The sequence below is a fragment of the Microtus pennsylvanicus genome, chromosome 21, assembly GCF_037038515.1.
Source record: "Microtus pennsylvanicus isolate mMicPen1 chromosome 21, mMicPen1.hap1, whole genome shotgun sequence".
In the NCBI taxonomy this organism is placed as follows: Eukaryota; Metazoa; Chordata; class Mammalia; order Rodentia; family Cricetidae; genus Microtus; species Microtus pennsylvanicus.
The window spans coordinates 18663514-19816946 of NC_134599.1; the positions used below are offsets into that span (position 1 = coordinate 18663514).

Here is a 1153433-nt window from a genome sequence, read left to right on the forward strand (position 1 = left end):
AAACTGAAGCGATGAGAAAATAAGTTTCGACAGCATTTCCTTCTGAACCCGTGAAGTAGGATTGATTAGTCCGTTTAAGGCTGGGAAATTGGTGATGATGACATTCTCAGGTCAGCTGATTCACCCTGGTCCCCTGATAAAACATGTACAATGGCAGAATGAATTTCCACCACTTAGATTCTGCCTTTAGTCTTCCAAGATGAACGGCTTTTGTGGAGTCTATTGTACTTTCTTGACACTGAATGGCAGCCAATCTAAATTCTTTCCAAAGACTTTCTCAAGGACAGTTTTGATGAATCTTCTCACTTCGGATTCTTCATTGGGCTTAAATTTGGGTAACTTTTTTTTGTTTCATTTTCGCATTCGTCAACTATCAATGGATAATTTCAGTGAGTTCGCCCTTAACGAGGGTCACGTCAGGTGTGTTTGGGCATAGTGTGATGCAAACCAACAACTATTAATTTTCATGTTAAGCGACTAAAAACAGCAGCAACAAAAAGCTTTCTGAAAAACGGGTATCGGGAGCCCTGTCTCCTTCCCAAACGGGGACTATGGGCGGGCTCGTCCCTTGGAGTGAAGCTGCGCCTCTCGTTCCTTTTGTCTTTTCGGAGGATTAGAACTGTCATGGCGCTTTCGAGAAGAGGGAGAAGGCCTCGCTTTCGTCCGGCAGAATTACTTGGGGCACCTCGACTGGGTGGAGGGTGGACAGAGAGACAGGAGACAACGCTGGCAAGCGGTCGGCCGGAGCCCCCCAAGGGGAGGAGACCCGGCAGGAGGCTGCCCTGAGAGCGCCCGTCTGCGGGAACCGCCCCCCGCAGCCCTGTCCAATGGAAACCTGGCGGCGCTGCGGCACCGCCCATCTGTTGGTCCGGACGCCGCGAGGGCGGGGCCCGCAGTTCGGTTGCGCTGCGGAGCGCAGCTGTGAGGGAGTCGCTGCGATCCGAGGCCCCGGAACCCGAGCTGGAGCTGAAGCGCAGGCTGCGGGCGCCGAGTCGGGAGGTGAGCGCCGGAGAAGGAGGCCCTGGAGGGAGGGGCTCGCGGAAGGGCGGCGGGATCGCCCCGAGCCGCGGGTCGGCGGGACGCGGCCGGCGGCTGCTGTCGGGCGGCCCTGCTTCCCCGGGAGTCGGGCCCGACCCGGCCCGGCCCGTCGCAGCTGAGGGGCCACCCTGGCCGCAGGGCGCCGCCCGCCCTCCTAGTGTCTCCGGCGTGGCCGCGGCGGCCCGGAATTCTGCGGGCGCGGGTCGGGGGGCCCCGGCGTTCTCTTGGAACTCTGGCCGCGAGAGGCGGGGCCGGCGGCGCGGGCGGGGGCGGGGCGGGGGCCCGGGCCGGAGGGCCTGCGGAAGGAAGCGCGGCGTCCGGGCCCGGCCTGCTCGCGGGGCGGCGCGCCGAGCGCGGGGGCGTGGCCTGCGGCCTGACGGCGCGGCGGGGCCGGCCTTTGATGAGGTGGCGGTGGTGCTCGGCCGCCTGTCTGCTGGGGCGCCCGGCGCCCTTCCTTCCCGATGCTGGCCTGGGGACCTGTTGGAGTGTTGAGATGCTGAGGGCCTCGCGCCCCCGAGCTTGCTTCCTTTCTGAGTGTGCGGCTCTGCTGACCTCAGAGGCTTTTTTGGGTTTCCTCAGAGCGGCCTGTGGCTGCGAGCTATGTGGGGTGACGCGCAGTGGGCTCTCAACTAGCCGTGGAAGCCCGGAGAACAACTTTGCTAGATAACAGACAATGCTCTGGAGTGGACGCACAGTGCGCCCTCAGGGGAGCTAGAGGCTGCGGGGAGATCGCCCTCGCCGATGTAAATGAGCCTTCCCACGTGTGGTCCCCAAACCTGCCAGCAGCCCCTAGGCCGAACCCCCCCCCCCCCCCCCCCCCCGTGTTGCAGTGTTGCAGAAGTTTCGCATCCTTGGCGGGAGTGCTTGGGCGCTTTAGGTTCGGCTCTCATTTTCCCCACTGGGGCGTGACTGGGGAGGGAAGACACAAGCGTGTACCTTCCGGGATATTTGTCTCTAGCTGATGACAGCCTTCTCTTCCTGTGACCTGTGAAGTGGCTGTGTCCTCAGTCCAGTAGTTTTAGATTTCCTTGGTACAGCTTCCTGTATTGACGTTCTACTCTTACCGTCTGTTGTAATCGCGCTAGAAATGTAACTGAGCAGCTCAGATTTTAGGCACATCGAGTGAACGGAGCTGCTCTAGGAGCTGATTGAAACAGACTATAGACTATTTTCTTAGCCTAGCTCATCTTTTCTGTTAGATTACTAAGACATTCGCATACATAGCTTTCTTGGCAGACTGAGGAGTATTTCTCGGGTAGACAAGGATTTTCTTAGAAATTAAGATGGGGAACTATCCTACCAGATATTTTTTCCTGTAGCGCTGTGTTGCTCTTGGAATTTACTAGGACGCTGTGTGGCTCTCGATTCTGGTCAAACAGTGTGGACTGGGGAGAGGTGTGCAGAAAGGGGCATCAGAGAGAAGTGTGTGGTTGGCTTGGTGTTGATTGCAGCTTTCTGGTGTTCTGAACGGACTTTGGAGTGCAAGTTTCCTTTCAGGGTATCACCTTCTTACTAGACAGTACTCCCTGAGCCTAAGCACACACAGGTTGCAGGTCCTTTACAGCCTTTGTTTGCTGGGTGATCCTATTATTTTTTTCATGGGTTAATGAAAAACTTAGGCTTTCCTTCAAGCAGCTCTGCCCCTGCAGAAATGCTGCAGTTTAACACTTTGCCTATGGAGGCTGTAGCTTGAATAATCTGTACCTGAAGGCAGTCACCAGTGTCAGATGCAGTGCTTCAGAGAATGGGCAAGTCAGAGCCTCTGAGCAATGTGAATGCAAGGGGAGCAGGAAGCTAGGGTCTTTGTTTTTTCTTTTCAGTTTGTTATCATTAAGTTCAGCATTTCATTTATTTCAATTCACTGATGTATCTCAAGCACCTGCCTGGTGTGTGACCTACAGTAACCTACAAATGTGACTAAACATTTCAGTGAGCAAATGAAAAGCAATGCTGTTAAACAGTACCCATTTGCCAGTCACACATCTTAAGGAAGGTGAGGCCAGTAGGTCACCTGGCCCAACAGCAGCTGTCTGTGTGGGAGGGATGGATAATGTCACTGTTGGTTCTAGCAGGATAAGTCAGTTGGGTATTTCAGCGAGCTGGCTAAGGATGAGATAGGCACATTGGGCTGTCTCAGTGGACCATTTTGGAGTCTAGAGTCATCTGTTCTGAGTAATGCCTGTATACCCTCATTTTTGAGCACAGTGAAAATTGAGGCCTATGGCGAGTCAATGGGAATTATATCAGTTGCAGCACTATTTTCTGAGAAGAAATGGGGAGCCCAATTTTATTGTGTATTTGGATTTGCCCAAAGTGGGTTATGCTGTCATTAGCCTTGTGTTTGGCACTTCGGGGTGGTCTCCAGCTAAGGTAACTAACGCCTCTTCCAGAAGGAGGAGAGCCATTCACACTGCAGTATTTGGATATGAGTAGTTCTGACTTTAGATTTAAAGGACATAAAGGATATATGTTTTTGAACTGAAGATGCGGTTAAAACTATTAAAGTTTTTTTTTTTTTTTTTGGTTTTTCGAGACAGGGTTTCTCTGTAGCTTTGGTGCCTGTCCCAGAACTAGCTCTTGTAGACCAGGCTGGCCTCGAACTCCCAGAGATCCGCCTGCCTCTGCCTCCTGGGATTAAAGGCATGCACCACCACCACCCAGCTAAAAACTATTAAAGTTTTATAGATCTGTTTTTGACCTCTGTCTTCTCCTGTCTTTGCCCAACCTCTGCAGGTTGAGTGTTCATTCCAGCATGTCGGAAGGGGAGTCCCAAACAGTAGTCAGCAGTGGCTCAGACCCAAAGGTAGAATCTTCCTCTTCAGCTCCTGGCCTGACTTCAGTGTCACCTCCTGTGACCTCTACCACCTCAGCTGCTTCTCCTGAGGAGGAAGAAGAAAGTGAAGATGAGTCTGAGATCTTGGAAGAGTCACCCTGTGGACGCTGGCAGAAGAGGAGGGAAGAGGTAAGGTGATGGCAGTGGAGTTGTAAACAGTGAGAACTGGAGTAGCTGTCCAGGGAGCAGACTGGACCTGAGTAGGGTGGGGTTGGAAGATGGTCATATGCAATACTAAAATGGTGGGTTTGTGAGGTGACTTAATTTCACTTGAACTGCTTCTCAGGTGAATCAGCGTAATGTTCCAGGTATTGACAGTGCATACCTGGCTATGGATACAGAGGAAGGTGTGGAGGTTGTGTGGAATGAGGTACAGTTCTCTGAACGCAAGAACTACAAACTGCAGGAGGTAGGTGATGAAGCCTAGGGGCATTAGAACCAGTATTTAAACAGCTATTGTTGGGAAAGTACTGTAGGAGAGCCTTCATGGTTAGATCATCTAAGGGGAGGGGTCGTGGTGGCTTTCGTATTATTACAGCAATTTGTGAACTGCTGTTCCTGTCTCCCTTGCTCCAGGAAAAGGTCCGTGCAGTGTTTGATAATCTGATTCAGTTGGAACATCTTAACATTGTTAAGTTTCACAAGTATTGGGCTGACGTTAAAGAGAACAAGGCCAGGGTAAGATTTTTTTTTGCCTAGTATTTCCTGAATTCTTTGCCAGAGAGCAGCTGTATTCACTGTCCTTCTTACACTCAGAGGTTAAAACAAGGTAATTTTGAGACTAGAACTGAAGTCTTCAGCAGTGGAAGGGAGAGCAGGGCTTCATCTCCTTACTGAAGCATTTCCCAGCTAGTGGTGGGAAGGAATGAGTGAACGTTCACTTGCTTCTCTGTTTTCATTGTGCTGTTAAGCCTAAGAAAGTGATCCTAAAAGAAAGGGAAGTTGAACAAACACAGTTTAATATGTATCTGGTATAAATGTCACCAGGTGAGAGATAATGTTTAGATTAAAGCTTTAATAGGAAGTGCTCCACTTTCTTAGGTGATTTTCATCACAGAATACATGTCGTCTGGAAGCCTTAAGCAGTTTCTGAAGAAGACCAAAAAGAACCACAAGACTATGAATGAAAAGGTACGGAGGGAGGCTAGCTATAGTTTTAGGCTGGTTTAGGGATTTAAAAAGATGGTGGTGATTATGAAGCCAATTAATGAGGGATGGCAAGGACTAGTGTGAAGGCTGAGAGAGGAAAGTATCACTGGGTGTGTGGTGCATACCTTTGGTTAAGGAGTTGGAGGCCAGTGTGCTCTGCATAGTTTGAGGACAGCCAGGGCGATACAGTGAGACCCTGGAGAAGGAGGGTGGGTGGTGGAGAGGGGAGAAGGAAGAGGGAGAGAGAGGATATTACTGCGGATCCTTGGACCAAACTCTTTTCCAGGCTTGGAAACGCTGGTGCACACAGATCCTCTCTGCCCTAAGGTAAGTAATACGTGGTTGGTTTTCCCCCCAGTGTCTCCTGATTTATTTCCTTAAACAGATTGCAAGGCACTACTCTGCTTTTCTATTCTGCCTCTCCCCAATTTCTTTGAGTCATGTGCTGACAAGATTAGTCCCCCTTATGGGGTCCTCCTCATGTCCTAACCACTACAGTGACCCTGCCTCATTCTCCTTGTGCTTTTCCTATTTAAGTCACTTGGCACAATAGAGATTCAGAGTACAGGGATTGTCATTTTGGTGGCCAGGAGGAGACCTGGCCCTTGCTCCTCTTAACCCTTGGGTTCCCCCTGCCCTTAATTTCCTAGTGGCCCCTCTAACAGCCCAGTGCCCCCACAGCTACCTGCACTCCTGTGACCCTCCCATCATCCATGGGAACCTGACCTGTGACACCATCTTCATCCAGCACAACGGACTCATCAAGATTGGCTCTGGTGAGGGGAGGGAGAGATTCTGGGCAGGGGAGCCTCGGGAATTTGGGAGCCATGGGGGTAAGGTAAAAGGTGTGGGGAGAATAGTGAATTTTGAGGTGTGGGCTGTTGATAAGAGACAGACTTTTTGTAGAGGTAATTCATAGGGAGAGACCAATTAGTGGAAATGGGGTAGGGTGTACACTCTTGTTCTTCTTGGAGAGAAACTTGGACTAATACAGAGAAATAGGAGGCTGGGAAAGGGCAAGAGATGGATATGAGGCCAAACCCTACCAAAGAGATTCCAGACTGTGCCTGCTGTGAGTGCTTTCATTTGCTGTGTATTTGTGTGCAGTGACATTTCCGTGTGCTGTGTTTGTGTGTTGTTACCATTTGTCTGGGGCTTGGCTGCTCCATCGCTCACAACTTTTCTCTGTTTTCCTCCCTCCCGCTTACGGGCTGCTCTGTTCCCAACAGTCTTTCATAGGATTTTTGCTAATGGTGAGAGCTCCCTCTGCCCCACTTGGGGCTCTGTTTGTGCTCCCTTTGCTCCCTCTGCGGCTGCCCAGTGCATGCAGTCGTGGGAGCAAGGCCTGTTCCCTGCTTCCCGTGTCTAATTATGCCTGCTAAGCTTTTGCCCCGCCAGCCTCCACCTGCTTGTCCCTTTATAACCTGCTTGTTTCCTGTGGATTCTGCCTGGCTGGACACTTCCTCTTAGTCATATTCCCCTCATCATCCGGCTGGCTCCCTAAATCATACTGTGCGCCTAGATTCTCTGTGACTTGTAGTCATTGTTACGATCAGAGTGAGTCCAGCATGGGCCTGGCCCTGGTACCTCGTTCAGTCCTGTGGTAGGTGATTTTGAGGAATAAAAGTCTAAAGTTTTGGTGGATTAAAAGTGAAATTGATTTCAGGGTATTGGTTCGCTGAGTTTCAGTTAACACAGATGGGTAAGGAAGAGGCTAGCTCCTTGGTTGTATGTTAATGCTGCTTTGTCTTTCTTACCCAGATTCATGAGGTCTTTAGTTGTCCCATAGTTGGAAGGGCTGCCTGTGTTTTTATATTAATTGCAGGGCAGATGAGTCAAATAAACCTAGCATTTTTATGGCCTATGGATTTGGTAGATCTGTGACTTTGGAAAGAGGAGCAGGTCACAAATGAAAGCTTTTCCTTTGCTGTGCTACTTGAAGAGCCTGAAGCCCCAGTGTCTGTCTGTAGAGTGTGTAGACTCTGTTGTTTCTGAGTTAGGAACCTTAGGCTGCAGAAAGGGTAGATAAGTGGTGTTCATATGTAATCTCTAGCTCAAGATTGGGAGACTGGTAGGTTTGTGTCCACTGAGTATTAGAAAACACACTTCAGGAGAAACATGGCTTTTGCAGCCTCTCTCTAGAGTAAGATCATGCTTTGGTGGTGGTCAGATTGTGGGTGTTTCCCTACTCGTAGTGGCTCCTGATACTATCAACAACCATGTGAAGACTTGCCGGGAAGAGCAGAAGAACCTACATTTCTTTGCACCAGAGTATGGAGGTGAGTAGTTTTGCCTTTCTGCTGTGTTCTCAGACCCTGTTTTTTTTTTTTTTAATTACGGTCCCTCAGACAGATTGTGCCACTCTACCTACGCCTTCCCTGATAGAGCGACCTCAGATCTTGGTTTATATTTTATAACCTGAGATACAGGGATAATAGAACCACAACTTCATCTTTCTGTACTTACATACATTTTAAAAGTGTACTTGCATACACTTTTTCTTTTTCAAAGAGGTATTTATTTATTATGAATATAGTGTTCTGCCTGCATGTATTCCTGCAGGCCAGAAGAGGGCACCAGATCTCATTACAGATGATTGTGAGCCACCATGTGGTTGCTGGGAAGTGAACTGAGGACCTCTGGAAGAACAGCCTGTGCTCTTAACCTCTGAGCCATCTCTCCAGCCCCACCCACTTGGCCACTTCTTATCCAATCAATTCTCTTTCTTACTAAGACATTTGTTTTCTTTAGAAGTCACTAATGTGACAACAGCTGTGGATATCTACTCCTTTGGCATGTGTGCACTGGAGGTGAGGAGACCCGAGGGAAGGGAAAAGAGAAAGTGTGGAATTTGAACAGAGACAGGGAAATGCTGGGAGTGCCTGTGGGAGCACTGGGTGTATTCCTCAGATCTCAGCTTTCCCCTCGGGTTCCTCCTCAATGCAGATGGCAGTGCTGGAGATTCAGGGCAATGGAGAGTCCTCATATGTGCCACAGGAAGCCATAAGCAGTGCCATCCAGCTACTAGAAGACCCACTACAGAGGGTAAGAGTCGTTGGGATCAATCTCCATCCTTAAGTGACTTTCAAATGCTCTCAGGTTTATTTTACTTCTTGGGAATATGCTCCAAGAGAAAAGGAATACAGTCAAAATAGAAAACACTAAACACAATTTTCCTGTATAGGGGTTCAGATAGGTAATATTGAGGTTAAAAATAATTTCTTAGTTAAGTATGTCTACATACAGATGAGTTGATTTTGATGGTTACCTAAGTCAGTTGGTACACACTCTTACACAATAATCTTGACATTCCAAAGTAAATTTAAATATCAAACCAGTCATTTTGGATTTTATATTTAATGAGCTAAGATTTAAAAGATGAAAGAGGTGGGTGGTGGTGGCGCACGCCTTTAATTCCAGCACTTGAGAGGCAGAGGCAGGTCGATCTCTGTGAGTTCGAGCCTGGCCTGGTCTACAAGAGCTAGTTCCAGGACAGGCTCTAAGGATACAGAGAAATCTTGTCTTAAAAACAAAACAAAACAACAACAAAAACAAAAAAATAAAGGATGAAAGAATTATGAATCAGTAGGTAGATTAACTATAGTGAGACAGGACAGTCTGAACAAGAACAATTAGGTCAGGCATGGAGGCAAACATCTATAATCCCAACATTGGGAGGTGGAGGTAGATCGGGGGTTCAAGGTCAACCCTCCTCTACATAGAGCATTCAAAGCCAACCTGGGCTACCTTAGACCCTGTCTCAAAAACAAAACGGGGGGGGCGTGCACATTCATAATCCCAGCACTCGGGATGCAGAGGCAGGCCTGAAAACAAAGGGAATTTCGGGATAACCAGAACTACACACAGAGAAACCCTGCCTCCAAAACCCAAAACAAAGCCAAACAAACAAACAAAAAGCAAGGAAGGAACGTTAACAGTTAACTAGGGACAGTAATCGGGAGCAAGAAAGAAGCAGAGGTCTAGTCGAAGAGTTAATAGAATGGAGGCAGGGTCTGGTTCACATTAGGATGGGTTGTTGGATAAAAGATCACAGGATGTGACCTTGTTCACCTTTAAAACTGAAAATAAGGAAGTATGATGCCATAGGATTTCATCAAACGCAGAAAAGGAGGTGGAGTGGTTAGAGAAAGCATGGAAATACAGTGAATTCAGAAATTTAGTGGATAAGGGAAGTGTGGTAATAAGTAGTCTTGGAAAACAGAGAATATGGTGAATACTGAACAATACTTGGCTAAGTTTGAGAAGGGAAAAACTAAATTTGGCAAAGATCCAAAAAAGTTGACCATGAATGAACTACTAAAACACATACACAAATACTAAGTCTCAACATTTAAAAAAAGGTATTGTAGTTGTACAGTGGAAAAGAAATAACCAAAGCCAGCATGGTGGCTCTTGCCTGTAATCCTAGCACTTCAAAGGCTGAGCAGGAGAATCATGAGTTCAAAGGCAGCCTGGACTACATAGCGAGTTCTAGGCTAGTTTAAGCCACCTAAAGAGACCCTGTCTCAGAAAATGAAGTCTAAAAAGAAAAACCAGGAAGATAGTGAATGATAATTTTATACATTACATATGTATTTAAAGCCCTTTCAAGAGATGGGTCAGTGTTTCCCCAACAAGTGTTGCCTTCAAGCATGTATATTTACAGGCTGTGAGAGGCTTGCTAGATGCTTGCTTTAGTCCCTTGTTCTCTTATAGGAGTTTATTCAAAAGTGCCTGCAGTCTGAGCCTGCTCGAAGACCAACAGCCAGAGAACTTCTGTTCCACCCAGCACTGTTTGAAGTGCCCTCACTCAAACTCCTTGCTGCTCACTGTATTGTGGGACACCAACGTGAGTTTCCTGAACCCTGCTAGAAATTGGTAGTGGGACTGAATCCATGCTAAATGAAGATTGCTAGCATTTTCTTACAATTTGGGGCTTCTCCCATCACTGGCATAGCATCTGTATTCTGTTACCAAAGGGATTCTTTACCCCTGTCCCTCCCTCTAAGCCTCCTGTGAACCAATTCTATCCTTACATAATGTTCTACCCATTATATCCACCAGATATGATCCCAGAGAATGCTCTAGAGGAGATCACCAAAAACATGGATACCAGTGCTGTACTGGCGGAAATCCCTGCTGGGCCAGGACGAGAACCAGTTCAGACTTTGTGAGTACCCAGCTGAGAGGGTCTGGAAGGGATGATTGATCCCTACCACTCTGAGGTTCTGTAAAATGTTCATTCTCATGCTTTTTCCTCCTTCTTCCAGGTACTCTCAGTCACCTGCCCTGGAATTAGACAAATTTCTTGAAGATGTCAGGTGAGAAGGTGGGCTTCTGTGAGGAAGCAGGGGCAGGTGTCCTGTGGCTTTCAGAGAGTCCATGTGACTTATGTCATCTCCCACCAGGAATGGGATCTACCCTCTGACAGCCTTTGGGCTGCCTCGGCCTCAGCAGCCACAGCAGGAGGAGGTGACATCGCCTGTTGTGCCCCCTTCTGTCAAGACTCCAACTCCTGAGCCAGCTGAGGTGGAGACACGCAAGGTGGGGACTCTGGTGTGACCGGTCTTTGGCTATGGGGGCGGACATCTCAGCTACGGCGCTGTCCTGTATGGAGTGCGTTTCTGCCCCTGGCCACCTGGTTCTTCTGTGGGGCGGAAAGGCTTCCAGGTGTCGGTGGGTTTAGTGACTAGTCTCTAGTGGCCATCCTTTCTGTCCTGTTCCAGGTAGTGCTGATGCAGTGCAACATCGAATCAGTGGAGGAGGGAGTCAAACACCATGTAAGCTCAGGGCCGGGCTGCACGGGGCTGCACAGGGCTGCCCTGGATGGAGAAGAGCAGCCTCATTGTCTGTCCTTTTCTCTAGCTAACACTTCTGCTGAAGCTGGAGGACAAGCTGAACCGGCACCTGAGCTGTGACCTGATGCCAAGTGAGAGTCTCCTTTGTTTTGGAGGAGGATGCTTTGAGGGGCATGTCAGGGATGGGGAAAGTGACAGTTTCTGAAACAGCTAAAGGGCTCCCAGACTGGACTCATTCACCCCCTATCTTTCTGTCAGATGAGAACATCCCGGACTTGGCAGCTGAGCTGGTGCAGCTGGGCTTCATTAGTGAGGTGAGGTTCCTGCCCTCTGTGCCCTGGCTGCCTCCCCACCGTCTCTCCGCCTTATCTCACTGAGCTTCTTCTCCAGGCTGATCAGAGCCGCCTGACTTCTCTGCTCGAGGAGACCCTCAACAAGTTCAATTTTGCCAGGAACAGCACCCTCAACTCAGCCGCTGTCACCGTCTCCTCGTAGAGCTCACTTGAGCCAGGCCCCTATCTGAGTGTGGCTGTCCCTGGACATGCTGCAGTCCTCCTGCCCCTTCTCCCCAGTCAGTATTACCCTGTGAAGCCCCGTCTCCCCTTATTATTCAGGAGGGCTTTAGGGGCTCCCTGGTTGAGCATCATCCTGCCCCTACCCCTCTCTTCCTCCCCTCTGCACTTTGTTTACTTGTTTTGCACAGACGTGGGCCTGGGCCTTCTCAGCAGCCACCTTCTAGCTGGAGCTAGTAGCTGACCTGCTGGCTCCTGCCCTGCCTGTGTGGACAGGAGGCCCATGGGCACTGGGGGAGCAGAGTTCTACAATCCCGCTGGGGCGGATGGGCGGGAGAGAAAGGTGGTGCTGCAGGGGTGGCCCCGGGGGCCATTCGAATCGCCTCAGTTGCTGCTGTAATAAAAGTCTACTTTTTGCTAAAAGCGTGGCTTGGTGTTTTGCGGCTCATTGGGTGGCACAGCTGCCCAGGTGGGGGCGGGGCGGAACCAGGTGGGGCGGCCCCTTGGAGGCTGGGCCTCAGGTCGGGGGCGGGGCGGGCCCAGGTGGAGTTGCCTTGTGGCGGCGCGGAAGCTCCGGGGTTCTGCTCGGCGGCGGGGCGAGGCCCAGGTCCAGATAGGGCGGACCGGTGGTGGTGGGGGCAGAGCGGCCCACGATGAGGTGCTGCCGCCTCTGCGTCTTCGGTAAGTTGCCTGGCTCTCCTCACCTGTAGTTTCTCGGCGTCCCAGGCGCCGCGGCTGGCCCTGTGGCCCCTCCCTGCACGGCTGATAGCGCCCTTCCCCCTACTTTTCAGACGCCGCCCGGGGGCCCAGGCGGCTGATGCGCGTGGGCCTCGCTCTGATCCTGGTGGGCCACGTGAACCTTCTGGTGGGCGCTGTGCTGCATGGTACTGTCCTGCGGCACGTGGCCAACCCCCGTGGCGCGGTCACACCGGAATACACCACGGCCAATGTCATCTCGGTGGGCTCGGGGCTGCTGGTGAGCGTGGCTGGCGGATGGATGGGCAAGCGGGGTGGGCTGGGTGCAGAGAGACAGTGAGCCTTAGTCTTGTTGCTTCCGCAGAGCGTTTCCGTGGGACTTGTGGCCCTCTTGGCATCCAGGAACCTTCTTCGTCCACGACTGGTGAGAGGGGTGGAGGTGTCTCAGCTCAAACTTCCAATGGGCAGGAGCCTCAAATAGAAACTCAGGTTTCTAAATCACCGGGAAACCTAACTAGGCTGTTCACCCGGTCTTCTACCCCACTAGCACTGGGCCCTGCTGACGCTGGCCTTAGTGAATCTGCTTGTGTCCGCTGCCTGCTCCATGGGCCTCCTTCTTGCTGTGTCGCTCACTGTTGCCAATGGTGGCCGCCGCCTTATTGCTGACTGCCATCCAGGACTGCTGGATCCCTCCATACCACTGGACCAGGGGCCTGGACACACTGACTGCCCCTTTGATCCCACAAGAATTTATGTGAGCTGATTCTTAGTGTTCTCTGGGCCTCACCTTTGCCCCTTGTGCTGCTCCTCCCCCTTCCAAGGCCTAGTCCTCTTTGTTACTTCTGGTTTTAGGATACAGCCTTGGCTCTCTGGATCCCCTCTCTGTTCATGTCTGCAGGCGAGGCTGCTCTTTCTGGTTACTGTTGTGTGGCTGCACTCACCCTGCGGGGAATTGGGCCCTGCAGGAAGGAAGGGCTGCAGGAGCAGGTATGGAAGAGAAACAGGAAGGGTTCATTCCACACCCTGGTTGTGTTGAAAGGTGTGTCTCTTAAGGCCCAGTTACTGAACCCACCCTCCCCTGCAGCTGGAGGAACTGACCGACCTTGAACCTTCTGAGTGTAAAAGGCCGCCAGAAAACGTGCAGCTACTCCACCACCACCAGGATTTCCAGACTAAACAGAAAACCTGGGTTTAGGGCAGGTAAAAGGCCCGGGTGGGATGCATTCTTGGGACTGGGACCAGTTTTTTTTTTTTTTTTGCTATATTGCTTGCTTTCTGATGCGGGTCGGCTCTTTCTTTAGCAGGCAGCTGCTCTTCTGAGGCGTAATCCACAGGTGTTTTCTACTACGCAAGGGGCCCTGACCAGAGGGTGATATAAATAATTGTAATAAAAGGACTAGTTTTTGTTTTCTGCCTGATTGCAATTACTTTTAGAGCCCAGCGCACTACACTGGGTGGAGAGATGTTGATCAAAGAATGTAGCAGTCTCGACTACTTACAGAGCTTTAATGAGGGAAGAGCTAAACGCTCAGCAGTACAGTCACTGAAAAGAAAAGCTGGTGCTGGGGAGCCCCCCACACCACTGGCTGATGAATTTGAGTACATCCTGGCACACTGGGCTGTGGGAGGTCTGTGGGCAAAGGGGAGAACATGAGAGGGACTCCTTGGAGCCTCTGGGTGTCCTGAGGATCAGGCACAGAGTCTGGACCTGCCTTTCGGGGTCCAGAGTGCCTCCCACCCCAACCCCACCCCATTCCCAGCTCTGTCCTTTACGACTGACTCTCTCTCTCACCTTGATGGCCATGAGAAACTTGTTCCAGTTGTCTTTGTTAGCAGCCTTCCCTGGTCGCTTAAATTCAATTTTGTTCCTCAGAATGGGGTAACCTGTGGTGGAAGACGAGATGATGGGATTGGCAAGAGACTGGGAAGGATGCCTGGGAGTCGAGTGGGATGGGTGGTCCTATCTCTGAAATGAATTTTGATGCTTTTCCCTACTTTCTACTTGCCACGGGATATGGGGTAACGTGGGGTTCCATACCTGTAATGAGGCAGGGCAGGGCTCGAACCCCAGTGCTCGCTGCTACCAGGGAAGCCTCATAGACACCGCGCTCATCCCGGGGCAGAACCTGCTCCAGCCTCTGATCCATCGAGACTGTGAGCACCCAGTCTCGAACCTCTTCTCTCTGGGCCTCCTGGGAAGGAGAGGTAGCATTAGCTTCACCTAGGGCTGGGAGGCTTGGGGGGGGGGGTGAGGACAGGGCCTTGCTGAGCCCTTAGCGCCCGTACTTCGGCTTTTAGCTATAAGTAGTCCACCTTGGAACTGCCTCTGCTTCCCCTGAGTAACAGGGTTGATGTCACCGAAAAATGGCATCCCAAAGCCTTCTACCCTTCTCGGTGCCGACCCACTGGTGACACCTTACCGGTACATGCTGCTTGGCCGGGAGTGGCACCTCAAAGGGGATGTCTGTGTCCTGGAAATCTGAATGGTCCAGAGCGTCCAGAGTCCCTTCCTCAATTGCCTGTGGCAGAGCAGTCCACCATGAGATGGGCACCGCTGGTGTCAGGCAAAGGCCCCAATCTCTAGGCACAGTTTCCCTACTTACGTCAGTCAGATCCAGAAATCGGTTGAGGAAAATGAAAGCCATGTTTTCCCAGCCAACTTCCTATCACAAAAAAGGTGCAGATGGGTGTGAGGTTGGATCTACTCTGGGGTCAGGGAGAATGCTCCAGAAGAGGCAGGCCGTGTCGTCCTCCACATCAGCCCCTTACGCAGCTGTGCCCAAGGCAGTCTCCATCTCTTAGCCCCACCCTTCCTTCCCTTGCCCCAGCTCACCTTGGCAGCAGTACCTGCTTCATAAAAGGCCTTGTCTGCAGGTAACAGCTGGGTGTGGCGCAGGAGTGAGACGGAGAGCCTGGCAGCTACGGTTTCCTGTGAATTAAAGGCAAAGTTTATGATCCGGGCCCTGTGGTGATTGAGCTATCAGACCAATGAGCCTGTAACTAAGCCAGCCATGGAGCTAGACAACCAGCAAGCCGTTCTGAACCCTCTAGATCTCAGGCTGTTCCGGTCTCAGTTCTTTTCATCAGCATTACGTGACCAGCTCAGGTTATGTATAGGGCTTTTTCTACTTTTGAGAATTTGACCGCGTACATGAAATATATGCACAGTTATAACTAAATAAGTGTGTACTTGTAGGAGGTACATAAAACTAACACGCTATCTGAACATTTGAACATAATGAGGCTGGTAGAGCTGTGGGCACAGCCCTCCGGCCAGACAGTCTGGGAAGAACCCATCTCAGCAAGTGTTGGAGTGACTAGAAGAGAAGCACAGAGGGAAATGTGCTCCAAGACCCAGACTTGGATGTGTTTGGCTCCCGAGGTCTGAAGGAGCATCCTTGTGACCGAGTGCTCTGTGCTGAATCTCTGGCTGCACCTTACCAGCTGTTTGATGCTCTGGGCCGCAGAGCGTGTTGCATAGTAATGAGCGATCAGCAGCATCATCTCAAACTCCTCGTGGGCTGCCGAGTTTGCTTCGCTGGACTTCACCAGATTTTCACACTAGAGAAGGGGGTCAGGGGGAGAGCATAGCTAGGCTCGGGTCAGAAGAGGGCCAAGGAGGATTGTAGAGTGGCCACTGCTGGCCATTTGCACTGAGAAGGTAAAGGAGACTAGAACAGAAGGAACTTTTTATGTCATTGTTGACACTTGCTTACCAAGTTAAAGAGGACATCCCGAAGATCAGCCCAGCTATGGTAGGCTTCCGCATTGTTGGTCCCAGGAGAGCTAACCATGTCAGTGAAGATCCTTTTGTAGATGTTGAAGTTCTAGGGGTTGAGGGGAAGGGGACCTGAGTGAGGGAGCTGTGTGTGTAGGAGCTAAGAGACTGGTGAAGGAAGAAGAGGCCTAAGGAAAAATGAGTTTGGCAGGAGGACCAGGATTTCAAGGTTATCCTAGGCTTCATAGTTCCAGGCTAGCCTTGCCTACAAGAGTTCCTGACTCAGAAAAGAGACAAAACTCACAACAAAAAACCCTATCATATTAGCTGGTGTTCAGTGAGTGTGGGCGATTAATGATGTGAAGGCTTACAGTCTAGAAATTCTTGATTCTCCATAGGAGAACTGTCAGTTCTAGAGGAAGTCAGTAAGGACCCTTGAAGGCTATCCACGATTGCTCTTGGACAGACAGGTCGGGTATGTTCACTAAGAACATGGACAGCTGCCTGGGTGTTTTTTCAAAGGATAAATGCTCCAGAGGGTCTGTTTCAGCTCAGGATTCTCTGAGACAGATGAAGGGATGGTTCTAGAGGATGAAGAAGGAAACATTCATCTCAAGAAGGCTGGTACCTGTGGGTTAGCAGGGGCTCCGTGCTGCACATAGAGAGCCAGAGCCTGGGCATAGCCACCCTCTCGGATCAGATGAGTTGCATACAGAGCCACGTACTTGTGCAGAATCTTGTAGTTCTGTTTGGGAGTGGAGGAACAGCACGGAAGAGGCTGGGTCAGCAAGAACAGGCAGTGACAAGACAGCACGGGTTTGTTTAGGAGGTACAGGGCACTTGAGGATTCTGATCTCAGAATCAGAGGACGGAAGACTGCTCTCTGGTGCTCAGTAGGGGCCGCTGCAGATTGGGCATTGGAATTAAGGGGTGGGATGCTCAGAAGCAGGTAGGGAATCCGGAAGAGGCGGGTGGGAATGGGAGGGCCAGCGGTACCTGCTTGGTAGCTGTTTCAATGCACTTGTCCCACTGACCCTGCTCCACATACAGGTCCAAGGCAGCTACTACGTCCACACCCACCAGCTGTGGAGCAGTAAAGACAGATGTGCTGAGAGGAGAAGGGAGGATCTCTAGTACCTCTTCAGGAATTTGGCTTTTACTCTTGTTCTGGTGGTGTTGGGGAACCCAGGCCTTTCACATGGGACACAAGAGCTCAACCACCTAGTTAGCCTCTCTGGCCTCTTCCTGCTTTCTCCCTCCTAACACTGAGAGCTTTACCGAATCCACTTTGCCCTGGTTCTTCAGGAATTCCTTATAGTGCTGGTCCACATAGTCTTCATACCTGGGAAGATACACAGAGATTGCCAACTCTGGTCATGCAGCACCACACCCTCACCATGAGAAATTTCCCTCTGTGTTTACAAAAGGAACTAAGAATCTCCTGGCAATTACCGCGGGTCTAACTCTTTGGCTACGCGTTTGGCCTTGTTCCATTCTTCACCCTCAATGAAAGCATCTATCGCTTCTTTGACGAGGTCCAGGTTCAGATAGAGTTCTGCAGCCTGCACAGGGAAATCTGAGTGGAAGCTATCTTTCCATCTGACTCAGTGCCTCCCCTTGGTGAACTCTCTCCCCACAAAACTGGCGCACTTGCCAAAGGGCCCACCCCTACATCTGGATCACATGTCACCCACCATCCCACCATGCACATGAGGGTCTGTCGGTCCTAGTACCCTACTTACCGCACTGTGCTTTCCAATTCCAATCAGCTGGGGACCTACAGCCCGAACTACTTCCAGGGTGCGCTGGGGAGGCAGAAACTTGATGGACAGTTCCGCCGCCTGAGTGGTTGAACAGAAGGTAGAAATGGGGAGAAGAAAGAGTCTACTAGGGTTATTGGCCTTTGTGTTTTCCTCCTCCAGCTTCCAATGTTCTTGTGATCCTTCCTCATCTTCTACCCTCCCAGGCTAAGCCTGGCCCACAGGTCTTCTGTGTGACCCCAGAGAATCTATCAAGTTCCTCTTGGCTCGCTGCAACTCTGCACACTTCATCTGTCGTATGAGCTCACTGAATTTTGTCACAGATAGAATCTTGATAGCATAGTATAGAGAAAACCGAAATGAGAATTGTAGGGAACCTGGTAACTATTGAGTCTCAGATTATCCATGCTCACTGGAGTTTGAAAACAGAACAAAAAAAGAATGGCAAATACCAATAATATCAAGTTTAATGGATATTATATTGAAATGCCAATATTTTAAAATTTTGCTCATTTTTTTAAAAGATTGATTATGTGTACAGTGTTTCTATACTGCATATATGCTTGCAGGCCAGAAGAGGGCACCAGAGCGCATTACAGAGGGTTGTGAACCATCATATGGTTGCTGGGAATTGAACTCAGGACTTCTGGAGGAGTAGCCAGTGCTCTTAACCTCTGAGCCATCTCTCCAGCCCCAATTTTGCTCATTTTTATGTGCATGGGCATTTTGCATGCATTTTTCCCCTGTGTCTGGTGCCATGGAGACTAGAAGAGGGCATTGGATTCTCTGGAACTAGAGTTTCAGATGGTTGTGAGCTGCCATGTGGGTGATGGGGACATAACCTGAGTCCTTTGGAAGAAGAGCAACTGCTCTAAGCCACTGAGCCATCTCTCCAGTCAACATTTAAATGTTCAATTAGGTGTATTGCAATTCTTTTTCTCTTTTTGTTAACCTTATTCAAGAACAGGTATGAAAAAAACTCCAATAATATTATAGCGTGCATAGCGTTTCCAGCAGACAGTGCTGGTGTGGATGATTTGACGGCTATTTAATTCTGTTTCCTCTGAGATGCTGACATCCTCACTGATTTTAATTTCCATTTGACGCGATTTGGCTATTATCTAGACCAATTCCTTTCCTTTCCCTTTCCTTTCTTGCTCTGACAAACCCTGTAAGCAAGGCTTAAAGCATGCATTCTCCTCTAGAGAAGAGGCACCCTGTGACCAACCTGAAGGACAGCTCTGCACAGACTTTAGTGAACGGTGTAAAAGGTATAGGCTGCTTAAGTGCTTGATTAAAGTCTGCTCAAACCTCACAGCCAAACATCAACCCCTTTACTTCCTGTTCCATCTTATAGGGCCTATTCAGTGACCCCAGAACTTAAGGACATCTGGCACGGGCATCAACATAACAGTATTATTTAGAGAGCCAGGAACCCCCTTAGTCCCTCAGGACTCCCAATCCCACCCTGAACCCATTTAAACTATGCATGCATGTCTAATTGCAAAGATACCGGGGTTGGCTTATCAGTTAGTTTTGCGTGATGACTACACAGTATGTAGGCATCGTTCAAACAGAACTTTGGGTGTTTTTGTAGGATGCACTTGGATGAGGTTAACATTTAAATTGTAAAGCAGATTGGCCTTCCTAATATAGATGGGTTTCATCCAATCAGCTGAAAGCTTGAATTGAACAAAAGGCTTATTTTACCCGAGTAAAGGAAAACTCTTCCTGCCCAAATGTTGTCTGAACTGGGACACTGGCTTTTTCCTGCTTGCTCTCTGGAACTGAAATGCTGACTCTTCTTGGGTCTCCAGCCTGCCAGCCTTCAGACAGGAACTACAGCACTTTCTCTCCTGGCCTGCCTGCTCGCCAGGCTCCATGCAGACTTTTGGACTTGCCCACTCTGATAAGTGCATGAGTCAGTTTCTTATCTCAGACATATGCACACATGTATCAGTTTTGTTTCTCTAACCAATAGTTTGTCTTCAGCTTGGTGAAGAGTACTGGGCTGGCTCAGTCTGCTGAAGGGAAGCTATCAGGTGGGGGTGCTGGAGGAGCAGCCATGCTTTCGTACTGGCCTCAACTATGCCCGGGGTCTGGAGTTGCCCTTTCCGCTCCCATTCAAGTCCTTCCTCAGAGAACCTTCTGGACTACTCCAGCCCACACAAAGCTCATGTGTCTTGAACTCCACTTCATACACCTCAGTCTTTGCTCAGATCTGGTAGTAATTAAGTCTCCTAACTTCTGGCTGGGGTGTCTGTCTTACATCCCTTCTAGTCTTCGGCTGTGGGGCTCTTCTAGTACACATAGCAGGCACCCAGGAGAGATCTGTTACTTGAAATAAAGGCACAGGAGGAACAAGATGAACGTTTGTGCAGGAAGCTGACTGGGAATGGACCTGTGGGAACCAGAGCCAGAACAGTCCGGAGCCTCACCTTCATCCAGCACTTCTCTGTCAGGCCACCGCTCCCTGAGTCTCGGACTTTGAGGTAGCAGTCCACCGCACGGCCGTACTCTCCAGCCTGCTCCCACTGCCGTGCTTGCTCTACAAGTCCCTCCACACCTCTGGGGGATGAGAATATTTAATGCTCACGACTGGGCAGGGGCAGTGTGGTCCAGCCCACCTGGTCCTGACAACACTGCCAGGACGCATGGCTTCTCACCTTCCCCCCTTCTTGGTGGCTTCTCGCTCATACTCTTCCTGCAGGGCCTCTAGCTGGCCAGGCACGTAGTCCTTGCAGATCCGCAGAGCGTCGCTCCAGAGCCCAGCCTCCTGCTCAGATTTGCAGGTATCAGAAGAGCTTCCTCTGGCCGGGTTCCTGACTTCTTAGCCTTTCTCCTCCCTTTTCTTGCCTGTCCTTTCTCTCTCCTGCCCTCTTCAGCACCAGGAATCAGTGTAGATCTGTGGCCTCTCACTATCTCATCCTCCTTTTGTGGCCCAAATATAATGACTCACCTTATAATAATTGAGAGCCAGGCCTGGTCTCTGGGCCCGAAGCAGCAACCCTTCTGCCTTCTGAAAGTCCTTCTCCTCCAAGGCCCCACGGGCCTGACCTACCAGTACCTCAGCAACACTGTCAGGATCATGGGCCTCAGCCACACGCTGAGCTGCCTCCCAATCCTGGTTGTGGACAAACCTGCCCAAAATGGGGGACACGGAAGATGTTGAGTACAGGACTGAAGCCTCAGTAAGTGGAAGACAGACAGCTGTACAACTGAGGGGCCATTAGTTTCATTTGTGCGAGCTTTGAAAGTAAAGACGACCATGAAAGATAACCGGGACAGTATCTTTATCCTGTTCCAGAGCAGGACCAAACAGCGGGGGGCTGGGGAGATGGCGTAGTGGGTAAAGGTACTTGCCACAAAACCCATGACCTGAGTTCAAATCCTGGAACCCACATGGTAGAAGGAGAAAACCAACTCCTGTAAGTTACCCTCTGATGCCACACATGTGCTTTGCCTTCATTTCCAAACCCCTAAGTAAACGGAAACGGTGTGGGGAAACTCACATGAGGACTGCCTCTTTGGGTTTACCAGCTCTGATGAATTCTGCTTCAGCCTCTTCAAATTTGCCCTAGACAGAAAGATAGTCACATATGGTGAGAAGGAGCCTGGCATCACAGTCAATTAGAAGACAGGACTGAACTGGTCACAGAGGTTAGGGGTATAGGGGGAACTAAATTACATTCATACCTCATCCTCCAAGTACATGGCATATCTGAGATGAATTTCTGGGGTTTTGTGCTTGAGGGCTAGCCGAGAGAGTTCAAAGGCAAATTCAAAGGAGCTGAAACGGAAGGTGTGATAGAGTTTGTATGTAATATTTACAGAAGGGAGAGGAAATAGAGAAAAGACAACCACTGGGGAAGGCAGGGCGGCTCCACCCCTTCTGACTACTATGGAGTCCGAGCCTGTGACTCTGCTCCCAGGCTTCCTGACATTTGTTAAGAAATACAGACACTTGCATGGATCAGCTGTGTGTGCTGCAGTAGTTACCCCCTCCCACGTTCACACAGGCAAGTCTAATTACAAACAGTGGCTCACAAGCAGACAAAAGACATCACAGTAGGAGGGAGATTAGCTGGGGGCCAGCAGAAATGAGAGGATAAGACAGGGTAATTGCGGGGGGGGGGGGAGTATGCCCACAATGCATTGTATATATTTATGAAACTGTCTAAGATAAAAGAGAAAAATATACATTTTTTTCATTTAACAAAAGTATACTTTGATGACCCAGAAATGTTACTGATTAATATGGTTCTAACTTTTCGTGCTGTTCCTGCCCCACCTGTCTCTCTAGAACCACTGATAAAACACCTCCCTTCCAAAGATCTCTCTCTGCTCTGTTCTCTTTCTTTCATTCTCTCTCTCTCGATACAGGATTTCACTATGTAACCTTGGTTGCCTGGCCTGAGACTCACTCACTGTGTAGACCATGCCAGCCTTGAACTCACAGAGATCTACTTGTGCCAGACAGTGGTGGCACACGCCTTTAGTCCCAGCACTCAGGAGGCAGAGGCAGGCGGATCTCTGAGTTCAAGGCCAGCCTGGCCTACAAAGTGAGTTCCAGGACAGCAAAGACTGTTACATAGAGAAACCCTGTCTCAAAAAAACAAAAACAAAACAAAACAAAAAAACAAAAACACCACCAACAAAACCCCCCAAAACTATGCATTATTATAATACCTGGCCAGTGTCTCACTCTTTAGTTTGTTTTGTTGAAGCATGGTATCATATAGTCTAGGATGGCCTCAGACTTACTATGTAGCTAAAGCTGGCCTTGAACCTCTGATCCTTCTGCCTCCACCTGCAAGTGGCAGGATTACACACTGGCACCACTATGCCTAGTCACATGTTTTTACTTCTGCTTCAGCTTTTGGAATTACTTTTCAGTTGCATGTCAGTTTTCCTTATGTGTGGGCTGCTCTGAGTGGGAAGGAGCCGAAGGAGAGGAGACTGCACCCGAGACCCACCAGTTGTCAGCAGCGTGGTCAATGGCAGCCTCTAGAAGCCCCAACTTGTTAAGCAGTCTAACTGCAGCCTCTCCTCCCAGACTCTTCGCCCACAGATAGGCCACGTGTTTGTGGGCGTTGGCTCCTCCATGGGCTTTGGCCACCTGTGAAGCAAAGTTGCTAGAGCATTGCCCTCTGCAGAGTTGCCCCTTGTCGTCTCTGGCCTCCTGCCCCAGCTGTGATGAGCACTGAAGAGGGCCAGCTTCCAGGTCTCTAATGTAGGGTCACAGTGTTTAGGGACAGAGGGTGGACTTCAGGAAAGCCATAAGCCCTTAAAATTATAAGTAAATGCTATATAGACGGGTATGGCTGTACTTCAGACAAATACTCAGGTCTTTGTGACATTAGTTAAAATTCGTCATGTAAGAACAGGAAAGAGGGATGCATGAACTCCTCACCCGGTAGGCCTCCTCCCAGAGCCCACTGGACCGGTACATGTTCACAGTTGCCTTCCATTCCTGGGCCTCAAGGTAGTGATACTCAGCCTCCTGCAGTCGGCCTTCTGCCTCCAGCTCCTGTGGGGTAGTGCATCATGATGGAAGGGAGATGGATACTGGCTGGTCCAGCTCCTGTGGGTAGTGCATCATGATGGAAGGGAGATGGATACTGGCTGGTCCAGCTCCTGTGGGTAGTGCATCCTGATGGAAGGGAGATGGATACTGGCTGGTCCAGCTCCTGTGGGTAGTGCATCATGATGGAAGGGAGATGGATACTGGCTGGTCCAGCTCCTGTGGGTAGTGCATCATGATGGAAGGGAGATGGATACTGGCTGGTCCAGCTCCTGTGGGGTAGTGCATCCTGATGGAAGGGAGATGGATACTGGCTGGTCCAGCTCCTGTGGGGTAGTGCATCATGATGGAAGGGAGATGGATACTGGCTGGTCCAGCTCCTGTGGGTAGTGCATCATGATGGAAGGGAGATGGATACTGGCTGGTCCAGCTCCTGTGGGTAGTGCATCATGATGGAAGGGAGATGGATACTGGCTGGTCCAGCTCCTGTGGGTAGTGCATCATGATGGAAGGGAGATGGATACTGGCTGGTCCAGCTCCTGTGGGTAGTGCATCCTGATGGAAGGGAGATGGATACTGGCTGGTCCAGCTCCTGTGGGTAGTGCATCCTGATGGAAGGGAGATGGATACTGGCTGGTCCAGCTCCTGTGGGTAGTGCATCATGATGGAAGGGAGATGGATACTGGCTGGTCCAGCTCCTGTGGGTAGTGCATCCTGATGGAAGGGGAGATGGATACTGGCTGGTCCAGCTCCTGTGGGTAGTGCATCATGATGGAAGGGAGATGGATACTGGCTGGTCCAGCTCCTGTGGGTAGTGCATCATGATGGAAGGGAGATGGATACTGGCTGGGAGGATGGGCAGGGGTAGAAAGGCTCACCTTGCCCAGGTGAAGGTGTGTGTCACTGAGTAGATCTGGATGGTGCTTCCCTACCAGGCGGATCATATCGTCATACAACTTGTGCTTTTTGAACATGGTGATGGCAAGATCAGGCTCCTCCACTGTCACATACAGCCTGAAGACAGGGGATGCACCTGGAGCCTCCTACAGCTAGATTCCCGCTGCTACTGCTCCAGGGAGGAGGGAGGCCTCCAGTCCTCAGACCCAGCCCTTCCCCACACTCACCTCTCAGCCTCTCGGTACTTGCCCTGCTTCTCCATTTCCTGGGCCTGGGTGATGTACAGCACGGACACGTCCTCTGGCCGCATGCACTTCATTGCCAGCTATGAACATGGAACCCAGAGGCTCAGGTGCCAGGCCACACGGACACTTAGCTGCTCTTGAACTCTGAGTCCGCCCAACAATCACTGGCATTAGTTATTGCCACTCTCAGTTCAGGCAGTGTCGTGTCCACCAGGAGCCCATGAAGAGCTCCGTTCTGCTGAGGCCTGAGAGACTGATATGTAGCACACGCTGCGTTACCACGCCTCTGCTTACTCTACTGAGGTCTGCAATGTAGGGGAAGATGAGAGCGCTGTCAAGGGACCAGGGGCTTTGGAATGGTAGTTCAGAATGCCTGGTTCCCAGGTCGACTAGCTGAAATGCGGGCTAAGGGACAGGATCCACACTGTCAGGGCTGTACTTTAGTGCTTTCTTAGCTTCCAGGGAACTAGTAGAGGAGTATTGGAGACCAAGGAGTGAGGCAGCATGGTGGCCACTAACAGAGTTCTTTCCTCATGGACACTGCTCATTCATTACCTTGTGGGCTTGCTCCCAGCGGCCAGCCTGGGTGTACATGTCTATAGCATCTTTGGTCCGGTCTCCTTTGGTGTAGAGCTCCTCAGCAATCTAAAATTGCAAAGATGTCAACAGGGGTGGTAGAGAGCCTGGCACAACACTTTGTAGTGATACTGCAGAAAAGATGAGTAAAAGAAAATGTGTCTCTAGATAAAAGCAGGGTGCGTGTGTGGTGCACATATGTGTGGTGTATGCACATGTGTTAGGCACACACAAACACAGGAGCAAGAGCAAAGAGTATTAATTCTATTGCCCTCTGCCTTGTTTCTTTGAGGCAGATTGGTCTCTGAAGCTGGAGCATATACTTTTTAGCTAGGCTGGTGGCCAGCAAGCCCCACTAGGGATCCTCTTGTCTTCACCCCCACAGCTCTGGGGCTACAGGCATGTGCGAGAGCAATGGTGCTCCCAGTTGCACACAAGTGTTCTCAACTGCTGAGCCGCCTATTCAGGTGGAACTTAAAGGGCCTCACATTTCTGCAACCTAGGGCGATCTACACTAGCTATGCTAGAGTTCTTCATGGAGAATCACTGGAGCTGGCACAGGAAAGAGAGCTAGAGATCACATCTGTGCATGCTGGGATGACGGTAGGGACGTGATGGCTGCACTCCAACAGGAAGTTTGGTGAGCTGCCCCATATCTTGTTCTAGGGGACATCCTTACCACCCTGCACTGCACTGCTTCAGAGCTGCAGAAACGGGACTCCTCCTCACCTCATACTCCTGCAGAGACGCATAGTGCTGGGCCACACGAGGATAGTATTTAGACGCAGTGTTTCGGTCCTGGAGATCTAATATATAAATTGCCTTCTTCCACTGGCGGGCACCCAGAGCAGCCTCAATTGCTTTAATGGAGCACCTGGCATAGTCAGGAAAGACATTAAATATGTATGAGGAGAGGGGGATGAAAGGAATAAAGAGACCCCAAGCACATTCTAACCTACATTTCGAGGTCTCTTCCTTTAGGCGGTGCCGTCCTCCTTCTCTCACAGTTTCTCACATCATGCCCAGATCCCTGTGCCCTGTGCCGCCATACCTGGCTTCAATGTAGTGGTTGATGGCCGCATCCAGCTGCTTCTGCTGCACCAGGTAGTCCCCCCAGGCCTCCTCCAGCCTCACAACCTCCACTGGGAAAGCCAGTCGTGCCAGCTCAACCGCTACCAGGGACAGAAGAGGCACTTGGCTCAGAATCCCAGGGATGGGACCGAGGAAAACAGGACAGGGAGATGAAGTATGGACGGATGGGTGAGAAGTGGAAGAATGCAGAGGAAACAAAGCCAGTGAGCCTGAAGCGATGTCCCCAAGGAGATGCTGGGATACTGGGTGGGCAGGAGTGTACAGTGGTAAAGACAGCTGATGAGCAGCTAGTACCTTTCATGAATGCATTGCCTTTACAGTAGCACTCAAGGGCCCGCTGTGGGTTTCTAATCTTCTCAAAGAGATCACCGGCCTGCCAACACATGAATACAATGAAACTCTGAACACAAGAGTCAGGAATCAGCTCCCCAAAGAAGGAATGCTGGCAGAAAGGGAGAGTTATGGACCCCCAGGTCTCCTTGGGTGGGAGTGGGGTTCAGGTCCTGGAGATAAGGACGGGGGAGAGGCAGCCCACATACCCTTTCGTAGAGCTCCCCCTTGATGAGGGCCATGGTGATATGTTCTACCAGCTCCGTGTTGGCCAGCAGCTCCTCGCGGGTCAGCACCAGCCGTGCAGCTTTGGCAGGGAGCCCGGCCTTGAGGTAGAGGCTGATGGCTGCCAGCCCATCCCCTTGACTCTCCTGCAGTTCACCTGCTCGCTCCTCTTGTTGTGTGTCCATTAACCATTGATAGTAATCCCTGCGCAGCTTCTCCAGGGCTGGGTGTCCCTGGACATCACAGAGGGAGTTAGGGATTCCATGTCTCTCCTGCTCCTCTTCTGGGACAGTGTGGCTCCTCCCATGGCACCAATATGTTAATCCCTCACCTTATCAGCCAGCCCCAGCCCCATTCCAGATCCTATGGCTTCCTTAGAAAGATTGCTAAAATTGGTGATGCCAAGTCGTGAACACTCATGCAGCGAAGACAGAACAATACCTTGGCCTCAGCTACAGCGATACACTCATCCCAGCGGTGCAGCTCCTGGTACATGTCCATGGCCTCCTCCACAGCATTCTAAGGGTTGACCCCGGGGAGGCAGACCATCAGTAAGTCCTCTCAGACTGTCTGAGATGCCGGCATGTGCATCGGAAACTGAAGTGAGTGCTTTGCACATATCAAGCCCAAGATCAACCACTGAGCAATGCACCTGACTCAGTGATGAATTTATTATAGACTAAAAGAAACTTAAGATTCGGGGCTCCTTTTTTGCACAGGTACTTGGAGCAATTTATCTTAATGAAGGCTCCTCAGACTATATGTTTTGGGTGCCACAAAAACTTGGATCTACCCTGTGCATAAAAATTGCAAAGACCAATAAACAAACAAATAAATAAATGAAATAAAAGGTTGCAAAGACATGTTCTGGAGTAGAGAGGAGCTAAGATACTTTTTGAAAGGAAGAAGAAATTAAAGACCAAAGAAGGATGCTTGCCTAGATAGAGACTAACAGAGGATGCTGGGCAGTGGTGGCACATGCCTTTAATCTCAGCACTTGAGAGGCAGAAGCGGGTGGACCTCTGTGAGTTTGAGGCCAGCCTTGTCTATAGAGCGAGTTCCAGACAGGCTGCAAAGCTACACAGAGAAACCCTGTCTCAAAAAAAAAAAAAAAAAAAAAAAAAAAAAAAAAAAAAAAGAGGAGAAACTGAAAAAGCTAAAGAAGGCGTGGGATGAACTCTCTAAACCTAAAAGTTCTCTCCAAACTTTTGGAAGTCTTGGTCTTTCATCCTTTTCCCCCTTCCAAATCCCCTCTTCCATCCTGCTCCTCGTCTCCCCTTTACCTGTTCCAAGAAGATCATCTCTGCCAGTTTGTAGTTCTTTTCCAGCATGGCCAATCGTGCTCGGACCTGATAGAAGTCAGTTCCTTCTCCACCCTACAGGGAAAAGGAGGTTTGGTCATTCAGCGCAGGTGGACACAGGAAGGCAAGAGGACACGGGGGCTAACAGACTTGAGAGGCTAAAGATCTGTAAGGGACTTAGCAGCCTGAGGTTTCACAGGCAATTCCAAAGTGGGTAGGGTGGAATCAGGGAAGAAAATGAACAGAAACTCCAGCTTGGGAGGCTGAATGAAGCGAGAGGATGATACTTGCATATTCCCTGGACACCTGATCTGCAATCTCATTGGTCTCATGCAGGAATCGAGCTTTTGCCACGTGACCCAGAGCAGAAAAGCACCTGCAGCAGAGAGGCAACAACAGCAGCGTTACATTAGTGCAGGGCTGTCATTCAGTCACTGGTTCAACACCAGCAGCGTTACATTAGTGCAGGGCTGTCATTCAGTCACTGGTTCAACAACAGCAGCGTTACATTAGTGCAGGGCTGTCATTCAGTCACTGGTTCAACACCAGCGGCATCTAGTGTGTGCCGGCACTGCTGACCCTCACAGAAAGCCCAAAGAGGCACAGGAAGGTAAAGCCTTGCTCTCGGGGATTTTCTGTTCCTGTGGAGACAGATAATAGTCCACGAGCAAAGATAAGGAGAGAAAGAAAAGTAAAATGAGCAGCTGTCACAGTGGCCGAGACACTGACATTGGCTGGGATCGGGCTACAAGAAGCAGCTAGTCACTGGCCAGGCAAAAATATGCTCACTGCTAAAGTGACAAGTCTGTTAAGGGGGAACCAAGGGTTTCCTCATTGGATTCCTGGCTTGCCCTGTAAGAGGGAGTTCACATCTGGTGCTGTAAAACTGGTCCTGAGTCTGTGACTGGGAAGTCACAGGCCCTACCTAGACTGGGAGTCACAGGCCCTAGCTGGGAAGCGACCGCGGTTACTTTTTATAGATGTACATGATGTGCTCACCAGATTGCCCTCCAAATAACTACATCTATGCCCCTCGATCAGAGGCGCTTCAGCGTGTAGTGGCAGATGTAACTGCAGGGACATAACTGGTCAGAGTAATGAGGGTGGGGACTGTTGAATGCTCAGCAGTAAATGGCACATCTGTATCAAAGTTCCGGGGACATCATGGAAGAGGGATGGGAAGAACGTAAGAGTTGGAAGAAAGGGAGGATGTTGTCTTCCAGGTATGACATGGCTCTGCCATGTGGGGACCATAGCCTGTTATGAGGATGGAGACACTCATGAGGCCCTAGCCCTCTCAAGATCTAAGGGCAGTTAATGGTTGGTGGGGGAGGGACAGACTCTTTAGTGGTGTGGCCACTGGTAAGGTGCCCACACTCCTGTAAGCAACCCTCACCCCCCCATGCTCCTGTAAGCAACCCCTTACCCACACCCCTGTAAGCAACCCCCACACCCATGCTCCTGTAAGCAACTCTAAAAGAAACTCATGGAATCATTAAAAGCCAAAGGTAGCAGGGGGGCTAGCTGGGAAAAAGGGGATCAGAGGCAGTGAGAGGGGACAGGAGAGGGCAATGGGGTGAATATGGTAAAAATGAATTACACACCATAAAGAAACCCATTCGTGTATATGCTTAATCTATGCCAACAGAAAAAAAGTTAAGGGAGTCAGTCATGGCAAGACATGGCAGAGCGGACGGCTGTGCAACACGCCCACAAGGATGAGGAGGGCCTGCTCAGAGCCAAGGGTACAATGTGGCTCGAAGTGCTGGGCAAGTAGATGACTGGCATGAGAAAGAAGCAGAGGCAAATACTTGCACCATGGCCACAGCAAGCATTCTAGGTTTATATCGAATATAAGACTTAAACTACTGGAAAATTCTAGGCAAAACCAGTTATACAACACAGTGGGTTTGTGGTTGTTGTTTTATGTACAGGGTCTCATGTAGCTCATGCTGGTCTTGAACTCGTTATATAGTCAAGGAGTTTCTGATCCTCCTGCCTCCACCTCCCAAATGCTGAAATTATAGGCATGTGCTATAATGTCTGGCATATGTGGTGCTGGGGACCAAAGCTGGGCGTCATGCGTGCTAGGCAAGCCCCAGCCCTCCAACTGATGGTCTTAAAAATTATTTTAGTTATTGTTTGTGTGTATGTATTACGTGTGTGTGGATGCAGGCATGCCTGTGTTATGCTGTGCCTGTGGAGTTGATTCTGTCCATCTACTGTGGGTCCTGGGGACTGAACGCTCATCAGTAGTAGGCTTATGCAGCAAGACCTTTTAACCACTGAGACATCTTGCTGGTCCTATATTGATGGTTTTAAAAAATATTTATTTTATGTGTATGGGTATTTTGTCTGCATATATGTCTATGTTCCATGTGGTCTGTACACCACATGCATGCCTGATTTTCCCCAAGGCTAGAAGAGGGCATTGGATCCCATGGACTGGAGTTACAGAAGACTGTAAGTTTCTAGGTGGGTCCTGGGAATTGAATCCTGGACCTCTGGAAGAGCAAGCAGTGCTCTTAACTGATGAGCCATCTCTCTAGCCCCTTAGTTAAAAAAAAAAAATAGGTCAAATGTTGTGGCACAGGTTTTTAACCTAAGCACTGGGGAATCTGAGCAGATCACTGAGTTTGAGGTCAACCTGGTCTACACTGTGTGTCTCCACTGTGTGATGGGCAGAGTTTGAAGGACATGGCTAACATCAGTAAGGTTAGGGAAGAGGCTTTTGTACGACTGAGGTGGGAGATGCTGGCGGTCTGGACTGGTGGTCGTATGGCCAGGCAGATATCAGACTGGGAATACGTGTGAAGACTAAGACCTGGGCTGGGATGTAGCCCAGCTGGTAGAGCACTCTAGTGTTCACTAAGCTCTGGGTTGATCTCCACCACTGAATAAACTGGCGAGGCAGTGCAAGCCTGCAATCTCAGCACTGAGAGGAAGAGGCAGGAGGATCAGAACTCCAAGGTCACCCTTGGCTATATATGAAATTTGAGGCCAGCCTGGGCTACACTAGACTTTGCTTAAAAACAAAATCTGAAAAAAACAAGACAAAAACAAAATTGGGGCTGGAAGGATGGTTTAGCAGTTAAGAGCATTTGTTGCTCTTGTAGAGGACCTGAGTTTGGTTCCCAGCACCTACAAGATGGCTCACAACCATCTGTAACTCCAGTTTCAGGGGATCTGATACCCTCTTCTGACCTCCATGGGTGCCAGCCATACATGGGTACCTATGTAAGCAAAACAGTCATACACGTAAAAATAAAATAAATACACCTTAAAAGGTAAAAAGTAGACAGACGGATAGAGAGGTAGGTAGGTAGGTAGGTAGGTAGGTAGGTAGGTAGGTAGATAGATATAGATATAGATATTGATATAGATAGATAGACAGACACACAGGCAGACAAGGTAGAGTCCTGAGAACTTGCGGACAGCTTACATGGGGTAAAGGGAGGAGGGGTATATAAGAAAAAGCTCAAGCTGCTTCCCAGAAACAGCTGACATTACTAAGCCCTTACATCTAAGCCTTTTGCAGATTCTTTCTTGTTCTTCACCACCATTACCATCGCCACTCTCCTTTACAATACTATGTGGTAAATACTGTCATCAGTGCCCCCATTTTATATGAAGAAAACCAAATCCCAGGGTTGGAAATGGTGAATGACCTTTCTAAGTTTATACAAGATGAAAAGTTGAACCAACGTTTGAACTCAAGGAATTTGAGGTCCCAAATGTGTTCATTACCTCTGTGCCACACCCAGGAAAGACACAGAGGTATGTTAAAAAGACTTGGGCAGGCTGCAGAGATGGCTTAACCAGAGATGGTTAAGAGTGTGTACTGCTCTTGCAGAGGACCTGAGTTCAATTCCCAGTATCTACATATGAAGGCTCATAACTGCCTGAAGCTCTCGCTCCAGGGGATCCTACACCTCTGGCCTCTGCAGGGACCATCATTCATGTGGACATACCCACACATGGACCCTCACACAGACACATTGTTGCAGTGTGGATGGGACTGCCTCCCACTGGCTCAGATGTCTGAAGACTTGGTCCTCAGGAGGTGGAACTGTTTGGGAAGGATTGGGAAGTATGGCCTTGTTGGAGGAGGTTTGTCACTGCGGGTGAGGCTTTGCTGTTTCAAAAGTTTTCTGCCATCTCCAGTGCTGTCTGTTTGCTGGTTCCACGATGTGAGCTCTCAGCTGTCCAGGCCACTGTGCTCGCACTGCTCCTATCATGGAACTGTAAGCTCATTTTGTGCGGCTTTTATAGGCTGCCTTGGTCACGGTGTTTTGCCACAGTAATAGAAAAGTGACTAAAACACACCCAGTTCAAAGTAACTAAATTTTAAAAATGTAAAAACTTTAAATATATAAACAGTAATAATACAAACAAGAAACAACCTCTTAAAGGAGGACCTTGCAAAGGAGAAGCTAAAACATTAGGACATATTCAAAGCTAGAGAGACAGCTCTGCAGTCAGGAGTGTGTACTGCTCTTGTAGAGACTGGAGTCTGGTTCCAGCACCTTTACCAAGGCGGCTCACAACCGCCTGGAACTCCAGCTCCAGGAGGTTCAAAACTCTCTTCTGACCTTGGCAGGCACTGGCACTCACGTGCACAAACCCACACATCGACATTCTTATTCACAGAATTTAAAACTATTTTTAAAAAGATATTTTGATCTAGAGTAGTAGGGTGTTTGGAGTAAGTGCACCAGGAAGGGCTCATGTTGGTGGGGTGTGTGGGGAAGCAGTGCCCACACACAGGACAGAAGCAGCCCGTAGGTGACTACCCACAGGCCTCCTAGTGGCCAGCATTCAGTTCCACAGCTCTCACCTCTCAGCAGTGTGGAGCTGCCTTGCCTCCAGGGCCAGTCTGCTCAAGGTTTTCCACATTGCCTCTGTTTCTGGGGTCATCTCCAGGGTCTCCAAGAAGGCTGTTGCCCTGGAGAGGAAGGGAAGAAAGCACAGGAGTGAAGCAGGATCTGGAGGAGCAGAGGGGAACCCTGGTGCTGCTGGGGCAGCAGGAGGGGGGAAGAAAGGCCAGAAACACTGCCCTTTGTCTAGGCCCCTCCCATGACTCCAGGGCCCCATTGAGCTGTGACAGTTTAATGGGTCACTGCAGGCATCTGCTAGGCCCACACTGGCTCAGCACCACACTGGCTGTTAGCAGCTCTCACCGGGTGTAGTTGCCATCATCGATGGCTGTTCCAAACTCAATCAGGCCCTCGTCCAGGGTGTAGGCCACAGTCGTCACCCCTTCGGTCACCATCACCTCTGTCTTCCCTCCACCTCGCTCCAGACCTACAACGTCACCCTGCACAGTATACAAAGAGTGGCATCCAGTTCTTCAGTAGGAAACAGACTTAGGGGTGTGTGTGCACGCACATACTGTGGGTGCGTGTGTGACTGCACTTGTCCATGTGAGCAGGCCAGGAGACACGCTCAGCTGTCACTCCTCAGCTGCTTCCACCCTTTCTTTCTTCAACCAGGATCTCAGTTTGGCCCTGGAATTTACCAAGTAAGCTGGGCTGAGCCCTAGGGGTCTGCCTGTCTCTGCCTCTCCAGCTCTGGGATTTAAGTGTGCATGCACTAACACGCTTCACTTTCTTGCTGTATGTTCTGGGGCTCAAACTCAGGCCCCTCTACTTGAACAGCAAGCACTTTACCAAATGAGTTATCTTCTCAACTCTTAGACTGATATTCTTTTTAAAGTATATTATTTTGTCAGGCAGTGGTAGTACACACCTTTAACCCCAGCACTCAGGAGGCAGAGGCAGGTGGATCTCTGTGAGTTTGAGGCTATCCTGGTCTACAAAGTGAGTTCCAGGACAGCCAGGGCTGCACAGAGAAACCCTGTAATATATATCTATATAATTACTTTTTCACATTTATTTATTTAGCATGTGTATGCCCATCCATGTGGGCTCTGAAGACTGAACTCAGGTCATCAGGCTTGGCAACAAGCACCCTTATCCATGGAATCATTTCCCCAGGTCCCAGACTGAGATATTCTTGGGGGTCCTCCAGTTAAATTACAACTTGAACCTGAACCCAGAACATACTTTTTCTTTTTCTGCACCGCTCAGTTCCTGTGACAAAATCACTAAGAATGTTCCCCACCTCTATGCTACCCATCCCCCCCCTTAAAAAAAAACCAACCAAAACAAAACAAATCAATAAAATGACATTTTTTAGCTGGGTGGCGGTGGCCAACGCCTTTAATCCCAGGTGGAGGCAGAGGGAGTTCAAGGCCAGCCTGGGCTACTAGAGCTAGTTTCAGGATGTGCTCCAAAGCTACAGAGAAACCCTATCTTGAAAAACCAAAAAAATAAAATAAAATAAATAAAAATAAATAAACAATAAAAAAGAGAACAGACAGAAGGGCAAAGGCCAAAAGCTAAAATCTGAGCAGCAGGAAAGGGGGTGCTGCTCTGAAGGCAAATGCATGTATCCAACAATGAGCCTCGGGCCTTCAGCACGTGGATGGGCTGAGTCAATCTCTGAGTAAACCCGGCCTAGCCCGTTCTGTAGCAAAGGGCACCAAAGCAAGCGGAGCACAGCCTTACCATGGATTCTGATTGCTACAGAAGCAAACAACCATCTCAGCAGGAAAACAAATAGAGACTGCCTTCAGAGTGACATGTGGGTGTATGTGTGCAAGCACACGCACATACAACACAACCAGTACGAAAGAATAAATTGTAATTATAAACAATAAGTTTAGGTCTTTAAGCATTTTAGATATTAAAAATGGCAGTTATAGGTAATGCATTGTAATAAAATTAAATATTACATATTTGAAGATATAAAATTGACATGGAAAATTAACTAAGGAAAGACTGGAGTGGCTGGGCATACTGGAAAAAGAATCAAATAAAATTTTATGGAAGTGAAGCCTGAGACATTGAACATGGAGAAGTTCCTGGCCCAAATTTAACTCTGAAGCAAAACCCCAATTGTGGCATAAGCAGCAGACAAGGAAAAGAGTGAGCCAAGGAGCTGAAGGAGAGATCTGAAGATACTATCTGGAATGTTCATGGAGCAGAAGAAGGAGACACAGAAGAAGCTGAAAAGGCAAACAAGACGGAACAAGAAACATAGCATATGCTGAGTCAGAATTCCCGGGAGAATGGTAACAGCGTTCCGAGAGAGAGTGGCCGAGAAGTTCCCAGGACTGAGCACGATGTGTGTGTTCGGAACTACATGAAACCCAACATATGCTGCATGGGATATCATTTAAATTCATGTAAAAAGGCTGGAGTACAGCTCAGTACCAGAGAATTCACTTCTAATGTACAGGTTCAGTCGCTAGCCATCCACTGCAAAAACAACCCCAAAACCCTCTAACCCGATGGGTGGCCCATGACTACAGTCCCTGTCTCTCAAGAGGCAGGGCAGGAGGACAGCCTGGGCCCCGAAATCTGAGGCCAGTCTGTGTGATATGGCAAGACCCCTTCATGAGGAAAACTACTATGTACAAAAATTATAGTCAAAGCCGGGCGGTGGTGGCGCACGCCTTTAATCCCAGCACTCGGGAGGCAGAGGCAGGCGGATCTCTGTGAGTTCGAGTCCAGCCTGGTCTACAAGAGCTAGTTCCAGGACAGGCTCCAAAAAACCCACAAAGAAACCCTGTCTCGAAAAACTAAAAAAAATAAAAAAATAAAAATAAAAAAAATTATAGTCAAGTGTCAACCCCCCCCCAAAAAAGTAGGTTTTAGGAGCAACCAAAGGGGGCAAGAGTAGACTTTATTTTTTTTTTTTGGTTTTTTTTTTTTTTGGTTTTTCAAGACAGGGTTTCTCTGTGGTTTTGGAGCCTGTCCTGGAACTAGCTCCTGTAGACCAGGCTGTCTCGAACTCACAGAGATCCGCCTGCCTCTGCCTCCCGAGTGCTGGGATTAAAGGCGTGTGCCACCACCGCCAGGCAAGAGTAGACTTTAAGAACACTGCTAAGGCAGAGGGCCCAAGCTTGGTTCACAACACACATGGGCGCTCACAGCAAGTGGCCGGTAACTCCAGCTCTGAGGGATCTGATGCCCTCTTCTGGCCTCAGCAGGCACTGCACAAATATGCACAACACACAAGTTATCTATTGGGTTAATCATGTGTGGTGACCCGTGTTTGTGATACCAGCACTCAGGGAGGCCAGCCTGAGTTACAAGTTCCAGTTCCAGGTCATTCATGGAGGAAGGAGAGGAAAGAAAGAATAAGACATTGAATATGAATGATGCCCATTTTGGGAGTTAAAAAAAAATCTTATAGCAAGACATGGCGGCCCAGGTCTGTAATCCCAGCACTCAAGTACTTAGGAGGTAAAGGCAGGGAGATGGGAGGGAGGAGAGGGAGTGGGAACTGGGATTGGCATGTAAAATGAAAAAAAGATAGTTTGTTTTCTTTCTTAAAAAATTAAATAAATAAATACATAAATTAAAAAAAAAATCCCTCAAAAACCAAAACCAAACCAAACCAAAACAACAACAAAAAAAACCCCACACACAAAAAAAGGAAAGAAAAACAAAACAAAATACAAAAACAAAAACCCATCAAAACTAAAGGAACCCTTTACTACTCCTGGAAGCGCAGTGGTAAATACTTGTGCAGTGTGCTTGAAGCCTGGGTTTGATTCCAGCACAGCAGCAGCAGCAACAACGAAGATTAGCACTAAGAACCAGAGAGAAGGTTCGACAGGTAGAGGCGCCTGTTGGCCTGCATTCACTCCTGGGACCCGCATGGTGGGAAGAGCAGACTCCCACAAGTTGTCCTCTGGCCTCCAGAGATGCATACACACACACACACAAAATAAATAAATGTAACTTAAAGATTTAAAGGTTAGAATGAAAATATTGTTCAACAAAGAAAAAAGAGAGGTAACCAAAGCCAAAGCCTTGCAAGGTCCTATATTATTTGTGGGGAGAGAGAAAGTTACATGGTGGCTAACTTGAGAGCCTTCAAGGGCTTGCATATGAGTGTGTGGTATGTGTGTGGTGTGTGTGTGTGGTGTATGTATTGTATGGTGTGTATGTGGTGTGTGTGTGTGTGTATATGTGTGTGGTGTATGTGTTGTATGGTGTGTATGTGTGGTATGTGGTGGGTGTGGGTATGTGGTGTGTGTGTGCGGTGTGTGTGGTGTGTGTGTGTGTGGTGTGTGTGTGTGGTATGTATGTGGAGGATGTGTGTGTGTGTGTGTGTGTGTGATGTGTGTGTATGGTATGTGGTGTGTGTATGTGGTGTGTGTGTGTGTGGTATGTATATGGAGGATGTATGTGTATGTGTGTGTGTGTGTGTGTGTGTGTGGTATGTATATGGAGGATGTATGTGTGTGTGTGTGTGTGTGTGGTGTATGGTATGTGTGTGTGTGTGTGTGGTGTTGCGATGGGACAGTAAAGAGTGTTTTATGTGTAATTTGAAAAAGGAGGGATTTTGAATGGCCAAGAACAAGGACAAGGATGATGGCATGGAACCATCCCTCCCACTGGGGTCTGTCTTCTAGACTGCAAAGAATGCCATATGGTGACTTTATATAGTCCCAGGGCCACTGGAATGTGGCCTCATCTCTAGGAATGCAACACAAGGTCAGGAAACGCAAGCAAGGATAATTCTGGAGGCCATGCCAGTATGGGGAGGGGGTGAAAGTTTGGCTTGCCAGTTTTATCATAGCGATTGTGGGTGGTGGGTTGAGAACACCACACAGTCTCCACATACTTCTCCTTGGAGCGCTAATGAGTTAGAGCGACACACCTGGGCCTCCTGGCACCAACGTACCCTGATAGAGGACATGGTGACTCTCTCGGGTGCCTCAATGTTGTACCACACACACAAGCTGTTTCGGTTCTGGGCTACCAGCACATCGCTCCCGGGAACCCACTGCACGTAGGAGCAGAAGTTGAGGATCATTGTCTTGGAGCAGCTTTCAATATCATATAGATGCAACTGGAGAGGGAGACAACACAATTAGGAGGCGTGCACTGATGACATTTGGTTCTGTCCCTTTCCCCCACAGTGAAATGATCCACCAGTCAGTTATGTGTTGAGTTGCCAGCCCTTGGAGTTTGTGCTAAGTTGGTATATCCTGACTGGTCGAGTATGAGATGACCAAACAAACCACGACCTAATTCAAGGTGTGGTCAGGTGAAGGTCAGACTAGAGAGTAACCCTGGGCCAGATTAGCAGGTAGGGCTACAAACAAAGTAAGTGAACTGACAGTCTGCAGTAAGGCTCTCATTGGAATGGTCCCTAGGTCAGGTTCTGACAGCGTATAAACTATCCTTGGTCCACTTTGCTATGCTAATGGCATATGGAACCAAGAATTTATGTCCTGCATTGCCCTCACAGTCCCAGGTAACAGCTTGTGGACCAGCCCAGGCCTAAAACCCTAGTAACCCCTCTCACACGAAGTTTCCGATCCCTGAAGAGAAGCTTGTGCCCAGTCTCATTAAGTTCCAGCCAATCCACACGGTTCTCGTGACTGATAGTACCAATGTTGTAGCCGCCAATCAGATCCACTGCAAAGAAGGCAGGGTAAGAAGAGCAAGCCCCGCCATGTAGAGGGCTGCATTTGGTCTCTAGAATGCTGGCTTTATAATCATGTTGGGATTTAGGAACATTTTATCAGTCCAGAGGTATCAATGGGGACCACAAATGACCAATATTGCACCATTTTTCTAAGATGCTTAAAAAACTGGGTCTTGCCGAGTGTGGTGGCACACACCTTTAATCCCAACACGCAGGAGGCAAAGGCAGGTGGATCTCTGTGAGTTTGAGGCCAGCCTAGTTTACTGAGAGAGTTCAAGGACAGTCAGGAACAGCTAAGGCTACACAGAGAAATACTGTCAATAAACTTGTCTAGAATTATAAATGTTTTACTTGGCTTTATGGGCAACTAGATAGAAGATCTCATGGAGAAATGGTGGTACACTGCTATAACCCAGCCCTCAGAAAGAGTGGGGGTTTGAGGCCAGGCCCTTCTATGTAGGCCAGTTCCAGCTGCCTCGTTTGAGCCTGTCTTGAAAAGACAGTGAAAGAGGGTGACCGTGTTACTGAGTACCAGAGAGCTGAGGAGTGAAATGACCTGGTGATGTCACCCTGGCTGCGCGGAGTCACCAGAGCATTGGATGCACAAGTGAGGCGACGAAGAAGGAAGCCCTGAGGAGAGCTCACTCAGTGAAGCTCAGTGGCTCACACCCAGAGCTCAAGCACAAGGCAAAAAGGCTGAGGCAGGAGCATAACCAATGGGACCAGCCGGCAGACAGACTGATAACCTGGGGACAGAAATTATGACAGTAGACATGGTGACTCATATCTATAATCCCAGTACCCAGGGGTCTGAGACAAGAGGACCAGAAATTCAAAGCCAGTCAGGGCAACATGAGACCCTGCCTTCAAACACTGAAAAACAACACAGCAACCAAAGCCAAACCAAACCAAGTCTGTTAGAGCCTCAGACCACATAGGAACCCTAAAATTATATATAAAATTTGATATTTATGCATTTTTCCTGAGAAATGTCTATAATTTTCATTACATTAAAAGGGACCGGTGACTCAGAGAACCAACTGTCATTTTACACATATTGAAAAATATGTAAAATTCATGGCGTGAGCAAATGGACGGGTCTGAGGTCTGAGTTATCATCGCCACGAGAATTAGGCCTCCTGGCCTACATATCATTCCCAGTGCAGATACCTGCGTTTCTGAGCTCAGATGTGAAATGTAATATTCATGAAATAGGAAATTATCTTAAGAAGAGGCCCATATGTATACGAAAGCTTGACTTATGACAGGGATGGTATAACAAATTAGTGGGCTTTCAGTAAATGGTTACACAGATGGAAAAAATAAAGTTAAAACCCTACCCACATCACATACAAAAATAAATTCCAGATGAAAAGCAAAACCTAAGAATGTTAAAATATAGGAGGGAATATGGGGAAAAGTTTTTAAATGAGACCTCAAAAACCAGCAATTACTATTACTATTATTTTGGCAGCACTGGTGATTGAACACAGGGCTTCCCTGCACTCCGACACTCAACTATATCCCTAGACTCAATTTTTTAAACTAAGAATTTGTTAATTACATTTTTAGTTCTTTGTTTCTATTTTGCAAGGAGCACACATGGAAGTCAGAAGACAACTTGCAGGAGTTGGTCTTCTCCTGAGGGACTAAAGCTGAGTCATCAGGCTTGGACCAGTATCTTTAGAGGCTGAGTCATCCCATTGGCCATTCAATTAATACTTAAAGGTGTGTGCTACAGGGCCTGAGTCTGATCCTCTAGACCCACACAGTGGAAAGGAGGGATCTACCGCCTCAGAGTGTCTTTTTTTTTTTTTCAAGACAGAGTCTCTCTGTGTACCTTTGTACATCACATTACTGCTACTTGCTGAGGTCCATGCTTAGAGCAGAATTGCTGAATCATAGGAGCAGCTGTGCCTTCAGCCTCTCTCCCATTCCTCTCCAAAGAGGATGATCAATGTCCGTTCCTCTCCCAGTCAGAGTTCCTATTCTTCCACATCCTCTCCAGGACTTAAAATGCAGGGTGTGTGTGCAATGCCATTTCACTTACTTATTGTTCACTTGGATTTCTCTTCTGTGACTTCCAGTTTCTCATCCCTTATGCATTGTGAAAGTCAAGTGGCCTCTTTGTTAGAGATGTGAAATTCTGTATATAACCTCTGATGGTTACTTACATTGTTGGTTTTTTTCTCAGTATGTGTGTGGCTTGAGTTTTCTCTCTTTTAGGTATCTTTAGTATTGAGACATTTAAAATTTTATTGTAGTTATTTATGTAATGGAACCGGTTGGGGGAAGCATTATGCCATGGCACTCAAGTAGAAGTCAAAAGACAACCTGAGAAGCCGGGCAGTGGTGACACACACCTTTAATCCCAGAACTCAGGAGGCAGAGGCAGGTGGATCTCTGTGAATTCAAGACCAGCCTGGTCTACAGAGTGAGTTCCAGGTCAGCCTGGGTTACACAGAGAAACCCTGTCTCAAATAAGATAAAATAAAACCAAATCAAACAACGAAACCCCCCCCAAACAAACAAACAAACAAAAAACCACTCTCTAAATGCTCATGAGTAAGAGATGAGGTCAAAACTAAATATAAATGCAACAAAAAGTTCTGATTTAACAGCACTAGGCGTGGATAAGCAAGTATTAACAATAGGTCATGACTCTCAGCAGCTGGACTTTATTAACGATTATGTGGCAGGGAAGGATGAGTGCTTCCCTCTGACATAGGTGCTGTCTTCGTTCACTGTGTGGGTTAAGACACTAAGAAAGACGAAGTAACTTTGGTAAGCTCACAGAGCAGTAAGTATGGATAGGGTAGCTGACGCCAGTCCCATCCTTACAGACATACTATGTGGCATGCTCGTCTCTACACCTTCTGCACGATCCTAAGCTAGTCTTAGTTCTTCCTTCCATGCTTGGAACATTTGGTGACAGAAATCATAAAGTGGAGATTGTGAAATGCAAATTACATTTCTATTGTTACTAGTTACTAATAATAAGGGTTACTAATAGCATAAATATAAAAAATACAGTCTTTCCAGTTCTAAAGAGTCTAGGATTTGAGGATGTCTAAACAGGAAAATCCCTAAATTTGCGGATAATTCTTCTCTACTGTTCACAACTTGCTGACCCTAAGATATATGATGAGAGAACATGGTAATTCTATGGACAGGCCTTCTGACAGGCCTGAGCATGAATGTATCCATAGCCAGACACTTCATAAAGGCATACCCACAGAGACTTAAACATTTGCTCTAACACTGTAAAAATGAGGTTACATACTTACCTAGTGCCTTTCAGGTTCATCACTGAATATGCTCATGATACACAAGTGCAATCCAGGTATTGGTGTCAGTATTAAAGTTATAAGAGCATCTTACCTATAGCAATAGTCTTAATATCAACAAGATAAGCCAGTTTCTTATTATCTTCCATTCCTCGCTGGCACCTCTCGTTGATACGGACGCTGAAACATGAAACAACAAGGTAATGTAAAATGGGCTTAGCTAGGGTCTTCTTGAGGGTTCTGAAATAGCACATGGGACAACATTTTTAGCCTGATCTGGAGACACACACTTTAGAAGTCCCAAAGGAATCCTTCTGGATTTCCAGGGTTCAGTTACCTGATGAGGTGAGGGTTCATGAATTCAGTGCGTACAGAACCCAAGGAGTCATTACTCCCATATTCCACCAGGGTAAGCTCTCCAGCATTGAAGATCATGCACACCTGGGGAAGAATGGAGGCAGTGTGGAGAGAAGTGGGGGAAGGGGCACTGTAGTTCAGGGTGACCTCTCCCTGTCTTTTCCTGTTTCATCCCCACCCTTTACCTGCAGTCTTCCCATCCCTCGCCTCTCGCCCCTCTGACTAGAAGTCCCGCTTACTGAAATGGGGGCAGGGAATCGCGGCTACTCACATTCTCGTTTTCAAAGAAATATTTCTCATTGCCACCAGATCCCTGCCAGGCTATCTGCAAAGTGAGGAGAAAACATCATAGACAATGTGGCAAGGAAGAGAGATGGCGTTCAGGGATGCTTTGACGTTACACAAAAGGTGTGCTGTATCAGACTCTTGCCCTGATCCTCATATTTCCAAGAGAAACCAGTCTGACTGTGGAAGTTTATATTCCAGGAAATAATATCAGAATGGTATCCTATGGGGAATCTTACTTCTTGGGGCCCACATCTTCAGAATTAGCAAGCCAAGACATCCCATTACCCACCCTTCCTCTCCCGGTTCCTACCTCACTGAGGCGATTGGTGTTCAAGTCTCCGAGCAGCAGCGTATCCGATGTGTGAGCCACCAAGTACCGTTCCTTCCCCAGGATCTTCACCTCTTCTACCTCATAGCCATAGTGGGACTTGAGCACCACCCTGGTCCCTGAAGACAGGTTCTTCACTATCACCTGGGAAGGGACCAGTCCAACCCATCAGGCTTTCCCAGAGCAGGAGAAGAGTGAAGGTGCTCTGGTCCCTCACGCAACTCCAGGATACCTTGTTTCTCCCTCGGCCTGGGATGCTGTTGATAAGGACAACACTTGCATCCACACAGGGGTTTGCTACCTAGGAAATACTTCCCCATGGCCTGGGCTGTCCATGGCCATTCGATTCTGAGAGCTCTACTCGGTAACACTAATCACTCACTTTGTTCCCGCACTTCTTAGTACAAAGCTCTTTACCGATGAAGACAGAATACTATATCATCATTACTGTTATATAATTATGAACCTATTATTATCGTTATTATATCATCATGTGCCTAAGATGACCTCCAACTGGCCATCCTCCTAAATGCTAAGATTTTCTTTCTTTTTCTTCCTCTTCTACTTTTTTTCTTTTTTGAGACATGTAGCCCTGGTTGGCCTGGAACTTGCTATATAGACCAGGCTGGCCTCAAGCTCACTGGCCACATACCAGAGCACAATGTCTTTTTTACAAAGAATTTGAATTACATGTGTGGGTGTGTACAAAGGTGAGTGCAGGTGCCGGATGGCGGAAGAGGGTGTTGATCCCCAAGGCTGAAGACCCAGTGATTGTGAGACACTAACATGGCCCTGGGAACTGAACTTGTGTTCTCTGTAAGAATAGTAAGAGCCGTATCTCTGGCCCTGGTGCGATGTCTTACAGATAAATTACCTTTGTACTCTCAGTCCTTAACAGATCTAACACAGTAGAGAAAGGATAGCGTTTCTGGAGATACTGGAAAGATCCAGGAACAAACTGGTAATAAGAGCGAGGGAAGGGAAGTGGGAGAGTGAGACGCGTGCCTCTGGGACAACAGAGTCCTGCGCACTACAGTTCGCCTATGATCCTACTCGTCCACAACTCTAGTGGGTGGCGCTGAGAACAGCTTCACACTGGGGAGATACAGGCACCAATCCCTGTATCTCTTGAGCCTGGTGTGTAAACCTTTGCTTGCGATGGGTTAGAACAACTACGTAGCAGGAGGGTTGCCAGAAGTTGCCCTGACACATTCAGTTCCCTACAATAGCTCTGCCAGAGGGAGGAAGGTTAAATTTGACACTGTGGCTGTGGCCAGCAGGTGGGGGAAATGTTACAAGGACAGATGAGCCATGAGAGGTCTCAGCATGCTAGGTCATCAGCTGCTCACCTGGCTGGGTCCCACATACGTCAGCTCAAACTTGTTCTTGTAAATACTCCTTCGGAGGCAGCAGTCAAACTGTTCCACCCCACCACAGAGGGTGCCCTGAGAGAGAGGGGGACAGCATGGAAGGCGATGCACGGCGCGCTGGCCAAGGACGGTATCTGGATATACCCCAAGACCTCAGACCTCAGTGTCACAATCTAGACACAAGTGGCCAGCAAAAGGGTGGGCAGGTTCTGAACATATCAGAAAAAAAAAAGTGGCAATCCCAGGACTTACAGGGATCACATGTGGGTTGGACAATGAGGGGAAATCAGGCTGTCCTGGACAAGCGTGTCCCCCAGGGCCTCCTGGAAAGTGTAAGTTTCCCTTTCCTGCCTTTAACAGATTTTTTTAGGTTGAAGTCACAAGGTAGCTGGAGTTCTCTTGTGTCAGAGTAGAGTGACTCCCTTGGCATAGGGAGTAGTTTCTATTTTACTGTAGTTTGGAGACAATCGCCAGTACAGAAAGGGGCTCCTAACAACACACCGCACAGAGCCGGGAGCCGTCCCGCTTCCACGCCAAGGCTGTGATGGTGTATAAGTTAGCAATCTCCTTGGGCTTGGCCTCTTCCCAGATGCTTCTTCGAGGACTCCAGTTGAACACCCGGAGTCTAGAAAGGTAAAGAGTGAAAATAGACCAGTACTGATAGGGAAGCATCTCACCCTGCCAGAAAGGGAAGCAAATGCAAAAGGGCAGACCAGCGAGGCAGCCCAACGGGAGGGGAAAAGGTGCGGGGAGTTGAGGGAGTAGGGGTGAAAGGAGCAGGTAGAAGATGGATGCCAGGTGTGGCGGTACATGCCTGTAATGCCAACAGGTGAGAGGCAGAGGCAGGAGGATCACTGTAAGTTTGAGGCCAGCCTGGTCTACCCAGTGAGTTACAGGCTAGCTGGGGCCACAGAATGAGACCCTGTCTCAAAAACCAACAACAACACAAAAGCCAGACGTAGAGACAGCAGGACAGCAGGACAAGTGAGACAAACGGACGGCCAGGAGAGGGATGAGGAAGAAACAGAGTGTAGGAGTCAAAGAAGGATGGAACCTAAGGAGACACGTGAGACTGGAAGGACATAAAGACAGACAGACAAAGAGACCTGACCCTAGCTGCTTGGCTGTTTCTTTATTCATTCACCAAATGGTGGCTACATTACAGACCATGCCTGTTCAGGCACTGGCGATGAAGATGGCTACTCAGCCTTCTTCTCAAACTAGAACACAGTGGTACAGTGGGGACGAGACAGGGGGAACGCGATGGCCTCTGCTGTGGAGTCCAGGCTGAGACAGCACAGTGCATCCTGAAGCAGACGACATTTGGAGAATCCCTTTCAACAGACACTGCTTCTGTCCAGGTTCCCGCTGCAGTTCAGAACTTGGCTAGGGCAGAGCTCACAGAGAAAGGTAGAAGATGCAACTGGCCGGGGGACCTACCTGTCGTAGCTTCCTAGCACGACAGACTGGCCTCCAGGACTTGCCGCAGCTGTGGTGAATTCACGCTCCTGAGGGTCACGGCTGTAGTCGAAAGTCTGTAGCACGTGGCCTTCCTTTCCATAGGCCACAATCCTCCGATCACAGCCTGCTGCCACAATGCTGTTGGTTGCCCAAGCCAAGGCATACGGTGGGCATGGGTGGTTAACCAACTTCCCCTGAGACAGAATATTTCCATTGTTCATTGAGAATGCTAGGCTAGCAGCTGATCCACACACTCTTGACCATCCCACCCCGGAGAGAAAGTGAGCCTTCCTGCCAGCATTTCCCACATCAACACGCCCGAATTCTGAAGGCTTCACAGCCTGTCTCTGTATCATGAGCACACGCATGCCATGTGTACACGGGCCGTCTACTCACAGTGGTGTGTTGAGACCTCTGGTACGTACTAGTAAAGCCACCCAAAGAGAGACGACACACAGTAACCAACACTGTCTAGGTCCAAGAGAGTACATGGCTTCAAGAAGGGCTAAATTGAACTATGTGGGTAACTCACAATGTAAACGATTCCACAGTACTAAATTATACAGAGCAAAACAGCAAAGTTTCCCTGTATGTCTATCTTTCTTTTTCCAAGAAAATAGTTAATTCTTTAACATCTTATTTATTTGTGTGTGTTTTTGTGCGCACATTTGCATATGTGCACACATGGTCGAAGGGCAGAGGATGACTTGCGGAAATCACTTCTGTCCTTGCATGGCAAGGGTCCTGTCAGGTTTGGCACTGGGCACCTTTACCTGCTGAGGTATCTTGATGAGCTGTTAACTTTTTTCTCCTATGCATTTGGATGTATATACATTACATAAATATGTATGTGTATATATATATATACATACATTTGTGTATATGTATGTATTTACATAAATGGAAATAATTTTCACTTTTTGTCCCCCTTAGAGTCTTTATTTCCCTTCTTTCAAGGTCCCTTCCGCCCACTCCTCCCTATAAATAGTGAGTTCTAGCCTCCTGAACGCCAATCTCCGTGATGGCACTGAACGCTTCTCTCCAAGATAGCCCTTTTCCAGTCATGGTGCTTAAACCTGCAGCTTCCCCGGGAGGGCTCCTGGAATGTCCACCCCACCCCAGAGTGAGTGTGCGCCCTTCATACCTGTGACTCTCCGGAGCCTTCATCATCGAAGAAATACCTGACGATGGTGCCGTCTGCGTGACCTGAGAGGATGCCTTTCCCAGAGCAACTGAAGGGCAGAGGCAGAGAGGTGGGCACAGAGGGAGGGACTTCCGCCCCGTGACAGTCCCCTTTCCATCAAATGCAGCTTTGTCCTGACAGTCCCAGTCTACTTCTGTTACTCACTTGGTTGTCAGCGCCACCACATACGAGTCCGTCCCATAGATGGTAGACGACTTGTTAGTTTTAGTGTTTGCTAAGCGAACCTGAAAACCAAACAAGTCTGGCTAGGCTACTTACAGTGTCACCCAGGCACAGAGAAACAGAAGTAAAAATGCCAAATGACAAAATTAGTCCTCATGCATTTTTCTCAAGTACGCACTTGAGCTCCAGGGGAAAGATGAACCATATTGGCCGGCACCCCAGGACACTATCCCCCCCTAATACCTGACCTGTGTCTCCCTCTCCTCCGTTACCTTGCCTTCAGCCAGTCCGAAGACAATAATGTACTCTGCAGGCCACTGTAGACAGGTGACAGCACTCTGTATGAGAAGGGGTGAAAGGGTGACCCGCCTGTGTGGACTGGCACACTCAGAACAACCGCCACCCACCACACACCATCATTCTACTCCTCTCCAGGGGGAAAAGGCATGCAGGGGACACAACAAGGCTCTCAAGCAGGTGACAACACCATCCTTTAGCAGGTCAAGTAGGGATCAGACGTTGAAAAAGGCAACTCCTGTTACATTTACAAAGAGGGAAGCAGGTGAGGCTCATCTCTGAACTTTACCGTCTGGATGAACTTGTTACAGATGACCTTCTTGTCACCCCTGTCAGACAAAAGGCAAGGAAGCAACCTTAAAAATCACTTCCCAATGAACTGCCCGACATGGCCCTCTGTGGGAGGTCTGATGGAGAAGAGAGTGGGTCCCCAAGGAGCCCTGGAGCTATGCCAATGACACAGCATATCACTGGCTCTCGGGACCTTCTGCTGGCTTACACTCATCCCTCCAGGGATGGGACTGCAGGACAGGTGGGGCAGGCAGAGGTGGACACAACAGAATCAGGCTCTAGAGAGTCCCTGCCTTCCACGCCTGATGTCATCGTTATCCCAGCGAGGTATTTCCCATGCCCAACTCTTCTTTAGTGGCCACAACCCGCCTACCCCCCATCCTGTCCTCACCAGTCTTCTCCAATCTTGTAGACATAGATGATGTTGTCAGTCTGTCCGATGGCAATTTTAGTGGAATCAGGAGAGAAAGCCATGCCCTTTACCATGTAGCTCTTCCTGCCATACTAGGAGTAAAAACAAAGATAATGAGTAGAAATGAAGGAGAAAAGAAAACACACACATTTCCCAAGAGACCAGAAAGTTTATAGTGAGAAATAGAGTAGACCATTGCCCATGTCTACGGCTAGAAGGCAGATCACACAGCTTTCTCGGATAACGTGCTGGAGCACATGCAAGTCCTCTCCACCTTCATGTCAGCTGGCTTGGTGGAGAACTTGTCTCTCCGCTCCCCATGCTCATCGTACAGCAATACCACTCGGTCCACTGTGCAGACAGCAAATTTAGCGTTGTTCTGGGACCAGGCCATACAAGTCACCTTCGCAGCTCCATCCTGCAGAGGCAAAGGGGTACTGTAAACACGGCGCTGGTCTCCAGCGCACAGAGCGTCTCCAGGTCCATCAGTCTTCGTGTGCCTTTGTTCTACATCTATGCCACAGGTTTTCTCTCAAAACTAAACAAAATGAGACAAATTGCTCGGATACCTGAACTGTAAGAATAATAGTCTCCAGGGCCTCACGTGGCCCAGAGGGACCTCAGATTCACTGTATGGCAGGGATGACTTGAACTTCTGATCCTCCTGTCTCTACCTCCTGAGTGCTAGGATTCCAGGCGTACACCACCCTGTCTAGTTTATACCATGCCGGGGACAGGACTCAGGGCTTCACTCGAGACAAGCAAACACTGTACTACCAGGCCACATCTCCTTGTCCCCTAATGTATTTTTCTGAGATTCATGATACAAATGTAACGCATCAACAGTTCCAAAAGCAATGGCCTCCTTGTTCCTTATCTTTCAGGTCTGCGACTGAAAAAAAAAATCAATTAATCTGATAAATTTTAGCCTTTATAGCTACTCATTCAATTAATGTTTTCCAGCACTTTACTGTCAAAGACACTTGGCTGGAAGACGACAGAGAGACAAAGAGCAAAGCACAGATCCTACCCTAGGTTCTAATTGGACGCTGAGAAATTGGAAATGTCCCATAAGAAAAATATGTTCTGAGTGTAGTAATAATTTAGAGAAGCCCAAGACAATTTTATGCTTAAATGGTCAAGATTAAACTTTGAAGAAGGGATGCCATCGAATGGTAAATTACTTCAGATGTAATGAGTAGCATGAACGAAGTCAAGCTCTGGCCAAGGACCAGCAATTTAAGGAAGCTGAGACTGCCAACAAGAGAGGAGGCAGGGCAGGAAGCGTAGTCTGGGCTAGCTCAGGAAGCGTAGACTGGGCTAGCTCAGGAAGCATAGTCTGGGCTAGCTCAGGAAGCATAGACTGGGCTAGCTCAGGAAGCGTAGACTGGGCTAGCTCAGGAAGCGTAGACTGGACTAGCTCAGGAAGCGTAGACTGGGCTAGCTCAGGAAGCGTAGACTGGGCTAGCTCAGGAAGGGCCTCTGGAGGCCGCTAACGATTTGGATTTATTGGGCAGGAATACAGAGACGGTGTAAGTTTGGAAACAAGGAGCAACAGAATTAGAATTGAGACTTGGAATAAACAATGTCACTTTCCCCTGTTAACTGTCCAGTAAAGGTTCGTGGTGAAAGTGACCACTGCAAAAACAGGGGTACAGCTCAGATAATAGGGCGCTTGTCTGGCATTCATCAGTCCCCAGGTGTGAGCCTTCGCACTGCACAAGAGTAAGCAAAGAAATAAAAAGAATATGGGAATGGCAGGTAAGACGGCACACGCCTGCAATCCCAACACCTGGGAGGGGGAGGCAGGACGGTCAGACATTCAAAGTCCTCCACAGTTACACAGCGAGTTTGAAGTCAGCCTGAGCTATATGAGACCCTGACTTTAAAAAAAAACCAAATAAGAAAATACGTGATCACCACACAGTGAATTACTCTGCGTGTTCCTCGCCAGCTGTCCTCTCAGGCTCCTGAGATGAAATTTGGCTCCTACGCCAAATGTTGGATTCACCACTTGGGCTACTAGAGGTCTGGCTTACAACACCTTTACTTTCTACACCTAACCCAAATACGTCCAGAGCCAGCAGGGGAATCACTGCCCCCAAATCCTCAAAGTACAACCAGAAAATAGCGGCACCACCACCATGGTCATGAGCCAACCATTCACTACCGTCAGCTAGAAGGGGGTGCAGGCGCCTCATCAGCTTTGGCTGCTCATCCTTCTTCAAGGCTGTCCATCCTGGGCATCTGGCCCAGCTGCACCATGACATCATCTTTTTTTAGAGACCAAAGGGTTCTATTTCCAATTTTTCCATTAGGGTATTTGGAAATGACAGATAGCAGTACCAGTTTACTGAGCAAGGAGTACAACTTTTTATATTGTTCTACCACCGAGTGAGGGCTCTATCCCTTCAGCTTTCCTTTCTTCTAACCGACTTCTGCTCTCCTCACACAGTGCAAACATCCCCAAGACCCATAATCGATGGGGACGCGTTTCTCTGCAATACGTGCCTGACTGGACTGCCTGGGGGTTGAGTGGAATGGAAAGTAGAACAGGCATTTTCATAAGTGCTTGACACCCAGTCGGTACCTCACCTCGTATCTCTGATGCAGAAGCTATTATGATTCCCATTTTACATATGGGGAATTGAGGCACTGAAAATTAAGAAAGCTGCTCAGTCACACATACAGTTTTTAGATGACAGATGCAATATTTAAATCCATGTATGTTTGATTCCACAAGCTATAACTCTGTCTTTATGCTGTTGTGGCATATGTATTAATGACTTAATTCTGTCATATACTTTTATTTACTGTTGCCATTATATTATTATTATTATTACTATTATTGAGACAGGGTCTCTCTATGTAGTCCTCTAACTCGTTTTGCAGACACCATGCCTAGCTATTCTTTTTTTTAATTAATTCAATTTATTTATTTTGCATCTTGATTGCACTTTCCCCTCCTTACTATCTTTCCATTCATCCCCCCCCCACACAATCCACTCCTCTTCTATTTCTATTCAGAGATGGGCGGGCCTCCCATGGGCGGCAACAAAGCACGGCATATCTAGTTGAGGTAGGACTACACCCTACTTCTCCAGGAAACTCTAAAAGTCACACATTATTCTTATGTTTTAAAAGGAGGTCTTGGCTCTGTAGTCAGGCTGGCTTTGAGCACACAGCAAGCCTCCCAAATTCTGCGATTACAGGCAGGCATCACCATGATCAGGTAACAGATTTCTTTTTGTAGTACTCGGGACGCATGCAGAGGCTCATGCATGCCAAGCATGCGCTCTAGTACTCAGCAACATCCTCTGCAAGTAGCATGTTCTTTTTATATGTTGGGGGCCAATGTGCCTGTTTGGGTGTGCATGCAGAGGCCAGAGGTCAACATCAAGGGTCTTCCTCAATTGCTATTCACCTTGTACTTTTGAGACAGGGTCTCTCCTCTCACTGAACCTGGGGCTCATGAATCTGGCCAGCGAGCTCTAGGGACCCCCTTGTCTCTGCCTCCCCAGCACTGCGATTACAGGTGTGCCTAGCTTTCAAGTGGATGCGGAAGAGCTCGTGCTTATGAAGAGCCGTCTCCCCCACAGCCAGCCTTATTTGTGTTGTTAGCCCGTCCTCTCCATTTCCATGTCCTTCCCTGTGGTCTATCATTCTTCATACAGCTGTCCAGTTCATAATGCCCTTTCCATTAGTCCCTTACACCTCCACGACACAGGCAGCAACAGGAGGTCCAGGAAGAGTCCCGGTGAGGCCCCAGTGTTGGTAGTGTAGCCGAGACCAATGATTCTCTGCGATGAACCCACACATGTAAAGATGTATGGACAAAGGAGTATACCGTGTGACTCTCTGTGCCACACTGCAGCTTCTACGACGAGATTTCCCCTTGTGTCCTTTTTTCTGTTTTTCCTTTTTTATCTTAAATTTTATTTGTGTGTGTGTGGGGGTGGGTGGGTGGGGGAGGTTGCAGGGGCAGAGGCTGGATGCAAGGGAACGGGAAATGGGTGAGATCGGGATGCATGATGTGAAAGACACAAAGAATAAATAAAAAAAGAGAAAGTTAAAAGAATTTCTCCTTACATTTATTTATTGTGAGTGGTGGGACGGTGCCTGTGTGGCGGTCAGAGAACAACTTGCATGAATTGACTGATTCCTTCCCGTGTGTGGGTCTCAGGGCTCACTCAGGGAGTCAGGCTTAGTGGTAAGTGCCTTTATCCACTGAACCATCTCACTGCCCAATTTTTCTTTTCTTTTTTCAAGATAGTCTCATGCAGGCCGGGCGGTGGTGGCGCACGCCTTTAATCCCAGCACTTGGGAGGCAGAGGCAGGCGGATCTCTGTGAGTTCGAGACCAGCCTGGTCTACAAGAGCTAGTTCCAGTACAGGCTCCAAAACCACAGAGAAACCCTGTCTCAAAAAAACCAAAAAAAAAAAAAGATAGTCTAATGCAGCCCAGGCTGGCCTTGAATTGTCTATATAGCCAAGAATGCACTCCTGACCCTCTTGTCTTCACTTCCCAATTGCTAGGATTTTCGGCCTTTGGCGCCACTGAACCCTGTTTATAGTGTGTGTGTGTTGAACTTCACTTAACTCTCTCCTAAGGTTCTTGGAGTTGCTCTCACTACGGCTTTTCTTTCCCAAATGACGAAGTTAATGGCAGTAAGGCCACGTATGATGAGGGTTAAAGCCAGAGATACCATTTGGTCAAATCAGTGCTAAACCTGAACTCCGATCCCTTCATTCCCAAACCTATCCTTCATGTTTTTGGGCTCCTCTCCTAGAGCCCAGCCGCTTCTGAATCTGAAGCAATTCACTTCAATTCAAATGAAGCGTCAGCCTTGCGCTTATTTTATCCTGTGTAGATTTATGCTCGTTGTCTAGATATGCGCCTCTCCCTCATAGCCTGTGACGTAACTCGACCCCTAGAGCCTAAGCTTGGGGCCTGGCACTCAAATGATGTATGCGGTGCCATGAAAGTTTGTGGTCTTTAGCAATTCATGTCGCCTACTGAAAGATCTTTCACAATCTTCTGCACACAGCAGGCGCTCAACATTATAAACTTCTGTTACCCCACTTTTTTTCTTTTGGAACGCCCGGTAGCCGGGGAATGGGAGTCACGCGATTCCTCACCTGAGGGCTCAGCAGGGTCCTCAGGTGCTTCAACTGCATGACGCACACAGGTCTCGGATGCTCGCTGACCGAGACAACTCCCGCGGTTACCTGGACAACCCGCCAAGCAGCGACGGCGCCAGCCACTGACGCACAGGCAACGTGAGTGCGACATACGTCATAAGGTCACGTAGTGGGTTCGCAACCGTGCAAACGGGATGTGCGCAAGCGCAGTGAATCCTAGGGCGGGCACATAAGAGGAGGTCGTCGAAGTCTATCCTCGACCAATCCTGTACTTGCATGCAAAGTCAACGCAAAGCCCCACCCAAGTCTTCGTCTGTCCCCACCCTCGCCAGCCCCGCCCCTAGATCCTGTATCACTTTAACCCCAGCTTTTCTCCTTGCTGTAACCGGCCAAGTGCGCTTTACTTGCTTAAACTCTGGAGAAGAGCAAGGCAGGTTCTACGAGAGCGAAAGCCATTTCGCAGAACTGCAGCCTCCGCTTTCCCCGCCAAAAGTTCTGTGACTTGAGCGAGGCCACTCAATACTGATAGGTACCAGTGAATGCTCAAGTATATACCTGTTTGAAGTGGGCAGAGGTAAGTCCTATTTTACACAACAGGAGGGGGTCACACGCCAAAGTTGAAACGGCTAATAAACGGTGGAACCGGGATTCAACCCAGAGCTGATAACCTTTTAATTCCCGTGAGACGATTCAAGTCTTCTCAACTCGTTGTCTCTTTGTTCAGCTTCTCTAACCTGTAACACGGTCTCAGGAAATGATCGGGGTTTGGTAGCACTGGCTAGGGAAAGGCAAGGCACCCTGTTTGATCATTGGGTAAACGGTGAGTTCAAGGCTGCTTGCTGAAATCCAGATTCTTTATGGGTCAGTGCAGCAGACAGAGCTGGGCTGGCCTCCTAGCTTAGAGCTGTGTGACACTTGGGGTTGGGGCTTGACTAAGAAAAGATACTATTGTCTTTATTTTGTTTGATTGGAATGCTCTCAAGAATTTTTGTTCTAATTTTTTGCAGCATATCAGACAGATTGAAATTCAGAAAAGAAGGCCTTCTCTCTCTAAACCGTCCCAGATTGGCAAGTCCTATACCCCCCAAAAGCATAGCATATGATCTCCAGACCGAAGCTGGGTCCCAAAACTTTGCATGCACAGTGGTTGCCAATGGCAACGAATATTTCTCTCCCCACCACTACCTCCCTCTTGAAAAATTAAGAACAAGTAGAGGGCAGTTCCCATTTTTTACAGATAACAAAAATAGGTCCCAGAACCCAGATTATATTTTTTCTATAGGGGCATCCAAACCCCTTTGTTTTATTTCTAGAATGCTCTGGATATGTTACAGAGTATAAATATAAACGCCTTTATGGATTACAATTATTAACGTTAAACGAACAGAGACATAGATGAAAGAGAAAACGGAGAGGAGGCACTGGTATGCACAGGGTGAGGATAAATGGCACCAAGGGACACATCCGTGATAGCTGCTCTTTGGCTAGCCCCCCCATGACCCTGCTCAGTCTTTCTGACCATTTTCCCAGAGGGAATGGTGGAGTTGAAAGAATGGGGAGGGGGTCGGTTATGTAACCCAGTGGTAGAGCATTTGCCTGGTATGCACAAGGTCCTGGACAAAGATAAAAGAAAGAAAATCTACTGGCCCTTTTATGGTGACATGGCCTGGTTTCCATTGGTGCAAAAACTTCTGTGTCTTCTCATTGCATCCCTCCCCCACAATTCAACAAAGCAAAAGAAAGGAGGCTTCTAGATTCTGCACCCTTTCCTTGTCTTTTCTTCACCCGTCTTAGACGAAAACACAGACACAAACATCCTATAATGGGTCTGTTCCTTTAAGTTGGTGGTGGTGTGAGGGGCCCTTGGAGAGCTGAGAAGGTGTAGAGATGTCTTCAGCATACCATACAGTCAGTTCCGGTTTGTCCAAGAACCTTTATTGGAAAAATGTCCCAGGGGTGAGATCACCAGCAGCGGGAGGGGCTGCCAGGTGAGGGGGGAGCACCTGAGGCTCCGTGGAAGACATTGGAGTAGTGCAGTGTGGCATCTGCCTCGAGGCCCAGATGCTTGCTTCCTCTTCCTCCATGGAAGAGGGCAATACAGACAGAAACAGCGCTCTCTGAGGCCCAGAGGCAAGCTGTAGGGGCAGCTAGTGGATGCCAATGGTCCTGATGCAGGTGAGATGGGGCCCCATTTGGGACCTATTGGGATAGGGTCGAATAAATGACTCCCCTGAACCTGGGGGATAGGAGATGTTCCATTTGATATCCACTCCCAGGTCCAGGGGTACAGATTCTAACAGACCTACCTTCTGGCCCTGCTCACAGTGGAAAGAGGATGGGTACCAGCCTGGGATTCTGGGAGTGCACAGCCTTGTGGGAGTCTCAGAGAGATCACCAACTTAGGCTTCCCTGACCCCACCCCCCATTATCAGTGCATCTCTCTTCTGGTTCTGGTTGTTCAGTCACTCAGTTCACTCAAACGTCGATGGTGTTGATAGAAGGAGACTTTTTCTATGAGAGAAGATTACCCAAATCTCAAATTTCAGACAGGTAAAGGTGCTGCTCCCGCCTTCTGGACTCCTTCATCCCAGACATCCCATTCCCGCCCCACCCCCCTTCGCTGCCTATTCTGCTTTTCACTGAATACTCCTGGGCACCCAGATCACCCTTCTCACACTCACTGGTCCCCACGTCACCTGTCTTGTCCCCACTGGCCTTCCCTGAGGACTCTGTTCAGGACCCTTCCCCTTCTCCTTGGGGTTGTTGTTTGAGTCGTTGTCCTTGATGATGTCATACTGACGGCAGAATAGCCCAATCACAGCTGAAACATAACAATACCATCTGAGCCTTGATCTTGACCTCTCATTCACAGCCTTGAGGCTGTAACAGCCGCATGAGTTCTAGAAAATCCTGGAATCCCTGGGGCCCATACAACTGTCAACCCTGGCCTTGCAATAGCCTTCTCTCTTTCTCCCCAAACTTGTCCTGATTACCTCCCTCCACCAGCCATTCCCCTCCCCCCCACACTCCTTTTCTCTCCTTTTTCTCCCGACGGGTAACCTTCACCACTTCCCACTATCATGGACCCAAGTCCCTGGCTCCCCATCCGGTACTCACCAGCCCACATGAGCAACACCACCACGATGATGACCACTTCCCCGGTCTGCAATGGCCGCTCTCCATCCAGACCCTCCACTGTGATGTCTCCTAAGGAGAGAACCATCCTCTGAGTTACAGAGGACCCACTGGACAGCTCTGTTATGTACAGAAGGGAGATGCTTTGGGTTAGAGTCAGCGGGACCCATCATCGCCCTTCTCAGGAAGAAGCCCATGGTGGGCAATGTTTAGATACCAGTGGGTGATCACAGAAATTGCTCATGCAGGCCGTGGCAGGTGTGATGTGAGCTTGGGTGAAAGGAAGCAGGAAGCCCTTCCCCCCCAAAGGATTCATTAGCAGTGTCTCTGTAGCTGGTCCCCTGCCCACCTGTTTTGCTTTCCGTCCCTGGCAGTAGAACAAATTATATCATCTTTCTATTCATCTAAGCTAGAATGCTGTTAGCGTTAAGCAAGTCAATGAGAGGTTAAAACCCGGTTCAGAAGCTGGAGACTCTTCTAACACAGGCTCTCACCTGGGCTGGAGCTGTTGGAGGGCAGCCTGTCCGAACCCTTGAGAGTACGGAAGTGCACACGGGGCCCAGGAGGACTCTCTCCCCGGAGGCCGATGCTCCTAACCTGCACGGTGTAGTCACTGTCTTCAGCCAGGCCCCAAAGAGCACAGGCCCTAGTGGTGGTGTTCACCTCCCTGATTACACGCTGCCCAGGGCCATTCTGTCGCTGCAAGAAGATGTAGAGAAAGGAGAACAACCTAGCCCCGGTCCCTGACCATGAGGCTTAACACTCGGGATTCTGTAACATCCAAGCACTCCAAAGGAGTAATGTGCAGGGGTGTTCAGAGAACCAAGGGCACAGGTTGGGGAAACAGGGTGATTCGTACTTGCTGGGAAATGGAGTAGCCAATGACGATGTTGCCTTCTGGGACGTCCCAGGACACAGTGGCCGAGTTGGCTCTGAGATGAGTGACCGTCACATTCACAGGAGAGGGAGGTCGGTCTGGGGGTGCCAGGGTGTTGACAGGTTAAGAGGTTTCACTTCCACACTAGCTCTGACGGACCCCCACTGCGGGCGTCCTCTTCACTCACCTGCTCGCACAAAGCCCAGGTCACAGCTGACCAGCAGGAGGACCGTGGGACTCAGATATGGGGAAAGAGGCATCAAAGAAACCATGGTTTCCACCGAGTTCGCCGAGGGGCCCGGAGGCATCCGCTTAACATCCAGGCGGGGATCCTGGAAGAGGCAGGAGTTGAGAGGGTCAGGAGCTGTCCAGAACGCAAGCGGGATGCAGCAGCTCTCCCAGGCTTCCCACGGCCCATAGCCCATTTTCCCTGCGCCTTTCCCGCCTCCGCATAACCCTGGTGCCCACCCCAGCCCCCACCCGCGCAGTCGGATCAGCCCACACCCACCTGCCGGGTCCTCGTGGTCGGTCAGGCCTCGGGGGGTTGTTCGGTGCCCAGGGGGCGGCCCATCGCCGGACTGGCGCTGGCCCTACCCCATCCCTACGCGGGCCCGCCTAGGCGGGCATCGCCGGCCGAGCTGCGGGCAGAGAGGACAGAGGCGGAGTGGCCGCGGGCCGCGGGTCTGCGGGGCCCCCAGCGTTCCCGAGGGCCGAGCGTAGTCTGTCTCGGAGCAGGGGGCGTTGCCGGCGAAGCCTGGCAGCTGGCCTGCGTCCCCAGTGCAGAGGACAGTGCGGCGGCCGAGGCTGGTCCCCTGCAGCGGGATGTGACCGTCCGGGCCAGCCAGCCGCCGCCTTCTGCAGAGCTGGCCCCACGCGCTCCGCTGCAGCCCGGCTGGGACGCGCGGGCCCGCCCCGCCCCGCTAGGGTTCTCGTCGCCGTCATCCTGCCCCCCCCCCATTACCTACCCGCCAGCCTTGTTCTCTCGGGGCTCCTCCCACGACCCTCCCAATGGCGGCCTGCTGGGCCCCTATTCCTTCACCCTCCCGGCTCTAGTAGATGAACTGACTGGGGTACCCGGACAGGTGCCGATGCGAGGGTCTAGGGCACCTGAAAGAGCCCCTCCTTCCCGGCATGAAATTAGCCAAGTTGAGAGGAGGCATTCCATCTCCGAAAGCAGGAGGGGGCTGAGAGGAGAGGAGACAGAGTGGTGGAGATGATAATTGTTTTAACAATCTCTTGGAGACTGCGTCAGCCTTTAAGTCTCTTTCCCATTCATGATCTGATTGGATTCCATTCGCTTTCTCATTCATTCTTTCATTTTTTTTCAGCAAATATTTACTGAGCATCTTCGGTGTGCCTTCCTTTAGAAGAGCTGGAGATGACTTTAAAAAATGCTGGGCATATAGGAACAATTAAAAAACAGATCTCTCTCTCTCTCTCTCTCTCTCTCTCTCTCTCTCTCTCTCTCTCTCGTGTGTGTGTGTGTGTGTGTGTGTGTGTGTGTGTGTGTGTGTGTGAGTAATTCATTCGTTTTTAGAGAAATCCATTAACCTGCGCCTCAGGTTTCTCACCTGTAAAGCATAGAATTCTGGAACAGAGCTTAGACTATCAAATGTGACAATGCTGGACAAAGGCCTTTAAAAGCCTCTGCTAGTGTATGAAGTGCTGTTCCTTTGCGCCAACTTGCTAGTTGTTGCAAAATTCATTCAGGAAGCATGTAAGTCCTTAAATTATTTCATATTTTAGCTGAGTGTGAAATCTGTGTAATACTAAACAACTGACCACTCCTCTGAGCCCGTTTGCTCATCTAAACACAAGGCTGTCAGCAATGACCCTAAGTGTCCACGTATCCTGGGATGCCTACCATTTGGGGGAAAGAGACTGGCTGTATTTAGGGCAGGTTCTTTGGTTTTCATTCTTCTTACAGTATTTCTATTTCCGTGAGTTTTCCTCTGTGATATCCAGTTCAGTGCATGTACACCTGGGGCCCAGCAGCTTCTGTTGCTCTTCTTTCTGCAAGGGGAGGATAAAATGGGCCAGTGGGGCAGAGAAAGGCTGCATGCTGACATGTGGTCAAGCCATGGCCCTGGTCCTCTGACTCCTACTGACCCCGATCTCTGGCCTTCAGAGGCATTTGTGCCCCAGAATTCTCTTTGCTCTGACCTGGGTGTTGTTCTGCCCATCCAGGCTCCCAGCCTTCCAGAGGGTCCTGTGTCTGAAGGGCAAGCACAATGCCCTTCTGGTCCTCTTCTTCAAGAGCAAAGCAGAGGCTGGCAAGACAGAGGGTGTGCAAAGAGGACCCTCGGGAGCTCCCACAGAGGGCTGGGAACTAGTGACAGGAGCGGGTGTTGAAGAGAGGAGTGTAGAGGTGGTGCTCAGAGACACAGAGCCCGCAGGTTAATCATCTCCATGGCTCAGATAAGACCTTGCCAGCTGGAAGCAAAGCTATTGTCACCAGAGAGGTTTGTGTGACTGCAGAGGCAGGCAGGACGGAGTGTCTGCAGTACAGGGCCATGCCAGGCACGAAACGGTATCAGCATGTGATTGAGACCCCTGAGCCTGGAGAATGGGAGGTGAGGCCCTTTCTCAATTTCAGCCTTCTGCACTGATGCCTAGAACAGTCCTGATTTGGACTGGCCTCAAGCGTGGTCTTCTGCTCCTTTCCTCTTCCTCCTCTTCTTTTTTGGCTTTTAAGATAGGGAATAGCCCAAGCCGGCCTCAAACTGCTACGTATCTGAGGATAGCCTTAAACTCCTGATCCCCCTGCTGCCACTGTGCAAATACTAGAATCAAAGGCACACACCCCATGATAGACATCCTTTTCCTATCGTCCCTAATAGGCTCAGAACATCACATGAAGACTAAGTTCTTGGTATGTGAATGGCACGCGCGCACGCGCGCGCGTGTGTGTGTGTGTGTGTGTGTGTGTGTGTGTGTGTGTGTGTGAAGTATGTGAATCCAAGCCCGATACTGTGCCTACTTCCATTCCCGCCTTCAGCCCAGCAAGCATAAGGCTTCCTGTTCCTTACTTTGTGCCCCCTTCTCTCTAGTTGTCAGGGTATGAAGCAGCTGTGCCAATCACAGAGAAGTCCAATCCCCTGACCCAGAACTTGGACAAAGCAGATGCAGAGAAAATTGTTCAGCTGCTGGGGCAGTGTGATGCTGAGATCTTCCAGGAGGAGGGCCAAATCGTGCACACCTACCAGGTGACCTACAGTCAAACCTCAGACACTGCCAAAGAGATGCTAAGCCAACCACATCTCAACTTCTACCCTCCCGGACTACGGTTTCTAATTTTGGAAATCCTGAGCCCCCTCCTCCATTCCAATCCGCTGTCCTCTGTTTCTTTCCTTTTTGTCTCATCCCCCATTTTTTGTTTATTTATGTATTTATTTTGTGAGGTGGGAGGATTTATTCCATGGGGAAATGTATGGAGGCCAGAGGACAACTTTTGGGAATCAGTCTGTTCTTTTATCGTGTGGGTCACAGGAATGAACTCAGATCATCAGGCTTGGCAGCAATCCCCTTATCCACAGAGCCGTCGCATGCTCCCCTCCTAGCTCCCATTTCTTCCTACTGATTCCTGTCCACTCTCCACAGCGACTGTACAGTGAATCAGTTCTGACCACCATGTTGCAAGTGGCTGGAAAAGTCCAGGAGGTCTTGACGGTACTAACTCTCCTCCTGCTTCCCATCCAGACACTGCTGTTCCCTCTAATGTCTTCTTTCTTGGGTCTCCGTTTCTGATTTTTATAAATCTCAACTCTTTATTTTCTTGGTCTTCCCTTTGGATGTTTATTATTATCTTGGTCATCAATAGTAGTTATGATAATTGCTAGATGAATACTTTATCATCAGCAATACATTTTCTAATTTTGCTTTGTTTTTGGTTTTTCAAGACAGGGCTTCTCTGTGTAGCCCAGACTGTCCTGAAACTCACAGAATTTCACAGGCTGGCCTTGAACTCACAGAGCTCTGCCTGCCTCTGCCTCCCAAGGGCTGGGATTAAAGGCATGCACCACCACCATCCAGCATACATTTTCTTTTAAAAATTATTACTATTGTTATTATTTTTTAAACAAGGATGGTTGTTTTGCCTGTATGTATGTCTGTGTACTACATGAGTACCTGGTGCCCATGGAAGGCCAAAGAAAGTGTTGGATCATCAGGAACTTGAGCTGCCCGTGTCTGGAGGCTGCCATGTGGGTGCTGGCGATCAAACCTGGCTCCTCTGGAAGGGCAGCCAGTGTCTTAATCGCTGAGCCACCTCTCCATCCCTGGCAATGCGCTTTCACACTCACTCAGTGCCTGCACAGAAACCTGTGACACTGGCATTATTGTCTTTTTTTAAATTTTCTCTTCTCAGATCAGAAAACAAAGAACGGATGTTCACAGTAGCTAGCTTGAATGTACCCAGCTAATAACAGCTGGATGCGTCTGCTTTGGTTGTTTATTTTTATTTAATTGACAGAACTGCTCTCAAGTCCCTGCTGGAATAAGTAAGAATTTTAATGAATAGCTTAGTCTGAGAGGCGAGCCAAGAGGAGTTCTTTCTCCAAATCATTGTTCTTTTTTGCTACCTCACACAGCCTATGTCCTGCTCAGTTTTATGATGAAGAGAAGATTGAGGAGTTCTGTCTTCCTCTGTCATTGACAAAGGAGAAAGGAAAGGTATGATTCTTCCTGACCTGGGCCTCTTTCCTTCCTCAGGAGCCAGATGGAGGCCTGGTAGTACTGAGTGGAGGAAGAACCTCTGGCCGCATGGCATTTCTCATGTCTGTGAGTATGCTAATTCCCTGTTTTCTCCTTTCCTTCTGGGGACATCACCCAGAACCATAAAGCTCATTAGAGGTACATTCTCTCCGCAGATATATTCTCTCCCCACCACCTTTCCAAAAGCTGAGCCTGGGAGCAAGTCCGGTTTCTCTGACCTCACGAGATCGCCGCCCTCCTCTGGCTAGCATTCCCACATCGCACGCAGCACTAATCAAGCTGCATCTTTAAGTGGCAGATTGCAAATAAGTTAGGGAGAAGTATTGGTCTAAAAAGACCATTCTGCATCCCCAGTCCTCTAGAAACTGAGACTCCACAGCGCATCCTCTCTCTCATTCCTTCTTCCTACCCTCTCTCCTCCTGGCCAGGTCTCTTTTAACCACCTGATGAAAGGCCTGGGACAAAAGCCTCTTTACACACACCTGCAACTTACCTGTTGCAGGCGGCGACAGGTAAGTGACCTGCGCATGTAGCCCCACTTTTATTTTATTTTTTTTTAGAAACTGCATTTGAATGAGTTTAGTCAAAGATTATATTGAACCTACCTCAGTCTCCACCATTCCGCATTGCCTTATATCTGGTTCCTTTACAGACTTTTATTACCTACCTGGCCTTGTAGGTATTTGAGGTTTATTTTTGCTTTGTTGTTGTTGTTGTTTGTTTTGTTTTTAACTCCTTGGTGTATCTACCTTGGTCTCAATTAAACAGTAGGTGCCCTTTCAATAGTATCTTTTCTCTGTTATGTTCTCTCCGTGTGCCCCTTCCTAACGAGCTATAGGGTTCTGCTTCTCGGCCAGTGCAACTGACTTTGATTGTGTCTGCGTCCTTAGGTCTGCCGTGGCCTCTCAGGAACGGACAGAAGACAGTGCCCTACACGGTACTGATGAGCTGAAGAAGGTCTGTGTTTTCCAATACTACTCAACTAGAGAGGCCCCTTTTCATAGGGTTAGAAAAACCCCAACCTCAACCAAGGCCTGGCCCCTCCTCTGGTCCTGATTTTTCTCACACAATAGATTTGTACCCTGGTGTCCTCCCCACAACCTGTAGCTCTAACTCACACCTCCTCCAGGAGACCCCCTGCTCCCTGTCACCCTAACTCACACCTCCTCCAGGAGACCCCCTGTTCCCTGTCACCCTAACTCACACCTCCTCCAGGAGATCCCCTGCTCCCCGTCATCCTAACTCACACCTCCTCCAGGAGAACCCCTGCTCCCTGTCATCCTAACTCACACCTCCTCCAGGAGACCCCCTGCTCCCCGTCACCCTAACTCACACCTCCTCCAGGAGACCCCCTGCTCCCTGTCACCCTAACTCACACCTCCTCCAGGAGACCCCCTGCTCCCCATCATCCTAACTCACACCTCCTCCATTCCTAGGTGGCTGCTGGGAAGAAGAGAGTCACTGTCATAGGCATTTCTGTAGGACTCTCTGTAAGTATGAATGCAGGTTGTTGGGGCGACTTTATGAGGAAGGGGTGGGACCAGAAAGAAAAGGAGAATGTTGAGGTGGGTACCAGGAAATAGAAAACCTACGCAAGGAATTTGATTTCAATTTTCACCGATTTGATCTATTTTTATGAATATGAAAAGAGAGGGAAGGAATTCTATCTCAGAATAACTGTGTATTGAGCCAAGATGGACAGACTAGTCCAGGAGTCAGCAAGCATTGCTGGCAGTCAGCATAGCCAGCCGCCTGAAATTGTTGATCATTTTACTGGCACACAGTCTTCGTGTTTACTTAGAATTCATGGCCTCTTTTGTGCTAGGCTTAAGTAGTTGGACAGAGATCATAGGGCCCACAGAGCCTAAACTGTTTACTGTCCGAGCCTTCAAAGAAGAGTCTGGCTTCTGGTTTCATCCCACCATCAGCATCAAGGGGGGACTTGTTAGCTCTTAGGCTACAGAAGGGTCAGTCTGCATTTTAACAAGATTCTCAGGATGTTTTGTATGAGAAACACCGGGTTTGATTTCCTGTCAACCCCACAACAGTTTTGATTCTAAGAGTTCAGGGTGCAGAGCGTTAGATCCCAGCTGTTGGATGATGACCTCAACAGGACGTTGACCTCAAGGAGGCCATTGCCATTACAACTGTATCAGTCATTTCCGAACTTCACCATCTGGAAGATTTCTGTGGAGGAACATAAGAAAAATGTAGCCCTAGCTGGGCGATTCTTGCTTGTAACACCAGCACTCGGGAGGGAGGGGCAGAAGGATGATTGTGTGTTCAAGGCCAGCCTGGACTATACAAGGAAATCATAGCCCAGAGAAAGGATAGTTCTGCACCTTTTGGGGTACCTGTAAGGCGTATGCTTCCCCACATCAAATTTGGATTCAGCGAGTCTTGGCTGAGCCTTTAGTATTTCTAGCAAGCCTGCTGGGGCAGGTTCCTTGTGGACCTTGGGGAACACTCAGAGCCGTTCCCTTCATTGTGCCTGCCTCTCTTGCTACCATCAGGCACCCTTTGTGGCAGGCCAGATGGACTACTGCATGGATAACGCAGCAGTCTTCTTGCCAGTCCTGGTCGGCTTCAATCCGGTGAGCATGGCCAGGTGAGGCTTCTGCTGGGACTGGCAAGGCCTTGGGGGAGCTCGGGGAAGGGACGTGTCACAGGGACATGCCTCGCTGATAAAGGTACCAAGCCACATGGCTAACATAGACAAGTAGTATGGGTTAAGATGTAGGATATAAGAATTAGTTAATAAGAAGCCTGGACTACTAGGACAACCAGTTTATAATTAATATAAACCTCTGTGTGTTTCTTTGGGGCTGAATGGCTGTGGGATGGGGGCGAGAGAGGGGGACAGAAATCTCTGTCAATAGTCCAGAGTATCATCAGCAAGAAGATGGATCTATGGTCTTGCTTGCCAAGTCTCAGAATGTAAAAGTAAATATGTGGTGATCCCTAAGCTTTTGAAGTTGTTGGCTGCTCCATTTTAAATGGTCTCTCCTGTTTCAGAAAGGGTGGAAGGCACTTACAAAATGGTGGCCCATTCCTTTAATCCCAGCACTCAGGAGGCAGAAGCAGGTGCATCTCTGAGTTTGAGGCCAACCTGGACTACAGAGGTAGTTCCAGGACAGCAAGGGCTACACATAGAAACTCTGTGTCAAAACAATCAGACAAACAAATACCCCCCCCCCAAAACACCAAAAAACAAAAGAAAAAACAAACCAAAAAAGCAAAAGCTATATAAACCACAGATTTAGAGCAGGAATTGAAGAGGTAAAAAAGAAAAGAGCTAGAAGGAAAAAACAGGGTCAGGAACGTGTATACCCCAAAAGTCTATGCTTCCATCTGGGGTGACCCCCAAGCATCTTTTCAGCATAGCACTGGGTCCCCAGTGGTCACGCACTCCTCTTTCCATCTCCTTTGTCTCAAGCTCTTTCTTTCATCTATCCCAGCACGTTTCTGCTCCTCTCTTACTGCTCATATCTGCCCCTCCCTGCTTGAAGCCCTGTGCTGCAGAACCACCTTCTTTGGGCTGGGGAGAGGGCGGACAAGATTTTGCTATGTAGCCCAGGCTGTCCTATCCAAATGGCCACTTGGTCTGATCTGATACTCCATGTGGCTAACCAATATAGTGCAGATGTCATTCTTTATTGATTTAGGGTAAGGCCATGACATATCTGTTTTGTTAAACTGTCCTTGGTGATTGATTCCAACGCACAGCCAAGTTTGGGCAATTCTGCTGAATAAGCCATTGGGTTGGATCACCTGATGTCCCTGAAGGCTTCCTGTCCATGGGGGTCTGCAGTGGGAGAGCCTGGTTCTTTCTCTTCCCAGTCCCAGATTCCAGGCTTGTAGTGTGACTCGTACTAAGGTGTAAATGAGTTTGTGATACTCTTAACCCGGATCCTTTTCATGGAGGACTCTTCACCCAAAATATATCTGCAGCAGCGGGTGCTAATTTCAGGCCCTGTGACTAAGTGAAATGAAGAATTTCAAACAATGTAGGCGTGGAGATCTTCCAGTTGTTCCTTAAAGCGGTGGCTCCCTGTCTTGGCTCATCTTCAGAGCTGTCTCTGAAGCTTTAAAAAATACAGTTTAGGGCTCTGTGCATACCTGCTGAGGCTGAACCTCTGGGTAGGTGTGGTGTCCAGAACTGGATGTTTACTGCAAAACATAATTCTCTTCGCCCCTCATCCAGGGGTGTTGATGTTCAATGAAGTCTGGGAATCCTAATTTTTATTGCACAATGTTGGTGCTTTCTCTATTCCCTCGTCAGGTCTCCTCTCTCTAGGGTCTCTAGGAAATGTTAGAAATGAACTTGAGGGTAGCAATAGAAGGCACTTTACACAATGGGTATAAAATAGGTGAATCTTGTCTGCCTCAGGATTCACACAGGAGAAAAATCTGTAAAATCGTTCCAGAAGGGGTTATTGTGTGCCTGCCATCCCTGTGCCAGGGAAGCAGAGGCAGGAGGATTCCTGGCTGTGCTGGCTTGTAGGTCTAGTCTAGTGAGTGACCCTGTCTCAAAAAAAAAAAGATGGAGCCAGGCGGTGGTGGCACATACCCTTAATCCCAGCACTTGGAAGGTAGAAGCAGGTGGATCTCTGTGAGTTCGAGGCCAGCCTGGTCTACAGAGCGAGTTCCAGAGCAGGCTCCAAAGCAACACAAAGTAACCCTGTCTCAAAAAAGCAAAACAAAACAAAAACAAAAACAAAAAACAAAAAATTAAGATGGAGAATAATTGGAGAAAGTAGTTAAGGTTGAACTCTGACCTCCACACACAGGTGTAGTAATAGGAGCTGCGGGGCTGCGTCCCCAGCACCCCGGCCGCCTGGCTAGCTTATGCCCCGAAATAACAACACACAAATTGTATTCATTTAAACACTGCTTGGCCCATTAGCTCTAGCCCTTACTGGCTAATTTTGATATCCCGATCAACCCATCTCTAATAAACTTGTGTAGCACGGGTCTTACCGGGAAGGATTCTAGCCTATGTCCATCCTGGGTCAGAGCTTCATCGTGTGTGCCTCTGTCCGGGAGAGGGGAGCATGGCATCTCTCTGAGCTCACTTCCTCTTCCTCTCAGCATTCTGTTCTGTTTACTCCTCCCACCTATGTTTTAACCTATCCGGGCCAAGCAGTTTCTTTATTGCTTATCCAATGAAATCAACAGATTGATATGACACTCCCACATCACACAGGAGTGTGTAGAGCTGCACACGAGTGCCTACATATACATGAACATACACCCTCCCACATCCCCACACCTCAACACACACCCCACACCACACACACACATACACACAATAAAAGAAACAGTTTGAAAAGGGATGGATTCTTGTCAGATGTGATAAGGTACAACCAGGGATGCTGTGTGCAGGGTGGGCTCAGTCTTTGAGGCCATGCCACATTGAGCAAATCGCAAATTATCCCCCACTTTGGAAGACCCTCATGCTTTCGAGATTCCACAGTCTGTAGCTAAGCACATAGACTGTACTAGCTCTCTTGTCTCCTTAACACATTGCTTTGTTCCTGATTAGTCACCAATATATGCTACAGTTAATAGCGTGACTTTATATCTCACTAGGGACCAGCATTCCTCCATCAGGTAGCAGGGGTTCACTCCTCGGGGAGATTCTAGATGTATTCAAAGGATGGGAAGGGTTTCAAAGGAGTCTAAGATGGAATATAAGGTGGTAGTGTTGATCCTTGACTTCTGGCTGGAACCTTAAACTTGAATGTTGGCTTCATTGCTGGAGGTATTATTAACCCAATCCTTGGAGTTCAGGGACACCCCACCCCAGTTGCTCCAAATATTTCTCTGTGAAGTAGCTGACCTCTGACCCCACTCCCTCACTGAGCTGAACTGCCAGCTGAGGCCTTTCCTTCAGATCCTCACAGGCAGTCCTTCCTCTTCCGTGTTTCTCTGGACCTCAGAAATGACCCCATTGAAGACTAGAGATCAACATTCCGGCAAGTAGTGGAGCGGATGCAGAAGATGCAAGAGAAACAGGAAGCTTTTGTGCTCAATCCTGCCATTGGGGCAGGCCAGACTTTCTTTGCTCCATGCTCCTCTTCAAGCATGTGAGAATTGCTTGTCACTTGCTGGGAATCTTTGATCTTATGGCCCCTGTTCACAAATACCCAAGGCATTTCATGTCAGCTCACATGTTTCCAATGAAGTCCTATTTTTTTCTTAACTCAAAATGTTTTTTTAATCTTATTTCAACCCTGTTTCTCAGATATGTAAGCAGTAAGCACTTCTAGACTCTAGAATAGTCTAGAAGAACTAGAACAATCTAAAAGAGCTAGAACAGGTCAGAGAGTCTAGAACGCTTTCAAAAGGGCCTTTTGCTATCTATGAATAGACAGCCTCGGCTAACTAGCCGCTGTTAGGTCTCTTCTAGTCCCTTACAGATTCAAATGTCAAATATGGCTTTAAAAACCAGAATGCGATTTTATTCATTTGGGGGGGTGTTTTTTGTTTTTGTTTTTGTTTTTGTTTTGGCAGAAGTGGCTTCTCTGTGTAGCTCAAGCTGTTCCAGAACTTGCTTTATAGGCCAGAGATTCACCTGCCTCTGCCTCCCGAGTGCTGGAATTAAAGGTGTGCGCCACCACTGCCTGACTCCCTGCTTCTTCCTTAACCAAAATTTTTGCTTCCTACCTCCCTTTGCCAGTAGTGGGCACATCTGAGCCCTTCCCCTTGATCTTCATGTGAGATAGGAAGGGAAATTCCATGGTGTATGTAGTTTGTTCTTGTCCCACATCTCGTATCTCATCCTGACTCTACCGGCTGGTTTTCTGGCTTGTTTGTTTCTTCAGAGCTTTATTTTTTAAATTATTTTTTAGGTATGCCTCTCTCTCTCTCTCTCTCTCTCTCTCTCTCTCTCTCTCTCTCTCTCTCTCTCTCTCTGTGTGTGTGTGTGTGTGTGTGTGCATGCAGGTGACTATGGAGGCCAGAAGAGGGTATTACTTTTCATGAAGCTGAGTTACAGGCAGCTGTGAGCTTCCCAGTTGTAGGTACTGGGAACTGAACTCAGGTCTTCTGCAAGAGCAGTGAGCACTGTTAAGCCCTGAGCCATCTCTCCAGCCCTTAGTCTTCTGTTTTAATCACTGGTCATGTCATTTTCTTTGCTGCAGTCTTTGTGAGGTACTATGTTATAAATCTGTACCACCGAGTGTCTGTTCCACGTGTCTGTCCAGAACATGGGAAATCTGATACTAAGGAATGGCAGACTACCATAAAACATGGTTCTCAGAAATAAAAATACTCTCTGTCTGGGCAGTGGTGGCTCACACCTGTAATCCCAGCACTCAGGAGGCAGAAATAGAGGGACTCTCTTTGAGTTCAAGGCCAGCCTGGTCTATAAAGAGTTCTAGGACAGTGAAGGCTATTACACAGAGAAACCCTGTCTTGAAAAAGAAAGAAAGAAAGAAAACAAAAGAAAAAGAATGAAAAGTATTCTCTGAAAACCCTTGACCCAGCTGACAAGAGACAGCACCCATCCTTATAAACACAGTCAAGGCCACCAGGAAAAGATGCGCTCATGGCTCACTAATCAGAGTGAGTGTCTAATAGGGACCCCCAAACACGCTCGTGCCCAGGGATCACCAACCACACTCCACCCGAAGGATCACCAACACCTCTCCGTGCTCAGGGGTCATGAACTGGAGAACTGGTAGACTCCTGGGTTGTTCTTTCTCCCAGTTAGTGTCATTGCCTCCTTAGTCCGAGGGGCTCAGTGGCTCTTCCTGGAAGAAAGGCAGGAGCACCACCAAGATTCTGCTGGAAACCCTGCTGCTAGTGGCCCATAGGACTGTGGACCTGGGTGTTGTGGCCTCTCAAAGGTGTGGAGGAAGCAGACAAGCTGGGCATCAGATCCACACCGTGGTGACACAGGGGAAGAGATGGGAGGTCCTAGCTCCTAAGACTCACATAGGCTAGAACCCAGCCTGCTGTGACTTCTTTTCCTTACCAGAGTCTCTGGCCCAGCTTCTAGAATGCTCTAGTCCACCCTCCTCTTGGCTTTTGTTTTTCCCACTGCAGCCCTTTTTTAAAAATAGAATCCTTTCTGCTCTTATTAACGGGGATCTTTCTCCCTCCTCCTCCCCCTGCTTTCCTCCAGAATGGACTAGCAAAACCTTTTAAAAAATGGGAATTGTGACATCCCCTAGGTGTGGGTAGGAGTACCTAGCTCTTTTGGGGGGGGGTGCACCATGCCCTTCTCGGGAGCTAGTGAATTTTCTTCCAGATGCCTTCTGGACATCCTGAGGACATTTGAGCGGGCTCATCAGGTGACCTACAGTCAAAGTTCCAAAGTTGCCACCCTGATGAAACAAGTCAGCACTAGGTATATGACTGTGTGTTTGCAGAGGGCATCCTGAAAGTAGGGGATACTTTGTGAGATGTGTTAGCGTGGCAAGGGTGATGGGTCCGCACGTTGGAAGGTCTTGGGTGTGTTTACTCTCGTGTTATTCTGCGGCCTGGTCATTCGTGTCCTGGCCTCTGACTCATTCTTAGCCTGGAGAAGAAAGGCCGAATGTACTTAGTTGGCTGGCAGACCCTTGGCATCATCGCCATCATGGATGGGCTAGAATGCATCCACACCTTTGGTGCCGGTAGGCCCTAGTCCTGATGCTCTCCCAGCCCATTGGGATACATTAGCAAAGCATTTTCCCGCAACCCCCGCCCCTACCGAGGTTCTCCAGTGCCCGCCCATTCTGCCCAACATAAAGAGGCATTTCGGTCAAATGCTTTCATCACTTGAAGCCCCAAATGCCACCTCGGTCCTTGATCTCTCAGGTCCCACCCCAGTGCTTTAATTGTAGCTTCCCACACAGGTTACTACCGCTCACCCCACATCCCCATGACCCCATGACAGCCCTTGGATTAGAACCTTTCTATCCTCCAAAGCCCACCGTTCTTTTCTCTCTCATCTTAAATTTCCCAGATTTCCAAGATGTCCGTGGCTTTCTCATGGGTGACCACAATGACATGTTTAACCAGAAGGCAGAGCTCACCAACCAGGTCCGAAGAGGACAGGACTTGGGAAGCTGTAGAACTCACGGGTGTGCAGAGGGCAGTAGAGGGGTGGGGTCTGGGATGGAGGGAGGACGAGGGGGTAAACAGCCTGGAGCCTCAAAGCGCTGCGGTATGGAAGGCTCTGGATTTACCCTCGAAAACTCAGCTTTAGTCTACTGACCTGCTACGTCACCTTTGGTAAAATGCTACCATTTTGAACACTGGTTCTTTTCAAGTGAAGTCCAAAGGACTGTAATAGATGTCCCCCTAAGGTCCCCTAAGGTCTTCAAGTCTGTGCTCTTGAGCCTCCTTCTGGGAGGAGCTCCCCTATCTTCTTCTGCCCCACAGTCCCCAGTTCATTTTCTCCCAGGAGGACTTCCTGACCGCCATTCTGCCCATCCCTCGTGGAAACTGACACTGTGGTCTTCATTTCACCCTGGATGGTGAGCGGGAAGATGGGACCAGTGGCGCTGAAAGCAGCAGCGGTTTAGAGGGGCTGCCACTTCGAGTCTCAGGGTGCCTTGTCAGAGGAAGGGTGTCTTAGTTAGGGTTGCTGTTGTGATAAACACCATGACCAAAATCAGCAGCCTGGATAGGGAAGATTTTTTGTTTGTTTTTTTAGCCTTACAGTTTATAAGTCTATCACTGAGGGAAGTCAGGGCAGGATCCTAGAGACAAGACCCAGAGCAGAATCCGTGGAGGAATGCTACTTACTGTCTGCTCCTCATGACTTGCCCAGCCTGCTTTCTTATTGCCCTCAATGCCACCAGCCCAGGGACAGCACCATCCATAGCGAGCTGGGCCCACCAATAATCAATCAAGAAAATGTGCCACAGGCTTGCTTGCAGGCCATTCTGGTGGGGGCATTTTCTCCGTAGAAGTTCCCTTTTCCCCTAATGATTCCGGCTTGGGTCAAGTCGACATAAAAGAGAGGGGCAGAGGGAGTGTCCTGGCAGGACCCCAGGGTGGCAGGAAGAACAGCGTCATAGATCATCCTTTTAACTTGGATGCCTCCTGTCCCATCCAGATAACCTCGCAGAGGTTCAGGCATTGGTGGAGCAGGTGAGAGAGAAGACCACAAACACCCAGGCCCTGGTGCACGGCACCGTGGGGCAGTCCTTGCCAGTGATTGCCCAGCAATCGGGAGAAGATCTGGGTGTGATACAGCCCAGGCCTTCTGGAACACACCCCCGTTTATCTCTTTCTCCTCAGGCCCCTCTAAAGAGGCTCTTCCCCTCCATCAGCAGCATTACATGGCCACTTCTTTTCTTTGAATATGAAGGAAGCTACGTCCAGGTAGGCGGAGATGAGAAGGCAATGCCTGCTGGAGAGGAGCCCTCACCCTCCAAAAAACCCCAAAGCTAGATGGGAAAAAGCCTAAATATCTGTTTATCTTCTTTCCTCCCCAAGCTTGGAAAATTCTCAAATTATCAGGTCTCTAAACAGAGTTGCCAAGGCAACAGGGTTCATTTCTTTCTAGAAGCACACCGAAAGGGCGAGACAGGCCACCAATCACCACACGCTCATTTGTTCTCTGGGATGGGTTAATTGTTGATACTGAAGTCGTTATCACCACCCTAAAGCGTCTAAGGCTCTTTCTTTTGCACGGCACCCTACGCTGAACACAATGCAGCTCTGACTACAATGGAGCCCTGTGCAATAGTGAAATTATAATCAGGAGACACACTGAGAGGCATCATAGACATCGTAAGAAGTTTGTGTGCATTTTGCAGTTTGGTTTGGAGCTGGCACCAGGAAATCTGGGTGCCAATTCAGCTCTACTGTGTGTCCCAAGAGAGAAAACAAGTTCATATCTCTGGGCCTTACTTTTCTCACAGTTGACCGCCCACCTTTCATGGGGCGAACCAGGGCCCAGAAGGGATGCTGTGGGAGAGGTGTACTCTTTCATCTTTATTCAACCCACTTCCTTCTGGAAGCTTTCAGACAGAGCCAGGACAAGGCCTCACTGAACCCAGAACTCTTTAAAAAAAAAATTATTTATTTATTATGTACAGTGATCTGCCTGCATTTGTGCCTGCAGGCCAGAAGAGGGCACCAGATCTCATTACCGATGGTTATGAGCCAGCATGTGGTTATGGAGAATTGAACTCAGAACCGCTGGAAGAGCAGCCAGTGCTCTTAACTGCTGAGCCATCTCTCCACAGAGAACCCAAAGGTCTTACATAACCATCTCTCCCTAGTGGAGAACCCACTCCCCTCTGTCCTTCGCTCTAAATGGCGTTCCTGTGTCCTATCCCTACTTATTGGCATAGTCCCCACATTCAATGTTCTCTTCTGACATTGCCTGCTTTTGAAGAAGTCTTCTCTGATTAACTTGACATTGTCTGTTCTTCTCCACACTTACACAATCCTGATGCTAAATACAAATATAGCCTTCTATACCCTATGAATCTTTCATATATATTAACTCAGTTCTAATAGCAATCTCCTAAGGCACATGTGCTCAGTTTCACAATTTCTCTAGCCCCTTCTTTCTGCTTTCTTCCTCCCTCCCTCCCTTTTTCCCTCCTTCCTTCCTTCCTTCTTTCTTTGTTTTGTTTTTTTGTTTTTCAAGACAGGGTTTGTGTGTGTGTAGCCCTAGCTGTCCAGGAAATGGCTTTGTAACCTAGGTTGGCCTTGAATTCACAGAGATCTGCCTGTCTCTGCTTCCTGAGTGCTGGGATTAAAGGTGTGTACCATTATACACGGCTATTTCTGCTTTGAACGTAACGACATTTTATTTAAATTTTGTCTGTATTCAAATCTATTAGTTTTTTTTTCCCTTGTGGTTTTCAATCTTTCACTTGATGCTGCCTTCATCCTTCCATATGGAATTGTCTGAAAAACGTGGGTTTCCATTGGCACTGTGTCCTCGTGTGCTTTCTGCTGCTATGATGGGAACTGAGCGAAAACAACATAGAAGGGTTAAGACCCTTCATCCTACACTTTACGGTCTATCATTTCGGGCAGTCAGGCAGGAGCTCCAACAGGAGGAAAGAGCGGAGGTGGGACCGAGAAGAAAACAGCTTCCTGGCTTATTCTTCATGCTCTGTTTTCTTTCTTATAGAATATTCTATTACATTTTACTGTGTGTGTGTGTGTGTGTGTGTGTGTGTGTGTGTGTGAAGGAGCTGGCTCTCTTCTATCTTGTAGATCCAGGGGATTGAACTCAGATGGTCAGCAGGCACCTCTACCCACTGGGCAATCTCACCAGCTCTCGGCCTGCTTTCTCATACAACTCACAACCACTTGCTCAGGGGTGGCATCACCCACCAGAGTGGGCTGGGCCCTCCTGCATCAGTCATCAACCAGGACAGTGCCATATAGACATGCCCATGGGCCAGTCTGATGGAGGCAATTCCCCACTGGAAGTCTCCCTTCCTAGGTGACTCCTGTGTGTGTCAAGTTGACAAAAACCAGCACAGACTTGATTATCTTTGGTTGTAGAAATATTTTTGATACTGTAATGGTCTTCACTTTTTTGGTTTTTGTTTGTTTTTTGAGGCAGGGTTTCTCTGTAGCTTTGGTGCCTGTCCTGGAACTAGCTTTTGTAGACCAGGCTGACCTCGAATTCACAGAGATCCGCCTGCTCTGCCTCTCGAGTGCTGGAATTAAAAGTGTATGCCACCACCCCCTGGTGGTCTTCACTTTTTAAAAAACAATATTTTATTTTATGTACATTGGTGTATGTCTGTGTAAGGGTGTCAGATCTTGGAATTACAGGCAGTTGTGAGCTGCCATGTGGGTGCTGGGACTTGAACCTGGGACCTATGGAAGAGCGGTTAGTGCCCTTAACCACTGAGCCATTTCTCTAGCCCTGGTCTTTGTTTTTAATTTGAAACATTTTGCCTTCCTCCCCAGTCCTTTGCCACATTTACTTCATCCCCTTTGTTTCTCTTGCTCACCCGAAAGATAAGTGAATCTATCTTATATTTCACACTACGCCAGGCAGAGTGGCACATACCTGTAATCCTGGCATTTGGGAGAGGGGGGAAGCAGAAGCAGAATCAGGAAGAGTTCAAGACCATCCCTAGCTACATAATGAGTTTGAGGTCACCCTGAGTTACATGAACTCCTGTCTCAAAAAACCAAAACCAAAACAAAACAAAAATCCAAAAAAACCAAAGCTCACACCAATCACTTCATAATACACGTGCTACTGGCAAGGGCATCTGCTGCTGTCAGAACGATGTAATTATCCATGCTGGGAATGACAGTTAATCTGATACCATTACCTAAGTTCAGATTTCCCGAGATGTCCCTGGGGAGGCTGTTATTCTCCAGACCTGGAATCCAATCAAGGATAATCTCCTGACTTTAGCCAGTAGGTCTCTCAGCTTTTGCTTAACAGTCTTTTGGTTTGGTTTGGTTTTTTTTTCCCTTGTCTCTCTTGACATTGATATTTTTAGAAGTCTAGGCAAATCTTTCCCCAGAGTCACCTCACATTTCCAGCACATACAAACAACTTGCTGTATTGTTTCTTCGTCATATTCAGGCTTATGTTTTCGGTTTGTTTCCTTTTAGAGGAGACTGGCATGTCACATCGGGAGTCGCCTGGCATCTGTTTGTCTCTTCCTTGGCGGGGCTATGGTGGCTTCTTCAGTGGTGACGACTGCTATGTTTCTTTGCATCCCGTCACCCAGCTGTCCGTACCCACTCTGTTCCCATCTGCTGCTGATTTCTGCTTGACTCAATTGTTCCTGTGGTGACTCTCAAATGGCGATTTTCTATTTCTAGCCTTCTTCCTCTTATCTATATTCATTAATTGGCTTTCTTCTCCGAGGAACTTCCTATTCGCTCCCCACCCCATCTGTATTTGTTTAATGTCATTATGGACTCATGAATTTTCTGTTGTTGTTAAATGTTTAGATTTTTTTCTTTCAAAGACAGGGTTTTTATGTAGCCAAAGCTGGACTAGAACTCATTATATACCCCAGACTGGCCTTGAACCCATAACCCTCCTACCTCAGCCTCCTGAACACTGGGATTATAGACATCTACCACTATGCATGGCTTAGATGTATTTTAATACAGTCTATTTTATTTTTATTTCTATGTATGTGTGTTTGCTTGTCTGTATGTGCACCATGTGTGTGCAGTGCCATGGGCCAGAAGAGGGCATTGGATCTCCTGGAACTGGAGTTACAGGTGATCGTAAACTGTGGCTGCTGGGAGTCTCACTCAATCTTATGCAAGAGCAGCAAGTGCTCTTTACCCTGAGCCTTCTCTCCAGCCCCTTAATTCTCTCTCTCTCTCTCTCTCTCTCTCTCTCTCTCTCTCTCTCTCTTTCTCTCTCTCTCTCTTTCATTTTTTGAAACAGGATTTCTCTGTGTAATAACCCTGGCTGACCTGGATCTCACTCTGTAGACCAGGCTGGGCTCAAACTCGCAGAGATCCACCTGCCTCTGTGTCCTGAGTGCTGGGATTAAAGGTCTGTGTCATGCTTGGCTTCCCTTAATATTTTCTCTAGTACTGATTTTTCATTTTAATCCTTAGAATGAGAGCATATTCAAGGTGGCTTCCTCGATCCTATTCGCATCTATAGTTAAACATACTTTGTATGTTTCTTTTTGGAAAAAAAAGAAAATGAAAAACAAACAAACCAAAAAAACACCCTCTTATGTTTGGGCAAAGGGTGGCATACAATTTACATCTCATGTGCTTTGCTTAATATTTTATGAATATTACTCAACTGCAATGTACAAATCTCGTCTTCACTGACAGCTGTGCATGCACATGTATGATAATTGACCTGACCAATTTCTTATTTGGAGCATCAAATAAGAATATTTTGCTATTGCCAGTAATGAAGCAATGATTATGCACATATCTCAGTGCTTCTTTTGATAAATATGTAGAAATTTAGATCTTGGTTTAAGGTTAAATACAAATATTATTTTGCTGTATGTTGTAATTTTTTTCCATAGGCTTTGTACCATTTGCTTTCCACAATTTAAGTTTGAATTGATGCGGCTCCATACAGCCTCCCAGAGAGTTTTTTCTAGCTTCATTCAATTTCTGTGTAATTTTCGTTTATATTCTATTAGTTATTGATTTTGAAGGAGTGGGATGGTACCCAGGGCTTCACACATGCTAGGCAAGTGTTCTGCCCCTGAGCCACTCCCCAGCCTGTATCTCTATGATGTGAGATACAGGAGCATCTTTCTCTCTCCTCCATCTCCCTCTCCTCTCTATCTGTCCCCTTACCCCTTCTTTCAGTTGTCCTGGACCTCCCCATGACAATCGACTAGCCTCAAATTCATAATGGCCCCTTCCTTCCTGCCTCCAGCATGCTGGGATTGCAAACTTCTGCCACCATGCCCAGCGTTTACTTCTTTTTCCACCAGGCTTTGAAATCTCCGCTGACTCCTTTGGCCTTGAGTTCTTTACAAAGCCATTAGTGTTCTATTTCTGATGCATGTTGTAAATATTTTCTCTTGGCTTTAGCTTGCAAGAAGTCTGCTTCAGTTTTTCCGGGGTTGAATTTGTCAATCTCTCCATTGCCATCTGGGGCTTGAAGCACAGAAAGCTCCTCCCACACTCATGCTGGTATGGCACCTCTGCTTCTTCTTGCAGTTCTTAGGAACTTTGTTTATTCTTGTGAAAGCAGCAAGGCATGAACTCACTTATATTTTTCCAGGCAATTACCTAAAATTGTCTTAGTTCTTTTCTATTGCTGTGGCTAAGCACCACGACCAAGGCAACTTCTAAAAGAAAGCATTTAACTGGAAGCCTGGGTACAGTTTCAGAGAGGGCGTCCATGGCCACCAGAGCAGGGACAATGGCGGCAGGCAGTCAGGCATGGTGCTGGAGCAGTAGCTGAGAGCTTACATCTTTATTATTATTATTATTATTATTATTATTATTATTATTATTATTATTGAGACAGAGTTTCTCTGTGTAGCCCTGGCTGTCCTGGAACTCTCTGTAGACCAGGCTGGCCTTGAACTTACAGAGATATGCCTGCCTCTGCTTCTGCCTCTGCCTCTGCCTCTGCCTCCCGAGTGCTAGAATTAAAGGCATGATGCACCAGCACCAGCCAGCTGAGAGCTTACATCTTGAGACAGCAACCATGAAACAGACAGTGTTAACTGGGAATGGCATGGACTTTTGAAACTGATTCAAAGTCTACCACCAGTGACAGGCCTCCTCCAACAGGGCTCTCATAATTCTTCCCAAACTGTCCCACTAACTGTGGAACAAGCATTCAAGTAACATGAGCCTATTGGGGCCATTCTCACCCAAACTACCACACCAATTGTCTCAGTTTAATTTTGAAGTATAGTTTGTCTTGAGTGACGAAGGACATTACATGTGCCATATATTCAAGCTCCATGTGCGCTGGTCCAATAACAATAGTGAGTTTGCATGTTTTGTTTTTTGTAATGTTAGAAGCAGTCTGGATTTCCTATTTTTTGTTTTTGTTTTTTTTTTCTTTGTGGCTTTGGAGCCTGTCCTGAAACTAGCTCTGTAGACCAGGCTGGTCTCGAACTCACAGAGATCCGCCTGCCTCTGCCTCCCGAGTGCTGGGATTAAAGGCGTGCGCCATCATCGCCCAGCCCTGGATTTCCTATTTTTTCCCACTGGCCTGCTTCTTGATGCACTGGTGCCATGAACTTAATGATAGAGGATTTATGGCATGTTTAATATTTGGAAGGATTAGTCCTCCATTAAATATTAAGGGCTTTCCTAACTATAAATACGGATTTATTTCTACATTGGAACTTAAAAATCAATTATGTAAACTTCAAAATAACTTTGTTAGTGATACTTAATGGGATAAATAGCTAATAATATAACTCAGATTTAATTGGCTTCTTTCCTACAGGCAATGTGATAAATGGCATATAGCATCTGTCTCAGACTTTCTGTTGCCGTGATAAAACACCATAACCCAAAGTAGCATGGCAAGAGAAGTATTTATTTCCTCCATCACTGAGGGAAGTCAGGGCAACAACTGATGATGGAGGTGGGTCTTGTATCTTATCTGTTGCTTTCATTGGTTAACTAATAAAGAAAACTGCTTGGCCTGATAGGACAGAAAATTAGGTAGGCGGAGTAGACAGAACAGAATGATGGGAGAAAGAAGCCGAGTCAGGCAGTCGCCATGATTCTCCCACCCAACACAGCTGCAGGTTAAGATCTTCCCTGGTAAGCCACCTCGTGGGCTATACAGAATGTTAGAAATGGGTTAGATCAATATGTAAGAGCTAGCCAATAAGAGGCCGGAACTAATGGGCCAAGCAGTATTTAAAAGAATACAGTTCCGTGTAATTATTTTGGGGCATAAGCTAGCTGGCGGCAGCAGGAAGGTGGCCTGCAGCTCCTTCAACAAACTGAAGCAGAAACCATAGAGAATGCGGCTCCCTGGATGGCTCCCCATGGCTTGCGTGATCAAGGGAAACCCTTTAAAAAAATGGACAAAAAGTTTCTTGTATGCACTCTTCCAAGGGTGTGTGACAATCTCACACCTTAGAGGGACAGAGACCCTTGAGCAGAATTGGACACCACCTCTGCCTTCAGCGAGACTGTAGCTGGTGGATGAGTCCCAGTACTTAGCTCCTCCCACATGTATGGGATCTATGCCTTTGTGGATCCCTCAAGGATCAAATAAAAAACTTGGAGGCAGCTGGGTGGTGGTGGCGCATGCCTTTAATCCCAGCACTTGGGAGGTAGAGGCAGGCAGATCTCTGTAAGTCTGAGGCCAACCTGGTCTATGAGAGTTAGTTCCAGGACAGGCTCCAAAGCTACAGAGAAACCCTGTCTTGAAAAACAAAAACAAAAAACAAACAAACAAAAGAATTGTAAAAAAAACAAAAAGCAAAAAAACCTTGGAGGCTGGAGAGATGCTGCAGCAGTTAAGAGCAAAGGGACACTTGGCCCACTAAAGCATTTGACTCTGACAGGCCTTGCCTTTCTCCCCGGTTCCCTCTGCCTCGCTAAAAACCATTACATTCCTAAAGCAAAACCGTGAAGGTCCTTTCCTTTATTCGGACACTTTCCTTTGCCTGGCTGAGGATGAGTTCCAAATTCCAGCAATCAAAAGCCCCCTTTGGTTCACCTAATGAACATGCCCAGTCAAGATGTCCCACTTACATCCTAGCCCACTCTAACACAGACCTCCCCTTTTCCTCCTCTCAAAACTTCACCTGCAAGGTCAAACAGGTGTTTGGATGTGGTTTGGGCCTAATCTGGGGTCCCAGAGGAAGACCCTACTGTTCAGTCTCCTTCAAAGAACACTTGTTTGCTCTTCCAGAGAACCCAGGTTCATTGGCAGCACCCACAGGGCAGATAACAACTGTCAGTAGCTCCAGTTCCAAAGGATTGGATGCCCTCTTCTGGCCCCTGAGTTCACTGCATACATGTGGTACACAGAGAAACATGCCAGCAAAGTACCCATACATGTTAAAAATACAAGTAAATAGATTAAAAAAATAAAGTAGACTGTTATACCTGAAAACTGCGAGGAGAAAGGCCAAATCCATGATTATCTAATAAAAGCAAACTTTAATAAATATTGGCCAGAAAGATGGACACTGGCCAGGTCCATAACCAGAATTCCCAGAGAATGGTGCTGAATTAGGTTAATCAGGTGCTCATAAAGGCAAAATCCACAAGGTTACTTCATCCAATCAGGGGAAAGAACACCTCCTGAGCACTTCCTGCAGGTGCAACTCCTGCCAGCCTTGTGATCAAGCACGTCCTGAGCAGTTGGGGCGACCAGTTTTGTTTACTGAAGCGAAAACACAACAGCCCAGCATTCCAGGAAGTTATCTGTCCTTGGGCAAGTGAAGCTTACAAACATTAGCTCTCTCAATAATATGATCAAAACCAAGAAAGATTGTTAAAGGCTGTTCTCATCAAACAAATGATCTGCGCTTAGGTGTCCAGTGTCAGTTTTTTTTCCATAATATTTATTAAGCTCTACATTTTTCTCTGCTCCTCTCCCTGCCTCTCCCCTCCCCCCTTCAGGCCTCCCCCAAAGTCTCCATGTTCCCAATTTACTCAGGAGATCTTGTCTTTTTCTACTTTCTACTTCCCATGTAGATTAGATCTATGTAAGTCTCTTAGTGTCCTCATTGTTGTCTAAGTTCTCTGGGATTGTGATTTGTAGGCTGGCTTTCTTTGCTTTATGTTTAAAAACCACCTATGAGTGAGTACATGTGATAATTGTCTTTCTGGGTCTGGGTTACCTCACTCAAATTAATGCGTTCTAGCTCCATCCATTTTCCTGCAAAATTCAAGATGTCGTTCATTACTTTTTTCTGCTGTGTAGTACTCCATTGTGTAAATGTACCACATTTTCCTTATCCATTCTTCAGTCGAGGGGCATTTAGGTTGTTTCCAGGTTCTGGCTATGACAAACAATGCTGCTATGAACACAGCTGAGCACATGTCCTTGCGGCACAATTGAGCATCCTTTGGATATATACCCAAAAGTGGTATTGATGGGTCTTGAGGAAGGTTGTTTCCTAATTTTCTGAGAAATCACCACACTGATATCCAAGGGGTTGTACCAGCTTGCATTCCCACCAGCAATGCAGAAGTGTTCCGTTTTCCCCACAAGCTCTCCAACATAAGTTGTCATCAGTGTTTTTGATCTTGGGCATTCTTACAGGTATACGATGGAATCTCAGAGTTGTTTTGATTTGAACTTCTCTGATGACTAAGGATGTTGAACATTTCCTTAAGTGTCTTTCAGCCATTTTAGATTTCTTTGTTGAGAGTTCTCTGTTTAGGTCTGTACTCCATTTTTTTTAAATTGGATTATGTGATCTTTTGGTGTCCAATTTCTTGACTTCTTTATATATTTTGGAGATCAGACCTCTGTCTGATGTGGGGTTAGTAAAGATCTTTTCCCATTCTGTAGGCTGTCATTTTGTTTTTGTTGACCGTGTCCTTTGCTTTACAGAAGCTTTTAAGTCTCAGGAGGTCCCATTTATTAATTGTTTCTCTCAGTGTCTGTGCTGCTGGGGTTCTATTTAGGAAGTGGTTCCCTGTGCCAATGCATTCAAGTGTACTTCCCACTTTCTCTTCTATAAGGTTCAGTGTGGCTGGCTTTATGTTGAGGTCTTTGATTCATTTGGACTTGAGTTTTGTGCATGGTGATAGATGTGGGTCTATTTTCATTCTTCTACATGTTGATATCCAGTTATGCCAGCACCACTTGTTAAATATGCTTTCTTTTTTAAATTTGATATTTTTTGCTTCTTTATCAAATATCAGGTGTTCTAAGATGTGTAGATTGATATCCGGGTCTTCTATTCAGTTCCATTGGTCCTCCTGTCTGTTCTTATGCCAGTATCAGGCTGTTTTCAGTACTGTAGGTTCGGTTTTTTAAAAAAAAATTTATTTATTCATATTTTAATGATGAATACATCATTAAATGTCATACAATGTTAGAAGAGGGCACTAGATTATGAACCACTACGTAGTTGCTGGGAATTGCGCTCTGGACCTATGGAAAAGCAGCCAGTGCTCTTTCCCAGGGCCATCTTTCTATTCAGCCCTGAGGTGGCTGCTGTCTTAGCCCTGGTGTTCTGTTCTAATATGGCTCTCTCACCCGCTGCTCTCCCGGCCCCTAACTTCCAGCGCTCCCGTGTGTCTGTATTTCAGAAGTTCCAGCGTGAGCTAAGCACCAAGTGGGTGTTGAATACAGTGAGTACCAGGGCCCACGTGCTGCTGGGGAAGACCCTACAGAACCACATGCTGAACTTTCGCATCGCCAACTCCAAGCTCTTTTGGAGGGCACTGGCCATGTTGCAGGTGGGAGCGTGACAGGAGACCCCCAAACCCAGACTGCCGTAGAAGGTGGATTTTTTCAATGTTGGGGAGGGGTGTAGGGTTGAGTGCTAGGTTCTCACAGGTGTGTCTTTCTTGGGCATATCATCCTGTCCTCATTGCATGCACACAAAGGTGCATAAATGTGACACTGTAACTCCCAGTCGGCAGTCTTTAGCTTTCAAGGTGCAATAGAAACCCAACTAGTAGCCGGGCAGTGGTGGCACACGCCTTTAATCCCAGCACTCAGGAGGCAGAGACAGGCATGTGTCTGTGAGTTCAGGGCCAGCCTGGTCTACAAAAGTGAGTTCCAGGACTTAGAATAGAATAGTTCTAAGACAGTAACCCCAGTGGGAAGGAGTCTTTCTGTTCCTCATGACACTGCTAGCATCTGGCAGAGGGCTCTTGTTGCCTTGTCTTGGGTCATGTGCACAACTTTGAACCAATCACTGCCCTCCAGGGAGAAAGGGCACCTGCTCATCTGCTTTGTGTGTACTTTCAAGAAGCTGGTGGGGCAGGAGGGCTTGATTATATCCACGGTCTCAGAATGGAGACCAACAGTTATCCAGGAAAAGAAAGGGGCTGATGCCCAAATGGAGAGAGAATGGATGCTGGGCAGAGATCATGATGGACGGCCTTGAAGGTTGCTATCCTTTAGCATCCATCTGTGTGGGGTTGTGGGATCACAGTTGTAAATCTCACCAACTTCCCATTCATTAACTTCTTTAACTCAGTTTTCCTTTACACTTTGTGATTATGGGGTTGCCAGGAGAGACAAACTCTCCACAGTGTCTTCGGCCAGTCTTCAGGATCCTAGCCGCCCTGTCCCCCTTCTCCAATTGCTTTCTTCTGTGACACTATTCTCAGTTCTCCTTGCCCTCCACCCCAACACCGACCTTCCTACTACTCCCACAGTGGTTCTCTGGACAGTCCAAGGCTCGCTGCATCGAGAGCCTCCTCCAAGCAATCCATTTTCCTCAACCACTGTCAGATGATGTCCGGGCTGCTCCCATCTCCCACCACGTCCAGGTTGCCCACGAGAAGGAAAAGGTATCCTTTCTTTCCCCTTGCTGGCCGTTCCACAAACTCTTTCTTAGGATCTTAAACATCTTAGGAACTTGGTGTGACACTAGATTTACAAAGCTCAGAGATCAGTGCCACGCGGAGCTCCCATTTGAAGGGGTAGGTGGATGGGGTGGGGTGGGGTGAGGAGGCATGACAGTGGCAGAAACTACAGAGGCAAAAAGGATACCAACAGAACGGCTTCTGTTCTGCCTTGGAGGGGCATCAAGAAGGACTGAGAGAAGGGTCTTGGCACAGGAATTTTCCCGCTTAAGTGAAGGTTTTTTGTTTTTGTTTTTTTGTTTTTCGAAACAGGGCTTCTCTGTAACTTTGGAGCCTGTCCTGGCACTCGCTCTGTAGACCAGGCTGGCCTCGAACTCAGAGATCCACCTGCCTCTGCCTCCCGAGTGCTGGGATTAAAGGCACGTGCCACCACAGACCGGCAGCCTTCCTATTCTTTTACTCAACCTAACTAACTCCTGTGCCCAATTCTTGTCTCCTCCAGGGTTCTTTCTCAAATGACCTTACCTTTTCCTCAGCTTGCCCTGCCCCTTCCCACAGGTGACCCCCACAGCCTTACTGAGCCTTTTACAATGCTGCTCCATCACAGAGGCTAAGGCACGCCTGGCTGCAGCTCCTTCCGTCTGCGAGGTTATCAGGAGCGCCCTCTCTGGGCCGGGTCAGAAGCGCACCACCCGAGCCCTTGGGGACCCAACAGCCTATAGTGCAGTAAATTGATGTTTCTGGGACCGTGAAGAGGCTCTGCCATCGGTCCAGTCCCATGAAGACTTGTGCCAGCGATACACGTGGTGGTGGGACAAACCCAATTTCTGGGGGTGGGGGTGGGGGAATTAACAGCCCGGGATCGGGGAAGAGTCACTGGCATCTTCTGATCTCAGAAATAAAACTGATTGTCTTGTTTTGGAACCGAACCTTGCCAAAAGTCAGTTATCAGACTCAGCACACACAAACACGGAAGTGGTGGCACCAGGTCATCCCGGGCAAGGAGAAGCTGTGTTTCAGCTATTATCCGCTAGAGAAAGACAATCCCGATGAGACAAGAGCCTTCTGACTAGAGTGAATGCCATACCCCCTCAGAGACCAGAGAGCAGAGGGTTTTGACGGCACCCTCTTCTTGTGAATGCAAGAAAGAGTAAAGGAACTCTGGCTGTGCTGGGGACCCTTTAGTGGTGGGACCCTACAAACACTAGAAACTTGTCTGCGCAGTTTTAGACTTCAGCAATCACGATTTTGATAAAGACACCTGGACCAGGTGCAGTCTTGAGTACCTGCAGCCAAGGCTCTTACTGAAAAGATCTGGCTCCCTCTTGTGGCAGAGAAATAGCCAGTTAAGAGATCTCCCCCCCCCCCCCCCCCCACACACACACCTCGCCTTCCGAGAGAATTATTTTGGGATATGACTGGGGAAGTCAAGAACCAAGGAAACTCTTGGAACAAATAAGATTAAAGTGAAGCAAATAAAACCCGAGAATGTCTTGAAGGCTTACAGTGTTACGCTGCTAGGGTTCAGCCTTGTCTTGGGTTCAGGTCCTGAGGCGGGAAAGGGACATCGGCCATGGAAAAGAAAACTTCTGACCACCAAGTGGGCTGCGCTCAAGTGGCCCCGAATAGCTCAGGCTGTCTTTATTTATACACACCAGAATTTTCCTTACCAGGGTTACGTGAACAACTTTATTATTGGCTTCTATTTTTGACTTTAAGAACTACATCACAATTGAAGGAATACATTGTGAAAACCCCCATTGTTCCCTTTCATGCTTCCCCAAATACACCATCCCACCCGCTACAATATCTTACTCTAGATGTAGAGTTCAGCATTTTTGCAGGCCTTAACTAAACATCGAGCCAGACACAGCCTGCTCTCCTGGCGCACATGACAGCTGCTTGCAGTTACGAAGTTAAAAGTAACAGACATGGGAACAATGCTTTAAGGACTATATTCAAACCCAGACATTGGTTCATGTCTGCAAGGTGTATTTTTTTAATATTTATTTATTTATTATATATACAATGTTCTGTCTGTGTGTATGCCTGCAGGCCAGAAGAGGGCACTAGACCTCATTACAGATGGTTTTGAGCCACCATGTGGTTGCTGGGAATTGAACTCAGGACCTCTGGAAGAGCAGGCAGTGCTCTTAACCACTGAGCCATCTCTCCAGCCCTGCAAGGTGTATTTTTATACAGTTCTTTTTCCTACAAGAGGGCCCCACGTCTCGATCTCTCTGTAGAAGGCAGACTTTGATAAGTCGCTCTTCCCATCTCTCTATACCATGTGTCTCCCACCAATGTAAGCTCCCGTGCATGGTAAGGAGGGATCTCTCCATCCCATAGTTTGCATTGTCTGTTTCCTCTTGGCGCATACCAGATCCTACCAATGCTTCTATGTGTGGTGTCCAGGGAACTTACTCTCAACAGTTGGCACTGTGTGAATTCCTAAGGCTTTCCCCCATTCTGTGTACATATGCCTCACTCTCCTTTCTAGAACCGTGAGACAGAGTGAGCGTTCAAAGTGTTGTTCTCTCATGCGTACCTGTTTCTATCGAATCAGAAAAGTTCCCAGGATTGGGCGTTGTAGTTAGCAATTCCAGGGAAGAGATTTGAGAAGCGTTAGCCCCCTGTTGAATATTAGGGGAAAATATTTAAAAAGGAGCAGAATTTCCAGGGGAAATTACAGCTGTTGCACGTGTGGCTGACAGAGTAAAACTAAAAACCACCCAAAGAATCACCAAAATAATGAGAGAGAAAAGAACCTGCAAGCTGCCTGAATTTTGCAAATTCCTACCCTGGTCTTGCCGAGTGAGAGTCTGTTTCCACAGGTGCCTTGCCCTGAGGAAGCTCGTAGAACACAGAGTCTTTTGGGGGGGGTATTTATTGAGTTTATTTAGTGGGTATTGGGAGGGTATAAAAGTAGGGGAGCTATGGGGGGAAGAGAGAGGAGAGAAAGAGAGAGAAATAGGAACACATAAATACACACAGAGGAGAGACAGAGAGAGAGAGAAAGAAGAAGTGGGGAGAAGGGGGAGGTTGGGAGTTGGCAGCACTTGTCTCTTAAAGGGATAGGACACCCAGGTGAAAGGGCAGGCCAGGATACTTATAATTAGAACACACCCACGTACATGATCAAAAATAAATCTTTTATAAAAGAGGTGTTTAGGTCTCTAATTATGACCTTGGATACTTTTTTCTTTTGATTATCTCAAGTTACACTTCATGTATTTTGAAGCACTGTTGTTCTAAATTATAATTGCCATATCTCTTTGATGGACTGATCTTTTTACGACATAAATCCCCCCCCCCGAGTTTTCCATTTTCATGTGTCTGGGCTCATGTGTGGGTAGGTGTGTGTGCAGGTAGGTAGATGTGGGAGGGTGACATCATAACTCATCCTCTGTCTCCTAGGTCTGAAAAAGCATGGGATAAACCCGGACTAGCTGAACATAGCGGACAATGAGGAATACTGAGATCTCAAGAACAATCGCAGTGGGTTTTTTGATCCTACTGCACGTACTGGCTTTGTGGGAGCCTAGGCAGTTTGGATGCTCACTTTACGAGACCTGGATAGAGGTGGGCAGTCCTTGGGCTTCCCACAGTTCAGGGAACCCTGATTGCTCTTCGAGCAGATGAGGGAGGGGGACTTGATCGGGGGAGGGGGATGGAAATGGGAAGCGGTTGCGGGGAGGAGGCAGAAATCCTTAATAAATAAATAAATTAAAAAAAAAAGAACACAGAGTCTTATGCTGATCCGAGACTAGGCTGCACAGCTCCCAGCATGTGGAGTGAACAACAGAGAGTTGGGAACTTCTTAGGGGATTCTGGGCTCTAGACAGAGCTAAAGCAGTTCGGAGATAGGTTAGAACTGAGTAAGGCGTGGTGGTGCATTATGTAATCCCTTCATCTGAGAGGGGCAGTAGGAGATTGTGAATTGGAGGCTTCATGTCAAGAGTGCTCTCTCTCCCTCCCTCCCTCCCTCCCTCCCTCCCTCCCTCCCTTCCTCCCTCCCTCCCTCCCTCTCTCTCTCTCTCTCTCTCTCTCTCTCTCTCTCTCTCTCTCTCTCTCTCTCAGAATTATCCAGAGACGGATGGGCTACAACTTGTCTCCAAATAACTAGCATGCTTTGGAGAAAGCAAACATCTGAGGAGGAAAACAACCAGAGAAGGCAGCGGTGATCCCAAAATGTTATCCTCAGACTCTGTTGACAGAAAGCTGACCACTGGATTGAAGACGAGAAAAACAAATGACCTCTTGGGTATCATTTGCTGGATCAAAGCCAAGAGGATTTGGCTTAGGAGGCAGTTGGATACTGACTGTACATGAAGTCTAATATACTAAAAATGGAACTCCATTCGTCCGGGTCAGCTAGCTGTTATTTTCACAACATAGGTGGTGCTGGTTTAGGCAGCCTTGTATAGGTCTTGAGTATGTTAAAGAGTCTGTAAGGTCAAAGAAGGGAATTTGAACCAGGTAGGGGATGAAAGTACCAACCTGGTTCCATGTATGGGCTCACAAACACAGCAAAATGCCCAGTATCCTATCTAAATTCAAGGCAGATTAGATCCTGGATCTAATCCTAGATCCATTTTGGATTAAACGCATGGATTAGATCCTAGTGTTGTGAGGACAGACATTATATATGGAATCCTTTATGGGAGAGGGAAGAACGGGTCCCTTTGTTAGTTAGTGGCTGAGGGTTACAGAGTGAGAGAAAGACACAGGAAGATGAGCTCTGGTTTATAGGGTCCCCAAGCTCCAGAATGATGAGACATATTAAAGACAAACAGGCAGAAGAACTTCTCACAGCTAAAGCTGGAAAAACTGAGCAACAAAATGAATAACAATAGTATCGAGTCATAATACAAAGTACAAAATAAATATACATGCATACATACCAATAAATATAAATGGACAAATAGAATCTGGTGAGAGGGAGACACATCTTTCTTACTCACGAATTTCAAATACTATGTGTGGTGTTATAGTATTCCTCCAGGAGATGGAACTTAATCATGCCAGTTCCCGTACTCCCAATAGGAGTTAGATTTATAGATTTGCCCCTTCCAGAAGCAAAGTAGGAGCAAAAGAAAATAATAACTTCAAGTAGAGAAATGTGGCATGCACTACCCTACAAAGTACTTGAGACCAGTATCACAAGTTAATAACATGTCGCTCTTGGAGTGCTGGAATAAGAAGGAAATGCCACAGCTGTGTATTCTCCACTTCCACCCCGCCCCACCAACATAATCTCAGTCTAAGCATACAGGGAACATCACAGAGACACAAATTTAGGGCTGTTCTTCTTCTATTATTGGCACAGTGGTTGAGCGCTGCTGGAGCCCTCAGAGGACTCTGGGTTTGGTCTCCAGCAACATGGTACTATGGGTTGGATCCTGAGCATCAGTGGGAAAACATGACATCCAAGTGAAGGCTGAGGCTCAGTTAATAGTAAATACGCCAGTGTTTTTATTTTATTTTTTGAGACAGGATTTATGTAGCTCAAGTTTGCTTTGAATTTGCAGTATAGCCAAGGATAACCACAGATTCTGGATCCTCCTGCCTCCACCTTCCAGGTTTATCTCATGGCGTTGACAAGTGTACTAAAGTTTTATAAGATATTTAGAATGGGGCTGGCATCGGGCAGTGTTGGCGCACACCTTTAATCCCAGTACCCAGGAGGTAGACGCAGTCGGATCTCCGTGAGTTCAAAGCCAGCCCGGTCTACAGAGTGAGTTCCAGGACAGCCAGCACTGTTACACAGAGAAACCCTGCCCAAATAGCAACAACAAAAACTAAAGTAAGCAAGCAAGCAAACAAACAAACAAAAGAGTAAGATTGGAGAGATGGTTCAGTGGTTAAGATCACTGGCTGCTCTTGCAGAGGACCTGGGTTGAGTCCTAGCACCCACATGGTCACTCACAACTGTCTTTAACTCCAGTTCCAGGAGATCTGATGTCCTCTTTTGACTCTCTTGGGCACACATGTGGTACACAGACATATATGGAGGCAAAATATCCATATACATAAAATCAATTTTAAAAAAGGTGTTAAGGATAGAGGAGCAAGGGTAAATGGGGTTTACTATACATTTATTACAGCTTTTGTGATTACTCCAAAATAAAAAGTAGAATTCCTGCCAGGCAGTGGCGGTGCATGATTTAATCCCAGCACTCAGATGCAGAAGCAGGAGGATCCCTGAGTTCAAAACCAGCCTGGTTCTACAGAGAGTTTTAGGGTGGGCAGGGCTATACAAAACAAACAACAAACAAAGAGCCGCAGTCCTGACTATAATAGCATGTTATGCATGGAAAAGGCTAAATGAGTTTAAATGATCTAAGAACCCTGAATCATGCATAATAGAATAAATGTTTGATGATTTAACACTCTGATCAGTGTGTATAGCACACTGAAAAAATACCCAGGGCTGGTGCGATGACTCAGCAGGTAAAGGCCCTGGCTTCCAAGCCTGGTGACCTGAGTTTGATTCTCAGAAGGGGAGAGCGCAGGGATGAAGAGCTGGCTCAGTGGTTGAGAGCACTTCTTGTTCTTGCAGAGGACCTAGGTTCCCAGCGCCCACAGGCAGCTCACAACCATCTCAAACTCCAGTTCCCAGATATTTGATGCCCCTTTCTGACCTCCTTGGGCACCAGGCACACATGTGGTACAGACACATACAGGCAGACAAAACACATAAAAAGAACTAAATCTAAAAATATATATATTTGGAAAGAAGGAGAGAGTTAACTTTATCAAGTTACCCCCTGACCTCCGTATGTAGGAGTCAAGCCACAGTCAAGAATTCACACCTCTCTCTCTCTCTCTCTCTCTCTCTCTCTCTCTCTCTCTCTCTCTCTCTCTCTCTCTCTCTCTCTCACACACACACACACACACACACACACACATCTCTCTCTCTCTCTCTCTCTCTCTCTCTCTCTCTCTCTCTCTCACGCACACACACACACACGCACACACACACACACACACACACACACATTAAAGAGACAAGTGATAAATGTGCTTTGTAAAAAGGCATTCACTAGGGGTAGTAGCTTAGTAGTCGGGTCCTTGGCCAGGGTGTATGAGTCCCTGGTCTGAAACTCTCAGCACTGGCGGAAAAGATATTTCCTAAAGGCATATAAAGGTTTCTTATGCTGCTACCTATTCCTTCAGCACAGCTACTTTCCTGTGACAAAGTGACATGAAAGCAGCCATAGACACTATGCAAATGGGCCGAATGGACATATAGAGACTGGCTAAGCAATTAAGAAAGAGAGGATATCTTTTCTGTACAGACTAGGAGGTTACTTGATCAAGAAAAGAAGTTTATTTTGGTTCCGAGTTGAAGCAGTGTTGAAAGGCCACATCTGGTGACTTTTTGCTGGTGAAGTCTAGATGTGGAACAGAGAGGGTTGTCACATGGCAAGAGATAGGGAACACATGGTGTACGTATTCCATTTTCATCTCTTCCCCTTCTAAGGTTAGCAGTCTTTGGCCATGGGGGCTCCGCTTGCTTAATTTTATGCTTAATCTCCCCTGAAAGGCCCCATTTTTAAACACCATAGTTGAAGTCAGGCTAGTGGTACTTAGGTTGCCCTTCCAGCACTGGGATGGTGGTGGCAGAAAGACCAAGAAGTTCAGGGCCCGACGTAGGCCCTCTGCGTGCGTGTGACCGTTGTGTAGCTTGGTATGTTTGTAAGGCTCCTAGCAGTGAGATCAGGACCTGGCCCTGGCCCTTAGCTGGGTTTTGGGGACCCGTTCCCCATGCTGGATTATCTTGCCCAGCCTTTATGCAGGGGGAAGAGCTCAGTGCTACCTTTGTTCAAGCCCATGGGAGGCCTTCCCTTTCTGAATGGAGGAGAGGTTGGAAAAGGGGGTAGAAGGGAGTTGCAGGGGACGGGATGGGAGTGGAGGAAAGAAAGGAAGGGAAACTGTGGTTAATATGTAAAATAAATTAAAAAAATTTAAAATAAAATTTAAAAAAGGAAGAAGTTCAAGACCAGCATTGGCTACATAGAGAATTTGAGGCCCAATTGAGTCCTGTATCAAAAATGTTAAGTAAAAATATTAGATAAAATAATAAACATTATTTTATTTAATAATTAACAGCTATTTATGTAGTTGAATTAAGTTCCTACTCTCTTAATGCCTCACTATGGGATAAAATTTCTCCCCCTGGCCGGGCGGTGGTGGCGCACACCTTTAATCCCAGCACTCGGGAGGCAGAGGCAGGAGGATCTCTGTGAGTTCGAGGCCAGCCTGGTCTAGAAGAGCTAGTTCCAGGACAGGAACCAAAAAGCTACGGAGAAACCCTGTCTCGAAAAAAAAAATTCCCCCCCTGAACCCTCAAGGGACATGCTGACATCATAATGTAAATGACAGGGCCTAAAAGCTCCTTGTTAGGCTGGAGGTGGCCCAGAGGTGGGGAATGAAGGCTGCTCTTGCAGAGACTCAAGTTCAGTACCCAGCACCCATATTGTGTGGTCCTCAAACACCTGTCCCTGCAGATTCCCTCTCGGCCCCTCTCCATAGCACCTGCACTCGTACGTGCATACACATACAAACACAATTTAAAACAGTAAGAAAAGCAAATCTTTAAGGGTTCCTGTTGAACTGCACACAAATGTTTTAAGAACCAGAAGGGATATTTCATTGCTAATTATTTCCCAGGACTCCAGGATGGTTTACCCCTGGTGTACATACATCTATGCTATGTGGCTAGCACCTGCCCAGTGCTCAGGGTACAGGGCAGAGTTCTTGATGATTAAAATCCTTGTAGGAGTTGCACAGCGCTTCATAAAGCACACACTCCATATTTATTTATTCTTTTTTAGTGGGCTTCCCAAGAATATTAATTGCGCTGTGGGGAAGACCCTGTGGGGAAAAGACCTAGTCTCCTAAAACGGTGCCTACTAGGCAGTAGTCCGTTAGTGTTCTAGAGGAAGAAAAGCATTTTCTTTACCAACGATCACATCAATCTTGTTTGCACTGCCTTGACTCTAGGGAAGATGGAGTGATGGGTGGTATAATGACTGATCTGGGCAATGAGACCGTCGATCCTCTCTTAAGGCCACTGCTCAGAGTGATGCGTGTCGGGGCAACAGCAACTAGGAAATATGGAGACCTGCAAACCTAGAAAACCAAGCACCTCCAAGTTCCTGAGGGATCCCACTTGATCTATCCCAGCTCTCTTAGATTCCACTTGGGGCTGTGTTCTAACCTGCAGTTTGCAATTTATGGCCAAAGACCCAGTCCAAACTTGACAGTGACCAGTGACCGGCTCCAAAGAAAATGTGAGTCAGAACAAGTCATTTGGGAAGACCTTTGAAAGTCTGCCTCATCACGCCTCCCTTAAATGACAAGTCTGCCTAGCTGAACCCTAGGAGATTCACAGATGGATTCTTCCCTGAGCTTTAGATATCAGAGCTCTCAGAGCCACGGGCAGACACAGGGAAGGGCTCAGCTGGTACCTGAGCGTGCCCACAGCCTGGCTTTCCTTGGCAGGGGCTATTGTGATGTCATGGAATCTCACTATAAAGGCAGAAGCTGTAGCTGAGAGGGGGCATAGGCTTGAGGAATGGCGCTACTGTGGGGCCTGGCTACCCCACTGCCAGCGTATCTCAGCCTGGTGTTACTTGGTTTTTTAGTTTGTGGTGCATGGATACTGGTTTCTAGGCATCAGAACAAGGGCCAGGTGGCAGCCAAGAGAAAGGTACGTGATAACCACTCTTTCTCAAGTCACTTCTCCCCATGCTGACGTCCTATAGGTTTGTCTGAATGCCTGTTCTCTGGGCCATAGGAGGACCTGGATGGAGGGCAGAGGGGAGTTGAGACATTACTAATAGATGCTTCCTCCTTTTTCTTTCTTTCTTTTGATTTTTCAAGACAAGGTTTCTCTGTGTAGCCCTGGCTCTCCTGATTTCTGTAGACCAGGTTGGCCTTGAACTCACAGAGATTCTTTAGCCTCTGCCTCCCAAGTGCTGGGACTAAGGGAGGCACACTACCTGCCTTCTCTTTCTCTTAATTCACTTCAAGAAGCCTTAGGATGGGTATGGTGGTGCATACCTTTAGTCCCAACACTTGGGAGGGAGAGGCAGGAGGATCTCTCTAATTTCAAGACTAGCCTGGTCTACATAGTGAGTTCCAGGACAGCCAGGACTGAACAGAGATTCTGTCTCAAAAATTGAAGAATACGAAGAAGAAGAATACGAAGAATACGAAGAATACGAAGAATACGAAGAAGAAGGAGAAGGAGAAGGAGAGGGAGAGGGAGAGGGAGAGGAGGAGGAGGAGGAGGAGGGGAATGAAGGGAGGACGAGGAGGGGGAGGGGGGAGGAGGGGGAGGAGGAGGGGGAGGAAGGGGGAGGAGAAAGAGGAGGAGGGGGAAGGAGAAGAGAAAGAAGAAGAAGAAGAAGAAGAAGAAGAAGAAGAAGAAGAAGAAGAAGAAGAAGAAGAAGAAGAAGAAGAAGAAGACGAGGAGAAGCCGAGGGGGAGGACAAGAAGGGGGAGGAGGAGGAGGGGGAGGAGAAGGGGGGAGGAGGAGAGAGAGGAGGAGGAACGGGAAGAGGAGGGGAAGAAAGAGGTGGAGGAGGGGGAAGAGGAGGAGGAAGAGGGAGAGGAGAAAGAGGAGGAGGGGGAAGGAAAAGAGGAAGAAGATGAAGATGAAGAAGAAGACAATGACGACGACGACGAAGAAGAAAACGACAAGGAGGAGAAGTCAAAGGGGAGGAGAAGAAAAAGAAGAAAGAAGTAGCTTCGGTAGCTTTAGGATCTATTATCAAATAGACACTGAGGAAGAATTACTAGTTATAGAGGAAGTGCTGTCTAGGAGTTCCAGCTGAAATGGAGCATTCATATGACTTAACTCTGGGGAAGTTAGGGAAAAGAATGTGGTAAGAGTGGTGTGGATATTGTCCATCGCATGGATGGGAGGCGGATGGTAGAGTGAGCTTGTCTTACGAAGAAAGATTTATAACCATATGACAAGACAAAGAAGGTCTCAGGGAGTGAATTGCAAGTGTCTATTTCCAGTGGGAGAGGGATTGTCTGAGTACACTGTTCATGTGTTTGAAACATCAGTAGATCACGGCTCTTCTGAGTCTTCGATCCTCTGAGCAGACCATGAGCGGCTGGCTCTCCTACAGTCCTGCCATCTTCCCCAGACTTGGCACGCCCACCTCTTTATTGAGTCACTCCAGTGAGTGTGTAGTATTGCACTGTGGTTTCACATGCATCCCCCACCCTGCCCCCCGATAAATAATAACATTGAACAACATCTCAGGTTTATTAGTCGTTTGGAAATTCTCCTTTGTAAACTGCCTATTCAAGTCATTTGTGCATTTTTTGTTTGTGTGAATTTGTGTGTGTGTGTGTGTGTGTGTGTGTGTGAGTGTGTGTGTGTGTGTGTGTGTGTGTGAGCATGTGAGCATCTGGGTGTCTGTGTGTATGTTAGTGATGATCAAATTCAGGTCATTGCTCATTCCAGGTAAAGCAATGACTACATTTCTGGTGTATTTTTTCCTTGATTTTTGTTTGTTTGTCTGCTTTAGTTTTTTTTTTCCTTTTGGTTCTTCAAGGCACAGTTTGTCTATGTAATCCTGGATGTCCTGGAGATCTTTCTGTAGATAAGGCTAGCCTCGAACTCACAGAAATCTGCATGCCTCTGTCTCTCAAGTGCTGGGATTAAAGGTGTGTGTCACCACCTGGCAACAGTATGTTTCTATTTATTTATTTAGTAAAAACTTTCGTTTCTCATTTTACAAACCAATCCCAGTTCTCAATCCCTCCCCTCCTCCCTTCCCCTCCACCTCCCCCCATTCACTCCTCAGAGAGGAGTCCACAAAGTCTAGCACATTGCTTTGAGTCAGGACCAACGCCCTCCCCACTATATCTAGACTGAGCAAGGTATCCCTCCAAAGAGAATGGGCTCCAAAAAGCCAGTACAAGCAGTAGGAATAAATCCTGGTCTCACTGTCAGTGGCCCCACAGTCTGCCCCAGTCATACAACTGTCACCCACATTCAGAGAGCCTAGTTGGGCCCTAGGCTGGTCCCCTCACTGTCAGGTCAGAGTTGGTGGGTTCCCATTAGCTCAGGCAAGCTGTTTCAGTGGGTAACCCCATCATGGCCTTGACCTCTTTCCTTGTATTCTCACTCCTCCCACTCTTCGACTAGACATTGGGAGTTCAGCCCAGTGCTTTGCTGTGGGTCTCTGCCTCTGCTTGCATCAGTTGCTGGATGGAGGATCTATGGTGATATTTAAGATAGTCATCAATCTGACTACAGGACAAGGCCAGTTCAGGCACCCTCTCCACTATTGCTTAGTGTCTTAGATGGGGTCATCCATGCGGATGCCTGGGAATTTCTCTAGAGCCAGGTTTCTTGCCAGAATGCTTCTTTATTCTAATCCTTTCTTTTCTTTTAATAGTTTTATTTAAGTATTGGATAAAAGAAACATTTCTCTAGATTTTACGTCAACATTTTGTTGATCAAATACCCGTGCTGTGCAGCTGTGCACATGAGGACGATGCTATTTGGATTTAGTGGGTTATTAAAAACAAGGCAAACATGAGGTTGGGAGTTGGATATGTTGTGGGGTATATGGGGAAAGTTGGAGTGGGGAGGGGTAGGTATGATTATATTTTATTGTATGCATGTATAAAATATTTTTGAATTAGAAAAAATTATTGAAAAAACCCCCTCCGTGTTGTGATTTGATACATTTTGCTGCCTCTTGTACTTCCTGTGAGTTGGGATTTTTCCAAAACTCATGTAGAAATATATGCATTTTCCAGGGGATAAGGGTTGCCAAGTGTGACCTTCAGGAGGGATTCATGCCATTCTTTGCAGACTGGGTAAGGTCTCCCAGGCGGGGCTCCTTACTCTCTGAGGACTGGGTTAGCTGCCACAGAAGTCGGATCCATTTTGTCTTCCGCATGCACCCACCAGCTCCTCTGCTTCTGCTGTGAGTTGAAGCTGTACAAAGACGTCACATGAGCTAAGGACAAGCTAGCACTAATCTCTTAGACTTCTGGAACCATGAGGCCAACTAAACCCCTTACTTCATAGATAGGCTGATGACAATACTCTATATTTTGCAACTCAACATGAACTAGAACCAGGAGGAATTTGTTTTCTGTTGAGAAGAGAGGACATACTTCATAGGTCACGATACTCACCAGGAGGCACATATTGTCTGCTCTCGTATGGCTATCTATATCTATCTATCTATCTATCTATCTATCTATCTATCTATCTATCTATCTATCTATCTATCATCTACCATCTATCTCCATCTGTATCTATCTATCATCTATATCTATCTATCTATCATCTATCTATCTCCCTCCATCTCTATCTATCTATCTATCTATCATCTATCTATTTATCTATCTATCATCTATCTATCTCCATCTGTATCTATCTATCATCTATCTATCTATCTGTCTGTCTGTCTGTCTGTCTGTCTGTCTGTCTATCTGTCTATCTGTCTATCTGTCTATCTATCATCTATCTCCATCTGTATCTATCTATCATCTATCTATTTATCAATCTATCTGTCTATCTATCTATCTATCTATCTATCTATCTATCTATCATCTATCCTCCATCGCCTATATCTATCTTTTTATGTATTTTTAGTGCTAGGGATCAAATCCGGGGTCTGGTGTGCTAGGCAAGCAGTCCACTACCTTTCTTTCTTTCTTTCTTTCTTTCTTTCTTTCTTTCTTTCTTTCTTTCTTTCTTTCTTTCGGGGGAGGGGGCGGGGTCTCAGTGTAACCCAGGCTGCCCTGGAACTCACTTTGTCACTCTGTAGACCAGGCTGGCCTACTCACAGAGATCCACCTGCTCCTGTTTCCTGAGAGCTTGCATTAAAGATACATGCCACCGCTGCCCCTTGTAAATCCCATTTTATAAATGATGCTGAAACCCCCAAATACAACATCTTTCCATAATGATCTGCTTAGAGGACCCTGCTAAGTTTCTCACTTTGAATCTATTCTCCTGAAGGAATATTCTCTAAATCATGTTATGTGTAAATAACAACAGTTTTATTACCTATTTTCCAGTTCTTATTTATGACTTTGTTCTCCTTGCCTTCATTTATGAATATGACTTCCAGTACAATATTCAGGAGCAGTGTGTTGTGGGCATCTGTCTCTTTTATTAAGTCAAGGAAAGTTTTCAGTAATTTACCAGTTATGTATAATGTTTTCTGTAGCTTTTCAAATATTCTTTATCAAATCAAGGAAATTTTAGCAAGAATTGGTGTTAATTAAAAAAAATCTTCTAAAATTTTAAATTTAATCTCTTTATACTGGGTACTAAATATTAAGTATATTTCCTGCCTCTATTTAGATGGTCATATTTTTTCTTGTTTGTTTAATCAGTGTACTGAGTTGCATGAGAATGTAAGATAATAAATCAACTGTGAATTCCTAGGAAATGTATAATTCATTTGTAATGTTGGATCCAACACTTTAATTAGATTTATTAGATTCAGTTTGCTAATATTTTGTTTGGTACTTATGCAACTTTGCATAAATATATTGAGTGGTCAGGTCTTAATTAGATTTTAGAATGGTGATTGTTCCAGCTTCCTCATTTAAAACAGAAGCAAATCCACATTTCCATCTCATTAACGGAACAGACACCCTCAATGCTCATGGAGTTACAGGGGTTTTGGGAGTTTGTACTAAGAATCTGGAACAAAGACCAGATTGTTCTTTATTACACACACACACACACACACACACACACACACACACACACACACACGCACACACACATGCGCGCGCACACATGCGCACACACACATGCACATACACATGCACACACACACACATGCACACACACACACATACTCCAAAGGAATGTGACTAAAGTTAAGAAATTGGCTCTCAGCTGGGCCGCGGTGGTGCATGCCTTTAATTCCAGCACTTGAGAAGCAGAGACAGAGGGATCTCTGTGAGTTCAAGGCCTCTGGTCTACAGAGTGAGTTCCAGGACAGGCTCCAAGGCTACACAGAGAAATCCTGTCTCAAAAACCAAAACCAAACCAAACCAAACAAACAAAAAAAACCCTCTCATATCTCCTCTGAAATTCATAGACAAACTTGGGTAAGAGTTAATATTATTGTCCCCAGTCCAAAATCTGCAGGACAGGACAGGCTAGTAAAATAGGTATACTTTGGTGTGCTTCCGTTTTGTGGAAGGATTTGTTCCTCTTCAGGGTGTTCTGGTCTCTGTTCTTAAAGCCTTCAGCTGATTGGGTGATGCCCACTCGCAGTATGGAAAGCAATCTGCTTCAAAGTGTACTGATTCTAAATGTTAATCATATGTAAAATTACTGTCAAAGAAACGTTCTAGATTAATATATGACCAAACAACTGGGCTCCATAGCCTAGCTAAGTCGACATAAGAATTAACCATTACACTCCTTTCTCTTGCTTTGATTTATTATTATCATTCAGGCGGTGGTGGTGCACACCTTTAATCCCAGCACTTGGGAGGCAGAGACAGGTGGATCTCTGTGAGTCTGAGGCCAGCCTGGTCTACAGTGAGTTCCAGGACAGGTCCAAAGCTACACAGAGAAACACTGACTTGAAAAACCAAACCAAAAAATAAAAGACTTATCATTATTTTTAAAAGTGTGTGTGTGTATACAAAATTGTGTTTGTATAATTGTGAGTCTGAACATGAGCACAGGTACCAGCAGAAGCCAGAGGTGCTGAATCACCCTGGAGCTGGAGCTACAGGCAATTGTGAGCATTTGCTGTGTATGCTAGGAATCAAACCTGGGTCCTCTGCAAGAGCTGTGCTGTAACTGCTGAACCATCTTTCCAAACCCAGTTCTTTCTTCTTTTCTATTTGTTTTTTTTAAGACTTATTTTTTTTTATTGTGTATGCAACATTCCTTCCATGTGTGTCTGCAGGACAGAAGAGGGCACCAGATCTCATTATAGATGGCTGTGAGCCACCATGTGGTTGCTGGGAATTGAACTCAGGACTTCTGGAAGAGCAGCTAGTGCTCTTAACCACCGAGCCATCTCTCCAGCCCCCTTCTTTTCTATTTGTAAAGAGTTTCATGACTTAAGTAGTTCTTACATTTAGGTTTTAACTCCATCTCAAGTTCATTTTTAAATAGGATATGAAGTAAAGACCCAACTTCATTCCTTTCCACGTGGTTATGCAGTTGTCCCAGCACCATTTGTTGAAGGTTCTTTTCTTTTTTCATTGAATGGTCATGGAGTCTCTATAGAGAACCAGCCGATTTTTAATATTAGATTCTTAAACCACAACTATTTTTGAGCACTGTAGTTTTGTTTTGTACACAGTTTTTCTTTTTCTTTGTTTTGCTGTGTTTTTCAAGACAGGGTTTCCCTGTGCAGCCCTGCTGTCCTGGAGCTCATTCTGTAGACCAGGCTGGTCTCGAACTCATAGAGATCTGCCTGCCTCTGCCTCCCGAGTGCTGGGATCAAAGGTTTATGCCACCACCACCCAGCTCTGTACAAAGTTTTAAAATCAGAAAATATGGGCCTTCCAACTCTTCTTTTTCAAGATTGTTTTGGCTCCTGAGGGACCTTTTTAATTCCACAGGGATTTTTAGGACAGAGTTGTCATTTATACAAAAGAGGGGCTTGGATAAGAATTGTGTAGTATCCCTACAGAATCTATAGATTGTGTTGGTAATGTCATTTTAGCATCAAACCTTCCAATCATGAAAAAGAATGTCTTAATTACTATTTACTTTCTACAACAATGTTTTGTAGTTTTCTATCTCATGACATAGCTACCTCCTAAAGACCCCACCTACTAACACTATTACCTTGGGGTTAGGGTTTCTACATATCAAGTTGGGGGATAGCACTGGACCCAGTGTATGTCGGGGGAAGTTACCTGGTATTTCTAATTTGTTGGATGTTTGTTTCTATTTTTCTGCACCAGTGAGATGACATGACAGTTTCCTACTTATGCAGCTAGTATGGTGTAATGTATTGATCCTTATTTTATGTTTAAATAACTATGTGTTATTTAAAAAATCATCTTCACGGTGTATCTGTTGTATATGGCATTGTTCCATAAGAATAATTTCATAGAGTAAGTGTTGTACATTGAGCACAATCCCCCTCCTCCCCACTCGTCTTCACTGTCTCCCCATTGGTTCATTTACTCTTGCAGGTCATTACACAATCCCCCTCCTCCCCTCTCGTCTTTACTGTCTCCCCATTGGTTCATTTACTCTTGCAGGTAATTACATTTCTGCTTTAGTGGCATGGTTACGCTTATGATTTTTTTGTATCTATATAAAATCTAGGAACTACAAATGGGAAAGATCATTTGGTGCTGGTCCTTCTGAGGCTGGCTTAGCTGGCTTCAGATGAGCCCCAGGTACATCCCTTTTCCTGAAAACTGTGTAACTTCTTCTTCATGACAGAAAAAAAATCCATTGAGTATACAGACATATTTAACGCCCATTCCTCTGCGGCTGCTCACATATGGCTCCATAACTTAGCTGTTATGAATGGTGCTGCGGTAAACGCTGATGTGCAAGTGTCTCTGTCACATCAAACATCCATACATTGTTTGAATAAATTCCAAATATTTATATTCATCATCATTCTGTAAGATCTTGCCTACCCAGTTAGGTGTACTATGTTTACGTTCAATAGCAATTTCTCTGCCCTATCTTACATTTTTGAGTAGTTTTGCAAAGTGTAAGTCAGGATGGGCGGTTGTTTTCTTTTAGCACACTGAAGAATTTATTCTGCTATTTTCTGATGCCTGATATTTCTGAAAACACACCAGCTCTTCACCTCACTATTCATGTGGCTATGATAGCTCTTTTATTTGGGGACAAGTATTAGAATTCTTTCTCTTCCGCTTCCAGCAGTTTTGAATGTACTTAACTCAGCTGTTCTTTGGCATCTGCCGTCACAGCTCTTACACGACGTCAGTGCTTCTCAGTTCTCACAAGTTCCTAGTTATTAAGTCCAAGGACAGACTGCTTCAAAGCAGTTTTCAGAGCTGCAGAGATCAGTAAAGCACTTGCTTGGCAAACATGAGGACCCGACTTTGATCCTAGAATTATGTAAGATATCTGTGTTCAGCAGCACATGCATGTAACCTCAGCACTGGGGTTGGGGGTAGAGACAGGTGCACCCTTGGGGCTCCCTGCCCAGTTAGTTTATAAACTTCTTAGCAATGAGAGGCCTTGTCTCAAAAATCAAGGTGGATGGTACCAGAGGAATGACACCAAGGCTGACTTCAGGCTTCCATGTGCACCCGCCACATAGGCAGACACACCCTGTACACTTGTGTACCCACAGGGACAAGCATACCCACGCGCAAACATACATAAAAATAAAGCAGGTTTCAGAGTCTTGGAAAACTGAACAGAAAATACTGATTTTCTATGTAGTTCAGTGTTACTGATCTTCAAGTAATGTCTTGCTACATTCTTGCTGCCCTTGCCTCCTGGGCTCTTATTGCTGTATCTCCTATGCTCGTTGGCTCCATTTTACCTCTCTAGGCTGCACTGTCCATACCCTCTTCGGATCTTTCACCATATGGGAATTTTAAATTGACTAGGAGAAATTTTTAAATAGCCATTTCGCTGGGATTAAAGGCGTTCATCAGCCAAGTTCAGATGTTTGTTTTGAAGTGGGGTTTCATTCTGAAGCCCAAGCTAGCAAGGAGTTTGCTAGATATCCTAAGATGGTCTTGAACTCTTGGCAATCCTTTCAGGTCACCCTCCAGAGAGGAGGGTTTCTGGACGAGCCACCGTAATCTGGCTTTGTAGGGGTTTCGAAGCCTAGGAATTTCCTCAAAGGCATTTCATTTGCCTTCAAGGATGGCACCATCAATCCAGAAACACTTTATAATTCACGGTTTGAAGGTAGTTTGAGGAGCACTCAGATAATGTGAACTCGACGCTGTCTCAAGTCTCCTAAGATAAACATGCCCGTGAAGGAGTTTGTAGACTGTGTTATTAAAGTGGGAAGACCCATTCTAAATGTGGGCAGCATGGCTCCAGGGACTTTGGTGTCAATGAGCTGACCGCCACTCATCTCTCTCTGACTAGGGCTGGAATGTGACCAGGTAAGGCCCGCCTTCCCCACCGTGATGGTCTGACCCTTATTTTCCTTATGAATGCAAGTCTCTAGAGTACAGGACTCATACACACAATAATCTAGGACTAATTTGTATGTGTGTACATCCAAGTACAAATGCCCATGGCACGCGTGTGGAGGTGAAGACGACTTGTGGAAATTGCTTTTCTTCTTTTACTCTGTGGGCTCCAGAGACAGAACTCAGGTCATTAGACTTGGTGTCAAACACCTGTGCCTACAGGGCAATCTTGCTGGTCCCTTAGTATACTTAATAAATTATTCACACGTAATTTGATGAGATGTAACTAATAATATGGTTACAGATGACAACCATGTTGATAACTGATATAAAATGTGTCAATATCCCATAGATAGGGTGAGAAGTGTTGTCCATAAAACCCCCAATCTAGAGCATAAACCTGACTTTGTTTCTTTTTGTGTGTTTCTCTAGATTTCGAAGAAACATGAACAATTCCAGAAACATCAACTTACAGGTCAAAATGATTCTCTCCCTTATTGATCAGCTCAAGGCTGGTGACTGATAAACTGTGGGCCATGCTTTCAAACTCTAGTCTTGAACAGCGGGTGGAAGAAAGTGGAAAAAGAGGGTGTTCCTGGAGAGTACCCCCATCTTTCTGACATCTTCACTTCCAAAGTCATGCAGACAGCTCCATAACTCCTACATTGTTTGCTTTCCTCGTGCTTCTATGTCCCATACATTTTCATGGAAAGCCCAAAATATGGGGAAGGAGAATGGGCAAAAATTAACTACCAAGAGTTTGGTGAGGGAGGTCCATCTCCTTATTTCGCTACCACGGATGTGGATGTGGGGTAGACATCTTTAAAGGAAAAGATGTATTGGGAACCTCTGTGTCCCTCACTACTGCATTCCGGGGTCACTTCTAGTACATGATGAAGACAGTATAGTTTGCTTGCAAAACAAAACTTGATAGCTGGGCTGTACCACTCATCAGTTTCACGATGTGACTTCATCTTTGCTCCCCTAATTGTTAGATGATGTCAGTAGTCACTATGCTCATGGTCTCTTTTCTCCTGTTACAGTTTCACAGCTGAAAAAAGCTGGAATGATGAATATCATTGAAGCTGATCTAACACGGTAAGCAGAGTCTGTCTCCAGACTGTCCTATGACAAATACCATGATGGCTGATTTCATGTCAACATGATCCAAACTGGCAGCATTTTGGAAGAGATTGCCCTCTCTAGATTGCCCTGTGGACAAGCCTGTGCTGCTTTTTTAAATTTTTTTTTATTTTTGGTTTTTCGAGACAGGGCTTCTCTGTGTAGCCCTGGCTGTCCTAGAACTCACTCTGTAGACCAGACAGGCCTTGAACTCAGAGATCTACCTGCCTCTGCCTCCAAAGTGCTGGGATTACAGGTGTGTGCCACCACTGCCCAGCTACATTTTCTTAATTGATGATTGATATAGGAAGGTCCAGCTCACTGTGGGTGATGCCTGGTGGTCTCAAGTAGCACAAGAAGGCAGGGTGAGCAAGCCATGAAAGCAATCCAGTAAGCAGGGTTCCTCCACGGCCTTTGCATCAGCCGCTGCCTCCTGGGTCCATCTTGCCCTGAGGTCCTACCATGACTTCCGTCAGCAATGGAGTGTAACCTGAGAACTGTAAGCTGAAACAAACCCTGTCCCCCTAAGTTTGTGGTCATCGTGTTTCAATACAACAATGGAAATCCTAGCTGCAACACCATCTTAACCGTAGATGCTGTATGTAAAATCCTGGGACTTTTACTTCATTTACTGTGACAGCAATTGCCTCCTTCCTAAATTAACTTCCTATTCTTATTGGCTGGCTTACTGGTACTTTAATATCACTTCAATTCTACTGACATCCCCTTTTGTGTTCAGTATTTCAGGACCCTCTACTGGCTGGAGCCAGGAATATATATCCAGATCCATAGACGAGAGTTTTCAAAAGATCTTCCAACATTTGGAAAATGCAAGGTCAGGAAACAGAGTTTCTGGGTAGGGGAGAGAGAGAGGGAGTAAAAGGAGGGAGGTAAAAGAAAAGTGAGTTTGAGCAATGGAGAATAATATTTTAAGCTTTATTTATTCCATGTTTTATATGGGTATTTTACTTGCATGTGTGTTTGTGCACCACATTCATGACTGATGCCCACAGAAGCCAGAAGAGGGCATTGGATCCCCTGGCACTGGAGTTACAAATGTTTGTAGACTACCATGTGGGTGTTGGTAAGCAAACTTGGGTCCTCTGGAAGAGCAGACACTACTCTTAACTGCTGAGCCATATCTCTAGGCCCCAAAGTGTGTGTGTGTGTGTACACATCACATTTATTTAGGTATTTATTTATTATTTTTGTGCATGTGTGCACATGTGTACCACATCATGTACATGGTGGTCAGAGGAGAAGCCACAGGAGTCAGTTCTTTCCTTCTAACATGTGGGTCTTAGGGATCGAACACAGGTCTTCTGGCTTAATGGCAAGCACAGGTTGTGCATGTGTGCATGTGTGTGTGTGTGCATGTATGTGTTTGCAAAACTTGGGTATCATTTCTGGGGAGCCATGCAGCTGGATTTTTGAGATAATTAGCCTTGGCTATCCAGTGAGCCCAAGGGCATCCACTTTTCTCTGCTTCCCCAGCACTGGGGCACTGTGTCCCTTTCTTTTCATGTGGGTCCTGGGGATGGAACTCAGCTTCTCTTTTTGTACAGCATGCCCTTTCCTCACTGACTCACACATCTTGCTCTTGGTGGAGGGATTCTTTACATAAACAACTGATGTTTGTGAATGCAACCCCTCCTTTCATCTCTCCCTTAGACGAAAAATGGTTTGAACTTGAAACAACTACTCTCTCTCTTCTTACTAATTTTATGCCTACTGATCCCAAAGAAAATGAAAACATTTCTTTTTGTCAGGTCAACACTTATGAAAACCTTAAAAGAGTCCCAAGATTGGTCTTCCTCCGGCTCTGACATTGTGGGTACGACTGGAAACTGTTCTTCTGACTCCAGCATGTCTTCTGTATCATATAGTGACAGCTCGAACCCATCGCTTCCAGTCTTTCCTGGAAGAGCAACGTGGCAATTCCGGAGCCATAGCTTCCCTGCTTTCTCCCGAAAGGAACCACCTGCTCCCAGGAGCCAGGGCTCATCCCTGCCTACTTTTCAGAAGACAGATCTTAAGAAATCTCTTTTAAATGAGAGCCTAGGCCCCCTAGTATGGGCTCCACTCCAGCTCTCTCCTTTAGTCAGAGGAGAACTGGAAGGACACATGTCTCATAAGGTTTCTACTTTGCGGGCACAAGCGGTGCCTCTGCCTGTGAAGAAATCCCGGGGAATACGTAATGAATTGATGAATGTACAAGGAGTCCCTGAACAAGGGCTCCCCAAAACTCAGTTACCTACACTCCTCCTCAGAGGGCTGAGAAAAATATCAACCAATCTCCAGATGCTCCATCGTTTCATGTTCATGTAAACATTGGGGTGAATTCTGAATTAAGCAGGACGGAAGTGTCACAGCCGCTGACCTCAAACAAGCAGTTACAGTCTGCAAATGACCACCAGGTTCTTAGCTACAACCCTGTAGTTATATCAATGGGCACTCCAGCTCCCATTAACATAGTTCAGCTTTACTGAAAAAGGATCCAAGGCATGTGTTAGAGCTGAATATAGATCAGAGGGTCCTCGGTCCTCCAGAACAAAGGATACAGCCACAAAGGGCACAAGTAACTGACGTGGAACTGACAGCCCAGGTACCATGCTCAGCCACGGACAGCATAAAGGTCACTCCAGTGGCACTGCTTCAGGTTATGGGTTTGATGGGAATGATCCCAGAATCACACGTGCAGGTAGATAGACTGTGTGGGGTTTCCCCCGCAGCCACCAAATCAAGCAGAAACAGTGAATCTAACTCCTCAGCCATCAGATCAAGTAAACAGTAAAAATTCTTCAGTATTCAGCTACGGAATCAAAGAGTATGGCCTCAAGACAGAGTCCAGTCACAGATAATATGAAGGTAACTCCTGCAAAATTGCTTCACATCATGGATTCGGATGATTAATGAATTACACCCACATGTCATAGAACCAGCAGAAATAGCCCCAAAGTCATGGAATCGGCAAAGATGGATACATTGCATGGCCACCAAGCCATATGACCAGAAGATAAGAGTCTTATCAGTCTTATCATTCTTACAAAATGAGGAATCTATAAATGTAACACAACAGTCGTCTCTAGGAGAGGTAGGTCCTGAAAAGACAAAGCCAGAGTCAGGGCCACAAAGTCCATCCCCGAAGGAACTGATTGAGGAGACACAGCCCCCAAAAGTGAAATCTGTGCATTTCACATAGCAGCTAAGTATCAAATCAGATCCTCAGATTATATCCCGGCCCACAGCAGCTAAGTATCAAATCAGATCATCAGATTATATCCCGGGGCCAAATCTTCCAGAAGCAAAACTGCAACATGTGAAGCCTGTGGAAGTAAATGTAGGACCATGCTTGCAAGCTGTGAAATTCTCTGATCTGACCCCTGAGCCCAAGCACCAAGGTTTCAGATGTACACAGGTCATACCAGGCATTCACTTTCAAGATAGGAAGTCTGAGGGACTTTTGCCTGAATTATTTTTTTCTAAAATAATTCAAGAAGAAAAATCTGTAGGGTTGCATCTTGAGCCACAGTCACAGCAAGTAAAAACCTCTCCATTAGCACTAGGGCTTCAGAAAACAGAAACTTTGAACTTAACATCAGAGCCACAACCTCAAGCAATCAAAACTGTGGATCAAAACAAAGATCCACCGGTTGGAAGTGTAAGATCCGTTCAGTGGATACCAGGACCTGAGTTCCACAGCATGAAGTGTTTAGGGTTAAATTATGGGTCACAATCTCAAAGTGTCAAATCTACAGAACAGAAAACATCCATACAGTTGGGAGGTGTGAAGCCATCAGAGACGACTGTAAGGCCAAAACTTCAAGAAGAAAAATATGTGGGTTTTAACCTTGAATCACAAGTAAACCATACGAAGACACCTGAATTGTCCCCAGAACCAGAGATACAGAAAGGAGAAAACGTCACATCCAATTCAGAACCACAGCCTCAGGGGATTAAAACTGTGGATCAAAACCAAGATCCATCAGTTGTAAGTGTTAGATCCGTTCAGTGGATACCAAGACCTGAGTTCCACAGCATGAAGTGTTTAGGGTTAAATCGTGGGTCACAATCTCAAGGTGTCAAATCTACAGAACAGAAACCATCCATACAGTTGGGAGGTGTGAAGCGACCTGAAAAGACTGTAAGGCCAAAATTTCAAGGGAATAAATATGCAGATTTTAACCTTGAGCTACAGCACATAAAAACCCCTGAGGCATCCCCAAAACCAGAGTTACAAGAAGGGGAAAACTCAGAGCCACGGTCTGAGTGTGTAAAAAGTGTGGCATTACACGACGGATCAGAGCCACGGGCTGAGTGTGTAAAAAGTGTGGCATTACACGACGGATCAGAGCCACGGGCTGAGTGTGTAAAAAGTGTGGCATTACACGACGGATCAGAGCCACAGGCTGAGTGTGTAAAAAGTGTGGCATTACACCATGGATTACAGCTTGAAAATACAAAATCTGTTCAGTGGATCCCAGCGTCTGGCTATCAAGCTAAGAAATCTATGCTGAATCTTAGGTTACAATCTGAAGATGTCATGGCTAAAGAGTTAAACCCTTTGGCACAACTAAGGAATGTGAAGACTTCTAATGAGTTGACTACAGGGCTGAAGTTACAAAGTAAACAACAACCTACAGGGTCAACCCCGGAACAACAGTCTCATGGGTTCAAAACTATTGATTTTAAATCGGAGTGCCAGTTTAGAAGTATGAAAGGATGTGACCCAAACTTAAGGTCAAAGATTAACAATATAAAATTCACATTTGAACCCAGGTTTCACTTAGAAGTCACAGGCTCTCCTAGATTGAACCCTGGAATGCAGCCACAAGAAGTGACCTTAGGGTCACCCCCAGGAACACAACCTCAATCTGTGACATCTTTAGTGTTTAAACAAGAGTCACAGGCCTCAGAAGTGAACTATGGGGTATTAAGCCAAAGGGCACAACCACAAAGCAGTATGGAGTTAAAAAGTGCAAAATCTTCTGAGTTAGCACTTCAGACAAAGCCTTGGGATATAAAATCTGAGATCAACTCTGGGCCCCAGTGGCAAAGTGCAGAATGTTCTGACTTGACACCTGAAACAGAGTCCCAAAATATGAAATGTATCACGTCAAGTCAAGGTAAGCCATTTGCCAATCGAAGTATCCAGCTAGACTGTAAACATGGGTCACAGTGGCAAGGTATAAAATCCAATCCAGGTCTGAGGACAAAGTCCCAAGAAATGGAAATGGAAGACTGTGAATCAGGCCCACAGTTACAAGATCTGAAATCTTCAAGGACAATCATGAGTATAAAGGTCCAAGATGTCGTATCTATGGGCTTTACTCCTGGACCACAATTACAAGGTATGCCATCTGAAGTCCTTACAGAGAAGAGGGTTCATGGTGTGAAACTGGTAGAAAGCAAACCTAGTTCAAAGTTACAAGGTAAGAAACCTGATTTCACCCCAAGGAAGATGTTTTTAGGCACAAAATCAGTAGAGCTAGACTCAGTGTCCCCTTTACAAGATTTTAAATATTCCGAGCAGATCTTGGGCATGAAACTTCAAGAAGTGAACTCTATGAAACATCACATTACAAGTATAAAATCTCCTGAGCTGGTAACACAGATAAAATCCCAAGGCATACAAGCAATGGACTTTAATTCAGGATCACAGCCACAAAATAAAAAGCCATCTGAGTTGGCTCATGGGAAAAAGCTCCAAAGTATGGAATCTTTGATAGTGGAGTCAAAGTCCCCAAATGGGGAATCTATGGAGTTAAACTTGGGCCCTCAGTTACAAGATGAGAAATCTATGTCAGTTCTGGGGATAAAGCAGGAAGATGCAAGATCTACAGAGGTCAGTTCTAGCCCATGCTTGCACAGTATGAGATCTTCTGAAGTATTTTCAGAGGACATGCTTCAAGGAGAGAAACCCAAGGGCTTAGTGGCCCAGTCACGGTGGCAGAATGCAAAATCTCTTAGGCAGACTTTCGGCAAGGCACTTGACAGGAAGCTTTTGCAGCTGAAAATCCCTCAGTTCCAGGATGGGAAAGGATCCGTGTTAACCCCAGAATTACATCTTCAAGGTATGGAACCTGAGGCAGTCAAGCCTGGATCGAAGTTGAAAGGCATGCAACCCAAGCCTACAAATGTCCAGGCAGTGAATGATATGAAGACCAATCATGGTGCAGAATTGCAGGTTGTGGAATTTGCCGAGCAGGACTCGGAATCCACAATTTATAGTGTGGTATCTTCTGAACTCAGTGCCAGAATCCTGAAGCAAGATGGGAAATTTCACAAATTAAGTCAAAAGCAACAGCTTCAAAGTATAAAACCGGTAGTCTTCAGTCACGGGCCACATTCGCAACATATCCAGTCATCAGAAGTATGTACAAAGCTTCCAGATCTGAAATCTATGGAATTCAACTCAGAGCAACAGGTGCGAGAGAGAAAAGCTCCTGATGTGTGCACAGAGTCCAAGCTGTCAGATGAGTCATCTCTAAAGTTCAAGCACGAGTCTCGATTGCAAGTTAGGACGTTCTGTGACTTGAGTCCAGGGCCACAGATTCACTGTAAAAATATCATGACATCAGGAAGATGCAAGATCTACAGAGGTCAGTTCTAGCCCATGCTTGCAGGGTATGAGGTCTTCTGAAGTATTTTCAGAGGACATGCTTCAAGGAGAGAAACTTAAGGGCTTTGTGGCCCAGTCACGGTCACTGTAAAAATATCATGACATCAGGAAGATGCAAGATCTACAGAGGTCAGTTCTAGCCCATGCTTGCAGGTATGAGGTCTTCTGAAGTATTTTCAGAGGACATGCTTCAAGGAGAGAAACCCAAGGGCTTTGTGGCCCAGTCACGGTCACTGTAAAAATATCATGACATCAGGAAGATGCAAGATCTACAGAGGTCAGTTCTAGCCCATGCTTGCAGGTATGAGGTCTTCTGAAGTATTTTCAGAGGACATGCTTCAAGGAGAGAAACCCAAGGGCTTTGTGGCCCAGTCACGGTCACTGTTAAAATATCATGACATCAGGAAGATGATTGTTCAACAGGAGATTGCAGACGGTACAGCACAGCTTTCACTGTTATCAAGCAAAAGTTCATGGGTTCCACCCCTAAGAAAGAAGACAGATTGCAGGAAACATGTGACCAAGCTCTTAAAAAGCAAAACATAAAGCTCTACAAAAACAGTAGACCCACAGAAGAGTATCCTTCTGGAACACTGACAGATCCACCAAGAAGCAAGAGTATCGAAACCACTCAAACCAGCACTGTTTCTTCAAAGAGACAACCGAAGAAATCCTCCCAGCCCAGGTTCATCCAGTGCTTTCTCAGGGCCTAAAGCAGGCATTCCAACGAGCACATAGAGCTATGGCTATCACCAGACAGAAGCCTGAGGACAGGGCTAGTCCAGACAATTAGGATGATTGTTTAACAGGAGATGGCAGAGGGGCCAGCACACCTGTTATCAAGCAAAAGTTCATGGGTTCCACCCTAAGAAAGAAGACAGATTGCAGGAAACATGTGACCAAGCTCAACAATCAAAACAAGTGAGCTCTCTCCAACCCAGACCTTTGGAATTGGCGAAGAACATTGTTTCTGAGAGAAATGTCTTTATCCAAGCTACTTCAATCCTACAGCCTTTGAGTAGAGTTCCAAATGTCAACAGCAGAACAAAGAAAAACTATGAATTCTTCAGTCCAGAGTCTAAGAACGGTTCTAAAGTAGGAGCCAAATTTCAGGTCCAAGAGACACTCGTGCCTGACTCCCTTCTGAAGAGAACCATGCAGAGTCACTTCAAACACGAGCAAGAACAACACAGGACCTATCACAGCCTGTCTGAGAGATCTCTTCGGAGACGCCACAGTCCTCAGAGAAAGCCTAGGAGTCCCTCTGACAGAACCCTTAGAAGCCTCTCGGAGAGATGTCGCAGTCCCTCCCAGAGGAAGGATGGCAGTCCCTCTAGAAGAACCCCTCAGAGTATCTCTGACAGGAGCCGGCCCAGGCTGTCTAAGGGGAGAGGTCGCAGTCCCTCAGGGAGGAGCCAACCCAGCCTTTCTGGGAGAAGGCCTCGCAGTTCCTCAGGGAGGAGCCCTCGTAGTAGTACCCCTAGTAGCCCTCGAGAGAGAAGGGGACGTAATCCCTCCCCCAAGGGTCGTCTTGGTCTTTATGGGAGGAACCAACACAGTCCCCCTTTTCAGAGATGCCGCAGCCCCTCCAAAAGGAGCCATCTCAGTCCCATCCGGAGGACATGGGCCAGTCTTTCAGAACGGAGCCATAGTACTCTCTCTGAGAGACCCCCTTCCAGACGCTCTGGCAGGACAAGCCAAAGCTCTTCTGAAAGAGGCTACCGCTGTCCCTCTAGGTCCAGGCTCCACAAGCCTTCTTCCGGAATCCACCGCAGCCATTCTCAGAGAACTCACTACAGCCCCTCTGACAGCAGACGCGGTCATTCTGAGAGGAGCCGACACTTAAAGAGGAACCAGCAAGGTCACCATGCGAGACCCCATCACAGCCCCAAGGGAGGCTCCAGCACAGTTCCCCTAAGGAGAGACCCAGACATAGCTGGTCTAAAGAGTTCCTGCAAATCTTTACCTAGCTGCCCATTCCTGTTCAATCAAAGAATTATCTGAGAGGGGAGTGAGAATGGGTGGGTCCGTAATTTAAGATCAATAAAGGGGTAATAATTGAACTCTCTTTGCCGCCCTAAGATCACTTGTGGGGTGGGTGGGACTGGATGTGCAAATGCCTGGAGCTCAAGGGTTGGGGTTCACGAGGACCCCTGAAATCTTCAGGCTTCGCCCACTTGCTCCAACCCTCCCCCGCCCCGACGGCCTCCCTAAGCCCCCGGTGCGATGGGGGCGGGGTCTCAAAAGAAGCCGAATATGAGCCGTCACGTGACTCTTTCTCCGCCGCAGCCCCCTCGGAAGCGGCTAGGCGGAAGTAGATGTTCAGAACAGGGCTGGTCGCTGCCGAGACCACATCCGGGAGAGGCGAGGAGAGCGGAAGTGGCGTTGGTCTGGCCGGAGCCCTTGGGTGAAATTGTTAGGCGTGGAGGGGGAGTGATGTCTTCCAGACTTGGTGCAGTCACCGCCGTGAGTTTCTTGGTGTGACCATTGTACTTTAGAGGTAGAACTGTCGAGCCGAGAACACGCGGTCCCTTGCTTTTGTCCCGTACTCAGAGTTGGTTTTATCAGAGCCCATCGTAGGCCCCACCCTTTTATAGCAGAGCCACTTGCCCCCCTTTTCTTTCCCATTTTTATTTTTGCCTGTTCCCCATCTTCTCGGACTCAGTTCCTCGACAGATTTGTAGTTAGTTTATATTCCTTCAGCATCCCCAGTGCCTCCCGTTTCTTTATCTTTTTCTCCCCCGTCTCCCTTTTCGAGCCTCCATCTAGAATTGGGCTTCGAGAATGGGGAAAGATGAAAGCTCCGGGATTGTCAACGCGACTTTACATTGTAGAAAAATAGGATGACCCACGTTTCCTAAAAAAGTGTCACCTTCGTTCCATTTGAAGTAGTTGCCCGCGAGAGCTTCACAACTAGGCACGAGGGGGATTCATCTCTTTGTGGATGAGATTCAAAGGTCCCCAGCACTCACTCGTGTGCTTGTGATTTGCTAGACCCCGGGACCCACACCCTTTAAGCAGCAGAGGAGCACCAGGATCGTGGGAGCTAAGAAGTAAGTGAGGTTTTCTGAGGACATTTTTGAAATTGTGTAGACAGTGCTGATAAAGATGTTCTGTGCACTGTGCAGCATCCTAGCCATCAGCCAGGTGTGGTTTGGGGGCACTTGAGACGTGGCTAGTGCAATCGAAAAACCGAATTATAAATTTTATTTCATTTTAATTGACTTAAATTTCAGTAGCCATCTGTAGCTAATGGCTACTGGATTGGACAGTGTAGGTGTGATCCTAGTGCGGGGAAGGAAAACGTAGTCTGCAATAAAAATGCACATTATAATAAAAATGGTATATGTGATTCAGTTAATGGTGGTCCTGCAACCCCCCCCCCCCATCAAATATGTGCTCATAATTAATTTGATGAACTTGGGAAGAAAAATAAAAACTGTAAGGAAGCTTTATATTTTCAAGCTACTTAGTCGTAGCCATGTTTTATTATTTTGTGTAACAAATGTGCTGAGTTTTTCTGTGGCTAATTCAGAGGGAAAGATTCCTATTAACTTGGCCCTTCCTGGGGAATTCTTTCATTTAGATAACATTTATTCAGTGTCTGCTCTGTGCCAGCTGTGTCGTAGGTCAGGCATGCAGGCTTGGGAAATGGAGTAAGATAGGTAAGCATAGCAAGTGCAATAGGAAGAAATGCAGTTTTTGAGGCAGGGTCTCTCTATCTGGAACCTCACTATGCAGCCTAGAGCAGCTGGTAACCTGCTGTCCTCCTGCATCTGCCTCTTAGTGCTGGGATTGCATGCCCGTGGCACCGCACAATTGTTTTTGTTTGAGATGGTTTCACTCTGAGGCTTAGATTGACCAAAACTGACTGTGTAGCCCAGACTGAACTTGAACTTTAATACTCCCCTGCCCTCAGCCTTCCCAGTGCTGGGATTACAGGCATGAGCTACTTTATACCCTGCTACTAAATATTTTTTATAATGGAACTTAATACTGCTTTTAGGAAGTATTTCAAGAATAGGCCATTTGTAAACAGAGGCTTGAAGGTCAAAGAATAATGCAATTCACTAGCTAGGAGACCCAAGCCTCCTGTCCCAAGAGAATAGCGTTTGAACAGGTAAGAGAAGTTGATACTAACTAGTTCTATATCATTGGCATGGAGGATGGCAGGGGATGAAGGGTATTACAGGGACATCCTTTAGAGAAGTTAGCAGGAGCTACCTTCATAAGGGCCTTATAGCAGGCTAATTGTGATTACCCTGGAGGGAAAAGGTCCCTTTTGAAGACATGGATTGAAAGGTGAGTGAATGCTGGTACCATGACAATTATAATAACCTAAGAAAGAAAATGAAACGTGGCGTATGATAGTAACGGTATTACGGATATATGTGATGGTTGGAGGGGTATAAGAGGGAAGAATATTGGGTGTTTGCAGGTTTCTGTCTTTGACAACAGTTGGATTTGGATTCATAAACCAAACTGGGAATTTTTGAACAAGAGGTAACATTAGAAGCAAAATGAATGGATTTGGATTCATTTGAAGTACAGACTTGAGAATTACCTTTGTGAGAAGTAATTGGAGGCGTGTTGTTTTCCTCCAGAAGATGAGTGTATTCATTAGCTCGTCTAAGAGTCATGGTAAAAGGGATGTTTCCCAGAGTGTACCGTGGTTTGCCTGGAGAAGATTGCTAAGCAGTATGAAGGCAATGGGCCACCCATTTCTTAACCAGGATTGGACTCCTTGGGAGTACTCACACAACTTTTCAGATTTATTTATCTCATGCATTTATTGCTTTGCTCACAAGGATGTCTGCACAGCAGACCTGTGGAGGTCAGAAGAGGCCATCGGAGCTCCTGGAACTGGAGTTATGGATGATGTTATATAGGTTATGTTATGTGGGTGCTGGGAACCAAATCTGGGTCCCCTGTAGGAACAAGCGTTCCTAAACACTGAGCCATGTCTCCAGGAGTACTCAGTCTTAACTATCTTCTTAGGGATTGCAGAGTTTGAGAGCTGATGATCCGAAGTGAGACCTGAAGAGAGAATGAAACATGGGGAATACCAGTGTTTAAAGATAACAGGCTAGGAGTCATGGGGAATATCATAACAAGCTAGGAAGAGATGAGAGAGGATGCTGAGATGAACCAAAATGCCTTTTTAAAAAAATGAATCTAAGCCGGGCAGTGGTGGCACACGCCTTTAATCCCAGCACTCAGGAGGCAGAGGCAGGCGGATCTCTGTGAGTTCGAGACCAGCCTGGTCTACAAGAGCTAGTTCCAGGACAGGCTCCAAAACCACAGAGAAACCCTGTCTCAAAAAACAAAAACAACAAAAAAAATGAATCTAAATATTTGCACCTATTAAAATGGGCTAGAGGCTCTTAAAAATGCTTAATCCAAAAAGTTGAAAATAGGCTAAATATTTCATTTGTGTGATAAGGAGTGGAGACTTGCCACACTAGTGATAAACTTTAAAGTCACTAATTAGATAGGCATTGCATCATAATAAAGCATTTTCTTGTTGCAGTGTTATCATTTGTGGAAGTTTTAAATTAGTATTTTTTTAAAAGATTATTTATTAGGTATACAGTGTAGTATCTGCATGTATGCCTGCAGGCCAGCAGAAGGCACCAGATCTCTTTATAGATGGTTGTGAGCCACCATGTATTTGCTGGGAATTGAACTCAGGACCTCTGGAAGAGCAGCCAGTGCTCCTAACCTCTGAGCCATCTCTCCAGCCCCTGAAATTAGATTCATTTCTAATAAATAAAGCTGCTTTGGATTGGTAGATGGCACAAAATACTTGACGTGTTTCGAGTCTTTTAAAAACAAGATAGTGAGTAACCTAGGAGAGAGTTTCTTAACCATCCTGACTTAATCTGCCATATATTAATCGTGCTGACCCTGTGAACTATTGATTTTTTCCCATGCTTATGCTTATTCATGAGATAGAAGATAGAAGTTTCTGGTTCCTCTGTTGATAGTTTAAAAAAAATCTCCAAAGACTTTTCTAACAGGAATCCCATGGATCTGTCTCTTAATGGTCTGTTGGTGACGGAAAGTCTTTACTGAATAGAGATGGCTCCTGTTTGCAATGCTGAGTTTCACTTGCAGAGGTCCGTCAGTTCCCATTATTGAGGTATAACTTACATACAGTAGATGCATTTGCTTCACATTTCACTATGTTCCATTTTGATAATAAGAATGAATCTGTAAAACTGCAATCACAGTGACAGACATTTCTATCCCCCAGTTTTTTAGATTTTAATTTTAATTTTATGTGTACAAGTGTTTTGCTTGTTTGTATGTCTGTACTACGTGTGTGCCTGGTGCCTGCCAGAGGGCATCAGATCCCTGAAACTAGAGTTACAGACAGTTGTGAGTTGCCACATGGGTGCAGGAATTGAACCTGCGTCCTCTGCAAAAGCAACCAGGGCTCTTAACTGCTAAGACATCTCCCCTGTCCCTCCAAAAAAATTTTATTTTGTTTTGTTTTTGTTTTTACTTTTTTCCTTTTTGAGACAGGGTTTCTCTGTGTAGTCCTGGCTGACCTGGACTTGAACTCACAGAGATCCGCCTGCCTCTGCCTCCTAAGTGCTGGGATTAAAGGCAGGTGCCACCACCACCCAGCTTTTTTTTTTAAGATTATTTTTATTACTTTAAATTATGTGTATGCTTTTGTGTCTCTGTAGGTGTTTTGCATGTGAGTGTTATGTCCACAGAGGCCAAAGGAGTTGGCTGTCCTGGAGCTAGAGTTACAGGCAGCTGTGAACCTCCCCCTGTGTATGCTGGGAACTGAACTTGGGTCCTCCAGAAGAGCAACAAATGCTTTTAACTATGGAGCCATCTTTCCAGGCCCTCTCAAAAGTTTCTCGTGCCTTTTGCAGTCCGTTCCTCCCTTCATTCCTGTCCCTAGGCCAGTGGGCTCTCAGTCTGTGGGGTTCGTGACCCTTTGGGGGAATCACATCAGTTATCCTACATATCAGATTTACATTACAATTCATAACAGTAGCAAAATAACAGTTATGAAGTAGCAGTGAAAATAATTTTGTGGCTGACGGTCACCCAACATGAGGAACACTATTAAGGGGCCACAGCGTTAGGAAGGTGAATAACTGTAACTGTACAGTGGTTTGCATAAGTCACACCTCACTCCCTTCGTCTTTAAAACATGCTATCTTTGCCAGAACTACAATGTTGAGTTGTAAATAGTTATTCATTGCCAAGTAGAATTCCACTACAGGTACATTACAATTTGCATTGCTATCTTCCTTTATGGAAATTTGTTTTTTGGGGTTATTTTTGATTTGGGGAATTACGTAAAGTTGAATAACATTCATGTGTCAATCTTGTGGAGACAAGTGTTTTGTTTTTGTTCTTTTTTTTTTTTCATTTTACTTGGTAAATACCTAAAGTAGCATTCCGTGTTGATTGGATCATATGACAAAATTGTGTTTAATTTTTTTATTTAAAAATTATTTTCATACCATATATTTTGATCATATTTTCCCCTCCTCAACTACCAGATCCTTCCCACTTCCATATCCTTCCAACTTCATGTTCTTTCTCTTCCCCTCCCAAAACAATATTAGAAAATAACAACAACAACAAAAACGTGACTTGGCTTCCAAAGTAGTGCATATGTATGTGTGTGTGTATGTATATACATATACATAAAATATACATATTAATCTTTGCTAACAGGTGCATAGGGATGCTCCTGGGGTTAGCTTATTGTAAGTGACAGTGGGCATCTTCTTCAGCATGCTTATTGACCACTTCATCTTTTTCTGTAAAGAATCCATTTACGAGGGCTGGAGAGATGGCTCAGAGGTTAAGAGCACTGACTGCTCTTCCAGAGGTCCTGAGTTTAATTCCCAGCAACCACATGGTGGCTCACAGCCATCTGTAATGAGGTCTGGTGCCCTCTTCTGGCATGCAAGCATACATAGAAGGAATGTTCTATACATAATAAATAAATAAATAAATAGAATTCATTTACGAGTTCACTGATAGTCCCCTCCCCCTTTTTGGTATGTCTCCCATTTTGGGTGCTAGAGATTAAACCCAGGCCTGAAGCGTACTAGGTTAAAAAAAAAATCAAGATGTCTTTTAAAAAAAAGATTTATTTATTTATTATGTATGTGTACAGTGTTGTGCCTGCATATCAGAAGAGGCGCCAGATGCCATTGTAGATGGTTCTGAGCCACCATGTGGGGCTGGCTTTACCCTAGGTTCCTAGGCTGTCCAGTCTTGGGTTCTTGATCCTCTAGCGGTGTCAGGCATGGATTCTGTCTTGTGGAGTAGGCCTTAAATCAGATGCTGGTTGGTGCCTCCCACAAGCTCTGTGCCACCTTCTGTAGAGAACCTTCCTGTACCAGAGACACCAGAATGTCGAAGTGGAGGTTCTGTGTAGGCACCAGCTCCGTTTCTCCATGTTCAGTAAATTGTGGAGGTGCTGTCTTCAGCAGTGGGGTCTTCCTTTCAGTTTGTGGAGAGTAATTTAAGAGTCTTAGTAACAGCCTGGGGTTTTGGGGGGATTCCCGTGGGATCCCTTTGGCCAGCTACTCAGTTATAAGTAACTCAGTCATGTTACTGGAAGCTTCATTGGTGATATATGGCCAGTTGGGACTTTTGTCTCCCTATTTGACAATTACAGTTAGATCACTTTCATATTTATGTATATTTTAAGAAACTTCTACTGTATGGGGTTTCCACACTGTCCCTCACAAATAACTTCATATTAGCTGTCTCTCCCTGTGTTCCCTCCTTGGACCACCTCCTTCCTCCCCTCCCACTTGATCCTTCCATTCCATCTCCTCACTCCCATCCATCTATAGCTATTCTAATTCACTTTCCTAATGAGATCTGTCTGTCTCCTCTAGTCCCGTACTCACTACCTAGCCTCTGTGGTTCTACAGTTTGTAGCTTGCTTTATCATTGACCTAATGGTTAATGTCCACATACATATAAATGAATACATACCATATTTCTCTTTCTGGGTCCAGGATATCTCACTCAGGATGATTTTTCTAGTTCCATTCATTTACCTGTGAATGCCATGATTTTCAGATTTTTTTTATGGCTGAGTAGTACTCTATTTTACAAATGTACCGTTCTTTATCCAGTCTTCTGTTGAGGGAAATCTAGGTTGTTTCCAGTCCAGTTTCTGGCTATTGTAATTAGAGCAGCAGTGAACGTGGTTGAGCAAGTGTCTCTGGGGTAGGATGAAGCATCCTTTGGGTCTATGCCCAGGAGTGGTATAGCTGAATCCTGAGGTAGATGGATTCCCATCTTGCTGAGGTACTGCCATGCTGATTTCTATAGTGGCTGTACAAGTTTGCATTCTCACTGACAGTGAATGAGTGTTCCTCTTATCCCACATCCTCGCCAGCATGACTTGTCAGTTCTTTCTCTGATCTTGGCCAGTCTGACAGGTGTAAGATGGAATCTCAGAGTTACTTTGATTTGCTTTTCTCTGATGGCTAAGGATGTTGAATATTTCTTTAAATGTTTCTCAGCTTTTTGAGTTCCTCTTTTGAAAATTCTCTGCTTAGATCTGTACCCCATTTTTAAATTGGATTATTTGGTTTTTTGACATTTAGTTTCTTGAGTTCTTTATATATATTGGTTATTAGCCCTCTATCAGATGGGTTGTTTGTAAAAATCTTTAAGCTGTTGCTTTGTCCAAATGGCAGCAACCTGTGCTGTTCAAAGTGACAGTGTCCTTTGCTGTGCCAAAGCGTCTTAGTTTCATGAGGCCCCATTTATTAATTGTTGTTCTTAGTGCCTGAGCTATTGATGTTTTTTTCAGGAAGTTGTCTCCTGTGCCAGGGAGTTCAAGACTCTTCCCTACTTTCTCTTCAATCAGGGTCAGTGTATCTGGTTTTATGTTGCTCTTTGATCCATTTGGAGTTAAGTTTTGTGCTGGGTAATAAATATGAAATCTATTTGGATTTTCCTACATGCAGCCATCTAGTTTGACAAGAGCCTTTTGTTGAAGATGTTATCTTTTTTCCAGTGTGTATTTTTGGCTTCTTCATCAAAAATCAGGTGTCCATACATGTGTGAATTTATGTTTGGGTCTTCAACTAGATTCCATTAATCATCACGTCTGTTTTTGTTACCATACTGTTTTTATTACTATGGACTTGAAATTGGGAGTGGTGGTACCTCCAGCAGTTCTTTTATTGTTCAGGATTGTTTTACTATCCGTGTGTGTGTGTGTGTGTGTGTGAGAGAGAGAGAGAGAGAGAGAGAGAGAGAGAGAGAGAGAGAGAGAGAGAGAGAGAGAGAGGAGAGAGAATGTTTCCATATGAAGCTGAAAATTGTCCTTTCAAGGTCTGTGAAGAATTGTGTTGGAATTTTGAGTCTGCAGATTTCTTTTGGTAGGGTGGCCATTTTTACTTTGTTAATCCTGCTGATCCATGAGCATGGGAGATCTTTCCATCATCTCATAATTTGTTCAATGTCTTAAAGTTTTTATCATGCAAATCTTTCACTTGCTTGGTTAGAGCTACCCCAAGATATTTCATATTATTTGAGGCTATTGTGAAAGGTGTTGCTTTCTGGATTTCTTTCTCAGTTCATTTGTCATTTTTATATAGGAGGACTACTGATTTTCGTGATTTAATTTTCTATCTCGCTCCTGTGCTGAAAGTGTTTATCAGCTGTAGGAGCTTCCCCATGGAATTTTTAGGTTCATATAATCTGCAAATAAAAATACTTTGACTTCTTCCTTTCCAATTTGTATCCCCTTCATCTCTTTCAGTTGTCTTACTATTGCTCTAGCTAAGATTTCAAGTACCATATTGAATAAGTGTGGAGAGAGTGGACAGCCTTGTCTTGTTCTTGATTTTAGTGAAACTACTTTGAGTTTCTGTCATTTAAGTTGGCTCTTGGGTTGCTGTAAACTGCCTCTGCTCTATGTGTCTTGTCTCTCTGATCTCTGCAGGACTTTTGTCATGAAGGGTGTTGTACTTTGTGAAAGGTCTTTTCTGCATTTAATGAGATGATCTTGTGGTTTTTGTCTTTTAGTTTGTTTATAGGGTGGATTACATTTATTAGTTTATGTATGTTGTATCATCCCTGCATCTCTGGAATGACACCTACTTAATCATGGCGAATGATCTTTTTGATGCATTCTTCAGTTCTGTTGGCAAGTATTTTATGGAATATGTTTGCATCATGTTCGTAAGGGGAATTAGTCTGTAATTCTCTTTCTTTGTTGGGTCTTTATGTAGTTTGGTTGTCAGGATAACTGTGGCCTTGTAAAATGAGCTGGGCAATGTTCCTTCTGTTTCTGTTTTTGGAATAATTTGAGGAGTATTAACTCTTCTTTGAAAATCTGGTAGAATTCTGCACTAAAACCACCAGGCCCTGAACTTATTTTGGTTGGGAGTCTTCCAATTACTACTTCTGTTTCATTAGGGGTTATTGATCTGTTTAAATTGCTTATCTGATCTTGATTTAACTTTGGTAAGTGAGATATATTGAGAAAATTATCCATAGGCTTTTAAAGTATATCCATATGATTCTCTGGATTTCCTCAGTGTCTGTTTTTATGTCCCTTTTTTCATTTCTAATTTTGTTAATTTGGATATTCTCTCTCTGCCTTTTAGTTAATTTGGATAAAGATTTGTCAATATTACTATTTTCTCAAAAAACAACTCTTATTTCATTGATTCTTTGTATTGTTTTGTTTTTATTTTATTAATTTCAGCCCCGAGTTCGATTATTTCTTATGGTCTTCTCCTTTTGGATGTGGTTTCTTCTTTTTGTTCTAGAGCTTTCAGGCTTGCTGTTGAGTTACTAGTATAAGATCTCTACATTTTTTTAAATCTAGGTAGTTAGTGCTATTATACTACCTCTTAGAATTGCCTTTATTGTCTACCATATCTTTGGGTATATTGTATATTTGTTTTCATGGTATTCTAGAAAGTCTTTAATTTCTTTTTCAACTTCTGTCTTGACCAGTTTTTCATTCAGTAGTGAGTTATTAAGTTTCCATGAGTTTGTGAGCTTTCTTGTAAGCTTTGTTGTTTCTGTTGATTTCCAGCTTTGATCTGTGGTGGTCAAAAAGGATGCTTGGTGTTATTTCAGTTGTCTTGTTTCTGTGAAGGCTTACTTTGTGCCTGAGTACGTAGTCAGTTTTGGAGAAAGTTACATGAGGTACTGAAAAGAAGATATAGTCTTTTATGTCTAGGCAAAAAATGTTCTCTAAATAAATATCTGTTAGATACATTCATTTATAATGCTATCCAACTCCAACATTTCTCTGTTTAGTTTGTGACTGGGTGGCCTGTCTGTTGGTGGGAGAAGGCATTGAAGTCTCCTCTGTCAAGGGGTGAGGCTCTGTGTGATTAAAGTTGTTTCTCTTTTTTGAGTGCTCTTGCAAATGGTGCATAGATGTTAAGAACTGCAGTGTCCTTTTTTTCCTATGATGAATATGGTGTCCTTCCCCGTCTCTTCTGATTAATTTTGGTTTGAAGTCTATTTGTTAGGTATTAAAATGGCTACCCCAGTTTGCTTCTTAGGTCCATTTACATAGAATATCCTTTTTCTATCATTTTATCCTGAGGTGATGTCTGTCCTTGATGTTAAGGTGAAAGAGCAATCCTGTTTTCTTATCCAATCTGTTAGTCTATGTCTTTATATTGGGGAATTGAGACCATTGATGTTGACAGACATCAGTGAGCAGTATTTGTTGATTCCATTATTTTGTTGTTGTGGGCTGTGTGTGTTCCTTCTTTTGATTTACTTGTTTGGGTTATTTATTCCTTGTGTGTTCTTAGGTTGGAGTTTTCCTTCTAGTGCCTACTATAGGGATGGATTTGTAAATAAATATTGCTTAAATTTGGTTTTATCATGGAATGTATTATTTTCTCCGTGATTGTAAGTTGTTGGGTATAGTAGTCTTTGCTCTTAGAGTCTGTAGAACATCTGCCCAGGCCCTTCTGGCTTTTAGAGTCTCAACTGAGAAGTCATGTGTTATTCAGATAGGCCTGCCTTTATATGTTACTTGGTCTTTTTCCCTTGAAGCTTTTGATATTCTTTATTTATTATTTATGTTTAGTGTTTTGATTATTATGTGCCAGGAAGACTTTCTTTTCAGATCCAGTCTATTTGGTGTTCTGTATGTTTTGTGTATCTTAATAGTTAGGGAAATTTTCTTTTATGATTTTTGTTGAAACTATTTTCTGTGCTTTTGACCTGTGCTTCTCCTTCTATTACTATTATTTTTCTTTAAATATTTATTTATTTATTTATTATGTATACAATATTCTGTTTGTATGTATGCCTGAAGGCCAGAAGAGGGCAGCAGACCCCACTACAGATGGTTGTGAGCCACCATGTGGTTGCTGGGAATTGAACTCAGGACCTTTGGAAGAGCAGGCAATGCTCTTAACCTCTGAGCCATTTCTCCAGCCCTATTACTATTATTCTTAAATTTTGTCTTTTGATAGTGTCCCAGATTTCCTGGTGGTTTGTGTCAGGATGTTTTAGATTTAACATTTTCTTTGACTGAGGTATCCATTTCTTCTGTTGTTATCTTCAGTGCCTGAGATTCTCTTCCATTTCTTGTATTCGTTGGCCAAGCTTGCCTCCGAATTTCCTGTTTGAGTTCCAGATTTTCCACAGTTTAGGTTTCTTTATTGATTCTATTTCCACTTTCAGGAACTTTCTTGAACTGTTTCATTCATTTCTTCCCACTGCTTGTGTTTCCATAGATTAAAGGATACACTCATGTCCTCTTAGAGACATGTGTCATACCCATAGAGGCTGTTTTCAGGTCTTTATGTCGCAGTACTCAGGGCCTGCTGTGGTAAGGTTGCGGGGCTCCAGTGGAAACATATTGTCCTGGCTGTTACTGTGTTTTTACCCTGGTCTCTAGGCTTGGGAAATCTGCAATTCTAGGTGTTGATATCTGGTCTTATCTTTGTTGGTTAGTTTCTGTTTTGTTCCTTGGTATCTGTTGCCCTCTCTGGCTCTAGGATTGTACCAGCTGTGGATGAAATTCTGGGATCCTGCTGGATGTAGCCACACTAGGGGTTCTAGGTTAAATGTGTTTCTAGGTATTGGGAGCTGACACTAGGAGGTGCACAGGATGGGGGAAAGCAGAATGTTCCACCAGGGTCTGCTTAGCTCCCTGACCACGGGGGCTGCAGCAGGTGTTCTGCTACAAAACTGAGCTGGGGGGTGAGACTGGGGGATTGGACTTGGAAGTAGTATGGAGGAGAGGCGAGCCTGCCTGCTTCCCTGGCCAGAGTGGCCTGCAGACCTGTTGGAGTTGGGGGCTGGGATAAAGCAGTGAATGGGGCAGGGTTTAGGAAGGGAAGATCTGTGATCCACTGGAGATGTGGGGACGGGGTAGAGGGAGACTGCAGGTGGCTGCTACAAGCTGGGGGTAATACTGAGGGATTGGTTTTTGAGAAGGTGAGGGAGAGGTGAGGATCTGCAGTCCCTGGTGAGAGTACCGAGGCTTTTGTACTGTGTTTCTTCTTTGTGTATGTGTTGAATGAGCACAGATGCATGTGCCTGTGTGTGTGCCTATGGAAGCTAACCGTCCAAGGTAGGTGCCTTCCTCCATTGCTCTCCACTTTATTTTTTGAGACAGGGTCTCTCACTAAGCCTGGAGCTCACTGGTGTTTAGACTGGCCAGTGAACTCCTGGGATCCAGTTGACTCCTCCCCTTCTCCAGTGCTAGAGTAATGGACACATACCTCCACAGATGACTTTTATGTGTATGCTGGGGATTTGAACTCTGGTCCTCAAGCCTGCATAGCAAACGCTTAACCACTAAGCCAACTTCCAAGACTGCATCTGTGTTTCCCTTTTAAGAATTCTATTTAAAGCCAGGCGGTGAGATCACACACACCTTTAATCCCAGCAGAGGCAGGTGGATCTCTGTGAGTTCGAGACCAGCCTGGTCTACAGACTGAGTTCTAGGACAGCCAGAAATACACAGAGAAACCCTGTCTCAGAAAAGGAAGGAAGAAAGGAAGGAAGGGAGGGAGGGAGGGAGGAAGGAAGGAAAAGAGAAAGAGAATCCTATTTAAGCCTGCAGGGGCCTTGCAGTGGCACACCCCTTTCATTCCAGTGCTCTGTGAGTTTGAGGCCAGCCTGGTCTATAGAGAGAGTTCCAGGACAGCCAGGGCTACACAGAGAAACCCTGTCTCAAAAAAACAAACAAATAAAACAAACAAACAAAAAAGAAACCTTTGTCTCCTATGCTTGCAAACATTTTCTTCTTTCATCTAGAGTTTTTTTTTTGTTTTTTTGTTTGTTTTTTTTAATTTTTTATTTATTTATTTATTATGTATACAATATTCTGTCTGTGAGTATGCCTGCAGGCCAGAAGAGGGCACCAGACCCCATTACAGATGGTTGTGAGCCACCACCATGTGGTTGCTGGGAATTGAACTCAGGACCTTTGGAAGAGCAGACAATGCTCTTAACCTCTGAGCCATCTCTCCAGCCCCGTGTTTGTTTGTTTTTTGAGATGGGATTTGGCCAGGAATTGGCTATGTAGCCCAGGCTACCCTCAAAACTCATAGATTCAGTGTCTTGTGCATACTAAGGAAGCACTGGGCCGAAGTTCTCAATTTAATGCTCATTAGAGATTCAAGAGTTTTTCTTCAGGTTTGTGCATTAAAATCTTATTTCCTTCTTTGGTTAACTAGCTCTTGTAGACCAGGCTGGCCTCGAACTCACGGAGATCCACCTGCCTCTGCCTCCCTTGTGTTGGGATTAAAGGCATGCGCCACCACCGCCCGGTATGGTTAAGTTTGCTTTATTTCTTTATGTTTTATATACAAATGCTCTGCATGTTTGCCTGCGGGCCAGAAGAGGGCACCAGATCTCATAACAGATGGTTGTCAGCCACCATGTGGTTGTCGGAATTGAACTCAGGACCTGTGGAAGAGCAGCCAGTGCTCTTAACCACTGAGCCATCTCTCCAGCCCAAGTTTGCTCTTCTTATTAGGAAATTTTTAGCAGAATCCTTTCGTCTGTGATTTTGGGTCATCCTGAAGTGAACAGAGTTCTGTATTCCCTCCTAAGTGCTGTGTTATTTGTACCACGCCCGAGGGTGGATGCATCTTAGTTGCTCACTGTACAATATTTCCAGTTTCCTTTATGATATTTCCATCTGTGAATTATTTAGCAGATTATTAAGTTCCTAGATATTTTAATATTTTTGTGTTTTGTTTTAGAATACCTTACTGCAAGTTAGTTTAGAATATCTTAACAAGTTAGTTTCTAACTTGATTCTGATATGGTCAAAAAATACTTGGTGGGCAGGGAATCCGGACTGCTCTTCAGACTCGAGAGGGAGGGGGAATGGAGTGGGGGGGGAGGGGAGTGGGAGGAGGAGGAGGGAAATAGGAGGCGGGGAGGAGGCGGAAATTGTTTCAACAAGAAAAATAAATAAATAAAAAGAAGAAAAAAATACATGGTGGCTGGCTGGTGGTGGCCCACACCTTTAATCCCAGCACTCAGGAGGCAAAGGCAGGTAGATCTCAGTGAGTTCGAGGCTAGCCTAGTCTACAGAGCAAGTTCCAGGACAGATAGGGCTGTTACATGGAGAAACTCTGTCTCTAAAAATCAAAAACAAAACAACAACAACAAATACATCATGATTTCCCTACCTTCATGTGAAGTTTGAGACCTAAAATGTTCTATGACTTTAATTTTCCCCCAGTCTTTCAAGACAAGATTTCTCTGTGTAACAGCCTTGGCTGTCCTGAAATTCTCTCTGTAGACCAGGCTGGCCTCAAACTCACAGAGATCCACCAGCCTCTGCTTCCTGAGTGCTGGGATTAAAGGCGTGAGCTACCATGTCCTCCCTCCAAATAATTATAATTTATTAAGCTTGTGGAATTGCCTGCTTTTCTCTAATTCTATCAGTTTTCAGTTTGTGTATTTTGAGACTCTATTATTAGATGTTGCAACAGATCATTATATCTTCTGGATAATTTGACATTTTGTCATTTTGTCTTTTTATATCTGGCAATAAATACTCTTTGTCCTGAAGTCTATTTTATATGAAGTTAAAATAGCCATCACATGTTTGCTGATTGCATGGTACAGTTTCATTGATTCAGTGTTTTAAGATTTATTTACTTACTTATTTATTTGAGACAGGGTTTCTCTGTAGCTTTGGAGCCTGTCCTGGAACTCACTGTTCTGTAGACCAGGCTGGCCTCGAACTTACAGAGATCCACCTGTCTCTGTCTACTGAGTGCTGGGATTAAATATGTGTGCCACCACCACCCAGTTTATTATATTTAATTACAACATTTAATTGTAATATAATTTAAATTATAAATTTAATTACAATTTATTAATAAATAAATTATCATAAATATAAATTATGTATTTAATTTCATGTCTGTGTGTGAGTACGTGCATGTGAGTATGGGTACCTGCCAAGAACAGAGGCAGCAGATCCCTCTGGAGCTGAACTTGCAGGTGGTAGTGAATCACCTGATGAGGGAGCTGGGAACTAAACTCTAGAGAGCAGCACACACTTTTAAAACCCAAGCCATCTCTCCAGCCCCTATTTAATTTTAATCTATGTAGTTATATGTGTAGGTTACTGATCATATATCTTTGTAATGAATCTGTTAATTACTAAATTTTAACTGGAATATTTAGACCAACAGGATTTGAATTAATAGGGATGGATTTGGGTCTACCCACTTACTCTTTGTTCTCTGTCCTCTGGTTTGTTCCTGTTCTTCTTTTGGGTCATTTGAACGCTTAGGGTCCCATTTAAACATACGGCCATGGGTGGCTGAAGAGACAATTCAGTGGCTAAGAGTGCACACTGCTCTATGTAGAGAGTTCGGTTACAGCACCCACAACTGCCTCTAACTCCAGCCCTGGGCGAAAGCCAATGATTCTGACTTTCACAGCGCATTGCATTCCCATGTACATCCCACACAGAGGAACACACCCGTATATACAGAACTGAAGATAAATAATCTTTACATTCGCTTCCGTATCAGGAGTTTGGCAAAGGCTCTGCAGTAGAAGTTGAATTCATTTCCTCTAGGTATTATAACTCATGTGCATCCTTTCATAATCTATTAGAATTAATATCTGCTCCTTTCTTATAAACACACACATTCCTTCCATATCCTGCCATTTGACTTACGTTGAAGATTTTGGATGTATTCAGAAAACTTTATCAAATAATGTTAACATTTGCTTTATTCATTTTTTTTTTTTGATTTTTCGAGACAGGGTTTCTCTGTAACTTTTTGGTTCCTGTCCTGGAACTAGCTCTTGTAGACCAGGCTGGCCTCCACAGAGATCCGCCTGCCTCTGCCTCCCGAGTGCTGGGATTAAAGGTGTGTGCCACCACCGCCTGGCTTGCTTTATTCATCTTTAAAAAAAATATTACCCAAACTGGGCAGTTGTGGGCGCATACCTTTAATCCCAACACTCGGGAGGCAGAGGCAGGTGGATCTCTGTGAGTTTGAGGCCAGCCTGGTTTACAGAATGATTTCTGGGACAGCTAGGGCTACACAGAGAAACCCTGTCTCAAAAAAAAAAAGTTACCAAAGCTGTTTGTGCGAGCACACATTCTCTCCCTCTCTGAGGCAGGGTTTTGCTTATTAGCCTACCTGACCTGAACTTGCCATCCTCCTGCCTCAGTCTTTCAAGTGACAGGAATTCAAGATGTGTACCATCATGTGAGCCTGTCTGTTGCTTTCCTTTTTTTCTGTTTTTCCCAGACAGGGTCTCACTCTGTAGCCAAGTTTGGACTTGAACTTGAGGCAGTTCTCCTGTCTTCCTCATATGTACTGGGTTATAGGTGTGAGCTAATACATCTGGCTGTCTGCTGCCTCTTCCTTTTCCCTTCCTCCTTCCTCCTCTTTTATTTAATTCATCTATTCTTAGACCATCAAGTAGCCCAATGGGTAAAAGCTAAGCCTATAGACATGAGTTCAATTCCTGGGATCTGTATGGCGGAAGGAGAAAACCAACTTTATATATCTGTACACAGTTAGCTTTGTCCTTTTTATGTAGTCCAGGACCTAAGCTCAGGAACCAGTATCCCCTTCTAGGGTTGATCTTCCTATCTCTATTAACCCAGGGAAGAGCACCACTCACAGTTATGCCCAGAGGCTAACCTAATCTAGATAATCCTTCACAAATAGATGAAAACTCTACTCCTTTGCTGTGGGATAATGCTGTTGTACACTGTAAAGATTTGTCATTCACATGGGTTTAATAAAACACTGATTGGCCAGTAGCCAGGCAGGAAGTATAGGCAGGGAAAACAGGCTAGAATTCTGGGAAATGGAAAGGCAGCCGCAGTTGTCAGCCAGACACAGAGGAAGCAAGATGAGAATGCCTTACTGAGAAAAGGTACCAAGGTCACATGACTAAACATAGATCAGAATTATTGGCTAATTTAAGTTGTAAGAGCTAGTTAATAATAAGCCTGAGCTAATAGGCCAAACAGTTTATAATTAATATAAGCCTCTGGGTGTTTCTTTGGGACTGAATGGCTGCGGGACTGGGTGGGACAGAAACTTCTGTCTATACCCCTTGTCAACCTGGAACTCAAACACATTAAGTTTATTTTTTATTGGATCTTAATTTTTTTGTGTGTTTATGTGTATGCATGTGTGGGTGTCAAGGTACATATGTGGAAGTCAGAGGACAACTTGCAAGAGTCAGTTTTCTCTACTACGTGGATCCTGAGAATCAAATTCAGGTAATCAGGGTTGACAGTAGGCACCTTTACCTGTTGAACCATCTTGCTGGGCCCAAACATCAATTTTAATCTGCACCTTAAAGATTTGTCTCCATAGATTCATAATGCAAAAATGTATTACATTCAATTTCAAAAGTGTTTATGGTCTACCAGTTCCATACAATTTAAAACTTATAATTCCTTCTGACATTCCAGACAGTCTCTTAACTCTGAGCTTCCATGGGATTAAAAACAAATTACATACTTCAAACAAAGTTGTACAAAGTAAACATTCCCAGTCCAAAGAGAAAAACAGGAGCCTAGCAATGGTCAGACCAAGACAAGACTAAAATCCTGCTGGGCAAACACCAAACCCTGCAGCTCTGTGTCCAGCATCTTGGGCTCATGATGGAATCATCTGGATTACAGAAGTTTGAGTGGCCAAGTCCCTCCGGCTATGCCCTCTGTAGTACACACAGTCTCTAACCTGAGCAAGCTCCGCTCTGTGCCTCTAGCTTCCTTCACAGGAAGTCCTGTGGTCTTGGCATCTTCAGCATCCCGTGGTCTCCATTACTTCACTGCCCAGCTTCATACAGTGGCTTCTCAAGGCTTCCTTTCAGGAGCCTGGCCCTGCCGCACATTGCCAATTTCAGGTTAGATCTTCCCACCTGAGTAACTCAACCAGTGTAATCCCTCAGGCTAATCTGATCTAGATAGTTCCTCATAGGTGTGCCCTCATGGGAGGCTTATGATTCTGAGTCCTGTTGAATTGACAGTCTTAACTAACACAATTAGTGGGAGGTGGGGCCTGGAGAGATGACTCAGTGATTAAGAGCACTAGCTGCGGGGGCTGGAGAGATGGCTCAGCGGTTAAGAGCATTGCCTGCTCTTCCAAAGGTCCTGAGTTCAATTCCCAGCAACCACATGGTGGCTCACAACCATCTGTAATGGGGTCTGGTGCCCTCTTCTGGCCTGCAGACACACACACAGACAGAATATTGTATACATAGTAAGTAAATAAATAAATATTTTTTTTAAAAAAAAAAAGAGCACTGGCTGCTCTTACAGAGAACCTGGGTTCAATTCCCAGCACCCACATGGCAGCTCATAGCTGTCTGTAATGCCAAGACATCTGACATCCTCACACCTATATACATGCAATCAAAACACCAATACAATAAAATAAAAATAAACTAAAAGACTGGGAGTGCTTACAAAAGATGGCTTAGTGATTAAAGTGCTTGCTACGCAAATGTGAGGTCTGCAAATTGGATCCCCAGAAACCCATGGAAAGGTCCAGAGAGCTTGGTCGCTTGCCTGTAATTCCAGCCTCAGAAAGTGAAGGAGACAGGATCTCCAGAGAAGGCTGCCTAAAAGAATAACCATATCAGCTAACTCTGGGTTTGATTGAGAGATCCTGCCCCCCATGCATGAAGTAGAAAAGCAATTGAGGACTGTTTTTTTTTTTTTTTTTTTTTTTTTTTTTTTTTTTTTTTTTTTTTTTTTGGTTTTTCGAGACAGGGTTTCTCTGTGGTTTTGGAGCCTGTCCTGGAACTAGCTCTTGTAGACCAGGCTGGTCTCGAACTCCCAGAGATCCACCTGCCTCTGCCTCCTGAGTGCTGGGATTAAAGGCGTGCGCCACCACCACCCGGCTTGAGGACTGTTTCTTAACATCAATTTTGGGCCTCTGTATGCATGTGCACACATGTGCTCCCACATACATGCAAAAATATTTATTATGTATACAATATTCTGTCTGTATGCCTGCAGCCCAGAAGAGGGCACCAGTCCCCACTACAGATGGTTGTGTACCACCATGTGGTTGCTGGAAATTGAACTCAGGACCTTTGAAAGAGCAGGCAATGCTCTTAACCTCTGAGCCATCTCTCCAGCCCCTGGCACTTGGTTTTGATCCTACTGAACGTACTGGCTTTGTGGGAGCCTAGGCTGTTTGGATGTTCACCTTACTAGACCTGGAAGGAGGTGGAAGGTCCTTGGACTCCCCACAGGGCAGGGAACCCTGACTGCTCTTTGGGGGTGATGAGAGAGGGGGAGTTGACTGGGGGAGGGAGATGGGAGGCGGTGGCAGGGAGGAGACAGAAATCTTCAATAAATAAATAAACATGTATACAACATATGAGCATACACATTGTTTAAAAAATAAATAAGGAAGACAACAGCCTCTGGATCACACACACACGCATGCACACAAACGCCACACACCCACACAAAAAGAAAACACATTTGAAAAAAGAATAAAAATTAAAGACCCCTTAAAGTTGGTGACATTTATAAGTTGAGAGATTCAAGAAGCTTAAACAGTAAGATCACCCAAAGAAAGGCATAGCTCTGTACATCTTAATGAAACTATTAAAGACAAAATCTTAGGAAAAAAGTAGAGCATAGCTTCAGAAAGGTTGCATTTTACAGTACAGGGACAGTAACTCATCGGGTCTTGCATTCCCAGTAGAAACCAAGGAAGCCAGAGGGCCACGTGGCATTGTTTTTAAAACCTTGAAGGAGGGGGCTGGAGAGATGGCTCAGTGCTTAAGAGCATTACCTGCTCTTCCAAAGGTCCTGAGTTCAATTCCCAGCAACCACATGGTGGCTCACAACCATCTGGAATGAGGTCTGGTGCCCTCTTCTGGCCTGCAGATATACACACAGACAGAATATTGTATACATAATTAATAAATAAATAAATATAAAACCTTGGAGATTTGTCAATTCAGAATTCTAACTTGAGTGAGTCTTTCCTACAGTGATAAAACATGTTGCAGGGTGGCAGCGTTGCACGTCTTTAATCCCAGCACTCCCGAGGCAGAGGCTCGTGGATCTCTGTGAGTTCAAGGCCAGCCTGATCTACAGAATGGGTTCTGGGATAGTTAGGACTACACAGAGAAACCTTATTTGGGGGGGGGGGGAGCAAGAATGTGAAGGAAGGCTTCTGGAGAGATGACTGAACAGTAAAAGCACTTGTTGCTCTTAGCAGAGGACCTTGGTCCAATTCCCAGCCCCACATGGTAGCTCACAGCCATCTGTAACTCCAGCCCACTTGTGGCTCACATAGGTCCCATGAGTCCATTGGTGCACATACATACAAGCAGGCAAAGCATTCGGACACATGAAATAAAAGCCTAGAAAGTTTGTTGGCATTTTTGTTTATCTTATTGGGGGTGCTCATTTATGGCACAACTTACAGGGATTGGTGGCAAGCTCCTCTACCTGCTGAACCCTCTCACTGCCTGTTTCTCCACGTTGGCTGCCTCCCCAGTACTAGGATTACAGACGTTCTTACTTGGGTGTGGGCACTGAATCAACTGAACCGTAGCCCCCACCCCCCAGCGTGTTCATCTACCTTGGTTTCTTCCTCTTCTCCCTCTGGAATTTCAGTTATACTCAGAAGTTGACCGCCAGCTTGGCAGACTTTCTGCTGTCTGCTTTTCCATTTTTTGCATAAGTCCTCCTGTCGTCTGCAGTCTGCTCCTGAGCCCATCTAAGGAGTTTTTATTTCAAACACTGCCATTTTTGAGTTTTAAATTTCATAGTTTCTTGTTTGTTTGGTTGGTTGGTTTTCGAGACAGGTTTTCTCTGTAGTGCTTTGGAGCCTGTCCTGGAATTTACTCTGTAGATCAGGTTGGCCTTGAACTCACAGGGATCCACTTGCCTCTACTTCCCAAGTGCTGGGATTAAAGGCGTGTGCCACCACCGCCAGACTTCAGTTTCAGTTTGCTGTTACGGTTTGTCTGTCTTGTTCCATTTGCAGATAGACCACACAGTTGCTCTCAGACTTCCGGTTCACGTCTGTTCAGCGCTCCAGGCTGTTCTTCATTGATTGGTTCACTCTAGGCTGTTCTTCGCTGATTGGTTCACTCCAGGCTGTTTTTCACAGATTGGTTCACTCCAGGCTGTTCTTCACTGATTGGTTCACTCAGTTCGAGTCTTATGTCAGATTTCAGTCTTTTGCCTGGCTGATTTGAATATGTCTCCTTCACATACATAGCTCAGGCTAAACTGTGACTTCTACGATTGTATACACAGAACTGCGCGGTCACACTTTCTCCTCTCCAGAGTTTCCCCACACTCTGGTCCAACTTCCTGTGGTCTCAAGATGAACTTGGTATTGTAGTCTGATGTGGAGGGAGCTCCCCTGTGGCAGAGCCATGGACCATCTACAGGAAAGTGACAGCATATGGGTCACTTCTCCCTGTTTTTAACTCCCCTGTGCAGCCCACCTACTTTTGTTTAACCCACACTCGAGAGTTTATTATTGTAATCGCCTACCTGGACCGACCGCTCTAGCGCACCTACCTGGACTGACCGCTTTATAGCAAATTTATAAGAATTTATAATATTGGCCCTCATTCAGAAAGCTGATATTTGTTCCCCCATCCCCTAGAATACTGACACCCTTCTATATTTTACTCTGTCTTCTTCCCAAAAGAAACCCCCTCCTCTCAGAAGAAACCATGGAAGAAAAATGTTTGTCCTTATTTATGAATTTCTTATAATTAGATCTGCTTTATATATATTTGTTTTTCATTTATTGAGATACCCTTGTAAGACGTGCTGTTCTGTCTCCTTTTGTATTTGGCAATATCCCCCTTAGTACAGTTAGGTCAGCTGACAACTGTGATTTCCGGAGCTGTCACATTTAAAATCTTTTCCTCCCCATCTCTCCTCCACCCCATATCTCCTTTCTCTTAACACTCCACTTCCTCTCCCTCCCATCTCCTTTCTGACAGAGTCTGGTTATGTAATCTAGGCTGACCTCCTGCCTCAGCTTCCCAAGTGCTGAGGTTGTAATCCTTTGCCTCAGGCCGAATTTACTGATTCTGATGAAGCAAGCTGGCTTGTCTTTGATTACTCTTTACCCCATGCAATATTGCATCTTTCATGCAATAGCCAGGGTGATCTTTCTAAGTCACGGGTCTGAAGCTGGCCGCATAGCTATGAACCAGCACAGGAAGGTTCTAGAGGTCTCTGGGCACACTCTGAAGACTGCTGTGTTGATTGACCTAGAAGGATATGTGACACTTTGCAGTTTCTCAGCAATTTTTCTTTCTCTTCGCAGTGATTTTTTTCCTTTTTGCAATCTTCTTCTTCTTCTTCTTCTTCTTCTTCTTCTTCTTCTTCTTCTTCTTCTTCTTCTTCTTCTTCTTCTTCTTCCTCCTCTTCCTCTTCTTCTCCTCCTCCTCTTCTTTTTCTTCTCTCTCTGAAAGAGAGTATGTGTATGTGGGGTTCTCTTTGTAAACTGGCTGTCCTGGAACTCATTCTGTAGACCAAGCTGGCCTCAAACTCAGAGCTGCCTCTGCCCCATAAGCGCTGGGATTAAAAGCATGCACCACCACTACCTAACTCAGTAATTTTTCTTTTCTTTCTCCTCCCCAACCCCCCAAACAGAGTTTCTCTGTTTAGCTCTGGAACGCGCTCTGTAGACCAGGCTGGCCTCAAACTCACAGAGATCCACCTGTCTCTGCCTCCCGAGTACTGGGATTAAAGGCGTGCATCACATTGTCAGTCTCAATAATTTTTATTTATGACCAGTTTGACTGAGAAATCTGAATCCAGCTATTTCCCAGGATTCAGTGCTGGGAAGGGGGGCTGAGGGGAGAACGGTTCACATCAGTAGGTTCACATAAGTAGGACAGAGCCCATATCAGTGCTGGGAAGGGAGGCTGAGGGGGAGGATGGTTCATATCAGTATCCACAGACCGTTCTTATGGTCCTTCTATCAGAGAGACTGGGCAGATTGGATACGTGTGGCTGTACATCCAAGGAGTGTTTGAGCGGTCACGTTGTATCCTATCTTCTTGCCTGCTTTCTTTCCTCAGAGTAGTCTGGGAAGGCGTGCCTTCCTGGGCTACAGAGGGACCGCTGGTGTTGCCTGCTTACTCTGTCAGACTGCACTGAGAGTAAGAAGAATTGTGTATGCTATGTTAAGTTGACTTGTAACTGTTAGGATATTATAGCCATATAGTGTTTTTGTGTGTGCGTGTTTTCTTTTTCTTTATTTTTTGTAAACAAAGCAAAAGCCACTCAAGTTTTGCACAAGTTATTAACTGGGTTGTATTGTTACAATATAAGAAACATTATTAGGAGATTTTTCTGGCCTCTCCCTGTGGTACATATCTTTCATTGTGTCAGTAGCAGGACCCAGTGCTCCATCAAGGACAACAGCTTCCAGTACACTATCCCTCACGATGACTCCCTAAGCGGCTCATCATCCGCCTCCTCATGTGAACCCGTGAGTGACTTCCCAGCATCCTTCCGAAAATCTACCTACTGGATGAAGATGAGAAGAATCAAGCCTGCTGCCAGTTCACCAGTTGAAGGTATCCATTGCAGATTCTCGGTTCTAAGACAGGAACGTGTGCCGGATTGTTTCACTGCCACAGGATTGTCATTAGTGATTAGACGCCATTTTGTTTGAGACAGGCTTTTACTATGTAGCTCAGACTGGCTTCAAGTATGTAGCTCAAGCTAGCATCAAATTTATTATGATCCTCCTGCATCAGCCTCCAGAGTCTCGGACTTACACTACAACCATCTTGATTAGACAGATGTTGAGGAGCGGCTGTCATGCACTGTTAACTTTGTGACGAGAGTGCTTCTACCTTACTAGCAACCTTCCTCTTTATGGGATTGAGACCCATTTCACCTTCTTTTGCTTAATCTATTTCCCTCTGCTTTCGAGGGTGAGGGGGCTGGGCAGTAGATTATCACGGTAGTGTACGCCAAGGGTGGCCGTCAGTGATTCATGGCCAGCTCTGTTTAGCTCTGCTTCTGTAGCCCTCGGTCATAGTCCGGAGAGGCGAGTTTTATAGGCCCTTAACCCTAAGGAAGAGGGGTTGGGTTCTGAGGGAAGACAGTCTAAAAGGAAGAGGGAGCCTCTCACACCAGGGCCCCTAGGCTGTTCTGTGAGGGTGTGTTTGCTGGCAACACGTGCCTTTGGTGGCATTGTGATAAGTTTTTGAAGGCCAACCCAAGTGTTCACTTACAGACTTTTGTTGTGCTGTGTGTCAGACACAGGTGAGAAGGAAAAGGAAAAGGCCAAAGGAAAAAGGAAAATCAAGCAGGAGGAAGATGAAGACTATCGCGAGCTTCCTCAAAAGAAGCACAAGCTCTATGGTAGGGCCCTGTGCTGTCTGTCTGTCCTTCCCTGGGAGACTGAGCGACATCCTTTAAGGCCTGAGGGAGAAAGCCTTTGGTCTGGAGGCTTGATTGACTTTGGGGCCCCTAGAATTTGAGTGAGGGAATGGCTTTCACTTGCTTTGTATCCTTTCCCTCAGACCTGTCTTAGGAAGGCCAGTTTCAAGGAACCTAGTGTGCTGAAGAAAAGGGGAAGGGGTTTGTAAAGCTGACTGACTAGGCTTCAGATTTCTTAGTTTCTGTCTTATGTCAGGGAGGAAGCAACGGCCTAAAGCTCAGCCTCACCCCAAACCCCAGGCTCGTCGGGTTCGGAAGGAACCTCCAGTTTACGCAGCAGGTATGCTTTCTCTTTGAATCGCTGTTGTTTCTGTGAGGAGTGGTGTGCCGGAGGAGGCTCTCCCTCCCTCCCTCTTCCCCCTGTCTGTGTGAAGAACTGAACCTAACACTTCATTCCTGCCAGGCAGGCACTCTCCCAGGCCTCACCTGCAGTCCGCTGAAGCCGCTGCTGGTTTGGCGGTCACTAGACTTTTAAGTTTTGACACTTTATACCCTTGCCCTGCCTCAGTCTATTTCCCTTGTACAACCCTGGGTTTCCCTGTAAGTGTACAAAAAGTATTAAAATTATGAAATTTAAATGACATAAAAATGTTTAGCATGGTCTCAGGCACATAGGAAAAAAAATCTTAGAAAACAATTTTGCGTGTCTCAGTGTCTTTTTCTTAAGTCACGGTCTGGAAAGTGGTGTGCGGTTGTGCTGTCACCAGGCTTCGGAGTGAGTCTCAGATAATTTCCCCCCCCCGCCCGTGGGGAAATGGGTAGAAGCTTCTGGAACTCTACAGTGAATGGAAACAGGCTATGTGTGGAAGTTATATACCCCAAGAGTCTCTTCATTGCCATCTACCAGGACAAAACATTTTATGATACTCTTTCTCAGTTGTAGGCTTGAGCTTTTCATTTCTGGAAAATGCTACAGATTACAGTGTCCTATCCTTTTCATTGTAGGAAGTATGGAGGAAAAATGGTACTTAGAAATCATGGATAAAGGCAGTGTTTCCTGTCCTACCTGCCAGGCAGTGGGGAGGAAGACTATAGAAGGTTTAAAGAAACACATGGAAAACTGCAAACAGGTTAGCTATTTTGTGGCATTTTGTGACTGTTGGGATTTTTTTTTAATTAAACTGTAGACTTCTGGTACTGTGTGCAATCTTTTACAGCTAGCTAGGGGTAGCATTGTGCAGTAGAGAAAACAGACTTTGCATGTGCTGGCCTGGTTTGCGTGTTTATGTAATTGCACTACTTGTTGCTCTTTTAAAGTACAGACCTTGGTTTTTTCTCCTAAATGGAGACGGAATGACAACTGTTTGAGGTGTTTGTTGTTTTTACGCCACTGTGTCCAGATTCCTGACCCGAGCAGTTAAAGGGCGGATTTACTTGACTCGTGGTGGGAGAGGGTGTAAACCCACTGGTGGCCAGGAAGGTGTGGTGGCTGGAGTGACTCACCTGGGGTGCCAGGAGCTTGGGTGAGAGCTTTTCACATGGCTGTTGAATCAGGACACAAAGCAGGAGTAAGCAGGCCCACTCCTAGCCACCCTCCTCCAGCCAGACCCCACGACCTCCCAAAACAGTGGCACCAGCTGGGGACCAAGTGCTCCACACATGAGCCTGTGGGCGACATCAGATTCGAGCCATAACATGTGACGAGAAAGAAGTGACACGGGCTGGCCTGGCCCAGCTGGTGGCATTTAGTGACCTTCTGTTTCTCCCCTGAGCTTCCGGCACTGAGCAGACTTTTTCCTTTCAGGAAATGTTCACCTGCCATCATTGTGGGAAACAGCTCCATTCTCTGGCGGGGATGAAGTATCACGTCATGGCCAATCATAATAGCTTGGTAAGCGTTTCCTGTGTTTCTTGTGATCCTTTTTGGTGGTCATACACACACAGGCATGCATGCACGCATACATATATGTACACATATACACAGGTACATATATACATACATGTGATCGCATGCATACATACATAAATATTTTTAAGTTTTTCAAAATTAAGTTTTAAAATACAAAATATGTGGGGAAAGAGGAATCTTCACCCACCGCTGGTGGGAATGAATACAAACTGATGGAGCCACCGTGTAGGTGAGGATGGAGGTTCCCTCAGAAAGCCAAGAATAGAACTACCGTAAGACCCAGTTACAGCATTTCTGTGCATGTACCTAAAAGACTGTAAGATACAGTACCACAGATACTTGCATACCCATGTCTACTGCGTATAGTTCGCCAACACCAGAAATTGATGTGAAAGCTCTGCCTCCCTTCCTCTCTGCTTCCTTCCTCAGGGAGCACCACCCTCTAGTCCAGTCTTGCTTGCCCCTCACAAACCCAGGCTGGCCGCCGATTTGTAGCAGTCCTTCTGCCTCAGTTTCCTCATAGACACAGGGCTGGTTTGGTTGGTGTTTATTTTGTTTTGAGACTCTAAAGTATACCTGACTGGCCTCAAACTCCTTGTGTAGCTGAGGCTGACCTTGAACTCCTAATCCTACTGTCTCTACCTCTCCAGCGCTGGTATTTCACCTCGCTGCGTATGGGGGTTTCAGGTGTTCAGTTAGCATGTGAGAATGTCCATTCCATCGACCATCAGGGAAATGAACATTAAAACTGTGGCGAGAAGCAAAGCAAATGTTCAAAGGTTTCCCAGTCACAGGCCTGTGCAGTTGCAGCTCTTAGGAAGCTGAGGTGGGAGGATTGCTAGTACAGGCATCTGGCTGGGCCGCATAGTGAAACCTTGTCTCAACCAAGGCAAAATTTTTTACTCAGAATGTTAGAAATGGGGGACAACAGGCTAGGACACGTAAAGAGGTTGTGGGCAGTTATCCATTGAAGGAAATGCACCCACAAGCAACAGCTCCATTTCTAGACTGGAAATCCACAGACAACATGAGGATGTGGGGACATTAGCAGCAGTGTTGTGTCAGCTCGGTGAAAGTGGCAAAGGCTCATCTCTAGCAAGTTAGAGGGCTAGCGCATATAAGAGACAGAAACTACTCAACAGGAAGACCTCCAGGGGGTCTCCAAGATGCCCTAAAGATTTAGAAACATCCTATGCTGAGGAGGCTGGAGAGATGGCTCATTAGTTAAGAGCGCATAGTGTTCTTGAGAGGACCTGAATTCTGTTACCAGCCCCCACATCGGGCAGCGCACAACTGCCTATACTCTGGTTCTTGGGGGTCTGACACCTCTGACATCCCCAGGTACTGGTACTCACATCCACAGACCCCCACACAGATACGTATACGTGATCAAAAATAAAATAAATCACTGAGTATGGTACGCGCACTTTTAATCCTGCACTCAGAAGTCAGAGGCAGGCAGATCTGTGTGAGTTGGAGGCCAGCCTAGTCTACAAAGCAAGTTCCAGGACAGCCAGGGCTGTTACACAGAGAAATCCTGTCTCAAAAACTCATAAATAAATAAACAAAAAGTGAACAAATATGTAAAATAAATATTAAAAGAGAAAGGAAAAGAATTATCCTGAGCCTGGTTTGTCCATGTCTGTGATGTCAAGTGAGAGACCAGGACTCTCCTCGGGAGGCTGACAGAGGCTCTGTGGAGCCTGGGGAAGGTGGGGAAGATGGGAGACCTAAGGCCAGGCTGTAGCTGTGGCAGCTGGGAAGTCCTCCTGGGTGCAGCAGCCCAGGACACAGCAAGAGAAGCTGGCCTCTCCTGTGGTAGGAGTTCTCAGGGGTGGGTAGAGGAGCACACCCCCGCCCTAGTCTTCTCTGCTGTAGAGAAGTGACCTATAGGTTCTCAGCTGGATGGCACGGTGGTCTGACGACCTCCAGCACAGCTACTGGTGCTGGTGCTGCATTCAGAGCACTGGCTGCAGCAGCAGAGTCTATACAGGCTCTGCCTAAAGAAGTGTGTCCACACATGGGGCTCCCTCAGGCTGTTTGGGAGCCAGGATCACACAAGCCTTGTAGCCAGGGCAGCAGTCCATCCTGAAGTATTTCTCCACTTCAGGCTGCTGATCCTTGCTATAGCTCTTGCAGGAGATGCAGGGACAAGGAGCCCAGTAAATCACTTCTATTCAGGTGTTTTGTGTATTTTACTTAATGAGTATAGACAGCTGAGTGAAGCTGGATCTGGCTCTTATACCTCATAGAAGAGTGGATAAGAGTCTTCATTACTGAAATTACCTAAGATGAAATCTTTGTGCTGGACCATAGGTATTTGTGTGTTTAAGTTACTTCTCTACTGGGAGTTAGCGATGAGAACTTGTGTATTCATTGTATTTACTTCGGGCCGTCCAGAAGATGGACAGAGCTGGAACTTGGGACTTCATGGTATTAGTATTGTTCATAGTTCAACTGTTGATTTTTCTGTCTCTTTTGAGGGGATGGGGTGGGGGATTTCTGTTTTGTTTTCTGTTCCATAAATCATGTTTATTACTCTTTTTTTTCCCAGCCAATTTTGAAGGCAGGAGATGAGGTAGATGAGCCCAGCGAGAGGGAGCGGCTGCGAACGGTTCTCAAGAGAATGGGGAAGCTCAGGTGCATGCGGGAGGTAAGAGCCCTGCGCAGCAGATCCTTCTCCTGGAGTCTCGAGTCTGTCTTTCTGTTGTTCTTTCCCATTTGTTCCCCTCTTCCCTTGCCATCTGATGGCATCAGGTGGTACCTACTTTTCCAGGTCTCTTGCAATCATTGTTAGTTCTTTAGTTTTTCTCCTCTCCACAAATATATTCCCTCTCATCCTTGCTTGAAGAGACCACCACTGCTGCTTCTCTTCTTCTTCTTCTTCTTCTTCTTCTTCTTCTTCTTCTTCTTCTTCTTCTTCTTCTTCTTCTTCTTCTTCTTCTTCTTCTTCTTCTTTTCTTCTTCTTCCTCTTCCTCTTCCTCTTCCTCCTCCTCCTCCTCCTGCTCCTCCTTCTTCATCTTCTTCCTCCTCTTCATTCTTCTTCTTCCTTTTTCTTCCTTCTCCTCCTCTTCTCCTTCTTTTATTTTTATTTTATTTTATATGCATATGTGTTTTACCTGCATGTATGTCCATATGAGGGTATCTATCGGATCTTGGAGTTACATATAGTTGTAAGCTGCACATGGGTTCTGGGAATTGAACCTGGAACCTCTGGATGAGCAGTCAGTGGCCTTAACCACTTAGCTATCTCTCCAGCCCACAAAGGGGCTTCTTTACTAATCTTCCTTTAGCATGATAAAGATGATTCATCTCATGAGCTCATACTATAATGAACTGGATGTTGCTGGCTAGTTGATACTAGGGTGGGTTTAGGTCACAGTCCAAAGAAGGAAGTTCTGATGCAGAGTAGGTATGTGCTTCTACTTTCTCAATGATCACTCAACTGATTGACCATATGGCCATAGACAGGACTGCCTAGAAGGAGGGTGGTGCCGATGGGAAATGTAGGTGAGCATCTTGCGATCTCACTGTGGTTTGTGGTGCATGGCAATGCCTGAGAAATTTAGGGATTATGTGAAACATGTATGATTCTGACATAGGCTTTTTTCCTATGCTCAGAGTTGCTCCAGTACCTTTACCAGCATTATGGGATATCTGTACCATGTTAGAAAATGTGGCAAAGAGGCAGCAGAGCTGGAGAAGTTGACCCTGAAATGTCAGCACTGTGGAAAACCATACAGGTCAAAGGCTGGGCTTGCATATCACATGAGGTCAGAGCACGGGCCTGTAAGTATTGATTCTTCTCTAGACACTGATGATGTATGCTGTCCCTGGCACTCCCTCTTGCATCTTCTGTGAATCCTTGCTTCCTTGTTTGTGTCCTATTTACTCTTTGAAGTCTTTTGTTGTCTCTTCTATGGAGAGAATGGGGGATGGGGGAGTATGATGTACATATGTCTTAGTTACCAAGGCAACTTACAAGAAAGTGTTTAATCAGGCTCATGGTTTCAGAGGGTTAAGAGTTCATTGTGGCAGGACAGCTGAGAGCTCACATCTTAATCTACAATAGAAGGCAGAGGGAGAGCGAACTAATTGGGAATGGCAAGATCTTTTGAAATTTCAAAGCCCGCCCCCAGTGACACACCTCCTCTAACAAGGCCATACTTTCTAATCCTTCCCAGACAGTTCCATCTACTGGGGACCAAGTTTTCAAACATCGGAGCTCATGGGGGCCATTCTCACTCAGACCACCACAACATATGTTTGTGTGTGCGTGTATCTAGGCACATATGTATTTGCAGGTGCACATGCATGTATATTCACTTGTATGAAGGTCTGAAGTTGATCTTATCTTACTTATCATTTACTTATTTCTCGAGATAGGTTCTCTTGCTGAATGAACCCGGAACTCAGCAGTTCTGGACAGTTTAGCTAGCCAACGTCAGCTTGTCTCTACCTCCTAAATGCTGTGGTTATCAGTGGGCTGCTGTGCCTACCTAGATTTTCTGTGGGTGTCAGGGGTACAAACTCCAATCCCCATGCTTGCATGACAAGTACTTTTTCCTTTGACCATCTCTCCATACCTTAATATATTAATTTTTATAGATCTATTTTACATGCATAAATATTTTCTCTGAGTGTGCATATGTGCACCGTGTAAGTACCTGGTGCCCATGGAAGTCAGAAAGGGTGTCCAATCCCCTGGAACTGGAGTTACGGATGGTTATGAGCTATGGTGTGGGTGCTGGGAATCAAAGTCAGGTCCTCTGCAAGAGCAGCAAATGCTTTTAACTGCTGGGCCATCTCTCCAATCCCCATTACTGTATTTTTAAAACTAAAACATTCCCTCTTATTTAGATTTTTTTGTGGGCCTTTGTCTTTGTTCTTCATTTTCTTTCTTTTCGTCTTGACTGTTTCTATATTCCATTTCCACTCTTGTCTGTGTGCCCGTGTATGCATGCACACATTTGTACAGGTACAGGTACATGTGGGTGTGCATGGATGTGAAGGCCAGAGGACAATTCGGTGTCATTCCTCGGTAGCTGTCCACCTTTTTTTATTGAGACAGGTTTTTTATTGCTAGGCTGGATAGCCAGCTTGAGCCGCAGAGTTCCTCCTGTCTCCGCTACTTGAGTGGCGTGGTTACGAATGTGCCACCGCACGTATCTTTTTAATGTGGGTTTGGGGGAGCAACCTTACTGACTGAGCTATCTCCTCCTGCTGCCTTCCCCTTTGTGTGAGGTGGGGAAAAATGAGTATGGATGTGTTTGTGTGTGTGTGCACATGCATGTGTAGGTGTGCATGCACATGTGCGGACATGCGTGTTGATGGATGTGTTTGTGTATGTGTACATACATGTGTAGGTGTGCATGCACATGTGTGGACATGCGTGTTGGTGGATGTGTTTGTGTGTGTGTACACATGCATGTGTAGGTGTGCATGCGCATGTGTGGACATGCATGTTGATGGATGTGTTTGTGTGTGTGCACATGCATGTGTAGGTGTGCATGCGCATGTGTGGACATGCATGTTGATGGATGTGTTTGTGTGTGTGTGCACATGCATGTGTAGGTGTGCATGCGCATGTGTGGACATGCGTGTTGATGGATGTGTTTGTGTGTATGTGTACATGCATGTGTAGGTGTGCATGCGCATGTGTGGACATGCGTGTTGAAGTCAGATGTCTGCATTGAGTGTCTTCTTCAGTTTCGTTCTACCTTATTTTTAAAGATGGAGTCTCTCAATGACTCTGGTGCATCTCTTTGTTAGCTAGACTGGCTGGCAGGGAACTCTGAGGATCTGCCTGTCTTTGCCCCCACTTGCTAGTGTCACGGCTTTTGTCCTGCTAAGAAGTGCATCGTGTTTCATCCCTGGCTGTGACGGAAGCCACTTTGTTTCATGTGTTTTCACTCTTGCAGGTCTTCTTTCCGGAATCAGCACAGCCAGAGTGTTTGAAGGAGATGAGTCTGGAGGCAAAGGGTGGAGGTCGAGTTCAGCGGCGTTCTGCCAAGATAGCTGTGTACCATCTGCAGGAGCTGGCCTCTGCTGAACTGACCAAGGAATGGCCGAAGAGGAAGGTGCTCCAGGACCTGGTACCCGATGATCGGAAGGTAAGGTCACGTGTCATTGACACTATTGTATCGATGTTTCCAAGTATGGATTTGTGTGGGGTTCTCTCAAGCCTAGGTTGAAGGCTATATGATTTTTATAGGAATGCTACCCAGGCAATGTTGAACCTTCTTGATGCATCGAGTCAGAAGGTATATGGTACTGATGTGATCAGCAGAAAGTTTCTGTAGTGCTAACTGATCAGTTGGCAAGGGAGTGTCTTCCAGCTAACTCAGTGATAAAATTACACTGGTCCCTTAATTAGAGCATCGTTGGAATAGAGACCAAGCCTGTGCAAATATTCTGTCTCATACTCAGTCAGCATTCACTGATGAACCTTTCCTGCAGCAAGTGTTACTATGGGGTTCCATAAACTCATTTATTTCATAACTTTTGTAGTTGTTCATTGAAAGTGTGCTGTGAGAAAAATTTATTACTAGCAACGAAGCCTTTCCTCATAAGTCATGAGGAATTAGTTGTAGAAAATCTCACAAATGATGATATTCTATGGACACTCAAACATCTTATGGGTGCTCAAGCACCTTATACCAAATGGTATGGACTTTGCCTAGCATCTGTGTGCACCTCCTGTGTACTTTAAGTCCTTTCTAAGTTGTTTAACTATGTGATACAAAGGAAATGCCTTACAAGTAGTTATTAAACCATGTGTGGCGGTACATGAGCACTCGGGAGATTGAGGGGAAAAGAATGCATGTAAAAGGACAGCCTTGACTACATAGTGAGACCCTGTTCCAGAAAAACAAACACAAAATAGCTGTGTTACTGAATTATTTAAGGAATAGTGATAAGAATAGTAACTGAAAATTACATTACACACACGGTCTTTATATGTATTTTAAAATGTATTTTATTTATGGGGAGGAATGCATATGGGTGTCAGAGGACAACTTGAAGGAGGAGTCTGTTCTTTCCTCCCATCACGTGAATTTCATGGATTAAACTCAGGTCCTCAGGCTTGGTGGCAAGTACCTAGCCTTCCCACCAGCCATACTCAATCTTCATGAGATGCAGGTGCTTGAATTGGCAAATGGAGACTCTTTAGCTCTGTATAGAGACTCATTTAGATACTTACTTTATTCTATAGGTTATAATTCACTACTAGTAGTATTTAGCTTTCTGCTCCAATTGACCCAGTTTGGAGTGTTAATGGTATGTCAAATAGACTCCTGAGTCTATGTACCTAAACATGTCTTTGCTTTAAAAAAAAAACAACAACATATTTATTGCTGGATGTGATGGTGCACACCTTTAATCCCAGTGTTCTGGAGGCAGAGGCAGGTGGATCTCTGAGTTTGAGACCAGCCTGGTCTACACAGTGAGTTCCAGGACAGCCAGGGCTACACAGAGAAACACAGAAAAACAAAAAAAAAACAACAAAGCAAAAACTTACTTATTTTACATGTATGAGTGTTTGTCTACGTGTATGTACATGCATCGTGTGCATGCCTGTGCCTGCAGAGGCCAGCAGACATCAGATCCCCTAGAATTTGAGTTACAGATGGTTGTTGGGAACTGAACCCCATTCCTCTAGAAGAGCAGCCAGTGCTCTTAACTTCTGAGCCAGCTCTCCAACCCATACTTTGAAAAAAACTCTTAAGTCATCATTGTTGTCTAGATTCTCTGGGATTATGGTTTGTAGGCTGGCTTTCTTTGCTTTATGTTTAAAAACCACCTATGAGTGAGTACATGTGATAATTGTCTTTCTGGGTCTGGGTTACCTCACTCAAAATAATGTTTTCTAGCTCCATCCATTTTCCTGCAAAATTCAAGCTGTCATTATTTTTTTCTGCTGTGTAGAACTCCATTGTGTAAGTGTACCATATTTTCCTTATCCATTCTTCGATCGAGGGGCATTTAGGTTGTTTCCAGGTTCTGGCTATGACAAACAAAGCTGCTATGAACATAGTTGAGCACATATCCTTGTGGCACGATGGAGCATCCTTTGGATATATACCCAAAAGTGGTATTACTGGGTCATGAGGAAGGTTGTTTCCTAATTTTCTGAGAAATCGCCACACTGACATCCAAAGGGGTTGTACCAGCTTGCATTCCCACCAGCAATGCAGAAGTGTTCCCTTTACTCCACAACCTCTCCAACATAAGTTGTCATCAGTGTTTTTGATCTTGGCCATTCTTATAGGTGTAAGATGGAATCTCAGAGTTGTTTTGATTTGCATTTCTCTGATGACTGAGGATGTTGAACATTTCCTTAAGTGTCTTTCAGCCATTTTAGATTCCTCTGTTGAGAGTTCTCTGTTTAGGTCTGTACTCCATTTTTTTTTGTTTTTGTTTTTGTGTTGTTTTGTTTTGTTTTTTTCAAGACAGGGTTTCTCTGTAGCTTTGGAGCCTGTCCTGGAACTAGCTCTTGTAGACCAGACTGGCCTCGAACTCACAGAGATCCACCTGCCTCTGCCTCCCAAGTACTGGGATTAAAGGCGTGTGCCATCACTGCCCGGCTTGTATTCCATTTTTTTTATTGGATTATGTGATCTTTTAGTGTCCAATTTCTTGAGTTCTTTGTATATTTTGGAGATCAGACCTCTGTCTGATGTGGGGTTAGTGAAGATCTTTTCCCATTCTGTAGGCTGTCTTTTTGTCTTGTTGACCGTGTCCTTTGCTTTACAGAAGCTTTTCAGTTTCAGGAGGTCCCATTCATTAATTGTTTCTCTCAGTGTCTGTGCTGCTGGAGTTCTATTTAGGAAGTGGTTCCCTGTGCTAATGCGTTCAAGTGTACTTCCCACTTTCTCTTCTATAAGGTTCAGTGTGGCTGGCTTTATGTTGAGGTCTTTGATCCATTTGGACTTGAGTTTTGTGCATGGTGATAGATTTTCTTTCTTCTACATGTTGATATCCAGTTATGCCAGCACCACTTGTTAAATATGCTTTCTTTTTTCTATTAGATATTTTTTTGCTTCTTTATCAAAGATCAGGTGTTCGAAGATATGTGGATTGATATCTGGGTCTTCTATTTGGTTCCATTAGTCCTCCTGTCTGTTTTTATGCCAATACCAGGCTGTTTTCAGTACCGTAGCTCTGTAGTAGAGTTTGAAGTCAGGGACTGTGATGCCTCCAGAAGTTCTTTTATTGTACAGGATTGTTTTGGCTATCCTGAGTTTTTTGCTTTTCCACATGAAGTTGAGTACCGTTCTTTCGGTCTTTGAAGAATTTTGTTGGGGGCTGGAGAGATGGCTCAGTGGTTAAGAGCATTGCCTGCTCTTCCAAAGGTCCTGAGTTCAATTCCCAGCAACCACATGGTGGCTCACAACCATCTGTAAAGAGGTCTGGCGCCCTCTTCAGGCCTTCAGGCATACAGACAGAATATTGTATACATAATAAATAAATAAATATTTTTTTTAAAAAGAAGGATTTTGTTGGGATTTTGATGGGCATTGCGCACTTGCTGCTCTTGTAGAAGATCCCAGTTTTGTTCCTGGTGCCCACATTTGGCAGCTCACAGTGCCTGTAATTGCAGCTCCAGGGGATCCAGAGCCATTCTCTGGTCCTTGCAGGTACTTCACTCATGTTCTCATACCCATACATAGGCATCTGTGATGGAAATAAAATGGCTACGCCTTTCTTAAAATTGGTGTGAAGCTTTGGGGGTATCTCGGTTGCAAGTTGCATTCTTACAATCCAGTGTTTCTTGTCTTGTAGTTAAAATACACTCGCCCTGGGTTGCCTACGTTCAGCCAGGAAGTGCTGCACAAGTGGAAGACGGATATCAAGAAGTACCATCGCATCCAGTGTCCTAACCAGGTGACTCCTCCTCTTTCACTGTATCAGTAATAATATCAATTCTGGAGAGCCTGCTGCTTTAGTTCCTGATTATTTCATGATAAAGTACTTGAACTGTGTGGAGGTGTGCGACCATGATTTAGTTTGTTCAGAACCAGTACCTCCATAATTCTGATGATCATCAGGATAGCCCTGCTGCTACATGCAGCGTCATCTGAGGTCACTCATGGGCAGTGAACTGCAATCTCCCATCAGCTGCGTTCCGCTGAGCATGGACGCTCCATCTGGCCTCTCTGTCTGCAGAAGAGCAGGATTGCCCTTGGGGGACATAAGTGACCGTCTCCAGACACAGAAGTAGACGATGCAGCCTTTCTGAGGACCCACTGCACAGTTTGTACAGTGTCATTTCATAGCTCCTGTTGGTCAATTGCATCACAGGGGTATTCATGCCTTTTCTGTTTGTGGCACTGTGACCTGCAGCTTGCAGAAGGAAGAGTCATTCGGGCTCACAGTTCTAGAGGGATAGAATTTGTGTGGTGGGGAAGATAGCCACAAGGGGCAGGTGTGGTAGCAGGAACAGAAAGCTGAAAGTTCATGCCCTCAAAAGCAAGCTTGAAGCAGAGAGCAAACAGGAAATTGATTGGGACTATAAATGCTTAAGTCCCACCCCCAGTGATGTACTTCCTCCAGTAAGACTACACTTCCAGGAACAACTTCCTAAATAGCACCACCAAGTGGGGCATATGGGAGCTGGGGGGGGGGGTTGAATGAGAATGCCCCCACAGGCTCGATTTTTTGAATGCTTACTTCCTACTTGGCAGAACTATTTGGGAAGGACTAGGAGATGTGGCCTTGTTGGAAGAGTGTGTCACTGGGGACAGGCAGGCTTTGAGGTTTCGAAAATCCAGGCCGTTCCCAGCTAACTCTGGTTCTACTTCCAATTTATGGGTAACGTAAGCTCTCAGCTACTGCTCCAGCACCAAGCTTGCCTCTCTATTGCGTCCTTCCCACCATGATGGTTATGGCCCACCCTCTGAAACTGTAAGCAAGTCCCTAATTAAATGCTTTCTTTTATAAGTTGCCTTAGTCAATGGTGTCTCTTCACAGGAACTGAGTAACTCAGAAGTCTGTGGGGGAATATTTCTTAATTCAGACCATCGCCGAGGGCTAACCCAGACTCAGAGAAAGTGCGAATGGACTCTGCTTCTCAATGGTAGAGCAGCAGAGACTTGTTGCTATCTTTAAAATTGGTACCAGAGCTGATAGTGTAGTCCTTTTGGAAGGAATAAATACAAATGTAGTTGATATAGTTATACCAAATAAAACATAACTCTGAAACTTTGGGTGTTCTGTTACATATCAGGAAAAGGGAAAGGGACAGCTCGGCCTTGCCGTTCGCCTTCTTTATTGTCTTCTCTGTTGGGTTTCCTCCTCGCCTCTGTCCTTTCGTGTGTGGCACTGGAGACTGATCTTCTAGCTCCTGGTGTGGAACTGGCCCGGGTAAATGATTACATTGCTCAGAGAAGGTTCTTTGTGTGCAGGACTCACCTTGCTGCTTCTCTTTTTCAGGGTTGTGAGGCTGTCTACAGTAGTGTGTCTGGCCTTAAAGCTCACCTGGGCTCTTGTACACTGGTTTGTAACATTTTCAGTTTACTATCGTAATGTGCCCTCTCCAGTAGTCTGGCATGGATGAGAACTCGGCTTAGGTGAACAACTGGTCATTCTGTTGGTCACCATCTTCAGAGGCTGCCCTTTGACCTCAGTGTTGTGGGCATTCTTGGTCTCATACTGGGTGGTTTAGCAGGGTGCATCAGGATACAGAAAAGGTCATGCCTTGCTCATTTAGGGAATCTGAAGAAAGCTCTGTGAATTCAGAGTCACAACCAGAGACTGCTTCCTTCTGCTTGATCCTTGCACTGGCCTCCTTGCCTTAGTTTGCCATAATCTACCTGAAAATTTTTTTTGGACTGGTGAAGATCCTTCAAACCCATCCAGACTCTACTGGCCCCATGGGATGTGAGACAGGACAGGGCTTCATGCTAATAACCACTCATCTCTCTGAACCGTTTCCATGGTGACCCAGGTATCCTACCACCCAAGAGCCATGGGAAATGCTGCCACTTTCCAGTCCCATTCAGAAGTATCTGCTCGACAACATGAGCACCACGAAACGAGCAGCTTTAGGAGGGGAGAGAGAGGTCTCAGTGTGAGGAACCAAGGGAGGTGTAGGCATCTCAGTAGGTTTTTTGTAGCAGTGCTTAGGAGAGCATCATCTTGATGCTGGTTTCTGAGTCCTTAAACTAAGTACTATGGACGATATCCGTTTCATTTGGGATTTCCAAGGCACCGTTTGCCACCACGATTCACCTTGCAAAGGATGGAACCTAGTGCCCCTAGTGAACTTGGGGAGTTTGATTATTGGTGGGGGGAATCAAGATAAGCTAAATGTGAAGCAAAAAAATAGCCAAGAAGGTAGAACCAGAAACCGCGTCTTGGAACATAGGGAAGGAGAATGTCAGGTTGTGTCGTGGTACAGTGGGTGTTGGCGCAGAGAAGCCCACAACAGGTGTGTAGTGGGGAGAGTGTCTCAGCTGTTTCTCATAAACTCTGCCACCATGTTGGACCATTCCCCATGATTTCTGGTTAAGTAGACTCCCCCATTCATTACCCACAGTCCCTGCACAAAGCCCAGGTATGTTTTCCTGAATTTACCTCTAATTCTCTTTCTGTCTTTGAAACAGGGCAACTTTGTGGCTGGAAAATACAAGTGTCTTCTGTGTCAGAAAGAATTTGTGTCAGAGAGTGGTGTCAAGTATCACATCAACTCTGTCCATGCCGAGGTGCGGGCTCTGCTTTCCCTAGTGTCTTTGTAGCCTTGTGTGTCCCGTCTTCAAGCTGTAAGAAGTGGACCTTGTCCCTGGCTTCATGGACTAGGACTGGCAAAGAAATTAAGGTTGAGAACTTGCCAGGGTTCAAATGCCCTATGAAATTAGGAGTGTAAATGGGTTTTTCTGTGAAGATATTTCAGCTCACTATGGTTGGGCCTCTTTGATCCCCTATAATTAACTGTGATTAAATGAGACCAATTGGAAGTCAAGTTGGGCTTACATGTTTGACCTTGTTTTACAGCCTTTTCTTCTGACAAAAATGCAGATGTTCTAATACTTTTCAATAATCTGTTTTTTTTTAATTCTGTGCACATGGTCATTTTGCCTTCATGTTACATCATGTTTTGCCTTATGTTATGTTACCATATGGTGCCTGGTGCCTGGCCAGAAGAGGGCTACAGCTTCCCTGGAACTAGAATTACTAGGTTGTGATCCTTGTGGGTACTGGGTCCTCCACAAGAGCAGCCAGTGCTCCTAACCACTGAGCTATCTCCCCAGCCTGCCAACAACTAGTTTTTGATGCTTTATATATTATTGCATAACACAACTCTGAATCAGAGATGCGTTCATCTTGGCCCCATCAGACCCTGTCTGAAAAAAGAAATAAATAGCAGTGAGTCTTTGACATGTCTTTGTGTGTCTTTCTCACTGAAGGCATATCAGTTTGGACTTCCCTGTTTCAAGAGCTCATTAGACAAAGGTGGCAGTGCCTGTTGCCTTCCATCATGTAGTTGGGAGGCTTCACTTACATTTGGGACTTTGCTGATCTGTCCTGTGGTAGCACTCCTCCGCCCCAGCCATTTCCAGTGAGTTGATAGTCCCATCTATGAGACTAAATTTGCTTACTTAGTTAGATTTAGGCTTTTGCATTTCCAGAAGAATATTTTATGATAAATTTCCTCTACCTCATAATTTTCTAAATGAGACTCAAAGAAATCAAGTGACTTACAGAAAGCAGAGGAAAAGAGAATTGCACTCGGGATCTGATGTTCCTGTCACTATAGTGTCATGAAGTGAGCATCCCTGTGATCCAGACCTTCCATCCTACGGTATTACACGGAAGGAGGTGACAGGTGACATCATGCCAATAAATAAATACATTCTATGATCACAACCTTTTTCATTTACTGTGTAAAGTTGTGTGCCTGCATGTATGTATGTGTATCACCTTGAGCTGGTGCCTGCAGGTGTCAGATCCTCTAGAGCCGTAGTTACAGCTGGCCATGGGATGCTGTTAAGCTGGGAACAGAACCTGGCTCCTCTGGAAGAGCAGAGTGCTCTTAACTGCTGAGCCATCTCTTCAGTCCAGGTTTTGGATTTTTGAGACAAGATCTTAATGCAGCCAGGTTGCCCTCAGACCTGCTGTGTGTCCAGAAATGATCCTAAGGGCTAGGAGTCCAGACATGCACCACCACACTGTGTCTGGATCACATATTAAATTCACAGAATCCTGCATTACATGGTACTTGCTAATGAGAACTGATGCATATTGGATTTTTCCGGTTTAAAATGGAGCCCCAAGGTCCCACGTGCTCCCCTTATTCCCGTGCTATATACCTGACACTATCTTCTTTCCGTTCTTCCTGTCCCTTCATTTTATCCTCTTGGTGTTTCTAAGTGGTCCCCATTTCTGCTCTGACCCTTTTAGGATTGGTTCGTTGTAAACCCGACAACCACCAAAAGCTTTGAGAAGCTGATGAAGATAAAGCAGCGGCAGCAGGAGGAAGAGAAGCAGCGGCAGCAGCAAGGGAGCCGGCGGTCTCTGAGAAGGCAGCAGCAGCCGCGTACTGAGCCTGCAGAGAGCCAACCGGAGCCAAGGGCAGGGAAGGGGCAGGATGGGAATGAGGAACTGGTGGTGTCGACTTTATGTAAGGGAACCGAGCAGGAGCCAGTGCCAGCACAGTCCCAGAAAGCAGAGCCCGCCAAGACCACTCACAAACGAGGGAGGAAGTAGGCAGCCATTGAGCATGCGCCTAGGAGAGTGGATGTGATGCTGTTGTCATGGAGACACGTGCAGGGGAGGCCTGAGGCCTGGGGCTGAGTGAAGATGCTTTCAGCTGCTGCTGCTGGGCTGTGGCTCTCAGCTCCTCTGTGTACATTTCCCGTCTTCCTGACTAGTTCACTTTCACCCCTCCCTGCCTTAGTAGGTTCGTATTTCCATTAGAGTCCTTTTGCTTTTTCCATTGTCCAAAGAGCTCCCCTGGGAAAGCATCTGCAGGCTCCGGGTCCTGCACAAGTTAAGAAACCTTTGGCTGGCTTTCTTTTTCTTTCCTGTCTGGGTTACGAATGTTCTTGGAATCTTTGTTGATCTAGTGTCTACTCCGTCATTTAGCGTAAAAAACAGTTCCAAACTAATCTTTTTTAAAACAAACAAACTGTGACAGGTTTTATCCTTCAGTGTGTGTGACATAAGAGGACTAGAAAGAACTGCCACTTGGGTTACAGTATGACCCTGAGCCCCAGGAAGCAGAACCTGGCAGACGATACTTGTCTATAATTTTCCTGTTGAGAGGAAGAAAATGATTTAGCACGAGAAAGCTAGATGCTCTCTATGCTTGGAGCAGGGACTGACTGGACCCATAGGCATGAAAGCACAGCCTTGGGGGTCTGTGTCCCAAACACTAAGGTGAGAAGAAAGGAAAGGGCAGTGGTCATAATGGCTGCCCGCTTTCCTGGGTTCCCAGGGTCAGTGCCCTGGGAGCTTGCGTTGGGAAACTTAGTCCCACTGTGTTGACTCTGACTCGGTGCCCTGGCCTCTGGAAATGCCACCGAGGTTGCAAAGCAAGGTGAGCTTTCCCTCTCCCTGCACTTACCTCACTTGTTAGGCCACACCTACTTAAGTCCTCACCCAGGGCATTAGCCCGCCTCTATCCCCGACAGTTCTGAGACTATTGTTCTACTGTTTTGTATATGGAGTTCTATCTGCTTTATATCGTGAGATTTTTGACACCAGATGTAGATATTTCTCTGGAGCTGGAAAGAGTGGTCTCTCTCTGTACCTCATGCCTGTCTGGTGGTGTTCAGTGGGCTCTCTCCCCGTGAGGGTGGATATCTTTGGAACATGGGTTAGAGTAAGTAGCCTTGTTGTCGTGTTTCTGGTTTCTCTTCCTCCTTCTGTGTAAATATTGTTCTTCTCTATTCCTGCCTATTGTATGGCATCCGCCACTTACGGAGTTAACCTTTTCAAACTCGGAAAGGCTGTTTGCCACTCTGAGGTCTCTGTTCTCCGCGCTCCTCTATAGCTTTATTGTGTGCTTTGTGAAGACCACTTTTCAATAATGGGGCATTAAAACTTGAACTGGGCACTGCCAGAAGGGGTCGTTTAGAGTCAAGTCGAGGAAATGATGTATTTGTGCTGTTTTTATTCCTGCTCACACCCCTAAAGCTCCTGTAGTAGATGAGGGTTGTCGAGGAGGAGAAATGAGAAGCTGTGTGACGTTCTAGTGACAAGGACTTGGATAATATTTGTCGATGGCAAATAAAATGACTCAGAAAGTTTGTGGTTCTGTTTGCTGCTGCTGCTCTGCTGCCGAACCCACTGTATTCAGATTTTAAAATTCACTAGAATAATATAAACATTATTTGGTACATACAGGATGTTGAGCAATGTGAACTTGTGTGTTTGTGTGTGTGTGTATTTGTGTAATGAAAATTGGTACAATTACTTTGAAAACGACTTGACAATATCTAGTAAAGCTGAGCATGTACCAGAAGAGTGAGATCCAGTCCCTGGTCTGTGCAGAGGGACTCCTCTTGCCCACCTGTGTGGGAGAGTTGTATGGGAATGATGAGGTGTGAGGCATGCCCATCACGGAGTACCACTTACCCACCAAAATCTCTTCTCCTCTTCTAACCGCAGGCTAGCAGGACACATGGTTAGACTACTTACCTGTTGCCTTTTCTGCCCTCTATGTCACTAAATGCGTTGCCAGCTAATGTCTCTCTGTTGAAATCTGTAGAAGTGATGCATGTGCTTTGAGCTCTGTGATTGGTGGGTGACTGGCATGGACATGGGCCTGTACTTGAGCCCTAGCACTGGGGAGAACATTCTCATCTAGATTCACTCTTCTCTGCTTTCTTGGTGCCAGGATGTGAGCTTTTTGGTCTGCCACACCCAGCATGTCTGGTAGGACCAAAATCTCTAAAAGTGTGACTAAGTAAATTCCTCTCTTAAAGGAAAAAGAAGCTAGTGCACCAGTTAGATGCAATTGAGATGATGCCCCACAGGTTAAAACTCTTGAGTCAGCCATTGAAGGAGGGCCATTTACCAAGGAAGAACATCTGAGAAGTTAGGTGCTTTTATTTCTTCTTTTTTAAAAGCCTACTCTGATACATTATCTTTCCCATCCACAAGGGACAGTGTGACAGTCACACAGTGGAGTACAGTCCTAGTTTGGCTTGTGTTTCAGTGATAAGCACCATAAGCAAAAGCAGCTTGGGGAGGAAGGGTTTATTTTGTTCTACAGCTGACAACCCTTCATGAAGGGAAGTCAGGACAGAGCTCAAGGCAGGAGCCTGGAGGCAGGAACTGAAGCAAGAGGAAAGCGGCGTTTAGTTTGTTCATCATGGTTTGCTCATTTTGATTTTTGATGTAATCCAGGCACCATCCACAGTGGGTTGTACCCTCCCACATCAGTCATCAGTTAAGGAAAAAACCCAGCTGGGCAGTGGTGGTGCATGCCTTTAATCCCAGCACTCGGGAGGCAGAGGCAGGCGGATCTCTAAATTCGAGGCCAGCCTGGTCTACAAGAGCTAGTTCCAGGATAGGCTCCAAAGCTGCAGAGAAACCCTGTCTCAAAAAAACAAAACAAAAGGGGCTGGAGAGATGGCTCAGTGGTTAAGAGCACCACCTGCTCTTCCAAAGGTCCTGAATTCAATTCCCAGCAACCACATGGTGGCTCACAACCATCTGTAATGAGATCTGTGCCCTCTTCTGGCCTGCAGGCAGAGTACTGAGAATACTGTATACATAATAAATAATTAAATCTTTAAAAAAGAAAACAAAACAAACAAACAAAAAACAGAAAGGAAGAAAAAGGAAAAAAAAACCCCAAAGACCTGCCTATAGGCCAGTCTGATGGAGACACTTTCTCAATTGAGGTTTCTTCTTCCCAGATGACCCAAGCATGTGTCAAGTTGACAAAAGCCTAACCAGCACAAATAGTATATGATGTGGAAACTCCTTCAGTCAATAGCCTTTAAGATATCAACCCACTTTGGGCGTGGTCTTATGTGCTATAAAATCAGATGAAAAGTGTGCATGGACCTCTTGACTTACCAGAAAGGTTCCGGTCCTTCTCCTTTGGCAGCTACCTGGTGTCTCCTTGACTCTGCCTACTTTCTCTCGCCATTCTGATTTCCCGCCTGGCTTTACTCTGCTAAGCCACTAGCGAAACAGCTTTATTCATTAACCAACAAAAGCAACACATATACCAAAGGACATCCCACATCATTCACACACACACACACATATATATATATATATATATATATGTATATATTACTAAGTCTCCATCAGACATACTTGCAGAACACAGAAAATAAAAATAAATCATTACCAAAAAAAAAAAATTTCTATACAAGTCAGTATTTTTTCTATTAACAGCAAGTGACATTTCTAGTCCTATTAATAGAGACGGATGGATGGATGAACAGACAGACAGATGTTGGTGGCACATGCCTTTAATCCCAGCACTTGGGAGGCAGAGGTAGGCAGATCTCTTGAGTTCGAGGCCAGCCTGGCATACAGAGCGAGTTCCAGGACAGCCAGGAGATTATAATGTGTGCTATCACACGAAACTTTAATTGGTGCTGGAGATTGAACTCAGGCCTCTTTGCACACCAGGTAAACACTCTGATCATCTCAGCCCCTACCATTCATTTAATTGTTAAAGTTGTGTGTGTGTGTGTGTGTGTATGTGTGTGTGTGTGTGTACTTGTCCCATGCACTCTTCTGGTCTCCACAGGCAAAGCATACTTATTGACAAGCAGGCCCACACATACACACATAAATAAAACCAAACCTTTGGGATGGCTGAGAAGGGGAGTGGAAAACTGAGGACAAGTGAAACAGTAAAGAGATAAAGGGATCTAGGTCTATGGCAGAGTTATTCTCTAGATGGGTCAGATCCTGTGATCAGTCCTGACTGCTTTCACCCATTTACTGACCAGACCTATAGTTGGCACTCATTCCTTTTCCCTGAATATCCACGTGCTACCCCTATGCTCAACAAACTCTTGGCTCAAAAACTTGCTTGATTACCCACAAAACAGAACCTCCCTACCACTTGTCACCTCCTTACCTGCTTTCTTCTAGCCCTGTAGACCAGGCTAGACTCAAACTGACTCAGCTCTAACCTTCCTCCTTGGTGTGGGAAAATTGTCTATATTCTGTCAATCATGTTTAAATAAATGCTGATTGGCCAGGCAGGAAGTATAGGTGGGGCAACCAGACAGGAAGTAAAGGTAGGGCAATGAGAACAGGAGAATTCCGGGAAGGAGGAAGCCCATTCTTCCCCAGTCCTGTCCAGACCACAGAAGAAGCAGGATGTGACCTGCCTTACTGAAAAAGGTACCGAGCCATGTGGCAAGCATAGATAAGAATAATGGGTTGATATAAATTTAAAAGTTAGAAGCTAGAGCTAATGGGCCAATCAGTTTATCATTAATATAGACCTCTGTGTGATTTTCTTTGGGACCTTGCTGGCTGTGGGAACAGGGCAGGACAGAAACCCCAACAAAGCAGGCCCTCATGTTACACCTCCTGCCACAGGTATCTCTCACCAGGCCTCTTCTCTCCTCAAGGTAGTCATTTCTAGAAAAGTGGTTCTTCTGAGCTCTGGCCATCCCCACTACCAACAGACACACGGACTGATGTCCCATGAGGTCTCAGGCTCAGCAGAAGCTGCAGTCTCGCCCCTCACCATAGAGACACCAAATCACTAGAGAAACTTCTGTGACATTCCATGAGACCATTGTGCAGGGAACATTTGATGCTAATCTGAAGAATAGGGTATAGTGGTGGGCCCATGAGGCTTCTGTGGGTTTTACCCTGCTGGGGCTAGCTGGTGATAGTGCCTGAGAGATGGGAGGGTTGGACAATTGAGAAGGTGTATGAGGCACTTCAACGAGGGTTGGTAGTGGTAGGATAGGGCCTGGGAGGGGCAAGACCCTACTCCTCAAGAGTGAGAGAGGAGATGGACTTCCAAGAGCAGGGTAACCAAATTTCAAAGGTCAGAAGCCCCAGAAGATCTGGGAACAAATTCAGTCAATCTGCTAGGACTAATTTGGCAGCCGAGACAAAGAAATTATGTGATGTCAACTCTAACTGTGCAAAGTCCCATCACGTTGACCCCAAAGTAAAGACACCTCTTGAAAATTGTGCTCCCCGAAGTTACACATCTGGCACTAGTTGTTCAGCAGAGCCCAGTGACCTCCCAACTCATCCCAGTGAACACCTGAGTTCCGGAACCAGGTAGGTTCTGAGGAGGGAGACTGATGGGAGTGGAAGATCTCCTAAGTTTGGTAATGGAGATGAAAGAGCAAGGACCTGGGAGATGTCCCAGTGGCTCAGGTGCCCACCACATGGCAAGAGGACCTCAATTCAGATCACCAATACCCACTTAGAAAGCTAAGCAAGGCAACACATGCCTCTAACCCCTAAGGATGGGGGCATGGAAATAGGCAGATCCCAGATGTTTACTGGCCAGCCAGTGAGCCTAGCTTGTGTGTCAGGCTTGGTGAGAAACCCTGCCTTAGGGTTTCTGTTGCTTTGATAAAACACCATAACCGAAGCAACACTGGGAAGGGAGGGAGAGGAGGGAAGAGAAGAGAAGAAGGGAAGGGTTTATTTCTTCTTACATTTCTCTATCACAGTTCATCATCAAAAGAAGTCAGGGCGGGATACAATGCAGGAACCCGGAGCCAGGAACTGAAGCAGAAGCTGTGGGAATACACTGTTTATTGACTTACTTGGCCTGCTTTCTTAGTCAATTCAAGACCACTTGCCTAGGGGTGCCTTCTTACCTCCATGAGTTGGGGCCACCCACATTAGTAATTAATTTTAATTACTATAGATTTCTACAGACCATCTGGTGGAGTCATTTCTCAGTGTAGTTCCTCCTCCCAGATTGCTCTTGCATGTGCCAAATTGATAGAAGTCTAACCAAGACTAACCTTGTCTGGAGCATGATGGGAATCCAAAAGATTTTTTTTTTTGTAAGAATACAACACAGTATAGTTGCAGTGCACACCTTTAATCCCAGCACTTGGGAGGCAGATGCAGGTGGATCTCTGGGAGTTCAAGGCCAGCCTGGCCTACAAAGAGTTCCAGGCCAGCCTGGGCTGTTAGAGAAACCCTGTCTCGGAAAAAGAAAAGAGTACGATAATACAGTGGTCTGGGTTAAGTTTTGGTTATTGTTTTCTCAGTTGTGCCTGAGAACTGATAAAGGAGGGGCTGGAGAGGTGGCTCAGTGGTTAAGAGCACTGACAGTTCTTCCAGAGGTCCTGAGTTCAATTCCCAGCAACCACATGGTGGCTCACAACCATCAGTAATGAGATCTGGTACCCTTTTCTGGCCTACAGGCAGGATACTGTATAAATAAATAAATAAATCTAAAAAAAAAGAAAGAAAGAACTGATAAAGGAATGTTTCCTTTGTTTCTTCCTCCAGGCTTGCCCAGAGCACCAAAGACTCTCCCCAACCATCAATGTATCTTACTATCCTGAATGAATTTTTCAAGCCAGAGAGGCTAACAAAATTGGAAAACAAAGTAAAAAGGAGGACAGTGGAAGCACTGGAGAAGCTGAGCAAGAATATAGAAGAGGCTCAGCTCCAGCAGGAGCAGCTGCTGCAAGACAGCAGGCTGCTGCAGCAGGAGGCGTTCTATGTAGAGAAAGAGAACAACTACTTTCTGAAATTCCTAAGAAAACAAAACGATCAGTGTAAAAAGAAGCACGAGGAGCTGTGGAATCAGTATTTCCAGGAAAGCAGCGAGCTGAAGCAAAGGAAGCTGGAACTGGCGTCCAGGTTTGCCCGACAAAATGCAGACCTTCAGGCGCAGCTCCTGCAGGGAAGAAACACCCAGTCCCAGCTGAGGCAGCAGGCGCAGTTGCTGACGCATGTCTACGAAGTAAAGGAGAACCAGGAGATGAAAATGCAGGCCTTGCAGAAGGAGCTGGAGAACGTGAAAACGGAGACAGCGATAAAGGACCGCCAGGCACACCTGCAGTTCCTGCAGAGAAAGACATTCCTAGACAGACAGCTGCAGGAACTAAAATGGCTGCAGATGGGGAAGGGCGGCACCAAGGAGATTAAGGACAAGGCCCGGGCCCTGGACTCGACAGCCAGGAAGGTGAATTCCGAGTTCTGCTTTAGTGTCCAGAGAGCGTACCAGAAGTTACAGAAGAAACTGGCGAAGGAAGTCCAGGAATATCACAGGCTGGACTCTCTAAAGAGGCAGTTAGAGGCCTGGAAAGAGCAGCTGAAGGAGGAGCAGTGGGTCCAAGAAGCCTCAGTTAGGGGCAGACAACTGAAGGCAAAGAGAGAGAGAGGTCAGAATTGTGACCCTGGCCCCAAAGAATAGGGTGGTCCCGGGGCCACACCGAACCATCCTGTATGGACCAAAGAATAGGGTGGTCCCGGGGCCACACTGAACCATCCTGTATGGACCAAATCAAGAATAAATCCAAAGGAATTTATTTATTAGCCAGAGAAGTAAGAATTGGAACTAGCGAGGCTCTGACACCGTCTTGGCCTACTGGGAGACTGTTAAATTGCCAGAGACACTGCACATGACCCAGCTAGGAAAATCACTTGGAGATTTATTATTATTATTATTTATTTTGGTGATTCTCACATGTTCCCATGGAGGGCCGCTGGATGACATGGGATTTTTCATAAAGTAGGGTTCATAGTGTGAAAAATCACTCCTTGTAGCCTCAGTCTGTTGTAATGCCAAAACTACACCCGCCTTAGTGAGCATTCTCACTTATGGGGGAAAATGAAACGGGCTGGTGTTAGAGAGAGTGAGTGAGGTAACACCGGGGAAGGAAACATCCCAGGAAGAGACAAGGACTGAATGCAAAGGCCCTAGATTCAGAGTGAGACGAGTCATTTTAAAAAATAAACTGTGGCCGGGCAGTGGTGGCACTCGCCTTTAATCCCAGCACTTGGGAGTTCGAGGCCAGCCTGGTCTACAAGAGCTAGTTCCGGGACAGGCACCAAAGCTACAGAGAAACTCTGTCTCGAAAAACCCTAAAGTATTTATTTGTTTGTTTGTTTATTTATTATGTATACAATATTCTGTCTGTATGCCGGAAGGCCAGAAGAGGGCGCCAGACCTCTTTACAGATGGTTGTGAGCCACCATGTGGTTGCTGGGAATTGAACTCAGGACCTTTGGAAGAGCAGGCAATGCTCTTAACCACTGAGCCATCTCTCCAGCCCCTCGAGACAGGGTTTCTCTGTAGTGAAAGCAGGTCCTTTCACTTCCACCTGGGCACCATGGTCCACACGCCCACACGCACAAACACACACACAGGCTCTCATGCACACACACACATACGCTCACACATGCACACACACACGCTCACACACGCACACACACATGCTCACACATGCACACACACACGCTCTCATGCACACACGCACACACGCTCTCATGCACACACATGCACACACCCCCTCATGCACGCACACACGCACACACACATACGCTCACACATGCACACACACACGCTCTCATGCACACACACACACGCTCTCATGCACACACATGCACACACCCCCTCATGCACGCACACACGCACTCACACATGCACACACACACGCTCTCATGCACACACACACACGCTCTCATGCACACACATGCACACACCCCCTCATGCACGCACACACGCACACACACATACGCTCACACATGCACACACACACGCTCACACACGCACACACACATGCTCACACATGCACACATACACGCACACACACTCTCATGCACACACATGCGCACACCCACAAGCACACACACCCCCTCATGCACACACACACGCTCTCATGCACACACCCCCTCATGCACGCACACATGTCCCCCCATACACACTCATGCGCACACACTAAATGTGAAATCCTATTTTAAAGAAGTATTGCTGATGAGTGATTGGAGAATTTGGACCGAGGAGGGGAAGATGAAGCTGGTAAGGTACAGAAAGTCAGGAGTCAAGGAGACAAGAGAAAATGGTGTTGTTGGCTGCTACAGCTGAACACACAGTGGAACCATTTGCTCCAAAACTGAAGAGACTAGGGAAGAGAGAGAGCAAAGAGCAGGTTGCAGTGAGGAAAATATCCAAAGCTTTGCCTTTAAGAAAGAGGTAGGAGTGATAAATTATTCTTTTTTTGTTTGTTTTTGTTTGTTTGTTTGTTTTTCGAGACAGGTTTTCTCTGTAGCTTTGGAGCCTGTCCTGGAACTCACTCTGTAACCCAGGCTGGCCTCGAGCTCACAGAGATCAACCTGCCTGTCTCCCAAGTGCTGGGATTAAAGGCGTGCTCCACCACTGCCCAGTATCTTTTGTTTTTTGAGACAGGATCTCACTTGATATCCAAGGCTGCCTTGGAATTTTATTGTGTAGCCACTGAACTCACAGCAAAGTCACCCGTGCCAGCCTTTTGGGTGCTACAGGCATGGGCATGAGCCAGTGAACCCAGCATCTTGAAAGTTGTTTTCTGAAGTATAAAGAACTTCCATTCCTTATCCTTGTTCAGAAATAAGATGCGAGCTGTGTGCTGGGTGACACCAGCTGCTTGAGAGGCTGAGGCAGGTTCTAAGTTCAAGGCCACTTTGGGGACCATTGTAAGTTTCTGTCTCAAAAAAGAGAGGGCGGCTATAAGTCAGTGGTAGCATGTGTAGCAAGGGGAAAGCCCCGAGATATAGTCCATAGTACTGAAAATAAACATGAAAATTCAGTTGAAACCCCCCTGAATCCTAGCCTATGTTTGGTGTTACTTATTCCTGTCCACATATATATATATATATGCACACACATGAACACACATATACATTATATACAAATATGTACACATACACACACACACACACATATATAAGTGGTACATTTGAAGTGTCTATAACTTGCTTTTCCCAGACAGCACTATTTTTGAAGTTTATTCATAATTAGATGGCCTTATTAAATTTATAGCTTATATAATCCAGTGCGTAAATACATTACTATTCATTCTTCCTTCTTGACAGAAAAAGTTGTATACTAGAACTATTTATTTGTTTGTTTATTAATCTATTTATTTTGAGACAGGGTATCTCTGAATAACAGCCCTGGTCATCCTGGAACTCACTCTGTAGACCAGGCTGGCCTCCAGCTCACAGAGAACTTCCTGTCTCTGCCTCCTTAGTGCTGGGATTAAAAGTGTGTGCCACCACTGCCCGCTGAGAGATGGTAAGTGTCCCATTAATGGTTTCAGATAGGTGTTCCTGGTTATTCGGTGGCTCTCCTTCACAAGATCACACAGAGAAGCAACCATCTTCCATTTTCGTACACTCTTCTCCTCTAGGGCCCTAGAAAGCCATCTGATCTAGCCAAGAAAGGGCGGAAGATAACAGAATGTACAGTTACAAGGCTAGAAGCAGCATGCCCCTTTTACTAACATTCTACTAGAGAGACCACTGCTGGCTACCCGTATGCTACCTGGAGAAAGACACAAATGGGGAACAGGGTGCGCACAACGTTCGTCTAGAGTTCTGGAAGGTCGGGGAGGGTTTTGGAGGACAGGTGTCTTCTCTGATGAATGTTCCTAGCATCGATGCATTGTAACTTCTGCTATTCGAGTGCAGTGTTCCTGGTACATGGACAAGAGATAAGTTTCTCTGCATGTACCCAAACAACCCAGGCTTGTGGTATACGTTCAACTTGAGTGACTATTGACTATTTTCAAAACAACTGTAGTTCAACCTGATTATGCTTGGAGAAAGACCAAATCCATCACTGTCCAGTTAAAGCTGTATTGTAGAGACACACCCAGGACTTGCCAGCCGGCTGTCCACCCTAAGTAGATTTTTTTTAGAGAGCAGTCCTTCACGGGCTTTTTGAGGTCCTTTTTATGGGAAAGGTTAAGGTTAATAGAAAACAGCTATAAGCATGTTTACAGGGGTGGGGTAATTGGCTGTTAGAAAAAATACAGTGAGCCGGGTGGTGGTGACACATGTCTATAATCCCAGCACTTGGGAGGCAAGCCAAGCGGATCTCTGTGAGTTTGAGGCCAGCCTGGTCTGCAAGAACTAGTTCCAGGACAGGCTCAAAAGCTACAGAGAAGCCCTGTCTCAAAAAAAGAAAAAAGAAAAAAAAAAAAAAGAAATACAATGAAAGGTAAGAATAAAAGCAAGAATATATATACAATTTGAAGGAGAGTCATACATTATGGGATAGGTGGTCACAGGTATAGAACAAGGTATCTTGAAAACATTTTGAAAGACAAAGGTCAGTCATACACCATGGGGTCATAAGTTCAGTGCAGGTTGAAAAACATGTTTTGTGGGCAGGAGAGATGACTCAGATGGCTCAGAGGGTAAGAGAACTGGAGCTCTTCTAGAGGTCCCGAGTTTAATTCTCAGTAACCACGTGGTGGCTCACAACCATCTGTAATGAGATCTGGTGCCCTCTTCTGGTATGCAAGCAGACATGCAGGCAGAACACTTAAAAAAAAAAAAGAAAAACGTGTTTTGCAGGGTACAATGGGTTTAGGAAACAAACTTATTCTTGTAAGGTATGGGGACTGTTATGGGATGTTTTACTCTTTTGGCTTTTTGGGGGGTCCACCACCCAGATCTGCCTCCTGGTTGGTCGTGTCCCACTGAAATTTTAGAACAGTGGGGTCAAGATCATCTATATTGTGTCCCCAGATCCCTTTCCTTGGGAAGGAAAAGAGAAAGGGGTGTTGCAAGGACAGGAGACTGGATATGTTTCAGGTACCACATCTCCCTCACCTCAAATTACCCATCATGCCCAGCAGGTCTTGGTAGCTAATCTGCTGCGGACACAATTTGCATTTGGGACTCACCTCTTGGCTCTTGTCACCCTTTGTTTTTCACTCTGGCCTTGAACTTAACAATCTTCTGCCTCAGTTTTCTGAGTGCTGGGGGGACTGGTGTTATACAAAAGGACTTTAAATTATCCCCAGATTTGAGCACCTCCTGTGACTCCAATTAGTTTTAAAAATTACAATGAGCCCTCTTTTATTTCTAATATAATGGGTGGGATTTCCTTTGTGCTTGGAATATGAGTAACAGTCATCTACACGGTAACACTAGGGACTTGTAGGAGTTTTACCGTGCTTCTCTTGGGCTTTTGATTTTCTTTCACCATCTAGTCTTTTCTTCTCCCCTGGGACAAACGGACAGACAGATGGACAACTAAAACATCTTTGGTCAAAGTTCATGAGATTCATACTGTTCTGTCCAGATTACAACCCCCAGGGAGAGACCACCATGGAGGCACAGCAAGGTTCAATTAGCATAATACAATCATGTTTGGAACCCCTGTCCACTGACCCTGTTATAGCGAGGTAGAGAGAGGAGCTGTATCTCCTCTGTGGGGTAGGCTTTTAAAGGCATAACTACAAAGAGGCTTTCTGAAGCTGCTTTGGCACAGATGCAAGGATTTTTGCTCCCTCCCATTCTGCTAAGTCAGCTTTCTCCTTGTTCTTAGAGCAAGGCCACTGTTCCTGAGTTAGGCCATCTTTATCAGCCTATACCAGGTGACTGGCTGGGCTGAGCTAAGGGACAGAGGCGAAAGCCACTATCTTCCTGGGAAAACATTCTGCTAGGAAATTTCTTCTCGCCCCTTTGAGAATAAGATCCTACATTACTACCCGCCTTTACTCAAATCCCGCACTATCAATTACTCAGCTACACTCGGGTCAAATACCCCTCACTTTTTTCATCCCTTCCGCATTCGGTGAGAACTCTGCCTGAACTGTTTCTTCCACGGTTATTTGAAGGACAGTATTCATCCTTTCAAATGTTACCCCAGTTTTTACCTAATATTTTCTAGAACATAATGGCCGTTTTAAAAATTCTTTTCTTCTTAGTCAATAAGATAGAAGGCTAACCTCCCAATCTTGACAGGTTTGTGACCCTATGACCTAGGCTTTGGGATCCCGCCTCGTTTCGCCCCTGGAGACACAAACTTTGCCCCTCCCGGGTCCTACCTCACCCCTGTCAACTCCCCATGCTCCCTACACGCCCCTCATTTGTCCAAAGCCCCTACTTGTCAGCTTCAGCATCTAAACAATCCCAGAGAGTCTGATGCCTAGATGCCGTTCTGGAGCCCACAGAGCGCGGCCCCGTAGGTATGGAGATTCCAGCCAATCGAAGCCCTAAACACAGCGAGGTCGGATCATCTGACCAATCGCAGTTCTAAATGCAGAGAGGGCGTATTCTCCGGCCAATCGCAGCCCGGAGTGCCGCGAATCTCCGGTTTAGAGGCGTTTCCGTGGAACGGTGGGCGTGTCCCAGGAAAGATGGCGGCGCCCGCGGCTGTGGCTGAGCCCCAAGCCTCCGGGGCTCCCCAGCTCCCCGTGTGTCTCTTGGTGTTGGGAATGGCGGGATCCGGGAAAACTACCTTTGTACAGGTGACGTGCACTGCGCGGAAGCGGTAGTAGCGCTCGGCAGGTTGCCCGTGGCTAGGGAGGAAGTTGTCTAGGAGTTGGAGGGTCTGGGCGCGTGGTTTCCTGGGGTCTTGCCTCTGACTCCCGAAGCCTAGCCTGGGTCCCGTAAGGAAGCCTTCTATAACTTTAGTGCATGCTTGGTGCCACTGAAATTGTCTGGCTGTGAATTAGCAGCTTTTCTGAAGGCCCGAGGTTAAAGAGTAGGGGGATATAATGCCAATACGCTGTTTTGCGTGAGGAGTTAAGGTGTTCTTTCGACCAACCACGTTCTAAGTTCTAAGTACCCAGTGAAAATGAAATGGACAGGGATTTTGCTTTCACGGAGTTAATGTTTAGTAAAGGAGTTAGGAAAAAAGACCTTTACAGGGGCATTCGAAGTTAGTGAAGAGGTGATGGAGGGCGGGGGGAGGCCTGCTGGGTCTGTAGTCGAGCTAGATGGCTTTTAAATTGAGATTTCTGTGTAATCGGTGCAGGGGAGAATGAAATTGCTACAGATTTTATAGGATTGGTCAGTAAAGTAATGGGACTTCTTTGGTCCATGTCCTAACGTCTATCACCACCCTCCAACCCTCTCCTGTGTTTTGCAGAGGCTCACAGGACACCTCCACAGCAAAGGCTCCCCGCCTTACGTCATCAACCTGGATCCAGCTGTGCATGAAGTCCCCTTTCCCGCCAATATTGGTGAGTACCTTCAGTTTGCATTTCTTTCTGAACTAACTCACTATCTTCTTTTTCTTTTTATTTCTTTGGACTTGCCCGAGTTACACAGCAGGCTTTCTCCTTGTTGAGATTTAGCCCTCTCTTTATCCTAACAATTCCTAAGTTTGTATCATTTCCATTCACCCCGTTTCTCTTTTGTCCTTAGTTTGTGAAACTCTTGTAATTCATTTGTGAAGAAGTGACAGTAAGTCTATTAAAAAATGACACATAAATCATTTAGTTTCTTTTGTCAGAGTGTAGTAATAGTTTATAGGTTCTGCTATAATTCACTCTGATCAGTAGGAAGGACCTTTCCATTCCCAAAGTTGTGGGGTGTGTGTGTGGGGGTGTATGTGTGTGTTAAAAATAGGCATTGTGTCTTGAAAAACCAGTGTGTGAGAGTGTGTGTGTGTGTGTGCGCGCGCGCGCGTTCACACTCTGAGCAGAGTTTCTGACTGTTTCTGACTGAAACTATCAGAAAGATTATGTATGAGTATTATCCAAGGGAGTCTGAGGCAGAATATTGAGAGGTCAGGGTCAGTGAGACCTTCATAACCAAACCCTGCTTGTTTGTTGTTTTTTAAAGAGAGAAAAAAATGGGGGTGAGTGGTAGATTCACGTGATCCAGGGACAGGGTTCTTGCTGGGCTCAGGCTTCCTGATCCTAGGCCATAACTGTCACTTGTTAAGCTTTTTAAACTTCTTGTACCCCAAATACGCAATTTAAGGAGGGTGGGGAGATCTTGTTTTAAGAATCATAAGTCGCTGGGTGGTGGTGGCGCATGCCTTTAATCCTAGCACTTGGGAGGCAGAGGCAGGCGGATCTCTAAATTCGAGGCCAGCCTGGTCTACAAGAGCTAGTTCCGGGACAGGCTGCAAAGCCACAGAGAAACCCTGTCTCGAAAAAACCAAAAAAAAAAAAAAAAATTAAAAAAAAAAAAAGAATCATAAGCCATTTTTGGAAAATTTTACAAAACCTTTCCTATTATTAAAGACAAAAACCCAAAGAAGCCTTAAAAACATGTATCTCAAACTAGAATGCAGATTAATAAATATTGAATTTTATCAATCTAAAAAAAACTTTCCTATTGAAACTTGAGGATAAAATTGTAATATTGGTCATCTTCAGGCTGGTGGGTAGGTTTCTTCTCATTCATTGATTTTTGTTTTATGTGTGTGGATGTTTTACCTGCATCTGTGCACCATGGTATGTGCCTGGTTCCTTCAGAGACCAGAGGAGGGTGCTAGAACCCCTAGAATGGGACTTGGAGATGTTTGTGAGCTGGAAACTGAATTTGGGTCCCATGCAAGGGCCTTAAGTAAGTGCTCTTAATCACTGAACCAGCTCTCCAGCCCCTGGTGGGTAGGCTAGCTTTATTACCAGGCAGTAGTTTTTGGTTTGAGGATTTTTGTTTGTTTTGTTTTTTCCCCTCTGCATGTGCCCACTTCCATTGAAATTGTCTAAAATATTTAATCTTGTTTCAGACTATATCTATCATAATTAAGAACTTCTAGCCTAACTTTTTTGTTTGTTTGAGACAGGGTCTCTCTATGTAGTCCTGGCTGTCCTGGAACTCACTTTGTAAATAAGCTGGTCTCAGACTCACAGAGATCTGCTTGACTCTGCCTCGTGAATGCCGGATTAGAAGTGTGCACCATCACACTGAGGAGCCTAACATTCTTCACAGGTTACTCAGTGGTTCTCTTAGTCAGGAAGGAAGCCACTGTAAGTGGAGAAAGGTATAAGAAAATGCCGGTTAAGAAGCCTAAGTCAGTTATGGTGAGACTCTCTGCAACCTCAGCACCCAGGAGGCTGAGGCAGGAGAATTGCTCAGAATTTGAGGACAGTTTAGGCTACATGGAAAGTTCAAAGCCAGTCTGGACTACTGAGACCATGCTTCAGAAAATAAAATAAACCATTATCTCTCTTTTCCCTTCAGATATTCGTGACACAGTGAAGTATAAAGAAGTCATGAAGCAGTATCATTTTCCTCATCTGCCAGGGACTGACTGGTCCTGCAGAATTGCTCCCCACTTTGAGGGAGTGGTTTGCCTGTCACACTGTGACATAAACAAGTCATCGTGTTCGAAAGGTGTCAGATGAGTGAGTAAGATGAGTGCAGGAGAGATTAGAGATTCCCAGCAGTACTTCCTTGCCACTTGATTTTCGTTTCTCAGCATGCTCAGACCACAGGGGTTATAATTAGAGACCAGAAAATGAGTGGCCATTTGGTAGCTGCCCGGGTCCAGTGAAATGATGTTGCCTTGGGTGAGATAGTCATTGATAACTATGAATTTGACCCGGAAACTCAAGAAAAATACGTTGAGTTGGATTAATTCCTATGGAGTGATTTTTGCATAACATGTGGCTCACTGTTAGTAACTTTAGGTAGTGAGGATCAGTAAAGAGTGTTACGTGTAGCTCTGACTGGCCCGAAATTTACAGAGATCTGCCTCTGCCTCCTGAATGCTGGGATTGAAGACATTGAGCTACCATGTCTGGCTCCATAGATGATTTTAATAACTGATGCTAGCAGTCTGTCACTGTTTGACACATCTGTGTCTTCACTAAATTTTGGCCATTCTTTTGTCTTTATCTTGTATGACCATCCCTAAAATGATAGAGGAACAAGGAGGACCTTGCTAGTAAATGATTCTTGTAACACTAAGGTCATACGGTTGTCAAAGACTGGGTTGCCTGTACCCATTAATTGAACACTAATACTGTTATATCCTGAACGTAATGTTAAAATTGAACATAATGCTATTGGATGAATGACAATCTAGGTATGAACTATATAATCTCATTTGTGCAATTTAAATCCTTAACTGAATGCTCAGATATGGACTCGGGCCAAATGGTGGCATAGTGACCTCACTCAATCTCTTTGCTACCAGATTTGATCAGGTAAGGCTTCCTTTACATTTATAGACATGGCACTGTAAAGCCTGACTCTTGTGTGCTCTCGTCTGATCACATAGAATAAGCAGGGCCGCTAAAGTGGAGACATACTGAAAATAAGCAGGCATTTTGGTAGACAATAGCCTCTAAGTGTGGTGGGTCCTTTGCATTTAATGTTTGTGAGAACAAAACAAAACGCAGGAGACCTGGGTTCTTTCTCTGGTCTGCTATCGGCTTATGGTGTTACTGAGGGTACGGGGCACTGCAGTTAGCTACAGGAAGGGATGGTGAAATAATGACACTTTTTCTTGTAACAAGTATTTGCCATCATCTTCTTTGCTTTCTCTGTCACTCCCAAGAGTGGCTTATAATCATTATGTTTTACTCTGATTCTGCTACTTGAGACATTAACATTTGACAACAGCCAGGCAGCATGGTTTGTACCAGAATTCCCAGCTCAGGAGGCTGAAGGGTCCTGGAGTCCACAGTGTGCCTGGATAACACAGCTTGGCCTGGCTCTTTAAAACAAACAAACGTGGCCAGTGTGCCAGGGACCCTGACTTCTCCTGACAGAGCTGCGGCTGTGGCTCTGCTTCTTTGAGGAGTCCCTTGCTTGGTGTCCTTGGGTTGGGCTTTGTGATGCTGATTTAACATGTGCCACCCTGGAGGGAGACCTCTGGAGTTGTGTTGTAATTAGATCCTGTTACAGTTGACATCTTTTTCTTCTAGGTGATGAAATTTATCGAGAAGGCCCAGAACACATTCAAGTAGGTGGTCTTAGTGCCTACACATCTACTGCCTGTCATTGACACATTCTAGACTTTGACCCCTAAAACTCTTAACTGAGACAAGTTGTTAGAAATGAAAACAGAAAGGGAACAAGAAAATCGTTGAGATGACATTTAATGCAGAGGATTACTCCCAGTTACAGTGACCCCCACCCAACACTTCTCTTTGTTTTACATGACTTTTGGAGAAACACTCATTCTTTCTCCTTTCTCAGACTAAAGGAGGAAGACATTTGCTCATCATTTGAGGGAACACAGTCTACCATGATGGGGAAGACATCATTTCTCAATAACTATTATTAAATTTTGATATGTTTACTTTTTCTAAGGGAGAAAGATAATTTACTGTTTTATAAAACAAAACAAAAAAGGAGACATGCTCATTATAAAGAATTCACTAGGACAGCTGGGGTTACACAGAGAAATCCTGTCTCAAAGAAAAAAAATTAAAACCATGGACCAGGGAGATGGCTTAGCAGGCAAAGACACTTGCCACCAAACCAGAGTCTGATTCCTGGGACCCAGGTAGTGGAAGTAGAGAACTCCTACGAGTTGACCTCTGGCCCCCACATGCTTGCTGTAGCTCTATACTTTCACATGTAAACTAAATAAATGTAATAAAGAAGATATTTTAAAAGACTACATAATATTTAAAACATGAAACTGTCATTCTCAGTCCCAGCACCAATTACTATTGTTCAGTCATTGGCATTTTACCTATTCTATGTATAAAGTATTACAAAGATGGGATTATAATTGAAGTAGATCTTTGTTTTCATTAGAAAAAATAACAAGGGCTGGAGAGATGACTCAGCCACTAAAGGCTAGGCTCACTATCAGAAATATAAGAAAAAAAATAAGGCCGTTTTTTTTTGTTGTTGTTGTTATTGTTTTGGTTTGGTTTTTTGAGACAGGGTTTCTCTGTGTGCCCTGTCTGTCCTGGAACTTGCTTTGTAGGCTGGCATTGAATCACTCAGAGATCCACCTGCACTGCCTCCTGAATGCTGGGATTAAAGGCATGCACCATCACCAAAACAGGCTTTTTGGAGATCACATTCTGTGAAGTTTTATTTTTTAAAATGTATTTTATTATCTTTACATACTGGTGCATGGATCATGATTGTTTAATTTCACACAGCCCCGCCCCCACCATTAGCATCACTCCCAATTTCCCTTTCTGTTTCCCTAGTGCCTGTCCTGTATTTATTTGCTAACTTTGGCCTGTCCTGTATTTATTTGCTAACTTTGGCCTGTCCTGTATTTATTTGCTAACTTTGTTACTGCTTTATTTTCATGGGGCTTGGACCCAGGATGTTGAAGACCCTAAGCCCATGCACAGCCTTTTTTCTACACTGACCTATACCCCGTCCCCAAGTTTCCCTGTTTCTAAAAGTATATTTATTAAGGTACATTTTACACGCCCTCCATTCCTCATCTTTGTCCCTAAGAAACAGGATGGTTCCCCAGAGTCATGTCTCCTTGGTAGTGCAGTGTTTCTACAATCATCACAGTTTCCTCTGATTCTGTACAGCAGCTTGGCTGTGCTGTTTCTTCTCAGTAGCATGAAACTTGGACCTGGAGCGAGCTCTTGGGAATATGTAACTTTCGGGCACGATAGAACTGTGTTTGGCAGTGTGCAGAGGTTATTGCGATCTTGGATTAGCAGACATTGAGCTTTCTCTGTGATGGGAAATCTTCAGAATTGCCCAAGTATAACACCCCTTTAATGGTCTCCTTGACCCAGGTATGTCTTGATTGACACACCCGGACAGATTGAAGTTTTCACCTGGTCAGCTTCTGGGACAATCATCACCGAGGCCCTGGTGAGTGTGGGTCTTGTTCATGAGAGCATCTGGAGAGTTAGCTCAGCCTCTGTTTACTGCCTGGGGCTGAGTGTGAGGTGGAGAGGTGAGGCTCTGCACACCTGGTCAACCTCGTTCTCTCTTGGCAAGAAGGGAGGAAGAGCCTGGGAGCAGGTAATGAGCCCTAAGACTTTACTTATTCTGCGGTTCCAGGCATCCTCATTTCCCACAGTCGTCATCTACGTCATGGACACATCACGAAGTACCAACCCAGTAACCTTCATGTCCAATATGCTGTATGCGTGCAGGTAACCGATGCTTGGTAGATACGGTGTTTTGTCAGCTGTGAGGGCTCTTCCTCTTTCTCCTTTTTATTTTTTATTTTTTTTTTTTTTTTGGTTTTTCGAGACAGGGTTTCTCTGTGGCTTTGGAGCCTGTCCTGGAACTAGCTCTGTAGACCAGGCTGGTCTCGAACTCACAGAGATCCGCCTACCTCTGCCTCCCGAGTGCTGGGATTAAAGGCGTGCGCCACCATCGCCCGGCTCCTTTTTATTTTTTAAAGACATTACTTATTTACATGTGTGTGGGCCTGTATGAGTGTATGTCTACCACATGTGTGCAGGAGCCTGTGGAGGCTAGAAGAGGTGGTCAGATCTTTTCAAACTGTAGTTACAGGCAGTTGTGAGTCACCATATCGGTGGTGGGAACTGAACCTGGGTCCTCTGTAAAAACAGTAAATGCTCTTAACTGCTGAGCCATCTCTCCAGCTTTATTTTCTCTGACTTTATTCCCCTTTTGGTTTTGAGTCCTGGTTATATACCCCTGGGTTTGTGATAATTTATATTTACTACTCAGTTGATTGTCCTCAGTTAGGAGAAGGCCCTAAAGAAAGGCATGTATTACTGGCTTTTCTCTCAGCATCCTCCTTCCTCGCCTGTCAGAGTAGAGCCAAGTCTGGCTAGAACAGAGAGTTCTCCGGTGTCAGTGGTGCTTAGGTTTTGTATAAGTAATGTAAAAATGTAACATGAGGAGACATTACTAATAAAAAGTTTCTTAAAGCCAGGAGTGGTAATGCATTCCAAGTCAGGAGGGGAAGGAGGACAGATTCCAGGCCAGACTGGGCCATAAAATTAAGAACAGTATTAACAGATTTTGGTTATAATCCAAGTGTTATCCCATCAGTTTATCCCAGATGTTACATTGGGAGAAAAAAGATGTGAGTTCAGACTGATGTTGAAGGAGAGTGTTACGGAAGCTGACGCTTTACTGGGGAATGGACAGGAGCCATCACCAGTGTGATAGATCTTGGAATAAACATCATATTGGATGCAAGAAGTCCTGATCCACATGGAAAGATAGCATTGTTCTGCAATTACATTAATGAGCAAAACAGCTGCTGGATTATCCTGACTATAGTAATTTCACAGTGTATTCGTAGCTCAGAATGTCAGAGGACTGGGAATGTGATGTGCCTCTCATGCTCGAGGCCTGGGTCAGCCATCAGGACTGCAGACACTAAATAAAGGGGGCCGAGAGATCAATTTTAAAAACAATTCATCATGTGTACTTTCAGTATATATAATTTTATCTTGTGCATTTACCTCAGTAAATGCGGGAAATTTTCTCTCTATAGGACAATATTTTTGGAGGCTGAGGTAGGAAGGAGAGTTACTATGAAGTCAAAGCCAGCCTGGACCACATACTAGTTCTAGGCTAGTGTAGGCCGCAGAATGAGACCCTGTCTTAAAAACAAAGCCAAAATTGTATACATTTACATGGCGTCTGTATAGATTAAAGGATAAACACACACACACAAATATATACATACATGTAAAAGTGCCTACCAGAGTAACCATCCTATTTTGGGTAATCAATAAATGCTCATTTCCTCCACTTGAATAACAAATTACAGAATTGTAAAATATTAAAAAGGATCAATATTAACACATGGTATGGGGTTGATGTTGGTGGTCATTTTCCTTTGGCAGAGGAGACTGCATACCACCTACAATTCAGTCTGAAGGTTTTTCTGTTGTCTTTACTTAGTCCGCAGAGCTTGAATACCTTTGGTTTTTTTCTTAGAAACAAACTCTCACTATATGCCCAGATTGGCCTTGAACTTATGAACTTCCAGCCTTTATCCTCTGACTGCTGGAATTACTAGCATGTGACATTATGTCTGGCCTTAAATACTTTTAATAATGCTGGCTCCATGTTTGATTTTTTTTTTTTTCTAGCATCTTGTATAAAACCAAGCTGCCTTTCATTGTGGTCATGAACAAAGTGAGTACTTCCTGTGGGGATTTCACAGTCTTTTTTTTTTTTTTAAATATTTATTTATTTATTTATTATGTATACAATATTCTGTCTGTATGTCTGCACACTAGAAGCGGGCACCAGACCTCATTACAGATGGTTTGTGAGCCACCATGTGGTTGCCGGGAATTGAACTCAGGACCTTTGGAAGAGCAGGCAATGCTCTTAACCACTGAGCCATCTCTCCAGCCCCCGGATTTCACAGTCTTTAACAGTCTTGACTGAGCTAGCAGGTCTGGGTAGGTGTGAAAAGTAACCTCAGTGCTGTCAGCACATTGAGATTTTACTGCGGAGAGTCAGGCACATCAGGGAAGTAGATGCCACCAGAGGGAGTGTATTTAGTGCTGCCTCTCCCCCAGAGACTGCAGGGCAGACAGAGTGTATCAGCCGTCCCTCAGCATCGGGGGTTCTTTGTCAGTTGAGGAACAGTCTTCTGGAAATACTGATCAGAGGCTAGGCAGATTGCTTTATGGCGTGTTGCAGTGGAGCTGGGAATGGGCGCCAGAGAAAGAGCATCTGTGGGTGATGAGTTCTTTGCTGTCAACCACCTGCTTAAATGACTTTGCCGTGGTTTAGTTGTGCTGATGACTGCCTTCTCTCCGGCACAGACCGACATCATTGACCACAGCTTTGCAGTGGAGTGGATGCAGGATTTTGAGACTTTCCAAGATGCCTTGAACCAAGAGACTACCTACGTCAGCAACCTGACTCGTTCCATGAGCCTGGTGTTAGATGAGTTTTACAGCTCGCTCAGGGTAAATTTTACCTCCTATCCTAGTGACAGTAGCTGCAGATGATGTCTTACCGAAGCCTTCACTGGCTTTGAACCAGCTTTACATTCTATAAAGTTTGTAATCTTGTTCTTGGTAGTGCTGTATTGCTCATGGGCTGGGAGCAGCTCAGTAGCAGGGCCCTTGTCTAGCACGCAAATTCATGCTACTTCTCGGCAGGTGGTGGGTGTCTCTGCTGTGGCGGGCACCGGCTTCGATGAGCTCTGTGTTCAAGTCACCAGTGCTGCAGAAGAGTACGAAAGGTGAGGAAGGAGGGGCTCTTGATGTGTTCCCCATTCTCAAATGTTAGGAGAAGCATTTCCATCTTCTGTGTAAAGTATATTTACTTGCATATGTATATTAGAACTGTCCACACTCAGGAGTAACCAGTGTCTGTTCCCGACTTTAAAAAGATAGAAATATAAAGTGTTCACTGGTCTCGGTGGTTGCCAGGCAGGGGCCGTCAAGCCTGTTCTGAAAAGAGCCGCTTGGTAGCTTTGAGGGCAACTTCTCAGGTCTGTTATTGTAGGACAAAAGACCTGTAGAAAGTTCAGAAACAGGAGGTGATAGTTCTGTCCCTTTAAGACATCAGCTGTAGAAGCTGTGGTGTGGATTTGGCATCGAGGAGACGTATATGCGAAGTTGTAGCACAGTGATTTCACCATCATAGAGACCGTTCGTGAATGTCTGTTACAGCTATTGTCATTGCTGGAACAAGCTGTGAGACACCTCTCTATTCTTCACGGTCCTACAAGAGCTGTCGGTGTAAAGTGGGACCCATTCACCTAAAGGAGCACCTGTGACCCTGGGACCATGACTCATAGACTGCCTGTTAGCATACTGCTTTGGCTTCGTGACATGGTGGTTGCCAGGCAACATTATTTTCCCACTGATGAGCCTCAAGGGTTTTGCGTGTGTTTCCCAGGCTCAGGAGTGTATTTTGTTGTCCTAAGACCCATCACTTCTTTGGCATTGGCCTTCCCGAGCAGCAGCCGTAAAGCAGACAGAAGTGATAGGTCGAGATGGGCAGTGTGGGTCTCTCAGGAGAGGAACTGAGAAGACATTTCTTTCTCCAGGGAATATCGGCCTGAATATGAGCGCCTGAAGAAATCACTGGTAAGAGGGGCAGTGTGTTAGAGCTGTCAGAGTCCGTCTAACCCACACGTGGCACAGGCCAGGAGTCACCAGAGATGGGTAGGGGACTCTTGAGCGGAGGAGTTGGGGACCAGCTGGTATGCTGGCCTGTGCTGTAGTTAGCACTCAGGTAGCAGGGATGAGAAGGAAAGGTTTATCAAGACAGGGTTTCTCTGTATTGCTCTGGCTGTCCTGGAACTCACTGTAGATCAGGCTGGCCTTGAACTCACAGATCCGCCTGCCTCTGCCTCCCAAGTGCTGGGACTAAAGGCTTGTGCCACCACTGCCTCGCTTGTTATTTTAATTTTTTTCTGGCTTTATTGAGATATAAGTAACTGTTGGGACTTCTGTGTTTCTTTTATTTTTTATTTATTTATTTTAAAAGATTTATTTACTGATTATGTGTACAGTGTTCCCCTGCCTGTACACCTCCATGCCGGAAGAAGGTACCAGATCTCCTTACAGATGGTTGTGAGCCACCATGTGGTTGCTGGGAATTGAACTCAGGAAGAGTAGCCAGTGCTCTTAACCTCTGAGCCATCTTTCTAGCCCTCTGTGTTTCTTTTAAATTCTTGCATTTTTTTTTTTGTTTCTTTGTTTTTGGTAGTGCTCTACTCTCTGAACTATGTGCCCAGCCCTGTTTGGTTTTGAGTTGAGTCCCCAGGCAGGCCTGAAACTTTGGGGCTCTAGTGATCTCTTACCTCAGCCACCTGAGCAGGTAGGATTGCAGGCTTGAGACATCCCACCTCAAGTACTTGTTTATTTAAATTCATAAATCAGTGTATATATTGTCTGTATGCAGAAAGACCTCCAAACAATTTTTCTTCTCTTTGTATTTGAATATTTATCCTTTTTGTTTTGTTTTGTTTTACCACCTCATCCTTCTGAGTGCTGGGATTACAGGTACGAGCTACCACACAGGCTTTGTATCTGAATTTTTAAAATATCAGAATTTTGTTGAAATATATTTACCAAGAACTTTTTATGCCCCACCTCATCCAGTCTCCGAGGTCAACTTAAAGGCTTGTTGTAGGATTTTGAAGAATAGAGAGATGTCTCAAGCTCTTGTTCCAGATGCTGAGCTGAGGCTCTCCCTTTGACAGAGCCTGCATTGGGTCCTTTATCATAGGTCTTCTTGCCAAGCGCTACTTGAGGGTTCTCTGGTCATGGTTCTGGGTATGTGCTCTGAATTACTTCCTTCAGCATATGACTAGAAATCGCTGTCTCTTGGGCCCTTATGACTCTGTTTCCATATCTGTTATCCTTTACCAGCTTCTAGTACTTTTATAATTCCTAATCTCCTCTTAAAAGGGTGGTGCTTGGGGACTGGGGACTTAGCTCAGTTGGTTGAATATTTGTTCAGCGTGCACTTAGCTTAGCTTGTTCTTCAGTGCTAACTAAGCATGGTGGTGGACCCTGCTAAGTTCAGGGTCATCCAGGATCCATGGCTACATAGTGAGTTTGGGGGTGACCTACACTACATGAAACCCTACTTTTAAAAAAAACCTGGCATCTTAATTTATTCATCTTTATTATCTTGCTTTATTTTATTTCTTTGTGCTGGAAATTGAAACCAGGGCTTCACATCTGCTGAGCACTCGGCTTCTCAGTCATAAGCCCTGCCCTAGAGATCTCCTTAGAAAGTATTACATGTGGAGGTCAGAGGGCAGCTTGCAGGCCTCAGTTATCTCCTGTCATGTGGGGTCTACAGATGGAATTGTTCAACACGGCCGCAAGCAAGCCCTGCACCTCTGAGCCATCTCATCAGTCTGGGATCTCCTAATGTAACATGAGGACATTTCCCCTGTCTGTAGGCGAGTGCCCAGAGTGATCAGCAGAAGGAGCAGCTGGAGCGTCTTCGGAAGGATATGGGCTCCATAGCCCTGGACACAGGCGCTGGCAAAGGTATTGGAGGGCTCTTGGTGTTCGCAGAGAACAGAGGGTGGATCCATGCAGCAGCGATGTCTGTAAACGAGTAGAAAGGACAGGCGATGGGGAGACATACATACACGCATCTGCATCAGTGATCCGGGACCGAGAGTACTGATGATGGTGCACACTTTACACTGCCCTGAGTTTCCTCTGAAAGTCTTGTTCTTGTATAGTGTGTTATAACTAAATTTCAGATATTATTAAAGCTCATGCAAACATGGTGCTCTTTTACTTTTGATCCTCTGTGTATACTTCCTAAAAGTAAAGATATTATTTTTAAAAACCTCAGTACAGCCAGCCAGGTATGGTGGTGTACACCTTTAATCCCAGCACTCTGGAGGCAGAGGCAGGCGGATCTCTGTGAGTTCAAGGTCAGCCTGGTCTATGCAGTGAGTTCCAGGACAGCCAGCGTTACACAGAGAAACCCTGTCTCCAAAAACCAAACCAAACCAAACAAAGCAAAGAACAGCTCAGTACAGTGAGGAAAAATGAGGAGATTAGCATGGACACACTGTTGTCTAATACTTGGTCTTACTTAGGTGTAGCCGTTCCCTTCGGAGTGGACTGTGCTCGTCAGGTTTGGGATCGAGAGCCCTTATCCACTGAGCAGTCTAGCTGGCTCTGAACTCCTGTTTATTACACTGATTTCTTTACCTGCATACCTGTACATATCATAACTACAAAATGCTTCAGTGTCTGCTCAGACTGGTCTCCCTTGTACTCTTTCCTCTCCCTGGCTGTTTTCACATGCACTTCCTCATCAGCTTCTCTGGCTTCCCAGAAAGCTTTGGCATTTGTGTTGAGGTTAGCTTGTGCTACTTAAATAGTTCAGGAAGAACCGACTTGACTGATGTTGCCTCTTCTTCCTCGAGCAGGAAGAATTTTTGTATTTGGCAGGTCTTGTGTCTTTCTGGAATGTTATCCTGAGTATATTTTGCATATTTCTTGCTGCATTATGCAGTGGATTTTATTTTCTTTATTAAGAGCTACTGTTTTAAACGGGCATGGGTTTTTGTATTGTGTTCTGTATTTCAGTCTTTTATCCTGCTACCTTAGTCTTTGTCCTTCCCTCCTTTCTTTGCTTCCTTTCCTCCCTTTTTCCCGTTTCCTTCCTTCTTTCTGTTATTTCTGTCATTGGCCCTCAGAGGGAGTGTCTAGGATGTGCTCATATTAAGTGATACACACCCCAGAGGCTGCAGCAATGGCTCGGCAGTTAAGTGCAGCTCTTGCAGAGAACTGGAGTGTAATTCCCACCCACATGATGGCTCATGAGCACCTACTCCAGTTCCAGGTGATCAACACTCTCTTTTGACCTCGGTTCATAAACATACATGTAGGGAAAACACTCATACACATAAAAGTAATAAATCTAAAATATATATATCCCACCTCCTTGAGAGGCAAGACGATGGACTGCCCACAAAAAGCAGAGTGGAAATTTGTTGTGGGACCCAGAAACCAGATAGATGGACTTTATTTTTTAATATATAAGTTCTGATTGGTGTATTTATTGTGGCAAAAAAATTATATAGTTTAGTTTTTTTTTTTCTTCATATATAGCAACAGTTTTTCTTTGGGGTTCCTTATTAAGAGGAAAAGCTTCTGTTTGTGACCTTTGTTCCCTTGTGTTCATCAGAGCACAGCACAGGGAACCTGGCTGCACAGCCAGTGACACAGATGCTTCCGTGCCCTTCCTGACACTTTCCCCGTCTGTGAGTGCACACCAAATGCTTCCGTGCCCTTCCTGACGCCCTCCCGTCTGTGTGAGTGCACACCGAGGGCTTCTGTGCCATTCCTGACGCTTTCCCGTCTGTGTGAGTGCACACCAAATGCTTCCGTGCCCTTCCTGACGCCCTCCCGTCTGTGTGAGTGCACACCGAGGGCTTCTGTGCCATTGCTGACGCCCTCCCGTCTGTGTGAGTGCACACCGAGGGCTTCTGTGCCCTTCCTGACGCCCTCCCCGTCTGTGTGAGTGCACACCGAGGGCTTCTGTGCCATTGCTGACGCCCTCCCGTCTGTGTGAGTGCACACCGAGGGCTTCTGTGCCCTTCCTGACGCCCTCCCCGTCTGTGTGAGTGCACACCGAGGGCTTCCGTGCCCTTCCTGACGCCCTCCCGTCTGTGTGAGTGCACACCGAGGGCTTCCGTGCCCTTCCTGACGCCCTCCCGTCTGTGTGAGTGCACACCGAGGGCTTCCGTGCCATTCCTGACGCCCTCCCCGTCTGTCTGTGTGAGTGCACACCGAGGGCTTCCGTGCCCTTCCTGACGCCCTCCCGTCTGTGTGAGTGCACACTGAGGTCCTCCAGAGTCACAGGTGTTCATTCTCCTGCTGCGGCATCCAGATGGGGAGGGAAGGGGAATTTCCATGGATGATTTGGGGAAAATTCCTCAGATATCTGAGTAATTCTTAGTTGGGTGTGGAAGGAGGCATTCACTGTTAGCGTCTTCAGTCCTTGCTGTGTAGATCATAAACCTGAGTTTTTCGTTTTCTCTCACTGTACAGCTCTGGCTGTCCTAGAACTTTGTTCTGTAGCTAGGGCTGCCCTTGAACTCTGCTTCCCAAGTGCTGGGATTAAAGATATTCACCACCACTCTTGGTTGGCCACTAAGATCTGTTTCTCTCCCTTTACTGCCTTCAGCCCATCCCCTCCCCAGCTGAACTCCTCAGCCTGACAGTCACTTGTCAGTGGTCACACCCTCCTGTAGGTTTAGGTCCCACTCAGTTTCGGGATCAGACTTACTTCTCATTCTTAGGGCTTAGTCCTTACTCACTGAGTAGGGAATTTTGCCTCTAGTAGTATTTTTTGTTTTGTTTTGTTTTTCAAGACATGGTTTCTCTGTAGCTTTGGAGCTTGTCCTGGAACGAGCTCTTGTAGCCCAGGCTACAGAGATCCGAGTGATGGGATTAAAGGCGTGCACCATCACTGCCCGGCTAGTAGTATATTTGATTTCCTTTTTTTACCCCCTACCCTCCATTGCTTGAAAGTTGCCACAGCTGCTCTATTCCGTATCATTTCAACCTTTTCCTCTAATCCTCCCCTGACCTGCATCTTCCCTAGAAGCGTCTGCATTATTTGAACTATTGCCAGGTGGCAGCCTTATGTTTCTTTATCTCTCATTGGAAAAACCAGCTTCTTCCAGTCTGTAAGCTAGTGAGGCAGAGTGCTGGTGTTTCAGGGATACAATTCTTAGCTTTTCCTCGGTGGAACCATTGTAGAAGTTGTAGAGATGACAAGTGAAGTTACTGATACGTTTAGAAGACTCACTCTCCTTCGTTTCTGTTGTCAAGAGCACTTCACGCTGCCAACGAATAAGGCACGTCTGTACTGATGAGTGTTTTAACCCTAGACAGCCTGTCTCCTGCACTGGACCCTTCTGACTTGATCCTGATGCGAGGAACCTTGGATGAAGAGGACGAGGAAGCCGAGAGTGACACTGATGACATTGACCACAGAGGTGAGAGGTGGTGGACGGGGACGCGAAGATCCTGAGCCTGTGGTCAGTGGCAGGAGTGAGGTGGTGGACGGGGACGCGAAGATCCTGAGCCTGTGGTCAGTGGCAGGAGTGAGGAGGTGGCAAAGCTTACGGTGCCAGCAAAGTTTCCTATGTGGAGGGTTCTGGTCTCGCCGCATGTTTTCATTTCATCCCCTTGCTGTGACAAAACAGCCTGACAGAAAGCAATTTAGAGAAGAAAGGGTTTATTTCAAAATTCCAGGTTCTGCCACTATGGAGAAGTCAAGGCAGGGACTTCAAACGCTGGTCCTGTCACATCCACAGTCAGAAGCAGAGAGCAATGCCTGTACAGCTTCACTTGAGTATATGCGGTCAGCTTGATTCCCACTGATACAGCTCAGGACTCCCGTCTAGGAACGGGCTACACACAGTGGGCAACCCCATTACCGTGCCTTTTATGTCTTGTAACTTCTGACTCGACCTGCAGGTGCCACTGTTCTGGCTGTTTCTGCTGTTTTGGTTAATTGGTGATAAGGGTGTACCCCAGGACCTCTTGCTTGCTAAAAGCTTGTGCTACTGAGCCACATCCTGAGTCATTAATGTTGGGGTTTTTTTTTAAAGATATATTTATTTTTACTTTATATATGTGAGAGTCTTGTCTGTATGTCTGTGTATACGCTCTGAATGCCTGGTCCCCACAGAAGTCAGAAATCCCCTGGAATTGGAGGTTCGTGGCTGCTGGGCACAAAACTGGGGCCTACACAAGAGCAACCAATGCTCTTAGCCACTGAAGCCCCTCTCCAGCCCTGAGTGTTCTGTTGTGTTTTGAGTATTTAGCAGTCGAATGTGGTGGTTCCCTACCTTATTCCTAGCTCTGGGGTGGCTGAGGCAGTAGGTAAATCTACTATGGATATTTTTTTGTCTCTTGCCTACTTGTCTACCTGAGTAGACCTCATTGTAATTATTTATGAAGGGGATGTTCTCTTAGATGCTGCATGTTTGGAGGGTGTGAGTCCTTAATGTCGTAAAATAGTTTTAGCCAGGTGTATGGCACATGCCTGTAACCTCAATGGTAGAAACCGAGGCAGGAAGACTATGGGTTCTAAGCCAGCTTGGGATCTACAGTGAGTCCCTGTCTTGAAAAAGTGAAAAATAATTTTAAAATGGGGTTTCTGTTGGGTGGGTAACAGGCGTGCTAATTGGCTTGTCATCCTGGGGGTTTTCAAAGAATCACCCTTCCCTCCTGCAGTTACAGAGGAAAGCCGCGAAGAGCCAGCCTTTCAGAACTTCATGCAAGAATCAATGGCACAACACTGGAAGAGAAACAAATAGACCATCCACTTGTTGCTGGAAGTCGGACATACTGGGTCTCCACTCAGAGAAGCCCTTCCTGTGAGTCGGGGCTGCAGTCAAGAGCAGGATAGCAGCTTCTTTGAGGGTTCCAGATTTAGATGAAGTCGATGAAGGTGGAGCTGGCAGGTGGGTGCCCGTCCTTGGTTAGCTTCTCCTCGTATTTATGCAAGGACGTGCCTTTTCACCGCTCTGGAAGCTGATAACCGTTCAGCCTGAGACTTGAAGCTGCATCGTTTGAACTCAAGTCTTTTGCTGCTGATTGGAGACAACTTTGGATCTTGACTAGGCTGGATCTGTGGCCTTGGCTCTTTAGCGCTGAGCTCTTGACTCTGCGCCTCAAGTTGCTGCTCTTTAAGCAGAATGGGAGGGGAGAGTGAGCTTGAACTGAGGGACAGTGCATTGCCCTTGGTGGCCACGAGGTAACACGTCATAAAGAGTCCTGTTTGAATGGTGACTTGGATAAAGTTTTCAACTTTAACTCTGTGTCATGATTTCAGATTAGAAATTGTGTGATCACTAATAGATTCAGCACTATTAGTTACAACCGAGCTTTAAAGGCAGACCTGGTCGGCTGTAAGCTGTAGTTTAATTTCCCAGGTGCATTTGCCTAACCAGGTCCCCAAACCTGTCCTGTTTATATTGTCCTTAGGACAATATAAAGCATTGTTTGTGACCACAGGGTTTGGCTAGGTATCCACCCAATAATACATAACTAGAAAGGCTTACCTTGGTTCTCAGAGTGTAGTCTGTGGAGCAGAAGGAAGGTCAGCAGCCAGGAGAGTCTTAGCGATACCTCTCCAAATCGGCTTCACCGAATGAGGAGCTCAACAGGCCGTTCAGGAGGCCCTGCGGGTGGCCGTGGTGTGCTCCGCTCCACAGCACTGTCCCAGCTCAGCCTGACCGAGTCCCAGTCCTCACAGCTTGCCTTCAGACTCGGTGCCTGTTCTCTAGTATTATTTTAAAGCAGCATAGAATTTTATCTTACCATTAATTATTCAATATTCCATACCTCTAAAAATATGAGCTTTTTCTTTCTTTTTGCAAAGCTTAAAACTTCTCTGCCCAACATCATGACATTGCGGTGCACGTCTTTAATCCCAGCACTCGGGAGGCAGAGGCAGGTGAACCTCTGTGAGTTCAAGACCTGTCAGGACTGCAAAGTGAGACCCTGTCTTAAAACAGAAAGAGAAAAAGGACCCACCCTTACGTGTATCTCAAACCACCTCTGCCACCTGAGTGCTGCATCTATAGGGCTGGGCCGCTATTCTTGCTTGACCTATTTAAGGGGAAACCTTTGCAGAGCAAAGCTCTGAGCATACTCTGCTCTTCTCCATGGCGCCTCTCCTGCTGTCAGCTCCGAAAGCGGCTTGTCTTTATCTCACTGTGCTTAGTGAATGTTTTCTAAGTAAGTGAACTAAAATCTTTACATACACCAGCTGCCTGTTGGCCCCTTCATTCTTAAAATCAATGAAAGATTTGGAGATCAAAACAGAATAGATTTTAAGAATGTTAAGGATTAATTTCCTAATTCATATATATAATATATGTATTTATATATAAAATATATATATTTTCGAGACAGGTTTCTCTGTAGCTTTGGAGCCTGTTCTGGAATTCACTCTGTAGACCAGGCTGGCCTCTGCCTCCTGAGTGCTGGGATTAAAGGCGTGCACCACCACCGCCAAACCACAAATTCATAAATATTTTAAGTAAGTTATAACTTTAGGAGGATTGCAGGAAGCTGGTTTAGGGTACGTGATGTGACTGCTTTTGAAAACCCTGGAACTGACTGGGCAGTGGTGGTGCACGCCCTTAATCCCAGCACTTGAGAGGCAGAGGCAGGTGGAACTCTGTGAGTTCAAGGCCACCCTGGTCTACGGAATGAGTTCCAGGACAGCCAGACTGTTTCTCAGAGACACCCTGCCTCGAAAAACCAAAAAAAAGAACAAAACAAAAAGGTGGAATGGAGAGTTTGCCAACCTGACGCCATGTGTTCTGTCCCTGGAGCCATGTGAAGGAGGGAGGGAACTGACTGCACACGGCTGACACTGGCTTCCCCATACATGTGAAGGAGGGAGGGAACTGACTGCACACGGCTGACACTGGCTTCCCCATACATGTGAAGGAGGGAGGGAACTGACTGCACACGGCTGACACTGGCTTCCCCATACATGTGAAGGAGGGAGGGAACTGACTGCACACGGCTGTCACTGGCTTCCCCATACATGGGAAGGAGGGAGGGAACTGACTGCACACGGCTGACACTGGCTTCCCCATACATGCCCCACACATCATGCACTAACACAAGTGCGCATAATAAACCCTGAGACATTCTGAGACAGGAAGCTCACCCCAACCCTGGTTTGGCATTTGAGGAGGGGAACACACTGTCATTTAAGAATAGCGCTATGCTCAGCCTTCAGTGGTGCTTATAGCAGTGGGCATCAGCTAATGCAGAAACCCGGAACTGGCCGGAGTGAGAGATGGCGAAGCACTCACGGGACATCTTTGTCCCCTCCCCCATGCTCAGGGAACCTTGCATAAGGGGTGAGAATTTCAGAACCACTGGATGGGAGATGTACAGCAAAAAGCTACCTTCTGGACGTGATGTAGCCATTGCACTCACGAACTCTGCAGTCTTTATCTGTAGACCTGCACGGGACAGGCCTGCCAGCGTTCACTGTGCTGCCAGGGCACCCTTGAGCCCCCCCCCCACCAGGGCCTGTTGGCAAAGAATGGTTGTTGAGGGTTGTGCAAACCTTTCCTCAGTGAGACAGCTGCTGCTAAGTTGCTCTTATCCCAGTAAGTTCTCACCCATGCTTGAGGCAACTCTGGGTCATACAAGACATGAAAGGAAGTATGTGTGTGGGAAGGATGGGAATGGGACTTGTTCGAAAGAGGGAAATATTATGTGCATGTAGGAAATGGTCAGAGAATTTTAAAAAGAATTGGAATAACTCAAATGACTTTTTTCAAAAATAATTTATTTGTGTTTGTGCCCCAGCATGCACCACGGCATGTAAAGGACAACTTGGAGTTCTCTTTTTGCACCAGTGGGTCCTGGGGATCGAACTCAAGCTGCAAGTGTCTTCATCCACTGAGCCATTCTCTCTGGCTCCTCAAATGTGTTTTTAAAGAACAACAAACAAAGAACAACCTGAAACAAACCAAAGGGTGCCCTGAAACAAAACCAAATGCTGCCCACCTAGCAACTGTAGCAGGCCCTGTCTGCATTCTTCACAGAAAATGAGCGTGGGGGAAATATGTGAAAGTCTATGTAGGTGGAAAGGATACTAAAAGTGAAAAGGACGAGGCTGGATGGAATAACGTAGAAAAGGAAGAATTGTTGGGAAAGAGCAGTTTGCATAAGGATAATGGCTGTCACCACAGGACTCTCATTTTGTAAGAGGCTTGAGTAGCAGAAATGGTTTGGAAACTTGCCTGCTGAGCTCTGTTATGTTTAACTATCTCCCGTATTACTACTGGATTCCAGTGACGTGACTTGTTCCAGAATAAATGAATGAAAATCTGACATCTATGTTATATATTTGTGATGCTTTGCAAGCTTTGACATTTAAGCAAAACATCTAAGCTTCGCACCTCTGCAGGGAACATCAAAACGGCATGGTTCTTCTCAACTGTGCCAGAGAGATGGCTGAGAGAAGCTAAGAAATGTGTGTTGTCCCACAGTAAAATAACAGCTGGGGACAGTGCTTTGGTCTGATTACTGCCAGTATCACAATCTATCTGTGAACAGTGGCTTAGCTGTTCTGAAAAAGTACAAAAACAAAGCCAAAGTGAAATGTAACTAGGTTAAGAACCTTTTCTCCAAAATTTGGAAAGCTCACTGTATTTAAAAATAAGGATCCAGCCGGGTGTTGATAGTGTATGCCTTTAGTCCCAGCACTCAGGAGGCAGAGGCAGGTGGATCTCTGTGAGTTCAAGGCCAGCCTGGTCTACAAGAGCTAGTTCCAGGTCAGGCTCCAAAGTCACAGAGAAACCCTGTCTCGAAAAACAAAACCAAAACCAAAAAAAACAACCAGTCACTACTTAAGAGAACAATCTAAACAACGCTTTCTGCTGATGGAGGTCTGGACTGGATGTGTCCTTTTGAGGCTAAATCTTCCTCATCTTCTTCTTGCAGCGCTGGTTGAAAACGGGGGAGGACCCCATGAGGCTGTCAGTGGAGTGGGAACCATAGCTGCTGTCCGAGTCCTCAGGGCTCTGAGGGATTCCAGCTTCACTCATGCCTGACATTGGCTCCTCAAAGACATCACTGCCCAACACGCCATGCCCAGACACATTGCCTTCTTCACTTTCTTGAGGCTCCATTTTCACATGAGCCAGGTTCCAAAGAGGAGAAGCATTTACCTCTGCACCTAGAAATGAAGGCAAAGAGTATAAGCGCTGGGTCAAGCCAAACAGAGCAACTGAATCTCCCACTCAGGGCTGACTGTGTCCTTTGTGCTGCTTGCTTCTCTCTCTCTCTTCTCTCTCTCTTCTCTCTCCCTCTCTCTCTCTCTTTGGTTTTTCGAGACAGGGTTTCTCTGTATCTTTGGAGCCTGTCCTGGAACTAGCTCTTGTAGACCAGGCAGGTCTCGAACTCACAGAGATCCGCCTCCCTCTGCCTCCTGAGTGCTGGGATTAAAGGCGTGCGCCACCACCACCCAGCTCCTTTGCGCTGTTTTCATTGCTGTTCTACACCTGGATTTAGGATGTCTGTGGTTCAAAATGTCAGTCCCAAGTGACCAACTTCTTTCATCTTTCTTTCCTTCACCTTACCCACCCCCATTGGAAAGATTATGTTTAAAGGCAGATAGAGTTACAGGCCTTGCTCAGCTAGTTTATCCTGTCCTTCCCCCCACCCCTCTGTGTGTGTGTGTGTATTATACAAATAAACCTGTAGGTATGTGTGCCCATCTATATGGAAAAGCCAGAGAAGGGAGCTGGTATCTTCTGTCGCTCTCTTACTGCACTGACCTGGAAACTCACTATTTTTGCAAGACTGGCTGGCCAGTAAGCTTTTAGGATCATCTGTCTCCATTTCCCAGTAATGGGATTACAGGCACACATAGCCAGCACCTTTTACATGGGTGCTGGGGATTTGAACTTAGGTCCTGTGCTTGTATAACAAGTTCTCTTACCCACTGAGCCATCTCTCTAGCTCCCTTTCCTTCCTTTTATGAGACTGTCCTATTTTTTCTGCCTTTTACTTGAGAATCCTCTGGGCCTCTCCTGCATTTTGAAGACTATGATCACTACTTGATGCTGACATCAGTTTTCTGCTTGTCTCTCCTGACAAGAGACACAGTCTTTGATGTCCCCTACCTCTCTGTATTCTGGTAATGCAGCTCTGCTCTTAACTGTTACTTCTTCCTTGGCGACAAGCCTCCCTTCAGCATGTTTAACACTGGCCTAATTCTGTTTGGGTCACATTTGAAGATTTGATATTTAAATTTCTTATGCATTTATGTTTGTAAACAAGTAAGTATCCAAATGAATTTGCAATTTAACTGACTCAGGTAGTGAAGCAGGCAGTGTGGGGTAGTAATCCTAGCACAAGGGAGGCTGAAGCAGGAGGTCTGGATTTCAGATCAACCTAGACTATATGGCAAGACCCTGACTCAACAACTAAGCAAATAAACATATAATTCCCTAAAAATAAAAAAGTGATGTCAGATCCTAATGTCATCACAGCTATAACCTACAAGAGACCAGCCTATGGGCTGGAGAGATGGCTCAGTGGTTAAGAGCATTGCCTGCTCTTCCAAAGGTCCTGAGTTCAATTCCCAGCAACCACATGGTGGCTCACAACCATCTGTAATGAGGTCTGGTGCCCTCTTCTGGCCTTCAGGCATACACACAGACAGAATATTGTGTATATAATAAATGAATAAATTTAAAAAAATAAAAGATTCTAGACTAATTTAAAAAAAAAAGAGCCTTTCTGCCTCCTCTGCCGCCATGGCGCCCGTGAAAAAGCTTGTGGCGAAGGGGGGCAAAAAAAAGAAGCAGGTTTTGAAGTTCACCCTTGATTGCACCCACCCTGTAGAAGATGGGATCATGGACGCTGCTAATTTCGAGCAGTTCCTCCAGGAGAGAATCAAGGTGAACGGCAAAGCTGGGAATCTTGGCGGAGGGGTTGTGACCATCGAACGGAGCAAGAGCAAGATCACTGTCACTTCCGAGGTGCCTTTCTCCAAAAGGTATTTGAAATATCTCACCAAAAAATATTTGAAGAAGAACAATCTCCGAGACTGGTTGCGTGTTGTTGCCAACAGCAAAGAGAGCTATGAGCTGCGTTACTTCCAGATTAACCAGGATGAAGAGGAGGAGGAGTATGAGGATTAAGACGCATTGGTCTGGAATGTTTTGTATTAATTCATAAATAAAATTTAGGAACAAAAAAAAAAAAAAAAGAGACCAGCCTATTCAAACCAGGCAGAACAATTTCATTCCCTTTGGTCTGCAATTTCTTTTTTTTTTTTTTTTTGGATTTTCGAGACAGGGTTTCTCCATAGCTTTTGGTTCCTGTCCTGGAACTAGCTCTTGTAGACAAGGCTGGCCTCGAACTCACAGAGATCCACCTGCCTCTGCCTCCCGAGTGCTGGGATTAAAGGCGTGCGCCACCACTGCCCAGTGGTCTGCAATTTCTTAGATGACTTCTGTCCAGGAAACGTGGCTACTTAACCAGAGTGTATCCTAAGGATTTACCACAGCTCTGTCTGTCCCAGCAACTCCGTTCTTAACCAGAGTGTATCCTGAGGGTTTACCACAGCTCTGTCTGTCCCAGCAACTTAACCAGAGTGTATCCTGAGGATTTACCACAGCTCTGTCTGTCCCAGCAACTTAACCAGAGTATATCCTAAGGGTACCACAGCTCTGTCTGTCCCAGCTACTTAACCAGAGTGTATCCTGAGGATTTACCACAGCTCTGTCTGTCCCAGCTACTTAACCAGAGTGTATCCTGAGGATTTACCACAGCTCTGTCTGTCCCAGCTACTTAACCAGAGTGTATCCTGAGGATTTACCACAGCTCTGTCTGTCCCAGCTACTTAACAGAGTGTATCCTGAGGATTTACCACAGCTCTGTCTGTCCCAGCTACTTAACCAGAGTGTATCCTGAGGATTTACCACAGCTCTGTCTGTCCCAGCTACTTAACCAGAGTATATCCTAAGGGTACCACAGCTCTGTCTGTCCCAGCTACTTAACCAGAGTGTATCCTGAGGATTTACCACAGCTCTGTCTGTCCCAGCTACTTAACCAGAGTGTATCCTGAGGATTTACCACAGCTCTGTCTGTCCCAGCAACTTAACCAGAGTGTATCCTGAGGATTTACCACAGCTCTGTCTGTCCCAGCTACTTAACCAGAGTGTATCCTGAGGATTTACCACAGCTCTGTCTGTCCCAGCTACTTAACCAGAGTGTATCCTGAGGGTTTACCACAGCTCTGTCTGTCCCAGCAACTTAACCAGAGTGTATCCTGAGGATTTACCACAGCTCTGTCTGTCCCAGCTACTTAACCAGAGTGTATCCTGAGGGTTTACCACAGCTCTGTCTGTCCCAGCTACTTAACCAGAGTGTATCCTGAGGATTTACCACAGCTCTGTCTGTCCCAGCAACTTAACCAGAGTATATCCTAAGGGTACCACAGCTCTGTCTGTCCCAGCTACTTAACCAGAGTGTATCCTGAGGATTTACCACAGCTCTGTCTGTCCCAGCTACTTAACCAGAGTGTATCCTGAGGATTTACCACAGCTCTGTCTGTCCCAGCTACTTAACCAGAGTGTATCCTGAGGATTTACCACAGCTCTGTCTGTCCCAGCTACTTAACCAGAGTGTATCCTGAGGATTTACCACAGCTCTGTCTGTCCCAGCTACTTAACCAGAGTGTATCCTGAGGATTTACCACAGCTCTGTCTGTCCCAGCTACTTAACCAGAGTGTATCCTGAGGATTTACCACAGCTCTGTCTGTCCCAGCTACTTAACAGAGTGTATCCTGAGGATTTACCACAGCTCTGTCTGTCCCAGCAACTTAACCAGAGTGTATCCTGAGGATTTACCGCAGCTCTGTCTGTCCCAGCTACTCCGTTCTGCCCATGCCGGCTTTTCTCCTACTCTGAGTATGATTCTAAGATGTCATTAATTGCTAAGATGGACAGAACCCGGATCAAAATGAATACACTCTGTTCCTTACTTGAAGCTTGTGGCGAAGCCTCCACCTCCAGGTTGGATGGGAAGCGCTCGCTCTGAGCTCCCAGCACACCAATGGGTAAGGACTGGTCCCCAGAAGCCAGGTCAGCTTCCAGCTCCTCGCTGACAGGGAACGTGATGTCACTCACGGGCTCCTCCTTAATCTTCACAGGCTTAGTGTCTTCCGCGGCCTTCTCAGGGTTGACAATCCTCTCATACTCTTCAGAGAGCTGCTTGCTAATCTGTGGGCAAGCAAGAGTTAATTCTCCAAGGATATTTGAGGAGATTGGATAGTCAACTGGTGGTACCCAAGGAGAACCCAGCAGAGTACAAGTTAATACATGAGGTTAATACACGGTGGTGCACGCCTTTAATCCCAGCCCCTTAAACAACTTCCTATTGCCAGTATTCTTGTTGCTTTGTGGTGCTGGGGATGCCTGGCCTTGCACACCCTAAGCATGCATTCCCAGTGAGGTGCACACCCAGTCCTAGCAGCAGAAGTTTTAAAATTCCTCTTTCAGGCTGGCTCAGTTAGTAAAGTGTTTGCCTCAAAAGCTTGAGGACCTGATTCATATCCCCAGGGCTCATGAGATACAAGGTGGAGACAGGGGGATTCCTGGAGCTTGCTTTCTCAAAGTGGAAGCACCTGAGGAAAGACAATTGCACTGACTCTTTGACCTCCATACACATGCACTCAAGTGTGCAAGTACACACACATGCATATACACATGCACTCAAGTGTGCAAGCACACACATATATGCATATACACATGTACATATATATGCGCACACACCAGAAGGAAAGAAAAATTCTTTAGTGGAGAATTGACACTGCCTAACCCTCAGGAAGTGGAGAGATGTTTGTGCACTGCCCTACCCTCAGGCGCCCTCCCAGGACTCTGGGTCCTCAGTTTCAGCCCTCAGAGCTGTCTGAACTGCTGTGGCTATTGCTCGCTTGCCTGCTTTTGTTCTCATGACTACTGTAAGCTCACAAGCTTACCCACCTTGTAAACTACAATCTCCCACAATGCCTGACTCATAGTAAGTCTTCAGTAAATACTTGTTGAAGAAGAGTGTCCGCGACTCCACAGACACCTGTGTGTGTCTTCCAGAGACAGAAGCAATGAACGGGCTGTCCACTGACTGAAAGAGGCCCTGACATCTCACTAGATCAGTGTGAGGACAGAGAAAGTGGGTTACATTCCCTGTGCACTACGCTCCAGAACACATGTTGGAGACCCTGCTGAACATTCCCAGACTACGACACCTTTGCCGACTGCCCACGGTCACCTCACCTGTAGCATGTAAGTGTGATAGTCCTTGATGCGGTGCTGCCAGAACTCCTGCAGGGAGAGCACGCTGCCAATCCCCACTTCATGGAACACCTGCTCCATGACATCCGGGAAAGGGGTCTGTCCCAGCCTGGCCTCCCGGTCTACGGCAAAGCGCAGCAACTTGGTGAACTTGAGGCAGTACTCGTGTGCTACGTCAGTTAGGGTCTCCAGGACACTTTCGTTAGCACAGTCAAAGCCCGCATGGGCCAAGATTGTGGCCACTGCTTGGTAGAGGAGCTGCCGACAGGAATGCCAGCTGAGTTCAGTCACTGGTTCTCCTTTTCCGCTGGAAGTGGAGACATGGCAGCGTTACTTGTGTACCTGCCAAGGGTGATCAACCTGTCTCACTGGGGCTCTACAGTTCCAGTAATCCCTGGCCCTGTTGCGGGTAAACGGTCACCTTCATCCTGCTCTTCTCAGGGCACGAGCCCCCAGTTACACAGTTGAACAGGCCACGTCTAAAATAAACAGCACAGGAGAATGGCAACGGTATCGGAGCCTGGGGACTGGAGCTACCTACACAGCTGTGAGCAGCCATAGAGCTGCTGGGAATAGAACCTGTTTCCTCGGTAAGAGCAACGAGTGCTCTTACCCACGGTGTAACCCCTCCAACCCCTCTCAACATTTATTGGCCTTCTGCCTTCCTCTGGCAAGGGAACTATTTTGTAAATAAAAGTAAAGCAGAGAAGAAAACCACTGCTCCTTTAAGTCGCCATGCTCTGTAGAGGTGGGGGCCTGCAGAGCCACTCACGCATTTACCTGCTCTGTTCAACAGCAACTCAGCACGCTATGGACAGCAACTGACTTTTCATTTAACATGTTCAGCCTATCTGGTCCAAAGGTTAAAAGCATCAGAAGTGCCCATTAAAGAGCTAGTTACTATCACTTAATTTGAGCAATAGGTGGACTGTTGTTTTCTCCCTTGTAGTGCTGGGATCTGAACCCAGGGCCTGCACGAGCCAGCAGCGCTCTCCACTGAGCTACATCCATAGTCTACATAGACTTCTTTAATGGAAAATGATGTCGTGGCACCTTGTACCTGGCATTATATGTATAAAACAATCTAGCTTCATATTGTGTGTGTATGTGTGTGTGTGTGTAGAGGCTTGATCCATGTGTCTGTGTGCACAATGCTAGTAGGCCTGAGGTGTCAACCTGCAACTTGCTGACTAGGCCATGGTTCGCTGACTAGGCCATGGTTCGCTGACTAGGCTAGGCTGGCCAGCCGGTGAGTGCCAGGGAGCCTCCTCTCTCTTCCTTCCCCACACTGGGATTATAATCCTGTACCACTGTGCCCAGATTTTTAACTGGGTTCTCAAACTCAGGTTCTCATGGTAACATTTTACTGACTGAGTAGTCTCCCTGGCTAGGACCTTGTATTTTAAGGCAGGGTCTCTCCTTGTCCTGTAGCTCACCAAGTGGGTTTGCTGATTGGCTAAAAGAGTCTCAGGGGTGTTTGTCTCCGTTTTCCCAGTGCTGCAATTATAAATGCCTGGCTTTTAAATACAGGTTCTGGGACAGAACATGGGATCGACCAGTTTACTGACTAAGCCACTGCCCCAGTCCCTGGGTATGGTCACCATTCTCCTTAACAATTAAAATAGGAACTTGACAAAAAAAATTTATAAAATTGTAGTAATACCATGAATTTAATACAGAACAACAATATTTTGTTGAATGAAAGTATATTACCCCTCAAGAAATGAGAATGTGGTGCTCACTGTAATAGGCTGTCTTCTTCCTTATTGCTAGGCCACGGCTCTACCACTGAGCAATGTCCCCAGCCTCTTTTTACCTTTTATGTATCAGTGTATTATTTCACTTCTAGTAAAATATCTGGCATTAATAGGCACTTAATAAATGCCTAATGTATTAGAAAATTAAAAAAAATACAAATTCTAGATTCTCAAGATTTGGATTAACATTTGAGACACCCCACTAATGACGTGAGTGATGTCAGCCAAGTCGATCACTCCCACCCTCAGTTTCCTCATAGAGAAGTGGAAACGCTCCTGTAAGCTTAACAGGATCACTGGCGGGGAGGGGATCTCGTTTTAACAAAAAGACAACACAGCAGTGCTTTGTCTTACCGGTAAAAGTCACTCTCTGGGTCACTGTGCCGGATCTGGAATGGGGCGTTGGGATTTTTACAGTCTAAAGGCTGGAGGTCATCAGGGAGGGGAGGTGACCCAGGGCAGGAGGGAAGAGGTTCGCTCTCCTCAGCCTTCACGCCGTCTGTCTGCTGCTGATTCTGGGTCTGAGCGGTGGCGATGAGGCTGCGAAGGCGTCGGTTGTGCTGGATCAGCTGGATGGTGTGGACGGTGAGGCTGCAGGGCTCGGAGGGGATGTCCAGCATGGTCGGGGGTTTGGGCTTGCTGGCAGAGGGCTGGTGCAGGGGTGGGTCATGGACTTCCACCAGGCGGAACTCCCGTGGGAGCAGATCAAAGGAACTTCGGTTGGTCTGTCCCGATGGGATGGGTATCTCTCCCCAGTATCTCAACATTTTAGGGTACGCAGAGAAGAGCTCCCAGGTTTAATGTAGTTGATACCCTACAGGTAATGTGTTCAAGTCTCGGGCAGTTGTAGGTCATAGGCTTCTTTAGTAAAAAATATGAAGTCCAGCAGTTCTTACATAAAAAGCAAGTTAAGATCAATTTGAAATCCGTGTTAGCAAAACTCTAGAGGAAGGATGTTCTCCTTGAAGAAATTAAGAGAAAAATAATTGTCAGAAGCCAATCACATAATGACAATTCCTCTTGGACTGAAGGACAAAAGAACACAGTCATTAGCGGGCGAGCAGCAGGGACTTCTTACCAGAATATCCACTATGCCTAACTCTAAACACTTTACAAAGCGTGAAACTTAAATGAGAGGTCTAGAGTATTTCCAGAGTATTTTGACACAATTGTGCTAGATTAATAGGAAAAAGAGAGTAGCATTAAAAATACTAACGGATAGACAGACGCGGTAGCACATGCCTTTAACACCAGCACTCTGGAGGCAGGGGCAGGCAGATCTCTGAGTTCGAGGCCAGCCCGGTCTAATGGAGTGAGATCTAGGACAGCCAGGGCTGCACAGAGAGATATCATCTTAAAAATAAAACAAACAAAAAATACTAATAGGTGGTTCTTATCCTATGCTGTGCCTGAATATATTTTCATTCATCCTGGTGGGAACACTCATGAACATTTAATCTAGCCTTATGCTTTCCAATTCTACACATACATGAGAGAATAAAAGAGGTTTCTTTGTGTGTGCATGCACACGGAGGCCAGAGATCAGCCTTGGGTGTCGTTCCTCAGCATCTCTCTTGCTTTTTGAGATGGCACCTCTTACAGGAACCTAGGCTTGCTGATCATTCCAGACCAGTGAGCTCCAGGGACCCGCCTGCTTCTGCCTCCCCAGAACTAAGTTTATAAGCACATGCAACCATACATGGGTTTTTTTTTAAATTTATTTAACTTTATTTTATGTGCATTGGTGTGAAGGTGTCAGATCTTGTGGAACTGCATTTTCAGACAGTTGTGAGCTGCCATGTGGGTGCTGGGAATTGAACCCGGGTCCTCTGGAAGAACAATCAGTGCTCTTAACCGCTGAGCCATATCTCCAGCCCCCATACATGGGTTTTTATATGGACTCTGGGAATCGAACTCAGATCCTTAAGCTTGCAATGGTAAGTATATTACAGACTGAGCTATGTCTCCAGACTGAAGCGGAGCGACTTCAGCTGCCGTCTAACTTGTGTCCCTTCCTCTAGTCTTCCTCAGAATCTGACCTATCCCTTACATTGCTGCTGGGCTTGCTCTTGTTTCCTTTTTATGGTACTGAAGCTTGAACACAGGCTAGGCAGTGTCTCATCACCGAGCCACACCTCCAGCCTGCTTTTTTTTTTTTTTTTTTTGCTTCTCTTGGTGTCAAACAAACTCCTGTTGAAGGCATTCTGATGTCTCTTGGAAAATGTCAGAATTCTGAGCCTTACCGTTCAATGAAGCCTACAATCTGTCTTCCATTTACATCTCCAGATTCAATGCCTAGATGTCTCTTCAGGTTCAATACACATCAGACTACCAGACATTGTGTGAAGGTTCACGCTCTTTGTCCTGAGATGAGAAAAACAGAAATAAAATATCTTAGTATAGTGTCATCCAGTGACTGCTAAAGGCGTGGACTCAGTGCCCTGCAGGCACACAGAGGGGTTTCCTATATTAAATGACCTAAGTCTAACAATATCACACTATTCAGTCTTTTTCTTTGTAATTTTTTTAAACATTTACTTCTTTTGGTATGAGTTTGGGGGTGTGTACGTAGAAGTCAGAGACAGCTGTGAGAGTCAGTTCTCTCCTTCCTCCATGTGGGTTCCAGGGATTGAACCCGGGTTGTCAGGTTTGGCAGCAATTGCTTTAACCAGCTGAGCCATCTAACTGACCCTCAGTTTATTTTCTTTGCTAAGACTTTATTTTCTTATCATTTTAGTTTTTTGAGACAGGGTTTCTCTGTGTAGTTCTGGAACTCTCTCTGTTGACCAGGCTGGTCTCGAACTCACAGAGATCCACCTGTTGGGATTAAAGGTGTGTACCATCACTGCCCCGTGCCAAGATTTCATTTTTCTTGTGTATGTGTGTGTCCCACATGTATGCAGGCTTCCCAAGGAGACCTGAAGAGGGCATAAGATCCCGCGGAGCCTGAGGTACAGGCAGTTGTGAGCTGCCTCGGCATGGATACTGGGAATGGAACTCAGGTCCTCTGAAGAGCAGCAAGCACTGTTAACCACTGAACCAACTCTCTAGCCTCACGACTCAGCTTCTTGAGAACATCAGACATTTTCATAATTGACCCTATGAGCTGTATCCTCTGTCAGGAATCCTATCCCACCCTCTACATTTTTCCCCCCGAGACAGGGTTTCTCTGTGTTGCTTTGGAGCCTGTCTTGGAACTAGCTCTTGTAGACCAGGCTGGCCTCGAACTCACAGAGATCCGCCTGCCTATGCCTCCCGAGTGCTGGGATTAAAGGCTTGTGCACCACCACCCAGCCTCACTCTCTACGTCTTTATCAGACTTGAATTCGTTCTTTAATATAGCTGAAATCATCACCCCCAATATTTCCCCAATTACATCCTTTCTTTGTATTCTCACATCGATGTGCGTTTATCCCTGAACCTTAGCTTTAATTGACCTAATCACCTGCATTCTCCTACCTGTTATGGCTACCATCTTGGTAGAGTGTCTAGGCATCTGTTAGAGACTTACAATATGAACTATTGTTTAGTTAAAATTTTTAGCAATCTATGAAAAAAGGAACATTACTATTTCCAATTTTTCAGACGTGGAAGCTATGGTCCAGTGTCATGCCAATATCATAAATACCAAGGGTGAAAGAAAAATCGGTTTCCAAGGCCAGGTTCGTAAAGTCACTGAACATGCTGCCTCAATAATTCATTCCAAAAATAATAATAAAAAAAGAATGGACTAACTAACAAGAAATTGCCTTCTTCCCTAACTTCACAAAAGGAGTAAAAGGGATTTCAACTTTAAGTTCGGAAGGTGCAGGGTCGGGGTTCCGTGATCACGACCGGCAGGCTTAGGCGCCAATCACAGGATCTTGGGAAGTCTGATTTCCAGGAGAGCAGTAAAAGGAGGAACTCTGGACTTGAAACAGATAGGAAGTCTCAAATACTCACCGCCGTGTTCCAGGAGCGGTCTACGCGGCTGTCCGACTCTGACAGGTTCGAGCGAAGACTAGGTCAAGCCTAAGAGCCTAGTTTATTGATTAGTAGTCCAAGCCTCCGGAAGCGCTTCTTTTCAAGCGCCCTATGACACAGGAAGTTATTACCAGCAGGTTGCAACGCCTAAAAATGTCCACGTTCTGCCCAACACCACGATAACGTTCCCCTCCCCGGTATTCACATCTTTACAAGTCGGTGAGTCTTCAAAAAGGAACTCCAACATTGCCGCCCATAAAAGCGGCAGGAAGCTGGGCAGGAGATACATGTGCGGGAACGTGGAGAACGAGTGGCCGGGGTTTCGGAGGGACACATTTTGAGGTTGCACCCGACGGAGGATGGCTGATACTACCTCTCAGCCAGAACCTCCAGCTCCTCAGGAAGTCAGTAGCGAGTTTAAGAAGCCTGTTTTGCCGGTGCCGCTAGCTGTGCGAAGTAAGGCTCCAACCTCCGGTCCCGCAGCCCCTGAGGATGTGGAGAAGGAATGCCCCTCGGTGCTGCTGGACCCCGGCTGTAGGGAGCCCGAGGTCCCATCGGCTCAGCCGGATAACAGGGAGACTGGGAGTCCACCGGCGGAGCAGCTCCGGTCCCCGCGGGTAGCTACTGCTTCTGGCGGTCCGGCCCGGGCTCCCCCATACCAAGAGCCATCGTGGAGCAGCCCAGCCACGGCCCCCTACAGTCTCGAAACCCTGAAGGGTGGCACCATCCTTGGCACCCGCACCTTGAAAGGGATGAGCTGTTGCCTTTTTGGGAGGCTTGCTAACTGTGACATATGCCTGGAGCATCCTTCCGTGTCTCGGTACCATGCGGTGCTACAGCATCGGGGGTCTGATCCCGACGGAGAAGCTGACAGTCATGGGCAGGGCTTCTATCTCTATGATCTGGGAAGTACCCACGGTACTTTCCTCAACAAAACTCGCATCCCTCCCCGCACTTACTGTAGAGTTCACGTTGGGCATGTTTTTCGCTTTGGAGGCAGCACCCGGCTCTTTATCCTTCAGGTAGGTAGAAAAGTCTAAAATAAGAATCTTAGGATTTACTATGCTGGGATTCTGAGTTTCTTTAAGGTTTAATTGAGGAAAAAAAGATTCTCTCAGTCACCAGTGACAAAAGCATAAGGATCAGTCTGGACCCACAGGTCTATGTACATTGCTGTGTCTCTGAAAATAATTTCTCCTTTCCTGAATCCATACATGTATATATTTTCCCCCTTGATTCATTAGGGGCCAGAGGAAGACCGAGAGGCAGAATCTGAGTTAACAGTAACACAGTTGAAGGAACTGCGCAAGCAGCAACAGATGTTATTAGAGAAGAAGATGTTAGGTGAAGACTCAGATGAAGAAGAGGAAACAGATACCACCGAAGGGAAGAGAAATACTAGTGGCCAAGATGATGAGATGGGTTGCACGTGGGGCATGGGTAAGACATTGCAAATGGAAGTTCTGAGTTCATTACCAGTGGCACGCTTAAATGCTTTTGATCATACAGCTCTTCATGGCTCTTTGATATAGATGTAGGGCAAACATAACTTGGAAATGAAGTAACCAAAGCCCAGGTTCATTAACTTTAGTGTTATAGAAAAATTGAACTGTGGGCCCTATACAAGCTCTTCCTCACCGTATAATTTGCTTATTGCCGGGTGGTGATGACAAACTGGGGAGGCAGAGGCAGGTGGATTTCTATGAGTTTGAGGACAGCCTGGTCTACAAGAGTGAGTTCCAGGACAGGCTCCAAAGCTACAGAGAAACCCTGTCTCAAAAAAAAAAAAAAAAAAAGACACACAGTCACAAACAGATACACACACACAATGTTAAATAACTATCACTGGAGGGCATGGAAAACTTACTTCATTTTGTTGACTAAGAAATCAGCATTTGATATTTAACCTTCCAGGCTATTTTCACAAAGTACAAAAAATTCAAGAGACTATCGAATATATCCGCAAACACCAGACATTTTGGAAGATGGATACTTGGGTTTATAAAAAGACAGAAGTCAGAGGCGAACAGGGCTTGTGACCCACATTTTTAATCCCAGCACTCAGGAGGCAGAGGCAGGGTAGATCTCTATGAGTTGAAGGCCAGCTTGATCTGAGTGTCAGGACAGCCAGAGCTACATTATGGAGAGACCCAGTTTCAAAAATCTAAAAAGAAAGCAGTTGTGGACTGATGAGGTACAATCAGTAGGTACAGGTGTCTGCTGGCAATTGTGATGACCCGAGTTTGATCCCTGGGACTCAGGTGGTGGAAGGAGAGAATGGATTCCCACAGGCTGTCCTTTGACCTCCATTTGCTCTGCGGCACTTGCATGTCTGTGGCCTATGTATGGGAAGTGTCAAGACTAAGTCAGAAACCATTAGCATGCTAGAGTTAGTGTCAGAAAAGGGAACAGTCACAGTGAGTAAGGCCAGAGCAGGAGAGAAAGACCGATAGGCTTCAGCACTCAGTGCTTTCCCAAAGTGTAGCAGGTAAATGTTGTCTTCAAAGTGATGGAAAGAAAAAAGATGCCACAGAAACAATCTTGTCTCTTACGTAATTTAGAAAGCTAAAAGAAGAAGAGATTCTTCCAGTCACCAGTGACAAAAGCATAAGGATCAGTCTGGACCCACAGGTCTGTGTACATTGCTGTGTCTCTGAAAATAATTTCTCCTTTCCTGAATCCATACGTGTATATATTTTCCCCCTTGATTCATTAGGGGCCAGAGGAAGACCGAGAGGCAGAATCTGAGTTAACGGTAACACTGAAGGAACTGCGCAATTTTTGATTTGTGGTTGTTCATCCCATGCCCTCAAATATCTTTTTAATCATTTTATAGGTGTGTGTGTGATAGCTTTTAATCACTTTTAAATATAGATGTGTGTGTGTGTGTGTGTGTGTATCTTGAAACATTATCTCTGTAGTCAGGCAGTCTTGGAACTTATGATCCTCCTGCTCAGCCTCCTGAACACTGCGTACAGGTGTGTGTCACTGTGCCAACTCTTCTGTTCTATCCTTACTCCGTCTAGAAGGATCATGGATGTTATTCATACATCTTCTCAAAGAACATTTGTTCTTTCTTGTGCTCTGCAGGTGAGGATGCTGTAGAGGATGAGGCTGAAGAGAACCCCATTGCCCTGGATTTTCAGCAGGACCGGGAGGCATTTTATATAAAGGATCCGAAGAAGGCTCTCCAAGGCTTCTTTGACAGGGAAGGTACGTAAGGGGATGCGGCTCTGGCCCTGGCAGTGAGATGTTCACACAGCAGTGCTGTTTCCTAAAGCTTCCCGTTGGGCCTCATATGTATAAACAATTTATTTTATCTGTTGTCATGCTTGTCAACACAGGTTCGAGGCCATCCTAGACACCTTGTCTCTAGCAACAACAAAATGTGTATTTATGCTTCTAAAAAGGCAGTGGTGACGCCTGCCTTTAATTCCAGCACTTGGGAGGCAGAGGCGGGCGGATCTCTGAGTTAGAGACCGTCCTGGTCTACCCAACAAGTTCCAGGACAGGTTCCAATGCCACACAGAGAAACCCTGTCTCGAAAAACTAAAAAAAAACAAAAAAAACCCTGCTAGACCTGGTAGCCCGGTAGCATGTGTCTGTAAGCTCTGTAAGCCCAGTGCTTGGGAGCAGAGAGACAGATGGATCCTTGGAGCTTATTGATCAGCCAGCCTAGCTGAATTGATGGGCTCCTGGTTCAGTGAGCGATCCTAAGGTGCATGACTGAGGAGGACCCTCACTCTGTGCACACACACACAAATACATAAATAAAAGATGTATAGAGAGATGATTGGTTTGGGTGTTTTGTTCTGATAGTGCTGGGATCAAATCCAGAGCCTATTCATACTAGGCAAGCATTCTATCACTAAACTACTCCTGAAACCCAACCCTACCTCCTATAGACCAGGTCAGCCTTGCAGCTATGATCATCTTGCCTCAATTTCTGAATACCTAGAATTACAAGCCTATACAACCAGGATTGTGTTTTGTGGTACTGGGGTTGAACATAAGCAAGCAAGCACTATGCCACTGAGGTATATCCCTCGTTTTTGTTGTTGTTGTTTTGTTTTGTTTTTAAATCAGGGATAGGATCTCACTCTACAGCCAAGGTTAGCCTCAAACTTTCAATGTAACTCAGGTTGATATTGAACTTGTAGTGATCTTTCTATGCCTCTTGAGTTCTGGGATTATAAATATGAGCTACCAACAGGGTGGTGGTGGCACACGCCTTTAATCCCAGCATTCCTGAGGCAGAGGCAGGAGGATCTCTGTGAGTTTGAGGCCAGTCTGGTCTACTAGTTTCCAAAGTGAGTTCCAGGACACCTAGGGCTGTTACACAGAGAAACCCTGTCTTGAAAAACCAAACAACAAACAAAGAAATAAAAGTCCTTGCCACCAAGACCTGAGTTGATTGTTCTGTTTTCCTCCATGTCACACTCATTCTAGTCCTATTTCCTGGTGATGATCCCTAGGAATAAATGACGTATATTGAAAATTAATGCTCATTGTGATATTAAAACTTGGGTCTTAAACTTCGTTCTTCTTATTGTACCAACTAGTAACTTTTAGATCTTACTAAAATTGTTTTTCTTTCTGCAGGAGAAGAATTAGAATATGAATTTGATGAGCAGGGGCATAGCACTTGGCTCTGCAGGGTGAGGTGTGTTCTTTTTGTTTGTTTTTTAGCTATATTTTTGAGACAGTATCTTGTTTTGTGGGACTCCTCTTTCTTTTGCCTACTAAATACTGAGCTCATGGGTTCTCTTCTTGTTAATGTCTATAACTGGAGGTGACCACTTTTAAGGTACCATAAGGTTACAGAGACTATCCCCAAGAGTAACTTTACTCTGCATTTTAGGCTGCTACCAAGTGGGTACCTTTACAGTTTAGCAGCACTGAGAGCCGGGGTGAACTGAGTTAAAGTCAAAGGAAATGGTTTCAGGTCCAACCCTGACAAGACAGAATGAATTTACCTGAGAGACTGAAACAGCATCTCAGGAGACATGGCGTCGTGACAGTTGCTCTCGTGAGAGTCGGGCTTTGCTGAGCTGTGACCCCTGTGACCCCGTGCAGATTACCTGTAGATGACTCCGCGGGGAAGCAGCTTGTGGCTGAGGCCGTTCACTCAGGGAAGAAGAAAGAAGCGATGGTACAGTGCTCCCTGGAAGCTTGTCGGATCCTTGATACATTGGGACTGCTGCGGCAGGAAGCGGGTCAGTATATGAAAGTCTTTTTTTTTTTCTCTTAAAACAACAAAGAAGGAAAATGTAACGCAAAGGGTAGCATAATCTCTGTACATGGATAATCTGTAAATTGTACAGAATTTTCTAAAGTGCAGAGAAAAGGTCCTCTGTCAACATCCTAAGACAGTTGGTTATCATTTCGGTACATAGGTGAATATACATTTATAAAATACTATATCCTGGTTAAAAAGCTAAGTTGGGCAGTAGTGGCACACAACGTTAGTCCCAACACTTGGGAGCAGAGGCCGGCTGATCTCTGTGGATTCTAGGCCAGCAAAGGCTACACAGAGAAACCGTGATTTGAAAAACAAACAAACAACAGAAAACCTGTATCCTGGAAGCCAGACATGGTAGCATGTATCTGTAATTAGCCAGGCAGACACAGGAGGATGGTTGTAATTCAAGGCTGTCCTGGTCCATGTGTGAGTTTCAGGCCAATTCCATATTCCTTGGTTTATTTCTATATTTAGTGATCTTTTTATCTTCTTACCTTTTTAAAAGCAATTTTTTTTGTTCATTTAATTTTTATGTGTATTGGTACTTGACCTGCATGTGTGAGGATCTGCTGGAACTTGAGTTACAAACAGTTGTGTGAGCCTTCATGTGGGAGCTGGGAATTGAACCAGGTCCTTTGGAAGAACAGCCAGTGCTCTTAACCAATGAACCATCTCTCCAACATCATCATCTTACTATTTATTGTTTGACTTTTTTGGTTTAATTACTTACTTTATTTTATGTATTTATTTATTTTTTTGAGACAGGGTTTCTTTGTGTAGCCCTGGCTGTCATGGAACTAGCTCTTTAAACCAGACTGGCCTCAAACTCACAGAGATCCGCCTGCCTCTGCCTTCCCAAGTGCTGAGATTAAAGGTGTGTGCCACCCTGCCCAGCTTTGTTTTAACTTTTTATTGTTGTAAAACACATGTACCATAAAACATACTATGATTTAATGATACTAAGTGTACTTATATAATCCATACTGCCCAGCTGAGCTCTGTTCATATCACTGGTGCAACTGTGTCCTGTGACCATTAGCTCCATTCTCCATCCTCCCAGCCCACGGGGACTCCATTCTGTTTCTGTCTCTATGATCTGATACTGTATGTCGGATGTGGAGATCAGAGGCTGGCCTTGGGTGTTCTCTACTGAGGTAGACTCTCCTGTTGAACCCTGAACCCTAAGTTTGTTTAGCTGACCAGCTTGTTCTGGGGATCTCTTGTCTCTCAGCCCTCTACATAGACGTGTGCTGGGCTTCCAGGTGGACTGCAACCCCTGCCCATTGTTCGCTGGGTGTCGGGGATCTGAACGCTCGTCCTCACATTTCTGAGGCAAGTGCTTCATCTGCTAAGTCATCTCAGCATAAGTTTGACTACTTTGGTACCTCGTATAAGTGATATGATAAATGCCTTCTTGTGTATCTCAGGCTGGCCTCAGACTTGCTCTTTAGCCAAGGAAAGCCTTGAACATCTAATCTAATACTCGTGCCTCTCCCTCCCATGTGCTGTGCTCACAGGTGTGCTGCTGGGGATCAAACCCAGGGCCTTGTGCATACTAGGTATGAAGTCTGCCAAATGAGCTGTATACCCAGCCCCCTTTTTCCTTCCCCCCATCTCTCTCTCTCTCATACACACACACACACACACACACACACACACACACACACACACTATACCTATACCTGACCCCTCTCCCTCCACTGCCTTCATTATGAATGATTTTATTTTTAGTATCCCGGAAAAGGAAAGCTAAGAACTGGGAAGACGAAGATTTTTATGATAGTGATGATGATACGTTCCTTGATCGGACTGGCCTGGTCGAGAAGAAGCGTTTGAACCGAATGAAGAAGGCTGGGAAGATCGATGAGAAGCCAGAAACTTTTGAATCACTGGCAAGTTGTTTATAGAAGTAGCTATTTTTATGGTTATTATAACTTTTAAAAACAAAAAAAACAACAGTGTGAAAATCTAGTGATGAGTTACAACTTTTGTGGTCTCTAAATTTAATGATAACAAATAACTAATTCTATTCAAATTGGTGGAAAAAGAGTTTACTCACTAATATAGAATTTCCTATAAGTTTGTATTGATCCATGAATGAACAGTCTTTGGATATGATGTTGCTCCCCAAGAAGCAAAGAAAAAGTTCCAAATTTGGCTGTCCACAGTGAACCTGATATTAAGCTCTGGCATTTAAGAGAACTCAGAAGGATAGTATTGTTTTAGCCTGGAATGGCGTAGCCTTCATGAAATTGCCTTAAGGTGGCATGGATTTCACACTATATGTAGTGGTATTCCTAGCTTAAAACATTGTCCAACATCTGCCTCTTGGCTCATTGATGAAAGCAAATGTCTTCAGTGTTTTCTTGTAAAATTTCAGTAACTCATTATGTTTGAGTTATTTAATTCTAAAATTAGTTCAGTTAGAATACAGTAAACAAATGAAATATCAACTCCATCCCAAGCCAATTTAGACGGACTTCTGAGTTAATTATCTTAAACTTGTAATCACGATGACGATAAGGTGATCAGAAGGAAAGCATCTGCTAACCCTGCTGATTTGGACGTTTAGGTTGCGAAGTTAAACGATGCTGAAAGGGAGCTCTCTGAAATTTCTGAGAGGCTCAAGGCGTCAAGCAAAGGTAAGACTGTCTGCTGGTAGTCACCGGGCGCCTGTCTACTAAGTATATTCTGCGTCATGTTAGGCACTGGGATACACTGGAAGGTTCAGGTTTTGGAGATACTTTTAAGGAACACTTTAGCTTTTTATTTTGTGTGTTTTATGAGTGTTTTGCCTGTATACGTGTCTATGTACCACGTGTCTATGTACCACGTGTCTGTGTACCACGTGTCTGTGTGCCACGTGTCTGTGTGCCACGTGTCTGTGTACCACGTGTCTGTGTACCACATGTGTGTCTTGTACTCATGGATCTCCTGGAACTGGAGTTACAGAAGATTGTGAGCTGCCGTGTAGGTGTTGGAACTGAACCCAGAACCTCTGCAAGAGCAGCAAGTGCTCTTAATTGCTGAGCCATTTCTTTAGCCCCACAATGTAATATTGTAAAGCTAGAAAAATGTTAAAACTTGTTTGATTTAATCTCATTTTATTTAGTAGTTGAAGGGACTGAAGCCTAAATTACCTCACAAGGTCTCACACAGCTGTAGCTTGTTGGTTCATTCTGAATAGCAATGTGTTTTGCTTTATATTTGTGACCTCTTTGTGGATGATTTGACTGAATTTTAAAGTATTCGGGCCGTCTTTCTAAGCATGTATTACTCCTTTCTCGGCAGCTCTATCAGAATCGTCATCACAGGATTCTTTAGATGCATTCATGTCAGAAATGAAGTCTGGAAGCACATTAGATGGTGTGTCCCGGAAGAAGCTTCACTTGAGGACTTTTGAACTAAGAAAAGAACAACAGAGGCTTAAAGGGTTAATAAAACTTGTAAAGCCAGCAGAGATTCCAGAACTAAAAAAGTAAGTAGTTCTAATTGCAGAAGAAAAATTATTGGGCTGGGGAGGTGGCTCAGCAGTTAAGGGCACTGACTGCTCTTCCAGAGGACCTGGGTTTTATTCCCAGCACCCACATGGCAGCCCACAACTGTCTGTAACTCCAAAATCTGATAGCCTCACATAGACATACATGCAGGCAACACCAATACACATAAAATAAAAATAAATTATTAAAAAAAGAAACATTAAAAATATTGTTTTTGAGACAATATCTCACATAGCCCAGCCTGTCCTCAAGCAGGTTATTTAGCCCAGTGACCTTGACCTTCTATTTTTATTTTTACATTTATTTATTGTGTATATGTGAGTGTGCAGATGTTGCTGTTGGGGTCAGATTTTAGCTGTTCTCTCTTTCCATCATCTGGGTTCTGGAATTGAACTCAGACTATAAGGCTTGGTGGCAAGCATCTTTACCCACTGAGCCATCTCTCCAGCCTAACACTGAACTTTTAAAGAAAATTTCAGTAATATTTTTATTCTTTGAGAATTTCATATAATTCCATCCCCTCTCTTTCCTCCCCTTATCAGATTTACCTAGAGAGGTATATGTGTAATTAAAATATAATTACATTTGCCTCTACTTCCCAAATGCTGGGATTATAGCTATAACTCTGTGTGTGTGTCATGTATGTATGTATATATATATAATTTTTAAAAAATATTTATTTATTTATAATTATGTATACAATATTATGTCTGCATGTATGCCTGCAGGCCAGAAGAGGGCTCCAGATCTCATTACAAATGGCTGTGAGCCACCATGTGGTTGCTGGGAATTGAACTCAGGACCTTTGGAAGAGCAGGCAATGCTCTTAACCACTGAGCCATCTCTCCAGCCCTATATATATAATTATAAATAAGACTGGGTGTGCCTTTATAATTATAATATATATACACACACATATATATCATCATCAAGCATATAGGTGTGTGTGTGTGTGTATATATAGATATAATCAGACACGACCTTCACACATAGTTTATGTGCTGTATCTCTGAAGCACATTCCTGGTGCAGATAACCTTTAAGAACAGAAGGACTGTTTGAAATATAGATTGCTAGAGGATTTTCCATGGGTGTTATATGGATTCCTGGTCATGGAATGCTAGGAGGTTTTTAACGTAATCTTATTGCAGAGCAAATTTCTTTTAAAAGCAACATGTACAAAGGACTCATTTTAAAACTTATGCAAGGTAATTGAAAATCAGCCATCCAAAAGATAAGTGGCCAAAGGACATCAATTGACAAGCCACAAAAAATGAAATATGCACGTATACAGACATGCAAAGACCTGGGCATGGTAGTGCATGCCTGCAATATCAGTATTTGAGAGGTAGAAGCAGGGGATCAGTAGTTCAAAGTCATCCCCTGCTTCATAGAAAGTTGAAAAACCGTTTAGGCTACACTTGGCAATGTGTGTGCGTTTTGAATCCTAGCACTTAGGAGGCAGAGACAGACAGATCTTTCTATGAGTTTCAGGCTAGCCAATGCAACATAGTGACACCCTGTCTCAAAAAAAGCAAAAAGCAACTCCCCACATAGCCAAAACAAAACAAAAAAGAAGAGGAAGAAAAGAAAAACATTTAGGGCTAGGGATATGGCTCAGTAGTAGAGTGCTAGCCTGTGTAGGGTCTGGGTCCAATTCTCAGTACTGAATTTAAAAAAAAAAAGGAGAGATGTAAATTTATTTAGTTAGTTTTTTGGTTTGTTTTGTTTTGAGACAAGGTGTCACTTAGTAGCCCTGACTGGACTGGAACTCAATATAAAAACCAGGCTGTCTTCAGACTCAACAGAAATCTGTCTAACTCTGTCCTGAGTGTGCTGGGATTAAAGGTTTGTGCCACCATGCCTGGCCCATTTCTAGAATCTTGTCTTTTAAATACTTAGAAAATGATAAATATATATTGTAATGTTGTTTACAGTAGCAAAATATGAGCAATCAGATAAGTGATTATCAAGGACTGGGTTAAATATAGATTATACAATAGAGTAAACTGTTAGGATAAGGAAGCAATTATTTATATAAAATGTGGAATTATTATCAAAACATAGAACAGCGTGCTCAGTGTCTGGAGGGAAAAGCGTGTAGGTAAGAAGTCATCTTATGTGTGGGTGTCTGTTCAATCAGGCTCCTCACAAACAGACCCTGAGGTGGGGGGCTGTCTCAGTTGAGTTACTGAAAGGTTACTCTCAGCCTCTCCAGGAAATCGGTATTGAAGTAGAGGGTGGAGCAGGGAACAAGCTGGGCAAAGATGTCATAGAGGCCAGGGGCCTGGACTTTTATCTTCCCCCAGCCAACACTGACCAGAGGCTTGGGGGAACACGGGCAGTTCTGGGAAAGGTGCAAAGATGGACCTTAGCATTCTGCATCCCAGTAGCTAGTCTTTTCTGTTAAGGGAATCTGAGAGGGTTCCCAGTGGCATTTGATATTCTCTTTCTGGAAATTTTTATGAAAAGCTGATCGCATTAGCTATCTCTGGGGAAAGGAACTGGGTGACTGGGTGAGAGTTGGCCGCATATAAATTTTTTATACTTTCTGAGCTGTGAGCGTGTGAGTAAACTTGCTATTCCAATATGCATTTCTTAGAAAGGTAGAATCTTGCACCAAGGAGCTATAGTGCTTTAGGTCTAAACTGTGGCTGTGATGGCAGCTTTAATAAGGAAATAGAAAGCCGTCTAACAGTTTTCCTGCAGACTGGGCATCGTGGTCCACACTTGTCATCCTGGCATGAGGGGAACTGAACAGGAGGTCTCAAGTGTGAGGCCACCTGCACTAGAACAGTGAGTTCCAAGCCTGCCTGGATTATGTCTTAAGACCTGACAGATAGGAATGGTGGCTCATGCCTGTAATCTCAGCACTTGAGAGGTTGAGAAGTGGGGACTGCTACAAAGTCTGCTTACTCAGCAAGTACCAAGTCAGCCTGGGCTGTGTACCAAGACCCTGTCTCAAAAAGCCAAATCCAGAGCTAGGGGGTTAAGAGCACTGACTGTTCTTCTAGAAGACCTGGATTCAGTTCCAGCATCCACACGGAAGCTCACAGCTGTCCGTGCCTCCAGTTCTAGGAGTTCCGACTCCCTCATGCAGGCAAAATACCAATGCACACAAAAAATAAAAATAGATAAATTTAAAAAAAGCCAAAACCAAGCAACCAACTACACAAACAAAAAAATTGCATTTCAATAAAACAGCTAACCCTAAAGAAAAATCTCTGCTCTTGAAAAAAAGTTGAGTGTGGGTGTGTGAAAATGACCGTTGTCTGTCCTGCACATTTGAGAGGCCCTCGCTGTTTAGAATAGCCCAGTCCTCACAGGCAGTGTAGAAAAGAGAGCGGAGATTCCTGAAATGAAAGATGCCAGCAGTCAGACCCTGAGTCATCTGAGGGACAGTGACTGGAGAGTGCCACATTGGGTTTAGCTTGACATCTGTCATAAACCCAGGGTTCCAGCAGCCGAGCAAGCTGGTGAGGGCTTGTTCCAGCACATTACAGCATTGTGAGTGACAGTCTTCTGTATTAGCAGTTCTCAGTTTAGATCAAATTTATATAATTAGTCATTCATTCTTTTTTTAAAGGTTTATTTATGATAGCTGCTTCCCTCTTCTGGCCTGCAGGCAAACATGCAGTCTGAACACTGTATACATAATAAGTAAATAAATCTTTAAGAAAAAGATTTATTTATTTTATGCATATATGAATGCTCAATCTGCATGTACACCTTTACACCAGAAGAGGGCATCAGGTCCCATTATAGATGGTTGTGAGCCACCATGTGGGTGCTGGGAATTGAACTTAACCACTGAGCCATCTCTCCAGCCCAAGATCGTATTTTCAGTATGACAATACTTAAAGGTTTTATGTGCTTTTATTGACAAGTTTGAAAATGTAGAGTGTGTTGATGCAAGAATAAGCCTGATGAGTACATTACAGGACATTGTGCAGAACGTTTCTTGTTTTAGACCTGTGCTGTCCAGAGTAACATCCTCTCATACTAAGCACACACTATTAAAATTTCTTAAGGCTTTACAAATTCAATCCTTTAGCATATTAACCACACTTCAAGTGCTCACTGGCTAAATATAGCTGCTATCTAATCAAATGAATAATGCAATCTAAAACATAAAGTTTTTTTTTTTATCATTGCAGAAAGCTCCATTGTACAGTGTTGCTTTAGGTTATCAGTGAGCGTGTGTCATACCCCTCACCCCTCTGTAGGAAACCTGGAACACTAATGTACGAGCATCTAGATGTTAAAGATGGGCCACGCTTTTATTTTCCTTCACCAGTGACCATGTCCTGTAGTCGCCATTGGATAAATGCAAAGCCCTGGGAATAACTGGGCCGAGGGGAAGCCTCTTCTTGCCTTTAGTACCTGTGTTGTCTCACAGTCCTCAATAGGCTCTGCTGACCTCTCTCAGTTTGTGTCTAGATAATCATGTTGTGGTCATTTTTGCTTTTCAGAGGTCTAGTGGTTAGTTTCATGGTATTTTAAAAAACATTTTCTTTCTTATTATTTTGTGTGTGTTACTGGTTGAGGGGGTGGTACACATATGTGGAGGTCAGGACAACTTTGGGGAGTTCTCTTCTTCCACCTTTACGTGGGCTCGGGGGTTTGAACTTAGGTTGTCAAATTTGATTGACAAGTATTTTTATCCACTGAGCCATCTTATGGGCCCAGTTTCTTGGTATGTAAGTTAAATCTCCGACTTTCCTAGGATAGATATTTATAATTGTTCTTTTTCCTAGGACTGAACTTCAGACAACAAATGTTGAAAACAAAGCAAAGAAACTTGCATTACCTCTCTTTGGTGCCATGAAAGGAGGAAGCAAATTCAAATTAAAAACTGGAACAGTAGGGGTAAGTTGTGCGGTGGAGTGTGTTTACCTCTTAGTCCTTGTACTGTCCCCAAGCAAGAGTTTCTGTCTTGTTCCCTAGTAATATGGGAAAGGACTGTTGGCTTAGTGTGAGTATCTCTTCTCAGAATTGGTGAACTGGGCTGCAGAGATGGCTCAGCTGTTGAAGTACTTGCTGCCCAAGTATCCCAGGACCCATGTCATGAAGCATGGTCCTATGCAAGATGAAGCCCTAGCACTGAGGGATGCTAAGGCAGGAGGATTGCTGGGCTTGCTGACTGACAAGCCTAGCTGTAAATGGATATTTTTCTTCCTCCCTCCAGTTCCCAAATAAGCACTAAGAAGCTTAATGTAAATTATAAATGCTCAGCCAATAGCTCAGGCTTATTGATAACTAGCCCTTATATATTCCTTATTTACGCTCTTGCCATGTGGCAGTACCTTTATTAGCATGGCACATTTCATCTCCTGCTCCCTCTGCATCTGCTGGTAACTCTTGACATTACTCTTCTCCTGCCCATCATCCTTAGTTTGGTCGCCTCGCCTATATTTCCTGCTTGGTTACTGGCCAATCAGTGTATTATTAAACCAATTTGAGTGACAAGTCTTTACAGTATACAAGAGGATTATTCTACAGCACCTAGCTGGTTGCAGATTCAGTAACAGATGCTACCATAGAGGAATGTGGTGGAGTGTGATGGAGAGGACATCTGTTGTTCTTTTCTGGCCTCGTGTGTGTACACAGACATGCACATGTACACAAGAGAGTTGATTAGTTAATCTGTGCCAGTCAACTTGAAAATAACTCATTCGTGATTTTGTTTTTAAAGACAGAGTCCCACTATGTAGTCCTGGCTATCCTGGAACTAGTTTATTAGTTTCTAATGAATGTTATATTTAGGGAAGAAGTGCCTGTGTTGATTTCTTTTTTCCCCCAATATATTTTTATTTACTGCTGAAATATTGTTTTTCTTCTCATTTAAAAAAATAGTTTTTTGAGAATTTTGTACAGTGTGCTTTGATTGTATTCGGTCTCCTTCAACTTCTCCAAGATCCATGGCCCCTTCTGACCATCCAGCTTTGTAGACTATTTATTTGTTTATTTTGATTTTTCAAGATAGAGTTTCTGGCTACCCTGGAACTAGTTCTGTAGACCAGGCTGGCCTCTGCCTCCCAAGTGCACCGCTACCTGGGAGGCAGCCCAGCACCTCTTCTTTTTTTTTTTTTTTTAAGCCATTGGACCCAATTTGTGCTGTCCATGTGTTCTTAGATGTGTGTCTTTCTACCGGAGCATAATTGACTGATCAGAGGCTGTGTTCTTAGAAAAAACTGGCTCTCGCTCTCCAGCATCTACCATTTGCCAGTAGCTCCTCGCTTAGGGCTAGAACTTTGTACCCATCTCTCTTTTCCATGTTGGGATTTTTGTCTGGCTTGCACTTGTGAAAGTCTCGTGTGTGCTGTTAGAACTACTGTGTGTTCTATGTAACTGTCCTGCTATGTCCAGAAAACACTGTTTTCTTATAGTCCTTTGCTGCCTCTGACTCTTGCAGTCTTAGGTGACATTCTCTCATTTTCTATGGAAATAAAAGCATAACCTCTTCCCCAACGTAAGATACCTTTTGACTTATATTTTGAAGTCAACATATTTTTAAAATATATAGGTTAGTTGAATCTAGCAGGTTTTTAAATTTTTATTTATTTTTATTTTATGTGCATTGATGTTTTTCCATGGGTGTTGCATCCCCTGGAACTGAAATTACAGACAGTTGTGAGCTGCCATGTGGTTGCTGGGGATTGAACCCGGGTCCTCTGGAAGAGCAGTCAGTGTTCTTAACCACTGAGTAATTTCTCCAAAATCTAGCAGTTTTTATAATCCAGTGTCTCTTAGCAGCCAAAAAATTTTAAAGACGATACATATAGTATTGAGAATAACATATAGTATTGAGAATCTCTGTATTTTCCATCTTTACATGGCATTCTCATGTTGCTTCCTATGTGTTTGGCTAGTACTGCATCTCTGCCTTTCCTCTTCCCAGAATTCTGGTCTGATCGTCCTACCTATACTTCCTGCTTGGGTACAGGCCAATCAGCATTTTATTAAACTAACACAAGTGACAAATCTTTACAGGGTACAAGAGGATTATCCCACAGCAACCTCTGAAAAGAGATGCAGGATTTTTGCCACTAGCACTGAGCCAGGAAGCGTTTTTTAAATGAGTTGTGCTGCCAGTAACCTATAGCCTACCCAAGAAAAAGCAGTTACCAAGAAGTTGAGTTTGACTCCACTTTTGTGTGTTTAAAATCCTTTTTTTTAAAGCTTTGTAAGGTTTTATGTGGAAGTTTTTGCCCCATGTTGGGTACCATATGTAGGTTGAAGTTTCTGTCCCACCAGCGGTTTCCAAATAAACACACTGAAGCTTATATTAATTATAAATGCCGGCCAGTAGCTAAGGCATATTATTAACTAGCTCTTACATTTTAAGTTAACTCATATTCCTTATGTATATTCTGCCACGTGGTGGTACCATTTATAGCATGGCACATTCATCTGCCCCCTCTTCATCTGACTGGCAACTCCAGACTCTGCCCTTCTTCCTTCCAGCATTTTCCTAGTCTAGCTCTCCTGCCTAATCTTAACCTGGCTATTGGCTGGGCAGCTTGTTTATTAAACCAATCACAGCAACAAATCTTCATAGTGTACAAAGGAATTGTTCCACAGCATCTTTCTGTCCCCTCTTCTGCAATGATCCCTGAGTCTTGGGAGGAGCAGATAGAATATAGATGTCCCATTTGGAGCTAAACAGTTCGTCATCTCTTATTCGCTGTGTCTTGACCTATTATGCACATTTATGCCAATCACCACCTACTGCAAATAGAAGCTTCCTTGATGAGGGCTTAGAGATACAGAAATCTCAAGACTAGGCTGTTCGGCAGCCCATGGGTATGGGTAGAATTCCTGTGTTGAATGTTTTTAACTTGCTTGATAAATGCATTAACACATTAGCTTATCTGTTAGTAACAGTGTGCTCACACCTAGCATATGAGCTTCTGTGACTGATTTAGTCCTAACACCTTGTACAACATGGGATCGCTATGTCTTGCATGCAGAGACCCAGGCAGGATCCCAGATCACACCATCATCATGTCACTAGCTGCAAAAGTCAGACCATCTTCTCTCGAGTTTCATCATCTTCCTCCTCTCCTCTAGAACCTTATGATGTGTGCTTTATATAAGTTTCTACCCATAGTCTGACTTTTTAAAAGATTTTCATCACTCTGAAGAGCTGAACCTTGTGTTAGCTTGCTGAGGCTGCTATAAACTAAGTGACTGTCTATTGCTGTGCCCAAAGCAACTTGGGGAGGAAAGAGTTTATTTGTCTTCCACTTTCACAGCACTGTTCATCACTGAAGGAAGTCAGAACAGGAACTCAAGCAGGGCAGGAACCTGGAGGCAGGAGCTGATGCAGAGGCTGTGGAGGGTTGTTACTTACTGGCTCGTTCCTTGTGGCTTGCTCAGCCTGCTGTCTTATATAAACCAATACCGCAAGTCCAGGGACGGCCTCACTACCGTGGAATGGGCTCTTCTGGCCTTCCATATTAATCACTGATTAAGAAAATGCTCTACAGGCCTGCTATAGCCTGGTCTTATTGAGGCATTTTCTGAATTGAGGCTCCCACCTCTCCAGTGACTCTAGCTTTTGTCAAGTTAACATAATCATAGTGACTTAAATAAAAATAAATAAATAAAACCAGCCTGTTATGCTTTGCAATTTTTATTTCCTCATGGTTCTAGAGACTAGAGGTCCAAGGTCAAGCTGCTGGCACAGTTGGTGTCCTCTGTGGCTTACACTGGCTGTCTTTCATACTGCTTCTCCTCGCTAATGATGCCAGTCTTACTGTCTTAAGTAAGTCCGGCGTTTCTCAGCCATTTGACTAAGTAAATCTTAGTACCCTACCATAAATGCCTCATTTTAACTTAATCAATTAAAAGACCTTATCTCCAATGAGATAACATTTTGAGAGATCTTAGGAGTTGGGATCTCACACATGGATTTATTGTCTGTGGTGCGTGTATGTGTGAATAAACAAAGCAGGTTTAGTATTGTATATCTCTAGCCCCGTTTTGGGGAGCCTGAGACAGGGACTCAAGTTCTGGACCAGCCTGGGCTACAGAGCCAAACTGTCTCAAAACAAACAACAAAACAGTTGAGATTGAAGGACCTTGAATTGTGTTGAACCAAATGTCTGAAGCCCCAGTTACAGATTCGGAATGAGTTATGTGACTTACTTAAGATGAAGTTACAGAGAGAGACATATCCAGGTTTAAATAGAAGAAAAATGATTTCTTAAAAGGATTATTTAGCTGGGTGGTGGTGGCACACGCCTTTCATCCCAGCACTTGAGAGGCAGAGGCAGATGGATCTCAATGAGTTCAAGGCCAGCCTGGTCTACAGAGTGAGTTCCAGGTCAGCCAGGACTGTTACACAGAGAAACTGTCTACGAAAAAAAGGAGATAAAAAAAAAAAGGATGACTTTATTTAAGAAATATTAAGGGACTAGCTTGTGGCCTGGGGCTATAATCTCTATACTTGGGAGGCAGAGACAGGATGATCACTCCCAAATTTGAAGTCAGACTGGTCTACTTACTGAGTTTCAGGCCAGCCAACACTATATAGTAAGACCTTGTCTCAAAATACCCAAGGGAGGGAGTGTAGGACAGTACAAATGATTTTTTTCTTGAAAACATATATTTGATTTACTTCCCTGGAGAGTTTGTAATAAATTAAAGCCCTTTGACAGCAACAGGTATAACAGGATGGAATTCCTGCTGCTATTCTCAATTGAATAATGTTCTAATTCCCTAAAAGTGTTTTATATTTGATAATCCTGTAACCCCGTGTAGCACTGAAGACTGAACCTAGGGCTTTGCATCTGCTAGGCAAGCACACTGCGACAGAACTGCATACTCAGTGTGGTGTTGAACAATCTGTGCTTGGTTTTTTGTTGTTGTTTTGTTTTGTTTTGTGTGCTGCAGATCCAGTGTAGGTTATTGTATGTGTTCCCAGTTTAGAAATTGCTGAAAGTGGTCACTAAGATCCATAGATGGACAAATTTCCTGTGGAAGTCATGCTTCTAACAGACTGGGGTTTGCTCATCTAAAGTTTATATTGTATATATTTAACCTAACCGCCTAGAAGAAATTTGTCTCTTTTTACCATTATGCAAAACTACTGACTTGTTCATGGTCTTACTTCCCTTGTAGAAGTTGCCGCCCAAGCGTCCAGAGCTCCCTCCAGCTTTAATGAAAATGAAGGATGAACCTGAAGTAGAAGAGGAGGAGGAAGAGGAAGAAGAGGAGGAGAAAGCGGAGGAGAAGCATGAAGAGCACATGGAGGCTGGAAACAGTAGGCTGCCTCAAGAGATGGAGACAGAGCTGGGAACAGCAGTGGACCCGAGAGCCCCCCCAGATCCCTCTTGCTCTATGGAGACAGAAGGCCACGGTAGTATCTTTCTTTTTCCTATGCTTGCTGGTGGGCAATTGTATTCATTATAGGAAGACTTGAAAACGCAAAGCCTGTTTTGCTTGTTGTTACAGAGGTTCAAAGGATATGTGTGTGTGACAATGGCAGGTTTTGTTTTTTCTCTGTTTTAGCCAGCCTTAAGTCCATTGAGGCAGCTGTTGGTAACACTATTGCACTGTTAGGCGGATCTCGCCATGTTGGTCATTGTTCTGGCTCAGACTGGTCACAGCTGGATAGGACTTGTCAGTTTGCATAGTACTTTCTGGTACTGTGGAAGCTAGACTGTGCAGGGCCAGAGCTTCCAGGTAGATAGCTCCAGGCTCTAGGGTGCAGGGGCTTCAGCCTCTGGAAGGCAGTGAAGGGCAATGGCAATGGCTTGTGTTGTTGGGGGAGTCGCGTGGACTGACGTGACCAGCCGCTGGAGTAGGTTTCTTGTGCCCGGTACTGGGACTTTTGTTAGGTAGTGTATGGTCTTCTGGGAATTGTTGTCAGCTTAAGTGAAATAACTTTATTTAAGAACTCAGGTTTTAAAACTTGGTTTAAAAGCCTTAAAGATGAAATAATTAGTAAATCTGATCGATAAGGGATTTTTCCAGGCTTTTGGTTCTCTTCTTATTTTTTGAAACAGAATCATATTCTACCTGCTGTGCTACAGCCTATTTTTTCTATGTTCTAAAAATGCTGTTATTTTTTTAGTTTTTAAAATTACATTTATGTTTGTATGTGAGTATGTGACCGCCATGGCATACATGTGGCAGTCAGAGAATTGTGGGAGTTGGTTCTCTCCTTCCACCATGTGGATTGTGGGGAATCAGGCTTGGCAGCAAGTACCTGAAGCTGCTGAACCATCTTACTGGCTTTGTGGAACAGATAAGGAAGAGTAAAAATATTATTTTTAAAATGTGGTTTTCTTTTACAGAGGGTCGTAGTGGTCCAGTGTATGTATGCATTATGATTTAATTACTGTTTACTTTTTAAACATGTAAAATATTTCATCCTTTTTTAATGAAATTGAAAAATGTTAAATGACCTTCTCTGTGTGTGGTGGTGGGGCACATGTGTTTGTGCCATGGTGTACATGTGGAGGCAGGAGAATGACTTTCAGGAGTCAGTCCTCTCCTCTGCATGTGTATCCTGGGACTGGACTCAGGCCTGGCAGCAGGTTTGTTTCCCTGCTGAGCTGTCTCACTGGCTGTATTAATTTTTGCTATTGCAAAACTATAAATAATAAAACTTGATGCTTAATTCTGGTATATTTTTAAATATATACTTCTAGAACTTACATTTGTGAGTTGAGAGGGATATATTTACATTTTAAGGCCTGTTGTAAGAATCACCACTAAGCTTTACTTTAAAGTCTTTACAGTGGAGCTTGGGTGGTTCTGCTGGACTTCTGGAGGCTCATCTACCAAAGACGTCAAGGGTAATGCAGCTGCTGGTATTCTAACTAAACGAGTATGCAGGTGCTCTTTTTGTTTTCCTTTTCGGACTCTACTTTGAGTTAAATAACAACAATATATCCTGGTACTGTTTGTTATAGAAAACAAGTCTCAACTCAGCCAAGTGGAACGGAGTGAAGATTATCCAGAGATGGACAAAAAAGCCTCATCATGTGAGGACCCTTCAGGTGAGTAGTATAGCCTACTCCATTGCTGCTCTGCACACAGCTGGTAGCAACTGCCTTGGGAGTAAGGACAGAAAATGGCCACACAAATGCTACAGCCAGGCCCTAGACGAGATGAGAATGCACAGAGATTTTGTTTGGCGCCATATTATTTGCCATTTTTTTTTTCCTCCTAACTGTTTCTTGGGGCTCCCTGTCTGTTCCACAGAGCATTCAGTGCCTCATGCTTCTCTCTGACCAGATAGAAGAAGCCCCTCCAGCATTACACCTCTCAGTCCTTACATTCTATCATGGAAGTGAATCAAACCTATAGTGATAAATCAGTTGATAGGTTGGCTTACTTAGAAAGGTTGCTTTTCTCTGGCTTTGCCTGTTATAGTTAAAACATGACTAGTAAAAGCAGCCTTGTTGTAATCAAGCTTATAACCTAGCTTTGTTAACTAGAAGCTAAAAGATAACAGTGATAGGAAAATTACTATTATGTATATAATTCTCATATATATATGTGTGTGTGTGTGTGTGTGTGTGTGCGCACACATGCAAGTGTGTATATGTGCATGTGTTTCTGTATGTGTGTATATATATGTATGTATGTAATGTATGTATGTAGGCAGAAGTTTCCCTGTCCCGACCGCCTGCTCCCAAATAACTGACACTGAGACTTATATATTAATTATAAATGCTTGGCCAATAGCTTAGGCTTATTACTTATTAATAACTCTTACATTATAAGTTAGCCCATATTCTTTACTTACACTCTGCCGCGTGGCTCATGGCTTCTTACTTCATTTTGTGCATGTCCTGCTTCCTTGATGGCTGACTGGTTACTCATCTGACTCCACCCTTCCCACCATTTTTAGTTTGGTTGTCCCACCTATAATTTCTGCCAGGCTACCGGCTAATCAGCTGTTTATTAAACCAAGTCAAATGACAAATTGAGGAAATATTTTATTATCTATCTTGGTGAATCTAAAGTTTGGTACCTAATTTACCTTTTATCATAACTAAGGAAAACTTTAACTATGACTATGTAGTCTTCAACTTTGTCAAAGACCCCAGATGACAAGGTCATCTAGCTCCCTGGACAGTTACCTAAGTTTCCTCTGTAATGTTGGGACATCTATCTCTGGTCTTCTGACATAGTTTTTTGAGAAGCAGAGAATTTTGAAGGACTGTTCTACCTTGTCTCGGCAAAGTTTGGCAGTTGTCTCTCTCTCTCTCTCTCTCTCTCTCTCTCTCTCTCTCTCTCTCTCTCTCTCTCTCTCTCTCTCTCTCTCTCTGGTGTCCTGCTGGGTCCAATTTGGATAGTAACTGTCAGCAGTTGGGGCAAGGGCAGTTTCTTTGCCCACATGGCTAGCTTTTGCCATAATGAAAACAAACTCCATATAGTTTCTTCAATGTCCATCATTTTCTTTGTGAAGTAGATTGGTACTGCCAGAAGCAGATGTGTCTCACTGTCATGAAAGGCCTTAGGTTATTCAACATATTAAATGCCATATTCTGTAGGTCTTTGAAATGTTTGAAGACCATCTATCTAAAAATATCTATGTATGACCTTGAAAACATACCTAACATGACTATAAGTTTGACTATTATAGATGACTATTAATCTGTATTTTTAACTCTACATTATATTTTTAAATGAGCTGCATAAACATAATACCTTAAACAAGAGTAGAAACATACATACAGTAAAACAAAATTAACTTTAAATTTGAATCAATATATAAAAATCGATACCAATGTAAAATTTTTTAGATTAATAGCTGTTTTCTTTTTAGAACTAGATCTCCTTTGTTCATTTTTTTTCCTGACCATTAATAATGACAACCTGTAACCAACCCCCTTAAATGATAATAAATATCCATAACCCATTTTGGGGGGAATGTGGAAATAGTTCACTAGACTACTCCCTGTTGATTGGGAGTGCTGGTAATCTTTGGGGGACCCTGAGAAAACTTAGGATTATGGTCAAGTCCTGACTGTAGTATTCTATGAGGCTGGATCATCTCAGCCAATAGCCTTAAAGCTGTTCTAGTTATAGAATTCTGAGGAGACTGTAACAGAGGCATTCTGAGGTGCTGGATCACCTGGGCCATCCATTTTCATTGGTGTTTGTTCCTTACTCTGAAAATTCATAAACTTTTAAAGGTAGCATACATGTTGGGATTAATTCGAGTATAGATTGTACATTATACATAAATCAGCCAAAGATGATTTTTTTGTTTTATGTTTGAGCAGGTAAAATATACATCACGTCTTGTGGTTCTTTTGAGTTTATTTATGTAGCTAGGATTTTTTAGGGAGTCTTCCTCGATCAAACCCGATTTTCCTTAGCCTAGATAAATCTCATTTTCTGGGGGAAATAAAAGCATAACCTCTCCCCCAAAGTAACATATCTTTTGACTTAAATTTTTTTTTTAAATATTTATTTATTTATTATGTATACAATATTCTGTCTGTGTGTATGTCTGCAGGCCAGAAGAGGGCACCAGACCTCATTACAGATGGTTGTGAGCCACCATGTGGTTGCCGGGAATTGAACTCAGGACCTTTGGAAGAGCAGGCAATGCTCTTAACCTCTGAGCCATCTCTCCAGCCCCTTGACTTAAATTTTGAAGTCAAGATATTTTTAAAATATAGCCTGGTTGACTCTAGCAGTTTTTATAATTCTGTATTTCTTAACAACCAAAAAATTCAAATATAATATAACATACAAGATCCAGGTTCTCTGTGTTTTCCCATCTTTACCTGGCTTTTTTAATTATTACTTTATTCCCTTTTTAAGATTTATACAATTTAAGATTGTATATACTCTTCTTCTTCTCCCAAACCTATGTATATTTTAAATACACTGTAACCCATTTAGAGGCTTTTCCCATCTGAATCTGTCTTTACTGCATATCTGTACTCCTTTTCTGACAGCATGAACAAAGTTAAACTTCTGTGTAACTTAGATTGTGGTGTCTGGTGACTGGCTCCTCTCATGGCAAAGGTATGTTTACCACCAACTTTGGGAGCCATGTTTGCGGCCCCATCTCTGGGAAGTTTCTGGGTCCACACAGCAGCCTTAGCATGCCACCTACTGCTCCTAGGTGTTTGGTAGCAGGACTCTGGAAAGATCTGCTAGGTTTTTGTCACTAGTACTGAGCTAGAAAGCTGTCTCTTAAAGGAGCTATGCTCTGCTCCCTGCCAGCAAACAGAGCCTGCCTAAGAAAATGCTATGACCAAGAAGCCATGCTTGACTCTATTCTTTTGTGTGTTTAGAATCCTTTTTTAAACTTTCTCAGGTTTTGTGTGAGTGTAGTTGTCCCACATTGGAACACCATATGTAAGTAGAAGTTTCCCTGTCCTGACCGCCTGCTCCCAAATAACCAACAGGGGAACTTACATATTAATTAGAAATGCTCAGGCTTATTACTAACTAGCTCTTACGTTTTAAGTTAACCCATATCCCTATTTATACTCTGCCACGTGGCTCATGGCTTATTACCTCATTTTCTACACATCCTGCTTCCTCGGCGGCTGGCTGGTGACTCCTCTGACTCCACCCTTCTTCATCCTAACCATTCTCTTAGCTTGGTTGTCCCACCTATAATTCCTGCCCGGCCGGCCAATCAGCTTATTATTAAACCAATTTGAGTGACAAATCTTTACAGTGTACAAAAGGACTGTTCTACAATGCATATATGTATATGTGTGTGTATTTATATGATTTATTCTATTTTTAAAGTTATGTGTATGGCTGTGTGGGGATATAGGTTTGTAAGTGCTGCTGTTCTCCCAGGCCAGAGGTGCCAGATCCCTCTAGAGCTGGAGTTGTAGATGGTTGTGAGGCACCTGATATGTGTACTGAGAACCAAATTCAGGTCCATGCAAGATTAATATATGCTTTTAACTGCTGAGCCACCTCTCCAGCCCCTACCTATTTTTAAGTTTATGTATAAAACTTTAAAATGTATGCATGTGTGTGTGTGATTGTATGCCACATGTGTACAGATGCCTGCAGAGACCAGAAGCTGGCATTGGATTCCTTTGGAGCCAGATTATGGATGCTTATGAGCTGCTTGACGAGTGCTGGGAACCACACTCTAGTCCTCTGGACGAGCGGCAAACACTCTTAAACAGTTTTTAAAAGATTTGTTTTTAGGGGTGTGTGTGTGTGTGTGTGTGTGTGTGTGTGTGCGCGCACACACATGTGGGTAAGTACACATGAGTGCCAGTGCCTACAGAATCCAGAGGTGTTAGGTCCTCTGCAGCTCAAGTTACAGGTAGTTGGGAGTTGTCCAGTGTGTTTCCTCTGCAAGTGCTCTTAACCTCCGAGCCAGCTTTCTGAGCCTAATATACATCCTAGAGTTGTAGACATGCCAGCAGCATCCCAGGGAGCTTCTTTCTGGAGCACTTTTACTTTTTTCTGAAAATAGTTATTTCTACTTTTTTCTCCTTAAAGTAGCACCAGAGAATGAATATGAAAAAAAGAGAGATGTGTTGAAGAAAAAGAAAGCTCCTGGTCCAGGCAAAGTAAGTACTACCGTGGGTCTGTGACTTTTGAGACTGCCTTAGAGTTTCTAGCAGCCTTAACTCCTTGTAGAAATCTGGGCTCTCCTTAATTTTCATTGTTTTAATTCTCCATCTACCTTGCTCATCTACCCTACAAGCTACCTCTTATTAATTAATTAATTAATTTTTTCTTATCTTAGTATGTAAGGTGAAAATATTCGAGTAATGTGTTATCTTCCTCCTTTCATGACACAAAAGTATAATTGATGTCCTCTTGTCTAATCTTAATTCTTAAACTTATTATGGAAGTCCTATTACTGTATCACGAGCTTCCTGCTGTGTAGATGAACCCTATTTAGCTAGATCCTTAGAGAGGGACGGCTGGGTTCTTTGTGGATTTTTACTATACCAGCGCTGTCTTAGTTATCTTACGGATGTATAATCTTGTAACTAGTAAGCTACCAGAAGTGGGACTGTTAGACTGTGTCCGCAGGTCCCCGGCATCCTGGGATAATTTGCACACTCAAAATCACAAATAGATAAGTTAAATAAAAAAAACAAACAAATGAAACCTGGGTGTGGTGGCACAAGCCTTTAATTCCAGCAGAGGCAGGGGCGGGAGATCTCTGAGTTTAAGGCCAGCCTGGTCCACCGCCTGGTTCCAGAACAACCAAGGCTACACAGAGAACCCTGCTTCAAACAACCAAAAACAGATAGATAGATAGATAGATAGATAGATAGATAGATAGATAGATAGATAGATAGATAGATAGATAGATAGATGAACAAACAAATGAATAAATAATTGGTGGAACCGGTGTGGAACAGAACTTGGGAGGCAGAGACAAGTGGATCTCTGTGACGTTGAGGCCATCCTGGTCCATGTAATGTGTTCAAGCCGGCTGAAGCTTCATGGTGAGACTTTGTCCCAAAAATAGAATAAAAGTGGAGAGCAATTGAGGAAGGCACTCAACACTGAGAAAAAATGTGCCCTCAAATTAGTTACCAATGTTAGGATCATTCATGAAAACTGTTTTCTCAGTTTTGTTTACTGACAGGAATAAAAATAATTCTTATAGCTAAAAGTCCTTGGGGTCAGACATGGTGGGACCTGGTGGGACAAACCTGCAATTGTAGGTAGGGTGTCACTGATTCCAGGGGATCCTGAGCTGCTCAGTGAGACTCTAAGAAACAACTCTGTTGAGTAAAATTGTCTATTTCTTCTTTACAGTTTCCACCTGTACTTTCTTCCAAATACCCTGAAGATGATCCAGACTACTGTGTGTGGGTTCCACCTGAAGGTGCAGCTTTTCTTTTTCTTAACCTTCAAGACGTATGTATGTGTGTGTGTGAGTGCCTACCTGTAGGTGTGTATGTGTACAACATGGAAGCTAGAAGAGGGTGTTGGAGCCCCTGGAGCTGGAGTTACTGGTGTTTGTGAGCTGCCATGTCGTGCTGGGACTGAACTCAAGTCCTCTGCAAAAGCAGCCAGTGGTCCTAACCTCTGAGTCATCCCTCTGGCCCCTGCTTATATTTTTAAATAGGTTATATACTTAAGAAAGTTACAAAAGTACATAGTAAGTCTCCTTTTTGATGTTACTAAAGGACCCAGAGACACATCAACTGAGTAGAATTGGTGCATCTTTTAAAAAATTGTAATGGTCTAGTGTGTAACTCAGTTGGTAGAATGCTAGCCTAGTGTTTGTAGAGCCGTGGGTTTAATCTCTAACACGGTATAGCCAGGTGTGGTGGCACAGGCCCATTACCAGCACTCAGGAGTGGACGCAGCACGATAAAAAATTCAAGGTCATTTGTTACTACATAGCAAGTTGAGGCCAGCCTGGGCTACGTGAGACCCTGCTTCAAAATAAATGAATAAATAGATAAATAAGCAAAAATAGTGAGACAGTCGTACGCATTTGCACACTAACTGAGTATATGCTGTTAGAAATTTCTGTTGACTCTTTAAAGCATGCATGGTGTTGAATGGTAGCTTTGGAAGGCGTCCTTATAGTCTAGACAGGGTCACAGGTAGGGTGCTCTGGTGGTGGAAGATACGCAGGGATAGCACATAAAATAGAATTGGCCAAGGATGATTAATCATTAAAGCTGGATAAGGTATGTATGAGTTCTTTAGATTTTTCTGCTTATTTTTGCAAGAATTTTAATTTTATTAACTGAAAGGAGAAAACAGATTCTACCTCATCTACTCATTTTTTCATCCAAGTATAATGAAATAGTATCAGTTTCTTTTAATTCTTAAGTGTTATATACACAAAAGGTAAGATGTATTTCAGCACCTTACCCACACAAATGGAGGGTTTCTACTCACTGTTCTTAATTAGCACAATTCAGAGAACCACTGCTATTTATAGATTTCTTGTTTCTCATTTAAATGACATTATGGTTATTGATTTTTGGTTTTTATTTTTTATTGTGCATATGTGTGTGTGTATGTGTGCACTCAGACACACATAATGCCATGATGTACATTTGGAACACAGAGGACAACTTGCAAGAGTCAGCTTGTCTGTCCTTCCACAGTGTAGGTCCTGGGCTTGTTGGATTTGACAGCAAGTGATTTTACCTACTGAGCCATCTCACCAGGTCCTTATTTGTCAGTTATTTATTTATTTATTTTCATTAATTTTTATTGTGTGTATGAAGTGGACAAATATGATAGAGATGGGGATGTCTATTCTACGGTGCACATTTGGAGATTGAGGCAGGAGGATTATGAAATCAAAGCCAGCTTGGTCACACAGGCATAGGCCGCTGTGTCAGTGTACAACGAAAGTGTACTTCCGTTCTTTTTACAGCAGACTTTGTTATTTAAATAGTTCTCTCACTGGGAACTTGCCATGTTTCTAGTCTTCTGTTTATTACAAACAACTCTGTAATGAGTCATCATGGTAGATGAACTAAGTCCATATTTGTGGGTCTGAGACTTTCATAGACACATGAGAGCATACGTTTACACATGAAAGGGGGAACTGTCCAGAGGATGAAGGGACTAAAGGGAGGGGAGAAATGAAAGGGTAGTGGGATTCAGGGGGATAAAAGTTTATTATATAGTCACATGAAAAACCCTGCCTAATAAAATAAAACACTATGTGCCTTTAATCCCAGCACTTCGGAAGTAGAGGCAGGCGGATCTCTGTGAGTTCGAGGCCAGCCTGGTCCACAGAGCAAGTTCCAGGACAGCCAAGGCTACACAGAGAAACCCTGGCTTGAAAAACAAATAAACAAACAAAAAGGAAAAAAATTTTAAGTAAATTTTTTGTTTAAAAGAAACTGCCTTATTTGTTTTGCTTTTGACCTGATGTCTGAATATTTTTTTCTTCTTGACTTTGGAAAAGTAAATACATTTTTTCTTTTTATCTTTTGATGTAGGTCAAAGTGGAGATGGCAGAACTCATCTTAATGACAAGTATGGCTACTGATTGGTTCAGCGTCCCAAAGGAAGATCTTGAGGACCACAGGCTCTTTGGGATGATACATTAAGTCACAGCTAGAGAAATTTAGAAGACCATTTGTAAAATCTGGTGACTGACTTCTGTATCCCTGGCTTTCTAAAATTATCTGCTTATTGGATTTTTCTGAATTTTGGTGTTTATATTTAAGTGTTTGTGTATATATGTAAAAAGGAACGATGTACACTGAAAATCAATAAAATAAGAGGCATGACCCCACTATAAAATGAGAAGGTGATGATGATTTCTATAATGTTGACTTAAGGTCATAGCTTCTATAATTTAGGGCCTGTGCTGGTACCTCATGCCATTCTGGGTGACCCCTGCAGTGAACGTGGATTGTCCATAGGACTCAATGTTGGATGCCAAAACAGACCTTTCTTCTCCAGAGGTAGTTTATTTGTAGTCAAATGTAAGTGGCCGTGGCCAAGGGACATGGAAGTAGGTCCACCGTGGAAGTGGTTATATGAGCTTTTATTAGTATAAAACAAAAGAGGAGACTGCAGGTAGGTGAGTTACTGTGGGCACGCTCTGCTATAGCGTTCAGATGCTCTCATGACGTTCTTCACTTTGGGGTTGGTGATCTGCCCATAGCATGTTCCCAAGATTCGTTTGTTAGAGGATATAGGATCAGACACAGAGATAGACAATAAATGTCTATTAAAGTCACCAAAAATAGCCCAACATAAATTGTTTCTGGTTCTTCAACATTCTAACTTTTTACAAACACAGAATTCTAATAAGGCAGTCAGTCAACTGGTAGAATATTCAGTTTGGTATAGTTTTTTCCCCCAGAACTTCTGATAACACTTCTGTTGGTCATGCATGCAAAGGATAAATGTTTTTTAACTCCATGATCTAACCAACTGAGTCAACTGGCCAATCCAAATGCTGTTTTATATGTGTCTCATAGTGCTAGAGACATGATGAGTCTGAGTGGGCAAGAAGGCATTCTTCAGAAAGAGAAATAGCTGTAAAAGCCATTAAAGAGGGCTGGAGAGATGGCTCAGTGGTTAAGAGCATTGCCTGCTCTTCCAGAGGTCCTGAGTTCAATTCCCAGCAACCACATGGTGGCTCACAACCATCTGTAATGAGGTCTGGTGCCCTTCTCTGGCCTGCAGACATACATGCAGACAAAATATTGTATACATATAAATAAATAAATATTTAAAAAGAAAAAAGCAGCCATTAAAGAAAAAACCCTCATGATCTGGGTCTTTCTTTCCTTTCTTTACTATCTCCGTCTCATGTTTACACAAAGGTGACAGGAATGTTATACCTACAATTAAAATAAAAACATAGAATGATCCAAAGAAGGAAAGGTAAATCAAGCATGATGGCACAAGCTACCAATTTCCAGCCCTTGGGAGGCAAAGGCAAGAAGATCTCCGTGAGTTCGAGGCCAGCCTGGACTACAAAGTGAGGCCCAACATAGCCAAAGCTACATAGAAAGACCCTGTCTCCAGATCAAAAAGAAGGAGTGGTAAAGCTTGCAGATAGTGAAACAGGCGTGCGTTTGTTTGTTTGTTTGTTTGTTTGTTTGTTTGTTTGTTTTCCGAGACAGGGTTTCTCTGTGGCTTTGGAGCCTGTCCTGGAACTAGCTCTTGTAGACCAGGCTGGCCTAGAACTCACAGAGATCCGCCTGCCTCTGCACGCCACCACCAGATGGAAATAGGCATTTTAAACAGAAAACAACAACAACAAACTGATGGAGGAAGGTCATTGGCTAATAAAGGAACTGCTTTGGCCCATTTTATTGGTTAAAAGATAGGTGGGAGGAGTAAAGAGAACAACACTGGGAGGAAGAGGAAGTGAGCTCAGACTCCACAGCTCTCCTCTAGGGAGCAGACGCCTCAGAGAGACACCATGCTCCCAGCTCCCGGGAAGAGGCACACGATGAAGCAAGCCTGCCTCTGCCTCCCAAGTGCTGGGATTAAAAGTGAGCACCCCCACCGCCTGGCTTATTTTGCTTTTTAAATCTAGTTTTTCTTCTTGATTCTACAACTATAAACCTTGTGTGCACTGGCTTTCTCTACTTGGTTATTATAACTCTTTGTTGTGGTTAGGAATGCCAGGCGTGGTACACCATATCCCGACCTACAGCCGCACGTGGACAGTCACATTACAAAAGAAGTGTGATCACAATACAGTATCATTTTGAATTCTTTCTAGACAAAGTTGTCCTTTCCTCGGGAACCAAATAATAGTGGCAGGAGAAGAAACTAGAGTCCAGACTTGTGAAAAATCAGGGTCCCACCGCTTTTGTGGGCATCACTAAGCCTTCATTACTTCCCAATCAGAACGGGAAGTGTGACCGTTGAACTCATTCTGTAGTGTTACCCATTTACTTGCCATTGGCAAAATCTGAGTCCTGTTTAGTACTTTTCTAACCCTGGCTAGCTGTAGCGTGTGGTGCCTTGAAGTCTCATCTAATCTGAAAACATGGGCCCCTTGGGTGCGATCTTTTTTAAGGTGTGCATTTAGCAAATTCAGTCTGTCCTAAAATTCCCAGTCTTGTCCGCATATACCCAGAGAGGCTTAATTTTGTCTCAAGCATTTGGCCGATTTTGGTTAAAAACACCATGAATACTGTTGCCTTTAAGGGCTGTTTTTTACATAATTTGGATAAAAAGAATCAATCCAAAATCTTTCTAGTATCCGTAGTAAAAATCAATAATCTCAATGTCACTCCAAAACCGTTCAGTCCTGATGGTACTGTGTTTATCATCTGGAGTTTGAGTCTGTCAAGTTGCTCCTATAAAGTGAGGTTTGATAGTTTGGTTAGATCCCATTTATTGGAATATCTGACCACATGTAACAGGGTGGATCGTCGTTAGAACTGATTATGCCACAATAAATCTGGGTAGAGTTGTAACAGATGGACTTTGTTTTTTTGAGACAGGGTTTTCTTTTCTTTTTTTCTTATTTCTTATTTCTTTTTTCTTTTTTTTTTTTTTTTTTTGAGACAGGGCTTCACTTGTAGCCCTGGCTAGACTGAATTTACTACTTAGACCAGCCTGCCTTGAACTCACAAAGATCTGCCTCCCTCTGCCTCCTAAGGAAGAGTATTGGGATTAAAAGTATGTGCCAACACACCTGGCCAGGTTGATTTTTTCTTTATACTTATTTATTTGTTTATTGTATGTGCCTGCATATGCTGTGCACTACAGCGTGCGTGTGGAGGTCAGAGGACAACTGCGTGAGTTGCTTCTCTCCTTCCCCTTGTGGGTTCTGGGGATTGAACTCAGATTGTTATTCTTGGCGGCAAGAGCTCTCAGCTGTCTTTCCAGCCTCCAGGCTGACTCTTATCTAGGAATTTATTGTATTTTATCATTTCCAATATTGTGGCGTTATGGTTATCCAGTTGTTTGGACCCAGTTACTAGCCTTAGCAGGAAGACTTTCCATTGCTTTGGCTCCAGGGGTTATAGATCTAAATAGAATCGCCTCCTACAAGGAAACTCCCTCGTGGAGTTAATACAGAGCTCTGGCAAAGTAAAGGCTGGAATTGTTCTCTTTATCCCCATTACACTGAGTAGTAAGGGAGTAGTGAGAAATTGTCGTTCCTGTCGTGAAGATTTGGTTCGAGCACTGTAAGAAGTTTGGGTAACACATCAGAGCACTGGACTGAGCTCCCAAGGCCCAGTTGAAGAGTGGGAGGAATGAGAGTGAGCAGGAAGGTCGAGACCATGATGGGTTCACCCACTGAAACAGTTTGCCTGAGCTAATGGGCGCTTACCAACTCAAGCAGGACAGGGAAGAAACAAGCATAAGACCAAACCAGTCCCTCTGAATGTGGGGGGCAGTTGCATGGCTGGGGCAGACTGAGGGGACCACTGGCAGTGGCACCAGGATTTATCCCTACTGCATGTACTGGCCTTTTGGGATCCTATTCTCTTTGGATGTAAACCTTGCTCAGCCTGGATGTGGTAGGGAGGGTCTTGGACCTTCCACGGGGCAGGGTGCTTTACCCCTTCTGAGGATTGGATGGGTGTAGGGTGGGAGGATGTGTGGAGGGAATGGGAATGGGGGGGTGGGAACTTGGAGTGATATTTTTAAACATCTAATAAATAAATAAAAAAGTTTGGGTAAACAAACAGTTGGTACCAAAAGATGACATGGCTAATGATGAAGACATGATATCACTGAATCATCAAGATTGGCATTATTCTTACCATTAAAAAAAAACATACAAAAGTAAACCCCACGTTTTTCAGGCAAGTTTGAAAGATACATATTTTCAAAAAGATGTGTCCTAAAAGAGTAAGAATTGGGGCTGAGGCATGGCTCTGTGGTTAAGAGCATCTGCTACAGCCATGAGTTTGGATCCCAGGACCCAAATAACAAGTCAGGTGCTCCAGCTTCAAGGAATCCAACACCCTCTGCTGGCCTTTGTGTCCCAAGTGCAAGGTCAACAAAGGACAGACAAGTCAACAGCGACAGGTGTAATCCAAGAAAACCCTCAAAAGGGAGCCCTCTGGATTGGGGAACCAGAGAGCGCACTGGCTGCTGAAGACCAGGGATAGCCCTGGGGGAGGGGATAGGGGATGAGTCAAAGCTTCCCTATTTGTCTGAGATTGGCCTTTATGAGGATGCCAGGAGCGGTGAGCATGGCCCTAGTCACGGGTTCAGCAGGTGGCAGGAGCTAGGAAAACAAGCCACTTTAGGTGTAGAAATGCTGATTACTGTGGATTTGGGAAATTATTACAATTTAGCTAAAATAAAGGTGTTAGGAAATGGTATGGTCATGGCTAATACATAGGATCCTTTCTAATAGAAGTTTTCCTCCTGCTAATGCTGGCGTCCTGACTTAGTGAGAAAACATACAGCCTTAGCAGTGAAATGTGTAACACTGTTAGAGGCACGCGGATAAAACCTGACATTTCAGGAGCCTCAGTCAGTCAGGGGTAAAGAATAAAGTTTTGTTCTCTAAGCCATTTTCCCCTTAAATTAAAGTCTCACTGTACCCTGGCTGGAGCTCAGACCCACCTGCTTCTGCCTCGGGGATGCTGGGCCGATGCTTAACGGTCACAGTCACACCAGCCTAAGCTGTGCCTTGCTCTGTTTTCAAATTTAAGACAGGCTGCAAAGCTATACGGAGAAACTCTGTCTCTAAAAACAAAAATCAAACAACAAAAATTTAAGACCTTATTGTTGGGAGAAGTGAAGAAGTGAGTGAGGTTTTACTCTTCCACTAGATCATCATTTAGTTTTGACCTAAGAAAGCCAATAACGTTTTGTTATAGTAAAATCATTTAAGATTTATCTTCTACAAACTTTCTTGTGGCCTGGCAGGACTTTTGCAACATGCTTTCTGGTTTTGGCCTTATCTTTCCTTTTCTATTTTAGAACAATCTTTTCCTTTTAGGGGGAAAAAATCTGTATTTTGTATCTAAAAATCTTTTCTTAAAAGTTTTTTTCTAAACTTAAAAAAACTTTATCTTGGGCTGGAGAGATGGCTCAGCGGTTAAGAGCATTGAGTGCTCTTCCAAAGGACCCGAGTTCGATTCCCAGCAACCACATGGTGGCTCACAACCATCTGTAATGAGGTCTGGTGTCCTCTTCTAGCCTGCAGGCATATATGCAAACAGAATGTTATATCCATAATAAATAAATTTTAAAAAAACTTTATCTTAAAAACATTATACCTTTCTCATATTTGCTGGTTCTTCTATTTTTTTTACAAAATTTCTCAATTTAGGTTATTTCCTTAATAAAAAATAACTGTACTTAAGTGAAAACCCAGGAAGTTGTGTGTAAACTGAAAAAAAAATGGACATTATACCTTAAATATCTAACAATAATGACAGGCAAATTGTATTACTATTTCTGCTGATGTTTTTATTTTCTCCTACCAGCAAATTTAAATGAAGTTCTTAGGTTTGTTTGTATCTTATGAACTAGGACAAATTTGTACTAAGTTTAGAATACATGAGCTTTTTATTAAGTCAGTTTGAATCAAACTATTGGGGGCCAATTTTGTCAACAAACCAAATGCCTCAAGATGAGGGAATGCAAAAGACAAACACGCAGGCACAGAGAGATGCTGGGATCTGGTGGGCTGGGCTCACTGAAGGAGAAACCAGGAGAAACAGCAGCACCTGGAAGGTCAGTGTCTCATCTCAGGTTGAACAGGGGGTGGGGTTATTGCATACAGCTGAATTCAGGAGGCATGTAGACAGAGGCTCTGTAGGGAAGCCACCTTCAGGCCACCAAATCCAGGAGGAGAAAGGCAAGGTGGACATTTTCTGCACAACTATCAGTGTTCACACTTCAACCCCTGAGCAAGAACCTGCCTTCCCCGCAGTCCCTTTGAGCTTCGTGCCATGTTCATGTCAACAGCACACGCTCACGCAGGATTTCACTAATTGCGGGCTTCCTCTGCTCCCCACAGCATATGTCTAATATGTCTGTACTGTAGGCAGTACACAGAAACATTGGTAGTCCCCAAATGCATAACTTCCTCTAAATTTTAGAGTCTAAAACTTAGTTATAATGTCAAGCGGTAGTCCAGGCATAGCAGCGCACGCCTGTCATCCCAGCCCTTGAGAGGCAGAAGCAAGAGGATCCACCACAGTTTCAAGGCCAGCGTGGTCTACATGGAGGCCCACACCAGTCTGGGTTACACAGTTGAAACCCTGTCTTGAAAACAAAACACAAACCAGGTGGTGATGGCGCACGCCTTCAATCCCAGCAGTCAAGAGGCAGAGACAGGTGGATCTCTGTGAGTTTGAGGCCAGCGTGGTCTACAGAGCGAGTCTGAGGACAGGTGCCAAACCTACACAGAGAAACCCTGGCTCGGAAAAAACAAAAAAAAAAAAAAACAAAACACAAAGCAATAGTGTTAGTGTAGGTAATTTGCCAGACATGAGTGAGCAGTGGATCATGAAGTCGTTAAAACCTGCAATCTTGGAATGAAGCATTTTATAGGTGTGGGTGTCAAGGCCCAATTATCTTTTTGCATTCTATGTTTGCATTCTCAAAAGCTAGACATTCAAGAAGTATTCGTCTAGCTTCTGGGTCTGTTACCCCTATGTCCAGAGACTTAATTAATCTTTGCAAAAAGTCAATAAAGAGTTCTCTCTGTCCCTGCCTAAAAAAAAAAAAAAAAAAAAAAAAAAAAAGACTGAGTGTGTTTTACTCTCCGTGCAGGAGCTGTCCGTTGCCTCCAGAACCAGAAAATTAAGGGCCCTGTTCAAACTGTGGAGAGAAAAGAAAAAGAAAATCTTAAAAATCTGTTATGTCAGGCTAGAGAGATGACTCAGCGGTTACGAGCACTGGCTGCTCTTCCAGAGGTTCTGAGTTCAATTCCCAGCAACCACATGGTGGCTCACAGCCATCTGTAATGAGATCTGGCGCCCTCTTCTGGCGTGCGGGCATACATGGAGGCAGAATGTTGTATACATAAGAAATAAATAAATCTTTAAAAAAAATCTGTTATGTCTGTGTTTTAACCAGGATGGGCTTGGGATAGTCATCTTGAGTAATCACCATTTATATGACAGTTTTCAAAAGAAGCAAAAGAGAAATCCTGGATAGTTAGGGAAACAAAAGGCAAAGCCCTGTGTATTGGAGTCCTAACTAAGAATGTCAGGTCATGGACACAGTCTTCCAGACACATGACAAAATGATCCATAAACAGTTACATGAAATCAGTTGCAGGGAGCCAGACAGAATCACCATTACAAGATGGCGCTGACATCCTGTCCTGTTGGGAGCTGCGAGTCCCCTGCTTCCAGCTTGCAAGGTGGATAAGGGCCCTTGGACCTATCCCGATGCAGTCTGGTGACAGCTGATGGTGGCAACCAATCACAAGGCGACCCGTGTGCCTACTCCCTATATAAGCAGCTGCTTTAGTGCTCTCGGCCCCCTCTCGCTTCCTGCTCTCCCTCAACCAAGAGGCACTCCAATAAAGCGTGATCTGAGAAGAATCCTCGTGTGGTGGTCCTTCTTCCTCGCTGGTCAAGAAGTTCACCGCAGTCAGTAATTATGAACACAAACAAGAAACCAAAACAAACAAAAACCTAAGCATAATAAGATTGCACTAAATTAGAATGCACCCAGCAGAAATAACCAAAGTAGTGTGTTTATAGTCGTGTCCTTGAGATATCAGAGGGGCTCAGAGAAAGGCAGAAAGGTCAGAAGGTGAAACCCCTGTAGGTTAATAGCTTCCTTTGCTCAAGAGCAACGCGGGGGGTGGGGGCTGCCCTTGTTCATGGATATTTCTAATTAAGTAGGGAAGGCCAGAGAACAGGGATATGTAAGTCAACATGATGATGTAAAAATATTTTCTTTTTGTTTAGTTTTGTTTTTCGAGAAAGGGTTTCTCTGTAGCTTTGGAGCCTGTCCTGGAACTAGCTCTTGTAGACCAGGTTGGCCTCAAACTCAGAGATCCAGCTGTCTCTGCCTCCTGAGTGGTGGGATTAAAGATGTGATTCTTAAGAAATAAATAAAATTTCTTTTATTTCTGATTATGGTTTCCCTTCCCTTGTCCTCCCCATATCCCTCCCATCTAGACCCCACCCCCTTTCTGTCTCCTTAGAAAACACACAGGATGCCTGAGCATGGTGGTCTTCATCCCAGCAGGCAGGAGCAGGTGGATCTCTGAGTTTGAGGCCATCCTGGTCTACATATTGAGTTCTAGGACAGCCAGAGCTACGGAGGGAGATGGGGATCCTGTCTCAAAAAAAAAAAAAGAAAAGAAAAAGAAATAATAAAAAGAAAGAAAACAATAGGCATCTAAGGAGTAAAAAAAAATAAAAAAATCAGAATAGGACAAAACAAACAAGAAAAAGAGCCCAAGAAAAGGCACAAGAAACAGATGTAAATGCATTCATTTGCACATTTAGGAATCCCAAAACCCCACAAAACTGGAAGCCATAATACATACTCAAAACATCTAGGTTAAAAAGATAAAAGTTAAAAAATAAAAAAGCCCTGCATGCGCCTCAGTCCCAGAGTGTTTTTGACAGGACTCAGGAAATCCCGTAATTGGTGTTCTCAGCCCAGTTCTGTCCAGGATTAGACACTGTCAGGACCTCTTCTCCCTCCAGGCTTTATCTGAGGGTCTGTAGTACTTCCCCTTTGCTGTAGAATGTTGTTCTGTGTGGGGCTTACAGGAGAGGAGACCAGACCAATGTGCACAGGAGCAACCAGTGCTACCCTGCTGAGCTGCATCCCCAGTCCTAAAATTCTAACCATTTCCTCTTCCTTAACATTGTCGTTAACATTTCTGGTAGCATTTTTTTTTTTTTTTTTGGTTTTTTCGAGACAGGGTTTCTCTGTGGTTTTGGAGCCTGTCCTGGAACTAGCTCTTGTAGACCAGGCTGGTCTCGAACTCACAGAGATCCACCTGCCTCTGCCTCCCGAGTGCTGGGATTAAAGGCGTGTGCCACCACCGCCCGGCCTGGTAGCATTTTTTAAATTGAAAATTTCATCATTTCTTTTACAGTATACTTTTAAATTCCAGGTAGAGTAGGCTGTCCACTTAAGCTTTGGTTCTGTCGTCCAGGATTCTTAGTTAATAGTGAGATAAGTGGACAATAGCGATGTCAAAAGTTACTCCGACCACCCTTTTTTTTTTATCAAATACTTGCAAGTTAAATTACCATAATTATCAAACATAAAACCAGCTGGAGCACCAAATGGTGTTTTTCTCCAAACATTTTCTCCTCTGCTATTTCCCATCTTAATGTTTTTTTTTTCCTCCATGAAATTACAGCCAACCTTCTAGCTTGGTGGAATTTGCATTTTGGATCAAATTTGCATGCTGTTTATGAGAGTAGCCCCTTCGGTTCTTGTTCCTAAGTCAGCTCTCTTCTGTTGTGTCTTGGGTTTAAACTGCACGTCCTCAGGTTTGAGAGGGAGCTCAAGACACTGGACGATCAGCCCTTGTATGTGTCTTCTGAGCTGAGCCAACAAGATTTCTTATAAACCAAGACCAGGGTATGTTGCCTTGGTCTTCCCTTGAGGTCCTTGCACATCCCAGGGAGTTCTCCCTGCCAACTACACCCTGGTGGGCTGGGGGAAGCAAACACCTCCTCCTGTCTTCATCATCTTTATGAGCACACAGTCAGAGAATTTCTCAAGTGAAAGGGGTTAGGCTGTAAAATATGGGAGAGGATACAGAAAACAAACCACAACCTACTTGAGGAATGGCAGGGGGAGAAAGGCCAAATGCTAACAAGCAAATGTTCTCAGAACGACTCAGTGCTCCCTCCAAATGCCGTGAAAGGAGAGGATACAGCCAGCTCGGAAGAAACCAGCAGACTGTCTACTGAAACCACAGGGAAGGCCCCACAGGGAAGGCCCAGACCCCCAGAAAGAACTCACTGGCATCCACCTGACAAGGTGTGCCAGACAACTAGACACAGAGAGCCTTGCTGGAACCTAGCACTGGCCTTGCTGACCCCACCAGGGAGAGTGGATTACCTCGTGGACCTGGCTTAGTAAATGTTTCTCTTGATGTGATAAAACATCGTGACCACCAACAACCTGGGGAGAAAAAGTACCATCTGCACCACGGGACTGTTCGTGAGTCAAGCAAGGGGCTGGAGATTGAAACACACACACACACAGAGACACGGATCATCCTTGAAACAAGAATGCCCCTTTAATGGTGTTCCAGGGCAGCTTCTATAGGGCTCTCCTTGACTAATGGCCACGCCCTAGCTCTCGGGACTTTTCAGCTGCAAGCCCACCAGAAACCACACCCCTGCAGAGCTGGAGGTCACAATTGCAGACATCCCCTTCTGCCTCTGAAGGGGCACGACAGTGTAGGTACACAGTAAGAGTCCCCTCAACTGGAAACCCCTCCGTAACAGGCTTTTTCTTTTGGGCCACCAACCAGCTCCCAAATCATGACATGGAGACTTATTAGTTATGAATGTTTGGCCTTATCTTAGCTCTTATTTTAATTTGTTTATCTATCTCTCCATCCCTGGGTTTTTTACCTTTTTTTTTTTTCTGAGACAGGATTTCTCTGTATAGACCAGGCTGGCCTCCAATTCACAGAGATCCAGCTGCCTCTGCCTTCTGAGTGCTGGGATTACAAGCATGTGCCACTAACTGCCCGGCTTCACCTACCTTTCTTTCCTTCCTTCTTTCTTTCTTTCTTTCTTTCTTTCTTTCTTTCTTTCTTTCTTTCTTTCTTTCTTTCTCTTTCTGTCTTTCTGTCTGTCTTTCCTACTTCCTCCAGTGTCTGGCTGGTGGCTGCCTGACTTCTGGCCCCAAGCATATCCCTCTCTTCCTTTCTTGTTCTCTTCTCCTCTCTCATTCTTTTCAGGCCTAGACTTCTCCTATTCATTCTCTCTGCCCCCCAGCCCCTCTACTCCTCTCTCTCCTCGCTATTGGCCTTCAGCTTTGTTAGACCAGTTAGGTGCCTTAGGCAGGCAAGCTGAAACAAAGGCAATGCATCTTTACATATTAAACAGATGCAGCACAAACAAATGTAACTCATCTTTACATAGTTAAAATAATATTTCACAACATCCCTTCTACCCCGAGGATGGTCGAGAGACCATACAATGCATGTAAAGATGCCTCGAAAAACTTGGTATATTGAGAAAATTTGTATAGTTGCTAAGGTATTATCTTTGTCATGTATTCCCTCCCCTGCCTTTTTTTTTTTGGTACTTACCTCCCACACTTACATCTTTTCTCACCCCATCCTTCCTTCTTCGAGGAGTGAAGTGACTTCCTAATATGTTCAGTCTTGGCCCTCAGATGGCAGGGTCAGGGTTATTCTAGCTGTCCACATACCAGCTGGGTTGGCCTCTCTGACCAGGCTGTAAGTGTTTAGAGGTAGAACTTCCTACATCGTATTCATTGGGGACCTACCCATGTTGAGAGCCACTTTCCCTTACAGTTAGTCCATAAAATACATACTCCCTTTAAAAGGTCACTTTAAGAAAGTGTGTAGTTTGTGTGGTCTGTCCTGGGTGAGTGTATGCTGCATGTGCAGGTCCCTGCAGAGTCCAGAAGAGGGCGTTGCATCCCTGGGAGCTGGAATTACAGACAGGTGTGAGCTGCATGGTGCGGCTGCTGGGAACTGAACTCTGATCCTCTAAAGAGCAGTAAGTGAGGCGGCAGTGGAGGCTCACGCTTTTTATCTCAGCACTTGGGAGGCAGAGGCAGGCGTATCTCTGTGAGTTCGAGGTCAGTCTTGTCTACAGAGTGAGTTCCAGGACAGCCAGCACCTGCCTTGAAAAACCAGCAGCGACAACAGAGACAAACAGTAAGAGTCGTTAACTGCTAAGCCGTACTCTCCAGGCTTATATCTGTTGTAGGAGGCTGCTTATTTGTTCCTGGCTGCTCAGCCCCCAAATAATAACACAGAAATTGTATTAATTAAATCACTACTTGGCCTATTAGCTCTAGCTTCTTATTGGCTAGCTCTTACATCTAGAATTTAACCCATTTCTATTAATCTGTATATTGCGATGTATCTGTGGCTTACCGGCAAGGTTCTGTCCAGTGTCTGTCTCTGGCAGCTCCATGGCGTCTCACTGACTCCACCTTCTTTCTCCCAGCATTCAGTTTAGTCCCCCACAGCTCTATTCTATCCTATCACAGGCCAAGGAAGATTCTTTATTCATTAACCAACAAAAGCAACACATATACAGAAGGACCTCCCACACCATATGTCTAAATTTTGTTTTGTTTTCTTCAACACAGAGTCTTTGGGTGATGTCAGAACAGTAACAGCTAATAGCAGAAATGAGAAGCCAGTGACGTGGGCAGGTCTCCAAAGCTTTGGAAAGGAAAAAGCAGAGTAAAGCGGTATTAACCCAAGCTAGGACTCCTCTTCTTGAGACCCAACCTCTGAGAACAGAATTCTTGCTATGCACAGTCCCTAGCACATTCCGTTAGTGTTTGCTGAGTGCTTGCCGTAAGCATTTTCCCTAGAATTGCTCCAAAACAAATAGGGATTGAAGGTCCGCCATGCCCTTGAAGTCTAAGCCCTTGCCGTTACTACACTGCTCGAGTTGGAGGGCTTTGCCCTCTTTGGAAATACAACACGTTCCCAAATCTACTTTGAAGCCTTTAGCCATAACCTGCAATCTGTTGTTTCACCATTGAAATGCTGCTGCCACCACCTCATAGGATGTGACGGGGCAGCAGCTGTAGATGGCTTCCTGAGAGAATGGGAGCCAAAGGGAAGCCTGCCAGCTCTATGGTGATCAAAAGCAGGAATCAAAGCCTGGAAGAAGAGGGGTGGGAGGGATGTTGAAGCTGAGTTCCCATACAGGATTTGGTCCAACCAGATGCTGAGCTTCTGGGAAATGACATCAAGTCCCTTGACCTGTGGGGAGTAGGTCACGGCATAGGACTGGTGTGGTCTTCTTCCGTGACTAAGCTGCTCCTGAGAGTCCTCATTTGATGTGGCATTAAGAAAACTTTTCAAGATTTCTCTGGTCTCTAACCGGTTAGACCTTGGCCTGCTTTGGGTTTAGGAGTTTGGCACACCATAGTTCACGGTGGGACTGAACCGCTACTCCATAGGAGGACCGGAATCTTTTCTCAGTGCATGTGAGGAGAATTAACCAACCTGACGTGTGAAGGGAAAAGGCTCCCACCAAGGGCAGCATCTTCACCCCTCAAATCTAGTTTCGATTGTTCACGTAAAGGTCTCCACTGGCTGCTTCCCTAACCCATGCCTCCTGCACCCATGTCCGGTCACAGAGTTCCCTTGTGCTCTGCCCCTCAGCCCAGATGTATCTTTCAGCAGAGTGCCTTGCCCTGAAACCCGGAAGCTCTTCAGCATCAAGTTCCTTTAGGTTTTAAAATCCCTCATAATAGGCTCCCTGACATGCATTTGTCCTTCCCTTTACTCCACCGGATCAGGTGCTGATTCTCTAGATCCCCACAAGTTCTGCATGGTGAGACCCTCTCTCAGTATAAACATGCCCCCTGAAGTTCTGTTCTTTCCAAGTAGACTGCTTTCTTTTTTTTTTTTTAAATTTTTGAGACAGGGTTTCTCCGTAGCTTTTGGTTCCTGTCCTGGAACTAGCTCTTCTAGACCAGGCTGGCCTCGAACTCACAGAGATCCGCCTGCCTCTGCCTCTCGAGTGCTGGGATTAAAGGCGTGCGCCACCACCGCCCGGCATAGACTGCTTTCTTAGAGCTCCTTTAGGCAAACGTGGTGCAACTTGAACACAGACTTGGGCACCCACGGTTAACAAGGAATGACTCTCCCTAGAGATGTATTTGCTAATTGGAAGTTGCCGGTTGATAGTGCCATATTCAAACTGGGACTGGTAAAATTGTTTTTATTTATTTTCACTTTAAAAACACTTTACCTTTAAAGCAGTCTTCAGTTCATAGCAAAGTTAAACAGCCAACTGCAATTCAGAGTTTCCTATGTCCCTGTGCTCACACACACACGGCCTCCCTGTGGTCAGCAAGCCGACCAGAGTAGCTTCACCCCATCTCCTGAAGGAGCACTGGGTTCAAGAGGCTGACTTTAATTTGGAATGTAAGTCTTTGACTGGCTCTGGAAAATGCTGATTTAGAGTGTTGATTTTGGCCTCCTCAGACTTGTTGGCCTTTTCACTCAAACCTCTGCAGCAATGTTAGGGAGTGACCACATGAGGGCAGTAGAGACCCACTTCTGTTTAGCTAACTTGCCCGACAAGAAGTCTCAGACCAGGATTCTGAAGGGCAGTAAGTGGCTTCAGCCCAATAGCGCCTTTCCAAGTCCAACACCTGGACACAGCACGCTAGCCAGGGTCATTGCCAAAGGCTGCTTTCCCAAATCTCTTTCCGGCCTATGGCTTCTCCTTGAGGGACATTCTCCAGTTACAATGAGGACATTCTGGGGAAGAATTTGGGTCACTCCATAGTGCCGTTCTAACTTCATGATTTACGGAGGATTTTCACATCTCCCTTCCCCCAGGTCTGTCATCTGTCATTCTTGAATGGCAGAAAGGGGATGATTGTCATTGCTGTTGAAGGAAGCAGACTGGAAATAAGTGTCTCGTTCAAAGGCACACTGAGTTTGCCTCGCTAAACCAGAAACCCTGTTTTGGCTAAGCTGGCTAGCCATTGAACACTCTCCTTCTGTCCGTACCCCCTCACCCCCGCCCCCAACACACACACACCATGCTGGGGTTACAGGCGCATGCAGCTGTGCCAGTGGGGATTCAAACCTAGGTCCTCCTGCTTGTAGGGCAAACACTCTAAAATGCAGAAGCAGGTGGATCTCTGAGTTCGAGGCCAGCCTGGTCTACAGAGCGAGTTCCAGGACAGCCAGGAATACACAGAGAAACCCTGTATGGGGGTGGGAGGAAGCTCACTCAGGCGGTGACAAAGCTCTGGGGACATAGTGGTCCACATGTGTAATCTCAGCACCCAGGATGCAGAGACAGGAGGATGCTAGGTTATTAGCGAGTTTGTTGCCAGCTTAGTATATGTGAGATCCTGTCCAAAAAAACTGGCAGAAGGCAGGGAGTGGGAAGCAGGTCGAGTTTAAGAAACTGGAGTAAGGTGGGAAGATGTAGCAAAACTAGCAACAAAATAATCTCCAGTCTGAGTCTGCCCGAGCAAGGTAACACTGAACTGTTGACCTAACACTCCCCCTCTGTGGCGTGGGTAAGGAGCTCCTGCCCGCCTTGAGTCTAATTAGAATGGAGTGAAAGCAGATTGAGGCTTCGGCTATGCTACGCTAGCATTGGCCTATACAGGACCTTCCTGCTTGAGGCTTCAGATACGCTATGCTAGCGTTGGTCTATCCAGGACTTTCCTTCTCTTTGCCTTTCCTTGCTACCCGATGGCTGAGTCCGGCTCAGCTGGCTGCCCCCGCAGGGATTTGCCACCCTGAAGTGGGAAGGAGGGACGGGCTGGAGAATCCCTGGACTCATTCTGGGAACAAGTCCTAGCACATGTCACTGTTTGCTTTGTCATCCTGATTCAGTGACCTCATAGGAGGAAGGGAGGGGCGGCGGGAGCTGTCCTCCAGATACTGAAGGAGGCTCCTGACCTACTGTTTGCTTTGGCACCTAGAGCAGGTGCAGGGTCGGTGTTTGAAGCCTGGGCTAATCTTGGGAGAGAAGAACAGTACCTCCCACAGCTGGCCAGGCTAGCTTCTGGGGAGCTGCTTGAGCTGCCCCAGAGGTGCTGGTGTGGACACCGGAGCCCGGAACACATTGTCCTGTCCCCATGTCCTAATCAGCCATTGAATAAATGCTAAGAGGCCATGGCACCAGTTAGGCATCCAGGGCCTCGGGCTGGGACAGCTCCTAAATTGACTCTTATGGGGTTACTGGCTGGGGTTGGCAGAGGCTGCGATGACCCGGGGAGCCAGAGAGTGTCACCAGCCTCGAGCATCTATTCATAGGACCTCGATGTTGCCTACTGTGCACCTGGCCTTTTAGGGAAGTGAGTCAGGCACACATCGAAGGCCAGCTGGGACCTATCAATCTTCTTTCACAATAGAAGTCTCTTGCCCCCCCTTTTTGGGGGCACAAGGCTTTTTTTTTTTTTTAAAAAAAAAACAGTCTTGCTACGTAGCCCAGGCTAGCCTTGAGCTCTCAGTGTTCCTGCCTCAGTCTTGAGTGCTGAGATTACAGTTACACCTGCCTAAATTAAAGTTTGAATAAAGCATTTTGTTGGCCCTCAAATTGAAGGCATTAATTGTTAATGTCTAGGCTTTTGGTGGTCAAATATTTTCATAGCTACACGAATAAGTGTTTCAGATCAACTGAGATAACTTTACTATGCTGAGTTAATAACCAGTCCAAAAAAAAAAAAAAGCAAAGGAACTCAGCGTTTTAGCTGTTCTGTTAATCCTGGTTGGGCTTTGAAAAAAAAAAAAAAGTACTTTGAATAGCTGGACAGCTACAAGGGGGACAACAGGACTTAGAGATGATGAGGTGGACATCTGGACTTTGAAGGATCAAGCCAGAATTCACAAGCAAAGAGGGAAAGGGAGCGGCTGTCAGAGGGGGTGGATTGGTCCAGGTTTCCTTCTGACATCTCCATCCCGAGCCTCATCAATTAGATGGGACTTAGACGCAGTCGTTCAGAGCCAGCCTTTGGAATGGAGCTAATGAGGGTGGAGATGAGAACCGGAAATCTTACGGTTGAATGTTCCGATCTTTCCACATCACAGTCTGGAGAAATAGAGGCAGGAAATCCCATTGCGGTCCCCTTGGTTCCCATGGGCAAAGAGGGGGAAAGAATACGTCGAAGGATATGCCAAAACTCTGCCCAAAGCTGGCCAGAAACCTGCCTCCCACCCTGGCAGCCCCACCCTTCAGCTACAAGAGCAAATCATTTATTTTGTATGATTTTTAAAAATTGGCTCATCTTGTAAATGTTCCAGAGTCGGAACAGGCTGTGCCACGGCTGAAATAAACCTGCTGAACAAATAAACAAGGCAGGCGGTGGAGCTGGGGAAAGCACAAAGCAAGGAAGGGCCCCTTTGGGCCCGAGGGGTCCTGCAAGGAAGGCTGCCCCGATTCTGGGCCTCTGCTAACAGGAGAGAAGGAGGTTGCCGGGCCCTCTTCCTGCCCTGGGCTCTGAGGGGGAGAAATGCAGCGCTTTCTTTCTGTAGTCCTGTGAGGCTGAAGGGCTGGGGAAGAAGGCTCTTCAGATAGACACTGGAACCAGAGCCCAGCCACTCACTGTTCACTCGTCAGACAGTCTGCTAATGTCTAATCCATACTGGATGCCGCGCCGTACTTTCCCCACAGGTCCTAAAAGCCAAGAGAAGTTTCCAGTTCCTTGTGTACACACCTCTCTCCAGCCTCGGAGATTTTGTGCGGGCTGTTCTACCACCTAAGTGGTCTGTTCTTTTGTCCCAACGTAATGTTGTTACTCCCATAGACTCAACCACTCTGTCTGGCGGTTAGTCATTCATTTCCACCTTCCGCACTCATACCAGCATGTCCTTGAAGCGTCCAGGAATAATTCTCTGGCGGGTTTTGGCACAGGCAACTTCATTTGGTCCCTTCGCCGGCCTGAGAGAGGTATTCTGTTAGCATGTAGAACCGAGCGAAGAGCAGAAGCCCTGAGAGCTTGGGCTCCAGCCTGTGTCACGTCAGCTCCACTCCGTTATCTGCAGGCAGCTGAGACTGTAAACGGTACCCCAGATTGTCTGGGTTTTGTCTTTTGGAACAAGGTCTCATGTTTCATGTAACCCAGTCTGGTCTTGAGCTAGAGGGTAACCTTCAACTTCTGACCGAGTGCTGGGATTACGGGTGCGCTCCACGGTGACTGGGTAATGTTTTGTTTTGTTTTGTTTTTTCCCCCTGGTAGGCACACCCTCCACCACTGAGTTACATACCCAGCCTTGGGCTTTGCTTTATGTATCTTTTTGGTGTTTGTTTGTTTGTTTGTTTTCAAGACAGAATTACTCTGTGTAGCTCTGGCTGTCCTGGAACTAGCTCTTATAGACCAAGCCATCCTTGAACTCACAGAGCTCTGCCTGCCTCTGCCTCCCAAGTGCTGGGATTAAAGGAAGGCACCACCACACCTGGCTAATTTCTCTATCTTAAAATAGTTTTAATTTGTCAGGCATGGTGGTGCATGCCTTTAAAATAAAAACCCTTCTTTTTGATCTAGGATCCAATGCCACATATCCAGATCACACGTTTCGCGCCTTTAGTCTCTTTAGTTCTTAGTTTACAGCACTTCCTCAGCCTCGGTCTCTAGACACGGATAGACCTCGTGAGTCCAGGCCAGCTGTGGGTAGACTGCTCCTCAGTTGGGGTTGGGTTGACAAGGGCTTGTGACGAGGGGCAGGTGTCCCACAGGACTGGTGGTGACAGCTCCATCCCCTGGTTAAGGGACTGTCTGTCAGCCTCTCTGCAGCAGTCAGGTTCTGTCTTGTCCCCTTGGAGAGGGGCTGGGGAAAGCATCAGCGGCTAAGAGCACTTCCAGGTGCAGGAGGATCAGAGTTCAGTTCCCAGCACCCACAGCAGGCCTGTAATTCCAGCTCCAGGAGACGTGACATGTTCTTCTGACCTCCTCTGGCACCTGCAAACATGTTCACACACATATATGCGTGCGCGCGCACACACACACATGAATTCAAGTACATTTTAAAAAGACTAAATTAAAGATGTCCTTTAATTTTGTGGATATCCCATCTAAACCAAACTTTGCGAGCATGGATGATTCTTTAAAGATTTTGCTTTTGCACTTTTATCTATTTAATTATTTTGTGAGGAGGTTGGAACACTTGGGCCACAGGGCAGGCGTAGAAGGTAGAGGACATTTATGAGAGTCGGTTCTTTCCTTCCACCATGTGGTCTCAGGGAATAGACTCGAGTGGTTTATTCTTGGCAACAAATGCGTTCACCTCCTGAGCCATCCTGCTGGCTCCACGGATGACTTGTAAGGGAATCAACTATTATTAGTATGATAGTTCAAAAGTGAGGGTATGGTTCTGATTTTAAGGCTGGTATCTATTTCATGGTGATAGGTAAGGGTGAAAAGGAGAAGGGAGTTGAAAATTAAGTCCTACAAGAGCTGATTTCCCAAATGTCTATTGAGGGTTGGAAATGCCTGGTGTTGGTTTTCTAACCTTACCAAGAAAAAGCAAGACAATTCCATGGCCTTCACATGATAGAAGTATTAGCATGGAATAGTGACGAAGCCGGCAACATCGCTGTTTTGTGGGCAGCAAAGGTGCCCTTGGCTTACAGATGCCCACTGCCTCTGAGTAGCCACTGACAGAAACCCCAGCCCTGCCTGCTGCAGCCCCCTGCAGCCCAGGTGGCAGAGCCATCTCCACACATCTCCCAGACACTGACTCATCGGTTCCTCTGGCTGGGTATGGCCACATCCCCTGTGCTTAGAAAGGCAGGAAACGACGTTGGTATTTTAGAGTCTTTCAACAATGACCTTGATTGAGGGGATTTCCATTGGGCCCTGGAGAATTCCAGTTAACCAAACGCTTATTGTATTCTTGTTCCTCGAAGAGTGGTAACCCTTGTTCCCTGCGTGTGTATGGTGATTCTCATTAACCAGCCAGTTCAACTGAACAGGATTTCCCTATCAGGATAAGCAAAGAACCATAGAGCTACCGAACCGAAAGGGGCTTCTGCGATTTCGGATCACGTAACTCAATCCTGCTTTGCACAGGTGAGGGGGTGAAGTTTATTCAAGGTAGCATGGCTCCCATTCAGGGCCTACCCATAAGTCCCCTTGTAAAGTGTCTTCTGTGCGTGGAGAAGAGAATGACTACAGAGTAGGAACTCAGGGTGACCCGCGAGCTAAGCTAAGCTTAGCCGGCAGCCATGTCTTGTTGGCTTGTATATGACTTACACAAACCGAAATTTGATATTTCTTAAAAAACAAACAAACAAAAACCAACTGGGGGATCTCTCCACACTGGGTTTGAAATGAAGAGGAGCGGAGTAGCAGGTGCCCTTTTGTTTTATTTCGTTGTTCCTCAAGACAGGGTTTCTCTGTAGCTTTGGAGCCTGTCCCGGAACTCATGTTGTAGACTAGGCTGGCCTCGAACTCACAGAGATCCGCCTGCCTCTGCCTCCCCAGTGCTGGGATTACAAACCCATGCCACTACCACCCAGCTAGCAGGTACCCTTTAAACGAGGTACCAGAGGTATAAGTGCTTCTGCATCCTCCCTCCCCCAACCTGGCCTGCCTCACCCACTTCTGCATTTCATGGCCAGCCTGGTCCCACTAGGCTTTGGAATTGGGAGTGTCTTCTTGTCTTCTTTTTGGGAAGGCACATTTCTTGGTTAATTTTTTTTTTTTTTTAATATAGGGAGGGGAGACTAAAGTAGGCCAGATTGGAAAACAAAGGAGATAGTAAGTCAAGAACCAGGAAGTTGTGCCCATCAGAATGTGGAAGGCTAGGGTCAAAAAGAACATAGAGTCAGAGAGCTTTCGAAGGAGATAAGGATAAAACCCGGTGCCTGCGTGGAGGCGGGAGGACACTACCTATGAAAACATGGCGGAGGTGAGAACAAACACACCTCAAAGACTGAGTCTCATCATTAGCCACTTCGTTTTCCTGGAGACGGGCTCCAGGCTCTGGATCCGCATTCAGCGTCCCAGAAACAGCTTCTTACATCCCTTCTTGAATTTGGGCTCAGTTTACCTGTTTCAGGCTAATACAGAATACCTTAGATTGAGTCATTTTTAAACAATAGAATCTTCTGTCTCAGACGGCTAGGGACCGGGAAGTCCAGGATCTGAAGGCACTGGCAGAGCCTTAGAAGACAAACAGGCTCTCCTAAGTCATTCTCCCTGCTCACTCGCCCCAATCTCATTCCTGGAAGAGGCACCTTCATGATTTAGTCACGTCCCAGAGCCGGCCTCCTGGTAGTATAATTAGAAGTTAAGCTAGCCGGGTGGTGTTGGTGCCTTTAATCTTTAATCCCAGTACTTGGGAGCAGAGGCAGGCAGATCTCTGTGAGTTTGTAGGCCAGCCTGGTCTACAGAGAGAGTTCCAGGACAGCCAGTGCTACATAGTAAGACCCTTTTCCAAAAAACAAACAAACAAACAAACCAGAAAGAGGAAAATTTGGATCAAATATACAACTTTGTGTCTTTGTTTTGCCAGGGAACACCAACATTCAGACCACGGTAGTTAGCTTTAGTTTAAAAACAAAAATTAGGGATGGCTCACTAGGGAAGGGTACTGGTCCCAAGCCTGGCTACCAGAGTCCCATCCTGGAGACTCACACAATGGAAGGAGAGAACCAATTCTTGCAAATTCTTCTCTGACTGCCACATCCATGTCCCCCTCCCCATATACTAATACACACACACACGAAAATACAGTAACACGTGATAAAAATTAAGAAACAATACATTTAATGACTGTTATCCACCATGGTATGTTGCCTTCTAAAAGGAAACAGACAAGGTACATGTGATTCCGAAGTCAAAAAGGCTCCTCCAGGGACCAAGAACATTTCAAAGATGCCTCCACACGCACGTTTTGTCACCGGAGGAGAAGGGACACCAGAAAGGAAACCTGCTGAGTTGCATTTTGACCCCAGGTCTGCTAGAACCCAGTGCAGCGAGTGTCCTTCCCACTGCCAGACACCAGCAGGACCCTGGCAATAAACTAGAAGGGAGACCCAGGAGGCTGCTGTTGCCCCAAGGACAAGGACGCGATTTCCAATTCACTTCCATTTGAAATGTGTGCGCGTCCGGAGCTGTTCAAAAAGGACATACTGCTTAAATATAATGAGGCATATCAGAGGTGAGAGGAGGAGCGGGATCAGGGAGTTGGAGAACCACCTCCTGAGATGTGCAATCCTAAAACCCCAAGGGGTCTACCTGTGAGCTTGCTGTGGCCATTTTCTGGGATGGAGAACAGCCCTTATCACTGTCTCTAAAGGTCCTTGCCCAAACATGAAGACCACTGGCATCGAAGCATCTACAGCCCCTTGCCCCCTATTCCCAGGCACAATGGCACGATTTATACCAGGTCCCTGTTATCCCCCACCATCACCTCCAAATCCTTGCCTAGAAATCTGCTCTAGCTGGACTCCTTTTGCCCTGCCAGGGGGAGGGGAAAATCCCTCCTCCCGAAAGCCTATTTTTAGTCCGGCCCTGCCAAGACTTCCTACGGTGACTGGGTTGCAGGGCCCAAGGGGTGCCTGCACCCCGGGAGGGAGGACAAGCAGTGTGCGGGAGGGGCCCGCGGGCACGAGCGGATGTCAGGGCTTACCTCAGAGCCCGAATTAGAAGCCTGAAAAAAAATCACAGCAGGAAATAATGTGGTGCCCAAAATAGAAACATCAACTGGGAGAGAGGCCGGGAGTAGGTGGCATTTGAGGCTCCTGCAGCGTCCTCCCTAGAGGGCCCCCTGACAACCAGCAAGCGGGTTGGATGAGAGGAGGCCAGCCCAGGCGGCTTCAAAGGCACAGGCTGGATGTTCCGGGGAAGGGAGAAGAAAATTGGAGGGCCAGGAGTTCCGAGTTCCACTTGCCTCTCTCCACTCCTCTTCACGACTCCTCCCCACCCCCGCCCCGCTTTCTTCCCCTTCCCATGTCTCCCCACCTTCCTCTTCTTGGTGATCGTCCCTCAACCTCCTTCCCACACAATTCCTTCTGCCTCCATCACACTCTCTAGGGCTCGCTCTTCCCCAATACTCTTCCTCCACTGTCATTCCCACTTCCTCCTTCCCCACCCCACAACAAGCCCTTCGCCTCCCCACCCCACAACCTCCCATCCCAGACCAGCACCAGTGTCTGCCCCAAGCTACCTGGTGCTCTTGGGTGCCTTCCTAGGTAACTAGTTGAAGCTCTGTCTAGCAGCTGGTAACTCACGGTCAACCTCCCTACCCGATTGTATTGATCTCTCTCCTTCACGGGCACTCCTCCCCATCTCTTGGGAGAATGGTAGGGCCTGGAGTCTAAGCAAGAGGGAAGGGTCGGGATCCCTTGCTCTGGGCTCCTGCCTCTGGAGTTCTTGAGAGGAAGCAGAAACTTTGCAGGCAATCCTGGACTGGCTTTCCCTTCACAGCTGAAGTCCGGGCAGACCGTGCGGTTTGCCAAACCAGGTTCCTCTGTTTCTCATGCTGGCACGTGCGATTGGCAAGGTATACAGATGGCCAGAAGCAGAACTTTAAACGCTAATGTTGCTCCCCTTCACCCTCAATGTGGAAACTTGAGTGATCGCCTTTACAGTGGAAGTTCACACGCGCGCAAGGATGGATGAATGAACGTGTTTATAGAGTACAAGGGCTGGGATTTAGGCCCAGCCAGGACGGTCTTCTTTCTCCGACTGAACTTGAGTAAGCCTCTCTGCTTGGTGCTCTTGAACTTAAACCAAGCTTCTTGACTCATTTTTCCGTTATCCAGTTTTCTTTGTAAAAACTGATTTTGTCTTGTTTCATTTATTTTTTTCTGAATCTAAGCATGAGACATTTTATTACATATGTTGGGAAATTTCCCTGTGGACACAGTTGGTGACCCACGCCTTTAAACCCAGCACTTGGGAGGCAGAGGTGGATGGATCTCTTGAGCTGGAGGTCAGCCTGGTCTACAGGGTGAGTGCCGGGACAGCCAAGGCTATGCAAAGAGACCCAATCTCACAAAATAAACATACAAAACTTTCTAGCTAGGCATCATGCTACACACTTGTAATTCCAGTACCCTGGAAGCAGAAGCAGGAGGACAGCCACAAATTCAACGTCAAATGTCACATGTCACTGGGTTATAGAGCAAGAGCTTAAAAAAAAAAGCCGGAAACCAATCAAACAATCAAACACACAAGATGACAACCATCCAAACAAACAAATGACAAGCGACAGACAGCGAGAACAACAGTCCCATATTCTTGGTTTTGTTTGTTTGAGTGCCGACTCCCTCCCCACCAGCAGTTGTTCCTGCGAAAACAAGCAGCTGGGGTTTGCCAGTTTCAGATGCCCTCTGTCCTCAGGATTATCTGCCAGGGACCAGCACCCATTTATGCTGGAAGGCACTGCCCACGCTGAGTGCAGCACTGGTTCCCCAGTGTCCTGGTGTTACTCTGGGGTCAATGGCTTATAACCTGCCAAAGGAGCTCTATATGTGGCTGAAGGAGATCTATATGTGGTTGAAGGAGTCTATATGTGACTGAAGGAGCTCTATATGTGGTTGAAGGAGATCTATATGTGGCTGAAGGAGTCTATATGTGACTGAAGGAGTCTATATGTGGTTGAAGGAGTCTATATGTGACTGAAGGAGATCTATATGTGACTGAAGGAGTCTATATGTGACTGAAGGAGTCTATATGTGGCTGAAGGAGTCTATATGTGACTGAAGGAGTCTATATGTGACTGAAGGAGTCTATATGTGACTGAAGGAGTCTATCTGTGGCTGAAGGAGTCTATCTGTGACTGAAGGAGTCTATATGTGGTTGAAGGAGTCTATATGTGACTGAAGGAGTCTATATGTGACTGAAGGAGTCTATATGTGACTGAAGGAGTCTATATGTGACTGAAGGAGTCTATATGTGGTTGAAGGAGTCTATATGTGACTGAAGGAGTCTATATGTGGTTGAAGGAGTCTATATGTGACTGAAGGAGTCTATATGTGACTGAAGGAGTCTATATGTGACTGAAGGAGATCTATATGTGACTGAAGGAGTCTATCTGTGGCTGAAGGAGCTCTATATGTGACTGAAGGAGTCTATATGTGGCTGAAGGAGCTCTATATGTGACTGAAGGAGCTCTATATGTGACTGAAGGAGTCTATATGTGGCTGAAGGAGCTCTATATGTGACTGAAGGAGATCTATATGTGGCTGAAGGAGTCTGTGTGACTGAAGGAGCTCTATATGTGACTGAGGGAGCTCTATATGTGACTGAAGGAGCTCTATATGTGACTGAAGGAGATCTATATGTGACTGAGGGAGCTCTATATGTGACTGAAGGAGATCTATATGTGGCTGAAGGAGTCTGTGTGACTGAAGGAGCTCTATATGTGACTGAGGGAGCTCTATATGTGACTGAAGGAGATCTATATGTGGCTGAAGGAGTCTGTGTGACTGAAGGAGCTCTATATGTGACTGAGGGAGCTCTATATGTGACTGAAGGAGCTCTATATGTGACTGAAGGAGATCTATATGTGACTGAGGGAGCTCTGTATGTGACTGAAGGAGATCTATATGTGACTGAGGGAGCTCTATATGTGACTGAGGGAGCTCTATATGTGACTGAAGGAGCTCTATATGTGACTGAAGGAGATCTATATGTGACTGAGGGAGCTCTATATGTGACTGAAGGAGCTCTATATGTGACTGAAGGAGATCTTATGTGGCTGAAGGAGATCTATATGTGACTGAGGGAGCTCTATATGTGACTGAGGGAGCTCTATATGTGACTGAAGGAGCTCTATATGTGACTGAAGGAGATCTATATGTGACTGAGGGAGCTCTATATGTGACTGAAGGAGCTCTATGTGTGACTGAAGGAGATCTATATGTGGCTGAAGGAGTCTGTGTGACTGAAGGAGCTCTATATGTGACTGAGGGAGCTCTATATGTGACTGAGGGAGCTCTATATGTGACTGAAGGAGATCTATATGTGACTGAGGGAGCTCTGTATGTGACTGAAGGAGATCTATATGTGACTGAGGGAGCTCTGTATGTGACTGAAGGAGATCTATATGTGACTGAGGGAGCTCTATATGTGACTGAAGGAGATCTATATGTGACTGAGGGAGCTCTGTATGTGACTGAAGGAGATCTATATGTGACTGAGGGAGCTCTGTATGTGACTGAAGGAGATCTATATTGACTGAGGGAGCTCTATATGTGACTGAGGGAGATCTATATGTGACTGAGGGAGCTCTATATGTGACTGAAGGAGCTCTATATGTGACTGAGGGAGCTCTATATGTGGCTGAAGGAGATCTATATGTGACTGAAGGAGATCTATATGTGACTGAGGGAGCTCTATATGTGACTGAGGGAGCTCTATATGTGACTGAGGGAGCTCTATATGTGGCTGAAGGAGATCTATATGTGACTGAAGGAGATCTATATGTGACTGAGGGAGCTCTATATGTGACTGAGGGAGCTCTATATGTGGCTGAAGGAGCTCTATATGTGACTGAAGGAGATCTATATGTGACTGAGGGAGCTCTATATGTGACTGAAGGAGCTCTATATGTGACTGAGGGAGCTCTATATGTGGCTGAAGGAGATCTATATGTGACTGAAGGAGATCTATATGTGACTGAGGGAGCTCTATATGTGACTGAAGGAGCTCTATATGTGACTGAGGGAGCTCTATATGTGGCTGAAGGAGATCTATATGTGACTGAGGGAGCTCTATATGTGACTGAGGGAGCTCTATATGTGGCTGAAGGAGATCTATATGTGACGGAAGGAGTCTATATGTGACTGAAGGAGATCTATATGTGACTGAAGGAGATCTATATGTGACTGAAGGAGATCTATATGTGACTGAAGGAGATCTATATGTGACTGAGGGAGCTCTATATGTGACTGAAGGAGCTCTATATGTGACTGAGGGAGCTCTATATGTGGCTGAAGGAGATCTATATGTGACTGAAGGAGATCTATATGTGACTGAGGGAGCTCTATATGTGACTGAGGGAGCTCTATATGTGACTGAGGGAGCTCTATATGTGACTGAGGGAGCTCTATATGTGGCTGAAGGAGATCTATATGTGACGGAAGGAGTCTATATGTGACTGAAGGAGATCTATATGTGACTGAAGGAGATCTATATGTGACTGAGGGAGCTCTATATGTGACTGAGGGAGCTCTATATGTGACTGAAGGAGCTCTATATGTGGCTGAAGGAGATCTATATGTGACGGAAGGAGTCTATATGTGACTGAAGGAGATCTATATGTGACTGAAGGAGTCTATATGTGACTGAAGGAGTTCTATGTGTGACGGAAGGAGTCTATATGTGACTGAAGGAGATCTATATGTGACTGAAGGAGTCTATATGTGACTGAAGGAGTCTATATGTGACTGAAGGAGTTCTATGTGTGACGGAAGGAGTCTATATGTGACTGAAGGAGATCTATATGTGACTGAAGGAGATCTATATGTGACTGAAGGAGATCTATATGTGACTGAAGGAGATCTATATGTGACTGAAGGAGATCTATATGTGACTGAAGGAGTCTATATGTGACATAAGGAGATCTATGTGTGACTGAAGGATATCTATATGTGGCTGAAGGAGCTCTATATGTGACTGAAGGAGATCTATATGTGGCTGAAGGAGTCTATATGTGACTGAAGGAGATCTATATGTGACTGAGGGAGATCTATATGTGACGGAAGGAGTCTATATGTGACTGAAGGAGATCTATATGTGACTGAAGGAGTCTATATGTGACTGAAGGAGCTCTATATGTGACTGAAGGAGCTCTATATGTGACTGAAGGAGTCTATATGTGACGGAAGGAGTCTATATGTGACGGAAGGAGCTCTATATGTGGCTGATACAGCACACATCAGCTTCATTCCCTGCGGGCTCTGTGCTGCTGGGGTGCGAGTGAGAAGCAGTGACCTTCTGAGTAGGGAGGTGGGGGCCTCTATGCTCCAACACAAATGTCAGCATCAAAAAACAGTTTCAAATCTACTGAAAGCGCCTGTGTGTCCTAAATACAAGGCGCTGGGCTCCATATTTTTTTTTTTGATTTTTCGAGACAGGGTTTCTCTGTAGCTTTTGGTTCCTGTCCTGGAACTAGCTCTTCTAGACCAGGCTGGCCTCGAACTCACAGAGATCCGCCTGCCTCTGCCTCCCGAGTGCTGGGATTAAAGGCATGCGCCACCACCGCCCGGCCTGGGCTCCATATTTTATAGAAATTACCTTATGTAAGTAATAACCTGAGACATTAATGTTATCACTGTTAACAGGAAACTCAGCATCACTGAAGAGCTAGGATTCGGAAGTGCTTTCCCAGATCACTGCTTGTAACTTCTTTCCTCCAGATTAAATATATCTTGTCATTAAAAAAAATCATACTAAAGTAATAACTATTAACTATGAATAGCGAAGATGATTTAAAATTGAGGGAGAAAAGGAAGTCCTCCCCTCCTCTGCACTGACTCTGAATGCACGTTTTTTTTAAAGCTCCTGATGTTCCCAGCACATTCCCAGTTATATCCTGACAGATATCAGGACACACTGACGGTTGTCATCATCATTCTGTGGAGGGGATGATGGGTTGGAGGTATAAACATAAACATTTTGGTCACATATTGAAATTGAAGCTATTTCCTTTAGGCCTTTCTGGGCAATGAAAAGAAAAAAAAATCAGTTGAGAATGAGCTTCTGTTGTACAAGTGAGAGGATTAATGCAATCTTAAAGCAACTGGTTAACATATATGGCCTGACTTTAAGATGTTACCAGCTCCATTTATCAGTCTAGCCAAAGAAAGGAACAAGGGAAAAGCAACATGTAGCATTTTAATATCTGAGACTGGGGCATGACTTAAATGGTCAAGTAAGTCATGCAAAAAAGTAAGACCCTCTTGTTTTGCTGGAATAATATACAGTCATTCAAAATAACAAAGATGCTAATAACAAGACGGAAATAGTTAGAACATGAAAGCAGATGAAAAGGTATGTGAAGTTATTTATACTATCTGATTGCAGTTGTATAAGAAGAAGTTATGAAAAGTAATAGCAAATGACTTCAGTGTAGTTATGTTGGTATACTGAGATTGCCGTAGTAGTTTTTTTGCGTTCTTTCTGTAGTATACTTTATTTCTGGAGTAAATAGAATAGAAAATAGAAATTATCAAAGAATTAAATTTCCTTTTTGCAGGGGACAACAGGCTATGTAGACATGCTATCATCAAATTTGTAGTGATCCTCCTGTTTCTGACCCCAAAGTTCAGAACTATAGGCAGAAGCATCATACCAGGTCTGAGTTTTACTTCAAAAAAAAAATTTTTTTTTTTTGAGATTTATTTCAACACAAGGTTTCACTACATAGCTCTAGCTGGTCTGTAATTACCGTGAAGACCAGAAAAACTTATAGAGATCTGCCTGCCTCTGCCTCCCAAGTGCTGGGATGAAAGGCCTGTACCACCATGTCCAGCATGATTGTAGTTGTATTTATTTTATATGTATGAGTTATTTGTCTGAATTATGTCTGTGTACCACATGTGTGCAGTGCCTTTAGAAGCCAGAAGAGGGCGCCAGATTCCCTTGGACTAGGCTTTGTGAGTTGCCATGTGAGTACCGAGAATTGACCCCTGGTCCTCTAGAAAAGCAGCCCATGCTTTTAACTGCTGAGCCATCTCTTTAGGCCCAAGTTTCTACTTCTAGAATGAAGTGGTTAGATAAGACTTAGCTGACGTCCAGGTCATCTGAGCTCAATATTGTCTTGTTTTCTGAGAGTCAAGTGACTCTGCTGTCCCTTGACAAAACTCAAGCTGAGAGCAATGACACACTTACACCTCAGGGACTCGAGAGGCTGAGGGGACTCAGAGCGGAGCTGGGCAGCATGAGGAGACAACACCTCAACTCAGCAGTCACGCTGAAAACAGGAAAGACAGACCAGAACTTCTGTACCATTAGTTTAGGCTCCGTGTCTTCCTGTGATGTGGTTAACTGCTGGAGTAAATGTCAGATTTAAGACTGGAGGCAGATGGGAGTCCTCAAAGTATGGAACTGCCTGCCTCCTCTGTGGCTTTATTTTTTATTAGTAATGAACAGGAGAACATGACTGTTTCCAAGGTTCGGTTGAGGAGAAGGGTTTTATTGCTGGTATGAGGGAGCGTATGATCAGAGGCATCTAGAAGAGCCCAGGCTAGAAGAGAAAGTGGTGGACTAAGCATGACCAGCAGAATGAGTCAGACCCGGGGGTGGGATTGGAATAGGAGAGAGAGAAGAGAAGACAAGCAGACCAAGAGAGGAGCCAAGGACCAGGAGGACCAAGGGAGCGTGTGACCAAAATGGCAGGTTTCTACAGGAATGAGGAACTGGAGAAGGGAACAGAAGGGCCTGTGCTGGAGAGTGGGGGAAGGAGAGAGAAGCATTGGGAGGAGCCACAGGTAGGTACTCAGTGAGCCTTGTTCGGTCTCTTTGGGACCTGGCAATTAATTAGCTAATTAATTTGGTACAGATCTCACTGTGGAGCCCCTGTGTGTCATCCAAAGAAAACCAAATGTCTGGGTCTGTATAGATACAACCTTTAGGTTTGGTGTTCCGTCTGGGAAGTGGAATAGTCCAGGCTTGGGGGATCCTGGGGTCTGCTGTGCACCACCCCTCTCTCCTTTGAGGGCCCCTGCCTCAGCCTGGCTGTCTTGTTGGGTGTTGTACGAGATGGAAGCTGAGGTGTGGATGGAGCTCCTGATGCTCCTGGCCCATGTCTCTGCCGTGGGAGAGTCCGGATGGGAACCGATCCCCTGCTGCTGGTAGCTCTCGGTAAAGGCCAGGGCTGGGATTTCTAAGGGTGAGGGTGAGGGACGCTCAGTCTGTGGCGGATGCAGATGTGGTTATATTCACGGAACCTGTGAAGTCGGTGAGGCTGGCACTCACGAGAAGCATACTATGAGGTCATCAGCCTGGAGGAGTGTGCGTGTGTGTGTGTGTGTGTGTGTGTGTGTGTGTGTGTGTGTGCCTAGACTGCTGCTGTGCTGGTACAACCTTCGTCAGAGCCCTGAAAGGGGCTGAGTGGGCTGTGACTCAGCCCTGTGACTCACTCACTGTACCGTGGTCTCCATCCTCTGGGTACATCCTCTGCACCACTGACTTTAGTCTCAAGCAGAGGAGGGTGAAATCTGGGCCAGCACCTCTGCATGACTCACCTCCTTGAGCTGAAAGGGGCCCGAGCCCAACTCTCTCACACTCCTTCGTCACTCTCCTGCCTCTCCAGGGCTTCTCCTGCAGACTCAGACCTCCTGAGTGAATAGGTTCCGGCGACTCAGTGGTTGGCTCCCCACCCGCCGATATTTCCCTGCTCAAACTGCGTGGTTTTCCCGGTTCCTTCACAGTATGGTCTCCTAAGCTTCTGAGATAAATTTGAGGCCAACTTACAAAGAGCTTTAAAAGACTCTACAAGACCGCTTGCCGCTCTGGTTGTCACCGGTCCCCAAACCTTTTCCGGTTTACCCACTGCTTTTCCATCCCTTGGCAACCCCTGGGGAGATACAGGATGGTGCTAGCGCTATTCCACCCCTGGGGAGATACAGGATGGTGCTAGAGCTATTCTACCCCTGGGGAGATACATGACGGTGCTAGCGCTATTCCACCCCTGGGGAGATACATGACGGTGCTAGCGCTATTCCACAGGTGTGTGCATTAACTGCTCTGATCAGATAGTTGACAGAACAACCTAAGGGAGGGGAGAATTATCTGCTGGTGGGTTCAGAGCCCTACAAACTTGGGTGGAATACCCTGGCAGCTGGAACAGGTGATGGGCTACTTTGCTCACGGAGGGCAGGAAGCAAGGGAAAACTTCAGAGGCCTCTAGAACGCTAGATCTAACCTTCAAATACGTGACCCGCTTCTTCCAACTGGGTTCCCACTTGAAGTTCTCAGAGTCTCCACAAAACAGCACCGCCAGCCCAGAGCCAAGCATGCAATGCATGACCTGAGGGGGCGGGGCATCGCATATTCAAACTCTGCCCCAAGAGAAAAGGAATCAGGAGAGAGCCACATGAAGGGCAATGACCGGCAAAGGCACACTGCAGGAAGGCGGGCCTGGCCAGGCGCATTGCTGGGCATTTGGTGGGGATGGACTGGAGAAGGTGGGCAATACCGTGACGTGCCAGCACAGGGAAGGTGGCTGTATAGAAGTGGAAGTCGGGAAGAAAGTGATTTCTTAGAGCAGTGGTTTTCAACCTTCCCTATGTTGTGGCCCTTTAATACAGTTCCTCATGTTGTGGTGACCTCCGAACATAAAGTTACTTTGTTGCTACTTCATAACTGCAATCTTGCTACTGTTATGAATCATAATATAAACACATGGCCCTCGTGGGAGTCCCGACCCACAGGTTGAGAACCTCTGCAGATCTTAATTAAGGTCTTAGGTAGCCCAAGATGACTTCAGACTCACTGTGTAGCTGAAGATGATTCTGAACTCCTGATCCTCTTGTCCCCACCTAATTTCTGGGATTGTGGGTAGACACCATCAAGTCCACCCCCATAAGTGTGTTGACTTTATTGGCAGGGAAAGGGAAAGCCAGTGACAGTCTTAAATAGGGGTGCTAACAGAGTAACTTGTTTTGGAGGTAGTGTTTGGAGGGACCTGGAGCTGGGGATGCTGGGGGATGATGGAGGATACTGGGAGCTGAGGAGGACTTCTGGGTGCTTCTGGAGGTTGCCTCCACAGTCTAAATAAGAAGATTCAAGGCCTTCAAACAGCAGAGGGAGAGGATTGGGCAACTCCCAGAGATCTTCATGAAGATGGGCAAGAAGGTTCCTGAACCTAAGTCCAGTCAGCAGGTGAAAACATGGGTCTCAGGCTATCATCCTAAATAAATCACACACACACACACACACACACACACACACACACACACACACACGAATGCACAGACACACACTCTACCACAAAGATAGCTGGAGTACTTAGTTGGGGGCCACCCACACATAGATATGTTTGGAGCTGAAGCGGTAGGGGAGAGGACTGGGGAAAACACTGGGCACTAGTGACCAAAGGCAGGCACAGCCCTTGAGCTCACGCCCCTCACAGGAGGATGGCACCTTGGAACGTGTCCTGTTTATTTCTGTTGCTGTGAAAACATACCCTGAGGAAAAGCCACTTCTGAGAGAAAGGGCTGATTCTACCTCCCACTCCAGGCTACAGTCCACCACCTCACAGAGGAAGTCGAGCAGTGGGGCCTTGCAGCAGTTGGTCAGTCCACACCCCTCGTGGAGAGGAGAGAGAGTGAATGCATGTGAGTCAATGAATGTGATCAGGACAGTCCCCTAGAGACCTAACCCTAAGTCAATGAATGTGATCAGGACAGTCCCCTACAGACCTAACCCTAAGTCAATGAATGTGATCAGGACAGTCCCCTACAGACCTAACTCTAAGTCAATGAATGTGATCAGGATAGTCCCCTACAGACCTAACCCTAAGTCAATGAATGTGATCAGGACAGTCCCCTACAGACCTAACCCTAAGTCGATGAATGTGATCAGGACAGTCCCCTACAGACCTAACTCTAAGTCAATGAATGTGATCAGGACAGTCCCCTACAGACCTAACCCTAAGTCAATTAATGTGATCAGGACAGTCCCCTACAGACCTAAGCACAGGTCACCCCGATCTAGACGGCCCCTCACTGAAACTCTGCTCTGGTGAGTCTAGATTGGGTCAAACTGATAATTAAAACCAACTGTCACATGGTGTGTGAAAGTACCGTCCCACCCAGGGCTTCCTTCGAGGTGGACAAGGCCCTGGGAAGGGCACAGGTGACTTTCCTCCGAGGGCCCAGGGTGGAAAGACTTGAGGAAAGTCTTGCTTCCTCCCTCTGTTTGGTTTTTTTCCCCCCTCCACCCAGTGTGGGGATGTGTGGGTTACGACCCAGGAACTGAAGATAGGGCCTGAGCAGGAAGCTAGGGAGGGGCCCATTGGGAGAGTTCCCAGAACTCTCTGTGAGGTGTGGTTGCTGGCACTGGGAAGGGGCTGGGCTCCTTGAGCCTTTTAGCCACGGGAGGTTGTGGAAGGGTTAAGGCTTTCAGACACAGTAAAATAAATACAAATATAGACCATACTAAATATAATTTAGAAAGACAAAATAATTTTTCTGTAAGTACACTCCAGATGTTCCACGGGTCACACTAGTTACGAGTATATGATAGGACTGGAGAGATGGTTCAGAGGTGAAGAGCACTTGTTCCTCTTGCAGAGGGCCAGAGTTCAGTTCCCAGATCCCACATGGTGACACCCAACCATCTGTAACCCCAGTTCTGGGAGACGTGGTGCCCTCTCCTGACCTCTGCGGGCACCAGGCATGATTATGGTACACAAACATGCACGCAAGCAGAACACCCAAACAAGTAAAATAAATATGTCTAAAAAATTTATTGACACATTTTTGAAATTCAGATCTAATTAGGCTCCTGCCTTTTTTTTTTTTTTGAGTAGCTAAATTTGGCAGCAGATAGCGGGTGCCTCGCTCCCTTTGCAGACCAGAGAGAGCTTGGTCTCTCTGACCAAGAAGCTAAGTTCCTTCTCTTAGGCCACAGTAAAAACAAGCTTCTTTTGGAACTAGCAGGGCACTTGGGAGGTAAAGGCAGGAGGCCAGTATGGTCTACATAAAAGGTTCAGGTTCTCCAGGACCATGTCTCACCAACAAACAGAAGAACTGGCCTCTGTATCCTGTGCCTCTCCTGGGACCTTATTTGTAAGAAGAAAAGGGCTGTCCCTTGCTTGGTCCGGTAGACCCAGGGCCTGTGACTTCCCACACACCAATGGCTTCACACCTGTATGGACGGTCATTACTGCCTTGGATCCAGTGACCTAACCATAGAGGGGCCAGGTACTTTTCTAGCAAGTGGAATCTGTTAAGAAGCCACTGGGCCCTTTTTACTGCAGGTTCTAACACTGAAGAGTCTGGGCTCCAAGGCGGTGGAGGAATAGCCGTTGCTGGGCCTGAGAATGAAGGTTCTAGAGCATGACTGTTTGCTCAGAAGCCTGCTTTGGTAACAGCAACACACAACTTGCCTAGACGCTCTCGAGTTCAAGGAGTTTCCCACATCTGGCTATTTTGTCCAATGATTAGCTTCTAGGACTTTGATACCCCCTGTCTGATGCAAATGACAGTGGAGGCTTCAAGCCTAGCTCAGGAGAAAGCACAAAAGATGCCAGGATTGGCCTCCCTCCATGGGGCAGCCCTCCGTTTCCACTGTAGGGCAGGCCTGAAGATGCAGGCTGAAGGGCTGGAGAGATGGCTTAGCACTTAAAAGGCCAACTGGTCTCCCAGAGGTCCTGAGCGTGGCTGTCAGCACCCATGAGAGTGGCTCGCAGTGGCCTAGAACTCTGGTTTCAGGGGATCCTATACCTCTTCTGCAAGCAAGCACTCATGTGCAGATGCGTACACACAAATCTAGAGCTTCATCCTGGCCACAGGCATTAGACAGAAAGCCTTGGCACACTTCTCTGATCTATATGTAAAATGGGCAGAGGAATCGTCGTGAAGACCAATGGCAGCAAGGATGATGTTAGTGTTACAGGGGAGGAGGGAACTTGGAACAAAGGGGAGAGAGTTCCGATCCCAGGCAGCCTCCCAGCTCTCCAGTGGGTACTCACCTAGGCAACCATTAGTGGAAGCCTAAGAGCTCATCAACCACAGATGTCTCTGTGATGGGTACAGCAGACTTTGAAGAAAGAAGACCAGGTGTGTGTGGCAGGAATAGCAGGTGGGAGTTGAGTGTGTTCATTCTGCAGCTATTTCCTGAACATCCAGTACCTGCCAGACAGCAGGTATTTAGATCCTGGGGAGATAACAGTGAGCAAGACAGCCGTCCAAATACAAATGCCTCATAGCCAACCCTGTTGCTTATGAGTTGACGGCTGTGATTCCAGCCGTGTAATATGAAGCTCAGCCTCTTGACCATCATTTCTTCTTCTCAGGATTATTCCAGAATGAAGAAAGCTTACATCTGAGAAGGGTTAAATACAGAAAGTTCTAGCAGCATGCATTGCATTGACCAGAGTCAAACAGCAGGCAGTCACCAATGGTACAGATGATGTTCCTGGGCATGGAAGTACATCTGTCCTGGACTGGATGATACTTACACCTCATTTTCATTCTTTGTTACTAAACTTAAACAATAAACAGTACTTTCAAAGAGCCCTACAGCCAGTGTGTATGTGTTTATATTGTGTCTGTCTTTGAACAGCTACAACTGCTTGTAGATTTTTAACAAACGAGTTTTGATAATATAATTGTTATGGTTTAAATAAAATGCCGCAGGTCCCCAGTGGCAGTAGTGGGCAGTGGGTCCCGAGACCAGCCAGTCCCAGGCAGGGATGGCACAGTTCCCTGAGCGGCTGCAGTGGGCCATGAGTCCCAGGCAGGGAGCCGCGTTGTGGGTGAGAGACCTTGATGGGGCAGCCAGTCCCACAAAGAGAGACAGACAGATGGGCATGTCACGAGACCATGCCACAGGTCTCTGAAGGCAGCTGGCTCTGGCAAGGAGCCACGCAGTGGGTGAGAGACAGAGACATGGATAGGCACACCATGCAGAATGAGGTTGGGTATTTATTTAGTGGGTTATGGAGGGGAAGGGGAGAAGGGGAGAAGAGCAGAGAGAAAGAGGCAGAGAGAGTGAGAGAGAAACAGAAGGGGGTAAGGGGAGAAATGGGGAGAAGGAAGAACAGAAGCTGCCTCTTCGAGAGGGAGTCGAAAAAGGAAGGACTCAGGCTGGAAGCTGAAGATCAGCTTGCCTCAGCAGACAGGGAAGGGAGTGGGCATGACTTGTCTCTTAAAGGAACAGAGCAGATCATTACAAATATAATATTTGAAGCCAAAAGGGGAGGTGGATTCCTCCAATGTGTTTTTCATTCCTGAACTTTTCTTTATTTTCTTTTCCCTTCTCTCTCAAAACAGGGATAGTGACGGATCTGAGGCCATCTCTGAAGAATCCAGGTTGTAAGGTAGCCCTTGTCACTCTGAAGTGTCCACGGAGGGGTCAGGTAGCCGTCCTTCCTGTTTCCAGGGGCTTTGTCTCTGTTCTTCTTCCTAAGAGGGCCTCAGGAAAAACGTGAACCTTAAACTGTGCCTGGGGCTGGGACCATGTGGCCATGGAGAGTGAGTGGGGCCAGGAGGAAAGGGATGGGGTCTCCATATGCATGCAGGGCAGGGCTGAGGCAGTAGTGGGTGAAATTACCTGGCGAGTGAGAAGGAAACACGGAACACGCAACAAACCCACTTAGGAATTTATTAGAGGGGTCGTGTAGAGGCCTGGGGAAGTCAGTGTGCAGAGACGGGGGCAGAGATGGCACTTCCAGCTTTTAAAAGCTGCCAAACGCATGCAAACAAGGGTTTGACGTGACTACATCATATGCAGATGATGGGGCTCACACATGCGCACAAGGGATGATGTAACCGTGCATGGGGGGCGGGGAGTGGCTTTAACATCCCTGGGGCCATTAGGTACTTCTGCCCGAGGGCTTGTCTGCACGTGCATGGCCCTAGAACCCGGAAGTGTCAGCCTTACTGTGGCTGAAATATAACAGTGGGCACCTGTATATTGTAAGAAGGAGTTCCATCTTTCAGTCAAAAGTAACATCAAGACAACATTAGTTAGCTGCATCCCAAAGGGGGAGGTGTTGGCTCACACAAGCTCTCTGTGGAGCCTGCCGAGAGGAACAACTGGCCTCAGGGAATGTGCACTTGTTGTAAGCCACACATTAGGGTGGCATTTGTTGTGGTCCAACCTTGACAACTTCATACGTTTCAGGATAGGAGCATGCGGATTAGGAGTATTAGGTAGGAGGAGTAGAGATATGAAAGAAATACAGAGACAGGATAGTACCAGGAGGCAACTCAGTGAATACTGAATCTGCCCACATTTATTTTCCATACGCTTATATACCCCAATACAAAAGCGGAGGTGGGGGTGGGGGAAAGACTACTTTAACATGCCACAAAGGACAATCAGAACAGTTACTTGCTTCAATACTTGAGACACCAAACTACTATTTCCTGAGTCAAGCTTTCTGACGTTTTGGGAAGGATATGCAGCAAATACACCCTAGACCAAGTATCCTGCAGGCAGCCACTCCCTATGTCAAACCTGTTTTAAAAAGGAGTAAGAATATGCTTGAATTATCTGACCTTTGGCCAGGGTGGAACAGACCCACCTCTGTGGGCCATCTTAATGTCCCTGACACCAAGTGACCACACCCTAGGTCAGGGTTTCTTGTCTGCAGCCACACCTGGTGTCAACAACTTCGGAAGGGTAAAAACAAACTCAAACTCTGACCTTTAGTCAAGGTGCAGCAGGACTCACGTCTGTGGGCCCCCACAGATACCCTGGCACAGCTTGCCCTCTGTCTGTTCCTTGGGTCAGCCACTGGCCCTCAGCACCGTGAGGCTCTGCCTCTGCTTCCATTCTCACAGCCCCAGACCTTAGGGAGACTCTATCAGCTCCAGGAGGGAGACGCAGCAGACTTCAATGGTGTCCAACTTTGCTCCTCTCGAGTTCTGACGAGGGAACGGGAAAGCACAGACTGCAATGCCCTAACCCAAACTGAAGGGGATGAGAATGGTCCCGGTTGCTGTGCAGGGAGACTTGCTAGTATCTGTTAGGATGTTAGACGTCAACACTATGGATCTGCCATGACCTCTCTAACTCACACATGGGTCTACAGAACGTTTCCAGGATGGTTGCTTGTGCGGTCACAGTGCAAAACAACCTAATGTCTCATTTCAATCACGGTATACTTCATACTCCAAAAGCATGGCAAGTGTTCAAAAAGAATGAGCTATGTACTACCACAAATCCTGAAGACATCTTGGTAAATGAGAAAAGCAATTTGCATGATGATATATACAATATGGTCTCACTCCAGCGTAAACAAAAACATTGAAATAATAAGGTATTTCTATATGCAGGCTTGTAACATATGTTTCTGAATATATGCAAATGCATAGAAAAAGCTCTGGATTTGTGCTAAGTTGTCTTGTTTATCTCCATAGAGTGAGATTAGAAGTTAGGATTGACAGAGAATGTCAGATTTTTAACTTTTTTCAGTGATAACATATCCATGTGTAGCATATTTGAAATTAATTTTTAAAACTAAAACACAGAGCTGGGCGGTGGTGGCACACGCCTTTAATTCCAGCCCTTGGAAGGCAGAGGCAGGTGAATCTCTGTGAGTTCGAGACCAGCCTGGTCTACAAGAGCCAGTTCCAGGACAGCTAGGATTGTTACACAGAGAAACCCTGTCTTTTTTTTTTGGTTTTTTTCAAGACAGGGTTTCTCTGTGGCTTTGGAGCCTGTCCTGGAACTAGTTCTGTAGACCAGGCTGGTCTCAAACTCACAGAGATCCGCCTGCCTCTGCCTCCCGAGTGCTGGGATAAAAGGCATGAGCCACCATCGCCCGGCGAGAAACCCTGTCTTACAAAACAAAATAAAACAAAAAATAAGTCAAGGACAATGACTACCATTATAGAAACACAAAGCTTCAACTGGCAAAGGAAAACAAATGGGGGATTTAGAAAAGATTATCAGTCTAATCCAACAGAAGGCAAGAAATGAGAAGGAAGGAAAAGCAAAGTAAGAAATATTAGAAATATTAGAAGCGGGAATACCTCTGATCTTAAGCATTTCAGATAAGGACTCTCACTGTGACTTGAAGGGGCAGGCGTTTGTTCCGTTCACTGCTGTATCCACCCCAGGAGGCCAGGGACGTTCAAGGACTTGTGTAGGCTCCCAGCTTAACAATGGTGGGAAGGAGACAGCATGGCCATCCTCCACAGTAATTTTAATGCTATCCTTCAGGTGCCCAGAGCTGACAAGGTAGTTTCCCTTGAGGCACTGGAGGGAGAGAAGCACCAGAAGTCAGAGGACAGCTCAGGACAAGGTCACTGCTTGTGTGCCCAGGAGAGGCCTAAAAGCTTGCCTGTATAGCCTGACAATGACTGCGCAGGCTGTGAGACTGGACAGGCGTGTCTCTGGCCCTCACTCTTGGTTAAGGGATGGTCTCCTTCCAGGTGACAAGGATTGACAAATGCCCCCTGAGCCTGGGACCAATCTGCACAGGGCACCATGAAAGAGGTTAGAAGGCAGTGAAAGGGGCAGGTTGCTTAGGGTTCTGGCCCAAGGGCCAGTCTTACTAACTCATCAGGATCCTTCTTGGCCTGAAAATTAAGGATCTGATTATTATTATTTATTTTTGTGTGAGTGTGGCATACGCATCCCAGGGTGTGCAAGTGTGGTGTACATGTCCCAGGGTGTACGAGGGTGGCGCACATGTCCCCGGGTGTGCAAGTGTGGCATACGTGTCCCAGTTGCGTGTGTGATGGTTAGACAGTTTTTGGAATCAGTTCTCTCCACAATAGGTGCCACGGGGAGTGGGTAGCAGGGAATCCAACCCAGGTGATCTGGCTTGGTGTAGTGGGTGCTTTTACTGGCAGAGCCATCTTGCTGGCCCGATTTTTAAAATTCTTATCTTTGTTGTTGTTTTGAGACAGGGTTTCTCTGTGTAACAGCTCTGGCTGTCCTGGAACTCAGTCTGTAAACCAGGCTTGCCTTGAACTCATAAAGATTCGCCTGCCTCTGCCTTCCGAGTACTGGGTTTAAAGGTGTGTGCCATGGTGCATGCCCTTTGACCCCAGCTCTGGGAAAGCAGAAGCAGGAGGATCTCTATGAGTTCTAGCCCAGCCTGGTCTACATAGTGAGTTCCAGGACAGCCAGCGCTACAAAGCGAGACTCTGTCTCAACAAACAAAAACAAATGAAAAAATGTGTCTTAGCCACTGAATACTGCTCCGTTCTAGCTGGAGTCTTGGGAGCGCCAGCGAAACCCCAGAGAGCTGTGTTCTAAGGAAGCTCACCGCAAGGAAGGAATGGCAGAGTATTGGAACCTCGGGGTTCCTGTCGCGGGAAACATGGGCCTTATCCAGGGCACTGGGATGGAAGAGAGGTGATCCGAGGTGAAGAGCAAAGCAGAGCTCGGGACTAGGAAAGCTACGGATGCAGTGGGTCCAGGAATGGGGTCCAGGAACAGGGTCCAGGAACGGGGTCCAGGAACGGGGAGCAGAAGTGTGGACCCATGTGCTGGGATGAAGGCCCCTGCTGCTCTGGAAAGAGAAAAGCCAGCCTGCAGGGGAGGTAAAGGATGTGAAGGTCAGAGAGCAAAAGGTACAAAGGTGAAGAGGAACACAGAGCTCCCAAGGAGACAGGCTGCCTGGTGTGTGTGTGTGTGTGTGTGTGTGTATGTGTGTGTGTGTGTGTGTGAGCGCGCGCGCGCACATGCACACGCTCACTAAGGATGGAACCTAGTGCCCCACCCATCCGTACGTGTGGGCAGGTGCCCGACCAGCAGCCCTCAGCCTCCTGTTTTTCTTCCTGCACCACTGACCACCAGAATTCAGGCTGCATTCTTCAGGTTCGACGGATTTTCTGTTTGAGGAAACCTGAGCGTTTTAATTGCCACAATCAAAGCGATGTAGATGCTGAACTTTGGGCTGGGTTTGGCACGACTGAGTTTCCCCTAAGAACCTAAGGCAAGGGAGGGGTGTGTGACTGGCAGAGACCTTAAGCGGCTCAGCCCTGCAGCTCTGAACTGAGCAGACTCCAGGATACACTGTGTTTTATAAAGGCAGGGTCACAGGTCGCGCAGACTGGCTTTGAACTCACTAGGCAGGATGCCTTCCCTTTGTCTGTCTGTCAGCCTGACCCTTTGCCGGCCCCGTTATCACCAGCCCACTTAATTCCCACAGCTGAGACCTGCTACCATCCACCTCCACCCCCCACCCCCGTGGGTGGTGATCCTCACCCCTTAGATAAACGTCATTCATTCAACAGATACTTACTTCAAGTGGCGCTGAGTATTGTGTGGTTCTGTACCTTCACCTCTCGCTTCCTGCCGGAAGGCATCCTCTGGAATGCCACATGGCTGGGGCCACACAGCTGCCTTCCCCCCTGAGAAGGAAAGTGACCAGAACCTCCATCTTTAGTGAGGAAATGGGCCAGGAGTGACATTTGTGCCCTTATCAGTATACAAATCATCTGATGAGACAAATGATCTCAGGGAAATGCACACTCTTTCCTGTGTAATGTTTTTTCACTACAACTGAAACCAGGATTTCAGATGGGGTGGTCAGGGTCAGAGTCACTATCCAGGGAGCTAGTACCCCCTTCCCACCCCGGCCACCCCCCACCGCCACCACCTCCCCGAGGGATAGGAGGATGGGGCTGAAGGGATGGGGCTAGCGTTACAACAGCCCCCAAGCTTGAGCTGGAGACCGACCTGGCCCAAGGCACATCCCTCCCACTTCTTTCAGGGACAGAAGCATCTGCAGTGATCTGAATGAACATGGTCCCCATAGACTCTTAGATCTGAATGCTGGGTCATCTGGGAGTAAGGATTAGAGTTAGGAGGCGTGGTCTTGTTGGGGGAACTATGGAGGAGTGTCACTAGGGATGGGCTTTGAGGATTCAGAAGCTCTCCCAGGCCCCATCTCCGTCTCTGCCTGTGGACCAGGATGCAGCTCTCAGCTACTTCTCCAGCGCCATGCTCCCATCATGCCCCTGTCATGATGATAATGGATGGATCTTCTGAAACTGTAAGCAAGCCCCCAACTAAATATGTTCTTGTACAAGAGTTGCCTTGGTCATGATGTCTCTTCACAGCAATAGGACAGTGACTAAGACAGCACCTGAGGTGACAGTAATCCTGGCTTCTGCACCCAGCTCAGTTCTTTATCCACAGTATGACGGGGCATGCCCTTTCCTTCTCCAGGTTTGACTTTCCTGCTAAGAGGGTTAAATTAAACTAAATGTTTGCAATTTGGTACATATAGCCCCTTCAATCATTATAGCACTGGTGCCCCACTACAACCCCCCGAGTTGTAGGAAAAATTCTCTATCAGTCTTAGACAAGAATACGTCTCTATTATTGTTTTACAGAGGAATTTATTATCCCACCAGAAGTTTAGGTGACCTCTGTGGTCTCGCGAGCTAGGTACAGGGTACATGGAAGCTTCTAGTGTACAAGGGTGTCCCTTGTAACATTAGGCTGTCCTGGAACTCACTATGTAGTACAGGCTGGCGTCAAACTCAGGGATCCTCCTGCCTCAGCCTCCCAAGCGTAGGAATTACAGGCATGCGTCACCACACCCCGCGTTATTCTAAGTCTTATTGAGGTATAAGTCACACACTGTGTCGGTCTCTCAAAGTAAACAGCTCACTGTCTTAGTGTTAGACACACGCAGTCCTCGCCACAGCTACCGTTAGACCATTTCCCACCTCGGAAATGGGTTCTCATTAGGTAGCACACACACCTCCTAGTCACTCACCTCAGTCCCGAGCAACCACGAATCTGTCTCTAGATTTGCCTGGTCTGGAACGTGCACGGAAAGGGGCCCCTCACGTCATCACTCGTGACTCATTTTCCACTCTGCATGCCGTTTGTATGATTCATCTAGATCATAGCATGTATCAGTGCTTCGTTCTTTGTTATGGCTGACAAATGATCAGTACCCGGACCTGTCACACTTTAGTGACCCATTTATCAGTTGGTGAGCGCTTGGGTGGTTTCCATGTTTTGGCTACTCGGAACGAGTGTTTGATACCAGTTTCTGCGTGGACCTGTGTTTGCATTTCTCGTGGGCACGTAATTAGGGGTGGAAGTGCTAGGTCACACAGTAACTGTATACTTAACCATTTGAGGAGTAACAAAGCACAAATTGTTATTTCTATTTCTGAACCATTTTGAATATAAGTTGCAGACGTGCCCATTTATCCCTTTGTATTCCAGAGAAAACAAAAGTAAAACCAAGGGCACGCGTTTGTGTAATCACGTTTCAAGGATCAATTCAGCAAATGTAACATCGGTGCGTTTGCTTATTGATTTGTTTGCTTATTTTCCCGCCCCTATATTTATTTATTTTGAGACAAGCTCTCCCTCTAGTTGAGGCTGGCCTGGAACTCGCTCACTCTACAGTCAAGGCTGTCTTCAACTTCAGCCATCTTCCTGCCTGGGTTCCCCAAGTATTGGAATTACATTCGTGCGCCCCGTTAATACAACGTTTCTCTTCGAATACACCTGTTATCGTCTTTAAATGTTGCCACTCACACTCCCTGTCCTAGAACGCTGAGCAGTTCCTCTGCGCTTCCTGCTCTTTCTGGTTTGGTGAGTGGGCACTCATGTCAAACCCTTACACGGTGAGGCCGAATCCTTAATCTGTGTCTGCAGAGGTGCGCTCTCAGGGGCTGAGGGGAGCCTTCCGAGACACCTCTCCAGACAGTTCCTACCTCTTGGGTTTTCACATCCTTTTCTAGGGACAGTTAAGTGACCTGAGCTAGGGGGCCTGGAGACTGAGAGGATAGGTAGCAGACAGCCGCAGCAGGCAAAGGGTTTCCCTTGGGTCTGAGACAACCCGGGGTCAACCTTGACTGAGCAAGCCTGGAAGAGGCTGCAGCTGGGGGTGGCGTCAAATCCGGAAGGCAACTGGAGGGGCAGGATCAGGAAGCCTTCAGCTTTTGAGAGGGGTCCTGGTGCAAGACCCACTACTTCCACGGGGCCAGCCTGCAGTCGGGCAGCCAGGGAGAGGCAGACAGAGCTGGACTCCCTGATTTGCCCACCTGCTCCACTCCCTCTGCTTTGCTTGGGTCTGAGATCTGGTGCTCCCTGTCCAGCTGAGTAAACTATCCAGGCAGTGCCTTTGGGAGACTTCTAGGCCCTTGCAGAGTCCCGAGCCGTGCTGAGCAGCTCTTTGCTGTGGCCCTGGAGATGCTCTTTACAGAAACACAGGGCAGAGTGGGTCAAGTGTCCCATAGCAAACTCAGATAGTCAAGAAGACATGGGTGTCCTCCACAAGGGAGCTCTGACCTCTGACCTCTCTGAGTGGTGTTCCTGGCCTCCCTCTTGTCTCTGGCAGAGATTTGCTTCATGTGGCTGTGGTAGGAATGGGTGGATGATGCTCAGGCCTTGGTCCACTCAGTCCATTTAGGCTTCCTTGAATGTCCACTAACAACAGTTTCTAGAAGTGAGTTGAAAAGCAGCAACTCGGGGTCAAAGGGGTTAGATGTCAAAGGGGTAGCCATCACAAACAGCTCTTTGTTTTAAAAGATGCTTCATTTGTATCGATGTTTTGCCTGAATGTAGGTCTGTGCACCACTTGCATGCAATGCTCATGGATGCCAGAAGAGGGCGTCAGAGCCCCTGAATTGGAGTGAGACCCTAGTTGATCCTCCAAGGCGGTGTTGGCGATCGAATCCAGGTCCTCTAAAGAAGCAGTCAGTGCTTTTAACCCCTAAGCCATCTCTAACACCTCTTTACAGTTTATAAAAGCTCTATGTACAGGTAGGACTTAGTTCTCACAACCCCAGGAGCCACACAGAGCAGCAACTTCTTCAGATTCGTGCAGGAAAGGGCACGGGATCCCACAATTCCTCAGTCCTGCAAGTGAGCAACTGCACTTCCTTGTTTGTTCTGGATACGGGGCTGCACACAGCCCAGGTTAATCTTGATAGTCTGTGTAGCTGAGAATGGCTCTAAACTTGTGATCCTCCTGCCTCTACCCGCATGGTGCTGGGACTACAGATATACACTCTCGTCCCGTTTATGCGGTGCTGAGGAGGAAACCCTTGCTTTATGCATACCAGCTGGGCTATACCCCCTGTCTTCCAGATCACAGTCTGTCATTGGAGGAAATGAGAATAGGAACTCAAGCAGGGCAGGATCCTGGAGGCAGGAGCTGACGCAGAGGCTGTCAAGGGGTTCTGCTTACTGGCTTGTTCCCCATGGCTTGCTCAGTCTGCTTTCTCATAGAACCCAGGACCACCAGCCCAAGGATGGCCCCACCCACCATGGGCTGGGCCCTCCGCCACAAATCACTAATTGAGAAAATGCCTTACAGCTGGCTCTCATGGAGGCTTTCCTCAACTGAGGCTCCTTCCTCTCTGATGACTCTAGCTTGTGCCAAGTTGACACAAAACCAGTACACCCCAGCTAGCACATGTCACCTTGCTTTGTTTTTATTTCCTCGTTGATTAGAAGAATAAGAGATATGGTAACTCATGCCTATAATCCTAGCACGTGGGAAGCCGAAACAAGAGACTCATGTGAGTTCAAGGCTCAGCCTAGGTTATGAAGTCTGACTCTGTCTCAAGATAGATAAATAATAATGAAATAATGAGATTATAATCTCTGTGAAGTCTGACTCTGTCTCAAAATAAATAAATAAGACCATAAAATAACGAGATTATAATCTCTCCCAAGTAACTACACTGTCTGATGACTACAGAGTTCTTAGGATTATGTCACGGATGGTACTCCTTAAATATATGTCACGAAATGACATAATTTATGAACTCTCAGAAACCCTGGGAGATAGTGGTCGAGTCAACTCGCTGGTGATGAATTCTGGGGAACACACACAGGCAGAAGGAAGAAGTCCGGGCACCCTGTGGCTTCTGTTGCTTTTCTTGCCCATTTTCTGTGTCTCGTGCCAAGTTGCCCTTTGTCCCGAGCCTCTGGACTTCCAGGCGGCTGGAGGCACAAAGTTATCTGCAGATCATGGAGTGCTGGGTCTGGGCCGTGTAATGACCAGCCTTCCGCTTGCTTGAAGTTTCCGCTGGGAGGCTGGAAGCTTCAGCATCCAGATGGCTAATTGCTTTGTGCCTGTTTCTGTAAATCACAGTGATTCACTGTCCCTGCCGAAAACACGCTCTCTTTTCAAAGATTTAATGGTTTCCAAAATTAATTTAGCCTCATCTGTTATGCCCCTGCCCTTCTGCACTGTCCCCTCCCCCTAAGACCCTCTTCCCGGTCTCCCAGTCCTCCCTACAGGATGGAGCTCTCTGTTTTACAGAGCTGGCTTTCACCCCTCAGGCCCCTTTCAGGGTCACCTGAGCGCAAACTGAGCTTGGAACTGTGGGGTGGCAGCCCGGGAGGGATGGGCTCGTGCAAGTGACTTTTCCCACAGTCCTCCACGCTTAGCCACCCGGCCCTGTTCTGATCGACACCCCCAGATGTCGGAAGACTTCCAGGCCATTCCCCGTTTACCCTGATTTGTTTATAAATTCCCAAAGGTCATCTGTTTTCAGTCACGAGGGGCATGGCTGGTGTGATGCTGCTGCTAATTGTCAGCTTGACAGGGCAGAGAATCACCTAGAAGACAAATATTTGGGCGTGTCATTAGCTGTGGTGAGAGGTCCTCCAACAGAACCAGCCTCGGGGCCAGGACTAAATAAAAAGGAGAAAGGGAGCTGAGCACACGATGTAACAGGGCCAGCCTCCTCAGGCTCCCCGCCCGCCCTCTCATGACTTCCTCACCGTGCTGGAGCTGACCATGACTTCCTCACTGTGATGGACTGTACCTCCAAACTGTGATCCAGAATAAACCCGTTCTTCCTCAAGTAGCTGTGTCAGGCGTTTATCACAGTAGCAAGAGAACTGACCAACATAGCTCCTATCCATTGACAGCCTACAAGATAACTGGGGTTTGAGTTCCCCCTTCGGGATCTTTCCGTGTAAGTGTGGTCCATGTTGAGGTAAACTGAGTCAGTGTTGATGTTGTCACCACTCTGCGCACAGAAAGACCGCTACTAAACAATGGTGTTGTTCAATTCCACTTCCTCCGACTGCTATGACCTCTATCTTTCCTCCTACGGCCACCAGTTTGACTTTTGCTTCACTTTGGAAGTAACTGTTGCTGACATTTCCCACGTGTATCCATTAGCTATCGAGTACGGTTTTTCCTGAACGTCCGCAGGGAGCACGAGGTAATCTGTCACTGCCCCACCCTGCCCCCACGCACTGCTGGAGGCCTCATTCTGCAGCAGCTGTCTTCTTGAGCCAAGTTGGATGGGTTCCTTGCCGCACCTGGGGCTCAGGTGTCTTCGCAGGACGGCGTGTCATCGGCAGTGCCTGCGGATCCCTCCTCAGAGTTCTAGAGCCCTTGTTGTCTTGCTCTTGGCTCAGTCTTCCATTTTGCTGAATCATATCTTTTACTATCGTCCTAAGAAGAGTGTGTGGGAGGCAACATTTTCGAGTTCTTACAAATCTGAAAATATCTTTTTCCATGCTTAGCCTTTATTTGGCTAAGTATAGAATTCTAGGATAAAAGTGCTCTTCTCTCAGAACGTTGGGTACCTACCGCCTCTTTCCTCAGCGTCATATGCCTCTGCTGTGAGGTCTGATGCCACCTGCGCGCTCGATCCTTCAGGCGGGCCTTGGATGTCTCTCTCTAGAGCAGTGGTTCTCAACCTTCCTAATGCTATTATAGCCTTTTAATGCAGTTCCTCGTGCCCTGGTGACCCCCAACCATAAAGTTATTTCATTGCTACATCGTAACTGTAATTTTGCTACTGTTATGAATCATATTGTAAATATCCGATATGCAGACTATACGTGACCATGTCCATTGCCGGACCCTCACGTCTTCCTTGGGGGAGGGGGTGAAAATGTGCAGTGTCAGCGTCTCAGACACTGGGAATCAGGTGGAAGGTGTACAGCAAACTTGGTTATTTAACAATGGGGGGGGGCTTGCATACTCTCCCAGCACCCAGGGACTCTGATCCTTTGACCGCTGACTGACATCATGTGATCGCCCTCATTGGCTAGGTACAGTCAAGACCTCTGACAGCGCCTGTTCCTAGGCCCTCAGACAACATTGCTTGGTCATCCCTCATTGGCTACCTGATCAGGACCTCTGACAGTGCCCAGCCGTCTCCAGGTTGGCTCCTTTTGACCTGGTAGACCTTAACTCCCTACATATCCACTCTTTTCTATTTATTACCTAGGGCGTTCGGTGGGACCAGAGTTCTTTGCTCAGACCTTGCTGACCCTGCCTCAGGAGGGCTCACCTACTGGACTGTGTCAGCAGGTTGGCCTGCTGGACAAGCTCCTACACATCATTGCCTGCCGGCCACATAGAGCATCATTCCTGGAGAGCTGCCAGGGTAGGGGCACAAGGCAGTAGCCTTTTGAATTACAGATGCATAACCAGGCCTGCGTAACCTCCTGTGGAGGACTGCAAGAAAAAGCCTAAGAGCCATTAACACTTGAAGAGCTGCCTTAGCTGCTGTCCACTGCCTTAGCTGCTATCCGCTGATGTTGGATCTGCTGCAGGAGACTTTAAGGTGAGTAAGGATTAACAATACCAGCCCGCCAATTAATGGATATGTGAGCATCTTCTCTATATTATGCCAAACGTTTTAAAAAAAATAAAATGATGAGTCAAAGGCCATACATGTGGGGGTGAGGATATTGATAATGGGGAGGGGGCTGGAGAGAGGGCTCAGCAGGAAAGAGCACTTGTTGCTCTTGCAGGGGACCTGGCTCACAGCCATTCCTAACTCCAGCTCCAGGGGTTCCAATGTCATCAGACATACATACATAGTGCCTATACATATGTTCAGGCAAAACACTCATACCCATAAACCAGACCAAAATCAATAATTTAAAAAAAAGAATAATAATAAAGCTTGTAGCTGGCATGGCACACACCCCAAATCCCAGCATTTGGGAGCCAGAAGCAGGAGTTTCACTGCAAGCTCAGGGCCAGCCTGGTATACATAGCAAGTTCCCGGCCAACCAGGTCTATGAAGGGAGACTCTGTCTCAATAAAATAACAACAACAACACTTATAATTAATGATGATGATAATAGTTACAGTTGCAAAGGCTTTCCACATTCTTGTTTTCATTTACTCATTAAGTGCAGTAACTCAGAAAAAAGTATATATTGGTGCTAGAGAGATGGCCCAGTGGTTAAGAGCACTGGCTGCTCTTCCAGAGGATCCAGGTTCAATTCCCAGCACCCACAAAGAAGCTTGCAACTGTCTGTAACTTTTTAGGGGATCTGATGCTTTCCTCTGACCTCTGTGGCACCAGGCATGCATGTGGTGCATAGACAGACAGGCAAGACATCAAATGCACATAAATAAAATTGAAATATTAAGAAGTATATGTCAAGATCATCAGACCACTGTGGGTCTAATTAGCTCTTGCAGGTGCTAGAACGTAGCTATCATCTGCCGCTTCCAAGTGTCCAGCCAGGGTTTACTGAAGTAGTAGAGGAGACTGCTTTGTGCATAGAATCTCATGGATGAACACATAAAAGGGCAATGGTAAGTTGATATTTGTTTGTTTGTTAAGACAGGATCCCCCTAGTCGGTCTGGCAACCCCTGTCAACCGGGCTGGCCTCAAACCTGAATCAATTCTCCTGCTTCTGTTTCTCCTTCCCAATCGCTAGGCTTTCAGGAATATGTTACCATCATGCTTGGCTAATGATTTATCATCTTCCTGACTAATATGTATAACTCGTAGTGGCCTCCCTGAAGTGGAATGTGTACATTGTTACTGGCCTGCACAGGATACTTTGGTATCAGCACACAGATTTTCTGTGTGGAGGGCACATCTCCATACCCTTTGGTCAGGTGATTAAAGCAGGATAGGGTTCGTAGCTCAGGCTAACAAACCCTGAGAGGAACCTGCTCAGGGATAGAGGGATAGCATGACCCAATCAAGTTCAACGAGAGTTGGCTCTGGCACTGTTGCCTGAAGTATTGGAGAACTGTCTTTCTGTCAGGACTGATAATAAATGTGGGTAGATGTTAGCATCCGCCGGTGTGCTTGCTTGACTGTATTTATGTAGTAAAACCTGAAGGCGATGCCCCCCCCCAAAAGAAACCAATTCACTTAGGATGAACTCTGGGAATTTTACACACTTATATATTTTGGATAAAGTGATTTGTTCATATCAAATATATTTTTATTTTATAAATATTACTTTAAATATGTTTAATATAAAATAATATATCATAGCATAAATTTTGCTTATAACATTATTACAAAATAATAGTGTAATTTTTAAAGTTACTGTTTAATTAACTTGTTTGTTTGTTTTGTGCATGTGCGTGCACGAACACACACACACACATGTGCAGGTTAGAGGAAAACTCACAGAAGTTGACTTTCTCCTACCGTGTGGGTTCCAGGGATTGAACTCAGGATGTCAGCCTTTGTGGCGAGTACTTTTCCCTGCTAAGCTTTCTTAATACTAGTTTACATTTTACACTAACTCATACGAAGAGACGCAAGTGCTTTACCCCACAAGCGACCGTCTCACATTCCAGCTGGATTCTGTCTGAATTCCAGCTCCAGGTCTGTCGGGATCCGCACTCCGATCTGCCTGCCTCTGCGTGCTGGGATTAAAGGAGTGCGCCACCACCGCCGGGCTCCAGCTGGATTCTATCTGAACCCCACCTCCAGGTCTGTTGGGATAGCACTCTGATCTGACAGCGGGTTTCCTATTGCGACTCTTCCGAAAGGACTATTTTCCTTTGACTGGAGACGCTGCTCAACTGGTAGCATGCTTGCCTCTCATGCGCGAAACCTGGCTTCTATGCTCAGTACTATATAAACCGGATGTGGTACTGTGAGCTCGTATCAAGTAAACCAAGTTTGGGACCAGCCTGGGGTATGTGAGACTCTGTCTCAGAAAACAAGATAACAATTTAAACAAAAGAAAAAACAGAAAAGCGCGCGCAGGTAACTCACAAAAACTCTTTTTATTCCCAGCACTCTAGAAACTGAGGCTGGGGGGATTTGGGTTCAAGGCCAAACTGGGATACACAGTGAAAGGTTTTTTTTTTGTTTTAAGAATCAGTTCGAAGTAGAGCAACCAGAGCTTGGGCTGGTGTTGCCCACATCCCCTCACAGAAGTGGGGACCCGACGCCTCTGCTGACATGGGATCTCTGTCCAAGTGGTAGTCCAGAGGAACTGAACTGGCTAGGTTAACGTGACCTGACTTTGTAGTCTCCAAGGGAGAGCGCCCTCAGCCGTTCTTGGACTGACTTGGATGTTCTCGGTTGCGAGGCCATCAGCAAAGAGTAGAATAGTCATGGCATTCAGGGGCTGCGGGCCTTTGGGCTCAGCAATTTCAGTTACCAGACAGGAGCAGCCCAGCATGGCCCTTTTCTGGGTTCCAACTGCATGTTCGCCATCACTCAGGGGAATTCGTACCCTGGCTGGGAGGCGCTCCAGCAGGTAGGGCCTTTCCCTCCCTGAAGGAGCAGAGGCAGCTCCAAACCATTGTTTTGCTTGCATTGTTTCTTTCCCAGAAGAGGACGCTCTGGGTTTAATCCTTGCATAACTCAAAGACCCATTAAAACATTTTTTCCCCTAAAAATAAAAGGGCTGTTCCCAGAAGAGCACAACACTGCCTCCTCCACAGGAGACAGAAGAAGCAGACTAAAAATCTCAAACTCTTGCGTCTTACGATTGCAGTTTGTCCCCGGGGTTTGCATCAGCTGTTTCAGAAATAACAGAGGCCACTTTCTGTACACCCCATTATAAACCCATCCGGAAAGCAGAGACTGAAAAGGAGGCCATGGCCAAGCCGCAAAGATTTATGGGAACGTTTCAGTAGGCGGCACCAGGTTAACAGAATTCAGTTTCCCCAGCGCTGGGATCTTCCCTCTTGGGATGTGGGGACTGAGGGCCAAGTGTCAGCAGCTAACTGCAGGCTGGGGGCCAGGCCTGGCGTAGGCACCAGAGCTGGCGAGTTGTCAGACCTCCTCCAGCCTCAGAACTCTGCAGCCGTCAGCGAGGCCGGGACGTGCTTCAGGTGTGGGTTTCCACCTGCCGCTCCCTGCATTGCATCAGCGCTGGTGGAACTCATCCTCCCACCGGGCTGCGCCCACAGGTCCTTCCCGCACGCAGAACCTCAGCTCTCGATAACATCCTTTTGTTCTCGAGTGATCCACACCCTTCGGGGGAGGGAATGAGGAAACCGAGGGGAAAGTGCTGTGCGGGGCGCCTCAGAGGTGCTCAGGAAGACGTGCTCAGATGCCGGGAAGAAGGCAGAAGCTGAGCGGCTCTGCAAGTCCCTTCTTGGGGAGCTACTTCCCTGAAAGTTTTCAGGCACTGGGCAGAAGGGAGCTGCTTTGGGGAGTCATTAAGGATTGTTTTCCAAGGAACTCTCCAACGAAGTGTTGGATGTCTTCCAATGACTTCCCGCCAGACTCACAATCAGGCTCAGCACCTTAGTGTGGCGTTCAGAATTCTGTGAACCTTTCCCGAGATTTTGCCAACTCTCTTCCCACAGTCAAGGAGCTCTGGTCACCTAGAACCACCTACTCTCACCCTAGAGGGCTCGAATTTTCATGCGTCTGGAACTGCTTTGCATATACTATTTGCTCCGTTTGGAATGCCTTTGGCATTTCACTTTTTAAACTTTTAATGTTTAATCTTATCTGTGTGAGAGTTTTGACGGTTTTATCTGTGCACCTGTGCACCGTGTGTGTGTACCTGATGCCAACAGAGGCCAGAGGGCTTCTGGTCCTTGGGAACTGGAGTTAGAGATATGAGTTTTCATGTGGGCCTGGGACTCGAACCCAACTGCTGAACTCAGCTCCCCCCTTTTAAAAGAACTATCTATCCCCCACAACTCTACTTAGAGACTTCGCAGCCTGGCTTGACTAGCAGACAAGGTCGGTTGCTCCGCGCTGCTCCGAGGCACTGGGTTCCTTCCCTGGCTCGTCACCTCTTAGAGTAATTATTAGGATTTGCATGTTTATCGCCTTCCTAGATGCTCCTCTAGGGCAGAGACGCAGTCAGTCACCTCTGCAAACCCTGTGCGCAGAGTGCCAAGCCCTGATGATTCCTCAAGTAATAGTGTGGAAGGCTAAACGCGATTTCTTCTGGGTTTGCGCTATTTTTGAAGAGCACTAAAGGGCCGCTTCTGTCAGTATGGAGAGTCCCTGGCTCCTGGTGCCATCTCTTCAATGAAGTGGCATATATGTGGGTCTGTGTACTCAGTACTAGGATGGCATTTGACATTCCTTAGGTAATCTTACTTATGACTTAAATATTAACTCTATGGGCGTGTGTGTGTGTGTGCATGCGCGCACACTTTACCAATGTAAAATGAGGTCGAAATGCTAAGTGTCATTTCAAAGTCTCCAATGTTGGGACTTGACCCCCGAGTCTCCTGGTTCCAGGATCAATGTGCTCTGTTGTCACCAGAGATGCTCAGTCCTCAGTCTCTGAAGCACATTAGCACCCTGGGAACTTGGTAGCAATAAAAAATCAAAAGGTTTTTTGAGACAAGTTCTTATATAAACCAGGCTGGTCTCAACCTCAGTAGGTAGCTGAGGATGACCTTGAACTTCCGATCCTCCTGTCTCCACTTCCCTAGTGCTGGGATCATATCATGTCAGGATTACGTGGTACTTTGGGTTGACACCAGGATGCTTTAAAAAGATGAGTCTGAAGTCTGGCAGTGATGGCATAAGCCTTTAGTTCCAGGATGCGGGAGGCAGAAGCAGGTGGACCTCTGTGAGTTTGATGTCAGTCTGGTCTTCAGAAGGAGTTCTAGGACAGGCAGAGCTACACAGAGAAGCTCTTCTCAAATCACTTCCCCACACTCCCCACTCCCCCCAAACAGCTGAGTCTATGTAATTCCAGCTCTCAGGAAGATGGATTGCTATGAAGTGGAGGCCAGCCTAAGCTAAATAGCCAAACCCTGTCTCAGAAAACCAAAAGGAAAAAAATAAATAAGTAAACATTGAGAGGCTACCTCAGATCTACCATATGGAAAACTCCTGGCGTCGTGCCCAGCCAAACCGACAGGCGATTGTGTGCCTGCGTGCGGCAGGTTCACGATTGAGAACCAAGGTTTATACCACAGCTGCCCTAATGGCTCGCTGAGCCAGGGGAGGGCGCTCCAGGGCAAACTTTCAACCCTAGAACAGTCTGGCAATGGGAGCTCCCCGGCCTGGATGCAGAGCTGCTCAGGTTTGTGGGGCAGGATTGGCTTTGGGATTTAACATGCCTGCCTCCTTTGTCAGCTACTCAATCTGGTCCTCAGTTTTCTCATTTGCACAGTGAGGATTCTTCCTGAATGTTCTCGGCTCTGATTTTCCTCTTAGATTTTGTTATCTGGCTCTCCCCAAGAAGCGTGTGCTGCTGTCTGTGCCAAAGAAGAGACTTAAGTGTTTGTTTGCTTCTCTGTGCACTTTGAGGAACGATCTCACGCTGTAGCCCAGGCTGGCTTCAGACTCTTAGTGTCTCTCTTACCTCAGTCCCTCTGAGTGTGGCGATTCCTGGTAGGAACCACCATGCCCAGCATGTGAGGGCTCGTTTACAGTTGTCTTTAAAATTTAATTTTATTTCTGAGTATGTGTGATTGCTGGCTTGTCTGTATGTGTGCCACATGTGTGCAGATGCCCCTGGAGGCCAGAAGAGGGCGTTAGAGCCCCCCTTGACCTGGAGTTACAGGCAACGGTGAATGGCCTGATGTGGACGCTGGGAAATGAACCCCAAACCCTCTCTGCAAGGGCAGCAAGAGCTCTCAACTGTTGAGCCATCTCTGTCTGCAGCCCCAGGACTACTCCTTTGATTGTTTTAAGGTTTTGTTTTTGTTTCAGACGGGGTCTCACTACATAGCCTTGGCCAGCCTTGAATTCCTTATGTAGACCAGACTGGCTTCAAACTCACAGAGGTCCACCTGCCTCTGCCTCCCAAATGCTGGGATTAAGAGTGTGCGCCACCACACCCTGCTTATGACTACCCATTTTTAATGGATCTTTTCCATTCTTAGAAATAGCTGAAAATGTCAAATACTGGGGCCACCCATCTTTTTCCTTCTTCGTTAGAGGTAGAATGTGAAATAAGTAACCGTATGCGTTTGAGTCAGAAAGGGGGTTAAGAGAATTTGAATCATCAGTCAAAGAACCTACTTGAGGGCTGGAGAGATGACTCAGGGGTTAAGAGAGCTGCCTTCTCTTCCAGAGGTCCTGAGTTCAATTCCTAGCAACTACATGGTGGCTCACAGCCATCTGTAATGAAGTCGGATGCCCTCTTCTGGCATGCAGGCATACATGCAGATAGACCACTATACATAATAAATAAATAAATACATCTTAAGGAAGGAAGGAAGGAAGGAAGGAAGGAAGGAAGGAAGGGAGAACCTGCTTGAGCACTCAAGTCTGGAGAGGCTTTGAGCTCTCAGAAGGGGCTTCTCAGGAGGGGCTCAAAGAGCACGTGACCTTCAACGAAACTACACATGCCGAACACCCCCAGTCTGTCTAATCCCTATCACACTTGAGCTTCCAGTACAAGGTTTGCAGAGCCTAGGAAAAGTCAAACATATAGTACTTGAAGTGGCATCTGTAACCCTTGATTTCAAAATGAAAAGAAGTGGTTCTTGCTGTCCTGGAACTCACTCTGTAGCCCAGGCTGCCCTCGAACTCAGAGATCCACCTGCCTCTGCCTCCCGCGTGCTGGGACAAATGACACGTGCCATCACTGCCTAGCAAGAAGGACCAGGGAAGAAGAGGAGCCAGGACCCACAAGCTCACTGGGGCTCACAGAGGACCAGCTAGGACTCTGTACCTTGGGTCTCACTCAGGATCCCTTCAGCTCCCCCGACCTGACTATCTACATAGAATTCAGAAATGGGCTAATGAGATGGCTCAGGGGGTAAAGATGTTTGTAGCACAAGCCTGGTGACCCGAGTTTGATTTCTGGAACCCATATAACAGAGAGAATTGATTCCGAAAAGCCGTCTTCAACCCCCATACATACCCTGTGACAAGTAGGAGAGTGTCCACACACATAATTAAAAAAAAAAATCAGACAGGAAGCACAAGCCTCGATCCACATTTACACAGAGAAGGTGAGGACACTCAAAGGAACCATTGTGGAGGAAAAAACTCTTGAGGGATGATAGCCAGAGAGACCAACCTACATTTCAGGTGAGCTTTATACTACTCCTTAAAATTTCTGGAACAGACAGCTTCCTGAAGGCATTTCCTTATCTAGGTGACTGACAGACCCATTTGGATTAACTCTGAAGGACGCTTAGTATTTCTTTCCTCTTTACCAGAAAACCTCAAGCTAGATAGTAATCGCCTGATTTTTCGGAAGTTCAGAATGCCCCTCCCTCCCCCGGGCCTGTTCCTTTAACCTGTGCTCAAGCTCCTGCAGTTCTGGTTCCTGACTTTACAAGTTGCTGATTAGGGTGAAGGCTGCATCCTTGATGACCTTCAAGCTGAAGCCTGGCTCACAGAAACGTAAATTAATAAAGACTGTGAGCTGGGTAGTATGGCAGGCAACACCTGTACCCCAGCACTTAGGAGGCTGAGGCAGGAGGATTACTGTGTGATCAAGGCTAGCCTGGACTACATACAGATCAAGACCCTATTTCAGCAAATGTCATCGTCATCATTATCATAACAAACAATAATAATTTAAAAATAATGAGAGAATCTGTGTGTAATGATAGAAGATAAAGCCTTTGAGTCCCATATACTGCCAGTAGTTCTTTTTCTTTTCTAAAAAAAAAAAATTATTTATTATGTGTTCTGCCCGCATGTATGACTGCAGGCCAGAAGAGGGCACCAGATCTCATTACAGATGGTTGTGAGCTACCCCGTGGTTGCTGGGAATTGAACTCAGGACCTCTGGAAGAGCAGTCAGTGCTCTTAACCTCTGAGCCATCTCTCCAGTCCTAGTTCTTTTTCTTTTAATTATGAAAAAGCCACCTGGCAGCAGAGACACATGTCTTTATATTTATGGTTGTGAGCCTAGCCTTCAACGGCTGAGCCATCTCTCCAGCCCACACATGTCTTTCATCCCAGCACTCAGGAGGCAGAGGCAGGCAGACCTCTGAGTTTGAGGCCAGCCTGATCTACAGAGTGAGTTCCAGAACAGCCAGGATTACATGAAGCTGGATAGATGGCTCAGTGGTTAAGAGCGTTGAGCGCGCTGGCTGCTCTTCCAGAAGACCTGCGGTTCATCCTCAGCACCCACATGGCAGATCACACTTGTCTAGAACTCCAGCTCCAGGAGATCTGGCACCCTCTTCTGGCCTCTCTGGCTACCAGGCACACACATATGGGTAAAACACTCATACACATAAAAATAATTCAAAGAAGAAAAAGTCTTTTAAAGATTTACCTATTTTTTTTTAACTTACATGTATGTGCGTGCCTGTGTGAGTTTAGGTCCCAAACTCAAGATTTGCAAGAGCACTTAGCACTGTTAACTACTGAGCCGTCTCTCCAGTCCATAAAAGTCTTTAAAAATGTTTTTTTAACACTTGTTTGTTCATTTATTTTGTGTGTGTGTGCGCACACACACCCTCACACTCAGATGTCTCAGGCCTGCATGTGGAGGTCAGAGACAACTATTAGGGGCCTGTTTTCTTCCACCAAGTAAGTACCAGGAGCGGATCAGCGTCAGGACGGCGGGGAGGACTCTGGGAGTTGAGTACTTTTCCTTCATGGATTTGAATTTAAGGAGCGCCTGTTGGGTGGAGCCTGGCTGGGAGGAGAGAGGCAGCCTCCCCCAGATTTCCAGCTGCCCTGAGTAGTTGCCTCACAGGCTGTTACTTAACCCTCCTCACCACTTCCTGGGGTGGGGAAGGGAAGGGTAGCTGTGTAGCAGCTGACGCAACAGGTTGACCGGAGCTGGTGTTGTTCTCCGAGGACAAAGACAAGGTCAGCAGGGCTGGGCGACTCTGGGCTGCAGCTGCAAGGCGTTGCAAGGTTCCAGCTTCCCCCTCTTTCCTTAACAATCTGTCTTTATTCCTGCAAGGGGGCTCACCCTCTGAAATCCTCCAAGCTGCCAGAGGATACTTCATCAGGATTCACCTGCATTCTTCCATTGTCTACGACGACCCACCACGGCCTCCGAGAGCCACCACGTCTGCTGGGACTCCCACAGCAGGGTGTTCAGAGTGGGACAGGCCGGTGGGAGCTCTTCCAGTAGGAAATGGATCCAGCCGGAGGGGTCAGAGTGTGTCAGATCCAGAAATTTCCTCTGTAGAGCCGAAGGGCTCAACACACACACACACACACACACACACACACACACACGCACGCACGCACGCACGCACGCACGCACGCACACACACACACTCCAGGGACGCCGTTTCCATATAAGGTCCCATCTTGCCGGTAGAGCTCGGTGTTATTTTCTCTTCTCCCAAGAGCCTAGATAGTCAGAGCGCAGTAACTCTTTCAAAAGTTTATATTAAAAAAAAAAATACTGGCCTGGCTGGATGGCTCAGTTGGAAAAGGCACTTGCCACGGGGGCCTGGTGACCTAAATCCAATCCTGGAACCCACCCAGGTAAAGGTAGGAGGAGAGAACCCACATTCCATAAAGTAGTCTTCTCACTTCCGTGGATAATAAAAGAAATTTCAAGATCAGATGTGGTGCGCACAGTAAGTCTCTGTGACCAGGAATTCCCAGAACCCACCTGTATCTTCCCCAGGCCCAGTGTCTGCCACCATGCCTGCATTTTTTTTAATGACCAATGGACATTCAGACTCAGCTCCTTGAGCAGCAAACACTTTACCCACTGCATCATCTCACCATGCATCTTCAATGTGACATACAGCATTCTGTTATGTTCTGACTGAAAATTCACTTGCAAATCTTTTCCTCAAATCAGTTCATTCTGAGATGATTAATTTGGTTAATAATTGATTGACTCATTTTCTCCTTGGTGTTGGGTAACTAAATTTAGAAAGAAGCCTTGAGCAAGGTAGCTCGTCATTTAAGAGCACGTTCTATGATTATCCATTTGTTCACATACTGTAGTGTGTAATCAGATTTAATCATCTGGACAGCCTGAAATAGAACAGTGACGGCGGCGTTAGTGCGGCGGAGCAGGAGTTGGGGGCCTTCATCTTGCCTCAGCCATCAACCTGATTTATAGATGTTTTATCTCATTAACCTTTAAGTCTAGAGCTAATTAGTGACTCTGGGGCCTGGAGACTACACTGAAGCAACCACGTAGTTCACTATACACCGAACTAAACTGGCCCGGTTACCCCCACTTCATAGCGGCATCTTTGGAGAAGACCCCACTTCTCCCGCTTAGCAAAGGCCTTGCCTGCTCTGTTGCAGAAGGCTAGCTGGAGGAGGGCCCTGGTTTTCCCTCCTAGCTGGGTACCAGTTTACATTTAAGCCATTTGATTCTCTCAAAGGTGCTTCCTCTGAAGAGACGGTGTCTTTCTTAGTCAGGGTTATTACTGATGAGATGAAACACCATGACCAAAGCAACTTAGGGATAAAGGGTTTATTTGGCTCACACTTCCACATCACAATTCATCATCAAAGGAAGTCAAGACAGGAACTCAAACAGGGCAAGAACCTCAGGAACTGATGCAGAGGCCATGGAGGGGAGCTTCTTGCTGGTTTACTCCTCATGGCTTGATCAACCTGCTTTCTTTCTTTTTCTTTCTTTCTTTCTTTCTTTCTTTCTTTCTTTCTTTCTTTCTTTCTTTCTTTCTTATTTTTAACCTGCTTTCTTATAGAACCCAGGACCATCAGCACAAGGATAGAACCACCTACAATGGCCTGGGCCCTCCCCCATCAATCATTAATTAAGAAAAAACCCTATAGCCTGATCTTTTTGTTGTTGTTTTTTTGTTTTTCAAGACAGGGTTTCTTTTGTGGGGGGCAAGGGTTCAAGATAGGGTTTCTCTGTGTAACAGCCCTAGTTGTCCTGGAACTAGCTCTCTAGACCAGGCTGGCCTCGAACTCACAGAGATCCACCTGCCTCTGCCTCCTGAGTGCTGGGATTAAAAGTGTGCACCACCGCTGCCTGGCTACTACAGCCTGGTTTTATGAAGGCATTTTCACAATTAATGGTCCCTCCTTTCAGACTCTAGCTTGTGTCGAATTGACATAAAACTAGCCAGGGCAGTTCGAAATAGATGTGTCTTGCTAATCCCTGGGTAAGTTGTTGCAGGATCCTGTGAAGGGCGTCACCCTGTGAGAGCACTGGCTGCTCTCTCCCTGCAGCTGGGGGTTAGGGTGGCTGCCCTGAAAGGCACCTGTTGTCACCATGGAGATGAGGTGGGGCTGTCCTTTCAGCAGAGCAGGAGCCAGAGCCAGAGAGGGAGCTGGAGCTGAAGGTATGCCTGGCTTCCCTTGCCCGGTTCTCGCTTCTCAGACTCAGTGCTTACAAAACTGACCCAAGGCAGAAGCAGTTGCAGATTTTCTCTTCCCTGCAGCCTCTGCGAGCCCCAACCTAGGCTCCCTACTTTTTGTGACTGGATTAAGAGGATGATCGGGGTGAAACGAGGAAAGACATCTACAAGAAATTTTCATTTACCGAAGAGGCCGGAAGCTCTTCTCTGCACTGAGAAGGGCTGGGATCAGCTGCTGAGTGGGACTTCTGGTCCGAAAAAGATGGCTACCTCTCCAGAACACGTCATCACTTTGAAGGCATTTGTGGTTAAAATGTATTATTATTACATCTGCACAGTATGTGTGTGTGTGTGTGCGCATGCGTGTGGCTCGTGTGCCATGGCTTCTGTGTAGAGGTGAGAGGACAGTACTGTCACACCATTTTCCTCCTACCTCTATGCGGACTCCAGAGATTGAATTTAGACACCCCAGGACTGAGTGGTTAGTGTTTGTATCCACTGAACCACCTTCCCACCCTTGTTATATCATTGTTGTTCTTGTTAGAGATAGGGTCTCATGGAGCCAAGGCTGGTCTTGAACTTGCTAATCAGCCAAGGATTGTCTTGAGCGCCTAGGCTTCTGGCCTCCACTTCCCGCACCAGCATGTGTCACCAAGGATGCCCAGCTTATTCCTGGACATGAAGAAAACCTTCATGTGGGAGGAAAAGAGGATTTATTCGTGTTACATTTCAAATAATTTTTCAAGATAACACAAGTGATTTGGATAGAAAAACCTAAGTCAATGAATGACCTCTGGTGTGGTTTTCTTGACCTTCCCTAATATTGGAACAGGACAGTATGGCTGTGCGGTATCCTCAGGGGCAGGGCTTCACCCTTCTCGGATGTTCTCAGAGTTCTTAGGGACAGAGCCTGGGCCCTGGCAGCCATAGCAAGCTAGGCTCAGTCACCTTCCCCCCACAGGGAATCAGGCAAGTTATAGAGAGAAGCAGAAAAAAGGATTTATTCAGTGTGGCCACATTAGGAAGGGCAACAAAGAGGTCCAGTGTGCTCTCCACGAGTCTCTTAGGGTCTGACATGAAGTTAAGGTTTAGGTATTCTGTTTAAGAGGCCTACAGGTGAAGCAGTCCTTGTCAAGACGTGGTCCCTCTCACCACCATGGCCTCAGCCCCAGTCTCTCCAGCAAAGTGGTCTGACAAGCTGTGAGATCTCTGTCCTGGAGAGGAATCCCCCTTTGGCTAGTATAAGGTTTCAACCTTTTCCTTCTTTCAGACTGAGGCTCCGGGGGAAATTCCCATTTCTTGGGGTCCATTGTTTCAATAGGTTAGTGGCCACAGGGAGGGGCGCAGATGGCTCTTTACTGTGCCTTCACCCCCGTCAGGATGATTTCAAGGTTTCTTTTGTGCTAATTCCACATGAAGAACTAACTCCAGGGCTGGCAAGAGGAGACACCAAACTGTAATCCCCTTTCTTGATTTAGTTTGAAGATGGGTTGAAGTGTCACATGCAAGAGGATTTTCGTGTGGGTTCTCTAAGTGCCAAAGTGCTGTTCTAATGTCTTTTGACTCGCATCCAGCCAAGTGACTCAGTTCTGGCCTCACAGACCCTCCACAGGCTCTCCCTCCCTCAGGGGTGCAGGTGTGTCCCCATGTGGGGCGGAGGCCAGGAAACTAACCACAATCTCCTGGCTAGGAGAGCAGGCTCCTGCCTTGCAGGCAAAACAGGGCAAAAAAGCAGGCAGGCAGAATCCCAAACCACAGGAGCTCAAGTTAGGTCATTCTTGTGAACATGACAACTGGTTGTCTCTCTAGGTCAACAAAACGAAACACAGATGCATTGGAAAGTGGCTTTAAGAGGCTCAGAATTTGCAGGAGTATGTCAGCCTGCCCCCGAATGCTCTTCCAAAACAAGGAGAAGTTAATTGGCCCTTCTTTCTCAATAAGCCTCCCCCTGGGAGCAGTGTCCATCACAGGGGTCTATAGCAGAGAAGCTGAACACCAGGCAATTAAGTCACATGTTCAGTGTGGGACTCATTCCCTATTTCTGTGAAGACGGACAGGAACCATCTTCAAATTCCGTGGAGAAGCTGCAGGGACATTGTCAGGGTAGTGTCTCTGCTTTCTGAACCACTTATAAATAAAGTCAGGGGTTAGGTCAGCGAGGAATAAGTAATGGAAAGTTATTATTCCCTTTCAGTTGGTCAATTTATGTGTGTGCCAGCATGTTGTATGTGAATGTGTGCGTTTGTGCATAAGGGCAGAGGTAGATGTCAATGGTCTCCTTTAATTGCCCTCTATCTATTCTTATTACATTTATTTATTGATTTATTGTGTGCATCTGAGAGAGTATATGCATGGATGCACACAGGACACACTGTGTGTGTGTGTGTGTCCTAGGGATAGAACTCAGGTCATCAGATTTGGAGAAAAGCACTTTTACTTGCTGAACCACCTTGCCAGTCTCTGAATACTTCATCTTATCTTAAAACATGGAACTCAGCTTAGTGCAGAGGTAGACAAGTCCTTGGGGATGTTACCTCTGTCCACAATGGAAACAAACGAGTAAAAAGACTTTCGGAAAGCATCCTCTCTGGGCGGTGGTGGCGCACACCTTTAATCCCAGCATTTGGGAGACAGAGGCAGGCGGATCTCTGTGAGTTTGAGGCCAGCCTGGTCTATAGAGTGAGTTCCAGGACTGGCTTCACAGCTACTAAGAAACCCTGTCTCGAAAAACCAAAACAATATAAAAAAAACCCCAAAAGCATCCTCTCACTGGGTGTGATGGTTCACACCCTTAATCCCAGCACTGGGGAGGCAGAGGCAGGAGGATCTCTGTGATTTTAAGGTCTGCCTGATCTACATATGGCGTTCCAGGATAGCTAGAGCTATTATACAGAGGACAAAAGCCTCCTATGATGTCTGAGATGGCTCGGTGGGCAAACAAGATCTGTCATGAAAGCCTGACAATCTGAGTTTGATCCCTGAACCCACTTGGAAACAAAAAAGCTGGATGTGGTGGCAAGGATTTTTGTTTTGGTTTTGGAAGATGGTGACCTGGATCTTTAATCCCAGTATCCCTATGACGAGATGGGGGGTGGAGACAGGACAATGGTCTAAACACTCCAGAGCAGCTGCGCTCAGCCTTCCTGATGCTGTGATCCTTTAATACAGTTCCTCGTGTCGGGCTGACTCCAACCATGAGCTTATTTCCATTGCTACTTTATAACTGTAATTTTGCTACTCTTATGAATCATAATGCAAATATCTGAGTTTTCTGCTGGTCTTAGGCCCCAGTGAAAGGGTTGTTCGACCCCCCCAAAGGGGTGGTGACCCACAGGTTGAGAACTGCTGCTCCAGCGTCAGCTAGCCTCAGCATGGGAGGAATGGCTCTAGAGACCCTGCTTCGACAAAGGGGAAGCGAGAGCATCCTGTTGTCCTCTGCACACCACGGCACATGTCCACTTACATACACGCTCACACATGGTACACGGGCACACAGAAAAAAAGGCCTCTCTGTACACAGAGCATTAAAATAAACATTAGAATAAATGAACTGGCATTTTGAGTTGAGTGTGATGAGTTTTCTAGGAAGTCTGGATAATATTAACATAGGAAACATAGCAACCCTTTCTTTTCAAGATTGGTACCCTGAGGTCCAGGAATAATCACTTCAAAAATTAGTTATTGTTCCAGTCCTCTAAGGATAGTTAATAACAAATACTGTTTGTTCTCTGTAAGATTTAACATTTGTCCAACCATGGAATTTGGACTTCATCCAGAAGCCATTCAGGCTGCCTGAGAAATTTCATACTGACATCTTTAAAAAAACAAAAAAGCCCAAACACTGTTTCACATATTCCAGGCTGGCCTTGAATTTTCTATGTAAGAAGTTCTCCTTGAACTTCTAAGCTTTTGTCTTCACTTTCTTCAGAGCTGGGCTTACATGTGGGTTCTGCTGCTGTGGAATGGTTCTTCTGCACACTGAGTGAATATACATTGCTATGATTGGTTTAGTAAACAAGCTGACTGGCCAATAGCTGATCAGGATAAAGTTAGATGGTAAAGTCAAATTGAGAATGAGGGGATGAGGAAGGGTGGAGTCAGGAGTCACCAGTCAGACACAGCGGGAACAGGAGATAAACAGGCAATTATAATAAAGGTATTGCTATGCAGCAGAGAGAAAATAAGGAATATGGGTCAACTTAAAATGTAAGAGCTAGTTGGTAATAAGCCTGAGCTATTGGCTGAGCATTTGTGATTAATATAAGCCTCAATGTGTTTACTTGAGAGCAGCTGCTGTATAGAAAAACTTTGCCTACATGCTGTCAGGCCCAGTTTATGGGGATTCTAGGCAAGTGAGCTACATCTCCAGGCCTTGATGTCTAATCTGAATGCAAAATAGAAAGCAATACTAGCATTGAGGCCAAGTATGTTCTTTTTCTTTTTTCCCGAGATAGGGTTTCTCTTTAGCTTTGGGACCTGTCCTGGAACTAGCCTTTGTAGATCAGGCTGGCCTCGAACTCAGAGAGATCCATCTGCCTCTGCCTCCTGAGTGCTGGGATTAAAGGTGTGCGCCGCCACCGCCCAGCTTGTGTGTTCTCTTCTACCTACTGCAAGCATGTTTGAAGCAGTTTTATGGAACCAATCTAGAGATGAGATGGGTTAGTTCTAGACCTGGGGGTACACGACTCCCCACTCTTCACTGACTTAGCCTCTGGTCCTTTCTGACCTGCCTGTTTGGCTGTTTTTTCCTTGGCTACCCCTTTTACCTTCCACAGACGAGTAATTTAGTATGCTCTTGCCCCGCATGATTGTGGGTCCCATTCTGTGCCAACATCAGGATCAGTCTTGCTTAGGCAGGAGGCCAGAAAGACATTTGCCTCAGAAGTTAACAGCAAGTCTTGTTACCTTCTTGGTGACTGGCCCCATAGTGGCCTCATGTTCAAATTAAAACTGACCCTTAACTTGTCCACTCACGTATTAAGTATTTGTTGAGCAGCTGTTATATACCAGCTGCTGTATCAGGCCCACAGAGAGAGCAGTAACTAAAACAGGGGGCACCCTACCCCCACCCGTAGCTTCTATTCTGTTCTGAGGAAAGGAATCTTGTCCACCCTTTGTTATTGCTCTTTCTAGAACATTGCCTCTTGAACGTCAGTGTTTTCAGATCACTTGGGATCTTGTTACGATGCAGACTGTGATTCAGGACATCAACATGGGCCCTGAAATCTGCATTGCCAGCTAGCTCGCTGCTGCTGCTGCTGCTGCTGCTGCTGCTGCTGCTGCTGCTGCTGCTGCTGCTGCTGCTGCTGCTGACTGACTGACTGACTGATTACACCTGAAGTAGGAACAGTGCACAGCCAGCAACATCCACAGAGTCGGATGCCCTGTTAGAGATGCAGAATTTCAGGTCTCACTTCAGCCGGCTCAGAACTTACCCTATCCTCAGGTCCGCTAGTGCTGAGTAACCCTGATCTCGGATGACCATTTGCACCTGGAGAGCATTATGAGGCGTCCCTAGGGTCTCGTTCTCTACTCATGGGAACCCTAGATGGTTCAGCTGGGTACCAGGGTTGACAGCATTGGGGAGCATCTTGAGAGGGTTCTTTCCTAACTCATGGAACTTTCCCGTGGAGAGACTGCAGGATTCACCTGATGATGGTCAACCAGGGTTGCAGGCTCCATTGACACATCACACCAATCCCACTACAAACTGAGGCTGACTAAACAGGGTGTCTGATTCTAATCTCGCACTGGGGAGGGTGGAGGCAGAAGAACCACGAGTTCAGAGATCTCTCCAGGAAAGCAGTCCGGAGGACTGGAGAGTTGGAACCCAGTTTCAATCCCTTCAAACTGAACTGGCACCTTGTGGCCAGATCGGTTCCAGGGGGAAGGCAGTGGGGACCATATAAAATGCAGCAGATATGTTGAGGCGCACTTGTAAACCCTGAGCTGGGGAGTCAGAGACGGGTGGGGGTCCCCTAAGTCTCACTAGCCTGCCAATCTGATCTACTTGGCAAGCTCCAGACCAAAAAACGAAACAAGCAAAAAACCAAGTAACAAAAAACAAACAAACAAAACCCCCAAACCCTGTCAAACTAGGACCATGAGATGACTCTGTAGGCAAAGGCATTTGTAATCTCAGTACTCCTTAGCAGAAGCAGGAAGATCTCTGTTAGTTCAAGGTTAACCTGGTCTCTACGTAGAAAGCTCCAAGCCAATCAAGGATACCTAGTGAGACCCTGTCTCAAAATATCCATCAATCAATAAACAAAAATAAAGCCAATCAACCAACTAAACAACAAAAAACCAAAGGAGAGAAAACAACAATCAAAAACCCCACTACTCTTCCTGCCCCTCAAAAATGTGAGATCTGGAGAGTCACAGGGCTGGTGGTAAAAGCAGCCAGCCTGCTTTGTGGGCAGCTCCTTTCCTTCAGCTGCTTTTACAGCAGCTGCCCCACAGCCCAGCTTCCCACCCACACCAGGAATGCCTGGCTCTGACCAGTTCCCACCCTTTGCCTCCTGGTTCAGCCCATGTCCCCCTAAACCACCACACCCTGTGCTCCAGCACCCACAGTTCTCTCCCATCCATCACCCACCAATCAGACTGAATGTGTTGACTTTCCCGAGACTGTTCCTGTCAAAGCCTTTCTGGCCCTTCTTGTGGAAGGTGAAATATGTGGGCGGGAAGGGTGTGTCTGCAGGACCTCCATCAATCTTTCCGGTAGAACTAAACTTCCTGGTTTTGGTCTTCTGTCTTGGGCCTCTGTTAAGTGTCCTAGAACTTTCGGGAATGTAGATGAGCACCTTTCTCTTAGCTTATAACTCAATGACTTCCTCATTGTTTTTAGTTGGCCACTTTCTCCCCTCCTCTGCCTACCCAGGTGAGAGTGGCTCATCACGCAAAATGAATTAAGTAGACACACCTGCAACTTGGGGCCTACTAGCTAATCTAGAATTCACAGATCCCACTTAGTAGTTTCGATTTTGGCCGAGCATCAGAACCTTCTAAGGAGTTTGAAAACTGAGTAGGACTTTGTGTGTCTTGAAGTTGTAAAGGTCTTGGGCTTGCTGTCACAGTCTCTCTGAGAAGGGAAGTAGGCAGGAAGTCCCACTCCTAACCAGGACTCGACAGCTGCTGGGAAACAGAAGATGAGTTTTCTTCCATAGAGAGATACTGGACACACCCACCACACTCCAAGGCGGGCCTCATGCTCAGAGTAGCTGGCCACCACAAACTGGACTCAATGATTTGGTTTGGGGTTGGGGGAGGTTAATGATTTAAAGACTGCAGAGAGTTCTACTAGCTACTCTGAGGGCACAGAGGGAGTGGTGTGTGGTGAGAGGGGAGTACAGGGTCAGCAAATGCTTTCTAGTGATACTGACCCAGAGTAGAGAGGTGTGGGGCTGAATCATGATGGAGGGTTTGATAATGGCGATGTGTTGACCACCATCCTGAGGACACTATCCCACACAGACTGAGTCTGGCGCACATCCCCAGCCTTCAGCCTGGCTTTCCAGGCATTCTTTGCTCTAATTCTAAGCTGTTGAGGCAGAAGACCTGATTTTGAAAATGCCTGGGTCTTTCTGGAGGAAACTGAGCACGTACCATCTCTTTGCAGGAAACTCAACTTTTTCCTGTTATCTCCCTTCCACTAATACCCATGTTCCCTGGCCTGTGGGATAGGTTAGGGAGCTAGCATCGCTGACCTTGTGGACAAGAACAGTAGTTCTATGTCCCAACCTTGAGTCAGGCAGGGCACATATGAGACAGTGAGCTGGATGGTGTGCAGCCAGGGCCCTCCCAGCATAGAGAAGAGGCCTGAGTCCCATCACTGAGTGCTGGGAATCGAGTGTCCACCATCATGAGGCAGGGCACAGTGTGGATTCTCACTTCCTCATCTATTTCTCCGGGTTGAGATCCAGGCTAAATTGTGTCCTCTCCCCCCTTAACTAGGCTCCCAGAGAGGCTGTGCTCCAGCTCCTTACAGAACCACGCTTTTCCCTCCTGGGCTCTCAGGTGCTTTTACTATTCTGCAGTTTATAATGTACAGAGGGCGCGATATGTAAGTTCAGGTGGAAAAGAAAAAGCAAATCATGTGTTACATCTTGATCAACTCACCAGCTGCCACCAATGTGTTAAGTATAAATAACAGATACGTACAGCTAATGGTGGGAGAAAGCCATTGTTTACTTCATAGTCCATTCAAGAATTCAAGACAGTTCACATGTATCTCTTTTGTCTGTGTTATATGTGTGTGTCCATGTGTGGCCGTTCATGTGTGGAGACCAGAGGTCAATGTCGGGTTACTTCCTCTCCACCTTAATCAATCAATCTATCTATCTATCTATCTATCTATCTATCTATCTATCTATCTATCTATCTATCTATCTATCTGTTTTGAGACAGGGTCTTTACTGAACCTGGAGCTCTGATTTGGCTAGACTAGCACTCAATACATGCCTACCATGTTTGAGTAGGTAGAAAAGTATAACCTCTGGATTCTGAAGACTTGGGTTCAAGACCAAGACTTTCTACTCACAACTTGAGCAACCTTGGTCAAGTTAGTCACGCCAATCCTCAGTTTCCTCATGTGGGAGTGGAAATACTATGACAGGGTTATTGGGAAGATCACTTAAGACAACAACAAAAAATGGAACTGGAAGGATAGCTCAGTCGACTTGAGTGCTTGTTGCTCTCATAGAGGACCCGGGATGGCTCACAACATCATAATCCTCTAGTTCCAGGGGATCCTATGCACTCACCTGAACTCCTCAGCTTCCAGGCACACATGTGCTGCACAAACATGCATGCAAACAAAAACACTCAGACATGTAAAAACAAGCAAATCTAGGAACAAATTAGAAAATAGGGAGAATTATCATAAACACACAAAATTAAGTAGAAACAACAACAGCAAAACTAATAAAATCCTGATTATTGATTGGGAGATGAAGTTAACAGTGAGATTAGAGCTCCTTGCAAAGGCATAAAAAAATTCATGATGCAGCTGGGTGGCGCACGCCTTTAATCCCAGCACTCGGAAGGCAGAGGCAGGCAGATCTCTGGGAGTTCGAGGCCAGACTGGTCTACAAGAGCTAGTTCCAGGACAGGCTCCAAAGCTACAGAGAAACCCTGTCTCGAAGAAAAAAAAAAATCATGATGGCCAAATGGTAGCTCAATGTCTAATGGGAAAGGCACCAGACTTTGGATCCAGGCAGATCAGGAGCTTGTGATATTAGGCAGTAGTATCTTTTGCATGGAGGAGGATCCATCCCATAATACCCCAAAACTCAGTGCCAATAAAGCACAGTTAGAGAATTCATGGGCCTTCGGGAGAGGGCGTGGTTTCTGTCAACTTCCTGAGCCCTCTACCGGAACCTGCTCATGCCCCGGAAGCAGTTGTTCCGCTGTTTAGGTCGGCCTGGGATAGAGTACCGGAGCCGACATCATGCTGCTTTCTGCCGCTTCTTGTAAGTAGGTCTGAGGCGGCGGCAGGGCCCGCGGCGTGGGGCCGAGACTGTGACAGGCAGGTCGTGGGGTGAAGCCAGGCGGGGAAGCTGCCACCCGGCGCGCACCTCCCGGGTCTGGGCTCCGCTGGCCTCCGTAGGGACGAGAATCGCCCCGGCAGCCGCGGTGTCACCGGTCCTCTGGCTCCCCACTGACTTCCTGCTGCGGGGGCGTTCTCGCCTCACGTGACTCGGCTGAAGTTTGCAAAGTTCACCTGTTAAGACAGGAGGCTGTTACAGTGCAAATGATCGCACCATTGAAGGGGGAAGAGAGCACAGACTAGAAAGACTTTAAGGTGCCAGCCAACTGCATGGATTGTCTTAAAAAAAAAGCATTCAAAGTTTTGTTGGTCTGATTACTCTTTATTATCCAGGAAAGGTACTTTAGGGTAAACGTGGCTTATTTCTTAAGTGTTTTGGGTTATTATTGATGTTTATAAGCACTTTGCGTAAAATAAATAATAAGTTGTATTTTTTTATTTTTCTCTTCCAACCTTTACACAAAAAAAGTTGCCAAGAGCAAGTCAAAGTAAGTAAAAGCGTTTGTTTTCTTTAAACTTTGCTTATTGGGGTTGGTAGTCTAGCTGCGGCCAGTGTATCTGTCTCTTAAGCCAGTGTTTGCTTTCCTCAAAGTTGATTTAGGGTTATTTATTGCTAATTTTGTCGGTGTGAAAATAAAAATACAGATGCATCTTGACTTGATGATGGTGCTGCTGTTTGGTGATTCTGCCCCAGGTTGCAAATACCTAACCTGAAAATGCATTTAATACCGGAACCACAGAACGCATAGCTCAGCAACTCAGCCCGCGTGCACGATTGGCTGCTGCCTCTTAGGTTTGTGGCTGATAGGAGCTGTGGTACCCGCTGCCCAGCATCTCCCAAGAGTCCCCATTACTGGCCCAGGAAAAGAGCGGAGTTGGAAATCTGGCCTCTTCCAAAGTGTGGCACTGTCCTGTTTGCCTCCAGTCCCACTGAGTAGCTTCCGGTCAGCATTCATGTCCTTTGTTTAAAGGAGCTTTGGCTTCTTCTCTCATCTCAGGACTTACCGGTTGCTGTCAGGCCGTCACTATGTTTCAATCAGCACCAAAATTCTATTTCCTTGGAGTGAGGACCAAGATTCACTTTCCTGGAGTCTTCTGCAGGAATCTACAGATAACTCTGATTGATTAAATCCGAGAGCCTGTTTATAGGTTTGGAAATCAGTCTAAGCACTAGAAACAATGTGTGGCTAAACACGAGCCTGTGGACTAGAGGATAGACCCATGCCTTGCCTTGCCCCGTTTACCAGCTCATCTTCTGTTCCATGGTTTTAGCCCTGAGAGGATGCAGACTTAGTTTTTTGCTTCTTGTAGGACTCCTTACAGGGTAAGGACCCCACAGAGATTTGTTGAATCTTCAGGAATGAATGAATGATTATGTAAACACGCCTCCCACTCCACAGTGCTGGGGACTGAACCTAGGGCCAAATGCGTGCTGGGCAAATGCTCTCTTACTGAATCCTGCCCAGCCCTCTTTTTATTTGTTTATTTTTCTAAGTTTTCAGACAAGCCTGAGTGAGTTTCCCAGGCTGACTGTGAACTTGTGAACTTCCTGCTCCCGGCTCCTGAATGTTAGGGTTACTGGTTTGCGTCCCCAGACCTGGCATCATTGTCTTTCTTAATCCATCAACCAATACTGCGTTGATCCTCAGAGGCACTGTTCTGAACATCACTGCGGAATGTGGTCTTTTTGGATTTATTTTGTGTTTTGAAATAGGATCTGGAAGGATGGCTCAGTCGACTTGAGTGCCTGTTGCTCTCATAGAGGCCCTGGGTTTGGTTCCCAGTGCAGGACTGGACTGTAGTTCAGTCCAGGTTGGTTTTCAACTTATTAACAGCAATCCTCCTGTCTGAGCCTTCAGAGTGATTATAGGAGTGAGCTACCATGCCTGGTTGTAATGTGGTCATGAATGCTTTAGATTTTTTGGGAATGGCAGGAGAAATGATGTCATATGTGGGCCAACAAAGATAACACACACATATGACAGAGTAGCAGTACGGGTATTCAAAGGGCCAGGGAGGCAAGCAGTAAGTTTTATGGTTTGGATAACTAATTTAAATGAAATATGAAGGTGTCCAGGGCTTGTACATTAGTGATGTGTAACTTCAGATCTCTTTAATTTTGTCCCTTCCTGATTGAACTGCCTCCGTCATTTTGGAAGAATTGGCTTTTTTGAGGCAGCATCTTCAAGGTTGCCCACGGGCCAGCTGTGACTGCCTGCTATTGTTTATTCTGGCTCCTGCTCCTCGTGGAGTGGTGCCAGAGGTTCTTGATCAGTCCTGGTATTTGGTGAGGTTGTTACCAGGTCCCGGTAGGTGACTACCTTGGGGTTCAGAGCCATTGAAATTGCTTTATGAGAAATATAGGCTGTCGTAGCACAGACCCTTCTTAGGATGAAGTAATATTCATAATTACTTTGATTCCACAAAATTCAACAAGTGTGCTGCGTGTTCTTGGTGGCCTGGTGTGTTTCCTCAGCTCTTAACAGTCTACTTTTTCATCTTAGAACCATTCTGGTGAGGCTGGTGAGCCAAGCTGGGACAGGTTTCGCCTTTAACCACAAGAGAAGCCGACTCCGAGAAAAGCTGACTCTTCTGCATTATGATCCAATTGGTAAGACTCAGAGAAGTGATGTCCCAGCAGGGGAGTGATGTCCCAGCAGGGGAGTGATGCCACAGCAGGCCTCTGACTCCTTTCCCGAAGGAGTGTCTTTGGTGATTTTGTGCCCCTTTGAAATCGTGGCATTTCTTCACCGTGTTTATTATAGCAGTAGCTGCCGTGCTGGGGTTGGGTACACCAGGATGTCAAACTCAGTCTCTGCTCTTGGTTTGGGAGGGAGAGGGAAGAAGCGACAATGTGATAATAAGTTACACCAGTAAGATCACTGCGATGCTGGGATGTGGTGGGACTGGAGCCGTGGGAGGTGCACTAGAGCTAGGACAGGTAGGCGGAGTCCCCAGGTACTCGAGAATTAGTTTTGTAAAGGTAGGAAATCAACCATGCAAAGAATAGAGGCAGTAGCTATCTATGGAGGGGAGGATGTGGTCCGACGGGCCAGTCACAAGCTTCAGATATGATTTAAATGAGTAGAGAGTATATGTTGGTACATTGGGCAGAATATTTGATTTTTCTTTCTTTCTTCTTCTTCTTTTCTTTCTTTCTTTCTTTCTTTCTTTCTTTCTTTCTTTCTTTCTTTCTTTCTTTCTTTCTTTCTTTCTTTCTTTCTTTCTTTCTTTTTTCCGGGACAGGTTTCTCTGTGTAGCTTTGGAGCCTATCCTGGAACTGTCTCTATAGACCGGGATAGCCTCAAACTCATGTCTGCCTCTGCCTCCTGAGTGCTGGGATTAGAGGTGTGCACCACACACCCAATTACAACTAGATTTTCTAATGGGAAATGTCTGAAGATTTGGTAGCAAAATGTCTTTTCTGGGGTAGCTAATGCCTGACTTCTTGCTGTTCTATGGATGCCTTGCAGATTTGCGATGAAGATGTTTGTCTTAGGGCTGGCTTTGCTCAGGGTACCAGAGAATCTGACCATTTCCCATCATTTTAATGAGTGAAGTTGTTTGGAGGATAATGTTCTGTTAGGCTCTTATAAAGCAAACCAGGAATGAAACACAAGATTTCCAGTCAGTTGATCATTTCCCAGACTGCTCCAATGCAACAGCCAGCTGCATCTGCCTCTTTTATACATACGTATATATGTACATACACACACACACACACACCTCTCTATGTGTGTATATATGTATACTCATTTTATTTGAGTGTTTTGCCTGAATGTATGTATGTGCATCGTGTGTGCTTGCATTGTTCATGGAGGTCAGAAAGGATATTGGGTTCCCTGGAACTGTGAAGTTCCAGATGGTTGTGGACCCTATGTGGGTGCTGGGAAGCGAACCTGGGTCTTCTTGACAAGTACTCTTAATCCCTGAGCCCTCTTCAGCCCCCACCCCTGTCTTCAGAGCTCCTTTCCTCATTTAAGACTAGATGCCAAGAAGGAAGGATTAAAGTCCAAGGCATAAGCGTATTAAGCTTTATCATGAAGAGAATGAAAACTTGTCAGCTTTAATTCTGTGGATCACTAAACAAGGCAATACAGACTTTAATTGGAACAGAGTAGATTTAGGTTAGCTTTAGGGAAAACTTGACAGATTCATTCTTCTATGAATTAAACAGCAAACATTTTGACTGAAAATTGCATTATGTTTAGTGTGGTGGATAGCAGTGTGTCGTTTCAGCTCAGCTCACACGAGTGCTCACTGTTCATCTGGCAACAGCTCTGCGGGAGAATGGTTGTCACACCAGGGAAGACCTGAGAGGAGAGGGTTTGATACTTGCCTAGGTGCTCGGTGCGGGTGATCTTTGGAGTCATGCTCTTCCCTTCCCCAGCTGGGTTTTGACCCCGGACCTTGTACAAGCTTTAATATTGTGCTATATCCCTCGCTCCTCGGAGCCAGTGTTAAGTGAAATACAATTAGATCATTTCTCTCCTCCCTCTAGCCACTTGAGCCACCCTCCATCGATGTCCCCTCCAAGCTGATAGCCTCTATTATTATCATTACACGCGTATGTATGTATGTACAAATGTCTGAATAGCCTCTGTTGTTCCATGTGTATGTATGTACACAACAGGGCTGACTGCACATTGGACATTTAATAAGGTCCTCACTCATCCTTGGGGGAGACTAATTCTCCCAGCATTCATTAGCTGCGTGTAGTTTAGATCCAGGGGTGAGACCCCAGGAATTTTCCCCCTTCGTGTTAACATGTCCATTGATACTGCTATTGTTCCATCCTTGTTTATGCAGCCATTTCTAGGAGACACTGTTTCACCTCAGTCTCCTTGGTCTTCTGACCCTTAGTCTTTCTGCCCCTCTTCCATGCTGTCCCCAGATCCAAAGATGCAGGGCTGGGAGGGAGATGTGTCTGTTGGGGCCGGGCTCCCCACGATCTGTTGTTTCCAGCTGAGGTTTTCTATGATGGTCTCTGTAGAGCTCATGATTTGCTGTAGAGAAGCCTCTTTGTTGAGGGGTGGTAGCTGTACTTAGCAGGACCGATGGCTAGAGCACCTTCCTAATACTGGTTCACAATCAGGACCTTGGCTGGGGATATGTGTGGCTCCATGGCTGAGTACCTGTTTTACGTCTACAAGGTCCTACGTCAATTCCTAGAGCTGCCAAACATGCACAAGCTAACCAGAGAAGAACCTGTAACAGAAGAGTTAGGACCTCGCCTGTTGTCAGCACTCAGAGCTCCGCCGTCATTCCTGCTCCTGACTCTTGACTATTTTTATAGAGCGTTCTGTTTTCAGTACTGGCACTCACTGGGCTGCTGCTGCCCTGCACTGTGGCCCACCCCCTGCTCTAGTCTCACTGTGACCAAGTGTCGCTGAAGGAGTAAGCTCTGGCTTCTCCCTAAATTCTGACTTTTTCTCTGCCTCCTAAGTGCCGAGATTACCATGCCCAGCATGTTTCTGTTTTTTTTTTTGGCGGGGGGGGGGGGGGGTCGAGGAGGAGGGGAGGGATTTAGTGGGTCAGGGAGTGTCATGTTCCTACATAACCCAAGGTGGTCTTGAACTTGAAATTCTTCTGTTTGTACCTTCTGAGTGCTGGAATTATAGGCATTTAGCACATTTGGCTTGCTCTCCAGGTCCTAAGAGCTTTCCTGGGTTTTCACATGATCATCTTAGGATACATGGGTCTCTGTATAAACGCGGCAGTGCTTGTCACTATCTCAATTAAAGGGATAAACACAGAGAATAAAGGATTTTTAATCTATAAAGCTCTATAAAGCCTTGTTCTATTTGTTGCTGTTTTTTTTTATTTTTAAGACAGGGTCTCTGTATTACTGGCCAGCCTAGAACTTGGTATGTAAATCAAGCTGACCTTGAACAAACACTGAGATTCACTCGCTCTGCCTCCCAGAGTGTTGGGAATAAAGGTGTGTGCACCTTGACCAGCTTAGAATCTTGCTCTGATGACGACTAGCTTCTGGACATGTCCATTTAGTAACTCCTGATTGTTTCTCAGTACATACAGATATTCTCTCATGTCTTACATGATTCCAAAATATGTCTTACATGATTCCAAAATATGTGAACAATACCCCTTTATAATATAGGTGTGTTTTTAATTGAGTGGTACGTTTTTCTTGGCTGGTTAATGGTTCTTAAGTTCAGCTGCCTAGAGAATTAAAAAAATTGAATTCCTGCTTTTGAATTGGAGTTAGGATGGAAATGAGAAACGCAATATATTTAGATGTTTTTTCATTATTTTTTATTTGTTAGGATGATTTGGCTGCCTGTATGTATGTGTGACACGAGTGTACCTGTGCTTGCAGAGGCTGGAAGAGGACGTCAGAGCCCTCGGAACTGGAGTCATGGATGGTTGTTTGCAGCATGTGGGTGCTGGGAATCAAACCTGGGTCCTTTGGAAAGGCAGCCGGTGCTCATAACCACCGAGCCTCTCTTTGGCCCACAGCAATATATTTTAAATAAGCTCTCCAGCTAATTCTTAATCATAGTTTGAAAATTTAATAAGTATATCCATTTTCATTGTAGAAGAGACAACAAAGTTGAAATGCCTGTATGGTCAGGGTCAGTGAGGAGTTGTGAGGTCACACAGTCCTTTGCCCTTCTGGGTTTTCTTTGAGTGTCTTGTTTTTGTGGCACAGAAGAATTAGGGCATGTAGCTAGGTGCGCGTGTGTGCGTGTGTATGGTGGGGTTGGCTGGAGGCTGATGGTGGAGTTTAGGACCCTGGGGCTCTGTGAAAACCCCCTTTCCCAGCGCCCAGCTCCAGTCTCTCTCTAAGGCAGGTAGCACTTTTGGGGATCTGTGGGGTTGAGGTTTTGCTGTGGTGCCGCATTGCTGATCTGACTTTTCCTCTTTGGTGTGAAGCCATCTCTGGATAGCAGAGGTTCTGTATTTGCTCTCCTTCTGACTGCTCCGCTCTCAGTGCTGTTCTGCAGCCCAGTGCCCAGTCGGTTCTTGCTTACCCATGAGACTGGACCCCAGGCAGGGTAGGCCATGTTTGATTGGTTGAGGACAGTGCTGCTTAGGTGGTGACATCCCATATCCCTACCTATGTCTGTCTGTCTGCTGTGGCTCAGACTTGAAAATCAGCCCATGCTCACATCTGAGGGACAGTAACAAGGAAAAAGAAGAAGGCTCAGGTGTGTGAATGTTGATAAAAATGGTGACGCTTCCTAGTTTTCTGCTACAATCCCTCTCTCCTGCCTCACAGTGAACAAAAAAGTTCTCTTCGTGGAACAGAAAAAAATACGCTCCCTCTAAGCATTGGATAGAAAATGAATTTGATTCATAAACGAGAAGACTGAGGGCGAGGGACTGGCTCAGAGACCTACAGAGTGTGCTGAAGAAGAGGAGACAACATGGCCGCCGGCGAGAAGGCTGCTGGGAAGGAGCAGTGCCAGGAAAGAGTTCTTCACAGAGACCAGATATTTATCTCTCTGGATTTCTTATAGACATTAATAAAAAATGTCAAAATAGCCTGTGCTCTTGTCTCTTAGTGATATTTTTCCTACTGTTTGAAATGTAAAAAACAAAAAAGCCCGACCACCTTACCAAGAAATCACTGTTGTCTCACATGAGGGAAGCCATTTTCCACAGTGAGACTTGAGCAGCGCTTGCTAGGCTGCTCCTCAGGACAGTGCTCCAGGCTGTGTGGAGCAGTCACCCTGTGGCAGCAGGACAGCATGCAGCTGGAAGAAGGAAAGAGAAAGAACATCTGCTTTGGTTCTGGCTTGGGTCATTAGGAATAGTGCCCTTGGTCCGTATTCTCAACCAGCTCACCAGAGTTGTAAGTCTGAGAAGTTCTCACAGCTGTACAGTCCAGAAGGGCCACAGGCTCTGAGGACAGCAGTGGACTTGACTGTACCTTTCTTTTACCAGAAGCGCCAGTATATTCTATATCACTGCTTTGGGGGCATGATGGGATTACATGATAGCCCGTGTTGATGTATGACTCCTGCCTCGCCTCATCTTCCCATTCCCACCAGTTTTCAAAACTCTCCAGCTGCCTCCATTTTTTCCTCAGATTTCTGGCTTGAAGTGAAAGCTGAGCTTTTTTAGAATTGCTAGTCCATAACCTACTTTGCTGTGGGAACTCCTTCAGCCTTTAGGATACCAGCCCACATGGGTGTGATCTCTTGTACTATAAATGCAGGCATAAAGCTTGTGCAGTCTCTCTCTCTCTCTCTCTCTCTCTCTCTCTCTCTCTCTCTCTCTCTCTCTCTCTCTCTCTCTCTCTCTGTCTCTGTCTCCCTACCCCCTCCCCCCCCGAGACAGGATTTCATGTAGTCTAGGGTGACTCATATTTGCTCAGGGTACCTTGAACTAGTGTCTCCACCTCCTAGGTGCTGGGATTGCGGGCATGTGCCACCACACCCAGTTTAGGCAGTGATCAAGCCCAGGGCTTCATGCATACTAGACAAGCACTCCACCAACTCAGCTACATCCCCAGTCCCCAAAGCAGGTTTGACAACATAGGCTAAAGGTGAGGATTACCTATCTCTCCCAGAAGGTGCCAGGGAGAGCCCACTGCTATCCCCTTTCCCTTTGGAACATTCATTGCTTGGGCTCTAAACACTGCTCGGGCTGGAGAGATGGCTCAGTGGTTAAGAGCACCGGCTGCTCTTCCAGAGGACCCTGGTTCAATTCCCAGCACCCACATGGCAGCTCACAACTGTCTGTAAATCCTGTTTCAGGGGATCCAACACCCTCACACAGACATACATGCAGGCAAAATACCAATACACATAAAATTAAACACTGCTTTCTACCGTGCATTCAGCACTAGAATTTGCTGCTCTCCAAATATTGGTACTAATCGTACAGTTTCTGGTGGTGGAATCTAATTCTAGTTAAAATCGTGAATATAAAAAAGGAAAGTATCACTCTTGAGTCAAAGAAGCCTTGGTCACTTCATAAATGAACATGCTTACAAAGAAAGGGCATTTCTCTAGTAATTGTGAGCTAAGAAGCCACACCCATGTGCACTTTATTCCCAGATTATATTTTTGGGGGGCTAGCAGCAGTCAGAATAGAGCAGGAGGAAGGTCTTTTTTGTATGGATAAGAGGACTGCGTTCCTGTAGCCTGGACGCTGACTGCAGCAATGAAATTTGATCTCTTGAGCATTTCTTCCATGGGTAGATTTGGGTAGTAGGCCAGGTAGAAGGCCAGCGCGCCCACAAAACTGTCACCAGCACCCTGCAATGAAAGGAAGACATGCAGTCAAGCTGTGGTTCAGTGGTGGATTCCTGCCTGGTATGTGGGAGGCCCTGAGTTCAAGCCCCAGGACAGACTGAATCAACCCTTTTAATTTTAGAATGGCTTCAGAGTTCCAGAGGAGCACAGACACTCCAGCCGCAGCTTTGTTGACATCTAGATGCAGCATACTTACCATACCTGGTGAAATAGTGGTATATCGGTAACTGCTTTTCATACTTTGGATTTTATTAGTCTGCTGTGTCCTTTTTCTGTCTCAGCATCCCATGCGGAATGCCATTTTACAGTTAGTTGTCATGTTTCTTCAATGTATGTAAGGTATGACAGCATCTTAGGTGTTTTTGATGACAGTTTAGAGGTTGGCTACTTTGTAGAATGTGTCTCAGTTAGGGTAGACAGGATCTCACTGTGTAGCCCAGGTTAGCCTTGGCGTCTCCAGTGTGGGAGATTGCCTGGCTCTGGGATTTGTTTCTAAATCAAAGCATGGATGTGTGTTGTGATAAGTCTCCTCGACTATGTGGCTGAGTGGCTTCTGCCAGGTATCTAATGACAGTCTCCTCTTTTCATATTATATTCTGTAAGCTGGGAGGAATGAAGAACAGAATAAATAATATTAGATAATAGCCCAAAAATGAGCTCATACTGATATGAATGATGATATAAATGGTGGGGAGGGATGACAGATTTTGAATGTAGAACTCAAAACAATTTCTGTCAATAGTATATGCTCAGGGATCTAAAGCGTTAGTTGAGAACGGAGCTCTGCCCACTTAAGAACAGGGTCTGCCAGCATTGGCAACTGGGTTCTTTTCAGCTGCCTCCCGTGTCTTTTATATTATCTCCATCATTTTGCTCTTGCTTGCTTTCTGGGACAAGATGCCCCAGGCTCATTTTGTATATCCTGCCTCTAACCCTAAAATTAGCCATTACAAATGCATGCAAAGTGGTGAGAGCCATTCAGTTGCTGTTCTCAAACCAAATACAGGGAACAGCATCTTCCCTTCCATTCTCCAGGGTCTGCGTTAGAGAAGGTCACAGAGGAACCAAATTAATACCGTTATCAGTGCTTCTAGGGCGCTACCTCATCCTGTAACCAATATGTTTAAAACAATTTTAAGTGTAATTATAGAATCTCACTTTGGAAATTCTGGTATCAACTGCTTTCAGGGGCATTTTCCAGTGCCCCCCTCCCCTGCACACCGATTACTGATTCCTTAGGCCTAGTTTTCACAGTTCTTGGCAAGTCTTGTGGCCGTTCTAACCACTGCAAAGAGAGAGCCCTGATGCGTAATTGTCTCTGTGAGCTGAAACATCCCGTGTCCGGCACAGTGGAGCACAATGAGAAAAGAGGCATGGTGGTGAAGGGCGTTAGTCCCAGCATCGTATCAGTAGGCAGAGGCAGAAACTACAGTCTTGAGTGAGGCTAGCCTGGTCTACACGATGACGTCTAGACTAGCCAGGACTACATAGTGAGACCTGTCTAAAAAGGGGTGTGTGCAGAACCCATGTGTAAGTATTGAATAGTATGGCAGCTTACAAATGGTTTGGGGTGTGTTTTCAAGAGTGAGAGTCTCACAGGGTCTTGCTAGGTAGTCCGGGCTGGCCTGGACTTGGGATCTTCCTGACTCGGTCTCAGGAGTCCTCACTGGGTTACGGGCTTGTACCACCATGCCAAGCTCAATTAGTGAGGGTTTTAAGAAAGGGTTGGAGAAAACCTCCTGGGGTTTCTCTGGAATAATCTGGATTTCTAACAGAACAAGGCAGCGAGGAGGGAAGAGTGGACTCAGGAGATAAGTGTTGTCACCGCGCTTCGTCCACACAGCCAACACGGGCAGTATGGAACCTGCCACGGAGCCATAGCCTTGTGGATGTGGATTCCCTCCTCCCCGCCGCCATTCCTCTCCTCTCCCTTCTCTTTTCCTCTTTTTCTGAGCTCCTAGGTGTTTCTCTAAGTTCATTTTTCTATGGATACAATGGAGGCAAAGACATGGTTCTCAGGCCTCTTTCGCTTCCCAGCAAGCAGCATGACGTGAGAGGGGCTGGGGCCAGAGGAACACTGAGCTGAAGGCTATACTGTGAGAACCTTGAAGCCTGGGCATCCCATCTTACACCTGTAACCCCACACTACAGAGGCTGAGGCAGGAGGATCACTGCAAGTTCAAGGCCAGCCTGGTCAACAGAATTCCATTGTAGCCAGTCCCATCCTAGTGAGATGTATCTCAGAACCAAAACAACAAATAACAACAAAAGGAAACCTCTCCCCCTATAATCTGATATATTAAAAATGACTAGAAAATATAAAAATTCCAATATGTCATGATTAGTGATTGAAGAGATGAAAATGTTTACTATCTCAACTTGATTATTACATTCTATGTACTGAATAATATACTTCATTAAAAATGTACAAATATACCTCAAAAAAACAGAGTTGGAGAGATAACTCAGTGGTTAAGAGCACTGGGTACTCTTAAAGAGGACACAGGTTCAATTCCCAGCACCCACATGGCAGCTCACAACCATCTGTAACTCCAGTTCCGGGGGATTGAACACTCTAAAGGATAAAGACACTGTACTGCTTGCTGCGTCCTGTTGACACTGCTTGCGTTGCTTCTGTCATTGTGGCCGAAGGTAAGGAAACATGGGTGAAGCTGTGTGCTTGGAGGCATTACTTAGGCAACAGGTTTTCACACCCCATTTCCCTCCCTTCCCCCTGCCTCACAGCCTTCAAAGGTACACTCTTCCTATATTTAAAATTGTTTTTTTTTTCCCACCAAGAACACCCGCTATCCTCACTGCAGGATTCTTCCAGAATTTAAGTCAGAAATAAAGTCACTGTGACACAGTGGGCACAGGCAAAGCCCAGGGTGCAGGCACGGCGCGTCTGCCGCCTTCCACGGGCAAAATTGAGGGGGCAGGCGCGTCTCTGCCGCCTTCCACGGGCAAAACTGAGGGGGCAGGCGCGTCTCTGCCGCCTTCCACGGGCAAAACTGAGGGGGCAGGCGCGTCTCTGCCGCCTTCCACGGGCAAAACTGAGGGGGCAGGCGCGTCTCTGCCGCCTTCCACGGGCAAAATTGAGGGGGCAGGCGCGTCTCTGCCGCCTTCCACGGGCAAAATTGAGGGGGCAGGCGCGTCTCTGCCGCCTTCCACGGGCAAAATTGAGGGGACAGGTGTGTCTCTGCTGCCTTCCATGGTCAGCATGCCATGGTCCCAAAAGCAGACTGTGGCAGCGCAAGGAAATATAAAAACAGCGGCGTGGATTTGGGTGTAACATAAATACATAAACATGTACACATGCTTCACAATCAAGTAGCACTTGTCCAAGGAATGAATGCAAGGCTAGCCTGACACTTACTTTAAAAATCAATATAAGTAATTTTTTAAACATTTTCAGGAAGACAATAGACTAGGCTTGGCCATCTGAGGGGGCGTTTATGAACAGATGCCCTGTGGGCCTCACACTGGAGGAAGAGCAACACTCCCCTCATCCTGGGGCCTGGCCTGGTGGGTATTGTCCCTTTCAGCGGCGTTGTTCTGGGTTGCGTAGCCAGTTTGGAAAGATGCAGAAAAGGAGAAAAATTTTGTGACTGGCATAATGATTTATGTAGATATTCATTCCTGAGAAAAAAATTCCTGCATGAAATAACAGGTTCAAAAAAAAATAAAAAAAAAAGAAAAGAAATAACAGGTTCAACAAGATCACTGGTACCTTGTCAGTATAAAAATGAATCGTATTTCTATATAATAACAATGAACAATGAGAAATCAAAGCGATTGTCGTTCAGTTGGCCCAGTGCTTGCCTAGTGTGCATGAAACCCTGAGCTTGATCCCTAGCTGTCTAAACTGGACGTGTGGCACATGCGTGTAACCCCAGCGTTGAGGAGTGGAGGCGGGAGGACCAGAAGCTCAAATCATCTGAAACTATGTAGTAAGTCACGTGTCAGAAACTCATCTAAAACCCAACATATCTGGGCTAGAAAGGTAGCGGCTCAGAGCTATGTGTACGCGCGCGTGTGTGCCTGTGAGGTGAGTGGACAGTCAGGAGGATCACTTGGTTTGCTCCTCCTGTTTAGTGAGACTGTCTCCAGGTGGAGAGTGACAGACCAAACACTGTGGCCGGGCAGTGGTGGCGCACGCCTTTAATCCCAGCACTTGGGAGGCAGAGGCAGGCGGATCTCTGTGAGTTCGAGACCAGCCTGGTCTACAAGAGCTAGTTCCAGGACAGGCTCCAAAACCACATAGAAACCCTGCCTCGAAAAACAAAAACAAACAAACAAAAAGAACAAACACTGTGTGCCCTCCTGGTCTCTGCCCACACATATGTACTGCACACATGCACAGGGGAGAACACGGAACCGAGCGTGACTGCACGTTAATGATAGGGTGCGGCAGAGCTGCAATTTCCAAGTTTTCTATGCAATAAAAATTAAAGACTTAGACATTCTAAAAAGTCAAATCGGTCACCTTTCATGAATTTGCAAGTGTGACCATTTTTGCCTCTACATGACTTCCCTCTTTTTGAAACATTTTTTGTGGCTATCCGCTATTTGTCAGTGCGAAATGAATCCAGGGAAACTCCCGCTTGCATGTGTGGATGCTGAAGTGCAAGCTCACTGTGGCTTTCGCAACCCAGGCCAGGCATGCGCAAGTCGAGGGGACTGGGAGGAACACTTAGGGGCTGTGACAGTGACTGCAGGGGAGCCGAGGCTCAAGGTGTTAGCAGCAGAGCTAACCAACCATGGCAGAACACGGTGACCAAGAACCTTGACCCAGGCAATCCCCACCCCACCTGGTTAAACAGTGTGAAGAGATCAGAAATCGTCTCCACCTTTCCCCATCGCTCTTCAGATGTCAAGTACCATAAACGAGGTACACACTTGGGCGGGGGACATGGCTGTTGGCAAGGTGCTTGCCTTGTAAACACATAGACTATCGATTTAAGAACCCACATGAAGGCTGGGCATGGGGGTGGGCATTTGCCTTTCTAGTACTAGAGAGATGGAGGAGACAGGCAGACCCTGGGGCTTGTGGGCCAGCCAGCCTGCCTACCCTTGGTGAGCATCAGGCTGATAGCAAAGCCTACCTCAGAAATCAAGGTGGAGGCTATGGGAAGAACTCGCTGTGGAAGCCTAAGGCCCCGGGCTGAAATCCCAGAACACAGTTGGGCTTGGGTATCTGCACAGACAGGCAGATCCTGATTGCGTGCTGGCTAGCCAGACGGCCCAACTCAAACAAGCTTCCAGTTGTTTGAGCTGGAAGAGGCCGTATCTCAAAAAAAAAAAAAAAAAAAAAAAAGGGGGACACTAGAGGACCTAATGTCCTCCTCTGGTCTCTGCACAGGATGAGAATATGTTCTCACACATGTATGTGCACATGTGTCACAATACATATCTGTTGTCAGAGACTGCTTGTTTGTTTCCTGGCCGCTCAGACCTGAATAATCACACAGAAACGATATTAATTACAACATTGCTTGGCCAATGACTCTAGCATATTTCTAGCTAGCTCTTACATCATAACTTAACCCATTCCTATTATTTTGTATTTTACCACAAGGCTCATGGTTTACCGGTAAGTTTCTAGGACATCTGTCTCCTTCATCAGCTAGCTACATGGTGTCTCTTTGGCTCTGCCTATGCTCTCTCTATATCTCTGTTCAGATTTCCTGCCTGGCTATATTCTGCCCTGCCATAAGCCCAAAGTAGCTTCTTTATTAACCAATGGTAATAAAACATATTTGCAGCATACAGAGGGAAATCCCACATTACATATCCTTCACAGAAACACGGTCCCCAAGGATTGACCTCTTGCCTCTACATGCATGTACACACGTGTTTACACATACACACACACACACACACGTGTGTACTCAATTACTGATGAACGAATTTCCAGTTGCTCTGGCTTTGACCTCAGAGAAGTGAGATGCAGGGGTATCCCAAAGTGGGTATAGCTGGGCCACAGAGCCCCAACCCTTGAAAGCCATATTACACCCAAGATGGAAAAGCATAAAGGGCAGACAAGGAACTATTCATATGCAGTAGGAAGGTGAGGATGTCTGGGTGGGGACGGCTCTGTGGCGGGAGGCTGCGAAGCTGGATGCTTTTTACATCCAGCATAGACTTCCAACTTCATTTCACCTTTAGATTGACCTTCCCTAACAGAAGACAGAACAAAGAAGGAACCGAACCTCAGACAGTAAGGCACCACCAGTAAATACAAGAGTCCCAGGAAACCTCCAGTCCGTTCCATGTTCCCTGCTCGTTATATCCCAGGTAAAGTCTGGGCAGGAAGGAGGAGAGAAGGAAGGACATCATAGAGTCGAAACACATCTCTTTTCTTTAGTAGCTGGGGAACTCTGCCCATCCCCTAACCCTGAACACACACATACCACGTGTGCATTTCCTGTAGAGGCCTACAGTCAGGACAACTTACAGACTCTTGGGTGGGGTCCACATTTTCACTCCCTGTGTCTCTTCCCCTGCCCCGCCCAGCACTTAGTGTTGACCTGACCTAATGATTCTGGGTTCATCATGTTCTCTTTTTCAGATCGGGTCCAAGGTGGCTGGCTGGCTGGCTCTGGGTGAACCACATGTGACTTTCTTCTGTGTTAGGTCAGGTTGCCATAGCTGAGAGTTACTTGATATTCCCATTGTTGGGTCTATTTATACCACAAGGCTTTCAACTGCCGATAAATTACTTGGCTGTTGATTCACATCTTTAACTATTTTTATACATTGGGATGATTTTTTTTTAATGGGAAGTGCTTTAAAAAGTGGAAGCTGTACTCCATCAGCATGATTTTCCTGTAAGTAAGGTGCTTTCCAGTCAATCATTCTTGCCATAATGGAAGAGATCTCATTGATAGAACTTGACGGCTTTAACCTTCTATTGAAAATTATTTTTATGTCAAAAGGGGTGATGGCATAATTTGCCTTCCTTCCGACAGTCACCAACGTGGCTAGTACTGGTTGTTTTCTCAGAACGCTTCCCTGCTTAGGACCAGGTGCTCACCCAGAGTGCACGCAGCATTCTGAAATCCCTGCTTTCCCAAGGGCCATCGCGTCCCTGTGGTTTGAGATGTTCTGCTCCATGTACGTGTGGTGGTAGCTCACGAGTAAGTGTGTCATGACAGTGGAAATGTCCAGTGGTGCCTACCGAGGCTTCTAGAAGTGTGCTGGTTGGCTTCCGTCAAGTCGACAAGCTAGCATCATCTGGGCAGAGGGAGTATCAGTCGAGGAACTGCCTCTGTTAGACTGGCCTGTGGGCAAGTCTGTGGGGCCAGTTTTGTGACTAATGATTGAAGTGGGAGGTCTAACCCTGGGCAGCTGGTTCTGAGGTGTACGAGAAAGCAGGCTGAGCCAGCTATGGAAAGGGCCAGTAAGCTTCAGTTCCCTCCTCTAGGTCCCTGCTTTGAGCTCCTGCCCAGACTGTAACCTATAAGCTAGATAAACCCTGCCCTCCCTAAACTGCTTTTGGTTATGTGGTAATCCCAGCAGCACCCAGGACAGGTGTGTGGGAGCAGGCAGGGTTTGAGGGCTAGTGATGGAGGGCGGGCACTGTACAGCTGCTCAGATAGCCTCAAGGGCAGAACCTGAGAGGAGGGAATTTTTAAGGATAGTGCCAAGCTGGGGTGTGGAGAGGCCTCTGCTACTAGGCGCGAGACAGCATTGCTATGTGAAGGCTGATCTCATTCCCTCCTTTCTTTCAGACCATCTTCTCTGGCCAAAGTCCCACTTTCCATTCCATCTTCCTCAGCCCCACCCCGCCGTTCTGGGGCCCTTGTCTATGACCATCATGGTTCTGTGCCCTCACTAAGCTGACTCAGTTCACACCCAGTCTCTTGGGGCTGTCTGGTGAGAGTGTTGTATGAGAGGGGCCCCTTGTTCCGGCTGGAAAGCTGGAAAGCAAATGCTTAAAAATGGTAGAAAGTAGCCGGGCGGTGGTGGCGCACGCCTTTAATCCCAGCACTCGGGAGGCAGAGGCAGGCGGATCTCTGTGAGTTCGAGACCAGCCTGGTCTACAAGAGCTAGTTCCAGGACAGGCTCCAAAGCCACAGAGAAACCCTGTCTCGAAAAACCAAAAAAAAAAAAAAAAAAAAAAATGGTAGAAAGTCACCCGGTGGTGGTGGCACACGTCTTTAATCCCAGCACTCGGGAGGGAGAGGCAGGCGGGTCTCTGTGAGTTTGAGGCCAGCCTGGTCTACAGAGCAGGTACCAGGACAGGCTCCAAAGCAACTGGGAAACCCTGTCCTGAAAAACTAGAGATAGATATAGATTAGATAGATAGATAGATAGATAGATAGATAGATAGATAGATAGTCACCCCCACAGACAACCTGAGCTCACTGCAGCCTGCTGGGACACTGCCCTCCTGCGCTTGTACACATCCACACAGAAAACCTGGGGGTCTTTGGGACTCAATTCCAAATGCCCACTTCTGCCCTCTTGTCTCTCCCTGGCCGCCTTCCCACTCGTGTCCACAGTGACTTCTTAACTGGTCTCCCCGCTTTCGGGCCTGGCCCTTCTAGTCTACCCTACATATGCTTGCAAATCTGGCTGCTTCATCTCTATGCCTAAGACATTCTACATGCTTCTTGGCCTTCTGAGCATAACATGTTAGCTCCTTAAACAGAGCACAGCACATGAACCTCCTTCCTTCCTGCCTTCCCTCCTCCCTCCCTTCCCTTTTTAAAATTTTAAGACTCACTGGAACTCGCTCTGTAGACCAGTCTGGCTGTGAACTCATACAGCTCTGTCTGCTTCTGCCTCCTGAGTGCTGGGGTTAAAGGTGTGGCCATCACCGCCCGGCATAAACTTCTTTTCTAGTTTTACCTCTTTCCCTTTGGGATCTTTGTTCCTGAAGCTCAGAACATCCATGGACTAGTGTCTACATTTATTCCTAAGACACAGCTCCTCATCAGCCTAGTTGGTCTCACACTGACTGCCCGGTACTGTGTTCAAGACGTTCTCTGATCCCACCGACCAGTTAGCCTCCAAGCCCTCTGTGCTTCCTTCCTGAGGTCATGAAGACAGCTTTGTCACCTTTGATCCTGAGGCCTAGTGCTGCGCCCAGCCACTGCTGAAATGTCCTGACAGAAGCCGGGCTTGAGTGGTCAGGCGCGAGAGCCAGCACACGCTGTTCTAAGAATTCCCCTTCCTGGGGGAATGGGGTGGCGGCCATGAAACAGGCTTATAAAAGCCCTAGTTTGTCAAATTCCAGATGACAGAAAATGGGTGAACTGGAAGGAATGATGGGTATTACATGCGGTTGGGGGAAAAAAAACCCAAGTGCTGAAAACCCCAAGGTAAAAACTTGCTGGGCAGCACAATGAGCCCCGATGGTCTTGAGAGAGTGATGTCAGTCCCGAGGGTTCATCCCTTAGGAATCTGGACCCACATGGCATGATTCAGAGGCCAAACTGCTGAGCCACCCCAACAGAGCCCCCACATTCCTCTCTGATGTCTTCACACATTCCTTCTGACAAGAGGATACTGCTTTCTTTTCAGAGCGGCTCCCTCCCTAGAACTATTCAGCCCACACTGCAGGCTGAATTCCTCAGTCTGCTTGTGGTTTCAGAGGTTGGAGGGGAGCAAATGGCTGAAACACACGGAGGCACCGCTTCTTCCTTGAGGATCTGGCCAGGGGCTCAGGAGAGAGCAATGTAACCACCAGCGTTCCTGCTACCTTTCACGTGGGTGCTGGGGCCCCGGTTAGAGCCCTCTGGCTCAGCCCCGCTGTCTGCTCTTGGTTTGGGATGGACTCATCTTCCAGGGATCATTTTAGGGCGCTGCCCCAACCTTAGGCGAGACTGGCAGCCAGGCCTGTCCTCCTCCGGCATGGATGTCTAAGCATGGACTTCGGCCCCCTTCCCATGGCCAGGACATCAGTAGACGACTGAGCTTAAGAGTCCTAAACCTCGGGGTCCCCAGACAGAAGGACCTTTTAATCTTGCTTTCAGCCCCTTGACAACCCTCTGCCATCTGAATTAAAACTCACACAACTGGGGAACCATGTGCAGATGGCATGGGACCAAAAGGACCTGAAACCCGATTTCACCAATGTCCTGGCTGTGCGATGCCTGGCAGGTTGTTCATCTTTTCTGCATCTATCTACCTGTATGAGGGGACCACTGTGGAAACTACTTCAGACTATGTCAGAGGGTCCAGGAGAGCCCGGAACAGAGCGGGTGTTCAACGGAGCGGCGCAGACTCCATAGCATCACATCGGAGGCCATTTCATTTGCTCAAGATTTTATAGTGAAAACCCACGATCTAGGTCAGTGGGATCAGACAAGGTTTCAGGGACAAAAGGGGTCACCATCATATGGACACAACCTATTGACTGTTAGAGCAAGAGGGTTGGATTTCTGTTCCCAGCTCAGAGGAGCGGAATACGGTGTCTGGGAAGAAGTAGAAGCCAGTATCTGGAGCCCTGGGTTGTGCAGGCCAGGACTAAAGCCCTAGCAGTGAAGTCTGTCGGTGGACCCTGTAGCGAGTGGGGAGACTAAAGTGTGGAGAATGGAGAGCGAAGAGCAGGGTCCCTGTTGTCAATGCAAAGCTGGAGAATGAAGAGCCAAAGCTCGGAGAGGCAGGGTCGGAGGTCAGCACGGTGGCAGGGACACCCTGGACTTCTCTGCATTGAAGCTTGGTGGGACACGCTGTTATCCACGGCTGGGCAGATGCCACCTCTGCCAGGGAGAGGAGATAGCAGACCCCAAAAGGCAGTAGGTGGCTGTGCAAGCTTGGAAACTGAGGTCAGGGCTCATCCTGGTGAGCAGAGACCACCAGGCTGCTGGGTCCCCTTCTCCACGTGACCAATCTCACCACTCGCTGCCAGGATGATCAGGAGAGCTCTGCTGAGGGCTTTTCTTTCCTACAGGGCGCGTGTTCCCAGCGGGGGCTAGAACTCATGAATGTGAGAAACCATGGCTATTGCAATGGCTGGTGTCTCTTTAAAGAGCTACTGTATATAAATGTACATATGAGTATAGTTATCATTTTAATATTTTATGGGGGAAAAAGGAGGGTGAATAGGGATTTTTTTTACAAGGTTCTTTGGGGCAGGGTGATAAATCTGAGAAATGCTGAAGTAGGCCTCTTGTCCTGAAGAGCGAATGCTCTAGTCAGGGTCTTGGGCGTGTAAGAGACCCTAACAGGCACACGCTCCACTGTGGGCAGGGCGGGCAACCACTGGTGGCTCCCCACTTCCCTTCACTGAGCCAGACGTCCTAACACGGTTACCAGTGAACCTTGGGAAACTCAAAGCCACAGAGTAAGGAATTTGGGAGCAGATGGGGATCCGGATGGCTGGTGCAAAGGTTGTCGCCTGTGCAGATGTGACCGAGTGAGCTCTGTGTGGACTGACCCTGAGACAGGCGGTTTACACAAGAGCCGAGAGCACACGCAGCTCCCATTGGAATCTGGTCCTCTCCTCTTATCATGTTTACCTCAGGAGGATGAGATCACATCCTTCCCCAACCTCAAACTTCCCGCCTTCCTGAACCACTTCATTTTATGAGCATCGTGACAGCTAGCCAGCACCCAGAGTTTGTCTCTCTGTGTAATGGAGCCGATGGCCACGCTAAATTATCTGTAGGAAACATGACAAATTATTATATCACAGATGTTCATATCTTTGCCACTTCATGATAAATGTTAATGATTAGGCTGAGATAGTCTACTTAAAAATACTCTAGGATTAAAAGATTAAACTATTTCATGGCCTAATATAGTTCAAATGATCAGCACTTCAAATTAATCAAGTACTGAACTGAAACTTGTTCCTTGGTTTATATAATCTGCTAGTCACTTATGTGTGTGTGTGTGTGTGTGTGTGCACGCGTGTGTGTGGTGGGGATGAAACCCAGGGTCACTGAGCTACAAACACCTTCCACAGAAAAACAAACACAACAGACAAACAAACAAACAACCTCTCCCCAAATCCTGGCTCTGGGATCTAATTCCTAACCCACAGTCCACCTGCTCAAAGAGTACAATTCCCTGTTCCTTGGTGTAGTCCTGGGGTTGAGCAACCGCCAGCGCTGTCTGAGTCTAGAAGTTTTCATCCCCCTCAAAGAAACCACATCATTTACTGCCCTTAGGCCTCTCTACTTTCTGTCTCTGCAGACTTGCTAAATATGTACCCATTTTTCAGTAAAATAATTTCATATTTTAATTATATAGTTAACTGAGAATGTGTTATTTCATAGCTAGACAAAATGTAACCATATTCCTTTGGCTGCACTTCAGACGAAAGCGAGGCTGCTGGTGACCCAGCGGGAGCTAGTTACGAGAACTTCATGCCTAACAAACATGGCAAAAGAGGTTTAGTTTCCGCCTTCCTCAGATTTTCTCCAAGAGTCTCTGAGGTTTTCGGATTAAGGCAGGAGCTTGCTGTTTGAGGATTGCTGTGGTGAAACTGTCTGTGACCGCTAATCTGGGAAGTGAAAACCCACTACACTTTGCAACATTAACTGGTCTGGTTTGTCAATCTTCGTTTCCGTAGATTCGGCTGGCTTGAGGGATTTTCTCTCTGATTTTCTGTGCTGCTTAAGGGATGCCATCAAAATAAATGTTAAGCTTCCTTCTTGAAGATCTGAAATGGGGGTTTCTGGTGTGGCGCGCACTGGGCATGAGAGCTTTGGTATCCACAGTCCACCCTCAAAGACCAATATAGAGCATTCAGGGGAAGCCGGGAGACATGTCTGAGCAGGGGTACAGAGTCCCTTATGTTGGGTGAGCGGCTAATCAGGAAATGGTATTCCTTAACAGCAGACCGACTTGGTGAGGCTAAATGGCAGAACCTGAGACACATCCAGCAGGTCACTGACTGGGTAAGAAAAGTGAACTGCGTCAGGGAAGTGATAAATGCAGGCCCTTCTGCTCCGGTCAGGACAATGCTCCCAACCCTAGAATCCAGCAGAGAGTGACAGGACTCTCACTTTCTCGCCTGTTTGCAGGGTATGTTTACAGATGTAATCCAAACCAGAATCTCATTACAGCCCCGTGAGGCAGCCAGGCTTTCATTGTCCAGACAGAAACCAAGCAGTAGAGCTCAGGGCCCCTGGCTGGTGGCAGTTAGGATGTCTGGTTGGAGCTCAGTACCTGGAAGGGCTTTTGGCCTTTGCCCATAAATATTTTAAAATACCTTCAGAATATATGGTGTACCTCTGAATATCTTCAGTGGAAGCAAACCTAAGTTTTCTAAGCTAGGGGTTTCAATTTTGACCTCAGAATAGCCTGGAGGGCTTGTTAAATGGGGATGGCTGTGCTCCACCCTCAAACTTTCTGATCCATTAAACCTAAGGTGGGGCTTGGGATTTGCATTCCTAATGAGTTCCCAGGTGGCACTGGGGCTGTGGGCAGAGAATCACTCCACCTTAGGAATTTACTTCTGGAAAGGGTGAATCATTTCGGTCTGGGCTCAAACTATGGGATTCTACCATTTGATCAAAAACGATGGAAGGAAATGGAATAAGGGCTCCAGGCAGGTCTCTCCGTTTTTGTGTGTTTTGACTTTTTTTGAGACAGTCTTCCTATGTACCCTGGAACAGATGGACCAGGCTGGCCTTGAACTTGCTGTGACCCTCTTGCCTCTGCTTCCCCAGGACTGGCTGTGCTGCTGCACCTGGCTGGTTTGAGGGAAACCATGCTGTCTCCCCACTGGGCACTGAAGAGTTGGGGGAGCAGGAACTCCTTGCCCAGCTGCACACTGTGAGATGTTCATTATCAACCTTTAATTTTTTTTCTTTGGAAAAAGAAAGTATGGCTGTGACACACTAGCTGGTGTCAGGGAAGAGTTAAGAGCTGCCAAGTGACGCTGAGCAGGCAGGGGTCCTTTCTGTGCTGCTGCGGTGAAGAGTGGAGATTGGAAGGTGGAGGGAAAAGTCTGATTTTTGCTACTGTGATCAGAATGGAACAGGTGAAAAGGTCAAATTTTAGATGCCAGAGACAGGCAGGTAACATTTCACCCAGAGAAGAAGAAGAAAAATCCCGGTAGGAGAAAAAGCAAAGCAAACAACACATGACATTGGTACTCAGAGAGTCAGCCCTTTGTGTCACAGCAGGGAGAAGCAGGCGGAGGAATGCCTAAATATTGGCTCTATTTTAATTTCAATTCTACATTACATTAAACTCTCCTTGTACTCCTTTATTTTACAGCGAATGCTGACACAAATTGGCGTGCCTCCTCTTTGACATCCGTATTCCTCTTGAATTATGTATTTCTCTCTGGAATGAGGTTTATGGGGCTAAAGCGTTCTTTCATTTAGATGGATGGGAGTAGAGAAGGATCAATGGGAGGTCAAGTGTAGAGTCAAAGTAAGGTGAGGCCGAGGTGTGTACAGGCCAGCACTTTTCTGCCCAGAGAGGCTGGAGGGGACATTAAAGATGACACTGCTCTCCCTATTTCCACCACATTGATTGAACTTCAACTAAGACAAAGCAAAAAGCTCCTCATGCCTCCAGGCCAGAGCCCCGGCCTCTTCACTGGTGTGTTTGTAAGAGAGCAGGTGATCATAGCAACCGCCTCCCTGGGGCCTTGTGTAAGTTGGGTCACAGCCACAAGAAGAGCCTGCTGGCTGTGCTTGGGCTCTCGGGTTCCCACACGTGCAGGGCTGTGCTGCTCAGGCTGTTCTCTGACCAGAGACAAATGGCTCCCGGAATGACAGGTCATTTGCTGGCTCCATCTGGGCCTTGCCTGTGTATCAGGGTTCTCCCTCAGTCTCATCAGTCAGCGACGGCCTCTCTGTGGCCAGTCACACCAGTTCTGAGTGGAACCTTTTGATGGGTGCTCTGAAGTAAAGGATCTCATATGAAATTCAGATATACCCAACAATGAACAGAGCAGACATCCTTGACTGTATCCCTGTGTGCCCCTCATTCTCCTTGCCGCCCGAGCTTGAGCCCCATCCTTTAAGCCGCGCTCACCCATTCCAAAAGCCCTTAGCTTGTTTTCAATGTCTCCTCTATGCTGAGAGTGGAAATGGGGGTGGGGAGGCTCTTTTGCTTGTTGCTTGATAATAAAATACGAACATTTCATGGTTTGTTTATATTATAGCTGGTTATGTTATGAAGGCTGTCAGCAATCACTGTGACCCCAGTAGAAAGTCTGCCGCGCTTGCTGAAGCTGGCAGGGCCCAGCGGTCATGTCTCGGTGTCCCTCACAGAACATCCGTCATTTGGCCAAGGCTAGGCAGACTGCAGAGATCGTGAGGTCCACTGTCAGCCTCGGAGTGGATGGGCCATAGATGGCTGTAGCCTCTCAGGTTCTGGTGTGGGGCTGGCTTGGGCTGTTCTCAGCAGAACCCACTGACCCTCCTCCTTCAGGGCCTTCACGGCTCCGCAGTCTGGGAAAGCCACAGAGAAAAATGGCTGAAAGAGACTGAAAACTGGCCCAAAGCCCTATTTGCCCAAAATGCCTGTGGTCGATTAACTCATTCCGTAATTAATAAAAGAGAAAAGGAGCCCTGAGTGCAAATTGTAAGTGCGACGAGAAAGGCCTATTCTCCCGGCACTGTTAATGAAGGCTTTGTGTAGAAATAACTTTATGTATCTGCGAATAAATGGCACTTAAAACCAGAGTGTCCGTTGGTGACTCACTGGGTTCTAAAGACTGACCTTGCCTTCTGTGGTCAGCAATCTTTCTTCCTTGTGTCTCCACCACTCTAGACAGAAAACAGTTAATCCAGTATGCCTGGGAATCCTACCCAAGACTCACTCAGCGTTCTCTGCCAAGCGCTCATGTTCACCAGCTGCTTTCTTCTCGGCGAGCGGTGCTCGCAGTAAGATCATTGTTCTCTGGGAACTGCTAGATGGCACAGGGCCATCGGATTGTCACACGGCAAAGGCATCTGAGAGCGTGAGCACCAACCACAGGTTGCACCTCTGCCACACACAGAACTTTGAGCAATTATTGCACAACGCCTTAGCCATGCTCTTCTCAACTCGAGCTGTTAGGCCACAAAATCAGCACACAGTTGCCGTTAGGAGAGGGTTCCTGGGTTATTTATAATGCCTCCACTTCCTCACGATGACTGCCTCGCTCCTGGCTCTTGAGCCAGGTCTACACTGTGAGGGCGAAGGGAGGAACTGAGCAAAATGGCTTGGAGACTCTAACTGTGCTGAAAGCTGGTGGGGGCGATTCACTGGGAAGTGCTTGGCCCTCGGCGGGAATACCTGGTCCTGTCTACACACCCCAAACCCATCATGCACCTCCTCCATGGTCCCTGTCACGAGGGAGGAGTAGTTATGAGGAGGCTGGTGTCTAAAGCATGCATGGTAGGCAACTACGTGAACTAGCACTGGGCTCTGAGGTGTTTGTGTGGAGGATATTTATCATTCCTGTTTATTATTCATTTTATTAATTATTGTATTTCTTATTAAATGCTAGCTGGTATTTAAATGAAGGGTAGGTTTCTACTAACTCCCAATCCTCCTGCTTCTGCCTCCCAAGTGCCTGGGATCACAGGTCTATGGCACCATACCTAAGTCTGTGTAGTTTAGATTAGCATTTCCCTGATGGACCGTAGTGTTCTTGGGGGCTTCAGTTTTAATGCTTTTGTTTGGATAGAGCTGAGTTTGAGGCAAAGCAGAGTGCTGAATCTAAGACTCCTTCAGAAAAGTGCCAGGGGAAATTAGTCACAAGTTTAGGGAACAGCAAGAATGCGGTTCCTACGGAGCCTTTGGAACCTGGATGCTGCCCTTTGTTCAGTCTGGACTTTGACGTCTATATTATCTGTGTGGGTCCACACTTTATAAGTCAAGGGGATTGACCTGGGGTGACCAGTAGAGCTAAGAGGGAGTGGGGTGGGAGGGGAGGAGTGGAAGGAAAGAGACTGCGGGGTGGAATGGTATAAATACAGTACTCACATATGAAAGTCTCACATATTAAAAAAGCACTTGAAGCTAGAATAGCAAAATGTTTAGAATTAATAAGGCTGCATGATGTGGATCATTTTATTTTATTGATCAATTTTTTGAGACAGTGTCTGTCTGTGCAGTCCTGGCTATCCTGGAATTTTCTATGTAGAACAGGCTGGACTTGAACTCACAGAGATCCTCCTGCCTCTGCCTCTTAAGTGCTGGGATTAAAGGCATATGCTATCATGGCTGGCCTATAAGACATTTTTTTAAAATATCTTTTTGTGTTGTTGAAGTTATTTCCTAACTTTTGGAAGGGAAGGAGGGAGGAAGTGCTCAAGTGGTAAATACATGCATTTGATGTACATTATAGGCAGAGCTGGTTTAAAGGATCGATTCCCACACATTAAACAAGAGCAGACTACATAGGAGAAATGGGGCTTTTCCATCAGAAACAGGACAGTCATGGGAGAGTTAACTGGCACACAGAACTCAGAGTCTTTATCCCAACTGTATTTTGTTTTGTCTTAAATAAAGGCTATAAAACTTCAGGGTTTTAGTTTTTGAGACTCTCTCAGAGAAGATGCACTTAGCTCCACTTCCTAAGGATCTTTTCTGCCCCTTCTGTTCCCAAACCTCAGGGCTTTTCCTCAGTGGGTTAGAGTACAGAATTCTGTGCTTTTTTTCTTGAGACAGGGCTTCTCTGTGTAGCCCTGGCTGTCCTGGAACTCACTCTGTAGATCAGGGTGAAATCAGAGCTCTGCCTGTCACAGCCTCCCAACTTCTGGGAGTAAAGGTGTGCACCACTACTGCCAGGCAAATTTTATATTCTTTTAAAAAAAGCTGTTGGGGCTGGTGTGGCTGGTGTGAGTTCAAGGCCAGCCTGGTCTACAGAGTGAGTTTCAGGATAGCCAGGGCTACACAGAGAAACCCTATCTCAAAAAATAAAAATCAAAACAGCAGCAGCAGCAGCAGCAACAACAACAACAACAAAAACCCAAAAGGCTTTCTGTGTTATTTTGAATATTTTGGTGTTATGACTGAACCCAAGGTCTCATACTTACTATTCTCTATCACCAGACTAAGTTGCCCTCCCTTATATTTCTGAAGGAGCATCACTAGGAAAGAGGAAACGAAGTACCTCCTCTTCGGGGCATGGTGGCACATGCCTGTGATCTGAGGACTTAGAAGCCAATGCAGGAGGATTGAAAATTTGAGGCCAGCCTGGGCTGTACAGGAAATCCTGCCTTAAATAAAAAAGTCAAGTATAGTGGTGTAGCACCTTTAATCCTGTACTTGGTAGGAAAAGGCCGGCAGAGAATTTGAGGCTAGCCTGATCTACATTGAAAGTTCCAGGACAGCCAGAGCTCCATAGTAAGACCTCTGTCTCAAAAAAAAAAAAAAAAAAACCAGTGAAAGAAGTCCGGCTGTGATAGTACATGCGACTGTAGTCCCATAATCCCAGTAACTCAGGAGATGATTCAGGTAGGAGAATCTTTTTTTTTTTTTTTGGTTTTTCGAGACAGGGTTTCTCTGTGGTTTTGGGGCCTGTCCTGGAACTAGCTCTTGTAGACCAGGCTGGTCTCGAACTCACAGAGATCCACCTGCCTCTGCCTCCCAAGTGCTGGGATTAAGGGCGTGTGCCACCACCGCCCGGCCAGGTAGGAGAATCTTGAGTCCTACTGTAGTACATATGTACACACACACACACACACACACACACACACACACACACACGTCTTCCCTTCACACCATTAGCAGTGTATTTACAGAGTACAGCCTAGAGCTCGCTCTCACACTTTCCTGTGAAGAGCAGGCAGATGTCCACATCTATGTACCACGCCCCTGCTTTCCTTCCATTCTCCTGCAGCTTCAGGGGCCAATAAAGATGGTGGGCATGGCATGGCTCCATCTTTTTGGGCTCTGTAGTTTGATACCAGTTTTAAACAATCTCTTCTTAGTTTCAACTGCCCTAAAGAAAGCTCTCCATTCTGTGGAAGGCGCTTAGAAGCCCCACAGTACAGTCCTGGCAGGTCTGCCCTGGAGTCCTGGTAGAGTTGCCGTGGAAAAACCTGGAGCAGATCACAGGCTCACTGCCTTACGTCACACCAGCGACCAGGCTACTGAGCGGCGGGGGTGATGAGAAGTAGACTTGAAGAACGCTGTGCTAGGAGGAAAAGATGCCAACCATAGATGGATACGACCGACCTCAGCCATCCTGCCCTGCTGGAGGGACGAGCTCCTGTCCAGGCCCACAGGGCACTCCAACCTAGACTCAGACATTTCTCCCTTGTCTCTTCGCTGTGACTGCCCTTCATCCCAGGCTGCTCTTCTCCACGGCCACACTTTTAGTCCTCTCTGAGAGAGAGAGAGAGGGGGGGGGGGAGGGGGGGACTGGTCCTAGGCCCTCTCCAGGAGCTGCTAAAGTCTGGGACACTGGGCACCTGTATAAGCCCAGTTCTGCTATGGAGTGGTGCATTGAGAACATGGAGAAAAGAGCCTCACGCTTGGCCCTGGTTCAGTTCTTTGACATGAAGATGACATTTCTGGTAAGCAATTGCAATTAGATTTTTTTAGAGCCCTGGGTTTTCAACTGATCACATGCAGGATTAAGAAAGATAATTTCTAATATTAAATTCTGCCTGATTAGCTAATAAATGAGGTGATCTGCTGATGTGAAGGTAATGTAATACAGCTAATACAGCCCTGCAGGGCATGACAGATGGCTTGTGTCCTGCCCGTCAGTCACCTTGGTAATTACCTTGTCCTTTCCTCATGGCCAGTGAACCCCTTTTTGCTTTTTCATCTTTTCTGTTAGCTTCTGTCAGTAAAGTTTTCGGGGAGTATAAATGTCATTCTTGGGGCAAAGAGGGCTATTTGAAAAAAAAGATTTATTTATGTCTATTAATGTTTTGCCTATGTGCCTGTGTGTGTGTGTGTGTGTGTGTGTGTGTGTGTGTGTGTGTGTGTATGTGTGCATGCAGAGGCCAGAGGAGGGTGTTGTATTCCTTGGAAGTTTCAGGTTGTGAGCCACCATATGGGCATTGTAGAACAGCGGGCTTCCTGCATTTCAGAGGTGCCTCTCACTCTCCAGAACCTGGACTTTTTAGTTGTGGTCTTTGTTTAAAGGAGGACATGTTTCAAAAGGGAACACTGGGTAATCATTTCATTTTCAAATAATTTATAAGGAGCACTGTCCCTGTGTGTCAGGAGCCATTTCCCCCCAAAATTATTGTAGGGACCATTGCCCTGGGGGGTTTGCAGAGAGCCTCGCACCCAACTATCTTGAGAGCTATCTGTTAGCGGAACCCACCCCACATTCCAAACTATCTAGGGAACTAGGTGTGTCAACTTGCGACTTCCTGACCGAGGAATCGTGACCTGACCGATCATAACCTCCTGGCCGAGGACCTCATGGCCGGCTTGGACCATCTCGCTGCAAGATCCCTTCCTGCCCTGGTCATGCCCCTGCCCCCCAACCCAAATTCCTCATCCATGGGCTATATAAGCTGTAACCGTGACTCTAATAAACGGAGGCTTTGACAAATCTGCTTGGCCTCCTTCCTGTCTCCCGCCCATGTCTTTCAGATAGCGCCTCTCCGGGACCCTGAAATAACTGACCAGCCAGGCGGGTTACAACCCCTAGACTAACTGACCCGCAAGGCGGTCTACACCTGTGATTTCGCCTCTCTCTAGATATTTGAAATGTAGACTGTGAGGAGTATGAAGAAGCCCAGGGAGCGGTCCTAGAGACAGCCAAGTGGAGTGACTCCCAACTTCAGCCAGGAACTCTCCAGAAGGAACTAGAACTCTCCAGGTTCTTCCGAAGGGCTGCTGTAATATGCTGAGATTGGGACTGCTCACGAAGGACTCCTAAACCAGGTCCTGAGCCTGGGGAGTTTGCTAGGCGGGGCAGCAGGACTGGTTAGCTCATCTCTGCTACAAAGGCAGTTGGGAAATGTTAGGAAGAGGGTCACTGACCTCAACAGTTCAGGCTCCTACCAAAGAAGTTTAATGAAAAGAAAATTTGATTATAATCTGTAAGAAAATGCATGTCTCCTCCAGGAATGGCCACTCAGGGACAAGAACAAAATGGATGTACATCCTGTTCGAGCATTATTATCTGGGATGGCTCAATCCCACCACACCACTTCTACACAGTCCAGGCCTGGCCTGTAGAGGAAGCAGCTATATTGGAATGGAGATGATGCCTGAGTGTTCTGAGCATGCTCCTGGTGTTTGCTCTCTAGAAACCCCAGTCTGCATAAGTACCCAGACAGACGCAGAGGGATGTACCAATGCGTGGCTTCTTCATGAGTGCTCACACAAGCCAGGAGTAGTCAGGGTTGATGGTGGGTTATTCCCTTCCTTTCAGGTTGCAGAGGAAGTACCAGGAAGCAAGGCCTTTTCAAGATCTGGAAACTTCTCCAGATCGAGAGGCAAGGAGTGGTTATAAGTCTGCATCACGACAAGCGACAAGACTGTCAAGGCACAGAGAGCTGGACTGTCACCCAAATCCAAAGGCAGAGTAGTGAGACAGCGCATAAGTCCAGCTCAGAGAGGTCCAGCTGGCCCATGGCTAAGGCAGGATTAGGAGGAGCCGTCATCTGCCGCAGGCCACTGGATGTGTGACAGCTTCTCATGTGCAGCCCTTTCCTTCTTACTGCACACGGGACTTGGCTCATCCCGCTGGTTGCTGCTCCTCATTTTCTCCTCAGGGGACACCTGATTTTTCTGAGTTTATTTTAGGTCACTTCTGGGCATATTCCTTTGCTTCCTTGCATTAGTCTGCCAGGGGTGCCAAAACCAACCACAGATTGAGTGGCTTCAACAAGAGACACTTATTTCTCATAGTCCTCAAGGTTCCAGGGTCTCAGATCAAAGTGTCACCAAGATGGCGTTTCTCTTGGCCTTGCAGGTGGCTACTCTTTCTTTGTGTGCACACAGAGTGAACTCTCCTATAGTGCTGCTCTTGGGACACTCAGCCTATTGGAGCAGGAGCTCCGCTGGTGATGTCACTTAACTTTAATTGCCTCCAACATGGCTCTGTCACCAAATACAATTGCACTGGAGGCCCGGCCTCAGATGTGGGGACATAATTCAGTACTCCTCATGGTGTTGCATGCTCTTCCACTCCCCAGAGTCTTTTCAGTCAGGACCATTTCCTCCCCTTGGCTATGGCTGTTCTGGAACTTGCTATGTAGACTAGTCTGGACCCAAACTCACAGCGATCCTCCTGCCTCTGTCTCCCGAGTGTGGGATTAAAGGTGTCCACCACCACCGCCCTGCTTTAGGACCATTTCAATAGGCAGGGCTGATGGAGGAAGCACAGGATGGTGGGTGTATCCCATCATGCTCAGCTCTTATGGGGTGCTTGCATTCCACACTCTGCTGCTTATGTCTGGAGTCCGTACAACAACACTTTACTGACCGAAACATTGCCATAGCCTTGCCTGGTCCCTTTTATAAGTCTTTCTGGTTAGCCAGTAGCCAAAGCCAAGACCCATGACAAGAGCAGAGTCGGGCTGACTCTGTGCCCTGGTGTGAGGAAGAAGGCCCAGGAGCCAAGCTGGTAACAAGCAGACTCATTCCGAAGGAAGCTTGAACATGAGCAGTTCCTTCGAGGATGCGCAATACATCTGAATGGTGAACAGAAGCAGCAAGCTTTGATAAACAAAGGGGAACTAAATAAAATAACATTTTGAGAAAAACTATTTCTTCGAAAAGATTAAGAAAAGAATCCTGTCAAAGGGTGCACTGAAATATCTAGGCTGGACCCCTGGGGACCCAAGTAAGAAGGCACTGCTGGTCTCATGTGGCAAAGAGCATCCTTCCAGAATCCTCACGTCAAGAGCTGGCTCGGGCTGGTTGCATGGAGACTTAGGATGCTTGAGAGGTTGATATTGAAGCCAAGACCAAACTCACCATCAAGGACTCCTCTGTGACCACACCCAGCAGCCTTGGAGCAATGATGGAACCTACTTGTTTGCTAGACGTGGCAACAGCTCTTGGCTGTGCCACCAAAGAAATCTTTCTTTCAAATAATAAAGTAATACCCTAAAAACACAGGTTTATGGACAAGAGCTCAAATAATTCAGAAGGATATGAAATGGAAAGTGGAAAGCACCACGCTAATCCACCCCTTCCTGAGCAATGATCAGAACAGTTTCGTGAGATGCTCCAAACATAAGATCTGCATTTATGCACTGAGAGCTGCGAGTCATTTTCCAGAAACCATCATGACACAGCTACTGCTTAACCTCCTCTGCTGAGGAGGACTCGCCATCTTCTCAACTTTGGGCTCATAGAAAGTTGAAGTAAACACCCTGGCGTAAGTATTTGTACGTGGGCATACCCGTAGCACAGACTCCGGGAAGGGGATTCAGTAGGCAGAGAGAAAGTGTATTTTAATTGTACTCTCCGGTCATCCTCTGAAAACATTGTAAGAATGTATGTTCCCATCAGAAGTGTATGGTATATTATCTACCTTTGTTTATTTATTTTTATTTTTTTGAGACAGGGTTTCTCTGTGTAACAGCCCTTGCTGTCCTGGAACTCACAGAGATCCACCTGCTGCCGTCTCCCAGGTGCTGGGATTAAAAACTTGCACCACCACCACCACCTGGCTCTATCTTTAATTTTTGCCTTATTCATGCTATGCAGATCCTCTCAGCTGAGCTACATCCCTGCCCAGGATGGTACTGTGACTGACAATGGTATCTACAGAGTAAGCAAAAATCTAAAGGAAACAAAATCTCTTCTTGCATAAAACAAAAACCAAAACCAAAAGCCACACGGACACAGAGTTAAAGTCAGTCTTCATAACTCTGTAGTTCCCACTCAGTAGCCAGCATTCTTATTCTTCACTCACAGCATCTTACTCTCCAGCTCTCAGGTGTTCAACAGTGAAGGACACCTGGACATTCTGCTCTGTTTCTAGACAGAGATCTACACAGTCTGCGTGGAAATCCCACACATACAGTGACAGTGCATGCTGACTGGAAAGCAGCAAGGGGTGTGTGTGTGTGTGTGAAGTGTGCACTTCTGGGAGACACAGGCCAAGGTCAGAGACCATGTGGGCAGTGACCACGTGATGATCTGGAGTTGTCAGTCTTCCCAGGGGACTGTCCTATCACTAGGAGCAAGCAGTACTACAGAGTACCTGGGCTGAGACACCGCTTACAGTGACCTACATTCATTGGCTCTAATTATATTTTGCATTAGCTGTTGGACTTTGCACTTGTTGCAGTGATGTGGCAGGGAGGGGACAAGGTGCAGGGGGCAGGGTGGGAGAAAGGTCTAAGATGGGAGTAATGACCACACAGATGCTGGCTTCAGGCTTCACTGTCAGTCCTACAGCACCTACATGGTGGATTGGTGGGAACCTACCCTTGAGAGCAGTGACGATAGTGGAAGCCAGATCCCTGGCTGGGAGAACACACCCGAAAGAAGCCACCTGTCGGTATCTAGCAAGTGACAGCAACCACACATCTGAACTTCCTACTGGGGCAATCTCTAGAGCAAATCCTTAGGCCCTGCCACTAGGGGATGTCCATGCAGGTGGGCAGATGTGACAGGAGCCCCATCAACAATTCTGAATCCTGCCAGACTCAGACAGGACAGGAAAAATGGCAGGAAGGTGTGGGGAAGATGCATCCCTTTGCCCCTGGCTTTTGTTTAGTCTTGACTTAGTTATCTGTCCTGATTTATGGTGTGTTATCGTAAAGCCATGGTTCTGGAGGACAGAGATTTAGCTTGTGAACTGCATTCTTGAAATGAGAGTGTTAGGCCAGATTCTAGGGCTTAAGCATTTACGTAAAGAAAGGCAATCCGCACATAAGGATCTTACAGAGCTTCCAGGCCAAATATAATGTTGCATTTCATCACACTAGCATGATAATCCATAAGTGTTGCTGTGCGTGTGTGTGTGCATGTGTGTGATACAGAATGCACTTCCAACGACTCCAGAATAGAAGGCACACGAGCACCCATCATTCTGAGGCAGAGATGCAGAGATGGGAGGAGAGACACCTCGGTCCTGTCTTCCAAATTGAAAGAGGACATCTGTAGCTACTGCCCCCCTCTCACGCCAGCACAATGGGAAAAACAGATCAAAAATAGAAGTGATATATGCAACTATTAACAGAGGCAAAACTGAATATAGCAGCATGCAGCAGCACTGACGTAGAGGCTGTCTCGAGTGGCCGGTGTGCCAACCAATAGCCACTCTCCTTCATCTGTATCACGCCTGATGTCTGAGAGTGGAGGAGGGGACAAGTGACAAACCTGCGAACCCACAGCAGACTGGAACGTTCTGCTGACAGGAAGCGAAGGGACTGTTTGCTGGGGAGAATCTCACCCCAGGGATCCCTCACCCCACCAGGGAACTTATTTATCTTCTTAAACTGGCCAAACAGTTGTGGCTCAGGCAAGAATATTGGCGGTGAGGCTGCGGGATGAGAAGAGACAACACAGCAGAAAAAAGATGAGGGGGTGGCCAGGGGGATGGCCGAGTCTGTAACACTTGCCACGCATACAGCATGAATCACTGTTCCCTCTAGTGTTCGTCTATATCCAGATGTATGGATATACTACAAGCTGTTTGTCCACTTATATGCTGGAGGACACTGGGCATTTCCAAGTGTGGGTGTAATACTACCTGGAATATCTCAGACATCTATGTTCATTTCTCTTGGGTAGCTACTAGAAGTAGCATTGCTGGTGACTTGTGGACTCTCTGTTTAGCTTTTTGACATACTTTCAGACTATTCTCCAAAGTGAATGCTTTATCTCAAGCTCCTGTCACCAATGTACAAGAATTCTAATTTCTCTAATCTAGATCATACTTGTTACTAACAGGGCTTGGTTACAGATATTCTAGTGAGTATAGTCTCATTGTATTGTTTTTAAAACATCTATCGTTATATTATGTATATGAATTTTTCCTGCATGTATGTATGTATGCAAGTGTATCATGGATGTGCCTGGTGCCCATGGAGGCCAGAGGAGGACATCAGATCCCCTGAGACTGGAGTGGATGGTTGTGAGCTGCCACGTGAGTGCTGGAGCAGAACCTGGATCCTTTACAAGAATGCCAGCGGTCTTCGCTGCTGCTGCTGAGCCATCCCTTCACCGCTGCTGTTTTCAAAATCAAAGCCATGCATTTGTAATTAAACACATGAAGTGTAAGTGTATACGATCCGCTCCTCTTCACTCCTCATTTTCTATGAGGAAAATCCTTTCAGTTCTTTTGTTAGTTCTGTTATTTATCTCGAATTTCTGGTAACATGTTTGTTCTGTCATTTTAAAATCAGTTTTAGATAATGTTTCTTAACATCCACATATGGGAGATGAACATTTAGTGTATGTATACCAAATATGCACTCATTTTTTTTATCTTTCTTTCTTTTTTTTTTTGGTTTTTTGAGACAGGGTTTCTCTGCAGTTTTGAAGCCTGTCCTGGAACTAGCTCTTGTAGACCAGGCTGACCTCAAACTCAGAGAAATCCACCTGCCTCTGCCTCCCAAGTGCTGGAATTAAAGGCTTAAAGGCGTGTGCTACCACCGCCCGGCTATCTTTTCATTTTCACAATATAATCACAATCCTGATTTTGTTGTTGTTGGTTGTGATTGTTCAATCAGTCATTTTGGACCTCTTGCATGTAAGACAAGCTAAAGTTGTTTCTTAACAAAAAAAGACCATAGTAATTTTTTTTTTGAGACAGGGTTTCTCTGTGTAGCCCTGGCTGTCTGGAACTCACTCTGTAGACCAAGCTGGCCTCGAACTCACAGAGATCTGCCTGCCTCTGCCTGGGAGTAAAGGTGTGTACCACCATCACCTGGCTAGCTCTTCTGAATTCTAATATTACACAATTTTTGTTTCCCTCGTTAGGCAATCATGAACCATTTTCCCAGCACGTCCCTGTCATCTCCCCTGTCAGCTGTGACTTGCTATTTCACACTCTTTCCTGAACACAGTGCTTTCTTGCCAAAGCTCCTGTGTGGAAACGTGAGCACCTTTGGAGCCACGGCTCCGCTACTTACTAGAGGGTAAAATGCGGGTGGCAACACGTCTGCTTCATGTAATGTTTGCAAGGATCCGAGGAGATACATGTAGGGGACACAGAAGCCTGCAAGGATGTCTGCGGTTAGCATCTGAAGGATCTCGGCACTTGCACACCCATGTTTATTGCTGCAGTTTTCAAGATATACAGGACACAGACAAACAGATGAAGGGAATGTGGTGCAGACACACAATGGACAGAATGCAGGCAGAAAGAGGGATGAAACCATGCTGGCGGCAGGAAAATGGATATGACTGCAGATCATGTTAAGCAAAACAAACCAGACTCAGACGGTGGGAAGTAGAGTGATGAAACGTGTAATAAGAAAGCAAACGAAAGGGCGGACTGCGGGAAAAGAGTCCAGCAGGAGCATGGAGTGTGTGTGGGAGGAGAGTTCATGAGAACAAAGTATACTGCGACTGTGTGACACACGTGTGTGAAGATGCTGTGTGACACGCGTGTAAAGATGCTGTGTGACACGTGTGTGACACATGTGTGAAGATGCTGTGTGACATGTGTAAAGATGTTGTGTGACATGTGTAAAGATGTTGTGTGACATGTGTAAAGATGTTGTGTGACATGCGTGTGAAGATGCTGTGTGACATGTGTGAAGATGCTGTGTGACATGTGTGAAGATGCTGTGTGACACGCGTGTGAAGATGCTGTGTGACATGTGTGAAGATGCTGTGTGACACGCGTGTGAAGATGCTGTGTGACACGCGTGTGAAGATGCTGTGTGACATGCGTGTGAAGATGCTGTGTGACACGCGTGTGAAGATGCTGTGTGGCATGTGTGAAGATGCTGTGTGACACGCGTGTAAAGATGCTGTGTGACACGCGTGTGAAGATGCTGTGTGGCATGTGTGAAGATGTTGTGTGACACGCGTGTAAAGATGCTGTGTGACACGTGTGTGAAGATGCTGTGTGACACGTGTGTGAAGATGCTGTGTGACATGTGTGAAGATGCTGTGTGACACGCGTGTGAAGATCCTGTGTGACACGTGTGTGAAGATGCTGTGTGACACGTGTGTGAAGATGTTGTGTGACACGCGTGTGAAGATGCTGTGTGACACGCGTGTGAAGATCCTGTGTGACACGCGTGTGAAGATCCTGTGTGACACGCGTGTGAAGATGCTGTGTGACACGCGTGTGAAGATGTTGTGTGACACGCGTGTGAAGATGCTGTGTGACACGTGTGTGAAGATGCTGTGTGACACGTGTGTGAAGAGCTGTGTGACATGTGTGAAGATGTTGTGTGACATGTGTGAAGATGTTGTGTGACATGTGTGAAGATGTTGTGTGACACGCGTGTGAAGAGCTGTGTGACATGTGTGAAGATGCTGTGTGACTATGACACATGTGTATAAAGATGCTGTGTGACATGTGTGTGTAAAGATGCCGTGTGATGTGTGTGAAGATGCTGTAATGAAACCTATTACCTTCTGTACTAATCTGAAGATTAAACAAAAGAAAGCAAAACAAAGAATGTCACCCAGTGTAGTAATATGGAGCGGCGGCGCTGCGTCCCCAACACCCCAGCCGCCTGCTCGGCTAGCTTATGCCCTGAAATAATTACACAGACACTGTATTCTTTTAATCACTGCTTGGCCCTTAGCTCTAGCCCTTACTGGCTAATTCTGATATCCCAATCAACCCATCTCTAATAATCTGTGAGCACCGGTCTTACCGGGAAAGATTCAGCATGTCTGACCTGGCGGCTTGCTTCATTGCGTGCGTCTTCCCGGGAGCAGGGAGCATGGCGTCTCTGCTGAGGCGTCTGCTCCCGAGAGGAGAGCTGTCGAGTCTGACCTCACTTCCTCTTCCTCCCAGCGTTTTGTTCTGTTTACTCCTCCCACCTATCTCCTAACCAATGAGAGCCAAGTAGTTTCTTTTTATTTAACCAATGACCTTCCTCCATCAACCCAGTGAGCCTTGTTTGGTGTGGGAGGTCTTTCTGTCTATGAATAAAATTTGAGCCTATGGCAGGGAAGAACAGAACTAGGCTGGATGCTGGGAGGAAGAAAGGTGGAGTCAGGGAGACACCATGGAGCCGCTGGAGACAGACACTGGATATTTTACCTGGTAAACCACTGCTACGTGGCGATACACTAATTGATAGGAATGGGTTAAATTAAGATGTAAGAGTTAGTTAATAAGAAGCTAGAGCTAATGGGCCAAGCAGTGTTTTAATTAATATGGTTTCTGTGTGATTATTTTGGTTCAAGGTGTCTGGAACAAACAAGCAGCCTCTTCCAACACTTGTTAACCAGTGAACCTTGTAACCAGTGAGCCTTGTAACCAGTGAGCCTTGTTAACCAATGAGCCTCATAACCAGTGAGCCTTGTAACCAGTTAACCTTGTTAACCAGTAAGCCTTATTAACCAGTGAGCCTTGTTAACCAGTGAGCTTTGTTAACCAGAAAGCGTTGTAACCAGTGAGCCTTGCCATTCCTGCCACCAAGCAGGTCATAAGACATGGCTGTGTTTACTTCTGTAGTTTTAGCTCCAGCCTTCTTCTTCATATGTTCCTGGCATCCAGAGCATGGCTGCCACATAACAGGTGGTCAGCAAATATTTATTTACTGAACAAATGTATATAGGAAATACAGCAATATATTCTGGATATATTACTGAATGAATTCATATAGGAAATAGCAATATTTTTCGTTATGGAAAAGTTGGTGACATGAAGTCTCCCAGTGACGGTTCTCCTGCCTGGCTGTCTTCTGTCACACCCCGTCTAGGTCTTACCTTCTCATCTCAGCCTTCAGAAAGGGCACCTTTGCTATTAGATGATTTCCAAGTGGTAACACGATTTAGAGTGGAAAGGGTTCTTCAAGCTTGGACCTACCGTGGTATCCACAGCCTTGACTGCTTCTGTGGGAATGTGCTTTGGAACAGGCTCTGTCTGCGACAGTGTCACGCATCCTGAAGCTCCTAAGGTAATGACCACGACCTGGCAGCCCCGTTCTAGGAGAACCAATGCAGCCTTCCCAGCCTCGGTCGGGTTACTCACTGCGAGGCCCGTTAAAATCTCAGCCTGAAGACACAAGAAAAGAAACCGTGGTCAGAATAAAGCAACTGAGATCTACTGCAGATTTGCCCTTTTCAAAAATGTGTCTCAGTGGTTGAGGGCACTTGTTTCGCTGGCGGAGGACTGGGGTTTAGTTCCCAGCTCCCTCATGGTGGCTTGCGATCACTTGTAACTCCAGCTCCAGAGGATCCAGCTCCCTCATCTGGCCTGAACACGCATATATGCAGGTAAAACACTCATATGCATTAATAAATCTAAAAGTATTTTTTAAATTCTTGGAACAACTGGGGAAACTAATGTGATTTGTGTGTTAGATGACAATACAGAATTGGTGATAATCTTACACGTGACAAGAGTGTCAGGGTCCTTAGGAGATGCAGACTAAAATAGTTAGGGGTACGGTGCATTATCTACACCTCACTTTCACCCCAAACAAAATATTTGTTTTTACTTTTCAATAAAAACAAAAAAGAAATACGCACTGGGGGTGGGAGAATACAGCAGTGTGGGCACTCAGTGACTGCTGCATTGCTCTCTCAGCTCTTCTGGGGTAGAAGGACAAATGCAATCTCTGAAAGGAAGCAGGAATGTGGAGAAGCGGGGAGCAACGGCTACAGGGACTGCACAGATGCCGCGTCTGTGAACACGGGCACCTACAGATGCCATTCCCGCACCTGTGAACACGGGCACCTACGGATGCCATTCCCGCACCTGTGAACACGGGCACCTATGGATGCCATTCCCGCACCTGTGAACACGGGCACCTAAGGATGCCATTCCCGCACCTGTGAACACGGGCACCTAAGGATGCCATTCCCGCACCTGTGAACACGGGCACCTACGGATGCCATTCCCGCACCTGTGAACACGGGCACCTACGGATGCCACTCCCGCACCTGTGAACACGGGCACCTATAGATGCCATTCCCGCACCTGTGAACACGGGCACCAATAGATGCCATTCCCGCACCTGTGAACACGGGCACCAATAGATGCCACTCCTGCACCTGTGAACACGGGCACCTATAGATGCCACTCCCGCACCTGTGAACACGGGCACCAATAGATGCCACTCCCGCACCTGTGAACACGGGCACCTATAGATGCCACTCCCGCACCTGTGAACACGGGCACCTATAGATGCCATTCCCGCACCTGTGAACACGGGCACCTACGGATGCCATTCCCGCACCTGTGAACACGGGCACCTATAGATGCCACTCCCGCACCTGTGAACACGGGCACCAATAGATGCCATTCCCGCACCTGTGAACACGGGCACCTATAGATGCCATTCCCGCACCTGTGAACACGGGCACCTACGGATGCCACTCCCGCACCTGTGAACACGGGCACCTATAGATGCCATTCCCGCACCTGTGAACACGGGCACCTATAGATGTCACTCCAGCACCTGTGAACACGGGCACCAATAGATGCCATTCCCGCACATGTGAACACGGGCACCTATAGATGCCACTCCCGCACCTGTGAACACGGGCACCTACGGATGCCACTCCCGCACCTGTGAACACGGGCACCTATAGATGCCACTCCCGCACCTGTGAACACGGGCACCTATGGATGCCCCTCCCGCACCTGTGAACACGGGCACCTATAGATGCCATTCCCGCACCTGTGAACACGGGCACCTATAGATGCCACTCCCGCACCTGTGAACACGGGCACCTATGGATGCCACTCCCGCACCTGTGAACAGGGGCACCTAAGGATGCCATTCCCGCACCTGTGAACACGGGCACCTATAGATGCCATTCCCGCACCTGTGAACACGGGCACCTATAGATGCCATTCCCGCACCTGTGAACACGGGCACCTATAGATGCCACTCCCCAGCCTCTCCTGGCCTGGTGTCCCTCTCACGCTGCTGCAGACCACTGAAAGCAGAAAAGCCCTCTGTGACCTTAGGGTTTGCGCAGGCTCAGTATTTCTCCTGGAACAGACAAGCATTTCGGACTGAAACAGGGCTGAGAGGTGCCCCTCTGCTTGTGACCTGCGCAGTTAAAAAAGCACTTAAGGAAGCAGATGGTACTTTTTGACTCAGTGTGTCTAACTGAATTTTCTTTTCCATATGACCACTTAACCATACACTATGTAAGACTGCATGTATGCCCATGTTGCTGTGAATGTGCCCAAATGAAACCCATTTGTTATACGAAAGCAAAAGTATGCCGCTAGGCTGCCGAGGTGGCTCAGTGGGGAAGGCACTTGCCACTAAGCCTAATGACCTGAGTTCAATTCTTAGGACTCATCTGGTTGAGGGAGAATGCCGACTCCGCTGAACACATGTCATGGCATGTGAGCATGCATGCACATGCACACAATACAATGTATAAGACACTTTTAAAGTTTATAACCAAATTATGTCTTTTCTGAATTACAGTTTAATCATATGCTATATCTTCCTAAGAATGGGACTACATCTCACTTTTATTTGCTCTGAGCATGCCCAAATGAATTCTTTGTTGTATAAGACCCATTCCTCGAGTGTCTGCTCATTCTGTGATCCCAACAGCAAAGGTTTCTTCTCTTGGCCAGGTATCTTCTCTTCCTGTCTTCTGGATGCTCCCTTTCAGCCTGGATTTGCTGTACTCTGGGACCATCTTCCAATTTTAAGTATTTACTTAATTTTTATGTGTATGTGTGTGTGCCTGAGTGTTATGTCTGTGTACCAAGTGTGTTTAGGAGCCTAAGGAGGCCAGATTAGAACACTGGATCTCCTGAACCTTGAGTTAAAGATGGTTGTGAGCTAACAGGTCAGTGCTGGAATCAGAACCTGAGGCCATTATCTTTTTTTTGTAATGATTTATTTTTATTATATGTGCACCGGTATTTTGCATGAATGTATGTCTGTGTGAGGGCGTCTGATCCCCTGGAGATAGAGTTATAGGCAGTTGTGAGCTGCCACGTAGGTGCTGGGCATTGAACCCAGGTCCTCTGGAAGAATAGTCAGTACTCTTAACCACTGAGCCATCTCTTCAGACCCGGACCCTTTATCTTAAAAAAGAAGTTTTGTGTTAATCTGTTTTCCCGGGACCACTTCTGTTTGCTAAATTCACTGATCTATTTTTGAAACACTCACTGGTTTCTTCTTAAAAAAACAAAACAAAACAAAACAAAAAAACAACTCTGAAATTGGGGCTAGAAAAATGGCTCATCAGTTAAGAGCACTGACTGCTCTTCTAGAGGTCTTGAGTTTAATTCCCAGCAACCCCATGGTGACTCACAACCATCTACGATGAGAGCTGGTGCCCTCTTCTGATATAAAGTTGTACACGCAGATAGAGGAACACACGCATACACACACACACTAAATAAATCTTTAAAAATGTGTTTAAAAACATTGAAATCTCTGTTAACAACCCTTCTACCCCGTGTATGTTCATGTGTGTGTGTGTTTGTAGAAGCCCAGGCTACAAAGACAAGTCATGTGTAAGTGTTCTGACCCATTCTGCTCCAGGAAACACTAGTACCAACTATCACACATACGGATGAAGAATCCTTCAGCCTTTGAAGTTTCCGACTCTTGCCATAGGCACTACAGAGAGAGAATGAGCCAAGCTGTTCCTTATCCGAATTCACCATGCATGGAAACTGGGAATGGCGATATCACTGCTGCTTTGGGGAATGTGCTATACAGCAATAGTAAGTATATAGACAAGGACAGGATATAATAAGACAGATGCTGTGTCCTAATGGAATTGGTAATTTAATGGAGGAGATACATTAGCTGGGTAAACAATTGGGACTGTGAAAACGGTCTGAAGAATAAATGCAGTGTCTTTTCACTACCTACCAGGGAAATCTAAGCCAGTTTGGTGGTTGAGAGCAATGTAATCTCTTATTGTGAAATGGCTACTACCTCCCACAATTCCCTTTTCCTAGCCCAATGCCTAGCCATGGTGGTTGCTCAAAAATGTTGCATAATCTATGGCGGTTAGAATTAGTTTCCATGCAGCAGCCTTCTTTAGCTTGTGTCCTGATGTTGTCAAGAGAGCGGGTTAAGAGAGCCTAGACCTTCATTTAGCCTTAGCGCCAAAGGAAACACAAGCTTTATCTATTGTCTTTCCCTTCTCTCTGTGCCTGTCGCATTTGCCAAACTGTGTAAGAGAATCTGCATCTCAACATGAGAGAGAATTCCAGTCGAAGGCTGTCTTTCTATAAAAATGGCGATTTAGCCGGGCAGTGGTGGCACATGCCTTTAATCACAGCAGTTGGAGGCAGAGATGGAGTTTCGGTGAGTTTGAGGCCAGCCTGGTCTACAAAGTGAGTTCCAGTACAGGCTCCAAAGCTGCAGAGAAAACCTGTCTCGAAAAACCAACCAACCAACCAAACAAACAAACAAACAAAACCCCCAACAACAACAACAATAAAAAACAAAAAAAGGTGACTGGTCTCATTCCTAGCAGTCTATAAACGAGCAGATTAGATCACTACACGACAGGTATGTTGTGTGGACGTGTACATGTTAACCCTGCAATGAGACACTGCTTCCTTCAGTAGCAGCCTCAGTGGGAGCCTGTGTCTCTCCACCGTGCTGTCACGTGATCTGTACACGAGAAGGTAGCAGCCGTTCAAGGAGTTGTGTACTAATTACAGCGGCCAGATAAACTACAAGGGCAGTAAAATTTGATTTGCAGAACGACAAATAGTCTTGTATGTTTGTTCACCAATTATTGAGATTCAAATGTCATGGGGCATCTTGTATTTTTTATTTGTTCAACTTGGCAACTTCAATATTAAAGAGTCCAGAAAAATATGAAATAACTAAAATGAAAACGAGGTATCAATAGTGTGGGGCAGGAGGGCGCTAACACGACCAGAGGCTTAGTCAGTGTCAGGTTCAGTCAGGCATGGAACCGAATCCTTTATGGCCACCCACGGCTTGCTTAATTATTTCCTGTCCTCCACGCCCCAATAAACTGAAAAATCTCTTTTTACTGAATTTACATGTGCTCAAACTGATACGGTTAGTCCTGCCTCTTTGTCTATCCCATTGCCCGAAAGCCTGTCAATCTTTACCTCGCTCTCATTGCAGCAGAAGATACTGGAGAGGGCATAGAACTGGGGGTCCAGGTCAGCAACGGCAGGAGCGGGGTTGAACAATGTTTTCACTGCAAAGGAAGGGGAAAGGGGCTCAATAGTTATCATTTAAAAATATTAGTTTAGTCCTTATACATATCTTTAAGGTTAGATGTAAAGGAATGGGTTTCAGTAAGCATTTTCATGCCATCTTGACAAGGTGTCCGTACAGACATTGAGAGAAATCTGCCACCATTTCTGCATTCACCAGCTTAAACATCTATTAAACTACAGATAAGAGAGGGTCAAGACTTCAGCCTCTATGAGAGCCTAGTATCAATTCCTTCGTATTTCCATTCCTCTGTTTTTTACTTCAGCATGTCAGCTTCGAGGGCAAGCATCACATTTGCAACGAACATGATGATATAGTTCAGGTGCGGGCAACAAAAACATTGAAGTAAAAGTCTGGCATGAGAAGACATGCATGAGCCGGGCGATGGTGGCGCACGCCTTTAATCCCAGCACTCGGGAGGCAGAGGCAGGCGGATCTCTGTGAGTTCGAGACCAGCCTGGTCTACAGAGCTAGTTCCAGGACAGGCTCCAAAGCCACAGAGAAACCCTGTCTCGAAAAAGCAAAAAAAAAAAAAAAAAGAGAAGACATGCATGACTGCAGATGGGAAGGGGGCATTTTGTAGGTTAATTTAGGTGCTTATCTGTGGGGCTCGTCCACAAATTCACTTTTTAAAATTTATTTATTTTTGTTTTATGTGCTTTGGTGTTTTGCCTGCACATATGTCTGTGTGAGGGTGTCAGATCTTGGAGTTACAGACAGTTGTGAGCTGTCATGTGGGTGCTGGGGATTGAACCCTGGTCCTTTGGAAGAGAAGCTAGTGCTCTTAACCACTGAGTCATCTCTCCACCCCCCATAAACTCATTTTAAGGGGAAGAAAAAGTGATGACAGGAAAGAAACAGCAAAGAATTCGAAATTTTCTTGATATTAATAGTAGGTAGGAAACTAGTGTACATGTATGTATTTTGGGTAGCCATGTATGCCTCCACAATAGATTAAAATTACCAACATACACACACACACACACACACACGCACGCACGCACGCACGCACGCACGCACGCACGATCTTCCATTCTTGGCTTCCAGGACCTAACTGGAAACAGGACAAGATTGAGAAAGGAGGGAAATTTCACTCACAGACTAAGCACTAGCTCAGACCAGACTACTCCAAGGGAAGGGTGGATGAGGAGAGCAGAGTAGAGAAGGGAGAATGTTACAGCCATTGTCACACGGACAGAAGGCTTTTCAGAGGGGGAAGTAAAGCTTCGAGAGGAGGCCAACGCTGGACGTCACACTCATCCTCTTAGATGAGGTCAGGCTGGGTCCTAACCAAGAGTTCTTTGGCTTTGATTTTAGGGCTTGATCCTCTTTAAAATAGCAACATATCTAGACCACAGATCTATCCATTGCAACACATTCCACCCATGCATGATATATTACATTTTGGTTTGAAATTCTGTGAATTCTTTTAAAGGCTTAAAAAAATTCCATTTGCAAAAATCTCCCACTTTGGGATAAAACAGCTAGACCGGCTTTTCTTCTCCCAAACTGGATCCATTGGCTCACGTGGGAAATCATCCTACCTGTCTAGTCGTAGGTAAAACCCTTCAGCCGCAGTTCTTAGAGACTGCTCCAGAACAGCGATTAGGAATTTGTTCGCACAATAGCAGACCTGTTCAGATGTAGGGTTTCTAGGCTCCACTTCCAGCCCACGGAATCAGAATCTCTGGGGGTATGATCAGGGAACCTGCATATTCATAAGTTCTCCAGGTGGCTCTCACATAGCTTGGCGGTGACACATCCCACTGTCCTGGGGAGATGCTAATCGACTCATAACCGATGGAGGTGATTCACTGCACAACCCTGTGTGTACAGCCTGTTTCTGTACCTTCCTAGTCTCACTTAACAGCTGGGTCCATCAGTGGTTTCGGCTAGTATAGGCTAACAGTATTGCCACATTTTTTCTGTTATTTTAGACTTAACAATGTCCTCCCACATAAATTCTGCTTTCTTTTCCTGCTCAGATTTTTGTACAGTGCAATTGTATAGCTTAAATTAGAAAATGCATATTAAAGCCCCATGTGAACTATAAAGTGTTGTCCAGATATAAAAGATTATTACTGTTATTATACTGTCCTTTGCACACAGCTGACGCCCCCGCCTGTCCACCCCTTCTGCTCAAGTGTGGAGCCCACCACCAACCTCTCAGTGGGTTCTCATATCTCTTAGGGCTTAGAGATGCCCATTCTACAAGAAGGTCCTTTGTGCCCAGCATTCAAATGTCGTCAGCTTTTAGATTTCCTGGATAGAACTGGGGTAGTGTGAATGGGAATGGTCCCCTTAGCCTCATATGTTTGAATACTTGGTCCCCAGCTGATGGAACTATTTGGGAAGGATTAGGAGGTGTGGCACTGTTGGAGCAGGTGTGGCACTGGGTGTGGGCTGTGAAGTTTCAAAAGCCCCGCCATTCCCAGTTAGCTCTCTTTGCCTCATGCCTGTGTCCAAGATGTGAGCTTCCAGCTATTGCTCCAGTACCATGCCTGTCTGTCTGCCGCTGTGCTCTCTCAGCTACTGCTCCAGTACCATGTCTGTCTGTCTGCCGCTGTGCTCTCTCAGCTATGGCTCCAGTACCATGTCTGTCTGTCTGCCGCTGTGCTCTCTCAGCTATCGCTCCAGTACCATGTCTGTCTGTCTGCCGCTGTGCTCTCTCTTCCAGCTACTGCTCCAGTACCATGTCTGTCTGTCTGCCGCTGTGCTCTCTCTTCCAGCTATTGCTCCAGTACCATGTCTGTCTGTCTGCCGCTGTGCTCTCTCAGCTACTGCTCCAGTACCATGTCTGTCTGTCTGCCGCTGTGCTCTCTCAGCTACTGCTCCAGTACCATGTCTGTCTGTCTGCCGCTGTGCTCTCTCTTCCAGCTACTGCTCCAGTACCATGTCTGTCTGTCTCCCGCTGTGCTCTCTCAGCTACTGCTCCAGTACCATGTCTGTCTGTCTGCCGCTGTGCTCTCTCAGCTACTGCTCCAGTACCATGTCTGTCTGTCTGCCGCTGTGCTCTCTCTTCCAGCTACTGCTCCAGTACCATGTCTGTCTGTCTGCCGCTGTGCTCTCTCAGCTATTGCTCCAGTACCATGTCTGTCTGTCTGCCGCTGTGCTCTCTCTTCCAGCTATTGCTCCAGTACCATGTCTGTCTGTCTGCCGCTGTGCTCTCTCAGCTACTGCTCCAGTACCATGTCTGTCTGTCTGCTACTGTGCTCTCTCTTCCAGCTATTGCTCCAGTACCATGTCTGTCTGTCTGCCGCTGTGCTCTCTCTTCCAGCTACTGCTCCAGTACCATGTCTGTCTGTCTGCCGCTGTGCTCTCTCAGCTACTGCTCCAGTACCATGTCTGTCTGTCTGCCGCTGTGCTCTCTCAGCTACTGCTCCAGTACCATGTCTGTCTGTCTGCCGCTGTGCTCTCTCAGCTACTGCTCCAGTACCATGTCTGTCTGTCTGCCGCTGTGCTCTCTCTTCCAGCTATCGCTCCAGTACCATGTCTGTCTGTCTGCTACTGTGCTCTCTCTTCCAGCTACTGCTCCAGTACCATGTCTGTCTGTCTGCCGCTGTGCTCTCTCTTCCAGCTACTGCTCCAGTACCATGTCCGTCTGTCTGCCGCTGTGCTCTCTCTTCCAGCTACTGCTCCAGTACCATGTCTGTCTGTCTGCCGCTGTGCTCTCTCTTCCAGCTACTGCTCCAGTACCATGTCTGTCTGTCTGCCGCTGTGCTCTCTCTTCCAGCTACTGCTCCAGTACCATGTCTGTCTGTCTGCCGCTGTGCTCTCTCAGCTACTGCTCCAGTACCATGTCTGTCTGTCTGCCGCTGTGCTCTCTCAGCTACTGCTCCAGTACCATGTCTGTCTGTCTGCCGCTGTGCTCTCTTCCAGCTATTGCTCCAGTACCATGTCTGTCTGTCTGCCGCTGTGCTCTCTCAGCTACTGCTCCAGTACCATGTCTGTCTGTCTGCCGCTGTGCTCTCTCAGCTACTGCTCCAGTACCATGTCTGTCTGTCTGCCGCTGTGCTCTCTTCCAGCTATTGCTCCAGTACCATGTCTGTCTGTCTGCCGCTGTGCTCTCTCAGCTACTGCTCCAGTACCATGTCTGTCTGTCTGCCGCTGTGCTCTCTCAGCTACTGCTCCAGTACCATGTCTGTCTGTCTGCCGCTGTGCTCTCTCTTCCAGCTACTGCTCCAGTACCATGTCTGTCTGTCTGCCGCTGTGCTCTCTTCCAGCTACTGCTCCAGTACCATGTCTGTCTGTCTGCCGCTGTGCTCTCTCTTCCAGCTATTGCTCCAGTACCATGTCTGTCTGTCTGCCGCTGTGCTCTCTCAGCTATTGCTCCAGTACCATGTCTGTCTGTCTGCCGCTGTGCTCTCTCAGCTACTGCTCCAGTACCATGTCTGTCTGTCTGCCGCTGTGCTCTCTCTTCCAGCTACTGCTCCAGTACCATGTCTGTCTGTCTGCCGCTGTGCTCTCTCAGCTATTGCTCCAGTACCATGTCTGTCTGTCTCCCGCTGTGCTCTCTCTTCCAGCTACTGCTCCAGTACCATGTCTGTCTGTCTGCCGCTGTGCTCTCTTCCAGCTATTGCTCCAGTACCATGTCTGTCTGTCTGCCGCTGTGCTCTCTCAGCTACTGCTCCAGTACCATGTCTGTCTGTCTGCCGCTGTGCTCTCTCAGCTACTGCTCCAGTACCATGTCTGTCTGTCTGCCGCTGTGCTCTCTCTTCCAGCTACTGCTCCAGTACCATGTCTGTCTGTCTGCCGCTGTGCTCTCTCTTCCAGCTACTGCTCCAGTACCATGTCTGTCTGTCTGCCGCTGTGCTCTCTTCCAGCTACTGCTCCAGTACCATGTCTGTCTGTCTGCCGCTGTGCTCTCTCTTCCAGCTATTGCTCCAGTACCATGTCTGTCTGTCTGCCGCTGTGCTCTCTCAGCTATTGCTCCAGTACCATGTCTGTCTGTCTGCCGCTGTGCTCTCTCTTCCAGCTACTGCTCCAGTACCATGTCTGTCTGTCTGCCGCTGTGCTCTCTCAGCTACTGCTCCAGTACCATGTCTGTCTGTCTGCCGCTGTGCTCTCTCTTCCAGCTACTGCTCCAGTACCATGTCTGTCTGTCTGCCGCTGTGCTCTCTCAGCTATTGCTCCAGTACCATGTCTGTCTGTCTGCCGCTGTGCTCTCTCAGCTACTGTTCCAGTACCATGTCTGTCTGTCTGCCGCTGTGCTCTCTCAGCTACTGCTCCAGTACCATGTCTGTCTGTCTGCCGCTGTGCTCTCTCAGCTACTGCTCCAGTACCATGTCTGTCTGTCTGCCGCTGTGCTCTCTCAGCTACTGCTCCAGTACCATGTCTGTCTGTCTGCCGCTGTGCTCTCTCAGCTATTGCTCCAGTACCATGTCTGTCTGTCTGCCGCTGTGCTCTCTCAGCTACTGCTCCAGTACCATGTCTGTCTGTCTGCCGCTGTGCTCTCTCTCAGCTACTGCTCCAGTACCATGTCTGTCTGTCTGCCGCTGTGCTCTCTCAGCTACTGTTCCAGTACCATGTCTGTCTGTCTGCCGCTGTGCTCTCTCAGCTACTGTTCCAGTACCATGTCTGTCTGTCTGCCGCTGTGCTCTCTCAGCTACTGTTCCAGTACCATGTCTGTCTGTCTGCCGCTGTGCTCTCTCTCAGCTACTGCTCCAGTACCATGTCTGTCTGTCTGCCGCTGTGCTCTCTCTCAGCTACTGCTCCAGTACCATGTCTGTCTGTCTGCCGCTGTGCTCTCTCTCAGCTACTGCTCCAGTACCATGTCTGTCTGTCTGCCGCTGTGCTCTCTCTTCCAGCTACTGCTCCAGTACCATGTCTGTCTGTCTGCCGCTGTGCTCTCTCTCAGCTACTGCTCCAGTACCATGTCTGTCTGTCTGCCGCTGTGCTCTCTCAGCTACTGCTCCAGTACCATGTCTGTCTGTCTGCCGCTGTGCTCTCTCAGCTATTGCTCCAGTACCATGTCTGTCTGTCTGCCGCTGTGCTCTCTCTCAGCTACTGCTCCAGTACCATGTCTGTCTGTCTGCCGCTGTGCTCTCTCAGCTACTGCTCCAGTACCATGTCTGTCTGTCTGCTACTGTGCTCTCTCTCAGCTACTGCTCCAGTACCATGTCTGTCTGTCTGCCGCTGTGCTCTCTCAGCTACTGCTCCAGTACCATGTCTGTCTGTCTGCCGCTGTGCTCTCTCTTCCAGCTACTGCTCCAGTACCATGTCTGTCTGTCTGCCGCTGTGCTCTCTCTTCCAGCTACTGCTCCAGTACCATGTCTGTCTGTCTGCCGCTGTGCTCTCTCAGCTACTGCTCCAGTACCATGTCTGTCTGTCTGCCGCTGTGCTCTCTCAGCTACTGCTCCAGTACCATGTCTGTCTGTCTGCCGCTGTGCTCTCTCAGCTACTGCTCCAGTACCATGTCTGTCTGTCTGCCGCTGTGCTCTCTCAGCTACTGCTCCAGTACCATGTCTGTCTGTCTGCCGCTATGCTCTCTCAGCTACTGTTCCAGTACCATGTCTGTCTGTCTGCCGCTGTGCTCTCTCAGCTACTGCTCCAGTACCATGTCTGTCTGTCTGCCGCTGTGCTCTCTCAGCTACTGCTCCAGTACCATGTCTGTCTGTCTGCCGCTGTGCTCTCTCAGCTACTGCTCCAGTACCATGTCTGTCTGTCTGCCGCTGTGCTCTCTCAGCTACTGCTCCAGTACCATGTCTGTCTGTCTGCCGCTGTGCTCTCTGCCATGCACACTAACCCCCAAACCCGTAAGCCCCAAATGGACTCTTTCTTTTGTAAGTTGCTGTCTTGGTCAGCATTCTATTGCTATGAAGAGACACCATGACTATGGCAACTCTTATAAAGTAAAGCATTTAACTGGAGTTTGCTTACAGTTTCAGAGGTTTAGTCCATTGCTATCATGGTGGTGAGTATGGTGGCATGCAGCCAGACGTGGTGCTGGGGAAGTAGTTAAGAGTTCTCCATACAGATCTACAGGCAACGAGAAGAAAGAGCCACTGGGCCTGGCTTGAATTTCAGAAACCTCAAAGCATACCTTGAGTGGCACACTTCCTCCAACAAGGCCATGTCTCCTAATCCTTTCAAATAGTGCCACTCCCTAATAACTAAGCATCCCCATCTCTGAGTCTGTGGGGCCATTTTTTATTAAACTACCGCAGTTGCTTTGATCATGGTATCTGATTACAGCCATAGACAAGCAATCAATACAAGCACATTGTTCTCTCTTCCCCCAAACATCAGATGAATGCCTTGTTCAGCCAGCATGGTCCTCAAGCCTGCATCCTCGAGCATTTGAGCACAGGTGCTACATCAAGTCACCAGTAACAAAGATGCAGAACGAAGCCATTCTTAGAGAAGTTCCTTTTTGGTTCCTTGTGCATACTCACCTTACAGAAGGTGACAGGCACACAAGTCAGCAGTATGGTGATGCTCGTGCTTGCAGGAGAAAAACAAAGGGAATTCTACATGTCTATCTGAAGAGTTGGCTGAGAAAAGCTGAATTGGCAGGTCTCAGTCGATTCCCTGGACTGGCCGTTCTAAGTCGATTCCCTGGACTGGCTGGCCTCAGTCGATTCCTGGACTGGCTGGCCTCAGTCGATTCCTGGACTGGCTGGTCTCAGTCAATTCCCTGGACTGGCTGGCCTCAGTCGATTCACTGGTTCTCTTTTGTCCTTGGTCCACCTGATAAATACTCTTGGAGTGGGGCAATGGTCTGTATCCTGTCAATTATATTTTAAATAAACACTGGTTGGTCAGTAGCCAGGCAGGAAGTATAGATGGAACAACCAGACAGGAAGTAGAGGCGGGTCAATGAGAACAGGAGAATTCTGGGAAGAATAAGGAAGTTCCATCTGCAGTGCTGATCCAGCCACAGAAGAAGCCTGAGTGACTGCCTCGCCGAATAAGGTATCGAGTCATGTGGCTAGCATAAACAAGAATAATGGGCTAATATATGTTATAAGAGTTAATAAGAAGCCTGAGCTAGTGGGCCAATCAGTTTATAACTAATGTAGACCTCTGTGTGATTTCTGTGAGACTTAACGACTGTGGGAACCGGGCAGGACAGAAAACTCAGTCAACATACTCTAAAGCTGCTAAAACGAATGGTGTCATCTTTGCTTTGTCAGAGAAATATTTCTATACTTTATAACCAAAAAGAAGTCAGTCTTGTGGCATTCCTTCCAAGATGAAACAAGCAAAGCTACATGTGCATATGCTCGTACAGAAGAGGAAGAGTCTGAGAGGTTGCTCACTAAACCATGAATGATTAGTTGCAAAGACTGCTGGGAAGAAGTCTGACTGCAGATTCTGTGTTATACTTCAGGGAAAGACCTCATTCTCTGAACATGCATCCTGTCTTCTACCAGTGACGAAATGACAATCAGTTTAGTAGTGAGGGACAGTGGAAAACAAGTTTGGATACAAATGACATGCCATCAACAAGGTCTCAACAATTGTGGAAGCTAAATGATGCCATTATATGGGCTTACTAGGCTATTCTCTCTGTCTTATTATACTTGGAATTTTCTATAATGAAAACAAATGTTAAAGAAAATTACATTGCGTTTTAAGCATCAATGACTGGAATGAGGGACTCTTTAAATTAATTACCATAAATATTGCATAAAATCAAGCAAATCTTATTTGCCTGTCTTTCCCTGGGGAAGAGCATTCTTTCCAACTGCTCCTGGGTATGTAAGCATGGTCAGTGTCTGATGTGTGGTTTAGAGGACCTAAGCTTAGGGCACGGGTGAAGATGCTGCTAGGAAATCACTCTTTCGGCTTCTCCTGCTATAAATAAACAGAAACCCTTTACCAGGATGAAGGAACATGAGGAACTAGTAGACACAGGTAGTCAGAGAGAAGTACAAATTTATCACACCCAAGATGGAAAAGATGATGTCACTCTGGGACCAGGCAAAACCAGAGAACAACTTGGAGCTGCAGAGAGGGTGACAGGACACAGCAGTAATTATCACCCGTTACAGAGGGAGATGCACTAACCCTCTGGTTATCTTAACCACACACCAGCGGCTGGCACGGTAATGCTGACGAGGAGGTGGTGAGCCTAGAGAAACAGCTGGCAGGCTGGGAAATGGGGCAGAAGATCTTAACACTGCCAGGGAAGAGTGGATGGCCAGCTAAGAATGCCCTGAGAGCCAGGTGGTGGCACACGCCTTTAATCCCAGCACTTGGGAGGCAGAGGCAGGTGGATCTCTGTGAGTTCCAGGTCAGTCTGGTCTACAGAGTGAGTTCCAGGACAGCCAGAGCTGCACAGAGAAACCCTGTCTCAGAAAAAACAAAAAAATCAGAATTCAGGAGAGCTGACCAGAAAAAGTATACAAACATCAGGGATCAGAAATTAGCATTGATAAAGAGGAAAAATTTAGGGTTCTCGTTTATAAGAATTTTACATATGTTTAAAAAATTTGTTCTGGTGCTGGGCGGTGGTGGCACACGCCTTTAATCCCAGCAATGGGGAGGTAGATACAGGCGGATCTCTGAGTTTGAGGCCAGCCTGGTCTAAAGAGTGAGTTCCAGGACAGGCTCCAAAGCTACAGAGAAACCCTGTCTCAACAAACAAACAAACAAAGAATGCCCTGAGATTCAGGGGAACAGGGAACTAAAGTTAACCCAAGCAAAGAAACTGTGAGGAGAGTGGGACCCCAACACTGGCTTGGCTGTCCCTTCACTGGAGCTCCTTTTTGGGGGACTTGAGCTGTAAAATAGCTCCAAGTTTAGCCCACATGTGGGACAATGTTATTGCAAAAGTCTGCATGGCCAGCCAAGAGCTTCAGTTTGCCAAATGGAAAAGGGCTAAAGTGGCATTAAAAGACACTTTGTATCATACCTAGGACTTAATCTTGGCTATCTTACAATCTCAATTATTTATAATTGTCCCTGTAACGTTCCATTTGCTTTGAAATGGATATAAAGACCAGACCCAACACGAACAGTTTCGCCACCAGCAGCCCCAGTATCAGCTTCTCCAGCAGGTCCGCCTACCTGCACTGTGACCCGGGGTGAGCCGATTTTGTTGTTTCTTTGTCTCGACATTGTTAGTGCTGTGTCTAAAAGCAATTCTTTCATCTGGGTAAAACCCAGTTTTGAGACAGTGTGGTCAACACAGGACTTTCTCTCGGCATTTTAACAACTGTAGGTCATCTTGTTATATAATATGTAGAATCCAAATTTGCTACTTGTAAGGGGTAATAATGAATTCAGATGACAAAGAAGCACCCCATTGCCCCGTGGGAACTGGTCACTAGTGCTGCCTGTTGGGCTCTGTGACCAGTCCGTGGCGATAGCAGTGATCGGGAGAGTGTTCAACCTTTGAACAGCAGAGGCATTGGCGGGGGGTGGGGGGGTGGGGGGTGGGGAGGTGGGGGGTGGGGAGCGACTGGGAGGAGCAAGCAGCTGACTTTCAACTGAGGCTCCCTATTTGCTACTATTTGCTAAGTGATTCATTGGGAAGTCAATACCATTCTTCATGATCCTGAAACTAGTGTTCTCTTTTCATCCTTACATTCTTGTCTCACTGGAGCTGAAGATGTACTAAACACACCCACAAATTAGCACACTCACTCTCTCTAAACACACCCACAAATTCACACACTCACTCTCTCTAAACACACCCACAAATTCGCACACTCACTCTCTCTAAACACACCCACAAATTACCACACTCACTCTCTCTAAACACACCCACAAATTACCACACTCACTCTCTCTCACCCGCCCCACCCCCAGTTCACAGTGCAGAATCTAAGCTGCACCTGGCTGGTACCTACCAAATAAGGGCAGCTGACTGAGGTCTAGAGAAAGCTGCCCGCCTGGAGGAGCGCTAGGCAGAGGTGAGTGGGCGTGCTCCAGGGGGCATACGGCCACTATTACAATGCGTGGACTTTACTGCTCTGTAGATGCTCTTCTCAAGGGCTGAGCTCCTCAACACCAGGACCACGTGGCAGTTTCTAAAGTGGGGTCTAGGGGACAGCTGCTTTTTTTTTTGTGGAACCTGAAATCCTGTTGTCCCTTCTCATTAGAAGTGGGAGATTGTAGATGCCCCTCGTCTGAAGAATGAATAAAGAAAATGTGGTACATTTACATAATGGTAAAATATAATGATGTCTTGAAACCTGCAGGCAAATGGATGGATCTAGAAAAAACCATATTGAGAGTGAGGTAACCCAGACCCAGAAAGACAAATATAATATGTACTCACTCATAAGTGGCTTTCAGACATAAAGAAAAACCAACCTACAGTCCACTATCCCAGAGAACCTAGACAATGAAGAGAACCCTAAGAGAGACATACATGGAACTGCATAGGAAGGAGAAAAAGACAAGATCTCCTGAGTAAATTGGGAACATGGGGGTCATGGGAGAGAATAGAAGGGGAGGAGGAAGGGAGAAGAAGGAAGAAAAATGTTTAGCTCAGTAAAAACAATAAAAAAATGTGCACAAAAATAGAAGTGGGAGGTAGGGGCTGGAGAGATGGCTCAGTGGTTAAGAGCATTGATTGCTCTTCCAGAGGACCCGGGTTCAGTTCCCAGCACCCACGTGGAGCTCACACCTGTCTGACTCCAGGTCTGACATCCTCACACATATTTGCAGGCAAAAGACTGATGCAAATAAAATGAAAATAAACAAGTTATTAAAAAAAAGAAGCAGGAGATTGACTGAGCTAAGCATTAACCTCCTGAGTCCTAGCTCCTTCATTCTTCATCTGAGAGAACTATGTAGCTGAAGATAACGTTGAAGTTTTGATTCTCCTGCCTCAGTCTCCCAGATGTTAGCATTCTAAGCATGCACCAGCACGCTCAGCTTGTAGGGTTTCCTAGAACCAAATTATTACAAAGAGCTTTATAACTTACAAACTGTAAACTCCATGTAAGCTCAAGCTACCAGCACTTCTAGTCTTATGGAGTAGCTGCCTTTATCGTGCTTTGACTCTACACGGATTCAGCTATACAAGGGCAACATCAACAAGGCCAAAAATATTAAATGGAAAAACTCAGACATTACAGTTCATAAGTTTCACACCATTCTGAGCCATGCAGTCCATCCTCAGGCCATCCTGACCCAGCCCCGCCCCCAGGATGTCAATCATCCTACCACCGGGTATATACGGCCTCTATCGTTAGCCACATAGGTGGACTGTTCAGGTATGGAAGTGCTTGTGTTCAGGGAACCCTTATTTTATTAACAGTGGCTCCAAAGTACAAGAGTAGCGAGGATGGAATTCGGGTACATAGAGTCACACGGTGCTTTCTTCCCGTGAAAACATCAGGCAGGCGAGCAGAGTGGCCCACAGTGTCCACTTTACCTGCTTAGAATGAGTACAAGGCACATTTGGGCTTTGTATTTGAGATGGGGTCTCACGTTAGCTCAAGCTGATCCTTAACTTGCTATGTGGATGACCTGAACTTAAAAAAATACTTTCAAAAGTCACATTTATTCCTTTATTGTGTGCACTCATGGACACACATGCACACTCTTACAACAGAGCACACGTGGAGGTCGGAGGACGACTGTGGGCTATATTTGCTTCCACTGTGTGGGTCCTGGAGACAGAACTCAGGTCACGAGACAGGGCCCTAAGTGACCCATCTCACTGACCTGCCCTGGAACTCCTGATCCTCTTGCCACCACCTCCTAGGTTCTGGGATGACAGGTGTGCACTGCCACGCTCGGGAATCCAAGAGCGATTCGCGCGTGCTAGGAAGCAGTCTCCAGCTTGGCTACCTCCGGCTCCGGAGACTGCTCGCCACGAGCATTGGACTCATCCGTGACACTTTGAGAAGATGGAACCAAATGAATTTTGGCTTCGGATTCTTTCTGACAGCTTTGAGTCCATTAAAAATACAGTAAATGTCAGTGAGAATTTGCCACAGTATCTTGTTTTGCCAAGAGGAAAATTTGTTAAATCAGTATAAACACTTTAAAATTCTCCACAAAAATCATCTCAGAGATTGAGTTTCCTTTAAAGAAGGAACTGGACGGATTGATTGATTGTGGGGGAGGGGTGTGTGCACACGCCAAGGTATTCAGGTGGAGCTCAGAGGAGAGCTTGCAGGAGCTGACTTTTCCTTCCGCCATGTAGTTCCCAGGGGTTAATCTCACGCTGTCAAGCTTAGTGGCCAGTGTCTATACCCATTAAACCATCTAGCCAGTCCTCAGTGACTTAGATCCCACTTATTGTCATACAGAACATGAAATGCTTCAGGAGAAATCATGCACACAACGTACACGCACACACAACATACACACACACACACACATGTACCCCATACACATACGCTCTGCTCCCTATGGCCAGGTAAGTGCCTGATACCCTGCGGTGCCTGATTCCTACCGCCTGTACATACTATGCTACTGTCTTCATCTTTATTTCACATCTTGCTGGGAAGTTTTATTAGGGAAAGTCATTGCCATTTTCTCTCTATTTTACTCTTCTTTTTTAAATTTAAATTTATTTATTAAAAAACTATCTTTTTCTCATTTTACATACCAATTCCAGTTCCCTCTCCCTCCCCTCCTCCCACTCTCTCCCTATCCACTCCTCAGAGAGAGTAAGACTTCCCATAGGAAGTCACCAAAGTCTAGTACATCGCTTTCAGGCAGGACCAAGGCTCTCCCCACTATATCTAGCCTGAGCAAGGTATCCCTCCAAAGAGAATGGGTCCCAAAAAGCCAGTACAAGTAGTAGGGATAAATTCTAGTCTCACTGCCAGTGGCCCCACAGTCTGCCCCAGCCATAAAATTGCCACTCACATTCAGAGGGCCTAGTTTGGTTCTATGCTGGCTCCCTTGCTGGAGTCAGTGGGCTCCCATTAGTTCAGGTAAGCTGTTTCAATGGGTATCCCCATCAGGGTCTTGACCCCTTTGCTCATATTCTTGCTCTTCCCTCTCTTCAACTGGACTCTGGGAGCTCAACCCAGGGCTCCGCTGTGGATCTCTGCCTCTGCTTCCATCAGTTGTTGGATGAAGTTCTATGATGATATTTAAGGTAGTCATCATTCTGACTACAGGGTAAGGCCAGTTCAGGCACCCTCTCCACTATTGCTTAGGGTCTAAGCTGGGTTCATCCTGTGGATTCCTGGGAATTTCTCTAGAGCCAGGTTTCTTGCTAGCCCCATAATGGCTCCCTCAATCAAGGTATCTCTTTCCTTGCTCGCCAGCTCTATTGCCACAAAACCAAACATTATCATAATAGCAGCTACTTTTTGTCTTGAGCAGACGGTGATACATCAAGGTATTATCTTATTATTTTTGAGACTCAGGCTCAGGGTCTGGCTCAGGCTGGCTTCCAGCTCCCCATGTAGCCCAGGCTGACCTTAAATGCACGGTCTTCCTGCCCCAACCTCTTGAGTGCTGGAATTCCAGGTGTGTCCACCACACTAAACTATTCCAATTCCAATTCAGAGAGAAAAATGGGTAGGAGAGAAGAAAATTGGGACTTTCAAGTATGACATCATGCCTGGCATCATCTCTTAATTCATTCTATTCATAGACCAAGCCCAAAGGACACATTTCTATCTATCTTTTACAAACAGGTCCCGAAAAATTAGCTAATTTTGCTAAGACCCCAAACCTGACAAAGGGTACAAATGAGATACTTTCTCTCCTAGGCCATGAAGGGAAAAAAAAAGAAACAAACTACCTAGATTAAAAATATATGCTCATGCAGTATTTGTTGGGAGGTGAAAAGAGGGAGAAGAGAGAAACCCAAGCTTGCTAACTCCCGAGGAGGGCCTCAGCATACAGCGCTGACTAACTGGGTCGGATTGAACATGTTCAAAGTTGAAGTAAAACAAAATTCAGATAATAGACACTGGCAACATAGCAGCCATTACATACAAATAATCTATTGTATACTGAAAAGAGATAGAATTTTAGAAAAAGGAGAAATAATGGATCTTTGTTTTAGTGTTTTTTTTTTTTTATTTGTTTGTCTTGTTTTTTGAGACAGGGTCTTACTATGTAGCCCTGACTGTCCTGGAACTTACTCTGTAGACTCACAGAGGTCCGCCTGCCTCTTCCTCCCGAGTGCTGGGACTAAATGCATGTGCCACACTGCCCGGCTAAGAATGAATCTTTAACTTCTGGAGCAGTGCATCAGAAGTACCGGGCAGTGACCGGCGACAGCAGGCGGTGGGAGACACCTTTCCACCTTGGCTGTTACCTTGCTGCAGTCTTCAGGGGCTCCAGTGCTCCTTAGGTCGTTTCTGCTAAGTAGACTCCAGATTTTATATTTAGGGATATCGGATATGCTACTCATGTTGTTTTTACTCTATTTGGGAGTTTTTCTAGCCTTATCAAGAACTAGAAGCCGGTGAATCTCACAGATGGAGGAACGAATGTTTTACTACAGAGCAATGCTTTTACTCATCTTGAAAGGTTAACTTTAATTAAGACAGTGATAAAAGCTCTCACAGAAAGAGTGACAAATCTGTAGAATTACCTCCACTGCTGCGGGCCATTGTCAGAGCTTCCAGAGAAGTTGCTGGGCTTATTTCGAGTTGGCAGATCATCACTCTGGCTCTGCTAATGACACTGGCTGCCTTCTGCAAGTCTTCAGTATTCAAAAGCAGATTCGCTCCAGCCACTATGACAATGATATTCTCGCCTATAAAGAAATTCTACATATTTATACCAAAGCAAGCCAAGCCAAGCAGTGATATGCTACACTGTAGAGCAGTCCTCTGAAGGCATTATACGGAACGTGTCAGAAGAGTTAATCTTAACATTTCCAGGACATCCAGGTTTAGTTATTATGTTCCAAATGTATTTTTGGCACTATTTCTGTGAGATTCGTAATATTCTATTTTTTTCTTTTTAAAGGAGATAGGATCTAGCTATGTTTTCCAGGATGGCCTTGAGCATCTGGACTTAAGAGCTCCTGCCGCACCTTCCCGCGTAGGTGGGACTATGGGTACAAACCACTATTACCTGATTTACTATGAGAACTTAATCATCTTACATGGATTTATTTATTTGGTGAGAGTGTGTGCCTGCATGCCATGGGCAGCATGTGCAGGTCATAGGATTCAGTTCCTTCCTCCTACCATGCGGTTTCAGGAACGAAACTCATGTCTCCAGGGATCTGCCTGCTGAGCCATCTCTCTTGCCCAATGATCACCTTGAAGAAAATCTTAAGCTCTTTTTCCTTACTGATATTCTTACATATAAAGAATAATAGTTGAGAAATTATATGTAACCTACTTTGATAATTTCTTTTATGTGAAATGACTAATACATGCATATGGTAAAGATTGTGGATTCTAAATGATGGGTTCCATAGAGATGAATATAGGTAGGAATAACCCTGCAGAATGCTCTAAACAAATGCTCTGCTGTATATGAACAGTTCATGTGTGTGCTGTGTTTTCCCAAAAGTGACCTTGTTACTCTGAACACTTTTTTTATATCTAAAAGAGAGAAAATATATGAGATAGGCAATCTCTAACTTCATTTGGCCTGTACTGTAGAGATCAAACACGAACACAGCCAAGGACCTGATACACTCCTAGCACCTGGACCCACTCTCTATAATCCTTAGACACACCCACACAGGAGGGGGTGTGATGCTCCTTATCTGCAGACAAATGGTGTGTGTGTGTGTGTGTGTGTGTATGTGTGTGCGCTCACGCGAGTGTGTGGGGAGGGCAGAGGAGAAACAAATGTTGTTCTTCATGAGCTGCCCTTTAAAGAAATCTTATCTTTTGAGACAGGGTCTTTGACTGGCCTGGAGTTTGTCAAGTAGACTAAGTGAGTCCCAGGCATCAGAGCTGGGATTGCAATCATGTGCTCTCATGCCCAGATTTTGTTTTGGTTTTTGTATTTTTAAAATTCTTCTTCTTCTTCAATATGAGTTTTGGGAATTGAACTCCGGTCTTCTAAAGTACTGTGGTGACTGAACTCTCTCGCCAGCACCTGAAAAATGAACTCTTTTTTTTTTTTTTTTTTTTTTTTACCATTTCAAATAGGTATCATATTTATGTATATTTCATAACAGTTTAATAGATATTGTTCATATATTTCTCAAGTCCATTTTATTTTTTTTTTTATTTTTTTTTAATTTATTTATTTATTAAAGATTTCTGTCTCTTCCCCGCCACCGCCTCCCATTTCCCTCCCCCTCCCCCAATTAAGTCTCCCCCCAGCCCGAAAAGCAATCAGGGTTCCCTGGCCTGTGGGAAGTCCAAGGAACCCCCACCTCCATCCAGGTCTAGTAAGTTGAGCATCCAAACTGCCTAGGCTCCCACAAAGCCAGTGCGTGCAGTAGGATCAGAAACCCATTGCCATTGTTCTTGAGTTCTTGGTAGTCCTCATTGTCCGCTATGTTCAGAGAGTCCCAGGCTTTTCCAGACCCAGGCCAGCTGGCCTTGGTGAGTTCCCAATAGAACATCCCCATTGTCTCAATGTGTGGGTGTACCCCTCGCGGTCCTGAGTTCCATGCTCATGCTCTCTCTCTTTCTGCTCCTGATTTGGACCTTGAGATTTCAGTCCTGTGCTCCAATTTGGGTCTCTGTCTCTGTCTCCTTTCATCGCTTGCTGAAGGTTAATATTCAGGAGGATGCCTATATGTTTTTCTTTGGGTTCTCCTTATTTAGCTTCTCTAGGATCACTAATTATAAGCTCAATGTCCTTGGTTTATGGCTAGAAACCAAATATGAGTGAGTACATCCCATGTTCCTCTTTTTGGGTCTGGCTTACCTCACTCAGGATAGTGTTTTCTATTTCCATCCATTTGTATGCAAAATTCATGAAGTCCTTGTTTTTTATTGCTGAGTAGTACTCTAATATGTATAAATTCCATACTTTCTTCATCCATTCTTCCATTGAAGGGCATCTAGGTTGTTTCCAGGTTCTGGCTATCACAAACAATGCTGCTATGAACATTGTAGAGCATATACTTTTGTTGTATGATAAGGCCTCTCTTGGGTATATTCCCAAGAGTGGTATTGCTGGGTCCAGGGGTAAGTTGATCCCGAATTTCCTGAGAAACCGCCATACTGCCTTCCAAAGTGGTTGCACAAGTTTGCATTCCCACCAGCAATGGATGAGTGTACCCCTTTCTCCACAACCTCTCCAACAAAGGCTTCAATGAAAAATGAACTCTTAAGAGGTGTGCTGTCCAGCGTTGGATTCACAACAGTACATGTGCCACTGACACTTGAAATATTACTGATGTGAACTGAACTGCACTTTGGATAGAAAAAACACAATGGCTTCAAGTTTAGTGCAAAGAACAGGAGTCACATGTCTCACTCTTTTTAAACATTTATTTATTTATTTGTGAGTGTGTGTGTGTGTGCGCACGCGTGGGTATTGGGGGTATTGTGTGCTTCAGAACAAGTTGCCTTTTTCCTTCTACCACATGGGTCTAGGGATGCAACTCACATTGGCAGGCTTGATAGCAGGCATCTTTACCTGCTGAGCCATCTCTCTGACTAATCTAATTTTGTAAAAGCATGCTGAAAAGTTTTTAATTTTAAAATAAATTCAACTACATGTTGAAATGATAATATTTTGGATATATTGGGTTAACATATATTGTCAAAATTAAATTTACCTATTTCTCTTTTTTCTTTTAAAAACACGGTTCCTGGACGATTTAAAAACTGCCTGTGGCTTGCATTTTATTTCCATTGGACAGCACAGCTCTAAAGGAATGAGTTGGAGCAGGCACTTTTCAGTGCTGCAGGCTGCTTGTGCAGATCGTGTATAGACATGACCTAAAACTGCCTCTCCACACAGACTGGTCCCTAGCCTATCGTCTTACCACATGTGTTTGTTGGCTACGAGGAAAACTCAATAAAGCGGGGATGGCTCTGCACAGGCTCAACCTCAGTCTTGGAAAAAGGCAGAGTCCATGTGCTGAAAGACGGCATCTCTCCGTCTCTTCCCTCGCAATGACCTCACTCCTCTGCTGGAGTGAGCTGTAGCGTAACGCACCATGCCTTTCTAGACGGACTTTCGTGGCTGAAGGACAAGCCTGAGACCAATGCTGTCCAAAACAGACATGTGATGAGCTCAATCATGCCTTAAATTTAACATGCCAAAATAACGCTCATCACTTTGTCTGACACTCTTGCCCCTTCATTTGAAGGAGCTGATTGTTCCACTTCTCCATATTTATTCTTATTTTTAGACGGTTTCTCTCTGTAGCCTAGGCTGGCCTTGAGCTCCTTGTAATCTTCTTGTGTGAGTCTCAGAGTGCTTGGATAACAGACTTGTGCTGCCGTGTCCTGCACAGTCTACATCCCAGGATGTTACCTCATTACACCCCGGCTTACCATAATAGGCGTTCATATATACTGCTAAATTTTGAATTGAAAATGAAGATTTTGGTTCATAGGAAAGGAAGAAGGAAAAACTGAAGTCATTCCTAGAAAATGAAGTTTAAGATGAGGAATAACCTGCTTTTGGCAAAAATCATTATTGATGACATAGCTTAATGTAACAAATGTGCGTTCTATGGTCATAATGAGAACTTAACCTCGTGTCTTTAGTACTGCAATTTTAGCACTGCTGAAGTTGAGATGAAAACACTGGATCACGACCTAAAATGGTCATGCAGAAGTATACTATCAGAAGCTGGAGATGAGGCTCAAGTTGGTCCAGTGCTTGCCTAGCTTGCATGAAGCCCAGATTTGGTCCTTAGCACTGCACAAATTGGGCACGGTGAAACATGCCTGTGATCCCACTACCTGAAAGATGTAGGCAAGAGGATCAGAAGTTCAAAGCCATCCTGGAGTATATGACACCTTCGTCTCAAAGCAAACAAAAAACAAAGAAACCAACCCCGAAAGAAACAAACCAGCTGCCTGAAATCCCAGCACTCAGAAGGCTGGACAGGATGTCACTGAGTTCAAAGTGAGCCTAGGCTACAAATAACTTCCCTCTTAAAAAAGTATATATGTAGTCAATATGCTAAGTGGAAAATATTATTGATACTATGTGGAAATATTGAACGAATGATTCCTGAAATGAAAAATTTAACATGTCTCAAATTGCATGCCTCTTTGGATAGCATGATGAAATTTCACTCCACCTGATTCTGTCTCACCTGGGCTGTGAGTCATCTCTTTGTCCAACATACCATGTAGACACTGCCTGTGCATGCACTCCGTACCCTAGCATGTAGACATTGCCTGTGTATGTACTCCCTACCCTAGCATGTAGACATTGCCTGTGTATGCACTCCCTACCCTAGCATGTAGACATTGCCTGTGTATGTACTCCCTACCCTAGCATGTAGACATTGCCTGTGCATGCACTCTGTACCCTAGCATGTAGACACTGCCTATGTATGTACTCCGTACCCTAGCATGTAGACATTGCCTGTGTATGCACTCCGTACCCTAGCATGTAGACATTGCCTGTGTATGCACTCCCTACCCTAGCATGTAGACACTGCCTATGTATGTACTCCGTACCCTAGCATGTAGACACTGCCTGTGCATGCACTCCGTACCCTAGCATGTAGACACTGCCTGTGTATGCACTCTGTACCCTAGCATGTAGACATTGCCTGTGTATGCACTCCCTACCCTAGCATGTAGACATTGCCTGCGTATGCACTCCCTACCCTAGCATGTAGACATTGCCTGTGGATGCACTCCCTACCCTAGCATGTAGACACTGCCTGTGTATGTACTCCATACCCTAGCATGTAGACATTGCCTGCGTATGCACTCCCTACCCTAGCATGTAGACACTGCCTGTGTATGCACTCCCTACCCTAGCATGTAGACACTGCCTGCGTATGCACTCCCTACCCTAGCATGTAGACACTGCCTGTGTATGCACTCCCTACCCTAGCATGTAGACACTGCCTGTGGATGCACTCCCTACCCTAGCATGTAGACATTGCCTGTGGATGCACTCCCTACCCTAGCATGTAGACACTGCCTGCGTATGCACTCCCTACCCTAGCATGTAGACACTGCCTGTGTATGCACTCCCTACCCTAGCATGTAGACACTGCCTGTGGATGCACTCCCTACCCTAGCATGTAGACATTGCCTGTGTATGCACTCCGTACCCTAGCATGTAGACACTGCCTGTGTATGCACTCCGTACCCTAGCATGTAGACACTGCCTGTGTATGCACTCCGTACCCTAGCATGTAGACACTGCCTGTGTATGCACTCCCTACCCTAGCATGTAGACACTGCCTGTGTATGCACTCCCTACCCTAGCATGTAGACATTGCCTGTATATGCACTCCCTACCCTAGCATGTAGACATTGCCTGCGTATGCACTCCCTACCCTAGCATGTAGACATTGCCTGTATATGCACTCCCTACCCTAGCATGTAGACATTGCCTGCGTATGCACTCCCTACCCTAGCATGTAGACACTGCCTGTGTATGCACTCCCTACCCTAGCATGTAGACACTGCCTGTGTATGCACTCCCTACCCTAGCATGTAGACATTGCTTGTGTATGCACTCCCTACTAGGTAACCACTTAAATAGCCATCTTGATTATCAGACGGGCTGCTTAGACAGTGCAGTTCTTGTGTTTATTCTAAGCTCTGCACAGCAGCACAATGCTGCAGCAGAACATCTGTGTCATTTGCCTCACTTGCTTGCGTCATGTAGGTGTTATGTCACCTCACATCATCACGTGAAAGCCAACTGCAGAACAATAAGATCTTCTCAGATAGATTACACTGACATACATTCGTTATTGTTATGAACATTCTATTTTATTATTACTATTGTAAATCTCTTACAGTCTCTAATTTATAAACTAAACTTTACTATAGGGATATACATACAAGAAAAAAACAGAGAGAGATCAGGATTCTCGGCGGTCTTAAAATGTATTCCTTAATGGCAATGGATCTCAACCTGTGCGGTCAACCCTTTTGGGATCGCATATCAGATATTACAATTCATAACATAGCAAAATTACAGTTATGAAGTATAAATGAAATAATTTTATGGTTGGGGTCACCACAACATGAGGAACTGTATTAAAGGGTCTCAGCTTTAGGAAGGTTGAGAACCCCAGCTCTAAGGATAAGGGAGAACCACTGTATATAAATCAGACCTTGTAACAGATCCTAACATATCCCACAATGTACTAGGTTCTATTACATACTCCAGGGATGTCTCGTCTTTCTAAATATAGACCTTAATTTAAAATAAAAAACTCAATCTAGATATTTTTACACTTAGAACAGTTGGTAGATTATGAAATCTCAATTTGAAAGTCATTGCTGGATTTTGTTTGTTTATTTGCTTGAGACAGGGTCTCACTATGTAGCCCTGGCTGTCCTGGAACACCATGTAGTTGAGGCTGGCCTCAAATCCACAGAGATCTGCCACCACGCCTAGCTGTGGTTACTGCTTTTAAAGAGAAACGTTCTAACTATGGCAGAACTATGCACATTGACTTTTGAGGTTTGATTGCTGCTTAAAGACAAAATTGAATACTAATGATAAGTTAGAAGTAATTGCTTGCTGCCATTTGCCCAGTAAATAATCTATAAATATGATTCATCAAACTTTGTTTTGCATCCATTTACATTTATTTACTTAGTGGAAATGACAGGGAAGTACTCGACTATTCTGAGATACACATATCAGTTCCAAGCTCCCGTGAAGGATAAAGGGGGCATGACAGGACCAAGATCATATTTGGAAGTATCTCTATATATGCTTCATATATACTAGATGGAGTATTTTACATATGATCAAGGTGGGGAACATAATTTAAGGGAAATGTTTTCATTTGGATTGGAACAGCCACACCTCAAGGTCATGGAGCAGCGGGTGTGCTAAGAGGCCAGAAGGACTAGGGAACAATTGTTGCTTCCAACCTAGTTCTGGAAGTGAGCTGTCTGTTCCAGGCGGTGACACCCGCACGTGAAGCACATACCTTCATCATTGACAATTATAGAAGCAGCGCCTGTTGCAGCATCTCTGGTCTGATATGTAAATTCTACAAGAAAAGGAAGAAAATTACAATCACATAATATACAGCCTGGCATGGATAATTTATTTGAACAATTTCAATGTGACACTAATTCTTGGAAACACTTTTTAACCTTTAACCATCTGGAATGAGTTTAAAAAAATAAGTAATTAGTGCTAATTTATACCCATCACCTATACAATGAGGAAACCCGGCATCTTTACGGTTAGTAGCGCCATTTCTTTGCATTAGTAACGACCCATCAAACTACCCACACTTACTACTCCTTAACACCATGCACGGTTGTATACATATGCATTTTTTAAAAACAACATATTTCTTTTCCTCACTGTAAAAACACATGACAGACTTGAGACAAAAAACCAAAAGGTTAAATGTTTAAAAAATGAACTTGTTTGACTTTCTTCACTTTCATAAACTTTGTATTTTACCGTGGACTGTGGTCTGACATGGAGACATATGTTCACCAGGCAGTCTCCGGTAGCAGCAGAGAGCTCTGAACTGGAGACAGAAGACCTGCGTCCAGTCCTGGCTACAGCCCCGACTAGCTGGGTCCTATGGAAAAACCCCAGAGCCTTGCTGGTCTTTGATTTTCCTTCTGTGATTTGCGTTTCCACCCTTGACACTTCTGTGAGGGCCGTCAGCTATGACATCCGATGACCCCTCTTAAATGACCCTTTATGAATATAGCACCTGTTTTTCCTTGTCACCTCCCTCACGGCCTTTGAATGAAGATCTGTGACCTCCCAGGATTTCATTCCCGTCTGGAGGAATGTACATGAAAGGATTAGACAAAGCGGCACGTGGCTTCTCTGGCCACCAGGGGATTCTTAGCTTTCAGTTTTCCCAACAAGATTGCAGAAGAAAGTTATAAACAGTAAGTCAGGTGTGGTGCCACATGTCTGTAATCTTTGCACTCAGGAGGTTGAGGCAGGAGGACTGCCTTTATATAGTGAACACCAGATCAGCCAAGGCTATACACTAAGACCCTTTCTCAGAAAAGTAAAACCAAACCAAAATAAGATTAAATTCCTAAAGAAAGTTATAAACATAGGACTAGAGAGATAGCTCAGCAGTTAAAAACGTTTAAAATAGGTGAAATTTTACCTGTAGAAATATGATTCTGTTTTAAGTTTTCTATGTAATCATTGCCAAAAGAATCTTTGCCAACCTGTACCAAAGAGATGATGAACATTAGATCTTTTACATTTAGTAAAATGTTACAATGTAGATTTTAGGATATTTAGCATTTTAAAAGGGCATATCTGCATGGTACTTCATAAGCATTAACTAATTAATCTTAATGTAAGATGCTAGACTTGATTTCAGCCCAAAGGATGTTCTGTAACCCTGTTTCGCTTACATCTCACCTAACGCACGAAGCATGTACGCCTGAGTACCACCTGCATGCTAGTGCCCGAGGGGACCAGAAGAAAGCTTCAGATCTCTTAGGGCAGGAGTCACAAATGGTTGCCAGTGGCCTGGTGGGTGTTGGGAACTGAACTTGGGTCCTCTGCGAGAGCAGTCAGTGCTCTCTCTCACTGCTGGGCTCTCTCCACCCCAGTATCGGTTTATTGAAGGCAAAACTGCGTGAGAATTGCATACATGGCCCAGGGGATGCTTTTTTTTTTTATTTCTTTTGTAATTCTTCACCTTCAAGCCTTGTAAGAATTTATCATTCATTTATATCTCTGGACTTTCTTTGACAAAGGTTAAGATCGCATGCTAACGTGGCTGGGAAAAGGCCACAGGGCCGCAATCCTACATGGAGAACTATGGCCTATGGCCACTATTGAGAAGAGGAGTCTTTCCAGGGAAGAGCACACCAACTGGTTATCCAGTGCCAAATGGTCAGCCCTGAAAGATGATACACACAGAGACAGTATACAAATTGGGCAGACTGTATTTATGAATTCATGGCTATATAAACATACACATACATGTATGTAACAACGAGAAAAGGTCATGAATTTCAAAGCGAGCAAGGAGGGGCTTATGGGAAGGCTTAGAGGGAGGAAAAGGGGTATAATTATAATCTCAAGAAGTTAAAGAAATAGTTAAAATAAGCTTGAGATCTGGGCATGGTGGAGCCTGCTGAGTACTCAGCAGGTGGAGGCTGGAGGAAGGACAAATTTAAGGACTTCCTGGGTTACCTACTGAGACCTACTTGTCCCCTCCCCTCCCAGTGTTACAAGAAGTATACACTTCCTAATCCTTTTCCTTTTTTTTTTCTGGCTCAAACCGAAGTTATTAGAAATTATTAAGAAGTTACAGTAGACCCTTAGAAAAGGTTTTTGTTTATTTCTTGCCACTGAGGGCTCAATGAACGGACCCGAAAGAGCACAATAAGACAAATGGGATCCTCACAAGGGAAGCAGGTAGAAAATGCTAACGGGCCTAATAAAGACAAAGGAATATCGGGAGGCTTCTGCTTCCCAGTCACACTTTGGCCATCAAATTGACAAGAAAAATTTAAATGTAAGCATCTTGGCCAGGAGGCAAATGGTGCATATGGGAGTCAGAGAACTTGGAGTCTTATTTCTGCCATTATCAAGCTAATTAAAATTCTTTGCATTTTGCCTCAAATTGTTCCATCTGAGCCAGGCTGGAGGGTGGAACTGGTGTGAGTTCTCCCTGGCAGGCAGGAAACCAATGGCTCTCAACATTAGCTGCACATGACTATCTCCCAAGGACTTTCAACATCCCAGTGCGCTGGTCTGGTCATACTCCCAGTTAAACCACACTCTGCCGGGGCCTCTGCACGGGGAGGTGACTACAGTGTGTGGTCCAAGTGCAAGAATCTAGGGCTGGGAGAGGACCATAAAGCCTTGTGTGTGCTGAGGAGATGGAGAAGAAGGTGAGAACACATCCCCTGGCATGCTCTGGAGGGAGACCAGTTGAGTGGAGATGGGGACGCATGGCCTGCAGAAGGCATCAGGCCACCAGATAAAATAGAGCAGCAGAGATTTCTTTGGCCTGCGTTTCCTGGACCCAGCTCAGTTAGAAGTACTGCAGGTTTGTTCCCCTTGTTTTTTTGTTTCTAACTTTCTAAAATTCACTTTTGGCCAGAAATAATTAGATTTTATTTTCGGAGCTGTGAGTAGAAAGTCATTATTAACTTGACCTCGTCACTTGACTGCGTTAGAACACAGTGTGTGTACAATATGCTCGTGTTTACTTCCTTGCCTTTACTTCTGAGAACTTAGGAGTCCATTCTTCTCTCTTCCACCTACTCAAATTGTACCTGTTTTTCAAGCACCACTTACGTCTACCTTCCTTCTTTTGGCTCCCATTAGTCCTCTCACTTCCAGACCTCCTACACAGATTCCTGATCACTGCCATAATTCAATGCCATCGTACACTGTTTGCAACTCCATATCTGTCCACTGGGGCTCCCTAAAACTTGGAGTTATGCTAGCTTGAAATATATTGTCCTTCCCAAAGCCCGGCACACGGAAGGTGTCCCATTAGCATTACATCGTCTCAGTTACCCTCCAGTTTATTTTCTTGGACCTATCTTATCCCTGAAGGGATGTGACCATGAGCACTGGAGTATTCTGTTGTGGCTGCAGACAAGGCTTGGTGCTGACAAGGCTTTGTTATAGCAGGGCTCTTGTCTTGAGGGCTGTTCCTGTATCTGCACATGATCTGAGGCAGTCTGTCTGTGCAGCCTGTTCCAGCAGAGAGGAGGCAGTCAAAAGCAGCTTCAACAAAGAAGTAAGCCAGGGCAATTCTCAGGACCCAGTGATCTTGCACAGAAAGAGTCTTCTCGTTATGAAGGTATTCTCAAGCACTGTTTTTCAAGCTCTCTTACTTGAAGCCCCTCAACCCCACACTTACTGTTTTCCTTGTTTACACACAGTACAGATTAACAATTTGTAAAATAGAAAAACAATGCAATAAAAGCAAAAAGAGTATCATAAGATACAAAGTCTCATTTATTATTGCTATTAAATTCAGTGGCTGTAAAAATCTAGCCTTAAGTTGCTATAAATCATTCTGTTTACTTCTGGTTTCTGTACTGTCTAGACTGGGGACAGACTGAGCATGGCACTGACCTGAGGAGTAGACTTTTGAGTGGCATTGTCCTAACCTGCTGTGCCCTTTGTTACTGGACTTCCTGCCTGACCTTTCTAACGGAGATTACCCGCATTGGGAGTGAGTGAGTTTTACATTTGTAGGAAGCAAACTCATACAATCTCTTTAGGCCACCCTAGTGTGCTGGTTCCTGGCTTGGTCCCTGGGGTCCATGTCTGCTTGTGGTCTCCTTACATCTGCACATAACGCAGCTCTGGGCTCCCAGTGGGCCCCTGCATTCTTGAGCTCTTTATTTAACATGGTTCTTGTTGTCAATGTTTAGTGTTTGTTCTTTATCTCCCTTTGAGAGTGTGTGCGTGCATGAGGACACACACATGTATGCATGCTGTGTGCATGCATGTGAAGGCCAGAGGTCAACTTTAGGTGTCGTCCTTTTGGGACAGTATTCATGTTGTTTGTGGTACTGTCTCTTACTGGCCTAGAACTTTCCAATTTGGCTAGGTTGGCTGGCTAGTGAGTCCCATGGCTCCTTCTGTCTTGGCCTTAGTTAGCCTCTCCAGTGTGGGGATGAACACCAGAATGTCTGGTTATTTTTATTTTTAAAAAAGAAAACAAATTATCTTTTTTCATTTTACATACCAATCCCAGTTCTCACTCCCTCCCTTCCTCCCATTCTGTCCACCTTACCCCCCGCCATCCACTTCTTGAGACAGGGTTTCTCAGTAGCTATGGAGCCAGTCTTGGAACTTGCTCTGTAGACCAGGCTGGCCTTGAACTTACAGAGCTGCGCCAGCCTCTGCTGGGATTAAAGGCATGCACCACCACCACCCGGTTGCTTTTGTTTTTAATAAACACGGGTTCTATATATTGAGATCAGATCCACATGCTTGTCACATTGCACGGGGTCTCAGTAGGGTAGCTTTGCACGGGTGCTGGTTCTTCTGTGTTAGCCTCCAGAGCACTGGGATGGCAGACATTCTCCAGTGTTTGATGCTTAGAAGGAATGTCTTACCTTGAACATTTGGCTTCAGTGGAGAAGTGGAGGAAACATTTACAGAAATCAGGTGAAGTCTATAGAGAGCTCCTGGCAGGCTCTTTGCCTTGGGATGAAGGCTTTAATTTTCAAAAATACCATCCCCAATTATCGTTGAACTTTAGCCTTAGCACACGACTCAGCTGAATGCCAAACACGTGATTCTTAACTGCTTAGAGTGCTTCAGTATCTATCCGTCACTATGAACACTGATGTAACTCTTGTGTAATGTTTTGTCACAGTTATCTTTACAGATAACTCTCCTTCCTGGTTTCTCCTGGGCCACTGAGCTTCCCAGGAGAGCCTGGCATCTAGTGTGCTGAGGTGCAGCATACATAAGGTAGTGTTGCTTGGAGAACGACAGCGGATTCGCTACCAGATTTTCTTTTGCTCCATCTGTTCATTTTAATCTTGATTATTATAACGATTTTGGTTTGGATTTGGAACTTGTCATCTTTCAGAAACTGCTAGAAAACAAGTGTGTTAACTTGCCTAACAAACATATACTGCAAATTGTGGTTGCTGGGGCACATCTGTAACCCCAGCTTTACAGAGGCAAAGGCAGGAGGAATGAAGGACTTTCTACACTGTAAGCAAGTTCAAGGCCAGTGTGGGCTGTATGAAACCCTGTCTCACACAACCGAGAAGAAAAATGCAACACAGCACAATACTACACAGTGGAAAACTATAATGAAGATGGATAACTTTTGCTATAAAAGTCTATTAATCCTGGCACTTGGGAGACAGGAGCAGATGAATCTCTGAGCGAGTTCGAGGCCAGAGTGATCCACAGAGTGAGTTCTAGGACAGCCAGGGCTACACAGAGAAACCATATCTTGATACCCCCCCCCCAAAAAAAAAAGAATTCTAAGAGGTACATATATATAATCCCAGCATCAGGAACTGAGGCAGGAGGATTATGATCTGGAGGCTAATATGGGTTACAAAGAGAAACCCCTTATTAATCAGTTAATAAAAAGGATTCATACTAGTGGTGATGTTCGGAGGAAGAAGGCATTTACATTTGTAAGACTGTATTCCTTCCCCAACACCAAAACAATAAAAGTAGGTAAGTAAATCAATAAATAAAACAAGAAGACTAAGACTATCACACAGCTTTCTTAATTTAAGTATTCAAATAAATCTCTGCCTAGGTGGGATTTGCTTGAAGCCTGTTTTCTTATGTTTCACTGTATGAACACCTAGACTAAGCTGTGTGGAACAAACATGGGATGACCGAAGCGCATGGGAGATGATCCAGAAGCACTCAGGTGCTGGCACGAGCCTTGGCGAACAGGCCAAGGTGAAACAATCGCCCTCCCAACTGGAGCACAGTTCCCGCCTGCTCCTCTCCCCTCTCCTCACGTGGTGTCACGGTTCGCCCCCAAGTTCAGTTCTGCAACTCAAGGATTTCTATTATGTTTTTCTATCTTTGCCTCAAATTCCACAGACCTAAAATAAAATCTCCAAATCTTAGTGTAGGGTGAGATCCCAGGACACATGCAATCTTGACTTTAGGCTACACCAGTAGTTTGCATAAAGCTTCCAAGAGGGGAGGTGCTCCGTGTCTTTTACAGTCCCAGGTCTAGGGAAACCCCCTTGTTCCAGGACAGTCACTTTGGATGCCTACCTTCCCATACCAATTCTGTGTCCAGCTCTGGCCATCCAGGAAATCACATGCTCTTCCCAGTTCCTGAGTCCCCCTCTGTGAGCATCCCTGGGCCATTACCTAGATCTCATCAATCAAGCATGGAATAAGTCAGGTGTAAAGTTTTTTGTAAGCCCTCTCTCAGAATGCTATCATTTCTAGAATTATAATTATGTCCTGATTGCTATATTACTATTTTAAATCCTTAGGGACCAAATCTTCAGAGCAGAGGGGTTCATATTTGGAACCTTTTGTTTCCTGTGATGTTTCTGACCAAACAACCATGAGAATGATATGCTGGTCATGGATCAGAAATGAAGCCCAGCTCATTACCAGATGAAGTGATAATTGCATAGCCTACCCATCACAGAAAGGCTCCTATGGAGAGGAGAGTGCTGTGTGGAAATGGAAATGACATTTCTGCACATTTTTTTTGAAAATCAAGAGACATCTTTTCTAAGTTTCTTTGTGTTTTTCTTATTATCCGCTGTGCAGACTAAAACCTAACTTTCCCTATATTTAAACTCACATGCTTTCACCTTCTCACAATAGCAAGGTTACCACTTTCAAATGATATGAAATATATAAAATTTGAAACTTCTGACAGCCAAACACAATTATTTCCAAGTTATTTCAGTAGGATTACTGACTGTTACATACTTTATATCACCGAAAACAGAAGTCTGCCAAGGTATTTGCTATGTGTGGCTATTAAAGCCTACATCCCACCGCCATTACAATATGGCAGTAAATGATGGCTTAGTGGTGAGGGGCTGTGCTCCCAGGATCTGTGCTGCTGTGGTAACAGCTGCTGGAAACAGGAAGACTCAGGCCGTTTAGAAGGTGGACTGCAGACGCCCGGGGCACAGGTTAATAATTCCCCTCGCATTGCACACTTTGGTTAAAACTCGCTGTGTTCATGGAATACAGCATCAAGTCATTTAAGGACTGCCATTTGCCAGAGGATCCACTCATACAGAGCATAAGAAAGCCCAATCACTCTTATTTAGATTTTTCAAAAGACTTAAAAACAGGTAATCAAATAAGTGCAAGGCACGCAAGCATAGCCATGGGTTATTCTGAAACAGTCAGAAAGTGGAAGAAGTCCAGGAGCCCATTGGCGGACTCACTGATGGAGAAGTGATGGTGTACCCACAGACAGGGTACTATTTGACCACTGTCCAGGATGTAATGCTGATACATGCTACGAAATGGAGAAATCGCAAAAACAATGAAAGAAGCCAGAAGCAGAAATCTTATATTACACAGTCCGTTTATATAAAGTCTCCAGAACTGATAGGTTCATAGAGATAGAATGGAGTGTGGTGGTTCTGGGGCTCCAGGTGGAGGAAGAAACGGGAAGAAATTGTGTAAATGGACAAGAGTTTCCCTTTCGAATAATGATGTCCTGTAACCGGTTAGTAGTGGAAGTTGCAAAACACTGCAGATTACTAATTAAAGTATTGCTGAACTTTACTATTTCTTTAGAGAGGGCCTCACTATGTAGCTCAGGCTGGCCCTAAACTTGTAATTAGTTTCATGGGTAACTGGTAGCATAGGCCTGCTCCGCTATCCCCAGTGAAATGTTCACTGTACAACGGTGAAGGAGAACAGAAATGATGAGCATGAACCAGCCTCACCCCCCTGGACCCCTCCCCTATGTTTCAAGCTTACCTTGCAGACTATGGACGCCTTCGCTCCAAGCCGAGCAGCTTGGACACACTGGTTGGCACCTTTCCCTCCAAAGCCAATGAAAAACTTATGTCCGTGGATGGTTTCTCCAGTTTTTGGCAAGCGAGAAGTAAGACTATTATCATTTAAAGAGAAGAAAACAAAGCTCATTGGTAACTGCAGTCAGGGCACATGCAGGCCTTAGAAGCTCAGAAAGGTATCCAAGGGGGTTCGATGACTCTTAAGGAGGCTCAGCCGCCAGGAAGACAGCCTTTCCTTTCAGTTTGGGTCCTGACAGACAGAACCCATCTCTTTCAGAGAATGCCTCTCTTCTCTCCACAGCCACTGCTGTAGCAGCACTGCAAAGGACAGCTGGTGTCTGCATGCATTGGGCTTATTCATGGGACAGTCCCCGGCTCACACCAAACCCGAGCGCTATTCACAGTGGGACTCAGCTGGTGGAGCGAAGTCAAGTGTCTGGGCTTCTCCGGCACTTTAAGCAGGAGGTATACACGATGCTAGTGAGTAGTCAAGTGTAGGACCTAAAGGGGAGAGGGAAGCAGCAATTCCCTAGGCTGAAACAATCCTCTTTGTTTACTTGAGGGTGGGGTGGGAACAGACTTTGATTCCATCTCCTGCATACCATTGCCATTTCATGCACTATGTAAAAAAGAACACATACTTAAAACAGCGGAGCCTGAAGTACCAAGTTTAGGCTTTAACTTTTATTATGCAACATATCAATGATAAGTACACCCCTTATCCTAGTCACTCATTGTTGCGGGAGGTCCTCCCACTCCTCCAGCCTATCGCCGCTGAGATACCAGCCCCTTGGGGCGTGGTCTCTCTCCCTTTAAAAAAGCAGCCACTTCCCTCTCCTCTCTCTCTTCACTTCCTGCTCCGCCGGCTACTAGACTCCTGGTTGCGTTGCGTAGAGGGCTGTTGCCTGGGACAGTGATCTGTAAGTTTTTTCCCCTTTAAATAAATATCACCCTATTAATCATAATCCCAAATTGGTGTGGCATTGTTTGTGACTTACGCCTTCATTTTGGCGCCCCACGTTGGGCGCCATTCTGTAGTAATATGGGCGACGGCGGGGCTGTGTCCCCAACCCCCAGCCGCCTGCCCGGCTAGCTTATGCCCCGAAATAATTACACGGACACTGTATTCTTTTAATCACTGCTTGGCCCTTAGCTCTAGCCCTTACTGGCTAATTCTGATATCCCAATCAACCCATCTCTAATAATCTGTGAGCACCGGTCTTACCGGGAAGATTCTAGCCTAAGTCCATCCTGGGTCGGAGCTGGGGCATGGCGTCTCTCTGAAGCCTCTGCTCCGGAGAGGAGAGCTGCGGAGTCTGACCTCACTTCCTCTTCCTCCCAGCGTTTTGTTCTGTTTACTCCTCCCACCTATCTCCTAACCAATGAGAGCCAAGCAGCTTCTTTTTATTTAACCAATGACCTTCCTCCATCAACTCATCAGTCAGATTTAATTATTATCAGCTCCTAGTTGTTCTTGTTTCCATTTCCACTGGCATCTCAAGAAGCTAAGCATGGTCTTCACCATAACCAAGAAGCTAAGCATGGTCTTTGTAGTGAGCCGGACAGGATCGCCATTACAAGATGGCGCTGACATCCTGTCTTGTTGGTTATAAACAACTCCATATTTGGCTATTCCTTTGAGAGCTGCGTGTCCCCGCTTCCCGCATGCGCGGTGGATGTAGATTCTTGAGCCTATCCTGATGGCGGTCTGGTGTCAGCTGTTGGTGGCAGCCAATCACAGGGCAACCCGTGTGCCAATTCCCTATTTAAGCGGCTGCCTAAGTGCGCCCCTGCCCTTCGCTTCCTGCTGCCTCTCCCCTTCGCTCCCTGCCCCTCCGCTTCCTGTCCTTCGTTTTCCTGCTCCCTCCTTTCCTGCTCCCCATCAATCAAGGGCACTCCAGTAAAGCGTGATCTGAGTGGAATCCTGATGTGGTGGTCGTTCTTCCGTCGCCGGTCAAGAAGTCCGCCACAGGTCTTCACCATAACCAAGAAGCTAAGCATGGTCTTCACCATAACCAAGAAGCTAAGCACCATCTTCACCAAAACCAAGAAGCTAAGCATGATCTTTACCATAATGGTATGGCCAACGGTGACAGTATTACCCAAGGCAAAAATTACGACGTTTGTTCTAGGTAAATATTTTCATAATTTCAAAGGCAAGATTTGAGGAAATAAAATTTCTGAAGGATGGAAAGAAATGACTGGTTTCAAAATGGTAGGAGTTTCAAACATAGGGCCAAGCAAGAGGACATCTGATTAGCTGACCACAAAGAAGGGGCCAAGGACGGCAGAAGGACCACAGAAGTGAATCTGCTTTCTGTAGGAAAGAAAGGCCAACTAGGCTTCCAATGGAAATCAGCTGAGAATCTATGCTGTTTGAGGAGATTATAAGATTGTATTTATTAATAGGCTTGATATATGTGAAATGAGTACCATATTATATCAGAAGAGAGAGACAGAACAGTGCCAATTCCTCCAGGCCACTAACAGGTTGTTTACGGCGGGGATGATATGAACTAAGGCCAGAATGCACAATGGTTTCAATAAAGACCAAGATGAGCCCGTGAGCCTCTCTGTGTGCTTCTAAAACCGTCAATAAATCAGCCAAGGCTCTTCCGCTCCCCAGCACTGCACTGTCAAATACGGTTGAGATTCAAGAGACTCACCAACAATTTGAAAACATCCCACTCCTCCTCTTTTCAATGCTATTTTTATCCCGGATTCTACATGCATTTATAGTACTGATGAAAAAAATATACATCTAAAAGGTTCACTTCTGAAAAAGGTACTCAATCAAGAGAAGAACGGTTTTAATGTAATGTTATTATCCTGTCATTTAATTTAGCGATGACAGTGATGATGAGATTTTGATTTGCATCAGAAATCTTAAGCATTTCAGGACTCTGTTTTGAGCAGCCGCGGTGAGTAATCCATGTGACGGAGTAATGATGTGAGTTCTTGGCTATTGACTCTGCTACAAACGGCTCTCGTCAAACCTTAAAAAGAAGAATATCTAACGTGGCTAGAGCAGGCGTAATAACTTCATTAGCAAGACTGCGGCTTGGGGGAACTTAGGCCTTCAGCTCTATTTATCCTTAGATCTAGGTCACTGGTCACTGCTTTGAATCAAGTGTCCCTTTTTATCACCTGTGGGAAATCATGAGACCTACATTGCCAGGTTACTATGGGATGTGTATGCACAAATCGGGTGGTGGTGCTGAAACCACGGCGGCATGTATGCGTACTTGATGTGGGAGCAGATGGTTAGATTTAGAGTCATTTCTTAAGAACATTAACCTTTATTTTCATGTGTGCCAATGTTGCCTGTATGTATATATGTCTGTGCACCATGTACATGCAGTGCCTGTGAAGGCCAGAAGTGGCATCAGATTCCCTGGGACTGGAGTTACAGACAGGGGTGAGCGGTCATGAGGTTGCTGGGAATTGAACCCCAGTCCTTTGGAAGAGCAACCAGTGCTCTTACCCACTGGAACATCTCTTTAGAGCCCTTAGCAATATTAGCTAGCACAAGGCAGCAGATATTAGCAAGTGTGGAATTATTTCATCAATCATTGAAACTTCACCTCTTTGGCGCTTTCCTGTTTTCTTTTTCCTTCCTTTCCCATCTTCCCTGTGCCCTTAGCACTTCCTGTCTCCAGTTGTTAATGTTCCCTCCATGGGGACAGAGAGCAGGTCTGCTGTGTTCCACACTGCACCGAGAGTCTGCCATTTAACAGAAGGGTAAGAGGTACTCACTTTGTCTCTTTTCCACGTTTCCTCTGCAGAACATCCATTCTGCTTCTGAATTGGGGATGTGAGGTGCTGATTATGGGATGGAGGAGGAAACGAACAGCCATGGCTATAAGACTGTCTAACAACAATCCCATGTTTTGCTATATCTTGCCTACTACACTCCAAATTTTAGCAGGATTCTTTTCTTTCTCTTTTCCTTCTCCTCCTCCTCTTTGAGACAGTCTCACTTAGCACATGCTGGCTTTGAACTCACTCTGTAGCTGAAGTTGGCAGTGAACTCCTGGGCTTCTCGCCTCTATCTTCCAAGTGGTAGAGTTAGAGGCTGTGCCTTCATGCCTGGCTTAGAACGTTCTTTCCTTCCTTCCTTCTTTCCTTCCTTCTTTCCTTCCTTCTTTCCTTCCTTCCTTCCTTCCTTCTTTCCTTCCTTCCTTCCTTCCTTCCTTCCTTCCTTCCTTCCTTCCTTCCTTCCTTCCTTCCCTCTCTCCTTTTTAAAAGATTTACTTTCATGTTAAAATTTATGTGTGTATATGCTGGTGCCCTCAGAGGCCAGAAGAGGCTGTCAGATCTCCCAGAGCTGGAGTTACAGGTGGTTGTGAGCTGCCAGATGCGGGAGTCAGGACAGAGTCTGGCAGCAAGTGTTCTTAGCCTCTGGGCCATCTCTTCGGCCTCTATAATTCCTCTTCTCTGAGCAAGAGTTGTAACTATAAAACGCACAATTGCTTACAATTATGCAACAATTCAGTAAGCGTTGACTTAGTGCTTCTGGATGTGCTTTCTATGGGGCAGTATCATCCTGCTGACGAGGGGGATAAAGTCAAGCCTGATATAAGATCTGAGTCATCTTTTACAAGAGACATAGCTCAGTTGGGGTGAACTTTCCTGGTACATGTGAGGCCCTGAGTTCAATCCCTAGAACTCAGAAAAAGCTCGGCATGCCTTTTAAAGAGAAAAAGGTATGTGTGCAAGCGTGCATTGCTAACGGCAAGTAGACATTCTGGAAAATGAGGAGTTTTGTTGTTTGTCAAATGTCAGCTTGTACTAACCAAGGTGGCTGTCATTAGGTGATGGAACATCTGATGAGACCATCATCACACACACAGTCCGCGGTTGCTAGCAATAGCTTCGTGCACTATGCAATCGCTTAGGTTCCATAGGAGCGGGCAGCACACAGGAAATGAGCTTATGGAGGCACGGGCACAGAAGGGTGGGGAGCAGAAACTTCACATTCTACCACTTTCTGTTTTCAGTACGGGGTTGAACACAAGGCCTCACATGTGCTAGGCAAGTGTTCCTCCATGCTCATACTCCGTCTGAGCTGGTTCCATCCTTTGGGTAGTCCTTGAATTCTCCTGCTTCCGCCACTCAGGGAGCTGGGGTTATAGCCTACGCTATCAGCCTGGCCTTCATGTTTTATGTTAGATCTTATGTACCTAGGCACATACAGGAAGACTGTTCTGTATGATGGCATATCACTTGTCACTCTTTCAGATTCATTTGTCTTTCTGCCTTATTTTCTGGCTTCCTGTTCTTTGTGGGTGGCAACCGGCTTCTTGCAGATACCGACTAACGCACTTTGCCTAGGGCTGAGAACATCTCCATTTCCCTGCTTTGATCCTTCAGGACAGGCTGTGGGGGTCAAAGGACTCTCTATCCAATGTGTGGGTCCCGAGGACTGAATTCAGAGAGTCAGGGTTGGCATCCAGCACCTTCCCCTATGAGCTGTCTCACACCCACCTATCTTCCCTGCTTCGACTCTCGTGCCCCTGCCCTTGCTTCCTCCATTGAGGGGGAGCCTGCAGATGTCCAGGCGGGGAAGCAAACTGCAAAGAAGTGAGCATGAAAACTCAGTTCAGATTGACTTCGTCAACCTGGATCAGACTTGGGGAGTCTGATGCCAAGTGGTTCTTCGCCAGCATATTTAAAACACAGTACAACTTGGAAAAAGGTTTCCAGTCAACAATCATTTCAATCCTGGTGTACAATAAAGCTTAAGGTGTGGATACTTAGAAACTCCTTACAAAGTACATTTGGCCATGAGGGTGGGCTCTTTAGTTAAAAGGCCTAGAATTTAATGTGGTCTCTGACCAAGATAGCACAGAGGTCAGCAGACCATAAGATACATGTGACATCTGTCTAAGGATGGGTTCTATTAACCATAAGATACATGTGACATCTGTCTAAGGATGGGTTCTATTAACCATAATATACATGTGATATCTGTCTAAGGATGGGTTCTATTAACCATAAGATACATGTGACATCTGTCTAAGGATGGGTTCTATTAACCATAAAATACATGTGACATCTGTCTAAGGATGGGTTCTATTAACCATAAAATACATGTGACATCTGTCTAAGGATGGGTTCTATTAACCATAAGATACATGTGACATCTGTCTAAGGATGGGTTCTATTAACCATAAGATACATGTGACATCTGTCTAAGGATGGGTTCTATTAACCATAAGATACATGTGACATCTGTCTAAGGATGGGTTCTATTACCCGGGGCCTAAGGATAACAGTCTAGGGAGGGAAGATCTGGATAAACATATGGTCTGTGTCTATGCACAGTGGGTGAGGTCTGTGTCTGTGCACACAGCGTGTGAGGTCTGTGTCTGTGCACACGGTGTGTGAGGTCTGCGTCTGTGCACACGGTGTGTGAGGTCTGTGTCTGTGCACACGGTGTGTGAGGTCTGTGTCTGTGCACACGGTGGGTGAGGTCTGTGTCTGTGCACACGGTGTGTGAGGTCTGTGTCTATGCACACGGTGTGTGAGGTCTGCGACTGTGCACACGGTGTGTGAGGTCTGCGACTGTGCACACGGTGTGTGAGGTCTGCGACTGTGCACACGGTGTGTGAGGTCTGTGTCTGTGCACACACGGTGTGTGAGGTCTGTGTCTATGCACACGGTGGGTGAGGTCTACCTTCACAGATAGCAAAAAGGTTACCAGGTTGTAACAATATTTACTTGCAGTCTTCTGGACAGGAAACAGACCTACAAAGAGAGGTCCTGTGTGATTAAAATTTTTGGTTCCCTAATGCTCTGTGGGTACAAGGAACTTTGTGCCCCACCCCACTACAGTGATGAATACAGTATGTGGGTTTTTTCTTTTTGGTTGTTGTTTTGTTTTTCCAAGACAGGGTTTCTCAGTGTAACAGCTCTGGCTGTCCTGGAACTCACTCTGTAGACCAGGCTGGCCTTGAACTCACAGAGATCCACCTGCCTCCGTCTCCTTGGTGCTGTGCTGGGATTAAAGGCATGTGCCACCACCTCCTGGCTGAGTGTGTGTGTTCATAAACCTTTGTGTTGTCCTCTGCTCCTGTTTAATCCAGGGTAAGATAGTTTACAGTACAAAGAGAATGGAGAAACTGGAGCATTGGTTACAAACAGAAAGATTCCCGAACAATAAATCCTACTTTACACTAAATTAGGCTTTCCTAACTTTACTCCTCATTCACCAGGAAGTTTCGCTCAAGTTCAGGAAAGTACCTGTAGGCAGTGCCATTCCTTGGGCACAGGATGTCTCTGGTGACTTTTCTTGTGAGAAAACAGCTGCTGGAAGTGACTTAGGAGAAGCTGGATTTACGTTGCCCGTGGTGTGATGGGGAGGGTACAGGCCACCATGGCAGGGAAGATTTGGCTTGCTCACAGATGGGCAGACCAGAAGCCGAGAAAAAGGGGAGCTGCAGCACACTGCTGGCTTTCTTCTTTTCTCACCCCATGGTTTGGTGGAGGCTATATTCAGGGCAGGTCTACTTCCTTCAGTTAATTAATCCTCACTGGAAACACCCTCACAAATGCACCCAAAGGTGCGCTATACTAATGCCCTAGGTTTTTCTTAACCCGGTCAAGTTGACAATAGAGATTAACCATCACAGAAGTATTATATGGCGTTCCCTTAAGTCAAACACAAGGCTTAGCAAAATGGCAAAGACAGACAAATTAAAAGGCTTCATGGTCAGAATGTGGGGTGAAGACATGGAAAAGAGAAACAAGATTGCTATCATTTAAATGTTAAAACAGTAAAAACTTTTGATTGAAAGAAAAAACCCAACAGACAAAACCATGCGTAAGACATATTTAAACTGAGAACAAACTTATAGCTTGCAAAATGTTATAGTTTTGAATTGGACAGAAAGGAACACTGTACACATGCTCACAGACAGCTCTGCATCGTCCCTGCGCTGAGAAGTCGCGGTTAGAGGATGGTGTTTGAAGTGGGAGGCCTGACCCACTTACTGATCTCATTATCTTGACAGCTCTCCCCTCTTTGAACCAGCTTCTTCTCTTGCAAAACAGTTTAATAATACTTGTCAACTCCTGAAATGCCAGGGTTTTGTGCTCAGAGTGAATTCACTGACAGGTGTTACCAGAACAACTTATCAATTGCTTTGAACTTTTTGACAATGAGGTGGTTGTTACAGGTTCTCAAGAGATTACTTCAACCACAAGAAGGGATGACCTGGTGATAAGCAGATGACAAGTCTCTGAGCCCAAGAAGTCACACTGACATCTGCTTGGCAAAACCCAAGAAACATGCTGCTTTCTGGCTTTTGCATTGACCCTTCCTTCTGGTTGCAAGCTTTTGGCATATAATAAGCTTCTATGATAAGAGACTGTATATTAGTTAATACCTAATTAAAATTCAAACTAATTATTCCTACTGTCTGTATTTTTCATCCATTTCTGTTCTCCTCAGCATTTGTGTATGTCACATTTAAAAGGTTAAGTGTAATTTCAAAATCAAGTTGTCACTCGCAAAAACACGAGTGAACTCAGAGGGCATTATGTTAAGTGAAATAAGCCTCCCGGGAATAGAGCGGTAAATACCACGTGATCTCATTTATCTGTGGAACCTAAAACAGATGAACTCATAGGAGTAGAAAGGAAGTTACCAGAGGCCAGAGGGGTGAGGTGGGAGAGGGAACTGGCTACAAAGCCATAACTGGGTAGGAGGAATAACTGCCAGTATTCTATGCACAGTATGGTGATGGCAGTGAAAAGTAATATATTGCATATTCTAAAGCAGATGCTGAATATTCTTCATCATAAAATGAACGTTTGAGGTAAATGATATGCTAATACCCTGATAACTACAAAATGAGCACATGTATTGAAATATTATACTGTAATGCATAAATGTGTTAATAATTTAACAATCAAATTAATAAAATGTATTTTTCTCTGTAGAAAGATATTGATCTACTAAGTAAAAGTGCATTCTGCCAGGCATGGTGGTGTGTGCCTTTAATCTAATTCCTAGAAGGCAGAGGCTGGTGGATCTCTGAATTTGATGCCAGCATGGTCTACATAGTGAATTCCAGGACAGCTGGGGATACATAGAGAGATGCTGTCTCACCTCCTCCCTGCAAAATACAACAAAATGCATTTTTTTCTAATCTAAACTTGCAGACATATATATAATTAAAGAAATAAAATAATGATTACAGTTTAAGCAGTTAACTGCTTTTACAAGGGGGTGTCCAACCCTTAACTTTTCCAAACTCAGATGTTGTTTTGTTTTAATATATACCCTCACATTTGGAGTAGATAAATTCTAGGCAGAGGTGGTCAGCCTTTTAAGTGTCATGGACCAGACCTCACTTTATTTATTTGGTTATATGTGGAAAAAGGCAGGTGCAGAAAGACAATAAAGATGATGTTGAGTTATTTTATTGCTGTGAAAAGACATCATGACTACGGTGACTCTTATCAAGAAAATATTTAATTGAGGGAGCTCGCTTACAGTTTCAGAGGTTCAGCCATTGTCATCGTGATGGGGAGCATGACAGGGCACAGGTAGACATGGTGCTGGAGCGGAGAGCGCTACATCCTTCACACAATAGGAAGTCAACTTACAGTCACATGGAGGGAAACTTGAGCAAAGGAGACCTCAAAACCCATCCCCACAGTGACACACTTTGGTCCCAAAGGGAGTGGCACTATTAGGAAGTGTGGCCATATTGGAGGAAGTGTGCCCAACAAGGCCACACCTCCTAATAGCGCCACTCCCTTTGGGGGCCATTTTCTTTCAAACCACAGCAGATGAGTACACATCTCATGGTGGTCTTCCAGTTAATCCTGTGTCAAACGTGATTTCATTCACGAACCTCTGATCACATGTTAACCTCCTCATGTTACCTTACAAATTGAATGGCCGTGGTGGCGCATGGTACCTTAGAATCTCTGATCACATTACCTTCTGTTGTCCAATTATAATTTTTATTCAGTATTACTTATCCTGTCAAGATACACGAAATTTCTGAATCAGACATCTTCTTTACATTTTCCTTTTTATGTTTTGAGATAGGGCCTTGCTCTATAGCTTTAGATGACCATGAACTCACTATGTAGATCAGGCTGGCCTTGTGCATCAATCCTCTTGCCTCTGTTTCCTGACTGCTGGTAGGGTTTACAGGTGCTATGATGATAGGCTTAGAGACGTGTGGACATGGTAGCCCTTCCTTACTCATGGGGAATTAGTTTCTTTTCTTAAAGACTTATGTTTAATTACGTGTGTGTGTGTGTGTGTGTGTGTGTGTGTGTGTGCGTGTGCGTGGCGACATGAGTGCTGGTGCCCACAGAGGCCCGAGGAGGATTTTGGATTGCCCTAGAGCTAGAGTTACAGGAGGTGTGAGCTACCTAGGTGGGTGTCACCTGTAAGGGCAGTATTCTCTCCTAACCACCGAGACATCTCCAGAAGTCAGTCCTCACACACCCTGCTCCACTGGATGTACACAACCATGAACAGCAGTGTCAGGCCCAGCACCTGCACACTATGCTTTTCCTATAAGGGCTACCTGCAGTAACGTTTGATTCATAGATTAGACACATAAGAGCCTAACGATTAACAATGCTGAAACAGAACATCATAACAAAATTCTGCAATAAAATTGCCACGACCACCAGTTTTGCACTTTGTGTTAGCTGAACACAGCATTTTTATGCAGTGATAGTTTGCTAAACAAGAATGATACTAAATAATTAGTGGCCAAGTAATGTATATATATAATGAATATGATGGTCAACAGAATGATTCATATATATACATGAATATATATATGAATAATTTCTTTGGTGTTTTATACAAATCCTCACCATATAGCTCAAGGTCTGGCTTCCAACTTACTGTGTGACTTAGGCTTGCTTAGAGGCTTGTGACCCTCCCACCTCTATTTACTGAGTGTTGGGATTACTCTATGTGCTAACATATCTGGCCTCTGATTCTTAAATATGAAGAATAGAGAAGTCTATTTTAACAGTTTGCTTTCCAAGCACTTAAATATTTCATTTCAGGAGCTGGCAAGATTGTTCAGTGAGCAAGAGCACTCGTTCTGCAAGCATGAAGTTGAAGACCTGAGTTTGAATACTCAGCACGCATGCAAAAAATCTGTTTGCCTGGCCTGTGACCCCAGCATCAGGGTGTGGGGGCAGACAAGCAGATCCTGAGAGCTCGCTGGCCAGGCAGCTTAGCTGAAAAGGTGAACTTGCAGTTCAGTGAAAGAGCTGGACTCAAGGCAATGTGATGAAAAGCGGTAGAAGAGGACATCTTCTTTGGCCTCTGATTGCCCATGCTCAGGCTCATACACCTGAACATGCATGTGCACATCTGTCCTCTGAATGCCCATGCCTAGGCTTATATACCTGAATACACATGTGCACATCTGTCCTCTGAATGCCCACGCCCAGGCTCATACACCTGAACACACCTGTGTACCATACCTCCTTTCCCCCAACCCCAGTTTCATTTCATTGTCTTTTATCTGGCTTTGTTTCTGACAGGAGTTTGGAACTAAGCATTTGTTCTTTTATATGTCATGTGTATTTTCCTCTGGTACTTTAAGAGTTTCTGTTTGTAATGGATTTGCACTGAATTTCATTAGAATGTGCTTTGATATTATTTATTCTGTTTAGAGTTATTCTCTCAATAAAAATCTTTTTGGTTTCATAAAATTTGGAAACATTTTAGCTATTATTTCTTCAAATATTTCCTGCATCCCTTTTTTTTTAATTTTAGACTGTAATCACTTATTTCAGACTGCTGTCTCCCAGGTATGAAAGTTTCTGTACATTTCCCATCTACCCAGGTCCATACTTTGAATTACTGAGAATATTTATGACTCTTTTCATGTCTGTGTTGAATCCAATATCCTAATCATTGTTGTCTTTTGATTGCCCTTTTTTCCTCTCTTGGTTCTGGATCACATTTATCTGATTCTTCAAAAATCTAATGATTTTGGATCAGATGCTGAGTTTTGCAGATATTACAGTTAATCTTAATTAGCTTATTTTCTTTCTTTCTCCAAGGGCATTTGACCTCACTTTGTAGTTAACTGTAGACTAGCGTGATCCTTTAGGGGTGGCTGTTGGGATCTGTTAGCATGGGTTTAAAGCAGTCTTGACTGGAGGTGGATTTACCCCTTTAACTAGGTTGTTCAGCAATACTTCTGGTTGGATAGAATTCAACCTTCACCCACTCCTGATAATTTCTGGAAAATGATCAATTTGTAGCTGTCCAGGAGTTGCTGCCTTTGTGGAGGTTCTCTATAAACATCCACTTGCAGTAGAGTCCATAGGACTTTAAGACTTCAACAGTCCTGGTTAGCCTCTTTCTTTCCCACAAATTCTAGCATCCTCATTCTCCCAAAGCAAAGAATTGTGTTTTCTTACCTCTCTGCTATTATTATATTATGCATTCCTTGAATTTTCTCTTTATGTTGGGGTCAGGACTAACTTGTGTTTGTTTCCTTCTTCCATGTTGCCTGTTTTCACTATCTGAGGAAGTTGTTTATTGATGTTGAAAGGATAAGTTTGGTATTACAAAAGGATGAGGAGTATTTGGGGGATGAACAGTTTCCACCTTAGACTAAAGTTAGAGAAAGCTGGGTTGACAGGTATCCCTCTGCCAACCAGCAGTACAATGGCATGAAGGCAGGGGAAAGTTCTGCCATGCAGAAATCCAAGGAGAAAGCAAACTAGTTATGAAAATTTCAAGAGGGAACAGTAGTTATGAGATGGGACCTTCTAATCTCAGTTTAGAAGTAGTGATCAGCAGGGAGTGATGTGGGAGTGTCATATATCAATCTGTTGATTTTATTGGCTAAGTAATAAACAAACTGCTTGGGCTCATAGCTTAGAACATAGGTGGGTGGAGTAAACAGAACAGAATGCTGGGAGGAAGAGGAAGTGAGCTCAGAGACTCCACAGCTCTCCTCTCGGGGGCAGACGCCTCAGAGAGACGCCATGCCCCGCTCCCAGGCAGACCACACGCGATGAAGCTCCGACCCAGGATGGACGTAGGCTAGAATCTTCCCAGTAAGCGCACCTAGCTGTGCTACATAGAATATTAGAAATGGGCTAGTCCAGGTGCGAGAGTTAGCCTAGAAGAGGCTAGATAGAAATGGGCCAAGCAGTGTTTAAAAGAATACCGTTTCCGTGTAATTATTTCGGAGCATAAGCTAGCCATGTAGGCGGCTGGGGTGCTGGGGACGCAGCCCCGCCACTCTTATTACTACAAGGGAGGTGACGCACACTTTTAATCCCAGCACACAGGAGGCAGAGGTAGATGGATCTCTGTGAGTTCAAGGCCAGCCTGGTCTACAGAGAGAGTTCCAGGACAGCCAGGGCTACTTTGAGAGTCCCTGCCTCAAAACCGCCCACCCCACAAAGTAATGATCATAATAATAGGGACAAGAAGTACATACTGATTTTACTCTTCCAAGGTGACATGGAAGATTTGAATATATAGTGTGCTGGGACAGGCCCATAGTCTCAATAGTAACAATTTATGGCACACCACACACACACACACACACACACACACACACACACACACACACACACACACACACACCGTGTACTATGTTCCTCAACCCCTTAATTTTACCCAAGAGCAGTCCTGAAGAAATACTAGAAGCTTGAATAGGGAGGGAATGAACCAGTTCTGTAACTCAGGCTGCAAGAGGAAGAGAGCACAGGAAACAAATGCGCATTTGGGAGTGAGGAAGTGAAGGATCCAACAGTTAGAAATGGCAAAAGGTTTCCATGAGGACCTACACAGTAAGAAGCTAGGAGGCACAGAAAACAGAAAGGAAATTGGCAGACACAAGTATTTCACAAAAGACAAAGTTAATGATGTTACTTTTCAATTCACCGAAGACAGGAAAAGTTTATTTATATATAACAATTTATATATTTTAATGTAACAATTTATATAATTTAATATAACGATTTATATATTGTTATATACATCATTTTATATACCTATATACATGGACCATGACACTTCTGGGTATATTGAATGAATCAAGTCAACCATATAGACATCTGAATACACATGCTCGCTGCTGTGCTATTTACAAGTGAAGGTGTCAGTTCAGTGCCTGTCAGTGGAAGAACAGATAAATATAATGTAGCATACACACACACACACACACACCATGAAATTTTGCTCAACCCCAAAGAATGAAGTCATGTCATTTTCAGGAAAGTGAATGGGGCTGGAAGTTGTCATGTTGAGTGAAACAAGCCAGCCTCACACAGAAAGTATCCTTTGCTTCTCTCACAAGCAGAACTGGGGGGGGGGGCACTTCTGAGTGTGGCTAGAGACAGAGGGAGGGAGGACAAGCACGGGTGAGTGCTGGGTAAAGGCCATGAGAACACAGCATAGGCTCGGATGGGAAGGTCACAGTGAGACCCAGCAATGTACACAATTAACAGACACGGAAACAGTACCAAAAAGGGCAGTGGCAGAGAGCTACAGAACCAATGCTTTATTTTCTATTTTGCCAATTAATTACAGTAAAATTTTAAATTCCAAAATGACTTCTGTCACCATATTATAATTATCTGGGCTACATCTTCCTGCCATCTGCTGGTGTAGTTTAAAGCAATAAAAATGGATCTTAATTTCATCCTTAACAAAATATAATTAGAAGGATAAATCTTGAGGAGAAAATCGTGTATTTTAGAATTAATTATTAAATTTTCATGTATTTACTATTTCTGCTTTTGGGTGATTGTGCTTCCCATTATTTTAAGTAATCAACAACTGATTACATTGTATTTGAAGTTAACAATATATTTGTAAGCAGGTTGGGGTAGGCATTATAAATAATCAGGAACTGATTATACTTAAAATTAGCATGAAATATTTATAAGGTAGATTAGATAGGCATTATCATCACCTCTGTTTTGTGGAGAAAGTTAAGAATTCAGAAAAGTACTTGCTTATCAAAAACCTCATAGCTGTCATAGGGGCTGAATTAAATGTAACTCAGCTCTTCCAGAGCTAATGCTTTTCGCTGTTTATAATGTCTTTATGCTGCTGTACCCGGACAGCACTTTACAAACGTCGACCAGCAGAGGAGATATTCAGAATACAGACAGGCGTAGCAATTACAAGTGGACATCGAGAGGTCCAACAAAGCCCTGTGGTTCATTCTGTCTCACCACTTCTTTGACTTTCCAGGTTCACGTGCCAGAGGCAGCAGCCTCCACTCCAGTCTCAGAAGAGTGCTTAATCCTAGAAAGTTATTTGTGTTTTAAATCTTTTGCAGTCTGTTGCCTATTCCTTAGCTTCCTTACTTAGTTAAGTCATCCTTTCTTCACCATTCAGCCCAGTATGGCCTCCCTAGGCCCTCCAATGCAACCGTCCTGGCGGGTGAGGTCCCTTGCCTCTGATCTCTCGTCATTTATGAAGTCATGTGCCATTCTCGCTTCTGTACCACCACCAGCTAAGCCTGTACCTATGAACATGCTGCCTCAATACATTTGCTGAAGTGGCACACTAGTGCTAGATACTGTTTCTAGAATGTTTATCATAAGTACTGTGCCGAATACTTTTTACTTATCAATTCAAATAGTCATTACAAAAACACCATGAAAAATGTTTTTATCTCCTTTTATAATAAGTATAACCATACACATTGAAAAAAAACATACCCATGTTTGCTTAGATGGCAAAATGAGGATTTATTCACTCATTTAACAATTTTTGAGACAGGGTGTCATGTAGTCTAGATAGGCCTCAAACTCCCTGTATAGCCAAGGATGATCCTCAATTCCTGATTTTTCTGCCACTGCCTCCCAAGTGTGGGATAACAAGCATATGCTACCATGTCCAGCTTAGAGTCAGAATTTCTATAGAGAGTCACTTTTTGTGTATCTATAAAATACAGTCTATCATAAGAGATAATTTAAATTCATGTGAAACACGAACAGTTAACTTCAGCTTAATGTTCTATGACATTCCAGAAAATAATGACTAAGTTGTGCTGTATAACCTTAATAAGCCTTAATAAACTTGACAAACAATATTCTACAGAGCAGTTTATGTAAAAATGTCCAAAATGAATGTACATCATAACATAATAAATGTGAACTGATTATATTTGCTAGTACAAAGAGAAAAATAATAGCTATTAAAAAAAAGAAATTCACAAAAGACTAAACTCTGGATATAAGCTGTTTATGGAATTTAATGGTTAAACTAAAGGCTGGAAAAGATATACCAGGCAAATATCAATTACAATAACTCTGGATAGCTTTATTAACATCAGCCAAACAAGAAAGAAAATAGCAGAAAACAAGGTAACAATTCCAGATTTAACATACCAATAAAATAGCATCAAATATATATACAAAACAAAAATAAATATAGCTATAGTTAGAAAGACAAATCTATCATATGTCATATAAAAATGGTTTTAACATAATTATTTTTAAATTTTTATTAATCAATCAATTATTTTTCCCAGTCTAATTAGTTTCCCTTCCCTCCCTCCTTTCTTCTCTGTTCTCTCCTCCATAATTTTAAGTATATAAAGTACTAGGCACATGAAGTCAGCTTGGGCTGGTGAACTTGTGTAAACCACCACAGCTTCATGCCTTTCCAGTAAGGGTGAGTGAGGAGGGCGCCCACTTCTTTATGAAATTACCCGGCTGTAGGTATCTATTATAGCATCACAGAAAGAGTGAACATGTGATATGCAAGCTTATATTCACCAGTAGTGATTTTGAGCAAGGTGCTGTAAAACCCTAAGTACAAACAGAGTACTTTTTAAAAAAATTACCCCTGTTTTAGATAATATATACTGTCTATTTTCTTTCGGCTTTAACATAAAACCAAAAAAAAAATACTTATGTTTGAAGACAGAAAACAAACTGTTTTTCTTATTCACTTTTGAGAGAGGGTCTCAATAAGGAGCATTGGCTCGTTTGGAACTCACAAAGACCTTTCTGCCTCTGCTTTCCAAGTGCTGGGATTAAATGCATGTGCCACCATGGCTAAATTTTATTTTGTAATGTTTTTGACATAGCATTTCTTGCAGCTTTGGTTGTCCTGTAATTTGTAACATACCTGAAGCTGACCTTTAACTCCTGTTTCCACCTCTCATGTGTTGAAATTACCACCATTTAAAGGTATGTACCACCAAAGATGGCCCCAATGGACTTTAAAACCGAGATTCTATAAGATCTTTGGTTGAAGACACAGATAATTGAAAATCATACTTTCATTTCTAACTTAAAAATGAAGACTCTTAATCAGAATCCCTACCCCAAATAGTATGGTTCTGACTAATGGTAAATATTGACTATAAAATGTGCATATATAAAAATATTTGTAAAATATAATTTGTAGGTGGGTATGGCAGCATAGTCCTAAGTAGTTAGGAGAATGAGGAAAGGGGATCACTTGAACCCTTGAGTCTGAGGCTAGCCTGGGCAACACCGTAAGACCTTACTTCAAGGAACACACACACATACACACACACACACACACACACACACACACACACACACACACACACACACAGCAATTTATAGAGGGTGCTCAGAAGCTACTGCACAAATTACTTTGTACAATATTACAGAACTATATTTTAAGATTCCTTTTTCTGAACACAAAAGGAAAAGTCAGTACCTAAGATGTGATGTATTTGGGAAACAAACAACAAAAAAAACAAACTAAAACAAAATATCCCGAACAAAAAAAACCCCAAACCTAAAACAAAAACAAGGAAAACCACCAAGTTTTATTTAGACAACAAACCAACCATACACAAAGATAATTTGTTGTTGACTTGGCAGTAGCAGAAGACACACTTCAAGACAAGCCAGTCAGAGAATAACTGTGAAATAAGGCAATGATATTGAAAGGTTTGAACGCTCATGTGAAGGGTTAAGATCTCAAAGACATTCTTGCAAATTTGCCACGGACTCTTATATGATACAAAGAAAGTGTATCCTCCAAGGCCATAAAAGTGGGGATTAAAACTATATTTAAGCCAGGCAGTAGTGGCACACACCTTTAATCCCGACTCTCAGGAGGCAGAAGCAGGTGGATCTTTGTGAGTTTGAGACCAGCCTGGTTTATAAAATGAGTTCTAGGACAGTCAGGGAAATGCTGTCACGAGAAAAACAAACTTAACCCCAAAACAACAACAAATAAACGCGCGCGCGCACACACACACACACACACACACACACACACACACACACTTATAGTCAAAAGGTAGCCTTGGTTAGGCAAGATGAAGCATGGAGAACAGCACTGGGATCATCTCAGGTCATTTGGGATTCCCCATCTTCAGCATCTACCTCCTTCTGTAAAGCTTTCTCTGTGCTTCCAGAGAACTTGTGGGCACCCGCTTCAGAGATTGGCTCATGCTTTACTGACTGCAATCTCTCCAGTGGCTAGCATATTTTCACTGTCTTTATATACAAATCATCAAACTTCTGAAGCAAAATTCCCTGGCATTCATGTTTGTCCTTCCCCATATCACAGAAGAGCTAGTTAGAGTTTACTAACAGCAATCTCTCTCTCCCTTTCTCCCCCCCCTCTCCTTTTGGCAGACAGGGTCTCATTTAGCCCTAGCCGATCTTGAACTCCATACATATCCGAGGCTGGCCTTGAACTGATTCTCCTGCCTCCACCTCTCCTGCTGGGTTTGCAGGTGCTTGCTATCACACTCTGCTTCTTTCTTGTCATTTGGAATTGACTTGTTAAAGCATCTCTTTTCACTGGAGGTATCAAAATTAGCAAATTTCTCATGATTTCTCTTGGCATTACAGAATACAAGTGACAGAAACATATTTAAAAATACTGATTTTAAAATATGACTTACAACTTAAAAGCAAACTTTTAAAAACTAAAAGAGCAGAAATCATGAAGAATGGCATTATATTTTTCAAATATCAGGAGCTGTCAGATAATTTTAGACTAATGTTTCTTTGGTTTTTACTTTACTGAAAACGTGGCCTAAAGAGATTTTCTTGATCTAATATGATACTATACCTTAGTCCAATCCAGGGTACAAAGAGATTTTCCTGATCTGATACTATGCCTTAGCCCAATCCAGGCTCCAAAGCTGCCATGAGAAGGAAATTTCTGTCAGCTTCCCCTCACTTCCTAGAAGCCTTTTATTAGGCCTGATGTTACAGCATCAGAAAGGCAGGATGGGAGTTTACCTGCACAAATGTGCACCTGGTGTGTGTCTGGTGCTCATGGAGGCCAGAAGAGGGCATTGGAGCCCCTGGAGCTGGAGTTACAGGCAGTTGTGAGCCACACAGTGTGGGTGCTGGTACTCGATCCTGGGTCCTCTGCAAGAACAATTGCTCTTAATTGCTGAGCTATCTCTTTAGCCCATTAAAAAAAATTCTTTTCCTTTTTATTTTTTTAAGTAATCTAAGTTTATTGCTTCCCTTATTCCAGTATCTTAAGATCTTTTGCGAATTAAACAATCATTTTCTGATTTGCTAAGGATCAAGTTACAAGTTTGAGTGAATTTGAGCCTTCTCTCTGAAGTCACCCCTTCCCATTGGCAGCATGGAAAATGACAACACAGGTGTTAGCTGACATCAGTCGATTGCTTTGGAAACTTGTATTAAATCTGTACTTAGAACAAGGTTTGGGGCTGCAGAGAGACTGAAAGGGAGGCATCATGCCTCATGGCATTAAATATTCATACACAATGACACATTTATAGATTTGTATCTCTACACTGGACTTCTCTGAACACCACACTCCTGTATCTGCCCCTTTGGCCCCTTCAATATACTAGGTCAGATGTCTGATGGGTACTCCAACCCTCACCCCTCAACCCCGAGGTGTGATACAGTCCTTCTGGTCTCTCGGCAAAGGTCAGTTTCCCCCTTGCAGCGGCAGAGCCACACAACTTTGGCTTGATCCCCTCAGCAAATTTTTTCAGTTGCCCTCTCTTCCAAATAACCCGGAGGTAATAGAGATCCACTCTGAATTTGTCTGTTTCTTAACTTTGCATTCACGTTATCCTCAGTCTCCAGTGACTCTATTACGTTGTCAGGTCACAGCACTCTTCTCAGATCCAGTGGCTTTTTATCCCACCCAGAGTATGACCCTATGTTCTTCCCCAATCTTTTCTCCTTCAGAAATAACCGACTCCTTGTTAATCCTTCAGGGCCTTTGCATACGCCATTCCCTTTGCCTGGAGTGTTCTTCTGTCAGTTAATGTATTCTTGCTTCTTTCCTGCTTTAGGTACTTATGCAAAATCACACTTCTCAGGGAGGCTTTCTTTGGCTGAGGATCTAAACTTAGCATCCCTATGCGCCCTTTTGTGATTTTCTTTGGAAGCATTTAACCCAGCACACTGTGTGATCTGCTTATTTTTACCTATACTGTCTCTCCTACTGTAGCTTCATAAAGCCGACATTCTTGTTGTGTATCTTTTCTACGTAGGGTAGAAACTGGTACATAGTGTAAATGCAATAAAAATTAATTGAATGACTGAAAAGAATGGCTGAACAGAAGAAACAGGGACTTAAAGTATGATTAAAGAGGAACTGTACACTGAACATACAAAAAAATGACCATGTATTTTCATGGAACTTTATCTCTCCTAAGAACAGGCTTGACTTCGCTTTCCTTTGTAACATGAAACCTTTTTTAAAGACAAGGTTTCATGTAGCCCAGACTGGCCTTAAAATCCATGTGGAATAAGGATGACCTTGAAGTCATGATTCTTTTCTCCCACTTCCCAAGTGTGAGATTCCAAGCATGTGCCATCATGCCTGACACAACATGAAACCCTAGACATGAGTGTTCAAGAAGAAAGGATATTGATAAATACAGATGGGTATTAAACAGTGTCAGTTGGATGAGCTAATGAGTTTTAAAAATTATTACTACACAGAGCTTACTACACATAGAGAACTAAAATTAAAAATGAAAAAAAGTTCATTGATTGAATTAGCAGTGTCTGGCACACAGTAATATATAAAGTAAGTTGGACTTGGATGCCTTCCAAAGAGGCTTAGTTAGGGAAGCAGTTTTATTTCCAAAGTGATTCTATAGTACAGGCATGATGTCTAGGCTGACTATGGTTAAATGCACGGATGAAGGAGAGTAATGAAGATGCTATTTTTAGTTCTGAAGAGCTTTAGTTGTTATTCCCTATCAGTGTCCAAGATACACAGGGAATACAGAGACTGTAAATTTCCACACAGACTATACAAAAAGACAGAATGCTAGGAGGAAAGACAACTCTGGAAGACCTGGGCTCCAGCCTTCATTACGCCTCCAACTGGCTGTGTGATCGGGGGTCAGCTATTTAAACTCTTGGTCATCTCATCTGTAAAATATGAGGATGGACTGAAAAGATCCAAAGGTTCCCCAAGTTCCCTAAGTGATGGTTATTTGATGTCCATATTACACTGTTGGTAAAATATTCTTAAAAGATATTCATATTCTAATCTCTACAACTTGCAAATATATCGTATACCAGCAAGGGAGTATTAAGGCAATGAATAAGCCAATAAGAAACTATAAAGGAAGGCGATTATCTTGAGCTACCTGGCTGGGATCAATGTAATCACAAGGGTTCTTTTCTTCTTCTTATTTTTATGTGCATTAGTGTTTGACCTGCTTGTCTGTGAGGGAGTCGGATCCACTGGAACTTGAGTTACTGTCAGTTGTGAGCTGCCATGTTAGTGCTGGGAATTGAACCTGGATCCTCTGGAAGAGCAGCCAGTGCTCTTGATACTGAGCCATCTCTCCAGCCCCCACAAGGGTTTTCACAGTGCACATGGAATAAGAGTCAGAAAGATGCCATCTTTGACTATGCAGATGAAGGGGTCTTGATGAAAACAGTACAGAGAAGGTACAAAAGTGAAATCCCTCAGAAAGGAAGCCTATCCTACTGACACCTTGATTTTAGTTCAGTGAGTGCATGGCTGACCGCCAGAGCTACACTAATATGAAGTCAGTTACATCTGCGGCAAATTGTTTCAGCAGCAATAGGAAAGTAATACACTCATGACACATCTGTAACTACCAGAGCCAGATGCAATTTTATGCAGAGATCAGAGTGAATGAATCTGGATGTCTTATCTATAAACTGAGGGGCTTGGACCAATATCCCCTAAACCCTCTCCATCTCTGAAATAATAAGACTTTAAAATTCCGACATCATAAACTTAGCCTTTTCCACTGCTTATTCCTCACGCCCTGAGCCTGAGGAGTAAGCACTGCAGACGGTACTGAGGTCTGTGCAGTATTTGCTGGTCAAGATTCACAGAAGGTGCTGGACTGAGCTCAGGGCTTTTCACAAGCACAACTGAGTAACAACCCCTCAACTTGGTATGTTTTTGATGGAACTATTTCTAAAGTTAAACATACTCCCCATATTTATATAAAATGAATACTGCATTTTATCTTTTCTTGAAGAACCACCACTAGAAATATCATTAGTTATGACGGGCTCCGAGAGGATGACACTGTACCTTGTCATAAGTTATGCCAAGACAGACATGACTGTGACTGTTTTTAGTGGCAGACAATGTAGTTACAGTTTGAGACACTTGGTCAGGAGGCTTATGAATGTTTTTCTAGAGAAGTCAGCACACGTTCCTATAAGCTCCAGACAGTAAATGTTTAAGTTTGGTATGTCATACATGGTCTAGGTTACATTTTTTAAGTAACCTTTTAGAAATGTGGTAAATCATTCCTACCTCCCAAGTGATGCAGAAAGCCTGCAGCTCAAATATTTCTGAAAAATCAAAATTTAAAATTTGGAGTCAGACATGGTGGTGTAGGATAGCAGGGTCAAGGCCTGCCTGAGTTACACAGTCCAAGCCTAGCATGGGGACTTCGTGAGACTCTGTCTTAAAGAATAAAAGGTTAGAAAAAACAAACAAACAAACAAAAAAGAATAAAAGGTTAGGAGTGTAGTTCAGTGGTAAAGTGCTCACTTGGCATGCAAGGCCCTGGGTTCAATTCCAGCTCCACACCTACAAAAGTGTGTTAAATTAAATTATTTAAAATTCTCTTGCTATTGCTACACTTTTAAAAGTGATTTTTAAATTTTCAATGTGTGTATGTGTGTGTGTGTGGGGTTGGGTACAGGAACGCAGTGTCCTCAGAGGCTAGGTGTGGGATTCCTTTGGGCTGGATTACTGGTGCCCGTGAAACAGTGATCCTAACTGTTGAGCCATCGACTCCAGTCCCTGCATTGTACCATCTGAGGTTTCTGTCAATCACAGCTGCCCCTACTAGTCTCCTTTTGGGTTCCATCCTTTGACGTTAAGTTTGTTAATTTGATAACATATATTTATCTGTCCTGTCTATTGCATGTGTATGTGTGCATTACACAGGTGGAAGGAAGCCAGGAACTCCCAAGAGTCAGTTTTTGTCCTTCCGGTGGAAGGAAGCCAGAGAACTCCCAAGAGTCAGTTTTTGTCCTTCCACTGCAATGGGCTCCAGGGACTGAACCCAGGTCATCAGGTTTCGGACAAGCACCTTTATCCCCTAAGCCAGTGGTTCTCAACCTTCCCAGTGCTGTGACCCTTTAATACAGTTCCTCATGTCATGGTGACCTCCAACCATCAAACTTTTTCATTGCAATTTCATAGCTGTAATTTTGCTATTAAGGACCATAACATAAATATCTGATATTAAACCCCCAAAAGGTCACGACCCACAGGTTTGGAACCACTGTCCTAAGCCACCTTGATGTCCCTGATAACAATTTGTAATTATTTTTAGCAAGACTAAGTTGGATATATGAAGACCCTGGAGCTATTTTTAAAAGTAGATATAGGTAGTTTGGTGTGAGGATTTGGTTACTTTGATGACACCAAGGCCTAATTTCAAGGTTCTCTCTTATCATCTGGGAAAAGGTTTAGGGACAGATGAGGTCTTCTAGCTCAACTATTTTCATTTAGCATAGTTTTCATCACTATTTGATCATGGAGTTTTGTTATAATTCTTATGTTTTGTTTTTTTTCTTTTTTTCGGACTCCCACTTGGGTTTACCACCAAATTGACCCACACCTGCATTTCTAAACAAAAATAAACTGTAAATATGAAACACTGCAGGAATGCCAGCAATCGACAGAGTGAAAAGGTGGCTTTTGCACTTTCACACGTGTTCAATCGAGTAATACCCTGGTATGTCGGGTTGACAAAACACTTCTTGTAGTCCTCATAACAACCCTATAAGTTAGGTCCGTTCTCTCAGAAGTTAAAATATCATGGGACAGCCTGGCCAAAAAACCAGGTGCAGGTGTTTGGGGAGGGAGGAGTGGGGTGTCTATCGGCATCAGAGCTGTCATTCAGTGGCGCCCAGTCCCTTCCCTTGTCATTGACTTCCAGACTTGAATTCTGCCTTTTCCAAGTCAGAAGCCGCGCTGTGGAAAACCCGAAGCTCACAGCAGAACTCCACGGTGGGTGCCCACAGATCCGAGGCCCGAGCACCCAACAGTGTGGTTCGCCCTCCCGAGACCCTGCGCTGCGGCCCCGCACTAACCTGACCAGGTCGGTCATGCAGGAACCCACCACCACCACTGCTGCCGCCACCTCCTCCTGCCAGGGCCTCCCGGGCTCCCCAGACGCCGCCATTACTAAACCTTGCTCTAGCTCAACCCCGACGCTGCCCTTTGCCCTTTGCCTGAACCCGTAACCAGAGACGCCGCTCCTTCCTCCCTAACGACGCGGCTGGTCCCCCCACGCCTGTTTGGGTCGCCCACCCTAATGCCCGTGAAACATCCCCGGCCTCCGGCGGCTCCCGGTTCTTCTAAGACCCATGTTCTCGCCCCGCCTCACGGCACAGGGCTCAGCCGCCACGGCGAGAGGCGACGTTGCTCGCCCGGCTGAAGGAGGCCGCCGCGGCGAACCTTCAGGCACTACCGGGCCGCCTTGCCTAGCTTCCGGCTGGGCTCGGCGCGGGCACGCGCACGCCCGCCCGGCTCCGGAGGGGGCGCTGGACGTCCGGGGGAGCGCGCACGCATCCGGCCCGCGATTCGCGCGCTGGTCGGTGCGTCGGTCGGGGGCGCGCTCGGGTAACCTGTACCCCGTCTAGTCGCCGGTTACTGATCGGACTAAGTTCCAGGTACCTGGACCCGGGCTGGTGCGGGGAGGTTGGATCTCAGTCGCACAGGTGGCGCAGAGAGCCATGTTTGAGTATGGCCAGAGAGCTAGCCTCTTCCTCAAGAGAAGGCCCGCGTTCCAAAGATGCCCCGCTCGCCCCCAGCACGCGGATCCCCTCAAGAACGAGCCCCCAAGACCCAAGGCTACTCTCTCTTTCTCTCTCTCTCTCTCTCCACACATCTTGCTCACTCCTGGCCCCTGATGAACCCTGCTTCTTTTTGCGCTTGATGGGGGGAATCATACAATTTGGGAGAAAGGGTCGGATCCCTTTAGGTTTTCCTCAGAATGGGTGGCCGGCCATTCTTTGGATCGGAACCGGTTCGCTCTTCCCGTCCCTCCCCGATGTTGCCCAGTGGAGAAATTGCTCCCCCAACGTAACTTCCCTCGTGCGCCATATGACGTGAACGTGATGCAGCAGGAGGCCACCCCTTTCCGTTCCATGACGTCAACGGGGCACATGTTTCCGTGTTTGTCATCCTCCTAATTGCAAAAGCCTGGTCGGTGCTTGTTATACGTCTTTGTATTCCCTAGATAGCCAGCCCACCGAAAGACCTCATGCGACCTTACCTTGCGGCAGCAGATATCTATAAATATTATACATTTGCATTTTCCTCCCGAAATACGTCAAAATCAGGAAAGAAATACAAATTGCAAAACAAGCATTCAAGAAAGCTGGCCACCAAAAATTCCTGCCTCTGAGATCCGTTATAATGATGCCATGTGTAAAAGAGGGTGTGTGTGTGTGTGGGGGGTATGTTTCCAACCCATACATATCCCTGCATATTGTACCAAAGGACCATTATTTTTTCCTCCAAATTTCTGGTTTTGGAGTCAGTATAGTTTTCCCTCTTTGTTAGAGAATTCCCACTTCAAAACTGAAACATCTAAGAGCTGCACAAAACCTTGCACAGTCAAAAATTGTATTATGGCCGCTCTGGAAATAAAGACAGAAATTCATTCCCTCAGGTGTGATCCGGAAGTCTTGACACTTGCTGCAGTGGAAGCGGCTGTCATAATCACTAGCGTGGTTTGGCGTCTGCAGTCAGCTTGTTTCTTCTGGCATTTAGCTAGTTAATCAGTCAGGCTGGCATTAGCCCTCTGTCAGCAATAGCCTAGTTGGTTTCTAATTGTAAAGCAATTATGTGGATAAATTCCTGACCATGTCCTCAATTTTGACAAGGTGTGCGCTTTAAAAAGTAAGAATTAAAAAAAAGTGTTAATATCAAAAAAAAAAAAGAAAAAAGAAAAAAAATTAAAACTACACCTTGATGCTTTCTGCAGTGGCCAATGAAATGAGTGTTTGAGAGGAAAGCAGGAATAGCGGACTTTGAGAGAGGTCTGGATTTGAATTCTAATCCTTCTGTTTGCTCTGTGTGTGACATTAAGTCACTTGGTCTTGCTGACCTTTAGTTTTGTATTTATAAAATGGAAACAATAGTCATTAAGAAACTGCTTTGTGTGTGTATGTGGGGGGGGGGTTGGATAGTTGTCCAGAGCGGCGAGTAATAGCTCAAGTGTGATGCTTAGAATGTGCTAGTTTTGTTTCTATTTCTTAAGAAATCTGAGGTAAAATGGTAGGTACCGAGGGGAAAAAAAATCATGACAAAAATCATTTGTTGTCAGAACTAGAAACCAGCCTTAGACTATGGATGGCAACACCGCATGTAGACGTGCTTTAGGAGTGATGCGACGCTACGAAATGTGTATTCTTTTATGATAGATAGCACAGCAGAGGACGCATTTACTCTCGCTTGTGATGATGCATTAGAATGGTATTGGGAAGGCATCTCCCAAGGAGTCAGAAAAGAATCATGTGGAACTAAAGTATGTGGTATAAAGCTCAGCCATTTCAGAAATATTTCTGGATGGCATCATGGTGTCACCATGGTATTTTTCTGGAAAGATCTCTATAGTCATTCCTTTATTACTATTCAAAAATGATAAACAAGTATTCAATTTAGCAGAGCTTGTAAGTCCTTATGTGCCACAGTGTGTAGAAACTAGAACCAGAACAGCAGGTACTCATAATTGTAACTGGGTGGAAATTAATTAGCTCTCAATGTGGAATTAACCTTTCAGTTTGAGAAAGACAACGATCATTTGAATTGACTTATTCACCTCTGAAGTAGCAGCTTTCATTTAGAAGACTATTAGGAATTTATGCACTCTCTCCTCTGGCTTTTTTAATATCCAAGCAGTGTTGATGTGATTTATTGCTTTTGTATTATCAAGGATATAGATGTTGTGGCGTAGTACCTTCAAATTAAAGACAAAAAGACCCAATTACTTTTTGGTGCTTAGTATCTAGACAGGAGTATGTTTTTATAATTTAAGTGTTAAGTACATTTTTTTTGCTTCACTTATTCCTCAGATTCTACTGTATTTATTTCCGTCATTTGTGTATATGTGTATGTGCGTGGTATATTTGTGTGTATATGTATAGTGTATGTGTGTTTGCATGGTATATTTGTGTGTATATGTATAGTGTATGTGTGTTTGCATGGTCTATTTGTGTGTATAGATATAGTGTGTGTGTGCATGGTATATTTGTGTGTATATGTATAGTGTATGTGTGTGTACATGATATATTTGTGTGTATAGATATAGTGTATGTGAGTGTACATGGTCTATTTGTGTGTATAGATATAGTGTGTGTGTGCATGATATATTTGTGTGTATATGTATAGTGTCTGTGTCTGCTGCAAGCCTGAGTACTGGGTTACTTATGTGTGTCTCTGGGACTGGCTTTTATGTGGTTGCTGTGGGTCTGAACTCATGCATGTTCATACATGCTCAGCAAGCCTTTTACTCACTGAACCATTTCCTTAGGTGCCCCTCACCCTATCAGTTTTTGAGGGTATACTCTCTCCATCCCTAAATATTTCTCCAGCTTTGCTCCCCTTAATCATTTATTTAAAATACTTTTGAAGTTTATTTTTATTAAATCTATTATTTGAGCCCATATTCTGAGCATGGGTCTCAGGTATAGACCTGACCATGGTCCTGGCCAGTAGTTAATAAAGCTTGCTTCAAATTTGGCTAAAAACTATTATTTGAACTTACCACTTAATTTATTTATTATTAAAATGTTACTGGATGCTAAGTGTATGTTGAACGCATTTGTTGATGTGAGACTTTTGCGTTGTAGTCTTGTTGGAGAGAGTTCATGTATACAGGTAATTACAATCCATCATGGAAGGACTTATTAAGAAAGGGATTCAGCCATAAACGGTTTCTAGTAAGTAATAATTGGTTGTGTTTGCTTTAGAGTTTGTGTGTTGTCACCCATCAAGCTCTTTGTCCTTGTGGGGACATGGATGGAGGGCTTCTTAACTCAGCGACATGTGTTTTGTGTGTTACTAGGAAGGGACTGTTAGGGAAGGCTTCTCCATCTCAACCAAATTAGAAGGGCCAGTTGTGTTGTGCAGCTGTGCAGCTTAAGGGGACTATGCTGTTGTCTTTGGAAAGGAGGAGGGAATTGTTCTTCAAGGGTTCCTTTCATTCCTGAACAGCATGGAGCTGCCCATGCCCTGACTGTCTGAGCAGCAGGGATCTGGTTTCTTCCGGAAGACCAATGGTAGAGGTGTTACTGGGTTATAGAGCATTTGCTCATACGAGAAACATTCTGAGCACCGTGCTAGCTTCCAGGAAACTTGGTACGTCTTTATCTCTGTATTGTATCTGGTATACTGATCACTTTGCTTTCTTTCTGCTTTCAGTGGTGATTCATAAATCAAGTTAAAATGTCTCCAGAAATTGCCTTGAACCGGATTTCTCCAATGCTGTCCCCATTCATATCTAGCGTGGTCCGAAATGGAAAGGTGGGGCTGGATGCTACAAACTGTTTGAGAATAACGGACTTGAAGTCTGGGTATGTACAGAGCTAACTCAGCCTTTGCTTTACAATAAACCTTTCTTACCGGAGTCATGAAAATTGTCCATCACAGGTAGCTTTCAAGTCTTGCTCTCATTACTGGCTAATCTAGTTGAGTTAAAAAAATGTTTGTGTGTGTGTTTCAGTATGCACGCTGAAGATTGAGCTCAGAGTCTCACACATTCTAGTGAAGAACTTGACCAAAGAGTTACATGCCAGTTCCCAATTCATCTGGTTTTATTTAATTCTTGACATTTTACTTATTTCATAAGTGTATATGTCCATGCGTGGACATTTATTTCTATTGGGACCTCTCATGCATTCTTTTCTGGCTTATCTCTTTGGGTTTCAGCGTGTGTGTTCTTCTTTCATTGGCTTGTTTTCTTGTTTACTGCAACCGGACATATCCTGTATGAATTGGGTGTAGAGCTGCCGTGTCTGCCATCATTTGGTAATCTCCCTTAATACAAAAATGGCAATAGCTAACCAGAATGGGTCACTCTTCACAATGGGGTTAAAACGTCCAGTCTCACACCCGGATATGTTGTATTAAATAGAAAACAAAAAACCCATAAACAAAACAAAAAAGAAAAAAAGAAAAATGAAGTGGAAAAGCCTGCCATACATTTCATCTGGAAATAAAATTAGATCTACAGAAAAGATGGAAAAATATTATAGGAAATTGCAGTAGTAATTTTGGTTGTCAACTTGACAGACCTAGGAAGAGGGACCCTCAGTTGAATTGCTTCTATAAGACTGACCTGTGGGCATGTCTGAAGGGCATTTTCATGATTTTCAAATAGTGGAGGAAGAAGGCTCAGTCTGGTAGGCAGAGCCATCTCTGGGCATGTTAGCCTGCACTGTATGAGAAGTTTGCTGGCAATATCCTGGGGGAGCAAGCTAGCAGTCAGCACCCCTCCAGGTCTGGCTCTCGTCTCAGTTCTTACTTCCGGGTTCCCACTTGTGTTCCTGCCCTTGCTTCCCTCAGGGATGGTCTCGAGCCTGGAAGGTGTAATAAGCCCACCCTTAGACTGTTTGTGGCCATTGTTTCTCAGAGCACCAGAGAAGCAAAGTAGGACAGAAATTCACATTGTTTTTACCATTATTGATCATTTTATAGCTCTTATTTAAGATTAGCTGTTTTCCTCTTTTGTGGACAAAGATTAATCCAGAATACAAATTGTATTTAATTGTCAGTATTTTCAGTTTCTCTAGCTTGTCTCTCTCTCTCTTTTTAAGTCTTTCTTTGTCTTGAATGACATAGACATTCTTTGATTTTTGTTTTGTTTTGTTTTGTTTCTCAAGACAGATTTTTTCTGTGTAACAGCCCTAGCTGTCCTAGAACTCACTCTGTTGAGCAGGCTGGCCTCTGCCCCTCAAGTGTGGGGATTAAAGGTGTGTGCCACCACCACCCAGCTTGACCTTGGCATTCTTAAAGAATATTGGCTAGATATTTTGTGATCTTTCCCTCCCTCTATACTACGCTTTCTTGCATTCAAATCAGAATGTACCCGTTCCCCAAGAGCTATAGCGGTTTTGTTCCTCCTCAGCACATCCGATGCATGGCTATATGATGGCCATGTCTTTTTATGTCATCCTCCTGCCTCAGCCTCCTGAGTAGCTGGGATAACAGACACCACAGCCACTCAACCATGCAGCCAGGAGGTGAGACCTCAACACTGCAGTGTGCTTGACACATTAGGCACATTTTATACATTTTTAATATATGATCATCCCAATTTCTGATGTGTTTAGTGGGTGTACCTTCTTTGTAAGCCAGGGAGTAAAATATCTGTCATTATTGGTTCCCAGCGTTTGTCTTTGGGAGGTCTGTCAAGTGACTTTTTGATGTTTTGACATTTCCTCATTTTTTTCTTACTAGAAATACCACTTTGTGTGTGTGTATGTGTGTATGTGTGTGTGTGTGAGAGAGAGAGAGAAAGAGAGAGCGAGAGAAAGCAAGCAAACAAGGCGCGAGAGAGAGAGAGAGAGAGAGAGAGAGAGAGAGAGAGAGAGAGAGAGAGAGAGAGCAAACAAGGTTTTATTGAGAAGTACAGCAACAGCATCAGAGAGGGGTCCAGGAGATGAGTGACCTCATATGTTGCATTTTTGGTTTTCTTTTAGTTATACTTATTAGGCTGTTTATCTTATTCTATTGTATCTATTTATATTTCGTCTGTCTCTGTATGTGAACATGTATATTCCCCAGTGCATCTGTGGAAGTAGAGGACAACCTGAGTCCCAGGATTGATCTCAGGTCGTCAGGCTTGGATGGCAAGTGCCTTTTTACCCACTGAACCATTTCGTTGACTAGCGTTTCTCTTTTCTCTTTCTTTTAGACCTGTAGTGCTCAGGGTTATGGGCTATAGTTGAGATCCATATTCTAATTTTTGTTTACTCCATGTAGGGCACAGTGCACACAGAAAGTATCATCTGAGGAGATATTTTGGAGGTTATAAGGACAATCTTGTTAGTAATTGAAGAGATGCTATTTTAGTACCCATTTTCCTTATTTGATTGATCAGCTGAACAGACAGGCAAGTTCCAAATAAAAGCAAGATTCTTTTTTTTTTAAAGTGTGATAATTCATCCTCACTTCCCTTATGGACCTTGGATTTTTCTGTATCTTTAGGACTATGTGCATTTCTAAGCTCCATCGCTAGGCCATCAGTCTCTTAAGGACGGAGATCTTACTGAACTTATTTGTATGCTTCTGTGAGTTTGCTATGGTGCCTCATGGGCTAGGCGAGTGGGTGATGGGATAGGTGTTTCACAGAGAGGCTACTTGCTTACAGGGCCAGAGTAGTTTTGTTCTTGTAGCTTGGGAGATTTTTTATTGTCTTGCTAACATAATTAATTCTATTATACATCATTCTAAAAATTGACATTCCCTGACAAACAGGCAGACACTCTTGAAATTATAGCAAAAATATATTACAGCATTAGATTTATTTTTTAAAAATTTTACACTTATTTACATGTTTTTAGATTTATTTATTTTGTTTTATGCATTTGAGTTTTTTGCCTGAATGTACATATGGGCATCGTGTGCATGCCTGGTGCCGTAGAGGCTGGAAGAAGGTGTTGGATCCATCGAACTGGAGTTAGCATAGGGTCGTGAACCATGATGTGGTATTAGGAACCAAGTTCCTGGGTTCTCTGCAAGAGCAACAAGTGTTCTTAACTACTGAGCCATCTGACCAACTCCAGATTTATCCCTTTAGATAGAATATATACTGAGACCCAAGGGGCTGCTGTTAATGACAGGGAATTTTCCCATGAACGTTCTGAAGTTGTGTGGCAACTTCACAGGCTTGTTCTATTTGCAGGATGCCGTACTTTGTCATTTTTAGTGAGTTTAGTAATCTTGATGTTGTCTAAGTGTCTGATCAGCACTCTGTGATGATGCCTGGCAAGTCTAATGGGGAAAGCAGCTCCCTGCAACCTGTGGCAGCTGAGCCTTAATAGCCTTTTTTGGCATATTGCAAGTGACTCAACCCTACTGGCACATGGCTGTGTTTGGGGCATCTGCTGTGACATCTCATCCACCCACAAGTACCTGTTGCATTTTTTTTGTGCATGTTCTGAATTTTGTTACTTAGTTAAAAATAGATACTCAGTGTAAGTACTTGATTACTAAAGAGGGTAATTTTAAACGATGAGTGGTGTGCGCTCTTATGATTGAGCTCAGTTGGGCTGCGTCTGTCTCTAGCTTGCTTAGTCTGTCTGGAAGGAAGCTGCTGTTCTGGGAGGCAACAGGTCCATTTAAAGATGGCAGTTTTAATATTTTAGCATGTAGATGTTCACTTGGCTCTTCACATTGCTTTTTCCCCTGAGCATGTCTTCATTCTTTCTCTCTCTCTCTCTATGTGTATATATATATATACACACACACACATGTACATATACATATACAGGCCCTCTCTACATTGCCTGTCTTGAAACTCACTATGCCTCTCACCTGGCCTTACTTTATATATTTACTATGCATAAATATGTCTCCAAACAGTATCTTATTTTGCATGTGTAAAAAGTGTTTCCAAGTGATATACTCTATATATTCCTGTGAAATTTTCTTGTTTTGCTGTTTTTTCTTTTTTTTCATTAAAAACATTTTTTGAGACATGGTCTCACTATATTGTCTAGGCTGGTCTTGAACTCACTTGAATTCTGCTTCAGCCTCCTAAGTGCTGGGTTTATAGTCAGTGCACTACCATGCCTGGTTTATCTAGTTTTAAGCTGGTAAGATTTGTATTCATAGACATAGACATAATTCTTTCATTTGATTTAGTATATCATAGTCCACTGTGTGAATATGACCCCTATTTTAAATTAATATTTATTAATTTTTTATTTATCCCTTGACAATTTCATATGTGTATATAATACATCTTTACCATGCACACCCATAACTCCCTTATTCTATTCCCCACAAACATGTCCTCAGCATGTCTCTCCCACTTTGAAATAGCCTCAGTTTTAATTCATTATTAAATATTTTTTTTTTCTGACAAAGAATGCCATAGTGAACATTCTGTTGTGTCCATACAAGAAGATGCACATGAGAACATTGTCTCAGGCAGAATCTTTCCACCTGGGTATGTTTATCTATTAGTGCTGTAAGAGCAAGACAGTGAGTCATAACAACATTCAAGAAGGGGAAACAAGCCAGCGTGGAAACTCTAAGAACATGTCATGTGTAGTAAGGATGAAGAGTATTTTGCGAATTTTCAGTAAAATAAGTAGAAATGTACTGGGTGGGTCATAGTGAAAAAATACGTGTGATGATGGAAACCGTCTGTCAGCTGCTCCTTGATCCTCTATTCCTAGGAATACAGTTACTCACTCCTAGACTGTGTGTTTTGTTTTTGGCTGTAGCCACGTAGTTAAGTGTCTGTTTCCTTTTACTAGAAAGGTAGGAGAGTTTCTTGTAGTTGGTTGCCTCACTATTACCTGGTGCAATAGTTTGTCTTCTGTTGCTGTGGTCAGATGCCTTGACAGAAGCAGCTTAGAGGAGCAAGGGTTTATTTTGGTGTGCTGTTCCAGAAGGGTACAGCCGGTCATGGTGGGAAGACATGGAGACAGGCAGGGGAAGTGTGGTGGTGGGAGGAGGAAGCTGGCTGGTTACATTTTATCAGTTTTCAAGAAACAGAACAAAAGGTAGGAGCAGGCTATAAAAGGTCAACCTGCCTCCTGCAACATAGGTTCAGTGCCTAAAAGTGCCATAAATCTTCCCAAACAGCACTACCAGCAGGGACCAAATCTTCCAACACACGAGCCTATCAGAACATTTCACCTTCACATCATGGCAGTGTTGCGGATCTTGGCTTTTGTCAAGCCAATACAGTGTGAAGTGGTATTCCATCTGGTTTTAGCTTAAATCTCTCTGGTCTCTGTGACAGTCTTTTTATGTGCCCACTGGCAATTCAGTTTCTACTTTTGGAGATGGCCTTTACCCATTCTTTAAGTGAGCTATTTGTTGATGTGTATAGATTTGAAAGCATTGTTCATGTGTTTTAGACTTTAAGCTTTTGGTAATTACATGTATTAGAAATACCTGCATGCAGGCTATGACTTGGAGTTTTTCTTTGGCACTGCTAATATTCAGGAGTTTCAGTTTTATTATGCATACAACATTCCACCTTCATGAATGCCTGCACACCTGAAGTGGGTGCCAGATCCCATTACAGATGGTTGTGAGCCACTGTGTGGGTGCTGGGTATTGAACTCAGGACATCTAGAAGAGCAGCCAGTGCTCTTAACCTCTGAGCTATCTCTCCAGCCCCTAGGAGTCTTAATTTTAATGAACTCAGATTTGTTAATACTTTGATTTTGAAGAGAAGCAGAACAGAGAAGGAAAAGAATATACATAAAGAAAGAGGGAAGAGGGAGAGTTTTAAGAAATTCTGGTCTCTTTAATAGCCATACATCCTTCCTAAGAATTTTAACGATTTTTACTTTTCCTGATATTTAAATAGAAATTAGTTTTTTTCCTCTGCTCTAGGATATAGAACAAGATACAGACATAGATATCCTTCCATATGGATAGCTGATTGGTATTATTCTTTGCCCATTCTCCCACAGTGCCAATTCAAATAGATCTCGTCAGGTGTCATTCATGTCACATGTGGACTTGTTCTAGGCTTTCTCATTGGCTCTGTCACCCTCACTGTCTCTGTGTCATTTGATACTGCCATGTCTATTACAGCTTTAAAAGATGCTTTTCTAATAGAACAAATTCTCGCCCCATCTACCCAGTTCTAATGATTAAAACTTGTTGTTCATAAATCCTAACTACTTTAAGAAATAACCTCATTTAATAGTGTACTGTTCCATTAGGGAACCTCTTCTAATCCAGTCAACAAAACCTTTTCTTTTTAATTCACCAAGAAAAGGAAATAAGGAAGACCGACCTAGTGAGGGATTGGCTGGGAATGGGTGTTCAGGAGAACTCTCTCTGAGATGACATTTAAGTTGAGTCTAATTTAGTGTGAAAGTTAGGGGATCGGATGTAAAGAGGTAAGCATGTGCAAAGGCGGGAAGATGCTTTGAGCTCTGGGGTCTGAGGACCACTGTGGTTGGAGAGAGATGAGAGGCAGACACAAGAGATTCTTGTGGTGGTCAGGAGTAGATTCCGTAGAGCCCGAGGGCCTAGGTTTGAAGATGTTTCATTCCCGATGAAATGAGAGACTAGAAAGGGGTTTTAGGTCATGTGATGTGATCTTATTGTGTTAGCAATAAAATAGCTGGCGTATGTGGAAACGCTACTGTTCGCGATATGGTATCTAGTTAACAGGCCCGTACGATAGCCTAGGTGAAAGATGATGGAGTCTTATGTGGTGGTGGCAATGACGACAGATGAGGTTAATAAAGCTGTTTAGGAGGTAGAATAGTGAGGACATTGGATGTGGGGTTTGAGGGGGAGTCAAAGTGGCTGCCTGTCTTAGCTTGAGTTCCTGTCATTTATTGAGATGGGGAATGGCCAGTGGGAGAATTGCTTCAATCTAGTTTGGTTAGTTTCTGGATCTACTATATCGCTGTCATTTTGGGTTTTCACCTTTTTCCTGTACTGAGTCTCATATCTTGTTTTCTCATCTCATTCTCTTTCTTTATTGGAGGTTATAGCATCCTGACAAAGGGAGAGGAGGAGATATATTGTAGAGTTCTTGAAAATCTAAAAGTGTTTCTATTCTTGTTTTAAGCTTCACCAACAATTATTTGGGGGCTGGTACAGAAATATAATTACAAATGATTTTCCTTTTGAATGTTGGTTGCTTTGATCTGTAATTTTGGAGATACCCAATACACATACTGTCAAAATGTCATGGAGACAGTGTTCTGTCTTATTTCTGTAAGGATATTAATTTTGGTGAAATTCTTCTGTGCTGTGCTAATCTTTCATGTGAATGGCTTTCTTCAAGTTGTTGAATATTGGTAGTACATATTTATTAAAGAATATGATTCTAAGATTCATGTTTGAAGCTCTTTGAGCTTGGATGAGTTAACTGTTGAGTTCCATTGCAGTGTTACTAGGCAACACTGGCCCTTTGTATAGGGTGATTACTAGGTTTATTATTTGATGGACTTTCTCTATGCTATAACATAAACCCATGTGGATGCATGCCTCATTCATCAGCAAAATCCTAATTTGTAGACCAAATTATGCACACTTTAAGGCTTTTGATACCCTAATCCAGTAGTATATTTCATATTAGTTAGTAATACCTTTAGTCCGGTAGTATATTACACACTAGTGAGTGATACCCTTAGTCCGGTAGTATATTACACACTGGTGAGTGATACCCTTAGTCTGGTAGTATATTACACATTGGTTAGTGATACCCTTAGTCCGGTAGTATATTACACATTGGTTAGTGATACCCTTAGTCCGGTAGTATATTAAATATTAGTGAGTGATACTCTTAGTCTGGTAATATATTACACATTAGTGAGTGATACCCTTAGTCTGGTAGTATATATTACACATTAGTAAGCATTCACACAAACATTTCAGAAGGTGCATTAGAAAGTTGCTCTCTCTCGATCTTTCTCTCTTTTGGTTTTTTAAGACAAGTTTTCTCTATGTAGCCTTGGCTGTCCTGGAACTAGCTCTTGTAGATCAGGCTGGTCTCAAACTCACAGAGATCCACTTGCCTCTGCCTCTGAGGGCTGGGATTAAAGGTGTGTGCCACCACTACCCAGCTAAAGTTGCTCTTCTAATAGCAATATGTGAAGCTGCCAGTTCCTCTACATTCTTGATTTTGATATTAAAAGTTTCAAAGATTACCTGTTAATTTAATAGATAGACATGGTACTAATTTAGTCATTTGCTTTGTCTTAATTGTTTATGTGTATGTGAGAGAGAAAGTAGAGAGCAATGGGGTATTTGTTTTTTTCTTTCTTTTCTTTTCTTTTCTTTTTTTTAAAGATTTATTTGAAGAGGGCGCCAGATCTCATTACAGATGGTTGTGAGCCACCATGTGTTTGCTGGGAATTGAACTCAGGACCTCTGGAAGAGCAGCCAGTGCTCTTAACCGCTGAGTCATCTCTCCAGCTCCCTGTTTTTTTTCTTAGTAACTTATAAAACCCTTTGTATGTTACCAGACATAACACCCTCCGTAATGTAATGCCTGTGTTCCTCCCAACTTTTCAGTGTCTCTCAGTTAAATCTTGATATATATAATATACAGAAACTTTCCAGTGTCTTCCGCTTTTGAAACCTGAGAAGTGCATCTCATACCGGAGGAAGGATGCAGAGGGTGACATTGGACACTGCGGAGCTTCCCCTTTCCTCTGTTTTGGTCATTGGAGGCCACTGCTCTTGCGGCACTGTTTTATTCCTTCTGAAGACATTCTTTGCGCCTGCAAGCCTCCTTTGTTTCCTTCTATGTAGAGCACTGGCCATGTTGGATTGCTATAATGGCCCCTGAAAAGTCATGCCTTCCTTTATCCGTTGTCCTTTGAATATAACCTTGCCTTGTCTTTGGTCAAGAGGCACTCTGTTTCCTTATTTTCTTTAAAGAACAATTTTTATGTGTTTGTGTGTGGATCTGAGTGGGTGTCTGTATGTGCGTCATGTGTGTGCAGGCAGAGTCCAGAAGAGGGTGTCAGGTCCTCTGGAGTTGGGGTTACAGTGGTTTTGAGCGGTCTGATGTTAGACACTTAACCCCAGGCTGTCTGCAAGAGCAGTGTGCATTCTTTACTGCTGAGCCCCGCTCCAGCCCTTTCTCTACTTCTTTAGTGTGTGATTTTTTGTGACTTAGCTTTTACTAATCAAATATGAGAAAGCCTGAGTCTTGGCCTTACGAGCCTGGCAGTTCTATTTCTACCCTCTCGGGAAACCATGATTGATATGTTCATGGGTCTCCTTGGGAGAAGATGACCCATTAATTTCAACCCCGTAATTGATACCTAGCCCCGTAGCTCACCTTCATCCAACACCTGTTGGGACAGTGTGCAGACTGGAGGAAGGAGTTTTATCCAAGAATCGTAGGTATAAGTGGTGCTGAACTCTGCTAGTGTGGGCACGGGGTGTGGCAGAAGTTCATCTAGATCTTGGTGCTTAGCTGTGTTCTACAAACAGCTGGATACTCAAGTGTGCTGCTGATGTTTTGCTGATTTTACCGAGTACCCTGTAGGAAGAGGTTTAATCAGAAGAAACCTAGGCTCTGAACTTCTCATGCTCTTTTCTTCCCTTAGATCTTTATCTCAGAAGCTGTCTATGTAGCTCTACTCTGATTGTAATTGTATGACAGAGTAATATATGTAGTTTTAATTAAGCCATCTATGGAGCTTTTAATACTTAAAGGTGCTTCAATAGCCAGGAATGATGTACTCTTGGAATGTAGCTCTAAGGGAGGCAGGAGGATCTCAAGTTCAAGACTTGACTTGGCTGCAGAGGTATTTCAAACTCAGCATGGGCAGCTTAGTGGGTCACATTTTAGAATAAAAAGTAAGAAGAGGCTGTGAGATAGCTCAGTGGTCAGATAGAGCCTAAACAAAACCCCAAAGTAAACAAGCACCTCCCAGCCACATGTGGTTTTAGTTTATATTTTATACTTAGGATTTTAAGTGGTGGTATTGGCCTTAATTCAATAGACCCTGAAATTACTCACTTGGGAACTTTTGGTACTCCAGAATCTGGAATGGTCAGACCTTGATAAATGTGGGTTGGATTTTATGTGGTGTGAAACTCAGGCTTTTCATGTCCTGCAACAACTTCATTTCAGAGTGATTTAAAAATATTTTGTAGGGCCAGGTGGTAGTGGCAGCACACCTTTAATCCCAGCACTTGGGAGGCAGGTAGATCTCTGTGAGTTCGAGGCCAGCCTGGTCTACAGGGCAAGTTCCAGGAGAGGTTCCAAAGCTACAGAGAATCCCTGTCTTGAAAACAAACAAACAAAGTAAAATAACAAAATATTTTGCATGGAGGTTGGGGTGGAGAAAGAAAGGAAGGGAAGTAATGGGTTTAATATGGAAAGGGGAGAGGGCAGAGGACTCTGGTCAGTGCCTGACTCAACTTCACATTCTTCAAGGGAGCAGCAACAAAATTGTTCCTCTGTTGACTTTTATACTTTTTATTATGTACAGTTTAGAAAATGTTAATTTATTTTTATTTTATGTGTTTGACTGCATGCATGTAAGTACACCATGTGGAGCCCAGAAAAAGGGGTCATTTCACCTGGAACTGGAGGTAGGAGTGGTTGTCAGCCTCTGGGTGGTAGCTGGGAATCAAACCTGGATTCTCTGAAAGAGCGGCAAGTACTCTTAACATCTGGGCTGTCTTTCCAGTCCTTTAATCTGCACAAAAAAGAAAAAAAAAGATTTAGTTATATGTTAGTCTTTGTGTCTGTGTAGAGTTATGGGTCCTTGAGTGAATCTTAGGGCTCTATTGCTGTGAAGAGACAACATGACCATGGCAACTCTTATAAAGGAAAACATTTAACTGTGGTCGCTTGCTTACAGTTCAGAGGTTTAATCCCTTATTGTCATGGTGGGAAACAAGGCGACATGTCTGCAGACATGATGCAAGAGAAGGAGCTGAGAGTTCTTACATCTTGACTCACAGGCAACAGGAAGTGTTTTGAGACACTGGATGTGGCTTGAGCATATATGAGAATTCAAAGCCCACCTCCACAGTGACTTACTTCCTCCAACAAGGCCACAGCCACTCCAACAAAACCACACCTCCTATAGCCCTCTGAGCTTATGGGGACCAATTGCATTCAAACTACTACACCCTTGCAGGTCAGAAGAGGGCATCAGACCCCTGGACTTGAGTAAGAGGTTGTGAGATGACAGAGGTGAGTGCTGGGAGCCAAACTTAGGTCCACTGAAGAGCCATTTGCGCTCTTAACCACTGCACTATCTCGTCAGCCTCCATTCTGTACAATTTAAGGTAGTATTTTGTGAATAGCTTTTATTTGGTCTGATTCTGAGTTTAGAAGATGAGTGAGAGCCTTTTGGTTGGATCATGTTTATATGGGAATAACTGTGTTTTAAGGCTCCAAATTAGTTATTCTGTGGTATCACTTTGCATGTTAAAAGGGGCCTTATGCTTGTGTAGAAAGGTGAACTACTATCCCCTTCACATTTATTTATTTATTTGTTTGTTTATTTATTTAGTGTGTATAAGTATGATGGTAAAAAAATAACTTGCAGGATTCTTCTTCAACCATGTGGGTGATGGCTTCTGAACTTAGGTTGTCAGACTTGGTGGCAAGTGCCTTTACCCACTGAACCATTTTCCTGGCCTTAGATTAACTCCTTATTTTACCTTCCATGTTGCTGAATAATCTTGATTTTTGTGCCATGTTGCTTGAAAAATGATTTTATAACCTTCCTTTTCAGGGCCACATTTCCTGAGTAATTTGGTTATCTTTCTTATGGCAAGTCATGAAAGTCAAGTTTATCCCATTGACCTTGCTGCTCTTGACTTTTTTGTTTTCTCAAAAGATTTTTATCTCAACTTTTGCTCTTGTCAATTTCTAGACAGCAAGTCTTGAATCAAGTTGATGTTTTGAAGGACATTTTCATCTTCTTTTAAATCTTTAATGATTTTTTTTCATCTTTGGACTTTTAGATGTTTTCATTTAAAAGTATTATTTTTAGTGGTTGAGTAAATTATTAATATACAGGCAAAACTTATCTTTGTACCTACTTTTTATGTGGTAAAATATATTTATCATGAAATTTATCATTTTATAGTGTACAGTTCTATGGCATCAAGTGCATCCAAATGTGTGGCGTATGGAGACGTCGTACATGTGACCAGCCCTTTTTAAGTCTAGCAGACTCAGTCATACCAGGGACTAAGCCACTGGCAACTGCTATTTTGCTTTGTCTCTCTGAGTTTAACTCTTGTATGTAGTAAGTGAAATCATGGAGTGTTTATCTTTTTTTTCTATTTTCAAATATTTTTATTTATTTATTTATTAAAGATTTCTGTCTCTTCCCCGACACCGCCTCCCATTTCCCTCCCCCTCCCCCAATCAAATCCCCCCTCTCATCAGCCCAAAGAACAATCAGGGTTCCCTGTCCTGTGGGAAGTCCAAGGACCACCCACCTCCATCCAGGTCTAGTAAGGTGAGCATCCAAACTGCCTAGGCTCCCACAAAGCCAGTATGTGCAGTAGGATCAAAAACCCATTGCCATTGTTCTTGAGTTCTCAGTAGTCTTCATTGTCCGCTATGTTCAGCGAGTCCGGTTTTATCCCAGGCTTTTTCAGACCCAGGCCAGCTGGCCTTGGTGAGTTCCCAATAGAACATCTCCAATGTCTCAGTGTGTGGGTGCACCCCTCGCGGTCCTGAGTTCCTTGCTCATGCTCTGTCTCCTTCTGCTCCTGATTTGGACCTTGAGATTTCTGTCTGGGAGTGTTTATCTTTTTGTGACCGGCTTATTTCACTTTGCATAGTATATTCAAGGTTATAGCATGTGTCAGAATTTTCTTTCATTCTGACACTGAGTAATGTTTCCATTGTGTGTGTGTATGTCTGTGCTTGTGCATGTACACATCTATGTAGCGCACTGTGTACCTCTTGTGATGATGTCTGTTGTATCTGTCGTCCGGCTGTTGTGAATAATGCTGGTGTTGGCAACTATGACCAACTGTCTGAGCTTGTTCTCCAGGACTCGCTGGATGATATGGCAGTTGTATGCTTGGTTTTGATGGCTCATCAGATAATTTCCTACAATATGGGCTGTAGAGAATTAACATGCAGCTCTCTCACAGTATTGATAATGTCATTTGATGCACAAATTTCTTACCTTGTTGAAATCCAAGGTACTTAGCATATGTACTTCACTTTGCTAAATTAACCATTGAGAGGTTGAGATTACTTCTCTAGCCTCCTTTTCCTTTAGTGACATTTTTCTGTCTATTTTTTTCTTTAAAGCCTAGAAAAGGGGATGGGGAAATGGCTCACTTGGTAACACACTTACCACACAGGCATGAGAATGCAAATATAGATTCCCTAGCACCTACGTAAAAATCAGGCATGGGAGCAAACATCTGTAACCCTAGAGCTAGCAGGGTGGTGTTGGGGGAGCAGAGATAGGCAAATGTTTGGAGTTTATTGGCAAGTCCATCTAACCAAATTGAAGAGCTTCAGGTTCTACAAGAGAGCCTGTCTCAAAAATCAAGGTGGAGAGTCATGGAGGAAGACACATGACATTGACCTTTGGCCTTCATGTGTGCATGTGTGCACATAAACCTGCACATGCCCAACATACACACACACACAACTAGAAAAAGTTATGTTGAAATTGAGCCAGATTTTCATATTACTGGCATCTCCAAGAGAGAGGAAAACCATTCATTCACTGACGCACCTGCTTCCTCCAGAGTAGAAACCTTTTAATCTAGAGTTAGTGATTTTATTGTTATGTTAGTGATCAGATTGTTGCGATTATGGAGATAGGATGTAGATCATGCCAAGGCATTGGTTAACTCAAGAACACAGGTCTACCAGTGAGGACAATAATGTAGTAGCTGCCGCGAATAATACTGTCTTTGTAATGCAAGTGCTTTGATGACTGTATTGTATTTACACAGTCTTTCCTTATCTACAGTTTCACATTCCATAGTTTCAGTTATTTGCAGCCACCCACAATCCAAAAATACTAGTATTTCTTGGGACTTTGAAGAGAAAGCAGCCATGTTCACATGGCTTTTTATAATTGTATAGAGTTATAGTTGTTTTGTCTCATTCTTGTTCATGGTTAGTCTCTTACAATGTCTGCTTTATAAACTGAACGTTATTATAGGTATATAGTTTTAGGAAAAACATATCCATAGGATTTAGTAGTGTTGGGTTATTGCTGAAGATCCCACACACTTCAGGTACAGACAGGACATGGGGAAATCAGGTTGGTACTGACCAGGAGGCTTCCCCTGCTGACTTGTCTTTCTAGGATAGAAGGTCTATTTAGGCTGCGGGGAAGTTACCAGCAGTCTTCCTCAGCCTTGAGCCTGAGAGGTACAGTAATGCCTGGCGTGACAAGATAAGCCTGTGGGTACAATAGTGACACGGATATTATGGAGCTATGCTTTCTGATTGGATTTAAGACCCACTCCATACAAGGAAGTGCATGCCTGGTACTCTAGATCTTACCACCTGGCTGGGGAGCTCATTTTGCCCAGGAGTGGGTCTATTCTTATTATTCTGTTAAATGAACATGGTATTAAACGGCCCTCTGGATTTCTGTCACTGTACATCTGAGTCAGTGCAGCTCTTGGTCCATGTTAGAGACGTTTCTTTGCAGTGGATGATGGTTAATGCAGAGCCTCACAACAGAGTGCAGAGAGTAAATGTCAGTGGAGAACTCAACCACACACGCAGTGCCTCTGTTTCCCTTCCCCTGCAAGGTTTGGGAACCATCATGAAAGGAAGAGGAGGCAGAAAGATGATTAGTCAGAAGTCAGGGAGGACCAGAGTGAAGCAATGTTTTCTGGACACAGGGGACCTCTGTAATTAGGAACTTGCAGCTGCTGCGGTTGCTTGTACATGACCAGCAAGATAGCAAGTTAGTAAACATGCTAGCATGGAGAAGGAGGAGCTCCTGAGCCCCCCTCCCCTAACTGAGGAGGTGTTGACACTTGATGACTTCTGGGGCTGCTATAGTTTTTGTTAAGGTATGGCCATTGGTAGGCCAGCTATGGTTCAGTGGATGACCCTGCCCCTGTGAGTATATGGGCAGCACAAATAGACTCAGTGGGGTGAAACAAAGATGGCAGGATGTTGGGGGTGGGGCCTAGAGATCTGGGAAGAGTTAGGGGAAGGAGTGGGAAATATATATATATATATATATATATATATATATATATATATATATATATATACATTGTATGAAATTCTCAAAGTATTAATAAAAATACTAAATTAAAGACCCAGATAATAAAAAAAAAATATGTCCAGGGTTTCAGGCTTCCTCTGGGGTGTGTATGTCTGGTATCCTCAGGATAAGCTATATTTACTTACTTTTCTTCATGTCTTCATCTACCTGCCTGTTTCTGGAAGGGATGTTGAGAGAATGTTTCTATGTAGGCCGGGTTGGCTCCGGACCCGTACAAATCATCTTGTTTTGCTTTCCTGAGAGCTGGATTACAGGTGTGTGCCACCACACCTGCTGCTGGTGTTGGTTTTTATCGAAGACTTAGCTCCCTCAGGACAATGACCGTTTTGTTCCACACTGTACACCCTATTCCTGGGACAAAGTCGTTATTCAGTAAGTAATCGATGATGCTATAGGAAGCTGTGCTCTCTCTGGAACACATTCAGGCCTACCACTTGTAGGTACTATCGAGGTTTCCAAAAGGTCAAGATAAAGTTATGTTGATTGTGACTGAATGAAAAGAAGGCAGAGCCAGTCTATAGAATAATAGATATAGATTGATTGTACCCTATAGAAAAGTCCTTTCTCGTATGTGTGTATGGATACATATGCACAAAAGTATGGAGAGAGGTTTAGAAAGATACTTACCAAATTCAGGCTAGGTCAGGAGAGTAAGACACCATGAATGCTGAGGGCTAACTGGGAGTCCATCTCTATGGTGCAAGTTTCCCAGGAAAGTGTTGGACTTGCACAGTTTGTAGGGAAAGTGACTATGCTGAGAACAAGTCTTCTGCTGGAGGACTCCTGGGGCGGTAAAGAGGGCTTTGTGCTGCTGCCAGGGAGGCAGTGGGCTTTTAGATGGATGCAGTAGACTGGGGAGGACTGAGGCCCAAAGAAAACACCTTTGGCCTCGGGCCCTGGGAACGTATGCAGGGGCACACTCTGTATGTTAGAGAAACGACACTTGTAGAGCATCCTCGGCAGGAACTTTGATTTTACTGTGAGCTGGCAGTGGATACTGACCAGGGCTTCCCGCTGATTCAGAATGCTGTTGACTTAATGTCTGTTGCTTGTGTGTGTGTGTTTCCATAAAGAGAATTTAGTGCCTTGAGTTGTGTAAATCTCTTACTTAGGCTGATTTTTGCTCTCAGTAAATTTGTGTAGAATCTTAATCTCCCTCTTTAAAAAATTTAAACACAGGAGGACATAAGTCTCCAAGAGGTTGCGAAACTCTTTAAAGGTTACTTAGCTGATAAGTGGTGGAGGTCTGGACTAGAGCCCAGGTCTTCTCTATCAAATGCTGTGTCCTTTTTTTCCAAGAAAAGATTGGCCAGTAAATCACTTAATGTGATATACTGTCCAATGGGTTCTAGCCATCTCCATTTATAAGGATATTTTGGTATGGACACTTAAAGAAAACTTAGTGACCGATTAAAATTCAAATAGAAATTTGTTAGGGTATTAAGACTAGAGGTCAGAATTAACTAGGCATTAAAGAGGACTTCAGAAGAGGCTGGGGAGATGACTCAGTAGGTTAAGGTACTGGCTACCAAGCCTGAGGACCTGAATTTGGTTCCCAGGACTCACTTGATGGAAGGAGAGAACTAACCCCCTCAAGTTGTCCTCTGAACAAGGAATTTAATTTTATTGTTGGAATTAAGGCAGAAATCAAATCTATTTAGTTTTTTTATGGATGTTATTGTTTTAATTTTTGACTCAGTAATCGTTTTCATTATACAAGATATGAAATAGTTGAAAGCATGAAAGACATTGAAAGTCTTAACTAAAAGTATGATGTAGTAGTTAGTACTGCAGAATTATTTTTACAACAGCTTTGTGTGGGCTGCTTAGGGGTGATGGGCTATCAGCACTGTGACGTCAGGACACGGGTTAGTGGTGATGGGCTATCAGCACTGATGTCAGGACACAGGCTAGTGGTGACGGGCTGTCAGCACTGTGACGTCAGGACACGGGTTAGTGGTGATGGGCTGTCAGCACTGTGACGTCAGGACACGGGTTAGGGGTGATGGGCTATCAGCACTGTGACGTCAGGACACGGGTTAGTGGTGATGGGCTATCAGCACTGTGACGTCAGGATACACACTGCTTGTTTTATTTTTCCTTAGTATTCATTATATTTCTGTGAAATGAAAAGATCTTTTGGAATTATTATTGGCAAGTTTTATATATATATATATATATAAATTTTGGTTTTTCGAGACAGGGTTTCTCTGTGGCTTTGGAGCCTGTCCTGGAACTAGCTCTGTAGACCAGGCTGGTCTCAAACTCACAGAGATCTGCCTGCCTCTGCTTCCCAAGTGCTGGGATTAAAGGCGTGTGCCACCATTGCCCAGCTTTTTGTATTTCTTTGTATATACTTGTATAAGAAACTAAAGGAATTTGTAAATCAGGAAAGTTGTATAGTCCAAATGGAAAATCGTAAGTATAGCTAGATTATCAGAATTGAAGGAATGCCAGGTTTTTGAGCATAAGTTCAGGATGTCACAGGCCAGTACTTTATGATTATTGTTGTAATAATTTATGTTGGAGCTGTTCTCAAGCCAGAGCAGATCCTAGCATGGAGCCGGGAGGTGGGCTGGAAGTCTCACCCACGGCCGAGGAGCTCTTGGCAGCTGATAGCTGCTGAGAGAGGGAGGGTCAGTTCTCTTGAGGAGGGTAGCCCCTGGTAAGCTGACCATGCTCCAGGAGAAGGTCACACATTCAAGAATATATGCACTTGATGGGCATAAAAACAACATAAAAAAGGACACAAAATTGTGTGGGTGGGGAATGGCAGGTGGATCTGAGATCAGTTAAGAGAAGGAGGTGAACATGTTCAAAACACATTGTACAATATTCTCAAAGAACTAAAAAAAATTAAAAAAAAGAACCGAGCGGTGGTGGTGTACGCCTTTAGTCCCATAACTTGGGAGGCAGAGGCAGACGGATGTCTGCGAGTTCGAGGACAAACTGGTCTACAAGAGCTAGTTCCAAGACAGGTTCCGAAGCTACAGAGAAACCCTGTCTTGAAAAACAAAACAAAATAACAACAACAACAACAACAAAAATTTAACAAAAAGAAACAGAAGCACGAAATTTCAACTAAGCTGTGCTAGCTTTAGAATTGTTTCTTCTCCCCACCCCCTTGTTTTTTTTTTTGGTTTTCAGAGACAAGGTTTCTTTGTGTAGCCCTGGCTGTCTTGGAACTCACTCTGTAGACCAGGCTGGCCTCGAACTCACAGAGGTCCACTTTCCTCTACCCCCCGAGTGCTAGGATTAAAGGTGTGCGCCGCCACTACCCGACTAGAATTTTAGTAACTTATATTTCCATAAATGATGCTAGCATTCATACTGTAAGGCAGCGTGACTCTTCAAATAGGGTCACTAATCTCACCAGGAGCAAAGGTGTGCGTGGTGAAAGGGAAGCTGAATTCCCAGTCTGAGTATTCAGAGAATCTGGTGCTAAGTCTTAGGCAGTGGACTGTGTTGATGTTGCTGCCAGCCTAGTAGAACTCAAAGAGCACTGGGAAATAAAGGAGTAGTGTCTGTGACTCTTGTGAGGAAGCCAGCGGAATGGAGAGAGTGGGGGACCTCAAACGAGAGCAGTTCATCTTGATAACCTGCAGCCTTCGGCATTTAAAGCATCATCAGTGAACTGTTTCTCAGAGGGTCTTTAATGCAAGAACAGAGATTAAAAAAAATTATCCAGTTTTTTACTGATACTTTTGTAGTATATCCTAAAGATGAATTATTAGAAAAATAAAGTGAAAAAAATAGGAACCATCAGGCTTGTCTTTATTTTTTTTCTTTATTAAATCCATCAGGCTTAACATTGTTTTTACACATTGCCTTGAAGTTTTAATATTCTTACATGAGTTTTTGTGGATTAGTAACAGTTTATATACCAGAGCTGCTCTGTGGAATCCACTTTGAACAGTACTGTGTTAAAAAGAGTTTGCCATTCTGACAGTCCAGAAGTTGGCCTTTTCAGTTTTATCTTAGAATAGAGACATAGCTAGATAAAGCAGTTATTAGAATAGAGGCAAGACTGAATAATTCAAATCATTTTCGGCAAATACGGTAGCTAACTATAAGCATGAAAACTTCTCAAAATTTCAGTACTTGGTTGAGTGAAAATACAGGAGAGCATCATTACTTTGTGCATTTGGATTATACTAAGAAACATGGCTTTTGTTGTTGTCTTGTTTATTGGTATGGAGATAGTATCTTATTGCAGCCCAGTTTGGCCTCAAGCTTGCCATGTGCCTAGACATGACCTTTGACCATTTTAAACAATATATTTATTTTATTTTATATGTCTGGGTGTTTTGCCTGCATGGTTGTCTTTGCACCACGTGTGTGCCAGGTGGCTAAGGAGGCCAGAAGAGGTATCAAGTCCCCTGGACCTGGAGTTACAGACAGTTGTGAGCCATCATATGGGTGCTTGAAATCAAAGCCCAGACCTCTGCAAAAGCAGCCAGTGCTTTTACCTGCGGAGCCATCTCTCCATCTCTCCAGCCCCTGACCTTGAACTCTTGATCCCTAGCCTCAACTTCCCAAATGCTGTGTTTACAAGGATGCATGAATTTTGAGTAAAGAGAATGTTTTCAATTCAGTGCTTTATAAATACTGTATTGGGCTGTCTGTACTTGTTTCAGATTTCCTTTTTATAAGAATATCGTAACAATAGATGGCACACTAAGAAGACTGAGGAAGGAGAGGTTTGGACCAGTGTGGACAACCAAATAAGATCCTGTTTCAATAAATAGATGGATAGGTAGGTAGGTAGATGATGATAGGTAAATAGATGATTGATAGATAAATAATAGGTAGATAGATGATAGTAGATAGATGATAGGTAGATAGATGATCCAAAGAAAGAGAAAAAGAAAAAGAAAAAAAAGCAAGATAGCATATATTGAGCACCTGGTAAGTGTGATTCACTGTGGAAATAATCAGCATAAATAAAGCATATGGCTTGAAAATTAATAACGGAAGCAGATCAAAGCTTTGTAAGTTTAGCTCCTTCAAAAGTGAGCTCCCAGAGCATGCCAAAGTAAGCATTCTCCATAGGTAAATATTTGCTTATAAGGACAAGAATTCAAAGAATATGTATATTATACAAAATAAAAAGCCCCAGAGTTGAATAGAGTTGAACGTTAGGGTGGGCATCTACTTAGGACTTGTTTTAGGTAAAGTGATGAAAATGGTCTAAAATGACTATAAGAATATTTCTATTGAAATGGCTTATCATAACAATTTTACATGATTATATTGTACTTTAGATGTAGACAAATGACGTGTAAGCTGACCTTGGCCTTTCTAATAACATTTCTACGAGTGAGAGCTACCAGTAGTTGCTCTGTGACTACCAGTAGTTGCTCTGTGACTTTTGTGTGGCTTGTTTAAGGTGTTCTTTGAGTGAGTGTGTGCTGCCTTCCTGCCGCTTGTTACAGGAAAGTATCTCTGCAGTGTTTGTCAGCTGTGTGCCAGGAGGAGCGCTGCTGGACAACTTGAGCCATGTAGTGATGAACTCCTGTGTTTTGTCCTGCTTTAGGACAGTTACAGGGAGGTGTTCTGCATTCCCCTCTTGACCGGATTTAGCTCATTCTGAGAGGCCATTTTCTCAGAGAACATTCCTTGATTACTCCACTGAAAACAGTGTCCCTGCTCTCTTAAATCTAATTGTTCTTATATTCTTTTTTTTCTTTTTTTTTATTGAGAAAAGGAAAAAAAAATTTTCCCCTTCCTCCCAGCCTCCCATTTCCCTCCCCCTCCTCCCACCATTCTCCCCCTCCCCCACTCCTCTCCCCCTCCCTCTCCAGTCCAAAGAGCAGTCAGGGTTCCCTGCCCTGTGGAAAGTCCAAGGTCCTCCCCCCTGCGTCCATGTCTAGGAAGGTGAACATCCAAACTGGCTAGGCTCCCACAAAGCCAGAACATGAAGTAGGATCAAAACCAGGTGCCATTGTCCTTGGCTTCTCATCATCCCTCATTGTTTGCCATGTTCAGAGAGTCCGGTTTTATCCCATGCTTTTTCAGTCACAGTCCAGCTGGCCTTGGTGAGCTCCCAATATATCAGCCCCACTGTCTCGGTGGGTGGGTGCACCCCTCACGGTCCTGACTTCCTTGCTCATGTTCTCCCTCCTTCCGCTCCTCATTGGGACCTTGGGAGCTCAGTCCAGTGCTCCAGTGTGGGTCTCTGTCTCTATCTCCATCCATCACCAGATGAAGGTTCTATGGTGACATGCAAGATATTCGTCAGTATTGTTCTTACATTCTTAAACCACTAATTTGGCAATTAATCATGTTAATTGCTTTGTGCCTTGCATCTATTGTTGTCTCGACTTGTTATTTAAATTGTCTTGACTTTACTGTTGTGATATTTGTCTTCTGATTACAGCACAAGATTCTTGAAAAGAGACATGTCTCTATAACTCTCAGAACAGTGATCTCTGAACTTTGCTGATTGCCTACCCTGTCTTTGTTTGCTTCAACGGCTATGGCATAGACGTTACACTGGATAATTTATTAACAATATAAGTTTGTTTCTCAGAATTCTGTAGGCTGGGGAGTCTAAGGTCATAAGTCTAAGTAGACTTAGAGCTCTTGAAGGCTCATTCTGCATAGATGCTCTTTGTGTATCCTCTCCTGGTACAGGACCAAAGGATAAACAGGCTTTGTCAGGCCTCTTTTATAAAGGCACTAGTCCCATTCATAGTGACCTATTTAGCTTTTGCCTCTTAATGCCAACACACTGGGGACTAGATTTTTTTAAAATATTTATTTATTTATTATGTATACAACATTCCTTCCATGCCTGCCTGCATGCCAGAAGAGGGCACCAGATCTCATTATAGATGGCTGTGAGCCACCATGTGGTTGCTGGGAATTGAACTCAGGACCTTTGGAAGAGCAGGCAATGCTCTTAACCTCTGAGCCATCTCTCTAGCCCCCTGGGGATTAGATTTTATCATAAGAATTTTGGAGGGATATAATCATTCAGACTATAGTTCAGTCCAAACAATTTGGTTAAGAATCTCAATACATGCATTTTATTTAATTATATTATATGAATAAATTATAAATCACATGAAATCTGAATTAAAATGGCACAGCATGAAATAAGCAATATTTACAATTTATGTTATTTCTAATGTGGTATTTTTTTACCAGTCATATTTGGAAAAGACATTGAAAAAATTATGGAGGTACTAATAGAAGACATGCCAAATTAGCAACATGTGTGGACTAGTTTCCAGTCTATTTGGTAGTTATAGGAAAGATTTTGTTGAAAATGGCTTGTGCTTACATTATTAGCATTACGTCCATTATAATGGAAAGCACCAGCATAAGGCATCTGGCATTGTGTGATGCTCATCCTTCCTAGGACTCTTGTCTTCAAGAGCTGGGACCCAGCTTTAGCATCAGTGTCAACCTGTATTTCCTGTAGTAAGGGGGAATTTATTCCACATTTTTAGTATTGAACCCTTCTCTCCCCGAGATTTTCGTTCTGTGGAATGATGTTGTCTGATAGGCTCTGAACACAGACTGCGTATCTCTAGCATTTTCTGTACCTGTCACAGAATGCTCAACAAGTAGTTGCAAATTTTATTTGGAAAAAGTAAATGTGTGGGGGGCTGGAGAGATGGTTCAGTGGTTAAGAGCACTGCCTGCTCTTCCAAACGTCCTGAGTTCAATTCCCAGCAACCACATGGTGGCTCACAACCATCTGGAATGAGATCTGGTGCCCTCTTCTGGCCTGCAGGCATACACACAAACAGAATGTTGTATACATAATAAGTAAATAAATAAATATTTTTAAAAAAAGTAAATGTGTGTCTCTGATCACAAATTTCTGGAAAACCTATTTTAATAAGTTAAGAAATTCTAATGTGAAGAATGAAATACACAAGAGCAGGTTGTTTCAAAAATGGTTTACTATCATTGGAGAACAAAAATGTGAACTTGTGTATGTGGTCACTGTGCTAATCTAATTGTAGCGAGCTGGGTGGTGTCACACCTGATGGAGATGTATAATCAACTCCTGAGATGGCTAAGGCCTGACCTATGCTATGATCACGCAATGATTATCAGCTGCCTGCATATGCGTGAACCTATGGGCAATGCCCACCTGGCAGTTCGGGGTTGGCAGCCCATGCCTACTTAAGGGCTGAGAGAGAGAGAGAGAGAGAGGGGAAGAGAGAGAGGACAGAGAGAAAAGAGAGAGAGAAAGAGAAGGAGGAGATAGATTGCTGTGAATAAAGTCCTGAAAACTGCTGCAAGAAGAGCTCCAGGTGTTGTGTCATTCCAGGGTGGACGTCACAGTTGGTGGCCTCCTACGGGGAACCTCCAAACCTCTCTCCATGGAGCCCAGCACTTGCTGCAGTCAGGGGGTGCACCAAATAATCCTCAAGGTAAAGATTGGGGATCCGCAACAAAAAGCAGGTTTTCTGCTCTTGCAGGTAGAAGAAGGGAGAGTGGGGGTAATAGGACCGTGACTATAGCAGACGGTTTAAAGTGAGGGCCACGACCAAAGTGGACAGTTTAAAATGAAAATAAAAGGAAGAATAGGATTTTAGAATGGGCGCTTCAACATCACACCTGAGTTTTCTGGCTCTTAACGAGCTGTTACGGAGCGCTTTGGAGAGTTTTTTGACTAAATATGACACAATTGCTTCTTGGTTTGCCATCTCTGGCAATCTTAATGTGTCATCCTGGGATAAGCCTGGTAGAGATCTGAATTTTGCCACTGAACAAGGTGTGCTAAGGAAGGGAGGTATATTCATGTGGTTTGAATTACCGAGACCTCCAGAGTTTGTAGTGGAGTGTGAGCAGCTGCGCCTCCAAGACCAAGGAGCTCTAGGCGGCTCCAAGGCCAAGTAGCACTGAGGGTCTGCGAATCTGCAAACACCAGGACCTGCCTTGGTGTAGAAGCGCAGCGCTATAAGATCTGTAGGCCTGAACCTCTGTCCCAGCCCGGGGCAATGGGGCCAGGACTGGGGTCCAGCCAGCTGCTCCACGTTGCCACGCCGCCACCTTAAGTTTGGTGGGGAAGTCTCTGCCTCTCCCCCCCTTCCTTGCTGCTACCTGAGTCCTTGGTGCTACCTGAGTCCGAGCGCTACTGGAAAATGGCAGTAGATTGTAGTAAAAACCCGTGAGAATGCAAAGTCCCCACTCAGCAGGAAGTAGCCAGATGATTGACAACGCCCAAATTCCCTGTAAGATAATTTAAGTGGGGCCCTTTCAGAGCAGAAGCAGGATCAGCTGGGCTGTTAGGGAGGCCAAAGAGGTTCACGAGGGAGAAGGTGTTTTCCATGCACTCAGCTGACAGGAATAAATGAGCCACAGGGGTATGGCAGCTGGGGTATGTTATTTAGAGGACTGCTGAAGGAACAGTGGTTTCTGACTGCTCCTGGAGTCATGGCAAAGCCACTCCTAAGGACAGGAGCAGGCAGAGGAAAGCCGGGGAGGGGAAAGCAAGATTGCCTCCCCTTCCTCTCCTCTGTGCTGGCCCCTCTGCTACCAGTTCTGACTGCCCTTGCTGCTGCCGCAAGCACAGCTGCGGCTGTGGCAATTGGCTCAGCTTGGCTGTGAATGGAAGTATCTGGGGCTGTGTGTGATATGAAAAATTTAAAGAATTGTCTAGCTGTCTTTTAGGTAATTGGTCTGGTGAATTCGAACAACAACTGGAAAAGTTGCGGGTGGCGATGGTGACTGTGAACTCCACATTCATGGATACCAGCCTGGCAGAAGAACTATCTTCCTGGATCACTCCATGGATCATCTGAGGGAATGGGCGGGAATAAGAGCCCTGGGGCAAGCTTAATAGTGCTTGCCTCCCTGGTATGCCTGTGGTGCATTTGTCACATAAGGGTTTCACAACATCGCAGTGCAGTTATGATCATTCAGGCCTTCACGGCCATTGAAGCAGGACAGTCTCCCCAAGTTTGGCTAGAGATGTAAGAGCAAGTCTGATTGCATGTGGGTTGGTGTCTAGCTCCCACCTCTGTAAAAAGGCACCAGACAGGTCTAGTGTTCTCTGAGTGGATGACACCTGGACAAACACTAGTACATGTTCCATTTTTAACAGAGATCAGACCTCTACTCTTACCTGATGCTTTACAAAACAAAAGGGGGAACTGTAGTGAGCTGCGTGGTGTCACACCTGATGGAGATGTATAATCAACTCCTATGGCTAAAGCCTGACCTATGCTATGATCACACAATGATTATCAGCTGCCTGCATATGCGTGAACCTATGGGCAGTGCCCATCTGGCAGTTCGGGGTTGGCAGCCCATGCCTACTTAAGGGCTGGGAGAGGTTTGCCCAGAGAGAGGAGAGAGAGAAAGAGAAGGAGAAGGAGATAGAGATAGATTGCTGTAAATAAAGTCCTGGAATAAACTGCAGTGAGAAGAGCTCCGGTGTGTCGCGTGTCATCCTTGCTGGACGAGGTGGGGCGTGACATCTAATGACCATAGGAAGTCCAGTTCAAGAGATGGATGATATGTGGGATGTATCTACATTTGGTAGATATTGAAACATGACCGTCTTGGCCTCCAGGTCAAGAAATAAAGTGTTGGGGGATGGGAGATGGCTGAGTGGGTAAGAGCTTGCTTGAAACCATGAGGGCCTGAGTTTGGATCCCAGCACCTAGGAAAAGGTTGGGCACTACTTCACATGTGCCTATAACCCAGACTTGTGAGTAACCGTACTGGCTGGCCAGAGAAAGAAGGATCACTGGGGTTTGCTGACCACCAGCTTAGTTCCAGGTTAGTGAGAGACCCTGTCTCAAAGGAGTAAGGTAGAAAGTGGTAGAGCAGGGCACTGGCCTCTGGCCTCTGTATTTCCATGCATACATACCACATTTGTTTGTGTGCACGCACACACACAGAAACGTCAGCATGCTAGGAGTGCTATATGTTCTTGTCATTGGCCTTTTCTTTCTTTTCCAGTAGTTAAATCATTTTGATTTTTATCATAGTAATTTTCTTTTGTCACTTATCATATGCAATATTACTTTTTATAATTTTGAATTTTAAATAATGGAATTATGATAGTATACAGTCTTTCATTCAGTGAAAGTACTTTTTCATTACTATACAATGTTTGTGTTTATTTTATCTTTTTTTTAATCTGTCCTTTAGCCAATGGACATCATGTGTTGTGTTTGAAATTGCATTTAAATTGTTCAGTTTGGGGCTATTTAAAGAGTGCTGTTGTCATTTTTCTCATCACGAGTCTTAATTCATACACATGATTTCTCTCTGTTTTATTTTACTTTTAATACAATAATAGGTTTTTGCATAAAGATCTTAACACATCTGTTGTGCTATTTATATCTATATTCAACCATTTGGTACTGATTTATAATCTTTGTGCCGTGTTGGGGGTTGAACTTGAGCCATCTCACACACGACGTAAGCAGTCTACCAGCATGGTCCTGTTTTTGGCGGCATCTTCCTAGAAGTTTGATTCTTTTGATTGTTGAGGGTGTGAAGAATAAAATTGATTTCCCTATGTCTTTGTCCCTTTACCTTGCTCAGCTTGTATCTTAATTCCAAGAGCACACCGGAAGATTAAAAAAAAAATTGTATATGCAAATATTCTCTCCAGATAACAAAGTTTTATTTTTCTTCCCAGCCTCTGGGCTCTCTTCCCATGTTTGTCTGTCCTGGCTGGGACTCCCTAGCGCAATGGAGAATGCAGTGGTGAGAGCTGACCTCCTGTCTGCTCGTCTCAGAGGGGAGAGTATTTTGTTATAAGTTTGATGTTAGTGTAGATTTGGTTTTTGTTTGTTTATTTTGGTAGGGGCCTCTTTATGAAATCAAAGTTATTCCTTTTTAGTTTTAGTTTACAGAGAATTTTGAAAATCATGATTTTATCACTTACTCTGTACTTATTGAGATTACTCACTTTTTCCTTTATTGTGTTAACGGAGGGAATCACTGGTGCTTATTAGAAAAGAATTAGCAGTCAGTGAGTTTGGCGTTTGTTCAAAGAAATTTGTTAAACTTGGGGACTTGGTACCTCTCTTTTCTTTCTCTTTTCCTTCCTTCCTTCCTTCCTTCCTTCCTTCCTTCCTTCCTTCCTTCCTTCCTTCCTTCCTTCCTTCCTTCCTTTTTTTTTTTGTGAGACAGGGTCTCCATGCAGTTCTGGTTGTCCTGGAACTTCATATGTGGTTCAGGCTGGCCTTGAATTTACTGAGATGGAGATTTACCTGCCTCTGCTTGCTAGTGCTGGGATTAGAGGCACAGGCCCACCGTACACTTCCTTGCTATAGATTAAAAGTAGTGTTTGAGCCGGTGGTGGTGGCGCAAGTCTTTAATCCCAGTACTCAGGAGGCAGAGACAGGTGGATCTCTGTGAGTTCGAGGCCAGCCTGGTCTACAAGAGCTAGTTCCAGGACAGGCTCCAAAAGCTACGGAGAAACCCTGTCTCGAAAAACCAACAAACAAAACAAACCAAACAAACAAAAAAGTAGTGTTTGAGCCCATCATTTCTACTACAATCATTGCATTTTAAATCTGACTTTTGTCAGAGGAATACCAACCAACATCTTCTACTCCATATTCTAAGGTATAGTTGAAATTTAGCATTTATAAATGGAGATATTACATGGAAACTGGGAATAACAGTTGATGCCACACAAATTGGCAAACACACTTAAACACATTGAATATTTTATTTTTGTGGTGTTTAGGAAAAAAACCTAGGATGAGTCACTTACTTTGGTAATGGTTATTTGGAATTCTATTCTAGGAATTAAATGCATAATTTCCTAGTAGGTTCTAGAAATTTACCTTTTAGGTTTTAGTGGTACAGAAATATACATGTGGTGTGTCAAGGAAGTCCTGTTATTCAGTGGATAGTCCCATTTCCTGGAGAATGGTGTAAGAGATTTACTACAGTATAATGTGGCTACTTCCTTCTTACCAGTTTTAATTCACATGTTTCCTTTGAGGGGGGTGTAAACTTCACGTTGTGCAGTTTGATTTAGTTGGCTGTATGTGCAGTAACTGCATTAAAGGGCTGAGAGTCCTAGAATTGGTTTGAATACCTTTGCATTTTGTAGATTATTTAGATAGATGTTAAGATAAGATGTCAGCCAGTTTGGATGCTGTGGTCATTTTGAAGCTGACTTAGTGTGAGTAAATTTATTGATGTTCGATTTAATCCTGAAAAAAAAACCCACTTTCACTCTATAAAATTAAAACCATGGCAAATATCAACTATCAATTACTCACTGCAGCATGTGACTCGTGCTATTTACAAGGCAATTATTGGTCTCGGAGCCTATTTTATTTCCCTGTCACCTGTTACTTAAGGTTGCCAAAGCTGAAGGCTTCCGTCTTAGCGGATGTTAAGTGTTGTTGGTGAAGCACAAACGTCATTATCTCGAAAACAGGAAGCTATGTAGGAGAACATGCCAAGTGTGAATGAATACCCTGGAGGAGGAAACTGACGCACTCTCAGGGAAGGACCCTGAATTCATCTATTTTCCTCTTCTTAGATGCCTTAAAGAACAGAAATGATCAGACTCACTCCTTTTTTATACAGTATTGAATTAAGTAGGTTTAGCCTTAAGTCAGAAAGCATGTTTTCTTGTGTATTGCATTGTCTTAAGAATGTTGATGTTCTAAAGATTGTGAGATGCCTGTATGTATCTTGATTAATCTCCATTAGTGTTTGGCCAACTAAAATTCTGTGAAATACAGTGAAATCGACCATTTTCTATTTATACAGAAAAGTTAATAATTTGAATCATATCTCAATAACTAGGAATAGATTTTAAATAGTTTTAAAGAGTAATCAATAAAAATTACTTTTCACCATTTTTTGACTTTTCATGAATAATCTGCTAAATGAATCAAGAGTATCAGCATTGTAGATCTAAGGAATCAAGTGTCAAGGACTTTATTCTTTTTTATGTCATTGGTTGATGTGTGCAAATATGGTTCTTATACATATTTATAAGTGATTTTCATTAATGCATATTAATGAAATGCATATTTTATTAAATTTTAGTTAACATACAAAGTAATGGATTTTTTGATACTCTTATTACACATGTATATTTTCTAACTGAAAAAATACATTTGGGTGTGTATGTGTGCGTGCATACATGTGTATATGTGTGTGAGTGGAGCATGTCACAGTGCATGTGGAAGTCACAGGACAATCTTCAAGAGATAGATACCTACTATATTTGGTCAGGCTGGCAGGTTTGTGACAAGTACTTTACCTCTTGAGCTGTCTTGCCAGCCCTTACACACACACACACACACACACACACAATTGGTTCTCATGTCCTCTGTCCCCTCCCTTTACTTTCTGATCAAAACCTCTTTTTGGTTATCAGCACTTGCTTTGCATTGCTGGTACTTTGTTAATAGAATATCATTTGTTAAAAATGTCCACTTTGTATTTTTTCATTAATTCTAGTGGCCATCACTTTAATTGAGAGATGGCTTAGTGTGGTGATTTGTACAGTGGGCTCTGTAGTCAGACATCTTTGGTCTGGACTACAAGCAAGTCATTTACATATTATCCAGGGGGTTCACTCATGTCTTCTCTAAATGGAAATGATTATTGTGCCCAAATTAAAAGGTTACTGTGAATGGAACTAGTTTAATTCCAGAACTAAGAATAGTGGTTGCCACTTAATGCATACCCAGTGAATGTTAGAAAAATTTTAAGCAGTTATTTAAAGTTTAAATTCTGAGTTCAGTGTTTGACCTTACTAAGGGAGGGTCTTTCCCAATAATCACACATTGCTCTTCTCAAGATGGGATGAGAGCGTCTCCCAGTACCAGCAAGGCATCAGTTTTTATCATGAACAAGCTTCAGGCTTGATAGGCTGGTACATCCATTCAGCAAAGCCTCCCTGCCTCCCTCCCTCCCTCCCTCCCTCCCTCCCTCCCTCCCTCCCTCCCTCCCGTCATTTATTTTTTAACATAGGGTCTCTCTATGTAGCCTTGGCCATGCTGTCTGTGTCAATCATTCTGGCTTCAAACTCACAGAAATCTGCCTATCTTTGCCTTTCAAATACTCAGATTAAAGGCCTGTGCCACTATGCCTGGCTCATTCAGCAAATCCTTATCTGCATATATGCTGGTTGGAATACCCACCTAGTCACACAGTGTTCTTCCTGGACACTATTTCTAATGCCAGTGCCCCCTCTGAGAACCCGTGAGGCCTGTATGCTTCAGTGACAGTTTTTGAGTTGTGGTTATCAGTATGCATGTCGAGTGCCTAGCACTGTGGTCAGTGTTTTGTTTTTTTAATGTATGTAACATTTACCAGCACTAAAGTCCTCTATTTGGATTGAGAAAACAAGCCACAGTTAGCAAACAGACACAGAACAATTCTAGGAGGCATGGGCTTAGATGAGACTGTGAAGCTGAGGGTACATGAAGCTTATGCTGAACATTTTCTTAAATCAAATTGGTAACTGCAGACGTTTCTGAAGTAAAGTGTTAGAAAAGTAGTAGTAGGAAAAAAACTACCTCTTCTGATGTTAGCAAGAATTCTCACTTGAGGGCTTGCGAGGTGGCTCATTGGATAAAGCTACTTGCTGCCAAACTTGACCGGAGTGCAGTCCCTGGGGCTCACATGGTAGAAGGAGAGCATCGACTCCCACAAGTTGTTACACTCTGACCTCCACATGTGTGCCACGACATACCGGAGTGCACACACATGACTGTATGCCTACACACACAATAAAAATGTAATTTTAGGTAAAAAAAAAAAGAGTTCCCAGTTGTAGTTCCCACTTTCAGATGTGTAGAATTGATGTCCCTTTCTTAGCTTTCCCGTGTGAGACTGTAAAATAGCACATTTCCAGTTTCTGGAGGTGAGGTGAAGTGTGTGAAAGATGCGCTTACTGCACAGGTCTTCATCCGAAAGCACGTTTTCTTCAGCGGTGTGGTCCAGTGCCAGCTCATTGAGTTCATTTAGAGGAGGGTGCTGAGCATTGCTCTGCGCATCAGGAACACCAGGCAGATAGACAGCCAAAGTCTACAGTCTACCGGTATTCCAGTGAGGATGAAACAGTAACAGATAAGCCAGGGACAGGAAGGAAAAAAAAATTCAGGGTTTTGCGATAAAGCAGGTGCTGCTCCACACTGGAAAATCAAAGGGACCCTCAGAGGAGAGGAAATCCAAACTCGAGTAGCTTGGAGGGCCAAGCAAAGTCCTGGGGCACGCAGTCCAGGCAGGGGACAGCATGCGCAAGGGCACAAAAGCAAGAATAGGCTGGTACAGCTAAGGAGGACGTCTGGGTAGTGCAGACGGGCCACAGCAAACGGGACCAGAAGAGCAAAAGGTGATGATAACCACTAAGAGGCAGGTAGTTCAGGGGCCTGCAAGTGGCGGCAGTTGAGTCGGTTTTTCTACCAGGTGCAGAGAAGGATTTTAATCAGAAGAATCCTATTATTGAACCGACTCTGTGATTTTAAAAGATTGCTGCCTCTACAGCATAGAGCAAACAATGTGGGAAATAAAATGAGAAATTTGGGCATGGTTGAACCGAGCCGGAGCCCACCTAGAGCTTTTCCTCAGCTTCCTATGAGTCTTTTTTGTTTTGTTTTGTTTTTCGAGACAGGGTTTCTCTGTATCTTTGGAACCTGTTCTGGAACTAGCTCTTGTAGACCAGGCTGGACTCGAACTCACAGAGATCCGCCTACCTCTGCCTCCCCAGTGTTGGGATTAAAGGTGTGCGCACCACCATCTTTTATTCAGCTAAGAGATCAGGGCTGTGTATGTCATGCAGATGAAGCTCTCACTTGTAGAGATACCTTAGAAAACAAACCTGTAGGAGAAGCAGAGGCCATTGCCAAACCTCGTAAAGTCCTAGAGTTCTAAAACTCCCGAATGTTGAGACCTGGCTGGCTGACTCAATCCCATCTTTCACATTTGCATTTTATCTGAAATCAAGTACCACGCTTTGTGCTTTCCTGCAGATGAGTGGTATGGTGTGCCAGAGCTAGAGAAAGCATCGTACCTTTGAAGAAAGAAAGAAAACCATCTGCCGCTAGAAAAAGGCCAAAAGTGGGCTCTTTTTGTATGAACAGAGTGAAAGCTAAGAATCTATGTTTAAAATATGACCATAAAATTTCTCTGCATTTACAGTTCTTGGCACCAAGGACTAGAGACCCGTTCTGGATGATATACAAGGCTTTAAAAGTCAAGATAGACTTCTTTTCTAGAGGTACTTAAAGCACTTAGTGTTTGTTGTTAGAAAGCATGGAGGTTTTATTGTGAGATACATAATTGTCTCAGATTAGGGCTCATATATTGTCTTAGATTTCATGACCAGTAAAGGCTTTCATTTTCTTCTTTTAGCCTTTTATGTATAAAAATTACTTTTTATTTACTTTATTACATGTTATAAATATGTGGGCTTTTCAATTTTATTCTTAAAAATCTTTTCTCTCCCCTGGATTTCTTAAGCTGTACGTCATTGACTCCTGGACCCAACTGCGACCGCTTCAAGCTGCACATTCCGTACGCTGGGGAGACGTTAAAGTGTGAGTAAACGCTGGCCGCCTTGTTCAGAATAGAGACGCAGGTTTAGCTGCTGGTAGCCCTGCTTTCCGCTTAATTTCTGCCTGTTCATAGTGATTTCTGATACTGCCCACTAGCAGTCACTGTCTTGTTATCTGCCATCCGGTCCTGGTTGTGTTCACAGTGAAGCAATAGGCCCGCATAGAAACCTTAATTTTGAGGCAAGCACAACAATGCTTGTGTGTGTGTGTGTGTGTGTATTTTTATGGAGTGAGGGCTAAGACAAGCACTCATTTAGGAGGCTCATTGCTTTGTGCCCGCAAGATGGCTCAGTGGGAAAGGCGCCTCCCATCAATCCTGACCACCTGAGTTCAATTCCTGGCTCCACATGGTAGGAGAGAACTGAATCCTGCAGGTTGTCCTCTGATTTTCACGTGTGTGCTGTAGGACCCCACCCCATCCCAATAAAATAAATATAAAAAAGAAGAAAATGCCCCATTATTTAAATTACCTTAGGTAAGAATGACTGATGTCCCCATTTCTATCAAAACCTGTTGGCATAATCCTTTCTCTAAGATTCTGGGCAAGGGTTATGTGTGTCAACATGCTATGACCTTTATAGCAAGAGTTAGAAATGCAAATGGCCTTCACGGGGCAAACTGATAATATAAACAAGGAAAGCAGGCAAGTGTGGGCAGCTTGGGATGACCTGTCTCTGAGGAAACTGCTTCTGTTGCCTCAGAAGGTGGAAATCAGACATTTTACATGACTTTCTTTTCTTAAAATCAGTTTTAGATATTGGCTGCTTTTCTGAAATTAAGGACATATGTTATTCAGCTTAAACTGAATATGTGTGGAGAGGGGCCTGAGTGTCTATAGTGTGCTTCCAACGTTGTCTGGATGGCGCACAAGGTGCATGCTTGGGATTCGGGCCAGCATCTGTAACATCTGTCTGTGCTGTCTCAGTTCCTCTCTGTCACCAGCACAGCACCGAGGCTCTTGCCTACTGTGAACATGATAATAGCTCTGCTTCGCTAGTGTCAGTAATTGCACCCGGCCTTTTCTCTCTGAAACCTATACTTGTGAGCAGGGTATTCAAATCGATCTGTTCTTAAGAAAAGAGGAATGAAAAATGTGGGTATTAGAGATCAGATGGATGTGTGAGGGAGAAGTGCAGGCCATAAAGTGCTGAGTTTGATCCCCAGAACCCACACTGAAAAATGTTGGTCAGGGACACATGCTTAGAATCCCAGTGTTGGAGACGAGACAGAGAGCAGTAGATCCCCGGGGTTTGTGGTCAGTCAGCTTAGCTTACCTGGCAAGTACCAGGCCACTGAGGGACCTAGTCTCAGAAAACAAAGTGGCTGACTCCTGAGGTATGATCCCTAAAGCTGTCCTCTGTCCTCCACATGCACTTGTGTGTTTGCTCTTGTGCTTGCACGTATGTGCGCACGCGCGCGCGCGCACACACACACACACACACACACACACACACACACACACACACGAGATGGAATGGTGGATAAACTGGGGTTTTGGGACAATTGACAGTGAATTCTACCCTTATTAACCAGGAGGTACCACATCTCAGTTTTCTCTAGAATTGGTTTGTATTTATTTACCAAAAGTAACAACATTAAATGAGAAATTTAGGACAAGGTGACTATTTATTCATTTTTTTAATCATCTTGACAGTGTTTTCCTGTGTAACAGCCCTGCCTGTTCACTTTGTAGACCAGGTTGGCCTCTGGCTGGGATTAAAGGCATGTGCCACCACCGCCTGGCTATAGGTGACCCGTTAACCTTGCATTATCAGACCATTCTCAGGAAACCACAAAAGCACAAAACATTTTGCCTATGTGAAGTAGTAGACAAGATTATATTGCTACTTTTTTTTTAAAAAAAGAAATTATTAACTAAGTTTAAAAGAAATGATCAAAGTAAGTCACTCCTGCGAATGACATGGAGACAGTGCTGAAATCACAGAGATAAGGAAGCATTGGTCTTCTGTCCCGCATTGCCTCCCACTCCTATTTCCAGAGGAAACCATCATAATTTTAAGAAATGGTTTCAGTTTAGTTCTTCTGAGGATTCCCATTTCTCTCAGTAATATGTTTTTGCCCGTTTCCTGATGGCCCGGTTTAGATGCTATCTTCTGACTTCCTGTCCTGCTTTCAGTATCTCTCTCTTCCTCTGCAATGCAAGCACATCACCATTATTGGTTCCTGTGTCATTTACTTTGTAGTTTAAAACTTGTACTTTTCTCTTAATCTGGACATCAAATTCAGGGCCTCGCAAAGGCTAGAGAAAAACTTTTCTATGGTCAACATCTGTAGAACCCCCCCCCCCCAATTCCTCAGCCCCTCCCAGGGTCACTTTAAACACTGCATCAAACAATTAAGTGAACAGTTCCAAAACTTCTTGGTAAGTGCGTGACTCAGCCTTGTTATCAGCTAGGATGATCTCTGCAGTAGTGATGAGGGCTTCGTTTATCTGGATTCCCATGAACCACAGATAATGTCTTTTGGCTTCACACTTGATGGGATAAGTCCCTGCTTCTTTCTTTTTTCCTGCGCTGCTTTCACTTGTCTTCTGTTTTTTCCTTTGCATTTTCAAGATTGATAATTTGTTGTCTATAATTGTCTCCAGGGTATTGTTGATAAATTGCACAATGACTCTTTGGGTCTGCTTCTGCATTTATTATCTTAGATTTTACCTTGTTTTATAGGCCTGCATATTAAAGATTATATTACTGAATGATTTCTTAAGAAATAGGTAAAAAATATTTTTAAAATGTGTTTTTTTAACTGTCATTATTTTAGTATCCACAGGGAGCATATTTTATATCATCCTTTCTCTTCCTGTTACTCTACAGCAGTGGTTCTCAGCCTTCCTAACACTATGACTCTTTAATAAAGTTCCTCATGTTGTGGTGACCCCAGCCATAACATTATATCATTGCCACTTCATGACTATAATTTTGCTACTGTTAAGAATTATAAGGTAAATATCTGTGTTTTTCAATGGTCTCAGGCAACTCCAGAGGGATCATGACCCACATGTTGACAGCTGCTGTTCTATAGTCTTTCCTCAAACAAAACCGTCATGCATATTTAAGATAGTAAAGAACATACTGTGTAGAGCTTCTGGATAGTTGAGCAGGACTCATAAACTGTGCAAGTGCACAGTGGGCCAGCTCTTTGTGTGGGGGACCCCCTAAGTGTTCAAGTGCACGGTGGGCCAGCTCTTTCTTTGTGTGGGGGACCCCTAAGTGTTCAAGTGCACGGTGGGCCAGCCCTTTGTGTGGGGGATCCCTGAGTGTTCAAGTGCACGGTGGGCCAGCTCTTTGTGTGGGGGATCCCTGAGTGTTCAAGTGCACGGTGGGCCAGCTCTTTGTGTGTGGGATCCCTGAGTGTTCAAGTGCACGGTGGGCCAGCTCTTTGTGTGGGGGATCCCTGAGTGTTCAAGTGCACGGTGGGCCAGCTCTTTGTGTGGGGGATCCCTGAGTGTTCAAGTGCACGGTGGGCCAGCTCTTTGTGTGTGGGGGGGGATCCCTGAGTGTTCAAGTGCACGGTGGGCCAGCTCTTTGTGTGGAGGATCCCTGAGTGTTCAAGTGCACGGTGGGCCAGCCCTTTGTGTGGGGGATCCCTGAGTGTTCAAGTGCACGGTGGGCCAGCTCTTTGTGTGGGGGATCCCTGAGTGTTCAAGTGCACGGTGGGCCAGCTCTTTGTGTGGGGGATCCCTGAGTGTTCAAGTGCACGGTGGGCCAGCCCTTTGTGTGGGGGATCCCTGAGTGTTCAAGTGCACGGTGGGCCAGCTCTTTGTGTGGGGGATCCCTGAGTGTTCAAGTGCATGGTGGTGATGGAGGAAGGTCATTGGTTAAATTAAAAGAAACTGCTTGGTCCTCATTGGTTAGGACATAGGTAGGTGGAGTAAACAGAACAGAATGCCTGGAGGAAGAGGAAGTGAGGTCAGACTCGACAGCTCTCCTCTCTGGAGCAGACGCCTCAGAGAGACGCCATGCTCCCAGCTCCCAGGCAGACGCACGTGATGAAGCTCCGACCCAGGATGGACTTAGGCAAGAATCTTCCCGGTAAGACCGGTGCTATACAGATGATAAGAAATGGGCTAGTCCAGGTGCGAGAGTTAGCCTAGAAGAGGCTAGATAGTAATGAGCCAAGCAGTGATTAAAAGAATACAGTGTCCATGTAATTATTTCGGGTAAAGCTAGCCGAGCAGGCGGCTGGGGTGTTGGGGACGCAGCCCCGCCGCCGCCCTTATTACTACACGGTGGGCCAGCTCTTTGTGTGGGGGATCCCTGAGTGTTCAAGTGCACAGTGGGCCAGCTCTTTCTTTGTGTGGGGGATCCCTGAGTGTTCAAGTGCACGGTGGGCCAGCTCTTTGTGTGGGATCCCTAAGTGTTCAAGTGCACGGTGGGCCAGCTCTTTGGGGGTTCCCTAAGTGTTCAAGTGCACGGTGGGCCAGCTCTTTGTGTGGGATCCCTAAGTGTTCAAGTGCATGGTGGGCCAGCTCTTTGTGTGGGGGATCCCTGAGTGTTCAAGTGCACGGTGGGCCAGCTCTTTCTTTGTGTGGGGGATCCCTGAGTGTTCAAGTGCACAGTGGGCCAGCTCTTTGTGTGGGAGATCCCTGAGTGTTCAAGTGCACGGTGGGCCAGCTCTTTGTGTGGGATCCCTAAGTGTTCAAGTGCACGGTGGGCCAGCTCTTTGGGGGTTCCCTAAGTGTTCAAGTGCATGGTGGGCCAGCTCTTTGTGTGGGATTCCTAAGTGCTCAAGTGCACGGTGGGCCAGCTCTTTGGGGGTTCCCTAAGTGTTCAAGTGCACGGTGGGCCAGCTCTTTGTGTGGGATTCCTAAGTGCTCAAGTGTACGGTGGGCCAGCTCTTTGTGTGGGGGATCCCTGAGTCTTCAAGTGCACAGTGGGCCAGCTCTTCGTGTGGGGGACCCCTGAATGTCCTATTTTGAAGTTTAGCTATCATCAAAACAGTTTTTATCATTTTTTAAATGTGAGCTTCCTGTATTTTTTCTTTTTCCTGGGAGTACACACTTGGCTATCGTCAGGCAGGAAGGTGTATGGACTGTTCCCTGAGGAGCTTTTAGTTACTCTCCCTGTTCATAGCTCCGTGTCTCATTCTTTCGTCTCCTCACACTGGATATCTGGAAGGATGAAGCCTTCTTTCCCACCCATCAATCATGTTCTCAAATACTGTGAGAGGCAATGAGTGCTCTGTATGATCAAGTTCCAGTTTCCATCTGCGTTCTGTTTCCCAGAAATTTGTTGAGGTTTCTCATTTACTGATTGCTATTTTCTTCTCTTCATCTTCTCATTTCTCTTGTTTTGGATTTTGAAATCTACTTTTTACTTTAATTAATAGGGGGGACTGTTAGAAGGAATGTAGCGGCGTAAACGAATGCAGACAGATTGTAAAAATATATATAGTTTTAATGTAGAAATAGACTTACAGAACCACCGTTCCCGCGGAGACCAGGAAAGCAGAAGCGACAGCTCGGAGCACGCTCGCCAAATTTATAGGCAGACATTAGCCCGAGGCGAACACGCCCCCTAAGGGGCGGGACTTATCCCTACATGGCCCATTTCATTGGTTAGAAGATAGGTGGGAGGAGTAAACAGAACAAAACGCTGAGAGGAAGAGGAAGTGAGCTCAGACTCGACAGTTCTCCTCTCCGGAGCAGAAGCCTCAGAGAGACGCCATGCTCCCCGCTCCAGGGAAGATGCACGCTATGAAGCTCCGACCCAGGATGGACTTAGGCTAGAATCTTCCCGGTAAGACTGGTGCTATACAGATGATAAGAAATGGGCTAGTCCAGGTGCGAGAGTTAGCCTAGAAGAGGCTAGGTAGAAATGAGCCAAGCAGTGTTTAAATGAATACAGTTTGTGTGTTGTTATTTCGGGCATAAGCTAGCCGAGCAGGCGGCTGGGGTGTTGGGGACGCAGCCCCGCCGCCGCTCATTATTACTACAAAGGAAGAATAAATAGCTATATAGTTAGCCTATAGTTTTTTAGGTGTATGAGTTTATGTTATACTACGATATATTTGCTGATATCCTGTATTTCATTACTGTAAGATTTTCACATGAAACCTGGAATTCATCATATATTGTGTGTTTTATCAAGCTATTGTATGATATCATTACACACTAAAGACTTATTTAGCCTTTTGTATTCTCTGTAATAAATGAATAGGTGACTATTGGATAAATCTTAATACTAAGATCCCTGCCATAATTATTGGTCATGAAGACTTTATTTATGTGACTTCATTGAATTAGAGGTATGGATGTTTTTCTTTCTGAGATTTTGTGTGTGTGCTTCATGTGTATGTATGTGTTCATGTGTATGTATGTGTTCATGTGTATGTGCATTTGGAGATCAGAAGTTGGCATCAGGTGTCTTCCTTGGTCACTCTTTACCTTAGTTTGCTTGTTTGATTTTTTTGAGACAGGACCTCACTCTGGCTGTCCTGGGACTCACTATGTAGACCAGGGCTGGCCTTGAACTCAGAGGTCTGCCTGCCTCTGACTCTTGGTGCTGGAATTAAAGGCGTGTGTCATTGTGCCTGGCTGCCCACTGAACTTGGAGCACTTGGTCCTGTTGGCTAGCCAGTGAGTGCAGTGCTCAGTGTGTCCACCTTCTCAGCTCCAAGATGGCGGTGTGGACTCTTGCACCTGGTTTCCCATGTGGCTTCTGGTGGTCCAAACTCAGTCTTCACGTTTGAGTGGCAAGCACTTTATTGACTGAGCCATTTCCCAAGCTCCTTCTTTCTGAAATTGTCGGCTTTCTGTACAAAACCTTTGGGAGGACTTGGCGAAATGCTTAGGTTTAGTGTTAGACCAGGGTGTGGCAGCAGGTACAGTGCTAGGAGGTTTCCTTAGAAGCCTAAAGGAAGATGAATTGTGAATAAATCCCTGCTAGACCTTTTACCTCTTGCCTTAAAAACCTATTCTAAAAAAAACCAAAACAAAAAACCTATTCTAATTCTCAAATTTGTACCCCCTGGAGTAGCCTACTGCTTCAGTCTAGAGGCCAAGATGAAAACCTCTATCAGTGTAGAGATGGGAATTGTTTTTTCTCATGTTTGTTTTTAAGATTAATTTTTATTGTCCTTTATTGTGTGTTCGTATGTGGGTGTATGCCGGCGACTTATAGGGGCTTGTGAGTTGCCTGACATGGGTGCTGGAAACAGAACTCAGGTCCTCTGCCATCTCTCTAGATCTGCTGAAAATGCAGTAGACTTACCAAAATAAATGAAGTCAACTACATAACGCCTTAGTTTAGAAAATCCAAACCAGTGTACCCTTTGACCATGTAGTTAATCCACGAATAAAGAATTGTTTGAGCCATCATTACTGATGAGGAATGTGGTTTTTTGTTCCCGTGTCTGCCTTGTCCCAGCAGACACAAGGTCTTCACAGGTTATTTATTAGCCGAGGAGTTGTTTTTGGAGCACCGCTGTTGTTCTCGCTTGCATCAGTTTGCCTGTCATTGCTTCCGAGAACAAGGTTATTTGTTTGTATGATATTTAGGCCATGGCCATCAAGCTGTAACTTAACTGAAAACTATTTCCAAATTAATTATGTTTATAATATTTTAAAAAAATTAAAATTACTTCTCTCTGTATGTGCCTTTGTGCATGTGGGTGTGTCCGTGTCCTTACTCTTGGCTAGGTGTGCATGTGGTGGTCAGAGGACAGACAACCTTTGGGGGTTTTTCTGTCCTTCCATCATGTGTCTGAGGACTGAACGTAGGCCATCAGGCTCAGTGGCTTTCACCGCTGTAAGGTCTCTTGCCAGCCCATCTTCTGTAGGCTCTCCCAAACCCTTCCAGGAGGCTGGAGTTGTGGTGGGCTGATAGTGGTAGTAATGTGATTAGATCTTGCATTAACATCATTAATTATGGTGGCTCCACTCTCTGTGTAACTTGAAAGTCATGGAAATGGGTTTCCTGGGTTCGCATAAAGAACATTCGTAGTAACCATGACTTTTTAAAGAATCAAATACTCCCTCTTGGAGTAAGATTTTGCAGGCTTATTCTCTCGGCTTTTTTTCTTTCTCTATTTTAATCTTTTATTATTTCTCATAATTTTCTTTTTGAGACAAGATCTCACTTTGTAGCCCATAGTGTCCTGAAACTCACTATGTAGCCCGGGCTGGTCTTCAGCCCTCAGTGATCTCCCTTTGCCTCCTGCATGCTAGGATTACAGGTAGAAGTCACCCACTTGCTTCTTTGAACTTTTTAAGTCATTATCTTATTTTGCCTAACATCTTTTTGCAAGAAAGACTAAGCCTATGTTCTTACTTGAGCAAATTTTGTAATTTATGTTTATTATAGCTAAGAGATGTATTGTCATAGCAGTTAATTATTACAAGGTTTGTCATTAAATTCAACTTTTTATAGTCTATATAATATTAATCTTAAGCAAATACAGTTCTCATCAACAAACTCATTAATAAGTGTAGTTTGCTCAAATAAACATAGATATTTGTGAGTTTCTATAGTTTTACAGTATCTGGAAAGCAGCTATGACAGTAAACATAGACACTCTTTGCTTTGAAAAATTACTTTATGTGTACAAGTGTTTTGTCTGCTTGTATGTCTGTGCACCACATGCATATATGGTACCTACAGAGGGCAGAAGAGGGCATTGTAGCCCATGACACTGGAGATAGTTGTGAGTCACTGTGTGGTTGCTAGGAATCGAACCTGAGTCCTCTGAAGAGCAGCCAGTCTCTTAACCCTGAGCATCTTTCCAGCCTGAAGCTCTTTTCTGTCCAAGAAACTTAAAATGAAACTTAAGCTTATGGTAAGAGAAATGAGTATCAGAATAGATTTAGATTACACTCTATGGTAAGTTGTAGGTGAATCTTCTCTTTCTTCCCCCTTCTCCCAGCAAAGGGTAGCTGCGAACTCAGGGCTTTTTCACACTTAAAACTTTTGTATAAAAAAAAAAAAGGAGGGGGGTAATCATAATCTTTGGGAATAGGCATGAAAAGTACTCAGCTCCTCAGACAGATTGCAGTGGGACAGCACACGTTGTTTTAGGGTTCAGCAGAGGGAACAGACACATCCACTGTCTGAATCCCCTTGGTTAGGCTGTTTGCTAACTTAGAAAGGGTTTGATTCCATTGGCAAAGTTATCTAATAAAGACTTGCAGCTGCAAAAAAAAAAACAAAAACAAAAAAACCCAAAAACTTTTGTATAAATAAGTTCCTTATGTAAAGTTTTTATATTACATTTTATTGAAAACTTGTATGTACTTTAAAATATTATTTTAGCTAAAGCTAAATCAAAGTATTTGGGATTTATAATAATTTATTTTATAAATTTTAATTCAGTGAACAGAGGCTGCTTTGTTTATTAAATTGTATGTTCAGCTCCTTGAACAGTAGGTATATTCACTTAACTACTGTGGAAGGAATGGGCTCATGAGTTTGTGAACCGCAGGACTCGTAGGAGTGCTGCTTACAGTGCTGGAGAGAATGCGCTACTCTGTTCCTTGTGTCTGCCTTGTCCCGGCGACACTCGGTCTTTACAGGTTCAATTCAGAAAACAGGAAGGCATGCACAGTACTTTGAACACTGGGAGTCTAAACCCATTTCATATTTATATATTTCCCTCTCCCTCCTGAAATCAGATTAAACTAAAATAGGATGCAACTAAAATTTGTATTTCAGAATAGTCTATGTATTAGAAAACAGTACTTAGAGAAATCTGTTTCCCCCATGGACAAAGGGAACTTTGTGCAATTGATGTTAGGGATAATGAAAGACACAGGAGAGGGCTCATCTCAGGGGATTCATGAATTGATTCCTAAGGATTTCCTCACATTTAAAATTAAATAATTGAGATAAAAGTTTTCCAGAAGATTACAGTAGATTAGAAATTATTTAAGAATAATCTTAATATTAAGATTACAGTAGATTATTGTTTCCGTAGTTCTTTTAATGTGAAGAAACAACTGCTGGCTAATCGAAGAGCTGCCAACTTGTGTAAGAAATTACTGAAAGTTGTCCAAGGACAGAAATATTAATTAAAGAGAAGCCCTTGCATTTGACAGTTGTAGATGACACAAATCATACTTGCACAGAAACAGAAATACGTTTCTTTAGTGATCAAGATGATTTGAGGCAAGTGTGTGTTGAAGTCTGAAGATCCTCCTGAAGTGGAAGCAGTTTCTCAGCTTTAGTAAAAGTCATAGATGGGCCGGGGACTTGTTATGATCAGGGTTTATAAATACATCACAGTCATTCTGCTTAGCGTTTAGTCCTAGAAGTAATTATTGGATTATTTAAGAGAGAGAGAGGGAGAGGGAGAGGGAGTGGGAGAGGGAGAGGGAGAGGGAGAGGGAGTTTATATAGGAGTATGTGTTAGTTCACATATTATTTCCAGTCTCTAGTTGGGTGTCTGACGTTTAGAGAAGCTTAGTGTTTGTGGAATGAGCCAATTATATTTTTTTCTCTGGATCTAGCAATGGTGAGGTTTGATGAACAAGTGACAGGCCTTAATTCTGCAAGCTCTTTGAATCATATTGTTTATGCCACTATGAAAAGAAATTATTGAAATATTGTAAGTTATATTGAGCAAGACTGTGGCTAGTGAATCAGTTTGTTAGCATGGGTTTCAAATTTGAAATTATCTTTTGTTTGAAATTTTTGTATTTCATACCAACAATTTATGTTGATCAGGGACTGTTTGGTTATAAGAAATCCATTGGAACCAAAATAAATGAAAGGGTTTGTTTGTCTTTATAAGGAATCAAGTGAATTTTATGGTGCCCAAGGGCAGGGAGGATAGTCCAGCCTTCCTGGGACTGGAAAAAGGGACTGGGATGCTGGTAGGCACCATAGCAACCACTTGCCATCTGTGTCCTTGTATTTAAGGTATTCTTTTGGCCCTTTATTAACCTTATGCTTTCTCCCAGATGTTTCTGAATATTGGGTAGAAATGACTTTTGGAGCCTCCTGTAGGTTACTTGATTCCAGCCATTAGAGAAGAAGTCATTGAGTCTACATTCTTGGGAAAGTAGGTCTGGTTGGCAGCTTTGGCTAAGTGTTTGAATGTCCACTTTTGATATGAACATGGCTACAGGGCTCTAGGTTATGTTTTCTTAGTTGGTTTACTAGAGGCTAGGTTCTAGTTTTTCTTCCTGGTGTGTGTGTGTGTGTGTGTGTGTGTGTGTTGCATGCCCATGAGTGTGCAGATGTGCAGATACCCATGCATGTAGCTGCAGGAGGACTTCTGGAGTCGTTCCCTGCCACTCTCTGCCTTATCCCCTTGACACAGGATCTCTCACTGAACAAGAAGCTCACTGTTTTTTTCTATTATAGGCATACTTAGCCATGCTAGACTTTTTACATGGGTGCTGGGAATTCGAACTCACTTATTTATGTTTTTAGAGCAAATACTTTTGCCCAGGAGCTATCTCCCTACCCTCTAGGAGACAATGTAAGCATAGGTAAGCATGGCCTGGGTAGGTACCCAGAGAGGTCCATTGCTCTGTTTCTAATGAAACTGTAGACATTTTCACTTCATGTTTAACAATGGAGCAATACTGTTGTTTATCATTGGAGAGGAATGATGAATATTTATTAAATCCATTTGCAACACAGTAGAGAAGTTGTGCCAAAAAATTATCTCTAAAGGGTTTGAAGTTGAAATACTTTCCCTTTGGAAGAAAAAGTCTGGAAGAAAACATGGATTATGATTTGGATAATACATCCTCCCCCATGTGCTCAGAAGAACAGTGTAAAATTTACTGTTCATTTCTAAGGATTCAGTACTGCATTACTAAATTTAAATATATAATTTTTGGAGAATTATCCTAACAAAGTGAAACCAGCTTCTGAACTGTTATTTAAATTGAATGCAGTATTCAATTAAACAGTGGCGAGAAACACTGATTTTTTAAAAAATATTTATTTATTTATTAAGCATACAATGTACTGCTGGCAAGGAAGGCACCAGGTCTCATTATAGATGGTTGTGAGCCACCATGTGGTTGCTGGGAATTGAACTCAGGACCTCTGGAAGAGCAGCCAGAGCTCTTACCCTCTGAGCCATCTCTCCAGCCCCAAACACTGATATTTTTTATAGAGGTTACAAATACTGTTCCAGAAATTCGGCTTTATTGAATCTTCTCAAGTTCATCTCCAGTATTTGATCCACACCTTCTTGATGATTTGGCTCCTCTCTCTCTGCCCCCACCCCCCCGTCGTCTTGTATACATTCACATGGGTGTATACATTTAACCCTGCTTTAGCACCGTGGTCAGCATTGTAGCCAGTGTTGTAGGATCAGAGTGTCCATCTTCTGTTTATTGTTCTCTAAAGTCCTGCTCAGACAGCACTGTGTGGTAACATTGAGTGTCTTGGCTCTGATGGATGTTACACAGAAACTGGCCACCAAGTTGATGATGTCTGAAGGATCCAGTTATCAGTGTTGTATGGAAATTTGTGTGTCAGCTGAAAAAGATGTTGACATCACTGATTTAATATAATCCAGAAGAGTTTTGGGTTTTGCTTGCTCTGTTATTGTACCCTAAGTTCTTTAAAGCAATTGTTTTGTTTTGCACATGTATGTGTATGATGTTTGTATGGAGGCACTGACGTGCCATATTGCATGGGAGGAGACCAGAGAACAACTTTATGGAGTAAACTCTCTTTTTATTTGTATATGTGTTCCAGGGATTGATTCAGGTCACCAGGTTTTCGTGACAAGTGCCTTTACCACTAACCCATTTTGCCAGCCACATACCTCTGAACTTTGTCCAAGTAACTCCAAAAGTTTGCTTATGTGGCTAGAGCTGTTGACGTTTATTTTTTATTTTTGTGTTTTTAAAGACAGGGTTTTTCTGTGTAACAGCATTGGCTGTCCTGGAACTCTCTCTGTAGACCAGGCTGGTCTTGAATTCACAGGGATCTCCTTGCCTCTACTTTCTGAATTCTGGGACTAAAGACATGTGCCATCATTGTCCTGCTCATTTATTTTTCAATTTTTAAAAAATTGAGTCAGAGTCTCTCTAAGTAGGTCAGGCTAGCTTTAAACTAACTCCGAAGCCTGGACAGACCTTGAACTTGCTCTTCTACCTCAGCATCCCTGATAGCCAGGAACACAGGCTCACAACTAATTTGTTCAGCTGCTGCTCTTGGCATTTTTAGTTAGGCGGACAGTGTTACTTTATGAAAAATTTCTTGTGCTGTTTAAAATAAAACCTGTTTAGAAAATGTTAACTGAATAATCTTTCTTTTTTATCCCCGTGCACATTTCCCTTTAGTATTCAGTGGATCGAATCCCTTAGCCTGACATTCAAGGGCAGCCATAGACTGACATTCTAGTTTTCCATTCTTCCCTAGTTGGAGTTCAGCTAAGGAAAAGCAGGACTGATTTGCTCATTTGTGGCTCTCAAAATTCTTGTGGTTCTTGCTTGTATTGTTGCTCACTTGGGTTTGGCTTTTGTGGAGCAAACCAAGCAAGTAACAAATAGCCCATCATGTGACATTTATGTCGGCTTGCACTCACACATTTGCCACTGCAGTGGGCATGTAGGTTCTTTTGTCCCGAGGGTCCCTTGTGAGGGTAATGGAACGTAACTGTTCTTACTGTGACTTGCAGCACTTGAGCTAAGTAAAAAGTTAGACACTGTGTCTTGGGACGTAGTATTCTGCCGCATGCTGAGGGGCATTGTAGTTTTCCTTGGTGGCACGGTCCATTTTACTTTTATTTTTATCTTTTAAGAAAGATTTCATTGACTTAAAGATTATTATTATCCTGCACTCAAGGTATTTTTAGAGGCTAATTAGGGAGGCAGGCCACCTTTGATTTAATGAATGGTCTAAAGTGTACTCACTGAAAAGCAAGGAAGAAGTGCTAATTTTGGGGATTAGACATTCTTGCTCCCTTAGATTTTCAGGATTCTTTTGTTTTGGTGTTCCAGACTATTTTATTTCTTGGGCTTTATGGACTACTAGAGCTATTTTAAGAATACCAGTTAATACTATCAAGTTTGTAAAATTGCTTTAGTTATAATTAGTAGTACATATATACAATGGGACTTTGATGCTGATTATAATTTAATAAGAAGCAACTGACATATAATTCCTAAACTATAAAATAATTTCATTTATACAAAGCAGGCTTACTATAATTTCACTTATCAACACAATTTTGATGTAGGAATTTATACGCTGCTATCTTAAGTCAACTTTATTGTATTATAATTTATAGTAATAAAATACGTGCATTTTAAGTGTAACACTGCATGTATTTTGACAGTTCTGGATATCCAGATGTAGAGCATCCCAGTCCTCAAAGGTCGGTCTGCTCCCCTGCCATCTCCTTAGTACTGAACCTCTTTTCCCTGAAAGTGTGAAAGTGTTTTGCCCACTTAGAGTTTCACAGAAGTGGAGTTATGTGCTCTTCTCCCTGGTGCACAGGTAGGTGGCTTCCTTTTCTGAGCACCTCATCCATACGCTGTGAGAAGTGGTGCTGCTCTTGTGTGGTCCGCGGCGGTACTTACAGTGCCGCACAGCCCTTCCTTAGCCCCTGGTGATGGGATTGCAGGCCTGCACCAGTGAACGTAGCCACCTCATCTCTTGTATTTTTGAGCAGTGCAACACTGTGTGAATAGAATCCCATTAAAGCATTCATTTGTTGAAGGACACTTGGCCATTTCCATATTTTTGGCTGATATGATTTACATTTTGAATTGTTACATTTTTGTAGGTACCTTTTGTGGAAATACATTTTTGCTTTTCTTGGGTGAATCCTGTCTTGTAGACTACATTTTATAAGTATGTGGTAAACTGTTCTCCAAAGTAGGTGTACCATTTTACAGTTTGGATAACAATTGTGAGTGTTCTAATTATTCCATGTTCTGGTATTGTTGATCCATTTTGAATTATTTTAGGCCATATATTTATTGTTTAACTACTTAAGCAGTTTCCACTTCTGGATTTTCTATTGTCTACTCTCTTGAACTAATACAACATTCTTGTAATTCCTATACGTTTATTGGAAGTCTTTAAATGTGAGCATGTATGCCCTTAGTATCTTTCCCACAGATGTTTGGGCTGTTCTAGGTTATTTGTACTGCAGAATCAGCTTTTGATCTCATTGTATCTAGAGACCGATCTGTGGAGTAGCAAATGTCTTATTTGCATCAAGTCTCTTCATTGAGCCTAAACCTGAAATGTTTTAGTGTCCTGGTGGCACTGATGTTGTGGTGTTCAGTAGTAAAGTCTATATAGCTATCCCCATGAAGGAAAATCATTTTGTCCCACATTTTGGATAAGGAATGCTTAGCCTTTATGAATGCATACATTTCCCTGGCCAGCCCTCCTCATCTTTATCCTTCCTGTTACGTGCTCTCTGTCTTTGGGTATAACCGTGGCTTTAGTAAAGTGTTCACATATTTTCCTCAATTAAAAAAAAATGTTTTCTTCTGATTTTATTTTGAGAATTCATTTGCTTTAGATGTAAGCTCTTTTTTTTTAAATGCCATGATTACAGATAGATGTAAGCTCTCTATAAGATGGTGTTTTCTCCCTGACTATCCTTTATCATACAAATCTCTGTCTAACCCATTGACACAAGGATTTTTGTACTATGATTGACTTTCATGTTTTTATATGGTGTGCATGTTTTACATGTATGTGATTATATGTGTACATGTTTGTATATGCATGTTGATGCCAGGAATCATCCTCAACCACCCTTCTACCTTATTCATTGGGACAGGTGTCTTAGTCAAACCTAGAGCTCACTGATGTGGCTAGACTTTTGAGGTCAGGGGATACCATCTCTACTTTCTGAGGCCAGAATTACAGGTGACCCCTGGGCCACCACACCATGTGACATTTACATACGTGCTGGGGATCCAGACGCCAGTCTTCATGATTGTGCAACAAGCACTTTAGCCACTGAGCCATCTTCCCAGTCTTGTTTTTTTTTTTTTTAACCGTATAATACTTTACATTTTATGTTTACTGCTTGCCACCCACTTTGAGTCAGTATTTGTTTAGGGCATTGCTTTTAGAAAACCCGCAGATCTCCAAATGCTCTACTGTCACCTGCTGAAATGATACCCTTTCTCTTCTACAATGCCCTATACCTTTGTCAAAAATTCATTGTCCGTTTATTGATAGGGCGCCCTCTGGGCTTTTTTGGCTGTCCCTTCCTGTGCATATCCTTATTTATTCTGATGCACAGTTTCTGTTATTGTAGAAGAAAAATCTGCAGGGCTGGGGAGATGGCCTGTGTGAGCGTGAGGACCAGGCACTGTAGCACAAGCTCCTGTGGTCCCAGTGTGCCCCTACTGGAGGACAGGAGGTGGAGACAGGGCAATCAGCAGATGCTCAGGGGTCAGGTAGCCACCTAACAGCTTCAAGGAGACACCATCTTAAAGACAGTGACAAGAACCGACACCTGAAGCCGTCCTCCACATGCCCTTGAAGTAGCATGGACACACTCCCACATGAACATGTGCACAGAGAAAGAGGAGGGGGAGAGAGGAGAAAAAGAAGGGGGGGGGAGAGAGAGAACCTTGAGATCAGGTAGTATGAATATTCCAATTTGTCATTTTCAAAATGGTTTTAGAAAACCAAGTTCTTTGTGTTTTCATAAATCTGGGAAACCAGCTTGTCAATTTTTTAAGCTTTTCATGTTTTGTTCCTTTTTGCATTTAATATATATGTTTTAGGCTTTTTATATAATTCACTCAGTATTAATATATTTTGATTATATTTTAAGGTTTTAATATCTGATCATTTATTGCCAGCATATAAATAGATTTTTGTCTGTTGATTCTAAAACCATCGCAAGCTCATCTGTAGGATAGAATTGTTTATAGTTTAATAGAATTTTCTATGAAGAAAATTATGTACTCAGTTCTTTCTACCCAGTCAGAATCTTATTTCTTTTTATTGCCATAGTACAATAACTCAGAGTGTTGTGGGTAGATATTCTTGTTTCAATTTTAAAAGAAATGATTACATTCACAATTAAGTATAGGGTTAGCGGTGTATTTTCAGAATTGCCCATGTATTCATAGTTAGTTGAGAATTGTGTTGTCTTATTTAATTTTTTAAAAAAAATCAACAGTAAGTGTTAGATTTGGTCAAATACTTTCCTTCATCAGTTACAATTATTATGTGATTTTTCTTTTTAAATTTTATTATCACAGTGGATTTTCAGAACACATACCAAGGTATTTGTTAATTTACTTTAATTACATTATTTTCTTGTCTCCCCTCCAATCCCTTTCATGGCCTTCCTGTATCCCTTCCAAATTCATGGCATCTTTCTTTAATTGTTATGGACACACACACACACACACACACACACACACACACACACACACACAGCCTCCAGTGTAAATGGAGACTTTGCTTTCGTTTCCTAGCCACCCAGGCCCCAAATAATCACACAAAACATTATTATAACACTGTTTGGCCAATGGCTCAGACATATTCCTAGCTAGCTCTTACATCTTAAATTAACCCATTTCTATTATTTTATATTTTACCATAAGCTTATGGTTTGTTACCTCACATCTTGTTTGTTGGGCAGCTAGCTACATGGTATCTGCCTGACTCCACCTTCTTTCTCCCTGTATTCAGTTTAGTTTTCCTGCCTAGCTATATTCTGCCCTGCCATAGGCCAAAATAGCTTCTTTATTAACTAATGGTAATAAAACATTTACAGCATACAGAGGGGAATCCCACATCACTCTAGAGTTCATTTATTATTGCTTGTATGTTGACTGAACTTTCTGTCCTGCCCAGTTCCTGCAGCCATTAAGTACCAAAGAAATTACACAGAGATCTACATTAATTATAAACGGATTGGCCTAGTATCTCAGGCTTCTTATTAACTCTTATAACTTATATTAGTCTGTAATTCTTATCTGTGTTAGCCACATGGCTTGGTACCTTTTTTGGTGGGGCAGTCGCATCTTGCTTGTTCTGTGTCTGAGTAATGACTGCAGACTGACTCTTTCTCTTCCCAGAATTCTCCTGTTCTCATTGTCTCCACTTTCTTCCTGGCTCCTGCCCAATTAGCATTTATTTAAAATACAAGTCACAGGGTACAGACCTTTGTCCCACAGCCTTGTATGTACATGATTTTAAGGCTGACCATTTGGTATTGGATAAACAATTACTAATCAGAATCAATAAAGCACCACGGATGTTTATTGACTAATTTTGGCATATTTAAAACCTATTTTGCATCTCTGGGGTATGATCTTCAGTTGTCATGACGTATTATCATTCTTACATGTTGTATTTAATTTGTTAAAGTTTTATTAAGAATACTGTCTCTGTGTTAGTTATGTTAGTTTATATTTTTCCTTAGTATGTTTTTTGGGTTTTGCATTATAGTAAATGCAAATGAATAGACTGAATTGAGAAGTAAGCACTCTGTGAATGTTAGTGAAGATTTTGTGTTGTTTCTTCTTTAACTGTTTAGTGAAATTTGCTAGTGAAACCATCTTGGATTTGGAAGTTTCTTTTTGGAAACTTTTTTTTTGGAGTGTCCATTTAAAGTTGCAGTGTTTATTGCTGTGAAAATCTATATACTATTCCCCTATTTAAAAAAAAAATCTGTAAAATCTGTGGTAGCGATGTCAGCTTTGTGTTTTCTCATTGAGCAATTTATCTCCTCCCTGCCTCTTTCTACCGGTCTGGTTAGTGGTTCGTCAGTGTGTCAGTGTTCTCCAGGAGCCAGCTTTTGGCTCCAGCCATCTTCTTTGTCATACTTGTTTTCTGTCTTTCCTGCTTTTCCATCTGATCTTCAGTTTTCCTGAAAACTGAAATCGTTTCATTTTTTTTCCCTGTTAATGAAATGGAAAATGAAATCCCTGATTCTGTAGTTTCATGTTTTTCTGATCTTGGCATTGAGTGCTATGATTTTCTATCATAAGCATTTTCAGCTGCATTCTGCAACTTTTGCTGTTCTGTGCTCATTTTTTCCTGATGTTCTCAAAATTCTATTTAGATTTCTTTCTCATATATAGGTTATTTAGAAATACCTCATTTAATTTCCAGAATTTTGTGGACTTTGTTACCTTCTTTTGATTTTGTATTTAATTTCATTGTGCTTACAGAATATTCTTTAAATGACTTAAGTCACTTTAAGTTTATTGAAACTCGTTTGATGGCCCAGGATATGTATGATCCTAGCAGGTGTTCTGTGTGAACTGAAAAAGGTGTGTGAATACTTTTATTTGTTATTTGATGGCATGCTCTGTAAATTACAGCTAAGTCAAATTGGTTGGTAGGCTGTTCAGATGGAGCATGGTGCTCTGTATTGCTGTTTGTTGTCACTGTGGATGTTTAGGAAGGGTTCATTTCTTTGAGTGTGAGTTGTTGAGGGGCTTAGAAACTCATACTGCAATAGCTCTACCTGGTTTTACTGCTCTGTCAGCTTCTGCTTCATGTATGTTGAAGCTCTGTTACTAGATAAAAAATGTATAGATTATGATTTCTACACACCTTACTCTTAGGATAGTTTGTTCTGAAATCTACTTTAATTGATATTAATATACCGTGGTACATCTTTCTTATTCTTTTATGTTAACCTATTTGGGTATTTACAATTAAGGTGAATTTTATATGGCAACACATAACTGGATCCTGCTTTTAATTCCAACAATCTTTGCTTTTTAATTGGAATGTTTGTATCATTTATATTTAATATGATTATTGATGTATTAGACTGATCAGTGCATAAGTATATCTAGCATCTTGTGGTGGCATACTTATATTTATCTTATATTAACGAATAATGTGTCTAGATTATCTTTGAATTTCAGGCCTATTTTCCTTTTTATAAAATCATGGCACTGAGAAAAGAGAAAAGTGCCCTTGTGTCTGAAAGGAAGGGACTTTACAAATATACCTTTTCAGAATAGTACAGATGATATTTTAACATTCCAATCTGACCTCAGAATGAAGAGTGTTCAGAAAACTTAGGTCCTTAATGGAAGTGTTCAGAGGACCTGAATATATTTCTTATAGTCTTTTTCTTTATTATTCTGGCTTTTAAGGACAGAATGCTTACATATAGTAGTGTATTTCAAATAGAAGTTGGTATAAGACCTTATGGGTTATTTTATGGCCACTTGAGAAAATCCATTTACTCTATATCAGGTCAGTTTTCACAGCAACCTTTACATGAAATGATGTAGCCCCTTAATTACTGTATCATTGGTCTGCCTTGGAGCGGCATAACTGAGATGACATATTTAATCCTCCTGAGAAATATATCCCACTTCTTAATTTCTAACATATGACATTCATATTAACTTGTGTACATTGATAATTACCATCTGTATTCTGTCTGTATGGAGATATTTACTTCTCTGGCATGTATGATTCTTCTATATCTTAAGAATATAAAGAAAAACTTTTGTGTGACATAAGCAGCTTAATCTTTCATAGTAGACTTTCAAAAATACTGTTCCCAGACTGCTGTCAAACCTCCAGCTTATTAAATCCCTTTTCACATTCCAGATTTAAGCGAGATAATCATCTTTGGATTCTTTAGCCCGTTCTGTATCAGCATATGAGACAACAACGACAACAACAGGAACAGTGACTTCACCCTTGCTGTTTACTCGTTGACACCATCCTTGTTAATATCGTTAGGAGCACACCTTCCACACCAAAATCTCTTTTCTTCTGTCTTTGGCTGTATGCTGTCTTGTAGAAGGAAGGGAACAAAATATCTTGGTGGGACTGTATCTTTACTGATGGATAATTACATCCATTAAAAAACACACACAACTTTGCCAAAAGTATGGCAGAAACAGAAAATGGGTGCAAGAGGATTTGGGAAGTTCTAGAGGATTATAAATGCGTGGGATTTCAGATGAAGATCAATGATATCAAATTTCTGTGGGGAAATAAAGAGATAGAGGAGAGAGATGAGGATAGATAGACCTCACTTGAGCAGAAAGGAAATGAATAAATGTTTCAAAATATATTCTGAAGAAAGTCTGCGCTCTCCCCCTTCCTTGGGCCTTAGAAATTGGAGTCCTTCCCTCTCATTGTTTTTCTCAGTGGTAAGCCCCTGTCTGATAATGGTTGTATTTAGAGCATAGAGAACTTGCAAGCCATTCTCATTAGTTCTTCCTTTGTACTTATGCCTAAACCCTCTCCATTTGGAGAAATGCCAGTTTGCCACTAAATTTAAATAAATAAGAACATGTCTCATCAATAGGGGTGGCAAATTTAGCCCCTCTTTAGAGCACTGAGCAATTTATGACCATATGTTAAATACCATAAAACAGCTTTAAAGATTTGGTCCCTGGCCATTGCCAGATTGCACCGTAGGAGTGCAGCAGCGCTGCGAGGGACTGGGAATGTTTCCTCCGGCCCTCGGAGGCCTCAGCAACTCACTGATGTCACAGCCAGAGGGGCCTGTTTTCAAACATTCCCTTTATAAAGGTGAGATCCCACAAAATCCCACTTGGTATTTGGATGCAGAGAAAGCAAGGCTTCTTTTTGATTCCGAAGGGTCAGAATTAGTATGGAAGTGTTGTGTGGGAGGATGAGCAACTTGGCAGCAGTGCGTGTAGAAGGCACGGCTAGGAATAGGTAGTAGGTGTCCCACTCCTTCTTTCTCTTGGAGCATGAACTGGACTTTTATATGGTACCAGTCAACCAAATACCACATTTCTTACTCATTTTCTTCTTGCCAACTTTCATGGAATTTATATTAATGTTAAAACAATTTAAGAATTTCATACTAAAGAGCTGCCAGCCATGAGGATTCCTTTTCTTCCAGGAGTGTGACTCATTATTTGGTGAACTCCAATATTAGTTTTCCTTTTTAACCATCATCATTGCCTGTGATTCACACGTGTTGTAGAGGGGCTCACGACTGAGAGCATGAAGTTGCGGGCCAGCAAATGTGGCTTTTGGTCAGGTAGTTTTGTGCGATCTCAGATGGATTCCTAGCACAGGCGAGGAGAACAGTGGAAGCAGGGGCAAGGCCACTGGGTACAGATAGGCACGGCACAACTTCATGTGGCGTTTTCCCGACACATCGCTCGGAAAGATAGCTCTTCTTCCCGAGAAAGATGATGAGATTTGGTTGTCAGAAGTCCAGGATTCCCAGCCTTCTTGACTGTGCATGTGCCAGCGCTAGGCCGACTTCCTGTCAGTTCCTGTGCGGTTTGTGCTGTATCCTCTCTGCACAGACCTTTGGTCATCCATCATAACGGCTGTTCTGTAATTTTTTTGGCAATTTGAGGCAGTTGGCATACTTCTCTAGGAAGTGCAGTTGGGGAGCTCCTGTTGTATTCTTCCCAAGGCCAGGAAACACACTATTGTTTCTTGTTGTTGCTTTCTTCCTTTGAAAGAACAAATTACTTCAAACTTTGGCAGACTGTAAAGGCTCTGGGTAGCAGTTTGAAGGAACTCTGTCCGTGTTGTTGGTCTAGGCAGCCAGGCAGGTGATTTTTTCTCATCGCCTGCACATCTTGTTTGTTTTCCCATGACATAGACTGTGGAAGAGTGGAAGAACCCTCCTCCCCATGCTTATGATGTCTTTAGAAAGACAACAGGATTTTTGTCTTTGCTTTGTTTGAGCCTTTGATTTTAAACTTTAGTCTACTTAATTAGGCCATATTGTTGCGTACTTAATTCTTCTCTGCTTCTCTTCACACTCGAATCTTTTTGTTCCTGTTAGTAGCATCTGTTAAGTCTTTTCACCTGAGTGAATAACTTGAGTGTTTGCATTGCATTCCAAACTGTATGGAACACAGAAGTAATTAAAATGCCTCTTCACTCCTTAATATATAAAAAAGCATCACTTTAGTCATTTCTAGGTATCATGCCAGTGGATGAGAATTAGAAAAGGGAGCATTCATCCTCCTGTGAGTTGGAAGCTGTATTTTGGCAATTTGATTTCTTTCTGTAGAATAGGAATTTCTGTTTCCTTTCTTTCTTTTTTTCTTTTCTTTTCTTTTTAAAGCTTAGCTCACCAAAGAGAAGAACCTGTTTAATAATGAGGATACAAGCTCATAGGTGAATTACTTTAGAGTATTTAAAATAGCATCCTTTGTAATCTGTCATGGCACAGACCCTTCCTACTTCAGGCTCTTCTCGTCATGTCTACGAGAAGTCTGTTCTCAGTAGGGGTCTGTACATCTCAAGTGGAGCTCTTGTCTTCTATCATGGCTCCTGATGCAAATGAAGGGAAGGAAGGGTAAGTTCTGCTCCTCCACAGGGAGGAAAAAATATCCCACACAAATCTTGCTCAAGGCAGATTTTATGTTTATTTCATGGCTCTCAGACAGCATTGTAGAAACAGCCCAAATCCAGTTAGTACTCTTGGGATGGCATGTAGGGAAGAAATTTGTATTCAAGATTTGGAGGAATTTGATGTATGAATTATTTCTAATAAGCCAATTCTGTAGTCACAGGAATAATATGTTGCTAAACTTTGACACAAGAACACTGATTGCTGAGGTTGGTCATCAAGCTGGTATAGCAGAGCTTGACAAAAAAATGTCTGAGAGTCTCCCATATGGTTCTGGGTTTGAAAACATGAAAGGGTCATGGAGAGCCGCTGAGACTTAATGCTGTGACCAGACAGCCAGGAGAGGCCACTGGTGAAGGTGCGGCCTCAGTTATAGTGGAGATCTCAGCATATTGAAGATGCCAGCATAGTGGGATAACTACTAAGGACAGTGGCAGGTGTTGAGTGGGGCTGTGTGTGTGTGTGTGTGTGTGTGTGTGTGTGTGTGTGTTTTGAAGATGTAGATGGCAGAGCCAGAGTTGTTCAAGCCATTTGGAGCCAGAAGATTATGAGTGCATTCTAGATACCAGATATTGAGCTACAGGATTTGATTTGTGTTGCTGGATATTGGGTTTTGGTTTGACTGATTGTAATTGTGCCTTGGTTCTTCCCATTTGCAATAAGAATATATGTAACTTATTTGGGGTTTTATAGATGCCTGCAGTTTAGAGATTAGTTGGAGGAAATGAGTTGTCGGAGGGTGAGCCTTGAAGGTTTATAATCTGGCTTGGCTTTACCCAGGCTCTCTGCTTACTGTTCACCACCATGTGAGAAACCTGTGCCCCAAGCTCCTGCAGGCATGGACTTAGCTATATATTTCCTACTTTAATAGACCACATCCTTAAACCATGAACCTGCACAAACTGTTCTTTCCTTGAGTTGCTTCTGTCCGGCAGTGTGTCATGTGATGAGAAACGTAACTTCGCAGATGAACTACCTGAGCTGTAGGTCTGCCTGCTGTGAACTTGCTCTAACAGGAGGCATCTTAGCAGGGCCTATTTTAGGATGGAGCTTGGTGTTAGGCAGACAAGAAGCCATCAGTGAAGCAGACAACTGTGGGTGGCTGTTTTGTCCAGAATGGCTACAGTAGCTCCTCTCCCATGCCTTTCTCTTCTGTATCCTTGTTACTCTTTTTTCAAGGGTTATAGTTTTCATTCCCTTCTCTTGAATCATGGGGCTCCTGACTCTGAGCCAATCAAGTATGCTGCAGATGGTGCTGAGTGGCTTGGTCACGTAGAGCAATGCAGCTTTCATCTCGCTAGCAGGAGTGCTTGTACTTGAAGCACTTCAGCACAATGTAAAAAATTTGACTACCTTGAGGGAGCCGGCTGACTGGCAGCCAAACCACATGAAGAGGCATCGCAGTTGGCAGTTATCTTGGCATCATCCCAGCCTGAGCACTAGCTGTGTGAGTGAAATCGTACTGGACCCTTCAAAGAAGCTGAACTCCACTAGCTGAACATCACTGAATAATTTCAATGCCTTGAGGGGCAGATTTCATTCTGACTGTGTACGTGTTTCTAATCCTGAGAACCTGTGAGCATGATGAAGTTGTGGGTTATTTTTTTTATTTTACTTTATTTTTAGTTTTGAGGTTTTAGAGTAGTTGCTGGGCAGGGATGTAAGCTGGAACATAGACATGGGTAAACGGGCAGAACAAGAATCTGCAGGAGAGTGGGAAAGCCGGGAATGGGAGCAGAGACACCAACATTTAGTTCCCTGAAGGAGTGGAAAGATGAAAGGATCAGGAAGGACATTCATGAATTTTGTGAAGTGGGGACTTGACATCTGACCCCCAGTTACTGTGGGTCACACACCTCTGTCTGTATGTGTCTGGACGAGGTTGGTGTTGGAATCATCTACCAGGGCTGTGCTACTTGGTGGGGGGCGCTAAAGACTGCACTGATCTGGTCTTCTGTTCTTTGAATGTCACCTCAAGTGAGGATACACAGAGACTTGGCACTTTGTTATTATTTGTGGTGTGTGACGTGATCTGAATTCCTAAGGAGAATTGTTGGTGTCGTCTGAAAGTCAGTGTGAAGTACAGTGAGCCTTGCAGAAGTAGAGTTTTTCTCAGATGAATGCCCTAGTCTGACTCTGGGTGTCTGTTGGTGATTTTTGAATTTCAATATGATACACTCCCTGGCCCCTTTTTGAGAACAGGGTCTAACAAGAAGTTGCCACCTTCCTTCCTCAGCTTTTCCTCTTGCTGGTTAGATTATGGGCTGCACTGTTACCCCATATTCTCCAGACGAAGCTGTATGGTTTGTGAAATGGGAAGAGCTCAGCTTTATAGTGAGAATGGTTGTAAGTAACAGCCTTCAGAGAGGAGGGAAAACAGGCCCACCATTTAGTTGTGACACTTCAGAGGATTTAATTCATGTAGAAGACATAGCAAGTGTTTCAAGTGGCAGAGTCACCTATGAAAGACCAAGAATTGTTCTATGGTATCTGGCATTCTGGTCAGTAGCTACAGTCAAGCCATATATCCATGTCTAAATGAAGTCCTGGGAAATCACCACGTCTTAGTTTTCCCTTTAGAGAAATGAGATGTTCACTTCACTGTTGAAGAATTCTAATTTATATTTCATGGAGATAGATATTAGAGAGTCCCATTAAATAATGGTGCTAAAGGAATGAAGGATGCTGTCCTTATACGACTGCTAGAATGTGTCTGTTGCAGTCAGAAGACAGTCTGCCATGTTTCAGTTTTGAAGTGCATCAAACACCTCTATTCCAGCATTTCTCTTTTATTATTACTTTAAAGTTTGAGTTTCTTTCTGCCTACATCGTCCTTGTTGTTCCTTCTTAAAGATTTGTTAATTGCTTTGTTTATTTGTGTTTGAGTGTTTTGCTTGCATGTATATATGTGTACCATGTGCATGCCTTGTGCCCATAGAGATCAGTGAGGGCGTTGATCTGCTGAAATTGACCAGATGAGTGTGAGCTGCCCTGTGGTGCTGGGAACTGAACCCAGGTCTTCGGCAAGAACAGTAAGTGCTCTCCGCCAGTGCGCATGGCTCCAGCCCCTGTTCTTCTCGTAATGATTGTTGTTTTCTTTAGGTCGGGTTGAAAACTCCATGTTGTTTTAATATTCTTTTCTCTGGTGGCTAGTAAGGGCACTCCCCACTTCGTAGGCTCTGTTTTTTCTGTTGCATCGAAGTGCCCTTGGAGACGTGTATTTGATTCTGGTCTCCACCCTTCCCTTAATCTTGCAGCAGGTGTGCAAAGCTTTCTCCAACAGACCCTCCTTGATTTGTTTACCTCTGACTTCCGGAATTTTCCTGGTGGGAACATGGCTGTTTGTTCTTTGTTGTCATCAACCTAAATTTGAGCTATTAAATGCAAGGTGATTATTTTTTGTTGCTTTCCACTCCAGACTTTCTGTAAATGTTGGTTAGAGCTTGTGCACTTTTTTCACTTTTTACTTGAGTAGTAGACTGTTTATATTTTTTTGTATTTATTGTTTTTCAGAAGCATTTTCTTATATTTGTTTTTGAAGGATTAAATTTTCTTCGCTGTTTTTCAGCATCCAAATTTTTCATTTATTTCAATTACTTTTCCCCTTGTCATCCTCTATTTCCGACCTTGCTTTTGTTTATTGTTAGGCTCATTGTTTAGGTCTGTCATGTGTGAATAGGAAGCATCCTTCATACCATTAAAAAGACATGTCTTTCTTGTGTTAATTGGGCAGTTCAGAGTTGTTTGGTGGTAGACAGTATTCAGGTATATTTTTGCCCCATAAATCCTGCAGGCAAGTGCCTGGTTTTTACCAAGTTTATGGAAGTACGTGGACTTTTGCATGTTCTTTCGGGCATTGTTTGGAGGGAGTCAAGCACAAGGCCAGTCCAGGGTTAGCCTGTGTGTGCTAGTGTGACCCCGCTGCTGGTGCTCTGGCTTATGCCTCTGTGCGGAGTCAGCAAAAGACTCATTGTGAAACAACGCGCTCAGAATTGAAGAAAGATTGGTGTGGTTCCCCTCCCTCCCACAATGGAGCATGCTGTGGTTATTTCTCCTGCTCTTTTTGGCAAGTGTTGTTTGCGTGTGTCAAACTGTGCCACATCAGCCTTACGTTTCTGCTTTGTATAATTCAACTAGGAATTAGTAAAGAAGTATTTATAATCAAATTGTGTTCTCTATTTTCCAAAATAGATTTATTTGTATGATCTCATTTTAATCTCCAGTGACTTTCACAGGCCTGGCTGTCTGGTTCTGTGTATGCGGGGGTTGGGTGGGAGGGTAGAGGATCATAGAACCTAAGTAATGAGGCTGAGGCCACACAACTGGGCAGTCAGGGAGCCAGCACGCAAATCTATAGCTTCTGCACATAGTGCTTTTGCCACAGTAGCATGCTCAGAAATAAGTTCTGCCATTACTACTGCACACCAGCAGTTTGCTTCTCCACAGAAGTAGGAGAGCAGATCACCAGAGTTTGCTGCTCATGGTGAGAAAGCCGTGAAGGGGTGAGAACCAGCAGTGTCCTGGTGAATAAGGAGGTAAACACAGCATTGATTGCTGATGTTTTCTGCCGTGCAACAGCTGGGAAAGGTGGTGGTCAGCCTGCTGACAGCTGATTGACAAACACCACAGGAAATTAGCTTGTAGAAAGATATTGTTTATTTAGGCTCATGGTTTTGGAGGTTCTGATCCATTGTCCTTGTTTTGTTGGCTAAGGCAGTGTGTTGTGGTGGAAACAGAAGCACCCACCTCAGACAGAAGGAAAGGGAGAGGAAAAGGAAGTGGCTGGTGTGAAAGACCTGAAGACCACCCACTAGGTCCCACCTCTGAAAAATTTCCACCAGCTCGAAACAGGGCCAGAATGGATCCAAATCATAGCCGGAAGTTAACCGATAAACTTTCTTCACGTGTAGACGTCTCTTAGACACGAGGAACAGCTTATGTTTGGTTGTTTTGTTTATGGGATGTAACTCACAAGCAGAAGATGGTGAAGACAGGTGATGAGTTAGACAGTTTCATAGAGATGAAAGCTGTTTCTTTAAGATGTGGAGACTACTAGTCTTTTTGGTGGTGGTGGTGGGGCGGGGTGCTGGGATTGAATCCACTGAGGAGTTTCATAGTCTCTCTCTGTCTTTCTGTCTCTGTCTCTCTCTGTCTGCCGTGAAATTCTCCTGTTTGGGAATACCGACAGAATCAAGAAGGAAGAGTGCACTTTAGAACTTCTTTCACTCTGGTGCTTTCACTCCGACACTGATGTTTAATACCTGTGACCAGCAGTCTGTTCATGTACTCTATACACTAGAAGGATAATTTTCATCCCACCACCAAGAAAGCTTTGTTTTTTGTTGCTTTTGGAAAGGGTTCAAAATACTTTTGGAGCCACTTTTATTTATTTTAAGCCTAGCAGTTGTTCCTCTCCTCCAAGAACAATTCTGCTTATTTTCTACAAAGTTGATTTTTTTCCCTTAGTAATATGATCATTATTATTCACAGGAAAATAACACTGTGACCCATGTTACTATGCTAGGGTTTCAGTGTCCCATATTTTGTAGTATTTTTTAAAAAAATATTTTATATCTTTCTGAAAGAAAGCTAATTATTGTTTATTTGCTTTAAAATGTTATTAATTTTGAAAGACAGCTGTTTAGGTCTACTTTAGTCAAATTCAAAAACTGGAAAACTGATTTATGATATAAAGTTCAGATTTTCAAATCCATATCTCATTGAACAATCAGGCTGTAGGCATTTATTGAAACTTTATTCTGTTGCTAAAAACAAAACATAAAAATGAAGATATTTAAAGGGACTACATATCATTTTGACTTGAGAGTCCTCTTTCGTTTGGCCTTCTGGGCTGAGAAAAGAGAGAAAAGAGTTTAACAACTGCTGACCTTCCATTCACCTGGAGCTGCTCTGAGAGCCCCTGTCGCCACCGGCATGTTGTGCTCATGACAGAAACAAGCACACATATGTAAGCAAGGCACTGCGACACAAGCCTGTAATACTAGCACTTGGGAGGACTCAGGAAGATCAGGAGTTCAAGGCCCATCTCGGCCTCAAGTGAGTTCAGAGACAGCCAGGGCTACCTGAGACCTTGTCCAAAAAGAAAGAAACAAAATAAATCATATATGTAATTACAGGTGTCTTGGAGTTTCCCTAAACTGGGTTAGAAAGAATAGGGACTGGGGGATAAGACTTAGGAAGCTTGTTACCCAGCTTTGTTGTTAAAATCAGATAACCCTAAAGCAGGTAAGATAGTATGCCTGTTTCTCAGGGAAAATTGAAGCTATGGTATGTGTGTAAAATTCCCCCTTTACACTAGAGTGGTTAACTGCTCTTCAAAACCGTCCTAGTATTCACTATATAATGTTAGGAAAATAACAGGGCCAGCTTCCTCTCAACCTCATTTCTCATTGTGTTCACGTGACTATTAGTCACTTGTATTAATCTGACATGGTATTTAGCAGCTCACACCAACAGAACAGAACCGTCAGTTTGTGGCAGATGGTTTTATTTTACAGGCTTCTAAGTGGTGCATCTAACCTCCTCTTGGCCCCCTCTCCATAAGCATTATGCATGTTATAGCCAAATAATAACCTTTTCATAGATAGTTGTGTAGGTACAAAGGCATTTAAAAACACTGAAGATTATATATAAAATTATAAACCATATGAGGTAGAACCATAAAGATTTCCTAAATGTAAGTATGAGAAAATGCAGAGCCCATGGGATATAGGATTTTAATTTTAGTTTGTATTTCCTATTCAAAGACAAAACATTTTCAGAATTTTAAATGCAGCCTCATGCATTAACTTTAAATGAAGGGCTGGAGAGATGGCTCAGTTGGCTTACTTGCTGCTCCTGCAGAGGACTTGGGTTCAGTTCCCAGCATCACATGGTAACTTACAACATTTGGTAACTCCTGTTTCAGGGATCCAGCACCCTCTTCTGACCAGGCATATACATGCTGCACAGATAGATATACATTCAAAACATTCACATACATAAAATAAAAAAATTCTAAAATCTTCTTTTGTATACACATAGTAAAAGTAAGTAAAACAGTTTCTAGTACATTCCAGTTTTTAATATATCAAAACAAATTTCAAAGCAACACATTAAATGATCTGCTATATATATGTATAAATGAGATATAGATCATATACATCACACACACACGCACACGCACACGCACACACACACGCTCTGAGGCAGGAGGCCCTCACACCAGACCATTAAATTCACTGTACCATAGCAGGCTTTCTCGGACTGCCAGTCCCAAATCATGACACGGAGACTTATTATTAGTTATGAGTGCTCGGTCCTGTTTTATGCTTGGCCCACTAGCTCTTATAACGTAACCTGTTTTTCTTCATCTGTTTTGCTTCAGGGCTTTTTACCCTTTCTTTCCTTCTGTATGTTCAACCTCCATGCTTTCTCTGTCTGTCTGGCCCCGGGTGCCTCTGTCTCTTTCTCCCTCATTCTCTTTTCTCTTGAGCTTAGATTTCTCCTCCTACGTATTCTCCTTGCCTGCCAGCCCTGCCTTTCCCTCCTCTGCCTAGCTATTGGCCATTCAGCTTTTTATTAGACCAATTAGGTGCTGTAGGCAGGCAGGCAAAGCAACACATCTTTACATAGTTAAACAAATGCAGCATAAAGAAATGTAACAAACCTTCACATAGTTAAAGCAGTATTCCACAGCACTGTAGCTATCGACTTCTTTAGCGGCAGCATCTGTAATCTCTCTGGCTTTGTGTCTCCTGCTTCACCGCATTGTCTACCTGGAGCTCATTCTTCAGGAAGACAGGACAGGTAATGGTCTGTAGAGCTTTCCGTCCTGTCAGAAGAGCTCGGGACCGTGCACCACAACAGAAAGCCTCGCCTCTGCATGCACTAGAAGAGGACTGACAGGAAGAGACAAGGGAAGAACTTGTCAATGCAGAGCATATCACCCACTGCTCAGAGAATCACTGTGTTAGTTAGGGTTTCTAACTAAAAGTGAGTTGGAGAGCAAAGCATGAGTTCTTCTTACAGCTCTCAGCTTGCGTCCCATCACTGAAGGAAAGGCGAGCAGGAACTCAAAAATGGCAGGAACTAGAGGAAAGCCGCTGCTAGCTCGCTGAGTTTGCTTTCTTGTATAGTTCAGAAACACCTCCCCAGAATACCCACTGTAGACTGGACCCTCTCACATTGATCATTAATCAAGAAAATGCCCTATCGGTGATCTGATGGGGGCATTTTCCCACTTGAAGTTTCTCTTCCAAGATAACTCCAGCTTATGTCAAGTTGGCAGAAAAACTAACCAGGACATTCAGCCACTTGGTGTCGTCATCGTTGTTGGGATTTTCTATGGCATTAGAAATATAGGCTAATTATCCCAAACCTATAGGGTTGTAGTGAAGAGAGGCCCATAGCCAAACACCACAGTCAAATCCACCAGCCCAGTGACGTGTAGCATGGCAGAGTTCTGGTTCACTCTGGCCTTGGCCTTGGCTTTCACCAGGAGGTCAGTCATGCAGCGTTTCTTGTACATGCACCAGTTAAACCGCTCTCTCATGGCTGCAGATACAGAAAATAATATTAAATGCTGTGTGTGTGTGTGTGTGTGTGTGTGTGTGTGTGTGTGTGTGAGAGAGAGAGAGAGAGAGAGAGAGAGAGAGAGAGAGAGAGAGAGAGAGAGAGAGAGAGAGAGAGAGAGGTTTTCTTTTGGGAGGTGCATGTGGAAGAATGTGCATGTGAAGACCAGAAGTCTCTGTTGGGTGCCCTCTTCAGTTACTATCTCTCTCATATTACATTGTATTTATTTTGTTTTGTGTGTGGGGTGTGTGGAGGTCACAGGAGAGCCTGTAGGTGGCAGCTCTTTGTTTCCACTACATAGGTTGCACTCAGGTTGTTAGTCTTGGTCGCCCATTCCTTTACCAGCTCCTCTCAGTGGCTCTCCACCTTGATTTTTGAGACAGAGTCTCTCACTGGCTTTTGTAACTCACTGATTTGACTAGTCTGTTTTGCAGCAGACACCAAGAATCTGCCTGTCTCCCTCTACCTCCCAAGTGCTCGGATTACAAATGGGTTCTGAGAGGTCTCATGCTTGCATGGCAAGCACTTTTCCAACCAAGCCACATCCCTAGTCCACTGTACTTTTTTTTTTTTTTAATTTTCAAGACAGGGTTTCCTGTGTAGCCTTGGATGTACTGGAACTCACTCTACAGATCAGTCTGGCCTTGAACTCACAGAGATCCACCTGCCTCTGCCTTCCAAGTGCTATGATTATGCGCCACCACCGCCCAGCCACTGTACATTTTTAAGAATAGCATGTGACCAACTTTCTAACCTCTCACCCTACTAGGTGGGTCTCAGATTTATGATTTATATCTTATTACCTGGTCTCATTTATTTTTACTTTTTTAATTATATTTTTTGATTTATTAATTATAAAACAATTTTGAAACACCCTCTAAAATAATTTTGGTAGTTTCTTATAATTTGGGAAAGATGAAAGAAGAAAGCGTAAAGATAAAGATAAATTACAACTCGAGATGGTAAAGTAGATGAGATCCATGTAACTAAGCTCTTCAAATAATAATTCTTCAAAAAATAAATTCACTTTTCACTTAAAAGTGTACTTAACGCCAGACATGGTGGCACACTTCTGAGATACTTGGGGGATAGAGGCAAGAGGATCACAAGTTTGCAGAAAGATCTGGCTATCTAACAAGTTCTAGACCAACTTGTGATAGACACTAAGACCCTATCTCAAAGAACAGAACAAAATAAAAATAACAGTAAAAAATGACTTACAGTTTTGATAGAGATGAAATTATCAAATATTTTAACTTTAATATACATTTAAAAAGGCAAACAGGCAACACCAAAAACAAATGAGAATATTTTTTCCCTCAACTTACTAACCTTTAACATTTCTTGAGAGAATTGGATTTGTTAGAACTTACATGATCCTAATAATGAACTCAGTGGAAGAATTTTAGTGTTTAGAACTAAGAACCTTCTGACATCATCTAATTACTGCACATGATAGCAGTTTCTTAATAGTACCCCTGGTTCGTGGACAGAAGGCTACTGTCACTCTCCATGATCCAATATTATAGTTCTCATTCAAACAACATACACATTTTGTCCTGAGGACATAACGATTGTATTTCCTCATCTACACGGCAGTTTTATGTGCTGAAAGGAACATTCTCCAGAATGCTTATCTAACTTCATTTCCTGTACCACAATTTCTTTGATAGTAGTGGTCTTTTTACCAAACGGGATTTCTAGAATTACTGCAGTGATTGTCTGCATTAGTTTTCGGATTAAAGATGTGCACCAGCATTCTTAAGTCTTTAATTATTAGTGTTAAAAATGTTCTGGTTCGTGTGTACATACATACATATACCAAATACATGCGCATGTACTACACATATATAGTAAAATGTGTGTGCTTTATGATAAGGTTTTGTACACTGGCAGTGTGTGCATTGATGGCCTTTAGGTTTCATATTTATAATCAGCTTATCCCCCCTCTACTTTTTATTCTGCCTTCCTTTCCCCGTCCTTGTCCTCTCATTCTTTTTCCTGACTTCATTTCTCCTCCTCTCCCCACTCCGTGTTCTTTCTCATTGTTTTCAGTTTATAAAGAACCTGGATCATTTGTCCCATAGTTTCCTATAGGCTGAATGTGGATCCCTTCATTCTGTGTGTCATTTAAATACATTTTTGCTTTTGTATATTCCATATGGATTGGTGATTTTCTCTAGAAGTTTGTTGAGCTTCAGGTTTGTCTTTCTGGCATGACTATTTCTTAAGGTAGGGTATCTTCATATTAAGAGCTCTACAATGCCTGGTCGTCCTGTTTATTGGTGCTGAGGATTACATTGAGACTTTCTGTATCCCCCCACACACTCCAGCACTGTGCAAGCCGATCTGTCACACACAGCTTCTAATGGTTTTCCTTTAGATCACTAATTTGTTAAAAATTACAAAATGCACTGGGTGGCATGGGCTGTTACTCCTTAGCTTGGGAAACTGAGGTAGGAGAATTATGAGTCTGAGGCTGGTCTGTGTTAGTCTCCAGTCTCAAAGAGGAGAAGAGTTGAGAAATTGTAGCATGCTGCTGCTGTCTCTTAGTAGCTTCCCGGTGGGACTGTTTCTCTGAATATAGGGTTTTCCTGATCAAGTAGTTTGTAATCATGAGTTTAGCTGCTTTAGGAAGGACAGGAAAAATGCTTGATATTTCTCTTACTAACTGATTTTCCTCTCTACTCATCTGGGCCTAGAATGGCTTCTGGTTCTGCTTTCTTGCATGATTAAATGTCCCAGGCTCATCTTGTCTTTTTTACTCTGGGCCATAGCCTAATCTCCCCATTTCTCATAAGTATAAACTCTTGCAGGAAAATTGCTGTACTTTGCAGAAATGCTTGGCTGTTTTGGTGAGTTACACATTAGGCTCTTCCAGGACTCAGGCTATGCCCTTGGTATGATTAAGTTGGTCTGCCAGGCAAGTTTCATAGCATAAGCTCTTTTTTGTTTTACATTTCTGTTTGGTCAGTTTTTGGTTCCTTCCTTTACTTGCCTCTGGGCAAGGCACTCTGCCTTCTTTAGTAGTTGTGGGGTAGAAACGGAAGCATCAAGTCCTTTATGCTGTGTGTGGCTTCCTGTTGGGACACTGAGTGAGCAAAACCAGCAGAGAGCTGATTGTGAAAACTCACAGAGGGCTGTGGTGAGATATTAAACCTTCCATTTTTCTAAGAGGAACAGATATTTCTTTATCAAGCAGCCAGACTTCCTGCCTTAGATTGGATTCTAGGACCAGAAGACCCCAGACAAGGATTTGGGTATATGTAATTGTTTGGGAGGTTGTTTCTGGAAGCTTAGAGAAGTACTGGTGCTCTAGTTGCTTCCTCCCTGTGATAAACACCATGACCAAAAGCTTCTCAGGGGAGGAAAAGGTTTGTATTTGGTTTACCGTTCATCACAAGGGAAATCAGGACAGGAACTGTTGCAGGAACTGAAGAAGAGGCCCTGAGGGAACTTTGGCTCACTCACTGGCAGGCCAAGAGCATCTGCCTAGGAGGTGGCACTGCGACGGTGGGATAGGACCTTTTCCATCAGTCATCAAGACCGTCCCACAGACATGGCTGTGGGCCAGCCTGGTGTGGGCAATTCCTCAATTGAGGTTCCTCTTTCCCCAGTTGTATCAAACCGACAGTAGAAAGTATCAGGCTGCTGGTAGGAAGAGGGAAAGGGGAGGGGAGGCACTGCCATAGGGTGCTTTAGTGAGTCGTTTGTTGCTGTGGGTGAGATTAAATCCCATTGGTCACCCCCATAGCTGTGTAGGTGGCTTGCCTCCTCCTAGGGTGAAGCAAAGAAGTTGTACGTATGTCTGTTCTTAGGCCTTCACCATTACACAACCCAGTATGTGTGTGTGTGTGTGTGTGTGTGTGTGTGTGTGTGTGCTAGCTAGTATTCTAAGCTAGAGAATGTCCCTTTGCAGGCTGATGTAGGTGCTTGAACTGACTGACAGCTTGCTCATAGCAGCTGTTCTTTCTTAAATGGGAGGTAGAGTTCAGGGAGAAAAGGGCGTGCTTTTGCTCCTGAGGGATCATTTCACAATGTCAGCTTTGATTATTAAAATCGAAGGATGAGAAGAGTTCCTGGTCAGCATGTGGTGGGTGGAGCCAGAGATGCTGCTAAATGTATCACAATGTATAGAGCAAGCTTCTGCAGCAAAGGAGTATCTGTCCCCCAAAGGTCAGCAGTGGTGTGACTGAGAAGCAATGGGGATAGATCCACAGAGCTTGTGAGTGTCAGAAAACACTGGGAAAAGTACTTCCACCCTGCTCTCACAGACATATACATACATACATACATACATACACACACACACATATGCATGCACTTCTATATTTATAAATTTAAATGTGACTTTGCATGTAAGAGATAACAGGCAATATTTACTTGTGAATCTGGCTTATTGCACTTAATAGGATGGTTTGTAATTCCATCCAGCTTCCTGTAACTGTTACAAGTTCATCTTTCTTTACAGCTGAATAAACTTCCATTGTGCATATGTACCACATCTGCGAGTTTTCCCTATCCATCTAGACTGGCTCCCTTTCTTGGTTATTGGCAGTAGTGTAGGAGAAACACGGATTGCGGAGTACCCCTGTGGTGTGCTGACAGGTATGCCCAGGAGTACTAGAGCTGTGGTAGAGCTGGATGGTATGGCAGTCCTAGTTTTAGGTTTTTGAGGGCTGTCTACACTGGCTTCCAGAGTGATGGCTCCGGGTGATGTGCCCACCAGCAGTGTCTAAGGGTTCGTCTTCCCTTCATCCTCACCAACACATCTTGCTGCTTGTTTCCTTGATGATATCTGTTCTGACTGGGGTAAGACAGAATCTCAAAGCACTGTGAATTTGCATTTCCCTGTTTTTAAAAATGAAATCTACCTATAAAAAACCTGGAACAATTATACAACGAATATCTGTAAGTCTTTTATGTAATTTATTGGTTGTTAACATTTTCCCATTAAAAATCTCTCTGTTCACAGATATATATTTATATACAGATATGAATATACAGTTATATCTATCCGTGTTTTTTTCACAGAATTGTTTTAAAATAATCTGAAAATATGTTCATATTTCACCCCTAAATACTTAAGACTATATTTCCCAAAGAAAGAAAGAGTTTATCCTGAAAAATCTCAGTGCCAGTGTCATCCAGAAGGAGTTTCAAATGGTAACAGTGGTCTTTCTTTCTTCCTCTCTTTATTTCTTTATTTTATTATATTTTTTTAGATGGGGGTCTCACCTTATAATCTAGACTGGCATCAAATTCTGGGACTTCCTGCCTCAGCTTCCTGTGTGTTAGGCTCACATCTGCTCCAGGTCTTTTACATGTGGTGCACACCTTTGTCAGTGTTCCCCAGCATCCTGTTAGCTTGCCTGTATGAGATCTAGTTAAAGATCAAATAGTACATACTGGTTATATCTTGTTAATATTCTTTAATCTAGGACAGATCTTACATCTTACATTTGTGTTTTGTTTCTTACAACATTAGCAGGTTTAAAGAGTCTAGACTTGTAGCTTTCTCGATTGTCAATTTGATCTTGGTGCTTTTCTCTGCAGGGTTTAGTAGGTGATTTATTTGGTCACACTTTGGTAACAGATGGTGCAGCCATCATGAGGCTCATGACTGTCCATCTTGTTAATGCTGCTGTTGGACTTTGTGTTCCATTTAGATGGCTTCTTCCAAAGTTTTCCAATACAGAGATGGTTTTCCCATTTCCAGTTATTAAGGATTTGTGAAGTGACTTTAAGACTATATATAGATTTCTCCAGTGACATTTTGTTGGATGGTTTTAGTATGCACTGATGATCCCATCCTGACTTTTTCATTTCTACCTGTTTATAGCTGTTTTTTTTTTAAAAAATATTTTGTCTTATGATAAAATCTCCTAGATTGCAAGGTTTATTGGGACTGTTATGGTATGGGTATGAAGCGTTCCCTAAGAGGTTCATATGTTGAAGGCTTGATCCCCAGCTAGTGGTGGCATTGAGAAGCTGAGTGGATCATCAGTGGGCTGTCAGGAGACAGGGCCTACCTGGAGGCACTGAGTCACTGGAGATATGACTCTGAAGAGTATGGCTTGTCCTTGAGTACTTTCTTCTGGCTCTCTGTGTTTCCTGGTTGTCACAGGTGAGTGGCTTTCTTTCACCATGCCATTCCTCACGTGTCTGTCTTGGCTAAAGCAGTGGATCCTACTGACCATGGATTGAAACCATGGGAAGCCTGGGCCTACCATGATCATCCTTCTTTATGCTAATTTTCCCTGATATTTTTGTCACAGGAAAAGAAGGCTCATTAATGCAAGGACAGACTTTCTTAACTCTTTGTCACTGACACTACCTATGATAGTATAGACGCTTCATAGTTTTTGAGCAATTGAGTAAGCTGAGAAAGACTGTTTTTAAGAGATGAGCAAAAAGTCCTATGTCTTGCTAGTTTAATCCAGATCTTTCTATTTGCATGTTCCTTTCTCTCAGCTTCCTCAGGCACAGAGAACTTGATTCCCATTTGTTCCTCCATGGCCCCCCATAGATTATTAGCTAGGCATGGTCCCAATGCTCAAGAAGCTGAGGTGGGAAGGCTGGACTTTGATGTCATTCTGAATTACATAGTGAGAGTCTGCCTGAATAAAAGAATAGATATTAACAAAGTCAAGCCAATCTTTTCATCTCTATCACAGGGATGTTTTCCTTACAGAAAGTGAAATGTAAGTGTGGAGTCGTCTGAGTTACAAGAGGTCAAGGGTCTGTGAATGTGTGTAGAAAAATCAAATTCTCATTGTGAACATAAGGTCCTAACCCCCATCCTTAGCACTGCAAACAAGGCGACAACATCAATATCACATTTGCTACAGTTTCCTTTAGTTTTGTTTCCCCAGATTCTTATTCTTTCATGACAGCAATCATTACTGATTTGTTTTAAAAATAATATTTAATTCCTAACTGCTTTTTAGAACTACAGCCATCATAGAAGATCGAGACAGTTTCTTTTATTTTTTTAATGAGGTCAGTGGTATCGCAGTCATTAATGAAGAATTGGGAATAAATGCACTAATGAAACAGCTTGTGAATATGCATTAGGAGATTATGAAGACTCAAGCTTTCTGCAGTGGAATATTCATTGCTTAATAAAGTAATGCTAATTTATGGCAGTTGGCTTAAAATATTGTTATTTTATGCCTTGAAATACAAAATATGGGTTAAAAGTTCACTTAAAACTTTAAGAGTGTGATATCTGCAGACAGGTCATTCTCCTCCATTCTTAATGAGGCTGCGTGTCTCAGAACCAGTGATCTAGGAGAATCTCTCAGATACACCTCCGGATCTTATGCTTCCTTTTTTGAGCCTATTCTTCTTTTCTCCCTGTGCTGGGCCTGGAACTTGGCCTGACACACAATCGATATGCACTTGGCCACTGAGCTGCACCCTTTGTCCTGTTTTTAGTTTGAGGTAGCATTTTGTTAAGTTGTCACACTGGCCTTGAACTCATGATCCTCCTGCCTCTGCCTCCTAGCTGTTTGGGATTACAGGCATACACCACCTACCCTGGCTCTGTAAACGAAGGAAAGATGTGGTTTTCATTTTGTTCATTTTAACCGACGGGAGATGTGATAGGGATTGTCACGTGACTTAGGGGCTATCTGTAGAGTGTTGCTAGCAATGTATTTAGCATCAGTGTAGGAAGTTAAGGGGAAAATTATCTGTAAGTATGTTTCTCTCTCCTCTGTCTCTCCAAGGTCTTATTCTAGCCCAGACTGGCCTAAGATTCACAACAATTCTCCTACCTCAGCCTCCCCAGGGCTAGTATTACAGGCAAGCATCACAATACTCTTTTCCAATTCAAGAGAGAATCTTCCCTAGCCACTAATACTGCCTAAGAACAGAACGTGCTGCCTGATGGGAGCACATTTCCCTAGAGTTGGTCATGGGGATCTGGGTGGCTTTTCTCCTGTACCTTCTTTCATTTCCTTTATTCCCTTCCTTCCTAGTCAGTGCTCACTCGGTACCGTCCATATAATCACTACTAGTCGCAAGTGGCTGTGGATGCTGACACGTGATTAATCTGAATTGAAATGTAATGTGTGAAAGAAACGAAGTGCTACTATTAAAAAGAATGTCACGTATCTTACAACTTGTATGTTTGGTTACCAATTGAAATGTTTCATTTTGTATGTTGATGAAAAATATCATTTTATTTATAAATGTAACCATTGGAATTAATTGTCTGTTCAAGATAGGGAAGAGTAAACACCCTCTGCTTCATCTTTTTCTCCATTTGCAACTGAAACCCCCAGAATACAGCAAGTGGCTGAGTATTCGGAAGATGAAAAAATTGTCAACACATGCAACAGTTTGACTCATCCTCGCATGTCTTAAAGCTGAGTGAAAGAAACCTGTCTGAAGGGCTTCATGTAACTCTGTTTGTTTGATGTTCTAGAAAAGCAGCGTAAACAAGACAAAGAGGAGAGCAGAGGCTGTTGTGGATGTGGGGAAATCCAGCTCCACAGGGATAGAGTGAGGATCCTCATGTTGGTGATACTGTACCCGGGTCTGTGTGAGATACGTGACTTGTGTAACATTAGAAAAGCAAATTTTAGTACATATAAATGATGAAAGTTAAGATTAAATTTCAATTGTTTCCATTTGTTTTTTGATGAGATTGCTAATGAGTCTAAAGCTGGTGGTCTGCATTATTATTTGTGCCATGCAGTGCTTCAGGCAGTGGCAATGCCAAGTCTGGAGAGAAGGATTTGTTGGGGGAGAGGTCGTGTAAGGAGAGCACGGATGTGGAGATGGCCTAGAGCTAGTCCTCTACTTTCATTATCTTTTTCTACAAACATATTCCGCGAGACTAATACATGAAGATTATGTACTTCTCAGATGAAATTCCTTACAGTCTGTTTCCCTTCAGAGTAGAAAAGAAACCCCATCTTTCAGGACAAAACATGCCCCATGCAATAAATCACTAGCACATTGATTATTGCTTGTCAGTGGATTCCCTCTCTCTCTCTCTCTCTCTCTCTCTCTCTCTCTCTCTCTCTCTCTCTCTCTCTCTCTCTCTCTCTCTAGACAGGGTTTTTCTGTAGCTTTGGAGCCTGTCCTGGAACTCACTCAGTAGACCAGACTGGTCTTGAACTCACAGAGATCTGCCTGTCTCTGCCTCCCGAGTCCTGGGATTAAAGACATGCGCCTTCACCGCCCAGCTATCTTTCAAATTTTTGGCAAGGTGATACTTGACAGGCTGTTCAACAAACTTCTGATGATTTCCTTGGGATCTGTATTCTGGTTCACAATTATTCAGTGGATAGTATTGTTTAAACAATCTTTTACCCTAAGAGGCTCTGACTTAATTGATCTATGGATGCCATGAAAGTAATTTCCTGGTTAGTTTTCTATTTGTCAGATTAACACAGCAAGAGTTATCTGGGAAGAGGAACCTCAATTGAGAAACATTGTGTGCAGACAAGTCTGTGGGGCAGTTTTTTGACTGCCAGTTGATAGAGGATGACTTAGCCTACTGGGGGTGGTGGCACCCCTGAAAGATGGTTCTGGGTAGTATAAGAAAGCAAGCTGAGCAAGCCATAGGAGCAATCCAGTAAGCAGCATGCATCCATGGCGTCCGCTTCAGTTCCCACCTCCAGGTTACTGCCTTATTGTGTCCTGATGATGGACTGTAACCCATAAGCCAAATAAAACCTTCTCTTCTCCATGTTTCTTTTGGTCATGGTGTTTTCCACAGCAGTAGAAACCTAAATACAATGGGCTATTTCTAGGAGTATGCCAGGCCAATCTGTTGCTGATTGAATTAGGAGAGCTAACTCTAAATGGGCTTTGAATCTAGGGATATTATGATAGGCTATCTATGGGTAGGTCCAATGAAATTGAAATGTAATAACCAATTTAAAACCCCGGAATAGAGTCAGAAATTCAGCTGTCCCAATTAAGAGTGTGGGACATGTAGGTTAGCAGTAGTATGTAAGGAAAAGTCTGATGTTTTAGTTGGCAAGAAGCATAATACTGCCAGAATCTATTTTGGTTTGCCGTGGTCTTTAGCCCTGCAAGGCCAGTATCTACAATGAAGGTGTGCCTTTCTCCTGCTTAGTTCTAGATATTATCCTTGCAGAGACAGGAGGCATCATGAAAAGCAAACCGTGATCAAGTTAGCTGAGGAGTAGTGAAAGAAACAGAACTGCACAGCTTGGCCAAGAGGTGACTCATGGCCAGGTAAAGAGAGAAGGCACAAGAACTGCCTTCAAATAATGTAAAGGTTATGATATTGAAGAGGAATTTATTTTATAAACTCCTACAAACAAGTACATAGAGTTCCTTCCGGGGGGGGGGGGATTTAAATTTCAGCATAAGGAAACATGTTGTAGTTGGAGCTAATTCTTAGAACTGAGCCGCTTCTCTGTAAAACTCTGCTGTTTAAGTCTGCCTTCCTTTGTGAGAATCTCCTTTACCCTGATGTTTTCTGGCCTGATGCTCCCTCCTCATACTTGGCATTATAGTAAATAAGCATTTAATAGAGCAATTTATAGGGATAATTTGAAATGTTTATTTGAAGCTGCACTTGCTTGCAGTCCTTCCTTCTGTGGTGCAGACAAAGTGGTATGACCATATTTTACTGGGCTAGAGCAGCTTGTGGGCAGGCTGTGTTTCTACTGTTTGGAGTGGGTTAGAATATAGGGTCTGCTTGGCAGCGCTGGTGATGGCCCCCTCACATGTGTACCTGGGTTTCTGTGCATCCCCAGATGTGTTACATTGGAAAGCAGTTTTGGTGCGCATTGGTCCTACTGTGGTGGAGCAGCAAGTTTCAGAGGATAATGTCAAACAAAACTTGAAACTGCTTTTGTTGTTAGGTGACTCGAATGCTTCTAAACTCTGGATGTTTCACTGCTCTCTTTCTTTCTTAGCCTTACCTCCTATCACCTTAGGTCCTATTTTTACTTCTGTTCTCCTGCCTACTCTTCCTTTTTATGACAGCTTGAAGTAAGCAGTACCCAAGTCACCTGTGCTCAGTGTTCACATCGTCTTCTCCAGGGTGAGATAAAGGAAACACAGTGTTATTGCCTTTCCCTGTGATTTGTGTGCAGCTCTGTGTCCCCACCATGTCTGCCTAGAGGTCAGGTGCTGCGTTCTCACTTCCTGCATAACTCCCTGGGTGTCCAGTGAGTGCATCTGTGCAGGTGTGTTTTTAATAAACGCTCCTGACTGATTTACTGACTGTTCACCATAGCAAGAAAACAATGCCACACGCTCTTTCCAGGAGCCTACTGAGCCTTGAGGCAGTGTTTCAGAAGTTCTTTGAGGCTGGTAGTATAACTTAGAAGTTCAGAGCAGTGTGAGACCTCAAAAAGCATATAAATGGCTTTATTTGTTTTCAAAATAGTCACATGATGTTTGCCTTATCTAATCTAGCAAATACCACTTCTCTACTACATTTTTCTTAGAAGTTCCTTTCAATTAGAGTATAATAATTTGGTGTACAGTATTCCTCTTTTGAAAAATTTACTTTACTATAAATTTAGATGTTTTTGGTTGTCTTAAATTAAAAAGATTAACTATCATTTAATGACACATTTTTAGCATTTTTTTAGTTCTCTCTTTTAAAAGGACACATTTAAGAAAGTTCTTAAAAATGAAAATAGTTAAAAGAATTCATTCATAAAGATCTTCACTTTCTTTTTTATTATTTTTTAAAACAATTTTATTTTATATACCAATCCCAGTTCCCTCTCCCTTCCATTCTCCCCCTACCTGCATCTTCTTCCCATCCCATCCCCATCCACTCCTCAGAGAGGGCGAGGCCTCCCATGGGGAGTCAACAAAGTCTGCCACATCACATGAGGCAGGTCCAAGGCCCTCCTCTCTGTGTCTAGGCTGAACAAAGTATCCCTCCATAGGATACTCCAAAGAGCCAATTCATGCACTAGGGATAAATACTGGTTCCACTGCTAGTGCCCCGCAAACTACCTAAGCCAGTTGTCACCCACATTCAGTAGTTCAGTTTTATGCAGGTTTCTCAACTTTCAGTCTGGTGTCAGTAAGCTCCCACTGTCTAGGGTCAGCTGTTTCTGTGGGTCTCCCCATCATGGTCTTGGCCCCTTGGCTTGAAATATCGCTTGTCCCTCTCTATGGCTGGATTCCAGTCGTTCAGCCCAGTGCTCAGCTATGGATCTCTGCATCTGCTTCCATCACTTACTAAATGAAGGTTCTATGATGACAAAGTAGTCATCAGTCTGATTACAGGGGAAGAACATTTTAGGTCCCCTCTCCACTATTGCTTAGATTCTTAGCTGGGGTCATGCTTGTGGATTCCTGGGAATTTCCGTAGCACCTGGTTTCTCACTAACCATAATGACTTCCTCTTTCAAGGTATCTCTTTCCTTGCTCTCCCTCTCTGTCCTTCACCCAACTCAACCTTTCTGATCCCTCATGTTTGTTCCCCGCCTCACTTCCCTTCTCCCCTCCCCACACCCCTACCACCCTCCCCTGTCCGCCTGTGCTGCCACTTTACTGAAGAGATCTTGTCTACTTACTCTTCTGGAGGGATACATGCGTGTCTCTCTTAGCATTTCCTGTCTCCTCTGGGTTGTGGACTGTAGGGCAAGGGATCATTGTAGAGTGACAGTGGAGCTGATCTATTGGGAGCTCACCAAGGCCAGCGGGACTGGGACTGAATAAGCATGGGATGAAACCGGACTTTCTGAACGTGGCGGACAATGAAGGCTGATAAGAAGCCAAGGACAATGGCACTAGGTTTCGATCCTAATACATGAACTGGCTTTGTGGGAGCCTAGCCTGTTTGGATGCTCACCCTCCTGGTTCTGGATAGAAGTGGGAGGACCTTGGACTTCCTGTAGGGCAGGGAATCTGGACTGCTCTTCATTCTCGAGAGGGAGGGGGAATGGAGTGGGGGGGGAGGGGAGAGGGGTAGAGGAGTAGGGGGAGGGGGCGATGTGTGCGAGGAGGGGGAGGGAAATGGGAAACGGGGAGGAGGCGGAAAAAAAATAAATAAAATTAAAAAAAAAAGAGTAGAACTCTTAAAATTGCATTTCCAACATGATTTTATTTACAAAAAATAGACTTACCCACAACCACTCAGTAAACACTTTATAATTTATTTGTTTTAAGATCATGTTTCTTGAAAGTGGGGCAATTTTTTGCATCAGATTTAAAAGCAGCTTTATTGACTCTAATTCACATACCATACAATCCACCCTTAAAAGTGTATGATCCAGCGGTTTCCAGTGTAGTCACAAAACTGTGCCACCATCACCACTGATTCTTCATTTCCATCATACAAAAGGAAACTTAAATGCTAGCATTCACTTTTTCTCCTACCCTCAGGCAGTCACCAAGTTCCATCTGTCTTTACATTTGCGTAGTTTGAACATTTCATATAAATGGAGCCGTAGAGTAATAATACAAGTGACCCCCATGGTTTTTAAAGCTTAGCTGTAATGATTCCAAAGTTTCACCTACATTGTATCATGTGTAATAATTAAGTATATTCCTCTTCCCCTCTTCTTTCTCTGCCCTCTTGCTTTATATTTTATTTATCCTGTCTTCAGTCGATGGGCATTAGTTGTTTATGCTTCCAGCTCTTGTGAATTATGCTGGTAGGAGATTCATGTGCCTGCTTTTGGGTGGATGTGGTTTTAGTTCTCTTTGGGTATCTAAGAGGAGCTGCAGGGTCCAGTGGGTAGCTCCATATCTAACTTGCTGAGGAACTGCCAGGCCATTCAGCTTATCATTTTGCATCTCGCTAGCATTGTTACAGAATGTCAGTTCCTCTGCAGCCTCTGCATTACTTGTTACCCTCTATCTTTTCTATTACGGGCATCCTAGTGAGCTGTGCCATGGTATCTCATTCTGATTTTGATTATACCTCTCCCTGGTGTCTCATCGAACATCTACGGGCTTTTTGGCACTTGTAAGTGGACAAACATCTTGTAACAGCCTTCCCCATTTAAAATTTGGGCTGGCCTTTTATTACCGAGTTGTTAGTTTCCTTTACACAGCCTGCATGTTTTTAGATGCCACTCTGTATATTCTGTATATTCCTTATAAAATATGTTGTTTGTCAAATTTTCTCACATTTTATGGGTTTTTTACTTTCTGGATACGGTTCTCTGAAGGACAATAGCTTTTAGTTTTGATGAAGTCTGATTTTTCTTTTGTTGGTGGTGTTGCTTGATTTGCTTTTGGGTGGAAGAAACTTTCAGAGTTTGCTTCAACAGATTAGAGTCAGAAGCAGAAGAATGTATAGATTCACAGAGGAGATTTATGAGGAGAAGGGACCCATGTGACAGGAAGGTTGGCAAGTTCTACGAAAGACTGTCTGTCCACTGTAGCTGCAGGATCCTGACCTGGAGCGTTGACCCAGGCCCATTTAGAAAGCCCAAGAACTGGAGATGCCAATGATGCCATTCTCAGGGTGAGGCCAATGACTAGAGACCCCAGAGGATGCTGTTGTAAGTCCTGCTAAGTCCTGCCTTAGGCTGCTCAGATTAATATGTCAGTCTCCTGTGGACAAATACTTGTAGGAACACCCACAACTCATACTTGAACCGTTGTCCGCTATTCCTCTAGTCAAGTTGATTCCTAATACTAACCTCTGCAGAAACGACTGCCCGACTCAGTGCTTTGAGGAGTCATTCTTAAACCTTCCTCGGTAATTTTAGTAATTTTTTCATTTTCTTGTTACCTTTAGGACTTGGATCCATTTTGTGTTAATTTTTCTTCCTTCTTTCCTTCCTTCCCTTCTCTCTCTCTATCTTTCTTTTTTTTCCTTTTTTCTTTTTTAGATTTTTGAGACAGGATTGCTCTGTATAGCTTTGGAGCCTGTCCTGGAACTCACTGTGTAGACCAGGCTGGCCTCAAACTCAAAGAGATTTGCCTGCTTCTTCCTCCTGAGTGCTGGGATTAGAGGTGTGTGCCACCACTGCCCTACTTGTGTTAGTTTTTCTATATTGTGTGAAATCGGGGCCCACTTCATACATGGCTGTTTAGTTGTCTCAACAATATTTGTTGAAAAGATACTTTAAAAATGTTTTTAATTTATTGTTATTTATACATATAGGTGTTGATCTACATGAGTATATGCCACTTGTGTGTGGGTTCTGGCTGAGACTAGAGGAGTGTGTATGATCCCCTGAAACTGGAGTTCTAGGTGGTTCTGAGAACTGCCTAATGTGAACACTGGCATCTGAGCTTGGTCCTCTGAAAGAGTGGTACATGCTTTGCTGTCTTAAACAAGTTTCTTTTCAGTGCTTGAGGTAAAACTCCGAGCTTCCTACATTAGGCAAGTGGCTAGTACTCTACTACTGAGCATCTCTAACCCCTAAATATATTCTTTTCTTCGCAGGGTGGGGCAGTATCTTATGGAGCTTGGGCTAGCCTGGAGCTTGCTGTGTAGCTTACTGTGGAGTTTGAAAGACAATGGCCCCCAAAGAGAGCGACACTGTAAGGAGGTGTGGCTTGTTGGAGTAGATGTGACCTTGTTTGAGAAAGTTTGTCACTGTGGAGGTGGCTTTGAGGTTTCATATATGCTCCTGCCATGTTCAGAAAGGCAGTTAACTTTCTGTCGGCTTTGGATCAGGATGGAGAATCTCCAGTAACCATGTCTGCCTTTACACCACCACACTTCCAGCCACCATGCTCACTACCCTCACCATAATGGACTAAACTCTGAAACTGTAAGCCACAACCTCAATTAGATGTTTTCCTTTATAAGAGTGGCATTGCCGTGGTGTCTCGTCACAGCAGTAGGAACCCTCAGAGTCCTCAGGGTCACAGTCCTCCTGCTTCAGGCTCCCAAGTCCAGTTAGTGTTCTGCTCTACACCCAGTTTAGCAGATTTATTTAATTTTTTTTCTTAATTCTGACTTTTGAGACAAGGTCATGCTATGGAGTCCAAGTTGTCCTCACAGTGATGTTAGGTCATGCTGGCCCCCAGCTCAGAATCCTCCTACCTGAACTTCCAAAGGGCTGGGATTACAAGTGTATGTCACAGTACCCAGCCTCTAGATGTAAAGTTTAAGTGTTGTTTAGTATTACTAGATGCAGTCATGGAGCTTGTTCACTGTGTGAAACACACTTGATGCCATTAAACAGAAACTTCTGCTGTCCCCTCTCCCCTGCCACTGGCGCCACCATTCTGCCTCCTATGAGGCATAATAGTATTTATCTTTCAATTTACTTAAGTTGATGCAATGTCTTTATGGTTCATCCATGTCTTTCTTTTAAGGCTGAATCGTAGCCCATTGTGTGACATGTTTTTATTCATTTATCTGTTGATGGGCACTTGGGTCATTTCCATCCTCTCTGTTGTGAATCATGCTGCCATGAACAAATACGTCTTTTGAGCCCTTATTTTTAATGTGGGAGCTGTTATATTCCCTGAAGTGGAATTGTTGGATCATATGGTAATCTAGTTTTAACTTTTAAAAGAGGTTCCATTCTGTTTTCCATAGCAGTAACACCATTTTACACTCATACCAACACTGTATAAGGGCTTGGGTTTCTCTTCATCTTTTCCCACACTTGTTACTTGTGTGTGTGTATTTGTGTGTAATAGTTGCTATCCTAATGGATGCAAGGAAGTAAAATGACTTTTTTTGTGTGTGTGGAGGGGAATTGAATTATCTTGTAGCTCTTTGAAGAATCAAATGACCTTAAGATTGAAAGCATTTATCTATCTGTTGGTCGATTGATCTATTGATCTATCTATCTATTGGTCTATTTATTGTATCCATCTATTTATTTATCTATTTATTTTCTTATTTAAAGATATGGTGTCATGTAGCCACCATGACTGCAGAACACTGAATTGCATTCTGATTCTGCTGGCTGATGTCTGTTGTTGCCCACTATCACACTCCTGAGTTTCTGTGACTTCGTAACAGCTTTGGAAATTGAGAACTGGGAATCCTTACATTCTTTTCTGTCTCTCCCTTGTTTTCAAGATTCTTTTTTGTTTTCTGGAAGTCTTGCATCCCTATATGAATTTTAGAATTGGCCTTTCAGTTTCTGCAGAGACTCTGTAGATCAGCTTGCTTAGTGTTGCCCTTAGCAACATTAAGTATTCTGATACACAAAGACATCTTTCCATTTACTTAGACCTTTGATAATTTCCTTTAACATTCTTTTATGGTTTCCAGGGTATAAAGTTCATCCATAAATTTATTCTTTTTTTTTTTAGCCATATAAGAATTTATTAACAAGGAGAGAAAGAAAGGGAAAGAGAGAGAGGAAGAGAGAGAGAGAGAGAGAGAGAGAGAGAGAGAGAGAGAGAGAGAGAGAGAGAGGAGGAGAGAGGCAAAGCCCCGTGTGAGAGGAAAAGCAGGAAGCCATAAATTTATTCTTAAGCAGATTTTCGATGCTATTGTAAATGGAATTGTTTTCTTAAATTTGGGTTGTTCCTTGCTTGCTAGGTGTACAGAAGTGGAGTTGTTTCTTTTTCCATTTATCTTGTGTTTGGAAACCTCTGAGAATGCTTTTTAGTTCATATAGTATTTTCATGGATTTGCTAAGATTTATCATTTGCTGGACTATATCACCTATGGCAAGATGTCTTTTGGATCCTTTTGTTTCCCAATGTAGATCCTTTTTAGCCCCTCTTTCTGCCCTGGCTAAAGCCTCCAGTACAACACTGAAATAGAATCAGTTCTGGGCAAGTGGTTTTCCACTGAGCCCTGCTGCTCCAAGCGTTGGAATTTGGCATGTTAGTTTCTTTTTTATTAAGAATTTTTAAAATACAATCTTTCTTCATTTTATATAGTTATCCCTGTTCCCACTCCCTTCCCTCCTCCCACTCTACCTTCTCCTCCACCCCACCACTCATCCACTCCTCTGAAAGAATAAGGCTTCCCAGGGAAAGTCAATAAAGTATGACACTTCACTTCCAGGCAAGACCAAGGTCCTCCTGCCCATATCTAGGCTGAGCAACGTATCCCTTCAAAAAGAATTCCCTCCTAGATGCTAGTTCAAACACTAGGAATAAATCCTGGTTTCACTGCCAGTGGTCCCACAGACTTCCCAAGCCTTACAATTGTACCCTACATTCAGTGAATCTAGTTTGGTGCTATGCAGGTTCCCCTGCTATCAGTCCAGAGTCAGTGAGCTCTCACTAGCTCAGGTCAGCTGTTTCTGTGAGTATCACCATCATGGTCTTGACTCCTTTGCTTATATTATCACTCCTCCCTCTCTCAGACTGGTCTCCAGGAACTCTGCCTAGTGCTTCACTGTAGCTCTCTGTATCTGCTTCCTTCAGTTGCTGGTTGAAGGTTCTGTGATGACAATTAAGGTAGCCATCTATCTGATTACAGGGGAAGGCCAGTTTAGTCATCCTCTCTGCTGTTCCTTAGAGTCTTTGCTGGGGTCATTCTTGTAGATTCCTGGGAATTTCCCTAGTGCTATGTTTCTCAATAGCTCTTTAATGGCTCCCTCAATCAAGGTATCTCCTTCCTTTCTTCCCTTCACTGTCCTTCCCATTTCTTGAGCATCCTATTCCCTCATGTTCTTCTCCTCCCTCCACTTCTCTCCTCTCCCTCCTCTTCTCCCTTCCCTTCTAATTCTAATTCTCCCCCAACTCCTAATTTTCTCAGGAGGTCTTGTCTGTTTCCTCTTCTGGGAGGGGGCCTATGTATGTCTCTCAGGGTTCTCCTTGTTACCTAGCTTCTCTAGGATCATTAGTTTCTGAGCATCAATTCCCAATACATTCTAGCTTGGCTTCCCCTAAAACATCTGATGCCTGTGTTCTATTACTTTAATGAGAAACATTCTAAAGGTAATTAAGTAAGCAGCCTGAAAGACACATTCCTAATGAATTGTATGCTTTTCCTAAGGATTCATGCTTGCTGATATATGTGGATAGAATAAGTAATGCGGACATTCATACTGCCTCTTCTAGTGGTTCTTGTCCATGGCTTGGACTTAGCACTTTATGATTTGTAGGGTGTTGTTGGCAGCTGGAGATAGTGATAGTGAAGGTTTGTAAAGGAGGTGGTGGTTGTATTACTTTGAATAGTTTGATCTGTATCCACTTTCCATACGTTTCCTTGCTTAAGCTTAGTCCTCCTGGAAGCTCTGGCTGAAACTCTGCTGTGCTTTCTAGTCACTGTAGACCCCCTCAGCACTTAGATACCATTGTCTTCATATTCTGAGCCTTTCTAAAATGGATTCTCTGGGAGCTGCACTTTGCCTTGTAAGAGACATGAAATGAACACAAGAACTCATTCATTCTCTGGATGCTTACAATATATGTAGAAAGATCTAGTATGTGTACTTACCATATACTGTTTAGAGGTGATTCACTGCCTGCCTATCTGCCTGCCTGCCTGCCTTCCTTCCTTCCTTCCTTCCTTCCTTCCTTCCTTCCTTCCTTCCTTCCTTCCTTCCTCCCTCCCTCCCTCCCTCCCTCCCTCCCTCCCTCCCTCCCTCCTTCCCTCCCTTTCTCTCTTTCTTTCTTCCTTTTGTGAGTGGTGATCAGTTGGAAAGACAGCTTTTAGGCTAGGGTGGGAGGTGTGTCCACTCGTCTTTCAGCACTGAGACTTTGTCTGGCTTAGACCTGTACAGGCCCTGTGTGTGAGTGCACATGGACGTCAGTCCTGTTGTGTCTAGAAGGTTCTGTGTTGTTCTTGTCTTCTGCATGAAATGCGAGCTCCCTTAGATGGGTCTTTTTGAATGAACAGTATATCACGGTGCCTCATATGTAGCTCCTGCTTGTAATTTTTAAAATTAATAGAGCCATAAACAGTATAAGACTATAATCAATTACTCAAGCAGTGTTGTATCCAAGCAGTACTGATGAAATTCATAAGTAACAGTGATCACTATCTTGCAGATTATGAGGAAGGGCACTATGAAGAAGAAGGTAATTCGAGTGGGTTTGTGAGCGATGTAAACAGAGCAAGAGGAGAGCTGTTTGACCTGGGTGCCACAGTGTTTGGAAGGCATTGAGTTGATTATAATGGCCAGAATAGATGCTTTGTATTGGCTTGTCGATGAACAGAAGGGTAGATGAATAGGGAAGAACATCATATTTTGGAGGTCTTAAGAACCATTTTGTAAGGTTTGCCATTACAATATTGAACATGAGAGAATTAATGAAATTTTCTGAGTTGCAAGTTTTCAGGTAATGGAGTACTTCAGTAAGATTTACTTGTGGGTTAGTGTATACTGTGGGGTGGAGGGCAGAAAACCTGGCGGATGCTTTAGAGAAGGGTAAAGCAGCGGAGCAGATCAGAAGGATGGAGGAAAGGATGGAGATGGGAAAGGAATGGAGATAATAGGCAGTTTTACCAATGTGGATTCCTTCTGCTGTTTCCAAGACACTTCCTCAAAAAGGGAAGAGAAAGCAGAGTCACAAAACAGTCTCCTCTGCCTCCAGCCTCTGACCCCTACACAGACTCTTACCCTGAATTCCACTTCTAGTGGTGCCTCAAGGCCTCTGTCAGGCAGAGCTCTTCTGTGGTGCAGGGTTTTGTCCCTCTATCCCTGACACACAGATTTTGTAAGCATCCTGGCTTCCTGGCATGCTGGCTCCCCTGGCCACGTGTCACCCTTCACAGTGGTGTCCCTCTCACTCTACCTGGCCTTGACAGAGGTGATTGTAAGACCCAGTGGCAGCAACCGTAGGGTCAGCAGGTAAATGGCTCCCAGAGACTGAAGCTTTGCCTAAGGGGCGGCATTGTTGCCCCCAGTGGGAGCTGAGGAGCTCATTCCCTGGAAGCGGCTTTCTCTGGTATCAAAAGCCTATGTCACAGAGGTCAGATAATGAAATCATAGATTCTGTCCCCCCTCTCCCCCCATGCTCCAGATCTCTCTCTCTCTCTCTCTCTCTCTCTCTCTCTCTCTCTCTCTCTCTCTCTCTCTCTCCTCTCCTCTCCTCTCCTCTCCTCTCTCCTCCTCTCCTCCTCTCCTCCTCTCCTCCTCTCCTCCTCCTCTCCTCTCCTCTTCCTCTCCTCCTCTCCTCTCTCTCTAAGACAGGGTTTCTTTGTGAAGCCTTGGCTATCCTAGAACTCGCTCTGTAGACCAGGCTGGCCTTAAACTCACAAAGACCCGTCTGTCTTTGTTGTTTTTTTGCCAAACTGCAGTTCCCAGCATTCTCTTGGATACGGACATTTCCCAGAAGCCTTTGCATTCCCCGTTAAAAGCGAAGGTCGTCACGAGTTCGCCCTCTTCTCCTTTCTTCCCCCGCCTTTCCTACTGTGTTGGCACACCCTTACCTGCCTGTTACCCCTCCCCCATTAAAGTGCACCCATGTGGGACCGCCGCGTGTCTGTGTCTTTTCCTCGCATAACCGTCTTTGCCCTCTAACCTGCAGCCAGTCAGAAAATTAAGAACAACAGTCTTTGCCTCCCAAGTGCTGGGATTAAAGGCATGCACCACCACTGCGGGGCTACTGCTACCCCTTTTAAAGTTGTTCTCTCTCTTCTCTCTTTCTCCCACTCCTTCCCTCCCCTCCCTCCCCTCCCTCTCTCTCTCTGGCGTGTGTAGTGTGCCCACAGAAGCCAGAGGAGGGTGTTAGGTCTCCTGGAACTAGGGTTGCAGTTGTGAGCTGCCATATGGGTGCTGAGAATTGAACCTGAACTCGCACAAGCAGCAGCTAGCGAACCACTCAGCCATCTCTCCAGTCCTGGAGCCTTCTGGTCTGTACATGGGATTTCTTTGTTTGCCTGTGAATGAGTTGTTCGCCATGTCTTTCCCAATGAGGAAAATGGGCTGCTGTGTGTCCACCCAGGCATGCCCTGAGAAATGGGCCCAGTGACCTCTTCTTTGATTCCAATTATGTGTCCACAGACTAGAATTAAACCAGAAAAGGGCCTTGCAGAGGTCTCTAAGCAGCTCAGATACTGGGATGTGTTTCAATATGTAAAATAACTCTTTCTTCGTATTGTGAATCTGTAACTATATTAATAGGTTCTTTAAAATCCCTTAGCACCATAAGAATGGCATATAATTCTGCCTTCTGGACAGAATTATACGGACTTTGTTCCACCTTATCCAAGTCTTCTGATTTGTAACCTGCCTTCCCTGATTTATTGGCATCAGTATAGAATGTACAGGCTCCAGTTATTGGAGCATCACGGACGATTCGAGGAAGAATCCAAGAAGTTCTCTTTATGAAGTTAAGCCGCTTGCTTTTTGGATAGTTTTTATTAATGTCTCCCAAAAAATTAGCACAAGCTCTTTGCCATGGTTCATTATCTTCCCATAATTTCTTTAGTTCATCTGCAGTGAAAGGCACTATAATTTCTGCTGGGTCTATGCCTGCTAGTTGACGAAGTCTCAGCTTGCCTTTTATAATTAACTCAGAGACTTTTTCCACATAAGTTTTCAGTTTCTTACTTGGTTTATGTGGTAAAAAGATCCATTCCAAAATAATATCATCTCTCTGCATTAAAATTCCTGTAGGAGAAATTTTTGATGGTAGTATGACGAGAATACAATCGAGCTCTGGATTCACCCTGTCCACATGTGCCTGTTGTAATTTTTCCTCAATCATTGTCAGTTCCTTTTCTGCTTCAGCTGTTAATTCTCTGGGACTGTTTAAATCTTTATCACCATCCAAGGTTTTGTTCAAATGAATTATTAGATCAGGTGTTATTCCAATAGCTGGTCGTAGACTGGAAATGTCTCCTAACAGTCTTTGAAAGTCATTAAGAGTCCGTAGGCGATCTCTCCTAATTTGTGCTTTTTGTGTCTTAATTTTTTGCAAACCTATTTTATAACCCAAATAATTAAGAGAATCTCCCTTCTGAATCTTTTCAGGAGCGATTTGCAATCCCCATTTAGGTAAAAGTATCTTTATTTCTTCAAACAGTCTGTTCAAGGTATCCATGTTTGAATCGGATAACAAGATGTCGTCCATGTAATGGTATACTATAGATTTGGGAAATTTCTTGCATATTATTTGCAATGGTTGGTTCACAAAATATTGGCACAGGGAGGGGCTATTTAACATACCCTGGGGGAGAACGGTCCAGTGGTACCTCCTCGAAGATTGAGAATTGTTATAAATAGGCACTGTGAAGGCAAATTTTTCTCTATCTTCTTTTTGCAAAGGTATAGTGAAAAAACAATCCTTTAAATCAATAACTATGAGAGGCCATCCTTTTGGTAATAAAGAGGGCAAAGAAATTCCAGATTGCAGAGGGCCCATAGGTTGAATAACCTAGTTGATGGCCCTGAGATTTGTCACCATTCTCCATTTACCTGATTTTTTCTTAACCACAAATACAGGAGAATTCCAAGGGTTGGTAGATTCTTCTATATGTCCAGCATCTAATTGTTCTTGTACCAGCTGTTCTAAAGCCTGTAACTTTTCCTCAGCTAAAGGCCATTGCTTTGTCCATATTGGTTTCTCAGTCAACCATTTTAGAGGCAAGGCTGTTGGTATCTCTGAAGGGACATCAATTGCTTGTTCTTGTACAGCCCGAATGGCCGGTTTTCTCCGTTTGTAATATCTTTTAATATTATTCTCAGAAATATAGGCTCTCGAAGTAGCAGGAATGTTAATTTCGGTATTCCATTGTTGTAATAGGTCACGACCCCATAAATTCATGCGATATTGGCTACATACGGCTTTAATTTTCCTATTTGTCCCTCTGGCCCTATACATTCAACCCATCTCGTGCTCTGCTTTACTCGAGATAGGGTTCCAATTCCCAGGAGCTGAACATTTACACTCTGAAGAGGCCAATACAGATGCCAAGATTCTGGGGTAATGATACTTACATCAGCACCTGTGTCCAGCAGGCCAGTAATAAAAATGCCATTTACACACACTCTCAGTTTAGGTCTTTGATCATTTATAGAAGTTTGCCAAAACACACGTAACTTATCTTTCTGATCATTATTGCTTGTAACAGTAGTCATGGGGCTTCCTAATTGTCCTGATGAGGCACGTTCTCTGCAGAAACTGGATATGACTGAACCATGTTTGCCATGGGGGCCTGTGAGGCCCCCCCCTCTCACGTTTCCCGACTGTATCAGGTTGCCTTGTCTATCTCTTGTAGACCTGCATTCATTCGTCCAATGTCTGCCTTTTCCACATCTTCTACATAAACCTGAAGGCTGAGTCCTCCTATTTCTGTTATTTCTAGAAGATGTATTATTATTATTATTTCTGAAAGATGCATTATTATTATTATTATTTCTGAAAATCCATTGTCTACAATTCCTTTTCATATGACCCATTTTGCCACATTTAAAACATTTGGTGTTCTGGTGTCTCCTTTTACCATTGGAAATTGCTTCTTCTACCCATGCTTCAGTGCCATAATCAAATGTATCAACATTGAGTGTATGCAAGACCCATTCTTCCAAAGGCTCTGATCTGAGCTTTAAAGGCCCCAAAATACTTTTGCATTCCACATTTGCATTTTCATAAGCCAAAGACTCAATCATTATACGTCTTGCTTCTGGGTCAGATATCCCTATTTGTACAGCCTTAGTTAATCTTTGTAAAAAGTCACTAAAGGGTTCTCTCTGACCCTGTTTAACTCTGACAAATGATTCCATTCTCTGTCCTGGGTCTTGTACCCTGTCCCAAGCCCTTAAGGCTGCTGTAGTAAACATGGAGAGTATGTTTTCATCCAAATTAGCTTGTTCCTGAGGGTCGGAAAAGAGCCCTTCACCTAGAATTTTATCTAGAGAAATGTCAATTCCCTTTGCTTTTTCCTGCTGTTCTAAGAGTCTAGCCTCTTGCCTGAATAAGCATTGCCATTTCAATTGCGGTCCACTCTCAAGTACTGCAGAGCTCAGCTGGAGCCAGTCCAAGGGGTTGCTCTGCTTGTCGTGGCCCAAGATCTTAGCATCTCTTTAACAAAAGAGGCTTGCATCCCAAAAGTCATGACAGCCTGTTTAATTTCCTCGAGGTCATTCATACGGACAGGCTCCCATGTATCCTCCTTGATGACCCTAGGGTTTCTGGAACCAATCACCTTCTCTGTTGTTATTACTGGAAAGGCAGGTAGAGCTGTAGGTAGAGCTTTGTGAAAATTGTCCCGGAGAGATTTACCCACAGATGTAGTTAAAATTTGCCTTTCTACCCTTTGCTCTTCTTCATCAGAATTTAGAAATTCCTCAATCTTTTCAATTCTATTCACCATTGCCTTCTGCAATGTCTGAATCTCCTGTCCAGAATTATGTTCCAAAGCCTTTATTGAGGATTCTAAAGTATGAAGTTTGTCCGTTAGAGATAACATCTCATCTTTGGACACAATTTTTATGGCATAAACCGTGCCTTCTTGTATTGACAATCTTTCCGTCAATCTCTCATAAGCTTTAGACAAAATCCAATTGTCACATTCAGCAGTTTTGATTCTCTCAGTTAATGTTTCATTTCCTACAGAAAGGGACTGAATCTTATTGTCCAAATCAGCTGTTCCCTCTTCCATAGTAATGAATTTCTCCTTAATATCAGCCACTAATGTAGGAATTTCAGTTCCTACAGAAAGGGACTGAACCTTACGATCCAGATCAGCTGTTCCCTCTTCCATAGTAATGAATTTCTCCTTAACATCAGCCTGGAGAACTTCAAACTGATTCTTGAGAAGATTGTTATCAGCCTGGAGAACTTCAAACTGATTCTCGAGAAGATTGTTATCAGCCTGGAGAACTTCAAACTGATTCTTGAGAAGATTGTTATCAGCCTGGAGAACTTCGAACTGATTCTTGAGAAGATTGTTGTCATTCTCAATTGTTTTTAAGCGTTCAATCTCTGCCTTAAGAATCCTGGATTCGTCTCGTAAAGACTTTATCATATTTCTATTATCAAACCATTTGGTGCCAATGAAAACTACGAATCCCAGAAGGATCCATAGATGTGGGGTGATAGATAGACACCTCTTGTAAAATCTCCCACATGGTACAACTAAAAAAACTGTTAAATTCTTGAACAGTAATGTGTTCAGACATTTTATTTATAAAAGACAATTTTTTTACCTGCAATGATCGGTTCCTGCCAGTGGTGGTCTCTGTGTTTTTGGAGCCTGTCCTAGAACTAGCTCTTGTAGACCAGGCTGGCCTCGAACTCACAGAGATCCGCCTGTCTCTGCCTCCCAAGTGCTGGGATTAAAGGCGTGCACTACCACGGCCTGGCAGGCCTCAAACTCACAGAGATCCGCTTGCCTCTGCCTCCCAAGTGCTGGTATCAAAAGTGTGCGCCACCACTGCCTGTCCAAGTCACTTTGTATCAGACCATCTGCCGCTGTGGCAGCTTTTGTTGCAAAACCGCAGGTACTTGAGCTTCTGCTAATTCAGGCAGTGGGGTTCCGCTGCAAAACTTAGCCAAGGCAGGCAGAATGGGCCTGTGTGGCCGAGTATGTCTCGCACTCGGCACTGGGGCCGGAGTCACGAACTGAAAAACAGCACCCGGGAGGGTGTTGTGTTAGCTAGCGGGCTGCCCGCTTGAGTCGGGGGCAAAATAGCCCGACGTTGGACGCCAGTACCACTGCACTGGTGTTCCACTGTACCATTGCACCACTGCACTGGTGTACCACTGTACCATTGCACCACTGTACCATTGCACCACTGCACTGGTGTACCACTGTATCACTGTACCATTGCACCACTGCACTGGTGTACCACTGCACCACTGCACCACTATACCATTGAACCACTGCACTGGTGTGCCACTGCACCACTGAACCACTGTACTGGTGTACCACTGTACCACTGCACCACTGTACCATTGCACCACTGCACTGGTGTACCACTGTATCACTGTACCATTGCACCACTGCACTGGTGTACCACTGCACCACTGCACCACTATACCACTGCACCACTGTACCATTGCACCACTGCACCGGTGTACCACTGCACCACTGCACCACTGCACCACTGTACCACTGCACCACTGCACCACTGTACCACTGCACCGGTGTACCACTGCACTGGTGTACCACTGCACCACTGCACCGGTGTACCACTGCACCACTGCACCACTATACCACTGCACCACTGCACCACTGTACCACTGCACCACTGCACCACTGTACCACTGCACCGGTGTACCACTGCACCGGTGTACCACTGCACCACTGCACCGGTGTACCACTGCACCACTGCACCACTGCACCACTGCACCGGTGTACCACTGCACCACTGCACCGGTGTACCACTGCACCACTGCACCGGTGTACCACTGCACCACTGCACCGGTGTACCACTGCACCACTGCACTGGTGTACCACTGTACCACTGCACCACTGCACTGGTGTACCACTGCACCACTGCACCGGTGTACCACTGCACCACTGCACCGGTGTACCACTGCACCACTGCACCGGTGTACCACTGCACCGGTGTACCACTGCACCACTGTACCATTGCACCACTGTACCACTCATTTACTGGTAAACAGAAGGGTAAGTGGTCAAAGCCTTCCAAAGGTCTCTGAGTTAATAGTGATTAGGGAACCCTGAAAATATAACCGGGCCTATTTGACTTCAAGCCAGATGCTCTTTCCATTACTTCAAAGGTATGTGCATTTAATTTCTACAAGGCAAGGACTGTGTTTATACAGAATCAGTTTCCAGTAAAGGCTTCTTCAGTAAAGGCAGTGATTGGACAGTTGTGTTTCCTGTAAAAATAATCAGCGTGTGTGCTGCATGGGGCTGCTTCTGCTTTCCTACCAGGGTATTTATATTCATAGTATATTGCACTTTTTTGATTGCTTATTGTGGATGGTAATTTCAAAGAGGATATCAGTTCCTTTATCTGAAGAATTAATCATTCAGAAAGTACTTTTCAAATTTGTTTCTTAAACTAAATATAAGTTTCTTCAAGTTTTTCTGATGCATTCTTCAGGCTGTCCATTTGCAAGGGAATAAGAAGATCTTGTTATATTTCTATATTTCAGGGGACATAATTTTCAATGCTCAGTACCCAGAGCTGCCCCCCGATTTCATCTTTGGAGAGGATGCTGAATTCCTGCCAGACCCCTCTGCTCTCCATGTGAGTACCATAGTCTCTCTCTCATGACTTTTGTTGAAAAGAAAACAGAATTGGCGTTGATGATCGCTTAGTCACGTGTAGTTTCCCCGTCTGTGAAATAGTGCAGCTCTTCATGTGCCGAATAGTTAAGGAAGAGAGATTTTCATCAGAGTTTTACTTTGGGACTATTTCATATTAACTTTACAGATTGGTTGACATAATTTTTCTTCAACTTAAGGACACATTGAAGACATTTCCTTGGTTCTGACCTGATGGTTCATGCCTGCAGTCACTTTTCCAGTGTTTACTAACACTTCAACAAAATACTGGTTGGAAGAGTGTTTCTTGGCTTCTTAAGAGGAAATGAAAAATGGCAGATTTGGACTGCACATGTGTTGTCTTAGTGTCACCTCAAGGGAAGACTAGACTGAATGCTTTGTAGTAAGCCAAACCCAAACCTTGTAATAAAAAATCTGGCATTTCTGGAATTAAAGCAACAAGACTTACCATTAGGGGAAAAGGGTCATGGTACCTGTCAGAGCATATACAGTCTGTTTAACAGTTGGGTTTTCTTCGTGACTAATAAATAACGGGTGCCATTTTGTCTAATGTTTCTTTCACTTTCAAATTCAAATATGCTGTAATAGCTATATTAATCAAAGAGGTTTAATTGTTGATTAAAATTATGTTCTCAGTTTGACTTCTGGATTTTATTTTTTGGTTCATTCAAACTCTATTGATAGTTTAATGCCCAACTTTGGAAGCCCCCTACTCTTCTATCTTCCATTTAAAGGTAAGTGTTGTAGTGTGAAAAAAATGGCCTCCAAAGGTCGTGGCACTATTAGGAGGTGTGTCATTGTTGGAGTAGGTGTGGAGGAAGTGTGTCACTGTGGAGGCAGACTTTGAGGTCTCATATATGTTCAAGTCACGTTCAGTGAGACAGTCTACTTCCTGCTGTCTGCATATCAACATGTAGCAGCTACCTTTCCAGTACCATGTCTGCCTGCACACTACCATGCTGTGCCATGATGCTAATGGGCGTTCCTCTGAACTGTAACTGAGCTACCGCAATTAAATGTTTCCTTCAAGAGCTGCCATGATCATGGTGTCTCTTCTCTGCAATAGAAACCCTGACTAAGACAGCAAGGTACTAGCTAAACCTAAAGAATTACATTAAGTTTCATACAGCTGTGAGAATACTGTTGACAGGGGTGGGATGAGTTTGTTGAAAGGTTTTTAATAATTGTACATAAATTTTTGTTTGATTAAAAAAACTTTTCTAGTTAAATTGCCTCTTTAGAAACCATGGGGTTGGTGTTGACCGCATTTAAAATCGAGAGGCCCGGCTGCAGTAGATGTGACCTGAGCATTACTGTGTAGTCTCTCCTGTCTGAAATCTGCCCCGTGGAGGGAGGCGTATACCAGAAACCAAAGAAGCATTACATCGAAGTATCCCTGGAATTTGAAAACTGTGTGGAGGAGGGGTGTTTGTCTTCCTCCTTCAGAAGTGAAGGAAAAGTGGGATTATGAGGGAGAATTCCAGTAGGTGCACGGCTGAAGTACATGTGAGGCCGTGTTCATGTGATGTGTTGTAGAAAAGGGCACTGAGATTTGCTGAGGTTTGCATGCACATAAAACAGTTCTACAAAGTGTAGGTGCATTTGGTGGAGTCTAGGGTTTCTGTTCCTTTGAATAAGCAGCATTGCTAAAGGGTTTGTTTTATCTTATAAGCTTATAACCATTATTCAGGGAAGTTGGGGTGAGAACCCAAGGCAGGAACTTGGAGGCAGGAACTCATGTAGAGGCCATGGATGTAGACTGCTTTTTGGACTTGCTCAGCCTGCTCTTTAACCTACCTATTCAAGGATGGCATCACCCATAGTGGTGTGGGCTCTCCCACATCAGTCACTAAGCAGGAAATGCTCCACAGGCTTGCCTACAGGCCAGTCTCCTGGAGACATTCTTTCAGGAGCGTCCTTCCACCCAGACGACTCCAGCTTGTGTCCAGTGTACATAAAAGTAGCCAGCACAGGAACATTGCTGGAGTACATCGCTGGCCTGGAGCTACTGAAAGAAGAAGAGAATAGACCTTCCTGATGGAAACTTGTTTCGTGGGATCGATGATCTAAGACCAGAATGAGCATTGTTGAAATAAACCTATGGCAGAGAGAAAGCATTAGATAATACAAGGAAGATCACTGAGATGGAAAGGGTAAGAAGGAGCGTTCCAGCCTGTTTTTGGAAATGACTTTACAATTTGCAGTGTTTGTCTTCAGTATTGGCAAGCATGGTGAATGGAGAATTTAAGAGCTAGAAAGGGCCCTAAGATTCATTGTATTCCACTCTTCTGTTTTAGTACTGAAGGAACTCTAGTAGATTTAGGGAATTCTGTAGCAGAGCTGATATGGTAATTCCACTCTTCTGGTGATGTTTCATCCCTGGGTGAAGTTCTCAGAAATGCTTTTGAGAAATAAGCTGATGAAGAACTGTGTAGTAATAAGGGCGGTGGGGCTGCGTCCCCAACACCCCAGCCGCCTGCTCTGCTAGCTTTTGCCCTGAAATAACAACACACAAACTGTATTCATTTAAACACTGCTTGGCCCTTTAGCTCTAGCCCTTACTGGCTAATGCTGATATCCCGATCAACCCATCTCTAATAATCTGTGAGCACTGGTCTTACCGGGAAGATTCTAGCCTAAGTCCATCCTGGGTCGGAGCTGGGGCATGGCGTCTCTCTGAGGCGTCTGCTCCAGAGAGGAGAGCTGTGGAATCTGAGCTCACTTCCTCTTCCTCCCAGCGTTCTTTTCTGTTTACTCCTCCCACCTATCTTCTAACCAATGAGGACCAAGCAGTTTCTTTTTATTTAACCAATGACCTTCCTCCATCAGAACTGTGTGAGGGTGGGGGAATGAGGAAGGGGCAATAACAGTGTACTGCATCCGAGAGGAAGAATGCAAAGCCAGGGAGCACTTTCTTCCTAGTGATGATGGATTGAGAGCCCCAGCAGTGGGTCAGACAAGCCCAGTGAGGCAATCAGAGCACACTTGTAAAGGTGCACACTTGATACCTGTCTTATTGAAACACTAGGGCAGTATAAAATGTACCCCCAATCTCCAGCAGACATTTCTCTAGACACAGTCTAGAGACTATATTAAATTATAATCATTAGTAAAAAATGAACTCTCCAGTATGGTCCAGCTTGAGAAACAAAGTTTTAGAGAAATTTATTTTATTTATTTAAATTGGCTCTTCTCCAAAAAGTGAGGTGGCTTAAATAAGGAGCATGGGTACAGGAAAGAGAAGTAAATGAGGGCTTCCAAGATCAGCTGAAGCCTCCGCTTCCTAAGCTCAGACTCTTCATTGAAGGAGGTGAGTTCTGTGAAGGAATCAGTGTGTATAAAATGCTAGGATCTATACTAGGGACAAAGCATCTCAGACACCACAGACTCATGAAGATATTGAACAAAGGCCTTAGCCCCATGGTTCTCAAGCATATTAGACTGATTTGGAAATACGGTAAGACTCTAGCTTCCCCAGTAGACCCAGAATTAGGTATACGGTACGACTCTAGCTTCCCCAGTAGACCCAGAATTAGGTACTCTGGAGAACCCAAGGACTGCCAATCTTTGGAGATATTTATATGCAGCAGTCTGAACTGTGCTGGAAACCACTGGCTGAATCATCTAGTAACATCTATAACATAGCATCCTTTGCCTTTACTTGACATTGCTCTTCTGAGGTACTGTTTTCTATTTAGGGGATAGCATACGTACATACATATGTATATAATTTTTTAAAAACAATTTTATGACACATAATTTGTATGCCATACGGCTCACCTATTTAAAGTACTAATTTGGTGGTTTTTAGTATATTTGTTGGGCTGTGCAACTGTCACCACAATTAAGGCATCTTGTCATCATACTGAAAAGAAACACCAAACCTATCAGCAGTTACTTTCCTATCCTTCCCACCCCAGGAAAACACTAATTTGTATTCTGTTTTTATGGATTTGCTTATTTTGAACATTTCATGTAAATAGAAATAATTTTAGCCAGGCCATAGTGGCACACACCTTTAATCCTAGCACTTGGGGACAGAGTTAGGTGGATCTCTGCGTTAAAGGCCAGCCTGATCTACAGAGTGAGTTCTAGGACAGCCAGGGCTACACAGAGAAACCCTGTCTTGAAAAAGAAAAAAAAACTTTCATATATGTGTACATATATATATATAGTCCTTTTGGACTGTTTTCACTAGGCACACTTATTTTTTTATCATCAAATAATATTCTCTTATATGTGTACACCACATTTTATTTCTTCATTTGTCAGTTGATGGCCACTAGGGTTGTTTCTTTTGGTTGTTGATGCTGCTGATATTGTAAAGACATCCTTTTGTTTTTCTTGGCTATATCCCTAGGATTAGAATTATAGGACCAAGCAGTAACTGTGTTTTTAACTTTTTGAATGCACAGACTGTCTTCAGAATGGCTTGTACTATTTTGTATTCCTAGCTAGAGTAGTAGATAAGTGTCTGCTTTCTCTGGCTCCTCACTAGTACTTACTATTGTGTGTCTTTTTAGCTAGTCATCACTGGGAGTGCTGAGTAAATAGTCTTTCCTTGGAGTTTGGGTTTGTGCTGCTTTGATAAAAATGATTTGAGCATTCATGTTTTTCTTGGTGTAGATTCTTTGGAGAATGTCTGTTAAGATCCTTTGCCTTTTTAACATTTTTTTTCTTTTTTCGCAATATATTTTTGGTACAAGTTCTTCATCATATACATGGTTGGCCAGATTTCCCCACCATTCCATGGATTTTCTTTTTGCTCTGGAGGTATGGTCTTGTGTGCCTGTGTATGTGAATTTGCCCGTGTGACATTTGTAGAGGCCAGCTGTCGACTTAGCTATCTTATGTCTCTACCTTGCTTTTTGAGACAGGGTCTCTCAGAGAATCCAGAGCTCATCATCTCTGCTGTAGTCACTGTCTCCATCCATTTTGCCTGTTCTGAACAGCAGGTACATGTGCTGGCACCTGACTTTTATATAGATGCTAGGGACCTAAGCTCAGATCCTCACGTATCCGAGTTCGTGCACCTTACCCTCTGACCCATAAGAATCGCTAGTGTCCTTTAAAGAGAAGTTTAAAATTTTGATGAATTTAAATTTATCTTTTTTCTTTTGTTTCCTGTGCTTTTGATTTTATATTCAAGGAACCATTGCCTAATTCAAGATTATAAAGATTTAGTCTAATATTTTCCTTAAAGAATTTTATTACTTTTACTATCATATTTAGGTATTTGATCCATTTTGGGTTCATTTTCGTATATGGTGTGAGGTTGATGCCCAGCTTTATTTTGTAAGAGGATATTTAGATGTGTTGCCACTGTTTATTAGAAAGAGTATGTTTCCCTCATTGAATTTTGTTGGCATTTTATTATCCCTAAGTTGATAATAGATGTGAGGGAGTACTTTGGATTCTTGATTTTATTTCCTTGGTCAGTTTGTTTATTGATTCTGTAATCAGTCTGGAAACTGGGGAATGGGCATTTACATCATTGTTCTTTGCAGGATGGCCTTAACTGTTGTGGGTCCCTTGCATTGCCATTTAAACTTTAGGTCAACTTGTGAAAGTCTGCACAGAGTCCAGCTGGGATTTTGATAGGGACTGTACTGAATCTCAGATTAATCTGAGCATTATTGCCATCTCAGTAGTGCCAAGTCTTTGTAATTAGGCACAATGTGAAGCGTCTTTTCATTTATTGACACTTCCTTTAATTCTTTTGAAAAGTGCTTTGTCATTTGGGGAGTATGAGTTTTACACTTGTGCTTTAGTTATTCTTTTTGGTGCGGCAATAAATGGAATTGTTTCATTTTTAGTTTCTGGTTTTGTATGGTGACAACATAAAACAAAATTGACTTTTTAGTATTGGTCATATGTTGTGACACCTTACAGTGTAAGATCTTAGTGTAAAATTTCTTTTCTACTGAGCAAAAAAATTTCACATTTTTAAAAAAAACATTTTTCTGCCTTTTTGAGGTAGACCAATATGTTGGGGAAGCTGGCTCAGTGCATATTTTGAGACCTTGAGATGTGATGATAAAATGGTAACACTGCTTTTCCTTTCATCTCAAAATTAAGCTTAAAGCATTTCCTAAGACAAAAATGGAAACAGCTTTGTAATAGATTCAAGATTATATTGGAGAGTTGCATTTAAAGTTAACTCTTGTAAATTCTAGTAGAATTACCTCATGGTTTTATATTGTTTGTTTATTTATTTATTTATTAAAGATTTCTGCCTCCTCCCCGCCACCACCTCCCATTTCCCTCCCCCTCCCCCAATCAACTCCCCCTCCCTCATCAGCCTGAAGAGCAGTCAGGGTTCCCTGCCCTGTAGGAAGTCCAAGGACCTCCCACCTCCTTCCAGGTCTAGTAAGGTGAGCATCCAAACAGCCTGGGCTCCCACAAAGCCAGTACATGCAGTAGGATTAAAACCCAGTGCCATTGTTCTTGACTTCTCAACAGTCCTCATTGTCCACTATGTTCAGCAAGTCTGGTTTTATCCCATGCTTTTTCAGACCCAGTCCAGCTGGCGTTGGTGAGTTCCCAATAGAACATCCCCATTGTCTCAGTGTGTGGGTGCACCCCTCACGGTCCTGAGTTCCTTGCTCATGCTCTCTCTCCTTCTGCTCCTGATTTGGACCTTGGGATTTCAGTCTGGTGCTCCAGTGTGGGTCTCTGTCTCTGTCTCCTTTCATTGCCTGATGAAGGTTAATATTCAGGAGGATGACTATATGTTTTTCTTTGGGTTCACTTTCTTATTTAGCTTCTCTAGGATCACGAATTATAGGCTCAATGACCTTTATTTATGGCTAGAAACCAATTATGAGTGAGTACATCCCATGTTCTTCTTTTTGGGTCTGGCTTACCTCACTCAGGATCGTGTTTTCTATTTCCGTCCATTTGCATGCAAAATTCAAGAAGTCATTGTTTTTTACTGCTGAGTAGTACTCTAATATGTATATATTCCATACTTTCTTCATCCATTCTTCCATTGAAGGGCATCTAGGTTGTTTCCAGGTTCTGGCTATTACAAACAATGCTGCTATGAACATAGTTGAGCATATACTTTTGTTGTATGATAGGGCATCTCTTGGGTATATTCCCAAGAGTGGTATTGCTGGGTCCAGGGGTAGGTTGATCCCGAATTTCCTGAGAAACTGCCACACTGCTTTCCAAAGTGGTTGCACAAGTTTGCATTCCCACCAGCAATGGATGAGTGTATCCCTTTCTGCACAACCTCTCCAGCAAAGGCTATCATTGGTGTTTTTTATTTTAGCCATTCTGACAGGTGTAAGATGGTATCTTAAAGTTGTCTTGATTTGCATTTCCCTGATTGCTAAGGAAGTTGAGCATGACCTTAAGTGTCTTTTGGCCATTTGAACTTCTTCTGTTGAGAATTCTCTGTTCAGCTCAGTGCCCCATTTTATAATTGGGTTGATTAGCCTTTTACGGTCTAGTTTCTTGAGTTCTTTATATATTTTGGAGATCAGACCTTTGTCAGTTGCAGGGTTGGTGAAGATCTTCTCCCAGTCAGTGGGTTGCCTTTTTGTCTTAGTGACAGTGTCCTTTGCTTTGCAGAAGCTTCTCAGTCTCCGGAAGTCCCATTTATTTAATGTTGCCCTTAATGTCTGTGCTGCTGGGGTTATACGTAGGAAGTGGTCTCCTGTGCCCATGTGTTGTAGAGTACTTCCCACTTTCTCTTCTATCAGGTTCAGTGTGTTCAGACTGATATTGAGGTCTTTAATCCATTTGGACTTGAGTTTTGTGCATGGTGATAGATATGGATCTATTTTCAATCTTCTACAGATTGATATCCAGTTATGCCAGCACAATTTGTTGAAGATGCTCTCTTTTTTCCATTGTATACTTAATCTCACTCATGGTTTTATATTGTATAAGCTAATAATTCAGCCATCAAACAATTTAATTAGCCTTAATTAAAAATTAAGATACAGAGCTCCAGGCAATTGACCTGAGACCTAGCCTCTAGGTGTGTTCCCTGTGTAGTTGGGTAGATAGACCCCAAATGTTATTTTATTGCTTAGGAGAATTATAAAAATAAAATAAACTTCATTGTAGAGGAAAGAGTTGAGATGTCTTGGGAGGTTGGTCATGGAGACTTTTTCATGCCATGAAGGTTATCCAGATCAGTTCAGAGTCATCTTCTCAGGCGCCCTTCCTGGTGATCAGTGATTAGGGAGCTCTTACTGTAGAGCCTTCTCCTGTTTGTTCCTTTGCTTTGTACCGTACGCCAAAACATTTGCTGATACAGAGACAGTACTGCATTGCAGGCCGGTTTGCTGTGGTCATTTTGTTCTCATGTTCCATTCTGCTTGTCCTGGCCATATATTATATTATGTGTAGCTGCTTTTAACATACAAATTAACAAAAGGCACATTAATGAAAAGTCTACCTACTAGTAGCTTTTGATTGTGCATGCATTCAGTGCTGCATAATATTGAATTGAACTCAAAGAGGCTGAGTTTTAAGGAGGTAAGATATAGATACAGGAAAAAGTATGCCGAGGTGTTATATAAAGTTGGAATAATTGTTACAAAGGAAGTCTATAGGATAGTTAAATAGAGGCTTTATATACATACATATAATATATTTCTATTATATGAGAAAACACACTACACCTTTGGACCTTTTCCTTCTCCACATGCTATTGTCTCTCCTTTCTGTCTGAACTTTCCTCCCAGTCACCAGACTAGCTCCCCCCCCCCCCACCGCTTCCTTCCAATACCATATCAAGAATGCCTTCTGTCATTTCCCTACACAGTGCCGTACTCTCTGACCTTTACTGCACTCCTTCACTTCTCTTACTACCGTATAATAATCTTTAGTTGCTTATTTGGTGTCTGTCTTTCCTAGGGTGACCAGCTTCACTGATATGCCTGAGATTGGTATTTGTGAAATGCAGGACATTTATTGTTAAACCAGCACAGTCCTTAGACTTCTGGGATAGAGAGTTGTACTTGTCTCTTACCCAGCGTGGAAAGAAACATTAGTAGAGAATAGTTTGGTTTTATTCTACTAGAGATGCATAGTACATGCTTATTTGAGGAACAGGTTTCCTTTAAGGTTGTGTAGTCATAACCTTGCTGATTTCTAAAGCTAGGAGGTAGACTCTTGATACAGTTATAAAATAGTAGGAAAAAATTTCTGTGTAGAAAACTTCGGAGGGTGGAAATCAGTTACCAGAATGCTTAAAGTAATGCGTCTCAGCCCAGTCTTGCAACACCCTGTGGTATGCTCAGCTGCCTCCAAGGCTGTTTTGAAATTCTTTTCCCCAAAGTAATAATGATAATTCATTTTAATTCAAATAAGATTGCATAAAGGAGGAAAATCAGATCATAAATCTGAATGGGAAGAGCATGTGGCAGTTCTAGGAGGATGGTAAAGCACTGCTGTGACTTCCTGGTCTGAAGGTGGGGTTGACTTGGAGCCTGGGGCAAGGTTTTTAGGGCAGTGACGCTAATGCCACTGATGTTAGTGCCCACTGACTGTTTGAGTCCTCCATTGATTTTTCTGCTTGCACTGGACGTGACTTTGCTCAGCCATCTTGCTTTTCCTCCTTTGTTCCTTACAGTGCTGTCTACAGAATGACACTTTCTGAAGAGGTCCCTGTAGTTACCTGCCCTGTGTACTTGAAATACATACTACAAATAAACTGAGCTGAAATGGGCTGCATGTGATGCAGAGAAAACCTGGACACTTCCATGTACCCGGACCTCTAACATGTGTAACATGGAAGACTCTCATTTTCACATCTTTATTTCCTATTGTTTCATGTGTCACTTGAGACTTGTAAAGGATTCATCTTTGACCCTCAAGCTGGACATGTGCTTAAGACAGACAAGTAGGAGGTTTGCATGGTGGGGTGGCGAGTATAGGGATGAAAGTGTAGGCACAGCTACCGGTGGGAACAAAGACAAGGACCTTGTACAAATCCATGCATGCATGGTAAGCTGTAGGGCCTTAGAAACATATCAGCCGAGAGTCTGCTCATTTGTACTGTTTTCAGGGCTGTGTGCAGGCCAGGCAAGCGTTGTATTCCTGAGCTCAGCCTCTACCCCCATCCGAGTACTCGGCAGACTACTTTAATGTAACCGTTAGTGATGAGTAACACACAGAGAAGAGAACACAAGTCCAAAGTATGGAGCATGGTGAGTTTCCAAAACTGAACGAGGATCCAGATGAGGAAATAGAACTTGCCCCACATCTGGAAGCTCTGCTCAAACTCCCTTCCATCTCTTAGGCCCACCCACCTAAGAGTGAACACTATACTGACTTGTAGCATTTGATTAATTTTACCCTCTTTAATGTCATACAAATCGTCTCAGACAATTTTATTAGTTTGATTGTATCTGGCTTCTTTCTCTTATTTCTCCCATGCAGTTTTTCCCCCATCATTACTGTGGATGCCCACTGATGATAGTATTCCCTTGTACTGACATGTCAGCTTATCTGTTCTGTGAGATGGGCGTTTCACTGACTTCTCCTCTCATCTTCTGCTCTTGTGGAGAGCGCTGCTGTGGCTGTGCGCTTTTCTCAGTAGCAGCCCTGTGCATTCTCAATGGTACATAGCTCAAGGTGGACCTGCGTGGACTTAAGTCAGGGATAGAGCCCTTAGCAATTTCTCAGCTTTCCCAGCTTATCAGTCAGGGTCTAGTTAGGCGATAGAAATTACACTAGTAATTGAATAGGGAGCATTTAATATACAGAATTGTTAATTACTGAAAAAGTAAGAGATTGCTAAAGAATGTAAGCCTAATGGTGTGGAAGAGAGTTATTTGAGGCTAAGGAGAGTGTCTCCAAAGGAACACACTTAGAAACCTCCCTTTCCATTCCCTCTTGTGACCCAGGTCTCACAATTTCCATTTATTTGTTGGGAGAAGGTGTGGTACAGCCCTCTGTAAATGGCATCCTTTATTGCGGGTGCTGTTGGTGGCCTACTGGGCCTTTTAGGACCGATAGTAGAAATGAGGTGGGTGCTGCTCAGGGAGCCAGGCTTCACAGTGGGTCTTGGAGAGTGGGCGCCATGGGGTCTGCTAAGGGACCTTGACAAGCTCCCATCTGAGGAAGATGGAGAGTCCATCAGGTCTATATCGAGGATGTGAAGCTCCCACTCTGCTTCCTATGTCCCTCCCTGTGGTGACAGGCTGGCCATTGCGTGAGCTAGCAAAGGAAAGCTGCCTTGCCTGGCAGAAGAGTGGACAGAGGAGGCGAGAGGTGGAAAATGAGTGAGCACATTTAGATAATACCCAGCTTAGCATCTGATTTATTAGTTTGTTTTCTTAAACTTGTATAATAACTTAATTCTGAGAACAGCATTTTTTAGGCTCCGATTCTATCTGACCCTTTTCTTTTTTAAAGGTGGGGGAGGGTGGAATAAGTCATTTTTATTTTAGTTAATATTGGGACAAAAAGCATATATACAAGAACCCAGTGAGCAAACCCTCATCTTGGAACCTCCTCCAGGCCCCAACCTGGGAAGCCAGGCACCCAGAGCCCCTGCTGTAGGGGGAAGGGTCACTTGTTCATTCCAGCTGCCCAGCCACGAAATAACCACTCAGAAAACCATATTATTTGCAATACTGTTTGGTCAATAGCTTAAGTGTATTTCTGGCTAAACTCATATTCTAACTAACCCATCTTTATTATTCTATATATTGCCACATGGCAGTGGCTTACTGGGTAATGTTCCCAGCGTCTGTCTCTGGCGGCTCCATGGCATCTCTCTCCGCCTACTTTCTTCCAGCATTTAGTCCAGTCCCCCCCCCACCCTCCTGCCTACCTAAGTTCTGCCCTATCAATAGGCCAAGGCAGTTTCTTTATTCATTAACCAATAAAAGCAACACATAGACAGAAGTACCTCTCACACCATTGGCGGATCCATTGTATCTCCCTAACTCTGCCCTTCTTCCTCCCAGCATACAGCCTAGCTTTCTCTGCCAAGTTCTGTTCTTCCCTGCCAGAGGCTCAAAGCAGTTCTTTATTCCTTAACCAATAAAAGTAACACACAGACAGAAGGACCTCCCACACCACCCTGCTGAGTTGCTTCTGTCAGCCCTCAGTTCCTGGGTGCTTCCAGGTGTGTGGTGCAGCTGGACTTCAGTTCTCCCATTTGATCCTTTTCTGCAACTAATAGTTTTCTGGTGAATTTATCTTTCCTTCCTGTCTACAGAGTCTTCTTCATTTTCTTGCTTATGTTTATTTTCAAGTCCTTGTGAGCTAATTCTAGTATCTGGATTAACCTTGAGTGTGTGTTTTGTCTCCTTTTTTCCTTATCAGTTGCATGACTCTGTGTTTGGTAGCTCTTGTACTTGATGTAAACACCAGATAGTCCAGTTAAAAAATGGCAGCAGTTCCAGAGGGTGCTGTTTTCTGAGAGAGAGTGAGAGAGGGCGAGTGGATGGGGGGAACAGAGACAGAGAGAGACAGAGACACACAGAGAGACAGACACACATACACACACACACAGACAGAAACACAGACACACACGCACACACACATAGAGGAGAGAGAGAGAGAGAGAGAGAGAGAGAGAGAGAGAGAGAGAGAGAGAGAGAGAGAGAGAGAGAGAGAGAATTGTTCTTGCTGATGGGCAGCTAAGCTGATCATTTCAGGCCAGAGACTTTGCTGAGTGAGGGTGATTTATGGCTTAGGTAGAACCACTCCTGTTTGTGACAAGACTGTCCAAGTCATCCTTGGATCCTGGAGTGCTCAGTCTTTGGAGACAATACTGCATGCCTTACGTATTTTTAAATCAGTTTTTATCAAATATTTAAACACATAGGCAGTAAAGATCTTTACCTCCAGGGCATCCACATTTTAAATTTTGTCTTGCATAACTGCAGATATCTCTGTTTCACAGAGTTTTCTCAAGTTTCAACAGTGTTGAGCTGCATCACAAGTCACCAGAGTTTTGAGGGGAACTCCATTCTTATTTGAGGTCTTCCTGTCCTGGTTTCCCCGAGCTACTGCATCAGCTCTTGCCTGGTCAGCGACTGGATCCTAGTCTTCCCAAGGGCTGTTTGATGTCTCTGAGTGAGGTGGCTGCTGTCGTCAGTTCTTCTTGAGGTTCTGTCTCTCGCTTCTACAGAGAGCGGATGGCTCCAGAGAAATATCCATGCTGTAGCAAAGCTTCAGGCTGTCCTTGTTCAGAGTGCTTGTCTGTGTAAAGCCACCACAGCCCACTAGGAAGCATGTCAGTTTTATTTTAGAACATGTCATTTTACTTTGAAAATGTCATTTTTATCATTTTCTTTCAAAGCAAATGTATAAATCTATAAAAAATTCAGTCAACTGCTCTTCAGACTGGAGAGGGAGAGGGAGAGGAGTGGGGGGAGGGGAAGAAGAGTGGGAGAAGGGAGAGGGAAATGGGAGGCTGGGAGGAGGTGGAAATTTTTTTTTCTTCAATAAAAAAAATAAAAAAAATTCAGTCAACTATGAATGCCACACAGAATTCTGAGGTGATTGTTCAGTCTATAAACTGTGTGCCTTCAAAGCCCAGGACCTGAGTTCAGGTCCCCAGAGCCCAAGTAAAATTGGGTGAAGTTGAATGCACCTTTTTTTTCTTTTTTGGGGGGGGGGTTCGAGATAGGGTTTTGCTGTAGCTTTGGAGCCTGACTTGGTACTAACTCTTGTTGACCAGTCTGGCCTCAAATTCACAGAGATCCACCTGCCTCTGCCTCCTGAGTGCTGGGATTAAAAGTGTGTGCCACCACTGCTGGACTGAATGCACTTCTTATACCAGAGATGCTGAGACGGGGACAGAGACAGGTGGACCTCTGGAGCCTGCTGGCCAGCTAGCTTGCTATGATCGGTGAAGCTTGAGGATATGAGAGAACTGTGCTTGAAGAAAGAGACCAGAAGTTGTCCTCTGGTCGCCTCATGCCTATGCCTGTACCGCATACCCACCACCCCTCACATGAACTCTACCCACAGCTACCCAGGAAAGAAAGAATACAGAGTTCAACAAGATTAATTATTGATAAGATGGTACAAAATTGTTGACCAAACATTGGAAAACTAAAAAAAGATTCCATAACAGTGTACTTCTTTTATTATAGAAATCTTGATACCTAAGTCCCAGTAGATTTTCCTGATGTCAAATTAAGGATGTTATGTCTGGAGGGAAGCTCTGGTTCTTCTGAGTTGAGTGCAGCTTATAATAATGAATCCATCAGTAAATGACCTATCTGAGTGTGAGAGAAGGACTAGACATTTCGATGGCAAATTGATTTAGGTGCTGGTGAGACAGAAGGTCTAGGAGTACTTATGTCCATGAAGGTCTATGAGTCCTTCTGTCTGTGAAGGTCTATGAGTCCTTCTGTCTGTGAAGGTCTATGAGTCCTTCTGTCTGTGAAGATCTATGAGTCCTTCTGTCTGTGAGGGTCTATGAGTCCTTCTGTCTGTGAAGGTCTATGAGTCCTTCTGTCTGTGAAGGTCTATGAGTTCTTCTGTCTGTGAAGGTCTATGAGTACGTTTGTCTGTCTATCTTGACTTATTAGCTGTAGACATTCTTTATGAGATGGGAAAAAAGTTGATGTCTTTTCTCCTTTTTAAAATGTCCTCCCTAAGGAAGATAGTGAAGGGCTCTTGGTTTAAAAACTATGATTTATGATTTTATCTGTTTTTCCATAATTGTTGCTCTCACAGCCAGTTGTGGATTAGGGACTGTTAATATGCGCACACACATACTTTTGAAAGCATGTGTTGTAAACAAGACTTTAAAACATAGTCGTAGAGAAACAGAGCATCTTGGAAGTATAAACAAGGTACCTTAAAAATGCTGCTTCCCATAAGACAAGTGGAAAAAGGCAAACTAAGTTATTTTTTGAAATCCAATGGCAAATAAAACATTTGGCAGATGTTGTCAGTTTTGATTTACTCAACTGAATTTGTAAAAATGTTTTTGGGAAAATGAGTTACTGAGTTGGGAATAAATCGTTGCCATTCATGAATACTATTTTCCAGAGGAGGCTCAGTGAAGAGTTCTGAGGGTTGGCATATCCTTCTTGGTTATGTCTCTTTTATGTCCTCTATCACCTCCTGTTCCCTCCACAACTCCTCTCATGGCTTTGATGTTTATAGTATGATAATGCATTATTTTTGTTGTTGTTATGTGTTTGTTTTGAGACAGGGTCTCACTGTGTAGCCTTGGCTGTCTTGGAACACACTCTGTAGACCAGGCTGGCTTCGAACCCACAGAGATCCTCCTGCCTCTGCCTTCCAAGTGCTTAAATTTTGTAACTAAAGTTGTGTCCCATGTATTTGTATTATTAATGCCATGTAAAATTTATATAAGTGTCAAGACATACACAATTCCTCTATGATTACAAACAATGTAGGGCCAAGTCTTAACATTTTAGAATTTATCTTTTTACGGTGTTTTCCTTGTCTGTGTCACGTGCACATGGATCCTTTCAATCTCCCATATCTTTTCAGTTGCTAACTTTATGGATGGTCAAGCATTTTTCCTAGGGCAGGTATCTTAGAGAGGGTTACTGTTGTGGCGATGAAACATTATTACCAACAGCAAGCTTCCAGGGGAAGGGTTTATTTCATTCACAGTTCCATGTAACAGTTCATTATCAAAAACAATGAGGGCAGGATCCTGGAGGCAGGAACTGATGCAGAGGTCACTGTGGGGTGCTGCTTTCTGGCTTGCTTTTCCTACTTGTTCAGCCTGCTTTCTTATAGTACCCAGTACCACCAGCCCAGGGGTGGTACCACTCACCATGGGCTGGGCCCTCCCCATTGATCACTCATTAAGGAAATGTCTTATATGGATCTTATTGAGGCTTTTCTCAATTGAAGGTTCTTCTTCTCTGATGATTCTAGCTTGTGTCAAGTTTACATAAAACTGGCCAGTACAACAGTATAACTTTATCTGGAATAATTTGATCTGCTTCTGATTGTTAGTGGCTTTCTACGAAAATAAGGATTACATTTCACACCAGTCATTTTTATGCCTTCATTCCTTTCCCCAGTGGACTCAGCTCCAGTCCTGGAGTACTTTATTACCCAGCTACACCAACAGCTCCACCTTCCCTCTTTTTTAAGTTGTTATTCTAAGAAAACAATGAACTATTTGAACACTCTTTAGTAAAATAGTGGGGATCTCCACTATACAGGACAACAACAGGATATGCAAGAGGAGCCCCATTGAGAGCCCCTTACCTGTATATAGCAGAAACCAGAGGCCTCGAGCCAGATCATGACCCATGGCAATCAACACCTGTAAGATGAATGGACCAAAGGGTAAACTGTGTGACTCAAGGGGCCACAGAACAGCTTCCACAGCAAGATGATTCTTCTGGTTTTGTTTTGTTTATTCTTTTAAATTTGGTTTTGATTTATGGTGGAGGTTGCAAGGGAAAAGGACAAATTCAAGGAGACTGGGAGATAAGTGGAATCAGAACCCATGATATGAAATCCACAAAAAGTCAATAAAAGTAAACAAACCAAAAAAAAAAAACAGTGGTTACTTTCATGTTCTTAGTTCGCATTTTCTTGCTACAAATAACTAACTACTGGTTGGTTATGGCTAGTAACTTACTAAAAATTTACATATGAATTCATCATTTTAATTGTCATGTCTGTCAACAAGGGTTGGTTCTGTTTAAGAAGACTGGAAAGAAGTGAAAGTTTTGGCAAAACAGTATGAATAGTTGATTGTGGTCAATGTGTATCACATTGAGACAAGGAATCACTTTTCAGTGGGAATATTTTTAAATAGGCAAAGTGTGGGACTAGAGAGATGGCTTAGTGATTAAGAGCGTTTGCTGTTTTATCAGAGGACCTGGTTTCAGTTCCCAGAACCCACAGGTGACTCACAACTGTCTGTAACTCCATTTTCAGGGGATTCAAGGTTTTCTGCTGGTATCCTTATGCTCCTGCATACACTGATGAACGTACATACATGCAGGCTCACACACATATACATAATTAATTAATACAATCCTTATAAAATAAAATAGGACAAACTTGGCTTAAGTGTTAAAAGAGAGCGGGTGTAGCAAGTTGTAGTGTTTTATATGGTTATAGTTGAGTGTACACATTCAGGTAGCATTACTCTTCGAGTAATTGTTTATCCGTTTGTCTTCTCTGTAACTTTAAGGGCACTTGGGGGCAGAGTCTATAATTTTACTTCTCCTGGGCTGTCCTAGCACTTATTTATATCTAGTGAATCACAATTAATAAAAATCTAGGGACAGAAATTGGGGTTCAACCTGAAAACCAGAAAAGCAAAGCAGCCAGCCACTGGCTCTTACCTCTGTCTCAGTCTGAAATGGCGATCCTGCCTCCAGGAATCTCAGAATAAGACTGAGACTGAGAGCTGTCTCCTCCCATTTTACAGTCCTCTCTAGTTCTGGGATTAGGAATATTTACCACTACTGCCTGGTTTCTATGGCAAGCTAGTACGGCTCCTGGGATTAAAGGTGTGTGTCATTACTGCCTGGTCTGTAAGTCTAGCCAGTGGGGCTGTTTTACTTTCCTGATCTTCAGGCAAGTTTTATTTATTAAAATACAAATGAAATGCCACTGCAGTCTAGCAAGTATACACAAAAGGGTTTCTTTTTTTTCTGTTCATTTTTGTATTCCATAGACAAATACTAGGTTACACCTCAGGAATTCTGATAAAGTGGTATCAGCCTAGACTGATATGATTGTTAAGCAGGGGTGGGACTTAGAAGACCGAGAGAGTTTATAACACTGTGGGCAGAGGGACAAAGTTTCAGAGAAATGTCACATTGCAAGAGTGACATCTTAGAAGCATCCATCAAACCAGCTTGCTCTAAATAAAGTTCACTGACACATAGTTACAGAGGTAGGTTGTGGCAAAAACCATAGATATGTAGACACCAGCTCCTTAAACTGTGAGTCACACTCATCAGACACGCACAGTGAGCCTGACCTGCCCCCTGCAGTGCGTGACTTCCCTGCAGAAGTGGTTCTGAGTATGCAGCAGGTGCACTCCCCGCTTGAGAGTGCTGACCGGCACATGTGCCGTGCCAGATACTGACTGCAACAAGAGTGTTGCAGACTGGGGACTGTGGGAGAGGATAAATTACATCCAGTATCTTTGTAATTGATGAATTTCAGAAAATAAAGACTTGTGTTTTCTTAATGTCATTTCTCATCCTGTAAGTATCGAATTAGTGTATCTTTATATTGTGTTAGAATATTGATGGGAAACAAAAACAAGTCACCCTTTGAGTTGTTGACTTGCATGCCACCAGAAATCACTGAATGACTTTCTGCTAAGAAGTAGGGCAGAATTTCCAGCAATTGCTGAAATGGCCCTAAACATACTTCTGCCATTTTTGTGCTATATAATTATTTGAAGCAACATTTTTAGCTTTGACAATTAAAAATTGATCAACTTTGAAGAACATTAAAGAGTTTCTACATCCTGCAGCATCAAACATTCAGCCAAGATTTAATTCTCTATGCAAAAATAAACAAGCACACCCTTTCATTAGTGTTAAATTTACTTTCATCTTAAATGAATGGTAAATTTTATTTTATAATTTTTATAAAACTATATGTATACTAAAGGTTTGTTTAAGTAATTATCTTTTTTTTCTGTTTCAATTCATTTATTCATAAAGTTAAACTTCAGTACAAACATTGTTTTTCTGTCATTGCTTTTTTTTTTATTGAAAAAAAAATTTCCGCCTCCTCCCAGCCTCCCATTTCCCTCCTCCTCCTCCCACTCCTCTCCCCCTCCCTCTCCAGTCTGAAGAGCAGTCAGGGTTCCCTGCCCTGTGGGAAGTCCAAAGTCCTCCCCCCTCCATCCTGGTCTAGGAAGGTGAACATCCAAACTGGCTAGGCTCCCACAAAGCCAGAACATGAAATAGGATCAAAACCCAGTGCCATTGTCCTTGGCTTCTCAGCAGCCCTCATTGTCCGCCATATTCAGAGAGTCCGGTTTTATCCCATGCTTTTTCAGTCACAGTCCAGCTGGCCTTGGTGAGCTCCCAATAGACCAGCCCCACTGTCTCCGTGGGTGGGTGCACCCCTTGTGGTCCTGACTTCTTTGCTCATGTTCTCCCTCCTTCTGCTCCTCACTGGGACATTGGGAGCTCAGTCCGGTGCTCCAGTGTGGGTCTCTGTCTCTATCTCCATCCATCACCAGATGAAGGTTCTATGGTGATATGCAAGATATTCATCAGTATGGCTATAGGATAGGGTCATTTCAGGTTCCCTATCCTCAGCTGCCCCAGGAACTAACTGGGGATATCGCCCTGGGCACCTGGGAGCCCCTCTAGGTCCATGTCTCTTGCCAACCCTAAGATGGATCCCTTAATTAAGATATGTGCTTCCCTGCTCCCCTATCCAACCTTCCTTTATCCCAATCATCCCGTTTCCCCAAGTTCCCCCCATCCTCCCCTTCTCACTTTTCTCTCTCCATCTCCCCTTACCCCCCTCCCACACCACCCCCAAGATCCCAATTTTTTGCCCGGCAATCTTGTCTACTTCCCATAACCAGGAGCATAGCTATATGTTTTTTTTTTGGGTTCACCTTCTTATTTAGCTTCTTTAGGATATCAAATTATAGACTCACTGACCTTTATTTATGGCCAGAAACCAATTATGAATGAGTACATCCCATGTTGATCTTTTTGGGTCTGGGTTACCTCACTCAGGATAGTGTTTTCTATTTCCATCCATTTGCATGCAAAATTCGAGAAGTCATTGTTTTTTACCGCTGAGTAGTACTCTAATGTGTATATATTCCACACTTTCTTCATTCATTCTTCTATTGAAGGACATCTAGGTTGTTTCCAGGTTCTGGCTATTAAGTAATTTTCTTTACGAGTTATTGTGAGTATAATTTTTCTTTGTAGACCTACTTTATATTCATGTATATTGGTGATCACATCCAAATTTCTCAGGCAAGAAAAAAGTCACAAGTGGAAAATAAGGTTAAGAGCCCTGGTTTAGACTATAATGTTAAGCTGAATGGTACTCACTGCTAGTTTCTGTTGTGGTTTAAAAACTGTTTGCTTTATTTGCTGTTATTTCATGTTCCTGTGGAGGGGTGGTGCCCATGCCACAGTGCGTGTGTGAAGGTCGGCCGATATCATGGTGGAGTTAATTTTTTTTCTCCTCCCTTTGTGTGAGGTTCTGGGGCTGAAACTTAGGGAGCTAGGCTTCTGCAGCAACTTAGGCCACAGAGGCATCTCAGAACTCAAGTTGTTCTGTGATTTAAGAAACTCCCACAGATTTGGAATTTGGCACCCCCCACTGTGGTTTACCTACATATTGAAGCTTTTGTGAGATGTTCATGATGTGAGAATTTTTCTTTTTCCTAAATTACAGTATTAAAGATTCCAGATTTTTTTATTTATTAGATTTTTTTTTAAAAAAAAATACTAATCCAAATTCCCACTCCCTCTCCTCTTCCCATTCTCTCCACACACCCTCCCATCCCACCACCCTCTAATCCTCAGAGAAGGTGAGGTACTTTGGTTTGTGAAAGGTCCATGGCCCTCCCTACTACATCTAGACTGAGCAAGGTATACATTCAAATAGAATAGGATCCCCCAAAGCCAGTACATGTAGTAGAGATAAATCCCAGTGTCACTGCCAGTGGCCCTCAGTCTGCCCCAGCCATACAACTGTCACTCACATTCAGAGGGACTAGTTTGGTCCTATGCTTATTCCTTCCCAGTCTGGCTGGAGTTGGTGAGCTCCCATTAGCTCAGGTAAACTGTCTCAGTGGATGAACCCTTCATGGTCTTGACCTCTTTGCTCATATTCTCATTCCTTCTGCTCTTCAACTGGACCTTGGAAGCTCAGTCCAGTGCTCTGTCTCTGTTTCCATCTGTCGTTGGACAAAGGTTCTATGGTGATATTTAAGATACGCATCAGTCTGACTACAGGGCAAGGAGATGAATGTGTTGGTTGCCACTGGTTCTATTCCCTCGGCATTTCTGATTAATTATTCCTCAGATTGTAACGTTGGTCCTATAACTAGCTTGCTTTGTATGCTTTTGGCTTATAGGGTCTCATGAAGGAAAGGTTCTTTTTTTTTTTAAATAAGCATTTGGTTTTAGATGAAGATAATTACTACAGAGATACTAGAGAGAGTTCCTGTGTACCTTTCCTGTCCCCTGTTCCTGATACCTTGCAGTGCTCTGATGCCCCTGTGACAAACAGTGAATCAGTATTGCTACCTTGTTATAACTGGAGTCTGGACTGTGCTCTTCAGCGGTTCCTAGTGTTCATTTGTGATGTGGGATCCATATAAGCTGTCACACCATTTTGTCCTCACTCTTGTTCAGGCTCCTCCTGGTCATGACAGTGTTTTGTATTTTTCTTTCTTTTTGTTGGTCTTGGTAGTTCTGAGGTATAGCCGTTTAGGCAACTGTTCAGTTGGGAGTTACCTGGTGTTTTCTCATGGTGAGGCTGTGGTCATGGACTTTTGACTGGAAGACTTCAATGATACAGTATCTTAGTTACTCTTCTGCTGTGAAAAACAAGACTACAACCAAAAGCCACTAGGGGAAGAAAAGATTTATTGGCTTATGTATCTTGAATCATATCTCCTCTAGGGAAGCCAAAACAGGAACTCATGCAGGGCAGGAACCTGGAGGCGGGGCTGATGCAGAGACCGTGGAGAAGTTTGCTGCCTACTGCCTTGCTCCATATGACTTGCATCCACCCTCTGCCCTTGTAAACACCCCCTCCCCCAGCGAAAAACCAAATTGAAAGAAAAATCCCAGACAAAACAAAGAAACAAAACAAAACAAATGAGGGAGGGAGAGAGGGAGGGAGGGAGGGAGGGAGAGAGAGAGAGAGAGAGAGAGAGAGAGAGAGAGAGAGAGAGAGAGAGAGAGGAATCTTGTCCTAGTGTGTCCCGTTGAGTTTACTCTTTAGTTCATTTATCTTTTATCTTTACTTGCAATCTGCTTTTCTATAGAACCTGGGATCACCAGCCCAGGGATGGCATCACCCACAATGGGCTGGGCCCTCCCCATCCATCAGTAATTAAGAAAATGTCCTACATGCCTGTCTCCAGCCTGGTCTTATGGAGCTATATTTTCAGTTGAAGTTCTCTCCTCCCAGATGATTCTAGAGGTGTCAAGGTGACACTGAACTACCCAGCACATTCAGTGACACTTTTGTCACATATCAAGAGTATTACACTTTTGATCAGTCATTTTGTAGTTGATATTAACTTTGTTCACTTGATTCAAGACTCACACCACGAGAGGGAGCCTATGCCTGACTCTGCCTGGAGGGTCAGGACCCAGAGGTTGGACAGCCCAGAGACCTAGGATAGAACCAAACACGACTGGCAAAAGTTAAAAAAAAAAAAATTGAAAAAAAGGTCAGTGAAATGATTCCTAATGATATTCTGCTAAACTCATACCACCAGGCAGGACAAATTGTGTGTTGAAGGTTTTGTGGCTGGGTTAATGTCTCAGTCCCTCCACTGGAAGTCTTATCTGATTACAGAAGATGACTGGTTCAGGCTCTGTATCTTCCGTTGCTACGAGTCTTCACTAGGGTCCTCATTGTTTCAGGGAGTTTCCATTGCACTAGGTTTCCATATTGCTCTAAAATGTCCCCAATTCCAGGAGTCATTCTCAGGATTCTCCCTCCAACTCCCAACCCTACCTGATCCCTCCTGCTCCCATCCCCACCTGCCTCTAGTCCACCTCTAAAGTCTGTTTCCCCTTCCCGGAAAGATCTATGTGTCCTCCCTTGAGCCTGCCTTGTTACTTAGCCTCTCTGGATCCATGGATTTAGCATGATTATTCTTTACTTAATAACTAATAAGTTTAAGTGAGTACATTCCATGTTTGTCTTTCTAAGTCTGGGTTACCTCCACTCAGGATGATCTTTTTCTAGTCTTCTCCATTTGCCTGCAAATTTCATGATGTCATTTTTGAACAACTGAGTAATACTCCTTTGTATAAATATACTACCTTTTCTTTATCCATTCTTTGGTTGAGGCACATCTAGGTTGTTTCCAGCTTATGACTATTATGAATAAAGCTGTTATGAACCCTTTACTCTGAGGCAATGTCTGTCTTTGATATTGAGGTGTGTTTCTTGTATATAACAGAAGGATGGATTCTGTTTTTACATCCATTCTGTAATTATATGACTTTTTATTGGGAAATTGAGTCCATTGATTTTGAGAGATACTAATGACCAATGATTGTTAATTCCTATTATTTTGTTATGGGTGTTGATTGTGTGTGTGCGCGTGCGTGCGTGCATGCATGTGTGCTTTCCTTCTTTTGGTTTTGCTGGTGTGAGATTATTTATTTCCTGTGTTTTCATTGGTGTAGTTAACCTCCTTGGGTTGGAGTTTTCTTTCTAATATCTTCTGTAGGGTTGGATTTATAGATAGATTGTTTAAATTTGACTTTATCCTGGAAGATCTTGTTTTTTCCATCTATGGTGATTGAAAGTTTGGTTGGGTATAGTATTTTGGGCTGGCATCTGTGGTCCTCTTAGAATTAATTGATTTGGGTGGGCCCAGCTACTGTGCTTCGTGCCACCCCACGGTAGGTGGTCCTGGCAGCTGAATTCCTTTAAGTTCTCTGAGTGTTGCTGGTATTGAGTACACATTGGAAGGCGGAAGAAGCAAAGGATCCAATGGCAGTGATAGGCATACTTAGAAGACATGAGGCAGGCACTTTCGGATTTCTTTTTCCTCAGATCTCTTTATGGCAGGTTTTCTGCTCAAGGCTGATGTTCTCTGGAACATGTGCCTGAGTTCTCAGAGACACACAAAGAGACTCATAGGGGATTCTATATCCAGTCAAGTTGACAGTCAACACCAGCAGCAACCACACCTGGGCCTCGGTGGTTTCAGAAAGCTGATTCCAATATCTGACCAGAATTGAGAACCACAAGTAGCACGGGTGACCCAGAATCACTGCCGTTCTCAGTTGTGCTGTATGCTGGATATGGCACTTAATGGTTACACTTCTTAAACTGATAACCCTAAGAGTATTGTCCCTGTCTTACAAGGCTATTGTGAGGAATGGATAAAGCATCAACTCCACTGTAAAAACAAAGAAAATGGGGCACAGAGGCAAAAAATGACCAAGGACAGCATGGAACTAACTATGGAGAGTTTAGCAGATGGCTATGCTTTCAGAAGAGTCCTACGTTCTCTCTTGTAACTGAAGTAACTTGTTTTGATTTTTGATCTTACTTTTAAACTATTGAGGGAAGTGAGTTTTTGTGTTTACGAAGTCTTTATGTTTGTGGATTAGCTTGCTGTACTTGGGTTAGCTTCACCGAGAACACATGAAAAAGCGGGGGGAAAGTATGATAAAGATTGAACCTGGATATAATGTATGCTTTCTCTAACATTTTTAAAAGCAAAAAAATCTTAGCTATTATAAAAACATTTTTTTTTCAGAGGAATTATCTGCATCCGGCTGAGAATTTTTTTTTTGCCAAACTGCAGCCCCCACACAAGCTTTGGAAAGCCAAGATACTTAAACCTGCAAAGTAAAGTGGCAGCTCAGCCCTTACACTGGTCTGATGTAATCCTGTAACCGCAGAATGGTTTGTCGCCCAGCACTGACAGTGACTCAGTAGACCTTGTATATGTTCCAGAGAATTATAATATTATTATAAGCAAAACATTCAACACATTTAATATTTATTCTTGAATGTGGTTCAAGAATATTTATGAAGAAGCCAGATTGAAAAGTAAAAGTCTGGATTATTATAGAATTTTTAAAAGAGGGGCAGCTAATTATTTAGAGTCTCTAAAATGGGATTGCTAAGCCTAGTGTTGGCCTATAATTTCAGCTATTAAGGAATCTGAGGCTGGAAGCTTATAATTCAGGGGCTGTCAGGGTACAGAGTGAGTCCAAGGCAAACTGGAGTAATTTAATAAGAGTCTTTCTCTTTTCTCAAAAAAAAAAATAAAGCCTTTAGACATCTTTAATCAGTTTCTAAAATCAAAGGAGTCCTTTATGTGATTAAAAATAATTTGTTTGCCCAGCCATAAATGGAGCATTTCTGTTATACTCCTCCCTTCAAGGCTCTGGAACAATTGCAGGAGAGGAGGCAGAAAGACTGTGAGAGCCAGAGGTCAGGGAGGGAGGTCAGAGTTCAAGGAGTGCAGCAGTGTCTTCTGGGCAAGAGAGGAACCGCTGCTCTCACGTACTCTACTTGCAGACTCTCATCATCTGCACGGGATCAGGGCAGTTAGCATTCCACTGTGGAGCATAGCTGAGGGCAGTTGACAGCTTCCTGGAAGACCACTCTACGGATGTAGTCCCTGGTAGGTCACCTGGGTACCAGTGAATAGCCCATCACCATAAATATTTGGGCGGCACAAATTGGACACAATGAGTTATTAAGAAACAAACAAATAAATAAAACCTAAAACTAAACCAAAACAACACAAAATTTAAAAAAAAGGACAGGAAGTTTGAAGGAAGTAGAGATTGGATCTAGAACAAATTAGGATTTAAGGGGTATCAGTTTGATCAAAATATATTGTATTGTATGTATGACATTCTTAAAGAATTAATACAAACAATGCATTTAAGTGAAAATAATTGGTAAGAGTAGCAATTGATAGAATTTGCATTTTTAAAGGCATTTTGTTGTTGTTTTTTGTTTTGTTTTTCGAGACAGGGTTTGTCTGCTTGTCCCTGGCTGTCCTAGAACTAGCTCTGTAGACCAGGCTGGCCTCGAACTCAGAGATCTGCCTGCCTCTGCCTACTGAGTGCTGGGATTAAATGTGTGAAACACCATTGCCTATCTAAAGGCATGTTTTTAGAACACATTTAATTTCATTAAATTTAAAGATGCTGTCAATGTTGACATGAAGCTTATCTTGGCTAATCCCTTTGGCAATTTTGTTTTCAAAAAGTAGAGTTTATTCCAGCAAGTTTAATTATTATTTAAAACAATTTATTATTAAAAATTAAAGTTAACCATTTAGTTTATCTTTTGATTCCATTCCTACTCCTCTAAACCTATAAAATCTGCCCTGATTAAATTACAAGCATTTTATTGTAACAAAAAGATAAAATGGATATTACAGACATTGACTATATGCTTGGATTGCTGGAGGAGCAAGAGTTCAAAAATATGAGTTACATGAGGCTTTCTCTCAAAACCCACAATAAATAAGCAAAACAAACAAACAAAGTCTTTGCCTATACAAACATGACACTCCTCATTTGCGATATTAGCCATTGACCTAGTTTTATTTTCTAAAACAAGCCTAGAGAACATCTTCCTTCCTCTTTCCTTCCTTACCCCTCCCTCTTTATTATTAGTAATTTTTGGGGACTTTTGTTTATAGCAATTAAAATAAAACCTAAACTCTTGTGCTGTTTCACAGCATGCTTTTTGAAAGTTTTGATTTTCTCAGAAAATAATGCCCTGTGAGATGTTTAGTGAAAAAAACTGAGCCAGCCTGAGCATGGCAAACATGACTCTAGTGCAAATAAATGTCCCTGGTGCTGAGAAGTTGGCCTTCGGGTGCTTTGTGCTGAATACCTGTCCTTTCAATCATAACAGTTATAATTAAAGGTTAATGAAGGCTCGGTAAATTAAGAGTAGTTTTAGTCAGATTAAAGAATTAAGATTAGTAACAGTGCTTTAACCATTTAGCTTCACGTCATGTTTACTAATGTTCAGCAAGGCATGTCTAGAAATCAGAGTGTAGTGCTTAGAAAAGCAAATCAAAAACTAATTTTATCTATCAAGTTTCTTATGAGGAGACTTTGTCTTTGGGAGATTTGAGCATTGTGTCATGAAACTCCATGACCCTGTCACCCGGCTTCTGTCCCTATCCACTTGTTGCCTGCTGGATTATTTTGAGTCAAATCCCAAACATGCCATTTCTTCTAAAAATATTTTAATATGGTACTTAAAAAAGTATCCTTTTGAAATTATACCCCCGAATACTGCTTTCTTCTCTGAAATACACTAGCAGCTATTCCATTGTCCCTTTAAATAGCCCGTCATTGCTCAGATTGTTTGAACCAAGATCTATACAGTGTGATTGATTATTACCTTTTCTAGTATCTTTTAACTTAAATGTTTTAGATGTTTTCACTATTTTTTCCTCTTTGCAATTTATGGTTTAAAAACAAGATAATCCTATAAAACTGCAACAAAATAAAAGTCATCCTATAAAATTGGATTTTTGCTAACCATGTCTGTCATGGTATAATTTAGCACATTTATTTGTTTCTCTGAATGTTATGCAAGTTGTTTGGTATATATATGTCTTAATATTTTATCTCCTTGTTCAAAATCACACAAAAAATAACTTCCTCCCTTCCCTCACTAGAGATTTGAGTTATGTAAAATGGCTATTATAAGAACTTTATTTAGGCAATTGTGTATAAAATATGACATAGATTAGAATTTACAATAATACTTCTAGAAAAGTGAGATGTTTGTGTGTGTGTGTACAGTATACTTGTCATTTATTAAAACCGTTCTATTTACTTAACCCCTGTGACCTCACTATTTTAAAAATATAGCTGCATCATATCATCTTAGAATAAATTATGTTAGTCCATCAAGAAATATGAATTGCATAAAATGTAGTTTATGTTGAACAACAATAGATAACCAATAAGCTGGCAGTTGAAGGACTGAAGAATTAGATACTATCATGGGGATAGTATATATCATGCAGTCTTTTAAATAATGTACATAATGTATTCATACTATAAATGAGAGATGTAAAATTACAAGTTTTATCTTAAGAGTAAATAGGAGGAAATAAGGTTAGCTCAACTAATGAAATATTTAGACTCATAAAAATTTACTGTATAAGTTATATAGATCATTATGTTTTAAGACATAATTGAGTTTTTATAAAACACCCCTTACCCTAAAATAGAACCTAATTTGATCTTTCTTTGGTGATTCAGAAGCACTTAAGGGACAGTGTAAAGCCTTAGAATTATTTTAGCCAACCTTCTCATTATGCTGTAGCTGCATAGAAGAGTTGGTTGATGCTGACTTCCAGAGGAATGTGAGGGCTCAGACTTTGTCTTACTTAGGAAATGGTAGTTCCAGAGAGTTACTTCAGTAGATTCTAGGAACCGTTATGGAACTGCACATTTATGTGTGACTGCATAGATAGAAGTGTGTTTACCTGGGTGTACTGATATACATAGTACCGTAAAATAAATAATGTATATTGTTAAACACATGTATATATATATATATATATATTGGCTTGTGACATGTGCAGCCATTACCACTAAGTAAGGAAGCTGCAAATGGAAGGAATTTCATCAAAATTTACCAAGAGGAAATTGGCTCCAAGACTTAATGATTTTGGCTGGAGAAGATAGTGGTCCTGGCACAGTGTACTCTCTATTTCCTTGTGAGAGCTCCAAGATGAAGAATAAGCTACATAGAGGCAGATGCTTGGTAGTTTTCTGGAAGCACAATTATAAGGTTTATGAAAAACAGGAAGACCAACATCTCATGCAGTTTTTTTGAACTGGAAAATGATTTAATGTGCTGTTTTGTATCCTTCAGGCCTCATCTATTGAACCATGATATTTCATTTTGTTTTGATAATTTTTTGCCTTTTTGTTTTACGTGTTGCTAGCCTTGGAAAATAAGTTGTATCTTTGAATGCTTGAAAGGTACTGTTTTTAAGATGGCCTAAATTTTTATTGATTAATGACTGTAATTACTCATGTTGCACTATTGTATTTTCAAAATTACTGTTCAGTAATCTTTTGCCAACTTCTGCTCATAGCCACCAGATAAAGTTGGCTCAAGTATCTTTATTGATCCTTAAAAATTCTTGGATTCTTTAATACATCTAGTGTAGCTTGTAATAAATTGTGGTGATTATTTTTTGAAAATAATTAAGTGTGTAAGGTGTAAAGTCCAGGCTATTTAACACAACTTTTGCAGAGATGAGTAAGCTACTGTCTCTGTTCTCAGAGACTCTGTGAAACAGTGTCATTGGAGGAAAGTGGGACTTAGTAACTCTTACCCAGAAAGTCAGTCACTCATGGTGAACATGACCAGGTTCATTGAACAGAAAGCTCTCTGTTTCACTGTTACTCACAAAGAAAGCCTAACTTTTCTTTCTGTTGTATTTTGCAAACATAAAACTTACAAACATCCACTGCCTGTAACATAAATGAAGGAACCATGGGAGGAACTAAGTCATCTCTTTAGGAATGTCCTAAAATCTTAACCACAGGGGTTGTAAATTCAGAAATCAGAAGGGGCCAGTCAGGTCACTAGATGAGGGAGGAAGGTGATCCAGCAGCTGTGAGAATTAGTGGGGACTGTGACCTGTCAAAGTGTGTCTGCCTTGTGTAAAGATCTTCAAATAAAAATTCTGTGCAGGTCAAGGAAAGCATGCCTGCAGGCTACATCTGCCAATTTATAAAATGCTTTGTGATTCTTTAATATTATTTGAGCCATCACAAAAATATTTGAGTAAAATGATGATGATTTAAAATTAAATGCAAATAAATATGACCAGTTTAAAAATGACCACACCATAGGTGGTGCTTTTCCTCCCCGGGGCATAGATGCTATTAAACCCCAAATGCTAGGGTCCCAGGAGAGGCCTGGAAGATTCCATGTCCAGGCAGAAGAGGGGAAGAGGTGCTAAATTTAGCAAAATAAAGAGCTGTGGGAGAAGCAGAAGCCAGCAAGAGTAGGATTAGCTCTCCCTTCCTCAGTATAGGCTCTCATATTGACGATGGTGGCCTTGAACTTACTATGTAGGCAAAGTTGACCTTCAACTGACTTCCTGCTTCTGCCTCGCACGTACTGGGATTGTAAGTATATGCTATCATGTCTGGATTTTCCATTGTTGAAATATATCCTGCCCACTTCCCTCCCTTCCCCCAGGTATAGGTAGTCCTGGATTCCAAGAGTTAATACTTTTTAGAAGCCTATGGTTGTGAGAGACATTGTCTATACACAAATTCTCTTACTTCCTGAGAAACATGTGGGACAAGTAGCAGAAAAGTCTGGAAAGGAGAGTACAGCCTCATACAGTGAAGTTGTATGAGGGTCTAAGGAATCATTGTAAAATAGTTGAGCCTTTAACAACAGTTACAAAATTGCTTAAAATTTCCACCTTGCTATTAAATGCCAGACTATGGCTCAGAAACACAGAATAGATTCTGTATCATCCTGGGATCATTGAATCCATGTTTTAATGGTAGGACCTATGAGCCTGCTTTTGAAAGATACCTCCATGTTGTTCTGAAGACACCCAAGGCTATCCAATTGACTTCAAGATGGCAGGTTGTTTTGGTTAGTGAAGACTGAGGTGACTCCCTTGACTACCACATTTTCCTGCTGCTGCAATACTTGCTGTGATTACTAGCATGAAACATGGCTGATCTACCTGGCAGAGTTATTTTGAAATGAGAAGTGGTGGTTGTTGAGAACAGGAGGCCCATTCTGTTTGATTGTTGGTGGATTGATGGCAGTGGACATTGGTAGCTTGGAATGGGAAAGCCAGTCTAAGATCTCTGAAGCACTTAATTGGCCTGGGTAAATGTGTAATTGTCCATGACAGCATTGGACAGATGCTTCTCTTTGTTGATTGTGAGGTTCACCACCGTTTCGAAAGAACTGGTGAGGTATGGGTTTGGGACTTGGTGAGGGCTGACTAGTTTGAAGAATTGACAGTTGATTAAACAGTGCTCACTATGCACTGTTAAGTTGATGTATGGTTTGAGTGCAGTCACTGTGGCTGCTTTGTGGGGCCCTTTTGAAGTCTCTGGAGAGAGATTGTTTGCAGAAGATAGGAAAGTTTTCTGCTCCAAGGCACACATTCCCAGCTTGGCATGTAGCCAGCATTCATGTGATACCACAAGACAGCTTGTACGTGCTGGATGTGCTCCAGTCTAGTGGAGCAAAGGTAAAAATATCTCCTGGGTAAAGGACCATGAAGTCAGTGAAGACCTCTCCAAGCTTTGTGCTCAAGCATAGCTATCTGCAGATTGTTATATATGATCCTAAGTTACATGCCAGCAATCAAAGTGTCCTTATCTGGTCTCAACCAGTTCATTCTTTACACCCTTTAGTGGGTCTCTTTGCTCCTTTGGAAGTCTTTATTACCCACCAAACAAATACCTTCTTGGTGTTTGAAGAACTCCAGGATTGGAAACATTTTAGCTACCTATTTCAAATATATTTTAATTTAAATCCACTAAATGAGTCATACTTTATAAAAGCATAGCTTTCTGTTATTCTTCTTTCCTTTTGTTTATTTTTCCCACAACAGAAATAATTATAATCATTGGAAAGTTAGTGAAAATATGTCCATCCTTTTTGTGGATTTTCTGCCCTGAGAATGGAGGAAGATCCTCAGATTTTATCTCTGTTGGAAAACATGAGTACCTAAAGTGTCTCTGATTTCAGGTTAAAGGCTTTTCTCTAGTTCTATGGCTGGGTAAGAGTTTCTGTGCCTCTCCCTCACTCCCAGAGAAGGCAGAATGGCAGTTTTAGTGTTAGTGTATCTGTTCTTGCCCTTTCTGTTCTTCCTCTTCCTCCTTTAATTTCTGCACCTATTCTTTTAAAGTAATAGAAACCTAGTGTAGAAACGTGCTTCAAATTGTCTTAAAACAGCAAAGGGAGTTCATTGGCTCTTAGGATTCTAAGAGACTGCAGTTGGACTCAAGATAATGTTGGTCTTGTGGCCAAAATAATGCCACTGAAGAACCTAGTTTTCTTTTATTTCATTTCTTCTTTGCTTTGCTTTGTGTTGACCTTTATTCCGCATAACCACATATTTCTTCAGTTGTCCTGCTTCTGTGAATATAAGTTACTCCAGTTCCTACTCCGTTCTCCCACTATGGGAAGAGGGCAAGCCTTCGTCTTTCAGTGGTGCTGCTCATATCACCACTTCCTTAGTGGGACTGAGACTGAATTAGTCATTGAGACTGGGTGCATAGAAAATATTTGGGATGGAGAGTCAGCACCTATAGGGTTTTATCTGATAGTTCTTATTCCAGACCCATGTCTAAGAATGGTGAGGGGTAGCTTCTTAAGGAAATTTGGGTGGGTGTTTGCAGAAGGAGAGAGATTGGTGTTGGGCATCAAACAATGGGTGGAAACTTACTGTATGTTTGTGTCATAACCATCAAATGGACTGAGGTCTAAGGGCTAGAGTTTTTTGTAAATTAATTTTATGTATACATGCATGCTTGAGTGTATGTGTGTACATCGTATGTATACATGAGGAAAGGGTATAGTTTTAAAGAGAAAACTAAAGACAACGCAAGCTCTTACAACTTGTGCAGTATTTGTGTCTTCTTTAGTTAAGTACCTGCTTTATCTTGCTTTCTTTTTCTCTGTAGTTACATGTTCCTGTTAAAACAAAAAGAACTCAAATTGCTTCCTTTTAGGTAATTCTCCCTGTTTATACACACAAATTTTGTGATCAGGTCATTGTTGCCTGGGAAAGTCTGTACTTAGGATTTGGATTAAGAGAGGGGTCAAATTAAGGCAAATGTTTTAGGTATTGGACTCTGGATCTTTAAGTCCAACATGAGGACAACTAGAATAAGTCATTCCAGCACCGGCACTGGTTTAGCTCGGAAGTCATTTAGGTCAGAGGCCAGAAAGCAGGTGTCAGCCTGCAGATGTCTCTGTGGTTATAAATAACAGCCTGCTTGAGGCTGTTGCTTTTTGTCCTGTTACGTGCTGTGCACTGTTGCAAAGTCTCCATGAAAGAGACAGAAAGACTTACTCCATCATGATACTCTTGCCATCAGAGAACAGTTAGGAATCCTCTCACTTATAAACACTCATTACCCCACAGGCTCACTAAGCTTGAAGGGTCTTTCATTGGGATTTAAATAATTTGCTCCGCGTTAGAAACTGGCAATTAAAATTGGGAATTTTCCGCTTCTGAAATTCTGAAGACATTTCCTAATAAAAAGTGAAACACAAAGTGTTTGCTTTAACTGAGCATTGCAGTTAATTTCTTGTAAAGAAACACAGAAGCACACATTAATTTAAAATAAGCTCACACTGTTGTTTCTTGTAGTACAGCCAGGAAAAGCAGTAACAAGCTGTCTCCCTCAGAATCACATCCCTGGATGATATTCGAGCAACCTGGAAGATTCAATACGTCCCCAGGAAAAACATTTGGAGTCAAGCTTCAGTCGCGTTTCTAGTTCTCTTTCTATTCTTGCAGGCTTGCCCACAGGTCTGAGCAGCATGGATGGGGCAGTGTGTGACGTTAGCAGCCAGGTGAATGGCAGCCGCACTGTGGCAGAGCCTCAACCAGTCTGTGCTGGAAAATTAAAGTTTATTTTTCTCAATGTTGAGGATTTGTTAATCAAATTTCATAGTGGTGTTTTGTTTGGCATTAAATGCAACACCAATATTAATTCATATTTTCTCTGAGAAACAGGTATTATAAAATGAGTGTTTTAGTCTTGACCAGATCTTATACTTAAAAGATAGCACCTTAAAGTTGTGTGGGCAAAGGTACACCTGTAGAAGAAATGGGCTTCACTCCTCCTCAGTCTGGTACTCTATCTAAGGCGCTTCTGTCACCTCCAGGAACGTTAGTGTGTTCGTGCTGTGCTCTTTCACACGTAGGGAAGGAGGCTGCGCTCTCTGTAGAAGGATGCTGTTAGGTCTCTCCCTTGGGGGGGGCATGCTTGCCTTTGTCTTCACCCCTGTGCCACTTGAGAGAGCCTCTGAGAGAGAGGGAGGGTGGAGTAGGAGGAGCTCTCAGAAACTTCTTCTCTGTGCCCTGCTACCCTTGTCTCTTCCCATCCGTTATGAAGGAAGAAATGCAACCTAAGAAGCCAAGTGCTCTGGGATCCTAGAGACCCAGTTGAACTGCAGATTCACTGTGGGACGGGGCTGTGTCCTTGTCCCCTTCTTTTAAGGGCCACAGAAAGGTGGTCTCTATAGCAACTTTTGATGTCCAAGAAGGGACAATACAGGTTTTGAATTTTCTAAGTGGAGCCACATCTGCAATTTTGGTTTACTTTCTCATATTTTAGAATTAAGTCTTGCTTGCTCATAGAAGAAGTTAAGCCAGTTTTTCAGCACTAATGGTTCTGATATCCTAGACCCAAAACTGGATGAGAGAAACTGTGGAGTAATACATCACGACGCCACCTTGGGGTAGATATCTGAAGGTGCTCTAGAGTGCCCCTGGTCCTTGGAAGTTCCTCTTTAGCTGGGTAAGCCTGCTAGGAGACTGCAGTCAAGTCAGACATGCTTTCTTTATGTGTTCTCTCTTGTATGAGATTTGTTAGTACTATCACAAAATCACATGGAAAAGTTCCTTTTCATTATTAAGATGTTTGCGTATTTTCCCCTTGATCTTGTCTTCTGGCTCTATGTCCATAGGAAATGGAGTCAAGATCATATTACACTAGGAGCCAGGAGACTTTGCTACTATTTTACAGTAAGACCAGGGAATGGACTGATGGGTGCCATCTTCCAAGTCATTAAAAAATCCTTTTAGGGTCTCGGAAGGGAACTTGCTGGTTAAGAGCACTTGTTGCTCTTGTAGAGCCCTCAAATTCTTTTCTCAGCTTCCAACATGCTGGCTCACAACCGCCTATAATTCCAGTCCCAGGGGATCCGTGCCCTTGTCTGACTTCTATAGGTGTCAGACACCCCCATAAAGCCTAAAACACATGTAAGCAAACCACTTATACCCAAAAGATAATAAAATGAAAAATGAACACATCCCTTTTAGAAGGAGCCTCGAACACAGACTTGGAGAGATCAGTTCTTGGTTAAGAAGCAGATCAGAACCTCGGAGAGCTCTGGGCTGCGGGGTTTAGACAATCCGGGTGCTTCCTTTGCACTCTGGTCATGCCTGGGAGTGGCCACTGAACACAGGTCATGAGCCACCTTCTTCTCTCAGTATACATTCCATTTACCTGTAGCCATTCTTTTCAAGTGAGTGTTCAAGCCTAACTACTGTCTATTCTTAGACTGCTTTTGTTATTGCACATTAATCCTTCAAATGACTTTTTATTGGTGTCTACTTAGCTATTTGTTTAGATCTTAGAGATTTGTATATTTCTCTAATCAACTCCACTGGGCTTTGAAAGACTATGAACTAACAACTTCAAATGTCACAACAACAGTCTTGAACCTCTGATGCATTAAGCGCTGCCTACAAGAAAGTTATTAGAATATTTGAAAATAAAGCCACTAGGTGCCTGCAACCACTGCCCTGTTTAATTGCTGGCCTGGCCAATGTCTTCCACTGTGAGTGTGCTACAGGAGTACACAGTCCTTCTTCCCTTGCAAGTGCTTCATTTTGTTCTTAGTGCTTGAATCTTCTCTGGAACAAAGACCCCAAATAGTAACTGTCCGTTAGCACTGCCCCCAGCCTGGGATGGGATTCCAGTATTGCAGTCTGTGTTTGTTCGTTTGTTTGCCAGCTGCAGGACTGTGTGACTATTTCGAGAGCTTTTATGTGAACAGGGATTAGAGATGCTGTGTGGACCTGAAGCTTCTTTCTCATTGCCCCTCCTGTCATCCGCACCACACCCATGTTGTGTTAGCTAAAAGAAAGTAGGAACTTGTTGCATTTCAAGGAATTATGAAAATATATCTAAAGACAATTAGACAATTAGACTTCTTTGTATTGATATATTTATATTTGTATGTTAAGGTATAATAGAGGTTTTCATTGCTAACCTGTGATGTAGTCTTGTGATGGATAAGCCAATAGCAGATGTAGTTCTCTTGTTATCATGTGTATGTTCCCGCAAACGGACATTTAAACAATTCCTGCTTGTTCAGTTCCTCGTCCCTTAGAAATGAAAATGTCATTGGTCATTTCCTAAGACCACTGAGGCCGTGACCTGTCGCAACAGCATGTGGCACTAACATTCCCAAAGTGTTCTGTGAGCCTTGGAATTGAAGCAGCTGGAAAGGGTAGCCAGAGCAGGGGCAGAGAATTACCATCCCCATGAAATGACTGGGACTCTGCTCCATGAATAATTTAGTATCCACACTAAGGGAGGTGCAGCTTTACATTTTATATAGTCTCAGGTGATCTCTGTTCTTGACTATCAGCAGAACCCAACCCCACCAGCTCAGCAGTCTCTGAAAAGAACAGCCCCGCACTCCACCCCATCCCAGTCCCAACTGTGTCACAGGCATTCTTGAGGGCAAATTAAGTTCTTCCAAACTCTTTGCTGTCTTCTTTGACTAGAGTTGATCATTTTCTTCAGATGTATTGTGTGTTCTTCATTTTAGGATCCATCGCAGCGTTCTTCTTGTTAGTGCATGTGTGACCGTGTCTGTGGTTTGTCGCCATCTTCACTTCAGATATCTTCCTTGGTTCATTAGCAAAAATAAAGTAGAGCGAACTTTGTGAATGGAGACACAGCTAGATCTTCCTTTTCTGTAGAGTCCAGAAAATGTATACCACTGCCTCCTCCCCGACCGAAGTTTGAGCATTCTGCTGTATTTACTACTCATGAGAATTAGAAAGCAGAGCGTCCTGTATTCTAGACATGGTTTTTAAAATATGTCTTAGTCTTCAGGAGACTCAATCTTAGGGAGTGACTAAAACCTTTTATATTTTCTATCCCCTTCCCCCAGATAACGTGATCCCAGCATGGCTTATTTAACAAGGCAGTCATGTAGCCATAGGAGACAAATCTGTACCTAGCTTAGTATGTCTAAACCTGCACTGGTAGGCCTGGTTTCCAGCGAAGTGTGTCTGAATGGTCAAGGTCAGAGGCATTTCCAGGTACTGGGAGGCCGCGTTTTAACAGGAAGGAGGTGTTGGTTGGCATGCCTGTACTGTGAATATAAGAATTAGAATGAATGACTTGAAATAAATTCAAATTACTCAGCGATGTTTGCCAGGTAATAATAGTTTATAATTTATCTTATTGTGTGTGTATGGGCTTGCAGCTTTCTAAACCCTGAAGAAAAATGGAAAAGTTTATAAAGTAGAAATTGAGGTGATTAAAACCTTTTCTTTTTGCTTTAGTACAATAGGCAGCTTGGGAAGGCATACATGACTTCTCCAAAAAGCAGAATGTCATTATCTCTCCTATTTGTGTGTTGAATGATCTCTGAAGGAAACACATAGCAAGCTATGTAGTGGTCCATTTTCAGTTCTGGTCTGTGTTGGTACATTCTGTCAGTATTTTTAATGAGGCTTTGAATAGCTCAGAGGAATCTCAGGCTATCAAGGTCAAGAGCTTTGCCATGCAGGACTCTGTGTTCTTCTGACCAAATCACTTTTATATCGCCATGGCTACTTTATTGTAGGATGCCAAAGCATTTGCTCTTCCTCTTTTCATGAGCGTCTCCTTAGCCCCATCCCTTCTATCAATTAAAGGAATGCCTCGTTCCTTCCCCACTGTCAGGTTAGTCTACTCAACAGAGTACCACTGTTCCTGAGTATATGTGGGAGATCAGTTCCAGGAGATGCCATGGACAGAGCAGAGTACCACTGTTCCTGAGTATATGTGGGAGATCAGTTCCAAGAGATGCCATGGACAGAGCAGAGTACCACTGTTCCTGAGTATATGTGGGAGATCAGTTCCAGGAGATGCCATGGATCCCAAGACTTGCAGCTGCTCAGTACTTTCTATAACATGCTATGGTATTTGTAGTAATATGTGCACATCATCTATGGCTTGCTTAGGACGCCTGTCATATAAATACTGTATAAATAGTCATATTCTTTTGCTTAGAGAATAATGGACAAGGAAAAATATTAGTTCAGTACAAGTGTATTGTTTTCTAAATGAGTTTAATCTGCAGTTGGTTGAATCTATGAATGTTGAAACCATGGATACCAAGGGCATTGACTTTGATGTTTGTTTTCTTTAGCTAGCGACTATGCTTAAGTTGTATTTAAAGGAATGTAGTGTAGTGTGAGGTTCTACAGTGGGTCTGCAGATCCCTGGGGACCCTTCAGAAATCTGTGGCATCAGACTATTTTCAGGACATGTGAAGATGCTATCATGTCCCCTTTTATTGTGCCGATGTTTGCACTTACTCTGTAGAAACATTGGTGGGCACCCTTGAAACCTCAGTATTAGTTGAGGAAGGCCATGACTTCAGGTGTCTAGGTTTTCAGGTAGCTGCTATAGCCTCACTGCTATACGGTCTCAGTTTGACAAAGGACTTGCTTTCTTCACTGTCTAGACCAGTGGCTGCAGCACAACAGGAGATAACACGCTCAGCACTTACTGTGGAAAGAATGAATGATCTTACTAGTCCTTCTGCCTCTCCCTCCCTCCCCCCCCCCCAAATCTTGCATTTCCTAGATGTATTTCCCCTTGTGTCTTCTCCTTTTCTATCCTTTTCCAGATCAGCCCATACTATTATGTTTCTATTTCTGTGAAATACTGTTGTTTGCAGAACATTTGTTTACATCTGGGGTTACAGATGCAGGTGGTCTGTGGATGTGGAATTACATTACTTTTGCATAGAATGTTGAATTACATGCTTCCTGTTAGGAACAAAGAACATAAAAGAATAGAAAACAAATTCAGTGTTTCAGGGTCAAAATCAGTCTTTTAGGTGATTTCAGTTCTCACGTTGGCATGACCTGTTTTTTTTCTTCATTATTCCTGAGTGCCCAGCCCATCAGAAATAGTCTTGCTCAAAGGCTTTTATTGCTCCCTTCCTCTGCTTTGATGTGCAGTTGTGACAAGAGATTTGTATGAAATTGTTTCTTACTGGTCCTCATTTCTGACTCCTCAGAACCTCGCCTCCTGGAACCCTTCAAACCCCGAGTGCCTCCTGCTCGTGGTGAAGGAGCTGGTGCAGCAGTACCACCAGTTTCAATGCAGCCGCCTCCGCGAGAGCTCGCGCCTCATGTTTGAGTACCAGACACTCCTGGAAGAGCCTCAGTATGGAGAGAACATGGAAATTTATGCTGGGAAGAAAAACAACTGGGTAAGTGCTGAGAGATAGGGGACGTTAACTTTGTGATGAAATTAAAGACAAGATCTTTAGAATGTTCTTGTGGATTGAGCTCTTAATTCTTTCCTCAGATACATGGCTTAGGTCACCTGTGCGCTTTCTCATAAGAGAACTTAATGGTGATCAGGCTTATCATTTGTAAAGAATATTATAGGAGAAGTGTGTAAGATTTGGCTACATCCCCAGTCTCCTATGTCAGAAGGCAGGGAGAGAGGGAGAGGACCGCCTATGCTCTATACCTCCATGCAGGTCCTGATGTAGTTGGCAAGCAGGTCACAGTTTAAGACACTGAAAAAATCCCACCTTCTGCTCAGGGAGTGACCTTCACTGCCTCAGTCATATAAGAGGGGTCAGCTGCTCTGGATGCTGCAGGTTATGGAGCCTTCATGTGCCCCTCAACCCTTCTGTTTTTTTTTAAATAAATTAGTTAAGCGTTATATAACATGCACATAGTATAGAATATGCTGCATTTGCCTTTCAGCAGGAATAAATGACTATCGCTGAGTAATTTTTTTCATCCAGGAAAATGCTCCTCCTCCTCCTTCTTCTTTTTGGGTTGTTTTTGGTTTTTCAAGGCAGGGTTTCTCTGTGTAACTTTGGAGCCTTCTGAGTGCTGGGATTAAAGGTGTGTGACACCACCATCCGGCGGAAAATGCTTCCTTAATCAGTGCCTCTAAGCCCTTGTTCACAACCTTTTCCTTAAAGACAAGGTCTCATTATATAGCTCCGAGTTACCTAGAACTTGCTGCACAGCCCAGTCGGCTTTAGGCTCAGAGTCCTTTCATCTCTCCTTCCTGAGTGTTGGGATCACAGGGGTGGCCACCATGGCCAGCTCTAGTTGCTGCTTATAATTTCGTTGCATTGTGTGATCATTTTGAGATGCAAAGCCGATTCTAACCCTTCTATTCCCAGAAGCTTCATATACCCTGCTGCAGTTCATTTCCCCAGGGATAGCATGCACTCTGGATGCTGTGATGCCTCCTTCCTTCTGGGTCTGCTCACTTCCTCTTCTCCTTCCTCATCCCGGGCTCCAGCCACACTGCACCTCTGCACCATGCAGGCATATCAAGCATGCTCCTTCCCATGGCACTTTGCATAAGTTTCTGTGTCTGTTTTTCCCTGGGAATAGTGAACACCCTTCCTACTTTAGATTTCTGCTAACGTATTTTCAATGATGCCCTGCCTGCCTCATTTTTTAAAATTATTTTTTGAGATAGGTTTCATAAAGTTTGCACATTTAATTGTATAAATCTATGATTATCGGTCATTTGACTGATTTCCACAGCCCCCATCATGATCTTCTGTCACCCTCCAGTAAGGTCCTTCATGTTCAGTTGCCTTTAGTCTTTCCCCAGTGGTAGCCTAGGAAACCTCTACATTTCTTTCTGTTTCTGAACCCTTCAGATGGCCATGGCACGTCCCTAATGTTTTGTGACTGGGTGCATTCACTTAGCAGGATGTATTTCAGATCCGGCTATGCTGTGCATGCACCCATACTCATTTTCTTCTATGGCTGAATAAGATTTCACTGGACAGGCATACTGCATTTTGCTTTTCTATTCACTAATTCATGACATTCCAGTGTTTTTTTTACCTTTTGACATATATGAATTGTGCTGTTGTAAACATTTATATGTAAGCCTTTATTATACTTGTTCTTAAAATTCACTTTTGTTTCTCTTCCCTGTTCTACTCTTTTTCTTTTTGTTTTTTTTTTTTTTTCAAGATAGGGTTTCTCCATGTAGCTTAAGAGCTTTTCCTGGAACTAGCTCCATAGACCAGGCTGTTATTAAATTCACAGAGATCCGCCTGCCTCTACCTCCTAAGTGCTGGGATTAAAGGCGTGTGCCACCACTGCCAGGCCTATTCTGCTCTTTTTTTAAAAAGGCATCTTTTATGTAGATCATTTATATGTTATTGTGTGAGATATTCACTCCAGCACTTAGTGTCTGAATGTAATGTTTTCTGTCGTAGCTCTTGTTTGTTAGGCATCTGGATAGAGCTGCACCCCAGGCCCCTCCTAGGTTACCATGACGTGTTGGCCATTTTAGTCTCCTCAGTGCTCCACCGGAAGGGTTTCTTTGTAAGCCCATTTGTGTGGCTGATGGGATGGTGCTGTTCTCTGTGGGCTGCTGATCTGAGGGCCTGGAACCTGCCTCTTCCTCTCCAGGGCTTCTCCAAGGTGGGTCTCCTAAGCTGGCAGGGGACCTAACCGCAGCAAACAAACAGAGAGATGGAGAGTGTATAAACAAGACACTGGTCTCTTGCAACCCAATCTTGGATGATGCCCATCACTTCTTATTGTCTGTTAGTTCCAGCCCCCACACATGTAAGTGTGAACTCCAGGATGGCTGTGTACCACCTTGGGAAGGCTGCCGTGCTTAAGGCTTGTTTGTCTTTCCCTATTGGCATGCCAAGTTTCAGGGCAGGGATGGACATAGCCCACACCGGGAACAGTGCCTGCTGCATCACTGGTGTTCTGCGCATGCTTGCTGAAAGGACGAGTGAGTGAATCCTAGTGACACATGGGACATTTATGTGTCCTTCTCTTGCTAATTTTATTAGTTTTCATCAAGCCTTTCTTTTCTTAAGTTCAATATGCTCGCCCTTGGAGTCTTTAACTTTTTCCTAAGGGATATGATTTCCAAAGTCATACAAATGAGCAATGCATTTTTAAAAATTTCAAACAAATCTTCCTGTTTGAACATACTTAACAGTTCAAAGTTTTTTTTTAATAAAAAAATTCTCACTTAATTGTCCTATAAGAAAAGGATGCTAAGTTTAATCCATCTTGACTTCTTGGTGAGTCTGTGTTGTCCTTAATAGTGTGAGGCTCATTTTAAAGTGGGAATTACTGTTCAGTTATAATTTCTATAGTTTTGTTTCTCACCTTTTGTGTGTTTCTGTGTCTGTGTGCATGTGTGTTTGTATATGTGTGTATGCGAGTCTGTATGTGTGTGCATGCTTCTGTGTATGCGTGTATGTGTTCGTGTGTGTGTATATGTGAGTCTGTGTGCATGCTTCTGTGTATGCATGTATGTGTTCATGTGTGTATGTGTGTATATGTGAGTCTGTATGTGTGTGCATGCTTCTCTGTGTGTGTGTACACATGCAGTTGAATGTGTATTGCTGTGTGTGTGTGTGTGTGTGTGTGTGTGTGTGTGTGAGAGTGTGTGCATGTGGAGGCCAGAGGACAGATTTACATGTTGTTTTTAGGTGCTATCCACTTTTTTTTTTTTTGAGGCATTCACCAGCTGCCTGGTGAGCTCCTGGGATATGCTTGCCTCTGCCTTCCAGCAGTGGGATTACAAACATACACCCACATGCCTTTTGTTTTTTTAACCTTGGTTCTGAGGATTGACTTTAGATCCTTGTACTTGCAAGGCCAGCTCTGTGTCCCTGAGCTCCCTTCCTTTAGCTCTCTTCCTTTGCATATGCAGTCTGAAGTGAAATGTACTGCAGTTTTATAGCACCTGTTACAGCTTCAGGATTTTTCCCATTTCTTGACTTTCCTTCACCTGAGTGTAGAAGTGTAGATCCATTTAAAGCAGATGGTGTTGATGGATTTTCAGAATTTTTCTGGCTGATGTCACCAATTTACTGGTGACATTATGCTAGCACTGTGTTCAACCTCTTTACTCTGATGTTGGAGTGGCTCTGATCTTTTCTGACTCAGTCACTTGTATTATGGTGAGTAAAGCCCCAAAGACTACTACTAGGCAGAAGGAGTTAATGCAAGCTACAGTATCAAGGCCCAGTGATTTAGAGGAGTGAGAATATAGAAAGACATGTATCTGGACAGGAGTTAGCCTTCAAGCAAGCAACGAAGAGCTAGGGTATGCAGGTGAGCCTTGAGGGATGGACAAATGAGAGCCCGGTGCTGGGTCTCAGGGATACACTGAAGGACAGCCTGCTCCAGCAGTCTCTGCTAGCCCAGGGCTGGAAGATTAACATGGACTCTGCAAGATAGAAAAGAGCTCGATTTTGAGCCAACATGTGTTAAATCAAGAACTGGATTAGCTTGTTACTTCTACAATAAATGCACTGTGATCTTGGGCACGTAAGACAACCTAGCCATGGTCCCTGGAGTCCCGGGGATCAGCAGTGAAAATGGTCTGTCTGCTCAAGATGAAGGAATCTACAGCAGTGTGCCTGGAGGAGGCTTCGGGGGAGAGCCGGCAGGCCTCCATTCGCAGACATGGTCTCTGAGAAATCATGGGATTTCTCACGTCAAATCATGGGATTTTACAGATGAATTGGTCTCCTTTCTCCTCTCCCTTAGGATTTTTCCTTTGTATATGTGGTATGTATGTAGGGATGCATGTGCATATGTGTACACATGAATGAGAAGGAAAAAGACTGATGGATGTGGGTATCTTCACCTTTTATATCAAGGCATGATATCTTCTTAAACTCAAAATTTCCATGTCAGCTGGTCTAAGTGAGTTTGCTCTGGGATTCACGTCTTCATGCCCTCCAGCATCTTGAGGACTATCACAAGGCTTTTCCTTCAAACCTGTCCTGTTCAGTAATTTACTTGAGACCTGAATGAAGTCACACAAGGCACGTGTTTCTGTCCTGAGAACGTGGAGCTTGATGCACACACTGCCTTGAGGTTGAGTCCCGCTCTTCTTTACGGTCATAGCTCTACTCTTAGCTGCTGTTCCCCTTGCTGTAAAATATATATAAATGAGTTATGTCTATTAAACACAGTTTGGGGGTCAGTAATACATCTTAAGAATATCTTGTAGAGTTTGATAGTCTAATAAGTCTAACCTTGACTATCTTTTTTTAAACTTGTATTGTGTATTTGTATTGTTTTCAAAGAACAGTGTCCGCAACCTTCAGACTAGTTGTTTGGCAGTCTTAAGAATCACCCCACCTTCCTCCACAGCCTCTCCAGCAAAGGCTATCCTTGGTGTTTTTGACTTTAGCCATTCTGACAGGTGTAAGATGATATCTCAAAGTTGTTTTGATTTGCATTTCCCTGATTGCTAAGGAGATTGAGCATGACCTTAAGTGTCTTTTGGCCATTTGAACTTCTTCTGTTGAGAATTCTCTGTTCAGTTCAGTGCCCCATTTTTTAATTGGGTTAATTAGCCTTTTAAAGTCTAGTTTCTTGAGTTCTCTATATATTTTGGAGATCAGACCTTTGTCTGTTGTAGGGTTGGTGAAGATCTTCTCCCAGTCAGTAGGTTGCCTTTGTGTCTTAGTGACAGTGTCCTTTGCTTTACAGAAGCTTCTCAGTTTTAGTAGGTCCCATTTATTCAATGTTGCCCTTAATGTCTGTGCTTCTGGGGTTATACCTAAGAAGCGATCACCTGTGCCCATCTGTTGTAGGGTATTTCCCACTTTCTCTTCTATCAGGTTCAGTGTTTTCGGGCTGATATTGAGGTCTTTAATCCATTTGGACTTGAGTTTTGTGCACGGTGATAGATATGGGTCTATTTTCATTCTTCTACAGGTTGACATCCAGTTGTGCCAGCACCATTTGTTGAAGATGCTTTCTTTCTTCCATTGTATACTTTTAGCTCCTTTATCGAAAATGAGGTGTTCATAGGTTTGTGGGATTAAATCCGGGTCTTCTATACGATTCCATTGGTCGACTTCTCTGTTTTTATGCCAGTACCACCCTGTTTTCATTACTGTAGCTCTGTAATAGAGTTTGAAGTCAGGGATGGTAATGCCTCCAGACAATCCTTTATTGTATAGGATTGTTTTGGCTATCCTGGGTTTTTTGTTTGAACACTGGATAGAGCTCCCAAGGTCCCAAGGAGGAGCAGAAGGAGGGAGAACATGAGCAAAGAAGTCGGGACCACGAGGGGTGCACCCACCCACTGAGACAGTGGAGCTGATCTACTGGGAGCTCACCAAGGCCAGCTGGACTGTTACCAAAAAAAGCATGGGATAAAACTGGACTCTCTGAACATGACGAACAATGAGGGCTGATGAGACGCCAAGGACAATGGCACGCGGTTTTGATCCAACGCAATGTACTGGCTTGGTGGGAGCCTAGCCAGTTTGGATGTTCACCTTCCTAGATATGGACGGAGGGGGGAGGACCTAGGACTTACCACAGGGCAGGGAACCCTGACTGCTCTTTGGACTGGAGAGGGAGGGGGAGAAAAGTGGGGGGAAAGGGAGAGGGGTGGGAGGAGGGGAGAAGAATGGGAGGAGGGGGAGAAGAATGGGAGGAGGGGGAGGGAAATGGGAGGCTGGGAGGAGGTGGAAATTTGTTTTTTTTTTCTTTCTTTTCTTTATTCCTCTTTTATCAATAAAAAAAAAAAAAAGAAATAGGAATGCAGCCAGGCGGTGGTGGCGCACGCCTTTAATCCCAGCACTAGGGAGGCAGAGGCAGGCGGATCTCTGTGAGTTTGAGGCCAGCCTGTTCTACAAGAGCTAGTTCCAGGACAGGAACCAAAAGCTAAGGAGAAACCCTGTCTCGAAAAAAAAATTAAATTAAATTAAAAAAAATAGGAATGCAACCATGTTGTTGGTATTATATCCTTTGTAGAGAAAATAAGTATGTGCATTTCCACATTTGTGTGCTATTTTATTACACATAAAATGTGTTCCACAAAAAAAAAAAAAGAATCACCCCACCACATTGTCGCAGGTGGAATTAGAGTCACCTTTCCCAGTCCTTGGCTTTACTAGTCAATTTCAGATGAAAGCTTATTTGTGGACAAGGAAACAGTTCCTAAGACAGGAAGGAGGATTCCCTGAGGCAGAACGACCTGATTGGACTCTGGTTAGCACAAGATGTCTACCTGTCACTTCCCAAAGACACGAGAACATGGGACAGATGCCACGAAGGAGAGAAGCTCGAGTCTTGTTGGCTGGAGCCCTTGCCTGCATCCTCTCACTTAAGAGGAGGACACACATATTCATGGCTGATGCTAGGGACAGTGTCATTAAGGCAGTTGGCAGGAAGACTAACATTTTCAGTCATAGGTTAGGTAATTTTCTATGTCTGTCCAAGAGGAGGTCTAACCAGGGACTGATGGAAAAAATTCAAGCTATTCTATTCACTTGGCTGCCTCTAAATGTCTCATTTACAGCTTCCAGGAAGGCATGCTGTAGAAGTTATCTCTGATGATACAACAGCGACCGCAAATCAGATATAGAGAAGTCATCGTATATGGTTGAGCAATGATTGTGTGTGAATATGAGTGTGTGTTTGCACATGCACAGTTGAGTTTTTCTGTTCATTGTGTGCCTGTAATTTCAGTTACACAAAGACATGCTTCAGACTGCCGTTTGCTCAGTTTCGCAAAGGAAGGGCCGTTTACAGATCACAGGAGAATCGGTGTCAGCTAGCAACAGGATTCTTGAGCCTTTGTTCCTAGAATTCCAGTGCTTTAGAGATAAGTGCTGAGCTTCCTGTGCTAGCTTTTAATGTTTCTGCAGTCCTGGGGACGAACGTGGGGCCTGTGTGTATCTACTAAAACTGGAACTAGAGAGAAGATGAGCATGGCTCCTATGCAAGGATGGCATGTGAATTCATGAAGCATTCCATATTTTTAAATGTCACAATGAAACCCATTAGCTTGTATAATTAATATGTGCTGATAAAATGTTTTTTAGAAAGAAGGTATGGTAGGCTTGGAAGCTGGAGATCATAAATAACTTTTTTTTCCCAGTAGAACAAATTCCCTTCCTATCATGAGTCTCTTTCATGCTGACTTTGTTTCATATCTTAGCCCATTGCAGATAAACTCAAATTCATATTGTGCCTCTAGTGTGTCAGTTAGCCCTTGCCAACAAACATGCATGTCAAATCTAAGAGCAGCAGTTTGGGAAAGGATAAAGTAGGGACCATTGGAGAGGTTTTTTTTTTTTTCTTTTCTTTTTCTTTTTTTTTAGTTTGGTCTAAAATAGTAGAATAAAAATATATTGTATAAACTAGGAGGGCAAAAAGCTAAAATGTAGTATGTGGACAAAAATAGCTTGTAGTTCACTCGAGTCCAAATGCTCAATATGTAATTATTTTTTTGTTACCTTATATGGGCAAGAGTTCTTATAAGTTTTTAAATCCCACATTTTAGTTCTTCTATTGCTTTTTAAAATACATATGTGTGTATACAGATACATACATACACATAAGCCATCAGATTTAACAAATGAAAGACTTCAAAATTACCATTTTAACTAGAGACTAGCTGATAAATGTTTATTGCTAGGTAGTTTGTCTTTGTAGAGGAAGACTAAAGAGGTTGAATTTGATTTATCATTTCTCCAACTTTCCCAGTTTTTAGGACTCCCATGGCTCTTTTAACTCCTGTCCCCAAATGACTTAAGTATTCCTCATGATCACAGTGGTCACTTTTGTTATTTATGGCTTCCGTGGATGAGTATTTTGTATCCGGCAGGAGTTAGAAATGGTTCTCAGCATGGAGGAGAGTTTCTGTGGGCCATGAGTCAGTCTCCTGCCTATGTGTCCCTGCAGTCCTCAGTATCTTGCTCTTCCCTGTGCACAGCCGTCCACTGTTGCTCTTCAGGACACTTGGCTGTTTTGCTCAGATGTTCCCTTGTCACCTTCCTCTGTAAAGGGGTCCATCTCCACAGTCTGAGGGTTTCAAACAAGAAGCGTCAGGATCTGTCCACGTGTTGGGAAGAAAATGACCTGCAGCTGAAAAGAGATGAGACAATCAGGGACAATGGCAGTGTCTAGTCTAGAGATCACATAGCTCCCTCCAGGCGGTAGCAGGTGCCAGAGGACGTGAGAAGTGGCTGCATGCTATCAGTAGCGTGTGTTTCCACTGACTGTGAGGCAAGAGAGAAAACTAGAAGTCCGGTGATGGTGGATTTTTGGTTTTTTGGTCTGAAAGGATAGTAGAATAAATATCAAGGAAAGAATACAAAATCGGGAATTTTTATTGGTATTGGAAAATAAATTTGAATTAGAAGAATGTCTGGGGAGGAGCAAGGGCATTTGGAAGCCATTGGTGTATAAATATTATTTAAGGTCGTGAGCTTGTATGAGATCTCCTGGTGGGTGTGACCAAGCTAAGAGATCTTGGAGTTAAGCCCAGGCATGCTCCATTGTTTCAGCCCTGCTAGAGTTTGGCTAACTGGACACTGAGTCGAAGACAGAAATGACTATGGGGTTCGGCAATGAGGAGGTCATTGATGACCTTTCAAGAGCTATTTTGGTGGAGTGATGGGGGAAGAAGGGTTTACTAGAGAGAATGACAAGAGAGGAAATACAGAGCTCAAATAGATCCTCCCCAGTAGGATTTTGTAACGTGGAACAAAGAATAAGATGGGAACTTCCCAAGGGAGTGAGGTAAAAGAAGGGATCCTTTCAGATGATGCTTGCTTGCTGATAGGCGAGAGCAGAGAGGGAGCCTGATTTTACAGGGGAAAGAATAGGGTCAGTTAGGAGCATGGGTTCTTGGCTGAGCACTGTGCAGAGTACTGGGGATTGTTTTCTGTTTTCTTTCTGCACTCTTAGTAACCCAATGGGCTTGTAGCCTTCTTATAAAATCCTGTTTAACACTGTAGAGTTAGATGTTAGCTTTAATTCTTTCAAAGTATCTCCTCCATGACAATTCTAGTATGTCTTGATCCAAAGAACCACAGTTAAATAGGGCATATTAGCTTTAGAGTCTTCTAGGAGCTAAACACCGGAAGTCTTAGGCTGCAGTAGAAAGGAAACTATGCTGGGATCGCATCAGCCTTCCTTCAGCAGATCACGGTGTGGCCCTTAAGCCTGCACCCTAGTGTTGGGCCATGCGTAGCTGCTTAACTTTCAGAATCAGGCTTGCATTTCACCTTTAGCATTCCTGGTGTACAGGGTTTGTCTCTCTTGTTTACCTCAGCTTTGCCTTGGAGTACTCCTCATTTCTCCTCTTTCCGTCCACAAGATTGGCCTTGTAATAGTGGAGAAATGCTCCATCGTTAGCCAGAGACTGATGCAAGTTAAGTATCTTAAGTGGTAAGGAGAGCGCTGAGCTGGACAGAGTGTTAGCACTGTCACATTCTGAGTAAGGTTTGCATTTCTGTCTCCGTTCCTAAAGTTTAAAGTCACAGTTTTATGAGGGCCAGAAGCCTGAAGCCAGTTGTTGGTTGCTTATAGAACGGAATGGCAACACCCGTGGAACCATCTGTAAAGGTGTGCTTGGCTTGTGTGGGGCTCATCCTTTTGTCCCTAAAAATTACTTGTGGGTGTTTTCTGTGCTTAAAGCTATGATTTGGGAGTTTATGTGGTTGCATTTTTGAAGGATTGGTAGGCAGTGAAGATATAGGGAGCTCTGAGGTAATGACAATGTGAAAGGATAGAGAAATGTTCTTTTTATATCTTTTCTTTGAGAGCTTGATATGTTATACTAATGTATATCTCAGTAGATTTCTAATGTATATCTCCTTAGTAGATTGCACTAATGTATATCTCAGTAGATTATTCTAATGTATATCTCCTTAGTAGATTGCACTAATGTATATCTCCTTAGTAGATTGCACTAATGTATATCTCCTTAGTAGATTGTACTAATGTATATCTCCTTAGTAGATTGTACTAATGTATATCTCCTTAGTAGATTGTACTAATGTATATCTCCTTAGCAGATTGCACTAATATATATCCTTAGTAGATTGTACTAATGTATATCTCCTTAGTAGATTGTACTAATGTATATCTCCTTAGTAGATTGTACTAATGTATATCTCCTTAGTAGATTATTCTAATGTATATCTCCTTAGCAGATTGCACTAATGTATATCTCCTTAGTAGATTGCACTAATGTATATATCCTTAGTAGATTGCACTAATGTATATCTCCTTAGCAGATTGCACTAATGTATATATCCTTAGTAGGTTACACTACTGTATATATCCTTAGTAGATTACATTAATATAATGTTTTGATCACATTCACCTTTCTTCCTGCTCCTCCCAGATTTGCCCCCGCTTTCCTACCCACCTAGTTTGTGGTTCTTTTTTTTTTCCTCCCACAAATCAAATATAGCTTATGTTACTCATATGTTCTAGGATGTGTAACCTTCTACTGGAGGATGATAGACTTACCAGGAGCTACATTTAAAGAAAACTACATTTATTCCTCTCCCAATAGCTCTTTCAGTAGCTTCAAGTTGCCAATAGCTGCTCGACTAAATGTGGAACTTCATGCCCACCTCCTCTCTCCATATCGGGCTTTGGTTTGGCTTTAGCTTGCGCAGGTCTTGTGCTTGCTGTCACGGCCACTATAAATTCATATGTGCCACTGCTCTGGTGTATCCGGAAGACACTGTTTCTATGTAATCATTTACCACTCAGCTTTTTATACTCCTTTTGTCTCTTCTGAAATGATCCATGAACCCTAGGAGGAAGGGATTATGATATAGATGTCCTGTTTAGGGATGGATATTCTAAAAATCTTGTATTCTCTGTACCTTGACCAGTTGTGGGTCTCTTGTTACTTACTAGTTTTTATAAATACAAGCTTCTCTGATGAGAGATGAAAGGTGCATTAATCTGTGTTTCTAATCCAAGTGAATGGCTAGAGCAAGAGCCATTCTATGAAGCCGTTTCAGATCATCTGTGGTTTTGTTGTTGTTGTTTGTTGTGTCAAACATGTTGTATTGGAATTCATTGTGTCAAAATCCCAAGCCACACTATATGCTCGCAGTGAGAGAGGGTGGAAGACTCAGGACCCTACCAGCTTAGCCAGCAGCTTTGCTGCCTTTGCATAGGTCCTTGGAACCCCTAGGTCAAAGTAGAAAAAGACAAGATCTGAGTAAATTGGAAGTGTGGGGTTATGGGAGACGGTAGAAGGGGAGAGGAGAGGAAGGGAGGGGAGTGGAGAAAAATAAAATAAAATAAAAAACAATAGAAAAAAAAAAAGAAAGAAAAAGGACTTACCTTTTTTTTTAACCAGCGCATGAGGCCCTGGCAAAACACACACACACACACACACACACACACACACACACACGAATTAATTAATTAATTAATTAGAGTTATTATTTGTAGATTAAGTGTTTTAAATTTCTAATTCTATGTATCTTTCTTATGTGGATTATAGAGGAAAGTACTGAAAACTTTAGTTGATAATAATACTAATGAACTTTCCAAAGATTGCAAACTTATCTGGGTTTACATTGATGTACTGCTTTGCATGAGTGGGTTTGGTCTCTGTATGGACTTCCATATGTAACAGCTATAACGGCTGTCTGCATACATGATGATAAGTTATGGAATCAGTGAGGTGGTGTGTGTGCTTAGTAAAGCAATGATTCTAAGGGCTGGGTTGGTCTCTTCCTGTTTTAGGCTTTTGAAAAATTATATTCATTCACGTATTCTTTTCACAGTTTTAAAAAATACAATACTACTTTAAAATTTTATCATGCAATAAAATGTAGACTTTTGACATTGAAACTGTGTTCTTTTAATAGGTCAAAAATTCTTTTTAATCCTCCTCTACTTTCCCACCTTACTTTTCTGCCCTATGTTAGGAAACCCTAATTGCTGTTGTCTGCATATTGAAATAGTTGAGATTTTTTTTTCTAGGTTTTAATTGTTACTTTTTATCTTGTTTTATATTTTAATCTTTTGTTTCTTTCCCCTGCAGACTGGTGAATTTTCAGCTCGTTTCCTATTGAAGTTACCAGTAGATTTCAGCAACATTCCCACATACCTTCTCAAGGTAAAAATATACAATTATCAGTAAAAGAATACAAATCAAACTTTAATCATTTAGCTTAATATTTGTATAACTTTTTTCAGTTTTTGTTCTAATGATGAGTTTTGATGCTTATTGCGGGAATTCTGTTTCTGTCGCTAAAGCACTAACCTTAAAAGTTGTTTAGGTATGAGGGGTTTTTTTTTCTTTGCAAGGTGGTTATGTATTAGTAGTATAAATAAATTACACTCAGGAAAATCATTTTCACCTAGTAATCTTACTGGGATGAAAGACTCATAGAACATTCTATAGGCATTCTATATATTGATCATGTTCACAAAAGGGCATTTCATCTTCTTTATGTCCACAGTTGAACTTAGGCACTTTCTAAGTTGGGGCTGTTCCAGAGATTCATCAGTATATATGGTGTTCTCCAAAATGTGATAGACGCCTTGGGAACTACTATTTGGGAAGGGGTGCATGCCTCGCAGAGATGGGCTGGGCTCCAAAGCACTAGTTTGTGACTAGTGAAAGGAGCCACGCAGATCAAAGAACAGGTTCTGAAACACCGAACCAGAGGCCCCGGTTCAGCTCCAACGAGGATTTGGCTGACTGCCCTCCACTCAGTTTCATCTTAGAAAATTTCCACCTTCTTCATTTGATGTTTAGAGAGCGGATCATATTTATAACTGTTGAGGGGAGAAACAAAACCCATGTACATATACTTTTGTTGTATGATAGGGCCTCTCTTGGGTATATTCCCAAGAGTGGTATTGCTGGGTCCAGGGGTAGGTTGATCCCGAATTTCCTGAGAAACTGCCACACTGCTTTCCAAAGTGGTTGCACAAGTTTGCATTCCCACCAGCAATGGATGAGTGTACCCCTTTCTCCACAACCTCTCCAGCAAAGGCTATCATTGGTGTTTTTTTATTTTAGCCATTCTGACAGGTGTAAGATGGTATCTTAAAAATTGTCTTGATTTGCATTTCCCTGATTGCTAAGGAAGTTGAGCATGACCTTAAGTGTCTTTTGGCCATTTGAACTTCCTCTGCTGAGAATTCTCTGTTCAGCTCAGTGCCCCATTTTATAATTGGGTTGATTAGCCTTTTACAGTCTAGTTTCTTGAGTTTTTTATATATTTTGGAGATCAGACCTTTGTCAGTTGTAGTGTTGGTGAAGATCTTCTCCCAGTCAGTGGGTTGCCTTTTTGTCTTAGTGACAGTGTCCTTTGCTTTGCAGAAGCTTCTCAGTCTCAGGAGGTCCCATTTATTCAATGTTGCCCTTAATGTCTGTGCTGCTGGGGTTATACGTAGGAAGTGGTTGAGAACTCAAGAACAATGGCAATGGGTTTTTTATCCTACTGCACGTACTGGCTTTGGGGGAGCCTAAGCAGTTTGGATGCTCACCTTACTAGACCTGGATGGAGGTGGGTGGTCCTTGGACTTCCCACAGGTCAGGGAACCCTGATTGCTCTTCGAGCTGATGAGGGAGGGGGACTTAGTCAGGGGAGGGGAAGGGAAATGGGAGGCAGTGGCGGGGAAGAGGCAGAAATCTTTAATAAATAAATAAATAAAAATAAAGGTAAAAAAATAAAATAAAATAATAAAAACAATCTTTAAAAAATAAAAAAAAACAAAACCCCTGTACAAGTCTGCCCACACATTATAGAAATCAGTAACATCAGCCAGGACTCTTGAGAATGGCTGGAAGAATATCAGCTGGAACAATAGAAGAGACTGGGAAGGCTAGGCGGTGATGACACGGGACTGTTATCCTAGCGTAGGTGGCAGAGACAGGCAGATCCCTAGAGTTCAAGTCAGCCTGGTCTATATAGTGAGCTCCAGGACAGCCAAAGGCTGTATACTGAGACTGTCACAAATAAAACAACAAACAACTAGGAAACTTTTTGTGTGTTTTTTCTTTGTAACATTTTATTTCCTTTTTTCTTTTTGCGATTATAACGTGATTACAATATTTCCCCTTCCCACTTCTTCCTACACACCCTGTCATCTACCCCCCCACTCTCCTTCAAATTTACTGTCTTTAAGAAAATTGTTATTGTATGCACATATGTATAAACATATATATATATATTCCCAAATATAACCCGTTTGATCCATATAATAGTACTTGTATGCATGTTTTCAGTGCTGACCGTCAGTTGATGCCCCCCTCTTCTTTGGAGAAGGCCGTTTTTCTTGTTCCCAGCTTTCCTCAGTTGCCTATAGTTTTTTGTGTAGTTTTGAAGCCTTATGACATTTTGTCTCCTGGTAGTATCAGAAGCTACACCACAAAAATCTTTTCTGATTTTTTTTTTCTTTTCTGATTTTTGAGACAGGGTTTCATTGCATAACACTTGCTGCACTGCAATCAATATGTATAGACCAGACTGGCTTTGAACTCAAGAGAAATCGACCTGCCTCTGCTTCCAAAGTCCTGAGATTAAATGCGTATGATACCACACCTGAGTACTCATTCTCTCTATGAGGGGAAAATTATTTTATTTTCCTCTAAATAAATATGAGATTTTTCTTTGGTAGAACATCAACTTTTTAGTTCCCAGTGGACTAGTTTTCTCTTAGTATCTAGTTGTGAAGTTCAAATGAAACTGGAGGCCAGTGGTTTGCCAGTCTCTCTAGAACCTTTGTTCGGGACTGGACCTATTAGATCCATGATTACTGTGTATAATTAATTTGGTTCCAGCAGTCATTATGCTCTCTTATTATAGCAGGAAGTCTTCTTGGGAACCTGTGTATACTGTGGTGTCCTCCTTCAGTTTTTGCAGCTAAAACTCCCTGTCAGCTCCTTTAAAACCAAATCCAGCAGTATATATGGTCCGTTATTCATATAATCATGCGAATCCCCATTTAGTGACTGTGCATTTGCTCTGATGTGTTGGGCCTGGTTCTTTGAGGAGGCTTTCTGAGTGACTGTTGTCTGTGCACATATCCTGAAGGCGCAGCTCACAGCCAGTGTTTTCCTCCGCAGGAGTAAGTGCCCGCATTTCTGTTTTCTGTTTGGATAAGTCTCACTTGTGCTTTGCCTCTATTTGCCTACCAGCCAGATAAGAGAAAAGGTGGAACTTATTAGCCAAAATAGTGAAGTAATTTGTGTGCCATAGATAAAATGTCTGCAGGTCCACACTAATGTCATTTTGGATCTTTAGTTTATGCAAAAACGTCAAACAAGAATAAAACAGGAAAAATTTGTGCAAGCCAAACCACAGCAAAACAATGACATGAAAGCAGACGTACAGCAAGCAAGCAAACAAACAGGCTAGTCCCTGTTTTGGTGCAGAGTACATGTTGGGGGCTCTAAGATCGCTTGTATCACAACCTTCAGACATTTGGCTATGCTTTTAAAGAGGAGGTTTATTTATTTTACCTTATATGTAAAAATATGCCTGGTGCCCATAGAGGTCAGAAGAGGGCATTGGATCCCCTGGAACTGGAGTTAGGGATAAATGTGAACTACCATGTGAATGCTAGGAGTCAGACTCAGGTCCTCTTCAAGAGCAGCCAGGGCTCTTACCAACTGAGCCAACTGAGCCATCTCTCCAGCCCCTTGCCATGCTCTTTGGAGAACATTTGTATTACATGTTGCTTGTATTTGAATATGCTCCACTGTCTTAGTTAGGGTATCTATTTCTGTGAAGAGACACCATGACTACAGCAACTCTTATAAAGGAAAACATTTAATTGGGGCTGGTTTATAGTTTCAGAAATTTAGTCCATCATCATCATGGTGAGAAGCTTAGCAGCATATAGGTAGACATGCTGCTAGAGTAAGAGCTGAGAGTTCTCCATCTTGATCCATGGGCAACAGGAAGTGAACTGTATTCCACAGTAACCTAATCTGAGCATATAAAACCTCTAAGACTGCCTCTATAGTGACACACTTCCTCCAACAAGGCGACACCTACTCCGACAGAGCCATACCTCCTAATAGTGCCGTCTCTATGGATCAAACATTCAAGCACATGAGTCTTACCTATTCAAACTACCATACCCACCTAATTTCTAGATCTGTAACTGTTTCTGTCGATATGAAAATAAAGTTAACTCCTGGGTTAGGGTATGCTTTGTCATGATCAAAGCAGTTCACCTCACTTTGCCTAGCAGTTGGGTGGTGAAGCAGATCTTATAAATATTGAGATTGCATGGGTTTTGTTGTAACACCCTGCTAATGCGCTGCAATGAGCCTCATTGCATTGGGTAACTCACCATCTATTCTTAAAGTTCTTATTACTAATTATACCAAGTGTACTTACTAATAACTCTTTGATGTTAGGATGAGCAATTTAATAAATGTTCAATGATTTGATTTGACTTTATAAGTGGATAAGGTTCTTAAAATGAAGCCTAACTTCAGGTCCTGAACTTTACTTTTGGTTGAGCTAAATCAAAGACTTAGATAGATAAATTGCTTATATGAAAACTCAGTCAGTAGAAAAATAATTTTCCAGTCACTCTTTATTCCAGGTGATAGAAATTCAGCACAAACTCATGGAAACCAAAGGGGCAATGTAAAGTGATTCTGCTTCTGTAGTGCATCACACAGCAGCAAAACTGACCCTGTGCTTCGTAGGCTCTAGACCAAGAAGACTGACCTTTCCAAGTGCGCTCCTCTTGTGCTCACTTCCATACCCCACCTGGTGTCTCATAGAACAGCTGGGAGGGCCCAAGTGTGATTATTCACTACGATACTTAAGCAAAGAGAGGGCAAGTAATTATGTAATTATGTTGACCATGCAGAGCCTCAGGTTCTGTGTCTGATTCCAGGAGTTTAACCAAGCATCGATGAAATATTTGTGAAAAAGTACACCTCCACTGAATGTGTGCAGGGGGTTTGGGGGGTTGTTATTATTTCATGATGTACATAGCAATTATTTGTAAAGCATTTATGTGGTACTAGATATTTGAAGTCTGTGCTGGATGCACATAGGTTCTGTGCAAATACTATCATTTTCTATGGAGAACCTAAGCACCAGGAAGATTTTGGCATCCATGAGGAGTTAACCAGTCAGCAGAGCTAGCTGAGGATGACTGGTCTCTTTCTTATAGGAGAGATGGAATCATTAGAAGACACGGTTCTTAATTCTGGTAGAGTGAAAACTGCCTTCTATATTCCCATCTTTATTTTTTGTTCTGTGAAATACTAAACCTAACAATATATGCTAAGAACATGCTGTCTTTTTTTTCTTCTGTTTTCCTAAAAACCATACTCTGTGTTGAGAGAAAAAATTCTAATTTTTCCACTAAATTTTTTATCATGTGAATAAGAAATACTCAAAAACTACAAATATAATACTTTTGTGGGAGGAAAGAAGTTTGTTGACATGATATGTATGAATATTTGAATTGGTTTTTTAAATTAATGATCCAGATTTATACAGACTGTACCGAAGCTAAAGTCCTATTGGTGGGACTCTCTTTGGTTATATTGTATAGGAATACATTGGACGCTGTCAAATGTCGCTGTACTGGAAGGTGAAGTAGCAATTACTTCCTGCTGGTAGTGTGTCTTGTTCCTCTTCTGCTGTGGTGAGACACCTCAGTCTAAAGCAGTTTGTGGGGGAGAGGGTTTATTTGGCGTCCGTGTGCTGAATTATAATCTGTTGAGGGAAGCCAAGTTCAAAATCAAGCAGGGCAGGACCCCGGAGGCAGGAGCTGATGCAGAGCCCATGGAGGGTGCTGCTTACTGGCCTGTTCCTCATGGCTTGCTCGTTCTGCTTTCTTATAGAACCCAGGACCTCCAGCTTAGGGGTAGCCCCATCCACAATAGGTTGGGCCCTCCCCATCAATTACTAATTACAGAAATGCTTTACAGGCTTATCTGCTTATAGCCCAATCTTCTGAAAATATTTTCTCTAGTGAGGCTTCTTCTTCTCTGATGACTCTAGTTTATGTCAAGTTGACATTATACTAGCCAGCTCATAGTGCGTATGATTAACATAGCCTTGCAAAAAATATCAGCAGCAACTTTTTCTTGGATAAGAAAATGTCACATTGTTCATAAAGTCTTCATAGTTCCAGAGTGTTCCTCCACAGGATATGGTCAGGTTATAGCCTAGACCAGGCCGGAAGCAGAGCTCAAATATGTTTCCTGGGACCAAAGTACATGAACTTCTGATTTCTGCTTTATTTTATTTGACACAGTGAGACTGCTCATCCCAATGGAATGCTTACTGCAATTCCATTCCCCTATAGAATCTGAATGCTGACACCATAAAAATGATTGCTGGTGAAAAAAGCCAAATCGTTCATCTGTCAGGAGACGAGGTGGTCATCTTTCTTCTGAAGCCACCCACTGTGGCTGTCTGATCAGTCAGGGCACACAATATAAAGCACAGTCACTCTGCCAAGTAGAGACAGCAGAAATGAAGGTGAGCCTAGCAAGATATGTTTGGGAGCTCTAGACAGGCAGAGTTACAGGGCATGCCCAGATTGCTAGTATACAGTGGTTCAAACAGCTAGCTAATAGGAAGGCAGCGCTGCAGCGTCCCTGTTGCTGGGATTGTCTGGTTGATACAGGAGCAGCTTCCTCAGCCTGACCGTGGTTACTAGGTTAGGCATTTGCCACCAGCCTACTTTCAGTCAAACCTGGCTCAGCAGATGCTCTCAGGGCCAGGAAGGTACTGGGGAGAGTGGTTCTGATTGGATGTCGTGTAGTAGGACATTGTGAGAACAGTCATGAGCCTGCAAGCCTGTGCTTCATCTAGCACGGCAGCTGCTGTTCAGCTCGAGTTGTTTTCCTCATGACAGTAGAGCCTGGCATGCCAGATATGCAGATGTTTGTAGAAGGAGCCCAGAAGCTCAGGGCTCTCATTTTTTGAATGTGAAAATGCCTACCTTTTAAGTGATGGCAAAGATAAGTATTTTTGCTCTGATTTATATATTTTGTGTGTGTCTATATATGTACACGCATGTGTGTGTGCATGTGTGTGTTTGTGTTCATGTCAAGGCATATGTGTGGAGGTCAGAGAACAACTTGTAGAAGTCACTTCTCTCCTTCTAACATGTGGGTTCCTGGGATTGAACTCAGGTCGTCAGGCTTGTTGGCAATCACCTTCAACCACTGTGCCCTTTTACTAGTCACATAGATATTTTTTAAAAACTGGGACAGGCCAAAACAAGAGTATCTCCTCATGTTGATCACGACCCATGGATTGCGATAACCTAGGGGCAATGGAAAACCGTTTCTCCCTTTCTGTGATTCATATGTTCAGTTTGTTATTATGGTTGATCTTACTGTGATGTAATTAATGACCCAAAGATGAGGGATTTTGAACTTGGGTTTTAGTCAGTGTCTGAGCCCCACAGTGTCCCATGCTCCCATAAGCTCAGCATTGGAACCTTCCAGATGAGTAAGGTATGGCTTTGGTGTGTGTTCCTGAAGAATACTCGAGTCTTGATTTAGACTCAGAATGACACCTCTACACACTAAAAATTCCAGCATTATTCGTCGTCCTCAGGTACCTCATAATATAGTTGACCATACAGCCAACAGACATTCACCAGAAATAACCAAGTTCCAATCGGATCCTACATAATATAGTTGACCATACAGCTAACAGACATTCACCAGAAATAACCAAGTTCCAATCGGATCCTACATATATAGTTGACTTAAAAATGCAATGATGGTATGGAAATAGCACAGAGAAACCCATTAATCTGTAAATTAATATTGGTTGACAATTACAATAAAAATAAGAAAAACGTGGGGGCTGTTATGCATAGGAATGTTGGAAAACTTAGGACCAGGGGCTTGAGAAGAGGCAAGGGACACCTCAATGTAGTTGAGTTTATCCAGTTGGTGTACGAGTGTGGGGACACATTTGGTTTGGGGAGTAGGTAATAATCTAGATTGTAAGAGAGTTTCTGAAAATTATTTTTGTTGCTACTTCATAATTGTAATTTTGTTACTGATATGAATTGTAATGTAAATATCTGATATATAGGATATCTGATACATGACCCCTGTGAAAGGGACATGACCCACAGGCTGAGAACCACTGCTCTAAGAGGTCAGTGTGGAGAAGAGGGATAATGAAGCCAAAGCAAGCATTTTGAAAGAGGAGATTAGCCTGAAACAGTAAGCAAACAAAAGTCTGCACTTAGAAGGTCCAGCGGAGAACTGTGTGTGGTAGAAGGACAGAGGGCCCAGAACTCCCATCTAAAGTTTTAAAACTGTCCGTGAAGAAGAGAATAGCCAGATGCTGTTGAATGAACAGCTGGACTAAAGACACACACCTAACTTAGCCAGGAGCCCATGGGGAGAACACAGTGGTTAGGGTAGGCTTGGTGTTAGTGAGCGTTTGACTGCTTAGGGAATACATTCAGTCGGCATTTTAACAGAGCCACTTGTGGAAATGAGATGGAAGCTAGAACTGAAAAGCCCAAGTAAAGCAATTGGGCGCCACTGAAACAATAGCCCCTATGCAGAATAATCAGAGAAGGCTTTTGTTTGGGGACCTAAGTAGATAGAGCTTTTTTGTCTTTAGCATCCTTGATTGAGTGAGTCTTTAGGAAGAACACACTGTTTCTGTTGGCAGTTTTGCTTTATCTGTTGTGTTGACGTTTCCTCACAGTCGGTCAGGAGCAAAGACATACTATTCCAGGACGAGGGCTTTGTTCCCTGTGCATGTCGGTTTACGTGTTCTCCATTTCTAAGTTTCCTAGTGCCTCAGTTCTTTCCTCTGAGACCTCTTAATTGTGAAGGTCGACGAAGGCTGGAGATCAGCATCCTATAGGTTTTATAGCTTCTATCTAAAGTGAAGGCTTTCCTCTAAAGGAATTGTTTAAATTCATCATATACGTGAATGTGGCAATCTTACCGATAGCCTGCCTTTGAAAAGTTTACAGCTATGTTAGTGGAAAACATCCATTTCTTTCATATAATTAGGAGAAATAATAGATGATAGCATGTTTGAAAGTATATGTGTGACAGTCACATCTTGTGCCTTGCTGTCAATAAATTGGTAGAGCTTTGAAATGTCTCATTTTCCTGGCCTTTCCTTAGGATTGATGTAGGGGTGTGCTTTGTTCTCCCTGAAGAAGAGAATGAGGTTGCTTAATGACCCTGGGATTTAGGAGGACGGACATGAATTCTTGCATTGTCCTCTACAACTCACAGACTTTTGAAAGTCCATTTAGCTTTACCAAATTTCCAGGAAGGAAATGGATAATTTCTCCCAAATATTCCCTTTCTTTAAAATTCAGAAGCTTGTTAGGGTGGTGCTATTGATTACTAATATTCTCAGTATCAAATTGCAAAGCCCCCAACTCCATTCATCCTAAAAGTTTACATGTGTATAAACTTAAAGGCAGACCTTACAGTTTTTTTCTGCATGTCATATAGTTAAATGATGCCTCTGAATCTGAGACCTTTTACTTTTTTTTTTTTGATTCTTTAAAGTCACATGTAATATGTAGCCTTTCGAAAGACTGCTTTAACTCATTCTTGTGCAATCTGGCTTTAAAGAAAGCGGTTGTCTGGTCCTTGAAAGGGAATTATGAATTCACAGGGAGCCCTCATCTTCTTATCTCAAGGGAAATAGTTTCTGTCTGATCAAATAGGAGGGCGCATACTTTTCTAAAAACAGGAATGTGTACCCAGAAGACAGCGCCATGAAAGAAGCATGCTGTTTATTCCAGTAACAAGCCTGATTTATCCTTGCTAACTCTGAGCCAAAATTTGCATTTGGGACTCAATCATGCAGGAACAGTGAGATGGGCTGAACATTTACTCTGCTGGGAAATGTCAGCTGTTTCTTCATTAAGTATGGGACTTGTGACTTTCCGTTCACTGTCCTCGTCACACCTCTCCAATCTAGAGAGAGAAGTGAGGCTTGGAGAACAATTCCCTGTAGCTGAGGGCCAGCCATCTCTAAAGGGCACGATAGTAAAATTTTAGACTGATGTGCCATATGGTTTCTGTCACAACTACTCTGCTGTCATGGTATGAAAGCAGTCACATGCAGTATGTAAATGAGTGAGTATGGCTGGGCTCCAATAAAACTGTATTTTCAAAAGCAGGCTTTGTGTTGGATTTTGCCCATGGGCAGTAGTTTGCTCATCTTCTAGAGTATGGAAGTGGGTATGTCTTTACAAAGGTATCTGGTACGTTGTGCATAAACAAATAAATGGCTGCGACTTGATGAGCATGAGTGGTTGAGTTACTAGTCTTTCTGAGAGAGACCCCTGAGAGCGACCTGGACCCCTCTGTGCTTGAGCCATTTCTGCCATGGCCTTGATCTTGGATCTCCTGGTCGCTGGGATCATAAGAAATAACCTGCTTGGTTTTCTGCTGTCTAATCACATAGTATCTTGTTACAGTAATCAGAATTAAGATACTAGACGTGCCACACAGGATTATTGGGAATGTCAGGGAGGTAAAACAAGGCAGCTTTTTAGCAACTTTCCTGTTATAAATATGAATTTGAATATCTTCGAAGGCCCATGTATTGAATGTTTGGGGTACAGTCCCTAAAGGTGGCCCTAGCAGGAGCTCCCTAGGTCATTAGAAGCACATCCTGAGAGGGGACTGTGGAACCTGGTCTCCTCCTCATCTTCTCTATTTTGCTTCTTGTTTGTGAGGTGAGTAGTTTCATTCTATAATGTGCTTTTAGCATGATATATTGTCTTGTTACGGGCCAAAAGCAATGGGGGAATTGATTATGAATTGAAATCAATTGCCTTGTTTCACAGTCTGAAGATGCAGCCCACTGTGGCCGAGGAAGTGTGGCCGCAGGAGCAGGAGGCCACATTGCATCTGCAGTCTGGAAGCACAGAGCAATGGCTGCTGCTGCCCACTCCCTTTTACAGTGATATGTATTTTATACTTATAGTGATTAAAGGGGTGAGCCACTACCACCTGGATTTGTTTCAGCATTGATTTTGTTTAGCCCAGGGTGGCCTTGAACTCACAGAGATCCATCTGCCTCAGTTTCCCAACTCCTGGGATTAAAGGTGTGTGTCACCACTGCCTGACCTCTAGAGGCTTAACTTTGCCTTTTGATCTTTAGACATAAAACATAAATATTACTATGCCCTTTCTTTTTATTCAGTCCTTGACCCTGGCCCGTGGAATAGAGTGGCCCACAATTATTTTGGGTGGGTATTGTCACCTTAGTTAATATAATTCAGAAAATCTGTACCCAGAAAATCTGTGTACCCAGAAGTTTCTCTCCTAAATGCTTCTAGTTCCTATCAAATTGGCAACCATTATTAGCTATCTGTCTCAGTTAGGGTTTCTACTGCTTTGATGAAACACCATGACCAAAAGCATGTGGGGAGGAAAGAGTTTATTTCATGTTACTCTTGTATTAAATCAAGGTAGGAGCTGATGCAGAAGGAATGGGGGAAACACTGCTTACTGACTTGCTTTTCATGGCTTGATCCCCTTGCTTTCTTATTTCTTATAGCACCCGATGCCACCAGCCCAGGGATGGCACTGCCCACACTGAGCTGCACTCTTCTACGTCAATCATCAACCAAGAAAATGCCCCACAAGGCTTGCACCTATGCCAGTCTGGTGAGGGCATTTTCTCAGTTGAGGTTCCTTCTTCTCAAATGACTCTAGCTCATGCCAAGTTGACATAAAACTGGCCAACACACCACCATTCTCATGTCTTTTGTTGTAGTGATAGGATGTTAACTAATGTGACTTCTGAGCTTGGAGGAAGTACAGAATAGAAACAATTTGGGTATTATTTAGTTATTTAATGAGTGTTTGTGTTACATTTATTACTTATTCAAAGTACTACTCTGAAGAAAATATGTCATTTAAAGTAACATAAAATTATTTTACTTCATTTTTCCCTCTTAATTTTCTTCCACCCAGAGTGTAGAACTCAGTAATTTACCCCAAATATCTATGAGACATACTGCAATTCTGACAACAGTGCATTTTCGTATGGAAACTGAAGAGCAGTCCCAAACTGTGAATTTTCTCATTTTGGTTTTCTTTGATTTTTTTGCAGTTTAATTTTTCTTTTTTTAATAGTTTGTTTGTATTTTGTTTTTAAAATTACAATCATAGAATATACCATATCTCAAATGATTATCAGTGAACCTGTCTTCAGTCCTGTCTCATAGAGGATGCTAACCCTGCAAGTACACTTTGTTCTGTTACAGAGCGTGTTTCAGTAACACAAATTAGTCCCTACATAATTGGTAAATAGTGGAAGCATGCCAGCATAATGCAAAAATTGCTGTGGTTTATAGATGAATTTTTGGTACATTAGTGTTTTGACCACTAATTAATAACAACTGAATGCAGAGTGTACCAATGTGAATGCCATGTGAGCGACATATTAAAGCATTGTGTTTTGCACATAGTGTCCCTTCAACTCCACATCCCTCTGCTTGGCACATACTCTATTTAAATGCTTTTTGTTTGCTTTCTTCCCATCTCTGTGCAAATGGAACAACCATACAACAGTGAGCCAGAGCTTTTCTTTAGGGCATCATTGTGTTTTGTCCAAATCTGTTTTTCCACATTTTCCTTTTACTTTCCCTTAGAACTCTGCGATTTCAGTTTTTCTTTGTAGTCTAGCCGTTGCTTTTATACTGAAGAGTATATCAATTTGGAGAGAAGCTAACAAAGAGCTAAGCAGATGTTTGTAGGCCAGAAGACTCAATATCGTAACATAATCAGTTTTCCCTAAATTGTTATATAGATCTAATGCAGTCCTAGAAAGTCCGAATTTTAGCAGCCAGGTTTTTTTTTTTTTTGCTTTATAAATAATACCATTCAAAATTTCCACTTCCTCCACTCCTCCCACTTCCCCATTCCTCCCCCCCTCCAATCCTAAGAGAGGGCAGAGTACCCTGCCCTGTGGGAAAGTCCAAGGCCCTCCTAGCTCCACCCAGGCCTAGGAAGGTGTGCATCCAAACAGACTAGGATCCCATAAAAGCCAGTACATGCAGTAGAGACAAATCCCAGTGCCATTATCATTAGCTTCACAGTCAGCCCCCATTGTCAGCCACATTCAGAGAGTCCAGTTTGATCACATGCTCGTTTAGTCCCAGTCCAGCTAGTTTTGGTGAGCTCCCATTAGATCAAGCCCACTTTCTTAGTGGGTGGACCAACCCCTCGCAGTCCTGACTTCCTTGCTTATCTTCTCCCTCCTTCTGCTCTTCAACTGGATCTTGGGAGCTCAGTCCAGTGCTCCAATGTGGGTCTCTGTCTCTATCTCCATCCATCACCAGATAAAGGTTCTATGGTGATATTCAGGATATTCATCAGTGTGATTATGGGACAGGCCAGTTCAGGCACCTTCTCCTCTACTGTCCAAGGACCTAGCTGGGGACATCCCCGTGGACACTTGGGAACTCCTCTAGAGCCAAGACTCTTGCCAACCCTAAAATGGCTCCCTTAATTAAGATATCTTCTTCCCTGCTCCCATATCCGCCCCTCCTTCATCTCAACCATCCCACTCCCCTAAGTTCTCCCCAATCCTCTCCTTTTCCCTTCTCTCTCCCCCTCTTCCCTTCTCTTCCCCCCACCCTACCCCCATGCTCCCAACTTTTGCCTGGCGATCTTGTCTGTTTCCAATTTCCAGGAGGATCTATATATGTTCTTCTTTGGGTTCTTTAGCTTCTCTAGGATTGTAAACTATAGACTCAATGTCCTTTGTTTATGGCTAGAATCCACTCATGAGTGAGTACATACTATATTTGTATTTTTGGGTCTGGGTTATCTCACTCAGGATAGTGTTTTCTATTTCCATCCATTCGCATGCAAAATTCAAGATGTCATTGTTTTTTTACTGCTGAGTAGTACTCTAATGTGTATATGTGCCACAAATAGGAGATCTTCACCAACCCCACATCAGCCAAAGGTCTGATCTCCAAAATATATAAAGAACTCAAGAAACTAGACATTAAAATTCTAAATAACTCATTTAAAAAACGGGGCACTGAACTGAACAGAGAATTCTCAACAGAAGAAGTTCAGATGGCCAAAAGATACTTAAGGTCATGTTCAACTTCCTTGGCAATCAGGGAAATGCAAATCAAAACATCTTTGAGATACCATCTTATACCTGTCAGAATGGCTAAAATCAAAAACACCAATGACAACCTATGCTAGAGAGGATGTGGAGTAAGGGTAACGCTCATCCATTGCTGGTGGGAATGCAAACTTGTGCAACCACTTTGGAAAGCAGTGTGGTGGTTCTCAGAAAATTGGGAGTCCACCTACCTCAATATCCAGCAATACCACTCTTTGGAATATACCCAAGAGATGCCCAATCATACTACAAAAGCATTTGTTTAACTATGTTCATAGCAGCATTATTTGTAATAGCTAGAACCTGGAAACAACCTAGATGCCCCTCAATGGAAGAATGGATAAAGCAGCCAGTTTTTGTAGAAATTGACAATCAGATTCTGAAGTTTATTTCAAAAGACCAATGACCCAGAGTAGCTTACACAACTCTGAAAAATAAAAGCAACATAAAGACCCACACCCTGATTTAAGACTTGGTATAGGGACTGGAGAGATGGCTCAGAGGTTAAAAGCATTGGCTGCTCTTCCAGAGGTCCTGAGTTCAATTCCCAGCAACCACATGGTGGCTCACAGCCATCTGTACTGAGATCTGGCCACCCTCCTCTGGAGTGCGGGCATACATCGAGGCAGAATGTTGTATAAATAAATCTTAAAACAAAAAGACTTGGTATAATACATATGAAGCGAATGTCGAGGGGGAGACCACTTAGGAAAAGGGAACCAGCAAAGGGTAGGCAAGAGGGATGAGAAAAGACATGGAATGGTTAAGAGTGAACATAATGACCATATTAAAATACAGTAGTGAGCCGGGCGGTGGTGGCGCACGCCTTTAAGCCCAGCACTCGGGAGGCAGAGGCAGGCAGATCTCTGTGAGTTCGAGGCCAGCCTGGTCTAGAAGAGCTAGTTCCAGGACAGGAACCAAAAGCTACGGAGAAACCCTGTCTCAAAAATCAAAAAAAAAAAAAATACAGTAATGAAACCTGTTACTTAGTGTGCTAACTTTAAAATTAATAAAAAAAAAATAATGGAAAATACTAAAGTATTGGTAACAAACAACCAGCCTGAGCTGTGGTATCTTGTTATAATAATAAAATATAGAGTAAGGGAATATAATATTCCTCCGGACCAACTCTCTGAAACCCTAATAGCAAACTATACAGAGGCAATGACACTGTCAGCTGTTGATCTGTTACTACAGATTAAGACTTTGTCTATCCATCCATCCATCCATCCATCCATCCATCCATCCATCCATCCATCCATCCACCCACCCACCCACCCACCCACCCATCCATCCATCCATCCATCCATCCATCCATCCATCCATCCATCCATCCATCCATCCGGCTTATGCCATATACTGACTGATCTTGAGGTCATGTAACACCTACTTGCTGTTGCTTATGTATGTGAACCTTTTCTTTTGGTAGGGGTTGTATCCTGGCTTAGGTTTTCAGTTTTCCTTTTAGCAGCGTAGCATATAGATTTGATGAGTAGGTTTTGTTTTTTTGCATTCTCTACTCCAAGTCATTGACTATATGTTTCAGTAGAGGCTTGCAGCACACATTGGGTGGCATCCCCTCATGGCCTTCCTACTACTTTTATACTGTCGGCTTTTTGATGCCTTCCAGGCAATTGCCAGAATTCACTGCAGTTTTCATTCTATTTATGAGGATATCTTCATATGCTTCTGAAATGTCTAGCTAGAGTGATAATACCTTGACTTCAGTATTTCCCATATTTGATTACTTAGTAAGGGTTGGTTTACCATTAAAAAAAAAAGAGCTTAGTACCAAGTTGTAGTAATCCAGATGACCAATATAAAGAAATGGAACAAAATAAAATATTCGTAATAGACTTATATGAACCACCGTTTTTTGATGAAAGTGCAAAGTTAGTTCACAGATGAAAATTAATCTTTTGAATAAAATGTTCCTGGAACATTCAAATATCTCTACAAAGAATAGTGATAAGGAACTGGAATCTAAAACTTTAAATATTCCAGAGCAGTGGTTTTCAATCTACCCAATGCTGCGAGCCTTTTCTCATGTTGTGGTGACCCCACAATGATAAAATGATTACATTGTAACTTGATAACTGTAATTTTGCTGCTGTTGTGAATTCTAATGTAACTATCTGATATGCAGCATAGCTAATATATGACTCCTGTTGGGTTTGTGGCCCACAAGTTGAGAAACACTGTTCTAGACGAGAACGCAATAAAACCTCATAAGGCGTTTTCCTTTAAAGTCAGCTTAAAATTTGAATATAGTATATGTCAAAAAGTTAGTTATTAGTAGCCAGGAATGGTGGCACATCCCAGCACTTGGGAGGCAGAGGTAGGCAGATTCTGTGATTTCCAGAACGGCCTGGTTCTACATAGCAATTTCTAGGCCAGTCAGGGCTACTTAGTGAGACCCTGTCTAAAAACAAACAAACAATCATACAAATAAAAAAAAACTACCACAAAACAAAACAAAAGTCTATAGCAACCCAGATAATACCTAAGCAAGAACTCTTTGGTGTTTTTAGTCCATGTGAAGGTGAGTTCTGAGCAGTTTGAGAACCATTACTGTAGACTTTAACTGTATATTTAGTGGATTCAGTAAAAAATATATTTCCAGACTCGTTACTTGCTTAATAATGATAGTACTTAGACCAGTAGGTTTCAGTGTTGCCGTCTTGTACCAGTGTAGAGTAAAGCTGGTGTCTTCATGAATTGCTCTTTGAAATCAGTTCTACTCATGAGCAGCCAGTCTCTAGGGCTTAGCAGAAACACCCTTGGATTAGGCACATTTGATTGATTGTTCAAGTGTAGAAATCTGAAGAGCTTGTCTCTTGAAGCCAGTCGTTCTGAGGCATGACTCACAGCAATCTATTTATCCAAGGGGTGTGTGGCTTAATGGCACTGCTAGCATTTAGAAAGGGACTTTGGTCAGAATCCTGCCACTGTTAGGTAGAGCCCTGCTGCATATCCCCGTGGCACAGTAGATGTTTGTATCAACCTGCCTGGCTTCTCTCTTCCTTTCCTCTGGGGATAGTGTCTCATGCCCGGGGTTGGAGATGTAGGTCACTGGGCAGAGTGTTCTCCCACATGTGTGAGGCATGGGATGACTCAGCACTGGAAAACAGACAGACAGACAGACAGACAGTTTTGCTGGTATTTTATGCCGTGTGTTTTTCTCTTTTTCATTTCTATAGTTGTAGGACTGATCAGTTCGTTGCTTTAATGTCTAGCAGAAGTTAGGTGACCTCAGTGTGACCAGTCAAAAGTCTTTCTAGTACATTTGGAAACTAAAGTAGGAAGGGGAAAAAATCTTTTTCTTCACCAAGATGTTTTTCTGCTAGAGAAATTTAATCTAGGACTGTACACAGCTATGTTTCTCATATAGGAACAACATCTCGACACACTATACAGTAGAATAAATTACAAGTCACTTAATAGTTGTTAATGCTTTAACAGTTTCTAGTGGCCACATTAAAAAAGTTGCAAGGAAACAACTGACCTAGCTTTGCTGTTTTATTTAATGTATTATCTGTTTTCAAAATGTTAAAGCGTACACTAAAGGTAAAAATAATGCGCGTAGATAGTTTTTGTATAATGTCACCCCTTTGTTGAGTGTGGTCACATTGCAACTGCTTGGCAGACACATTGACTTAGTGGCTTCCACATGGACAACACATTGCTCTGAGGGGGAGCAAAGGTAACCTTCCTTCATGGATGGGAAGCAAAGGTGAGAAGCTGATCCCGAGGGGGAACTACTAGGCCTGTGGTGAGGCTGTTAGGTTTTAGTGTTTAATGTTTGAGGAGTTCTGTTGGATCTTACTCCTAACTAAGCCTTATTTTGGAGTCTTTGAGGCCATTTCGTTGTTTCCTATTAAGTGAACATTTTCTTTTATGTAAGGGTGATTTGGGTCCCTGTCAGTTTTAATCAGAAAAATCTTGGCTCATACAGTATAGCACTGTTGTCCTCATATGTTTTAAGATAAATAAGCTCAGAGAATGTGCTAACCAGGATGGTTGCTCTAGGCTATCCTGTTTATGTACCATAAGCATGATATGACATGGGTTCCAACCCAAAGCTGCTCTTCTTCAGTTCATGCTCTCTCTACCACAGGGGCTGCCTTGGTGGCTTCTCGGCATGAAGGAATGGGAGTCAGCTCCTAGCATTGTTGCGTGTTCTTGACCCCACAGTTCTCTCAGCTTTAGATACAATGGAGGGGTGAAAACACTTACTCAGGACAGGAATTTTGTGGTCAGGATCCAATTGCAGTGTCATAATCATATTTCACCACCTGCTCATTCTGAGCGACTTCAGGAAGTCACTTGACAGTGTGGAACCCAGGTCAGTACTGTGTGTCAGTGGTTACATGCATCTGTTGTCCTGTAGACAAGGTGGAGTAACCCAGAGCTGTTCTCCTTGAAGTGTGTTACAGCCTGCCCAGGAAACTTTACTAGCACCTCTTAACAATTTTATCACAAAGAGCAAGACTCACGAGCCTCATCAAGGCTGCGCAAGATCTCTTTCTTAAGCTGAATGGCATTAGGCAAGGGCTTATAATAATTTTAGAATGATTCAGTCTTCTTGTTACCATGCCTGCTGTTGCAAACCTGGCCATCAGCAGGAGGCTACTGTTTACCACTTTTCGGAATCACCCTTTTGAATGACTCCAGTGCTTGGACATTGAGCTGACTATTGTATTTGGAGCAGCGGGGCTGTGTCCCCGGCACCCTGGCCGCCTGGCTAGCTTATGCCCCGAAATAACAACACACAAATTGTATTCTTTTAAACACTGCTTGGCCCATTATATCTAGCCTCTTCTCGGCTAACTCTCGCACCTGGACTAGCCCATTTCTAATAATCTGTGTAGCCCACAAGGTGGCTTACCAGGGAGATTCTAGCCTACGTCCATCCTGGGTCAGAGCTTCATAGCGTGTGCCTCAGAGAGCAGAGCTTTCGCGTCCGCCCAGGAGAGGGGAGCATGGCGTCTCTCTGAGCTCACTTCCTCTTCCTCCCAGCATTTTGTTCTGTTTACTCCACCCACCTATGTTTTAACCTATGAGGGCCAAGCAGTTTATTTATTACTTAGCCAATGACCTTCCTCCATCATTTCCCCTTTTACTGTTTAAACAAAAAAAAAAAAATAGGAAGGCTTTAACATGCTGACAGTTGACCCACAGAACAAGACCCATATACTTGTAAGTTATCACAGTAGGGTGCCATTTTATGTTAGGGCACTCAGGCAATTAATTGCAGTTAAAAAATTGATGCTTAGGATCAAAACCCCTTGCCATTGTCCTTGGCGTCTCATCAGCTCTCATTGTTTGCCATGTTCAGAGAGTCCAGTTTTATCCCATGCTTTTTCAGTCACAGTCCAGCTGGCCTTGGTGAGCTCCCAATAGATCAGCTCCACTGTCTCAGTGGGTGGGTGCACCCCTCGTGGTCCCGACTTCTTTGCTCTTGTTCTCCCTCCTTCTGCTCCTCATTGGGACCTTGGGAGCTCAGTCCAGTGCTCCAGTGTGGCTTTGTGGGAGCCTACCCAGTTTGGATGTTCACCTTCCTAGATATGGACGGAGGGGGGAGGACATAGGACTTACCACAGGGCAGGGAACCCTGACTGCTCTTTGGACTGGAGAGGGAGGGGGAAAGGAGTGGGGGGAGGGGGAGAAGGGTGGGAGGAGGGGGAGAAAAATGGGAGGCTGGGAGGAGGGGGAGGGAAATAGGAGGCTGGGAGGAGGTGGAAACTTGTTTTTTTTTCTCATTTTCTCAATAAAAAAAAGAAAAGTAAAAATAAATTGATGCTTATGACACAGAACTAAAAGTTCAACTTAATTTATTTACTTCCCTAGCACACTACCAAAAACTTCATTACTAGACAATAAGAAAGCACAGGAATGCAGTTTAATTTCACTAGGTAGTGTGATATAAAGCCATGCAAAATGAAAACCTACACAGCATCAGTGCTGACTTGTTTGCAAGTACGCCGGCTGCATCACACTTTCTCACTTGGGAATTATAGCCTGCCTGTGTTGTATTTAATTTTTAGAAAAGATACAAACTTTACACTGAACATTCCATTCATGAAGGTGCTACTGCTCGGCTTCCCCCACAGGTGTTAGCAGCTGGCCGCCATAGCAACCCTCTACTCCTAAGAGGCTGGCCCTAAGAGCTCTTCCGACTGCTCCTTCAGCCTCACTCCCCCTTTGTTTCTTAAGTCTAACTACTCTGGTTCTTTCTTAGGTAAGGGATGAGAAACCGCGCAGTCCCCCACGAATGTGGCAGCTGAGCAAAGTCCTTGCTTAGGTGGATCTTTCTAAGGCTATTTGTCTTTTACTTATTCACTAGGCTGTTTTTAATAATTTTTTCTTTAATTCTGTTTTATTTTGCAATAAAAAGATAAGGTTTTTCTGGTTTTGTTTTTTAAATGTTGATACAGGGACTCATTTTGTAACCCTGACTGGCCTCGATGTCACTATGTAGACTGGGTTGGCCTTGAACTTAGAGATCCAACTGTGTCTCTGCTTCCCAAGTGCTGAGAAAGTTGTGTACCACCATGTCTGTCCACCATGCCTAGCTGAAAATGGATTTTTTTTAAAAAAGTAATCCAATATTGAGTGTGTAGGTTTTAAGGATTATATATATTTAATCTCCATTTGCTCTGCCTAGTTTTGCCTAAGAAGCCTAGTGCCATGAAATCTGAATTTTTGCAAGAGAATATGCTTCAGAGACATCCTTGAAAAGAAATTCACCAATATATTTAATAATTAAATTATGATATGAGTTGGGGATTGTACTTGAGGAACCCACACACATACGCGCACAAACACTATTAAATACAATGAATGAGGTCATGGTTCCTCAGTCATAGCAGCAATTCAACAAATTAAAAATCTGTTTATTCTTTAGTATATTGTTTTGGAATGTTATTTCAAAGATGTGTATCTGAAGCTTCTAATACTCTTCTTTGTAAACATTTATCAGTAAGAAGTATATTAGTTATTTATTGGTAAACTTTGCTTAATTGATAGCTTCCTGACTTAATACGTAAGCATTCATCACAACCCAGTTGTTCTGGGGTTAGCTGCCAGGTTCCATGTGGCCTTGTGATGTGGCTGCAGTCAGTTGTAGCGACAGGCACTTTAGTCATTTGAAGGATTTTAGGATGAGGGACCCGTTCTCAGGATTGTCTTATGTCAGTAAGTCTTATGGTTGTTGACAGGAAGCCCAGTCACATGGACTTCTTCATCATATGCTTGATTCTTTTAAAAAATGGCACCCGATTTTCTCCAGAGCAGACAAGGAGAGGAAAGCAGAGAGGAAAGGCAGGGAGCAGGAGAGGAAAGAAGAGAGGAAAGCCACATCATGGCCTTTAATGGACTCACGTCTGGAATCATACGCTTTTGCTCCCTCCTGTTCACTTCATAAATCTTCAGTCCAGCCCACACTTAAGAGGAAAGGAGTTTGCCCCCTTATTATTCAGGGGAAAGTGTCAAAGAGCCCATGGATTTATTTTAAACTCCATAGGCATGAAGTAGGTGAGTAACAGACACTGTGATCTAGACGTTCTTGAGCATCACCTTGTCCTTCAGCCACGTATGTCAGTTTTCTGTTCTAGCAAATACAGCAGTTAGTCTGGACAAATCCGCTATACTTTTGTCAGTTTTGTCTCTCAATCTGAATACTCTATATTATGGGTTCCACCTGGTTCAAATCTCTCTTCTTATAAAACATGGCCTTACATATTGGTTACTTCGAAGAAGAGTAGAAGTGCAAGCGAGTGGAACTGAGGAAGTTTGTGAAGTCACTGGGCCACATTCTGTTGACGGAAACATGATGGTTGAATATGAAATGGCAATTAGAGGATACAGTAAGACATCATTTAAAGTTTTAAAGTAGTGGGAAGGTATAGTTGAAATGGAGCCTTAAGATTTATTTCAGTGGGGCGGCTGTGTACCGTGAAGGAGCATAGGCTAAAGGAGACTGCAGAAGGCCAGGAGGGGAGTGAACACTCTTGCCTATTCCTTATTGGCTGGTCATAGACATGTAGTGTTTTTAGGAGTTCCAGCTCGTTGTGGAAGGTTTGCTTGGATTCACTTTTGCACTTGCTTGCATTGTATCAGACTTCCCAGAATACATTATAGCCAAGATATTCCAAGAGCAAAATCACTGACAGTCCGAGTCACTTAAGTAAAATGGTGTATCAGTTTCATGTAACTAATTCCATTTTTCTCTAGGTAAATCATCTCTTGATTATTTAGAATTTCTACTGCTGATGAAATCATTAAATGTATCACATTACTTAAGAAATATAATGGCATGGGAAGTCTACATGTTTTGTTCATAGTCAGTTTTTAAAAAGTATTGTAACCCTTAGTTGAGTTGAATTATCAGATTCAGAACCCTTAGAAGCAGAGGGCTTACTGAATTTATTTAGTAAACTTTTTCTTTTAAAAATATAAATGAATATCTGCTTGTATTTATCTATGTATATATACATACACATATATATGACTTAATAAAAATGTAGATGAGTTCTTGTATTGTTTGAGTAGGTGAGTGAACCCATCTTTTTTCTGCAATGTCTTTTTTTTTTTTAACAAAAAATCATGGTTCACAATTTTAGTAATTAAAATCTTAAATGTAAGGGAAACATAAAAATATTCTAGAACTCATTTTATTTTCACCTAGTGCATGTATTTTGCTTAGTGGGATGAGACTAGACTAATAAAGACTAGAAACAGACTTCTGATTATGTAATACCCTGCAATTATTTCTATGACTATTGCATTCCAATCTTCTTATGTAATATTTACAATGTACATGTGTAGCAAGGGCACAGAATACAAGTTCTGACAATCTCAGTCATAAATCAGAACCAAGTCACGCAATGTAACATTTGTGAAGTACTTTGACTGATGCAAACAACCTTTGTTAAGAATATATAAAATTCTGAGTTACAGCATTGTGGTAGATAGTAGGTTTAAAATTCTAAACCCTAACTGCTTCCACCCAATAACTAAAGACAGTTTGGTATTGGACTGGTTGTGAACATGGTGAAAACCTTTTTCCTTTTGAAAAAAAGGTTTTAAATATTGTAAGGGTGTGATGTGAATTGCAGCAGATTATAGCTACAAAAGATCTATGATTCAGCCTGAAAACATAACCTATGGAAAATCATCAACTCTGCAGAGTGAGCTCTGCCAGATGACAGATCTAAGGAAAACCTGCCAGTGAAAGAGAGAATGCTACGAGGAAAAGAGTCCCGTTGACTCGCAACATATGGCCCCGGCACTGACATAGCTTGTAGTGTTGAGTGAATAGCAACTCAAAATAGCTAGGTTGATAAAAATCTAAAAAAATGAGTCCATGAATTTAAGACATTCTGCTCTAATTATTTCACTTTTCGTTCGGAAGATGCTCTAATGCAGACCAAATGTCTAGGTGTCAATCTCCACTCCTAGATGTTGGGGTGTTCTTGAACCTAGGGCCTTTTGCATGCTTGACATTCTACCACTGAGCCACATCTCCAGCCTGAAAAGGTATATATTTATTATATTTTCTCTTTCAGGGTAACAGAGGTGTCTTACAAACTGAAGATAACAACAAGAATCTATATAAAGCCATGAACTTCTGATATGTTTCTAGGTGACTTTGAAATGCCATGGGTCAAAATATTATATGAAGTTAAGCATAGAAGTTTAGGCAGAAAAGGAATGGATTCATAGAGGCTCTCTAGAGAGCTTGGAATTCTATTAAGATTGTTCAGCCATCAATGAGAATTGTGCTGAGTTAGAGCAAGGTTGGTCAACAGAAAAACGGACTGTCTGGTAATTGCAAACAGTGGATAATGATGTCGCTCAGTGAGTCTCCATTCAAGCTAAGCTGTGCCTACTTGTGCGTCTTAGTTCCCTGACTGAAACAAACAAAAAACTCCAGGCTCTAGCCTGGTGGTGGTGGTGTACACCTTTAATTTCAGCACTCAGGAGGCAGAGGCAGGAGAACCTCTGAGTTCGAGGCCAGCCTGGTCTAAAGAGTGAGTTCCAGGACACATAGGGCTAATCCTGTCTCCAAAAACAACAAAATACAAACAAACAAAGAACTGAGGCTCTAGCTACTATTTTTTTTAAAGGTAGCTCTGAAGATGAACTGACTTAGGACATGTCAGTAATTAACTCAGTGGCATTCATAGGAATTTCCTTGTAACAAAATTGTTACAAAATTCCTTCTTAAGATCAGATAAATATTTACTAATTGTACTTATAAATTACTGTGAGTTACATAGCAAATCTAAACCTAGCTGTTACATGAATTAACTTAGGCCTACTCTTCCACACAGCACCAAGTAGTTTTATTAATTAAATCTACCCATTATTTATTTTTTTCCATTCTAGCTTTTCTTGCTTACCATCAGAACAAAATGTTGTTTAATAGGTGAAGCTTGTTGATTTCATTTTCAAGTTACACTTATGAATTATGAAGTATCGCTTTTTGTAAGCTATCCTTTAAAAAAAGTTGGCAATCACATTGTCCTGGGTGAGAGGTCAGGTTTATAGTCAGGACAGCTGTGTTCCAACTGTATCTCTATCAATTACTGTGTAATCTGAGCAAGTCACTCCAAGCTTGTAAGCCTGAAATTCTTAATTATAAATGGAACAATAATATTTTCCCTAAATGTTCCCTTGCTAGAGAGTTCTCTTGCTGACTTTATGCACGCATTTAAATCACCACCATCTTTACCTTCTGTCTCCACAAAGTAAACCACCTTATTAGGAGGAAAACTGAAATTATTTTCATCTCCCCAGTGTATATCCTCATCTATGTTGAAGGCTTTCAGACTGTTTTATATCAATAAGTGCTTGATTCTTTTGTTTACTCTTGTTTTTTCAAGATCATAAATTGATCTATCATGTGTTAGTTGATTGATTAATTTTTTATATATTTAAATTTATTTTGGATTTATGACTTTAAACATACTTGGTGGATATCTAGCTATTATGATCTACCCTTATTGAAATTCATAGTTTTTTATTTGACCAACTCTAGCCTCTTGAAATTGGAACTTAAAACAGTCAATAAATCCTTCCTTCCTTCCTTCCTTCCTTCCTTCCTTCCTTCCTTCCTTCCTTCCTTCCTTCCTTCCTTCCTTCCTTCCTTCTTTCCTTCCTTTCTTCCTTCTTCCCTCCCTCCCTCCCTTCCTCCCTTCCTCCCTCCCTTTATTCCTTTCTCCCTCTATCTTTCCCTTCCTTCCTCCCTCCCTTCCTTTCTCTACTTCTTTTCTTCTTGTTTTGTGTGTTGGCACACATGTCTTTATGGGTACACATGCACATATGCTTAAATAATTATAGGATCTTAAAATACACACAAAGGGCAGAAAGACTATTGTATCATCTTGTAACCTAGGTCAAGTAATTATCACAAGTCTAATTGATTTTACTTCTACCTTCCCCTCCTTATCCTACAGATTGGATTAATTTGAGTAAAACTTCATGGATTACGTAATTTCACCTGTAAATACTTTAGCTAGTATTAGTTTTTCTTATTGTAGGAAGAAGGGCACTGCCCGACTAGCCTAGACCTGATACAATCACACAGAAACTGTATTAATTAAATCACTGCTTGGCCCATTAGCTCTAGCTTCTTATTGGCTAACTCTTACATCTTAATTTAACCCATTTTCATTAATCTGTGTATTGTCACATAGACGTGGCTTCCCAGCGTCTATCTCTGGTGACTCCATGGCTTCTCTCTGACTCTGCCTTTTTTTCTCCCAGCATACAGTTCAGCTTTCCCTGCCTACTTCTGTTCTTCTCTGTCATAGGCTCAAAGCAGTTCTTTATTCGTTAACCAATAAAAGCAACACATAGAAGAACCTCCCATACCATCTTATATTTATCTCTGAGGTTAAGTCTATGATGATGCCACTAAACATGTGGGAAATAAGCCCTTGGACTTTTGTTTTCATCCCTAGAGTAAGGGCTGGTCTAAAAACTCCTCAAAATTTCTTTTATCAGTATTCATTCTGAACTTTTTTAAAATTAAAAATTAATCTTTTTATTTTTGTATATATATGATTATTATGAAATGAAAAGGGAAAAACTGCTACAGTTCCACCTTCTCAAGTGACCAGTGCTCATTACATGGTGTCTATTAATTCAGACTTTTTTGGTAATTTTATAGTATTTTGAGTTAAACCTATATTGTAGACATGCTTCATTCTTTAAAAAAAGAAAAAAATAGCAGTATAAGTTTGTAGAGGATCTTGGATTCTGCTTAGTAAATTGCCATAATTTAACTAATGACTCATAGTGCTAGATATTAAGATTGATCCCTTTCTGTGGACTTTTTCGGTCTCTCTTTTTCATCCCTGATCTCCATGTACTTATTATTAGAGGCAAGGGAGGGTAAAGAGTGTGAATGAGTTAGATGCAGGAGCAGTCATCCAAGCATAGAAGGGTTTTTGGCCTGCTCACTACAGAGACTGTGCATTGATCTCATCAATTTGGATTTTCAAACCTTTATTTAGGATGTAAAATATTTTTATTTCTAGTGTACATTTCACTTAGCATGACAAACTTCTGCCAACATTTTTGGTGGGGAGGAATGGAGGGTTTGTAAAAATATTTGGAGTAGCTTCCCTGGGTTTTGTCTATTGCAGTCACTGGTCTTTTCAGTTCAATACACTACATTGAACTGTGAAGACTTCTCAGGTTGCTGAGTCTTAAGCCAGTGTTTCCTTGCACACACACATGCACATATATTTATAGACACAAATAGTAGACTCACATACTGTGCATATGTGTTACTGGGGCTCAAATCTTGGCCCTTTTCCATAAAAAGCAGGCATTCTACTAAACTATAACCCTCCAGCGACATACCCTGTTTTTTGTACAATGTATAAAAATAAATACAGATATGACCAATATAAGTACTAATAAGCGAGCCCCTTATCCTCGGACCCAACTAAAGCCCAGTCTAGTAGAATATGTTGTCTCGATATTTAAGAGCACAGAAGCAGCTTTTTTGTTTTGTTTTAAAATGCAGATTAACTAGGCCTTCAGGCTTCTAACAGATCATAATAGAGCTGTACACGTGGGACCCCACCCCACTCCTGGAGTAAACACTGGCTCCCTAGTTACATTACAGCATTCCCTTCTAGGCAAGGGAAATTTGTACTTAGTAAGAAAAGATGAAAGCTAAAATTCAAATTATAGCCATTCTTAAAACAAAGTCCCCCATTTCTCCCTCCCTTCCCCACTATGTGTGTGTAAGGACAGTATTGTGTCTTTTTAAGTGGGTATGGTCTGCTTTTGTGCAATTTCTGTGCTTTGCAGTAGATATGGAGAATCTTCTTAACCAATCATCCGGATATAGTATGCAATATTTTCTTTGTATATTTTAAAAGACATTGTAAGTAGACAGGTAGTTCAAATTGGATGCTTGTAAGAATTCATGATTCTTGAAGTGATTACAGTTATTTTCATGTTATTTCACTAAGATCTAAACTTCCACATTATCTGGGGTATTTTTCTTGCATTATATACTTTTCTTTATATTGCCTACATTATATATTGTGATGGTTTGGCACATTTTTTGAAATAAAAAAATTTACCTCCATTTTTGTCAACAGTAATTTGTTTCAATAATTTAATATGCGGTTTGACTGAGATCATTCACAAGTGACTGACTATATAACATTTTTATTGCTTTTTAAAGTTTTATTAATTCATTTGAGCAGAACGAATGCAGATTTATTAAGGAAAAGCGAGAAAGAACTCTTTAGAATAAGGGATTTTTAGGGAGGAATAACCAATTTTAATAGAAACTTTTATTCCTCTTTTCTTTTCTCTCTCTCTTTCTTTTTGCTGTTGGCTTTAAATGAAGGTATGTCTGTCCCATGCACTCATCAGGGACAGACTCCAGGCTTTAAATATCCATGCATCGTCAAAACCTAATTTGGGTGATCAACAAGCCTTTACCAGCTTGACATATTCTTTCATTAATTGGAAATTGGCAGTAGAAGTAAGTGACTTATGAATATCTCCCCGATGGTATTTTTATTCATTGTAAGAGACTAATCAGCCTTTAGATGTTGGAGACAAACACTAAAACCACACAGAGCTTTGTCTACTTATTGACAGTAGGATGAAATAATAATTAATAGGGAAGGAGAAACTAATTCCGGAGGTGCACAAATGATTGTTAGTGTAGAGTACAAGCTGCTGTCTTTGATGTCACCTTACAGAATATTTAAGGAAATCTTTTTCTCCGTAAGGAGTAAAGTCTTCAGAGGAATGCTCATCTTTGTTTCTCTATGTTTTATGAATTCAGAATATTTTATAGAGCATGTGAGATGCTATTAAAACTGTACTACCTTTGTTTTTATTCTCCAGTATAATTATCCTTGATTACGGACTTCAGAGAAGCAGTGTATAAGGAGCTGTTGATTTTACACAAAAATTCATGTGACATTTGAGAATTGGTATTCTAAAAATAAAGTTTCCCTGTCGGTCTCTGTTTCTTTCTGTGTCTTCATGTCTGTGTCTGTCTCTTTGTCTGTGTATGTGTCTGTGTGTGTCTGTGTCTGTGTGTGTCTGTGTCTGTGTGTGCGCATGCCTGTGGAATGCCTGCCTGTGGAGGCCAGAAGAATGTGTTGGGTCCCCTGAGCTGGAGTTACAGGTGATAGTGAGCCCCACCCAACATCAGAGCTTTGATCCTCTGGAAGTGTAGCAAGTGCTTCTAGCTAGGGAGCTACCTCTCCAACCCAAGGTTGTTTTTTTGAGATAATTTTAGCCTAAATGAATGTTATTTCAGATAAAGAATGAGATTTTTTTTGGAGGGGTAGGCCTGTTTTTGATTTTGAAGCATGGGTTTTTGTGAGCATCCAAAACTGTCCAGCATTAAAACAGTACTAGATCATTTCTTTTGCATTCATTTACTAAACTCTCTCAGCCTCACTCCAGACTGTGCCCAGTAGATACAATTGAAAATACTATAAGCTATCTCATTTGCTTTCCTTAATTTTCTAGTGTGCCACTGTCTTGGGAAGATATAGTTTTTACGTCTTGTTCAATATAGTTTTCATGAAATCTGTTACCATCAGGAGAAAGAAGTGTTCTTGGAACAGAATCAAGAGTGGCTATTAGATTCCTAGCTTTAGTGACCAGGTGGATGGTGGTGCCTTTTGCTATGACATGAGAATAAAAATTGGTTTAGGTGCAAGTTTGGGGTAAGGTAAACAGGTCCAGGGTTTGGCCAAAAGTTCTGTTTTCTCCATATTCATTCGGAATGGGTTTTTACATATGCACATGTAGAGGTCTTGTAGATGAGACATGTAAATTGTGGAATTTGAGAGATAAGTTAGAAGCATTAACATGAAAAAATTACTTACAGAAATGCCCAACAACACCCTGGGGGAGGTATGTAAAGAAGATCTGAGGACTTTTGAGAAATCAAGTCTAAGAGAAACAGTAAAAACCAGAGACTTGAAAGAATGCTTGGTCTAGTGGCAGTAGCTTCACCCATCCATCCATCCGTCCATCCATCCATCCATCCATCCATCCATCCATCCATCCATCCATCCATCCAAGAGAAGAGGTATTCTAGGGGACACGCTCAGCTATACCTAATGCCGCTGAGCACTGACAGGGAGGAAACCAAAACATAAAAAACATGGTGGCTAGCTCATTCATTCATTCATTCGTTAGTCGTCTGAGAAATTGTTCTTAGTTGCATTTAACTTGTTTTCATGTAATTAAACAGAAATGTGTTTTTCAAGTAAGTTATGGAATATTGATCTCATTTCCTCTAGCACTTATGTTCTATATTTAATATAGTGAAATTTGCAGAGGAAAAGATGTCAACAAGAATAATTTATTTTTAAAAAAATAACTTCAAATGTGCCAGTTTCTTCAGAATAGAAATTTCAGGGTGATGGATACTTGGGTACCATGGCAGTCAGGGCCCCCCCCCCCACATCGACGTATTTAGTGTTGCATACTAGGTGGGTTGCTATGCATGGCAGTGTCTTAGCTGTTTCACCTGGAGGCAGGGACCAAATACAAACTGCAACATATTTCTCGAGAAAACCTTTGGGACTAGATGACTCCAGTGACAATTTATTCATTTGTTTTTGTCTTAATATAAGTGGATAAGAGTTACAGAGAAAAAAATTAAAGCTCTTCCTTCATTAGGAAATGAAGCGTACTATAGAGAAATTTTATGCTTAATCAATTTCATTGTTTTATTGATTTAAATGTTATTATGTAACCACACATTACAGTATTGATGAAGTGTGACCATCAAATAGGTTTTTTCTCCTTTTTTGTGTGCACATGTTCATTGTGGGTGTGCACAGATGTGTGTGGGACATGTGTGTGTTGAGGTTAGAGGTCAGCATCAACGTGTCAGCTTCTTTCTGAGATAGGGTCTCTCTAAACCTAGAATGCGCCGATTCAGTGAGGCTGGCTAGCCAGCACACCTAGGAATTTTCCCGCCCCTGCCTCCCCAGTTCTGGGATTGCGGTCGCTCACCATCACACCTGGCTCCTTTCCCTGGGTGCTGGGCATCTGAGCTCAGACCCTCACATTTGCATAGCGAACACTTTACCAACTGAGACATTGTCCCAGCCCCTTTATAATTCTTTCCATGGGAAATTTCAAGTCTGATTATATTATTGGGAGCCAGAAATTTTATTAAGGAATATAATTCTCTGTAAATGTAAGCACTACCTTTAATTTGAAGTAAGTGTGGGTTGATTCTATTTTATTGATTGAAAACACGTGAGGCCATTAGAAGGTAGAATGTTTGTCTTTTCACATGGACCTTTTTTGAAGAAGGCAGGGTTATGTTACTTTTATTGCTAGTATTAGTAATCAAAGTTATTTTATATGACTCATGTTATCTAGAAATCAGTTACAAATCTTGGTTTGTAGTTAACTGTCATATATTTCTATATATTTGATATTAATTATTTCACATAGTAACTGATTTCTTAAACCATATGGCTCATTATTTAAGAAACCTTTTGGCCCCTAATCCTCCCATGTGGGGGAAATTAGGAAAACTCCTTATATAAAATTCATAATCATTTGTAAATGCAGATTTGGGGATTAGACTTTTCTAAGTAGTTAAATTGGATGGCCTTTAGCACATTTGGTATAATATTGAAAGTTAAGAAATCAGACTCCAGCCTTGTCTATAATTCCAGAAACGAGCAGTTATAATCTCCAAAGGTTCAGCCTTAAAATTTTATGATACTCGCTTTAAAAATTAGGGTACTTGGGGGATGGCTCAGTGATGAAGAACACTGGCTGCTCTTCCAGAGTTTGGCTGGTTCCCAGCACCCATCCACATGGTGGCTCACAACTGTCTGTAACTCCATTTTCAGGGGATCTGTTTCTCTCCATGGGTACACAACATACATGCTGGAAAAACACCACATACATAAAATAAAATGAACAAAAATAATGCCTTCGCCTAGCAGTTGAGGAAATGTATTAATGGCCTGTGTATCATTAAATGATAACACCAGTTAGACTCTTTGCACGAAGTGGAAGACTTTATAGACCACATGCCTTAGTGAGGAAAAGGTCTCAGATGTAATGAGGCAGAGGAAAAGTCCTGCCTTAGATGGAGTGCCAGTCAGATGATGCCTTTTTGTGATGACGGTTATTGAACAGCAAGCAAATTTACGAACTTATCATGTAAGAACAGATTTGTGCCCTAGGTGGGAAGTGTGCCATGGACCATACTGTTAGGGGTGTGGCCCAAATATCTGAAAGTAAAAAAATATATTTTTTTGAAAATCTAATTAAAATTACCTTCTCATTCTCATTTTAGGCAACCTTCTGCAAACATATTAATTTTATTATTTCCATGAACTCCATTTGATTATTCAGTGGCCTGATTCAGTAAGCAGTTGTCGACTCTGTCTTCCCTGGAGATATACACTGAGAGCATATAAGGCATTTTCCTTCTTTAAACAGTGTGCAGTTGGGAAGTCTTGTGTTAATATTGTGAGCACAATTGTCTGAGAACACGAAGAACCTTCATCTGGATCTTTCATAACCATAAAAGGCAATGTGTCATGCTTTCCTGTTTTGCATGGATGAGGAGGGAGTAAAAACACCAAAAGAATTTTTATTGCATCGAAATATTTCCTTCCTTGCAGTTGGTGAAGCAATAATGAGCCTGTGAAGCAGCCCTTCCTATAGCAGGGGACAGGAGGCAGCGAAATGTAGTGAGTCTCACAGACTCACACAGGCTGGTCACAGAGCTCCTCTTCTGTGGGGTAGCCTGCATGTGTGCATGGGCCAGGGCAGGGTATCTCCTGGCTCTCCTCCTCACGGCCTCCGAGAGACGCAGGCATGCAAGCGGCTTCTCTTCTATAAGAGGAGTGTCTCTGGGTCTGTCGTCCAGAGATGGGTGTAGAGGCTGGAGTCACCTCATCTAATTCCTGATCCCTGATGGAGACCAGACAAGCGTCTTCGCTATGGAGAAGGTGCTTTCAGTGAGGAAAGTTAACTCGCCACTGCAGATTGTCTTAGTGGATTGAGAGCTCTTTCCATTGGAGCCCATTACCACCATGGAAGATTAATATGCCCAAACTATCAATTGAGGAAGACTTAAATAGTTATCACACCCAACATATCTTAGGCACCCGCCTTCCCACTGGCATAATTTGTATTGGACCTCTCTCATAGTTCTTAATGCTGGGCCTGTCTCCCTTCTTTGTCTGAGCCTGGTGTGGTGGTGTACCCTATAATCCTAGCTCTTGGGGGATGGAGGCAGAAGGATCAGAGGTTGAAATCCAGTCCAGGCTATTTGACACACTCACACTCTCTCTCCCTGTCTCTGCGTCATGTCTTGTCTTGTCTGTCTGTGTCTGTCTCCCTCTTTGTGTGTTTCTGTCTCTGTGTATGTGTGTATATGTATGCTCGTTTTTATTTAAGTTAAACAGAACATTTTTCATCCAAACTAGAGGATATCCATGATTTTTTTTAGTATGTTTCAGACCCATTATCTCCCAGAAGACCAAACCCAACTCATTGTCTGAATAAGGAAATGACCTAGCAGCCTAAAAAACGCAGGGATGTTTTATCAAATGTTCTAAAGATATTTTTATTTGTAATGATCAATAATAGTAACAAAACTGATCCAGTTTAAAGTTGTATGTATTCTTTGGAGGTGAGGAAACACTGAGACAAAATAATAGATGCCCCAGAGTTCATGGTGTGATGTTTTTGTGTTTCTGTTGAGGAAAACAAAACAGGCCATTCACCAAGTTGTCAGTAACTTGAAAATCAAGCGCAGTTGTGTTTTTAGCATGTTGTGTTTTTCACCTTGAAGCTGCAAGTGTGGCATTTCCAGGAAGACACAGTTGCATTCTTATCATAATGCAGGTAAATGTGGGGCGGTTCTCCTCTGATGTGGTTGAGAATTGACATCACATAGCTTTAAAAGAAATGATTTATGATTTAAAAATAAAAACAGACATAATAGAAGAGGGCATACTTGATGTCATCTGAATTCTGCTAGTGGTTGAGAACAGGAAAGATACTGGGTTACAGAGCTGGGTGTCACTGCCACAGGCTTTGGGCAGGTTGCTTCTTTCTGTCCTTCTGTCTTACTTGAAATGAATGTAACACCTAGGTCACAGTGTATCTGTGAGGATGAGTGATGATAAATCTCCAGATGACAATAGTTGATGCACTTTATGGTGGTTATGCCTTTTGACATTTTAGAATAAAGGATTTTAGGGTATTTTCCTGGTTAATTCTGTTCTTGAGCAATCCAGTCCATACAATATTCACTAGAAATAGTGTGTGTGTTCTCCATTTGGAGATATATTCTGTAACTGTCTCCTTGGTTCCCCCTGCTCCTTCTGTAGATCCGCACTCTTGTCCTACGTGGAAACTGGCCTCACCTTCTCTTGCTTTTCCTGACTCACTGTGAAAACATGAAAACATGGTCCCATGTCTACATGTGCCACGCATTTCTAGTAGTCATTGCTGCTTCTGTCAACCCCGGACTTGTTTTCATTTTGTGTGTGACCTCAGTAACTGGGTCCTAATTTCTCCCTGCCCTCTGCCATCCTCCTCACTAGCTCTTGGCACATACAGTGATGGCTCACTGTTGCTCTGGATTGCTGGTTTCTCCACCACCCTCTTGGCCCCCTCCCCTTCCATTTCAGCTGGACCTTGTACTTCACCCCTCCTGTTTCTGGAGTCCCAGCACTCTCTCTCCTTCTCTGCTTATTAAGTCTTAAGCCACGGTCCCTTCCACACTTGCATACCTCCATTTGGTTCTGGGCCTTAACATATCACCACTGATTGTCTGCTCAGTCTTATCACAAAGATCTGCTACCTCAGCCCCAGCTCCATCACCTCCTAGCTGTACATTTTGTCTACTGTCATTGTCACTACATGCTTGCCCTTTTCTGTAGTCTGATGGTTGAACATGAGAAGAAAACCCCAGAGCCATACTAATTTGGTCCCCTAAAATATGTGGTTCTGATTTGGGACTCTTATTATGACTGGACTTTAAAAAAAATTCTTTAGCACATTTTCTTCAGTTACTATTAAATCCTTTCTATTCTCCCTGTATCTCCAGTTCTAACTGGAACTCACTGTCCCTTTCTCTTGGGACACTCTCACTGCACTGACATGATGGACGGAAGCTCTTTGCGGCTGTGTGTGCTCATTGTCCCTGCAAGGTTGACGAGCAGAGTGTTGCACAGTTGCATTGTTTCTGCGAGTTGTGGTTTAAAGCAACAAGACTTATACCTGTCTTTGTCCCAATTTTAGAAAGCAGCCATCTTTGAAATAAATGCGGTCTTTTCTTTTGCATGCCTGCATTTGATCATTCAGCGATTTGCATTTATTGAATATGGTGTATTAGAAAAGCAGTGACGAGAATTAGAAAGAGAACAGCAAAACCACCCCCACAGCCCATGCCATGAACAGGTAATGAAGGCAACAGAAGTACTTAAACTGAGTAAAGCTCCTGTGTTTATCTTCATTTGGTTTGGAAACAAGTCCTTACCATACAGTTTGGCTGTCCTGGAACTCACTGTGTAGACCCGCCCGACTGGTCTCAAACTTGTGCCAATCTTCTTGCCTCTGCCTTCTGAGTGCTGGCATTGTAGATATGTGTCTTCATGCTTGGCATAAAAACTTCATTCTTATGCACTGTGTCCAACTATGAATTTGGTTGCTTTAATGGTACCGTGCCCTTTCTTATGATGTAAGATGTGACATTTGGATAACATGACTTTGCTTCCAGGCTGTTGCCACTGTTTATGCACGTGGGTATTAGACACACAAGAGCAACTCCACAGGCCTTTTGCAGTTTGTAAAGGATATGGAAAGGGAGAAAAGTATTGGGGTAGTGATTTCAGAGGACTGTCGGGCCAGCATTGCAAGGGGGAGATGCTGTTTTGGTGAGGTAGAGAGCAAAAGATATCTCAGATTGTGAGTAGCAATTTCTGCTAGAACAGCCTGTGAAAAGGCCTTGACCGATGCGCAGAAAGGACAGATAGGGTATTCTCTAAGGGAAAAATGAGATGTCACCCATTCTTTTTTTTTTTAACTTTTTATTATGTTTGTTGGTGTGAAGGTGTCAGATCTCATGGAACTGCATTTTCAGACAGTTGTGAGCTGCCATGTGGGTGCTGGGAATCGAACCCGGGTCCTCTGGAAGAGCAATCAGTGCTCTTAACCGCTGAGCCATCTCTCCAGCCCCATGTCACCCATTCTTGAGAATAGAATTTGCTCGTCATTGTGTGTGTGTGTGTGTGTGTAAGTAATTGTATTTTGCTTGTTTATTTGAGCTAGGGTCTCATTATGTAGTCCATGATGGCTTGAATTACATTTGAAATAGAATCTGTCATGTGTTTCTTTTCATTCTCTCTACAATTTTGAAATTAAGTCAACGTGGAAGGGAAGGTTTCTCACCAAGGTGTACCCTGGTGTCTTGATTTGGGGTGGTTTTCTGCAGAGGAAGTTGTGATGCCTTGTAAGTGGGCTATTCACATTGCAGCCTTTTGTTGGGGAAAGTAATCCTAGAGGTTTGATCCACTGAAGGGACTCAGGCAGTCATGCGGTGGACCCAGACAGATCTGAGGCAGCAACTTAGAGTCCATAGTCAAAGAACATTTGGCTGGGGCTCTTCCTCCTTCCTATAGTCTCTTAGAAAACCATATAAAGAGATGAACTTAAGGCAACAGTACATGTCCCCAATTTTGACACTCTCCCAGTCTCGTCTGAAGAATTTATCTTAAAAGACAGCCTGTATATCCAGGCACTCCCAGTTTCCTTTTATATAGCATACTGTTAGCAGCAAATGAAACTAATTTTTTCTTTATTGGGGCTTTAAAGACACAAAAAGAAGATGGCCCTTGTAGAACGAACGTTAAAGCACAAAAACAATAGCGGGAAGGCTTTAGTAATCTAATTATACAGCTTTAGAGTTTTCTATTTTGCACATTTCCTAACTTGAATACTCTTTGAAATGCCATTTTGTGTCAAATATGACAGGTGATGTCATAAACAACCAATTTCAGTTTGGGATGACAGCATATTACTTGTGTTTTGTTAACAAATACATGGATGTAAATTGGTTTAAAGTGCATATTAATCTTTATTGGGCAAAGAGATAAATATTTTGTCCCTGTTAATGTTTAACTCCAGGAGCAGTAAATCTGTTAAGCCCACAGAAACATGAAGTCATTGCACAATGAGGCAGTACATTATAAATGGGTTCTGCAGAAGTGATTTATGCATCTGACTTTTATGGCACTGAATTTCAAAACCTCATAAAAAGTCACTTTAGAGAAATGTCATGCTGACCTGTGTGCGAGAGGTAAAAGCTGTCTGTGTGCTCACTCCCATTCCAACTGGAGTTTCAGTTACAGATGCATTTGAAGATTTGTGCACCTCAGATAGCTGGCACTTGCTAACTCAGTGAATATGTGATATACATGTAACTTATCTATTAATGACCTTTCTAAAATTTGAATTTTTGCCCCACATGACATAGTTTATTTCTTCCGTGTCACTGATCCTTCTTATTGTACAGTTGCAAAAACTTTAGTGTGTCTAGGTCATTGTCTCACAATAGTTACAAACTTAATATATTTAGTTTAAAAACTCATAGCAAAGCATCTTTAATATATGGCTGTTTTAATATTTTGGCATCTCCTACACATTGACTTACCACAGAAGATTTTGTCTTTATTTTACTTTAAATGAAGTACTGTTTTCAGAGATGATTTCCTTAAATCCATCTGCACTGAAAGAATGTAATTAATCTGACATTTTGTAAAGGTTTCATTGAATTATATTCTTGTCTTATGCTGCACAGGGGTAAGTACTGATAACTGTTCAGCTAAGATTAGCTTTAGGATGTGTTAAGGAAAAAAATAACAGTACATATTTTATGATCAATATATTTTAATTAGTCAATTTTCAGATGAACTTGTCCATCTGTAACTCATAGTCAGGATATGCCCAAGTACAAATAATATAATTCAGATGAATAGAAGACTTTTGAATATATCTGTGAGGAGCTTGTAGCCAAGAACATGTTGATGTGTGTGTGACCTAGTATGTCAACATACTCCACAGTCCTCAGGGCCAAGGGAAGCTTGACTTGGACTTTAAAAAACAAATAATTCCTCTTTTAAGCTTTTTCTTTCTGACTAAAGTAATTTTGTTATCATTTGTTTATTAGCCACAATGAGTTAATTTAGACTCCAAAGTAAACATGTCTCTTTCTTGGGAAAATTTGCAATTTTTACTTTGCAGATGGCTGACCTCATGAGTAAATACTTGTTTAGGGCATGTGGACACCTGTTTCAAGGTTTAAAAAATGGATGAAGTCTACCATGGCAGATCGTTGCTTTATGGGCAATCGAAGTGCACGTTTGCCCAAAGGAAAGAAATGTGTTGAAATTTGCTTTCCAGGGCTTTCTCTCCTTCCTCGCCCCATGATTCTGTTATTAACTGCTATAAAACTTCACTTTGAAACAACAATGGAGGAACTTATTTAAGATGCATTTCCCTCTCCTCAAGTTAATCATTTCAGAAGTGCTTCAGGCCAGCATGAACTGCCCCCTGAATCTCCAGTGTCTCTTCTTGACTTCAGTGGTTTCTTCTCGTAGTGTCTTTTGTCTTCAAAACCTATCTCTGCCATCCACTCATTTGCTTTCTAAAAGGAAAAGGAAATGTTTGCCTTTATTGAGTTTTTCTCTCATTCGCCTCCATACTTTAGCAACTTCCTGATCTTTTTGTGCCAAGAATACAAAAATAATTTTCAAAAACATTTCAAATGCATGTTTATGATGTGTGTGTGAGTGCATGCCACTGTAGAAGCCAGAGGACAACCTTGGGCATCAGTCCTTGCCTTCTGCCTTGTTCGAGACACAGTCTGTCTTTGGCATTCATCTCTGCATACATTACACTAGATGCCTCATGAGATTCTCCTGGTTCTTGATGCAGGAATGCTGGGATTACAGTATGTTCTTCCATGCCCCTCGCAGGGATCCTGGGGATTTGAACTCGCATCCTTGTACTTGTGAGATAAACATTTTAACCCCTAAGTAATTTCTCTATCCCATAAAATAATTCTAATGTCAATTTATTAATAGAGACACTGATAATGGAGATTTTAACTATGAAAAGACCAGGCAAGGAGCTGCCATGTTTTTTAAGAAATTCTCAAATGTCCATCAGTAGGCCTTTTCTGGTATCATGCTTGTGGTTGGAGTTGTTTCATCTTTAAAACATACACACACACACACACACACACACGCACACACACACACACACACACACACACATGGTAAGCATTGGGGATAAAAGAAAGGGAGGGAGAGAGGGAGGAAGAACAAGCTGTTTTCACTGACTTGCCATAGGTTACAGAGCAAACAGCCATCCCCAAATCTGGACAGGGACAGAGACTTTCAGTGAGACTCAGAACAAGCATTTGTTCATGGAAGCCAGAAATTCCTGGATGCTTTTTTTTCTCTCTTTTGAGACAATGTTTCTCTGGGTAACAACATTCTTAGCTGTCTTGGAACTCTCTTTGTATACCAGGCTAGCCTTGAACTCACAGATATCCGCCTATCTCCCACGTGCTGGGCTAAAGGCATGTGCTACCATGCCTGGCATCTGGATGCTTTTAGGAAGGCCAGCTAGAGATCTGGGTGAATTGCTGGAAGTGGGGGGCGAGAAGTTTCTAGACCTGCATACGCAGGAGCAGCTTTTTACCCTCTGCTCAACACTGCCTCTTATGTCACCCTCCACAGAACCCAGTGTGTCTGGTCTGGCCATCAGAGGCATTCTTAGGGTGAGCTTTTCTTCTCATCAATAATGCTTTCCGAAGTTACTCTGTTACCTTTGCCAGAGGCTGCCATCACAACATACTGTTAGCTGAAAATAACCTCTGACCAGAAAGAATATGCAGTAGGAATCTGGGCATTGTGTGTGCATACAGACAGCGGAAGAAAGTATGACTCATATTTAAGCTAGAGATTGTGGGTGATGTTTTCTATTTGTATTTTCTACACTGCTCAGGAAAAAAAGTATTTAAGAGAATTCTCGAAACAGAACTGTATTCTTGTAATTAATCATCAGGAAGTAAAAAGTTTTTCTCTTTTCGGCAGCTCCTTCTCATGTAGATGTTTAGAATCAATCCTAAATACTCTCCTGCCACTCGGCACAGCTCTGCACAGCCACACTCTGGTGAGCATGCTCTGCTAACCTCAGGGCTCAGTGTGTGTGGTTAAGGTGGTTCTTGGAATTTTGTTCTGTTGTTCTCCCAGGCAAGGAGGCTTTTGTGGGACAGGGTGGAAGTTTAATCCTCAGGAAATTCTGAGGTGCCCTTAGTCAATGGTACTCAATTCTGAGGAACTTGAAAAACTCCACTGTGTTGCTACACCCATACCTGTTAAATTCTAGTGTCTGGGGACAGGCCCCAACAGCTATAGTTCTTAAAGCTCTCTAGAAATTTCAATATTCAGTGAGGTTGCAAGACCTTATGCTAAAAGAACTGCTTTGAGCTTCAGGGCCAACCTGGAAAAGAAATTCTGTCCCCACTATTATTTCAATACCTATTTTGGGGGATTTGGGAGTAAATAAAGGCCTTGTGCACCTTATGCGCAAATGCACACGTGTGGGCAAGCACACACGTGCATACACCCACCTGCCTTGCTGTGACAATTTTGAACGCTCAGAGGAAAGGCATCCTCTCTTATTTTATATGTATTCTATGCCTGGAGCAGTGCCTGTCCCATAACTTATCAAGAAGTAAAATTACTGTTCATGTTGTTTCCCCGATTGTATTGAAAATGGACAATGACTGCTAAGTGATCATGCCATTATTTTACATTTCTTGATTTTGGAAATTTTTTTTAATTGGTACATTAAAACAAAAATTGTATGCATTATTGGAGTACCATTTGGAGTTTTGATATATGCATACCTTGTATTATTTATATCAGAGTGAACATGTGTAACTCCTTAAACACCTATAACTTCGTTATGGTTAAATCCTTAATAATCCTTTCTTCCAGCTTTTCGAAGTATAAAGTCAACTATTGATTGCTATGGTCAGTCTCCTATGTAATAACAGCCTACCATAACTTCTTCCCCCATCAACCTTTAATTCGGAACCTGTTATTGGCCACTGTTCTTGATTGTTCTACACTCTGCCAGCCTTGGGTGACTGATTCTGTGAAGGAAGACACCTCTTCTTGTGGCTGGAACCCATTGCTTGCACAGGGTTATGGGAGCTGCGATCAAACCAGCACCCATAGCTTTATGTCTAGAAATATCAAACACCCTCAATAAAAGGGCTCTTCACTCTGAATGAGACTCTTTCTTCACTGAGTGAGTGTGGCCTGGCTCCCTCTCAAATGCAGGCCACTCTTCTAGATGCTGGAGGTACCCCAAGGACCTTTCACAGATTCTCTGAGATTGATGAGTAGTTTTATAACTGAACTCTAGGTCCAGAACTCTAGGTCCAGGTTTTTATTCTCTTCTTGATAATCTTATTTTCACCTGGAGTTCCAATGATGGATTTCTAAATATTACAATAGACAGTGAAAGCTGTAATTACTTTTAAAGTTCTGGTAAACAATCTGCTGATGAGAAAATAGATATTTTTATTATCCTCATTTTGTGGATGAGGGAGCCCATGTAATACACACGAACTTGCTCAGCCTCATAAAGAAGTGCCAGCCCAGCTGGGATTCCATCAAGGCCCTGACTTCAAATTCTGTGAGCGAGATGACTTACTCCTCCATTCAAGAGCTCATGACAGAGCGGGTCCAGCGCTGTAGCTAATGCAATTAAGGACTACTGTTGAGAAGTTAGTCTCAATAAGCTGCCCTCAGTGATAGTACTGTCTGTTTTGAAATTACCTAGCAGTTACAAAGGTTAAAGTCTGGAATTTTTCTCTGAGGGAGTAGGGAGAAAAGAAAGCTTTTTTTTTTTCACTAACATTATTTTCAGGAAGATTTGAGGATTTGGATTCTGACAGTGAGTGGATTCAAATCCTCAGGTGAGTTGGCAGGACCATTGTTGAAGTACATTAGATTGGACTCTTAGTCTCTAGGGTTCAGATTGTCTCCAGAAAATTTTTACCTGTCTTTGCTACCAGGAGCCCCACTTTCTTAGCTTGGGAACACACAGGTAAAAGGTGGTAATCATGAGATGGCCAGATGACAGCGTGCTGATAGCTGGTCAGTGCCCTTGGCCCTTTGAAAAGAATAAATTCCCTCTGTGGTTTCTGTTGTAGCTGCTGCCTGTGTTTCACCAGCCTTCTGGGTTTAAGGATATTTCCTTTTAGACTCAGAACACTCCACATGAGCTGTAATGCTTTAAGATTTCTGTTCTTTAAGCCAATGCTGTCCTGTAATGTCTGGACAAATTTGTGTGCACATTGTATTTATAGCTAACAACAAATGACCCATAACTAGGTAGAGTTATTTTGTTGTCGGGGTTAGAGGACAAATCTCCACTCCCAAACCTGCCGTTTACTGTTAGGGTAAACTTGAACAAGTTCTGTGACTCTCTTATCCTATTTTCTTACCTTGAAAGTAATGACCATATTATTTTCTTCCTATTTTCTTGAGTTATAGAAGAAGAGTTATATGTAACATTTGGAAATTAGTCTCTTAGTTTCCAAGATCAACACATGGGGTTCACTGTTTTTCTGTTTACCATTATGGTAATGTCATTTTCCTGTTTCTTGAACTTTGAATTTTTCTTCTTGTTATGCTACCCTTATAAGTTGAATTTTTAAATTTCAGATACAAAATAAAGATAGAAGAGTGATTTTTTTCCCACATTATCTCTAATACTCACTAGATCCTCTTGTTTTCTTGTCCCAAAACAGTTAAAATGGGTCTTATGCCAGTTGGGACCCTGCCTTGATTTAAAATGATCTAAAAACAATATCTGATACTTTAATATCTGTAAGTAAATGGATAGGTGATATCTAGATATTTCTGGCTCAGGTTTCAAAGTGTTTTCTGTTGCACATGTATAAGAAATAGTAGGAAATTTTGGGGTTGATGAGGATAGAATAGAAATTACAGACTGTTATCTCTATAGATATAAAACCTTTAACAGAATATCAGCCATAAAGTGAATACGATGTTTAAAACATAATACCACGCCATCCTGAAGTGAACTTTCCTCCAGGAATATTAATTCATTTAACACACAAAAATCATTATACTTAATTAATCACATTAGTGAATTAAAGGAAAAAAATCATATGTTAATCTCAATAGGAACCAGAAAAACATTAGTTAAAATTTAATTCTCCTTTATAATTAAAAATGTCTATCAAACTGTGAGTGGAAGGGAGGATCCCCACTGTGGCTAAGGATATCAACATGTTCTCCTGAGGTCCGAGAACGGTAAAGATGTCTGCTTTAACCACTTCTATATGGTTATATGTCTGACCATAGTATCTGTTATCTCACTTATTGCCAGAGTTGATTCCAATGATCTGATTGGCTAGGGTGTGTCTGTTCTTCATTCCCTGTGTGTTCTCCCCATAGCTCAATGAGGATGACCTTCCTCAAGGGAAGAGATCTGTTCTTGGGTCAAGGGTGTACGAGTACTGTGTTCTCCTACTGAAAGCTTCCCAAAGCTCTCAAGGTCTGCAATGTTGTATTGGGTGTGCTAACCAGTGCCACAGGCAAGAAAAATAAATTTGAAAAAAGCCATATGCTTGGAAATAAAGAAATGAAACTGTTTTTGTTTCTAAAGGCTATAATTGTATATATAGAAACATCTACTTAATTTTTAAAAAGGAAATCAAACAAATATTAATGTTAAAGTAATTTATTGTAGTTCATTGTGTGAACAGAAAAGGTAGAAAGCGGCCTGTCTGCTAGCAAAAAAACAATACTGTTTAAAGTAACATACATATATAAATTGCTTGGGAATATATATAATTACAGTTACAGAGAATCTTTATACTGAAATCTACAAAATGACCTCTAAGAAAAATATAAAAGGTATTTTAATAGTTTATACTTATTCCCATTACATAGTTGGCGACTTTGAACCTCCAAATCCACTTTGGTTTTCCCAATTCCTACCAGAACATCCCATTAAGCTTTTCTTACAACATTCTAGCATGTTCCAAATTCCAAATATATTCCTTTCACAAAACCAGTTCCCAAAGGTCTGTGAACTACATCGTCAGATTTATCACCGGAATGGCCCAGTCCTCGGTACCTCATGTTTTCTCCATTAGTTACATTGTTCATCACTGTGACCAAAAGTTCATCAGATGAAATTTAAAGTGAAGAGCTGTATTTGGCTCGTATTTTGGGATGGTAAAGTTTATCATAGCACAGAAGCTATGGTAGCTGGTAGCTCCACGGTACTGAATAACTGTAGACCTCTCATTTTGTCAAGGAAGTAGATGCAGGTCAGCAAGCTACAGACCTCAAGGCCTGCCCCTCCCTACTGAGATCCACTTCCTCCAGTGAGGCCTCATTTGCCCCAGGTTCCACCACCTTTCCAAACAGTGTCACCATTCATGAACAAAGTGTTTATATCCAAATCTTTATGTCTTTTATCCATGTTTTACATGGTTTCTATTTTCAGCAATGGCAGAACACCTGATTGTTAATATGTCATAGTTTATTTTCTAATTATTTTATGTGTTTGGGTTTTTTTAAAAAAAATTCTATTGAATTTTTTCTACAGTATATTTCATTCATACTGTTTTCCCTGCTCTAACTCTTCCCAGATACTCCCCACATCCCCACCTAGTCACCTTCACGCTCCCTCGCTGAAAAGATGAGGGGAAAAAAGAAAATCAAATGTCAAACTAAAAGGAAATTAATACTAAAACAAAACAAAAAGTGCACAAAAAACATGGAGTTCATTTTGTGTTGGCCAGCAATTCCTGGGTCCTTCCCTGGAGTGTGGTTGATGTGCCCAGTGGCACGCTGTCAGAGAAAACTGATCTTCCCTTTCCAGCAGATACTAGCTCAAATAGTTTCCTGGGTAAGAGGGGGGTTTTGTTTCTACTTCCCTTTCCCATAACTTGGGTTTTGTCCACTTTGAACCTCTCTGGGTCTTGTGTGTGCTGTCCCGTTATGTCTGGAGAGGGGTTTGATAAAAACATCCCATTCAGAGCTGAGTGCTCCAAAGTCTCTCGCTCTCTGTACATTGTGCAGTTGTGATTCTACTGCCAAGGCTCTTGGTTACTCTTCATAATCTAATAGTAAGTGTGTATTGCTGAAGACACAACTTCCTAATGCCATCAAACACGGAGAAATTGAGCTGGTGCCAGCTAGAAGCTTCACTCCTCCTGACTAGCACCCCTGGTGCTGGAAGATACTTTGCACACCACCAGAGGAGAAAAGTAATCTTCAGTATCTCTCAGCTACAAACTCCGAGCTCTACAGCGAAGACCTGTTTGCAAGGTGTACTGGTGTAGTAATGGCACAAATGTTATGGGGGTAGTCAACCAGTTTTGATTGGCTCGAAGGTCTACTCTATGAAATAGAATACATACTTAACTGTGCTAAAGTGGCCAAGAACCTGAGACTAGAGGAAAACCATGGGCCTAGAGGAAAACCTAGTACTATTCTGCTAAAACAGCATAGGGATAAAATGACTCCAGTGACATATTGCCATACTCATCCATCAGAGCCTCACTCAGTCCTCAGCCGAGAAGCTACTTTCTTGCAGTCCATGGTAATTAATTAACAACAGGATCCACAATTCTGTATGGGTATTTTCCCTCTCTGTAAATCTGTGTACCATGTGTGTGCCTGGCATTCATGGAAGCCAGAAATGACATCAGATTTTCTATTCAAGTTACAGACAGTTGCGAGTTTCCATGTGGATGATGGGAATTGAACCCAGATCCTGGAAGAGCAGCTGGTCTCTTAACTGCTGAGCCAGTTCTCTAGGTTCATAATATTTACCAGCCATTCTCCTAACATTTACTATTTAGCAAACTTCCCTCCCTTCTTCCTTTTCTTATTTATGATAGTGATACTTTGAATGTCTTGTAATTGTTTTTAATTATTTCTTTGGAGAAGGGGGGGGGGAGAGACAGAGAGAGACAGAGAGAGATTCCACAGCATTCATGAAAGATTTAGCTTAACTTCCTAACAATATGGAAATGTATTTCTGTGTTTGATAAATACCCTTGTTTTCTGTGGGCTTGTCAGAAGAAATCCTGCCTTGAAAAATAAGCGGATACTGAGTGGGATGGTCACTTCAGGAAGGTCGTAGTACCAGAGATTGGCAGGAGATTCAAGATAGCCAGAGAGTTCCTGGTTACAGTAATTGGCTAAGAACATGGTAAGAGCCAGGTGGGGCTGTAATTGTGGGGTAACTGTGATGACTGGCCGCAGAGAGCCCAGGGACAGGAAAATAAAACTCAGATTTATTTACTGGAATATGTAGAGAGTACATCTTTTGACCAGAAATAACCAGGCAAGACCCAGAAAACATAACAATTTTCAAAATCTGGGACTGGATGCTTCCAGATTGTGGGACCATGAAGCAAAGCTTGTGTCCTGTATCCTAGGTCTGGCTGGCTTTTTGTCATGTTTGTATCGCCTCCTAATCTAATAGCTCTAGCAATAATAATTGTTTCCTTGCCTTGTCAGGGTGCTTATCTCTCCGGGCCCATCTCTCACGACCAGTTAAGTGTATCTGGGATTTAGTTCTTTGCAGTTACACACCATGGGCGGTAGCTTTATATCACAGAACACCAATCAGCCTGTGTCTTCTGCACTCTTTGTCTGCTTTGATCTGTTTGAGGGTCCAGAAGTTTTACTTAGAGTGGCACTTGAAAATATGTGGGATACATTTTTCTTCGTGGGACTTACAAATTGGCCTCCCTTCCAGCTGGGTAGAGTGTTCTATTCCCTTTCTTCTACATGCATGTCCGTGCTTTAGCCTGCACATGTGGCGTGGGCTGAAGAGGTAGCATAGTTCCTTACCTCCATTCCCTCTTCGTTTGCTCCCTAGTCCTGCCTTCATGTCTAATGGGATTGCTTCTGGTTTGTCATACTCCACACTTCTATTCTTATTTGAATTCTGTTTTTTCCTATTTTATCTAATACCCTATCTTTTTATAGGAATAGTCTTTTTCCTATAAACAATTTTAAAACTTGATCGTTTGAAACCACTATGGTAAGTTCAGTATTTTTCCTTTGGTAGTCTTGCCTCTTTTTCCAACATGTGTTTTAATACCAATATCAACTTCTGTAAAATCAGTATTTTATTAAATCTACATAATGATTTAGGGAATGTTGTCATTTTTACTATATTTAGCTTCCCCAGCATGTAACAAATTATATTTCTCCATTTATCCATCTTTCTTTAATTCTGCTGTCAGACTTTATGTCATCTTTGAGTAAGCTTCTAATTTTCTGATTTAAATTAATATCCACTTACTGAATTTTTGTCAGTGTTATAAATGGTCTCTCGTCTACTACGTTTTCTACTTGTAGCCCACAGTATGCAGGCTTATAATGGTTCCAACATTAAAAAAGGGGGAGCTAGGCTTTTATCCTGCAGTTTGTTGAAATCGTTTGCTAACACTAATTATTTCAAGTTGATTTTTATTGACTTCTACAATCATATGACTGTAACTTCCTGATATAGAACTCTGCCATATAAAACCTGCCTTTTCTTCCTGCTTAATCTGCTCTGGGTCTTTGGCTGAGATCAAATATAGTATCTTTCTATGTTTATACTTTTTAATTCTTTCTCCTTTTTAATGATTAATTGCCCACTCAACTATGTAACTATCCTTGCTTTCCAAAGAACCAAGAAATAAAGGCGTTAGATTACCCTGTGGAAAGTGCAAACAGCACATGAGTGGAGTAAGGTATAAACACGTGATACTCTCTTTGAGAGAGGAAATGGATCAAAGGTGAACAGTGTTGGACCTGTTTGAATGTGTCCATGTGTCTGAAGAAGTACTACATAAACTCCAAACTAGGGAGCGGTTAGAGGGAAGAATGCAGTAGAATTAAAATCTGAATATAAGTAGTTTAACATTATCCAGACAAAAGCTGGCTGCACCAGTGAACTTTGGGTATTCTGCAGTGGAAACTGATGGAATGGAACTCAGTGACAGACTTAACACACTCTTTAGTTTTCTCTGCACATTTGTTGAAATCAAGATGTGATTCCTAAGCTTTTTTCTTATGTGATTAATTGTATTATTTTCCTTGTATCTATTCATTTAGACCAAGAATAAACTTTGTTCACAGTGGAAAATTATTTTATCATAGTTTTTCATTGTACTTATTGAAGTTTTTGTTATTAGTCATAGAAGTTGGGCATATCTTATCTATTTCTGGAAAATAAAAACTATATTTGTCTGATGAAGTAGATTTTAAAAAGAACATTCTTACTATTTTTGGAAAGTCTGAAAACATACTTTTTTAAAGATTGCCTATGTAAAAGGTTTTTTTTTATTATCAACCTCTTGTTACAAGTTTTTTCTTTTTCTTTTTTAAAGAAAAGCTATCTTTTTTCCATTTTACATACCAATCCCAGTTCTCACTCTCTCCCCTCCTCCCATTCCCTGCACCTACCCACCCCCACTCCACCCCTCATCCAATCCTCAGAGATGGTAAGGCACATTGCTTTGGGGAAGGTCTAAGGCCCTCCCTACTATATCTTGGCTAAGCAAGATATCCTTCCAAAGAGAATAGTTTCCAAAAAAAGCCAGTACACGCAGTAGGGATAAATCCTGGTGCCACTGCCCATGGCCCCACAGCCTGCCCCAGCCATACATCTATCACCCACATTCAGAGGGACTAGTTTGGACCTATGTTGTTTCCTTCCCTGTCCTGCTGGAGTTGGTGAGCTCCCATTAGCTCAGGTAGACTGTTTCAGTGAGTGTCCATTAGCTCAGGTAGGCTGTTTCAGTGGGTGAACCCATCATGGTCTTGACCTCTTTGCTCATATTCTCACTCCTCCCACCCTTCAACTGGACTTTGGGAGCTCAGTCCAGTGCTCCGATGCAGGTCTCTGCCTCTTTTCCATCAGTTAGTGGATGAAGATTCTATAGTGATATTTAAGATATTCATTAGTCTGACTACAGGGCAAGGCCAGTTCAGACACTCTCTCTTCTGTTGCTTAGGGTCTTAGCTGAAGTCATCCTTATAGATTCCTGGGAATTTCTCTAGTGCCAGGTTTCTTGCTAGCCCCATAATGGCTCCTTCAATCAAAATATCTCTTTCCCTGCTTTCATCTCTGTCCTTCTTCCATCTCAACTATCTCATTCCCATGTTCTCCTCCCTCCTCCCCTTCTCCACTTGTCTTCCCCTTCAGCCCTTCCTACTCCTCCCTACCCCCATGCTCCCAATTTTGTCAGGCAATCTGAAGACATGCATTCTTTAACAAACTTATTGTCTACTGGAAGCTTTTAAAAGAGTTAATTGCTAATACTTGCATTATTATGCCATTCAGTTAAGTTTGTGATGTCCTAATACCTTTTATACTCTTTAATCTCATTTCCACTTATTACTAAACTTATTGGTACATAAATAGATTAATAACGACCTAATTATTTAAGTAAGTCAGTATTTTTTATTGGTGCATGTACTTTGCTTACTTGTCTGCTCTTTTGTTGTTGTTGTTGTTGTTGTTTTGTTTTCTGAGACAGGGTTTCTCTGTGTAACAGCCCTAGCTTTCCTGGAACTTACTTTGTAGATCAGGCTGGCCTCAAACTTGCAGAGATCCACCTGTCTCTGCCTCTCAAGTACTGGTATTAAAGGTGTGCGCCACCACTGCCCAGCCACTTGTCTTCTCTTAATTGCTTACTTTGCCTTTTTAAAGTTTTATTTTTAAAAGATTTGTTATTTTTATTTTATGTGTGTGAGGGTTTTGCATACATATATGTATATACATCACACATATGCCTAGTGTCCTCAGAGGCCAAAAGATGTCATATCCTGGAACTCGAGTTACAGCCCAATGTGAGCCACCATGTGGTTGCTGAGAACTGAACTCATGTCCTCTGGAAGACTAACAAGTGCTCTTAACTGAGCCCTCTCTCTATCCCCTTCTAACTTTAGTTCAGTGTTGATTCATGGCCCACGAGGAATGCTGTGGAACTCAGTCCAAGGAAACATGTACCGATCTGGCCAGGAGAGAGTAGGTCTCCAGAAGGCAGCGACTGAGCTGCTGCTTCTCGTCCTAGGCAAGAAGGACGAGACAAGGAACAGGTTCTGTGCAGACAGGCTAGGTTTGCCCAACAGAGCTCACATACACAGCCAGGCATCGTTTGTTTAGTGTGCCCTTCAGGGAACAGGTGAGTCAGATAGTCTAGTAGGAGCTTGGTTAACAGTAATAATGTTGGTAGCCATAGAAGGTTGCATAGCCGGGAAACAGTAGAGCCACGATTCTCCCCAATCTGACCCCAAAATCTGAGATCTTTCTACTGTAACACATTGCCTAGCATCTAACATGCATAGACACATTCACACCTGAGTCAAGCAGATGGCACAGCAGGGCTATGACCTCTGGACCTATGACAGGGGTCATCTGTTTTTCAGGTCAGGTTTACCATACTTCATGTTGACAAGAACTGGCAGAATGAAGCACGTCCTTTGTCACTGAGACAATTAGAATTCTAATGCTTTCTGCATAGTTCTCTGCACCTGTGCTAGGAGTAACATGGTAAGTTATGGAGCCCACTGAGGCTGATAGAGAACCAGCATACCTGCCAGTGTCTGTCCAACTGCCCGGGCTGATGTGGAACCTGCAGACTGTCTGGCCTGGCCCAGATAGTACACCACAGTCTGTAAGGCAACCTACACAATTTTAGGGGGAAATAATTATTCGTGTTTAGTCTAATGTCACCATCATAGACGTTCTATTATCTGTGCACATTTTATACTGTTTATAATGTGTTAATATTATGTTCCACAGATATAAATTATATATATATAAAAACATTGATATGAAGCTCAATACTTATTACTAATGGCTAAGTTTTAAATATGCAGTCTTAAGTGTTCTAAAGCAATAGATCCCAATCTGTCTGAGTAGTTCATTGTCCAGAATTTCCTTACTCCCAGAGGAAGGATTCGTGAATGCCCTCCCTCCCCCTCTTTCCCCTTCCTTCCATGTAAACAGAGACTGCACTTTTGTTTTTTGGCTGTCCAGACCCAAATAACCACACAGAAACTATATTAGTTACATTATTGTTTGGCCAAATATAAGCATATTTTTAGCTGCATCTTAAATTAACCCATTTTTATTATTTTATAATTTACCGTGAGGCTCATGATTTGTTATCTTACATCTTATCTGTCTGACTCTGCCTTCTTTCTCATTGCATTCAGTTTAGTTTTTTTTCTTTATTCTTATTTTTTTTAACCAGGACCAGATGTGAACTTCTAAGTTAAGGTATAGTCTTAAAATCCGTGAAAAATCTCATTATTTTATAATTGCTGGGGAAGAATATCTTGGTACCCATTGTTGCAAATAGATTAGCAGAAACAAGGCAGTGACCTGTAGTATCTGGATTAATCATGAAGTAGCTTGCTTGCTTGCTTATGGATTGTGAGTCTTGGTAGAAAAACAAACTCTCAGAGGCAGACCTTGCCTGCCCTATCTCTCTCCTGACCCATGGAAGCACCAGTAAGCAGTCACTGGAAGATTGGGCGCATTGCAGTCTTCCCAGTTGTGTTGATGGTGTCTCTCCTCTCCTCACGTACCAAAGAAGGAATGCTTCTGCTGCCCTGACACAAATGTGTAGGATCTAGAAGCTGTTAAGTACTCCACTGAGCTGCTTGCTTTCCTACATGGCCATTCTTTCTCTTATTTCCTTAGGTTTTGAATAGCATTTCAGAACATACTAGAAGCTGGAAGGTTATGTCAAGATCCCCTTTATCCCTTTTCTCATTCCAAGCTCCTGTGTCTTTAAGAAAAGGGCCAAGTAACTTGGTCCCTCTCCAGGTCCTAGAGGAAATGGACTGTAGCAGTTGTGCCTTTGTGCAGCAGATGTTTTAGTTGGAAAGGCTATCAGCTGTCTGACTCATAATAAATCCTCAATTCCAGTAAATTCCCAGTTTTCAGTTACAGTAGGTAGGATGCAGGAAAACAGTGCCTTCCACTGCGGGATCTTTGAGCTTGTTTCACATATTACCCCTGTTCCCAGTGCAGTACACTGTGCAAGAGGATGAAACACAAGGGAGGTTAGAGCAGTTCCAGGAATAGACGCAGTCAGTTGGTGTTTCTGTGTGAGACCATTGGAGGTAAACCAAAGCCACTGGCCTCCCTGACCTAGTACTAACAGCAAGAAGCATACACTGCTGTGTTTTCCTGTAACTTTCTGCATTAATATTGCTCCTGAATTAGGGTAATTTGAATAGCTAATGTTAATTTGAATGATCAAGTTGTTCTTATTTCCATGTTCTGTATACATTTTATAGGGTTTTTTTTTTTGTCTTGTGTTGAGGATACCCTTTCCCCCATAGAACTTTGAACGTAATTATATGGTTCTTAGGTCATGTCTTTCATTTTAGACTATTGCTTTTTGGGAAAGTTTACTCAGTATATGTATACTTCTCAAAATCCCAGTAAGATTTTTACAGCCGGGTTTCTGATGGACAAACCAGAATTCTGTAGAAGGAATGCTAAACCTGTCCTCCTTTCTCTTATGTTCACAATGGAGAGGGCTACTGAGTCAGTGGAGTGGCATCTCATTCTTCTCCCTCTGCTAGTGTCCAGCGTCTGCGTTTTCAGATCACGTAGATGAAAAAATATTAGAATCTTTACAGATATAAAAATTCAAAGCCTGGGATAAAACAGGACTCTCTGAACATAGCGGACAATGAGGACTACTGAGAACTCAAGAACAATGGCAATGGGTTTCTGATCCTACTGCACGCACTGGCTTTGTGGGAGCCTAGGCAGTTTGGATGCTCAACTTACTAGACCTGGATGGAGGTGGGGGTTCCTTGGACTTCCCACAGGACAGGGAACCCTGATTGCTTTTCGGGCTGGTGGGGGGGACTTAATTGGGGGAGGGGGAGGGAAATGGGAGGCGGTGTCGGGGAAGAGACAGAAATCTTTAATAAATAAATAAATTTAAAAAAAAATTCAAAGCCTCATTCCTTCTTCAGTCCTATTTCTTCTGGTCCAGAACCTGGCTGTGATTTCTGAGAGCTCCCGAGGAGATCTGTTTCCAGTGAAACACAAGAGTCAGAGGGTCACCATTCTGGAGCTCCTAATATTTCCCAGGGTGATCTTTGGCTTTTCTTATCTCACATCAAATTATTTTTAAGTAGTTATATTTAGCACTAAGCTCCTCCTATGTAATTTGTTCTTTCCATTTTTAGGTGATCAATTGGATTATGTATCATAGACTCCACAAACTCATTAAGAAAGCATTTTCACTCTTGCGTTCAAAGACAACATTTGTAGAGTGTCAGCGTTCAGGGACTTTTCTCCAGTGAGAGAATAGAAGTGCTGATCCTGGGTTTGCGCAGCGTTGAGAAAGTCATGGTGAGAGGGAGGACTACTGCATTAGGAAGAAAAGACAGAAACAGCTGGTTCACTGAGAACTCGTTTCTTTCGTATTTGTCTCTGCCACCATGAGTAGAATAATGCCTTGAACCCAGCAAGGTCCTGTACTGTGGTGAGAAAAGCATGGGCTAGGATCTAGATGATGGAATCTGTCTCTAGATGCCCTGCTGACACTCCCTGAAGAGCATTCTCAATTTAATTTCACAACGCAGGTGATAATAGTACCTATCTTAATGAATTGTTGATGATTATGTCAAGTCATGATACATAGCACCCAGACAGAAATGAGCCTTACAAGGCAACACCCATGAGAAGCATTGCTAACCAGATTTGACTATTTTGGCCAAGAATCTGGACTTCATTATCAGAGAGAGGCCGTGTACCCTAGTAGATTGCTGTAATTCCTATTTGGAAGAAAACAGCAAAATTTGAGAGAATTATCAAGCTCATCTCATGTTCTGATAGTCATACAAGTTTTATTATACAATTGAATATAAATGTTCCATACATTTGTAAAGCATGTTAGTATGTTTCTGTTTTTTCATTTGCTTGGTCTTTCTAGGTAGGGTCTTGTTATGTGTCACAAGCTGGTCTGTTCACTATCTTCCTGTCAACCTTCCAAATGCTGAAAGATCGGGCATGTGCCATAAAACCTGTCGTGAGTTTCTGTTTTAAAAATTTGTGATCTTCTCGGTTCTCCTGGTGCATTTATATATATTTTTACATTTATTTCTTTTAAGTCAAAGCTATATCAAGTTTACAACACAATATAGACAATATAATCATATCTATCCTTTAGCCATTTGAAAATAAATGTTTGCCTTGGTAGACACAAACTCTGTATGCTTTGATATGTACTCTTGCAAGTGAAGACCCCTCCCAGTAATTACATATGCCGTTGAGGAAATTAAAATTGGTACATTACTACTGTTCAGTTCTAAGATCCATTTAAATTTCACCAAGTCACCCAGTGAGTTCTTGGTAGCAGAGTAAATTCACTGTGAAATTGTGTGTTATCTTCAGTTATATGTCTCTTCAGCCTATAATAAAACTTCAGTATTTCTTTGGCATTCACAACATTTTAAAAAATATAGGTCATTTATTTGGTAAAGTGTCTCCTAATTTGGGTTTGTCTGATGTTCTATCATACCTGGATTTCATGTGCGTCAGTGGAGGCTACCATAGAAATTAGCTGCATTTTCTCTAGCCTCCTCTCAGTGCCACACCCTTTCTGTTTTCCCTTTGGCTGATAGTATGCTTCTCACTTGTTTTGGGCTTATCTACCATAATTTGGCTCTTAAGTGTCCCTCAAAGGCCAATGTGCAAAGGCTCCAGCCCACAGTCCATTCAGAAGACAGTAGAACCTTTAGGGCATAGGGTCATTGTGACCCCAGATGCTCTTCCTCTTTTTCCCTCTGCTTCCCTCTCCCCCCTCTGTCCTCCTCAGCCATCATGAGATAAGCAGCTCTTTTTCATCACGTCCTTTTGATAGTGCTGTCTTACGTTGCCTTGGCTCAAGAAACCCCAGTTTGAAAATTCTGATACCATGATCGAGACTAAACTTCTTCCTTGTACACTGTTTCAGGTTGTTTTCTCAGCAATAAAAAGCTGACTGATGTGATATCTACCATGCATTTTACTATACAGTCACTTTAGCTACATTTAATTTGTATTTGTCTTATTCTAAGATCTTTTGTATTATTTCTTTGTCTATCTGTATTGATAGCCATGTACATACTGATGTATCTAATTCCAGTTCAGCACAAGAACGCATTCTATCTTTTCCTCTGAAAGTGCTAAATATGATTCTCATGATCTTAGTGTGTTATTATAATGAATGTGTTTTTATTTACTTACTTATTTATTTTAATTATACATCCCTTGATATTGAACCAATCTTCCATTATTGCTTCTTCTGCCCCATCCCCTGGGTGGGCATGTCCCTCATTTTACTTGGAATTTGACGTGCTGTGCCAAGTTACCTTTTATTTGAAGTTACCTTTTGTTGCTGTGATAAAGCAACTTGGAATGGAAAGAGTTTATTTCATCTTCATCCTTACTGTCCATCATCAAGGGAAGCCAAAGCAGAAACTCAAAGCAAGAATCTGAAAATTGGGCCTGAAACAGACTGTGGAGGAGCGCTGCTTATTGGCTTGCTCTCCAGGACCACCTACCCATGGAATAGTAATGACCACCTTGGACTGCATCTTTCGACACCAATCACATTTTAAGAAAATGCCCCGCCAGACACTCCCACAGGCCAGTCTGATGTAGGTAATTGCTCAGGTGAGGTTCCTCTTTCCTAGGTGACTCTAATTTCTGTTGACAAAACCAACCAGCATACCTTTCTGTGTAGACCTCCTTTTCACTGCTCTGGGCCACTGTAGAGCTTCCTCTCCACCCCAGGTTCAGTCATGCCCTCCTCACTCCAGCCTTCTGGAGCTCTCTGGATCCAGCAGGTCATCTATTCTTAGCGTTGTCTATGTTGTCAATCCTTTCACATCACCCTAAAAAAAAAAATTAAAAGAATAAGCTCCTTAACTAAAATGCATCTAGATTGTTAATGGTTTAGCTTCATCTTTTATCAGTCTTCCAGAATCCAGTGCCTCGGCTTTCCCATAGTGTTAAGCCTGTGCCATGTGCCTTTACCCTCAGCATCCTTCGCTCTGTTTCCCTGCCCTATGTACTCCTCAGGACACTACATCGTCTCCTCCTTGAAACCCTCCTAAAACACCCAGCTTTGCCCTCTTTTTAGCACCCCTGCTGTGCCCTTCCATTGGCTGCACTGCTCTTAGAGCACACATTTATTATAAGAGATTTTCCTTAGCATTCATTACTTATTTGCTTCGCTGCCTCGTGACAGTGTGTCTAGCCATGGGGAAAGACTGGAATGTTTTGCTGAGATTTTGGGAAGTTCCTTTTGTCCTCGTTTGTTGTTGTTGTTATCATTTTAACGAGTTTTATTTCTTCACATAGCTTTTGAAAGCTGGTCTGGATTGCTATACATGTTTTCTTGTACCCTCACCCGTATGTGACTAAGTAACAGAGTCAAGAAGCCCAACTTAAGGGCTTACCCTCTTCTGCTCTCTTAATTGCGTTCTTTGGTATCTATTTAGTAGAAACTTTCCCCCAGCATCTTGAATGCACACTGTGGCGTGAGTTAGGAATGTTAGGCTGTTAATAGCTTCCCTGGAGAATTAGGACTTGAAAGAATGCTTCGCTAGTTTCATCATCAGTTATGCATCGTGAAATGTCACAATTTCTTTTCAGAATTTCTTTATAAGCACAAAGCTGCAAATGTTCATCAATTGATCTATCTCAAACCACTATTAGTTTAGAAACAAGAGGAACATTCTTCAGTAATCCAGGCCAATGAGAACTCGTAAGTCAATTTATCCTTCTAAATCTGGCATCGGCACTTCTATAATTAGTGAAGTGTTAGCAAATCCACCTACTCAAGATCTATGCTAAGTCCAACATTTATAGTAGTTCATTTATGGAGCTATTAATATCATGTCTTTCCTCATAGGAATATTTCTACTCTTCATAATTCACTGCAGAGACACTTTTGCTCTATTCTTCCTCTTTTGGAGCTTACATTTCCTTTTTGATTCACTCAGGCCTCAGTGCGTGACAAAGAGTTTTCAAAACAAATTTCGATCTAGAAGGATCAGGCGGAGGGATTGCAGCAGGAGTCAGCAGCCCTGGGTTTGGGTTTCTGCCCCATGACTCCCCAGATCTGTGCATAGCATAAATTGCTTTCCTTACCCCAGTGTCTCAGTGAGTCTGTGGGAATTGATGCTTGTAAGTTTTTCCTTTTAAATATAAAACAGAACAATAATAGCTCTGGATGAAGAAGGGCCAGGGCCAGGAAGCCTGTCCATTTGGTTGCCCTAGGCTGCTCTGATAAATTCATGAGATGTCCAAAATCTAGTTCTTCTTGAAATATTGGGTGCAGACTTCTAAGACTGTTCTTTCTGTAATATTTTGGGGTTTGTTTTTAATGCACACCCATCAACAGCAGTAAAGTTTTTTTTTTCGCATCATTCTCAATGTTTGCTGTTTTGTGGGCCCTCCCTTTTAAACATGGTAGTCCTCCTCATTGTACTCATTGTACAATGAGATGGCACTCATTGTAGTTTGGGTAGAAACAACAACTTTTGATATGTTCGCTGCTCATTTGCATAGCTTATTTGGAGAACTATCTGCTCAGATTCTTTGCACATTTGAAAATCAGATTATTTATTTTATTGTTGAATTTCAGTTCTCTGTATTCTGGATATTAATTTATTACAAAAATATGACTTGTAAACTTGGTGTAATGGTGCATGCTTTTATTCCCATCACTTGGAAGATAGAAACAAGTAGATCTCTGATTGAGGTCAGCCTGGTCTACATAGCGAAATATTTTCACTCATCTGGTCGTTTGCCTTCTGCTCTGTTGATGTTGGATTTTGAGGTATAAAATTTATCCATAAAGTCTGATTTGTCAGTTATTTCTTACATTGTCTCCTAGCCCAGTGAGATATCACTCCTACTTTTTTCTCTTAGTTCATAAGTCTCACCCTATTTATTTTCAGTTCCCTGTTTATGTTCAACTCTGTTTTCATTTCTTTAGTTGCCCAACTTCTAAACCAGTATTTCTGAGACTTCAATGTCTACTAAGACAAAGCACAGTGCTGATGCTTAGTCTCAGTAGCAAGACTCTGAGCTTCGCCAGCCCCCATGTAGACTTCACTACAAACACAGCTCACAGAAGTCACACCACACCCCCATTTCCAGCTTCCCTGTCCTCTGCCTCTGGGTGTTTTGAATTTGAAAGCCGGAAATAAGGTACTGGAGACAGTCAGTGCTTACCTCTTCCCTTGGCTGAGGAAGCAGGAGCTCTGCTCACCTTGTACCTCTTTTGAAAGTTTTCTTCTCAGGACACACATTACTCTTTTACTTGCTTTATCTCCTTCTCTCTCTAAAAAAAGAGCTTAGTAAGAGTGGGCTTGGACAGGAAAAGAGCCCGAGGAGTTGATTACAAATCCCTAGAAACTGAATGAGTTCTTCAGCCTCTTCTCTTAGAGCCTTTGGCCATTTATCATGTTGTCCTGTCTTTGTAAGAATTCTTGCAGAAAGAGAACTACTTTTCTTGTCTTCATGTGTTTTATCAATTTGTTGAGAGAAAATTGTTGCCACCTTCTGTCTTTATTATGTTCATCACAGCGTGTCACCCACACTGAGGTTGGTAAGTCAGAAGTGAGCAGAGCCATGGGGACACCACATAGGATGTTGTTAGTTTTAGAAAGTTAGGTTATGATTAGAAATTACAAAATAAAGATTTCCCTTACCTTTCTGTGCTTTAAGATTTATTCATTCAGTTTTATAACCATCCGTTTCTCCTTATTTCTACTGATAATCTGAACCGAGACCAAAGTTATCCAAATTGATTTATGTTGGAAGGCCAAGTTAATCATTAGCATCCGTCTCTGCTGATTTTAGTGGAGAAGTCTGCCTGTGGAGTCCATTTTTGGTTTAGTTGTCTGAGAGCAAGTATACGTAGCCATTCAGACATTTGCCATCAAGTGCTTACTGGCTGTCTATTTTTGTGGAGCACACCATACTAGGCAGTGGGAATACAAAACTGAGCAAAACACGGCCACAGTTTTTAAAGAATCCAGGCAGAGCAGTGGCAGGGGCACACAAATAAATAACTTTCAAGACAAAAGAAGTTTTACCGTGTGAGGAGTTGGCGAGTGCAGAGGAAAGGCATTACCTCAGGTGACAGTGCTAGGTGTCTCAAGGAGATGAAACAGACTTCAAAGACTTGGGGTAGGGGAAGGGGAGGGCAATCAGGATTGAGTGTTGGTGTGTGATGTGGGGACCTGCCATAGTTGAGGAGTAGTGAAGAATGAGATTAGAAAGATAGCTCAGTGGAGCCTGCATGTGAGGCCATTGCAGACAAGAAAGGGCTTTTTAGGCTAGAGCAGTGGTTCTCAACCTTTCTAACGTTGCAACCCTTTAATGCAGTTCCTCATGTTGTGGTGACCCCACAACCATAAAACTGTTTTTGTTGCTGCTTCATAACTGTAATTTTGCTAATGTTATGAATCATAATGTAAATATTGTTGGAGATACAGATTTGTCAAAGGGTTTGTGACCCACAGGTTGAGAACCACTGGGCTAGAGAAAGGCTCAGTCCTACCTGCTTCTCAGAACCCATTTCTACTCAAGACCCTGTCCTAGAGCCAGTTCCAGATGTAGTTCAAGCCTTTCATTCTCTTTCTCCCCTTTCCCTGCAGAGCTCCAGGATGGCATTTATGTTCTATAGATAATATCAATATGCAAATCAAAAAATCAGTGGTCACTACAAAGGGAGAGTTTGTAGCAGACACCATTCTGTCTTTTAACACCTGTAGCTTGTGTTGGTCTCCATTTAATAAAGGCGTAGTACTAGGTAGCTGGAATAACTTGGAAATACGTACTGCCTAATTGCTGTGGGCACCAGACAGTCCGAGCCACGAGAGCTGCTGAGTGTAATTGAGTAGTTTTCACTTCTAGGGTCTTTCTGTTTCTGTCTTCATGCCCAGAATTGCCTAAGAACAACCTCTAAACCCCAGAACCCAAAGCAACATGGAGAGGAGAAAACGAGAGGGAAGGAGAGGAGAGAAGAGAAGAGAGGGGAGGGGAGGGGAGGGATGGGGAGAATAGTTTTAATACCAGGAAGAGTGGTCTGGTAGAGGAAGTGATAGCAGGCCAACTCTCGAAAGAGTAAGAGAAGTGAAACTCCCATTTGTTGAATACGTGCTTTCTGACGGGTTCTGTGCTTGGCACTTTCACATTCATTTGCAAAGCTGCGCAAGCCTGTTGCTTCCCGTAATACCCACATTTGGCATGTCATATGGAAAAAAAACAAAAACATGTAATCTCTTTGCTAGTTTTTTTTTCTATAGCTAAAAGTTCACCATATTTGGGCAGTTCTCAAGTTGCAGGACAGACTTGTAAAAAATTTCGTGTATTCAAAAAGCATATTGCTATGAACATTCCACTTTTAACTTAGATATTTCGTACTGTTCTGATCTTTGTGTGAGGCGAAGCATAGAGCAAAAAGGTAGCATAGAGCAGAAAGGTGTCTTGAGCCCCAGAATGGGTTGGAGTGCTGTTTCTCGTCCATCAAGATGGGAGGCAGCAAATCCAGAGACAGCCTAGCTTCCGCCAAAGCCAGCACTGCTGCAGGAGACATCTAAAAGGCTTTCTCCTGTATCACATGTAGCTCATGGATCACATCTTCACCTAAGGACCTCTGAGGTTATGATTAAGGGCCCAGCATTACATAGCGTGTAATAAATATTTCAGCAACACAGAGATAACCTTTTCCCCCCTCTCTTTAGAACCCCTGTAGATTTGCCACGGAATCATTTATATCAGTCAGTTCAATAATTTTTTAAAATGTGGGTTATAAGCAAAGAAAACCACTTCAAACCAACATAGGCATCTAGGGCAATTTATTAGCTTTCTAAAGCCAGGAGCAGACTGAATAGCCAAACCACAACAATTGAAGGGACACAGCTGGATGGACCCAAGGGAATAAAGTATCAAATGGTGCCAAAACTGGCCTCTTGCTTTCCCATTTCTCTGAGTGAGTTGGCGTCATTGTCCTCCATCGCAGCCTGGCTTTGTTCATGTGTAGGAAACATGGCTGCTGCTTATTCTTTTTGATTCTTTAGAGTGACTGGCCCATACTTAGTTACAAATCCTGAAGAAAGCACCAGCCTTGTCTTAGCCCTACCAGATGTTCCCAAGGTGTAAGAAGATAGTGTGCTATGCGGTGTTCCCCATCCTTACTGTTGTAAGGACTAGACTTGGGAGTGGTGTGCAGAAGAGTGATGTCTGTTCTGTGAAGAGAAGGGTAAGGCAGGCACATCATGGTAACTACCATATCAACTGACCCTTTAAGTCTGTGTCTTTCTGCTGCTTACAGAACACTGCATAAAGACTTTAAGTTAAAAAAAAAATCTGCTTTCTTAAGTTGTAGCGGCATGGGACTTGGTGTTCACATCTGTTCTATATAGGTCTAAATAAAGTTTCACTGTTGCATTCATTTGTTTTATTTAATTCTTGAATAAAAATCAGGTTCAAAGTTTGTACTGGTATACCTAGATAAAACTATAATTTACCACAGGTTTTTTTTCTTTTTTTCTTTTTTCTTTCTTTTTTTTTTTTTTTTTTTTTTTTTTTTTTTTTTTTTGGTTTTTCGAGACAGGGTTTCTCTGTGGTTTTGGAGCCTGTCCTGGAACTAGCTCTTGTAGACCAGGCTGGCCTCGAACTCACAGAGATCTGCCTGCCTCTGCCTCCCGAGTGCTGGGATTAAAGGCGTGCGCCACCACCGCCCAGCAAAACTATAATTTAGAGGTCTCCCAAAATGCAGGTCAATATAACTTGTTAACTAGTTACAGGAATTGCTGCCTTTAAACAAACCCAAAGGCTCTTGTCAGATTCATAAAGAGTAGAGTTATTGAAGAATCAGGAAAAGCCGGTGTTTCATATTCTCTCTCAAAAGTTCTGATGAGTAGAGAAGTTGGCAGAAGCAAGAAACACCTTTTGCTGCCAGTGAGAACCCAAGCAGTGGCAACCTTCACCCAGCCTCTTCCAGCCTCATGGAGGAGGTGCACTGCACAGCTGTTAGAGCAGATCCAGGCTACCCAGAGAAGAATGGGGGCCCTCAGTGTGTGTGTGTGTGTGTTTACTGATGGGACAGTAATTGACCAAGAAAAGTCTTTATCATCATTATTTTAAAAGATCCAGCCCCCTTCACCCCAGTTTACTTGAACAACATGTGTTTTGCTTTAGCTTTCTAAACAGCAGCTATACCCAACATATTAAGGGTAAGCACAACTTCACAAGCAGATTCCTGAATAAGTGAAAGCTGTGCTGTGGCCTCTGTTTCAGGAAAAAGAGTCAAGACACACATTTGGGAAAGCCCAAACCCATACTGGATCTTGACTTCTGGGAGTAATGAACTCAGTGGGTCACATTTGGAAGGCACAGGCAGGTGGTAACGGGTCATTCTCAAATTGGGTTTTGTTTCTCGTTTGTTTATTTTTTATTTTTATTTATTTTTTATTTTTAGGAACTTTGGTTATCGCTCTCTGACCTGACAGCCAGTCAGCACTTCGTATTTTCACTGAGTGGAATGCGTCTAACTGTATATTAGTGAAGGAAGGCTGATATTATGATGTTAGAACTTGATGATCCTTACCAGTGCCCTTGGAGAAACGATCCTGTTTCCTTGAGTCCATGTAAAGGTCTAATGAATACATTTTATTTGGCAGTGTGGCATCTGTAGCCTTTAGTAATTATATTGTTATGACTTAATTTCTTTCTCTCTAGTTTCCAAAAATAAACAGTAAATACACAATTTTTGCATATTTCTATCTGTTTTGAATACCCACAGAATGCCAATTTCAGGCAAGGCTCCTGCTCCGGGTAACAACGATGTAAGAAATGGGTGCTCATGATATTTTGGAGCATACAGTGTTTAGACACTAAATGCGCAACAACAAAATGCATAGTAACTCTTTGCTGCCTTTCCTTCACGTGGCTGACCACGCTTTTTATGCCCTTCTTTGAACATTGATCGGAATCTTCCTTGTGCTCAATGGGTGCGGGTTATGGCATCATTTCTCAGTCTAGATTCTGAGTCAACAAACAAGTTCAAAATTCATGCACATCATTTAATCTCTTTGAACTTCAATTTCATCTCCAAGTGAGAATAATAAGACCTACTTTATAAGATTGTTGAAGCACTAATAAAATGACAGTTGACTAATGAGACTGAATAAATTATTGTTAGACATGACAAGGTGGAAGATATGTCTTGTTATAGTTTGAATATGAAGTCCCCCCCAAAGGGTTCATGTACTGAATGCTTCCTTGCCTACTCACTTTAGTAACTTAGGGAAATTTTAGGGGGTAGCAGTGGCAGGACAAAGAATATGACTGGGAATGTGACTTTGAAGGCTATACTTGGTTTGTGTGTCTGTCTCTGTGCCTGTGTCTCCTACCCACCAGTCATGAAATGAATAGCCCCCCACCATGAAGTACCGCTTCTCTAACAGGCTCAGATACACAGAGCCATACGACTGTAGCCTGAAGTCTCTGAAACCCTAAATCAGTCAGTCTTTCATCTCCTATGTTGTTCCCGTCAGGTGTTCTGTTTAGTGGTGCGTGTTCACCAACATGGATTTCTACTCTGTCCTCAAGAAACTGATAGTCTCTTTGGACTTTAAAGCCCCACCACATAGTATGGAGAATTCGTGAAACAGCATTGTGCAAGGAGCCCAGGAAGGCTATGAATCATTATACAGTTGAAAACAATATTAATAGAACAGGCAAATCCACAGCTTGATAGAATTAAAAATATTAAAAAATACCAGCTAAGAAAAGAAAGAAATGTTCTTTGTAGATAGATTAGCAGTGTAACATGCTTGCTGAACAAGGCAAAGGACCTAAGTTCAAATCACCATTACCCCTTTATGCCAGGATATAGGTATGGCTGTGCCCCGTGGGTGACAGGGAAGAGAGGAGGATCCTTAAGTCTTGCTGGTCACCAACTGAGTTCCAGGTTCAACAAGAACCTGTCTCAAAGTAATAAGGCTGAAGGTGATAGAGTCGTACATCTGACGTCCTTCTTTGAGATCCATTTACACTCAGAAATACAATACCCTCTCACATATGTGCATACAACACACACACACACAGAGAGAGGGGGGGAGGGAGAGGGAGAGAGGGAGAGGGAGAGAGGGAGGGTGAGTGAGCTTTTTGATAAAAGGAATGATGTGTAGAGGTATTAGATAAGATCTAGAAAAAATGAATGGAGGATGGTCACGTTTATCTGGATTAGGCAGATAAAACACCCACTTGACAAAACTAATCAGAAATGACTCTGGTAAATACTACCTGCTCTGCCTGCCCCCCTTCTCATTTAAACAAGAATTCAACACTCGGTGAGATGAGTGGTAACTGAGCCTTCAGAATTGTTGACCCAGTGAATGCTTCAGCACTCCAGTGTGTGGAAAGGAGCGCAGGATTGGGAACCACCAGCAGCAGGAGTGTGGCACAGGGAGACCCAGCTAGGTCTTTTTGACCCAACTTTCTGATCTTGCTTTTGGATTTATTTGTCTTCATGACTTTCTCTGGCACCTGTCTATTTCTCGGCATTTGAATGAAGAGAAAGGGGACTAAATTCAAAACTATCTATTGCATCATGGGACAGAATAACCAAGGTCTTATGCACATCATTTTATTCTTAAATATATTCCTTCTGCCTATATTCAGTCATGTTTGTACCATCTTTACTGCCATGTGTTAATGCCAGTGGGCTCCACAGTCAGATCTTGCTCAGGAGTTCTTCTGCTGATATGCAGTGCCATGATCAGGGGGACCTTTCTTTCTCAATCCCTGTCTTACGTGATGAAGGGCCCCCCAATCTCTGTATGACCCTCTTTGACCTCCTTATCCCCTACTTTATTTTAACTTTCCTCTGTAACATTTGCAACATAATATGCTTTTTATTTATTTATAAGAGAATCTTACTCTCTCCCACCTGAAAAAAAAAAGTGACTTGAAGAATCTGGATTTTGTGAACTGGGGATGCTGACTCTATATTGCGTAATGGAGCACCTGACATAACAAACCTCTCAGGCTGTCTCTGGATAAGATTTTATTAGAAATGTTTAGTTTGTTTGTACCTTGTCAAAAACCTCATAGTGTCTGTATAAACAGTATTCGGCCCTATTTTATGGTCACCCTAGGAATCATAGTCAGTCGCTAACCTTGGTTAGTGTCACTTCAGATGTACTCAGATGGTGCAGACCAGATTTCTGACATATTATATAATAGCTTTATTATAATCTCTTATGCCCACTGACTTTGTCAGTAATGCTTATAGATTGGGTGTAAGCATTTCTGAATTGAGAAATACAGTAGCTTTTTTTTACAGTCCTCCCATGTGACCCATGGCTAATAACATTTTTGGTTCAGCTAATGTCTGTCAACAATTAGTTAATTGGTAGTTTGTACCCATAGCGACACTAATGTTTCCAACATATAGGAACTTGTTTAATGGCTTCTGTCTTAAAACGATTAGCATATCAAAGGAATACCACATAATGATAAATTAGACTTGTATTTACTTTCATTTCCAGAGTTAATTGTTATTTTTTCTATAGTCTTTTGATATTTGCAGAGAGCCTCTATTGAGAATAATCATGCAAGTGAATCATGGCCCAAAACAAAATGTTGACTCATTATATTAGATGTAGCCTTGACTGGTACCATTTTTCAAATTTGAGTTTTCTTTAATATAAGTGATTATAGTTTCAGACACTTAAGATAAACACTGAGGATCTTCCTAGTTGAAGGGACTTCCTGTTTAGTTTTATACAATGTACCTGAAACTCTTAAGAGTTTTCAGAGTAGAGAAGCAAGCACGGCGGTTAATTCCATTCATTTGCTTGTTCTGTTATCCCTGTATTCATCGTTCTGGGTTTCAGTATGTTTCACAGCTGGGATGCTGAAGCTTTCCGACACTCAAGAACTCACCTGTTCTGAATATTCATTGTGAATATCAGAAACTCCCTTCTGTCATAGCCACAGGCTGAGCCAGAATTGCTTTGGGGTCTCAGCAGACTATCATAGCTATTATTACCTTGCCATGTATGTGTGAGTGCCTGACACACTTTTGTGGAGGAAGAAGGCAACATTCTGTAGTTTTAGCAGATTTGGCGTCTTTTCCTCCTGTTTTAGCCTGTGGCAGTTTCAAATGGCGCAGATAGAAGCCCTGAAAATGTATACTTGTTCATTTTAAAATGTCCCTTACTACGTTTTAACCATCCCCTGTTTTCCAAATGCTGCCATTAGTGGTTACAATAATCATCTGTAATGCTAGCTTCTAAGAACGACGGTACAGGAGCCTCTTTTCTAATTTCCCAGATGGGAGGGAACACATGTACGAGCCTGTTGGAATGGCAGAAACTGGAAACAGCACTGTGTGGATTTGTATTTTTGGAACTCTTTGGGCTTATTTAAGCACCCCAAACCGAACCCAGCTATCCATTAGGAGTCAGATACCAATTCAAGGAAAATCCGGGTGTCTTACCAAGAGGAGCAAAGCGCTGTAGTAGCTCAGAAGACAGATAGAAACAACCGGACCCGTGGCTCAGGCACCTTTTCTGCAGACCATCAGATGTAAGGGTTGACCATGGAAACCAGAGTCATCCTTTTGAAGGATTGTCTTCAAGCATTTGTCTTCTTTATTTGAATGATAGTGAAGAGGAAAATTTAAAAGGTGGTAAGAGAAATAATTAGAAATTATCCATAGGATATGGAATGAAGCTGCCAGTGATAAAGGACCTCGGTGGCCCCTGGGATTTTTTTTTTTCTGTAGTGTGTTTTTGCAGGGTTTGTGACCTGGATCATAGCTTCCAACTTTGACGTGTCACAGTGGAACCCCAAGGCTGACACTGGTAGTCAGTGTGGTTTCTTTTCTTTATTTTCCTCATGTCTGCCACTCTAAACATGATGAGCCCTCTACCCTTGGATCACAGGCTGAAGCTATGTAGATGGCATTTCTTTGATCTTGGATATTCTTTAAGTGTTAGAGTCACATAATTAGGTGGATTCTGAGTGTTGAGTATTCTAAATATTTTTTCTCCGTTTCATTCCTCATTTTATAGATAAGAGGATTCTATGTTGAATATTTTACATTATATAAAAGAACAAGGATACATAAGAAAGTTTAGACTCTCATTCTGGGCTCTGCAGTTAAAACCATCAATCCCTATAAAACTTTGTTGTCAGGGGAGGGACAAGGGTCAGCACTTTGTCTCCAGACTTCACTGCTGATAGCGCCTGCAGAAAGCGGTTCCAAAAGTTATCATTAGATGCAGAGAACAAAAGGCAAGAATTCATATTTGTTAGTCTTTTGACTTGTACAGTCAGCCAACATGGGGTTTGTACTGCCAAGCACTGGTCGGCCTGGTTCTTCTCACTGCATCCTCTCCCTCCTCCCTCCCCTCGTTTGAATAAAGCAAGCAAGTGAGCAAACAAGCAGAAAGTCATGCTTCTTCATGTCATGAGGCATAAAATATATTCTATATTTTCCTGAAAATATAGCATTAAATGAAAAACTAAAGCAATATTAATGTCATGTTATTGACTAGACTTAATTTCATTTGTAAAAATATCTGAATTTTTCTGTAAAGAGCCTCAAAAAATGCCTAAAGCTAGAATGAGAGAAAATATATATAACACATGCTGTAGGAGAAGGCTAATAAAATTATTAGCCAACGCTAAAGATCTGAATGCCTTAAAGACAGGCCGACAGTGGACTTCTCGTTATACAGAACAAATATGGATGTCCAAGAAACAAGTGAAAAGTTGCTTCAGCTCAACACTGAATCTGAACTGGGATACTGTCTCCACTGTCAAACTGCCAATACTAATTTAAAAAGAATGAGAGAGTGATGGCAGTGTTAGCACATTACCACTGCACAGGGAGGCAACAGGCTCGCGCACACTGTTGTCCATATGCATTGGCCCAAATCTGCGTTTCTGGAAATTGTTCAGTTAAAACAATCCAATATAAATTCTACTGAAATATAAGATATTTGTGACCTTTAAACATAGCTTCAGTTACCTATTAAGAAATAGGCATATTACTACTAATGACTATATACACATATGCAAGATACATCAGTGCATTATCAAGTGGCTAAGAATTGCAAGCAACATGAAGTTCTGTTCCTAGGGAAATGGTTAACAAGAAGACATATGCATGCTGGCAGATAGTGTGCTACTGTGAAAAAAGCAATTAGTAGAGTGATGTCTATAATAGGATCCCATTAGGGAAAACAAAATAGGAGGTTAAAGAGGTGTGTGTGTGTGTGTTTAAGTGCTAGGAAAGCTGACCGAGGTAACACTGTTAATATTGATTACTTTGAAAAATAAGTGGCAGGCAGCAATGGAAGAACTAATTTTAAAATATATGGTTGGGCTTGTTTAAAAAAAAAAAGACTAATTTTTGTAGTGTAAAACCAATGAACCAAACAACAAAAAACAATTTAAGAACTTAAAAAGAGAAAGATGAAAATGGAAGAGCCAAAAGCATGAGACAGAAAATCAGAATCATGTTTTTTAGAATTAAAAAAGGAAGAAATAAGAGACGATCCCTTGGAGGCCAGCGGCCATCCTTGTGGCAAGCTGCCAGAGAGCAGACGAGCTGGAGGCAGAGCTCGCACTGTGTAAGTAGGTGTCCTGGGAAGTCGGTACATTGACCAACACAGTCCTAGGGTATGCCAGTGATCCAGGACACGGCTTTTTTTTTTTAACTCTTTCCACTCAAGGCTCCTTTTTACATGATAACTTCTTATACAACCCTGTTTATAAAGCTATATAAAATGTGTATACATGTCAAACGTTTGTTGATAAATGTCTTAAGAAAATATGTTTCAAAGAAAAATTTTGGTAGACACGTAATTTTACAATGTATTTAAATCAAAAGCAAATTTACATACTGGTGAGTTGGTGCATTTGTTTATTTTTACATAAAGACATAAGTCTTGGGTGAATATTTGAATTGATGAACATTTTGATCTTGTCACCTTCAATGTTATGGATACATTTTTTTGTATAATATAAGGCACAAAATAGCAGAGACATGGTTAGAGAATTGAGAATTGTTGAAAATTCTATCCTAAACCCAAACCACAATTAATTGAGACTTTTTTAAAAACTGAAACTCAAGTCAGCAATTAAAACAACAGTTCTTAAAATCAGATATTATAATTCAGTAGAATCTCAAAATACACTGATTTGGTACTTGCCGAGGAATGTTGTAGAAAAATAGTCTTTGTTTTTGTAATTAAGTCATTGTGTTTGTATAAAACCACTATAGCTCATGACATACAGTGTCTCAAGTCTGAGCTCAGCTGTTTCAGGACATATTTCTGGTATGTATGGTATGATGGGATACACAGTACAAAGTGTACAAGTTAAATGTTAGAACCAGGACATGAGGTCGCACATGCCTCGCGGACAAGCTCTGCTCAAAACACCTTGGATCAACTTTACATTGACTTTGAATTAAACTTTGCTTATTGTCTGTTCAGAAACTTTTTCCTTTTGTCAAGATTTTTGTGCCTCCCTCAATTTGTTACATTGAGCCTACGTAGAGCCCAGCATGATTCTCCTCCTCTCTTCTAGTTTCTGTGTTTCATCCAGAGCAGGCAATTGACTCAGCAGAAAGGTCTGAGCCCATTAAGGCATCGTTTTACAGTTGGTGTTCTGGTTTCCACAAACTACAAGTGCTCCATGGGCCTGTGGGCACAGACGCTGAGCCATGCGCTCTTCAGCTCCAGTTATATCTTGGGTGTTTGAACCCAGTGGGAACTGTGCGGGCTTGCTTCCTGCTTATGGTGGGGCTCCTGCTGTAGCTGCTATTGGAGAGTAAGGTTTCTGCCTCTGTGAGGCAGAGGCAGAGTGTGGGGATGGTTCAAATTACACCTCTGCCATCTTGACCTGATCTTGTCCACCCTTATTTGGAATTTGCGACATTCTTGTATAGCCCCCATCCTAACCTTGGAAGCAAAGGACTGGCCCTTTGAGCAGCTTTAAGACAGAAGCGAGACATGGGTATGGGTTGTTCTTTGGTGTTTCTCAGCTTTCTGTGTTTGCTGTGCTTCTCAATGTAGCTGCTCATCTCATGCGGGCAGCCAGGACCCTCCAGTGTGTCCACTGTGCTCTAGGCTGGTGAGCAAATTCTGTAGCAGGGAGATGTAGACATGGGGCCAAGGCCCAGGCAGCGGAAAGCTCAGCCATGGAGATGGCTGCAGCAGGTGGAACTGACATATTCCTAAATACCCCCTGCTTCTTATTTCCTTCTAATTTCTATTTTTAAAATATGTGAGAGACTCGACAATCCTTGTCCCTGTGTGTACGTGTCACACGTGCACAGTAAGAAACTAGGGAAGGATACTGAAGATGTCCACGCTGAGCAGTATGTGTGTTGACCAGCTTCCCAAGATGCGGGAAAGAGTGGGACTTGGGCAGATGGAGGCCTCTGAAGCTCTCAGTGCTCACACACAGATCAGGCCTAGGCTGGGACCCTTTCCTTTTTTGGCTGAACCTCCTGCCCCCAGGACCTGAAAACTGATTGAAAATTACAGGTCAGTTTGTACCATTCCTAACCTGAGAACGACATCCAGTTCTAGTGTTTTAGATTTTGTACTTGACCTGGAACACTGCCGGGTTATTAGGGGTTATGGAAATATGGTATATCAGATTAAAGTTGATATGCTTTAGAGTTACTCTGATTCAGCAGCATCAGAACTCTGGCAGACAGCTTGGTACTTGGCACATAGTTAAAAGTTCCCAATTTTGATTCAGTCCACTTCATCTGTGCATCATCAATACTTCATCAAATTAGTTCTGATATTCAGTTGTGAGTCCGATGTTCAATACTTATCAATTCAGTTAACCACTAACCTCCAGGTGTCCTCTGACCAGCAATTGTAATTATTGGATAAATAGGGAGTTTGTCTTAAAACATTCTCATAACTGGACATATTTGATAAGTGTATGTTGCAGTTCCCAAGTAAATCATCTACCCTTACTTTGTTAAAGTGGATGTGTACCTACCCTACCCAGCCTTTTGTTTATGTAGTGGCTGGTGTATTTTCTACTTCACAGAAATATACTTCCTCTGGATTTTTGCTATTTCAATAACGTATAGCATATTACAAAAGTAGGTATAATGAGGTTATTTTAATATTTTTCTGGTGTTCTAAGATATAAATTATGTTTTTAGAAATGTATGTATTGGATGTGTTAACTCTGCTTCTGTCTAATCTGCTACCATCACATTCGTTCCCCTGCTTCCTACATGGAAACAAGTGAAATAGTTGAGGACTGTGTGCTTTATTGTGGTAGGCTTTGGTCAAGAAGTTTAACAGGCACCAACCTTGAGGAGTGAGGCAAGGGTATGCTGGACCGTTGAATGAAGATAACTCACGACCATGGTTTCATGCCAGTAGGCTATGAGCTCATCACTGATAAGATCCTAGAGTAAGCTGGGCATGATCATATAGGTTCTAGACGACTTCTGGGAGGCAGGGAGATCTTGAATTTGAGGCCAGGTTGGGCTACATAATGGGACCCTGTCTCAACAAACCAAAAGTGTTCCTAGAACAGGTGCTCATATTGTTTTTCACTTCCTTTCTAAGGATGTAAATGAAGACCCTGGAGAAGATGTGGCCCTCCTTTCTGTCAGTTTTGAGGATACTGAAGCCACCCAAGTGTACCCCAAGTTGTACTTGTCACCCCGAATTGAGCAGTAAGTGTCAGTGTCATTGACCTAATGAGCCAGATGCTTCTACTTAGTAAGCCATCTGTCTCGCTTTTATGAAGTGTGAGCTTTTAATTTTTTTTAATGTTTTCTTTTCTCAGAAATGTGTTTATTTGGGGACTTTTTAAAAGAGGTTTTTCTTTTGTGTGGTCCCAAGTGCACACACCTGAGTGTAAGTGCAGCTCTTGAATGGACGTATACACAGAGGCCAGAAGAGGGCATCAGGTCCTCTGGAGTTGGAGTTACAGGCCGTTGTAAGCTGTGCCATGTGGGTACTGGGATTTGAACCAGGCCCTCTGCAGGAGTAGCCAATGCTCAACTGCTAAGCCGGCTCTTCAGCTCTGTGTTGAAAACATTGGTAGCACAGTACATGCAGATAGTCTTTGCAAGGTTATTCTTTCAGTGAATCTTATTAATGCAATTTATAGTCTCTATATTGCACCTCTGAATCCTTGAGAGAATTGTAGGTACAGCAAGTCCAAATTGCTACTGTCTTGGGGTGTCCCCAGGGGGAAGCAGTAGCTATAGCCTGAGGAGGACTGCTGAATAATGTCTGGCCTAACTTATATATTTGAAACTGTCAGAGTTATTTGCGAAAGTATTACCAGTTTCTTTAGGATATTAAGCAAGAAGTTAATCAGGAACTGATAGGTAATATTAAAAGTAGATATTTTAAAATGATGATGGTCTTTCTTTGTTTAAATAGCTCTGTATGGTTTTATGTGCTGCCCAGTCACATAGTCCAAACAGCTTGCTATCATGCTTGTGTCTAACCGAGTAACTTTTCTCATTAGGAATGAGTTTTATAAAGACTCCCTTCACAATGTGCTTATTGTTGGCTAAATGCTTTAGTAATTTATTCCACTTCAAAGGATGCCGAGGTTCATTAAAAATGGATCATAAACAGATTTGGTTGGGAACTTCTGACAAGACACATTTTTCATCAACAGAGAATTTTTTACAGGTTCTGACTGAAATGCATTAGTAGAGTTCCCTGTAGGTCATTTAGTCAGAGTTGGCAGATTTCTGTCTGAGACTAGATGTGCCTGTCATCTGACATTAATATACTGAGCCATCTTCATGCCCTCTGACCTCAGCTGCTATAAGTTGTGAGTCATGGACACCCCATCTTACAAACTGATAGGATGCAGCTGCTTCTACCTAAGTGTGGGAGATTGTGAAAGTCTGTGATGTACAGGCATTCTCTCGTTTATTTATATATCTCCAATAGCAGCTAGAGTGGGGTGTTTTACAGTAGCAAGACTGTATTTTGCCCTGCCCAATGCATGAATTTTTAACTTAAAATACTGACCCATGTTAATCAAAGGCCATATAAGCTGGAGGCAACAATGCAGTATAAGAGAAAGAGGTTCTGGAGTCCAACAGAGCTGCATACACCCTGGTTCTGTCCCTTAGCAACTAGTGACATTTTAATGCCTCGGATCTTATTGTTTCATGAAATAGAAATACTGGCGCTTATTTAATAATGTTATTTTTAGAATGATATTAAGTACTGTTCGTAGAGCATTAGGTGTAGAGCCTGGTACAGGGACAATTCTCCCCAGATAGTAGCTATTATTGCTGCCATTTTCCATTAGAGATCATGGCAGATGAATGAGTAGGTGGGTAAGTGACAGGGAGTAGGAGGAGAAATGGAAAGGATGGCATGACGTGAGCACGCACTGGTCATGGACACTCAGTATGAACTTAATGAGTTAAATTCAGTTGTTCTGGTGATGAGAAAGGGAGAGAACACCATCCCAAGATGTCTGAGAAATGAGTATGTTAGTTTACCATAAGCGGGTCATTGCCTTCTCGGAAGAATGCTGTGTGGTGGCAATGGGGATAGAATGTAGGGGCTCACACACGTTGTACAATGGCTCTGCTGTTGAGCTGTATCTCCAACCTAGTGTTTATTGTTGAGTTAGAAATTGTTTCTTACTAAGTTCCCCAAGCTGGCCATAATGTAGCCCAGGCTGGCCTCGGACCGAAATCCTGCTTCTCCTGCTCCCGAGCTGCTGGGATTGCCAGCCTGTGCCACTAAAGCCCAGAAATATTTCTGTTGTTCTCCTGAATGGAACCCAGGTTATTTCTTTGGAGTGACTCTGCCTAGTTTGCAATAAAATATCCTTATTCTAAAAACCTAAGATGTGGTAAAACAATTGAGTAAGAAAAGGTATATTTTAAGTCACCTTTTTTATTTCTAAAACCCAGCACTTAGGCTGGATGTGGTGGCACACACCTCTAATCCCAGCACTGTGGAGGCAGATGCAGGTGGATCTCTGTGAGTGTGAGGCCAGCCTGGTCTACAAGAGCTAGTTCCAGGACAGCCAGGGCTATATAGAGATGCTCAACTGAAAATCAAAGAGAACCCCAGCTCTCAGTGTGCCCCCTCCTTATGCGGAGGACTAGCGATAGCAATCTTTCTCACCACCTCTCTGTCGTTCCCCTCACCTAGTCTGTCTTTTCAGCTGAAATGTTCTCAGTTTGCCACTCTTGCTACTATGTCTTCAGTGTCTAAAACTGTTCCTCTTGTACACAGTGTAGTAGTCTCCCCATCCTGGGAAAATGCACACATTCTATGGCTTTGCTCAAATGCCCTCACTACCAGTGCTGCCTCTGAGTGCTCTACCCTCCCCTACCATGTGAAATTTGTCTTCATCTTACCATCTGCCTACATGTGATGGGCATTTCCTTAATCCTTTGCTGAGCTTCATGCCCCTCAGGTTGATGAATATGTGCACCATCCCAAAGTGTCTTGCACAACAATGGCTTAATTTTGACAGTCTTATAAGTTAGTATGTAATTCTCACCCCCAAATTGAAATGGTTATACTGGAAGCTTTAACCTAATGTAACTGTGTGTGTGTGTGTGTGTGTGTGTGTGTGTATTTCTAATACTAAATACTAAAGCAAACAGCAAGACATTCCTATATCTTCAAGTAGAAGTTTTGAGCATGTTAGAGAAGTGTTACAATGAAGAGAACTTTAGGTGTGGTTCGGTGAGGGCTTACACACTTGCTAAACTGATTTCAGTAGTGCCCCAACCTCTTATCTGTGTTGCATGTTCTGGGGATTCCAGTTATCCACAACCTATTGAAGGATGAATATTATCTGAAAATATTAAGTGGAATTGTTTAGAAATAAACAATTCATAAGTTTTAACTTGTGCATCACATTAAGAAGCTTTATGAAGTCTTGTGTGATCCTGCTCCATCTTGCCTAGGATTGGAGTCACCTGTTTGTCCAGCTTTTCCATGCTGTGCATAGATATCTTATCAGGTTAGCTGTCATGGCTTCACAGTGGCTGTGTTCAGAAACCCTGTTTTACTTCATAATATCCCGAAGTGTAAGAATACTGATGCTGGTAATTCGGCATGCCAGTGAGAAGCCCTGGCTTGCTTAAGGTGAATTCACTTAAAGTGGAAAGGTGAAAGTTTTCAGCTTGGGCTGGGCATGGGAGCTGGGCATGTAGCTAGGCATGGTGCTCATGTGTTTACATCCCAGCACTTGGGAGGCAGAGGCAGGAGGAGGATCTCTACGAGTGTAATGCCATTCGATTCACTTGTTCTGCAGTAAGCAGATCTTGTTCCATGAAACTGTGGAGGAGAAATTCGTGCTAGTTTTCTCTTGGACGTTAGACCATAGAAGTTGCTATTGTTCTGTTTCATTGTGGTTATTGTTAATGTCGCACTTTGTCATAGTTCAGCATGTATATAACAAAACCTAGGGTATTTGTGATTCAATCACAATTTTTCTGTGCTATTTGTCTGTGGTTTAAGGTATCTGCTAAGGATCCTGGAGCGTATTCTTCATGGATAAAGGGGACTGTTGTATCTAGGTAATTCCTGCAGAGTTCAGAGCATAAAAGGGAAATAATATCATTTCAGGAAGGCAGTGGCCATGGTATAAGTTTTCAGAACCGAGTGAAGGGGATTAGTATTATCTTGGACATTGTGTTAAGCTTTCATTTGCTTATATGGTTTGTGTTACCCAGCCAACTCTCAACTACGGAAAGGGCATCCCTAACTAGACTTGCCTGGCTGGAGCCCTTGCCGAGGATCTGTTCTTTCAGGTTCTGCTGTGGTGCTTTCTGAGAAGTTCCAAGATCCACGTAGGATATCTTACAGGCAGAAGCTCCAGGAGACCAAGAGCCTGTTACACATTATTTAAAAATGGTCAAAAGAAGTCTAGCTTCTTCACCTCCCTGCACATGGGCAAAGGGAAATTCCAGGCCTGTCTGGCTATTATCACTCTGCCCCAGCTTGTCTGTGCAGTAGGCAAAGATATTAACTAGTCCCAGAAATAGAAATAGAAAAATACTACTTAGGATGTTGTCATCACATGAAGGAAAGGGATCAATTTGTTATACTCTAAAGAGTTTAACAATGTGAGTACCAAATGTCTCCAAATTAGAAAGGAGCATCTGTCAGATACATTGGTCGAAAACCCCCAAGTGCATTACGATTTTATGATGTTCTGATATTTGTGTTTTTCCAGGACCCAGGAATAGTTGCCTGGTGCTGTACAGCCCTGTTGCACATGGCTTGCATGCCCTCGTGATGCAGAGATGCCTATTGTTTTCAAGCCTCCCACTGTGCATGCATATAGGTTGAAGAATAAACACTTCTGAGAAGAACTTTGTGTTCTTCATGCATGAGAGACATTTATGAAATAAACACATTTTATGTGCTAAATACATTTGTTTTCTAAGGAATCAAAACCAGTCCTTTGACTTAGACTTTAAGTTCTGCTCGTTGAGCAAATGGAGCCAGTGTGAGTTACGCTTAAAGAAGGGAAGGAAGGGTGAGGACAGTGAGGAGGAGGATTAGCTAGCCGTCGGAAATGCAAAATATTAGATTCTGGTTGCATATTAGAAGAGGGAAAAATCATTTCTAAACCAGTTGCCTTGCTTTTTCCTGGCAGGAAAGCTGTGAATGCTAAGGTTTCATCATCAGAGCTGGCACTAAAAATGTGCCACGCCTTCCCTCGGTCTCAGACTGTTGGCAGTTCCCGCCGTGGGACGCAAGGTGAACTGGGCATCCGAGACAGCACAGTGCTCATCTCTGAAAGGTGTGCCTCCAGCCCGTGCATGGGAGGGGTTTGAAGCAAACCAGCTCAGTCACTCCCAGTGTTGTTCCCACTCAGTGCATAAAAAGAGGACGTCAGCCCCTGAGGCAGCCCAGGTGGCATCTTTCACAAGTACAGAATTTGTTTTTAGAACTTTTTGTTGTCAAGTTACAGTCCTCCTTGGAAATAACTACGCAGAACTTACCAGCTCATAAATGTCCACCCATTGTGAGGCCTGTGTGCCTGCACACATGCGTGTGCTCATTCCTCGGTAGGAACAACCCTGCAGGGACTGACCAAGTGCACGGCCCTTTGCTGGAGTGCCAGAGGCTGTCAAGATCGATGTGATGTGGCCCTGTGCCCTAGTTTGCTCAGAGTACAGTAAGAGGCATGAACACAGCCACAGGTTGCAACTTGTGCTTAGTGAAGAAGACACAGTGAGACTTGGCGCTAGATGCCCTCTGTTCCTCCACTTAATGTGTGGCAGCATGGCTCAAGTGCCTTTGAGCTGTGTTTCTTCTTCTGAAAAGGGGCACAGCTCAGTTGTAATTGTACCTGCTCCAGTGAGACAATAGGAAAGGGCCTTCTGTAGTGCTCAAGCTGTGGCCGATGCTGTTAGTGCTTTTTTGGGTAGGAATAACTTGGAAAACTTTCCAACACTGTAAGAGCTCGGAGGGGATTGCATTTCCATCCGGCCTGATGAAGGGAACACTGGAAAGCTTTTGAAGGTCTGGCTTTTCTAATGTCATATGACTTCTCTAGAAATTAAATAAGCAACACAGTGACAACTGGATGTGTTTAGGACTTTCAGATATTCAGGTAGCTATCCATTTTACTCTACCTTCTGATGCTCGTAATGGTGTTCCTGGCATGTGCTCTCTAAAGAGCTTTCTGACCCCTGTGACCTGGTGTTTTTAGACCCTTCCTGGTCTCCTCCACTGATGGTTTCATTTGTTGGCTCATTAAATTGTACTAAATTGTGTTTCTATCACTTGATTATTTCTTTATTTTTTTATTTTTAGTGTGTTTATGTGTTCGTTAATGCAAGTGTGTGCATGCCACAGCATGCAAATGGAAGTCAGAGGGCAGCTCTAGGGAGCAGGTCGCTTGCTGCCACCTTAGATGGTCTGAGGATCAAACTCAGGTTATGAGGCCTGTGTACAAGCACCTCTACTGGCTGAACTGTCTCATCAGCCCCCTAGATCATTTTCTTTCTTCTTAAATATTTTTCTTTGAGATGTTTATTTTATGTGTATGGGTGTTTTGTTTGAGCGTATGTCTGTGCACCATATGTGTGCACTGCCTTCAGAAGCCAGAGGAGGAGGTCGTATCTTCTGCATTTGCATTTGGATTACAGATAGCTGTTAGCCATTGCATGGGTGCTGGGACCCAAACCCCTGCAATAACAACCAGTGCTCTTAAGGCTGAGTCATCTCTGCGGCCTCTCCCCAGCCCCCACATCATTTTCATGACCTTCTTTGTGGATGACTCCCTGGTCTTCATTTCTGATATTGTGGCTAGCTTAAGAAAACTGCTTTTCTAGCCATCGGGTGGACATTCATGTTCGTATTCCATTGCCACCTCAAACTCAGATGTCTAAATTAGTAGAATGTCTAAAACCAAGCTTATCGTCTTTATATGGCAGCGATTCTTTATCCTGTTTCACTTCACCTGCCTCTGTTCTCTTGGGTGTTTCTTACATCTTACAGGCATCCATCTACCACACCCCCTCCCTTCGTGAACTGGCCAGTGGTCTGATGCTGGAATCCACTCTCCCGCCTCTGCTGGTTCTGCCCCTTGATGGACTCTTGATCTCGCTCTCGTCCTGTTTGACTTCTGGTTTTAACTTTGAGTTTATTTCTGTTTGGCACAGAACTGTCACTGTCTGAAGCCCCACTCACACAATGGCTCTGCTCAAACATTCCTCAAGCTAGCAGTCTGGCATTCAAGAATTCTGTGTGGCTGTTCCACTCACCTTTCCACCCTATCCAGACAGTTCACATAACCTGCCAATTGGCCAAGTGTTTTATCATTTTTTTCAACAGGCTTTGTTTTTTCCACATCTGTACTTTGGCTCCTTGTTCCAGAACATTACATTTGGTCCCCCTCCTACAGGGTCTACCAATGATCTGCCCGTCGTTTTAGGTCTTCTTAGTGGTCATCTCCTCCATGGAACTTTCTTTACCACCCACCACATGCCTTCTAGTAAGACTGCACTTTTTCCTCCTGTGTTCCTGACTATTGGTTTACTAAACTATAAACTCCTGTCATTTGAGAGCTGGGGAAGACAAGCCATTTCTTGCTAAGCTGGCCTTACCCTAGCCCCACTGCCTATTAATGTGACTTTCCAGAAGGGCAGGAGTTGATTATCTCTCTGCCTAGCAAGGCAAATGGGTGCCAGAGTTGGTTTTCATTCTCATTCCCATCCCTGTAGCCAGCAGCTAGCTTCCTTGGAGGTTGCTTGGCCCTGCTTCGGGGAGACTGAACTTTACTTTTTAGGAGAGCTGTCTCACCTAAATACTACATTCAGATAAATAAATTTTAATCCAATAAGAAAATTCACTATACTGTGATTTTAGTCAAATTTTCCACTGAATTTAATATCTGGCAGGGTAGAACATATCATTTTAGATGTTCAAAAAAAAATTTTTTGAGACTTGACCTTGCGTATCCCAGGTAGTCTTGAACTCACTATGTAGTAAAGGGTGACCTTGACCCCTGATCTTTTATTTGTTGAGATAGCAGGTGTGACCACCGTGAGGACCTTTTCCCAATGGGTAACTTTGAAAATATGGGACTAAGCAGATCAATTGGCAAAAATACATATTTCTTGTCTTTGAAAACACAATCTTTTGCCAATTGTCTTGAAAAAAGAGGCCCCATATCACTAGAGGTAATTTTGGGTTGGGATTTAAGCAATAGCATAGTATAGTAAACATGACTTAATTTAGCCCTACTCGTGTTTATGTGAGTCACTCAAATAATCCTATAATAAATATTGTACTCCTGGAGAGGTTTTTTTCCTTTGATAAATATACAGTCCAGTGTATGCTAAGGCAGCCAGCTGTCAGGGGGAGATGTGTATGTGCTTTTGGTAGAAAGAGCTGCCTTAGCCTTTAGGGACTTAAGATGTTCCTTTTACTGGTCTGGGAGCAGGGCCAGATGGGTTCTTCATGACTTAGAATGGAATTCTGAAAAGTTCAGCTAGTTTTCATTAGTGAGTTTGGCCCTTTGTCTCGCCCATGTCTCCCAGCACATCAAGAGCTCAGCCTTTGCTATGAAACATTGCAAACAGACTTCTATGAGGAGAAGATCAATCAGCCCTTAAATGTCATGTGTTTGGCAACTTTCTGATGTGCAGCTTCCACCTCCCCAGCCTCGGAAGTCAGTGCTAGCTCAGAGGTTTTGCTTAGGCTCCTTTTGGGCAGAAAATATGACTTTACAAGTAAGATGTGTACAAGTCTGTGATAACTCAGATCTCCTTAGTACATTCAGCGTTGGTTTAGTTTTCTGCCCTCAGTCATCTCTGTGCCTTATTTCTCTGTTGTATAAGGACTAGCCTGAGGGACAACACACCACACCCTCATTCAAAAGGCTAAGCCTCGTGTCTTCTGCTGAGCATCTCAAGGATTTGCACCAGTGTTTTTCTTGCAGGGAAGATGAGACATTTGTGAGTTCCAAATTTCACACTATTTTTCACTAGCAAAGCTGTATGCATCTGCCATTTCTGGTTCATGTAGTCTCTGTTCAGTTATATTCACAAGTAGGAAACTGCTTCTCAACAGAGAGTCCAAAATATATAGTGATAGTTAACAAAGACCCTGGGCAGTTTTCTAGGTAGAACCAGAGAACTTAGAGTGTGGAAGAAGAAATATCCTAAGGTGTTCCTGAACTGATACCAGCCCTTAGTTGGAAGGCTGAATGCCTCTCCAACCGTGTCAATTAAGAAAGTCCACACCACAGCTGCAAAGCACTGAAGACTAAATGCACAAAGGGTTGACCCTGGTGCAAGAACAACAGATTGCCACAGACTCCTTTGAAGATCTAATGAGGCCTAGGACTTTACTCTAGAAAAAAATGTATGGAAACACAGGTTTAAATATAGTTTTGAGAATAACAGACTCTCCTGGAGCCAATTCATGTACCTCGTTAACATGCAAATTATGGGGAGGTGAACATGATCAAAGTATATTATGTACGTATATAGAAATGTCACAACAAAACCCATTATATTGCACAATTAATATATGCTAATAAAATAGAAAACAATGTAAGAATAAAAACTTAACAAGGTAGATTGTTTTAAGTGAAAATTATCATCAATACTGTCCATCCCCCACATTCCCCTAGCTCTGCTCTTCTCCAGTGTTTGCTTTTATTAGTGGCTTACTACATTTTTTTTTAACCTTCCTCTTACCATTGTTTCCCATCTGAACAACTGCTGGTTGATTTTGCTCCCTTGCTGTCCCCTCACAGTCTTCTCACCCTCTCTCCAGTCCCAGCCCCAGCCTTGGTCCCATCAGGCCTCCTTGGTGCTGAGTTTTGCCACATTCATGTTCCTAAAGCAGAACTCCATCACTTTCTCTCCATCACCCTTTGTTCCTCTTTGCTGAACAGTCTAGGACATGTTGTATCATCATGTCTGAGAAGTTTCAGTGTCCTTCCTGCACATGCCCTCTGAGAACCATGTATTCAGACACCTGAGCCAGAAATGGTCAGACCAGTGGTGGGGAATGGAGCTGTTGCTTTCAAAGGTTGTCCTGCTTAGCTGTCTCAGTAGAAATGTGTCTGCACAGTGTCTTCTTCAGTCCCCACCTCCCACCAACTGGCTGGCCTGTTGATGTGCTGAACGACATTTGAGTGTTACCCTAATCATGCAGCTATCCAGACTTTCCTGCCTTCATTTCTTGTGCCTTTGGATGGAACTATCCTTGGAGAACACTGTGCTCTCCTTAGACTGGGGACTGGTTTCTTAGCATTTTCAGGCTAGTTGCTATTCTAGACAGAGTGGCCCTTTAAAAACGCAAACCTGACTTCATCATTCTCTCTAGTCAAACAGAGTTCGTTATTTTTCCTCATACGTGATCCCTCGTCAGCCACCCCCAGCCCAGTGCTTTTGCCTGCATCTCTCTGGTAGCTCCTCCACCCCTGCTTACATCCAGTCCATCACTCGGGGTGAGCTTGCCTTTCTCCATGATGTCTTTGTCTGGATTCCACTAAGCCTTTACTTGTGCCTGTCCTGTTGTTTCAGTTACTCATCCCCTTTCATCTTGAGGTCAGATACATGCTAGAAGTAGATAGCCATGTATAAAATGGGTGACTTAAAATTATGAAGCTGTGTCATAGTGCAGTGAGCAGGTTGTTTCAGTCCTTGCTAAGTGTGAGGACGGAAGGAGAGCTTAACTACAAAGAGGTAGGACATTTCAGGGCTCAGTAGAGTTGTTCTGTGTCACAGCTGGGGTAGATACACAATTCTCTGTCAAAACCCACAGAATTATGCACTGCGAAGAGCGCATTGTACTGTTGGTAAAAACTCCTAGAGATGAAAGCAATATTTTAGTATTTCATATTAATAAGTTATAAATTCATGATGGTTTTTATTTCTTGTTTTATGTTAGGGTCTCACCATGTAGCTTGGGCTGATCTTGATCTCTCAATCCTCTTGTTTTGTTCTGTTTTGTTTTTTTAATTTTACTTTCAAATTTTGTTTTTGTGGGAAGGCTGCAAGGGTAGAGGGCAGAAGCAAGGGGATGGGGGAGATGAGTGCGGGATTGGGATGCATGATGTGAAATCCACAATCAATCAATGAAAAGTTTTGAAAGAAAGAAAAGAAAGGAAGAAAGAAAGACTGACTGATGTCTGGTAATGAACCTCCTTCCTAACTGGCAAAAGACCACCTACTGGCTATGTCTTCACATGGCAGAGAGAAGTGCTAGCATGTCTTCATTTTCGGACAAGAATACTCATCCCGTCACAGTGACTGTATACTTAGGACCTTACCTAAACTGTTTACCTTCCAAAGCAGCCAGTCTCCTAAAACTCTAATATTGGAATAAGGGCTTCACCATATAATTTTAGGTGACAAGAGGCTAGAGAGATGGCCTAGCAGTTAAGAATACTTGTTGCTTTTGCAGAAGGCCCAGGTTTGGCTGCCAGCATCCACTACAGCCACTACTGTGAGCGTGTGTCGCCTTTATTCGGTGTCCACGCAGCACTTGTTCAGTCCGTACAGGGTAGCTCCTGTGCAGCACAGGAGCACACCTCTTCTGCCGCTCTTTGGCCCCAGAGTGTTAAAAATAAACAGATTTGGAACACTTGTTGCAAAGGGTACATAATGAATGATCATCTTTCCAAGAAACCTTTATTCAGATGTATTAATGTTTGCTTAAGGAAAAGAACATTTTAACTTCCTTCAAAATAGCTCACATAATTGCTATGTTAGGGAGTTCTTTCTGCCTATTGTTGTGTCTCATAGTGGGATGACAGATTCACACGAGAGGTCTGTCACTCTTTTTCGCCTTCCCACTCCATATAAACACCTAATATAGTTCATACCATACATGGAAATAAGTGCTTCAGAGGAAGCAAGGCCCCGGCAGTGGGGAGTGCTTGTGTTTTGGCCCTGACTTCCATGACGCTTTCTGGCTCACATCCCATTCTCCTGTCCAGGCACTTGGCTCTCAGAGGCACCATGATTTTCTCTCCAGCGGGTTTCTGTGTACACACAGAGGCATGAAGAGAGGGTCATCTACATAGTTTTTAGAATAGAATGTGGCCACAGACATAGAAATATATGTCAGGTGGGTTTTCAAGGTGTTCATCTCTTCCCTAAAAGGTGCATTGACTGTATCATCCTCAGCTTATTTTCAAAGGGTAATTATCTAGGCCCTAAGTAATGCCCTGGTTCCTGATTACCACTGCTTGGTCTAAGTGGGTAATGACTAAGGCTCCTACTATGTAAAATTTGGATGCGAAGTGGGGCTCCTTGTGCTGTTGTTGGAGGAGGAAAGGTCTAACATCAGTGCTGTCGGATTTTACTGTGTGGCTTTTATTAGAGAGCATGTAATTTGATCCTGGTATGTCTGATTTTGATTCCCATAATAAAGGGCTAATGATTATATTGGAGTTTTCTACACTTATTAAAATTCAGACACACTGTCTTTTACCAGCAGCACTTAATGACTTGGTGAATGAAAGGCCTTTGATTTAAAACAAAACAAGTGATGAGCCAACATGTAGGGAACAGGGCCCTAAGAGGGAGCGAATGATTCCGTCTGCGGACTTTAGCTTTTATAGACATTCAGCAGAATAGAGGATATCCTTGGAAAAGCTCAAGCTCTACTTCACCCAGTTGAAGCTGGCCCACGCTATTAACTTTGAGATAGATATATCAGTGGAAAAATTATTTTACCGACAGTCTCTTTTTTCCTATATGCAAAGAATTTTTCCCTCCAGCCTTTTAATCCTGCCCCTCCCTACTCCACCCCAATCTTTAAAAAGTATGATGTAAGGCTGGACTGTTTTGTGCCAGGTTTTTGCTGAGCAGATTTTTACAGCCATGTTGCTCTGAGGACCCACATGCTGCTGGAACTTCCATGCTCTTCCCCCTTTCCTAACTTCAGTTCCCTCAAAAGTTAGCATCACCCATTTCATGGGTTTTAAACTCAAGGGACGCTGTTTTGTAAGCTTCTAAAGCTCTATACTTACATCAGATAATATTTCATCTTAAAACCAAATCCATTTAAAATTTTAGATTTTTCTGTTCCTAAACTTAAGAAAACCCCTCAGAGTATGCATATGTAGATGCTGATATTCTGGTGGTCACCCTTCAGTGTTACTATTCTGCCAGGTTGTTTTCCAGAAACTATTGACTTAACTTTTGCCAGCTCTTTAAAGTTTTGTGTGTGTGTACATTCATGCAGGTGTCCATACATATGTGCCACAGCACAGGTGTTGAGATCAGAGGACAGACTCGGTTCTCTCCTCCCACCGTGTGGATCTCAGGGACCAAACCCATGCTGTCAGGTTTGGCAGGAAGTGTCTTTACTACTGGACCATCTCACTGGCCCTCCAAGTTCTTCTGTAAGAGAACTAAACATGTAAGGACACAGATGCTGAAAACAACCAGGCTGGCTGGGGATGTTTCAGAATGTAAATAACCTAGGTGACTGCCAGCAGACTAACAGATGAACTGTGATATGCTTCTCCTCCCCCACGCCACAGACACACAAAGAGAGACTATTCAGCCTTAACAACATAGATCATTTTGCCATGTTGCAACAACTTAGACAAACTTAGAGGCCACATAAAACAAACAAACACAAGAAAAATACCGCATAATCTCACTTATTTGTGGAATCTATAGAAATAGAGCGCTCAGGAAAGTAGAGTGGCGACTAGCAGGGTCAAGGAAGACAGAGAAGTGGGGAGGATGTAAACTTGCAATTGTGTAAAATAGATACATTTAAAGATAAAATATATACACAAGGACTTCAGTCAGCATTACACAGTGTACTAAAAATTTACCAAGGCAGTATAATTTTAAAAAATGCTAAATATGAAAACTATGTTATATTTGAGCAGAGGAATAGGAATAGGTATGTGTGTCTGTGTGTGTGTGTGTGTGTGTGAGCACGCACGCACACGCACTGCACCGCATAGCACTAGTGAGTACCTTTGCTTCATGCTTTAAGTGCCCTTTTGATGAGTTTGACCGTTTTCCATTAAGTTTGAAAGGTTTAGAAAGCTGCTTCCTAAAGCAGTTCTTCAGCTTCGAATGTTGGTCTGGAAGCCGTGGAGCTGGGCAAAGAGTTCAGTCCTGATGGCAACTCTGAGCTGCATCTGGCAAGTGGTGGACAGCACCACTGGAGTCTGGGCCGTTTGACTCTGGCAGTGGTGACATGATGGTAAGGACCAAAGGTATCTCCTTGGCCTTAGTGGCAATAGTTAAGTGTTTTCCAAGGTGAACCTAGGCCTTACAATGTGAAATTGTAATAGTTTGTTGGGAACAAACAAGAAGACATGAAGTTGGGAGAGAGAGGAGATGGGATGCACTAGGGAGAGTAGGTGGGTGGATATGGCGGGGGGACATGATCAATATTCATTGTAGCAATGTGTGAGACTTCAAAGAAGGAAAAATACTATTTAAAAAATAAAGTTAGAGCCGGGCGGTGGTGGCGCACGCCTTTAATCCCAGCACTCGGGAGGCAGAGGCAGGCGGATCTCTGTGAGTTCGAGACCAGCCTGGTCTACAAGAGCTAGTTCCAGGACAGACTCCAAAACCACAGAGAAACCCCGTCTCGAAAAACCACAAAAAAAAAAAATAAAGTTAGTTTTTAAGAAGTAAAAGAATCTGATTTACTATGCATTTCAAGTCATCAGTGACTACCATACTGTTTGATAGAAGCCCTGTTGTACGTATAATACATGGCATTTTTGTGGAGCTGCTGAACGTTTGTTAAGTGTGAAGTACTGCTCAGGGCTTCAGTCTACCAAGTTTCTCAGCCTCTGCACTATTGATGGTATGGGCTGAACCACTATTCTTATTTAGGAGGAGGGTTTGTCTCTTCTCTTCATTGACAGACATTCAACAGCATCCTTGGCCCCTACACACTGGATGTCAGTATTACTTGTCAATCAACAATATCTCTATTATTCAGTGTTCATAAGGACGGTGGAAAGGGGGTTTGGGGCAGTGGCAGGAACATCTTCAGCCGAGGATCAGCCTATTGTCACCAGTCTTTAAGAAGCTCCCAGGACCTATTTTTATCTGTGCTAAGCTTTCACAAACCCTTCACTCCTGCACTGAACTTTTCATCTAAGGAAAGACAGTCGCACCCACACAATGCACAGGGATTCGATTAAAGACAGCCTTGCACCCATAGTACCCTCCAGTTATCCTGTATCCAGCTCCCCCCAACCCCAGGCCCCAGTATGTCTCTGTGTGTGCACTGGCTGTCTGCCCACTTCCTCCCTGACTCCCAGCAGGGAGGGCCACCGCTCTCTATCTGCTGTCCTTTGAAAGCATGTCTCGGTTTTAGTTGTCATCTTTTTGTCACCGTTCATGACCGCTCGCTATTCCCAAGGCAGTTCTCTGGTTTCTCAGGGATGGAGCTAATCAGAGAGCATTTTGCATGTTTATGTTTTTAGCTCCTTTTGATAGCTTTATCAGAAGGGTTCTCCAGCAATTTATTTTGAAAGATTTTATCTTGAAGATGAACAAGGCACAAAGCCCAGTTTACCTTTTACCCACGGTCTCAGTCTTCGGGAAATGAACGTAGAGCCTCTACCCACTGCAGTCTTTGGGAACGCCATTCTGTCATTGAGAGCTGTTAGTGGCGGAAGTCTAGCTTCGTGCTGAGAATGCCCGCCTAGCGTGCTGGAAGTGAAAGTTGTTTTCATCTTTGGCAAGTCATTTTTAATTTTCTTTATGTTATTTACTTATTTAAGTTTACATCTTCATGACAAAAATGTTCTCATTAAAGTGGTTAAAAACAACATTTAGTTTTTTTTCTTGTCCCCTGAACCATTTTTTTTTTAAAGAAATAAATGTGAAAAGAAACCCGTTAAATTTTTAAATTTAGTCCCATTGGGAAGTTTTCTCAGCAGGGTGTTGCGTTTCTCAACGTGGATGCTGTATTCATTTTGGTTTGTGGCTCTGTGTTGTGTGGAGCAGGACATTGCACACCATCGGCCCTTGTGTGCTGAATGCGTCCTCATGCATTTTTAGGTGTCCATGAAGTGCTCTTGTCGTCTCACTTGAAAAAAAGATAACGTCTTTTGCTTTGGGCTCTGGGTAATAAACTGGCCACCCTTTTTGTTTGAGAAGCTTCTTTCTCTTCATGGAAGAGGTTTCTGGGTGTTCACAGAAATATTCTAATCTCCCTCTGGTTGACTGGCCCATTACTCTGAGTGAGCTTTCATATTGGAGGGTTGTGTGTGAAGCAGAACCACGAGCTGGCCCTGACAGACTCTAGACTTGGCTTTCCCATTCCCAGTCTCTGAATAGGCTCCCTAGAGGTATCTGTCTTCCAAGACTTGTTTTTAAGCTTACTAATTTCCTAAAGTATAGAAAGCCCCTCTGCTAATAAGGTACATTCCAAATTGTATGTGTAGGTTGCTTGTTTGGACTCTGGAACATGTTTTGCCATGGAAACCATTTAATACATAGTTAGGTTACCAAGGAAACTGGATGCACTGAAGGAGTCCATCAAGCCACCGTGCCTTCTTAATTACCTTTTGAGAGACAGAGTCTATCCCTTTTGCTTTCTCTTTGGTGGCTACTAGCTAGAAGGTTCATCTGGTTAGAGAATGAGCCAGCTATAGCAGAATAGGTCACTCAGTTTGCCCGGTGCAAGTCTGTATAACCAGAGACCTCTAAAGCAGAGGCAGAGCTCTCTGTATGAAGCAGAAATGTAGGGCCACCAGCAGTCAAGCTGCCACTCACTGCTGAGTTCTTACCAAAGCGCAGAGCCTCCTCCTTTATACTTTGTGGTCCTCGCCCACCTCTCAAAGCCAGGGGAACCGGTGCCGGAATAAGTCTAGGACAGATGAAGTGGTCTTTGTTTGTGTTTTGTTTTCTGAGTTTCTCTGCATTAAAGTGATTGACTCTTTCTGGTCTGTGCGAACCTAATGTCCCCAGGGGCGGATAACAAGGCATTTCCCTGGTGCTGGATGTGCTGTTCTCATAGGGAAGACTATGAGGAAACCAGGTTCGTTGGATCACTGTGAAGACAAGGAGCAGAGATGGCTACACCACATTTGTGGTGGCTCTACTGAGTTTTGTTTTGAAATGAAGCTGTGTAGTTCTTGAATGTTTGCTGTGCATGCTTTTTTCCGGAGGCTGCCTGTTCTTGTGGCATGCTGGGATATAGTGATGTGCTGAGCACCCGCTGCGTGGTTCTCAGCTCTTGTGTTTCTCCTTGGATCATTCACATAGCATCTTCATTAAGAGTCATGGTTTCCCTCTTCCTGTCTTGTCACCCCAGGACTTCCTTATTTCAGCCTGCTATTTCCTCCAAGCTGTGTGCAGCTTAGCGGCAATAATTTCACTTTACCTTTGTGTTGTACTTGGTATTTTGTTTACAAAATGCATACTCTCTGATTACCTTTGCAACCTGGGTAGTGTAGGCCTTGGCATCCCTGCCTCTTAGGGTGAAGATCAATTCCCGAAGACCTGGAATGAGAGCATGGGACTTCTAGAGTCAGACTTCCCCTGTTGTGTCCATGCCCCTTGCTGCATACGTGTCCCCTGCCATTTCCCTTGGTTTTCTTATTTCTTGGTGGGTGGTGTTGTCTCTCTTTAGATTCTAAACTCAGTGATTTAAGAAAGACCTCACCTTTCTTCTCTGGCTGTTTCTGTCACTGGGCACTTTGGCCATAGCATGTTTCTCTCCTCAGCAAATTGGCACCTCACAACAAGCCCCTGCCGTAGCCCATTTGTTAGTGAATTGCTACCTTTACATATTTTATAAAGTGAATGGATGCCTTTGGGCATTCATCTTGATAGTTAATAATCATATTTTGTTTTATATAATATCTTTTCATCCAAAGCATCTATTATCTGCCATTATATAGGGTAGGCTGCTTACTTGTCTAAAACATTAACAGCAGAAGAGGGACAAAGGGAGCAGATTTCTTTGAGGAGCTCATGTAAACCAGACACTGTCCTAGATGTGACCATATGTGACCTCATTTCATCCTTGTGAAGAACCGTCTGAAGTAGGTGACGTTCTGTATTTTACAAGCGAAGAGGCTGTGGTTCAGCCAAGCTAAGGGAATTACAGTGCATGTGGAAAGTAGAGGGGATTTTGGACTCTAGCCTGCCCTGTGTCTAAGGTTCGCATTCTCTGAGCTCCGTACTTCTCAGAGCTCACAGTGACAAACAGAAGGACTGGCTTGCACATGGCGACAGAGGGAGATGCTGCCGTTTCTTTTTCCTGGCAGTCTAGGAGTGAGCCCGCTCCTCTCTCTTTCCTCTGAAGATCGTGTTCCGACCAACAGAGCTTGTGTGCATGTTGCACACTCACATTTCCCAGCAGTTCTTTGAAAGTGAGCTGTAACTAATTACCAATACTGAGAATGAACATGAGAACAAGTATCATTTAGGGCAAGATAATTAGAAACAGGGTTTGGTCCCTTTCTTGACAGACTACAATTTATTTGCATTAGTTGCCTAATCGGTCTCTGGATTTTTTTCCCAAAAAGAAAGTTGACTTCAAACCCTCTCTTGGACAGGAGAGTTGCCAGGCTCTTCTTGGGGTATCAGACTTTCCCCCTTTTGGCAGCTGTACTTTCCACAGGAGTTTTTACTGTTTGTTGTTGGGTTGGTTGTTGTGAGCACTGAGCCCTCCCTAGAGAATGGAGAGGTTTGCATGGTGTAGCGACCAGGCTACACAACACTACAAATAAGTCACCCAGTGTGGTACATTTTCCCAAGACACAGATACTCTAGGAGTGCACGTAGCACCCTCCCCATGTTCAGGAGACCAGTCTGAGACTTAGGAACCCACCTGGTTAAACATTTTAGGGTGGAGAGCCCTGTGTCCCTAAGGACTTTGGCCACAGACCCAGATGCCCTGGCACACTGTAGGGCTGTGGACCACTTTTGCCACATTCAGAGCATTTGCCCAGGCGGAGCTACTCATTTCTACCCAGGGGCCTCAGCATTAACTTTGATCTGTCTCTCGATAAACTCTCCCCAACCCACTGCCCCCACTACCTGCCCCTACCTCTGTAGGAGGGGAAGAGGTCTCTCAAGTTCAAGGACTTCTTCCTCTCCCCTGGGTTCTCAGCTTTCTTTGGGGTGGGCATGTGGAGGGGAACTTGTGGGAGAGAGGTGCCAGGGCGAGTGACTGAAGACACAGGGAAGAATGGGAGCGGCCCAGGAGCTAGGGTGAACCAAGGATAGCTGGAGCTGCTCCCCAGCTCTGAACTCAGGTGTTCCCCCAAGAGCAGTGTCGGTACCAGAGCACAATGGTGTGATCCCACAATGCCCAGACCACTGTTGTCATTGCCAGCAAATTTCCCTTGCAGAGCTCAGAAGGGGAGGCGTCATGAAGAGGTGTCCTCTGAGCACTCTGGAAGGATGGTCCCCAGCTCCCAGGCAGGCATCGAGTCAACGACAGATTCACATCTTTTTGCTGTGGTCTGCTCCAGGCTTTGGCAGAAAGTTTTACAGTAACTTTTATGTGTTAGTCCTTGCCAGGAGCTCAGTCTTTCATTTAGTTGGGGGCTGGGAGTGGGAGAGCAGTTGAGTTCTGCACAGCCATCCTCTTTTCATTCAGCTCCATCCCTCTTGTCCCCATGTGTCTTCACAATCAAACCTTTCGGCAATCACTTGAGCAGCTTTGTGTGTTATTCTTAGTGGTAACACTCTGAGACATTAACACCTGGCAGCATTTCACTTGAAGCTGGGGAGCTTTTACTGTGACTCTAGCATTTAAGAATGCAAAAACTCGTTGAGATTTTGGATCCCGTTTCTTGGATGCTCCTCTTCACAGAGGCCTATTCACAAAATGCTCCCCCACACTCATATGGTTTTTTTTACTGAGCATTCTTCTATTGGTTCGTTGTTTGTCACGCCTGTTTCCTGGGATGCTGGTTGGTGTGTTTGAAACTGCAGTGAGGGATCTGGGGTAGCCACCTGTGCTGGCTGAAAGACTCCTCCTTTATTCTGTCCGTATTCGCGTGGACTTTGCAGAATAGCATTTCTGAAACAGCTTCTTCAGGCCAATTGGTTTTGGTCAAGACTTTGGAATTGGTGTCCCAAACTGTAGCCTCTTGAGTTGCTATTTAATCGAGTCTATGGTTAAAGCTAATTAATATATCCCAGCTGGTGTGCCTGTCTTTGAGACCTCTTCAACACACTGGACGAGTTGAATCAGAGCCTTGGGAACTCCTTAAGAGTGCAGTTTCTTTGAACCGTTTCAGACTCACCACGTTAAACCGGGGGTGGGAGATCTCAGAAATGGACATTTTCACAAACTTCAGAGGGAGTTGGACGTTCCCTAAACATTGAGAACTCTTGGCTTAAGGTCTGCTCATTACTCATTTATTTTGAAGTTATTACCTAATTTTCTCCAGGACACACAAGCTGGAGCCTTTCTGCAGTTCTGCCCTCAATTTGAATCCTGGGAATTATTCTCCTAGGGAGGAGTTGGGCTACACTTTCCCTAGGATTCAGTAGTCCCAAGAAATCCAGACTAGAACACCATCACCAGAGCCCAGGTTCCTGGCTCCCCTTGTGACTGTTGGGTGTGGCTCTTCACAGATATGCTAGGGCAGTGGACCTGCACGTGACACTTGGAAATCACCTTCCTAGGTCATAGATGACTACTTAGTACATTAGACACCAGAAGATAGCTAGTCTATGCTCTGGAGCCTTATAATAATAGTAATTAAGATAATGATACTTTGTATCGCTCAAGTGTCTTTAAACTGAGGGCCTTAAAGTACCATATTAAACAAAGTATGCAACACTTTGGCAAGAGAGGTCAACGCTAAGTTCCTCACTTTTCCAGATTTAAAGCTAAAGAGGACCAGGAAAGCTTAGAGTAGACACTTCTTTCGGATGATGACCGTTGACTTGGAAAGGGAAACTCTTCCTTGGGATTTAGATAGGGGGACAGTGGTGATAAGGTGGCAGTTCTCTCGGTGTTGCAGAGTCCATCTTGAGGGAAAACAGCCGTATTTTATTGCTCTGTCTAATTAATGCTTTAAATAACAGAGCTGTTTGACTGGAAAACACCATGATTTTTCTTGCTAACATTTCTTTGTGCTAAGCCTCATCTTCCTTCTGGCTCCTTAATTTGCTTTCCTTCTTTTAGTCTACTTTACCCACTTGTAAATCTTGCTAGAGCAGTGGTTCTCAACCTGTGGGTTGTGACCCCTTTGATGGTCAAAGGACCCTTTCACAGGGGTCCCCTAAGACCACCAGAAAACACAGATATTTACATTTAGATTCATAACAGTAGCATAATTACAGGTGTGAAGTAGCGACAAAAATAATTTTATGGGCCGGGGTCACCACAACATGAGGAACTGTAGTGTATTAAAGGGTCGCAGCGTTAGTGAGGTTGGGAACCACGGCTGTAGATTCAGAGAAGTTTCAAAACAACAACTGCAGACTTCCTGAAGACCTGCGCCCAGACCCCTTTATCTCACAGGTTAAAGCCTGAGAGTATTAAATGCTTAAATAAATAGATTTGTTTAGGTGCGGATGGCCCAGAAAGTATGGGTGTGTGGGGATGCGGGCAGGGACTTCTAACAGAGCTGTCCTGTGTGTGCTGTCTCAGCAGAGCACATGAAATGCGGGGATGAGGTAGAGACTTCCTGAGGCCCTTTACAAACCCCTTTACTTAGCACCATTTTTTCTTCCTGCTTTTCTTTTATATTGCTTTTTGAAATCTTGACTTTGGACCCTCTGATGTTTCCTGTTAATCCTATTAGATATGCTGCCATTGCCTTATCTGTAGTCTTCATATCACCTTCTCTCTTTCACACACACACACACACACACACAGACACAGAGACACACACACAGACACACACAGACACACACACGTGCATGCTAATTACTTAGTCCAGAAAACCAGAAAAATACAATTGAGTACATTAAAAATAATTTTGAAGGTCAACACCTTCAAGTCCCAAAAAAAGCAAAACCAAAAACCACCTAAATTGAAATATTAAAAAAGAGGCAGTGAGATGGCTCAGTGGGTACATTGAGTCACAAACCTGGTGACCTGAGTTTGGTCTCTGGAAACTGTGCAAAGGTGGAAGGAGTGTGCCTACTCCACCAAGTCTTCCTCTGACACCCACACATTCTCTGTGGCATACGTGTGCCGCCCCATCCCCCCATCTCTGTCTCTCTTTCCCTCTTTCAATCTCTCTTTCTCTTTCCCTCTCTCTCTCTTTCCCTCTCTCAATCTCTCTCTTTCTCGGTCTCTCTCACACACACAAAGAGTAAATAAAAATCAAATATTTGAAAAAGGAAGAAAAGGTAATTGGGCCATTCTGGAGCATTTGACTTGCCATTTGTGACCCAGGTGCTTCATCAGCTGTCTAGGTGAGTAGTCCTGTACGGTCATAAGTTGAAGACTCCCTCAGCTACCATTGTATGTGCAAGTAGCATAGCTCTTGAGTGTAACTTAGAGGGCCCTTTGTGTGCAGATAAAAATAAAGACGGCAGATTAAGAATTTGAAGAGAAGGAGATATGGCGGCCCATGTAAGCCCAGTACTTAAAGATGGAAACAGAAGGAACAAAAATTCAAGTTCATCCTCGGCAGCAGCATAGTGAGTTTGAGGCCAACAGGGCTCCTGAAGACTCAGTTTCAGTAACAGCCACCTCTTTCAGAGACAAGGACAATATTTCCGTCTGTCTGTCTGCAGAGTTGGTGGAGCAGCCATTTCCTTATGGAGCACGTGTACTTTAGAGTAAAAGATGATAGGCATGGCAGATGTGTATGGCTGCTTTTCCTCTATTCTAAGTTCCTGAGACAGTAAATAGAAACATGCTTGGGGGGTAAAGGGAAAAGGCCATGCAAAAGCCTTCTCTTAGCAGTTCTTGTTCACAACAGCTTCATCCTGTGCATCTTCAGTGGGAAAATAGAAACAAATATTATGTGCTGAGGGACAGGTTCTGTAGATACTGGTCTGGGGGTGGAGTCAGGGAGCATTTCATCCTTCCCTATTCCATGAACAGGGACAGGAAGTTCCCCACACCAACCACCAGGTGGGGCTGTCAGCTACATGCAGTTCAGTTGCTGTCTCCTCCAGCTTCCTGCTCCCTCATAGGGTGGGGAGGAGGGATGGAATGGAAGCGCTTACATTCCAGGTAAAATATCTGTCTTTGTTATAGTAGGTCATTTTATTATGCTCGACATAACTCTTCTGAGAAGAAAATAAAAGTGATTCGATTATTTGCTAATAAAACAATGCTAGTTATTAATAATACTTTGTGTTTCTCCTCTGGTGCTCATTCAAACCTCACCTCCTCTGTAAAGCCATTGTACATTTCCTGCCTGTCTACCAGGTGAAGACAGAAATGCCCCTTTCTGTGCTCCTAGGTGGCTATGCCTGTCCAATAACAGTAGATACCCTGTTGAGTTAGAATGATTTTCCTGTGTATGTATCCCTGCCACGGACTGGGAGCTTCTCGAGACCACATATTATTTACATTTCTCTACCAGCTGCTAACAGCAAAACCTGGCGGGTGTTAGTCACAGGTTGTAAGTATTTGTGAATTGTAGTTTTTCACAGTGTATTTAAAGAGTATTATTAATAGTTCCTGTGCAGTCTTCCCCTAGAATATAAATAGTAGTTTTCCAATAAAATAATTAATTTTAGAAGCCTTTTAGAAAGGGGTGTTTACCTTATGAGGAAAGGGCTGTGCTGTTAACTGTGAGGATGTGTGAGACTTCTCACTGTAGATCCACCCAGCGCAGCTGACGTATGGGACTTTGTGTGTGGAGTTTTAATCTTGTGATTTGTTTGAAATACAATTTTATTGTCTGAATTGGAAAAAAATAGACCTTTTATCTTCAATGGCTTTAAGTAGCTTAGTGACATCGTTGCATACCCATAATACATTTCTGTATTAAACTATTTTAATTGGAACTTTATGGAAAAATATGACTCATTCAATTCCATTGATAGGACTCTCTTTTATAGCCAACTTTATTTGAATTAAATTGGTTCTCTCTCTCTCACTACCCCCCCCCTTTGTTTTTCAAGACAGGGTTTTTCTGTGTAGCCTTGGCTGTCCTGGAACTCTGTAGACCAGGCTGGCCTCGAACTTGCACAGATAGCCCAGCCTCTGCCTCCCGAGTGCTGGGATTAAAGACTTTTAAATATGTTTTCAATAGAAACAAGTTTATTGCTCTACAATTTTTACGCCTCTGTGGAAATGAATATAACATTTACTTGAAGAAAATGTCTTTTTTTCCTTATAAAACAATATCCTAGTTATTTCCCTATGTGTGGAAATTTTTGGTCTTCCTAATCTCAACTGGAAAAGTTTCTTCTCAGCAACTTAGAAAACTATGTCATCATCTTCAGCAAACATTTATCAAGTGCCTCCTATGGGAAGGTCATATTCCCAGTACCATGGAAAAACCCCGTGTATCCAAAGGTGAGACTTCTGCCTCACCCTGGAAAAGAGCCTTGATCCCTGGACTCAAGAAGAGGGGAATCAGAGTTTCTAGGACCCTGCTTTTAAAATGCGGCCATCTATTTGGTTTTATGCTCCCTGAAAAACTTGGTTTATTTTTAGCCTATCGCATATGAACCTGCAGGTAAAAGGCAGACTGCCATGGATAGGTGATTCTGATAGTAGTAAACACAGCTTCGCTACAGGCAGACATCAAATGCCTTAGCTACGATTCCCCACCATGCCCTCTTATCATGAATGCACCCAAATTCCAATTCATTCTTTCTCTTCAACAAACTATTTAGGACGTGACTGTGGAGTCAGAAAGGCCTGGGTTCTAATCTCAGATGGTCACGAACAGTGTGTCCAGCCATTCAAGCTGTTTCTCCTCCCTGTCAGGAATGTCCTGAGAATAATTTGATGACCAACCAGAAAGATAACTGTCACAACTATAGCAACAAGTTAGCACCCTCTCATATCAGAGAACAGAAGATCACTTGAAATCTCAGTAGGTAAAGGGCAGAAAAATAAGATCTTTCTTCCAGAACAGGATGGACAGACCTAGCCACCCTCATTTTAAAATAAAGCAACAAAATATCTACATCAGTATTAAATCATAAAGGTAATAAAACTACGAAAATAAATGCCAAATGAAGAGGGTCACCCGGGGGAGAGAACAGAAACCAAAGCAGAACAGGAAATGTAAGTGCGGAGTTCAGGCTGTTCTTACCAACGTGCTGGCCCTCTGGTCTCAGGATGGTCCTAGCAGGTAGTTTTGGTCCTGGATCCCTGTTCTTTTGTCACTGTTGCTAGGAGTGCCCCTCTCGGTGAACTGGCAGCACTGTACACGATATTTGTATTCTCCATTTCTTGGAACGTTCTGTTCTCTTTCTCAGTTACTTAGAAGTCGCGATTTGTTTGTTTGTTTGTTTATGAGACTGCCCCGCCCAAGAAGTCACAGTCTTCCTCTTGGACCATTCCAAAGATAATGTATTGTGGCCCGAGACTCCTGCTGCATCAGGAATTCTCCTGGCCAAATGCGGCCTTTGCCTACATTATTGATATTTTTATTGCACAATTTACATTTCAGATTTTTTTATACGAGGTTGTGGAAGAATCTTTAAATTAAAAAACAATTTATAGTTGGCAGAGCTGTAAATTTGTGTTCATTCTCATTATAAGTTTTTGCCCTTTCTCTGTTCGAGGTCATCACTGGCGTTCAAGTTGTCTGCAGCCTCGGTTCTGCTTGGTGCATGCTTTATGATTTCACTGGGACGGAAAGCATTTTTGTGGCACTTAGCACATCAGCGGGACTCTCTTTTCACTCAAATGGCCCGGGAAGAAAATATTTGCACTGAAATCCCTCCATTCTGAAGGAATTCCTTTAGGTCAAGGCCTTCAGGAGTTTGTTTTTTTAAAGAAAAATCTATAATCCATTAAACCAGCATTATTAATTGCCTATTCCTTGCCAGATACTTGCTGGCACTGTTCAGAGATTAGCGTAGGATTTAGAGAGTAAACCAAAGATGTCCAGGCTCAGGAAGATACAGTCTCCTGGGAGAGACAAGCTCCATGAGTTCTGTCCTGGAGGTCTAACTCCAAAGTATAGGAGCTGAGCAAGAGGCCTAGGAGATCCCACTGCTAGAAGTTCCAGGAAGGACTCGGGAAAGGAAGGCATCTGCACAGAGCGTGAAGGACAAGGAATCTTTGTTCCCAAGAGGTGAATGAGAATGTGGGCATGCTGGACAGAAGGGACATCATACGGACTGGGTATTCCAGCAGGAGCATCCCTAACATACTCAAGATTCTCGGAGTAGAACATTATAGGTATTTAATCACGAGTGGTCTTAGCTACAGTTAAAATACCAGAACCCAGTGAGGTTAAAGGTCATCATTTTGAAGGGCTTCATACCCCCAGAAAAAATACATAAAATGGCTGCATGTTTGAATGGTCTTTTTTGTTTTGTTTTTGTTTTCTTTTGGCTAGCCCTATACACAGAGGTTAGCTAGTACTTGCACCATGTATTCAAACAATAGCTGGTACCACTCTAGGTCTCTCAGTCACTCATCCCACTGTCTTTGTCACACTATGGAGAACATTTTTGCGGTGCACTCAGCTGCATGTGTCGGTCTGCAGAGGCTTCCCTCCAGGGAACCTGCTGGTGGGCAGCTCTGTCCAGTCACCACCCATCTCCGTAACGTGCAACATTGTGTGCTATTCTGGATGATTCTCCATGATTCCTGTTCAAAGTTAAACCATAGGAGGCACTTGCCAAATACTTGGTGGTTCTTTAGGCACAAGAACTGGCATCTGGCACGTGCAAATTACACACATATTTATTAGTGGAAATGGAAAGAAGTACGCATTGTTTCACTTTTCCCTGTTTAATTTTTTAGGCATGGGTAGGTGGCATGCACTAATGAATCAGGGAGTGTAGGCAACTGAGCAAAGGCCGCTTTGATGAGTGGCTGCGTGAAGCAGAAAGAGCCGGTGGTGAATGGGAGAGCTGGGGATGTACAGACATTTGTGGTTTGCGTGGAGGTTGTCAGCATACAGTACGAGGCTCTACTTTTCACATTAAAAGAAAAGATTTAACATCATTTAGTCAGATTTCTACAGGATACTGCAAAATTAAACTGTGACATTCTCCGTGAATTTATTAATGTCCAATGATGTTGATTGCAAGGTTTTTAGCTGTGCACAGCCGGCTTTCCAGCAGATTCCTTCTAGAGGGAGGGCACATAACTGAGAAATTGTTGAACCCAGCCAGACATCTTCAGGGAATTACGGGAGGCAGTGTTCTTTTCAAGTGGCTTACAAGGCATGTGAAGAATGCCGCTGTAGAGCGAGGACACATGCCCAGCCATTTACCCTTCGAGGGAAGGAACACTGGTTGGCACTTTCTTATTTGGAGTTGCTGGAATGGCAGGACTTCTCCATGGCCCCTCATGTGCCTTGGGCATCAAGGGGTCTAGGTACCAGAGACCCAGGGTTCCATTTAGAGTTTGAGCCACTTTCCAGCACAGAAGACTCTAGAGCTTGGAACTGGAAACATAGGCAAAGCTGGACTGGGTAGAAATTAGATGCAGGCCTCAAAGAAATTCCACTTTAATTTTCCCTTTACCAGAGTCTTTGGTTTGGCCCAACCTACTCAATTGTCATAAAAATCCTTCTTCATTTTTAACTCTGGAGTGGTCAGAACCTAGACTTTCACCTTTGAAGCAAGGGTTAGGCAGAGCTCTGGTGGACCTGTGTGTGACCTTGCCCTGAAACTCTTGAGTGGTGCCAGGGTTGGGCATCCCAGAACAGCATAAAGCAGGTAGTAGGTGTGTCCTTCTGGCGCTTGTCCACTCCAGTTTGCAAGTGCCTTGCACAGCGGTTACTTATTGCCAAGTGGACACAGCTGCAGCTCAGTTAACCATGCATTTATCAAATGAAGCTCTAGCTGCATTTTGTAATTGGAGTATACTGAGCGATGAGATCTTCATTTGATTTGTAGCCAGAGATGGATCTGTTAGGTTTGGGAATAAGCATATGGACATCTTTTATACAGTTTCAATATATTTTTTAAAATTTATTTGTGTGTGTATGTGAGAGACAGACAGACAGACAGAAAGAGACAGAGAGAGACAGAGAGAAAACAAGAATATGCTTGTGGGTACAAGTGCCTATGGAGGCCAAGAGGGCATTGGGTGCCCTGAAACTGGAGTTACAGGCAGTTGTGAGCTTCCTGGTGTGGGAGCCAGGAACCAAGCCCAGGTCCTCTGAAAGAGTGGTGCACACTCTTACTTACTGAGCCATCTCTCCAGCCCACATGCTTTCCCTTTCAAATGTCATACACTAGATTATATTGTTGCCTGCACCTCATTTGTATAAATTTGAATCTTATTTACTACAGTCATCTCTTTAGCCAGTTGCTAATTCCTAGAATAAAGACCAATGACTTCAAAGGAAGCCTTTTGAAATTTGTGGCCAGGCAGCTAAGAGCCATAATCATTGACATGGGAACTCTTTAGAAACTTGTACTTTGACCTTTGTGGTGCTCCCTGAAAAGGTTAGGTCATGGACAAGAAAATATTGTGTTTGGTCTCTGGCCCTTGTGCTTCATACTTGGATAGTACAGATAAGTAAAGGCCACTGTGATCTGCCCAACTCCTGTAGACGGACACCTGTGAGAAACTAGATCTTGCATGAATGACCAAAGCCACAGTCACACAGATGCAGTGCTCCAGCCCTTAGGAGCACAGTGATTCTGGACAGCGTCCGTAATCTCACCCAGCCTCAGCCTCCCCGCCTACAGCGTGCTTGTGGAGGTAGACTTAAAGAGCACCCGGTAAAGGGTAGCTCTTGCCAGCTTGGGCAGCTGCACGAGGCCCCTTGCGCAGGGCTGTTACGCAGATGGCCTCCTTCTAGCTTCCCGTCAGGAGTTAGGTGACTTCCTTCCCTGCTCAGCTAGCACGATGCAGTTTGAACATTTGATTTTCTTAAAGCGTCTCAACTGAAGATGACACTGCATCGGTGACATTTTGATAGCTGTCATTGCATGGTTTAGTTCCAGCATCTTTCAGCACATTCAGAAGCATCAACCTTTCCATGTTGGGGCTTCTCCAGCAGCAATTATAGCCACAAGTGAAGAAAAGCTACGCATGTTCCCCTAAAATATCACTGAGATTTGTGTCATAGGCCTCTGGTGACAAAGACTTATTTAACTGCTAGATGTCAGCTCTCCTCACTCCCTTCAGACAAAATTAAACCATGGAGTAACCATTCAATCCATAAGTGAGAAAAAGGGCTTTCAATAGTATTTCTGTAGAAAATCAAAACAGGTAGCAAATCCCTTTACTTAAATGTGGTGTTGTGGGTGTGCGGACAGGGAGGTGGACAAGCACTGGAGTCGGCCTTTTTGGCTAGCGTGGTGGCTCTTTGCTCTCTCCCAACACTTCTGCTGCTCCTCTGCTTTCCCCATGACCTTCCTCTGAGTATGAACCTCTATGAGCCAGTGAGTCCTCCATCCAGCTCAGCAGGTGGGCCAGAATAGGTTTATAATTAGCTCTCTTGACAGCCCCAACTGGCCACTCTTAAAATAATTCGGGTTAAGTGTGTCCTCTTGTGTTATAGGGGATATGCCAGTAGCCAGCTATCTCTGGAGGCACTGGGTCCACAGGAATGCAGCTATTCCTGTGGAGGGGGAAAATGGGCATTTTCCAGAGCTTGAGACATGTCCCAGCAAATGTGTATCCAAAACACATCACATTTGACAATAGATAGCCATGGTTCCTTGGTTCCAGGACATCAAGACTTTGATGTTCACTTAGGACTGGAAGCGAAGTTCTGGGAAAGAAATATAAGACAGTCAGTTCAGCCTATCTACCAAATGCTAAGGTTAGATGTTAATGCCACGAATAATGAAACAATGTGTACATTGGGCCTTGGGAAAGGGGGGCTCAGCAGAAGATAGAGCAAGCGAAGCTGTGACCCAGAAGAAGGATCGGGGAAGGCAGAGTCCCCTGTGACGCGTGCGCTCTGAAGAGTGAAGCTGCTGTGCAATGAGCTGGGCTGCAGGAGCGGGGCCAAAGGTCTCTGAAGTCCCGTGTGGCCAAGGGTCCAAAGTGATGTGATCTAGTATTGTGGGGGTAAGAATTGAGGCTACATACCCCTTAAAAAGTCACTACCCTCTAGAAATGGCTATATTGTTTCTGCCCCACTTCACACTGGGCCACACCATGCACCTCTTCTCCCCTGCGGAGGCAGGAATAGCAGGTGATACTCCAAACTGGAGGATTTTTCCCAGAGAGTTCTTTTCTTCCTACACATGCCAGGGTATACCTGGCTCAAGAAAGCAGAGTCTTTCCATTTGCTATTTAAATCTTGATCCCAAGAGTCATGGGGCAGATAGTGACTTCTGTGGAAGCAGTCAGAGCCAGTAGTGGTAGAAATGTGTGCGCACAGAGCCAGGCAGTTCCACACATACGCTTGGTATTTGCTTTTCTGTGTGGTTTCTGTTATGTCAAATTCAAGGCAGAGAAAGTTGCCCCCACACCCCTCTGCTGGAGTGAGTGAGTGTGCTCTGGCCTGCAGCGGGACAGTTCCTGAGCTGTCTGGGCCATAGAAGCACAAATAGAAACCCCGGGCACATAAGGACACGCGCAGGCCACAGAGCCTGTGAACGGCTCCATCAAGTTCCAGTGAACAGATGTTTGTCCCACAACGTTTTTCCTCTTCTTGGGATTTGTCCAGTGCATTAAAGGAAAGAAGGAAAAGGAAACCTTAAACTGTTTACACTAATTGTCCCCTTTTGCTGCCTTTGCTTGTTGTGTTTTGCTCTTTCCTTTTTCCCATACATTAAGAGCTCTTCGTGTGAGGAAATTCTGCCCAGCTGCTTTCTGGAACAGACCCTTCCATAGCTTAAACTAGGAACCCTTTGTTCTTGGATCTGAGTGGAGCTCAGCTTGCCTTGTCACGTGTGTGTTGGTGCGACTTCCCAGAAGTTTATAGGCTTTTTCAACCCATTTCCTTCTACCCCAAAGATAATCTGCTTCCATGACTTTCCTTCAAGTAAACAACTCCAGATCCCGTCATCGTTTCGTTTCTCCCTGCGGCTCAGTCAGTATTTTATGTAGCAATCAGCTACGAAGCATGTGGTTAAGTTTGGTGAGTTCCATCCACTACCCTAGCTATTAAAATATAAGTCAAGCCCTTTCTTCTGCCCCTGCATTGTTCATGTTTTCACTTAGTTTTTCATTTCCTTTGTTCAAGAAATATACATATATATTTAGCTCCTGCTGTGTACCAGGTACTGCTCTGGATACAAGGGAGTCTGCAGTAAGTAAAACCAGACGTGGTCTTGGCCTTCAAGGAATTCCCATTGTAGTGAGGGAGAAAGGCATATAAAGAATTAATTACAATTCAAGGTGATACACGCTATAATAGTAGGGTGTTCAAAGTTCTTTGAGGAATGGCAAGGGTGTAATTGGCTCTGCCCCAGGCATCAAAAATGACTTCCCAGAGTACTTGTCATGTGTGTATTCTAGATATAGACCAACACATATGGAAGATCACGTTTGCAAAATGGTAAATAGGTCAGAGGGGCAGGAACTAGGATGCAAGGGATGGAGATAAAGCTGGGAGGCAAGTTGGGCAGCAGCCTGAAGGGTATATCTTACAGAAAAGGGAAGATAAGAGCAATGGCAACTTTTCAGCAGAAAACTACGCACTCAATGTTATGAGCTTAGTTGTGTTTGCTTAAAATCCATACACTGTGGTCCCACCCCCAGGACCTCAGAAAGTATTGGAGATGGGGCCTTTCACTGGTTGTTCAGCTAGAATGAGGCTGTGCTTTAATCTATGGGACTGGGGTCCTTAGCAGAGAGAAGGAGGCAGAAAGAGAATACTGTAAAAACATGTTACAAAAGCACACCAGCCAGTCTCAGATCTCAGACATCCACCCCTGAAATTGTAGAAGATACAGTTCTGCTGTTTTGGCAGCCCGGTCTTTGTGCACTTAGGTGTAAGAGTTCTGAAAAGTGGATGCACTCAGGTTTGTGATTTGTAAAGGTGAGGGGCTGTGTGCTGGATGCTGGCATAGGATGGACAGGAATGAGGTAGAGGAAGCAGGAATAGGGGGCAGTGGCAAAGTCCGGGTTGCTGAGGGACTATACTAGTGACTTATCATTTTAACCAAGATAATGAATACTATAGAGGGGGAGTGGAGAGGAGTAGAACCCCACACAGTACATTTAGGCTTAGATCTGTCTGGTTTTGCTTGTACCTTGGTGGCTGAGCTATTTGAGTGGTATGGCATCAAAGTGAATTTCTTTCCTGTTGGCCCTTGCTTGAGTTCTACAGCAGGAGCAATGTTTCCCTACTGGCTCTGTTCCGGCTTCACATCAGCAGGCATGGCCGTAGCTGCATCCTTCCCGCGTTAGCCACAGTTTCACTGGGAGTCATCTCAGCTGTAGTTCTCTCTAGTTCAAGTCCTGGACTAAATAATGCCAGGCCTGGGCTGCTTCTCTGCCTCTTGTTTCTTTAACCCTCTTTACAGCTTCAGAAAAAAATCCCTTCGGTAAGTTCTGTTCAGTCAACCCTGCGCATGCACCATTTCTTTCTTTCCATGACTTTAAAGTGTCCCCTTCTATGGGGAGGTCTGAGACAGGTGGGAATTTATGATGACACGTGGAAAGAGTCTGAGTGGATATAGATCTAGTATTATGTAGGTAAGTTTGAATCCTTTAGTTGCCAGTAGTACAGCATGAAAAAGGACAAGGGTCATAGGTAGAATGCTGGAAAAAATTAACTTTTCAGGGATTATCTTTTTTGTAGCAAAGTTGGATTTCACTTATATAGTCTTTAGTCTGGTTATAGGAATAGAATATCCCTGCTAGTTACGGAGAAACTGAAGTTTGCATGCATGTTGGTGTATACCTATAATTTCAAACTTAAGAGCTGAGGCAGGAGGATCATGTGTTCTAGTTTTTCCAACCCAGCTTGAGAGAGTGTGTGTGTGTGTTCTTGGCTTTGATTTTGTCATAAAGAGGGAACTTGGTATCTAGTGAACAGTGGATCCATTCTACAGAACATTAGTAGCATAATAAAAGATAACATTTTTAAGTGTCCTTAAGGACCTCAGAAATATTATTAAAAACTGTGCATGTTTCATTACAAATTACTTAAAAATACTTCTTAATGAAATTTACTAAGAACTTTTGGATAGCACTCCTTGGTGGCCAAGACTTACTTACTCTGTATATTCCAAAATAATAAACCCTATTCTACTTATTAAATTGAGACAGTTGTAATGGTTGTATGATGTTTTTTCATTGTGGTATCATTAATCTGTATTTCTATATCATAGGTGTCATTATCTTCCTTATTATTGATGATGAAACCAGCACTTAGAGAAGTCAGTAATTTTCTCCAGACCACACAGCTGGTAAATGTCAGAGCCAAAGTCTTGTGTTTATCTGAACAAGTGAGGGGTTTCACTAATACTTAGACTTTCTTGGACCCCATCCAAAGGCTTTTGTTTGAGAGCTCATGGAGGCCAGCACAAAACACTTCCCCTGGAAAGGGGTTGCTGTGGGCAAGGCATAGAAGATGCCTTTACTGAAGGTGTTGGCAAGCACTTGAACCTGGTGTTTGAAAGACCAGAATTGATGTGTGGGGGACATCACAGGAATCCCTTCTATTCTTTACGTAGTAGCAAAGATGTAATGTGCTAATATTTTAGCCAGAAACTAACTTTCTTAGATGGTATCACATAATCGGGGTGCTTTTGGTGTACTTTTGCCATTTTTATTTTGCCAAGCAATGGCCTGATACTTGAGAAATTTTGTACGCACCTTGCTGTGGTGTCATGGAAGGTCTCATGATCAGCATCACTCCTGGTCACTGTGCATTTTCCTCTTCTCATTTAGTCGTAGTTCTACCCTCTTTTGAGGTTCAGAGGGTAAGGAACATTCAAAAAGGTAATGTGTATGACCTGTGTGGCTCCTCATTACCGTTCCATCCCATGCATTATTCTGGAACACACGAAGTTGAGCTCTGAACATGTTTCTAATCTCTGGGATGCACCATTCTGAGCGCTTCATGGTTCCCAGTTAACTCTTCGGAAGTTGGGCAGGGAGTAGTGTCTTCAGTGATTTCCCTCACATTCCATCTTCAGATCTGGCCCTTTCTGAAGGCCCACCATAGAGAACCTCTGTCCCCAGATCAGCCAACACAGCCAGACTTTGTGTGTGAACTGCAGGGTCAGCCTTCCTCCTCAGCCTTCTAGGGCTGCATCTCAGGAAGTTCTTCCTTCTGTAGTGGAGCTCTGAGCAGCAGAGTGAAGGACAGAGCCCTGCCCCAGTCTTTGGGCTTCTGACTCCACTGCCCACTAAGGACGGGTTTATTCATACTGCCTTTCTTTCACAGCCCTCGTGGACTGGGGGTAGTTTTAAAGGTGCTTTCCTGAACCACCTTAATGAGCAAGAGTTTATTTCAAGCTATGCTAACAAGAGGAGCCTGCGACATAGTTCTCTAATTATTACTGTAGGTGTCTTTGATTAAGAGGGGGAAATGGCTTTCTTTTAAAAACATTTTAGTCTAAATGTAGCGAATATGCTGACATTGTTTTTATTTAACTATTCTAGATCAGTTGTCGGAATCTGTTACAAACTTTTAAATGGTTCCTTCTTTCTGTTCCAGCCAGGTTGATAGAATTCTAACCTGGGCAGGTGATTTTAGCTGGCAGGAGTGTATTCATCTGTCATTGTGCACTTTCTGACCTGTTCAAAGAAAGACTGCAAAGATCCAGTAGTTGGACTTTAGATGAGCACTGTGTGGCGGTCCAGCAGAACCCTCTCAGCACTGAGAACAAGAACCCATGGCCCAGGAACATAGTTATAACTTAAGGCCTCCCAAAAGTCTCAGTGTAATTTTCAGGCTTAATAACTTCAGAAGTACTAAATACTTCAGAGTTTCAAAAACACTTTGAACATTTAATTACTTAACTTTCTTTTATAAGTGTTTTCAGTTTGCAAATTTTGGTTGAATTTTAATTTTGTCCTGCTCTAGTGGACAAGTGTCACAGACTGAAACAAAAATTAAAACTAAAATTGAACTAACTGGGATTTTGTAAGCTGTGTCTATTTTATAATTTGGAGCACCAAAATTACGAACAAAAGAGAACTCTAGCATAGTTCAATAGCAGAGTGCTTGCTGCATACCTATAAGGCTTGAGTTAAAACCCCAGCAGTCAAAAGAGGGAATTTTTAAAAAGTGACCCGGAGGGATGGCTCTGTCAAGTGCCTACTGCACATTAGCATGTGAATTCATGGTTCTCAGAGCAAGCATGATGACATACGTGTTGGTGTGCAGGGACACTTAGTTCAGTGAACTCAAGTTCATTGGCCAACCATTAGAGCTGATTTTGAATTTTCAGGTTTAGTGAGAGAACCTGACTCAAAAACAACAACCAATACCAACCTGTGATCTACATACACACACGAAACATGCATGTCTGTCCCATGCACACACACACACACATACACACCAACAACGCACTCTCCCACACACAGACAGGCAAAGGTGATGATCTATAAGGGAGATTTTTAAAATAGCATGTGATAAATGTTCATATCCACATTGGAAGTGAAAAGGAAAGACTGAATATCAAAATTAATAGTGCTTTTCTATGGGTTGGTGGGATTAGGAACTGTCTAAATTTCTCTCTTTGCTTCTCTCCACTTGCATTTTATGCAGTGAACATATACTATCTATTCATAAAAAGCATTAAATACTTTAAGGCATAAAGCCAATATTTTGACTTACTCTGATGCCCAAAGTATCACAATTACCATGTATAAAAAGCTAGAATTATTAACTCCCAGCCACCAGTTGCCATTAAAGTAATGAATTTAGCTACTCATGCAGAAAATCAAGAACAATTATGATATAAAAAACATTACTTCCTAAAATAGCTAAAGGCTATGCTCCATATCTTTCAGTTTGATTGATGATATCACTTTTTAAAGGTTATTTTTAGGTGTTTACAAACTAGAATAGAATCATATGCGACATGGAAGGACTTTTTATTATTATTTTGTATTTTATCATTCTAAAATATTAAGCAAAAATTTATGAGTAGAAGCTAAAAAGGAACAGATTTTAACTTTGCAAAATACCCATTTCTCTCTCATGCTTTTAAACACTTCATTTTTTGTTTGAGACAGGGCTCCAGGGAGCCCAGGCTGGCCTTAAATTCCTCATTACCCAGCCTCCACCTCCCAAATACTGAAATTGCAGGCTCTTGCCAACATACAGCTTAAACATGTTTTTAAGTAAAGACTACCAAACAGATTAATAGATGTACACATTAAAACTATTTTTAGAAATAGGATATAAAGGAATATACACTGTAAAGTGTACTTCCTTCAGTTCACAGCACAAAGGTGCGGTGAGTACAGGCGTCTCAGGGAACCTATTCCTTCCCCAACACTATGGCGCAGAGATGGCTCCATTTTAACCCACATCACTCCGTTGAACGTAAACTTGCAGTATATTTGTTTCACCAGATCCTTACTGCTGCCCACGGGTTTTCTTTCAGTCTTACCAAGCTAACAATGACTCTCTTTACATGTCCCGAGGGCCACGGTTATTAAGTCACACCTGTGAGCTGATGAGAAGCGATGCTGGGGTTCTCATATGCTGACATGCTTAGCAGTGTTCAGAGTGCTTCCTCGTGTATCACTTCCTTGATTTATTCTTTAGGATAACCTACCTTCTTCTGAAATGGTTATTTCTTTATTTCTGGAAGTGGGCAACTCCTTTGTGCCTTATGAATTTGTCATTGGTGATTATAGACTGGCTCTCCTAGGTGAATTCAGCAGTTGGGATATTTAGTGATATGTCAATGAAGGCGGTAGATTGGATCTTACTGCCTTCAGATTTTAAAATCATTTTTTTTTCTCTTCTGCTAATCTACAAACAGTGTCTGTTTGATGTGTGTGTGTAGGGGGGGTAACTTTAGAACAAAGACGTCTTAAGTTTTTATGTGTTGATGTTTTGACTGCATGTATTTCTGGGTACCTTGTGAGTGCCTGGTACCCATGGAGACCAGAAGAGGGTGTTTGATCCCCTGAAAGTGGAGTTAAATGGTTGTGAGTCCCCATGTGTGTGTGTTGGGAATCAAACCCTCATCCTCTGCAGGAAAAAACAGTACTCTTAACCACTGAACCATCTCTCCAGCCCCAGCAAAGACCTTTCTTGATGTTTTATATGCCACTCAAAGTTTTTAGTTCAGGGGCATTATGAGAGGAGAACAGAGGAGAAAAACTTGGAAATTTAGCCCTGCTAAGCATCATTCACCTTCTGTGTTTTATTTGGTAGTAGGGTGTGTGTACGTGATCCAGTCCACAAATCTTCATAGACTGAGAATCCATTTTTTATTTGCTCCAACAGCATAATCAATTAGTACACCCACAGCTTTGGAGACCAGCATGTGCAATGATATAAACAGTTTTGCCCTCTCTTTTTAATTGTTTCTCATCAAAAAGGGAGAACAAGTTCTTACAAGAGTTTGAAGCATTCTTCTGGACAGCTCCAGAGAAGGGAAAGTGCTTCCTCTGCCGCATTGTCTCCTTCAAGTGTATGGAGAGCCCTGGAGGAGCACAGGGCCACAAGTCCAGAGTGTGGAACTCTGCCCGGCACGGCTGCCTTCCCCACGTTATCCTCAAGCTGCCTTCTCTCTTGGCTTGCTTATACTTCCCTATAAGGAGAACCCTGTCTCTGAGCAGTATGTATGTGCTAGCCTTGTGGAAGTTGCTCTAGCACAACTTCCCATTCACTTTTGACAAGAGCTTAACTGACCACAAATGGACAACTACTTTTTACATAAGTGACTGTGTTTACCTTTTCTCTCTTTGGTGCCTAAAATTCATTGTATATTGTAAAGCCAGCCTATAGGCTTTACGAAACTTTGGCTTAGGACCAGGTAGGCTTCCAGATCCCTAGATCCATATAGCCTTGGGAAAGGGGGGAATGGATCCTTTGGAATCGGGCATCGGGGATGCCTTGGGTCCAGAGCACTAGAGTATATTTGTAGTCACGAAAAGCGGCTGTGGTGGCACAGCGCCATTCCAGTGATCTGGCTTGCAGGTCATTGAGTACAGCAGGGAGTGGGACTTCTGGATCACAGGGTGCAGCTTTGATGTGCACAGACTGGCTTCATGTTGGCACTACCGCATCCCTGATTGTCCTCCCAAGCTGTCTTCAGCCTTGTACTTGGGGCTAGGCGTGGATGTTGGAGTGATGTGATGCTGCCCTCTCTGATCATCGATGCTTCTGTATTGCCAGTGAGAATCCCTGACAACTTTCTGCATTCTCTGGTACAGGCTGGTACATGACCTTTGGGTTTGAAAGCCTTGGAGACAGTCCAGAAGTTTAAAAAGAAGAAGACAAGATTGAGAAATAGGATTTATTAAAGTTAAGAGAATTAAGAGAATGAAGAGAAAGATTAACCATAAATTCCTTGCTCTTACACAGGCATTCAGGTGGAGAAAAACGTTGAGGCATGTGATCCCCAGGTTTAGACTAGAGTGGTAACTTCCATCCATTTTATCTATGAAGTACATTCTCCAAGGAATTTTAATTTTCCTGGTAGTCTTCATAATAAAGGCAGAAGCGTGGTTTTCTGTAAGGAGCAAATTCTGAGCCTCTTTGAAGACTACTTGTCATCCATTAAACAAAGGTGAATGTAGCACTAAAGAGACCAAAGCCCTCAGGAGATTGCATTCTAGCTACAGAAGCCGGCAAGAAAGTAAGCAAGTACTATGGAGGGGGAAATGGAAGAAGGAAGAAGTGAGGGTACAGGAGAGAGGTGCCGACTAAGGAAAACTTGATGACATTTGAGCAGAAGGAAGGTGTCTCGGTCAACATGGAGGTGAGGACGGGATATGACCGAGAGCTGCCGAGGATACACAAGGGTCCCAGTGTGGCTCTCTTGGTAGGGACTTAGATGAGGGAACAGCGCTGCTGATCCTGCTAAGTCTGTGGCACCCTAAGAGTCCTGGCTTTTCTTCTGAGGTGAGTGTCATCAGAGTGTCTTGGAAGAGGAATTGTGTAATATGTCATTTATAAGACCTTTCTGACTGCTGTTGTGAGAATCTTTGAGAAGAGGGTCAAGAGTAGAATCCAGGAACCAGCTAGTGGGCTGCTACAAAAATCCCAGTAAGTAGTGATGGGAGCTTGTACAACTAGTAGAATTAGGGGTGATAAATATCAGCAGGTTTCTAGGCTTGAGGATTTGCCAATAGACTGAACAGAGGGAAGAATTAAAGTCATACCAAGGTTATGTTTGTTTGCTTTTCTTCAACTAGAAGAATGAATTTACTAAAAAAAAAAGTGGATATCTTAGTTAGGGTTGCTATTGCTGTGATCAAACACATGACCACAACTTGGGGAGGAAAGGGTTTATTCAGTGTACATTTCCACATCACAGTTCATCATTAAAGGAAGTCAGACAAGAACTCACACAGGGCAGGAACCTGGAGGCAGGAGCCGATGCAGAGACCATGGAGGAGTGCTGCTTACTGACTTGCTTCTGGTGGTTTCCTCAGGCTGCTTTGCTACAAAACCCAGGACCACTAGCACAGAGACAGCACCACCCACAAGGGACTCGGTCCTTCCTGATCAATCACTAATTAAGAAAATCCCCTCCAGGTTTGCTTATAGCCTAATCTTATGGAGGCGTTTTCTCAGTTGGAGCTCCCTCCTCACTGATGACTAGCTCGTGTCAAGTTGACATAAAACTAGCCAGTGCAGTAGGGAAAGTATGTTGTTTGGAGGTGCAGGATTGGGGGTTGGGTCTTGAATGCATTGATATGTCTATTAGACATCCAAGAGGGTGTGTCCTGAAGGCAGTTGGATATATGGACTTGTGCTCAGAGATGTCTGACCTGACAATGCACAGTTGGAAATAGTTGGTAGATGGTGGCATTTAGAGTTTGAAACCCAGATGAGCTCATGTAGCAAGGTTGTGTAGATGTAGAAGACAGAATCCGAATCCTAGAGATCGAATTTTAATCAACCTTGGGCAAAGGTCAATGCCTAATTCAAGACAGCACAACTTTCAGTGATGGGTTCTATCATAAGTATTCTGTGCTTTGAAGGCCAGCTTTTCCATCCTGCCAGTGTACTGCAAAAACAAGCAGAATTCATAGGCTAGTGGATATGACTGCGCCTGATCAAAACACCGTGCAGCCACGTGGATATTGCACAAAGACAACAATTGTCGGCCTTTAGTACATCCTAGGATGTGTGTGTGTGTGTGTGTGTGTGTGTGTGTGTGTGTGTTGTTTTTTGTTTCTTTGTTTTCCTGAAGCTCTGGGCTTGAACCTAGGGCTGCTCACAAGCTAAGCAAACACACTCACGATCTAAATCTCTACTCCATTTTTAACTCGGTGCATAAAAAGCAAAAAATGGGGTACAGATTGAGTTCTAGACTGGTTTTGAATATGGAGTTGCAGGCCTTCACCCTCAACTCAGCTTCCAGGCCCTGTCTTGGTAGCAGTGTTTTTCTTCCTCTGTTCCTTCTTAGACTGTGTGTGGGCCTTGGAGGCTCTTTTGTTTATAGCTGGAGCATGTATAATCAAGCTATACTGTTACACTTTCCTTGTAGCTGTTCTCCCTGGTTCTGAAGAAAAAAACCCTAAATTTAAAGATTTTAAGTTCTGTGGGGTTTTTATAGATTTATTTTTATCGGTTTTTAATGATCTGCATTTGTGTGTAGGTATGTGCATGAGGACAGGACGGGTGCCTGTGGAGTTGAGAAGAGGGCCTTGGATCTTAGGGTTATGGGCTGCCTGGCATGGATGCTGGGAACTGAACTTGAGTCCTCCGCAAGAGCAATAATCACTCATAACCACTAAGCAATCTTTTACCCCTGGTTTTTGTTTTATAAAAATATCTAAGAGATTACAGAAAAACAACTTTGCATGAGTGTGCAGAGAGATTCAGTTTGCTTATGACCGATGATTCTCTGATGTAAAGACTGTTCCATGGCTTATGTGAGATGGCTGTTTTGAAAGATTTTGGCTTTGGTTGTGAAGGTTACTTATACATTTGGGGGCAGTTGTCGTAGGTAGTTTCCTATTGTAAAGACAGACAAAAGAGTGATATTAAGTGCTTTTTGACTGTTGAATGAATCTGTTGTTAGGTCTTTTTCTTTTCTTTTTGAGACAGGGTTTCTCTGTGTAGCACTGACTGTCCTGGAACTCACTATATAGACCAGGCTGGCCTTGAACTCATAGATATCCTCCTGCCTCTGCCGCCTGAGTGCTGGAATCAAAGGCATGTGCCATCTCATCCAACGATAGGTCTTTTTCTATTGCTTGGTTTAGGGGGTGAGAGTAATGATATTCTTCCAAAGGCCTGTCAATAATAAATAGAGACTCTTTACTGCCAAACAAAAGTACTTTAATAGTAGTGGGTGATGAACAGAGTCATCTCTGCAACTTTGTCTCATGTCAGTCTTGAGAGATTGGTCCTATAAAGGAATTCAAGTTATCTTGATAAACTAGTTCCTTAGAGACATTGCCATAGCCGAGTTTGTTGCTATGTACTATTTGTCTAGCTAGAATCTGCCCATGGGCGCTTAGCCAGAGTCGCTCTGGATGACAATCTCAATGACTTTGAAGACCACTTGTGTTGATCTGCTTGTCTGCTTGTGCTCCAACCCTAAAGGATTCAATGACATTAGGAACTTCTAACATTGTAAATCTGCATTGTTTTGCACAATAGACACCCAACCTAATTCGCCACGCTCCTGTAGACACACGCACACACCCGTGCACCCCCACCAACAGTTACAGGTTTCTTCAAAAAGCCAAATATGGGTTATTTTGGGTTCAAGGAGCTTGTTACCTAGGAAGTTCTCTATGTCCCTCCCTCCTCTCAGATTGTATAGGCATGTGTCACAGTTGATGGACTCCTGTTTGGGCACACTTGTTCTCCCTCTATGAGAGGACTATAGGGTCTCTGTGAAAACATTTCCAAAACACCAAGAAAAATTAGCTGGCTCTGTTCCATGGAGCGGGGCTGCTCTTGAGGGACTCTCGGAATTTCTATTAAACGTGTGCTAGAGTCTGAGCTTCAGGGCGCTGCTGTCTGAAATGTCACTAGGATGTCCCTGTGGAGGGGACTATAGAACAGAAGTCTTGCTCTTTCCAGAGCTGGTTCTCTGGTAAATGGTAGTGGCAGGTTAGCAGCAGAGGGTTTGAAGTATGTCCATGGAATTCTGCATTTCCAGCCTTTGTACAAAGGTCTAGAGATGGAGTCTGGAATCTGCTATGGAGTTATTGCAAAGACTTTGAAAAGTCATATGTAAGGCTGGAGAGATGGCTCAGAGGTTAAGAGCTTTGCCTGCTCTTCCAAAGGTCCTGAGTTCTATTCCCAGCAACCACATGATGGCTCACAACCATCTTTAATGAGGTCTGGTACCCTCTTCTGGCCTTCAGGCATACATGTAGACAGAATATTGTAAACATAATAAATAAATAAATATATATATATAAAAAAGAAAAGTCATATGTATCCCAAGTGTTGTTTGTAGACTAAATGAAGTCTAACATCTGTGAACCATTACTTTAAAGATGAATGTTGACTCTGCTGTGATTAATACATTGGAGTTAGAGTTCCAACTATCACTACATCCACTTTCTTTTTGTCGTCGTATTTTTCTGGCTGCACAGATTCTTCAATTATCACTGCTGTCATTTGATTGGCCTCGCAGAGGTTTGCATGCGCTGAAGTTGCTAATGCTAGAAAAGGCTGGGATGCGTTTACCTAATCCAGTCCTTCCCCTTGCTTTGTATGCTAGGAGACTGAAATCTGTACCAGCCACCCTTCTGTTGTAGGATTATAAAGGCTTCCAGTAACAAGTAGGAACCATCTCCTGGTTCTTTTGACTACAAAGGAGAATGGTTCTCCCTCCCTCCCTCCCTCCCTCCATCCCTCCCTCCCTCCCTCCCTCCTTCCCTTTCTTCCTTCTTATTTTAAGTATGTCAGATACCTACCTAGTAAACTCAAACTCCATATAAATTAGGAAAATTCACAAAATATGTTTTCCCCTTCTATAAGTGAAGATCATGTAATAAAGAGACATGAAGTAAGGAAACCATAGCTGTGTAATTGGGCCAGTGATGCTGCCCCAGTTGCTTTACAGATGCTAGAGCATTGATACAGCTCAGCATCCACATTATGGAGCCAGCCACCAATTCAGCAGACAGCAGCCAAACGGGCTTGACAGGTGTCTGCCCCGTTATAACTCGTTCCACACAGCTCTTCGCACGCATGTACTGTCAGGGCAGCCAAGCAGCATCTCATGTTACTTTGGGATAGAAGCTGCTGTACAAAAATGAAGAGCTTTGGCTCGCCTGTGGGAGCCGAGGGCAGACACCAACATCTGCTGACCAAATGGCGGCGGTGCACAAGTGCTTCCCCTGTTTACATATCTGCCCCTGCTTCTCCTCTCCAGGGGATTTTTGTTTTGTTTTCTTTTGTTTTAAGAAAGGATGTGTTTCTCTTAGGCGATTTCCCATTAGAGAACCACAGTGTGGTTATTTGCTCAGAGCTACATCCATGGCTCTTTCCTTGCTGCTCACATTCACACAAAACTCACTCCTCACCTGTTGAGCAAGCCAAGTGTGCATTTGGGCACAGGCGCTAAGCACACACTTCCCCCAGATGAACCAGGATATCAAGTTAGATATCCCCGGAAACCAAGCTCTCCAAACCAAACCAGAGCTGTGGCCGTTATGGCCTCAGAAGCCAAGGCTCCCTTCTCTTGTTTGGTTTTGTTGATGTGAAACAATGTGTAATGTCTTACATACGGGAACTATTTAACATGAAATGGATCATTGGATATAGTGCACACTCTACTAATGAGTTCTAGTTAAGTCCCTTATCTTCATACGGCTTTATCTCAATAAGTTTCTTTCTTGGTTCACAATGAACTGGAACAGATTTCCACCTCCACTGCCCTTAGAGTTGTAGGCTACTTTGCTATGTTTATTGAAGCCAAAAAGAACAATTAAGGTTCTTTAAATTAGGAACAGCCGTAATCTTATGAGTGTTTGAAGAGGTTAAAAATAATATAAAGGCAGGTGTACATACTGCCTGTCAGCTAAAGAGATACACCCCGTTCAGAGAAATGTAAGTTTATTAAAACTCTGTCTTATCAGAGCATATTTCTATCAGAACACTCCGGAGATAAATTCTTCTGCCTGCAGACAGAGCCATCCACCTGAACTCAGGTGGGTGTTTGTGTTTGGGTCTGTTTCTAGGTGGAATGAGCGCCTGTTCTCTCCTACCACAGGATTGGGCAACACTTGTGCACACCTGTGTTTTGATCTTTGAAATCTGTCGTGGTAACATATCAAGCAACTTTAAATAGCTTCGCGGATGATCCAGATTGCACGTCTGCCAGAAACATCACTGGGCTTGGTTTTGGAGCTGGCTTGGGTTCCTGTGATACTAAACTTTGTCGTTTTGAAAATATATTAGTTCTCAGATTTCAGTCTTTCTCCACTTCTGCAGTCTGCATTCCGGTCAGCGTGTGTAATCCTCCGGCACGAGGTCAGCAGCACCGACCAAGAGTGAGGCAAGCTACCTAGAAAGTTAAGCCGGTTACCTGCATCGCCATGTTTCTTGCATTTGACAAACAATTTGAAGCATTTTTTTTCTTTTTTCCCCTTCAGATAATTCTTTTGTAAGTGTTCTTTTTAAACACAGATGTTTAAAGTAGCCAGTTCAGAGACTGGTCTTAAGAGCAATATCACTAATTTTCTCATTTAAAACCTTTGGAAAGCCCAGCTGATAAAGTATAAAGGTAGGACCTAGTGAGGACAGGGATAAAGAAGAATGAAAGATTTGAACGCGTGACTCCTTGTTTGAAGTGACAGTGACTCATGCATGCCAGTTCGTGCATTTCTGTCATGTGTGACCTTAGCTGACCACCATGGTTTCCGGGTAGAGTACTGATGTTGTTAAGTTTTTCCTAATGTATGTACTTTAGCTTAACTTTCAGTGAACATGCTCAAAAGCCATTAAGGTTGGACAGTATAATGAATAGGTGCTCATCACAGCTCCCCTCCTTGTTCTGTGGTCATTTTATGTGGTGCTGGGAACTGAACATGGGGACCGAGTGTGCCAGGCAAACAAGGAAACCCCTGCCCTACCATCAGTAGGCAAACAAGCAAACCCCTGCCCCGCCGTCAGTCTTACACCCACTTATTTCCTAGTCCCTGTCTCTCCCACCGTACTACCGTGAGGCAGGTCTATAAATATATAGTAAGAATTTTTATCTTTATGTGGAAATTTTACAGTTTATAGCTGTCACATCCACAGGAAACACAGGGAAGACGAGAAGAACACTCTAAAGACGAAACAAGGAAGAAGAAAAGCGGCACAAAGGATGGAAGCAGCCCTGGGAAAGGGTGGCAGCCATCCCACACTGGCCACACGAACACAAAGAACTCAGCGTTAATAACGAGGGAATAGGTTCTGACAGATGCGTCCCTGGCCGCTGTCTCTTTGAGCCTTGGTTGCTGGCTCTTTTCTGTCAGCTGGAGTTCCCTTCCTCTTATCTCTGCAGCTCAGGTGAAATTTGACTGCGAGGGAGGGAGGGACAGTGACTCTCCTTTCCGCCTTTGGAGAACGGCCACTAGGCAGAGCATCTTGAAGGCAAGAACCATGTCTTGTACAGTTCCTGGCCCGTGTGAACAGTGAGTGACCCCTTCTACCTGTAAAGCTCTCACGTCATGAGCGGATTGCACAGTTGAGACCCGAGATGTCTCCCAAAGACTATGTGTTAAAGGATTGATTTCCAGCTTGGCATTATTGGGAGGTGGGACAACTTTTAGGACTTGACATCTAGTGGGAAGAAGTTGGGTCATTGGGAACACATCTTTAAAGGGCCCCAGATCCCTCGTCTCTCTTTTTTAGTCCTAGTCAAGATGTGGGATCTTCCTCTGTCACAGTGTGCTGTCCCGCATTGGGCCCTGGCAGGAGCAGAGAAGCTGTATGGCTGCTAGGCAGTTCTCCACCACAGTGCTTTGAAAACAGCAGGCCCAGCAGCCGTTCATCTGACCCTTTGTACTGTAATCACTTAGTATAAAATGTGCCGGCCCACCTCTGACTGTCTGTCTGGATGCTCATGAACTGTCTTGGCAATGGCTCTGCTGTGTACCCACAGAACTGAAGCACTCCCATCACAGAGTAGTCATTACTATTCTGTTACAGAACCTGTGGAACTATTTGTAAACAAGCCTTGTAAGCACTCGAAATGCGAAAGTATAGACTATTTCCTTCCTAACTCAGGCAGTACATCTGACTTCTTTGGGGTTGAACATTAGAGTTCTTTGATACTGGAAATGAAACACAAGCCCATCACCAATTTTTTATGTTGTTGAAGCTATAAAGTCATCAGGCTTGATAATGTGACATGGTCAATTTTGAACTACTTTTAAAACTCCTACAGCGGCAGCTGTGTATTTTCCCTATTCTGTTGATCCATTACTAATGACTGCTATTTTCATTCTCGAGAGACTCCTAGGTCCACTACTCTGGCATTTCCTATAGTGATTTGTGTGAGACAGCTGTCCTTCAGTGCCAGTGCTGCCTGGCAGTGCCAGTTGTTAGCATATGGCTTTTAATGTGGCTGAAAATTATCCTCTCATGGAGAAAGTGAGGAAAAGTTGAGGCTGATGTACTATAATAATAGAAATTGAAAGCAGACTAAATCCTAAATAACTTATATTCAAGTTGGTTTTTAATCTCTGAACTATGAAGACTGAAATGCATGGCACCGAATGACCCACACTGAAGTCCCCATCCTGTGTTTTATTACTTCTTATACTGTGCGGCAGGAAACTATATTGCACGGTCTTATAAACATATTTAATTTATGCTAAAATTATATCAAAAAGTGAACAAGGCCAAAATTGAATAATGGTCCTAAAATCACTGGAAATAATTCTTGGATGCCCAAGGATGAAATTTGGCCTGCGTCTTGTAAGCAGCTGCCTGTAGCTTGTAAACAGATCAATTGGATGCTAACAGGTATTTGTTAGAGTTACACAAGCCAGAAACTGAAATGGAAAGTGGACAGAAGCCATCCTAGAACATCTCTGCTTACAGGCCCTGGGGCCCTTAGGGTTCTTTCATGCAGATACCCAGGGGATTGTCTCTTCAGTGATTTCATCCATAAAGCGCCCCGGGAGCAGAAAGCAAAGTTATACACATGGTTCTCTTAAACGCTTTAGTCCATGCTGTAGTTGGACACAACAAATAGTTACTTAATATGTTTTCTTCATGTGCTTAATTCTACATCAGTGTATAATTAAGAGAATTTTGGACACAGTTTGGTTGGCTTAACTTACTTAAAAAGGACTTATCTGTCTCTCAATACCCCAAGCACTGTGGATTTACAAGTAAGTATAAACTAGAGTTTTTACTCTCAAGGGGATTCCGCTTTAGTTGGCCAGGTAAGACATGGAGCAGCACATGCTCCAAGGTGTTGTTGAGTTGTGTGCTGTAGTTAGAAAAAACAGCGCTAAGTGTCACAGGCAGTGAGAACACAGGGAAGCTGTTGGTCTGGGCAGATGGTCATGAGATGCTTCTTAAATACAAAAGTGGAAGATTGTAGATAGATAGACCAGAAAGACAAATTGCACTCTTCCTCTGGAGAAAGTAGGATGTTTGTTAAGTATGACCTAAGTAACATAAAAAAAAAATTGAGGGGATGTATCGGGGATAAATTTACAAAAGATATACAAAACTTGTACACAAAAAATGTAATGAAGAAATAGGAAACATAAATAAATAAAAAGATGGAACTATCTGTGAGTCAGAAAGCTCAATATTTCAGGACATCATCTTTTCTCAAATTAATCCTTGATCTAAAGCCTCAAGAAACCAGACATCTCAGCAGATGGGGGGGGGGGGGGGGCTGACACTGATTCTGAAGTGTAGTATACAAATGCCGAGGGTCCAGGTGCCTTAAGCAGCTCGAAAAGAAGAGCATAGCTGAAGGGAGAGCTGCACTCCCCAGTGTCAGGACTTTTACAGAGTTCACAGTCGTCTAAGCAACATAAAAATTGGCAGAAAGAGAGAAAATGCATAAATAAAAATGACTAATGAATCCAGAGGTATACAGACTCAATGTGGATTGTGTGTGTGTGTGTGTGTGTGAGGTTAACTCAATAGAGAAAGAACAATCATTTCCACAAATGATGCTGGAACAACTAGGTAGTCATAACCAAAAAGCTAAGCCTCATTCCTTTATCTTTACCATATACAGCTCAAACCCCAAATGGATTATAGTCCTAAACATGAGAGCTAAAATTCAGGAACATTGTCTGTTCACCCTGCTATAATAAACTGCTTTCGACTGCTCAGCTTATAAACAATAGGAATTTGTTTTTCATATCTCTAGAAGGGTGGAAAGTTCATGATTAAAGACTAGCAGATTTGGTATCTGGCAAGGGTCTGCTTCTTCTGTAGATGAACCTCTTTGCAGTGTGACCTCACATGATAGAGGAACTAGCTAGTTCTTTATGGCCCCAGTCCCATGAGAATAGAGTCCTCCGAATGGCCCCACTTTAGAATACCATCACTATAGAGATTAGGATCTCAGTAAGATTTTGGGGAGACTCAAACATTTTGGCCATAACAGATGTCTAGGGAAAATGAGAAGGAAAATAATTTTCATGAATTTAGCAAAGACTTGTGGAGCATGATATACAAAAGAATATGAAATGTGAAAGAAAGATCAGGAAGTTGTCTCATCAAAAGAAAGATGTTTGTCATTCAAAGGCACTGTTAGGAAAAGAAAACAGCTAGCAAAGAGACTGAGAGAAGAAGATTACAAAGAATATGAACTGTCTGACTATCCATTCCTCTATCTATCTATCTATCTATCTATCTATCTATCTATCTATCTATCTATCCATCCTCTATCTATCTATCTATCTATCTATCTATCTATCTATCTATCTACCTATTCATCCATCTCTGTCTGTCTACCTATCTATCTACCTATCCATCAAGTAAATTTTGTCCAGAGAATAATATAATGAACCTTTCCAGCATATGAGTTAGATGACAAATACTTTAATAAAATTAAACCACAAAGAGATAATACTACATATCTACTGGAATTGCTAAAATTACAAAGACTGACCAAAACAAGTAGTGACAAGGATATAGAATTAGAATATAAAACTATAACATTTACTTAGAATTGTTCCTATGTTTGGAGAACAAAGATAGATAGATAGATAGATAGATAGATAGATAGATAGATAGATAGATAGATAGATAGGCAGGCAGACAGATAAGCTTGAAGCTCTTACAGAAGTAAGTAAATGTATGCCTGCCGTATAGCTGTTCTCCTGTTAACTTAGTCAAGAGAAATGGTAGCATATATTCATAGAAATCAACTCTAAATGAGTGCTCATGACAGACTTATTTATAATGGCCAAAATCGAGAAACCATTAGTAGGGAATGGCTAACCATATTGTAGAATAGTCAAACAATTGACTCTGCCATTCTGAAAAAAAAATGAATGTATTATTGATACGTACAGCCAAGTGAAGGAATCTTAAAATAATTATGCTGACTGAAAGAAACTAGACCAAAAAAAGTTAATGATTCCATTTGTATAAAGTTCTAGGGAATGCAAACCAAACCATGATGACAGAAAGCAGACCCATGGTTGCCTGGGGATGGAAGTAGTGTAGTTGTGGGAGGGACAAATGACAAAGAGCAAGGGGAAAATTCGGGGATGCTGAATATGTTCATTATCCTGATTGTGGTTTCCTGGATGTAAACATATGTCAAAAGTCATTAAAATTATGTGTTTTGAAAATGCGCAGTTTACTTTGCATCAGTTGTTCCTCAATGCTGTACAAAAAGGGGAAAAAGGGATTGTCTAAATGATCATTTCCATTTGCATAATGACAAAATTCAAAGACATATTTCCAGTGAAACTGGTGTGCTGTAGCAGGAGATACACATTAAAGCAGGTAGAGAAACCAATGGAGCTGTACCTTGTGGTTCTTTGTTAATGGGAGTCAGGCTTTTGTTCTTGTTTTCACTTAAGTTTTCTTTGTTTGGAGAAAAGTTGCTCTTAAGCAATAGTTCTGTTTATGTTCTCAATGGAGAGTGAATTGGGCACTTTATAAAATTACACTTTGATTAGAGTTTCATTTGCTTGAGATAGGGCCCTAGTACTTCTAATCTCTTGAGCCCCTGCCCTCCTAGTGGTGGGCAAGGTGATGAGTTTTTAGACTATACTATGGGGGCCCAAACTCAGTCCTCAGAGGCTGGATGGAGGCTTCTTTGAGGGCTCTGGCTCAGCCACTTGTAGTGAACATGTAACCTTGACAAAACCCTGAGTTATTGAGCCTCAGTTTTCTCATCATTATCATTGTGTAGAATGATAATAGTAGCCAAATGCGGTGGTGCACACCTTTCATCCCAGTGTTTAGGAGGTGTGGGCAGTTCTCTGTGAGTTCAAGGCCAGCCTGGTTCCATAGCAGAATTGCAGGCCAGCCAGGGCCGCACAGTGAGACTGCTGGTGAGGAGGGGTTGGGGGAACATATAAATTATTTCTCTGCCTTCTAGAATTGACTCAAGAGTCACATGGCTTCTCCATAAAAGCTGTATATTGGCCTGCAAACACAAGGTGTTGCTTCTGTCTTCACCCTTCTCAGGAGCTCAGAATCTACTCATCCTTTGTATAAAGAAAGCCAGAGATGCGTAATCTTTGTAATTTACAAGAAGGGAAATAAGGTTGTGTTGTGTGTAACCTCTGTGCAGAAACACACGACCCTGTCTTGGACACTCTGCCCTGCTCCTTCAAAAGCAGTTTCCTCCTCTTGCCTCTTTTTGCTTCCCTCCTTTGCTTCCTCTTTTTGCTTCATTCATTTCATCAACAGATAATGCTAAGCACCTGCCAGGTGTCAGGGCCTTTAAGGCAAGAAAAATAAAGGAGAAGACAGATGAGTCACTGTCTAAAAGCCGGCATTCCAGTGGGGGTGGGGTGCAGTGTCACAAGGGCCCCAAGAGGATCCTGCAAAGAGGTACTGAAGCATCTGTGAGGACCTGTGACACAGATTTGAGGAGTCAGAGAAGAGATCCAGAGGAAAAGTGAGGGCTAGCCTCAGGAAGAACTTTAGGGAGCATTCCCGTGAGGGAGTCTCTAGGAGCAGATGCTGCTGGAGCCTGGTGAGTTTAGGTGATTGCAGCCTGGAGCCATGTGGAGCTTAAACAGAAGCCATTCACTTGCCAAGTCCTGATCTTCATCGTGCAGTTCCCAGAAGTCCTTGGAAATGGCTCTTGGTGTTCCTCCGGATTAAGATGACTGTTGACCTCTCTCTAGGCGTGACTTTCTTGGATAGAACTTAGTTTATGGTGACCCAATTGACTTTGTTTACGTTGTTTTCTACCAAGAACACTGAAGCCTTTCCAAATAGACAGGACTGTTACTGTCCTAGCCAGCAAAACCGTAATTCCCAGCATCTCCCTCACAATTTGCTGTTCTAAAGGGGATCCTAAGTGTGAGAGCAGTATCTCTACCAAGCTCTAATAAAGACCAGCACGATTTAAATCTGGAGGAATTCAGAGGCTGCAGTTCTGGCTCTTTCTCTTCTTCTTGTTGTTGTTGTTTTGTTTTCGAGACGTCATGTTGCCCAAACTGGCCTTGAGTGTGTAGTCTCAAGCAGTTTCTATACCACTGAACTATACCTCAACCTCTTGGTTCGTTTCAGCAGTAGGATTATCCATTTCTGTTTCCCTTTTCCCGATTGCTATGTTGGCATTTAAAAGTAAGTAAATAAAAACTTTGGAAAGGGCCTGTTAACTTTTCTAGGCCACAGGAATACTGTTAAGAATGCGTCTTTGGTTTCTGCTTGTGTTGGCCTTTTTATTGTCTTTCAGTTCTACAGCTTTCTTGTCCTTTACTATACTTTGTAGATTCCAAGGTCTCATATAAATACTAATAACAGAAAATCTTTACAGAATTTCTCTAGTAGGATAGCTTGTTGTTTCTCTATTCACATTTCAGTTTTTTTTTTTTAAGTGCCGTAACTAACTTGGATATTCTAAGGAATCAAGGGTGTGGACGTCTGAAACTCATACTCAGAGCAGCTAAGAGTAATTTCTATCCTTGGGGGTTGGGGAGGGCAGTGGGAAAGCCAGGCTCATTGGATGCAGCAGAGACAGTGTTGGACAAAATATCAGTGTTCTTATATGTATATGTGTACATACTGTGCGTAAATACCATTGTAATTTAGATATAGACAGCCTAGCTCTATAGAAGTAATCACTGCACATAGTCTTCATCTGTTTGATACAAACCATCAGTGAAATACATACATATATTGATATGTATGTATATATATATATATATATCACATTTAAAAAGAAAATAATAAAAATTCAAATCTGCCTAATGATGAAAGTAGTTTTGGGCAAGTCAATGTACTCGAAAGACAATAGTTCAAAGAAGCAGAAAAAAGTGTCCCGTGCAGTATTGCAAAGACAGTTGATCCTGTCATTACTGTCGAGCAGGGTAGGTGCCAACACCTACGTTATGCCTTCAGATGCCTCATTTCACTAGACACTACTTTCTACCATATAGTGCTTAGTGAATCTAATGTTTAATACATCTTCACAAAGTCTGTTTAATATGTTTCTTTTAGAGCACATTAAATTGTTCATTTGGAACAAGGGACTCTGGTTACAGCACCCACTTTGCCATTTAACATGACCTATCTGTGAAGTTATCATTGGTTCTTCTGTAGTCTCAGTTTTTCAATCTCTGAATCACTATACCAGTTTACCATGAAAATTAGCGCCAGGAGGACAGGAGACTGTGCTTTGTACTTCTGAGAAGCAGAATTATATATAAAGAGAAGACATTGCTAGAGTCACATTGACACTTGGTTCAAAGCACAGCTCGAGTGCTTGTCAATAGAAGTCCTTGAGCTACACAGCTTATGGTACATAGTAGACTTAGTTCACAGGAGTAAGGGATAGCGTATGTGAAAGCACAAAACAGAGGGCCTTGGTGCTTTGCGGGTGCTCTCAAAATGCTAGTTTCTCTCTTAAGAGTGCCAAAACACCTCTAAGAAGGTAGGCATGTCATAGTGACTTCCAGTGTTCCCTCTCTGGAGTTATCCTGTAGTCTTAGACGAGAGGCAAAAGTCAGTGAAATTATTTGGGGGAACATTATGAACTATATTCTAACTTTAGTTTCTCCCAGAACTTAAGATTTAAATACTTTCATACCAGACATCTTAGAAATAAGATAAAAGTTAAAATGGAAAAGAAAATTACATCTTCTCAGAAATCATAGATAAATAGAAATCCAAAAGAGTAGGCTATCAATAGAGGTGACTTTCCAAAATCCTAAAGCTTTCAGCTAAAGTCATGGTAACTTTGAACATAGGGGACTGGAGCCAATGCAAGGTGTGACTGAAAGCAGGGGCTGCAACAAGAAGGCTCCATATACCATTAAGACCATTGTGACACCTTCCAGAAGGCCAGCATAGAAAGCTGCACTCTAAAAGGGCTTACCTTGATCTTGGTGTTGGAGAAGAACCAAGCAAGCCTGCATTTATTCTTTTAGAGTGGTCTGAAAACTTAGCCAAAGAGTTTTAACATGGCTTTGGGTTATCAGTAGAGGTGCCTTCCTGCTCCTTAGGCAGATACATCTTACTTCTTCCCAGCCTTGCCTTTGGCACCAGTGAAGTTAGAGGCATGGGGTCTCTGAACCTCAGATATTAAACTTATAATTGATTAACTTATTTTTTGTAATAGCAACCTACTTCACCCTATTAAGTGTTCAGAGACCCACATGATATAAATAACTTTGGACTTAACCTGTAGTAAATATAAAAACTCTATTCTAATAATAACACCCACAACCCCAAATGATAATAGACCTGAAGTAGACTAGGAATGAGTCTAGAGCAGTGGTTCTCAGCCTTCCTAATTCTGTGACCTTTTAATACAGCTCCTCATGTTGTGGTGGCCTCCAAACATAAAATTATTTTCATTGCTACATCAAACTGTAATTTTACTACTGTTATGAATCATAACTGTCTTAGTTAGAGTTTCTATTGCTGCAACCAAACACCATGACAAAAAGCAAGTTGGGTAGGAAAGGGTTTGTTTGGCTTACACTTTCATATTGCTGTTCATCTAAAGAAAATCAGGACTGGAACTCAATCAGGGCAGGAGCTAATGCAGAGGTCATGGAGGGGAGCTGCTTACTGCATTGTTCTCCATGACTTGCTCAGCCTGTTTTCTTGTAGAACCCAGAACCATCAGCCCAAGGATGGCACCATCCATAATGGACTGGGTCCTCCCCAATCAATCACTAATTAAGAAAACACCTTATAGCCAGATCTTATGGAGGCATTTCCTCAACTGAGGTTCCTTCCTTTCAGATAGCTCTAGTTTGTGTATCAAGTTGATATAAGACTAGCCAAAACAATAATGTAAATAACTGGTATGCCCCCCTGTGAGATGGTTGATTAACCTGGAAAGGGGTCATGACCCCACAGCTTGAGAACCACTGGAGTGTGTAGGAATCAGCCAGCTCTGCCCAGGCTCTGCCCTTGTCATTCCTAGACAAGGAACATTGGACGGTTCTTATGGTCCAGAGGGAAGAGTGGGGTTAATAGTGTGGTGATTTAGGCAGCAAGCCAGATGGACAGGGGCATTTTGACCAAAGCAGCACAAGCACCAGAGTAACCAGAAGAAGAGATAGACAGTTGTCCTTCAGGGTCTTCACAGGGCCCCTCTCCCATCTCTGTCATACTTACATGGAATTATTAAGATGGAGGACTTAAGTGTGTTAACATGCATTCGTGTTTCCATCACCGTGGTTCTGTTCCAGCATCCTTTTAAGCATTTTGTTTGTGCATGCCTTGGGTCCACTCTAATAATTCAGTACTAATCTCATTGCTGGGTCAGTATTAAGGGGAAATAATTGATTTCAGAAGCACTGTGCCAGCTGGTGTAATCCCCAAAGCAAGGTGGCATGTGTTGCATTGCCTGAGTTGACTTCTTGGCTGCCGCATCCTTCGCTCTTTCATTGTGTTCTTGGAGTGAGTTGCATGTTTTATGTTCATGTTCTTAGCTAGGTTGGCACAGGTAAATGCCACCCAGCTCTTCCTGTTCTCAGCCTGTATTTGCTGTTTGGGCAGCTGTGGGTTTTTCTGGCGGATGATCATCCTTGTTTCTAAACTTTAAAAATGTTCGAGTGAATTTGTTCATGACTACACAGCCGGCAGAGAATCACTCTTGGTTGAATCGTAAGTCCTTGAATGCACACATGTTTTGTGTAGAGCAGCAATTCTCAACCTGTGGGTCATGACCTTTATGGGGGGTGTCAAATGACCCTTTTACAGGGGTCACCTAAAACCACCAGAAAACACAGATATTTACTCACCTTACAATTCATAACAATAACAAAATTACAGTTATGAAGTAGCAACAAAAATAATTTTATTGTTGGGGGGGTGTCACCACAACATGAGGAAGGATATTAAAGGGTCATAGTGTTAGGAAGGTTGAGAATCACTGGTGTAGATTGTAGCAAGAGCCTAGAGATAGAACAGTGTTGTCTTGGACTAGGGCCACAAAGTTAGTCTGGTGTTAGTGTGTGGGACTGCAGTTGAAGGTACCTTCATGTGTTGTACTGACCCACTCACTGTCAAGAAAGAAGGGAAGAAATTCAAAGAACAGGCCCAGTAGCTGGGCCAAGGACCACAAGGATTCTGGGAAGTCAGTGAACAACTACTGGAAGGTTGAAGAGCCTGTAGGCCACTTTGTTTCCGGCAATAATTTGGAAACCATTGTTAACAGGTATGCAACAAAATGCCCTGAACCATAAGACTGTGCAGTATAGTCCTTATCGAGGATTGACACAAAGGCAGAGCCTGGGCCGAGCTGGCCAATTCCTAATATTCTTCAATTTTCCAAAGTAAATATTAGGAGTCCCTGCTCATGCTGCATGTGTTTAAGTGAACTGCTAAATACAGTTATGGTGTCCATCTTAACCAGGTGTGTGAAGTGTGCTTTTAGGAAAATGGTATTCACATTCTCATTCTTGTTTCCCTTAACATTGACTTTCCAGAATGACCTTTTCTATTTCCTGACCTCCTACATCTCGGCGGCGCTAGTATTTAATTAATAATAATAATAATAAGCATTAGATTTAAAAGGCTAATTGTTAAAGAAGTGGGTAAAATATAATATCATCAATGCCAAGTCCTTTCCTGCACCCCTGTTAATAAAGTAGCTAATCATTTCAGAGGGAAGGCAAGACCAGGAGCTGTCCACTGTACCCACCCCTTGAATGTCAATTAAGCAGAAGGATAAAGTGTGTGTTCAGAGGCAGCCTGGGAGTTGGCTGGAACAATTAATCAGCCTTGTCATCTATAAATAATAGTTTAAATAACTTCCTCTTCTTGCTCACTTGACTGAAACAACCAATCAGATGCAAACAATAGATAGCATCATCAGTCTTTCCAAAAATAGACTTGCTTCAATGTTTGTCTTTTGTTATCTAGAACTTTAGGCTGTTTACAGATTACTGGGGTTTTGTGGGGTTTTTTTTCTAATAGCAGAGAAAGAGATAGGAATAGATTTCAATACTAACCAAGTAGCTGTGTCCTTTGTTCCATTTCAAAGGCAGTATGTTATTATTTCATTTTGTTTTAAAGTGCCTTTTAGAGAACCCGATCTAATAATAAAGAGTCTAATGTGCAGCATCCTAGCAGAAATGACTTGTGAGACTTGGAAGGTGAATATTAATTTCTTAGTCCTTAGTTCTAATAATGATGGTTTTTGTGCAGGAATGGCTATATCCTCATTTGTCTGCAGCCTTGCACACATTTTCATATATATTCTTTTCCTTATGTATGAAGTATCCAGAGACATGGCAAGCAGGATGCTATTTGGGAGAAGCCAGTACCCTGTTAGGATGATGGAGGGCTGACCCATGGGTGTCTTGGTGCAGGAGGCCTTTGGTGTTTGGGTTTGGTCACAGGGGAAACCACTGACTTTGGTCTAACAGCTCTTTTCTGTGTTGTTTGGGCAGCAGTGGGGGATTCATATAAAGAGAAGGAAAACAATCAAAAAGAAGTTTGGCCAAACTTACAATATTTGACTCTATTGGGAATTTCATCTCCATTTTGTAACCTCAACTAAGCCAACACAGCTTATCTCTAGAGGTTTCCTAAATCTTGAGTGAGATCCACAGAGATAAACTAGCTGCGGCTGAGACAGGCTGCACACTGAAGATGAATCTCCTGGAAAGACAAGGGATGATTCAGAGGCCAGGCTTCAGACTGGAGATGCAGCCTGGATGGAGAAGTCAACATGGTCCTGGTATTAGGCACAGGCTTCTTCCATTTGGAGGGCTGTTTGGGGCGAGCTGATGGCCTGGCCCAGGACATCCTTTGCCAGAGGAAGTGAAGTTTTTAGAGCTGGGGGTGTTTGGTGGATTCAGAAGAACAACCATGGCTGATAGACTACACACCTCCTCTTCGCTAGGGTGGGAAGGCTCTGCTGACTGAGAGTCAGTCCTGGAGATGCTAGAACAGTTCCCTATTTTTCTCTGGAATGAAGTTCGTGACCAGGGATGCCAGCCTCTGCCAAGATGCTCAGCTTTGATGCATGTTCTGTCCATCCCTGCCTCCCCCTTTTCTTGTCCATCTTCCCCCCTATTCTATCCTTTCTCCTTTCTCTGAATTTCACGGTGTAACTTTCTCTCAGAAGTCTCCCTCAAGGACTACTTACATTCTTAAAATGTTGAGTAAGAAGTTTCCACAAAAAACCAACATATTCTTTACTTCCAACTTCAAGTGGCTTCAAAGAACACTAGGTAAATTGTATTTTCTGAGACTAAGGTAATTTTGCTTTTAATTTATATGACTTAGTTGGAGTTTTTGTTAATGTAGTACATGCAGCTAGGGAAATAAGTGAAATTATTTAACCTGTCAGTAATGCATCTTTAAGTAATAAACCTATGAGTACAGAAAATCAGAATTCTCATCATTCTTTCTTGGGACTTAACCCTTCCACCTACCTACCCCCCCCCAAAAAAAAAGAAAAAAATGGAACAAAAGAGAAAGAAAAACAAAGGTCACCAGTACCACACCCTAACTACATGCCCTGCGTACTTCAGTCCCTGAAAAGACTCCTCCCGGTTGCTAGGACAAAGCATCAGCATGAAATCTTGTCCCTGAGCATCACCTGCACCCGTCAACACCCCCGCAGAAAGCATAGTCTCCATGGATGAATCACATGGGAGTCACCTTGTGTGTTGAAGTTATCATGTGCTAAAGTACTGTCCAGTGACTCAGTGTGATGGGATGGCCATTGACCTTCCTTGGGAATGTGAATGTAACATCACTTCCTTTGAGTCTCCACGGGTCTGTTCCACCAGGGCTGCCTTGTATCTTAGGATCCGTGTTTCAAATTTCAAAACATGTATCATGTTGGATATGGTGGCACACACTTGTAATGCCAGATCAGTAGGTGGAGGTGAAAATACTTTGACTTCAAGAGCTGTCTGGACTCTATAACAAGTTCAAGACCAGTCCAGAGCGTACAGTGAGACCCGATCTCACCTCTACAAGCAAACAAAATAGAAACTTACCAGTGAGCCAACTCTGTAAGAAAGGGGCTCACTCCTACCACTGCTAAGGTTTTTTCTTTGTTCAGTTTTGTTTTGATTTGCATGTTTGTGAGGGCATGCCCCTGCCACCATACATGTGTAAAGGTCAGAGGACAACCTTAGGTGTTGGGTTCTCACCTTCCACCCTGTCTGAGACAGGGTCTCTTGCAGTTTCCCACTGTGCAGCTGTGTATGCAGCCAACACTTTATCTACTGAGTCATCACCAAAGCCAAGAGAATGTTGGTCTTCTCTTCCCTAGCAATTTAAAAGCTCAGTTCAGCTCACTATCGTCCTGTGGCCTACTTTATTCCAGTTATCTATACATAAATCAGGAGAGGTTTTTTAAAAATAATATAATGGATACATATGAACTAAATCCTGCAAATTATTTCTACATTTTGTGTGAATGTGGGCATCTCTGGATAGAGATCTCAGAGTAGAGTCATTCATAATTCTGGTTACTAGTAATGCATTATCTCATTGACATCTCTACCCTACCTTGCTTATGCCTTTTTCTTTTTCCTTCTTCCATCCCCTTATCTCCGCTCTATTCCATTTCTTAGTAATATCATCTTTGGTTATTTAATCTGCCCTTAAAAATCAAGAGTTGCCACATGATGCTTTTCATTTCTTGGGTGGTAGCTAAGGTCCCTGTCCCTCTTACCTTATGTCTACCCGACTTTATGCTGTTGAGAATTATCCTTTCATAGTGAGGTTGAACGTGATATGGGACTGCATAGCTGGAGGCTGCTGCATTTTTCCTTTCGTTCCCTTGGTACTATGTAGCCAAGTGCCTCAGCCTGTATGGCGAGCATACTATAGCACTACCCTTCCAGAAAGGCCATGCCAGTTTAGAAGCTCACCAGCCAAACTTAAAGGTGCTCATCTCCCACATTTTTGTCAACAGTGTATGAGTGTGGTTTATAAATTTGACCCATCTTTATGATTTTGCATTGATTTGCATTTCTTTGGTTATTGGCAGGTTGCTCATCAGTCATTTGATTTTACCTGCTTCCGCCTCTCTTTTTGCAGATTGTCTGCTCATGTCTTCTGTTCATTTTTACACTGTCTCTTGGCTTGTTTACTGGAGCACTTTATATATGCTATTCTGTTCCTATTTAAATCTTTGATGTTATTTTTCTCCTGGAATTCCCTATCTGTTCATTCTGTCTGTCCTATCCATCTATAACAGAAATCACTATTATTTTACTTAAATCTTTTAGCTTTCTGGTAAAAAAAAAATAATTTTGGATTTGCCTTGAGCTAGGAGCTCACAGTAGAAGATATAAAAATAGAACCCTTAGGCCAAGACCTTAGAGATCTCTAGCCTGATCTCTGAAACAGAAACAGGACAGAATGCATTCCTTAAGAACTTGTAGGGGAGGCCTCGTGATGGAGCTCAGCAGCCTCTACAGGATCGTCGTCATTCATGGGCATGGTGTCGACTCTTCTGAATACCTTTTTAAAGAGTCATCGTTGAAAGAAGATCATTTCAAATGCTTTAATGAGTGCTTGAATCTTCACTCACTGATAAACTCTTTTGTATGTGGGAGGGGTGCAAAACTGGGTTTGAACATAGAACCTTACATGTATGAAACAGGTACTATACCACTGGGCTGTGTCCCCAGCTTTTTTATTTTATTTTGGTTTGGTTTTTTTTTTTTTTTTTTTTTAGATAGAGCTCTCACTGTAGCTGAGACTGACTTGTGGTTCTTCTGCCTCAGCCTTTTGAGTAGCTAGGAATTACTGGTGTATACCACCATGCCTATAACTTATGAAGGGGTAAATGTCTTGTTAATATAACAATAGTAGTGACTGTATATCGTCATTGCAGCATACCTTTACTGAGCTCTTGCTGTGTTGCTCTAACAGAACTTTAGACTTACTTATAAATAACTGTCTTTTTCAGTTTGCGTCCCAGCTTGATGAAGCAAGCTTGACAGAAGTTATGCTTTGAGGTTACCAAGCCCTGTTTCCACATACCTCATCCTAAGAACACAGAGTGTTGATCTGTCAGCCCCCTGGAGTTGCCTGGGTCATATATGTGGCTAGTTAACCAATTATATAAGAGTAGAGTCAACTGATCTTTTAGTTTGGGTTGGTACTGAATCTTTCTATTGGCAGCACTGATTCAGTTGCTGCAGTGCTCTTGAAGACAGCCCCAGACAGTCATTTTTGCATCTGACTTTGCATGAACTTGTGTTGCACTGAGAAACCAATGTGAGGAGGTGGAGAGATCAACCATCAGCATCGCCTAACGTAGCCTAAGGAAGTCCTATTTTAACCCTGATTTACATACAAAGAAGGCACAGAGATTACTTGCCATAACTCCCTCCATTGAAAGCCCTTCATTTTAGATTCAGCCTGACTCTTCCCGTAGAGGGGGAAATGTATTCTTAAATTTAAACTGAGTTAGGTCTCATGCCCTTTATAGACTATGGCCGTGAGCAACTATTGTCCAGTATGTATGGTGCATGCTCTCTACAGCAGCCATTCTTGCTTGGGGTCCATATGTGAACCATGCAAACATCTCAGTCCAGTTATTGCCAGTTGTAACTGAGGAGGTACATCATACCCTCGGGAAGTTGGGATGAAGCTTATGAGAATCAGCAGGAAGTAAAAAGGCAGGAGACTCTTAACAGGGAGATGACATCTTCAGCAGTATGGGCTAATCCTCTTACAGGGAGACAGGGGCAGTTCCAGGCTGAGACCTTTTGGTAATGGAGGATAGCCATATCTTCTCTGAGCCTCAAGTCTTCTGAGTTCTTGAGATTGATGAGAGTGGGTGTGACCCTGATTCACGTGGTGAGTTCCCTGAACCCTACCCAGCTATGCCTCTTGCATAGCCATGTGCCCTTTGGCATAGTTTCCAGTCCTGAGGAAGGGGCATCTTTTGGTTGTCTTACTTTCAGAGGTGCCATTAAACACACACACACACCACAGTGGCCGTGCTAGTTTTTTTTTTTTTTATTCCACTCTTACCTAACTGCAAACCCTGTGTAACTCACCATTGTTCTTTATTCTTCCATTGCTGTTTGTCTCCACTCTTACAACACACCCTGACACTGTTTACAGCTGTTACCACAACCACCTCCTGCTGCGACTGCTACTACCACTAGGAAGGAGGGAGGAAGAGCAGCAGCTGACGTGCCTTGAGTGCTTACATGTGCCAAGCCCTGGGTTCAGTGATTTGCATGTGTGACTTCATTTCAGCTTCATATTGTGCGTGGGAAGTAGGTGCTATGACTTCCCGCTGAATGGCAGACCAGAGATTGAAGCATCTTTCAGACTCTCGATCTGAGCACTTAACACTGTACCAGTGTCTTCCCTGAATACTTAAGAATGAAATGACTCCGAAATTAAAACTGTTTCACTATTAACAGCTCAAATAAAACCTGAACAACAAAAACGCTTAAAACAGCGTACTTGAACAAGGACTCCCATTAATGTCATACCTTGTCATGACAGCTACCCTGAAAGTTTTGTTCATGAAGATACTCAAAAAGAAAAAGTATAAAAGGAAGTGTGTAAAAGATGGAGATTTTTGTGAAATTTCTAGTTAGTTCCAGGGGATTTTAAGTTTGGTGGCATAGGCTGTGAGCCCAGTCAAATTGAACTCCTATTTCTTTAACACAAGTGTGTCTTGTCTACTGCTAACTACTGCTACACATCTCTACTTTGGGATGCTGTTCTCTGCTCAGGTTGTTGCATTTCTTCACAGTGGAACTGTGAGAGGGGATGTGTTTTCTGAGAGTAGATCATCAATCTGTCGAGAAATCTGAGGAGGAGGAGGAGTGTGCAAAGAGCCCCATGTGCATCCCTGTGTGCATGCAAGTATTCATGGGATTTGACAAACCTTCCCAAATGAACAGGAGCCCCCAAGACTGACCAGTGGAGACCAGTATACACAGCTACTGCCTAATGATCTGATCATGGGCTGCATGGCTCTTTGTCCTGGAGAACTCTTGGCATCTCTCTTCTGGAAACTGAAGGCTGGAGCAGGTGCTTCTGGCTCTGCCTGCCCTCACAGGTGCTTGTTCTCTGCCTCTTCATCTTGTCCTGGCTCAGCTGCCCAGAATGTACTGTGTCGCCAATTAGGTCCAAGGGGCCTTAAAAATATTTCACAATAGTGATATACTTGGCCAGCTCAATTGTCCACAGTTGCTGTCACTGTCTACAACTGCAGTTTAGAGATCCATTAGTGGCTAAAGTCTGGTGGGTTGGGTGTTTGTTTCCATAGCAGGAAGTCAACAGTCAGCGTTGCTCCTGGTCTCCTCATCTTTCCTTCCAGTTGGGGTGGAGCCGGGCGATGATTGCCGTGTTTATCTCTGAGGTAATGTTTTCTGGAGTTGCAGTGTTGGGTGGAGAAGGGTCTGGTTACCAGTAGCAATCTGCTAGGGTTGCTGGCCTACAAGCTGAAGGTGGGGACTCTGCCAATGCTAGGAACTTTGGACTTCAGCCTAGTCTTTAGATTCTCTCTAGAAGGTGCAGCCCGGGGACAAAGAGTTACCTTGAAAGAGGATAGTAATGATTTTTAAATTTTGAAGTTGTTTTGTTTTGTTTGTTTTTTGAGACAAGGTTTTTCTGTGTAGCCTTCCCTGTCCTGGACCTCACTCTGTAGACAAAGCTGGCCTCAAACTGAGAGGTTCACCTGCATCTCCCTCCTGAGTGCTTGGATTAAAGGTGTGTGTCACCACTGCCTGGCTGATTTTTAAGTTTGGAGACACTGAATTAGCAGCATAACCAACTGAGAGAGAAGGCTGGCCAGGCGAGCAGACAGTGAAGCAAATGCTGGAACATGCCGCTGTCGTGTGGCTCGTTCCTTGGCCCCTATGTCTTCACCGAGCAGCTTGTTGGACACCTGGTCAGGTAATAGTTAGTGCCCTTGGTTCCCCAGGCTCTCCTGAAGACTCGTTTTCCTAGATAGCTAGCCAGCTGGTAGGGTTTCTTGACACCTGGAGGTAGTGGTTCTATAATCCAGGGTCTGAAATCATTTTACCTGCAATGGAGATTATAGTATGTGTTTCCCTATTATTTTTGAAATAAAATTACTTAGTAAAATAATTTCAAACTTTAAAGCCGTGTGTGTGTGTGTGTGTGTGTGTGTGTGTATGTATGTGCATTGTGCTTAGATATGGAGAGGAATCTTAAAGACTGCAGACACCTGTGTATAATTGAACCCTCACTGTAGCATCTAAAAGAGGAACTCCATACTTTCCTCACATTTCTTCCTGAAATTGGTGACCCCTGGGCTCACAGGCACTGTGGCTTTCCACAAGTCCTTCCAGCTCTTCAATATTTAACTTGGTGAACAAGAACAGCATGCAAGGGCTTCCACGGGAGGAGTGACATCCCTAGGTCTTCTTACTGCCTTCCCATCTTTTATTAATTAGATGTATAATATCTATTATGTGTCATATTAGAGCCCAGGCCTGTAGCTAACTGTAAAGATATAAAAACATGTTTCTGTCCTTGTTTATAGTCTGTGGAAGGAGAATAATATAGTGTTATAAATGCCAGCAATTGAAAGTACTGTGTTTAACTTAGAAACTCAGCACATTCAAAGAATAGGAAAGAATACTGGTAACCTTTTGGTATGCTAAGGTTGGGGTTTCTCACTAAGGTATGATGATAATTGAGCTAGGTATTAAAGAAGACCTTAGAAATTACCTTTTTAATACTGTGCTTACAAAAACATTCATTGTCAAACTATATTCTAGTGTCTCTAGTGCTAACCTTTGATTTGGCTTTTAAAAAAAAACCTTAATTCATTTGAGAGTTTTGTATGTTTTATTATATCTCCCCATCTCTTTCCCACCTCTTCAAAATTCCACATCATTCCCTATCTGTTCCCTATATGTCTTTTTTTTTCTTTTTAAACCCTTCAAGATCAGTTTGTGCTGCTCAAATATTCTTAGGTTAATGGTCTTCCCCCGGGATGATTGACGGAAGCAGGGTCTACACTCTTAGGGAAAACTGTCTTTTTCCCAGCACTTAACAATTGGCAGTGGCTCTTCATCTAGGGGTGGAATTATTTGCTCAATTCCCCTTCCCATGATGGAATTTGGTCTGACTTGGGCTGGCACAGGTTCCGTGCATGCTGTTGTAACCACTGTGAGTTAGTAAGTACAGCTGCCTGGTTGTGCCTAGAAGACAATGTTTCTTTGTCTTCCACCTCTGGCTCTTACTCTTTCTGCTCCCTCTTCCATCCCTGAGCCTTAAGAGGGAGGGTGAGGAATATATCTTCTCATTGGGATTGAGCATTCAGAAGTCTCTTACTCTCTGCATCTGGGCCATTAATGGGTCTCTGTGTTAGTCACACAAACACAGAGCAAATAGCAGCTTCTCAGATAAGGACTGAGAGATGCTTTGCTCTATGGCCATGGCGATAAGTCATTAGAAATTGGTTTAATATTATGTCTCTTTAGCAGTATAATAGTATGTCATCAAGTTTGCAACTACGGTTGGGGTAGAGAGGAGGGGGTGGATCTGGGAGGAGTTGGGGATGTGGGAGCGAATTGGTCAAAATATGTTGTATGAACTTCTCAAAGAATTAATAAAGTACTTTGAAATTAATTAGCAATTAGTGAAGAAGATTTTAGGGCCTGCCAAGTGGCAATAGTGCTGGCAGGAGATAGGAAACTCAAAAAAAGAGAAAGATGCCAAAAGCATTATTTTCTGTTTTGCCTTTGAGAAAGAGACATAAAATGCAGGAGGAAAGAAAAAGAAAAGCAGTTAAGCTCCTCCTCACAGTTAACACCTAGAAGCTCCTGGATTAGGTGCTCCACTAGGCAGAAGTACACCATCAAGACTTACATACATCAGGGGTGCTTCCTCAGTGTGGTATATTAAAATAATCACGTTCATTATGAACAACAACAAAATTAAGCATTTGAAACCAAAGGGAGATGGATCCCTACCAGCCACTTTAAATGGGTGCAGCAGCTAATACCTGTCTGTAATCCCGCACTAGGAGGCAGAGGCAGGCAGGCAGGCAGCTGCAGCTTGCTGGCTAGCAGCTAGCCCAGCCAAAACAGTGCGTGCCAGCTGCAGAGACTCTGTCTCAAAAGAAATAAGGTGGACAGCAACTGATGAAGACTCCTCATGTCAACCTCATGCATGTGCACCCACACACATGGTCATTCACACACGCAAACATGTACACATACCTATGTCACACCTACCTACAAAAAAGAAAATTTGAGAGGCCAGAGAGGTAGCTTGGCAGTTAAGAACACTTGCTGCTCTTCAAGAGAACACTAGTTTGGTTCCCAGCATCATAGCTCACAACTGCCTGTAACTCCAGCTCTAGGGAAACTGATGGCTCCTTATAGCCTCTGCATAGCCTCTGAGAGTCTCTGAACGCGCATGCCACAAGTACTCTCAAGCACACACACACACACACTCAAGTAAAACCAGAAACAAATCTTTTTAAAATTTGATGCTGGGCTACTAGTTACTTAACTCTCAGTTGTTTAAGCAAATGACAATGTAAAGACAGTTCAAGTATTTTAAATATGATTTCAAAATGCAGCCTATTATTATTTGTTTCCCCAACTCGTACATATACATTTTTGGATCTATATTAAGAGTATTGTCTGAGCAAATAATAGACACAATCTTTATAGAGAAGACACTAAATTTCATCCTGATTTTATGTTGGTCACCAAAAAAGATAGTCATTAAGTAGTTTTTGAAAACCACAGGAGCTCATCTGTGCTTGCATTTAGTGGAGACTTAAAAAAAAATTTCAGGTAAAGAAGTTTTCAGGTATATAGAAAACACAGTGCAAGTAATCCTAGAATTTTTCCTGTTTAAGCAGATTTGGTCACATTTACCCATTCACCTTTTCTTCCTCCTTCCCTTTCCTTTCCTTTGGAGAAGGGCTTATAGCATATTAAAGCCAGTCACAAGCATTGCTATTGGAGGGAGGGAGGGAGGGAGGGAGGGAGGGAGGGAGGGAGGGAGGGAGGGAGAAAGAGAGAGAGAGAGAGAGAGAGAGGGAGAGAGAGAGAGAGAGAGAGAGAGAGAGAGAATATGAATAGCTTGGACTGCAAAGTGACAGTCGCCCACACACCTCAATCTCACATGTGACGATTATGTATACTTCTTTAATGCCACTTAAATATTGCCCACTAGATTCTTCCCTTTCTTTTTATGGTTGGTTTGTTTAAACTAGCATTTAGTCTGTAGCGTTTGGTTATTTTTCCCATAGGTCTTTTAATAAAAAAATTATCTTATTTTTTCCTATAAAATTGCTGTTCTTGTAGAATGTCCCTTGTCCTGGAGGTATCTGTGTAGTATTGAACTTATTTATGCCTCTGCCTTCTGGCATTTCTTTGAAAGTAACATAGCTTGAGGGCTTTTTAAGCTTTTTATTAACATCTAACTGTACTGAATAATGGGTTTCATTGTGCCATTTTCTGATGCTTTCACACACTTCATTGCCCTTTCTTGGTCCTGCTCCTGCTAATTTCCCTCCTTTCTCATCTTCTTTCTATTTTACTGCGCGTGTGTGTGTGTGTGTGTGTGTGTGTGTGTGCGTGTGTTCATTCCTGGGTTTGAATGTGTGTACCCATGTGAGGGAATGTGTGTTCCAGTCTATGTGTGCACGTGTGTTCCAGTGTGTGCATGTGTGTGTCTCAGTGAGGTTCATTAGGATAGCTTATATGAGCGTGGGACAGGACTCATTTTCAAGAGCTTGGGCACCTTACCAGTGACTACACCACTGAAGATGTTTCTCCCTCCTCCATCATCAAGCCTATAAATCCGGGTGGGGGGCCTGCTAAACAAACACCCACAGTGTTGACTAACCCAGTCTTGTGCAGGTAATCACAGCTCCTGTGTATTCAAAGTGTAATGTAACCTGGGTTGTTTTTTTTTTAATCATTTCAGCTCTGTCTTTCAAAAAGAATCAAAACCTATACCATTTCAGTCGTGATTTCTTTTGTGTATTTGTTCAGCAAATATTTGTGTGCCTCCTCTGTTCAGGCACTGTTCTATATTATAACTAGAAAGCTATATTAGTTATTTTCAGAGGCTCTCAGCTAGGTTTTCCACTTGTTCTGTAAAAGTGGCTGTTTCTTTTTTAATATAACCTTTTTAATTAATGCATAGCATATTCCCATGGTCCACGCTAAAAAATTCTATCTTTAGAAAATACCAAAATGGAGTCTTCTGGTTTTGTTTTTTTAATTAATTTTTACTATTGCTGTGAGTGCCTGCACTCATGGTGTGTTTGTATAGGTGCACATGCCATGGTGTGTGGGGTGAGGGACAGAAGATAGCTTTGTGAAGTTAGTTCTCTCCTATTTTGCACAGGTTCTGGGGCAGAGCTTAGCTATCAGGCTTACGTGGTATCCACCGAGGGATTGCTCCAACCCCGAATAATTATATTTTTAATTTCATCCTTTGGAGATGTCTGTCTGTATTTGCATGAGAACATGTATCTGTTCTAAAAGCACAAGTACTTGAAACATTATTTCTTTTCCTTGCTGGTTTTTGTTTGTTTTGCTTTGTTCTGTAATGATCAAAGCTGGCCTTTCTCTCATAGGCATTTCCTCTTTTTCCTTTCTCTGTTTGCCTTTTTCAACTTTGTAGTGTTTCTGGTTCCCCTAATTGTATTTTAGACTGACTTCTCTTTCATTTGTTTCATGTCTCAAGATGCCTGTTTGAGTTAAGAGTTTCTGTTGCTGTGAGAGAACAATATGACCAAAAGCACCTTGGGGAGGAAAAAGTTTCCATCCATCTCACACTTTCAGGGCACAGTTTATCACCGAGGGGACTCCAGGCAGGAGCTGATGCAGAGGCCGTGGGGTATGCTGTTTACTGGCTTGCTCAGCCTGCTTTCACAGCACCCACCACCACGAGCCCAGGGATGGTCCCAACCCACAGCTGACTGTGCCCTCCCATATCTATCACTAAGCAAGAAAATACCCTGCAGCCTTGCCTGCAGCCCACTCTTATGGAAGCATTTTCTCAGTTGCGTGTCCCTCTTCTCAGATTGCTCTAGCATGTGTCAAGTTGATATAAAACTAGCTATCACAGTGCCTTAGGACAGTGTTTTATTCTTCTACTCCTAGGCCAAAAATGTCCACAATAATGGTTGGAAGACACTTGCCCACAGTAGTCACAGTGGTGGTGGCAGTAGCAGTAGCAGATGCTAGTGACACTAATCACTGAAAAGCTTGGGTGGTGACGGAGTTCCATATAGGTTCTCCGAATTTCCTAGTTCTCTTTTAACTTCCTTCTAATACAACTTTATTTCTATTTAATTGCTCCTTTGAGAATTTCTGTCACTTTCTCAATGAAAATTTACATTTCTACCACCGTATTGGTTTTTCATATGTTTTTCTGGGCTGGCCCCAGAATCTACCCTCATTTACAACATGATTTCTAAGAGCAAGTGCTTCCCCAAAGTCCTCCCACGCAGGCTTTCTCGAGGTACCCGCTCTGTGGGTAAACTGGACACTCCCTGTATCTAGTGTTCCAACCTTAGAGAGCCGCGGTCCTTTCAGGTGTGCCCAAGAGCCAAATTAGCCTGAAAGTGCAGCAGTGATCTCCTTGAGAAGGAAGCATCTAGTTAGAGTTGCCATGCCAACTTTGTTTTCTACAGTGTAACAGACTTATTGATCTCAAGTTCAGGTTGATGGAACATGTGCGGTGTGAGTGACAGAGGCTATCATCCAATAGCTTAGAGTTGGGGCCCCACTTCCTCATAGCTCCTTTACTAACTTGTAAACCTCAAGATTTATTAAGCGCTTGTTCTGTGGAGAACCTAGACACATCCATGAATGACCAGAGTAAGAAACGCTAAACTCTCTCATAAACAGAATAACATTCAAATTTCTTACCTTTATCTTTCTAAACTGGACTCTGCCTGTGTGTTTGACCCTCTCTCCCCCCACTTCACTTCATACCCACCGCCTGGGCCACAGTGTGCCTCTAACACTCTGTTGCTACCTCAGGGCATTTCCTGTTCCTTCACTTCCTGTTCCCTCTGCCAGAAAACCTTTCCCCTGTTATTTATGTTGCTGACGCCACTTTATCAATGGTGTCAATTTAAAGGCACTTCCTCAGAGCTCTTTCCTTGATTGTCTTAAAGGTAGCTTCTACCATATTGGACTTGCATAAGCCAAGTTTGACACTGTGGTAAATTAGTTTTGTAATTTTATGGCTGTTTTATATCAGATTAGAATATGAGAGCGAAAACCTGACTTGTTCCCTACCAGATCTGCTAATACCTGTTGACTGACTGGATGAATGAGAGGGATTGCATTTCATGGTAATCAAGAAAGGCTTCATGGCCAAGCATTGTGAAATAGGCATGACTGGGATCCTTGACTGCTCAAGAGACTCAAGTAGGAGGATTTCAAGTTCAAAGTCTGCCTGGACGACAGAATGAGTTCAAGCCAGCCACAACAACTTAAGACCCTGTCTCAAAATATGAAGTAAAGGGGCCTGGAGATACAACTTACTGGTTATGTTCTTGTCTAAAATGCATACAACTCAAGATTCCCAGTGCCACAAAGGAGAAAGGAGGGAAAGAAGAAGATGAAGGCTTCATGACTTGGCACCTATTTAAGTATTTTTGATAAGTTGTAATTTTATGTGTGTATGCCTGTGTATATGCGTGTATTTCTATATATGTAAAAAAATATTTAAATATATATCATACTGGCCACCGGCATTTTATATGTGAAGGAAGATTGATGTTAATAGATGATAGCAGTCAATGTCATTAGTTGAGCAAGGGCATTTTAGAGAATCCACCTGAACTGGAGGGATGGTGCCAGTAGGAAAGTGATCATGGAGGGTGCTGAATAGCTGGATTCAGAATGTAAAGGTAATAAAAAAAAATAAGGTTTTTTATTAGGTGTCATTTTTTGAGACAGGGTCTTGTGTAGCTCAAACTAACCTTGAACCTATGATCTGCCTGCGTCAGCCTTCTGAGTACTAATATTAAGCACCATCATATCTGGCTATCTAGAAGCTGCTCTAATTAAATAAAATAAACAGTTTGATGTCTGGTTCCTTGAGTTCTTTGTATATTTTGGAGATCAGACCTCTGTCTGACGTGGGGTTGGTGAAGATCTTTTCCCATTCTGTAGGCTGTTGTTTTGTCTTGTTAACTGTGTCCTTTGCCTTACAGAAGCTTCTCAGTTTCAGGAGGTCCCATTTATTAATTGTTTCTCTGTGTCTTTGCTACTGGGGTTATATTTAGGAAGTGGTCTCCTGTGCCAATGTGTTCAAGTGTACTTCCCATTTTCTCTTCTATGAGGTTGTATGTAGTTGGATTTATGTTGAGGTCTTTGATCCATTTGGACTTTCTTCATTTATTTATTTGCTGGCATATACATTAGTTTTAGAAAAATACACTAATTCTTTTTTATTTGATGATACACGAGCTGTTTCTATCATTACTTATTTTGTTACTTAACCTCGGCTTATCGTGCTTTCTCCCAAAAATTGTGTTTGGGGTGCTGCATTAAATTTTAATGGCTGCTGTTTGGGTGGTGGTGGACCACACCTTTAATCCCAGCACTCAGGAGGCAGAGGCAGGTGGATCTCTTGAGTTCAAGACCAGCCTGGTCTACAGAATGAGTTTCAGGACAGCCAGGGATACATAAAGAAACCCTGTCTCAAAAAGCAAACAATAAAAAAAAAATGTTTGTTAGAGGCTGTTCTAACAAGTTACCAACATCTATTAGTTTAAAATAGCCCAGGTTTATTGTCTTAGAGTCCTAAAGTTCAAGGCCTAGTTGAGTCTTTAGCAGTTAATCACAAGGGGCTGTATGACGTCCTGGAGACTGTGGTAGAAAATATTTCTCCTGGCTCATTCAGGCTGCTGAGAGAATTTAGGCTCTCTGTTAGATGACTGATATCAATGTCCGTAACTAGAAGTCATTGGGTTTCTAGCGCTTTCCCCTTCCCTAGCACAGAGCTCTCTTCTTCCGTCAGGGTCAGGAGTTGTTGGTACAGTTCTGTACACACTTCAGAGCTTTCGTAACCCCTCACATCTCCTCTCCCGCTCCCCTGCATTCTCCTTTCCTTTAAAGATTCCCACGATTGAACTGTGCTGACCACATACTGGCTCAGGTGGGACCTCTTCCTCTTCCTCAAGACAACAGAGCCTCTCAAATCTCAGCCCAATGAAACATTAGAGGGGAGACATAATTTATTGAGAAAGGAGAAGTACATAGACTTAGTATTTTTACAATAATTCTGTTAAAGGCGTTTGATGTACTTCTAATTAATTTTTTGTTCCTCTAATTTATCCACAACAACCTATGCTATATTAGACATGATCCTGCCATTTGCTGTGTTCCCTTATAACATGTCCTGGTCATTTTTCTAAACTGGAGTCTGTGGGTCACTCTCATTCACTCTGTCTGGTGGCTACACAGTCCCCCAGTGGAAGATCACTGTGGTATATTTAGCTCCTCAGACCGCCAATCTGAAGTGGTGTTTACATGCCTCCTCTTGTGGCTTGTCATTTAGTCTCCCACATTTAGCTTCATTCCTACCTTCCTGTGAGGCTAATGTCACTCAGATACACAATGCCCAATAGGTTTGTTATAGGTTGAATCTGCTCAAGCAGTGAACACACCTACAACTTAATAGTTTGAGGGCATGCTATGAGTGAACTTGAGGTTGTTCTTGCCCCAGTGAAATGAGGAAGCATCTAGAATGTGAATTGCCCTGAGTTAGTAGCGGCCTGTGCTGACACACACTCTGTCTGGGTGGGAAATGGAGGTGCTGAGATGAGCCTTCACTCTTCCCTGATTGGCCGAAACCTCTGTGGGAGACTAGGAATTATCTGATGCTTAGAGCTGTAGGGTAGCCCAGAAGTTATGGGTGATCCCTGCCTCCCCCTCCATGACTATATGTGTCTGCACTGAGTTCTGTGGGAGTGTGCTTCTAGAGAATACCAGGACTGCTGAGAGGGTGTTGAACTGAAGAGGTCCATTCTGTGTGTCCTTCCATGGAGTCAAGGTGATATCACTTCATGTCCGTTGATACCACTGATGCAGTCCTTATGCATTTCTCTCGTATAGAAACAGGAATACTCGTAATCATGTCATTCCCTTCTGTGCTATAAAAGTGCTCCATTAGTAAAGTTTGACTGTTTTGGTTTTGAATGCTTAAAAAAGTAAAAATTTGAATGCTTAAAATAGTATTCAAAATTTTCAAACAATCAAGAAAGCCATTTTGAAAAAAAGTCACTGGACCATCTTCAATAATATTTGGCCAGTGAAAATGGCCTTGGCCTCACCTACAGTTACCAGAATCTATTCCCTTTCTGACTCTGTAAGAAAAAGAAGGGAAGCGGGAGGGAGAGTATATTCTTCTGAGCAGCAGGTCCTCAAGCTCTGTTCCCCTCGGCAGTAGATTGCCCTGTGGCTCCACCTCAGTCATGTCCTGTAGCCTTGCCTGGAAATGGTTAGGCCGCCATTACTGTCATGGCTGTTAGCTACCTATTTCGGAAATTTTAATTAAATAGTGTTTAGGATGATTTTTAATTAAAGATAATAAATAAGTCCTGCTTTTCAAAGCATCTCTCCAGTTTTGCACGGGTGGCTGTTAACAGTGCACACCCTCACTATTCCATTATAAGTGGGCTATCTAATGAGGTAAGATGCCAAATGATGGGAACCCATGGAATACATTTTGGGGGGTAAAATACTGACTACAGTTAGCGTCCTTAGTTCATCACCACTCCAAATTCCTACCTGTTCCTTTCCATCATCTTTTCTCCTCAACTTCCTCTCTGCAGCCTGCTCCCAAAAGGTCTCCTGCTTGCCATTAGCTTTGGGAAGATGGTGGGGAAGTGGGTGTGTGCCGCCATCCGTTATCTGTGTCCAACTTGGGCAGTAGACTCAACCTATAGGCATTTGGTGGTTACCAGCTACCGTCAGGTCTTCAGAAGCAAGCACCTACCTGCAGTCCTAGCAGTGTGGCTCCATCCTCCTTCCCTTCATCAGTCAACTCTTTGACATGATCATGGTCTGTCCTCCTAGAAAGCTTCCAGGAGTTGTGGGGAGGGTGACTAAGGGCCTTGATGCAAGGGAGGGAAGGTAGTGGGCAAATAGAATTACATGGGTGATTGGCTCTTGAAGGTGGATCTGAACATCCGGAAGGCTGCACATCCCCAGATTGTGAGAACACTAGTTACATGTTAGCCGGAAAGGCTAGATAGACATCTTCATCTTCTGTGTGCTTGACAGTGATCCTTGTGCTAGGGCGGCCCATTGCACAGTTGGTCCATTGGGTCTGCAGCAGAACCAGCTACAGGATTTGGTTATTTTCAAAAGACACATGTCTCTTCCAGCTCCAAGAGAGTCTCTGAAAGGCATTCACATTGCCTACATGTGGTATGAAGGAGCAGAAGAAAGGGGGGATCCACTGCCTGGTACCACAGACAGCTTACACATTCTACAGATGATGCTCGAGAACAGGCCAGTTCCAACATTAGCCAAAATGGCATGCAAGCCAAACCAAAACAACAACAAAAATACCGACATTCATTTTATGAACCGCTTAATTGCCCATGTTAGTCACAAAGATAAAATCACTACAAGTGCTCCGCCTCTAAGTGCTGTTTTCCATGATGATGCGCACGAGCCAGCTGTCATTAAACATCAGCCATAGCACTATATCCTAAAGACATTGAATGTGACTTCTAAACATTCTGCTTGGGCTCGAGGCATCTTATTTTAGTTCCTGAATGGTTTAGTTGTTGGACACATGTTTTTAATTAACTAGCAAGCAGTCAGTTGATACAGGCCCATTTGTGATAACTGTAGATATTGTAAGGATCATGGAACCAGACCTGTCTGCCCTGCTGCTCGCAACATAAACGTAAGTGGTCAGGTTTAGTTTGGTTTCCTTACAGAGCCTAGAATGGGACCAGGGCCTTGTTCATACTGGCCAGGCAAGGTCCTCCTGCTCACTCCTCGGTGTCTCCAGCAGTGTCTAAAATGTTTGTAAGCAAATTGCTTCGCTACTTTTCTTTGTCGGATTTAGGACTTCCACTTCTAGAACAGTGTCCCTCTAGGGAAGGACTGGGAGGTCGGTGGTAGATTGTCTGCTTAGGACAAGTGAGAGTTAATTAAAAACATGAACCAATGAGGTCAGTCCCCAGCATCAGTATACATAAATAAGAAACATGCCTAAAGGGTGGTGAAGATACTACCTTAGGCCTCTCTGGATAGCCCAGAGGTCACACAATCTTTGAAGGTTTGGCCAGAATGCCATAAAGAAACAAATGCTCCTTTGCTAAGTATAAGACCAGCCTCAAGTTAACAGCAAAACCAACATTTTGTTTCTTCATTTTCCTATTAAGCTCTGGGTTGCTGATTGAAGCAGAATTCCAATGTTTTGACACACCACCACATTGTTAACATGATAGGGAGGATTTGATTATAGGAGAACAAGCCCCCCAAATGGTCATTTTGCGCACGCACGCACACACACACACACACACACACACACACGCGCGCGCGCACTCACGCACACCCTGTGGCTTCCCTTGCTTCTCAAGGCAGTGTGTGGTTGCATTCCTCCATTTGATGTGGTTCTCCCTCCAGTGCCAAACAGGGCCATGTGGGAAAATGATGACACTGCAGAAAAAGAGGGTGGCGGTGACCTGCTTAGTAACAAGAGAAATAAAACAGATCTTAGGAGTCGAAGCCAAAAATACCTGCTTCTCTGTGCAGGCAGGAGAAAGAAACAGTTCTCTCTGTGATGGGGAAAGGCCAGGCTCTGCCAGCAGCTGGTGCCTTGGAGACCAAGCAAGGGCAAGCCAGGAAAGCCACGGGCTGGTGTAGGTGAGAGGGCAGCTGCTTGAGAAAGGGCATGGGTTCCTCAGCTCGAGGGGGTGGGGCACCCAGGGAAGAGGCACAAGGAGCCGAGGCCGCCTTCCAGCCTAGACACTGAATGCGTTTCAACATCTTGTCATTTCAACACTGCAGTGTTGGAGGCGCGGCCTAGAGAAGCGTCACAGTTTAGAAGACGCAAAAGATGTCCACAGAGGAGCAGGTTCCCTTGGTTTACAACTCTACGGCTGGACAGCTTTTCTATTGTGTGGTTTGTGACTACCCAAAGTGACATTTTCAGAGTTTTAAAATTATCTCTTTTTGCACTGTGAAAAGAGCATATATGATTCATCTTAATATTTCTGAGGATCAGTCACCAGCTAACAGCTAGTATTTTGGGTGGGAGGCAAGCTTTTGTAGGCAGCTTTTTCACCTAACATAGAAGTAAAAAACACCAGAATATGTCTCAAACCTCGTTCGGAATCATATAAATAGCTCTCTCTTGCACAGTTGCAATCTAGTACCATCGTAAGAACTCCCACGGTTCATGAGCTGCCTCATGTGCTCCTCACCCATGCCCAAAGAAGCTCACGCTGCACCAACACTAACAGTTCCGAGGAGGCCCGACAGGGGGGCCTGGCTTTTGTTGCTGCGAATATTCCCATCCTGGGCCTTTTGCCTGCGTCTCTTCTTCAGTGTTTCCGGTTTTGTTTTGTTTTTACCTTTTGTTTTAGCCTCTGTAGAACAGTCCTAAATCAAGGATCCAAAAGCTGTGGCCCACCTGCTAAGAATGACTTTTATGTTTTTCCATGGTTAGAAAAGCATGTAAAGAAGCATGTCTTATAGCTTGTAAAAACTGTATGGAACTCAATTTTCTATAGCTATAACTAAAGCTGCATTGGAACACAGCCATGCACATTCGTTTCCATGTCTTCTAAAGCAGCAGAAGCAATGTTTATTAGCTAACTCTTCACCAAAAATGTTTGCTGACCCCTACACTCTTAAGACTTCCTTCCCATAATGACCATTTCAGAATGTCTGTTAGTTTTGGTGTTCGTTTGGGAAATTCAGCACTAGCTTTCACTGTAGCCATCTGATTTCCATACAGGTTGAGTGTTTCTTATCTGAAAGGCTTGGGACCGGAAGTGTGTCAGAATTTTTTCTTAATATTTTAGAATATTTCCTTATGCATAAAGATGGGACCCAAGTCTAACAGGAAATTAATTTAATTTTATTTGTACCTTATTAAACATAGTTTGAAATTAGTATCATATAATAATTTCAGTGTACCGGTGTGTGTGTACTTACATTATTTGTATAATCTATACATAATGGGAGGCTAGAAGAGAATGTCTGCCTTAATTTCTTGGAACAGGGCCTCTCACTCTACCTGGGTCTAGACTGGTGGCCACAAGCCCCAGTGGTCCTCCTGTCTCAGCCACCCACAGTGCTTGGGTTACAAGCATATGCAGCCATACCCAGTCTTCATGTCCGAGCCGGGGGTTTGAATTAGGGTTTTCATACTTGCTCAGCAAACTACTCTTACCCCACTGAGCTATGTCCTCAGCCCTGTGCCCGTGTTTTACCTGCAGCTTGTTGGGTGAGATTGGGCATGGAATCCTCCACCGGGGCATCAGTTGCCACTTAAAAAGCTTCCCGTTTTGCAGCATTTGGGATTTTAGTTTTTCAGATTAAGAATGTTCAACTTATATTACAAATATTTATTGGACATCCAGTACAGTTTGTCATTATTCTTGTTTCTGAGGTTACTCGCGTAAACAAAATTCACAAAGTTCCCCATTCTGGAAGAATTTGCATTCTAATAAATAATGGTCAGGAAAGTCAATGGCAAATTAGTATAGCAAACAGGGTGTCTTTGGGGGTACAGGCCTTAGGAAGAAGCACAACAGAAAAGGGTACAGCCAGGTTCAGTGAGAAGATGGCATTGGAGTAAGACCTGAGGAGGAGGAGGAGGGAGAAAACCCCCAAACTTGACTGGGAAGAGAAGAGTGGGGACAGTCCTAGATGGGCAGTGAGCCGGCGGGCTGTGGTAGAAAGTTGGTCCCGGCTCACTGAACGTGGCCTGTCAGAGAAGAGGCAGGGGGTGGGAGTGGTGGCTGAGGCTTTCCATTGAGGAACTAAGAGGCAAGAGTTGTCATTACTGAAGTGGGATGCATGCAGGAACCGCTGATTGATTAGGCAGGGCTTGCTGTCAATCCGTTGAAGTATATTATCTGGGTCCTGATTTTAATACCAGTCTGATCTAGAGTTATAGATTTGGAAGTTGTCAAAACAAAGGAGAAAGTTAAGTAATAAGGTTGCCTGTGATTCATTCTAGAAGCCCTGAGTTCTTTATCTCTACAATCTCACTCCCTCTGGGACTAAACATAGCTTTTCTTAACCTCATTTTGTTTCTAATTTACCATACGTAGGCATCTGGATCCGCCATCATCCTTCTTGTTTCCTCTCTAGACACAGTCCTCTACTCTGTAGATAGCCTGCTCAGTCTGAGGAGTTATGTCTTTCTCCGGATGGCCCAAGACACATGGTCTGCCATCTGCAATGTATTCCCTGCTTTTGATCCACAATTTTGCCTTGCTGGTGGGGTTTTTTTGTTGGTTGTTTTTATGTAGATGTATATACTGGGCATAAGTATATGTAACCATGTACAATCAGATGCCCATGGGGGAATAGAAGAGGGTGTCACAGCCTCTAGAACTGGAGTTACAGGTGGTTGTGAGCTATCCAATGTGGGTTCTGGAAACTGAACCTGGGTTCTCTGCAAGAACAGCTGGTGTTCTTGACTGCCGAGACATCTCAGTACCCTTCTCCGCCTTGTTTGTTGGTAGTGGTTGTATTTGTTTTGCTTTGGCTTGGGTTTGGGTTTGGGGGGGGGGGGCAGAGTCTCAGTATGTGGTTTTGGCAGGCCTGAGACTTACTGTGTAATCCAGTCTGACCTAACGCTCATGGCAGTTTCTTTCGGACACTCCTGAAGCTTCTGGGTTGGGAGGTAGATTTGCTCTCCCCACCTCTGCCTGTGTCCTCTGTCTGAACATGGTCAGAGTGAAGAACGCCAGCTGCAGCAGGTGTGCACTGGCACTGCCTGAGTGGGCTGGGAAATGACCCCATCTCAGACCCGCCGGACCTAATGCATTCGTTGCCTTCTCTAGGGTGGGGCCTGGGTTTGTGAATCTTTAACAAGCTCCCCAGATTATTCTTAAACAAACACGGAAACTACCAGTGCAGAGAAACTTTTCAAGCCCAGTTTCGTTTCCAGTTTGGGTAGGTTCTCTCCACCCCCGACCTCAGCTTTCTCCTCTCTGGTGCTGTTTGAGCACTCAACTACTTTGTGAGGCTGATGTAAGAAATCAAGCAAGGAGCACCGTGGAAACAAGCTGTAAAGTGAAGAGCGCCAGTTCCTGGGCTAATCTCATTTTCTGGTGTCTTTTCATTTGGGTATGCAGGCCAGGCTCCAGCAACCTCTACATTAGTCCTTTGAGCCCAGGTCAGGTAATGCGTGTGCATGCCCTAGGAGCCTTCAGCAAACACCACTGAGCCGGAAGCAGGTGGATGCTCTCTCCTCTGGGGCAAAGGTTTGCCTCTTGTTCCCTGCATCTGCCTTTGGATGCCCTTCAAACCTGTTTTTGTGAGGTGAGGAGTTGTTGGGAAAAGATAAATTAGGTTTGAGTAACTACTGAATGTATCCAATAAAAATGTTTCAAAGCTAGTTCATAAAAAAAGTCACCTGGCTCCACACAGTACAGGAGCATTAAGCCATCCCGGGGCAGTGCAGATTTGTAAATGTGTAACAAATTGAAAGCAAATTTACTCATACCTGGCCAGTAGTATTTTATTACTTTTCAACATTGTGATTGAATTAACTATAGTTCATCGGCCAGGAGTAGGTGCTGCAGCAAGGGGAAGAACTTTTCCCAACCTTCCCTTATTGTGTCTCTAGTGGCCGAGCATCATCTAAGTCATTTCTACCAAGTCTTCCTAGGACGTCTACCAAGCCCATTATTGTTTTGGGGTCTTTCCTTAAAGTGCTTTTTCACATGCTAACAGAATCCTGATGGCGGACATCTGTTAAGATTACTGCCCCTTAAAGGCTTTTGTGAAATGCTTAACCAACTTAAGAAAGCGTGTTACTGAACAACAGGGCTTGTGTTGCTAGACAGACTGTTTGCAGTTAACATAGTCCCATCTCTGTGTCCTTTAAATGCAAACGTTTCTTGCTTGTCCACTGGCAAGGGTCAGGGCCTCGGATCTGCTGGTCTGATCTGTGTGGCTGTCTTAGGTTCTCAAGAGTTTCTTTTTTTCTGGAATAAGAAAGGCTCTCTTTTTTTGCTTCAGATCTGGCACTTGGTTAAGTTTAGTACGGTTTCCTGGAAAAAGCCTCAAGGGCTTTGTCATCACCAGATGCACTCAAGCTACACGTAGAAGCAGAGATTGGGTCTGTGTGTTGGGGAATTTTGAAGTGCCAAATGTGGTAACCGAAAACCTGAGAGTGGAGCAGATTAACACTGGAGTTAGATGTGTCTGCCATCACCACCTTGTGAGCCTTAGAGGGGTCCTGTAGCTTATTCACCTTCTAGCCTTCTCATCTGTAAGATAAAATAGCCCTTTGTGTGTTCATTACTTTTTGGTCCCTGGGGCAAAATCAATTTAAGGAAGGAAAGGTTTTCTTTGGCTTACAGTTTAAAGGCATACAGTCCATCATGGCAAGGAGGAAGCAGGAGGTACTAGTTACATTGTGTCCACAGTCAGGAGCCTGAGCATGGCTACTTGTGTTTAGATCTCTTTCCTTCCTATCCAGTCCAGGACACTAGCCCATGGAATGCTACTGCCCACATTAGAACTATTCTATTCTAGAGAACCTCTCAGAAATATACCCAGAGATTTGTTTCCATAGTGATTCTAAATTCTGTCAGATTAACAATCAAGTTAGCCATTGCCCCACTCCTGATGTAGAGCATGATGCATGCGTGGTCAGTGTTCAGTAAGTGGAGTTAGTCTGCCTTCTGTGCCATGGGGAGTTCATGTGCAGACTAACTCCCTTTGGTTGCTGGTGTGGGAGAATTGTCTGTATTCTGTCAATCATGTTTTAAATAAACGCTGACTGGCCAGGCAGGAAAACCAGACAGGAAGTAGAAATGATGTAATGAGAACAGGAGAATTCTGGGAAGGAGGAAGTTGATTCCGACCACTCCTGCCCAGACCACTGAAGCAGTAGGATGTGATCTGCCCCACTGAAAAAAGGTACTGAGCCACATGGCTAACATAGATCAGAAAAATGGGTTAATCAAGATGTGAGAGTTAGCCAGTGAGAGGCTAGAACTTTGTAGACCAGGCAGGCCTCAAACTCACAGACATCCACCTGCCTCTGTCTGTTCCTTATCTATATACTAACAGTAGTATGTGATCAAAACTGTCTATAATGGTTCTACCCATTGAGTTTATCACCTTGTTTGCCATCTTACCCTTTCTTAGTTTAACATGTCACAGCTAACCTAGTAGGATTAGAATAATCCATATAAATAGCACACACATATCCATACACATATGCATATTTTCTAGATCTGTTGTTAGCCCTTCCTTCACTTTATGGTTTTCATTTCAATTTTAAGTCATATCAAGAGTCTCTTGATCCTCAGTTAAGAAAATTAGGGTCTAATACAATATGGAAAGATCCTATTGTGTATGGGAGAAGAAGAAGATAAAAGACAGATCAGAGTGAGTCCTCAAAATCACAAGTAGGGGAAATCTGAGGAGCCACACTGGGTGGGAGGCTCCCAGTGGCATTGGTGCAGGCCTGTCTACACAAGTCTGTAGTAAAGCTAAACACATTCCATTGCTTACTTGGAATACTGCATTCTATTTCTTGCTTCTCAATTTTAGAGAAACAGATAAAAATGGAAATGTTCTGAGATAATGACGATGATTAGGCACCCAGAAAATGTTCCTCTTTGGAGCAAAGTCTGAAGAAACTTAAACTGTTGAATTCAATTTCTTAGATGTTTATGGAATTATTAAAAGGACAATTAAAAAGATGAAGACATACGTTGTGGGTACTGTCAATTGGCTGTTCTCTGCTTAGGAAAAGTATGCATGAAAAGAACTCCAGTGGCAACCTGTATCATGAGGGGGCCTGACTTGTTTGTAGGGAGCTGTTCTTCAAGACCGAGACCTGCACTGGAGCCCAGGTTTGCCCAGAACTCACTGCATATCATCAGCTAACCTCAAGCTCATATAGCTTCCCCCACCTCAGCCTTCTAAATCCTGAGATTACAGGGTGCACCACCACCCCCAGTTTAGGGAGTAATCTTTTTTTTTCCCTGAGACAGTGTTTCTCTTTGTAGCCTTGGCTGTTCTTGGACTCTCTTTGTAGACCAGGCAGGCCTCAAACTCATAGACATCCACCTGCCTCTGTCTCCAGAGTGCTGGGATTAAATAAGGAGTAATCTGTAAAGCATTCAGTATTGGGGCCAGGGAGAGGGCTCAGCACTTGCTGCTCTTCAAGAGGACCTGAGTCCTCAGCAGCCACATGGCAGCTCACAGCCATCTGTAACCGCGCTTCCAGGGGATCCTAAGCCCTCTTCAGGCTCCAGGCATGGACTTTGTACACAGACAAACATGCAAGCAAAACACCCATACAAAAGACAGACTAATCTTTCTATAAAAGATTTCCTAATGAAACAGGACATAGGCTTTGGAACCAGGACAAAATCAAGCATTGTAATGTAGTTGTGCATTGTAATTGATCCTTTTGGATAAGACACTGAAACTTTGAACCTCACTTTTTTCACCTGTGAATGGGTCTAGTTAAGTCTGGTTGTCAGGGTTGTTAATGGAGTTTAGATATTATAAAATGCCCGGCCAAAATAGGTACCCATTAAACATCAGTGTCTTGTAACAACTGTTCTGGTATGACTCCAGAAAATATATTCTGATACCATGGAGTGCCCTGGCATTCCTCTGCCTTACAGGGATTTGCTGTGATGTCCTGGTCACATGTTTATTTGGGGAAATGACACCTTTAAAATGTTAAGCAGACTGTGGATATTTGTTGGCAGTACTCCTGTCATCTTTCCTTCAGCTTGGTGCTATAGGCAGCCTGCCTCCCGTTTCCATGCATGTACCTTCCACACTCATCACAACTATGCTGTGGAGAAGGCAGCCTGGAGAGCTCCCGGTCCCTCTGTCAAGTGCCAAGTCAAGAGCATTATCAGAGGATGGTCCCAGGTGTCCCTGAAAGGGTCTGTCCTTACCACTAGGCATGGAGTACTCAGCTCCGAGCCATTCTAGTATTTTCTTTTGGAATGCTTGGTGATGTTTGAATATTAATATAACCCCTGTTGTTAATTTAATCCTTTTACTGCCTTGAATGATGATCTGTTTTTTGCTTGCTTTTGTTGTTGTTGTTGTTGTTGTTTTTCGAGCAAGGTTTCTCTGTAGTTTTGGAGCCTGTCCTGGAACTTGCTCTTGTAGACCAGGCTGGCCTCGAACTCACAGAGATCCGCCTGCCTCTGCCTCCCGAGTGCTTGGGATTAAAGGTGTGTGCCACCACAGCCCAGCTAGTGATGATCTGTTTTAAGAGCAGTGTTATCTCTGTCATACCTAGGAGATGCTTGAGTTGAGAGAACTCTATAGGGGCAAGAACGATGACTGTGCGTCCCTCACCAACCTGGGTTGCTCCCATCTAAAAGATATTTTCTTCATTTTACTCGGGAGTCGCTGTTTCCTTGAGGGTCAGCATCAAACCCCATTGTCCTAAGTCAGGCTTTCAGACAGACTGGCTCCCTGCACTTTGTCACATCAAAATAATTCCCTTCTGTTGTCACACTGCGGCCATGTCAGGCCTTCAATAGTAGAGACACCCTGACTCTATCAGTTTCATTTGCATGAAAACGAACCTGCTAATTGTCAGAAACAGTTGCTCTGATTATCTTTTAGAGCTGAGGAGATAGCTGGAATTGCCTTTTTGGTTACCTTTTGTTCTATTCAACTACCTCTGCTGGATGAAAAGATTTTCAAACTCCGACTTTCAGATTTATACATAGCAATTTAGTTTCATCTCTAAGAATCAGCACTTACCTCAAGTTTCATTTTAATCCATGGAAACTGACTCAGAAGGTGCTTCTTCATCAAAACATTGCTTTCACCCCTCTCCCAGATTCAGCCTGAGCCCTGTCACCCCCACAGCACTTCCTCCCCCTCTCACCCCGTCTCTCGGTGCTGCACCGCAGAGATCAGGAGCAGCAATGAGCCCAACTCCGCTCCACCAGTAACCTGCTATTTAGGGTTAGTCCTGCCTTCTCCTCACCAGCCCAAGTCCTTGACAGTATCTGAACGAGTAAGTCCCAGAATCTCTTCTGCACAGGGTGAGTTTTCCTTATGTTCAGCACAGTATTCTTATTGTTAGTTCATCAATATCAAATGTTTGGCGCTCACAAACCATTCCTTCTACCTTCTATCCTTTGAAAATATAATATTGTTTTTATTTCATCGCATCAGTCTTTGTTTATTTTCATGATCCGGGCAACATTCAGGCTCTGACCAGCCTGTTAAATATTTCCCCACGAGGTGGGCATTGGCATATGAATCAGCAGCACTTACCAGTGTGTGACACTGGGCCTTAGGTCATGTATCCTGACACGCTAAGAAAGTCCTGAGTTAAACGAGTGGTGAAGCTAGCATCTTTTTTGTTTTGTTTTTCAAGACAGGGTTTCTCTGTGTAACAGCCTTGGCTGTCCTGGAACTTGCTCTGTAGATCTGGCGGGCTTCGAACTCACAGAGATCACCTTCCCCTGCCTGCTGAGTACTGGGATTAAAGGCCTGCGCCACCACTGCCTATCACAAACATTCTTTTAAAATGAGCCCAGTTAAAACTCCTTTTCATAACATCTAACAGCTAAGTGGTTCAAAGGTAAATACCAAGAGTGGTCAGTCCATCTCATCCCAAATCAGGCAAATCTGGTTGTTGAGATCTCAGATCTCAGGAGGGGAGAGGAGAGAAACTGTGGGTGAGTGCTGAAGTATGGAGATTAAGAGGAAGGCTGGCCCACCTGCTCTGCAGATGAGTGCTCCTGGAGATAGCCCTGCACCTCCGTATCTGCTTCAGCGATCATCATCGAGTGCCTCGGGAGCTTTCTCCCCATCAACATCCTGCCCCGAGGACTTCAGCAGCCACACCAGCTGTTCTTCCCAACCCTGTAGCCCTTTATGATTAAATTCACCCTCCTCTCAGGAAGCAAAATATCAGGGGTGCTAGTGCAAGCATATAGACCTGCCTTCTAATCTTGGTTTGACAGCTGACTAGTTGTGCAAACCTCAGATAATTTCCTGTGCCCTCCAAGCTTCGCTTTCCTCACCTATAAAGTTAGAGCAATTCTCTCTTCGAGCTGTAGGAAAGGCTAAATTAGACAATGTGATGGAAGAGCAACAAGTATCAGTTCTTGAAAACCAGAGAAACGGGCCTGGCAGCAAGAGTAGAGTCTTCATACCTCTTTCTTTACAGCACCATAAGCAGTTTCTGTTTGTGGCCTTTTTTTCCAGAATGACACAATTCAAACACAGAGTAAGAATGTGAGAGAGATAGAGATAGATAAAGGAGGGGAGAGGAGAGAAACTGGAGGATCGCCTGCAGACTATTTTCCTTTTATACAATTTAACAAATGGTTAAGGAGCTGTCCTGTATATACAAGCCAAAAGCACACTGCAGTCAGTCAGTTCCAGGAAACTCTCCAAATTAGTTTACCTGTTTTGGAAATTTTGTAATACCAATGATCATTTCTCTGAGTAAGCTGTGAGTTGCCTGGATCTTACTTTAGTTTTCTACATTATACATATATATTTAACCAGTAATCAAAAGCCATAAATATTGAACTCTTGTTAGTGCAGCAGAATGAATTAAAATATAGGCATTTAATGATAACATGAAACTCATATTCCCAATCCCATTAACCCAAGTCAGCTGGCAGCCAGGCTGTGATGCGACGCCAAGTCTGCTTGGGGCGTCATGGCCTCCCTTGTCTCGGCTCTAAGACAAGTTCCTTGTGCTTTTGTTCTTTCAGTGCACTCGGCGGCTCCTCAGCTCTTCATATCCCTGCTTTCCCAGGAGGAGGATGTCTCATTGATTATGTGCCGCAAGTGTGCCACCTGCTCACCAACAAGGTAAAAGCAAGTCCCTGACCTGTGCCCTGGAAGAGTCCGTCCTTAATGGTTCATGCTCCACTGTTGCTAGGTCCTAACGTCTTTCTCAGGGGAGGGGGCAAAAAAGCCTTTGTCAACAACCACAGATGCTGGAAGTCAGGTAGAAGATTTAAAGCAGACTCGTTTGTTTAATAACAGGGAAAAACTTACATACCCTCCCAGCACCCAAGCTGTATGACAGTTGACAGTTGACAGTTGGCATTTCATGTTTGTCTAGCATTGGCTAGGCACAGACGGGACCTTCGACAACTCCAGGCAGACTCCAGGTTGGCTACTTTTGGTCTGGCAGGCCTTTTCTTCCCACATATGCACCCTTTTTGATTTATCACATAGGGCACTCAGCGGGAGCCAGAGTTCTTTGCTCGGGCCTTGTTGATTGTGCCTGTCTTAGGTTGGCCTGCCGAACAAACTCTTACCCATCTTTGACTACCAGCTCTCGAAGAGCATTCATTCCTGGAGAGCTGTCAGGGTGAGGGATACTAGGCAGTAGCCTTTTGAATTACAAATAACCAGGCCTGCGCAACCTCCTGTGGAAGACTGCCAGACAGATGCCTAAGAGCCATTAACACTGAAGAGCTGCCTTAGTTGCTGTCTGCTGGTGTCAGATCTGCTGCAGGAGACACCATGGAGAATAAAGCTTAACAAAACCTCTGTGCTCTCAGCCTCTGCCTGCCTACTCTGAAGGACAGTGCATCTGTCCCTCCTTAGTGTCTTCCTCTTCCTTTCCCTTTTCTGAGGACCCAGCTCCCACTGCTTGGCTTATCTTCATCTCTTCCCTTCCTTATGGTGACTTATGTCGACTTGAGAGGAATTTCCATAGCCCCTGCATTTTTGATGCATCTTGTGCCTTCTTAGGGTTTTACATTTGTGAGCCCCCTTCTCCCCAGTCATCTGGTGTAGGCACGTGTCTACAGCCAGCCAATATTAGGATAATTCTTTAAAACAGCCTTCTTTTCAGCTTTCTTATCTCAGCCACTAATTATCTGTCCTTCATTCTTGTCATGCCTAGGAGCAATTGGCCAGGGATTTTGCTCCTCTAGGGGCAAGAATTCCGGGTCGGCTGGTCTTCCACCATATTGGATTATCTAAAGTTTGCCCTTGGTTATATTCATGAGAACATAGCTGAGTTTACTGTAATGGTGGTCATCAACTATTTCCCACAAGTGTGAGCATATACTTGTTAATATTCAGCCAATATATTTAGCTGAAAACTAGAGATATTAATGCACTAGATATTAACCCTGCCTCTTTCCCATCCCATATGGACTATGACTCAGTTGGCTTAATTGCCAAAGTGTTGTTTTCTTTGCTCCTGTTGACTCGTTCATATTGGCTGAGAAAATAGATCTTTTGTTTATCTCTCTCATTCAGAAGATAGTTCATTTCTCTATAGGACATATTTTTAAAGAACAATAATATTTCAGAGGCTTCAGTATCAGTTTTTAAATGTCAGAGAAACTGAAATCTGGCAAGGCTACAGCATGTGGTACTGGCCCAGATTCCAAGGCACTTAGCTTCATGGAGTGGTGGCTTTTGCTGAGACAACACCCCCCACCCCCGCCTCCCTGTTCCCCTCCAAGCCAGAGTAGAGGGCAGGATTCTTATTTACATTCTGGGGCTTTGCACTGCCTTCAAATCTGTGTTCCAGAATTTTAGAGAAAAATGTAAATTGTGTCGTCCAGAACTGAGAAGCAAAGCTTTGTAAAACTCCCCAATTGAGATTAATTTCTAGTCATACATTTTCCTCAACAAAAAAAATAGAATATCGTTTTCTCAGAAATATAAGAATCAGTGTTTTTCTTATCTGGTTCCCTTTCATTAATTTTGCTTGTCTTTAAAATTGGTGTTCTTCTGTTCTAAACGAGGACACATGGACTGCTTTTAGGAGCAGTCTCTTCAAATGAGTTTCCATAATTACATCGGAATCTATCTTTATAGCCAGTTTTGTTGTGGGTTTCTGTTAAAATGCTTTTCTGTTTTTAAAATCAAGTACACAGAACTGTTTTCATCCTTTTTTTAAACAAAGCCACTTAAGCAAACTTATCATCTGTTTTTCTTTTCTGAAAATAACATCTGATCTTGCATTAAGCCTGCAAAGTAAGCACTGTTTTTGTAAATTGACATAAACCGCTATTATATAAATAGAATTGTTTTACTTTTCTAAGGTAGAGCCTGGCTATTGGGACCACTTGTGTTAAGGTTATGCTAAGTACTTTATCTTGAGTTCTCCATAGCCATGGGAATGCGATATGTCTAAAGTCAATGAAGGTTTTTTAGTTTTTTGGTTTTTTTTGCTGTGGGGTCTCTTTTTTTTTTCAGTCACAGTGAGACTATTAAAAAGGATGTGTTTTTATGGTAGAAGCTATTGTATAAATAACTTACGTTCAGCTACCTAGCATAATGAGTTAACATTTTCGTAGAAATTGTCATTTTTGTGCTAACAAGGATATACAAAAATGCAAAATAAAATCGCCCATCATTGTAATACTTCTCATTCTGAATATTAAGATTTTTGAAAGAATTAGGTATTATCTTACCCTTTTAATTTTATCTTACCCTTTCAATCAGAGTTCAAAATAACCAAAAGCCCCCCTTAATGAAATATCTTTGTAGAGAGTGTCTGCTAACAATTATAAAAGGGATAATAGAATTTTCTGACATTACCATTTTTCAACCCCAAGTGAAATAATTCAAAGAAGAATCTCCCAGTTGATGCTGAAGCCGTTAACTGAATAATTTATGGGGAACCAAGTCTTCCCTAGCTTTGAGAGATACACAAGTAGAATGCTTGCCCTGAGAAGTGGGGTGTGTGTCTGTGAATGTATACTACATCATACACTCAGTATGACAAGGGAGACATCCCTCTACAATGGAGTGACTTTCTCAAATGTTGAAGCCCAGTATTACCTAGAAGGATTTCTTGCCAAAAACCTTTAACCCGATCTAATTTTACCTTTAGCTCTAGCTTCTAATGTATAGGAAAACACAGGCAATAAAGATAGCAGAAGACTGAGACAGTCTATAAGACAATTAACCCAATCTCTATGAAAGGCAATGCCATTTATGCATGCTTGTGTGGACATATGTGCATGCACACACACATGCACAATGTTATTATTATGTGATTAAAAGATTTTAAAAATATGAATAAGTAACATATCCAATCCTGAATTATACACTGCTCTAAAAACAATGTTTTGGGGGGCCCTGAAGAAAAACTGAACATGGACAGGGTAGCAGATGACATCACAATGTTCCTTAAACCTGTTGAGCGTGACAACTGTGTTTGTGGCTTCCTATGAGAATGTCTGGTTCCTGCGGAGCTGCATACTAAATGAAGTATTTGGGGTGAACTGTCAGGATGTCTCTAATTTCCTTTGCAGTGTTTCAGCAAGATTGATGGATAGGTTGACAGACAGAGAAGTAGACAACTGGATGTGGCACTAGGCAAAATACTCACCATTGTTGAGTGCAGGGTGGGAACATGGGTGTTCATCTCCCGTTCCCTCGGCTGCTCGGAGTCTCTCAGCTTTTCATAATAAAGCATTTTAAGCCTTGCTGTACTGATTTTCAGCTTTGGGTTCCCATTCCAGGTACAGTATGTGATTCAAGGATATCACAAAAGGAGAGAGTACATCGCTGCTTTTCTTAGTCACTTTGGCACGTAAGTTCTTCCTTGTTTATACTACACACCAACAGTGTACTTGCTTCTCACATGTGGGAATGTCGTACCTTCTCTGTGACATTCTGGCTTCGGTGCTTACCCTAGAGCTGCCAGGATAACTTAGCTTTTAGCATTCTTAAGCAAATAATAGAACCAAGTATGTCCTCTGAGCATCAGCATGCCTCTCCCAAACACAGCAATTAGGGTAGTGTCCCTAAATGGGTGTAAAGCCTGCTTCTTGTGGAACTTTGGGTGGCTTGAACTGCACTTCATCTCCGTTGTCTTCTAGTTGTCTGGAGGTGACCAACAGGGCTCTTTCTTTTCTATGTATTTTAAAATTAGTTTTTAAGTTAACATATAAGTAATGGGTTTCATTATGGCATTTTCCATATTCACATTACTCTACATTGTTCTTTTTCCTCCCCTAAGTACCCTCCCCAGACCCCCTGACTCCCGTTGTTTGCCCTTCTTCCTCCCAAATAGCCTCCCTTGTTGCTTTCTTACCACATGTATTATTACCTATCCTTCCTCATCCTCTCCTCCCTTCTTGTGCTGCTCTTTCTCCTTTCATGACCTACACACACATATCTGAAAGTAGATTCCATGGATGTGAGGAAACATGTGGTGTTTGTCTTTTCTGAGTCTGCTTTATTTCGCTTAGCATAATGATTTCCAGTTCTGTCCATTTTCCTACAAGCCCTGGAATTTCATTCTCCTTTATAGAGAAATGAAATTCCATTACTCAGCTGATGATGGGCATCGAGGATGGTTCAGTCAGGCCCATGTTATTGCAGGTAGCACTGAGACTTGGAAGTTCAGTGATCCAATGAAGTCCCACATCTAGAAGAGGGGCCAGACATTGTAGTTCCCCGGATCCGGGTCTGCTGACAGGACTCTGTCACCAGCAGTGCCTCACAGATTCTGGAAGGAAACCTAACATTACCCCTGACAGTGAGGAGTTATACTGCAGAGGAGTTAGAAGATGATACAAGAGGCAGGTGGGAAAGCGTATGACTGCAAGGAAAGCATGGAGCGGCTCTTCCCACTGCTGCCCTGTGCGCCTGCCCTTCCCTCTGGATGCCAGCAGCGATGCTGTTTGCAGCTGTTTCTTCTCAGTGCTGTCAGGGGTATTGTAAGCTTCCAGCGAGGCTCAGCACAGTCGGGACATCAGTGTGTTTCCTTCATAGCCTTTAAAGGTGGAGCACCCTGCCCAGTGTTTGGTCCTCGGGATTTCGGTATTCTGCTTACTTATTTCAGAAATGACTAGGAAGTGATAGAAATATATAAACAGAAGCAAGATTTCAATTTCAAATAAGTAAATGAAGACAAAACCAAGTGAGCAAGTAAAAGCAAATGAAACTAAAAGTAAAGCTTTCACAGCATAACGCAGTTATGAGCAGAACTCTGGCTGCTGGAAAACTGCCAGACAGTTCTCTCACCGACTGCTTGACGTTTTTTTCTCTCCTAAATAGAAAAGTCAATATCAAGCAACATGGTTGTCTTTTACCTAAGTCTTTCATAATTGAAATTATTTTCTGCTTTATTGGTGACCATTTTAAGAGAGCATTTTTATACAATAGTGGTAATAAACATTACTGATCTAAATTTTGAGTAGAATATCTTTAGCATATGTCATTGAAAATAAAGGAACTAGCACAATGATCTCAGAATGGGTTATATACACCCCAAAGGTTACTACACACATCCATTGGGTATAAGAAAAAAATGAAAAAAAATTACGTTTGTTTTACAGTGTCATTCTATTTTAATAAATGCTTTGCATATTTTATTATGCACAGCGTTTAATAATATAGTACTACCAGTATGTAGTTATTAAGTTACAAATGATTACCACTGAATTACCGAATTATATGCTTAGGCACAAAAGGCATTATATTTTGTTTTTGCCTGTGAGGTATGGGGGCTAAAAAGTTCAGACCCCATGGTTACAATATTGGGTTAATTGTCCAATCATAAGGTAGCCTTGTTGGCTTAAGTCAAATCTGAATGATAGCCACACCTCCTTGAGCAGGTCACCTGGTCCTTGGGATCTTAGTTTCTGTATGTGTCCTGGAATGTCCCCGTATTAGACTGGAATCGTCAAGAGCATTGATCAGACAGGGAGAGAGATCTCTTCAGAGGCGTCAGAGACTTGCTTGTGTGAATGAGTATTTTCCTGTCCCCAGTATATGCTCAGTGTTGTCGTCAAACATTGTTTGTTTAATAACAACATCATTTACCACTCCATTCTTGTGGGAAATTGATGAGGTGAACCTACCAGGTTCTGCCAGCACCCTCAGCAAGTCAGGAACTGTTGTCCCTTGACACTCCATCAGAACTTGCCCACTGATGTTGCTGCTTTGTTGGGAAGACAGAAGCCAGGGTACCAGTGCAAGAATACCCGTATGATCCCAATTATCTTGTCAGTGTCACCATTATTTGGTCCCTGGATAAAGTGATGCTTAAGCTCACTGTTCAGATAGTCAGATGGCGTTTGGTACTGTAATGTCATCTGTGACCAGGTTTCATTTTAAATTTTGTTTCATTTTGAGACAGGGTCTTACTTTGTAGCCCAGCCTGGAAGTAGCGATGCAAACCAGGCTGGCCTCAAACTCACAGAGATCCAAAGGTCCACCTGGCCCTGCCTCCCTAGTGCTGGGATAAAAGACCTGTGACATCATGCCCAGCTGATTGGTTTCTTAGATTGTCTCTTTACTCATAACTGATGACTGATGTTTCCATTTTGTGGTTTATCCTCATTGTTTTTTGCAATTCTTTTAAAAAGTTTACCGATATCATAATTTCCTGCTGTTGAGGAAGCTAAATCTCCACAGGTTAAGAGATTTGAGTGAGGTCATGAGCTGTAGCAAATGATAAGGTTGTGACATGAACCTCAGTACTCTCGTTCCAAACCCTAGACCCTTCTTGATGCAATGCATGCCTTAAATCTGTCTGTAGTTCAGTCACCTTTTAAATAGTCTCAACTTACTTCTGTTGCTCTTGAATCTTATTTTTACAAGGTTTTGTGTGTGTTCTTACTTAGAGGTGTCGTGGAATATGATGCAGAAGGCTTCACAAAACTTACTCTGCTGCTGATGTGGAAAGACTTTTGTTTTCTTGTGCACAGTGAGTATACTTTTGCTATGTGCATACACTTAGGAATATTCTACTATAATAATCAGGGTGAGAACCTTCAGTGTTCCCACATGGCCCTTTTTATTTTATATTGAGGTCTTAACAAGAAACTTTCTCCAAGAAACCAGTGTTTCTCAGCAGGTAGGGTGATGTTTCCCACATCTGATAATGTCTGAAAACATTTCTTGTCACAGTGGATAAGGGGATCAGTGATCAACCAAACCTCCTAATGTCCATCTGTCCCAGGACAGCACCTCACAACAGAAAACAGTTGAGTACAGAATGTCACTATCGTCAAGATACAGTGACCCTACCCCAGACAGATTACGATTTCAAAATATATACCCAGTGTCAGGTCTCCAGACTTCCAGGATTTCTGAGAGCCGTCTTTCATCTCCTAGTCATTAGTGGGTGATAAAAGGTGGCGGAGAACATAAAGGAGGCAGCGCTCTGCACATCCCCAGCAGCCCTTCTTGGTGGTTTTCCACAGTGGGGCTGCGGGTAAATGATTGTTGCATAATCAATCAGTATCATTTCTTTGCTGTAGAAGGGCCAGTGGCCTGTGGCATCAGGTTTAGGCTGCAAGTCAACTAAGCCCTTCATTCCGTGGCAGTTTGGTATATAATATTTCTGCTTAGTCATTGACCAAGGAGTTGCAGCTTTTCCAGCTTGAGGTAGGACCAAAAACAAAGGGGTTGGGCTGGCTTCATTCAGTGGCAGAATTTGCTTATATCTCATTAAACAATATATGGAAGTGATACTTTGGCCCTATATAGCCATGGTGTCAGACAATGTACAGATACTGACTTTAGGGTTTTTTTTTTTAAAGTCCTTAACTGTCCGTAAAATGGAAAGAAAGCCTCCCCGTCAAACCTGATGCTGACGCACCTCACAGACACTGGAGAGCTGGCCATGCATTTGAGAAGGACTCTTCTTCCTTCTCGGTGTTACCTGGCCATCTCCATCTTGCATGGTGCTTCACATTGTACTCCTGACTGGTAACTCATTCTACATTAGGACAATTTTTTCAAGTATTAAACCTGGGAGAAGCAATTTTGTATCAATTATGTGTACAGATAAACAGAATTGGAAAGAGAGCTCCAGCTTGGGAGTGCTTCCAACTACACCTTGTTTACATCACTAGGTCAATCTTCCTTCTGCTCTAGTTTTTTTGAATGTGCATGGTGGATGGGAAACATCACCATATGGAATGTAGCCCACAGTAAAAAATGCACTAGGAAAGGAAGCCTCAAAATTACTACTTTTCTTACCTGATGTCCAGATCGCAGTTGCTGCTTCAGTTGATTTGTAAGCATTGCCTGATGGAATTGCCCTAGCCTAGCTCATCCATGGTGTCTACACCTTAACTCTGATGGTGGTAGTGATTCTTGTCAGATGATGCCAGAGTGGCTGAGGACAACCCAGTGATAGATCGGCTACCTCAACAGCTCCTTTGTTTCGAAGTGTCCTAACAGTGCAAACCTTTCTCCTGAAACTTACTTCTATTTCCTAGTTGTGGGTTTTTTTAGTTGTTGTTAAATCATATCAGACATAAAGGAAAAAAATGCATTCTTAACATTCTTTAGTCCTAATATTTTCCTCAGCATGCAACTCAAAAATGGCACTTTCTGTTGCTAGAATAGTGTGTACAAGGCTGGATACTTTATAAGGAAGAGTGGTTTGTAGAACTCATAGTTTTGCAAGTTCAGAGTCTTAAGATTTACTCCAGGCCCCTTGGCTGGGTCGCAATATGGCAGTGGAATAGAAAAAGAACCTGCTGCATTCAGAAGGTCCGATGTGGTGTGTGGCTTAGCTTCATATGAGAATGGCACTAACCCCTCCAGCCTGGAACCCTGGTGCTCTAACCTCTTTTCTGCAGGCCTGACAAAGATTCTGCACACTGGGGACCCTAGAGGGACAGACCTTATCAAGCCCTGCTAGTTATGAGGACATCATCCCTTGTAGTGATGTTCAGTCTAAAAGAACACTTACATCGTGGCTCCGGCCAACTCTTTGTCAGTACCCTCAGTGTCCAGAGTAATTGCTGCTGCTCTTGGAGTCCTACAGAAGCGCTTCTCCCTGACATTGTGTCTGGCGTACACCGTGTATACTCCTTCTCCACCTATCTTAGCTTTCCTGAGCTGTACATTCAAAATTGTGTGCCTGCCAGGGTTTCACTTAGTTGTGAACTGCCTTCTTCAGAAACAGACTCCTCAGGCACTCTGTGGAATGGCTGCCTTAAAACCTGGGGTTTCATTTGCTCTTTTCCAAAGCGTTTCCCAAAATTGTCATTCCTTTCCTCCATGAGCTGTTCCTTGTACCTTTGTGTCATGCCCCACACACTGTTGGCTCTTCTGGCAGATAAGGACAGACTGTAGGTGAAGGGCCTGATGCTGCCCCTGCCCCATCCCTAATCACAGCCATAAAGACAGACTGTAGGTGAAGGGCCTGACACTGCTCCTGCCCCATCCCTAATCAGAGCCTGCTTTTAGCACATCATTTGCATCCTTTACCTCTTACTCATCTGAGACGGAGGGCCTGCTGTGACGCAGTGGAGCTCAGTTAGATAATGTGTTTTCCTCAGTCATACGGTTGTGCATCTGACACTTACCTTCCTTTGGAAGCATCTGCTTGCTTGGTTACAACGCCCAGGGGACCATTTGTTCCTCTTTTTTCTTCTATAAAGATGGGGGGGGGGGGGTGAATGTGGGGTGGCAGGGACTTGACAAAGAACACTGCAGTGAATTATTCTGGGATCTCAACATGTGAAAGAGGAGGAAGAAAGTGCCTCCACATGGAGCCAGTCTCCCGTGGGCGCCTCCACTCTTCAGGGACACAAGCAAGCACCTCTGCCCTGCTCTCCATCCTTGCATTCTCCCAGCCTGGCAAGCCAGTGTCACTGGGGCAGCTGCTAGTGCTAACCTGGGGATGCCAGAGGAAAGTCACCCCTCTCTTGTGCCAGATGGTGCTGACCTCAGACTGTTGTTACCAGAGATGCTGTCCACATTCCCGGCTCCACAGGCAATGCTGAGCTCCCTGGTATCCTTGTACTTCTGAGTATGGCTCTGCAGCATCCCAGCTGCTCACTGCTCCCTCCCTTCATTCTCAATCAGTATCTGGAGTCACATTACATCGGGAGAAACTGCTTCCTCCTTCCAGAAATTGTTCAGGAGGTTTCCTGGCCGCTGTTTGGGAAGTACTTAGAGTGGTTGGGCAGGTCCATCTGTGTCTGCCAGGTTATTCTTACCTCCCGAGGCAGCTGCTACCCACAAGCCAGCAGTTTGTGAGAAAGCCATATAGTAAGATATGGCAATGACACAGAGTACGAGCAGCCTCGAAGAAGCTCATTATGGGCCCCAGGCAGCAGCAAGCACCAGCACATGGCCCATGGTAGCAGAGTCGAAATTTAGGACCTGAAGGTGGAAGTGGGTGGAAGCCCTGACTGTGACAAGCTGTCTCTCCCTGCTATCTGTAAACCCCTGTTGGTCTGGCCTAGACAGTGTGCTAGATCTCCCTTGGAAATGCCTGCCAGCCCCAACCTGTCCATTTTTCTCTTCTCTTTCTTCATTGTTTCTAAGTTGCCTATGTTTGCATTTTCTCTATGTTCAGAACTGTGGTAGGTATTCTTGGGATAGAAGTAAACACTTCGGGCTTGATCTCAGAGTGCACATTGTAGTATAGCATAGGAGTGAGGACTCCATAGCCTACAGGCCACAGCCTGTTTCCATGTGGTAGGTAAACCAAGAAGAGTACTTCCGTCTTTGCAAGGTTGTTAGGAAGAAGAAAAAGAAAGAGAAGGGAATGAGTGTACAATGGAGATGGTGCCTGGTCCACAAAGCCTAAAAGCTTTACCATCTGACCCTTTTCAGAGAAAGTGTGTCAGCCCCAGTCCAGTTGATAAAATCAGGTAAAGATGGAGTACCTATATGCTGCTTTAAACACAGATTTCTGTGTCTCACCTGCTGTGTGTCAGTGATGTCGAAAATAAAGTAACGCTTGTAAGGCTCATATGAGTGCATATATTTCAAATAGGTACCAGTACTGTGGGGGCACAGAATTAAGACTTCAGAAGCAGTCTTTCAGTGTACTTAGAATGATCTCTCTTGGTGGTGACATGTCACCCAAGACATTAGTGGCCAGGATGGACCAAAGACTTCTACATAAATCCAGCCACACTGAACCTCATAGAAGAGAAAGTGGGAAGTAGCCTTGAACAAATGGTCGAAAGACACTTAAGGAAATGTTCAACATCCTTAGCCATCAGGGAAATGCAAATTAAAACAACACTTACTTCAGTCAGAATGGTTAAGATCAAAATACGAATGATAGCTTATGCTGGAGAGGATGTGGAGTAAGGGGAACACTCCTTCATTGCTGGTGGGAGTGCAAACTTGTACAACCACTCTGGAAATCAGTATGGCGGTTTCTCAGAAAATTGGGGCTCTACCTACCTCAAGACTCAGCAATACCACTCTTGAGTATATACCCAAAGGATGCTCAATCATACTACAAGGACATTTTCTCAACTGTGCTAATAGCAGCATTATTCATAATAGCCAGAGCCTGGAAACAACCTAGATGCCCCTCAACCGAAGAATGGTTAGAGAAAACATGGTACATTTACACAATTGAGTCCTACTCAGTGGTAAAAAACAATGACATCTTGAAATTTGCATACAAATGGATGACACCAGATAAAGCCATCCTGAGTGGGGAAACCCAGACCCAGAAAGACAAACTTGGTATGTTCTCACTCATAAGTGGATATTAGATGTAAAGCAAAGGATAACCAGCCTATAGTCCACAACCTCTGAGAAGCTGGAGAACAAGGAGAACGCTAAGAGAGACATACATGGATCCCCTGGAAAGGGAGACAAGATCTCCTGAGAAAATTGGGAGCATGGGTTAGGGGGAGAAGGGAGGGTGGAAGGGGAAGGGGAGGGGAAAAGGGGAAGAAGAAGAAGAACATGAGGGAATGGGATGGTTGAGATGGGGGAAGACAGAGGGAGAGCAAGAAAAGAGATATCTTGAGTGTGTGAGCTCTTATGGGGCTAGCATGAAACCTGGCACCAGGGAAATTCCCAGGAATCCACACGGATGACCCCAGCTAAGACCCTAAGCAGTATTGGAAAAGGTACCTGAACTGGCCTTCCCCTGTAATCAGATTGATGACTACCTTAATTGTCACCATAGAACCTTCATTCGGCAGCTGATGGAAGCAGAGTAGATGCAGAGATCCAGAGCTAAGAACTGGGCTGAGCTTCCAGAAACCAGTCCAAGCGAAGGAGGAACAATAATTTGAACTAAGGGGTCAAGACCATGATGGGGATACCCATAGAAACAGCTGACTTGAGCTAGTGGGTGCTCACTGACTCCAGGCTGACAGCAGAGTAACCTGCATAGGACCAAACTAGACCCTCTGGATGTGGGTAACAGGTGTGTGGTTGGGGCAGTCTTTGAAGTCACTGACAATGGGACCAGGATTTATCCTTAGTGCTTCTTGGAACCCATTCTTTTTGGAGGGATACATTGCTCAACTTAAATATAGAGGGGAGGGCCTTGGTCCTGCCTCAAAGTAATGTGTCAGACTTTGTTGACTCCCCATGGGAAGCCTTATCTCTCTGAGGTGTGGATGGGAGGTGGGGTGGGGAGCGGGAGGAGGAGAGGGAGTGGGACTGGGATAGGTATGTAAAATTAGAAAAGATCGTCTTAAAAATAGATTAATTAGGCGGATCTCTGTGAGTTCGAGACCAGCCTGATCTACAAGAGCTAGTTCCGGGACAGGCTCCAAAACCACAAAGAAACCCTGTCTCAAAAAAGAAAAAAAAAGAAAGAAAGAAAATAACAAAAATTGAAAAAAGCCAAGGAAGAAGCCTGCTGGGGGAGGAGTTTCTGCAAAAGCCCCAAGGCAGCCAAGAACTTGACACTCTAGGCTGAGGCATGATGTGGAATGAATGCATTTGGGGGTTCTTTTGTGGTTGCTGTTTCTTAGATACTTTCTTAGTTTGTTGTCAAGGTTTTCATGTGCATGTTTTCCTTGACACAGTTACTTTAGATTAATAATGACTTAATGTTGGAAGGCTGTATCAGCTTTGTCTCCCCGACATTGTTTGTGCTAGCAGCTACCCCATGTGAGAGAGTGTATGTCCAATATGAGTATCTGTTAACTGTAAGCACAGCATTGTAGATACCAGTGCTTGCTGTGACAGTCTCGTTGTGAAAGCAGAGCAGTTTCCTCTTGGGTCATGGTTGTGTCTACTCCTGGGACCTGGGCTGCTCTGATCCACTGCAGAGTTGTCTGAGGGATGCAGGCTGGTAGTGAGTTCATAGGGTCTAGATAATGACGAGTTTCTTTCTAGTTTCTTCCTTCCGTCCTCCCTCTTCCCTTCATTCCTTCCTTCCTTTCTTTCCTTCCTGCGTACCTGCCTATTTGCCTCCCTCCCTCCCTCTTTCCTCCCCTCCCTCCATCCTTCCTTCCCCTCCCTCCCTTATGATAAGGTTCATCAGCTGTCTCCTTTGCGTGTCTGTATTTCCTACTTGTACATTCATTCTTCTTTCTTCCGTGGCTCCAGAGAAGTCGGTCATATTGTTTCTCAAAGGGTTCATTCTCTATAAGTACTTAATATTTATGAAGCCAGAACAAAACTGACTTCACACTAATTCTGATAGTCATTGAAACAACTCTTTCTGTAACTGAGGCCAAAAGCTTAGAATGAAGAGAGCTTTTGAAGATTGTTAGTAAAAGCCAGAGGCTTGTCATTGCTGTTGATGCCCCTTCCGAGCTCTGATTTCATCAAACTGCATGGTTCCCAGTGTAACCCAGGAAATTCTTGTATAGGTTACTGTTACCTACCACTAAGAATAAAGCCATCCTCTCTGTGGCCGTTTTGCCCTGAGCGCGGTGCTTTCTGCTCATGCTGCAGAAACAATGTACCCTGTGGCATTACCTAGCTGGCAGCAAAAGCGTTGACTACCAGGTAATTCAATAAACCCCATTCTGTGATGTTTTTCAAAAGTGAGTTACTTTTTTGGATCCAAATCACACTTTTATGTATTAGTGAATATATTTGGACAAATTGGAATTGGTAAAATGACTGAATGAACTACAATGGTCTAGATTAGAAATTGCTTTAAACCAAAACTATAAAACCACATTGTTATTGTAGGATTGGCATGTTCGCCTCTTATCTGTGAGGTTCTTGGTTTTTAATGTCATCATTTTTAGTAATAATAACTATCAAAGCAGCAGGGACTAGTTGATTATTAGCAAGAATCATGAAGCTACATGTTCTTTCTGTTGTTCAAAATGATAAGGATTGTGAAAAAGAACAAATAGAAATCTCTCTAATGTCTCAGTGTTTAAATCATGAGAACTCCCGAGCGAGTCCTGTCAGCGCTTCAGACATTCTGATTCGTTTTTACCTGGACTGCTGTGAGCTGATGGTTGGGGCCAGGCCATTTTCATCTTTCGATCACACGCCACATGCCTTCCTCATAAGGTTCTCAGCTCAGTTCTGGCCTTAGCGAGCACCATCGCTGCTTTGACTCAAACTGAAACTTCTGTCTGCTTTAGAGTTCACTTTCAAAGGTCTATTTGCATCTTCTGGCACTGGGTTGAAATTTTCATTCATGAATCTTCTTTGGGCATATTCTTTGTGGTGTGAGTCCTTGGATTTCCATGACCTTTTCTAGAGCCCTGGAGGGGTGGCCAGTGAGGAGGGGGCTATGGATCAGACCCTCAGTCGAGGCACTGATCCTTTTTCTCTTTGCCTTCTTGTGCCCATGGCACGGTTCTCCTCTGTGGTAATTATTGGAATAAGTAATTTCGAAAGTGAGTCTTTCTGATCAAATTTCCTGAAAAGTCTCAGTGATTTTTTTTTTACTTCAAAATATACTCAGCTGCTTTTTAATTAATGAAGTGTAACCAAAGAGGGCCTCCTGCTCAGCGAAAGACGAAAGCCACTGACAGGGTAGCTCAGGGTATTGATCTAATTGAGTGAAATGGTTTCTGTATAGTTAACATTAGGAACTACCTACATCGCTGACTTATAGGCATTTTTGGTGCAGAACTGCAACTGTGGACATCATGTAACAGTCATGATTGTTGACAGGAACTCCAGGTGTATTGTGCCCCAGACGCTCCGACCTATACTTTTGCATATCTTATGATATGTAAACCTCCCTGCACCCTCCTTTGGGCAATTACCAGTTTAGCCTGTGCAACAAAAGACAACCGCAGCTCAACAAGATTCAGTGACGACTAGGATTTAAATCTCAGAACTGATCCATAACTGCATTAGGACCCTGCTCCAGGTAATCCATTGGCAGTGTCTCCCGGTAAGTGAGACAACCTTCAAACTCCTTCAGAATATCATGGCAAACCCAGAAGCCCAGCATCAGGAACAGAATGTCACTGTCAAGCCCCGCAAGTGACCAAATCCTCTCATCTCTGAAGAATGTGAGTGGACCTCTGCAGAGTGGCTGTCCTAGCTGAGGCCTCAGAGCATGAAGCCAGAGCTGCTCCTCAATGGTGGCAGGTTGTTCAGCTATAAGCTCTTCCACAGGGACATAGCTGTCAAACTTGAGATAAAAATTCACTCTGACCACTGAAAGAACAAACTGCACAGTGTAATGCAAGAATTAACAAGCAGTGGATTATCAGAGACTCAGCTTAGACAATGACTGTGGTTAATAATGGTTTGTTATACAGAGTCCAGAGGGGACTGCAAGATCCAGTGCCCATCTAAGCCCAGGAGGTGATATGGATGTGGGAGTTGCCCTGGTCCCAGACAAGAGGAAGTGTTAAACCGTGGCAAAGTGCTTGCCCCTTCACACACACTCACCGTTGTTTTGTTAACTAAGTAAAATGCAAACAGTTCTGTGTGCTGGATCTACCATGAGTGCCTATAACTCTTTACAGGCAAGCACATTGGGCCAGCAAGATGGCTCAGCAGATAAAAGGGTCCTTTGCCACCAAGCCTGACCTCCTGAATTTGATCTCCACGTGGTAGAAGGAAAGAACTGATTCCCAAAGGTTTTCCTCTGACTGCCACATGTGAAGCCCCCCCCCCCCGCCCCACATAGACATTTAATCACAAATTAAAAATAAAACCAAAACACTGCCAGGTCTAGTGGTACCAGCTTATAGTTCCGCTACCTTGAGAGTCTGAAGGAAGAAAGATCCAAAGTACACACCAAGGATCCAGGACAGAGTACATTCAAGGACAACCCAGGCAGCGATTTAGTGAGGCCCCAGGCCCCATGTGAATTAGTAAAAAGAAGAATATATATATCCTGGTAGAATACTTGCCAAAGACATGCAAGAACCTGAGGTCAGTTCCCAGTGCCACACACACACACAAATAATTACAGAAATGAAGCACAAATAAGAGCGGGGAAATAGTATCAGGAACCCTCATGCATACAATACCTGTACTGCAGTTTGTCTCTCGTTTCTTCACCCAAACCTCCTTTTCATTTGCTCTTAGAATTTTCTGGGCTAGTTGAAGCAAATGTAAAACACATCTCCCATTTTATCTAGAAATACTTCCAGATGTATCTGTGTGTATCGCTAGCAGGAATGATTTTTTTTCCTTCCTTCCTTCCTTCCTTCCTTCCTTCCTTCCTTCCTTCCTTCCTCCCTTTTGTGGTTTTTCGAGACAGGGTTTCTCTGTAGCTTTGGTGCCTGTCCTGGCCCTAGCTCTTGTAGACCAGGCTGGCCTCAAACTCACAGAGATCCGCCTGCCTCTGCCTTCTGAGTGCTGGGATTAAAGGTGTGTGCCACTACTGCCTGGCTCACAGTAATGATTTTTAAAGACACAGAGTCAGCTCCACATACACTCCTATATCTAATTCTTTAATGTCAGATCATTCCCAGGTCTGCCTTTGAGCTTCCCTGTTTGTCTCAAGCATACTTCCTTTTTTGAAAGGTTTATGTGTGTGTGCCTGTGTGCATGTGTGTGTGCATGTGTGCCTGTGTGCATGTATGTGTGCCTGTGTGCATATGTGCCTGTGTGCCTGTGTGCATGTGTGTGTGCACTATATGCATGCAGGTGACCACAGAGTTGAGAAAGTGTTGGATCCCTTGGAACTGGAGTCACTGAAGTTTTAAGCTGCCTCATGTTAAATGCTGAGAATAGAATCCAGGTCCTCTGGAAGATGAGTAGTGTTCTTAGCCACTGAGCCATCTCTCCAACACCTCAAACGTAATATTGTTACATTTAGCTTGTTCATATCGGGATCCAAAACAGTTAGAAGCATCAGTGAAGAAGAGCTGTGGTCCCAAGTAATGGACATAACTATACATTTTCTCTTTCAAAGTGTGGCTACAAAAATAAGCTTAGGTAAGAAACTGTCAAAAACATCACCTCCCTCACAAAGGAGGAAAGATCTATTACCTGACCATTCCAGAGTTTCTGATTACCTCTTTTAGAACATTAGCCGTTCAGTCTTTATGCCAGTTTTGAATAGAATTCTTGGCAGTTAGAGAACATGTCGGAGTTCTGTTACTCTAGAATTTATAATATTTGCTTTATAATGGTACCATGCAGAAGAGCTTGTTTCTTTGGTTTTCTGTTAGGTGTGTGTTTTTGAGGTCTGTGTTTGTGCATCAGTATTTCATTCTTGTTTGTTACTGAGTAGTATTCCACCCCAGGTAATGACTCTTGCTTCTTTGCAATATCTGTTGATTAAGAATAGTTCTCCTTGGATATAGTTTAAGGGAAAGTCTTTGTTTTGACATACACTTTTAGTTCTGTTTGGTTCACTGTGGGAGCAGGGGTGAGTCACCCCGTAAGTGTATGTTTAACTCAGTAATCCACCGCCATGCTGTTTTAAAGGGGTGTGACTCTACCGTCCTCCTAATAGTACGCGAGTGTTGGAGTTCTTCCGCATCCCTTCCAGCTTTTGCTACTATCAGCCTTTAATTTTAGCCACAGTAGGGCATACTGTCCTGTGATTTCTAGATTATGTTCCCTAGTGTCCAATGCTGCTGAGCGGCTCTTTGTGTGCCAGCTGTCCAAGTAAGCTCATTCCTGAAATGGAAAGTATCTGATGAGTCTTTCTTCAGTTTTTAGTTGGTGTGGTAATATTTTTAATATTTTTCAGTTTTTGAGTCCCACCCTACCCCCACCCCTGCTAGGGATCAAGCACGAGGCCTCAAGCATGTTGGGCAAATGCTATGTCATGGTGCCTTACCCTAGCCCTGACTTATAATTCTTTGTAAACCTGGACAGAATCCACTCGTCAGTAATATGCTCTATAAATTTCAACAGAGATTTTTTTGTTTGTTTAACTGCATCTTCCAAAAAACTAAGTTTATAATTTTATGAGGTCTCTTTTTATCATGTCTTAATTTTTATAGAGCATTTTTTTGCAGTTCCTTAAAAAGGTCTTGCCTAATCCAATTCTAAACTTTCTATGTTTAATTAATTAATTTTCTTTTTTGAGACAGAGTCTCACCAAGAGGTCCAGACTTCTCCTGGCTTGGCTTTGAGTAGCAGGATGGTATAGGTGGGGACCCCCACCCCAGTTGTTTTAATTCATAAGTGTAGGTCTGTAATCTGCTTCAGTTTTATATATGGTGTGAGGTGAAGGACATAGTTCTAATTTTTTCATATTTAATATCACTATTGTAGAAGCATCTGTTGGAAAGACCAAATGTCCCCCACTGAATTGCTTTAGCATCTTTGTAGACCCATCACTGGACCATATGTGATGGTTGAGTTTTGATTCTCAACCTGAATAGATCAAGAACTGCCTAGGACACCATTGAGCCACATCTTTGGATGTATCTGTGGGAACATTCAAGAAACAAATGACTGAGGGAGGAAGGGTCCCCTCAGACTGTAGACACAACATCCGATTGTGTGTGGTCTTGGACTAAATGAATAAGAATCAAGGAGAAAGCCAGACAGTCAGCAGCAACTCCCCTCTCTGCTCTGGTCTGCACAGACTTAGCAAGAAACCCCATGGTCCAACTACCACCATTTCATCCCTGGCGTGATGGACTCAAACATGACCCCAAGCCTATCCTTCTCCCTTAAACTGCTTTTTGTCCAATATGGATCTGGTCTGTTCTAGTAATCTGTGTGCTCAGCCTCCACTTGAGAGCAAGGTGTACAAGTCATTCATTTCTTTAGATTTGTTCACTTTAATTATGTGTATGTATGTGTGTCTGTGTGGGGGTGTGTGTGCACATGAGTGCAGGTGCCCACAGAGGCCAGAAGAGAGCTTCAGATTTTCTAGAACTGAAGGTAGAGGTATTGCTGTGGATGCTGGCAGCCCAGCTGGATCCTCTGCCAGAGCTCCTAACCACGGAGTCCTCTCTCCAGCCCCTATTATTTTGAAGGCAAGGTCTCCCTGTATAGTGCAGGCTTACAGTCCTGACTTGAGATTATTTGCACTGTGTACACATCCTTGGCCTTCCCATTCATGTCCATCTTAGAATAAGTGTGTCATTTTCTGGACATCTTAGAATAAGTGTGTCATTTTCTGGACAACAAGCATCGGAATGCTGTGGAATTCAGTCCTCTTTGGGAGAGAATCACTTTCTTAGAAGTACTAAGGTTTATAGTTCGTGAACATGGTTTACATTTCTATTTTAGTCATTTTTAATTTCCCATAGCAGTTTTATGGCTTTCAGTATATAGGGCTTATACATTTTTTGTTAAACTAATTCCTAAGGATGTTTTAACCTGTTTGAATGAAGTTTTTACATTTCATTTTCTAATTAGTCATTGTTAATATAGAGAAGTACAAAGGGTTTTTTTTTTTTTGGTTTTTTTTTTTTTTCCGAGACAGGGTTTCTCTGTAGCTTTGGAGCCTATCCTGGAACTAGCTCTTATAGACCAGGCTGGTCTCGAACTCACAGAGATCCGCCTGCCTCTGCCTTCTGAGTGCTGGGATTAAAGGCGTGTGCCACCACCGCCCGGCGAGAAGTACAAAGTAAGGCTTGGTGGTGCACACCTTTAATCCAAGCATTAGGGAGGCTGAAGCAGGAGGATTATGAGTTTCAGATCAGCCTGGGCTACATAGTTCCCGGTTAGCTTATTCTAAATACTGTCAACTGTGAGGGAGGGAGGGCAGTTATTTTTGCCTTTGACCTTTAGTAGATTTCTTAGGCTATATATAATTGTGTCATCAAGAAATACAGAGCTGTGGATATCAGTCAAAGTGCTTACCTATCGTGTAAGAGGGACTGAGTTCAGCACTATCTCCAGCACTGAGATAGGCCCAGAGAAGTCTTGCTTCTTCTTTCCTGTGTGCCTACTTTCCTTCCGTACCTTCCCCATTCCCTTTCGTTTCCTTCTTCTTCCCCATAGCTCCAGACTTGACCTACCTGCACAGGGGTCTGTGCCTTCTGCGCTGTGGCCCCAGACCTGGCACACACAGGGGTCTGCACTCTCTCCCTCGCTGCCCTAGACCTGACCTGCAGAGTCTGCTCACTGCACATTCATTTGTCCTGCTTGTGGTTCAGGCACTGTCAAGACACAGACTGCCAGGATGTTTGGTATCTTCTCTGAAATGGCTCACATTCTTGGAGCAAATGAACATAAAAGCCACACAGACATGGTAGTACATACCTGTAATGCCCACACTTGGGAGGCCCAGGGGCAAGAATCACAAGTGTACAATGAGACTCAGTTCTAAAAGCCAAACAAATATAACTTAACAATGAGACAGTCTTTAAAGTGTAATGCTAGGTATACACCAGGTATTATGGGAACACGGGGTGGGAGCACCCAGCTTACTAGAGCAGGAAAGCTGGAAGAATACTTTAAGCTGAAGGATTAGCATAAACAAAGATACCGAGAGAAGTCAAGTGTTTGTGAAGAACTCTAAGTGACTCCAATTTCTCAAGTGTGGTGGATCCTGGGAGTGGTGAGAGACTCTGCTCAAAAGGTCATGGGAGGCCAGAACACAGACAGCACTGCATACCAGTCTGGTGTCTGACTGTATCCCCACAAGAGAAAGAGGGCTCGGTAGCAAAGCGGAATGTGTTTGCTGTTAACAAGTAGATTTGTCTGGTCCTGTAGAAGATGGTGCGGAATGGAAAGCAGCAGGCCCCAGAAGGTAGTCCAGCAGACAGTGATTAAATCTGAAGCAGAGCACTCTTTACTGAGGGTGGAAGGGGAGAAAAAGATTTAAAGAAATCTTTTACAAGTCAAGCTTATTGGTGGACTGTGGGCAGAAGATCTATAGAAGGGTCTAACAGTGTTTCTGGGCTGGGACCATGACTCAGCTGGCCAAGTGCCAGTTGTGCAAACATGAAAACCTGCGTTTGGATCCCCAGCGCCTACAGAATAAACTAGGTATGCTCAACTATGCCAGTCACCCTAGTAGGGGTGGGGGAGGGATGAACAGGGCAGATCCCTGAAGCTCAGGGGCCAACCAGTTTAGCCAGTTGGTATGCTCTGGCTTCAGTAAGAGATCCTGTCTCAAAAGATAAGATGGGGAATGATAGAGGGAGACACTTAATGGTGTTGCTATCTGGCCTCCTCACACATGCATGCCTAAACACACACAAAGAATGAAGGTATTTCCAGGCTTCTTGAAGCATCTAGGCAGCGGATGCCATCAGTTAAGGCAAGGTTTTCAGCGGATGCCATCAGTTAAGGCAAGGTTTTGTTCAGAGGAGTAGACTGGAGATGATGAGGGCAGAACGGGAGATGCTGGACTTAAGAGCCTCTGGGCAGCCAGGTGAATTAGGAATGAGCCAACACACAGAACAGTGTCCATTCCAGGCCAGAAACCCCTGGTCTTCCCAGTCCAGAAGGTTCTGCAGTATTTGGCCTGATATATGGATTTGTCTGTCCTCTGACTTCATATTCATGGGAACTGGTTTGGGACTCACTATTCTTCTTTTTTTGCTTTTTTTTTTTAAATGTAGTTCATGTACATTGGTGCTTTGTCTGCATTTATGTCTGTGTAAGGGTTTTGGATACCCTAAAACTAAAGTTACAGACAGTTGTGAGCCAGGTCCTCTGGAAGAGTGGCCAGGGCTCTTAACTGCTGGGCCATTGTTTCTCCAGCAGGAACTCACAAAGCAGTGTTAAATGCTTTTTGTCTCGAAGAAGTGACCTGAATTCTTGAGCTGCCCTAACTTAGGGTGTACTAAAAGAGTGTTTAGGAGAGGCTTCTGAACTAAGAATGGCCTTTGGTTAAATATAAGGCTTTGCCCTCCAATGGGAGGAGCACGAGGGCATGTCAAAACACAGTTCATCTCACACAGGTCAAATGCAGTTTGATTCCACCTCGATGAGTTGTCAGATTCACAGGGACAGAAAGACAAACAGCGCTTGCCAGGATCTGGGCCAGCAGGAAGCTGTATTTATAATGTGGAATTGCCGAGCTGAGAAACACTCTGGAGATTGGTAGTGCGCATGTCTGTGCAGTAATACAGACACACTCACGCCGCAGGCTGACCATCTGAACTGTATCACATACACTTTGCCATAACTTTTTTAAAAAAATGAAAAACTTAAAAATCACAACTTGAAAAGTAAGCAGCATTTCTTCAGGACCAGTCAGCGTTTTCTCCACCTAGCACATCCCGTTCAGAGGTCACCGGACTAATAACACGTGACCCCCAGTCTAGGTGACAATAGTGTCACGACGTAAACAGCACCGTTTGTTGAATGTTCACTCTGTACGAAGCGCCGTGCAGTGCTTCACACCTGTAACTCAGGATCATTTTCTCAACAGCCCACAAGGTTGGGTCACTCTCCCCTCTTTACAGGAAGAAGAAACTGAAGCACCCGCAAGTCCTTCGGCCTACAGTGGGAGGAAATACTGTGTACACCAAGGCCTGCGTACAGGTCCCCTGTTCCCCTCCCTTCCTGCACCAAGGCTTTCTCTCTTGGCAGTCATGGGAACAGCCTGAGCACAGGCAATGGCCTCACTGGTCTCACCCACTTTTCCCAATACGCCATAAGATAATACCATTTTCTGGATAAGTGCCATGATTTCAGAGAGGTTGTCGAGTACATACACCACTGCCTCTTTGGTAGCAGGTAGTGCCCCCAGCTAGGTGTATGATCATGAGACTCTCAACCTCGGTGGATGTGGTGGGCAGGAAGCCCAATTTTTTGTTTCTTCCTTAAAATGGGGTCCTTTGGGAGTCTCCAGTGATCCCTCTGGTTCTCCAGCCATGAGAATGGCCCTTTGTGCTGTGAGCCTTTTGAACACTCCTAATGTTGAAAAGATGGATTAACGCTTTCTGGTCTCTAGGGAAACCATAGGACCTGCCCTTGATCAGCAGCCTTTGCATAAAAGTGAGCCTAGGAAAGATAACTACTAAAAGAATCTCTCAAGTGTGGCTGGGGCCAAGGAATGAACAGTTACCTCAAGGTATACACTAACCCCGACAGTATCTCATCGAAATTGCCATCTCTTCCCATTCTCTCTTAAGAAAGCTCAAAGTTTAGTTCATGTTTCGTTCCAGCTAGTCATTCAAATGCCATGTGGAAGCTAATGTGGCTCTCTCGTGTACCCCAAGAGGGAGTGGAATTTGACCTTTAGGCTTTAAGTTGGCTTTACTGAACACTGAGGAGCTAGGGCTGGGGATGACAACCCTGTTCTAGAAGTGCTCGTAAGTAGGCTCCCATGCTCAGATTTCCTGTGATCTTCTCAATGAATGTTGTCCTATTAATCTCTGGCTGTGGTAATACTCTATTTTTACTTGGACGTAAGTTTAGAAACCTCATCTAACTTGTAAACTCTCTCCTGTGATAGACATTAAAAGAATGTGCAGAATATATCCTTAAGTTCATGTTGGATGGAGAGCTCAGAGTTTTGCTCTCGACAAAAGCCTCTCCAAATTGCAGAGGCTTTGTTTTTTGTTTGCAGAAGAGAGGAACCCAAAGCCCTCAGTTCTGTGCTCTGCCATAGCCCCTCAATGAGGAGGTAGACTTTTCAGCGGGACGGTACTTACCACTGTTTACCGGATAGAAACATGCTCAGTTGCCCTCAACCAAAGGGATATAATTCTTCCAAAGTTCCTTCTAGGAGATGATCAGCCAAGACTGCGGACTTAGTAGACTCCGTGGAGAGTAAATAGACTATCCATCCTGGTGTTCAAAGACAGTTCGCTCCAGCACATTCATTGTAGCCTCCATTCAGAGGACCTGTGGAAAACTAGCCTGTTGGAAAGAATTACTTCTTGATTTCAGCTTTTCAAGTTTGATTTGGGGGGGTCCCCCCTCTGAGTAATGGAGGAAGAGTACATAAGTACAGGTGTGCATGCCAGTGTGGAGACCAGAGGAGATTTTGTTCACCTGTTTGTGAGACAAGCTTTCTCTTTGATCTGGAACTCACTAATAGGGATAAGGGGAGCTGGCCAGCAAGCCCCAGGGATCCATTGGAATCTGCCTCTTGAGGGTTGGGATTACACATACACCACACCCGTCTTCCTTGTGTGAGTACTGGGGTTCGACATCACATTCTCAAACTTACACACCAAGCCATACAGACTGAGCTAGTCTACCAGTCTCTCAAGTGTGACTTCTTTAACAACTACAAAGTCCTGTGAAACAATGCAGATTTTACCTTAATATTTGAGAGACACCTATATTGTTTTGAAGCCACAAACTCCCTAAGGATGCACTGACAGAGGCTGGTGTGGTTTTGCTCTTTCGGCTCTGTGTTTACCATAGAATTAATCCTAGTTGCTAAACCTTTTTGAGATCACTGCCTTCTTTGCCCATTTCTCCCAACAGGGATATCTTGAATAATTGTGGGACAATATCAACAAGCAGGACATTGATAGAGACACCGTAACCAAGAGACAGAAGTCCACTATTCCCCCACCTCGTGCCATTTTGTCCTCACAACTCCTTCCCCATGAATCCCTGAAGCAGAGCCTTCCCTCAGGCCCCCACCCCCAGCTTGACCCTCAACCCTGTGCTCCAGGCAGAATATAGGGCATTAGAGGAACCAGGTTGTGCCCTTAGCTCCCCAGCCACAGTTCATGGACGTGGCTCCACCTCACTGTAAGGAAACTAAGCGAGCTGGGCGTGGTGGAGCAAGCTTAAGATTCTGGCATTTAGGAGGTTGAGGCATGAAGAACAAGAGTTCAAGACTCGCCTGGTCTGTATAAGTCCCTAACTCATAAAGCAGCAGTGAAGCTGAGAAATGTGCCTGACTGTGCCCAGGAAGCCAAGAACAATGCTGGTGAGCACATGGTCAGGAAGACTCGTGAGAGACCCAGCGCTCACTGAGGGACTCGATGCAGAAATGGGGTTGAGTTCATTGCGAAAGTGGCAATTTACACACCATGATGACGAAATCATAGAATCCTAGTGTTAAAAAGCAAGTTCCAAGAGACATGCAGCGTAATTGAATTTTCATATAAAAAAGTCAAAAACGGTAAAACCCGGGGACATATAATTCTTCACTGAAGCCATGGTTTTTTAACAAGGAAAGAGTGCCTATAGGCATTTTAACATAGACTGTATTTGGGAGAGGCAAGGGAGCAAGTAGGCCTAATGTGTTTGTTCTCAAAGAGAGCCATTTCAGAGACACTAGGGAGGGCATGTTTTTGATTTTTGTTGTTGTTGTAGTTGTTGTTTGCTTTGTGGATCCTCCAAGTAGCCCTAGCTAGCCTAGAACGCACTAAGTAAACCAGGCTGGCCTGAAACTCACAGAGATTCTGTTGCCTCTGCCCCCTGAGTGCTGGGATTAATGGTGTATACCACTGTGTGTTTTTGAAAAGATTTGTTTGTTTTTATTGTATGTGTGTGAGTGTTTTGTGTGTATGAATATGCCTGGTGCCCAAGAAAGCCAGAAGAGGGAGTTGGATCCCCTGGACCTGGGGTTGTGGATGGTTGTTAACTGCCATATAGGTTCTAAGACCCAAACCCAGAAAACCCTCTACAAGAGTAACATGTGTTCTGAAACACTGAGACAACTCTCCAGCCTGAGTCTGTGTTTTAGCATGTTTTAGAAATTAATGTATGTTACAAACATTCCTTGCTACATTGCAAATTCATTTTTGTTCTACATGTTCTTGTATATACGTGCGTGTGCATGTATATGTGCACATTCATGTGGAAACCAAAGACAATACTGAATGTCTTCCTCATTTGCTATTCCTCCTTATTTTTTTGAGACAGTCTCTCACCAATCGTGAAGCTTAGGCTCCCGAGTTCCTCCTGTATCTCCCTCCCCAGTGCAGTGCAGGCACAGGTCACCACACCCAGCTTTTTAAGTGGGATTTGAACTCAGGTCCTCATGCTTACATGGCAAGCAGTTTACTGTCTGAGCTAGCTTCCCAGAACCTACATAGTAATTTTTAATAGTGAAGTGTTACACTATAAATTAGTCATGATAAAAATATATCTGGGGGCTGGAGAGATGGCTCAGTGGTTAAGAGCACTGGCTGCTCTTCCAGAGGTCCTGAGTTCGATTCCCAGCAACCACATGGTGGCTCACAACCATCTGTAATGAGATCTGGCACCCTCCTCTGGTGTGCGGGCATACATGAAGGCAGAATGTTATATACATAATAAATAAAAAAATATCTGTATTCGCTGTAAGAACGCAGAAAGGGGCTGATTCCTCATTAGAATGAGGGTTCTTATTCATTGATTTTTCTAATGTTTGTTTGCATGGTTTTTGTAGGGGGAATGTGTGCACATGTATATATACACACTTGCATGTACAAGCATGCACATGAATATAGACATGCTTAGGGGTACCCTTGGAGGCCACAAGAGGGTGTAACTCTAGCCCTCTGAAAGCGGACACATAACCATTGAGCATCTACCTCTCTAGCCTTCTGTTTTGGTTTTGGTTTTTGTTGAGACCCAGTCTCTTATAGCCCAGGCTGGGCTCCAACTAGCCACTTGAACTCTTGATCCTACTGCCTCAGTCTCTCAAATGCTGGGATTACAGCCAGGCACGCCCACACAAGGTTTCATAATGCTTTTGAAGTGACTCACTTTGGGACTCTGTCTACCAAGTATCACACATGTTGATCCCTATTTTTTATCAGTCCTAGTGCCTAGACCATATCTTACCTGGCATGGTGGTTGCCTTGCAGTTCACATAAACCGTAAACCAGATTTATCTATTGACTCAGTTGTTACTGGGGGCTCAGCGAGTAGTATCTTTACACCAACTCTGAAAATTATTTTCCTGCAGAGAAATCCTGCAAAAACCATATCACAGTTCCTTCTGACGAAAGGCGGACTTTGCATGTCTAAGTTTAGTAAATATCATCTATTTAAAAGTATCTTGGCCAGGCATGTTGGCACATGCGTGCAATTCCAGCACTTGGGAGTCTAGAGCAGAGGAATCTTAAGTTCAAGGCCATCTTGGGCTACAGACGACTTTGTGATCTGACTCAAAATAATAAAGTCTTATACCTACAGAGATGCAAACCAGAGCAAACCTTAAACCAACCCTGACCACAAACAGAAGTCATTGCTGTGGAGTGATCCCCAGAGGTTGCATGCCCAGCTTTGGGAAGGGGGGGGGGCACTGCTTCATAAACATATCAAATCTCTTTTATCTTCAAATGCAAGGCCTAAAGGACCCACCGCAGTACAAGCTGCCAGCCCAGCCCTTTACTTCTCTGGCTGCTGCAAACAACGCACAGTCTCTCCAGACTGTTTGCCTTCCTCTGCTCTCCACCTTCCCTGTCTTCAAAGTCTCCAGTCTCCACCCTCTGCGGGGATTCTGTGCTCTCTGTACCCATAATGAGTCAGCATATGGATGCGTACCTTCGTTTCCAGGGAAGTGGATGGGGTTATCAAAAAGCCCAATCTGTCCAAGCAAAGATAAAAATCAAGGGATTTTTTTATGGCAACCAAGAGAGTCAGCTCAGCAAGTTCGCTCTGGAACATACAGTACCAGTCCTTTGGGAAATACCTAGCTAAGGAGTGACTTTTGGTCTCCTGGGTACAATGCTGGCTGCTGTGCAGACAGCAGACCCTTTGTAAGAGGAAAACAGACCCGGTCATAGCTGGGTGGTGACGAGATAAAGGCAGGCCACTCCTGTTTGAATGTTTGTCATTTTGGTGGGGATTTTGTTTAACAAGTTCCTACCTTATCTGTCCCTTTTCAGATTTATAGCTCCAGGGCCCATAAAAGGGAGGCCACAGATATGAGCGAGCAGTGGGAGAGAGTGGAAATAAACCCAGGCTCTTCAATAAAAATGGTTCCCAGATATTTTGGATTTTTCAGCAAAGATCAGTCTCAGAGGCTCCAGTAGTGTTTGACTAACGATAGCGACGGCACTCGGCTAACTCTGTATGTAATAAACACCAGAGGGGGTAGCCTTGGCATTTCTTATAGCATGTTTGTATTTTCCATTAACTCCATATTGGAAAACTGTTAGGTTTACTATTATAACTCAATTAGAAATTATTTTATTGAATACTTGGGTCAGGTAGTTTATTAGGTGCATGAATATAAAATGATTCCCACCTCAGAAAATCATTATGCCTCACCAGTCAAGAAAATAATATTTAAATTGTCTCCTTTTTAGAACCATGCCCATATTCAGGGCAGAGACTTTACTGTGGCATCTGCAGCCGTATGCACACTCTACAGTCTTTATGCTTTAGAGGGTTGCTCCTGGCTACTGTTGTGTTTTCCTTCTCATAAGCCAGATAAGGCCCTTAGTCTGAACCAAGAGCTGACCTGTTCTTCACCTGCACGCTGTGAGGATTCCTTCAGTCTGTGACATTGTCTTCTGCTCCTGTGGAGGAGAATGAGTCTTTGCTTTATTCTAAATCGCACCAAGATCTATCACTTATGAAACACTGCAAGATAAAAATCATAATTGCCATTTTACAACTCAGAAGATAGTGGCATGCCTGAGATCCCACAGGTGATACATGTGGAACTAGGTTTAAACAAAGTGCTGAGTGTCTACACTCAGCCCCAGCTCATTCTGTTCTGCCTCCATTTGTCTGACGCACACAGTGATGTAACACCATCACTGGTCTTGTAGATATGATCTTGCTCTGCTTCCCTGAGATTTGAGTCAGAACTGCTAGGGATGCGGGTACATGGAGTTAGCACATACAGATTGTGTGCCAGAGCCTTGGGGACGAAAGAGAATGCGGAGCATTTGGAGTTCTTTAACACAGCTAGGTCTTGGTAGAGTGTTTGTCGTGTTTGTAGCTGGAGATGAAAGGAAGCAGCTGTTGCATACATGGGGACATCTTGAGCAGGTGAAGGGCTGAGGACTGGCACCCATCATCCCCTGAGGAGATTTTGGTAAACGTAAGATGGTTTAATGTGCTTGATTTGATTGGGCCTGGAGTTGGACCAGAGCCGACACCTGCCTACCAGCAGGGCAACTCCCTGCTGCAGTAGGGAACTTGTTCCTTCAAAGTCTCCACCCAAGTATTGAACCAACACAACCTCTTCTCCTCATGGCCAGGCCCTCAGAGGGATGACTGCACTTCCGACCACAGTGACAAGACTTGATCATAGTCGCCAAATACCATTTGCTTTGTTTGTTTTCTGGTTTGTTTGCTTTATTTGTAATTTTGGAGAGATCTGTTTATGAACCCATTGCGAAGGAAGCCAGCTCCTCGTGCCCTTTACTGCGAGTGTTCATTGACATGCCAAGCCAGAGACAATCGCTGGTTTTGTAAAGGAGTAGGTGAATGCAGAGGCATCTGTCACCAGTGCACTGCTATGGAGCTATTAGATGAAAGGGAAAGACAAGCAGGCTAGCAACAGGAGGCAACACTGAGCAGCTTCGTATATGGAGTTGGGTCCGGGGTTTCACTGGATGGATGTCCTAGCGCTCAAACCCAGCACTCACCCTTAGCTTGTGACACTCACACGTTACAGTAACAGTTAAGGCACTTGGTGGTTTCCTACACCTGCTTTCAGGGACGCGAGCTCTCTGTTGATGCAGAGAAAGAAAATACAGATGTGATAGATACAATGGCATCTGCAGAGAGAAGGAAAGGGAACATTATCCTGACTGATAGGGAATCCAGAAAATTCTTTTGGGGAAGTATCCCAGGGGCATGGTTTTAAAATTCCAGTTGGATAGGCTGTGCAGTAGGACCCTGTCTCCAAACAAAACAAAGACCCCCCCTTTGGGGGCAGCTACTTCACTACCTGATGAGTGGGAGACAAAGGGTTCTTTACAGCTTTAGACCAGTTTATTCCCAGGAACAGCTATGGGGTCTGTGACCACACTGTGCCCAAAGCTAATTAGAAAGTCTATGAATAATAGAACATTTCTCCATGATAAAGTTATAAAAGCCAAATAAAGCATCAAACTTTTTCTTAGCGGTTTAGACAACAGGGCTCAGTGACTTTAATATCTCATGAGAAAATAGTCATGACAGCAGGACCCACTAAAACTTGTAGCTTGGAGAAGAAGTAGAGGGGAGGATTGAATGTTAAGTAATAAAAGGGCAACTTATCATTTAGGTGAAGGCTCTGAAATGAGAGGAAAGCACTTGGCTCAGGTCAAGGACTGAAGCCTCAGCTTAAGTCAGAATAGTCTTTAAAGAAGGTGTGGCCTGGTACAGTGTACAGTGTGCCTTTGTTCCAAAGGGCAGGGCTATAGATAGAAAGCTAAGAATTAGATGGAGGTTGTTTTTTTTTTTTTTAAAGTATGTGTGTGTGAGACCAGAAGAGGGTGCTTAGGGAGCTATCATTTCAGGCAGTTGTAAACCACCTGATCACCTGATGTGTGTGCTGGGAACCAAACTCTGGTCCTCGAAAAGAGAGTAAACTATCTTAACTTCTGGCCGTCTCTTCAGCACCAGGACAGAAAGTTTTGTTTCTTTTTTGTTTTGTTTTTGTTTTTGACTTTATGACAGAGTAGAAATTCTTTATGGCCAACTGAAGTAAGCAAACAGTTAAGGGAGCTTCTCTCCCATGTGAAAGGCGCAAGATGATCTAAGATGGCGCCAGCCATCAAGTTGCTTTCCGTCTAGCATGGATGTCTGTGAAGCTAGCAGTCATGTGAGCAGGAAGGATCTCTTCCTTCCACTTGGGAAAGCAGAGATCCCTGAGAGAGAAGTGGGGGGCAAAGCGCAGGCCCAGCAGCACCTGGCTTCATATAGACCAAGGAGAGTGTAATGCCTTGGTCACAGGAAGTCCTCTCTTTGCAGGAAGCCATCCTCACAGCCATAGTGCTCTTAGCCAGTCTTCTAGAAAGCCACAGAATTGCTTTGCTCTGGCTGCTGAGAAAAGATAGGGTCCAACAGAGGCACACAGAGCTGATAAGACATGCTGGTGGAGGGGCTGTGCTTACCCGGTTTCCTTAACTGAGCATCTGTTCCATCCAGCTTTTAATGGTTTCAGCACTTGGGGCAGCATACCATTCCCCTGCTCTCGTCACTCTGTCCACTCCAGGACGCTGTGCAGTGCAGCATGGTGAGCGCTTCCTACCCCCGCTATAAAAAAGAATCTCTGAGCCTTAAAATTCTGAACCTCCCACCACAAACCTCCCTGTACCTTGCCTTTCTCCAAGGGACCAGGGAAGATAGGTTGACAAATTTGTGTGTTTCAAAACTAGCTTCCAGCATACGTCAGGTACACAGCTGGTTTGAGAGTGTACAGATGTTAGAAAAAGCATTCATCCCTCCATCGGAAAACTAGGTTAGGTTTAGGTTCTCACCCTCACCACATAGTGGCCTCAAGACTCGGTATCTTCATATGTGAAATGGAATTGCTCCTTTTCCTCCCTACCTTCTAGGGCCTCTGTGAGGATTAAATCACATGAACACAAATTAGATTCTGTCCTTTAGCAATGCAAGGCGTTAGTTACTCCTGTTCTTGTCACTCCCTTGGCTCCCTCCCTCGTTATACCAGGTCATGTCAGGTCACCTTGCTTCTGGATCATTTCACTGGCCAGCTCCTGTGCCCAGATACCATATCCAACCAATGGAGACACGCTTTTATCCCATGGCCTCTTGGGGAACAGTCTCCCTTGGCCAGCAGGCCACCTCTCTCACTCAAGAGCCTGTTTGCTGACCCTCCTTTCTGTTTCTCCTTGGCTTCATCTTGTACCATTTCTGAAAATCTGGCTGCTGTTTCACTGTCTGATCTGAACGTCTTCCCACCTGCTCTGAAGAACACAGGGTGAAGTGTTGACATGTTACTATCCTGTGAACTTGCCTCTTCCGTCTAGGCATTTTGCTTGCTGAGGTCCAAGCCTATGTCTGAATCGCCTTCTAACTCACTGGTAGGTACAGAGCCTCCCACAGTGGCAAAAGCACAGCAGACACCGGGTAGTGAGAGCCCCTTGTACTTAGTCAGGCAGTGTCCCTTTTCCTCGTCACAAACAGGGAGGTAGATAGTGCTCCCCTTTGACAGTGAGAAAAGAGAAGCTTGCAGGGGCTGCATGTCATCTAACTTATGGGAGTGAAAGGATGAGTAGGGTCTCTGTGTCCTGGAAGGGATCCAGAGGATGTGGGAGCCCAAGGGTAGGCTTGATCATGAAGTGGCCCCTGGGACATGGTGCACAGGCCCTCCTGGGACTGGAGGCTAAGGCTGATTAAAGAAGTCCTCACAGTAAACACTAGACCCAAGAGGAAGCAGGAGGCATGATGGCAGGGGGCAGCTCCTCGTGGGGATGAGCAGCAGAATTCAGGTGATCCAACTGACCTATTTAGTACAAATCAAGGGGAGAGGAGTTAGGAAGGATTGAGGTGACTCAGCCTCTGCCTGCCTGGAGTCATCAATGGGCTATGTAGCCTATTTCCTGGGGAATTTTTCAGATAAATCAGTGATTTCATTGTTCTGTCCTTAAGCACCCTCAGCAACTAGGGGAGACTGTTCACATGACTGTCTGGATGATACAAAAAGTCTGATCTCTGACAGGAGAGGCTGGGGCAGTGGTGGAAGTTTCTAGGCCTAGTGGTAGAGGGAGTTCTGTTCCCTTCTGATCTCCCTGAGGAAAGCCAGAGTGTAGGTGACCAGTGCTTGATATTTCAATATCATTGCCTCATTTATGAAGATAGAAGCTCCCCAGAGGTAGCCAGCTCCTGCCCCTGGTTGAATTCATTGTCTCACCAGGACAGGCCTGGGGTGGGGCTGATAAAGAGCTGGCGATGCCAATCTCACCAGGCAAGCGGGAAGGCAGTGGTCAGGCCTGAGGGTTGGAAAGCAGCACAGAGAATGGGTAGAGAGCCAGAATTTGGTTGTGTGTCTCTAGAATTCAGGGTGTGGCATAGGACTGGCTTCTGAGAAATCAAAGATAAACATTTAATGCATACAAATTTATTGGCATAGCTACATCTTTTGTCAAAAAAAAGTCATACATTTACAGTTCAGGATTTTTAAGAAAATAGCTATTGAGAGATAACTTATCTCTCCATAGTCAATATGTTCTCCTTACTAAAAGATAAGCCTTTGATTAACCTTTAGCCTAAAATATTAAAATTCTAGCTCTCATATGCTGTTAGGAATAATTTTTCTTACTTACTCATTTACTTATTGAGTTGGTTTGCTTATTAACAGGACCTCTAGCCGTGCTGGCCTCAGGCTCACTGTGTATGACCTTGAACTTCTGATCACACTACCACACCCAAGTTTAAGCAGTGCTGAGCATGGAACCCAGGGACTTGTAAATGCTAGGCAAACTCTCTACCATCTCAACTGCATCCCGACTCCAGGAGTAGCTTTCAATAGCTTCCTTCCCTCGAGCCTTGTCCACCGTCCTCATCATATCAAGCAAGAGTAGTATATCATATTTTCTTTAAATCATCTTTGATATTTTCCTTCTTTCTTTCTCCCAGTTTACTAAATTCTTATCAGGAGCTTGGGGCAGAAGAGGAAAAGAAAAATGGGGGCTAATATGACAACAAGATTTGTACCTTCACAAGTAAATATTACAATTTAGCTGGCTAACTGCTTGTGGAAGCTTGTTAGGTCAAAGTGACTCACTTGCGTAGATGAGGTTATTTTTAGAGCTGTAATTTGTACTGTTTAGAAAAGAATAAAGCGATGGTAAAAGGCTAGATGGCTCATTACAGTTTACAGAGCTCAGGAACCCAGCATCCATGCGAAAGATGACTAAGCAAGGGGTCGGTTGGTACTTTCTCTCAGAATTTTACAGACATGAGTCATCCACTTCAGTCTGCAGACACAGCATCAAGGTACCCATGACTCAGCTTCCATTTAGACAGAGCACTAGAATTCAATTCTGATACGCTTTTGTAGTTAAGTAGCGAGGAAATTACATGGCAAAGCAAAATAGGCCTTTGTGCCATGCAGTCATCCAGTATTTAAGCAAGGACTGATTGATCTTCATCTCTGGTCTTTCAAAGAATCTATTTATGATCCACGCTGGGTGATGTCTTTTCATTCTGCTGCAGCATAGCACAGTGCCACCTCCTCACATTGGCTCCTCTGACCCAAGTATTCAATCAAGCTCTCCATTCATGTGTCCAGCATGAAGGCCCACTTCCTTTAACCAGGGAGGGCGCGGGGGCGCGCGCGCGCGCGCGCGTGTGTGTGTGTGTGTGTGTGTGAGAGAGAGAGAGAGAGAGAGAGAGACAGAGAGACAGAGAGAGAGAGACAGAGACAGAGAGACAGAGAGAGGCAGAGACAAACAGAGACAGACAGAGAATCTTCAGCCTAGTTCTCAAAGCTGGAAGAAAAAACTTCCAAAGGCTTTTCCATTCCACACTGGGTTACAAGAAATAAAATAATATTTGACATGGTCTCATGTACCCCAGGATGACTTTGAATTTGCTGTATAGCCCATTTTGAAGTCCTGATTCTTTTACCTTTACTCCCTAAGTTCAGATATAACCAACAGATGTTACCAAACCTGGCTTCAGAGTGTTTTTCCATGCTTAAAAAAAAAAAACACAACAACTACCCATGCACATAAGATTTCTCTATAGATAAGCGGCCTGGTCAAGGCAAGTGCACCTTGTCCAATGGGGCTTCCACTGTATTCTCTGATTGACACTGAGCTTTGCTGGTCCAGTGACCCTCAAGGTATACCTCATACACTGAGCTTCCTCTTGTCATTGGCACATAAATTACATGTTTTATTCGGAGTTAAGAGTGTAACCTCTCCATTCATATGTATAGAGAGTGGCCCTTTTTAGTTTGCAGACCTATCATTTGATTGTTTATAGCCAATGATGAATTTTACTGTATTTATTTCAGAAAAAGCAACATGATTGCAAAAACACGAATGAAAAACAGTAGCATCCTCCCCTATGCCTGCCCATCCCCAGCCATTTTCAGCCATTTCTGACACTTGGCATTGCCCCTTTAACCATCTGTCTGCTTGCTCCAGGTGTGCCCTGTCAGTAGCACCATTACCAGGAACAGCAGTGCATGCTGAGACTAAAGTCCTGTTGTCAAAAGAAGCCCTAAGGACATTTAAGTCAACTCAGCAAATACTGAAACACATACTGTGAACCCAGCCCTAGACTAGGCCCAGAGCTGCCGAAGTGGCTGGGTGCACAGTATTTGTCCCTGGGTGGGAGAGTCAGACGTGGAATCATGCAGCTGCATGTGTGGATGCGTCCAGACCTCTTCTGAAAGTCTTCAAGGAAGGTCCTGAGCTTGCACTTCACATGTAGGTTCAAGTAGGTGAGGGGTGAAGGATGCCCTGAAGATAATAGTACAGCATGCTTATGACTGGTGTAGTAGACTCCAACGGTGGAAATCACCATAGATTGAATTTTTAGGATAAGTGAGTGAAGAGAGTCATGGGCACATAAGAGAGAAAAGAAATTTGCCTGATTAGGAAGAACCATGTGCGTCAGTTGTTCAAAATATGTCATCTTCCTGATGGAAAGGCCTGGAGGGATGTTAAACATGGATGTGGCATTTTCCCAGACTCCCAAGTATGATGGCAGAGGATAGGAGAATGCGAGTGGGAAGAGAAACCGGGGGTAGAAAAACGACTTTGGTAACGAGTTCAGGCAAGAGACTGTGAGGGACTAACACTGTGGGAGTTGGGAGAGGAAAGGATGGGAGCTAGAAATACATCAGCAAAGAATGAGCACTTGGTGAGCACTCATGAGTTTGAGGGTGAAGGAGAGGGAGGACTCACAGACAGCTGTACAATTCTGGCTAGGTAAGGAGTGGAAACTGAAGCAGAGGACCAGAAGTCGGAAGAATGTGAATGAGTTTGCATGTGTTGAGTCTGGGGTGTTTGTGTGAGAAGTGCAGATATTCAGTGAGGAGCAGAAAATAGGTGGGCCAAAAGCTTTGTAACCACATAATGATGGCGGTTGGAGCCTTGGAGATAGTGGTATGGCCAACAGCTGATGAAGGGCAAGAGAAGATCATTGCTGGAAAATCAGAGGGGTAAGGTGACCCAGGTGAGAGGCATCAGGAAAGGAGAGGATAGGATTGGGAAGGACCAGGAAAAGCATCACTATGGCGATGGTAGTGGGGGCTTATGGATGGAGTAAGGACCACCAGTAAGTGTGGATAGGGAGAAGTCAAGTGTGAGCAGGCTCTAGGATTTGTTGAAAGTCCCCTTTTATGAGTGTAGAGAATTAAAGGAAGAGGGAATAGGTAGTAGCTGGTAGAGGTGATGGCTAAGGGGGCAAGTCTGGAGAATGAAATTGTCTCCAACACAAGGAGGAAGAACCAGTGATGTAGCCGTTGACATTTCTCGGTGTAGCAGCTCCGGGGAAGGATGTGAAGAAGAGAAGCATCGCTAGTACAGCAGCAGCCCTGCCCTCAGCTACCCCTGGGAACCACCAGGCAGTGTTTGCCTTCTCTGTCACTGCCTGTGGAGAAGGCCACTTGAGAGGCATAGGATAGAGTTGTCCTTGGACCTAAGATTTGGGCAGACCAGGCCGTGAGCCCCCTCCATCTGCACCTTATCGTCTACAGAAAGGGAACACCTTTGAGGCTAGAGGAGCTCTAGCTGGACCCTCTCTCTGCCTCGTAACCCCAGGGGCATTCAGTGCACTCTGCTCTGTTAGTGGTCCTCACACTGCACTGTGACCATCTGTCCCTGGCTTCTAGCTTTCCCTTGTTCCCTGCCTATAGCCCAGAGTTAAGCAGCCAAACAACTTGGGCTTTTCAAATAAGCTACAGACTCACCTTTTCATATTTAAATATGCTTATAATGATGTTTCAGGTCCTATCTCAAACCACAACTGTGTGTTGTTTTCTGTTTTGTATTTATGTTTGGTTGGTTGGTTGGTGTTGGCAGAGGCTGCACATTCATTCTCAGCTGCTCAGACCCGAAATAATCACACAGAAACTATATTATTTGCAATATTGTTTGGCCAGTAGCTTAAGCATATTTCTAGCTAGCTCTTACATCTTAAACTAACCCATCTCCATTAATCTGTACATCACAATGAGGTCGTGGCCTACCGGCAAAGTTTCAGCAGGCTCCGGCAGAGGTGTCTATCTCCTGTGGCGGTTACATGACTTCTCACTGACTCTGCCTTTTTTCCCTCCTCATCTGTTTGGAATTCCTGCCTTGCTATATTCTGCTAAGCCACTCGCTGAAACAGCTTTATTCATTAACCAATAAAAGCAACACATAGAAGGACTTCCCACACCAGGCTGGTTGGTTGGTTGGTTGGTTGGTTGGTTGGTTGGTTGGTTGGTTGGTTGCTTGCTTGGTTGCTTGGTTGCTTGCTTGCTTGCTTGCTTGCTTGCTTGCTTGCTTGCTTGCTTGCTTGCTTGCTTCTTGCTTTTTGAGACAGTCTCATGTGACGTAGGTTGGCTCAGAACTGACTGTATAGCCCAGGCTGACCTTAAATTCCTGATCCTTGAGCCTACACCTTCCAAGTGCTGGAATTACAGGCCTGAACCACCACACTTGGCTAAAACTGAGTTTTAAATAGTTGAAATCCCAAAGGTCGTTTTGTACTAGCTGAAAACCCTTGGTCACATTCTTAGAGCTTGAGGACAACAGCTCTTGAGTCTGTACAAGTCTTAAACTATGCTTGCACCAAATTTACACAGACAGTTAGATGCTGGGGGTCGGATGTGTACTTACTGAACCTGCGAGTCATGACCCTTTGGGGGTTGAACGACCCTTTCCCAGGGGTTGCCTGAGACCATCAGAAAAACACAGATATCTACACTGTGATTCACAACAGTAGCAAAATTAGAGTTACGAAGTAGCAATGAAAATAATCTTATGGTTGGGATCAGCACAGCACGAGGAACTGTGTTAAAGGGTCGCAGCATGAGGAAGGTTGAGGACGCCCCTCCTCCTGACTCATGCCAGCGCCTGCTCCTGCACTACTTTGCAGATCTCTGATTTTTCTGTGAACTAAGCATGAGGAATGACTTAGCAAGCTGAACAAAGAACCAAACCTGTTTTTCCGTGAGCCAATTGATAATAAATCTAAAATGAGACATTTGGCCTCTGGCAACAGAGATCTTCATCACAGTGTGATTGGTGAGGGGTCGGGGCAAAATGGGGCAGGCAGGAGCACTGTGCTGCCTGCTGTCAGAGCAGCAGCGGGCACACTGAGAAGAGCTTAGCCATTGAGTCTGTTTGAGATATGGCCAGGTTTACTTCAAAGTTCTTTGAAACTTGAGTTTCTTTTCTATTTCTAATCTGATTCTTCTCACTAATCCTTAAATACTCTATATACATGAACTTCAGTTTCTGAATTCAAACCTCTTTGGTCTTCCGAGCACAGGTTTAGCCCAAGCTTAATGGGTTATAGGGTAGCAGGAGACCCACCAGGCCTCACACAGCTGCCTTAGCAGAGTGCAAGAATTGTTTTTATCACAGAGCCTGTAGCTTGCAGCGTGGGCTAGAACAAGGGCTAGGGCAGTTGTTAAGTTGGCATCTGTGTGTAGGTCAGATAAAAAGCCAGCTCGCAGTAGCAGAGGAAGCTTATTGATCTATTCCATATGAACATTCATTTGTATGTTGTTTGGAGCGGACTTGGATGGTGGGTGTGGGAGGCCTTGCCACTTGCTCTGGCAAAAAACCTGCAAGTATGTTCAAAAGTATACCTAGCTGTCTCTTGTAGGCTGATGCTGGGTTTTGAATATACATCCTCATTTCTCTTGATCCAGGGCGGAAGTCGATGTGAAGGGCAGTGCCCGTGCAGGCGGTCCTCGATAGGACGGCAGACTCACCAGGGAAGGAATGGACTTGGCTGAATCTTAGACTGAATCTGATGCCTAGTGAGCTTAGAACAGGCAGGCAGAACTCTTTCCGCCGCCACTGCCAGGATGTTCTGGTGGCAGTAGGGCTATTAGATCTCACATCTAAAGGCTTGAATCCAAGGTAGCTCTGCCTGATTGAAATGAGGTACTCTCTGTTCCCAAGTTAGTGCTCTGTGAGTGGGTTTGTGGCCAGGCTGGAAGGCTGTATCTAAGCATAGAGCCTGTGTTAGGGCATTCTGCAGGCCTCTGGAGTTAACAGGCTGGAGCATAGGTTGAGAAGTCAGAAAGGAGGCAGACATTTTGAAGTCATCAGAAGGTCTTCATTGATGGATGGACTTCCTGGAAGAAGAATTATTGGGCCCCACAGAGTTAGCAAGTCCCTCAACTAAGCTTAGAGATTGAGACTAGTGAGCAGAGGGGCGGGTGAGGGCAGTTAGAATGTGGCAAGGAAGAGAAGAAGCAGGTCGATGGTGTCATGGAAACCGTGGGAGAACAGAAGTGAGCAGCAGTGTCAAGTGCCCCTGAAGCCCCACAGATAGGACCATAAAGTGTTTTCCCAATCAAAAGGAGAAAACAAGGGAATTGAAACATCAAAAACAAAACTCAAGCCTAAGATCACTGCACCCTTGAGCTTAACTTTTCTGAAAGACAAGCGCATCAATTCCCTCTCGCTGTCCATTCTGACAGAATGTCAGTCAGACTCCTACACTTCCTCCACGCAGGGCCAGCACACGCTTTCCTGAGGCTGCCCCTGACTGAGACGGTAACCCAGTACATCAGAAGAGAGCAGCGAGTCAGATTTGTAGAGCCTATGGTGGAAGGCATGGAGGCTTCTGATGTCTGCTGACCGTTCTTCTTCGCTCTCTCGGCTGTCTTCCGGCTTGTCCCAGAGGCAGACTGAGTAGAAAGGAGGAGAGAGAATACCAGGGCAGAACGCCCGCAGCACTCAGCAGGCCTTCACTCGGTGTTGACGCCCTGCCTTTTCCCTAGTGCTTTAAAAAGTATTTAGAATGAACAAAACAAAAGCCTATCACACCTGACTGATGTCCGTTCCAAGGGGATTTTCAGATTTGGGTTCATGGAGAATCCAGTCATGCTGTGAAAGCAGCCACCCTGTTGTGGCTGCCGCATTTCTGCAAGGGAGCGTATGCATGGTCAGTGGCCTGCGACGGTGGGTCTCAGGAGAGGACCTTGGCATCTTTTCTGTGGCTGCTCAGGCAGTGAGAGGCAGGAGGCCTCAGGCCTCCCCTACAGCACAAGCCCTTCACTCGTCAGTTGGGCGGTAACTGCTGCGCTCTTGCTGACCTCTGATGAGACAAGACAGAGAAACGTCTGAGAAAAGTGGGGCCCTGTCAGCACCCCTATCAAAAGGCGGTGAAGAGGGGAGCTAGAGATGTCCCCATGGCTGTGTGATTTAGTCAAAGGGCCTAGGTCTGACTCTCATACCTGTTAATCAGCCTCATGGGGAACTTCCCAAGTCCTTAGTAGTCCAGTCACTACACATCTGAACTACTCCAGAGCCAGGGCCTAGGGTTGCCAACCAAGATCAGCACTCTCTGGCACTGGGTTAGAGGCTGGCACATCTTCCTGACCTTACCACGACTATATGGCCTACTATCAGAATTGGATGTATAATTCTGAATTTGAATCTTGTAGGGTTAAGAGAGAAGTAAATGTGAAGTCTGTTTAGATTTTTATCAGGACAACACACACACAGAGAGAGAGAGAGAGAGAGAGAGAGAGAGAGAGAGAGAGAGAGAGAGAGAGAGAGAGAGAGAGAGTTGTGGGGCTTATAAAAGCAAACCCTCCGTTACCAGGATGGCTTGTTGGGGGCGAATGTGCCTTTCTGGGGGTTGGCACTGAGCCAAGGCCCCTGATGGCGAGGACCTTCTCCCTGCAGCTCTGATGTGCAAGTCGAGCCGCTTGTGGGAGCCCAGAGCTTGCCTCAACAGGATCACCTTGTGTTGACGCGGTTTATCCTCGTTCATTAAAGATAGGTGTGAGAGTAACGAGACCGCTCAAGAGTCTCATTTGGGGCAGCAGCCTTCTGTTATCTCAAATGAAATCTTAAGTGAAGTTTCTATCAGAGAAGAACATTCATTCATTCCCAGCACATCTCCCACCCATTCACACAGCAGAAATAATGACCACAGGAGCTAGCCAAAATAAGTAAGTACCATTAAGACAAACTCCAACCCCGAACAATTCACAAACCAAAGAGGTAATCCTTAGATGTACCAAGACTGATTCTGTTCCTGCCGATCCTTTGTTTTCCTTAAGATCAAGACTGCCCACTCGCAAACAAAGGGAACGCTTTTGCTTGCAGGAAACACCTCTGAGAGTGGGAGAGTATTGCGTTCTGAAGGCTCAGAGAGACTGGCCAAGTTCTCTTCAAGCTTCTGCCGGTTTGACTGGCTTCTGACTTGGGAAGCTTTTGCTACAGGACACCGTTTTTGTTGTGTGCCAAATACCTACATATCTACTCACTAGACCGTGTAAATCACCCAGAGGCTTGCAAGGTAGATATTTTCCCATTTTAAAGATGAGGGGGCTCACACTCAGAGAATTTGGTAAATTGCCTGAGATCACCCTGGTTGTAAGTGGCAGAGCAGGGATCAAGCCCAGATCTGTCACATTCCAAAGACAGTATTTTTTCCAGTATACCGGCCTGTTCTCACATTCCTGAACCTTCCACCCTTTTTCACCCAATACTTGCTATATGCCAATAAAGGCAGTGAAGGTATGCAGGGCTTTATTTCCACCCCTCAGGCTTGAGTTTCTCCAGATTTATAGTGTGGGGGAAGAGGCCCCGAAAGATCAGGTAATGTGCTAGTGCTGCTAAGGGAACCCAGGCTGCCCTCCAGAACACACTCCTTCAATGGGGCATCCCCTCCATTCAGAAAGCCCCTCCAGACAACTCGGAACTGAACTGACTTGTTAGTTCTCTAAAGTGTTCTCCATCCAGGAGGATTCGTACTGACCGAGCTGGCTACTGTCTCACTTACTGTAATAAGTATAATGGGAAACTTTCTCCACATAGAAAAATGTCCACAGTCCTGTGTTCTGTGTTCCAAGCGTCCTTCTACCCAGTGTTATTGCCCACCACACACCCCTGTAATATTTCTGCTGTGGTCCCCTGGTCCTCTCCTCCTCCACTCTGGCCATTCCCGGATCTTCCCTCTATTCGGCCTTCCTGCTCCTGTCCCTTCCTTCCCAGTGTGGTCCTCTCTCTAACACCCTGCTAGAAACCTGTCTTCCCAGCCGCCCCCCCCTCGCCCCTGGGCAGCGCCTTTCTACCTGTGACACTGGTAAAACCACTTCTGCTGTCCCCACCACTCCTCCCAGCCTCAGGTGGTAGAAGTCACACCTGGAACAATGAGGAGGAAGACCCAGCTTAATCAGTATGGCTTCCCTCAGCTGCCTCAAGGGAGATGCTTGGGGAATGACCCTCACACTGGCTACCGTGTATTATATAAAGGTGTATATACCGTGTATTATATAAAGGTTTTAACAGCATCACAGCAGGAGGCAGAGGTAGGTGGATCTCCGAGTTCAAGGCCAGCCTGGTCTACAGAGTTCCAAGACTGTCAGGGCTACACAAAAAAACCCTGCCTAGAAAACCAAAACAAAATCAAAGATTATTTTAGCTTGAGTAATTTTATTCTTTTCATAAATCCTCATTAGTCATCCTTCAAATTGGGGCCATCACAGTGTTTGTAAACTTGTATGTAGCCAGTTCAAGTTTTTAGGACTGTAATATAAGCTGACCAATGCCAGCCCCTCTTTCTCAACCAGAAACACTGCATTGGTCCTCTTCTTTCTAATCATCTACATTCAGTACCTTGCCCATGAGTTCTTTTAAATTAAAAACTTATGATGTTTTAGAGACTTTGCCCAGCTTTTAAGTGCCAGGGATTTTTGCATTTGAATATATTTTAATTTATTTAAGGATTCTTTTAATCAAATGCTTCCCTAATTTAGCCAGCTTTCTTTTTTAATACTCCCAAGCCAGGAATTTGTTTATTGTGACTAAATTCTTTTTTAAATAGCACTTAAACCAGTACTAAATGCTATTTATGGCACTCTCCCTTGCTAGATTTCTTTCTGCATCTCAAAAGCATATGCTTCCTTCTTCTATGTCTCATGCAGTTCACATTTCCTCACTGTGGGGTTCTGTGCCAGTCAGTCACCAAGCGTACTATGACCACCTCTGAGTGGCCAGCCCTTAGTGGGGGCAACACGCAAGCAGCCCAGCTGAGAAGTGAAGTGTACGGACCCAGAAGATGAAGGCAATGGGACTTGAGCTGTCTCTCAGGGTAGAAGCAGAAAGATGGTGGAAATGGGGGTGTCGGAGCATCAGGGAGCAGGAGAGTCAGACTTGAGCACACAGCCAACCTCTGCAAAGCATGGACCCTCGGTTCTAGCATGGCGCCTGGATCAGGGAATATGGTCACTGAGGGAGGAGAAGGTTCCCTGCTCAGAACCCCTTAGTCCCAGCTTCAGCTGCTGCTGTTCTGTGACCCTCCTGAGAACCTGAGTGAGGGAGCCCTACTCGGGAGCTCAGGTGGGAAGCATGCCAAGGCCTAGAACCGAGACCATTTCTTGCCACCCTGAGCCTGGGTGAGAGGGAAACTGGAAAGACTCAGAAAGACAAGAAAGCCTGTGAGGGAAGAGCTACTTGGCCTGTGTTCTTCCCGGGGTCAGCATCTTCTTCCCTCAACTTTGCGTTGAGGTTCCATCTCTGCGTATTAAGGGCAGGGGAGTAGGGATAGAAGCAAGACTGATGAAAAACAAATAAGTTAAGGCTTCTCTGGCAAAAGGTTAGAGACCTGGGCTACCTCTGCAGCCATGCATGGGTGTCACTGGCTTCTCTTTCTATAGACTATCCCCAGACTCCAATTCTGATTCATTTTTACCCTTCTCCAACCAGCTCAAAGTCCATCCCCTCTGCAGAACTCTAACCTCAGGCGGAGATCCCCTCTCCTGCTCTGTGCGCCTCGTGTGAATTCAGGGGTTCCTTCCCTTCCTCAGATCTTCTTTGCAGAGCCTGGGCATGTCCATGGCACCCTCATTCTTTCTGTAGTCTACCAGCTTCGGGCTTGTTTTATTTCCTGAAAACTGTTGAGCTTCCCTAACCCTTTGGCTTATAAAAACCTACTTGTACACTTTAAAGAGTAGTAAAACCTGGCAGGAGCCATGCCAGCAGCTTTGAAGCCCTGTGTTGCCTCTCCCGGCAACAGCTGCTAACCTGAACTTTGTATTAACTGTTCCTGTAGTTACCATATCAACTTCGTATCCATAAGCACTGTAATGCTCATATAAACACAATATGCAGCATATCACTTTTTTACAGATTTCGAACTTCACATAAATGGAAGTATACTGATTTCTGCCTCTGTGAATGTTGATATCCTAGCCCACGGTGCAGATCAGTGACGGGACATGCATATCATGAATAAGGTCCTGGGCTCAATCCCCAGCACCAAGAAAAAAAAGTGAATTTCTTGCTCCTTAAAGCTTTGAAAAATTATTAACTAAAGCACGAACGGTTATATGAAGAGTATAGAACATATATACCCATGTACTGTCTTTGTCAAATATTGATATATTGCTGTAATTGCTTCTGAATTTTTAAAGAAATAGCACAATGATTGTCCCCCATCATCCCACCTCTCTCACGTCTCCTTAACTCCCCACAGTAATCACTGCCCTGAACCTGGTGCTTGTCTGTTTTGTTCATATTCGTGTGCTTTACTACATAGTCACAAGCAGTATGTAATCATGCGTGCATGTTTTGAATTTTAGAAGTCTGTATTAATGTATTCATTTTAGCTTGCTTTGTCTACTGAATAGTGTCTTTGAACGTTGTGCATGTTTGCATCTGAAGCTCTAGTTCACTCCTGTTAAACTGTTGTGCGGTACCCTATGGGAAGATCACACCACTGTATATTTACCCGGTCTTCTGTTGGTCTCCATTTAAGGTAGCACCATCATCATCAATGACGCTGTAACAGGGAGACACCTATTAGATTCTGATGCTTGCGTGGCAGTGTCTTGGGTGAACTGCGGAGCTGTGGTGTATGTGCGTCTTCTCTTTAGTTCCAGCAGAGGCTTTCTATTCCAGCATTACCGAATGGACACTTGGTGTTGCATGCCTTGGGCAATCCCTGGGTTGCTGACTTTATGTGAACCCAGTAGTTCCTTTGATTCAGCGAGCAAGCACTGAGTACCTCTCATCTGCCACACACCTGTGATAAGTGCTAAGAACACAAAATAACTAATCCTCGGCCCCTGTCCTAAGAGATCTTTCAGACATCTGTAGTAATTTCTGCCTGAGGGGACATAAAAATGTCTACAATGGCAAGTTCCATAGTGGTGTCATTGTTGACTTAGAGTTGGAAATTTCTGTTCTCGTGGGAAGAAAAGTTCAGTATTGATAGATCCACTCTAAGTTTGCTTAAGTGGGCAGGTGAGAGGACCTTGGTTCTTTGTGGCTAGCTATTTGGGTAGACAGCAGTAGAGTCTCAGTGATGGGTATTAGCTCCTCCTTACTCTTTGAAAGCAAACACATGTACAGGATGAAATAATTGATCCTGGGACTGAGTTGGCTTTAGGAAAGTGTTGGCTAGAAAATAGAATGATAAATGAAGGAGAGAATCTGTAGTAATGGGTGGATATTGGGCCACAACAGTGGCCCTGGAAACCTCAATGTGCCACATTGCTCTTTACATCAGTTTTGGGAGTATGGACCTCTAGGTAGCAGATTTACTATTGGGAAATAGTAAGTAAGGTCTTCCTTAACTCTTGAGACATCTTGTTTAATGTTCTTTAGAGTGTTCCATGATAGCAAAACTAAATTCATCTCAGTATATTTATTGAGATGTGAAAATGTTTAAAAAGTTTATTACTCTTATTTAGCAAATGAGAAGTGGTGAAATATTTTGCCTGTGACATCACTAATAAATTGTGGGTCATTTTTGTCTGATAGCAAGGGAGTATAATTCTGTCTCCTTTCAGAACAGGATATGTAGCAAATCTCAGCAAGCTTTGTGCTTCAGTTTGGTGATATTCAAACCACAAAGTAGCCTGTTTACACCATCAAATCACACACACACACACACACACACACACACACACACACAGGACACTTAAAACCAGTAAAAGTACAACTTGTTTAACAAAATCTAGCTAATAATTTTCCCTTGTTACTTAACAGGGTAATGACCAGGGAAAACACCTTAAAGAGGGCTACTTCTGAATTGCAAAACTTTACTTTTATTTGTGGTTAGATCATGTTTAGCTTTCCAGTGGTTGGAGTGCATGTGTCTTAAAGGTTTCATATTTGTTAAGATGATGGAGGTAGATGGTAACTACATGGCAGTCTTGCCATATTGGCTGGAGAAGAGCCTGAGAATGAGACGTGTGTGAACTTCTGTCAAGAGTCAACTTCAGACCCCGCGTGATGGCATACTCTTGTATGCCTAGAGGCAAGAGGACTGTTGCAAGTTCAAGGTCAGCCTGGGCTACGCGGCCAGTTCTAGGCCAGCCAGGACTGCACAGTGGGACTGTCGTCATTGGAGGGTTAACACAGAGTTAAAACTATCTCATAAAGGCACTCAAGTAACTGAGAACCCAGCCCTGGGAGCCCAACCCTAACCACCAGTAACTGGGACTGGGAGGGTCTTCCCTACTAACCGAGAACATGGGGGCAGGCAGAGGAATATATAGCTAGTAGGGCTGAAGAAATGAAGTAATGGCTTGTGGATAATGGTGAAAATATTTGATGATGTGACTCCGGGGAAGCAATTATGGTTAACCCCTCATTTGTTTGGCATTTTCAAGGATTGAACTGTCCCACAAAACCAAATTTTCCAGACAGCTAAAACTTTCCTATTTATGTCTCTTGAATGTTTTTAACCATGCTTATTGGAGATGTTTCTGAAGTAGATTATTCCATTTTCCTTCCTTCTTAAACTGAGAAACTATAAGAAATATTGTTTCCTTGGATACCTTTGACTCTAAGCACGAGAAAACCTGATCTAGTGAAGTCAAAATAGTGAAGACTTGTAATTGCCTCAGAAAACAAGAAACCCCAGAGATGATAAAGTCAGTCGCTCAACGATACCAAGCTAACCTCCTCACAGACACTAGCTGGGGGCCACAACTCCAAGACTCAGGACTTCACGTGGTAAATCAAAGACTAGAATGAAATGGGGGCTTCTGCCTCCACATGTCTCTAACCAGAGAGGAAAATATTTCTCAGAAAAGCCCTTGCCAATTTCCCGTCAGATCCCACTGGCAACAGTGAGTCAGATTTCCATGCTTTGGGGGAGTGAGTACAGCTCACTTGTAGAGTGCTTGTCTAACTTGTGTGAGGCCTGGGTTCTAATCCATAGTGCCACACACAGCAGTCACATGCCTTGGCTTCTGGGAGTCTAAGAGAATCAAGCACTTACAAACTGGGAAGAGAAGGGAGCTCTGCTCATGGGAGAAAAAAGATAAAGGCTGTGAGGTAGCAATTAAGGGTGGTTACATCTTCATCAAGATTCGGGGTGAGGGGGTCCCTGACTGTAGTAGTCTGAGGGTGACTTGAATGTCGCAGCATTCTGTGCTCCTACACTAAGTGGCCTCGGACTAGGATTTTCCCCTGCTGTTTTCATTTATTATTTATTCTACTGTCCTTCCCCAAGCCAGACTGCTAATCATCAATACCTGCTACTAAAGCACTTTTGTCATTAGCTTGCTGTGATTATGATGTTTTCTTTTATTTCTGAGGATGAAAAATCTTATAACCAAAGTTGTTAGAACTCTGCCTAAAATACTGAGAGTCAGTCAGGCTGCCCTGTGTATTCAGTGCATGGGGTAGAGTTTCTCTTGGCTGTTTTAGGGCCATTTTTCCATGGTTGGTAGATTTGAAGAAATGAGAGCTTCCTGTTGAGCTTTGTATCTGAGATACCCTTTTCCTGGAGTCTTATTATGGTGAAATGATGAGCATTTGGAAACAAGCAAGCCGGGCTCCCAAGGAAGGCGAGCACAGCTACATACTGCACCTTACAATGGTGTAGAGAGAGGCAGCGTGCTTTATCTGCATTCAGATTCCTTTCATGCTGCCCACAGGCTGCTCCAGAACTACAGCTAACTCCGTGGCAGTGACCACTAGGGCCCATCATACAACAGCTATCTAGAGCGTGGCTTCATTGTTCCTGTTCTCTCTCAGGTGGCCAAAGCCCCGTGGACTAGACCCAAGAAAGACCCAGCTTGTGTAGAAGTGTTCTGTATGACTTATCTGAACAAGCTCCTAAAGAAAGAACCTTAAGAGCTATTCAGGTAGACTGAGCCAGTGAAGGCCATCCCTTCTATTCTCAGACAGCTGGTGAAAGCGCACCAGAAGAAGGAAGCAGGGAGCCGCTGTCAGAGTAGGATTGACAGTAAGCAGTGGATGTTGCGCTCAGGGCTCAGGCATGTGCCAGTCAATGCCAAGACAGCAAGTGGTTAAAGTGTTCATAGTGCAACTGTGATACCACATTGCGTAGATCTGCAAAGTTCCTTAAGAACAAGTTAGCTCTTTGAAGACCTAAATTAATTCTTTCTCATCAGTTAACCTTTAAGTAAAAGTTAAGTGGCAGAAACATTTGGAGATAAGGAAAACACGTTTTTGTTTTTGCTAACTTCTGACTAATTTGAACCATTCAGATCTTATAAGAAAAATGCAAAGTGTTTCTGAAATACTTCAGTTATTACATCATCTTATACACAAAGTAGTCTTTAAAGAATCCACCCTTTTAACTACTGACTATCTTAAACAGGATATAACTTACTTGAGCAAGGTATCTATAGCTTTAAATGTTTATGTTCTCATATGTGAGTTAAATTTTATCTCTGAAATCCTTTGAGAGTTCCTGTTCATCTATAATCCAGTTGCTGTATGCACACAGAAACTTTTCAGACTTGAACATTGGCTACAACAGCACTGTTACACAAATCTCCACAGAGAAAAAACATGTAATACATGCTTCAGGGGCTCGTGGGTGTACACCAGCTTGTAGCTTTCTGATATTTAAATGAAAACAAAAATCAGTATCTCACTTCACGAGTGAGCAGATATTCACAGGTTTATTGTTTCTGCTGCTAATGGGCATCTGAGTTAAAGAAGATGGTTCAAAACTAGGTGAACAAGTATTTCTCAACATATCAAATACTAATTTCAGTGATCCTTTTCTTCTACAAAACAAAATAATGGAAAAAATAGAAAGCATTCCAGCCAGATGCAGTGATGCTTGCCTGGAGTCCTGAATACTTTGGAATCCGTGGCCAAAAGATGGTATAAGCCCAGGAATTTGGCACCAGCCAAAGCGCTATGCCTGGTCCTGGAAACTTTTCTCTTTATGGGAAACTGGAGAATGGCTCAGTCTGTAAAGTGCTCACAAGAAGACCTAAGTTTGAGCCATAGGAAAGCCGAGCGTGATGGCATGTGCCTATGATCCCAGCACTGGGGAAGCAGAGCCCCAAGGATGCTCGGGGCCTACCAGCCAACTAGTCTACTTGCTGAGTTCCAGGCCACTTGAGATACCCTTTCTCAAAAGAGGTGGGTGGTGTTCCTAAGGATGACACCTTGAAGCACTGACACACTTATATACCCCCCCACACACACAATTCTTTGTTTTTAGAAAAATGTATTCTAAAGCCCCCAAAAGCCAGTAGCTTGAACATCACATAGCCTGTAGTAGTGTCTATACTACTATTGATACTAAGTGATGGCTGTTTGTAAATGCTTGCATTGAGTTCTACTACTTGCAATTACTATTTTTATAGGTAGGCTAGCATATTAAATACTTTTCTGTTATTAATGATTGCTTTGGAGCTTAATCTGAATGTTGTTTTCTATCTGAAAACTCTAATGTAATACAGCAACTGCAACTGAAATCAAAGGGATATGTACATGATCAGGCCATTGTTTCTAAAAACTTAGAGGGAATTAAATGAGTATCAGAGGATATAAAAAGGTTAGAAAGCAGCATTTGTTCAGAGTAGCTGGAGATGTTACAGACCAAGCTTTGTTATATGAAAGAAGCCAAAGGAATTTTCTGAATTGAGTTATTTGTATTCTGATTGCTCTTTTCATACTTTCATTGTTCTATGTGTTATAAGCTCTGCTTTGGCAAAAATAGACATGTATGGAGGCTGTCTTATTGTGACACAGAGAAATGTGACTAAAAAGTGGACATTCTCAGTCTTGCCCCTTTTCTTTGGTGGTGATGTGAGTCACCAGTAGAAACTCCCTGTGTCCTGAGTCAGGCAGCCTCAGAGCCCAGAGCACTCAGAAGTCTGAGAGAGCCTACCCATGGCAAGGGTTTTGTTGTTGTTGTTGTTGCTGCTGCTGCTATTGTTGTTGTTGGGTTTTTTTTTTGTTTTTGCTTTTTTTAGCCTTACTGTGAACCTAACTTTTCCTTCAAGAAGTCACATATGGGGAAAGCACTTGTCCAGGTTCAGCATTGCTATCGCCGAGGGAGTGATAAATTCCACACCGTCCAGTACATGTTCCTTTAATATATGTATTTTGTACAGCTAAAGTTGTCATCTTTATTTATTTTTTACAGTGCAAGCTTGGGCTTACTAAATTGTAATCGCAACACAGTTATAACATGAGTATTCTTCAGTGCAGGGGAAGCAGTTCGCACAGTAGGGGCCATGGCTCTAGGCCTGTCTCCTGTTGCTGCCTGTCTCTGAGAAAGTCGATAAACTCCATGCACTTTCTAGTTTACTCATTTGTTAACATTAACTTCCCCTTCATGAAGTTTTATGTAACGGAGTATCTAAAACTTACTCAGAAAAGCCAGAAAATTCTATACATACTGTTATGGCGTTTGTCAGTGTGCCTCTTCTTTGTCCTAGAAATGGTAGCATTTACACAAACATTGTCTGCCTCAAAGGATGTTGCAGAAGTCTGTTTCTGGGGATGGTTTGCCTCCAGTAAAACTAAAAAGTGATTTTATTTTTAAAAATTGACTTACCCCCCCCCCAAAATGTTAAAGCGTGTACTACTCACACGCAGGGAGGTGTAGACTGAGCCCTGCCGCTCCAGCAGGCAGTCTGCGTGCAGATTGGCCCCTGTTATGGCCCATTAAGGAGCTCCCTCTGATTTAGGAGATATAAATATATGTGGTAACATGTGGGAAAATGGAAAGTGCTGAGTATGGAGATTCACTGCTTGATTGGAAGCAGAATGATAATTTTATTTTTCTGGTTGTCTAGTTGGCGAATCCTATAAAGTACAGAGATTACTAAATGCCTTCTTTGTCCCTTTTCCAAGTTTGTTCTTGAAAACCACCTTCCATCCTGCCCCCCTCCAACAAATTACAGATGAGGAAGGCAGTGTCCCACCCTTGAAGAGCTATGGCATAATTGAAACTTAGCGCAGCTATGGGCTGGCTCTGCAGTGGCTGTTGGGCAAGGCCAGAACCTAGGACATCAGACTGTGGGATGTACACCATCCTGGCTGAGTCTTCCATGTGCATTCTATGATGGGCTTTCAGTGCGTTCACAGATGTTTCAGGGTGATGACACTGGGCTTCATACATGATCTACCTCCAACTAAATTTTACACTCCTGGAGACAGAGTCCTAGATTCCTTGGTCCCTCACTCCACAGCTTTGATCTCAAGCAATATTGTTGTTCCAAGCTTCATGTACCCAACATTCTGACTTAGCTAAAAAGGTGTCTCAACTTTTAACTGTCTAACTCTTTCTTTTCCTTTTTCTGCATTTCCAGTTGACCTGCCCCTGTTTTTTCCACGCGATCAGCCGACTCTCACGTTTCAGTCCGTCTATCATTTTACCAACAGTGGACAACTTTACTCCCAAGCACAAAAGAATTACCCCTACAGCCCCAGATGGGATGGAAATGAAATGGCCAAGAGAGCAAAGTAAGTGGACCCGTTGTGATTTCCTCGGAGAAGAACAGTGTGTGTATCCAGTCCAGGGGTCAGCTAGCCACTGCTCAGTAGGCTAAATCCTGCCCTGGGCTTATTTTTTCAAGTGCTATGAAAACGGCTGTCTTCATGCCATGAGGCAGAGTTAGTGGTCACAACAGAATACCAGAAGTCAGTTATCTCCAGTTTAGACTTAAACAGCAGTCCCTCTGTCATCTCTCACAGGGAAGCTGACATGGATCTCATGTCCCCTCGTCCTCTCTCTGTTGAACTCTAGGACTGGCTATGAGTGGCATTTTTGGTAAAGGGATTGTAGGATGTATAAGAACTCTACCTTTCTATTCAGATTAGAGAACTACTAAATAGCAAGTTGAGTTGTAGGTAAATAATCTCAATAATAAAAATGCTGGCAGCTACTTTTATATATATGTAAAATGGGAGATTTCAAATGTTGATAAACAGACTTTCATGGGAGGCTGCAACTCTTGAATTTTGTTACGCTTCTCATGTGTGTTGCATGGGTGTGTCTTGGTTACATGCTCCTTAGATCTATCTGCTAACACCGTTGTGGAAGTAGTGGCTTTGATGGAGGCGCTGTGAATGCAGTGGTTCAGTGAGCTTGAAGTCAGCAGGCCTTCTCAGTTGAATGTGGATGGCTGTCACTTCAGTCGTAAGGATCGAGTTGGTACAGAAACAGGCTGACTGCTCTTGGTAGATAAGACTTCATTGTCTAGAACAACAGTCTGTAGATTATTGCCTCCTATACTGGAGCAACAGTGGATTGAAATGGTAGTTTCCAAAACTAAATCATGGTGCGGTACGTGGTTATGCCTTTATCACTCGGGACAGTCGCATGCGCACGCCTGTGATCCCGACTAAGGATGTGCAGAGCCAAAGAGTCATAGAAATGAAAGCCATCTAGTAAGTGTCTTCCTCACTTGCTCATCCAGTACTTATTGTCTGCCATGATCCAGGCACTGTGTGAGCATTGAGGATGGCATGATAAACAAACTGGAAAGTGTCCATGGCCTCATGCAGCCCAGCAAGGAGATGAATCACAGCAGATGTCTGACAGCTTCGGAGTACCTGCTAACAAAGGCTGGCCCTCCAGGCCTAGAAACTTGCTGATTATTAAGACTCCTTGTTTTTGCCTTCCATTTCCTGATATGTATTTCCTTCCCAGGGAACCCTTCCCTCATCTCCCATCGTCTCTATATACAGAACCTTCATGTATGGTCTGCTCAGAGTTTGACAATAGAGTGCCCTTTTCCAGCACTCCAAACACCCAGAATTCCTGTGTGAGCCCAGAGTTGTAATCTGAAACTTGTGTGCCCTTCTCCCTGTATTTTCCCATTATATCCAGAACACTGGTCTGAAATTCTATTTAAGGGGTAAACAAACATATGCAAATGTAACTAGTAACAGCTATTAAGACCTGTGCTGAAACGCAGTGGAACAAAGCAGACATAAAGCAGAGTTTCTGTTTGAAGTCTTGCGTTGTTTAGTTGTCTGAGCTTTCCCTGTGTATACACAGGATCTGCCCTTAGAAGATGGGCCATTATTTGTGGTATGACTCCAGAGTCTGAACCAGACATGTCTTTGTGGTTTCCATGGCAAAGCTGTCGTGGTGTGCGTGTGTGTACTTCTTAAGCAGGCATTTTAGCATGTATGAATTGAGTCTTTAAGGAGCTGCAGACCACGAGCCTGTGATTTCAGTGTAGGAATATCCTAAGTGAAGCCTGTTTGTCTTAACAGATTAGTTCAGACTTTTAAGACACATTTGCTTTATGTTAGCACCAGTCTAAAGAAAACATTTGAAGTCGTGTTAAAGGAATCTGCCTTCTCCTTCAGTGAAGATGAATCCATTTTAGATGCAATAAGAGAGACGGCCAACTGCTTGTGTTAGCTAGAAGAAATCATTTAAAGGCCCCATTCATTCTTTAACCGAATAATCGCACAGGACTGCGTCAAAGGCCAGGTGATGGGTAGACATAAGCAGGAATTGTCTTGTAGTCCTGTCTGGAAACTGGTAGAAGGCATGGAGGGAAATGTCAAACAAAAGAAAGGTCGGCTGAAACATTCCTTGCATGCCCCGTGTCTGTATCCTGTGAAGATACTGTACACAGTACGTAAAAGACTATAATTCACTTGGGGAGCTCTGCCCACGACATAAACACTCTCGTGTTTAGAACGGTCCCAAAGCCCTTTGAGTGGAATCAGCTGTTTATCCTGTCTGTTAAGAGCACAGTTCTGAGCATTGCATTAAGAAAGGACGGATATTTCCTGGCACTGAGAAGCCAGGGCTTTTCCTACCACAGTGCTTCTTGCTGAAGTCCATCCAGCCAGTTCTGCCCTTAACAAGTACAATACCCCAAAGTGAGTAGGCTCTGGGTTATGCATGCCCCAGTTCCGACCACAGAGTTTAATCCTATAAGCCCCGTAGCCTTGGGTAGACTGCATACTCTCTCTGAACTCCATCTTTTACGACAGGGTTGTGCTCCCTGCTGCTAAGTGGACTCGCGAGGAAGGGGTGATCAGTGAGATACAGTGAGCAGCAGTGGAAGTTCCCTTCTGCTCCGTACCTAGTCCCTGTGTTCCCAGCTCCGATCCCCCATCCTCCCGCCTTTCCCCTGTGGGTTCCTCATACAATCCAGGCAGCCCTTTGCCACCTTCTTCCCAGTTCTGTGCTCTGCTCACATGTTTTCCCAGAATCTCTTTTGTGCTATATTTAGTTTTCAGATCTTTATATATGTCTCTTTTCTTAACCAAATGGTGAGATCTTTAAAGGCAAAAGCTTGCCATAATTATCTTTTTTATTGTAGTATAATTTACAACACTGTGGACAGCTTTTTACTTAAAGACTGTCTCCATCTTATAATGACTCAGCTTATAATTTTTGAACTGTGTAGTCGTCTGAAAGCAATATGCATTCAGTAGATTCCATATTTGAATTTGAACTGTGAGTACAGTGCTCTATGCTCTTCCAGAAAGCAGTGGCAAACCACAGCTCCTAGGGAGGAAAACAGTAGTCTATGGAGTGCTATTTTACTTATGTCTTCTTAATATATTAGTCCTCCTGCCCTTGTGGAATGTCTGTATCTGGCAAGACTTTTGGAATCGAAGTCTTCGTCAATGTTGAAATGGTTGTACCAGATTTTTTCTACATATTTTTATGCTGCCTTTCTTCATCCTTTTTGTTTTATTTCATCTCTGTCTATCTGTATGTCCTGAAACCTTTTATAAATTTTAATTTTTTTTAAATCTAGCCTGATGGTCTGTGTCCTTTAATAGAATTATTTAGTTTGTGTATACTTAATATAACAAATGAGCTCATTAAGTTTAAGTCCTACATCTTGCTATTTTTTTTTAATTTTTATTTTCTCTGTTCTTAGTTCCTTTGTTTTTCTCTTCTTGTGTTCTTTTGGTATATTGAAGTATCTTTTCTTTTCTCTTTCTCTCACTTGTACCTTTTACTGGTTTCTTGACTCTTATTTCTTCATATATTTTGGATAAATATGCAGTAAATATAACCTTTACCTTGGCACATGAATTAATAATACCTATTATTAGTGAATATTACAGTGCTTCATACCTAACATAAAAGCCTAAACCTAAGACAAGGTAAATCTCTTTATACCCTCAGCTAGCCTCTGTACTATGATATCTATATGTTCTGGTTTTGCATGTGAATTCCACAATAAATTGACTTTTAACAGTCAACTTGCTTTAACTTTATTTTTCTAACCAAAGGAAAACTGCAGTCCATTTCCTTCTGGTGTCTTTAGATAAGGTGGTAGGGAATCATTTCCTTGCCAAAGGGAGGGGAATTTTTTTTTATAGGACCTTATTGTCTAGCCTTAACTGTCCTGGAACTCTCTATGTAGACCAGGCTGACCTCAAACTCAGAGATTCACCGGCCACTGTCCCCCTTTGCTGGGGTTAGAGGAGTGAGTCTCTATACCCAGGAGAAATTTTTATTTTTAAAATCCTTTTCAGGACAAACCATCAGAGAGGTCATATCCAACATATAGGCCAAGAACATTGAGACTTGCAGTCATTAACGAAAGAAAAGCCCTCCCACGTGACATTCAGGTGCCTCTGTTCCTTACAGAGAAAAGGAGGTTTTTAATATTAAAAGGTAATAGCATCAACACTGAGGCACACCACAGCCAAAAGCTCCAAACCCCAGCGACCTGACCAGAGACTCTATATCTTAGGCTCCGGGCTCCTAAGGTTTTATATCTAACCCTTTAGTTGCTTAATCTGTATAAAAAAAAAACACTTTAAAAGGCAAAAAACAAAAGCAAAATAAATTACCTTAGTATTGTGTAGGTAACTTATGCCTGTCTAGAAGGAAGGAGCGGGCAACCTTTTCATAGTACTGTCTGCTCAGTGAGATCTACATATAGATGGCGTGATTGTTCATGAACTCCATTGTGTGCACCATTGCTGATCCTAACAGAAGCCTGAGTAAGATCTTAGAATAGAGCTGAACCCCCAAAGCACCTACTTCAATGTTTGTCACATAAAATCCATAACATGAAGGAATCACTAAAGATAGTTCAAAAATAACTCCTTAGACAGCACACAGGAATAACTCATCATGAGCCTCCCCAAACCATTTTCCATTTCCCCTCTTGCCTCAAGGTCAGGAAGATTTTTACCCTCCCAGAGTAGCTCATGGCTTCCCATAGCTTGTCTTTCACTGTGCGTTCCCTTACCATTTGCTAGTCAGTTGTCTGTGCAGAGTAGCTTTGTCTTTAGCAAATCTTTCTTCAATTCTATATTAGACATTCCAATGACTTTTCATTGTTGCTGCTTTAATATTCTTGAATATACTCTGGGTTGTTTGGTTGGGGCTTTTTTTTTCTTCAAAGTTCTTGTTACCAAATACTCTGATCCAATCTCATGCATTAGTCCTTTAACTAAGACGTCTAAATATAGATCACCTTCTCTTGATTCAAGAGATAGAAATGGATGTAGCATCAGAATTTCCACCCCCATCTCCAGGCCCTCTCCATGGCCCCTGAAGTTATTCTGGGGCCCCTGGGACTCTGGACTATAGTGTGGAAATCCTAGTTCCAATTGGGTCCTCATAGCATGGTGATGGGGAGGCCTGTGGCCTGAGACTCCTTGGAGGCCAGAGCATGGCATCCAAGCGGTTCCAGTGTGAGCTCATTTGTGTGTTTGTTTCCCCAGGAGTCAGCCAGTCCTCTTGGCTCTCTGTTGGTAGCTTCTGGGGCACCTGCCGATGCCATGTTTCTATTGAGCCTGCGCTGTAGTCACCCTGTCCCCGCCATCACCATGCCTGGTGAACTGATAGCTTGGGAACCCGCTAGCTCTGTGCTTCTCATCCTTCTCAGACACACTTGACTCAGCTCTAGGGAAAACCCTGGTGGGGACCAGATAACTGTCTTCAGGCCCATGACTTACTTCATCCTATCCCGTCCCTTCATGTCTGTGTTCTTGGAACTCCCACCAGACATCTAAGGATACAGAGTCAATCAGGAAGGTAGGAGATGGGACAGGTTTTCTTCAATCACATCCCAAGTCCCTGGACAAAGGAGACAAAGGGAAAGAGGGGGTAAGAGGAATCATTGGCTGAAGGCAGAGCAGTCCAGGCTAGACTCCAAGGAAGCTCTGTCCCCTGGGTCCATGGGGATAGACCTTGGGACAAGCATGCCACTCAGCTGCTCGAGTGATTCATGGACTTTCTTCTTTGTCTCTTGCTGGGCCCCTTTTCTTAGGACCAGTTCCCTTTCAAAACTCCCAACCTTATCTCAACTGAACTCCCCTTGAGAGAGCACAGGGAATTTTCCAAGTCTTGGGCTGTATGAGCGAGCACCCTGAGAGGACAGTATAGGACCCACACTAGTGAGCTGACAGACCTTCGGAAAGCTGTAGGCACCAAGGCCTGCCATCCCTGCTGGCCTGCGTTTTCCCTTACAGGGTTTAGAAATTTAGAAACTGTGGAGAGAAAAGCAAGATAAACAGCATGGAATGAAGAGCTCTTCAAAGAGTCAATTTGCAGAGTATCTTCAAGGGACATGGTTTGTTTTTCCTGACAGAAGAGGGAGCAACAGGGATAGGAGGGATCCAGTTCTGCCTGACAACAGGCATCCTCTCCAAATTGCGTAGGTCAGAGAGAGCGTGTTATTTATTAGCGCCTGACATCTGTTGCTGTGATATGATAAGCTCCATTAAAAAGCCTGGCCATCAGTCAGTGCTTATACAACTTCATCCCAGAGCTGGCCTCTGGCGTCCTGGGAGCCTGCACAGCCCTGACTGTACCAGGCACCAACATTTGCAGCCCCACCTTGCCTCCCCTCTCCCTGGGAAAGCCAAGCAGAGCAAATCCCCTCAGCAGGACCCTTTGGCCCATCTTTTCTCAGACCTTCTTGCTGCTCCACTGACGCTGGTTCTGAGCTCTCTGTCCACTCTGCTCTTAAGTTCCGACCTCAGTTGCACAAGTCAAAAGAAGCTGGCCTAAGTTGGGCTTCTCAGGGGAGAGCTGGGGGTGGAGGAACTGGGAGATAGCCACATCTTTGCTGGGGAAAGTCACTTGTTACTCCATTGCGAGGATACTGAGTACTCAGGCATGAGTTCTAATTATACCACCTCCTGCCATGGGGAAAGTGTTTCTATCAGTAGGTAAAGTTGCCTGATTATTTGTGAGTTATAGTCAAATATTTTCTTACTTGGAAAACTGTGCAGAAAGGAAAAGGTGGAGAGGTTCTGGTTTGAGGTTTTTAAGAACACACTGAAGAGGAATGTATTAATTAACAAATATTAATAGGATCAGAGTTCCCTTTGAACCTCTGGAAGAAAACATGAACAAGAAATGCAAAGAAAAATGTCTGTGAGCTAGGAGACCTGGCTCTCATCCAGGCACCGCTCTTAATTTCCTGTGCAATCTTGGGAAGGGCATGTCATTTTTCTGGGCCTTGATACCCTCATCTGAAAACATCAGGCAAGTACCTACCTGCTACCACTGACCTCTGACAGATTTGTGGGAATTTGAAGTGAAAAGTATGTTTAAGATAGCTTGCCATAGTTTTTTATCCATATTGAAAAACATCCATCCCTGTTACGAGAGGTCAGACACAAATTGAAATCTTACTAAACAGAAGTAAGGACACTGTGTACGTGATGCCGTTTGTACAGCCTGCATCTGATATTTATAGAGCACTTCAGCTGTGGAATGTGCACACATATGCCCCAAACACACGCCCTGGAAAATGATTCTAGATGCAGTGCATTTTCAGATGTCAAGTTAAAACAGCGTCCTGGGAATTAGGCTCGACTGTTCCGATGTGTGTCTTGGTTTCTGACAGGTGCCACCAGGGCTGCTCCGGGCTGTCATGTGTGATGTGGAGTCCAGCCAAGGCAAGAGGGCCCAGACTCTTGTTTCTCTCACTTCTCATTAAGTCAGGGATTCAAGAGAGAGAGAAAGGAAGAAGAGGGAAGCATCAAAGGATGCTCAGAGAATAATTAGGACCATTCATACTACGCAGATCATGGTGACAAGCAGAGGCCTTGCTTCTGTGGGAACAAGATTCTTTCTTGTCTGTTATCAGATCATTCAGCACAAGAACCCCCGGTGAAAATGAACTAGATCCCTGCCTGCTTAAGCAGAGCTGGTAGAAACCAGCAGAAACGGTGATGAGGTAGATAGGTCTCTTGTCTTTCCTCAGTGAGCCACAGAAATCCATCGCCAGCAGTGGGACTAGGTTGGGTGACGACACAAGGAGGTAAACTTGACAGTGAGGCCAGGTTCAGGACATGGGGCACAGAAAAAAAAAAACTTTAAAAACCAGCTAGTACAGCCAGCTCTTGGCAGCAATGAAGTGAGGTTACTGGCAGGGCTGACAGACATTCAGTGCATCAGTTTCATTTGCTGGAAGAATTTAGTTAAGATGCATAGTAGTATAAAGAGAGAGTCCTGTGTCCCTCAGGACTGGTCCAAGACCTCCTGTCTTTCCCCTCCTTGTGTGGGCCCCTTACCTGAGAGGGTAACAGCCCATTGGAGCGAGGAAACTTGCATGTGTTCCCACCTACCTGAGTGACTGGTACAACCTCTGCTCCACAGCTCTCCCAGGAGGCTGAAGGCCTTTATGTCCACAGGATATTCTTGAGCAGAAATAACTTTCTGAAAGTCTGAAGAACTTTCAAGAAAAGTAAAATATCTGTCTAGCTAAACTTTTTGTTGAGGCTTATAAGTGAGAGGAAAGAGTAAAGGACACTACAGTGGAACAGGCCAAAAGCACAACCTTTCACAGTGGGGGGAGGGGGACGGGGGACGGGCGCTTGCACAGTGAGAAGTGGACAGAAAATTCCAGTGACTCCTGTCTTCCAGACAGACACTTAGTCATGCCCAGTGGAAAATGGAAGCAGGAAGGAAAGCAGAAGTCAGGTCAAGGGATACCTAGGTAAACTTCATCCAAAGTCACTTCTAAGGAGAGAATGGTAATTCATTGCTTCCATGTCCCATGGAAGGTCAGTGTAGGCTGCCCAACAGAGAGACAGGGCAAAGACATTATGTTAAGTGTTGCCAAATCCATTCAGCAAACATATAGGAAATCACTACGTACAGAACATGTGCAGAGCCCTGGGGGCCCCAGCGTGTACACACACACACACACATACACACACACACACCATATGCAATCTTGCTGCTCTCTGGGTACAGCTCAGCACCCATATACCCATATTTCAAAGAACCCCAGCTACCCTGGCCGCCCACTAATGGAGATTCCTGTCTGACACTAAGGCTTCCAGGGAATTACTGCTCAGTAGACAGCGCACGAGTCAGAAGTGAGTGGTGGTGGGAAAATGAGCACAGTGCCTGCTGTAGTGTTGGCTGATGGTGGCTGCGGTTAGTAACTGCCACACTGAGGCATTTGGTCCTTCTTCTGTGTGCAGTAAGGTTTTCCTGGCAAGCTTACATATTGATCCATACACCTACCTTAGTGTAGATAAGTAAGTCCTGCTAGATCCTTCATAGCCTTGGAAATGGTAACGAAGGCAGTAGAAACATCATGTCTTCATGCCAAGCTCTAGCTCAAGAACCCTAAAAGTCTTGGCCCCTTTGACCCTTTCATTCCCTGCCTTGAGCTTTCCAAACCTACTCCAGTTCTCCAGTGTTGCAATTGGCAGGCATCAAACTGGGGAGATGTCCGTTGGTAAAGTGTCTGCGCCGATCCCCAGAACCCACATCTAAAAAGCCAGATGCAGTGTGGCACATGCTTTTAGTGCTGGAGAGGCGGAGGCAGGTAGACCCCTGAGACGTGGTGGCAGGTCTCCCGAGCCTCCTTGGTAAGTTCCAGGCCAATGATAAACAACATCTGAGGACATGCACCTCGCACTCACACACACACACGAACCCCCACATACACGTATTCACACAAAGCAGGTTGCCAGGTAGAGCAGTTCAAAAGGCAGAGTGCCCAGTAAAACTTTGATAAGTCACAAATAAGTTCATAAAAGTATCTCCCTTGCAGGACACATTTACACTAAAAGATCAAATGTCGTTTCTCTGGTTTGAATGTCTGGGGGTCCCCTGTGTTGATGGGCAGTCCAGGCAGTGGGAGTGAGCCAGAGCAATCTGCATGGCTAAAAGCAGGATTTACTCTTCTTGTCTCTCAGGCAATAAAAGCTCCACCCAGAGGATCTTGGGCAGGGACAGGCAGTGCTGATGGTCCCCACTTTGTGGAGGGGGAGGGGTGTGAAACAGGAGTCTGGTTTGTGCTGGTCTATGCGTCTCTCCCCACTCTCCGCAGACATAAACACACAGTTCAGACCTTCGTCCCTCTAGCATAAAAGCCCGGTAGAGGTGGACGATTTTTCTCTTTGGATTAGACTTGCAGACTAATCTAGAGCGAGCACAGCCTCTATGGTCCAGTAACTTATATCACAGAATAAGAGCCAGCCTCGGAGTGGAGTGAGCACTCCCTGGACTGGAGACAGCCCCCACCCCTAAGTGTGATGCTAATGGGCTTACTGAGCCCAACTCTAGGGCTCTGAGACAATTGAGAGGATGAGGTACTCTGAGGCTGGCCCACAACGCTTCTGTCTTATGTGTTGAGCCCTTGGTGATTTCAGGGGATCTGAGAACTCCCAGCACCCTCTTTTCTGAATGGCTTTTGTGAATTGTGTGTTAAGCCGTACCCAGGCTCCGTCTGGTGCCCTGTCCTTTGAGACACCGCACTCAGCTGCATGTTTGCATCTCTCTCCTGGGGCAGTTGGTAAGCCCTCACAGACCATGCTGGTAGGAACTGGTGGCATTTCCTAAGACTAGGCTGATCCTGGCCTGCCCCGTTCACGCTTCCTTGCTGCATTCTCCGCCCCACCCTGACCAAGTGTTCTGTGGTTGAGATGGAAAAATCCACCTTAGAGAGGAGAGTTTAACCTCAGTTTCAGAGAAAACTGTCCATGTGACATGAGGTGAGAATGGAAACAAAGCCGGGCGTCACTTTGAGCAGAATTGTACCCTTGGGTATCAGAGTGACTTTGACCTCTTATTCCTCCAGACTAGAATGATTATCCAGCTGCCAGAGCGCTCTCAGAGGAATCACTGCATTAAATGTTGTCACTGGCAAGGTAGTATTAACCCTAAGACAGTTTTATCTGAATGTTTGAAAGCAAACTTGACCGTGCAGGCAGAGCCAGCCCACGTGAAGCCCAGAGCATGATCATGGGATCTTCCACTCTTTTCATTTTCTTGTTCTTGCCTCAACCTGTCATGAGACCAAGAAAACTTGTTTTGAAAATGCTTGACAGCCAAAACAACCTGTTCTCAGCCTGGACAAGAGGGCCTGTCCTCTCTGACCGTTGCTGTGCTGTTGGATGTCGGACTAACTGCTGACTGGAAAAAACGAATTTGCTGCTGTCTTCTCATATTGTTCACAGACAAGTGCCAGCGGCTTTCCAGTTCCTTTTGGCCTCTGCCCAGCCTTCTCCTGGGACACTCTAAGACTGTGTCTGAGCTCACAGAAAAATGACCACGAGCCGTGTACACTAGGAAAGCCATAGCCCCTGCCTCCATCAGTGCAAGCCGAGCTGGCTATCCTGGCTTAGACAGACTGTAGCCACACGGAGATGTTTAGCCTGTGATTCTCCAGTCTGTTGTTGGTCCCTTCTGATAAGGTGAAGGTCTCCAGTTATTCAAGTGGCCATTTTCCCTTCAACTCGGGCAGCTCTTGGGCCTGCTCTGTTCCACACAAAACCATGTAATTCCCTGAAGGAGTCTCTTCACCTCTCCTCCTCTATACAGAGAAGGTGCAGACTAGATAAGGACTCAGTGGACAGTCAGAGGCCCACACTACCAGTACCTGTTTTTATGAATAAAGTTTTATTGGAACACAGCTACCCCCACCCATTTACGTCTAGTCTACAGGCATGATCAGTACAGAGCAGATTTGAGTTGTAACAGAGTAGATGACCTACAAGCTGAAAATATTTAGTGTCTGGCTTTTTCCAGGATATGTGCTGACCTTTAAACTGGAGGAGATTTGAATTCTAGCAAGGACTCTGGCCCCCAAAGTGATCGATAAAGACCTGACTAGGAAAAGGGTCTCTTTCCTTCTCCTCATAGTTGGCAATACAGGGCATGCACTGGCATTGTTGAACTACTCAAAGGGCGGGGAGCTCATTCTGCTGTGTTTATACAGAGTTTGTTTTGCTGTACATCTGCATTTGTGTATTGGTCTGATAGCTCTGGCACCCATAGCGTCTACTAGTTTTAGGTGGGGTAGGAGGTTGGGGGACCTTCCTTGGCCCTGTGGGACTGACAGTATCCAGTGGCTTGGTTCAAGGTGGGACACCCATTTGTACCCACATGGAAGAGAATGCTGATTTGAATACTGACTCATCCACTTAGTAAACATGGTGGGTAAGGGAACCGCATGCTGTCTTCAAGAACCAGATGCCTGCCCAACCCTCTCCCACCCCTGCTCTGTCTGCATTTGCCTTGTTCTCCCAGTCTGAGCAGTGGAATGGGGAAGACGGGCAAAGGTGATAAGGTGATTGGTGAGCCCTGGTGAGAAAGCCAGCAAGGGGTCGAAAGGGCCTCTAAAAGGTGAACTAGGAAGCACCTAGTCTTTGTCAACTTCTCCCACTCAAAGCCAATGCAAACAAGGTTGCATTTGTAGAATTTATTTCCCAGTGAATTTACTTCTCATGCCTCCGTTCTATATGAGCTCTCTAATGACCAAACTCAAAATGGTCCTCTCAGGACCACTTTGGTCTCTAAGAAGGTTTGTGCAGACTAGAAAGGGCTGCCTCTGGCCCCTTTGGGTTGGTACAGTTTCACTAATAACTAATAACTTGGAATAAAGCCATTCCTCTTCTCTGGTCCTGTAGTTCTGGATGAGCACATAGCTAATCAAGCTAAGCATGAACTTTACACATTCTGCTACTGCAGCACCAGTTGCTGTGCTTCCAGATGCAGCAGCAGCTGCCAACACCCACCCAGTGTGTCCAGAGTCGGATCGTATGGTCCTTGCTGCCAGCATGTGGCCTTGCCTTTGAGATCACAGCAAACGGGTCTGGTCACTGGTAACACCCTTTTGTATCTGCCTGCCCCAAGCAAGGCTCCATCAAGACATGGCTCCCAGGTTCAGGGATGGAGGCTGGATGCTCTGTGGCTGGGAGCAGAGACATGGTTTGCTTGTTTAGGCCTCGCTAGTGCAAGTCCTCACGTTGGTCCTTCCTCACTGACTTCTGACCTAAAACTAGCTCACCATGAGGAAAGCACATGATTTTCCTCTTTGTGCTAGCTATCCCAAAGACAGCACACTAACGGCATCAAGAAGTGTGCTCAGAGGCCCAGGTGGATGGACTCCTCCTGGAGAGAACTGACCTCATCCCGAGGCATTGGGTTACATGCTGCCCAGTGGGTACAGTGATGGCCTTCCACTGGGACACCAGCCACCCCCCGCCCCACGGTGTGCTGTCACAACTGTTTGCCGAAGGCTGTGATGAGCTCCCTATGGATCCTACACTGTGGGTGGATCTGATTCCACTCCTCAGGTCATGCTGGCAGTTGCCATTGGACCAAGCACATGAAGGGATTTTTCAAAGATTTCCATCTTCCACTTCTCAGCATGCATTTGACATGGACTCCCAGAGTTCAGCAGTTAGAGGAGGAGGAAAGAGAGACTGGGTGCCTGCAGTAGCTGAATCCTTCTATTTCCTGTCCTTGGTCTCAGTTTGAAAAGACTGTGGGAAGAGAGAGAATGTCATTCATCACTGTCTTGAGCCCCTAACATATGTAGAATACAGTAGAGTACCTTACTGGGGAACAACCACATCCTATAGATACAGCAGTTTCCTTCTTGGTGGCTTCAAAAGATGGAGTTGTGAAGATGAAGGGCAGACAAGCCCATCAGCACCATCCACCCCATCGGGAGTTAGTAAGGTGAGCAAATGAGTCAGTATGGGACTGGCCATGTAATCTGTGACATATCCAGGGCCTGAGACTCTAAGTGCCCTGCTTTCAGTCACTAGGCTCTTGATGTTGCTCAAGTAGGCTGTGGTGGCTGGACACAGGGTTGAGGCAGCACTCCAAGGGTCCTATCGTGTTGAACACAATACACCTTAGACCATGTTCTTTCTGTTTCATGTTTGAGCTTCATTGGCCACAGAGGCACCAAAGACCTTCCCAGGCTAGTATAGTAGGCTAGTAATGTGCTATTGACAAGGTCCTTGGTTACATGCAGACCCCTCTCTGACATTGGGCCAGTTCTGGCCTCACTGCAAGCTTGTCTGCTCATGGATATTGTGGAGTAGAGTATATCAGGATCTATTTATTGTGGAGTAGAGTAACAGGATCTATTCTTTACATCCTGTTATTTGGATTACAATGAAGTTATATCTAAAAGCACATTTTAAATTGCAGTACCAAGTGCCAAGTTAGTTCATTCCCTTAACCAACAAACACTGGGAGCTTATGTGGTGCCAGGCACCAGTTAGACAGTGGGTCCAGATTTTCCTGGGAGCTTTCCAAGGAGGGAGAGGGCTCAGTTGGTAAAGTGCTTGCCATACAAGCCCGAAGATCTGAGTTTGAGGCTTAGCAGCCATTTAAAAAGCCAAGCATGGTGCTGTGCACTCAAAATCCCAGCACTCTCGGAGAGGCAGAGACAGGGGATCCCTGGGACTCACTGGCCAGTGGTCAGAGCCTAACACAGTCCTCAGGTACCAGTGAGAGGCCCTGTCTCAAGAGACAAGGTGGAACAACAGAGCAACAGCTGGTTGACCGCTAGCCCTTTAGACACACACACACACACACACACAGAGGGAAGGGAGGGGGAGAGAGTGATTCAGATGACAGAGTGAGGGTGGAGAGAAAACCAAGTGAGCCCTGGCTCCTCCAGTGTCCTTCTGTGTGCTTTTGTCACCTAAAGCAGAGACCAGGTAGAGACCAAGGACTCACCCAAAGGCACAGAGCAGACGGGGGATCTGCGTCTGGATTTAGTTCTGCTGCTAGCGCTCTTCCCTCACAGCAGCACAGGTGCAGTGGGTTTTCTGGCCTTAGAATAACCGGGAAGCTCTGGCTCCAGTCCCTTTGTCCTTTCCCAGTCTTCTCCCCACAAATGGCCAAGCCAAGGCCAGAATGACCCTCAGGTTCTAGACCAGGCTCTAGGGAATCATGTAAAGTGTCTCCACAAGCCAAACCTCATACTAACTGGGGTGCAGTTTTTAGAAAAACAGCATTGGAAGCATGCTCAAAATTCCTTCAATGGTAAGCCACTGTGAGAAAGATCTCCCTCAAACAAGGGACTCTGGGTAGGGGAGGGTGTTTGCCCTCTCAGACAGTAAACAGAGCAGCAGGATCCAGAAATCACTTGAGAGAGGCGGAATTGTCTCCAGGAGAATTAGCATCTTAAAAAAAAATTAACTTTGCAAAGGATTCCCTGTGTTCCTCTGCCTCTCACCCAGGTCCTGGTGGCTTCTGGCCTCCAACTCCCAGGGCGAGAAGATCTTGGACTCTCTTGTCTTTACGTTAGTTTCCAGCTCCCCACGATGCATCCTTCTCTGAAGTTTAATACCCAGTGTGTACCCCAGTGAAGTGGAGCAGGAGGATAAAATGAGAGGGGAGCAGAACAGAAGAGAAAAACTAAAGACATCGCTATTTGTCGGATCATCTGTAGAAACTAGTCATGTAAGTTGACTCTTCTAGCCTAGAGTTCAGAACAGAACTGTAGCAGAGTGTGGTAGCACATACGTTTAATCCCAGATGTTGTGAGGCAGAGGCAAGTAGATCACTGTAAGTTCAAGGCCAGTATAGTCTAAATAGTGAATTCACCTCATAATGAGACCCTGTCTCAAAAATTGTGGGAAAGGCAAGAGAGATGGCTCAGCAGTTAAGAGCACTGGCTGCTCTTTCAGAGGACCCAGGTTGGATTCCCAGAACCCACATGGCAGCTCACAACTGTCTGTAACTCCACTTCCAGGGGATCCAATGACTTCTTCTGTATGTGTGGGCCACCAGTCATGTATGTAGTTCACAGACATAAATGCCAGCAAAATACCCATACACATAAAACAATGAAATATAATTTAAAAACCTAAAGAAGAATAGACCTTTAGGTGGAAAAGGGTAGAGCTCTTGCTTGGTGTGTATCGAGCCATTGGGACAAGTGGTAGAGCTCTTGCTTGGTGTGTATTGAGCCATTGGGTCAGTCTCCAGCACTAAAGTAGAAAGGGAACAGATCCTTAAAAAGAAAACACATCCACTCCATCAGTAATCAGCCATTAAATGAAAATTGGGGGCACTTCTGTGTCACTGAGATGATGCGCCCACCTGCCCCGAGATAAGCCCGGAGAGAACTAGAGTCGACCGCCTGAGATGGAGCATAATCTGGAGAACTGCTTCTATAGCTTGGCAGACCACAGTACCAAAGCCAGAAACACTCAGGAGACTCCCTGTAACACTCACAGGGGCAGGACCCAGCTCAGGTGGTGCAGCCTCCGCCCACCCAACCACTGTGTGGCCACCCGTCCACTGTGTGCATGGCCCACAAAGGTCAGGCCAGGGCTTACCACAAAAAAAGGACAACGTCTATGCAAATATTGAGCTCCCTGCCCTAAAAGGCACCCAAGAGCGTCACCCCGCCCAAGTGCCGCTAGGACAAGCCCTGCCTCAGCCTACTCAGACTCCCTCCCAGTGCTGGGTTTCTCCAGCACCAAATCAGTCTAGTTGGGGATGGCTGGCGCAGGAACCTCCACAGCAGAGCCTGATGTTAACCCAGGCCTCAATAAAGAAGGGGTTGGATTTCCAAGAGGCAAAACGGCCTCCCAACATGCTCCAGGGTGCAAGAAAATATCCTGTACCCATGAAATAAAGGGGCTTCTATCTAGCTGGCTCCCAGACTTGCGAATGAAAATTAATTATTGCTTGTGATACACTTTAAGATCCCTGATGAAAGGCCTTGTATAAATGCAAATCATTATTATTATTATTATTATTGTTATTATTGTCATTAAAGATGCTAGACGTCTGGCCTGCTACATAATGCCCTGGTATAAATCTGAGCAGAAAAGACAGTTTCCTCACTGGCAGTAAATGAGTGAGCCCAGGAAGACTTGGCCCATGAGTGAAAGCAAAGCACCAAGCTCCCTTCCAGGGCCAGCATTGAGCTTCCCGACCAGGGACTCAAATGTTTATGTGCTCCCTGAGAGCCAGCCCTGCTTGCATGAGTTCCTTTATCCCCCCAGGAACCGGCCAGTACTAGGCCATGAACTCTCTAAGTGTATGCACGTCCAGTTGTCTGTTCATATGAAGGATGGAAGGAAGATGGCCAGGACGGACATTGTCCATCCTTCTTAGGATTGTAGGTCAGATCTGGAGAACCAGAGGGACTGTATAGCAGCCTCAGACATATGCAGTGCCTCTGATAATGCTTATTAAGTCTTGGAGGAAGCCCCTCCAGTAAAGTACAGGGAGAAGTCATTTATGAAATTACTGCTTCCCGCTTGAGAAACTACCTATGACTAACGCGGGTGGGTTGACAGTAAAGCAATAGTAATAACAAACAATAACAGATAATAATATTCTTGACCTAGTAGTTGCCTTAGAAACCATCCCTTCATTTTACATATGGGGCTTCTGGGGCCTAGAGAGGGAAGGCAGCTTATGAAGGTCTCACAGCAAGTAAGAAACAGCTGGACTCTCTCAAGCATCCCGAGACTCAGTCCACTGTGTGGATCAAAGGCGTCCCATTTTATTACATTCAGCAGCAGCTATAGAAGGTTTAAGCTTCTGGGTACCCTTTGTTCTTCTAGGACTCATTATTTAGGGAGCATTTATGGTACCTCCAGTGTTACCTGGGTGAACCACTTATACCCCCTGGAGTTCCTTTCCTTCCTTCTAGACAAGCCTTGGGGTTCATCAGGGTGCACAACACTTCAGAGAACCAAATGGGCAACAAGATCAGACTCATCTCTTTGTGCCTTGTTATCACAGGCATAGTTCTACTGAGCTCCTACCCAGGGCAGGGTACCAGTCAGCAGCTACAGAACAAATGCAGAGGCTGTGAGAATCGGCCACGAGTGGCTCTTGGAGTTCATTACTGGGTAGTCGGCTATTCTAACAAAAGTTGTAGTGGATGAAAAGAACATCCGGCTAAAATGATATTTTGTGGGTGGAGAGCCAAATCAAGCTATTTTATCTCCTACTCCCCATGTAGATAAGGAAATGAGATGCTTATTCTTGTGGTAGAGCCGGGGATGGAGCCCATTTCTCACCTCAATGGCTGGAACTCTGGCGGGATGGAAAGGAAGGAATGTATTCTTTGGAGTCAGCAGCCCTGGATTCCTCATAGCATAACCTCCTGTTAGTGTGTGACCTTAGAAAAGCCGCTGGGCATCTCTGGATCATTGGTTTCTCATTGGGGCCATTAGGAATCAATGGAAACAACAGAGATGAATACAGGCAACATGGTGTCTTGCATATAGCAGCTCCTTCCTTCCCTTATACTTGCGACTTCTAGACATTTTTTAACCACAACCCACAGCAAGATATTCATTTTACATCCTAATTCAGTGTATATAATCAGAAATTTCACAAAAAAGTATTCCTCCTGGCCACATGTGACCCTCTCTGATTTTACTTAGCTTATTTTAATACAGGTCAGGACCCACTAAATGGACTTCACAGCCCAGGATTTGAATGAGCCCACTTCATACCATGGACGGATATCACTTGCCTACATTGTACCTATGCCTTTTATCTCCCCTCTCTTCCTTGGCTGTAACTGACACTTAGGGCCTCAGAGAACTGAGAGCATAGGCCAGGGGGGCACTGCAGGCCCCTGAGCTGCTGTGGAGTGAAGTGGGTGAGCCCTGTGGGCACAGCAGGCACCCCTGCTCTGTTTGCTCCTTGACCTCTCCAGTGCACCTGTCATGAATGGAAAGGAGGTAGAAGACCCTCAGTCTGCCCTAGGAGCTACCTGTATATACCTAACCTACAGGACAAAGACTCAGAGCACTGAGTGACCAAAAGCTGTGCCCAAAACCCAACAAGTATTTCCCCAAGTGGCTGGGGAAGTCATGCGCTGCAGCTCCTAGACACTGAGGTCTAGCATTCACCACAAAGGCCATATTTAGTACCTGGTAGACAATCTACCATAGCCCTGCAAGAAGCTCACCAGGGATATGATGGTTTTAAGCCTCCAAAAATTTGATGTTGAAGGGTGTTCTTGGTCCTTTGAGACTAAAACTGGACCCCAAGTCTAGACTAATGCCCAGTGATGCTGTATGGAAACCCTGAGGCACCACCTTCATGTGTTAGAGCCTAGATCCCATACCCCCTGTGGTCAGCCCAGCTGGTAGCATGAGCACTTCCTTTCTGGGGGTCATGCCTTGGTTTTTCCCCTTTTGCTTACTAAGCCATGGAAGGCCATCTGTGACCATGAAGGTGACTCAGCAGCATCAGATACATAGGCGGTCACTTGCCCCTAGCAAGTGAGCCAATGAGTGCCCCTTCTTGTGGCCAGGGCTATGGTCAGATCCCTGCACCCTCCATGGACCTTCACATTGCCATCACATCCTGGCCTCTGCTGGGTTCGTGCTCACCCTGGACAGAGTAACCAGAGGATCGCTGTGCGAGCGTAATAGGCAGAAGGAGGTCATGAGACCAGATGAGTACAGGGCTGGCTGTGCTTGGGCGTCCAAGCCTCCATCAGCCCCCCATTCCTCAGTTCCCAACACCTACTTGCTGCAGCTCAGCCAGTTCATTCGGGGTCTTCTGGTGGTCACGTGAGCCTTGTACCAGCGGGTTGTGATGTCTACAGCGTTGACCAGAGAGGAAACAAATGAGAAGACTTGCTTGCCAGCTCCTGGACTGCCAGGCACCCTTGCAGCAGATTTCATTCATTTATGCACAGGTTGGAATTCACCTGGAATGGGGCCTGAGGAAGGCAGGCACCAGACACGGATGGGCCATCCTAATCTCAGCCTTGAGGGGCTTACAGAAAAAGCCTATTGGGCATCCCATGATTCTACATCATACTAAGGGGCCATTGCAACCCAACCTGGCCTCTGTTCACTCTTCCCTGTAACAACTGTGAGCATTCCTTCCGTTATGAGACTATATTGTTCTAAAGCCCCCTGTATCTGAGGAATCCATGCAGACCTGCTGCGTGCAGAATACGCAGTGTGAAACGGGGGCTGCAAAGATGGATGCATACAAGCGGATCTTCCCTCAGAGGGGTGTGGGAAACTGTCTGGCATATGATGGAGGCATTCACTCAGAGATGGAAACCAAGCAGAGCAAGTCAGCTTGGGGACTGAGGAGGCTTGAGACCTTTGGACATCCTCTCCCTCCCTCCCTCCCCTCTGGCCAGCTGGCCCTGTGCTCTTTTCCTCTGCCTTCTCATGCCCTGCACCAGGGCAGAGGGAGGGGTCCAGAGATACTTGCATCCTGGGGAGTAAATACTAGCCCCAACAATTGCAGTAACTGGCTGCAAAGGAGCTGGCCAGGCTCCGAAGGACCCCTCAAAGGGCTTCAGAAGGGCAAAGAACTGCTAGGTAATCCTGACCAGTTTAGAATTTTTAAATACCCTATGATTTGGCAGGAACCAGATTCCATCCCACTACTTTGATGTGTAGAAGTGGTCTCTGAAGTCCTTCTGCAACAGCTTCTGACTGAGCTTAGCAATGCTGAGACCGCAACCTCAGCCTTCTCGTAGGTGAGGAGGCAAAATGCCTAACACACAGTCTAGACACAAGTCTAAGCATCCCCAACCAAGTCAGGCTATGCTTCCTGTGGCTGGCGCGCAGAACACCATGGAATTCAGCCTAAGGAAGACTGGGGGCCAGCTGAGGGCAGGGCCCTGTCTGTGCCTGAAGTCATCAGCATGTGACATTGTGTTCTCAACTTGATATCAAGACTTTGTATCTACAGTGCTAATTCCCCATTTTATAAGCTTAAATACCCCAACCCCAACCTGGAAACAAGCAAGGACTGGCATGTATAGCAAGACTATTTGTGAACCATTACAAACGTGCACGTTCTTAAACCCATCACCAGAGAACCAGGCCCCCATCACCCAGGGCCCAACAGCCAGCCAGACTCCCACTGGCAGTCACTGATTCACCATGGTACCCACGTTAGATGGACAGTTGTTCCCTGGGCTTTGAAAGGTTTGGGGTAAAGGGCATCGAAATGGAGCCAGGTCTCTCTGTAGAGATCTATTATAAGCCTGGCCTTTGACATGAGGCGAGAGCCCAGAGTGAGTCACTATTTACAGTGGCAGTCCAGGACAATGAGGACAAGGCAAGACCAAAGACCACGAGGCATGATTAGCGGGACTTGTCTTACACTATTTACAGGACGGCTTTGATTTTCATACCACAATCGGTTTTCATATGACTGATGGAAAACATGTGCCTGTTGAAGGCACAGCTGCAGAGCAAAATCTGGGAAGGGCAGAGAGAACTCTGAGGGGCTTACAACTGCCTCTGCTTTCAGAAGTGACCTCTGACTTGATTTAGATATTCTGGATTTGCTGACAGCGAGGGTCATGTCTCTGAACCATTTCTCCCAGCCCACCCTACCCCAACCCAGCACCAGGCTGGCCTGGCTTAAACAAAACATCACAGGTCTCATCTTACAGTTGCCCAAGGAAAAGCATTTTTTAATCCAAGTCCTGTTTTGGAAGAAGGCAAATGTTTAGGCTTTTGTAAAATAAAAAGATCTGTGTGAGGATCAGACCAAATAACTCTGTCCTTGTCTTGGGCAGCTAGTCACATGACTCTTATACCCTTGTCAACAGCTGCAGCCTCCTTCCTGACCAAAAAAAAAAAAAAAAAAAAAAAAGCCCACACCCAAAAACAAAAACAAACCCAGTAGGTTTGGGAGAAGAAGAATGAGGACCTAGGGGCTGGGGGTACCTTTGACTGCAGAGCTCACCCTCGGATGCTATCAGTATGACACCAAGCAGGTCAGGACTGAATTTCAAAAGATATATGATGTCCTGATGACCGTGGGTACATGTCCAGTGTGAGAATAGCCATCGCACTTCCCCAGCTGCCAACTATGTGTGATATGTGGGAAAGGAGGGCTTAGTCAAGAAGCCACAGGGAAGAAGACGAACTGAGGGCATGGACCCTCAGACCTCTGTCCTCTCCCTGTAGAAGCCATCCCTCTACCACAGTTCCACACAACACTTGCTGCTGTTTCCAGAAATTCTAAACCTCTCCCCGCTGCTTACAGCCAGCTTGGTCCCCATGGTAACAGCATCGTTGGGTATCTATTAGGCCAGTTACTATGTCAAGTGCTTAACTTGGACCATCTCATTTAAGAACCTTTAAAGGTAGCCACATAATCATTCCCATATCATAAATGAAGAAACCAAAGCTAATGTCACTTGCCCAAAGGATCCAGCTAGTAAGACAAATGAACCGGCCTGAAACTGAGGTCTGGCTGGCTTCAGAACCTACTCTCCCTGCCCTGTCATCCGCAGCGTGCAGCAGCATACCTTAGGCAGGGGCAGGCCGAGCTCTAGGCTGTGTGGAGGAGAGAAGTAGATCATCAGCCCTGGGTCTAAGGCCAGGAGGAGGGCTGCTCAGCACTGCGTCTCCTGGCTCCTTGCCCTGCTCCGCACAGAACTGACCTACTCGCAGCCTGGGATCCCAGTTCTGCATTTTGTTTTCTGGAGATTCTTAGTTTGTACTGGCTTTTCTGAAACCCTGAACAATAGATCTTCAATCAGACAAGAGTATCAGCACCTTATTCCACTCTAAAACACAGTGGACTCTGAATTGATCTGAAACGGAGACTTCTAGCGTGTGTGTAGTGAGGAACTTGGCTGACGCCAGGCATCTGTCTCCTGCCCCCACTCCCACCCCTGGCCAGCTAATGCTGAGGCAAAGGACCTTTCCCACCACATCACAGGCTCGGGAAGCTTCCTGGACACTTTGCCTTTGGTAACAGATGTGGATACCTAGTGCCATTAGCATGCTGGGCCCTGGGCGGTTCTTCATTTTCTCCGGCAAAAAGTGAAATAATTGAAAACAGTTCTCTAAAAACATCTATAAATGGGTGGGCGCCAGTTGTCATTTTCCCCTTCCTGTGCCTGCTTCCCCTCCCTTGACTGACTTAATGAGGATCCAAGCTGAGAAGCGATCGCTGCAAACAGCTGGTAGCATCATGCCTTTAAATAGCCCTCGCCACACTTCCCCCTTGGAGGCACAGTTTGCCCTGGCAGGGAAAGCCCGGGACACGCAGGAAACTTCAGAATTTTCTGCAAAGGAAAGAGCTTGCCTCTCAGTCGTGCTTTCTGGTGTAAAGACCTTGCAGCCCCTTCCTCAGAAGTGTTCCTAGGAACACAAAACTGAGCGGCTGAATCGCTCCAGAACCTGGGAGGGACGGCAGGGAACTCCTTGGGACTATGGCTGCCAGACTCGGGCCACTGCCCAGAGCAGCGTGCACCATCCACTCACCAGCCATGTTGGTGCGCTGCTGGAGCCTAACTACAGTCTCTTCCCTGTCGTGTGGCCACAGTGACCCTGTCCACAGTGACATTGAAGCAAGGGCTACAGAGGCTGGGGGCTGCCTGTTCTCTCTGATTCTCAGCTAAGAGGGCTAGCTTTCCTCCTCCACACATCCAGACTGTTGGGAAAACAAGCCGCTGGAACACGTAAGGAATGAACACCCATCATGTCTGGCTGGCAGCCAGGGTTGCCACACTGACCATTGTGAGCCTTGCATCAGGGCTTCTCTTGATCTGTCAAGCTTTGTTCGAGGTAAGAGACCCCTCCTGCTGCATCACGGCCCTTCCTTTTGCATTAAGAATGTTTGGTCTCAGGCTGGTGAGATGGCTCAGTGGTTAAGAGCACTGACTGCTCTTCCAGAGGATCCACTGTCTGTGATTCTAGTTCCAGGAGACCCAACACTCATGGCAAAACACCAATTGTACATGAAATATAAATAAATAAATACTTTTTAAAAAGAATGTTTGGCCTGGTGGAGCTGTTCACAGTGCTTTAGAGTCAAATGTCAGAGAAGGACAGTGATTTAGCCACGATGGTGCTTTGTCTTCTGCTCCGATTCCTGGTACAGATGGAAATTTAGGAATGGACAAGTTTTCTCAGCACCGAAACTCTACATTTATTGGTGAAGTATTCTTATCTCACCCACCTTCTTTAACAGTTAGTAATGCCTGTGCTTAAGCCAACCCTTGCCTACCAGTGGCCAACATGCTGAACCAGACCTAAGCCATTTTTTACAGGGGCTAGCAATGTGGCCTGTCAGGGAGAATGTGTGAATCTGGGGGTCAGCGCCGTGGAAGCATAAGAAATGACTGTGCAGAAGAGAGTAATCTGGTGCTCAAGAGGCTTGGAAAGCAAAAGCATCGAGTCCAAATGGGCAGGAAGGTAGGGAGTGGTGTGTGTGAGAAGGAGGGAGAGGACGGGGCACGTACATAGACTTGGGGCACATTTACTAAACTGTGGGTGGGCTTAGGAGTGTGTCATCCCTTAGTTGTGTAAGATGCATGTAAAAGAATGGAGGGGTGTGCATTTTTCTGAGGAGACGAGGGTCCTTTGTTTTCTTTACTTTTCAAAGGAATATATACCTCAAAAGAATTGAAGAATGCGTTTGTTATTTAAAGGGAAAAAGCAAACAAGTGGAAGGCAGCTAGTGAGAAGCCCTGAGACAGGACAAGAGTTTGGAGAATGTTAAGGTCTCGGTCAGGGTGGTGACAGAGACAGTTCATCTCTGCAGCAGAAAGGCATGGCTGGCTTGTGTCCTAAGGGAAGTGGGCTTCTGCAGCAGTTTTGTTAAAAGGTAGCAAGATTGGAACAGGAGTGTCACCAAGAACAAAGAGACTCTTTTTTTTTTTTTTGTTTGTTTGTTTGTTTTTCGAGACAGGGTTTCTCTGTGGTTTTGGAGCCTGTCCTGGAACTAGCTCTGTAGACCAGGCTGGTCTCGAACTCACAGAGATCCGCCTGCCTCTGCCTCCCAAGTGCTGGGATTAAAGGCGTGCGCCACCACCGCCCGGCTAACAAAGAGACTCTTAAGGGTGGATTCCCTGCAAGGATTTAGGGAGCCTTGGAAACCAAAAGCGCTCTTACAGAAGTGCAAATTCTAGGTCAGAATGTCCTGCAGGTGGTTGGGACTGTGTGACTGGAAATTTGGGAGGGGAAGAAGGGTGGAGACCAGGCTAGAGAGTTCTGAACGTGACGCAAGCCTTCGCTCATGAACTTGCTCTCCGTGAAGGGAGTGGAGAGCGGGGCGAGACAAACACCAAGAAAAGTTGTGTCTGGGAGAGAGAAACAGACAGACAGAGACAGAGAGACAGAGAGAAAGACAGGCAATCTAAGATGCTTGAAGTCACAGAATTGAGAGAGAGAGAGAGGCAGAGAAAGAGAGAGAGAGAGACAGAGAGAGAGAGACAGAGGCAGAGAGAGAGACAGAGAGAGAGAGACAGAGACAGAGAGAGCGCACTTCCAGAGAGGACAGTAGCTTCTGAATGCTACTGAAAGGACGAGTCAGCACAGAGATTTATTTGCCCCAGAGGGACAAAGGACTCTCTGGATAGAGAGGAGAGGGAGAGGGATGTAGTCCGTAGGCAAATGGCAGTTTAGAAAAGGGAAAACCCTGTTTGGATGAGGTGTGTAATTTTGATTGGACAGGTTAATTAGGGCACCCAAAAGGGGGCTTTTGATTGTTGGGCTTCAGTACTTTGATTGCTGGACCTTGGTGGTCAGCCTCAGGAGGAGGAAGTAACGAAATAAGGGAATAGGCCTTGGTGGTTAGCTTTAGGAATGTAATCTAATGGGTTTTTTGTTTTTGTTTTTGCAAGGCAGAGAAGGGTAAAAGGCAAAACCTGTCAGTGCCATGTTTGGGCCTGCTAGAGCCCTTCTGGTTCCAGGACTGAAAAGCCCCGACATTCAGAGCAACATACTTAGAAGGGATCTGTGGAGCTGGTGGAGGAGGGCAGTGTTATCAATAACTGCATTCAGTCTGGTCTAGAGATGACTGCCCCAGGACCTGTTGGGTTAGTGTCCCAGGCCGTGTGCTGGAGCTGACTCCATCTGCCTGTGCTCTCTCAGGTGGCTCTGTGCCCCTCCTCTCGGTACTCAGTACTTTGTTCCCATCCCCTCGGTACCCAGGACTCCGTGCCCCTCCTCTTGGTACTCAGGACTCCGTGCCCGTTCCCCTGGTACTCAGGACTCCGTGCCCGTTCCCCTGGTACTCAGGACTCCGTGCCCGTCCCCTCGGTACTCAGGACTCCGTGCCCGTCCCCTCGGTACTCAGTACTTTGTTCCCGTCCCCTCGGTACTCAGTACTCCGTGCCCATCCCCTCGGTACTCAGTACTTTGTTCCCGTCCCCTCGGTACTCAGTACTCCGTGCCCGTCCCCCGGTACTCAGTACTTTGTTCCCGTCCCCTCGGTACTCAGGACTCCGTGCCCATCCCCTCGGTACTCAGGACCCCGTGCCCGTTCCCTCGGTACTCAGGCACACGCACTTCTGGTCAGCGCCTCCACACCTAACTCGGCTCTCCTCACCTCCTAAGAGCTGGAGCCTGGAGGCCAGTCTTATCAGAACCAGATCTCTGTGTGGATGGTGGCAGTTCTTGAGGCCTCCTTCTACTTCTTGTTGCTCTTCTGGGAAAGTGAGATTACTGGGTGAGCCACCTCCAGATGCCTACGGGAGACGGGGATTCTGTGGGAGTGGGTCAGGGACTTGGAGGCAAGCCTGGGCAATAAAAGGCACCTTCCTCTTTCTCTCTCTCCAACCCTCCTTTCCAACAGGCTTCCTCCTGCTGTGCCTTCTGCCGATAACACCCACCACTGCCTGTCAATGACTACCTGGTAGGGTCCACAGGGCCCACCCCCGAGATGTACCTACCACCCACCTCAATGTTGATTCTGTGTCTGCCTCCTCTGCAGAACTGGTCTCCTACATAGCAGGTCCCACCTCTGGGTCACTCAATGCCTGGCAGGGAGTAGGCTCACACATTCCGTCTACTGACGTGGAATGTGGCTTTCTCTCTGCAGAGTAGAAATCTGGGTGTCTGGGTCAACCATGGTGGCTCATATCTTTAATACCATCACTGGGTAAACTGAGACAGGAGAATTACTGGGAGTTAGGGGCCAGCCTAGGGTTTTGAGTTCTAGGCTTGCCTCAGCTATGTAGTAAGGGCCAGACTAGCTCGGCTACAGAGTAACACTTTATCTAAATTGAAAAAATCAGATATCCAGAAAGTTGTATGTTCTCTCCCAGATTCTGTCTGTCTTTAGAAGGTTGTCCCAAAACCCAGCCAGGAAACTAAACTGCACGTGTGCTTTAGAAATAAATACAAACCATAACTCATTTAGGAATCCTTATTATACCTTTATGAAGTCCCAGATTCAACTTAGGAGACTATGACCATGATGATATCTTCAATCATGGAAGTGACTGGGTGTCACTGTGGCTCTCTGACCTAGAGCTTGGATCAAACCCCATCTTTCTCCTAGGAAAGGCAGTAGACTCTCAGGGTGAGTGTCTAGTAAACCTGGCAGGCAGGAAGGTCATCAAACAGGTCCTTTGAATTCCCAGGAGAGGGAGCACAGGGGTGAGCTGCACGCACCTTCCTTGAACAATGCAGAGGCTTTGCCTCTGAGAGGAGAGACCATCCCAGGACGCAGGAAGTAAATCACAACTGTTCCGAGTTAGGTCGCAAGCTCTGAGTCGCATTCTTTTGCTCAAGCCGTTTGTGCTAACCACAGTTTTATTTCTCCCTCTTTCCCACCAGGGCTTATTTCAAAACCTTTGTCCCACAGTTCCAGGAGGCTGCATTTGCCAATGGAAAGCTCTAGGAAACACCAGTGTTGAGAGGCAACCAACCAGACTGCTCCGTCCACGCGCTGTCAGCACACAGGCCGCTTCCTGGAAGCCTCTTGGAAAGTCTTCATGGCGGTCTTTTGCTCATACAGCGTCACTGCCTGTCCCACACAGCCCTACTCTGCTGGAGCCCAGACTTGAGCTGGCTGGTAGAACCCCGAATCCTAGCACCCATCATTGCTGGTTGCTCCTCTGTCCTCTTCACATTTCTTAGCCGGAAGAAATAAACTCCTTTCTGATGCAGAAGTCTTCCAGGGAAAATAAAATATCATGACCACACACACCCTTCTTTCAAGTCTTTGTCCTTAATGACTTTCAAAGTTTAAATTTTGGTTGAACACCCTTGGCTTCTCCCTACCCCACCTAAACTAGTGTCAAGTTTAGGTGGGGTACACATTTCCAGTTGGAGAAGTCTTCTACTGGAGAAGAGGTGACTGAAAAATTCTGAATCTCTAGGGTTCAATTGCCCACTCCACGGGCCCAACCCCAGCACTCAGTAATTCTTGGGTCCCAGCACCATGCCGGTCACCAGCTCCTTTGTGGGTTCTAGTCTTCCCTATCTCTCTGGGCCTATGGGAGCTGCTTGAGCTATTGTGGCGCTATGTGCATTATTTATGGGAGACAAAATCTGGGGGTCAAGGGTTGTCACTGGTGGGTGTCTGACATCTCACCTCAGGCTGGCAGCTCTGCAGCCAGGCAGGATCAAAGCTGGGGACACCCGGCATATGGGGCCTGCTTGTCACCCCAGCGCTCAGAATTGAGCAGGAGGATCACAAGTTTGAGGCCAGTCCGGGCTACATAGAAGCCATGGTGGTGGTCTCCCACTCCATCCTCTACCTCCCATCCGTGTCCAGAGGGTAGAATGGTGGCCAGGGGACTCTGGGAACTCCACACAAAGCACAGTGGTGTGCAGGGATCAGCTGGACCTCACAGAGCTTCCCACTGGACTTCTTGACAAGGCCTACACACGTCCAGCATAGTGTTCCTGCCCTGAAGGCAGCTTGCAGTGCACAGAGGACAAGGGAAGCAAGAGCTGAGTGGCTGGCCTGACTCCCTCCGGCTCTGTGAAGCTGAGGTTCCTCCTGCAGGGTACATTCAGTCCTGCTGGGCCCTTCGCCTGTTCCCTTGGCCCTGTAGTGGCTCTTAGAGCCAGGTTTTACCACATGAGCCCAGACAGGAAGGAGCTCTGGGCCCTTTCTTCCCTCTATCCCCCAGAACCAGCAGTGTTCTCAAGAAGCTAGAAAGGAGCTGAAACAGATGTGTGAGCTGGGCTGTCAGCTGGGGAGCTACCCATCCTCACACAGGGGCGCTGTGCTCACTGCCCTTGGGAATTCCCAGGACGGAGTAATCCTGCATCCACATCTCACTCTGCCGTGAACTGGCTGTATGACTCAAGGCTGTCAGTCCCTTCGTGTCTGTAATACTAGAAGTGGGGCTAAACCAAATACTGGCCTCAGCTCACCAGAATCTCCCAGGGAGCTTTTCAGGAACTCCTGTACTCGTCCCCAGCGTAGGACTGCGAGTGGACTCCCACGAACTGGAGTGTGGGCCTCTAGGGTTTAGTGGAACTCCCCGAGGAGTCTGTTGGGTGTTCACACTGGAGTCTCTTCCTGCCGTTCCCTCTCCAGGGCAGTTGTGTGCTGAGCTCCAAGACCTCCCTCTAAGGCAGCGGTTCTCGACCTTCCTAATGCTGTGACCCTTTAACACGGCTCCCCATGCTGTGGTGACCCCCAACCATAAAATTATTTTCATTGCTACTTCATAACTATAATTTTTCTACTGCTATGAATCATAAATATCTGTTTTCCCATGGTCTTAGGTGACCCCTGTGAAAGGGTCATTCAACCCACAATCTTGACCCAAGGGATTACGACCCAGAGGTCGAAAAACACTGCCTTAAGGCTCCATGACATAGTTGTTTAGGATTATCCTACCTACCCTGTAACCAAGGAGGGCCATGCATGGGGCTTTACTGGCCACTGAGTGAAGAGCTGATGGAGCCAGGATTCCTTGGGACCTGGCAGGCTTGGCCAGCTCTGGGGTGGGGTGGTATATACAGATAATGACCCTCTGCACTCAAATAGCAGAGCCCACAGCCCGTAGCAGAGCCCGGAGCCCATAGCAGAGCCCGCAGCCCGTAGCAGAGCCCGCAGCCCATAGCAGAGCCCACAGCCCATAGCAGAGCCCGCAGCCCGTAGCTGAGCCCGCAGCCCGTAGCAGAGCCGCAGCCCATAGCAGAGCCCGCAGCCCGTAGCTGAGCCCGCAGCCCGTAGCAGAGCCGCAGCCCGTAGCTGAGCCCGCAGCCCATAGCAGAGCCCGCAGCCCATAGCAGAGCCCGCAGCTTGTGGCAGAGCCCGCAGCTCATAGCAGAGCCCGCAGCCCATAGCAGAGCCCGCAGCCCATAGCAGAGCCCACAGCCCATAGCAGAGCCCACAGCCCATAGCAGAGCCCACAGCCCATAGCAGAGCCCGCAGCCCATAGCAGAGCCCGCAGCTCATAGCAGAGCCCACAGCCCATAGCAGAGCCCACAGCCCATAGCTACAGTACAATCTGCAGCTGTACCCATCTTGCCCTTGTTAATCTCTAGGGTTGGCATGCCCAGGCTAGCCAGATGGTTAATGGCATCCTCGCCTCTGACTGAGTGAGGCAGGCCCAGTCTGTCTAGGAAGCCCAGTCTCAGGGCGGGCTCAGGGTAGCTTCACAGGTAAGCCAGTGGTGGGGGTCAAGTCCTGACCAGCAGACGAGGAAACAGCATCAGAGGGGTTGAATGTGTCAACCCATCAACACCAGCCAAGCAAGACAGAGCCCAGGTCAGAACTCATCACAGGTTAGGGGATACCTTCCTGGGGACCTTAAACAACCACTCTGGATGATCTGCTGTACCCAGCATGGCTGTGTAGCCAGTCCCCTCCCCTAATCCTTCCCTCCCTAAATCCTCTAGTTCAGTGGTTCTCAACCTTCTTAGTACTGTGACCCTTTAATACAGTTCCTCATGTTGTGGTGACCCCAACCATAAAGTGATTTCCATGCTACTTCATAACTGCAATTCTCCTGTTATGAATTGGAATATAAATCTCTGTTTTCCGGTGGTCTTAGGTGACCCCCAGAGGGGTCATGACCCACAGGTTGAGAACCACTGCTTTATCCCTTCTCAGAGCCTCCATGTCCGGACTTGTTTACAGTTGGTTTGGGGAGTGGCCTCTGGATACTCAGGTGCTGGTCCATGGCCCTCCTAGCCCCCTCCTTCCGCGGGAGGGGGAGCATCAGCCGTCAACAGCCCAGGGAGCAGGCAGAGCTGAAGATGGCGGCAGACACCCATGGGTCTGGGCACCACATTGAGGCTCTTTTATCTTTCCCAGGAAAGAGTGATGTACTATGCATAAGTTTGGGGATAAGAGACAGTGTTCACAAAGACGGTCAGCTCACTTCCTCCAGGGAGAGTTTGGACCGATCTTAAGGGGAAATGGGGCCAGAGAGATGGCTTGACGGGTAGAAGACACTTGCCACGTGAGCTCGATGGCCTCGGTTCAGCCCTCGGAACCCACACTGAAGGTCGTGGTCTGCATCAGTAACCACGAGGCTCCTGTGCTGAGACGGGAGACAGACACAGTGGGACAGGAGGTCTCAAAGACAGCAAAGGAGCAGAAAGAAGACAGAAAAACCTTGCCTCCAAACAAGGTGGAGGGAGAGAACCAGGCCCTAGGGATTTGTCCTCTCACCTCCACACATGCTCTCTGGTAAGGCACTCGCTGGCGCTCTCTCTCTCTCTCTCTCTCTCTCTCTCTGGTAAGGCACTCGCTGGCTCTCTCTCTCTCTCTCTCTCTCTCTCTCTCTCTCTCTCTCTCTCTCTCACACACACACACACACACACACACACACACACACACACGAAAAGGAAATCGACCACCACGGCTTCATATGGATTCAGACACGAGGCTGTGAAATTTTTACCCCAGGGGAGTGAGGGTCCTTGCGTGCTTTTACAGTTTGTGGCTTTGCCCATCAGGAAGCATTGTACCTGCTCCCAGAGTACAGCAGAGGACTAATTAGTGAACGGCTATAAAATGCTTTCAAGAAGCCAAGTGCATAGAGGAGAGCGCATTATTACTACCTTGTAAATCCCACCTAAATTACTCAGCCCTTGTAATTTAAGGCAAGCCAAACTGCCGCCATCTTTGCTGGGCCTGCTCCCAGAAGAGCATCCCAGGTGGGCTTTTGTTGACGGTTGTTGCCTCTTGGAGGGAGGGGGCTGGGAGGGCCATGGGATCCTCACTGGAGTATGCAGAGACCACGCCTACAAACCAGGTGTGTGCAATTCTTCCCTAATTGTCAGGGTCCTGCAGCCCTTGAGGAAGACTGAGGGTTTAGGGAGGGAAGGATTAGGGGAGGGGACTTTCCACACAGCCATGAAGGAGTCACCCTGCATGCTAGGTGCAGACCTTCCCTTGTGACCCTCAATAAGTATGCCTTATTTTATACCCATTGGTTCCCTGGAGTGAACTTTGGCGGCTCACACCCCGTCTTGATTTTAGGAGGAGGGAGTAGACAGTAGACTTTCACACCTCCCCAAGGAAGGGATTTGCAGCAAAAAGTGTGCTTACTAATACTTGAGTTTACTAATACTGTCCCAAAAGAAGGAATAATAGACCGTAGTTAGTTCCACTGACTTGGAGTAATGAGGCTTCCAAGGCCCCACTGTCTACACTGAAGCCAACTTCCTGAGACATAACCTGCAAACAGTGTGAGCTTCCGAATGAGAAAGACTTTTACATTCAAATCCTGGGTCTGCCCACTTAGCAGCTGATAAATATTTAAGGACCAACTCACTTGTGATTTAAAGGGGGGGAAAAACAGACAAAAACCAGGGACCCTGAGTACTATGGCCTGCTTGCCAATTCCCAAGTGTAAATAACCCCACCAGAACCAGCTTCACGCCACTCACAAGAAGTCACTCATGCAGAATCAGGAGGCCCTTGGATGGGAGCTCAGTAGGGCAGCCAGCTCCAGTGAGTACTGCTACTTAACTGCGCTCTCTTACCCTCACCTCTGAAAGAGGGAGTAGACCCTAGTGGGGAAGACACACCAGGTACCAAGTGGGGAGCCTGGCTCTCAGTAGTGTTTGAGAAACAGCAGCTGTTATTCCTACAGACCTGAGAAAGGGTTTTCTGGTGTTGATGTTGGCCTTTTTCTAGAAAGTCAGAATACCCCTGTTAAAAAATTCTGCCCGTGAACATGGCCTTTGGAAGGGTGACCCCATCTGGATTACCAGGAAGACAAAATGAGTCATCCTGTGGCTTGAGGAATGAGAGTCCTTTGTGGGAACCCCCCCCCCCCATATATATTCTGTATATGTCTGTCTGTCTCTCACACAGGCACACAGAGACAGGTCTTGCTTTAACTCGGCAGGATTCGGGGCTGCACCCGAGAAACATGACCCAGTGACCCACTTCTCCCCTGGCCCCTGCTTTCCCACGGCAGAGCAATCAGAGCTCCGCAGTTCACAATCCCTCTGACTCAGTTTCAGTTCCTGCGACTGCAGGCTCTCAAGAACTACCCCTTTGCCGGCACAGTGCACCGTGGCAGCACCGGATTTGCTTGGGATTAGAAATAGAAGCAGCCCTGGGGAACCTGTTCCAGTCCTGAGGACAGGGTCATCCCACAGCCTGACACAGGAAAGTTAGGAACAGTGTCCAATGGTGAGATAAATGTTGCTATTAATAGTGTCAAAATTGATTCATTGTAACTTTTACAAATGAAAACAAGAATTATCATCGTCTGTTTACCTATCAACAACACCCAGGTACAATGCCAAGAGAGAAAAAGCTAGGTGCCAACTGGAAATGAGGGCATTCACAGGCACATACACTGTTTAACTTCTCTGGGTATGATCCTATCCTTACTTTTTGAATTCAGGCACTAAGGGTGGGGATTTAGCTCAGTAGTGTAGGGCTTACCTAGCCTAGCAAGGATCTGCATATCACCCTCATTCTTATAAGAGTCGGATCAAATATAACTTCAAGGCTAATGCCATAACGTCTGAGATCTTACATAACTCAGCAAAGACATGAAGCCACTCGCTCAACTTTCCCCATCTCTCCCCTCCTGCCTCTCCTTCCTGCCCTTTCTTCTTCCCCTCCTTATAGCACAAGGAATTGATCCAGTTCCCTGTTTCTTTGCACTTCCACAACCCGAGTCGCTTTGATGAACTTGTGTTACCACGGGCCCCGCGTGTAACACTCATACACAGACACAAGCGGCTTCGGGCAGTGGCCGAGCAGGTGGCTCCATGGGATTATATCACCAGCGATGATGTAGCCACCTCAGTTTTCATAATCCTCCCCTGTGATGCCCACACAGCATTGCGTTTCTCAGAGCATGTCAACACCATTAAGTGACTCGCCGCTGCAATTGTTTTTGACGTTTCTCCCATGAGAGGGGCTTGCTATGGTGAGTCCTGGGCTGAAACTACACTGGAGTCAGGCCCTGGCTCTGAGGTCAGGCTGACCATAGTGGATGATACAGGAAAGGACTTGGAAGCTGACTGTGGTAACATGTGTCTGTAATTCTTGCACTTAGGAGGTGAGGGCAGGAAGATCAACCTCACAGTGAGTTTGATAGCCTGGGCTATATGAGACCCTGTCTCCAAGAACCAAAACAAACCAGAAAGAACTCAGGGGCAGTCTTTGTATATGTGGGTAGGATATCTGTGTGGCTGCGGAAGTGTGCATCTTACCAACTTATTTTCAGATGGTTAAGCTCGAACAGACTGGGAATGCATCAAAATATAACTTCAGAGCTATATTTTGTAGGTCGGAGGGCAAACACAGGAGGAAAATTCTTAGCTACATCACAACTACCAAGGAAACTTACCAAAGGCCTCCGGATCTGTGGAATGGTTCCAGGTTACATATGAAGTAATCCCAATAATGTTAGTGAATATTTTCCTTCTCTCGGGTTCTGGACTTCACTCTAGCAGTGTTCTCTCAGCTCTTTAAAGGAATCCCACTTTACAAGTGTGGGAAGTCATGCTTGGGGTCATGACAAACTGTGTCAATCACGGCAGTAAAAGCAGCTCCAGAAACAACCAAGGTTCATCCGGTGGGACCCTTCCTGCTCTGGGTAACTGCCTTGTCAGACCTGGGGATAAGCAGATGACATCTGGAGGCCCCACAGATAGACACCTCTGTCCCTTCAACAGCTTGCCTCCCCTCTCCTCGGCATCTCATGACATAGACCTCCCACAGAAGTCTCCTCACTCCAAAGACTCTGTGGGACACGTCTTTTGAGTCACCTTAGGAACTACCTGAGAAAACAAGTATCTTTCAATTCTGGGACCACAGAGAACTATCCATCGCTTAAGTGACCTTTGGCAAACAGCAGAGGAAGGTATCACCTAGAAAGAGGGGGTAGGGTGCATGGGTGTTGATGGTGACCTCTGCCCTCTCCCCTCTCAAACACCACGCATCATATTCCAGGACCGCTTCCACATTGCTCACAACTGCCACCTTCTTGATCTGTTGACCCTTCTGAGACCCTTGATAGGACAATCCTGCAGACAGCCAAAGGGAGACATTGGAGGGATTCCTGGGAAAGCCAAAGGCCATTGGAGTATGAAAGTGAATGCTAGTCACCCAGGGTCAACTTGGGAGGGGACAGCGAGAGGACAAAGTTCAAACAGCCTTGTGGGAAAGGTTTGACTGAGATTTGATACCGCGTTTGGTGTCTGAGCAAGGGTCAGCTACATGTGAGGTGCGCTAGGGAGATGCCTTGCCTATAGATGTACCCATGTCTAGGTGGGACTTGGGAGACTCTGGCCTCCTTGAGCTGCCCCAGTGCTCCTTCCAAGCCTGGAGAATATTCCAGGTGGGAGGAGAGCTCCTCTTGCCCCTATACCAGTGGCTCACATGGTGTGGGCTGTGACTTACACAACCCAGCTGCTTGCCTGTCTCTCCCTGGGGCACCCGCCACACCTCCTCTCACCCCAGCGCCCCAGACCCAGCAGTCCCCCAGTCTCACCCGCTACCAGAGCCACGTACAGAACATACTCTAGACTGGAGTCCGGCGCAGTCATATTAATCCAACCTAATTAGTTTGTCAGCGGTGAGGCCTGTGGGCTTTGGAGCCAGCCAGCCTGAGTCAAATCCTGGCTCCACCGCTTACTAAGTGCATGAACTTGAGCAAGCCACTTGACCTCCGTTTCCTCCTCTGCAGAATGGGACTCCACAATCTGATGGGGTCAGCAGGAGACCTTAATGAGTCAGGACACGTCCAGGGCCCAAGGCCTGACACAAAGTATGCCCATCCTTTCTTGGTATCCATGGAGACTAATTCCACTTGCCCCACCCCAAATGTACAGATGCTTAAGTCCCTTATATAAAATACAACAGTATTTGCATACGGCTCACGAACATCCTGCCATACACTTTAACCCACCCCTGAATTAGTTATGACACCCAGTACAGTACAAATAGTTGTTACACTTGATTGTGCAGGGGACAATGAGGAGGAAAAAGTCTGTGCATGCTCAGCGTAGATGCAAAGTCTTTCTAAGTATTTTCGGCCTGCAGATTGAATCCAGGGACACAGAACCTCAGTCCTAGAGGGCAAACAGTCCTCAAAAAGCCTGACTTCACTGTGATCTCCATGCAGGAACTGCTCCAGGTTCTCCTTGTCCTTTCGGCTGCTTTCTCTCGTATCTCAGTCCTTTAGCAGCTAGCCCGTCTTTCCAGATACTACCTCTTCTATCTAACCAGTGCCCACCTGCAGGTCACCTGGGATGTCTCCTTCACCCCTGCCAGCTCCTCAGGGAGTCTGCCGAGCAGCGTGACCTGGGACCCTTGTAGCACACGTTTATATTTTTGTTTGTTTCTTTGTTTCTTTGTTTGTTTTGTTTTAAGGCACACTTACTGAGTTGTCTGTTGGTCCCCATGCAAACCTATTAACTAATGGCTCTCTTAATAGCCAGTTAAGATTTCCACTGCACGCTGGGTGGTGGTGGTGGCACACGCCTTTAATCTCAACACTCAGGAGGCAGAGGCAGGTGGATCTCTGAGTTCGAAGCCAGTCTGGTCTATAGAGTGAGTCCCAGGACAGCCAGGGCTACACATAGAAACCCTGTCTCAAAAACAAAACAAAAAAGATTTTCACTGCACACTAGAGATGTCCTTTGAAGCTGGCATGCTTCCCACCCAACTGTGAACTTGCTGCCAACAAGTGTACCTTCTCTCTCTGGGGGGCGGGGGGAGATGCTAATCTTTTGTAGTGAGGACCTCATTGCCAGGCCTCCAGCTCTGCTACTGTCTCTAGAGCTGTGTTCTGGCCAGACCCTGCCAGGGCTGAGACAGGGTTGGAGTTATCTGGAGAGGCTGAGTGACCACACAGGGTCACCATCTATGGAGCGTTCCCTGGGAGGAGTGTCTACTCGTTCTTTCGAATCAGCTATCTAATATGGGAGCCCCAGTGTCAAGATCTCAGTATGGTGAGACTCAGGGTCAGGAGTCCAGCATGGGGAGCCCCAGAGTCAGGGACCCAACATGGGGAGCCCTGGTGTCAGGAGTCCAGGTTTCCAAGACTGGTCCAGGAATGGTTGCTGCTGAGAGTCCTTCACTGATGGTGGTGGCCAGACTTAGAGATGCCATAGGAAAGGGTACGTCAGGATATCCTGACTGCTGAAAGAACTCGACAGAGATGGGCCCGTATGAGCAGCCTGGAAGTTCATAGGTCTGGGCCCTAGATGAGCAAAATCTCGCCAACTCCGTGGGCGCAAAGGTACTTTAGTTCCCTGGAGGCGGGAGCGGCTTCAGGGCAGAAGCAAGAATTGAAGTCCAGGTGGGCGTTAGACAGACTCGTGTTGAGCACCCGCCCTGGGCTGATGCTGCGGTTGTGTGAATGGTATGATCATCCTTGTCACCAAGGGCCAGGCAGGTAAGGCAGGCCATCCCTCTGCCCCTGGCCATGGCTTAGGAAGCAGGATCGTAACTTCATGAGAGAGGAGCAGATTGGGGGCTGGAGAGATGGCTCAGTAGTTAAGAGCACTGACTGTTCTTCCAGAGGACCCGGGTTCAATTCCCAGCACCCACATGGCAGCTCACAACTGTCTGAAGATCCAGTTGCAGGAGATCTGACACCTTCAGACCAATGCACATAAAATAAAAAGTTAAATAAGCCTTAAAAAAAAAAAGAAGAGCAGATTGTCACTGTCTGTTTATAGCTGTGGCCAGTGGTGGGGTGAGGGGGAGACCTCCTGGAGGAGGGAGTGAGCTGGACAATTCAATTCCAAGTCCCTTGGCTTCAAAGATATTTTATCCTTTTGCTTTGTTTGATGGGCAGGCCTCCTGTCAAGGAGCACAGGACATGTCCCCATGCATTTGATGATTGAGTACCCACAGGGGCCAGGTCCTGTTCCAGATTCCGGAGACAGAGTTTCTCCTCTTCCCCCAAACCGCTCTGTTCTCAAGCCCAGTGGGAGCCTGCCAACAGCCTTCCCACATAGAAGAAGTTTGTCCTCCTGGCAAAGTTTGTCCCTGTCTCCATGGGTGGCAGGTAAGGGGCAGAGTGGCAGAAAGACGAGACCCTGCTAGCTGCTGTCGGGCTGGGGTGGGAGCCCTTCACTGCAAGTACAGCCTGCTGCACAGAGTGACCGTGAGAATGACTGTTGGCCATCCCCGCCGTGGTTTCCACCCGGTGCCAACTCCTTAGCAGGCCTGATGGCTGTGCCTGAAAGAGACGGTAAAAATACCACAAAGTGCAAAGGGAACAGGGGTGACGCCCGTCCTACCGCCCTCCCCAGGTTCAACTTGCCCTGCCCAACCCAAGGTTGCAGAACGGAGGGCAGCAGGTCAGCAGGGGCAGGCTATCTCCGTTTCCTCTTCTCCCTGAAGGGCCCACCTTCTGGAATCTCTGCCACCAGGTCCTAGAAAGGGACGCTTGGACAGGTGTCATGCCAGCAACATGTCACTCCCATCAAAATAGTGCTGGGGTCTTTTCTTCTTATAAAAGGAACCGAGCACAGAAATCACCCATAACCCCACCCCCCTGACATGGCCATATTTAAGCACAGGTGTACGATAGTGTAAGACAAATTTTTTTTTTCTCTCTTCTGTGACAGAACGTAATGTCTCCACAGAGACACGAGGGGTGAAGGGCTTCCTTCCAGTCATTTTCTCTTGTTTATTTTGAAAACAACACAAAAACACAAACAAAATTTAGATCCTGTTTTATCATTTAATGTTACTGAATACATTTTACCCATCTTGCTACCAGCTACATACACACACACACACACACACACACATACACACACACACACACACACACACACCTCTACATCCCCTTGGAGTCTCTACCCAAGAATTCACACTCTGTTTCTCTTCTTTTGGGACATTTGAATTATTTCTTGATTTTCGTCTTGGAAATACGTTCCATAAAGAACGACTTCTAATTGACTCTAGGAAGGTGCTTGGGTCAAGGTTAAATTAGGCAATTATGTGACAAGTCACGGGGAACCAGGAGTGGAACAGCAGTGCCGACCCAGGCCTCAGAGACTCAGGGGCAGGGAACATAGGAGACTGCTCTAGAATATTCTGGAAGAGCAGTGGTAGGAACTCTGAGTAGACAGATACCTTTAGTGAGACAAAGAGGTCGGTACCGTGTTCAAAAAGCAGACGATGATGATGGCTTCCCAGACAAGCTAAGAACCAGGGACACAGGTAGCCCTGTGATGACCGAGGGGTTCGGGACAAAAGTGGCATTAAGGGCGGTGGCTAGTGGGATGGTGAAGGGCAGCTAGCAAGGGCCGGCAGCTGGTAGCTAATGAAATTATCACACTTTAGGAGCCAGAGGGTGTGCCTCGGAGAAGAAGCAGCAAACAGGAAGAGATGGAAGTGAGAAATTTCTAGAAACCCTTGGGGCACTGAGAGTGGTGGGCATGGGGCACAGTAGGGAAACCAAGGTCTTGTGGCCAGACTACACTCTTGGAGGACACAGCAAGGTGATGGGTAGGAGACAGGGGGCTAAGGCAGCCTGCATCTCACCACCTGCTTCCAGATCCTTGGGGCTAGGGGCAGCCTGCAGACTTGGCATGAGCCATCAGGCTGGAGCATGAAGTACAATCCAGAAACCTAGATCAGCACACATGTGTGAGGTAAGAAAGTAGAGGTGTCCCGTCCATCTCGGGGCCTCAGGAGAAGTGGTAATGCCCTCCTCTGCCAGTCAGAGTATCTGGGAGGCCTGAGCAAAACCCAGACTAGAGAGATAAACAGCCAGGAAGATAATGACTGAGGTCCAGAGCGACAAAGGTGGAATCCACAGTTGCTTCTGCTTGTCACCTGTCTCGACCTTATTTGTCCGTACCTGATGACGGTAACAGTATCCGTACCTGCATGGCAAGCTAGAGTCCTGACAGGAAATAAGGGTTCCACTGGGCTTGGCATCTAATGATCGCCCAAAGGATTAAATAGCTGTTACACTCCTTGATGCTACTGAAAATCCTCAGCCTGCCCCCAACTCTAGCCCAGTCACACCAGAGGTGTGTGGGGGAAACTCCTGGTCTCAGTGACTGGACCGGCTGTCTCAGCTTCTCCATCTAATAGATCAATACACCACTGAAGGCCCCGGCCACCAACCTCAGTGAACTTTTGTGCTATACAGGGCCAAGGGGATAGGGCCTTCCATGCTCCCCGCTAGAATACTTGCTGACCACAGAGGAAACCCTCCAAGGGGCCTCAGACCTGGGCTACCATGCAGAAAAGCAGCTGTGCTCCATGAGAGTTGGGGGAGAGGACCCTATTGGCAGAGCAGAAAGGGCTGTGGAGAAAGAGCCCCATCAGAACTCCGCTGAGGCGGCCCTTGACATCTAAGTGCGCCATACCTATCGGGCCACTATAGGCCAGGCCCTCAGCCCAACTTGGTGTCATGATGAAACTAGTGACCTTCCGGCATGCTATGTGTACGTCCCATGCATGCCAAGGCCCAGAGGATTGGCCTGGCTCTGTCTGGTGGGCTTCACAGACTAGGGTAAGACTTTGATTAAGGTTTTGTGCTGATGTTCAGCCCTCCCTTCACAGGTGCCATGACATGTGGCCATGGCAGAGGTGAGATCTTCTGCCCTTGAGCAAGGAAAGGCCTTGACATGGAATTATCCCACTCCAAAGTTGGGCCTACCTCCTGTACCATCTTGGCCAGCCCAGAAAGCTCACAGAAGAAGGGGAATATTTCTCGGAGTGATTTGGGCTGGGATGCGTATCCCTATTAGCTTCCTATGGCCTGACAACCACAAGGCACCAGCCATTCACTCAAGGTTGATCCCAGCACTCCTTTCGGGCCTAAGGTGCACCACCCCATCCTCCACTACAGACTCGGGCCTCTCTGGCTGCCCTACAGGCCAACCAGGGGCTGAGCCTTGTGTTTGGTCTTTCCTTTCTTCCAGGGGCTCAAAGCACTTTTATAAGCATCCATAGCCTTCATCCACCCCAGCTGTTGTCTTGTTTGCTCTTTATATTCTATTATTAGCTGAGGTGTTGTGTTTAATCCTCAGGCACCCAGCAAGGGGGAATTCCCCCACACCAGACAGTGGAGGAGGCAAGGACGCAACCCCTGCCAGCGGCTGGGACTCCAGGCAGGGCAAAGTCCCACACCAAGGTTGTGCTCGGCCCCACTTTCCCACAGCTGCCTTCAGCAGGGATTGCAACCAGGGAAAGTGTGGAAGCTGCCTCTGCGGGGTGAACTCAAGGGAAAGTGTGTCAAAAGTGGAGGCAGCAGCCCGGGCAAGCCCTTCACTTCCAAGTGTGACTGAAACACACAACCAAGGAGTGAGCTGCCCAGAGAAACAGAGTGCTTTGTAAAGGCTAGCACTCTGCTTAGACTTCTAGATCCTTCTCCCTAACATCATGGGGTGGGCAAGATACCCCCATGAGATGTCCGGCCCAGGCTTCTGACGCAATGACAGAGAAAGCCGGCTTCTGCCTTTCACTCAGCCTTGAGCCCACAGAGCAGAGTGGGGAACAGGGGAGGGACATGGTTCACAAACCTTGGTCCAGGGTCTCGGAGTGGTCTAAGTAGAAAGAGGTCATTGGGAGCCCCTGTCAGAGGAAGCCTAGTTTTCCTCAGCCCCTTCACCTCCAGAGTGCCCACGTTGTAAAAGGCTCACGCTCCTACAGTGTCCACCAGCCTGCAGGGCCACACACAAGGCTGTCTTCTTCACCGACACAGTGCCAACTGTCCAGAGAAGGGGTCCTTTGCCAGCACCCAAAGTTTCGTCCTGCTTGCTCTGCCTGTGGGAAGACCACCTCTCTCTGCAGGGGCCAACCCTGCCCCTCCAGTAGAAAAGACCCCCCCCTTGTTCCTGAACGTGTGATGGTAATGTCCACACAAACACCTCCCCAGCCTAATCCCTCTGCTACAATTCCAAACTCCTACAGACCCCCAGAAGTTTTCCCCATAACTTATTTAGCAAAATCCTGGCCTAAGCAGACACAAGACTGACTGTAAACTTCTCCCCACCCCCAGTCTGGATGATCAGTTCCACACTTCAAAGAGGAAGTTCATGTGTTTGATCCTGGCGTTGTCCCAACCTTGATGAATTATATATGACATTAGAATATGCATCGTATTATTTTTCTAAAAGTCCAGAGATGGGACTCTGTGACACATGGTCATGTTTCTGTTGGGAGCTGATGGATCTACCTGCACCAGCCCCAGCACTGGCCTCCCTGTAGACCAGATCTATGCTGAGCACTCAACAGGCCTTGATCCCAACACCGCTGTTTATTCCTGCGTTGTCAGTAAAGAAACTGAGGAACCTAACTGAAGTCCCATTAGTCAACTAAGAGATATTGCCGAGTGGCTGGGGACTTCCAGAGCCACTTATACCTGCTCCTGCCTACGGGGGGCAACTGGAAGACCCTTAGAAGCAGCCCAGAGTGTCTGCCTACTCAGGTTGAGCTTGTCCAGCCCACCCCAGGAGGAGGAGTTTAGCACAAAAGTTCCCATGGAAAGTTTTGAGATTTCGTGGGATTGAAACCAGATAACTCCTCATAAACACAGCCCACCATAAACACAGCAGCACTGGGGCTGGGTGTGGACCACGCTGGCCCTCCTGTTCCCAGCCTATCCCCCCTTCCCCCCCCCCCCCCCGCAGAGGGAAACTGCCCCAGGCTGCCGACAGGCAGTGGAACAGGAGCTCACGGGCCTTGGACACCAGACAGGCAGGGCTGGGTGGTGGGAAGGAACAAGAGACAGTTCTGGGCTGGGAGAGGAATGTCCCCAACACTTTCCCTGCTGCCGTGTGTTTCTGGATGAGCAGAAAACTTGCAGAGAGTGTCCCCCACTCCAGCTACTTCCCTGTTCTTTCTTTCTTTGTTCTCTCTGCAATTCGTGCCGCGAACATATAGTAGCTCATGAGTGAGGTGAGTTGAGCTGAGCTGAGCCACTGTGATCATCACCCTGGCCTAGAAATTAAGTCCACTGCTCTTCCCAGACAGAAGAGACCTTCAGGGAAGCCTGAGCCTGGACTGATGTCTACGTGGTGTTGAGAAACTAGAGGCTTGGGATATGGCTCAGTACCCAACTGCTTGCTGGGCCCCGATACCCAGCATGAGGGGAAGGGCTGGGTGCAATGGCACATACCTGTAACCCCAGCGCTGGGACAGGGGGACCAGCAGATCCCAGGGACTCGTGACTGCTTAGTCTAGCCAAAATGGCATGCTTCAGGTCCAGCAGGAGACCCTACCTCTAAACAGTAAGACAGAGCTATTGCTTCATCTGTTGCTGAAGACACTCGGAGCCAGCCTCTAGCCTCCATGTCTACATGCATAGGTGAGCACATCTGCATAGACACACATGCATATACACACCACATGCATGCACACACAGAAGGAATCATTGCTGAATTAGTAGCGATTGCCAAGACCTAACTTTGCAGTTATGTGGGTTTTTCTTTTTTAAATCATCTGGTTGGAGATACAGGAGAAGGTGATTGTGCATAAAATCATAAAATCATACTGTGTCTGGAGCTGTTTTAAAATAACAAAATAGCAAACTGGAAGTGAGAGGGGCGAGGATGTCCTAATGGAATTTTCAGGAGGTTGGTGGACCCATGAGGTCCTGGCACTGCCTTTTCCTCCTTGTGTGCTTGAACGTCTTGCAATATCAGCTGCAAGATAACATACAGCGTGAGTTTCCCAGGGACCCATGTGACTGCTTAACTCCCTCCTTAGAAGTCCGCTGGTCCAGGGCTACCCTGAATGTGGAGATGACTGTGAAGATACAGGGGCCTCAGGCCAAGGCAACTCACGCCGAGAAATTATAGTACCCCAGCTGGTACAAGAGAACATGCATTTTCATCCCCATATCCATCCATCCACTCTAGGTTCTATTCTTTCTCCCTTCAAAATATCTCTCAGATTCACTTAACATAACCTCGTCTTCTCTCACCAGCCTTTGTCTATGCAGCCATCTTCCTGTCCCATCGGGCGGCCATCCAGGCCACCTCCTCTCCCCATCAGTCCAGCTCACACTGTCTGTTCTTCTCAAGTTCACACCAGGTCCTCAATGGGGACATTATGGATATTAAACGGATACTTGGTGCTCAGAGCTAGTGAGCTAAACCCACCAGGATCTTGCCCTTGGCCTTCCAGGTGGGACACTGAAGGCAAACGCAGGGACAGACATTGTGCCTATGTACCATACAGGGATGCGCCATCTTGTGTTGGTGCCTGGCCCCCACCATCCTAGTGATCTAGAATGGTCATTGTGGCTGTAGATGCCAGTGTGAACAAGGCTGCGCCAGTGCCTGTGAAGATCACATCATGTCTCTGTGGACGATCCCAGTCCTTTGCAGAGGTGACAGTGGCGGCCTGAGGGTGCACTAGGGGCTGTAGTTGGATGCCTGGGCACCTAGACAGCGAAAAGAATGTCAGCCTGCTCTCTCCAGAGAAATCTCCCGAACTGACCAGTCACCCTGGCAAGGGACAGAGCGTAACTAGAAAGGACCCAAGAGACAAGTCTGCTTCTTTGGAGCCCCTAGCCCCAGCCCAGGCCTAGGGAAGAGGAAAAGCATTTCTGTTCATTACTTCAGTCTCCACCCACTGCCTAATGGAGGAAAGGGCTTTTCCGTGCCCCAGCCCCTTAACCGCCACACACAGCTCCAGCAGGCCCCACAGGGCCTTGAAAACCCAGCAATTTGATTTTCCCAGGCCCCTCCTACCCCAAGCAGGGCCCAGAAGGCAGCTTCTCAGTCACGAAACAGCCTGTGCGGCCAGCTCCAAGCCTGGGCCTCTTGCCAGGGGTGTTAGGAGGGAAAGCTGCGTTTCTACCCTGTCTCCCCTGTGCCTCTGGCTTAGGCCTCACAGCCCTAGCTTATGCATCTTCCTCCCCTCCAGGTCACTCCTGAGTCTCAGGTCCAGCTCAGGGCCCTGCCTGTCTTCACCGAGAGGCCCCATAGAGTCGATTAGATGAACCCCAACTTCTATTGATGGGGGTATAGAAGACTGGCTGATGAGAGGGGAGAGTAGCCAGAGCTGTTGGGGATGTGTGGGAGCCACAGGGGCCACTTCTGTCTGAATGGCTTCTGACATCCAGCAATGGCTTGGGACAGCACCCTGGGAGTCTGGCCCTACAGTCAGTCAACAATATGGATGTGCCTGCTCCAGCTGAGCTTGAGAAACCCCGCCAAGGATGGAGCCGCCCTGCCTGGTTTCCTCCCAGGCTGTCCTGGAGACCACCCAAGTGGACTCTATCTGCTTTGGTTAAGCTAAATTCACTGTCTCCAAGCCATGCAGGTCTTCCCCTCTGGACTGCTAAGCCCCAACAGCTGACCACGGCACGCACCAGGGTCACAGGGAGAGAGGTGTAAGAATAGATTGGAGCGGAAGATACTGAAGCAGCTCCCGCCTGGACTGGCTCCTGAGAACACCGGCCTTGCATGAACTGAAGGCAAGAGACTGTTGTCTAGGTCGGCTTTGGTCTGCTCAGACGTTGGTGGCTGCCTGGCTCTTCTTCCCAGTAGCACCATGTTGCTCTATTCCTCAGCACCAACAGTGCCACCCAAGCTGGCCCTGCCTTCTCCTCTTCCTGCTTCCCAGTCTACCGGTCTACCCAGGTCCTGTCCAGAGCCCTGGTTCTCCTGCAGTCCATCCTTTGGATATGTGTATCTTTCTGGAATATGCATCCTTCAGCCCCAGTCTGTGTCCCTGGTGTATTGTGGTCAGGACCACGGGACCAGATTCCCGTCCTAGCTGGATGACCTCCGACAACTGAAGCTTTATTGAAGAAGAGTAATAAAGGGCAATTAATGGGCTGTTTAGTATGGACTGAATGGGATGGGAGTGGCTTGCTTAGTCTGGGGCTGGTCACGTTAGGATGTTCAGTAAGCATGGTGATGCCACAATGGCGTGAGTGACCATGGCGGTGGCCACTGCTCCTGTCGTCGTCTCTGAAAGGGTTGCAGTTCTTTGAGGACCGAGTCAACCTTTCGGTCTTCTCTCCACTCCTATGCCCACACTCTCCTAGTGCCCTGGGTGAGCTGCACAGGAAGAGGCCCAGTGAGAGGCTGGTTCACACAGAAGGAGGTGGGTCCCCCTGAGAGAGCAGAAGAGGTGTCTCTTCCCCAGCTGTGGACCGGTCAGACTTGAGATGATCCCCTGTTGCTTTGGTGACTTTGTATTTACAGACAAGAGCACCCTGTCTCTGCCCCCACCCTGACCCCTCCCTGTTTTGCCCAGCCCTCGCCCCAACTCCACTCACTATAGGTAGCAAAGGAGACAGTGGAAAGGAGACAGAGAAGAGGGGGAGCACTGTCTCCTGACTTAGGTCATCTTCCTGTATCTTTCTGTAGAAGGTGACCCAAAGCCCAGGACCCTGCCCCCAGAACCCTGAGGTGTCCAGCCGTAGCACTTGGTGGCTTCAGGTCAGGATTCTGGGTGTGAAGACTCCCGGATTTCCTTGTGGATATCAGGAACCCCCATGCTTAGTGCATCCTATCGCTAACTTCCTATTGAGCAGGTAGCCCTCCCTTCAGGCGTCCCAGGTCACCCACATCTAGGCAGAATGCGAGGACCTTCTTCTGCCCCTCACAGCCCCAGCTGCCCTCCCTGAACCTTCCACCCTGAGTCAGAGAAGACATTATTTCCCCCAGGCCAGATGAAACTTTGAGTTCTTGGCCTCTTCTGGTTTATCTGGAGGAAGGGAAATGACGTCATGAGGTAAACCACAAGGCTGGGTGCCCCACGAGCTTTGCTTTTCAGCAAAAGTCACTTGTGGGCACAGAAGGCTCAGGGAATCTCAGCCATTCATGTTAGAGATGGCAGGGGTGGCAGAAGGGTTTTTAACACGGAACTCCGAGGAGGAAGGGGTTTCTAAAGGTGATGGACGTAGAGGCCAGGCAGGGTAGACATGGCAGGCATGTGGAAGCCTTGGTTTTTCTATGTGACAGGTCTGCTATTAAGCCAGGCAGGCTAATGGCTGGCTGCCACAAGGTCTCAAGTTGACCTCCGTAGACTTCAAGGTCATCTTTGCCGTGGCATAAGAAGAGGGACAAGAGCAAGAAGTGGGGCAACTCATGCTATTAATGGCTCTGTCACCTCCTCTCCGGGACGTCCTGAGATGGGACTCCGTGAAGTAGACATTCCCTGTGCACAAACAATCAGTAGGAAGCTGGCAAGCCCCTGGCCTGGGCTCTCAATTCTATACGCAAAGCTTCTACGGCAGCAGGCTGGCAGCGTCTGTTTGAGTCCTGTGTGCCTGGCCCCCACTCTGAGCCCCAGCTCCCATCTGCTACCTGTCCCTTAGAGAAGCCTGCTGCCCTCGGCAAGCCTGGGCCTTCTCATCCTTCCCTCTGCCTCCTGGATGAGTTATTTCCTCTTGTTAATTCTTTCCCTATATAAGACAAACAGTCCATGGGAAAAGGAGCTCAAAATTCTTCAGTATTAGAACACAGACTGTCTAGACCCCACAGCCCAAGCCCTGCCCTTTGCTAATAGCTGAGCCACAGAAATAAAAGGATGCAGCTAGGACCACATAGCAAGCAAGGGAGTGAGCAGACGGGGTTCTGCCCTTGCTTGGATCTTCCTATCGCCGCTGCCATCTTCTTAGTCAATTTTCTCAGTCCTTTGAGCTAATGGCACAACAGTACAGACTGAGGATGTTAAGAGAAGCGACTGTTGGCTCACGCTTCTGGTCTAAGATCAAAGTGCCACATCTGAGGACAGCTTTTCTGCTGGAATAACCTTGAGGTAGCACAGGACATCACGGGGTAAGAGACCTAGCCAAGGTGGCTGAGATAAGCAGGTATTAGCCCAGCGGTTCTCAACCTGTGGGTCATGACACCTTTGTGGGTCAAATGGCCCTTTCACAGGGGTCACCTAAGACCATCAGAAGCACAGATATTCATATTACAATCCATAACAGTAGCAAAATTACAGTTCTAAAGTAACAACAAAAATAATTTTATGGTTGGGGTTATCCCAGCATGAGGAGCAGAATTAAAAGGTCGCAGCATTAGGAAGGATGAGAACCACTGGTCTTGAGATAAACCATTCATCACATGAACTGTTCATGAGGGTAGAACCCTACTTGCCCCTTAAAGGTCCCATCTCTTGCTGTCTTCTAATGTGATTTCAATTTCAATATGAGTTTGAGGTGAACAAACCACATTCAAACAACCACACAATTCTACTCTGAAGTCTCCAGTGGTCACTTCTAAGATACAGCCAAGTCTAAGCAGAGGCAAGCCTCGAGCTGAGGGGGGTTGTGAAGGGGGAGATGGAGCTGGAGATGCTTCTCAGAGCCAGAGGCCTCAGGAGGCAGTCAGGAAGACACAGATGTTGTCATTTTCCCAAGACCAGCTCCCTACCTTGGCCATGAGAATTAGTCACAAGCAACTGCCTGACCCCAATTCCATGGTTCACTAGGTTGATGTCCCAATGATGGCTTGCTGACTTGTGGCCCAGGATGACACAGAGTCCTAAGGGGAAAGCTAGAAAGCCTACTGGCCCAGCTCGATGGTCCACAATTTCACTTTCTGCCACTTAGAATTGGAACACACCCTTTGCCTAGCTAGTGGGAAGGGCTGACAGAGGCGGAGGTGCTGTGTGGCCTGGGATTCTCTCTGCTTCTACATCCTTGGCTGCAGAATGGAAAGTCAGCTGGTCTCTGGGCAAGTTCCCAGCCCCGAGAACCAGTCTCTGCCCCAGCTCTTCTTGGGAAGATCAGGGTGATTTAAAGCAGTCATAGGGGTGAGACCCGTACCCACTCTTCACTCCAAGATCTTCTAGACTAAGCTTGGAGCCTGCTCATCCGGACTTCCCATCTTCCCAAGGCCCCTGAGACCAAACAGCCAGAACCTCCAAGCTCAGCCTCTTGCTTTCTGCTTCATCTGAAAGAAATATGGGGTGTCTAAGCTGAAAGGCCTCCCAAACCTGATTTCCCTAGACATTCCTTTATATGCAGTGATGAGGCCAAGAGAGGACGAAGGGTTTATCCAAGGCCACGAGGCAAGCCAGACACCGGGGCACTTCCTCCCACATCAGCTGCTTCGTGTCTGTGCCTGAACAAAACACTCGCCGGAGAGCTGGAAGCAGCGAGGCTGGGGAGGATGTCCTCCTCACCAGCTCCATCAACCATAGCACCCTCATCCCCAGGGTTGGCCTGGCCCTTCAGCACTGGTACAGTACCGTGGATGCTTCCCTGCTTTCTCATTCATTCATGTTCATTGGCTCCCAGAGACTGCCAGTGAGACACAGGCTGTCTGGTTCTCTTGCTAACCAGTTACGTGACCTTGAGCGAGCTCCTCTCCATCTGTTTCAGCTCCTTGATGTGGGAAGGGTACCAAGGTATGCCTTAGGGTGCTGTTAGGAGGCTTAAATCCAGTCGCTCCTGCAAAGTGCTCAGGACAGGGCCTCCCACCCAAGCTGTATCTAGGCTACACTGTCATTCATTCGCCTATTCTGCTCTGCCTGTTTTCCAAGAGATTGGAGACATTTCACATTGGGAGCCCATAAAAGAGTGTGAGCTTAGGACTGAAGGGGAAAGTGTGGGGCTGAGCACACTGCCACATGCTAGCCCCGAAGGTGGAGGCCGTCGGTAGCAAGTGCTCCTTTTCTCATCAAAGGAGGCACACCCGCTCCTTGTGAGAGATGTCATTTCTGGTTCAGTTTTCAGATGGCCTTAGTGCGATGGTCACATCATGACCACACCCTTTTCAATCAATCTCTGAAAAGTCCAAGGTCTCCTCCCTGCCTCAATACCTCCAGCTGGGGTCCCCCAAGCACTGCTAGTCACCAAGCCATACCTTCTACCATCCAGAAGGATGCTTGGAGAACCCAGAATGGTCAGATTGGGACACCAGGGGAGACTCTAGGAAACAAAGCCAAGTGAGCAGAGAATATAGGGCCTTCCCCTGATACAGAGGGAAAGGGGAGTGGGGTGCTCCACACTGGGTCACTTGAAAGATCCAGCATGGAGGGTCTCATTCCATCCCCTCCAGGGCCCCTGAGGAGTGACAGACCTCTGAGCGCGGCTCTAAACCGTCCTGTAGACGGATGTCACCTGAGAATTGAGCCCCACATAAAAATATGGTAGCTGTACATGCACACGCCACAAGCCCGTCCTGCAAATGTCTGTGTCGATTGCAAGGAACGTGTACAGCCCCCAATTCTCTGGCGCCCCTTAGTTCAGGGATTCCATCCTGGGCGCTGATGGGAGTTAGCGCCCCACCCCACAACTCTCTTCCCAGAGACTTAGGTCATGATTCTGGGGATGTCTTCCGCAGCAGCCTGTAGCTTTCTGCCGTTCGTCTTCAAGGGTGGGAAGTACTCTTCTGAGTGCATTCATCAGTGTGGACAGTAGTGAAAGGCTTCTCCTAAGGTCACTTCCCATTGGGTCTCCAAGAATAGCTATGCCTCTCCCACTCTGTCTTCCCTATTCCCCGAGGATGCCACTTGGTAGGAGGGACGGTGGGACTATCAAGGAGGATGTGATGTCTTGCCATACCAATGTTGGCACACACGAGTTAGTTACAAGGTATTTTTGAGGGACAATGTAAGACAGTGGTTCTCAGCCTTCCAATGCCATGACCCTTTAATACAGTTGCAACTCCCAACCATCAAATTATCTTATTGCTACTCCATAACTGTAGCAATAAGGAACCAACCTACCAAAGCCCATGGGAGCCCCAGGTTCCTGATGCTGGAACACTGGTTCCCTGGCAGCCCCCTGAGCTACCTAGACCAACCAAGTCTCTACTTTTCCTTAAGCTGTTTCTACCCAGGTCCTTTCTCTTTCAAACTGTAATTTTGTAACTGTCATGAATTTTAATATAAATATCTGATCTGGGATGCTACAGGTGGCGAATGGCTGGCGCAAGACAGGGAAGTCCCAGATGTTCCTTGGACAGGTCCTAGAAAGCCAACCTCCCGGAGGGGTGGGCACTAGGGCAAGACAGTCCCATTTGGTTTGAAGCTTGGTCTCGACTGGTGAGTGGAGCATGTCCAGTCCCCTCCAGTCTCTCTATCCCTGTCACCTCTTAGCTGATTGCGTCAGCCTTCTCCCCACCCATGGATCTGGTCCTTTAGTGACTCTGCACTCCTCTTCTAGACAGTAAGCAGTGAAGTGTCTTGAGTCAGAGGGTCAGTGACTCTCAATGGCCGTTGGAAACAGAAAACCCTTGGGCCTTGTAGGGTAGCCTCTCTTTCTCCTCGGACTTTAAGCCAAAGGGCTTGGGCCTTTCAGGTTCTAGGCCCCTGCTTCCAGGCCTTGTCCTGCCTCTCCTACCTTCGAGACACAGCCCCACACCTCCGTCAGCCCCGCTCCTCCACAAGGGCTTGCTGACTACGGGATTTCAGCAGCAGCAGGGGAGGGGCGTGGGGGGGCAGCATTCTCAAAATGCTTTGCATTCATGTGCTAGGAAAACAGCCCTGGGAACCAGATGGGTAAGTTGCAGGAAGCTAAAATGGCTCTAAGTGAATGCCTAAAGTCTCTGTGAGAGAATTTTAGACACAAGGACAAAGGGGACAGCCCCGTGATGACAGAGCAGAGGCTGGGTTTGGTACTCACAAAGCGCTGATCCCAGCCAGAAGCTAGGAGAGAAGCAGGGCGTGGTCTTTCCTCAGAACTTCCAGGAGGAACCAACCTACGAAAGCCCATGGGGGCCCCGGGTTCCTGATGCTGGAACACTGGTTCCCTCGCAGCTTCGTGAGCTACCTAAACCAAACAAGTCTCTACTTTTCCTTAAGCTGTTTCTACCCAGGTCCTTTCTCTTTCAAGTGGGAGAGGCCATCATGATAATGGATATCAAGTGTATTTCTCAGTATCTGGCTGGGAAGGAGCCATCTCTAAATGGCGGTTGCCATTATTGATGTTTTATCCAACTCTTAAGCAGGGGCCCTGTCACAGGCGGGGTTCCTAGGGGAGTAGACTCTCAGAGCTATGGGCTTAGGTTAAGCCTCTATGGACGGGAGCAAAGATACAGCATGGGACAAAGGGATGCCGTTGAGAATTCTGCAGCTAGAATCTTGCCATGCTGGACCAAGATGGCCTCTCTGTGCTCACAGCCTTCAGTCCTTGAAGCTGTACTCCCTGAGAAGAGGTGATAGATATTCTAGGAACAGCTCCTCCCTACAGCTAAGGCCATTTCTGAAGAGGAAGACAGCTGAGCAGACACGCCTCCAGCCACTGTGGCAACACATCCTTCCCCCAAAGCATGGCAGCTCCTGTCACACCCAGCACATGTATTAAACATGTAGTGTGAGAACACTCATCATCAGTTCAAAACCTAGAACTGATGGTGGCAGTCTGGTGGCCCAGGTGGTCTGAGTTCCGGGAGCCTTTCAGACATAGTGCCCTACTGGCAGAAGGGGATGGAGTCAGGGCAGACGGATACACCCCCAGGGGGACTGGACAGGAGGCAGTCAGATGAGCTGTGATCAGGTGTGGCAACTTGGCCTTGTCCAAGGCTTGCAAAAAGGAGGCTCCTCAGCTGGCTGAACGAGCTTGCAGGAAAATGTGGCTCTGTCCATGGCCATTTCAGTTGCTTTTTCTCTTTATGAAGGCAAGCGCCTGGGGCTCCGCCATTTGTCTTTCTCTGTTAGGTTGTTCTTTGTATACATAGGGTGGAGTCTTCCAATTGGCTAGCTCTTCAGAGTGTCTCTCTCTCTCTCTCTCTCTCTCTCTCTCTCTCTCTCTCTCTCTCTCTCTCTCTCTCTCTCTCTCATACTTTGTTTCCTAGGGCTGTTCTTCCTCTAGTCCTGGTATACCCAAATCCTAGACCAGAATAAAGCCTCTTGTACACACTCCACACACTTAGAACTTACGTGTGTGCTTCACTAACGCTAGCCAGGACAGCTGACCGCTGACTGGTCCTATCTCAAAGCCAGGCCTGCCTGCCTTATCAGGTGAGAACCGGGGCTTAGAGAGAGAGGAAGTTGGTTGTTCAAACAACAGTAGGTGGTTGAGCCAGGAAGTGGGACCTACTCCCCCCACCCCTTGACCTTCTCTGGGCACAATGCAACCCCCCTATGAAGACATGTTCCTTTCTCTAAGGAACACTGGCTTTACACACAGGTTTTCCCCAGCATAGAACCCCAGTGACACAGGCTACCAGAGACACAGGGACGGGAAGGCTGACTTGGCATGAGTGAAGTAGCCCTGGCTCAGAGGCTGCTTGGTCCTGTCTTGCCCTCTTTCTCCAATTACAGGCAAAAAAAAAAATGGAGTCCCCCAAGGTGAGTCGGCATATTAGTAATATTCTCATGGGGATCAAGTCCAGGTCGGCTGCCCTATCTCTCTACCAACTGTTTTCCCTAAAATTGCTTTATTCCCTGAGTTTATGGGGAGCCCCTCAAGAGCTATCTGATTGCATCTGGTTTCTAAATGGTCTTGGTCTCCCAGCGCTGGCTTCCTTACCTCCAGTAGACCACAGGTTTCCCAAGGCCAGGATGCTAGGAGGTGCCCTTTCATTTCCTGTAGTCATCCTGCTGGTGGAGAACCTGGCTTCCATGGAGGGCATTCTGCTTTGGAAGTCTCTGGAAGGGATGGCTGTGCAGAGACGGACTGAAAGGAAGCAGGAGGAACTGTATGTGAAGCCAGATGCCTGTCTGATGGAGGGGAAAGGGTGGGAAGGAGGCTTACCTGGGAAGCAAGGCCGGGGAGAGAAGAGAAAGAGGCACTCTCTTGCCATGAAGAAGGGAAAGCGAGTGGAAATTCCCCTGACAGTGGCAGACAAAGCACCTTAACCTAAACGTGCTTCCATCCAGGCTGCAGTGACGACCTCCACCCGGTCCTCCCTCCAGGAGGGGAACAGAGGCGAGGCAGATGCCCAGCCTGGGTTACAAGCTAGGTAACACTTGGAAGTTCAAGGAGTCCTAGAACTTAAATTCCGCCCCCCCCACATCCTCACCCCACCCTGCAATCAGCAATCCAGGGCCCTGCAGTTCCCCACCCCGGGGAGGGGGTGATCCTGCAGGCCTCTGTTCCTGGGGCTCCACACTGGACTTGCCTTGACCTTGGGGAATGGGCGAGCTAAGCAGCACCTTGCCCTACCTCATTCCTCCATTTCCTAATTGACTCCTCTTTTTGTCATTGTCCCTGTTTTCCACCTGGGACTCAGAACCCCATAAAGGGTAATGCATGAAGCCCCCAAAAGTTTAGTGGTCAAGTGTTCCAAGGTCTCTTACGTGCCTCGCAAACGAAGCCTCTTCTTACATTATATTACATTCTGACACTGCTTGGCCTCACCGCCCCCCCAACACCTAGGGGCTGCTGGGTTTGTCCAACACTGATTATTTTGTAAACTGTTTAAGACGAGTGCTGAGCAGAAGCAGTGGGCTCCAGAGACCCGGGTTCTAGTCCTGCTCTAGCGCTCACTACCTCCCTTAAGTCAGGAAAGTTAAAGACTCGGAACGCCCATTTCCTTGTCTGCAAAGGGGCTGTTGAGCCAGAGAAGAGAGAATGGCATGGCGGTGCCATTGTCAGTGTCGCTTGTCCTTTGGAGCCCTAATCTGCTGTGGGCAGCCCCACCCTTCCTGCTCTCTGTCCGTCCCTCCCCAGTTCAGTGATAGGATGCTTTCAGGACAAGCATCTAACTCAGCCTGGCTTATTCCCACAAGCACTGTCCCTTGAGGAGTAATGGTCCTACCCCCAAATGGGGAAGCCCCTGCAGAGACCCTGGAAAAGGCCAGTGACTAGGGGCCCTTTGGGACTAGGACCATGGCCGGAAATGGGTTGGATGGAGGCCTGTGGCCCTGGCTGGCTGGTTGCTTAGTTCCCAGTTTAAATGAGGAACTGGCGAGACTACCCACTTAACCACAAACAAGGGCCTCAGCCTTTCTGCATGTCTCTGCCTCTCCAGGGACTGAACTATATTCCTGAACCTGCTGGTATGGGTGGAAACCCTGCTCCCAGCTCTTCTCCTGCCTGTGCCTGTCTGGGCCATAAAGATCCAGTCCCTAGCTGGTGACAGTTCTCTGCCCCTTTCTGCCCCCTGGATCTGGTCAGCCTCGGCGCAGCTACCAACCCTATGGTACTCGGTGTTCCTAGACTCCAGGCACTGGTGCGGTTCACCATGATCATATAACTACCGACCCATTTCATAGATGACACCCAGGTTTGGCCAAGGCCAGGCAGCCGATTCGTGAGTCCCTGAGATTTCAACAGGATCTGGCTGGCCTCAAACGCTGTTCAAAGGGCTCGGAAAGGAAAAAAGGAGAGGGAAGAAAGGAGAACATATAGCGGGTTCTGCCCATGCGCGGAACGCACCAACCGCTGCCTAGAGCTGTCTTTTAGTTCTGCTGGAGGAACATCTAATTGCTTCCTACAGACAATAGCAATAATAACAAAACTCTGCAATGCTGGGCTTGTTCTCTATACTTCACTTCTCTGAGCTAATCTCGGGGTTGGAGTCAGTCGCTCTGTCCTCCCTCGTAAGTTCCAGCCTCCCTGAACACCCATGCTGGCTTCCAAACATGGCCCCTCTTGTCTTGGCATCGACACAGACATCTTCTCTACCTCCAGCTATGGAGACTTTGACCCTAGTAGGCTGCTCATGCAGCATCCTGAACTCCAGTTTTGCAACCTCTCCAATATCAACTGAAGTCACCTCTTCTTGAGCAAGTTGCACCCCGGGGCAGGAACCCTGACCTCCCTTTAGAGGGTTCCTTTCTTAAAATCCCCTCAGACTACAGTTTCCCTCCATCCACCTAACCCCAGTTCCTCATATGAAATCCTTTCTCATTTTTAAAATAAAGTCCAAACTGTGTGTGGCGACTCACACCTAGAATTCCACCACTTGGGAAGCTGAGACTGGGGTATTATTGCGAGCTTAGGCCAACCTGGGCTAAGGTGAGACCCTGAGTCAAAATAATAACAATTATCACTTCTAAAAGCCCACCATATATGCCTACACTTCTTACTTTACCACACACACATACACACACGCCTAGGGAGATGGCTAGTGAGTGAGAGTGCTTGCTGGGCAAGCACAAGGATCCGAGTTCCAGCCCTGGCACCCATGTAAAAAGCTGGGCATAGTTGCATGCCCACATGCCTGTTACCCCGGGGTTGTGGCAGTCCAGACAGAAAGATTGCTGGGGCTTGCTGACTGCCAGCCGAGCTCCACATTCAGTGAGAAATCCCATCCAAAGAGAGCAAAATGGAGGGGATAGAGCAGAAGACCTGATGTCCTCCTTTGCCCTCTATGTGCAGGATACACACGCACACGGACCCCGCCTGCCCACACATGAGTGTGAGAAGACCGAAACTGGATGCTGCTCTAGCAGATTTGAAAAATACCCCTGTCAAACCAATAGACATCATCCCACGAGATACTGAAATACTAGGACATTGACAGACATAAGAAGATGCCAAGGGGGCCTGAAAGATGGCTCAGCAGTTAAGAGAACTGGCTTCTCTTCCAGAGGACCCGGGGTTCAATTCCCAGTACCCACATGGCACCCCACAGCTGTTGGTAACTCCAGCCCTGGGATCCAACATCCTCACACAGCTATGCAGGCAGGCGAAACACCAAGGCACATTTTAAAAAATTAAAAGAAGACGCCAGGATCTTCTACAGTTAATTCACATTAGAGTATTCCAGAACTGTGGGCTAACACAGGTGCCAAGACAATGACACCCAAGCAAAAACCAGTCACCAAGTGTCCAGATCACAGTGTGTATGAGAGACACTGGGGTCTCAAGGGGTGAGAAGGCAGAGTCCAGTGCTAAATCAGAAACATTCTCAGAAGAGACTGAACACGTGTTTGTTCATATATGACAGGTCACGTCTACAATATCAACACTCAGGAAGCTGAGGTAGGAGGATTGCCATGAATTCGAAGCTAGCTTTAACCTACATAGTGAGTTTTTACATAGGTCAGCTTTTGAGAGAGGAAGGAAGGAAGGAAGAGAAGGAGGGAGGAGCAAGGGAGGGGAAGCATCTTAAACTCTTTTTGTGCCAGACAATAAGGAAATGCTCAAAGAATTGACGTCAAAATGACACAAATCAGTCTGATGGGGTTCCCACTGGCTAAATCTAGGACATCTGGGTATCAGCATAAGTAGTGGTACTAATAAACTATAACCTTTTGGTTAAAATAGGAATTTGTGGGTCTTTGCATTTCTTATAATAGGGTGCCAGCAGGTGGATGGGTATATGGATGGATGGATGCATGGATGAATGAATGGATTGATGGATGGGTGGGAAGATGGATGGATAGGTGGGTGGGTAGATGGATAGATGGATGGATAGAAGGATGAATGGATAGGTGGGTGGGTGGATGGATGGATGGATGGATGGGCAGATGGATGGATGGATGGATGGATGGATGGATGGATGGATGGATGGATGGATAGGTGGGTGGGTGGATGGATGGATGGATGGGCAGATGGATGGATCAATGGATAGGTGGGTAGGTGGGTAGATGGATGAATGGATGGATGGATGGATGGATAGGTGGGTGGATGGATGGATGAATGGATGAATGGATGAGTAGCTGGGAAGATGGATTAATGAATGGATGGATGGATTGATGAGTGGCTGGGAAGATGGATGGATGGATGAATGGATGGATGGATGGATGGATGGATGGATGGATGGATAGGTGGGTGGGTGGGTGGGTGGATGGATGGATGAGTGGCTGGGAAGATGGATGGATGGATGGATGGGTAGACGGATGGATGCAGAGTGAATGATAGACATGGATGATCTTCATTTGGTAACTATCATGGTGGATGATGAAGGCTGAAGTCATCAAGGATGCTAAGGGCAGTGGGTGGAGATTTAGTGAGGGACAGAATGTTGGTGCTGTCTTGCAGTTTTTCCTCACCACAGTCATCAAATTCAAAGCAAACCATGGTGAGTGTGTGATGGGGAAACCTGGCAGGCACTGACTTGACCCACTGACAGGAAGCTCTCGTTGCTGGGAGAGCTCTGTCATGCCCGGGAGAAGTCTAGTTCTGACCCACTGACGGGAAGCTCTCGTTGCTGGGAGCTCTGTCATGCCCGGGAGAAGTCTAGTTCTGCGCAGTTTTCTTGCCAAGAGCGAGCGACCTGAGAGTAGACCCGAAAACACAGGTTGGAGAAACATCCTACAAAATGATGCCCTGTACTTTTTAATATTATTGTCACCCGGCGTGTGACACATTCGTGTAATCCCAGCACCTGGAAGGCAGAGGCAGGAGGATCACTGAAAGAAAAAAATGAGGTCAACTTGGGGCAACATGGCAAGTTTTAGACTAGTCAGGACTGCGTGAGACCCTGACTCAGAAGGACAGAAAGAAAACATGACTGTCGGGGTGACAGAGATGGGGAAAGACTGAAGATCCGTCTCAGATTGAAGGATCTAAGGAGGCCTGACAGCTAAATGCAACTCGTGACCCTAACGTGGATCTTGAACCAGAAAGGCGGGCAAGGCATTGCTGGGAAAGCTGAAGGCATTTGCATGAGGTCCGCGATTGGATGACAGAGCTTAACTGATTTTGATTTCCTCGTTTGCAGTGTTAATTGAGGTAATGAGAAGAAGGGGTTTCTCGGAGGAAATAGAAACTGGGTTATTTAGGGCAGTGGTTCTCAGCCTGTGGGTTGCGACCCCTGGGGGTGGGGCTGAACAACCTTTTCGCAGAGGTCGCATATCAGACAGCCTGCATATGGGACACCTACATTACCATTCGTACCAGTAGCAAAGTGATAGTTATGAAGTAGCGACAAAAATAACATGAGGAACTGTAAAAGGCCACGGCTTTAGGAAGGTTGGGAACCATTTAGAGGTCATGTGGTATCATGCCTACCAAGCCATTCTAAATTCCCAAATGACTCAGAATAAAGTTAACTGCTCTCTCGCGCTCTCTCCCGTCACTCGCTCTTTCTCTCTCCCTCTCTCTGATTTTCTACTTGTCTGTGTCGTCTACCTTTCTCTCTCTCACTGTATCTATAGTCTCTCTATCCATATTCTATACTTATATATAGATCTCTATACACACACACACACACACACACACACACACACACACACACACACACACTCCTTGTATTCCTCAATCAGGACATACTCATCTTATGCCCATTTCCTTAATATGTTGATTTCTTCTTCTCAGAGAAACTTCCCTGGCTCAGCAGTTAAGTTCTCTTCCAAAGAATCCAGAGAACCTGGATCCTATCCCCAGCACTCACATGGTGGCTTAGAACTGTCTGTAACTCCAGTTCTGGGACATCTGACATCCTCTTTTGACTTCCAAGGTCGCTGGGCATGCATTTGGTGTACAAACACACATGCAGGTTAAATACCCATAACATAAGTGCAAAACTAAAATAAAATGTAAAAGAGAAAGAAAGAAAGAAAGAAAGAAAGAAAGAAAGAAAGAAGAAAGAAATCTGTTTTAAAAAATAACAGGAGAGGACTCCGCCCATCTTTTCTACATTTATAAGAGGACACTGTTGGATAAAGGTTTCAGAGGATTTGGCGGGGGGTGTGTGTAGGGTGTGTGTGTGTGTGTGCCTGAGAAAGCTCCATGCAGGGACCACTCTGGGGAGCGAGTCACCTCCAGCTAGGTGCCCTCTCTCTTTGGAGAAATGTTGTCTGAGGAGTTAGCAGTTCTCCGGAGCTCCCTTAAAATACAGTCGAGTTTCCAGTGCCCGGAATTTGGTGAGCCAGTTATAGGCACATCGGAAGCTTGAAAGCAGTCGTGGAAAAAGGACACCATGGGAACTGCCAAGTGCCAAAGACCAGGTGACCATGGTGCACGGATCGTTGTTGTCGTTATTGTGAAAGCTGGCTAAATAAATTCACTAGCAGGCCGCTGGCTATCAATGTCCCCTATCCGGAGCTCTGGTGTCTATCTATAGAGCAGTGATTCTCATCCGGTGGGTTGCTACCCTTTTGGGGTCACATATCGGATATTTGTATTACTATTCATAACAGTAACAAAATTACAGTTATGAAGTAGCAATGAAATAACTTTATGGTCGGGGGTCACCACAGCATGGCACGAGGAACCGTATTAAAGGGTGGCAGTGTGAGGAAGGTGAGAGCCAGTGCTCTAGAGAGTAGGCCAAGAACAGAATACCTGGAGTGGTAACCAGACGAGCCTGGTCGGGACCCGGGCTCTGAGGCCGGATCTGCTCTTGAATACTCTTTGCAGCTGTCTAAAGAAGGACACTAAATTTACTTCGTGGAGGTAGGATCATACTTCATTATGCAAAAGAGAACAACCTGTCTTCAAATACTAGCTCTGGGATGCTTTTTTTCCCGAAAAAAAATAAATATCAGTATCCACATACCACAGTACCCCAGAGCCAACCACAGGCACCAGGAGCCCCTAATAGTCTTCAAGAAGTAAGCAGCACAGGCGGTGGTGGCGCACGCCTTTAATCCCAGCACTCGGGAGGCAGAGGCAGGTGGATCTCTGGGAGTTCGAGGCCAGCCTGGTCTACAAGAGCTAGTTCCAGGACTGGCACCAAAGCTACAGAGAAACCCTGTCTCAAAAAGCCAAAAAAAAAAAAAAGAAGAAGAAGAAGTGAGCGGCTTCTCCAGAGTAGATAGGCCAGGAACTTGTTTGTACACTCAGCCTTCAATGGGGTCAACAAACAGCCTGGCTCCTGCCCCTCTTCTTGTCGATCCCGTACCCGCGTGCCTCTCCCCTGACTTGAATGCCGCTGTAGAAAGAGCCTGGACGTCTGGCCTTGGTTCACCCACGTTTGAATTTGATCCCATAGAAAGGTGACCAGCAGAGTTTGCAGAGGGATGAAGAAATGGGGGCGTCTGCTCCCACCCTCCTCCGTGTCTCCTAGTGAAGGCTTTTGCTGCCCAGCTGGCTTCCACACGGGCCACCCTATGCTTTCTCTGGGGAAGTTCAACAAGAAAGAAGAACCAGAGACACAGGCTAAAAAAAATAGGCTCTTGCTTTGAGCCCCTCCACAGCCCTGCGAGCATGGACCCTGAAGACCGGTCTGAGGGAGATGGCCCCCAGTAAATTCTAGGAACACTAGAATGTCTCTTAGCCCTTCTGCCCTCTTGTGACTTAACTTCTGTCTGTGCCTTAATTTTCCCATATGTGAAATGGAGCTAATCATCCTCAAAGCACCCCTGCGAGGTACTAATTACTGCCTGTAAAGGCTTTGAGATCCCTGGATAGAATATAACAGTACTAATGGCGGATAATAACACTCTGTCCGTCCCCCAGCCCTTTCATCCGTGGATCTCAAAGCCTTTTACAAACCTTAATTAATTCTCACAACACCCAAATGCAGGAGGCTGATGGTCATTAGTCCCATTTTAATGGTGGGGAAACTGAGGCAAGCCAGGAGGCTGGCTTGAGGCCACACAATAAGCTGATAGCTGATGAGGTTTAGAACTCACAGCCCCCGGCCCCTGGGAAGGGCTCAGACGACAGGACTTCATCCGCCCATCATTGAGCATGGAGACTTGGTGCCTGGGATGCTGCTAAGGGGAGCAGGAGCCATACTGAGTCTGACAGAGCTCGGAGATGTAAACATTGGTCCACAGACTAGGGTTTGTTAGCCTGGCCCAGCAACCTGAAGAAAGAAGTGACGTTTATAGGGCACCCAGTATGTGCTGATCCCTAAAAGGGTGGTTTGTTCATTTATTTTTTTTTATTTGTCATTTGGTCTAAAACCCACCTATGAAGATAAGCATATGGTCCCATTTCACAGATGTAGAGCCTGGCTTGTTGAGGACATTCCTGCTCAGGCTCTCCTGCTTGCTTCTGCCTTCATGGTCACCATCCATCCAAGCAATGGGAGGGGGCACCATCAGCCATTACTTTAGAGATAGAGAAACTGAGGTACACAGAAGAAAACCACTTTCTTTGATGGCGGGACTGTAGGCAACCCACTCTTCTTCAATGGCCTGTCCCTTCCCCGGCCCCTGACTCCCTCCCAACCCCATATGAGGTTGAATGACATCACATCAGGAAGGACTTTGAAGTGCCCGGAGGCAACGTCCCTGGTCCTCCCCAGGGAAGATGAAGAGCCTTGTCCTGGGTTCCATGTCATCTCATGGGGGGAAGTTCTCAGAATATTGAAAGCAACAGGGTCATCTAGGGACAGACGCATCACAGGCTTACCCACAAGCTTCAGGGGCTGTTTCCTGTGTCCTGCCTGTGGGCCTTTCTAGAACACAGGGATGAGCATAGTGTCAGCTTCCTCTGCCACCTGTCTTGCCGTCTGATGACTCCTCTGTCTGGGTCCCAGTTTTCCAAGAAGGTTGATGAGGGAGACATCTGAAGTCCCTAGGACTCTGGTGATCCCCAATCCCTTAAAACACAGCCACATACTACAGCAGGTTGTGCTAACCATGGCCCATCCCTACCCTGTAAACTTGAAGACTCCGTCAGAAAGCAGATTCATCCTGGTGATAGTGATGGGACCTTGGGGACTGGGCACGGTTTCAGAGGCCTGGCTCTAGGCCCTGGCTTTCTCTCTAGCAGGCTGTGGGGTCTGCACAAGGCTCCTTGCCTCTGTTTCCCTGTCAGCAGATACTGCTGTGGGGGAAACCCCAGCATCGTGACTCCCAATGGGGCTTTTGAAACTCTAGGGAAGACGTGCAGAAGTGGCAAGATCAGCGTGAGAGACGGGTGGGACACCCACTAGGGGTGGGGATCTTTTGGAGGGAAACGCTTCAGGATCCATGGGCATAGCTCGCTCAGCCTGGACCAAGATTTTAATGATTTGTCTCCGCCAGTTCCAGTATCAACCCTGTCAATCCCCCTTGGCCCCTGTAAGAGGGGGTACATCAGCTTACAGATAAGAAAACTGAAGCTTGAAAGTGGGAACAATCTGTTCAAGGGTTAACACATTCTCAGGGGCTAACCCAGGCCCCCAAACATTCCCCCCCCCCCCCAGACGTTTTATAGAAAGTTCTAGGCTGCAGAATCCTTCCTCAAGTTGGATTGCACAGCATCCTTGCTGGGCTTTTTACACCCTCTTGAGGGCTCAAGGGTGGCGTCCAAAGTTCCCTGGGGTGGGAACCTGTTCCCATAGGACTCTGGGGACGGTGAGGCCAGGGTGTGGCCAGCGGTGGGTGGGTGGTGCTGAAGGCTGTTGTTGGCTGGCTGGGCAGGGCAGGACAGGGCAGGGCAGGGCACTAGAGAGCAGGGTGACCAGGTCAACCCGACCTGGAATAATTGAGCAGGGGCAAGCAAGGATGGTGGAGGCAGAGGTGGAGAGGCTCCTGCGTGCTCCTGGATCCTTGGCCCTCAGCAAGGGAGGCCAAGGGGGCTCCCTTTGCACAGCCATGCCCAGCAGCTTCCAGAAAGCACGTTCTTCCTCTCCCTCTCCCAGGAGATCATCTCTGGAGAGCCTGCTCAGACCTGCCTTCCCCACAAAGCACGGTAGCAACTCCCTGGGGCGGAAAGTGTCTCTACAGAAAGCAAGACAGGAGTTTAATTAAGCCCTAAACACGCACAGTTGAGCCTGAAATTAGGGCGGTGAGGGGAGGGGGAGAAGGCAGCTGAGGACAGGGGGGCTTCAGCTCAACCCTGCCCAGCTGAGCAAAACAACCCTGGAAGCAAGGCAAGCGGCTCCCGAGCACAAGCAAGCCTGATTCCAAAATATTTCTGGTCTAGAAAGGGGGCCTGGAGGCTGGGTTGCCTGCCCCTCTCAACCTTGGGGGTGGTTGGACTTTGGAGAGTGGGAAACGGGAAACCAGAAGCCAAGAGCAGTGGCCTCTGAAAGTAGCTTCCAGGAAAGCAAGGGGGCTGTGATTGACACCGAGCAGCAGCAGGAGCCCTCCCCACCCTGAGGGGACGAGGGAGGAGGACGCCCATAGCGCTGGGCTCTGGATGATCCAGTCAGACCGCACACACAGGTGTGCCCAGGTTGGGACTCCTGCCCAGAGCATCCATCTTTCAGGTGGGCAAAGCTCATTCTGTGCCCCCAGGAGGAAGGGAACACCCAGCCAGGCTTCTGGCTCCAGGGACAAAGTTATGAGAGCTGCTTTGCCAACAGTTCCAGACACTGGGGTCATCCATAGCTTTGAGAAATCTGATGGCTTCAGTCCTCTCAGTCCTGTTCTGAGGTCTCCCAAGTCTCCCTGAGCTGCGGCCGAGACATTCAAACCGCAGCCTCCTCCTTTGCCTGGTAATTGATCCTCCTTTGCCCTGCAACTTGGGTTTGGCCTTAATTTGCCAGGGACTAAAGGCAAGAAGAGGCGGGCAGGCGGGCATGTTATTGCTTGTCTCCAGGCAGAGAGGCTGTTGTGACAGAGATCTTAGGTGCGTGATAAAGTGCACGCGTGGACCAAAGTGCTGGGGACAGGCTAGTTGTGTGTGGGACATTATCTCTGGACTGATTTCTGTCACTGAGGCAAAGCCCAGGACTCCCAGGACAGGTCGAAGTCCCAGGCATGGCGTGACATTCAGCCAGCCCTTAAAATCAGCTAAAGCCTGTTGTCCTGGTCTAGCTCCTTACCCCGTGCTGAAGGCCACCTGCCTGGCAAGCCCAATATCCTGCAGGCCCAGAAGGAGCTTGTAAGTCTTTTAAGGGGCTAACTTTAAAAGCCGCCTGTTTGCTCTTCCTGTCTTGTGTCTAGTACTCATGGCTTCCTCTTCCCAGGACACATGGGAAATCCTACAGCTTCCTCATACCGCATCACCAATATCCTCAAGGGGTGCTGGCAGCATGCTGGTGTTAGAAGGACTCCCCCAAATCACACAGTGTATACACTGTATACAGCCGCCCCTCATTCAAAACCAAGCGGTGTGTTTCATGGCTCTGGGAGCCACCTTTATCCCCTGGTCCTAGTTTTGACCTTTAGAACACAGAGGGGCTTTTCCTTTTTTCTTAAGCTCCTGGGGTTTTCGCCAGCACCCTTGAGCTAATGGCCGCAGCTATTCTAATGGTCGCACTGCTTACTTCTCTGCAGGTGTGACTGCCCTCAGTCTTACAGGGACACTCAGACGAGCGTTCCCTTCAAGGGGCTTGTTTTTCCATGAGAAAGTCACCAGTTCTGGGGACCGGACTGTGCACACCTCCTTGGTGAGAACTTCATTTAACCTGCCGTACTGCCCGCTGCTCAGTCACCATGGCTTGGAACCCTCTGTGGAAGGGACGCTCACTGCTCAGCCAGGTGACTGCATCCGCATTCAAAGAGGTCCGACGGAAAGTTCCTGCTTAGAAGGAGCTGAAGTAATCCTACACAGCAGGACCCTCCTGGCCTTTAGAACATATACGTGTAAATAAATCAGCCCTCAATTCCCACATCCTCTGCCCCCATCACAATAATAATAATAATAAAAAGTCAGGAAAAGAATGAGGCAGCTTCGTATTTTTTATGACCTGACTCTCAACTCTCTGGGTGCAGGGATTGTAGACACGCACCACCGTTCCCATTAGGTTTATATATTTTTTTTAGTACACACACACACACACACACACACACACACACACACACACACGCGCGCGCATGAAGACCAGAGCACAGTTTTCAGGAACAGGCTCTCTCCTTCCACCACACAGGTATTACAGGTTGTCCGTTTCGACAGCAGGTGCCTTTAAATGTTGAGCCATTTTGCTCAAGACAAAGACACCATCTTTGTCGATTATGGTTTGTTTGTTTTTTTAATTAGTTTTGATGTTAAGGAAAGAGCACCAACCCAGGCATCCCTGGTGCTTCTGTCCCTAGGATCCCCTGCCTCAGTTTCCTTTCATAACACCAGAGGGCAGCTGAGTCACTGTTTCATGGGATGTCCTAGAGATTGTCAAATCCCACAGGAATATTTAAGGCTCTGAGAAGTCTTGCGTGAAGATACACTATTCACACCAAATTTTCCAAACTTACAAGAAAAAGAACAAAACAAACAAACATGGAGTTACCACCCTCCGTTAGCACCAGGCAAGACTTCCTCAACACAGTGGGAAATGCCAACCCGAGAAATCCCAGGGGTCCTTTCCGAGCTTTCACGGTCAAACTGTATAGGGCACAGATCCCCCAGCGAGGTCACTCAGCATCCTGCTGGAGAAAAGGAACTCCTCAGAGGATGAGTTCAGGAGTCGAGAAGTAGGCAGTTTCTTCTGAACAAGAACGTGGGATGGCCCACACCCTCTGCCTGTGGCTGAGGCCTTTCCAACCCCTGACTGCTTCTGAAATCTTTGGAGAAAAGGAAGGGGAGGAAGGAACTTTTCCTCTGGTCCTATTCCCCGGGTCCAGACCTCCAGCCCCCCTCAGAGCTTGCCTAGCTCTCCTTCCTTAAACCACGGCCTCTGGGCCTAAGCTCTCTGGAAGTTTTTAAAGGGCAGCCCTGAAGGACCTCACCTACATCCCGCCTTTTTTTTTTCTGAGAGAGAAAAAAATTTGCATAAATCTCCAAAGTTGAATCTTGTGAAATAGGAGCAGGAAGGCTTGGACAGACAGAGGGAGGGAGGAGAGCGAAGGACTTGTCCTGAGGGAAAGAGGAGAGGCCTGGGATGAGTCACACACACAAGCTAGGTGGGGGTAGGGGCTCCAACCTGGAGCCACTGAGCAAGCTGGAGACGATGAAAGGAGAACTGAACCAGGGAAGCAGTGCGACCCGAAAAGGTCAACAAATTTGTCCTCTCTGACCCCAGACACACACCTCTGAGTGAGATTAAATCTGGAACCCCTGGGCCCTTGCCCTTTGCTCTGTTTAGCCCCAGAGCAGGTATCCTGGAATGCTTGTGCCGTACGATCTCTGCCAAAGCAAGGTTCGCTTTGCTTTCTTATTATTTATTTGTTTTTTTTTTCCAGTTTGGTTGTTTTTTTGTTTGTTTTGAGACAGGGTTTTGCTGTGTAGCCCTAGCTGTCGTGGAACTCACTCTGCAGACCAGGCTGGCCTCGAACTCACAGAGATCCACCTGCCTCTGCCTCCCGAGTGCTGGGATTAAAGGTGTGAACCACCACCACCTGGCTGACTTTGCTTTTAAATACAGCTTTGACCTTGTTTGTTGAAGGCCTGCACAGAGGGCAACCGCACGGTGTTAGCGACCCCCCACACGTCTATCATTCAATTCTTACCACCTCCAACATTTTACAGAAGACGGTCAGCAGTGGTATAGAATGTGGCAAAGTCTTTTTGCCCACGGCCCATACCGTAGCTTCCATTGTTAGTTTTCACTTCTGCATCTGGTGGTACAGCTCTTCCCAGGTCTGACCCGAACCGTTCTTTCCCTCGCTTGACCTGAATGTGAAGAACCTTGTAAGAAGGGCGAGTCTGCCCATTTGTCTGGAGAGACCTGTCTAGCCTCTGGTCCAGGTGGTGGTAGCCTTCCAGGTCTTCGGGTGGGGAATGTTTGCTTTCTGTTAATGAAAAGAAATAAATGTGATAATAAATAAATGCCCCACCCAGTGCAGTAATCGCTGTCCCCAACAATGAGGCTCTGTGTTTGCTCGCGCCTGTGTATATTCATTGGCTGTAGGCGCTGTCCAGGAGCCCCTTGGCACCTTGACTGGGGGTGGGGCACACTTGGGCACACTTAGGGGGAGGCGGTCCAGCCATTCTGTCTATGTGCGTCCAGGTGTCCCAGCCAGAGGGAGGGCAATGTGCGAGGACTGTGAACTTGGAAATAGTGTCCTACACTTGGTGTCGAGAAACCGGTGCCCGCGGCGGCTCTGCCTCTGCCACTCTGGGTGATTAGGAGTAAGATGTCAGACACTTGTGAGGATTAAAGGTCAATGCTCCTGCCCCACCACTGGCCTTCGGTTCTCCTAAGTGTCTAATAGTATGTGAGGGGGTTGCTCAAACGAGCCCTTGGTTTCCTTCCGGCTCTGAGACTGCTAGACCTATAGATATGCATGGCGTTCCTCGTGCCCCTGGGTGAGGGAAAACTCAGTGGTGCAAGAACCCCATGTTTTTCTTGGAAGACGATTGGGCACGTCTTCCAGCCTCTGATTCCCTGTTTCTCCCACTTCCGCTAGCTGTCCTGTATATGGCATTTCCCAGTTTACAGGCCATTTTTAGAAACGTTATCCCACTTGAGTTCCTCACGGCCTTACGAGATAGGCAGGGACAGAATGCAATACTGTGAGCATCAATCAAATGCCAAGTCCTTCCCAGGCTGCTTTGCAGCTCTTCCCCACAGCCACAGAGACCCTTTGGGGAATAAGTTGGAGTATAAATAAAAGGACAGAGAATGATAATCTCGATAAATATATGCACACATAACCCTCGTGGTGGCTCAAAGATCCTTTATTACATGCTATTTATTTATTTTGGGTGTAGGTGTGTGTGTGTTTGTGGGTGTGGCCTCAAATAGAAGCCAGAGGACAATCCGTGGAAGCTGGTTTTCTCCAACCCTCTTGGTAGGAATAGAACTCAGGTCATCAGGTTTGGTGGCTTTACTTGCTGAACCATCTTGGCATTCCGCTCTGAGATCTTATGTTACTGTCACCACACATCACAAGGGAGGGAAGTGAGGTGTGGAGAGGCCCAGGTACTGCCAGACTTACTTTAATACAGGCTAGCAGACTAGAGGGCTAACCCACTGATCTTTGATCTAAATCACTAGTCCATTCTGCATGCTTGGGGAGACACAGAATCAGCACCCCGACACATACACAAACACACACATACACACACACGTGCCCACACATGTGCCTGCACACACACAAGTGCACACACACGTGTGCGCACACACACTTTGTGGGTAAGTGGACTGGCTGTTCAACAATGGAACAAATAACACATCGAGCAAATGGTGGCGAGGAAAGCCCACCCCAAGCTTTTGCCCACAAGCCCAAGGCTGTCTCTAATCTAAAGCAAAGCCAGTGGAGTACCTCTCTCCCTCCCTCCCTCCCTCCCTCCCTCCCTCCCTCCCTCCCTCCCTCCCTGCCTTCCTTCGTCTGTCCCTTCCTTCCGTCCTCCCACCTTTCCTTCCCTCTTTTCAGGACCCTCCCCTCCCCTCTCAAGAGCTCTTGTGTCCCCAACAGGAAACCATGTGATGTGCTCTTTGTGGAGATAACATAGTCTTGTTCCCCAGGCTCTGTTCTCCAGGCACCGGGTGTGCCCTGTGAGGCAGTGCGCGTGCCCAGTGACCCATAGCATCTGGTCCGTGCCATGCCAGGAGGGAGTGTGTCAATCAGAGGGAATTAGCAAGGATTCTGGCAGACCGTGGCTCCCTCCTTGGATGGTACACTTGGTCTACTGGCTGAGTCTAATTAGGCCTCGTGCCTTGCGTCTGAATCTACCCCCAGACAACTGGGATGGTCATTGAACTGGGACCCAGAAACCCCTTTTCTTTGATTTCTGTTCTTGCCACAAGGGTGATTGGCTTGAAGCCAGATGTTTCAATGTGGTCCATTATATGTGTCCCTTGGACCATGAAAGATCAATCTCAAAACTGTTTAGAAAATTTAGGATTAATGTGTATTCTAATTGTATCTTCTTCATACACTGGCCATGGAGGATTCCTGATTCCTCCAGTCTCTGTGTGCAATGGTAGTTTTGGGGTACATTTACTGAAGCATAAACCATAGTAAGGCACACGAGTCTTGGGCATAGTGACATATTTCACAACACACACACACACACACACAGACAGATATATATATTACCCAGTCAGGAAACAGATGGACTCAAGCCAACATAGAACCCTCAGGGTCCTCCATTTGGCCCAACCCTGAGCCCCCAAGGCCAACCACACTGTTAAGTCTAACATGCAGATCATAGATCCACTTTGTCTTTAGAGCAGAATTCACAGAATGGGGCGCTATGTAGTATATCGTGTCTGGATTCTTTCGCTCAACATTCTATTTGTTAATTAGCTATGGATCTATGTATAGTATAAAACACATACATACAGAATATGCATGCATATAGGAACATATAGAAATATTTTCCTTCCTTTTTAGCTGAAATATTTTAAAGCAAACTCAAAAGCAGGGGCCAGGAATGTGGCTCAGTGCTTAACATGCACAAAGACCCATTTAATCCTTAGCACAGAGACCCTCAAATCTTAGGCCAGATGCCCCTTGTTCTTCAGTATCTGTCTCCTAAATAGTATTCCTTTATATAATACAATTCATGTCATTTTCTTACCTAACAAAATTGAGAATAATTCTCGGCAGCATCTAATATCTAGTCTGTGTTGGCATTTTCTAAACTGCATACTTACAGAGGAGATTCAGGCCTACCTTGAAGCTTTGTTACCCACTTCCCACCCCACCCCTGCTTGCTCCTGCCTCCCATCCTCCCTCCCTCCCAAGCTGGAGGCTTCCTGATTCCCTAGTTTGGCCTTTGCTTTTCAATCCAAACTGTCTGGGTGATTATTCCATGGCAGACTCCCGTAGCAGGTGGGAAGCTCATCAGTCTTCCAAGCGACAGCTGACTTTGACTCCCGTTTTGTTTCTGCATGGCCTTTAGAGTCTACCGTGCCTCCAGAGCCTCCTTCTCAACAGGTACCCCACACTTTCCATCAACGTCCCCCAATATCAGCACTCATTCTAGACTACCCTTGCCCACAAAGTCGTTCCAAACAAGCCTAGCTCTTGTAGAAGGTATCTGGAGACACCTCAGGACCATGCTCTTGCTACTCCTCTGGCCACAGATTATATATTTGAGACCATTCCTCCGATATCAGTCAGTTCATCAGCTCTTACCCCTGGACCCAGGCTTCTCTGGGCATAGATCCTAAAACCTTTACCTGTCTCCTATCAGATTCCCAAGGCCAAGTTAACAGCTACACGGGTGGACGCGCCCCAGCCTTCTGTAATAACCATGGAACACTGTGTGGTGGGGTCCTGCTGGCTAATTTTTAAAGCTGAGACTGTCTCACCCCTGTGTCAAATTCTCCAAAGAGTGACACTATCTTACCTATCTTTGTGTTTCTAGAAATGTCTGCTGAACAGTAGGGGCTCCCAGTGGGTGCTCTTTGTATGTTCTCAGTGAAGCACCCAGGGTCCCTTTTAGTTGGGAGTGATACTCCCCTCAAAGTGATCTGAGCAGCAAAGGGAGGGTTTTGTCAGAGAATTTATGAGTTCAAGGAGACGCTGGCAGGTAATGGGATACTGTTCCTGAACTCCACTCTCTCCCGCTCAGATCTGCTTCCTCCTAGGTGCCTTTGTCCCGAATAGCCTGGCCCAGAGAGGTGGCAAAAAGATTGCTAATTTTAGAGGGACTCTGGCCGATGTCTCGGGTCTGACTGTCACATAGAAATCCTGGGTCTTGGGTCATCCTTACAGCCACGACACAAAGTAGCTGCAGCCTGAGATGTTCTGTTAGCCAGGCCTGTATCGTGTGCCCCGTGTTCACGCTACAGCTCAAGGGTAAGCCATGGCACATGAGACGGGGAGCTGGAAATTTCCTAAAGGAAGATCAGTGCAGACACCACAGGAAGGAGAGGAATGGTGGGCCGAGCAAAGGAAACAGGCTCCACACAGCCGGACAGAGTCCCGAGACCAGCTACAGGGCTCTTGCTCCTAGCTTCCTCTGAGTGACTCTTGGCGTCCTACGGTGTAACCTTGAATCTAGGACGCGGTTTACCTGAACCACAGCTATATTTATTTATTGACTTAGTACACTTGTGTGTATGTGTGTGGGTGTCACAGTTCACGTGTGTGTGGAGGTCAGAGGACAACTTGGGAAAGTTGCCTTTCTCCTTCTACCATTGGGTCCCCGAGATCAAGCTCAGGTGGTCAGGATTGGTGGCAGCACTTTTCCCTGCGGAGCCCTCTCCATGGCCCGTGAACTTCAGTCTCTTTCTATGGAAAATAGAAAAACTAAGGGTGCGCTCCTTAGTTTTTGTCAATTTGACACAAACTGTAGTCGCTTGGGAAAAGGAAACCTCAAATGAGCAATTCCCTTCATCAGATTGGCCCGTGGGCTTGTCCAGGGGGCATTTTCTTGCCTAATGATTGATGTGGGAGGGCCCAGACTGCTGTGGGAGGTTCTGTCTCTAGGCTGATGGACCTGGACTATACAAGGAAACAAGCCGATGAAGCCAGGGAGAGCAAGGCAGTTAGCAACGCCCTTCCATGGTCCGTGCCTTGAGACGGACTGCACCTGTAAGCCCTACAAACCCTTTCTTTCCGAGTTGCCTTTGGCCATGGTGTTTATCCTAGGAACAGAGTAGCAAAATAGAACATGTGGCCATAAGGCGGGCGCCCTCTACCATGGAGGCCATTAAAGGATAAAGTCCTGTCCCGGTGACCAGACTGTGGGTGCAGAATGGCTCATGCGGAATGCTTTGATGCCCTTCTACAGTAATAGTGCTGTTAAAAGTACTCCTTAATAATTCTTTGAGAACTCCTTACGGCATATTTGGGTAATTATTCACCCATGCAATAATAGTTCTTAACAATCCTCTGTGCCAAGACTCCCGGGCCCGAAGTCAGGATTGATATCCACCTTCATAGTTTTGTAGTTCTGAAAACACGAACAAGTTGGCTGATCCTGATCCACTTTTCCTATAGTTGAACTGGTACAGTAGGTGTAACTGCCTTAGGATTGCTGGGAATATACTTGTGTGACCCAGTTAAAATAATAGCTGGTTCCAGTGTGCCCCGTGGACGGTTTATAGATGCCCCCATTATTACTGCTGTGTGGCTCCACTCTGACTGTTTTCCTATTATTTTTCTCTCGGACTGCAAGGTGCCTGCAGTCAGGGCACATCCGGGCTCTCTGCTTTCCCAGTGAGAGCTGGGAAGATCCTGCTCATTGGGCTGCTAGGTGGCTATAGAACCCCTGGAGAGTCCAGGTAAGGAGTGGTTAGAACCTGTGGCCAGCTGTGTGGTGGAGAGATGCACAGATATCAAGACCCTTGGCCCAGGTCACAGTGGGATGTGCGTAGCTATCAGCTTTCCAGCTCCTGGCGCATCCTTTATCCACGCTCCTTGCATGGATCTGAGAGCAAAAGGAGAGGCAGACAAATTGGTCCTTTCCCCCTTTGGGGTAGGGAAAACATTCCTACCAGGGATGACTTCTGTTCTTACTCAGTGACGTTTCAGAATGATAGCACCTACATCCGTCACTCTACCTCTGGAAAATGTCCAGCTTTCACACACACACACGCATGCACACACATACATGCACACATGCATACATGCATGCACACACTCACACACACGTTGCAGGGAGAATCTCCTTCCTGACTCCATGGCAGAACCCCTACTTAGTCTCCAGGGTCTGTAGTGGGGGTGGGGGTGAGTGGAGAAGGGCATTATTTGTATATAATTTCCAAAATTTCTTGCCCAAATTTTGATTTATAGTCTTCTAATACGTTACAATCGCAACACTTTCTGAGAGATGTGTCCCTTCTGTCACTGTGCGAACACTGTAGAGTCTACTGACCCGGGGTCAGACAGTCATGACGTCCCCGGCAGCTGTTGACCAAAGCATTGTTACTTGGCATAGGACTATAGCTGTATATGTGGGTTGAGGCCACAGAGGGCTTTGTTCATTGCTGCTTGATTTTATTGAGGGTAACACACTGCAGCAGGGTGAACCGAACTCTGTGACCTTAAGACAGTCCATGAATTGGATGTATGTGCACATTGACCCTTCTAACACCCACTAGATGTACATTTTATTTACCAGTTTGTGTGCATGAGGGTTTTGCCTGCATCTATGTCTGCAACACATATGTGCAGTGCCCTGGGAGACCAGAACAGCATGCTGGATCTTGTGAAACTGAAATTACAGACAGTTGGAGCTGTCTTGGGGCTGGAGAGATGGCTCAGTGGTTGAGAGCACAGGCTGCTCTTGCTGAGGACCCAGTTCGGTTCTCAGAACCATTATGGTAGAACATTTCATTAAATGTGACTTTCTCCTCCACCCCCCTTGGGGGAGGGGGTTCATGTAGCCCAGGTCGGTCCTCAACTCACTATGTAGATAACGATGACCTTGAACTCCTGATCCTCCTGGGTTCCCCTGAGATTATAGATTTGTCCCACTATGCTTGCTTTTGTCTTCGTAGCTTATGATCGTTGTAGCTCTCCAGTACATATTGAGAGAAAGGTATGCGTTCTGTCTCAGAATAGATATGCCATAAGCAGCCTTTGGATCCTCAAGAAGGTGGTGTATGGCCACCGAAGGAAAAGATACCTAGTTCACTCAGCACCTCACGCCCATGTCCTTGTGGGTCCCTTTGGAGAAGTTCTGAGCCTAACCTGGAATCCCACCTGATAGACACAAACACATCCCTTCAGGATTAGTGGCTCTGAACAGTTTAAGGGGGGCATTTCTCCGGGACCCCTGCAACTCTGCTGGTGGTCTGTTTCTGGCTGTTGTCAGCTACTAAATATATCAAGTTCTCTGTTTCTTCAACCCTCTACCCCCACCTCCCCATACCCCTTCTCTACTCTCCCTCAATCCCAACCCATCCAACCCCCTCTCTGGCTCACCCTCAACCCTGACCCAGGAGTTTCCTACAATACCTTTTCCTTTGAACCATTTGAGTTGAAATCGGCTTGCTGATGCCCCCCTCTCCTGACAAATTTATAGGTAGGTCCTTAGAAAACCCAAGCAGTGCCAGGTAGTGGTGGTGCACGCCTTTAACTCAGCACTCAGGAGGCAAAGGCAGGCAGATCTCTGTGAGCTCGAGGCCAGCCTGGTCTACAGAGCTAGTTCCAGGACAGTCAGAGATACACAGAGAAACCTTATTTTAACCTCCCCAGACCCAAACACTTCTATATCAGACAGGTTCTCTCTCTCTCTCTCTCTCTCTCTCTCTCTCTCTCTCTCTCTCTCTCTCTTTCTGTTACAACTTGACACAAGGTAAAGTTATCTGGGAAGAGGACCTCAGTTGAGAAAATGTTACCATCAGCTTGCCTGGAGGCAACTCTGTAATATATTCTTTTTTATTAAAGATTGATGTGGAAGGGCCCAGCTTACTGGGACCATGCTGCCCTGGAGCAGATGTCCTGGGCCATACAGGAAAGCAGACTAAGTAGGGAACAAGCCAGTAAGCAGAATTCTTCCATGGCCTCCGCTTCAGTTCCTGCCTCCAGGTTCCTGCCAGTTCCGGCCAGGACTGCTTGTGATGGGGAAGAGCCAGCAAAATAAACCCTTTTCTCCCCAAGCTGCTTTTGGTCATGGTGTTTCGTCACGTAGGCACCCTAACCAAGACTCAGGCTTCAAATTTAAATGCTTTCAGGAATGTTAAGACATCATCTAAATGCATTGTTTACTATAAAGTTACGACTGCAGATTCCTCTCCCCAGTGTGGAAGGGTAGGTTTCTCACTGCACTGTAGAAACTGTAGACTGTCAAGGTTGCAGAGCCCTGGGTTTAAGGTCCTGTGAGACAGTTTTGCGTTCAACTACAAACATCCACAGGCTGGGCCGTACTAAGGAGGCTGCTTTGCCATTTTATTCTTTGGCTTTGCTTCGACAATCCCGAATCTGGCTCACAGCAGTCCATGCTCCTCCAGGGGATGTTGGAAGTGAAGCCATAAGTGAGAAAGGTCTTCACGAAGTGCTCAGATGGGCCGGCCAGTGTGGCCAGAGGGACAAAACCATTCTATATTCTAAGGATCCAAGGCGTCTTCAAGGGCAACAGGGCGTGGGGGGGGGGCGCTGGATGGGCAAACTAGGAAACTGGCGGCTGCGGGGGAGGGGGTGTCCAGACACCCAGAGAGGCAATGAAGAATCAGCCGAGATGACTTTTTTTCCCTCACCTCGACTTCTCTCCCTCCTTTCCCTCACTCCACATATTTACTTAGACGAGAAAGAATGAGCACTTTGAAGTGTCAGTTAAAGCCTTGAACAAATGAAGTTAGTGCTTAGAAAGCCAGAAAGACATTCCGGTAGGAGGCAGGTAATGCGGGGGCGGAGGGACTGGGCAGACTCTGTCAGAGTCCAGTTGTATTTCCGATATGTTACTGCACACTGACCGGTTCCCTTGGACAAGTTACTTAACGTTACTTTCTTGAACTGACACCTGGGAATGAGAGCCACCTCAAATGTTTGCAGTGAAAATTACAGGAGACAGTATCTGTTGTTTTCCTTAAGATTCAAGACACCGGGGCTTAATCCCTGTTCTTAGCATCTTACTCCAGGTCCTTCCTAACTGCGTGCCCCGGGGGATGTCTTCCCACGTAGGCGCCGGCGAACTGGGTTTAGATAAGGTAAAATACAGGCATCCACTGAACGAAGGGAGGCCAATCCCGGGGCAGCACTGGGGCGCAGCTCTGCCTCCGGTGTCACAGGACTGAAATGTGGCCTAGGCTGTGGAACGTAGGTCTCCAGGAAGGCAGGAAGGCTCGGGAAACCAGCACACGTTCGGGAGCAGGGCCAGGCAGGGATCAAAGCTCTCGCTGGCAGGCCGGGGCGCACCAAAGGGAGGCCGGCGACTTGCATCAGCACAGATTCCGTGATGCTCTGCAGACGTCTGGGGGCTGCTGGGCTTTACGGGAAGCCACAAGAAAGGAAAGGGCTGGGGAAGCGGGTCCGGGCGGGGGCGGGCGAGGGCGCGAGGTTGCGCTGGCCCGAAGGCGCGCTCCCGGCGGCGCCTGCTGGTGGCTGGGCGCGCCCGGGACGGCGGAGGCCTTGGAGGAAGCTCCTGTTCCCCTTCCCCCGCCTGTTCCCCCCGCTCCGCCCCGCGTTACTGGAAGGACTGTGTGGGAGAGACCCAGAAGCACACGATTATCGAGTGCGGGCTGGGGTGGGGGGCTGGACAGCCGGTGAAGCTCAAAGGAAAACCAAAAGTGCGTCTATTCGTGCTGGTGTGACACGCGGCTCCTCGTGTAGGCCCCTAAGCACCCTGGCCGCGCCCCCAGTTGCTCACCTCCCCCCACCAAGATTTCTCAAGGGCGATCGAGGGCCCGCACAGCACAGGGCGAGGCGAGTGGGAAAGTGTCACGATTTTTTTCTGTGCCCTGCCCCCGTCCCCACCCCCAGTTTCTGGGGTTTGCTGCTGCTGCTGGGGAAGGGCTGATCCGTTTTGCGTCAAAGGGCTGCATTTACTCAGTCCTGCTGAGAGAGGCGCGTAAACACCCAGGCATGCCAAGACGCAGGGATGAAGGAAAAAAAAGGGCGGGGGGAGCCAGGCACCCACGACTGGTGCGTGCGTGTATGCCTGTCCTACACCCCACTCGCGGGCCTGCAGAGCAGCTGCAGCAAAGCGAGGAGTCTGGCCACCCCGGCTCACCACGCGCGCAAGTCCTTGAGGATGGAGCTCAGGACAGAATGTGTTTTATAACTGTAAACAATGACCCCGAGTATTGTTTGGGATTACCGTATCTTGGGGCCCTTGGGGAGGCCAGATGCCGCCAGCCGTCCCGGAAACGCCAGAGCTTTATATAGAGCCTCGGGAAAGCTTCGAGTTCCCGGCTCTTATTTTTCTTTCCTTAGTAACGCCCCCACTTCACAGATAAGGAAACTGAGGACTTGGGTATTACAAAGCTGATGCGTAGCGCTTCAAACTCTTCAGTGAACCCCCAACAACTCATTTTCCTATTCACTCCCAAAAAAGATCTTTAGGATACAGATGCGCTATCTAAGGATGGTTAAAAAACGGCGTAGGTTTCACACTTATAATCCCAGCACTCGGGAGGTGGAGGCTTACCTCCGACGTTTATCGAGTTCGGGGGCAGCTTGTGCTACCTGAGACCCTGCAACAAAAGACAGTTCTTCAACTCCTGGTTCAACGCTTAGCTTATCGGCACACACTGTACCTTCTCTAAGGATGATTGGAGATCCGGAGCAGACAAGAGCTTTAGAAGGTCGTCTGATCCAAACCTTTCATTACAGAGAAGGAAATTGAGACTCTAGACTCGCCCAAGATCTCACAGCTCATAAATAGCATGGCCAGGCGTTCATACTCCAAGTCCTGCGCTCTTTACCCTGCGCACCACCCCACCCAGCAAGGCGGGAAGAGCCAGGAGTCCGGCCACGCGTGCTCTGAACTTTGTTCCAAAACAGCTCAAGGCAACTTGGGGCACACCTCTCGGTCCCCAGTTTTGTTTGCTTGTTTGTTTGAACAGCTTGGTTTGCTTTTTAAGGCCTGGTTACTGCTATTAGATGCTTCCTAATTGTCTAGCGCAGAGGACTCCCGAAATGTCTCCCTAGCTAATTTCATCTTCAATACTACTTCTTGCAAATTAATTGGAAGGCCAAAAACAAAATACCCCCCCCCCCAAAGCAAGCACACACACATACAAAAGGGAAGCAATGGGCAGCCAGGCTCCGAGGGGGGAAATGGGCAGGCCAGCCCCGCCTGGCGGCGCCGTGCCGCACCCCACCAAGACCCGGCCGCAGGGCGGCGCGGGTGCCCTGTGCGTCCAGGACGCCCGCTGCACCGGGCGGCGCCACTGAGGGTGCGGACGACTGCGCACGGCCGCGCCCTCCCCGCGAGCGGCTCTGCGCGCCGGGCTCTCGGCCTCGCGGTGGCGCCGCACTGAGCCACCTGTCTCGTCTTTTGGGCTGCGATTGTTTTCTAAAACCCGGAGCCCGTGCCCGCGCGGCCGCTTTCGGGGACCCGCCCCGTGCCCCTTCCTTTTGGGGTGGGTATGGGGAGGAGGGGGAGGCCGCGGCGCGCTCAAGAGCGGGTAAGGGAATCCCTCTCCCTCCACGTCACCCGAAAGCGAGGAAACCCGCACTCGCGTCCTCTAACGCAAATGACCATCTTTGGCAACGTGCGCCAATGGAACAGACCAAGGGCGCTGCGCCCCGGGGGTGGGGTGGGGGGTGGAGAAGATTCGCAAGGACCCGAGCGGCCTCAACGCCCCCCTAGTGCGAGGGCCGCGCGTTCCCACCCGCACCATCGCCCGCCTTCCTTGCGCGGGGTGTGTGGCTGGCGTCAGCACCACCGCGAGCAGAGCCGGGAGGGGAGCGAGGCGCCCGCCTCCTCCCCTCCCGCGCCTCTTCCTCCTCCTCGTCCCGGCCTCCTCCCCCGCCGCCTCGAGCGCTCCTCCCAGCAAGGTGGAGTCTAGAGTTGACGTGAGTCGATCCACATGGTGTGGGGCTGGAGAATAAAGAGTGTGGAGTTGAACTCGTGCCATTGTAGTGACTCATCTCGGGCAGAGCGCAGGGGCTCAGAGCGAGACAGCGAGCGGCGCTCGGCAGAGACAGAGCGAGCGAGCGAGCGAGCGAGAGAAAGGGGGAGAGAGGGAGGGCGAAGCGAGGAGAGACGCGCGAGGCCGGCCGGTCCCGGAGCGGACACGGGGTGCGGGTCACTGCGGCGCGGAGCCACGTCCCTCTCAGTACCGCTCAGCCTGGAACCCCACGGGCACTGTCCCGCCGGCGCGATCAGGGCTGCTGGACCGGCGCTCGCTGCCTTGTCCTAAGTCAAGTGTCCGTGTGGCCGGGAAACTCAGGCGGCGAGTTGGCCACAGGAAGTTTATTCTCGGGCTCCTTTTCTAAAAGGAGGAAACAGAAGTTTCTCCCAACCGGCAGCTTTTCTTTTTCTCGTTTTTGGCGCCCTGTGAGATTGGGAAGAGAGTCCCCCCAGAGCTGCCAAGCGACACCCGCTGGGCTCCTAGTCTTTTTGCGTTGCCCATTTTTCTCCTGCCCGTGGGTCCCGGCGGAGCTCCGGCTGCGTGCGGGGGCGGAAGGGCGCGCGCAGGGGAGGGACCGAGGGACGCGCCGACTTTTTAGAGGGAGGGACCCGGTGGACAACCGGTTCCGCGGAGCTTGCAGAGCAGAAACGAAGTGCGGTGCGCGGCGATCGGGGGTCACTTCCCGAGTGTCGCCGCCTCCCTCTCTGTCTCGGTTGGGGGACAGCCCCGGAGCGAAGAGCCCAGTCCGCCGCGGGGCCAGTGGACCAGCGAGCGCGCAGCAGACTGTGCGCGGCCGCGGCGAGGGCGGGGAAGAAAACCACCCTGTTTCCTCACCGGCCCCCACCGCGGATCATGTACCAGGATTATCCCGGGAACTTTGACACCTCGTCCCGGGGCAGCAGCGGCTCTCCTGCGCACGCCGAGTCCTACTCCAGTGGTGGCGGCGGTCAGCAGGTACGTGAGGGCCCGGGTGCACCTGGCGGCTCGGGCAGACTTTTCTCTCCCACTGCCTGCACCCCCAACCTCCGACTTTACCCTTTCTTGGCTGGGCTAGAAAAATAGTTAGGGGCCTCGTTGTTAAGTTGTGGGGTTTTGTTCTGCCCCACCCACCCCACCACTTTTTATTTTAAACAAGGGGAGAGTGGGCTTGAAGAGTCAATAACATCCCTCCGCATAACCCCCCCCCCCCGCTCCTCTTACTTTATTTTTCAGAAAAGCTTCTGGAATTGCAGGTCCCCTCTTGGAAGCCTGTTGCCTCCTTCCGAGCTCTCTCCCCTCCCTTCCCTCCTTCCCCTTTCTCCGTGGTGGATAGGCTAGGAAATCTTTGCACTCCCAAAGCCCCTCCCAACCGTCAAAGACCCTATAACGAAGGCCTTTTAGCCCTTCCTTCTTCAGTTTTTCTTCAGTCTTAGCTATTTTCTGAGAAGGGTTGGGAACTCAGAAATACGGTTGGGCTCCTTCTAATGATCCGGAGGGAGGGCTAGGGTTGCCTCTGGGAATCAGGTGCGAAGGTCAGGAAGGAAGAAGCTGGCTTTGATTGGCTCTTGACACCTCTTGTGCACCCCCCCAGCTTCCGGTGAGGGTTGGGCAGGAGCCTGTACTGTCCGGAGAGCAGAACCTTGAGGGGCTCGGGGGTACCTGTGGCAAAGAAGTTGGCAGAGAGAAGCGGGAGAAAGAGACATCCCTTGGTTTCAGAAGTAGAAAAACAACTTTGTAAAGCAGGCAGACTGGTTTCCGTTGGAGGGATTGTGCCTGTAATCTGCGTGTCTATAGGTACCAAACAGGCACTGGTGTGTGTGTGTGTGTGTGTGTGTGGCGGGGGGGGGGGGGTGCTGGCGAGGTTCCTGACTTGTGTAGCGGCACACACGCTGTCTTGTGAGAGAAGCGCGTGAACTCACAAGGTCCTGAGTTCCTAGCCAAGTTGGTGGCAATGTGAGTTACTCTCATGGTTATGGCCTTGGCTTTGGCCTCCAGCAGTCAACCCGATTTGGGGGGGGGGGGTGGCGGGCACTTCCAGGAAGAGATGGACTGAGCTGGGAAATATAATAAAAACATGTCTTTCTTTGTAATCTGAAAAAGAGGGGCACAGCTTTTAAAGTAGTGTCCCATGTCTGGTGAGTCCCTCCAACCCTCCAAATGGCTTTTCTTTGCCTTCTCTCTAACCGCTCCGTTCCCGCTAAGCACCCACTGTAGAGAGTCTGGTCTGCGCAAGGAGGGGGCAGTCAATGGACCCTTACTGTTGAAGTAATGAGTTTTAAATCTTATCTGAAAAGTCATTGATTATGTTTGCATCCCAGCCCAGGGGTGATTTGTGTTGAACCCAAGCGTCACATCAATGGGTCAGAATCATTTATACCTGTCCCCCCCCCCACTTTCCAATTCAATAACCCCACCCCACCTCCCTCTCCTTCACCAGTCAGCATAGGAGCCTTGCACTTCGTCTGTTTCTTTCACTAGATGAGATTGAGACGGTGACCTGACACAGTGCCACCTCCGTACCTGGCGCTTCCCTCAGCCTCCAGGGCCTGGATGGGAAGTCTGACCGGATATCAGTGCCCGGGCTGAATATCTGTGTCACTAGGGCTTTGAGCCCAGGATATGAGCAGAGGCAATTCCTTGTTTTGGAAGCAAATCAGACAGGAAACCAAAGCTCGGACGAAGGAAGAGAGCTCCGTCCAGCAGTGTGTAATGGGGCCTCATTACCGAAGCAAAAAGCAGCTGTTGGCTAATTTCTAGCATGCTGTAACACATGCGGATTTTGCAATTAGCAACCACCAATGCATGGGATTCTCAGGTTCCTGTGCCCATTTTGCTCAGTAGCAACCCAGAGGGATTGGCAAGGTGACGCCGCTTTGGCCAAGTTTCACCATGGCACTCCTTGCTGATGTGGGGGGTGGGAGATGAGGAGCAGAGGTTGGTCCCCACTGTTGGTTTTCCCTCCCTGCTCTGGCTTTTGACTCTGTGGTCCCAATGATAGGCTTCAGCTTTTGTTACTTTCCAAGTCTATGCTTGGACCTCACCCCGATCTGGGCTCAAGGTAACTTTATTACATACCAGATAAAGTCTGTAATCACCTATTCTCTCAACCACCTTCATAGGGAAATTTTTCCGGCAGTTAGTGACCGGGCCTTCCTCCTTTATGGCATTATGATGGACTGATCACTGTGAGATGTTCCTGGGTTTCTCTTGAGCAAGTGGGTATGATTTTCCACCCTGGTCTCCTTGTTTGTGGTTTCTCTGTCCCCCATAAATAAATGTGCTGTTTAACCAGTCCCAAATGTCCCCCCCCCCATGCATAACGCCTGGTCTTAGCCCTGAGTTCCACTGACTTGTGGGGTGGGAGGCAGGTATAGCTCCTTGTTCAAACCTCTGCTTGTGTATATGGCAGGAACTGGAAACATGTAAAGTAGTTCCTGTTGCAGCTATAATCTCAATCTCAAAGGTTAATCACTGGCAATTTAATGTTCTTGGGGATAGTTGTATATACCTTCCCCTCCTGGAGCTGGCTTTGTTGTTGTTTTCTTTCTCCTGGCTTTCCTGGGATAACACCTTCAGATATATGCCTTGCCTTGCTCCTTGGCTGTTACGGTTTCAGGGCCCTGGCATTATGCAATCCAGCCAGTTACACAAACAGAGGTCATTTCATAACTTGTTTTCATCAGCCAGGCCCCCTTTACATGAGAAAAACAAAAACAAGACACAGAACTTTTCCAAGACTGCTGTTTCTAGATGGCTTGTGAGAGGAAGTCGACGCTATTTTTTTTAGGAATCAAGGAACATTAGATCTGCTTTTATTCCCCCTCTGCCACATTCTCCCAACAGGACACACACACACACGGACACACACACGGACACACGCACACACACACTTCCCCAGAGTGAACTTTGCCAACTGTACCAGGCTGGGACATTCCTTGCATCAAATAACTTTTACCAGAAATGACTGTGATTTCCCAAGTCGGCCTCAACCATACCTCTCTAGTGCCCCCTACAGGACATTTTTGGAAGTGCGGTCCTGGGGAATGTATTTTTCCAGTCTCAGGGTGTGAAACTTGGTTAGTTTTCCAAATTCTTAGAATTTTTCATTTTATTTAATGCAAATAAGGGCCATGTATTTAGCTATAGCTAACTATAAACAGCTTGAATTAAAAGTGAAGTTTTTTTTGAAGAAAAGGATGCTTTGTTGTTTTTTAAGTGACCCCTGGTTGAGAAATGGGTTCACTAGGGTGCCCCTCCACAGTGTTATTTTCTTGAAGCATTTTTTGGGTTCATGCTGGGAGAGTGGAAGATGCAAATTAAGGGTCTTCTGCTTTTTCTCTTTTTTGCTTTTTGTTTTTCCTGGACATTCCAGATGTTGTAGATTAGGATCAAGCTGAGAGCTATCCCAGGAATGTATCAGTCCGGCCGCCGATTCTTGCTGGTGGATGGACGGACGGACGAGCGCTTGGCTTTTTCATCACCGTTGGGTGAAACAGCAGCCATGAACTGCCGGAGAGTGGCGGCTGAATTTTCCTTCCCAAAACCCAGAGCGCATTTCCATGATTGCATTCCTGCCTGTCTTAGTATTCAAGGTGAATATACAATTTGAGATCTTGGCGGTTTGAGTGTGTGTCTTCCTGCACACACACAGAGCTACCCGTCGAAGTCAGTCCGCATCGCTGTCTCCTCCATCCTTGCTGCTCCTGGGGGCTGTGCGCTTCATTGAGCACTGAGGCTGCTGAACTCAAAGGCTTTGGGACAACTGCTCTTTTGGAATTTTTTAAAAATTGTTTTTAGTAAGCCGGGCGGTGGTGGCGCACGCCTTTAATCCCAGCACTCGGGAGGCAGAGGCAGGCGGATCTCTGTGAGTTCGAGGCCAGCCTGGTCTACAAGAGCTAGTTCCAGGACAGGAACCAAAAGCTATGGAGAAACCCTGTCTCGAAAAATCCAAAAAAAAATTGTTTTTAGTGTATTTAGACAATTCTTTCTGCTAACTCATCTTCCTTGAAAGGTGAATTTGATATTGAAAAGTACCGAAAGGTCTTTGGAATTAAGTCTTAGTATAGAATCTGAGTGGACAGACTGGTCCAGCATAGAGTGAGCCCCCAAGTCATGTTGGTCTCAATCTTCCATGTCTCCAAGCTCTCCAGTTCAAAGCCCACAAAAATGTCCCCTTGCTGGTACGGCCTCTCTGCTATTGATGTCTTGGACACCTTTTCTTTGTTAAATAGAAATAAAAATACTGATGTTGAGAATGAAGGAAGCCAACTTTCTGGTTTGTGGGGTTTTTTTTGTTGTTTTTTGTTTTTGTTTTTGTTTTTTCGAGACAGGGTTTCTCTGTGGCTTTGGAGCCTGTCCTGGAACTAGCTCTGTAGACCAGGCTGGTCTCAAACTCACAGAGATCTGCCTGCCTCTGCCTCCCGAGTGCTGGGATTAAAGGCGTGCGCCACCATCGCCAGGCTTGGTTTGTGTGTTGAAAGGAAAAAAAATAGTTTCACTGCTGAATCTGCTGAATGGATAAATCGCAGCTCTCTCGCAGACGGAGCTCTGAGTTCAAGGCCAGCCTGAGCCCAACGCTGGTCTTATTGGCTGCAGAGGGTAGAGGATCAATGATATTAGGTTCCTGAGTGTTCCTCCAGTGTTCAGGCGTGGGGCTTTTACCAGAAAGAACAAAGGATCCAGGACATCTAGGAGCAGCTCCGCAGCCACCTCTGCCTGTCTTTTCTCTCTGTTCCTTGTTTTCCTTCACTGTGGACATGAGGTACCACAGGCTGGACTGCTTCTCTCAAGTGGAGCTCGTAAAGAGACTGGTGCAGTAACCTGTGATACGTTTGTATGTTGGAAAAGTCTGGAAATTGTGAGTTATTGGCAGCCATTTCCATCGTGACCTAAATGGCATTTCCTCAGAGAAGAGAGGTCAAAGGTCAAGGTGATGGCCAGTGTAGATGCTGTACCACAGGCTTTGGAAGGCACCCTGTGTTCAGTGAACGTAACACTTGCTTGATGTTGGTGCTGGGCCTCATTAGGTTGATAGGAATAAGTGTGGCTAGAACATTCGGTATTTCCCTTCCTCTCTCCAAAGCTAGTCTTCTGGGGTGTTGTGATTTCCTTGTCCTATGTTGAGGATGTAGAAAAGGAGAAAGGCCAGTTCCATCCTAGATGAAAGTCTGCCTTACTGATGGAGCAGGTCACGGGGTCCCTAGGTTCATGTCTTGCATGACTGGGGTACCAATAAGGATCAAAAGAGAAGGACTGGCCAGGAACTCCAAGCTTGACTTCTATCTAAACACCATGTCTGCCTAGCTCGGGACTCAGGAAGGGGCTCCATCTACACCTTTGGGGATGGTGTTCAAAGCTCTTGTTCCGTATGACTCTTCTGAACCCAAGGTCCTTTTGTTAAATCCCAAAAGTCTGTTCTCCAAGTCGGCAGCGGAAGGCGCTGTGACAATTCTCATTCCTGTTGAGTTGATCTCTGATTGACTTAACGCGTATGCACTGAGCATCCCGTTGCTCCCTAAGCACGGAATGCTCCCGGGTGACACCGAAGTCCCCAGTGCCCGAAGACTACGACAAAGCTTGTAAGGATTTGTAGGTTTGCGCAGGGTCTGGAGATCCAAGCCGTGGAGTGCGGTCCGTCCCCTTGGCTCCCTGGCTTAGAGGGGCAGCTCTGTCTGTTTTTGTTGTTTGTTTGTTGCTGACCTCTTCCTCTCTTTTGTTTCCTCCAACCTGAGCCGAGGAGAAACTGTCTATAAGTGACGCTGCACGAAGCTCAGGGGTGCCAGCTTGCTCATATTCTCTTTGCATGCTGCCCTCTCCAAGTGGTTGCTGTCCCGTTCCTTAGGGCAGACCTTGCTAGATTCAGCTCTAGGAGGTCTGTGGGGGCCGTTTGTCCTTTTATAGGCATTCATCCACGAGTTGACAGGGAGACACTTTTTTTTTAAGTACTTGGGTGTTCTGCCAGGCAGGAATGCCATATAGCCACCCAGCATCTTCCATCAGTCCTGTCCCCAAAGGAAGGACTTTCCAGGAACTTATAGAGCCCCAAAAGAACTTGGTTCCTGGTTACACCTTCCACCCATCCCGTCACTACCAACCTGTACCCGGCCACTCTCACAGCGTTGCCCGCATCCCTATGGCTGGAAAGCTGTCTTGGTTTCTTTCTCTTCAGTGTGAACTCCTTCACTGGGAACCATGACTCCAAGCCCCCTTTAAGGACACTTGGTCTTTTGGCAAAGGAGAAAATCGGGCTGACTTCTGAGACCACAGGCTTCAAGCCCATCTCCCCCTTCTTACCCAGTGTCACTTTCTGAATAACATGTTGGGAGTCGAGACAAAAACATCTGCCAGAGCTAATTGAAACTTTTGTGCCTCTCTCCAAGAGGCTCCTTTAGAGACAAAAGCCTTCTTTATCGGGCCTCGGTCCCCTCTGGGGACAGGACATTGTTTTCCTTGCAGTTTGGAGCCAGTGTGTTATCCATATGGCTTTACCTCTGTCTGAAACAAGGTGTACATGCGATTCAGAGGCAGTCATTACCTCCTGCCTTGTTTTTATTGCCGCCTTGTTTTGTCTAGACCAAGCCATCGCTGCAAGGAATCTGGCTGGAGTCTGCTGGGAAGCTGAGTGTGTGTGTGAACTAGGGGGCCCGAGAGGGGCCGGACCGGGTGGCACCTGCCCATCCCTAAGGAATCTCAGTCTTCCAGCTGGCTTTGGGTTTTCTGCTTTCTTCCCCGAGCCTAAAACAGGCCTGCTGTTGTTCCTTGGAATGAGCATGTTTCTTAGATAATTTCCTGAAAAGAACCGACAGCTGCCCCCAACGAGGTAGTCACATTAGGCCCTTACACTGGGTGCTTCAGCTTTGCTTCTGTCTGAGGACCTGTCTTGCGGGGAGAGAAATGGAATACAAAATTTGGGTGCTTCCAAAAGTCGAAGCTGGCAAGTCTCCCAAGAGCTAGCCTGTGCAGTGTACACAGACCTACATTATGGGGGTGACGTGATGCTGACGATGGTGGCGGCAATGGTAATGGTTTGTATTGCCTCCCATTTGTTTGGGGCAATGTTTTTCTGCCCTGGTTGCGTATTATAATAAAATCTCCTTGGAGTTCGAAAAAGTACCTGTAGTTGAACTCCACCCCTGACCAATTATTTCCGACTCTAATGACGATGCTCCGATGGTGGTGATTTTTTACAAGCTCCTCGGAATATTCTTAGGCAGGGCTGAGAACCCCTTGATTGCTTTGCAGCCTGTGATTACAGTCGCTGTGACTTATATCCTGGTAACAATGCAGGGAGTTCAGAATCAATATGTTCGCTTTTGTCCCAGGATTAGGTCCTCAGGCATGGGCTCAGAACAGAGATGTTCAAACCAGGCCTCAGACCTGGACCTCAGGACACCGAGCAAAGTCTCTATGCCTCCCCCAGTAGCCCAGAGAAAATTCACTGTCTGAACCTCAGTGTTCCTGCACACACTTAGCCATGCCCACTGTTCGTGACACCTCTACCTTCTCATAATCCAGCTCCAGACACACACTTTGTCCATTTCAAGACATTCTAACCTGATTTCCACACACCTGATCACATGAAATGCCCCCACCCCCCCCCGCCGCCCATGGTACTAGGGACTGAACCTGGGGCCTCGTGCTAGATAAATGCTCTAGTGCTTTTTCTATTTTGAGACAGGGTCTCACTGAGGTGCCCAGGTTGGCCTTGAATTCATTTTGTAACTCAGGCTTTCCTTAGAGCTTACTTATTTGCAGGGTGGGGGTTAGTTTTTCGAGACAGGATTTCTCTGTGCAGCCCTGGTCATCCTGGAACTCGCTCTGTAGACCAGGCTGGCCTCAAACTCAGAGATTTGGCTGCCTCTACCACTTGAGTGCTGGGGTTACGGGCGTGCACCATTGCCTGGCTGGCCTTGGATCTTGTTTGTTTGTTTTGTTTTGCTTTTCTGCTTCAACTTTCTTGAAGAGCTGGCATTTAGAATCTTGAACCACCAAGCCTGGCACACCTGTTTCTCTTCGGCCAACTCCTGGTTCAAAACCAAAACCAACCCTACTTCCCTTTGCCTTCAGTAGTATAACTCTGAAACTGGCTATACTGACCAGAAGCCTTTGTCCTGAGCCACCTCCCTGATAGAATCCCACAATCCATTGCGCAGGGACGCCTTCATGCGCCGGAGCAATCTGGGAAGTGAGGCAGTGGCATTCTACCACAGGGCCTGGAGTCAGGTGGTGGCAGGATCAGCTCGGCCAGGTGCAGTGTGGGGGTCTGTAGGCTTCTCTTTCTTTTCACACTTGCGATGTTATCAGCAGGGGTAAAGACAATAGAGGTGGCTGGTTGCTTGGTTGCTTTAACTAGACCAGTTGGGGGCTACTCTAGTGCCTGGGCAAATGATAGCAGGGATTCCTTTTGGGTGGAACCAATCTGTTAGACCTCCTTGGTGAGAGGCGGGGCCTGAAGGGCACAGGGTGGACTCCAGCAGGCAGGGCTGGCATTTGAGGAAGAAAGAAGGCTAGAGAAATGTCTGTGGTGGAGGCGCCTCAACAACCAAGATAGTTCAACAAGTCTCAGTCATTCTGAGCTGGGCTTGAACTCTGACCCCACTGCTTAGCAACAATATGGCCTTAAATAAGTGGCTTGGAGTCTCTCAACCTGTTTCTGCCTCTGAGATGAAGATAATATGGTACTTACCTCGGAGGGAGAATTAATGGGGTAATCTAGGCAAGACATTAGCATGGTGTTGTGCGTTGTGTAAGTGCTAGCATTATGACTGGCGTCATTTTTCCCATGAGATGTTCTTGCAAACGCAGATCATCTGAGGGTGGGCTTTTGACCGGGTCTTTTAGAGAGCCTTCTCCTGAAATGCTGGAAACGGAGGGGCTTCCCTTTTGGCCTCTCTTACTTTTCAGGAGCTGTCCTGGAGAAGGCTCGAGCCAGCTGTAGCCATTCTGGCGGGAGGGAAGATGTTCTAGAGAGACACTTATCGGACCCTTGAAACAATGGTTACCAAGAAACTGGATTTGTGTTGACTCCCAGGAAGGGTCTCTACACAGAATGACAACCTGTCAGAGCACCTCGCAGGACAGACAGGAGACGGTGATGAGGGCAGGACCACATCTTGACTAAGGCTACGTGCCTCTTGCCCTCTATTTAAACTTCAATCTTGTGTCCTGACTCTGTAGACAGGTTGGGGAGTCATTGGGCCTCTGTGCCCCTTCTCTTAATATGGTCTCATTGACTAAATCTCCCTTTTCTATTTTCCTCTATTACTGTTTACTTGGCCTATTGGCGAAGGGTGTGGAGCCTGGCTAGTTAGGGCTGTGGGGCCCGGGCTCTGACCCTAACAGCAATGCGGTAGCCAAGGGGCCTGATGTATGGTGCTTTGATGCTTGGTCTTGTTGGGTTTGAAACAGACCGTTTCCGCAGCTCACTGACCTCTGGATCCTGAACCTCTGAGCTGGCAGCACCAACGTTTTCCTGCACACACGTCTGTGAGCCCAGGTAGATGGATATGTCAATGGTAGTGACAGACACAGTGTGTCTGCCCCAAGCAAGACGCCAGAGAAGGCAAAGAAGCAGGGTTGAAAACAGCAGGAGGAGTTCAGGTTACAAAGTCAGACCCATGGGCTTCAGTCCCACCCCCTGATAATAGACTCTCCAAAGAACAGCTGAAGATTCACCTTCTCGACTTGACCTTGATCTTCCAGGCACATAGGATCATTGTGACCTTCCTTTGAAAGTGACAAAGAGCAGACACAATATTCTTGTAGTGATCTCTCTTGATCTAGTGCTGTGTAAATCTTTAAGAAATGTGTCCTGAGCCAGTACCCTGGGGGAATAATCGGTAGGTGACTCAGAGGCCCCTGGAGGCCAAGGCGAAACATCCTGTAGATAGCCTTGAGGGCTGCAGGGTGGCTGTGAGTGGCTCAGCCTCACGTGTGTCTTGTAAGTCACTTGGGATGTGGCTGCATCCTCCCGTAGCCCCTGCGGATGGAGTCTTCAGGACTCCAGGCAGGGAACAAGTCTGACATATAGACCAGGGATGGGTAAGATCGGCTTGACTTTTGTCTATGTGGGACTTGTCCAGGGAAGCCCACCTGGGTTCTGACCTTGTCATCGAGCCTTAACCCCGAAGCCTGTAGGGTTTTTTTTTTTTTTTTGGTTTTTCGAGACAGGTTTCCCTGTGGTTTTGGAGCCTGTCCCGGAACTAGCTCTTGTAGACCAGGCTGGCCTCGAACTCCCAGAGATCCGCCTGCCTCTGCCTCCCAAGTGCTGGGATTAAAGGCGTGCGCCACCACCGCCTGGACAGTCTGTAGGTTTCGACCTTGGCTCTGGCTCAGCTCGTCCTATTCTGTCCTCTCTCCGCTCAGTGTCACGTCTTTCTCCTTTCAGAAGTTCCGGGTAGATATGCCTGGCTCGGGCAGCGCCTTCATCCCGACCATCAACGCCATCACCACCAGCCAGGACCTGCAGTGGATGGTTCAGCCCACAGTGATTACCTCCATGTCCAACCCTTATCCACGCTCACACCCCTATAGCCCCCTGCCAGGCCTGGCTTCAGTCCCTGGGCACATGGCTCTCCCCAGACCCGGCGTGATCAAGACCATTGGTACCACCGTGGGTCGCAGAAGGAGAGATGAGCAGGTACGCCCACGTTGGTAGCTGGGGGAGGGCGGGCCTCGCGAACACTCCCTCGCTGGCGCTTGGGGGAGTTCTTGAGTTGGGGAACACTTAGTGAGTATAAACTCAGTGAATGTGAGCTGTCGTGGCTCCTACAGCAGTGCCCTGCCCTGGTCCCGAGTGGGAACCACTAGGTGAGATCCATAGGACAGGGCTATGAGCACCTTGTGTCCAGACCTTTAGATCAAAGCTGCCGTCCTCTTCCGGTTCCTGGAATGTGTGTTGTGGAAGTATCATGACCTGGGCCCGAGTAGTCTGTACAACTATCGGGGGAGATAGAGGTCACACATCAGGTTCCACTTGTTTGGCCTCCTCCGGAGGCTCAGCTTTGAGAGAGAACTGACTTGGAAGGAAGGATGCAGGCTTTCGAAGATCTCATCTGTCTCCCATCACAGTGCCCCTCCCATGAGGCCGTGCCACTGTGAACCTAGAGAAGGGAACCCTTCAGCAGTGTGTGTTCCTTTTCAGATGAAATGTGAATCTGATAGAGCCTTGTTAACCGTGGGAGCCTTTACTCCAGCTCCTGCCTGTTTCTACCCCAGGATTTCCAAGGGTCCCCGTGGTCCACCATATCCCAGTACCTTTAACAGGGCGTAGTGATGGTCCCAGAGCCAGTAGTCCCAAGAGTGCCTTGAGTTACAGGGCCCCCACCCCAGGGACCTGGAAGCTTCCCCAGGAACTGTGTTCATCTGAAAACAAAAGACTTCATGGCCGATAGGTGTTAACACTGGGACCACAGTACAGAGCTCTCGGGGGGCTGTGTGTTGTAGACACTGAGGGACAGTTGCATGCGTTTGGGGAGCTAGTGGCCCCTCCTGGGGGCTTCCAGTAGTCACAGGTTACAAGTATTGTAGTGGTGACCACACTGTTCTTTGTAATTGAGCTCCCCACGCTGTATCCATGTTGCAAAGCTTCATCGCCAGATTGTTTCAGAATATAAATATAAAAATATAATCTATAATATATGTAACTATATAAATATAAAAGCAGTGTTAAGTGGCAGCCAGGCTCTTGTGGGCTGGCCTTGCAGCATGTCATGTCCCACATTTTTTTTGTCCACTGGGCCTACTTCACACTGTATTCAGAAGTTTACACCCGGGGGAACTTGAGGAGGGTGCCTCCGAATTTTCCCCCTGAACCTAGCTCGTAGATGAGATCTAGAAGGAAGGGTCCTGCCCAGAGACTGGGATCTACCGCCTTGACCTTCAGTTGGGTGTTTTTGACGCCACCACACCACCTCGGTATGCTTCAAGATCAGCTGTCTGGAGATATCCTTCCTCTTGTGGTAGGGAGGGAGAGAGCCGATCACTCAGGAACTCAGAGGACTGCTAACCACATCACACTGTTTTCTGTGGCGGCTGCATGGTAGAACCTTGGCTCTTGGGGTTCCTGGCTCTAATGCTTTCTCTGTGGCTTATTTCCACCCCCTCCTCCCTCTCTACCCCAAGGCTTGTCCCAGGAGTCAGCTTGCCCTTCTGGCCTCCCCCAGAGCCTGCCCAGAAGGCTCCTTTGAGCCCAGGGTGGGGACTGAGGAGAAGGGAGGGGAGGGTGTGTGTGGCTTGTGGGTGGGTCCCTGGTGATGTTAACAACACTCAAGCAGTAACCACGTTGATCTCACCACCCCAGAACATTTCCTATGGCGACAGTACCCACAGTTGCCCCACACCTCCCCAGACAGGGAGAGACTTCTAAGGCTAAAAGTTACCTTGGTAGGAGGAAGGCCTGCTTAGGTTTTTTTTTTATTCCCTTAGCAGTAAAGGGGGCGGTGGTGGTGGTGCTGGGCCTTCAGTGGAGTCCAGGGGCCTGTTAAGTAACCTCAGCCCAGGACGACTGCCACAAGACCACAGGCTTTCTTGGTAACTAACTTTGTAAGACTTGGACCCAAGACAGGTTTGGGAGTAGATCTTGGCTGAGTGGTTTTGTGACCTCCCGTAGGGTCATCTCTGTGTGTCTGGAATAGACTTATCCACTTTGAGGCCATTCTTGGCTGCTCAAGACTTTTCAGCCACGGACTGCCAGGGTGGGACGGAGCTTCCTGGGGTCCTGACCTGGGCCCATCTACCACAGATGACTTGTTCCTCATGGTGCATCTGTAGTGGGGTAGCACCTCTCTCCGGAGTAGCTTCAGCTTTTCCCCAGGTGTCCCTTAAAGGCAGGACTCCGGTCAAGTCATGCTTAGATTCTTTGAAGCCCCTAGCAAAACATAGGCACACAGTAGACATACATCTGTCTGGTAGCTAAACGGGAAGGCCTTCCCTTTCCCCTGAGCTGTGCTTTGGCCCGTGGCCCTCTCCCTGGCAGTGTGTGTGGACAGAGTTGGGAGTCTCTGGCTGGTTTGACAGAAGGAGCTAATTCCTGATCTCTTTGCTGGGGGGTTTACTTTAGTTCACAGCCCCAACTCCTGAAATTATGTCCCATAATAATAGACAGCCACTGTCAAATAAGCGGAAAGACTGGTTGGTGGGACTTATGTGTCTAGGCTGCTTTTTCTCTTGCCCAGCCTAGCACTGAGGCAGACTCCCAAGGAGTCCTCATGGAGCTCCTCACTCAAGTTGGCAGAGAATTGGAAATAGAGTGGTGCCCATGGCCTCTCCATTAATGACAGTGTATCGGTACAAACCCCCATGGGTGGGTCTCACCTGTGTGGAGACTCTGCATAATCAAAGGTGGGTGGTGAGGGGTAATTAGCTAGGCTTTGGAGGAAGCAGCCGAAGCAGGTGGGGTCAGGCCCAGCTTGCTGGAGGGGACTCTTCCTTAGCCCAGGCTTCGAATCAGAGCTGACAGACTAATCCTGCCCTGGTGCAGGGCCCTGAGTTCCTTACTTACTCTTGTTCTGCTGTCCCTGTAAATGTGCAGCGTCCCCTTGCAGGGCAGATCCACCAACAAGCTCCCTCCAGCAGCCACACAGCCTGCCTACTTGTCTCTTCCCTCCCCCCTTCTCAAAGGACAGGTTGTAGGTCTTACCATATGGCTTTTTAAAACTGCTGCGAACCCTCCTTAAAACTGCTGCGAACCCTCCCCACCATTCTGATCATGACTCTTCACCTTGGCCTCTCTAGCTGTCTCCTGAAGAAGAGGAGAAGCGTCGAATCCGGCGGGAGAGGAACAAGCTGGCTGCAGCCAAGTGTCGGAACCGTCGCCGGGAGCTGACAGAGAAGCTGCAAGCGGTGAGGAGCCCTGTGTGGCACGCGGTTGCCCCGGGTGGACTGTGGGCTGCAGGGGCTCCTGCCCTTTCAGTCCCATCCTTCACGAGTCAGGAGAGACGGAACACCCTTTCTTTTGAGCACGTGGGTCAACATTAATGCTAAATGAGGGGTGAAAGTTAGGAGAATGGATTGTATGCGAATCTGCCTCTGCCGACTGTGTGGGTCTGGAGAGAGGTAGGACCACCTTTTTGGGCCAGTGTGCTTTCTCACTCAGCACTTGAGTGCACTCTGTTCTCAGATCCCCTGGGGCTTCTGGGTAAGGGTTGACAGTTCCAGTGAGCTTGGGCGCATCAATAGCGGCCTCTCCATGCCTCCTTCTTGGGGTTCCAGTTGCCCCCACACCCAAAACCAGTAAAGGTAGCCCAGCCTGGCTGAAGCACCACGGTTGGTTTGAGTGGGGTGGGAGCAAGCATCCTCATGCAGACAGGTCACATGTCAGTTTAGTTATATTTCTTTGGAGCTTCTGCCTAGCCTTCATTGGCAGGCAAGGAGGTTTCCCACCTCTGCGGCGAGCCGAGAGCTCTATTCTGTCCTTGTGAGTCACTCTCCTATGCTCCCTAACTGCCCAGACCCGGAGGACCTATGGTCCTGACCCTCCCTCTTCTAAGCTTGGCCTGACCAATGTCCTGTAACTTCCTTCTGTGTCTGGCCCTAAAGGAAGGACAGGACATCTGGTAGAGGAGCTCCCAAGCCAGTGCTGACTCCCTGGGACACAGTGCTCTCAGCGAGAGCAGATGAGCTGAAGAGTTTGTCCTTGGTCCTCACATGGTGACTCACTAGTAGCGAGATTTAGAATCTATTTAATCCTTCCAGGTACAATGTATCTGCTTTAAATGGTTTCCTTTGGGCACATTCACTAGAATATGTACTTGGCGAAAGCCACAAAGCCTGTACTCATGGCTTGTGGGGGTGTCAGAGTGGGCATGGGAGTAGACATTTTCCTTCCCGGATGAGGCAGACCAGGGAATGATCAGCCCACCACGGGAAGTGCCCTCAACAGAGCCTTCCAAGGAACCATGCCTTCCCGTGACTCCCCAGGGCATCCCTCACCACCTGCCCAGAGCAGGACTCCTCTGAGACCTCCCTACTTTCCTCCCCTCTTCCCAGAAGTCTCACACCCCGCTTCTCTGCCTCCCCCACGTCCTGACCCAGCTACCCAGCCCCTGAGCCACATCCTCCACAGGAAGCCTCTGACGTTCGTCAGACCCTTGAGACAGACGGAAACTTCTTGTTTTCGCTCCGGAATACGTTGCTCTGTGCTTAATAGAGCTCTTGCCCGGATCTCTTCATTTGTGAATGGGAATCTGTGGGAGAGAAAAAGTGGGAGGAGACTGGTGACGGGGCCTCTCTGCTCCCCAGCTACTCCAGTCCACAGCTGTGTGTGTCTGGCTGCGTGTGAAGGAGGGAAGTGGAGGCTTACACAGGTCATCTTGGCATCCTCGCGGCTCTTACCAGCTGTCAGGTGCCCCTCTAGTGGGCACTCAGTGGAACTAAATGTGTCCCTTGGTGTCTCTAGGGACGTGGGCTTCAGAAACTGGAGTAGGAAAGGAGGGAGGAGCCAGCAGGGATCAAGTGAGCGTGTATTGTAAGCCCTGTGCTGTTTGTTCCAGTACTGAGGGCGGAGGATTGCACATGAGAGTCCATGCTCATGAAGCGTCCAGCCCAGCATCTGTGTCCACTAGTGGGCTGGAATGGTTGAGGAGGAGTGAGCAGAGTGCCCTCTTCTCTGTGAGTAACCCACTCACTCTAACCCACTGGGGGACCCAAAGGCAGCACTGGCATCCTGAGGGTTCAGTGCAGTAGCTAGCTAGCATGCAGACTCTAGTCAGATGCACTGGGATTCAGATCTGGCCAACCCTCCCCGCTAGCTCTATAACTCCGGGCAGATGAGTTTCTCTATCACTTCACAGGGCCTCAGTTTCCTCATCTTCAAAGTGGGTCAATGATAACGTCTGCTTTCAGAAACTCCTGGAAGGTGGAGTGCATTATTCAGTGGAGTAGTAAGTGCTCAATTGCAGCGGCTCCAGAGGTTAGCTCGCCTGCCCCACAAGCTGACTTTCCTCCTTCAGAAATAAAAGGGACTGTGAGCCTCCGTGTGACTCACACCCAGTTAGCTCTCCGGCTAGGTGTGTGAGACGCTTGTGGTAGGTCACCTGAGGACACCGTGGATCCCTCAGGTCAGTCCGTAGGCTCCTGTCCCTCACACCCTTCTCTCTTCTCACAGGAGACAGAGGAGCTGGAGGAGGAGAAGTCTGGTCTGCAGAAAGAGATTGCTGAGCTACAGAAGGAGAAGGAAAAGCTGGAGTTCATGTTGGTGGCCCACGGCCCCGTGTGCAAAATCAGCCCCGAGGAGCGCCGGTCGCCCCCGACCTCCGGGCTGCAGCCCATGCGTGGTGCGGGCGCCGTGGTGGTGAAGCAGGAACCGCTCGAAGAGGACAGCCCCTCTTCCTCAGTGGTAGGGATGGACAAGACCCAGCGCTCTGTCATCAAGCCCATCAGCATTGCTGGGGGTGGTTTCTATGGGGAAGAGCCTCTGCACACTCCCATCGTGGTGACCTCCACACCTGCCATCACTCCAGGCACCTCAAACCTTGTCTTCACCTACCCCAGTGTCCTGGAACAGGAGTCACCTGCGTCACCTTCGGAGTCCTGCTCCAAGGCTCACCGCAGAAGCAGTAGCAGTGGGGACCAGTCCTCAGACTCCTTGAACTCCCCCACACTGCTGGCCCTGTAACCCTGTGCTCCTCTGGCCAGCTCTGGAGGAGTCGTCATCATTGTCACCTTTCCCGGGGACCAGTACCTTTAAGCGCTCCAGGGTCATGAGGGCAATAGGGGGACCTTGGCTCTGGGGACCCAATGGGACTTAGTGGTAAGGCACTGGTTGATCTCTTAGAAGCCCTGGGACCCCCCCTTCCCCCATTCATCTTGCAAGCAAATCCTCTTTCTTGAGAAGCTGAGGAGAACTTGGTTTGGTGGACTCCGACATCTCTCCTGCTTCTGAAGCACCTGGAACTGGCCCGGATGGTTCCTGTCCCTTTGTTATGCTGTTGTCTCTGGAGTGATGGTGTCCTTTCCTGCCCCACCAAGCATGCTCAGTGCCTTTCGGTTTCCCCTCCTTCCCCCCCTCCCCCACCCAGTATCAGTTCCATTCCCTCTGGGTTTTTATGAGATTTGCCGTGACATTTCATCTGGGTGGTCTGGATATTAAAGCGCTTTTATTTCCGGAGCTGGGGGAGCAGGTGACTCTTCCGCTGGGGCGGACATGTCCCAAAGGGACAGTCAAAGTGCAATATTATTGAACCTTCCCTCCCCACACACCCCAGCGCACTGCCGGCTCAGACCACCAGCGGGCTCCCTGAGTTCTACAGGTGCGGCGGTCACCACCGGGCTACACCAAGGACCTTTCCTCCCCAGCCTTGGAGAGAGATGTCCGCCTCTTGGAGGATCGGCCTGGCCAGAAGACAGGGTGTAAGTGCCGACAACCAGGACACAGGTTGGGTTTGCCAAACGCCTAATTACCAAGCCAGGATTAGTGCCAACAAAGCCACGTGGCTGTCCTAGTGAGCTTCCCTTACCTGACGTCTTGGGCAGAGCGTCTCCTGTAATTACTGCCTCGCCATTCTGCGCTGGACCCTTCTCTCCAGACCAAGGAGGTACCCCTTCCTCGAAACAACACACCACTCCGAAGCCCGGCTGGGTCCTGCCCTTCCCCAGCTCTCCCCCAATTTTGACCTAATGGCTTCTCTTCCAACCCCAGGTAGAGTAGCTGGGGTGATGTGTGGGGCTGTGGTTTTGTCTGCAGCAGCAGCCCCCAGGTCCCTGGCCTTTCCTGGCTGCTCTCCTATCAGCGAGGTGTGGGAATCCCCCCTCCCCTGCTCTCAGTGGTCCCTGCCATTGATGAATGAATGCTTTTCCTTTGATATTTCTGTGGCCCACTCCAGAGTGACCTCCTGACCCTGTAGGCCAGTTGGGAGTCACTGGTCTGAGCCAGTCTTGCTAGGGCTTGGGGTGTCTCTGCCAATTCTAGCTAAGCTAGCATGTGTTCCTTTGCATTGCCAGAAGAGCTATGCTTCTCCTGGCTGTCCTGGCCTCCAGCAAAGGCATACTCCTGCCCCCGCATCCCATCGCTGTCTCCCTACTGCATGCTTACACAGGTATGGGAAGTGGAGTCCGGTTAGAACTGGTCTCTAGCGCTAATGCTCTGACCTAGTGTTTCCACGCTAAAGATCTTATCTAAAGCCATGTTACTTGAACCAAGCCCAGTGGTGAAAAAATCTGAGTTTTGAGAGGACAGAGACAACTTCATAAATCTTCACAGACATAGGCCTTTCTCGACCCGAGTTCACATGCGCCGGCCATGATTTAATCCCATGACCTACTGACATGCATGCAGAATACACAGGATCCAGGAGCCGTGTGGGAAGCCTGCAAAGAGCTGAAAGAGACGGGGGCAGGGATTGGCTGGGTAGAGAGGGAGATGTTCAGAGTAATTTCCATATACTCTGTCCCGTACGTCCTGGCTCTAACTCTGCCAGTCTGGTCTCCCAGAGCCGCTGGAGCAGGTGGCTTCCTGACCTTAGACTCCTCCTAGAAACAGGAGATGGCCAGGAGTAGCTAGAGCTGGGTAAATACCCGGGGTGACCTCAGTTGAGAAACATCTATCATCTCAAGCCAAGCGGGAGCTCTCTCCCTCCTCGTGCCCATGGGCATTTCTGAAGCAAACCTGCTTTTACTCTCTGATTTCCCAAAGCCCCTTTCTGCTCCATCTCTATAGCATGGATATCAACCATGGTCACAGGCCCCGTGACTTGGTGCCCCAGTTGGACACTCCTGAGATCCCCCTCCCCGAGTCTGGCTCTCACTTCAGATTGCAAGCTGTGTTGGCATCAGGACCAGAAGGCACAGCCAACTAACCTGGGCCTCAGACCTCTGAGGCATTTCCCCTCCTGACCTGCTTGCTCCATCCTACAGACTCCATGGCTTTCCAAAGACAGATTTTGAGGGGATAGTTGGATGTTCACACCCAAACTGTGGGAGGAACCTCAGTTGGCTTCTGACTCGCTGTCAAGTCCCTTCCCGTACATGTCACTCACACATACGCCTGTACTTCAGAGTCAGGCGCCTGGCTTGCTGTCCTGTCTCCAGTTCAGGGAGCAGGGGTCGGGAAAGGGTGCTTGAGTTCAGACAAGGTGTCCCATCTCCTCATGTGTGCCTCAGCTGACGTGAACTTGGGTTGGACTGTAAGCAGCTCTGGGTTGGCATAGGGCAGGCCCTCCTTAATCAGCTAGCATGAAACACAGTCCTCATGGCCACCCAGTCTCTGCGAGAACAGCCCTCCCTCCAGCTGGCTGTCTAGGGACAGCCCTGGCCCAGGAAAGAGAGTGGCCCCAGTGAGGGGAGCCAACAGCAAGCAACTTGTTTCCTTCTTGTCTCCGAGTGCGGAAGAGGGACAGGCTGTGTGAAAGCATCCAGATTCGTTTCTCCCAATTTTCCCGAGAGAGCAAAAGTGTTCCTTGAGGTGTCACCGTTTACCTTCCACCGTGACTTCCTTCCCTGAGCAGGTATTCATGTGGCCTCTTTAGGGAGGAAAGGAATGAGCACCCACTGTGGGCCAGGCACTAAGAGGCACTTTTATATTTATCCTCTTTTAAGATGGAACTAAGGGGCCGTCTCCTTCTAGAAGTCCCAAGTAATGGCTAAACAGAAACACTTGGAGGTGAGAGGGCTTTCTTCAAAGACCTCAGGCGGGAGTTGTCTTTAGTCTGGTGGTTCTCAGATACTCATCCCCCTCCCAACCCCAGCAGCATCTGCCCACCCCAGGCTCCTCCCCCATCAGGCTCCTCCCACCTGGCCTGTGCTCCTCAGGTGACTGAAGGGGCAACCTGAGTTCTCATAGAATTTGTGGACCAATAGGCTATGTCGTGTGTATGGCTTTCTTCTTTACATGTAAGTAAAGGGGTCTTGCCGCATTCTGCTTGAGTCATCCTGGCATCCATCTTTAAGCCAGCATCTCACTATTTATTGACTGGGGTGGGGCTCGTGTGTGCTTGTTTGTGTGTGCGCGTGTTTGCATTCGTATTCCCACGCGTGTGAGTGTGTGCTTGTATCCTCCTGCAGCTTTGTTGCTGTTGCTGTTGTTTTTTTAAAGAAGGAAAACAAGTGTCCCATTGCTAAGTTGGTGTCTTCTCATGCTTCTAATGTTTTGGCCTGACCACGCCTCACAAAATGTTGGTCTTTGTCCAGTGCTGACATGTTCAGGAAGAGCTGGGTCAAAGTTTCACAGAGGGTATGGGAAGGGAAAGGGGAGAAGAAATTGACATTTATTTTATTATTTATTTTAAATGTTTACATCTTCTTTGTGTTGTTCTAAGCCTGAATAGAAACAGATAGCATTAAAGTACTCAGCCCCCCCCCCACTCCTTTTTTCTAACTTAGGATAATGATGCTTTATTTTGTTTGTTTGTTTCTAAAGTGACTTGTGGACTTGTGCTGTATAAACTGTATTCCAAGGTTCTGTTTTTAAAGATTGATTGTCATTCCTCTGGGGACAGCGGCTGCTAAGAAATCTTAACTAACATTGTACGAGAACACAATGAAAGACCCTGGCCCTGTCTCTCAAAACTTAACTTTCTCTGTATGATTAAAAAAAAAATATTCCATTTATTTTACTTCGTGGTTACTTGATTTTGAGGGAGAAAATATTCAACTGTATAAAGACTAGGTATCAGGGTTCCTTTTGCAGTGGGAGGTGTATATATCGTATTTTGGTATGTAGTGGAAACTCAAGCTCTGTGTATCTGTGTTTGGGATATGTCGATGACGTGAAGTGAAGTCTGCTCTTCGACCCTGGAGGCAAATGAGCTGTACAAGGTTTTAGGGCTCCGTGGGGGTTCTAATGACCTTTCTGGGCACCTTTTGTCCCCGATTTTTAAAGTAACGGTGAAACAGCCCTAGTGGAGGGCCCTCTCTAGTCAAACTCTCCAGGCAGGACCGTATGCTCAAAAATCTTTGTATAGTTTTCAAAATTGAGGAGTATCCCTGCTCGGAAGCATCTCTGGTGGTGCGTGTTGTGTTGTTCTGTGTGCTGTACGTGACACAAGCCTACAGTATTTGCACTAAGAAAAGCTTGTCGGGAGAAGCTTGCTGCTATGGAGGAAAGAACATATTAAAACTTATTTTCCCTTGGGGTGTATTTTGGTTTTATGTTCTCGTTGTTGTTGTTGTTAGCTTTCCCACTTTCCATTGAGTAGCATTTTGTAGAATAAAATGAATTAAGATCAAAGAGCCTGTGGTGGTTGTTTTTTGTCCCCCCCATCTTCCCCATCTGTGCTGTGACTGCCCTCTTCCTTCTCTTCCTCTGTGCCTTGGGCCCCTCGTAGATGAAGATGGGGGAGGGGACTCACCTCACCCTTGAGCTGCAAGGAGGGTACCTCCTGCCCCTCCCATCTGTGCCTTTCTGCTCTTATCCCCCCCATCCCTTCCCATTCTGTGTCAGGGCCCAGTTCTCAGTCAGCTGCCAACTCCTGTCAACATGTGATCCAGCAAAAGCTCAGGGTATTTGTTGGAAGCCCAGAAAGGGTCAAAGGACCAATTAAATGCACTCAACAGTTGTCATGGTCAGACAGATTGAAGACAGGAAGGAGTCCTGAAAACCATCAAGACACGCAACTACTTGGTGTGTGGCCTCTCCGTATTTCCTTGGGAAGTCACAGGCTACCACGTATGGAGTGCTCAGCGGTGGTCATGCAGCCTTGTTCTGTAGACTAGGAAACCCACGTGACCAAGGAGCATCTCCACTGTGCTCCCTCCTCTCCATCTCTGGTCCCAGAGGCAAACCCATCGTTAGTTATTGCCTGCAGTGCAGGACAATGGGTTATTGATTACTTATTGGTAAAAACCAATCCTAAAAATGATACCATTTGCCCTAGTGGTCCTCAGGCAATCTCAGTATCTCACCCTTCGGAGGACTTGGGAGATCTGGACTGAGGGTCAGAGACACCCTGAAACCTGTGCTTGCCTCTAGTACCGGATGGAGAAAGCCATGGACCCTCTCGCTGAGCCTCAGTTTCCTTCCTGTGGAGGCAGAGGAGCAAAGATGGTAGGGAAGAAATATCTACATAAGAGGAAGGGTTAGTCCCTCCACTTCTTTTGCAGCGGGCCCATGGTATAGAGGAACAAGGCTGCCTAGAAGTCTCACTACTGGGCCTCATGGTGACCTCTTCTGCCTGGATGGACAGGGAAAGAAATCAGACAGAACGTGCGATGGTTCAATGCTAGTTGGGTTTTCCTCGTGGGGAAACAGCTGCCCAGAGTTCTGTAGTACAAGGGTGATGCTATCCACGGGGAGGCATCGTGATGATGTTTCCGAGTTTGCCTCTCAGGCCTGGGTTCCTCCATATAGTCTCCATCTTCCAGTAACACGTCACAATCCCCACCTCTTTATCCATATGGCAATTAGAGAAGTTGATGATTGACAGGCACTTATTAGATGGAGTCATATGCATCTTTGTACAGCTATAAATGTTTTAACATCCAGACAGTCATTCAGGATTTTATTGAGAAAAAAGAAAAAGAAAGAAACCAACAACCAGGGTGGCCTCACTGGGTTCTCAAATCCAAGAACATCTACGAGGGGAGTTTTGGAGTTGCCTAATGTAAGCCTACATTGAATTGGTCCAAACCACCCCCCATAACTTGACTCTGGTTATCCTGTTTCCAACACAGATAATTTTAACAAGATAGGTAGACAGCCTTTAGACTTACATGGGGTTCAGCAGGAATTATCCTCAGAAAGGAGGCCTTGGCAAAGGGATCAAGAGACTGAAACTAGAGTTTCACTGGTGAATACAGCTCTGTTTCTAGGCTTTCTTTGTTAAGGAGGAAACTATCTCCTGGGGTTTCCAGCCCTTTGAGCCATGAGACCATATACATGAAGGCCTTTGAAAAGAAGTGCTAGAATCAGGAAGAAGCCAAGTGGTTAAATTCCACAGGCTTTGGTTGTAAAGTTGACTGGTGCACTTTGATTACAGTACAGCCATTGGGCCCTGGGCTCGACTGCCATCTCTGAAGTGAAGGGTGTGTTTTTCCATGAGGGTGTATGTGTTTAAAAGATGGATAGGATCCTTGTCTGTGGATAGCCCCATCCCTGCTGCTCCTAGGGCTGCACTGGAACCCACATGGACCGATAGCCTCTCGGCTGCGCACACGGTGCAAACTGTGGCTCTTGAATCTGCCCTTGCCTTTGCAGATAGCAGCTCGTCACTCCTTGTGTCGCCAGGAAGGGAGAGAATTGTCCAACAGTCATCTACTCGGCTTTCTTTGAAGCCAGACCTTTCTAGAGCCTTGAGAAACTGCTGTCGCTGCCTAGTAGGCAGGGCCCCTTTCTTTCCTCTCCAGAAGGGCTCTGGTGGGCAGAGGCCATAGCAAAGCTTATCATAGTCTGTGAGTTCTTGTCTCTGGAAAATTCTACTCATTTGAAAGGGGAAAATGCTTCAGGCTCCATCTCCTGAACAGGAAGACCCTTAACCAAATTAAACACCTTAAAAGTCCTTGTGGAATCCAGAGGAGAAAACCAAGCCTTGCTGGCTACCAATAGTGTTCATTCCGGGGAAGATCATGAGGCCGTGCCCCGGTACACTCAAGGCTTCCATTCCCTGCAGAAGAGCAGAGTCCGCATCATGGTGGGGACTGAAGATGCTGTGCACACCTGGACTAGCCCAGCCTGGTCTATTTGGAAGGTGTTATTAGGTGCTAAGTACTTTTTAATTAAGTTTCAATTCATTGAACATAAAACTACCCATTTCAAAGTGAACAGTTCCATGACACTTGTGTCCCCACACTACGGGGCAACCACTGCCCTTATCTTGTTCCAAAACAGTCTCATCACCACGAAAGAAACCTGGTTCATGAAGCAGTCACCTCCTTCCCCCGTCCCCAGCAACCCCCAGCCTGTTGTCTGTCTCTGTGGTTTATTTTTAGGTAACATTTCTGAGTATTCCAATAATTCCATTTTCCAAACTGGGGGAAAAAAACCAACCAGCATGTTGCAAATAAACTAAAATAACTATTGGTTTGTTATTTATAGACATAGCACCTTCCTTCCCTTGGCCTCATACCTTTCCATATGCCTTCACGTACACGGTCTCATTCAGCCCAGGAGACAAACGTTGCTGACGGTGTTGGAAAATACCACCTCTGGGAGGAATTCCTTTGCCCTTACGCAGTGGCCTGTCCAACACGCTGGCAAACACAATCGCCACCTTCATCCAGTATACAAGGCAAGCATTCGTTTCCCAAATAAAGATGGAGCAAACCCGTAACCGCTGTCGTTGTTCATTGAGAAGAACAGATACTGCTTCCTGTAAACCTGAGAGGACCACGTTTGAAAAACTGGTGTGCCAGCAAGAGGGTACGCCTCCTGTTCTGTCAACTCGAAGGGAGAAAAGGGGCTCTCATTCAAAGGTCTGCTTGTGTCCTCACTAAGTGTCCCCCCAAATACTACAAAATGTACACTTTGAGACACAGCTAGGGAAGACACTACTTGTACACATTACACAAAGTATCTGTTTTGTAGTTAAGTTGTTTCCACAGGAAAACTAGAAGTAGCCCCCAAGGAAGTTCCGGTGGGACAGGGAACGTGACCTGTGGCAGGTGGGGGAGGGTACAGAGGAAGTGACTGGGACAAAGGTAAACGGGACAGTCACTGGGAGATGAAGCAGAGAATAGGCGTGCCTAGCAGCCACAAACAGCTGAGCAAAAGGGATGGATGGAGGAAAAAGGCCAGGGAGACTGAAGACTTTGAATGACAGGCATCTGTCTGTGTCACGTACATAGCCTTTGCACCAAGAAAATAGACTGGATCAGGGAGTCCTAATGTCCGCTCCTCTGCCTATGCCTTCATGGGGTGGGGTACAAGAAATTACAAGTTCACTGAAAAAGAGAAGAGGCATAAGGGGCCATGGCTGCAGGTATCACTGGGGACTTTCCTAAATCTGGGGAAGGGGGTGGGGTCACATCCCAGAATCAATGGTAGTTAACCTGAAAACCCCAAAGTAAGTGGAAATTAGTTAATTTCTAGGTATTCGGCTTCGAAGGTGACAGCTAGTTAGGAGTGGGTGTGCTGGTTAGGGTTTTTGTCACGTGAGAAGAGGGTGGGTGCCTCAGTTAAAGAACTGCTCCCTCAGCCAGGCCGGCAGGTATGCCTGGGCGGCATTTTCTTGATTTCCGATGGATGTGGGGGGAGGGCCGAGCTTGCTGTGAGTGGTGCCACACCTGGCCAGTAGATCTAGGTTAGCCAAAAGAACAACCTGAGCAAGCCCCGGAGAGAAAGCCAGTAAGATGCATTCATCCGTGGTCTCTTTCTCAGTTCCTGCCTTGAGTTCCCGCCTCGGCTTTCCTAGGTGGTGGGCTGTAAGGTGGAACCTCCTTGTGTTGGTTCATGGCAATTATCACAGTAACAGAAGGCAAGCTAGGCTAGGGGAGGTGAGACAGCTGCAGTCATGCGCAGAAGACAAAGACAAAGGAAGCCTGAACGCAGGACAGGTGGGAAGGGGGGGGGCAGCATTGGCCTCGAACTGTAGCCATGGAGTCGGGTGGCAGTGTGTTCCTGGGGAGGCTGAGTCCCAGACCAGTTCCAGGAAGAGAAACTAGGAGGCAATAGGAGAAAGAAGGAGGCCTGGTTTCCAAGTTTGGTTTTAGACTGTGGCAATATTTTGTTTGTTTTTTTTTGTTTTTTTGGTTTTTCGAGACAGGATTTCTCTGTGGTTTTGGAGCCTGTCCTGGAACTAGCTCTTATAGACCAGGCTGGTCTCGAACTCATAGAGAAGATCCGCTTGCCTCTGCCTCCCAAGTGCTGGGATTAAAGGCGTGCGCCACCACCGCCTGGCTTAGACTGTGGCAATATTTTGTATATCTTATAACAAATAACGTTTGCCTGAAGATCAGAGTACAGAGCTAAGCCACTAGTTAGCCATAGAGGCCAGGGAGTGGTGGTGCACACCTTTAATCCCAGCACTTGGGAGACAGAGGCAGGTGGATCTCTGTGAGTTCAAGGCCACCTTGGGTACCACGAGATTGGATCTGTCTAAAAGAGAAAGAGAGCTCACACAAAGGTGACCCCAGCACTTGGGATCACACACCTTTAATCCCAAACACTAGGGAGGTGGAGACAGGAGCGACTGGGTGGGGGGAGGACTATAAGGTGGGAGGAGACAGGCGTTCAGGAGCTCTGAGGGCTCAGTCAGAGATGCAGTCTGAAGATTCGTATGGACAGGATTGCCCCTTTGGTCTGAGTTCTGGTAGAGGTAAGAACTCCAGGGGCTGCTCTGCTTCTCTGATCCTTCAGCTTGCACCCCCTGATGGCTTACTCCGAGTTTTTATTATTAATACCAATTAGAAACTATGCTACATTAGACACATTCATTTGAGGCACTGGTAGATCTGCAGAACCCCCTGGACCACGACAGCGCAAGGCAGCCGGGAAGCCTGGATGAGAGAGCTTCCTACCAGGGAAAAGCGTGGGACCGCACAGCTCCTTGTCACCATCCGCTCAGTTCCATGCCAGCCTGGACCTCACCGTTGGTGCTTTCCTGCCTAGGGCTCTTCTATTTCCCCAGAAGGGCCATTCAGTGCTGTCTCTTCCCTTCTCAAACTGTCCCTGGCCTCCTCACTTTCTACAGATGAGATCATTTCCCACTTCACAAGAAAAACAGGGGATCTCTTCAATTCCCCTAATCGAGGTCACGAATCCATCGGCTCCTGTCCCTCTTGGTCCCTAATCCTCACTCTTTTGTCAGCGCTGGGACCCTCTTCTGTGAGTTCCTCTCCTTGTTCTGGTAGTGACCTCTAGTTTTCCAAAGGCCTTTCCCCACCAGCAGTAAAGAAGATCAAGTGTGACCCCATGACCCCATCTTTAAGATGACAGAACTTGCTCAGCACCGACTGGAGCATGTCCTAGTTTAGCTTCACCCCAAATCTGAAGAGTTAATCTTCCCTTCGATGCCACTTCCTCACCTCCCACTCCTCTCCACCCACGTGAGTCTAACTTCCACCACCATTGCCAGACACTGGACTTTCTTGTGATGAAATGCTAGAAACACGTCTGACCCTGGGTGCTCTTGACCAGGCCACAGCGTGTGGTCTCGGCTATTCCTGTGAAGTGTGCTTCTCCTGGCTTTCTTCTCTTGACACCTACTACACCCTCAGTCCTTTGACCTCAATGCATCCCAATGCTACACCATGTCTGCTTCAAATAGAGATGTCTTACCTACTGCCGCCTTCCCAGCAATGAGCGCTGTCATCTCTGTCCCTGCAAGTCTTCTCCAGTCCCTACTGCATGGCCCAGGCACAAACTGATTATCGGGCCTTATGGTCTGTTTCCTGGGCCTACGAGTTCCAGACCTTAAATGTATGTAAACTCCCGATGGGAGGCTCTTGTTCAGAGCTTGTGGCAGGGGGACAAATCTAGGATTAGATGCAGCAGCTATGCTTGATGCAGAATCCAAATAAGCAGACACTTGACCATATAAGGTTTTATTCTCTAATAGTCTGGGGCCTGAGGTTGATGATAGAATGCCTTGTGCGCCCCAGAAGGAACCCTGGTTCATCTTGCTGGGTCTCCAGGCTTTTCCTTCTGGGAGAGTCTTCCTGGCCCCCTATAGTCAATGCCAACCCTGAAATTGACATTGGCGAATGGCTTCCCTGGGAACATCAGGGTGTTCAGGGTCCCCATCCCATCGTGGGCTCTTAGCTGAGGGACTGTTAAGTCTATGGCAGGTCACAATCATTGCTTTGTTAGTTTTTAGTTCCTTCAGTACACAGTTCTATAAAAGGCTGTTCCATTTAGGGTCACTGTTGCTGTGATGAAACACTATGATCCAATCAACTCGGGGAGGAAAGGGTTTATTTGGCTTCCACTTCCATATCACTGTTCACCCAAGGAAGTCAGGACAGGAACTCAGGCAAGGCAGGAGCCGATGCAGAGGTCATGGAGGAGTGCTGCTTAGTGTCTTGCTCATCATGGCTTGTCTTGTTCAGTATGCTTTCTTATAGAACCCAGGCCCACCAGTCCAGGGTTGGTCCCACCTACTCTGGGCTGGGCCTTCACACATCAATCATCAAGAAAATGCCCTACATGCTGGCCAACAGTCTGATCTTATGGTGGCATTTTTTCCATTGGGGCTCCCTTCTCTCTGATGACTCTAGCTTGTGTCAAGTTGAAAAAAAAAAGTAGCCAGCACAAAGGCTTAGCAGACTTTCCCTCTATCTGCTGTGGTCACTTTCTTTTGAAAATATCAGAGCTAAAGCTCTAGTGTAGACTTTGGAATGGGTATTCCTAGAGGGCCCCTTCCAGGGCCCTGTGGAAGCACTGTCTGCCCCTCCTCTAATAAACCTTGGATGTTTGTGACTTACCTGAAAGATGACCAGTCATGAAGTATATCTGACTTCCTCCTTGCGTCTGCACTGGTCCCCTCCCAGCATTCTGTGGACCAAAGGTCAGGGGTTTTCCTCTGTTTTTTTTTTTTTTTTGTCTTTTGTTTTTGAGGTAGATTACAACTCCATAGTTTTCTTGATGCAAAAACTGACAATATGGTATACTGTTTACATGTAAACAAAAATTCCAAAGAAGCCCAGCACATATCTGAAAAGATTTTACAAGGCTGGCAGAGGGGCTCAGTTAGTAGAGGCCCGGTGACCTGAGTCTGAGCTCCCTGGTCCTACAAGGTGGTAAGGATAGAACTCACTTCTGAGAGTTCTGATCTCTGACTTCCATGTGCATACAGGGCATGTCAGTGCTCGCACACACACAAACAAACACATGCACACGCATACACACACAGGCACACACACATACATACACAGGCACACACACACACTTTTCAAGTTATTTTGCTCTTAATAAGTTTGTCCCCTTGGAACTTGTTTGCCCTTAGTTCCCTTCCTTTTTTTAACGTTAAGTTTTTAAAAATTAAATTTAAAATTACATTAAAATGTAAGTATATCATTTTTCCTCTTCCCTTTCCTCTCTTCAATCCTTCTGGTGTGCCCACCTCTCACCCCCACTCCCTCTGGAAACCATGGCCTTTTTCTGTAATTGTTATTTACACACACACACACACACACACACACACACACACACACACACACGTCTAATATAGCCTGTCCAGTCCGTTTACTGTTTCTTGTATGTATGTGATTTCAAGGCTGGCCACTGGTATTAGATAACCAATCAGGAGGCTCATCTCTGGAGAACATTTTTCCCCTGAGCGTTCCTTAGTTACCTGTAGTTCTTTGTCCATGGGTGGGCCCTATAGGCTTCCCTTCCTTGTTAGGGTGTCTATTAGTGTTATACTTCATCAGATCTTTTTTTTGGCATCCATATTGTTTAGGTATCACCGGTGAAGCTTCTCTGTCATGTCTCGGAGATGCTGTCTCACAGATTTCCTGATCCTCGGCCTTCATGACGTTTCTTGAGCCTTGGGTACGGGAGTTGGATCATAGGTGCATCAGTTGGGGCCAGGTACCCCACAGTCTCTTGTTCTCTGCATCTTGATCAGCTGTCCTTTTCCATAGTGGTCTCTCTTCATCTGTTGCAGTGAGAAGTCTCCCTGATGAGGGCCAAGGACCACATTTATCTGTGGGTAGAAGGATAAATATTTAGGAATGGTCAAATGGTTTAGTAAATTGTCAGGTTCCCCATGAGATCCAGTGACCTCAGCCCCAGGTAGCTCCTCTTTTAGTCAAATGTCACAGTCAAGCCTGTCTCTTGTTTACTTAAGAGGGGGTTAAAGACATTCATTGCATTGTTTTAAAATTGGTATTTCCTTTTAATTAAGTAAAATTTTACAAACTGGTGTGTGTGTGTGTGTGTGTGTGTGTGCGTGCACACGCATGATGTATGTGTGAGGGGCACACACATTACAGTGTGCATGTGGAGGTTCGAGGACAACTTCGAGATTCAGTTCTCCCCTCCACCGTGGGTTTCAGGAGTCCAACTCAGGCAAGCGCTTTTACCCTCTGAGCCAACACCAGCCCCAGTACCAAAACTCTTAAAAAATAGTACAAATGGTTTATTGAACACACACCTAGAGGGCAGTAAGTAGAGACGCCTACAGCTTCACAACACTCTGTTTTAGAACAGTCGTCAGAGAAATCTCATGAGAAGTCACAAGCAAAGTGTTTTTGTCTTTCTTAGCATTTTTTCCCCTTCGATCATCTTTATTCTGTTCCTCGGACACATGAGTGTTTGAACTGACCAGGGGGAAGGTTACGTGTATTGAATCCAAAAGAGAAATGTAGTTAATCCCGTTTGTCAAAACAGGATCCTGTTTACATAAGGAAGGACTTCCTATTTTGCTGAGGGTAAGTCCAGAATGTGTAAGAGGGTCTGTCTGTCTGTCCATCCTGCCCTCCCCGCACCCCACTACCAGGTCTCACTAGGTTCTGCTGATCCAAGCCCTGGCTTTACACTTTTCTCAATGGCCACACTGGACTCTTTCAGCTCCTTCAGCAGACTTCTGCTTAGCGCTTTCTTAAATGCTGGAGTGTGACCTGGAAACCTCTTGGCCTCCATCATCATCATCATCATCATCATCATCATCATCATCATCATCATCATTTATTAACATAGTCATGCTATGTAGCTCAGGATACCCTCAAACTTGTGATTCTCTTGAGATCTTCCTGCCTCAGCATCCCAAGTGCTGGGATTAAAAGTGTGCCATCACATCTGGGTTTGCTTTATAAAAAAACCATTTTTAGTGGGTATGTGTGTATGATGTGCACCCCTTTGAGCACGTGTGTTTACATGGGCATATGGCGACTGGATGCTGACATCAAAATGTCATTCTGAATTGCATCTCACCTCGTATATGGAGGCAGATTCTCTCATTGAGGCTAGCTAGTCTGGCTAGATAACCTAGGAGAACCAGGAATCCCTGTTTCTGCCTCACGCTTAGGAATTAAAGGTGGGTTCTTGGCTCTGGGATCTGAGAACCCATGTAGTATCGCTCATTTGTGTGTGTGTGTGTGTAGGGCTGGCCACTTGGGTTTGGAAAACCTATCAGGGTTAGTCCTAGAAAACAATTGATTCTCCTTCTCTGTGTATACAATTATCTGTAACTCTTCATCTAGGGGTGGGGGGGCCTTGTGAATTTCCCTCCACCCGCATTGGTACATCTACTGATGCTGTCATTGTTTGGCAGCTGTATCGCTGAGATTTTATGATACAGCATCATCATCATATCTAGGAGACACTATAGTGCAGCAGGTGCCATGGTCTTCTGGTTCCTACCATCTTTCCGCCTCTTCTTCCTCTGCGTTCCCTGAGTCTTAGGTGTAGGGGTTTCACTGTAGATGTTCCAACTGGGGTTGAGCTTCTCACGGCTGTGTGTTCTCTTTGAATCCACCCATTTCCCCTCACTGCCCAGATTTCACTCCTTGGGAGGATGTTCTGGGCTCTGGCATCCATCAAACCATTGGCACACTTTGTGAAGATTGGTTTAACTATTCTTTTCTTTTTTTTTTTTTGGTTTTTAGAGACAGGGTTTCTCTGTGGCTTTGGAGCCTGTCCTGGAACTAGCTCTGTAGACCAGGCTGGTCTCGAACTCACAGAGATCCGCCTGCCTCTGCCTCCCGAGTGCTGGGATTAAAGGCGTGCGCCACCATCGCCTGGCTGGTTTAACTATTCTTAAGGAGTACTAAGACCCTCTACTCCCTTTGGTAACATCAGCCACAGGAGGTTGGGGAACAAAGTAAGCTCTTTCTCTGCCTGGCCCCTTGGAGGCCATGGTAATCTTCAAGCTAGATGGGAAGATGCATTTCTACAGTATAGATCTTCTTCGAAGCCGTCAGTGGTTTCTTTTTCTACTTTAAAGTCCAGTTCCCTTATGTAACTGCCAAGGTCCTGCCCAGCTGAGTTCCATCTTCTCCCCTTAGCTCCCTCTCATCTTTATCTGGGTTAAACCATCTCTCTGTCTATGAGGGGCTGAACTTTTGCTTACAGGTCTCTAGCTATCCCCACTTCCCAGGATAGCCTGTTCTCCAGCCTTTAGGGGGACGATGGATTGTTTGAATGGCTGGCCTGTCCATTCTTCCCCATTCTAGGTGTCAGGAACTGCGCTGAGAACTCAATGCTGAGGTGACAGGTAGCTAAGATGGACCTGATCTTGTCCTGACTATCTGGATCCCCAGAGATACAACTGCCTTTCCCCCTGGCTCCCACATTGCTTTAATAGTTGTCGACTGGTTCTTGCCTGCACTAGCGGGAGAACTCCCTGGTCCAGATTGAACCTACAACCTCACATCTACTAAGCTAGTACTTTAACACTAAACTATATATATCCCCAGCCTCTTTACTTTTTATTCTGAGACAGGGTCTCACGAAAAATTCCTAGGGTGGCCTTGAACTTGATTTGTAGCCCAGGTTGACCTTGAATTTGAGCTCTTCCTACCTCAGCTTACAAAACAGCTCTGTGTCACTAACCCCATCTGTCATGAAGAGTTTGCTGGCTGAACCTATGAACTTTTAAAGGATTGTTCTAGGGATGAGAAGAAATGAGAAAGAACATAGCTCTGTGATCCAGGCCACTTCACTGTGGGTAAGAGACATGGAAGAGGGGAACAGAGTAGAGGGAAGAGGGTGAAGGTGGAGAGGTTCCTGATCTTTTTCTCCCTTAGGGATCCAAGGAAAATGCTTGGCTCCAGACATAGAAAGGACACTTGTTGTAAGACTCCATTCAATCTGTTATGAGAATAGGTAAACTCAGAAAGCCAGAAGACAGAAGGGCAGTTCCCAGGGCCCGGGCTGAGGGAAGGGAAAGGAAGGCTGTAATGGCTGTGGGGTTTTTCTTCAGGGATGATGGGAGCTTATGGAACTAGACAGATAGCATTTATACAACATTACAAGTGTGCTAAATGCTACTGAATTATTTACTTGAAAACAGGCGATCTGAATTTCTCATCAAAAAGGAGGGAAGAAAAAAGGAAGGAGGGAAGACAGGAAGGAAGGGAGGAGAGAGAGAGTGGGGAAGGGGAAGAAGGGAGAGTGGAAAAAAGGAGGGGGAAGAAGAGGGAAGGAGAGTGGAAAGAGGTTTGCTCTTTTCTCCTGCAGTCACTGACTGACTAGGTCCTAATAACTCCTCAGAGTCTTGGGCTACCTGGGGCTGCTCTGAAGCGGGCAGGGGCATCAGGAGGCCCCTGGGTACAGTGAAGCTTGAAAACCTGGACACACAGGCCAGTGCGGGGCAGGGCACAGGCCAGTGCCGATCACGGCACGATCAGGTAAGAGCTTCTGTAGCATACCCACGGAGGCTTGCTGGGTACTGTGTACATGCCTGGGTTTTTGTCTTGAGTTGATCTGATTGTAGCTGTACCCCCGTTCTTCCCTCTTTGGATAAGAAACCACAAAACCAGCAGGGCGGTGATGGCGCACGCCTTTAATCCCAGCACTTGGGAGGCAGAGGCGGGCAGATCTCTGTGAGTTCGAGACCAGCCTGGTCTACAAGAGCTAGTTCCAGGACAGGCTCCAAAACCACAGAGAAATCCTTTCTCGAAAAACCAAAAAAAAAAAAAAAAAGAAACCACATAACTTATTTTGGATAAGTTTTGGATTTTATTTTGGGTTTTGGATTTTAAAGGCACCCACATTTAAGAGACTTTGGATTTTTAAAGAAAACTTCAACTTTTCAAGAGTTGACATTTTTCAAAGACTTGTGATTTTCTTTTGCCAAGTTGGACCAGTGTTCACATACCAGGATGACCACCAATATGAGCAGTCACAAGTCCACTGATTGTCACTGGTTGTCAACGACACCCCTGGGAAGAGGGAACCTCAGTTGAGGACTGCCTCCGTTGTCATGGCCTGCGGGCATGTCCGTCTGACGTTTTCTTTTTTTTTTAATTAATTAATTTATTTATTAAAGATTTCTGTCTCTTCCCCGCCACTGCCTCCCATTTCCCTCCCCCTCCCCCAATCAAGTCCCCTCCCTCGTCAGCCCAAAGAGCAATCAGGGTTCCCTGTCCTGTGGGAAGTCCAAGGACCACCCACCTCCATCCAGGTCTAGCAAGTTGAGCATCCAAACTGCCTAGGCTCCCACAAAGCCAGTACGTGCAGTAGGATCAAAAACCCATTGCCATTGTTCTATAGGCATCCTCCTGAATATTAACCTTCATCAGGTGATGAAAGGAGACAGAGACAGAGACCCACATTGGAGCACCGGACTGAAATCTCAAGGTCCAAATCAGGAGCAGAAGGAGAGAGAGCACGAGCAAGGAACTCAGGACCACGAGGGGTGCACCCACACACTGAGACAATGGGGATGTTCTATTGGGAACTCACCAAGGCCAGCTGGCCTGGGTCTGAAAAAGCCTGGGATAAAACCGGACTCGCTGAACCTAGCGGACAATGAGGACTACTGAGAACTCAAGAACAATGGCAATGGGCGTCTGACGTTTTCTTAGTTTCTTCGTGCTCTCTGCCTCAGTTCCTGCCTTGGCTTCCCTCACTGTCACCTCTCACCCAAAGGACACCCTGGGACCCTTTCGCTCACAGTGTCTATTGTCACAGCAGGATGTGGACTAGAAGAGGTGGCAAGAGACAGAGTTGAGTGAGCTGCCCCAGGACCTAACTCTCAAGGTCGCAGTAGATGGGAATGTTCCTGAGGCCACGAATGTGGCCAAGCAGCAGCTACAAAGTATGGCAATAGAAGTTCCGCCTGGGGACTTGTTGCTGCAGCTAATGGCCATGGGGTCTCCATTAAATCACTTTCATCTTCACTGCTGGCGAGGATGTGGGTGCTACCGCCTTGTTAGAAGATTCTGTGAACATGTACGGCACTAAACATCTCTTCCTGCGCGACTCAGTACGGCACTAAACATCTCTTCCTGCGCGACTCAGTACGGCACTAAACATCTCTTCCTGCGCGACTCAGCAGTCACATTTCTTGTCCTTACCCAAGGCTGTAGGAAGGTAATAGTCGCGCAAAAAATAGATGCTCCCAATTTTTGTTTTGTTTTGAGGCAGGGTTTCTATACACAGCTCTGGCTGTCCTAGAACTCCCCGTGTAGACCAGGCTGGCCTTGAACTCACAGAGATCTGCTTGTCTCTGCCACTCAAGAGACATCAATGCCTGGCTTGCACCAATGTTTTGCTTCTGCCCAAATTAATGCCCAAACTTGGAAGTAACCAATATGGCCTTCAGTAGATGATGAGTAAGTAAATAAAATGGACCATCCAGGCAATGGGATGTTATTAATAAATAAAATGGACCATCCAGGCAATGGAATATCATTCACTGCTTACCAGATATGAACCATCAGGCCATGGAAGACCACGGAGGAAGCCTAAGGGTATATTTCTAGTGGGAGGAGTATCCTGATTGGCAGGTGAGATGTCCCCATAAATCCACAAGCTTGAACACTTGGTCCCAGGTCGGTGTCACAGTCTTAGGTTGTATCCTGCACAACTGTAGCCTGACTGGGCTCCATCTGAGCTTTCTGTTTCCTCATTGTTAGCACACAACAAGCAACCTTTGCCTGTGTGTGAGTGAGTGTGTGTGTGTGTGTGTGTGTGTGTGTGTGTGTATAGGCGAACTCCCACTTCCACGGAGCCACTGCCACCATGCCTTCCCTGAAGTGTTGTACCAAAATAACCCTTACCTTAAAATTGTTTGGCCAGCTCTTCTGTCCCAGTGATGGGGCAGCTCTGAAAGAGCTACATGTTGGGTGACTGTAACTACATAATATCCTGAAAAAGGCAAAAATATGGAAACAGTAAAAAGAGGAGTGGTTCCCAGGGCTTGGGGAAGTTCAGGGGGCATGGAGGAGTGGGGAGGGTTTTCAGGACTTGAAAGTTATTCTGGATGATGCAGTGGTAGACTCGACTTTACTCGGTTGTCAAAGCCCTAGAGATTACAACTCCCAGAGTGAGTCCTGATCGGGGCTTTGGGCTGCAGGTGACAATGAGGATCATCCAGTCCGGCAGATTTAAGTAACTTGCCATTCTTGCTCAGGAGTTTGAGAGTAGAGATTGTATCTTTGGGGCCAGGGACTCTGTACTTGAGTCCGGTTTTCGTGAACTTAAAACTGCTTTTATAAATTAAGTCTCAATGCATTCAAGTGCACTTGAACACATTGGCACAGAAGACCACTTCCTAAATATAACCCCAACAGCCCAGACAGTGAGAGAAACAATTAATAAATGGGACCTCCTGAAACTGAAAAGTTTCTGTAAAACAAAGGATATGGTCAACAAGACAAAATGACAGCCTACAGAATGGGAAAAGATCTTTACCAACCCCACATCAGGCAGAGGTCTGATCTCCAAAATATGCAAAGGACTCATGAAATTAGTCATCAAAAAAACCTAATAATCCAATAAAAAAATGGAGTACAGACCTAAACAGAGAACTCTTAGCAGAGGAATCTAAAATGGCTGAAAGACATTTAAGAAAATGTTCAACATCCTTAGTCATCAGAGAAATGCAAATCAAAACAACTCTGAGATTCTATCTTACACCTGTAAGAATGGCCAAGATCAAAAACACTGATGACAACTTATGCTGGAGAGGTTTTGGAGTAAAGGGAACACTTCTGCATTGCTTGTGGGAATGCAAGCTGGTACAGCCCCTTTGCATGTCAGTGTGGCGATTTCTCAGAAAATTAGGAAACAACCTTCCTCAAGATCCAGTAATACCACTTTTGGGTATATATCCAAAGGATGCTCCATCGTGCCACAAGGACATGTGCTCAACTATGTTCATAGCAGCTTTGTCATAGCCAGAACCTGGAAACAACCTAAATGCCCCTTGACAAAGAATGGATAAGGAAAATGTGGTACATTTACACAATGGAGTACTACACAGCAGAAAAAATAAAGACATTTTGAAATTTGCAGGTAAATGGATGGAGCTAGAAAACATTATTTTGAGTGAGGTACCTCAGACCCAGAAAGACAATTATCACATGTACTCACTCATAAGTGGTTTTTTAAACATAAAGCAAAGAAAACTAGCCCACAAATCACAATCCCAGAAAACTTAGAAACAATGAGGACCCTAAGAGAGACATATATAGATAAAATCTACATGGGAAGTAGAAAAAGACAAGATCTCCTGAGTAAATTGGGAGTGTGGAGACCTTGTGGGAAGGTTGAAGAGGAGGAGAGAGGAAGGGAGAGGAGCAGAGAAAAATGTAGAGCTCAATAAAAATCAATAAAAAAATAAGAAAAATAAAAATTAAGTCTCTTGAGCCTGGAAGGATGGTAAGCAACCAGCTACACAACCATGGCTCTGCATCTGGATCACCGGCACACATGAAAAGCTAGCACTGTGTACGTCTAGAACCCATCTCATCCTCTGTGCGCCCACTGAATCTAGCCCTGGAGGCTTCCTCAAGGAAAGTAGATTTGGTTCATATTCATGTAATCCTAGTGTGGAAGGTCCCACGGACAGTGTTGGGGTGCTACCGTCAAATTTCTCTCCCCAAATACCAGATCCTGAACTCCAGGTGCTCACATGCCTGGAACACAGATCTGTTCCCAACAGCCCCTGAGCACGTGATAGATACCTCTGCCTGTGTTAAGCCATCTCTGACCCACTAACCTGGGCGGGGCCTTTAGGACTAGCAGGGTGGCCCAGTTGTCTGTGCTGCAGGCAGACCTTATCGACAGGGTGTCCACTGCTCTGAGGCTCCTGCTTCTGCTTGGCCCATACTCTCCTTCAGGGCCACTGTTGCCACCATGTAGAGCTACCAAGCCCATCACCACCGCCCATGACATCACTCCTGGGCTGAGCGCTGCACTATGACTGTGTCCTGGTGTAAGCGTGAGCAGTTGCTCTGTTGAGGGATGCCCTAAGATGACCTCGTCAATCAGGCCCAGCTAGGAGACCTATGGAGGACCCACAAAGAATGGCTGTCAGAACCTCAATGGCTTCACTGTACACCAGCCTGTCACACGGTCTAACTATAGCTATCATCATCCTCCCAGTGAGAGACAGGGACACCGACACAGAGGCTACGTCCAAAGTCACATAGCTTGAAACTGGCAGGCACAGACTTCAGCCCGCATGAAGTGGAGGGCTGTGGATTGAAGGCCTGCCCCTACCTTCCCTAGGTCAGGCCTTGCCCACCCCAGCTTGTATATTTAATCTTGAAGGCTACTGCCAGGATGTTCTGGGCCTGGCCTGTGGCCAGCTGTGTTGACCACCACATGGAGATGCCTTGCCTGCCCTGGGGCACCAGGTCTGGGGTCAAGCCACCAGGCAGCTCTTTGGTACCTCCTGTCCCTTGGCTCCGTAGTGGGGCTGAGGTGGGAAACAGAGGGATGAGAAGTCTCAGAGGTATATTGTGTATATCTGGGGTAGGTGAAAGAGTGTTGTCACCAGCTTTGGTCCCCTTGATTGCTTCCTCATTCCTGGCCTGTGTGCCCTGGACAACCCCAGAGCAGTACCCTAGCCCATGGCCTCAGCCACCTTCTCCCATGCCCTTCCTCATCCAGTCAAGCCCTTTCTTCACCTCCGCCCAGTTTCGCTTGTATCTAAGAAGAAATGACCTACACACCCAGTGGGCACAGGGCCTCTGGACAGGTGCGTGCTGTCATTTCCTTTGTGTTCTCCTTTGCCTGGGGCTGGCACAGCCTGTCCACAGCGCCCACTTCCAGCCTCCACTCTGGAGCACCCACACTCAGATGGAGGATGGACAGACTGCTTTGCTCCTCCTCTCCTTGATCTTCTTTATCTGTAAGAATTCTACAGAATTGCTTCCTCCTCAAAGGCCTTTGAGGTCTCCCAGGCAGTGGGTCCCCTGTCCAGCCACCACAGGGCTCTGCCCACAGTTCTTAGAATGCTTCTTGTACTGTGGATTCAGGTTCTAGCCCTAGCCTAAGAGGACCTGGAACGGATGGATACATGCCTTCTTTTTTTTAAAAAAATGGATAATATATTTTTAAACTTTAAAAATTATATACTTTGTCTACTGCCAAACCACCCTGAATGTGCCTGATCTTGTCTGATCTTGGAAGCTAAGCAGGGTCAGGCCTGGTTAGAACTTGGATAGAGACCACCTGGTAATACCGAGTGCTGTAGGCTTAAAAAAAAAATTCTAGATGGTGGTGGTGCACGCCTTTAATCCCAGCACTTGGGAGACCGAAGCAGGTGGATCTCTATGAGTTCAAGGCCTGCCTGGTCTACAAGCGGTAGTTCCAGAACAGGATCCAAAGCTACAGAGAAACTCTGTCTTGAAAAACCAATGTGTGTGTGTGTGTGTGTGTGTGTGTGTGTGTGTGTGTATTATAATCCATGAAAATATGCATATTGTGGATAAGAACTCTAAAAAATGAATAAAGCCAGGTGTGATGACATACATCTAAATCCCAGCCTTGTGAAGTAGAGGCAGGAGGATCATGAGTTCAAAGCCATTCCTAGGTACATAGCAAGTTCAAGGCCTACCTGGGATATGTAAGACTTTGTACCAAAGAGAAAAAAAAATTTAAAAAAACAAGAATGTAAACCTTGACCTTTTCTCCACAGAATACTAGGGTATACATTTGTTAGTACTTTTCTTTCTGTGTTTTTAGATTTATTTTTGTTGACAATTTTTTTTTTTGGATTTTCGAGACAGGGTTTCTCCGTAGCTTTTGGTTTCTGTCCTGGAACTAGCCCTTGTAGACCAGGCTGGCCTCAAACTCAGAGATCTGCCTGCCTCTGCCTCCCGAGTGCTGGGATTAAAGGCGTGTGCCACCACCACCAAGTGCTTTGTTGACAATTTTATATGTGAGTCTTGTATTTTCATCCTTTCCACCCTCTTCTCCTCCCCACTCCCTCTCAAATTCATGTCCTCTTTTTATTTAGTTACTGTTACACAGACACACACACACACACACACAGAGACAGAGACAGAGAGAGAGAGAGAAAGAGAGAGAGAGAGAGCCTGCTGAGTCTATTTGGTGTTGCTTTTTTATATGTGTTTGGGGCTGGTCATGGGGAATCAGATCACCTATCAGTGAGCTCCTTCTTAGAGAAGACTGATTTCTCCTCTCTCGGCAACCATTAATTGCCTTTAGCTTTAGTGGAAGTGGGCAGGACCTTGTGAGATTTACTCCATCCACAATGGCTTGTCAACTGCTGGTGTCATTGTGTAGGTCTTGGTTAGACAGCTACATATTTTTAGATTTCATGGGTATGGGTAGGCACACTATCTCACAGCAGATATCCTGGTGTCCGGTGCTTACGACCAGTCCATCCCCTCTTTTTTTTTTTTTTTGGCTTTTTTGAAAAAGGGTTTCCCTGTGTAACAGCCCTATCTGTCCTGGAACTAGCTCTTGTAGACCAGGCTGGCCTCACACTCATCCATCCCCTCTTTTGAGATGTTCACTGAACCTTGGGTGTAGGAATTATGTTGTAGGTATATCAGCTGGGGTTGGATAGCCCAGCGGTCTTTATTTGCTGCAGAACTAAGCTTCTTTGAGGAGGGGTAAGAGTTGCACACACGTATCCATGAGTACAAGGAGATGTATCTAGAATGTGGTTAGAAATCAGTCTTGTTTAGGAAAGCAGCTACTCCTCTTGGTCCATGACCCACCAGGCACAAGGAGCTGACTAGGTTTATGGTACCACCCATCCCCTCCTAATGAAGGGGCCTTAAATCCATTTAGAAAGCTTTTGGCTGTAAGTACCATTATTGCATCCTTGAGAGGCCTTTGGGACTGCTCTCCGCCGTATTTGTAGACATTATAGCTGGGAAGGACTGTTGATGGTTGGTCTCCCTTGGCATAGCTTGTTGGATAAGCATGAGAGCTGGTCTCGGGGAGGAAGGAGGCTTCCAGGTCAGATCCAGCTCTATTCCTCCATGTCCTATGTCCAAAGTCGTGTTGTCTTTAGCAACAGGTTCTCTTACCTTCAAGTTCTGGAAGGCAACCAAGGGCAGCTGCAACAGTGCATATTGTTTTGGAAATATGTTCGACTCACCTGACCGACAACTGGAGGAGAGGTTTCCCATGCCTGGCACTGGGGTGTCTGTTAGTCTCTACTTTGGGAGAGACCGTCCTTACCCCAAGTACATATATGTGTGTGTTATATATAATTATGACATACATGTTGTAGTTGTTTTCATAAACGTAAAATAGTATGTTTCCTCATGGTTTCTTCAAATGGCCCTGGTGTTATTTCTCTCTCCCCCCACCCCTCTATTCTCTCCACCCTTTCCAGTTAACTCTCCCCAGTTCTTTGTTTCCCCTTTACACCTGTGCAGTTTCTTTCTTTCTTTCTTTCTTTCTTTCTTTCTTTCTTTCTTTCTTTCTTTTTTTTTTTTTTGGATTTTTCGAGACAGGGTTTCTCCTGTAGCTTTTGGTTCCTGTCCTGGAACTAGCTCTCGTAGACCAGACTGGCCTCGAACTCACAGAGATCCGCCTGCCTCTGCCTCCCGAGTGCTGGGATTAAAGGCGTGTGCCACCACCGCCTGGCTGCAGTTTCTTTTTTAACTTAATTTTTAGTTAACATACAAAAATAATAGCTGCTGTGATATTTTCCCCTATGATATAGACATTCCCTTATGCTTTGTGGTATTCACCCTGCCCTAGTTTTCCGTCTCTTCTATGAGTTCAAGGCCAGCCTGGACTTCTTAGTGAGACCCTGTCTCGTGCACATTATGATAATATTTATGTACAAGCAGCACAGTGTCCTCCCAAAAATGTGCCCGTTCTGCTCCTGCAGACTGTGACTGTCATCTTACACGGCTGAAGGAACTTGACTGATTGGATTAAGGCTCCTGACAAGGGGCCTAGGTTATCTGGGTGAATCTAATGTCATCATAAGAGAGAACCAAAGAATTTGAATATGGCTGCTGTTGAGCTTAGGGGAGGAGGCCACCAGTCAAGCCATGCAGGCAGCCTGTAATGCTGGAAGAGGCAAGGACATGGCTGCTCCATGGTTCCCCCTGATGACATGTTGGTGTTAGCCCAGTGACTACAGAATACAGTTGCAGACTTAGGAGCCAGTATACTCGGAGTAATTTGTTACGGCAGCGACAGGAATCTCATACAGTGTTGAGATAACATATTGTTTATTCAAGCAGTTAGTATCAATTGAATACCATATTCTGGGTATGTTATGGCACTTCATGTGGAATATTAGTCTTCTAGGGCTGCTGCTAGGGACTCAAGCCACAGAATTCATCTCTCCGTGGTTCTGCAGACGGGAAATCCATGGTCATGTGTGAGCAGGGCTCTTGTAGATCTTCTTGTCTTGATTGCAGATAGCTGTTGTCTGGCTTCCTGTTCACGGCTGTCTCGTGGTCTTTTTCCATATTTGTATGGGTTCCCAATTATTCCCCTCCTGCCCCCACATAAGTCAGGTTAGATCAGGGTCAACCCTAATGGCTTCCTTTCCACTTAATTCTCTTTTTGAAAGATCTTATCTCCAAACATCATTATATCATGAGCTACTGAGGGTTAATATTTCAGCGTATGAATTTTTTATAATTTATTTTGTGTTCATTCGTGTTTTGCCTGTACGTATGTCTATGTGACTATGTGAAGGTGTCAGATCCCCTGCAACCGAGGTTACAGACAGTTGTGAGCTGCCATGTGGTTGCTGGGAATTGAACCTGGGTCCTCTGGAAGAGCAATTGGTGCTCTTAAACACTGAACCATCTCTCTAGCACCCAGCATATGAATTTTAAGGGGAGAAATTTTGCTTATTCTGTATGGATATCTTATTCAATGGTTACAACAACCTAATTAAGTAGAATCCAGAAGAGAAACCGAGTCACAAAGTTGTTAGGTTTCTTGGCAAAGTTTACACCACAGTAAGCAGCTGAGTCATGTCCAGGAATTCTATCTTCTCTTCCTTTTTCACTCCCCCCTTTTCCTCCCTTCCTTCCCGCCTCTCTTCAGTACTGGGAATTAAACCCAGGACCTCACACATGCCAAGTGAATATTTGACCACTGAGCTACGGCGCCAGCCCTTTTGGCCCTTTTTAAATCTTTCAAAACAATGGGACAGGCTTTTACTAGCATGACCAGACAGGCTCTGTACTTGCCTTATAAGGTGGATCTAACCTGAGCTAGTGGGAGCTCACCAACTCTGGCCTGACAGCCGGGGAACTTGCATAGGACCAAACTAGGGCCTCTGAAAGTGGGTGACAGTTGTGTGATGGGGGCTGTCTGTGGGGCTACTGGCAGTGGGATCAAGATTTATCCCCAGTGCTTGAACTGGCTTTTTGGAGCCCATTCTCTTTGCAAGAATATCTTGCTCAGCCTAGATATAGATGGGGAGGGTCTTGGTCCTAACCCAAAGTGATGTGCTAGACTTTGTTGACTCCCAGGAGAAAACCTTATCCTTTCTGAGGAGTGGATGGGGGTGAGGTGGGGAGAAGGTGGAGGAAGAGGGAGAAGGGGAGGGAGTGGGAACAGGCATTCATATGCAAAATGAGAAAAGACTGTTTTTACAAAATTAATTAATTTAAAAAGACAGGTCTTAAACTTGTGATTCTCCTGCCCCAGACTCCCAGGAATCACAGATTTGTGCCACCAGACCTAATTCTGACCTGTTTTTGTTTGGGGAGGGGGGTTCAGGGTGCAGAGGAACCCAATAGGTATTTATTACAGAAGGGAATGATTTCCAGGACTCTTGCGACATAGGCCAGGTTGCACCAAGCCGGATTTAGTCATCCCCCACCCCATGGTGGGTCATGTTTGCCTGTGGAGGAGGAAAATCAGACACTAAGCAGAAAACGAGGTGGGAACAGAAGGGTTGGGGGAAATGGAGTCTCCCCCTCTGTTCACCGTTCAACACATCCCTGCAAGCTTTCTCGAGGGGAGCGGATCTGGTCCGCTATCGTGTAACCCAACGTGACGTGTCGCGGGCAGTGCTGGGATGCTACCGTCAAGTTTCTCCATCCAAACGCCGGATTCTGAACTCCAGTGTTGCTTTTATCTAAGTTGTTCTATTGCCAATAAAGACTTGGGCGGCAGATATTGAGGTAAAACCCCGATGGATCAGAGAAGCAGAGGAGGAGAAGGAGGAGGAGGAGGAGGAGAAGGAGGAGGAGGAGGAGAAGGAGGAGGAGGAGGAGAAGAGCAGGAGGAGAAGGAGGAGGAATGATCAGCTGACCTTCTTTTTTTTTTTCTTACCAGAGACCTGGCAAGCGCACATCTCTCCACCTGACCAAAAAGACTGAGAGTCTCTAAGTCCCTCCTTACTCCTTCCTGTGTGTCTTCTCTATCCATTTCCCTGGTCCTCCGTTCTCTCTATGGCTAATTCTTGTTAACTTGTCACTGGCTCTGCCCCATGCTCTAAGCCTAATTTTATGAACACAGTCTCGGAGTCCACAGTGCGAGTAAATATGCTGTAACACTTCAGGTGTTCCCATGTCTCAAGAGAACGCTTCTCAACAAGAAAGATCTGGCTGGGCAGGATTGCATAGGAAGGATGATTACCCAGTGACCTGGCCCACTGAGTCCTGTAGGCAGATGGCTGGCCAGCAACCTTGGCCAAGCCAGACTAACATCTGCCCAGCCTAACCGCTCATTTTGGTCACGGTGGCAAAGGGCACAGTTACTCTCAAGGCCTTGGCAGGTCTCTGACTGGATGGCCAATCAGTGGAGATGTCCCAGTTACCAGAAAGGGCAGAAAATGGTTGCCTCAGAGCGCTCTTCCCTCAGAGGAATCCAGCTTTAGAAGTACATTCAATGTCAGCCCAGCTTGCTGGAGCTTGGGAGCAATGTGTGCGGCGCTCGTGCGTGCACACACACACACACACACACATGCACACATACACACGTACACACACGCACACATGCACACACATACACACACACGCACGCACCACTATTCCATTGTGGACCTGTTTTCTCATTTCTATTCTTTTTGTTGTTGTTGTTTTATTTTTTTTGCTTTTGAGTCAGAATTTCTCTATGTAGCCCTGGCTGTCTTAGAACTCACTCTGTAGACCAAGCTGCCCTTGAACTCACAGAGACTCCTGCCTGTGCCTCTGGAGCTCATCTCTATTCTCAATCTCTTAACCAGAGGGGATAGACAGAAGCAGCTCTATTTGGCTGCGGGATTAGCCCCCACAGAAAGACAGCAGGGGCTCAAACAGGAGAAAAAGTTCTCCTTTTAGGCGTAGACATTCAAGACTCATGAATACCACACATCCCAGTTCCTCCCACTCACCTGCGCATGATTGAATTTCCTCCATAACATTCCCAGGCACAATGTTTCTCAGTCTTTGTTTTGAACTATCCCATGGAGGGGAAGCAGTTGGAAACATCCTCAGGCAGGTCCTGTGACCAGCAAGCTGTCCTTATTCTGACCCATCTGCTTCCTCTTGGTTCCCGGATGACGACTGGCTTCCGTGGCTTTTCAGGTGTTTGAAGGCAGGTTATGGCTTTCTTCCTTAAAGAGGGTTCGTCATCAATTGCTGCAGCAGAACGCTCCACTTCCAGGGGAGATTTGTACCGGTTTTCTATGGACCCACACATGGGCATGGGACAACCACATGGCCAGTTTGTAGGCCCCTCTGAGGGTGGACTTCATAGCTTTGTCATGAGAGAGCCTCGCCGTACTGTATGGACCCTGGTGGAGTATTTCCAGGTCTCCAGTCTTGGAGGAAGGGATACGGTGTCTGGTAGCATGTACTTATCCACCGCATGGCTGGCTTTTTACCACGTCCAGGTTGGGGTTGTGTGATGGTGGATCTTCACTGTTGGGTTGGGTAGACCTGAAATCACCTAGGAGACACACTTCTGAGCGTGTCTGCGAGGGGCTTCTAGAGAGTTGTAACAGGATGGAAGGATAAATTAGTTTGTTTTCTGTTGCTGTCATAAACACCACAACCAAGAGCAGCTTGGGGAGGAAGGGGTTTATTTTGATCTTCTGCTTCCAGGTGACAGTTTCGCACTGCCGGAAGTCAGGTCAGGAACTTGAAAGTAGGAACCGATGCAGAGACCGTGGAGGAATGCTTCTTACTGGACTGCTCCTCCCGGCTCTCTCAGCCTGCTCTATAGCACCCAGGACTACCTGCCCACGGGTGGCATCACCCACAGTCGGCTGGGCTCTCCCACACTAGTCAGAAAGCAAGGAAATACCCCATAGACAAGCCCACTAGCCAGTCCGATGTAGGCAATTCCTCCGTTGAGTTTCCCTTTTCCCAAGCAACTCTAGTTTACATCAAGTTGTCAAAAACTCACCAGCCGATTCCTGAAGAGACTAAAGAGCAGAAGCAGATGGAGGGACCAGCAGTGTGGCAGCCATGTGAACAGCTACCTCGAGCCCCAACTGCCTCAGCTAGGGCCACCCTCACCGCCCAGCCTTCTCTGCCATAGCCACAATGAACTGTACCCTCAAACCTTGAGCCAAACGAAACCCTTCCTCCCTTATATGCCTCTGTTGGGCATTTTGTTGTAGCAGCTAACACTAAAAAAGTAACTAATCCTAAAACAGGTGGCTCGAACTCACTGAGCTTCTTTTAGCTTGTCATGAAATGAAGACATTCCTGCTGTGCTGTTATGATGTTCAAATGGCATCACGAATGTGAGAAGTACTTTGTAAACAAAAATGCAAATGTACTCTGCAAATGATTAACCAGATTGAATGGTAAATAAAGGAGCTTATAGGAATGCCTTTATCCTGGACTCTTCTAAGGGATGACTGTGTGCCACAGGATTGGCTTTGAGGAAGACATTGGTACCCTGAGGCCCCCAAGGACAGTGCTCACTCTTCCCATCCTTGTCATCTCTCTCTTCAAGGTCTTCCTGCCATGTCTCTAGGAGAGAACTCTGAGCCCAAGTGTTCCACCCTGGCTTTGAACACCTGGGTGAATGAGATGAGGTTGGAACTGGTTCTCCTGGCTACTCATCCGCCCCTCTCTTCCTCTCTCCTCTCCGAGGCCCCAAGGGTACCTGCCCTGAAGGTTCACAGCCTCTACTCATCACCACCACCATTACCCCCTGCTCAGCCTCTGATTTAGAATAAATTCTCATCTCCAATTAGAGTGGATTTTATTGAGAGACGCAAGTAGGGACCGGGAGTCAGGGAACACAGCCTCGTGGCAATGGAGGGCTCATGAAGAAAGAGGATCTCATTCCATGCAGCCCCGTCATAATACACAAGGTCGGGGCGGCCCTCCTGCAGTTAGTGACTGAGTTCAGGCCATTGCCTCTCTTGTCTAAATGAGGACACTTTCTGGCATCCTTTGGCTCTCTCCACAGACTCTATGCCTTCTAGCTTGCCACCTATAACTCTAGGTTGGCCTACCGAACAGTCGCATAACTAGGCAGAGATGGATGCCACCCTCACCTCTAGTGTCATGGGAGCAGAAGCCTAGGAGCTTCTACAAATAGCAGTGTGTCACCACCTGCCTAGCCCCAATCCGGTTTGTCCTGAGTTAGCAGACCTGCCTGGGAGATGCACTTCCCAGGTGGGGTTGGGCCAGGCACCCAGTCCTTCCTCATGCCACACAGTGCCTCAAGGATGGTAGTGCCACAAAGGAGGGGACCCTGCCCAAAGGGCCTTGGGAGACAAGGGTGTGGTGGCCCTGGAAGGGGGTAGCACAGAGGCCTGAATGTGTGTGTGTGTGTGTGTGTGTGTGTGTGTGTGTGTGTGATGTCAAGATACATTTTCCTCCAAGGGCCGTTCCTGCATTCCAGGGGCAGTGGTCTGGCCAGCAGAGGTATTTTCCATGTAGAAAACAGGTACTGGGCTGAGCTTGACAACTTCCTCCCCGCCTGTCCCATCTTCACTGTTTGGGATCCCCAGTTATAAAGCAGGAACAAGTCCCACCCCTTACCTGCCCTGGGGAGACGTTGAGCAGGGGATGAGATAATGTCTGCTGCTCCTCACCCTCCACCAGGGAGGCAGCCCCAGACAGTCTGTTTTTACTATGTAGAACCCAGTTTCGCTCCCAATGTGGCGTCTGGGCACTTGTGGCCCCCAGTGAGGCACAGGGGGCCAGGCCATCTTGCAAGACCCAAAGGCCTCTTCTTGGCACAGTGAGGGAGGATCCTAGAGCCAGCTCCAGCTCTCTGGGGCCTGAGGCCCTGGGCCCTGTTTAACTACAGCATAGCCCATTGTTTGGAGTTCAAGGGGCCGCCTTAGGCTTCTGGCATTCTGGTTCAACCAGGAGTGGGGCAGCTGGGTGTGGCCGTGGCCTAATGAGCTGGGTGTGCCCGGAGGAGTTAAGAGCCGGGGGTGACAGCTGTGGGCAGGTCCCCACCCACGCAGGTGGGCAGGCGGCTTGCACAACAGTCACCTGTATGCGAGGAAGCCATGCGGCATTCTTGCCACGTATTTATTTTTACAGAAACAAATGCTCAACTTTGGGGGTGGGGGCGGGGTAGTTCTAAATATATAAAAGTCATTGTGTTAGCGCTTTTGAACCTCTAGATCTATTGTGTGAAGAAAGCCGGTGCCAATCTGTAGTTTCCACCGATGGCCAAGAAGGCAGAGTGTCGGGAAAGGCAGCGAGCTTCTTACCTTCTCCCACCCCACCAGCTCGCCCTCTTCCGCCATTGTTAAAAAGAAGAAACGTGGCCCTTTCTCAGTCTTGGTGGCCAGGGAGCCTCCCTCCTCAGACACCTTCCACTCCTCACTTCGGGGGCTGGGTGTGCACTCCCTACCTCTGGGTGCTCTTGCTGGGAAGTAGAACCGTGGCCTTGCTGCCTTGGGTCCCTTTCCTCAGCTTGTTGACAACAGGGTGTCAATGTCTCTGGTGGCTCCAAAGAAAAACCAGGTGAGCTCATGGTGCCATCCGTGGCCCCTGAGTGGCGAATCCTCCACGGACCGTTTCTCTGTTTGAGAGGAGCCAGCCTCCTGTCCCGCACCAGTTCACCATGGCGGGGGTGGGGCCAGGACACCTGTTGACTTGCTGAGATGCCCACATGTGTCCCTGGAACCTGCATTCCAGGCCATAAGGGCAGCTAGGGTTTAGGGTAGAAAGACTGGTTTGCGGTCCTTAGAGACCCCTATGGGAAAGCCAGGTAAAGGACAATGTTGGGGGAATGGGAAAGAAACTGGGTTTTATGAGAGTGTGGTCTTGTGTACCCGGGGCGACTGCTATTGACATCTAACAACAGACAATTAGGATCTGGAAACATGGGTCTTCCAGGTGATGTAGGACCCCAAATGCAGCTGACTCCTCTAGATCGGTCCAGGCTCTCCAACACCTAGGCTCAAGTGAGGGCATCCTCAACATTCCCATCCTTGAAGTGGGAACAGTAAACCTACTTCTTGGGGGTACTGTGAGGACCAAATGATGTCACTCTTAGGAGAGTTTTTAGTGTGGTTCTGGCCTGTGGGTGGTACATCTTAAACACCACCTCTCTTCTCTCTTAGAGCTGCTGAGGCTGCTCAAGGTCAGGCCCTGCCATTGCCCCAGGGTATTCTTAGGCCAAGGAGGAAACAGAAGGCATAGCCCACAGGGGTTAGGAAACTGAAGAGTGGGGGTCATGGTAGCTCAGCACAAGCAGTATGTCTAGCGTGTAAGTGGCCGAGTTCATCAACTCATCATGATCCCGGTTGCCAAGGACAACGGCCTTCTCTCCCCCATTCCACCATCTACGCCATTGTTCAGCTCACCTTCTGGGCCAGTCCTTCTCCATCTCTTGAGTCTCTCCTCCTTGCCCCATTCCTGGTTCATGAGTTACAGGGCCAGAGGGGCTGTGGAGCATCCTAGTCAGGGCTGAGGAGTCCATGTAAAGCAACCAGCGCTACACCCTCCTCAGAGTAGTGGCTTAGCAAAGGTCATAGGGAAAAGGCTATAGAGCAGGATAGAGACAGAGTTCAGGCTAGTGGGATGAGGCCTCCCACAGCATGGCTCCGGGGAAGCAGGCCTTCCCTTGACCCTTGACCCTTATCCTTCCTTCCCTTGATCCCAGTTCAATAGAACCTAAGCCTGGACACAGTGAGGGCTGTTTCTCCTCTTCGTGTGTTTTTCTAGGGACTCTCCTAGACTTGACATGTCTCACCATAGTCTTCCAGTCCTTGCTTCTTTCTCTAGAGAACTGGCTAGGGCAGAGACTCAGTCATGGAATCTGCCAGCACCCCTGAGGCTATGAGGACAGGGGTAGGAATCTTCAAACAGGTCCCTTCTTTTTTACTGCACCCTTGGCCACCATCAAGGCCAGAGGATGGAAGCAAGACAAGGTAAACTAGGCAAGGACATCGCCTCAACACAGAGACCTGATGGGACTTGGTGCGGCAGCAGAGGGTCAAAGGATAGGTGCCCCTGGAGGAGGTTCTAGTCTATGAAAACAAGTATGGGAAGTTTTCCAAGAGTAAATCAGCACTTCCCCCAGGCCTGAGCCCTGAGGCCACTGTGCCTGCTACCCAGTCCAGACCTTGATGGGATGAAGCAGGCCTCTCCAAGACAGCCACAGGCAACCTGGAACAGGAGAGGAGGAGGCATCAGTAGGAGCTAAGGCAGAGGCCTTGAGCAGGACTCTTGATAAGGCCTCTCCAAGGTTCCCAAGCTGCCTTTCTAGCTGCTACTGCAGAGAAAGCCAAGATTAAGAACCTAAGGAAGACTCCAAGGCAGGCAGAGGAGCTGCAGCAACTGTGGAGGACGGTTGGCCCAGCAGAGAGCCACGGAGAAGCTGACCCAATGGAGGTCTCTGATGGAGGAGCTGGAGGACTTGGAACTAGGCCTGTGAGGCTTCGGGAGTAGGGGAGTGGACTGCAGAGCAGATCATGGGGTGCTCTGGGGTCCAAGGAGTGTGGGCCGCAGCATTTAGAGGGGACACCCCCATACTGTCTTGCTTCCACCTCCTGGGACTCAGCTGTGTCCTCCAGAGCCCAGGTTCTTCTTCGTTCCTTCTCTCTTCTTCTCGGCTCCTGTATTTGAACTTTTCCCACCCCATTCCCTGTGTTCAAAAATCTCAGTGATGACCTCAGGTACCTCTGCTGCTACTCTGAGTGTTTTGTTGAAAATAAAACTGGAGATGGGAGTCTGTTAGAGAACTGAGGTTGAGGGTACAGGAGTACCCCAAGTCTTGGAGTCTTGGTTCCTGTTTTACAGTGTTTATGGGTTACTTCCCTGGCCATTGTAAACCTCTTCCTTTTTTTTTTTTTAAAGAAATTAAGAATAAACTCAAGTGGACAGCAACAGGGTTTAAGAAGGCCCGTGCCACCCCTCAGTGTGACAACAGGGTTTAAGAGGGCCTGTGGGCCTGTGCCTCCCCTCAGTCTGACAGCTGGGTGGTCCTGGGAAGAAGACAAAACGTATTCCAATCCATCTTAGCACAGATGTCTCCAGTGCCACCAAGGTCCTCTTCGCACGCACTGTTTGATATGTCACCACTGTGACACTAGACTGGGGGCGCTTCGGGGTGCAGTGGTGCATGCTAAGGGCAGAAAGGAATTGGTTTTCAAGACTGAAAGCCAGTCCAGTCACTGGGAAACTCAAGACTCACTCGCCCCTCATCCTTCCTCCTGATCACGCCACAAAGTGAGCAAGGTGCTGAACACAGCGGCCAGGCACACAGAAGGTCCTCGTCCTCTGCCTAAGATATAGGCGGAGAGCTTGAGGGTGCACACTACCCTCTGTCCAAAAGACTCACAAGGCAAATGCGCCCAAGTAGCTTCAGACTTTGTGTCCTTACTGGCCACTCCGTCCCCAAGGGGCTGTAGGGGCCCAGAGGAAAGCCGTAGGAGGAGCACAGTCACCCTGTTGCTGTCTGAACTGTCTGCGGAGGGGACTTGGAACAGGAGAGGTCAACTGTGGAAAAGACCCAGCCTCCCTGGAACAGAACTCACCAGCCAGCAAGTCCTTCTAGAATTTGCTCCATTCAATAAGGAGCCAAAGCCATGCGGCCATTTGCTAAGGTCCCCCTCAAAACCGTATGGGAAGTTACGATGCCACGCAGAGACGCCGAATGGCGATACTCAGAAGAGGACTGAGTCGCGGGGGCCACTGGAGCCCATTTAATGCCAGTCTTTGCTTCAGTAGATTCTGGCAAAATACACCTGACACGAAGCGCCGCTCGTGTATTTCACAAAGCATTAAGTATTGTATTAAGGAATCAAATTGTAAATCACATGTAGAAGCTCACACCTATACTCCTAGTGCTCAGGAGAAGAGAGGCAGGATGGAGTTTAAGGCCCTCTCTCTCTCTCTCTCTCTCTCTCTCTCTCTTTTGGTTTTTCGAGTCAGGGTTTCTCTGTGGTTTTGGAGCCTGTCCTGGAACTAGCTCTGTAGACCAGGCTGGTCTCGAACTCACAGAGATCCGCCTGCCTCTGCCTCCCGAGTGCTGGGATTAAAGGCGTGCGCCACCACGGCCCGGCCCAGACCCTTTCTCAAACTAATAAAAAGTGTAAAATAAAACAGATTTTCGAGGCTTCAGGAGCATGGTTTGTTAAGTTCGAGTAGTAGGCACATTTCTTTGTTGTTGTAGTTGATGGTGGTGGTGGTGGTGGTGGTGGTGGTGTGTGTGTGTGTGTGTGTTTTAATGCAATACAGTGTCCTTCCTTGACCATCTCCAAGAATGGAGTTCCCCAGTGATAAGCACAGTCACGCTCCATACCAGCTGTCCCAGACCTCTCCCATGTTCTAAAACCAGACCTCTCTAGCAAGCAACCAACCTCCCCAGCAGCTCTTTGAGAGCAAGGCACAGTCTACGTCCTGTATCGTGAGTGAATCTCAAGAGTAAACTTCGAGGAGGATTGACAGAAGCAAACCCCACGTTACCACAGCTGCAAGCAAGATAAAGCATGCTTCCACCCCCAACAAAGTCGCCTTTCGACTCTTTTGACAGTTTCCAGCTCTCTCCCCGAGGCAATCCATGTTCTGATGTCTATCGTGGTAGATTGGTCGCGCCTGCTTTAGAACTTCACAGAGCAAGTAGTCTTTTGTGCTGAGCTTGCTCGGCACAGAGACGTGTGCACGTTGTCCTGTGGCTGTTTGCTCATCTTTATTGCTGAGTAATATTCTGTCACGGGAAGATGTCACGATGTGTTTGTTTATCTACCCGTTGATGGACGCCTCAGGCTTTTTCCGATTTTATTTTATTTTTATTTTTTGCTCTTATGAATAGAATTGTTATGAATCTTTTTATGATAAAAAGTATGTTTTGATTTCTTTAGCGGGAAGAAATACTTGGGAGTGGAATTGGTGACTCATAGTGTAGGTAGATGTGTAACCTTGAAAAAAAAAACCTGCCAGACGGTTTTCAAAACTGGGCATCTCATTCTATGCTCCCACCAACGAACGATGTCTGGATAATAGTTCTTCTAGGTCCTCGCCAACACTTGCAATTGCCAGTCGTAAGTTTAGCTATGATGATGCTATGTGTTTGGTTTGCACCCCCCAGGTGAGCACAGTGACCCTAAACAACACTGCTCACCCGCAGTTTGTGATCTCCTGGGACGAGTTTGCTCACGGCTTTGGTTTTCCTTTAGCTGATTTTCTTTTTTTACCAGGGTGTCTCTAAACTCACAGTTCTCCTGCCTCACCTCCCTAGTTCTGGATTGCAGGTGTGCATGGCCACATTGGGCTTTCTGGCTCTCTCCTTTGTCAGCCTTCTTCCTTTGGAAGTTTGCATTATTAATTCGTTGGTGTTAATCTACTCTGGAGGTGAGAACTTTCACAGATAAGTGTTTTTGATTCTCTCTTTTCAGACTGGCTTGCCTGTTTCACTGGGTCTTTTATTTTGAGACAAGGCCTTACTATATAGCTCAGGCTGGCCTGGAACTCACTATGTAGCCCAGGCTGGCCTCAAATTCCTAACACTCCTACCACAGCCTCCCAAGGGCCACTTCACCAAGACCAATGATGTTTTTTGATTTGAAAAAAAAACATGAATTATTTTTAGCCAAATGAAAAATGTTTCTGTGAAAGCCGTACCATGTACAATAATGAAAATATGCCAATTTCAATATTCAATATGGAGGGTTCTGAGTGAGGCTTAAGCAGGAGGATTATGCATTTGAGGCCAGCCTAGACAAGATAGGAGTAGCTAGTTTAAACAACAGGCTGGAAATAAACAGAAATGTTGACGTCCAACTGACCAATGAGTTTTCTGATGTGTGTAATGCGTGTGTGTACATTTATGTGTGTGTGTGTGAATGTGTGTACATGTGTGTGCACAAGTGTGGTGTGACCAGAGGTGGACACTGCATCTCCTTCTCAATGGCTTTTCTGTTATTCTTTGAGACAAGGCCTCTCATGGAACCCAGAGCTTATGGATTTGGCTAGATGGAGTGGCCCAGGGTTCCTCCTGCCTCTGCCTTCTGCTGCACGGTGATCACAGGTGTGTGTCACCACACCTGGCTTTTCACCTGAGTCCTGGGGCTCAGACTCAGGTCCTTGTTCTCATGTAGCAAGCGCTTTACTGAGTTGTTTCTCTGGCCTCCTCCCAACCCCAGTCCTTATTATTTTCCTCACTTGGCTTCTTTGGGGACTGTTCCAGAAACTCTTGCCTTCTGCCAGCACTGGTAACAGAAGTCTGTAAGTCAGCCTTGCTACTCCAGAGACTGAGGCAGGAGAATTGCATGTCCAAGTCCTGTCTGAACTTCAGAGTCAAAGCTAGTCTAGGTAACAGTGAGATCCTGCATCACTGTTATAAAACGAAATAAAAATGGGCTGGATCTAATTCTGCCTGTGTAGCGCATTTGTGTAGCGCTCTTGTGTAGTGCACTTGTGTAGCGCTCTTGTGTAGCGCTCTTGTGTAGCGCACTTGTGTAGCGCTCTTGTGTAGCGCACTTGTGTAGCGCTCTTGTGTAGCGCTCTTGTGTAGCGCTCTTGTGTAGCGCTCTTGTGTAGCGCACTTGTGTAGCGCTCTTGTGTAGCGCTCTTGTGTAGCACGCTTGTGTAGCGCTCTTGTGTAGCACACTTGTGTAGCGCTCTTGTGTAGCACGCTTGTGTAGCGCTCTTGTGTAGCGCACTTGTGTAGCGCTCTTGTGTAGCGCACTTGTGTAGCGCTCTTGTGTAGCGCTCTTGTGTAGCACGCTTGTGTAGCACACTTGTGTAGCGCTCTTGTGTAGCGCTCTTGTGTAGCGCTCTTGTGTAGCATACACAATGCCCTGGTTTCGATTGCTCTTCTTTCTTTCCATAAACATTTTGAAGACTTAACGCTTCAGAGTTTTGCACAGGTCTGTGTCCATCTCAGAACGATGTCTGCACGTGAGGTGAGGAAATGCTTTGGAATACCCGGCTGTCCTAGCAGCCTCTAACTAACCGGACTTTCCTTCGCTCTTCTCAGCATGCTGGTGCCTTTGCTGAGGAGCAGCGGTGCTGCCTGGGGATCCACCTCTGGCCTCCTCGATCCTCTTGTCTGCTCCCCTGCCGTTTCCTACAACTTCCCTGAAAGCCCCAAATCGGGCAGCCAGAGACTTCTCTGTGGGGTAGGGTTTTCAGGAAACGGCTACTGTCCCCCCAGTCTTTACCTGCTGCTCTCTTTGCCTCTCAGCAGCTCTGTGCTAACTGCTCAGGCTGCTGTGCAGGAAAGGCTGTCTTGGATTTGCTTTTCAGAACCTAAGTTCTTTTTTTAAATCTCATGGGTATTGGTGCTTTGCCTGCATGTATGTATCCATGCGAGGGTGTTGGACTCCCTGGAACTGGAGTTACAGACAATTGTGAGCTGCCATGTGGGTGCTGGGAATTGAACCTGGGTCCACTGGAAGAGACTTAACCACTGAGCCATCTCAGGTTCTTAAGGCAACAAGGGCACGCATTTGAAAAAGAGCATGACAAAGAGTTGCTTTCATGCCTGTGCCTAGCCAGTAGTTGTCCTAGGACTAGAAAGACATCTTGTAGGCTGTATGGAGAGAAAGGTGCTGGGGAGGACAGGAGAGAGAGAAGCTATACATCCTGTTTTGTGATTAGAGTCCGGGAGCAGGGAGACCCAGGGAAGTCATGGAGCAACCTCCAAGCCCACCTGCAAGCCATGGAGCAGCTGAATGACCCACCCTGGACTCTCAGTATGACCCAGAGAAAACCACACTCAGAAGGCTCATTGGACACAAACCGCGCCCTTCTAGCAGAGACTCGAATGCAGAGGTGGCTCTGAGAGAAGTCACGCCGGTTACCTGGTTCTTTGTGAACCTCTCAGAAGGTCACTCTCCACACTAAGCATGATGGGGATCCTAAGTCAACCAACAGATTCTAGCATCAGGAATAATCACTGAATTATATGGGGGTATCTCTTCTACACCGAGTAGGTTACTCGAGATTCCTTCCTGCTGTGTAGGAAGCTGCTAGCAAGCCAAGCCTGATATTGAAGAATGTGAGCTGGGGAACACTTTTGTCCTCTCTGATGGCACAGGGGCTGATGGGGAGGAACTGGGGGAGCCCTGGATAGTTGATGCCCTGGCTTCACTGCTGCCATAGCCCATGCCTGAGATATCAAAGTAACATCAAGCGATTGATTTTGAGAGACGGATCTCAATGGGTGGCTCAGGCCAACTGCAAACTAATAACCTGCTTCCTCAGCCTCCCAAGTGCTGGATCACAGGTGTGTCTGCATGTTCAGCTCACAATATGTTTTCCTGGACTCTAGTCCCTCTGTCCTGAAAGGTGTAGAGCCTGTCCTTCCATTCTTATACAGAACAATTCAGCAGAGATCCTGCAGGTCCCAAGCGGCAGCCCTCACGGTATGCGAAGAACGATGTTTGGAGCAACGGCTACTTAGGGAGCCTTTTATGTCACTGTCTGCCGAGAACATGGAGGTGGGGCTGTCTCATGCTTCACGGTCCCCGTGTTATTTTCCATACCACCCGTGTCCTGACTACGCCCATGTTAGGTATGGGGAAACTGGCGTTTCAGCCCTATTTACCAAGGGCCAGGAGAGGCTAGCTTGCGTGCTGTTTTGCCTCTGCTAGGATTTACAGCTAGCATTGTAAGCTCTAAGAATGTTAAAGAGACATTTCAAAACACATTAAATGAATACATTCCTTTTTTCTGATTCCATGTCCACTAAATGTTCCAAACGTTGAAGTGGAAAATAGACCTGAAGTATTTGCTTGACTGACACCCCAAGTTAGGTTGTCCCTCAAAGTATAAACACCCCCCCCCCCACTGCACACACGCACCCTGCGAGGGCAATCCCTGGGGTAAAGCCCTTCTAAAGCCGCTGAGGCTGGGCAGGCAATTTCTGGCCTGCTGCTGCACCTCACTGTATGGGGGTGGAGCTGGTTAACTGGGTCAGAAGAACAGTCAGCCACATCCCTCAAGGAGCCGGTCCTCTGCCCATTTGCCTAGAAAGGTGTTGCGTGTGTCAACCTGCTGCTGAGAAAGGCTGCTGTCACTCAGGGGCTAGTAAGAGAGTAATGGCTAGGGCCAGAGAGGTGGCCCATTGATGCAGAGTACCCGACCGCTCTCCCAGAGGTCCTGAGTTCAATCCTCAGCGACCACAGGGTGGCTCACAACCATCTGTGATGAGATCTGATTCCCTCTTCTGGTGTGCATGGAGACAGAGCACTGACATACAGAAAATACATGAATGAAAAGGGAGAAAGCAATGGATCAGGACTTGTAATTCACTATTAAATAAAGGCCAGCCTTCCTGTGCCCACATGCACGCGCACACACACCCCATACACACGCACACACACGCGCGTACACCCCATACACACACCCCCATGCGCAGCCCCACACACCCACCCACGCACGTCCACACGCATGTACACATGCACACACCTTCCACACCCCCACACCCCCACCCCACACCCCCCACGCACACACGCGCACACACACGCACACACACGCACACACGTACACATGCACACACCTTCCACACCCCCCACACTCCCCCACGCACACACACGCACACACACACACACGCACACACATGTACACATGCACACACCTTCCACACCCCCCACGCACTCCCCACACCCCCCCACGCACACACACGCACACACACACACGCACATGCACACACATGTACACATGCACACACCTTCCACACCCCCACACCCCCCCACGCACACACGCGCACACACACGCACACATATGTACACATGCACACACCTTCCACACTCCCCCACGCACCCCCCACACCCACACACACGCACACACACACGTGCACACACATGTACACATGCACATCCCCTCCACACACCCCCACGCGCACCCACCCACACCCACGCACACCCCCCCACACCCACACCCACGCCCCCCCTCAGGCCTGTTGTGCCTGGACTCCTGGCGCAGATCTCTGTGGCTGTGTTCTAGTGAGCACTGAACTCATTCACCCTCCCAGCAGTCAGGCCGTGACGTGCATGAGCCTCTTACTCATCCCGATGTCATCAGTCATATTTCCAAGGGTGAGTAATTCGGGGAGGGAGGTGTGGTGCTGCGGGGGGGGCGGTATGTTGAAGAGACAATGTGGTCCAGGAAGAGCCCCATCTCTCTTCCTCCAAAGCAGGAAATGCTCTTCTTCTTAAGAAAAGATGCATCCTTCATCTGCTGTAAAGTGGGCGTGCCTGCATCAGAGTTCAAAGCTATGTAAGAACTCTCTTCACCCCAGGTATTGCTAATCTCAAGAGGGGCTAGTGGGGCTTATTAACTCATGTTGATCAAGCACGTGACTTTCTCTTTGGCCCACTCCCCACAATGACTTGCTAGTTTCCATCAATGGAACATATCAGGGCTGGGATTAGAATACAAATCCTGCCCTTGATTCCTGGTCAGCTTGCCATGGGCTGAGGATTTCCTCTGAGATGAAGGCCTTGCCAGCTTTGACCTTTCCCCCTTCCAGGATCAGATTTCAAGTTGGGCTCAGCCTGGACCTGACACGGTTTCTGCTGCCATACTTTGAAGTCTCAGGAGTTCCCGTTCAAGTTCAGGACAGACCTGAACGCCTTTGTAACAGGGTCCCCCCCTCCCCGCTCTTCTGGTTTTGGAGACAGGGTCTCTTGTGCCATCCCAGGCTGGCCTTGAACTTCTAATTCCCCTGCTTCGAATCCAGTGTCCTGAGATCATAGGCAGGTACCACCATTGTAGCTTAAAGATCCTTTTGGATCAGTAATGGGTCTGGAGATGGTGAGTCAAATGAGGGCTCTGCCCACACTCTGCAAGGTATTTTAGTGTCTTAGTGACCCAGGCTGAGGGGCTGAGGGCTAAATCAGCATTCAGCTTTGGAGTGACTGGTATTTTAGTGCATGCCCTTGCTTCTTAGGTTTCCTAGCTTATTCCTCTCCAGGGAACTGTTAGGGGCATCCTTAGTGTCCTGTAGGAAGATGCTCACAAAACTTGAATTTTGTGAGCACTCGCTGTGTCTTGGGACACTGTGTCTTACACTGATGGACTTTCTGGATGTCACATTTGGTCCCTGTGATGCAGACAACATCTTCCTTGTGTTTCTGAGGGGATAAAAGCTTCCAGGACCTGTAACTAGGGCTATGTTGCCTTGATGCTATGTAAAGGGGCCAGATGTGAACCCAGATGTGGTGTCATGATGGTCATTGCACAGAGGAACCCTTCTATAGAAAGCCCTGGACCTTACCCAGGACTCCAGCTGAAGATGCTGATCAAAGATTCACGTGTTGAAACCCTAACCCCCAGGACCTCAGAATGTGACAAGGGTTAGAGAAAAGGCTTTGTTTTTGTATTTATGGCTTATCTATTTACTTATTTGTTTGTTTGAGACCTGGTCTCATGTAGCCCAGGCTAGACCCAAACTCAATATATATAAAGATGTCCCTGACCATCTGAGTTTAGACATGTGTCATGCCTACCTGAGAAAAGGCCTCTAAAGAGATAATTAACAGGGGGCACAGGTCCCACTCCAATGTGACCAATCTCCTTTTATTGTATTGTTGGGGTTTTTGAGATACTCTCACTCTGTAGGCCAGACTAGCCTGGAATTCACTATATGTAGCTCAGGCTAGCCTCAGACCTTTGCTGTCCTGACTGTGATGACAGGGGTAAGCCACCACACCTGGCTGGTGATTTGGGCACAGGCACACACAGGAAGACAAATAAAAAAAGACGGCCCTAGGTGAGCCAGGAAGGCCTCCAGAATTGGGAGAAAGTATCTGTTATGTGAGCTTGCAACTACCCCCCCCCCCCCATTTCCCAGCCCCTCCTCTCTAGGCCCAGCATGGAGGTCCTGGATGGAATCCATGTGTGCTGACCTGCTGAAGGAAGGAAGTGTCCTGATTGCATAGGGGTGCACACCAGAACACTGTTCCTCTCACCAGGCAGGGACAATTCAAATGTTGATTTTCGCAACTGTCTGCTTCCTTCTGTCGAAACTTCCTGTTTCTGAGGAACGGAGATTTTTTTTTTCTTTTCACAGATCCCAGAGGGCGTCCAGTAAACCCAGCAGCTATTACCAAATTGTTCTGGTTTTGATGAGCTCAGAGGGGATGAATCAGAAGCAGGCAGACTACAGAGTTTCCCTTGAAATAGACTCAGATTAATGTTAGCAGGAGAAACACAGATATGGTTGGGACTTTAGTGCCGGCAAGAGATGAGTAGTGTTGGTATCCAGAACCAGGTGTGGTGGCTTCATTCTCCTGGAAGAACAGTGGCTGCTCAGGGCCCAGGGTGGAAGTGGGGGAAACCCCTGCAGAAACCACCTTCATCTGGGGCCTGTGGGTTCATGGTCTTCCTTTTGAAAAAGACAATCTCAGGGCTAAAGGTTCCTCCTGGAGTCTATGGCCTTCTGTGGTCTGGCTCTTCTAGAAGGGGGTCCCAATGCTGCCCCCCAAAAATGTGGAGAATTGGGGTAGAGAAAGTGTGGCCATCTCTATACTGAGAAGCAGGCAGGCAACCTTCCATTTGTGAATGAGTCCAGCATGGAATCAGATGGCAAGCGTAAGAATTAAGACTGGCAAGGAATGAGTAACCCTGGGCCTTGGCTCTTATTAAGGACAGTCAATGATACTAGCAGTAGCTGTTCAGGTGCTGTGTCCAGACACCAAGCAGGGATCCTGAGGTGTGACGGTGTGTGTGTGTGTATGTGTGTCTGTCTCTGTGTCTGTGTGTCTGTCTGTGTCTCTGTGTGTGTCTATCTGTCTGTCTGTCTGTGTCATCTGTCTGTGTGTGTCTGTGTGTGTCTGTCTGTTTGTGTCTGTTTGTGTCTGTGTGTCTGTGTGTGTGTCTATCTATCTGTCTGCCTGTCTGTCTGTGTCGTCTGTCTGTGTGTGTGTGTCTGTTTGTGTCTGTCTGTCTGTGTCTGTGTGGTTCTGTCTGTTTGTGTCTGTGTGTCTGTGTGTGTCTATCTATCTGTCTGTCTGTGTCTGTGTGTGTGTCTCTCTCTCTGTGTAGTGGCAGAAAGCTGCAGTCGTTCAGACTCTACCATGTTGGCTGTAGGGTCCAGCAAAATCTGTTTTCCATTAAGGATTTTTCTTTCCAGCTGTCAGGAGGGGACACCGTGGTACCTCTGAGGAAGGATAAAGCTGGTGTGGGGTGATGTGTGTTAAGCCTTCAACCCCAACCATACCTGACCATACCTTACAGCAGGAATCAGTCTGTCAGAGTCACACTAGTCAAGTGAAGAATGTGCCCACGCCTTCAGGGTCCTCACAGATGAAAATAGCATTTCAGCTCCTTTAGAATCTGGTGACCCTTCCTTCTCCAAGAACGTTTCTGTTTTCCTTCTAAGTTTTCAACATTTATTTAGTCTCTCTCTCTCTCTCTCTCTCTCTCTCTCTCTCTCTCTCTCTCTCTCGTGTGTGTGCATGCTCACTGTGTACCACAGACAGAGAGCGTGTGGAAGTCAGAGAGCAACTTTCCAGAATTGGTTCTCTCCTTTCACCCTGTGAGGCCTAGGGATCAAACTCAGGTCAACAGCTTGGCAGTAAGCGCATCGGCAGGCAAGCCATGTCGCTAACCTTCAATCATATCTCGACTCTGTCATCATGTCTCAGGTGCTCCCCTCCTCGTTTTCCAGTAATACTCTTTCTACCCTTATCTGGTTCTCTCTTCTCCTCCTCTTTCTTCCTCTTCCCCCTTCCCCCTCCTCCTCTCTTCCTCTAGCAACTTAGGTAACTCCCTTTTCCCACCTTCCCTCCCAGGGGAGTTTGTCTTGGCCATTACTTCCTCCAAACAGAGCCAGTTCCATTGCCCCTGTGTCTGCTATCATGCACCAGAATATGCCTGTCACACATCCCTCTCCCCCTGCACAAGCCCCCACACAATAGTGGCCCCATTGCTCCTCTCTGGGCCATGAGCTCCCAGCCCTAGCAGCTCTCTCTCCCTTCTGAAGCCTGCTCTTGGTCCTGAAGCATAATAACAACTCAATAAATGAGTGTCGAAACAATTAATGGCTTACTAAATAAATGACTTCTACAGACAAGAAGCCCATTCCTATAAATGAGTCACCACAAGCCCTAGCCATCGGACCCCGCCCCCACCCACTGACCCCAGCCAAACCCTCCTGCCATGATGTCATCATGACCCTTAGTTCTCAGAAGTCTCCAGCCTCCTTCCTTCTCCTTTGTGCCTATCTCCTTGTCATCCCCTCCTCCTCCTTCCTTTTCTTCTTCCTCCAGGGCACCATGTCTAAATAAGGCAAAGCTCCTCTAGCGCTGGGGAGCTATGGGGTTTTCATCTCGTCACCCAGGACGTTATGGGATGGGATCAGGACATGCCCTGCTGAGAAGCAGGACAAAGCTCCTGTGTGACCTTGGTAGGTGGACAAGGGGACTCTACTGCCCGCCAGCAGATGCCCTCAAGTTAACTGAGCAGGGCACAGGGAGGACCTAGCTCAGAAGGACCAGCAAGGCCTATAGACAAGGACAGGGCTTGGGGGAGTGCATTGTGGGAGCCCTGGCAAGAGGCTTAATGTTGAGCAGCCTGCGCCTTCCAAGTATCTCTGGTTCTAGGGTGGGTATGTGTGGCTGTCTCTAGTCCTGTGGGTCAGGGCACCATCCTCCTCCAAACCATCTCAGGTAATCAGGAGGGTCCTAGCCAACTCAGGGAACATCACCACCTCTTCCATCATATTCTCTTTTTTTCTCTTCTCTCATCCTTTTCCCTCAATGGCATAAAATGTTTCTGGGTCTTAGTGTGGATGAATAAGTAACTCAGCTTAGAGTGTGCCCCTGGACCACAGTTGTGATCCTGCTATGCACTTTCTACAAAGAAGGTAAATATGACCAGCTTCTAAAAAAAATAATAATGTTTATAAGACCACAAAGAGAGCAATGGTATTTTAGAAAGCAATTCTTTTATTTGTTTGTTTATTTATTTATTTACTCATTAATGCCACTTCTAGCTGAACGTGGCACATGCCTATAATAATCCCACTGCTGGTTGACCAGCTAGTCCAGCCTATAATGGCACTTACCATCAAGCCTAACTACCTGGATCTGATTAAGGGATCACATGGCGGGAGAGATAATTCCCACCAGTTGGTTCCCTTCTGACCTGCACCAGCAGGCGTGCATCTATGTAGAAGGTGGGCAGCACACACCTGTTTGTCCAGCATACACAGAGACAAAGAGATAACTGCAATTTAAAAAATATCACCAGTGCTTGGGAGCCTGAGGCAGGAGGATTGCCTGAGCCTAGGCTGCATAGAGGGATTTTTAAAAGCAGCTTATAAGGCTGGAAAAATACTAAAATACCATGACACCGAATAAAATGTGTGCTGCTTCTTGTATCAGGTGTTTTGATGTGTGTAGTAATCCCCAAACTTGTAAATCAGTAAAAATAAACCCAAGAGGGGGCTGAGGAGACAGCTCAGCGGCTCAGAGTATGGGTTGCTCTTCCAGAAGGCCTGGATTCACTTCCCAGCACCCACACGGCAGCTCATAACTGTAATCTCCAATTCCAGGGGATCCGACACCTTCATACAGACATCCATGTAAGCAAAACACCAATGCACATAATTAATTAAATAAAAAAATGAACACAAGAAAGACAGTTCTATCAGAGATGTTTCTTGACAGGTTTTAAAGGGGACTTCCAGCAGCACGGCCAACCCCACCTTCCCAGTGCAATTCGCTCAACTACTAGTCTGTGTACTCCTAGAGCAGCGAGACCTGGGGGTGGCACTTGGGATGTCCCCTCTCTCTCCCTGTGCCTGGCTCTGGCCTTGGCACAAGGCGGTGTCCAGTAGACAGCATCATGTAGTTTAGTCTCCAAACTGGGGCACCACAGAGTGAAGAGAGGCTATTAATAATTACGTAGGGACAGCTGTTGTCATCTACTAGACAAACAGGTGTCTGTTCTCTACATCTACGCATAGATGTCTGTCTGTCTGTCTGTCGTCTGAAGGAGGCTCTAATCCTGAGGCATCTGGCACTTCTCATATGTGTCTGCTTGTCTCCCTGTCAAAGACTTCCCCTGGGTAGCTGATGTTTCCCCTTGTGTCTTGATGTCCACCGCTGTCTATGGCAGAGACACCTCTGTAAGTGGAGAGAACCGATGAGGTTAACAACGTCTCAAACCGTATGCCACCACGAGAGTGCCTCACCTCGCTGCTTCACGTTCTTGAGGGCCTGCCCTCACACCAGCCTGAGGAAGTAGACACTCTTTTTTTTTTTTTTTTTTGGTTTTTCGAGACAGGGTTTCTCTGTGGCTTTGGAGCCTGTCCTGGAACTAGCTCTGTAGACCAGGCTGGTCTCGAACTCACAGAGATCCGCCTGCCTCTGCCTCCCGAGTGCTGGGATTAAAGGCGTGCGCCACCATCGCCCGGCCGGAAGTAGACACTCTTGATACAAGAATCTACTGGACTTAGAGAAGTTAACAATGTGCCCAAGCTCACACTGATGCCAAGATTGGGATGCGGCCACATCCATGCCCATCAAAGCCATAGTGGACCACACCCTACTGTGGAGCCCAAGGAGGTGCCTGACAGGAGGCTGGCCTGGCTGTGGCGGACTGGGACCAGTGTCTCTCTTCCCTCATGGATTCCCATGCCTACTTAGACTTTCTCTACCGGGCAGATGGAAGAGGTTTCTGGGTTTCTGCCAGCCAGAGCAGAGCTCAGGCTCCGTGAGGAAGTTGACTGGACGCTCTCTCAGCTGGTATCCACCTGCCCTCCTGCAGGACCCGTGCCTTGCCGGTGACAACCCAGACAAACGCAGCTCACTCGCGCCCTCTGGTGTCAGACTCTTCCGGCCCAGTTGCTCCTCTAGGGAGTCCCTTACAGTGCTCTGACTGAGCAAGGCCCAAGATGGAATCAAATTAGAACACCCAGCACTAGCATGATCGTGTAACAATGATTCTGGGATAACAGGCGTGAGCTGGGGACAGTTTCAAGCAGAGTGAGGCATATGGCCATCCCATCCAGGCTCGGAAACATCTCATTGGAGCCTCCAGAACCATCTCAGAGAACTGCCTGGTGAGCGCTTGGTGGGAGGTTTATAGGGGAAGGAGTCCCTGGCTAAAATGGTCAATGATTGTCTATCAGCCCTTCTTGGGAACCGTCAGCACCTTGATTTTGTTCTGGAGGCCATGTCTAGCTGGTCAGACAGAATAAGCTGCACCCAGAGCTGTCGATGAAACAGGAATGAGGGGTCTGGTCTTTGGGTCGCCCAACCCCTCCTTTGGTAATTTAGGGCCTTGTTGGGAAGTGGGGAAGGGAAACTTTATTGTCGCTGAAAAAGGATATTTTGACATTTTGCTGTCAACTTTTGTAGTGGTCCTCCTGTCTCATACCCATGACCTGACACCAACTTCGAGGTGACCCTTGCTCTGCTGACCGCCAGGTAACTAACCCAGCAAGCGCGTGGGCCAGCACCTGTCCTTCCTCCACCGTACACTCTGTTCCCCGTTTCCTCATCACCTCCTCCATTCACACCAATCCCTGGACTCTAGTGGGAAGGCTTCCGGGCATCTGCCAAGCTGCTGGTACCCCAGGGGTCTCTGACAGGGATTGGCGCAGGATACGGCAGCTGTGAGACCTGGTTCAGGGCCTTGCATCCCACCCTCTAGGAGCTGGAAGTTACAGGGGAGGTGCCAGGGATCGGGGCTGGGTTAGAAGGACCAACTCAGACAGCTTGGAGCAGGAACCAGAGAAGATGGCAGGAAGAAGCTCATGGACCCCCAAACGGGTCTCAAAAGGCAGAGGTGGGAGGCCAGCAGCAATGATGATCACCATGGGCTTCCCAGGTGGGGGGAGGGCAGAATCCGGGTGCCTTGGACAGGGTGTGAAAGTAAGTTTGATCAAAGAGACATATAAGTGACTTTGGCAAAGACAAGAGGGTACTGGGCACCGTTTACAAAGAATTCTTGTGGCATAGGAGAGACGGGTCAGGCCTGGTGCCTTGCCCAAGAAAGAGGAGAAAACTTTGAGTTGGTTTTGTATTCCTCAAACCTGTTTGCCCACATCTTTGGCATCTGTGTCCTGTGAAGAACCTGAAAGGAGCTGGGCATGTCTGGGCCTGACTGTGGCAGCGCCTACGTGAGGCCATGCACTTCCTGCAGGTGCTCCCCCTACCGGGGTCACTAGGCCCCTTGTGGGGACTTGCCTTCTTCCTGGTTGAAGCTCATTGGAGCAGTCCAGAACCCCACACCATAGCAGAAGGCTCTGCTCCCTTCCGCTCAGCCTGTCCCCTCCGCAGTGCCCTGGCTCAGCACGAGTCTGCCGGCTCACACTCACGCTCGGAGCTTTGCACGGCCGGCCCCACACAGGTGCCCAGAGCATCGCTTCTGGAGGGAGAACTTGGGTTTGAGATCAGTCTCTGCTATTCACCTGCAATGTGGCCTCGGGCAGGTCAAACCCTGGGTGCCTCTGCTATCTCATCTGTGAATTGGGGATAATGGGGCCTAATGGCGCTTATCTCATGGGCTTGTCATGAGGATCAAATGGGACAAGGCAAGTACAAACAGCTCGGAGAGGGTTCCGCCGGTGGGAGGGACTGACTGCGGCTGTTTTCATACCGCGCAGCACTTAGCCAGGAATGGAGACAGGCATGGCTGGCGTGTGCTGTTCCTTACTCATTCCAGAACCATCTACAGAACGGCTGAGTGTTGGGAACTATTCTGTCTACATATGTGGCAATAGGGAGTCAACGCATACAAGATGGCTGCCCTCTTGGGGATGCCATTCCAGGGAAGGAACTCCCAGCAACCCCCTCTACTAGCACACATTCCCACTTCTCTCTGGATCTGAAGACCTGCCTCCCCCAGGCAGGAAGGTGAGGCAACCCAGGCCAGTGGAGGTGCAACTCCTAAGCACCTCCCAGTCATCCTGTGGCCCAAGAAGCCCTTGAGTCAGAAAACAAGGTCACTCTGATCCAGGCTAGGACACGCAACGCGTTGAGGCAAGAGAGTGCAATGATTGAGCATAATTGCCCATTTTACAGATGAGTAAATTGAGGTCCAGGAAAGTTTAACTGCCTTACCCTTGGCAATACAGCTGGTCGGTAACAGGGTTATTCAGTCAACAAATATTTATTGCGCTCCCATTCCGCGCCAGCTGCTGTTCGAGGCACTGAGGACAGCGCTTCTGCCTTCTGTGGAGATCACAGTCTGTTGGCGTGACTTGCCAGAGTTTTCAGGCAGGAAATCATAGACAGGCTGGGTGAGAGGTGGGTGGGAGGAGGGTGGTCAAGGTGTCACCCAGAAAGGTGACATTTAAGATGAATCATTCTGCAGAGGGCTCTTCCTGAAAAATGCCCTCAATGGTGACCCAGTTAAGAGGTTTGGGTTCCCTGTTACCCACCTAAAAGGCCAATGAGAGTAGGGGTGGGGGTGAGCCCCTCTGAAAGAGAACAGAGGTTTCTGAACACTGTGCTGAGAGACTGTGGTACCTAGGTGGCCCTCCTTGATACAACAGTACAGAACAACTTCTCCTCCTCCTCCTCCTCCTCCTCCTCCTCCTCCTCCTCCTCCTCCACCTCCTCCTCCTCCTCCTCCTCCTCCTCCTCCTCCTCCTCCTCCTCCTCCTCCTCCTCCTCCTCCTCCTTCTTCTTCTTCTTCTTCTTCTTCTTTCTCTCTCTCTCTCTCTCTCTCTCTCTCTCTCTCTCTCTCTCTCTCTCTCTAAGTCAGAGAGAAACATTTATTTATTTGTTTGTTTTTGAGACAGTGCCTTTCACCGACCTGGAATTTGCTGTGTGGCCTAGGCTACCCAGCCAGCAAACACCAGGGACGCCACCTGTCTCAGCCTTACCCGGAGCGGGATTAAAAGCATTCCCCACCATGCCTAGCATCTCTCACATGGGTTTGTGGGGCTCAAACTCAAATCTCTGAGCTTGCAAGGCAAGCGCTTACCAACCAAACTAACTTCAGCCCAAACTACTTTTTAAAGAGCAGTTTTAGGCTCTGAAAAACTGAGTACCGAGTCTAGAAGGTCCCCAGATGTCTATTTTCCTGTGTGTGGGGTGTACATGTCACAGTCAGGGAAGTTAACGCTGAAGCAATGTTGTCACCAGAAGTCTATACCTCATGGCTCATTCTTGATGTACATTCTCTGAGTTTCACCAAAAATGTAATGACCCCATTGGGTATGATCTGAGAGTAATTTGTGAGAGCTGTGGTTTTGGATTTGAATGAATGAGTTTATCGGGTTCGTAGCGAGCAAAGGCAAGGGGAAGGATAGGAGAGGGTAGAGAGAAACATCAAATTGGTGCCTACAGCACCTGGTAAACCAGGTGCCTACAACACGCAGCTGAAGCTGGCTGAGGAGAAGGTCATCGCAGGCAGTTTTAGACACTCCGAGAAGCAGCAGCAGCGGCTGTGAGAAACAACTGATCCTCTGTTTTCAAGGGCACAGTGTTTTCATAACAATTCTTAAATTATAATATAGTTACATCATTTCCCTACTCCCCCCCCCATCTCTCCCATGTATCACACTGTTCTCTCTCAAATTCGTGGCCTTTTTCTTTAATTGTTGGTATATGTATAATCCTGAATATGTAAATATCACCTGCTCAGTCTGTATGATGTTGCTTGTATGTATTTGACTTCAGGACTTTCATATCAGCGTGTCCATTGGTGCCCTCAACGTTCAGGTCGTAGCAGCAGCGTTGGTAACACTTCATGGGTGTAGCTTATAACATTTCTAAGAGACACAATCTTAGGGAAAACTTCCTGTTCCTCTGGCTCTTACAATCTTTCTGCCCCTCTCTCTCCCGCAACCATACTGGGACTTTAGGTGCAGAAATTGGATTGTTGATGTGTCAGCTGGGACTGCGCCCCGCACAATCTCTTGTTCTCTCTGTTTGAATAGTTGTTGTTTCTGGAATGGTCTTCCTCAATGGGAGGGGAGGGGGTAAGAACTACACTCATCTATGGACATAAAGACAAATATTTAGAATGTAGTTAGAAATTGTGTTGGTTTAACAAACTGGCAGCTGTGGGTTCTCATTCAAGATCCGTGAATTTTCTGTCTCCACGTGGTTGGCTAGGTGTCTAGTACCAGGCATGATTTCCCCCTTGTGAGCCGGCCTTAAATACAATGGGACAGCAGTGATGACCACCAAGGTTTGTGTCCCTCTCCTGCACCCTAGGGCTATCGTGTCATGCTGGTCATTGTGTGGTTCACAGGCTCAGAGCTGGGTGAGACCACAGGTTGCTTCCCTTCCTTAGGGGTTTGCATGGTGCCTCTGGTACCGTGCAACCCATCCCTCAGGGAGGATGCTTTTCGGTCAGATCAAGCTCAGGTCCTGACGGGTGGTGGTGTCGCATGCCTTTAATCCCAGCACTTGGGAGGCAGAGGCAGGCAGATCTTTGTGAGTTCTAGACCAGCCTGGTCTACAAGAGCTAGTTCCAGGACAGGAACCAAAACCACAGAGAAACCCTGTCTCGAAAAACCAAAAAAAAAAAAAAAAAAGCAGCTCAGGTCCTTTGGGTTCTGTGTCTGAAGCGTGTGGCGTCTTCAGCAATGGGGATTTAACTTTCACTTCTGGGAGGCAACCAAGGGCAATAGTACCTATAATGTTTTTTGGAGTCTCTTGGAAAAGCCTGACCAACAACTCTAAAGGGGGCTTTGCATGCCTGGTGTTGTAATTTTTGTTAGATAGTCTATGGCTCTAAGGGGTGGCATTATCAGTCCAAATGAGAAAATTTCATTTGAACTATGTATGAGTAGTTATACACCAATGTATATGTATTTACGTCATTTTAGGTAGATAGATAATAATATGACTAATTATGATTAGTCCCCCTCTGGAGGGCATAATGTTTTTCCCACCCTCAACTGTTTGCTGTTTTTCTTTTTCCATGTTGCAGAGTTAGAGGGGCTAACCTGCTCCAGGACAGGAAGTTGTGGAGGACACTCAGAGACAAAGATGCCTGGGTCTGAAGCAGGGAGGCAAAGAATCAACTTTCTGATAATCTCAAAAAGCACACGATGATTGACCAATGTAACACACGCCCCAGACACGCATCCATCGTGATGGGATCCCGAGGTGGTTTCCCTGCTTTAAAAATCCTCTATGATCTGATTGTCCATCCTCTTTCCAGCCCCTGGCAACCACTGGTCTTTTCGTTGTCTCAATGGTTTAGGAATGCTATGATGAATAGCCTTCCCAGACTGGGTTCTTCCATTTAATAACACACACACACACACACACACACACACACACACACACACACACACACTATATATACAGATATACATATATACACTATACACACATATATGCACATACATATATACACTATACACACATGCATGCGCGTGCACACACACTGATATATATGTATACATATATATATCAGTTCTCCTGTGTCTTTTGACAGTTTGATCACCCTTTTCTTTTTAGTGACAAATAAATCCCATTTAATGGCTATAAGGCTGCTCTTTGTTGTGGTGTATTTTGGTTTTTCACCTATTTTTTCCTATAGGGATGTACACCCTTTCATCTACAGTTAAGGATTTCCAGGGCTCCAAGGCTGCACTTCTCCTGGTGTCCAACAGGTGGCCACACTTCTCTCTTCTGCACTGTAAGGACAGGACTGGCTTTATAGAGGAGAGGAAAGGAGAGGAATGGCTGCAGCTCCCGTAGGCTCCCTAACTGTTGGTATACGTTTCTTGGTTTGGGAAAGGATGAGGGTCTGAAATAAGTGACCGTTTCCGTTTCTCAAAGAGGTATTCTGCGGCCTCCCCCTCTTCAGTATTGCCTCCTAGAAGATGGGAAACTTCTAGGAAATTGGGTCCTTACAGTAGCGTCTGGTTTCCATATTGTGCTTTCCTGGCCTCGGACAAGGAGAGAAGCCCCTGGATGGGGAGAACGCCACCATAGCAGCCTAAGTGAGAAACACTTCTGGTGGACAGGATTGTTGTCTTTTGCCAGAAAGACAGAACCATAGCAACAATGAAGTGGGTAAACAAATGTGGTATGTCCACGTGGCAGAATGTTATCCAGTCTTGAAGGAGAAGGAAGTTCTGACACCTGCTATGACATATGTGACTCTTGAGGACATTTGCTGAGTAAGACACAGAGCAACAATACAACCCCCGAGTGTTTTATGATGACATTTATGGGAGGGATCAACACTTACCATGGAGGTTACATTCTGATAAACTCATTGCGACTTGAAATGTACATTGGAAATGCATTTACCTAATGCATCCCACTGGGCATCCGAGCTGGCCCCTTCCTCTTGGGGTCTCTCAGAGCCAACTCGGAGCTCTGGTTGCTGCCACTGCTCAGCATCATAAGAGAGGACAGGAACGTGTATCCCTGCCTCAGGGAAAGATACAAACCCTTAACACAGTTTATACTACATGCACATTATAAAGCTTCTATGTCACACACGGAACTATTGTGAGTTCATTGACCATTTGTGGCACAAATGTTACTGTCACCATGACCCAGCACCGAAGCCCTCTGGGGAGGGAGAGACATTTTAAAAACGAGAGACTGTGCCCTTCAATGCCCCTTTAGCAGTAGGAACAGGAACCCTAAAACAATAGTTCACCAGGTCACCTGCTGGGGCAAAGGGAAAGGCTAAAGCTTGCTGTGCAGGATTTCACACGGCTCTGACCGCTTATCACATAGCTAAATTAGCATGGTTATTTCCTGGATTTGTTTCGCCTTTCCCACAAATGATAAAAGTGCTAGAGAAAAGGCAGAGAGAGAAAAACTAGGAGTCGTTCTAGCCTCACTTTGGCCAAACTGCACATAGATCCATGAAGGAAATATTGGCTTGTCTCCTGGTTCAAAGCGGTTAAGCACCCTGTAACAAGTCTGAGGAGCGAGCCAGGACATACACCCATGGCTTGCCCATTCCTGTGCTTGGAACCCATGGCTTTCCTGCCTTGGTTCTCTCTGACCCTCGGGTGTCAGTTGTTATAAACACATGGTGGTGAATGGGTTAAGGAAAGAAAATGCGTTGGATTTTGACCAGGTCTTGCTTGTGAGGAATACCTTAGTTTTTCAGCTTGTGAAGCAGGGTTCCTGCTTAATTCTCACAATCTGGTCCTTTGTGTTCTTAGTTCAGTTGTCTTTGGATTTTGGTTTAATGTTTATCTCCATGTCTGGAACATGAACACCATTTAGATTTTGTCTCAAGTCACTTGGTCATATCAGCTCATAACAGAGAAGTCATTTCAGCTATCGGAGACTTTGGTGGCCATTTAGTTTCTGCCTTCATTGTAGAATAAAGATTGATTCTTGAAAAACTTGCCTGGAGGTTTGGGGAGGTTGGCTCAATGGACAAAAGCTATGTGTGGCTGCATGTATATTCATAGCTGTATCCCAGTGCAGAGTTGGAGACAGGGGGACCACTAGAGCTTGTTGGTCAGCCAGCCTAGCAGAAAAAGAGGTAAGCTTGAGGTTCAACCAAAGACGTGCTTCAAGGCAATACAAGGGAGAGTGATGGAACAGAACACACAGTTTCCTCTTTTGACATCTGCACACGTAAGCATGAGTGTGCACATCCCCACAAACACACACACACACACCACTGTACACATTGAGATTTGAGTAAATTGTTGAGAGATCCCTACATAGAAAGTAGTAAGTCCGACACTACCTTGCTGGACTTACCTGCTGAGTATTCCTCTTACAAGTGCTCTTGAAATTAATGTGACTTTTTTATGTATTGTTTTGTGAATAAGTCTGCATCTCTGATAAGCGACCTCGTGAAGGTTGAGATTCAGTGGCTGCAGCAATTAGGTCCCATTAAAGATTTACACAAATAGAAGTTCTCGGGACTCCAGAGAAAAGACACAAATGTTCCCTCTTAGCTTACTCCAGGGGATGGATGCTAAGTGACTTGCCCTGCTTTCAAAGTGAAGTACGGAAGAAAAACACATCTCATTTCTGGACTGGAAGAACTCTAATAGCTTGTTTGGGCATACCATAAGATCACCCCCCCCCTCACCTTAAGCCACCCCATAACCCTTGGTGTTGGGACTTCCTAGACCTGTGAGAAAAGAAATCTAGCCCTCTGCAGACACTCTGGGAAGGGATCCCCATTGCACAGTACACACACACACACACACACACACACTCACACACACACAGATACCATCTTCTGGAATTAACTTTTACTTCAAGCCATCAAGGTGAGCCTCTAAAGTAAAACTCTATTTGCCTTTACATTTTCTAAAGATAACCAACCAACCATTGTGATTGTCTACCATCCTAACTTTAGACATTTCGAAAGTTTATTGCATACTAAAAATTATAATGATTGGCACACCTAATTAAAACATTTGAATTTGGGACTTGGGTCATCACTTGTTTATGCCAAGTCCCCCAACCCTTGGACCCAAAAGCACTTTATGTTAATTTAAATACTTCCAAAATCATGTACTTTATAAAGGGCTTTTTTTTTTTTTTTGGTTTTTTCGAGACAGGGTTTCTCTGTGGCTTTGGAGCCTGTCCTGGAACTAGCTCTGTAGACCAAGCTGGTCTCGAACTCACAGAGATCCGCCTACCTCTGCCTCCCGAGTGCTGGGATTAAAGGCGTGCGCCACCATCGCCCGGCCAAGGGCTTTTTTCTTAACTGGTCTAACTAGATATTGAAATGCTAACTTTTTTTTTTTTAATTTTTTTATTGATAAAAGGAGGATACAGAAAAGAAAAAAAAAACAAATTTCCACCTCCTCCCACCCGCCTCCCATTTCCCTCCCCCTCCTCCCACTCTTCTCCCCCTCCTCCCACCCCTCTCCCCTTCTCCCCACTCCTCTCCCCCTCCCTTTCCAGTCCAAAGAGCTGTCAGGGTTCCCTGCCCTGTGGTACGTCCTAGGTCCTCCCCCCTCCATCCATATCTAGGAAGGTGAACATCCAAACTGGCTAGGCTCCCACCAAGCCAGCACATTGCGTAGGATCAAAACCGCGTGCCATTGTCCTTGGCGTCTCATCAGCCCTCATTGTTCGCCATGTTCCGAGAGTCCAGTTTTATCCCATGCTTTTTCTGGTAACAGTCCAGCTGGCCTTGGTGAGCTCCCAGTAGATCATCTCCACTGTCTCAGTGGGTGGGTGCACTCCTCGTGGTCCCGACATCTTTGCTCATGTTCTCACTCCTTCTGCTCCTCATTGGGACCTTGGGAGCTCAGTCCAGTGCTCCAGTGTGGGTCTCTGTCTCTATCTCCATCCATCGCCAGATGCAAGTTCTAGGCTGATATGCAATATATTCGTCAGTATTGCTCTAGGGTAGGGTCATTTCAGGTTCCCTATCCTCAGCTGTCCAGGGAACTAACTGGGGACCTCAGCTTGGGCACCTGGGAGCCCCTCTAGGGTCAAGTCTCCTGCCCACCCTAAAGTGGGTCCCTTAACTAAGAATTGTGGTTCCGTGCTCCCCTATCCAACCTTCCTTTATCCCGATCCTCTTGTTTCCCCAAGTCCACCCTCCTTCCCTTCTACCTTTTCTCTCCCCATCTCCCCTAACCCCCATCCCACCCCACCCCCAAGATCCCACTTTTCCCCCCGGCAATTTTGTCTACTTCCCTTATCCAAGAGGATAACTATATGTTTTTCCTTGGGTTCACCTTCTTACTTAGCTTCTTTAGATTCGCCTATTGTAGACTCCGTGAACCCTATTTATGGCTAGAAACTAATTATGAGTGAGTACATCCCATGTTCGTCTTTTTGGGCCTGGGATACCTCACTCAGGATAGTGTTTTCTATTTCCATCCATTTGCATGCAAAATTCGAGAAGTCATTGTTTTTTACCGCAGCGTAGTACTCTAGTGTGTATATATTCCATACTTTCTTCATCCATTCTTCCATTGAAGGGCATCTAGGTTGTTTCCAGGTTCTGGCTATTACAAATAATACTGCTATGAACATAGTTGAACAAATGCTTTTGACATGTGATAGAGCATCTCTTGGGTAAATTCCCAAGAGTGGTATTGCTGGGTCCAGGGGTAGGTTGATCCCGAATTTCCGGAGAAACCGAAACACTGACTTCCACAGTGGTTGCACAAGATTGCATTCCCACCAGCAATGGATGAGGGTACCCCTTCCTCCACAGCCTCTCCAGCAAAGGCTATCGTTGGTGTTTTTGACTTTAGCCAATCTTACAGGTGTAAGATGATATCTCAAAGTTGTTTTGATTTGCATTGAAATGCTAACTTTGAGGTTTTGGTAGACTACATAGAACTTTCTTTTCTTTCTTTCTCTCTTTTCTTTTTCTTCTTTTTTTTTTTCAAGACAGGGTGTCTCTGTGTGTAGGCCTGGCTGTCCTGGACTTGCTCTATAGACCAGGTTAGTCTCAAACTCAAAGATCTGATGTGGGATTCCCCTCTGTATGCTGTAAATACCATTGGTCAATAAAGAATCTGTTTGGGGCCTATTGCAAGATAGAACAGGGCAAAATGGGAATTCCAAGCAGATAGAGGAGAGAGTAGGCGGAGTCAGAGAGAAGCCACGTAACCACCTGGGAACTTTACCGGTAAACCACAAGCCTCATGATAAAATACAATAGAAAATACAATACAATACAATAATAGAAATGGGTTAATTTAAGATATGAGAGCTAGCTCGACAGACGCCTAAGCTATTGACCAAGCAGTGTTTTAATTAATACAGTTTTTCAGTCCTCAAAAGCCTCCCAACCAAAAAAAGCCCAGGACCAGATGGTTTCAGCTCTGAATTCTACAAGATTTTCAAAGAACTAATACTAATATTCCTCAAATTCTTCCACACAATAGAAACAGAAGGAACATTGCCAAATTCTTTTTATGAGGCTATAATTACCCTGATACCCAAACCACGTTAAGACTTTACTAAGAAGGAGAATTACAGACCAATCTCACTCATGAATATTGATGCAAAAATACTAAATAAAATACTGGCAAATCGAATCCCAAAACACATCAGAACCATCATCCACCATGATCAAGTCAGCTTCATCCCAGAGATGCAGGGATGGTTCAACATATGAAAATCTGTCAACGTAATCCACCATATAAACAAACTGAAGAATACAAACCACATGATCATTTCATTAGATGCTGAAAAATATTTTGACCGAATACAACATCCCTTCATGCTAAAGGTCTTGGAGAGAGCAGAGATACAAGGAACATACCTAAACATAATAAAAGCAATATACAGCAAGCCAACAGCCAGCATCAAACTAAATAGAGAAACTCCCAGAGATTCTACTGAAATCAGGAACAAAACAAGGTTGTCCACTCTCTCCATATCTATTCAATACAGTTCTTGAGGTCCTAACTAGAGCAATAAGACACCAAAAAGGGATCAAGGAGATACAAATCAATAAAGAAGAAGTCAAACTCTCACTGTTTGCTGATGATATGATAGTTTACATATGCGATCCCAAAAAATTCTACCAAGGAACTTCTACAACTCATAAACACTTTTAGTAATGTATCAGGATACAAGGTTAACTTAAAAAAATCAGTAACCCTCCTGTACACAGATGATAAAAGGGCCAGGGAAGAAATCAGAGAAACATCACCCTTCATAATAGCCACAAATAGCATAAAATATCTCAGAGTAACTCTAACCAAACAAGTGGAAGACTTGTATAACAAGAACTTTAAATCTTTGAAGAAAGAAATTGAAGAAGACACCAGAAAGTGGAAAGATCTTCCATATGGTTGGGTAGGCAGAATCAACATAGTAAAAATGGCAATCTTACCAAAAGCAATTTACAGATTCAATGCAATGCCCATCAAAATTCCAGCAAAATTTTTCACAAACCTCAAAAGAATGGTACTCAACTTCATATAGAAAGTAAAAAATCCCAGGATAGCCAAAACTATCCTGTACAATAAAAGAACTTCTGGAGGCATCACAATCCCTGACTTCAAGCACTACTACAGAGCTACAGTACTGAAAACAGACTGGTATTGGCATAAGAACAGACAGGAGAACAAATGGAACCAAATTAAAGACCTGGTTATTAATCCACACAGTTTTGAACACCTGATTTTTGATAAAGAAGCAAAAAAATATCAAATGGAAAAAAGGAAGCATATTTAACAAATGATGCTGGCATAACTGGATATCAACATGTAGAAGAATGAAAATAGACCCACATCTATCACCATGCACAAAACTCAAGTCCAAATGGATCAAAGACCTCAACATAAAACCAGTCACACTGAACCTCATAGAAGAGAAAGTGGGAAATGCACTTGAACACATTGGTACAGGGAACCACTTCCTAAATATAACCCCAATAGCATAGACACCGAGAGAAACAATTAATAAATGGGACCTCCTGAAACTAAAAAGCTTCTGTAAAGCAAAGGACATGGTCAACAAGACAAAACGACAGCCTACAGAATGGGAAAAGATCTTCGCCAACCCCACATCAGACAGAGGTCTGATCTCCAAAATATACAAAGAACTCAAGAAATTGGTCATCAAAAGAACAAATAGTCTAATAAAAATAGAGTACAGACATAAACAGAGAACTCTCAACAGATGAATCTAAAATGGCTGAAAGACGCTTAAGGAAATGTTCAACATCCTTAGTCATCAGAGAAATGCAAATCAAAACAACTCTGAGATTCTATCTTACACCTGTAAGAATGGCCAAGAACAAAAACACTGATGACAACTTATGCTGGAGAGGTTGTGGGAAAACGGGAGCACTTCTGCATTGCTGGTGGGAATGTAAACTGGTACAACCCCTTTGGATTTCTCAGAAAATTAGAAAACAACTTTCCTCAATAACTAGTAATAGCACTTTTGGGTATATACCCAAAGGATACTCAATCGTGCCACAAGGACATGTGCTTAGCTATGTTCATAGCAGCTTTGTTTGTCATAGCCAGAACCTGGAAACAACCTAAATGTCCCTTGACCGAAGAATGGATAAGGAAAATGTGGTACATTTCCACAATGGAGTACTACACAGCAGAAAAAAACAGCATCTTGAATTTTTCAGGCAAATGGATGGAGCTAAAAAATCATCATATTGAGTGAGGTAACCCAGACCCAGAAAGACAATTATCACATGTGCTCACTCATAAGTGGTTTTTAAAACACAAAGCAAAGAAAACCAGCCTAAAAAAATTCACAATCCCAGAGAATCTAGACAACAATGAGGACCCTAAGAGAGACATACATAGATCTAATCTACATGGGAAGTAGAAAAAGACAAGATCTCCTGAGTAAATTGGGATCTTGGGAGAGGGTTGAAGGGGAGGGGAAGAGAGCTCAAGAAAAATCAATAAAATTTAAAAAATTAATGCTACTTCTGTGTGGCTATTTTGTGTCTCGGAGGCCGGGAAATGAGTGAACAGCCTCTGTCAACAGAGACCCACCTGCCTATGCCTCCTGAGTGCTGGGATTAAAGGTGTGTGCCACCACTGCCTGGCAGAATTTACTCTCCTGTGAACCCCTCCCATGTTCTTTATTCTCAAGTCGGTAGCCTCTTTTTCTCTGATGATATTTGGTGCATACATACACATATATGTGCACAAATAAATATGTACAAATAGGTCCTATTGAGTTTGTTTTTGGTGTGTGTGTGGTTTCAAGACTGACAATTCTTGATTAGACAACCAAACTGGGTGCTCATCCCTGGGAGAGATTAATTCTTCTTCTCGGGGCAGTCATTAGTTGACTGTAGTTCTTTGTTTAGGGGTGGACCCCATGACATTTGCCCTCTTCATCATCAACATTGCCATCACTAGCATTGCCATTGTTCTGGTCTTGTTTATGCAGCCATGTCTAGGAGAGACTGCTTGCTGGCCGCCTTCCTGGTTTTCTGGCCGATGCAACCTTTCTATTCCTCTTCACGATGCAGGGAAACGTGGGGTAGATGTGTCCACTCAGGCTGGGCTCCCTGCAATCTTAATCTCGGCATTGAGGACACAGCACTTTCAAATGTCAGTTTTGGAAGCCGAGGCTGAGAATACAGCAAGCCAACAACCACGTCTTAAGGGATTATAAAATAATTTACAAGAAAAATTTTTTTAAAGTAGATGTTCTTAATTTGTCACAAATATGGTTTGGATTTAACTGTCTGTTCAAACACCTTTACCGCCTTATAAATCAGGGCACGCAGCTCAGCAAAACCTGTTAAAATAGTATTTGGAACCAGATGTAGTGGCACACGCCTTTAATCCTAGCACTCTGGAGGGAGAGGAAGATCTCTGAGTTCGAGGTCACACAGAGAAATCCTGTCTCAAAACAAACAAACAAACAAACAAAACCCACCAAAACCAACCAAACAAAAATGGTGCTTTGGGGGGGGGGGTCTATCGAGTATGTTTCATAAAAACATCAGAATGCTTTGAAAGCATTAGATTTTTAGGATGATAAGCATCTAAAATACTTTACTGCAAATAAAGTTTTTTTAAAATGTAAAACAGCACTCATTGTCTTAAATTTTGTTAAGTTACTAAATTTTATATTGGCTATGTAGACCTTGATAAGAACTTTCTTCCAAAGCATATTTTACAAAGAAATTAAGTTTTATTAATTTTTCTAAATAGTCAAGTTACCCTTGAGAGAACCTAAAAAAAACATGTTATGTTAATTAAAATACCCTTAAATCATGTACATTATAAATCCTTTTCTGAAGGAGACTTCTTATAGCCACGGGTTTCTCCTTCAGGAATACTCGTATATACAACTGATAAATAGGTGTTTTTTTTTCTACTAAGGTTATGATACATATAAAATGATTGGGTGTATATATTTGTCAGAGAACTTCATGCTGAATTTCCTTTTCATAATAGGATCACAGGAAATACCAGTCCCTACAAACAGGAACATTTAGGGTCTGAGTAACCTTGTTTTTTACGTATTAGTCTTTCTAATTAAATCTTACTCAGAGGAGAGATAGCTGGTATCTTGCACTTGAAGGGTGACTAAGTTGTCCAAATATGGGGCAGGCAGATGGCTCAGTGGGTGAACACACTTGCTACCAGCTCTGAGGACTTGAGGTCAGTCCCCAGGGCCCACGTACTCAGTGGGTGAACACACTTGCTCCCAGCTCTGAGGACTTGAGGTCAGTCCCCAGGGCCCACGTACTCAGTGGGTGAACACACTTGCTACCAGCTCTGAGGACTTGAGGTCAGTCCCCAGGGCCCACGTACTCAGTGGGTGAACACACTTGCTCACAATTCTGAGGACTTGAGTTCAGTCCCCAGGGCCCACATGCTCAGTGGGTGAACACACTTGCTCCCAACTCTGAGGACTTGAGTTCAGTCCCCAGGGCCCACGTGCTCAGTGGGTGAACACACTTGCTCCCAACTCTGAGGACTTGAGGTCAGTCCCCAGGGCCCACGTGCTCAGTGGGTTAACACACTTGCTCCCAGCTCTGAGGACTTGAGGTCAGTTCCCAGGACCCACGTGCTCAGCAGGTGAACACATTTGCTCCCAGCTCTGAGGACTTGAGTTCAGTCCCCAGGGCCCACGTGGTGAAAAGAGAGAGCCGAGTCCCACGGGTGTCCTTTGACTTCCACCTCTGTGCTGTGGCACATGCGACCCCCCCATGAGATGAGTTATTTAAAAAGGAAGAAATATGTACTAAAAGATGCCTTTGTTGATGTCTAGAAAATCTCTAAGCTATTTTTTGCTAGCCAAACACAATAAATTAAAAAGATAAAAATATTTTGTTTCTGTTGAAATAGGCTAATTTTTTATTGGGATGATAAAGTTGTCAGCGAACATTTACTCATTGCTAGTAGGTGATACATTTTATCATAAATGATTACAGCATTCCAAAATTTAATTATCTATCTATCTATCTATCTATCTTATAAAATTAAGATAAAACCAGTACTGCTCCCAAAAGGGCGATGTTTTTTTTTTTTTTTTTTTTTTTTTCTTTTTAAATTTTTATTTATTATGTATACAATGTTCCTCCTGCATGTACGCCTCTATGCCAGAAGAGGGCACCAGACCTCACCACAGAGCCATCATGTGGTTGCTGGGAATTGAACTCAGGACCTCCGGAAGAACAGTCAGTGCTCCCAACCTCTGAGCCATCTCTCCAGCCCCCAAAAGGGCGATGTTAAGAGTGTCTGTGTTCATCAGATCATTAAGTTCGATATTTATGTTTGTCACAGGCAATATCCTTACGGCACATGCAGTATAATACTATGTAAGTATGTCTCTGACAGATGTGACGTGAGGAAAACGTCATTAGAAGTTTTGTTCAATTTTATGGTTTTCAGATATGTTATATTTTAAATAAGAGTTTTAAAAATGTTTAATATTCAAAGCATTCTTAGAATTCTGGTCTAATTTTAGTAAAATTGTATAAGGGCTATTTTTGTTTGGTTTTGTTTTTGAGACAAAGTCTCACTATATAATCCCGACTAGCTTGGAATTCTCTATATAGACCAGGCTGGCCTCAAACTCACAGAGACTACCTGTCTCTGCCTCTCAAGTGTTGGGGTTAAAGATGTGAACCACCATACCTAGCCAAAAGAGATAGCTTTTCAAAGACAGGGATTAATGTTTTATGCCCTTCCTGCCCACCTCCCTCTCTCTTTCTCCCTCCCTCGTCCTCGTGTGTGTGTGTGTGTGTATGATGTATAGGCACATCTAGGTATGTTTACATTTGTGTATATGATGTATAGGCACATCTAGGTAATCTAGGTATGTTGTTAACATTTGTGTATATGATGTATAGGCACATCTAGGTAATAATCTAGGTATGTTGTTAACATCTGTGTATATGATGTATAGGCACATCTAGGTAATCTAGGTATGTTGTTAACATTTGTGTGTATGATGTATAGGCACATGTAGGTAATAGGTATGTTTACATTTGTGTGTATGATGTATAGGCACATCTAGGTATGTTTACATTTGTGTGTGTGTGATGTATAGGCACATGTAGGTAATCTAGGTATGTTTACATTTGTCTGAACATGCATGGAAGCTAGAGGAGAATTTTGTGTTCTGCTCTCCCATCAGATAATTTTTTTCCTACGAGACAAAGTCTTGCTGAATTTGGATCTGACTGTTACTGCTAGACTGGTTGGCCAGCAACCAGTAAACCTCCTGTCTCCATCCCACAATGCTGGGGTTGTAACCACATCCTGTCTCCATCCCCACGGAGCTGGGGTGGTAACCGCACCCTGTCTCCATCCCCACGGAGCTGGGGTTGTAACCACATCCTGTCTCCGTCTCCACAGAGCTGGGGTTGTAACTGCACCCTGCTTTTTACATGAATACTAGGGATCCAGATTCAGGTCCTCATGTTCCCCACTGACCCATCACCCAATCACCTCTTGATTCTTTCTTTGGGCTTTTAAAACAGACTGGTTCCCATTTACGTTTGGTTAAGCTGGAAACTTCCACGACCTCTTCCTAGCCCTGGTTAAATAGGACTACCACACGAGAGGGACCCTTCGCAGCAGGTGATAAGTCTGGTTAGGACATAGGTGCTATTTTCAAAAACGTCTGTAAGTGATGTTTTAAAACCCTGCAGGACTCTCTTAGTCAAGATTTAATGCGCCAAAATAAAACCGAACCAAAGTCCCTTTAAAACATTACGAACATTATCCCCACGAAGGATAAGATTTTACGGTTCGGAAGATAACTGTTTTCTAATCATTTTGTGAGGCTCCAAGGCTATGTAAGAAACTAAGTCTTAACCAAGTCTAGTTTTCTTGCAATGTATGATTATGTTAAAACCTTTTCTTTCCAATTACCCTGATACCCAACTATTACTCTAAGGTGATTCTAGTACACTTAATGTCCCCTGTGTCTCTGGCTAGCAATGCATAGAGCTGCATTCTTTTTTTTTTTATTGAGAAAAGGAGAAAAAAAAAACAAGTTTCCACCTCCTCCCAGCCTCCCATTTCCCTCCCCCTCCTCCCACCCTTCTCCCCCTCCTCCCACCCTTCTCTCCCTCCTCCCACCCTTCTCCCCTCCCGCCACTCCTTTCCCCCTCCCTCTCCAGTCCAAAGAGCAGTCAGGGTTTTCTGCCCTGTGGTAAGTCCTAGGTCCTCCCCCCTCCGTCCATATCTAGGAAGGCGAACATCCAAACTGGCTAGGCTCCCACAAAGCCAGCACATTACGTAGGATCAAAACCCCGTGCCATTGTCCTTTGCGTCTCATCAGCCCTCATTGTTCGCCATGTTCAGAGAGCCCAGTTTTATCCCATGCTTTTTCAGTCACAGTCCATAGAGCTGCATTCTTAAACCATAAATGTTATGCAAAAGTTGACGTAGTTACTAAAGCTCTGGGTTAAATATATGCAAAATGACCAAATTTGTATTCTGTTTGTAGTATTACATCTGGGCTTTTAGTTTTTTAAATGGCTCCTTTACTAAGCTTTAAAGAAATGTATTTATTTATTTAATTTAATTTGTATGTGTGAGCCTATGTGTGTATGTGTACATATATGCAAGTGCTCCCAGAGGCCAGAGAGGGCATCAGATCCCCTGGAGTGGAGTTACATGGGGGTTTGAGCCACCTGATATGGGTGCTGGGAACTAAACCTGGGTCCTCTGCAGGAGCAGCAAGCGCTCTTAACTGCTGAGCCATCTCTCCAGCCCCATCTTTTGCTATTTTCAGTCCGAACCATTCAGACTAAAACCTGATATTGGGGCTTCCAGGCCATATCTAAAACCAACCTGGTCTGCATCTATTAGCTTTGACTACATGAGCTTATGAGATGCCCTTTACATCAGAAAGCTGGTCTCTGTGTGCCACTAGCTTGTTGCCAAAGTTTGTACGAAGTATAAATGCAAAGGGAATCTGAAGGTAGGAACTTTTGCAGAGACCATGGAGGGGTGCTTCTAAGTGGCTTGCTCATTGTGGCTTACTCAGCCTGCTTTCTTTCTTTCTTTTTAGAGTTGGTGTTTTGCCTGTATGTATGGCTGTGTGAGGGTATTGGATTCTGGAGTTACAGACAGTTATGAGCTGCCATGTGGGTGCTGGGAATTGAAACTGGATCCTCTGGAAGAGCAGCCAGTGCTCTTAACTGCTGAGTCATCTCTCCGGTTCTCTCTCTTTTTAAAAATACATTTTTTCATTGCAATAGAATTACATCATTTTTTTCCTCCTTTCCCTCTCTCCAGCCTCTCCTGGCTATCCTCCTTTGAACCCCTCCCATCCCCCCTCCCATTTCCCCTCCCATTCACTCCTCAAATTGATAGTCTCTTTCTCTTTGATTATTATCATTACATGCATGCATATATTTATGCCTAAACACACACACACACACACACACACACACACACACACACACGCATGCTGGGTACATTTATGTTCCTTAGGAACACAAGCTTCCCAGATACACAACACTTAGGAGAACGTTTGACCAAGACGGCGTCCTACAAACTAGAATTGTGAGTCGTGCTGTCCCTTCCCCAGCTGTGTTCCTAACTGTACTGTGACTCTCATCTTTAAGCAAAGACAACCAGATTGTTGGGCAATTGCTGAGCTTTCTGGAACTTTCTAATCCTCGGCTATTCTAGGTCTTTTGCCATGCTCAGCTTTTGTTCCTTCTCTAGAGAATTCCAACCCTATGAAAAGGACTACGAGTGCTTAGGTTTCAAGCTGGTTTCTCTTTCAGTGTTTACTCTTTCTGGGCTGTGTTTCGTATTCTCCTTGTAGGACATTGTGAGTAACAATGTAGGACCTTGTCGCTGCTGTCTGCCAACGCTCTACAGAAGGACTCATAGCAAAAGATGCGGAGTAGTACTAGGAAACCACCTACAGAAGAGGCAAAATTAAACTCAACAATGGATTCCAGATAGAATGGCTCCCTACTTCAAGTTACTTAGATTTGCCTAACAAGGGTTTTTATTGGTATCAACTCCTTGCATCTGTCATTTACAACACGGCCTCAGATCAGAACACCTGGGGCTGATGGGCAGTTGAAATCAAACCACTAGATTGTGAAATAGCAATGCCTTCAAAGACAATCTTAAGAATAAAATCAACTGGTCACGATGCCTGCCTGGGTCCCAGCACTCATGGGGCTAAAGCGGAAGGATCTTGAGTCTGGGGCGAGCCTGAGGTTCACAGTGAGACCCTGTATCCAAATCAACAATGAAAATGGAGTCACTTGTGCCAGCCCTAATGCAAGCTCAGAGTTTATGAGGAAATGGTTCTTAGTCACAGTTCCCTGGCACTGATGTCTTCTGACCTTTGGCTCCTACCTGGTGCTCTGTTTACGCTTGCTTCAGGCGCAGGCATAATTCAGGAATTTACCTACTAATTCCATCATATCCTCAAGATGCTATCTTAAACAAAGGAGAGGATTTAATTTAAAGGAGACACTCTGCTTCTCTCTTTAGCTACCAGACTACTGAAACATGGACCTCAAAGAATTAAAACTTTCCCAGGAATTCCATGGTAATTCCCATGGGGAAGGGAAAGGCAGAGCCCTAACGCCAGCCAGAGGAGGAACTTGCCTCCTAAACAGAGATCTCAGTTTTGACAAATTAGTACATGTGTGTTCCCTGGCTTCTGTTCTGTTGAGTCCAGGGGGTCGCACAAAGATGGGCACAGACCACCAAAGTCTGACAAACCAGAAGCAAACTTTATTCCAGAAACCAGAATCCAGGAAAAATAAAATAAAATCAAAAAATCTCCATGGGGCACAAAAAGCTCATCAGCGAGCTGAGACCACAGCCAGAGGTGGATTTTGTTAGGCTGTGGTGAAGGCCGGTTTCTGAACCCACCTTTTTATAGTAGGGGCACCAAGCATTAGGTCTGAACAAAGGAACTTTTACAGTCTCAAGGTAAAACTCAGATACAGATGTCCTTACTTTACAATCTCCACTAACAGAGTTTTTCAGTTAAACTAGTGTTTGTACTTAATCTATTGTCTTCCTTGGTACTTCCAGATGGTGTTTACTGGAGCCCTGTGCTCTCCCCTCTTAGATGCTGCCAGCTTCACGTAGCAGGGATAATGCGTAACCCAGAGGTCATAAATCTATTTCCTAAAAGTTGACTCAGCTCATATCCGTAGGCTAGCTTTCCGTTTGCAGAGAGATGCTTTGGCCTTGTGACTAGAGCTATGGGATGTAAAGCGGAGTAACCCACTGTTAATAGTTAATCCTCGAGCTACTGAGAAAGCTGCTGACTGCTCTCATTCTCCTAGGCTTACAACTTTATATTTCTTTATTTCTACATCCCTATTTGTGGAATCTATATTTTTATTTTCTTATTCTTGGACCCTTCATGTCCCATCTTTTCTATAAAGCCCTGGCTACAGAAAGGGCAGGAGGAAGTAGATCTGCTGTCTCCCTCATTTGTACAAATTGCGGATATATTAATTTTCTTTTCTCAAGATGCTTTTGAATTTCTCTCTTGTGGATCTAAGTGCCCTCTATAACTAGATTCCCCAGAGAAACGAGGCTCTACCTTCTTCAGAAAGCCTTCTCGCATACTGTCTCCCCTCCCCTCAGCTGAGATAATGAGAGTTTTGGGAGCAATGAGCGAATGTGATGATACACACACACACGCACACACACACACGCACACACACATATCTATATCTATATCTATATATATGTATATGAAGTTATAAAGACCTGAGTTTGAATTTTCCTGTTATCATCCACAAGTGACAGAGGTAAAATACTGCACTTCATTGGACTTTAACATCTGCCAACAAATTAATGGTGATACATTACTTGATAGTATGGTGATGAAGATTAAATATTGCTATGTAACAGGCTAAACATGCAGGGTGTTGAGTCAGTAACAGTTTTGTTCCTTTGAACTCTCGGGGCTCTGCAGCTGAACTTTCTGTTTTGAGTCTTAGATGTCTGTGGTCACTCACTCACCTAACAAAGATTTAATGACCTCAGAGGCGATAAGCATTATAAAGAAAACTGAAGCGCGCGATGGAGTGGGGGCACATTTTGCTGTTTTATTGAGGGTAGTTTTGGAAAAAGCAGTGTTTGAGTAGGAGAAGCGAGGGAGTGAGCCTTGTGGCTATCAGGGAAGACAGAGGTCCCTGAGGCAGGAGCCTAGCCTGTGTGGGAACCAGCAGGAAGCCAATGTGGCCATGGAGGGAGTGGGATAAAGGGGAGAAGAGGAGGGGCTACATCACATGACCACTGTAGGACCACCTCTGCCATCTACCCCAAGTGAGATGGGATGGACGGATGAGAGCCAGCATAGATGATTTTGTTTTAAGTGGCAAGAATGGAAAGTGGAAGTGGGTTTGCAGGAACGATGGTCCCTGCCTTTCTGTTTCTTTCTGGACTGATGAGCCGTCCTCCCCATTTCCACACTTTCTCCTTCCCTGTCACGTTTCCACACAGCAACCACAGGGACCCTTGAAACCTTGGGCAGCTCTTTAACTCTCCTGCCCACTCCGACCTTGTCTCCTTGGCGTCCCTGTCACTGCGTATTTGAAGACCGAGCCAAGATCCTTGCTAATCAGCTAATGGCGAGGTGTGCGAGGGGATTTACAGGAGGAGCAGGTGCATGCGAGTGGGGCCAGAAGCAGCATCTGTGGCTTTGTATTTGCCTAGTGTTTCCTATGTCCCGTGTGCTTCAGCCATTTGTAGCCACCAGACCCACCCCAAGAGCTTTCTGTAATGTTTATTGTAGTGCAGTCTGCTAATGGTAAGTTTTCGTACTTTCACTTTTGGTTTTAGAGGACTTTAGATTTCTTTTGTTTTTTAATTATGTTTGTGGTTGCTTGCCTGTAAGTCACGGTGTGCATGTAGTATCATGCAGTACCTTAAAAGGCCAGAAGAGGGCATCAGATCTATGGAACTGGCGTTACAGACAGTTGTGAGCCGGTACGTGGGTGCTGGGAACGAATCCAAGGTCTTCTAAAAGAGGTGCCAGTGCTCTTAACCACTGAGCCATCTTTCCATCAATAGGACTTATCTATTTTAACAAGGACCGAAAGCATAGACTCTGGCTTAGCAGAAGAACATACAGAACTATTTGAAGCACACAGTCTGTAAAGGATAGACCTGTTTGGGGGACCTGAGTAAAGGCTTCATGTCCAAAACCATGAAAAGACACCAGAAGGTTGTTTCCACTGACAGTGAATCATCCGAGCTAGTGTACTGTGCTCGGCAACCTCCGTGGCCTTCAAAATGTACAGCACACAGAGGTTCAGCATCCCTTAGTCAGAGGCTCGGGCCAAAAGTTTAGCACATTGCTGGTGGGAATAACTGGACCCCATCCTGCTTAGCATACAATGCAGGCAAGTCATACTAAAATAGAATGAGTACTCAAATAAATGACCGGAGCAGAATTGGAGCTGATGAGGGAATTGTTACAACATTCAGAAACATAATTACTCTCTAGTGATAAGTCCCGGGATCTTTGCTCTCAAATGACATTCTATAAATCTTTATAAATTGTCTAATTTCACCTCCGTTACTATCATTAAACACTCCAAACAAAAATAACTTAGGTGTCTGAAGAGATGGCTCAGTGGTTAAGAGCATTGACAGCTATTCCAGACGACCCAGGTTCAATTCCTAGCATCCACATGACAGCTCACAACTGTCTGTAACTCCAGTTTCAGGGGACCTGACATCTATGGCAATACACCAATGTACATAAAACAAAAATAAATAAAAATTTAAAACCCTGCAAAAAACATCTTAGAGCAGGAAAGGGTCTATCTCCTCTTTTACTTCCAGGTCACAGTTCATCAGTGAGGGAAACCCAGGCAGAAATTTGAAACAGAAGCCGTGAAGGAAGGCTACCCGCTCTCTCAGCCACTGATCACTCTCTGGCCTGTCCTCTTATACATCCTGGGACCACCTGCGGGGGAATGGTGTCCCCTATGGGGGACAGGACTACCTTCGTCGATTAATAATCAAGACAATCCTTCACAGATACAGCAGCACACAAACCTGGTCTAGCCTTCTCTCAGATGACTCAGGTTGCTCAAGCTGACATTAAGGTTAACCAGGATGTGTGCTTTAAGAATGCAAGCTTTTCTTCCATCACAATCCTCATTAAATAGACCAAAATGCCGTCCTTCTAACAAACCTAACAAACATGAGTGACCTTTCTCTGTGAAACTGACGAGACTTGGTGCCGAGGATAAACTTTCCCTGCCTAAACAGCGCTCACGTCAGGCGTGGCGGAGAAGCAATGCTCCTTTTTGGTACCCTTGTGGACCCTGGTCAAAGCAAGTCTTGGAGCAAGCAGATACCTACCCTGCTGAAGTTTCAAACAAATGAAAATAATCCTTGTGTTATGGCTCCCATTGATCCACAGAAATGGCCACAAGTTAACTAATAATCCGAGGTCATTGGTTGCCAATAAAATCATAAGGCAGAAGGATGGAGTGGCAAATGTCTGCAACATCAAGTGCACATGCTGGCTTTTCCAAGGAACAGTAGTCTGAGGGCAGATCCATTTTGATTAAACGTTGATAGTTTAGTTATGTGCCAAGGCCTCCTCCCGTGAGTCTGAAGGCAGGCTGAAGGCTTTGTGGGAGTCGTCTGACAAAGTCGTAGGACAGCTGTGATGTCTCACCGGGTAATCACAGAGTGCAAACGAGACGCCACCATGCTGTGAAGAAGGGGCGCGAGGCCATCTTACTTTGGCTTCCCTCTGAGTGCATTTGGCTCTGAGAGGAGCCACTATACAGGACCTGGTTCGGGCCTGTCCGCCCCGTCCGCCCCGTCCGCCCCGTCCGCCCCGTCCGCCCCTCCCCCCGCCTCCCTGCACCACACGCCTGATCCCACTCCATCAGTCTGTTGGTGCCTTTCAGGATGAGGTGGTTTTACAATACAGTGCTTGAAGGCCAGCTAGGATTCACTCATTCTTACAGCGTGAGGAATAAGTGAATACCCCTGAAGGAAGGGTCTTGATCCCAGCTCAGGACACTAAAGAGTATGAGCCTCAATAGGATGCCTTTCCCATGCAAATGAGAATCTTATTTCCCTGTATTTCTTTCTGTTCCTAGGAGTTAAATATCTTCACAGTCACTTTAAACACAGACCAGGCTCTTTTCCTTTTATGTTGTCGTTTATGGTTCTGCAGACACAGTCTCTGGGAACCGGCAGGAAGATCTAAGTTTTCATTTGTGGCCTGAAGCAGCTGCTTATCAACCGAGCCACCACTGAGCTACCTCTGGGTTGAAAGCTCTCTGCATTGTGCATATGGACGACTCTGGAAGTTCATTATCTGACGCCTTTTCTAAAAGTCTCTTCCTAGTTGGGATCTCTGTCGTGTTACATCCATACACTGACCTTTTTGCAAGCTCTGTCTTGACAGCCCACTTTGGTCATAAATACCAGCTTCTGACTCCTGGGGCTCCTGGGGCTCCTTGACAAGCTGGCCCCTCGCTAGTCCCCTTCCTCTTGGCCCAGGCACTAGAATCTTTAAGTTTTTCTTTTACCTTTTTTCTTCTTTCATTTCTTTCTCTCCATCCTCCCTCTCCCCCACCTTGGAAACACCTTCATTTTAACGTCACTTTTTATAGGCAATTTTTGCTGGGTATAGAATTCTGGATTTTGCTTTCAGTATTAAGATGTGGTTGCTGGTGTCTGAGCTCTGTTAGTAAGGCATTAGTAATTTTTGACATTTCTCTCCTCATTTGTAATGTGCCTTTCCCCCTGGTGGCTTTCATGGTTTTCTCTTTGATTTTGGCAGTTTGATTATGAGATGGGATCATATTTGACTGCTATACTTGGGAAGTGATGATAGACGGGGGAGTCTACTGGGCCTGGTGACACACACCAACTACTGGGGATGCCGAGAGAGAAGGACATAAAAGCCCTTTTTGCATTTGCCATCCTGGAGGAGCCTACAAATGCATGTTCTTTCACCAAATTATGGGACATTTTGAGAATTATTCCTTCAAGGTTTTTCCTTCCCTGCTCCATTTCTGGTTCCAATTCTTACACAGTAAACATTTTGCTATTGTTTTCCAGCCCCGCCTCAAGCTCACTTTCCCCCACTGCCTCCATGCTTTCCCTGCCTCTTTGTTCTTCAGATTGGAAACATCTAACTTTAGGTTCATTCACTTTTCCTCTATCACTAACCCCATGCAGGTGACATTCCATTTCAGGAGCTCTTTCTCTAGCCTGCTACTTCCACTTAGATCTCTGCTGAAAAGATAGGACCCTTCACCTAGTGAAACAAACTTGTAATAGTTACTTTAAAATTATGATGACCTAGGGCGAGGGGATGGCTCAGTGGACAAAAGTGCTGGCTGTGCAAGTCTAAGGACATGGGTTCAATCCCCAGGACCCACATAAGGTGGGAGGAGAGAAGAGCATCCATGAAGTTGTCCGCTGACCTCCACACATGCACCGTGGCACAACTGTGCCTGTACAAGCATATTCTCTCTCTCTCCCCGTCTCTCTCCTTCTTTCTTTCTCCACCTCTCTAAAAGAAAATATAGATTATATTGTCTGTTAATTCCAAATTCAGGACCATCTGAAGGCTAGAATCTACTGGTTGCCTTTTCATCGTTTTCATATATTGAATAGTTTTCCATATTCTGCACATTGTGATTCTTTGGTTACAGAAATCTGGGCTCTGTTATGTAGTTCTCACAAAATGCCACATTTATTTGTATTTTTGTGTAGAACTTCATCAGGTCAAGTGTCAACAGTCTCTTGGGTAATGGCCTAACCCTCAATTCCTTCTGTCTATGGCTCGATGGCCACATGAGTGCATCTCATGCAGGTATTGGACTGTCCAGAATTTATATAAAGTCTATCAAAATTATAGTTTGTCTTTGCGTGCATCCTCCCTCCTCGCTTTCATGGCCGTGATTGCCTTAAAGTCAAGCCTTTGATTCTTTGGGATAGGATTCCTATTTCCATTCTACCTGTTTTTTAAAAATCCTACTAAAAATGGGAAATTCATCCTAGGCATTCTTTTTATTCAAGTGTTGACACTGTTCTAGAAACTGCCTGCTTTCGGCACTATTCAGGGCCTCATTTTCCACAGCTTGCCCGGACTACGACACTGTTAAGTGCAGAGGCCAGTTAAGTGATGGCCACTGGGCTGCCCTGGGAGAACTGTTGAGATCACTTAGGATGCATTAGGAGGGGCAGGAGCCATCCAGCTGAAGATGTCCAGTAGCCAGTTGGAGAGGTGCACCTGGAGAATTCTGGGGAGGAATCACTTAACCTTTGACAGAACACACACAGCACAGGACATCATGTGAATATTATGACCTAAGGTGTGAGTGTAGTGTGTGAGGGAAACAGGACCAGGAAAAGTAACTACACTTGGATGCCAAGGATGGTAGGGTAGAATTAACAAAGCAGACTTAGAAAGAATGGACAAAGAGGGAGGAGAAAAAGACGACAGGAGTGTTCTCTCGAAGTCCAAGGTAAGAGGGATTTCAGTTAAAGAGAGTGGTTGGCCAATTAAACACTGCTGATGGCAATAAGAAAAAGATTAAAACTGACAGCTGGGCTTAGCTCTATGAGGGTGTTCAGTGCAGGGGTGTTTCATTTGAGTGACGGAGTCAGAACCTGATGGAGGGAACAACCCAGTCTAGGAAAAAGAATAAAGTATTGGTTATAAAAACTTTACATATTACACACACACACACACACACACACACACACACACACACACGCCACAAATAATAAAAACCCAGAGACAGATACTGGGGTTCAACCTGAGGATCAGAAAAGCAAAGCAGCCAAGCCACTAGAGAGCTCTTACCTCAATTAAATCTTCAGACTGAAAGAGAGCCAGTTCCTGGCTTATCCCACCTTATATTCCTCTCTAGTGCTGTAATTAAAGGTGTGTGCCACCACTGTTCTACCTCTATGGCTAACTAGTGTTGCTGCTGGGATTAAAGATGTGTGCCATCACTGCCTGGCCTGGATAGCTGACTAGTGTAGCTGCTTTGTGTTCTGGTCTTCAAACAAGCTTTATTTATTAAAATACAAATGAACTATCACTATATTTCCCCTTTTTTGTCTAAAATAAAAATAAAAACTATGTGCAATAAGTTCAATAAATATATACAATATATACAGGTAATAAATATGTCAACAATGTCCAGTTCATTTGTATTTGACAAACTCAGAGAAAACACTCTGTATCTATCCTATCTTGGTGAGTCCAAAGTCTTGTACCTAATTTACTTTCTATTATAACTTGCTTTCTGCATCTGATAAACAAAGAAAACCGTAACTATCTAGTCTGCAACTCCCTCAGAGACCCAAGAAGAAAATAATATTAACTGAGTAAACAGAAAGTGCAAGCAAGCAACTTCCAAAAAATGTGAGAAATGGCAGAAACAGCTGGCTGCCTGGACAGACAGTCACCCAAAGTTCCTCTGCAGTGTTGGGGCATTCATCTTTGACCTACAGGCCTAGCATATCTGACAGACTCTTCTGTGAAGCAGGATATTCTGAAGAGCTGTCTCTCCTTGTCTTGACAATGTTTGGCAGTCACTTTATTTTTGTGTCCTGCTTGTCAGTTAGGACAGCACACTGTCAGCAGTCAAGGCAAGGATGTTTTCTTGCCCAATGGCTTATTTTGCCACAAAGTAAACTGCATGTAGAGTTTCTACAATACTCATTATCTTCTCTTTAGTAGATTGGTGCTGCCCAGAGCAGATATGTCTCATTGTCATAAAAAAAAGAACCTATGTTATTAAAACATCTTAAATTCCATATTCTGTAGATCTCTGAAGTGTTTGAAGATGACCTATTTATTTAACATATGTCTTTGTTTGACCTTGAAAACACACTTAATATGACTATAAGTTCGTTTTTAGTAGGTGATTAACTACTAATCTTCATTCCCTTATTATCCTAAACAGCTGATAGTAATAATTTTCAAGGACTAGAAGTTTACATTGCATTGTTTAATGAGTTGTATAGGTACAACACCTTGAACAAGAGTAACAGTATAGGTACAGTATGTTCTAACAAAATTCCTTCTGTCTACGGCTTGATGGCCACATGAGTGCATCTCATGCAGGTATTGGACTGTCCAGAATTTGAATCAATATTCAAGATTTTCATATATTACATAAAAATCTAATATAAAATATTAAAATGAGTAGTTGTTTCTTAAAAGTAGATTCAATTTTATCTTATCATATCTATATCCTCCCCCCTTTTTCAGAGTTGATTCAATAATCTACCCTTTTATCCTATTATACCTATATTCTCCTTTTTTCTTTTCAAAACAAGAACCTTGAATTTCCTTTGTTCAACTTTCCTCCTAACCATAACTAATAACAACTTATAACCAACCCAGCTAAACAATGGCAAATATCCATAGACCATTGAACAACCAACACCACCCACTCCACCTCTTGGGAATGTGGGCATTGTGTTCTTTAATTACTTCCTGCTGTCTGGGAACAATGGAATTTTCAGGGAATCCTGAAAAGAAAAATTTTCTCTGTCTTTTTCTTGTAAAGGTATAGTGAAGAAAAATATCTTTTAAATAAATAACTGTAAGAGGCTATCCTTTAGGTGATAGGGAAGGCAAAGGGATTCCAGACTGTAGAGAGTACATTGGCTGAATCACCTTATTAACAGCTCTCAGACCTGTTACCATTCTCCATTTCAAGGCTCCTTTTTAACAACAAATACCAGAGAATTCCAACAGTTGGTTAATTCTTCCCTTTGTTCTGTATTTAATTGCTCCTCTACTAGCTATTCTATAGTCTGCAGTGTCTCTGTTGTTAAAGGCCATTGCTTAAACCATGCAGATTTGTCTGCCAACCATTTTAAAGATAGTGTTGTTGGTACCTTTGAAATATCAGCAGCTGTTTTCCCTGTTCTTGTACAACCTGAATGGTTGTGACTATTCTTTGTAATATCTTGTAATATTTTTCCCTGAGACATACATTAATTTATGATTTGTTTCTAAGATTGGGGAGATGTTTTTGAGTATCCCATTGCTATGTTAGCCACATATAATTCTGATGTTCTTCTCTGTCCTTATGACCCTGTACATTCAACCCATCTCATGTTCTTCTCTACATGAGGTAAAGTTCCAATCCCTAAAAACCGAATGAACATTTACATCCCGAAGAGGCCATTTGGATGTCAAGATTCTGATGAAATTATTTTTTACATCTGCACCCGTGTCTACTAAACCTTCAATGACAACATAATTTATTTGTATTTTAAAATTTTGGTCTTTGTTCATTTATAGAAGTTTGCTAAAATACTCACTTTGTGATTTATCCTGAATTTTTTTGTTCTCTCTTCTATAGCTGCTCTATTGTCCACAGCAGTATGGTTTCTTACGATAGGCATTAGGTTCTTTAATTGCTCTGGAAAGGAATTTCCTTTATAATGGCAGGAAATGACTGAACCAGATTTGGCATAGGGGCCTGCAAGAAGCCCCTCATGGAGTGTCCCAATGGCAAAGGATTACCTTGAATATGCCTTGTTGACCTACATTCACTAGTCCAGTGCCTGCCTTTGAGACAACTGCATAATCCAGAAGGGGAGGGGCATTCTGAATGGAACACTCTTAGAAAAATCATTGTTTCTAGGAATTCCCTGTCTACAGTCCCCTTTAAAGTGATCTTGTTTGCCACAATTACAACATTTGACATTTCTATTTTTCCTCAAACCTCTGGAAATACCCTCTCTTAACCATGCATCATTGTGGTCACGAGATTCAATATTAATTATATCTCAAATTCATTCCTCCAAAAGCGCTGATCTTGCCTTTAATGACCTAATTATCTTTTTACATTGAGAACTGGCATTTTCAAAAGTCAGAGATTCAGTTATTATTTGTCTAGCTTCTGAATTTGGTATCATTCTATTTACTGTTGAAGCCAATCATTGTAAGAAATTCATAAAGGCTTCCTTTGGGCCCTGTGTAACTTTTTAGTAAATGACTCAATTTTCTTTCCTATTTCTCTAATTCTACTCCAAGCATTCAAATATGTTGCATGGCATAAATCCAGGTTGTGGTCATCATATATAAGTAGCCTTTCTATAGTAGCATAATCTTCTCCAAGAATTCAGCCTTGGGAGCTTTCCCTACCTCTAGCTTATTTCATTGTTTAATAGTCTTAGCCTTTTCTCTAAACCAGGTACTCTATTGTAACTGTGGACCAGGCTCTAAAACACCTTTAACCAATTCTATCAGTCATTAGGGATAATTTTATTACAAACTGACCACAAGTTTAACATTTGGTCCACAAAAGGTGAATGAATGCCTTGTGAGACAATTGCTTCCTTGAATCTCTTTAACTTTAACACTGGCACAGGAGTTCAGTCAGCTGTAAGAGGGCCTCTGCCATTTGGCAATTTCTGTAAGGTTACTGGATATATTAAAGTTGGTTGTCTAAAAATCTTAGGCTGTGATGGTGGGACTGATCTAATGGGAGCTTACCAAGGCCAGCTGGACTGGGACTGAACGAGCATGTGATCAAACCAGACTCTTTAAATGTGGCTGACAATGAGGGCCAATCTGAGAAGCCAATGATAATGACACTGGACTTTGATTCTACTGTATATACTGGATTTTTGGGAGCCGAGTCTGTTTGGATGCACACCTTTATAGACCTGGATAGAGGGGGGCGGGCTTTAAACTTCCCACAGGGCAGGGCACCCTGACTTCTCTTAGGACTGGAGAGTGAGGGGGAAGGGGAGAGGGGGGAGGGAAATGGGAGGATGGGAGGAGGTGGAAATTTTTAATAAATAAATAAATTTAAAAAAATCATAGGCTGTTCTTCGCTATTCTTATAATGCAACGCTTAAATTGTTTCTCCATTAAATTCCTCTGCCTAGATTTAAATATCTCTGTGATCTATTTTATTATGTTTTTCTAAGACATATCTTAGCACTCAGATTAACCAACTTTTTTAGTGATAAGACAAAAATGATAAAGCTGATAATAATTGACATTATGTAAATCCCAGCTAAATTAGATATCCTCTCATTTAATCATTCCATTTTCAAATTGTCTAGCATATTATTTTACAGAGACCTAAATCCCTCCATTGTCATGGCTTTTCCCACTTTTTAATGCAGGAGGTTCCGGTGAATGGAACTGGCCATGGAGCTGATTCCAGAGACACAATGGGTACAGAAGTCTCTTTGCTTCCTCCTTAGGTGGAGTGAGGAGCATGGTTCAACTGAGTGTCAAGACAGTGCTGTCACTGTGGGGAGGTAGATCTAAGAATGGTGGAGCACTAAGGTATCATTGAGATCAAGTGTGGTACCTTCAGGTACATTTTTGTCATGTCTCTTTCCAGGAGAATGGAGCCTCTTGCAGGCTAGCTGCCATGATGCAGCCAGAACAGCATTTGGTTGCCATCTTGCCCAGACCTGACCAGGTAAAATTATCTAGAGTTGGGATTTGGGCTGTGGAGCAGTTTTCCTTATTTGTCTCTGATGTTGGCTTTCAAATTATTTTTCCTCTCCCTCCCTCTCTCCTCCTCTACCTCTATTTTTCTTCCCTTCCTTCCTTCCTTCCTTCCTTCCTTCCTTCCTTCCTTCCTTCCTTCCTTCCTTCTTTCCTCTTTCTTTCTTTCTTTCTTTCTTTCTTTCTTTCTTTCTTTCTTTCCTTCTTTCCTTCCTTCCCGTTTCTTTCTTTCTCCTTCCTTCCTTCCTTCCTTCCTTCCTTCCTTCCTTCCTTCCTTCCTTTCTTCCTTCTTTCTTTCCTTCCTTCTTTCTTTCTTTTTCTTTTTTTGAAACAGGGTCTCACTCTGTTGCCCGAACAGTCCTGGGACTCACTAAGTAGCCCAGCCTGGACTTAAACTTGCAGTGATCCTCCTGACTCTGTCTCTTGAGTGCTATGATTACTGGTGTCAGTCACCATACCCAGCTTCGGTTTTATTTTCACTAACTTTACAACATAGTTTAGTGCATATAGAGATAGGTTAATAGACTCCCACAGTATCCAAAGGGACTGGGGAGAATGGTAAAATGCCTACTGCATAAGCATTAGCATCTGTGTTGAGGTCCCCAGCACCCACATAAAAGTCAGGCACTGAACTGGTAAAGTGGCTTTGTGTGTAAAGACACTTGTTGCCTAGTCTGACAACCTGAGTTCAATCCCTGGGACCCACATGGGTGAGTAGTGACACATGCTTTTAATTCCAGCACTGAGAGAGGCAGAGGCAGGTGGACCTCTGTAATTTTGAGGCCAGCCTGGTCTACAGAGTGAGGTCCAAGACAGTCAAGGCTGTTACACAGAGAAACCCTGTCATGAAAAAAATAGCCAAGCATGGCAGTACATGTTTGAAGCCCATTGCTGCTGGGACAGAAACCGGTGGGTCTTGAGCTCACTGGACAGCAAATAGCTGAATTAGTGAGCTCCATGTTCACTGATTCTGTCTCAAAAAAATTAAAGTAGAAAACAATAAAGAAAGACACCCAACATTATATCTGGCTTCCAAAGCTCCCCAAGAAGCCTCATATGTTGTATTAGTTGCTTTCCTCATTGCTGTGACAGACACAACTTAATGAAGGAGAGGTTTCCTTCTGGCTCACAGCTGGAGAGTACAGTCCATGTGGTAGGGAAGGCACAGCAGCAGGAGACTGGAGGAGATGTCTCATTTTCATTCTTCTCATACAGTCTGGGCCCCAAGCCTGTGGTAACTATCCACATTCATGGTGAGTCTTCCAACCTCAGTTAGCATAATGTAGATCATCCCAGACATGCCCAGAGCATGTCTCCTAGGTGATCTTAGATCTTGTCAATCATCATGTGTACCATCGCTCATCTCTGTGTATTTCTCTTTTACCTGGATCAGTCTATGGGATCTTGAGGGTACATTCATGTAAATGTGCAGTCTGGTTGCTGTATTAGCTATCTTTCTAATGCTGTGATAAGATATTGGGACCAAGGCAACTCATGATAGAAAGCATTCAATTGCGACCACATTTCCAGAGGGTTAGAGTCTGTGATTGTGGAGCAAAGGCACAGTTGCAGGAAGAGCTCACATTCCAATCTACAAGCAAGAGGCAGAAGGCACACTGGGGATGGTATTGAGTATTTCAAAACCTCAAAGCCTGTTCCAGTGACTCACCTCTTCCAACAAGGCTACACCTCCTAATCCTTCCCAGGCAGTTCCACCAACTGGGACCAAGTATTCAAACAAATAAGCCTATAGGGCCTTTCTCATTCAAACTCCCACAGCTGCCTTGGCCTGTGTCAAACAGACTTACTTCTGCATAGAAGGAGTTGCAGCACCAAGCTTATCACTTCCTTTATTGGTTCTCTAATCTGATCCCATTTCTTTTTAGTTTTCCTTCTTAACTCTGGGGAGCCCCCTGAGCTTAAACTACCCAAATCCCAGAATACCTAAGGAAAATGAGACCTTAGGAGTTGTTTGAGATGTTCGCCACTTTTAGAGAGCAGTATGCAAGCAAACAGTGCTCTTGCTCACCAAGGCAGCCTCTTGCATGTTTAGACAACAATTTGGTTAAGATCAGTCTGTATTCCTATGGCTTCTGTTGATCAATTTGTAGTTTAGTTTTGTTGTTGTTGGTTTTTTTGGAGGTATTGAAACTAATGGGACAATGTGTGAGCATGGAACATTTCCAGGAATAGAATGGGCACCAGGTAAGTACTTGCTGCTACTAGTGTTCTGAAGGTCCACTAGAGTGATGCTGCAACAGCCCTGTCTGTTTGAATCCACTCCTTTCTCATGGCTTCCCAAATGAAGCAGGTGTGACACCTATCCCTTTTCTCTATCCTAGGCAACCCCAGTTCCATCAGTCATGTGTCCTCGGGTGTGATAGCTAATCCTGACTGTCAACCTCATGAGATTTTAGAATCTCCACAGGAATGAACCTCTGGGTGTGTCAGTCTGAGAGTTTCTAGATTAGATTGAGGTGGGAAGACCTGCTTGAATGTGGGTGGAACATGGGTTCTAGCCCAAAGACTGAATGAATACAAATGAGAAAGCCAACTGAACACCGCATTTATTGCCCTCTTCTTCCTAGTTAAAGGTACAATGTGATCAGTCACCTCCTCCTCCTGCAATTATGCTTTCCTATCTCCATGGATGGTACCCTCAAATAAACCCTTATGGAAGTTGCTTCTGCCATGTGTTTTGTCTCAGAGACACTGTTTCCTGTCTCTTTACTTCCCATCCTCACAATACAGACAAGTTTCTAACCAGTTGCTGCTCCTCTGAAAATGTCAAATGCACCAAAACTTCCCCTTCAGGATGAGATGTGAGATCAAGACTCTTACCTCAAGACCATGGTACTCAGCAGTTAATCACACTGGCTACATTATCTATAGCCATGTGTCTCAGTTAGGGTTTCTATTGCTGCAAAGAGACACCATGACCACGGTAACTACTGTAAAAGAAAACATTCAATTGAGATGGCTGCTTATAGTTCAGAGGTTCAGTTCACTGTCATCATGGTAGCATGCAGGGAGATATGGTGATGGAGAATTCTTCATCTCCATCCAAAGGTAACAAGAAATAAACTGAGACACTGCATGTATGAGACCTCAAAGCCTGCATTCATGGTGACATACTTCCTCCAACAAGACCATACCTACTCCAACAAGGCCTGTTGGTGATTACAATAAAGTAGTCCCACACTAGCTCAGAATGGAGTATAAGAAATGTCTCTTTATTTAGGAGTAGACTCACAGATCCACAGTTGGTGTGGGAGGTCCTTTTGTCTATGTGTTGCTTTTATTGGTTAATTAATAAAGAAACTGGCTTGGCCTATCAGTAGAGTAGATATAGGTGAGGAAAACTAAACTGAATGCTGGAAGAAAGAAGGCAGAGTTAGAGAGATGCCATGGAGCCACCACTGGAGACAGACATGCTGAAACTTTGTTGGTAGGCCATGACCTCATGGTGATGCAAAGACTAATGGAAATGGGTTAAATTAAGATGTGATAGTTAGCCAATAAGAAGCTGGAGCTAATGGACCAAGTAGTGATTTAATTAATATAGTTTCTGTGTGATTACTTTGGGGCTGAGCAGCTGTGAACAAACTAGTGGCCACCTACTACAAATTGGCACACCAACGTGGTCAACTATATCCATGTAAAACCTGAGAAAGCTTAAAAAGGAATTCTAGACACACACACACACACACACACACACACACACACACACACACACACACACAACCAGAGTTAAGCATGGCTTAACACCATGATTCCTTTAAGAGAGGTTTTCCTGTTGTCTGTGGTAGCAGAAAAAAAAGTTGCATGGTTTTGAAATGGTGGTTTTCTGGGCCATGCTGCCAGCATGAACTCTGGCTCTTTCAGGAGGCTGAGCACTAGAATGGGGTTTGTGGGCAACATGCTGCAAGTTACTTGGTGGCAGCATGGGCCAACTGGTTATCAGAGTTGAGGTGGTGAGGACGGCTCCCACCTGGCAGTCTCAGAGGCAGTGAATGGAGTTCTGCCATATAGGACTGGGTGGAGCAAGCAGGCAGGGCCATATATTCCCTAGCAATGCCACCGCTTAGGTTTTTAAGAAGTGCTTAGCATTTTAAGAAGCAGTCCTTGTCGGAAAAGGATTACAGATATACAATGAAGAGAGATTCAGATGAAAAAAGGCCTCTAAATGGGTCACAATGTTGGATAAATATACATAGGCTTGGGAGAGAGAAGAAAAAGGGTATAGAGAGTTATAAAAAGAGGTAAATTGTTTTTTTTAAAAAAACATTAAGCAGTCTTTAAAGAGACAGAGTATAGACAGTCATAGATTAAAAGGAGTAAAGAAAAATAAGCCACATAAAGATGGAAAATATACAGAGAGTCTGGATTATGTGTATTAAATTATTGTGTTTTCTTTGAATTTTTTGACTGTGAAGGAGCTAAGTACAGAGAGACATTTCATTGTATGGGCTGCTAAGCTAAACCAAACTATTTTATTTAAAGATATCTTGGTTCCAAAATTGGGGTCTAAGAATTTGTTGCTTTGGAAAAGAGCTTCTTCTTTTGTTTCCACAGAAGATGTGAACTTGTGGATTAATTCCAGACTAATGTGGTTTGATGGCCCAAGACCCCCTGAAAGGTTGTCATTAACATCCCCAAAAATACTTCGCCCAACAAAAAGCAGGAAGCAGTTTGAAGAAAACTACAACCAAATGTCCTAGATGACTGCGTGTAAATGTTTGTTTACATTTAAAGGGAGATATGATATAGAGATGAATACTTTGCACCCAAAGTAGGCCAGCATCTCAAAGGCCATAGGCTGAAGGAGTCCCCCCCCAGCAAAGGTCATACCTCCTAATAGTACCACTCTCTTTGGGCACCGTTTCTTTTCAAACCACCATATTATGTCAGAGAAAACAGACACGTGGCTACAAGTAATAGAGGAGCAGGAGAGACCTTGGCTCCAGAGCACATCCTGGTAGGGATAAGCTTATGAGCAGCCTTTTGTAAGGAATCAGACCTTCATGGCCTATTTAGTAAGAGTCACTATCCAATGGAGTTTGAGATGCAAATAGTCCTAGTAGCCTGGCAAGATGCTAGCTTCATTATCAGAGACACAAGAGAAAAGGGTAGCGTGCTGGCTAGTTTTACATCAACGTGACACAAGGTAGAGCCATTTGGGAAAAGGGAACCTCAACTGAGAAAATGTCCCACTGCATTGGCCTGTGGTGCATTTTATGTTTTTAATTGATGGGGGAAGGCAAATCTTACTATAGGTGATGCCATGTCTAGGCAGGTGGTCCTGGGGTGTATAAGAAAGCCAGCTGAGCAAGACTTGGGGAAGCAAGCCAGTTGGCAGCACTCCTCCATGGCCTCTACATCAGTTCCTGCCTATAGGTCCCTGCCTTGACTTCCTTTGATGGTGAACATGGAAGTGAAAGCAAAACGAACCCTTTCCTCCCCAAGTTATTTTGGTCATGGTGTTTCATCACAGCAATATAAAACCTAACTAAGGCAGGTGGGAACTTGTTGGACCCTGCTCCAATAAAATCAGGTATCTGGGTGTCTGGGTAAGGGTGTGAGGATTAAGGAAATAACAGATAGAAAGAAATTGAGACAGAAAACAGAGCATAGATTTAGAGGATTGCCAGCTTACTCTACATAGCCCTCAAGGATACTGAAACAAGATGGCAAGCTTGAACTCAAATGACTTTACAACTTCTAGAAAATGGGAGCTGCTATAAAATGCTGTGAGGGTCGACCTTCACCTTTGTGAGCCTATGTGTGCAGGCTCTCTCTCTCTCTCTCTCTCTCTCTCTCTCTCTCTCTCTCTCTCTCTCTCTCTGTGTGTGTGTGTGTGTGTGTAGAGGCCAGAGGACAACCTCAAGTGTTGTGACCTGGATGCTACCCACTGTTTTTTTTTTTTTTGAGACAGTGTCTCTTACTGGTCTGAAGTTTGCACAATAGGCTAGACTGAGAGGCCCAGGAATTTGCCAATCTTCACCTATCCAGCTCTAGGATTACATATGAATGTTACCACACCCATTTGTTGGGACCATTGGAGTTCTGACCTACAGCTGCTCCCCCCCCCCCCCCCGCTACTGACCTTTTCTTGCCCTTTTGATTTGAGCTTCTGAGAGCTGTGTCAAAGTTGTTTACCAACCCTGCTTCCTGAGCACACATTGCCTTGGCCTTGACCAAAGATCAGGCAATGAGATCTTCACCTGTTGGCCCACCTGACTGGGTTAGGTATAAACACCTGTTGGTCCACCTGGTTGTGTTAGGTATAAAACCTCTGTGGTGCTGTTCAATAAAGGGCTTCTTCTACCAGCAGCTTGAGAGGTGTATGCGTGTTCAATCCTGACGTCCTTAGCTCCGTTTCCATTCCAGGCTGTGCAGGCGTGGCACCTGCTTGTGTTTCTTTTTTTCATATGGGTTCTAGGAGTTGGTCCTCCTGCATTCAAGGTAAGGCCTTCCCAGAGTTGTCCCCCAGCTCCCAGTTTCCAGTGTGCAGGGTTTCTGAATAAATCTTTCCTGTGAAATGAGCCACCTCGGCCACACTGCGGAGGCATTGTTGCTCCTCTGGTTGGATGGAAATCTGAGGTTTTGCTTGGTGAGCAGTATAGTGTGGGAGGCATCATGGCTTCTCCCCCAGCAGCTGCTCCTCCTTTCTTAGTGTTGGATACCAGTTTTGATGAATGGGTGTGGACAATGTGGTACATGTACACAGTCCTGGTTTTGATGAACGGGTATTGAAGATGTGGTACATGTACACAGTCCTGGTTTTGATGAATGGTTAATGAAGATGTGGCTCTTATCTCAACCTCAGTCTGAAATGGCGACCCTGCCTCCTGGAATCTCAGAATGAGACTGTGTCTGAGAGCTGTCTCCCCAGTCCCCCTTTTTATATTCCTCTCCAGGGATTAAAGGCATGCACCACCCAATTTCTATGGCAACTAGTGTGGCTACTAGGATTAAAGGTGCATGTCATTGTGGTTCCTGAGATTAAAGGTGTGTGTTATCATAATCTGGCTTGTAAGACTGACGAGTGGGGCTGTTTTAGCCTCAGATATTCAGGCAGTCTTTATTTATTAAAATACAATTGAAATGCCACTACATTTGTAGATTAAAAACCCTCATGTAATTTGCATCGGAAATCTGGCTCTGAGAATTTATTTGGGGACCAGAAACTTGGGCATAACATCAGGTGATTGGTTCATGTCTTTGTTCGGGGCAGTTTTATTGAACATTAATCCGAGTCAGTAGATCCTCTCCATTGGGCTACAGAGAGGCAAAGCTTTCAAGTTGACAGACCTATGGCCAGCCAAAGAGCAGGGGTAATTGCTGGAGAGGAGAGGAGGGAAGGGGGAGGGGAGGGGAGGGGAGGAGAGGGAGAGGAGCATGGGATGTGTTGGGGGCTCATCAGAGGAGCGACACCGAGGAGGTTTGGGGCAAGGCATATGTTTTTCCAGGATACAGGGTACATTTATTTATTTATTTGTTTGTTTCTTTATGTGAAGCTAGTTATCTGGGTGGTGAAAGAAGCAGAAAAAAGAGTGTTCTCTGTTGAGAGAAAGAAAGGTTTAAAATGGACAGTGTTTGGACATGAGACTTCAGGGGGTGTAGGTAGAGGGTGGCGCCCTCTATAATGGACCCCTTTCTAATGGTCCCAGCCTTTGGACCTGCTGGGCTGCCAGTGAATACATTCTACTGGGATTCCGACGAGGTAGTCTCCTGAGAATAGGGTTCCCTTTGGTCTGTGGGTGTGAATGATACCTCTGCTCAGTCCAACAGACAGGGTCTCTCCAGAAGGAGGAGGGACGTTCCACCTGCCCCACCTTGACCTTTGAGCTCTGTGGAAACCAAGGACAAATAATAGGGGGCAGTTTAGGCCCCCACCTCCCATGTAGGAAGCCTCTAGAACAGTAGTTCTCAACCTTCCCAATGCTGCGACCCTTTAATACAGTTCCCATGTCGTGATGATTCTCAACCATAAAATTATTTTCGTTGCTACGTCATGACTGTAATTTTGCCACTGTTGTGAATTGTAATGTAAATAACTGTGTTTTCTGGTGGTCTTCTGGGAGAAATGGCCCACAAGTTGAGAACCACTGCTCTAGAAGGTAGATCCCCATGTGCAGGAAGTGCCCCAAGTAGCCTTCTGCTTATACGAGGACCAACAACATAACCATTTCTAAGGGACAGAGGCAGCTCCGTCTGAGGTCATTTGATGGAGGGAAGAGAGGCAGCTCCGTCTGAGGTCATTTGGTGGAGGGGGCAGAGGCAGCTCCATCTGAGGTCATTTGGTGGAGGGGGCAGAGGCAGCTCCGTCTGAGGTCATTTGATGGAGGGGACAGAGGCAGCTCCGTCTGAGGTCATTTGATGGAGGGGGCAGAGGCAGCTCCGTCTGAGGTCATTTGATGGAGGGGACAGAGGCAGCTCCATCTGAGGTCATTTGGTGGAGGGGTCTTGAGAAAGAGACGCTGAGATGGGAGATGTCCCCCCTCCCAGGTAGTCAGATTCTACTGGAGGGAAGGGCTTTCCTCCTCTTCCTTCCTTGCCTGACAAATGGCAGGCCCTGTCTCAATCATGATGCCAGCTGGACCATGGAATGCCTCTGTAGTCTGAAGACACAAGCAGGCTCTAGGGCATTGACTGGCCAGAGTTCTGTCAGAGAGTGAGCAAACTGTAGATTGCTGCCCCGTGCTGAGTAAGTCCCAAGAGAAACTGCAGCAATGAAAAAGTGGGTTTCTGTGAATGTTGAGCCAAGGCTAAAGTTATTTATTTATTTACTTACTGAGACATTTTTTTCTTTACTTGCTTTAAAAAGATGTATCTCTTTGGGAACATTTTACTAACATGACATTTGTAAAAATCCCTCTGCCTCTTATAACTCATCTCCACTCTTGCTTTTCTGGAACGACCAGAGTTAAAACTAAGAGGACAGCTGGGCTCTGGGCAAACAATTCACATGTTTGCTTTTGACTAGCTTTGCACTACTCCTCTTTCTTCTTTCTCTTCGTTTTGTGTGCTGGAGTTTGTGCATTTGTTTGTGTGTTCACACATGTATATATGTGTGTGTGTATGTGTATGTGTGTTGCATGTGTGTATGTGTATATATCTGTATGTGTATGTGTATTGTGTATATGTGTGTTTGTGTGTGTAGGTCAGAGGTCAACATTAGGAGTGTTCCTCAATCACTCTCCAGTTTATTTTTTAACTGACTTTTATTATTTTTTTCTTTTAGGATTTTTGAGACAGGGCTTCTCTGTGTAGCCCTGTCTTTATGTCCTTGTGTGTTTTTTTCCTGCATGTGCTATGTGTAGTACATGTGTGCAGTGCCCTCAGAGGCCAGAAGAGGGCGTCAAAGCCCCCTGAATCTGGGGTTACAGGTGGTTGTGGGTGCTGGGACGGGCACCTGGGTCCTCTGGAAGAGCATCAAGTGTTCTTATGTGTTGAATCATCTCTCTAGCTCTTCCATTTTATTTTTTTTGAGACAGGGTCTTCCAGTGAACATGGAGCTTGCCCAGTGAGCCCCCGGAATCCCCCGCCCCGCTTCCACAGCACTGGGATGATTGGCACACATCGCCACACTCAGCTTTGTTTTTTAAACCTGGGTTCTGGTGGTGAAGATGCTGGTCCTTCTGCTGGCACAGATAACAGCTCACAGGTGAGCCACCTCCCTAGCCCCATTTTGCTTTGATTGATTTAAAAACAAATGAAATCATTCTTTCAGGCAGCTTTTGATCTTGCCTTAGAGAACGAAATGTAAAACCCCAGTAGCCTTACCCCTCAGCACGTCAGCCCCTGGAAATCCGCCCCACAGGATTTGGGCATCATTTGATTTGTATAGTGGAGTGGTCAGGCGAGGTTGGAGTCATCAATTTCATGGGGTGCAGCTGCCTCTCTGACCTGTTGAGGCTCATCTCTGCTTATCTAGGCCCCTCCCTGTCCATGGTCATGCTGAGGAATAGGAGGAAGCAAGGAGAGGCCACGTGGCATGAATGTGAGGTAAAGCATCTCAAAGTCTTGGAGCAGCTGGCCAGAAGCCCTTTCCGGGCCTTGGCACCTCCAGCCACAGTGAAGGGTATGCTCTCTGGACAGGTGGCTCTTCATTTTCCCTAAGAAATACCTTTCGTGTACAAAAGCGGTACAAAGAAGGGTCCCTGCGCTAGGGATGACTAATTTGCATGCTGTCAGAGAGAGGGGAATGTTCTAGAGCAGGGGTTCTCAACCTTCCTAACGCTGTAACCCTTTAATACAGTTCCTCATGTTGTGGTGACCCCCAACCATAAACTTATTTTCTTGCTACTTCATAACTATAATTTTGCTACTTCTAAGAATAATAATGTAACTATCTGTGTTTTCTGATAGTTTTAGGTGACCCCTATGAAAGTCATTGGAACCTCCCAAAGGGTCGCGCCCCACAGGCTGAGAACCACTGCTTTAGATATAAATTTTCAAAGGAGGTAAGCCTGCAGGGCCCGAAAACAAAGCCCATGGGTAAAGAGTCCCGGCAGACTACAGGAAGCAAGTGCGAACTGAGCACTCGGGACAGCCAGCCAATTGCAGAGCCCACCAGGCACCTCCATAGGTCGGGAATGGGAATGGGTTCTCTCTTTTGTGAAGCTTAGGCAGTGGCTTGACTCGGCACTCCCTGTAAAAGGCAAAGCGGGGATCGGAGTCAGAGATCTTGGAGCTTGTGTCTTAACTGTTTGTCATCTAAAACAGGTGGAACTTGTGGAGATCTTAGAGGCTGGGAGGGAACTGGTCAGATGTCTGTGGAGGAAGGTATTCGGACCAGGATACAGCTGGCAGAATTGCTTGGTTAGGTCAAGGGGAGTTTTTCAGTGTCTGAGTCACATGGCAAGTCTTGGTCATTGTGAAAGGCTTTAGGCAGGAAGGGGGACTAGAGAGGGTCTTGTGGTCCTTCTTAGAAGGTCACGGGAGTCACAAACAGGAAAAGATTCACCTTGTGGGCATTGGGGAACCACGCCTGGATGAAGAGCGAAAAAGCCAACCAACAGAAGGAAGAAACACTGGGAGGTGATGCCGGAAATGAGGCATGTGGAGATATGGGCGGGGCCAGGAGGCAAAAGGAGGAGGAGCCTGCCTCTGTCACGTGGATGGTGGGACGTCCTCCTGGGAGATGCTGTCTAGAGAAACCCGTGCAGCAGACTGGCCCTCAGAGAGAAAGCAGCAGTGCCCACCACCGAGGAGGGAATCGAGTGGGAAGAGGCAGGTCAAGGTGAGAAATGAGCTTTCACTAAAAGCCTTGCTCTGGGGATGGGGAAGGTGGTGTCAGCACCGCTGTTACAGCTCTGTTTGTGATGTGTGGTGAGCCCATGTGTCTAAGTGTCTTTGTCTGGGCGCAAGTGACCCACTTGGGGACCAAGCGCTCACAGAATGTGTCCTCTGTTGTCCTGGCCCTCAGTGCTCTGGCCATATCCCGGCATTGGGTCTGTGGGCCATGCTTCAGCACTGCACCCATGCCAATGGGTCCTGTCCCCCCAGTTGGATCTGCTAGGCGGAACCCACATCTGTCTGCTCACAGCTGGCTGCCCTGCTTTTGTGCACGCGTCTACTGTCAGATTTCCTCATTTCTTTAAGACTGGGCTTAAAAGTTGACAAGCTCTAAGCAACTTCCCCCATGGCCGCCCCTCTCTCCGATCTCAGCAGCGCTCTGCACTTCTCTCTCCTCTTTGGTAAAGTTTCTATACTTTATTGTGGCTTGTGATTTCATCTTATCTTCCAAAGAGATGATGATAAAGTCTTGGGAGGGTGGGGAGCATGCCTCTCGTGCCCCCCCCCAGGTGACACTAAAGTAGGGGTTGGTTCCCAGAAATCCCGACGTGCCCAGAATGTTGACTGAGTAGGGAATTCTTTCCATTCACTTGGCCGTGTGCCTTGGGAATGTGACACCAAAGCATAGAGATAGGGGGCAGGGAGTATGAGCTGGGAGGAGCTGGAACTGCCCCATTCTCTGGAATGATGGCCAGCTTGGGAGGAACCTGGTGATGATGAGCCAATCTGCTCCCTCTGGGGATAGGCAGACAGGATGCTCAGGTGAGGACAGTTGCCCAGGGGTAGCAAGCTGAATTGAGACTCTGAGGAATTTCACTGGGCTCAGCAGTGAAATTCCCTTTGTTAAGACTTCCATTTTCCAAACTTTAGATCCTTGACTCTTCTCCGTAACCAAGTCTTTTACATGTGCATGAGCACACGCATGCATGCATGCATGCACGCATGCATATGTGTGAGCACAAGCTTGGCTGTGGTCTTTTGTCTCTACTTCCTATCTCCCTTTAGGAGTCCTGGCATTACAGACATATGCTATTGTGTCTGACTTTAAGTAGGTTCTGGGGACCCAAACCCAGGCCCTCACATTTCTGTGGTGAGTTCTTTATCCACTGAGCCATGTGGTCAGTTTCTCTTCTGTCAGCTTTGTAGATCTTTGCTTCACAACTGGGTCCCGACACAGTAGTTCCTTGGGTGGCAGTTCTTGATGCATTTCATTTTGTTCTAGTTTTTCCCCAGACAGAAACCACAGCCTGGATGGCCTCCCAAGACTCCCAAATTGCTCTAGCCCAGAACATGCATGCTCTCTCACGCTGTCTCTCTTTCCCTCTTGAGACAGGCTAGTCTTGAGTTCATAACTCCCTGTTTTAACCCTCGCAGTGCTGGAGTTACAGGCACGAGGCACCACGCCTGGCTTCCAGGGCCCTCTTTTGAATCCCTGGTTTGTGTTCTGGCCTGTCCCTGGCACCTCTCAAGGAAGGGTGTACGTCAGTGCCTGAGTCAAGACTCTGGTGTCCCCACAGCATTCTCTTCAACCCCCTTGACCGGGTCCTCTGATCCCGACTCAGTCAAAACACGGTGTCCAGGCCACTGTCCAGGTCAGAAATCTGTCCTCCCCTTTTACAGTGCACCTGTTTTCTGCTTGAACATCTCCACTATGTCCAGCTTCACCACCGCAAACCTCCTTCATGTCTTAAGTGGTGGGCTATAGCATCTGTCCTTCCCATAGCCATGTGGCCGCCAGAACCTGAGGGGAGGCTGGGTATGTGGCTCAGTTGGTGGAGTGCTTGCCTAGCGTTTATCCCAGGAAGTAGATGTCTTGAAGGTGACCGAGTCCCAAAGGTGATAGCAGCCTAAAGAGGACAGTTGCCTTTTGATAAAGACTCCGTGGCTCTCTCTTCCCTCCTTATCTCTCATATTGCCAAAGAATGAAGCTATTTTTTCCTACAGTTCAAGGCTGAGTCCTGAAGGTTCACTTCTCTCTCCTCCTTGACGCCTGATGTTCCAGGTTCACTTGAACCAACGTACACCTCCCCTGCTTACCTCGGTGTTCTGAACCCATAGGAATCAGTCAGAGAGAGGCAGGGAGGCCAGGAGTCAGCATGCATTTTTCTCAGCTACCTGTACACCTGACCTGTGTGGCCTCGGATCTCATGGAACTTCCATCTAAGCATGGCAGGGAGACATTCATTATTGTCATCTGCTTCCTGGGATAATTACACGGAGCTCAATGGCCTTCGAGCAGGTGTGGTCTTACTGACGGAAGAAGCTAGAGGGTCTAGGAGAGGAGCCTTCTACTTTTGAGCTGCACACAGCATGGTTGGAATATGGTTTTTGAGTTCTTGAGGGAGAGTGGCTTGGGGCTGGGTGCTGCAGTTTTGTGGCCTCACAAGCACATGGGTGTTTTCCTGGACCTGTGAGGTGGAGAGCTGCCACGATGACCTTTTACGACGCCTGAGTTCTCAAGTCTTCAAGTGGGATGAGGGAAGGAGCTAGTTCAGAGAGGCTGAGCTGCAGCATGAAGCCATCAGAGGTGAGAAAGAGGCCAAGGCTTACCACAAGAGCCTTATGAGGTGGAGGATACTAGCCTACCTAGCCAGCTGTAAACAGAGGTAATCATTGACTCCAATGAGCTAGGTCTACAACCGAAGCATGGCTCCTGGAGGCAGGAGCTGGTGCAGAGGCCATGGCCGCTTACTGATTTGCCCTCTCCTGGCTTGCTCAGTGTTTTCCTTTCCTTTCCTTTCCTTTCCTTTCCTTTCCTTTCCTTTCCTTTCCTTTCCTTTCCTTTCCTTTTCCCCTCCCTCCCTCCCTCCCTCCCTCCCTCCCTCCCTCCCTTCCTTTCTTTGTTTTTGAGACAGGGTTTCTCTGTGGCTTTGGAGCCTGTCCTGGAACTAGCTCTTGTAGACCAGGCTGGCCTCGAACTCACAGAGATCCACTTGCCTCTGCCTCCCTGAGTGCTAGGATTAAAGGCATGTGCCACCACCACCCGGCTTTACTCTGCTTTCTTACAGAACCCAGGACCACCAGCCCAGAGACAGCCCCACCCACCATGGGCTGGGCCCTCCCCACTGATCACTAATTGAGAAAATGCCTTGTGGCTGGATTTTATGGAGGCATTTTTTTTTCCAGTTAAGGTCCCCTCCTTTCAGATAAGTCTTGTTTGTGTGTTAAGTTGACATAAAACCAACCAACACAGAGAACAGAAGGCCCCACCACTCCACAAAGGCTGAGGAAACTCTTGATGCTAAGTCACAGAACACTTTTCTCTTGTCCCTCTAGCTAGGGAGCCAGGAGTGGGGATGGGGAAAGCTGGAAGAAGGGGTTGGGAAAGAATGATCCATGCCTGGCATCATTAAGCTTTTCACAGCATGATGATCGGATGGAAGATGAGGAGTCTGCTCCCAGGAGAGGGTGTTGGTGGTGGGTTTGGAGTTTCTCATTGCAGAGGTTTGTTGCCCTGTGTTTTCTGACCCATATAATGCTTTAGTCAGTGGGTGATGATGAATCTCTCAGGCTCCTAATTGTCTTCACCCCCACCCTACTGGGCTCTTCTCCAGGGTCCACATCTCCAGATACATCCTCATGCTGGCAAACCTCATAGGTCTGGCCCTAGCCCGTCACTCACCATCACAGGGAGGTTTCAGGGCCTTGGTGAGACACCAGTGTCTGTGCTCCTTGATGTGTGGGAGAGGGGTTTGAGTCCCACTTGCATCATTTGGAGCATGTATGTGCACACTCATGTATGCATATGTGTGTGTGATGTATGCTTATGCATATGTAAACCTGAGGTCAGCATTGGGTCCCTTTCTTTGATGGTTCTCCACCTTCGTTCTCTGGGAAAGGGTCTCTCTCTGAGCATGAAGTTTGTCAACTTGTCTAAACTAACTGGCCAATGAGATCTACTTATCACCCCCCCACCACTATTATTATTATTATTTCTTCTTCTCCTTCTTCTTCTCCTCCTCCTCCTCCTCCTCCTCCTTCTTCTTCTTCTTCTTCTCCTCCTTCTCCTCCTCCTCCTCCTCCTCCTCCCCCTCCTCCCCCTCCCCCTCCTCCTCCCCCCTCCTCCTCCTCCTCCTTCCCCTTCTCCTCTCTTTTCTCTTCGTCTCCTCATCCTCACCATCCTCCTCCTCCTCCTTCTTCAGACTCATGCTTACTTCTGTTTTTTTGTTTATTTTTTTTATTTTGATTTTCGAGACTGGGTTTCTCTGTAGCTTTTTGGTTCCTGTCCTGGAACTAGCCCTTGTAGACCAGGCTGGCCTCGAACTCACAGAGATACTCCTGCCCTGCCTCCCAAGTGCTGGGATTAAAGGCGTGCGCCACCACCGCCCGGCTCATGCTTACTTCTAATTGAAGTAAACTAGGCAATCTCTGCTCTGAGCCCTGACCTAATGGCTGGATACCTGGGAACTCAGTGATCTCAGACTCCTAACAAGCAGAATATGTCAGAGAAATGATCTTTCTGAAATAATCACATTCTCAGGACAAGCCAGCAGGCAGAAAGGACCATTTCCTCTGGGTTTATTTGTCCTGAGGGGAGGGGGGCTAGTCTGAGGAGGTCAGCTGCTAAGAACCATGCTTGCATCCCACTTTGTGATCCTCCTCTTGGTGACACAATGACATCTAAGGACACAGGGTGAAAGGAAGGGCCAGCAAAGGCAAGTCATCAAGAACACAGCTCCAGGGAAAGGTTACCCAAGCACAAATACCTGGATTTGACAAGTCCATACAGTGGTCAAGGAACTCAAAGCGAAAGAAGAAGGGTTAAGTCTATTAAGCAGGACCTGGAACCAGTGGAGTGCCAAGGCTAGGTGATAAACAGATGAAGCCCGATCCAAGTCAGGTGTCAAGATTACAGCAAAAACTCCAGCCAACCACAAGATGATGTTAGCAGATTAGTGGCGTAGATTTATGATCTTCCGGCCAGGAGGGACCCATCTGCAGTTGCCTCTGGGTCTGTGGGAGTTCCAGAGTACCTGGAAAGGGGGTGCCGGGTCTCTACTGACAAGTGTTCTCTTGGGGTGGGAATTTTGGCACTGACCTGGCAGAATATTTGGCAGTCCTGCTGGGCTCGTTACCCACATTTTACGGGACTGGCATGATTACAGGTTTTCTTGGTTTTCAGGGAGACTGCTCTAAGAGATTTCTTTGGAGGACAAAAGGACATATTTGGGTCCAGCAGCTGCCAAGAGTATCTCTTCCCTCATAAAGCCATATATTACAATCGGTCTCAAGGGAATGCCTCCGAGGACTCTGTTTCTAGCTGGGTTGCTATTGCTTTGGGAGCTGTGTGGGAATGGCACTGAGGAATAAAATGCAGGTTCAGCCAAGGAGACAGCTCCAACTGGCCAACTGCTGGCTCCCCATCAAGGCAGAACAGCTGATGCGATGGAACCTCCAGCAAACTGCCCGAGAGAATGGACCAGGGTAGCTAAGCCATCAAGAAGCAGAATTTGATTCTGCTTACTGGGGTCCCTGTAAGGAACCCAGGAATGGCTTGAGCGGGAGTGGATGTATACAACTAATCAGAAGTGACCGCCATCAGCCTTCTACCGTGTAGTGGGGACACAGCAGCTAGTCAGTCTTTGTCCTCTTGGAGCTTAAGGTTGGTCAGACAGGATAATCTGCGGACAAGCTATCACAGGTGGAAAGACATACAAAAGCTCGGTTGGGTGTGTGTGTGCGCGCGCGTGCGTATGAGTGTGTGTGTGTATGTATATATGAGTGTGTATATGAGTGTGTGTGTATCTACATGAGTATGTGTGTATGAGTGTATGGGAGAGCGTGTTAAACAAGGAGAGAGTATGGGACTTGAGGCTGAAGAAGAGGCACACAGAGCTTTAAGGACCATGCTGAGATAGTTGGGCTTTAACTACGGAGCAATGAGAACTTGTTCAAGGGAGGAGTATTCTACAGGATATGACGTTAAGCTTGCACACAGACAAGATTGTTCAGACTGATATAGTTAAAGGAAGAAAGGAAAGGGAGACATAAGAAGCAGAGGTAGAGCTGGAGCCATTTGGCCAGCCCAGTGGGCAGTGACAGTAGGCTGGGCCCAGCTTGGTCCAGGAATTGTGATCAGTTTAGGATATAGAATTGAGGAGACTCGACAATTGGTGATCTGCTGGCGGGAGGAGAGGGAGACTTCAGGGACTCTGGGGATATTTCCTGGGTCTGTCTGTCATGGCCACTGCTGTTTCCTGTATGGTTGGAAACACTGGAGGAAGAATGACGCGGACAGTTCTCCCCTCCCAGAGTCTGAAGAACTTCAAAGTGATGGGGTTGAGTCAGTGAAGGAGTTTATGGGGCTTGAAGCTCAGAAGAGAGGCTGGAAGTGGAAATGTGGGGATGATTGACACTCAGACTTTAAATCAAGCCATGGGCTCCTTATGATTGCCCTGAGAACCAGCCGTGTGGGAGGGGCCAGGCCGGAGGAGGAGTGGTTAGAAGAAGCCAGAAACCCTAGGCAGGGCTAGTAGCTCAAGAATGTAGCAGAGGCCACCTGTGGAGCTGAGATGTCCAGTAAGATAAAGTCTGGAGATCTTTCCTTGTCTGTTGAATTCAACAAACTACTGACCTTCAAGAACTTTTGGTGGAGTGGTGGGAACAGAAGCCAAAGGACAGGGACAGGTGAGTGAAAGGCATTTTAGAGATGCCACCTGGCAGTGACTTGGGGCAGTCACCTACAGGGATTCTTCCGGGAATCAGGTAACAAATGATCAAGGTGCAAGAATTTGAAGACTCATAAAGATTCAGGAGACACGGGTCTCCGTGACCAGAGAGAAATGAGGGAAGTTGGCCTGATGTAGCTCTGCCTCTGAAGCAAAGAAGAAAGTGAACAGGAATTAGGAGTGTCCATGATTCTCACAAGGAGCACACTGAAATTCCAGCCACCCCGGAGAAGCACATCCTTGCATGTTCTTGTTCCCACATACCCTTAAGAGGTCTCCAAATGTCAAGTAAGTGCCAAAGGAACAAAACTGAGAAAGTGCTATGTCTCAGGTTAAAATAACTGGTCTTTGGAGCAGAAACACCAAGACAAAACAAAAACAACCAAGCTTTAAGGCTGGGCACAGTAGCACCGTCAGAGGCTGGGAGATCACACATCCAAGGCTAATCCGAGATTTATCGTAAGACTCTATCTCAAAACAGGTACAAATAAAATAAAATTTGCTTTTGCCACTCATTATCAGAAAAGCTTCTAAAATTTCTGCAGATTTAAAGGCAGTCCAAAAGACTGGTGTGGAACAAGCCTGAACCCCCAGGGATGGGGTGGTAGAGACAGGAGGGTCTTTGGAGCTCACTGGTCAGCTACTCTAGCCTCCTCAGCAAGTTCCAGGCCAATGAGAGACTCTCTCTCAAAATAGAAGTTCATAGTGCCAAAAAAACCAACACCTAAGGTTGTTCTCACACAGGTACACAAATACCCACTACAACACACATATACACACACACACACAAAACACACAGAGAAAAAGGGAGGGAGGGAGAGCGGGAGAGAGGGAGGGAGAGCAGTCTATTTTCAGAAATGCCTTAGTCTGAAAATGCCTTAGGATTAAAAAGATGTAGATCTTGGGAATTCAATTTTCTGCAAGGAACAAGTCCTTCCTCCTGCACCTTTAAGGTGAAGACAGGATACGTGGCAGGCTGATGTCAGTCAGAAGTGCCTGGAGACAGTGGTGTATGGGCAATCCCTCAGGAAACAAAACTTGAGGGAATAGCTTCTCTGTGAGCCACCCAGTCCCCAGCTTGGATGTCCTGATGTCTAGGGCGCAGCCCAGCTCTGGCTGGCCCCAAGGACCAGCAGGCCTTCTCCATCAGCACCTCCTCCTCTCTCCACCTCCTCTCACACAGCCCTCTCCCCAGGTGGTGCCATCCAAAGTAAACAGGTGGACAGGTCTGTGCATCACTACCAGGGCCATTAACACCCACAGCTGCCTTGGTGTCCTGGGTGTTGGCCGCCCAGCCCCTGACCAAGCTGCTTACATAAAGTTCAGCAATCCCCTGCCCCACAACCAAAGGCTCAGAGGCCCCATCCTGTATCTGGTGTGCCATGTGGATAGAGGGAATTCCCAGCTGGCGAACTATCCCAGTCATTCAGCAGGTACTGTTACCAGCATCCGGGCCAGAGGCATTCAGGTGCAAGAGCTTCTAATCTTCACTCCTGCCCTTCTCTCTAATCCAAGACCGGGAGATGCTTTCTGGGCGGGTGTTCTGTTGTGAATGCAGGCAAGGGAAGCAGATAGCATCAGCTGGGATGCTTGGGGTTGTGGAATCTAGGGCCTTCTTGGCATGGCAGCGAGCAGTGAGGTACCCTTGGGGGTGTGGGGTTGCGTATTCCTTTGGACTTGAAGGACAGACGACAGCTCCTGTAGGCAGTGAGGTAACAATGGAGCTTCATGGGAAGAGCATCCAATCTCACACCATCTGGCTCCCTAGCCTTGCTCTGTGGAACCATGGGTACCACAAACAGCATCTCAGTTCTGGGAGATCTAAGGAAGAGCTTCCCACACCAACCTTTTCCCAGGGACTCCATTGCTGTGGGATAATGGTTTTTACCCTATAAATATTCCTTTGTTATAAATATTGTACTTGTTTAATAAAATGCTTATTGGCCCATAGCCAGGCAGGAAGTAGAGGCAGAGCAACAAAAATTCTTGGAAGAGGGAAGTTTCAGTCTGCAGTCATCACCCAGATAGAGAGGTAGCCAGACAGAGAGCAAGCAAGATGTGACTGCCTCGCCGAAAAAGGTACCAAGCCATGTGGCTAACACAAGAATTATGGGCTAATATAAGTTAGTCCAATCAGATTATAATTAATATAGACCTCTGTGTAATTTCTTTGGGACTTAATGACTATGGAAACCGGGCAGGACAGAAACCTCAGTCAACACTCCATGTTAAAACATGGTGGGGTAGGTGTGGGCATAAGGCTTTATGTTGGTATCATTTAGCATGGGTTTGTTTTGTTTTGTTGAGACAGGGTTTCTCTGTGTACCCCTGGCTGTCCTGGAACTCTCTCTGTAGACCAGGCTGGCCTTGAACTCAGAGATTCTCCTGCCACTACCTTCTGAGTGCTGGAATTAAATGTGTGTGCCGTCACCATCCAACTTAGCACAGGTTTTGTTTGAGTCTCCATAGCTTGAACTTGACCACTGCTGGCTGTGGTAGACATTCAAGCATCCTGGGATCTACCCTTAGTAGCTAAGCAACCTTGAGCCAGTTACTAATTCCCTGGGGGTTTTAAATTTCATATTGATAAAACTGGACTAAACTCACCATTGCTGTCATGGTCACAGTGATTCAACCCTGAGCAATTAGTGGGAAACAGCATTGAACTTGGACCTGAGAGTCCAACTCCCAGTGATGCTTACTCATGACCAGGCTTCACAGAAGCTTTTTTCTTTGCCTCAGTTTTCTTCTATGTAAAGGGTGGAGAAACCCTGGTCCAGGAAACTGATAAGGACCAAGTACTTTCTGAACTATTCTTATGGTGTCCGATTGTCCTTGGGGAGGGGAGAAGAAAGGACGGAGCTGGGCACCATCCTTTCTGTGATGGGTTATAGAATGTCAACTTCTCTGGTCCTTCTGAAATAGTGTCAGAGAGGAGTCCTCTGGTGTCAGGAAAAGGGGTGCTGTACCTCCAGGTTCACCAGCACCCTAATTTTCAGATTCTGCATCCAGGATAAAAGAATTGCATTGTTAAGTTCTCTATTAAATTTGATGTAAGAGACAAAGGCAACCCTCCCACCACCACACAGGATCAGGAGCCTTCTTCCACTTCCGTCTTAAAGGAGAGTTAGGTGCTGCACTGGGCAGTCTCCCAGTAATGCTGGAGAGAAATGAATGGGGAGGAACCTTAGATCAGAACCCTCTTTACTTCTACTCATCGGGTGACCTTTGACCTTTGACTTGGCTTTTTTTAGCCCCCAGGATCACTCATCAGGTGACCTTTGACCTGGCTTTTTTTTAGCCCCCAGGATCACGCATCGGGTGACCTTTGACCTTTGACTTGCCCCCCCCCCCCCGAGGATCCCACTAGTATGAAATAAAACATTTATGAACTTGAATTGCAAGAGGCCTGCTACTTAGTAGGTGCTCAGCTACTAGTGAGTAGGTGTTCAGTGGATGCTGTTTAACTCTGAATCTGGGCATAGGTGCCTTAGGGGCCCCAGGTGGGCAAAGAGATATTCTGTCTGAACTTACAGGAGGGTGGGTACTGGGTTGGGCTGTTCAAAATACATGACTGATCATCTCAAGCTCCTTGCTGTAAAAACATCTGCATTTTCTGTGTGATTGGAGGAATACAAGCTAGGAAGGCATGGCTCTGATAAATGTTTCTGTCTGTGCCAGCAGGACGCTGGAGTCTAGAGGGCCCTCAGAGTCTGAAGGGGTAAGGTGTAGAGAAGCCGGGAAGACCCGTAGTTAGAGCATCCTTGTGATTTGAGGACTACCAGGGCTCATACTGTGGAGACTCAGCCGCCCCCGCTTGTGAATAGAGGTCAGCCAGCCCTAGTACCTTCTCTGTATTAATACCTGGTGTAGAAAGAGGGTATCCTGCAGGTGTGAAGCGGGGTGGGTCAGCTCACCCCCCTCCTTCAAATACCGTGTGTCATGTGTAACATAGCGTGGTGTGTGGGTTCATATGGGTTTGTGAAATGAAGACTCAGAGACACCTTGAGAATAAACAGCCTCTGCGGCTGCAGGGGGTTCAGTCTTGATGAACTGAGGTATTTCCCTTTTGCCTCTTGGCATCTTTATTTGTTCCTTTGTTTACACTTTAGTAGATTTCCGTATCTCAAAACAAACAGACGTTTCTGATAATACAATGCCAGGTGCACGTCCCTGGTTCATGAGGCACCACGGTTTTCCGGGTTCCCTCTAAACCAAGTTTTGCATAGGCTTTGTATCCATGGGAGACTCTCAGACAAGATTCTCACATAGGGCAACCAAAGGGTGGATGAGGGGCAGAGTGAAAACTCCAGAGCTAGGCCAGGTATAGTCAGTCCAGCGCTTCAAGGCTAGTGGAGGTTGCTTGCTATCCCTCCGGCCCCAGACCAGCGGGACATCATGCCACACCTGTGGATGCGTCTGATGTGCCCACTGCGGAATAGAATCCATGCTGTCAAACACCACAGTACATGAGGAAGAGAAAGAGCCCCCAAGTGACAGCAGGCATCACAGCTGACCTGGAACTCCAGCTTGCACGTCCTGGGGGGGGGGGGGGTCACAGACACTGTGCTTTTTCAGGCACCAACATTCAGCCCTTTTTCCATCTAACTCATGACCTCTGAGAAGTAAGCCCAGAATCTTGCCAGGCTGTGTGCGCCAATGAATTTTCTCTCTAGAGGTCAGCATGTTTTGCCAACTGTTAATAGCCCGACCTCTTGCCAGGTGGACTTTTGACTTGTCTGATGCAAGTTGGAGTCATCTTGTCACACAACTGACTGCCTGGTAGTTCCTTGAGATTCCCAAAGGAAGCCAGGATTGAGAACCACCATGCGGACAAATCATGGCAGCACCTTAGAAGCCATGATCCACCGGCTGCTCCACACACACGGGAGACCTTCTCTTTGTCCTCAGCTCTCCGTCCTCCGTCGCAATTTGTATCCCTTTCATCTTTTCTAGTCTGTTCTGTGAGCTGATCTTTTTATAGTAGTCTTGATCTCTGCTTCGTTCCAACTTTCATCCATTTATTTATTCGCCCAATACTGAAGGATTGGCTGCCGCAGTAGCCTGGGGCTAGCTTCTGGGGATGTTGCAGAGATCAAAGTAGACCAGGGGTCCCCTCTCAGGGAATGTCTATCTATTCTGCAGGGGTTTGCCACATCAATCTTTCTCTCCTTCTTAGTAACAATGAGATATTTCAAAAGTGTGGCTTCTCTCCAGAGCTATATTGTTGATCCCCTCTTTGTTCCTGAGTGAAGTCTGTGTCTTTAGTATCTTGATCCTAATTTGTCTCCGTTCATGGGAAGCTGAATGAGCCTATTTCTTAGCACTGGACAGTGTTTTGCTCATGTGGCCTGAATCTTGTACTGGGAAGTAGGCACCTATAGTAGATCCCCATCAGATACTTCCTATCGTACTGTTCCCGGTCACGCCAGTGAATCCAGTTTTTCTTATTGAAGAAATGGAGCCGTTTACCTGAGGTTCTGCTCCTCAACATCAAAAGTCTTGACCCTACTTGCCCTTCCTACTGAGGCCCAGAACCTACCTCAGGCATTGCTTCTAGCTACCGTGTAACACGGAGGAATTGCGGCTACTGCGGCTACTGCGTCATCAGTCAGAGGACCAAACAGGCCTCTGTTTCCTGCTAAGATGGTGGTTTTCAAATATTAACTGTGACCCACATTAGGAAACACACTTCATGACCTGTAGCTGAAACCAATTCCCCAGGCGCCAGGCTTATATTCAATACCCTTGAATGGTCTATAGTCGATTTTTTAAAAATAGGATATTCATTTATCAAATTAAATTCATGAGAATAATAATCACTTATATCCTGTAGTTTGAAAGGATATTAAGGGCTTTTTAATCTGTGTGGGCCTTGAGCCTGTGATTTGGTCTAGCACCTCCTAGTGGGATTTTGGGAAACAGCGACTACTTTGCTTTGTCCACAAGAAGCCTTCCTTGCAGGGAAGGAATACAAGTTAACCCCAAAGACATTTATGGGCTTGTTTCTTTCTCAAAGGGCACACCCGAAGACTTTTGCTAGAACAGACAATGGGGCACATTCCCTCTTTTAGGACCTGTCTGTCCTCTTTACACATTTGATAGCAAAAACAAACAGGAGAGCGAAAGTTTATGGAGAAGTGACGAAGCTGCTTGCCTCTGGCTGTAGAGGACTGCTTTTCCCTTGTTTCCTCAGGTGTACCAGACCTCACAGACAGCAAGTGCCATGCAAACTAACAGATGCTTTCACAGTGTTGGCAAGAGTGCTCACACAATGTCACTTACCAATTGAGGGCCGATGGCTCACACCTGTAATCCCATAACCCAGGAGGCCGAGCAAGGCAACTTCTTAGGAGTTTAAGGACATCCTCAGAGACACTGCAAATTCTGACAGCCTGGAATACAGTGTGAGTGTTTTACTCCAGTCCTGCACCCCTAAGAGAAACAGAAGGAAGAAAGGAAAGGGAAGGAAGGAAGGAAGGAAGGAAGGAAGGAAGGAAAGAAAGAAGGAAAGAAGACATTTTGCTTCCCTTACCACTACACAGTGAGGGTTCCTTTGAGGCACTGTTGGTACTCCAATATTTTCTCCACTTAAAAGGCAATCCGACTGTTCTATGCTAAAATGTCTCCCAGAGATCAAAATGATTAAGTCATATCTTGTTTTTCTTTAATGCAAAAGAGGTTATAGGATAGGTTACGGCCAGCAACACACTAATGAATTCAGAGATGGGAGCAGGTGTTTCTGCCCTTGCCCCATCATGCTCCATGCCCTACCTCCTCTTGGCCTACGCATGAGCAGAGTCTTATGGGCCCTCATTGCCTTCAAGAAAGTTTGGCGATGCTCTTACAGGCTGCTGGCAGCGCAGAGCAGGTGGTTCTGGCATCCTAAGAGGAGCAGCATCTGTGAGTCTGATGTTGTGTTTGTAGGCAGTCTAGTGATGGTGACAAGCTTCCAGGGAACATCTGTGCTCAAACAAGCCCTGCAGACCTTGGCACATTGGGTACATTTTCTTCTTCCTTTTCTGAGCACGTCACTCTCTCCCAGGCCGTAGGATCAGCCCATGGTCAGCAGGGTTAGTATGACAGTGTCTACACTCCACAACATGGCTCCACACCCATACAAAGTCCGAAGGCTGAGACTAGGCCTGAGATGTATGGTCACCGATGTCACGTTTTTCTGAGCAGATGAGAAGGGATAACAATATTCTAGAATGAGAACTTTATAAATGAGGAGCTACCCACCTCTTCATCACTTTAGATGAAACGCAGTAAAGCTATATAAGAAAAAAAAATCTAAGTCAGGTTTGAGTTGGGTCATGGGCTCAACCAGGTCAGGGCTCCTAGCCAGACCCCCGGAGTTAGCTGTCAGTTATCATCAAGGGATGGGGAAGAGGCAAAGGTAACTTGCTTGTATTTGTGTGTATTACCCATGCCAACCGTTCCTTGGTATTTGGGGGGAAAGAATGAGAGCGCCCCCATCAACAGTTTGTGTCACTTAGGCTTTAGGCTCAGTCTGCCTGGCTTGGTCTCAGCCCAGCGTCCCCCACTCCATGTGCCCATGGAAACTGCTGATGGGGTCAGAGTGAGTTCCTTGGCTCACCTCTCGGCCTTTTGCTTCTCATGGTTCAGCATGCAGACGAAGGGTGTGCTCTACGCTGCCTGTGACTCAATGCGTTTAGTAGCGGGGTGGGGACAACAGAAACAAATCTCCCCTCGAGGTCCCAGCTACAGAGCCCAGCGGCTTCTGAGACCCGGTGGCGATGTGTTTCCAACTAAAGAAGCTCCGATATGGAGCAGGTCTGAAGGGTCCACAGCGGTCGTGAAACACTTCCGCTCTCTGTGTCCTTATTTCCTGTAAATCAGGAAATAGAGGCAGATGTGGTCAAACCCAGGGAGGTGCCTAAGATCCCAGAGTTTGGGCACATAGTGAGCTCCTAGCTCTACACATGGGAAGCTAAGGTTTATGTTCTCGGTAGCTCTGTCTCTCCCACCAGCCATCTCTGGACCCCCGACACCATGGGAGGTAGCTGGGAGGCCACCTGGTCCTGGTCTTTGGGTGTCTATGACTAGAGCATGCTATCCTGTTGTCAAGCTTCTGCCTAAATGTTAATATTTCTTATTTACAGCCAGCCACTGCCCCCTTTCAAAGGTGAGCACAGTAAAATTTATGACAGGTGTACTATCAGATCCTGGAGAAGCATAAAAGCAGGAAGGCGAGTGGTAACAACCATCTGTGGAAGGAAGCTTCTTACTCAGAGGCCACGGACACCTGTGACACCACAGCATGGAGCTGCGGCCAGGTGTTTCCCTCGTGGGGCTGCTGCTGCTACTGCTGGAACCAGGTAAGTGTGACTGGTGAGGGTTAGAGTCACTGGTACTCAGTCCTGTCAGTGCCTCTGTTGCTTAAGCAAGACATCTAGGAGCGGAATGCCCCCTTCTGTTGAGACAAAGCTCCTGATGGAAAGGTGAAACCCAAGAAGGCTTGTTTGCCACTTGTGATGGGAGGCAGACGCTGCCTGGCGAAGGACCGAGCGTTAGGGGCTCTGAAGGCTGCGGTGGGCCTAGGGAGAGGTCAGATGCATCAGTGAGCTGCGGGTTCTGGTGGGGGGAAAAGCGGCAACTGCAGAGTCATCAACAGAGTCTGCTACTGTGTGGCCTTGGAAAAGTTCCACCTACCTGGACCTCACTTGTTGTTTTTTCTCCCCATCTTTGAAATGAGGCGGTGATGGTTGGAGATGTGGGTCCATGGTAGAGTGCTTGTTTATCAGTACGAGGCCCCTTTCTCCCCCACCATAATCCGCAGCTCACTGATGCATCTGACCTCTCCCTAGGCCTACCCCAGCCTTCAGAGCCCCTAACGCTCAGTCCTTTGCCAGCCAGTGTCTGCCTCCCATCACAAGAGGCAAACAAGCCTTCTCGGTTCAATCCCCAAATTTTATTACCGCAAAACAAACAAAGAGAATAAAATGGGTATATCAATATTAAGTCATGGTTATGGCTACCTGTGGCCTTTACTTTTTTTCTGTTAAGGACAAATAAATTCAGATGAGCGTGATAAGTCCTAGAGATTCTCATAGGCTTCGGTTGTATGAAGTACTTAGTGAGCCTTGCTTGGACCATGTAGGTCACGAGCAGGACTTCATACTTCTTCTGATGCAGTGACTGTGAACAGTGTACTCCTGCCGCACCTTCTCTCTGCCCTATCCTCCATGGTTTAGGAAGGCAGGATCCTTTAAACTGACAAGGGCCTTGAGCATGACCTCGCGTCCTTTCCTTAGGAGAGGTTGGGTCTGGAGCCGAAGGCATTTGAGCCACCCACACAATGCAGGAGGTATAGATAGGACAGAGACCATACTGCCTGGGACCCCAAAGCCCTGCTTGCTCATCTAGAGTAAGGGTGTGGCCTCAGTGAGCCTCTGAGGAGACCAGTAGTGCCCCCCTCTGCCTACTGTACCAGACGATTGTACTTTATGGTTCTGGTGAGACCCACAGGAGAACCTCTGGTGCTTAGTCATCACTGGGTTCTTTTCCTGTGCTGAGCCAAGTCCTCCGTTTTTCTGTAGTTTTATCTTTCCCTTGGATTATTCGAGTTCCCCATGTGTGCTGTCTACTGGTTCTTGGTGGGTGGACAACTGTCTTTTCCCACCTGGAAGCTCTCTTTTTGCTCTCTTCATGGAGAGACGCAGAGTTAATATTGTGGGAACAGGCGGTGCGCAGCCAGGAGGGACCTACAGGCTGTTACTCAGAGTTCGCTAGAGGAACCCATCATTTGCGGTTTGTAGAGACTCAGAGGGAGTGGAGAACAGGAGGCTCTGGGTCTGCCGTGATTGGGGGCTGTTGGCTGGATGCCTGCTAAGAAGTAGGGCATCTTCAGCAACTGACTTGAACAATCTTGGATTTCTCTAGTGCGGCGGTTCTCAACCTATGGGTCACAACCCTTTGGCAAACCTCTATCTTCAAAAATATTTACATTGTGACTCATTACAGTAGCCAAAGTTATAGTTATAAAGTAGCAATGAAAATAATTTTATGGTAGGTAGGTCAGCACAACCTGAGGAACTGTATTAAAGGGTCACAGCGTTAGGAAGGCTGAGAACCACTGCTCCAGCTGATCCTGCGTTGAAAGCACTTACAGAACAATGGAGGCAGAAGGGCAATGTTTGGTGGCTATAAATGATAGTCAGAGTCCTAACGTCCGTATATACTGTCTCAGTGCGTAAGGTATGAGTGGTTAGGTCTTTTCTATACAGTTGGCACGCTGTGTGTCTTGTTTAAGAGTGCCTACCTGGCGGTCATGAAGAATAGCTCACATTTCTCTCTCTATTTCCTGTTCCGTTGTGGTTAATCTTGGTACATCTGGGATTAATTTTTGTTGTGACTAGTGTATGAGAGGAACCCAGTGTTGTGTTTGGTTATTTTGTCCTTCATGCAAATACCGGCTGTCTCACCACCATTTACTGAAAAGTCAGTTGTTTCCCACTGCTCCGATGAGCCATTTGTTCCACAGGCAAGGGGGCATATGTGCTTGGAGAACTCCTTTGTCTGTTTCTCTGCCCGCGATACATTACCTTAACTCTGTAGTTCCATGGCAAGGGCTGAGATTTGACAAAGGAAGTTCCTGTTTCTCCTTCCTTGAAGTGTCATGGCTTTGAAACCTCCTGTAAGTATATCAGCTTGTCCATTTTTACCTCAGAAAGCCTGTTGGGATTTTGATAAAGATTGCTTTCAAGGCTATGAATCGAGTTGGGAGAAATAAACACCCCTGCCAGGTAGTAGTGGCGCACACCTTTAATCCCAGAACTCAGGAGGCAGAAGCAGGCAGATTTCTGAGTTCGAGGCCAGCCAACTCTACATAATGAGTTCCAGGACAGCCAGAGCTACACAAGAGAAACCCTGTCTCGAAAAACAAAAAATCAAGAACAAAATCCAAACCACCCTTCCAAAATTGAGTCATGAAAACCATGACTATATATTTAAACTTTTGTTCATGGCTCACTGTGTTTCTTGCTGAAATCTTGCATGTATTTTGATCAATTAGTTCCCGGGTAAATGATATTTATGTTGTATAAAAATTGATTTTTTTATTTTAAAATTATTTATTATAGGCATAAAGAAGTAAAATTGTTTGTTACATGTTGAGTTTTGAGCACAACTAAATTCTCATAGTCTATCTGCTTCTTTGTTGGAATTTTTCATAATCACAGTCTCGTTGGTCCTGCCATTTTCTTCTCAGCCTTTCTGTCTTCCTTTCTTCTGTGTCCGTGTGTTTCTAAAGTCTCTGAAATCTGCTTTACAATTTCTCACAGAAGAGATGGCTGGAGGCATTATCATCTTACAAGTTCCATTGGGAAGTGTTTTCTTTTTAATTTTCTAAACTGCACTAAAAAAAACTTGCAAACAAACAAGAACACCCCAATTAACTAGACTCAAAGTCTGTGTAATTCCATGAACTTCTATACAGTTCCATCAGCAAGGATGGTATCTACTATGGGCCTTTCTATGGGACATTTCAAATATCTCTCATCTGAACACCCAGAGTCAGAAACCCACCAAAGTGAAAGTTTGGGGTGGGTGCAAGGGAGTGGAGGACTCAGAAGCTGCACCTCTGAGTCTGAGACCTGAAATACTTCTGACTCCAGGTCTTAAGGACAACTCAGCCTGCACTTCCCATGCGACTGAGAAACTTCCTTCTTGTTCTTGATTTAAAACAAAACAAAACAAAAATCTTAAAAGTCATAAGTGGATTTTTTTTGTGTGTGCGTGCATGCATGTGTTATACATGTTTAGGAGCACTGCACACATGTGCACATGCTTGTAGAGGACAGAGGTCTCTGTTGGATGTCTTCCTCAGTTGTTTCTCCTTCTTAAGTTTTGAGACACTGTTTCTTACTGAAGCTCATTGTTCAAGCTGTGCTGTCTGACGAATGAACTTCCTGTTTCGGTACCTTCTCTCCCCACCGGGAAATGAGGTTAACAGATGTGTGCTATGCACCCAGCTTTTACATGGGTGCTGGGATCCAAACTCAAGTCCTCGTAATTACACGGCAGGCCCTTTTCCAACAGAGCCATCTCCCCTGTCTCCTAACGATGGCTACCTTGAAAGCATATTTAAAGTCAGATTTTCTGTTTTCATCTTTTATTTGTTTTTTGAGACAGGGTTTCTCTGTGTAGCCCTGGCTGTCCTAGAACTCACTCTGTAGACCAGGCTGGTCTCAGACTCAGAGATCTTCCTGCCTCTGCCTCCCGAGGGCTGGGATTAATGGTATGCATAGCACACACAGCTGTTTTCATCTTTTAAGTATCTATTTTAAGACCCTCCTTTTAAAATCTATCATTATTATCATCATGACCCTTGTATATGTGGTGAGAGACAGACAGACAGACACACAGAAACAGAGACACAGACAAAGAAAGAATGAGTAGGTATATACTTGCCAAGGTATAGGTGTGGAGGTCAAAGAACAGACTTGAGAAGCAATCGTCTCCTCCCATCTTGCACTTGAGGCAAGTTCCCTCCTCGGTTTCTGCAGTGCTCTGGGGTAGCTGGCCTGGGAGAATCTTTGGTCCCTTCCTCCTGTCTCACCTTTGGAGTGCTGGCATTTTAGATGCATGTCTACCTCATCTTTTCACGTGACCTCTAGGGAGTAAACTCAGTGGCAGGCTTACATGGCAGGTGACTTTTCTCACGAGTAGCCTGCCCTCTTATTTTCGGGAAGGGAGCTGACATTGGTTGAGACTTAATCCATTTCCTTTTCCTTGTCTGTAGTCAGTGCTGGGGATTGAACCCAGGGTCGTGTGTATGTTAAGTGCGTACTACTTTACCACTGAGCTACATTCCCGAGCAACTCCCTTTTCTTTGATTTGTCTTATCAGAAGTTTGTTCATTCGAATATTTTTGGAGAATAATTTTTGCCTGAGCAATCTTCTATGTAATGGTTTTTGTGTGTTTGTTGTGCTGCGTACCATATTGCAGCACACGCATTTCGGTGACTTAGTGGATCTGCAATTTGGGAAGCTCTCATCAACAGCATCCCGTGTCAAGTCCCATAATACCGTCTGAAGTTCATCTGCAGGGTCTAACACGACACGCCTGGGTACTTGATGCTCTTGGTACATTTCCACATTGCCTGTATATTCTAATGCGCAGCTTATACTTTACATAATGACCCAAGACCCTTCCCCCCTAAAGAACACAAGTAAAATTTAAAAGAAGTCTTCTGGGCCCTGACATCGCTCCTGCTGCTTCCGGGGGGCCAAGGAAGATTTCAGAGCTGGCCTTGATTCAAGGAGAGAGCAATCAGCTTTGCAGCTGGGTGGAAGATAAAGTCGCATCAACAAAGCAGAGAAAAAATACCATGACCTGGGTGGGGAGATGGCTCAGTCAGTAAGCTGCAGTCTGCTCAGGTATGAGGACCTAAGTTATGGCCCCCAGAACCCACATAAAAAGTCGGGTGTGGTGGTGCTCAGCTGTAACCCTGCACCACTAAGGTTCAGGATTCCCTTGAGGCTTGTTAACCAGCTAGTCCTGGTAAAAATCAGTGACTTCTGGGCTCAGTGAGAGACTTGGTCTCAAAATAAATAAACAAAAATAGAATTATAAATAAATTAAAAAAGCAAGATAGAAAAATGATAGTGGAAGATACTGGATGGCAACCTCCAGTTTCTTCTACGTGCATCTACACATATACAAAGAAGTGCACATGCGTACACCACACACAAACAAAGTATGTATATATGCACATACATACTAAAAAACCCATATTGTGTGTTTGTTTCCTAGTTCATTAATTTCATACATTTACCTTGCTTGATCTTCCTGGTGTGCCCCAAACGTGTGGCTTGATTGTTTTCATCTGTTTTATGCATTCTCAGCCAATAATTCTTTCTTCTCTTCTGTGCCAGTTAGGTGTTGATTTGGCTTTCTCCTGGCACATACCATACCTTTACACCTCTCTTCCAAAACCACCATCCTTTTAGATACTCATCGTTGAGCAGTTTATCTTAACACATGTAGGTTTCTCATTCTCGTTCAGTTGTTTCTAACTCTCTGTTAGAGCTGATTAAGAAAGATTTTAAAAACTACTGATATTATTTTTCAACTTTAATTTATATTCAGTTCTTCACAAGTTGATTTGGCTTAATACATAGTATGTTGTATATGTTATGTAATATCTATATTATATACATTATTATATTATACATTATCATACACACACCACATTATATGTTTACATATCAAATGCATACATTATATTATTATATATTATATATTACGCATTACTGCACACATATACATATTGTATACATAATATTATATTACATAAATACATCATTGCACATATCGCATATATACATATTTGCATATTACACATATTATCATATAATCATTATATAGTATTACATATCATACATTATATACATATTACATTATATATACACACATATACACGTTACATTGCGTAGACACATTATTATATACTATTTAGCATTATTACATTTACATACATTATATATGATATGTTATATATGTTATGTACATAGCATGTTATATATGTTATATACTATATTATATATAGTATATTAAGCTGTATTTTAATTATTATGTCAATATCACTTGGTAATTTTGGCTACCTATAAAAACCTCAAGTATGTTCTGTTTTTCAAAAAGCAGTTGTGTAATTTTGCCTGGTAGTTTCAGCGTACAAAGCTTTACGATATCTCTGCTCTATTTTCTCCATGCTAACTGTTACTCACGGGCACTTGTGTCTCTGTGCTTGGTTTGGTTATATTTCCTGCACCCTCTAACAGCCTCTTGAACAGTCTACCTATGATATTCTTTGGGGCCTAGACCGAAGGAGACCAATTCAGAGAAAATATAAGACTTCATGCTTTCTGACACTGAGATCATTGCCAATAAAGAATCACTTCAAACTAAACTCACTGTGCGATGTTCCCTAGAAGAGGTAAACCCCATGCCAAGCATTTACACACATTTCTCCCTGGTTCTAGCAGGGAGTGGGTTCCCAGACCCCACTCGTTGGAGGATTCTCCAATCAGAGGATGCTCAAGTTCCCTGCACAACCCATGTGCAGGTTGACGTGTATAGATAGATGTATAGACAGACATATGAATAGGCTCCAGTGTGTCTTAAGTCATATCTGGTAGATTTCAATACAGACTGAGTTGTAAATGCTGTGCAGATAGTTGGCACACCCGCACATGCTCAGTTCAGATAGTTTTTCAAATATTTGCAACTCGCAGTGGTAGGAACTGTGGACGCAGGACGTACGGCTGTAGAGAGCTGGCTGGACATAGCAACCCCCACTTAAGATGGACTGTGTCATTGTTCCCATTGTGCCGATGAGAACTCTGAGAGGCTTGTGGGCTTAACAAGAGTCATTCAGCTAGTAAATCAAGGAACCAGAGCCAGTCCCAAGTCCCAGTCACTTTGCCACTCATTCGTGTGATGCTAGAACCCAGGGGAGGACAGGAGCTAAATAGGCTATTTAAACTTAAAATACCCTCAGCAAACCACACTTGTAAACACAGATCCCTATGGAAAAACTCCCAAAGCAGAAACAGCATTACCTCAAATCTGCCCCCAGCAAGCTGACAGGAAAGCACCATAGATAATAAAATACAGATTTTTGTTAGAGTTTTGTTTTCCTCAAATGGGTCACAAATCCCCAAGAGGCTGTCCGAACTGTGGATAAAATCTCATTGCCTTGGGTGATGTCTCCACGGTACGGCCAGTGCAAAGCCAGGGGTAGGAGTTGAGTGAACTGTGTATGTTCACACCACTGACGTGAGCGGAGAGGTCAACACGCATCTGCAAGAAGCCACAGTCCCGCTGGGAGTTAGCTTTCCCTTCCTCTTCCAGCCTTCTCTAGAAATACGATTGCTACAAATTAAGAGTGAAGGGGATGGAGAGATGGCTCAGTGGTTAAGAGCATTGACTGCTCTCACAGAGGAGCTGGGTTCAATCCCCAGCACCCACATGGCAGGGCAGCTCACCACTGTCTGTAACCCCCGTTCCAGGGGACCTGACACCCTCACATGGGCATACATGCAGGCAAAACACCAATGCACATAAGATAAAAATAAATAAATTTTTAAAAAACGAATAAGAGTGGAAACAGATCTTAGAGAAATTCTAAGCCAGACTCCTGCAAATTATTGGTGCAAGGGAGAAGGGACTGGCTTGGGTCCCTCATTGGAGTCAGCAGAGCCATTCCTAGGACCCTGAGGTCACACCCTCCCCTCTAGCTCAGCTGTTTCAGTCCCTGCCCCCTCCCCGCCATCACACACGCACATCCCCACAGTCCTGCTATTAACGCTATGAACAGCCAGCACAGGTGTGGAGGTTTCTTTCAGGACTCAAGAGTCTACTTTCCTGGAATGTCACCCGTATCTTGTAGATTTTTAGGACTTACTGTCAATCATCATTTTCCTCAAGTTGCAGTTTTAGCTGCTGTCAATTAACTGTCTGAGCACCCCCCGGAGAGCCCAAGTCGGACTGAGCCCGGTTGGCAGATTCTGAACAACGCGAGGAACCCTCTGGGGAGAGAGAGTGGATCTCATGGGGCACTGGAGGAAAATCAGGCACCAATACAGGCACAGAGAGTCATGATAGCTGCAGTAGGATTCCGAGAACTGGGGGATGGTTGTGAGCTAGAGAAGTCTTGGGTGGGGTATGCTAGCAGAACCAGCTTGACGTAAATCCAGGACAGACAAGGGGTGCAAAGGAAGGGAGGCGGACATGCCCACTCTGGGGCAAGGCTCACTGCCTGCCCCAAGCAGACTGGTTGGGTTGGAGCCTGGTGTCCTGAGAGGAAGTGAAGGTCGAGCATGCCTAGTGTTCTCCCGCTGAGCTAAGTCCCATCCTGAGCAGGAAGATTGGTGGACTCTGGAAAAGGCTGATGCAGCTCTCCTGCCTGAGGCTGCCATTTGCTCTTGCCTGTGAGGTTTTCCCCTTCACACCCCAACCTTTTCCCTTATCCCTGGGAGGAGATACCCTCCATACCCCTACACACACTTCCTTAAGACTTCTCTCCTCTTGAGCTCCCTGAGTATCATCCTTTCCCCACACCTAAGCTCTGGGAGATCTCCATGGCCTTTTTGTCCTGGCCCCAGTACCTGCCCACCCCCTCCAAAAATAAAAATAAAATCAAGAAAAAATATAGGCCAAGGGCAAAACTACAAGTCAACTGTGTACATGCCCTGCCCTGTGAGGAGAGCTGCCATCCCTTGGAGCTCAGGGTCCATGATGTTGGAAGAGGTAGGCAGAAGATGGAGAATGTACTGGTTGGTCTCCGTCCCAATTAGGTGATGTCTTCCTTTGGCCATTGGCATGGGACCCCGAATATTTAGACAATGTTGGTTCAGGACTTTTCGAATCATCTCTGATGACTTTCATGGCCTGTCAGCCTAGGTGTCTCCCCAAAGGGAATGATACTGTTCATGGTAAGTCACCTCTCGGGACAGCCTGTTGGCCAACCCTGCTGGCCATGAGATGGCTGGAAGTTGCTGTCTTGTAGGCATAGCCACAGGATGCATTTCCAAACGGGGACAATTCGGGGATGGGATTGTTAGTGTTCTCGTTGCTGTAACAGAATGCCTACAAGAAACAATTTAAGGCAGGGCTATTAATCTGGACTCAGGGTCCAAGATGATGCATCCATCGTGGGGAAGAGGCCATGGCCGAGTTTATAGCAACAGGAACCCGGGGCTTGATCGCCCCACATTTCTGTGGACCTGGAAGTAGAGAGCTCTCTCTGAAAGCAAAGTGAACTTTAACTCTCCTTCCCGCAAGCCACCTACGTCCTCCAACTAGGCCTCACCTCTAAAGGTTCTGGAACTTCTTTTCACAGTACCACCAGCTGAGGACCAGGTATTCAAACACAGCCCTATGGGGCACAATTTACACCCAAATCATCATAATACAACCAGTTCTTACGATGTTCATTCAAATAGCCTGTGGCCTAGGGCAGGGACACCAGACTCGCCTAGAAAGAACTGAATGCTGCACACTCCTTCACTGCTGACTTATTGACTGTCTTGGGCACGTTTGCTAACCCATTAGATCACGGTTTCCTGAGGCAGCAAATGAAGTAATTATAGTGGCTTTCCCTTTCCACTATCCTAGAATTCGGAGACAAATATTCAAAAGTCAGCCTCATCAGTCTCTGCACTTCAGTGCCACCATCGACTGACTGGCATTTGGCTCCTCATGTACCAAGCTGGCAGAAGGATGCCTGTGCCTCCCAGCATGCCTGGAATTCTGAGGTGGAAGCCACAGTCAGATGTGACTCATAGTTTCCTGACTCCGTGGGCACAGCTGCTCACAGGTGGTGTCTGTTGAGCCACCACAGCATCCTGTAAAGCCCGTGTACGAATGAGACGTGCCAGTCGCCCAGGAGCTTAGAGTCACCCAGAAGATCTGTGTACAAGGAGATCCCAGAGAGACATTCGCGTTGACCCTCCCTTTTCCAGATCCTGGCATAGCGCGATGCTGAGTGATTGCAGCACAGCTCGAGCCTGCATTTCCCTTCCTTGCTGCTCTGCTCTCTGAGCCTGTTTTTAAGAAAAGTCTAGAGCAATGGTTCTCCACATGTGGGTCACGACCCCTGTCACGGGGCCCCATATCAGATCTCCTGTATGTCGAGATAGTTACATTATGATTCATAGTGGTAACAAAAATGCACTTATGAAATAACAACAAAATCATTTTCTTGGGGTCTCCACAACATGAGGAGCTGTATTAAAGGGTCACAGCATTAGGAAGGTGGAGGATCATAAATCCCGCCTCTCGTGTTGCTGTGAGGACATGATGCTTTACAGAAAACTCAAGAATTTCATGCTCCCCCCCCCCCCCCGAAGTGTGACCCCGGTTCCACTTCTGTTGCCCTAAGCCAGGCTCATTCCCATTTTATAGATGAGGACGTCCATAGGCAGAAAGATTGAGGGCAGGATCAAGGTCGGCACACGGGGCTGTTTCTCCTCGAGGAAGGGGTTCATTGTGGAGAACTGTGCTCCAGATACTCGCTAAGTGGACAGGCATCAAGAGAATCTGTAAATTGGAGCATGTGCCCTTTAATTTGGCCAGTAAAATCATCCCACCTGCCTGTGGCCAGCTGCTGGACTAGCACCAATGGGTTGTCTCGTAGAGTCAGGTTCTGAACTTGGAAGTACATGAGCACCAACCAAGAGTCTTTCTGTAATTGCTGCTGTCTAGCACATCCAGGCCCCATGCAATCTTATGAGACCTGGATTTGGGGAGGCGGGGGGAGGGCGTGCAGTGAGGCAGTGTCTAGGTAATGGAGGAGCAGTGGAGAGCTGCTGCATTCAAAGGGGGCCCTCTGAGGCAGAAGCCTCCAAAGGCCTGGTGCTGTAATGGACCTTCTTTGGTTCCCAGCCCCAAAGGTTGCATTCTAATGTGGCTGACTGATCTCTGCTAGGCCTGTCCTGAGCACACACAGGTGTGTGTTTTCTCTTTCATTCCCGGCAGGGTGGAAAAATACATGTTTTTTTCCCTGTCTGACCTTACTGAGGGGGGAGGTTTTCAGGGAGACGAGAGCCCTTTATGGGTCCCTGAGCCTGATAGTGATACAAACTTTCAGAAGTGAAACATTCCCTTTGGGTCCCATGGCTGGGGTCAGTGATGTCATAGATGCCTTAATGGTTCCTGTCACAGCCCCTCAGGCACAGGGGGACACAGAATTTTCCTGTCCACATACCTGACAGAAAGCAAAGGCTATGTCCCTCCAAGAGTCAATGGGGACAGGACAGAGGGCTGTAACTTTCCATGAGGATCAAGAGGATTGAGGCTTACCTTACCATCTCTCAATCCAGGGCATAGTTTCTCTGACAGCCCCCGGCAGTTAGTTATACTGGTAACTCTACCATTACGTTGAAAATGCCAACCGTACAGCCCTTAGTTATGTGGGTGATCTCAGGTTACAGAGTCTTGGGGTAGCTGAAGGGTTATGTATATGAGCAGCCAATCACAGCTGCTCATTGTTGCACCCCTGACACCTGTCATATACACCTTTAAAAGTTAATTTATTTAGGGGGCTGGACAGATGAATCCGTGGTTAGAGCACTGGCTATTGTTCCAGAGGATGCTGGTTTGATTCCTAGCACCTACATGATAGTTCCCAATTATCTGTCTTTCCAGGTCCAGGGCATCTGATGCCCTTTCCGGGCTCCTGTGGGTACCAGGCATGCATATGCTGCAGAGGCATATATGCATGCAAAAATAATCAGGCATAAAATAAAAATAAATATCAAAAACATGTAGATTTATTTTTGTTTCTTGACAATTTCATATATGTATATAATGTATTTGGTCATTTTCATCCCCATTGCCCCCTCTCATTCCCCTCCCATGCTCACTAAACCCCGTTTTACCAACAGCCTTCTTCCTGCTTTCCTGTCTGTTTTGGTTTTGTGACCCACTGACTTTAAATAGGCTTTTTGTTTGTTTGTTTGTTTTGCTTCTTGAGACAGGGTATCTCTGTAGTTTTGGAGCCTGTCCTGGAACTAGCTCTTGTAGACCAGGCTGGCCTTGAACTCACAGAGATCCGACTGCCTCTGCCTCCCAAGTGCTGGGATTAAGGGCTTATGCCACCACTGCCAGGCTTAAATAGGGTTTTATCAAAAACAGGAGCAAGAGTGGTACTTTACCAACGTTGAGACCACTGAAGAAAATGACTCGCCTTCCCGAGCAACCATGCCTCTTTGGGCAGGAGGCAAACCTCATGTCCCTACCCCTTTAAATCTTATTACCATCGTATAAGGGAGACATTACCACGTCCATCTTATAGACAGGAAACTAAGGCCTGGGGAGGTTGACAAGACTCAGGGTATCTAAGCTCCCAACCCTGTCTGAAATTCAAAGCTTCTGCTTGGGCCAGCATTCTGGACTGGACAGCCCCCTCTTGTTTGGCTCTCTGCGACTCGTCTCCCAAGGGGCAGCCTGTGTCCTTGTTCTGGTCTTGGTTTGGGAGCTGCCTGGGAAGGTCAGTTCTGATACCCAGCCCTGCGGCCACTGAGGAGTGGTTGTCTGAACCTTACTTCGCTTCTTCCTCCTAGACTCCCTCTGATTGAATACAATATCTTGCTATGTTTCAGGGCACTCTGTCTGTCCTAGGTTCTCTCTCCTTTCTTGCCTCCTTAAATGCAGGATTTCTACTCTCACAGCCTCGGCCTCTTTCACCCGGATGACCTCTTTTCAGGCCCAATGTCGATCTGGGGTTGGTTGGTGAACTAGCAGCATCAGTCAAATCCAGCCTGCTCTCCGTATCTGTGTAGCTGATGAGCTACAAGTCATTTGGAGGGAGTGTATCTATGTCCAGCAAGTCCAACGTTGCTTTTGAAAAGACTATAATTTCTCCACCATGTTGTCTCTGATTCTTTGGTTCAATTGGTTGACTATTTTTTTCTGGGCCTCTCTGGCCTTCATTCTGTCCCATGGATGACAGTTTTTTGGTAATGCCACACTGTCTAGATTACTGTGCTCTGCAGAAAGTTTTGATACTGGGTTGTATTGGTCCTCGGTGTTGTGTTAGCTATTCGAGGACTTCCGCCTCTCCATAGAAACTTTAGAATCAGTTTGTTGATACCCACAAACATTTCTGTACTCTTATATGGCCCTAACGTCTAAAAAGGAGAAAAGCATCTCATGGCCCGTAAAAGCTGCGTAGAATATAAACTGTAGCCTCTGCAGGTGAAGTTAGCGGATGTACATACTGCCTGTGGCTGCTTTCACAGGATTGAAAGCATGTCTAGAACGGAATGGTCATGCCAGAAAAGAGACCCTTGGGTCTACAGAACCTTGAATATGGGCGATCTGACCTCCATTTCCTCTGACCTGCCGTGGGCGTGCTGTTTATACTCACTGTGCCGCTTCCAAACACGACCGCGAGGGAGCTAGGCTGCCTGTTTTGAGTCCTCTGGCACCAGTTGGTAGCAGTGCCAACTTCACTGTAAGCTGAGCTTTCTGGACCTCACTCTACTACACACAAGGTGCGATTATGGCGTTTATCTCCTACAACGAGGCTGAAAGCAGTTACCTTATGTAAGTGCTCTAACTGGCACATAGAAGCTCTACCTAAGCAGTGGCTAACTACGTATGTTTATATTTGCTGTCCTGGCCTGGGAAGAACATTGCCTGATGGTCTCAACTCCCTGCCCTGATAACTCATCTCTCCACTGCTATAGTAACAACATCTTAAAAAATCATCACAATGTTGGTCAGGGTTCCCAGTCACCCATGGGTTAGCCTGGCATTTGTGACTTTGAAGTCCAACGCCTTCTGCCTCTCTGTGACCCACTCCTGCCTTGCCCTCCAGCCACAGACCCTGTGTCCTAGCTTTTTCCAGCACTCCATGCTTGCCCACACCTCACTGATTTCCCATCACTGGGCACTTTCTGCTCAGAAAACCGCCTTCCGGGAATTCCCAGAGCCAGTGAGATCTGGATGTGGGCTCTAGCCACAGTTCGTGGAAACTGGTGTCTGGTCCCTCAGTGGGTAGGACTGGAAATGCACGGCTTCTCCCCCGTGCCACTCTAGATAAATTGGTTTTGGGGTCAGAAGGTAAAGCTGCAGAAGAAGGCTGGGGTGGGAAATCAGTCGAGCTTGCTTCTCACGGTGTCTGTTGTTCTTTAGAGGTAGTTCCCGGGGACCGTGCACATGGCGCGGAGAGTCGGAAGGAGAAAAGTCAGAGGAAGCAAGGGAAGTAAATCCAGGATCCAGTAGCAGGCTAGAAATGTCCTGTGGCACTCTTGAGACAGATATCAAGATTGTGTTACAATAGGAAAGATTTGCAGAGGCTGGCATACTGGCATGTGGCTTTAATCTCAACACTTAGGAGGCTGGAGGTCAGCCTGGTCTATACAGTGAGTTCCAGGCCAACAGGGGCTATATAGCCAGAAGTATGCTGGGATGAGGAGTAAGCCTCTTGGTTTCCCTATCTGTCTTGTCTTCTCCTTTGCCTCAATTAAGCAAGACCCCTTGGGAAGTAACAGCTGTAACTAGGTACATAGCACAGTCATGGCTGCTGCAAGTCCCCATGATTAACTCATTACAGTATCATCCCCCTTCAGACCATTCTGGGATATCTTTTGCCATCCCTGCCCAGTCCTAGATCCCCAAACAATGGCAGCTATCTGTCCATCATTAAGATTCTAGCGTGTTCTGTTCCTTGGCAGCATGGCAATCTAATAATGTGCCCATCACGATATTGGGTGATGGCTGCCCCTCTCAGACAACACTCTGTACCTTCATCTGGGGATTCTACCATAGTGGAATATATTGATGGCATCATGGTGTCCCAAAGGGTGACAGCTAGAAGAAAGGACTCTGATTTTCTAAGTCAAAGGATACTACTGCTGTGGGCACGTAGACAGGGTGTGGGGGACAGTTGTGGAGGGTACAAACTTGGGTAAGAGGAAATCTCAACTTTTAAAACCATCCCTTATACAGAGACACATACATAAAACCAAACTATTTCTGCTTACTTGCTTGTGTGTTTCTTTTTATTCATTTTCAGGGCCCTCCCAAATTCATGGCTCTGTCAGAGAGAACACATTGGCATGGCAGCCACAGCAAGTGGTAAGATTTCACCCTGGTGGGAGAGGGGTGTGTGTGTGTGTGTGGTGGGGCACAGGATGTGAGCTCTCATCTTGTAGGAAAAAATCCAAATTTCAGAGCAGGCTGATGGCTCCTCACTGAGGCCTTAATGGAACGGGCCAAAGGAGCTGCTTCCCCAGGCCAGCCGGGATGCCCAGCAAAACGTTACCATGGCTCCTGAGATTTGGGTCTCATTATCCTCGCAGACAAGTGGGTAGTTCCCAGAAGAGTCCACAAGCATTACGAATGGGTGTGTTATCACTGTGAACCTTGAAGCAGATGTTGTAAGTTATCCTACGGCATCTGGGCGAGATCTTCCCAGAAGGTCCACGAGATAAGAGATGAGAGTAAAGGCTGTGTGTCTCTTACTGTAATCAGTAGTTCGTGAGAAATTAGCTTACATTTGTGAGATATGATGAGGGTTCCGCGTGCTGCCTGTTTTTCCTGCCAGTGTCCCTCCCCTGGTACTTTCCTTGTCCCAGCAAAACCACTCTGGATTCCTGGCACCAGGACGCTGAGAGGCCCATGCCGCCCTGGGGACTTGCATACTGGTCACCATGTTTCCCCTCTGCTCTCAGTGATCAGTTTGGGCTCAGGACGCTCGAATCTGGAAGAGATACAGGAGGCTGCTGGGTTCATGTTCACCCAATTTCCTTCAGCAAATGTACACCATGCCTCATGTTCTTTCTCATGTGAAAATAAGAGAGAAAGAATATTTAATAAAAATAAAGGAGGAACTAAATTAATTTTTTTACATTTAGTCTCAATAAACTAGGTCCTTCGAGTATTCCTTCTTTTAAATTAGAATAAAAGTCCATTGTGAGTTCGAGACCAGCCTGGTCTACAAGAGCTAGTTCCAGGACAGGCTCCAAAACCACAGAGAAACCCTGTCTCGAAAAACCAAAAAAAAAAAAAAGTCCATAGCAAACATTAATATTTTCACTGTGTTTGTGTGACACTGGGAACACTACCGTTGTGTGTCCATGGCTGTCCACCTCCAGAGCATTTCACTATCCCAAGAGTTCATTTTTATTCTTCAGCATCTGCTTTCCGTCTCCACCATTCTATTCCAAGACGGACACATGTCACTTGCTAAAACCCTCATTACCATGCCCTCTCTCCCCAGGGGAAGCAGAAAATGTGCCCATGGGCAAGTGTTGCTTCTGCATTTTGAGCCTACATAACCCAGGGCAGGGATGTTGCTACACCAAGTGTTTTAGCAGGCGGGGCTTCTGTGCACAGAAATTGATGTGTTGGGGGTTTGCTTTCAGATGCGGGCCCTGAAGAATTTCCCATTCCCGTGCAAGGCGAGGAAGTTCGGACTGAGTATGACGTCTAAGTCAGGTATGTGTCCACTGGCCATGAGCAGGAGAGCTCTCTGGTCAACAGAAACCCTGTCTCCATCCTTCTTCTACCGCTCGGCCACTTCATCCTCCCTCAGCCCTTTACCAGACCCTTTCAGTGGTTCCCAACCTGTGGGTCCTGACCCCATCGGACGGTGCAAATCAGATCTCCTGCATGACCGGTGTTTATATTACAATTCATAACAGTAGCAAAATTACAGCTATGAAGTAGCAATGAAATAATTTTATGGTTGGGGTCACCACGACATGAGAGACTGTATTAAAGGGTTAAGACATTCGGGCTGTGGAGAACCACTGCTCTATGTCCTCCTCAGTTATTCCCGTGGAGAGACAGTGACAGCCGACAAAGGATAAAATCAACTTGGGGACAAGCTCTAGTATCTTGACTCCCTTGAGGGATACTGTGTCCTAGGGATTGTGGGGTGGAAGCTGTCATTCATGTGGCTTCCCCGTTCCTGCCACGTAGTCACAGTGGCCATTCTAGCCATTTCCCCTATTATGGGATAGGTTTCTCTAAGACCTGGATGCCAAAAACCAGCTTTACATGTGGAGTGCCTGGCTGAGTTTAATGGATGTGCATGCTGGTGCGTGCGTGTGTGTGTGCGTGTGTGTGTGCGTGTGTGTGTGCGTGCGTGTGCGTGTGCGTGTGTGTGTGTGTGTGTGTGTGTGTGCATGTGCATGTTCTTTCGTACTGACTTTATTGAGGTTCCTACTTAAGCTTATTTTAAGAAAAATAAACTGATGTTCTTTTTAGAAAATGGTGTCTTTAGCCGGGTGGTGGTGGCGCACACCTTTAATCCCAGCACTTGGGAGGCAGAGGCAGGTGGATCTCTATGAGTTCGAGGCCAGTCTGGTCTGCAAGAGCTAGTTCCAGGACAGGCTCCAAAGCTACAGAGAAACCCTGTCTTGAAGAAACAAATTAAAAAAAGAAAATGGTATCTTTTGGAAGTTTGTTTATTTATTTACTTAGAACCCATGTGCAAGTCAGGGTTTCTCTGTGTAGCTCTGACTGTCCTGGAACTAGCTCTGTATACCAGGCTGGCCTCGAACTCACAAAGACCCTTCTGACTCTGCCTCTGAGTGCTGGGATTAAAGGCATGTGCCACCACTGCCAAGCTAGAAGTTTATATTTAAATCCCCCATAACACAGCCAGGATGTTTGTCCAGTGGTTTCCAGGGAGACAAACATGTGGGTCAAGGAGATAGGTATCATTCACATAGAATTTGCATCCAATGTTTCTGTGTGGTCCCTGAGTTTGAGTGCTATTCTCTGGTAATCTTCAAGCTACAGTTAAGCATTGTGCACCCAGGTGGCCCTAATTTTAGTCCGTTGGTCTATTACTTATTAATGGTAGCTCCGAAGTGCAGTCTTGAGTTAGTTGGAGGTGAGAGGCAGGCAGAGGGTCAGGTGAGAAGATGCCATGAGAACCACGGAACATGGGCTTGGAGAGGCCAAGTCCAGGTTCATAGTGTGGCCTCCAGAGGGGAGGGAGCCTTGAGTATGGGTCCTGGGGTTCCCAGTAAGTACAGGATCCTGAACTTGGCAGCAGGCTTGGCCTTAGAGGCTATGTTGGGGCTTTGGGGTGTGGGTCTGCTCTGTGCATCCACATACGGTGTTCTCTGCCTACTTTGTGGGCCTATCTGACCTTCCACCTGGGTTTTTATCTTCACAGTCCACTCTCTGACACCATCAGACATTAAACTTGTGGCAGCCATTGGCAACCTGGGAACTGTAAGTATTTCATATAGCTTGGCTAAGGGGACCCTTTGGTATTGGTGACACCATGAATAAGCTCCTGACATGTTGGCAGAATGTTCCATTTGAGGCCAGGGTTGGTGGCACAAATCTGTTATCTGAGCACTTGGGAGGTAGAGGCAGAAGAACCACAAATTCCAGGTCATCTTCAACTCCATAATAATTTGGAGGCTAGCTGGATGATGGTGGCGCACGCCTTAAAGAGAGGCAGAAGCAGGCAGATCTCTGTGAGTTCGAGGCCAGCCTGGTCTACAGTGTGAGTTCCAGGACTGCCAGGGCTGTTACACAGAGAAACCCTGTCTTGAGAAAATAATAACCATTTTGGAGACTGGCCTGGGCTGTTGGACTTCTGTCTCAGATAGTGTTCCATTTGGGGGAGAGCCCTGTATGAGCCAAAGACATCCTCAAATCTTAAAAGAAGAACCCCATCTTTTTTTTTTAGTCAAATGAATGCCCACAATCACCACAGGAAAGGGAATTTCTGGGTTTCTCATTAAGAAGTTAAATCCACTGATAAGTATTTCTCAGAGCCTTTGCCATATGTTTTAAAATTTATTGTTTCCGTTTTTACACATGCTTACTCTTGTTGGGTCTTGTTGAGCATATTCCATGTATGTCACGTACCTCTTTACATTTATTGTCTCTGTATTTCTCACCTCTCTTCCTGCCATTAGTCACCCTTGCCCCCTATTTGCCCTTTTGCTTTCTCTTTCCTGTCATGTACTCATTCATGGTTTCTATGTATCTATATAAGATACAGGAACTACAAGCGAGAGAAAATATTTGACACTTGTCTTTCTGAAATTGCCTTAAATCACTTAGTATGGTTGTCTCCAGTTGCTTCCATTTTTTTTCTTTCAACAACACAACTTGATTCCTTATGGCGAGAAAATTCCACTATGTATAGAAACCACATTTTCCTTCCCCATTCCTCTGCTGTTGGGTACGTAGGCTGGTTCCATAACTGAGTTGTCAGGAACAGTGCCGCAACAGACAGCGATGTGCAAGTATTTTAGACGTGTTGACTTCGAATCCTTTGGGTAAACACCCAGGAGTGGTGTAGCTGGGTAAGACGGAAAACCTATTTTTAATTATCAAGAAACCTCCATACTGAATTCCACAGTCGTTACACAGATTGATAAGGCAATCTTTCAGGCTTTTGTTTTTATAAGAATTCCACAGTCATTACACAGAATTGATAAGGCAATCTTTCAGGCTTTTGCTTTTGTAAGATCAAGGAAATTCCATGTCTATCTTCTCTCTCTCTCTCTCTCTCTCTCTCTCTCTCTCTCTCTCTCTCTCTCTCTCTCTCTCTCTCTCTCTGTGTGTGTGTGTGTGTGTGTGTGTGTGTGTGTGTGTGTCTTTAAATACATGGAAGAGCTGGAGAGTTGGTTCCGTGCTTAAGAGCACTTGTTGGACCCAGAGGACCCAGGTTCAATTCCCAGCACCCACATGGCAGCTCACAACTATCTATCACTCCAGTCCTGAGCACCCTCTTCAGACCTTGATGGGTACTTGGACCCTCCCCATGATACACAGACACGCATGCTGCAAAATTCTCATAAAATAATTTTTAAGTACATTAATATTCATAAAAACGTATAATTGTGATCAAGATGAATTTATACAGCTTGCTATCTTAGCCATTAAAATATTTATTTATGACAACTAATACAAAGAAAATGTAGAAAGTGGTGACAAGAAAATATTGGTATTCAGCAGAGACAATCAGCCCCTTGTGTCGTCCCTCACTGTACCCCCCACCCTCCAGGAATTCCTCCTTCCCCACTCAGATCTCATATGTTCTCTTGCCTTCCCACCCCTTTCTTAAAGCCTCTTTCTCCCCGCTTTGGTTTTCCTGCTGCTCCCCACACTCTCCTGGACATAAGGAACCTGCATTCTGCCCCAGAAACACTGCCACATCCTGTGTAAGCAGCTCTCCACACAGAAGCAAGGAAAAGGTACCAGCCTAGCTGTCCATCAACACATGCATGGGTGATAGGCGTGTGGGACATATACACAATGGAGTTCTCTACTCAGCTCCGAAGAAAAATAAAAATTTGAAACTTTCAGGAAAATGGATGGAGCTGGGAAACACTTAAGTGAGATAACCCAGGTCCAGCATGACAGAGATTACGTGTTCCCTCACATATGCAGATCCAAGTTTCTGTATGAGTCATTTTTAAGTGTGCAGCTCAGTAGTATAAAGAATGTTTTCACTGTATAACCGTCTCCAGAACATTCTTCATCTTACCAAATGGAACTCTTCACCCATTAAATAATAACTCATCTTGCTTTTTCCCAGCCCCCTGATAAACCACATTTCCACGTTCAGTTTCCGTGAGTTTGACTAGAGACCTCACATCCTTAAAATCATGAAGGGTCTGTCTTTATGCAAACAGCTTATTTTGATCAACATTATTTCCTCCTGTGCCAGGTGCTTCCTTCTTAAAGGTGACTAATATTTCATTGTAAGCAAGAACATGCCATATTTTGTTTATCTGTTCATACATGGACGTGAGGCTGTGTCATCTGGCTGCTGCCAATCCTGCTGAAAATATTACATACAAATGATCTCAAGAGTCCACTTCCCATTCTTTTGAAGAGATACTTTTAAATGTGACACTAGATTACACGATAATTATACTTTTAATTTTTTTTGAAGAAGTTGAAAGTGATGGTGTATACTTATAATCCCAATTTAGAAACCAAGGCAGGATCCAAGCAAACTTGAAGTCAACCTGGGTTAGATAGCAAGTTTCAGGCCAGGGCAGGCTAAGCTATACTGTAATAATTTGTCTTAAAAAAAAAAAGAGGTTAACATTTTTGAGGAGCTGTTGTACTGGTTTTCATAGAGGCTGCTGTTCAATTTACATTCCCAGCAGCAATGCACAGAGTTCTAGTGTCCCATATTCTCACTTATTTTCTATTGTTTCTGTTTGGTGGATTTGTTTCCTTTTTAAGGATTTTTTTTTAGACTTTATGTGATGTGTCTGAGTGTGTGTATAAACATACATACATGCATGCACACACACACACATAGTGAGTAGCCTAAGAGATCAGAAGAGGGAATCAGAGCTCTTGGAGCTAGAGTTACAGGGGGTTGTGAGCAACCCACCATGAGTGCTGGGAATCCAACCCAGGTCCCCTGGAAGAGCAGCGAGTGTCCTTAACCATTGAGCCATCTCTCCAGATCCATGTTTGCTTGCTTTTTAACAGTCACGAATTGACATGTTATGGTGGTTTTGACTTTAATTTGTCTAATGATTAATGATGTTGAGTACCTTTTGCTTGCTTCTTATTTGTAAACTTTAAGCAGCATGTTTTATATGGTCATGCAAAGGGGGAAAGAAAGGACTGAGCAGAGAAAATCATTTGGGAGAGCCTAGAGAGTTAACACACACACACACACACACACACACACACACACACACACACACAGGCAAAACCAATGGGAGACTGAGTTTTTAAAGCCCTCGATGTTCACACTTTTGCTTTGAACTCCTGGGCTGTCTGAAATGAAGATGTACTTATTTGGGATTCTCTAAAACTTTTTAATTGCTTTAGATTTGGATTCCTTCTCAAACATTTAACGCTAAGGCCCGCAAATATTCACACAATTTATTTTCAATTACACCCGTGAGACATGTTCCATACAAGAAAAGTCCAAATGTACAGTGGAAGAAAAAGGAAAAGATCTATTCCCAGCCAGTACCTCAGCCTCCCTTGACATGTATGTTCACTTACATGCACACACAATGCAATACACCTGATGGCGGTATATAGGGATGTATGTGATGTGTGAAGCCTAAATGGTATTATAACACAACAGTACATCTGGAAATCCTTTTTCTCCATGTTTAACTATCAAAGACATCTCCGTGCCAAACAGTGAGAGCTATGGTTCACTCTGCTGCATTTTTTGTGGGAAACCCTGTAGCTATGGCTTGGGACCATGAGGTCATAGTGTTGGCCAGGCATTCAGCCAATAAGATTGGGGAGAAAGAACACTAGCCATTCTCATGGTTTCGGGACCTCCCGACTGAGCTTCCTCCCATCCTGGCCTGGTCCTCTTCTCTCTTCTTTCCTTCCTCCTTCCCTCAACCCCTACTTCCCCTCTGAGTACAGGATGCGCTCCACTAGCTAATGGCAGAAGCAGCAAATGTGTGGTCCTACAACACTGTGTCCTTAGTTCAGTCATCTGCCCACACTCAAGTCTGGAGGTTTCAAATATTTTGTGTTTCCAGTGTCTGAAATAGGAGATCTGGCAGCCATAGGTTCTTGCTCCTCAGGCAGCAATATGCTCAAGTTGGCAGACAGCGCCCCCTGTGGTCTGACCCAGACTGTCCAACCTGCAGGGCCCAGGAGGCATACTCCCTTGACGCCTAACCTGCAGCTCTGCTTCACAGTCCCTGGCTTGCATAGTCTGGGATTTTTTGTTCAGCTTGTCACCTCTTCCTGGAAGATGACCTTCCCAAGTCCCTCTTACTGACAAGTGAGAGACGTGGCCCCCAGGGAGAGGGATTTCATGGTCACCCTACGCTCTTAGAGAGCTTTAAAGTCAGGACCCAGTTCCACGGGCTGGCCAGGTTGGAACTGATGCCTGGGACAGCCGTGCTCCTTAAAGCAGCCAGGGTTGTGATAATGAGGACATAACTGTCTACCTGTGGCCACTCTACCTGGCATCCTGTCGTCTAGTAACTTTGACAGATCTATGCTTAAACGTGTCTGAACTTTGTGTGTGTTTGTGTGTCCAAAACTATGAAAATACTAATACTGATATTTGTAGAGTGCTTTCAATGTCCTGGCCACAGTTTCTAGTCTCTCTGGGAGCTGGCTAAGCACACGGCCTGTCCTGAGGGGAGGGTGAAATTGTGTCCCTTCCAGCATTGTGATTAGGACTTCCACAGAAAGGAATGCCCTGTGCTACACATTATTTTATCAAAGGGAAAACAAAGGTTGGCTTAATTTGTTTAATATTGACCAAGTGCTTACAATATTCCAGTCCCTGTTTCTGGGTCCAAGGAATACAGTCGAGTGTGAACAGGTGAAAACACCTACTTTTGGTGGCTCTTACTTTCTAGTCAAAGGAGGGCGAGCTAACAAAGTTACCCCTAGATTTGGGGGGGGGCTATAGCAAATTGGTCCTTTGACTGTATGGAATATAGCATGACTTATGATGTGTCTATATTCTCCAAGGAGAGTCCCCAGCCATTCTGTCGTGAGGGTCTGATGGACAAGCTTGGGAAGCAGGGTATGTCTTCCTCCCCATAGAGTGAGCAAGGTGCACTTGGTCCTCCTGTGGACTTGTACCTTCCCTGTATTGTGCTAACTTTCCCTGGCTGACTTACTCACACCAAGTGTCTCTTCCAGCCTCCAGCCTCTGGCGTGGTCGACACGGAGAAAACTCACAGGTACCCGTCCTGGCATCCTGGCACACAGCCAGCAGGGACATCCCACACACGGTCTCCTCTAACTTCTTGCCCAACTGATGGGAGACACCAAGGACAAGAGAGTCTAAAGACTTTTGCTTCAGGCATAGGGACAGAGCAGTGGACAGAACCAGCTTCCAGCCTCCCAGCACCCTCCAGAACCTTTGACTCCCCATGGTTTCTCTGGGTGAACAAGAAGTGGGAGAGGCCAGAAAGATGGAATTCCTGTGTCTGTCCCAAGGCCTCCTCCCTCTCCTCTGGGGTGACCTTGCAGTGTTTGGACCAGAGTTATTTTATACTGGACTGTGTCCCCTTCTGTTTTGGGCAGGACTAGAGAGCTTGGGAAGAGGCCCAGAGCCAGGGTAAACCAAAGCTTGTTAGGAATGGCCTATGGTGGCCAAGGAAAGGGCTCCTGTGGGTGACAAGTGTAGTCTAATCCGTTTATGCCCGCCTCTTACAGTATCGAGAATGAGCCACAGCAAGCCTGCATGGCAGTCACGACAGGTGAGTCCTCCGTTTCCGGCCACACTCCAGGTTGTCCCCAGCCCCATGACATGACAGACATCTTGTTAATAAAGATGACTGGTCATTTTCTCACCAGTGCCTGGGAAAGGAGGAAGGTGGACAAGGGAGGCAGGGAACGGAAGGTCACGTGTCCTGCATAGAAAGCATGAGCGATGTATGGGTTAGGATTAGGGATAGGAAAGAGACTGGGGTGGCTGGACCAAAGTCTTGTGGGTTCATGCTCCTCTAGGACCTCAGAGATGGATTCATGGCACTTACCTGATAAAATGTCCTGGATCCTCCCTCCTGCCCAAGGGGAAGACCCTAGTCTAATTTTCCATTTATTTGTAAAAGAAAACCTCATTCTATAGTTTCTCCCTCTCGCTGGCCATAAAAACATATCCTAGGTTCCAGAAAATAAATGATTGTGATTAACATGTTGGCCTTTTCTGCAAACAACTGTGCGTATAAATCCATTCTCTGTGATCTGGGCTTCTTCGTTTGATGCCAGAGGACCTTTGTAATTCTATCAACTTCTCCTACCCTGGCAAGTCCCTTGATGCTGCTGAGCTAGGCTGTAGGGTGGGGTAGAGTGTCCCATGCTTGCTGCTTGTGAGATGAGCTGGCCATGCAGATGCTAGGCTGAGCTGCCACCCCACTGCAGGGATGAGCAAGGGGGTAACTGGATGCCCTGTGTCAGCTGAGCCTGGGCATCAATACGAAAGACTTGTGATAATATTAGATTCTTAGAAAGGACTTTGCCCATGACCCAGCAAGGAAGGCTGAAGCCACTGTCCAGCCCTCCTGTCACCTGACTGACAGGTAAGGGGCTAGTGAAAGCTAAGGTGGTAAGAAGGTCTCCTAGTCAGGGGTCAGAGTGTTCACTAACTTAGTGGCTGTCATAGTGGTCCCAAGGCCCTGACGTCTTTCCATTCAGTACGGTATGAGAGAAATGAAATGGTCGATTTGTGATGCCTGGGATGTGCTCTGGACTCTGCTAATTTGCCTGGCTTCTTGTTTGTCTCTATTTCTCCCCCTCCCCCTGCCAAGTCGAATCACCTCTTTTAGGCACACAGTGATCAGGAATCCCAGCTGGGCAGACGGTGGCAGAGGCGACAGGGAAGGCAGAGCTTGTGTCTGAAGCCCCCAGCATCAGAATGTCAAACGCTGAGGGCACCCCGGGTAGGGAGGGGCAGTGCCGAGTCTGAAAGCATTACCGACAACCATGGCAGGAGTTCCACAGAGAAAGTGGTCCAGGGATGTCCCAGACTCCTTCCGTGTATGATAGATGATGGGTTGGTCTGGGCTTAACCTCCTATCCTCTGACCCCAGGGCTTTAGAGCACTTTAGTGACCTCCACAACAAGCTACACCCTTGCCCGTCATGGGAGCATTTTTTGCAGATGGAAAAACTGAATGTCGAGCAGATAAATAGACTTTTCTAAGGTTGTATGTTCAGTAAGTGGTAGGGTCCCTGGAAACCCCCTTAGCCTTGTCTTTTGTTCTGTCCCCTACCATCATGGAACCCCAAAAGAAAAACTAAATAGCAGTATACTAGAAACAAGCAGAGTAGAGAAAAATGATAGAGAAAGCTGTGTACAAAGCTTTAAGGTCAAGTTCTTCCAACGACTTTTTCCCGTGACAGTGTTCACGTGTTCCCATCGGCCTTCCACAGCCATCCCCCCACACGGAATGGAGTGGCCCCCACGTGTACACAGACACCATTCTTACCATGCTGAACTGAGATCAAAGCCCTACGTTTCCCACCTATGGCTCTGGGATCCCGCCAGCTTGTCACAGCTGAGAAAACCAGACTCATGTGTCTGGGTTAAGGATGGCAAAGCCAACTCATATATGAGTTAGGTGGTCACCTGAGGTCACGAAGCCAACCAACCAGTTCCCTGGCCTTCAGCTCAGGTTTCCTTTCTCTCACTGCCTGTCACCTGTGGAGTGTGTCCCCTGTACAGAACTCTTTGCATCCCTCTGGATCTTGCTTCCATGGGCTCCAAGGCTCTTGGGATTGGGCACAAAGAAAGAGAAGAGGAGAAAGGCATTTCCCTCTGCCATCCACCCTCCCTGCTCTGCCCTCTCCTCTCTCGGGAGCAAGACACAACTTAAGCACTCCTGACAGCACTATTTTTGGCGGTCCTCTGGCTGTCAACTTGGCGACATGTCCTCTGTGTGTTCCCCGGAGCTTTCCTACCTTGCTGTCACTCACGGGGAGCAGCCCAGAGCTCTGGTTCTAATCCCAGTGGCTCCTGTCAGCTGGGAGACCTGACACAGCCTACTTGATGTCTCTATCCCAGTTTCCCCAGGAGTAAATGAGAAAATGCCTGGAGAGCACTCAGCCTTGGGCCCAGCTACCTAGACAGATGCCCAATTTAGCTCCCTTTACTTTCCAGGGTCTGCCTCGGGTGGCTGGGGGCGGGCAGGGGAGGGCAGGGGCGGGGTGAACCTTACAGCAAGGGGTAAAGGCTGTGCCTTGCGATGGGGCAAGGATTCTGTCTTGTCTAGAGAATCTCTCATCTTTAGAGGTGACCCCTGGCTCTCTCTTTAGTCCTTTCAGAAATCATCAGACATTTCAACCCTTCTGTTCTGATGCCCATGTGCTCTCCTGGGAAGAGTGGCGCAGACCACAGTACTGCCGAGTAAGTCACGTTCTTGTCCCTCTCTGGCGTCGTGCACTCTTGCTAGCCTTGGGTATGCAGCAACAGTCAGAGAGGTTCAAAATAGAGGTCTTTATTAAATCAGTGCCCAAATATCTTCTCCCTGCTGATTTCAGGTGGCTTTGAAAGGCAGGGCAGGTCTGCCCCTCAGAAGTCAGGGTGGTTCAGGGGCGCCCCAGCCTCAGAGACTGACGGCTGTGCTGAGGGGATGGGGTCAGCTTCTTGACCATCAACAATGTGTTTTATTGATTGCTCTTTCTACTCCCCTGCCTCTGCACAGAGACTTGTGGATTCAGGCTAAAGAGCTGGTGAGACATTTGAAAGAGAACCCGGTAAGAGACTTTCTCACTCTGGTGTGGGCAGGGCTGTCCAGGTTTGCTACAAGACAATGATACCAAGACACAGAGTGGCGATGACCCTGGTGCCAACTTGCCATGAGCACAACTCAGGTGTCTTGGCTTTTCAGAAAGTGTCCCTTCCACTGTAATGCCCTGAAGGTCACTAGAGAAAAGAGCGGGTAGCTCTGTTTAGAATGTTTTCCTGTGTAGCTCCGCAGAAAGTCAGCTGATGGACTAAGTGACCTTTTACATAGGGTGGAGGTTAGGTTTCAGAGAGAGAGAGAGATAGTCACTTGAATGTGACCTGGACTTTCTGCTTATCACTGCATGGTGCTGGGTAAGGCATCTAGTCTCCCCTAAACTTTGTTTTCCTAGTTCAGGAATGAAGGAGCAGCGAGAGAGCCTGACTCACGGGGCTGTAGAGGATTGATACACCTGGCACCGTTGGTGCTCAATAAAAGCCCGTAGTTATCATCGCCACTGTGGCAATGGTTGATGCCATGAAAAGTTTGCAGCACTGGGAGGTGGCTCAGTCAGAAAAATGCTTGCTGTGCAAGCTCGAGGACCTGGGTTCAATTCCCAGCACCCACGTAATAACTAGGCAGAATGGTATGTGCCCCGGCACTGGGGAGGGAGGAGACAGGAGGATCCCTGAGTCATGCTGACCAGCCAGTTTAACCAAATTTGAGAGCTCTGGGTTCAGCAAGAGACGCTGTCTCAGGAGAAGAGAGTGAAGAAGATCCCTAACATCCATCTCTAACCTACACAAACACACAATGCACGCACACACAGGGAGCAGATGACCTGACAAGAAACAACTCAGGGAGGAAGAACTTCCTTTGGCTCATGATTTGTGAGGATGCAGTTCACCATGGCTGGAAAGGCATGGCACTCAGGATGTGAGACATTTAGCTGCAATGTGTCCCTCAGTTAGGAGGTAGAGAGATGAATGTGTGTCCCTCTGGCTTTCCCTTCCCTCCTCTTTTATTCAGTGTAGGTCCCCAGCCCAGGGATGGTACTAACCGTATTTAGTGTGGCTCCTCCCACCTCAGGCCTCTCCAGAGCTGCCCTCACAAGCAAGCAGAGAGGTGTGTCTGCTAGGTGACAGAATCCTGCCCAAGCCAGGGGTGGTGGCTCATATCTGTACTGCCAGCACTTAGGGGGCCAAGCGAGGCAAATCTTAGGCAATTGGGACCAGCCTGAGCTAGACTTTGTCTCAAAGAAAAAAAAAACATAAATAAATAAATCTAGTCTCACTGGCAATGGTTAGCTATCATAATGAGAATGAGAATGCAATTGTTCTGCATAATAGCTGGGCAGTCCTGAATCCAACCCTGTAATTTTAAGGATGGAGAAACTAGAATTCCAAGGAGTCATGCGACAAGGCCAAGTTCACGAAATCAGTTAGAGTTAAACCCTAAAGAGCAAAATTCACAGTGTTCCCTGGCTACCCAGTGCTGCCTCAGAAAACGAGTTTGTATTGTATCCAAGTATTATGGTCACTGGGAAAAAATCAGAAAGCAAACATAATCGTAAGGCCGCCCTTAAGCCTATGCCCAAATATGATGACTAATAATGGCTTTGTATGTGTTCCCTTTCCTATGTTTTCTAATTATGTGTATCTGTATAAAATGAGGCATTAATTATGTATATCTGTACAGAATGGGGCGTTACTGGATATATATGCTTTTTGTAATCTACTTTTCTCAGCTTTTCTGGTGATATTAACTACAATTTCTGTTATCATTTTAGCAGCCACATAATGGTTCACTTACACAACTGTGGCCTAGCTTACACAATAATATACTGCAGATATTTATGCTGCTTGCTGGTTTTCATTCCTACAAGCAAGGCATCATTGAAGCTAAATCTTGAATGGTCCTTCTTTCTTTGAAATACCCTTTGAGAGCTAGGTCTGGTGGCACAGGCCTATAATCATCGCTACTTGGGAGACCGAGGCAGGAGGATTGCAGGTTTAAAGCCCACCTGGTTACAGAGTGAGGTTAAGGCCAGCCTGGGAAATTTTGTGAAATTCTATGTTAAAATAAAAAGAGGGTGTGTGTAGTTCAATGGTAGAGTACTTACTTAGCATACACAAGACCCTGGGTTCAATGTGGTATTGAGGGGGAAAAAAACCATACATTTTAACAAGGTGTGCCGCTTAGTATCACAAGGTCCAAATTGCCTTCTAGAACAATTGTTCCACATTAGACTATCAAGTGCTACTTTTGACTAAATAAATAAATATAGAAATGGAGGGAGGGAGGGAAGGAGGGAGGGAGGGAAGGAGGGAGGGAGAGGGAGAAAGAAGAGTCAGAGAAAGAGAGAGAGAAGATGAACACCCAAGCCAGTGGTAGCTCATACCTATAATCCTAGTACTCAAGGGGCAGAGGCAGGAGGATCCCATGTTTGAGGCTAACAAAAACAAACCCATACCAGTGACTTAAGGGAGCTGGTGTGTGAGACTGAGAAACACGGACGGACAGACTCCTGGCCCAAGCTTTTACCACCGTCTCTTTGCTTTTATGCTTCAGCAACTTGACTTTGAGAATGACTGGAAACTCATCAACGTGTTCTTCAGTAACACAAGCCAGTGTCACCTGTGTCCCTCCGCTCAGCAGGTAAGTTGCAGGCTGGGAGGCCGAGGGGTTGCTGGTGAGGAGGAGAAGGGGCTAACTGTCTGAGCACCATCTACTGAACTGGGGATGAGACTCCGGTTTCAGAATTAGGACAGGGGGATGAGTAAGTCCGATGAGAGGGTGTATAGATGGATGGACAGATGGATGGATGCTCAGGAAGACAAATGAAATAATATAAATTTGCTTTTCTTCCTCCGGTATTTTAGTGGAGTAGCCTATGTGGAACATAAAAACTGACCATCGTAACCATTTCTGTGTGTTAGGATTTGGGGGGGATGAATGCCGATGTGAGTGTGCCTAGTGTGCATTTATGACCACCACAAGAGCCAAGAATGCTTTTAAATTTTGTGTTTTAAATTTGTAAAAGAAAATTTATTGTTGTATTCATTGTTCAAAATAATGGAATCTTGTGGCATTTTCACACACACACACACACACACACACACACACACACACAATGTACTTTCATTAAAGCCCCCAAATACCCATTACCCTCTCTCCTTCTCCCTCCCTGCTCCTGCCAAATACTCCTTTTAAACTCCTTTTAAAGTGTTTATCTAATTATTCTTTATCAATTAAAACTCAGGAGTCAGATTTGGGGATAAGAACCTCAGTGATCAGAGACACAGTGGCAAAGTGACCAGTGACCTTCTATCTCTTTCATTCCTTCATCCCCAAAGGCCAAGAACCTCTCTATGACCTGCCATACTGCTTCCTGGCTCTCTATCTGTCCTCAGTCCTCCAAAACCTCTATGGTTAATTTTGGTCAGCAAGCAGCTATCTCTGCCCTCTGATTCAAAGCAAAATTTGTTGTCATAATGTGATCAAGTATCACACAAAGCCTTCTATGTGTGTAGGTCCTCTCCTCACCCTGACGTTCCCTATGCTGTATAGGAGTATTTACATTTCATGTGATCCTTCTAGGGATTTTTTAATGCCCACCAAGCTCTCCTATGAGGAAAACAAATTCAGGCTTAGATAAACTGAGTTAATGATCTTTCTACACTAGCTTCCTAGTTGTTCAGAATTGATTTGCCACTCTTCATCTGAGGTTTACAGAATAGCGTAGGATGCATGCCCTTGCCTCACCCTCAACCTGTGCATTCCGGCTTGGGCGAGAAGGCTAGTGTTTACCGAAGGCAAACAGCCTGTGGATATTACAGTTCAGGCTCATTGGCTTTTCTGGGAACAAAGCGTGTAGTTTTGTTTAATATTTGTATAGGTAATTACATTGCAGATTGTGACTTCAGTATTTATGGAAGACCAAGTCCAGCCAGCGGAAAGAGTAAGGGGTGGTTGGGGAGCGCAGGGTGTGGCGGTGTAAATGACGTGTGGACTCTTCTTCAGGAGTCTAAAGTCCAGCTGCCACCAAGCCATCTCTGTCAGTTACCATGACTACCGACCCCTCAGCCCAGTTCTCAGGACCTCTCTCAGGCCATGGCTCGGGCAGAGCTAAATTTCCTGATATGCCCCTCCCCTGCCACGTCTTGCTTTCTTCCAAATGCTATGTACTTTTTCCGATCCCTGGGCTACTTCCCTTAGTGCTGTAGAACCCCCGGGAGACTCGTGATAAAGACGCCCTACCCTGGCCAGCTCTCACCATCCTGCGGATCTTCTGAGTGTATAAATGATGAAAGTTTCTGTCCACCTGTGCCAAGTGAAATTTCCACGCTCGGTGTGTTCTCTCTGGGGTCACTGTGCATGTCAACATTAACTCATGAATTTTGTCTCTGCACTGGACTAGTCAAGCGTGCCTTTAACTCCTCTTCAGCGGCTCACCCTTTATCATGCCCGTGTGTAAAATAACCCTCTTATGTGCAGACTCAGGCACACGCTGTCGTATCTGCAATGGGTTTGCTCAGGCTGGCATTTGATTTTTGTTATGTGTGAGCATGCATCCATGGTTCCTTACACTCATTCATGACTTCTTTTCTGCACTCTGACTTGCAGCCAAGCAAGTGGACATGATTTCTTGCCTTTAATGTATTTATCCCTTCAAGCACTTTTGAATTCATGATACATTCTGAGTATACGCGTCCCATTTATGTGACTTGGATTTATTTTGTTAATTTTTAATTCCACAAGTAATGTGCATCTTTTTCAACTTTTAATATTCTTTGTTTTTTTAAAAAAATGTATTTGGTATGCATATGAATAGATTCCGCGAGACATGTCCATATAGGTGTGCACCGTGTGCCTTTCATCAACCACATATTTTCAAGACCTTGTCATGTTGATACCTAATCAGATACCAGACGAGACCTGGTCTTGCTGAGTGATTCACTCCACAGTGTGAGTTTGCCGCCTCTTGTTTCAGCATTGGCTTACTGACAGTCATTTATCTTCTTTGAGGGTTTTGGTTTTTTTTTTTTTTGTATTTTAAACACGTAAAAATGTTTTTCTAGGTTTTGAGGTCATGCACACTGGTACGTTAGTGAATCCTCACAGATCAGTCAGGAAGGTTGCAGCAGAAGCTGCAGAGTGAAGGGAAGAAGGACACGGAACGGAATGAATATAAAACACTCTAGTTTGTTTTACCAAGTCAGGGGGCTATGGACTCATGACGTCTTTGCTATCCTTGTTTGGAACCCTTGCACTGGGCTGCCCTGGGAAGCATGGAGTCTTGGTCCAGGGAGTTTGAAGACAAATGTCTAGAATAGACAGTATAGGCATATAACCTTTTCCACTTGGAAATAAGCACCGTTGGTGAGCCAAGTGACAGCCGTCCGTGCCTGGGATGACTGGATTAGCCCAGCTAGAGTCCCCCAAATAGCTACAGACAAACCCTTGACCCAGGAGTTTCTAAAGCAGGAGTCACCCTAGCAAGGGCAAGGGGAGGGGCTGCCACGTCCCTCCACATCCCCTAAGGAGGGTGGATCTCCTGAATAAGATACAGATGAGCTGCGGGGACATTTCTGGACCCACTAACTAGGACTCTTCACAAGGGGTGTGTGTGTGTGTGTGCAATGCTCCAAAGAATTCAGACAGAATGCTTCTCACTGGCTGTTGCAACAGATGGGCTGGGCTGCCTCTGCCAGCCTCTCACCAAAGCAGGGCAGAGGATAGACAGGGAGGGGCTTATTCCTCTGCTGTGGGTGGTAGGCGGCCCTCCCGGCAACCCCTGTCTGGTAATTGGCAGCTGTCTCTAGGGCTCCTGCCCTTGTCCCCCCAGGTAATAGCACAGCATCTTGCCCTTCCTTGTCTTGCCATCTGAGCCACATTGCCTCAGGGGACAGCCAGTCTGGAGCCCGCTGAGGACTGTGTGTGTCTCATACTTTTTATTTCTGTTTCACATTGAAATGCTAACCAGGGGTCAAATTTAGAGGCCTCTCACTTGCTCCTTTTCTCACCTGCAGAGAGGGGAGAGGGCTGCACTGGCGGGGAGGGGGCCGATGGATTCACGCCTTCCAGTAAAGAGTCCTTCTCTCTGGGACCCTTTCTCTGACTCGGGGCAAACGCGGCACAGGGGAGCATCGGGGTGGGGTATGAGGAGGACGGATCTGGCAAACAGACATGCTTGGATTTCTGGTCAGGAATCCAAAATCCAAAAACATTTGAGCATTTCAGGCTCAGGTTTGGGATTTTCAGATAATAAATGATCAGCTGATAAAATCTATGCAAACATCCCCCCCACACACATCTGAAAGATTCCAAAATCAGAAACACTTCTGGTCCCAAACATCTCCGATAAGGGATATTTGGCCTGTGTCCTGTGGAAGGTAGGGGTTTTAGATATTGTATTATATTTGCTTATTTTGGGGGGTGTGTGCGTGTGTGTGACACATACCATATGTGTGGAGGTAAAAGAACAGTCAAACAGGCCTCCAGGCTTAGCTGCCTTTCAGTCTTTGAGCAATCATGCATGTCTCCTTTGGGAAGTTCTGAGATCTGTTTAGGTCCCTAAATCCAGGCTAATCATGTTCCCTCTTCAGATTTGATTTTTTTTTCTTCAGATAAAAGCAGCTCCCTCAGCCCTTGGGAATGCGTCCCACCCTTTCCTGGGAGCATCAGAGCCACCGCGGTGTCTCTCATCGTGGTCCAGCCTTGGGCTTGTCTGTCTCTGATGTGGAACACCTCCCTAGTGGGAGGCTGACTGTACTCTGATGGAGGATGGGTTAGAGAAATAGAGACTGGACCCCAAACCCACACCAAAATGAAGCTGCTTGGGGAATCATGGTTTCCATTCGGCCCCAGCCACAGTCTCTGGGTCATCTGGGTCTGGGTCCCTGGGCCTCATGCACCATTGCTCATCCCAATTCTTCTCTCACAGAAAAGGCATTTGATGAAGAGCATGGAAAAGCTGTGTGAGATGCTGGATTACCTGCACCAGGAGGTGAGACAGTGGCTCCCCAACCCCTGGGGCCTTGGGACATGCAACATGAGGCATGCATCATTTTGGGTGCCCCCTGAAGCCCCTCTCAAGGGAAGCTGAGGAGGGATTTGATTGGCTCCCAGTGGCATTTGCTGGAATTGGGGAAATGGACTTATTTTGAGAGAATAAGACCCTGAGTCATGGAAAGCTCTGAAGATTGCGCCTTCTCGCCATCTTACAAAGAGATGCTCCTGAGAGGGGCTTGGCAGATTTTAGGGAAATCAGTGTCCTTGCTTTCTGACTGAGGCTGGCCTCTCTAGAAGCTTCGGGTTCTGAGCACCCAAGGATGGGGCTGTAGCTCACCTTCCCTGTGCTATATGCTTCCCCAGGGTCAGGGCTGCACTGACCACCAGAAGAGGAGCAGCTGCTTTTCTAAGATGCATAGCTGGAGGGTGGCAGCTTTGGGCCAACCTCATGCAAATCCTGAAAAGGGTAGCCCCCCAAAATGAGGCCCACAGGGCTACAGAGAGCCCAGAGGTAGCTGTGGCTGCCACAACAGCTTGGCAAATGTTTGTGTCCCTTCCTGTCTCATGTCTCTTCGTATCCCCTAGGTTCCCAGAGCATTTGTGAATTTGGTGGATCTCTCTGAGGTTTGGGACATGTCTCATCAGCATCAAGAAACTGGGTTCAGGTAAAAAAGAAAAGAAAAAGAGACAGAGACAGACTAGTTTTCATATGTTGTGTGGTTATAATTGCCACATGCCGGTACTGCAGGGCTCTCCACATATGCCAATGCCCTGAGGAGACCCAGGCCTGGAGGCTGGGGGTTCAATATATCTAGCTCACATACTGATGAGTGCCAGAGTCAGTGAGAATGTTGCAATCTTTAATTTGTTTGATGCAGTGATAGAGCCCACTCCCACCCTTGCAAACGATTTGTGAGTTTCAACCACAGTTGGTAGCGTGCTTGCCTAGCATGCAGAAGTGGGGCTCAGTCTCCAGCACGGCATGAAACCAGGTGTGGTGACACACATCTGTAGTCCCAGCCCTTGGAGATGGAGAGAGGGGCAGAAGGGCAAAGCCGTGTGCAGCAGCTGGAAGCAAGCCTGAGCCACTACATGAGATACAGTCTTAAAACAACCACAAACCCACACAAGTTTGCAAAATATCTCTGCGACAAGAAGTATTAGTGAGTAGGGAAAAAATAACCAAAATGTATTTCAATATCTCAGAACTTGATCCCTGTGTATTCCTGAGATTTCTGGTAGGATTTTTGCTCTAGCTTCAAGAATCTGGTATTTGATTCTAAAAAAGAAGCTTATCTGAAAGAAACCAGAACAAGGACAGTTGAGAAAGGAGAGGAGTTTTGATGGGAAGGGAGGTACAAGGAGAAATGATGGGGTGTAGGTTTCTGAGGTTGGAGAGCACATGGAAGGGAAGAACACCTTCATGTCATATCCTGACCCTGTGGACAAGGGCTCCATGGGTACCTTCCACCCTGAACTGGTGGTTTCTGTCAACTTGACACAAGTTAAACTCCTCTGAGCGGAGGGAACCCTAACTGAGAAAATGCCTCCATAAGTTCAGGCTGCAGGCAAGCCTGGAGGGCATTTTCTTAATTAGTGATTGACAGGGGAGGGTCCAACCCACTGTGGGAGGTGCCATCCTGGGCTGGTGGTCCTGAGTTCTCTAAAAAAGCAGGCTGAACAAGCCACAAGGAGCAAGCCAGTAAGCAGCACCCCTCCATGGCCTCTGCATCATCTCCTGCCTCCAGGGTTCCTGCTGTGTTTGCGTTCCTGATTTTCCTCAAGGCTTGAGGATTTGTAAGCCAAATAAATCTCTTTCTCCCCAGATTGCTTTTTAGTCACAGTGTTTCCACAGCAGTGCTAACCTTAAGAGAAATCGGTACCAGGCTTGTTGTTTTGGGGTGGGGGACTGTGGGAACACTGTGGAACTTTGGTCTAGAAGAGTCATTCAGTGTTCAAAGAGTGGCGTGTTGTTGAGAGAACATGGAGGATGAACCCGAGAACTGGACAGATGACAGAGGTCTGGCCTGTGAAGTTTCCAAAGGAAGTTTGAGAATTACTTAAAGGCACTATTGGGGTCATTGCGTATTTTGAATTGAGAATCTATGGTTCAGGTCAGCTGGACTTGGAGAATCAGCTGTGATTGACAAGCCATCAGAGGTGAAATGAAATTAGAGTGATATCTCTGCTTTGCTTGGACAATTGATGCTGGGCGGCTGGAGCTGAGAAATTAGCGGTGATTAAGAAAGAGACCGGCATCACTGAGGTGACGTCTTCTGGGAAGCCTTGGCTTGAGAGCACAGAGAAACTTGTGTTTCAGAGGTGGTCGTACTTTGTGCTGGCAACCAAACTTGGTAGTGTAAGAGTCACGCAGGTGGTGCTGGCAGGTGGTGCTGGCAGGTGGTGCTGGCAGGTGGTGCTGGCAGGTGGTGCTGGCAGGTGGTGCTGGCAGGTGGTGCTGGCAGGTGGTGCTGGCTTTGAAGGCGGGAGAGCAGCTGAGGTTTGGCGCTGTATGGGAGGGATGAAGTGCCTGAGGAAGAGCCTAGAAGAGGGAGAGGCTGCTGGTGAACGTGCAGCCCCATTGCAGCAAGAGACCCCAGAATTTTGGAGACTCCGAGGACAGCAGACCTTGGAGTGGTCTGAGCTTAGAAGACGACCCATACCTACTGCAGAAGGCAGAGCTGGGTAAACGACCCAGGCCCTTCGGAGGACCCCAGGAAAGTGTGAGTGGATCCCAGACATTGAACTCTGAGTTATTGACACAGAGTGTGGTTTTGCTTTGTTCAGAGTGTAACTGTGCCCTGGTTTGTCCCTTTTAAAGTAAGAAAGTATTTACCTTATTTATATTTTATAGGAGCCCACAGTTGAGAGACTTTGAGCTTTGAAGGAGCTTTAGGAGTTTTATGGAGACTGTGGAATTTTTTTAAAGATATTGAATTTTAAGTATTTGATTTTATAAAGTCTGTGAGATTTTTTTACTTTGTAATGTTTTATAATATGATGTTGATTAATATGAGATTTAAGAGATGGACAAGAGGAAAGGTTATGGCTTAACAGTGATGTGATTGTGTGTCAAGTTGGCAAGGGGTCAGTTGTGCTAACTGGTTTTGTGTCGTGACACCAGACTCATCTGAGAGGAGGGAACCCTAACTGAGAAAATGTCTCCCTAAGATGGGGTTGTAGGCAAGCCTGTAGAGTATTTTCTTAGTGATGGATGAGGGAGGGCCCAGCCCACTGTGGGTGGGACCATCCCTGGGCTGGTGATCCTGGCTTCCATAGAAAGCAGGTGAGCAAACCATGAGGAGCAAGGCAGCAAGCAGCTCCCCTCCATGACCTCTGCATCAGCTCCTGCCTTCAGGTTCTCTCCCCAGTTTGAATTCCCACCCTGAACTTCCTTCAATGGACTGTAATTCAAAATCTATAAGCTCAATAAGCCCTTTCCTCCCCAAGTTGCTTTCATCACAGCACCGGCAACGCAAAGATACACCCCAACCTTCATACTCTCTTCTCCTGCACCCTCGAAGGCTGCAATTACCCTTCCCCTCTCCCTAAGTAACTCATGCACCCCAGTCACTCTCTCTGTTGGAGGGCCTCTGGGTAGCTCTATTCCACCAGGATATGCGATCATGCACGGCTTGCTTTGATCTGCAGCCCGGCACCCGAGCTTTGCAATTGCTCAGAGGAGGCAACCAAGTTGTCCAAGGCTGTCATGCAGTGGTCCTATAAGGTGAGTCCCACTTGGAAACTGGGCTTCTGGTTCAGTGGGACATGGGAGGGTGAAGGAGAACAGGGAGGGTGGGGGACAATGGGCTAACTAGCTCTAGCAAGACTTAGCTCAATTCAGGGCTGCTGGGAGCCAAGGCGAGGCACCCGCATAGTTCTCCCCAGGAGGAACCCATACGGTTAGAGGCACTGCTTGTACAGGAGTGGGGCATCATGCTGACCACAGCTAGTGAAGAGTTGTGCCAACCGTTCTTTGCCACCATTGGTGCTGGTTCTCCAGCCTTTCTTCTCCAAGGCGGAAGCCCCCTCGATGAGTGAGCTATGTGAGGCCTTGAATACGCGGACAGTAGATGGGGAAGAAGCCTGGGCCATGCACCTGTCCCGGCCTTCTCCTCCCCCGAAATCCCCACCGTATACACCATACAGACGGTGCCTGTATGGAGGCAAGTCATGGTTCCTGACACCACACACTTTAGTTGACCAAAGAGGCCCAGTAGAGTGTGGTGGGCTCCATGGAAGCAGCTATTCTGGCTGGCAAACAGCTCAGAATACAGAGCCCGCTGACCTGTGTTCACAAGGTGGCATTCCGCCACCGTTGTAAGTTCACAGTTGTGTGGCACTGTCCACTCTGGGTATGATTGAGTGGGAGCGGGGGACACTGATGGCACATGCCTTTGCAGACCTAGCCTCCACGGCGTGCAGGGCTGCCTTGTACTTCTTGAGTTTCCGGAGAACCGTCTCCAGCTCTTTGTCTGGCATGCCTTGGTGCCGGGGCTTCAGAGGCAAGGGAAAACTCTTTGGCAGTCCTCAACAGCCCCAAAGTGTAAGGCAAGGGGGGCCTTCCAAGCAGCACACAGTTGTCAGTCACGTGTAGAGGTGGTTGAGTGAGGGTCTTGGTATGATGTGTAGAGCTGGTTGAAGGAGGGTCTTCATATGCCAAACAACTTTGGCTGGCGTGGGCTCTTGAGCGGGCACTCTTTTGTCCCTTCTCCAGGAAACCTGGGAAGGTCTCCTGGCCTCCAGCAAGTTCAACAACCATGAATCCTTCACAGTGGTTTTCCAGCCTTTCTTCTATGAGGTAGAACCACCTTTGGTGAGTGAGCCATGCGGGGCATTGCGAGTATGGATACTAGATGGTGAGGAAGCCTGGGCCGCATACCTGCCCCTGCCTCCTCTCAGCCCCCTTTCCTCCACAGAATCCATAACCTTCCCTGAATACCGGGTGTGCAGTCTCAGGAACAATGCTTCCATAGTTTCTCACCCTTTCCCATGTGGTTCCCTCATGGGGTTGCAGAGTCCCGTGAGGCAGATTCTGAGAGGCAGGGCCTTGAGGCTGATAGCCTGGCCTAAAGCCCTGTGTCGGGAATGGGCCGACAGTGTGACCTCATACAAAGAGTTTGACTTCCCCGTGCCTTGGTTTCACACCTGTAAAACAAGGACTGTTGTTAATATCCCATCCATCTGGAGTGGATGTCAGGACTCCACAAGCTAGCATGTGGAAGATTTCGGGGCCTGGGGCTTGAGGAGCCCTGGGTACCCCCTCCCACCTTTGTGATTACAGAGGTTGCTGTTTTCCAGACCATTCCCTCTAGCTTTTCCTTCTGTGTGCTCCTCTCCCTCCATCCCTGGAGAGAGGCATTTGCGTCTTCCTCCCCAAGGGAGGAGGATTGTATAGCCCTGAGAGACGGGCATGCCTGCCTAACGGGGTCTCTGTAGCCCCTGAGCCTTCAGGGCTGTGTGGAGGAACAGCTACCAGCTCCTACCTGTTGGCCTCACTGTGCCACCTCCAAAACTTACTTGCTGTTTGAAGTCACGGTTCATAGTGGAAAGGACTCCCTGCCCGTGCCTCATTGCCCCAGTGGAGTCACCTCCCAGTCACCCGCTCCTGTTCTGCGTTCAGTTTTGGAGGCTCTATAACAATACAGAGAAACCAGAGACTCACCCTGCCAGCCCTGACCTCCAAACCCTAACCCCAGACAGCACTCCTATAAGTGTACTGCTCCTTGAGGAAGGGCTAGAGGACAGAGCTGGATGGGCCAAGGCCCTGTCCACATAGGTTTACAGCATCATATCCTCGGGGTGGGGGTGGGGTGACGGAGTCCTTTCTTACCTCATTCTCCTCCAGGAGAGGTCCTCGCCCCAGGATCCCAGCATGCTCGCCCTCAGGATCTGGAACACCATGGTGAGTGTGGAGATGTGTGGCTCATGCCAGCCTGTGGGCTGGTTCACAGAGGGATAGCCTTGACTTACCAATGGTGAGCTGGTACAGAGCTCCATCCTGCTTTCCCCAGAGGCAGGGCCGGGCCCCTAGAGTTGGGTAGATGACTGGCTTCAAGTTGCATTCAGGGCACAGGATCCCTGAGGTTCCTACTCGTTTTCCTCTCTGAAGTGGCACCATGCAGGTTTAAAAGGTGTAGGTGGTACCTGGAGCCATCACAGTCGTCAGAGAGATGGCCTGGGCTTGAATTAGATCCTGCCTTTCATGCCTGCATCAATTCAGGTATCAACCCCCCACACAGGAAACACATCACCCCTGACCCCACGCGTTCAGTGATTCTCACCCTCCATGTCTTAGATTGTGTTGCTCTCCCTAAGGTAACAATGATGGGCTTTCCTGGGTCCCCAAAGGTTTCCCAGGGCCTTTGGGAGGTACCCCAAAACTTGGTGCCCTTTCAGGGTGCTTCTTTTGCCATTGTTTGCCCATCCTTGCTGCCGTATCCTTAGAATCCCAGCAATATGAGTTGGGTTTTCTTCTTCCTTGGATTAGAAGCATCTCATTCTTTTCCTCCAGCTGGTGAGCTGCATGGAGTATACTGAGTTTCAGTTATTCCAAGGTGACCCGTGGAGATTGGATCAGGGAGGTTAGGGGACGGTGGTAGTGACCCCATGTGTGAAACACTTTGACCTTTGGCAGTGAAACCCAAGGCCTTTTCCAAAGGCACTTGCTGGTGAGGCAGGCACTTGGGTGGGATAACCCCTAACCGGTGGTTCCCAACCTTCCTAACGTTGTGGCCCTTTAATACAGCTCCTCATGACTATAAGATTATTTTTGTTGCTACTTCATAACTGTAATTTTGCTGCTGTTATGAATTGTAATGTAAATGTGGGGTTTTTTTGTTTTTTGGTTGTTTTTTTTTTGTTGTTGTTGTTGTTATTTGGAGCTAGAAGTTTGCTAAAGGGATTGTGATCCACATGTTGAGACCTTTTATTTCATGAAGGGCAGAAAACAGACCCCGGGCTTCATGACCTCCTGTGACCTCCAAAGGAGACAGGGTTGATTGTACCAGCTCAGCCTCAGGCCTCTGCCACACCATGCTTCCTCAGCCGACAAGTGTCTGACTTTGCTCTGCCCTGCTTCGTGCTAGAGGGTACAGGACGACCGAGTGTAGCCCCTGTCTTCATGGAGCTCAAGTTATAGCTGGGAAGGTACCAGTCATTAGAACAGGGCACAAGTGTCCTGGCCGGCAGGGCTGGGCTGGCAGATCCTCAAACCCAGTATGGACCGTGAGGTCAGCAGGGGCCCTGAAGACGGAATTTGAGGTGAGTTTGAAGTGATATACAGGAGGAGGGCAGGGCAGGCACCCTTGGCACCAGGGCCTCTCAGCAAAGGGTGTGGGGATAATGAGCCAAGTGCATCGCCAAGTGGCAGGAGGGAGGCTGGCCTATCTGAAAGGCAGTATGGGGATGATGGAACTCAGTGCAGACAGACAAGCCCTAGAACTCAGGAACAGCTGAAGAGAGCACAGCAGGGCGGGACCCTTTCCCTTTCTCCTCTCCTCAGCATTGGCGGCAGTAGGGGCGACAACCACTTTTTATCAGGCGGTCCAGTGGCATTCCCGGGCTGCTGACCCAATTTCCTCTGGCCTGCTCAAGGGTCACAAGGAGCGAGTGCCCAGAGGGAGATAAGAGTTTGGGGTACAGCAAGTGCCAGGAGGACTTCCCGGAGGAAGTGACAGTTGTCCTAAGTGGCAGTCACTGGCCTCTCTCCAGTCCAACACCAGCAAACCCACTAAGTTTCCCATTAAGTCCTTCCAGGCGCCTACAGCCCAGAAAGGGAGAAAGGAGTATTTCAGTTTCCCCGTTTTCCCGTTTCCCCACTGGCAAAATACCAGGCCACCCACCACTCTGCTGGAACCCACCCACAGCTCCTGCAGGCTTGAATCTGCCCATGAAGGATCTGGAATGTGACAGGTTAGGGCGAGGCAGAGGGTGTCAGAAAGTGGTTTTGGCTCCAGTCCCACTTCTGGCTGCTTCTTGACAGAGTCACGTTATTCTCTCCCCTGCCAAGAGAGTACAATGACCTTCAGCTAGGGGAGCCTGTGGGCTCCCTTCATGTCTTTCAGTTCTGTGGTCCCTTAGAATATGGGGAGGCTGGAGCCCTTGGTTTGTGTGTTTATCTTACCCCAAACCATGGAGGCCATACCCAGGGTTACATGTTCTATGCCACATTCAAACACAGAGCCTCAGGGGGAGGGCTTTCCTCCTAGATAGGTAGCGGCGGATGTGGGGGTGGTCAGAAGTGCTATAATCTCAGGGACCTTCACCTGCCATTCTCCTGACTACCCATCTATGTTGAAAGGGATCTCTGCAGCCCACAGAGCCATGTGTGACTACACACGGGCCACATCAGCATCTGTCTTCTGTGCCCTCAGAGGGCAGGTGTGAGCTCTAAGCGCTGCACATATGCGGAGGTGGTGAGTGGTTTTGTCTGCGCACACCCGGACTAGAACTCTGCTAGGTTCCTGATCTCCCTGGTCCCAGCCCTGGCTGCAGCTTGCACCCCCTCTACAAAGCTGAAGATTTGTGTTTGGGCAGAACTCATTCTCTCTGGGTCCTTTCTGCTTCTTCTTCAGCAGTTTCTGGAAATTCTTGTACTGAAGGGACACACCCTTGGGGACATTCAATCCCAGGTCCTCCCAGTAATCACAACGCTACGCTGAGTCTCGCGGCGAGATGCGAGCGCTATCAGGCAGGAGGGGAAACGTGGGAAGTAGTCATACTTCAGAAGAACTCATTCCAGATCCGATTTCTAAAAAGTTATTGGTCTTATTTATCGAGGGAGGGGTGCACTGAGCTACAGTGTGCGTGCCGAGGCCAGAGGACTGCCCGCCACACTCGCATCAGGCTTGGCAGCCAGTGCTGAGCCATTTAACCAACCCCCAGAGACGATTTTCTTACGATCGCTCTCATCCGTCCCCATGTAAGCTAATTTCACAGTGGCAGAGCAGAGTGAAGGAGACCAATGAAGAGAGTGGAAGATGAAGCAAAAGCAAGGATGAGACCAGGGACAGATGTTGGGGGGTGGGGAAGGGAGATGGTGCCTTTGGGTACAGCAGCCCCGGGTGGCAGAAGAAGGAAGAGGGGCTATTGAAGTAATCAGGTTTTCTCTCTTCTCCGAGGATTCAGAGTTAGGACCAGTGTAAGAAAACTGTATGACTGATATGGGAACATTTAACGTGAGGCTTGCTGTGGCCTTGGCCTTGAGACATGGTCTCAGTCTGTAGCCAGGCTGACCTCAAATTTAAGCAGTCCTCCTCTGCCTCGGCCTCCCAAATATTGAGATTATGGGTGTGTACCGTCATGCTCATTTAAGATGAGGTTCTAAACAGAAGCAGGTTTAGTGGACAAACCTATAAACTGCCCTTCTCTGGGGCCCTTGAAATGGTTTGCAGGGTTCTGTTGAATTCAGCCGTCAGGATAGATACAGTTTCTTTCCAGATTCTCTCTGGATTCTGACATTCTTGAAAGCCTGAGGGAAAAATGCAGAGCAGTTGACCCAGCCATTAGCCAGGTCCCATGAGCGCTCCCTTTTTCCTAGGATGGGCCAGCATCAAAATAAAACTGAAAGGAATTTGAGAGCCCATTTCTTCCCTGCCACTCCTCCAGAACTGACTGTAATTATGTCCCTTTATCTGCCTCCTCCCACCAGATCAGAACAAGCCACAAGTCCTGAACGTTCTTCTGGCTTCCGGGTATCTGGGGCGCAAATGCAGAATTACTAGATCTTGAGGGGCATCTGAATCATTGTGGTTTATCTGTGTGACAGCTAGAGGGGGTGTCCAAGCCAGTAACCAACCACATCCCTGTCAAAGTCCTTGTCAGGGGGGTGAGGGACAAAACTGCTACCAGGGCCTAGCACTGTGGTGCGGCAGGGCTGAGAGCAAAGCAGAAGGCTCCCAAACAGGAGGGAAAGGCATGGGCCGAAGACCCTTCAACCACTGCAGCAGGTTTTTAAGTTCCCGGCTTCCTCCCTCCCCTCCCTCCCTCTTTCCCTCTCAACTCTGTCCTCTTCCTCTTTCTCTTCCTCCTTCCTTCCCTCCCTCCCTCCCTTCCTCTCCCTCTGTGTCTGTCTCTATATCTCTCTCATCTCTGTCTCTGTCTCTCTCTCTCGATCTCTCTCTCATATCCAGGATCTCACGTAGCCCAAGCTGGCCTTGAACTTGCTACTTAAGAACGACCTGGAGTTTCTGATCCTCCACCTCTGCCTTCACAGTACTGGATCACAGGCATGCATGACCACACTAGGTCTTTATTCAGGGCTGGGGATCAAACCAGGACTCAAGCACTCTTCTGAGATACATCCCCCAGTCCATAAAAAGAAGTTTTAAAAACAATCGCCCACCTTGGGTTGGGGATGTGGCTCAGTAGTCGAGCATCTACCTGGCATGTGGAGGGCCCCGTTCTTGACACCCAGCACTGAAGAAAACCTAAACAAAACCCTTCATCTCGTTCTTCGGTGGCCTTCATCCCCCTTTCTCCGGTGCTTTTGCTGCAGTTCTGACCTGCTGGTTCCACCTGCTGCTCTCAGTACCATCTGTCTGCTGTCAGGTGGCCTCTGTGATGGTGGTACCGATGCCATCCGTTCTCAAGTTGCTAGCCAGTCTGTTGTCTGCGAGTGTGGGGGCCAAGCTGCATTCCCTGTCACTCCGTCTCTGTGGCCCAGCCAAACACTGGGGCCTGTTGGACTTCATAGGCAGCTGTGTAAACTTCAATCCAGACTTGTTGGTTGGTTGTTTTTTTTTTAATTGAACCTGGGTCTGTGTACATGTAGATTGATGGTTCTCAACCAGTGGGTTACAACCCCTTGGGGGGGCACATTTCAGATATCCTGTATGTCAGATATTTACATTACAATTCATAATAGTAGCAGAAATACAGTTATGAAGAAGTAATGAAAATAACCTTATGATTGGGGGTCACCACAGCATGGGGAACTGGATTAAAGGGCCACAGCATTAAGGAGGATGAGAACCACGCTGTAGATTATAGCCTCAAGAAGGGGAAAACTGGGGCAAAAGATACAGGCTTTTCCCACGCTGCTTGGGCTTGTCCTTCCTCCCTATCTCTACTGTCCTTGACATGGAAATCTTTATCAGCGTCCAGCCAACTGGACACTGAGGGGAGGACACGATGCCAAGTATGGTAACCACCCTGGGGAAGCCACGTGACCCACTGTGATAATCTGGTTGGACTCCGAATAACAATGTTTGTCTGCCTTGGATACCTGCTCCAAACCATGTTCAGTTTCTCCTACTGCACTCCTGGGGAGGTGGGCTAGGAAGTCCCATCAAAAGCCACCAAAACCCACCAATCTCACACCATGGTCTTCAAACGAGAGTACTACCACATCCCTAGGAAGATGTAGGCCGCACTTCCCTGAGAGTTGAGCTGCTCACCCCTCAGTCTAAGACGAAGCTGGAAATGCCCACAAGGGCTACTGACCCAAGAGTCAGACTCGGAGAGCTCCCTGGCTGGAGGAACCCATCCCAGGAGTGCCACGGAGGGCTGCTACCTACACAAGGCCTCTGTTTCAGCTGTCACCTTCTCTTCTAGATGAAGCCAGTGGGTCACAAAGATGAACTGTTTGATGCAACGGAGAGAGACAGGCTGGAATGTCCGTCTCAGGTAGGAGACACTGGGCTGGGTGGGGTGAGGTGTGGGTGACAACGTGGACTTCACTGAAAAGTGGGGTGTTACTGAGACTTTAGCCCCGAGAGTCTTGGGCCTGCTGTTCTGGACCTGAGCACAGGTTGTCCTAAAACTGATTCCTGTGCACTGTGAGAGCAGAGTGAAGACCCTTCATACTTGTGGGCATCACAGGAACAAGGTCACAGCTCACCTGGCCTCCAGTTATGGTCCAGCTAGCCTTCTTGGGCCCCAGGTGCCACATCTAGGCCTTTCTATACCTCGGGAGGCAGAGCTGATGAGGTCCTAAGGAGTCTTGAAGGCTGTATCCTAAATATGTGCCCCAAATGTAATAAATCTATAGATAATCTTTCCAAAGACATGGATGAGGAAATAACCAAACATCAATGACTGAAATTCCTTCTCTCGTGGAAGGCAGGTGGATTTGGGGGGAGGGTTGCTTTCTTGATAGCAGAATTAGTAAGTTTATTGTGATTAGGCAAACCTCCTTTCCTCTTTGTTCTGACTTCTGAAGCCTAAAATGAGGTCCTCTTCTGTCTGAGATTCCTGTGTTTAGCTGGGTAATACAGACCACTGAGACAGAGAGGGAGAAAGTATCAGAGATGACTAGCTTGCAAGTGGGCCATTTCAAAGCCCCGGGGACCTTCTTCAGGAGGCCATCAGGCAACAGGAAGAGAAGGGGCAGGGAAAGGTCTGGATTCATGGAGAGGATATATGTGAAAACTCAATGTTAGAATCCAGCCACTGCCCAGGCCACAACACCCACAGCAGCCTTTTCCCAGTGACAAACTGACAGGCACCTACCGAGTCCCCGGCTAACAGACCTCTGGGGCCAGGGTCTCTGCACTGGGAAGAGAATTTATAGCCAAGGGGGTGGGGGTATTATCACATGCCTTCTTCCCCAGCCCTTTCCCTGGCTCATCTGGCTCACAGACTTCTACTGTGAAACCAACCCCCAATCTCATCCTGCCACTGGGCTCTGTACAACTCTTCAGAGACCCCACCAGGCTGCCTCTCTCTGGGCTCTGAGCTGTCCTTGGAGCCCTCACCATGTATGTTTTATCTTTCTGCTTGTCTGTGACACTCCTAACTTTAAAAAAATAAACTCCTTACTCCCCAACACCCCTCTTCTGTGTCTCTCTTGGACCCTGCCCCCACCTGAAACCTTACATCATGAACGTTTCAGTTAACCATATCAAAGATGATGGGCTTGATTACTATGGGATGGAGAGCTCTGTGTCATGGCTATATGTTACCTTTCTCTGCAGGAGAGCCCCTATCTGTTCACCTACAGAAATAGCAACTACCAGGCCAAACAGCTGAAACCCATAGGAAGGCTTCAGGTAAGGAAAGGACAGACGTGAGTCTTTGTAACCTTCCACATGGTTCTCTGTGTCCTGAAAACTCTACTGGCCTCTGGGAACACCGAGAGCTGTGGAGTTCTGGAAACTGCAACAGGTACCCGAAATTCAGCCAGGGCAGACTGGGGGGTAAAGGACCTCAAGTGTGTGTGTGGGGCTTGCTCTTGGTGGCCCGGATCAACACCATCTTAGACCTGACTCCGTGTAGCTCTCAGAGCTACATGAGGTAGTTGGGGTTCCACGGCACTGTGGCAATTTGACAAGAGACCTCGGATCCTCCACAAATCTTTGGCTAGTCCTTGAGCCTTTAATCTGAGGAGGAAGAAAATAGAATTGTCAGGGTAGAGGGAGAAGGTAGCTGAGGTCTGGAACCAGGTAGTTTGGGGACCCGATAGCCTTAAAGTCCAACCTGACCTGCACTGTACACATCTGGATTGTGGCTTATCATCTCAGAGTCACCTGGATTCTTCCCGCTGAGATTAGATAGGGCACTTGGCACTCCTCAGGGCTCAAACATCGAAAGACTGACGTCTTTGCTCTCAGAGAACCAGGACAAAGGTGGATAAAGATGACTTGGTCCTTCCCTTCCCATGGGAGCATTCGCTCCAAGTGGTAGACTGAGCTTCTACTCTTAAGAAATGCAATGAGAAAGATTCCTGAGTCACCAACGGGCCCCATATTTTCTAATTTATGCACCTAGAAGGAAGCAGGCACAGCGAGATGAAGCCACTGGTTCTACCTTCAAATCCAGAGTCTTCCAGATCCTGGCTGTGTGTGGATAAGAAAGGCCCTCAACCTCCCCGCGCCTTTGGTTTTCATTTGGGAAGTTGTGACTGTGATAGTCTCACCATGTGGAGTTACAAAGTGTGTTAAGAAAGAGAAAGCATTTATTCCAGTGTCTGGAATACAGGGAATCCTATCAAAGCGTTGCTATTGGTTTCTATATATTGCTGTTTTCCCTTGGATGCATTATAAAGTCTCTCCTATACGTCTAGAACGGAAGCTCAGAGGGGCAAGGACTCGGGGGCCAGGGCAGAGTCATGATCTGTTAGCTGATGAAGAAGATGTATATGTGAATCCTAGACATGAGATTTTAAAACATGAATAAAGCACACTGCTAGTCCAAAAGGACACAGTTTGGTAGAGAAATGAATGGACACACCAGCCAGCAATTACAAACACTATAGTAATTGGAATTAAAATTTTGTGTTGGGTCTTCTGGAAATACAGAGGAAGAAAAACCAACTCAGAAAGTTAAAGATGACTTTCCTAAAGATGATCTCAATTTTGAAGGATGACTAGGGGTGAACCTGGGAGGCAGAAGGGTAAGAAAATGGAGAAGGAAAGAGTTGGAGGAATGTCTTAAGCAAAGGCTCAGAGGTATGGGAGGGTATCAAGACTTTGGTCAAGGACAGACTAGAGTCGGGAAATGTTAGGATTGATGGATTTTATGCTGAGGTTGGTATATGGCAGCATTTTTTTTGTCCAATCAGCGAATAGTATTTCCTAGATGCTTGGCACCGTTGTCATCTTGGAGGACTCAACAATAGGCAGCATAGACAGAGGGCCTGGCTTGGCTGAGAATCTAGGCAGGGGAAGGTCACAGTTACATCTTCCTCAGAGAGAGGGGAGAACATTGCGAAGGGAGAGGAGGGGACCTCCAGCCTGAAGGAGGTGACACTGTTGAGGACCTGCAACACTGTCGACAGGACTATTAACAGCTTGAGCTCAGGTGAAGGAGAGGGAGGAGGAGACAGATCGGAGCAATGTGTTATGGACAGTGAGCTATGAGGTTGAAAGAGAGAGATCTTAACAGACATAGTTCTGTTCTGTTTTAATTGTGAGTGGTCGTTTCCAGTATATAGGGCCAACCCCCAATCCTCTCCCCCAAGTTCTAGTCCAGTTGGTGCGTTTGTTCATCCCCTGCGTGTCTCATTTCAGGTGAGAGAAGGCACAGAATTTAACTGCTTGGACAAGGACCCCTCGAACACAGTCCCCACCACAGGTACATGGTTATTTGTTGGTGGGTTTTCCCCTCACTGGAGGGCTGGAATTCAAGTCAGAGCAACTTTAAGATAGCAAGGACTCCCAAGATCAGGGTGAAGGTGGGTGAGAAGGTCCAGGACAGGTGTTCATGGCCCTGCCCGAGGCCATGAGGTCATGTTTATGCGTGATTATTATTTAACTAAAATAATAGCATCCTTATCAGAAAGCTTTGACTGAGCATTGACCCCATGTCAAGCCATGTTATGTAAGGAGCCTAAGGGTTGCTGAATGCATTGTTCCTATCTTATAATCTTGATGGGTGAATTTGTTCTTTAAAAAAATTACTTGTAAACAGAAAGCAAATTAGCCAGTCCATACTTCTTACCCAAGGAATGTGGAGAATGTGTTCAAAGTCCGCACAGAATGGGGATGCCCAGCAGATTAAAAAAATTGTCATTGCTCTCTATGTTTCCTTTCCCTTTCTTTCTCTCTCCCTCTCTCTCTCTCACTCTCTCGCTCTTTCTCACTCTCCTTCGTTCCTGCCTTCCTCCCTATCTTCCTATCTCCATTTCTCTCAAGACAGCGCTTTATCTGTATAGCTCTGACTATCTTAGAACTCACTCTGTAGACCAGGCTGGCCTCAAACTCAGAGAGCCACCTGCCCCTGCCTCCCAAGTACTGGTGTCAAAGGTGTGCGGCATCACTCCTGACTTCACTATATTTCTGAAATGCTGCTGGACATAGGAGCCTCACAGAATGTTCTAGGCAGTCATTAACCTCTTCCTGAAGAGGAAGCTACTTAAGCACTGCAGGTTTTTCCGAGGGTGAAGCAGCTTGGGAAACGATGCCCATACATATGGGAAGTCACGTGACGGTATTAGTGGGACCCTGGTGACTCAGAACCTTAGCTAAGACATTAGTGCTGTAAGCTCTCATGCTGGCCATTGGAGGATAATTAGATACGCTCATTTCTCAGTCTGCTTGCTTGTTGATTTGTTGGTGAATTGTTGGGTAGCTCCTGTAAGCCGTTCAGGAGTATCTATCCTGGCTGATCTAATTTAACTTCTGACCTGGATTACTGAAAAGGGAAAATTGAATTTAGAGAAGTCACAATACCTACAAGGAATCTCACATCTGTTGTAACATTGCCTCCTTGTGTTGTGAGCAGAGCAAGTAAGACCATGGCTTAACTTGCCTTTTCCGAGCATCTTGCCTTTTCACAGGCAGATTAAGACATATAATTGTCAATAAAAAAACCAGAGCCTGGATACAAAACATATTCTTTTTCAAAGCTGTAATGTAACAGAATAGGCATTCGTGATTATTCTGGTATCTGAAGTACAAAGTACCTGAAGCCAGGACCTTAAGAAGAAATCTATTTAGCCCATGGTTTTAGAGCCTGAATACCCAACATTAGATGGCCTGTCTCTTTGGCTATGCCCCTTGTGGCAAAGTTAAAACATGGTACAGAGATGGGAAGGGAATTGGTAAAATGAGTCATGTGTTGGGGTCACCTTCATTTGTAACCGCCCACTCTCATGAGAACTAATTCACCTTGCAAGGCCAGCGTTAACCCTGTCCAAAGGCAGTTCCCAGCCCCCAGGGACATAATTACTTTGCATTAAACTCAGCTCTTCAGTTTCTACCTCTTCCCCATCACTATATTGAGAACCAAGCCTCCAGAACTTGAGTCTTTGGGAGACCAAACCACACCCAAGCCCCCACATTAGTGGTGCAGATCTTACATGAAGATGTTTAGTCTTTAGACTTCTTGCTCCTATGTCTGATGGCCCTGCATTCCTATTGATTTACTTGCTGGGTGGACTTTAACAGCAGAAATAATCATCTTTATATGTGTACCCTCCCATGGTAAGAACCCTTAGTCTAAGACATAGATAGAGGTATATGTATCGAGATAAGCATATATCTAAATAGAGATAGAATATCAATTTGAAGGTTCTAATAGCTGTTTTAATCTGATCACTCTGAAAGGATGTTCTGAAAGGATCTTGCAATCTCCCTGAATTGTGTTTCTGTCATGGCAACCGTCCATCAGAGCCTATCTCCACATCTAGAAACCAGATAGACAGTCTCTTCCTTGCTCCCTGACCCTAGTGACCATTGTGTTTATGAGTGCTTGAAGGAGTCAAGAGCAGGAGATCTCAAGACTTTACAATCTGAGATACCTTAGTGATAGGCACTGTTTAAGTACACAGAGAGGTGATCCAAGCCTCCAGTGAGCTACCCCAATGACGTAGGACTGAACCATGGACGCTCGTCAGTGAAATTCATGCTCATTTAAGAGTGTCAGGCTAGACCTCCTAGTCTAGGGAAACAAGATAAGTGGACAAGAAGAAAAACACACTTCGTTTTTGTTTCACTTGCCTGTGAGCATTCTAATCATATTCATGACGGAAGTATTTTCATGTTTTTTAAAAAAAGGAAAACCTCAGCAAAAGATCACACTACTATTTTCCTTTGATTGTTACCATGTTTCTGGAAAGTTCTTCCCCCCTCTTCTGGAGACCATGATTGCTGATTGAAATGAGAGCATATGATACACCCCCACTGGCTTAGCAAATGGGAGGAGCCACTAAATACTTACCGAGCAACTCTGAATGGCTGAGAATTTTAAATTCATCCAATGAGTTCGCAGAGTCAGCCAGGCCACAGTACCACCACTCGCACATTGTCTCTAAGAATGTGGTGTAAAATAACTATTTTGCCTCTCAGAGTATTTCGAACTCCTTTTTGTAGTCACAGATGCACAGATGAAAACTGATGTTACACAAGAGGACAGTGCCTGTCTTCTCAGGCCGTGGTCCCTGGTGCCTAGGTGCCTAGGTGCCTAGTCTCACCTGCCAGAGCTCGTGGGTGATAGACTGCCTCAGCTGACCTATGGGGCTTCAGGGGTGAGAGGCAGAAACTTGGTGCAAGTCACTTTTAGAACCAATCAGCATTTGGAATTCAGTGATCAAGGCCTGCCTGTACACCTGTAGGGTTTACAAAGCACTATGGTTTTATAAACACTGATACTCTGATATTTACTGCCCCTTCCTCTCATATAGCCTGGATGAATTAAATATCTATCTAGGGGTCTGCTGCCGACTTAAGTTTTTTCCAAAAATAAGCGGCATTGAGGAATGCGAGGGGACGTGGCTCCCTGGCTGTCCGTCAAAGACTAGCTGCTAATTCTGATTTCATTCAGCAGCAACAACCACAGAAGGCATCCATGCGGTGCTGCGTGTGTGTGGCTGCGACCAGCCATGTGAAACAGAAAAGGACATTCACCCAAGTCATTGATTCTTAGCTCCCCAACATTTGTTTACCCCAGTTGGCTACACTGAACTCTCCCAGAGCTAAGGTGAGAGATGACCATGTTCCAGCAGTAGGCAGTCAGTCACAGACTCAACAGCCAGTGCTCAGTGAGGCTCTGAAGCCACCTACCTGCTCTCAGGACTTGGTGTGGCCTGCCATCAGCAAGCAATGTTGCCCCCTGGGGACTAAGAGTCTGCCTGTCCCTTAGTACATCCAGCCTATGAAGCAAATTCAAGTTCTCCCCGAGAGGCTCCTTTTTCTAAGTGTTTTCCTCCCCCAATGTTATTTTTTTTAAAAAAAAAAAATACATTTAGTGTTTTAAAACAAATTGAGGATTTGATGAAGGAACCACCAAAATGCTGAGGAATTGAGTGCAACTTTGAAATTTGAAAATTGGGACCCTAATTAACGTGGGAAAATAGTCATTGAAATTGGGACCCCTGTTGATATGTAAACAGCACAGACAGAAAGAGTAGAAAATGGAATTAGTGAACTGGAGGGTAGCTAAGAGGACATCATCTGGAAGTCAGCATTCACTGAGGTCTAATAATTGTAGGAATGAGAAGGACTAACAGATAAGTCAGTGGAGTTAGCCTTCTATAGCCACAGTTTCCACGTCAGCAGATTCAAACAATAATGGTTCAAAGATGTTAGTCTTCTCTAACCACAGTTTCCACGTCCGCAGATTCAAACAATAATGGCTCAAAGATGTTTAGGGTGGGAAAAGTCCCAAATTACAGGCTTTGTTTTTATTATTTCCTAAATAACCCATTATCATCTTTTCTTTTCTTTTGAGATAATTACTTCATTTCTCCTTTCTCTTTTTCTCCCTTCAAACCCTCCCATATATCCTTCTTTGGTCTCCAAGTTTCTTATTTAAACTTTTGAGATCTGTAAAATCACCATCACATAACCTTTCATTCAATCTAATATGTTTTATTAATATACTTATAGCAAATACATAGTAATCATCCACACTTTTGTAGTGCAATGTGGCCTTTAAATACACGAATACAACCTATAACAATCAAATCTGGAAAACCAGCATATACATCACTTCAGACCTTATCATTTCTTAGTGAAATTAATATATTTCTCTCACTTCTCCTGTGTGTAAGGTACCCATTTATCCTATATATGTAGATTAAAATCTCCAAAGGCAGAAATGGGGTCTTATTCTAATGTCAGTAAATTACCATCATTGTAGAAATCTTTTTATAAAATCCCTAAAATTGCAGAACAAATGAATTGAGAAGCCCAAGCTAACAAAGAGAGTAAATTGATTTTTTTTTTTAAGATTGTAGCACTGAGTGGTTCAAGTTGTTGGGCTACACAAGAATAAAACACCAAACTGTTAATCGCTACTCCTGAGTATGGCTTTTCGTGGGCAGAGGCCATTTCTCCATGTTTACTTGTGTAGGCTGCACGCTGCTCATAATACCGCCCAAAACTTGGATGGCCTTCTGATAAAGACTCTCTGTAGAAACATCCATAAATTAATCATGAGTGTCAAACTTCTCTCAAGGCAGTGAACAGTGTGTTCCAGATAATATTTATCTAATCAGGCCACATAAATTTAATCTTATCTTGAAATAGTTGCCTTTCCAAAGGGAGCAATTGCTAGAGTGTTTTTATTAAATTTCTGATTCTTTATCAGTGTGATGGTATTAATAAACCTCCAGCCAAGGTCTACAGAATATTAAACCAAAGAAGTGTATGGGCCGTAGCATGACAGAGTGCCCGATAAGCCAACTCCCAGCGGGCCTCGTTTCATACGGCCTGGCCTCTCTGGCTGAGAATACAGAGCGGCAAACTAGAGAAGCCACTCCAGAAGCAAACTGTGTGCGTGTGTGCACAAACACACACGCACACAGGGACACACGCACACAGGGACACACACACAGGGACACACACAGGGACACACGCACACAGGGACACACGCACACATGGACACACACACAGGGACACACGCGCACACACACACATGGACACACACAGGGACACACACAGGGACACACACACACATGGACACACGCACACATGAACACACACAGGGACACACAGGGACACACACACACAGGGACACACACATGCACACACATGCACACATGGGCACACACATGCACACATGGACACACATGAATACACACATGAACACATGGACACACACATGGACACACATGCACACATGGGCACACATGAATACACACATGAACACATGGACACACACATGGACACACATGCACACATGGGCACACATGAATACACACATGAACACATGGACACACACATGGACACACATGCACACATGGACACACAGGGACACATGCACACAGGGACATATGCACACAGGGACACATGCACACAGGGACACATGCACACAGGGACACATGCACACAGGGACACACACACAAAGGGACACACACACATGGACACATGCACACGTGGACACACATACACACATGGACAACATACATGGACACACATGCACATGTGGACACACGCACACAGGGACACACACATGCACACACACAGTAGGGGAACAGAGGACATATATGTGTGTGTGTGCATATATTTTGTCTTATTTCTATCCACCAAATTTAAGAGGTAATTATGGTCTGTTTGAGTTGCTTTTTACATTTTTTAAATTTTACATTCACATAAAAATAAATAAATGTAGGTCGGTGTGCTTGTGCCATGGAGCATGTGTGGAGGTCAGAGGCCACCTTACAGGAATTCTCTTTCCACCCTGTGAAATCTGGAAACAAAACTCGGGTCTTTTGGCATGGTGGCAGGAGCTTTTTACCCACTAAGCCATCTGGACTTTTCTCAGCCTATAATAAATGTAGGAGCTGTGGAGGCAAATCTGCCCATCGCCTTCACAAAGTCTTACCCTAACCTTCGCATACCAGTTGGCATTCAGAGAATTCACTATTATGGCCCTGAGAATATAGTAATTGACTGTCGTCAACACAAGCTAAAATAAACCACTTTGGAGTTGAGGGAATGGGTCTCATTTTCTGGTGTGCTTTTCCCGCCTCCCTACCCCCTGATTTCTTTGGGAAGAGGTCATTTTAAAGTTTCCATGCTTAGCCCTGTAGGCGTGTGTTAATGTGTGCAGCTGGGTTTGTGATTTGATATTGTTCTGCTAACCACGCAGAGTAGCTGTGGAAAGCTGGGAAAGGCCACGTAGGCTGTAATCACGTAAAAGGGAATGTGCGCGTGTGTGCACGTGTGTGCGGTGAATTCAAGACATGATGATGAGGGAAGGAAGACTCTAAAGATACTTAAGTGACTCTAGGGTCTCAAAACAAGACGTCAAAGCTACCGTCTGGCTTTGCAATGGCAGCCACAGTCATGGGAGCCAATTTGTACCTAGACTTGGAAGGAAACAGTATGGTCTCTACTACAAATACAGAAATGGACCCCTGCTCATGTCTTCAAAATGAAAAGTTATTTCTCAAAATGTGGTACCCAGACAGCACTGGGTGCAGCCACGGTGCCTGAGGATTAAACATGCAAATTCTTAGACTCACTAAAGACCTACTGAATCAGAAGCTCTAGGGAGTGTGTGTGTGTGTGTGTGTGTGTGTGTGTGTGTGTGTGTGTGTGTGTGTGTGTGTGTTGGGGGGGTTCATGTGTGATTTAACGAGCTCTCCAGGTGATTCTCGTGCACAACCCAGTTGAAGGACCGCTAATCTGTATACTCTCACAGCCTACATTCATGACCATACATGCATTAGTTTACATCCTAGGAAACATCAGGGCCTTTTCCTTCCCAGTACAAGCCCTTAGTGGGAGTGGCAGCTGCCACTCTGCCAGAGCATGGAAGTGGTAGAGGTATTTCCATGGAAGGGGAGCTGAGATGGCTCCACAAATCCTGTCCAATTTCTCAGTCACTGAGTTGGCTGCTGGTGGCAGTAAGGTATGCCATGGTGAAAGCTAAGTTTCCCAGACACTTTCCTGAGGCACAGGGAACCAGGTCCAGAACCTTCCTGAAATCCCCATTCTCCGTTCACCCGAGATTTGTTTTTTAGTTCACAGGCTGAGGCCGGCTGACATCAAGGTGATTGGAGCCCTGGGTGACTCTCTCACGGTAGGTGACCTCAACTGGAGAAGGAATAGGAGATTTCATTTTTGCATTTTGTTTGTTTGTTTGGTTTGGTTTTGCAAGACAGGGTTTCTCTGTATAACAGTCCTGACTGTCCTGGAACTCACTCTGGAGACCAGGCTGGCCTCAAACTCACATAGATCCACCTGCCTCTGCTTCCCCAGTGCTGGGATTAAAGCCATGTGCCACCACTGCCTGAATTTGTTTATGCTTTTTAGACCAGGATTCATGTAGCTCAGGCTGACCTCAATTCACTATGTAGCTGAGGTTAGCTTTGAACTACTAGTCTTCCTGGGTCTACCCCCCAAGTGCTGGGGTTACAGTTGTGAGCTACTGTATCCAGCTGGGAGAGGAGATTTTAGTGAACATGAAAATATGGATCTGAAAATTGAGATTTTAATCCTAACCTGTTTCTGGTCCTAATCTCCAAGCCACCACATCTCCCCTCCCTGCCCAATATCTAGCGCGTCTTATACAGTGTGATATTCACTCCAATCTCTGCATTCTTTGCCAATGGGGGAAAAGTGGAAGGACTCTGAGGGTCCTGTCTGTGGTGGGGCAGCATCTCCTGCCATGAGTGTCGCCAAAGATTCAGCCAGCCTAGAAGACTACTACTACTCAGGTAGGCAAAAGAGATGATGACCTAGGAGCTAGGACTGATGGGTATGGAGGTAGGGGTGAGAAGTGAGGGTCAGTAGAAGACATAGAAGTTCCAAAGATGAACAAACCTACCTCTGGAACTGTCCCATAGTGATACCCCAAACAAACCACCTGTTTAAAAACAAAACAAACAAACAAACAAAAAACCCCAATCCCATAGAGAGCCTCAGGGGTGGTCCCCAGAGGATCACTCCTGGTGGAGTTCAGCTGTCGTCTCCAGCTTCTGTCCCCTGGATCAGTTAGAAGGCAACATCTCCATGTTTGAACTCTCCAAGGACAATTGTGTTTTAGTCATAGTGAAGTTAGCTCGCTCTGTAGCCCCATGATAAAAGTCCTATGAGGGATGGCGTTCCTCACGTTCGATGCAGTGAGTACCCAGCTGTTCAGCTGCTGGCTCTAAAAGCCCTAGGATTCAGAATATTAGTTATCCCTATAGCAACCTCCTCTGTGAGACCCCAGAGGGTCCTTGTCCCAAAGGTCCTATTGTGTGTAACCCTTGGAAGAAACTGGCAGGCTGGTCCTTGACATCTTACTAGCTGTGTATCTTAGTCATTTCCTGCTGAGGGAGGCCTTGATCTCACCCCAACCCCCTTCCCTCCTCCGTGGTCTCCTAGAAGATGCCCTCAGGACAGAGAGCCATAGAGAATCACACAGGTGCTCGGGACTTCTGGGGGAGGCTGCAAGTGTGCCATGGTGGCAGGTAGAAAAGGGAATTTTGTACCAAACTGTAGTAAGCATAACCTGGGGATTCCACCTGGAGTTTAGAAATACGTGCTTCAGGGGAGCAGATACCCCCAAGTACATTTTACGCCATTTCTCACCTGCGCATGCGTAGATGTGATGAGGCTAGGCTTAGCAAACGCTTCGTTTGATTATATGTTTCACAACTTTTAAAAGTGGACACAGTACCTTCAAGCATGTGCTTTTGCAAAAATATATGCTATCAGCCTGTGCATCTCTCAGTTGCAGTCTAGACAGGGTTTCCCGGAGGAGGGATTAGCTGTAGTTGGCACCAGGCTCTCCCAGTGGGAGCGCACACTAATCCCAGAAAGACTGGAGAGGTATCCATAGCAGGTTCCATCTGGATTCGAGAACTTTCCTAGGCATCCTGCCCAGGCTAAGGGCCTGGACATCAATAGGTGGACAGCTGTGGTACCCTGAGAAAAAGCAGTGGTGCCCACCCGCCATTTGCTTTCTCTTTCAGGCAGCCAATGGGGCCGGGTCCAAAACTGGGAATGTCTTGGACGTCTTAACTCAGTACCGAGGCCTGTCCTGGAGGTGAGCAAGGCAAAAGCCTCTGAGCCTTCTAGAAAAACAGATCATCAAGTGAGGGTTGGGCTATCTTGTTCTTTTTATATCAAACTTCTATATTCAATTTATCGACCTCTCCAAAAAACTATAATCCCTAGAACAGGAGGTGTGGACAGGAGTTTGGTGGGAGGTAGGGGGTGGGGGTGGGGATGTTGGCAGGGTGGGCGGGGTGGTGGGGGCAGTGAATGCGCACAAATGTTTTGTTCATAGAAGTCGGTGCTATCTGGAGACTTTGGTGGCTTGGATCGGGAGACCCTGACAAGAGTGCCCTTTCAAAAACAGATTTTCCAAGCTAACCAGGAACAGAAAGACCAGTGTAAGCTAGTGACAGTAGTGGAGAAGCTGCTTGGCACTGGGCTGGCCACAAAAGAATTCCTCTGGATTGGGAAAGGCAGTGAGAGAGACCAACTCCATTTTCCCTGCTCCAGCATGAGAGGGACTCAAAGCTAAAACTATAGGAGCCGCTGCAGCAGCGACAGTTTAAGTTCTCATGTCTGTTTGTTTGCTCTGGTGTCCAGGGAGAGAGGAAAAGAGTTGCGTTCTGATTTGGTTTTTAGTTCTCGTGAAGAAATTATGGGCGTTTTGAGTCCCTGGAGCTGTGATTCCGGAGGGAAATCTGTTTAGTTTGGGCTTGGCTTGCCCTTTAGACCTTCATTTTCTTTCTCCCTTCTCACCAACAGCATAGGAGGAGATGAGAACATCAAGACGGTGACCACCCTGGCCAGTGAGTTCCTTGGTGTTTTGGGGGCGGGGTGGCTACGCCTAAGCTCACTGCGCCCCCTACTGGCGGCCGCCAGCCTCGCAAGGCAGCAGGACGCAGCTGCGTGCAGTAGGGGGCACTGCTTCCCCGTGGCTGCCATCCAGGCTCGGTTCCTGAGCTAATCAAAGCCTTGGAGGGTTTTGTCAGCTTTTTAGTGCTTTTCAACAGGAAGTCGTCTTTATCCAATAAACGAGTAAGAAAAGGAAAGAGAGCTTAGACCAAATCTTAGGACAATCATTTAAAAGTGATCCGATAAAGAAGGGTTGGACTGCCGTTCTGGACTCAGAGCCGATCTGGGGAGCTCTCCACCTAGGCCTGGGAGGTGTGGGCATCTCTGTTCACAAGGACCTTGCTGTATGAACCCGTAGTAATTGCAGCTTTGAGAGATGAAGTTACCTTGCCCAGGCTCATATTTGGGGCTCATCATTTTCCTTAAGGCTTTGCCAACAACCCACTCAGATTATGTTTTTTAAAGCCTGGCTACATTTTTCCGAGAGGGGGGGTCTACCTTTAATCTTTTGGGCTGTGGCTATGGGCAGTGCTTTCCATTATACCACTTGATTCATTATCTTTAGTGCTGCCCACCCCAGTGTTTATTCTTAAAGTGCACTTAAAAAAAATAAGGCATTAGACGATATTTATAGTGAATTATTTTCTTCTTAGATACCCCTAAGAATTTTGCCCGGAAAGGGGGGGTAGGGGTTGGTTGGTTTCATTCTTACTACTTTTTCATGTACGTATCCCTTTGGTATATCTTGAGCTAAGGCACTGAGTTTTAAGCTAGCAAGGCTAGACAGTAGGGATACTTAAAGTCCAGACTGGCACGCCTGATTCGACTTCATGTCTATTATCTATTTTAGTTCCTGGAATGCCGTGCTGAATTTAAATAAGTACAGTTCCGTGTCATGAGTACTTCCTGTCCCCTGTTGCTAGGAGGTGACTTAGGCTGCTTCTGAGAGTGTGATGATCTTGGCTTTGAGATGGCCTGGCAAGATGGCTGGACGTCATATTGTTCCAAGAACATCCACCAAAGTGCTTTACAAATGACTGAGACCGTGTCACCTCTCAGGCGGCCTCCCCTGACACACTTAGCCTATCTGTTCAGCCTTCTTTCCTAGCGGGAGGAGATTCGGGGTAAATGGGTGTGTGGAATTGACTTCCAGTGCAAGGTCAGGACGTACCTCCATCCAGTGCAAGGTCAGGACGTACCCCCATTCAGTGCAAGGTCAGGACGTACCCCCATCCAGTGCCCGGTTCGATTTAACCCTGCAGGTGCTCCAGTACAGGGTGTGGGGGAGACACAACTCTGCCCCCATGGCATCTGCCACTCTTCAGGGCAGGGCATGCCACCCTAAAGACAGATGCAAGCACTGATGATCAGCAAGCATGGATGAACAGGTCCACAATGTGGGAGGAAGTCAGCAAGGACGTTGAGACATAGGGGAAGCAGAAATCAGAAGGGAGAGTCTCGGTGAAATCAGGTTCCATAAAGCAAGTGTTGCCAATAGCTATAACCATAAAGGAAAATATAAGAGGACAAGGTTGATGAAATCTTTGATCAAGTAGCAATAAAAAAAAACACAATATAACCATAATGTCTAGGAACTCTAGGATATGATCAAGAGGCCAAACCTAAGAACAGATAAAATAGCTGGATGAGCCAGGCAGTGGTGGCACACACCATTAATCCCAGCACTTGGGAGGCAGAGGCAGGCAGATCTCTGTGAGTTCGAGGCCAGCCTGCTGTACAGAGTGTGAGTTTGAGGTCAGCCTGGTCTATAGAGTGAGTTCCAGGAGAGCTAGGGCTGTTATACAGAAAAACTCTATCTCGAGAAACAAAACAAAGAAAGGAAGAAAGAAAAAAAGAAAGAAAGAAGGAGGAAAGAAGGAAAGAAAGAAAGAGAATGGATAAGATATAAGGAGAGATAAATTCTAAAGGCATACAAAATTATCCAATCTAATATATAGCATAAGGTTTCTCAAATCTAGAGAAAAATACTCAAATATGAGATATTTAGAATCCAAAATCCACTTGACCCAAGAACCACAATGTATTATAGATAGCATATCAAAAGTTAGAAAGTAAAGAAACAATATTACTAGCTATAAGGGGGACGTGCAAACTTGCTCACAAAGGGAAATACATCAGAATAACAGGTCTCATTAGCCACCATAAAAATCAGAAGAATGTGGAATTATATATTTTGAGCCTTGAAAGTAAAGAGCTGCCGATCAAAGTTGCTATTTCCAGCAAAACGCTCTCAAAATTGATGGAAAAGGACATTTGAAGAAGAAAATGAGGAAATTAACTTTTAGGTGAAGAGAAAAGCCAGAATGGGACAGACTGACTAATGACTTCTACCAGACCTTTGAGGAAGAGCTAACAGTGGTCCTAACCATTCCATAAAGCAGGAACGCCTCCTACCTCACACTACACGGCAAGCATCGTCCCCACACCAACCCTGCTGAACACAGAGGAGCATAAAAAAGACCCATTTCCTTTGTGATTATAGATGCAAAAATTTTCAATTCTTGCAAATTAAATTCAGGAACACATTGAGACCATATGCAAGTCAGTTTGATTCCAGAGATACAAAGTTGCATTGACATATACAAATTAGTAAGGACAGAAATCACATGATCATCTCAATAGATGCAGGAAAAGACATCAACAGCCTTTCATGATAAAAAAAAAATCCCTAAAAAAACAAGGACCTGACGGGAAAATCTTCAGTGCTGTGCCTGATAACGCAGAGGTTCTCAACCTGTGGGTCGTAAACCCTGTGGGAGTTGAAGGACATTTCACAGGGGTCACCTAAAACCTTCCTGCATGTCAGCTCTTTACATTATGGTTCATAATAGTAGCAAATTTACAGTTATGAAGTAGCACCGAAAATAATGGTTTGGTAGGGGTCAGCACAGCATGAGACAGTCAAGGGTCACAGCATTAGGGAGCTGAGGACCACTGCTGTAAAGTCTGGGGCACCCAACATTCTGTTCCGTGCTGGGCTGTGGTGCCGAGGCTATACTCTGTCCTCCACAGAGTGGCCAAAGGAACTTGACAGTTGGCCATGTAATCCCAGCGCTCAACAGGCTTCTGTAGGAAAATCACCAGTTCGAGGATAGCCTGGGCTATACCTAGGTGACCCTGTCACAAAGCAGTAAGAAAGGGGTTTGGGAAGATTGCTTTGGGACCATTGGTAAACATGTCCCTTGTCTTTCCAGACATCCTCCGGGAATTCAACCCCTCCTTGAAGGGCTTCTCTGTTGGCACCGGGAGAGAAACCACTGCCAATGCATTCTTCAACCAGGCTGTGGCAGGAGCCAAAGCAGAGTGAGCCTGAGTGTCTTGGGGGGGCGGGGAGTGCACGGTGGGGGGACAGAAACAGGGGTGCCTGGCAGAGCTTGCCTTGGCCTGGATTTTAGTGTAGGTGGAGAGTCTTGATCTGGGTAAAGAGTCAGGGCGAACAGCTGGAACGGGCTCTCTTAGGAGTGTCCTTTGCTGTCAGACACACGAATCTAGCCGTGGACACTCAACCCTGCTCTAGGAACCAAGGGAATTCCTCTGATGCCCTGCATGTATTTCACGTAGATCCCCTGGCCTCGTCTGTAAACCTGATTCCCTCACTAAGCAGTGACTGTAAATGGGCCCATGGGGAGTTCCCATTGTTCGCTTGCTACTATTGCTTTTGAGTCTTCTGCTCCTGGCCTTCCTTAAGGGGTCATCTAGGGCTCTGCACTCTCGAGGAAAAACACTGACACGGGAATCGAAGCCCTGAGTGTCCGCCACATTTCTTACTTGGTCTCTACAAGAAACAAGACTATTGGAGGCCTCTTTTTCACAAACCATGGAGCTTGTGAGGTTGACACCATCTTGGAAGCAAAAGCTCTAAAGAGCTGAGCCCTTGCATGGATTGGGTGAGGATGGTGGGCTCAGCACTGATTCAGCCAGGCTGCTGGGCTCCCCTGAGGGAAGGTGTAGGGACTCGGAGACCATGGTGCTGCTGACCTGACGATCCCTAATTAACAGATCAGTGTCCCTGGTCTTCCCCACCCCCATCCCTGCTTGCACACTATTCAAAGACTTGAGTGTTCCTCGGGGTCCTTTTCCTAGCCAATAACACACGAACACCGCATCCAATTAGGGAAATGTGCGAAAAGACCTTTTCTATTTTACCCCAGTTTTTCTCCCAGATTCAGCACACACCACACTTCTTCACATGGGTCTGAAGATTTTTTTTTTTTTTTGTAGTTGCATCCCGAGATTCCCTGGTGATTTCCTAGCTCTCAAGGCTCTCCTGGAGCTGTCGGCCTGCTCTGAGTAACTTTTGCATTTATTCCCCATAGGAAAGACAGCTCATGCCAAGCCTAACAGGTTTGAGAATGACTTTGAAGGCCGCTTCTTTCTTTGCTGGCCATAGGGGTGAAAGGCTAGTGACCTGCCACTTTCAAGCCCAAACTGGCTTTAACATTTACAGAATTTCTCTTCAGCTGGTAGCGCCAGATGAAAGGCAGTTCTACCATGATTAGATCAGGGAGACAAGCCAGAGTGGACGGTCAGAGTCAAGGACCTGAGTGACCGCAGTAAGTGTGGCTCACACGGCCTTGAGTCTGTGGCCTCAGGAAAGACATTGGGTGGCAGAGAAAAGCAGGCACAGGGAAGCTGTTCCCATATTATATACACTTGAAACTACAGCACAAAAATATCTAGCCTGAACAGGTACAGCAAACTGACCCCAGGATCTGGCCCTGGGTCGTACAGGCCTCATTTTCAGCTTGCTCACACCCTTTCCTGTTCACACAGCAGTGCCCACGTTACAGAATACCTTCATGGCTGGCATCCTTGTGTCCCACCATGTTACAGAATACCTTCATGGCTGGCATCCTTGTGTCCCACCACGTTACAGAATACCTTCATGGCTGGCATCCTTGTGTCCCACACACTAGCTCTTAGGATGGACAACACAGGAATTATTGCCTGTGTTTTTACCAGTGACTCAAAGCTAAGCCTGAGCCCTTGGAGTACCCATTCCAAACTCGGGTTCAAAGACAGAGGGGCTGCCCTGATAGCATCACATCCAGAGATGAGAAGCAGGTTGAGTGACTGACTCCAAGGCCCCTCCCAGGTCTCTGACACCCAGTGTTCTGGGGCCAAGATCAGAACAATTGGGCCAGTAGTTAAGGCAGAGGGAGGACAGCGCATACTGCCTGGGGCATGATGCCGGAGGACCTTTGCAGGTGGTGAATGTGCTAGTGACAATGGAAATTACTCTAAGGACGCTTGCTTTGTGTTAGGCACTAAATTCTTTATGTGACCCTCATTTGATTCTCTCAATGCCTGTAGAAGGCAAGGCACTGATTAGTTGTATAAAGGAAAGTACTGCGTTTGTCAGGTAAAGATTTCAGAGAAGTGGTCATGGGTAGACCTGGGAGTCCAACCCATGCTATCCAGCAGAATAGTAGCTCGTATTCAAGGGGCTACTGGAGTCTTATTTGCACCCGCAATGACTTTCCATAAGCAAGGTTGATCTCCGTGTTACAGTTTTTCTTTTACAGTGAGGAAGAGACTGAGGCTAAGGCTGTTCATGCTAAGCAAACACTCGGCCACTGAGCTTATTCCCAGCTCTGTCATTTTAAACTGAGATCACCTTGTCGGGAGGGAGGGCCATGGCGTCTGTTAACATGGGCTTGAGTTGAGCGTCACATGACGTAAAACATTCACGTGAAACCTATCTGCCTTGAACAAGCCTAGCTTGGAAGAGAAACTGCAAGTCTATCATTACATACACCGACCTGATAAATAAACTCACTGAGAGTCAACCCCTCAAACGTGCAAGGGTCTGTCCTTCTCAGCCGTCAGTCCTCCCCAGCGGAGCCTGGGTCGAGAAGGAGCTCTGTATGGTGGGGCTGCCCTGCTGACCCCCAAAGTTGACTGCCAGGTGCTACTGTCTGCTACGTTGCCTTCAGTCTCTGGTCCTCATTCAGCTCCTTACTGTGTGTTCCCACAGGGACTTAACTACCCAGGCCCAAAAGCTGGTGAGCCTGATGAAGGCAGACACGGTGAGTCTGGGCACATCAGGTGGGACTCCCTAGAGCAGGAGGGTGGATCCACAGACACTGGGAAGTCAGTAGTAGGGTGAGAGGAGACGCATAGGATCCAGGTTTCTAGCAGATCTGAACCCTGTACCTCTGTTCCTTCGCAAATAGGGTTCCCGTTCACTATATTAGCCGGCTGTACACAGTAAACTTTTGTATTACTGGCCAAAGTCTGTAGATGCGTGAGGACGGTACAACACAGTCCCATCCTCCAGGAGTTCTTAAGAGGAAACAAACATTGAAGGATAAAGATCATGAAACAGTTGACTCGTGCTTTGTAAAGATAGTTACGTATTACAGAGCAGAGGAGGGGGTGACGGGAACAGGTCCCCTGCTTGGGAGGATTCAGAAGGGAGGCAGGTGTTTGAGCTGGGTTCTAATAGATGAGTGTAAGATCCTCTCTCGGATAAGAGAGGGGCACAGGCTCCATGCAGACCTGCTTAGGGAGGTGGTCTCAGGTGGATAAAATAACAAAAGGGGGCTCAAGATTGGTTATTTTTATGTGATGTAATGTACCCCCCAAATTCCATCATCGGGAGAGTTTCAGAATGTGTCTCTTCTCAAGCTTCCCTGCATCTTGTCTCTCCCCTCCCATCGTTCTTCTTCCTCCTCATTTGGAAGCAGAAGCCAGAGAAGTGGAGCGTGTGTGGGCCAGAGGCAATGTCAGAGGCTGTGAGTGCCGCAGCCACCTTTGGGCCGTGGTGTGTGGAGTGTATGTGCCCACATGCCGACAAGCACGTCTCTAGCTCTCCTGCAGGAGGGTGGAGTCTAGAGGCGGCAAACTCTCCCGGTCATGTTCTTGAACTGCCATGTTGCTCTGACCAGCTACCAGCTGGGACTTTTCTTTCTTTCTTCCTTTTTTCCTTCCTTCCTTTCTTTTCTTTTTTTCTGTTTTGGTCTTTCAAGACAGGGTTTCTCTATGTAGCTCTGGCTGTCATGGAAAACTCTATAGACCAGACTCAGAGATCCACCTGCCTCTGCTTCCCCAGCACTGGGACTAAATAAAGGCATGGACCACTATGTCCAGTCCTAGCTGGAACTTTCACAGGTGCCTTAACTTTAATCTATATGAATTAAGAATGTTTCTTCTTAATGGAAGATGGTCTTTCTGCTGTGAAGCCAGTTGAAAACCGCAGAGTTTTAGAAGATTTAGAGCAACCTTCCCTTCCCAGGGCCAGGACCTATTTTCCTGTCTCCCACCTACTTCCTTGCCATGCTCAAGACTGAGAGCAAAACTCAGGGAGCTCCCGCTACGAGGGCAGTGGAAAACAGACCTACATCCTAGTGTGCGGACAAAAAGTCTGAGCTCTCTGCTGCATGGCGGAGCTGCCCCTTTGAGAGTTTCCAACTGGACCCTGTTGGTTTTCTATTCATTTCAGACAATAGACTTTGAGAACGACTGGAAGATAATCACTGTCTTCATAGGAGGCAATGACCTCTGTGCTTCTTGCAATGACCTGGTAAGTCCCCGGCCCCGACCCTTGGGAAGGATTTCTGTAGTTGGCCACTGCCTCCTGGAACAGCATAGCTAGGTAAGGACTCCGTTCATGGCTTGGCATGGATCCAGTGAGGATTCATTAACGCTGAGACCCAGAGGACTTCACCTGGAAGACTGAGGGAGCCTGCAAGAAAAGCTTTTGTTGTTTGGGAAACTCTTACTTGTTTTCATAGCTAATTATGGGCCCTCCACAGCACTTCTGGCCTTGCCAATGCCACCTCTGTCCTTCTCTAGAGAAAGTGTTTTCCCACAGAGGTGATAAGGCAAGGTTCAGGTCTGTGCCTCTTGGGGCTGAGGAAACTCACAACGGAGGCTGTTGATCTTTGGTTGCCATGTAATCCAGAAAGCCCCCTGCAGGAGACCCCTTAGACCATACCATACCACCTGTGAGTCTCACACCCATACCTGTAACCACAGTGTGCCCGGGTCTGTGCGCGCCTGTAACCCTGGTGCTCGAGACAGACAAAGGTATTCCTGGGGCTTGCTAGCCTACCAGTCTAGTGAAGGTCCAGATTCAGTCGAGGACCCTGTCCCAAAAGACAAGGTAGAGCCACTGAGGAAGATACCTGATGCCAGCCTCTGGCCTGTGTATGTATATACATGGATGCCCACCTGTATACATTCATTCTATCCCCCCCCACACACACACACAATTCTAAAACCACAGATACAAAAATCAAAGTGTATTTATGTTTTAGGGCTCCACAAGCCCTTCTTTCCCCTCTCTGCATCCTTGAGACAAAGCTTAGATGTGACCTACGCTACAGCCTAGGCTCTCTCTGTGACCACACAAGAAAAGGACAGACAGTAGAATCAGAGAGTATTTTATGTTGCAGAGCCGAGGTCAGCATCTGCCCCAACACCCCCATTTCTGAGGGGTTCAGAGAAGAGACATGGTGTAGCTAAGGCTCTACCCCTAATCACTACTAAATCAATTCCGAGTTTCCCCTGGCTGTGGGCAAAAGAAAGGACCCTTTCCTGAGAGCCATGGTGAGCTCAAGCATTGTAGCGAGGGCCCCCAAAGATAAACCCTGTGTTTCAATTTTGCCAACTCTGACTGAAATACAGAAAGAGGAGAAGCCAGAATAAGACACAATCCTGCTTAGTAGGAAGGAGATGGGGTGACTCATGGGCCTCAGGAGAGTCTCCTTCTGCCTGCAGGATCACTATTCTCCCCAAAACTTCACAGACAACATCAAGGCGGCCTTGGACATTCTCCATGCAGAGGTACGGAGCTTAAACCACCCTGGGCCTCTCAGTAGTTCCGTCATAGCTGTCACCTGTGGCCTCAGAGAAGCCTAGACACAGCTCTGGCTTCATTCTGAGACCTCCTTGGTCAAGCCTTTGTGCGCTTGGCTCCTTGGAGAGCAGACATGAAAGAGAAAGAAGCTGGGTGGGGCCAGGAAGAAGTCACATGATCTGAGCTCCACCCCGCCCCCATGTAAGCAGCTGATGCTGACCTACTGTGTTGACGTGGTGGCTGATTCTGTGTTTCTGCAGGTTCCCCGGGCCTTTGTGAACATGGTGAAGGTGCTTGAGATCATCGGCCTGAGGGACCTCTACAAAGAAACTAAAGTCAGCTGCCCGCGGCTTATCCTCAGGTCTGCTGGATGCTTCTCCCCTGTTCCGAAAGGGTTGTGGGGCTTAGCATATTCTTTAGAAAATTCCAGGGTAGAGTGTGGGGGTTGTTAGAACCACTCTACATTTTAACCTCACGGGGGACATCTCAGGGTATTTGTTTTAATCAGTATCAGGCCTCAACAATCTCTCTGAGGAAGCACATGTGGCATCTCTTCCTGTTTCTGTTGCCATGGCAGCCTCAGGAAGGGAAAAGAGGATGATAGGAATGGGGTCAGGTCATAGGTAAGACTTGGGGAGCACTCAGCCCACTACTAAGACCTATCTCACAGGATAGCCAGAGCGTAGTGACCACCTCCCAGAGCCTCCCCTTAGGACAGTGTTTCTGACTGGCATATGTGTGCTCCAGGTGGAACAGACACAGCAGTAGTCACCCCTTAGAAGAGAAAGAAGGGAGATCAGAATCCACAGGGTTCCGAGAACAGTCTCCTTCATCAGAAGGATGCTTCTAAGAGGCTCTCTTCAGCCTCCAGAACCACCCAAAGATGGCTTCTCTCTTGCTCCATTATAAGTGCACGCTTTGGAAGGAAGCTGTTCTTCTAACTGAAGCATGACCGTTCCCCACAGATTCTGCCCTGAAAGCCTCCTCTGCACCCTTTGGCCAGGTCACAGGGGCTGTGCAAACCTCCCTCCCCTGCCCTCGGGCTCTGTCCCGACCATGGCCCTGAGGATACCACGTGGTCATTAGTCACCGCCTTGTGGTGATTCTCCCCCACAGCCTGTGAGCACTGAGTCACAGCCGGCACGGGGGAGGGGCTCAGGAGCCATTTGCTGAATAACTGAATGAATAATTCACAAGGGCCAGCCTTGTTCTTGGAAATTTAGGGGGCATACTGACTGATCCCTGGAGAACTCTGCCAACCGTTCCCTAGGGGAGTATGGGTAGACAGCACAGGTTCCCTGGAGAAGGCTTCAGGGTGCCACGAAGCAGAAACAGGCTGCCTGCCAGTGCGGTGTCTATTAGCACAGCTATTTTCAGCTGCTGATTCATCCAAGGCTCCCACTTTCTCTACTCACTGGGACATGCGGGGATTCAGAACGTATATTCTCTCCACGCCAGAGCAGTGTCCCCCAAAGCCCCCCACTACCAATCGCTGTAAAGATTTCCAGGTGGCCAAAACTCAACGTTCGGAAAAGGCATTGGCCAAGCCCGTTTGGAGAGGACACTGTCAGTGTTGACAAAATCAAGGGCTTCCTTGTCTTGTGACCACATCCTGCACCTCTCTCTGCTGTTCTGTCTCAGTGGCCAGGCTTCCTCTGTGGTGCGACATCTATGCTGAACCACCCCGACTAGTATTACCTTATCCCCCAGGTGAAAAGTCCAGATTTTCTGGGTGGTAAGCCAGAGGGGAGCTGCAGACTGACAGAGGCAGATTAGTTCAGAGACCGAGTTAAAAGTTCCTGCTGCAGTTGCCTCAGCTGTGTGACCTTGAGAACGTTACTTAACCTTGGTGGCCTCTCTATTCCACCCCCTTGGTAAACTCAGGGCCGAGATTGTACTAGGGAAGTCCGCTACCACTGAACTATACCCCTAGCCCTTTTTACACTTATTTATTTGTTTGTTTGTTTGTTAATTTTTGGACACCATCCTGCATATCCCAGGCTGGCTTCAAGCTTTCTCTACAGCTGAGAATGACCTTAAACTTCTGATTCTTCTGCCTCCACCTCCCAGAGTGCTAGGATTACAGGCAGGGATCATCACATCCAGTTTGGGGGTGTGAGGGACAGAACCCAAGGTCTTATGCATGCTAGACAGGGATTCTACCAACTGTGCCACATCCCACACCCCGCTTTTCTTTTCTCGTTGAGAACAGTATCTTGTTAAGTTGCCCAGACTGTCTTCAAACTCGTGGTCATCTTCCTCAGCCTCTGAAATCACTAGGGTGGCGAGCCTGTAAAACAAGGTCAATAATGATTTCTGGAACGGCCGGGAGATTTAAACATATTAATGCATGGTGCTTGGCACCGTGACCATGCCGTGCGTACGAGCCGTTATTGCTCTGGTCACTGTTGCTGTTTAGGAGGAGCTGTGTCTCTCTGCATATCTTCACACAACCATCAGGTGACTCGGTTCCGTAAGACCTCTCCTCCAGACCTCAGGGAGAAGCGTCTGTTTCCAAGAGCAAGTCCATGGATGTCTGCTGTGGCTTGCTTTGACCCAGACTGAGATTCCTGAAGCCTTCAACTGAAAAAGAAATACATCGAAGCCCAAGCCAGAGCTTCTGAATGGCTCATTCAGGATGATGACCCTGGGCATCTTTTTGACTTTGTTGGCAGGTCTCTGTGTCCTTGTGTCCTGAAGTTTGATGATAACTCAACAGAATTTGCTGCCCTGGTTGAAAGGAACAGGCAGTATCAGGTAAGCCGGAGGAGGGTTCTGCCCCTGCATAGGGTTCTGGGAGGTCTGTGCCGGGCAGAGTTATTGATGCTAAGTAACTTGTTGACTGAGTGAATGGTGACAAGGACTGTGCCAATGGGAGCACATTCAAGGGCGCTAGGGGCCACAGGGCAGCTTCTTTGAAGCTACAGAATGAGGTGAGAGAGCACGCTTCACGGGATCCCATTTTCCCCATTGCCTCTCTGACGAAGGAATTCAAAGTGTTGGTTGAAAGTGGATGGTAAGACACGAGACAGGTTTCATTTGTGTTTCTTCAGCTGTTTCTAACGCCTGTCTCTTGTCTCCTCTGGCAGGAAGGAACTGAACAGCTGATCGAGAGTGGACGATACGACACCAGGGATGATTTCACTGTGGTTCTCCAGCCGTTCCTTGAAAATGTGGCCGTGCCAAGGACCCCGGTAAGGAAATGATGCGTTAAGGGTGAGGGGAGCCCCCAGAAGGGTGTGCGGCCGCATTTTCTGCCATCTGTAACTGCTCCTCCCTTTCTGCCTGGTGACTAGGAGGGCTTGCCCGACAACTCCTACTTTGCCCCTGACTGTTTCCACTTTAACGTCAAGACTCACGCCCGCGCAGCCGTTGCCCTCTGGAAGAACATGGTAAGAACTGTGGTGTAAGAATTCTTTCTCCCAACCGGGCGGTGGGGGGTGCACGCCTTTAATCCCTGCACTCTGGAGGCAGAGGCAGGCAGATCTCTGCAAGTTCGAGGCCAGCCTGATCTACAAGAGCTGGTTCCAGGACAGGCTCCAAAGCTACAGCAAAACCCTGTCTCAAAAAACAAAACTAAAACAAAACAAAACAAAAAAAGAATCCTCCTTCTGAGTCCAGCTGCCTGCATCTCCCCCTCCCCACCTCTGCATCTTGACCAGTCCACCCGGTCACATTCCCCATCTTCCTCCCCACCTCTGCATCTTGACCAGTCCACCCAGTCCACATTCCCCATCTTCTTGCTTCTTAATTTAGCTGGAACCTGTTGGCCATAAGACGAGACAAGAGAATTTTGAAATCAAGCTCCCTATCATGTGTCCGAACCAGGTAGAGTGGGCTGATGGGCAACACCCTCTGACTATAGAGACAAGAGAGTAGAGAAGGGTAGAGGGTTAAAACGGAAGGAGGAGCTAAGAAAGCAGATCTTAACCAGTGGGGAAAGCAGAATAGGACCCCAGTTTCTATTCACACATTGTCAGATTCTTGGAGTTTTATAGCCTTAGCTCTCAGCCCTGTGACTTCCTCTGGGTCCCCCAAAAGGGGCTCAGGGTTCTCACTGGGGACTACTAGACCAAGGCTTACATGGGAAGGAAATTGGAAGAGGAGGGATCTGCTTTTTCTTGCTTAAGCAGAAAGGATCCCAGGCTGCTGTGGGGCAAAGTGCCGGGTGGCAAGGCAGCCTGTTGGGAAGGGGCAGGATGGAGAAACAAGACCGGCACCTTAGCCAAGAGGACACATACATTCCTGGTAGCTACTCACGGGTTCATTCTGAGTCTCGGGGCTGGGTTCAGGTTGTAGAGAAGGCCCTGGTGCATCCTGGGTGGGAGCATATGGTGGCCAGCCTTTCTGGAAGGATCTTAGCTCTAACTGTGGCCCTGGGAAGGTTAGGGAAGGATATATGTAGGCTCACATGAATCCTACCATAGTTCACTCCCCTTTTCCCACAGACCTTGCCGTTTCTGAGCACCTACAAGAACAGCAACCAGGTATCTACCTAAGCCCTCCTTTGGTTCACCAGGCCGTGGTGTGGGCAGTTCTTGCTGATGCTTCCTGTCGAAAGCACAAGGACAGCTCGTCCCCTTCAGAAAATGATCTCTATGCCCACACCTTCCAGTGGGGAGGAGAGCAGAATAAACTCCATTCCTGTCAAATCGTAGCCCCTCTAAGCTAGAGGAAAGCTAGCCGCCCCTCTCACAATGGGCAGAGGGCAGAGGATGGGGTGGGTCGTTTTGGATGGCCCGAGTATGGCCCAGGAGGAAACAGAGATCAGAGTCAGATGAACAGACCCCAGGCTGGTTGATATTCAGAATTATCTAGGGTACCTTTTCCAGGTTTTTCAAGCCTGCTGAGTGAACCCGATGCCTGTCTGACTTCTCTGCCCACCACCCCCTTTACCTTAAGATTCAGGGATTGGTTCTTTGCATTTAGGGTTATGGAACCTGGACGTTGTGCGAGGACAGAGCCCCTTCTGCCTCACCACCAACCTCAGGTAAGCTCCTGGGATCCCCAGGATCCAAGACCCCTCCACAAAGGCTCGCATACCAGTGAGCCATCTCTAAGACTCCATACGGTAACCACACAACACAGTTCTGACCAGTGTTTTCTAGCCCAGGTAGGCTTTGGCCAGCTCTGGCCTTTGGCAATACCATGCCTGGTAAGCCCCAGTGCCTTCTGAGCCAGGAGCTGTTTCCCATCCTGCTCTCAAGATCTAAGCAGGGCTACACAGCAGACATGGGAGCTTGCCCATGGTTGGTCCAGCCCTGCAGGGTGGTGAAGTCCAGATGCAGATGAGGCCAGGGAGTCCCATTAAATGAATAGCTCTGTGGAAATGTGTCCTCAAACTCTGCCTACAGGTCTAGAAAGTTCTCTGGGCTCTTGAGAGTAGGGAAAGTCTGGCATGACTATTTTCTGGATTCTTGTGGAAATCTAGAACCCAGTTCTAAATAGGCTACCTATGGGCCAGCGTCTGTCTGGTTGAGCACTTAGGCCACCCTGACTTCTCACATGGTGTCTGGCACTAAAGTGGACTCCTGCCTCACCTTCCCCTCCATCCTTCATGGTGCCTTGCGTCCTCCCTTTTCTCTCTTCCTCCCATTTCTCTGTCTTCTAGCTTGATGAAAGTCTAAGAATTGTTTATCTCTTGTAAGAAAGTGCTGTTATGAAACTTCTGCCAACAGAGTTTGGGCCCCCAGCTCTACGTGGTCTGAACGCGCATGGAATCTTGTTTGGGGCATTGGCATGAAGCAGAAGCCCTAGACGGTGCCTGCAGCTCCCTTCCCAGACTCAAGCGTGTCCGCTTATTTTTCAGTGCATGCCCTGAGACCTGCAGACATCCAAGTGGTGGCAGCTCTGGGAGACTCTCTGACCGTAAGGACTTTTGAGCCCCGGGCGGGGGGGTGCGAGATAGGGGTGAGTGTAGGCAATGGGTGTGGTGGAGCCTTCCAAGTCCTTGCCTTCCTACATCTAAAACCCGCACTCCCACCTTCTACAATCTCTCTCCCTTCTGCCCCGGCTCTCTCTGTCCAGGAGAATGGCAACAATTCTATTTTTGCAACTGCTTTATCGAGTAGGTGTGCAGGGGAAAAAAATCTTTTTCAGGAATGAACTGAATATTCTCAGTTGGCAGAGGTTTTGAACACCCAACACCACATTTTGACATATGCAAAAATATGTCATTTTGACTCAAAATTCTCCTAACGATGCCTGTGTGGGTGCTACTCTCCCTCCCTTTTGAGCAACCCAGACCCCCCCATCTGTTTCCTCCGCATCAACGCATCAACACAGAAGGCAGCTTTATCATTGGTGATGGAATAGGCTCTGCTCCTCACTTTCAGCGCTGGGCTGAGCCGCCATCCCAGGGCACCACCTTCTGGCAGCACAGCTGGGGCTTTAGAAATGCCTTCCTGGAGGTTGTAAAGGAAAAAGAAGAGAAATGAGAGGGACTCTGTTGGAAATCCCTCCTCACAGCGGCTCCCACCTAAGCGCTTTGCCCATGTCCATAAAGACCTGTGGTATTACTTGCTAATATTATCGGCATTAGTCCCATTTGTAAGCGCTTGAGAATTTCCCAGTCTTTAAAAACTGTGATCCCAATTGGGCCCAAACCTCTCCTGTGGAAAGGCATGCCATAGTGAAGGAAGCCGTAGCTGGGAAGGAGGGTCTCAGACTGGTCCCCTCATTCCCAATCTTCATACCGTTCTTGCTTCCACGAGTGCACTGGAGGCCATGCCTTCAGAACCCGTGTTCACAGTCCCCCACTTCTCTCTGACTTACTGGTTTTCTTGTGGAATTTGATGTTCTCAAAGGCTGGCAATGGGATCCGCTCCCAAGAAGAAAACCCCTCGGATCTCGACACACAGTATCGAGGACTGTCATATAGGTAATGTTAACCTTTGACCTCCTCTTCCCCAGGGCTTAGTCTGCTTGTTGTTTTGTTACCTTCTTAGTTTTGTGGATTTGTTTTGTTTCCTTGTCAGGGTCTCCTGGAATTTGGGTTGGCCTTGAACTATTTATGTAAGGGGGGGAGGGTGACCCTGGGCTTCTAGCCCTCCTGTCTCTACCTCCTAGCTGCTGGGATTGCCTGCATGCACTGGCTGGGATGTAGATTTAGCTCCTATAAATGCACAAATCTCAAAGAGCAAGGACCAGGTCTAGAAGAGGCTTCCAGAGGAACAGCTGTATTTCTGCAAACTGTGAACATTGACTGAACAGAGAACAGAATTTTGCTGTTAATGATCCTTTTATCTTTAAATTATGCAGAAAAAGTAAGCCAAGGTTCTTACCAAACTCCTGGGTCAGCAAATCCATCACGAAATGTGCCCGAAAAGCACCAAATCCTTGAGTCTCCACCTGCTCGTTTGCATATCTGTGTTCGTATGTTGACGCTCCTATGTTGGTCTTCATGTATGTATTCATGTCGTTTGTAGTCCCCCTCTGCTTGTTTGTATATGTACACATCTCTACAGAAAACTGCCAAGACCCAATACTCACTTCTGGAGGCAGCAATGGTGGCAAGTTGTAATCAGTGGGCATTTCTGAGCAGCTCCTGTGTGCTGGCACAGGAGTAGAGCTGGCTGGCTGGCTGAGAGGTCTGTGTGTCAGCTGGCTTCTCACTTGGCTAGTGTTTAGAAATAAAAACTTCCTGGACGCCATGGGATGGGAAGGGAGAGCGGGAATAGCCCTGCCAGCAAGGATGGAAAACTTCCCAGAGAAACTGGTACCCACATGTCTTTAGACAAAGTAAAGGGGTGAGAAGGGCACCCCAGATACAAACATAGAGAGGAGTCAGGCTTGGGGTGCCACGTGAGCAACTGAGTGTCCGTTGTGTGACGTTTCTTTCTTTCCTAATAAAGTCTGAGGTTTTGCATGCTTCGGAGTGATTAGCACACAGTTAAGAACTAATCTAGGGAAATGTGACCACAGCCTGCCACAAGAGGGCAGAGCACTAAAGAGCAGCTGGCTGCCCAGAAGCACGCTTGCTTCTTCCTTTTTCGGGGTGCATTCATTTCATGCATCCTCCCTAAGAAAGTGGTAGGGGACAAGGTGGGGTGAGCAGAGCCAAGGAAAGCCCCAGAAAGACTCATTTTTCCAAGAGAGAGGCAGGATCACAGCCGGTAGCCACCCACCGAGAAGTTCCAAAGCACCCTCAGCACGAAGGAGACAGCCTCTCCACTCAGAGCCCCCACATTCCCACAGCCAGATCAGTGTGTCTAGGGGACTACCTGGAGCAAGACAGAACCTCCGCTGCTCAGCACTCTCCTGAAAGTTGCTGAAGTCCTGAGGGGAAAGAAAAGGGCAGCAGAGAGAGCTGTGGGAAAGGCCTGGAGGAGGCAGTGATATCGTCATTGTGTGAGGAAAACTGTACACAAGTGTCCTCTCCAGAGGAGCACCCCTTGGGAGCGGAAGTGACTGGCACAGCCTCACAGGTAGTGAGATAGTGGGGCTCCCAGTCTAGGTACATAAGGCCTCCTGCTAAGAGATTTCTTGCACAGTCACGCAAATGTTCAGCCACTTTCTGTTCTTTCCCAGGAATGAAATGCCTGAACTTTCTAGTTATAACCCCAATGGCTCATGGTCAATGACTGTTGTCACTTTAAAAACCCTGGATTTATCTTAACTATCCCGACTACCTCCCCCCCCCCCCCAGTACACCTGTGTTGAGGACAGAAGTTCGAGGTTAGCGTCTGAGTGACAGTGGTAGACGACTAGACAGGTGTGTCTCAGGGTTGCTCCATGAGTTTTAACTGTCCGAGAGGTGAGGTCCTTTGTGCTGGGCGTAAAACATTACCTGCTGTTTCCTTCCTGTACACGCTGGCATAGTAAGGACTCCGGGAAGTGGTGCAGCTAACGCCTTTCTTTCTGTTTGTTTTGGTGTTTCCTTTAATACTAGAACAATTTTTCTTTGAAATATCTGTTAGCCCCAGGGGAAATGTCCATGAAGTAGACTGATGAGAGAGAAACAATTTTCTGGAGCCCACTCCACTAGGAATACTAGGCAATGCAATGATTCCAGGAAATCAAGAAAGCACCTTGGGCCTTTTCCTCCAAGGACACAGTAGGAAAAGTGGGCCTTATATAGACAGGGGAGAAGGGGCCCTAGGGCTCTTTGGGGATGGGTGGTTGTGAATAGGTTGTAAATAGGTTTCCAAGGTCCCTTGGCCCATGAGACTGTGCACCTATGGATGTCCTTGTCAGCTTATCAGTGGGTCAATCTGAGAGCTGTCTTTAGCGTGAGCATCTCTCTCTTTGGTAGAAAGGCACTGGCTTGTGTGGGACTATTCTGTGGACCAAAATAAAATGCACTTAACCAAAGCAAAACGCATCTCCTTGTGTTTGTTTCCATGAGGACTTCAATCCCATACACATTTCTAAACATCTCCTGTACCTTTCTGCACGCTGGATGACAACAGATGAAGTCTAGCCATTGGGCCCATGTGTCACAGATTACATTTCCTCAGGAGTCCAGTGTAGACCAGATATTTGGCATCAGTGTCTCCTTTCATATTTGGGTAGTTCTGATCAAAATGGTGACTTAAATACTTTGACTTTTCTGTGTTTATTTCTGTACTTGTCTTTTCTCCTCTTGGACATTCCATCCTAAAATGGCACTGGGAATACCTTTTGGTCTTGTTCTGCCTCCATCCCCCTCCCCCTCTTTTTTAAGTACCTAGGTACCTTTAAGAAATGAAAGTGGGAAGGTACATAATCTATGTATGTGTTTGTATATGTTTTTCTGTTTATTGAGGGAAATGTGCAGAGGACAACAGATGGGACAGTACATAGATTCCTGATTTCCTCCCAAGTGTAAAATGCTTCAGTTTGGTGACTCTGGCTCAGAGAAGAAAGGATTCAGAGCAACATCGTCATGTAGAGCTAGAAAAATACAGAGTAGAAAAAAACAAAAAACAAAACAAAAAAAAACCCAACCACTAGGCCAGGCCCAGACATGTGAGGAGCCATGAGGGAGAAAACGGAGTGATGTGGAGGGCGAAGCTTAGCGACTTTAATTTATGGCCATCTTTGAGAAGTCTCAACCAGTGGAGTAGCTTCTAAGTGTGTATTCTCAGACTCCCCTGGCCTGGAGTAACATGCTGGGACTAAGCAAATGGGCACAGAAGAAAAACAGTAAATACCAAATATCTGATCATCTAAAATTTTTTGTTTTATTCTTGTTTTGAGACAGGGTTTCTCTGTCTAACAGTTCTAGATGTTCTGGAACTTGCTTTGTAAACCAGGCTAGACTCGAACTCACAGAGATTCACTTGCCTCTGCCTCCTGAGGGCTAGGATTAAAGGCAGGCACCACCACATCCAGCTAAATGTTTCTTTTTAAGATAGGCATACGTATTCCCCCCCCCCCCTTTTTCTTTAAGCATGTGGAAGGAAATGACCTCTTATACAGTGTTTTGAGGTTGGACCAGATAAAATGAGATGGGGCATTGGAAGGCAGCAAGCTCCCATCCTCTGAATCTTCCATTAGAATCTACTTGATACTGGGCAGAAAAAGCTTATCTGTGCTTCTCAAGGTTTCCAGCTCCAGCTGGGTTTTAGTTTCCCTTAGTCTCTGTCACATGGAAATGTCCACAGCTACCTCCTGAGCCTGGGACAGGAGAAAGAACCATGGCCTACAGTCCAGTGCATGCTGGGCATACAGTGTCCTCAGATAAGTGTTCCCCACCAAAGTGGACGAGGAACATTCTTTTACCTTCAGATCCTAGATTAAGGGAAAAATAGTTCACAGGTGAATCTAGAATGTTCTTAGGACCCCTCTCTAAGAACAGTTGAGGATTGCTCTTTGGTAAAGTTTGTATACTGACTTGGGTTCTTTCCTTTCCTACCTTGCTCACGCCCTACAGCGCTGGTGGGGATGCGTCCCTGGAGAATGTGACCACCTTGCCCAGTAAGTAAATTCTAGGGGCTTGGGTCGTACTGCTCAAGAAAAGAATAGCACATCCTCGGGGACTAGCCCTGACGCGGGAGAGGAGGCCCCCATAGTCGGCCTGACAGGGTGGAAAGGACATCAGATACCTACAGATCTGAGTTTAATTCCTGCTCTTTCTATGCTCTTGTGAGGTGACCTAGAGCAAACCACCAAATGCCCTAGGCCTTGAGCTTTCTTGGCTTGGTCCAAGAAATACTGAGACAAATCTATAGGGGCCTTCACTGCATTGTAAGTTGGGCAGAGAAAAGTGATGTGAGAAACTTCTGGCCTTACCTCATGTCATTGCCTCATTCCGACCAAGAGAGGCCCTAGATTCTGTCAGGCATATGTGCAACCCACTGCCTGCCTGGCCCCAGGAAGTATAAAAATTATGGTGCGACCCGTGGTGAGCCCCTAGGACCCTTTGTAGTGAAGAATACACCCTGGTCTTCTATCTTGAGTTCTGTGCCTCAACTCTGCCTTTTCTCCTACAGATATCCTTCGGGAGTTTAATGAAAACCTCACAGGCTATGCAGTAGGCACCGGTGACGCCAATTCTGCGAGCGCATTCCTTAACCAGGCTGTGCCTAGGGCGAAAGCTGAGTATGACATTTGGGGGGCTGCAGAGAGGGGAACGGAGGCAGTCAGTCAGTCCCTCAGAGATCCCTATAGAGGTCTATAAGGGGCACTTCACCCTTCTGCAGCAATGATTTTGAGAGCGCTCTTTCCTGTCCCCGCCCTCATAACCAAAGTTAACACATGGAGTTTAGAGTAGCCTTGGACATGGGAAGGACTCATGTCTCTAAGTTGCCTACTCCTTGATTAGGCCTTTAGACATCTTGACATCTAAGAGTTGAACTGACGAAGCAGTTTTGCCAGTTTTTGAGGCTCACTCTGACATAATGCCACTAGAGAAATCCCCTGTCCCCAGAGTTGCACAAGTAACTCTTACCCTTTATGATCAGGGAAGGCTTACTGCATCCAAGTAAAGATCTCCAGCCTGAGGGGGGCCCTCTGGACAAGTCTCTTGTCTCTCTAGTCCTGGAATAGAGTTAACAAAAAAAAACCAGACTGGAAATGTCCAGGGGGTTGCTGAGGCAGAGCTCCCTAACCTCCTGGGATGGTATCTCAAGGAGGCACTAATTCTTCTAGAGACCCCAGAAGCCTTGAGTTCCTGCTTCTCATGGTTCTTGGCCCACCTACTGTCCCAGCCCACACCTTTACTTGGTGGGCGTGCCCCCAACACCTGTTTTCTGGGCTCTGCGATAGCAGTAGCCTGTGACATACAATTCCAATCTCCTTCCCAAGGAGACCATCTTGCTCAGGCTTCTACCCGCAGCTCATGTAGTGTCGGGAAAGACTGGAGTGTGCAGGCCCTGTCGGGTAGGAGGACAGATATGGACACTCTTCCCCAATGGAAGGACTGACTTTCTCTCCTCAGGAACCTTGTGAGCCAAGTCCAGACTCTAGTTGAGAAGATGAAGAATGACCATGTGAGTCAGATTGATGGTTACTGATAAATGTTAGTTGTCTAGCCCACTAAAGTTTTCCCCAAATGAAGTGGTCTGTTGTGGAAAGCAGTGAGTGCCCTTTTGCTACAAGCATTCGAAAGAGGTAGGAAAGGCCCCTTGTCTGAGACCTTCTAGAGGATATTTTACCAGGGCGGGGTGGGGGTGGGGGAGCAAATTGACCTTGAAGGTTCCTCCTGGTGCTAAGATTCTGGTCTATAAATAAAGCCTTTAAAATGCCACCAGCTCCAAGGTTCTGCTTGTATTGTTTCAAGTGGACAAGGAAGTCACAAGGGACTGACTGGATTTCCTAGAGCTGTGAGGGTTTGTCAGAAACGATGAGCATTTTCCTCCCTTCTATGTAGAGAGTGAACTTCCTCCAAGACTGGAAGGTCATCACAGTCATGATTGGGGCCAGTGACTTGTGTGACTTCTGCACGGACACGGTAATCAGAGAGGGTTTGGGCCTGATCCTGACCTTGAACATTTGGCTTTGGAGATCGAGGTCCCTACAACTCACCCCAGGGGGCATCTAGCTCCAACCACATTGCCCACGTGTACACATAACTCACACATGCATTCACGCATGCATGCTCCTTATGGTCTACTTTGTGGTGACTGGCAACACATGCATGTCCCAGGGTGGTGAGGGGCCAGGTAGCACATGAATGGTGGCTGATTTTACAGCTCTTGAAAGAGAAGAAACTCTAGATCCCAAAGCATTTCGGGAGAGCCTTTTCCATTTTCCACTCTCGTCAATGGTTCTGATCTTCTAGCTGGCTGTCAGGCATTCAGCTCAGATTCTAACATGCTAATATGCTCACGGGTGGTGGGGGGAGGGTAACGAGTCCTTGGGGCTGGACCCAGAAGGGAAGCCCACACCTGCCCCTCTACCCTCTTATTGGAACCAACCCCTCCCTTGCCCTTGCCTTTCTCTTTCCAGAATCGGTACTCCGCAGCCAACTTTTCTGACCATCTCCGCAATGCCTTGGACATCCTGCATAGGGAGGTGGGTAAGGGCTTCGGTAACTTGGTTACAGCTTTAGAATGGTGGAGGAGAGGAGAGAAAGGATGGAACCAGCCAGGGGCATGAGCTCTGTCCCTGTCCAGAGGCTCCAGTCTTCTTCCCAAGTCAGCTGCCTTCTATTTGGAAGGCGCCCCAGAGATCTCAGGTATCAAGAAAGGAAGGCACTGGGCACTAACGTCCCTCTCCAAGACATTCCTTAGTCTTAGCGGCTGGCCAGTGCCCAGGCTTGGCATTGCATTTTGAACACAGAGTGTGTCTTAAGTAAGCCTCTTTATATAAATCCAGCCTCACTCCTTTCACCCCACTGTAACCTGTGGGCAGCCACACACTGCTGGGGAAATAGCATTCCAACCCCCAGATGTTCTGCTGGGTAACTGAGTCCCCATGTCTACTCAGAAGAAGTTGACCTGAGTCAAGCTGGCAGACATTGATCAGGAGCCAATGGCCTGGCAACAAATTGCCAATCACGCCATGTTTTGGGTCACTAGAGATGATGGCTGAATGGAGCTGAGCTCTTAGCATTTATTGTCCTTCCTAGAGGTACCATCTATGCTGTGGCTGTGCATGCTTGGGCTGCAACCCTCTGTGAAGTAGTCTGGTACAGACTCATCTCTTGACCCCAGGCATGAGCTAAGCTCGAAGTCTAAAGGGAGCCTCTGTCCAAACCCCGGGAGCCCTTGTCTCACCTGCAGAATTCTCTTTAGGTACCCAGAGCCCTGGTCAACCTTGTGGACTTCATGAACCCCAGTGTCATACGGCAAGTGTTCCTGAAGAATCCAGACAAGTGCCCAGTACATCAGGCCAGGTAGGCGGGCAACTGTCATCTCATCCAAGAGATCTGCTAAGGCTTGATCTGGCCTGCCCATTTAGCGGTGACTTCCCAGAGGCTCAGCGGCTTAGTTCTTCCCGTCTATAAACAAGGACTTGTGCTAGCCTCATTCTCTTCTGGGAGGTCAAGAGCTTTGATCCTGTTCCTATCCCAGGTGCCAGGCAGGAACTTCTGACTATGATAGCAAGAACCGTAGGGGCTACCACCCGAGAGACTGAGTATCCCAAACTGGAAAGAGCAACACAGAATGGTGTTTCTGGGTGGCTAAACTACAGTGGAGATCAAGAGACAGAACACTCAGCCCAGGCACCTTGTCAGAAAAGGGGAGCTGGGGGGAGGGAGAAAGACTGTTTACTTCTGTAATTGAGTGGTGGGTACGCAGGTGTATGATTCTTTATTCTCCACACCTCTTCCATGCACCTATTAACAAATCTCAAAGGGCTGGAGAGATGGCTCAGCGTTAAGGACACTGGCTGCTCTACCAGAGGTCCTGGGTTCAGTTCCCAGCAACCGCATGGTGGCTCACAGCCATCTATAATGAGATCTGGTGCCCTCTTCTGGCCTGCAGGCAGAACACTGTATACATAATATATAAAAAGAATCTTTAAATAAAAAAACACGCAGAGTTTACTGTGCCCGAGGCAGTGTCTTGAAGGCTTTATACAGATGGTCTTGACTTGGAATTCTGACCTTTAGTATGGTGCAAAAGCCATGTGCACTCAAGAGAGAACATACTCAGAATACAGTCTTTTCCTGGACTGGGAATATGTAGTCCCATGCTCTCAAGTGACTCTGGAAGCCCCCAAGAAAAGCCGCCCACCCCAAGGGGAAACAGTCAGATCACTGTGGTGTATGGGCTGCTATGATACACTATTTCGTAGGTAAGTATAGCAAATGATTTATTTTTCCTTTTTTCATTTTTGAGGACGTGGTACACATGTGTGTATGCATGTTTGTATGGGGAAGCACACACGTGTGTGTGCACATGCACATGTTTGTGCATGCCTGTGAAGGCCTCAAGTTGATGCCAGGACTCATCCTTGACTGCTCTTCCACCTTATTCGAGGAGGCAGGGTGTCTCAGTCAAGCCCAGAGCTCACTGATAGGGCAAGACTCGCTAGCTGGCTTGCTCTAGGGATCCTGTCTCCACCTCCCTCGGGGGTCCTTACAGGTGGACTGCTACGCCCACCTGACATTTCAGGGGAGTCTGGGACTCCAAGCTCTGGTCCTCCCACTTGCACAGCAACGCACTTAAACCTCGGGGCCCTCTCCCCAGCCCAGAAAATGAATTTTAACAGACAGACTTATAAAGTTACCATGAGCTTATATTGAAATGTGACTGCCATCGTATGTCAAAGGTCATCTTTAACTTTCCTCTTTATGTTAAGTGCATGTGATTGAAACTAACTCCTAATCAAAGGAAGGCATTGGGATAGCACTAGAGGAGGGGTCTCAGAACTTGAGTATCAGAGTCCTGGTGTGCCTGCTCCAATCCCAGGATGCATTGCCGTTTTATGTTTTAATTAAACATTGCATTCTCGTTGCCTGAGTTCATTTACTGGATAGACTGTGCCAGGCCTGGCCTCTGAAGTCCAGTTCTGGAGCTTGCTAAAGTAGATTCATTCAAACTGCAGGCCCACCCACCCCACACCAGTCGCTTTCTCTAGGACCTAGGACAGGTGCCTCAGAACCTTCCGGCACTTGTGCTCCCAAACCAGGGCTTGACTTGACAAGACAGAGCGAGCCTTGCTACCCCACCCAGCTCTGGGTGGCCAGAAGCAGTCCCTGAATGGAGCTTCATCTATGGCTCTTCTTGCCTCCCCCTTTTATACAGTGTTCTGTGCAACTGTGTTCTGAGTCCGGGGGAGAATTCCCAGGAGCTGGGGAGTCTGGAGGCCTTCTTCCAGTCCTACCAGGTAAAGTAGAGGAGAGCCCCCTTTCCATGTCTTCCTCCTCTGCCCTTCCCATGACAGCCCAGAGCCCCTACCAGGCAGGGAGGCATGAAGAAAATAGAACAAGACATCAGCCATCCTAGGCCCCTCCCTCTGCCCCACCTGACTGAGGGTCTGTTTCCTTGGTTAGAAAAGCCCCAGTAGCATCCAGGTGACATTGGTGTGGCCTAAGCAACTTTGGGGGTGGGGATGTGAAACTTCCTCCTTAGTCAATAGGCCTGGGGTATCCCATGAAGCCACACTGGAGACCAGCTTCTCCCCATTTCCCTGGACTCCACACTCACACCAGTCCCCACAGACAGACCACAAGAAAAGGGATTACAGGCTAGTAGCCTGGCGAGCACTGGTTTTTATTTGTGTGTTTTCTTTTTTTCTTTTTTTTTTCCCCTTGTGAGACTTTCTGCCAGCCCTTTAGAGATGGCATGTTTAAAAAACAAACCAAACAAAAACAATCAAACAAACAAAAAACTAAAACAATACGCCCATTTCCAAACTCTTTGGAATGGGATTTGCCATCAGGCTGAGTGAGCAACCTTGTCTAAAGGGCCTGGAGACAGGGACGGGGACAGAGATGCTGTGTACCACTTGTCCTTTCCCACCCCTGTGCTAATGGCTGCTGTTTGCATGTATGTGTGTTTCCAGAATAGCATGCGGCAGCTGGTTGAGTCAGGCCGCTACGATACCCGGGAGGACTTCTCGGTGGTGCTGCAGCCCCTTTTCCGCAATGCCAAGCTCCCCATCCTCGAGGTATGCTCCCCCCATCTTGAGCTCGAGCGGGAGAACTGCTCAGGGCATCTGGCAAGAAAGCCAGTCATCCAGGCAGGAATGCATGAGACGGGGACGGATGCAGAGAACCCTGCAGATGCTCCGCTAGCAGGCACACCTGAACACAGGCATTCTGCATCCCACAGATAAGGTTGCCACAGCTGCCTCTGGGGATACCGTGAACCCCACAGAACAGCAGTGAACAGACGTGCTATCTCCTTCCTAAAATCAGATAGAGCATGAAAGACAGGCAAGACTTACAGGTATTCAGGTCTACGTTAGTGACTTGGGGCCGCGCATGTGGTCTCTCTCACTGTGGCCCACCCCGGGGCCATGTTCTTTGTGGGACACAAAGTCCGTGTGCCCAAGAGCTCTGTGGGCAGAGCAAGCCTCTATCCCAAGACCTCAGACAACTTGGGAAAAAGCTGGAAGGAGAACAGAGTGGTGTATCCAGACCCTACAGTGAGAAGAGCTGGCGTCAGGTGACCTGCTGGCCTCATGTTAGCTCTGGGCAGGTCCGCTTGATGTGCCCTTTAATGTCCTCTGCCTAATTATGGAGGACATGCCCTGACCCCATTCCCCACCTCACCCTAGCTAGTTTGGTGTTAGCTCCTCTTCTCTTCAGTGTGATAAAACGCCTGACAAAAGTTTGTTTGGGCTTGCAGTTTAGTTTAGGAAGAGACACAATGTATCCTGGCAGGGGTGGCCCAGGCAGGAGCATGAGGCAACTGGTCACATTGCATCTACTGTCCGGAAGCAGAAAGCTGGGAATGCTGGTCCTCAGTTAGCTTCCTTCCCTGGGCATTCCAGTAACCCAGTCCATGTGGTGTAGATTCCCACCCCCCCATTCTCCCAGTCTAGAAAATCTCTCACCAACATGCCCAGATGCTTGTCTCTTTGGGGAGTCCAGATCCTGTCGGGTTGATGTCAATATTTACTTGTCAGGACTCCCCAAGACTCCCTGGGGTACTAAGAAACACACTTTTCCACTTTCAGCATGAGTGAGGCATTATGCAAATGTGCCCAAACAGGGCATTTTTAAAATAAGACATGGAAAATGTGGAGGCCAGAGAGGGTACGGCTTGAGGTCCCCCAAAGCTATTTCTCTGTAGGAATGCCATTATGTCCCTGGCATGGTCCCAAAGGGAAGAGAGTATGTTGTGATCATTCCTGAAAATCACATGGCCTGTGGCTCCCTTGAACCCCACAGGACCTTGAGGAAGTATGCTTGTGTCTTTCAGAATGGGCAACCAGACACATCCTTCTTTGCCCCAGACTGCATCCTCCCTAACCAGAAGTTCCACTCACAGCTCTCGAGAGCCCTCTGGGCCAATATGGTAAGATAAAGGACTGCTTCTGGCCCTGTAGTCTTACCCCACAAAGGGCCCGAGGAACCACAGCTGGCACAGCTCAAGCGGTCTACAGCTTGGCCCTAGAGAATCCTGGATGACGCAGCAGCCAGGTTGCACTGCCAGCTGTCCTCTCTGTTAGAGCCCCCCGGGGAGACGGCTGAGGGGGTAAACTGAGTTCAGATCCTTAGGGCTCATGTAAAAGCCGGGCTTGGGGGCGGGCATACCTCTATAACCCCAGTGCTGAGGGACGGAGATCCCAGGAGCTTGCTGGCCAGCCTGTCTAACCGGAACAGCACACTCCCAAGTTCAAGTCAGAGTCCCTAACTCAAACAATAAGGTGGAAAGCAGTAGGGGAAAACCTTTGACACACTGATCTCTTACCTCCATACAAGCACAGGCACACACACACACACACACACACACCAGAAACCCCTCACTTATTCACCCTTTGCAGTACACCACTATGTATGCTAGGCGCTGAAACCATGTAATCAGTCTCCTTTAGCACCTCCGCAGTCACACAGGAAGTGTTTTGAGTTTCCAGGGAACCTAGCTGACTCTGGATTCTACTTGCCAGTGCCTGACAGAGCCTCAAGTCAAAGCCACACCCCCAAAATGAAGTTCTGATGTTCACTTGAGCAGAAACAAACTTGGTGTGTTTCTCTTTTTCTTTCCTGATCAGCTTGAACCTCTGGGAAAGAAAACAGACACTTTGGACCTGACAGCGTTCATAGCCATGGCCTGCCCGTCCCAGGTAGTAAAGGAGGGACTGCTTGGTCTGTCCTCAGAAACTGGCCAGACCTGCCCCTCCTCTGCCTCTTCCTGTTCCTCCTTTTCCTCCCCCTCCTTTTCCTTCTCCCCCCCCCCTTCCTCTTCCTTCTCCTCCTCCAACTCCTCCAACTGAGTTTGCTCCATCCCTAGGCTGAGAGATGGACTTGGGGACAGGGGAAAGGGAAATTTGGCTGAGCTGCTTCTTGAAAATGGGTGATGAAGTTGGGTCCACACAAAGAAAGAGGAGCCTGGGTAGCAGAAGCCAGGAAGGCAAAAGAGTGTGGAGCATATGGGAATGTCTGGATGTGGGTGAAAGAGCTGAGAGAAGGACCCGGGAGTCCAGAGCCTGGACTGGGTGTTCTCCCCTTGAAGAGGGCCCGCAACAGGGGGCACAAAGGGAGAGACCGAGCTGCCATCAGGCAGGGCTCAAGAGAAGCAGCCTGAACTGGCAGGAGGAATAGCTCAGGGCTCCTTTTAAGGAGGAATATGTTAACCGTGATTTCAGGCCTGGAGTGGGGGCAGGTTCACGTTCCCATTGCCTTCAGCTCCTGTTTCTGGTCTTGTCTTATGGCTTTTTAACCAAATAAGGCCAAGACTAGAGAGCCCTTGGTGGCCATAAAAGCAGAGTGCCTGACCTAGTGTGGGAGGCTGGGTTTCCAGTCTGGGTCAGGCTGCAACCAGCCTCCCCCCCTCCCCTCGCCCCACCCGATCTACTCCTTGCCAGGCAGAGCCTCAGAAGGCTTGCAGCTCCCTTGGGATATCTGTTGGGGATCCCAAGAAAAGGGGAGGCCCCGATCCTGCCTCCCACTCCCGTTCAGCTGTCTTTTCCATCTGACTTATATAATCTAATATACCATGATCAAGAGTGGCAGGAGGAGGGGATAAGAGCAATGGAGCAGAGGGCTCAATGGCTGGATCTAGTGCCCCAAGCAAAGAAGAAAGTCAAGTCACGTGATTATCAGTGTGCCTGGGTAGCTCGAGTGCCAACGATTGATCAGATGCTGGGTAAAAGGGCTTGGGTGAGGCCCCTCTATGCCATGTGCGAACATATTCACAGCCACTTCCTGAGGCTGCCCAGGGGCACTGAGGTGGAAGAGCCTGGACAACCTGGGCAGTAAGGGGCATTTGAGGACTTAAAGCAGTGATCATGCCATAAGAATTTCATTTTCCTTCTGTTTTATGTGCTCTTGTATGTATGGGTGTGTATGCATGCGTTCACTGAGGCCAGAGGTGGATGGTGGATGTTTCCAGCTGCTTTTCACCTTAGTTTTAAGACAGGCTTTCCTAATGACCCTGGAGCTAACAACTTGACTAGACTGGCTAACTAGTAAGTCCCATGATCCTCCTGATTCTACCGCCCCGGGGGTCTAGGACTACAGGCTCAAACTTTGACATCTGGCTTCATGTATGGGTTTTGGGTCCAAATCCAGGTCCTCATAATTCATGTGGCAAACACTTTACCAACTGGGCCATCTCCCCAGCTTATAGTTGGGTTTTTCAGCCCTTTAATAAGCTATAGGACAACATTGAATATCAACTACAAGAGTCCCCTCCAAAGTGTCAAATCTCAGCCGTCATGAGCTCTTCTTCCCCACAAATATATTAGATGCTAAATTGAGGTCCCAACTCTGGGTCAGGGAGAATTTCTTCACTGTGAGCCCCAAGACAAATTATGCCCCTCTCTGTCCTGGTTCAGGCAGGGCACCCCCAAAAGGAGATGCTCTACCTAGAGTCTCAAGCTTACCTCCTCCACTCTGCAAAGAATCTACCCTAACTATTGATGAGGTAAGGTAAGACCCAGCCTTCTAGAGCCTGTAAAAGCCCAGCCCAGGAGAAGCTGTTGCTAAGCAACCCTGGAGCCCGTTCCAAAAGAGTCCATCTGTTGGCCAGCCCAGCTTCACTGCACAGTGTCTCAGGTGCCATCTGCTTGCTGCCATGTGCCTCGGAGCCATGCACAAGTCCACCCATATCTCAGTGTGAGCTGATGGGAGGCCAGGCAGTGAATATTTTCATCCAGGCTGTATCTAAACATAGAAGCAACAAGCAGGACCTGGGGGATGAAGGCGGGGCAGAGGCAGCAAGTTAGGAGTGAGTGCTTCCAGAAGTGCCCTATTCCTCCTCCATCCCCAGCCTCACGGCTACCACATTCTGCTGTGCCAGGCAGGGTGACATCACAGTGCACCGCACCGCGGTTTGGGGATGGGTTGGCAGGTGGGGTGAACTGTGGACTGTTCGCCATTCCCTACCGTAACTGTCTCCCCGCCCTTCTTTCCCCTACTGAGCCATCTGGAAATAAGCTCTGTCCTTATTTATTAACCCGTCACCGTTAAGTTCCTCTTCCTTGGAATCCATTCCTCCCTGACTTGGGAAGGCTTAGGCACCTTCTTTTTCTTTTCTCTTCTTTTTTCTGGTTGCCTCCCTTCCTACCTCTTAGTGGCATTCCTAAGTCTAGCCCTGAAAATGAAGCCCCACTCAGACTTCCCTGTCTATCTTATGGTCTTCTCTGGGTATGTGGGCATCCTCACTGGGAAGCTGATCTATTTCTAGAATCCTGCCCCACCCCCCTTGAACGTCACAGCTCCAGCTTCCTCAGTCTCTCACTTTACCTCTGTTTTTTTTTAACTTTCCAGACACCAATCCTCTATTTCCAGACCCTTAAAACACATTTCCTCTTGGAAGCTACATATGGTATACACTTACTGCTCCTACCAAAGAAAGCAGGGAGGGGACTGATGTATCCATAGCCCATCAGAAAAGCCCCCTTCTTTCTCCGCAGACCTTCCCACCTAGCAGTGCAGCGGGGGTTCGCCAGCCCCTGACTGAACCTCTGGCTCTTGCCTGGACTCTTCCTTCTTGACAGCCCACGGAAACCGCAGGGCAGCGTCCCCTGTACCTGTTCAGGCTGGCAGCCAGGAATCGCTCATGGAGTCGGCTCCACCCCAGGCCTTTAAACCAGCCTGACTCATGCACACCAAGCAACCAAAAGCCAATAAAAGCAAAATCCCAAGGTCCCTTTGTCCTCAGATCCCTTCCAGCACTTTCTCCTCTCCCCCAACTCATGGTTCCTAAGGTCAGATAAATAGTTACAGGACTTCTAGCTCTTCCAGAAAGATAGAAATGAACTGTGTCTTCTGCTCTTTCTATACTGGCCACCCTGGGACCAGATCCAGCCAGGACTTCTCTGTGGAGAGAGAATCATAATTAGCACCCACGCCCAGTCTTATCCCCAGGGATGTTCGTCCCCACATCTTGCGTCAGCTCCCTCAACAAATTCCACACTTCGAGGTCTGCCGGTCTTCATGGCCTAGGAGTGTCCCATGTCCTTCTCCCCTGCCCTCCTCTCAGTGTTGCTCTGGGTGCAGGAACCGGACACCTAGGCTGCACTCCTGGGGTGACTGTTGAGGGGGATACTGACGATGCTGGTCTGAGGCGGCCTAATGAACTATGCTGCGTGTATTACAGGCTTCTCTGTCCTGCACCGGCGACACTGCCTGAGTGCCCCTGGTCTCTGTTTCCAGAATCGGAGTGCTGAGACTGCGAAGAAAAGGGGAAACAGGCCTTAGCGTCAGAGTTCTCTGTGTATCCCTAGCTGTCCTGGAACTCGCTCTGTAGACCAGGCTGGCCTCGAACCCACAGAGATCCATCTGCCTCTGCCTCCCGAGTGCTGGGATTAAAGGCGTGCGCCACCACGACCACCCGGCTGGCCCCAGCATTTTAACCTTCCTCCTTTTCTTCTGTCCTAGCTCTTCCTCTTCCTCCTCTTCCTACAGCTACCCCTCCTTGGACCAAAATAAAGCCTCTCCTACCTGAGTTTATGGTGGAGAGTTGGTTTACATCTCCTGAAATTGATTTCTAAGGACATCTTTTCCAACAATCTGACTTTCCCCCTCTCGTCTCCCCAAACCTCTTCCATTTGGTTCCCATTTTTTTCTAAGCTTTGGTTTTTCTGTTCCACCGGCATGTCCTCTGAGTCTACCTTGCTGTTTCCTGGTCCAGACCTTAAGTTGACCTTGCTTCTCTTGGTTTTGTGTCTCCTCGTTTGTTTTTCTCCTGGTTCTCCCCTACTGCCTCCTCCCTTCTTTGATTAACCCATCATCCTCACCTGGGTGGACTGGGAGTGTTGACAAGGCTTGTATCAGCACTGATTGTAGCACGGATAGGTGAGGAGGGCCTGCCTGGAGAGCGGGTTAGTCAGGGGGGAAAAATTACTGAAAATACAGGAAGCCACCTTAAAGGAGGTAACACACGCAGCACAAGGGGAAAAAAAGGACAGGTGATAAAATATATTGATAACCATAATAACCCTTCTTCAGAAGGAAAAGTGCTGAAATGTGAGTCTTTTGCCAGAAAAAAAAAAAAGAAAGAAAAGAAGAAAAAAGGTAAGACTGAGTACTGCGGAGATGTGTAATTGCTCCGGGTCTTCATGAGGTCATGGAGCCCAGACCGCAGGATGTGTAGACTTTCTCTGAGTCTTTTATTTGTGCCTCCCTGGTTAATAAGGGTTTACAAAAACCCTTCCAGAAATGACTGAAGTTCTGTCTGTGCAGCTCTTTGCCCTTCAATGCAGAACCCTGATAAGTAAACCTAGAAGTCAGGGCGGTTAGCTCATGCACAGCCTCCATTCTGTTAAATAACCTCTCAGTGTGATTTCTGTTTCCTCCTAGGATGAGCCCTTCCTGAGAACCTTCCGGAACAGTAACTACACGTACCCTTCCGAGCCAGCCATTGAGGTAACCTCTGACTCATGTCTGTGTCTCTCAGACACAAGCCAGTCCCACCTGCCGGGGACTCGGGGCGTGGTGCAGACTTCACTGTTAGCTTAAGCACAAATATACCCTTCTTACATACTGGGAATTGGAATGCACAGAAAAGGGTCCGGAACTGAGGCCCCAGGATGCTCCTGACGTGTTCTCAAGTTGCCTACCTGACGTCAGCGGCCAAGCAGAGGAAGTGCCTTGACCTTTGCCGTCCTGGGCTTAGCGACATTGTTTTAATTAAGCATCTCAGCCTTGCAGAGGTGGACAGTGGAGGTGGGGAGGGGTGTCAGGGTGGGGCAGGGGGCATGAAATGCCATCAACGTCCTGAATGTGGAACCCTAAACCAAGTGGGAAAGAATCTCTGTGCCAGGGGTGGGGCCTGACAGGAAGCTGACGCATATCCACACCAACTCCCCCCCCCCCCCAGCCTTAACTGGATACAAGTCACTTGGCCCCGCTCTGAACTTTCAGAGCTCTGTGGCTTTCAGGATCGACACCCCAAAGCTGGCTCGCCTGATCCTGTGCCATACCGCACACATCAACCCTGGTCCACCGGGACAGGCATTTCACGCTCATACTGAGGGCTGGTGGGATGTAGAGAGGCATGTAACACGGTCCTGACCTGGGTAGTTAGAGCCCAACAGAGTTCACACCTGTGATCCTATAACAGGTGTATACTGTAAGTGTATGCTATGTGCCATACGCTAATCTCAGGGAGTTAGAAACCGATGGGACTCCACTCTTAAGAGTCCCATCCGCTGAGTTGAGATGTCTAGGCCATAGTTAAGTGATCATTTCCGATAGGGACAGCCATTGCCCAGAGAAGGGAGATGGGACAAAGACTCAAAGACTGAGGGACCAATTCTGTTGCATGGTGGTTGCTGAGCCTGTCTGAGAAGGAAAGACTTGAGTTGAAACATGCAAGTCAAAAAGATGTCAACTGCCCGGAAGACCAGAAAAGGCCAAACCAAAGGGCCAGAAAGCTTGGAGGCTGGAGGCAGGAGGGGAAGCATGCTGAGCGTAATGAGGAAGAGAAGGAAGGTCAGAGTGGCTGGAGTCAGGGCATGGGAAATGTGGTGAGAGAGGGGAGTGGAGGATGAGATCAAAGCAGTGCCGGGGGCCAGATCACAGCCCCAGTGACTGGGCATGAAGGCTGGGGTTCAGATGAAGAGCTAAGGGAAGCCATGGGAGGTTGGAGGATCTGGTACACACCTTTAAGAGACCTTCTCTGGCTGCTGCATGGAGGCTATATCAGACATCAGGGACTGGGGGGGACTTGCTTTTTGAAATAGAGTGAAGTGTAGCTCAGGCTGTCCTAAAACTCCTGTAGCCAAGGATGATCTTGAGCCCCTGATTCTCTTACCCCACCTGCCAAGTCCTGGGATTACAGGTGTGCACCACCACACCCAGATTTTGCTTGTCTTTGTTTGGTTTTTGAAATATGATCTTTTTCTATAGCCCAGATGGGCCTTTAATTCACAATGATCCTCCTGCCTCAGCCTCCTAAATGCTGGGATTACAAGTGGGAACTGCCACACCTAGAAGAAAGATCTTTTATAAGCCAGCCAACGCACTGAGAATAGACTTAGTGGAAGGTGCCAAGGAACTGTCAAGTGTGACGTCCTAGTACAGCCGTGTGGCTGGGAGCTGTGTCATCTTCAGGCTCCCTGAATTCTCTCTGACTCATGTTAACCCCAAGGAAAAAAGTCCTGCTTGAACCAGTGACTTTTCACTGTCCTGTGTGACTGAAAAGCCTTGTCAACCAGGCATTCATCTCTTCGTGTTCCACTTCCCTATCGGATACTAAGAGGAGCAACCACTACGCTAAGCGCCGGATGGGCGATGGTGAACCGAGTGGGACTCTGCCTGTTCTCATGGACCTTTATTCTCAGGATCTTTTCTTTCTCTGTTAGAAGAAAGCTCAGGCTAGAAGGGTATTGCTTGTTTTAGCAGACTGCTGCTTAAAGTGGGCAACATCAACACAACCTTTGTTGTAAAGTCCTGGTGGTATCCTGGACCTACTCTGTGTACATATAGCAAGATGGCAGGACCCTGGGCAATCCTAGCTGAGGTCACGGCATGGTGTCCTCCCCTTTGTAACAGATGTACACGCTCGGATCTAATCTGCATGTGTCGTATAGAACACGCTCAACTCTCAGAGATTTCCATGGCGTGGTAACTCTAGAACTTTCCTTCACAGTTGCACTTTTCCCAAGTGGTTGTTCTTGACTTGATAAAACGTCTAAACAGATGGGTGAAACCACTGTGACCCATGGAGGAGACCCTTGGGATAAACGGATCTACTGGATTAAGCAACTGTTTAGGAGAGAGTTTGGTGAAGCCCCCCTCCTTCCCCACCCCATGAAAGCCGCACTTATGTCAAAGATTCTTCAAGGTTGATTGATGAGGATTTCTTGAATGTTACAGATCCAGAGCCAAGTTGTTGTGTGCTGTCTTTAGTCCCCTTAGTAGCTGTTCATTGTCCAACTCTGTGCCCAACCAAAATCCTTGTGACTATCAGGGGAAACTTTTTAAAAATACATTAACCAAACAGATGAACCACTAGCATCCATCAAATGCCAAAGCCCAAACTGTCACCAGGTAGCATCAGAGAGGGCATTTTCCTTGTTTCCTGTAACCCAGATACCTGATGTCTCCATCAGTGGACTTCTTTTGTTCTGTGACTATAAAAAACCTCACAGAATCGTTTCTACGTTGGAACAGATTATCCGGGGAACCTAAATCTATGTTCCTGAGCCATGGGTACTCTTTTATTTTTTTTCCTGTTTTTCTCTCCCTTTAAGGGAGAGTTGTGTTTTGAGTGACAATTTATCCTCCCTCCCACTGAGATGAAAACTATGTTTTGATTGACAGTTCTTGCTCGCCCAGGAGGGATGTAAGAAAGTTTGTCTTTAGATAACCTTTCTGAGGCTCTGACAGTTACTCACCATCAGGCGAACCATTGGGGGGAGGCTTTCCTGCACCCCAGTGCACTTCTATTTGGGCAACGTTAGTTCTTCACCAGTCCTCCTGAATTGTCATTTCTGTACCTTCTGCCTCCCACCCCACCCTGACTCCCCCTGGCACCTGGAAAATCTACCCTTTATTAGAGACAAGGACAGTTGACTGAAAGTGTCCAGTGTGGCAGATGCCCGGTTTTGCTCGTGGGAGGGAGGAGGGTTGATGGCTCTGAGTTAAATAGGCCAAATAGGAAAGATGTGCAGGAACCAGAGGCTTTGCAATTATGAAACTTCGGTATTTTCATAAAAATATTTTAATGGGTGGTTGTTTAGACTCTTGCGTCATAATTAATGTCAATCAGCTTGGTGTTAACAGCACACACCAAACACCCCAAAGCACGCCTGTGATCGCTCATGTTAGCCATGTAAAACCTGTATCCTAAGCAGAACCAGTTGTAAAAATTCCCTATTTGTTCTCCTTGTCTTGTGGCTGCTGACTCCATTCAATTGTAGATGAGTTGGGAAGAAAAAGGCTGTGCTCTGTGTGTTTGTCTCTGTGTGTGTGTGTGTGTGTGTGCGTGAGTGCGTGCGTGCATGCACGTGCACAAAAGCCTACTTCTCTCTAATTTCCTTTTTCCACACCTACAGTTACTATGCCTACCCTTCTGACCCCCCCCCCCATACATCCGGCCAGTGATGTATTTCTAGGTTCCTGGGCTGACTCTTTTTGGGTGCACTTTGCCTGCCCGTGAGTGATTGACCCTCTGTTTTTCTTCCTCCTGGCTCAGAACTGGGGCAGTGACTTCCTGTGCACAACGCAGAGTCCTTCTAGCAGTGTGCCCAGCTCAGGTAAGTGCAATCATCACATACCCTTCACAAATCGGATGAGAGACCTGTAGGTGCACCCTAGAGTGGTCCTTGCTGGTCTCATTGTAAGGCAGAGGTTCAGGCTCGGAGACAGAGACAGGGAAGTAGCTACTGCCGGGTTCCCTGCCATGTGGAATGGCTCAGGCCTCCTCCCCAAGTACTACTTACCCTCAGTAACTTTCACTCTTTGGAGTTTCAACACTGCTCCTCAGGCCTCCCTGACTGGTGCGACAGGTGCAGCCAGGGATGTGGCCCTAGCTGGAACTCTGCTAGGCCCCCCATAGGGCGCCTGATGGCATCACACACTTCAGAGCCTTAGTGTTCTGAATGAATGGAAGAGGCTGTGCTGGTGAAGCCTTGGGCTAGAAACAGCCCAGGAAGTTGTGGGCTGTGGCGAACTCGCTGGTCTTGTTTACTTCGTACTGTAAAAGGCCAACACCCACCTGCTCTCCTTTTGCCCTTCTCTCCTAGTCCATGAGCTCCGACCAGCAGACATCAAGGTGGTGGCAGCTCTGGGTGACTCTGTGACAGTGAGTACTAAGCCACGGGCCAGGGTGGGTCCCACAGGGTTTAGCCTGGCTTTGCAGAGCCTGTTCTTCCTCTGCCTTCAGTAGGGAGTCCCCTTCCAGGCATGAAGCATGGATCCCAGCCCACCATCTTCCTTAGCCCTACTTAAACTTCACCCCCATGTAACCCCCCACCCCACCCCACTCCCTAACATCCCATCAGTCCACAGTTGCCTGAATTCAACTCTGTCAACACAGTCCTAAAGAGTGCCAGGTCTTCTCTATACATTGCCCGGAGCTCCTCGCCCCACTTAAGGGCATGTTCCTTAGGGACAGAGGGAAACACTGTCCTGGCCCAGTCGCATGAGACCACTGGTTAGCTACTGCTCTGTGCACCATGCTCTCTCAGCATTTCTTAAAAGGCAGCCTTAAACAGTCATAGCCCTCCGGCTAAGGCAGCAAGAAACTTATGGGGGAGGAGCGTCTTGAGGGAATAGGTGACATATACATATGGGACTTTGAAAATGCATGTCCATTCCTGTGGGAACAAAGCCACCCCACAGTGAAGGAAGTGAAGAAATTTTCCTTGTGGTCCAGACAAGGGAAGGTAATGAAGAGCGCAGACCGGGCCGACAACTATGACTTCACCCGGGGGAGGGCATGGGGTGGGAGGGCGCATACACGTGCAGGGGAAGGAGGTGATAGAGTAGAGGAAGGAGACCATCAGAGCCACGAGTCTTTCAGTGTTGCTTTGTGTGTTGGGATCACAATAAATAGCCCTGACTGGCTCCAAGATGCTCCGTAGCCCAGGTTAGCCTCAAACTCCCAGCAAACCTTAGGTTTTCAGCTGCTGGCATTATAATAAAGCATGAGCTACCAGGCCCTGCTGAGGCAATATTGGTTGTTTTGTTTTATTTGAAAGACAGCAAGTAGTGCTGCCTAGGCTCAGACTTCCTGAGGATGACCTTAAACTCCCAGTCCTCTTGGCCTCTGTGACTGGAGTGCTGGATTATGGGTGCACACCACTGAACCCCATGTATTTGGTTCTGAGAACTGAAGCCAGGGCTTCATGCAGACCAGGCAAGCACCCTACAGACTGAGTTGCATCCCTAACCTTAGGGCAAGAGTCATGTGGTGATATTAAATTGTTTTTTTTCTTAATTTTTTAAAAAATAATTCATTTTAATTTATCTTACGTGTATTGGTATAAAGGTGTCAGATCCCCTGGAACTGGAGTGGCAGACAGTTGTAAGCTGCCATGTGGATGCTAAGAATTGAACCCAGGTCCTCTGGAAGAGCAGCCAGTGCTCTTAACCACTGAGCCATCTCTCCAACCCACTATTTTTTTTTAAAGTCTTTGTTTAATTCACTGATTATGGCAAACGTGTTACTTTGGTAAATGTCAAAGATAGACTGCTTTTTTTAATTAAAAAAATATAAGATGGCAGCTTCAGAAATCTTCATAGAAAAGAAGTTAGAGACGAGGAAGGAACACAGGGAAGTAACTGCAGGGTATGATGTCCCCACGGGGTAGGGTTTGACTTTGGCCCTGCCTTGGAGGGGATAGCAAGGAGAATGTGGTCAGGGAAGGGTGAGAAGGAACTAGGGGTTCCTGGGGATGAGGAGGAGGGGGTTCAACAGTCTAGGAACAGGGTGGAGGAGGGAGGCAAGGACAGCAGAGCAGCTGAAGGCCTTGGGGCTTTGGAAGTAGCAACCGGTCAACATGCTTCCATCTGAGGTGTTGAGTGGTCAGAAATGCAGGAAGCAAACGTTGGGGTCAGAAAGTGAATGCTGGATTATGGCATCCAACACCCGGGTCTAATCCCTGAAGCAGGAAGAGAGACCCATGGAAGTGTCAGAGTCAGAGGCAAATGACAGAGATGCAAGAGTTGTGGCCTCCCTGGTGGCAGGAAGGGAACATGGTGGCACCTACGAGGTCAGATGCGATACCAATGTAGTCTGTAGCAGGCACGCGAGTGCCTCCAAGAATATGAACAGTACAAACGGAAGGACCTTCACTGGGGAAGGGGAGGGTGTCAGAAAGGATCGGTGGGACCTTAGATGTGGAGAAACAGAAGAGTGGGCCCCTTCCCTAGAGAAGGCCACGCTGAGTATTGGCTGCTACACAGGGCCAGAAGGCCTGCCCGAAGGCCCTCTAACTCATCGCCAGGTCACAGCCTTTCATAAGCATCTCTTGGCTTTTCACAGACAGCCTCGGGAGCGCGACCAAGTGAGTCCAGCAGTCTAACCACCTCCTGGAGGGGGCTGTCCTGGAGGTAAGAGTGTCCATGGCTCACGTCCGACAGATCATATTCTATAGGGGCATAAGAAGTGGGCTCCCAGAAGGAGAGAGAGCACGAGCAAGGAACTCAGGACCGCGAGGGGTGCACCCACACACTGAGACAATGGGGATGTTCTACTGGGAGCTCACCAAGGCCAGCTGGCCTGGGTCTGAAAAAGCCTGGGATAAAACCGGACTCTCTGAACATAGTGGACAATGAGGACTACTGAGAACTCAAAAACAATGGCAATGGGTTTCTGATCCTACTGCATGCACTGGCTTTGTGGGAGCCTAGGCAGTTTGGATGCTCAACTTACTAGACCTGGATGGAGGTGGGGGTTCCTTGGACTTCCCACAGGACAGGGAACCCTGATTGCTTTTCGGGCTGGGGGGCGGACTTAATTGGGGGAGGGGGAGGGAAATGGGAGGCGGTGGTGGGGAAGAGACAGAAATCTTTAATAAATAAATAAATAAATAAAATAAAATAAAAATGTTAAAAAAAAAAGAAGTGGGCTCCCTGCCGCCTGCTCAGGGCCAGGTCTAGGTCCCCACGGCCCTACTCTGATATCCAAGGAGACTCTGTGATGGTTTGTATTAGCCCTGAGGGTGGTGGGAGCAATGCCCCAAGGACAAAAATCTCTCTGGCCTGACTCCTACCTGTGACAACTCAGGAGGCAGCAAGTCTGTATGACTTTGACAAAGTTACTTTTCTCTTCCCCAGCATTGGAGGAGATGGAACGTTGGAGACCCATACCACACTACCTAGTAAGTAGCCCACACCAAGAGATCCCAGCACCACAACCATAAATAACCCTCACCAAGGCCAGGGCCTTTTGCCTAGAGTTGGAGAAACAGGAAATTATCTGCCGGGAAGAGAGTTAGCTAGCACCAGAAAGATAAGGACCCTCCTGCCACACACTTGGGACCCCAATAGGCCCACCTCAGTTCCTTTCCCCTGTGTTCTCTGCTTTCTTTAAAGACATACTGAAGAAGTTCAACCCTTCCATCCTTGGATTCTCCACTGGTACCTTGGAAGAGACAGCGGGATTAAATATGGCCAGAGAAGGGGCCAGAGCTCAGTGAGTTGATGTGGGGACCAGCAGTGAGATCAGGGTGGGAAACAGGAAGTGACAAGGGGCACGGTGTCTAGTACCCAGTTTGTCTGTCAGGGGCATGAACCGCCTGTGCAGAATGGCTCTCAGCATCACAAACCACTCGGTTCTCTTCCTCCTTCGCTTTTCTCTCTCTGTCTTGCCTCATATCCTTGAATCTAAAAGAAGAATTTTTTTTTAAAGCTGTGTTTTGACACTAGAGAGTTAGATGTCAGAGCCCCTCAAATAGCATTGGCCGTGGTTTGTTTTCACTAGGATCTCTGTTGTTGACAGCAACCCAGGTAATTAAGGCTGAAATGCCTGACCGGGTTCATTGATTTCCTGCGTGGAGCGTGCTGGGCATTTGCTTTGCAGAAGGCTTGCTGCGTTCTTGTCACCAGGGAGACGGCACAGGCTTGACTCACACGCCACTTACAGAGAACATTCCTTTTGAAAGCCTCAGCTAGGCCCAGGGCTCAGCTTGAATCTTGGTGCCACAGAAGTGTTGATATCCAGTGTCACAAGAGGAAAGACTTATTTGCCTACAAAACATTGGGCCTGTGCGCCGTTGTGCCAGCACCTACTTAACTGTTAGGATTACTGGAGTCCAGGCTTTGTTTATCAGAAGCTGGCTCCTCAGTCTCTTCCTCCTCCACCCCTTCATGGGGAAATGGGGGTACGGACACGCGTGTGGGTGTGTGCATTCAGGTGCATGTGCACACATATGTTCCTACAGCTAGAGGCCAGAGGACAAGGTCACCTTTTGCTCAGGAACTCGTTACCTTAAATTTATGCTTTTAAGATTTACCTTGTGTGTGTGCATGCGTGTGCACACACCCGTGCCCACAGAAGCCAGGAGAGAGGACTGGAGATTCAGGTGGTTGTGAGCTGCCTGGCATAGGAACAGGATGATTGTCCTGTGTAAGCATTTTTTAATTCTTGAGCCATCTCTCCAGTCTTGTAATTTTATTGTGTGTGTGTGTGTGTGTGTGTGTGTGTGTGTGCGCGCGCGCGCGTGCGTGAGTGTGAGTGATGTGGGGTACACACGGGAAGAGCATGTGTAGAGGTCAGAAGTCATCTTTCAACAGTCGGTTCTCTCCTTCCATCATGGCTTCCAAGACTCGGACTCAGGTCGTCTTGCTCACGTATAGCAAGCATTTCCACCCACTGAGCTAACTAACTCACTGCCCTCTCCACCTTGTATTTTGAAACAGGGTCTCAGGGTCTATGAACCTGGAGCTCACCAATATGGCAAGGTTAGCTAGCTGGTGAACTCTAGGGGTGCACAGCCTACACCTCAGCACTGAGATCACAAGTGTACACTGCCATACCTGGATTTAGGTGGTCGCGGGGGATTCAAACCCGAGTCCTCATGATTGGACAGCAAGCGCGTTACCCACTGAGCCATCGCCCCAGTCTCCCACCTTTCCCTTTCCTTACTGTCTTACTTAGCATCTCTGCCTGAGCAGAGGCAGTGGTAGGATGGAGCTGGCACTCTCAGGCATCGCTCGTGTCCAGTGTTGAGGGGAAGCGACAGGAAGCCGTTGGCTTAAGTAAGGTTTGAGAATTGTTCTTTTTCTCATTTTGACCCTGTCATTTGTCAGTGTGGATAAGTGGAAGTTCATCTGAAGAGAAAGGTAACACATGAGAGGCCCGAGTTTGAATTCCCAGCACCCATGTAATTGCCAGGTCTGCAGAGATCAGAAGTCCTGTGCTCAAGTCTCTACTCAGAAACGCACTGGCTGTGTGACCTTGGCAAGCTGCTTAGCATCTCTAAGTCTTAATTTTCTTCTCTCTAAGGAGGTCATCATAGAACTTGTCTCTGAGCTGTCATGGGATTAAAGGAGATAAATAAGTCTTGGAAAGATTGCGTATGGCATATAGTCCGTGTGCATACCAAAGCTTGCCATTCTCAGGAAATTTAGTTTCAAATTTTTATTCAGTAGTTAATTAATCATCAAGTGAAAATGCATTCAGTGTCTGCATTACTGAGTGATAGCCACAGACTCCAAAGGTAAAGTCCGGGCTCTGGAAGAATTAGTACAGCCAAGGAAGGAGACAAAGAGCAGCTAACTTTGGGGGAAAGGGGGGGGGGGCTGTGTACAGCAACACTGCAGACTGGGACCAGCTGCTTCTCCTAAAGTACTCGGGGAGCCAGGATGATGTCAGGACATGTGTCTCGGGCCTGGGACCTGTGCAAACAGCTGCAAGGAGAGACCCCAGACTCTGGTGGGAAGGGAGTGACAAGATGGAGGACTTGTGGCTAAGGAGGCAGGAAAAGAGGAGCGTGGTGACGGCCTGCGGAGTAGGAAGCAGCTGGCTGTGGGGGAAGGCGCGGAAAAGGCGCCTCCCATGGAACCTGAAGGCCTCATCTCTGCTTCACTCTGGAGCCTGACTCGGGCCTGTCAGGAGTTACAGCGTATCTGTGGTTGCCTTTACTTTATAACTTCTGTCCCTGTCACTATAATCTTTGAGGAGGGCAGAGATGGCGCCAGTGTCTGCCCGCTGTGTCCACGCTCAGCCTGTACCCATCTCGTGTTGGCTCTTTATGTTGTCTGTGTGTCCTTTGCTCACCTAACTTCTCAGATCAATTTTGTTGTTTTGTGGCAGGGTAAGCCCAGGCTGGCCTCTCAGTCACCATGTAGCCCAGGCTGGCCTTCAACTCCCAATTCTCCTGCCTCTACATCCCAAGTGCTAGGATTGCAGGTGTGTGCCACCACACCTGGCTCAACACATGTCTTTTTAAGGAAGCAGCGTCACTGAGGTGTACCGACCCACAGTAAACCACACGTATTCAAAGGCATACAATTTGCGAAGCCTGGATACCTGTCACTCAGTTACCTGAGGCACACCCCTGCTGCCAAGTACAGCAATGCCTCGTTCCTTTTCGTTGCTGTGTGCTATTCCACTGCCGCACATAACTGAGTATCTAGAACTTAACAGTGTGGAGACAAGGAGTCCCGACCCTGCCCATAATGTCTCTCCTATCCTGTCTTGTTGGAAGGGAGGGGGGAAATAATGGTGTCGAAATCCAAGTAGCAATGGAGAGGACTACAGGGATCAAAGGATGGGCTGTTGGGGCTCAGACGTAGCAGTGAATGGAGCCATCAAGCCTGGAGAGGAGAAATCCGGGGACTAATTTAGGAATGTGACTTTTTTCAAAAATAAAAAAGATTATTTTTAAAACAGGCAACCGAATAAGAATCAAACAGGCTCAGCTTGTAGTGAAAAGACTTGTAGATAAAGGGGCGGGTAGCTGAGAATGTTGTCCAAATCCTAGATCAGAGACCAGCGAGGCCTTGGTCCCTTCCCAGGGGCAGCAGGGTCTGGAGCAGTGTAGACTCAGGTTCCTGATGAGAACAAGCCTGTGACGCGTCTGCAGAGCAGAACCTCACAGGCTGACTGGGAAGAGCGGCTTTCGTGGAGTCAAGCTTCAGGCCTCCGTGCCGAGCAACTCTGATAGTGACGTGTCTCCCTTCTAGGGACATGCCGGCCCAGGCCCAGGCTCTGGTGGAGAAAATGAAAGCCACACCTGTGAGTACAGACCCCCCTAAAAGGTGTTCTTCCCTCTAGCTGGGGAGAGGCAGGGCCTGATGAACCCCTCAGCTTGTCTTCAGCCGATCTTCAAGGGGCTCACAGGCGCTCTGCCTGGCACCCTGCCCCGGGACTGGCTGCAGGAGGACAAGGTGGAGCGGGGAGTTGGCCAAGATCACAGGCCTTGGGCTCTTTATCCCAGAGTTGGCTTCCCAGAGCCCTCTTATATAAACCCAAAGCACTAAAAATAGGCTGCCCGCTCCAACCCCTCCCCCTCCCAGCCCCTCAGAATCTCACTTGCGCTTTCTCCTACTGCCCTGTTCCTGCACTGTGGACTGTGGCTTCTGGAGGACTCCTTTTATGGTGGAGGCTGAATGGGGTGCAACAGCTCCTGGGCCTTCCTGCTATTTCCCCACCATACTACCCTGCCGGGCTCTCCCTCCATGAACCCAGGCCGTAAGAGCCCCAACTTTGTCCCCAAGCTCTGTCTTTTGACACAAATTCCTTTGAAGGAGCATGGTGATCCGTGAGGCCTTTCGAGAGCTTGGGGCAATGTGAGACACAATCATTCTAGCACTTTAAGAGGGTTGGTGGTTGGGAGAAAGTAGCCTGTGACCTGTGTATGAGAAGACCCCCACACACACGCTTCTCACAGAGGAGTGCCCATCTTCTGGGCACCATGGTGACGGAGGAGTCCACAGACTCTTGTGTGATACAAAAAAGATTCCTGAGGAACTGACTACGAAGCATGGCTAGCATCACCAGCAAGTGTCCCCAAACCCTAACCTCAGGATCTGTCCCCTCAGACAATCAACCTGAAGGAAGACTGGAAGCTGGTTACACTCTTTGTTGGGGGCAATGACCTGTGTCATTACTGTGAGAACTCGGTAAGTAGCTGACTAGCCCCACTGCGGGCATGAGAGTGAACCTGCTGACCCCCGTCCTCCTCACCTTGGGCTCTGAGCATTTGATTCCACCCCAGCAGCCTCTGGTTCACACAGAGCAAGTGATTCCCCACTCAGAAGAAAGATCTAGAAGGACCCAATCTTCACGCGCTGGGGGCAGGGCCTCCTTGGGACATACAGATGGCACTTTCTGGTAGATAGGTGGCCAGTGATTGTCTTGTGCCTGCTTAGAGTCTGCCCTCTCTTGGAAGGGAAGGTAACACAATCTTCTAAATGTAATTGGAAAAAATAGAACCAAACTTGAGAGTGTCCTTGCTGTCCTTCAGGACCATGGTAAGTTAACCAGCCAGCTGGCCTGGGAGCTGACCCCATTCCTGATGTGTCTCTGTGGGGACACATGTCTGGACTTACAAGCATTTGGAAACTTTCCCTTTTAGAATACATCTTGTTCTAAGCTAGGGACATCCTGTATTTTATTTGGCTGGGTAAAGGCAGCTGCCAGGACTTGGAGGATGTGGTAGAGTGTTTGATGGTCACTGTTGGGGGTGGGCGGGCAGCTCTTCGCTCCTGGTGGATCACAGAGAGCGAGTATTCCAGAACCCAGTGTGATTCTCTTCCTCACACAGGCTCAGCTCTTCTAGACTCTTCCCTCAGTCCTTTCCCAGAACTAGAGACTTGGGGTACACGAGAAAGACTTAACCCTTGGGGCTTTGTAATCATACTGTTTTGTCGGGATGGCTACTACAAATAATGAAGACTTATTATAAAAGCTTGGTCTATATCTTGGGCTTATCCTAATTAGCTCTTAAAAACGTAACCTATTGATAGTAATCTACATTCTATCACGTGACATGACCTCTCTTCCATCTTGCACCTCCTGTTTCCTCTCCATCTGCCTGACAACTCCACCCTTCTTCCCAGAGTCCTCTGTCTCCAGAAGTCCCACATAACTTCTTCCTAGCTGTTGGCCATTCAGATTTTTATCACACCAATCACAGCAATACATTTTCACACTGTGTATAATATCCCACAATGGGGCTTCCAGCATAGCTGGGTCCTAGACTGTGGGGCTCATTGGAAACCAGAGGGTAGCAGAGCTGCCTGTGGACACATGGTGTGGGAAATGCCCTCATGGAAACAATGTTGTCTCTGCTCCGTAGAGCTTATGTTTATGAAAAAGAACACCACCAGGTCTCTCGGGAATGCAAGAAGGCAGAACTTTTGGGGACAGGAGTAGCTCAGTTCACTCTCTGATTCTTCCTCCCAGAATAGAAAGCTACAACGAGCCTCCCTTTTCCTTTACAGGAGAACCAGTTAGTCGATGAGTATGTCAAGCACATCCAGCAGGCCTTGGACATCCTCTATCAGGAGGTAGGAGTGGGTAGCGAGCAGCCTGTTCCCTGGTCCTGCAAGCAACCCTGCTTTCTTTCCCACTACTGCCATGTGTGGAGGGCCTTGGTTAGCATCTAGGCAAATTGAACCCAATTCTCTGCGGGACAGCTTCTAACTGACTTGGAAGCCAGATAATGCATAGCAAAGAGCTCCTGCTAGAGCGAACTGCCCTGGGTTTGAGGGCAGACACTGTGGCGTTCATTCGTGCTGGGTATCTGGGTATCAACTTTTCTGTCTGATGAAGGGAGGCACTAAAGAGTCGTTGCGATTACACAGGCCCCTCCCTGGGCATCCGTTTCTCAGATGGTAATCTCAGGTGGGCCAGGTTAGATTGAAGACTGTTCTCTAGGCTTCCTAACCTCCACTACCTTGAACTCATAAAAGTCCATGCCTCTGCGTCCCACAGCTTCCCAGGGTTTTCATCAATGTGGTGGAGGTCATGGAGCTGGCTGGCCTGTACCAGGGCGAAGGTGGGAAGTGTGCCATGCCGCTGGCGGTTCAGTAAGTGTGCAGAGCATGGTTGCTTGGGGTAGGCAGAGCCAGGAGCCAGGGACTTAGAAAACACTTGGAACTGACTATAGAACCCAATGCCTACTCCATTCCCTAGATGGTAGTTTCCTTTTCTACACAGTGAGACACACCAAATAGCCCATAAGCCTCCCCAGCACTTCCGATTCCAAAGTCCACCCCTCCCTGCAGAGGACAGTGAGCTTCCAGGACACCTCCAGTGTTCTTAGAATCCTGGCTCGGCTGCTGGGGAACAATTGGACCTGAACCCACAATCTCTCTGGACTTCTAAGTACTTGCCTATAAAATAGGGGTAACTCCTCCCCCAAAGCAACATCAACAGGAAATACACTCATGGGCTAGAACAGGCTCTAGGAAGATACCTTTTCTCCCATCCTCAAAATCAGAACTTGGAGGCCAGCTACTCATGGGCATGAAGGCTCAAATGATTCATCTCGGGGACTCAGTTTCTGCAGCTGTGGCTAAGGGGTCCTGTCTGATGGCAAATGGGTGCCCTCTAAAGGTAGCTAAGGAATCGGGTCCCCAGGTGGAACGGTCATGGTTAGTAAGAGAAGTCCCTCTCATGCCTCAGGTTCTGGTATCACATTCCACCCTGTCAAAGGGGTTTCAGGCTTTCTGATAGCCGTCACTCACCTGAGGGACTCCCCAGTACTCAGCAGTAGAGCTGAGAAGCCTCAGGGCTGTGGGAAGTGAGGCTAGAGCTGTCAGTTTCCCCAAAACTCCCCTTCTCCAAGAGTTGAGAAATAGTCATCTTGGATGACGGAGGGCCTCCATGACAAGAGGAAGAGACCTTGCCGTAGGGACCTATCCTTCCAACTATAAACAAGTGTCTTATAAAGATCCCAGTGCCTCAAAATGCTTCACACAATCGATGAGAACAGAGTTGTCTTGGCTGTAGGTCTCAGGGTTTTCAGTCCATGGTCTCTTGACCCTATGGCGAGACGAGTTTTTGGTGGGAATATGTGGGGAGCATGACTACTCACTTCATGGAGGCTAGAAGGCAAAGTGGAGGGAGAACAAAGGGCATGACCTCTGTGACTACTTCCTTCGATTAGGCTCCACCTCCTCTTCGATCTACCACCACCCACAGTACCAAAAGTTGGGACCGAGCCTTCGTTCTGCACCCGAGATTTTAGGGAATGTTGACGGTCCCAACCACGACACACCTTTTTGACCTCATTCCTGAGTTAGGGCTCTGTGAGTTGGATGCAAGTGACGTAGGGATACTAGTGTGTCAAGCCCCACACTTCCCCCACCTTCCACATCCATTGAGCAGCACAGGCAGCTCCCTGTGGGGGGCACAGCTGGGCCTCCCCCAAGGAAGCCTCAATGCAAGATCTTTTGTCTCCTAGGAACTGCAGTTGCTTTGAGCGTATTCACAACCCCACAGCAATGCAGGAGCTGAAGAAAGTGAACTGGAACTTCCAGGTGACTTGACGCTCTCTTCCTCCCGTCCAGGATGGGGGTCCATGCTGTGCTCTCTGAGGGCACTCAGAACGTGTGTGTTCACCAGGGGTTGACTGATAGGACCTGCATTTGAGGGAATCACTGGCTATCTCTCAAAGTATTTAGCCGGGCAAATTGGATGTCACTGTCAGGGAAAGATGGAATAGCAATTCCAAGGGGACAGCTGGAAGGAACCCTGCCTCCTGGCTCAGGGTCAGCCCCGAGCTAGTAACGGCATTAGCCATCAGAGTAGATGTCACACACAGAGGCCTCTTTCCTTTCCTAGAACCATTACGAGGGGAACAGTTAGTATCCCTGGCTCCCACATCCCCCTCCCTATGAGCAGAAAGCTTAGCCCCACTGGCTTCTGCTCCCCTAACACTTGTACACATCTGTGCTACCCTTTATGATCAGCCCACCCAAAGCCTTGTTGCAAACCAATCCCTCTTCATGAGGCCACTGATAAAGTAATATTCCTTCCCGAAGCCCCTATGACTCCCTCTTCCTTCACTGCGGCAACCTCCCCAGGTCATATACATGCAACTAATTTAATCCTTTTTTGTTTTTTTGTTTTGTTTTTTGAGACAGTTTCTCTGTGTAACAGCCCTGGCTCTCCTGGAACTTGCTAGTAGACCAGGCTGACTTTGAACTCACTGAGATCTGTCTGCCTCTGCCTCCCAAGTGCTGGGATTAGAGGTGTGCACCACCACCGCCCAGCTTAATTTAATCCTTTTAATAGCCCACGTTTTTGGTACTTAAGTCCGAAACCCATGGGCTCTCTATCCCTGCCATCCTACATTCCTAGGCAGTTTTGAAGAGCTGATGAGATTCTCCCCATGCAGTGAGGGCAGCTGGACCCGTGGCCAATGTAAGGCCATCGGCGACTCACAGTCTCAAAATGAAAGCAGTAGAGCCTGTGAGTGGAGGACTTCTCTAGCCAGGGCTCTTGATGCGGGAACTTGTTACAAGCAAGAGGAATCCATGTGTGGGCCTGCATAGCCCCTTTAAGGTCCTTTTGTCTAGCGTGGGTTCACTCCTGTCACAACCAACCCATGGCAGCTAAAGTAGACCCTGTCTAGCCTTGCCAGTCGGGTTAAGCAGCCTCTTCATCCACAGAGTGGCATCTCCGGGCTTTCCTACTGGCCCCAGTACATGCAGCGTGAGGACTTTGCAGTTGTCGTTCAGCCTTTCTTCCGGCAAACCCTCATCCCACTGACTGAGGTAAGCTTCAGCTGTTTCGAGGAAGCCTGTGGATGCTGCCCTCATTTTTATTGCCTTGCTCTAGGAAGACTCCCAAAGGTACTTTTTTTTTTGTGTGTATGTGTGTGTGTATGATTAGAACTTAGACATTCTTAGAAACAGTAAAATGAATAGTGACCAAACGTACCCCCACCAAGTTACCTCCCACCCCAGAGGAGAATCATCACCTCTTCATTTCCAGGACAGGGATGAACTGGGAAAGCTATCATTCATGTTTGCTAGGATGCAAATCCAAAACCTAGGAGGTTTTCCACAGTGTCTGAAGCTGGAGGAAGCAGAATGGGAAGGAGGGGAAGTGCTGTGTCACCTGCTGGGGGAAGGGAATCAGGCGGCCCCCATCCCGATGATAACCTCCCTGTCTCTCTGGTCACAGCAAGGGGACATGGACCTCACCGTCTTCTCTGAAGACTGTTTCCACTTCTCAGAACGTGGGCATGCTGAGATGGCCATTGCCCTCTGGAACAACATGGTAAGTGGAGAAGGGAGCAGCCTAAGGCTATTGGCTTAGTTCTTCGAGAGGACAAACGGGTGTGTGTGTGTGTGTGTGTGTGTGTGTGTGTGTGTGTGCGCGTGTGTGCGCGCACGTGCGCGCAGGTGCACAGGCTAGGACACTGGCTACCCTGCTCTATCATTCTCTGCTTATCCCCCACAGTACTGGGGTTACGGGCACAAACAACTATGCCTGGAATTTGAATTCAGGTCCTTGTGCACAGCATGAGTGCTCAGCCCCTAATCTATTGGGGTGTGGGAATATGCGAGGATCAGAGGACAGACGTGGGTGTCAGTTCTGTCCCTCCCCTGAGTTCCAGAGGTCAAGTTCAGGTTGTCAGACTTGGATGGAAAGAGCTTTTCTCGTCCCTGAGCTATCTCACTGGGAAAAAAAAAAAAGTTTTATTTACTGTGTGTGTGCACAACATACCACAGCGGATATGTGGAGGTCCGAGCAACTTGTAGGAGTCAGTTCTCTCCCACTGTGTGGTTTCTGGGCCTCAAACTCAGGCCACCAGGCTTGCCAGTAATCATCTTTACTTACATACACACCCCGTGTATACATACCTTTTTGAAGAGTGTATGTATATATATGTACACACACACGTTTGTACACTTACAGCTCTTCCTAGGCATTGCTAAGAGAACAGCTTTACAATCAAACTGAGACTGAATGGGAGTACCAGCTGTGCATCCTTGAGCAGAGGGTCTCTGTCCGCCTGTCTCAACAGCTGTGCAATAATGATAGGATCAGCACAATACTCAGCTTAGGCAAATGTCAGCCCCAATACCCTTCAGTACCCAGTCTTTAGCATCTCCAGCAATTATTTCCTTTTTTAAAAATTGTTTTTACCTAGCTATATATTTTTTTCCACTCCCCTCCCTTCCTCTTCCCCTCCCCTTCTACCCTCTCTCATGGTCCCCACGCTCCCAATATATTCAGGAGATCTTGTCTTTTTCTACTTCCCACGTAGATTAGATCCTCTTTGTTGTCTGGGTGCTCTGGGATTGTGAATTATAGGATGGTTTTTCTTTTCCAGCAGTTATTTCTATAGACATCAAAAAGGCAACACCACCCAGCCTATTCTCCCAGGTGGAGACCTAGTTTGGTCCTTTCTGCTCGAGAAGGCGAGACCCTTATGAAATGGACATGCAGTCCTGGGCCCACAGGGGCAGGTGTCCTTGTGCCTCGCCCATCACCCCTGATGTCTACGTCATCTAGCTCAGGGCAAATGAAGTACTTTCCCAGCCTTTGATCTAGGCTCCACTGCAATTCAAACCCCACCTGGCCTGCGTGTTTCCCATGGTGACTGAACCATCTACACCCCTGCTCTTTATTGAAGTCTCAAGCCTAGGGTGGCTGTGCCAACCACCACTGGGCAAACATTCCCACCCCTGTCAGCAACTTCACGCTGCATGGTGCCTTCCTCAGCTGGCTCATAATATTGACTTTCTCCTTAGCTCCATCACCTCCTTCTCTCTAGCGGCCAGCAGCATGTAAGCAAGCCTATTTAATTGCAGACTCGGCTTTTTTCTTCCCCTCCTGCTGTCTTGGGGTTTTCCTCTCATTGACATCATCTGTCTGCCCAGTTCCAAAACTTTCCAGCAAACTCTTTTTCAGCACAGGATTCTAAATTGCCATCAAAGATATCTTTGTGTTTCCCTCGACCCGCTTCCTCAGGTTATCTTGATTTTCTTGGTTCTCATAGCCTAGGTTGACCTGATAATCTATCTCAATTCAGCCTCCCAAATGCCAGGATTACAGCTGTATTGGCTCTGTGTGTGTGGGAGGGAGGGAGGGAGGGAGGGAGGGAGGGAGGGAGAGAGAGAGAGAGAGAGAGTCATTGTTTTCTTACTGCTATATAATATATATATATATATATATATATATATATATATATATATATATATATATATATATAGTATATATATGTCCCACATGACTTTTTTCCTTTTAACATCTCTCCATGGAATGGGAATCTGTTTCCTGTCTCATGCTCCTCCAAAGAGGAGAAAGCCCATCTCTTGCCTTCCCAGATTTCTTATCAGGCCACATCTGCTTACGGCTGGGTTCTCCTGAGGCTCAGTAGTCAGACTGGTGTTTACACACGACCAGGTCCATTGTTGTCTGCTGTGAGGATTAACAGCATGGCTCATACCTTCACTGGGGGCTTTGTCCATGAAGGCCGGGGGAAGGGATTTAAAAACAAAAGCTAAAAACACAGGTAACACAAGACAGCCTTGGTTCCCCAATCATACTCCAAATTTACAGAAATAAATAAAAGACACTAAACTCAGCCCGGTGGTGGTGGTGCACACTTTTAATCCCAGCACTCGGGAGGCAGAGGCCAGGCAAATCTCTGAGTTCGAGGTCGGCCTGATCTACAAGAGCTAGTTCCGGGACAGGCTCCAAAGCTACAGAGAAACCCTGTCTTGAAAAACCAAAAACAGCAACAACAGCAAAAAAAAAAAAAAAAAACCCACAAAACTCAAACCACCCCAGTGTGAGTCCCTTGTCCTGTATAATTTGGGGAAATAATTACAGAGTCCCATGTCAAACCATCTCAGACATATGGCTCTACCATCCTGCCAACTCTCTAGTCGCTGTCTTATTGGAATGTCACCTCTAGAGTCAGAGCAGATAAATAGGCTGTTAGAGCTGGAAGAGATCTGTGGGGTCATCCAGCCAGAACACTGTCACTAAGATCTAGAGCCATGAGCCAGTTCGCCTAGCCTCACAGAGCCAGTCAGGGGCACAGCAGAAATGTCTTCCTCTGGTGGCCCAGCCATAGGCCAACCGTCCTCCCTCCTGCTCCTGGCCCGATAAGCACATATACAGTCGGTGAATTCATGTCTCATGATTAGAGTCCTATGACATAGTGTCTGCACTTTGGCTGATGGTCTCAGGGCACCACATACACTTTAAGTCACGAGACCGCTTGCCTCTCCAGGCTTAATAACCCACACTTCTTCCTCTGGAGACTTAGTCCACCTCTGCTTCACAAAACCCTTTATCCACAAACCCTATGCCTATAGTAGTTGTATCCCTTCTTACTTAGCTGCCGTCTTCAGACTCACAGCCCCCACACAACAGCTTTGGTCCTGACTGCGTGTGAGAATCCTCCAGAGCCTTTAATGGCTGAGCCATCTCCCCAGACCATCCTCTGGTGACTTTTAAATATAGTTGAGTGTTTACAACCACTTGGCAAGCTCTTGTGTATCTAACAATGCTAAACCTATGCACTTCCTGAGACTCAACAATTCTATCCTGGAGAGAAGAGTAAATACTACACACAGTTAACCCCAGGTGTCCGTCAACAAACTGGTGTACATCCATAAGCTAGAGTATTTTCACACACCACAAGTAAGCAAACGTCAACAGCATATGTTCACACTCGTGTGTGTGTGTGTGCGTGCACACACACACACCCCTACCTCAAAGGCAAGCAGCTAAGTGTAAGGTGTTAAAAGTCTGTGTTGTCTTTCTCGATGGTCTCTCTTTGGGTGAACAGGATTCAGGGAAGGTGTAGGAGCCGCCCTTCTGAGTACTGACCATGTTCTTTTCACCCAAATGATCAGCTGCTTATTTGCCATGTATTTGTTTCTGGAAACTCACAAAGTTTGTGAGTTTCCAGAAGTACTTGTAAAATATAGCAATGGGACTGGGGACATCTTATCGTCTTGTTTAAGAGTGCACACCTTTGACTTCCCACAGGGCAGGGAACCCTGACTGCTCTTTAGACTGAAGTGGGAGGGGGAGAGGAGTGGGGGAGGGGGAGGGAAATGGGAGGAGGGGAGGAGGTGAAAATTTTTAAGTAAAAATAAATTTTAAAAAAGAATTGTAAAAAAAATAACAGAGTGCATACCACTCTTGCAGAGAACCCAAGTTCAGTTCCCAACTATGTCAGATAGTGTCTTAGTTAGGTTTCTATTGCTGCTATGATTATCCCCCAAAAGAAACTTGGAGAGAAAAAGGGTTTGTTTGAGCTTACAGTTCCATAGCACAGCACAGTACAGCACAGCCCAGTCCATCAGTGAAGGAAGCCAGGGCATGAACTCAAGCAGACCTGGAGGAACACTGCTTACAGGCTTGCTCAGCCTGCTTTCTTATATCATCCAGAGGCACAGCCCACAGCAGTCACCCGTTAAGAAAATGTGCCATAGGCTTACCTCCAGTTCAATCTCATGGAGGCATTTTCTCAATTGTGGTTGCCTCTTCTTATGTGTCAAATTGACGAAAACCTATCCAGCCCAGAGAGTTTACAATTGCCTGTAACTGTACAATTGTCCTAGTCTTTGAGGGTAACTGTGTGTGTGTGTGTGTGTGTGTGTGTGTGTGTGTGTGTGTGTGCGCACGCACGCGCACACACACGTCTGGAGTAGGTCTTAGAAGACTTGGTGCCCTTTTCTTTCTTCCTTTGGAGATAGGGTCTCACTATATATCCCTGACTGACCATAGAAACCAAGTTGGTCTAGAACCAACAGACCTACCTGACTGCTAGGATTAGAGTCATGTGCCACTCTGACAGAAAGGAAGGAGGCAAATTAGACCCCTTTGGCATAGCATACAAGGCTTTTGGGAACTTGGCCCCAATCCCTTTCTCGCGCCACTAAGCTAGGGAGCCCCTGCCCCTACTTTTCAGTTTTACACTAGCCTTTTACCTTGGATTTTCTTTCTCGCTTCCTTGCCTAAACACTCAAGGGGAAGCTACCCTAGGGACCTCTTTTACCTCCCAGGGCCATGCCAGTGGCTGCCAGCTCTACTGTACCTTGCCGAGCCCTGAGATCAGCTGAACCATTGGTACCCCACAGTGCCTGTGTTAGGAAAGGTTGGTTCTAGAAAAACAACTCCACTTCCTGGGGCTGTGCCAAGCCTTTTTTCTTCTTAGTTTTTTCCATTCAAGTCCATTCATCAACCAACCATCCAGCACTTCTACATGGTAGGTACTGTTCCAGATGCCAAAAATGTAACAAAGTGAAGAATACCCCTGCTGTCATGGACTGAGAATGGTGTGGCCAGGAAAAGGCAGGTGATGATCAAGTTAGATCAGCACAAGGTCACATACGACTGACTATGGATGGCATGTGAATTGAATGTCAAAAGGTCGCCAGGCAGGCAGAGGTCTGGGCCACAGTGTTCCAGGGAGAAGAAATAGGAACCATGCGGCGTGGAATCAGGAATGAGCTGGAAGCTTTAGAGGCGCATACAGGCCAGTGCGATGCTCCAGCGGTCAGGAACCAGCGTCAGAAAGACAGGCAAGGGCCACGTCCCCAGCTGTTTTAAACAAGGGGCTGGCATGTTCCCATCTGTTCTCTAATCGCTGTGCAGACACGAGCTGGGATTCCAGATACGAGAGAAACGACAGCACGACCGGAATGTGGCCGGGTCCAGGGTGACAGCCATGGAGGAGACCTGTGATCACAGAATGATCACAGAATGATCACAGGATGTATTTAAAACTGGCTGAGGGAAGTGACTAGGGAGGGGCTTCGGGGTCAGATAGCAAACGAGATAGCTACTTGGAAACAGTGTCCTATGTTGGACATGGGAAGTGGGAGCTGCCTCCTAGACATCTACACAGAGGCATCAGGGTCTGCTACGGGCAAGAGCTCAAATGGGAGCGTCCAGCTGAGATTTGACAACCACAACAGAAAAGTAACCTCAGCACACCAACACAGGATTTGAAATCACAGAAATCACCTAGATGCCCTAGGGAGGAGTAGGTAGCAGGGATCGTAGGGCCAACCACCAAGGGGCAGGTCATGGAAGGACTTGCCGTGAATTTAATATAGCTGACTGGGGGAAAAAAAAAACCTCCCAGAGAACAACAGCCCAGGTGATGGAGGGGTGAGGATGCACTCTGGTGGGAAGTAACAGAAGAGGAAATTGATAGAGGCTCGTTGAGCCCACAGGGCCACAGCTGTCCTCGGAACCGGCCAACCTGACCTTTAGTGTCCATTCGGTCTCTGGCATTTCTGTTTGCTAGAATGCAGTGGTGTTTCCTTGGCTCTAAGAAAGCAGAAATAGATCTACATCCATAACCCATCCCGGTTCATGCCTGCTTCCCCGTCATCATTTCTCTGGAAGCCCTAAAATAAATGTCCTCACAAATGTGTCACGGTCAGTACCAGTCATCCTGCTGCCTTGGAGCAGGCACTGTCTACCCTGCATGGTCATTGTTGACCAAGCGAAGGCTCAGATATGTGCTCTTGGTATCTCTCCCAAGCCCAGAGCCATAACCCTTCCTCTGAGTCCCGAAGAAATGGGTGTAGAAAGCATTTAGACAGAAGACAGTGAGATCAGGGCCCAGGCCCGTCACCAACATGGGGAGAGTGTTTACTGACTGCATGGTCAGGGCTTGGTGGCCAGGAACAGACCTGAAACAGATTACACAGTAAATGAAGGCCAGACCAGTTCAAAGTGTCCAATCTTTTCCTCCCCATGGGGCACAAGTCCAGGACAGACTACTACCTAAAGTCGCTGGGGTTGGGGGTATATCATATTTCTACTACTTCTCCCAGAGTCTGAAATGGAAGCATTTAACAGCACCCCACCGAGCCACAGCTGCTCCCTGGGATATTTCAAGTAAATGTTTTCCTCTGTGTGACAACCCATAAAGCAGTTCCAGTAAATTCCAGTTTCTCAAGGTTGGCAAGCCAAGTGTAGTAAGGATGTCATGGTAACCAATATGCTTTTCAAAGTTCTCCTGAAACTGACTAGCGCTGCACACACTTGGACAAGTTGGTAAATATGATCACCATTTTATAAAATTGAAGATACAGTGTCTGCAATCACTGCCTCCCACGAGTGGAGAGGCAGTGGGCATTCTGGTCCCAGATCTTTAAGAGATTCACTATGGACTGATGGTTCTCTCCTGGGGCCCTGGTGTCCTTTTCTGGGTAAGTCTAGAGGCATCGGCTCAGGGGTCCTGCCTGATTCAGACACTTTTCTCCCTGGAAGTCAAAAGTCAGCTCCAGCCAGCACTGCTGTGCGGCACAGCAAATCTTAACAAGTGGCTGATTTGAACACACCCTTCCAAGAGAGCATCCTATGTAAGCCAGATCCTAGACTTCTTCATAGTCACCGTATCCTTTTTTTCTTCCCAGCTGGAACCAGTGGGCCGTAAGACAACTTTCAATAACTTCACACACAGCCGGACCAAACTCAAGTGTCCTTCACCTGTGAGTGAGCAATGAGTATCCTACCTGTCCTAAGCTGACCGGATGTGTGGGGGCGGGACTTAAACACACTGCCACTCAGTGCCTCACCACTTTCCCTTCTGACTACCACAAAATAGGGGAAGGAGAGGAGTCGTGCTAGGCAGTGCCAGCTAGGTGCCTTAAACTGCTTTACTGCAGAAGGATTTGAGGATCTTGTCATGCCCAGCCCGACACCAGGAGCTCAGGGATAGGAGGTGACAATAAAGACACTGCCCCACCTGTCCCTCCAACTCTCCAACATCCTCCACTTGCTTCTAGACACTGAGTGACTGTCCTGGAAAGTAATTCCCTGTCTGGTCGCCACTGCCCAGGGAGACCTACCTCCCGCCATTACACATCTGACACCCTAGGCAAATGGACCCACTTCCAGAGGAGTTTCACTAGTGTGCATGTGGATTTTACGTCTGTTCACTACTGACTTGGCCTGTGAAAATGTCTACCTCCTTCTGACCCCACTGGCCCCTTATTCCCTGGGCTTCTCTCCATCCTGCCATAGTCTACTGTTCCTGCCTCCAAACACACCCCTGTGCTGGGCACCCTCTTCTGTTTGCACCTTCCTCTTTATACTGTGGTTGTTTCTGTACATCTTCCTCCAGGACAATGAGAGAATATCCTCAGTCCTCGGGTACTTATCGGAGCTCCCAACCCAGGGACACACAGCTGTGCAAAATGTTTGTTTGCTAAGAGAGCCCTCCCATCCACTTCTCACTCCAGTGCTTGAATCCACTGCAAGACCAGGGCTCCTCTTGCCCTGACTTTTCCTCAACCCTAGGCACTACTGGGATGGGAAATGACCAGAAGTCCCAGAGGTGGCAGATCAGCCGGCACCCCAAGACTCTTCCAACAGTAGCTTACCAACTCCCCACCTTTCAGAATCACATTTGAAAGGAAGTGTTGGAGAAAAAAACAAAGGGATTATAGCTGGGTGGTGACCCCTTGACAGACCCATTCCCACAGGAAGGTTCAGGTACAATGTGAAGGAAAGAGATTTATAACAGGGATGCGCAGTAATGAAGCCACTGCACTCTTTTAGAGATGGGATTTGGGCAGATGGATGGATGGGTGGAGAGCGCCTTTAACCTCTGATCGTCCTGCCTCCTTCCCTAGGAAAGCCCGTTCCTCTACACCCTTCGGAGTACTCAGCTTCTCCCAGCCCAGCAGGCTGAAGTATCCTCCAAGGTGCTGACCTGGGCAGTGCCAGTGGCAGCAGTAGGTGGTCTGGTAGTTGGCATCCTTGGCATGATGCTGTGGAGAGCCATGAGACGCCCCCATACGGAGGCTCCTTCCACAATTTTGAACGCTACCCACCTCTAGGACCCTGCCTGAGTGTGTGGATCTTCATCCAGATTCCAAGCTACTCTCCTCACCAGGCCTTCAAGGCCTTCAGCTGCTGCAGCCCTGGACACTGTGGCCAACCTTGCTTCTATACCTGGTGCCCTCAGAAGCCAAAGGGACTGTCACAACTTCTTGGGAATTTGGCTGCTCCCAGGTTTCTGGAAGGCCAGAGCCTTTACTGAAAGACTATTTTATTCTTAGCTTAGCCTGGTCCTCGCCCTTGCCCTCCGATGCTCATCCAGGGTGGGAGCCAGAGTGTGTTCTGTCCTATACCAGGCAAGGTTGCCTGGGGAATAAGACCAGAGTCCAGGCTGGCCCTGACCAGCTTCATCACAGTATTATGAAAAGTGGATCTCGTCATGCACCAAACCCATAGTTTCAAAAGAAATGAAAACACTGATTACCTGGTGGTGGCTGGAATCTAGGGCTGACTGGTCACTGTGCTATTCCACCCAGCACCTGTTTTGCCACGTGCCCAAGACAATGAGAGCATTGTGGTGGCTCCTGAGCTGTGCATGTCACAGCCTGGCTGGGAAGACAAACTCCTTCCAACATAGAGGAGGCTCCTTGATAATGTAGTTGATTCCAGGTAGATGCGTCTGATTGCCCGGTGAGTTTCCCTCAAAAAGACGATACCATTTTGGAAGAAAACTAGATTGGGATATGAATTATGTCATGTCCCCTCAACCTGATTTTCAAATGATTATCAACACTATTTTCAGGTAATTCCTAGTTCTATATTAGCTGATATCTGAGAGAAATCTGAATTAAATCTGAAAATCCAGACCACTGGTCTGGGACAAGGCCAGAGCTGCGTGTCTCAAAAGCATTCTTCCCTTTCATCCTGCATAAAACCTCAGGGAGGACACTCTGAAAATGGTGGTGGTCATCACTGTGAAGGCACTAAATGCCAATGAATTCTTTTTAAAAGTGATCGTACGCCATGCGGATTTTACCTCAAAGGAACCTAATAAGAATCCAGCAGTCCCGTGTCATCATCTTTTTGTTAAGCATCCCTGTAATCCCTAAGCATGGGGTGACAAAGCATGTTAGAACCCCATATATTCAAACCCTGTTCTCGCGCTCAGCTTCTCAGATTCTACATCAATAAAATTGGAATGCGAGCTCCCCTCTTTCTCGGCTCCAGAACACTGCGCAAATGAAAACATGTTCACTGCGTCATTTTCAGTAAAGGGTTGAGGCCAAGCCCAGAGATGGGCCCTTGGTACTGGGCAGTGCTCTCAAGGGATGGAGACTGACTGCATTCCTCTCCTGGGAGTTCTTCTCTTTTTGGGAAGATCCCCAAGTAGGGCCATGCTCAGTGTCTGTTTCCTCCTGGGCTTCCAGGTCTGAAACGCCCTGCTCATTCCGCAAACTGTGTCAACACCTCCCTAGGCGCTTCTCATCTGAGCTGACCTCACCACAGAGACAGCCTAGTTAGTCTAGGAATTCCAAACCATGCACCTTCCATTTCTTCCAATTCCCATTCCTCTTTCCATCCCAACCCCAGAGAACACCTGACACACGGAACACCAACATGGTGATTCAAGTGGAAAATTCCATACCTGACCCCCATATGATGGATGCATTCAAACCTGTGGAGTTACCTGCAGAATACTTGTAGTTGGTTTGTCTGAAACAAAAGTGGGTCTCATTTTTAGACTTCAGTTCTATTCTTAAGGTATCTCAACAACATACATACAAATATTCAAAAAATGCAGAATCCGCCAGGCGGTGGTGGCGCACACCTTTAATCCCAGCACTCAGGAGGCAGAGGCAGGCAGATCTCTGTGAGTACGAGGCCAGCCTGGTCTAGAAGAGCTAGTTCCAGGACAGGAACCAAAAAGCTACGGAGAAACCCTGTCTCAAAAATAAAAAATAAATAAAAATAAATGCAGAATCCAAAACACTCAGATCCCACGCCTTTTGGATGAGGGACTCGAGACCTGTGTGCACTGAAGGTGTACCGTGTCCTTTTTGGTAAACAGTCTCCTTAGGACTACGCCCAAAGCCATACCATGAAAAAAGCCTATCATTTCCAGGGACGCTACCTCTGTGTATACCTCATAGAGGCTTTCAAAGTCATAAAGGAAAGATTAGGGTGGATTAAACCCAGTCAGAATCCTTCAGCGAGGCTTTGGGAACATCAATGGAGCTCTGAACTATGGAGTGATGATCTTGTTAGAGGCCCAGGGGGAACAATAGAGCTATTAAGACTGGGATTTCTACGTAGGTTGAGAAAAGGATGCGCCTGGTCTGTATCCGGGGTGATGTCTAGGGAAATGGGGCGAAATGATGAGAACTGTGGAAACGGCAAGGGGGTAGCAGTGATTGTGCTTACAATGGTGGCAGTATCAGGCTGCCTCTGATTGGGATGGTACATGATAGTGAAAAAGATTCCTTCAAAGGAAAGTTCCCAAGAAGATTGAGGGCCACGGCCATTGCTCAGATGGCAGAGTGCTTGCTGGCATGAATGAAGCTCTGGGTTGAATCCCCATGTACACCCGAGGTGATGCCACACACCTATAATCCAGCACTCAGGAAGTACAGGCAGGGGAATCAGAACTTCAAGGTCATCTTTGGCTGCATAGTGATTTCATGACAAGCCTGAGCGACAGGAGACCCTGAAAGGAGAGGGCCGGGGAGTAAGAAAGGAAAAAAGAAGACAATTGACATCCTTCTAGCGCTTGGGTCAGACCAGACAGCACCCTCGTCCGTAATAACGAAACCCCACTCCTTCCTGTCATCACCCACTTTGTACAGAGAAGGAAACCGAGATTCAGAGAAGAGGGAATTGGCTCAGTTGTGTTTTCTTTACACCGAGTGCAAGATTAATCCCATGGGAGAGGAACAACCTCCAAATAGAAAAAAATGGCCGCCAAGTCCAGCCATGAATCCAACCCAGGTGCAAATGTATCATCTATAAAATCAAATAAAAATCTAGACTAACATAACGACAGCCCTGACAGTCCCCTGGGTAAAGAACTCACCTGATTAATAAGCTGCAATTTTAAATATTAGCTTCAGTTAAGATTTGTAGCCAGTCTTTTCGTAAGCAAAGCCAAGCAATCCCGGAAAGTGAGAATCAGACGTCACAGCTAGACCCGTGACGTTTTCCTGATGCGGCTCTTACAAAGGAGCACAGCCTGGTTAGCTATGACAGCCAGGTGCTGAGATGTATGTAGAGGGGCGATTGTGTCTCTGAGATCAGGGAACGTGCTTACACTAGCCTAGACGCCGTGGGCCAACCAAGAAATGCAACAGAGCTGCCCCAGCCCTGGGGAGGCTGAGGTAGGAGGACCCAAGTTCCATGCCAGCCTGGGTAACTATAAAATGAGACACTTTCTCAAAATGAAAGAGATAGTGAGAGATGGGGCAAGGCAGGGAGCCACAATGCATAGGTGCCTCCTAATGTATCATGGCATACTGTTTATAACAAATGTTTTGTTTATAAATACAAAGAATACACTTCAAAATAATAAACAGTCTAGTATGCTACTCTTCCCAGCTCTGGTGAGGATGGACTCCCATGCCTCAGGAACCATAAGCACAAATACACCCTTCCTTCTATAGGTTGCTGTCTTCGTTAGGGTTGCTATTGCTATATGAAACACCATGACCAAAGCAACTTAGAGAGGAAAGGGCTAATTTCACTCAGTTCCACATCTCGAGTTCATCGTTAGAAGCACTGAGGGCAGGAACTCAAGCAGGGCGGGAACCTGGAGGCCGCAGCTGATGATGCGGAGCCCATGGAGGGGGCTGCTTACTGGCTCACTCCTCATGGCCTGCTTTCTTATAGAACCCAGGACCTCAGGCTCGGGGTGGCCCCACCCACAACGGGCTGGGTCCTCCCCCATCAATCACTAATTAAGAAAATGCCCTCCAGGCTTGTCTGCAGCTCTGTCTTAGGGAGGCATCTTCTCAAATGAGGTTCCCTTCTCTCTGATGATTCCAGCTTGTGTCAAGTTAACATAAAACTAGCTAGTACAGCTGCCTTGGCCATAATGCCTTACACAGCAATGGAAAAGTTACTACTACTACTACTACTACTACTACTACTACTACTACTACTACTACTACTACACACACACACACACACACACACACACACAAAGGACAGTTAGGACGTCACTACATGATAAAAAAAAAAAACTTCAACTCCATTATAACCTATGGAAGCCCTATCCTATAGGTGGTCCCCTGTCAGCAAAAATGTCACCATACAGCAGTACATGAGCATATCAATGTGTTTTTTTAATTAAGGAGTGGCGTGGAAAGATGGCTCAGTAGTTAAGACACTTGTCCAGAGGACCTAGGTTGGGTTCTCAGCATCCACGTAGGAAGCTCAAAACTACCTGTTACTCTAGTTACAGTGTGCGCCTGTCTGGCCTTTGGAGGGACCTATATGCACACAGTACACACGTGTACACTCGGGCACATACACAGAAAATAGTAAGTATTTTTAGAGATAAAAAATATAAAATGAAAGAACAAGACAGTTTTTTTTTATGGAAGAACTGAGAATCAAAGAGAACTTCCAGAAATGAAATACATTGTTACTAGAGAAAAATAAACCAGTTGTTAACAGTTCAGGCAGCAGGAGGGGTAACTCTTCATGTGGACTGTACCAGTACTTTCCGTAGCACTGACACTATTGAAATCATGGTGAGTTACAGATTCCATCTTAAAAAGCCAGCTATAGTGGCACACAGCCAACATGTAGGCGGCAGAGACATGTAGGTGGTAGGACACACCTTTAATTCCAGGTAACAGGAGGCAGAAGCAGGAAGATCTCTGTGAGTTCAAGGCCATCCTGGTCTACAAAGTGAGTTCCAGGACTGTTACATAGAGAAACCCTGTTTTGAAAAACCAAAATAAAATAGTAGTAATAATAATAACAACAACAACAACAACCAGGCAGTAGTGACACATGTTTTCAGTCCCAGCACTCAGGAGGCAGAGGCAGGTGAATCTCCGAGTTAGAGACCAGCCTGGTCTATAAAGCAAGTTCTAGGACAGCCAGGGTTACATAGAGAGAAACCCTATCTTGCCAAAAAACAAAACAAAACAAAAAAACCACCCCACATTATTTTTTTAAAGGGACTGGAGCGATGACTCAGTGGTTAAGAGTGCTGACTATTCTTCCAGAGAACCTGGGTTCAATTCCCAGTACTTACATGGTGGCTCACAGCTGTCTGTGACCCCAATTCCAGGGATTCAGACACCTTCTCTTCTGGCCAGGCATATACAGACATATAGGCAGACAAAACATCCATATACATAAAATAAATAAAAATTCAAAAAATAATGACTTAAAAACAATAACAATAATAAGCAAATATAGCCTCGTGGTGATTGTTTCAGTGCCCATAGAATGCTAACAAGTTATGCATCTGTTGGACCAGTCAGCTTTGTCACTGTTGGCAAAAGCATGGCAGCTTATCAGAGTTCAGCAAAAAGATGTGTCCCACCTCCCTGCTCTCCAACAATGTGCAGGAGACTCATCACTAGAAGCTTGTCCCACTGGCTCCAGGCTCTGCCTCCTGCCCAGGGCCTCTCCATCCTCTTGGAAAGGAAGACCTGGAGTCTGCTTCTTAACTCCCTGCCTTCACCCCCAGCAACCAAGATACTGCTAGAGCATGGGATTCAAGGAACTGAGACGTGAAGAAATGTAAGTGTCCCTAAACGCATTCCACACCGCGGTGTTTGAATCATCTGGATTTTATCTCTGACCAAGTCCAATCTCAAACATGGTCAGGCAAGATGACTGAACAACCACACGTCCTGGCAGGTGGGGCTTAGATGGGGTGAAAGGGATTCTAATCCTGAGGTATGAGGAATGGCCCTATTTTTTCAACTGTCATAAAAAGCAAGAACCTTGTTCCTCTACCCCCTCTCCCACAAAAAAAAGAAAGTAACCCAGTTATTTGGGTGTTAAATGAGAGCTGTACGAAAGAGCGTGGTGGAAAACATGTGTGATCAATAAGAACTGTGATCATTCTCCTATGTGCACGCCTAGGGAAAAAAACATAACTACCAACCCGCTCTCTGAGCCCTTTGCACCACTGCCTACACTCTCCATGCGTCTCTACCATATGCCTAGAATAGAGATACTGGCCCTTTATGTGGCTAGCAAAGGCCCCTCTGTGGAGTGGAATGACTGAAGCCACAGCTTGCTCCCTTACCACACCACACACACACACACACACACACACAGTTAAAATTCAGTTTGGACCGGTCTGCCTTTGCCGAGTCCCAGAAGGCCAAAGAAAGAAATGGGTTGTGCAGTTCTATGTGCTAAGATGTCAGGTGGACAAACTCAGGGTCAAGGAATAAAGAGAGGATGGGTTCTCACTCCCTAGCCCCCAAACCTGGGATTTAGCGGCATTTCGTGCCCACCTTGCAAAGGCATTTTGTAATACAAGCATTCAAAGTCTGGTTTGAAGCTGAGTTTACTTCTAGACTTTGTTTCCAAGGTAGTAACGGAGTGATGGGCCTTGGGATTGGCCACCAGCTCAGTCAAGTGCTCCATACGGCCCACTCCGTCCTGGTCTAGACCTAAGACCAACTATGTAATTCATAACACTTAGTGCAAAATTAGAGTACTGGCCCCTTTGTGAAAAACTGATGAAGATTTTTCTTATGTTTTGTTTTTATATTTTTTGAGACAGGGTTTCTCTGTGTGGCTTTGGAGCCTGTCCTGAAGCTTGATCTGTAGACCAGGCTGGCCTTGAATTCATAGAGATCCGCCTGCCTCTGCCTCCTGAGAGCTGGGATTAAAGGTGTGAGCCACCACCACTGGTGTGATGGATTTTTAAACAGCTACGGTATTCAGCCAAGGAAGGCTCTTTTGAACTGAGTCACAGGCCAAACACCCACAACACTAACCATGCCTAGACCATTTAGCACGGGAGTGACAGGCCATGACTGCACCTCCGTCCCCTTTATATAATCAGGATGAATTGCCAACTGAAAGGTGTTCATGTTCTAGAGGGTAAGATACCTAGCCCAGGGCAGAGCCCAGGAGGCAGCCAGGAGGTAAGCCTGCAGGGCAGCTAGGATTTTTTCCCACTTGCTGGGAAAACAGCTCAGAGTACCTCTCTGGGGACCAGTAAGGATCAGCAATGATGTCGTTATGTGTGGAGACTCCGTTTTGACCTTCCTTCTCTGGTTGTGTTTTTGTAGTTTTACACAGCAGGATACAGAACCAGGTTCTCTATGGAACTGAAATCCCCCTGACATCCGAGGAGACCTAAGCAGCTTCCTAAATTGTCCAAAACTTCCAGAAGGTGTCATGGGTACTATGAAATCAGCCCTATGGGTAGTCCCGCCATGGGGATAAGATGGTCTGGGGTCGGCACGGGGCACTTCTTGGCACAGAGAGCTCACTCGGGAGATTTAGCTATTCTTAGTACTGTTCATGGGAAGCGCTTCAATTTCCTATTTTATTTGGTTGCCTTTGTTGCTCTGCCAGTGTGCACTGGTCCAGTACTGCTATCCTCCTTAAGCTGATACTGATGCTGTTTCAATAACAAAAATACCTGGACCACTCTGTGTTCTACCCCTTCCTCCAGACAGCCACGAACCTGCCATCAAAGGGAGGAGAATCTGGTTTGCGGAGCCTAACTTTTCCAGTATGTACCACCCAGGAAATACTCCTAACAGGTGTACCCCAACATAAAATTTGTAAGTATCTCTATATCTAGTATATGATTTTTGTAACAAAACTAGGATTGGGGCTGCTGAAATGGCTCCATGAGCAAGGCACTTGCTACTAAGCCTGTGGCCCTGAATTGAATCCCAGGAACTCACGTTGTAGGAGAAAACTGATTCCAACAAGGTGGCATCTGACCCCTGCCCATATGGTGTGTTACATGTGCGCCCACGTATATACACACACACAGACACACATAAATATATACATATTCATATACATACATATGCACACACAAATAAATACACAGAAATATATACACATATATGCACAAAGGAGTATAATTTTTAAAAGAAAAATAGATTTAAATTTATAGTTACAATTATAATGAGCATATAATAGTTACGTGATAACTAAAGTTACAGATAAAATAAGCATTTGGCTCTTGCCAAAATTGTACTCTCGTGGGGAAAGAGCATTTTGATGGGATAGATTTCACTATGTTTTAAAAACCATCTAACCTTTCTAAATTTGATTTAGAAGATTATTACGTCTGGAAAGATTCCTTACAAAGATAGGTAGCCACAGTTGTTCCATGGTTGGTAGCATGTCATGCGGCTCCTCAAAGATGTGCGTTAGGTCACCTCTGTGAGTTGCTAGCCTTCTGCCCAGGATCTGCTTGTTTGGGAGGAGGGGTAAGTGAGCCAGTTGGAAGATTTCTCACTTCTGCTAAAGCTTCACCCCTACAGTTATTCTTTCTTTTGACTGTTATTTTATTGTTGTACTGGGGATTGAACAGAGGGCTTTGCATTTGCCAGAAAAATTCTCTTCCACTGAGCTATATGACTAGCCAGGTTTTGTCTCCTTACCTTTTTGACAGTCTCTGTTGTACAGACGGGCCTTGAACCCACACTGTAGCCCAGACAGACTGCCGTTATGATCCTCCTGCCTTGGTCTCCCAAGCAGCTGGGGTTACGGGCCTGCAGAACCAGGCTCCAGCATAGAGCAGTCTCAGAACATTTCCTCCCGAGTTGGTTTGAATGTGCACAGATGGCATTACTCTACACAGACCCCATGTCTCCTGCTGTTATATTATGTAACAGCAGCATCTCCAAACACCTCTTCCAACTTTTCCTAAAAAAAAAAACCTCCAGGGGCTGAGCACAGGGCTCGGTGGATAAAGCACTTTCCTGGCAAGCATGAGGACCAGGATTCGAATCTCCAGAACTGCTGGAAAAGCCATTGCACCTATCTATCAGCTTAGCTTACCTGTGTCAAGATGGAAGGTCACACAAGGGTGAATAACAAGAGGGAGTAAGAGGACAGATGCCCAAGATGTCATCTGTCCACGACATATGTGCCATGGCAAGCCTGTACCCATGCATACATGTCAAATACACATGAACGTGCACACACAAATCACTTTCAGGGCTGGACATGCAGCTCGAGTGGTAGGTGGGGTACCTCTCCTAACATCTGTGAAGCTCTGGATTTGGTCCTTAGCACTGCATAAAACTGGGTGTAGGGGCACTTACCTGTCACTAGCATTTGGGAGGTAGAGCAGGGAGGATCCAGAGTCTAAGGTCATCCTTGGCTCCTCATGTGTTCAAAGTCACCCTGGGATATATGAGACCCTGTCTCAACAAAAAAACCTCTAAATAAATAAAAATAAAGACACCATTTTTTTTTTTTTTTGGTTTTTCGAGACAGGGTTTCTCTGTGGCTTTGGAGCCTGTCCTGGAACTAGCTCTGTAGACCAGGCTGGTCTCGAACTCACAGAGATCCGCCTGCCTCTGCCTCCCGAGTGCTGGGATTAAAGGCGTGCGCCACCATCGCCCGGCTTAAGACACCATATTTTTAAAAGAATCATATTTATATGTGTCAGCAACCTGAAGATTGCCATACACCTCAGCTTTCAAAAAGGAATAATTTCTTCTCCTTTCCTATGAGCCGAGTTTACATTTTAGTAAATACATCCTGTGTGCCTTGCTACTGACACCCAGTTGTCAGCAGTGCAAAGGAAAGCAAATTTGGAACAAGCTACTGATTAAAATGCATAACTCATCTCCACGCAGGGTGGCTCTTACAAATACTTGGCCAAAGCGCTTTGGAGGTGACACTTCTCATTACCAAATGTCGTAAGAATTCTATGATTCTGCAATGCCTGTGTTTGTGCACCGCTGTGTGGATGGCGATGGCCTGAGATGCTCTAGATGCTTCGGGCTGTATTGCAGTAGCCAGTAAATGAAGCAGCAAAACAATCTCATTGGTGGGGCTCTAGTTGTATGCTTACATAGGGATCTGCTTCTGCACGCACAACCACACTCACTGGTCCAATATGGACTATCGGCACTATAGGAGAAACACACTTCTTAGAACATTTATAAAATGAAGTCCCGGGGTTCTAACCCAGGAATCTTTGTTCATTTTTTTTTTATTATTTGGGAATCTCACATCATGCACCCCAATGGCACTCACTTCCCTGTCTCCCCATATCCACCTCCCATTGACCTTCTCTCCCTCGTAAAAAAGAAAGAAAAATTCATTTCATGTTGTCCATATATTCACTGGAGCGTGGTCAACTTCCTAGTGGCCATCCCCCCACCCCCAAGGGAGAATGAGTCTTTCTCTGCCTGCATCTGCACCAGAAGCAATCAGCTGAGGAGAGGCATGGGGGGGGCACTCTACTGAGCCCAAGGCAATGCAGGCAACCCATGCATCAGCAGGCAAGGGCCAGGGCCACTGACCCAGGAATCTCACTTTAGCTAAAGCAGGAACTTTAATTGTGAGGACACATTTATGACTTTTCCAAAGCATTACTTTTTAAGATGTATTTCTATTTGTTTTATTTATATGGGTGCTTTGCCTGCATGTAAGTATGTGTACCACATGCAAACCTGGTGCCCACATAGGTCAGGAGAGGGCATCGGATCGCCTGGAACTGGAGTTAGAGAGTACCATGAACCACTATATGGATTTGAGGAAATGAACCCAGGCCCTCTGAAAGAACACGTGCTCTTAAGTCCCTCGAAACATTTGTTCTAAAACAGTATGCCATGATACATTATGAAGAGCCTCATACATCATGTGGGTTGTTTTTGTTTTTCTTTTTGAGAAAGTGTCTCATTTTATAGAGTTACCCAGGCTGGCATGGAACTTGGGTCCTCCTACCTCAGCCTCCCCAGGGCTGGGGCTAGAACTGTACAGCACTATGGGCAGCTCTGTTGCATTTCCTGGTTGGCCTACGGCGTCTAGGCTTGTGTGTAAGCACGTTCCCTGATCTCAGAGACACAATCACTCAAGCGTTTGGCTGTCATTTTCCCAGCCCCAAAGCATCATTTTTGTTTTGAGTTTGGTCCTGGGGATTGAACTCAAGAGCCTCTCACATTCTAAACGCATGTGCTACCCTTCCATCCCACAGCATAGCTTGAATTAAAGACTATCCCGCTGAGAACAAATTCGCTGGTACATTTCCCTCTTCAGTGGGACACACACACGCCTGCAGAGGCACTCCATATTTCATAACCGACACAAAGCCATAAATATTATAGGCTAAACATATGCAGTGTTTAGCATATAATTTCTTCTAATATCTGACTGTGCATTCCAGCATTTTCCACCAGTGTAAGAAGCGAGTTTCTGCTTTCTTGGCTGCTGTGCGACTTCCCTTATTGCATCTAAACATGGCGATATGTGGGGACGTTTTATCACTACAAGAAGGAAACCTAAGTGGAGAGGTTGGGGGAGACAAACATTAAAGCTCCTAAGTATTTGTCACATTTATGTCATATTCATGAGACTTTGATGAGACACGGAGCTCAGAGCCCTGGGATTTGAAACACTGCTCTGTAAAGTATAGTGATGATCACTATGGACCCGATGCCTCCTTCAATGTCCTGCTCCTCCATGTGCCAGGATGTCACTAGTTTGTTTAGGTCTGAAGGTACCAGCTGCACATAAAGGGGGGGGGTTGGGCAGTATCAGGGTGCAGATCAATCTCTATCCAACACAGACTCCTGGGTTGGTCCAGGGTTGGCTCTAATTAGATCATCATAGCTTGGATTTCATCATGTAGCTGCAGGAGTCCTCCCTGTCGGTGGCCAGCCAGCATTGCTGTTAGCCTTATCCTGTTAATTTATCTGACAACTTGTTGCCGGACACCTTTCAAATTTTGGTACAGCCAACTCTGACTTTAGGGGACAATCACCATAGCACATTAAAAGAGGATTCTGCCCCTAAGGAATATGGCATGTGACACCTGAGTAAGTTCACCAGCATCCGTTCACAAGTAAGACAGTTGGAAGGCAGCCGGGCAGTGGTGGCGCACGCCTTTAATCCCAGCACTTAGGAGGCAGAGGCACGCAGATCTCTGTGAGTTCGAGACCAGCCTGGTCTATAAGAGCTAGTTCCAGGACAGGCTCCAAAACCACAGAGAAACCGTGTCTCAAAAAACCACAAAAAAAAAAAAAAAAGACAGTTGGAAGGCAAAATTCTTCCTGACCTTATACAGAAGGCATGCAAGCTGCCAAGTTAGTGTTTGTTTCCTACAACCTGCTGCACCCTCCTGTGTTGGGGTTGGCTTCTCCACCAAAAACTGCTCTGTCCTGGCAAACAGTGCGTGAATGTGTCACAAGCATGTGTCAAGCCCTCACTCTGCACTTGCAACCGACTGAGTTTCCAGTGAAAGAGAAGGTGTGAAGTTTGAGTTTGTCTCAAAGCCCAGGTTCACTGAGCGTGACGTGACGGTGGGAGTAGCTCCAGAGCATCCCCTGCCCAGGATGGCAGTCATAAACAGAGGGGAATATCTGGGCTGGTTGGAGAAACTGACATCCATCAAAGCAGGAGCCGTGATGAAAGCCTTCTAAGATGAGGAAGGAGAAAGAGCAACCGGGGCTTCTCTGCCTCTTCCCTGGGGTCATGGGGCAAACCAAGAACTCTTTGGGGAACAGCATAAAGTTCAGAGCGGATCAGGTGTCAAAACAATTTCTGCCAAGGACAGGATGTTGACCTCTTCCCACTAACCTTGCATGGTGTTATCTTCTTTGTAAGATTTTTATTTTTTATGTGGATGAGTAGTTTGCCTGCATGTATGTATGTGTGTGTACCATGTACATGCTTAGTACCTGTGGAGGCCAGAAGAGGACATAAGATATCCTGAAACTAGCCGCGCGGTGGTGGTGCACACCTTTACTCCCAGCGCTTGGGAGGCAGAGGCAGGTGGATTTCAGTGAGTTTGAGGCCAGCCTGGTCTACAAAATGATTTTCAGGACAGTCAGTACTGTTATACAGAGAAACAATGTCTCAAAAAAACCAAAGAAAGAAAAAAGATACCCAGAAACTAGAGTTACAGATGGTTCTGAGTTGCCATGTGTGTGCTGAGACCAGAACCCAAGTCCTCTACAAGAGAGGCAAATGCTCTTAGCCATCTCTCCAGCCCCATCCACAGCATTTTCGTAAGAGCCAATAATGTGGCTGCATCTCCTCGGTGAGACAGGGTCTCTACTATTTTCCTCTCTAGGATTTGGGTCTAAGAAACCGTGAAGAAGCCTGAAGAGCTGGCCTCCATCCAGGATGCGTCTGACTATTATCTTCTCGGCAACAGAGGGTTCTTTAAAGCAGGGTGTAGCACGGGGCGCCATCTTCACAGCTATGTTTTAATGTTGCCAAAGTTCCCATCATCAGATTGCCTGGCAAGCTCTTTAGAATGGCAGATTGCTGGGCCCACCCCCGATCTTCAGAACCTCCATTTCCAAGGATGCATACAGACAACGATTTGTATTTCAACAAACTCTCTGGCTCCTTTTCCTACATTAACCATAGCATTGCTTCATCCCCAAATGACTTAGGAACATATTCAATGTGGTGGCACATACCCTTAATCCTAGGATCTCTGTGAGTTTGAGGCCAGCCTGGTCTATAAATCAAGTTCCAGGACAGTTAAGGCAGTTACACAGAGAAACCCTGTCTTCAAAAATAACAAAACAAACAAAACTTCTTGAGAATATTAAAATTGAGTTCATGTAAGGACAGCCACGTCCAGGTGGATGCATGCACGTGTACATGCATGCTCATACCCCCTACACACATACGTACCCCAACACAAAGCCTGCCAGTAGGAGTACAAGTCAGGAACTGCGGCCAAACTGCCAGCCACCCTGCCTCTCCCGGTGGACCGGACAGGCCTCTAGAGGACAGGGAAAGACGCATCTCCGTTCTCTAGAACTCTACATTTTTCACTCAGATCCAACGTCACATGAAGCCTTCTCATGAATTAACCTCTTACTTCTCCCGGCCAGGGTTTCTGCTCTGCTCTCCAGCCCTGGAATTCACATACCTCCCCGGCTGTCGTTTAATGCATAGTCCATGGCACATACTACTGTCTTGTTCTCGGACTGCTCTGGGTGGGTCCCTGATGTCCAAGTAGACTGTTTTCACTGCTGTTATCACTTAAGCAGTGGAGATGTAGTGGTGGGCTGGTTTGATCCAGTGTTTGCCTCTCAGCCAACACCCGCAGCAAGCTCAAATGCTCTGTCCCTCTAAAACGCTAAAGTCGTAAACTAACTTTCCAAACCCCAAGGGGCTTACATGTGTTCTTGTGACCACACACACACACACACACACACCTCAAAGGGAAAAGAATTACAAGCTGTCTTAGTAGACAGCTTCATAGAAGATCCTTTTCCCAGAAAGGGGACCTATGAGGGGAGATCTAGGAGTGAAGAGTGGATATGATCCAGAAACATTGTGTACATGTGTGAAATTGTCAAAGAATGAATTAAAAGATGACTAAAAATACATTTTAAAAGAAGCTTTCCTTTCCTTGGTAGCAGAATTGTAATTGTTTTGACATAAATTAATTAACTTACAGGGCTCTTCTTGCCCTTTGCCACCTAAGGATATGTTCCTAAGTCCTTTTGTCAATGTTCCTAAAGGCAGCGCAATCAGTGAGATACCTATGGATAATTTCGACCCAGACAATGAACTTTGGCCCATTCTAGTAACTCATGGGCAGTAACTAATCAATGGATGAGTTAGATCACTGAACTGCTGTCTCTGGGGGCTTTGGTGTTAGCCCCAACTGGGAGTGGAAATCTCTGATGGCTTGGATATGTGGGGCCTTGGTGCTGGAGTGGCAAGACATGGCTTGGCCCCACGGCACAGAGGATGTACCCAGAACAAAGGCAAGTTAGGTTTGAGAAGAGACTGTAAGTCTGGAGAAACTGGCCGAGTAAGATGGTGAGAAGCAGCAGTGAGTGGATGGCCAGGTGACAGAGAGTGACCTAGAAGTAAAGAGATAAAGGATGGGGGAGAGACTAAGGAGACCAAGGGCAACCCCCTGGGGGCTCTGTCAAAACCATCCTAACCAAAACGCTGGCATGCCTAGCGGCAGCTAGATTCACTAAAAAGAAAAAATACAGGATACTCAATGAAATGTTCCACTTCAAATACATAGCAGTGTTTAGATGTGGGTACTTGTTTGGGTGTGTGCATGTGTATACAGGGTATAAATGTATTAGTATATGCATGCATGTAGAGGCCAAAAGGTCAACCTTGAATGGCTTCCTCAGTCACTCAACATCTATTTTCTGAATCAGGGTATCTCACTTTTATCCGGAGCCCGCAGATTCAGCTGGACAAGCTGGCCAACAAACCCCAGGGGTCCTCCTGTCTCCATCCTCAGTATTGGGATTAGAAGCATGATTCACCATGCCCAACTTTGTTTTGTTTGAGACAGTTGTCCTTCTGTATAGTTCTGGCTGTCCTGGAACTTGCTATGTAGACCAGGCTGGCCTTGAACTCAGAAATCCACCTGCCTCTGCCTTCCAAGTGCTGGGATTAAAGGTCCTCATGCCTGTGCAGCAAACACTTAACCAGATCCCCAACCCCAAGTAACAATATTTTAACCAAGCATGTCACAAATACAGCATTGGGCATACACTAAAAACTTATGGGAGGCAGTAGGCTAGCACACACCTACAACCCCAGTACTCGGGATATTAAGGAGGGAGACTCTAGAGTCCATGGCCAATCCTGACTTTACATAGATTCACATAGAGATGCTATCAAACCTTAACAACCCTCCGCCCAAATATTTGTTGTTTCTTCTGAATTTTACATTTCACTGGGCATCTTGCCATTTTAAATCAAAGAAAATGTTTGAGAGAAAATCAAAACTGGCAGAAAGTTCCCACTCAGCAATAAGGTGTGAATGCACACAGAGCAAACTGGGAAAGAAGCCAGAGACAGGGCTTAAAGCAAGCAAATAGGAGCATTCACAACCAGAAGAACGGGACAGGTAGAAGAGCTAACCAGCCAGCACTGGACCAGGGCAAGGAAAAGCAGGCAAGCAAGACCGTGTCCTCTAGCAATTGTGATGCAGTAGGCCTGAGGTGAGCCCCAGGAACACACATTTCTGTGGTAGTTAATATTGTCAGATGGGTAGGATCTTACCTAGGGGATAAGCCTATGTATGGGCATACCTGGAAGGGATTATCTTAATTATAGTCAATTGAGGTGGGAAGACCCACCTAAAAATGGGCAGCACCATTTCCTAGGCTGGGCTCCTAGACTGAATAAAAAAGAAACCCAGCTGAACAAGGAAGGGCAAGCAGATGCAATGTGATCAGCATTCTTAAGCTCCTGCTTCCAGAACTTCCCTACCATGATGGGCTGTGCCCCCAAACTGTGAGCCCCCAAACTGTGAGCCCCCAAACTGTGAGCCCCCAAACTGTGAGCCCAAGTAGACTCTTTCTTTCTTAAGTCTGGGGTATTTTATCACGACTGTTAAGTAACTAATATAACATTTCCCAACCATCTTACATGTGGAAACTGTCAATCTGCAGTTTTCAAAGCATGACCCTTAGGCTGATAGCACTGGAATCCCACAGAACTTACTAGAAGGGCAATTCTAAGGTTCCACCCCATGCCTCCTGATAATTCTGGTGGTTGCCTAAGTTTGCAACCCACTAGGAAGCCGTAGCAGATCAATGGCCATTTGGATCTTTCCATTACAGAAGGGATAAGGTCAGAGGAAAGGAGCAAGTAGAAACCAGACAGAGGCAGAGCTGCCAACTGGGCGTGGGCACGAGCAAGAGAGTGACAGATACAAAGGGACAACAGAACCTGGCAGAATCTGATCCAGGCTATTCTTCTACTTCCTGCTCACCTGGGCAAACAAGGTGGGCAGAGTGCAGCCTGGGGGCCAGAGAAAGGTGGAGGATTTCCAGGCTTTGTTGACCTTTAGTTTGTCACATAGTTGGAACAGGTGGGCAGCCCCCGTTGGACAAAATGCTGGACATTAGCTGGAGGCAAATGAGTCTGTGGCAACAGCCAAGTGATAGCAACGCTCGGGGAAAGGTTCTAAGGTGAAACAGCAAAGCAGACAGGAGGGAGGCGAAAGCGACAACAATGTCTTGTCATATTTAGGTGCTCAGCCTCCAACATGCCCCAAGATGCCAGGGGCCAGGTGTAAGGCACAAAGTTCTGTGGGTCTGATCAATGACCAAGCTGAAAAAATGTTGGATTGTGTTCCAGAAGATTTTAACATGTGCCAAGACTGGAGAAGCTTAGAAGGCTCTCCATTCCTCTCACTTGCAATAGGTTGCATGTGTACTTCTTCAAGGCGTTGTGGAATCTTCACTTAAGGTGCCCGTTGTGTTCACGCTATCTTTACTTAACAAAGACCATCCTCTCTCCCTCCCAGAGGCATCCTAAAGAGTACCGCTTTACTGAATGTTCATTTAAGAAACAGAGCCTTAAAAAAAATCATAGTAGGGGCTGGTACGTGGCTTTGTTGGTGGAGGACCTGGCTAACATGCACAGAGACCTGGGTTCAATCCCTAGCACCACATACATGGGGTATAGTGGTACACACCTCTAATCACAACACTCAGGAGGGGGAGGCAAAAGGATCGGTTGTGCAAGGTCATCCTCAGTTTCATAGGGAGTTTGAGACTAGCCTGGGTTAGTGACCCTTTGTTGTGGGATATTTGTACACGGTGTGAATATATATTGCTGTGATTTGGTTTAATAAAGAGCTGAGTGACCAATAGCGAGGCAGGAAGTACAGATGGGTCTCCTGGGCAGAGAGAGAAAATAGGAGATGAATATTGGTGCCCCCAAGGACCCCAGAGAGACACTGAAGAGGTCAGATGTTTGGTACAGAGTAGAGGTAACCGAGCCACGTGGTAGAATATAGATTAATGGAGCAGGTTAATTTAAGTTACAAGAGCTAGTGGGACCAGTCTAAGCTAATGGCCAAGGTTTTATAGTCAATAAGTCTCTCTGTGAGCTGGTGCCAATGATAGATAAATCATGCCTAGAGCATCCATGGCCTCCACCACACTACACTGACAGACTTACCTTCCCACACATCCCCAGTCCCTCTGAACACATGAACCTAGCTCTCTTGTGCAAGACGTCTAAAAGCATCTCTATTCCGCTCAACTCTTTCTCACATCCTTGTTCTCTTTTCTTTATGCCTCCCCCTCCTTTCTTGGTACCAACTCTCTGTTGCCAGACATGAGTCCCTGATAATTTTTCCTCCAGAATTCTGGACTTTGGCTCTTAAAACCCGGACTCTGGATGTAGCCTGCCTCCTTCCCATCTCTTCTAGATTTGACCCTGGCCTACCAGCCAGCACACGTCTACTACCACTCCCTACACATCAGCTATTGCTGGGTGTGAACTCCGATCTGCCAGCCTCCAGCGCAGGTGCTTTGCCGGTGCCTTTCCCATGCAGAAGCATTCCTGTCCCTCCCTGGGTGGGCCATCTCCTGGCCTCACTTCGATGCCAGCTCAGTCAGCTCTTGAGCACTTCGTTGGGCAATTTTTGGGTGTTTTTCTAAAGGCTGGATTTTCCCCCTCTTTGGTAATAAGCAAGTGATATATAATAAATCTGTCAGAGCTGAGACAGTCTCTGCCGCATGGTGATAGGCAGGCAGGCAGACAGGACAGTGTATCTCGCATGCTCTAAAGAATGCCAGACCATTTTCTTCTGCGTCTAGGTCTATGACCTTGGCCAAGCCAACCTTCTCGCTGGGTCTTTGTTTCTCATCTGTAGTGTGGACATAATAATATCTGTCGGGCCACCTTAAAAGGAGGCCAGAAGGATGAAGATAAAAGGCAGCATTAAGAGCGCTTTGAAAGCCTACATCACTGGGACAGAGCCAGGCATTTATTATCATTACTTTACGGCCCAGCATCTTTCTGACACATCACAGACTCAGGGGATGGGGTGTGGCAAGGGGCTTCTTACTCTGTTTATGGAGACACACATAAATGCCTTTCAAAGGCTGACTCTACGAGAATTCACGTTATGGAGTGGCGGCGACATCCCTGACCATACATATCCCCATGCATCTTAGTGAATTAAGAGTTTGGCCCATTTCACTCTGATACTTTGGCACCTAAGCTTGGCCGCAAGCCAGGCAAAGCTAGCCATTGGACCTGGCTATCCCTTTCTGGTGAAGAGAAACTTGGGCCCTACTGTAGAAGGGGTCTGCCCCTCTGCACAGAACAGGGCCTCCCACCAGAGTTCAGGCCACCGGCATGGAGAAGAGACTGAGAGATTGAGGTCTGAAATCAGCAGTGGCAGCGTCTGCTATGGAGCCAAAGACCCGGATCCGAATTCCAACCCTGCTGCTTCTCACCGTATGACCTGAGACATCATAGGGCTTAGTTCCTTTGGCTCGTAGAGCTCCTTCAGGTAGAGTTCATTCTTCCTGGGCCACACAGCTCAGCAGACGTCAGATAAGGCAAGACCCTTAACGTCCGAGTCCTAAACAACCATCTTCCACTTCTTTCTTTTCTTAGGCATGCATGCATGTATCTTTGTATGTTTGTGTATATGTGCTCATTCATACATGTGTACAGAGGCTAGAGCTCCTCAGACATTCTACACCTTGTTTTGGTTTTTTTGTCATTTATTTGAGATATTGTCTCGCGATTAGCCTGGAGCTCACCAGTTCAGCTAGGCTGGCTGACTAGAACGGTCCAGGGAACTACGTGTTTCCACCCTCCCAGCACTAGGGTTATAGGTACACACCTAGCTTTTTCATTGTGTACTGGGGATCTGAACTCAGGTCCTCATATTTACGTGGCAAGTATGTTGCCAACTGCACCCTTTCCCCAGCTCTCCACCCCCACCTTTCCAACAGCCTTCCAGGTGAAGTCCATGTAGGATTTAAACAAGATTCTCAGGACATTAATAAGCACACTAAACTTCAAAGGTATCATTTACCATGTCTGGGCTGGAAAGTCCCTCCTTGGACTCTGATGATTTTTTTGTTTGTTTTGCTTTTTTTTTCCCAACTGAATCTCCATGCCTGGTCATTCAGCAGATCCTTGGGACGTTAATTTACTGTGCCCTTCCCTGCCAGGAGACTGCAAAGTCAATAGTGACACTGTCCAGGTCTTCCACGAGCTTCCGGTGACGTCTTCAAAAGGAGTAGAAGCCAAGGTTGCGATCATAGACGGTCCTTCTGAGCAGATGCTTCCCAGGTTACATTCAAGGAGCTTGCCCAGAACACTGGCTACCCCTGGTGACACCTGCCCCTAAAGACTTTCACCTTGCTGAGTGGCTAAGCACTTTGCTGGGAGTGCTGGAAGGGTGGTTATGTTCATACCTGGTATTCAGAAGAGGCACAATATATGTAGGACTAAATTCCTTAGCATGACTGCCTGTCTTCTGACCCCTTCCTGTTGTTCCTTTCCTAGAGTTTTCCATCCCCTACAATACCTCCTTTAACCTTTCCTACTATTTCCTTTTCCCGCTTTCTCCAGAAATCTCTATGTATGAGTCTACCAGCCTAGGTAGCAAAAAGCATCGAGGACTGAACACTCCAGTTTCTGCATGTGCCTCGATGACAGGCACACAGCACACAGCTTCCACAAAGCCCCGCGACTGCGGGGAGAGTGGCTTTCCTTCCTGAGCCCTGGGTAGCTCAGATGCTTAGGTTGGAGCAAGCCAAGCAACCATCCACGGGCACCAGGCTGCATACAGAGACCTCCAGCTGCTCTGGAAGATTGGCTGCAGCTGCCATGCTGAGCTGTGAAGGCACCCTGCAGCTGCATTACATCGTGAGAACTAAGGGGCTTCCCCTTCCTCTGGCAAATCCTACCTAGAGCAGAGCTCAGACTCAGTGACAACAAAAGGACCAAGGACAGAGTGGGACCACTCAAAATCCCTGTCTCGGGTGAAGCAAGGACATCTGAGATGTAGTTCAATAGAGAGGAAGAAAATACCAGGTTGGGGAGTGGAGATGTAGCTCAGTTGGTAGAGTGCTTCTCTAGCATGCACAGAGCTGTGAGTTCGATCCCCAGCATCACCTAAACCAGAAGCGGTGGCACATGCCTATAATTGTGCCTTCACCTCCCAGGTGCTGGGAGGATCTGAAGTTCAGGGTCCATCTTTGGCTACAGAGGTTGTTTGAAGCCATCCTAGACTACATGAGGCCCAAGGAAAGAGAGACAATTATCACTAGCTGTTCCAAACTAGTGACACAGAATGAATGTCCTGCCATATGCCTGAGCTCACACGCCATTTTGATCCCAGACCTGAAACCACATTCTGTCTGTGATCAGTATTAAGACAAACCCATATCCCAGCCTTTTCTGTAATTGTGACAAGTATCAAAGCAGCCAAGCACAGAATTTGATCTCTCAGAATATCTGACATAGATTCTAACAGGAAAGGAACAAAAAGTGTTCCTGGATTTTCACAAGAAAAGAAAACTGGACTCCCTCACTTAAAACCCCAGTAGCTGCTCTGACATATATAATCTAAGGTGTGTTTACCCCAAAAATGAGAGGCCCTCCAGCCTGGGCAATACGTGCAGCCAGGCAGGAGAGGCAAAGAAAGAAGCAAGAGCATTGACTCCAGGTCCCAGCCTTTTCACTGATATGGTCAGCATGTGACCTTCATCACCTCCACACCTTACTGGAATGATTCTCTTAATGCAGGGTGCAGCCCATTTGGCAGACAGACAGGCCCGGCGAAGTGAAGAGACATTTCTACAAAATACCCAAATTCACATCTCACACCCAAATGGCCTGATTTCAAATGCTTTCTTCTGTAACCTATTGTGTCTCAGAGAGACAACAAAGGTCTGGAAGTTTCCCTTAGGGAAGCGAGGGCAAGGATGTAGACACCGAAGATAAGCTGGTAATTAAAGCTTGGAAAACCCATGACGTCCCTGGAAATTCCAGGGCTGAGAATTCGGCTTGTTTGCTGATGGTGCATAGGGACGCAGGTGGGAAGGTGTTCAGGCATGGAGAGCCAGCCTCCAGCAGGCCCAGCAGCTCTTCATCTCCTAAGCCTATCCCAGCTGGTGCCCGTCCCCTGGAATTGTCCTTCTAGCCACATCCCTCTTGCATCAGACACTCCTATGTCCACCAACATTTTCGTGCCATTCCCAGGTCACCGCCCTCTCTCCTGAAGGGCTCCTTTCTCTGGCTGCGGAGTTGCTGACCATGCCCCACCCAGCTCCTGCTGGGACAGACCTCTGGGTGGTTGCCTACCCATCCACCCTTGCTCCATACCAGTGCCAAAGATGCCTCCTCCTGCCTCCCACAGCTAAGTCCTGAGAACCCACTTTTGTCAAACTGCCGTGGACAGCGATTTGTTCGCCCCTGGATTTGAATCCAGCTCCACGAAGAGCCTCCCTCTCCTCTCCATAGCCACCTTTGTGACCCCTTTCGTGGCCTCGTCCTTACCTCTGCTGTCTAACCTGTCTCAGTCACCCTGTCTCACTGATGGCCGAGGGCGCAACACAAAGATGCAGACTACAGAGGTGCCGTTCACCGGACATGCGCAGCAGAACTTTCTCCGCCTGCCAGGACAAACCAAGTTACAGAACTGAAACCACCACACTGGGGACAATCCATGGCTTCTCACCAGGCATGTCATAAAAGGGCTTATGACTTTACTGAGACACACCTGTGGCAGGCACTCCCTGGCTGTATATCACATGGCTAGCTCCCTTTATTTTTGTCCCCACAATGACTCCACGCTGTAGGGAAGAGGAGCTATGAAAACAGAAGCCTGAAAGTCCCTTCAAGTGCCCGGGGCATCACGCCAACCTGCACCCCCTTGGAGGACATGCTGCCTCCCACAGCCACAACAAGCTACCAGTAGGAGACGATGAGTTCAAGGAGGAGCCCAGCCGTGAGCAATGGAGAGCTCCGATTGTCCGTCTCCCAAGTTTTACTCACGCAAGCTAGTCCAGAAGTGCTCTCCTCAGTACCAGTAAGGAACCCAAGGCTTCACAGACAGCAGGACAGCCTGGGACAGCTCGGAAGAGAAGAGCATGCTGGCCAGGAGACCAGAGTCCACTCTGTCCTTACCTGCATGCTAGCCACTGAGAGGCCTCGCAGGGCCCTCCTGTCCCTGCTTCTGCATGCCTCTGTGTCAGCAACTCCCTCTGGCATCCTCACCTGGTATCCCTTGCTGCCCACGACTCCTTCTTCCAAATATACTCCTTTTCTTCCTAGGAAGCAGCACACAGCTACAGGAGGCCCCATGACCTGCCAATCCAGCACTCCAAAATGCTGAGACGCAACTCCGGGGCCTTTTACCTAACCCTCCCGCCCAACCTCCTGCCCTTTTCATCTGCCACCTGGACCCCTCCTAGAGCAGCGAGTCTCAGAATCACCTGAGAAGCAGCTTAAAACACAGGTGGCTGGAATCTACCTAACTCAGGCCCCATCACTAGCAAGTTACGAACAGGTGCCGGTGCTGATGCTGCCGGGCCAGGACCACCCTAGGAAAACCACCAAGCAGCAGTGTGCCTGAGGGGCCTTTGAGTGCAGCTTGGAACTTGATAGCTCTTGCCAACGCCTCATCAACTTGCAAGGCTTGATGTCCATGAACCCAAAGGAGGAAGGAGAATACCTTAAAAGGTCTATTGTCTATCAATTACAAGGTTTGAGGGACTGGAGAGATGGCTCAGAGGTTAAGAGCACTGGTTGCTCTTCCAGAGGTCCTGAGTTCAATTCCCAGCAACCATAGGGTGGCTCGCTGCCATCTACAGCGGGGTCTGATGCTCTCTCTGGCATAGGGTTGTACATACAGACAGAGCACTCATATAGATTAAATAAATAAATCTTAAAAAAAAAAACAACTCTGACTTTCTCTTTGTCTCTAATGCAGCTTCATCCTCCTGGAAGCTGCCAAGATCTCCAGCTTACCTGCCCTGTTGTTTTAAGTTCAGATGCTAATTAATTTTTCCTCGAGTTTAAACAAACACACACACACATGTGGGGGGAGTCACAGGAACATTGTCCTGAGTCCCCCTCCTTCGTCTCAGTTTTCCGCCCAAAGGCATCTGTTTATCAAATCCTGCCAGAACCCCTTTTCCTTGCCAGGCCCATCAAGTCCCACAGACCACAGATGAAGCCTCAGACAACGTCCTCAGCCCCCCAAGGCTGCCAGTGTCGTTGAGTGACAGCAAGCGAGAGAGAATCCCTTTGAGTGGCTGTGTCCTCTCATAGGCGAGTTCACCGTGAACACAGAGACGGAGGAGGCCTGTGGCAGAGAGGGCTGCTTCTCATCTTCTTTCTCCCTTCTTCCTTAGAACCAGCGCTCCCAACTTTCCGTGTTATGGGTCCACCTAGAAAACAGACTGAAAAACAGTTGGCGTGTGCCGTTTCTTACAACTTCTTCTCTCCCGCTGCCTGGAATTAGATGCGATGACTGGAGCTTCAACCACATTTTATTTATTAATGACTAGGGTGGGGGGCAAGAAAGTGAGAATGAGCGAGAGAGAGAGAAAGAGAGAGAGAGAGAGAGAGACACACACACACACGGAGGGGGGGGGCACAGGTACCAGGGTGTGCCTGGCATGTGAAGGTCAGAGGACAATCTTGTAGAGTTGGTTCTCTCCTGCCACCTTTATATGGATTCCAGTGATTAAATTCAGGTCACCAGGCTTGCAAAACAAGTCCCTCGGCCTGCCATCTGGCCAGCCCTCCAACTGCAGTTTAAACTATGAGAGTAGTAATGATCTTGAGATGAGATATCAGGGACCCTGAAGAGGTCTGGATCCATAACAGCTCTAGAGTGGTTCTAAGCCAATTCCAGGCTATCTCAAGAATTCATTAACACAGGAGAAAGCAAACTTAAATGCCATCTTAAAAGCCCATTATTTTGTGGTTACTAACACACGGCCTGATCGTAATCTCAGCTACTTTCAAGGCTGCGCTGTGAGTGCCTGAGGTCTTGGAGCTCATTAGTAGGGAACAAGGAGCAAGAGAGGGTTTACAAGCTGTGGACTAACTTGATGTAGAGAGAAAAGAAGAGACGGAAATGGCCTAAGAGTAGGAGAGACGTTGGAAGCATATTTCCACTGATAGAGATGAGGGCTCCAACAATGCTACGCTATACTTCCCTGGTTGTAACCAAATACCTGACAAGAAGCAGTTTGAGAGATGGAGAACTGACTTCGGCCCAGTGGCGGAAGGCAGGGAAAGCTCGGTGACAGGAGCAGCATCCAGCTGTGGTGGTAGGAGGCTGCTTGCTCACATCTGGGAGGATCAGGGAACAAGGAAAGGAGGGTGCTGATACTCCCCCCACCCAGCTTTTTGGAGAGTGGGAGGGCTTGAGACCAGGTATCTCCACATAGTCCTGGCTGTCCTGGAACTCACGCTGTAGACCAGGCTGGCCTCAAACTCACAGAACTCCACCTGCCCCTGCCTCCCCAGTGCTGAGATTATAGGCGTGTGCCACCACCACCTGGCTCATTTTCTCCTTTTTAATTCAGTCCGGGACCCCAGCACCTGGGATAGTATCTTCCACCTTGGCCTGGGTCTTCTCTGTCAGTTACATTTTTTTTGGGGGGGGGGTTGTTTTTTTGGTTTTTTGAGACAGGGTTTCTCTGTGGCTTTGGAGCCTGTCCTGGAACTAGCTCTGTAGACCAGGCTGGTCTCGAACTCACAGAGATCCGCCTGCCTCTGCCTCCCCACAGTTCTTAGGAAACACCCTCACAGGCACACCCAGTCATCTAAGTGGTTCCAAGTGCAGTCAGGTTGGCAGTGAAAATGAACCTTCACAGGTGGCACACATGGCTTTAGGTTTGTGACCTTGGAGGCAACAGGAATACTTGTGTTTTGAAAAGCATGGGTATGCGTGTACAAAGCTAAAGACACAGAAGCAAGCCCTCAGAGGAAGGCAAGTCCCGGAACTACAAATCTGGGGCCAGATTCATGTAAAGGCGATCATGGATCTGTCCCAACGGGGATAAACCTTGCTGAGTCTAAGTGAAATATAAGCACAGAGACCGTTTGCTTCCACATCTGTGAAGTACCTGTAAGTCAAATTCACAGGAACAGAAAGTAGGATTGTGGTGGCCAGGGGGTCATGGAAGCGGGGCTGGGGTAGGGAATTACCTAATGGGGACACTTTCAGTTTTGCAAGATGAATGCCAATGGTGGAGATTTCAGAACAATCTAGAGGTGCCTAATGCCACTGCTAAGACGGTTTAAAAAACCACATACATACACACACATACATGAATAAATAAGCAAATGAAAATTTAGTAGCTTGAAAAATAGTCACAGACCCCAATGTACACGAGGGGTCAAAATGAGATAAAGGACATATAAGAGACAGAAGAAGATATTAATGTAAAGAAAAAGAGAGGGGTTAGGAGGTCAGGGGAGGAGGCTGAGAGGGAGGAAGACCAGCAAGAAAGAATGTACAGTATGCTTCACAGGCTCTTGTAAAGAGTGGTGCCGGCCCCGGGTCTCTGAGTGAGACCCCAGCACCCCAGGCAAGGTGCCTTGGTAGCAAGCGTCTTGGGTTAGCGCAGAGCACAGGCTAAAAGCACTGTTGAGGCCAATGAAACTGGAGAAAGCTAGACAAAGGAAAGCCCCTTGCCACAGCACTGGGTGTGCAGGAAGAAAGGCCTTGGCAGTTCCTCCTTCTGCAGCACTTTCAGAGTCAAGGGCTGCTGCATGAATAACAAGGGAAGCGGCATCGCCTCAGAAGTGAATGTGTTCGCTAAGAACTGAGGCAGCCAGCATTGACCTGAGAGAGGCTCAGCGGACAAGGCTCTTGCTGCAGGCCACTGTGTGTGACTCTTTAGGAGAGACTGTAGTGAAATGGAGTGATCTGGGCCAAAAGTAAGGTACAGTTCCAACTCTAGGTTGGCAGAAGAATAATTTAGCCATAAAGGTGGCTCCAACAGAACACAGTGGCACACACCTGCAGTCCCAGGACCTGGGAAGCAAAGGCAGGAGGATCAAGATTTTATGGTCGTCCATGAGACTCTATCTGAAAATAAACAAATAAAAGCAGGCAGCTCTAGAATACAAGAGCTCGCCGGGGACAGAAAGTGCGAAGCAGAAGCAAGTGTGAGACGGGTGCCAGGGAGACCCTGGACAACACCCAGGGAAGACTGCCTCTGTGGTTTGGATGCCCCTACAGGTGCAGGTTGACACTGAACTGAGATAGTAGTAGGAGGCACATCTATAAAAAGTGATTAAAGTGTGGATGGTGCTCCCCTCGTGAGTGCAGGGAGGACTAACGCTGTTCTAGAGGGAGCGGGTGCTCAACAAAAAAGGTGGGTTTAGCTCATGTTCCTCTTGCTTACTTTCCAGTCGTGTTATAGAGCAGTGCAAAGCCTTTGCCAAATACTGGAGTCATACAGCTAGACCCCTTACTCTCCAAAACCACGAGCCAAGTAAGCTTCTATCGCTGAGAAAAGACCAGTGCAAGGTATTCAATTGCAGCGGTAGGTGAGAGACCAAGACTGCCTGAGGAATGACCGGTTTGGCTTTGCTAGGGTTTACTGTCACCATAACGGCCAGGACTTTTCAGCAATATGCCACCTGTGAAGTTACTTGTCCCTGCCGTTTCCCACAATCCTACACAGCAGGCTGAAAGGATACGGGAGCAGTTCACAGTGTCAAGTGAAGAAAGGGGAAGCAAGAAAGTTGCCAGCTAGCAAAGTAGCAAGCCACTGCCAACATTAGAAGAGGGATTTTAAGGAGTGGAGACCTGTGTGCTGTGGATTATGCTCATTGTTAAATAAAAGCTGACTGGCTGATAGCTAGGCATGAGGAGATTGAGCATGAGAGCCAGACTAGGAGAATTCTGGGAAGAGGAAGGGTGGAGTCAGAGAATACAGGGATGAGAATGCCATACTGAGAAAAGGTACCAAGCCACGTGGCTAAACATTGATAAGAATTATGGATTAATTTAAGTGTGAGAGTTAGCTAGCAACAAGCCTGAGCTATCGACTAAGCACTTATATGTCATATGGAGTCTCAATGTGTTCATTTGGGAATTGCTGGCGGGACAGAAACTCCCGCCTACATCTGTACTCCATGCAGCTGCAGACTGAGCAGTGGACAAAGGCAGCACCTCTGGCCTCTGACCCTGTTCATCACAGAGGGGACGTTTGTGACAACTTCTCAGTCAGAGCACCTGAAAGAATGGATATCTTCTTAAAATTGACACAAAGGTCTCATCTGGACTAGAAACAACTCCAACAAGGAGTTGAGGCATGTGGAAGGGAGGTTGTGGAGGAGTGAGTGAAGAAATTTAGACGGTGTATCTCGAGTGCCAAAATGGAGACATGCATTAGGTACTTTCTGCTGCATAACAAATTACTCAGACATTGACTCTGTGTGTCGCCTCTTGGTTCTGCGAGGGAGTCTAGGCGCAGGTGACTAAGTGATCCTGGCTCAGAGCTTCTCCTAAGACTGCAGTCATTATGAGATTTCATAGACTATAAAGGGTCTAATTCCAAGCTTGTCACAGGGAAGCTGGGAAGTCTATGTTCCCTTCAGGCTCCTGGGATAAAGGTCTCAGTCCCATCATCCCCTTTGCTGGATTCTGTTATGGTTTAGAGAAAATGCTGCAGTGGGCAATGGGGAGAGAGAGAGAGAGAGAGAGAGAGAGAGAGAGAGAGAGAGAGAGAGAGAGAGAGGAAGGGAGAAGGGGAGAAGGGAAAGAGGCAGAAGCTACCTCTTTGGGAGGGAGACAGAAAGGAAGGAACTCAGGCTAGAACCAGAAGGAAGATCTGCTTGCCTTGGTGGACAGTGGAAAAAGTGGGCAGGGTTTCTCTCTCTCTCTCTCTCAGTTTTTCGAGGCAGGGTTTCGCTGTACTTTTAGAGCCTGTCCTGGAACTAGCTCTTGTAGACCAGGCTGGCCTCGAACTCACAGAGATCCCCTGCCTCTGCCTCCCAAGTGCTGGGATTAAAGGCGTGCGCCAACTGTCTTTTAAAGGAACAGGCCAGGCCATTACATTCCCATTTTTTTTAATAATAAATAGGCAAGAGGCTAGGAATTGGGACAGTGGATTCTCAAGACCACTTCCTGCTTATTTGTGGGTGTCATCTTGGGGGAACCTGAGAAAGCTGGGTACTGGTCACATCCTGGGATAGCTGGTCTCTTTGCTCCAGTTCAGTGTTTGTGGTATGGAAATATCTGGTGTCCCTTACACCTGTTTAAAGTATTGGCAGAACAGAGGGCAAAGATGGGGGAAAAAAATTAGGACCAGGGAATTAAGAAGAATCTGACCTGTTTGAGGTGGATCCTTCAACTCAGCTTCCTGGAACTCACAAGAATTTTGGGGGTTTGTGAAAATTTAAACAGCAGCATATTTATATCAGAATAACTGTGATGGATATTTTTGCAAATGAAAAGTGTCTTTAAGACTATAAAAGGCAGCATAAGAGAGAAATTTGATAGTGTGCACCTGTCCTCACACCTTTATAACTTGTAGGTACACACCTTAATAACATGTATTTGTATTTTGCTGAAATTTGTTTGGTAAGGCTGTCTTTTTAAACCAGCAAAACCTTTCAGCTGTCAAACTTCATCAGAGATCTTTGAGAAGGATAAAATTTTACTTGAGTTATTAATTAAAAACGACAGAGAGCTTTCTTGGTTGGCACCTAGAGCTACTCCTCAGGGTTCTCCATGGTCCCTGAGGGTTGTATTTGCCTTTTGCTGTTTAGCACAGGGCCTGCCAGGCTCCAGAAGATCCTGTGAGCTAAGAAATCTGTAGGAAGACAAGCCTACCTTGGCCTGAGCAGCTAGGTTGTTGATTGCAGCGATTCTGTCCACTGTCTGGAGATCTTTAGTTTAGATGAAAGGCGGTTTTTCCCAGTGGTCAGCACTTGGCAGTTGAAACAAATTATGGATGGACACTGTGTTGTGTTCACTTGTCTTCTGTCTTCTTTGGAGGAAATAGAGTGCTGCTGCTAGGAGCCAACCTGTCTCTTTTTGTTATGAAAGGTTTTTTTTCTAATAATTAAGCATTTAAATGCCATATTCCCCAGATCTCTGAGTAGTTGAGGGCTGTTTACCAGGTATAGCTAAGTTATAGAATCTGCCTGGAGAGCAAGCTTGGCTATACTGGCTCTCAACTTAACAGGTAAGATTTATACTTGTAAAAGACAGAAGAAACTGTTTGCAATAGAAGGTTAATGGCAAAACTGACAATAGTAGAGAACAGCTTAATATATTTTATACTGTATTTTTGTAAGACTTAAAAGTACATACCAATTTAAAACATGAGACTTCTTGTTTTGTAGTCTGATATGAGATACCATGAACAGACAATTATAACATTTAATAGTAAACATAGGTACATTTAAGTAGTCTGTTTGCACATGCACACACACACACACACACACACACACACACACACAGTGAACAGGAATTGGGCAAAGTGGATGCTTTGGTGGGCACTACCAAAGGCATGCCATTGCACAAAACACACATGCAACAGAGTCAGCAAGAGGAATTTAGAGACAAGAATGTAAGTAAACTGGGGGATTAGGAAGGGTATACCTCAGTAAAGATGGCAGGACTCGGTCACCTGACCTGGCCATCAGTTAAGATGGTGGTGAAATCACCTGACCTCAGTTAAGATAGTGGTAAGATCACTTGACCTCAGTCAAAATGGCGGCGGTCACATGTTGTATGGAGAAACCACATTTTTTGAGCCATGGGAGTTTTAAGTATAATAACAAGAGAAACCTGGAGGTTTGATATGCCTTGTTGCTGAATTGTGCCACAAGCTGTGGCAGGGAGCAAAAGGTTGGAATTCCTAGGCAGGGAGTCGGGTGGTGGGTGAGAGACAGAGACAGATAGGCATGCCATGCAGAGTGAAGTTGGATATTTATTTAGCAGGTTATGGAGGGAAGGGGAAAGGAGAGAGAAAGGGAGAAGGGGATGAGGAGAAAGAAACAGAGAGAGAGAAAAAGAGAAAGGGGGGAGAGGAGAGGATCACGGCATCAGCTACCTCTTTGGGAAACAGAAAGGAAAGGACTCAGGCTACAGGCAGGAAGGAAGATCTGCCTGCCACAGTGGTGGACGAGGGGGGCAGGGCTTGTAGATCCCCTGGAACTGGAGTTAGACAGGTGATTGTGAGTCACCCAACATGGACCCTGGGGACTGAACTCCTGTCCTCTGAAAGAGCAAGAAACACTCTTAACTGCTAAGCCATCCCTCCAGCTCCGCAAACTGTTTTTAAAGAGGCAAAATTGTTCTCTCATCCTATAGGAAAAGTATTCCAAATACAAAGGAAGAATTCAGGGAATGTTCTGTGTAGATGGATTTTTCTTTTTGGGCTACCAGCTCAGAAAAAAAGACATAAATACATTAATTATGAAAGCTCTCCCTAGCTTATGCTTGCTTCTAACTAGATCTTAAAACTTAAATTAACTCATTTTTTATTTTTTTAAATCTACATTCTTCCATACACTGGTTACCTCATCTCACTTCATCTCGATTATGCCCGTCCTGGTTAGTCCTCATCTGGCTGGCAACTCTGCCTTTCTTCTTCCCAGAGCTCTCTCTGTCCAGAAGTCCCACCTTTACCTCCTGCCTAGCTATTGGCCAGTTAGCTTTTTATTAAACCAGTCACAGTGGCACATCTTCACACAGTGTAAAGGAATATCCCACAACAGTTCTAAACTGGCTTTATAAGGTAAATGCTCAAGGACTAGCATGGTGGCTGAGCTCAGCAGAGAGCCACTGGCTTGCCCCTCAAGGAGGGCCTGGCCCTCTGCTTATAGGGCTTTAGCATTGCTGCCCCAAGTGAGTTTTCTGAGGCCACCTTAATGTGAGCACCTAAATTCCAACAAACATTTCAAATCTAGAATGAACAGCCCCACTTAGGAATAATACAGAGAGGAATTTCAAAGGAAAATGAACAGCGTGGTGGTTGTATAGGAACATCCCCATAGGTCTATATACTCCACTGCTTCATCACTGGGGAGCGGAGCTGTGTGGGAAGGGTTAGAAGGACTAGGTAGTATAGCCTTGTTGGAGGAAGTGTGTCACTGGGTGTGGGCTTTGAGGTTTCAAAAACTTACAGGCCCAGTTTCTCTCTCTCCCTCCCTTCCTCTCTCCCTCTCTCCCTCTCTCCTTCCCTGCCCCCCCCTCTTTCTCTCTCTCTCTCTTTCCCTGTGACTCAGGATGTAAAAGCTCTCAGCTACTGCTCAGGTGTGCCGTATGTGCCTCCAATGCTCTCACCATGATGATAACGAATAATGTACTAACCCTCTAAAACACTGTACGCAAGCCCCAAATGAAGCGCTTTCTTTTATAAAAGTTGCCTTTGTCATGGTGTCTCTTCACAGCAATAGAACAGTGACTAAGACGGTCTCCAAGGCTAGCTCTGCTTCTATCTTCTTTGGGGACAGAGTCTGTTATGCAAAAGTAGGGTTGTAAGGACACCCTCCAGACCAGCCAGTGACAGGTAGGACCTGTGTCCAGCTCCAGCACTTCCAAATGCAGGGCTGGACAGACATGGGACAAAGTGCTAGGCTTGAGGCTGCCGAATACTGCTAGATGCACAAGTCACATGTGGAAGACTGTTCCCATGCTCATCATGGTGCCCCTATCAAGACATCTGCATTTCTCCCAAACTTCTGAAGCAAAGAGAAGTTCAAGGATGGATGAGGGGCATTTTCAACATGGAATAAACCATTAAACCCCAGACAGGGCCTCTGGATTCTTTTAGATGCTCCTGGAATTTCTGAACCACTCCTGAGTTGATTCAACTTTATAAATATTTATCTAAGGTCTGTTAGGATTATGTGTCAGCTACAGGCCATGGACTGCCTCAAATGAAGTAGGCCAAGAGGAGATAGAACTAGAATAGGAGGTGCCCCAAGCTGGCAGCCATGAGGGCAGGAAGTTGCCTTGGTCTGAGGTTGCAGTTGAAGGGATGTCATTCAGGGAGGAGATATACACTTACTGTGGGCACAAATGCCAAAGCCGAAGTCAGATACTGACATGAAATCAGATACTCTTAGGACTTAGAACCAACTGATGCCTAAAATCCCAGAACTCTGGAGGCAGGAACAGGAGAATCAGGAGTTCAAAGTCAGAAAGTTCTAGACCAGCCTGACCTACATGAGACCCTGTCTGAAATAAGACATCAAAATAAAAGATTTAGAAGTTTAGATTCAAAGCCGATGTTCAGGAAGATCACATGAACACAAAAACAATGCCTAGTCCTGGCCAGGGCAGAGGCTAGACCAGGCAATCATTCAAAAGCAGGGTGATGTTGGTTTGTTCTAAGTGTTACTTCCAATATCTAGTCAATTCAGGTGCTTAAACCAGACAGGAGAATGTAGGTCTAGTTGTCCATCTAGAGATACCTATAAATCAAGATTTGGAGTCCAAGGAGGGTCACAGGAAACAGAGGGAATAGTTTTAGGCATAGATGCTAGGAGAGTTGATTCAGGATCCCGAACAGGTGATGTAGGGGAATATGTTACAGTTGTAGGGTTGCAGAGACATCCTGACTATTGGGAAGTCAGGCTAAACTTAGAGCCAGAATCGGACAGTCCTGGAGGCTAGAGCCAGAATCGGACAACTCAGCCCTGGAGGGTGGAGCCACAATAGGAGAGCTCTGGAGGTTGGAGCTGTACTAGAACAGCTCATCCCTGGAGGACAGGTGGCCTGACTATCTGGAAGTCAGGCTACCTGAAGCTGGGATGGGCTTGGCGATGGTCTCCCCAAAGATATAACAATCCAGCTCTTCTCCTGGAGAGCGGCTACAGCTGAACTCTGTTCTCTTCCTTAAAGGGAACGTCCTAGCAGAGCTATCTGCTTCTTCTCCCTCCCGAGATGTTTCTTCTTTTGCTAACACCCTGCTAAAGCAGACACCCTTGAAGAAATGCAGCCATCTCCTCCCGTTCTGGGGGAAAAGTTGTTACTTTTTTTCTGCTCGGCCTTGCTCAGCCTTCCTAGCAAGGTTCTTCTGTTCTGCTCCACCTTGCTCAGGCCCCTAGGGGACATCCCAGCCAGGTTCTTCTATTCTGTGCTTGTAAATGAAGATTGTTACCCAAGACTCTTTTGAGAAAGAGATTTATTTGGGAAGGAGGAGTCCAGGAGAGTATCTGCCTCTACCAGGGAGATATAAATGGTGGCCCCTGATGGAAGGGGCAGAGAGACTTATATAGGGATTCTTAGGGGCGGAGTTTTCCCAGGGAGAAGAGGGATTGGTTAGTTTTCCCTGCTTAGGGATTGGTCAACTTAGTTGGTCAGGGGCAGAGTTGGCTCTGATTTTATGCCCAAGCTGTGTTTCTTTCACTGGTACTTTTAGCTTTTGACTCTGATCTTATAACCAAGGCATATTTCTTTTACTGGCTCTGATGCTAGAGACAAAGTGTGTTTCTTTAACACTAGTTTCAGAGTCAGGGTGTGTGTCTTTAATCCTTGTTTCAGGGATAAAACTGCTTCTTTTCTATGAGGTTCAGTGTGGCAGGCTTTATGTTGAGGTCTTTGATCCATGTGGACTTGAGTTTTGTGCATGGTAATAGATATGGATCTATTTTCATTCCTCTACATGTTGATATCCATTTATGCCAGCATCATTTGTTAAATATGCTTTCTTTTTTCTAATTTATATTTTTTGCTTCTTTGTCAAAAATCAGGTGTTCATAGGTATGTGGATTAAGATCTGGGTCTTCGATTTGGTTCCATTGGTCTTCCTGTTTGTTTTATGCCAATACCAGGCTGTTTTCAATATTGTAGCTCTGTACTAGAGTTTGAAGTCAGGATTGTGATGCCTCCAGAAAGAAGTTCTTTTATTGTACAGGATTGTTTTGGTTATCCTGGGCTTTTTGCTTTTCCATATGAAGTTGAGTACCAGAAAATGGAAAGTACACTTGAACATACTGGCACAGGAGACCACTTCCTAAATATAACCCGAGTAGCACAGACACTGAGAGAAACAATTAATAAATGGGACCTCCTAAAACTGAAAAACTTCTGTAAAGCAAAGGATATAGTCAACAAGACAAAACGGCAGCCTACAGAATGGGAAAGGATCTTCACCAACCCCACATCAGACAGAGGTCTGATCTCCAAAATATACAAAGAACTCAAGAAATTGGTCATCAAAAGAACACATAATCCAATAAAAAGAAAATGGAGTACAGACCTAAACAGAGAACTCTCAACAGAGGAATCTAAAAGGGCTGAAAGACACTTAAGGAAAAGTTCAACATCCTTAGTCATCAGAGAAATGCAAACCAAAACAACTCTGAGATTCCATTGTACACCTGTAAGAATAGCCAAGATAAAAAACACTGATAACAACTTATACTGGAGATGTTGTGGGGAAAAGGGAACACTTCTGCATTGCTGGTGGGAGTGCAAGCTGGTACAGCCCCTTTGGATAACAGTATGGCAATTTCTCAGAAAATTAGGAAACAACCTTTCTCAAGACCCAGCAATACCATTTTTGGGTATATATCCAAAGGATGCTCAATCATATCACAAGGACATGTGCTCAACTATGTTCATAGCAGCATTGTTTGTCATAACCAGAATCTGGAAACAGTCCAAATGCCCCTCACCTGAAGAATGGATAAGTAAAGTGTGGTACATTTACACAATGGAGTACTACACAGCAGAAAAAAAACAACATCTTGAATTTTGCAGGTAAATGGATGGAGCTAGAAAACATTATTTTGGGTGAGGTAACCCAGGCTCAGAAAGACAAATATCAAAAGTACTCACTCATAAGTGGTTTTTAAACATAAAGCAAAGAAAACCAGCCTACAAATCACAATCTCAGAGAACCTAGACAACAATGAGGACCCTAAGAGAGACATATGTGAATCTAATCTACATATGAAGTAGAAAAAGACAAGATCTCCTGAGTAAATTGGGAGCATGGGGACCATAGGAGAGAGTTGAAGGGGAGGGGAGAGGAAGGGAGAGGAGCAGAGAAAAATGTAGAGCTCAATAAAATCAATAAAAAAAAAATGTTTCTTTCCCTGGCCCAGGTCTCAGATCCAGGACATGGTTCTTTTACTGGCTCAGTGATTGGTTGGTTTCCTGCTCCAGTTGTTCCCTTTTACCCAACAAGTAGTTCTAGGATTATTCACACAAATAATAATTCTGGCATTCATTACTGTAAATAAGCTTCCAGCTTCTATTAGCTGAGGCCTGGAATTCTGCCTGTCTTATTAGATATAACTTAGGCTAGCATTTAAATTTTTTTTTAATTTTTAAATGTTTTTAATTTTAAATGTTTAATCTTTTGATTTTTTTTAAGAAGGGTGCTTGGTGTGTGTACGTGTTGAGGGATCAACACTCCCAAAGGAGAATGGGAATCTGCAAAGAAGAGAGGACGAACAAAAACAAGATCAATTCGGAAGTAGGGTTGCTTTTATTCTCCCAAGCCACGGGACATCCAGACAAGCCCCTGGAGCCCAGCTTCCAAGGTAAAAGCAGCTGACACCACACTAGCAAGTTCAGTAGGAGACTAGACTATTCCCTCCACCCATAACTAGGTGGGGTGGCCTTGAGCAAGTAATTCCAAATTTCCCTGTCTTCGTCTGTACACTGAGGGCATTTGACCAGATGGAAGCCTTTCTCTGATAGTCTGTGACTCAATTATCCTGCTTTGTTTTGGAGAGACTATGGATCAGTATCGGCCACCGTGAAAACACACAATGTGGTTCAGCAGCTTCTAAGGAGAACTGGAGTGTGCCTAGAAGAAATGCCATGCACAGGCCCGCTCCTTGCCGTTTCCATGGAGTCTGTGGAGGAAGCTACAGCATACTTCCTGTAGGCAGTTGTTTCTGTTTCCCTCTGGGGAAGAGTCCGCAGGATAAAGTTGAAAGCACATCAGGTTTAAAAGGGACAAGACGGGGACTCTGGTCCCAAACCAGTATACTAGGTCACTATCAACTTGTCTGCAATGGATAGGATTGCTGGGACCCACCATGAGAAAGAAAAGGCCTTGTCCAAATGTGAGGAGCTGAACTGATTGTGTAAGCAGTTAGGAGAATCCAACCAAAGAGGCTCATGGGACCTGAGAAAATGTGAAGAGAGAATGGGCCCTGCCGTGTTAAAGGTGAATTATTCCGATATTTTGTTACTTAGACAAATACCTGATAGAAATAAACGAAAGGATACAAGGGTTATTTTAGTTCACAGTTTCAGAGACTATAGTCCATAGCTCTTGGCATCATGGCGGCAGGACCATGTAAGCTGTTCACCCAAAGATGAACAAGAAGCAGGGTGCAAAGGAGGGACTGGGGACCAGGCACAACCTTCAAAGCACACCTCTAGTGGTCTACTTCCAAGTAGGACCTACCTCCTAAAGTTTCCAGAAACTCCCAAGACCGTGTCACCAGGGAACCGAGTGCTGAGCACATGAGCCTGTGTTCATTTCTTGCCTAAACCCCAGCAGGAAATATAAAGGCCTCACTAAAGGTGTGTGTATGTTATCAAATGAAATTTAAAGCTGGCTGAAAGCAGCAGCGTTGTCAAAACAATAAAACCAGAAGGTGGCCGTTCCAACCCTGTATACTACACTCTACCTTTCTTGTCTGTTTTTCCTCATCTATAAAATGTATATGAGCTCATTGCCCTGGCTACTTGCCAGTTGTCACATGACAACCTTGATTAACCAAACATGATCAAATAATCCCAAAAGTCATGTTGCTAAAAATATGGTCCACTGCAAAGGCCCACAAAACCTAGGTGGCATGGTTTGTTTCCTGTTGCTATAACACAATACCCAAGACTAGGGAGCCTATAAAGATAAGAAGTTTATTTTTGCTTACGCTTCTGAATACTAGTAAGTTCAAGAACATGGTACGAGCATCTACTCAATATCTGATTTTGGCCACAAGACAGCAGATAACAGGGAAATGTCCATGTTCAAAAGAAACAGAACGAGAGGGACAGCCTCATGTTATGACAATCCCATGAGTGAGACATTACTCCCTCTTGAAGACCTAGTCAATCTCTTGTTGGTTCTGCATTCTAACACGGCCACAATGATAATCAAATTTTAGCATGTGTTTCAGAAGGGCTCAACCACATTCAAACCATAGAATCAGTTATGCTATGTTCTTGTAGAATGCTGGGCTCTTTGACAGGTTTCCTAGCAATGGATTCTGCTAACCCAGCCTAAAGCTGAAGCCCTCAGTGTACTTGATCTGAATTGTGGGCAACCTGGAGGCTTCATCTGTTCCCCAGATGTCCCCCTCCTCCTCAGTTTCATGTCCTTCCTATTAGGCTCCTTCCATAATTTCCAGAGAGTTTTGTGGAGAGGTGTTCAGGCACTGGGCAAGTCTGGGCTGGAGTCCAGCTCAAATTCCACCCAAGGCTTGTGACAACCTGGAGAAAAAAAATGCTTTTCTCCACGCCCAAGGGTGGCCTGCTGTGGCCGCCAGCACATCCCTCACTCACCTGGAGGTCAGAAAACAAGCTGCCAGGGCTGAGGTAAACAAATGTTTCCTGGAATGGAAAGGTCACCCTGTCTGTCGTTAGTGTATGGGACTTGGCACTGGAATTCTTCCCCCCTCCTCGTGTGTGTGTGTGTGTGTGTGTGTGTGTGTGTGTGTGTGTGAGAGAGAGAGAGAGAGAGAGAGAGAGAGAGAGAGAGAGACGCAGAGAATATACATGCATTGGCCCACGTATACATGTTCAGTAAATGTATATAAACATACTCATTCATATGTTTTTTGTATGCGTATGCCTTAGTTTAGTTCTTAAAGACAGGGGTCGGTGGTGCTGTAAGAGAATCTCAGCCCAGCCCAGGAGCTGGGTGATGTGGTTGATGTTGGACAAGACCCAGGAATGGCAAGGCTACCATACAGGTTCTAGGGAAGAAGAATGAATAGCAGAGTGGCCAGCACACCCTGGCCTGACCTCACAATCCTGCTGAAAGTCAGCCCTCTGGTTTAGACCCACGCGGGAGTGAATACAGCAGGTGGTGCTTGGTGAGGAGACGTGGGGACTCTGTGCTGAGGTTTGGCATCACCTGAAGCTCTTGTCAGAGCAGGTTCCATCCTCCTCTCGGCAGCACAGTCAGAACCCTGAGCTTTGCAAGGTGGCTTCAGTCAAACAGGAACACACAGTCGTTTCAAGGTCATTTGTGGAATTGTGTCCACAAGAACTTAGGTGACTCCTGCACTCTTCCTTTTGCTCTGAATGAGATGCCTCATTGTTTGAAGCTGGAGAAGATAGGAGCCAACCTGGCAGGACAATAAACAGAGGTGAGAGACTGTGCCCACGGTGGGAAGGAGGGAAAGTTTGCCTGCAGGGTAGACAGCATCATAGCCCTCGGTATAATTTTCTATAAACCTTAGCAGCTTAAGCTATAGCGCCAAGGACACAGTCACCTACAGCAAGAGGGAGGGGCCAGTGGCCAAGCAGCATCCAGTTTCTAGACCAGCAGCAATAGGACCATGAAAAAGCTGCATCCTACCCTTCCCCGTGGACTCCATCCCTGCATCTTCAGAGCCTAAGAAGTCTCCACGGGAGGAGAAAAAGGAAGGCACCCATAGACACGACAGAGTGCTTGTCTAGCAGACCCGAAAACCTATGATACTTCCTGTGATTCCAGCCTAAGAGGGGAAGGCAGCAGGAACAGAAACTCAGTCTTCAGCTCGTGAGTTTGAGGCCAGCCTGGAATACATGAAACCCTGCCAAAAGCAAAGATTGGGAGAGACAGGCAAGCATTTGAGAACAAGGTTTCTCACCCTATCCCTATTTGCTTATGTTTCTTTAGAGCTTTGGGACCCTCACTTTGTGAAAATATTGCCTCTAAATACTTGAGGTCCATTGCCCATGCATTTCTCTCTTCAATTAGTTGGCCTTCCTACCACTACCGTCCCTAAACCTTGATTACTATTTGTCTCGGAACAACTTCACGAATTCCCCAGGCCTCAGTTTGCTCAACAAAGGAGATGATAGCTGGCCCAAAATAAGCAGCAGTAATTGGCAAGTGTTAGTATTGTTTTCCTCCCAAATAAGAGAGCAGGAGAAAGAAATGGCCAGTTGGGAGCCACCTTATTGTCTGCCCCGCCAGGTAGTATACCATTCCTGAGGACACCAATGTCCCTGAGGACAAGGGACCTTGGCATGCCACACAAGGCCACGCCAAACTTGCAATCACACAGTTGACCAGCCAACCAAACAGACCACACCCGCCCCAGGCCTCATTAAATATTGATGACTTCTATAATGTCTTTCGAACACAATATGATGCTTCTCATACATGACCTTCCATGATCCTATGGCCCCAAGAGGAGGGACAGCTTTTCATAGCCCTTGAGCAGCTCAGCCTCTGGGAAACTTTGCCATTGACTCGGGGCAAACTAACCTACTTGGAAAACTTTCCTAAAGTGTCCTCCCTGCCTCCTGCTCTGCCCCAGAAAGAAAGGAAATGGAAGCCGACTGTCTGTGGTTTATGGGCAAGGGGACTAAGATGGAAGGAGCTAATCCAGTGACGTGAGCGAGTGGGAGGATGGGTGGACTTGAAAACTTAGCCATGCCTGAGACGAAGGGTTCCGTCCAGCACTACAAAAATCAGCGGGTGTGCTCCTGCCGAAGATAGCTCCTGAAATAAAAGCTAGGGTGTTTGCCCCCGCTCCGGGTACGTGCCCAGGATCGTACCTGGGGTCAGGTCCTCAAAGCTCTGCTCCTTTGCATCGAAGTTTTCCTGTTGGAAATGAGCAGTCATCAAGGACTCGGCCTCATGATTTGTCACAGTCCTGCCAAGTCAAGAAGATTGGGAGGCCTCCTGGCCCCTGCCTGCCAAGCAGCACAGGCACACACATCAGAGAGGGGGCCAAGAGAACGGGTTTAGGAAGATTTCACTGAGCTATGCCCCCAGCCCTCTGCCTTAGTCTTAACCCCCAGGAAGCATGGGAATCATACTTTTCCCACAATATGAACTTGGATGGGAAGGGATATCTGGGAGCTAGCATTCTCCGGGGGTGGGGACAATTCTAGTTAAGGTCTGGCCTTATTTGAGGAAAGGGTTACAAGAGGTGAGCATCAGCCAGCAGAGAAGAGAGAGAGCTACCCACTGAAAAGCTGAGGGACGGCAGCACCTTTCAGATAAAATCAGATGAGGTGGCAAATGGTCTCCTTCACGCTTAGGTTAACCCTGGGACCTGAATTCATTTATCGTTGGTGACCCTACTCCATGCCTAGTACTGGGGACTCAGCCCAGAACTACACAAACATTGAGGTAAATCAAGTTTAGGATGGCAAGCCCAAGAGGACAAACGAAAGAAGTGAATATAGGGCAGCCTCCAGGTCTACCCTGATGGACCAGCTTCCTGTGATGCTGAGGCCTTTGGGAGAAGCCAGCTTCTCCCCTCCGGCTGAGGCTTGACCTGGGACGCAGTGTTCTCTCTCAGTCTCAGGTTTGTTTCTGAAGGTCAGGTGATGTGAACAGGACAGGGACTGGATGGCCGCTTTGGTCACTGAAGGAGATCACAGAGAAACAGCTAAGTGGCTTGGCATCTGTGGCCTGGCCTTGAGTTTACCTGGCTCTGCCATTAAGTTGGGTAATTATAGCCAGTTACTTAACCTCCAAAAGCCTCCAAAAAAAAAAAAAAACGGAGACAAATATGCCTACCCCAAAATTCAGGCCAGGGTAGGAATCTGACACACCGTCAGCCGTCCATGAGCAGACGCTGTGTGCTGGCTGTGAGCTTGAGGGCCACTATCCAGGTGGATGCCACGGCCATGTGTCCCCTCCCAGGGGAGGAATGGACAGGAGGTCATTCGTGAGGAGTGATTGGCAGGGCGCCTGCTCACCAGGAGTGCTCAGCTCCAGCAGCAGCTAGGAAGATTAGCACTATTTTAAGTCTCTCACCTTAGGAGCCAGGTTGCTGTTTCCACCCGCCTGGGCCCCCTCGACAATAGACGGAGGAGTCTGTACTTCAAGCTCCACGACCCTGAGGACCTGTGTCTCCTTGGGTCTGGACAGCAACAGGCTTTAGTCTTGGCTCCACAGAACAGTGAAAAACCTGTTTCCCAGCAGGGATTCCACATTCCTTTTGGGTGGAATGCCTTGGCAGCAAACTCCCTGAGGGCTGGAAGTCAGCTCCTCCGCAGACTTCTGAGGGAACTCTACTGGGAGGAACAATTTCTCCTCTTTCCTTGGAAAGCCTCTCCACTCCCAGGGAAGGCTTTTATATGGTTATTATCCCATGTCCTCCTGGTGAGACCCTGGCGTGCTGATCAGACTGAGCCTAAGACAACAGAAGTGAGTTCACTGTGTTGCTTTTGAAGTGGGCAAGAAGGCTGCTTACCTGTGGTGTGCAAAACACAGTGTGCATGTTTACACTGGGGCGGTGGATTTCTCAAGGTGGTCCCCTAAAACAAGAGCAAATAAACAGAGGTGAACACGAGGGTGCAAGAGATCTGGCTGGAGGGTGGGAACCACAGACCCCTGAGCAGAAAAGCTTTGGTTTGAGAGCAGAGGCCCAAACAGGAAGGAAAGAGACCCAGGGCAGCTATGTGATCCCCTCCCCTCCCCCAAAGAGGTTGGCCTAGGATAAGGTCAGACTGGACAAAGGATCCCCCTTAAATGTAACAGACCTTCTGAACTGCCGCTGTCCACGGGCTAGCCCGTGTAACCTTGCCCTCCTTATCAGAAGCCCTGTCTGGCCATACAAGAAGGCTGGGGAAAGAAGGTTGAAGGGCCCATCAGGAAAATGAGCTGCTCGGGTCGTCAGGCTGGAGCAAAGCCTCCCAGGTCTCTCTCTCCATAGTCATTCCTGCCAGATAGGACTTTCACTCTGAAATCTAAAAGCCGGTTTGAACCACACCAGTGCCGGTTCGTCCCTCGTCCCCTACCTTCATTAGCTATACCTCACTGTCAGGTTATTTGAACTTTTCCAGCCAGCACCCAGTCCTTCATCGGCTAGCTGGCTCCAGTTTCTACCTCCAGCTTCACTCCCGAACTCAGGTCGGTGCCTGTGGCACATTGCCCTTGCGGCAGCGTTATGCTGCCCACTCTCTCAGGTCAGGTTCACATTGTTTCCTTCATAAAAGCGTCCCAAATCGACCTACGATCAGCCCCTTGCTGGTCACCCCACCTACCTCTTGAGGTGACCTCTGACTTCCTGCACTGTGTTGCTGCCACGTGTCCCTTGTCACTCTTATTCTTAAAAAATATCCCTGGGGTCCCCCCGCCCCGCAGCAAACTCCGGCTGGTACCAGCAGTGCCGGGCGCCGGCTCTAGGGTCCGGCACCCGAGCAAGCGGCTACAGCTTCTCACCAGCGGGAGGGCACGCACGCGGCTGGTCAGACATATAAACACAGAAAATAGCCATAAATGTTTATTAAAAAGGGGGAGGGAGGGAGGGAGAGAGAGAGAGAGAGAGAGAGAGAGAGAAGAAAGAGAAGAAGGGAGAGAGAGGAGGAGAGAGGCAGAGCCCCGTGTGTACACCGGGAGAGAACACAGGGAGAGAGCGATGGCCTGCGGAGGTCAGAAGTTAAAAGGAGTGGGCGTGGCTAGGGCAGGGACCGAAAGAATAACAGTCACAGTCCATCTACCTCAGGCCTTAACTGTCATCAGCCTTTCTATTTTCCGTCCCACCCACAAAATGTTCGCTCTTAGAGGGTGGGCTCACTGCTAGAGCTGCTGGTAGCATCCCTTCCTGATTGTGGGCCTCTGGACTCTAAAGCTCAGGTCCCTATCTCCCAACATCCTCTGAGCTTTAGAACCTGCACGCATAGTTAGCATCTCAGAATCGTCATTCTGTAGGTCCCCGAATGCTTGAAGTACTTTTGCATAGGTGAACCCAAAAGTGAACTAAGGGCTTCCCAGTCTCTGCCAAGTGCCAATCAAAACCTAGGCTCTCAAATGCTCAAAACCACTTGGAGATGGGATCTCTTGGAATTCATCCCTGGTGCTCACCGGGATACTTGAACATGCCGAGTCTCATCTGAGTATGGAGGCTAAATAGAGCTGGACCTGGTCAGCCCTGTGGGAGGACCCATCGCCAACTGCCATCTTTCACTGCCTTGTTTTGTCTTCTGGGCTTGACCTTCTGCTCACCCATCTTTTCCAGGAAACTTCTCTAAATCTCGCCATAGAAGGAGCCTCTTCCCTGACATCCCACCTTGCTTCCCAGCCTAAAACCCAGGCCCTCTCCCTCCCCAGCAGGTCTGCCAGTGATGATAGAGAGCCGCACCTCTCTTTTAGCAACATGGTAGTGCCCACACTGTCCCCTCCTTTGGACTGCTCCTAAGATACTCAACATGTCTCCAGAAACTACATGTTTCCAGCTAGAAAGCCCAGAATCTTCCTGAGCATCTCCCTGTCCTTCATGGCTTCATTCTGGTGGAACACCATCAGAATTGCCCTTGCTGGTTCCATCACCATCACCCCCAGCCATTCCTCAAGTTCAGTCTTTTTCTCCTGCTTAGAGTCCCCTGAGTGTGGTCCTTCAACTAGGAGGGGTCTGGTGAGGCACCGCTTGCCCAGCTCCTTCATCTTGTTACCTGCCTAGGAGCATGCCCAGATCTGACGATCATAAGACCTCTACTCAAGGGACTGGGCCATTTTGTGTCCTTAGAGCCTATTTCTTTCTCAGAAACTCAAGAGACAATGACTAAGAAGCTGCTGAATGACCGCCAGGCTACCAGAATGGGGTCCCTAGACCCAGCAAATACCAAAAGCAAAGTATTGGAGGAGAAAGGGACGTGGGATCAAGTGCAAATCTGAGTTCACCTTTCAAATTTTCTGTTCCTTGGCCCTGTCTCAAACCGGAAGAGGATCACCAGGTCTTAAAGAGATAAAGACAGAAACAAGGAAAGATCTAGAAAGAAGATCTGAGGCTGAGCGCTATGGCCTCCAAGGAAGCCATCGTCCCTAGAAAAGACTCGTATCCCGAGAATGAGGAGGGACTGGAGAAATCCCAGTCTGGATGTGTCCAGCAGAATTTAATAGTTACACATCTGGAGACCATGGGAGTATTGTGGCTCAAGCAACTAAGATGGTGATATTTATACATCTACTTATTTCTTTATTTATCTATTTATTTATATAGTCTCCCGGAGCTGTGCTCAGGAGGACTAGAGGCCAGGAAACAGCTCAGAAGGCTGTTGTCATAGAGAGAACTGGAAAGGGCAGTTACAGGAACAGAGGCCAAGCCCTACCTGACTTTTGCTGGGCCGTGAACCCCACCTTTCCCCTCTAGTTCCTTTGTTTAGTTGTTCCTTGAACCAATATTGACTGAGCTACAGCATACAGAGCCTGTGCTGAACACAGGCTCACCTGCTGCGGCCTCCCTTTCCCTCCCTCTCTTTCTTTCTCCATACCTGTCAGCTCTCCTTGCCAGCCCCCTGCTTTTTCCATACCTGTCAGCCCTTCCTGCCAGCCCCCTGCTTTCTCCATATCTGTCAGCCCCTCTTGCCAGCCCCCTGCTTCCCCCACATCTCTCTCTCTCTGTTACTTTTTCATTAGGAATTCAGTGAACTAAAGCCAAAAACTCCAGCTCTTCCCTCGTAGGTGAGAGGCACAGTGCAGACAAGGCTCTCCCCTCCCTGAGACCCCACCTTTGCACAGTGAGCCCTCAGAGTGCAAAGCGCGCAGCAATAGCACACACCCAGTTCAACCCATGTGATTTAATGTAAGTATGTAAACCTCTCCACATAACAAATTAGGTATGTGTTGGGAGGGCACAGCACTCAGGAGGCAAATGCAGGAGCATTGCAGGATCAAGACCCATGTAGAGAGAGGGAGAGGGGGAGCATCTCCTCCCAGGTAGACAGTGACCCCACCTCTGAGCCACCAACATTACTCAGGGACCAACAAGGAAAGGGGGACCACTACAGAGCTTTATGATTGGAAGGATTTAACCAGGAAACTGGAACACGGGCTGCAGAAGCCACTGGGAAATCAACTAGGAGGTGAGGTGGCCACCCAGAGCGGTTAAAAGCAATCCCCTTCCACAGGAACTGGAAGAGAAAGAGCTAGAGGCAGTGGTGGACCCAAGACCAAAGTCGTAGTCCCTGCCAAACGTGGGAATAGCGGCCAGGCATGTCCTTGCAGGAATCGGAGTAACGCTCCCAAGGCAGGGAAAACACCCACCCCCTGCTTTCCCACGAGCACTTCTTACTGGTCAAGCCCAGCCTGATGGCACTGCCATAGTGGGGGTAGCCTTCCCAGGGTACCGGGCAAGGGCTGGAACAGGAAGGAGCAGATGAGCCCAGCTGATCTGGCCCTTACCATATGTCCTGGTCCCACTCCAGAAGCTGCCACTGTGCTTCGGCCACAGGTTGGAGCACTTTCATCCTGGAGCATATATCCTCAGGACTTCATCCTCCTGCCCGCTTCCAACATTGGCCTCTGGATGCTCACACTGGCTTGTTTGTCTTATGGTCCTTCCCTCCCTCTCTTCAGCCCTCCCTTCTTCCACCTCCCTCCCAACTTCCTTTCCTACCTCCTTCCTTCCCTTCCTTCTTTTTCCTTAACTTCCTCTTCCTCTTCTGATGGAGGAAGGTCATTGGTTAAATAAAAAGAAGCTGCTTGGCTCTCATTGGTTAGGAGATAGGTGGGAGGAGTAAACAGAACAAAACGCTGGGAGGAAGAGGAAGTGAGGTCAGACTCCGCAGCTCTCCTCTCCGGAGCAGACGCAGGAGAGACGCCATGCTACCTGCTCCAGGGAAGACGCACACCATGCCCCAGCTCTGACCTAGAATCTTCCCGGTAAGACCGGTGCTCACAGATTATTAGAGATGGGTTGATTGGGATATCAGAATTAGCCAGTAAGGGCGAGACTCTTCCCTCCCTTCTTCCCTCCCTCCTCTCTCACCTCCCTCTCTCCCTCATTCCTTGCTCTTTCCTACTTCCCTCCCTTCCCTTTCTCTCCTCGCATCTTTGGGTTTCCCATTCGCCCTTCATGTCTAGTTCACTCCCTGTATGTCAGTTCCTGGGCCGAGCTCTGGAAACTTGTCAGAGGAAGAGAAAATCTTGCTACCCTCAGAAGGAATTCCTCCAATGACAATCTCCTACAAAGCAATGTATCCAGTACAAGTCCACCCGTATGGCCCCCAGAAGTAGGTGGTGGCACAGAGGAAGGTGTGGCCAGTCCTGCCTAGTTGATGCGGGAGAAAAGCTTCCCAGAGGAGCCCATGCTGAAGTTAAATCTTGAAGATTATCTCAAAGCTAAGTGAGCAGACAGGGCATCCCTAGCAGAGGGACAATATGCACGAAGACATGGGGACAAAGAGAAGAACTGTAATCAGGAGGGGCAGAGGCCCAGCATCCACAAGAAATAGAAAGATAGGGCTAGTTGCTGAAGGATTTTTCAGGGTATCTCTTTTGGGAGCTAGCAAAGGGTTTGAAGCAAGATAGGAGTGTGTCAGGGTTTGTAGCTCAGGAGACTGAGGCAGGTAGATGGAAACCTCAAAGCCTTCAGGGCTGACCAAGGCGATTTAACAAGATGCTGTCTCAAATTTAAGAAGAGGGGCTGGAGATGTACTTAGTAGTAAAGTGCTTGACTAGAATGTCCATGCTCCATCTGCGGTGTTCAAGAGGCAGACACAAAGGACATCTATGGAAGGGTTGCTTGACAACCTACATGTTGAGAACCGCTGATCTGGAGCCTGGAAACCCAACAGAGAGGCCCTGGCAGATCAGTGCCCCCTTTAAAGGAACCAGCTTCCTTGTGCACAGAACACCTGTATCCTCATGTGGGGGAAGGGAGAGCCAACTCTCCTGGGCCTCTTTATTCTTATTTCTCCCCAAGTTCCACCTCACAAACTATTACCTTGGGGGTATGGGTCTAACATATGAATCGGGGCGGGGGGCTGATCATAGCAGGAAGCTCATTAGAACTGAGTGTTAGCAAGGTCACTCTGTCCATCACATAGAGAAGGGACCAGAGGTGTCACCTGAGGATGGAGGGTGGAAGAGAGGCCACGTCCACGAGATTGAAGGTGAAATGATCATCCCCCCTCCTTCCTCACAGTCAAGGATTGAGAGAAGAATTTAGGGGAGTGGAGCTAGCAGGGGTGGGGAAGAGAAGCTAGGGGAAAAAAAGCAAACAAACCTTGGGGAAAGTTAAGCTTTTTCCAATAAATCAGTTGTCAGAGGCTGGGGTTGCTAGGCTACAGGAAGGTGGAACAGCCTGCGCTTGCTTGCTAAAAGGAGCTTTGGGGGAGGCCAGTGTAATCAGTCAAGTTTTCCCTCCTCCAGGCCCAGATCCCAGAGCCTCAGAGCTGAGAGAGAAATGCTGCTCTAGCTCCAGGCCACGCCCACTTGTTCAAATAGTACAGCCCAGGGCAGCATCAGGGAGGTTTGGGGCCTGAGCTTGGATAGAGTACCCTAAGCCCAGGCAGCCTGTACATCCATGGGTGTGCAGGTGAGCTGGGTGTGCATCTTGTCTATCATTTACCAAGGCCACACAAGACTGCTGGGCAAAGGATCCTTCTGCTATTTGGGGTAGCAAAATGCATTTAGATCATAGTTCTGTTTTTGTTTTTTCTTTTTCTTTCTTCTTTTTTTTTTTTTTAGATCTCTACTGTGCTGGATTTTCCTTGTGTAACCAAAGCAGCTTCTTTAAAAAAATATATATATTTTCCAGGCAGGTGGTGGCACACGCCTTTAATCCCAGCACTTGGGAGGCAGAGGCAGGTGGATCTCTGTGGGTTTGAGGCCAGCCTGGTCTATAGAGTAGACAGCCAGGGCTCTTACACAAAGAAACCCTGTCTCAAAAAAATATGTATATACATGTATGTTTTACATACATATGTAATTTACTTTACAGGGTGGACGCATGTGTGGACAATGCTGTATGTCAGAGGACAACTTGCGGTACTCAGTTCTCTCCTTCTAATGGGGGGTCTTGTGGATTGAACTCGGGTGGTCAGGTTTGGCAGGTGCCTTTACCCACTGAGTCATATTTCCCATCTCCTGTTTTGTTTTGTGTTTAATCATTGCTTTTTAGGTAAATTCATATTAACGTTATAAGGAGAGTTACACGATAAGAATTCCTGCCAGGCAGTGGCCTCTAATCAAGGTACTTGGGAGCCAGAGGCAGCAGATCTCTGAGCTCATGACCAATCTGGTCTACAGAAGGAGTTCCAGGACAGCTAGGGCTACAAAGAGAAATGCTATCTCAAAAAACCAAAAAGAAAAGAATGAACGAACGAAGGAAGGAAGGAAGAGAGGGAGGGAGGGAGGGAGGAAGGAAGGAAGGAAGGAAGGAAAAAAGAAAAAAGGAAGGAAGGAAGGAAGGAAGAAAGGAAGAAAGAAAGAATGAATGAATGAATGAATCCAGGAATGGTTACTCATTTTGTTTTCCAAGACCATGAATGAGTGAATGGAATACTTTTAATATGACGCCACGTGGCCTTCTGCTCTCAAGTGTATGTTGGGGCTCAGAACTGTCTGGGACCAGTAGCCTCCAGATGTACACGTCTTCAACTTTGTCCCTATGGGTGGACAAACACACACAGAGAGAGTCTGGGGTGCTGTATGATACATGGTTGTTACAAAAAGAGCCACCTAAAGGCCATCCATGTCAAGTCTCCTGCCTTCTACCCTGACACGCACTCATTCCTACAAGTTCCACTGAGGCCTCCTGGGCCCAGGGCTCCTGGAGGCAAAAGTGTGGGTTGCTGAAAGACATGCAAACAGTCTTCGAGGGTCTGCCTCTAAGAAGGACAGGAAAGAGGTGAAGACACCAGTGGAACACAAGATAGGTGGTAAGGATGGTGAGGTGTAGGCTTGAATGAAATGGTGCAGTATAGTGGGTCAAAGGGAACTTCCACACCACCAGCAAGTCTTGTTTTTTGTTTTTCAGTTTTTTCTTGATATTTATTGAGCTCTACATTTTTTCTCTGATCCCCTCCCTACATCTCCCCTCCCCCTTCAGCCCTTCCCCAAGGTCCCCATGCTCCCAATTTACTCAGGAGAGCTTGTCTTTTTCTACTTTCTACTTCCCATGTAGATTAGATCTATGTAAGTCTCTCTTACTGTCCTCATTGTTGTCTAAGTTCTTTGGGATTGTGGTTTGTAGGCTGGCTTTCTTTGCTTTATGTTTAAAAACCACCTATGAGTGAGTACATGTGATAATTGTCTTTCTGGGTCTAGAAATAATGTTTTCTAGTTCCATCCATTTTCCTGCAAAATTCATGCTGTCGTTATTTTTTCTGCTGTGTGGTACTCCATTGTGTAAATGTACCACATTTTCCTTATCCATTCATCAATCAAGGGGCATTTAGGTTGTTTCCATGTTCTGACTATGACAAACAAAGCTGCTATGAAAATAGTTGAGCACATGTCCTTGTGGCACGATTGAGCATCCTTTGGATATATACCCAAAAGTGGTATTACTGGGTCTTGAAGAAGGTTGTTTCCTAATTTTCTGAGAAATAACCACACTGATATCCAAAGGGGTTGTATCAGCTTGCATTCCCACCAGCAATGTAGAAGTGTTCCCTTTTGCCCACAAGCTCTCCAGCATAAGTTGCCATCAGTGTTTTTTATCTTGGGCATTCTTACAGGTTTAAGATGGAATTTCAGAGTTGTTTTGATTTGTAGTTCTCTGATGACTTAAGGATGTTGAACATTTCCTTAAGTGTCTTTCAGCCCTTTTAGATCCCTCTGTTGAGAGTTCTCTGTTTAGGTCTGTACTCCATTTTCTTTTTATTGGATTATGTGTTCTTTTGGTGTCCAATTTCTTGAGTTCTTTGTATATTTTGGAGATCAGACCTCTGTCTGATGTGGGGTTGGTAAAGATCTTTTCCCATTCTGTAGGCTGTCGTTTTGTCTTGTTGACCATGTCCTTTGCTTTACAGAAGCTTTTCAGTTTTAGGAGGTCCCATTTATTAATTGTTTCTCTCAGTGTCTGTGCTGCTGGGGTTATATTTAGGAAGTGGTTCCCTGTACCAATGCGTTCAAGTGCATTTCCCACTTTCTCTTCTATAAGGTTCATTGTGGCTGGCTTTATGTTGAGGTCTTTGATCCATTTGGACTTGAGTTTTGTGCATGGTGATAGATATGGATCTATTTTCATTCTTCTACATGTTGATATCCAGTTATGCCCGCACCATTTGTTAAATATGCTTTTTTTTCCATTTGATATTTTTTGTTTCTTTGTCAAAGATCAGGTGTTCGAAGATGTGTGGATTGATACCCGGGTCTTCTATTCCGTTCCATTGGTCCTCCTGTTTGTTCTTATGCCAATACCAGGCTGTTTTCAGTACTGTAGCTCTGTAGTAGAGTTTGAAGTCAGGGATTGTGATGCCTCCAGAAGTTCTTTTATTGCCCAGGATTGTTTTGGCTATCCTGGGTTTTTTTTTTGCTTTTCCATATGAAGTTGAGTACCGTTCTTTCGAGGTCTTTGAAGAATTTTGCTGGGATTTTGATGGCCATTGCATTGAATCTGTAGATTGCTTTTGTTAAGATTGCAACAAGTCTTGTTCTTAATATCTACGCAAAGGGATTGAAAGCAGTGTCTCAAAGAGATGTGTGTATACATATGTTCACAACACCTTTACTAGCAATAGCTAAAATATGGGATCAATTGAGCATCCATCATTGGGTAAATGGTGTAAACAGAGACTGTGCTTTCTTTTCCCAGCCACCCAGACCCGAATAATCACAAAAAAACTATATTAATTAGAACACTGCTTCACCAATGACTCAGACATGTTCCTAGCTAGCTCTTACATCTTAAATTAACCCATTTTTATTATTTTATATTTTACTACAAGGCTCGTGGTTTGTTACCTCATGTCTTGCTTCTTGGGGGGCTACATGGTATCTCCTGACTCCACCTTCTTTCTCCCTGTATTCAGTTTAGTTTTCCTTCCTATCTGTATTCTGCCCTGCCATAGGCCAAAGCATCTTCTTTATTAACCAATGGTAATAAAATATATTCACAGCATACAGAGGGGAATCCCACATCATCTCCCTTTTCTGTCTAAATAAAAAGGAAGGTTGTAACTTAACATAGTGAAATTACATATAACAATACAACTATCAAGTAAAAATTAGTTACAAGCCGGGCGGTGGTGGCGCACGCCTTTAATCCCAGCACTCGGGAGGCAGAGGCAGGCGGATTTCTGTGAGTTCGAGACCAGCCTGGTCTACAAGAGCTAGTTCCAGGACAGACTCCAAAACCACAGAGAAACCCCGTCTCGAAAAACCACAAAAAAAAAAATTAGTTACAATATTTAGTCTATTTGTATCTAGCAAAATTAAAGAAAATATTCTATTTTATCTTTGTGAGTCTAAAGTTTCATGTCTAATTTATCTTGTTTGTTTGTTTGTTTGGTTTTTTTTTGGTTTTTCAAGACAGGGTTTTGCTGTGGCTTTGGAGCCTGTCCTGGAACTAGCTCTGTAGACCAGGCTGGTCCCAAACTCACAGAGATCTGCCTGCCTCTGCCTCCTGAGTGCTGGGATTAAAGGTGTGCGCCACCATCGCCCGGCTACTTTATCTTTTATTATAACTAAAGAAAACTATAACTATTTGTCCTCAACTCCATCAAAGACCCCGGAAGGATATAATATTACTGAAGTAAACAGGAAGTGCATTGTAAGCAACTTCCAAAACTGTAGAATTGACAGAGACATCTTGATGCTCAAACAGTCACCCAAAGTTCTTCTGTTACATTGGGGCATCCATCTTCGGCCTACAGGTCCACAGTATCTGGCAGACTTTTCCGTGAAGAAGGAAGTTTGAAAGACTGTTTCAGTTATATTGTCAGTCAGTCTCTTCTGTGTCCTACAGAATGTCTGGCAGACTCTTTATGAAGCAGAAACCCTGAAGGACAGTCTCACCTTCTTTTGTCAGGTTCAGCAGTCATTTTTTCTGTGGGTCCTGCATGTCTAGTTTATACAACATACTATCAAGCAGTCTAGGCAAGAGCAGTTTCTTGCCCAAATGGCTAGCCTTGTCACACTGAAGGCAAATTCCATAAGGAGTTTCTTAAATGCCCATCAAACTCTCTGAGGTAATTGGTGCTGCCAGAAGCAGACATGCCTCACTAATGAGAAAAGTCTAAGTTCTTAGAACATTTTAAATACCATATTCTGCAGGTCTTTCAAGTGTTGAAGATTATATATCTAAATAAAATTTATCTCTGTATATCTAGAAACCTAATATAATTAAGTTTGATTATTATAGATTACTATCCATTAATCTGTGTTTCCTAACTGTACATTATATTTTTAAATGAGCTGCACAAACACAATACTCTAAACAAGAACAGAAATACATATACACAGTGTAACAAAATTGACCTTAAATTTGTATCAATAGACCAAGACCCATACCAATGCAAAGTATTTATATCTATTTTATATCCCCCTTATTATTTTTTTAGAAAGTTATTGTGCTCATTAACTATTTATAACAAACTCTTAAAATTAAAAAAACCTTTTACCATCATTTTGAGAATTTTGGCATAGTTTTCTCCAAACTGTTTCCTGCTGTTTGTTGGGTGAAGTATTTTTAGGGTTCATGGAGACCTTTTGGGGGTCTTGTTCCATCAAACCACATTAATCTGGAAGGAAAGGTTCGCATCTTCTGTGGAAACAAAAGCAAAACTTCTTTTCCAAAGTAACATATACTTAGACTTAAATTTTGAAATCAAGATACCTTTAAAATACATATGTAGGTTTAGCATAGCATCCTCCAGAATCAAATGTTTTTCAGCAGTTAACTCCCTCAAAAAATCAAAGAAAACACAATAATATACACAATCCAGACTCTGTGTATATTCCATCTTTACATCTTTTAAAGTTTATTTTATTATCTTTACTCCTTTAATCTATGACTGTCTATAGTCTTTCTTCTCTCCTCTTCTAAACCCATGTATAGTGTGGGAAGTCCTTCTGTATATGTGTTGCTTTTATTGGTTAATGAATAAAGAAGCTGCCTTGGCCTGTGTTAGGGCAGAGTAGAGGTAGGCAGGGAAAACTAAACTGAATGCTGGGAGAAAGAAGGCAGAGTCATGAGATACCCTATAGCCACCAGAGGGGTAAGATGTGAGCTGCCAGCTGGAAACTTGCTGGTAGGCCAGGAGCATCATGGTAAAATATAAAAGAATGGAAATATGTTAATTCTAGATGTAAGAGATAGCTAGCAATATGCTTAAGCTATTGGCCAAACAGTGTTGTAAATAACATAGTTTCTGAGTGACTATTTTATGGTCTGGGCAGGCAGGAATGAACAAGTGGTCTCAGCCTACAAATTGGCACCCAACCATAACCCATTCAGAAGTCCTTTTTGTCTGAACCTGTCTTATTGTCTATCTGTAATCATTTTCTGGCCAGGAAAGTTTTTTTTAATGCTAAGCAGGCCCACCGTGGCATAGGTATGTTCACTGCCCCTGCAAGCCATGCTCACTGCCCCAGTTCCAGGGATACAGTGGGTCTGTGTCACCATTAAGCAACTTATAGCACTCTGCTCACAAACCCCATTTAAGTGCTCCGTAGCAAGATCTCACAAAAGAGCCAGAGCCTTTCATGTTGCCAGTACAAACCAGGAAGCTATCTTTTAAAGAAGCTGCACCTCTGCTTACAGCCAGCAAGCAGAGCCTACCTATCTGGAAAAAATGCAGCTACCAAGAAGCTCCAATTGACTCACATTTCTACAGGTCTAGAAGCCCCCCTTTTTAGCTTTCTTAGGCTTTACGTGGATGTACATTGCTGAATATTGGGTGTGATTATGTAAATGGGGACTGTGCTTTCCTTTTCTGGTCACCCAGACTCAAATAATCACACAGAAACTATATAAATTACAATATTGTTTGGTCAATTGCTCAGGCATATTTCCAGTTAGCTTTTACATCTTAAATTAATCCATTTCTACTACTATATATTTTATGAGGCTCATGGTTTGTTACCTCATGTCTTGCTTCTTGGGCAAATACATGGTGTCTGCCAGACTTCACCTTCTTTCTCCCTGTATTCAGTTTAGTTTTCCTGCCTAGCTCTATTCTACCCTGCCATAGGCCAAAGAAGCTTCTTTATTAACCAATGGTAATAAAACTAATTCACAGCATACAGAGGGAAATCCCACATCAAAATGGATAAGTAGATCATGTATAAATGCACAATGGACTATTACTCAGCCTTTAAAAGGGAGAAAACTCTGGCAATACAACAATAGAGGTGAACAATGAGGATACTGCATTGAGTGAAATAAGCAGTTCACAAAAGGACAAACACTATGCATCCACTTATATGAGATACTTAGAGTATCCAAAATCAATGGACAGAAAGTAGAAAGGTATTTTCCATGGGGCTTAGGAAAGAACAGAGTAAAGACTTATTGTTTAAAGAAGAGAAAGTTTCCATTTTCCAAGATGAAAATAGTTGGATAGTGGTGGTAGACACATAAGAGTATTGCATTTAATACTACAGACCTGTCCACTAATGATGTGGGAGTGTCATATATCAATCTGTTGATTTCATTGGTTAAGCAATAAAGAAACTGCTTGGCCCTGATAGGTTAAAACATAGGTGGGAGGAGTAAACAGAACAGAATGCTGGGAGGAAGAGGAAGTGAGCTCAGAGAGACGCCATGCTCCCCTCTCCCGGGCAGATGCATAGCTCTGCTCTCTGAGGCAGACGCATGAAGCTCAGACCCAGGATGGACGTAGGCTAGAATCTTTCCTGGTAAGACTGATGCTACACAGATTATTAGAGATGGGTTGATCGGGATATGAGAATTAGCCTGTAAGGGCTAGAGCTAATGGGCCAAGCAGTGTTTAAATGAATACAATTTGTGTGTTGTTATTTTGGGGCATAAGCAAGCGAGGCGGCCAGGGTGCCGGGGACACAGCCCCACAGCTCCTATTACAACACACTAAGCTTGACTATTATGGGGCTGGGACGTAGCTCAGCTAGTAGCATGTCTTCCTAGTATTCATGAAGCATGGAACGAATCTATAACACTACCTAAAGTCACACACACACACACACACACACACACACACACCTGCAATCCCAGCACTCCGGAGGTGGAAGCAGGAGAACCATTGAGAGTCTAAGGCCAGTCTGTGATATGTAAAAGCTGTCTCAAAAGAGACAGGGAGGGAGGAGAGAGAGGAAAATGTTTAAGACGGATTTATATTACATGCAATTTACAATTAAAATACAAAGAAAAAAGCTTACCATGTGTCAAGTTGGGAGCGTAGGCCCCAGCCCCTCACATCTATCCCAGCCCCCAGGCCTGGTCTGGACTCCAAATCCCAGCAGGCCAGGTCCTGACCCCTCCCTGGGGATGGGGTCAGGACCACTCCCCAGGGTATTTAAGTGATCTCCCTAAAGAAGAACACATGGTCTCCTTTTCTTCCTCCTGGGGGTCGCATTTCCATGGCTTCACAGGTTCCCCCTCAGGGCCACCCGGGAGTGCAGAACTCCCATTAAACCTGGATATTTCTTAATTTGGCTTGTTTGATTTGGCTTGATTGGGAATTTGGTGTTGGCAGGGAGCTCGCATTAGGAAATATTCCTAACATCGTGGAAAGTAAATTGAATCACAAAAGCTATGAAGAACAATGTCGATGCAATAAGTCTCTCTTGACAAGGCCTGAGACAAAGGAAAGGTCTGGGTTGCTGAGTGAATTGTGTGCACGAGTGACTAACTGAATCCCTAAGAATGCATCAGTGTCACTTTAGGGGAAAGAATAAAGTACTTCCCCTTGGAGTCATTTAACCAAAAGTGAGTCTGTATTTGAATTCTCTGTTTCATGCTCCCTGTGTCATCTGTCCTCTGTCTGTTGCAGGAGTCTGGATTTATGTCTGCCTGAGGCAGTCATGTGAGTCTGAATGTTCCTGTGTATGACTATATCTGTGTGTTCTGTGTGTGTCTGTCGTGTGACCATGTGTGCTTGTCCCTTACAAAGGACTTTGTTCTGTCTTTATTGAATCACATAGAAAGCATCATATGGGGAAGAAATGGGCTATTTTACAAAAATTATTGGCAGAGTTTTACAAGGCACAAGTCAACTGGTTCTAAATAATCTCAATTGACCCAGACAGACAGTACTACAGACTCCGTTTATCAACTCAGAACCACAAATGGATGTTTTCAACCTTTAAGGCAGAATTTAGGCAGCTGTTTTCAACTTTTGTTCTTGCTGCTTTCAGTAAATGATAGCCATGCGTTGCTCTGGGCCAGTGGCGTGCAAGAGTACACAATCGAAGATCTCAGGTAAACATTAGCTTGGGTTGTAAGAGTGGATCACATGGAAAATACAAGGCAAGTAAGGTTGTCTGTCACATTGTTCTCTGGAACAGGCTGAGTACACAGTATGACGGCAGCCTTAAGGTTTTATTGAACTCGGGTGTATTACTAACTCTGGCAGTGAGGTTCAGCAAAAGGACCAGTCTCTTAGAATGTAAGAGATATTTTCTATGATATTTGAATCGCCACAGGTAGAGGAGGGAGAAAATAAGACAGGAAGGGCTCAGAAGAAACCAGTCTCTGTCCTCAATCTCCACTGGCCCCAAACACTGTGTAACCCCATGGAAGGCACAGAAGTGGCCAGAAGCTAGCCTTCTTCAGACGTTATAGGTCTCCTCAAGCCCAGAGAGATTTCCTGTTCTTCTCTTAGAGAATGTAAATGACCAGTTGGTATCTGTGGGGTCCAGTACGACGTAACCTCACTGTGGGCCTGGTTCCTCATCAATAAAATGAGGGGACTCTAGCAGCTTTGTTGCAACAATTAAACAAATTAATAGTAGCCAAGTGCTTAGGACAGTGTCTGGCATGCGAGCCACTCAGAAATGGTAAATGTGATGACTTCCATCAGTATCGTCATCACCTGCTCATTATTTTATCCTCAAAGTATGAAACAAATGGAAGAATGAAGTCAAAGGAGGCCAAGTCCTTGCTTGAGGCCACACAGCCATGTACGGGAGCCAAGAGTCTGACTCAGATCTGCTCGGCCTAAAGTTTGGTGTATCAAATTCATCTCACTTGACTCCTGGCATGTTCTGGGATGTGTGTGGATGTGTGTGGAAAGCTCAGAAACTTTGTGTACGGGTAGCAAAATTCAAAATGTGACACTGGGTTCCAGGTCTTCACTGCTAGTTATGTGACCAGGAATGTGGTAAGAAAGAGCGGCCGGGCTGCGTTCCACCACCCGGCTAGCTTTACCCCAAAATAATTACACAGAAACTGTATTCTTTTAAACACTGCCTGGCCCATTAGTTCCAGCCTCTTATTGGCTAGCTCTTACATATTGATCTAACCCATTTCTAATATTCTGTGTAGCACCACGAGCTGGCTTACCAGGAAAGATCTTAACCTGTGTCTGTCTGGAGCGGGAGAATCATGGTGACTGCCTGACTCAGCTTCTTTCTCCCAGCATTCTGTTCTGTTTACTCCGCCTATCTAATTTTCTGTCCTATTAAAGGGCCAAGACAGTTTCTTTAACCAATGAAACAACAGATAGAAAGATGACCCTCCTCCATCACAGGAACATGCCAGCTGTGTCTCTGAAACTTAGTGTCCTCCCAGCCCCCTGTGAAAAGGATAAGACAGCCACTTTTGAGTGTTGTATCTAATGGCAGTGAAGTCTCCAGAAGGGAAATGTCAGTTCTGTGTTTGAAGCAGATTAGAAGGGGCTGGAGACATGACTTAGTGGAGTGCTTATCCAGTGTGCATGAAAGCCTGGGTTCAACCCCCGAACAAAGAACAAAAACAGGTGTGATGGGCACACACCTATAACCCCAGCCCTTTGGAAGCAGAAGGATCAAAAATCCAAGGTCATTCCTGTTACCTAATGAACTTCAGGCCAGCCTGGGCTACATGAGATACCCTTAGGGTATAGTTTAGCAGGATAACACATGCTTAGCACTGGACCAATGCTCAATCCAACGAACCCAACAAAGAAAAATAGAATGTTCTAAACCTCATTCCCAATATCTATGAAACTCTGGTTGCTTCCTCTTGGCTGTGTCCCATGCCATGGGGACTCCCCTGTTTCCATCTGTTTCTAAAACACCTTTCTGCCTCTTGCTTGTCCCTTGTGCTTCTGATTCCACCCCTATTTGACCTCAGGCCTCAACTGCTATTTAGTCCCTATCTATGCCTGCTAGGCAAGTAAATACCATCACAATGTAAGGTCCAATCCCTAGCAAAAGAGTGACTTTGGGGCAGGCCTGAGGCAGTGAACTCCTTAGGCACAGGAATGAGCCAGCAACCTGGGCCAGAGAAGGCCTGAGGCAGCGCACTTCACAGGAGCAGGACTGAGCCAGTAAACTGGGCCAGAGTGGGCCTGGGACAGTGAACTCCATGGGAGCAAGAGTGGATTCAGACCAGGGACATTTGCAGAGGCAGGACTGAGCCAACGACCTGGGCCTGAGCAGACATGAGACAGCAAGCTCCACAGGAGCAGGTACAGGGAAGCAACTGCTGAGTGAGTGGGCCAGAGCCAGAGACCACTGTGGGTCTGGGTGTGAATCTGGAACATTCAAGGAAGTATACCTGAGCCAGGACCCCTGCTGTAGGTCTGGGTGTGAGTCTGGGACCTCTGAGGAACTAGGCCTGAGCCAGAACCTCTGGGGGGTTGGGGCATTGGTCTGGGACCTCTGACGGAGTATGTAGGAACCAGAAAGATCTGGGACCTTTGAGGGAATAGGCCTGAGCCAGGTCCTCTGCGGGTCTGGGCTCACCTGAGTCTGGGACATCTGAGGGAGAAGATCAGAGTCAGAGACCTTTGCAGGACCAACACCAAGCCAGGGACCTCTACAGGAGCAGATCCAGACCAGGGGCATTTACAAAAAAAGGTCTGAGCCAGCATCATAGACCAGAGCACACCTGAAACAGCAAATTCCACAGGAGCAGAGCAAACCCCAGGAGTACTGAGTGGTCTACAGGAACACGAAGTGACCAACGGGGTAACTAGAACCCTAGCACTGACTGTACCACAAGGAACAACCATCTGAGCCTTGGATCTACTGGCACCTAGAAGATTAATCACCAGAGTTACAGAGAGCCCCAACCACACCAATTAGAAGAAAATATGAGTAGTCAAGGTAAGAACACACAACATCACAAAGACCAACATGACACCAGTAATATCTAGAGACCTTACAACAGCAAGACTTGAACAAGCAAATATAAATAAAGCAGAAGAAAATGACCTAAAAAATAAATTCAGGAGAATGTTTGAGACTCTTAAAGAGGAAATGAGAAATTCCCTCAGAGAAATTGAGGAAAAAACAAACAAAAAATTGGAAGACATCAGCAAATCCCTTAAAGAAAACCAAGAAGAAACAATCAAACATATGAAAGAACCTGAAAGACTTGAAAACTGAAATAGAGACAATAAAGAAAACATAAGCTGTGGGAATTATAGAAACAGAAATTATGAGAAAACAATCAGGAATCACAAAAGCAAATGTAAACAGCAGAATACAAGAGATGGAAGAGAGAATCTCAAAGCACTGAAGATACAATAGGCAAAATAGACTCATCAGTCAAAGAAAACATTAAATCTAACAAAGACTTAACACAAAATATCCAGGAAATATGGGACACCATGAAAAGACCAAACCTAAGAATAATAGGTATAGAAGAAGGAGAAGTTCAACTTGAAAGCACAGAAAATATATTTGACAAAATCACAGAAGAAAACTTTCCCAACCTAAAGAAAGATATGCCTATGAAGATAGAAGAAGTGTCCAGAGCACCAAACAGATTGGATCAAAAAAAATTCCCTCACCACATAATAATCAAAACACTAAACATACAGAATAAAGAAAGAATATTAAGAGCTTCAAAGAAAAAAAGCCAAGTAACATATAAAGGCAGACCTATCAGAATTACACCTGACTTCTCATTGGAGACAATGAAAGCCAGAAGGTTGTGGTCAAGTGTTATGCAGACATTAAGAGACAACGGATCCAGTCCAGACTACTATATCAAGCAAAAATTTCATTCACCATAGAAGGGCAAAACAAGATATTCTATGACAAAACCAGATTTAACCAATACCTAGCCACAAACCCAGTCCTACACAAAGTACTAGAAGGAAAGCTCCAACCCAAGGAAGTTGGCTACATGAACAAAAATACAGACAATTGATGATCTCATAGCAGCAAATCCCAAAGAAGGGGAAAACACACAAATTAACATCACCAACAATGAAAACTAAATTAACAGGAGATAGCAATCGCAGCTATCCTAATATCTAACAAAATAGACTTCAAACTAAAATCAATCAAAAGAGACAAAGAAGGACATTTCATATTAGTCACAGGAAAAATCCATCAAAAGGAAATCTCAATATTGAACATCTATGCCCCAAATACAAGGGCACCCTCATATGTAAAAGAAACACTTCTAAAGCTTAAATCACACATTAAACCCCACACACTAATGGTGGGAGACTTCAACACTCCCCTCTCACCACTGGACAAGTCTGTCAAACAAAAGATTAACAGAGAAATAAGGGAACTAACAGATGTTATGACTCAAATGGATTTAACAGACATCTATAGAATATTCCATCCAAAAAGAAAAGAATATACCTTCTTCTCAGCACCTCATGGAACCTTCTCAAAAATTGACCACATACTCAGTAACAAAACAAATCTCAACAGATACAAAAAATTGGAACAACCCCATGTATCTTATCAGATCACCATGGTTTAAAACTAAAAGTCAACAGCAATACTAATTCCAGAAAGCCCATAAACACATGGAAATTAAACAATGTTAACCTGAATCATCAATGGGTCAAGGAAGAAATAAAGAAAGAAATCAAAGACTTCCTAAAATTCAATAAAAATGACCACACAACATACCCAAATTTATGGGACACAATGAAAGCAGTGTTAAGAGGAAAGTTCATAGAACTAAATGCCTGTATAAAGAAGCTGGAAAAATCCCACACTAGTGAATTAACAGAACATTTGAAAAATTTAGAACAAAAAGAAGCAAATTCACCCAAGAGAACTAGACAGCAAGAAATAATCAAATTGAGAGCTGAAATCAACAAAATAGTAACAAAGAAAACAAAACAAAGAATCAATGAGACAAAGAGTTGGTTCTTCGAAAAAATCAACAAAATAGACAAAGCTTTATCCAAACTAACCAAAAAGCAGAGAGAGAATATCCAGATTAACAAAATCAGAAATGAAAAGGGGGGGGACATAAGAATGGACATGGAGGAAATCCAGAATCATCAGGTTATATTTTGAAAACCTGTACTCCACAAAATTGTAAGACTTAAAGGAAATGGGCAGCTTTCCAGATAAATATCACTTACCAAAATTAAATCAAGACTAGATAAGCAAATTAAATAGACCTATAACTGCTGAAGAAATAGAAACAGTCATCAAAAGTCTCCCAACCGAAAAAAAACCCCAGGATCAGATGGTTTCAGCTCAGAATTCTACAAGATTTTCAAAGAAGAACTAATATCAATACTCCTCAAATTGTTCCACACAATAGAAACAGAAGGAACATTGTCAAACTCTTTTTATGAGGCTACAATTACCCTGATACCCAAACCACAGAAAGACATTACTGAGAAAGAGAATTACAGACCAATTTCACTCATGAACATTGATGTAAAAATACTAAAGTACTGACAAATCAAATCAAAGAACACATCAGAACCATCATCCACCATGATCTAGTCAGCTTCATCCCAGAGATGCAGGGATGGTTCAACATATGAAAAAAACAGTCAACGTAATTCACCATATAAACAAACTGAAAAATAAAAACCACATGATCATCTCATTAGATGCCAAAAAAGTTTTTGACAAAATAAAACATCCCTTCATGCTAAAGGTCTTGGAGAGAACAGGGATATAAGCATAATAAATAATACACAGCAAGCCAACAGCCAACATCAAACTAAATGGAGATAAACTCCTAGTGATCCCACTGAAATCAAGAACAAGACAAGGTGGTCCACTCTCTCCATATCTAGTCAATATAGTTCTTGAGGTCCTAGTAAGAGCAATAAGACAACATTAAAAGATCAAGGGGATATAAATCAAAAAAGAAGAAGTCAAACTCTCACTATTTGCTGATGATATGATAGTTTACATAAGTGACCCCAAAAATTCTACCAAGGAACTTCTACAATTCATAAACACTTTCAGTAATGTAGCAGGATACAAGATTAACTCAAAAAAATCAGTAGCCCTCCTGTACACAGATGAGAAACATCACCTATAAGAATAGCCAAGAACAAAAACACTGATGACAACTTATGCTGGAGAGGTTGTGGGCAAAAGGGAACACTTCTGCATTGCTGGTGGGAATGCAAGTTGGTACAACCCCTTTGAATGTTAGTGTGGTGATTTCTCAGAAAATTAGGAAACAATCTTTCTCAAGACCCAGTAATACCACTTTTGGGTATATATCCAAAGAATGTTCAACCGTGCCTCAAGGATATGTGCTCAGTTATGTTGATAGCAACATTGTTTGTCACAGCCAGAACCTAGAAACAACCTAAATGCCACTCGATTGAAGAATGAATAAGGAAAATGTGGTACATTTACACAATGGAGTACTACACAGCAGAAAAAATAATGACATCTTGAAATTTGCAGGCAAATGGATGGAGCTAGAAAACATCATATTGAGTGAGGTAACCCAGACACAGAAAGACAAATATAATATGTACTCACTCATAAGTGGTTTTAAAACAGAAAGCAAAGAAACCAGCCTACAAATCACAATCCCAGAGAACCTAGACAACAATAAGAACTCTAAGAGATACATACATGGATCTAATATACACGGGAAGTAGAAAAAGACAAGATCTCCTGAGTAAATTGGGAGATGGGGACCTTGGGAGGGGGATAAAAGGGAGGGAAGAGAAAAGTAGAGGAGCAGAGTATGTATAGATCAATTAAAAATAAAGAAAAAAGAAAGATAGATGACAGACTGACAGAAGATGATAGATAGATAGATAGATAGATAGATAGATAGATGGCAGATTAATAGACATATAGTAGATGATAAATAATTAGGCAGATATATTAATGATTGATAAATGATATATAGATGATAAATAGACAGATAAATGGATATATATACAACAAATAGATATACAATAGATAAATAGGCAACTATATAGATAATAGATTGATCTAGTGGGAGAAAGTTTACTTTCAAGATTTCCTGATTGTGGTTTATTTTTATTTAAGAAACCTAAGTAAGTATAGTCAAAATGGCAGCATGTTGTTTGGAGAAACCACGTTTTCAGAGCCACGGCAGGAATTTTAGATACAAATAACAAGAGAGACATCGAAGCCAATATAGAACATACATTTAAAACAGAATTACATATGTGTGGCCACACCACTTACACATTCTTTCATACATGAAGTAGACAGGAAAATTACTCAGTGCCGCCAGCTGCCACCAGCCACCATGCGCCAGCCGCCGTGGGGAGCAAGAACCGGGAGTGGAACAGCCGCCTGGGATCTGCCAGTTTTGCCAGTTACTGCGGGACCAGCAGTTGTAGCAGTGGCAGAGGCAGAATATGAGGGAGAAATGGAATAGGAGTGAAAAAAGAGAGTGTTCACAGGCAGGTAGGGGTGGGGCTGTCCAGAGAAAGGAAAAACGGAGGGGCATGAGATGTTGGCGGGACACTGGCAGTGCAGAGCCTGGCTGGATAGGAACAATGGGCAAGTGGTTGACCAGTACTGGACTGTTTTTTACATGGAGAAACCACTGCCAAGTAATTGCACACTCATGGAGGCATGGCCAGATGTGTGGGAAGAACCTACCGTTTGATGTTGGGTGTAGAATTTCAGAGATTTTAAGTTGGAAAAGTGACCGCATAGAAGAAGAGTTGGGAGAGTACAGGATCCCTAGCAGTCATCAGCGGCAAGGGAGAGCCTGCTGAGTTCACAGCACCAATGTTATCATTTCCAGCTTTGTGTTCCAAGCAAATTGTGGTGGCCTTCCCACTGTGACCCCTGAGACCTAAGGCCCTTAGGTTTTCTTCCCTCTGGTCAACCCCAAACCTAGAATTTCCTTCCCACTCAGATGCAAGTGATAATCACCAATCCCTCCAGAGAGCAGGGATGCTGTGCTGAGGGCTGGAATCTTCTGCTCAGGCACTAAAGGCATCTATCTATCCACCCCATTTCATATCAGGATCTCTAAAGGGACTTGTTTCTGACACAGGGTCTTTTCTGGAAAACCCCTGTCATGTGGGACACAGGGACCGTCCTAGGCATCAGCCAGGCCCTGGCCATGTCTCAGGATAATCTCCTTGCCTTTTGGGCAATAGAGTCATACTTGTCATAGCAATGCCACCTCTCATCTTTATATCTCAAAGAACGTTGGAAATGTTAATTAATACAAGATACCACCCACAACAGCAGACTCACGGGCGACTCCCTCTAGCTCCAATTGCATCTTCTTTCCAACTTATCACCCTCCATTAAGAAGGAAATCCATGGTTTCTAAGGCCCAAGTCAGCCCTTGTCCCAGCACAGAGGTCACACGCCCCAGGCTTGAAACACGGTTTCAAAAGCTTTCCAAGCTGATTTCAAATGACGGTTTTGCTGGTATCATCTCATCTGTACTCGGCAACCACGTTAGCATACAGGTTCCAGCCCCAGCTCCCAATCTTGAGGGCATGATCCTAGGCGGGTTCATGACCTTTCTTCCTCAGTTCCCCATCTATAAAACGATGTAATAGTTCCTAACTCTGGGGATTGTTGTGAGCCTTAAATGAGACAAGATCTACCAAGTGCCTACTTTTGTGCTTGGTACAAGAGATCCTCGGTATGGGCGTTTCCTCCTGCTCTCTCCTCCCATCCCCGCCAGCTTTCCACAGCACTGTGTAGAGAAACAAGAAGAAAAGCCATTAGTCAGAACCACCTGCTCCAAAACAAGATGCATCTGATCACTGACTGGCCTAGACCTACTCCTTTCTTATATCCTCTCTGGAATTCCCTTTCACCCTCTTCTACTTATGGAAAAGCCAAGACAGGGCCAGGCAGTGGTGGCACATGCCTTTAATCCCAGCACTTAAGAGGCAGACACAGGCAGATCTCTGTGAGTTTGGGGCCAGCCTGGTGTACAGAGTGAGTTCCAGAAGCCAAGACTACACAGAGAACCCCTGTCTCGAAAAACAAACAATAAAACAAGAAAGGAAGGAAGGGAAGGAGAGAGAGAAGGAGGGAGGGAGGGAGGGAGGGAGGGAGGGAGGGAGGAAGGAAGGAAGGAAGGAAGGAAGGAAGAGCAGGGCATGTTGGTCATGTGTTAGACACACCAACATAAGCTGTGTTCAGCAGAGGTTGTTTATAGTCTACACATTGTAATTATTAACCTGGCCGAAGCTACAATGAGTAAGAAGGACCCAACAAATGTCCCTCTTTTAGAAGTCTGTGACAGGTAGTGCAAGTTGATATTCATTCATCTCAAAAGCATAATAATAGACATCTTGTCCAGTCCCTATGGCCTGCTTTGACCTTCTCCAGGTGACGCCACTGTACTGGAGTCAAGCAGATGGGACAGATTAGTAACTGTGAATCCCTGATAGCCTTTGGATTCTGGATCTACGCTGGGAGAGCAAGAGCAGGGTCAAAACCCGATGAACCAATGGGAAACTACTGTCAGAAGGTAAATGCAGCAAGATGGTAGAAAACCAACTGTCAGGGAAAACCGGAGGTGTAGCTCAATTCGTAGAGTACTTGCCCAGCATGTGAGAGGTCCTGGGTTCAATTCCAAACAATCCCAGCACTTGTGGGGTGAAGACAAAAGGATCAGACATCCAAGGACATCCAGTCACATATCCAGTTTGTGCCCTGTCTAGACTGCTCTTATCTTAAAAAGTAAAAATCATTTCAGGCAAATCTCTGTGAGTTCAAGACCAGCCTGATCTCCAGAGTAAGTTCCAGCACAGTCAGAGCTACATAGTGAGACTCTGTCTCAAAAACAGACAAAACAAAACAAAAAATAGTGTCAGGATTCAGCGCTGTTACTTATAACTCAATCCCACTTACCAACTGTAAACACCATGGACAGGCTCCTCCTCTGAGCCATCCCCTAGTTCCTGTGTTGCTCTTCCCACTTCAGGTGGAGGTTAGGAATCATGGGTCAGTCACTCACCTGGAATCCCACTCCAAACAGCTTGAGACCTAAGGCCAAGCCACCCAGTCACTGGCAAATTTGGAAGATTTCTCTGTGGAAGAGGGACGAGCCAAGGTATCACAGCTGTAGAGACAAGGAGGGAGGATGACCTGGTTTGCTTATGGTGGAGCCTCGCTTCCAAGACCTGTGCTCTCCCCATCTGGTCACACAGTCTGAGATAGTGCTGAACTGGAACCGGTATAAGTGAAGGTTGGCCTTTCCTCCGAACTCTCTTGGTTGAATCAAAGTTGAACCTCCAGACAGATTACTACCAAGGATGTTTGCTTCAGGTGTCCTCCTGCTTCTGACCCCATGTTTATTAAATGGATGAGTTTTTAAAAATCATGCTAATGAGGAGGGGGAAAAGTAGAAGGGAAAGCGGTAGGTAGGTGAGGTCCCTGGCAGGGTGCTAGATACATGGAGCAGCGGGCACCAACTGATCCAGAGGTGCCAGCCAAGACAAGCCTGGACAAGGAACTAGCTGAAGCTGGAACACGTGGAGCAAGAATAGGATAAGGTCAGAGAGCACCCGTGACTCTGTTGTCAAATCCAAGGGTGATGAGCACAAGGGCAGAGTCACAGAGACTATGAGGACCACAGTCTCCCTGCCTTGCTCGCTGCTGTGGGCCCAGAGCCTCGAGCCATGATTGGCAGATGCCCAATGAGGGCTTATAATACTTGCTATGATCAAAGTTAACAGAAGCCAGTGAGTGACTGAAGAGGCGTGCTGGCTAGTTTTAACAATTTAACAAAAGCTATACTCACCTGAGAAGGAGCCTTACTGAAGAAAATGACTCTATAAAGTCAGCGGCAGACAAGCCTGGAAGCCATTTTCTTAATTAGTGAAGGAAAGAGGCCTAGGGTACTGTGGGGGGGGGGGAGTACCTTGGCTGGTGGTCCTGGGTTTGATAAGAGAGCAGGCTGACCAACCTATGAGGAACAAGCCAGACAGCAGCACTCCCTGACCTCTGCATCAGCTCCTGCCTCAAGGCTCCTGTCCTGTTTTTAAGTTCCTGTCCTGACTTCCTTCAGTGATGAACAGTGATGTGGAAGCGTAAGCCAAAAAAACCCTTTCCTCACCAAGTTGCTTTGGTCGTGGTGTTTCATTACAGCAACCATGACAAGAGGGAAGGCCGGTTGTGCACACATTCTGAGTGCGTGCTCTGATCTGTCTCAAAAACCTGGCCCTCAACACTTAACTCAGACAGATCTCAGACCTGAACTCTCATTTTCCTCAAAGCGTATTCGAGTTTCTTGTGGCTGATGTAATCAATTACCACAAACATGGTGAATGAGAGCGACTGAAATTTATTCCTTCACAGCTCTAGAGGCCTGAGTCCCAAATCTGTCCATCAGAACCAAAGGCAAGGAGGCATCCAGAAGACCACACTTCCTCAGGAGTCCCTGCCTGGAAGACATTTTCCTTGCCATACCAGCCTTGGCTTGTGACTCTCTTTCTCTCTGTGTCTCTGTGTCTCTGTCTCTGTCTCTCTGTCTCTCTCTCTCTCTCTGTTCTCTCTCTATATATATATAGAGAGAGATAGATAGATAGATAGATAGATAGATAGATAGATAGATAGATAGATAGATAGATGTCTCTGTCTCTCTCTATATATCTATCTGTCTCTGTCTCTCTCTCTCTCCTACCTTCCCAAGAGTCACCAGGGAATGCTCTGATTTGCTTTGCTCTGTTAAATCTGGTCTTATTAATTCAGTTTGATTTGTCTTATTGCATCTCTGAAGGAACCAATAACCAGGGGTCCAATACTTATCACTAAGATCTATAGACCACCAGTTGAAGGGCCATGCAGTTTCAAAACATGAGCATGTGTGGGCTGTCTCGGTCTACAACAATCTCACTTCTAGATCCATACCCTGACTGTGTTTATGCAGAGAGACCTTCTTTTTCCAAACTACAGCTCTCAGGAAGTGGGCTTCTGTGTGGAGACCACTCATTCAACTCACTGTGGTTCCCCTGCCCCACGTTTCACTCCCAGAGGGCTCCGAGTGGATGTTAAATATTATGAGCAAACATGTTGACTAATGATTTACTGTATTGCTTCCTTGTTGGGGCAGAGTACCCAGAGGTTTGTTCAGGGGAGTCACTGTCTAGGGGCTTCAGTCCCAGGCCCATCCAGGCCCCTGGAGAAGACAGCTTTAGAGAGAGGCTTTTTCCCAGTGTCTCGCTCACCTTTAGCATGGAGTTCTCAGGGGATTCAGGCCTGTTCTCCATTCACATGGAGTCATAGGAGAGTTGCAAGGGCTGTCCATTTGATCTCCTCATCTCTTATAGATAACTTTTGCCTCTTTTCTGCTTACCTTTCCCCCCCTTAGTGGGGATCGGGAACATAGTTCAGGGCTTGCCTAGTATGCAAAAGACCCCAGATCAACCCCCAGCATCAGAATAAGTCAGCTGTGGTAGCATACATAGGCCTATAACCCAAGCACTTGGGAGATAGAGGCAGGAGGATCAGAAATTCAGTGCCAGTGTCGGCTAGCCTGGGCTACATAAGACAATAAATAAATAAATAAATAAAAACGAACTACTAACAATAGCCATCTATTGGGCTTTGTAATCAATAAGCAATATAATCTTATTTAACTCATAACTTTCATATGAGGCAAATACTATTACTGTTGTACTTTGCAAAGAGAACTGAAGTTAAAAGACAAATAGCAGAGCTAAGGCTTTAACAAGGCAGGCTCCCCTTTGCCTCAGGCCCCATCCTGACAACCCTTCCCATGTAGCCCCCACAGATCCTTAAACAGCATTTCCCTTGGACCAGGCTGTGGACAGAGTGGTATGCCAAGAGCCAGGAAGACATCTTGTTTCCTGGAAGTCAAAGGTGATGGACTGCAATGGTGGAATCAGGTCCAGCAGACTCAGAGACCCTTCTCTTTAGGACCGAGCTGCCTCAGGCAGACAAAGTTTAGAGACAAAGAAAGGAAAGGGGCGGAGCAGAATCCCTCTCGCTGTTTTCCTGTGAGCTAAGGAGCCAGCGAGAATGAAGAAGAAATGTTTAGAGTTGTGGCAGGGAGCCTCTTGTGAGGTAGAAGACGGTTTCTGGTAAGGTAGACATCCCTCCACACAACCTCCTGGTCTCCCTTGTGGCACTGTTGTCTCACCCCCAGGCAAAAGAGCATTGCCCTTGATGGCCAGACTAACCACCTCACCTATCAGGAAGACAAACCAATGTTTATTTGAGCAGGCAGGCTCTCAGACTATCGTCCTTGCATTATTAATCCTCCAATTTATCCTCTCAGGAAGATGCCCCTGCACTCCTTTTACAGATAAGAAAACAGGGGCCCAGAGGGCTGAAGTGGTTTACCCAATGCCATTCAGCTAGTTGGTGCGGAGGGAGGGACAGTATCTTATTACACCCCAGTGCAATCGAGCCCAGGGTAGAAAGGTTAGGCAAGGGCTTAGGGGATCTGGGCCTCTCATGTGTTCTACCTCTGCTCTGAGCCCTTCCAGGGCACTCAGGCTAGCCTCGGAGGCTTCTCTACTCTCCTCTTATGTCCAAGTCACTTGTGCCATTAACATGCCCTGCCCAGAAACTGGTGCTGGGCTCCGCTGTATAGATCCCTAAAGACATAGGCTGACTGTGGCTTCATCTGCCATTGCCCCAGCAACGTCCGTCTCCTTCTCATCACACTCCTGTCCTGTCCCATCACTCTCCCTCCCAGGAAATGGCTGTCCCAGCCTTGGGCTGGGCACAGTAATGCAAGGTCAAGGCCAGCAAGGCTACACAGTGAGACCCAGTCTCAAAACAGAGGAGGGAGGAGGAGAAGAAGAAGAAGAAAATGTATTAGGTCTTAATCCCATTAATGTTTCTGTAGACTTTACCTTGTATGAAGGGCTCTTTGCTGGGCGGTGGTGGCACACACCTTTAATCCCAGCACTCAGGAGGCAGAGGCTGGTGGATCTTTGAATTGGAGGCCAGCTTAGTCTACAAAGTGAGTTCCAGGACTGCCTGGGCTACACAGAGAAACCCTGTCTTGGGGAAAAGAGGGGAAAAGGGGGCATCTTGACAGATGTTACGAAGGGTGGAGACATGGCAAGATTATCTTAAATAAACTCTGAGTGTAATTTTGAATATCTTTATCACTTAAGAAATTAGGGAGATTTTATACACACACACACACACACACACACACACACACACACACACACAGGAGAGAGAGAGAGAGAGAGAGAGAGAGAGAGAGAGAGAGAGAGAGAGAAGACCATGCAGAGCCAGGGGCAAAGGCTGGAACAACACACATAAGCCAAGGAATGTCAACAGCCAACATAAACTAGAAAACACATAAAGCAAATCTCTTCCTCCAGCCTCAGAGTGAGCATGGCCCTGGGGACATCTTGCTTTTGATGCAATACTGGTTTTCAGACATTTGGCCCCCAGAATTTTGAGAGAATCAACTCTTGTTGTAAGCCACCAAGTCAGTGGCAATTCACCACAGTAGCCCCAGGAAACTCATACAGGCCCCAGAGCAGCTCAACTTGCGTTCAGGCTTCCTATCTGCTGTGCTAGTGTTACCTCTAAGCCAATCTACATCCCTCCTCTGGTTTCACAGCCCCTTTAAGAGCTGGAACCAATAGCCAGCATTTCCTGGGCACCCCCTCCAGGCTAGGCACTGAGCCAGGGGCTCCACCTGGGCTGGGTCACACTAGCCCACAATCACACAGCTAGAAAATACTGGAGCTGAAATCTAAACACAGCTCCTGCTAACTTCAAAACCTGTGGCTACAACCCTGCTGTCTCACTGCCCAACTTGGGGGGTGGGGAGGCTTATCTAGATACCTGAACATTAGTTCCTGCATGCCTTTCTCCAGAAGCCTATTGGCATCTCATACAGTAAGTGCATGTGTGTAATATGTCTGTGTGGTGGCATGTACATGTATATACACACATATATGCAGATCCTTGGGCTTGGGACATTATGTGCAAACCCACTAGGTAGAAGCTATATGTAAACAAGGAAACAGCCTCTAGCGGCAGAAGCAACAAGCGGCCCTGGCCTCCTGGGGTCCTGGACCAAAGTCATTTCCTCTGATCTCCCCAGCCTCTCCTTCGCACCACCACACTGGGCTGTAATTTGACTTGGACCGTATTCAGACTTCTGAAAGGTTTCTATGTGGTCCAAAGTTTGGAGGACCTCCATCAAGTTCATGTGTGGAGATGGTTAGCTTCCGGAGAGTACGCAACACCCACGGCGCCACATAAGTATTTCGCTGCCTGTACACTCACAGACACCCTGCCTATGGTTTCAAAAGCCTAGTTTGCCTCGTCCGACCTGCTCCCTCCTTCCCCTCCTCATTAGAAGTATTGAGGCCGTTACTCTACAAGTTTAATATACTGTGAAATTTGCAAAATGTTTATGATCACAGAGCATCACAATGATTATAATATAAAATTTAGAGACAGAAAAACGTTTAAAGATTTCACCAACATACATATTTAAGTCTTTTTTTTTTAGAAGTGCATGTTACTAGAATTGGGGGTTAGGGTTGAACCTGGAAGGGAGAGGGAGAAAGAGAGCAAGGGAAAGCAAGGTGCCCCGTATGTATAAACCTGGGACACTGAAACTGACTCATTTACTCTCTGTGGTCATTCACATGCTTTTCTGTGAAACACGGTAAACCTTAACTGACACAGCAATCCATTCAGCGGGCACCAGAAAACAAATTGGCTTTGGAAGTGAATCAGAACTCCCAGGGTTTCCTGGAATCTTGGCTGTTTCAGGCTCTGGAAAGAAGGATTAATGAAAGAAGAGTTCTAGTTCTCCACGACTGACGAAAGACAGACTAGTAAGAATGAAGGGTGCCACCAGGACCTGAGGACCCCGGACTCTAGTCCCAGCTCAGATCCGCGGGTTCCGTGTAACGCTAGACCAGGTGTTTATCCTCTTATCTTCCCTCGGTTTCAGTTTCTCCATCGGCAGGTAATATCTCTGGCACCTGAAATTCCATGAGGATATTTTACAGTGAGAATAAAAGACTGTTGATATGGCTTAGCAAGCAAAAATATTCACTACCAGTCCAGACTCCCTGAGTACAGTCACCGGGGTCCACATGGTAGAAGGAGAGAACTAATTCACTAAGAATCTTCTGCTGTCTACTTGAATGCCGTGGTACACACACACACTCACACTCACACACATAAATAAATAAATAAATACAAACATACTTAAACATGTTTGAGAAAAAAGTGTCGGCCATTTTCTTAAATTCTGTAAAAATGCAGTGTATGTGTGTGAATATGGGTGCCCATGAGCCACACCCTACACATGGGTCAGTAGAGTCAGTGATAACTGTGTGCCGTGGGTTCTCTTTCCACTGTGGTCCAGAGATCAAACTCAGGCTGTCAGACTTGCACCACAAACACATTAGCCGGCTGAACCATCTCACTGGTCCTCAGCCATGCCTTTCCTTTTCTTTTTTCCAGTTACCTAATTCACCAGAGGATGCGGCAAGGAGACTGATCCTCTTGCTGCCAAACACACACTGATCAGGAGGGTAAACTACACCGTCCCCTGGTCGCCTGAGAAACACCGTGTCTCATACCCAAATCTCAACATTAGTGGCACCGTTCTCAAGATTCCAGCTGGAACAGGCCTGCCAGGGAAGAGGCTGGTGGTGACCTCGGTCTGAATCTTTCACTGGGACACTCCCAGGGCCCCAGCCTGTCATTAAAGCCTGCAAAGTAAACACTACCCTAAGCAAAAGCCCGGTTAGAGTCCTCTAAAGTCGTCCCCAGTCATAAAGGGAGGGGCTGTCCACGGCTCTCTAGTGCCTGCATACAAATGGAAAGCTAACTGGGGATCCCCAGGCTCTGCCTTTCAGCCCAGACTCCTGGGGCTCTGGGGGCGGGGGAGATTCAGAAGTATGTTCACTGGCTGGCTGATGCAGGTTTTTCTGGGGGAAAGCAACAGACACGAAGAATCAAGAGACCCTTTAGGGGACTACCAGGAAGAGCCTCACTGGAGCTATCAGCAGCGGCCCTCAGGCCAGTCGCCAGCACCTTAGTAACCACTCCATCGGGATTGAGCGGGGCTGGACTTGGTGGCCTGCTACCCCAGCACTTGGGAGACTGAGAGCAGGCAGGTGAGTTTCTGTGAGTTTGAGGCCACCGTGGGCAACATAGTGAGATTCTGTCTCAAGACCCCTTCCCTGACTGCCCCCCATCCCTCAAATCAGACAGACAGAGAGACAGAAGACAGCCAAGCAGAGTGGTAATGGAAGTGGTATCAGGTTCCCTCTCAGCCCAGACCAGTCGTGATCCCATTCTGGATTTCATGAAATATAAGGAAAACAGACATTTTTTGAGCACTTACTGTATATGAGCACTAAGTAATTTATCATGTAACATAATATTCAGGACAACCCTAAAACAGATAGCTGCTTTTATCATTCCCATTTGGGCAGTGGGGTTAAGACAGGGTTTCTCTGTGTAGCCCTGGCTGTCCTGGAACTCACCCTGTAGACCACATTGACCTCAAACTCAGAGATCCGCCTGCCTCTACCTCCTGGGTGCTGGGATATAGGCGTGCACCACCACCATCCAGTGGGCTGATTTTGTGTTTTAATGTACAACTCCCCATACTAATTTGCAAATTCCTTGAAAGCAGAGGTTCTGTCTTCTCTGCTCTTTGCACAGCCAGGAGGAAACGTGAGCAATAGCAAACTCTTAGTATCTCCTTACCACCCTTCCCACGATGGGACATCCCTGCCCAACACACTCACACCCCAGAGGTTAGACTGACAGAGAAGGTTGGCAAGGATCTGGCTAAGAGAGTTTGGAGAGCTAGCCTTAGCCAGCCCAATTCAGGGCACAGAAACACCCATCAGACAATATTTCAAAGTTTCTGGAAAGCCCTAGGCAGACATCTCTCCTCTGGAAACACTTCAAACAATAGTAAAGCATCTAGAGAGCATGGGCACAGGAGTGACCATGGTACCAAACCTGACCCGATGTCCTGCTCATCAGTGGTCATGAAGGAGCCAGTACTGCTCTCGGGAACAAGCATCCCGTTGCTGTGCTAACTGATCTCTGCTTTAGAAGAGTTCAGGTGCACGCATGTTCCTGCACTCTGGGCAGTCTCCTTCCTCTTCCAACAGTAACATGTGGAGGAATGTAGCCCTGCATGCCTAATGGTTTACACCT

At 45.4% G+C, this 1153433-nt stretch overlaps 15 protein-coding genes, 1 long non-coding RNA gene, 1 other non-coding gene and 2 pseudogenes across 40 annotated transcripts; 14 read left to right on the forward strand and 5 right to left on the reverse strand.

Moving 5' to 3' along the window:
- Positions 1 to 911: 911 nt before the first annotated feature.
- Positions 912 to 11753, forward strand: Nrbp1 (nuclear receptor binding protein 1). Of its 2 annotated transcripts, XM_075955473.1 has the most exons (19): positions 912 to 999; positions 3772 to 4000; positions 4158 to 4280; positions 4448 to 4549; positions 4913 to 5002; positions 5307 to 5347; positions 5702 to 5796; positions 6250 to 6273; positions 7216 to 7299; positions 7772 to 7830; positions 7967 to 8065; positions 9737 to 9869; positions 10085 to 10190; positions 10291 to 10341; positions 10429 to 10564; positions 10747 to 10800; positions 10886 to 10949; positions 11077 to 11132; positions 11209 to 11753. In XM_075955473.1, exons 2-19 carry the CDS (start codon positions 3791 to 3793, stop codon positions 11311 to 11313), a joined length of 1632 nt encoding a protein of 543 aa, XP_075811588.1. In that variant the 5' UTR covers positions 912 to 999; positions 3772 to 3790; the 3' UTR covers positions 11314 to 11753. The 2 variants fall into 2 exon arrangements, with proteins under 2 accessions (XP_075811588.1, XP_075811589.1); XM_075955474.1 differs by lacking the exon at positions 6250 to 6273.
- Positions 11754 to 11870: 117 nt separating this feature from the next.
- Positions 11871 to 13437, forward strand: Krtcap3 (keratinocyte associated protein 3). 4 transcript variants are annotated; one of them, XR_012908729.1, is made up of 7 exons: positions 11871 to 12011; positions 12122 to 12306; positions 12391 to 12450; positions 12574 to 12780; positions 12925 to 13013; positions 13111 to 13226; positions 13328 to 13437. XR_012908729.1 is itself a non-coding variant. In XM_075955475.1 (7 exons), the coding sequence occupies exons 1-6, from the start codon at positions 11984 to 11986 to the stop codon at positions 13219 to 13221; spliced, it is 726 nt and encodes a 241-aa protein (XP_075811590.1). In that variant the 5' UTR covers positions 11871 to 11983; the 3' UTR covers positions 13222 to 13226; positions 13328 to 13437. The 4 variants fall into 4 exon arrangements, 2 of the variants coding, with proteins under 2 accessions (XP_075811590.1, XP_075811591.1); XR_012908730.1 differs by having other exon boundaries at positions 13331 to 13437; XM_075955475.1 differs by having other exon boundaries at positions 12879 to 13013.
- On the reverse strand, positions 12478 to 52942 carry Ift172 (intraflagellar transport 172). Of its 3 annotated transcripts, XM_075955471.1 has the most exons (49): positions 52802 to 52942; positions 47938 to 48081; positions 47643 to 47755; positions 47250 to 47289; positions 46936 to 47001; positions 46646 to 46725; positions 46442 to 46529; positions 45277 to 45491; positions 44338 to 44461; positions 43816 to 43911; positions 42449 to 42610; positions 42122 to 42175; positions 41831 to 41934; positions 41588 to 41673; positions 38084 to 38196; positions 37457 to 37624; positions 32875 to 33011; positions 32532 to 32639; positions 27986 to 28070; positions 27677 to 27769; positions 26835 to 26912; positions 26378 to 26626; positions 26133 to 26211; positions 25798 to 25918; positions 25476 to 25620; positions 24726 to 24815; positions 24153 to 24250; positions 23907 to 24042; positions 22918 to 23034; positions 22481 to 22623; positions 21201 to 21294; positions 21017 to 21081; positions 20464 to 20644; positions 20171 to 20280; positions 19943 to 20072; positions 17487 to 17585; positions 17197 to 17306; positions 17023 to 17086; positions 16741 to 16827; positions 16373 to 16489; positions 15743 to 15853; positions 15468 to 15587; positions 14860 to 14955; positions 14630 to 14689; positions 14447 to 14545; positions 14065 to 14218; positions 13819 to 13910; positions 13526 to 13656; positions 12478 to 12498 (listed from the first exon to the last, which is right to left on the reverse strand). In XM_075955471.1, the coding sequence occupies exons 1-48, from the start codon at positions 52838 to 52840 to the stop codon at positions 13567 to 13569; spliced, it is 5250 nt and encodes a 1749-aa protein (XP_075811586.1). In that variant the 5' UTR covers positions 52841 to 52942; the 3' UTR covers positions 12478 to 12498; positions 13526 to 13566. The 3 variants fall into 3 exon arrangements, with proteins under 3 accessions (XP_075811586.1, XP_075811585.1, XP_075811587.1); XM_075955470.1 differs by lacking the exon at positions 12478 to 12498 and having other exon boundaries at positions 13439 to 13656; XM_075955472.1 differs by lacking the exons at positions 12478 to 12498; positions 44338 to 44461; positions 45277 to 45491; ... (4 more) ...; positions 47643 to 47755; positions 47938 to 48081 and having other exon boundaries at positions 13513 to 13656; positions 52802 to 52940.
- A 1781-nt stretch (positions 52943 to 54723) lies between these two features.
- Fndc4 (fibronectin type III domain containing 4) lies at positions 54724 to 57874 on the reverse strand. Of its 6 annotated transcripts, none has more exons than XR_012908726.1 (8): positions 57325 to 57731; positions 57004 to 57148; positions 56799 to 56914; positions 56434 to 56638; positions 55922 to 56011; positions 55486 to 55625; positions 55111 to 55315; positions 54724 to 55003 (listed from the first exon to the last, which is right to left on the reverse strand). XR_012908726.1 is itself a non-coding variant. In XM_075955391.1 (8 exons), exons 3-8 carry the CDS (start codon positions 57122 to 57124, stop codon positions 55280 to 55282), a joined length of 693 nt encoding a protein of 230 aa, XP_075811506.1. In that variant the 5' UTR covers positions 57125 to 57148; positions 57325 to 57454; positions 57782 to 57874; the 3' UTR covers positions 54724 to 55279. The 6 variants fall into 6 exon arrangements, 5 of the variants coding, with proteins under 5 accessions (XP_075811506.1, XP_075811504.1, XP_075811507.1 ...); XM_075955391.1 differs by adding an exon at positions 57782 to 57874 and having other exon boundaries at positions 54724 to 55315; positions 55501 to 55625; positions 57325 to 57454; XM_075955389.1 differs by adding an exon at positions 57782 to 57867 and having other exon boundaries at positions 54724 to 55315; positions 57325 to 57454.
- Positions 57875 to 59329: 1455 nt separating this feature from the next.
- Gckr (glucokinase regulator) lies at positions 59330 to 84137 on the forward strand. Its single transcript, XM_075955803.1, has 15 exons — positions 59330 to 59389; positions 59867 to 60022; positions 60417 to 60485; positions 61527 to 61599; positions 62032 to 62041; positions 62420 to 62486; positions 62966 to 63019; positions 64043 to 64123; positions 69264 to 69382; positions 70056 to 70153; positions 70486 to 70562; positions 71769 to 71852; positions 82149 to 82322; positions 83253 to 83387; positions 83961 to 84137. The coding sequence occupies exons 1-15, from the start codon at positions 59330 to 59332 to the stop codon at positions 84135 to 84137; spliced, it is 1434 nt and encodes a 477-aa protein (XP_075811918.1).
- Positions 84138 to 112621: 28484 nt separating this feature from the next.
- On the forward strand, positions 112622 to 155306 carry Znf512 (zinc finger protein 512). 4 transcript variants are annotated; one of them, XM_075955056.1, is made up of 14 exons: positions 112622 to 112746; positions 113275 to 113333; positions 136145 to 136329; positions 137021 to 137125; positions 137400 to 137483; positions 138149 to 138273; positions 138948 to 139034; positions 141607 to 141705; positions 142675 to 142842; positions 144975 to 145166; positions 148840 to 148941; positions 150490 to 150552; positions 151662 to 151760; positions 153457 to 155306. In XM_075955056.1, exons 1-14 carry the CDS (start codon positions 112717 to 112719, stop codon positions 153760 to 153762), a joined length of 1704 nt encoding a protein of 567 aa, XP_075811171.1. In that variant the 5' UTR covers positions 112622 to 112716; the 3' UTR covers positions 153763 to 155306. The 4 variants fall into 4 exon arrangements, with proteins under 4 accessions (XP_075811171.1, XP_075811173.1, XP_075811172.1 ...); XM_075955058.1 differs by having other exon boundaries at positions 112630 to 112746; positions 136142 to 136329; XM_075955057.1 differs by lacking the exon at positions 113275 to 113333 and having other exon boundaries at positions 112641 to 112746.
- A 3665-nt stretch (positions 155307 to 158971) lies between these two features.
- Positions 158972 to 161556, forward strand: Ccdc121 (coiled-coil domain containing 121). The gene is made up of 2 exons (XM_075955727.1): positions 158972 to 159282; positions 160480 to 161556. The coding sequence occupies exons 1-2, from the start codon at positions 159005 to 159007 to the stop codon at positions 161390 to 161392; spliced, it is 1191 nt and encodes a 396-aa protein (XP_075811842.1). The 5' UTR covers positions 158972 to 159004; the 3' UTR covers positions 161393 to 161556.
- Positions 161557 to 167314: 5758 nt separating this feature from the next.
- Gpn1 (GPN-loop GTPase 1) lies at positions 167315 to 185105 on the forward strand. Its single transcript, XM_075955512.1, has 14 exons — positions 167315 to 167444; positions 168068 to 168161; positions 170119 to 170158; positions 171020 to 171086; positions 171810 to 171847; positions 173613 to 173691; positions 173884 to 173978; positions 175908 to 175953; positions 176595 to 176741; positions 176937 to 177019; positions 177833 to 177872; positions 179705 to 179795; positions 183170 to 183277; positions 184524 to 185105. Exons 1-14 carry the CDS (start codon positions 167334 to 167336, stop codon positions 184604 to 184606), a joined length of 1122 nt encoding a protein of 373 aa, XP_075811627.1. The 5' UTR covers positions 167315 to 167333; the 3' UTR covers positions 184607 to 185105.
- A 2495-nt stretch (positions 185106 to 187600) lies between these two features.
- Supt7l (SPT7 like, STAGA complex subunit gamma) lies at positions 187601 to 199952 on the reverse strand. Its single transcript, XM_075955510.1, has 6 exons — positions 199835 to 199952; positions 198136 to 198256; positions 196247 to 196853; positions 194118 to 194442; positions 192827 to 193064; positions 187601 to 189006 (listed from the first exon to the last, which is right to left on the reverse strand). The coding sequence occupies exons 3-6, from the start codon at positions 196657 to 196659 to the stop codon at positions 188744 to 188746; spliced, it is 1239 nt and encodes a 412-aa protein (XP_075811625.1). The 5' UTR covers positions 196660 to 196853; positions 198136 to 198256; positions 199835 to 199952; the 3' UTR covers positions 187601 to 188743.
- Positions 190557 to 191046, forward strand: LOC142839396 (large ribosomal subunit protein eL22 pseudogene; annotated as a pseudogene).
- A 23-nt stretch (positions 199953 to 199975) lies between the features above and the next one.
- Slc4a1ap (solute carrier family 4 member 1 adaptor protein) lies at positions 199976 to 228807 on the forward strand. 2 transcript variants are annotated; one of them, XM_075955508.1, is made up of 14 exons: positions 199976 to 200877; positions 201100 to 201295; positions 202946 to 203068; positions 204458 to 204518; positions 204932 to 205071; positions 206829 to 206989; positions 207670 to 207739; positions 208389 to 208575; positions 213354 to 213465; positions 218725 to 218962; positions 220524 to 220610; positions 225058 to 225128; positions 226339 to 226408; positions 228501 to 228807. In XM_075955508.1, exons 1-14 carry the CDS (start codon positions 200215 to 200217, stop codon positions 228548 to 228550), a joined length of 2229 nt encoding a protein of 742 aa, XP_075811623.1. In that variant the 5' UTR covers positions 199976 to 200214; the 3' UTR covers positions 228551 to 228807. The 2 variants fall into 2 exon arrangements, with proteins under 2 accessions (XP_075811623.1, XP_075811624.1); XM_075955509.1 differs by having other exon boundaries at positions 199982 to 200877; positions 225061 to 225128.
- A 70153-nt stretch (positions 228808 to 298960) lies between these two features.
- Mrpl33 (mitochondrial ribosomal protein L33) lies at positions 298961 to 306638 on the forward strand. Its single transcript, XM_075955029.1, has 4 exons — positions 298961 to 299053; positions 299600 to 299618; positions 301635 to 301741; positions 306374 to 306638. Exons 1-4 carry the CDS (start codon positions 299032 to 299034, stop codon positions 306421 to 306423), a joined length of 198 nt encoding a protein of 65 aa, XP_075811144.1. The 5' UTR covers positions 298961 to 299031; the 3' UTR covers positions 306424 to 306638.
- Positions 306639 to 308075: 1437 nt separating this feature from the next.
- On the reverse strand, positions 308076 to 399559 carry Rbks (ribokinase). Of its 4 annotated transcripts, XM_075955031.1 has the most exons (9): positions 399430 to 399552; positions 394117 to 394248; positions 374852 to 374984; positions 367566 to 367629; positions 366402 to 366464; positions 358965 to 359129; positions 343381 to 343472; positions 338155 to 338343; positions 308080 to 308360 (listed from the first exon to the last, which is right to left on the reverse strand). In XM_075955031.1, the coding sequence occupies exons 2-9, from the start codon at positions 394152 to 394154 to the stop codon at positions 308187 to 308189; spliced, it is 918 nt and encodes a 305-aa protein (XP_075811146.1). In that variant the 5' UTR covers positions 394155 to 394248; positions 399430 to 399552; the 3' UTR covers positions 308080 to 308186. The 4 variants fall into 4 exon arrangements, with proteins under 4 accessions (XP_075811147.1, XP_075811148.1, XP_075811146.1 ...); XM_075955033.1 differs by lacking the exon at positions 374852 to 374984 and having other exon boundaries at positions 308079 to 308360; XM_075955030.1 differs by lacking the exon at positions 394117 to 394248 and having other exon boundaries at positions 399430 to 399558.
- Positions 399560 to 399880: 321 nt separating this feature from the next.
- Positions 399881 to 784540, forward strand: Babam2 (BRISC and BRCA1 A complex member 2). Of its 3 annotated transcripts, none has more exons than XM_075955398.1 (12): positions 399881 to 400011; positions 403769 to 403920; positions 436708 to 436784; positions 496509 to 496603; positions 535345 to 535539; positions 548139 to 548213; positions 619527 to 619636; positions 704996 to 705095; positions 708728 to 708798; positions 711842 to 711924; positions 756763 to 756916; positions 784169 to 784540. In XM_075955398.1, the coding sequence occupies exons 2-12, from the start codon at positions 403793 to 403795 to the stop codon at positions 784230 to 784232; spliced, it is 1152 nt and encodes a 383-aa protein (XP_075811513.1). In that variant the 5' UTR covers positions 399881 to 400011; positions 403769 to 403792; the 3' UTR covers positions 784233 to 784540. The 3 variants fall into 3 exon arrangements, with proteins under 3 accessions (XP_075811513.1, XP_075811516.1, XP_075811514.1); XM_075955399.1 differs by lacking the exon at positions 399881 to 400011 and adding an exon at positions 403266 to 403287; XM_075955401.1 differs by lacking the exon at positions 756763 to 756916 and having other exon boundaries at positions 784169 to 784503.
- LOC142839616 (U6 spliceosomal RNA) lies at positions 542989 to 543091 on the forward strand. The gene has a single exon (XR_012908790.1). It is a non-coding gene; the product is annotated as a U6 spliceosomal RNA (small nuclear RNA).
- A 51079-nt stretch (positions 784541 to 835619) lies between the features above and the next one.
- On the forward strand, positions 835620 to 857786 carry Fosl2 (FOS like 2, AP-1 transcription factor subunit). Of its 2 annotated transcripts, XM_075955851.1 has the most exons (5): positions 835620 to 836599; positions 847011 to 847262; positions 850358 to 850465; positions 852729 to 852959; positions 853084 to 857786. In XM_075955851.1, the coding sequence occupies exons 1-5, from the start codon at positions 836498 to 836500 to the stop codon at positions 853210 to 853212; spliced, it is 822 nt and encodes a 273-aa protein (XP_075811966.1). In that variant the 5' UTR covers positions 835620 to 836497; the 3' UTR covers positions 853213 to 857786. The 2 variants fall into 2 exon arrangements, with proteins under 2 accessions (XP_075811966.1, XP_075811965.1); XM_075955850.1 differs by having other exon boundaries at positions 835627 to 836599; positions 852729 to 857786.
- A 28733-nt stretch (positions 857787 to 886519) lies between these two features.
- LOC142839474 (partner of Y14 and mago-like) lies at positions 886520 to 887144 on the forward strand (annotated as a pseudogene).
- A 112217-nt stretch (positions 887145 to 999361) lies between these two features.
- Positions 999362 to 1079418, forward strand: Plb1 (phospholipase B1). Of its 3 annotated transcripts, XM_075955281.1 has the most exons (46): positions 999362 to 999407; positions 1000440 to 1000496; positions 1006148 to 1006219; positions 1007509 to 1007583; positions 1009543 to 1009606; positions 1016943 to 1017001; positions 1018881 to 1018954; positions 1019668 to 1019711; positions 1022973 to 1023081; positions 1025756 to 1025807; positions 1027223 to 1027303; positions 1028503 to 1028568; positions 1028842 to 1028942; positions 1031257 to 1031338; positions 1031671 to 1031775; positions 1031878 to 1031973; positions 1032338 to 1032409; positions 1033030 to 1033068; positions 1033511 to 1033571; positions 1034391 to 1034449; positions 1035388 to 1035461; positions 1039437 to 1039480; positions 1039996 to 1040104; positions 1040943 to 1040994; positions 1041375 to 1041455; positions 1041953 to 1042018; positions 1042741 to 1042841; positions 1044700 to 1044781; positions 1045460 to 1045564; positions 1046824 to 1046919; positions 1047617 to 1047688; positions 1052370 to 1052435; positions 1056211 to 1056271; positions 1056761 to 1056819; positions 1059004 to 1059071; positions 1059798 to 1059841; positions 1060056 to 1060155; positions 1063650 to 1063701; positions 1064508 to 1064588; positions 1065912 to 1065977; positions 1066405 to 1066499; positions 1067879 to 1067954; positions 1069089 to 1069193; positions 1069606 to 1069701; positions 1076829 to 1076903; positions 1078050 to 1079418. In XM_075955281.1, the coding sequence occupies exons 2-46, from the start codon at positions 1000467 to 1000469 to the stop codon at positions 1078254 to 1078256; spliced, it is 3474 nt and encodes a 1157-aa protein (XP_075811396.1). In that variant the 5' UTR covers positions 999362 to 999407; positions 1000440 to 1000466; the 3' UTR covers positions 1078257 to 1079418. The 3 variants fall into 3 exon arrangements, with proteins under 3 accessions (XP_075811396.1, XP_075811397.1, XP_075811398.1); XM_075955282.1 differs by lacking the exons at positions 999362 to 999407; positions 1000440 to 1000496; positions 1006148 to 1006219; ... (21 more) ...; positions 1041375 to 1041455; positions 1041953 to 1042018 and adding an exon at positions 1042522 to 1042576; XM_075955283.1 differs by lacking the exons at positions 999362 to 999407; positions 1000440 to 1000496; positions 1006148 to 1006219; ... (22 more) ...; positions 1041953 to 1042018; positions 1042741 to 1042841 and having other exon boundaries at positions 1044701 to 1044781; positions 1046793 to 1046919.
- Positions 1000177 to 1000605, reverse strand: LOC142839287 (uncharacterized). Its single transcript, XR_012908719.1, has 3 exons — positions 1000565 to 1000605; positions 1000425 to 1000483; positions 1000177 to 1000225 (listed from the first exon to the last, which is right to left on the reverse strand). It is a non-coding gene; the product is annotated as an uncharacterized LOC142839287 (long non-coding RNA).
- Positions 1079419 to 1153433: the final 74015 nt, after the last annotated feature.

What these genes read in the sequence shown, in the direction of transcription:
- Ift172 (XM_075955471.1), bottom strand. Translation starts at nt 52,840, where the DNA reads ATGCAGTTGAAGCACCTGAGGACCCTGCTGAGCCCTCAG. An exon ending in ATTTCTTTGAAAACGAGAAT is followed by an intron (nt 41,935 to 42,121) that starts GTGAGTAGCCGC and finishes ATTCTTCCCCAG; the next exon opens with GTGTGCATGATCTTCAATGC. An exon ending in GAATTGGAAAGCACAGTGCG is followed by an intron (nt 17,307 to 17,486) that starts GTAAGTAGGGTA and finishes TTCCCTGTGCAG; the next exon opens with GCTGCAGAACTCTATCTGAA.
- Gpn1 (XM_075955512.1), top strand. Translation starts at nt 167,334, where the DNA reads ATGGCGGCGCCCGCGGCTGTGGCTGAGCCCCAAGCCTCCGGGGCTCCC. An exon ending in CAATCATCACCGAGGCCCTG is followed by an intron (nt 173,692 to 173,883) that starts GTGAGTGTGGGT and finishes CTGCGGTTCCAG; the next exon opens with GCATCCTCATTTCCCACAGT. An exon ending in TGATGACATTGACCACAGAG is followed by an intron (nt 183,278 to 184,523) that starts GTGAGAGGTGGT and finishes TCCCTCCTGCAG; the next exon opens with TTACAGAGGAAAGCCGCGAA.
- Mrpl33 (XM_075955029.1), top strand. Translation starts at nt 299,032, where the DNA reads ATGCTGCTTTCTGCCGCTTCTT. An exon ending in TCTGCATTATGATCCAATTG is followed by an intron (nt 301,742 to 306,373) that starts GTAAGACTCAGA and finishes CCTGCCTCACAG; the next exon opens with TGAACAAAAAAGTTCTCTTC.
- Babam2 (XM_075955398.1), top strand. Translation starts at nt 403,793, where the DNA reads ATGTCTCCAGAAATTGCCTTGAACCGGATTTCTCCAATGCTGTCCCCA. An exon ending in TTTCTTAGTCACTTTGGCAC is followed by an intron (nt 708,799 to 711,841) that starts GTAAGTTCTTCC and finishes GTTCTTACTTAG; the next exon opens with AGGTGTCGTGGAATATGATG. An exon ending in CTTTTGTTTTCTTGTGCACA is followed by an intron (nt 711,925 to 756,762) that starts GTGAGTATACTT and finishes CTGCATTTCCAG; the next exon opens with TTGACCTGCCCCTGTTTTTT.
- Slc4a1ap (XM_075955508.1), top strand. Translation starts at nt 200,215, where the DNA reads ATGGCTGATACTACCTCTCAGCCAGAACCTCCAGCTCCTCAGGAAGTC. An exon ending in GGGTTGCACGTGGGGCATGG is followed by an intron (nt 201,296 to 202,945) that starts GTAAGACATTGC and finishes TGTGCTCTGCAG; the next exon opens with GTGAGGATGCTGTAGAGGAT. An exon ending in ACTGCTGCGGCAGGAAGCGG is followed by an intron (nt 205,072 to 206,828) that starts GTCAGTATATGA and finishes TTTTATTTTTAG; the next exon opens with TATCCCGGAAAAGGAAAGCT.
- Supt7l (XM_075955510.1), bottom strand. Translation starts at nt 196,659, where the DNA reads ATGTTGAGATACTGGGGAGAGATACCCATCCCATCGGGACAGACCAAC. An exon ending in ATCACACTTACATGCTACAG is followed by an intron (nt 193,065 to 194,117) that starts GTGAGGTGACCG and finishes GCTTGCCCACAG; the next exon opens with ATTAGCAAGCAGCTCTCTGA. An exon ending in GGCTTCGCCACAAGCTTCAA is followed by an intron (nt 189,007 to 192,826) that starts GTAAGGAACAGA and finishes CTTCATTTCTAG; the next exon opens with GTGCAGAGGTAAATGCTTCT.
- Plb1 (XM_075955281.1), top strand. Translation starts at nt 1,000,467, where the DNA reads ATGCTCGCCCTCAGGATCTGGAACACCATG. An exon ending in GCCTGATGAAGGCAGACACG is followed by an intron (nt 1,025,808 to 1,027,222) that starts GTGAGTCTGGGC and finishes TATTCATTTCAG; the next exon opens with ACAATAGACTTTGAGAACGA. An exon ending in TGCCCGCGGCTTATCCTCAG is followed by an intron (nt 1,028,943 to 1,031,256) that starts GTCTGCTGGATG and finishes CTTTGTTGGCAG; the next exon opens with GTCTCTGTGTCCTTGTGTCC.
- Fosl2 (XM_075955850.1), top strand. Translation starts at nt 836,498, where the DNA reads ATGTACCAGGATTATCCCGGGAACTTTGACACCTCGTCCCGGGGCAGC. An exon ending in GTGGTGGCGGCGGTCAGCAG is followed by an intron (nt 836,600 to 847,010) that starts GTACGTGAGGGC and finishes TTCTCCTTTCAG; the next exon opens with AAGTTCCGGGTAGATATGCC. An exon ending in TGACAGAGAAGCTGCAAGCG is followed by an intron (nt 850,466 to 852,728) that starts GTGAGGAGCCCT and finishes CTCTTCTCACAG; the next exon opens with GAGACAGAGGAGCTGGAGGA.
- Krtcap3 (XM_075955475.1), top strand. Translation starts at nt 11,984, where the DNA reads ATGAGGTGCTGCCGCCTCTGCGTCTTCG. An exon ending in ACCTTCTTCGTCCACGACTG is followed by an intron (nt 12,451 to 12,573) that starts GTGAGAGGGGTG and finishes CTACCCCACTAG; the next exon opens with CACTGGGCCCTGCTGACGCT. An exon ending in AGGAAGGGCTGCAGGAGCAG is followed by an intron (nt 13,014 to 13,110) that starts GTATGGAAGAGA and finishes CCTCCCCTGCAG; the next exon opens with CTGGAGGAACTGACCGACCT.
- Gckr (XM_075955803.1), top strand. Translation starts at nt 59,330, where the DNA reads ATGCCAGGCACGAAACGGTATCAGCATGTGATTGAGACCCCTGAGCCT. An exon ending in ATGAAGGAAGCTACGTCCAG is followed by an intron (nt 71,853 to 82,148) that starts GTAGGCGGAGAT and finishes CCTAACTTCCAG; the next exon opens with CGCTCCCGTGTGTCTGTATT. An exon ending in TTGCCCACGAGAAGGAAAAG is followed by an intron (nt 83,388 to 83,960) that starts GTATCCTTTCTT and finishes CCCTTCCCACAG; the next exon opens with GTGACCCCCACAGCCTTACT.
- Nrbp1 (XM_075955473.1), top strand. Translation starts at nt 3,791, where the DNA reads ATGTCGGAAGGGGAGTCCCAAACAGTAGTCAGCAGTGGCTCAGACCCA. An exon ending in TTAAAGAGAACAAGGCCAGG is followed by an intron (nt 4,550 to 4,912) that starts GTAAGATTTTTT and finishes CCACTTTCTTAG; the next exon opens with GTGATTTTCATCACAGAATA. An exon ending in CAGATCCTCTCTGCCCTAAG is followed by an intron (nt 5,348 to 5,701) that starts GTAAGTAATACG and finishes GTGCCCCCACAG; the next exon opens with CTACCTGCACTCCTGTGACC.
- Fndc4 (XM_075955389.1), bottom strand. Translation starts at nt 57,124, where the DNA reads ATGCCTCCGGGCCCCTCGGCGAACTCGGTGGAAACCATGGTTTCTTTG. An exon ending in CCTGGGCTTTGTGCGAGCAG is followed by an intron (nt 56,915 to 57,003) that starts GTGAGTGAAGAG and finishes TGGCACCCCCAG; the next exon opens with ACCGACCTCCCTCTCCTGTG. An exon ending in GCTACTCCATTTCCCAGCAA is followed by an intron (nt 56,639 to 56,798) that starts GTACGAATCACC and finishes ATCTTCTTGCAG; the next exon opens with CGACAGAATGGCCCTGGGCA.
- Rbks (XM_075955030.1), bottom strand. Translation starts at nt 399,521, where the DNA reads ATGGCGGCGTCTGGGGAGCCCGGGAGGCCCTGGCAGGAGGAGGTGGCG. An exon ending in ACAGAATCATATTTCTACAG is followed by an intron (nt 366,465 to 367,565) that starts GTAAAATTTCAC and finishes CTTTTCTTGTAG; the next exon opens with AATTTACATATCAGACCAGA. An exon ending in TCTGCTGCAATGAGAGCGAG is followed by an intron (nt 338,344 to 343,380) that starts GTAAAGATTGAC and finishes TTGTGTCTTCAG; the next exon opens with GCTGAGATTTTAACGGGCCT.
- Ccdc121 (XM_075955727.1), top strand. Translation starts at nt 159,005, where the DNA reads ATGGACTTCCAAGAGCAGGGTAACCAAATTTCAAAGGTCAGAAGCCCC. An exon ending in CACCTGAGTTCCGGAACCAG is followed by an intron (nt 159,283 to 160,479) that starts GTAGGTTCTGAG and finishes TTCTTCCTCCAG; the next exon opens with GCTTGCCCAGAGCACCAAAG.
- Znf512 (XM_075955058.1), top strand. Translation starts at nt 112,717, where the DNA reads ATGTCTTCCAGACTTGGTGCAGTCACCGCC. An exon ending in AGCTCAGGTGCATGCGGGAG is followed by an intron (nt 141,706 to 142,674) that starts GTAAGAGCCCTG and finishes TCCTATGCTCAG; the next exon opens with AGTTGCTCCAGTACCTTTAC. An exon ending in TCAACTCTGTCCATGCCGAG is followed by an intron (nt 151,761 to 153,456) that starts GTGCGGGCTCTG and finishes TGACCCTTTTAG; the next exon opens with GATTGGTTCGTTGTAAACCC.